The sequence below is a fragment of the Serinus canaria genome, chromosome 1, assembly GCF_022539315.1.
Source record: "Serinus canaria isolate serCan28SL12 chromosome 1, serCan2020, whole genome shotgun sequence".
NCBI classification, from domain to species: Eukaryota; Metazoa; Chordata; class Aves; order Passeriformes; family Fringillidae; genus Serinus; species Serinus canaria.
In genome coordinates, this window is record NC_066313.1 from 103780094 (window position 1) to 104933526 (window position 1153433).

Sequence of the window (1153433 nt, forward strand, 5' to 3'; positions counted from 1 at the left end):
CAGAGCAGAGCTGCCCACGAAGCCCCGTGGGGCTGGCAGGATGAGCTGGGCTCCCAAAGTGCTGCAGCAAGCCCAGGGCTGGGCTGGGCAGCACTCCCTGGCTGAGCAGAGGTGAGCAGGGGCCGTGCAGCAGGGGATCAGCATGTGCTGCCCTGAGCTGTGTCTGATACTGTGCTGGGCAGTGGGGAGCAGAGACCTTCCTTCAGAAGGGAACCTCCAACCTCTCCCAGTGCTGCTGACTTGGCTAGCAGGGCCTCAGGATTTGTATCTATCATTATCTATCTGTCTATCTATCTATCTATCTATCTATCTATCTATCTATCTATCTATCTATCTATCTATCTATCATCTATCTATCTATCTATCTATCTATCTATCTATCCATCTATCCATCTATCTATCTATCTATCTATCTATCTATCTATCTATCTATCTATCTATCTATCTATCTATCTATCTATCTATCTATCTATCTAATCTATCCATCCATCCATCCATCCATCCATCCATCCATCCATCCATCCATCCATCCATCCATCCATCCATCCATCAATTGAAAAGGCAGAGCAAATGTCAAGGAGTAAAGGGCAGCATGCTAACAAGGCAGACAAAATCAAAGAGAAGTCATTTTCCCCTCTGCCCAGAGAGCAAAGGACACTGACCAGTCCTTTAGGAGGGTATTTTGCTGAACATACATAAGGAAAACATTCCAAAGAGCTACTCAGGAGCACCAGGTCTGATTGATGGGATGTCAGGAGTTGTAAATCATGGGGTCACAGGTGTGGGGGAAATGAGTAGAGCTATCCTCCCTCTTGCTTAATTGAATTCAAAAGTCCCCATGGGGGACTGCTGTGCTTTGTGGATTGCACACTCTTCAGGGAAGAATTCAGTACAGCAAAGCACATGCTGATTGACTTATGTAGGAGTGAATCCAGAGTAACTCGAGTCTGGGAGAGGGATGTGGGATGTGTATTTATTTCCTCAAGTGAATGAAATGAGGAGATTCCCACCTTCCTTTCACTGTGATATCAAAATCATAGGCAAACATATGCTGGTTTTGCTTTGTATTTTATTATTTTCACCACATTATTTCTACCACCAAAAGGTAGCTCAAAGGCAGCATCGTGACACAGCTGAGTGGAGTCTGGCTATCAATGCCTACACTTTTCCTAGGTAAGGGAGAGGTGTGATCAGCCCCTCTGATGGGAACACACACTTCCCAAAGGCCCAGAGAGGCTTTTCCTAACATTACACCTGGTGTGGCAAGGTGACTATCAGCTGTTGGACTGAATCAATCTGGTCTGAAGGTCCCGTCAGGGGTGAAGCAGGAAGTGTGGGACTGGCAAATCCCCAAAAGCTTGGGGAGCACAGGAGGTTCACGGCTTCAGCAGGGGAGAAAACCCCAAACCAGGGAGAGCTGAGGCACTGAGGTGATGGCAGCAGGGAGTTTGGCCAGTGCAGTATGGCAAGGATTGCTGGGGAGATGTGCTGGGTAAGAGCTGAACAGCCACAAAAACTCCTGCACCTTTTATATAACATAATTGCGTGCTTTATTGATATACACAGTAAAGCAGTATATAATACAATAGTAAGGCATATATTTGGTGAAATTTGGTATGTTGTGAAAAAAATGCAGAAAAACAGAAGTTTATAAAAATAATTAGTAAATGTTACAGTGTTGGTGTTAAAACACAATATATTATGATATCCAAGTAATAAACCAGTACTGAGTAACGATGAAATAACATGCCATATGGTATTTATGTATTCAACTACACTGATTATGTTTTACAGTTTAATACTTTGTCATTATAAGGAATATGAAATAATTCCCAAATTATGCTTAAAAAAGCAGCAATAAAGCTTTCAACTTTTTAAATACTTTTTGACAGACTCACTCCAAAACTAAGATCTAGAAAGTAAAACAAACAAAACAAAACAAAACCCTGATGAAAACAATCGTGCAATCTCTTTTTCCTCCGTAATTTTTCTGAAGAGAAGGTTTAATGTATAAGGGGGAAAAAAGAAGAAACCCATCTCTTTCTCAAATCGCAATTTAAACCTTCTGGTAAAAAAGGACATGAGAAACAATGAGGGTTCCTATTGTAATCAAATGTTAAAAAGCTCTTTATTAGGAAAGCAGAGGTTTGGGGGGGATTGTACTTTCTTTTGGTAAATGATTAACGTTGTTATTACTTAAACAATGAGACCGGGTCACACAATGGACACGTGGTGATGACGGAACTTTGTCATACATAATTGTCAGGAACACCACAAAACCAAAGTGAGGTAGAAATAGCATGACTAGCCATGTTCAATGTTAACTAGCATTCAAAATAAAATCTTTCCCAAGTTTAATTACACTTCATACAAGAAGAGGTAACAGATTTTTTTTACTCTTGCAATATAAAGTCAGATGGTCGTGTTTCTATGTATTTTATGGTAAAATTAAAAGCTGGTTAAGAAGATGAAGTGGTAAAGCTTTTGCTGACAGCACCTCATACCCAAACCTCTCTCTCACAGAGCTGCAGTCAAGCTGGCCGATCTGTTTCTCTATCAGCTCCTCTCTGTCTCTGTTATTGTTAATTGTGCAGGGATTACTTGTACAGAGAACCGGGGAAGGAGAAAGGACCAGGGCCTTTGTTTTGGTGATAAATATTCATGGAGCAGTGTGACTACCTTCACCTGATCACCATTTGAGGCAAGAACAGCAGTAACTCTTCCACAGCCTTTCCCAAAGGTGGCTTGCAGCACCGCAGCTCCTTGGGACCGGCTGCTGCAGCAGGATGAGACAGGATAGTGGGAAGCTCAGGGCTCCTATTCCAGAGGGTGGAGGATCTCCGTGCTCATTACCAGCACTGGGAGCTGGACAGAGCTCTCTGGGTACCCTACTTGTGCTTTGGGTCAGAAGCCAACCCCACAGGGGGCTGGGGGGAGCATCTCCCTCTTTTCTCTCTTCTACAGCAAAGGTGACAATGAGGGGAGAGCTGTCCCCAGCCCTGCTGAGCCCCAGGGTTCAAACCAGTAAGGCAATGTCTATGTTCCTTTACTAAAAGTATCCAGGAATTCAGTCAGCAGAGGAAACACTGGCACACAGGATGGTCGTTAACTTCTTTCCTTTCCTTCTTTCTTCTGAGTTTTTAATTTTTTAATTGATTTTTTTTTTGCAGGCTCTGTCATATAATGTGCTCTTTCATTTAATTATTGCAAACTAGCTGTGTAGCTGTCCAAAACCAGGACAGTAAATAATGTAAATCTTAATTTTATTGGAAAGATAAAATGTAACTACCTTCATTGGAAGTTCAGGTTTTTTGGTTATTTTTTCTAAGCCAGCCCTAGTCAGACAAAACCAATGAGAAATGTAAGGTGATCATTCTGGTATCACTGCAGGAAATACTTTCCTTTTTTTTCTTTTTGATAGGCAAGGAAAAGAACACAGGACATGAATCTCTCTGATACTGTTACAGAGCTGAAATGAAACTAAACAAATGCACTGCCTCAGTATATTTTTTTGTGTTTTTTTTTTTAAGGGGGTTTCTATAAACAATTATTTTTATAAAGCACACTTTAGTTTACAATCTTTCATTATAACTGTTATAAATTTTTTTAAACAACCCGAAATGCGTTCCATATAAAGAAATGGCAAGTTATTTAGCTATCAAGATTTTACATGTAGTTCTCTTATAATTTTTGTACAATTGCATAGACGTGTAAAACCTGCCATTGTTAACAAAACAGTAACAGACTTAGGAAACTACTGAAATCTACAGTATAGTACCACTACCCTTCACAAAAATATAGATTTGTTTTCTTGTAAACTCTTACAGTCTAATCCTCTTTGTAGTATGAATATTATAAAAACCATGCGGAACGCCTGAAGTTGTAAAACACATCTTGCTATTCTAACACCTTGTCGTCGGTCATCACGGTCACTAAGGTTTCCATCGCTCTTCCCAGGTCATCTGCCATGTGGAAAAGGCTCCCTACATTGTGGCCTGAAAAAGAAAGTCAAAGAGGAAGTTAAACCAAGAGGATGTGGCAGCACGTGGACAGGAAAACTTCCCAGATCCGTCATTCTCCACGTGCTGCTCGCCACCATCCCCAGAGGGGACTTCCAGAAGTCTCCTGGATGAGTCCAACAGGTTGTCATTAGCAACAGCTGCCAGGTTTGTACAACACTTTAACAGCAGCACTGGCTTGAACAGCTCTGGCAAACCACCCTGCAAATAAGCCATCTCCCCCCTGGTGATGGAGCTTCATCATTATCAATGTGCACCAAAAGCAACAATTAAGTCCATTGACATCACAGAAGAGTTTCTGACTGTTGCTGCAAGTGTTTGAGTATCCACTGTTCTATCAAGGAGAAAAAGAGAAACAAACAGATCAGGAGTAATTAACTAAATCATTGAAGCCAAGAGGTCTCAGCAGGATACCTGCAAAGATAGATATAATGATGACCAAACTAAGCAACTCAGTTCATTCAATAATTTTTAAATATCCTTTCCTTTTTGGACATCAGTTCAGCACAAACAAAGATGCCACAATTATCAGCTAACTACTAAGGAGGGATTCACTTGTACATTTCCCTTCACCCATAACCACTCTGAAGTCCTAAGAGGGTATTATAACCACAACCTCCTGCACAGAAGTGATGAATGAACACACAGTGCAATTCTGGGGATGAAACCTGCAACTGTCACACTCGTGTCACCAGATCAGCAAATGGTGATGGGTGGTAAGAAATGGCTTAATCACAATTAGAGATCAAATGAACTCGAGGATGGGGAGACTGAATTGCCAAAAATTGCCATTTTAGCCCCTGGCACACCTTGTCTGGTCTCCCACCGCTGTTCAGAAAAGTGTCTCTCTCCTGCAAGTCCTGTGTGAGATTTCAGACCTCTATGACTGTCTCAAATACCCTCTGGCACCTCAAATGACAGAGATATCATGGTTTAAACAGCTGAACCTTATCTGGAGTCTTCCTCCTGAAAAAATATGACTGAAGAGAGAACAATACTGAGATCTGGCACCCTACAAGATAAGGATCCAAACCAAGGACTGAGTGTTCAAGATTTCTTGCAAGGACAAGGAGGAATCAGCAGACAGAAGGTCTTAAACCAAGCAGAAGGAAATTATACTCCACACAGCACATAATTGTGTTACTGAACTCCTCACCACAGGCTGATGTTGAGGCCAAAGACATAAATGAGTTAAAAGAGGAGATAGAAAATAATTGCTGAAGAAAGATTTATTTAGATGCAAAAAAGTGCTCGAGACCTCCAACTCAAGAGGTCTCCACACTGCAGAGTGCCAGCAACTGATCATTTATAAGTGAAGTATTCCTCAATAAAACTGCACATCACCCTGGCCTGAGGGGGTTTGATTTACTCTCTAGGAGCACTTGTGATAGAATATTTATCTGAAAAACACAGGAAGTGCCATGCCATCTGCCCACAACTCTGGTTCTCAGAAGTGCTTTGCATTAGGCTGGATGCTGAGTCCTCACCATGGTCCTTGAGGAAGGAGCACCCAAAGGAGGGAAGGGCATGACCAGGACATCCAGGACACGCCTTTCATGCAGTCCCTACCTGTAATGTGCTGGAGCCTGACTGACCACTGCACACCTACACAGTGGCTTCCCCTCCTGACACAACTGCAACAGGAGTGAACCTTCCCTGTGGGGAAAATCAGACTCACCATCCTCCTGCCAATGTTTGTACATTGTGGCAGTCATGCACTGCTGACATTTCTACAGTAAATCAGAGCCTGGAGTGATCACAGTTCAGCAGCTTTTGTAGAATAGAAAAAAAATACCTCAGAACTATTCAGAGAACCATAGAATGGTTTGGGTTGGAAGAATCTTAGGAACCATCTAGTTCTAACCTCCCTGCCATGGGCAGGAATGCCCCTCACTAGACCTGACTGCTCAGGAACCCATCCAACCTGGCCTCAAACACTTCCAGGGGTGGGGCATCCACAACTCTGGGTAACCTGTGCCAGTGTCTTGCCACCCTCAGTTAAGAATTGCTTTCTAACATCTGGTCTAAACCTGCTCTTTTCTAGTTTAAACCACTGCCTGTTGTCCTATAACTATCTGCCCACATAAAAGTCCCTCTCCCTCCCTTTTATAAGCCCCCTTCAGGAACTGGAATTCTCCCCAAGCTTCTTCTCCATGCTGAACAACCTCAGGACCTTTTTTCTTCTGGGGAACTACGACCACCCTCTACATTCAAATACTATTTTTTTTAAAGTTGTTGGAGGGTTTTTTTTTTTTTGTTTGTTTGTTTTTTTTTTTAAATTTAGCATTGGTGATACAAAACTAGGCTGGATCTAAACAAGAACTATTCAAAAAGCTGCCCACTGGATAGTGAGCTGTGCTGTGACACAGCTTGCCAGACAGCAATACAAAAAAATACTTGGTTCTGGTATCTGGTCACAGTTTGCTAACTGCACTAATGTGCCAAGAAACAGATGCATCAATCAGCAATTTCTTCCATACATCATAAATGTATAGCCATCCTATTCATCTGAAGCAAAACCTTGTAATTTCCTCATCAGCATGACAAGTAACTGCTTATGAAAGATTCCTGCCAAGTTTTGGTCAAAACAGCTTATTTTAAAGTAAATGTATCCTACCACATTTATTTTAGCTGTAAGGGATAATCTCTGTCACTGGCATCACGCAGACTGAGATCAATCCAGCAACTTAAACCATCACAAGTGAAAATCTGACAAAGCCATATGAAATCAAGAACACGTGGGAGATCCTGGTGCAGACCAGCTGAGCTGCTGAGCTGCTCTACTCACCTGAAACTCTGACTGAAACTCCATGACTTTTTGGGAACATTCTCCTGGTATAAGCAGAGCAATGCTGTGACTAAGTAGCCAGCTGTGAGAGGCTGCCCATGGGGTGATGGGCTCACATTCAGATTTGTGATTTGTTTCTAGAAAACTCCAGGGCTCTTCAGGATTTCAACACTGCCCATTCCCAGGAAGACTGATCACCCTTTTGGTAGGTTTAGAACAACCCAGACTGCTAAACTGCATTCTCAGAAATTTACTGTTTTGTAATGCCAAAATAGAGCTAGGTCTAGAAAGAGTCAGCCAAAACATCAACCAAAAACACACACAAAAAAACCTTTCAGATGTATGCCACAGTTGGTATAAACTGCTACATTGGTCAGGCAATTAGAAGTCCTTATGGATCCACAATCCCTAGGTACTTTCTGATATTTAAAAATTACAGAAATGTCCAATAGTACTTTTTTTCTCTTTATCTGTTAATTGATATAATACTTTTGAAATAACCATGCTTTGAATGTGATCTCCCTCCCCAAAAGCTGCCCAGATGCGCGCTGCAGTGATTAAGGAGATACAGCTCCCTCTCCCCCACAACATCCACACTCCCTCTCCAGCTCAGGACTTAATTTCCTCTGCATAAAAACTGAACACTCCTGTCTTCTCCAGAGCCATCTGAGGTCAGAGCTCAGAGCATGGCCACAAAGCACTGCTGACTGCAGTCTGTGCTGACAGCTGGACTGGAAATGCAGGAGCAGCAGGGGGACCACGGTCTCCAGGACAGCCCTGGGATGGCAGGATGGGCCAGAGGAGCAGGGGGTGGCTGTGCTCCAGCCACACAACTGGCAGACCCTGAGCTGGGTGCCACTGCACTGCCAGCAGGATTTGTGCCTCTCTTGGACATGGGAGTAGCAGCCAGGTTAATTGAGACTGCAAAGAGCTGGGAACAAAGGACATGATGATTTCCTGGTACTGTTTCTGCAATGAGTGCACCCTCCTGTCATGTCTGTACCTAAATCAGTGTTTAAGTTCACTGCTTCCAGAGGGCTCTGCTGCTGCCACTGGATGCTGCTCACTTGCCCTCTCTAGTACTGAAATGTAGGACGTTGACATTTTTAATTAAGAAGCAAATGAGAGAAATACTGTCGTAAAAGCACTTGGAAAAATAAAACCCAGAACTTTCCATAATTATTCACATTTCTAAAGTAATGCTATCAGAAGAAGGCATTAATTCCATTCTTCTTTTTTTTTAACATTAAAGCTGAGAAAGTCTTATCCATGCTTGAGGCACTGAAAGGTTGAAAAATGCTGCTATGTAAAAAAAAAAAAAACCAAACTACTAGACACTTTGAAATGCAGCAGTAAACTCAAAATGGACATGGACAGTATTAACTTCAACTTATGAAATCCACAGCTGCCATTTGCTTGGAAAGCAGAAGACACCTATTTCTGCAGACCCTTCTGGTCACACAGAGAATGATGTGTTTCACATCTGCTGAATTTGCTTCAGAGACTCTAATGGAATCAAGGCCCATGGGTGTGGGCACAGTAACAGAATACCAATCTTATACTACAGCTTGTCAGAAAAATAAATGTGGAACATTCAGACTTGAAAGAGCGGATTGAAAGTAAATTGAGAAATCCCAACACAATACAGGGCCTTTTCTAGCAGAAGAGATTTCTATCCCTTTCCTGACAAAAGAAAAATCCTTCCTGTTGGTGACTTGGGTTTTGATACCCTGATTAATATTGAGTAATGCCACAAAATCCACAGGATTACACACAAAGACAATACCAAATGTGAGTAATGGAATCAAAATCTGGCCAGGTGGGTTTTAAACCACAGGATCTGCCTTTGCATGTACAGACTCACACCTAAAGCAGAAGCTGTTCTATACCTTAGCTCATATCCTTCATAAGCAGGTGGACAGTTGCATTTTATATTCAGCTCTCCAAGTTATCAAGGTCCCTCTGGAACCATTAGTGAGCACAAACTCAGCCAGAGAGTGCACAGCAGTTAACTGAAGTCAATTTTTTAGGGTTAAACTGCTGGAATCAGATCAGGTAGAACATGCCAAATTTTTTTGTTGTTGTTGTTAATTACTTGTATTGAGTATACCCTCTGCAGAAGAAGCTTTTTTTGAGTAATATGCACAAATGTGAATGAGGATAGTGGAAATCCATGACCTGTTTTTGCTAAATGGGAGAACAGTTCTCAGAGTACATAAGCTGAGAACAAGCAGGGTTCAGTGTGAAGTATTTCCCATTAAATTTCTGGATTTGTACAGTCTGCTGATGCCATCTCAAGCACCCTTTTTTGACCCATATGAGAGGACTTGCCATTCAAGGACAGACTTAATCTGCACCAAAGGTCTGACACCCTGAAGCAGCTGAACCTGCCCCAGCACCTACAGCTGAAGCAGAGAACCTCTGTATTTCAAGGCACCACATCAGGACAAATCCTGGCTTTCCCAGGGCACCCTGTCAGTGACTGGGGGTTCACAGCAGCTCTGTTAAGAATGTTTCCACCAGCCCCTCCCTCTGTAGCAGCAGAAGTTTGCAAACCAGGTTACCCTTCAATTCCTGCCTCATCCACACCGAGCGTCTTCTGTGCAGAAAAGGTCATTTCACAGCTACTGCAACTGCACTCAGGCACTCTCTGAATATTTTATCTTTAATAATAATTTTCACTAGAAATTCATCTTTCAAACGCTGTGTCTGGTTGGCAAGTGAAGAGCAGCTTCAGAGAGGAAAAATCAAGGCTCTGGAAATGCTTTCAAAGGAGCTGTGACAGCGCAGTGCAAAACGCTTTCCTCCATTAATGAGCAGCAACACACAAATTCCAAAACCTATTTTGCATCAAACCAACCATGTCCAAAGTGCACAGTGAAAACCATGGCCCATTTGCATTGCTGAATGCAACACTGTGGAACTGGTGAATGTTAGTAGCATTCTTCTTTCTGCAATAGTACATCAGGAAATTAAACCACCTGAATTTCTCATACCTCTCAACTCTCATATGTCTAAAGAAATATAAAAAAATCTGTTTAATCACTGGAGATGATGGTTGGTATACTGGCACATATGTGTTTGTAAGCAGAACAGCAAGAGACACCAGTCTCCCTGTTGCGCTTACACACAAGAGCAACAGAACATAAATCAGTGACTGCAGAATATTTACTAACAACGTTTATCATTCAGAGGCTTAATTTCAATGCATTATTTTCACCACCCCATTCCTGATTTTCCACCTCTGAGAGCATGTAAGAAAATGCAGAGCCCTGAGCTGACACTGTCTCCACTGAAAGTTGAGAGGTACACCACTGTTGCAGCACACATGGGGAATGCACTCAGCAAAACCAAACAAAACCCAAAGCAAAATAAAACCACCCCCAGCCTGCACCAAACCCAAGCAACCCCGTGCTGTGTCACACACATGCTGGGCACAGAAAGCAAGCTGTGACAAACAGAAGCCATGGCAGTGAGCCTGTGTCTCACTAACCTCTCTCACTGGCTTTCCAGGGGCATTTCCTCCTTTAGGAACAGAGAGAGGAAGTGAAATAATTATCAGAAAGAAAGGAAAAAAAAACCAAACAACCACACATGAATATATATTTTACACTGTAAAAGACACTTCAGTTTCCATTTAGAAATTTAACATTGAAAAATGCATTTTTGCTTAAACAAAGACCAAAAGTGCACTGAAATCCACGGATGGTTCTGAGCTGATTTATTCAACAACAGTTCTGTAACCTGTGGCTTGGTTTAACCTCTCAAAAACACTTGAGAAAACTACTTACACCAACTCACACACCTGTCAGTTGAGAATAAGGACTGCAGACAAGATCTGAACTTACTTTCTGAGCATCCTAATTAGCAAATCTGAGTACTTCTACAATCAGTGCAAGTGGCAAAAACATTTTCCCCCAATGTCAAATTAATTTACCCAGACACTACATTGGATGGTGGCCTACATACACTGAGGTATGCACTGATATACATGCCTGAGTGTGCACACATAGTTCACACCTACAGGGGTACACTGGAACGCAACTTGCTCACATTCAGGATAATTATATTGCAAAATGTGTTTGCAATGTGCTGACCTGCAAGCATGGTAACACTGAGGGGGCAGAGGGAGAAACAAGAGAAAAAAAGCTCAAGTAAAAAGGGAAAAAAGAGAAAGTATCTTGTCACGTTCAAGTACTAAAAAAATGGAGTCCATAATGGGTTTAGCTGCAAAGATGCTCCTAAGAAGCCTTCACAGAAGCCATACTTTGATCATGCTGATTCTTCTCAAACACTTCCCATAGCATATTTTGTTTTTAGAAAAGGGAAGCCAGGTGTTAATCAGCAGCAGAAACACCCCTTTGTTCACCAGTCCCACTGTCACTGTCCCACTGCTGGCAGCTCTGCCATGCCAGGCTTGCAGTCCCAGTGAGAAGCCACTGCAGCAGATGCTGCAGGATGATCTTTGCCCCAGAGCTGCTGTAAATGATGCAGTTTTAAATGATGTGTGGGACACTGGGGAGAGAGACGGACACATAAGGGAGAACACATCAGTCAGCATAACAGTAACCTAATTACTGCTGAGTTTTGCTCTATGGCAGGCTGTAGGAGAAGGGAAGAGAGGCAACAAACAGCTTTATGGGTATTTTACAAGCTGCAGAACAAGGGCCAACAGCTGAGCAAGGCAGAGCAGAGGCAGTACAGGAGAGGAGGAGAGGGCAGAGGAAGGAATGGCATCACTGACCAGCATGGTCTGAGCCATGGCTCCCACAAACTCCAGGCAGTGGAAAGGGCTGGGGCAGCCTCTGAAGGCCTGGACAGCAGAGGTTACCATTTACAGAACAGAGGAACCTTTGGTCCCTTCCTGTCCCTCTCCCCAGCAGCACACTGCCTATTAAAAAGGACAGCAATAGGTTCAATAACAGTGTGCTCTGCACATGGGTTTTTATTCTGTTCCTCAGTGAAATCTCGACTCCAGGGATGTCTTTACCACAGGTGCTGGTGCTGAGAGGTTTCACTTCAGCTCTAAGGACTCCACCTCACAGGCCTGCCCAACCTTCCAGGACTTACATGTGTGTCTGCACAGCCTGAGACCTCCTCTGGCACTCTTATCAGGAGTCACAAATTCCCTAAAAAGTGCTTTCCAAAAGAGGGGATGAGAATATTTCACCACTATCAATCATGTAACAGCAAATCCTTGGAAAGGAAGATACAAAATCTATTGTGTACCTTGGTAATTCTCTCAGGAAGAGCCCCAGGGTTTAGGTCAGCTTAAGGACTCCAGAAATTGCAGCATAGTACAGCTTGGGTCCTGAAAGAGTCCTGGGGCAGGAATGGGACCCAGCAGGAGATTAGCTTGGGTCCACAGTTTAGCTTTGGGCAAGAAGAGAAAAGGAACTGCATACCAGCAAAACCCTGGAGTTCTTAAAAACGCCTTCCTGTCTGCACAAGCACCTACAACTGCAGCTACACAGTGCTTAATTTAAATCTACGTGAGACAGACTGGATTCTGCTTGGAAATGAATGCATTTAAAGGTAACTGGGGTAGCTCAGCACCACTCAAAACAGCTGGTGAGGACAGTCTGTGGTGAGTAATCAGCCCTAGAATTTGTTAAATGCAGCAAAGATCCACGCTACTCCAGCAACAGCTAATTTCTTCTGGAGGAAGATTAAAAAGGGTTTAATGGATTTTACGTTGTTTTCCTCTTTGCATATGAATGAATGCCTGTTTCTAAGTTCTAAGGCAAGGAGTATGGTTTGGCATAAATTGCAGAGGAAGAAGATTGTCTATATTGCTGCAGTACTGAAAATTTGTGTTCTGTAAGGCATCCAAATACTGATACGCAATCCATGGATGCCTAATCATCTATTATTTCTGCTCAAATCAACATTTCCTGTCCTTACAAAATAGAAGAGCTTTCCTTTTTTTTTTTTTTTCTTTGGAAAGCTACGTGGCATTGCATCACAGGCAAAGGTAGACAGCAAGTGATCACATCAAGCCTGAAAGCAGAGGCACCACCAAAAACTTCATGCAGGAGTCTCTGCAGATCCAGGTCAAAACAGAGAGCACAAGGCAGCTACTGCACTGAGCTCAGGAAAGGGACAGGCTGCACAAAAGGGAGATCTGGGTCTGCAAAGAGCCTTTTTTCTCAAAAAAAAAAAAATCTGTTCAAGTTTTATTAAATTCATTACCATATTCTTAGTTTACACCAGAACTGGGCATTATAAAACAGGGAAGACCTAGTCCATCCCACCACTGTCCCATCTGCAGAGAAGCTCAGCTCAATCAGTTCTGCTGAGCAAAAGGGATCTCAGTCACCTGGGCTCACTGTGGTAGGGTCCAGGACCTCAGCACACAGAAGGTGACCCAACCCAGGAGAGGCCAGGGTGTCTCAAATGGAAGAGCATTTCCAGAATACTCCACAGGACAGTAACTCCAGGGTACTCTTTCACTGACCCAGTAAAGTGTGAAAAGAAAAGTCTGCATCATGAGATATTTTGCTGTCAGAATAAGAGAAACTGCATTATTTGCAGTGCTGAAAGTTGCTAGTTCCACTTAGGATGTTGGTCCCATTCATGACAGAGCCTGGCTGATGCACAAGCGAGAGGAGGAAATGTGACTGGTGTGTTTTAATGTGACTGAGATAAAAATAAAACTCCTAAAAAAGGGTGCTATTCTTAGTGCCATTTATTTATTGCTGTGGGATCTGGTAATTTCACTGCACCACACCACAACTGTGTTAAGCAATACCATGCCAAATTGTGAGGACCAGTCCCTGTCTAAATGTTCTCACATTATGTCATGGCCTCTTAGCTCTTTTAAGCCATGATGGTCTCATTTCTAATCAGTTTTGGCTCCCACTTCTTCATTATCTCCCAGCAGGGGCCCAGCATTGCAAATCTGTGAAGCTCTTTCACCAGCTTCAGTTAGTTCAAGAACTTCTGCCCCTAAATACCTCTGAGCTTCATTCACAGAATGCATTTGCCTTGAAACCATTACTGCAAAACTCAGCCTGGTCCACCAAGAGAGCCACCTGAAGTGGTGCAACTTGTTCATCCTCAGTGCTGCAGGAGAGATGAATTTGGCTTTGAAAATCCTGCCAATCTTACTTTCTAACTGTGAACCAATTCCCTGGAGATTTAGTAGTTTGGGCACAAACACGGCGTGAAAATGTTTTCCTCTGTGGCCCATTATTGAGCAGGGTCAAATAAACCACTGAGGTGGCATTTAATGGTAGATTTCCACTAAATGTCAGACCTCTGGCTTTGACATCTGTTTTGAGTTAGCACAGCAGCTGTTTGAAGCAGCTGCAGCAGTTGTGAATTTGCTGGGAGCAGCAAAGTAAAAGAGGAGTGGATGGGAAACCTTTTAGATTAAAAGGAAAGAAAAATTCCTTAAGGACAGCAATCATCAGGTATTCAGCAGAATTCCTCTCTCCAGAAATTAAACAGCTTTTGGCACCAACAGCCAGCTGTGCAAGGAGCAGGAAAATCCTGTTCTCCTTAGGAAATGCCAAGAACTGCCAAAAGGTTAAACTGAAGAAACAAGCAAATGAAAAACCCTATAAAAGGTGTAAGGTACATAAGTTGCTGCATCTGAGGTCTGCTTGTACAGGTGCATGACACAATTTGTTTTGCACTTGTTTCTCTAAAATACATTTAAAATGATGTCATGAAGCCTTGATGACCTTTTATAAACAACTTTGTGCAGCAAAAGCTTGAAAAATATAATCTTAAGGAATCTCTCTCCAGGTGAGTGACAATCACTATGGATTTTTGTAGCCTTGTTTCAGAATTCCAAAAGAAGAGTCACTATTTGCTTTAGTAAACTATTTCCCAATCTGAGCAAGTCTTACCTTCAGGTGCTTTTGACAATATTTAGGTTAAATATATCTGTGATGCTTAACTACACATCTGTGCACCCAAACACAGAAATTCAGTCCTTTTCTCTCTTCACTGCTTGCTCAGTTCTGAACTTTTCTCACAACCAAAGCCTTCAAAATCCTGTTTGCTTTTGTCATATTGTTCTGAACTCCTCCAAGTTGTTGTTATTCTAATGGCAACAGGACACCCAGAATTATCTCCTTGATTCAAAAGGCCTGCCACTCCCTATCCCTCTGCAGTGACATGCTGATATTTAGCTAGAAATTTAACACACTTATTTTTACGGGCCACAAAGAAAACATTTTTTCATAAAATCATTAAGGCTGGAAAGGACTTTTAAGACCATTGAGTGGAACTGTTAATCCAGCACTGCTGAGCCCCCTCCCAATCCAAGTCCTCAGGTACTACATCTACCTGTCTTTTAAATACATCCATGGCTGTTGATCCAACACTTCCCTGGGCAGCCTTTTCCAATGCTTGACAACCCTTCCCCTGAAGACATTTTCCCTAATATCCAATATAAACCTCTCCTGGCACAACTTAAGGCCATTTCACCTTGTCCTAGTGCTTGACACTTGGAGAATAGACCTTGCCTCACCTTGCTTCAACCCCCTTTCAGTTACTTGCAGAGTGACAAGGTCTTCCCTGAGCCTCCTTTTCCCTGAGCCTCCTTTTCTCCAGGGTGAACAACCCCAGCTCCCTCAGCTCCTCTATCACAATCTATTTCTGAATGGCAGACTGGGACAACTGCATTTCTGCTACCTGACAATTTCTGCATTCTACTTAATAAGAACCAATATAACAAAAAGTATTGTTTATAGATATGTGCTATTATTTGTTTCACTTTATTCTTCTGTTCCTGAACATCTACTTAACACCTGTAACCTGAGATTCAATGCAACTTGTACTGGAAAAAACCAAAATTTCACTTGCACCATGCCTGAGTCCTTAACACTAGGCTGTCTTCTCAGGCTGCTCTGCCAAACTGCTTTCACTCTTCTGCAACTGCACTTTGATCTCCTGTTAAAGATTAGAAATCTGAGATACAGATTACACCTCTCAACAGCTAAAAGGCTCCTAATTCAGGAGTTGGGTGAGACCAATCAACTCTGCTTCCTTTTCTTCTTCCTGCAATCTTGAAAATGTTAAAGCAGAGATGCCTGATGCCAGTGGATTCTGACTGACCACAGCACCTTCCATGACACACTGAAAGTCTGCAGGAGGCTGCAGCACGTCAGATGTCAGATGTAAACTCTGTGTATGCAGGTATCAATTGAATATAACTGAATCATTAAACTGGGAATAGAAGAAAACATCAATAACAGAAATTTACATGAGCTCTCAGCAGCCTCTATCAACCAATGAATGGAAATCCACTTACCCTGGCTTTAGGACAAACTATTTCTTACAGAGAGCCTGTCTATTCCTATACCTCAGCCAAAGGAATTATACTAACCTGGCATTCATGCAAGTACATCAAAAGATATATGCAGAACAGAGAGACATAATTGAACTCCTAATCTCTTTAGCCAAAACCTGGTACAATTCCCAAAAAACTGAACAAGTTTCTCTCCCAGCTGGCCTAATCTTTTTGTGTAGCCCAAGGGAGGGGAAGAGGCAGATTGTGGCTCAGCCTGGCAGTGCCTTGGCCAAGACCTAAAAGCAAAGTCCTGTGGGAAGCCTGGCTCTGCTGGGCTGTGCCTGCTCCTGCTGCTGCACCAGGAGCTCCTCTCATGGCTTGGCTGAGGGGTCTCATGTCAAAGGCTGTGCCCCCTCCTCACTCACAGCCCTCCATCCAGCTAGACAGTATTTTTGTTCTCCATGGCTGCTAGTCACAAAGGGAAGAACAGAAGCTGCAATACCTTTTGTGGATGCTCATGATCATCTACTATCTTTTCAAGATTTACTGAATAATAGACAAAATAACGAAATACATGCTAAATGTTGCACCCTGAGAATGAAAATCAGGAGCTACAGCTTAATTTACAAAATTAAAATATTATCTGATTTTATCAATTTCACTTCTTTTTCCTCCTAGATTTTATATTCTCTGAGTTTATTGCATGAAGCTTTGTATTTTTCACTAATAAGATAAAGAAACATTTTTGATTCTCAGTGAGCAGAAGGTGATGTCTACCAGACTGACCTCTACCTATTTATTCTATACAGAAATGAAACACTCTATTTCAAATATCTCATTAAATATAGTTTCATAAATTGCTCCTATTTCACTGCAAATTAAGCTTGTTTTTAAAAAGAAACACTGCCAGTGTCATCACCTATGAATACAGCTTAGATATCACATTTGGTGAATATTTTTACTCATGGGATACCTACATGTGACTATGCAAGATCTATGTACAACATATTTACACTAATGATGGTCACTAATAAGAAAACACTGTGTACCTTCTGTACAAAGCAACTTTAAAATAAGTCCATTTCAATCTACATAGCAATATTAGGAAGACTTTTAATCTGCTGTCTCTCATAGCAATTATCTAGGCAAAACAAGGGCTGGACAAAAGACTTTTTTACATAATGCTGAGGTGGAGATGAGCACAGTTGACAATTTATTGTATCAGACTTTATTCAGTGATATCTTTCTAAATGATTCCATCCTTTGATGTGTATTTTGAGACCTTATACAGCTTATATTGACTTTTATCCCACTGCTGACAGACGGCTTCTGGTGAGAGCCAAACTTGCTTTGAAACCAAAGGATGGAGAAAACCTGACTCCACTGAAAGTTTAGTACAATGGTTAAAGCATTTATCTCCTAAAGAAGAGCCCCTGAGTGATGTGTGAAACTTGTGCAAGGGCCCTGCAGGAAGTCTATGCCCCCTGAAATCCACTTATCAGGCTGGCAATACCAGGCCTTTCTCTAGCCAAGGAGCTGAGCCTCTTTCACAGCAACAGCCAATATCCCAAACTTCCCATCTCCTTCTAGGAATCTCAGACATTTTTCTTGGCAGCAGGAAGAAAAAATTTCTTTTCTTTTCTTCTGGGCTCAGAAAAGAGCTTAAAGGTTGCACAAATAAATTCTGGTTATACAAAAGCCTATTTTTAGCAAAAAAACAGGAATGAAAGAAATGGAAACACTGGAAGAAAGGCTGTGGCTGTATGAATAAGTGCAGCCTGTGCTGCACAAACCAGCCCCCCGCTCGTTTTCCCTTCTTGCCTCTGGACCCGAGGGCTACATGGCTGAGAATTTTGACTTAGAACTCTATTTCAAACCACAGTCTTGGAGAAGGATAAGAACAGATGGAAAGCTGTGAAAAAAGGAGCATGGCAAAAAGGAAGCAAAGAAAATGCTTGGGGAAGAAAGTCTCTCAAAGACATTGTCTCATCCACAAGGGCTACCTGTGGAGGCAGCTCAAGGTAAGGAGGAACAGGCTGCTCCTCCACTCTAAACAAGACAGGTTTCCCTACAGCTATTGTTGAAATGAAAACAGAGAGCAGCAAAAAGCCTGATACCAAAACACAACCCCCTGAAAACATCAAGGAACAGAAAACACTTTTATATTCTTCCCTCTCATCTGCCAAAGGCAGCAGCGCTCACCTCTGGAGCTGGGGAAGGAGTTGTTGAGCTGCTCCATCACTTCCTCCAAACCTGTGCTTGTGTCCTGGGGAGGGCTGAGCAGCTCATCCTCACCTGCAAAGCAAATCCACACCACTGCATGAGAGCCTGTGCTAACAGTTTGTTTTGCCCAAGTCCTCCTCAAAGCTAAGGCTGCTCACTCAGACACATGCTCTGCTTAGTGTACAATAAAAATTTCAAAGGTGAATTTTGTTGACTCTTACTGATCTCTTTCTTTATAAGGGAAACTAAATGAGGAATTTGAGACAATTAACACTATTTTATTTCACAAAAAGGGATTTAAGAAATTGACTCTGGTAAAAGAAGTAGGGTAAAATGTCTGCTAGGAACATCCAGTTCCATAAATGACACTCATCGTTTCAGCTTCTCTCATTCTATTAATGGAAAAAGAAATTGCTGTTGTGAGTGCTGCTGTTGAGCAGCTTTCTAATAGGGCTGGGTTCATGTTGGCACTGCTTTGCCTAGCTGTGCAAATCAGTAGAAACCCAGATTCTCATCTGCATCAGTATTAATATTTCTGACAGTTTAATTGCATCAGATTGGCGCTCCCAGAACACTCAATTGTACTGTAAAAGGCTTTAGCAGCAGTTTAATAAAGCGAAATACATTTCTCCCTCTGAATAATTTCTATAACCTGATTATAGGGCAGCAGCTTAATGGGAAATTCAATACATTTTATTTTTACTGGGTTTTTTTGCTCATGGTTTCATATAACTGAAATCCATATGTTGTTTTTAATGCAGATCATGGCCTCCAATATAAATAAAGCATCTTGAAAAAAAAAATACCTAAAGTATATACTTCAAGTGAGATTCTCCTTTTTTAATAGATGTCTTTTATCTCTATTAAAACACAAAAGCAATTTTGCCTGCTCTAATAACTGAGTTACATACTTCTTTTGAAAATGACTTAATGACCCTTTATTCTAACACGTTGTGCCCTATTTGAATAGGAAACTGTCTGATTTTCTGCTAACATTTACATTCTTTAAATGTTGAGGTGCTTCATGCTACTGAAAAACCTAGAAAAAGGGATGAAAGGAGCATTTCAGGGGTGCCTATATTTAGGCTGGGAGTTTAACAAGATATATTTCTGACCAGGAGTGATTCCTCCCACTCCAGCACAAGAAGTGGGATAGAGTGTCTGCAAGAAGCACTTAATTCATATAAATGATGGTCTTTGTATCAGCTTCTTTTATTCCATTAAATGGTCTAAAAATAGTTGCTGAGGCTGCTTGCAGTTTGTTCAGCTTTTGAGTGGTGCTGGGCTGACACAAATCAACTCACACCATGAGTTACTTTCACATCAGGCATTGTACTGACAAAGGTGTCTTAGCAAAAGCAATGTCCTTGCAGCCTCTGCTGAATGTCAAGGTGAAAACTCAGAGTGAGATCACACTGCTTCTACCCAAGCAGAGGATTTTATCAGCCTGAAGAAAGCCTCCTGGCCCTAAAGATCTCAATAAAAGGGCAGTGGTTCTGCTGTCCTGGCCAAGAACTGAAGGTACCAATTTCCAAATATCCTTATACATGCTGATATAACCCACACTACCAATCCTCAAAAATGTTGGTTTTTTATTTAAAATGCAGTATTTTGAATGTTTTCCTTATTTAGATGATATTTTCTGAGCATTTTCTTGTAAAGGACAAAGTAAGACATGAGCCAAGCAACTTGACAGAAGTAAAGATATCTTCAGAGCTCAGTCTCCTCTCTTTACCCAGAAGAGCCTTCCCCATTTGTGTTTGTACAAAAGGTTTAGAGAGCGAAGTGAGTCTCAAATATTCTGGTGGTACCTGAACAAATTAAAGTTCAGAACAGCCTCTTGCCTCATACACTTCAGAGAACTCCTCTGCTGCTACCCTGCTGGGGAGAAAGGCCAAGGATAAGAACTTTCCCACTGGGACTCCATGAGGAGAAAAGCAGAACATTTCTGCTTGCCCAGGTGTACTTCAAGTTAACAAGGAGTAAGTTCTATTTGTAAATGAGGGCTTGAGTGGGTCCCTGCTTTTAGCAAAACACTGCTGCTGAAACACAGCAATCTCTCCTCAGCAAAGCAGAAAGATGAAAGTGCAGTGGGTTTTCAAATGCAAAAACAGCTAAGGTGTAATTTGAAAGAGAAAAACACACAAAAGCTACCACTACCTTGCCTCATTGCCTGAGACACTGAGAGATCCTCAGTATTTTCTCAAAAATTATGGATCCCTCAATCCTGGGCACATGGCTGCTGCATGGCAGCATTATTTACACCACCACTCTGGTTCCCTTCACAATTCTGGAGTATTTTAAGCTGTGCTTCAGAAAACTCTGAGCCTAGCAAGCAAAGCTTTCTGGTGTGAAAGGACACTTCACAAACTGAATTAGTTGTGGCTTGTTAGCCTGGTTAGTAATTCTTTTTATAAGCTCCACTCCCTGCTGCCAACAGTGTGGCTCTGCTGAGCCTCAGTATGATCCTACTGAGAGCATCCCACTGTCCTCCCACATTTTGGCTCTACTGAACCAATCAAATAAATTCAAGTTATGTCTAAATATTTGCTTTAAAAAGTTTTAGCAGCTTATATGACTCTGACGTGGTAATCAATTAATGCCAGTCTCTCGAGGTAAATGAGAATAATTTTATATTCTATTCCCAAATGAAAAGAAGTATATTTTTGTATTTTGTTCCACTAAAGTATGAAATTTAAAACCACAAGACTTTTAATAAGATGGCTGGGAAATACTGTCTTCCTATCTTTTCTTTTAATTGTATTTTAATTCACATATTTTATGTGATGAAATTCATGACATTTCTCCAGAAAGCTGATGCAAATTAGACCACTACTAATATATTTTATCTACTCTGTGTATGGCATACATAACAAAATATTTCCACACTGGTAATATGATTAATGAAAGGTCCATTTTTACTTTTTACATAAATTCCTGTCACCTGTGATTGTACTATCACCCCCAGGATTTCAACTTCATCATTCCTAAAGGTACTATTTATTTCACATTTTTAACTGCAGATTGTACAGAACCCATCCACTTTGATACTGTCACAGGCTGAAATTATTGCTCACACTTGGAATGGAAGAAAAAGCCTCCCCAAAAGCTACATTTCCCACTACAACAGCACTTTAGACACAGCAGAATATGCCCTCTCATTAAAATTCTCACTGCCATTGACACTTTCACTAATAGCAGTGAAAAGCTCTCACTAATGTACAGAAAATAAATTTCTCTGTATGAAGCTGAATATTATCATCAGAATTGAAACATCATCTTGTTGAAGTAATATAAGTGCATTTGCTTAAAGATGCTGAAAAGACTGATTGCTTTTTTACTAGCAGAAAATCCTTGCCACTTGGTAATAAATACTTACTAATTTTGTAACAGACAGGAAATTAGGAAAGTGCCACATGGCAGTTACTAAAAGCACCAAAATAATAATTCCAACCTCCAGCTACAGAATATTATTATTTAACCTCACTCCACAACTCCTATGATGTTCATTATCACATCTGATGTGATACTTAGAAAAGCCACTAGATGAGCACTGCCTGTGAAAGACAGCTCCATCCTCCTGATTGAGCCACAACATATTGAAAATAAGATCAGATCATTTAACATGGGGATGACTAATCATACATTAAGTCTCTTAGCCATAATTAATATTATGTACATTTAAATCAGTCATGTCATGCTTCATAACTGAAAGTCAGTTTGAATAGAATAGTCAGTCAGCTTTTCAGCAGCATTTGTTTTCAGAAGTCAAGCCCTGGCCAAGCTCTGTGTTTAATATCAAAATATCCAAGCTACTGGGTGCATCATGATCAAAAGCAAAGCCTGAATCATAATGAAGATGCAAAGTGTAAACAGCTAGATGACATTGAAGAGCATTGCAAATATCTACTTCATTTCATTTGAACTAAATGGAAAAATGTTTCCTGTCTTTAAGGATTTTTTTCCTGGAAAATGGGACATAATGATTTTTTGTGACAACCTGAGCTTCATTATCTTACCCATGGTTTCTGAAGTCTGGCTGCCAACTACACGAAGAAGCATTGGCTGACTGCTGCCTGACCTCTGCAAAGAGGTAGAAGGAGATGACAGTGTTGTACCATTCACCTTGGCATCTGCCTGTGGCTGAAATTGAAGAAAAAGAGTAATACATTGCTACAACAGCTCACTACTTTATATCTCTGTATTTTTTATTTATTCCAAGAATACACACAATTATAGTATTCCAGGCAACCCCAACAAGGGGAGAGAGAATGATGCATCTGACTCCATCTTATCAGAATTAATTACTTTATTATACTATATTATTCTATATTATATTACATTCTATTACATTACATCTAACCTGAATCTGCCAAGCCCTCAACTCTGCACACCACTGCACAGCATCTCGTGACTGTCAGCTGACAGTCCCGACACACACACTTGGCCCTGATAGGAAATAAAACTCCATCACTCTGGGTAAACAATCTCCATACTGCATTCTGCTTTTGCACAGCACAGGCACAGCAAATAAGGTAAGAATTGTGTTTTCTTTTCTCTGAGGTTCAGAGAATGTAAAAACCAGAAGTATTCTTGGGAAGAACTGTGCCTCGCTTTTCTCTGTGAAGTGCAATGTGGCTACACACAATTTTCAGCCTGTTTTTAAGTAAATTCATCCATGCAGCCAACGCATTTTAATTCTGAATAAAACAAGGAAGAAGACTAAATAAGAACACCAAAACCCGATTCCATATTCTCACTTGCAGCCTGTAGAACAATTTTGTAATTTTGTCCTTTTCTCTGACTCGCCTCTACAGACAGGATTTCTTGGTATGTTCTCGTTATTGGTAACGCTTCACACCCTCTTTGGAAAATCACTCTTCAGAGACCCAGAAGAAATGCCCGAGGACTCACCTGCTCCAGCAGCTGCCTCAGCCTGTGCAGCTGCGACTCCAGCTGTTTGTTGTGATCCTCCAGGATCTGCATCCTGGCCTCCAGGCGGCCCTTGTGCTGGCGGAGCAGCTTGGCCTCTGCAATGAGCTCGGCGTCGCGGGGGCTCTGCGGAGACACCGGCATCATCTCCGGGGGGGACGGCAGTGGGGACAGACCCTTGTGCTCGTGCTGCTGCTTCAGGCGCTCGTACTCTGCCTGCAGGTTCCTGGTGGGAGTGACAGGGGGCAAAAAGCTTTATGGCCCTGCACGGGGCAGTGACAAGGCGCTTCCTCTCCAGTGCTGTGATGTGTCTCACTTTTCAGGGCTCACCTGCACCAGCTGCCTTTCCCTCTCCTGAATCCACACACCCGTGGGCTCACTCCTTGAGGATCTGCACACATCTGGTATTAGATGGATCTGTGGTTCAAGCTGCCTAAAGGCTCTTGGCATCACCACAACTCACAGCTGATTTCCTCCCAGGGCACCTCATGCAGGAGGCTCCAGACACCCTCCCAAAGCCAGGACTGGTCTTTCCTGGGCTCAGCCCTCCCTCAGCTTCCTGCCCTTTTTCCTTCCCAGCAGTCCCCTTCCACACATGGCTGCACCTCAGGGGTCATTAGTGCTAAAGGAGAACTCAGAGTTATCACAGCACCTCACAAACACTAAACCAAAGTGGGTGCCACCTGGCTGGCCAATCTGTTTTATAGATGAGAAACATCAGAGAAGCAACCACACAAAAAGGCAGAGCAAAACACAGAACTTGGCTGTCAGTCAGGTCACATCACTCTCCTCTCTTCAGATCTGCAAATGCATTTTCAGCCTAGGGCTAAAACTATCAACTGAAGATGAGAATTAGTGACCTGGTCTGTTAAACTGAACTCCACTGGCTTTTGGGGCTATAATTTTCATCTTCTTTGTCCTTACTAGAGTGCTACTGTTTACTGTAACTTTATGGCACTGCTAAGCTTGTTCTTTTATTCCATAAAACTCCAATTTTACTTCAGTAAAATATTCCATAGATTAATACAATCTATAGTGTTCCACATGAAAAAAAAAAATCTACCAAGCAGGGAAAGCACAGAAGGTAAGAAACTGAAACCTTGTTAAAGGAAACAGTCCAAAACCACAAAAATAGTAACTTGTAGCAGAAACTTCATAGGCAAGGGAAGCCTAACAAACTGCACTGGGATTTTGTTGCTATGATGTTCTTTTACAGGTTCCCAGAGGGGAAAAACAGCTCGATGCCCTGGTAACTGCTTACTCACCACAAGCAGTGACCCAGATTTTACTTTTCAAACTTGCTCTTATTTGAGGTTGTGAGAACAGACACCTTTTTCCAGATCTGCCTGCAAACCACAACACACTCTGACAGTTTGGTCTGGAAGCATCTAGGAAACCTCAAAAAAAAACACTTCTAAAAGAAGATTATTGTGACCAGAAGGAGAACTAAAGCAGGATGCATAATTTCACACGGGTGAGAAAGCAATGCCAAGGACAAAGACAAGCCACTGACTGTTCTCCAAAGGTCCCTGAGCTCCTCAGCAGCTGCATGATGGACATGTCCTCAGCTGGGACCATGGCACTGCCCACAACACAATCTCTAAGGGATGTCTGACCTACATGATCCCTCCTCTGCAGAAATTTTAAATTATTAAAAAGCAAGAGCTAATAATTTTTAACTTCAGGCTGTTCCAAAATTCAGTATTTATTTTCTTAAAACCCACACAAAGAGGGATAACTACAGAGAGGTTTTTTTCCAATGATTCTTTTTTAAAAACGAACTACAGAGTTTCAAGTTCACGAAAATGATCTAGAAAAAAGCACTATCTATACTGGGAATAGATATTGTCATGTAAGTTATGTCTTCTGCCTGACTTAATGTCTTCTGATACTTCTAGCTGAACAAACTGGTGAATAATTAATAAAAATACAAAAGGGAATAGGAATGAAGATGACAACATGTTCATTACACATGGTGCTATTGCTGACTAAAGTTTCTACAGGAATGATCATTAAGCCTGCTTTTCACCATGTCTGTAGAGAGGGGCCATCACTACCCCATGAGGAATTTCCCAGATGCACAATGCAGGCAATACTCTATCAACAGCAGACTCAAAAGTTTGAAGTGCTGTAAAGCAAAAGATAAAACATCACCCTAAGGGAAACTAAATAAATGCACTTGGTCATACTTACAACATAATCAGATATCTTGCTACAAAGAAATCTGCAATTATCACCTGCATCAATATAGAGAAGTCCTTCCTGTAATGGTGGGATTGAAATAGAAGTAAGGACCAGGGAGTAATTCAGATAAAAATCCTTTCATGTCTGATAAAAATAATTAAAAATCTTTCTGAAAGCCTACACACACACACAAAAAACCAAAATATTGAAAGATACTGCATATTTTCCAACCAGAGGTATGTCTGGATTTGGGAGTTCTGGAATTAAATACTATAATACTGCTGGCACAAAGGAAGGTAATTTTGAAGGATGCATATAGGTTTGCCCAGTGCACCTGTATTACTGAGTTTTCCAGTTACACCTTTTCAGTCCAGCTACCCTGTCCCCCATCCAGAGAACTGAGATTCATCATAGCTTCAGAGCCATAAATGTGATGTGCAGTGCATACAACCAATAACATCATTACTGGGATCTAAACATACAGCAATGAAGAGGTCTATTAACATAATGGAAAAAACCTGAAACTTAAAAAAAGAAGGAAAGAATTTGAAAACTGCTGTAAGAATATCCTGAAAGAACAAATGGCCCTTGTTCCTCCCTCTGGAACAGTTTTAAGCTGTGTGGTGAAAAGGACTGCTGCTGTGAGCCAGGCACGCAAGGCAGTGCCCACAGCCCCCAGGGTCCTGAGAGAAGGCACTCTGTGACACTTTCACCACAAAATGGGACACAAGAGAAAGGGGAGCTGCAAACATGCCCCTCTCTAAATGAATGTAACTGAGCAAGCAAGAGCAGTACATGGAATCCTCACCTCCCTCCACCACAGCTCAGGCTGGGTGACTTTGACATCTGGCTCTTGCAAACAACACACAATGCTGCTGCATGTACTCATCACTGGGAAAAGGAACCCTTCTTCAGTAAGAGAATATTCAGAAAACCCCATTTATTCCACTTACAATGCTTGCAACACTTGGAGGCATTTGTGAAGAAAAGTAACATAGGAAGCAGGCAGTGCAACCTTGATTTATGCCACTGTACAGAGCTGAGTAGTAAAGAGTGCATGAATTATGAATCACATCTATCACTGGCAGCATTAATTGCCTGGTGACTAAATTCCTAGTGGACTCTGTTTGCTGAGTAGTCCTCTCAAAGGCAATTGAGAATTTGTGAATTCATGTTGTTTATCATCTCCCAGCAGAAAATCAGTGGTCTGAAGAAACAGACAAAGATGGTAACTGAACCACCTACCCCCTGTCCCTCACTAGAGTGACAGTGTTTACTCAGGATGCTTCACACTCAGAAGATCTAGTTCCCCTTCTTCAATGCCAACACAAACACCAAGAGGAGCCACAGCATGTTTAGAAATGCATCACTTTCTTGCTGTAGGCAATTATACAGAAGGAACTTATGTGAGGAGGCCATTCATCAGTCTTCAGATTTGAAGGAACACTGAAACAGGGCAGCTTTGAGATTCAGGGTGTCAGTGCTTTCCCTGGCGGCACACAGCCCACTGCACTCCCACTGCAAGTCAGGAAAAGCAAAGGAATGGCAAATAGCTCTGGCTGGAGGTTCTCAGTTACTTAGTTCTTGTTTCAGGACAGCTCAGAGCTGGGAGGAAGAGGAGAGAACATGACAGAAGTCTCCCTCTCACATACAAGATCTCAGTTCAACTAAAATATTAGGAAACATCCAATTTCCTGACTCATTAAAATAGCAGGAAGGTATTTTAATTCTTTGCAAAAAGTTTTGACACTGTCACTCCAGAACCATGTGCTTTCTATTTAATGCCACTACAGTACATCCTAGTCAGTATTACCTATACTGACTAGGTATATCCTACTCTATAAACTATGCAATGTATTGCTTTAGATGGGCAACAAAAACATGTCTTCTCTCTCCCTGAAATACATTCACTTGTGAGGAAATAGTTTTAGAGAGGGTTTTATAATTGGATTTTTCTTTTATATTGCAATACAGTAATAATGCCTTCAACAGCTTCAAAAGATTGCTTTTTGTCTATTGAATTCAGAAATGGTCTTATCAAATTATTCCATGTGATGCAAAACTCACCCCAAGCCTGAAGATCTAAAACTCAAATAAAACATTTTCAGCCATTGAAAATGCTCACATTTTAACAAATATAAATTATTTAGCAGTCAAATCTTGGCCATACATTATTTAAGGAAGTCATACTTACAAGCTACAGAAGCACCAAGGTTTTAAAATGCTAGCAGATAAATAATGAATATCTAACAAGAGGTCCTTGGAACTGACAAAACCCGAGTCAGAACCACATCACAGCTAGGTTAGTTTGCAAGTTATAAAATGCATTTCAGAAGAATTCAAAACAGGCAACAGAGCTTTTAAACTGCCCAAAAGCAAAACCTCAGAATTACAATTTCAATGAGTCTTTTTCATTTAAGTAACAAGTCAAGATAGAAATACTTGGGAGGGCAGAAACTGTCGCTGAAACCCAAATGGAGGTCAGAATTCAATCAATGGCTCAAAAGAGACAAAGCAAAAAGAAAAGGGCTTTTTCAAAAAGCAGAAAACTGTAGAGAGCAGAAGAAGAAGAGAAATGACAATGAGGTGCCAGTATCACAGCACTGCTTCCTCTTGGTACTTGATACTTGAGGCATCACTTGTGGCTTCTTTCCTGGGAGCTGCTGAAAAGTGACTGCATGCCCTGACTCTTACAGTAAAAGTGTCCAAGACACAGCAGAGAGAACTAAACCTGGGTTAGCAGAAGTTATCACAAGTGTATGCAACACAAGTTATGTCAACACAGGCAGGAAAGGACAAATCCTGCACCACATCCAGCTCAGCAGTGGCAGGAGATCAGGAGATGCAACCGGGAACAAAGGAATGTCTTCATCCTGAGGCAGTAACAAATGTTTACATGGAGGGTGTTTCAGGATATGCATGGGAAGGAAGATGTGTTCACCCACTGGAACCAGGTTCACACAAGGAATTAGGTGTCAGGTTGCTGATTACCTTTGGCAATAGCCAAGAAAGGTTTGCACAAACCCCATGGAGGAGAACGACTATGAAATAGGAATCTACAGGAACAGGACTGTTTTTAAAAGTAGGTAAGTTACATGAATGCCTCCTGACTGATCCTGTCTGAAGAGCTCATTTTTCTAAACAGGAATCTGTGTTTCATCCATAAACTCATGGTCATCTGGCTGTGACAAGCAAGCAGGACAACAAGAACCTGTTCATTTTTCAGCAGCTACCTTACATTTTACATACACGTTATTTATAGCAGTTTGCAGAGACAAAAGTCACGATTTTGTCATAATCAATGAAAATCAGAGCAGTGTGACCTCTATGCTGTGAGGCAGAGCCAGAGCTCTCTGTGCCTGCTGTGTTGAGCCCTCACAAAAGGCAAGGCTGCCTGTGGTGGCATCCCATCCATAACTGTGCCTCCAGGAGTACAAATGAGAAAAACAACTTTACAGACTACAGCTCCAGTTTAATCCAGGACAGGCAAACTTCAAACCAGATATTTTATAAAGCCCATGCAGAAATTTAAGGCATGAACTCTTGAAAGGCGTTATAGTTTATTTAGCTATCTAGTTATACTAGTTTCCATATAGTACCTTTCTAATCAAAACCCAGCCTGCTTTAAAAGTCATTCTCCTTTCTGCTAGGCAGCTTATTTTGTATACAGAGAGAAAAGCAGTACAATTTTTTCCTTCTTCCATGATTCACTACATAATGCTGTTTAAAAAATAACACCCATCACCTGAAAACCAAGCTATCTTATCATCTCTATTGTACTAGCTACTAGATATTTCTTAGCTACACTCCTGAACATGCAAAGTATGATGTCTTATTTCAAAACACTGATTTTTCTTCACTTCAGAAAGTACTTGGGCTTTATGTGCTATGTAGGTGTAAGTCTGTGGTTTGCTTCAAACAAAATCTCCCTGCTGTTCAGTGAGCAAGAGCTTTGTTTACTACAGCTTTCTGTGTGAAACATTGTCCTCATTCTTGGTGCCTACAATCTTCTCCGTTCTCCCAGACCCTCCTGATAATAAGTCTCTGATGGAGCCACTGTAATTGATTAGCACCATCCAAAGAAGACATACATGGAGAGAAGATCTATGACACTGCCAACTCCTGCATTATTTCCTTGACAAGTCTAAGGTAAATGATTAGTGCATTAAACCCTCAGTGTAAGCAGAAGTACCTAGCTGTTGCAGAAGCAAGAAAAAAGAGCATGAAAATGCCAACAGACTGTACTAGAAAAGCTGAAGATAGTAGAAGACAAACAAACCCATGGTTTTTTGGTAGAACTAAAGGATTTCTAGCTTACAGTCTCATTTTGGTAATTCACAGATTGTAACTACCAATCTTCCAGGGTCAAGATCTCCTGGTTTTTGTGCTGATGGCCCAAGATTCCAGAGTACTGTATAAAGAGGACTGCAGTGCTGTGATGCTTCATGTATCCATTTTTTTTTAAGGTGATTAATGAAGATAACTTCAATTAAATTTGTAGTTAGAAGTGGCAAGTGATACTTTGTATTGAAAGGCTAAAGAAATGGCAACAAGCAACACCAAAGAGGAAGGAAAGAGGACACAACTTTTACCTGCCATGAAATTATTTATTTGTCAGAAAAAAATGCAGTTTTGTAACTAATTTTATCTCTAAAAATATGTAACTGTTTTGCAGACTTTTAACTTGAAATTCAGCAGCTGGTGGTATAACCCACCTGTTTTCCTCCTCCAGGTCTGCGAGGATTCTCTCCAGTTCCCCTCTTTCCTCACTCTCCAGAGAAATCAGGATCTGGGCAGGGCTTCGGGGCTGGCTCAGGGGGGACTCCTGGTTCAGACTTTGGCAGTAGTGCTGGATTAACAAGTGTTCATCATCACTGGAAAACAGAGCAGGGTAAAACAGGCTGTTCCCTTCCTGCTCTTCAGCTTTGCAGTGAATATGAGCAGATGATTCACTCCCAGTGTCTCATTTCTTACAAAGAGATTTGCTGAACTCTTTGTAACCAACAGCAGAGCAATGCACCTTAAAGCAAAATCTGCTGACCTGTTTCACTGAGTCTCTGGTAATTTTCCTTCTCTGCAGAGACCACCTCCCTCCTTCTGCTTCTTAGATACCCAAAGCCAAGTTTTGTAACTGCTGACAACCTCAGCTCTCCTCTTTTGACAAACTTCAATTAGGAATTTGCATGTAAAAAAAAAAAGCAATCTTCTGCTGCCTGATCTGCAGTGTGGAAGGGTCATTCAAGCAAGGGCAATGCATTTATTTTTGTACCCACAAATTCTCCTTATGTAGTAAGTGTGTGCTTTATCTTTTTTATCTATAAAATTCTAAATTAGGTAAACAAAGAAAGACCCCTGAACTAATATAATAAAAGGATGTTTTTTTCCACTCAGATGTTTGGCTTTTTTTAAATTTAAAAGTGATGTACACTTTCAGAATACAAATATATTCTGTTTAATACATAGGATCTCTATTTCTATTGCCCCTGAAACTGTCTGGCATCTGAAAACAGAAAAATCTCTGGAAGAGAAAAGGAAATACAATTCTGGAGACCCCAATCACTTCCCAGAACTACATGGATGGTTTTAGGTGTGGTTTAGGTGCTAAGGAGATGCATCCAAGCCCTAAGCAATGCAACTTTCACCAGCATGAAAGTCACTGAGAAACCATGAAAGGTATCCCTTGACACCATAGGACAGGGTCAATAAAAATGATACTGCTGTTAGAGATCTCATAGAACAAAATAATTCAGTCTAGTCAGTCCAGGGCTTTTCCTTGTTATGTTCTAAGCCAGAATTTAACAGACATTTTGAACAGCTGTTATTGTTCAAAAATTATAATTTTCCTTGTTTCCATTTGTTCCTCAAAATGTTAATGATGCAATTTTATGACTGCAGGAGTGCCAAAGCAATGTAGAGCACATTAACATTAGTTCATAAAAGAGAAGTATTAATTTTTCACAAAAGGAGAGGCTTGCCAGTCCCTAAACTTATACGTCTCATGAAGCACTTCAACTGCTATTTCCTTCAAACCACTGCTTTGCATTTATAAATATTCTTACAGATCTTAAGTGAATTAACTGTGAACAAGTGACATAACTATTGTAGTAAAATGTCACTTTACAAGCATACTCTTTTTGTGTGATTTTCATCCTGCACAGATATTTTATACAGCATTGCAGTGATACTACATAATGAAACCTTTTGTGATATATAAATATATATGTTGTATTTTTATTTCCTGCCTTCCTTGTTTCCATCTATCATTTTACCTGGACTGATTAGCCAAATAATCCAAACCCTGCAAGAATTACAAATAATACTGAGGCCTAATCTGACAAGCAAAACCAAAATAATTACAGTTGTGAACTCATGGTAAGCTTTGGTTTTGCTGCAATTTGTAGCTATCTGGATAATATTTCTTCAAAATTTCAAAATGCACAGTTTTACTCTCATTTTAATAGTTAAAACTGAGGAACAAACTGGATAGTTAACTTATTAATTGAATCATGCTAGTACAACTTCCACCTGACAAAAAAAATGAAAAGTGTAATACAAGAGATACACTGTATGCATGATTTCTGTGACAAGGACACTGATATAATTCAGTGGGACAGCACAAAATTCCATCTATTAGAGCATTTCCTACGATCCAAATTAATACAAAATTAACATATGACTAAGAAACAAAGTTTTCATTAACTGCACAAAACTTAATGACATTGCATCCATATTGGTTTGGAGGGGTCATTTTAACTTTCCCCTTTTACCAATTTCTTAAAACAATGTACTTGGTTCTACAGGAGATTTTCTTTCAAAACTGGTAGGCAACAATCCTACCAAGTCAAAAGTGAAACAGCTTTTTTGCTATCCAAGAACATTCTGAGCTCGAAGGCTCAGAATCAACCTCATAAAATGTTATTCATTTGGAATCTCAATTTCAGTGAATGAAAATTGACCAAGAAGTCTGTGTTGTAAAGGACTGCTACAAATTGAATTGTCTGAATTTTCAAAAAAATCCATCCCTTAAACTGTGATAAGGATGACATCATGTAGAATAGATAAAAATGTTTTTAGAGAAGTTGGGGTTTTCATATCTGATTGATTTAGAATCCATGCTGTGGCTTCTCCTAGACAGTTAATGAACCAAGATCAAAATTTCACACACACCCACGGTGTAGCTGCTTCTGTGGTGTCTTCAGAAACATTACCCACAGCTAGTTCCATTCTCTTATTCAGAGAATAAACAAGACCAAGAATATTAGCAGAGAAGAACCACAAATGGTTTCAGTGAGATATCAGATTTAACTACTTCTTAAAAATCCAAACTCTTATTTATAACTCTGCGTTTAAAGCAATACAATGATTGCTTCTCAGTGATCTGTCCAACTTAGAGTTTACTACTGCTAGCACTACACAGGGATGATGAAAGTGTGAGCCTCCTGGCTTACTCTTGGAATGTATTTCAGGGATTTGTACACCAAAGATTTCTGTTTAGCCTCACTTATGTTTTGTATGACACTTTTCCCACACCAACACTCTCCAGATTACAGCAATTTAACCATGATTAAGCTTGAACTAAGATAGAAAGAGTTTTTTATTTCTTTGTCCTTAGAACTCATAGACAATGACCTTATTTTGAATGTGGAAATTATTTGCTGAATACATCAGTAATTTTTGGAAACAAATCTGTACTTTAAATTTTGAAGGTATCAATCATTTGTTGTATAAATTTGGTATTAAGCTGTAAGCCATTAATCCAGACACTAGGATACAAATTGAAAGGACATGAGCACATCATTACATTGAACCAGATGTGATACATGGCCATGCAAATTCAGCACTACAAAATTCCAGTACAATTATTAACCTTCCCAAGAAAATACATGTCAAAACCAGGAAAACAGCCTACTTACATGCTCTCATTAGGTGAAATACTGTCATTTAGGTAAGAACCATTGGTGTTCTCCATTTCTGCTAGCCTGTGGAAAAATAAACAAGACTCATTAAAACCAATTATGCTTTTCAAAAACTTTGTTTGCTCTAACATTCTGGAAAGAATTAAAGAGCGTGATGTTTTTGATGAATTTGAAACTCAAATTAATTTACTCTTGCTGTTGATTACCAAAAGGTTTTGCAATAAGTTATCACAAAAGACTGTTTGCTTCAATGGCCTGGCTAAACTCACTTCTAAGTTTTCAGCCCTTTCTCTGAGGTTTTATTCCACCTTCTCTTGATTAATTAATTCCAAAATCAAAGAAAAGCCTTAAAATGCCAGGGGATTACACAAATTGCTTTGTACCTGGCAATGTCATTGTCCAAACTGAAACAATCAGTCATTTCTCATTAGTTTTCACACTCAGCCCCTCCTAAACATCCTGTGTAATTCAGAAACACCTCTCCTGATCAAGAGATACTAGAGGAGAGAAAGAGGCCAGAATAGCTATTTTTCATTACCTCAACCCTTGAAAATTTACTTGCTTGGTGGAAAAACATTTTCACATTTGTGCAATTAATCCACTTTTTGATTCTTAGGAGCAGTATGAAAGCAGAGAATTGAACTAAAGCAGTGATATATCACTATTGTAATCCTCCAAATCAAGAAAAGAATCCTGTTTGTGGCATTTCATGAGGTGAATTAACATTACAATGACACCTGAGATTCATATGAGAGTTTGGAGGTTTCTGCTCTTCTCACTTGTACTATTATATCAGAGTCCATATTAAAAACTAAACCTCATGTAGAATCACAGAAGGGTTTGGGTTGGAAGGGGCTTTTAAAGGTCTCCAGTCCAACCCCTCTGCACTGAGCAGGGACATGTTCAACTCGAACAGAGCCCTGTCCAGTCTGACCTTACACGTTTTCAGGGATGGGGCATCCACCACCTCTCTGGCAACCTGCTCTCAGTGCTTCACCATCCTCATTGCAAAAATTCCTTCCTTACATCTAGTCTGAATCTGTCCTCTTTTAGTTTAAAACACTTCCTCTTGTCCTATTGCCACAGGTCCTATTAAAACATCAGTAACTGCGAGGACCCCAAGGGACCCAAAAACCAATTCTGACCACACAGGTGCTCTGGCATGCAAGCTAGAACAGGCTGGTTAACAGCAACCACAGACCATGTTCTTGCATCCCAGAGCCTGGAAAGCCAAACCCCAAATTTCATGTTTCTTTAAGAAGTGCTCAGGTAGCCTCTAGCTCTTCTTTTTAAGTAATTTTAGAGAAAGATCTGCCTGATGTCCAGCTGGTCTCATACCTGCTAGCATAATGTTCAATGCGTGAATGAGTATCATCGTGTGAGAGCTGAGGGGACGAGGCAGGCCTATAAGGCAGAAAACACTGATTAATCACAAACAATACCCCTTTAAAAGTAAAAAGACACTTAGCTATGCCTATACCCTCACATCTCCATGCCTTATGCCATGTTTGGTAACAAGCAAGTCAGAACTCCAGGCGCTGTGTGTGCCTCCTCAAGCCATCGGTGCAATGCTTTGTGGTGCCACACTGGGCATTTCTGACCATTTGCAATCCGTCTGTTGCCACGACTCTTCTTCACACCAGCTCCCAAAGAAGCCTCTTCCAAAGGATTTATAGAAGAGCTTTCACCCTGGTTTTCCCTTCACACCTGCCTCCTTCATTGGCATTTCTTGCTTCACACGCAGCCCTGCACAGGCTGCCAGTGTCCTGCTGAGAACCTCTCCTCTGCCTCCCACCCTGCTCCAGTGCCTGCTTCCAGCACACCCACACTTAAAAGAGCCTTTAAGAACTATTCCATGAGCAGCTAGAAATAAATACAAGAAGCATAAAATGTCTGAAAGGAGCCTTTAATAACACACTGCAGACACTGCTGATTTTGCCTAATGTCTTTCAAGAGTTGCAATCTCAATGGTAGGTCAGTGTGTTATACAGGGGGACACTAAGTTATGTTGGGTTTTCTGTCTGACAGGTGGCATGAGGTCCTCTTCAGTTTTCTGTTGATGAAAACAATTCACAGGACTTTTCTTGTCAATTAGAGTATTGTTTCTTATAGCCTCACCTCTGGAAAACATCAACATTAAATTATGTTGCCTATGCAGTTCAGACAGCACCCTTTGCTGCCACGTGGGATTTAGCTAACCTACACTGAGAGGTGCCAGACTAACAAAAAGTCTTGCAGCTTCCCAAATTGAATGGCAATTTCATATTTTTGCTAAATTTCAACTGCCCTTTATTCCATCTCTGCTGACTCTCCTTCTGGAATTCCTGACTGAGGAAGGAAATTCTCCCAATTTTTAGTTGTTGGATACTATGGCTAAGGCTGGGACTGCCCAGAAGTGATTGTATTGCATTGCACTAGCTGACAGGTTTTTACTGGTTATAAATCAAAACTGTAATAATCTTCTGGTTTGTAATGTTCCCATGTTAGGAATTTGAGAATCCTGCTGTAAAACTACTGGACTCCTCAGCTTTCAGATTTCTAATCAGCCTCCAAAGGGCTCTAGATTAGGATCCTTCTGAAATCATAGAGCTGTATGCTGGATACACAAAATTCATCATCATTAATATCTCTTCTCACAGAACAGCAAAGTTTTTCCTCTTTAAGACATAATAGGGCAGGTATAACAAATCTCATTTTGTCTTTGAAATGAACTTTGGCCTCTACTTTTACTCATCACATATTCAAGCATATTACAGCACACCAGAGGGCAAATACTCAGTTCACAGAGTTCCTCAGTGCAGCAGCGGTTCAGTGGATGGAGGAATTGTTTCTCTGTGACTCTATCCCATTCTGTGTGAAAATGTGCACGGAAGGGAGGGGAAAAGGATGCAATTTCTTTAGAGCAGTGGATGATGGAGCAGGATAATGATGGTTTTCTGATAAATTTAAGTTACTCTCATTTTTTCTACTTTTCTGTAATACAGCAGATGTCAAGCTGGTCTTAACTGGTACCACCAATGCAAGAAGAGGTCTTGTTTTCAACACACACACAAATGTTGATGCTAATACTGTGCACAGACTAGGAAATATGTGTTAAAAGTAGCTTCAGGTTTGAGCTGGATCATTCTCTTAGCGCCTCTCACCCTGACATTGCAAATGTGTTTGTACTAGCACAAAAGAAGGGACAGCACTTGGTTGGGACCTGCTGAGCAATGAGATGCCTCTTTTTGCAGTACTGCGTGGCAAAAAGTCAGGCCTGACTGCATGAGCATATCCTTGCTGTCTTGAAATTATGCTGCAACTTCACAAGTGACCAACTTGTGTAATGATATAAAAAGATATATTTTTAAAAAGACAATGTGATGTTATGCAACTTGTTGGAGTTGATTCTGCCAGCTGCAAGCAAGGAGTGAGGCTGCAATTCCAGGTTTGTCTCTACTTCAGAACATACTGCAATGGAGAGACACCTCAAACAGCTTTTCAGGAGTTTGCTTAAGAAAGCAAACCTGCTAGAGAAGCAGAGCTTTGTGTTGAATTCAGCTGCTCAGAGGCACTTTTGCCAGTCTCTGAGCAAACTTGAGAATGATTGTGCTGTATTTTACATACTCTCAGTGACCGACCACCTGTGCTGGAGCTCACAGTCCTTCTTTTCTGAGCACACGTACTCAGCACACCTAATCAGCTCAAACAGGCAGCAGGAAGGCTGAGTGACACAGCCAATATTTAGCCAAGATAACCATCCCTTTTACAAGGGCTCCACAGCTGCCTTATTGTGGGGTCTGCAGGAGCAGCCTGGGAATTCTAGTCAAATGATGACCAAGTGGCAAACACCACCTTCCTGCAATTCCCTGCACCCCTGGAGACCTGGCTGGCAGGATGAGGGTACTTTCCTTTGTTCAGCATTTTAGTTGATGCTTCCTGAAAGTGTAGAAACAAGTAAATTGTCTTTGTTTCATTGCACCATCACAAAATACTTGATAAGAAGCAGCAAGAACCATTAACTTCCAACCAAAAAAAAAAAAATCTATTTATAAGCAGTTCCATGTATACCACATGTTGGTGTCAGAACAGCACTAGCATTGCTGAGTGCTGCCAGGTGATGCTTTTCTGAGGCACTTCAAGGATAACCAGAAAACTGGCCTAAGAGCACCAGAAAAAGGCATGAGTGTAGAAAACATGGGAAAGTTTTATGATAACTGGTTTGTCTGCTGAAGCTGGAATCACCCTGAAAGCAAGAAAAAGCTTTAAACCTGGGTAGCTCAGTAACTTGAATTGCAGGTCAAGTGCTATAGCATGAAGGAAAGAAATAAAGTTAGCAGAACAAAATTAAGGGCAATTCTTTCCAGCCACTAATAATTTCTTATTTTTCTGCTTCCTTGTCAGACCAGATGGAAGGATTATGCTCTGGAAGATACCTGAGTTAGTCTGACAAAAAGTGCAACCTCTGCACAAATCCTGCTCCTCAGTATTCCTCTAGTCTTCTCAAGCATTACATGTGAGTTAAACTGGCTGTAGTATACAACAGCAAACCTCTGGTGTGAAGCTATCAGTGTAGGCACACCACAATGTTACTACTATAAAAAACTAGAAATGACCCTGTTATGACAGCTTAATTTAATATCATGTCAGACACAGCAATGGCATTCCACGCAATCCAAGCTTTCTTCAAATGTCACTTTTAACTCTGCAATTGTTCTGAAATATAATATGGATCCATAGTTGCATCTATAAAAGTGCATCCTCAAGCTCAAAGCCCCTCTATTTCAGTCTGCCTTCAGACTTTTGGCGTTCTCTGTGGGTAAATTCTCAGCATGATGTTTGCAGTATTAGATGTGCTTCCTGGTTGCTTAAATTTCCTAGAGGTAGAGCACTCCCCTTAGCTTCCCAAGGGTTTGTGCTCCCAATGAAAATTATAAATCAATATTCCAGTGCACACATTTCACTCTTGTTTATTCTACAAAAATTCAATGGAGGTGCAAGCCATATACATTTCACCATATAGAAATATAAAAAATCTATTTATTAGTTTCTCGTTAGTTATCAATATGTGAATTAAAGTTAATCCTTATTTAACATTATTCTAAAAGCATCTGTGTAACACTAGAAGTAGCAAATGCCACAACAGTAAATATATATCTATCTTTAGTTTATGCTGAGGCTATTACTAGAACAGTAAGACAATGCATGTGGTGGAGTGGTGCAAGAATGAAAATCTTTTTTAACTTCTGAAAAAATACAGTAAACATTTCCCCATTTCAACCTGCCTTCACAAATCTGAATGTATCTAAAAGACTGTAATAAAATACCCAGTGAGCTCTGGATTAACTGGAGCACTCGAGTGTGCATGGTTGCACACAAAACCAAATTAGAGCTCTATCTGCAAAACTGTGTCATTCCTGAAACTGAATTAAATCCATATCAAGTTCAATCTCTGTCTTTCAAAAAGCATTTAGTATACATTCAGAGGGATTGACACTTATTCAGAAACACAGGCTTTTAAATGACAAACTTTGATAAGCATTAGTAGGTCTGCACGAAACCCCTGTTAATTCCATGAAAAATACATACTCCAGAAAGAGTACACAGTACAAAATCCATGACTGCTGGAAATTCCAGGGTTTATCTCATTCTACTCATTTGGGATCAAAACATTCCTTCAGAGAGTGCATCAAAGGAAAAAACCATAAAGAAAGAAGGAAATGATCTCATGTAAAACTGAACAAAGAAATAAACAAAAAGAAAAAGTGAGGGAGCGCAGCAGCAGTAGCAGCAGCAGCACACTTCAGCAAAAGTACTCACGCAGAATCTACTGGCCAGAAGTTGATCAGAGTAACAGGACTGCAAGACAAAAAATGAGGAGGTGAAGAGAAAGGCAGAAGAAACTCAGCAGCAAAATAATTACAGAAAGTTTAAAAAAAAAGGTCACAATAACTAAAAAGCAGAAATCCAACAGACCAACATGAATGGCTGTGAAGAGCAACCAACCAAAAAGTGAGAAAAAAACCTTGAAATCTAAAATTTAAAAAGAGAAAGAGAAAAAGCGAGAACAAGCTGCGTGCAATTGCCATTAAACAACTGATTAAAAGTGTATAAAACCAGAGGGAACTGGGTTAAGTCATTGATTTCTCCATGTGCATCACTACTGCTTTTTTTTTCCATGAAGACATCAGTCATTTCATAAGACTAAATTTATAGGCTGAGAAAAGAAGAAATCATCTAGGAAGGTCACAAGCACGGAAGCCTTATTAAAAAAAAAAAAAAAACAAGGAAAGATTCCCGTTTGGAAGAAAATAAAAATTTAATGAATGTATCATTAACCTCCAAATTGCACATCAAACTTAGAAGTCTGTAAGACTGCCAGTAAGACTGTGAGTATTTTTTTTTTTTTTTTTTTGCTAACTGAAGCTGAAGTTCCTGTGTAAGGACAGGTGAAAGCAGATAAAGGCAATGGCAACTGGAAGCCCAGCTTGTGTTTTCCTGCCAGGCGAGGTAAACAGAAATGAAAGACATAAAGAGGCTTTATGCATTTCGGAAGTGAAAGGAGTTGGCACCAGCTGGGGAGCTCAAATAGTGTACCAAATGAATTGCTGCTTAAGATACTTCAGAGCTACTCACGTTTCCATGTTGTCTCCCTCCAAGACAGTCTGCACAGGCAGGTAGCCCATTCGTGGGTGCTTTGCAAAATATCTTTTTGTTCGAAATTTGTTTTTTAGTACCTTGGCAAAGTCACGGACATCTTCTCCTGAAGTTGTCTGAAAGCCACAAATCACAATGAAATCATTTTTCATGAGGTTGTCACTGTTTTTCAATTGCCTCTTCCTTTGCTGGGTCACTTGGAAGAGCTGTGATCACACCAAGCAGAGCTGCCAGCAGCTTGAGCCCCGGAACAGCAAATTTTATTTGTCCATCACTGTCACCTTACAAAGCACTACACAGACACTGCTAGTGGAGAGGAAGGAGGGAAAAAAAGAAGTTTCAAAACCCTCTGACAGGCTCATACCTCACCTCAGGTGATCTCAAGAAGACAACCAATAATTACACAATAATTTGTCATTTCCTCACCTGGCTGTGGGGGGGGTCTCTCTGCCTGCTTTTGGTTCAGCACTAAAATGGAGTGCACACAGTGGAGGACACCCAGCCAGTCTGTGTGTCCAGCTGGGTGCTTCACTGTCTGGATCCTAACTCTTACCACGCACTTGGCATCGCCATCTCACGGACTTGTCAAGCTATGAAAGTCTTTAGGTACCTTCTCTTTCCAGTTTCCCTCTTCAGCCTTCTGTGCCATTAATATTTTGTCCAAAGGGAAACAAAAAGAAGGTGAGAGCTGCTTAAAGCTCTCAGAACAGTTATTTCTTCCTGCACCTGTCCAATGCGAAACTAGCAGGCATTTAAGATCAATACTCCTAGGAGAGAACAATTTGCATGAAGTTTTCTGCTCCCTTGCCTGCAGCAGGCTTCCCTTGCTGCTGTAGAGACCAGGAGAGGAGCACAGCACAGATTTAAAAAGACCAGAAAGAGTCAGGAAGAGTCTCAAGGATGTCTGCTGTGAAGATGCAAGACTTATTGAGAGCCTGACAAAGAATCAGGCTATTTTCTGATGAATTTTAATGTTAGACTTCAATTACTTCAGTCAGGCTGCACTCCCTTCTCTGAACCTTGCAGAAACACTAGACCCTGAAGTACTGATCTTTTACAGTAAATTAAGTTCCTCCTGACCCACATAACAATATTGCTTCTCCAATCTATCTAATTTAAAGCAAAGAAATCAGGGAAAAGTTAATCTTTCTGACATTTTTATTTAGTTCTGTGCCTTCTGCATAGAGGGTAAGGATGTGCAGAACCTATCAGTTAAGCCAACCTTCAGAGAGCTGCTCAAACATAGATAGGCAGATTTTTAAAGGGTAGAAAAATTAAGGATGCCCTGAAAAAACATCTGCAGAAAGACTGAAAAGTATTAACAGAAAAGGCAAATATTATCCCTGTACATATGACACCTATGAGCTTCATGGAAAGCTGGAGAGATTTTTGCTCCCTTTCTGGTCAGTCTGCTCTGGCAGGAAAATTCAGTGTAAGCAATGACTGGCAGAGAAGTGACACAGCAGAACCTATGAGCTAGTACAGCAGCATCTGTACTCTCATGAAAGTGAGATAATATTTGGTCATATAAAGTATCCCTTCCTTAATTAATCAGAAGTAAAGACATTTGGGGAAGGGAGGGGTGAAGTGTGCCCAGACCACCCAGAGGACGCCAGAAAGGAGATTTATTGAGGTGGCTCCCTGCCCATGCCCCCGGAGGAGGGAATTCCCTCTGCTGAATTCCATCTGCACTGCCTGCCAGGAGAGCTCTTAACCAGCTTGTCATCAAGAGAGCACACAGAGCACATCTGCTGGAAACACAGAAAAACTTTAAATATTTAATCTTGGTACAAACAGACTAAGCACAGCTTTCTGTCCAGTTGTTCACCTGTGCCATTTATAACCATTTATTACTGCCCTGTCTATTTCTGATGTTAAGAACACTTCCTATTTGACTGTAATTTGGATTAAGTGTTTTGAGGTATTAAAAATGAAACATTCTTTGTTTCAGCCTCCCTGGGACTGTTCTCCCCCCTCTTTCCCCTGAACCTTTTCCATGACAACCAAAGAGCAAAATGCTGTGTTTGCACAGGAACATCCCAATCTAGCTGGTACCACAAGAATCCTGAGAAGAAAATATATCTTCTAGTGACAACTAAAAGCATCAGGCACCTCTCACACAATCCAACTGCTATTTAAAAAATGTTCAAGGAGCACAAGAAAGGCAAAGAAAATGTGATTATTACAAGGAAAAGATGATAAGCTGAGGCTATTTTCAGCCAAACCTTCTGATTTACTCCACAGATGTTTTATTATATATGATCTTCGGAGTAAAATCATCCAGACCAAAATTTCCAGCAGAACTGGTTTATGAGGAACAAACAGTGGAGTTTCAGCATGCCAGCACTTAAGTCAAAGCAACATATAGGCAGATGGGTTGAGCATGTCCCAAAACTATTCTGAAACCAAAGTATTTAATCAGAAATACTTCTTTTTATTCACACAGGAATAGCTTTACCACCAGCTGACTTTTCCCAGTTTGGTTTAAGAAAGTGCCTTGCCAGCCCCCCTCCCCAGACCTCAGCCCTGACTGGAAACCCTGGATGCAGACAGGTCTATCAGTTTGACACACTTCCTTCCAACGAGGTGTTTTTTATATTTGTGTGTCACTGTTCATTAAACCCTAACAGAAAAATCATCCTGCATTTACATCTCAGTCTATAAATTGTCTTCTATGCTTTGTTTGAAAACTCTTTAAAAGTCCTTTCTCTTTGGACAATAAATTGAGATGTGTTGCTTTCAGGAATAATTGTAGCCATTTTTCTGTCCAAATAAAAACCAAGCAACTGCCGTGCCCTTACTCTGACTCAGCAAGAGAGGGAACATTATCACCTCCCTCAGGTATTTAGCATGAGTTCTCAAAACCCCCCTAAGCAGAATTAAAGACTGCAGTGCTCAAAAATTTCTTGATACTAAGAGGGAGGGAGAATAAAAATATCAGAACACTTCGGTGCACACTGAATTATTGCAAAGATGTTATCAAAGAAGGCATCACATGTCTTGTGTCTGCCAAAATGCATTTTAAGGTGAGAATTAGTGTGGAGGAAGAATAATAAATGCTCTGCCACCTGCATACTCTTTTTCATTCATTTAGTAAACAATTACAAACTAGATAAAGCTTCAGTGGATGTTCAGTCCCCCAGTATTGGGTAAATTTTTTGTAATAGCAGCAACACAAAAAAGCGTGGGGCTTGCTGTGTGTCACATTCACCTCCCCTCCACCCCAGCTAATCCCCCTCTGATTCAGCTGGCTGCTTGTGCAGCCAGGCACGGCACATTAGCACGGGTTGCTGGAGTTCAGGGAAAAATCCACTGGCCATGAATGGTTCTTTATTCTGATCCAGCAGGCTGCATGTGGTGGCAGGTTTTCTGTGCACCACCATGTTCACCTCTTAGTAATCTGTATTTTCAGGGACAACACAAACCTGCTGGACACAGCACTGCAATGAGTTGCTGCAGGCTAGGGGTGCACCTCCTAATCCCTTTTTATTTCTCTTTCCTCAAAACACATCAAAAGAGTAAGAAAATGGTTGGAAGATACTGGTTGGTAGCACTCACAAATCTCCCATGTTGTTTCTTAGCAAGAATAAGAGTGGCAAAGTTCAAAGCAAAGCTGCAGTCCATCAGGAAGGAGGGGTTCAGCCAGAGGTGGAAAGAAAGCTCCCAGGGAGTCGGTCTCTCGCTCACTCACCCTGCCTATGACTCAGATCACGAGATTCTGCTCTAGGAATGCCTGCAATGGAGAAGTCTGTTCAGACCTGCCCAGGCAGAGCCAGCAATTCCCTCTGACTGGTGCAGCAGTTCAGGCAAATTGCCCTTCCAGCAACCTCAGTCCCTGGGGGACAGTGCTGAAAACCACAGCCAGGGAACACAGGCAAAGAGCCAGCAAATGTGCACAGGCTGCCACTGCAGGGATCCCCAGGAAACACTGCCTCTGAAGGGTAAAAGTGGATAGATAATGCAAGTAGCTATCTCTAAGTTAAAACTAACAAAAATTCTGGGCTTGCTTTACTATAATATTTTAGGGGCATACATTTTTTTCTCTCTTTTTTAGGTCTCTGAGAAATGCTGAGAGTCTTTGCTTCATTTTGGCCATGGATGAAGCTTTTTGCTTGGATGAAGATTTAAAGACTGTTCATATAATTTTATGAGGCTAGCCCAAGTTTAATTTTGATGCTTTATTTTCACCATTTATGACTACCAGCAGATGAAAGACTAGGAATAATCCTATTTCACCAGGAAATGCTGTACTGCTTCAAGACCAACACAAGCAATAGCAAAGGCAGCTGAAAGCTCAATCTATGTTTGAGAGCTCAGTCTCTAATTTGAAAGGACCTCTCATTGATGCTCCTTTGCACTGGTCCTGAGAGGCCAAAAAAGGAGCACGTTGAGAGAGAAATGCAGAATTTCCCTTGCCAGCTGACAGGTATGAAAGAAATATTTATGCAAAACCAATCCTTTTGGGAGCTGTGAAAGAAGGGTGAAGACCCTCACCAGACCATCACTGCAGCACATTGTACTGAATGGCCTGGCTTCCCCCCCTTCAGAAATGAAATCCACCTTGCAACCATGAGAACTTCCCTGGCATTTTATATCATCAAGTGATCAGACAACACAAAGGTACCATGAAATAGCAAAGAACTTAAAAATGGAACCATAATGTAGTGGGAGAAAGCAAGTGAAGTGGCAGCTTAATGAGGAAAGGAGGAAAAAAAAATCCCACACTGATATGGAGAAAACCTTGGGGCCCAAGATATGAATGAGTATTTGTAAAATCATGTGCTTCCAGGAGGATCCATAAAGTGAGCTATGGCACTGAACATGGAACAAATCCTCAGCACACAACTGTAACAATACATTATGACATGGAATTGTGCAAACAATGAACTTCAGTTTACTTTGAACTATTGGAGCATCCTTGACTAAGCAACAAAATTGCTGGCATGTCCAGTACATAAAATGAGATTTAATTATGGAGGAGGGAAGAAAAACAGTCCTAATGCTTCATCACCTTGCAAAGGAAAGGAAGTTTTTACTTTCTACATAAGAAGAAACAGTAAGGGTCAGTAAAACAGCTACTTACTGGTGTGCAGTATTCCACCATGGGATAGTGCATTTTGTGACCTTTAGCAACACGGCCAGAGAAGAAGCAACTTTGGCAGATGTCATAGTTAAAGTGCTTTAAACTTCTGTACCTAAAAGAGCATAAAAAAATAATTCTCGGTTTCAGAGCTTTGTGTGTGACTGCTTCATATCAGCCCATCAAGTTTGCTGTGTTAGTAAATTCTCTTCTGTGACATGTCACACGGTGTGCAATGCCCAGCAATGCTCCTCTGCCCTGAGGGACAGGTACTGCTGCCTCAGATGTTTGTCATAGATCTAATCTTCAAAAAAGTTTCTAATATTGGGCAACAGTGAGGATTTCTGCACATTCACTCACCTTTAACATATGAAAGACACTACACACTTTTTTTATTTCTATGACACTAACTTCAGATCTTTTGCTCTTCATCATGATTCCTAAAATAGAATGTCCTCCAGGAGGAAAATTCAAGAAAGTAATGCCCTCTCAGTAAGTCACACTGGCAACCCCCTCATGTCCTTCCTAGCACCTCTATAAAAACAATTTTCCTGCAGAGCATTCCATCCATGCAAAACTCCAAATGCACTTTTGGGCCATTATTTAATCTCATCAGCTCTATGAGGCAGCTAACTGTTGTATCTGCTGTGCTGAAGTGGTTGAAAGAGCCGGAGGCATAAGGGTTGTCTTGTTCCAAATACACGGAGCAGCTCAGCCACAACGACCTCAAAAGAACATTGTTTTACATGAACTGGGTGCACAGTATTAGCTTTCTCAAAGCCTTCCAATACAGTATCTTTTTGTCAAGTGTGTACACAGGGCTTCAATGACTTGCAAAGACAGAGAAAAAAAATCTGTGACAGACAGATTCTACTATCATGATAATAGATTTGTTATATAAATTTAAGAGACAGATGAGATCAGTCAAGTAAAATTAGACACAAACACAGAGCTCCAGTGTCTGCTTCCCAAGTTCTCAGTGCTTACAACAGACTATCCATTCACTTGCCATCCTTTGATATTTCCAATGGCTGCACTTTTCAATTCCACCTACTTGTCTTTGGCTGGTTTATACAAAACTGTGTAAGTAATTCAGTAGTTAATAAATTGCATCTGGGAATGGGAAAATTAGACTTTATGGATGTGCTGAATCACTCACATCCAATCCATAGGTCTTCCTCAGTAATATTTATCAGTTCCCAGTTCAGATATTAATGGGGAATAAAAAGCAAAAGAAAAGAATTTTGACTATTAGAGCAAAAGCCTCAGATTCAAAACAAAGCAAAAAACACCTTCTAAATTTCCCCCATTTCCCACTGCCTGTGAAATTGTAGCAGAAAGCACTGCCCCACTACATGCATAAAAGCTACATTCATCTGCTCCCAGGTAAGACCAAAATGATGGCTTTTTTGTGTAGCACTGCTTGCTGCTGTTATCTATCTGGGGTTTAGACACAAAATTACAGAAAGCTCTTTGTAAACAAGACGATAACATAGAAGGAGAAACGCCAGTGGTAAAAGAAGACTGTGTGTAAAAAGGGCAGAAACCACACAAAGCAGCTATTGCAAGGCAAAGTGATAAAACAAGTCTAGGCATAATTGAAAGTGAGTATTTACTTAGCCCTTAAGTGGCTTCTCAACAGGCACACCAACACACAGCCATTTTACAACACAGGGACTTATTCATTGCCATAGTAACCACGGTGTCAATCCAGATGTTTAAATAGACCAGCAGCATTTCCCCCACTCCAGGTTAATGTTCCACCAACATTCTTTCGCAGAGAAATGCACATGTAGCTTTTACATGCATGAGAATTCTCAAGGCACTTCCTTGCTCTATGCTATGACAGAAAGCAATTCATTAGGATCCAATTCAGAAAATGCAACAGCATAGGACACCCTGAATATAAGGCAAATTGTGTTAGTTGTGCAATCCAACAATGCTTTTGTTGAGGCATGGAAAGACTGGGACACAGAGGAAGTGTCATATTTTAACATAGGACACCCTGAATATAAGGCAAATTGTGTTAGTTGTGCAATCCAACAATGCTTTTGTTGAGGCATGGAAAGACTGGGACACAGAGGAAGTGTCATATTTTAACTGAGAGATGACTGTTGTCCTCTTCAAGTCTCACAGCACTATACCCAGTCTAGGTGCCACTCTCCCTCGTGTCCCCATCACAATAACTTTTTCCAAGAACAAAATGCTTATAAAAAGAAGCTCCTGATTTGCCTGGAATCAGGCAGAACTCTTGATCCACCAAGCAGAAGCACATGTGGCTGAAAGGAAGAGAGTCTGTACCTGAATCCAATAATGGGGCACTCCTTACAGATGTTACACTTGGCTTGGTGCTTGGCAGTCTCAGCAGCAGCCACCCTGTGCAGGACAGGCAGCCACACCATGGACTGTGGCTCCAGCCTCATCCAGTCCAGGAAAAGGGCTGCTTCGATCTCTGGTTTGTTGTTGGCCTGAAACACAAGGGGAGAAATGACAGGGGCTGAGCACAACTGATCTGTCGACTCTCCAGCTAACTAACAGTTCAAGCTGTTCTTGTCAACTCCATATCTCTTCCAGGAATATACCTCCAGCTTTTCTCTCAGTCCAACTACTAATTAAAAAAAAAAAATTAAAAAAATCCACAGGATCCTGCCTTCAAGCCAGGAACTGAAAACCATTATTAATATTTCAATATTTCAAATCTCTCTTTCTCTTATTCTCTCTATTACAATAGACAGCACTACCATGTACTTTGTCAGAGAAAATCATCCACTTACAGGATCACCTTTGATGCCTGATCTCACATTCTCTGTCTCTCTTATCTGAGACTGTATAGCACTGCTTCTCACCTATTTTAAAAACTGTTATCCAAGCCCTAAAAATTGCATGTCTTTTGATCAAAATTCCTTTCTCCTCAACATCTTTCATTATCACACTGACCTTTCTTCATAATGCACACATAAGGAAATCATTCAAATCTCTCTGAAGCCTGTTGTTGAACATGTAAACCCTCTTTCTCCTTAAATGTCTCAAACCACCTCTTCTTTGAATTTCCAATCGCTGACTGCAAACACAAAACAGTTCTGTCCCACAAAACAACATTCTCAGATTCCATTACATCCCACACTCATCTCTTTGACAACAGCAGAAGAGCCAACCAACACTTCCCAGCAAATCCATTCCTCGGCCGCCATCCCATCCCATCCCATCCCATCCCATCCCATCCCATCCCATCCCATCCCATCCCATCCCATCCCATCCCATCCCATCCCATCCCATCCCATCCCATCCCATCCCATCCCATCCCATCCCATCCCATCCCATCCCATCCCATCCCATCCCATCCCATCCCAACCAGTGTGACATTTCAGGTATCTCTTCCACAGTAACTTCAAGGCAGCTCAGCTACAGAGCCAAATCCCATTGTGCTAGGCACCATGCCCCCCCAAAAAATGATCTATCATCCCTAACCAGGGCACCCATAGTATGGAAAAAGAAAACAAAGAGATAAAACCCACAAGGAAACAGTGGTGATCTGTGTGCATGGGTAGAGGTCACACTGTACCAGCAGGCTGGATGCTGCAAACAGGGCAGAACAAAGGCAAGGAGCATCAAAAGGGATTTAAAGGAAAAGAGTGCAATGATGGAGTCAGTTTACAGGAAACAGCCCTCTGTTGTGCAGGGTGTCACGAAGCCTGCACAAAACTGCTGAGAACCTGGGAGATGGTTCCAGTGCTGAAAGTGAGGTGACAGATCAGGTGGAAACCTCAAGGGGCTCTGGTGGGGAGGTGGGAGAAAGGAGGATGTGTCCATACAAGGAACAGCTCAAGTGATGAAGAGGGATAACATCATGCTCTGTTTCCCTAAACCATCACTACATGCTAATTCCAATTCCTCAAGACATTTCCTTCCATGCTCCCCACAGCAACAGCATATTTATGGTCTGAATATATTTAAATCCTCTGTTTTCTTTTTTCTCTGTGCTTTCAAATACAGCTCTCAGTGGGCCAGTCTTTTATATTTTAAACTTCACAAGGCTGACTGTCTTCCTTTGTGGTTCCAAACCTATTTGAAGCACTTAAATAAATAATAAGCATTAATGTATCATGTACATGGACCAAGATGAATAGGGGATTGAGGGCTGAGGATTTTTATGCTTGCTCTCTAGTTACTTGTCCAGTTTCTCATGAAATTTGAGTTTAGTATAATCTAGCTAAAACCTTATTGGACTAAAAATGCTAGCAATAACTTTTGAGAAAAAAATACTCCAACAGATCTGCAGGATAGAGAGCTATAGGGAAAACCAATTAGCTGTAGTTTTGTTTTGTGTTTTCTTTTAAATCTAACACTGTTTATAACCTTGACAAACAAATTAACTGATCAATATTTGAAAGCTAAGAAAAATGCAGTCTCCCAGGCAGAACTGTACAAAAAAGACGTGAAATACAAGCCCTGTAATATGCCCTGAATAATGAATTGCATTAAAATTGACTTTAAATGCTGTTGCAATACTTTAGTTCATCAGAAACAAGGATTCTTGGTCAGAGCTTCCTTCTTAAGGTGCTCGTTTGGGAAATCATCCAACGACTCCTATCACTACACTTGGGATCCATAGACATGGACTTCTAGTATAGTCAAAAACATTCTTTTTTTGGATGTTTGGGATAAAAACATCAAATCAGAACAAATCTACAATTATTCAGATAAAGACCTTCACAATTTGATGTTCATGGAAGGGTAAAAATAAATAGAATATGCACTAAAACACTTCTGAAGTCTTCTGCATTAAGCCCTAGTTCTCTGTTTTTTCACATAGCTGCAGAATTTAGGAAAGCCCCCCCACCAAAAGAGAAAATCAAAAGCACAGTAAAGTCCAGTCAACACTGGCAAAAGGATTTGTTCAGAACAGTGAATACTGCCTTCTGCCACAGTACATCAGTGAATTCAGTCGAATTAAATTAATTTTGGAACTCCTAAGTGAAAGGCATACTTCTAAAATATGACCATTTATATTTTCAGCTGGAAGGCAGGGCAACAAAAGGGCAGGGGAGAGGCTTTCTGTGACTCACTCAGGGACCCAGCTTTAGCCAGCAACTACACTGGCAAACCATAACCCTGCCCAGCAGACTATACTTTCTATACAGAGGTCCTCTAAGCCTCAAAAAAAAAATTTAAAAAATTAAGAGGATCTCTTTAATTTACCATTCCTAATAGAAAAACATGAGGTGTACAGAAATGCTGCAGTGCAAGCTGCAGGCAGAATAAGAATGAGCCGCTCAAAGCACTGCTCTCCACTTGTAGCTGCTTTAAATTTGCAGGGAAAATGCTGCAGCAATGAAAGACTTTCTGTTAACACCCTAGATCTATTTTAATTTTGCAGTCACTGTCAATTGCCAGCAGTCCCAATAGCTGCCTGGGCAGAGCTCTGTATGGCGGCTGTACAAAACCCGGGCTCAGAGAGATTAGGTGCATTAAAATGTATCAGAACTGGTTCTGAATTATATTACATGAAGATTTAAAGCCACGTGGAGAAAAGCTGGTCAGGGTCAGACAGTATAGGACAGACAGTTCTCAACTGTCTCCTGAGCTGCTATTACGATTTTTAAATAATCTCTAAATCCAGTAAGGCAGCAGCTGAAGATTTTACATAGGGGAAAAAGGCTGAATTCATACAGTTCATATCTGAAGCAACAAGATCAAGCTGTAAAGAATATTAATGGTTCTTCTCTTGAACACATTTCTGTGCAACTCACAATTTTTATGGTAATAACAGAGTGAATCATAAAGTAAAATTCATTAAGGCCTTTCCAGCTTACAAGTAACAATTTGTTATGGAGGACATTCAAATTCATTATGTTCCAGACATCTGTTTTCCAGTATTTATTTTGCAGAAACAATGGGGAAATAGGAAGTTGGGTGGTGCTAGCATCTTTATGCAATACTTGGGAGATGAGGTTTTTGTTCTTCCCTCTCGCTTCCTCTAGCTAGTAGCTGAAAAAATATCCTATGCTATATTAACTTTGTCTGTCCATAATAGGCAATATGCTACAAAATACAGTTGGGATTTTTCACCTACAATGTGGTATGCTTTTAGACTGAGTCAGATAATACAGCAGAAATTTCTGATAACATTTCTGATTAGCTATATTCTGCTTATGGGCAGTGTAGGAAATTGACTGGAAATAAATTAACATTGTTAATTGAATGGTGTTTTACACCCTGGGTGGAAAGCTTTACATTAGCAAACACTGTTTTGGACGAACAGAACTAAAGGATGGGATTCTTACGACTTGTTAAAGTCTAAAAATGCAGAGCAGCCAGTAACAGCAACCCTGTCTCCCCAGACCTAATCCTGCTCACCCTCGTATTTCCCTCCTGCATTACACTTGATTGCATTGGCAGCCAGTATTTTTAGTGGTGTGGCAAAGAATAATAAAATAAAATAACATGAATCCAGAAGTGAATTAGTGTAGTTTTATATCATCCACACTTGAACAGCATTTTCCTGATCCCCACCCCTTAAACCAATTTAAAATAGCTTTTGAAAGCAGTTCACTTGTAGGACTCTTCAAGACTGCCTCCAAAGTCAGGCACAGGTTCACAAAATCCTGCTGAAATAAAACCAGAATTGCTGTTTTATGACATTTACAGCACAGCAGCTTGAGGAAGGATTTGCTATTTCCCTTTGGCCAGCTCTCTGTTGTCAGAGCCAGGAGCAGAAGAAATATCCTATGAATAGAAACAAGTGCTGCCTGAATCTGTTAAAAGAGTTTGAGTCCCTCAACAGTAACACTGCACTTGTAGTTATTTTCATATAGACTTGTATATATAACTATGTATAGTTATTTGTACATAGTACTGATATTTCCTAACTGCTCAAAAATAAAAGCAATAAACAACGTCTCAAGAAACAACTGTCCAACCAATTCAAATCACAGCATTTATGGCCAAAGTCACTTTCAGGGTCCTGGCCCTGGATTTGTAACACCCAAGTGCCACTTAAAGGACTAAAAGCTCTATTTTGGATTTTATTTGCATGAGTAAATACACCAGATTTGGACATACTTCCATGGTTTTAGAAAGCAGGCTAATCTTGCCTTACCATTGATCAAATACAAATCTAGTAATGAAGACTATAAAATACAGACTATTAAAATACTTTGCTTCATCAAAGTGAAGCAAAACAAGGTTTAAAATACATGTATGAGTTAACTGCACATATTTTACTACTCCTTAGCTTCATCTGTTCTAGTTTTTAACATCAAGTACTCTAATTCAAGTATATCCTTGAAAGAAAGCATACTTAAAGCATTTTATAACCAAGAACCAACTGTCCAACATTTTACTGAGCAACGGCAAGGGACATTTTAATTTGAGCTGCACTCTGCTCTCTCATCACATTTCTTCACAGTCCCAATGTCACAGTAACTCATCCAAGGCAGTAATGTGAATTCCTAGGTCCTGTTTACACTATATGAGGAAAGCATATTAATAATTTTCCCCTGTGATTAAAACCATGTGTCCTTCACTCCATATCATTTCCCTATCCTGTTTACTTAAAAAACCTACTCATCACAGAACTAAAAGGAAAGTCCTTTCACACTGCAGCAACACTGAATTCACCCAATTTTTCATGGATCTTTAGATTGCTTTGATGCATTCTGAGCTTAAGCAGAACTAGACAGTCTTCAAGTGGTCACTGGATTAAGCTCTTTGCTCTCCAAACTTAAAAGCACTTTTTCTTTAAAATCTCAAAGCAGAAATTACACACCCCTGCCCCAAATAGGAAAGATGAGTCCCATGATATCATTCTCCTCCCAAGAACTTCTACCAGCACCTTCCAGCAAATGAAGAAAACTACAGAAAGCACAAGTGCTTTCAGTGCTGGAGGAGGGAGAAGCAGCAGGAGGACTGGAGCAGCAGCCTCGGGAGAAGAGGACCCAATTCTCAGGAGCAAAGGTGTGCAGCAGGCAAGGCTGCTGCCAACAGCAGGGCTGGGCTCCTCCCTGCCCAAACCTCATTCCCAAGGACTCACACTTCAAAAAGCAGGAGAGATTTCCCCTGTTATCTCTGGGAACAGTAAACATCCCCTTTTTTTCTGGTGCTGTGCAGACAGACAAGGCCGTTGCCAGGGCACCTAACCCAAGGGAGCTGGGAGAACCACTTCTGAAGCACACAATTGTTGCAACTCTGACATGACTGCAATTACATTGCTGGCTTATCATCACCAGAAAGAAGTAAGAAAAAAAGGAAGAAAAAAACCAAAACTAAAGAAAAAGCATTCCTCAATGTGGGTGTACAAAGAAAGACTTAAATTAGTTTCCATGCAGTAATGTAAACTATGAACTCCCACAATATTCTTCAAGAAGGAATTATCTTGCTCCAGTAACAGGAGGCTGCTGGGGGCAGCAGTACTGCCTGGCTGTCCAGCTTTTCCAGCCTCCCTGTTTCCTGGGCTGCTCCATGTTCCCCCCACCAATACTTCTCTGCTTGTCTCCCAGCCTGTGGATTCTGGTTCCCACCATCCTACACTGAAAGGATGTCTCAGTGCTCCCCTTCTCCCTTTCTCATGGGGAGTTCTTACTTCTTTATCCATCTCCATTCCTGGCTGCTCCTTTCTTGCATGCCTCATTTGACTCACAGTTTCCTTCATCACTATTATTCTTACTGCTGTTACTATCATTCCCTAAGAGTTATCCTTATTTTCTACTCCTTAATCCCTTCTCCCTTGCCTTCATTAGGGCTTTCCCTGTGTTTGGATTTCTGCTCCTCTCCCTAGGACTCCAGCCCACTTATTCCTCTATCTCCCCATCTCATCTCAGCCTCCCTCCCCCTTTCCTTCCCTCCTAGAAGATCTCTGTTCTGCTGCAGCCCATATTGGAAACCAAACTGCACTGTGAGAGTTGAAATGAAGCTTCATCTGAAGGAAAAAAGAGAGGATGACATTTCTCCTATTTCAGGTAAGAAAAAAAATCTATTTTTCAGTGCAGGTAAGAGAAGGAAACTTCAGGTTTTCTGATGTTCTGAGCATGCCAAAGGTTGTGTCCAGCTGTGCTTGGGCTGTTCCTAGAAATGCCAGCAGCTGGATGTGGTACAACTTTCAGCCTGCTGGCATGTCTTCATTTCTAATGATGATGTTGCTAGCTCCTTTTTGTTCAAATAAACAGTTATCACAAAATCACAGGACAGCAGAATAATCTGAGTTGGAAGGAACCCACAAGAATCACTAAGTGCAACTCCCAGACCTACACAGAATCTTCCTACTTTAAAGAAACGGGGTTTGGTGTGTTTCATCACTGTGATTTTATATTGTTTCATTCCTAGTGTAAACACACAGAATGGCAGCCCTCTTTAAAAAATTTAAACTATCTGGTTTTGCCAGATTCTGAGGTCACTTTCCTTATCAGCTTTTCAATGGTGTTCTAAAGTGCTGTTGACATTCACTTGGGAAAACAACACAATCCAGTGAGTCCTAATTCCTGAGGAAGGTCATTTGTGCAAAATTTTTACCATGGATTTGCTGCATAATCATTTTGTGTTGGTGTCACTTGAAAGCCCAACATGGAAGTCAAGGGTTGAAAGCACCAGCAGGGTCTAACACAGCTATCAGCATTACTGTGCACAGTTTGTGAGCATAGGTTATTCACCCAGGACATAGCCCTATAAAACACTCATTCTGAAATGGCATCAAATACTGATTAGAATTATAAAAGGTCATGACATGAATGACAGAAACAGTAAATGTAAATCCTGTAGAATTAATCTGTCACAGGAAATGTCAAAAATACAGAAAGTAAATGTCCCATCAGGACTGAAGTTTGTGGTGATTTTAGAATTAGATTCTTTTCGAAGTCATAGTGTGTATGCAGTCTACTTCCAAGCATTAATATTCATTGAAAACACTTGCTGTGTTTTGCTTACTACAGAACTGAAACTACTACATAATGAAACTTGAGCAGCAGGCAAAAAAGCAAACAACTCCCCCCTTCCCCAAGCAAACAAAAAAACCCCTCAGGGACAGTGAGGAGATGGGAAAAGAGCTTTCTCCCATTGTAATGTAGAAGATGCATTTAGAGTTAATCACAGACCATACATTACCTCCCCTCCTCTACCTTTTCACTAAGCAGCTGTCTTCATCTTGCGCATTCTGCTGGTAGTTATGATAAGGATGAATAATTCCCTTAACTCTCTTCCTCCCCAGATTAAATAATTTACAAGTCTGAAAAAGAGCCTCCAGTTTGCTGTATATTCCTCAACAGACAGGACAGGAATTCTTTCAGTAGTCTTTCTAAAAGAAAACTGGTATTATCCATTCAAGGAGTGGAAGGAGCTCATCGAGCACTCCTCGCCCCTAGACAGCACTGTAGGCGGCTGCCTGTTGCTCCCCTGGGCACCTGGCTGTCACTGCTATGTACATGCCCAAAATTTAGATAAACCACTGCTGTTCACCAACATAGCAGCAATAAACACTTATCTACTGCTGGGCAATAGAAAACTGTAAAACCAGGAGCTGCTGCAACAAAGACACTGTTCGCAGGGTTCAGCTCCAACAGGAGCCCCAATTATCTTCCATCTGAGCTAATTCAAATACACCTCATCAAAGGAACAGTTTAATAAGCCAAAGGCCACTACCATCACAGAATCACAGAGTAATGAGGTTGGGAGAGACTTCTAAGATCACTGAGTCCAACCTATGCCCTAACACCTCAACTAGACTATAGCACCAAGTGCCATGTCCAGTCTTTTTCTAAACACATCCAGAGATGGTGATTCTACCACTTCCCTGGAAGAGCATTCCAGTACTTTATTCTTTTGGTGAAAATTTTTTTCCTCATATCCAACCTGTACCTTCCCTGACACAGCTTGAGACTGTGTCCTCTGGTTCTGTCAGTGCTGCTCGGTGGAAGAGACCGACCCCACCTGTCTGCAACCTCCCTCAGGAAATTGTAGAGAGCAATAAGGGCACCTCCGAGCCTCCTCTTCTCCAGGCTAAACAACCCCAGCTCCTTCAAACGTTCCTCATAGGGCTTGTGTTCCAAGCTCCTCACCAGCCTTGCTGCCCTCCTCCGGACATCACATGACCCACAGTACCCTAATCCTCATCCCAGATTTTCAACCCTCCTTGGAAGTACAGGTGAGCTCACAACAAGATACCAGTCAGGAAATTCAGAGCCAGCAAACATAGACTTACAAACTGGAAGCAGCTCCTGACGCTGGGCTCGATGTTGCTGCCCCCGAAGGAGGCCACCTCCCCCAGCTGCCGGGGGATCTGGATGGAGTCGTGCAGCAGCAGCCCCAGCCGGCGCTGGTCACAGAAGCCAGTGGAACTCGCCACTTGTTTGAACAGGTCTGGAGGAAGGAGAAGGACACCAGAGGTCAAGCATCACCACCAGGATGTGGCAAGCAGCCCAGATTTGCGGCGTTTCCAAGGCTCACAGGTGCGGTCAACAGCCTTGGAGGACATGAACACAAATACGACTTCCATCTGGCTGCTTTTGCTCCCGTAAACACTGGGGTTTTGCTGTGAAATGTGAGTCTTGTGGTAATTTTTAATCGTGTTACTGGCTTGTGCCTGGGAAGAAAGGCCACTCTAGCACAGCACCTGTGTCATTACTGGTAACAGAAGCAGAGACTTGATAACACAGCTAACTAAACAGCAGGATCTTCAAGCCACAAGACAGATGTCTAAAAAATAATGTTTAATGGTAAAATAATTTCATTCAACACAGAGCACCTTTTCAAGTCTTAGTAATCAATGTACAACTCTGAGAATCCATTTCTCTTCCAGATGAGTTCAAATGATAACCAACAGCCCCCTAACTCTGATACATGATGATCTTTTAATTCAAGAGAATTAATAGAAAAAAAAATAAAAATTACAATATGGCAGAACCTGCCATCCATCAGAAATTTTAATATCATAATAAGTTTTTGCTTCTAAAGGGAAATGTCACTTGATGCCATGTTCTGTTATTGCATCATTCTAGAAAAGAATCCTTACAAGACATAATTATTATCCCTTCATAAACTCAATTTAATTTGATGGGAATTAATTATAATCTATATCTATACTGAGGAGGTTATAGAATTCATTATAAAAAGAAGAAACAAATTATCATTAAATAAAATATTTATTTGGCAACATCTCTGTTGACAATACATTACCTGAATAAATTCTCCTTACTTTTCAATAGTTAAAAAAACAAAGAGAGAGCAAAATAAGACTAGAATAAAATAATGTTCTTTTTTTGGAGTCACTTTAATATTTTACCCAACACCAGGGATACAATTATAAAGGTGCTTCAGCACTGCTTGAGATAACTTTCCTAGCACTGCTTAGACACCTGTTTTCTTCCAAAGGAAGATAGAGAAAGGATTATTTTTTAATTACATGAATTTCACTCTTGCAAAGTCTAGTTTTATAATGAATAATTCTGGGATGAATGCTTCCATCACCTCTGCAAGCCTTAAGACTCGTGCTCTAGCACAACCAACTCTGCTCTGCTGCACAAATGAGACAAAAAATTGTAAGGGGTGCAAGTCATTGCATACTTGCAGCAATACTAATGGCAACTGCACTATGACTTCAGCATGGATGGCATGACAGACACAATTCCTTCCTCTCCCACAGCTATTCAGCTTTCAATTTCTCCATCATTAAAACATTAAATGTCCTTAGCAAGGTTATAGGACACTTAATAGGTTATGCATTACTGTGCACACACACTGCAGGAGAATCTAAAATATGAATAAATGTTTTCCTTTATAACTTTGATAATCTTAGCTGAAATATCATTTTGAAAAATATCTGTACAAATTTTCTTCAAAGATTTTTCTGAATACTTTTTCTTACCACCCACATGAAACATCTAGAAATCTAAACTGTGACATTCATTGTGATTGCCTTAAAATCTGATCCAATTACACATTGTCATGCATAGACCCCACTGTTGGTACTGTATGTTTTCTCTTTAGAGTTCTTCAGCTTGCATTTGTAGAGAGTAAAATGATAACAATTGATGAACTGCTATGGCACTGGGTCAAACCCTAGAGGTTGGATTTTCAGTAGTATTTCTAGGTGCTTGAATGAGTGATACCTTGTTAATTCAACAAGAAAGTTATTCTTGAGAACTACATTTATCAGTAGTTCTTTTCTGGATCCTAGTCTCATTAGTGAACTGACTTATTAGTCATGTAAAACTAAGACTGCAAGTGGAATTTTTTCAAGTATTTTTTCTCTTAAAATATGCAAAATTTGCCCACCTTTAGTATTTATTTATTTAAAGGTTGCAACTATATTTAAACACAAAGTACATAATAAGACTGACCACAATGTGAGAATCATTTAAAAAAGTTAATATATCTAAAATTAGTGTAATGCAAGTGTCCTGTAGCCACGCATTTTTGTGTGTAAAGGTGTGCTGAACCTGTGGTCTCCGAAGGGGTTCTTATGCCTCAGGGAGTGTTCAAGACAATCCATCAGGGTGCAGTAAAGAAATACTTTTTGTACAGATAATAAATTCAATTGAAAGTTTCAAAATAGTGCTTATTTAATCCTTATCACATCCTTCTTAACTTTCTTCTTTTGGTATGCTTTATAATGTAGACAATATATTAGTACAGCAGTACATGTACATAATTTATAAATACATCTACATCTATTGGAAGTGCATGGTCAAAATTTTTTCTGCTGGGAGGGGTGTGACCAAAATATTTGGCAACTCCAGGACTAAATTACCTAAAACTACAGTACAAGGTGAAACAACACACTTTGCAATATCTAAAATAATGTTTCTGTATGCTATTTAAATGTTCATTCAATAAAAATCCAGGAGGAATAAAACAGGAACACAAACAAAAGGTAAACGCAAAATAATTACATGGACTTACATCTGTATTTATCTTCCAGGTGTGCTTTACAAAGGGACACGACACCGGTTTTGAAAGATAAGACACGGATCCTTCCTGTTCGACCCCTAATGGAAAAGAAACACTGGCTGATAATAAAATCCAATCATGTCATAATTTGTTTACTATAACCAAGTTCACTGCAGTACTGTAGACTTCATAAATTAAATCTCTCAGACAATACTCAAGCTGGATGGTTATTAGTCAAGGTAGAAAATTAAAACATTGCTTCACAGGCATAGCTGAACTGCAGCGTGCTGTTGTATGAACTCTACGAGAAATGGCCTCAATCGAAAATAACCACTCATCTCCTTTTTTATAAAAAAAGTGAGCAAAGGGTCTTTATGCTTCCTTGTACAGGCTTCTTTATGAACTTCTGCTGAGTGATTCTCAGAGGAGATGAGATCCCTGACAGAACAGCAAACTAGTCCTTTTGCCAAAGACAATATAGCTTTACTTCCACCAGAAATCCAATGCAACAGTCGCTTTTAGAAAGTCTTGGCTTACTGTCTGCAAGCCATGCCCTGACTTGCCTGCAAAGGCAACAGGAAGCCAAGCACAAAAAACCAGCCTCTGCCAGAAGTATGCAGTGACAGAGACACTTGTAATATGTTCAGGTGAAAGATAAAGCCTGCCTAGAAATCGTGGCAGGGCAAGCAGGCTGTACAGTTATGCCATTAACACCTTGGTGTGGCTTCTGAGCTCCTCCTGGCAGGGCTCAAAGCTCTCCTGTGCAGTGCCAAGGGGGTGGGACACTCCAACCAGCCCCTGCTGCCTGCCCCTGCCCCTGTCAGTTTCCCCCCCATGCTCACTCCTGCCTTGTAACGTGCCCATGCTACTACTTCTGCTTTCTGATGTGACAGCGAGAACAACATCCTCCTCTGAGCTGCAGGCGACGCACTGACAAACCTTCACATCTTCTCTCCCTCATCTGCTTTAACTCAATTTACTTCCAGTTGCTGGCTTCCCCCCCAGACTTGTGTTTCTGATAGCATTTCAAATATGTAAGATCTATTGCAAACCAAGACATACACAAAACAGGAAGCTAATGCCTAAACCCAACATTTTTGGAGCAGAGACTTATCAACAGCTTTGAAGCGTCACCAGTAAGGCCCCCACTGGGAATGAGATAAATCATGTAGAGGCAGGCCATGGTCATGCATCAGGCTGCACCACAGGTGAAGATGCATGTGGTCTTTTTAATCCTATGAAAGAGCTGAGAAGCCAGCAGTGCTCATTTACCCACACATCTCCCCTGCAAACCCTATAAAAGATACAGACAGAAACCTGTGGACAAAGCCAAATTTAGAATATTTTTTTTAGAATTCCTTTTTATTAAAAAATCTTACTTTTTTCATCATGAATAAGAAGCATTTTTAGTTTACCTACGCTTTCCACACTCCGGTCCTCTCACGCTTCTCCCTCAAATCTTTTCCAAATTAATTATCATCTGTGCCCTGAGAAACTCCTCCTGATGAATACCAGACTCATGCAAATTATACAAGAGAAGAATATAGAATAATGATTGCTCTGCAAGGCAATTAAATTGAAACTTGTACAAATCATGAGTTGTTCAGTTCACTCTCCTCTCCTCCCAAGTCAAACCAATAATTTAGCAAGCTACTGCAAATGAGCATGAGTGACTGATCAATTAAAACAAATCCGAAATGTGCTGGATTTGCAGAGCTGTACCCATAATTAGATCAGTCATTGACTGTGAATTTGATTAATATCTTTACAAATGACAGTTTTCAATTATAAGAAAAGTAAAGATGCAGTACATTTAATTAAACATCTCTGGTAGCACTGTGCACTTTGGTTGATCTCTGACTATTAAGTTTACAATGAAAACTAAACACACGTAACCCCAAGGTCACCTCTCTTACCAGTGTAATTTAAACTTGAATTTTGGTAAAATAGCTACAAGCTTTCCTCACACATAAAACACCTCTGTGTTCCATTGTGCCCTGCAATATGCAGCTCCTCAGCACACCTAGGGAATTGCCTGGAGGCAGATAATTATAATTTCTAGTGTTGTACTTGCAGCACAGTGCAACATAAAGAAAGCTAGACTGGATATGGCTAGTGCACATGCCACATCCAAACTGGACAGTTCAGCTTAGGAGCAGCCTGTGGAATGACCTTTAGTTCCCTCTCTGCCTCTTATGTGACTGATACAGATGAATATCCCTAACACATGTTTTGTTTTCACTAACTGGGAGTCCTCATCTACGTGTTATTTATGGTTCATGGTAACTAAGAAGTGGACCACTGTTCTGTGAAAGCCAAAGCAGATTAAACAAATATAACGTGGCTCTTGAATGAATACAGCCTCACTCCCTAGTACTGGTAAACTATAAGAAATATAATGTATCTGGGTAATCCACAGCTGCTGCAGCGTTTGTCACAAAAAACAGACTTATTGGAGGTGATCCTTCAGGAAGACATGATCTGTACAAATCTGTACTTTTTTTTTGCAGGTGATAACTGAAGCTTCACTGCTGTGACAAAGGGTGGATGGAAGAACAAGGTCATGGCCCTATAACAACAGTATGGTTCAAAATGTCAATGGAAATACAGTAATTGTCCCATGACCTTCCAATTCTACAGGTAAATGTTTATTCTGCCACAGAAATGAGCATGTCTGGCTGGAAGTGGCTGATAAAAACACACAACTGACTTTTTAAAAATTAAATTCACCACATACAAATATAATGGCTTATTCTAAAATGAGCTTACAAACATATGTTGGAATTAGCCTATACATTATAAGCAGTATCATTAACCCACTTAAAAGGAATATAAATTTTATTCAGGTATATTTAGTCTGTTGTGTTTATACTGATGGGTACACTTTTTAAAGTTAAATTTTGAATTAAATGTTTTTCAAATCTTCTTACAGCTATGGGCTGTAAGCACATTAGACAAGAGATGACCCTCTTCCATCTTTGAAGAAGATTGAAAGCTATGGAAAATTGACATACTTGAAAAGGTTTAACATCCAGAGATACAGACAGGCAAGAGTTTATACGGTGTTCACTCTGTTGCTTCTTGATAATTCTCTTGAATTTCTTTACCAAAATAAATTAAAATGCCATGTGAAGTCATGACCTACTGTGGACAGACATGCAGTCACAGAATTGGTCTGAACACAAAAATCTGCTTATAAATTTGTTTTCCAGCTCTCTCATTACCTAGTTTAGTAAATCCAGAATTGTAAGCCTAACCAAGGGCTGTATTGATTCAGCTAAATGCAGCCATTAAACCATTAGGTTTATTAAACTTTCACTTTAACTACCCTGTTTCTCAACTCCAAGCCACCCATGCTATAATGAGGCAAACAGCTCAATACACCTTCCCCCTCCCCTTGAGCTACTGGGAAAGCTTCAGGAGCTTTCCCATGTCCTGAGCCCCCTTACATACGTGTCATAGACATTCAGAAGCCAGTTGAGGCACATGTCCACGCAGAGGGGGACGTTGACTAGGTTATTGTGCTCTTGCTCCAGTCGATCATAAATGGTGGTCAGGCAGTTAATGATCTGCAGAATATCCATTGGCTGGTCATTTTGTTTGAGGTTGTGCTGGTCCAAGGCATCACAGGCAGCAGACAGACTCAGGAGATCCACTGTTGAAATAAAAAAAATACACAGCCATAAAGACGGAAGAGAAACAGTGGTTGTATTACCCACATCCAAAAAGTAAATAGAGCACTGTACTTGGCTTATGTGCCTGGCCAGAGGATGCAAAATGTCCTCTGAAAGTCACATGCAAGACTGGTTTCAGAACTTCTACAGATGCACTGTTATTTGGCTGTGGCCTTAGAGACCAGTGTGTATCTGTTTCATTTTTAGCTGTAAAGTACTTATTATGCTCTTGAGTCCTATGGAAATATTACACAAATTGCTGTGCAAGTAAGAACTATGTATTTCATGCTTTATGTTCCTACAGACAGACAGACTAATATTTGATTACTGCACTTAGCAAATGTGCTCTCACCATGGCACAGGTCATTAGCTTTCCTGACAGGCATTGCCCATTTCTTAGAAAAGTCGAGCAATCTTAACCAAACCAAACTCCACAAAGAATATGAAGACAAATCTGAGCTGAACCATGATTAACCTCTCTGTTACTTTTCCTCTAGTGAGGAGAGTCGAAAGAAGGTTCTGGAAGCACTACATATCCTCTTTCAATATTTATTAATTAAATGTATCCATTCTTAAGTTTGAACAGCATTTATAATTATCATTACCTCTATGGCATTACAGAAAAAGACATGTTTAAACTTATAGTCAATATGCAACAGAGATTTTTGTCACAGACATTAAAAAATTGATTTTTGTTCCAATTTAAGTCACTTGAATTTTGAAATGCAGATGTCCAGGGCAAAACTGAACTTTCCTTTCTCAGCTCTTAACCTCTGCAAACTAACATCACCGAGCAGCACCACACTTAGGGCACACAAAATCATGGGATGTTGGTTCACAAAGTAAGGCAGGAATAAGAACAAAGGAAATCAGAAAGATGAGATGTTTCATGATGATCTTCCGGCTGCCATGGGAAAACTGCAAAATTCACTGCAGAATTCTTGCAGTGAATTTCCAGGGTGTGAGCAATGGGGATGTTGAAGCCCAGATGCTGCTAATCCTGCTCACACCATGAGCAGTCACATAGTGCAGCACGATGTAATATGACCCAAGGCAGTAGCATCTGGTTCAAAATGAACTGCCCAAAATCATCCAGGAAATTCCTTGCAAAACTGGAAAATGAACTGACTCAACTGCAAGACCAGTTTTTCTCTCACTGGAATAAAAAAGGTGCTTTATTGAGTTCTGGTAAGCAGCATCTATTCATAATGTCAAAAAACCTATATAATGAGCAGAGGCTAAATGCAGAACACCATACAGAAATATTTTTTAGAACGTGATCCTGTTTAAGGGCCCATTTGGCAAATTCACACTTGAGTATCCTGTTTTACCCAGGATGAAACTGCCCCTTTGATGTCCTAGTGGGAGATGAGAAATACTTTAGCTGCCCACAGGGCTGGTTTGCAATGCTGCTTGGACAGCACGCTGGGATTTTGTAATTGCCAAAAGAATTTCAAGAGTATACATTTCATTGGAAATCAATTGGAACTTACTTCTGCTACTAAATCCCTTAAGCACTACTGAAAATTTTGTCCTCTGGGCCTAACATACCTTGTGCTAAAGTGAACAAGGAAACTTTGGAATGCTATCCCTACTATTACACCAAGATATTTAACTTTGAGTCCATGGTTTTGTGCAGAGTTTTACTGGAGTTTTTAGGATTTTTTTCACCCCCCTATTAATATATAGACATTTATTAAAATAAAGTATTTTGGAATATTATGTTTAACCTACTAGCATAAAAAATATAGCTATGCTAAGGTCAGTGTTAAACCCTGCAAAAGCATCAGATCTGTTCCTGAGCGTTTCAGAAAGATGTTTTTCTTCTAAGAATTCATTAGTCAAATTGAAAATAGAGCACAGCCCTCAAACACCTATAACTGAGCTTTAGGCTGAACTCTCAGTTCCTTTGAGACTACGAATCAACAGTAATCAAATGAACCCCTCAGGCGCCTGAGTGGCAGCATAATTATATATGCAGCTACTGCTAAACAGGGGTCATTCCACTTTGTGAAAGCTCTTCCATTAATAAACAGCATATTCTGAAAAGCCTTTCAGCCCACTCTTCATCAACCTCCTGTCCTATCCCGAAGTTTGTAACACACAATTATCTCCTAACAAGCAAAAAGCACTTGCCAACACGTTCTGCTTCGGGGAACCTCTGTTGGTGGGAAAAAGGAAGGCTCTGGCCTTCATCACATTAAGATCCTCCTTCATCTTTCCCACCAAGACTTAGGAAATGTGTGTGTGGGGTCCTCTCCCAGAACACAGAACTGCATATTTATTTCCTAAAAGCAGATACGAAGGTCCTGTGAATGACCACCTTGCACAAGACAAGCTCCACAATCAGATATGTATTGAAGAGCTGAGTATTTGGCACCATGCAGTGATTTGAAAAGCTTTACTTGAAATAAAGCACACCATTTTATGCTTTGCACTTCTTGTGGGTTCTCTGCCACTCTTTTGCACTTTTCTATTTAAAATTACAAAACTGACTCCAAAATCTGTGTGAGCAGTGGCTTCTAGTTTACTTTGAAGTCTAAGTGACTTATATAAATAAATATTTCTTTGGCCTTGAAGGCAATAGAGAAAAGGTTAGTATGTTTTTAACTAGACACTGCCAGATTGCAGAGAAAGTATAAAAGACAGCATGGAATAAGTAACCAGTTGAAGGACAGAAGTGACAATTAACAGGCAGGAGAAAGTGCACTCTAGAGGTCACAAACTGAACTTAGAGAAAACTCAACATATGGCTGGTAATAAAAAGTATAAACCATCCTCCCAGAATGCAAGATCACCTTCTCTGTAACCTGCTGCTGTTGGCTGACACATTAAAAAAAATATATTTAATCTAGTCTGCATACAATTAAAGGAAAAAAGACCCCTAGAAGAAGTTCTTGAATATTTTCTTTTGCTACATTTCCAAGAAAATTTTGTGAATACATCTCATTTTATTGATATCACGATGTCCTGATGTGGTTTTCACTTGAAGATCAGATCTTTAAAAGCAGCAAAACAAGAAAAGTCATCATGCTTTGATGTAATTATCAAAGGAATCCATACATTTAAAAAAAATTGGTTCAACAGTTACACCTGGCATGCTCACAACGATTTTGAAAGTTGAAATGATAAAGCCACACACTAAATAACACAACACATAAGCATTTATTTTTTAATGATTGCTATTTTCTACATTCTTCTTTAGGTTTAATATCCTATTGTCTTAATATTCATTGGGCTGATTTATGAACTGAAAAGAACTAAAGTTCAAGTATAGCTCCTTTTTGAAGAGTTTCTATTCCTGACACTGAGAAGTAGGCTGTACCTTTACTTCTGCAGCCCTTCTAGAAAACACACATTTTTAGAGTACTCCTCAGTAGACAAAATTGCTGTTCTCTATGAAGTTTGCAGAAAAGAAGATCTATAGATATATATAGGCATATACATATATATATATATATATATATATATATAAACTCCTGCAATTTTAAAACAGAAATGAAAAGTAAGAGCTGAAAGCAGCACCTACTGCAAGTGGGATTTTGTCTTTGCGTAGGAGCCCTGAAACCCAGCACTGTGCTCTAATTCTACTATTGCCAAAATGCAGAAAAATAATTTTGTAATGAGCTGAGGTTTTAAAAAAAACCTAATTGAACTGAGTTCACAAGTGACACTGAAATGATAGAATACACAAATACAATGATGGTGTCTCCAGGCAAAAATATTTGTAGGAACAAAGCCTGCTAACCAAATTCCTTAAATACTTCTCCTTAGATACAAGTATGAAGAATGTGCTAGAGTAATCAGTGTAAGCGCCACTGCATGTCTCTGAGAGCATCAATTCTCTGAAAATTTACCTAAATATAACCTCAAGAGATGAACTGACCTCAGCTTGCTCAGCTGGACAGGGGAGGGAAAATAGACAGAAAAGCTCATTGGTTGTAGTAAGGACAGGGAGACATCACTCACAAGTTACTGTCACAGGCAAAACAGACCTGACTCAGGAGAATCAACTGAATTAATCACCAATCAAATCAGAAGATAATGAGTAATAAATCTTAAATCTTAAAACGCATCCCCCAATTCCTCCCTTCTTCCCAGGGTCAGCTTCACTCCCAAATTCTCTGCCTCCTCCCCTGCAGCAGCAGCAGGGGAATGGGGGCTGCAGTCAATTCATCACATGTTGTTTCTGCTGCTGCTTTCTCCTCAGTGGGAGGATTCCTCACACTCCTCCCCTGTCTCCCATGGGAGACAGTCCTCTACAAACTGCTCCAACGCAAGTTCTTCCCACTGGCTGCAGCGCTTCACAAACTGCTCCTGAGTGCATCCCTCCCACAGGATTCAGTCCTTGGGGAACAGACAGTGCTGCCAGCAAACCTGCTCCAGCGTGGGCTCCTCACCCAGAGTTCACAATTCCTGCCATGAGCCTGCTCTAGTGTGCGTCTCACATTGGTCACAGGCTCCTTCAGGCACCCACATGCTCCGGCATGGGGTTCTCTTCTCCACAGCCTGCAGGTGGACATTTGCTCCAGCTCTACAGGCAGCAGGGACATAGCTGCCTCACCACAGTCTTATCCACATGCTGCAGAGGAATCTCAGCTCTGGCACTTGGAGCATCTCCTCCCCCTCCTTCTGCACTGACCTTGGTGTCTGCAGAGCTGTTTCTCTCATGGATTTCCCTCCTCTTTCCCTGCTGTTGTGCAGCAGATTTTCTCCCACACCCTCCTCAACTACATCATCCCACAGACACTATACCACTGCCACTGATGGGCTCGGCCTTTTCCAGCAGCAGGTCTGTTTTGGAGGTGGCTGGCATTGGCTCTGTCAGACATGGGGTAAATTTCTAGCAGCTTCTTAGAGAAACCACCCACAACCACAACCTGGCCACACAAACCCAATGTAAAAATCCAAGATGAATGCAGAATTATTTAATGGTAGGAATGAATCAGTTATTGAAAAACACCTGAAGGACCACAGAGTCACAGCCAGCAAAGGTTTGTGAGGGGAAAGTCTTGCTTAATAAATTTAATTTCCTTTTCACAGATTGACACAGAATCACAAAATAGGTTGGAAGAGACCTTCAAGATCATCAATTCCAACCCATGCCCTAACACCTCAACTAAGCCATGGCACCGAGTGCCACATCCAGTCCTTTTTTAAACACATCCAGGGATAGTGACTCCACCACATCCCCAGGCAGACCATTCCAGTACCTTATGAGATGGTAACCCAGCTAGCTGACCAAAGGAAGCCAGTTTATGTAATCTTTTTCAATTTCAGTAAAACTTTCAATACTATTACTCATGGGATCTTTCTGGACAAAATGTCCAGCCCCCAGCTGGAAAAACACCCCATGTGATGGGTGAGCAGCTGACTCTCAGATGGGGCACAAAGGGTTACAGTGAATGGGGGACATCAGAGTGCTGAGCTGTCACTAAGGGAGCTCCACAGGGCTCCATCCTCAGCCCTGTGCTCTTCCAACACCCTCATAAAGGACTCGAACACAGGGCTGGAAGGGACACTGAGCAAGTTTGCAAGTTCTGTATCACTGACCCCCTCAAAGGCAGGGAGGACCTGCAGAGAGACCTGGACAGATGAGAGGCCAGGGCAGTCACCAACTGTGTGAAATTCAACAAGGGAAAGTCCTGGATTCTGCACCTGGGGTGGGGCAGCCCTGGATGTACAGACAGACTGGGGAATGAGAGGATGGAAAGGAGCACCAGGGACAGGGACCTGGAGTTCCTGGTTGATGGAAAGCTGGATGTGAGCCAGCAGTGCCCAGGCAGCCAGGAGGGACATCCCTATCCTGGGGGCATCAGGGACAGCATGGCCAGCTGGGCAAGGGAGGGGATTGTCCTGCTCTGCTTTGCTCTGGGGGGGCCTCACCTGGAGTGCTGGGGGCAGTTTTGGGTACCACAGTACAGAAAAGACATCAAGCTGTTAGAGAACATCCAAAGGAGGGCAACGAGGATGGTGAAACTGTGTGAGGAGGGGCTGAAGTCACTGGGTTCAGCCTGGAGGAGACTGAGGGGAGACCTCACTGCAGTTACAACTTCCTCATCAGGGGAAGACAAAGGGCAGGCACTGATCTTTTCTCTCTGTGGCAGTGACAGACCCAAGGGAATGGTCTGAAACTGTGTCAGGGGAGGTTTAGTCTGGATATTGGAAAAAGGTTCTACACCCAGAGGGTGGCTGGGCACTGGAACAGGCTCTCCAGGGAAGTGGTCACACCACCAAGCCTGACAGAGCTCAAGAAACCTCTGGACAGTGCTCTCAAGCACATGGTGTGACTCTTGGGTGTCCTGCCAGGAGCTGGAGTTGGATCATACTTGTGAGTTCCCTCCAACTCAGAATATTCTATGATTCTAATATAGATAAAATGGGATGCAAAGTTTTGCACTTTCAGTCATAAAAACCTGTTACAAGTTACATTTATGCACTAGTTAATTCCAAAAATTCTGTTTCCTTCAGAGCTGCACTGATTATGAATACTTCTCACTGCATATCACTCCAGTTTCTTTATACCACATTTCCACAGTGAGTGTGGCAGAAGTGCTGTACCATGAAAAGATGTTTATATTTCTAATCATCATAATTCCTTCTTTGTCACTGCATTCATGTTGAAATCTTTCATTACGTTACAAGACTTCTCACTTATTGTTTACGTTTTTCCTTTTTTCCCCTATTTTTTATACATTCAGACATTAAGTCTGCACACTTTAGCTGAATTCACCCATGCTTATAAGCCTAAAAGTAAACATGCTCAAAAATACCGAGGTTTGACACAGTTCCAGAAAGCATGTGAGCACAAATCCAACTTGAGATAAATCAACAATTGAGACATTTGCAACTGTGTCAGAAATTTAACCCTGTAATTAAATGCCAAACAGTGAATGTTAAAATATTTTAATAATCCTCCCAGTTGGACTGCCTAATAAACTGCTTGCTTTGGCAACTGACTGGCCTATGAAGAAAACTTTTAGCGAATTATTTAGCTATCAGGTTACAATAAGCTGAAAAGGAAATGTAATTCTAGTGAAAAGTAGAATAACATACAGCAGTTGGGAGAATTAAAATGTTCAAACATGCACATCACTAATGTAACAGCTGATGAGAGACTTTTCAACACAACTGAAAGCTGGGGAAAAAATGAAGCTAAATGTTTATTGAGATGATCTCATTTAAAGGCAATAATCCCTCAGGGTTCAAGATTCAACTTAACAAACCATTAGCAACTCCAGCTCTGAAGCTCTGGAGTTATTTCAGCCGAGCTCTCACTGTTCCCAACACACCACAACTGTGTTCCTCTGGGCTTCAAAGCTGTGGCTGGCACAGGACATGGCACAGTGACATGGCACAGTGAAAATACCTGGCTAGAGCATGTAAAGATAAGAAATATGTGTGGTATGTTCAGTTTTATTTCTGAACTGCTGCTCTGCCTTACAAGGCACAGATCAGCAGACCACCCAGCACTCAGGTTTTGTAATGATCACGCAAACCGGTGGTAGCAGGAGGCCCTTCAGGTGAGAGGTCTCCTCGTACCAGGCAGAGCTGGGGGTACATGTGGGAGTGTTTTTCTGTGTCTGATATCTGTGAATAAACTTGTGTGTTGGTGGTGGAGCCTTCCTGGCAGAGGGTGAGGCACAGGCAGGTACTTACAGCAGAGGGCTTTCTGCAGCCTGCGGAGTTTCATGGCAGTCCTGTACGCCGAGAACCTGACATTGTTCAGGTCAGCTGTAGGGAGGCAAGATCAGAATAAAAGATCAGCTTCACACACTAGAAATAACCAGACTCATGAATATGTTATGTTGAACTTCAAGACTATACCTGTTGGTTAAAAGAGCAGAGGTGGAAAAAAATTTGTTAGAAATTTCACCAAGTTAAACACCTCAAATCTTGACAATCAACCATCCAAAAAAACCCCACTAAGTCCTAAAGTGTTGCTTCCTTTTGTTCAAAGGCACAGGACTAAAGAGCACTTGAAAGGACAACATCAGTGACTACAGCAGTGTCTGGAAATACTGCAGAGCTTTTCACACCACAGGCACTGAGGGAGATAAGCCCCTGAAACTCTTCCTTGCTCACCTTGGGGTGAGCCAGGCTGTGTGCAGGCAGCTCCAAGGGAAAACCTATGCCCAGGGAAAAACAAGTGATTCTCAGCTACTGCTAAAACAAAAAACTTATTAAAAATATCTAATTAAACTTCTGTGCTTTCCACCTAAGCAAACCCCAGCCATGCCCAGAGATGTGGAGCCTTTCTGGAGAGAAGCCAGCTCACCCAGCCAGGTGAGTTTCCAGGTCCCCACCTGCAAAATGGCAGGGAGCCAGTGGCTCTGGCAGCGTGACAGGGAATGGCACCCCGTTGGGGAGACATTGCCTGGCTCAGCTTTTGCTAAGCTGTCCTCATACATTTAACAAAATAAGGATATCAGTACAAGTCCCACTGAATACTTTAACCATGGCTTGCAAAACCTCCTGGCCACTGTGGGGACAAAGACACAGCAGACCAGAGCACAGAAGCTGGTCCCAAGGGGCAGTGCCAGCAGCTGCACTGGGAACTGAGGCGTGGCAGGGGACACACTTGCACACTACAGGGCAGCCACCTCCACTGAACAAACAGATGCACGCTCTTGGCCCTGCCACCTACCCAAATAATTCCTGGGCACACACACTCCTGTGCAGCCTAAGCATCATTCCCAAGAGATGCTTGGCATATTGTAACTTAAGGCTTTTCCAGAACAGAAATACACTGTTGGTGCCAGCCAGTTTCAGCACCTGACAACACTGCTGAATGCATTTAATTTACTGATGAAACCCATGGAGCCTAAGGAATTACTGATGGGACAGTGCCTAAAAAATGTAAACAACAATGTAGATATAAAAAGAACATTAGAGGAAAAAATGTAGCGGCTCAAAATAAAGGTCCCTTTAGCTCAATAAGCTTCCTCTAACCTGACAGACTCTTAGAGAAAGAATATGATGAAAATCAGGGAAAGACAAAACATTTCCTTGCTGGCATACGAGCTAAGGGGCTGTAAAGCTGTTTGAAATGTGGTAGCTTTGGTATAACTATCCCAGCATCATTTATAATGCTGTACAGGTATAGGTAGCAGAGGGAATATAGTCTCAATTACATTAATTTTAATTAACCTGTTCTGAATGTATAATATGAGGTATGATAATTCAGTAGTTTTGAATACCTTAATAAAAGCCGGGGAACATTTCAGAAACATGTCTTAGAGCAGAAAAGGAAGTTTCAGCTTTGTATATAATTTATTTTTCTCTGCACAGTTGCATACACCTTTTTAATGGGTACTTCTATGTATTGCTCCTGCCAGCTCTGTCTCTCACCATCATCCCGACAGGTCCTTTATGTGGTGTAGAATACAGTGAGTTAAATAAAGAGACTTAATTTGTCTTAAATGGAAATTAATAAAGCAGTCTCTCACAAACACACCATGAATTCAATTACATTTTGTACCCTTGCTGCAAATCTGTATTTGTATTCTGTAAAAGAATATTATGGCTAGCATTTGACAAAATGAAGAAGCCTTTCTTAAATTCTCCCTGAGTGTTCTGAAAGAAGCTTATCTATTTATTATTTACATTTTCAGAAATGTGAGTAAATATATATGCATATTTCAGGCCTCGATCAAGGCAGAAAATACAATATGTGAAGACATTTAATCCTGGAAGTGCCACAGTTTACATATATTTTCCTGTATATGTAATACACTCTGAATTTATCATCAACCTTAATGACACTGCTGCCAAGAAGCATCTGCTCTAAACGATGAAGCAGCAATGCCAGGTGCTCATTTTGGAGCCCTCATCTCAGGTTTTGGACAAGCAGCAGCATCACTGCTCATTTGGCTCTGCAAGCCAAGGCTGAGCCGTCGCACACCGCCACTGCCACCGTCGCTGCTGTCACCAGGATTAGCCTGCACCCAGTTACTGTCCCTGTGCCAACTCTCACCTCTGCCTTCCTTATGCCACCATCTCCACGCTTCTGATGGACAGCTGTCCTACCAGATGGTGACAGTCACTTAAGATCACTGGATCTTAGTGATTTCACTTTTCCCCTCCCTGTGCCTATGAAACTGTCAGTGGTGCCTTTCCTCCCCTGGGGCTACTGCTGGTACAAACCTGTTGCTCTGGGTAGCAAGGGAAGGAGCCCAGGCCCCTCCGAACTGGGTTCAAAACATTTGGCCTGCTGGATGAGGCCCCATTTACATGAACCACAGAACACAAGACTGCCAGGGAATGAGTCTTGGCCCTGGGCTGGGGCTGCATTGGATGTAAAGCCACCCCTGACATTGAGTGGGGGGACCTCGAGGGAGGACAGACACACTGCCTGCTCACACCTCAGCTGCTCCTGCTGGGAACAGGCAGAGGAGGCAGGAAGGGAGCTCAAGCAGCAGCAACCTTCCAAAAGCCTATGAAAACACCAGAATTTCTTACCTCTCTGTTTTGGGAAATTGTTTTTGCTTTTTTCCTTCCTGGATCCTAACAGAAAAAAAATTAATAAATGTTGCTTTCTCTACCTCCCCACAGCCCACTGAAAGAATTAGGACCCATTAAGCCTTGCTTCCAAAGCTTTTATCATTTCAGAGCAAGTTGAGCAGCTCAGTGCACTGCACAAGTTTTCCTCCAGCCCTTTCCTCCCACTCCTAGAAACTATGTACCACCTCATCCTCTGAACGGGTTGGTCAGAGGGCTGGAAAGCTCTTGCTGTATTGTGAAACTTTTGCAAGTTGTTAACAATACTCCCTCTTCTTGCTCAGAAGGCAACTTTCAAGCTGTGAACAATGTAAATGCCCAAGAGCATAATCTCTTTATGGTCTGAAACTACGACGCAGTGGAAGAGGTCACCTGACCCCTGGAAAGGAACCAACAGAAAAAAGGATCATGAGGGAGTATTTGGTGACATATTTACAACCCAGAGCAAAGAGAAATCATGACTTTCCCATCACTCAGCCGTGGATGACCCCTCTGTTCAAGTGAATATATATCTTTCTCTATCTAATAACATGATAACAGTGAACAAGAATCAGTGCTGTTATTACAAATGCAGCTTTAATGAAGGGTACTTCAGTTCAGAGCGCCGACAGGAGTAACTCAAATCAGAAATACTGTGGAAAGATAAGATAATTAAATTCTAACATTTTTGCATAATTCTGCATGTTGAGAGAAATCTCAAAACATAAGGGCTATGTTCTGTTTCTACAGTATTCTAGAAACACCTGCAATTACATGCAGCAGATCTTTTTACTAGTGTATAATCAAGCAAAAAACCCACTCATCTGAGAAGTGGTCAGTGAATCAAACCACCTGCTGGAATGTCTCACTGACTAGTGACACAGATCAGTAGTCAAATAAAATCTTGCAGTTTGGGTTTTTTTTTTTGTTTTTTTTTTTAATCCTCTCTTGCTAAATTCTGGATTTTACACTGGGTTATGAGTAGTATATTGAGAGGAAAAACATATTTTCATATTCTTGAGCTTTTACTGCATAAAATACCTTATAAAATAACTAAAAGCAATATAAAAATTAAAATCAGTAAGTTTTCTAAAATAACCTATTTAAGAAGAGATTTAGCATCTACCATGAGGGGGTATTTGTTTTTATTCTTAAGGAGTCACATCTATAAGCCAGACAACAGGATTTAAATAAGTCCCTCCTAGAGCTGCTGCATCTGCTGAGTGACTGGGAGGCTCCATTTGAAATTGTCCTATCCTGTATGACAGAGTCATCCCACTGTGTTTAAAAGCATTGGGATGGGCCAGGCTACCTCCCACCAAAAGCTGTTCATGCCATTTATCTTCCCCCCAATGTGATCTGAAGGCATCTCATAAACTTCTTTCTACCAGGAAACTACCTTTCCTCTTTACTTTAAAGAGGGGTTTGTTGTTTATATTATTGTGAATATTATTATAATCGCTGTTTTTGTTAATGAGGGCAAAATACACACCCTTCACTTGGTGCCATGGACAGCAATTATCTCACTGTCTGGACATCATCTAACTGAAATGAGCAGCTTACATGCTTCAGGTGGTATTAACCTGAAATTAACAACTTAATTCTTTTAAAGAAATTAATGTCATCAGGTCAAACCCTCACCTTCATTTTATAAGATTTACAGTGTTTGAGGGTTTTTAATCAGGTGCAAGGACAGAGAATGTGAACCTGTAGTGATATACCTGGAAAGCTGAAAGCCTTACTCAGCCACAGCTTGTGACGTGCTCATAGACTGCTCATAAATACGCTGCCTGGGGATAACCTATTTTGGGAATTACAATGCCTTCCTAACAGATGTGAAAAACTCTATACTGGACAGTCCTGAATAGACAGTGATTCCTCTACAGCCAGTGAATTTTCCATGTTTCATCAGACATTAGTGGCACTCTTGCCTTTCTAAGAAGCTTCAGCTCACATCGTTTCAATAGAGCTGAGATTCCCTGGCTGGCTGGTAAGAATGCTGGGTTTCCTCCTGCTGCCCAAAACCTGTAAATTAATCTTTTAATGGTGCCCTACAGTGACATATATTGCCTCTTCTGGAATTGCAGCTTTAAAATGCAAAAGACACAAATGCACAAAGGAAAGAAATTAATCAAGTAACACTGCTTAACATCAGCTGAGTCTCAGCCATTGACTTTTATTGTAACAATAACTAATGCTATCATCTACTCTGCTTTGGTAATAAATAACAGTAAACTGTTATTCTATGTAAAGCTTAACCACTCTTCATGTTGTACTAGGCCTGTCCATCTGAGTGAAAAAGCCAGCAGTGTCTCTGAAATTAACAAGTGAGAGGTACCCAGGGCGCCACAATACTACTGAGTGTCTCTAGAGCCAGTGGCTGAACACCACAGCATGTGCCATCATCCCTGTCATCAGACCAACTAACATGACCTTTGGGGGTTTTAGAATGGAGTGTCTTTTCTTCAGCCTGCAAACACAAAAATGTAAGAAGGGATTTGATGTACACCTGGTTCATCCCATTATGGTAATGAGACAAGAGTGGAGTTTGCAGTCAGAAAGTTCAGAAACCTTTTCTGTACTCCGGTGAGAAGCAATCATACTAGAAAATCCTAAAATAAATAAATTACACACAACTTCGGAAAATAATAATAAAAAGTGTTCATTTGCAAAGAGCACAGTTACCTTAAAACTGCACCAAGAGTGCAGTTACTTTAAGCAGAATGCTCCCATACTGGTAATACTCTGTAACAGAACAGCCCTTCATTCTCTCTAGAAGAGCCTCATTCCTGCTAACACACCTGTGCTTTCATTTTCAAGGGATGCCAGGTTAACTGCTACTCCAAAATTCTACCTCTCTGCCACAGTTATGTTTACTGTCTGTTAGGTGTGTGCTGCACAGGGCTCAATCACACAGAAAGATGGCCTCCCCTAGACTGACTACTGGCCAAGGCTGACTGAACCCAAGCAATCCTATTTTTTGAAATGGGCTTGAAAAGGACATGAGTGAATAACCAACCTTTAAAAAGAGACCATATGGAAAATCTCACTGGATTGCAGTAGAACTCAAATGACTGATGTGTGCACTAGGCACAGGTCTTACTGGTGCAAACATGGAAAACAGCTGAATAGGAATAAAACTTCATGATAAATACAGCCTCTCCAAGCAGCATTTCAGAAGGACAAATCAAAATACACAAACCAAAGAGGATGAAGCTGCTCAGTCTTGGTCACTGGGAGTTAGAAGCTCACAAGAGAAGCCAGCCACAAGACCAACACAGCAGCAGCTGCTGAAAGCTTAGAGGTGCCTCCCAGCATTCTCCCACCTCATGTTAAGCAATTCTGACATTTATTTCATGTAATCCATAGAGAACTGCCCCCCATCCTCTAAATTAAATGAAGAGCTGTCACCAGTGCACTGCAGCCTGCAAGGATGAGGGTGGTTTTCACCCTCTTGCCTTGCCTTGGTGAATCTGGAATGATAAACAACATTTCTGACTGCATCCTGCTACTGCAATTATTGTTCATGGTGACACTAATGCACCTTGAGGACACTTGTACTGACATGACATGACACAGGAAGGCTGGAGGAGGGGACACTAACAGTATGGCATGACAAGCCAAGTCCTCCTGGGCCATCATAGCAAAGGCTGGAGTCATTCTCAGCTTAAAGGCAAAATACTGCTATTCAGAGCTAAGCTGTCTGACATTTCAGAAGATAATCTGAAAAAATTGAGCAAACTCAGACCACTTTGTGATTCCTGTTCCTTCTGTCTCTCCCCTCATGCAAAGGTCTGTGGTCTCCAAGACAGTAAAACAACACAAATTCCCTTTCCAGAGATGCCCTGGAGTCATCATGAAGGATGAAAAAATTTTAAGGGGGTGTAAAAGAACAGTGTAAAAAGAGCAGATCTGCTGCAGAGGAACTAATTTTGGAAAGAAAAGCAGCTGGAGCAGTTCTTGATTCTTTGAAGACTTTCATGAGGAAGTTAGAAGAAAATAGGAGTGGTTCATAATGGTGTAAATACCATTATGAAAAACCAGGGATGTCAGCTTCTAATCCTTTGAAGATCACATATAATGATTTTTACTACCTTTCATATTTCAGCATTTATTTCTTCTCTATGTCCTTAAGTTATACGATTCTTTTTAATTTAATCTATAGCAACATTTAATTCCTGCTGCCATTTCAACTAAACATTAAACAATTAGATCATTCATTATAGACAGCTTATTATGTACATTTAAGTAGCCATAACTTAAGAGTAAAAATTGCTCAACTTGAGTAAATTTTTCCTTAACACTGGTAAAATGCTACATTGTTTAAATAATAAAGAGCAGTCAGGAACAAGCACATTAGTGTCTTAAAAGGAAAATCTCTTTTAGAAAGAACCACCAGCTGGAAATTCTTTGATACACATATATAATTTCAATCAAGTATTTATCAACTATCTTTATAACCAGCTATGTTCTAGCAAATGAGCTCCAAGAGAATTTGAGAATATTTCCTTCATAGGCAGATTATTGTATCATTTCTTCCTGTAGATTCTTCCTCCTGTCTCTGATTCAGTCCTAACTGAAGAGGTTACAGGACTGTGCACAGCACATTGCTACCTCCTTTTAGTAGTATTAAATAATGCTCCCAAGAATTTTAGCTTCATTTTTATTAATACCCAGACCTCCAAAGATAGAAAAATGAACCAAGTCCGTCTGCTATTTTAGCAAAATGTAATGCAACAATTTGGAGGTGTGTGAATTGGATGCGTGAAGATTAAGATTACTCTTCTTTCTTGGAGAAGTGTCTCTTTCATCTCGGAGGCAGGTAAGAAATGTTGCCTCATGCCAGGATGCAACTTCCTCATTCACTTAAAAAAATTAAGCTTTCAGTAATTTTTAAGAATTTAAATCAGACATAATCATCCTGTAGCAAATTAGGATATACTGGCATGTATAGGGAGCTACATCACATAGCACAATTATTCCATACCGGGTAAGTGTAGAAGTTGGAAAATGGGAATGAAAATTCTTGACAGCATTGACGTACTTGGTCTCACTTTTTTGCATTTACCCGCTTGCCAAATTCATGCTTTCTACCAGATTTTTAAAAAGGCATACATACTAAGCTCTTTACTAGCTTCTTGATATGAATTAGAAACAAAATTGGGATCCTAATGGAGGGTAAAATAATAAGATATAATGAGTATGCAATACAAAATCGACTTTAATAACATCTTCTCAGATAATACATTACTGAACAGTCTGAAAAGACTTCAAACATCCCATTATTACCATTTTGACCTGAGGCAAAGCAAAGCACTGAAAATACATCAAGGGTTCTGTTCAAGACTAAACGGGTTATACTTGTATTATGCAGTTTGTGTGAGAGTTAGGCAATGGTGATTACACTCAGTTCAAAAATAAAATAAATTCATAGGTTATTCAGGAGCACTTTCATCAAAGCTTCACCCATGTGGCAGTACACAAAGAGTCACCTTGTCCGGTCTCTTTTGTACACATACATGAACACCTCAGTTTACTCAGAAATATATATTATGCATATTTTTCTAAAATCAGTATTGCTTTCACATTAATGACTGTTTGGTCTCAACTCTAAAAGAAACAGAACAGTCCAGATAGAGGACTGCTTTCTTGTACATTTAATGCTCCTGAAAAGGAAAACAGCAGGAGAAAAAGAAAGTTCACAAGAAAGTAAGAAACAAAATCTGCCTGAACATGTTCCTTCTTTGTGCAGTAAAAAATAAGGCTGTCTTAAACTCCTGACATTTGGGTGATACTCACAGTGATAAAATTCAGTTAAACTAAATGCAAACTGACTTCAGCAGTCACACATCTTCTGAACTGCTGACCTGAATCTATCAGGACACTTTTCTCCCTTATTACCTTTTCACTTCTTGGTATTTAAGAGTACTCTGGCTGAAACAGGGAACTAGCAGAAGGAAAGCAGTTGCAACAGGACTTCAGGTCTGACCAACAACAGTATCAGAAATACCATGCAATCTGTGGATCAAAGGCAGCTGAGGAGTCAGAGTGCAGTTCAATTAACAGGCAACTATTTGAAGACCTACCTGTATTAAAGGGATGTCTGCAAGCAAAATTACCATTTGTCCTGAAACTTAAATCACTCACTTTAAGAGCAGAAAAATGAAGGAGACACATGGGGCAATACGTTGTAATTAAATGTCAAGTCCCTACTTGTCTGCTTTTGCATTTGGTTAGCCTGAACTTACACATTTTATATCCCTTTTTGGCATACAAAGCTGCAGTCTGGTTAATTTTTAAACCAACTGCTGCTACACTGCTAATACTATACGGAAAAAAAAAAATCTTCACACTGCGTCGTTTCATTTTATATCACTTTTCTAAAATATTTTTAGCATGCTTGAACTGCAGAGCACCATAGAGATACCTGAGTTTGCTTGAAATAGATTACACTAGCATAATTAGACTGTTTTCAGCAGCTAAACTAGAGTTTAGCAGGTGGTAATTTAAGCTATTTTTCACCATGGCAAATAAGCCTGCACAGAATGCTAGATCTGACAGTCCTAGAGCTCAAGCTGGTTTATGTACATGTGCTGTACAAACGTAACCTCCTTTATGAATGCAGCATATTTACTGATATTTCTTTCAGCAAAATAGCTTAATTTTTATTATACCCTCTATTATTTATTAACACAACCATTAAAATCAAAGAGTTAGCTATTAAATGGCTTGCCAAGCAGCCTACACTAGAGCATAGATTAACCTAGTTTATCTTGTAGATGTGCTTCTGTTAATAAATTCCAAAGCTCCTAAAAAATGAAAAAAAAAAACCCTCCACCAGAGAGGCACATCTGAAGTCATAATAAGCATGCAATTTGGGTATTCAAAATGACATCATGACAGCTGCTATGCCTTCTAAGTATTGAAAGTGCTTTAAAAATAAAGCAGTGGTAACACAGTTTGGCAAATTGCTTCAACTGGCTTCCCACCATCCAAAAGTCAACATTAACAGAAGCTTGGTTTGATTTTTTCATGTGCCTTTTGTAAAGCAGATTAGACAGTGAAAAGATACGGGATTATTTTTTTCTAACTTCTGTTCCAGTCTTTCAGTAAAGAGATTGTAACAATACACCCAAATTACTTTATGAACCCAGTGTACATTCCAAATGTGCTAAATGAAATAAATTTCTTTTCTACTGCATGTTTGAAATGTGTGCCTTTTGTATTTTCCTTGCAGAAAATTTGAACATCGGTGAAAGCTCTGCCTCTCTCTTTCACTTAATTTTGGTTTGCTTCCTCTGGAAATCTTTGCTTTAGCAAATCATTCCGTTGAAAGAAAAAAAAATAAATAACAGCACCAAACATCTGGTAGAGATGCCTTACCTAATGACTGGTAAAGCTCAGTCATCTTGGGATGATCCCAGCAGGTCGTTTGCGTCTCATGGCTACAACACAAAACGTGACAGTTAGTAAAGAGAATTTCTTTTTCAGCAGTGCCAGGCTTGTCTTCCTTCAATGAGAGGCTTTAACCTGGAGTGCTTTATTCAGGGAAGGACTCATGAAATAAAATTAAAAGTAGTGCTAATTAACAAGACACCAAGTATGTCAATGTTTTGAGGAATTTGCAAGCCATCAATTCTTAAGAACTCATTGCTCTGTACTGGTCATTCTCCAGTTGCTCCAAACTAGAGGACAGACATTTCAGAGGGCTTAGTTCTTAAAGAGTTTCTGGAAACTCTGACCAGACACTGAGATCCGAATCTGACTTCCTTTCCCCTACAAGCTCTCTCAACCCTTTCCCATGTAGTAGGTAAGAACCACCCAATGCAGTGGGTCCAATCCTTCCTTTCAGTCCAGACACCTGTGCTAAAATCCCTGAGCCACAGGCTTCCGATCCAACACCAGCTTACACCACTTCTCAGGCCTATATTGCACCCTAGAGTGACAATCTCTTCTAGCAAAGACTCTTGGCTGCTCTGCTCCTTTCCTGGGACTCCCAGGCCCTTTCCCTGGCTCCGGAGGTCCCTGTGCAGCGTCAGGCAGCAGAGCTGTTGGGAAGCCAGAGAAAAGCTGAAGCGGGGTTATGAAATGCTGCAGTATGACCAGAATGTAAATTGGCGAGTGTCTGCATTGAGGTCAGCAGCCTCCAGCTTTGCAACACAACGTGTTGCCGAAGGACAGGCAGCGTGAGAAAGTCAACAGAGTGAAGTGTTAGTGGATGTAGTAGCAACTCCTGTCTCCTAAGGTTATACTTTCTGAGTTTGTTTTTTAATGACAGCATAGCTAACATGATTATCTTTCCATTAACAAAGAAGGCTTGAATGAAAATCCTCCTTATCTATCCCGTAGCCAATAAGTCCTGTTCAATTCAAACAGAATTCAGCTGCATTAAGAAACAACTGTGAGTCTCCACTAAAAAAATAAATATATATGGAACATGTATGTAGCATACCATTATCAGCAAATACATTTGCCATTTCCATACCTAAAAGCAGACATACAGGCTTCAACATGCACACATCATCCTGGAGAACATATGCAGAAGAGCAGGACCTGACCCACAGCACTGTGGAGCTCCTGGAGCACACAGCTTCCAGCTCCAGGAGACCAAACCACCACCCAGCAGCACCTGTGGGCTGCACTGTGCCCTGGAACACTGACACAACAAGGTTGTTTTAGAGAACAAACAGTCCTTGAGTTCTCATTTTGAGGCACTGATGTTCCCAAGTGCACATTTACCCTTTATAGACTAAGAAGAGGTAAAACTTCCAATGTATCACTTCAACACCACCTCTACTCAAGGAAAAAGAAAGTTGTGCCAGGTTTTTTTTTTTAGTACAATTTAATTTTGGCCTTAAAAGACAGGCTATTTATTTGATTCCAGAGAATACTTACTGCCCCAGTAACCTCTATATGTTCAGCAGCTTACTATATATAATATTTTCAGATTTTGCTCTGTAGCTACAAGAAAGAATGAAAAGGGATCACAAGCACTAAGCAGAAGAAAAAAACTCTAGTGTAGAGCTGCCCTAGTTGAGCACAGGGTTTTAAACAAGCCCTGTCTCAACAACCTCAGCATTCCCAGCCCCTCTCAATTCCTTCAGCGGCTCAAGGCAGTGAAAATGGGAGAAAGACGTCACAAGAGCAAAACCAGACTTGTACTTTGCTCTGTTAAAAATGAGTCCTGCAAAGAGAGGTAGATGCAATTTTATTCTGAAATTTCAGCCTGGTCTGGGCTTTTTTTTTTTTTTTTTTTTTTTGGTTGGTTGGTTTTTTATTCCCAGAAACTGGGTAGCTTCAAGTGAAAACCTGTGGATCTGGGCCACCCACATCTGAGCTCCTGCATTTCCCATCCTGCTTAGTTATGGGCAGGTTCTGCAGGGAGAATGCAACACCAGAACCTTTTATCACACCCAGGTATAAAGCGTATTTTTGAAGAAAAATAGGAACAGCTTCTTTCCTAAAACCTCAACTGTGAGAAGCCTCTTTTGATATAGCCCTCCAAAGGAAAATAAGATGGAAATGCATTCATGGCAGAAAACCATGTAGCCAGAAATGTAGCCAGAAAACCATGTAGCCAGAAATTCAGGTGAACAGCTGCAGACCCAAACAAACATTCACACCTACAGACCAGGGGCTGCAGTTTGTTTGCACCCAATGTCAGTCCCAGATCAATAGTTCCCCACACATGAGCTTGGTCACCCTGGATTGCTTCCCCACAGGCAGAAAGCACCAAAAGTGGGGTATATTTGAACAGGAACTGTACCATGGTTTGTATGCTGAATCACACAGCAATAACAAGAAAAAGAATTTACGTGAACAGTTACAAGAAGCTTCTGAAAACAAGCTGCCTTTCTGTATGAAATTAATTTGGTAGCCCCAATTGTTCTATGGACAAACTAAATAATTTCAGACTCCATAGCTGTCAACCTGACAGCCTTCAAAGAAACTGATTCCCCTGGAAAACATTTAAAAGCCAACAGGTAAAGGAAAATATAGATAGGATTATGGACATATCCCATGCTTGTGCGGGATAGAAGAACAAAAGGATCATCTTCATTTGAAAAACTAGTACCAAAAATCAATGTTATACCGATAACATTGATAACCGATAAGGAATTTACTGAATTTTTTATTTTAATTTTTTATCATAAGGCCTAACCACGTATCAGTGAGCTTAGCGTGTACTTATGGCATTTACTAGTGCTGAAAATACACAACTGCTTTTCTAAGAACATGTAAATAAAATTTTCTTTGCCAAAGAAACACTGGACTCCAACTGGTTTCAGATATTTTTAATACCAGTAACACCAAACCTCTACTCAGCATGGTTTTCTTTCACAGTATAAGATAAATTATCACGGGGAATGCACATTTTGTAAAGAATTATTTAATTAGCTTCATGTTCAAGTAACAAAGACTGAATTTGCAGGGCAGGTACATTTTCCCTTTTGCTTTAATTTGAAACTTTGTTGCAACTTAGAGGAAATATTCCTTTCGTAAAACCATAAAAGTCAAGCCAGTAGAGCCCTTGCCCCAGCAGCTCCCCAGCAGTGAGCACCCAAGGGGCAGAGTGCCCTGCACCTGCTGGATCCCACCCTGGGCAGAGACCACCTAGCTGCCACCTGGTACCAGCCCCAGCGATGGGCTGGCCAGCCCCCAGCACCCCTCTGTGCTCCTGCAGGAGCAAGCAAAGGCTTGGAAGGGAACCGGAGGGGTTGAGTGGCCGTCCGGAGCCAGGGCACACTTTGCTGGTACTTGGCATGCAGAACACAAGAAGGCTGCAGATATTTTGCTCCAGCTAAAAGGCGTTTGCCTCTCAACGTCTTCAGCTCAGAAAACTATCAACTATTCGGCACACAAGGGCAGCTCCAGGAAAGGTTAGATTCCATCAAGGCTATTCTTCCTAAGCCTCTCTGCCATTTTCAAAGGCCATTTAATTGTGAGCTCTGGGGTTGGACTGGTGGGGGAGGATTTGTGTGTATGCCCTTATTGTGAGCAACGTCTGAAGTGAAATGCCAGCTCAGCAGTTTCAGGCAGCCTCAACCACACTTGGGAATGCTGTAGCATCCTTAATAGATCTGCAGCAAAGTGTTTGCCAGAGTTTGAAACTCTGGTGAACAAGGCCCTTTAAAGCCTGCAAGTCAGAAAGACGTCAAAAGTGTAGTCTGAGTCCTCTTGACTAGCAGCAGCTGAAGCAGAGTGAGAATATGTGCAGAAATAAGTACTCAAAATGCTTTTCCAACAAACCACCAACACAAAAAGACATTGGCACACACAGCCAGCAGTTTTGCAATACTGCACATGCAGAGGATATATTTTTCAATTTGGCTCTACATTTGGGTCAACTAAATTGATCACTAGCTTTTAAATCACAGGCATTCTGAAACAAATAAAAATATAAGTGCACTCACTTGGCTTATTTTCCTCTTTCTCACCTGACCTGAGCTGCAAAAGTGGAAAGGAAATTAAAGCCAGGCCTGAAAAGAAGATGAGCAGCAATGGCTAGTGGTGACACCTTGGTGCAGGTGTGACTGGCACACTAAACACACTGATAATTTGGTAGGATGAAAGCATAGTCTTCACTTGATACATCCTTTGGGGAACCACAGGACCACTTCATTAAAGGGTGATTATATTATATTAGCAAGGATAATTTTTATGTAGGGAATTCTGTCACACTATGCCTGTGTGAACTCTGTTCCTGCCAACAGCAGAGAGATTTGTCTCTCATCGCTGTCAGCAGCGCCAACAACATACAGGATTGGAAACGTGAAATCAAGAGATGATATCCTAACAGACACACTGGCTGAATTACAGCTCCCTTGTTACGACTTGATCAGTTTGGATAAAATACAGTCATTTTTTCTTCATTCTTTTTATATTACTTCTGAGCAACACCAGCAGCAGGAGGAATTGAAAGCAATGCTCCCCCACACCCAAATTCTTGCACAAATCCCCCCCCACATTCCTGCACCAGCCGCGCCGTAACATTCACAAATCTTTTACTCTTTTTGATTGCATCTCTTCTCCCTCAGCCCTTTAAAAAAAAAAAAGAAAACAAAAAATATAGGTCCTGTGTATTTACTGCTCAGCTCCAGAGCAGAATTTTAGGTTGCAACTGCAGAGTCCTTTTTAAACTCTTACAGCTCACTTCATTGGTGATACCAGAGCCAGTTCTGCTGCACTTCTCCCCACACCCTTCATTAGCAAATGCGACATGAACAACATGTGCAAACGCAGAGATGTGCACAGAATAAAAAATTCTATCGCATAGCAATAGTCACATATACTCACAAAAAAGTGCCAAAATTATAGTGGTATTGTACAAACCTCTGAACTCATCTCGTTTCAAACAACATGATTTACAATACTTCTCACCTTCTGTCTTTACGATGAATCAAATGTTACTCCAACCTCCTTATGACTGTTGTCAAAAAGCCAAAGTAAACATGATAGTTGTTTGGCTTTTACTAAACTAACCTAAATGCAACTGAGAGAGGTTTTATGAATAGACACTACCTCTAATTTAAAAGAAAAACGTTTTCAACGGAAGATGACAGTGATTGCAAAGAAAGACTTAATATTTCTCTTTTTACAGTGCTTCATTAATGCCTAAGCTAAAAAAAGTTAGTGCTATGGAAAGTATTAGCAATGTAAAAAGGTGGCACTCCTTTGTGCTTTACAAAGAACTACTGTTTTCATCTGTAAATCTAGAGACTACCGATCTGTGCAGAGATTACTTCTGTTTAAGCCAAGGATCAGCGTCTCTTCAGCAGGAATTTGACTTTAGCCTGTTTTATTGGCTTTTGCAAGATTTATCAGACTGCTGAAGGCAGACACCGATACATATTAAAGTTTTTTGCCAATACTGGAAATGAAAATAGGAGAAGGGCCAAATATCAGCTGTCAAGTACTGAATAGTAACCCTTTTTTTCTCCTCTTGATGTTAAACATTTATTTTGTCTGCTCTGTCAGGGGAAAAGATTCCCACTCAGTGGCTTGGTTTGGGTGAGCCTTGCCCCCCCGGCTTGTCACTCTTGGCTGATCTATTTCCTTTCCAAAGCCTCTCCTCTCCACTTCTGCCAAAGCAATTTCACTGCAGGGTCTTGTCAAATCCCGGCTTAGACAAGCGATGGCCTTGAACAATTCCTTAGTGCTAAAAAGGTCAAAGATCCCCGATATAACCAGGTTCCTCGTTTCCCCAGCTCTGCACACATACGCGTGCAAAAACCACCTCTCTACCTAACTCCAGTGCAAGACACCTCCGGTGTCCCGGGCTGCAAGATGTTTTACAGCAGCTATTAAAAGGCAATATAAGGTGCCATATAGCAACAAGAAATACAGCACTTGCAGTGCAACCGCCCGGAGGGAATCCCCTCCCAGCCTCTTCTACCTATTAACTTGAGAGATTACTTCTAAGCATGAAATTACGGGGGGAAAGAAGCCATACACCTCCGAGCACGTTTGCTTTCAGGAATTCCGCTGAAGTTCACGCCCGACCCGAGTTGCCCCACAGGCGATGTTCCGCGCAGGTGACGCTGTGCAGCACCGCGCTACTGCCAGGACCGGCGGAGCGACAAGGCGAGCCCCGCGCATCGCGCACCTGCGGCACCGCCGCGATTCCCTGGCGCGGCTTCTCCCCTCGCCTGCCCGCACGGGCACCGGCATAGGCACAGGTACAGGCATGGATATAGGCACAGGTACAGGTACCAGCACAGACAAAGGTACAAGCACCGGTGTAGGCACAGGTATAGGTACAGGCACATGTAGTGCCACGCTTGCGTGTCGCTCACACCGCCATCTCCTACGTGTGCCAACGGGGCGCATCCAGCGCCCAACTACGGCCTCGGGAACGGGGAAAAGGCGCCGAACCCAACGCCCTTTCAAGTTCCCAGAAGAAACCCGGCGGCAAGTTACGATTTCCCGTGTAAGCAGCTACGGCCGCCCGCCCGGCGCAGACGGCGGCCGGCCACGCCGCTCGCCGCCGCCGCGGAGCGCGGGATGGCCCCGGGCCGCGCCCCCGCCCGGCCCCGCCGGCACCTGCCGCCCGCGCCCCGCATCGCCCTTACCCCCGGAGCTGCTCCCTCATGGCGGCGGCGGATCGGCGGCGTCGCGGAGGCAGAAACAGCGCGTCCGCCCAGCTCAGCCGCTCAGCGCCACTGCGGCCGCCCCGCCAGCAGGGAGGGACGGCGGCAGCGAGGGAGGGATGGAGGGAAAGGGAGAGGGAGAGGGAGGGAGGAGGAGGCGGTGCTGCCCGCCCCGCCCCGCTCCCGCCCGGCGGCGGTGCCGGCGCTGCCTGCCCTCAGCCCCGAGCCTCCCCCCTCATCCCGGCGGCGGGGCGGCTGAGGGCACCGGTCTCCCCGGTGCTGTGCAGCTATTCTGAAGGAAGCCCTCTGGGCTTCCTTTGACTTCCTTTTTATTTTTGGGGCGTTCTTTGCCCTGGCGCTGGCCGGCCGGCCAGAGAGAGGCGTGTGCTGAGAGGCGGCAAATCAGTTCGTCTTCAGCGGGCTTGGGAAGAAAACTTCGCTAAAATATGCACCAAATCCAGACAGATTTGAAATGGGCCTTAACCTGAACTTCCCCCCCCCCCCCCCCTTTTTCTCAGCGTTTAATTTTGGTGCTTAAAATGCTGAGTGCTTTATTTATGAGTGGAATCAGTTAATTTCATTTTAAAGGGCTTGCCTTGGCCATGCAGGGAAGCAAGGGTGAGTTTCTCCCCTGGATCTGTCAGTGCAGAGGAAATAATTCTGCTCACGCCGAGTTACTGTTGCAATGTTTCTTTGCATTAATTCCTACGCAATATGCATTACACAAAGAAAAGCCAACAATCTCCTTTTGGTGTCACAAGCGCTTCAAATCAGCGTGGCCGGTCTTGCCTAATGAAGGCTCCCAGTCCTTCCCATAACCAAGTAGTTTTTTAAGCCTTACATATTGTGATTTCCTGGTAAAGCCACCCCAAAACCATTGTCTTTCAAATCAGATTCATAGAGTGGTTTTGGTTGGAGGGCACCTTAAAGAGTATCTAGTTCCACCTTCCTTGTCACCTAGACCAGGTTGCTCAAGGCCCCATCCAGGCTGGAACACTTCCAGGGATGAGGCATTTCCAACTCCTCTGGGCAATCTGTTCCAGTATGTCACCACTCTCACAGTAAAAAATTTCTTCCTAATATCAAATCTAAATCTATTCTCTACCTTTCAAATGTACAAAAGAATCTTCCTTTTTTTACACTGGGAAGATGCACACCCAGAAGCATGGAAAATTCATCCCACCTCTGTTACATGGATGTCAGTAGGCATTGAAGTTGGAGGGTGTTAGCCTAAGCACCAGGAAATTTAGGGCTCCCCTTTATGCTCCAGGTAGTTGGATTATCTGATTTTAAGAAAAGTTCAACAAGCAGTTTAAGGAAAGCCCACAGTTTTTTTGTTTTTTTTCTAGAAGCATTAATGTGAGGGGTGCTCAAGGTTCAACCCATCAGGTCCTCAAATGTAAATATTTTTGGAATTAAATGCTAAATTCTCATAGTTTCTAGATGATTTAGGTTATTTTAACATATCTAATTCACAGTTTTCAGTAACCTTGTATCTGTACTATTACCCCAATATAGAAAGAAAATAGAGGAATAATTGTTGTGTAAACATAAATCACCATGTTAAAACTCATTAGACTGTTAATTTTCCATTTAATTTTGTGGACCTGGTGTTAGATCAATTGCTCTGACTATACCTTAGTTTTGACATGAATAAACTGGCTGAAGACTGTCACTTGTGTTATATCAGCAGTCTCATATTTTTGCATTTTTAGCTGAGTTTTAAGAAGTGACAAAACCCTCCTTAAGTCTTTAAAACAGGATGATTTTCATCCTAGTTGGGAGGACCTCGGCGCTCACTACAAGGAGAGAGCAGCTGCTCGTGTCATACACAGGGATGGGCAGCCAGAGGCCAGGCGTTTCACAGCAAAAGTGGTTTGTTTTCCTTCAGAAATATCTAGCACTGATTCCCTGACACACATTCCTTCAATTTTCACTGTTTCTGGAGCTTCCTGGCCTGCCTTAACAGAAGCTTGATGCTGCTATTATCATGCTGGTCTTCTTTCCCATACAATAGTGCCAAGTAATAAGAATTTAAAAACCAGTCTGAATTTCTCATACTTTGCATAATCTTCTTTCTCCTTGAGTTACAATTAAAGCATTGTATTCAATTAGACTCACAGCAGGTGAAAACCCCAATTAGTGAATCCATTTTCTTGGCTCTTTTTCCCTACCTTACACCCACATACCATTTTTTTTTTTTTTTTTTTTTACAATAAAGGGTAACTCTGAGTCATTCTCCAATTGAAAAGCAAATTAACCCTTTGATCTCCCAACTCAAACTATTACTCACTCAAGAACATCCAGGGCAAAACAAGAATGTTGAAGGATTAAGGGATTAAGGCCTATTGACTTTATAAATTGATTTTTATAAAAAATCTATTTATTGTAGTTCTGATTGTTGTCTCCAAATTCACCAAAGCTTTAGCTATTTTGATTGACCTGAAAATTATATTTTTGCTGTATAATGTGCACTCTTACTCCAAATTACTTTTAAACCACACGTAATTTATTACATAAATATATTTTGTTTGCACTGCAAATGGCTGCTGTCTTTGGCATTTGTAACTGAAGCCAATTCTTATGCCATACTTAATTTTAAGCCATTTATTTGATAAAAGATAGTCACCTCCCTATAAATAATAAAACAGGATTACAGAATAAGCAGTGTTTTAATTCTCTGTGGTGCTTTTCTAATGCAAGGGCTACTCAGTCAACTTCTGCACCTATACAGAGACCTTAATCAGAAGAAGAGCAGTGTTTATTTCTCCTACATTGTTCTTTTGTCCTGGACTGTATCTAATCAATGTATCTACGTCTTCAGCATTTAATAACACCAGGTGCTTAAAGGGAAATCATGGCTGCCTAAAAAAAGGCATGATATTTAGAAGTGGGTTTACTACCCCAAAACTCTTTCAGGAAAAAGGAAAAACAAAAGATTATTTGGATTTGCAGTCAATCTGACTGCATTGCTCACTGCCCAAAGGGTCACTGGAGTTTCTGCTTTTAAGAAAGCAAATTTTTCTATTTTAATAAGTTCTTCTCAGAATGTTGTCCCTTTTTGATGGAGGAAGAGCCAGAGTCGTGTACATATTAAGACTAATTATATGAACATAAATTAATTGAACCCTAAACATTTACAGTTGAGTATAAATCTTTGTTAAGTTTTATGTACAGGATTAGCATCATCACTCCATGTTAAAGACAGATGTGGAAACCCAATTGCAGAAATGTGTTGGGACTTGCATAAAACTAAGATAGACATTAAAGGAACAAGTTTGCTTTTAACTTTGGCATTTTATGAGCTAGAAAACTAAAGTGACATTTACTGTCATTGAAGGTGAAGACAGAACATTTTCCTACTAGCTAAGTCTTACTTCCAGAGCTCTCTGAAGTGTATAGGCTCCTTGTAAGTGTGGCTTTACCATTTCTCAGGTATCTGGACAGTGGATTAGTTTGCTTTGCATTTAAGAAGATACTGTGGTGCCCTGTGTTGTGCTGGCTAATTTGTTCCTCTGTTTGAGTCCATTTTCTTTTTCTTTTTCTATAAATAATGCTAAAAATAAAAGAGCATGGCACAATGGCACTTTCCTGGATCATGTGTCTTAAATATGGTCCAAGGGTGGACACCTCCATGGTGTCTGGGCAATCGTTCATGGCTCTCTCAGAAAAGCCAAGAAGAGAACACTGGTTTTGGATGCTGCTAATTTGTTTTTGGTTTTTTGGTTTGGTTTTTTTTTTTTTTTTATTGTTCTGGTTTTGACGTAGAGCTCAGTATAGTTAAAATCAGTAATTTACACCATAGGTACTGGGGAAGGAGCCTACCACTTCCTGTCCAGAGGGAAACCCAACCTTCGTCCCACATGAAGGATGACAGGCTGGTGCTTCTTACCCAGGGCTCATTCTCTGCACTCTAAGGCAGGAAACTGGCAAATGGAGCTCACACCAATTTTTTTCACTGAGGTATTTTTGGAATAGGCAGAAGAAGATGTAACTTATTATTTTACATTTTATTTTATTTATTTTTAAATTAATTCTGCAGTAAATATTATGGAGCTCACAGCAATGTAATGCTCCGTATGGAAAGTGGCACATGTGGCAGGAACACTTCTGTTCCTGCTGAATGCACAGCAGCACAGCTTTCACATTCCTTTGGGCTCTACTTGCTTTTACTCCTGTAAAAGGACACCTGATTAAAAGTGAAATCTTAGTCACCCTACAAGATGGGTACAGTGGAGCCTCAGGAGCAGCCTGTGTGTGCCTTATGTTGCACCACGCTGCATGCTGATGATGAAAGGTGAATGAGAGGGTGCCTGTCATTTTGAATACATTAAATATAGGTATGAATTCCAGCCTGATGAGAGCTTGGAAAGGAAAATTTCGAGAGGCTACATTTGTTTTTTAAGATGATAGTGACAGTGGCAGAGTGTTCAGTCTCTACTGCCACATGTATGACTTTGAAAAGAGCAGAGTGGGACTGAGGCTGGGTATGATTGCACACATTGCTGGAAGGGGTGGATAGCACATCCTGATCCCACCAGTGCCATGAGCTCTTCAGGTAAGCTCCTGTAAATAGCAAGAGCTCTCTTTTCCCTTCCATAAGAAACTGCAGTAAAGAAAGAACATTTAGAAAGGAGTAACCCTTACTCTTCTGGGATGGAGATGAACTGGAGTGTGAATAGTCCCAAAATTAAGAGATCAAGAAGCATAATGCTAGAAAACTAAAAGCAGTAAAACCCCTTCTGAAGTAAGGCTTTTTGAAAGCTAAGGAGAGGGAAAAAACCATATATATATATATATATATATATATGTATATATGTAAAGAAGACTTAAAATCTGCCAAACAAAAACTTAGGTCAAACAAAATTGCCTGCTGATCTTTACAATGCACAAATAAGACTTGAAAAACTATAATTAGACCATAGTAAATTCTTGGTTTGAGGAATCTGTGTTGGCAAAATGAATGGTTATCATTATAGGGAGTAAAGTTGAGAAAAAAATGCAGACTAATAAGGATAAATTAAACAAAGCAGCAAAGACAAACTCCATTTCTTTCTTTTCTTTGCATGCCCAGTTGGAAATAAATGATTGTTTTGCCTCCTGGAGGGATTAAAATAAGAAGGATTTCATAAACTCTTTCACTCACTGGCACTCTTTTCACCTCAAAATCTTTCTCTCTATGCATAAAATTATGTGTTGCAAACACAAAAGCCGGCTTACAAAATCATTAACTTCTCTACTGTTTCCTATCAATGTATAGATCTCAATATCAAGAAACTCTGTATCTTGCAGTCCTCCTTCACTCAGCACCAGAAAACTTGCTCACCCTGCATTCCCAATCCCTAACAAGCTGCCTGCTCTTCCAAAGGCTTCCACAGACATTAAAGGAGAAGAATGCTTTCTTTTTTTGTACTAATTTACTTTTTGGTTGTGTTGCATTCCATAATATACATATATTTGACATTAAATCTATTTTTCGTGACTAATATTATACAAACTGATTTTTTTTCCTTACATTAAGGACTTTCTTTCAAAATCATATTGAAGAGAAAATACTCCTTTGGTGAAAAAGCCACTGAGATCATGCTTGAAGATTATTTACCCGGGTATTCCAATGGTAAGGCTGCAGTTAGGTAGTAAAAGAACAATGAAATTGATTGCATTTTATGACAGCTATATACAGACAAGTTCCCAGTCAGACCACTAGTTGGGCAGACTTTGCACCTTTGAATTAATGCATTCATGTTTTCCTGTCTGTATTCTGCCTGTATTTTAGCAGTGGATGCTTTTCTGTGTTCTCACAGAAACCTGTAGTTTCTCGTGCTTTGCAATATATGTTGAACCTGTCCTGCCTTGTTGTTTCATCAATGATTATAATATACCACACATAAATATAATTCAAACTCAAGAGGCCCTGCCTATTTTTATGTACACACTAGGCTTTTTCATCCTCTTCCCAGAGATGCTGAGGCTGTTTTTACCTTAGCAAAGATCAGTTTGAGACCTACTCCGAACCTTTTCCCTTGATTGGGCCATACAGAGCCTTAATGTGAGAAAGGGATGGCTCTCCCTTCCTGGTAAATCACATTGATAGAGTTTCAGAAGTAGACAGATTCTCCCAATACCCTGGTGTAAGATGAGCAAAACTTAGTCCTTCTGCAGGGCAAGAATGCTTTGCTCTCCCTTCCTCAATGTCTTACATGGGGATCTAGAAAGCAGAGCACTGCACCTGGGGAAGGAACCAGCCTAGAGAAGTTGATGGCAGAGGAGGTAGCCACACCTAACTGGCCTCACCAGTAATTCCATCCAGGCTAACTCTTTAATCTGATCCAGGTGACATTTCTCATAATTTATTTGCATAGAAATGGAACTTCAGGTTCAGTGTTGAGCAACTACTCTCAACCTGAGGTCAGCAAGAAAAAAAAATCTGGAAAGCAAAAGCTTAACATCTGCTATTTCTGAAACGGAACTTTTTATTTCATTTCTAAACAATATCCTATGGAAAAAATATACTTTACTTTATTTAGAAAATGAGACAATTGTTCATACAGCTCTGGCAGCACCCTGTAATGGCAAGTGGCAACAATCTCATCTTGTCCATGCCAAAGAGTGAAAATCAGTGTTTCTATACAGACATTTGAAACAACTACAGGCACACAGATGCCTGCATTAACTGGGGCTTCCAGAGACAGATGAACCAACATCAGCTATAATGGAGCCATGTCCTAGGGCACAGATATTATTTTATCCTAATTGAATCTAAAAGTATGTCAGCACTTAAACCCTTCAGTAAAGAGGGATATGAAGGAATTCTGAGGTAAGATGAAAATTATTTCTTAGTAAGTGGATTTCATTGATGAAAAGGATTTCATTTAAGTATCCTGTGGAAAGTCCAAGCATTTATGCTTTAGCATATAGTCCACATCATTCCAGACAGCTTCAGCACCTTCCATTTACTTAACTATACTATGATTCTCCCTACAAAGTAGTGCTTCCAGCTTTTACACTTAAAATATCTTTGTGTAGCTCCTCCTATCCCCAGCACAGTAGCTGGCAGTTGATTCAGGGAAGAATTCTGTGGGTGCCAGCTGATAGGAAAAAGTTTTGCTAAACTACATTGCACATTTTAAACGTCATGCTTATCAAAGCCTAATAACAGCATTTTGTGGAACTCAATGTCTAGGTGCACTTTCAGTATTTCATATGTTACAGTTGAGCCAAATGTCTCATGGTGCATCTCAACAAGGTCTCAAATAGCTTGCAATTCTACTGGCATACTTTCATTCAGTTCTCTGATCTCAGCTATTTAACAGAAAAGGGAATCTCTTAGGGGAAGAATAAACATGCAAAATGATGATTTCCTTTCTCGCAACACAGCCAAATTTTACTGTGAAAAATTTGCAGTGAAAATGAGAAATGCCTTGTCTGCCCAAAGAGCAGACATCAAAGAGCCTTGACATTTATGATCAAAGGTACACAGATGAATTCAAGGACCTTCCATAGTCCAGTATCAAATCAAGAACAATGGTGAATGTGTTTAGCTCAAAATCAGCCCAAATACTTATTTTCTTTCTACACTGAGCATTTTTCCCCATTGAACTAAACAAACATTTGTATTTGGAATGATTGCTGCTTCTTTAGGAAATTGCTTTCAAAGGTGCAATCTAAATGCTGAACAATTCATGCAAACCTAAAATATTAAGGGTTTAAATATTGGTTATGGTCCATATTAACATTCTTAGACTCCTGCTGCTACATCTAACTCCTTTGAACACATTATCAGAAATGTCAGCCTACACATCTACCATATCAAAATCTTCAGCTTTTTCTAAAACAGTCCAGACTTAAAAAGAAAATTCCTTTTGCTAGCACAAAGTGAAGTTCCCCATCTTCATCATCTCCCTCACTGCACGACACGGAAAGACAGATTATTTTAAAAGTTCAAAATACCTTATTTCCCGTTATCAAGCCTAAGAAACATCACACAGTTTTTGTCACCTTCCTTCCAGGGAAAAAATAAGGTATTAAATTAAACCAAGATTTCTCTATATCTACATGGTACACTACAAATGCAGAGCACAGGACTCAAACAATTTGTTTATTTAATAGTGTCCAGAATTTTCCATTTCACACTGGCATAAATTTAATACATAGGTACCCTATTGTGTACTGTGTGGAAGATTTTCTACCTATCATTGAAGTCAGAAAGAATGATCTTCTAAAGTCACACCTTCTGTCTCATAAAATATTACAAGTGTTTGAGCATTCATCTCTTATCCCAAAATAACAAAATCAGTTTGTCACATTAAAAAAATAAAATAAGTTGCTGTTTTAATCATCATTCTGCTCTTCAGGTAAATAGTTTTTTCTTCAATTACTATCAACAGCTCTGGTCTGTGGCTGCCAACTTCACAACAAAATGTCATTTTGCAAATAATTATCATCACTTTAGTCAATTCCTTTATACTAGTACACATCAGGCAAGGGAAAATAATAATACAAAATGAGACCTTCAACCTTATACAGGGTTTAGACGTGATTTCTAAATACTTTTTTACATTAGCAATAAAATTTATTTTGCTTATGAACATTTAATTTTGTTTTAAGTGCTGAGAAATTGATCTCTTGTTACTTTTCCACCGTTTTGTTGCTGCAGTTGCTCTTCATTCTCATTCTTAAAATTCTACTGCAATTATTTTTCAAATTATTGTCCTTCTACCCATGTCCCTCAATTTGTTCTGTTTTTAGGGTAACTATCAGAGCAAATAATTTATTAAGGATAAAAATAATTTTGCAAAGATTTGCAGAAGCTGACAGACTAAGAATTCTGCCAAGTAGAACCCAAGCAGAGAGTGGAGGATTAGACCCCCCTAATCCACTGTTTTTTTTCAAACCAGGGTATTTAATACTGAACTAAAACCTTTGGAGAGTTTTATTTTTAGCAGATTTCCATATTAAGGTTTGCTCTAAGAATTACATTTTAGGAAACAAACCAAGGAAATGTATTTCTTGTTTGTGAGTAATGTATCATCATTAAAAGTCTTCCATTCCCCAAATAAATAGTTTTTACTTTATGCCATATTTTATTTTTTCTGATAGTTTTCATTTTAAAAATTATACTTTTAGCTTTAAAATTAAAAAATAATTAAAAGGGAATTTATGCAATGAAAAACAATCATTTGTTGATGACAGTACACTATGTTTGATAAGAGATTAAGTGACTGTTTTTACTAATTATTTTCTTGTCAACATTGTACATGAAACTTTCAGTTTGGAGAAAACCAGGCTGGTGGGGCTGTGTCTATGTTGACATTTAATTAAATAATTTAGTCTATGAAATTTCCAAGAGGGAGCAACTCTCCAAATGTGGCAATATTTTGGCTGTTTGAACTTTCTAGTGGGATATTATCTTAGTTACACTGTTATGTGTGTCTGCCCTGAGAATAACTGTAATTTCTTAGTCCAAATTTCACACAGTGACCCTTTTGTTACTGCTGAGAGTAAGAATGGATGGCCCTACAGCAGGCCATGGTATTCCTCTGCTTCCCACTTAGTGCTGTGGACCCAAAGCATGATTTCCTTCACATTTATAAGTTTTGGTTCTAAAAATGGAATTTTTTTCATTTTAAATTATCTGGCCTAATGTAGGAGTTGATGCCTCTGAGCTGCTGAAAAAGCCATGGTATCTTTTTGAAACTAGTTGGACCTGCAGAGTAAATCCATCAAATGGCTACAACCTCTCCCTACACTGGGGAGCCAGATGAGTTCTGGATCAGCTCAAATGCCTGGGATTTACCTGGCATGCAGGACAGTCACAAGTTCTTTGCTGCACTACATCCTCAAACTTTTGTGATGAGCTTCACAAAGAAATCAGGTGGTAATAAAAATAATAATTTTTAAGCAGGGAATTTTCTGTCCAGAAAGCAACTAATCTGACAAAATAAAGTCACTACCAGTGAAATTTGCTGAATAGTTTATATGTAATCTCCAAAGTTTGCAGCAAATTTTCTAAGAAAAACAACTATTATTTCCACTTTATCTTTAATAAACTGGCAGATTTTTTGACAAAAATATCAAATTGAGGAAGCACTCCCAATGCATACCAGCCTTTCTTTCTTAGGTTTATATACAAAGCAGTGGTTTAGGTAGAAATTTCTGTAAGAAACTGGTAAAAGGTAGAATACAGCAGAATATTCTTCTGCTCCTTTGAACTGTGTATTCACACAACACTTCTGCATCTTGCCAAGTTTGTGAGCTGCAAGAGCAGAGCATTCAGTGATGATGCTCTAACCCTTTTAGTGCCTTGCATTCTACACACTGAGCTGAATTTTAATTCCAAACAAAATTTTGGCTGCATTCCTTACTGAGCACACATTGTTCTTGCTTTGACAGTCTATCCCATTTTCTCGCTCAAAACAATTTGATGCATTTTAAATTTTTTTTAACTTGTTCCTAGATGGGTATAGTTTATATAATCAGCCACCAACTCCAACACTGAAAAAGACAATTCTTATTTTCTTAATTTAGGTCTTTATGCTAAAATAATGTTTTCTCTACTTTTTTTGGTATAATTTGCAATTATGAGAATAATTTTAAATACCTTTTAGAGCAAAATTGTCTGTTATATAGTTTTTCTTTTTATAACTTAACATTTAATTAAATGCTAAGTTTGACATTGCATAGTTTGGTGAGAAATTCAGCACTGGATTTCAGCGAATAAAAAGAATACCTAATCATAAGCAATGCTGCAGTACTCTGTGATTCTATGTTATTATATATTATGTAAATATAATTGGCTTTATAGTGCCTTTTAAACAGGGATTTGCTCTGATCCTCCCTGCCTTCAAACCTTCAGACTGACCACAAGTAAGTACATGGAATTTGAATCGTAGTATGAATATTAAATTGCTAAAAATACTGCACGATCAAACCTAGATTGTTATATATTTATATGATTGTTATATATTTACATGTAAGAGCAGAACTGAGAATACTATTTTTAAAGAGGCTCTTACAATTTATTTAATTGGTTAAAAAAAAAAAAACACCAAACAGGTCTTTACTGGAGCATGATGGGATAATGGCCTTACAGTGAGGAGTACATGTAAAAAAGAAGGGGAATTTTAGGCCTAACTGCATTTTCTGTCAGCCAGTATCTTAACCTAAAATGATCATCTGGTCAGCTTCTTCTTTGGTGTAGAATGAAAAAAAAGAAAAGTGGTTACATCTTTTGCAGCCACAAGAAGAGGACAAAGATGGACAGGGAAGCAGTGAATATACAGTATAATAACTTCCATCTGTTGTATCATCTGTCTACTGGTAGGTATGGTGAAATAAATAAATGATCAAAAAAAAATCTAATTAAAAAAACCCCAACAATGTCAGGATGAGTTTTTGTAAATCAGAACTTGCAAGACAAGTGATATGAAAGCAACAAGATTATTAAAATGCAGTATCTTATTTATTATACATTAGGTAGATCAAAGCTCCTCAGAGATAACAAGGCACTGTTTGGGGGTTGCCACCTGTTTGGTCTCAATGGCTGTGGAAATCTGTGAGGTGAAGCTGTGTTAAAGGTTGTCAGCACATGGTACACTTATGAATGGCTTGCACTGGTAAAAAGCCCTAAATTATTCTTATTTCGCTGAAAAGGTTTACTCGTTATTCACCAGCACATGTTATTTTCTTAATTAAGACAAAAAGAATATGCTGTGCAATTCAGGAAGGTTTCAGAAACAAACAAACAAATAAACAAAATTGCAGGCAAATGCTCTTACTTGATACACATCACTTTAATTTGGGGAGTATTAAAAGACCTGAAGAGTATAAAATATAGATTATAGAATATATAGAATAGAATATATTTGAGCTGTTGTTTTGGAGAATGCTGAGCCTTGCAGCAGACTGAGCTCAGAGAAGAAAGATTGTGGCAAGCAAATTGTCCAAGAAAACTGAAGTCTGGACAATGATGCAGGAGGCAGTTTTCTGGATGTTTTTTTGGGTTGGTTGCCTTTTTTGTGTAACCTCTCCACAAAGAGCAGAGCAGTTGTGACTTAAGGAAATGTTTGGGTAAAAATGTCTAACAGTTATTGGCAGGAGCTACTAAAGAGCAAGTTGAGGAAAGCTGAAAATCTGCAAGATGCCACAAGGGAGGACAAGGCAAGGCAGCAACAATCTTTGTCAGTGTCCTTTAAGTGTGCCACAGAACTGGCTGAAGAGGTGAGCAGAACTCCAGACTGGAGATAGAGCACCACTGGGCTCTCAGCTCGTTAAATGGCTATATGTAGGAGATAAACTTAATGCATAACAGCAAAAAAAAAGGGGAATCAGTAAGGGTAAGAAAAGTCTCTTTAAGTCAGTGGAAACTTAATTTGAGTGGATGAAATTTGGAACAAAGTTTCTAAGTACTTTTAAAGTTATGTGTTCCAAAAGAAAAATTGTTTGGGAGGTCTCTGGGTGTTTTAAATACACCCACTGACCAAAACCAAGTTGGCACTGGCACACGAGAAATGATTCCCCTTGGCTGACTCAATTCAAAGCAAAGAAGACTACTGTGAGAGCACATGATGTGGGCATTCCCTCACAGGCGAGTTTGATAAAGGATTCACACTGACAGACTCTTTTCCACTCCTTACTTCTAGAATGGTGAACAAATGCCCCAGAGCGAGGCAGCGCTGAGGGTTTTGTGCTCAATTTTCTCTAGAGAACACGGCACAGATACAGATTTGCCTTCTGCTAGCGGCACATGTTTATTCTACAATATTTTGGGCACTGATGTGAAAAAATGTGATATAGGAGAAGGAATGCTGACAGCCACGTTCTGATCCCTTTTAGAGTACCAAAACAAGAAGCAACTTTGCTGAGATCAATGAACATTTCTCTCGATCCATGCAAGCTGCTTTAAATGAAGAGCTTGAATTTGATTTCCAAACTTCTGGCAGCAAGTCTGATGAGAGCCTAAACTGCTACCACCATAGCCTGTGAGTCCTCTGGTTCTTCTGCTTATTTCAAGATTGTTAAGAGTACAATGAAATATTTATTCCTCCTTCCGACTGGAAACAGGAGAAGATATAATAGCATATGAAAGTAAGTTTTAATGTGCAATAACCATATTAGTAAGGTTTTAATTGCTTTTGTGCACAATTAAAATAGTGGAAAAGCTGATGAATGAGGAATGTGCAGGAAAAAATATTTGTCAAATACAGAGATCTAGAGCACTGTCTGCAGTGGAAATGTTTGGTAGTATTACAGTGGTATTAAAAGCAAAAGCACTCCCATTAACAAGCAGTAATTAGGAAACAAATAAGGTAAGTACAACTATAGCCAAAAACATAATCTCATGGTGGTTTATATCAAAATAGCTGGCTTTAGATTCTGAAGTTCAAACCAGTGTTTGGAAATTATGGTGAACTCATCAATATGAGATCTTTGGGAATCAGTTTTCTAACCTCTAACTTTCAGGTGATACTTAAGGTAATCTGAAGTATAGAGCAAAAACATGCTATTCAGCAATGGTGTCCTACTGGCTAAAAAGATATCACTGCCAGAAATCTGGAAGAAATTTCTTTCTAAACACTGAAGTAAAATTTCAAGATGCCTGTATTCCCAATTACTTGCACTAAAAGTTTATAGATGAGAAATAAAAATGTGGTTTTGGTTTAGTAGTTCTAACTCTTGGTTTTTATTTTTTATTCCTGTAATCATTGACATTTCCAGCTACAAAATACAGTCTGTTACACTTAGGAAAACAGCTGCAAGGCACTTATTCCCACTCTCTGGGGTTTCTGTAGGCTGAAGCTGAGTATGATTTTAAAGAAGAATGATTTATGAAACAGAAAGTTGATGATATTTCATTTGCTTGCTTTTACTTCCAGAGTTTACCCTCTGTTAGGGAAATCTGCAACCAGTGTGGCAAATCTGAAATCCATGCTCACAGAAGTGCATCTCCTTCTGTATTTCCAGACGAAAGGCAGAAACATCTTTAATGAACAGCTTCAGTAGCTTTTTCAAGGATATGCCTAAGCAGAAAGTATCTACATATATTTGGGGAAACACAGCATTTAACTATTTTGGATAAATAAGAAACTGGCAGCTTCCTCTCATTTGCCACACCACTGCTCAAGGGTCTGTCTGAGAATGAAGTCTGGAATGGAAAACAGAAGTCTGTCACAGATCCTTCCTCTCTGCCTGTCACTTTTGCAATAAACAAGGCTATCAACCCCTTGCAATTTAGGTAAATATTTCTAATGATGTTATAGTTCAATACTGCAAAGAGCTAATAATCTAAAAAGATCTCCAAAGCTGATTTAAAAAAGGTGAGTTACTTAACTGGTGATTATAAGATTCAGCAGTGCAAGAAACTAGTATTAAACTTAGATTTACAAAGAAATTAGAAAGAATGCTAGGCCCAAAACAAACCTTTTAGTTAAATGAAGAATACATTCTGGATTCAGTGAAAATTACTCCCTTTTTATGCTACTCTCTTCTACTGAATTTATCTGTGAAGATCAAATGGCAAACTTCTGCCAGATATTACGGTTCAGTAAGTATCCTCACTGCAGTAGGATATGGAGATCTAAGACAGAGAAAATGAACTGCTTTAGCATGCTGTATCTCCCAGAAAGCATCTGACAAGCCACCAAAAAATGGAAAAAAGTAGAGTGAATCAGCACAGAAGGAAAATGAACTTGTGTTAGCAAAAAGGTGCTTCTGGAAAAGATAGAGGTTGAACACATAAACATATATGTAGATATTTCAGAACCTTAGGAGTTACTGCTATCCCCTTCTGTGTTAAAGCCCTCCAAGAGCCAAACACCAAATGGCAACCCATCATGGATAATTTTTAGTTAATCTGAGAGTGATTTTCCTCAGGTATATAGGTATTCACCATTTTAAGGATTTTCCAGTTCTGCAGGTTTCACTAGCTGAAAAATTAATCAATACTGCAAGGGCAGGTACTAGAGAGGCAATCACTGTATGGAAATGTGCCCCATCTATTAAAATACAGGAATACCTTTCATGAAATAGATAATACCCCCATCTTTTACAATGCACTAGAGTGTATTTACTCGTTAAAGACTCATCTTTGCAAAATTCTGCACAATGAAGTATTTTAAGAAGATGAAGAGGAAAGAAGGAATCTTCCTGTGCCAAATTAAAACCCAGAGACATAATGCTAGAGAACATTTAGTTACTTTTCATCTGTGTTCATTACTGAAAATCCAGGATACTGCAAAGTAAACCAGCAGTCCTACTGACCTCACCCTGCTCATCATTCACTTCCACTAACATCTTTCCTCTTGCTTTGCTTTTCTTAACCCCTCTCTGCCTGCACACAAAATATTTGTTTCTAGAGGAAAACTGCTGCGTTCCCAGTATTGATGATGTGCTTTTCTTTGAACCACACCTATGTGAGCAGGATGCCCCTAGGTACATTTAGGAGATACAGTGCTAAACTCCTTCTCAAACTGCAAAATATTGCTGCAATGTGCTTCCAGACAATAAAGTCCTCTTTAAACTTGGATGAATAAAGGCAGCCAGCCCTACCTCTTCCAGTAAAGGACTTTGGAGTATGCTTATAATCTACCTTGGTCTCCTTCAGCAGGAGGTGCCATTTCTTCTCTCCATAATTCTAAATTGTGCAAGACGAGATGATATTTGAATGTTGTTTCACTAGACATGATGTGTGCACTTACAATTCAGTTCCCGAGAAGGGGGGAATAATGACATTTAAATAGCATCACTTAACCACAAACCCAGCACTCTCCACGTAACGGGAGGACTGACCATGCTTTGTTGTGCATGCATCTTTTACAGATTCTCAGCAAAATCTGTTACTTGGTGCAGATTCTTGAGTAGAAGTGACAGACTTTATATGAAACTGTACCATTGAGCAGCAGGCTGGCAAGGGATAAGTGTCGCTCAGGAAGTTAGATGTACACAGCTGTAGAGATTGTGAAATTCAACCTCTGCCCTGAAAAATAAATACCTTGAAAAAATTGGGAAATTCTAGAACAGTGACATCAAAATGAATATAATAATTTTACCTGTAATATATGGGTTTGAGCCTTTTCTATTCATGAATGACAAGTGAAGAAAAATCTTTTTTCGGAAACAAAAGCACAACAAAACATTTGCTGTTGCCCTGAATACTAATGATGGAAGACTGTTGCTATGGTGATGCTAATTTTAACGCTCTTGCCTGTGGACTTCATATGAACTGCCCGTTTTAACTTTTGCAAATGTCATTTACAAAATGAAAACCCATTAATGACTGGTGAGGGCACAATGTTCCACTTTAATTAGAATAATAAGGAATGCTGATGCACAAAGTACAGGTTTGTGAATTGCTACAAAGCCCACACTGTCAAAATTAATTACCGCTGATGGGGACTTTGTTCTAATTTTTTTTTCCAAAGGAAGCTTTAGAATAATACAACTGTAGCTTGACTTGAAGTTGAAAGCAGGCTCTCCTTTTAGTAGCAAGGTGGAATAAAGAGGTTTCTGAGACTGACAGTATAGTAAAAAGCACAGCAGAGCTTAGAACTGTGACTGAGCCATGCTAAAGGAACCAACTCCAGCAAAGGGGAAATGCAAGTGCCAATGCTGCCAGGAAAAAAAAATAGTTTTCAGCTAAGTACCAGCTCAGAAAAGCAGTTAGGATTTGGAAAATAAGGCTGGTATTTTTGAAGAACCAAAAAACAAAAATAAATTGTGTGGGTGCTAGGATATGGTTCTGGTTTAGTTAGGGGGGTATTGCTGTGACTTCTTAATTGTGAAGTGCTGAGACAAGTAGGTGATGTTTAAAAAAACCCAGCATGATAGTAATAATAATCTCTTTTAATGCGCCAAGCCCTTGCAAATCATGAGCATACATCTCTCATGAGAAGGGAAAAATGTTGCAACTACCATTTCTAATTTTGGGGCAATGTATGAGCATATAAAGTAGGTGCTATGCTGTTAGCAGCATGTCAGTGGTACTGACTGCAATGAGGAAAGCATACTGCAATGAAAAGCATCACAGACAGCTGCTGAGAGTACATTATACAGACTAATTGTTATTATTAAATCTCTCCATTGTAGCACTGCTTAGAGAATCTAATTTGGAGTTGAGATCCATTGTGTTGCATCCTGCATTAACAGAAAGGAAACTTGCCTTCCCTTGTGAAGAGCTGAGCTGCTGAAGGACTTGCTTTGTCTTTTTGCTGCGTCTCTGGTTCAGTGTGAGACTGCTGGAAGTGCGACTGGTGTGAGGATGAATGGCTGCTAAAATATTTTTCTAAATTCTCATTCATGGTAAAGTGTGGTTTAATGAGTAGCTGAAATTTCTTCTAGCATGACCGGTATGAAACCCACTCTGAGTCTATTGGTACACTCCAGTGCTGCTTTAAAACAGCCTGGCCAATTTTGTCCTTGAATTGTTGGCTATTGTGCAAGCCTCTGCACTTAAATACAGCTCTGCACTCAAGATGGCTGGAATTTCATGGTATTGTACTAAAGAGAAATACAGCAAAAAATATAGGTTGGACTGAGAATGGTTGTGTCTACCAAGTCTGATTGTAAGTTTTTCTGCCTGTGATTCTTAAACTCAGAACTTGTTTTCTTCTTGCTGTTAGGTTTGTGCAGAGGTAACTGGGTGACCAGTGAACAACCCTGTCATCAAAGAGCTTCTTCAGCAAGCACCCGCTCTTCATATTGGGCTGTTCAGAGAAGGGCTTGATGTTGAAAATGCCATTGACTCTAATTTTTGCAGATAATACCTGTATGCTCTGTGCTGCTGTTAAATGCAGCTGTACCTGGTGGGATGCACAGCCACGAGGCAGCAGGCTGCTCTTGAGAGCCAGTGGGCTCAGGGCTAGTCCCCACTTCTGCAGGACCTTGCCCTGTGATATTTTATCTCAGAACAAGAAGGGACAAGACTCTCTTCTACTCAGTAGGAAAAACCTTAGCAGCTAGCTGGAATGCAGAGGGAGCCAGAAGCAAACAATAATTTACAAATATGGAACTGATGTGTGTTAACAAACTGACACTTGTAAATTAAAGTTTGCTAACTTCCCAATACACAAAGGTTTAGAATTTATGGAATTAATTTTAAATAGAGGAAAAAATCTGAGAGAACTGCCTCACAGAAAATTGTTACTAAACACCATTACCAAGACAATTAGATTTTTACAGTTCATTCTCCAGATAAGAAAGTGGGATTTCTGACAATTTCAGTGCCTGCCAACACTGATGGACAAAGAATTCAAGGTGTTTAAGTTAATGGAGCCTGCTGGCATGGATGAAAATGGCAGGGATGAAAATCACCTCAACCTTCTTCAAGACAGATTGGACACCTGGATAAGAAAAGAATATTTTTGTTCCTTAAAATTCTCTGTTAATCCATGTGGATGAGTAGAATGTAAAAAGTATGTGCCTTTTGTGCAGAGGTACAGTGAGACATCCAGTGGTACATAACCGAGCAATGAAGATGCTCCCAACTGTAATCTGGAATTAGGGGAAGGAAAGAGTAACAGTGCCTCCAACAACTTCTAAGTTCTTCTCATATATTTCATATTTCTTGCAGTAAAATTTTTGAGCTGTTACAATTCCTTTCATGACTATTGTTAAAACAGTGAACACAGTATCTTTTAATGAGGCAATAATGGCTGAGGCTGAATTAGATCACTGCTAGTCAGAGTGACTGAGTAGCAAGTTAAAATCTCTCAAAAGAAGAGAATCAGAAAAGATATATTTGCTTGGTGTTGGAAAAGGAGATAAATTATCTTAAGGACAGGCAACACTGGATGTGTAAGTAGGCATAAAGTGCATGGGATAGCCAACAGAGGCAGCAAAACATTGTGTAAAATAATAGAAACATCAACAGAGAAACACTGGTGTTTGAGAGAAAACATCTCTTTTGAGGTTGGGATTTAATAACCATCTAATGGCAAGTGCTATAAACAGGAAAGAAAACTGTAATTTACAAGTTTAGAAGTCATATGCATAACTAAATCAAACAAAACTCTGAAAGGAGAGGTGAGAAAGCACAATAAAGAGGGTGGTGGGCTGGAGACAGAGTTTCCAGTGGGAAGACCAGCTCTGCAAAGGGAGCATAAGAAAGAAGATATGGAAGAAGAAAACAGTAAATTATTACAAGGGAAAGCCTGACAGCAAGCCAAGAGAAGGCATGAAAGGACAGCAGCAAGAGGGTTTGTTGAAAGTGGTGGAATGACCTAGAAGAAAGTGAACACTGAAAAGATTCTTGGAACTGGAAGGCAGGAAATTGTTAGTGACCTTATTAAGAGCTGTTTTAAGGAGAAAATTTTAAGGAAAATTGAAGAGAAGCTAGAAATAACTGGGCAGGAAAAAAACATGGACTGGAAAAAGACACAAATTCCAAGAAAGGGGGCAATGTTCTGCATATCGAGCAGTGTCAGAAAAAAGATTTGTTTTTCTTCTATCAGGGGCAGTCCTGAACAGAAACTTCCATCTAAGGAAAGAAGGTCCAGATAAGCCTCAAAGAAAATACATCACTAGAAATCTAAAGTCCTAAATGAGTAATTTTGATATGCTCCAAATGTCTAAGGGACTGAAGCAGTTAAGCAAATAGACTTGTTCTCTAATATCCAGCTACTTGATGTCCCAGGTGTCATTCTTCTAATTTCTTGTTGTGAAATATACCATCTGTAACTTGCTATTACTTGAAATAAACTTGTTGCAAACAAGACTTTTCTCCCTCAAACAAATAGTGCTTTCCAATTTTACTTCCCTCGCTGTGACAAGCCCTTTTCTCTGAATTTCTGCTGCTGAGCAGTACTATAGCAGCAGCTTGATGAATATGCTTTCCTTTGTTGAGGACAGACCATATGGTTTATCTTTGGTTGAGTAGTCCTTCTCTTTTTTTTTTTTTCTGGCAAATTTCTAAATAATGTTCACAAAAAAAAACCAGAACAAAAAACCACAAAAACCCAAAACAACAACAACAGAAACCCAAAATCCAAAACCTTCCCAAAAAACCCAAACAAAAACCTCCCAGAACCCACAAACAAAAAAAACAAAAACAGAAACAAAAACAGAAACAAAAACCACAAAGAAAGAAAAAACCACATAAACAAGCAAACAAACAAAAACCCCCAGAAAACCAAAATCCAAACATATTGGAATTGAAGATTATTGAGATTTGTACCTGATATAATTTTAGTTTAGGGCTACTTCAAGGAAATTATATAATCTGAATCCAAACAAAATTTGGATCTGTTTAATGTGGTTTTCAGTTATCTCTGAAAGTGCAGAATATGGCTGTCACTTAGAGACAGCTTTTCCTTTGTGCTTCACAAAGGCCAATACAAAACTCACAGCAATTTTTCAATTTATAGGTGCAAGCCCTCTATACTGATTGAAACCATCATTGTGGGGTTTATATTAAAAAAAAAAACCCAAAGCCTATAGGTTTGGTTGGTGAATACCTCTGAATTCTAGTTCAGCTCCAGAGTTATGTTTTAAATTGTAAAATTTCAGAATTATTTTTAATGAACTTGAACTTGCAGTGTCTTACAGAAGACATTGAATATCAATACTGTGCCATGAAAGCAAACTTTAATATTCAATGACTGGTTTTGTTTTTATAGCCAAGGATCAGCAAAACACAGCAAAAAAGGAATTGAACATCATGCAGTAGCTAAAAGCTGATTAATATACACAAAAGTAAATCACATTGGAACTTCTCATTTACCAACAAAATCTGTTCAGTAAAATTGGCAACTGCAGTATGACTGGAGCTGGTGATAAAATGGAAGTAGAGGATGCTTACAAGCACAGAAGTAAATGCAAATTAATGACATGCAACACTGTAATCAAGATGTAAGAAAAACTACCATAAATGTAGGCTTCTTTACTTCAGATCTTCTCTGAGTTTAGCTGTTTAATCATACTTCTCAAATGCAGTATTTGATTTATACATTCCAGGGATTCTCAGCAAACAGGGTTAAAAAAACCCTCACTGATGAGAATTTTCTTTAAACACTTTCTAAATTGTTCCTTAACTGTTTGAGCAGGGGGAGTCCCAGGAGTAACAGAACGCATATATGTACACATAGTGTATTTTGTAACATTAGGAATCCTATCAAATTTGCATTTTTAGACCTTCAAGTGAACCCTTCATTGAGGGAATATTCACCTATGAGGTTGTTTCATATTGTTTTTCTCTCTGTTTATACCTGAAACTAAATTACACACTGGTTTCCTTAGGGACATATCCAGTCTTTATGGCAGCATCCTGTTTACTGCAGCTGCTGCTGTTGCATCAAGTCATATTTGCAATTGCTTTCACTTTTTTTTCTGTTTTCAAAACAGGTGCACAGGTAAGGACACCTAAGAGCATTGCCATTGATGAAGTCCTAAAGTTAAAAACAATTAAGCAGACTTAAATTGAAGATGAAACAGTAGATAAAAATCACTGATCTGGGAGGACATATGCAGCTTCTGATTTTCTAATGAGGGTGCAGTTTTTCTGTCTTTCAGTGTGCAGCAGGATCTGTTCACTTTTTGTCACATTCTTTACCATGTTAAATTGTGTATCCCTTTGCTAATAGAACCTCCAGGATGGCAAATGGTGGATTGGAAAATACTGCTTGGAAACAAAACATTATTTTAACATTTCAGTACTTTTATTCAATTGAAATTTAATTTCTTTTTATTTATCTTCCTCATATTTCTTTATTCCATATTTTCAGGTCAATACCTGAATGGTCAATTTGTATAACCATATACCCTTTAGCAAACATCTCCTTGGGATGTCTATTACCATGTTCCTGCTGCAGAAGTGTCTCTTAATCATTAACAAAGTATAATGCCCATGCCTCAACTAGAAAAGCTTTGGGTTATGACTAAAATCTTATCATGGTGCTCCATGTTGCCTGTATAGTTGAGGTATTTGTATGGAGTTATCTATTCCCATTCCAAACTAAATTTCTAGCTACTTTTTACATTTTAATTCCATGCCTGTAACACTTTCTAACAATTTTTCTTAGTATGCTTCACACAGGGTGTCATAACCCTCAAGCATGAAAAGTTTTACAACATTTTCTCCAATAATGCAGCTTTTAAGAAAAAAATTGAGTTGAATTTGTTGAAAAATGAAGCACAGAAAAATGTATCTTTGCCCCTCTACTCTTGTATTATCTCTGCAGTAGTGAACAGAAAAAAATCTTTATAAAGAAAACTAGAAGACAAGTACATAATAAAATTCAAAAGGCAATCTGGTTATTTACTAGCCAGATATCTAATACTTAAACATTGAAATAATAGAAACTTTTCTAGCAGACTTCTAGATAAATATAAAATACCTGAATGAGACTGTATTGTCATGATTTTAAATATTTATATTTCTTAAAAAACCTTTACCTACTGCATTAAAAATTTAACAATAAACCCCACAACTCAATTGACCATTAAATTTCATTAGCATAATAGTGCATAAGTTCACATTATAGAGTGTGAAGTACATAAGTGAAGAATAAACCTCATACCAACAATTTTGCACTTTGTATTTACCTTAATTCTTATTAATTTATTGCTGTGTTGAGTTTGTGCCCCCCTCAAGCTCCCAAACTAACAGCTACATATGGCATTTATGCTAACAAATTTGGGACCTGCTGAAAAAGAGGAGAGAGGACCTTGACACACAGAGTGGGTAGGTGATAAGGAGCAAAGTTTGACCTCTACTCACTGTTCTGCTCTGTAGGCTGTAGGCAGCACTCAGTGACCCTGCTGGGCTTATTATATACAGGGTGCTGCTTATGTTGTGCCATAATCTCATTTTCTGAGCTCAGCTGCCATGGAAAATGCAATGCCATGAATGCTTGTGTTACAAAAATTACTTGTAAGAAAAGCAATTCATTCAGAGATGAGATGCATTTTTTTATGGTTTGTTTTTCTTAAATTATCTAGCCAGAGATTTCCTAATATAAAAGTTTATCTGATGGATATTTGAAATTCAAACCAAATAAGTAGCATACAGGAGACTGCCAGACTTAAAGATCATATTTGAAACTATAATTTATCTCATAAAATTCAACCTTTTAAACAGAAAATGAGAAATAAGCAAAAGGAATATAGATTATTTGGTCATTCTCAGCCTATTCATTAGAATATTTCCTTAAGTCTAATTGCAGCCTGACATTTATACAGTTCTAAATTAAATAATTTTATGTGTCCCTTAGAATCTGTAGGTCCTAAGTGTAGTACATACACAAACTAGTTCTCAAGATTTAGGGTCTGAAGATATCACAGGACTGACACGCAACACAGAACTGATTTCAGCTATTACTTGACAAGAAGAAAAGAAAATCATTGAAAGGCATTCCATTAGGAGAAAAATGGGCCCAATAATCCATAATCATGATGCAGTCAGTAAAGACTAAACAAACCTCTCACGGCAAGAAGTGTTTGTAAAGACAGGTGGTGAATATTCTGAAAATACGAATTTACTGCAGTCAGCAGGAGAGCTGGCATCGTAGAAGGTCAGAGAAACAATAGATTCAAGAGCAGATCAGCAGGATCCATGAATTAATTTTGTAAAAGAATCCAGGAAAACACCTGACCTTGCTCTGACAGACACACTTAGGGAAAGAGGAAGAGCCCAGCTGGCGAGGCTGATTATTGCACTCTCAGTGTGCTCTGGGTTGCTGCATGGCCTCAGGAGCCAACATGAGAACATTCCTCAGTCAACCAAAGCTGTGCATCCATGGAAATGTAAATCACACCTGGCCATACCCACTGCTTCCTCACTGGTGCCGACCTTTCCTAAAGCACAATTAGAAATTACACTCCTGCCAAATTTTAGACTGATGGGATCACAAAGATAAAAAAAGGTGAAGCATGATCAACTTAATACTGATTCCTTATTATATGGATGGAGTTTTTCTTATGTGAAATGGAGAAATTGTCTTTGTCAAGCTGGCTGCATTGGAAGGGACCCTGGACCAAGGGCAATGGATGTGACAACTGCTGCTTTGGAGAAGCTGTCAGTCTTTGGAAGGAAAAAAAGAAAATATGAGACTTCTTGATATAAGACAAATATGTGAGGAATCTGAGATATTGTTCTCCTTTTCCTTGAATATTACATTGGACAGTTGTCAGAAGTTGTCTTCTCTTTGTCTGTCGTCTAAATTAAGTATGTAATTGATCTTAAAAAAAAAAAAAGGGAAATTCTGACAGGCAAATATTTTCTATTTTTTTCTTAATGTGTCTAATCTTTTCAAGTTCAAAGCACTCCAGTGGAAATCAAACATAATTCCTATTTTAGAATCCTGCTTATTAAGCACACTGTTTAAAAGATGGGCTTTGTGTAGATAGCAATACATTTTAGCTATCAGGAGCAGCTGTAAAATCTACTTTTTAATGGAAGATTTGGCATATACTCTATAAAACAGGACCATATTCTATAGATGTCACTCAATTTTGTAAAGCTTATATTGGCTATTTAATTTTTCATTCATTTACTTCAGTTGGTAAGTGTAGCCAGGCTACATTTAACAACTGGAGTAAAATGAAGCTAATAGAAATGAAGTAAAATTCAAGCAAAAATCACATTCAGCTTATAATAAATGTAACAACTTCAGCTACAATAAAAGTAAAATATTTAAGGTTATGTAATTTTATTCTGCTACCCTATAAATGCATAAACTCCTTGTACAGTACCAAAAGTTTACTTTTTTACACTATTGCCTATAAAAACAGTTCATATATTAATCTGCTAGTCCCAGAGCTGGAAAGCAATGACTAGCTGAATTTAATAGAGTTTAAATGTTGATATGTTCCATTTAATTAGGAAAAGAAGAAAGTCAGATTCCATCCAAAATTCCTACCTACCTCATTACCTGCATAACACATTTTAAGATTTAACCTGCACAAAAATTATCCTTGCATTGTTTAGCCCCTCTGTAATGCTTAACACTACATACTCTTCATGAGCATTTGCACTGAATGAATTTGAAAACAAAACTAAAGAACCTGAGTCTCCATTTAACCATGAGCAGTGTCCCATCAAGAGGACCAGGTGCTGTGCAAGCCCCCAAGGAAGTTGCTCTCCACCCTTCACAACAGGCACTGTGTTTATGGAGGGAAAGCACATGGTTTCCCTCACTCACTGCCCCAAACCAGAGGCTACAGCCCTGCCCTCAGCTCCCACACCAGCTAGGATGCACTAAAATTGCTGCTGAGTACTTATAATTCATTTAAAAACAAATTAAGTCCCCTTGAGTTGCTTCTCATGCGAGGGCAGTAGCTCCCTGCTGACAGATGGTAATGAGGAGCAGACCCTCGGTATCGTCTTTGAGTTCTCTCGCTCAGTCAGCAGGAACACATCTGCTTATAACCTCTGCTTTCATTATAAAGGTAGTTAAAGGCTCAAGATTTCTCATTTATTTACACTCTGAGTTTAAATTTTAGTGACAAGTTTTGGAACCAAGGCTTCACAACCCTACAAATCATAAAGAAAATCTCTGCGCTTGGACAAACCTCTAAGAAATATCATTTAGGTTTTTAAGCCAGACAGCATGAGAATTTACATCACATAAAGTAAAACTGAAAAGTATTGTACTTTTTCTTTCCTTCACAATAGTTTCAGTTTTGCTATGTAGAGTTCAGAATTGAAAGACAGGAAAAAACCCATAATAATTACGCTTTTACATTGTGAAAATAATACTTCATATTTGTATTTGGTAGACAGGTTAACTGTTAGCCATACACATGGTTTTCATAGCTTGCTCACAGCTTCACTACATGTACATAATCATGCATTTTTATTTATGGTTCTCCATGTCTCTCTCTGCTCCATCTGACAGATATTTCCCACTTCCTTTTGTGCCTTGTACTTATCTACATTCTGCAGAAGAAACAATTAACCCAAGTGATTTTCTCAGAACAGCATTTCTTCACTTTTTATCTTAGCAGAATTTAATTCAGATACATTCATTTATCCTGTCTCTAAGTTGAACAAAAGTAAAAGAATCATGGCTTTAATCTGTTTGCTTTTACAATGAAAACTCAGGGGTCTTAGCTTTTTTTTTCTGTGTTGAAATTCTGCATGGTTAAACAACAATTGAAAGGGAGATTAAAAAATAAGACAACAAAGAAGTATGTTTATAGAAACTGGCCTCCAGTGTGACATAGGAAAAGAATGAAGGATCTAAAACTAGCAAAAAATGTATGTCACAAGCTGATATATTAAATGCAAATCAAACGTTCTCATAGGAAACTACAATGTGGAAGAGAGTGAGCAAGTGGAGATGCCTTGTCCTTGGAGTTAGTTCACTGCATAGCTAATTTATAGAGAGAGGCTCACATGGATCTTCTCAAGGAGTCAAAGCTCCTGAGAATCCAGCTTTGTCCTCAGTAGGACAAAGTTCAGTGAACTGCTATAATCTGTATAAGAAAATAAGCTTGGCTGGGAAATAACTTGGAAGGTTTCCTTTGTGGGAAGCACTGAGATGAAAGACTACTGTATTTTTGCAGCAGCATTTTAAATCCTTCAAAAGAATGGGCACAGCAAGAGGGTAAGAAGACAGACACTATTAACTGGCAAGCTAGATACAAGGAGGAAGAATAATGTCAAAGATTAGTACAAATATAGAAGTCACACCTACTAGATTTCAACACATTCACGATGGCAGGACTACTGAATATTTTTTTAGAGAGAAAGGATGTTGCAGACTTCAATCTCACTCCTCCTCTTTAATCCAAGGCAACAGAGTTCTCCTAACACTGAGTAATGGACAAGTTTGCAGAGCAGAGGATGAGGCACACAAGAGAGATGTAAACATGGTTCAGAGCAGAGCTGCTTAACATCCCCTTGTGCCCTGGGAGGACAGACACTGCAGGGGGATTGGCTCCTGCAGCATGACCAAATACTTCTGGTGCTGCAAAATGGAAGCTAGACACTTGATTTTGTTACCTGTCACTGCTTTGGAGCAGCTCCTCTCTCTGATTGGAAGATAAGATATGCAAGTGCATGTGTGCACACGTGAGATCCCTTTCATCAGGGGGTGAGCGCTGCTAAAATGTGATCTAACCTGAATTACAGTGTAAAAATCCTCAGCCTCCCTACCTTTATTATCTGCCTTTTTTAGAATTTGAGAGGTTTTTTTAATCTTTAGACACATATTCAGTAGTCTTTGAGGTGTGCATTTCTTCCATTTGCTTTTCAGATTTCTAATGTAGAGTAATTGCCTGTTTTGTCTTCTAAGAACTTAAGTTTAGAAATTTTAATGAATACCTAAAACATTAATAAAGAGTACAGACATGCCTGTGCCTGCTTCTTCCTTTCCATTTTCTAGGTTGCACTGCAGTAAAAGCAGGATCAAGGTCTTCAAAGAACAGGACTGATTAAACTGAAAACTATATTTTTTTTAGTCCTCTCCTTCTGTAATCTAATGAAACCTTTACATTCTGTACTAAACACAAGGAATATATCAAGGAGAACAAAGATCAAAACAAAAAGGATTGGATAGAATGTGTTTCCAAGCAATTTTACATGTTTTACCTCAGAGGCAAAGCAGAGGGTTTTTTAACTCAGAAGCACCTCATGGTCTGAGCAAGTGCTCAGTGCCCTGGCAGCAATGTCCACCTGCAGCTTGGGATACTTCTGCTGTTCTGGAACACAAAAAACTAGATTTCCTCAGTTTGCTGGGGAAGAGAAAGCTGGGGCTGAAGTTCTGGTCTAGCTTGTCATCTCCATAAAGAGGGAAACACATGAAAGGGTGGAGGGAAATGCAGCAGCTGATGCAAGGGCATTGAAAGGCAACTTTCATGAGGCTGACACTCGGCCAAGAAAGCATCCAATGCCAGACACCAGGAACAGCTGAAGCAGGTTGTACACTGTTGATAATTATGTTGTCCATGGCAATGTTGCCTGTCCACATACAATTTGAAACAAAAAAAACCCCAAAAGCAACTGGTGTGAATAAGCTCAAGAGGGAATTATTGAAGCTTTAGAAGCAACTAGTTGCTACAGATTAATCAGCTGTATACAAATGCAATTTTAACCAGGAAAATCACTGATCTTGAAGATACCTAACCATAAATAAACATCGGTGCTGAAGACTTAGCATGAAGTACTGCCTGATTTACAGATTATTGAGTGCAGTATCATCACAAATTGGAAAGTGATGAGATAAAACACTTAAGCATCAAGGGAAAAACAGATAAAATGAAAACCAGTGTAATGTGTAGCAAATCTGGTTGATGAAGAGGGCTAATACCAAAATTCTACATTGATGACAGAAAGAAAATTTTGTAAACATGAAGAGAATGCTAGGTGTATTTTCTTAGACTTCATTAATTTTAGAGAATTAACAACTAAAAGAAAAGTTATGTCTCAAAGACTAAAAAAGGAGTCTATTTTAAAAGCCAAAAAGGTACGGAAAACAATTTCATTGTTTGTAAATATGAAATATGAGTGATGAGAGTGAATGAAAAAGAAATGATTGAGGATAGCTGGAGAAGGCAATAGATATATCAGCTCAGTAAAATGCATCAAAACTTGACTGCTTTGTTTTACATCTCAAGGACAGCAAGTTTTTCTATAAAAGATGTGGCTAAATTAAAACTTTAATTAAACTAGTAATGTATGACAAATGTACTTGACCCCTTAACCAAACTATCAGCAAGTTGGTGCAGGCTCCAAAGCAAGTAAAGACCTGAGCTGTATCCAGGCCAAGAACTCCTCTAGAAACTCCCAAAGGGGCAGAGTGACCCAGAGAGCATTGAAGCACATGGGCCTGGAACACAGATTGTGTGAGTCATGCATGCTTAGCAGGTGGCTTTTCCAAGGGTCTTTTATGCAAGAACAAAGAAGGCTATGGGTACAAGGAGGTACACACATACCCTTCCTCCTGTATTAAAGTTGACTACAAGCCAACCACTTTTGACAGCCTCAGGGAGCCACCTCAGGGAGCTCTCCCTGCTGGGCAGCGTGGCTGCATGGCAGTGACCTCCCCTTGCCCTGGGACAACTCTCATGACTATTCCTTGAGGCAGAGGCTTTTCTGCAACCAACCAATCTTTGGATGAGTCCAATTCAAATTCTCTAAACTCCAACTGGACTGCACAGCAGTGACTCTCCCCTGGAAATGGGACTCCTCTCAGGGACTGAGATTCCTTACCTGAGACTAAGAAATCCTTCCTTACCCAAGGCAGAGAGACTCCTTACTTATGGATCCTTGGTAAGTGGCTGGTAGCATGCTGAATAAATATTAATGAAATCCATGTAGCTAATTCTTTTAGACATATGCCATTGTCCAAGTCTGAGACTAAGTCTGGAGCTAGTCACAGCTAAGCTCCATCAGGACTTTAAAAAGCAAGGGGGTCTGCTCTGAAACTCATGACCCATTGGGAGGGTGTACCTTACCCTTTGGCTCTTTGATCAATGTGCAAATAATTTGAAATAGATTTGAACTTGTTCTTCCTTTGTAAAATGTAGTAATTAATAGAGTGAACCTTGTCATTGAACTTTACTAAGATGCACTTTTATAAATTCATATTAAACCCACGCTTGTTAATACCTCTGACAGTGATTCTTCAGGAAATCTGAATCACTCATTTGTGACAAATTAGGGCAGTTGGCAGGATCCTAAATCAGGATCCACAGCATAATGCTACAACTGTTTATGGCTATTAAAATGGTTTTCAAAGTGAACAAAATAAACAGATTTCTTTGAGCTTGTAAATGGCCTAGAACAGAAGAATAAAAAGTAGGAAGGTGTAAGCAAAACCAGCATTGACCATTTTAGCCAGCTAGCCCTGGCTGCTGGGTGTGAGTGGCACAGACAGAGGTGCCAAGCACAGCATGAAGAGTATTCTGTGCCTACTTCAAGAATTGCCAATCTCCCCTCCCCATAATGGCAAGTCATGCCATGTGAAAGAGAAAGGAAGATCTTCATCTTCATGTTAGTGCCATAAACTGAGTCTTACATGCCAGAGCACTGACTTGCTTTCCAGCCTGTCTCTGACAGACTGCCCCTCCTTCTTGATAGAGCTTTCCAGTCTCTTTGTGACTGTTCCATTATTCATAGCCAAATGCAAACATCAGAAATCTTACAAGTTTAATGCAACAGTAAACCAGCTCAGCCAGGTATAACAGAACCTCTGAACTGCACCACAGAGTTTCCTTCATGCATAACTCAAATACTTAAGCTCTCAGGCTGCTGTGGAAGTTCACCCTGTTGTGAAAGTTGCAGCTGAAGTGCCACTGCAAGAGCCTTCTGTAACGAATGGCTTCAGTGACACTAGCTGAGCTTGCAAAGTGTTCAGGGAGTATAAAGAGGAACCATGGAAACAGGTGTATTAAACAATACCCATGTCTGTTACTTGCACTGCAGTGTTTCTAGCTGGAATTGCATCACCTGTTTCCTTCAGAAGTAGGCTAAGTAGTTCAAAGCACATGGTACAGGTAAAAATCTCAGAAGAAAAAAAATTTATTAAACCATCTTTTTTTTTGTTGTAGTGTGGTGGCTCTGTTTAGGGCATGAGAAGCAGGTATTTCCAAATTGTGTTTTTTTAAAAATGGTCTTCTAATTTGTTGTGCAGCCACATCTTTTAAAGCAAACTAATTTGGGAGCTAAATGCGAAAAGATTAGGCTTTAGGGACTGGTTGCCCCTTGTAATTCCTCAGTTATGGACTTTACCAAGTAGTGTCCCTAAAGGAATTAGTAGTACTGAGTATGTGCGTTTAAAACCATTTAAAATTATTATAATTATTATTTAATTACATTATTATGAACCATTTAAAAACTATAGGGTTAAAAAACCCCTAGTGAATCACATTTACAACTGCAATCAGAATGTTGTGGGTTTGTTTGGTTTTTCAAAACCTGCCATACACACACACACAGAGGGCAACAGCACAATTTTAATTATAATCCAAAGCTTTACTTCATTTGCAGGTGATTTAGAGCAGCATAAACCCAAACAACTTACAAATCAGGGCATCCTACTGTGTTTTTAGATAACTAGCACACTTCTGTGAAATGTATTGCAGGTTTTGTTCCTTTTTGTCCTTCCCATTTAGACACTATAGGAGCAGGTCACAATCATTTAAGAAAATGACTAACTCTCCTCTTACATAAGAAATGAAAATAGCTGGAATGAATTACTATTTATACTCACTTGATATAATACGGCACTTTGTTTGGTGAGATTGCCCTCTCCCAGGGGCCTTGGACAGAAGCTGTTAACAACAAACAAACAAACAAACAAATAAATAAATAACTGCACACATGTATTCATACTTACCAATATACCTACAGGAGAAATGAGGAGGTCAAACAGGAAAGACAACGTTAATCTCTAGAATTACAATTTTTCTCTCGAGCACGTTGATCCAGGTCTGTTTGCTCAGTTGCCCATGAAGGCAGGAAGGATTAACCTGCTGCTCTGAAACCTCTGTCCTAATCTGAGAGAAATTGAACTCATTCAGCTGCAAAGATAAATACAAAAACTCCTTGAAAGCTAAACTCACAGAACAGATATAAAGCAGAGCAAGCAACATATGATTCTGGTGTGTTCTCTTGTAGGATTTCTCCTGCTAAGGTGTTTGCTTGGTTTTTCTTCCATTTCTTTCCTTGTGTGGTCAGCACTTTCCATCTTCTAAGAACAGAATTATGCACTTGTTTACATTTTGTGTTGAGTGAAATTACACTGAGAGACCATCTAAATATTTTGTTTGCTGTTATTCCCTTCCTGGCTTGCTTTAAATGGTGGACATTTTTATTCTTATTTCTCTGTATTACTAATTGTGTCTTACTGTCTTCCAATAACAGCAAATAATGGAGAAAATGACAGTATGATCACAACAAATAGAGAGGAAATAACTTTGCTCACTTTTGGCTATCATGGTGTTATATGTCAACATCAACTTACAACAAAATGAAAACATTTTGTAAAAGAGGTCTCTATAAAACTCATTTGACAAAAGAATTATAAATTATTTTTTATTCGAGGCAGAGATAATTTATAGTTTAGGCCATAATAAGGGACCTAATTTTTTTATTAGGAGTTTCTTCTCTGTCAAACAAATTAGAACCAAGAATTTTCTTTAATATAATTATTAAAACAGAAAACATATGAAAAATAATCTAATGGAGAAAAAAGCCTGTTTCCCTCACCCAGTATAACCTTTCTTTTTAGTGACCCCTGCTGTTCACAAAGGAAAGCAACTGTTACCAGGACAACTAGGAGTTGTTATTATAATTATTATTTAATTACATTATTATGAACCATTTAAAAACTATAGCTTCTTGACCATTTGGCTCTCCTTTCTTTCCCTCTCTTACTCAAAATAGATACTGTAAAAATGCCTGCTTTATCAAAATCCATACAAATAATAACTACAAATATACATATTTCATCTATTTTGTACCAGATTCACAGAACTCAGTCTGTAGAACGAAGAGAGAGGGTTTCTCTCTCTTGTCCACATATTGGGGTATGGACAAGAGTTTGAGGAAGGAGATGAAATGTGCTTCTAAAATGGCTGTATAAGGAAATCTCACTATTTTTGCACATGAATTGTGAAGAAGGGTTGGAGGGAGACTAGGAACTCCACAAAGGGGACAAAATTCAGCCATGGGAGAAACTGGTGCTATTATAGATAGTCTGAAGAGGAAAAGGAAGAGCAGGTGGGAACCAGGATACAGGCTGGGGAGAGGGTGAATGAATTTCATATAAATTTTGGACAATGCTAAGAAGCTATGGAAAGGAAGAACTATGTTTGGACAAAAGAGAATCATAGAATCCTTAGGGTTGGAAGGAACCTTAAAGATCACCTAGTTTCAATTTGCTCACCAAGGGCAGGGAACCTCCTTTTAGACCACGTTAATCAGAGCCCCATCCACAAGGGAGAATCCACGACCTCTCTGGACAACTTCCAGTTGCCTCACCGCTCTTGCAGTAAAGAATTCCTTCCTAACCCCCAATCTCAACCTATCCTCCTTCATATTCAGGTTGTTTCCCCTTGTCCTATCACTACATGCCCTCTTGAAAAGCCTCTCTCCATAAATATAATAATCCTGTTTCAGATTGCTTGTGGCCAAGGAGTTCCAAAAATTCTACCCCAGTATCTCTGCATGTTCTGCTGTTGTCTTCAATCCCCAGCCAGTCATCTGTAGCTAAGCTGAGTGTCATTGCTTTCCTATTACTTACATTTACACAGATTTGTGTTCTTAAAAGAAGAAAAGTAAATTTCAAAGGAATGAACCATGAGAATCAGTAACTCTCAAAATGTACAAGAAACAGAATTTTAATTACAGTGTTAGATCTCTTAGAAAACTAGCACACTGCACTGCCATTGAAGGCTGTTGCGTGGCCCACAAACACAGGAGCACAAAACCTTATGCAATTTCAAATACAAATACTTAAATATACAACTAATTTATATATGACAAAGTAATCCTTCTTGGGCCAGGCACTGCCCTTTGGTTCTGTGTTCATGGACTGCATGGCTGAGGAGATGTGCTGTCCATTGAGCTGCTCTTCCTGGTAGCACAAGCTGCAGCTGCTTGGTTTCTGTGCTCTGCTACAGCCTCAAAAGATGTAAAGATACAAGCTGTTATGTGTTTTGTAGAACTGTAAAAATTATCAAAAAATAGAATATTGTGTAATGTTTTGATGTTAAAAATCTCAGAATAACTATTAACCCCATTTTTAGGTTCATACAGAATTCTTAACTATGGTGCTTAAATATTTTTTCTACTTGTAGAAGAAAAACTGCTGTAAATATAATTTTGATGACTGATCCAATATTCTCCATTCTAGATGGCAACAAACAAAAGCCAAGGAGTTAGAGAGAGATCACTGTTTCATTTTACACTATCAGTTACTATGTGATTTCTTTACATGCTTTCATTCAGTAATTCTTACTAATGTGTGCTAATAGGTGGTCCATCAACCAGCTCTAAAATGCTTACACAGTGACAATTGTAGGGTTCTTACCCATGGCAAATGACATCGTCTCAGAAATGATTCCAATCAGATTACACTAAATTATCATTTTTGAAACCAAAACACCCTTCAGTATTAACTAAAAATTGACCTTGTTACATATTTCTCTCCCAAGCAATCATTAATATTCCCAGTGGGAATACTATCAAGTTACAGTTGTTCCACTTTAAGATTTGTTTTTAATTCAATAGCTAAAGGACAGAATAGAATGCTGAATATTTTTCAGAAGATGTATTTCATCTGTTGCTTGTGAATTAATCTGGGTAAGAGCTTTGCAGTCATAACTTATTATCACAGAATCTTACATATGATAGTGTTCTTGATCCATTAGAAGAGGAACAAATATGTTTGCTTTCATGAGAGCTCAGTGCTATAGGAATAACAAACAATTCTGTGATATTCTGCATAATTGGATTTAGTATTCCTTCAAGAGGTTGCTGTGAAACTGTCTATACACTTCTGGTTTGCTGGATGATTCCAACCTTGCATAAATTTGAGTTGACAAAAGTGCACTACTTTTTACAGCTATACACAGAGAATAATCATTTCAATTTTGGCAGAAGCCAAGAAGCTGAGAAGAGCTGTTTCCTATCTTTGGTTATCAGTACAGGTTTACTGTTCATTACAAAACTAGTACAGGTAAATGGTTAAGTCCACCTAAATGTCTTGCTAGCAAATACTTTTTTTACATATATGCTGTAGTATCCCTGTGTGTGCAGCACTCAAGAAGCAGACATTTCCTGTTTGCTGAGAGTAATTCCAAAGTGTTTTATTGCTTGAGCTTGCACAGTGTAAGAACCCATTACCATACACCCAGCTACTTTCAATGCTGTTGTGGCTGAAATTAAACACCACCACAAATTACAGGGTGTTTTAAGAGTGAATTTAAATTTCCCTACACTTTATTTGCATTGACATACATTTTAATGGCTACCTAATTTTTGAGTTTTATTTCTTTCTGTAGGTGTTCTAAGAGCTGAGACTTGTTTTGCCTGTGAACACAAGTTCTTGCTGGTAAGCCAACATTCTTACTTGTTGGCAGAATGTATAGTGAAATGGTGGCATGCTGGCTCTCTGAACTTCACTACTCTTTTAATCTATGCAGGGATCTGAATGAAATATTAAACAGGTTGATAGCAGTTGATACTACCAAAAAAATAATCTTATAAATATTTCACTTTAGCACTGCAAACATAATGAAAAATACATGTATGTTTACCAATGGTAAACTATTTTTCCTTCAGCTATTCAAAGAGTAAATTTGGTATGTCCACATTTAAATGTTACTCTCAGTGGTCCTTATTTAAATAGTCAGCACAGACTTTTAGTCACCATATGAGTGTACTTTTTCAGTTCTGATAAAAAAAAATTGACTTAATTTTCACTAAGGGTTTTTGGACAGAAAACACAAAGAAGCATTGTGTAGTGTTCATACACTGTTACATACAGCCTGTCAACTATTTCTTTCTCACTTTGTTAGAAATTAATTATATTAATTATATTTTCCTTTCAGCATTGTGGGAATAAAAGGTGAGCTCACTTTCACATTCCCATTATCTTGTTTGGTAGTCATAGTGTCTGTAACTCAGCAAGGTGCTGAATCATGTTCACATTTCACATTTAATGATAATAATTCTTTGATTCAGCCTGGAAAGTCTACCTGTATGATCTGTGTGACTTACACTGTTCTAACCTAGCATTATCATCTTTAATACCTTAATACAAACAGAGAGTTAAGAAGCTATATATTTATTTATTCACATAAAGTTTGTTTTGATTCCAATTATTTTCACTGCAGCAAATTCCATTATTTTCACTGGATTTGGTGACTTCAGATAAAGGCAGGCAGGGAAAAAAAAAATGATGAGATGATCTTTGCATCAGGAAGACTCTGATTGCCCAAGAATCAGAATTTCCCATCTATGTAAGCTACCTTAACTTTTCAAAGAAGATTCATTGAGTACTACATTTTGATTATTTTCAGATAATGCTGTTACAAATGAGAAAATACTGCTCTCCAGAGCTCATGCTTTTCCTCCTTAGAGAACATGCAAAAGCAATATTTCCCCACTATAATCAGTGCATGATGCAGGCTGGCAGGATGCCACCTCCAAAATGTGTATCTGCATGACAGTGACATAATAGAAGTGTTTGCATAACCTGCAAGCTCTTTGAGATCCTTTGAAACAAATGTCACTACATACCTGTAAAAGACAGGCTTTTTTTAGCCAAGATTTAGATTGATTTCTAAATTATGTGAATTTTTTATCATTCTAGGTAAAACTGATGAACAATCAGACCATGTTGTGTAGCACTGAGGTCTAAAATTGCTTGATGTAGCTGTGAAACTATGTCAGAATGCATCAGCCACTCAGCTGAGAAGGAACATCAATCCAAACCTGCCTTTGAGCAGGTCTACACAGCCTGGGTCTGTTCTTCTCCAAGCCCAGCTGCACATGGGGATGGATTCATGGGCATTTTGGAAATAGAGAGCCCCTTCTCAGCTTGGATTCTGCCCTTCTTAAGTCCAAGCAAACACTCACTACTTCCCTGGAACACCGTCAGCACCGTCTGTCCCTGTAGAACCCATGCAGATGTTTACCCAATACACCATATTTAGAGCATGTCTAACCAGAGAAGTCATCTTCAATGATTAAAAATCTCTAAAAAGAGATTTTTAGTCATTAAAAAAGTTCAACATGTGATCAGAGTCAATTATGACAGTCATTTTAGAAGAGCTAAAAGAGGCATTTCCATCCTGCATTTCCTGCTGGAATCTTTATGGCCAACTTCAGATTAATCATCTGCAGCTTAGGGTCAACATTATATGGTAAGACCTAAATAATGCACACCTTTAATCATGAACAGGGTTCCAGAAGTTTCCAAATGCCACTTTGTATTGTGAAATATAAAATCCATCTAGCGCTCATTTTCTTAAATGTCACACAACTGTAAAATGGCAAAAATACCAGAATCTACTTGTTTAATAGCAGAATACAGAATGAAATAGAGCAAAGAAATATAGATAGAGTTTATAATGGCCCACACACCCCAAGATACAGGTACTCCACATTGCTAACTTCTGTTGCACTCTTATGCTCTTAAAAATGGAATCTCTAAACCTGGCTGATCAAATGAGGTTATAAAATGGCCTAATCAAATTTGTGGTGATTTTTAGCAAATGAAATTATATAAATAGAAAAATAAATCTTTGGTAAATATTCCATGTCCTACATGGCAAAACAGAACGGAAAAATTCTGATATATAGAATATGCCTGTTGCATCTTAGTCCTAGAGCCTGAGGACAAAGGGATGTCCTAAACTGAACACAACACACAACTCATGAAAACATGGGAATGTTGTTAAATTCATTCGAGTTAATCTTGGCAGGGTGAAAAAATTAAGCAGCTTTCATTTGGATTCATAGATCCAATGTAACTCCATTAAATTTTGAGGGGAAAAGTCAGAAACATACTAATTCAGAGAGTGAGAAAAAATATAATAGACAATAAAATAGGCAACTTTTGAAACTTATTAAAAGCAAAAAAAAATCATATTTTTTACTTGTAAATGATGTAGCATTAAAGAATATAGGATACTCTGCCAGCCAAAGATAAATTACAGAAATTAATTATGCTGCTATAAAATAATAAGATAGCATATCTCCTACTCACTCCCTTCAAAAATCCCTCTCTTCTTTAAGACTAGTATTTTACAGTATTTTAAAATAGATGACACATTAAAGCCAAGAGCACAAGAGAGACAGTTAGAATTATTATTTGGATTATTTTCAACTCCATTCTAAAATATTTTTTATTGGAACACTTTTTTTCCCACCCAAACACAAAATATTAATTACAAGGAAAAATTTCTTGCTTCTGGGTGAAGAGAGGGGGAGAACATCATCATTTGAAAACTGACTTTAATTTTTTTTTTTTCAGAAATACATATCCCAGTGTATTATATAGAGAGGATCCCTTAGCAAAAAACTGCACAAAATAGAAAAATATAAATATAAAACTTTAATTACAGAAATACTATTTAACTGCAAATCAAAAAGTTTTTAAGATTTATAGATTTTTTTTTTCCTGAGTATGATGCATAATGAAAAAATGAAAGCCCACTGTAAAATTAATTCTACTAACTTTATTCCAAAAGTAAGCATAAAGATAATCTCTCAAAATATGTCAATGCTTTGCTACTCTTAAAGACCTTTAGCAGTCAGGCCAAGGCAAGCACTATCAAAAGCTGTAGCTGTGGCCATGATATCCTAAACAAGGGAGAAATGGACTGAAGGCATTTTCTCTTAACTTTAAACCTGATGTACACATCACACAAGTCTTGAGGTTGAATTGGTGCCCAGTGTTCTTAGAAATTCTTCATGATAATCACAATGGCAAGACATGTGAAGTGCATTTGGTTTTGTTGGCACTTTGCTAGTCCTTCCATTTTCAGAAGCACATGTATTGCCTTTACATTTATACTGAAGCAGAAAACCAGTTTTCTAGCAATCAGGCTCCTCTAGCTGATATGACCATATTTAAATGTACATAATATAGGAATACTTTTTTTATAAATACATTTAAATACAATAATAAATTTCCCTCTGCTTTCAGAGAGTTCTCAGAGTTGGGCTGATTTTTTTGTGTCCACTTCTTCTCTATCATTATTCTACTACCAGGTGGTATTTGCTATTCAAAACATTTCCTGTGATACCTAAAAATATTAAACCATTTTGCCAAATGACATGGATGAATGGTCATGTTTTCCAATGTTTGCTTGTCATATATATCTGAGAGACAATATGATATAATGTATGCAGTGACAAATAGGAGAGCAAGATACAGTTGCTTGCACTGGAAAATAATCTATCAGATGGATGGGTAAAGTGTCCTAAGAGTCATGGAGTCCTCTCATTTTTAGACTTGGATGTCTTAATTAGGAGGACTTGCCCTTTTAAAGACATCTGCCTGTGCAAGAAAGAGCTTCCCTAGCCTTTGCTTTGCATAATAATCTGAGCTCTCACATAGAAGGTGGGAGAAGTGAGTACTTGACTTCTCTCCCAACTCGAAGGAATTCAGAGCCACATCTCCAGTTTCTCAGGAGAGTGGGCTAAATAACTGAAGGAAAACACAAAGGCATGGAAATAAGAAGAAAAAAGACTCAGATCTGAACCTGAATAGCTCTGAGCTTATCCTGAGAAGGAGAGACCTAGGATACACAGCCTACTCCTGTGATTTTTATTTTTAAGCAACAATTATCTGCTATAAAATGCAGCAGATGCACTCTGATCGCTTACAACACGAACTGGTGGCTCCAACATTTGTCATCTTTCTGTTTCTGAATGAAAGCTGCTAAGGCTGCCTCATCTTGTGTTGAATTAAGGGCTGCTCTTACTTACAAGTCCAAAACTGAAAGGCACAGTGAGGTATCTCCTGTTAGGTATCTCCAGGTCCTAGCACAAATTTAGGTACGAGGATTTAACAGTCTGGTACTGACATATGCAGGCAGCAAAAGCTCATAGCCTGGGAAATATGAATCACAAAATTTTGGCTATGGGTATATCGGCCTTTTAGCTTTGCAAATATAAATGTTCGTTCTGTTCCTTGAATTCCCAGGTTTTGCATGTTGATGAAAGTCCGTGTTGTCTGAGCTTGAAAACCACTGGAATCTTCCAGTCATAATCTGAAGTAATTGCCAGTTATATAGTGGGCACTGTTTCATGCAGTCACTTCACTGACATGCTATATTTACTGAAAGATGGCTCATACTGGGACTGGACAGTAAATTACAAGGTTTGCTCATGGTTTTAAAAGATGTAACACCTACTTTTCAGCAATCACCAGCAATGCACATGAATGAACAATCACCAGAAATGCACATGAAGAAGAATGAGTGATTGCTGAATAGCACTGCAAATGATATTAGAAACAATCTTACTTCAATGCTACCTCTCATTTATTGCATCTCAAAAAGATGAGAGTAATAACTATTGTGACATACAATAGTTATGTGTGGGTCTTCCAACAAGAGAATGAATCTCATTTTTTGTACAAGGCATGATCACAGAGAAAAATACAGATGAAGTCAAAACAGTAAAATTATTCCAGAGGAGTCACTGAAAACTTTGGAGCTGGCATTGTGTTTCAAATTTGCAGATATTCTTTTTCACACCTCAGTTACTGTCTATAATTCCCAAATTAAGCACCATCATCCATGAAAGGATCACAGATTTTTCTTGTAATTACTTTGCTAAATATTTACAAGTTTCTTTTTAATAGAAAGATCTTATTTTTACAGTGGTTTTACACCCTGATTTAGAGAATTCTAATTAAACAGCAAGTCCTTCAAAAGAAATGAACAAACTCCACAAAATCATGACAGGAAGTTTTGCCCATGTCATACATTCATCAGATGTATCTTAACTATTGTTGTGAATGCTGTGTGGCTTTGGCAAGGAATGAACTGAGCTGGAGCTGGGACTGCCTCTGTGGACATTGGCAGAGCAAAATGAGTTTGGGGAAGCATGAAGGTCAGAAGCTCGAGGAGTGGGTTGAGAGAGACCATTAAAAATGTAGAAGGCCTGGAGAGAGGCAAGTTCATGTGAAAAGTTTTGATGAGTCTTTTACACTCGAGGCAGATCTGAAGCCTTAAAGGAGAGAGACACAAGTGGATCCCATTCCTTTGCCACTATCTCTTTAATTTACAACCAGGGAACATCTGAATTATCCCATGCTACAGCATTGATCAACACTGGCACTTGGTCATTTAAAAGATGAAAGACTGGAAAAAGAATGTTGAACTGCATGAAAAGACAATGGAGAAAAACTCTCTAATTTAAAAATACCACAAATAAGAATACATTTTTTTTTCTTTTACACTCCTTATCTCTCTAGCTCACACTTTCTTTCCAATCTCTTTCAGAAACAGCTCTATGAATAGCCCTTAGAACAGGCTGCAAGTGCCTAGAAACAGGGACTACCACTTGATTTCTTGCCTCACAGGGCATGACAAATATGAGGTCCCTGCATCACCCCCCATTGCTTTTGTGCTAGGTTTTCAACAGCCCCGTGCAGCTTCAGTTTCAACCAAGCAGAAGAAGACAGATGATGCTATAATTTCTATGTATAAAATAATAACAAGCACATGAAAAAGTTACCATGATTAGCAGATCATTTTAATTCTTTCTGATAGGAGAAATGTAATTCAGTCACTGATTTTATGTGACCTCGACTGCAGTACCAGCCTCTTTGTTGAGCTACTTAAAGGTATATCAACTATGAAAGGATAATATTTCATGTAAGAATATAAACATATATTATTACTTGTACCTTAAGATGGGCAAGTGAGTATGGAAGAGGGAAAGTTGATGCTCAGTAGGAAGGATGAACTGGATATTACTGGCAAATAAACTAGATATTCAATAAGCAATAGATTGCTTATTTTCCTTACTGATTATAGTTTGCACTGATCTTATGTGTATCTCAGCTCCTTAGATAAAAATGCTTTCTGATTTTTGAGCTTATAAAATAAAACCATAAAAATTTCTATGATTAATCTTTTCACTGCTGTTGCCACAGACTGATCAGCTTGGACTCTGTCTACCACGTACAGAAACCTAATTTACAAGCCATTAAAGTTACCTTCATTTGACCTGCCTGACTGTGTCTGGCAACCTTTATGTCTGACTTGTTCACCCCCAAAAGTACAGCTGCAGGAACACCACTAGTGCTGGATGGCAAGGACTGTGTCACCCTGTCCTGCACTGCTCTCTCTCCCACAGAAGTGCTTCCACCCGTGCAGGGATGCAGCAGAGGTAGTAAAAAAGCATAAAAAGCATTTCAAAGCATGGTATTTTCCCTAGGCTTAGTGATAGTACATGTTTTTGGATGTTTTTGGAATTTGATGCTTATGAAAGATGGGACTGATGTATGTACTGTCAGTTTTCAGTAACTGCAGTTTTAGACTTGGGAAGGATTCTGCAGATGTTTTCAGAGCTTCAAATACCTAACTTTTGTGTGCAAGGGTAAGATTATGTATTTGCACACACATCTAAGAGAGAGAGAGAACAAATAAGCAAATATAAATGCCCATTTTTCTAAGTGATAGTTGGACTATTTCCAAAATCAACACATTTTCACCTTTTCCTATGGTGATCCTCAAATGGCATGGAGTGTCCATAATGATTCACAATTTGCTGGCTCTAATTAGTTACAAAGAAGAATAATGTCTCACTGGTGGTGGGTGGGCTAAAAGAGGTGACTATCATACACTGATCATCTTTTAGATAGATTTAGTTTAGCAATAGTAAGGCAGAACAGGTCTAAGAAAATTGTCTGACTGCACTCAACACCAGCACAAAGAGACCTTGATCAGTGTGATGCAGTGCAGGTCACTCTGTTCTCTTCCAGGCTTGCTTAATTTACCCTACAAATTCATTCTTTCACCAAGAATACACCATGGTTCACAAGGAAAAACAGGTATCTGCTTAAATATTGTGTTAATGTCACATATTCATAGCTCTTGCACGTTCAGTCTTGGCAAGTTTGATTTGCAGTTATGTACATTGAGCTGATAAAGTAGTCCCAGTAGCCAAGAGTTAAAGAAAAGTGGGCTTGAAACAGATATAATGCAAATATGGCTTATTTCTTCATAGGATCATAATTTGACAAAAGAAGGTTCGGGGTTGAATCAGCCTGCATTAGTCTTATTTGGCACAACATCAGCCTTGGTTTTGATTTTGCAGGACATCCTGCTGAGAATTTTCAGTTTCCCATTAAGGTCTTCAGTGGGAAAATGGTTAACCTATTAAAATTACAAGGCAGTATCAGCTGAAGAGAAGTTTGTCCTCTATCCCACTGTGAACGTAGCTGTGCAATAATAGCAACATCTATTTCCAATGTCTGGATAGCTTGTCCCTCTGCATGTAGGAGACCATTATCCTGTGACTGTGTTCTGTTCTGCTGATATAATCTCTTAAATAAAGCTCTACTGTTTACTTTCCTTAATTGAAGTACAATGGAAAAGACATGGCCTTTAAGAAGCTTCACTTTAGTCACTGCCTTGGAGCTTTGAAGGTGTTTCAAGTTGTCTTTCAGTGTACTTCAAAACATCCTTGATAAAAGAATGCGTGTGGAGGTGAAGTGGGAATTTTGCTGGCAATTATATTTTATGCAGAGTTGTATAAAGTTTACTTAGCTGCCATTCTTCTGCCAACTTTCCCACCCCATTCTTCATCCTCTCGCTGCTCTGCTAAGTGATCAAATCCTGTAAAATTTTTTGTCTTGCATGTCTTGTTTTGTCTCTTTTTGGAGCTGAACATTTCTTTAAACAGATAAACCAAATTTGGTTTTGGGTTTTTTGGGGGGTTTTAATCCTTTCTGGGTTAAAATCATTAGAAACTCTTTAAAACATAATTTTAATTTGCTAGTCCTAAAGGGAACCCCCAAAGATGATGAGCCTTGCAGAGACAGAAGAACAAAGAAACTTGATAATGGCAGATGTTTTCCTTTTATGCTGGACTTGGACAGTATGAACTTATTTAGCACTCCTCTGAACCCAGGGAAGGGAAAATAAAGGAAAACAATTGCAATACAGTCTAAAACAGAAACTCCTAACTGCAACTAGCACATGGCTACAAAATTATCAATTAAATGTGTATGCAAACTGCACAAGAAGAATGGAAAATAAGAAATCACTCACTGGTAAGAAAATGCTGGGAAGTAGGGCCAAAATCCCTGTGAGCTTCATGCAGTTGCTTGATGCGCTCATCAACAGCCACCTGTTAAGAGAGGAGAAAAAAAATGACAAGAAACAAAGAGCAATTATAGTCAGGTCATTTTTTTTATTACTGAACATTCAGCTTAAAATTAAGCAGTTTCCTGCAACAAATGTTATCCTTCAGAGTCTTCAGCTGAGATTAAATGTGTCGCTGGAAAAAAAGAAGGTAAGAAAAAGGTATAGAAAATTGGCATGACATTATGGACCTGAAAATAGTATGACTGGTGCTTGTCAATATTGAAGTCAGAATATCCATCTGTTAATATTTTTCTAAACTACTTCTAAAGTACTTTTGAAAGAACAGTATTATAAATCAGCACGTGAAAAGTAATCTCATTTAATGTGGACAAGAAAACCATATTTCAACCAAGTGCTGAAATGAGGTTAACCAAAAGAGAGCAGCTGGTACAAACATTTCACTGTTCTTCTAATCACTCAAACCTTAGCCCCTCAACCCTTTCCTCAGAACAGACCCTTGAAGAACATGTTCCTAAAGTTTTGTTGGGTTGGTGTACTGCATGGAAACAGAGACAATAGTTTAGGACTTAGTTAAGGTCCAGTTTTTCAGTGGTTTAATAGACTGTTAGTTAAATAAGTTTTTGTCTCACTTCCTTGAACTCTTCTTATGTAAACTATGACAAATGTGATAGATAATAAGAACTTTTACCTTTAAACATCTAATCTTTAAACCAGCACACCATAAACTAACATAACCCATCAACAAACTATAGGAAAACTTATGAAAGATAGGAGACACTTCATGATAACAGAGTTCCCCAGGCAGCTGTTATTTGTGACAAAATGAAGACCCACAAAAAACCTGTTTTTTTCCTCTTATGGAAAAATCTCCATAACCTTAACAAGAGGAACTGCTCTCCCGAAGTCAACTAAACAAACACTATTTTAGAGGTAATAAGCTAACTAAAAATTTTAGGGTTTCTTTACATTATCAATTAAAAAAAATGTAAGGAGAAAAAGTATTCTGAAAAGTTTATTTTGATTCTTACTACCTTTTTTCTTTTTAGTTACTTTTAATAAAATTTTCTTTATACCCTTTTAAAGTTTTGAACCTACTTTACCTTTCTCCTTATTCTATCTCGCAACAGGAAACAAACACATTAGTTAGGAAATCTCAAAATTAGTAAAATCTCAAATTAAAAAGCCATAACCACTACAGACTGATTTTATCTTTACCCTTGAAAACCTCAGTGGAGTATTGAGCAAGTGGCCAAAAGGGTGTGGTTACAATAAGATTTCCTGGTGTATAAGTGACATCTACCAGTCTTTTTATAGCCTGTATGCTAGAAAGGTGTCATGAAGTTAGACCTAAGAGTGGGATTAGATAAAACAAGAAAAAAAAAAAACCATCTTGAAAGTAATGATAGAATAATGTTGAAATGCAATAAATAAAGCAACTGAGAGGAGTCAGGTTCACTTAAATATTGCCTGTAAAAAAAAAAAGTGTTCCATCAACACTGGCAAAGCAGAGGGTTAGTGTATTTCAATTTGCCTAATTGTGATACACATCACAAGGAAACAAATAGGTTGCACAAGTAAATTGGGATATACATAAGAAGGAAACAAATAGGTTGCACAAGTAAATTGTGATATACGTAACAAGGAAACGAATAGGTTGCACAAGTAAAATGCAATCCACATTTTAAAGTTTTCAGGGAATTTCTTGGTTGGTGGTAGGAGGGAGCTGTTGTATAGTAACTGGGCATAATACAGTTGGAAGGGAAAAATTTAAAATGGTAGAATTAATGAGCTATTTGATATGACTGTGTGTGTTTGCCAGATAACCCCTAGACCCCAAAATCTTCTTTAACTAAGCAATAGCAATTTACTGCCAAGACATGATTTATTTGCTTACAGTTTTAAAACTAACACTATAAGAAAAAATGCCCATTTGCTTTCTTTCCTCAAACCATTTTTCAGGTGCTTTTTCTGCAGCTCCGTTCCTTTCTATGTCATCTTTCCTGGCTTCCCACTGAATTGCAGGGACAGATGTTTTTGTTAAACAATGCTTCATACCAGGGACTGACTTTGAGCTTGAGTTCACCCCCAATTCACTGCACAGATACAAGCTGGGGAAGTCTGCAAATGCACAGAAAACCATGAAAGGGCTGCTTCTGGTCATCAGTAGAATTAGCTTAAGTACAGAATAATTAATTGAAGTGATATTATTTTTAACTAAGAAATAACCTTTCAATGAAGACTAGAAAGATAATCTTAAGCATACCTAAAGACATGCAAATAATACCACTGGAAAAATGTAATGAAAATGCATATCCTCTTTAGAATTGTCTTAAAATTACCTCATAACATACTTATTTTGTCATTAGGAAATATTGGTTAATAAAGAACTATATGGCTCTTCCTTAATATTAGTACATGTTTTCATTAAGTCAACCAGGATGGAAAAAGTTTTTGCTGGCATGAAGAATCTCTAAAGAGAATGAGAACTTTACACACACACAGTGGGGAGCAGTGTTTCATATAGGAAAATTTCAACAGCCAAATAGTGGTCAGCAAAGAGCATGGGAACCCTTTAGTACACATGACCACTGCCAGCACACAGCCTATACAACTTCTGTAAGTGTGCTAAAACTGAAAACTCCAATCCCTTCAACCTTTAAACTGCACAAAATTATTTACCTGAAGATTTTTAGCTGTATATTGTACAACAGCAAAATAAAATAACTAACACACTTCTGGGTTAACTTTCCAACTGAAAAGCTTTGGATGTGAGCCAGGAAATACCTCTTTCTAGAGGTAGATTTTGTCAATACAGAGAAAAAGAAAACACTGAGAAATCCTGAGAATTCTCCAGGAAATATCACCTGAGAGTACAAAACATTATTCCACTTGGCTCCTAGGAAATACCACTTGCTGATGCACTGGCATACTACCTTTGAGGTAAAAGACAGTAAAAGATAAACTCAATTTTGGTGGCAGAGCAAGGAAGATTATTGCAGTCATTTTCTGTTAATTTTATCAAAACTAACACATAAATGGTAAAATAACAGAATTTGAACTCACAATAACTCAGACAATGGTGTACAAAAAATACCCACTGAAACAATCCTTGTTCAAACTTACAGAAGTATGTGTCTCTGATCCAATAAAATCAGATTTGGATTTGACTTAGTAACTTATAAATCAACAATCTGAAGGAGGAGATTCCATCCATGTAAGTCTTCATAAATGTTTCATGATTCTTAAATTCTCACTGGCATGTAAAAGTGTTTCTTGTTTTTCATAAACAAGCCATAGGTAATTCCCAAATTTTAGATTATTTTCCTGTTCTTGTTTTTTCTTTCAAATCAAGTGAAATAGGCTCCTCCAAAATGAGCACAAACAGTATCTCTTGTATTTTAGTATGCTGTGCTCTGAACCAAGAGCAGTTGTATGTAGAATGTATGTAGAATTCTACATACAACCAAGAATGTTGTATGTAGAATGTAAAATGTTATTAACAACTGGAGCATTGTGGTGTGGGAAGAAAACTGCAAAATTTTCAAGCCCATTCAAGCATTCATTTTCCTTGCTTTAAAGGAAAGGAAAAAAAAAGTAGTGTTCATGAAGGAAAACATTCTCTTCTGATTTCAGTAGTGTTGGCTTAGCCATGAAAAAAATACTACTTGAAAGGTACTAGTTAAAGGTACTGTTACCAGAATGTAACATGCAGGATCACAGAATGGGTAAAGCTGGAAGGGACCAGAGTGGTCATCTGGTCCAATCTCCATGGGATGGGACTGTGGATTTCATTTGGGCACCTTTTAGGTAAAACTCCACAGTATTCCTCCACAAGAACTGCTAAAAATAAATCAATGGATTCCTAAGAAGTCAGCTATTGCTTTATAATGATATGAGAATTTGATTTAAACAGAAGTAATATAAAAATATTTTTTTTCTAATTTTTACTTTAAGAAAAAATCAGAGCTTTCTGTAATTGGGAGTCTTGAACCGTTGCTTTTCTTCACTGGGGATGCATGCTTGAAAAGACATGCATTTCCATTATTTATTTAATCCAATGTTTTATATAACATTGGTCTTCTTTCAGTCGTAACAAATGAAAGAACCACAGCAGTGCAGTAAATACTCCAGATTGAAGGTGGTAATATTAAAGATCCTGTACTGATTTTAAGTGGTATTGACATGGTACAGAAACAGCTTCTGCTAAAAAAATTGTCAAGTAAAAAAAAAAATAAAGGCTTTCTCCTTTAAAGACTTTGAAAACATTTGATGAAACAAGTTCTGTTTCCCATCCCTTGGATTCAGCCCTGTGAACTGAATGCATAATCAAGTTCAGAAAAACAAATTAGGACAATAGCAAAGGCAAAGCTCTGCCATGCAGTTGTTAGCAATAGTTCCAAATGCTTTACCTAATGTGGGGTTCAACCTTGAAAACATTTTTATGAGAGCTCCACTGCAGCCAGAAAGATTTGATGGATTTAACTGGGGTCTGCTACTACATTCTGGGGGGGGGGGGGGGATGGGGTGGGATTGGATTTATCTTTTTTTTTTTCATTTTTTTGAAGTTTAACTGAGAATATATTTCTGATATATAAAGCATTCTTTTGTGTTTATGTCCACACTGCAAAGCAGGCCTAGATCAAGAAGGAAATATGAGCTGTTTAATTCTCACTATTTTCCATATTCTCAAAAAGGACCCAAGAGCAGCTGTCCAGGAGTGCTGGAGTTGCTGAACTGCTCCTAGAAGGGCTGGAGGAAGGAGGCACACCCATCATGTTATTGAGTTGTGCCTGCAAACAAGGAGAGGCCTCAGCAAAGAGCTGTAGGAATGGTCTCTCTGTCAGTCCATCAGTCTTGTCCCTCTCGGATCTACCAAAACTCCAGAGACATAAGAGCCTTGGTATAACCCTGCCACAGCCTTGCCCATAGCTTTGGTTTTCAACTGGACAAGTTCAGTGGAGTTTAGTTTATCTGAGCTCTGACTGTGGCTGAAGGACCCTGCAAGGAGTGGCTGCATGAGCCAAAGTCACGGCTTGGGTGCCTCTCTGTGCTCAGCACTCTCAGGGAATTCAGTGCACTTGGCAAGGAATTTATTAAAAAATTGCATGAAAGTGTGCAAGTGGCAATTTTTACTTATTAAAGTGAAGCAGCAGAAATAAGATCACTAGTTTAAAAAAGTGCTAAATGTAAAGAAAGAGTTAAGACAACTGTTGAATGGCTGGGGTGATGAGGAAAAATAACAAGAAAAGAGAGAAAGAAAAGAAGATTCTCACCTAAACAGCTATATTTAGTGCAGCAGCAAAAGGACACACAATCTCCTTTTTCTTTTTTTTTTTTGGTCAAAATTTGCTTCACCAAAAGCTGTTCTCACAAAAAGAGAAGGGCAATTTTCTGTATCAATCAGCATGCACCCACACAATACTCATTCAAATAACACTCCTTTAATTTCTCCACCATGCTCACAGCATTTCCACAGCCTCCTGACCTTGACTCCAACCAAGCACAGCCAATTTCCCTGCATATCAAAGGAAACCGGCTCCTACAAGCCCCTCTTTAATGTTGCCCAGCAATTCTCCTCCCAAGAGCTGAAAAGCTTCTTTCTTTGCTCTCACTGAGTCAGAGCTGTCAGAGCAGTGCGAGGCTGTTCTTCACAAATCAATAAACAGGAAGATCTGATCTGCTGTACTTCTAATAGCTCCTGAATGCAGTCACTCGCTGCTTCTCATCCATTAGGAGATAAGGATGGATTTAAATAAGCACACTTTGTGCTGTTAATGAGGAACAGCAGGGGGGAAAGGCAATTGATAGCCATTGTTCCCAGCTGCTGAAGTTCAGGTTTAAGTCCTGACATTTACTGAGTTCAAAAAACAGCTAAGGACAATTAGTTTTCTGGTGAAAAGTTCAGCGTTCTGAAATATTTTGAGAGCGTAAAAATGGGCTTATTTTCCACATTAAAGAAAAAAATAGATAAGTACAATGCTATTTGCATGCATTTACAGCTGTTACAAAGACTAAATTCAAATTTCTGGGTCATGGTAAGACTGTATATTTCAGCAGATTGAAATCTGAGTGACTTCATGCAATTCCTTTTTCAGTAAAAAACCCCAAACCATAAGAAATAGTAGAACTCATGTATTGTGCTTTGACTACTTTTTTTATATTTTCAGATGAAATGAGAATAAAATGTAATATAAATTCAGGAAACATCTTAAAGTTTGGGGTACAGAGCCTTAGAAAACAGTAAATAAGAGAATAATCTCCTTGAATTAATAGGTCTACTGTGAATAAGTATCTATCACTTCTTAGGCATTTGTTTTATAATCCTAAATCTGTGCTCTTTGCCTTTGTGTATCTCTATGCCCGAGGAAAGAAAGTTAGGTCTTAAAGTTTAAATAACAAAAACATCCAAATTTGGAGAGAATAAAACAGTTGCAAACCATGGGAAATCTTAAGAACAAATATCTTTAGGAAACAATTCTCTTAGAAAATGTTACTTGTTTGGGATAAAAGACATTCTCTCAGGGAGGCCTCTCATTTGATAACCCCCTGCTCCCAATGGAGCCATCACACAAGAGGGTGGAGGTTCTGCAAGGCCTTTCACATCGCTCTGTGTTCCTCGTTTCTATCCATGAACTTTCTTAGGCTATAAAATATTTTATGGAACCAGTATGAGCTGAGAACGGGCTCAGCCTTTCAAAGGTACTAGAAACTGCTGTGCTGCCCTCCATTCTGGAGCATTTCTTAACAAAACTTTCAAATTCTTCACTGTCCAATCACAGGAATTCTTTCTTAATCTTGCTTTTTGTATGCAATTTAATCAATATCAACCATTTTCCTGCCAGATTCCTTGCTATACAGTATACCAATAAACTAATTTTACAAACATTGATATTTAGCAACTATTTTTCCCAGAAAGCAGCACTATACCAATTAAGAAGTTTTCAATTTATAATTTACATTAGCTTCAAATTCAAATAAATAAATACCCATTGACACCCCCTTGCATATTCCTGTCCAAGTGGGCTGTGGCTTGCCTAACCACATCTCTGTACTCTTGGGCAGTGCTCCTGTATTCCTCCAAGGTTACCTGTCCAAGCCTCCTCTTTCTGTGCAGTGCCTTTTTTGTGTTTGAGTTTTGCAAGGATCACCTTGTTCAGGCACACAGGACTCTGGGCACTCTTTCTGGACTCCCTGCTGTTCAGGACAGACCAGTTTTGAGCTTCTCAGAAAGTGATTTTTCCTCATCAATAAACTTCTTTGGACCTCTCTTACTTGCAGGGGTTTATCCCATGGGATTCTTCCAAGCAGATCCCTGAAGAGGACCAGGTCTGCTCTCCTGGAGTCCAGCTTGTGCTCTCATGGTCACTGCAGCAGGAGTGCCTTTGATTTTAACCTCCCCAGGGAGCCTCTCCTTGTGAGCACGAGGTCCAGCAGAGCCTCTGTCTGCACTGGCTCCTCCATCAGTTATGGCAGGGATTGTCCCAGGAGCTCCCTGCATTGCTGGCAGCCTGCTGCCATGTCTCTCCAGCAAATACCCAGGCTGTTCCCCCATGGATGCTGTTTCTGCTTGCTGTGAAAGGCCTCAGCCACTTGTTCTGCAGGGTCAGGTGGCCTGCAGCAGATACCCACTGCAGTGTCACCTACACTGGTCTGCTCCTTAATCCTCAGCCACAAGTTCTCAAGAGCTCTTTTCCCAGCATATCATTCCTGCTTTAAAGCTCTTCTGTATCTTTTATACATCCCCATAAAACAGAGCTCTGACTGTGCAGACCTACAGGTCCAGGGGTTTCTCTTCTGCCTGCAGCAGAAAGCTGAAACTATATATACTCTTAGTTCTGTATTGTAAGCTGAGGAAAAGAGAAACTGAAATGGATAGGCTACCCTGAACCTCTGGTAGGTTATTGATCTTAAAATGAATCTCACTTTGATGCAGTTTGACATTTTCAAAGTCAGTGGGAGCTGGGTGCCCTCAACTAGGGAGAGAATGTGTTCTGTGGTAAGTAAAACTGTCTAGTGAGGAGCTCAGCATGGCTCATATTCTTCCTGAGATCAAATCTGACTTCTGAGACCAAGGCACCTGCACCTTCATACTATACACTTTGAAATATTTCCACATAACTTTTTAATCTTTTTTAAGCAACATTCTGTCTATCCTTCAGGATTACTCAACATCCATATGGCTTTTAGGTGGTATATTGTGGTTATCTCTGGGTCCCACAACCAAGACACACATGGATCAGCTGCAGGAATGAGCCTCAAGGAATCTACAAGAATGATGGTGGCCATCATTCAAGGCTTGAGTGAACAATTGCAATTAAAACTGAGGAACAGAAGTCTCATGGAATCAGAGAAGAGGGACAGATCTGAAGTGAGTCCTCTCTTTTTGCACTATGAATATCAAAATTTCTGCTGTGTAAGTGATATTATATCTTATTAAATTGTGCTAAAACACAGGGAATTTGGGGGGTTCTGGATTATAAATTATGAAAAGCATTATTCACAAGAAAAAACTTCCATGTGCTTTCCTAGTTACATATGTTAAATAACACAAGGATTTGGGAAAAGGCTAAACCATTAATTATGATTCTGTTGTTGCTGAAACATGACTCCTTTTAGGCTCTAACCATCTACTGTTCCTATCCTAACAGGGTTGTTTGACACGTGGTTTTTCAGGCATTTTCGCTTCATTTTGGGGCATGCACAGAAAATAACATAATGAATAACATGGTTATGTCTCCTTAACATGCAATTATAAAGACATAAAAAAGGGTTTTCCTGTGGCCTTTATAAAGACATAAAAAGGGGTTTTCCTGTGGCCTTTTAAATTTATTTTGCTTCTCTGCTAAAAACCTGTTATTTCTCATCACTATGGTTTTTTATACTTTTGAAATAGAACTGACTCCCTTCTATTCTCTTTAAAAGTATTTCCAAAAGATTTAAAATAAGTTCTTTTTTGTAATTCATTTCAAAATGATCTTTATTAATGTTTCATAACCCATCCCTAAGTTAAAACCATACTCTCTCTTGACAAGATTTTGTGATCCTTATGATTTTTTTTTACCCCATTTCTCTTTTTTTTTCCATCACATTAAACTAATAAAAAATAATAAATTCATGCTGCACTGAAAATACCATTTGTTTCTGAAAGGTCAGGTAACATACACTGTTTTTGTCCCAAGGGAAATGGTTCTCTGGTGACTTAGGGAACAGAAAGTAGAATGTCACGCAAGGAATGTTTTATATCTGCCCCAGAACAAATGCCTGTGCAATAATCCTGTATTGGTTCAGCATCACCAGTGAAGATTATTCTTTTATAGTGCTAGTTACATTCCCTCACTTTCATTGATCTTTCTTTATATTAGTTTTATTGCTCCTTTCCCCCAGATTTGTGAATTTCCTGTGCCATTACTGGCATGAGTTTTGGGAATAGCTGCTCATAAGTGCAAGAATTCTCATAGTGTGGACCTGTATTTAATGCAGGTTACTTCTGAAAGAAACACAGGCTTCAGTCAGTATTGTCTTTATTCAGCACTACTTTTAGATGATTACCATTTCAAAGATTTTTATTTCACCACCTTCAGCTCCCTTCACTCATTTGCCCTCTGATTCCTCTGGGAACCATCATCCCATCAGTATCCAAGACACTTTGATGTTCAGTCCTGTTTTTTCCACCATTTCCCCATTCTTGTCTTCTTAATTTGTTGCTGAGCATCTTCATTCACTTTTATAATATCAATTCACACTCCCAAACCCATTTTGCTACCCTAAATGCAGTGAAAATACATTTTTCATAAATATGTAGGAAAATTCTCAATTTTATCCAATAATGTTTATAAATAAGAGCTGAAGAATTGCTTAGACTGTGCATATGTAACTCCATGGTTGAACAGATACAGGGAAGTCTGTGTGAATTTTTTTCATTCTAACTCAGGAGCTGTAAGGTGAGAGAGCCAAAAGCCTTTTCCTCAATCAGAAATGAAGAGAAATATGCATCTCCTGAGACAATTCTGCTTATACTAAGACATACACCTCAGAATAATCCTGTAAAAATATGTATATATTTGAATTTTATAGAGCTTAGTTTTCCTAAGTGAGTTTGCATGCCGAGGAGGAGACCCCTACTGAAGCATGGAGGAAGAGGGATACAGAAGGCTCAGGAGATGGTGGAAGGTGAGACAAAAATGTTCTTTACAGGGGCACATTTTAGGGTAATAACGTACAAAAAGGATTCTACATGCAGCAGCCATTGTATTAATCCTCTATCTCTTTCATATTTTCTGCTCTCTCCTTCTGTTCCTCTTTGAGACTTACACCAATAGTGATAAATCTGTTCATTCTAAAAAATCCTTAGCCCTAAAAATACCCCAAATGCATCACATCTTTGGTTCCCTTTTTAGCTGTGCAGGGTGAAACAAGTAGGACAATGTCAGTCAGGACACTTTTATAACAATGTGATCTATCCACATTATTTGTTTGTTCCATCCATATTCTTGCATCTGGAAATCTCAAGAGTTTTATACTCTGTTTCAAGATGACTGAAACTACTTGGTCAATCAAGTGCCGATATGGCATGAAAACAAAAACTTTATTTCATGAGATTACTGGCTGGGTGGATTAAGCAAATTTCTATTTATTGTTCTTGTCCCATGAACCTTTTGAAGGCAGCCTTTCAGTCTCAGTGACTTCTGCAGAATGTTCCATACCCCAGCAGCTGCTCAAGCTTGGGGCCAACCACACAGTCAGTGCTTGATGCTCCCTGTTATCTGGCACTTCTTTGAATACTGCTACAGCTCCTGGCTTTGCACAAAAGCCTCTCTTTCTCCCTGGGGAAGACATGCATATGGCATGCTGAAAGATAATAAAATTACTTTAGGCAAATAACTGCTCAAATGGGAGCAATAGCTGATAGGATTGATATTGTGCTGATTGAAGATAATGGCAACACTCCTATAATAGTGTGATGTGACTTGTGAGAGGAGCTGCCTTCATTCTGCAGCTGGCCAAAATTTATGGCTTCCTAATCTGTGAGTAAATTCAAATGATATGAAAGAAAAACCTGAGTTGTATATAGCCCATACTGCTAAAGCAAAATGTTAAAAACCTATATGAAGTTGGAAGATACATTCTCTGATTTCTAGTTTCTTCTATTTGAGAAGAAAAGGTGCTGATAAATGAACAAAGGAATAAATAATGCTAAGCCACATCTTTACTGAGGATGTAGAATGGTACATAGTGAAGGTTAAAAGCTCTCCTGGCATGAAGGATCACAGTGTATGCATGCATGCAAGAAACCATCACTTCACGTGTGTCTAAAAACCCCATTATCATATATTGCACTTGCTAAGTGCCATTCCAGTAATTCCAGTAATGTTACATGCAGTTTTCATCTTAAATCTGTTTTCATTGGCCCTCTCTTTGAAAAGCTGAATGCCCTATTTACCACTGTCAATCTGTAAAGATCTCAGATGAAGCTAAAATCTTTGAAAATGGTTTTGTTCAACCCCTGGTCTATCCACAGATTCAGGTCCCCCATGAGCAGAGAGGGAAGGCTCTTACTTCCCTCAAAGATGCAAACCCACAGGAGGGGGTGGAATTAAACCTAAGATATTTTGTATTTCCAGGAAAACTGTGACTGGTCTGCACTGACTATTGCCATTTCAAAGACCTCAGACATTGGTGCAAACATTAAACATACCTTTTTTTTGCATATCAATTAAATAATGAATGGAACAAACCTGTGCACTTCAGGGTGGAGCTGTTAAAATATATTTATCAGCTGCACAGCTTCAAGCACAAGAAATAATGTTTCACCTCCAGAAAATACATCACATTCTGAAAAATGCTTTTGTTGTTTATTATTGAATGCCATAAAAACCTCTCTTAAGTTTCCCAGCTTATTTTCACAGCTGTTTGTTTTTTATAACTCCCTCCCTTCCCAAGCAAATGATTTATTTCTGTTGAGTCTTGCCTTACTACTCATCTGTTTCTAAAAGCCGAGAATTGGGAAATTCTAAGAATAGATCTTGGAGAATTTAGACAGTAAGAAAATGGAGATCCTGAGGTGAGGTGGCACTGAAGGGGAGTGCAATTCAAGTTTGTGAAATGGGGAGTAAGGCTAAGAGAGAAGCAAAGACAAGATTTCCCACACAGACTGAAACCAGCTCAAAACCTGAATTTGCAGTGTCTGTATAATGCAGCACCATATAATCCACTGACAGGCAGTTTAATTGGCAGCTACAAAACTTTAATTTACTAAGTCAGAAATCCCTTCTGAAAGTCTAACTCACAAGCTGTTGTTATCACAGTGGCAGTTTGACACATGGCCTTCAAGCTAGGTAAATAAAGGAACAAATTAGCATTTTCCTGAAAAAAAATCTCTTCATGAAAGACTTAACTATGAAGGACATGCTCAAGAAAGAGCTACACAAGATTGAAAAAATAAAACCAACACAGTCTCATAACTCATAAAACTTAAGAGTGATGTCCTTCGTTATTTCAATGAAAATACCTTTAAAAAGCAGGGAAAGAGCACCTTAAAAACATGTGTACAGTTTAAGAAACAAAGATGGACTTGATCCCTTCAGAAAAACTGACACTGAACACTAGAAGTTCAGATGACATATTTTTATTAAAAAAATCATCAATACTTCTCAGATTGAAATTTATTCTCAGGGGTTATAGAAGGCAAAACCCACCCAAGGCAACACCATCAGTGTGTGACAATGGCAGGTCCCTCCTGGAGCTGGCTGGTGTTGGCTCTGTCAGACCTGGGGGAAGCTTCTGGAAGCTTCTCACAGAAGACAGTGGCTGATTTCTCCTTGTCCTTATTTTGACCCATGAGCCATTAAAACACCCACTGAACTTTCCCCTGCTGAGGATGGGACTGACAGAGCAGCTTTGGGGGCACCTGGCATCCAGCCAGAGCCAGCCTACAGGAATGGCCAGGATTTCTAACGAAATCTGAAGGCAGAAATAAATTTATGTAAAAACTTTTTGACAAATTGTGTCAAATAGAAGTAATTAGATCATCTGTAAAAAGCAAACTAAATCATGTTTGTTCAATATAATATTTACAGCAATGAATTTATACATTTGAATGAGATATACAGAGGAATTTCAAGCTGCACTGAGTCTTGTGTAACTTTTTTTAGAACAGAATAATTTACAATTAGGAGTTTACAAATGGAAAATACAAAGATCTAACTGGGAGCTTTTGTGTTCACACTTAAAAAAACTTAATGAAAACCCCATGGAATAAAACTGTGGATGTTGAGCCATTTAATTCTGAAACCTTTCCATCCTAGTAGGTTAGCTGTTCTCTGTCCATTCTCAACAATAATGTCAGCCCTTACTTTCAGTATTATGTAGATGAAACTTTGTTTCTGTTATTTGCATGGACATACAAATTTTGTTTGTCCATTTGTTTCACTCATTCTCTTGGCCTATTAATATAATTTAGTTACAATAATTTTGTTATGCTTATTTAAATTTATCTCTTTAAAGACAAGGGTAAAACCTCTCTGCAGGAAGATTTTTCCTTTTCCCCTTCTCTTTCTACCATTAGAATTCACTCTCTGCAGATCCTGTTATATCTTGTCTTTCCTACCTTGACAGTCTCAGCACAACCTCCAGAGTCTTCCCTCACAGCCTCAGGAAAAAACCAAAACCCTTACCAAACCAAACCTAAGACAGAAGCATTACTTAGGCAGTATTCAGTCACTAACTGCACTGTGCAGTGAGGTTCCTGTGAGCACACAAACAAGTGCTTTGATTACACACTGCTGGAATGGCAAAGCTGCCCTACAGTGCTGTGTCTGTGACTGCTGTCCTGCCTGCAGAAGCCAAATTCCACTCTGATGATCTGCATCTGCTTTGGACTGGGTGGTTTTTATCCTCTGCAGTTGCCAGCAGTGGAAGACATGATGCTGTAAGGTGGCTACAAACCCCAAAGTAACTTTCCAAATTACAGTTTGAGACACTTGAGACAGCTGAGATCTTGTAGAAGGGCTGATGAACTGACCAGGGGGCAGTGAGAATGAAACAAATTTGACTTTCCAATCCTACAATTATTTTAGAGAAAAACAGCCCCAGTGGAACTGGGGTTGCATTTGATTTTGAAATGTATTTCCTTGTAGACCATTCCATGGCATTTCCCCAAGGGAACACACTCTATCAGTGTGTTTCTAGTTCAGCTGCCCATACCATTACATTAATGTCTCATTATTTGGCATTTGTCTTGTGCAAGAGAAAACAGTCATGACAATCAGGGAGGAAAAAGGAGAAAAAAGCAACAGCTGAGAAAGCAAGAGTACAGATCTTGTACTGTTAATGTTCATCATATGAGAGAACAACTGGCAGGATCATCTATCATGAGAGTGCAGAATTGTTAAAGGAAAACCACAACCACATAGGCTCACATGAGCAAAATGTGCTCATTTCTTCATGGTTCTGATTATTTAAAAGACAAATTTGCAAAGCAATGCATAAAACATTTAAAGAGGTAAATCCTTGCTGCTGTGACTCTCACTTCCAATACCAATAAGAAGTTCCCCACCTCCCATTTTGCTCCTCCTTCTCACCATTGCCAATTCCATGCTAGGTTCTGCTTGGGCTCCTGTTTTTTTCCTTCATACCATCAAATTCTGCATGTTTTAAGCTATTCTTCAGAGTTTAAGGGTCCTATTTTTTCTTGTCCTGCTTTCTGTGTTTTCTTCCTTTCTCACCTAGCAGTCATCCCCCCATCCCTGGAAGCATTCAAGGTCAGGTTGGTCAGGGCTCTGAGCAGCAGGGTCTGGTGGAAGATGTCCCTGCTCACTGCAGAGGGTCTGGAGGAGATGATTCTCAAAGGACCCCTCCAAATCAAACCATTCCATGGTTTGGAGGCTACAGAAACAAACCATGGTTCTGTAGCCTCCAGATTCCAAAAATGCACTGCCTGCCCTGCCTCGTATAAAGGTCCATATTCTTTAAAAAGTGTGGCCAAAAGTTAAGCTGAAAAAAAAGGTTATTAGAATCTCTATTCTGACAGCAATTTGCAGGTTAGGCCTCCTAAAAATTTACTTTTCTGCCTTCTCCAGTTTACTCTTCAAAGAGAAAAATTGGCCTGGTGTCTGTATTGATTCAAAATAAATATCATGGCAACTTGTCTTTTCTTTTTTTCTTTTTGGTGTTACTCTGAAATACTTTCCATGAAACTGGTAAATCCTTTAAAGTCTATAGAGAGGTAGTTGGATTTAAATTCATTTCACAGGTTTTTTTTTTTCCTCAGACAACCATCTGTGTGTCTGTTGTGATAGCCTATAGTACTGCAAGAATAAATTATATACCTGCTTGTCAGCTTTCAAACCTATTTTTGTTTCCCTTGTTGTCAGACAATCTGTTTTGAAGTGTGAGCATAAACATGTGGGAAGGAGTATGCAGATACAACAGCCTTTTTCCTTCCAAAATCATCCCAGGACTTAAATTCTGACTATACTTAGAAAACTTTACACACAACTATGGTCTGCTTAAGTGCAGAATAATATCTGAAAAGTACAGAATTAAAGTTTAGCTGTTCTTCCTTCAATAAGACCAGCAGAAACTCCACATCATTCTAGTCAAGCCTTTTTCTAATTAGTAAAAACCTGAACTTCCTGAAGGCCTCTGGAGGACTTCTGCAATATAATGGATGGATACCACACTTTTAGACAGGCAGGGAGGCTTTTTTGTGTTTCTTTTTTACATCTTGCTGCATAAGGTTAAATAAGCTGAGTTAAGGAGGGACAAACAATTTTACTTCTAGAGAATTAATTCACTCCAGGACCAGCATTTTTTCCTCTCTCTGATCCAGTGCAGGTTCAATGCCATTGACTATGCACTTTTACAGTACAGTCATGATTACCCATTAAGTTACAGAAGTGAGGTATATCCAGAGTGATAATCATTCATTTGTGACTGCACTATGGTTCAAAACAGAATCAATAACACTGGAAATGTGAGGAGTGCCTTCAAAGATAACTTAGGCTGACAAAAGATGCAATTTTCATATAGCCCAATTTTTTTCCCCAGTCTTAGAATTTTTAAATAAAACCTTGGATTTGTTCAAACATTGTTCCCTTGAGAAAATGCATTACTAATCTCGACTCCTACATCACCAAAACCATTTTGCCTGCCAGTTTTCTGTCACTTTTACAACCTCTTAAAATTGTTTAACAACAGAAGAGGGATTTTCTAATTAATTGGGAAACTATTCACCAACTCCTATGCTGGCAGCTAACATTTCTTCTTTAATAGATTCATATTATAGTATGCTGAAGTATTTATATTCAAAATGTTCTAGTCTTTAGGAATTCTACCATTTATATCATAAATGCAGAGTAAATGAGCCATTTACAGGTTTCCTTTTGTTACCAGCATATATTAAATAGAAAATGTTAGGAACAGTGGAAGTCATACTCTCAAATTTGTATTTCCCACACTGTGAACTGTCATGAGACTGTACAAATTTGTAAACCTAAAGCACATTACTGTGTAATCAGACTGAATATTATTTACTATTTTAAAGGCAAAGCAAAATACATATCACAATAAATTGTAACTGAGAACCTGCTTCATACTTGGTAGAAAGGCAAAGTACTTTGACTTCAGCTGTGCTTAAGAGCTATAGAATACACTGCAGACTTGGTGCCTCTTTGGAATCCTGACTTTCCTGGGCTCTGACAGTGTGTTGACATTTAAATTTTACAAATGCTAAACCAGGCATCTCCTTCTGTGCTCAAGAACTGGTGCTGTGGCTGAAATGTACCCGGCCATGGAGGCCATTAAACAAAACACTGGCAAGAGAGCTGCAAGATGGACTTTATTAGAATAATTATTAATGCATCACTATGAAATTAATTAGGATACATCTTCTGGATGGAATGGTATAGAAGACATTAAGTCCCTGGAACCTGACTGTAGAAGACACTTTTATTTACATATATATATATATATATATATATATATATATATATATATATACACACGTGTGTTCTATACCAACCAGGTAATACAAAATACTAGAATGTGAACTCTTTGTTAGACCAAACAGCCTTTAAAGTAAGTGCATTAAATTTTAGGAAGGAGAATAACCGTCACCAGTTTCTGGATTTGTAATTTTTTGGCTGTAACAGTGTGCAGACATTACATCAGCTATCAAAGACACTACAACTACAGCAACTGTCCCAGAAGCACCACCACCCATTTTATAAGTTGGCCAAGTAGGCTGAGATCATGAAGATGTTGTTCATTATTTCAGACTTTCCTGTGAACAAGTTATTTGGGTTCATTTAGAAGCACTTTCTAATATTGAGAAAAATGGCTCATGAATTCATAAACCTAACATCCTCCCCAACTTACTGATTTATCTATTACTCTGCATCTTCATGGAAATTTACACTCTTGCTGCTCATTTCAGTAATAATTAAAGAATACATACAAATCAAACTTCACTTCAAGCAACCATTTGTATCACAACAAAGCAGGATGAAATGATCTCAGAGAGAAAGGCACCTCAAAGAAAGCAAGCAAGTAGGATTGTATGCTCTGTCTCAAGTATGCAACCTGACAGATATGACACAGGAAGGACATGAAGTCCTCTTCTAATCTGTTGTACAGATTACAGACTGTGCATTACAGAAAAAAAAGAAAAAAAGAAAAAAAAAAAAGAAGGGATTATAATGAATCAGATGAAAAAAATCAGTGAAAATATCCAGTTGCACTGGAAGGACATAAAGTTACCATTTATGCAAGTGATGCATGCAATAGGTGTTGGGAAGGAACAGTCTCTTTGGCAGAGTGTCAGTGAAATTAATTTTTGAATTTTGAGAGAAATGTAGGGCAGTGGGAATGGTTCCAAGTTGAGGAAAGCAGATACTCTTTGAAATTCAGAGTGCTGTCACTGAAAGACAGGGATCATTGCTGCATATTCAGAAATGGAACACAAGTTGAAATTACTTTTAATTTTCATGCAATGTTTTTTAGAACATATTTATTTCTGCTTCAGGTCAATGCAGCCTTACTGTGAAGAGAAATAGTTAACCTTTCCTCATGACTTCATCTCATGAGAGAAGATGCACAGTACAAGGTTTTATTTAAATACCTGCACCCCCCTCCCCAGGGCAACCTTCCCTGTGCATCACAGCTCACTCCAAACCTGGAAAGTCCTGCAAGGGGGGAGCTTTGTAGTAGTGCAAGTCAGCATTGAAAAAGGGATAGCAGCTGACAGGGGAGAAAAACAAACCAACTCCAACACACAGGAGAGAAGAAGAGAAAGAAGAGAAGAGAAGAGAAGAGAAGAGAAGAGAAGAGAAGAGAAGATGAAGTCAAGACGAGCAAGAGAAGAGAAGAGAGAGCAAGAGAAGATAGATCAAGATCCTGCAGAGCAGCGCCATCATCGACGCTCATCTCTCGCCTCGCATCCGCGCCCTCTCCGTCTCCTCATCCATCGCCTCTCCCGCCTCTCCCTCTCCTCCTCCCGCTCCTCGCCTCTCCTCTCCGCTCCTCTCCTCTCCTCTCCGCTCCTCTCCTCCCTCTCCTCGCCGCTCCTCCCTCTCCTCTCCTCTCCGACGAGAAAGCAACCTTCAATCACCACTTGATATGTCCAATCAGATGTCCAATCCTCCTATAAAGTCCATGAACCAGAATAAATATTTAGAAGGAAAAAAATCCCTTTCAGCTATTTGCGAAAAGCCACTAGAAATCAAGCAAAAGCTTAATTACAGTTTGGGTTTTATTTTTAGTTATTATTATGATTTGCTATTTAAGATTCCCATACAGGAATAGTTATAAATTGTTAGGACTATCCTAACAAATTTTCAATTAAATAACTAAATTAATGTAGAGAAATTTAATTAAAGCTGCACTGGTTTTTACAAATACAGTTAATTAAGCTGCTATCTAAAATTAAATCTCACCCAAAGTCCTTTTACATTGCTGCACCTCATCAGATACAAATATAATTAAAATTCTAGAAGTTCACCTATGCATCTGAATACTCAAAAAAGAAAGAAAATCCACAACCAAAACTTGCTGAAGTAGTTTCAGAGGCTGCTGCTTTAATGGGATTTATACAGTCCTCAGAGTGGGAAGACAGCACATAAAACTCCCTCAGAAACAAATCCAAGTTTTCAAATCTGCACAGACTTTTTTTGTGTAGTGTAACAGGCCAAGAACCTTTGAAGATTTTCCACAAGTGGAGGGTAAGAGATTGACATGACCAGGAACCAGGGAGATAAATCCTGCTGGCTTTCTGTGCCTTCCATTGAGGTGAGCAGGAGCAGCACAGGTGAGGCACACTGCACTTATTGCACTCCCATCCAGCAGCAGATGTGGGCATCCTCTCACAGAGGAAAATTGCTTTTTCATAACTGGAAAATCTCAGATCTTCTGGCAGCCTGAATGATCCCCTTTCCTTTCTGACTGTTTTTTTCTTGCTCAGACCCAGACTAGTTTGTGCTGTTGGTCAGTTAAATGCAGATTTATTTTCCAGATAACAATGACTCAAAATCACAACACTTGTTTTACATAACAAGTAAACATTAAACATAAACATTTTAGGAGTTGGCTGATCCAGAGAAAGGGATGTTCAGACAGATGGGAGGTTTGTCAATGCATTACTTAAGATCAGAGAGCAGTCTTTGAAGAGTTGCTTTTGGAGTTGGGGAGAATATTAACTGAAATACAGTTCAGGGCTATTATTTATGGCAAATAACAGTGCTTTTTCTATTTAAACAGGCATATAGCAAAACAAATGCTGTCTAAACCAATGTGGGCAGCCAGAACTCAGACTGGGAGCTTCACTTCAACAGCTCACTCTGTGTGGCAGCAGGTGTGAGCACAGGAACCCAGCACTCATGGCAGCCACGTTACCCTGCATGGGCAGATCCTCAGGAGGTCTGAGAGCATGCAAAAATAAAATTATCCTCCAGTGTTAAAGGCACAAAGCTGAAACACACAAAAAAGTGCCAACATTTCCATGACAGGTATTTGTTTTCTCTCTGTCAGCAAAAATATGCAGAAGATAAACACTGACCATCTTTTTTCATAATATGACATGCATAAACCCCTTTTTTGGGAAAAATACAGGTGGGAATCCCATACCTAACATCATGGAATTGAGTACAAATACCCCCAAACCTTTATCTGAAAAATTTAATTTAAGCAGGAAGAGGGTTCAAGGTCAGAATACTTGTTTACAATTTGTGGCACAGGCATCTCTCTGAATAAATAAGAAAATCACATGCAATTCTCTTTAAAATATGAATTCACATAGGTTTAAAGACTTCCACAGGCTTTAAACTTAGCCTCTGAAATACAAGAGACAATTGCCCTATCATTTTATGTAGAGTAAGGAAAAAGAAAAGAAAAAGCAACAAACATGAGATTATGATATTAATAAAATAAAATTTAAAAGACCTACTCGCTTCTTTTTGAAGACTCATCTCTCCTTAGAGGGAAAAAATCATTAACGTTTTTTGTGTATCAAAAATGAATGTGTTTCCTTTCTGGCATAGAAAAATCTGGAGAATCTACACCAATAACAAAGAGGGGAAAAATCCACAGAAGCTTGGAAATTGAACAACCAGTGGTAATGTATCTTTCTGCAGGCACTTGAATCACCTTCTTACCTTGAGCTTGCAGTGGAACAGGACCCTGGCAAATTGCTATAATCTCCTTTAACCCTAATCACCATTTTAATCAGAAAAAGGTGGGGCAGCCTGGAATTTGTACAGCAAGCAACTGTCATTCTATTTGCTAAATACACAGAGTGTGCAGCTGAAAGGTTAAAATGGTTCAAACTTTTATTGTCTTCAGAATATTGCATTTCAGCACTAACAGGTGACAAGTAGAAGAAAATAAAACTATGAGACTCTCTGCTTTGAAGGGCTTCAGAGGTCTGCTTAGACCATGGCTGCATCTCTCCCTAACTCTGATACTAAAAGATTTCTTGGGAAAAGAAAAGGTTGTGATTCATACAAAAGCCAGCACTAAAAGCCTGCCTCACCTTACATTGCACTTTTCCTCTCCCTATCCCTCTAATTTCTTCTCATTTCATATTATAAGTTTCCTAGCTGTGTTCTCTGTTTATTCATTCAATGATTTTCTTCCTAGCCTTTTCTTAACAAATAGTGGTGTGCTTGGATTGTATGACAGACAAGGAGAAGCTTATATGAAGAGGAAGAAAGGAAGCTTCAAGGAGAAAAAGAGCAATGAGAGAAACTAAAAAGAGCATCAAGGAGATTGTAGGCAGGGGAAGATTAAAGGAAAATGCAGAGGCAACTGTGATTTTCAGCTATAAAGGATTCAGCAGCTGTCATTAAAAACCTGCAGTGCTTCTTGAGACATATTGATCACACTATTTCAATGTTTTCCATACAACTTCCCTCTGTTTACTTCAAATTATAGCAATACTCACACTAATACTTATCTCAAAGAACTATTTACTCTTTTTGAAGGAGGATGACTGTCCTGTATTTCTCCCTCTTTTCTTTTTCCAGAAAGGGCTGCTGAACTTTGAGCACTCTGCTCACCTTGTCACTAACACACAAATATCAAAATACCCTTCATGCTAAAGAGGAGGGCTTTTTTTTTACATTTCTAATTTTTTTTTAATATAAAACTTCTTTAGTACTGTAGACACTTCTTTGAATAAGTGTCTTTGTAGGGCTTGTGAAAATAACAGAGAAGGCAGTATCCCTGTATTTACACAGTATTGGAGAGTTGTAACCAATCCTGGAAAATTTGTAGAACATCATTAGACTGTGGACAAGGGGAGAAGACTTGTTTCCAGGACTTCTAACCCATTTTTCATACAATATTCTTGTACTGATATCCAAAAAACCATTTCTAAAAATGCAAACACTTCTTCTGATAAATACTAAGACAGTCCTTATCTTCCACCTGAGTGTGTCTCAAGCCTAATTTCTTAGTTATCTCACAGTTCTTAATCACATAGGTCCTTTTAAATACCTTAAAATAGAAATGTTAGAGAATAAAAATGCATGAAGTAGGAAGATTCATGTCTGCCACATACCTCCTCTTGTAGCACCCTTTTTAGAGGTGTTGGGGCTTTTTTTGCATATTAAAACCAACTGTATTAGTTTAAACAATAGAATTACATTAGATTTTTGGCAAAAGGGAGAAGGGCAAAAAAGGAGAAAAGAGCACATTCATACTGTCCTTTGCTTTCAAACACAAAGCCAATACCTTCCAAAGGCTTCTCATTCCCCACTGAGAAAAGAAAAAAATGTCCCTTATATCAATGTCTTCCCCTTTAGGTACATTAATGGCATTTTTGTTCTAATGTGACTTTGTAAGAATCAAAATGCCTCAGCCTTAGGGTTTTTTTTTTACTTTTTATAATGCACTAAGCTCAACAAACCTTCGTAGAAAATAGAATACCCTTAATTATGAATAAATTAACTAAATTAGCAACATGAGATGGATATGAAATTAGAGGATTGTTAATTGAAACTGCAAACACAGCTGTATACAGCTTAGAGATGAATCACACCAGTAATGACACAGATGTTTATAAAATGTGATTATGTTCAGCAGGAGCTTACTATTGAAACTCCCCAGCCTATTCTTATATTGTGTCATTGAAATGGTTTTTAAATCCATGAACACCAGGAATCAGAATCTCAGGGATGGCAAATTAGGCTCCCTGGATATGTGAATTAGTGTTGTCTGAATGTCAGCAATTTAATTCTCCAGCTTTCAAAGAATGTAGAAATGGAGCCAAAAACAAACATCTGTTAGTTATAGTCTCATTCAGGAAACAAAAAAGAATTAAAAATCTCTGGCAAGTTACAGCCTATCTGTACATGAGCAAGACAGTGAAATACAGTATCTCTAAGCTGTGTGAATATACTGATCATGTAATTAATAAAACACAAGAGCTCAGGAAATCTACTTTTTGTACAACTGTGAATATGTCTTTTTGGGACTATCCCTCCAAAGTGCTAAAAGGATCAGGAACAAGTGATATCTCCTGTCTAAAGATCTAAGAATCCATTAGCTTCCTAAAGGCAGCAAATCAGGCTTTTTTTCCCTTCAGCTTTTACAGCTTTCCTAGGTGTTCTTCAGTAATATGTACAGTAAAGGGGTTGGGTGTTTTTCTGGCAGAAGAAGGCACAACTGTGGCTCCTGGGTCACCCGAGGATATCTGAGCTGAGCAGGCTCAGCAGGGATGCAGTCAGCCCAGCTGGGAGGGATGGCAGAGCAGACAAAGCCAGCAGTCCAAGGGGGCTCAGGTTCCATCACAGCAGTGTAAAGTCTGGAGTGGCAGCTCTCATTTCACTGTGGTAGCACTGAGCCCCCACAGCAGCACATAAATGTTATGTTAAACACTCTGTCATTTGTTTCCTGCAAGAGTTCACAAACTAACAGAAGCAGATTTTACATCAATGGTAACCATGCTTTTCAGTGAACACTGAATAATACAAGATCATAGTTTGTGTCCAGTACTGTGGTGTAGCTCACATCACAAAGACATTATTTTCTGATTCAGAGGCCTTGTCCTATACAAGGATAAATACTTATTAATGCAAATGTGCATCAAGGAGAGGTTGTTTTTCTAGCCCCATTTTCTAAGGAACGGGACAAACCTTTGAAATATGTAACTATCCACATTAAACTAAAAGTAAAAACTACCAGTAAAACTAAAACTTACACCAACTCAGCACAATATCATTATAATTCTGATAAATTTTATAAATGTAGTTCTGATCCATAAATGGATACTCACTGAAAACATGTAAATTCATGCACAAGATGGTTAAAATTATCTGAAAAAAAATTACATAGAGTGTAATTTAAAAATTGCATGGAGTCATTGGCAAAGCTGAAATAATCAGCATGACCTAGCACTGTTAAACATCACAGGCTTGTTCCATCAGCTGTGGGAACTACTGAGCACAGTCTAACAATGTGGGGGCACAGTGTTGAGACAGAAAAGTGGTGATCATAAAATTGGATTTGCCTCTGTCTTTCTGAAACTTTATTTGATGGGAGCTGACCTCCTATTCACTGCTGAAGAAAAAAGGATTAGATCCTGACTTTTAAAAAGAGGAATCTTGCTCAATTTCTGCAACAGACCCTACCAGTCTGACAGTATTTCACAGGTCATTCACAGCTGAAAAAAGTTGTGGAGGCTCTATGAGAAAAATGTAACCCCTTTCTCATTAGAGGTAAACCTAGGCAGATTCAGGGATATATTGCAGGTAGCCATGACAACTGATGTGCAACACAAATTCAGTTATCTCTGCTTTCTGGCTGGCAAAAGTAGAGACAAAATCAACTCAGGATTTGAAATGTGATGTTTTGAGATAAGGAACTGTAATGTTTGGATGTACAAAAAGCACAAAGCCATTTTATGGAAGGCACAATCTTCTATTTCTTCTGAACACCCCAAAAATTACTACACTGAAAGGGCACTCCATTATCAGCTATGTGTCAGCCAATTAATTAGGACAGAACTGTTTGTTTTTACAGATGAAAGAATCATAAATGAGGGTACTGAAAGGACAGGACACAAAACACTTGAGGATGCTGTGAGAAATCAGAGGAATGAAAGTGAAAATATCCAAAAAAATGAACATGCTACCTACAGATGTAAATTTAGAATTTTTTTTTTTGATTGATTAATGCTAATTAAATTTGGTTTAAAACAAACTGAACTGTGGTGGAAAAACAACTTTGAACACCTGAGAAAATGGAAGAGCAGAACTAACTGAGTCTTCAACCTCCATACTTGAAGTTCCCCCCAAAATGTCATACTCTAAATAATTCATTTCCACCAACAGGAATTGGATGTTGATCTTTCCAGGTCCAAAAGAAATAAAAAATGAATACTAATAAAACCTGAAATTGTAGGCTCTGGGTCAATAATTGTAATCTATACTATGTTTGTTCTGTAACCAAGGGGTGTATTTCTAAAGTTTATTGCAGTATCAGTGTTTTATAAACTAACGACAAGCACAAGAATTGAACAGCTTAGATGAGGCACAGGATAAGCATCTTGAAATAACACCTTCTGCCTGTGTTGTGCTGGGTAGATCCAAATGAGGAAGGACTTTATAGAAGATTTTGCACACACAACATATGAGAGGATTTGAGCCATTTTAATTATAAAGTGCCCTGCTCTACAGCAAGCACACCATTACATCACTTCCATACTGCTCATAGTTTTCTATGCAGGGGTACAACATTCAGCTTTACTCAAACCTTGTTGAAAACTGCACTGGCAACTTTAGAGAGCACCTTGTGAAAATATTTTTAAAATGACACACATAATCTTCCATAAAGGCTGGTTTCAAATCTGTGTCACAACTTAATGCCACTGACATTTGTAGTATTTTAAATGCTATTATTAACAGTACTTCTTAGACAGAAAAAAAAAATCCTACTTAGTCTCATTGAAGCAAAAAGATATAAAAAATATAGCACAAAATACTACCTAGCTTAAAGACTGCAAAAGCATTCTGTAACCTGAAAGTAGATGGCCTGACATAAAACTATCTGCAGTGATATAACACATAATTGATATGTCAGAAAGACACAAAATGACTCAACAAAGAAATAAAAAAGGCTAACATTAACCTTCTGCACTGGAAAAGTGTGTATTATTTCTTTTCTTTGGGCTTTTAATCACTTCAGATGAAGTTTCTTGTAAAAAAAATCACATAGTTTCAGAAGAAGGGATTAGTGAAAATGGGGAGAAAGAGAAATATGTTTTGCCAGTTTTACATTCTCCCTCTAAAAACCTTTAACAATACTCTGGCACTGGTACTTGGAATCTAAGGGGTTTTATATTGCTTTCAATCCAAGGGTATTCATTAAGATTTCATTGAGTTACAAGCCTCTGAAAATCACATTAGAGAGCCTTTACTGGGCAGCTCTTAAATTCAGTGAATGCTCTATCTGCCACAGACGTGTTCCACATTCAAAGCAAACTTTGAACATCTGCTCCAAGCGCGCTTCAAACTGGGCGGGCGCGAACGGGCAGAGGGTGAGTGAGAGAGGAGGTGGGTGTGAGAGGAGATGGTTTGAGAGGATGGGTGTGAGAGGAGATGGGTGTGAGAGGAGATGGGTGTGAGAGAGGATGTGTCAGAGAGGATGTGTCAGAGAGGATGAGTGTGAGAGGTGTTTGGGAGAGGATGAGTGTGAGAGGATGAGTGTGAGAGAATGTATGAGAGGAGATGTGTGTGAGAGAATGTGTGAGAGGAGATGTGTCAGGGGATGTATGTGAGAGGATGTCAGAGGATGCATCAAAAGATGTGTGTGAAAGGATGAGTGTGAGAGGATGAGTGTGAGAGGATGAGTGTGAGAGGATGAGTGTGAGAGGATGAGTGTGAGAGGATGTGTGTCAGAGGACAATGTCTCAGAGGATGTGTGCCTGCAGTGTGCATCCCCTCCAGGGGATGGAGCAGAACCACAGATTGCAAAGATCCATCACAGAGATCCAGCTGGTGCCAGCAGACAGCTGCCCCTGCCCTGCCTGACCTACACCCTCCTGTCCTCTCCTATTGCTTTAGCAAAAACCAACCTGCAAATTATGAGCTCTGACAGTTGATAACATTTGGGGAATGAAAAGGGCCCGTGGAGTGGAAGCTAGGACTGGAGATTGACTTATAATTGCAAGGTTCATTTTTGTTTTGTCCTTGTTTGCTTTCACTAATGACTGCTGCTAACCTTGTGCACTTCCCAGCTGTTCCCCCTCACACATTCTTACCTTAAACAACCCTAATTTTTCATAATGAGCAGCCTAAACATAGCTGATTGGAATCAGGTCACACACCTAAAAAGGTATTGAAAAAAATCAGGCCACATTCTCCCAATTTGTGCAAGAAAAAACCCAAAGCTACCTGTGCAGTTTTGGAATCCAAGGTAAAATCTTCTAACTCCTGTGGTCTACACCTCTGTATAGAACTGAAACTCAGAACTTTAATTCTTCAAATGTAACTTCCACACTACTTGTCAAAGGGATTTCTACAGAAATTACTTCAAATTATGGTTTTGAGATGATCAGGTAGTATAGATAATGAACACTAAAGAATACAGTTTCAGTGGTGGTTGGTAAATAAATTAAAGTGCTACAAACTGGATGATTTAGATAAAACTACTAGACTAAAACCCAACAGAACTAGCTGGTGTTGGTTTCCAGTGAATATATTCTCAATAGTATCCTAACCTCTTTTCCTCAGTACTCTAAATATAGTCTGGGATGAGTCATATGGATGGGTGCTGCCAAACATAATCTATAACTTCTGACAGGTGGAAGTAAATTGTTCAGGTCTTCCTTTATAAGGAAATGAGACTTACATATTTCAACTAATATGCCCATTCTTTTCCTATCATTTATCTATCAAATAGATAAATGGGAGATCTTACAGAATCTATTGTATATGCAAAGGTTGTACAAGAGAGTGCTAAGTTCAAGGTGCTCATGTAGCATATTTTCTTATTTTTCATAAATTTTAGGTGCTTTTCTTTTCACATATAATCAGAATAACTCAGCTTTTATAATCCCTTGCACTCACACACATGAGAAACAAAAAAATACATTGAAAGAAAGCTACAGATGCATATTGTAATGAGGATATAAAGTAGGGTAAGTTGCTATTCTTCTGTATGGTTCTTCAAAACATCTTCAGAGAGGACAAAATTTCAGAGTAAAGGAAGACAAAAGAGCATAACAAAACTCTCAAAACAAATGCACCTCCTTTACAAAAAATGATTAAAGCATTTGCAATTCCCAGCAAAGTGAAATTCATCACACACATCATAAATTTAGTAAGGTTTTATTAGTTTTCCTGCTGTCATGTCTGTGGGTGATAACCACTCCTGTTTATAGTTACACACTCTTTCACTGACTGCCCTAAAGATGTCACAACGAAGGTGTCTTCCTAATTTAGGAAGGAATATTTCCAATTTTTGACACAGACTTCATTAGTAGAATTGAATCCCAATCCTGACAGCTGGCCTTCCTCCATTAACTTACAGAAATAAATAAATTGGATTTCTAAAGAATGAATGGCTGCACAATGAATTCTATATGCATAATTTTGCAGACAAACATTGAGGAAATCTGAGACTCAATCTAATAGAAATGAAGAAAAATGCTTGGGTCTATGACTTCTGCAGCCAACTGGCATAGCCAATTAAACAAATAAGAGACCATTAAAGTGCTGTAAAAATTGTGGTTTTGGCAGAAGTTCCTGTTCTCATGGAACATACAAACCAACATTTTAACTAAGTATGATGGGAAAACTCAACTTCCAAAAAGGATCAAAATCTCCCTCTGCTGGGAAGATGAAGTCTGCAACTACAAAATAATTTCAAATTTCAAGGTTGAAAAGCACCATAATTTTAGTAGTGACTTAACTCCTGTAATTCCTAACTGAGCTAGAATTTTGGCTCCATATATTTAGAAAAGCTGTCTCCCATTTTTTTTTTTCACCTACTAACAGATGGCATATGTCAAAATCCAGTTTAAAAAGGAGGGAAATCCAAAGAAATAGAAACAAATTAGTTATTAAAATTAATGAAATATCACAATGAAAAGAGAAACTGCTAAAATAACAGAAAGGTAATAACATATAAATATAAAAATGTAAAATCTAATAGCCTTTTATATGACCCATCCATTTAGACATGATATTCTCTGTCCATAGAGAGGAAGAAACATCTTTCTTGCTACTGCTGCATCACCTAAATCTATCAACTTTACACTCCAGTTTACACTCACTGTTTAATAATAAATTACTCTACTTGTAATTTAAGATATAGAACAATTTAATGCAAAAATTCTGTGTAAGTATATGACCAGAGCTTTTGTGTATGACAATACCATGCACTACCAGTTGGAGAACTGAACTGTAAAGCAAGAGAGGTTTCTGTGGGATTCACATTCCCTGAACCTGAGAGAAGCAGAGAAAAGAATGATCAAAACAATTCTTATCTAATTTGCTGTGCCTGTGTAGTGCCAAAGTGGAATGCATTGTGGAAGATTGTTTACCTGAAGGGAATTGGTAATTGGATTCTGGTGTGAGTGTTTTGGTTCACTGACCCCTTGAATCCAGGTGTGAGTGTGTGTGTAGGGACTGTCAGGTGACAGTCACAAGATTCTGGGCACTTGAGTGCTTGGCAGATTCAGTTTAGATGTAATGTAATATAGTATAGAACAATATAGAATAGTATAATAAAGTAATTAATTAGCCTTCTCATAAGATGGAGTCCTCCTCATCATTTCCCTCTGCCACGGGGGTCGCTTTGATTTACTACAGGTTTTTCTTTTTCTCTAAGAAAAATGATATGAGAGAATATCCTTCATTACTTCCAAATTTTAATTCCATGGTTTAGACAAGAAGTTCACTTCCTAGAACCATTACTACATACCATTTAAAAAAGTAAACTTGGATCAATTCAACTGCAAGAGACCTGAAGAAGACATTTCTTTTACATAGGTTATTGTTATTTCATTTTTTTGTAGGATGTTTTTCTTGGAGAAGGCATGAAAGACAGAAGGTGAAGTAAACTTAAAAAAAGCCCAAACCTAAAACTTGCTGCAATAGGTCACTGCTGATTTCAGCTTATATTTTGCTGCAACTTCCTTGCCTTAGTGTCCAACCCCTATAAAAGCAATGTGTGAGCTGAGGACTGCTGCCCAGAATGCCTGTGGTTCAGCCCTTCAGAGATTCACTGGCCAGCAAGACTTTGATGCACAGTGACAGTTTTACACCGATTTCAGGGGAGAAGGGCTTTCCTTTTTGGCTTTTATATTCTTGATATTAGTACCTCTGGAAATACAGATGGTAAGATAAATTCATATTTCTCACCACAGATTGAAAGAATCAGCTAAGATTTGTGAAGCACACAGAAGAAGCTGGATTTTGAAATAATTCATTGCAGCAATACTTATTACACTAGTGTGCATTATGCAGCTCAGTAAAGAGCCTGTCTTCAGCAGAATACAAATAAAATGATGATATGACTAGATAACTGCCTGCAGGGGTACTAAAAGGCTGCTGGCTCTTCACAGCTCCTGCAAGCAGAGAGTGCTCTTCAAGGGAACAGAATAATAGCTGTGGCTGGACCTTCTGAAAAATGGCAGCATGTTTTTTGCACCAAAACAATCTTCAAATCTCCTCATCCTGCAGGATTTTTGCTGCTGGTGCAAGATGAGCTGAGGAGTTAGGAATGATACTGAAATTAGAGCTTATGCTTCTCATAATCATTATATATATGGATATAGATCATAGAATTATGGAAAAGTTTAGATGGGAAAACACCTTGTGCTGATTTAGCTCTAGGTTTTTGATGTGCTCAAAGACAACCATTCAAAAACTACCAACCTTCAAAAGTAAAAGCACTAGAGTATAAATACCATAGCAAAATATCTTAATAGATTCATTTTTGGATGAAAGACAGTTCTTCCTGTATTTTCCAGCTTATTAAAGCTACTATTCTAAATGAAAGCAAACAAAGTTTGATTAAAAAAAAAAATCATCTTTCTTGATGACAGCAGGCTATGTTCTCTCTGGGATGCTTGTAAATTCTTTTACAAGTCAGGAGCTTTGCCCTTTGACCAGCATTACACCAACAAGATCCCTGACTTTGTGAAATGGATATAACTCCCACCAATTTGAGGGGATTCCTGGCTCCCTAAATGTCAGCTGGAAGTAAGCAAGGGTTTGCAAGACACATTCTACCCCAGGATGAGCTCATTACATTACACTGTTTGAAGCACACATGAGAGCTCCTTATAAATTCATAACAAGTAGCTCCTTGGAAAGATTTCATCGCCTTTCATGTTTAAGAAAAATAAAAAAATAAACAGAATATTTTCCTCAAAACTATTATATTAAAGTCAGAAAGCTGCTCAAAGTCCATAGAAGATGGCACAATTTTCAGTCACAGTGACTGAGCTGAGTGCATCAGCTTTGATTAATGAAATGCACTCCACACAACACTTCAAAACCAGCACTGGTTAAGTCTGTAAATGGTTGAGTGCTTTCTATACATTTTTGTACCAGCAATACTCCAGAGTATATTCACTAAAATTGAATACAAACCAGGTAAATTAATGGCAAACATGCCTTACTGCAAAAATACAAATGAAGTTCTGGGAAGATTCTGGAGGAATATTTGATTCTATTCACTAGCAGCACTAGTCTCACTGTAGAACCACCGTGCAATACTGCAAACAACTGACTACAGCTGGCCTTATTCTTATGATTATAAAAGTAATATAATAGTAAATCTTTGTAAGATTTGGCTTAAGATGATACATTTCCTCCTCTAACCTTATGTAAGATCCAGTGTTAATAAAGAAAAAAGTGAGACATGATTACCTCCTTTACAAAATGTTTCAGATGTGATAAATTTTATGTCTTTATGCACTTTTCCTACACATAACCATAACCAATGATGGCTGTATTTCTGTCAAGCAATAGCACAGAACTCTCTGTTTTATGATTTTCCTGAAGTGATATTTTCTAAGAAATGGGGTACATGGATAAGAAATATTTTCCCTATTAGGAACATGGCAAGGTGGGGGGAGAGAGATCTAACCTTTGAGGAGGGAGAAGAGAAGTAAGCTAAGAAAATAAACAAGGGGAGTACAGAATAAAAACAAAAAACAAAGAAAAATCAGGGAAGGAAGATGGGGAAAGACAGAGAAGAGCAGGAACACAGAAAGAATTGTTTTTTGAAAACAAGAATTAAGAGAAGCCTGAGAGAAAAAACAACCAGTGTAAACGAAAGATGCATGAAAATAAACTGAAATTTATAGAAAAAAATAATGAAAAGACTAAAGTTGATATTTTAAGTGACATTAGCATAACAAAGGCAATTAATAAATAAATTTAAAAAAACCCCACAAAACCACCAGAATGAAAAAGTAATATACTGGACAACTGTAAAACCAGAAACAAGCAACAGGAACATACCTTAGAAGGAGAATGGTTTTGCATGAAACAAAACCAATTTTCCTTTCTGCTTTTCCTATTACATGGCCAAAATGTCAGTTTTCTATAAAGGGTATAACATCTAAATGGAGTGCTGGTCATACATAAAGAAGTCTAGCCTTAAGATGGAAAAATACATAATATTCTAAAAAGTGCCACTGGGTGTGAGTGTCCCACAGGTCTTGCATGTAGAACAGTTGGTCCAAAAAATTGTATATTTGTTCCAACTGATCTATTCTATTCCAGTCTATGCTATTTTATTCTCTTTTAAAAAAAATGAGCTCTGCCTTTCAATACATTTCAAATTCTACTCTCTTTTAAGGAGAAAAATTATATTATAGGAACAGATGTATCTTTCCTCTTTCCAAGGGTCACAACTTGGCCTTTAGTATATCATAACCTTTCAAAGTTACTTATGTCTTTTCCCCTCAGGATGTGTTTAAAAATTTACTGGAGTGCTTCCAGCTCTGTATCTTCCAGGTGACATTTAAGTAAATATGAAAAAAGACAGTAAAACATAATATTTCAATTAACTATCTGTTCTATCAGCAATAACATCTCACCCTGACATACTGTCACCAAGTATCTTCAGAGAAGATGAAAAATTTATTTTCCAAATATCTGGATTTGATAAATCAAAGCAATAATTTACAGTGGAAGTGAATTGTTCACAATGTTTCCCAAGCTCTGTGGAAGATAATGTATTATCTTTGAAATGTGTGCAAAACATGAGGCTTGCCCTTTATATTTTTAAGCCATCAACAATATCAGGTTGGGCCTCTGTCTAATGCATTCATGAGTGGTAACAATAAAACATTTTCTTGGGTTTTCTCATCTTTCACTCCTTAGTACGCCTTTGGTGCTATCCCACAGGGAACAAAGCACAGAGAAATATAAATATTTACCTAAATGCAGCATAAAGAAAAAAGTCATGTGAACTATACCTGCAGCACCTTCCACCTTGTGTTTAGGTCCTCCACACAGCTGAGATTGTACTGGGAGAGCTGAAGATCAGGGGGAGTGAAGCGGTGAGCGAGCTCGTTGACGTGATGCACCTTCTCCTTAAGGGGAACAAGTTCTGCTCGATAAACCTGTGTGAATCAAACAGAAATACAAATTCATGTGAGCACTAACTTCACAAACTGTGGGCTCTGCTACCAGCTGATTAGGAATGCAAAGATATTACATGCCAAGCTGAAAGGAAAGAGCATACGGATGGGATTCAGTTCCCTGTCTGTTAATTTAACTTCACATGGACTTTTGGTCTCAAGTGTAAGCCCAGCATTTCAGAATTTGGAACCTTCACAGCCACTTCTGCCCAGTTTAGCCAAATTTCTAACCAGGACACCCACTGGGAGGTGCACTGTCCCCTGCTTCATCCTTCACTTGTGTTTAACATATTCAGTCAGGATGGATGGGAGTAATGAGTACAGTTTAAAACAGGAAAATGGAGGAAGGCAGCTGTTCCCAAATTTGACAAACGGAAAAATGATGAAACTTTTACAGACCATGATTTTACCATGCATGTTGTGTGTGTTACAAATAAAAAGGTTAATAATAGGAAGTCCATTAAAAAAAAAGAAAGAAAAAAAGATAAAAAAATTTGATATGCATCCCAAACTGGCTTACATGACTCATATTTAAAAGAAAAAACAAAATAATGTTTATTTTAGGATAACCTTTAAAACTATGCATAAAAGCAGTTTAGCAACTAATTTCAGTAATGTATGTGAAAAACAGAATCTGCCAGCTACAAACTTCTTCTTTTTAAAATCAACAACCTGATGAGGATGTCACCATGATGTATCTGGGTACATTCAGATAAATTCAGGGCACCATGACTTTATCAAAGAGAGGAATCTCTATGTAGATCTTCCACTGCTGCATATCTATATTTTCTAAGGAGACATTTATGAATTTTTAATGTGATGAAATATGTCAAAATGTAACAATGAGTCATTTCTAAGGGACAAATTCTGTCATTCTCAGGATCATGTTTTATTGCCATGTGATGTCTGCACACAAAGGCAGAATAATTTACTTGCTATATTAGTCTGCTCTACAGCTCCTTTCTCTCAGCATTTTTAATATAAACCACATGTGGTCTGCATCTCATTTTAGTTCATCAAATAAACTGAAATTATTGCCTAGTAATCTTTTCATCAACACATAATGAAAAATAAGGTAAAAAAAAACCTATCCAGTATCTCAGAGAACCTTAAGAGTAAATAATATGAAGACATTCATAGGCATTAGAATGCCATGAAGAGCACTAAAGGTAAACATCATTGAAAAATTGTTTCTCAAACATCTTTTAAAACCAGACTTGACTTCCATCAATTATGTTAAATTACCCTGCAACATAAGGAGATAGACTGACTTAAGTGGTACTCATACAGTGAATGACTCTAATGATCAACCTCTAAAATACACCATCAGAAGGGATGTGTATTTTGTAAAGGCAGTGCAGAGAAATATCCAAATGCCATGATGGGAGAGCAGATGCATACATCAAGTTCATGCCATAAGAGTTGACTTCCCCATTTCACCAGTTTTATATCACTGGAGTAGAAGTGACATTACTGGTGAGAGCAGATTTATGGTGTAGTGCTGAGCAAGGTCTGAAATACAAATAAAGGAAGACAGCTCACCTTTGGCTTTACCCTAGAGAGTTATATATGTGCTTACCCTGAACTTTTTAGTTAGCTAGTGAGTTCAGAGAACAAACAACATGCTGTAAAAGTAGGCATTTGTTGTTGTAGAGTAAAGGCCTCAAAGGCTGAAGAAATATACACACCTCTACCTGAGCACTTCACTTACAAATGGCTGTTTTACTGCTTTTTTTTCTGTGATCTGCTATCATGGCCCAAGGTGCCTGGTCATGACTCTGTGGCTTACATTTGGAATGATCAACTCAGTTCCTCTCATGTTGCTTTGTTTCCAAGATGAGAGAACACTCCTAATCTAGTGTCACCAGTGACCACTTTGCATAAAATATAGATATACATGGGTATATATTTAGATATCTTATAACAGAAAATATATAATGAAGGTAATATAGAATAAAAATTAAATACACACAATATATATATCTAGAATAAAAAACTGACAGAATAAATGTCATCAATAGATGCAAAGATCAGTTCCTAGACTACAATACACTTTAATGCAGTACTTGTACTAAATCTAATAAATTTTCTATTATTTGTATGGGATTAGGATCAGGTTTCTAATTGAAAAACATCACTGCTTAGGCAAAGCACACAGGCCTTATCAGGCACTTGTTTGTAAACATATATTAAAGTATCTGGCTGATTTTAGACCAATTATTTGCATCTGCATTTTGGACTTTAAAGTACTGATCTCACTTGAACACTATTATTAATTATTAGGTGAATCACACAGCCATTATACTTAAATTAAAATGAAATAGAAAATATTTCATAATCAGTCAGCAGGTTTTTTGATGTAAGTTATGTTACAGACCAAAAAGGCTATGGTACAGAAGCAACCCGCACTGAAAGCAATGAAATAGACATGGAAGTAAAGAAGAAAATTCACCTTCAGCCTTCTCTTCAATCCATGTCCTAATTAATTTTTTTGTGCTGCAAGGATAATGATTTTTGCAATGTGATGATAATATTCCAATGCACAAAATACACAGCTTTTGCCTTTAAATTCAATATTCTGTATTCTATTATTCCTAAGCCTGACTTTTTGCTAGTGTTTTTATTAGCTGGCCAAATCCAAACACGACAAACAGCAAGAACAAAAAAAGGAATGCTAGTCAATGAACAGCTATCTAACTAATGCAAATAAGCTTACAATTAGAAAACTGTAGACAGAAAAGAGAAAAATGACCACAGAAAGATTTGGAATATGACTTTGTATTATTAAGAAATCATCAACTGTAAGCCTTCTTTAAACAATAGTGTATCACAGACATCCAGGCCATCAGTCAGCCTGCATGATTCTACAGCAAAGCATCTGTAGAAGCAGAAATTTAGAATTTTTACTGGAAATGTGTTACAGAAATATTTATATTTCTAATAGTAATTTTGTATAATACAAGACTGGTTGATTTTTTCTATTTTTTTTTCCTTCTGCATAAAGAGCACTAAACATATAACAGGTTTATATTGAAAGAAAAATTAAACAATTATATTGCTGGTAATTTAAAAACCAAAACACATGGTGAGTAGTAGTGTATTACAATCACAAGGAGATGTACCCATTAAATTGCTCAGAGTGCAAATGAGTTCACAGTATGAACAGCGATAGGACAACCAGCCCCAAATTATCTTCATTATAACTGTCCTTATGCAAGACAGAATTTCAATGGTTTGTGATACTGTAGGTGGTAGATTGAATTTTAAATGATCCGTACAGTCTTGTTAGAAAATAGTTCAAAATGCCTTGGAAAATGAGCAAGGACTCTAGAAGAGTTTTGGTATTTGTCTGGTTAGGATGCCTGAGGAGGTACACAAAGATGAATACTGAAACTCTGGGGAGCACACAGTGGCCATAACCAGTCAGATGAAAAGCTCATCTGGCCCAGTCCCTTGTCTGATATTGGCCAACACAATTCCTTAAGGAAGAAAGCAAGGTAAAACATCAGCTTCCCTGTCCCTTGCACTCTTCCAGCTCAGCAACTTGAATCTCAGAGATTATGGAGCCACAAGCTGTGTTTTTATGTTAAACAGATCTTGATGGAGTCTTTTCCAAGGAATTCCATACTTGATTTTTGGACTAACATAGGGTTTTATGATAAAAAATATCCTCTGGTAAATGTAACATTTAGGTTAAAGTTTTGGGGACACACACTTGTGTCCTAAATCTTAGCTGATAAGAGACAGAGATCAACCATTCCCAGTGGACTTTGTGCTGTGTCAGGATGTACAAGATGTACATCATATTTTTTCCTTCCTTTTGCTTAAGATGCAAATATGGAGATATATTTGATTAAATGTGGGTATCTATAAGGTATGTACATCTGAGTTGCCTTTATATTTACATGGTTTCTTTATATCTACAGCTAATCAAACCCATCTTCTTGAGTTGAATATAATGTAAGGTTTTACTATAGGATGGCAAGAATCACATTCTGAATTGCAACAACAGAAATGAGCAGATTTTAATTGACTATCTAGGGAGCCTAGGCAAGTAACTCACATACAGACAGCTATCTGAAAAAAAAGGCAAAAAATCAGACAAATCCCACTCCAAGACCACTCATTCTGTCCTTGGATACCTTTTACCTAGTTTGTTATAATTGTTTTTAGATGGGGGATCCCTAACACTTCCTACAATATACATGTTGTAGATACAACAGGGAATTACACTGTGGCATCATGATATTTTCTGGTTTTTCAGTAATCTTGAGTAATTTTTCACATTTCATTTGGGTTTCTGAACAGTCCTGAGTATTGATATGAAGTTTTTAGAGACTTCTCTTATGATTCTAAGACCTCTTTCCTGGGTGCTAAAGGAATGTTTGAAAGGCCTGAAGAGATCCTTACTGTGCACAGAAAGTTGGGATAATTTTTTCTACCTTTTGCTTGAGATTTATCAGCATTTGATTTTTAACTGCTGGCAGTCAGTTGTGTGAAGGCTTTCCATAGCTGTTCGCAGTCTGTTGTCACCTTAAGTACTTTGAATAAGTTTATATCATCAAGATATGCCTCTGTATTAATAATTTTTTTTCCAGTTCATTTATGTCTGTGCTGGACAGCACAGACCTTCTGGAGCACATCATCTTCCTCTTTTGGAAAACCGATCTGTGCTTTTTGTTTCCCAATATTTGGCTATTTATCCACCAGAAGACCTTTTATGTTCTCTCAGTGGAACTTAGTTTCTTTGCTGGAAAACATCCTTAAAACCCCTGGGGAATGGCAAATGACCTATAGCCCCTTGAACATTATGCCCATGTCTCCTTAAAGGCACAGCTGGAGACGAAAGGCCCACCTACTTTGACAAAACTGTTATCTCTTCTACACAATATCCTTTCCCAGATTTCTCTGTCTGTAGGTCCACAGGCCTGACTACATGCACTATTCGAAAATTATCACCATGTGTGTCCCTCTTCAATGCTCATTAAAACCTCCTGATTTTAAATAAGAAAATGCTGTTAATAGATACAGCTGTTTTACACTTCCATTAGACCGCTTGACCAAACAGCCGTCTCTTTCTGGTGATTTAATGATCTTAATCAAGACAATTTGTTCTTTGTATTTTGGCTTCAAATAGCTTTCTTTATTATTTTTTTTAGCCACCCCATCTTTCCAGGTGGTTCTGAATCCATTTGGATGGTATGGACTGGTTCTCAGGATGCAGTGCCTCTGTGCTGCCTTCACACACTTTGTCCTTTTGGTTCCTTTTCCGCAGGCTTCCTCATTTGTGTGCAGCTTTCTTTCTGAAAACTGAACACTGCTGTAGTGGATTTTTTGGGATATTTTTGTCCCTGCAGAGTTGCTGACCTTTAGTTCATAATGATCCCTATTATGATAGCAATGTTTTGAACTTGCAGGGCTCAGCACCGAGCCAAATCTTTTCCCTACTGGTTATTCTCTTGTATTTTCTTATGTATTTTCTATTTAGTGCTGGAACTGCAATTCCAAAAGGATTTTAGGCTAGTTTTTGTAATTACAGATCTGTTTCTAAGGTATTTTAGAAGATGCAGGATAAGCCTCCCAAAATTATTTGCAAGTCACTTTCTGCATATTTTTCATTAAATTTGTTTGTGCTTTGGGTATCCTATTCCAAAGTAGTAAAAACCACCAGGTAGCCCTCACCTCTTTCCAGAGAATACCAACTCCATTTATGAAAATGTAATGCTTAGAGGTTTTCTTTCAGATGTCTTTTCTTCCACATTTCACATGCCATGTGGCTGGTTTTATCCTATCTTTTATTTAAGGAACCCTAACACAGACTGATTTTGCTTTGGAAGGCTGCCCAATGTTCAGAAGAGAGAGAAAAATATCTGCTTCTTTTTATTTAAAGAGTCACCAAAGGGGGGGAGGGTTTTTTCAATGCCATGTAAAAGTATGCTTTCTCTTTTAGGATTCATAATTGGTTCCATAAAAACTGAAAGAAAATTCACTAATCATTCAAGCAGAAGAGTAAAACAAAGGAAAAAAGCTCATTTTAATAACAGTATTATGTATTTATACTAATTGCACATACTTCTATATATGTATATAACATATTTATATATACTTGTATATAAAAATACATATATAAAAGATATAATATGTATTTATAATATATATAATCGATATTAAATGTTTTTTTAGCTTCATGGAGTTTTTGTTGCTGAATTCATCCGAAAGTTCAGAAAGGAGCACTGACTCTACAATGCCCATTTTCTATTTCTTGACCCCTTCTCCCTCAAGCACATGCTCAACTGCTGGCTGACAAGCCAAACACAGAGTTCAGGAGTCCAATCAAAATTCAATCAAGTGCCTGTAACTTCCAGCTTACTGATCTTAATGGAATAGGGTGACTAATGCTCATTAAGCTATTTGGAAAATACACCCTGAAAAGGAAGTATATTCCCAGAACATCAAGTATTCCTTGCACAGAGAAAGACTAAAATGAGGACTGTTTTTTCTCTATTGTCCGCTATCAAAAAATGCCAATGAAACATTAAAAATGCTCTTTCATAGTTACTGTCTGTATTCCTGCTGATCCAAACACCTACCATGTATGTTTAGATGTAGTCCACAACAGTGCCTTGGCAGAACAAGTAGCATTTATGCAGTTTTATTGAGTATGAAATCATAGCATTTGCCACACTGACAAAGGAAAATAACAACATGCACATACAGTAATATATCCTTAGGCACACCTCAGTAGTACTGAGATTGAGTTTAGCTATATTTGTCTTAAAAATGGTATTTAATAGACATACAATATTTCACAATTATTTATTTGCAACTGGCATGCAATTGTTCAATAAGAAATGTAAAACAAGCCATTAAGCTTTACAATTATGATTCAAAATAGTCAATATTCCTATTACTTCCTATTTAACTGCAACATTTCTGGTGTGAAAACCAGCTAGGGGCAGACCCATTTTGGGTGTTATTCTGTCCTTTGTGTTCCTTAACAACACTTGGACTTGTAAACAGGTTTCAAAAAAACCTATGTGAGACCATATATGGACAATTAGTCCAGTATTATTGTGTAATATTTTTTTCCAGCTATATTGTCCTGAGTCACCCTGAACACACTAGTAAAAATCAAGACCCATTAGTATTTCCCATACTGATGGGCAGAGGGACTGTGAATTTCATGGTGCATATACTGCAGTTCCCTTCTCTTGTTGCAAACAGGAGTTAAAAGGGACTTTAAAGTTCATTTCACCAATGCATCAAATGATTTAAATGTTCAGTGCCAGCTTCTGGAAATGAGTCTCTATCTATTTGGTTATGGATGGAACTGGCAGGATGCCTGTATAAGATGTTAAAGGCAATTTGGCATCATCTCTAGATTTTTATTTCCCAGATTTTATGGACTGGCAATTATAGCAACACCAGCCTTTGATTTGAACACTATGTTTATGCTTAGAGCACAACATTAGAAATTAAAATTGATCCTGAAGTTAGTTTCCCCCAGAGACAGTAAATGCAAGACCTCAGTAGATAGTATCCTCTTTCACAAATGTTCATTTTTACAAGCCTAAATGTGAGGAATTTAAAACAGTTTTCTTAGCTTTTTATAAAGGAAGGAAAAAAAATCAAATAATTTGAAACTCATTTTTAGTTTTCCTGCAATGGTATTTACTATTTAGGCAGTTCATATCTTGTCTTTATACAGGAATAAACATTGTAGCAAATATATTTAGGAATTAAACGTTTTGCACTTTTTAATCAACTTTTTAAGATCGTGCAAGCTTGGACATGTACAAAAACTGAAGGCAAGAACACAAATTTCTTACTGTTATTAGTGTTTAAATGCATAATGATTTCTAAATAATTTAGTATGTCTACTGAAAATCATTGCAAAGGCATGCACTAAAAAATATTTTTGTTCTCACAAAACTCTCAACTGTCCTCAGAGATTGGCTGAAGCTGGAAGCAACTCTTGAGATCATCTAGCTCAGCTCCTGTGCTCAGAGCAGGGCCAGTTGCCCAGAACCATGTCCAGTCAGGTTTTAAATATCTCCAGTGATCAAGACTCCACAAGTTCTCTGGGCAACCTGTGCCAGTGTTTGAACAGCCACAGGTGTCTCTTCTCATATTCAGGTGGAGCTTGATGGGTTTTAGTTTGTGGCCATTGTCTCTTCTGTCAGTGGGCAGTACTAAGAAGGGTCCAGCTTTCTCTTCATTCCCTCTCATCAGGAATTTATACACATTGATAAAATACTGAGCTGCTTTGAGTTTTCAGGCTGAGCTGTCGCAGTTCTCTAAGCTTCTCCTGACAGGAAAGTGCTTCAGTCCCGTGACCTTATCTGTGCTCCTGCACTGGACCTGTTCCAGTGAATTCCATACCTTTCTCACACCCTGGAGCCCAAAACTGGACACAGCCCTTCAGGTGGACCAAGGCTGAGCAGAGAGGGAGCTGATGGCAATGTTCTGCCTAATGCACCCCAGGGTGCTCTCAGCCTTCTTTGCCACGAGGGTCTGTGTGAGAGGCTTAAAGATCACAATTTGGTTAAAGGCTCTTAAGATCACTGAAGGACTTTGCCACTGTAGCAAACCATGCAAAGGAGCAACTGCTCATCTGTGACCACCAAAGCCCACCCCATCTCAAATATGCCTTCTGGATTCTGAAATTTGGACTGTGAGTAACCCACCTGACAGGAACTTGTGATAATATAAAGGTGGTACTAATGTCATCTCAGGTCTAAGGAAAGGTAAATGAAGCTGGGAGAAGGATGTTTTACTGCAAGGAGTCTGTGGGAAGGCCAGCTCAGCAACTGTGCTGGTAGCTGGCTGTGGCTGGGTCTGGTGGGGGAGAACCATAGCCTGCTGACTGAAGACAGGAGACCACTGACTTAAACAAAGAGAAAGAACAAGCATGGGACTAATTAGCATTGGAAGTGAGGGAATCATTTAACCAACTGAATGAGAGCACTGTGTAGCCAATGAGCATTAGTTCCTTTTTTTTTTTTTTTTGCTAAAGTGTATAAATGGTGAAAAGTTTTGAGTAACCTTGGAACTCCCATCCCTGAGAAGGTCAGGGTGAAGAGGATCAATGGGATACTGCTGGATCCATGGGTGGTGACTATCATTCCATCTGATCTCTTTCTCTCTCTCAGTGTCTTTCTCCCCTCCCTCTTCCCCCCTCAATCCTTTTCTATTTCTCTCTATCTCTCTACCTCACATTTTACTGTTAAAAAAATTCCATACTATTGACTTCAGCATAGGGTCTTGTTGGCACCTTAATTCAGGCAGAGGCATCTCCCCAGTAATTGTAATAACTGGATTTTAAGAGTGTGTTCCTGTCAGCTGTTTGTCTACCAGTACCTCAAGGCTCTTCTCTTCAGAGCAGCTTTCTGGCCAATTGGTCTTGAGTGTGGATTGTTACCTGGGGTTCTTCCTCCCAGGACACAGGACTGGGCATTCTCCTTGTTGAGCTTCACGAGATCCCTCAGTGTAATTCTCCATGCTGTCAGGGTCTGTGTGAATGACAGCCCAGCCATCTGGTGTAATGGCTGTTCCTCCCCCTTTTGTATGAAGTGGGTAATTACTGAAGGTGAGGTCTCTCCCAGGGACCAGTTCATTAATGCAGATTGTAAATTATACTGATTCAGGATCAACCACTATGATATATCACATATGACTTGCCTCCAATTCAACTTTCTAGTCCTCCAAATGCCTGGACATGGTTTAAAAGATTAGCTGTTCCATCACATTCCCAGAGATCTGGGTGAGACACAATAACCTGTAAGTCCTGCTTGAAGGTGACAGTGACATTTGCTCTCTTCCAGGATGCAAGAATTTTTCCCAGTCGCTGTGATTCTTGAAGACAATTGATAATGGCCTTCCAACAACACCTCCCAACTCATTCTGCACTCATACCTGCATCCCATTGGGACTCAGGTGTGACCAGAATTGTGAGCATGATCATGCCCTTACATGTTCCACCATGGGTATTTCCCACACTTAGTGTGGAGCAGATTTCAAGAAAAGGCCAACTGTGCCTATAGAGAAAGTCTGTTTGCCTGCTCTGTGAGCAGCACTTACACAAGGCTGTGGCCTCATGCCAGCCTGGCATTTTCCTGAAGAATTCCCTCAAATAGAAGAGTCTCCTGCTAGCACTGGCTTATGTTAAACCTCAATTCACACGACCAGTGAAAGACACAGAAAAGAACATCTGGCACCGTGAAGAAAATATGAGATGACTTAGGGAGAAAAGTTCTCCTGTGTCAGATGAATTTCTGCTGTGGGAAGGTTTTACACAAGCAGCAGCTGCAGCTAAATCAGAGCAGGATCCATGTGCACAGTAAGGTGAGTGGCTGCCCTACACCTGCCACAGCAGGCTCCCAGCACTGAGGATCCTCCCCCTCAGCTCACTTGGTGTCCAAGTGGAGAAGTATTCATGGGCCAGAGCAATTTTCCTTTTATATTTAAAACCACACAACGTTGAACTGTCCCAGGACAGTTTAACAGTGTCCATCTTTTTCGTTCAAAATGATTTAGTTTCTTCTTTGAGGGGTTCGGTGTAGTCTGATTCAAATTTCATTGAAACCTGGGTTTGTCAGCCTCCAGCTCAATGTGCTACACTTAGCTTGCTTTTAAACTCACCCTGTATTTTTATTTGATTGTAGTGCTCCTGGGGACAGGCGGTGTTGAGACAAAATGGATTTCAGCTGATTTAATTTTCCATCCTATATATTTTTATAAACTCAGAAATGACCAAGCAAGAGTGCACTACAGTAGAATATAAATCCTCTTCTGGGATAAAAATAGTTCAAACAAAAAACATCAAGGGAGGAAGAAAATCAAATTCCCTTTAAGTTTTCTCCCATTTTGAATTCTGTATTTCTAAACCAGTCAAACATTACATTTTTCAAAAGTTATTTTCTGTTATTTGGAAGACTAACTCAGTATTTCTTTCAAAATAAGGTTATTAAAATTTGAATAGATGAAGTGAAAAATGAACTAATGCCAGGTATTAATTTTCTTCTTTTCTGAACTCTCAAGGGGAAAAGCTATAATTTGTAGCAATGTTATATCTAGTAGAAAATTTTTATTTATTAGGATGTCTAATTTAATGAACAGAAGCACACTAATAAATACATGCACTTATCCTGAAACACAGATCACTAGGTTACTATAATTTTTGATCTATTTATTTATTTATTATAAATCAACAGTTGATATACAGTTTTATGATTCCTGAACAAATACAAGCTGTGTTACTGCTTTGCCATTTATTCTGAAATTGTGTTCTCCTCCATGGAGGGGAAAAGTAAATAAGTAAATTTAGATTGTAATTCACTCTACAAGAACAACTCTAACCATGTCATGGCAGAGCCCATGACTGCTGAGGTGTTATAAACAGCTCCACACCAATTTTTCCATATAATCAAAGTCAATTACTCAGTTACTTTGCAACCAAGAAGAGATGAAGTACCTTAGAATTGTAAATAACTAGCAGGATTTCAAAGTGTGATCTGAAAGTCTAACAATGATTACACCGAGGTCACAAGAAACATAAAAGAAATTTTGCAAAGCAGAGGTTCCCTTTAGCATAGTTTCAGTCAGGACTATTAAAGCTAAAAGCACTTGCAAAGTATATATGCTTAGGTTGTAGACTCAGTGAAATTGTTTTTAAATAATTGATAACAGAGTATCTATTGTTATTGGTTAATTTGTACACAATATGTATGTTAGATATACAAACAGAAAAGGCTGGATAATAACCTGTGTTCCCAACTAAAAGCTCTTTCAGGTTGTGAATCCTTGTCCTCAGAAAAGAGTTGTTACAAAGCAAATCCCAATTGTTCTGTGAAGCAGCAAGGCATTTTAAAGGCAAATGCACTATTTCACTGCCTCTCCCAGTTTTGGCCAGCACAGAGTTGGTTTTCTCACTGTAGTCATGAGAGAGAGCAGGGAAAAGCTGGGCAGAGGCTGGGCTGGGGGTCGTGCCCAGGATGGAGCTGCTGGTCTCATGGATGAGCCTAGGTTGTATTCCATACTCCAGAGCTTCCACATCATTGCTGAGAGGTGGTTTTCTGGAATAAACCTGGGGTGTTGGCTGGAGTCAGGGAAAAAGGGCACCATGGAGGGTCCAGGGCTATTTCTGCCTTTTATCTCAGTGGCCACCCAAGGCCTTGGCCAGTGAATATCCCTTTTTGTATGTAAATCACACAGTCTTTTGTATACTTCTGCTATTAATGTTGTTGCTGTTCCTGTTAGTTTTTCTTATTTCATAGCTGCTTTTCAAGAAAATTCTCCTTAATTCAGATTCTCTGTTTTTGTCTCCCTCTCATGGAGAAGAGAGTTGGGGGGGAGGGAACACTTTCAGTGGGGTTTATTTTCCAACTGGGTTTTAAAACCAGTGCACTGACAAAAAAAAAAAAAAAAAAAAAAAAAAAGAAAAAAAAAAAAAGAAAAGGAAAGCAGTTTAAACCAGAAAGACACCTCAAGCTTCCAGGTATCAGCAGGTGGATGCTGTAGCTCAGGAGGAAAAATATGGATGCATATAAAAGCTTAGTTTAGAGAGTACAAAACGCAGATTGTTTTCTGACACTTGACCAACATTAAACAATTCAGACAACAACTTCAGAAATTCGTATTTTTTTCCAAAAAAAGCTACTAGAGATCTTAAAAGAAATTTTTGCTTTCTTCTCTCATATCTTTAAGTTTACCCTGTAGGTATTTCATAATGTTTAGCCCCATAAAGTTGTTAATTAAAGTTGACTATCTCTAGCGAGGGGGATAAAGTTTTTTATAGAGCTTAAGGTCAAAAGAAGTTATTACAGTCCAGTCAGTCTCAATATCCAGAAGAATGCAAGTCAGATGGACCTGCAGCTTTGTTGGAAGCTCTGTGTTCCAGCTCTTGAATTAAGATTGAAATTCCCTTTTCCACTTTTTCATCACCACTGTACAATGTGTGTGGAGTGGGCATGGGTGAAACACCAGGTCAACACAGAACCACAGAATGGCTTGGGTCACAAGGGACCTTTAAGATCATCTATTTCCAACCCTTCTGCCATGGACTGGGCACCTTTCACTAGAGCAGGTTGCTCAGAGCTCCATCCAGCCTGGCCTTCAACACTTCCAGGCATGGGGCATCCTCATTTTATTCAGGCAAATTGTTCCAATGTCTCACCATCTTCAAAGTAAAGAATTTCTTTGTAATATCTAATCTAAACCTCTTTAAGTTTGAAGCCATTATCCTTTGTCCCATCACTACATGCTCTTGTAAATAGTCTCTCTCCATCTTTCCATCTTTACTGGAAGGCCACAATTAGGTCATCCTGAAGCTTTCTCTTTTCCAGGCTGCACAATCCCAAGTCACTCAGCTTTCTTCTGTACTAAGGGTGCTGATTGGAGGGATGCTCCATCCCTTTATTCATCTTGGTGGCCTCTGGACTTGCTTCAACATCTCCAAGTCCTTCCTGTGCTGGGAGCCCAGAACTGGACACAGCCCTGTAGGTGGGGTCTGACCAGAGCAGAGCAGAGGGGCAGAATTCCCACCCTCACTTGCTCCCTACAGGGATATGTTGCAGCTCAGGATATGTTTGGCCTTCTGGGCTGTGAGTGCTCATGTCCAGCCTCTCACCCACCAGCAACCCCAAATCCTTCTCAGCAGGGCTGCTCTCAATGGGTTCATCCCCCAGCCTGGATGGGTATCAGGGGTTGCCCTGACCTAGGTACAGCACCTTGCACTTGTTAAATCATAGGAGATTCCCATGGGCCTGCTTGAGGTGTAAATTCCTAGACTTCTTACATTTAATCAGAACATCTTTAAACAGTGCCAGAGAAGGAATTCAGTTCTAACATAGAATTTAGAAACTGCAGGTGACAGTGATGTACTTTTTAAGCTAATATAGGAAGAAAGAATATTGAAATGAAATGCTGGAAAGGAGACACTTAAATAAAAGTTAAAAAATTAAACACATCTCGTCTCGGGTTTCTAAAACAGCACCAGACACAGGCTGAGCAGCTGTCATGAGCAGTGGCCACCGCATTTCCAAGCATTCAGGCTGAAATCCTTTTGGGGTGGCTGCCCTGCCATGTCTTTAGGGGGAGAAGGCTGTGGCTCTGGAAAATGGGCAACAGCAGCTTCTGCTGTGACTGATGAAAACTATCATTCTTAATCCAGTGAACAATTGAACCTAACTAAAATAAAACAATTTTCAGGTAAAATTTAGAGAGAATAAGAATAATTTGAGTAGCATTGCTGTCTGGACAAATTAGTTTCAGTAATTCCCTTGCCCTATTTGTAAACTGAGGGTAATATTTCTATTGCAGTCTCAGAAAGAAGATGAGAAAATTAACTCATACTATCTGGAACATGAGCAGCACTATAAAAGTGCTAAGTAGCAATTATAAAGTTTTATTATCAGTTAACCTTTGCCACAAAAATGAAATAAAACTCTATTAGGCCTTAAATTTATAAAGATGAAAATGAGAAATGTGTAACTCACCGGGTCCCTGATAAACATTCCAGGCAATCTAACATTCATTGCACTCCCTACATCAAACAGTCCCTAGACAATTACTGGGTACCAGCACAGGAGCTTGATAAATTGATTTTACTTTGCTCATTGATTTTCCCATGTCATAGAAACAATAACATTACAGAATCTACACACTTGATTGTTCCCAAGAATTCATTTTGTCAATGTTTTAAGAAAAGATTTCATTAGAAACACAGTACTGACAGAATTTTCATGGAAAAAAATTGCCTCATCACAGAAATAAACAACATTAAAATTAATTTCTGGTACTCTTCCCTTTTCCCTCCTCTCCCTTCTCAGTGAATGTCCGTGTGTCTGGTTATATAACAATTTCTGGTATGTCCTTTTTCCTTGCATAGGAGTGTTTCAGTAGCAGACTATATATAGGAGATCAGAGTTATGTTATAAATACTCCTTGGATATAATTTTGCCCCCTTTAGCCACACAGCTCCCTGTGCCACACTCAGGAAAGCCTGAATAAAATGGTCCCATAGTAAGAAATGTGTTGCTCGCATTGAACTTTTTTTCCCTCTTGGCTAAATATTTACATTTCCAGGTCATAAGAAAAAGAAGGCTTTTGAACAGAACCAAAACAGTTCAAGAGCATCTTTGATTTAATGTCATGTCTTGGAATGTTAATACTTCACCACCAGACTAATATCTATGCATACTGCATTTATATGGCAAACTTGAAACAAAAAGCGATGCTAAATGTCAGAGTCCCTGCTATAACCATGCCATTTAGCTACTTAAAAATTAATGTTTAATTCTCCTTCTAAAAGCTCAAGTCTCATTCTTCCCTCTGATAAACTGATAAAGAAAAATCTCTTAAAAATGTTCTGGTCTGACCTCGATTCTGAACTTCAGAGGCATAAAACGGCAGACAAGTCTTTATACACGCATTAGTCAGTTCTCTCAGCAGGGTATCAGAAACCAAGATCAGAGATTGCCAATACTTAAAAAGTCAAAATCTGCCTGCAGATGTGCATGCTGAACTCCCACTGAAATCAGCAGGGTGAATTCATTCGTACAAGGAAAAATTTGGCTCTAAATGAAATATGTTGATCTAATAATAGCATCTTCTACCAAACTGGGTTGGAGGTAGAAAAGATTTCCCACCTTGACTGGTCAGCCTTTTTAGCTAAAGAATTTTCCTGCAGTATTTTTTAGCCCAAACATATTTAATCAAAGAGAAAATAGTTAATATGCTCTACTAATAATTGTGTTACTACAGTTAACACAAATCTGATAGAAATTGGGTTAAATTGGTACAGTTCTTTTCCATGTGCTTGCTCTTTGTAAAGTGGTCTACACGTAGCTGCTCCTTACACTAGCTGTGATTCCTCAGGAAGTCAATTAAAGAATACTCATTTTTGTTTCTTTGTTAGCAGAGCAATGCTGCTTTTTCTGTATCACAATTATGCTACTGTTTCCCAGTAAGTAGAATGGTGAAGAGCAGCTGTAATTTTAAAAGACGAGGATTTCACTTCTCTGCCTGCTCATCATCATTCTTATTATTCCTATGTAAAACAAGATTTTGCATTTTCCTTAAAACAGGTAGCTTGATATAGACAAAAAAACCTATGTAATCTAGTCTCTGTAAAAACTATAGATACAGTGGTAGCATCTAAACTTGAGATAAGAAATATATAACTTCTTGCAAAAGAAGTCAGCAGAGACAATGATTGTTTCTTCAGGTGTTTAAAATGGATTTAGATTTAGGCTTTTGCCATAAAGAACTCCCCAATCTTATCTGACTGATTACATAGAAAGTACATAAAGCAGATTATACTTTTAAATTGAATTTGTATCAGTAAAACTACCTGATTATTATATACTAAACAACCACTTTTGAACATATTCCTTTTTGTCTAAGAAAATAAATCGATTCATAAATTGTTTAAATGAGATTCAGAGACCACAGGACACAACTGAGTAACTTTCAAGATAAGAAACCACCAGAGCTAAAATCTGGTACAATTACATGACAAAACAGTTCATGGTTTTTAACTCAATTTCATATTTAAGAAAAACCTTAGCAAATTAGACTTGCCCTCAACAGTGACAACCAAACAACCCTACTAAATTGTCTCTTGTATAAAAATACATTTAAAAAAATGGGAAAAACAACATACCAGGCTGTCACCAATTCAGTAATGTGGTTAGCTGAAGTGTCTTTGAAGTATAAAAACATCTTAAAAGTTGACCCATTAACAAATTGAACAGACATCAAGTATTTCTTTCATTATAGCAAACTCCACAAAGTTTTAAATTCACAGGAATATTATATATCACAAGGACATTTGTAGGATGTCAAAGTGTTCCAGTGAATTTCAGTATGGTTTTGGTTTATTTTAAAATAGATTTCATTATGCTCTTATGTACTCTAATGTTGTTTTAGTTTATATTAGCAGTAAAACAGTTGATGAAGAGTTGATATTTTGTAAATTCTGGTTTTATTGACCATATTTATTTTTAAAACCTAAAGGTCCTCTAATATGCCATGAGATAATCTCCTATTTTTATGGCACCTTAGAACAATCTCTGAATTACAAATATTTTACTAATACCAAATCTGTTCAGAGAGATCATCTCTAACTTTCTTAGGAACTGATTTTGAGGTTTTGGAAAGCTGGAAAATTCATTAGTAGGAAATGGTTATTCTGTATATATTAGTTTTAAAATTCCCTGAGTCCAGCACAGAACTTATTAGGAGACTCACTTAAGGAAATAGAACATCTTAACCCAGATTGATTATAGCTCTTGGTGGTAACAGCTGGCTTCAAATTAAACTGAAAAAATGTATATGCATTTTGAAGCAGTTTAAGAACATGTCATAAATAACTATTGTATGATTCTTTCACAGAATGATGTGTATGAAATGGTGAGCTTGAGAGCCATTTGTAACAGCAATTACTTTAGTTATAGTATGAAAAAAACATTAACACTTCCATCTCCTACACTGCAGGCAAATAGTTTCCTTTTCAATAATGAACCAATGGATGCTGTCATCTTCTAATTGCACAAACAGTTTGAAAACACCTGATCAAATAATAGTTCATAGTCTAAAACTCTGGATATAAAATACTTTATCATTTTTGTGGTTTTTAAAACTAAGAATAGTAAGAAGTGTGGATATTGTAGAAAGTCTATCAGTAAAGAAAGAGAATGAAAAAAAAATCTCAGAAGCTGCTGTGTGTGTAATGCCATTTTATGTTACAGACTGGACAGCATGAGCTCTGCTAAGTTAATTTGGTACATATCATAATTTTATGTTAGAAAAAATTACCAAGAGAATAGGCATCACATTGCAATCTGACCTCTATTTGGCTTAACAAGGATCTGGCACTGCTCTTGATATCAAGCTGATTGGAAATTCTGGTTATCAATACATCTTCCAGGTAATTATTTCCTACATAGATTCTATTGATCTATTTAAAACTGATCTCCAGTACTCCAGTACTGATCTCCATTGGCAGGAGGGGATGAATGGGGACCATTGGCTTGCTTCTAGGTGTCATTCATTAATTTCCCTCTATGTGACCCCTATAACTCCATATAAAAATCTTTTTTTTTTCTTTTTTTGGAAAGGATAGAAAATTATCAATTATGCAAGCATTTAAAATAATTTTGGGATGAAAACATAAATTAAAAATTCAATAACTCTGCTGTCAGCTTAGGCAGCTGTCAGCAGAGTTCCCTCATAACACCACTGCAAGAGTTCACTTTGCTGAAATACCTCTTTACAGCACAGCAGTAGCTGAACAGTACCAAAGTGGACTACAGAAAAATATACAATACTTTCAATATGATGATGATGATGGTGATGATGATGAGGATGATGACGATGAACTAACTACCCCCATTCAGTGTCCTGAAAATGAGGTTGCTGATTTAGTATTAAAATGCTTGCAATAATATGGAATTTCATTCTTTGCAAATCCATTTATTTTCTTTCTATGCCTGGATATAAACACAACTGAAACTCAGCTAATTATTTGAATGGGTTGTCTTACTTTTGTCTCATTTTGTCTCATTGTGGGAAAGATGACTAGGGACAAAAGGATTGTCCCCAGTCCCTGCACACAGTGAATCATTTTGGAGTAGATGATGAGCAGATCAGTGATCAGTTCATTTCTGATTTATGAATAACTGCAAACTCTATTTGTTTTACAAATAAATTTCAGGCTGACATTTTCCAGTGAACATTTGTCAGTGTCATACAATTAACTTCAACTGTCAATTAAGCTGAAGAAAGTCTGAAATAAACAGCATATAATTCAACAATAAATTGTTTTAAAATTGTAAATAAGCTTTGAAAAAAGAATTTAAAAGGACACTTGCAGTCTTTATGAATATCCTTGCTACATTAAATATATAAAGTCCATAATCTATACACAAAGTCCATATAACTGCTTTACTCATAACTGCAAGAACAACCAGCAGTTCTTAAGTAGCAAGACTTTCATGAAAATTCCTTGTAGAAAAATACAAGACTTATGTCACCAGATTCTGTTCTGCTTTTCACAGTTATCAATCATTACACTGAATCAAGGTGCTCTCTTTTTGTGACAGTGAGGGAGAACTAATTATCATATAGCAGACTGGAGTTAATTGAAAAAAGTCTACATGATTCTACATGAATAGCCCTTTATTTGAAGGTGTTCTAGGATATGCACTTCTATTTTGAACTAAAAAAAAACACAGACAATGCTGCCCACTCTTCATTATTTTTGTTCTTGAGTTTTTTTGTTTGTTTTGGGTTTGGTTTTGTTTGGTTGTTTTGTTTTGTTTTACTGAGGTTGCAAAAAAAAAAAAACTAGGGTGTAGGTTTATTCATGGAGTCTAGAGGCTCTGCTGTTCCCTTGCAGTGCTGTGTATGACAGAAAACTGAAGCAGTTATATTGCTGCTAGTGGTATGTTAAAATATCACTGGCAGAAAAAAATGCTTTGCATTGTGCTCTCCTGAGTATGCTGAGAGTAGCCAAACTACCTTCAGCTAAAAATAAACCACACCATTAAAACTGGCTTCTCAGGCACAAAACTCTCTACATAACATCTCAAAACAATGGCTTTTAATTTAAGAAACCTGATTTTCCAGAGTGGAAAAATATAAAAACCTGAAACTTCCTATGGGTACTAATTTCTGTTAATATTTCTCAGCAGATGTCTGCAGAGAGACAACAAAGCAGTGAGGAGGTATCAGCACAAGATGTAATGATGTTGCATGCTGCTAGCATAATCATTGTCATGGTTTTGCATGGCAAAGGAGAATCTTTGGGGAAGGAAGAGAGAGAAATTGGTTCTACCATCATTTTCTGGAATGGGTCTTTGAATAAGATACCAAGTGGATGAGGTAGGCATGATTGCATATCAATTGCATAGCAGCAAAAGCTTAATATAAAATCAGAGTGGTGGTCTCATGAGACCCTAAGTGTTCCAGGGATGCTGATGAAAAGAACATTTTGTTAGTGATTGCAAGGAGAAAGCATCATTGATTTTGCTGCAGAGAGGAGTAGAAGTCATAGGCCATGTCTAAAATATGACCTGAGCTACAACCAAATTGATCAGGCAATGGATATTAAAGGACTAATAATAGATTCATTTGGGCTTGAAATGAATTTAAGACAGTTAAATGATGGACAGAAAGATATGCTTGGAAGGGAGACAGAAAGAATGTATAAAGAAAGTAAGTTACATTTCAGGCTGCAGATAAGACCACTCATATGAGAGAGGAAAAAAGGGAGAACAGCAGAGAAGTCTTAAGAATAGTTTGGTTCTAGATAGCCTCTAGTCTAGGTTGCATCCTTTGGAGCAGATAGGTGAAACTATCTCTTGTTCTCAGCCAGAGATGAACACCAATTTGTGCATTAATGCAGATGAAGCATGTGTAATAATAATAATAATAATAAATAATAGTAATCACAGCAGAAATACCACATTAATACTGACGCAATAAGGATCCACTATTTAGTATGAGTTCAAAGTTATACCGTGACCTTAACAGCTCCAGCAACTAAAATAAAGAGGACAGTGACAAATGGCACTAAGTTAAACACATTCCCTAGGAAGTTATTCATGAGGTTAGGTTTGGGAAAACTATTGTGATCCAAATTAAGGGAAGGATTTGTAAGAAATGCAATTGCATATGACCGATGTTTTGGAGATCTGCTCAGAGGATGCTTGGGTTTCTTAGATGTAAAGAGAGAAATTAGGTAATTTGCCTCATATTATAGTGTCAGTCATGATGCTCATCCTAAAAACCAGAGCAAGGATGAAACATAGATAATGTATCAATTGGATAATGTCTGGCTGATAATATAGTCAATAAAGAAAAAAACCTTACTTTTTGCTAACAACTTTTAACTGAAAGCTATATAACTTCAACAAATTTAGCTTTTAACTGAAATATTTGCAAAGGAAAAGTAATTAACTCTTAAGTGGATCAATTATTAAGTCATTAATTATGTTATCTACAATATATTTATTTAATTTTTAAACCATAACATGACTCAGAGCTGTAATTATGGAGTCAACACTCCTGCTCATAGCTTTAGAATTGAACAACCTGCTTTGTTTTCCAGTAATATCAGAGATTCAGTGCTTCTGTTCAGGATATCTTCAAAATTAAAAAAAAAAAAAAACATTGTTGTAATAGCATTTTTTGAGAATTTATGAATAGATTTCTTCTGTTCATTTATGAATTTAAATAAAGATAAACAAATTTTGCAGCTAGCTGTTCATCAGCTACTATTTCATTTGTTCTTGTACAGGATCCGCACAGGACATTCATTAAACTTCCTGTGTGATTAAAAATCCAGGACTTTCATTTTAATAAACTACATTAGATTTTTAGAGGAATATTTTTCTTGCCATTAGTCATTCTGCTTCCTCTTTCTTAGATCCTAATGTTCATCTAGAGAAAATAACAGTTAGCTCAGGTCTCTTTCAAAATGACTGATGATTCCCATTTATGTGATTGGAACAGAGGCACTTTGTTCTTATCAAAATGGCAGCTGCCTCTATTGTGCTCTGGCTGAAGGAATCCTGGATTATTTATCAAGTCTGTCCATGACAGTCATGCTGAAGGAGGACAAGTCTGCCCAAGTTTCTCGATAAGCAATGATTTCATGAAACAACCCTTAAAAGCAGATAAGCATTAAGTTATAGAAAATAATGACAATTTTTCCAGGATTGCTGCTTTTTTTTAAGACTATCTTCAGTTATGGAGCCTATTTATCAAAAAAGACAGAATCAAATACCACCATCATGAAAAACCATATATTGCAAATTGTATAAATTTTATTCTACAATTATATAGAAACAGCTACGTGTTCATCATACTTAAGAAAATATAATATAGCAAAAAATTAAGTCAATAGACTTTTATCATATTATTATCCTATTTTATTTTCCTTTCTTTAACTGCCAATTTTGCATCCCCTGAGTTGACAGTGAGTGTGCTGAGGATTCTCACACATATCTATAGTGCCTTTACCAATGTCAGCAATATACATTCTCAATGAGGATCCCATTGCATTTTAACTTCTGAAATCATAAAACTATTTATACGCACTTTTTAATATAAATCGCTATGGTACAAAGATATCAGTTCGTCACTCTAAAAGATAATTATAAAGAGATCCATGCAATTAACTATTTTATACTCAGAAATACTGATATATGTCAGGTACCTTGACTTTTTCCAAGTGGTCCTGCAGAGAGTCGATGAGCAGATCCCCCACTGGCTGCCAGGATCCCTTGAATGCCTCAGCCTGGCGAAGCTTCAGGTCCAGCTCATCCATCGCCTCCTGAAGGCCCTGCAGCCTCTCAAGAGCATCGTCGATCTTCTTTTGCCAATCAGCAGACTGTAGGTTCAGCTTGTCCCACTCAGTTCTCACCTCATCTGCTTGCCTCTGCAGAAGTTTGGTGACATTGTGGGCTCTTTCCTCAGGTGACAGATCTAAATGTGAAAGTGGAGAGGCTTTTAAGACATATTCTGTCTTAGAACTAATGCAGTTACCATCCAGATAGGTTAAAATCCAGATAGGTTAAAGGCCCCTGTGAAATTTGCTTTATTAATGTATTCTTGTTTCAAAATATCTTAGAAAACATAAATCTTGCCACCCACCATAAAAATCAGCAAAATCTGCATTTAAGTACATAAAGGTATTTTGAAACATGCAAGGTGTAGCTATAAGTTTATCAACTGATTCAGCACAATTTTTCTGCACATAGATAAATATTAATCACTGTGAAGCTTTTGCTGCAATTAGGTGGATTTGGGATCTCCTGTAGTACTGAGACTACAAGGTGAATTTTAGCTTAAATTGCAGCTTTGAGCCCTCAAATGAGGCTATAATTATAGACAGGTCCTGAAGGTTTAAAGGCAGTTTCAAAATCTGCTTATAAATATGCATGTCTATTTAGTACCACAGTGTTCAGAAGGATTGCTAAGGCTTGCTTTCATCTATATTTTTAGCTTAGTTTCTGAACGCTGGCATTCAGCTCACAGTGTAAAAGGAATGCTTTCAGAGAGGCTGGCAGGATTTATTTAATCATCACTGTTCATCACTGATCTCCCCAGCAATGTGTTATTACCCTGCTCTTGCTTCAATTACCTCTGGGTTCTGGGCAGACCTTCTCCAGAGCCTCCACGGGCTGCTCAGCCAGAAAGTTTCTCACAGTCTCAAGGGCACTCCTGGTAACAGGTTCTTTTGTTTTTAGCTCCCTCTTGAAAGTCTAGGAAACAAAATTATTGTAAGTGGATCTATAAGGAAATACCAAGTCAGAATACCAATGTCAGAACAAAATTTCCAGCAACAACTTCCACATGTTTATGACAAGAAGCAATAAAACACACACAAAATGAAAATAATCAGCTTTTGCTTAACCTGAAATCACATTGTATTCAAGAGCAAAGGTGCTCTTGGCATACTGCCTTTTTCTTTCTTCAGCAGCAGCTCCTTTTACTCTTTTACTCTCTTCTACACCCTGCTTTTAAAGGACCGTGGGTAAGTTACTCAAGATTAGTATTAGAAGCTTTGGTAGGTCACTGAAAGTAAATATATCTCAGTGTTTATTTATTAATTTATCTATTTTTGTTAATGAGATTTTAAGAGCCTGTTAGACTGATTCCAAATGTAAACCACACAAAAATGCAGAGGAAACCCAGCCTGTAGGTTGAATTTTGCATTGGCTCTTCTGCATGTTGCAGTGAATTTCTCTAAATGGTCCTTACCACTCTTTTATTTCAATATTTTCTGCTGTATTTATGAAACATTGTTGAATACATACAGTTTCAAGCAGCATAGAGGTAAAATATGCAGGTAATTTAATAGTAGAGTGTAACACAAAACACAATACTGCAAAAAGGAGAGCCATATGCCATGGGTAGAAAACAGATATTTTACTGCAGGGATTAGAAAATTCTCTTTACAACACCAGCATTATATGAGTTTGTAACATAATAAATGCACCGGTTCAGTCAAATTAACTATTAAACAAAATTTGTATTTCTATGAGAACTAATGAAGGATTATAAATTCATTAAAAAGTTCATTACACTTTGAATTATATTTTATATGAGACTCTGTACAGGAAACACCTACCAGAACTAATAGTGGGAACATGTACAGTTATAATATGAGAACTCATAGGTAAAATGTTCTTAACACATTTCAGGAAAGTCAGCTTCAGAAAAAAACTAAATTATTCTACTATGAACATTTAAATACACTTTCTATTAAATGGCAAGGAACTGACCATAGGGTTTGAAGCAGTTCTTGGGAAAACCCTTAAGCAAAGTTTGCTTTGTTGAGGGAAATAACAAACCAAAAAAAAAATCTTCATTTTCTGTCAAGGACAATAATGGGACTGGAATCTTTTCACAGAGTTTATCTGCTATCATAAAATAATTTGTCATTTGATTAATACCTAAGATAAATATTTTGAACAATCATGTTTAACTTTTAAAAACAATTCAAATTTTCACAAATAAAGAAGTGTACTGTATGTTAACAAGTAAGCTACCACTGGACACTTTTTTGCATAAAAACTGAGTGGAGTCACTACAGGGCTGAAAGAAAAATGTCAAACTTAGACATTTTTAGGTTTATAATTTTTATAATTCATACTTGACTCTTGCATGAAGTGCAATAGAAAGAGGAAATATAAAAAGCTTTTTTCATGCCTGTAAATGAGGAAAATCTATTCCTTTAATTAGCCTTTGTGTTCATCTCACATCACTCTGTCCCACTAGAATGGTGTGGCAGGTCTGCAGGTCAAGTGAGCCAGCAGGAAGCACAGCTTAAAACCCAGCACAGTAATTTCCATGGACTGTGTGCTTTGCTCTCTGCTGATTGTATTAAAAGTAACATCAACAGTCAAACCCACTTAAACCAGTGTTTTTTAAACATTAAATGGTGTAACATCTTAAAGATATAATATGCTTTAGAAATGTTTCCAAAGATGCACGTTTTCTCAGTAATGTCTGTGCCCCAAACCAGTCCAAAAGGAAGAACTTGCACAAAGGTCTGCTCTGCAAACACACACCAACAGCAGGAAAAAGTCACCAATATTCCAGGGGAACACAGAAAAACACTGATGTGAAGAATAGTTAAAAGCCAGAAACACCTCTGAGCTATGCATTTGGGAATGAGTAAGGACTGCTGTAAGGACTGCTGTGCGACGGTGTTCACAGGGGTCCCAGGATGAGGGAAGAGATGAGAAAGTTGACTCCATGTTCAGTAGGTTTGGTTTATTAATTTATGATATATATTATGTTAAAACTATACTAAAAGAATAGAAGAAAGGATTTTATCAGAAGACAAGCTAAGAATAGAAAAGGAATGAATAACAAAGGTTTGTCTCTGACCGAGACAGTCTGGACAGCTGGACTGTGATTGGCCATTAATTAGAAAAAAAACAGATGAGACCAATCCCAGATCCACCTGCTGCATTCCACAGCAGCAAATAAGAATTGTTTACATTTTGTTCCTGAGGCCTCTCAGCAGCTCAGGAGGAAAAAATCCTAAGGAAAGGTTTATTCATAAAACATGTTGGTGACACTGCTGCTGCTGCTGCTGTAGACAGGTCACCCATGGCTATGTACATGTGCACACCAGGAGAAGGACAAGAAAAATTCCTTCTTTCAGCTTGTACTATTTTTGCAGAACACTACAGCATTAACTTTCCAGAAGAGGTTTAAAGCCCCAGTCCTCCTGTAACTCTTGTGCAACAGAAGGAGAACATATGTGCAATGAATCTCATAAAGCCTGTGGGCAGGAATCATGGTATCTTCCTCAAAACAATCCAGAAATGCTAACAGGAACTTCTGACTTTGCACATTCTGTATTTTGTCACAAACAGAAAAGGCCCCTTCTTTATGAATAAAGGAAAACTGAGACGATGTGTCAAACTTTTTTCCCCCCAACTTTTCCAGTCTGAATGTTGGAGCTGGTTGAGGCAGTTATATTCTGTTAATTCCGAGTTATAGAATAATACACAGTATATCTGTACAGTTTCATCTCCTTCCCTAGTTTTGATCTGCAGATTTTTACCAAATTAAAATATGTTTCAATTAAAGAAATTTGAAAAGGAGAGGATGAAAAAAACATGAGGCTGAAGCAGTAGCACAGAACAGCATTAAAAATAATGAATGCTCATTTCAACTAAACCATTCCAAAAGAAAGTTCTTACTGTATAAAGATAAAGCTGCTTTTGGATTAAAGATTTGTTGTGATATATGTATACACTACTGGTAAAAATCATAAATAGCAACATTTTCTCTTTTTTTGGAAGGAAAAAAAAAAAGGAATTTATCTATGTAGAGCCCTGACAAATACATCTTTATAATAACTAGACCATCACTGAAAGCAGAATTAGCTTAAATGAATGTCTAATGTACAACTAATGATTGCAGGCCAATTTAATTGAATTCCTTAACTTCTTCCACACTTCCTGGTGACTGTAGAGGAAATCGAATACGCATAATGCATGACCTGACAAAAAAGTAAGTAAACTACTTTATTTAAGCATGTCTATTTGTCATCAACACTGCAGCAGTAATGGCATTCTGTCCACCATTTAATAATGCATATATTGATCAACTTATCTCTGACCTCTACCACCTCATGAGTCTCCTTAAATCTCTTTAAATGATAAAACAATAATTGTTTAAATTGGAAAATGAAAACATAATAAGAAAAAGAGTTGCATTAATAACACTAAAATTAATCTCTCTTATTTAAAAACTAGGAATTTTTGCTTTCAATGTATTTTAAAGTGTACAATTATATTAATTCAACACATTTGACAAACAGAATGTTTTTCAAAATATGGGGTTTGTCCTAATTGTTAGAAGGAGATATCAACTGTGGACCCATAATTGGTTAGAGTGTTGAAGCAGGAACTGTACTCCTCCGTAGGCAGTCATGCTACAGATTTCATGTGAAAGGGTTTCCATGGAATTGTTAATAAGTGCCTTCTATGTTCATAAATGCTATTTATGCTGTTATTAAAATCACTGCACAGCAAATGAGGCAACTCTTAAAAGAATGAAAGACATAGCAGGCAATCTCCATGATGCCTGAGTTACTTAAATTAGATTAACAGTCACATGCACACAGTTGTTAATTCAATTTCACTAAAGCAATATTTTGATACTGAGTAAAATAAACCAAAAAAGTAAGATAATTAAGTAATGTTTTGAAGAGCAGGAGTATTTTTTATCATTGACTAACACCACCACCACTACTCCTCCCCACACATTCTAAGGCTTTGGAATAGAGACAATTTCTTCCAAAAATTGAAAAAATGACCTACTATATGTATAAGTTCAAACAAATAGCAGTTATGTGGGTGTATTTGGGATACATTCCAAATTTCCTTGTCTAAAAAGCACCTCACATTATAACACAACAATGATTTTAACTGCATGGATACCCCTGTTCTCAGTTGAGTTCAAGCTCGCCTCTGGCACAGATTCAAGCATTTGAAATTTTCATCTGAATCCTACTACTAAAATTTTTAAGGCAAATCTTGGCAAATAGGAGCACTCAAGTGGTAAGAACTGACTTCTTTTAATCTCTTTTGTGAATCTCTTTTTTGTGGTATTTCAGATGCTCTTCTGAATGATAGAGAGGTTAAATATGTTTGCTCCTCTTTAAATTTTAGCTTTCAGGAAGAAAAATAAAATCAGCTTGCAACACTTCTTTAGAAAAAGGATTCAGGCATAAAATCAAATTGGCATTCATTGTGCTATTTCTCAATTGAATCAGTTAAACTGCATTTAAATAGTGTGCCCCTGATGAGGCTTATTCACTTATCAAGTGAAGAACTTAGCTGGGTTCAGTTCTGGCATTATCTGACAAAAACAATCCTTCACAGAAGGAAAACCAAACATTGTACTTATTAAGAAAGACCAAAACTGGAAGTTTTAGTCATTTAAAAGATTGGTCAGATCTGCTAGATGCTTCTCTAGTTTACTGAAGACTAATTTTCACAAGTGACATTCAAGAGAACAAAATGAAGGGTCAGCATATTCTTTTTCTCAAGATCAACACACAACTTCTGTTTAGTTTCACATGCAACACCCTGAGAGCTAAGCTCTGCTCTTAAGCAAAGGCCCAAACCTCTCAGCTTTCCAGTACTGGGCTCCAGTTTTAAGCTTGATAATTGTACACTTGTGAAAACATTTTTCTTATGTTCTGAAATCAGCTAACCTGTTCATTCTGATATAGCCATTGTATATATGCTTCTCTAAAAGAAACTTTTAGAGTGACAAAGTCCATAATGCCTCGGGGAAAAAAATACCAACCAACCAACCAACCAACCAACCAACCAACCAACCAACCAACCAACCAACCCACCAACAACCAATAAACCAATTAACCAACAGCCAACCAACAAACCAACTAACCAACAGCCAACCTACATGTTGCAAACATAGATTTTGTCAAAAGCAACACTAAGTCAACTTCCACGCTGACTGTTTTTCCTTTCTCTGTCAGAGACAGTTGAAGATCAGACAAGGTAAATTTTAATTTCATGTATTCTGTTATGTTCTTTTTTACCACAGGGAATCAGCATAGCTACACTCATGCTTCTGAAGGGCTACGGAATGGGAAAAGGAAAAAGAACTATTTCTAAAAGGAACTAAAACATTCTGGCTTTGGTACCAGACAGGATGACCAAAGCTCTGTGTTATGTACCTGCAAGTGGCAGAGAAGTTAAAAAAGAGAACTGAGATCTATTTTTTGAACTCATTTTGCCTCTACTCATGGTATCTTAATTTTATACAATAATTCTCATCCCTTAAAATTCCAAATACTTCATTAGTTTGGTGTGTGACAGAGACATCACTGAAGACTTCACCACTGAAGACTTGCAAGCTTTATGATAAATACTTGGAAACCCTTAAACTGCTTATAGAGCTATATATAACACTAAAATACTATAAGAAGTGATTTCTTTACATTTAAAAAAAAAATTCTCCTGTCTAGGAGAAAATGTTTTTAAATACTTAAATATTATTTAGATGGAAAAAGCTTTGTTGCAATAATTCTATAGGAATCTCTCTCTAACTCTTGTTTTGGCTCAAGAGTTGTCTTTGAAGAAAGAGTTTGAGTTAATGTCACACTGAGTTAAAGCAACATCCATATTGCTTCTTTCATCCTGATATTCTGGATGGCCTTTAAAACTACTTTATGGAAGTTGCTACTTTATGGCTAAAACAGACCTCAGGCTTCTCCTAACTTTCGTGGTTATATATAACACACGTTTCAGCTTTCTTAGGGAAAAGGTGAAAAAAGGAAAGGTGCTGCCCCGTAAAGTCATGGATGTTTTCACCTCACTGTCCCTGTGATAGTGCTTTAAGTCCCACATAAAATTTTGTGAGAAAGACACATCCCACACATCACATCTCCAGAGGGAAGACCTAGGAAATGTGACGAAAATGCCCCTTGCAGAAAAGCATTATGTTATCTTAGAAAAATTTGCCACTGAGAGAGACAGAGATATTTTTTGTTCATCTTTCCCTTTTGGTTTCTCAATCATTCAGTGAAGATAGGTCCTTGACAAACCACATTGACACCACTTCCCGTCAGTTTGTTGCAGTAGATGAATGCCTGTGTGCCTATGGAAAAAGCCATGTCTGACTTGTACTTCCTGACTTTTCACAAACTCAGGGTCTTAAAGCAGTGAGATATGTCACGTTCGCTTTGCAAATTTGATTTCATTATCTGTTCTCAGATATTTCCCTCCCCATGAGAAAGGACAATATGTTAGAGCAATATTTATGTACAGCTACCTGATGAACAGAAAAAGCACTGATCCTATTTTGTTTTAAAGCATCATTTCGCATTTCTCCATTAAGCAATAAAATCAGAGGTTTAGGAACTTCAGAAACAACACCTTTTGTGGCAAGTTTCACAAAGAAAGTTAAATATATACAGCACAATGCTTTGAGAGGATGATCATTACATTCGGAATATTCTTTTCTCATGGAAGTAAGCTGACAGACTGACAATTTAAATTTTTCAATAAAAACTACATTTGTTTGAAATAACTTTTCAGATAGCACCCTGAAGCATAATTGGACATCAAACAGGAAGTAAAACCCTCCTATGATGTCATTAAAGAAACATGGAGATGAAGGAGAGGAGAGCTTGAATGTATATTGAACAGTAGACGTACTTGAACTGTGATTTCTCATTTAGACCTGAATAGACCTCAATGGCATATGAAATTAAAGACTGTTTAGGTGAAAGAAGACATTGGGTTAGCATCAGACTGGTGTGAATTGATTAAACACAGAAGACATACTTTAAGCACACCCTCACCACAACAAAAAATCAGTGTGAATCTTTGTATGAAGAATTATTCTTGAGTATTATTCTGGGGGTTTCTTATTTAGTGGGTTTAAAAAAAAAAAGCTAAACAACTTCAAGAGTACAAGTGCTCTATTTAGGTTCTCTTTTAATAACAATCTTAGTCTAGAATGGTCCCCCATATGATGCTCTGCTATGATCTTTCCATAAGAATTACCTGATGAAACCAGTATGAACCACAGACAGTTGTCACAACAGTTTCATGGTGCAGAGCTGTGCAATAGAGCTGATACCAGCTACTCCTGTCACAAATGTTCTCAAAATCCAAACTAAGGTTTCAAAAAGTATACATGAGCTTGGAATGCCTGATATAGAAATACAATCAGAACTAATTATTTAATCCTCAAAAATTACTAGGTTAGTAATTGTTCTGGCTATGAAATCTGCCTGTCTGTGACAGTCACTGAAGGTCATGGGCATTAACACCTCCTTCTCCAAAGGGCTGATTTTCTCTACTGGGTTTGAAAGCAATAGCTGGAGCTCTTTCCAGCAAGGACTGCGTCAGGCAGCACTAGCCAACAAAGGGAAAAAACAATGACCAAAAGATAATTTAAAAAAAACCCAACATACCCGATGAGTATCATTCTGTTTCTGCACAGTGGGGAGATCCCCACCAATGGGTGCTTGCTGTTTCAATTCATCCTCCTTCAGCTGCAGCCATGCCAAAAGCTCCTGAAGAGAGAGATGTAATCTCTTCCACTGGTCGGTGCTGGCTTCCAAATGGGACCTGAAAGCATGTGTTAAATAAAAGATTCAGGCACAGTGGAAGTAAAAACCAAAATCTACAAGCCTATTTACTGAGGAAGATCCCAGTGTTTCATTAAATTAATGATTTTTGAATAGCTTCAGTAGCTTTGAATTAGATTCTGGCAACAGAGATTTAAATTTGGTTCCACAGTCCTGGCTTTTTTTCACATCTCCTGATTTTTGTTTTTGATTAGTTGGGGTTTTTTGCTTTTTAGTTTCCCTCTTCAGCAGTGAGTAATGGCTGTGCTGAATTGTCAGTCTCACTAAAAGTGCACAAATATTATCCAGGACTAGCATGAGAAATGCAGTCATCACTTAGGATTACCAGGACATTATTTACCTGAAATGTAGAGAGTAGTTTCCCAGCTCAGTGAAGAGCAAGCATTTCTCTAAACCACTACACAAACCATTCAACTTACATAAGATTCATTCTCTTAATTTATTAAAATAGGAGAACCAATGCCATTCTTTAAAAAAACGTCATGAGGAAATTGTTAAAGCCAATAGAATCCTCATACAGTATCCAACGTAATGTCAGTGCCATTTAAACAGAGATATGAATGAAACTATTTGAAACACTGGGAAAGTTAAAAGAAAAAATAGCATTTTATGCAAAAAAGGTCTCCATAAGGACATTTTCTAAATATTTCATCTGTATATGCATAAATGCGGGTTTTTGGGATCAAGTATTGAGCTTATAAATTTCAGCAACTGTTTTCTGTGGCTGGAATGATAAAATCTTCACTTTTCTCTGTACCATAGATAAACCCACTAAAATTTTGTCTTTCTGGACTTATGAAAATGCTATTTTTTAATTTCTGGTTAGGGAAAAAATCCAGTTTCACCTCTAAGTAACATAAGAAATCCTCTGAGTAACTCAAACCACAGGAGTGTTACATAACAGTAAAGTAAAAAAGTGTTCTGGGAAATAAAGACAAATTTTCTTTTATTTCATACATTTCTGTTTAAGTTCTAGCTTTGTTCATATGACATTTATCTTCTTCTGCAGTGATTGCACATAAAATCATTCTCTTCTGACACTAAGAATTCTACTCCTATACCTTATATATAATGTTCTATAAAGAAATGTGAAAAATATGGACTCAGCATTTTTGCAAACCTTATTACTTTGGATATGGAAATGATGAATTGATGAGGGTAGGGACAGTTGCATTTCTCTGAAACCCTCTGTGAATCCTGTCTTCTTTCCAACCTCTTACATCAGGTAAAGTGACAAGAAAAGAGAAGGGAAAGGGGCAGATCAGGAACATGCTGACAGAAAATTCAACTGCTTTCAAAGTATGTGAGGTAATGCAAAATCTTCTCTTATTTCAAACTTAAATGCTACATGTGAAGGACACTCCTAGACCAGGCCTTTTGATTTGTTCTCTCACAGGGCATCTGGGAGCTGAGGCAAAACTGCTTCACAGCAGGGGGAGGCCAGTCCTGCAGGCAGTGAAGCCTGGAGAAGACACTGCAAGCTAAAAAATTTAGATTATATATATATGTTCATATATTTTCAATGATTTACAGTTAGGGTGGTGAGGCACTAGAACAAATGGTCCAGAGAAGTTGTGGATGCCCCATGCCTGGAAGGGTTCAAGGGCAGGCTGGATGGAGCTTTGAGCAAGCTGAATGTGTCCTTGCCCATGGCAGGGGTTGGCACTGGATGATCTTGACAGTCCCTGCCAACCCAAACCACTCTTTCATTCTATGATACCTCTGAAAGGAGCAAGGGGGAGAGAAGCTGGGATATTTATGGAGAGCTGCAGGAGGCAACAACCAAAGCAAGGACCACAAGAATTTAGGACAGGAGACAGACAAGGAGCCAAGTTTCTCACTCAGGCTAATTCCCTTGGCATGGGCAAGCTTCCACCTTTTCTGGAGAAGGGCAGCAAAAGGAAGCAAACACTTCTTCTCTGCTTCCCCTGGCTTTACAGGGAAAAATGCAGAAAGAGTGACCTGAAGGGGTTGTGTTACTGCTGCTGTGCTCTGACCTTCCTCAGCTGGGTGATTCTTTTTTTCCAGAACCTGTCCTGTTCCTTCATCTTCAGGAATATAGGTTTATGCATGCACACACCAGTGTACATTATATGTATACACTCATGTATTTATGGCTGGGTCCAAGATGTGCAGACAAAAGAGATAATAATAAACAGTATAAAAATTATTTATAAGAAAGAAAGTGTTTATTAGGGTAAACTGTGGTGACATATCAGGATGAAAGAAAGTTAGGAATGGAAAAGAGCTTGGCTTCTCTTTAATATCCACCATATATTTTATCTAATGCATTTAGAAAAGAATGTCCACCCAGGGTCTTCTGTTTCAGCAGACTAAAAATTGGCACTAAATAAAGAAACTTCTGGGACTGATGTCTGGAGAACATTTCATATGTCTTCTCTAAACCCTCTTTTGTGTAAGCATTGCTAGTTAGGAGGAAATCTGTTCCATTCAGTGCTATGGATAGAAAGAGCTTCAAACAGGCAGACTGGGAAAAGCCTTTAGTCTGGTGGCCAGCAACACTTAAACTGAATGTCTGAGAATTTAGGAATTGTTTCCTATCCTAATCACTAGGTTATTGAAGACCTTAAGCCTTTTATTGGAAGCACAGAATTTAGAGGGAAGGTTTATTGTTTTGAATGTGAGTGCAGGAAGTCACTGTGATATAACTGGGGCTTTCTACTTCTGACTCAGTTAATGACAACAATACATTAAACTGCAAAAAAATCAAAGATAGAACGTCCCAAACATTTAATTACTGATATTGGACAACTGACAATTTATTTTAATCTCACAAATCACTGTATTTGACCATGTTCATGGGTAAAATGCATGCGAACAAAAATTCTCAGACACTCTGAAGGGTTTTATTCCTCTTCTTTTGCTCCTCAGAAGGAAAAAAAAAAAAGGAGGAATATGTCTCTTTTTCTTTAGTTATCAATATCTTTTCAACATCACAGCCTTCATTTATTTTTAATGATTGATGATACGAAGATGGTTTTTGTCATTACACATCCTGACCTCCCTCAGGACCCGAGCTGAAAAAAGCTAATATTTCATACATTACTTTGGAAAACACTTCTGTCTTTTGCTGCCCTCTGAACTACCACCAACACACAGCAAGTGAATAAATGAAAAAATGCCCTACACTGAGTGCACTTGAGCTGGGCTGCCTATTGCAAAAGCCAAATTTCTGGAGAAAAGTTTCCAGGACAATTTCTTTTGAAATGAAACCTTCAGTCCATTGAAGCCTGAATGACCACTTGATAATTTGTGATGTTACCATTTATTATATTTCTCCTTGCAAACAAAAATGTTTCCTCTCATGATACTACCCATGGATTTCTTTTGCCCCTAGATTTTATTTAGCAATTCTGTCCACTCTCCTGACAACAGCTAAAATCTTAAATAATTTTTCTTTTCATTTGTGAGGATATTTTTAGTTTTGCACTGGAAACAGCAGTCTTTAAAATGAAGCTTATAATAAATATTGGCTATTTAATCACTCTCTTTCATGACTCACTGATAAGTCATTCCCAGTTCTAGAAAAAGCCCACATTTAGAGGGGGTACAGTTGCTGTTTCTATCTGTAATTACAAAACTTCATCATATGCCTCAAACCCTAATCCTCTACTATCATTTTCATACCCAAAAACTGACTTATTCTTACAAAGTTAAGCCAACAAAGCAGCACAAATAATTTAAAAATAGACAAAAACAGTGCTAATAGAAACAAAAAGAAACCTTTTTTCTTGCATTTTGTAGCATTCCAATATACCAGTGATAGGCTTTTGCTTAGGTTCAGGTCCTACCTAATGTTTAGAGATTTCTTCCTAAGTTCACTCCATCTGAGGTTCATGTTGTCCAGACGTCTCTGCAGCAGGGTTGCATCCTCAGAGCCTTCCAGGGACCTCAGGATTTTCTGCCCATTTTCATCCAGGTTGTGAAAGATGTCAGTGTGAGCGTCAATTTCTGCCTGTAGTTCCTAGGGAAGAAATAGAAAACAATATATCTGATTTCTTAAAAAAACCACAGAAACTCTAATTTTTCAAAAGAGTGGAAAAATCCTCAGTGCAGCACAGAGCACAGGTTTTGATTGCTCCTTTTACAGCAATACCATGTCCTGTGTACAAAGCCATGTTTCCCTTTCACATGAAGGCCATTTGCATTGAATATGACCTTTTTTTCCCACACAGAGCATATTGAACAAAATTTAGAAAGCCAAAGGTGCAGCCTTTGAAAGCCAACAAAGCAAGGACAAGATATATTAACTGTGCTGATGCAGGAAAAGCAAAGAACCACAAAACCCTCAGGGTCCCAGGTAAATCTGACCTGCACGTGATAAGTCTTCCTGTGCAACATTTTCAGTTTGAGCTGGGGACTGCAACACTGGTCCTGCTGCATGGCAATCCCAAGGAATCTAGGAGTCTGCAGCAGCCAGGCTTTAAAATGCCAAGTTCACTTACATTCTGTTGACAGAAGGCATTTTGGAGCCCAGGCCCCAGCAGTCAATAGCAATAAACAGCCACTTTGTGCTGTATCAAAACACTGGTTGGGGCCACGGCTGTAGGAGGGCCTGAGAATAGCAAGGACCTAGAATATGCAACTGGCAGCTCGTGTTGAACAGCCAACTTTTCTTATCGCCTCGTAACTGCAGGCCAGCTCCAAATTTCGAATTCATTTTTTCCCCCTCATTTTTAGCATGGCTGTTTCTGCCAAAAGAACATTCTTTAGAGAGCTGCCTGGTACCAGCATTCCTGCCTGCCCACACACTCAATGCAGCCTTTGTATGCTGGCTGCCCTTCCCCAAGACGTTTGCATGCTGCAGCTCCACAAGGTCAGATTCATTTGCAGAGAACAGTGGTTGAATCAAGGTCATTAAATGGAATAAAAATAATAATAACAATAATTCCAACACGTCCATGAATGAGCGTACACGTACTTTATATGCAGCCACATTTGCACTAAAGTACTTTTACTTTCAAACAAAGAAGCACACAAAGACACAAAGAAATAATGAATAGTGAATAAAGCTCCACATTTTCTCCTGGGATGCTGGAGCACTAAGATTTCTGGTGGTGGTTTCTTGCTGCCTGAAATGGGAATGCTAGAGATAAAGTGGAGAAGGGGAAATGATTTATGGAATTTGAGAACAAGACCCAGCACTAACTGAGCATCACAGAGAGTCCCCAATGGAAATTTGTTACAATTTTCTTCAGAAGAATGACTTTGAAAGAGGGGACCACACAATCTGTCTACTTGGTGTGTTCTTAATTGAATTTGTTTTATTTGATATTTTAAGTGCCCTGTTAGCTGCACTGAATCATGAGTAGATTGCCCTTGTTCACCTACTGCTGTTCCAAATGTCCTTAACTGGATACCTTTCACAGCAATTACTAGCACAATATTTGGGGAAGTTTTAATGTGGGCCAGCAACATCTTTGGTACAGAGTAAGAATCCTTCTCCAACCATTTTACTTATCTATTGTCATTTAAGCAGCAAAATACTTAGGAATGAGTTTGATGTACATCATAGGTATAAATATTGTATTTATTTATTGTTGTTGGGGCAATTTATATTTTTAAAAATGGCATTATTAAGGTACATAAAAATGTACTATATTCCAGGCATGAATATCCTTACTTGAAAATTTGAATTTTATTTCAAGTCTGAATGTTGCTACCTTCAAGTTCCAGCTGTGATGTTTCATTTTTTCTTACTTGAATGAAGAATACCCTATTACCAAATTTCTTTCCTTCCATGTATGTATTTGGAGATATTATTTAAACTAGGTTAAGTATAATAATACTGATGTAAACAGCTGAAACAAGATGTAAGAAAGGATAAAGTTCACAGAAAAAAAGTTAACTGGTAATGTCTGTGTAGTTCTAAGGTCCTCCTACATTTAATAAACAATAAATCTATTATTGGACAAAAGAATTACATGCACTACCTGTTGCTCAAAGTTCTTAGTTTTCAGGGTAGTGATGGAATCACCAAACTTACAAACTTGTTCCTTTTCTTTGGCAAGAACATGTGCCATGGAACATGTTGAATAACTATTCCCAGTAGGAAACTGTCAAATCTATGCCCTCTTGGTGTTTTACCACACATACACTCATAGCAATACACAAGACAAACTGAAGGAAAAAAACCTTTCCACGTTTTTCTTGTGTTTAGAAAATGTGTCTTATAATTCTACACATTTTATTTCTTTCTCCAGACACATACATCATTCTGAAAATAAAAGCAAAGCCCATCCCGTTTTTATTTCAGAATACCACATAGTATCACAAAACATCTGGATGGCTAAGTGGGCAATGAACATGAAAAGTGAAGTATTCTTATCAAAAGCTTAATATTCAAGACTGAGTTTTCCTTATTCCAAATTACTTGTGTATACTGCACTGCTTCTAATGCTCCCAAAAGCAGTTTACTGCAGCTATGCAGGAAGCCTACACCAACAGAGAAGCAAGACAACAACAATGATATTTTCTCCATTTAGGTTGGTGCATTTCAGAACCTTTCTTTGTGACACTTACAGATCCCAAGAGAAGCAGAGAACATATAAGAAAAAGATCTATATACCTTTTATTTCTTTTCTGAAATAAATAAATCCATGTTTAAAAACACAATTCTTTTTCTTGACAACAGTAAAGCAGGAAGAGCTATTAATCTCAAAAACTGCTAAAGTATTTGCAAAAGCATGCTGCCATTACATGTCATACCAAGAAGCATAGCATATAGACTAAACATATATTATTTATTTCACTTTCATATTTTCCAGTGTGCTCAAACACATGAAAAGACTACAGAGGATAAAAAAAATCAATCCTGATACAATTCCTCTGAGTTACAGTTGGACTGTATGCTGCATTTTTGCTGTAGTTGTTATTACTGAGACTGTGCTGAAAAAAGATTGGCTATCTGCTCTTAAAAAGAGCAGAGAGCAAAATGAAAAGCATCTTTTTGATCACAAGATACTTCTTAGAGTGAGCTGAACTGCCTGGAAAGAACTGCAGCTCCATTAGGTGCTGAGTGAAGTCCTCCTTTATTAAGATGAACTATTCAGTTAGATGACAAAAGGCACCATAATATTTGTTTGTAAAAACTGAACTGAACATGTATTAGAGGTTTCTACACATTTAAAAAATTTTTTTATTATGTAGAATAAGTGTGCAACTAAGATACAGAACTGGGGTGATAGAGAGATGAAATGCATTTTGCCTTGAGGAAAAAAAAATCTTGTTGGGCAAAACAGGGTGAGGAAATTTTCTCTGGCTGTTTCACTTTTGTCCTGAGCTCTTGCAACCACCACATATGATTTCAGAAAAGTACACTAAAGTGGTATAGTGAGCACACCCAATGCTGCCAAAAATCTAGGGGATGGGTGTATTTCTCACTTGGCCAATTCAGTTGCTCCCCCTTGGAAGTCCTGCTCCCATTCTCCATAGAAACACAGATCCTCACTGCCCTAATTCCTTTGGTAGGCAGAGGAAATTCACCTGTGGCTCCACAGGTTTTATTTTACACAGAGCCCTGCTAAGCAGAGCTGAGCTGTTGCTGTGAAATCCAATGCACTCAAAGCTCTGTCAGCTTCCACCCAGCACAGCCAGTCCTGCAAGAATTGAATGTAGTTTGAGGTACCTTAGCAGAAACAATTAATCAGTGTCAATGTCCTTCATATCCCACCTGCAATATATAGACATGACATATAAAGAACATGACACATGTCAAAACCTGCCATTATTCTGGCAATACACCAGAGAGGGATTGATAGTCTGGAAGCAAAAGGAAGCCCTAGAAAGAAGGAGTTTGTTCTATTTCTTGGACTATAGGTTAGTTATGGAAAACGTGGAAACCAATGCAGTGCAGATGACAAAACATTTATCTTTTATACAAGGTAGAAAAAATTCATTATGCAATAATTTAAAGAAATTAAAGGACCCTAGTTCTCCTCTATTTGCAGCTCTGTAAAGCACATCTTAGCAGTTTAGCAATTGGATTTCAACTTAATTATCCCACTTGATTTCATTTAATTACATCTAAACTCCTCTAAATTTCTGATTCTGCCTAAAGCATAAACTCTATGTGAATGTTTAGAGAGCTTGAGACATTTTTTCCGTGCCCTGGCACACTCCAGCAGCCTTTGGAGGCACAGAAATCCATACTCATGGCACCACTCTCAGCAACACAGCTTGGCCTCCTGTCTGCTAGACAGAGGAATAGTTTTGGTAGTGTTACAGTTCTGGAGATGTTGAATTAAGGGCACAACAAATCAAATGCATTTTAAGCACCTGAGTGATAGATTCAGTGCAAGGTGCAATTGATCAGTTTCTTTTTGGTTTTGGCAACAGAAGGCAGTTTGCACTAGGCTTTACAGCAGTCTCTCCTTGTGAGCTGGTTGTTACCATTGGAGCAGAAAGAAATGTATCCTTTTGTCAAGGAGAACATTTGTATCTGAAGATGCTATGATTTAGATTAATGATGGAACAAACCAGTGAAGCATTTGTGGTCCCTCAGAAGTTCTCTCTTTTAAATGTCACAGTTCTTTTAAAAAATGATTGTTGGATTTGTTTTTGCTTTTTGGTTTTTTTTTTCCTTCTTTGATGCTCCCCATTCCGCCATCAAGCTTTTAAGTAATTTTCTCTCCCAAGCCATAAGCAAAACTTTTATTGAGTCTTTAGAATGAGACCATTCACTGAACAATTTACATAATGATAAAAACTTCTCAAATGAGATTTAAAATATAATTAAAGGGCAGACTTACTGAGTTAAAAGCATTGTTGTGAAATAGCTATACATCACCATGCCAAGAAGCCTCCTATTCAGCTAGCCTATGGCATGACCCCAATTCCAGTCTGGTATGATTACATCTCTGAGTTTCATGCTAATGACTTGATTAAAAAGAACGATAAAAAGGTCCTTTCCATTGTGAAGATAAGCTTATGAATATAATTAAGGCATTTCTGGTTTCCCAACACATTTTTCAAGATAAAAAAGGGTAAGAGCTAGTCCTCTAGAAGAGAATCAAGTGCTGATGAATGGAAGGCTGAAGTATAACTTTGCCCTACAGAAAGCAATGTGTGTAAGCTGCATCTGTCATTGTTGGGGTTTAAAATTCTATAAATCCCAGAATAAAGATGTAACCAAGCTTCATACTCAAATGCAACTTTCATCTAACAGAAGACTAAAAAAAGCTTTCTTTAGCAAGTTGGGTCCTGTTTTCAGAAAATATTATTTTTATAAACAGGCAAAAGAGCCTTCAATTTAGGCTATATTCCGATTACAAGAGGCTTCATGGTGCATCTAAGGATGCAGCAATCTCTTGCTGACAGTAATTGCAAATGCAGTGTGGGCTTCTTGATTTCATTTCCATTGGGCTGCCTCACCTTTGGAATAATAACTTTTTAAGAGCACTAACACAACAATTTGAACATATACTTGTCTCTAGTGTTCAGATATTTATTCACAGATCTGACATTTTGCCCATAGCACAAGGTCTTATATTTCTCCGTTGATCATAGCGAAATAATAAACTTTTTGAGACCTCTAGCAATTAATTTGTGTTTAATTATTAGCTAATTTCATGTGTTTGGAAGGAATTTGTGGACTTCTTGGATATGTTTTTTGAAGACTGAGAAAACTCCTGCTTTCCTTTACATGCAATGAAAATATGAAGAAATATATAAAATAATGAAAAAAATGTTTAAAGAAACAAATCTTTCTGCATTTATAGCTTCATTTAGGATTTGATCCTTGTCTAGAGAAATATATCCTATTCTGATAGCAGTGAATTTAATGGATATTATTACTTTTACTGTCTACTTTTCTTGTCATTATGTCTAGGAGGGAAACCCTAAACAGAAAGAAACATTGTGTTAGTCTGAGGTTACACTAATGAAGAAAAATTCCTTGTAGCCACAGAAATGAAGAACTTTTACTGTGCGATGTAAAGTATAAATATGTATTTTACTAACATAGCCTGCACTCTCTTTCAGGCAAGCCAATCCAACAAGGCAAACAAAGCACATTTTTCAAGTAGGAGTTGCAAGTGTTCTATGTGTCAGAAAATCAGCCACCTCTACTGAGATGTCTAAGAATGGGCTCAGCTATCTGCCTTTGAAATCTGTATTTGAGATTAGAGTGAGTAGGAGGGAAACAGCATAAATGTGCACAGAATCATACACACCATTTTCTGAAGGCAGAACCATAAGGCCCCTTACAAACCAGCAGAGATTCCTGGGTTTTAGGAGGAGGTCTGCTCCCACCAGATAGGCACGTCCCAACCCCTGTACTGCAGTGAGTGTCTGATCCCACTCCACCTGCTCATGCTGTCAGCACACTCACCCTGTCAATCTTTAGGCAAAATTTCCGCAGAAAAATAATTATGCTGTTACTTTCAGTATGTCTAATTTTTCTTCTCTCTTTCCAGAGGTCAAACAGTAACAGCACAAAGAGTATCTTCCTCTACAGGAATATTTACTTCCACTTAGTTACCCATGCAAGGTCCTAAAGTCCTGTTGCATAGTTTGCAGAGCATTTACCTCTCTTAGTTCTGCTGACATTCCAGTACTTCAAATTAATACTGATTTCCTTTTACAATACACAGCTGGAAAGGCTGAAACACACAACTGTCTCTGGGTCTGGAGGAAAAAAATTCTTATGAAAGACAAAAGGACAGGGTTTTTTTCTTCTTTTACCAACCAACAGTGAAAACTATCTGATATCTGTTTATTATAAATGACCTTTTCTAGAAGAAATTTATTTGTACATAAAGAAATATTTGTTTCACAGTACACCAACATGTAACAATAAGGTATCTCATGTTTCAGAACCTATGATACTCATATATTCATTTATCCTTCCCTAAATACATGAACATATACAATCCTCTTTCAGATCATTTTAAAACAAAAATTGAAGGCATTTTATACTTAAAAGAAATTATTTCTATTAGAAACATTATCCTAATTTCTTCTGTTACAAATGATTTTTGCAATCTTCTTTTTTTTAAAAAAAAAAATCCTGAAATTTAAAGTTTTTGTTGGTAACATTGTTGATGTCTTTAGAAAAAGAATTGGTACACCAGTTTCATAACTTGAATCTCAATTAATTTAAATAAATATAAAATCTTTTTAAAAGTGAACAACCAAAAACAAAAAGCAAAAAACTAGAGGCCTCATATGGAACACATCATTACAACTGGATCAAGCAGAACAATAACTATTATGGTTTTAGGACTCCTTTTAGAAGGAGTTTTTATTGTTCTATAGGTAATTAGATTTCATTTTATACTATTTTGGGTGCTCTTCTCTATGAGCATGCAAGATCCAATGCAATTAACTGGACAGAAAATCAGAGGACAGGTTAATTGGTGAGCATTATGCAAGAGGCAAAGTGGGAAAAGCTCCAGCCCTTCTGCACTGCTTGGGTCAAATCCTCCCTACTGAGGAAGGGCCAGGACGGGCAGGCACTTGGGGAAAAGTACACTTCATCTTGATTTTCAGGGGAAATCCAGGTCATGCTAGTGTGGCCTCAGGGTCTTCTGACTTCCTAGGCTTTAAGCAGGAGATGCCAGTGAAGTCACCCCAGAGAGAAAGCTGCTGTCCTGCAGTCAAGTGTTATCAAAGTCACTGGAACAATTGGTGTTGGCTGCTCCTGTCACAACAAAACAGAATTCACCAAGTGTTGGCTGGTTTACTCATTAACACGAGCTGGGTTTAAACTGCTGTGAGGAAAGCTGGTTTTATCTCACTGCTGAAGTTTTAGCTGCAAGCTGCTCAGTGTGAGGGGCACCTCACATGTCTAAACACTCAGTGAGAAGCCAAAAGGCCAAGGCTATGACTTGTGGCCTCTCCCTGTGGAAATGGAGTCCCCTCTGAATGCAGCAGAGGCTCAGGCAGCCCTGAAGAGCTGCTGCCCAGAGGGCTGGCACAGCAAGAGAAGGAGCTGTCAGGCTCAGGAGCAGGGTGGCTGCAGAGAGGAGCTGTCACCAGCTGCAGGTGGTGGGGAAGGTGATGCCACCGCCTCCCTCCATGGGCTTTCCCTTCTGGCCCTCAAACCCCAAATCCTCAGCCTGCTCACTATTGTGGTGTGTGTTCGGTTCCCAATTGAGTTATCTCCCCTGTTTTGTATTGTTCTCTCCTTTTGTGATGCTTCCCCCAGTTACACCCCTATACCCAGTTCGATGGTTCAGTCCTGGTTCCCCCTTTCCCTCGAATGGTGTCCTCCCTGTCTGGGCTCGCTGCCAAGCCCTTGTCTCCACCCCCGTTCCCCTGGCAACTGCCCCTTTCCCCTCCTCCAGAGCCCCGTTCATCTCCTGAAACCCCCCCATCCTTCCAGAAACTTCTCCTTTCCACAGGGGGTGATTGGGCAGGTGCCCCCAGCCCCTCCTTTGTTCGTGTATCACTTGTTGCCACCCCTGTCAGTCATGTTGAATTTGCCTCCTCAGTTTCCCCCGATTGGTTCTTGTACACCCCTTTATATACTGCTTCTCCCCCTTTTGTCCTCGTCTTTTCCCGCCTGGACACCGTGGAGTCAATGATACATTAAAATTACTGGGCTACACCAGGCGAGTTAAGACCCTCTTTTCTCTCTGGCTTCTCCGCTTTGCCGCTCCTCTCGATACTGTTGCTTTCTGCCGAAGGCGCTGCTCAGACGTCCCTGACGGATCCGGGTAGTGCCCCTCGCTGCCAGCTGCTGCTGTGCTCCGAGCTAGCCACGGCCGCCTTCCCCCCCGCTCGGACGGGAGGGAAGTGCATTCGACACAGCAGCGCGGCAGCTCACACCAATTCTGGCCACAACACCAGGGCTTCCACCTTTAAACCTGTACTGTGTCAGCACCACAAACTCAACAGCTGAATTAAAATGGGTAAAATTCATTAAATGAATTAAAATGTTGCCTTGCTGTTGCTACCCTGCCCTCTGAGGTGTTCAAGCATTCCAACTGCTGCTCTACTGGAGAGCTTCACTGGGGAGGAATTGGACAGAATGGTCTATCCTCATTAGTCTTCAGCTCTAAGAAGTTCCATAGCTTTATTTTCTTTTCCTCAATAAGCTGAACCAAACCAGAATCATGTTCTGCATGATTTATTTTAGGTGCTTTAATAATTTATGCTGTCTTGAAATAAGCAAATAACTGGCAAAAGTTCAGAGCCCGAAAAAAGAATTAATTTTTAACAATATCCTTTAAAATAGCGACTTTAACTATCATATTGATTGGTCTCTCTGTGGCAGTCTAACCATGTTTTGCTGCAGCCAGAATTCAAAAGCAAAATTGAACAGAACTCCTGCATCAAGGAGTCTCTGAATAAGATTTACATTCTGAAAATAATTATTTGGTATTTTTTTGGATTTACTAGCAAGATGCATGTACTCCCACAGTTAATACAGTATCAGGTTAAAATGGCAATATCACTGAACAAAATGATATCACCAGCAGATTCTGACATGAGATAAACTTGTATCTTAACATTTTTTTAGGAGACAGGTTACTTGGGGTGAAAACTAACTTCTGTTCATGTTTTTCAGTTTGACATTTTAAAAACCCAATTAATTTGAATCACTGAGTTTGTCAAATCCACCAACTAAAAGAAATTCACTTGTTCCTTCTATCTTCCCTTCATTACAGTAAAAGAGAAATAATTCTACTATCATAATAAAAATTAAAATATTTTAATTCAGAATTCATACTGGTCAAGTCATGTAAGTGTTTTCATCTAGATCTGGATAAGAAAACCAGCTCTAAAATCAAAAGGCAAGAAGGTAAGAAAAGTGAAATACATACTTTAAAACTTTAAGCATACTTGGCAGTAACAGAGGTGAGCATAGAGTAATGGAGGTAATAGAGCAAATATATATGAAATTAAACTGAAAAACAAACAAAAAACCCACCATCCTTCCCATCTAGAATCAGACTCTTTAAACTTAAGTAGGAACTCGGGGCTTAGATATACTCTCAGAAGACAGAATTCACTCTTGTCAGTAAGTCACTATATCAGACAGATCTTAAACACTGCAGGAAATTCATATGCTCCTACTTAGGTTTCTGTAGAGATCAAAAATGTCTCTTCACTGACTGTCACTCCAAAGTACTCCATCCAGTCCCAGGTTGATACCCTGGAATTGCTTTTATGGCTCTTTGGTCAAGATTACTTATCAAACACTTTATAAATTGCTGACACAGGACAGTGCAAGTACTTCACTGCTGACCACATCAAAGTCACTCTCATACCCAGAAGTTTTGGATATGTTTTTTCATTGGTCTCAATGATACACTAAATGTGACACAAACATGTGGCTGAGAGATACTTCTTCAGAAAGCAGTTCATAAAACAACCTAAGGTCTCACATATACATAAAATTCAGGAATAGACTTGGAAGCAGAGCTCAAGCAGCTCAGAAAGCTGAAGGCTTTGCTCAAACATGCAGTCCAGCCACATTAGTTACACTACCCAAAGCTAAAAAATGTGCTGAAGAACATTGCATAGTACCACAGGCAACCTTGGAAATGACACCATCAAAAACAACACATCAGATCGCCACAAAAAAGAACTGACTGTCAGTTTATTGTTCATAATAAATGCTAACTCCTTCTCAAGACACAAAGTTGTATTTTAATGAAAACAAAAATTAAATGGAAGGGACACTTATTGTGGAAACCAGGCTTGCCATGGCTGTTTTACCCCCACAGGAGCTTTTGCAGCAACTGTGTGTACAAAAGGCTTCTGAATGGCATTTGTGTGACACACCCAAAGATGCCAACAACACCTGCTTTTGTATGAACAAATGCCATTTTGAATGGCATTTGTGTGACACACCCAAAGATGCCAACAACACCTGCTTTTGTATGAACCCTGCTGACAGGAGGCAGGTGAAGCAGGACAAGTTCAGTTTAAACAGAACTGCTACCATCTGAAAATGGTCTTCCCAGGTTCTCTTCAGATTCAGTCAGAACAAAACCAACACACACTAATAACAAACAAACAAGCTTCATACTTAATTTAATTCTGAAAAAAATATGTCTTGTTCATGCACACTGTGATGGGGTGACCCTTTCTGGATGCCAGGTGCCATCCTCATCTGGCTGTGGGGGAGAAGATGAAACAAAAGGCTCATGGATGAAGGCAAGGACAGGGAGAGATCATTCACCAGTTACCATCTTGGGTAAAACAGACTTGGCAAGGGAAAATTAGTTTAATTCATTATCAGTCAAATCAGATTAGGATAATAAGACATAAATTCAGCTTGTAAAACATCTTCCTCCCACTCTTTCATAAAATCATGAAATGGCTTGAGTTGGAAGAGAGCTTTGGAGACCATCTAGTCCAACCCTTGTGCAATGAGCAGGGGTATTTTCAACTATATGAGGATGCTCAGAGCCCTGGTGAGCCTCACCCAGAATATTTCCATGGGGCTTCCAATACCTCTCAGGGCAGCCTTTCCCACTGTTTTAACACCCTCATTGTAAAAGATTCTTCCTTAACTCCAATCTAAATCGACCCCTGTGGAAGCCACCCTATAACTCCCCTGCCACCAAACCATGCCACATAAACCCAATACACACTCTAGTTGGTTCTCACACACATCTGTGTGTATCAAGCTCAGAGCAAGAAACATCACTTTTAGAAAAAAAAAAAACCCTACTTTGCATTCCCTTGGCATTAATACCAACTATTTCTACTCTGCCTACCATAAAGCAATTTTATAACTTCATGTTGCATCCACAGTGATTGCTGTTCTCAAAAAGTTGTCAATTGCACTATATCATGTTCAGATTTTTAGAAAACTCTTCAAATTTTGATACCCACTAACTCAAAATATTTTTGTACTTAAAGAAGTGAATGAAGAAGAATGTGAGGAAATTATAATCTGAGTTACTGTGTAATATGTGAGTGATCGCACAGGGATAATTTCTACCTTTGTGTCAGGGAGTACAGTTTGCTCACAGAAACAAACTCAGAAGCTACATGTTCCCTATGGAAATATGTTCTCTTTTTTCCTGTAATCCTCTTTGAAGTATCATTATTGCTTTCATGGGAGAATTAAAAAGACCTGTGTATGGATTTTAAGCCCAGAAAGCTAAGCACAAAGGAAGAGACATGATAGGTTTTGTATCTTTGAAAAAAAAAAAGATACATTTCCTATCTTATTGGAAGTGATGTAAAATAATTTCTATAACAATTATATGCTGATATCTGCATATGAATTCCTAATAACAGGAATTCCAGGCTAGAGGTGAGAGAAGAGACAGAGAGAGTCTAGGTAAAAATATAATCTATGTCCCAGAAGTAGTTTATGAAATTTCATACCCAGTGGAATGAGCATAAGAAATCCCAGAGGTTTAAAAGATTAAATTAGGCAAACTATGGTTAAAAAAGGATGAATGTAATATTCCTCAAGGCACCCATAGCAATAGCCACTGTTACACTATTCAGTGTAATGCCACTTGTTATCTTCTATCTACACCTATTTGACATATAATCAATGTTGTGTTGAAAGAATTCTCATGGCACAGACCTATTCATACCTGACAGTAATGTCACTATTCAGTAAATACTCACTGAACAAGGGATAATAATGCACCTGCCTCGTGCACTCCTTCAGTGGTTGGTCTTGCTGAGATTAAAACTTCCTTTCAGATACATTGTTTTTGTCTGAAATGCCTATTGTGTTAAACTGAAATTCAGCTCATTAACATTAGTACAAAACCTTTTTCTGTACATAAAAGCTTGCCTTCCTCTCTTAACCATGAGAAAACTTCATGACTGACCAACCTCATAAGAGAGGAGCTTCCTGGAAAAGGCAACTTTCTTATTTATCTCACCTCCTTTACCAAAGTACTTTTTATAAAATTGAAGAAAAAAAAAGAACTTGATCTGAAATTCAAATTTGAAAATTTGCCTGTAATTTAAAACCGCTTCTATACATTGGACTTGGTATTAAAGAAAATTCAGAATTCCCTTTCCACATCAGTGAGTTTTCAGAAAAAAAAAAAAATCTTTTCATACACAGTGCTTCATAATCTAACTGCACCACTAAATGAAATACTGATGCTCAGTTTCCCAGTGGAGCTTTGTGTTCCCTTTGCAATCTTGCTGAAAGCCTGAAAACCAAACACTGACACTCAGAGTTCTGATGCCTGTTATTCAGCAATCGCATCTGTTTGCCCAGGGCACACGCAAGTGAGGACAGACATGAGTTGCTGCTTAAACAATATCTCAAGGGAATGCAGCCTTATAAGAAACAAAATGAAATAAAATAGTCTGTAGGAGGAAATTTTAGGAGCTGATGAAAAAGGAAATATGGCAAACCTTTTACATTTCCTCTTTGTACATTCATTTACTTGCCAAAGGACATGCTTGGTATGCAGAAGTTATCTTAGATTAAAGGAAATAAAAAAAGAAAGAACAACCAAGGAATGACTTTACAATTCATATATTTGCATATTAAAAACCCCCCAAAAACCAAAAAAAACCCCAACAAACCAAAACAGGCAAAGGGAAAGGCTTTTTCATATGCAAAGGTATGATCATCAGGAAATAGAATGACACCAACATCCTTCAAATATACCTATACACATGCCACAGCAGCCATCTGCCAAAATGATCTTGCTGTCACAGGTAATTCCAAGAATCAGACACACAGTCTGTTCAGCACAACACCAAGCTCTATGCAGATGGGATGTGAGCTCTGAAGCACAGCCTGCACTGATTTACCAACAGCAGCAGGTGATCCCTAAGACCTGAAGACAGCATCCCAAATTCAGGGATGGAAAAGTAACCATTGCCCAGGATTAGCTTTCTATCAATCAGTGCTGCTTTAATCTCTGTTGTGAAAACTATCAAATCAGAAGGATTAAGGGGCTGCTCAAAAGGATACACGAGCAGGAAGGAAAATGTTTGATGGGCTGTAAACAGTCAAGCCAAGCCTCTGTAGCAAAAAAGAGAGAGTTTCTTGAAGGAGCTGTGAAACTGGATGGAACAACTTTTCCCTGCTGTTCAAAGCAGTCCCTCGGGGACTAAATCTATCTGACAAACTGCCCCCAACACAAAAGGCTTGCTTTAGAAGAGAGGCAGTACTCTGCCTGCTGTTGCAGCATGTCTCATTCTACCTTTGTAGTAATTCCAAAACTTGGGCTCTCCCTGGATGTGCAGCTGTAGGCTGCCTATTACAGAGAAGAATACCACCAGGACCTGTGCAAGTCATCCTTCAGGTCTCCTGCAGGGCAATGCCAGCTTAAACCAAGGAGATCTCTTTTATCCCTGGATAACCCAGAAAAGTCTTGGGTCTAATTCCTTTAAAATAGAAAATAGACTTCTATAAATTCCATTGCAGGTCCTCTCAAAACAGGGACAATAAGCACTTTAGTCTCCTGTACATTTATTGTTCTATATAATCTGACTTTGCAGGTCATCTTTATTTAAATAGTATAATTAGTGTAAATACGATTTTTCAGTTATTTAATGCCAACATTTTTATGTCACTGCATTCCCTAAAAGTCATGGGGAAATATATACAGCAAATGGAATGCTGCATTACAGTATTAGAATGATTTCTGGCAATGAGTGGTAAAATCTCAGCAACTTTGTTTCAAGAAAAATCTAGACTTTTGAAATTCCCTTTGACTTGGAATTAACCTAAGGCATTTTACTTTTAGTTCCTTCCTGAAAATTACAAAGAGCACCCTGACAGCTAGCAATTCAATGGCTCAGTTATACCCTATATAAAAAAGCAAGATTCATGCAGATCTTTCTTTTAAAAAGTTAATTAAAATTACTGCTACTTCTTTTTACAAGCTGAGACTTGAAGGAATTTGAAGTTATTATTGATTGCTAGGATATAAAAAAAAGATCAAAAAACCAACACAAAATACAACTCAAAAGGAAGAGAAGGAAATTACCAGAGTACTGTGTAGTACTGAGTTTTTTCAGCTGATTCTTTTGGGGTACCTCAGAGCTGGAAACTACTCTTCTCTGAATTTCACTTGAAGTTATACTTGAAAATCCCATCCAGAATAAAATAGGAACATTTTATGAATGACTGACTTGGAGTGATGCCTTAAATTTTAGCTTTCATATTTTCCAGGTTCTGCACTGCCTTAGTGGGTGACTCTGAGCTTCATATGAAATGTCAGCAAGTTCTCTTCACAGCTTAGTCAGACAAAACAATCCTTTTCCAGCCTGAGAACCAAGGACACCATTGCAGCTTTGGGCCCAAAAAGCACAAACAGTGGAGAATGGAGGAGAGCAATTTGCGAGGATGGGACTTCATAACTTGAAGCTGTAATTGGACAATGGGCCCCAAGATGTAAATGAACCAAAACTTATAAAAGTGTGAAAACTCATGACCTGGAGTCCCTCTTGAGTCCACCTTGGGTCTGTCTTGGGTGGAGCCATGGCCAGGCTCTTGTACTGCCCAAGGTGTATCCTTTGAAGACTTTTTAATAAAAATCTGCCTTAGTCCTTTAACACTGTCTAACCTCCATTCTAGGTAACCTCTCAAGGCATCAGGAGAGGGAAAATAATTCAGATTTTTTTAATAATAATCTCTGAAAAAAAATAATCTGAAGAATGCTTTAGAAATGTTTAATTTTTTCAACTTTTCATCTTCTACAAACCAAATAAACAAGAGGCACAAGAGACACTGATTTGTTTCATTAGTGAGATTTCTTTCATCTGTGATTAAAAAAAAAGTTAAAATTCCTACTAATATGTAAATTGTCACTGAAGGGCCTGTTATGTCCCTGTAACAGAGATCTGAACTTGAAATATTTAATGATTAAGACCAGCATCATGGGTGCTCACAGCATTCATTAGTCACTAATAAAATTTTCTGGAATTTATAAAGACAGAAAATGAAGAACACGGAGGATGTTACATCAGAAAAATAACAGTTCCATTTTACCAGTATGCCTTCCTGCAACTGCTCATGAAGGGAAATTTGGCTATCCCTGTCTCACCAAAAAAAGGAAAATTTCTTCAGAAAAATGCAAGCACACATAGGAAAGGGTATTGTTGGGGTTTTTTATCTTTTTTTTTTCTGTTAAGTTGCAGTGAAGATGTCCTTAAGTCTCTTTGCTCAGTGATTTTCCAATCATTTCCTAAGGAAACATAATTGAGAAAGAAAATAATTTCTACCTTAATGAGCTCTCAAGCATAGAACTATCTCTGAGATAGGCAGAACTATTTTGTTCTTGGTTTGTGGTTTTTCCCACTAGATTTAAGTCCCAGGACTGGAGTTCTGGGGTGGAGAACTCCAGGCTGCTCAGGAGGGCCAGGCAGGGCAGGCCAGGTGGAGGTGTCACACCTCAGCTCACCTGAGGGAGAGGTGACTGCACACCCCTACAGTGAGTGATGATGGCACGGTCTCTGGGCTAGGTTTAGGTGGCTGGAAAAAAAAGATATTGCAGTGGATGTCTACTATATCTACAGGAATGGAGGAGAAGAAGAAGAAAGATTGTTTAGAACTAATGAAGAAATAAAGCATAACACTGGAACATCCAAATGGGCTCCTTTGGACAATATAATCCACAGCTCAGCATACTAGTAAATTCACAGCAGAGAGAAAGGCAAAAAGCAAAACAGATAAAGCTTGTGATGGCCCATCACAGCATAAAACAACCAGAATAATTCTATGCTATAAGCAAGCAATTACCACCTTTATAGAAAGAAGAATTATTTACAGCTTGGTAAGAAAGACCTTGACTGGCAATTTGTTCCTGATATTTAACTTCTTTTTGTTTCACAGCAGAACCACTAAGCTTCTACTGACCTCTTGTTTCACTGTAAACAATTTTTCTTCCATCTTCTTGTCTCACCCTTCAAACTTCAGTGGACAGCTATTTCTTTTGTGGACCTTTCTATACAAAGTGGCAAGGGCTGAATGAAGTATAAAGCCTACAAGCCACCTTTAATCAAACAGCAATGCATGTTCCTGTCTTCAGAAATGGGATACTTACTGTGTTCTTTTTAATTGCCAATTCTGTAACTGTCAAATAACCAATTTTGTCTTGTCAAGTTTTGATCTTTTAAAAGCCTACCACTATTAATCCTATTTTTTTACACACACTTCCTCAGACCACTTTGTTTGCCACTGTTCAATAGCACTTACACACTTAAATAACGCAGCAGAAAGTAATTTTTCTTTGTCTTTGTATCTCTTTGGGGATGGAATTGAAAAAAATAATTAGGAAAACAGAAAATTAATTCAACATATTTTAGTCAGGAGAGTTGAAGTGAGAAGGGCTTTACGAGAAACTGCATTTGTCATCAGTCTTTGAGGTTTGTCCTCTATGGAGAGATCTACATTCAAGATAAAAAAAAATACTAAATGCATATAAACCCCCCCCAAAAAATAAACCAGAAAGGTTACAGATAATAAATGGAGGTCAGCACATAAATCACTTAGCTTACTTGATTGCCTAAAACAGACTTAGCTTTATATGACAAGGATATAAAGATATTATTGCCTACAAGGCACTTCATCTTGGTACATCTGGGGCCCTGTAGCTTTGTGTGCTCCTCCAAAGCCTCAAAGAGTTAAATCTGTGTCTTTATGTGCATGTAAAAGTACTGATGACAAAAGAGGCAGCAGGATGGACTTCTAATTCTGCACAGCAGGAGTGGGTTCTTAAGCTCAAAAAAAGGGAAATGAAAAAGGCAACCAACTGTCTTTTTTAATTACTAACATGCACTAGCTTCAGCAACAATTTTAATCTTACACTTGCTTTTGGACTTTTTCTTCCCTGCAGTACTTGGCAACTTATTGGAAATGCAAGATTTATTTTAAACTTCATTAAAATGTTCAAAAGAACATTTAGTGTTAATGTTAATCTGAGCAATCTTCCTGAAGACCATTTGGAATATTTATTTTCTTATACAAAAAGACAAATCCATATAGTTTCTGACACTATAGCTGACAGGTAGAAAAAAATAGTAACAAGAACATTAACTTTTAGCAAGTACAATTTTTAAAATATGTGAATATGGAAATAATTTTAAGAAAGCCTTGTACAGATGGGAGAAGAAAGCTTTCTACTTTTTAAATGTCCAGTGTGACATGTTCCTGGCTTGGATGACAGAGTTTCATCCTGTTCATTCTTCTAAATTTGGGTTATTTATGTCCCTATCTTATTTTTTTTTCACAATATGAATTTTTTTCACTTATTTTAGTTATTTTAAAATAAAGCTCTGGCAACTACTCTGGGTCTAATCCTGAGCATAAAATTTACTTCCTTAAGTAATGTTTAAGATCAGGTGATTGTTTTAACTGATTTGAAAAATGTTTCTTTAATTTAGGGTTCCAGTTCACTGCCAGTAGTACTGCTGGCAACTTCAAAATTGCATGTTGGAAGCAAGAAGGTACACTGCTTTAAGATTTATTAATAAACTCTCCCACATATAGCATCATAAAATATTCTATTTGCTTTTTTTCCTCTAGCTAATTCATAATTTGACTCACTTAAAAAGATGATGCACATTGAAAAAGCATGATTTGATATATTTTACTTGAGTCTTCTACCTGCAATGTAAATTCTTCTGCCATTGGTCATGCTCCTGACCATTAAGACATACTAGTCACACATTCATTGCCCTCACTTTAGCAAAACTCAACACTGACAGTACTCACATCAGTCTGGGCTTTGCCTTCCATATTTTTTCATATCTAGTTTTATTACTTTAATGCTTTAATGGTTTGGGTTGCAAGTGGACCTTGAAGATAATCTAGTTCCAACTCTCTTGCTACGGGGTCTTAGACAAATTTTTAGAACTTTTTTCCCCCCAAACTTGTTAATCCCCCCAAAAAATCATATAGGAATGATCTATATGAATATCACATGCCAAATTTTTATTCTTGTATCCACTTGTGTCATACAGCAGCAAAATTTTCCTACACCTGGATGCAATGGACACCAAGTCATAACCTGCTGCAGTTTAAGCCTCACAAGAGAGCTGAGTTTGATGAGCTTCATCCCTTGATTTCCACACATCTTTAAAAGGATAACCTTTATATGCCTAGAGATGGATGTCATTCTAGAGTCCAGCCTCTCTCAGGTATTCTCAAATGGAAACTCCCTCTCTGATATCTGAGCTGTTTCACAGCCCTCAGCAGGACTTTTGCTATTCAGGCACATATCTCTGGGGCTGGTTCAGCAGAGCTTCTCAACCACCACAGAGCTCCCAAGAACCCTTGCAATGGTGGCAGTCCCTTTATGTCCTTAAAGTGGCTGAAAAGCCAAAAACTCTCAAGTTTTCCAGGCACACTCACACACTCAACTTTCTTTAAAATAACCCAAACAACCAAAAGGTCCCTCAGTCCCAGCCAACAGGGGAGGATGAATTCATGAGTGCATTCTTTTGAGTCTGCAAAACATAAACCTATGCAGTTGACTTCAAGTTCTCACCAAAGCTGTCACCCCCAGAAGAAATTTCTGCAAATTTTGCTATTGACTGTATTTTAGCCACCTTCCCATTTGAAATATTTTTTCTTTAAATAAACCTCTGATCTTTTTTATGCCCACAAAATTCAACTGAAAATTTCCTGCCTGAAGCTTCCAAAAACTTGCTGGTCTCAAGGAAATATTGTTCAAAGGGAGTCAATATGTTGGTTTATTCCAGCTTTTTTTCATTCTATTCCCCACTTCCACTGTGAAATCTGTGCCTGTAAATGTGACAATACCACTTTTCTTCTCCACAATTTGCAGGGATAAATCACTTCTGTTTAGATTAAATATGCAGTGACATCCTGTGTATGCAGTGCAGTGCAGTTTGCTTGTCTAAGTGCTTTCATCAAGGGCAGCACAGACAAAAATCCTGAATAACCTCTGCTCATGTACTGTGCAGTCTCAAAGCATATGCACATTATACCTGATGCAGCATAGAAACGTTGGATTTACTCTGCATAAGATACTGTGCCTACTCTGTTCATGTGTGAAAGGTCTCGCAATTTCTGAAAATGCTTATGAACTGTTATGTATAATAGCTTTATTGCTATGGCATTATTTGATTAGAGCCACTTCTCATAACTTCTGATAATTTATCACTCACAATTTACAGATGCATTCAAAATGCAAGCTGAAATCCAACACGTGTTTTCAAAAGTACAAACAATTCACAGAATAGAATGGGCTTTGGGGGGTTAGATCCAATGGGAACTTGGATCCAGACTTTTTTGACAACACATTAAAAAATGCCTTCAGACAGTTTATTTATAAGGTGATTCTGTTTGAGTATTAAATCTAAGATCACATCAATACATAATATGAACTAAACAAATGCCTTCATCAAATTTTTTTTTCTCAATGTAGAAAGTTCAGAAACTGCAAATTTAGCTGTTTGTGTCATGGAGAAGGAAAAGATAATACACTGTCTTTTTAAAAGTCATTCTGACTACTTTTTATAGTTCTTGTTTCCTATCAGTGCTATTATTGATATCTTTGCTAAAGAATTTGTACAAATTATATCTCTCAGAGATTTAAATACTTATTTCTTTTGCCTGGACTCACATTTTTGTCCAGTATTGAATAAAATGAACAAAAAGACAGTAATTTGGTGGAAAAAAATCCAATCCAACAAACACCACCAAAAGCCCCTATGAAAAGAGATTCTAATATTTATATGTTACAAACAGAATTTACTATATAAGACTAAGATTAAATTGGCTACCATCCTCCAAACCACTATTCCTCCATGTGGAGTGCTCACCTAAATTAAAACTAACACAAATCCCAAACCAATATCCAAGTGGTTTGGTGCTTTGACATTTAATCAATGGAATCTACTTGTATACTCACAAGGTGCACCAACATTTCAAAGCTGAATTTCCACAAATTATCCCTGCTTTAAACAAGATTCCTAAAGAGGTCCAACCTCCACTTATGTTCATTCATTCTTCAGACATCAGCTTCCTTAGGCACTCCCTTCTACATGCAGTTATTTTTAATAAACCTAGACAAAAGTTGTAAACTTGGAATATTTGTTCAAAGTAGAGCTTCATATAGAAATTCATAGAAATCTTAAATTGTCACATGGCCATTTCCATGTACCTGAGCTCTAGAGTGTCAAATTTGTCTAAACACATTTTTTCACATGCAAAAATATCACAATTAAACACGATGCTTATTAAAAATAAATAAGACAGAAGTTAGCCAATGTAATTCAAAGTCAGAAACATAAATAGTTTGGTAAGATCTATTCACTGTGGTTCAACCTTTGAAGTTTTCTGTGAAGTGCTAAAATAGTCAGAATCAAAAAAGCTACAGCTTGAGATACTTCAAGTGAGCTGTGCAATATAATTGCACAGCTAATAGAAGCATAATCATCTCAGCAGGAATTAAATAAGGCAAATACAACTGCTGAGTTGTTTTTCAATATTATTAATTTCAAAGCATATCTTGCACATGCTGGCATATTTAGGGAAGCCAGGCAACTTCAGATCACAAGAGTACACATTTTAAGAGCTTTCTTCTGATGATGCAGCATGTAATGAAAAAGCTTTGAAACAAACTTAATTCAAATGTTTAATGGCCATATAAAAATACATCTAAACCCCTTATATTTCATACTTCAACTTAGGGCATTTAAAAGCTTTTCTCACAAATTGAACTACAGAAGAAGTTAGTAGAATTGTCAGCAGCTACGCAAACTCTATAACAATGGGTTTTTTTCTTTCCATTATTTCAAGTAAAAAAAATTAAGGATAAATTTTTAAGCATTTTTCATCACATAAAACCAGTAAGAGAGGAGGGAAAAAGGGAAAAAAGCATTTTTATTCTGCTTTAAAAGAAAAGTTTTGTAAGTAAAATAAAATCAAGTAAATAGTAATTAATAATGATATCCTTATTCTGTGTAGAGGAGTATTGTAGTGCAGCTATTGCATAAGTAATAAAGAAAAGCAGAAGGGCAACAAAGAGCAAAAAATGTAGCTTAGATACCTCTTGTGAAAAAGACTGAGAAAACAAGCCAACCCAACAAAAGGAATATGCTGCAATACGGAGTCACTGGCTTTACATTAGGAAATCTCCAAAAAATCAGGTTACAAGGTGGCATGTACCCACAGCCTTTTACAACCCAACACCAGTAGTGATATTAACTCCAGAACTGAACATCCAGCTGTCTGGAAATGGATGGCAGAAGGAATATTTCTTAAAAAGTGTCTCCAGGGTCTCTGAGGTCCCAATTCTTGTGCATCCTGTCTAGCCTTGAATCTGTGAGCGTGGCACTAATGTAATGCTCAAATTTGTTTTATTTGACATCAGTCTGCCAGCATTCCATCACTTTTACTGAATCAAGATGCCAAAATATATACAATTATCTGATTAAGAAACTTGATTAGTGGAGCCTGTTTTACTTGTCATACTTAAATGAAGGAGAAGACCTAGCATCCTGCTTGGCAAATCAAGCAGTAGGTTCTGCTCACAAATTCTCCTGTAGCCTGGAGTTCTCATAGTCACTCACCACTCACACTGCCAGAAATGCCTTTCTAGAAAGGCCTCAGGCTCAACAAAGTTTTGCCAGTTTTGAGATGGGATTTTGATGAATGCCTTGGATGCCGGCAAACTGCACTCAAACACAAATCCTCCCCTAGGGACTGCAGCTTCACCAGCACATCCCTTCCTCAGCCTCTGCTACTTCCAGGTCACCTCAGGGTAAGGGGGACAAATGGCACCACTGAAGGCTGCTGGGTTTCTTCTGGAATTGAAAGTTCTGGAATTTGTGATTTCTTGTCCTGGTGAAGTTCTTAGGGATTACTAAAAGTCTTTGAAAGTGAGACGAGAAATCAATAAGCTCCAAAGCATGACCAATTTCAGGGTAATTTAGAGAACTTTTCATTCTGGTCTGATTCAGCCCAATATCAAACTGAGATTTTTCTTTGTGAATTGGAAATTCTGGGCTTTGGTCAGATTTTGAGGCCCAACCATACAAAAGGTACATTCTTTCAGAGCTGGGGTAGGATGTGAGCTGCTTTTTTTCCTTCTCTTCTTGCTCCCATTTGCTTACCATTGCATTCTGAGGTATGAGAAAGCAGAGAAGATAACCAAATTTTTTTTTTAATTATAGTATAAGATTCCTTATTCTCCAGAAACTTCCAAGATCATACTTAAATGGAAGGTCTCTAAAATGCTCTTCCAAAGCTAACATCTTTGTATGACAAAATTTGGCTTGAGGCTGATGCCAAGAAATTACATTCCATAGTTCATTCTGTGTCCTTCCTGATGGAAAGTGAAAAAACAAAAAAGGTATCTTAAGGTGTCTTTTAGATGTTTTAGAGCCATTTTGAGAGTTCCAATGCCTTCTTTGACTGTAGACAAAGACAATAAAACTGACAGTCACTGAAATGAAAGTCTGATTTCTAATCCATCTACTACTCTTTGTTTTTTTCTGTCCACCAAGACTGCTGTAATCACAACAATTTTAAGAGGGCTAAGATTTGGCTCAGCTCTACCTATCAAGGTGTGCTTGGAAAACATGAGTATAATGCTGCTTTTAATAGAAGTGCTCTTATTCAAAGAGCACAAGGTCTACATATCTCCTTAAAATAAGGCATGCAAACAACAGATGGCCAAGCATATGGTGTCTCACTTACAGATATAACCCAACAAAACTTTCAGAGCTGCTCAAAAAGTAGGCATGACCCAGGCAGCCTTGGGTCAACTGAGCAAACACAACTTGACAGCAGCCTTTTCTCACAGAAGAGCATCAACTGGCCAGCCCAGACAGGTGTGAGAGGTCTTGGTTCATGGACCAAAAAAAGTGAAATACAAAGGGTCAGCCCTTTCTGAATGCCACCAGAGCCACAGGGGCTATCAGAGTCCTGACACTTGGCACCAGCTGTAAAAACTGCCCAGAGCACAAACATGGCCAGGATCCTCTAACTGCTAGCACAGAAACTCTGCTCTTAGGCTGCTGCTCTGTTTTATTATTAATTAGGCATATCTGCAACTCCACAACAGCTGCAATGGTTATGCAGAGGAAGAGCTGGAGAGAGAAACCAGGAGAACTGCAAACAAATAAAATAGTCTTTCTTCCACTGTCTCATGTGACATAGCAGGAGTGAACATCTTTATGACAGACCTTTTAAAATGATTTTTCAAGCCTCCCTAATTTCTTTTCATTTGCCTTTATTACATGCTTAGTGTAAGCATGTGCACAAGCATGTGCATTTATGTAGTCAGTGAATGTTCCTTGAAAAGGATAAAGAACACTTTTTAATATTCAGAACTGAATTTAGCTCAGTCTGGTTTTATACCTAAGCAGCTTCTGGTTTTGATAATGGCATCCTTTTACTTAGAGGTCATGAGTTGTACTCACTGAAAATATAAATACACTACCAAATACACAAATGTTTTCCATTTTGCCTCTCAACTTTCCTTAATATAATTGTATCAGCTGTGGGAAACAGTCAATTTATATAGATTAGAAATGACTTTTCACCCCTCTAAAAGACAGTTGTCTTTTAAATGCAAGCCTCAGTACAGCTAACTTGTCCTCAGGACAAGGAAGTCAACACATGCTGGATGTCAGGTTTATTCCAGAAATCCAGGAATCTGAAGGTCATGGCCTTTAGCAAAAGGAGCATCTAATGCTGAATGAATATCTTGCACTAGCAGACAGCTGAGGTCTGTTGGATCTGTGCAGAGAACAGATTTCAAAGGAAGGAACCTGTTTTTGTGGCTGAGAAACAAGAATTCTCAGCGGAGACAAGGAGATTCTGGTTGCTGTTTAGGATAAACATAAAAATGTTTCCCATTGTGGAATTTCCCTTTGTACTTCCTTTTTAAAAAAGTAGAAATTCAGCTAAGGAGGATTTAATGCTGTCTTTTCAGATTATCCTGTCCTTGCAACTTCAATATTGGTGATACCTCTAAAAGAACACTAAAGTTATCTTATAATTCTTCAACTTTTTAACTTCAGTTCAGACATTGTTTATGTTTTATGGAAATTTGATATTTTGTAACAGCAAATAACTTTTTCTAGCAGCAGAGGGACCACAGCCACAGCAAATGGACAAGACTTTTCCATGTCCACAGCTACAGAAGGGATGAAATAAACCCACCAGAGTAAAGCCTGTGAAAAAGATAAAGAATTAGACACTTAATGGAGGAGATCCCAGTTCCAGATAAGAAGGTTGTAAATATAGAATGTGGATAAAAAATCAGATGTAGCTTTTTTGTAAGTGTCATTTTGTGAGCCACTTGAACCACTCAAAAGAGATCAGTTTTGCTGCCCCTTTTAGACTTAAAAATGTAACTAGAGCAATTAGGATGCTCTAGTTAATTATATATTCTTTGCTATGTCTTCAGATAATTTAGCTTCCTGGCAGAGTGGACATAAGAACAGCCTAGTAATAGAAGCCTTGATAATTCAAAATAAATGAAAAGAAATACATTACTGAGGGCAAAATTGGAGAGAATATATTTGAAATATATTTCTTGAGAACAAAGGTAAAGTGCACATTTCCCAAATATTTCAAGAAAATTCATTTATTTGCATCATATAAAGCACAAAAAACAAATTAGCTCATCATATAAAGAATATCCTCAAAGATGCCGAATGTTTATGGTTTAATTGCTAAATAAATTAGACTGCAAAAGTCTTTTTTTCTTCCTCTTTAAACTCAGAATTATTACTAATTGTGAAAAGTGATTTCCCTGTGTCTCCAATAAATCAGAAGCTATATTAAATAATTAAAAATAAGATAAATAGGGTACTACTTACACTAAAAATCTTACACTGCTTTTTCACTGCAATATTATCACTGCTTTTTATTCAGATACATGCTGCCTCTGAAATGCTAGGGTTGCCATTTTATCACTTTGCACATCAATTCCTTTTAGCTAAATATTTTTCTTCAGAGACCCTGGAGCTAGCACACATGTATGACACTCCCTTAATATTACAAAATCCAGAAAATGGGTAATTTTAAAGAGAATGTATTGAAATGGAAATATAACACTGAAAATATACAGTGTTAGTGCCTTTCTGAAACAGCACTGTTGCTATGGCAATTCTCAAATCTAGTATTTCCATGAGGAAGCTCTCTTCATTGAAAGAGCCTGAATTTATATCCACCTTCATATTTATATGCTCAATTACACTTCAGAAACAGCATAGGAAAGGTTTAGTTCTGCTTCCATAACTTTTAGTCAATTCTCTGAGTAGATGATTCTTAATATTTGGCTTCATAGTGTAAGATTCTGAGTGTCAAAATCAAGTTCCACTTCTACTTCTCCTGGAAATCAGTTGATACTGCCTTGGCAGCTTTTAGACATTCTGTCAACTCATATGGGAATAAATATAAATGAAGCTAATAGCTTTGTCCTTTAAAAATGGAAACACTACTACATTGAAGTTATTTCAATAGAGAAGTGTGCCTGTTAACTCATAATGGCAAAGAATGTGCATGCTAAAATCTTTCCTCTGGTGACCTCACAGTTTAATAACCCAGAGGAAATATCTCATCATAAAGGTATTTTAAAAGTAGGTTAATCATTATTAGTTTGTTGATAATTGACTGCAATTACATTAACCCAAGCACTTTGCATCACTCTAATGTATGTATAATAAACAGTTCAATAGGAATCTCACTGTGACACAGCATTAATTAATTTCTGCCTGTTGCAGAGTTACAGCTTTCCAATAGCCTCTGCAACAGTGGAGGAAATGTCAAATCTTTCTTATTTCAATGGCACTCATTATAACAGCATTACAAATACCATAGACTTCTACTGTGGGTGTATTCTGCAATTCTGGTGCTTCCAGCAAGGGAAAAAATCCCAAATGCTGAGCATGGTGAATGGGAACTCAACCCTTCTGAATACCCAAACCACCTTGCATTGTTCTGTCCAGTGCTGAAGACAGGCAGTGTCCCTTTAAGAAAGGAAATGAAAATACCTCAAAATTTTCTTTCCTTTCCTGCAAAAGTATAGCAAGCAATTCAAAGAAAAAGTAGTCAGACATAGGAAAAAAACTATGACTTGTAATACTAATTTTATAGCAGCAGTTTCAATTCTGACCCTCTAAAAGCAGGCTCTTGGGAAGGGCCTGACTAAAGTTAAGAAAACGCCCATAAATAAGTGACAGACCATAGATGCCAAAACACATGTTCCAACAGCTCAGACAGGATTATAGTCTTTAGTAAACTTCTGTACATTCAGTTCAAGGGGAAAAAAAACTACTTCTCACTGTTAAATTTCATGTTGTTTTTTTTTTCTACTAGGTATGATAAAATTACTCTTAACAGTCACATTTCCCCAAAAGTTTGTAAAGCAGAAGTTTCAGAATGCAGCATGATAGGTCTAGACACACATGGCTGTAAACATATAAAGAATTGCTAAAATACTCTTTGAAAAACCCTGCTTAGTGCTATCTCAGCTTTGGAATTCAGAAGTCAGCAAAAGAAGCATACAGGGATATTGCTTGCAGCTACCAACTCCAAAAAATGTACTGGGAATGCAGAAAAAAAAGTAGGAATTATTTCTTTATACTTTCAAATACAACATTCTGAATTGTTTAGCTATTTACTATACTACAGGGCACTTAAAAACTGGAGTTTATACTCTAGACCAAGGATTGGTTCTAGGGATGTTTTTATAACACAAGAATAATTGTGGCCCTGCTGAAGACAACTCAGACACAGGTAACTACAGAGACACCACACAACAATAAAACCACAGGTTCTTCATCTTAACTCTACTTTTGTGCAGTATTTTGGTATGCAAAAGTCATTTTGTTGAAATGGAACTAAAATGGTAGCTGTTATGTCTTTGCTGTGTTAGAGACAGGTTAATGACTGTATGAAAATTAATGAGTTAATTCTATAGTGCATATATAAAGCAATTTTAAGTTCAAAAATGTACAACTGATATGTGCTGGCTATCATGTCCCTTTTTGAAGATAAGTTCAATATAAAAGACATTGCCTTTCCAGTTATTACACAAAAATTAAGTGCTAGAGACAGATGGGGAATATTTATTTAGTCATTTATTAGCATCCCTAACCACCCTCCTCCTTTCACCAGCTTTTTTCTAGGCCTGAGTTAACTTTTATTTATTCCATCTTCATTCATCTGCTTCAGTCCTCCCCAGTTCTCTATAGCTTCTGGAAGAACACTTCAATAATAAGATATTAAACACCACTCTTGGTCTGTTGTGACTTCTTCCTTTCATTTAAGCACATTCAGGGACTTTCAAGAAGACTCCTGCTCTGTGAGTAAGACTGTGGAGTATATGAATACTGAATTATTGAAATCTTGGAAACACACTATCACCCTGATTGAGGGTAGGAGTTATGACTCAGAACTATGCCATCTTTTTATTTTGATTTAATCACAAAATCATAAAACAGAATATTAATTCACTGTATGTGTGCCATAAAATGATATTTCACTATAGCATGCAGATTAAAATTAATATATTTCCTAAAACCAAATCACCATAATGAAAATTATTCAACATGTTCCTATTAAATTTACTTTTAAATTCATTTATTGCCCTGAAAACCTTTAGTTTTGAACATATTTATTCCTGTCAAAGGAAGACAACCAGCTCTAAAAATAGCCCTAAATGATACATTTGGGGACTGAATGTAACCTGATTTAGTCTGGACAAGCCAAAATCTGAATCTTTATGCTCATCTGACCCTAGAATTAAAGCAAATGAGCTTTACAAGCTTTCAGAATCAATTTTCTAAAGTTAAGATAATCCTCTGTTGTCTAATTTTAATACCTGTTCTAGAAGTTAATCTTCTGATATTTTATCTGATTAGTTTAAACCATAAGACACTCACATGTTCATTGTACTTTTCAAAAAATTAATCCTGAGATAACTAGGAGAGCCTAGCAAAAAAGCCTCAGGAATCATGCTGAACACAGACCTCATGCAGCCATCCCATGCAAATATGATCTTCATTATAAAAGATTTCCTCACTGCTTAAAAAAGAAGTTATGATGTTGCTACTTTGCTGGCTCTTTACCCTCTTATAATAACAATTTTCCTGCCATATTAATGACAAATACATCATAATTATCTCTCTTCACCTTCAGCTAGAACAGCACAGAACAGCCCTTAATCTAATTGCATCTCTAAATTCCTGGGAAAACAGTCAATCATGGCAAAGAGTTGTTTGACTGCAAAACCAGTAATGATTCAAACAACTAAGGCTCTCACTGCCTCCATAATTCACAGATTCAGGAAAGCAACGCCATTGTAATATGAAACACTGAAATACTTTCTGGATAGCAAGATGAGTTTGTAACTTCTGATTTCCTTGGTCCTGTCAACTTTGCCAGCCCATTAACATTAAAATTGCTGCTGGCATCTGGTTCAAGTCCAGGCACCAGGTGAGTGGAAATCTCCACTTCATCTCAATAATGCCAGAAGACTGGTTCAGAGGTTGGGGAACATCAATTTGTTTTGTTTCCCCTCCACACCTGGCAGACCACATACATTCTTTAAAATCATAATACAATTAATCAGTGTGATGGTTTGGGAATGTAATGCAAAAGGAATTTTAAAAAATCCAATTTCAGAACTGCCAAATTTATTTAGTACAAGCAATGGTTTTAACTTAAGCTCAGGGAACCCCAGTCCTTGTTTTCTTCACAAATACTGAAGCACATATAAAACAAAACAAAAGTATGGCTGCTTGACAGAGCATGAAGTGCTAAGAATTTCATAACAACAGAATTTTCCAAATGTGTAAAGACAACCCCACTAATGACTAAGTGTATCCTTGGTACACTTGTTCAAACCAAACCAAGCCAAATCTGGGTCTCACAGAACTCACAGGCTGGAGTGTCAAATAGACCAACTTAAAAAAAAATTCCTGATTTTTTATTTTGAAAGGACAATTTCATGTCCTTGGAGTCTCATATCTACGTATATTTTTACTTTCTTTCTCCAAAACTGCTGCATCTTTTTGTTCTGCAAACATAAATATCACTGCTATTCTCTCTACCCACCCCAAGATGGGAAAGCCCTAAGAGCAGGCAAACAAGTATCCCAAAAATAAAGAGTAATATCAGCTACTCATATCAATTTATAACAACCATATCCCTAGGTGTGCATTTTTTTTGCATTTGCAGGACTAATTTACTCTGACAATATCTACACCAACATCAGCAAAATACTAAACAAGATTTGAACATTTGTTTCTACAATTTTTTCTTTCAGTGGTGCAAGTGCTAAGGCAAAATTTAAGGAACAAAGATGAAAAAAAAAAAAGAAGAAAGACTATGACTTTTGCAGTTGTTTTAACTCAAAATAGGTGTCAAAAGTGTAGCACAAAAAAACTTAAAATAGAACAGTATTTCTCTGTGCCTGAAAAGGGAGATGAATAGGGAATTGTTTAAATTTATTCTCTCTCCATTCATTAATATTCCATGAGACAATTATGATAAACTCAAAATAATTTATTTAAATTACAAAATAATTTTAGCAAATAAATTCACTCTGTAGAACATGCTGAAACAATTTATTAACACCATTTATTATCCCTAACAAGAGCAGCATCACTTAGTTTGTTACAGAAGCCATATAGCATTGCTTCTTTTCTGCCCAAGTGGATGTGTAGCTCCTGAAGTAAGATTTCCTAAGTATAACACAATTTCAGACATTTATTTTCAGAAAATATGATCCTGAAGACAGCCAAATGTAAACAGATTTTTTGTTTGGTTGTCCAGGTGTGAGTCAGCAACAAGAGTAATCTTTTGGGAAAATACAAATTTCTCTCTTCTACTTCCCTCATTTACTAAAACACCCAAACCTAAAAGGACTGGGAATAACCCAAACCAACTGCACACCATCACCTTCTACAAAACAGTGGGAAGCAAGTGGCATGGGAATGCTGTGACTGCAAATTCTGGAAAGCATCCAAGATTTCCCAGGAGCATCTGTGGCACAGTTTCTTTTCTCAGCACTGCCTGCTGCAGAGCAGTAACTCCTGAAGGCCTGGAGGAAGGCACAACTGAGCCCAACACTCTGAAAAACTTGCAAACATTTTATCTTCATGACTGTAAGTATCATCAACAACATTCCAGAAGAAATGATGTTTTATTTTCTAATAGCTCTGTTCTTGAAATCAGCTTGCTCAGTGTCAGCTCTGTATTATAGACATATCCTAGAAGTGAAACCTAGAATACATCTGGGAGACTGACAGCCAGATGTAGACACTGTATTCTAGAGCTAAATACAGAGAAAATCATAGGCATGAACATGTGCATGTACAGCAAGTTGATTATACATCTAAAGAATGTACTAAATTTCTAAAGAATTTCAAATAAAGATTCTTATTTCATTGGTCCACAGCATGGAGAATTATAAACTAACATAGCAAGAAGCTTACTAGGTGACATTCACAAATGCTTCATCAATAAATCTTGCTTAATGTATCTAGCAACAAAAACAACGAAGAAAAGGGTAACATTTCTACCTGTCTTGCACAAGAAAATTACAAAATCACAAGATTACTAAATCACCAAGAAATGCCCTGGAAAATAACAATTTCTTGGCTCTTCCACTTCTCAGTTGTAAATCAGCATTCACAAGGCATCTTTCAGAATCATAATCAGAAATCTCAGATAAGGAGAGGAAAAATCCCAAATGCATGATGGTATCACTAGAGGTATTCTGTACTGTATTTCTGTGGCTCATCACTACTTAAAGGGAAAAAAAAAGGGGTTATAGATTATTCCTTCCATAAAATTAAGTATCAAAAGACTCATTACCATTAGAGCAATAAAGAGCATCTTTGTTAATTTCTAAGATATCTGTCTGTCAATGGTTTAAAATATCTTAAATAATTTTATTTCCGGTGGATAAGACAGAAAAAACATGAGTAATTTCAGGCCCAGCTCCTGCCTGTGAAGTATGGTATAACATGGTTTCTGCACACCTTGAATGGTAAAACACCTCTTTAAATTAATGTAAGCAGGAAACAGAGAGGCTGCAGAGGAATAAGTCTGCAGCAATCCAGGCTTGAAGCTCAATTGGATTATTTCAAAGGGATGGAACTGCCATGTGTAAGATACCTTGGAAAAAAAGACCTAAGCAGAAGGAATGTTTTTAGCACCCCAGGCAACAAAGAGCTGCATAGAAAATATCCTGTACAATCCATGGGGACAGTAAAATACAAAGCCAAGCCAAAAACAAGACAAAAGATGCTCTTTCCATACAGTGCAAAATTACAGATATTTTAGTAAGGTGGGTGATACTATCAGCATCTCTATCACAACTCACAGAATTATTTTCTACTCTTGAGACCCCTTCCAATCACTCGTGTATGTGGAATATCCTGACCTCAAACTCAGCACCTAGAGCTGGTACTTGCAGGGTATCAATGAAATTCACTTTTCACTTCATTACCACAGCACTTGAGATGTGAGAGGCTTCAATTCCAGCCAACTGTCTTGCCCAAGCTCCTCACAGAAATATAAATAGATGTTTAACTTTCAAAGGATCCAGACTGTGCTTTCTTTTCTGTGCAGTTTTTTGAAGTTTTGAGATCATCTGTTTTATGTAATGTAGCTGCAAAAATATTGCCTCTGAGTTAGCTCTGCAATAATTCACTCTTGCTACAGCAATGATTGAGTAAACAGAAGCTTCTACCAGAGGCATTCTTTTCTATTATTTATTGTAATATTTTTTCATAATTTAATGAGAAAAATGTAAAAGCAATATTTTCACCCTTTCATGTTAAATTAATTTACAGTGCTATAAGCCATAATGAAAACAGAGAAATCATCAGCAAAACAGCATGCTAATAAAGACAGATTTCTACAAAGTTTCTTAACTAAACTCATAAAATAATTTTTTCTATTTCTGTCAGGTCCAGCTTGTCTCTATTTGTTCTCAAGTATTGAGACATACAGTGAAAATTACACAACAATGAAAAAGCAGAAACTACATAAGAACATAGAACTTAAGAAGAAGAAATATTTTAGGTAAATCTGATTTATATTAGCATATATTCTAAATATCTCACATATTATGTGGAAATCTCAATCTCCAGCCTTGTGTGGTAAAGATCTTAGAAATAAACTCATAAAATATTTAAATTAGTTAAGTAGCCTCAAAATTAAAATAAAATAAAATAAATGATTTAAATATACTCATAGTTTCTCTCCCTTTCCTCCATCTCACCCAAACACCTGGGTGAAGAGTTTCTGTCCTGAGTCAGTCACAATAGGTGTTGCCATTCTGTAAAATTCCTTTTGCTATCACAGCACTTGAGTGTCCCAGGATGAGGCTCTGTGCAAGGAACTGGTGGCTGTGGAAATGCTGCTGTGAGTTTGCTCCTAGGACACCACGCGGGATTTCTGCTTCCACACCCCATCACAGAGCTGGATTTAAACTGGCAAATGCTGAATTCACCTGAGGCACTGCGAGCCCCACAGCACCTGGGGGTAAAACTGTGTGCTCAGCATCCAGCAGGAAACACAAGAAAATGAAACAACAAGCTGTCACTTCCAGCTCCCCTTGCAGAAATCACATTTTTTGGGGGTATTTTTCGGGTGGTGCTAACCCTCCACAGTATTCCACGTCTCATAAATCAAAGGTTAAAATAAAATGACTAATTTTTTTTTTTTTTAAGCAAATCAACAAACTGGGATTTAAACATTGCTGCAACTCTTACTCACGAGGCAAAGAATTACAATATCACAGTTAAAATGAGAAAGAGATGATCCGTTCAGGCTAATGCACTGTTGTGACTGTAATAGGTGTAACATAAGTGAGAACAGGTTTATTTCATAGCTTTGATCTCACAGCTTCCAGCAGGTTTCCAGGTTCTGGAAAGAAAGGATTTGCCACTTCATTTATAGATCAGGGAAATACACTTTGATATAACCAGTACAAAAAAATAGCAGGACAACTGTAAGCTTTTCCCAGCAAAAGACCTTTGAAGTTCAACAATGAAATTAAGTGACTCAGTCTTCTGGGTTTTGTACTTAGTCCTCTACAAAGTGTGTCTTGCTATTCTGTTTTGTTGAGCTATGAAGTAGATGCAAAAAAAAAAAACAACCAGTTATTAAAATTGTGTCCAATCTAGCAGACTGAGGTAGAAATTAAAATTAGGTAGGTTTAATATAGTAGACAATGTATGGTATTTCTGGGGAGAATTTAATTTATATCTTTAATCTGCTTAGTTACTAGTTGATCCTCACATTTCCTCCATTGTCAAATTTCACCTAAAACCTGTAATATCAGATTCAGATACCAGAAATTAATATTCTGGCACTAATAAAAAGAAGTCACACAGTCTCTTTTTCAGGTTAATTCATATATTTCACGACAAATTATCAGTGTAACCTAAGTTCTTTTTGACTGACACATTTTTTTTCAATCAAGCTGCTATGAGCTATGAAGACTTCTAACGTGAAAAAATTACACAAAGTAAGAAAATAAAAATGTTCATCTTCAGAACTGATTAATATGCATGCTTCTTGGTGCCTATGCCTCTTTTGGTTTTGCATTATCTTTTGAACTACACAGACAGTACAGAGATGAAGATATTAATTCTAATTTGAGTCCAGACATTTTTCTCTAACATACCAGTGTTTCTGATGACTCTTAGTGCATAATACTAAATCCAACCTAAATAAAAATATGATGAGCAATGTATTATTTTCTCTGCTATAATTTTTCATAAATACTGTGTTCTGTTTAAGATGTGCAATCTGGTCAGTTGAAAGCTGCTAATTTAATGAGGCAAAAATGGACAGATAAATTGCTGTTCTCTCCTGCTATTTTTACAGCCTCTTCCACCTCTATTCTGATTCAGAAGAGTTTTTCCCAGCAGAAGGGTAAACTACTCTTATTTTAGGCACTAACAACCCATTTTATATAGAAAGGAAACATAAAGGACAGAAAGCATTAACACTTTCCCACCTGGTGACAACAGAGGCAAGACAAGCCAGAGCAACATCAGGCATAAACATTTCTCAGAGAGTCAGAGAAAAAAACCTAAACTAATATCACTGTCTCAACACTATGAGACATTTGTGTGGGCAGGAGGGTCAGCAGAAGACACAGCTTAAAACCTGGAGTGATCTGGCAGAAGACATTTTCTAGACACATTTCCACATCTCTTCTATCTATGACTAAATTCCTGGTCATCATTTTGGGGAAAAGTGATTTCAGCAGTCTGAGTTTCCATCTTGTTTCTTGTTTCTCTTCATTGCCTCATGGGCAATTGCATGATTTAGAAGTATACAGAGTGATAGGATCTATGTGGAACTATAAACTCTTTAACCTATAAAAGATCACCAAATGAAGTGGAAAAAACCCTATAAAACCCCTACCACATTTACACATGAGAGAGAGAGCACACCCATGGTTTACACTGAGTTTAGGCAGCTAGTGTAGTCAGTGAGTGATTTAGCTACTTCTCCTAGGCTGTCTCTAAGTCAGAGGAGAGGAATGTTTCTCCAGGAAGCAAACAGCCCCAGCTTAGCTGGATTAAACTGCCCTTTGGAAGTGCTTCCCTCTTATCTTCATCTGTGAAGAACTGGGAAGACAAAGAATTGCAACCAAGCTGAGCTCAGTGGCAAAACCTCCTGCAGCAAAACACATTCAGAAACAGCTCTTGGACATTTCTCCATGGTGTGAGGAGGTACAAACACAGATGCTCTGGCATTGCTAAGGAGGGGAAGAAAATGGGATAACTGCATTTGACCAGCTGTATAACTTTCTAGATTTCAGCAGCCCTTAGCAGGAACTTAAACTGCTCACACACCATTAACACTTAAAAGTAGGTGTCAGAAGTTGACTCTACATCACCTGCAGTAAGAATTCCTGTAAGAACAGGTGGCAGATACACAAAAATCTTGGTTTTTGGCCTCTAAATAATTTTAAGGCAGACAAAACACTGGAGAGAGGACAGTACTGCATTCCTCTAATCTGGTTACTCAGTACATGGAACTGATACCTGGATACAAACAGCAGAGCTTGTGTCTGCTTGCACCAGTGTTTACATCCTGCCAACTTCACCTGAAGAAAATTCACATATCTGAAAAAACCCACATAGCCTGCAAGGTGACCAGGTTATCTGGATAAACCCAAACCCACATGAGAATATATATGAAGCATAATAGAATGTATATATAAATGCATTAAAATATAAAAGAAGAATTTATAGAATTTATGAGCTTATATCTGATTTCCAGTGTCATAGGCTCTAAATAAAGTCCCTCATCTCATGAGAAACAGCTCAATAGTGCTATATTAGGGTACTTGGTGGGCATCAAATTACCTTCCCCTCATAAAAATATACATAAAATCAGAGAATTGACAACAAAAAAATAGCAATTACAAGCCCTAGAAAGAGTACAAAGTAGCAATATATTTTCATTACATTATTTGAACTCTGAAAATGAAATTATTTAATAACAATTTCAGAGAAGTTAAGCCCAAATCTAGTTACATTAACTGAGACAAAATACAGTAAAGTTATGACAAGTAACCATAAATTAAGGCTGGATTTTCTGAATTCTCAAACATGAATTTTAACAAAATGGAAAATCCTGAACACCAGTTTTCAATCTCCTAACCATTTAATACAGCACTGCCACAGTGAAGGGCAAATATCCCCTTCCAGAAAGTTGCTGATGTTATCAGTGATAATGGGTGAAGCACCCATGGAATCACTGCAAAATGGGCTGAAATATTAATTCTGTACTAACAGCCCAAAAAATAGTCCTTGGATTCATGAGTGGGATAAATGGAAGTTTATGTGGTGAACATCAATACAATGGAATCATCCACTCAAGAGAGAAAACCTACAAAATTAAATGGAATCCAATGAAAATAAATGATTCAAATGAAAAATGTGGCATGCAAGGAGAAATGACATGTGGAGCTTTGTGCTGACAGAAGACATGCAAATTTTTGTCAGCAGTTGAAAGAGAGAAAGTGTAAACTTCTGACAGAAAATGAAATGGGACACTTGGAACAGAAAAGTTACTTTTGCCAAACATTGTCAAAAGTAGATAGTGGGAGTTGCTACAGTAAACAACTTCTGCACAGCGCATATACAGAACAGCTACTATTGGGAAAAAGTGTAAATTCACATCCAGAAAACCCGTGACATGGCAGCTATATTCTCCTAAAACGGGAAATTTGGATTTGGAGGCACTTCGTAGAAGACAACAATTTTTCTCAGTCCTATCTGAAAACCTTTCACAAAGCCAGTACAACTTTTCTCTGGAAATGATTTGTACTTTTCTTTTATTCCTTATTTGTATTCTATGCAGGTCACTGACTTCTTACATATTCAGGAAGATATTTGCCCTAAGCCAAAATTAATACTTTTCCTCAGTTATTCACTGGGCAATTTATCCCTTTTACATTAACATGTTAATAATCACAATACAATCATTTTTTCTTTTTGCCTGCCTTGGGAAAATACATATTTGGTCTCACAAATGAAAACTTATGTGCTCTTTAGCCAAGGGTATTGAACAGTCTGGTAGGAGGCACAGATACCCTTTTAAACCCATAATCAGGATATATTAAAGGCTACCACTGGATTTGTGCCTAGTTTTTACTGATTATTCACTTTTCAAATAAATGTGCTATAAATAAATACAATAAAAAGGGTACAGAAGAAGTAAATGACAGATTAGACTGCACTAGTAAATACTGATGGTCATGGGAAAGGCAGAAGTCTTCAAAGTTCTGGTAACCACTCAGTCTAATTCCTGCCACTTCCAATAGATGGGCTACAGTGAAATAGGACATATACTTCCACAGATTATGAGAAAGTCCATCCATCCCTTCTTTGGGTGTGCAAGAGCCTGCTTTAGAAAAGCTTACACAAAGAGTGATGGGGCATCCTGTGGAAATGGTAAGATTAGGAGAAAATGCAGGAATTGGAACTTGCTCAGAATAATGGCAAACCATCTTATCCCTTCCATTACATTTCTACTTGGGATTTTTCCCATGCTCTCCTCTAATAATCTTACTCAACAAAACAGAATCTCACACTTCATGCTACAAAAGCTTTTCCCATCTAACCTGTGTTTGAAAACCTGTGTTTAAAGCTGGTAGGGTTTGAATGCTGATCTACAAATGAAAAATTAGGACTATCCCTCTGGTATGCTCAATAAACTTTTACAGAGGAAATACATAAATCAACCAAGTGAGAATATACTAGGTTATTTAGCACTATGTGGATTGGATTTTTGTTCTACCATGATTATGAGAACATATGCAAATGAGAAATTAAAAGAAATTTATGCTATTATTTGGAGACATCTACTTTATCTGTGAGATTTCTGACAATCGAGAGCTGTTTATTTTCACAAGAATAAGTTTTAAGAGTCGCATTCTAGTATGAGAGAACAAGATCTCTTGATAAAACAAACCTTTTACCTCCCAAAAGAAAATTTATGCTGATAAGGGTTTTTTCTTTTAAGTTCAGAAACAGGGAGGGCAGAAGCAGAATACCCATTAATGAATCAACTCATAGGCAAACTGCAATACATTTCTATTTTTTATGATACAGACCATCCAGACTAAACAAACTGAAAAAAAAAATACTCGATAAAAAGTAATGACATCTACTATCTGGTTTATTGCTGACTTCTCTTTGATCTCCAGCTAAGAAGAACAGTTGTATTATCATTATCTCTGCTGAGAATCAGCACCTGAATCTCCTATGAAAGTATTCAGTATTTGATACTTGCTGTTAACAACAAAGGAACATTAATTCCCTTCCTTGTGACTGCTAATTGCAAGACTGAAAAATTTGTGACCATGTGTTTTCAAAATAATATTAACCAACACTCTAAAAAATCCACCCTAAGGAAAAAAATCACTCTGAGATGCTATCGAGACTTTTCTCAGATTAGGTTGTAAGAGCACTTGTTTTAAAACTCAAGAATTTTGGAATTTCTCTTCTATTACTCAGTGGAATAAGGTGGCACTGACAGCTATTATTCTATTCCAGGTACTGTAGAACAGATTCTATTTTAGAATTGGCAAAAGTTAGTATAAAAGGCAAAAATGGAGAATTAAACTTTTTTTTAAAAACAGATAAGGGAAGAAGATTATATGTTATTTTAAAAAAGTTTTCAGGGAACAATTATAAGCAGAAGTGACTGAAAAAGTATTTCAGAATGAAAAAGTGCTTCAGAACAGAGAATGGAAGTACTTGAAAATTCGTTAATATTTTTTAGTAAATTCAAGTGAAATGAGCAAGAATATTACAAATACATTCTCTTTTCTATGTTACAGAGATTTATCATCTAATCCATAAATCATTCACAAAATGAACTGTGTTGGACAATAATATATAAATTATATTTGGAATAAATTTGGAAGCAATGTTTTATTTCTCAAAGAACCTATCCTGATAAATAATTGAGAAGTGTCAGGAATAGGTGTCTAACTCAGCTTTTTACTGCTGTAAAAAACCAGCTGCCTGGACATTTTAAAAACAAGTGAGCACCTTGAAGAATTGATAGGAATGGAAGAGACAAGAGCAACTTGTTTGCTCTTCATGCCCCTCAGATGATGTTTTCAGATAAAAAGATCACCAGGAGGAAATAAGAGTACTGCCCATACTGTATATTCTGAGGTATAACGTGAGGCACTGCATATTTTTCATATTGGGAGCAGCAAAACTCCTGACTCTAATGGAAAACTACTTAGGTTATAGGCTAAGTGAGCATGAAGGAGGCAATAAAAATAAATCTGCTATGTATTTCATGCTGAAGTATTAACCTTGCTTCATTTATCATATTCTGGCATACTTTTAGTCAGGTCTATACTACTAATAATTTTTCAGTCATCATAGATTATTTCAAAAACACTTTTTAAGCTGTGTATATAGTACAAAAACATTTTCCAGTTACTGTTTACCGAGGTGTCACATGCAGTATTTGTCAGATTTCAGTGAAAAAAGTCTGTGATTATATTCGTCTACAGGCTTAATATTAACTGATTGCATTCACAAAGTAACAGGATAAATCCACCCTAGCTTCAAAAGTCTATCTAATATCACATAAGCTGCATAAAGTGTCACGTACAATTATTGCTAAATAGACAATACTTTTCTAGACAGACCAGAAAAGTACTTCATAATCAGAGAATTCTTAAGGTTGGAAAAAACCTCAAAAATAATCAAGTCCAACCATTAACCTAACATCACCAATTTCACCACTAAACCATGTCCCTAAGTAACATGGGATCCAAGGATTGTGACTCAACTAATTCCCTGGGAAACTAGTGCTTGTTCCAATATTTGACAACTTTTACTTTGAGAAAATTTTTCCTAATACCAAATCTAAACATGCCTAGGCACAGCTGAGGCCATTTCCTCTCAGGAGAAGAGACCAACTCCCATCTCACTACAACCTCCTATCAGCTGAAAGCCTGAGCTTCCTTTTCTCCAATCTAAACACCACCAGCTCCCTCAGTCACTCCTCATAAAACAGGACTGGGCCCAGTGCTGAGCCCTGGGAACATCCCTGGTGTCTGAACCCAGCTGGATGTGACTCCATTCCCCACCACTCCCTGGGCCTGGCCCCACAGCCAGTGTTTTACCCAGCAAAGAGCACACCCATCCAAGCCATGAGCAGTTGGTTTCTTAAGGAGAATGCTGTGGAAGCTCTTTTCCACACAATTCAGGAACCTCCTAGACTGCTTCTTCTCTGTGGCGTTTCTGCATTTCCAGAGGACATCTGGTAAGTTGAAGTTCCCCAAGAGAAAAAGGTCTAGTGACTATGAGACTTCACCCATTTGCTCATAGAATATTTTATCTTTCTCTTCGTCCCGGTGGGAGATCTATAACAGACTCCCACCAGAATATCTGCCTTGCTGGACTTCCCCTGGTTTTTAACCAAAACCACTCAACCCTGCTGGCACCAGCATCAAGCTCTAGACAGTCAAAACACTCCCTTCCATCCAGGGCTGTCAGACCACCTCAACTTCCTTGCCTGTCTCTTCTGAGGGATTTAAAGCCATCCACTGCACACTCCAGGCATGCAAGTCATCCATATCTCTGTGATGGCAACTGTGCCATGGTGTTCCAGCTGCCCAATGGGTTCCAGTTCCTCCTGTTGGTTGTCCCTGTTGTGTGCATGAGTGCAGGTGGATGTTGGGCTATAGATCCCCCACCTTTCTGCAGGGAGAAGCCCTAATTCCTGTATGACCACTCTCAGGTGCTTCCACAGTGTCTGACTCATCAATAACTCCTGTATCTTTGCAGCCACAAGGATCTCCAGCCCTTACCTCCACTGAGCTGTCGGACCAAAGGACCTCACTAGCACATCATCCCCCAAATATTCTGTCCCCAGCCTTGTCTCTGGTGAACCTGGTTTTATATCTTTCTCCCTTCAAATCCAGTTTACTCTTCATTAAACACAGATAACTCCTGTGCAAAGATCCCTTTCCCCCTTTGGGACAGGTGTACCCCATCTGTCACCAGCAGACCTGGTGTCATGTAAACCGACCCACAATTATAATTAACACAGTTGAGAGTTTGTATCACAAGAAGTATGAAAGCAGAAAGCGAAATTAATTTTCATCTCCTTCATATGGTTACTTAACAAACCAGGCCTCATGAGGACACATGATGTATTTCAACTAGAAAAAAAAAAAAAAGAAGCAGCACATAATTACACAACTCCTTGGAGTAACGGGTTTGTATCCTTGAAAATTCTCCAGAAAGTATTCTAACTGTGTGAATCACCTCAACTATTACACTGCTGTCAGTTCAGACAAATGATGCATGCAAATACATGTTTGTGCAAACAAACAGGGTGCTTATAATGCAACATTTTAATATAATTACATCATCAGGTAATTAGAATGTGCAGTTATATAAGTCTCACCTTTCTCCTTCTGCTACTGAATGAACTGCTAACTACTAAGGAAAGATTAATCTTTATTAGTGACAATTGAGTTAATGGTTTCTGAACATGAAAAGGAAAACAAATGCCTAAAACGTGATATTTTCCTAGACAAGCAACTGCTGCTACATAAAAAGTTTCTGTACAGCAAGTCATTATTTTCCTAATTGTTTAAAGGAATAAGATAGAGTTTGAGAGCATAAAGCAGGAAGCCAATGGATCACTAAAAGTGAGATAAATCTCTGTAGTGACAAGGATACAAAGCTACTACTGAACTCAGAAACTTATGTTTGTCATTATTTGTGTGGAAAATTATTTATCAAAATGCTGGTTTACAACTAGTAATTAAAAATATCAGATAAAAATCAGAAATTTTAGCATTTCAAGAGTCCTAGTGACTTTTTTCACATTATTCAATTCTATGGAACTGTGTAAAGAGCAAGAGAGAGACTGTAGATCTAAATCCATTTGTTATATTTGACCATAACTTTTATGCATTCTAATAAACCCAGGGAATCAAAGTTTCCTTCCAAAGACTCATGAAGCACTGGTATTTAATAAGAAAGCACCATTTTATTTTACCTCCTAGGATCTGAATTCAGCCTGGTTGGTGAGAGAAAAAAAAAGAAAAAAAAGATTTCATAAGGAAAAAAAAGTAAGTTGGAAAATTCTAATTCTGACTGAAAGAATTTAGGATTTTTTCTATGCTGGGGTAGGACTTGCAATTTTACTACACACACTGAGTGATAACAAACCATATTGAGGACATGGACTGTATTTGAATATGCCTGTTTTGATACATATACAATGTACATAGTGAGTTTCTTGGAATATACTGATTCTCAATCTTTGCCTGATGTGTTATGTAGAAGTATATTTCTGACCCTCAATACAGAGTTAAAAAAAGGCTTATCACTATTTAGGCTTTATGTGGCTGATTGTATGCATTAGTGAGCAATAACCCCTTTCCAAAAAGAACAAAAATACATACTTCAGAGACTTCTGTGACTTAGTAAAGCTACTTTTTCTCTGAATCTTTTATATGCATAAACTGTGTGCAAGCTACACATTTATGTCATGTTCTTGCTTTTCATCTTTATACATCAAAGTGAATTGTGAGAGAGAACTCCCACAAGCAGGGTGTGAAGCCTGAAAGAATCAATGCAGCAATACCTGAGAAACAGAATGAAAAGCCATACTCTCTTTCCTGATCATTCAGCTGGCATCATAAAATTGTTCTATTGATGAAATTGTCCTACATTACCCATTTTTAGAAAATAGATAGACAATATTTGTACCACTATCAGGAAAATGTACCTGTTTGAACAAAAAGCTTTCACAATAAAAACTTGATAGAGAGTGCTGGGTTATGACTACTGCAAATATTACCCATCATAATAAATGAATTTATTTTGCAGCTGAGAATTCTTGAAATACTATATAAATTTACTCCCTTTTTTTTTAATCACTTATAGCTAAATTTTTCACAGTATGTTTTTCGTCATTAAATACACTAAGGCATAGAGTATCCAGGGACTTAAATCTCCTGTTTTGAACTTCCTGTCAAAATCAAAATAATGCATTATGAGTCAAATTTTTTCACTGAAAAGGTCACTGAGCTTTGGAAGAGGCTGCCCAGGGCAGGGGCTGAGTCAGCATCCCTGGAGCTACTAAAAGATGTGTAGATGTGGCACTTGAGGACATGGTTTAGTGATGGCCGTGGCAGTTCTGGGTTGATGGTTGACTTGATGATCTTAAAGGTCTTCCCCAACTGAACTCTTATATGATTCTATCACTACTGGAATAAAGGGTCCTGCCTTCCAAACACCCAATCAACCTCATATTTAAGAAATTTAAGACCTCAAGCAGATGTATCTGTATTCCTCTCAATAACTGTAGTGAAGAAAACTCAATGGAAGTAAAACAACATAGTTCAACAGCTCCATCTCAACTAATTAATTTTCTTTCTCCCCAGGATTCTCTGGAACAATAAATACAATATTATCTTTCTTTAAGATTTTTTTCTCCCCAGAGGAAAATAACTGTATGAGAACTGTCCAGGCATTTACTATGAAAATTTGCATCGTTATCTCTTTTTATTACTGCAATGGTGCGTGTTGACAATAGACTCCCAAATTACCATTTCTACATGTATTTGAAAGTAATGGAGAAAAACTAATTCAGTTAAGCTACAAAGAATAAACTTGATGTGAATTATATAACTTCTATAAATATCAGATATGCTTAATAAACTCTCATGCTTGTCAAATGTCTCTATACTGAAGTGCTTGGCTTACCTGCCACTGTTTCATGAGGTCCCGAACCGTTTTGGCATCCTCCAGTGTCTTCTCCTTGTGTGTAGCATCCTGTAGGACATTTGCAGTTGTTTCAGCTTCTGTAAGCCAAGCAAGGAACTTTTCGAGATCCAGGTAGAATTGCTGCAACATTCTTAGGGCTGATTCCAGAGCTGCTTCACGTTCACAAACCCTGCAGAAGTACAAATAATCAAATACAGTGCTCTTTGGAAGAAAACAAACCTTAATCATTAAATCCAAATATAAAAAAGACACACAAAATATTTTTCATGTACCAGTCAAGGTAACTTTGCTGATTCATTAGCTACAGATCTTGTACTGTATGTCTGGCAGGTAGGGTTCTTTTTTATGTTTTCATCTGAGAAGTAGTAAAGGGAATCGGTCTGACACAAAATTAAGCAAAAGCCCTTCTTTCAAAGTACTATGCCTAAAATATGCACAATGGAAAATCAGAAGTAACTCCCTGGTTTTGTTTTAATAAAAGATTACTTTTTTACACTACAGTGGAAATACTTGTTTATTTTTAGAAATCACAAAATAGTTCCTGACCACTGCATGATACAATAAATTCAATGATTAATTTTTACTACTTGAAACATTTGGAGATTGTGTTCAATTTCTTAAGCTCTTATAACATTAAAGGTTGTGGTGGGCTTTTTTTTTAATGTATTATTATTTTTAATTTGAATGTGATAAATTTCAAGGATGATCTTTATCAGTTACAGGATAAAGTACAATTTTTAAAGACAAAGGCTATATTATCTTTGGCGAAGGTCTAACTCAGATAAGAAAAGAGCACTAAAGGTTTCAGCAACTCTGGTGCTGAAAAAAACATTAAAGCAGATCTGTGTTATATCAGCATTCATGTGCAATGTAGGTGTCATGTATTCACTGATATTTTTGCTTTGAACTTGAGCAAAATATGGATTTAGAAACATGAGCAACTAAGTATGACATTATTATTAGCACAAATCTGTCAAGGTTACTTACCTATTGTATTACATGAATATTTGTTTAACATCAACATGATACCTAAATAATTTTTTAAGATCTGAAAATACTTACTAAGGTCATTTGGTAATGTGCATTACTTCAAGTGGAATGAATGCACTTTGAATCACACCTATGTTGAGTCTACACATCTGTGGTGGTCTTCATCTATCTCAACAGATTTCCTGCCCAGTTACTTAGGGAGAGACAAGGATTCTAGCAGACTAGAATCTAGCTAGACTAGATTCTAGCAGACATAACTTCCCAAGTTGTAACTAATCAGAGGAAATGAAATTTCCAAGTGCTGACTTCTCTTTCTAACCCTGTTTCCTGTCGTGAAGGGGTTGTATTCCTTGTAAGTGATATCATCCTAAACCCCTAAATAATGGAAGTGAGAAAAGAAAAAAAACCTATCACAAGTTTGCCAAGTGGCACTGACTTAACAAGTTTTTTGACAAGCATATAGTTAAATTGCAGCAGAGGATAGTAAGAACAGAAAAAGTCAGTCAGAGTACAGGCAAGGACAACCACTACAGGAAAAAAAATGTCCTCCCTGAGAGACTAATGTTACAAGAACTGCCATATTTTTATTAAATTTTTGATCCTTTGACATCTTATTTGCTTTTTCCAACCATTTTGTTAAAAATAGGACTTATTTTTCATTCAAAAACCAAGAAAGCTATTGAATGCCTCACTACAAACTCATCCATCAGGGCTTTTTAAAGCTAAAAAATGGACTGGATTTTCACCTTAGTTGCACCTGTTGCCACCTACAAGAACTCTCCAGATCATGGCACTGCTTAGGCTGCATTAGAATGTGTCCCCAGGGGGCTGTCAGTAGGAAACACTCAGCTGCAGAATAGTGAACATGGATCTCTTCCCCAGCTTTATTCTACAGGGGCATAAACAGGGCTCGTGGTCAGGCTACACTTCTAACTTAATATAACTGCAATGAAAGAATTTGCTGTTCCTTTTTTTAAGCTAAAGATTAATTACATAGAAATGATACCTAAAGATACTAGCAATATACATTAAATGATAATAAGACACAGAAAATCTTTTACCTGGAAAAGTCTGTATTGACCTATTTACCACTTTTAGCTCAAAAGCGGCATTACATTTATTCAACACTTGGAAATGGAATAAAATTGCATGATCTAAATGTATTTCTTTCCAGTTCTTTAGAGCACAATTCTAAGATATGCTTTATAGCATTATTCTAATTCAATTTACAGTGTGCAGCATGGTAGTTAATAGCCTTTGCAAAATCACATAAAACATTTTTTTTCTCATGCAGTTCCTTCATAATATGAAAGGTACATTTTTAACTACTGTACACCTGGATTCCTATAAATACATAGCAATGCTCCAAAAATAACAACATTCTGCAAATACACAGTGAGATTTTGAAAAAAACAAAACACAAGCACAGATATGAAAAAGATATTTAAAGGGAGAGCGATTTGAAGGATTACTCAAAGTCAGAATTAGTGTTTTAGAGAAACTCTGGGACTTCATGGAAAAATATAACATTTTATTGATCTGGGCAAAAAATGAAGTTTTTATCAGGAAGAATCTTCTGGCACTTCTATGACATACAGAAATCTTATGGTACATAATTCTTTCAGTCTACAGAAATGTGTTTTTTTATAAGCATACTAATACCATAATTCCACCAGAAAATATGCAGTGCTTTGCATTCTAAATTTTGGTACAGCTAACATGCAATAAACATTCAGCTACATTGACTGTTCTGCAGCATATCAACAAAATTCACTCTACTTGGCTTTCTCACTACAGAAGTATGAAGATAGAATGAAAAAAGAAGGTCTAAACAAGAAGAACAAAACTGAGCATCAAATCCAGCATATGCTAAATTACCCAGAATCACAGGGGCTCAATAAATATGTATATTGAACAAGACATTATTGCATCAAACCAAAATAAAGATGCTTTCTCTTTAGTCTGTATTATCCAGGTATGTTTAATTTCATAGTGAGTGGAAACAGTAAGAAAAAAAATTTAATGGGCTAGTAATGATTTAATCTGGTATACTATGATATAAAAATAATCACAGAATGTATAGCCAAAAGCTCCTTATTCAAGAAAGAAATATTAAAGGTGGGATTCATCTAATTTTTATCTAGACACCCAGAGGACAGGCAAACCACACTCCCTCTCCAAAGCATGAACACAGCATTTCTGGCATTCAGTTTCTCCTCCCTTGCCTGTATGACCTTGATTTGTTGTACCAGATCAAGGTCAGAGTAAACTATTTCTCCTGACTACAACAGTAAATCACTTATAACTTAGACAATTTTAATTTTACAGAAGATTTAATTTTTTTAAATGTCTAAAAATAGGCAAGCTGGTCCCCAAACATCCCTGTAAATTTGATTTTTAGGAACTAGTGGCATCAGTCACAGTGGACTCACCAACTCTAGTTGTTGTAGGACCTTTGTTGCAGGGCAGAAGGTCTGATCATCAGAGCATCAGGGCAGATGCTCTTTTAAATACATGTCAGCTGAAGGTTTGGAGTTGAGGGAATAATGGTGGCATGCCAGGGGAAGTGAGTCAAGCAATGTGTGAACATTTCTACTGCGAGGAAGGTGTGTGTTTTTAAGGGTTTAAAAAAAAAATCCACAAACAAGGAAAGTTACCAGCCTTTGTTTCAGGGCATTGCTGTCCTGCTGAGAACTTTAAAAAGCTATTATTTTTTAAACATAGCAGTATACAAATGTTCATGAAGAAAAGGAGGGTAAAATTAAGTTATCATCTCAGAATGTTCTGTATTTCTGTGATTGAATTCATTGCAGGAGTGCATTATTCAGCACTAAAATCCCATACAGCACAAGGAGTACAGTGTTTGTAGAGGCTCTGCAAGTGTGAATATCAGATTTTACTTCAGCTGTAGTGTCTGCTACATAATTTGGAATGACTCATTCACATTTTATGAGTATCTGTGTATTTCAAATTGCAGTGCTTATTCACAATATGAGATGGAGAGGGTCAGTGTGTGAAAAATGCTTTGAGATGCTCAGGTAACAGGACATGCAGTAACTGCAGAGCACAAACTAAAACATTGCTGTTCCCCAGGTATTTCTTTAAAAGCAATAAAAGTAAAGCAAGTCTGCATCATTCAGTGTTCAAAAGATCACTAAATCACACTTCCATCTGCAGACTGTAGTGATCTAAAGTTATCTCTCTGAGATATAAAATAAAATATCCTGGACTACTGGCTGACAAAGTATCAGGAAATGGTTTTACTTCTATGGTTCATGTGGTTCTCTCTCTATAATTGTATTTTGTCTTTTCTAACAGTATAGCTCCATACAATAAAAAATAAAATAAATTTAAAGTTACCTGAATTTCCTGTATTCAGCCAACTATCACAGGAAATTTGAACTACATGTATCATCCTGTTAATGCTGGAAAAAGTTTGCACCATTTTCATAAGGTCTATGTCCTTTTTATGAATATGAAAAAGGAAGAATTGCAAAGTTTTATTGTAATATTTGATTTTTACTACTAAATAAATTTAAGCCCTCACTGGTAGCTCTTCTTCAGCTGCTTTAATTGGACTGATAAAGAACCTATCAAAGAGGGAGAATAATTTAACCTCAGATAAAGTTGGAACATAAAGAGATGTCACAGATATGAAAATTAAATTCTTAAAATAATTATTATTGATATAATTTTGAAATGCAAATTCAAAATAAATCATATTCATTGGTTTTGGGATTGCTGGTTAGAGAAACTTTCTTTCAGAACCTAGGTACTATATTCTACAGTGCCAGTTAAAGTCATAAATACATGCTAGTAAGTGACGAATGTTCAGATTAACTCTGGAATGCCTGTTAGAATATTCAGTGGGGAAAATTTATGTTGAGACAGCATTTCAAGTACTGCTTTCCTGTGTTTTTCTGGATGCCAACTAGCTTAACACCACAGTAAGGGACACTTAGGATTTTTGCAGTAACACCTCTGCATAAATGTGCCTTTTAGTACCATCTGAACAGAGGTACCAAGTTTTGTCTGTTGTAGATCACTGGCATGTGGATGTGGATATAAAGTCTTTGAGTGATCTTTATGTATGCAAACTTATGTCCTGCCATCACTATTTTGTCTGGCTTGTTGGAAAATGTTCTTAACCAAGTTGATCCGACAGTACTGGAGATTGCTCACCTGTGGGAGACTCTACCTCTGAAATAATTTTGTTGCAAATGTTCAGAAAGCCTCAAATTGTAACCAAACTTAGAGCTACAACATCAGTATCCAAACCACTCGAGATCAGCATTCACATGCAGCTGACATACAGCCACAGGCCCTTGTCCTCTCTTCATTCTGAGTGAGGAACCAGGAAAGCTTTGGAGTGCTGGTACAGAATTTTGTACTCTAAAGACAGGCTTGGGAATTGGCTGGGTATCAGTCAGCAGGTGGTGAGCAATTGGATTGTGCATCACTTGGCTCTCTTGGGTTCTGTTACCCTCTCTCCCTCTCCTTATAGCTACAATTAATACTAATAATTGCATTAGTAGCACATTCAGTGTCATTCCAACCCTCCCTCCCATCCCCCCAATTAGTAAATTGTTCTTATTTAGCTTTTCTAGAGGAGAAACCCAGGAGATTTAGCTTTTCTTTCCAATTCTTCTCCCTGCTGTAGGGAAGTGAGCAAGTGGTTGATGGTACTGAGTTGCTGGCTGGGGTTAAACCTCGACAGTGCAGTGCTTCTCTCTGCCTTCCATTAATTTCTCAACAACTTGATCTACTGCCTGAGAGCTGACTTGGCTTCTTCAGATAAGCTGAAGGGCATCTCTGTCTTGGCTGCACTACCCATATTTATAACAAACGAATAGCCAGTGATATAATTTTAAATTCCAGATTTAATTGGGCATACAGAGAGATTAAGTGCAACAGCTGGTCCAAAATAGACACACACAGGCAGCTCTCTACTGATTCTCTTTATTTCTGCAGGAAGGAAGAACAAAAGCCCTCAATGTCCCCATGCTCTGATTGGAACTCAGAATGTCTTCCCAGGGACAAAGTCCTGCTCTTTCCCTAGCAATCACAGTTTCCTAAAGGACGACACTTTCTTCAGATACGAGAATTAGAACATTCTAAAACATCTCCTGATTGTAGTGATGAGCCCAAAGTTTGTCTTTTCTTAACAATCTATTGAGACCAGGGGGAAAATGCTCCAATGAACAGTTACTCACTCTATTAAGCAAAATGCAAGTCATTTTTCCTGAACAGTTTTCGTGTTATAAATCTCTTCAAAACAAGAAAATGTGTTTCTGGTGTTTCTATACTTAGGAAAATGCTTAGGATGCAGCAAGGGAGAAGAAATTATTTCTTCTGCTACTATTCATTGGCTGACTTGTTTCTAGCCTTATACCTCTCACACACTTTCTTGAAAAAAACAGGACTTCTATGAAAATAACAAAAATCATCAACTCTTCTCACTGCATTTTCCACTGAACTCTGTTACTAAAGATACTAAATCAATTTGAAAACATATTTTTGAATTTAGATTGTTTTTCCCATACATTTCTTTTTAAAGCACAGCAGATATTGAATAGCAAAAAGAGAAAAAACCCCTCTAACCCTATATCTACCCATACAGTTTCAGATCAGCCTTGGATATTACTCCCCCATCTATTCTACACCGTTTTTTATGAGACTGAGAAGAGTTGCTAAAAACAAAGGAAATATGACCCCCAGGGGAACAAAATCACATATATGGACTTCTGTACAGGACCTTTGAACACCCCCTGTTTACTGAAGCACCTGACTACATCATCACAAAGGGATCTCTGTTATCCTGTAAGAAAACTTCTCCCTAACCTTTTAAAAAAAAGTTTCTGTCTCTTATACTCTATTCACTTATGGGATCCTACATTGCCAAAATGCCCCTTCATGGGATAAAAAAGAGGGAGAGTTAGAGGCAATGTTTTCTAACAGGCTTTTCTTGCCCCCATCACTTTTGTTTCCTTTCCCCAGCCTGCTTTGGCATAGGTTAAGAATACATAAAAGCATATTATAAGTGTACATCTTCTCTATGTTTCTCATAACTATTGATTATCACACTTACATGCTGAGCTACAGAACAATCACTGATGAAACTAAGGAGATTCCTTTGTAATTATAATCAATTACAGTTTATCTTTTATGCTGTTGAAAACAGTTTATATTCATTTGTGATTTTTAATATCCTTAAAAATTGTCATTAAAGTCAATCATTTTCCAGAGAGTAAATCATGACTGTTACCAGGTTAAAGAGAAGGGAAGCTGAACAACACTCAGCAATCACAGACATATAAGGTATCATTAAAATTTATTTATAGACATAGAATAATATTCAGATTAATTCAATCCAGAGACTTTTCTAAATAGCCCTCAATCAAATTTTTATAAAGTATCTTAAAACACTAAATAAGTAAAAAAAAAAATAAAATAAAAGAAAAAGAGAAAGAAAAAGAGAAAGAAAACGAAAAAGAAAAAGAAAAAGAAAAAGAAAAAGAAAAAGAAAAGAAAAAGAAAAAGAAAAAGAAAAAGAAAAAGAAAAAGAAAAGAAAAGAAAAAGAAAAAAAAGAAAAAGAAAAAGAAAATCCAACAGAACAAACAACCTGGCAACCCCCCTCCCCTCAGTTCTCTGAAACCAGATTCCAGAACTGAACGGATTCCAGTCTAATCCTTGTATAATTCAAGTAATGCCCCAAAAAAGACATGGGAAGAAAATATTTAACAATTCTGTTACTCCTGTTGAAGAGACAAGTCCGAAAAAGAAGAAATCCTAAAATCAGAACTTAAACCAAACAGACAAAACTGTTTTCTCATTCTACCAAAAGAAGCAAAAGGATTATTGTTCTGTTTGCCTTCTTCATACTTCATGGTCTATAATACGTAGAATTGAGTTTTTTCTTAGATTCAAAAACATATTGTTCTTTCAAAATTCCAAGGCAGTTGACATTACAATTTAATAAATAGTATATTAATTACTCAGATGTAATTTAATAAGATAAAATCTTTGCTTTCTAAGAAAGTGAAGTATAATTTAAAATGATTATGGAATTAATTATATTCTAAAGGCACTTGTTTTCCTAGCCTTACTTACTGCAGAAACAACTGGATTTAATAAGACTGTGAAATGCACTGATGGCATTACATGAAATCAATTAGGGCTCACAAAGGATACTATTAAACTGTTAGTGTAGTTTTCATTTGGAGCATCAGCCTCTGAGGGCTGAACTCCATGGCCTAGCAAAAAAGTGATTTGCTACCATGCAAGAGAGAGAAGCCTCAATTCCCAGGCTGGAAAACTTGTCTGGCAGCACTTACAATTCTTATTGCTCCATGCATCATATTAAGGAACATTAAATAAACACTTAGATAAACACCCACATTATTTTTTTCCCTCTAAAACATGGGCCTCAAGTAGTACTCACATTACACAAAGATGTTGACAGATCAGACTGATTCAAAATATTTTAAAACATGTATTCTGTCAACATATTTCAAGAAGCATAAAATGCTAACCAGAAAAAAACAAAACAGCTCTGTAAAATTCAGGTCAGAAGCAGCTGGTAACAAAAACTGGTGAGCATCTGAGTAAGAAGAAAAGAAGGCAGTCTGACTATTGCCTCTTACATTTATACCACCAAAAAAATATTAATTGCAAGAACCACTCCATATCTTATACATTTAGTTTTTTACTCTTCAGGAAGTTTCAAACTCCAGTAGAAAACAAATATAGAATAAATTCTCCACTATAATGAGATAATCTGGTTAAAATAGATCTGCTGTAGAAAGACAGTAAAACATCAGGAACTACAACCAGAGGTATATGAGAATATAGAGAAATACTAATAATTTATTCTTATGCAGAGTCAATAACATTGAAAGGAACTACAGCTCTAGTTCTGTTCCTCAGGATCACACAAATATAAATAAATAATTAAGTAGTGAATTTCCAGAGCCCAATTCAGCAAATTCAGATGGTATTCAACTCACTCTCAGTTCAACAGAACTTCAGCATGTGTTTGATACAAAAGCCTTACAGAGAAAATCCTAACTCCACTGAGGATGAATGGCTAACCTTCAGCTGACTTCAAAGGGAACAGGATGTTCTCTGATAGTTCTACCTCAATTCTTTTTTGGATGAATTTCAAAGACAAAAATTCTTAGTAGGAGAAATCATAACCCTTCAAACAACAATTCTGGACCATTTAACAGAGTGGAGAGAGATATAAAGACACCAAAACTCTAAGTCTGGGAGTGAGGAACTCTGACTATTCTGCTATGAAGAGACAAGACAAGACAAAAATGGATATATATATACCCGAACCTTCGTGTGCTCACAGGCAATTCTGGCAGAGTCAGCCAAATCTTTCTCTTATATAGTGCATGATTTGCAATGTTCCCATCCTTCTTAATGATTTTTTAAATAGTTATCAGGTGTTTATTTTAAAAATATACTTGATTTGACTTGAGATCTATCATTCTGTACTCACTGCCATGCAAGTATCTTCTGTATATTACAGATAATTTATCCAACATCTGAGGAGATGCATTTCTTTTTCTTAACATATGCCTACCTGTTCTCAAACCACTTTCCAAACTTTAGTCATGGAAATGAACAAATAACTGATGCATTCATCAGTTTAACTGGTGATTCAGCCTTATTTCAGCTTATGCACAGAAATCCATAAAGTATATCATAACCCCTCACAAGCAGCTATTTGGGAAGCAAGTCAAGGATGCAAAGTTTTGGTAAAGAAACCTCTGGAATAAAGCAAAACTGAGCTTGAGAGTATTTAATGTGGTCAATGTAAATAGTGTTCACCCCTGAGCATTAGGAGCCTTTTCCAAGGGAGTAATAAAAGGTGGCTTTTAGTGCAGTAATGAAGCACTGGGAAAATGGTATGAAGAGCAAAACAGCAAATTTATTCAGATTAGCCAAACCCAGAAGTATTTGGATAATTCCAAATGGGAAAAATCATCAGCAATATGTTAGCAGAAAGATTCAACAGATGTGTTCAAAACAACAGACAGTACAAGGAATATTTAAACACAGTATAATCTGAGAGCCTTTGAACTAGCTGCAGTCTTGAAGAAATTCTGCATTTTAAATCAAGACCAGCCTTAATGAAGGCTCCAATGCATATTAGCATCTGAAAGATAGTAAAAATGAAAGGAATAACTATTTATGTCCATCTTTAACTCACTCTCCTGAGCTTGGGCAGGGTGCCTTGTCCCAGCCAGCAGAAAGGAGAGTAATAGCAGCCTTAAAAGCAGTGACATGATGGGAAAACGAATTTAGGTAAAGCAAAATTTAATAAATACATTCCATACTTCTACTTTTATTTTCCTCAGCATGAAAAGAAATAATAGTGACAAATGTCCACATCTCTAAGGGGTCAGCACAGTATAAAAAGGAAGGGGGTCAGCAAAGGCAGATCTGAACTAAGATTACTTAGTGCCATCTTATTTCACAAGTGTATTCTGCTGGTGTTTCCACAGGAAAAAAAGAGAAGACAAGCACTGGGAAAGAGGATGGGAGCTGCCTCCCATCCCTTGGAGTAAATACTCACTGAGAAACTTACAGGTAAATTACCTCAAAAATAAATCTAACTTCTTGGAATCAGTAAAGGTATATTGTTCATCAACTGACACTGCTATTAATGAATTAACATAGCTGAAGCATCATCCTCAGACATTCTCCAAGTACCAAGAACTCGTGGAAATTTTGGAACTGTTCACCTTTACTGGTAAGAAACAGAACCACGTTTTTCAGATTTTAAGTAAAAAACCCCCTGAACCTAGCATATATAAGCCATGTTGTGGGGTACAGAAAATGCATCTAAGCTAAAGTTAAAAAATCCCAGCACTAAATTAGATGCTAACTTGATGAGAATTAAAAAAAGTAAAATCATATAAGATACAGGGAGAAAAAAAAAAAAAATAAAAGAAAATAGGGACCATAGCAAACATATAACACTACCAAGATAAAATGCAGAAAGAGGGAACTGGGCATTGCAAGCTTGGCCCTTTAGGCCCTTCACAAAACTTTGCTTTTACCATACACTGTGACAATTATACCAATGGAATCTCAGAAATATATGGCACATAAAAATAATACCTTGAATTGGACCCATACAATGCACTGCCACAAGTCACTGCTGTGCTTAAGCAGGTATATCTCAGATATGTAACTGATTATATGTCTTGCACAAAGGAAAAACCTGCAGAAATGCCAGCTAGAGTGATAGTTCCAAGAGCTATTATTTCTTATCATTTTCAGAAGATAATATTTTTTTTATAGTTTGCAGGAGATGTAATGCTTAGTAGCTGGGAAGCGCTCTATATCTGCTAAATCTGTCAGGGAATTTAAATTTTGGTATTGGTCAAAATGTAATTGATATTGGATGGCAAACAACATGAACATAACACATAATCTTTTCCTTTTCACAAATTCTTTGCTTACTTACTCTTTTCCATTTTATGCACCTGTATCAGATTCACCAGAAATGCTCTATGCTCAAGATTTACCAGTGGAATCTCACCTCTCCTCAGTGATTTCTCACCATGCCTATTTTGGGACAGGCAAGAAAACCACATTGCTAATTCTGCTGTTTTCCAATCTGCTCTCTGTGCTGCCACCTCCCCAGATCTCTGCCTTGGTCAGCAAGAGTCAGGACCATCAGCCTCTTGGGCCACTGATCCTTTTCAGGAAAAATGGGAACTCATTATTTATTGATTTCTTTGTGACTTTATATAAAACCATGTGATTGAAATTTCAGTCATAGCTAAACAACAGCCACACAAAAAAGGCAGGCACTGCTGTTGTCAGTTTAACACGTTTGGTGGTAACCTCCAAAGAGAGACGAAGCATTTAATAGCAGCCTGAATTATCCTCAGATTCAAGCATGACTGACAAGCCAGTGAGGGGAAATCTTAAACTGCCTGCACAGCAGCTGTAGAAATATAAAAATGCAGGGAAAACACCAAGGGGAAAAAAAAGCTATCACAATAATAACAATGCAAACAAAATATGACAACTAAAGTCAAATTCCTTTTCCTGGCGCTGTGCTAGTCCATCAGCTTTATTAATTTCTGTTCAGTTTGTTTTAAAGGACATGAAGCCTGATAAGAAATCTGTTGAGGGGACTGAAAAGGCATTCATTTGTTCTATCAGCTTTGGATGCCAGCAATAACCAGTTTGCTATAGTTTGTTAATTTATCTACAGACTAATAGGAAATAGGTTTAAGGTTAGACTTTCAGGGCATACAGCATTAGCTTCTGTTCTTGTTCAAACAGAAGCTAAAATTTTCTAATTATTTCAGAAAATCTCACCTTTAAGAGAAAGAACAACACATTCATCTTAATTTTCTAATAGGATGTGAACAAAAATTGGCATTTCTGTTCTTTCATAAATCAAACTTATTCTTCCTGTAGTACCTTGCTCCTCCTTCATCTCCTGCATATGCAAAAGAGGAAGATTTCTGAAATAGAGCAGTTCTTTGATATGCCCACATTAAGCTTCTGTTATGATTCAAGTCTGGCTAAAACACTGCTATCCCTTTACAATCCTGTTCCATAAACTATTTAATGATTTTGTCCAGTTGAATTTCCCTTGAACAACAGAACAGTCCTCATTTTCAGCAGAAAGGAGTAAAGAGCATTTAACACACAGTAATTATGAATATAGAAACAGAATTTTGTTTTGATCAAAATAAAAGCTAAGAATGAGGGGAAAAAATGTGAAATAGCAAGTACCTGAGCAGTAAGGAATGGTCTTCTAAATGTGTTTCCTGCTTGGTTTTTGCTGGTAACTTGCTCACTCTATTGGAAACTGATGGCCTCACTGCTAGATACCAGCCCTACTCTCCTTTTTAATCCCGTACAATGAAATCATTAACACTGGATTACAGTTGGAGCATGGTTCTAGTAACACCCAAGGTCCTGGGTTCCATCCCTGTATGGGCCATTCACCTAAGAGCTGGACTGGATGATCTTCGTGGGTACCGTAATTCAGAATATTCTGTGATTTAAAACCCAAAACAACTAAGCTGTCAAGGAGCTACGTTCATGGTGTTCAGAAGTCTGAGCAAATTCTTTGTGGAACAGACAAAAACCAACCATTTATTTCAAAACCAGCAACACTTTTTTGCTGTGAGGTCATTTTTGTTTGTCTGTGGGAGGACTTGGCAGACCTGCAGATGATCTATTGCCTTTCTGGAAGAGATAAAGGTACTGGACTATATATATATACCCAAGTGGTGGGAAAATTTAGTTTAATTAGAGTCATGCTAAAACTTTTAAGAAACTCTTCCCTATAGTCACAAGGATTCATAGATCCTTTTGTCAAATACTGTATTACTGATGCTACTCTCTCCTGAAATAACTCAAGAACTATTTTCTTTTTAAATCTTAAAGACTTTCTCAAAAATCACAGGAATATGTTCACAAAGGTGGAAATGATGAATCACACACTATTCTGGGTACCATTGCCTTTTCAGTGCATCCTACCAGCATTTTGAAAGCATATCCAAGACCATACTCTCAGAAATTAAACCAAAAACATTCACTACCCCACTGAATTCTCATCTTGGATCTGATGTCAGCACTGCCCAAAAAAGTGCTGCCAGCTGAGAGGAGAACTAAGATAAAACTGGAATATAAGCAGCTAAGATGACTTTTTAGATCTCCTGATTATATGAGCTTCGTCTGGCAGGTTCATTTACTTCTTTTTACAATTTATTTTTCTTATATAGGATGAAATGTCATCATTCTGGGGGGTGTCAGGAAGAAAAAAGAGCAAAGCATTGTTAACTGATGTCATTGCTGGTTGACTGATCTTATATTTTGTACCTAAATATTTGCTTGAGATTGTAGGCATTTTAGTAGAATGTCTTTTAATATGTTACCTCTCTTTTATCTACTATCATAAAATAATCCCACCACACCAAATGGTTTTTTAGGTGTGCTTTTAAAAATGGACATATTAAGTAATGATATAAGTAAAACATAAATCAAAAAACATAACAAATTAAAATCAAAGCACCTAAACCTTGCCATTCCCACCCTTCTCATAGTCCTTGTCTGAGGATTTAAAATAAAGGTAAGAGGTTGGAACAAAGAAAGCAAAAAATACTTAAATCTCTTGTGAGAAAACAACTCTTAGGTAACTTTAAAGCCATCCATATTCTAAACACAGAAGGCTTGACATTTTTGCATCACAAGCAGCAAATACAGAGTTTTTCTTTAGGGTTTGCTAGAGAGTAATTTTTGAGAAGTGTGGAGTGCTTTAGTGACAAATTAGTTTCATGAAAATGAAAGGCTTCTTACGCCCACTTCTCTAATAAAAAAGACATGAAGATCCCATATATAATTCAGAATTTTCAGAATAGTGCCAGATTAAAGGTTTTTTGAAATTTTTGTCTGTTTTATTCAAAATAATAGTCAACAGAGATACATTAGTTCTTCAGAATGAACATGTTAATGTATAAAATCATTTGGTTCTTGACATAATCTCAAATGTGATACCTCAGATTGCAGAGATTCACTTTTGTTTAGTGTGACCTGTTTTACTAATGAACTAAAAATTCTTATGTGCCTAAAGACTTCATACCAAGAGAAGTTCTCAAAGGCGACGTCTGACAAACATCTAGACTAAGATCTTCTTTAAATGGTGCAGGCAACAAAGATAAATGTATTATCAACATCTCTCAGAAAACAAAAGAATTGTTGTACAATTACAATATTTTCCACCAGACTTTGCAATTTTAAATTAGAATCCATTGCTAAACTGGTGTAAATAACAAGCTTCAGCGTGACATGTTCATTGCAAAGAAGCAGTCTCTCCTTGTGTCTACTTTCTTTGAGCCTGGCAAAATTATATTGGAAACCAATCAATAAATCACCACAGCAGGATGATAAAAATGAAAATTATCGTAGTATTTTTTTGGGAAAAAATAAATGTCATTTTTCATCTTCATCTAAAGTCACATTTGCAAGGATTTCTTGCTCACACCCCCCTGAATGCAGCTCTATAGCCAGGGCAGCAACTGCAGGCACAGATGTGTAACAGACTTCTCAAGCAAACAAGATTCCCATGGCCACAAAGTGTGCCTGCACAGAGAATTTTTGGAGCTGCTCACACTCATGGTACAATACAGATTTTAGGAATGCAAAGCAAGCTTCAAAATAGCAGGAGAATGGGAAGGGAAAGGATGAGTTTGCTTGGAGACTGTAAGTTCTTTGCTGCTTGACTTGAGCAGTCCAAGCCAAAATGAGCAGATAAGCTCTTCAGAGATGGGTCCTAGATACAGTCTGCATACTGGAACCAACTATGAACCTTCAGTATAGCTCATCAAAATTCACACTTCTGGCTGCTGCTGCTGTGTAAATGCAGTTTTTCCTCACTCAGAATGCAATACAACTGTAAAGCAAATGTGATTACTTCCATAAGTAACATAAAGTAGTGTTAGGACAGGTACAGTATATTAAGAAAACCTATCTCCAGGAGAATGACTGAGCTTTTTCTGTGCAGGTAACAAAATTATACTTACAAAATTCATGTATAGATAAAGGTTACATTCTATTTGTGTCTTTTAACAAATAACAGCTGATTGGGAATTGTTTGCTGCTGAAAGACCAAATCTAGATTATGACCTTTTTCACATTTAGAATGACTGTTTTATTATGGATTTAAATATGAGGGAGAAATAATAACAACATAATTTTGTACTGATTATGTTCTTTGTTTGTTTGGCCATTTACATTTCATACTGTCCAGCTGACTCTCAAAATCAAGATGTTTATACAACTGCCTAAATTAAAGAATTAACACCATTCTTCATAAAACATGGAAGCTAGTACCTCAGGTCTGTCAAACAGGCTTAGAAACACATTTCCTTGCCTCTCCTTGCACTGATTTTTCACTGTCATACCTTGTAGTGGGGAAAAGCAAGTTACTTTTCATGTTTAGATTGTGGTGTGTCCTCTGTATTTTCTCAGGAGCCAAAAATGCATCTTGAGCAGTGAAAGCTCCCCACACCTGCAGTGTGGCCTGAGCTCCATTGAGCTTGGCCACAGGAACTAGAGGATGACATGAATATTTGAAGATGTCTATTGCACAGTGGTGGTTTGGAATCCCAAACAACTCTCAGTGTATGTTATACAATTATTTGCTTAATAGACACTCCATTTAAAAAAGATCTAAGTCCATTTTTAGCTTGATACTTGGCACATTTAGTGGATTCACGGGAAAGGAAAATACAAGCAGCTGTTGATATTTTTGTCTGGTAATTCACATAAAATGTGTGTGCCCACAGGAGGAGGAAGTAACATAACACCATAACAAACATTTTTTTATAAAGCAAATGTCTAATGGTCTCTTCTATCACTGCCCTTTTTCCCCTCTTGAGAAGGTTTCAGTTCATCTGTTAGATTTATTTTTGTTAATGCAAGCAATAGAGATCACTTTCTCTTTAATTGCTTCAGCTTAAATAATATGGCTATTTCTTGGAAAGGCAGTGCTTCTAAAGAAGAAGAGGAGGGCTGTGTACAAGTCAGTCTGGCTTTCGCCCAAATGATCAGTTCATGTGCTTTTTGGTGTATTTTGCAGTATCAACAACAAAAGTAAAAATTAAAAAGTGTCAAGCAAAAAAAAAAAAAAGGGCAACAACCATCAAGCATTCACCAGCTTGTCTCTTAAAGGGCTCAGAGAGGTACTGGTTGTAGCTCAGTGTTATAGAACACAACAGGAAGGCAAAGGGTAAACACACAGCAATCAGCTGAAAATCTACTTAAGCAAAACAAAACACAAGCTAACAGATGTTGCCTTAATGACTGAAGTACTTGCTTTGGCAACTACTACCAAAAAGCAAAGTGGAATTTTACCATTACTTGCTTGCCCGTTGTCTTAGTAAACTAGTTCGTGGAAATGCAGGTTTTACTTTTTTTTTACACTGACACACAATTCTGATGTAATGACAGGTTTAAGGAAAATCAGCTCAAAACAATGTAAGCAACTCTTAATTTTAATTTTTAAAAGAAAATATTCATAAAATATTTAGGCTACTCAACTTACAATATATAGAGAGAAAGCAAAATGTTTTGCTGAATATTTCCTCATGGAACTTACGATGAGCGTAGAAAGTGATAAAACTGCTTCTAAAATACTGGAGAAATGGTCAAGAATATACTTTGGAATCTATTTCTACTGTCATTTTGAAGTGACCAAGTTATCAGAGTACTATTCATTGTCTAGATGAAAATAACACACACAGATACATCTGAAATCATTGCATACATATCTGAGTGGAAACTTGCCTTTCTTGAAGACTATGACAAAAAAATTTATGTATTCTTTCTACTGAGTAAATATTCTGTTACAGTTCAAAAGATCCATAACATCATCCCCTTTTTTAATTTCTCTATGCAATAACCTGGAAGCTGAAGATTTGAAGCATAGAAGAAGGACAAAATATCAAAAGTGAAATCTCCCAAAAAAACCAGAACAAATTGGTATTTAAGTCATCCAAAGGCTCATGGACTTCATTATCTCCTTCCACAGGGTCTTTAACAGAGGAATCACAGAACCATTTAGGTTGGAAAAGACCTTGAGATCATCAAGTCAAACCCTTAACCCAATGCTTCCAAACTCACCTCTAAATCATGCTCCTAAGTCTCAAATACACATGGCTCAAATCCCTGCAGAAATCTAGGACATTATTTCAAGCAGCAAAATGAGCAACATGCCTGACTAGTGCTACAAAGAAACCTACAAAATCTACATGCACAGAAAATCTTCCAAGTAAATGTCTTATGGTGACTCTATGCTTTAGTATGTCCATATTTATCAGTGTCTCACAAAAGACCAAAAAAATGTGATCCAGCCCTTAGAGAAGCTTATCAACTACTGATTGCAGCAATGCTTCTTTTTCAAGTTCCCAAATCATGAGAAATATTGCAAAAGTTGTATACAAAAAACTAAATTTAAAGTATATTAGAAATGTAACAATGTCACACAATCAAAAACCAGGATACTAATTTCACAGCTCATATTTATTCCTATACTTTTGTACATCTTAAAGTGAAATGCCAACTCAGTCACCTAAGCAAGTCACTTAGACATAGAATATTTACTATAGTAATTCATCTAACAAGTCTGTATGTTCTATAGAAGCTTGCAAGGAAGGTGTTGTGAAGAATTTGTGCTCTCTCTCTCAGCCTGATACTTGGCAGAGTCCATGCAAGAATGGTAATTCTCACCTTTGGGCAACATTAGACACGCCTGGGCTTGTGCCTGAGGCATTAACAGGTTTAGAAATGCCCCCTTAGCTACAATTAATACAGAGCAGCCACAGCAGCTACAAACATACCCTGGACTTCTCACCAGGAGGGGGTTGTGGTTCTAAATACTGATAAAAGCACTTTCCTTTGGTTCTCACGAGGAATCCTTTTGAGCTGCTGATTGTAACTGCTCATGGGAGATGTTTTGAGCATTAGACTCCCAGCCTTTCTCATCCAGCAATAGACTCCAAACTCCCCAAACTTCTTCTCAGGCCACAGTGAGAAAAACAGCATTTTGTAAAAATACAGCTACTTCTAATAAAGCTAAATGGCTACTACTGTAACAGGAGAAATGCAAGCAAGTAAAAATCTCAGTTTAGTTAAAAATAAAAACCTTTCAAATTATTTTGTGCCTTTCTTTTAGTGGACAACAAGAATATCCCTTCTCTCATTTTAAACAGGGTCTAAAATCAGTTCAAGTTTGCTTCAGAAAAAGGCTGCTAAAGTGACTCATTCATATGAACAACAAATTAAACAAAAAGTGACATTAAACTTCTGTAGTCATCAGTGATTTAGGTAGACACCATTATGCAAGATCTACTGAATTTACTGCATATTTAGCTCAACTGACTTCTCTGGCCTTGTTCATAGACTTTAAATAAAAAACGTGTTAAGATCGAACTCATTTATAGCTTCCATTATAAACTATAAAGCTTAATCCAAGATACTGATTAAACAATTTTCATATAATTTTTACATATCTAATCTTATGTGCAATGATGTAAAACTCTTTCACTACTATAAAGAAAGCAATTTTTACTGCAATATGTTATAATCTTGTAGATTTGAATATTGAATGATTCACAATTTGTTGCCAAGTTGCAAAAAAAATTGCTTTTAGTAAGGAATTGGCATCTAAACCAAGCACTGAAAGGCTGTTAAATGTAATCAAGAACGTGGTCAAGGATTTAATAAAAACTTTCTTGACTTGAGATTTGCTTCAAAGATACAGGATAACATTCCTACTTTGAACCTGCTTCAATAGGCTATGTCTGTCATTTTCAGACTCGGTTTGTGAGTCAGAATCACTATTGTGGTTGTGATGGGGAGATAGTACAGATATATGAAGCAATGTTAAATACCTGAAATACAATCAATCAGCCAAAGTTATTTGGCAACTGTTTATAGCAGAAGAAAATTTGCAGGAAGCTAAATTTTATTTGCTACAATTAAATGCTATTCTAAAGACATATTTCCAAGAAGTTCTACAGAAGAGTCGTGACCACTACACTCACATCATTTGCCAAAGTTGCATCTTCTGTAATCTCCAACCACAGCTGGACAATGAATGTAAATGGAGAGTAACAACAAATCTAACAGCAGAATTTATATCCTACCTTTTATTAATGGCAGCCCACGATGCATTCACACTATCTGTCATCAGTTGTACCTTTCTGGTGTCATCTGCTGAATAATCACGGAGCAGCTTCAGAGCCAGGTCATTTGCCCCATCTACATTTATTTGCCACTGTCGTAGTTCTTTTGAAAATTGCTGAAGTAAAAAGAGAAAGAAAGAAATAAAGAAAGAATAATCCTCAGAGCAACATAAAATGATTGCATACATTGTATGGTTCTTAGAAAAGGAGGTGAATAACTTGTACCATCTGTACAAAAAGAAGGAAAAAAGAAAAAAAAAAGCCACTTCCACAGATTTACTGGAAATAAAAAGCAGTCTTTCTATATGGTTTAAATTCTTTAGTCAGAAGATCACAGGACTACTTCTAAACTCTGAGAGGACCAAGAAACCAACTTCTAAATGCTGGAATAGACATGACAGCTCAAATTGATAACCACTGATTATAATGTTAACTATTATTTTCTGAGACACAAATAGATGGATGCATTATCATGCATTATGGAAAAAATGATTATTTGAGACATTGAGTACTGAGACAGAGAATAAAGTGAAATCATATATTCTGAATAATTTTCTTTTTTGTACTGTGGAATAATACTGATTTGGACAATTAATACCTGTGCTTTCAGGTTGTTTTTTTTTTTTTTTAATTTAGTTCATTTTAGCAAATTGTTTATGTAATTAGTGCCATCTACTGGAGCAGCACTAAATCTGCAATACAGCAAAATACTACTGGTAAACCTATCCATATCTTTATAATGCTAATTTTTGGTTAATATTAAAAAGCTTTTAAAATTTTGGCCATTTTTTGTTTCACCCTTTCTTCCCACTTTCTCCTCTCCTTTGTTTCTTCTCTCCACCTAGGCCAGCTGTCTCACTGAAGAAACAAGCCAGGAAATCCAGTTCCTCAGCCAGCTCCCATGCATTTTTCCTGTTAGTCTTTCTCTCAGAGCAAATTTCCATATAAATACACTGAAGCTGCATATTTAATCCATAATGTGTAACAACAAAATGAAAGAGCAAAGATAATTGATTGCCTACTTGTGCTTTTGTACTAAACAGACTCCAACTAGCCAATAAAATGGACATTACAAGTTGAAAAACAGTTTGTATTTGTAAAGAGAAAGTTGCATATAAACATTTGAAGCTATTGACAACAAACAGTAGGACTCAACTGTCTTTATTGTTGTGCTTTAATATACAAATAGGGAAATGCCTGTGAAGAAAAAAATAGTTTTTTCCCCCTTCATTCTCCCAAAGCAGTATTCCTTTTGAAATCTTGTTTTGACTCAGATAAGGAATTCTTCACATAGAGCTGAACTTACATGCAATCCCTAGTGAAAGACTCTAAATACTAAGTAAAAATAAATAAATGTTAAATAATTCATGCATTTAGGTTTTAATCTCAGAAGGTCTGTAAACTGATTTTGATTAAGACTCAGACTGAAATATACTTGCTCTTTGAATAGAGTCCAAAGGGGTGGGTTGGGTTTGATTTTTTCCCCCAAACTCTTATCTGTTAAAAGGCTACTTCAACACCTCTAGGTTCTCTCCATAATTTAAAGCTGAAAACAGGTACTTCTTCCATTTCCTGTGCTATTCCTTCATGAGAGGGCAGATCTCTCTGAGCAGCAGACAGCCTCAGGAACTGAGGCAGAACCTTGTTTATCTGTTTTGAGCAAGGGATCCTATTTCCATCAAGAAGTAGGAAGAGCCTACAAACCCCTAATCCTGAAAACCACCTGAACATGTCATAGTTAGGCTCACCTAAGATGAAGCTGCCTAGAAAATTTTTTAAAGAAATTTCTCTTTGCTAAGTAAGGAGATCTAGACAGGAGAGATAATAATTTTGTGGAAAACACTACTGTTTCTTTGAGGAAGTTACAGACAGGTCGTTGTTTTGGAAACAGTCTGGCAGTTGAGCTCCTTTCCTGCCAGAATGATATAAAATAAATATATATAAATTTTCCTATTTACATAAATATAATAATATATATACAAAATAATAAATAGTAAATAAATTCTACAGTAATTATAATTCAGTTTTGTGGATCTTATATAGCAAGTATCTTCTACATTTAGGTCTATCTATCTTTATTTGACTCTACCTTTCTCTTTGTTTAAAAAATCACAGGCATGCAGGTAATTTTTATTCTTATCCAAAGAATCACAGCAGACTGACTGTCCACTGCTTTATATAAAGAAGTTACCATAATATTTTGTCTGCATTGTAAATTAATGGTCTGTAAACTTTACTTTGAAAATAAGATATTTTTGCCCAGATCCATGTGAATCAAATTGACCTTCCAAAAGTTTTGAAACCCTGTTTTATAATAAAATAAATGGGAAGATCCATTACAAGGTTATTTCCAAAAGTGTTGTTCTCACCATTAATTTCAACACTAATCCATTAACTTCCTGACAGTACAATGCTAGGTCATCCCTCAGGAAAGAAATTATGAACATAAAGAGCTTTGGTGATGGAAACTATTTGTATTTTCTGTTTTACTGGAAGTTGATATGATTTAAAACAGCTTTGAGGAGTGCACTCTTCAACTGTGCTGTGTGTGCAGTCACTGAGACCAAAGTGCTGGGGTACAGGTTTCACCTCTCTATCCCAAGAGAGGCCTTTAACTGCTCTCCTACAAGACTGCAGTGTATACTTCAGAGTTCCATCCTTTTCCTTCCTCTTTTCCCTTTTATGTATTTAGGCCTCATTTACCTTTTAGCTACTTAAGACCACATTTTTTTTTTTTCTTTAAGGGAAATTGCTAAATTACCTTAATTTCTTTCTGACATTCTTTTCAAACATTCTCTTTGTTTTGCCTGTGTTATCACTGGAATTTGCTGAGTATATTAAAAGGCTTAAAGAATTAAGGCTGTGCATTTATCATGTTACTTCGGTATAAATTTATTTATAATTTTTAATTAGAAGACACTAGTTGATGTTATTAGGAATAAAGCCTGTGCAATTAAGAGCCCTTGATTAAAAGCAAGTAATGAAATCAGAGCTGTACTTTATTTTATCCCAGGATAGCCAGTGGAACAAAATCAATGCCGCACAGTAGTTCAAATATAGCAATATGAATGTACATCATCCAATTCTGTATATATATCACAGATCTGGAAAATCAGGCTGTCTTTCTGTCCTTTTTCAATATATCCATAGAATGTTTTTTTTAATATACCTAAAAAATTTATTATTTTTAATCGAGGAATTCTAATTCAGTGTTTGCAACATAGTCAATAACATGAATTAAATTCTTAATTGTTTTACTGAAATCAAAGCAGTACACTGTCAGCCCTAGAATAATAAAAACCTACAAAATGCTGATTTTTTTCTTCTTCTTGGTACACAGGGAATGGCAAAAGTGTCCCCAATAAGTCACTACCCTGCAAGAAACTGACAAAGGCAAGCAAAGGCAGCCTCAGCCTTATCCACAAATTCAGGACATAAAGTTCACACCCTGGGCTCTGCCAGGGGAGGCTGCCTGGCCTCTTCAGTCCCAACAGGGCAGGGGATGCAATCAGGCTGCTATTGAATTCCCTGTTTAGATGAAAAAATGAGTGGTCAGTGAAGGAAAGGAATGAAACCTTGTCTCCATTCTTCCTCCTCTTCACTTTGCCTATCCCAGATGAAGTTTCACAGAGGGAGAAATGATACCTCATGAGCTCCTACCAAAGCAAGGAGCCATGGAGTGAACAGGCAATCCTAGCACTTTGGTTAGCTTTAGGGTTTGGTTATTTTTTTTTTTTTTTTTTCCTCTTTCAAACAGAGGCTCGGTGTCCTATTAAGAAAAGGCTAGTTTTACACCAGCTTATGTTCTGAGGACATGCTGATGCAAGGAGTTGAGGTGTGATTGTGTACTATTTATACACCTATAACCTTCAGCCTGCTGAGTTAACCATCTGCAGTCATCACTTCAAGAACAACAGGGCCTAATGGTAAAGTCTCTCATTGACTACATTGCCATATTCTGGTTCCCCACTCCTAACACCAGTTTAGTACTCCAATACCAAATTAAAAATCACAGAATGAAAAAAAATGCTGCAATTCTCAGCAAATTAATCTGAATTAATTTCTGATTCAAATTAATAATAATATTTTTAATTATTAGCTATACTACCTGGTTACTTTATCTTTTAAATGTTACAAACAAGTTTTTTTAAATTCTTTTAAAAACATTAATGGCCAAATACAAACAAGTTATAGATTTTTGTTTTATGCTGGTATTGTAAAAAAAAAAAAATCGACTGTTATTATTGAGTTTACCATGTACTCATGTATTAGGATGCCCTAACAAAAAGGCATCAACACAATCATTATCTAAAAGTTCCCCCAAAGCAGAAGGGAACTTACACATTGATTCATCTGTCTTTAGGCAGACCTACAGTATTTAACAAGCAAATCAGAAGAAAGCTTTGTGACTTCTTTCTCACACCAAACTGTGCTGAGATACAAAGCTGACTAAATTAATAAGTCTGAAGAATTTATTAAGTCTTGCACTGACCTCTCTCTTTCCCTCAAAGCAAATGAATAGAAATTACAGCTTCCTCTTCATCAGTGTAACAGCAAGCCAAAAGACAGCTTACTTACTCTCCATCTTCAGGAGACAAAATCAAAATATATGTGTTTGGCACAGAAGCCTGGAAAGCATTTATTTTGAGAACTTGATGTATTTCTAGGTCCTTCAGTTTAGATAATACTGTACAGCAGAAACATAAAGCTGCTAACTCAAAAAAAAAAAAAAAATCTCCATTTTCCTTAGACTTCATGACCCCTCATTTCAAGCATGAACATAACAGCTGATGCTGTCACATCTGAGAAAATTTGATGAAGGATTTGACACAATAGGAATTACTGGCAGACAAAGATAATTCCTCTAGGAAGGCTGCCACATAAGAAGCACAAAAAGGAGAGGGAGAAAAAAATTCCCCCACCCCTCCTACTCCCCACTCTCTAAAACAAATAATTTCTTATAGACTTGAGGAAGAAAGCCTAGGCAAAACCAAATAAATGAAAGTTAACAACCTCAGAAGAGCAGAGCTTGTTGATGTTCATATCATCAGGAGGGCACAAATTAAGATGAACTAGCTGAGACACTGAAATTACAATTGTAGGTTAATGTCTGTAACTTGACACAACACATCCATCTCATTGGATCCAAACTGGTGGGAATGGCTGAGGATACAGACAGCCCAAGTGAGGTAGAGGCAAAGGAATCTGCAGGTCTCCATTCCCACTCTCTGTTTACAGGTAAAGATGCCTTCTGTGAATAAGTACACTATTATTCTTTCTCTAGAACTCTGGGGGTGGAGGAGAAGGATGGCATGTTCTTATTTCTCTCCATGGCTAATGCTGATCCAAACAACCCCACAGTTTTTCATAAAGCATACACTCTTAAACAGACCTCATCTCAACTTCATATACTCTTGTAAAAAAAGTGGACAAAAAATCCATTTCTAAAGCAACATTTTCAATTATTTTCCTAGCTCAGTAATTTGTTTTTGAAACATAAGACACTCCAATACTATGACATATGACAGTGTTTGCACAGAACTGTTTTTTTGTTAATTGAGTCTTTGCAGAGCTGAGACATTGACTATGTTGAAGCTTTTCCTTTTTTTTTTTAACAAACACTGGGCAGAAGCCAGGACTGTATCTCTGCAGGAAGACAGTGACAAATGGGAGTTCTCTCTGCTGAGTGACAGCACTACACATGATCTATAACTCTTTCCAATACATTAGTGAGTGATTGCCCTTGTTTACCATAATCTACCCTTCCCAAGCAATGACCCTTTTGGTACAATCTTAAATAAGATAAGTTAACCTCAGCTCAGCCCTAAAACAATGGGCTGATGAACATTTTTATGCTTCTTACAGGCAAGCAAAAGAGAAAAAAAAAAGCAAAAACTCCAACAGAGTTTGTATTTAATTCTAACTAACTGGTGATGGAGATAACTGAACCAATCATGAAGTTCTACATACATTACCTGTGGCAAGAAAACCAGCTGATGAGGAAAACCCTTAACCCAAAAACTCTTCACACCAGTTCATTACCATTCAGCCATGTTAATAGGACTACTGTAAGTACACAAACTTCAACCAAAAATTGAATGGTAGGAGTTAAAAAAACCTACAAAAATCTGGTGGGCAGAAAAGGAGAATATATCACAAAATACTCATGTAACTCTTTTCCCACAGAGGCAGGAGTCACCTTAAAAGGCTGATCAAATGGTTGATTTCAACCTTGGTTTTCCCCATCCAATGAGATATTATTGATCTTAAACAGCTGTTCTCAAAATTTGCTCATGAAGAATCTCACCAAAGTATGACTGTTTCTATTACAAGAAACTTCAAAACTGATGCAACAGAATATTTTCTACCTGAGGTACAGCTCAGCTGTATAAGTTAACACATTGAAGCACCATAATGTGGCAACAAGTGTGCTAAAATCAAAAGAGCAGGCATTTCAGGTTTTGGGTTTTTTTTTCAGTTAATAACCCTGTCAAGGTTGAAGCTGGTGAGATTATGTTGTGGCAAATCTAAAATGCTTTGATTTTCCCAGTTTGCTATAGCTGGGCTTTTTCCTGCATTCTCAACTACTTCCAGAAAACCCATACAGCTTCATTAGCAGTGCAGACAGCCATGGACAGCCACACCAACAGTACAGAATTTCCCAGACTGCAGCACCAGTGCTCTGAGGCTGCTGAACAGATGTGAAATACTTGTGCTAAACAGGTAGGCATTCCTCCTGTGAGATCAGCCAGCTTTTTGTTATGACTGTTAAGTTAAGACCAATTTTATATTCAAGGAATATGCTACACATATTTTAGACTTTGCATGTCAATTTCTTTCTATTTTGCTGTGGAAGACTTTTTGCAATGTACACTGTCCACAGTTAAAGGACAGCAATTAGAGGAAGTTTTCTTTAACGACTTCATTAAGTCAAATGGAAATATTTTAATACTCAGTAGTGACCTTAAGTTCTGTGTTCTGCTTTTTCAAAGCTTCCACGGTGTAAGAAATTTCTTTCCATGACTCAAGCTTAGCTTTTGCTTGTTCAAGAACCTGCTCAGCTTCTCGTTTAGCTTCCAGCCACTGTGTTGAATCCTTCAGCATCTCTTGAAGCTGCTGTCTCCGGTTTTGGAGGTATCCATGCACTTCATCCCACTGGCTCTGTATCTTATCAACTGGTGAAACACAAAGGAAAAACAAAAGCTGAATTACTTTAAAGTTTTTTCTTTTCTTCTTTTTTTTTTTATTAATTCTGTTTTTTAAAGGGAGGAAACAATGATATTAAAATCTTTCTAGAACTGACCATATCAGAAAACTTCTGTACTTTTAAACTGGAATTGCATAGAAGTTTAGTTCAAAAAAAGAACAGAAAAACTGTTCTGGGTCACACAGTAAGGCATTATGACACACAGCATGTTTCAATGCATATGCAGCAAAGAATGAAAGGTTCATGCCTCAAAAACCCTTATAAAATAGGACCACATTTGAGAAAAAGTGTCTGCAATAATCCTTCCTTTTTAACAAACCAAGGATTCTCTGAAGAACAAGTTCTTTAGGGACTAGAGTAATATTAGTTAAATATTTATTGCAAGATGTAGTTAACGGCTGTACTTTCTTATTTCATTAAGGCAAATATTAGCAAACTGTAAAGGCTAAACAACTTGTTCATATAATCATGGTAAATATAAAATAAGAATGAGCTTTACCCACTGTTTGAAAGAAAAGTGATTTCTGGAAACTTAAGAATCACTAAAATCACTGATAAGCACTGGGCTAATATCCAGCACCAGGCTCATCCATAGTAGCATAAAAAAACCAATAGACAGAGTTGTCCAAGCAGCTGAAGCTTGACACAATATAAGCAAAAACCCAAACTCCACAAACAATAAAATCTGTGCAGTGCATGAAGGAATAAGCATTCCATTCCCACACACACACATATATATATGTATATATATGTAAAATTCCCAGAGCTTAGTCAGCACAAAAAAATGTTCTCAGTATTTCCTTGAATACTTCTTCACTACATTTCAAATTCACAGTCCTTCTAGGGAAGGGAACTGAGATTCCTAGAGTAATCAGATAGCAGGTGAAATATTCATCACCTAGTAGTTTCAACACTGCATCTCTCACTGCAAGGCTGATTCCATAATGGTGCAGCCCAAAGACCTGGATGAGAAATACTCCAGCAGGGAAAAGAGACTTCTACCTATCAGTGCTTTTCCTTCTTAGAGGAGAAAGGATAAAGATCTTTCCAAAGATTCAGCCAAAGTTTAGAGAAAGAGAGAGAAGAAAACCTTTCAGCATTCCCTGCTGAAGCCTAGGGAGAAGAACTGAGTAAGCACACATAGCAGCAGGCTTAAGTCAAAGGAAAAGCAAAAGGAACTAGGAAACACAACTGGAACACATAAAGCACCATCAGAGCACAGCAAGGGTAGCCTAAGGCAGGAATGCTTAAATCTATTCTGAAGCAAATCTAACCCCTCATTTTAGGAAGTTGTACACTTATGTCACAAAAACCCCTCATTTCTGTGCCCTCTCTGGGCGAGGATTTCTGATGTAAGCTTTAGAGTACACTTGAAACAAAAGAGGCTGCAGACTCCAGAAATGGTGGCTAACAGAACTGAGCTGCTTGAGCAAAATCTCCCTGCTATGGCTACAGCACGTGGCTCAAGGGTTGTGCTGGAGGCTTAGGGACAAAGACTGCCTCAACACCTTCCACAAAGTCACTGGCAACAGTGCCACCTATTTCTTACAAGTCATTCCTTTCCCCTTTGACTCTGAGACATTCATATGTTCTGATTCCTGCAAAACTGTAGATTTTTGTACATTTCAGACAGAAGTACAACAGCTTGTTTGTGTCAACTGCCCATGAAGAAAAACCCACAAACTACAAAAATCCAACTAATTCTTGTTTTATTATAGGTTTCCTTGTTGGTGGACATAGTTTGGGGGGCTTATTGAGGTTTTTTTTGGCAGGGGTGAGATATTTAAGAAGTGAATGAAAACCCTCTGCTTCAAAAGAAAGCTGGATCTACAGTTATAACAATTTTCAGAAGAACTGCTTTTAATAAGAAAAGCTGATATTTGTGATCAACTAAAATCAAAATATTTATAGATGCATTGCTTCCATAATGTCTCATGAAGTTAGTATGTAAGTAAGATATTTAGCAGTCCTCCTACAGGGACTGTGCACTTTGCAGCAAGACTGAGTTTCTCATCAGATACCACAGTCCTGGGATTCCATGATGACCAATTCTCCCACTCAAGAGGACAATGAAGCTGCATAATGGAAACTGCATTCAGGATATCCCAGGAGCCCATTTACACAAGTGACTATGAATGCACAAGCTCCAAATCATGAAAAACATTTCCCCTTTCCCGGTGAAAATACTTGGCTTAGCTCCCTCAAGAAATATTTTTGTATATACATATGTTCACATATATATATTTACTTTTGCTTCATTACAGACTGGAACTGAATAGTTCAGGAAGCTAGCAGGTAATCTAAACAAAACAAAACAAAAAAACCTAAAGAATAAATGTTGTTTTCTTGCACTAGTGAATGACTAAACCCAATTTAAAAAGTACTTCACTTGTGGTTAAACACTCAATGATATCTACACAATTAATCTGGCTTTTCTAAGGTAAAGTATACCAAAAAGTGAAGTACTATTTAGGACAAAATTTGTATAAATAAATTCATAGAGGCTTTTATGACTATGACAATATTATTTTATTTAATGCAACATAAAAATCCCTTCATTACTTTACAGCTGCAGTTTCTAAATGATGCTCCCATTTGATCAACTTTTGAATAACAAAAACCACAAGGCTCTAAAACTTAAAATATGAGGCTCACTTCCAAAATGAAAACTACAGCGTAAATCCAGGTCTCTTAAGGATGTATTTTGTTCATGTTCATTCTTTAGAATGAAAGATGATGTATGACACTTAGATTTATGCCAAACAAAAAAGTTAGAAAATGTAATTTGAGTGCTTATTGTGTCAGAACTGAGCCCAGGAACCCATGAACCCCTTCACCTGCAGCTAATAAGTTACTCACTGCAGAGGAGAAGGGTCAGAGAATTGTTATTAAATCATGTTGGACAATAGTAGACAACTTTTAAATTGTGAACATCATAGATGGTTTGTGCAAGAGTACTGGAAAAAGGCTTTTTCTTGCTGCTGGGTACTACTGGGAATAGGTTGGGTACTACTGGGAATAGGTTTATCAATATATTTAAGAGTCTTTGATAAGAGAGCAGTGAGGAATCTCAGTGCAAAGTTATTTCAGGTCAGCTCTCTGACCACAGCCTTTAGAAGGGCTCTTTGTGCTGTCAAGACTTTACGAAATCCTGAAGATCCCCATGTGTATATATAGGACTGGGCTGGATTTAGCTGGGGTAGTTATATTTCTTCTTAGTGGCTAATATGGGGCAGTGGTTTGGATTTGTTCTGAACACAGGTTGATAATACAGAGATATTTTTGTTATTGCTGAGCAGGGCTTACACAGAGCCAAGGCCTTTTCTGCTTTTCCTACAGCCACACTGGGGAGGAGACTGGTGTGCATGGGAGGCTGGGAGGAGGCAGAGCTGGCCACAGGGATATTCCAGACCATGGGATATTCTGGACATCATGGCTCAGTGTATAAAGAGGGGTGAAGAAGGAGGAAGGGGAGGACGTTTGAAGTGATGGAGTTTGTCTTCCCCAGTCACCGTTACCTGTGACTCTCCTGGGATGGCTGAACACCTGCCCAGCCATGGGAAGCACTGAATTAATTCCTTATTTTACTTTGCTTGTGTGCGTGGCTTTTGCTTTCCCTATTAAACTGTCTTTATCTCGAAGTTTTCCAGCTTTGACCCTTCTGATTCTCTCCATTGTTCTGATGCTGGGGGAGTGAGTGAGTGGCTGGCTGGGGTTAATGGGTTCAGCAACTGAAATTGAAAATTTCAATTTCTTTCAAAGTTTTATCACCCTTACCTGGAATGAGGAAGACAGGCCTAGAAATAAGAAGTTAGGTTCCAAACCCAGAAAAATAGAAGAACCGATGGCCTATGAAGTAATTGTTCCAGAAAAACAAAATTACACAAGTTTTGGAGAACTAAAGAAAAAAAAATAATCTCTTTTCCCTACCTTGAATTTAAGGCCCTCAAAAAATAATATTCAATAAATTAAAAAAAAATATAAATAAAACAAAAGTGGACCAAAAGCTGTTGCAAAGATGAAAAAAAGAACCTGAAAATTAAGTCAGAACATCTAATATGACTTAAAAAAGTAAGTCTTGCAGAAAACTTAAGAAAAAAGTAATGCAACTTTCCTTACTGCACTCTCCATTATAATAACATAATTTTGAAATGAGACCATAATCTTTATGTTTTACACATCATTGCTCAACATATTATAACAACTACACACTGGAAACACCTATATGAATACAACAAACACAGCTCCTTGTGTACTATTAATATAACTGAAGCACAGGAATTTGAAATAATTAAAGTCTTTTTTTCCTCATAGTTGAGTAGCTCCTGAAGCACTTCAGTTTACATTGTTTATTACAGCTAAGTCCTGTGCCTTCTTCATTTCAAAGGCCAGTGTCCTATTTCTTAGTGTGGCATGTGCTTGTTCTATCATTTTCTTCCTTTCCTTCCTTGACCTAAATTTGACAACAACACAATATCTTTATTGTAAGAATCAGTATTAACAATTATCTCAAGAAGATTTTACCAACTGCAAAGGGGCTATCTGGAAAACTCAAGACAGAATTTTCTTTACAGTCTAAATGAAAAGAAATATTTTAATAATGCATGTGGCCACATGCATTACTAACTGGTTTTACATGACTATAAAACCACAAAAATATTTGAAAAATCTAAACTGAGTGTCAGAAAGACAAAGTATATACAACAGGTTATTTCCTGAAGTGAAAACCAATCCCCATCCATTTCCAAACCACAGTGCTCCAGCAGAAGTCCTCATTATACTTCACCTCTCAGCTCTCGTGCTTGCTTTCTTGAGAGTGTCCCAGCATGGCTCCAAGCACTCCCAGTCCAACACTGAACTCTCTCAAATGAGTAACTTAGGGCATGGTGAGATTCTGACAGTATGTAATTTCAAGCTTGCTATTCAATTTCTTTTTTTCTACCTCTGCTATTTCCTTGCTGATCAATAGTGATTATATACTAAAATTCACATATGAAGTTCTGCTGAACTGAAGTTACTATAAGCAACAATAAAGCAGAAAGCAAAATCTAAAGTAATCAGACACAAGATAGGTATTCTTCAATCTGGTTATCATTAATTTCATATAGGAAGGAAAGAACACGCTTAGTGAAGGAGAATGAAGGAGACTGTGTCCTTAAAATTCAGTTTTATTTATTACCAAAAATTTTGATAGGCTTCTTCATACATTAGTTATTACAGGGAAACAAGCAAACAAAAAAATCTATTCTTTTGGTAAATGTTCATGCCATTTTATCAGTTTATCTTATCGACAAATATAGCTTCAGCAAGAGAATTTACTCTCTGCTGTTTATAATATAAGCACAATAGAAACAACAGAAAAGGAGCCTGAGAAGAAGCTATGAGTCACAGGAAAAATTCTGTTCATATTACTAGGACATGCATATTCCATATTTAGACTATGCAAAGATGAAAAAGTATTAATTCCATGGTGGTTTGTTAAGTCCATTGAATCTAGTAGACCCCCTCCCCCCCCCAAAAAAAAAAAAAAAAAGAAAAAGTTTGTGAATAGCAACAGAATTTGTGAGGTAGAAACTCTCCACTTTCCTTGTCCAAAAAATTACACAAACTGCACTAATTTTGAATGGTAGGAGACTTCCTCTAAAAAGCATTATTGTCAATATATTGACATTTGCATATAAAACCAGCTTTTTCAGTGAATTTTCTTGGATTTGAAGACTAAATACAGTCTGATCTGCTGCAGAATGTAACTGGAGAACAGCAGAGTTATAGCCAGTATTAACCCATTTTATCAAAGCTGCTGATGCACTGATTTTCAGGCTGGATTAATTTTTGTTTGAATTGCAGCCCAATATGATACTTTCTTTTGAATGTTCTGGATAGTTAATTGTTATGTATTTTATTTTACTTCATTTGCTTTTTACCTATCCATGCATTTATCTATATTAAATTTAGTTTAGTTACACTTTTGCAGCTGTACAACACTCCAGTTTTTTCCAGCAGAGTTTTAGGTGAGCAGGTTTTATGAGAGGCATGATGGAGAAACTAGAAAATATGGATCTAAACAGAAATATTCTAGGTTACTGCCCCTGTTTTACAGTTTTTTCTTTCTTCCACCAATCAGTATAATCTTCCACATAATAGGGATAAATAAATTGTGAGGTAAGAAAGAGATGTTTATATAGAGTTACAAGACCATTCTGAAAGAATGTAACCCTGCACTAAATGTAAGACTTTCTGATTTTTTTCAATTTTGGTTTAGTTTTCTGTAAACAACTTAAGTGGAATCACAGCTAAAATATGACTTAAACTTCGTCTTATCTTGTGGTTTCCTTTCTTTTTTTTTATTGTATTGTTCTAAGAAAATAAGTGAAACTTTTTTTTTTTAAAAACCAGGAAAGGATTTATTTGAAATTCTCCATTTGTCAATTATTTCTTGCTATGAGTGCTCTACTTTCTCTTCTCCTGCCTTCCAGAACAGGAGATGTCTGATTTGAATCTTATTTTCCAAAGAGGAATCACTTTGATAAAGCCTATCATACAACATCCCTTGACAAAAGGATGCTGTCTCTGTTCTAAAGAACAAATTGAATCTGTGCAAGACTGGTCTAGAGAGAACATTTGGATGGTAGATGCAGACTAAAGCGAGGACAAGTTTAAAACATTTCTTTTTTAATTGCTGAAGAACTTGGGGAGTTACAGGACAGTTATCCCCTAAGTTGCTGCCTGTATGATGATGGATCTGGACAGGACACAGCACCTAGCAGAGAACAGCTGGAGCCAGCCTGCTCAGGTGGTGATTTCTCCTTCATCTGTCCTTCATCTTTCCTTGGAGAGAAGCATTTCTCTTGACCTTTCCCAATGGCTTATAAAAGTCATACTTCTTAAACAATGGCCTTAGAAACCTATGGCAAAAGTTTAATGTACATATGAAAGAATGCTAATAATGTGTCATGCAGGATATTTTATGCATCAGTTGTCAATAAAATGAAGAGAGGATTTAGCCAATAAACCCCAAATAGTGGCTTGGCAACACAGAATATTGACCCCAATGTGAAGTCTGCCATTTTTGCCAGTCAGCTGTCAGATGTAGCTTTTATGCACCATTGATATATTAAGGTATTTATAGAAATATTAGTCCTTATCATAAAGTATCATAACAAATAATGACAGATTTTTTGAAAAGGCTATTCTTACAGAAAATTAGGCAAACCAGAAAGCATATCTTCAAACTAAGCTGCATTTAAACAAGAGAATAAATAATACCTGGGAAAAAGGAACAACCTGCAATCTACACTATTGTGCAATGTTACAGTTTTTATGAATAAATAAAAGGTATTGCAAAGGAAACCAGGAAGAAGAAGCACACAGATCCTTTAGCTGTCTTTTGGGGGTCATGAAGAGCAATGAAATTGCACCATACACACCAAGGCATGAAAGTCCAGAGGGGAAGAACATTACTTTCCCTGACCTCTCAGAGCTTAAGTAGGACAGGCAATAAGGGATTTCAACAGATTTAGATGTGTTTGGGTTTTTTTAAACACACAGAGTCATAGTATTATTTTGTAGCTTGATACTTTTGGGGGGTAATAATTTCCAACTATTGCAAGTCTGATTTAATTTTGTTTTCTTTCACTAGGACAAGAGCTTATTTTCTTTTATCTAAAAAACACTTCCACATGTTCAAACTAATGAAGGTCACTCTGTTCATTTGGAAGTGTCAGATCAAACAGACTGAACTGAAAACTGTCAAGTGGTTTCTGCCAAGCACCAAGCGAATAATTCTTCAACACTGTTAGCCATGCTTTATACCTTGCTATAGAGAGTGGGAGTTAGAGACCAGACTAAGCTGGTAGCACATCTAAAGAAATCAGTTTCTTCCATGACTGAGCACTGAGAAGGACATGCAAGAGTTTATTATTTGGAAAACAGGTCCCTCAGAAAGCATTCATCAGTTTCTCAACTTTTTACAGAAGTATTCCTGTATATAACATTTATCACCTCTCAAATGAAGTTTTCATGATAATTTTTTTGCTAAATGAGAAAAGGAACAGATCATGATATGCACAATGTGGAAGGCCATTTGCTTTGCATTTTAAAATGTCATACAATCTGTAAAATTCTGATGTGAGAAATAAACACCCTGAAGAGATGTAGGAGCCTTTAGGATTTAGTATTAAATAGGTAACAAATCTAAGTGTAGTTTTGCTAGAAACCTACAAAACCAAACATATGTGCTTGCATAAACACAAGCTATTGACAAAGGAGATGAACAGATTAGAGAATGATCTTTTGATACCTCTCTGTTGCCACCAGATCCTTAGGAAAGGGTATTCATGGAGAAATGGATTGACAAAACTAAAATCCCACTACTCTGGCAGAATGCAGACTCAGCAGTGGTTTTTCCATGACCCCAGAAGCAGAACATGCCCTTAGAAGCTACCTAAATTGTCTTTTTTCTACAGAAACTCTCACCTTTGGTGATATAAAAATATAACTTCACTGTAATATTCTACTAACTGAAAAAAACCAGAGAATTTCCTTGCTGGAATGATTTAATCATCATTTAATCATCAAATGTTTGATTTATTCTCTTTCCTTTGTTTCATGCAGAAAATATGTACTGCATTATTGGATTTAGCTTTCTTAAATATTCATAATACAATTATGAAGACTTACATTAGATTTACAAATGATATTTAGACTGATGGGAAGTACCCAAACTAAAGCCAAAGGATTAACACTAATCTGATTAACTAGATGAGTGAATATGTAGGTAATCCAATTGTTTCTGTTTAAAATGTATAGAAAAGTTTTCAAAGAATTGAATAGGGGAAAAAAGAAGAATTAATTTCTTTTTTTTTTCATTGCAAGGTATAACTAGGTACTATAATATTTATCTTTGCTCAAATGTCTCTTTGTTTGGGCTTTTTTCTAGGATATTGGTCACTCAAGATATTAAAAGGAAAATAATTTATGGTTATATGCATCTAATTTGTGTCCATGGATGATTGCTTTTGTAAAAATCAACCTGTCTACAAAATATTTATTTCAGAAGAAATGTCTGTGCCTGTATTTAAAAATGGGATATTAAATTAGTGTTATTGTATTTTACTTTCTCTGAACATAATCAAGAATGCTATTAGCATTACTAAAGTACCTCAGCTTTCATATACTGGTGCTTTCCTAAACTTACTGATGCAAAAACATAATGGTAGGTTGGGTAGTTTAAGTCCTGAAATGTGTGAAATTCATTACTTACCTAATGAGGCTTATAGGCAGTGAAATTGTGACTTCTTAGTACCACGCAACTTTGAGTTGCTATCATGCATTCATATTTACACTGCACATTCCTAATGTCATCAGCCTACTACCTCCTACTGAGTTTGGGCTGAGACTTGCTTTCCAAATATATCTGCATTTGTTATTCTGTATGCTGATTTGCTTTGGCTTTGATTTAATAGATCCAGCTCTAAGTGTGGGAGCAAGACTTTTTGGAGATGTTGAGAGAATGAAAATAACTAGGAAACTAAAATTGTCTTAATAATTCAGCTATCAGGCTCCAAGATACTGAAACCAAGTTTTGCAGACTGTTTATATTTCTATTTTCTTCCACAAAAAAAGCCCCAAATAAGCACAGACTATAGTGGATCTTCTCCTATGCCTCTTCTGACACTAACAAATCCCTCCAGCTCCACAGCACACAACCCTCACCAGGGTCAGCTGGGAGACAACTCCAGAGCTCCACTACTGCACAACAGTGACAGAAAATTGGGTGCTGGTAACGACACTGAGCTTTGCTCAGTATCCAAAAAAAGCCATGCATACATCAGGAGGAAAAAAAACAGTGTGCCAAATCAAAACCACACCAGCTTTGACTTTTATGTTTCCCTCTAAAGCAAAGAAAACTTCCAAATGAGCAGAGCAAGAACTTATTTGAAAGGAAAGAAATAATAGCACTTCTTTGAAAATATTTCTATATTCAGCTTCAAGCATAAATTTCAGGTATTTTATACTGAGTTAACAGTACATCTGAACTGAGTTAACAATTTTTCATTTCACAAGAGAAACTGAAAGCTGTATAAATTTATTTTATTTACAAATTACCAGTTTCTTAATCACAGACTCAGAATGGTTTGAGTTGGAGGAGACCTTTAAAGATCACCTACTTCCAACCCCTGTTATGGGCAGGGAACCTTCCTGGTTGCTCAAAGCCCCACCCAGTCTTGAACACTACCAGGAGTGGGGCATCTGTAATTCCTCTGGGCAACCAGTTCCACTGCCCCACCACCCTCACAGGAAAGAATTTCTCCCTACTATCCAATCTTAACCCACCCTCTTTCAGCTTAAAGCCCTTCTTAATGCTCTATCACTACTGCCCTTACAAAAAGTCCATCTTCAGAACCAAAAGGTGAGAGTGGGGTGTCCCAGGAGCCTTCTTTTTTCCAGGATGACCAATCCCAGCTTTCAGACTTTCCTAGAGATGTGCTTCAGCCCTCAAGGCCTCCTCTACACCTGCTTTAACAAGTCCATGTGTTTTGTACTGGGGATCCCACAGCTGGATGCAGCACTCAATAGTGCAGTGAAATACCAGACATGCAGCTTCACCCATGATATATCTTCAGGGACAGCTGACTATAAATTCCAGCACAGACAGAAGCTTATAGACTCAAGAGAAAGTCAAGCTTACACAACAGATGATGAAATGTCCTGGTGATTTGGGTAAAATAATTCTCTTACAATAATCTTCTTGGGAGAAGAAAAGCATCAGATATCAAAAGACTGAAAATTTTAAAAATCTACCTTTTCTTTTGCTTTGGATTTACAATCACAGTCTTTTAGATAAATTCCATCAATTTTGAACTATTTCCAAAGATTGCTTGGGGCCTCTGCTTTTTCTTCAGATTGACATTTCCACAGTTCTTGGAACTGTCCCATTCTCTCTTCCCTCCCACACTTGCACCAATTTTTTAAGTACTCCACAAGGTGCTGTCAGTCTGATACTGGTTAATCCATACTTTTTTAATGCAAAGAAAGACAATCTCAGCTTCCTAACAGTTGAAATTCTTAACTTCAACTTTGTTGAAGTATAAAGCAGAGAAGTAGTTAAATTTCACACTTAAAATGGCTAATGCACTTCAAAGTAAATACCCAACAGAGTCAACTAAGGAAGGAACATACACAACAGGAGAAAGATATTTCTTCTGAAAATCCCATAACACTCAAACATTTTAAGAATTCTCTGTCAATTACAATGCTCCTATTTTTTTAATTACTTGTTGATTAGAAAATGAGGGTCCCATCATAAAAATGCTGGAATTTGAACTTGAAAGGAGCACAATTCTGCAAGCATAGAAGTGTGCCAGAAAAAAAAAAAACAGGTAACATTTTTTGTGTTCCTATTCTGAAGTTAAAGGACTAGTTCTCAAGGTCACATAAACTGGGTCTTGATCTATGGAGCCTGGTATGACACAACAATTATTTGTTCCTTAATAACTAAATAGATCCAAAAACAGTAGTAAAAAACCAAAAACAAACCAATCAACAATGTATCATATCTGTCATCTTAGTGCAATATTTTAACTAAGGAAAAAAAGTATCAACTTCACCAATCTTGAGAAAAGGAAAGACATGATAACTTGCCTTTTACTACGTGGTTTCCTTTGTCTGAGGTGTTGTGTTTTTCTGGGGTGTTTTCTTTTCTTTTAATCAGACATCAGCACTTTGTTCATGTTCTCTATGGTATTCCAACAGAGTTCAAAACATTGGTGAGACACTCTGTGGGCTGAACTTAATCCACTTTAGACAAACACTTCAAAGTCACTATTCTGATATGGCTTAAACTCAGCAAATTTTGAACCTAACACACTGCACAGGTTTGTATTGGACATTAGAAAGCATTTCTTTACTGAGAGGGAGGACAGATAGTGAGAGAGGCTTCCTGAAGAGGTGGGGAATGCCCTTTGTCTCTGAGCATTTGGAAAAGACCCTTAAAAAGTGCTTTAACTTTTGATCAGCCCTGAAGAGGTCCAGCAGAAGGACTAGATGATCACTGTAGGTCCTTTCCAACTGAAATAGTCTGTTCTGTTCAATTCTGCATTTTAAGAAAACTACATAAAATGGAGCAAAGAAAATTATCCAACAAACAGATGAAACCATTGCTTTTGCCACCCTAATATTGTGCTGCCATGAAGAAACCAAGTGTCAAAAGTACAGGAATTCAGAGAGACTGTAATGAATATTCTGCCAAATTATTACATCCCTTGCTCTGAAATACAGCACTCATTTCTAAACTTAAGATGATGAAGCAGACATAAACACAGTCTGACACTTCCAGAAAAAATTTCCATAGCATAGGCGTTCGTTCGACTGTATACAAGTTCCCATCCAATTAAAACATAGAAAATAGATCTTTTTCCTAAATATTCCCTTTTAAGCTCTGTTTCACCAAGCCCAAATGCCACCACTTTCTCACCACATATCAGTGTACTCATTATCCACCCTTCTTGCTGTTACTCAACCAGGGATTGTACTCTGTCGAGTCATTCTCTCACCTGTCATGGAATAGACTTGCTGATAGGAAAGATGAAAGATGAAATAGAAAGATAGAAAGATGAAATAAGAAAGATGAAGCAGCTAGTCTCCAGAACTGTTTTGTTTTTTCTCCTTCCCCCTCTTTTTGGTATGATAAAGGCTGAAACACTGTTATCCACCAAACACAGACTGAAAAGCCTCAGAGTCACCATTTGGTCCTGAAGCCAGTAATAAAATTAAATTCTTTGAATTATTTACAGTATTTCATAAGTAACCACAGTGATGGTTTTTATGCATAACAGAATCAAATCACCAGCTGGTGCAACACCAAAGTCTTAGGACCTCTCTCACACAGACTATGCCAGTATTTACTCAGGTTGGACTTGCAAAGGAGCTTTGGGGCTGTATAAAACACTGGTTCTGTTTTCAGTTTATTCTTGACTCAAGCAAAACTAAAATTATGACAAATTTATATCGAGGATAGCCAAAATAAAATCCTTGGGGCAAACATACTCCAGGATGCTTAACTAAGTTGTGTGAGAACTGCATGTTCCAATATATGTTCTTTGTGTATTTCATCCATTTTAGGAAAAGAGATGGGACACAGTATACACCAAAACCTGCATTTTCCTGATATGGCTGATTATGTGGCATCTAAATTTAGCCTGTAATCTCTGCTGAGCAAGACCTCTGTTTCCTGTTTGCCCTCTAATTACTACAGAAAATTATGGTCTTGCATAAATGAATATATACTGTTCTGACACAGTATTTAAAATAACTGTGGACATTTAATATTGCCCATCCATCTGTCAGTGAATAAATAATTTGATCACATTCTCAAAACTTTATTTCTTAACAATTTCTTTTTATTTCTATGTATTTTCATTTTGACTAATGTGTTGTTACATGAGCATAGCTCATCTGTTTGTATCATCATGAATAAGAAAAAAAAATGGATATTTTTAGTGTTTACATATCTGCTTATAGTTAAATTTAAAATGTTCTGTGCAATCTACTATTTCTAACACAGCAGTGCCTTAAAACAGGGACCAAAACAACAAACACTTAGGTTTGTTAGATTCAAACAAAACAGATAGAAAAAATCTAGTCTTCTGAAGAGGTATGGCAGAGAAAGGTTGGGATAAGAGATATTAGCCCATCTTAATTTGACAAAAATCTGAACAAATGAAATTAAAAGACTTTTCTGGAATTATAAAAAAAGTCTGTAGCAGATCTGGAAATGAAACTGAGGTCATTCTAACTTCTAGTAATTCAAGAAGTTTGCTCTTACTATATTTTCATTGATATCTAAAGGCAAAAACAAATAAAAAATCCATATACTATCATACAACTGATCTGAGGGTTAGGAGTATATGCTTAGTGTTTGGCAGGGAACTTCCTCTATTAAGAAAAATTAAGAATGACAAGTTGCTTGGATATAACCATATATTGCAGGAAAAGAATTGACAATTCCTACTTTGTTGTGGTAGCCCTCCTTACCAATAAGGTCTTGATTTTTTACCGTGTGTATAAAGGATTCTGAGGTTATCCTGGAATATTTTTTTATCCTTACCTTGCCTGGTTTTTACTGATTGAAATTACAGACACAACTAAATTATTCCCTAGTCCACATGTCTATATCTGCACTTGGGTGGCAAGTCCTGTTGCAGCCACATGAAAGCAGGAACACATGTTCCCTGAATTTGCTTTTAAGGATGAAGCACTTCCATCACTTTCCACCAGTGACTTCACTCACAAAAGTCACCATGTATGGGGAGCTACCAGAGCAAAGCATCTTCACTGCTGATGGCAATTATTTACATTACTCCTTTTAACATTGGAAATTGACAGAGTCTTTCCAGTATCAATGAGAAAAAACATTCCTTTCTGATTATCTGGCCACTACACAAGTCAAGGGAACATTCTTCTACTTCTTCTGACAAGATGTAATAAAACCTCTTTAGCATTTATTATTTTCAGTTTTTAAAGTATTTTATATAAATGTTAATTAACATTTGCAAAAATAAGAATTAATTCAATTTTGAAATGTAATGAAAACCAGATTTTTTTCTATAACACTGTAAATAGGAAGCCTCACATTAGACACTGTTAAATATGTTGAAATCTCTAAAATAACTCAGTGATTGTTTTCCCAAAGAATCACATACTCTTGACAGTTTTGGTCAATTGAATGTTTTAAAAAATATTTTAACTTCTTTAATAAGGATGTGAAAGACTCTGTATCCTGAGAAGCAATCTCAGTTTATTTCAGATTTGCGTATTATTGAATCCGTCAACATTTTTCAGAAGTACATGGTACTAACAATTTCAGTGACCTACATGAGTAAGATCTGCCATCTCATCCTGTGTGGCAGTTTCTTATCTTCCCTTTACATTTTGCTTATAACACTTTTGCAAGTAAATTTGTTTCTTTCTGAAGCTACTTAGGTGCTACTCTTGCTAAACTAAAAAAAGAGAAAGCTCCATTTAATGGATATATGAATGGAGATTTTTCACAAAGACTCTAGGAACAAAGGCATGTAGTTATATAAAACCAGTCTGTTAAAATATGACTCCTCTGGAGCATACAAGAAAGAAAAGATGACCCTAACAACAGTGAACAGCACTTACCATAGTAGGGGAACAGACTGCAGTACCTGGGGAAAGGATTTTCCTGCTGACAAGACTTTGTCATTTCATATCTGTTCATGGTTCTGGACCACAGTTTCACCTAATTGGTGGCTGGGTAGTTTGAAGGTTGGGGGTGGAAGGTTGAAGATTTATATGTTTAAAATCAATTCTGTCAACTCAATCTCCAAACATTTGAAGAACAGCAGAGTGAATTGCAGAATATTAAACAGACTTAAATTGTCTTGACACTATAAATTACAAGAACTTCTCTGTCTGTACTCTGACTAACCAGCTCTACTAACTCCACCTCTAAGGGGTGACCAACAGGTTAACAACAAGATACAAAGCAGACTCAAAGAGCAGGTCCCCCCCAGTGCTGTACCAAATAATTCCTGAGGCTAAAGAGGAAAGTATGTTCTTCTGTCAGATGAGGGTATATCCCAACTCTTTCAACCAGTAAACTTCATGTACCCATGGCTACATCATAAACACAGTGCAGCCTGTTAATGTGAAACATCTCCCTAGCAAATTATACTGTCCTTATTCTGGGGGGTTTGTTTGTGGCTTTTGTGTGTTTGTGCTCACTCTTCTGGGCCAAGCTGAAATTATTTAAAGGCTTTTAAGAAAAGTATTTATTATTACTTTTACTGAAAGGTCTCCTCCAGTAGCACAGCCTTACACTCCTCACTGGACTTGGTCTTTACTGCTCACGAGTTCACAGTTGGGTGAGAACTCACTTTGTGGTCATAATTTTCTCAAGAGAGAGTTGATCAACCATTCTGCTTTTGTAGGACAGAAGACAAATTTTTACTAAGACATAATTTGGACACAATTAAGTGCCTCTATACATCACAGCAATCCAGGGCATCTGTCTTCCAACACAGACGGATTTCTTGCAGTGTTATGATTATCTATTCTGTTCTTATCTGTGTTTTTACCTATTTAGAAATATCTGGCCTAGAACTAGCCAGTTCCACATGAATTACCAACAACATTAAGTTTTGTAATTATCTTTCCTTACAGGATTAAGGTGTGAGATCCAAGCAAGCCACCAGCAATGATATCACCTAATACACTTAGGACCTCTGGGGCTACCAAAAAATCTGTGCCATTCCTGCTGAAAAATATAACCAGAAGTGAAGAATAGTCACCCTTAGTCTCAAAGAATTTTTAGGAGGACTACAACACCTGAAGCAGGCAGCTGAGATCTTGCCCTTTGTCCACTGAAGCACATTCTAGTATATATAGCCTGAGAAGTTATATATAACTGGAGTTCCCCAATCATTCAGATCTTTCTGGGGCAGGTTATCACCCATTCTTAAAGAGCAACTCTCCCCAGTGTTCAAAAAACTTCCTACTCTTTCTTCAGATATCCCATAACATTCTTACAGGTCCTACATGTACCAAAGAACAGGTTTCAGACTCTATATGATTCTCAGAATAATTCTATCCCTTTCAGAGCTCTGGTTTCTCTTGTTATTGACATTTAAAAAAACCCTACTGTTTCTCAGTTGTTTTGTTTATATGGCGTAAAGTTCTCATGGGAAAAACAAGTTGTCAGCTCTAAACTTGTACATCAGGATGATTAATAAACTGCATGTATATGACATAGGAAATTCAAATTCCTGAAATGTTCAAATATGTGGAATTTAGAGAACATACAACTGGGGTTTACTCAGTAATTCAGCTTAAAAGTATCAACAAGATAACTGGAAAACTGTATACAAATACTTACACTTTTCTTTTTTGGTCTTGGCAGTTAGGGGGTTTACTACTGGATGGCAAATCCCAGATTGTATGAATTTATTTTTTCAAGTGGTAAACTCATCATTTGTATTCAATAGCTCTAAGAGAAAATCACATGGATGGCAGTACAGTGGAAATGGCTATTTTATTAAGATGTCGAGAACAACAGTGCAGTTGTAATTCACTGCGGAATTTCTGTATATTCTGTTCTGAAAGCGATGACAAGTTGATGATTTTTGTCATAAAACTGTCAAATACAGCAAAGTACTAAATAAAGGCATTTTTATGTTGTGACACAGAGACATTGAGATTCTTTCCAGTTTAGCTCAAATACAGCTCTGCTAACAACCAATTATAGCACATGGCTTTTCTTCAAAAATATCAAAACCAACCAACAACAAAAAACAACCACAAACAAAAAACCCCACAAAAACAAAATACCTTTTCTAAAGACATTGTCTATAAATTATTCATGTACTTGTGAACTTGTTTTCTAAAGTTTTAAAAAAAAATTCAAAAGGAACCATTTTGTCACAAAGTATAATTCTTTATCAAAATAGTCTTCATTGTAATGCTTGTATTTATTGTTATTGTTTACAAATTTAATGTAATAAGAATTAATTAACCTCTCAAGAGATATTTTGAGAGTACAATAAATTTCACAAAATTGCTAAAGAAATATGTTTTACTTTGGCTTATTATCTTGAAAAGGAGATTACTTTGCTACCAAGAGATTATTTCTTTATACTGTTTTATAAATATGAATTTCCGTACCTCCTCAATCATGTACACAGCCAGAAAACACATTGCAAAATGGGGATGCAAATTGCTAGCAAAGTAAAACCACAGAAGGTTTATGCAGTGTTACCTCTTGCACATGTGTGAACACAGCAGCAGGAAGGCCTGCTATTTAACATTTCTTATATTTCCAGAATCTAGCAAGATCTAACACAGACTTTTTAATTTCTTTCATAGTTCTGATTGTAAGATTGTAAATTTATTATCCCCCAGTATTTCTATATTGACTTATTACCAACTTTATGTATTCATACATAAGGACTGATTGAAAATAAGGAATTTTCAAAGTTTAATTACTTTTAAAAATTCAAAATTACTTATAAACTCATTCATTTTAAAGAAGCAACATTTTCAGCAGCAGAAAAGTAAAGTGTTTTGGAGCTGTGATGCATTATAGAGAGAAAAAATGTTATTGTACAGCATATGGTTCTGTTAGAACAGAATGCTTCTGCATTAAAAGAGCAGAGAGTATGTTGCTGTTTCCCACCACTCTTCCTCAAGACTGAATGTAATTATTATTCTTACATCTTCTTGAGTTTGTAAGTTGTAAACAAGCTATGATTTAAATAGAATACACAGATACTTAAATATAACATTATGTAAACATAGCACAAGCTTTTGTTTATAGAGCCAAGGTCTTTGCATGTAGAATACATCCAGAAGCTTCATGCAGATAATGAAGGGTGGAGAAAAGAAGTTAATAGGAAATAATTAAATTGTATGAGCTTCTCTTTCACTACTGTTTTAATGTAATAAGAGACTGAATCTATGCAATACTATGACAACTCTGTTGAAAATAATCTCATGATTATAGACTTCTTTTCCAATTTCCAATTAATCAAAAACATTTTTTAATAAAGGTTTTTTGACTTTTAAAAATTTTTTATAACATGTTTACCTTGGGTTTTTTTATAAATACTTTAAAAAGGAAATAAGATTTCTAAATATATTTCAAAGTTGATCTTTAATAAACATAACATACATATTTCTTTAAGAAGAATGACTTAAGAGTTAGCAATGTTAGCACAGAAGCCAAAGCCTTCAGGGTTTATTTTCAGTTGATGACACACCAACCCACCTTGTGATGAAGAATGCAGCTAATCTAATCTTGTAGAGTACCTGAGTCTAATTTAGTATTTATAATATATCTCTTCAGTGATATTGGCCAGGTGATTGAACAGCCTATTCATACAAATTAGCTCATCACATCTTTTTGTTTCCCAAAGTGTGAGATGCTGTGCTTCAGCCCGGGGAGTGCACTGGATAAAGTCAAATCTATCAGCTCCTACATGAAGACCAGGGCATTGCAGCTCATCTCTCCCTTTCCTTCCTGATGAGATCTGATACTTTTAGCCCCTGGCAGTGTGACATTCCAGAATGGTGAGGGTGGTACACAGCTGCTGCAAGGGAGCACCAATGTGTCAATACACAGGTCATGAAACAGAATAAATTAAATATGTACTCATAACTGCTCAAAAATAACCATGGTAACCTACTTGTATTTATGAGGAGGGAGAAAAACTCAGGAAATAGGAAAAAGTCTGTGGATGAGGTAGGAAGGGAGGACTTGCAACAGGACCCTGGTGCAAGGTACAGGTATAAGGGAGTGGACACTCCCCATGGCTTCAAGGAACACACAAACCTTAGCAAGTGGAGGAGATTCTCCAATACAGGGTTCAGATCTGGCTGTGAACAAGATTCCCAGGAATGGACTTGGGGACAACACACTGGGTTCAGCAGGCTGAACTCAGGATGTGCCGGAGGACAAGGGAAAACACCTGCAGCAGGTGAGAGCACTGTACAGAACAGGAGTGCATTAGGTGAGAGCACAGAACTAGAGCCACTGGGCTGGGAATAAGGAGGCTCCTCCCTATTTCAGGACAGGATAGCACTGTGAAGGGGGGGGAAAGGTGAACTACAGAGGTAGCTGCAGCCAAAACAAGTGGATCCTGTCTATACAGGTATTCAGAGTGCCTAATTCAAACCAAACAGAGCAATCTCCATCTTCTTCATATGACACACAAGGAGAAAAAAAATCAAGCAATTAAAAATATAAAAAATTACTGTTGTTTATTAGAAGAAGTACTTTAGATGAGAGTATGTTATATGTGGCAAATATTCAGAAATACCTTGTGTGTCACATTGTAAAGTCCTGGCATCTTTGTGTCCCCAGAAATATCATGATCTCCTTAATATCCCAAAGCAATAAATACCCCCTAGGTAGTGTTTGGTATTACTAGAATTGCCCAGATATAAACTAACTAAACATGAAAAGCCTTCATGGATCTCGTCTGCTGCCTCTGAAAACTGCAGCAAAAATGGCTCTGATAGTACTCCAAGGTGTGCCTGAAAGTATAGAAAGGGACATGACCTGTATCTACTGCATCTTAAGTTGCACTTTTGTAGACAAGGATCTTGACAATTTCAGCATAGGAAATTCATTCCTAAATCACAGTAAAAGCAATTTTTGGTACTTAAAGTTCAAAACTAATGGATAATTTTTGAATTCTTATAGATAAAAACTACGAAATCATCATGTAAAGTGTATTTACCACACTACCTGCCACAGACACAATCTGTAATGTGGTTGGGCTATCATATACTCCTTCATGATTTACAGTCTGATAGCTGCTTTCTTCTGCTGTATGAGAAAGAAGCATTTAATCTCTCTTAATCAGCAAATTCACTGAAAGTGAAGTGCAGTTTTCCAACAGAACAAAATTCAGTCATGCATATAATTCACATGAGGATGTATAGGGATTAAGCTTAAATTTTTTTAAGTCTACGATTTCTAACTTCAGATTACTTGTCTCACAATTAAAAATTAAAACATACTACAAAATACTGATGAGAGTATACATGTGTTGGTTTTGAATAAGCATTGTAAAGTTAAAGTATATGTACACAATTCATGAGAATTCAAAAGAGTAGGTGATTCTTAAAATAATTTGCATGTCCAAGAGGAGTGGGTTCTTATGTAATATATAAGCACTATCCCTTTCTTCTCATATTTTAATTAAAACATAAAACTTCTCCTTTTCTATGTAGCATATTTCAATAGCAGTTTAAGAGTATTATTGCACATAGGATATACTCTAAATAGCATTTATGTGTGTGACTACCAACATTGAGGTCCAAACATGCATTTTGATTTGAATGCACATATGGAATGAACTGATGGAATAAAAAGGAAGAGATAATAATTATATAGATGTATGAGGTTTGTAATTATGGGGATAGAAAAATTTAGGCTACATTTGCACACTCAAAGTCATCAGTTTCAGGGAGCCCCAGTCTCCAGGCCAGGATGTGCAGAACAGTTTGCATCTACCTAAAATGAGTTGTCTCTGCCCACATGCAAAGCACTTGGCCTGGGTTTTCTCTAAGCTCCATAGCTGACCTTGACGACCACCAAAAATCAGTTTTTTCTTAGTTACTAGCCCTGAGAACTTGAGATAATAACTGAAGATATACAGTAGTCCATCACAAGGGCTGCTTCTATAAAATGCCCTTGAGAGTGTTTCATCCTATAGTGAGGGGTATAGAGTGTGCAAGCTTTCAAGGGCACAACTTATTCTACTAATTTTCTACTGCTGAAACTTATTCTACTAATTTTTCCACCTTAGGCACAGCTAGTTGGTTAAATTTGGAAAGGGAAAACAGAACTGAAGGAATAATACAGAGTAATGCAGAATGCAGGGCATCATCAGACTTGTGCGTCAGCTGAGGGGAGATGAAAGAAGAGCCTGCAGCTGTACTACGGGGGATGGAATTGAAAGCTTCTTACAAGCCTGTGGCTATACTCTGTGAATTCTTTCTTTTTTCTCCTTGTGTAAGAAGAAATGTAGTTCTTTATTTTCAGTGCTCACATTCTACATTTTGTACAATGTCCTTCCACTATAAAGACAAGAAATATGAAGTTGCAGTGAAAAATCTGAAATATGGGATCACTGACTTTCACTGACATTTCTTCTATACACACTTTGGAAAAGTCATATGGGAACTGTCACCTGTTGGAGCTCTCCTTCTCCTGCAAAGGCATAAAGGATCTGCAGAATGCTGTGCTTATCAGATAGGACATTTCCCATGTTTGCTGAAATGCCATATGGCAGCAGAATCACTACTTACTGCGGTCAGTAATTATTGTCCGGGCCTCTTGATTGCTCGTCTTGTTTTTTAGGTTTTGTGCTGCAGTTATTAGTTCATCCAGCTGGGGACGTCTTTGCTCCAGATCTTGTAGTATTGCCTAGTTGAACACAAATTAAAAAATTAAAAAAAAAACAAAAAACCAAAAAACCAAAAAAAATAAAGAGCTTTTGAGAAGACCATATATAGGGACTTTTTTAGTGCAAACTAGACTTAAAGCAAAAAGATTGCTTGCTGTTTCAAATAATACAAAGAATTTAGTCTAGACATTCTAAATATTGTTGTTATTAATTTAAAATACCAAGTATCATTTGCAATAATAATTTTTAAAGAACGTGTAAAACTAAATGCAAAGTAGCAATTGTTCCACATTTTTAACATGTCAAATTATTCAGGATAAACTATTCTCCTGTATGAAGCTATATAGAAGGGCACTATTTTTCTATATTATCTTATAATTTAATGTTTATTTCAAAAAGAAGATATAAGGATTCATATTCTTGCCAGATTAGGTAGGCTTTTCCTATTAGTTTATGAAGTCTAATAAATTATGTTTATTTTTTAATATTTCATGGCTGTTTAATTATTATCTCTTGGTTAAAAGCCATTGTAAGACTGTTAATATCACTTTTTTCAGTCCTCAGTCCTTACCTAGCCAAAAAATAATTAACACTCATAATAATTTATATGCTACTCAAATCAATACATAAAGCCCAGACAATCTGACTAGAAAGTAAGAAGTGGATTTGGAGTTTCTCATGGGGAAAAAGATGAGCTTCGTGATATTTAGAAGGCAATAAAAAACTAAAATACAATAGCTTTAGATTAAATGAAAATGAAAACTCAAGGAAAGTAAGGCATATAAGACTTATGCACATAAGACTTATTTCAAAGGATTAGGGAAGAGCAAACAAGGAATCAGTACAATAATTTCTCAGATAAGAAGCATCCAAGTATGTCTTTAGAAGACTGACCAAATTCATACACTTCAGCTACCTATTGTGGAGTTTCCAGAAAAGATACTCATTAAATTTCCCAGTTTTATGAGTTAGAACTAGCAATACTTATTACTTAATTACGAACTATAAATTACTTTTATTCTATGTACAACTTTTAGTCGCCAAAACAGAGCAGTGGGCCATCAGACAGTCAGTAGGTACACTTCAACAGATATCAAGTTGGCAACAAAGGCCAGAGAAGGATTTCTACATTTGAGGCCAGTTACAGAGTCACTGTAATCTGTTAACATTCTCACCTGCCTGTTGATAAAGTGTCTGGAGTATTTTACTGTCTTAAAAGTCTCCTCTCCTTAAAATGTTTTTTGTTCTAAATAATCATAGTTGACTTTAAGAAGCTGTTATTCACTGACTGTTCTGGATAGAAAAGACCTGTGAGTCTGATCTTAAATTTGACCCTCCAACTTCAGACTACAGTTGCATAATTTCCACCAAGTTGAAAGTTACAAATAAAGACCCAATACCATTTTCTGTTTTGTAAGATTAATAAAAGGGCATAAGAATATAGCTTTCAGTAACTACAGCATGTACTATAAAAATCAAACTAAAAGCTCCACAGAGTTCATTTTGTTCAGTTGCACACTCTTTAGGAAAAAAAGGGTGATTTTCAAGATACACATCTAGCCACACCCATTCTTGCTTTTAACTTCTGCATCAAGTCTTTGAAAATCTACTTTAACTGGCTTTCTAAAGTCATACCCAAAAGCTTGAATGGTATTTTTTCACTTGTATACTGATTGAATTGCAGAGAGATGCAGTTAAAACAGCAGCTTGCATAATTAAGCAAAGAAGAAATTTCTCATTAGAAGCCTCTCCTTAGTAAGAGAAATAAAATCTACTGATGCCATTACTATCTCTAGATATCTATGTGCCTTCCAAACTCCATTTTATAAGAAGACAAGTTAATGAGGGGCATGAATTTCACAATAGGAAAAGCAGTCCCAGTGCAGTCAAACAGCATCTGTATTGCACATATTGCCAAAATGTAAGGTGCATAAGAACACTAAAACACACACAACAGGCTCAGATAATTCTGTGGCTTCCCTTTCTCTCTCCTTCCTTACCTAGGAAATGTTTACAAGAGGAAAAACAAATTAAATAATTTGAAGGTCTTATGCCAAGAGTGACTCTCCTCCCTAAAGTTTCCTAAATACAATGTTATACCAGACTACACAAAGAAAGTGATTTATTTGATCCAGCCCAAGTTTCCAACTAGACATTAAGTGCTCAGGTTTTACCTCTACTAAAGAAAGCTGCTGTTACATGTTTCATATAGTAAGAAATGAAGCACTAGGTAAGGGCAGCTCAGAAAGGATTTGCTCAGTACCAAAAAGAGGAAATGGAAGTGATCTGTGCCCAAGGGCTCACAGAAGGATTTACCCCCAAGACACATCTGCAGTTCCTGAACTGGACATTCAGGAAAACTTGAAATGCCTCTTTAAAGTGAGTCTTGCTAGTTCTGCTGTTCCCTTGGGGATATAAAAATCTCATCCCTGTATGGATTATGTGGACAGCCTTCCCTCTACCATTTCATGTGAATAAAATTATTTTCTTCTGGATGCACAGGAGTGTATTTTTAAAAGTTCAAGAAGGACACTCGTAAACTCTTAAAACTATACGGAGATCTGAAGATTCTTAGACCTTTCAAAAGACAATAATACATAATTATAAAACAGATTTTTTTTTTCTTACTCTTAGAAAAATCAGGATTTCTCAAATAAATATATTTTTTCCTTGGTTTAATACAAAGTGTCTGAGAACTTTCCCAAGCAATATCCTATTTTATACAGTAGAATTTTACCAATTACAATTACAAAATTGTTACAATGTTTACTGGTCTAGTTTTACCAGTTTGTACAATCTTAAAGATTTTGTAAAGACACGTTTCACATGATTCCTATAGTGTATGTACCAAACCCCAATGGAAACCTGGATAAAAGTAGCTACTAAAACACATAATTTCTAGCTCTTCCTGTGATCCTGTAGCATGAAAATAAACAATAACACTTAAGCTCCACTTAGTGTTTTCATATTCAGAAAAATATTCTATGAATGGATAAACTGATCACGCAAGCTGTTTTTGTGGGTTAATAAAAATACAGTTATTTATGCTAGGAAGAGCAGTGATTTGAAGAATACAACTAAAAGATCACTAAGTATGATTTTTGGGAAAAATTAAAATTGAATAACTTTAAAGTATTAGCTGGATGATCCAAAACAAAAGGACAAAACCCCCCCAAAACCAAAATCTGAACAAATTAATAGCTGGAAAGCATTTTAAAAACTTTTATAAATTCAGCCAAGTATTTAAGTTTTTTAAACCAATCCTCAACAGAAAACTAAGTGGAAACTATTAGAAGTTACTGCTACAACAGCCATAGGAATAAAAACTCATTAATAGTGGCACCCTGGTGGAGACACAGCAGATGCAACAGACCAGATGCCTCTGATTTGGAATGTCAGCACACGGAAACAAATGTGCTATATAAAAATGGTAATACAGAAATGAAAGTTATAATTAAACTACTTTCAAAATAAATGGAACAGAAATCTATCCAATCCCCATTAGGTCACCAAAAGTACAAGCACAATGATTTAGGTAGTCAGTTGAACTAAAAGTTGTGGGGTTTTTAATAAACAAATTCTTTTGCATGCTCTACCAACACTTTTCTAGTGCTCTGTAAAGGTACAAAAATGCATTCTCCAGAACATTACAGAACACATTTCAATAAAGAAATATTGTTTAATTATAAATGCAACTTCATATGAGTAGGACAACAGTGAAGGACCACTGACATGCAGAGTTGTACAAGCACATCTTTAAACCCCAAAAGATCTTTTCTTTTTCTTCCATATGTCTATGAATGGCAACATAATGATGCTTGGTGATAGCTCAGTAATGCATGATAATGAGAAATGAGATACAGTCATGCAACCTACCCAGAGTTTGTTAGAAAGTGATGCTATTCACTTTTAACAATCTTTCTGCATTTGTGGACAGCAGCTGCTCAAAAGAAAAATCCAATTTTCAGGTTCCTAACTTTTATGATTTTCTTACACAAAATGGGTGTTGAGGTATGGAATAAATTGTTCAAGTAAGCAACTGAAATAACTTGCATAAAAATTGCTAAAAAATAAACTGACAAACTGAAACAGGTGAAGAGTGACAAATTCTTGATGCGACTTCAAGGTTTGAGACTGAGAATTAAAATATTTTCTGGCTTTATAATATGAAGCCTGAATATTTGACACTCTGGGCATGCTAGTTTCTATTTATAACAGGACCTTTAAATCTATCCAATCTTCCTTTTTTTTTTTTTTTACCTTTTTTTTTTGACTTTTTGGCCAATGTTATCAAAGTGAAGTAGCTGAATTCCGGGATGGTACCAAGACTTACTTACTTTTAATTTAATTAATTGTTTACTAGTGCTCATTATGGGTGTTCACTCTTTAGTATCTGAAGAAATCTTTCCCACACCAAAGCCAGGACTTTTTATATCCCTTTGCTGAACTCAAACACATCAACAAAAGTTAAGGGTGCTGCTTACATGCTCCCAGTCAAATACAGCTTGTTATCCATTTTGTATAAAGTATAGGAATGCTTACAGTGAGTGATTGAAAAAATTGTATTTGGGCAAACCAGCAATTTAGATTTTTGCTCTTCCATGTTAAGACCAAACTAGAAGCACTTTTATCAGTAACAGCCCATGGCTGAAGACTTAGACTTCACAACTGTTTGGGATCATTTGTTTTGGCCCACCCCCAACCTTGTTTAATGAAACAAACCAGGGAACCACAAGAGCACAAGTGGATGGTTAATGTAAGAATGTAAGGGAAAAGGAAGATATATTTCTTTTCCTGTGAAACTATTTGCTCCTATGAACTAACTCACCATGATATCCTCAGAAAAAGCATAATTCCATTAAATAGTTGTTATGGAAAATATTTGCACATCTTTTGAAAAGACTTTAGACTCTAAACCTTAAATTTAAACAAAAAATGCACTGATAACTTCAAAAATGTATAGTCAAGACAACTTTTACTTGAAACAACTAAGTTTCTTGTGGCTGATTGGTTCTCTAAATAAAATGTGTTATATACACACACCTAGAGAGAGAGAAAGCTTTGGAAAAACTTGCTAACAATTTCAGAAAATGAAGATATGCAACACCTACAATTCATTTGCATAATAAAATTGGCTTTGTTAAGATATTCCTCCCAAACACAATTTGAATTTGTTTTCTTGTCACTAAGCAGGAAAAGAATATGAGTGAAAATGGTCATTTACATACTCTCTATATTTAAACATAAAATTATGAAACAATGAAAGCAATATAATGCAGAGGAATTTTCTCTTTTGAAACAACTTTTCTTTTGACTGTTAACTGTTTTCTATTTTCCCTGTTAAGCTTTAGGAGTTTTAGGAAAATATGAGGATCAAGAGTAACAATTTAGCAATGTTGATAGCTGATTGGTGCCTGCCAGTGAAATCAGAACTTTAGCAGACTAGACAATATGAATTTGATTTTTCCTCAGTGCTTAATGCAGTGCAAGTTTTCCTAAGCATGTACTTTTATGTTCACTTAGGGCCACCTCAAGAGAGGCCTCAGCAGCTCTCATTGCTGTCTAAGGGAATATCTCAGCCCTGTCAGTGATGCTGGGGGGAAGCCACCAGTGACAGCTTATCAGCTGCTGCATGAGATGCATGAAAAAGCATCATAGAACTTTTTGTGTGGTTTTTTTGGTGACAATCACTCATTCAGTTATGCTGGTGGCATTGTGAATGTTCCTTTATAACTTAGGAAGCCTGGTTTATGCCAGGAGGTTATGAAAGCAAGGAGTGCAACACACTGTTGATGCACACTAATCAAAGCAAACAGAAAAGGGAGTACTTAATTTGAGTCTCCTTGTGGTGACCAGAGAGGATGGTGATGGTAAGCTAAGGTGATGGAAAAAGGTAAGGTGATGGTGGTGGTGGGAGCTGGGATAACTCTTATCCCCCCTCTCACCCTGCTCCCCATTTATTTGTCTGTAGGAAAGGACTTTGGAAGCACATCAAGAGGATCAAATCATCAGCAGCTTGCTCATTATGACTGAGATGCCTTGATGGACTGCACTGGAGTCCATCCAGCATACAGGATGGAGAAGATGGAGAGGAGACCAGAAAAAGATTCCAGTTTACCATGGCTTGTGAATGAATCATTCTGCAATAAAAGGAATTTGCTCTATTATTGCTATTGCCAGGAAAAAAGGAATAAAGCTAAAGATGTATCTGTAACAACTAGAACAACACTTAAAGATTTGAGTGTTTGGCTATAATGAGATCCATTCCACTAGAATGCAGTGATAATTCACATGTAAGAACTGAAGAGTGAAACAGGATTAAAGCCCTAACAGTAAATCTGAAATACGTGAACTGTGTGTGGAATTACAGCCTCTTGACCCCAAACTATGTGGCCATCCAATATTGCTTTTTCTTGCAGTAAAGTATGAGCATTTAAACAACCAGGCAAAACTATTCCAGGGTTTCTGATGTCCTTTCATCCTACTAAATAACTTCATGGATGGGAACTGGTGTTAGGAGCTGCAGAGCTTCCCCAGTTTCTGTTCCAGTCAGCAGAACTGAAATCTCTGTGTACAGCTGTCATTTGTGGAATGGGAATTTGCAAAATTTGATACTTTTTTTCTTTTTTATAACTAACAGTGTTTCAAATTAAGGGCTTTTCCAATGCACTTTAAAAAGGTGTAGTACCAAGGTCACTGAGGGCAGGTGCTCTGTTTTTCAAGGCTTCAGCTTTAGTCTTTTCTGTATTTTTTTTTTTTTTGTATTATATACTTACCAGTTTGTCACATTTTTAGACAATAGTAAAATAGTACTGAGTAGACACAATTTTATGTTATGAAGATAAGAAACAGATTTTTTTTGCTGTTTTTTAATTTAAGAAAATAACTAATATTTATAGAAAAGGAAAGCTAATATCTAGACTAAAGAGGGTCTACAAATTCTCCAATTTTAAGCTTCAAAAAACTCCCATAGAATGACTTTATCAGTTTCTACTGGATCTTCTGAAAATTTTTGATTACTTTTATTGGAAGGTTTCTTCAGTAATAGCAAGTGAATAATAATTAAGGAGAGTAACATGGATTGGCACAGCATAAGCTGACAGGTGAGTTTTTCTTTAGGACCTTAGGAAACTAGATATTTTCCTCAAGAAAAATATAAAGTGAAGAAAAAGAATTTATTCTGGTTTGTTTAGCTTTGCTTTTGAAAAAGAAAACAAAAACTGTTAAACAATTTTTTACAGTGAGCTTGATATTATTTAACTCTGTGTGTAGGTAGGGGGCAGGGGAAAGGAAAGGTGGTTTTTATTTATTTTATCTGATAAGAAATGTTGGAATAATTCTGAAATATCTTTAGCCTAACTCTAGTGAGGTGGATCTTTATCTTTATTCATATCTCATCGTCATGCCAAAAGTTGAATTTACAAGCCTAGTTTTGTTACCTAAACTTTTCTGGTTTATTTTGACATGTTTTGATCTCAGAACTACACTTTATTTTTGTTTCCGTTTTTATTGCTTTCTTTTTGTTGTGCTTGTTTCTTTGTTCGATTTACTTTTAGTTTTCATTTCTCCACATTTCTCTTGCTATGTACTTAACTGCAGTCAACAATAATACAGAAGGTGAAGATGAAAAAATTCTGATGTTCATATTTCATTAACAGCAAAGGAGGGAAGGAAATGTACATCTAGCTCTCTCAGCCTTTCCTCATCAGGGGGATGCTCCAGACATTTCCTCCCACTTTACCCACTCCAGGAGCTCCAGGTTTCTCTTGTCCTGAGGAGCCCAGGACTGGATCCAGCAGTGCAGATACGCTCATCTCACTGGGGCTGACTGGAGGGGCAGGATCACCTCCTGACCTGCTGGCACTGCTGCTCCTAAGGCACCCCAGGTTACCCTTGGCCTTCCTGGCCACAAGGGCACTCACTGAGAGCAGCTGTGTCACTGATGCCCTCTCCTTCAAAATATATACAAGGGAACAAGAACAGGCAGCACCTCTCCCTCCTGCATTTCCCAAAGTGAATACCTTTGGGAATGCTGGTGGAGAACACCTGTCTGATTAAAGCACATATTCACAAGAGGCAGGTGAAGGAGGTTTATTGCAAAGATGGGTACTGGATTTTAAATTTCTGCAGAGTGGGTTGGAAGGGCTTCTATTCCCAGGCAAAAGCCAAAGCAGAGGAGCACAGCAAACAGCACTGTTGCAGAGCTGAGCAGCAGCACAGCTGGGCACGAGTGTCAAGGCTGTGCTGCACCTATTTTATGCAATTATGCCTCATTTTAGACTTTTCTGTCATTTAATGGTGCTGCCCCTTGGTTAATATATCTTGCTGCAGAGGGTAAATTTTCTCATGCTAAAAGCTACTGAAGAGAGTTTCCTGATAATGCAATAATTATTAGCTATGGAAACAATAGCATTGAAAAAGTGTATTGGCTGGAAATTGAAGATGATACAGTTTAAACAGAAAAGATGCAAATTCTCAGGGGCCAATATGTTTAAATACAGAGCAAATCACCAAAGAATACAAAAGACTATTAACAGAACTTTTAAATTAATTTTTTTTTAATAGACACAGGTTGGAAGAGTGGGAAGATGAATCTCTATGTAAGATCCCATGGAATGTTTTCACACATAGTATATGAACATACTTGTCCTTTCTGACCTTGAAATCAATGATTCTGTGGGAAATTAAAATAAAAAAACTGAACTCCCCTCTAATGCTAGTTTGTCTGAGATGAATTTTCAACACCAGTTTCCTCAAATCAGTAACAGTCCTACTTGGTCCTCCTCCCTCACACAGATATAATTTAAATATATTTAAGCAATTTCTGACTGAGAGCAGTGTTTAAGCATAAGTTAAGCAAAATAATGGAGCTGTTTCTTGTTCAGACAAGAAGAACTCTCACTATGAACTGTTAATGTATTTCATCTGTAAACATTGCTTGGGGCATAAGGTACAGACACTGAATAGGAGCTTGCAGAGGAGCCACACAATTCTACTCCAGTGGAAGAAAAATTAGCATTTTTATTTTTCAGAAAATATAGTTTTATTATCTGAATGACAGTTTCAGGAATGAATCTGATAGAAACACAAAAGAAAGAAGCACTGATTAAGTAGATTGACACTACGATAATAAAACCAGGAAAGAACAATTTGCTTTTTCTGTTGATTCATGCATGCACACATGGCAATACACAAGCAGGTATAGATATGGATTTGACAGTGGGCTTTGGAATAACAAAGATGAAACTGGATGAATAAAATTCCAAAATTAAAAACCTTCCTCTGATTTCTATTCTGTAACTGAGGAGTAACTGAGGTCAGAGGGACAATAAGCTTAAGTTTCACTATCTGGTCAAAACAGAAGAGGATTTCTTGAGATAATATTACAACACACTTATAATAAATGTTCCTGACAATATTAAAGGTCAAAATGAAAATATTCTTCTCTATTTTCTTTGTTTGGAAACACTAGCATGCTTTCCACACAGAAGAATATCTGTGCATTAGAAACTATTGTTTTATTGCTTATGGCTGCAATTCCTTTGTTTTGGAGGAACAGAACTTGTTTTTTTAGCCACTCAACTTTTTCCTGGGACACTGTAATGAAAATAGGTATAAAACTGTATCTTGCAGTCTATTTTTATTTACACTTGATCTCTGTTATGTTTGTAAAATATAAACATTTTATAGACAAGGTATTTCCACAGTTCCAGAAAGAAATAAATACGTTGCCAGGCTTTTGCTAGACAGCTCTCATGTGCTTGCTCTCCCATGTACTACAAAAGATGAGCCTCAGTGTAACAACAAGCTGTACTTCACACTGCTTTGTGCAAAAAATTCTGACCACATTCCTAAATTCACTATATGCAGTTCCATAATGGTGTCAGTCAGGCTGGAAAATAACTGAAGATGGAATGACTGTACATCATCCATTTTTCTAGTGCTGCTTTTCAACAGGTGAGGCTTTTTTTTTTTTTTTTTTTTAATTCACAGACCTCAATTCCTAAACCCAAGGGCTTATGGCACTGGCTGCTAACAACTCACTGGTAAAAAGTGGTCATCTTTATCAGGTAATCCAACTTGATTTTCAGGTTTACACAGATCAGTAATTTTCCAATGCCAATAAGGTGCTTTTCACATTAGTAGCACTGACACATAATTTGACATGAAGTACAGTACAGAGAAACACATAAAATCCTGGAATAATAATTTTCAAATTTAACATACCTGACAATTTGGCCTTATCTGATATGTGATATTTTCACTTTTTACACACTAAATTAGGAAGGTGTAAGACATAAGAAAATGTCATCCCATATAGAGGACCATGTGAGGATTGATGCAGTCAGTTCTCCAGGGTGGAGAGCCCAAATTAACTGGGTGACTGTTATGATGCATCTGGACCCTGTCTCCTGCTCTCCCCCTCCCTGTTACCATAACAAAGTCAGTTGCTGAAAGGCCATATTGGGAGGTGGAAACAAGAGCTCTCAAATGTGTTATATTTTTAAAAATTAATGATTTGTATCTCCCTATGGAAATGCTAGATTGTGACAAGCAGTTTTTCAAGAGCTGAATCCTGGAAGGACTCCAGACTGAGGTCACTGGTTTTTTGCAAATAGCAGCCTGCAAAACTGGGAGCTATTTTACAGTCTATGGAACTGAAAAATGTATCTATCTTGGCAGTTTTTTTTCTTATTCAACTTTTTGACCTTATTCCTTCTTTTCTCTTGAAAATTATCACATATACATATGCAGACACATTTCTTTCCAGGGACTTTTTCCACCCGACAGTAAAAGTAAGATTTATTTTTTTAGTGAGAACTACATTTGAAAGAATTTTTTTTTCAGCTATTAATTATTAACAAAAGAAAACTGATTTTAGGAATCAACCATTTCTTTTGCTTCTGCTTTATCCCTCCAGAGTATCCTTCTAAATACCTTCATTCCAAGCACTATAAAATACAAAGATGTAAATTGTAGCCACGTCCAAGGGATTTGGAGAACTCTCTAGAAACATGGGCTGAAACAAGAATAAGCAACTGCACTAAGAAATTAAAGAGAAATATTACACATAAGACTGAACAGATGCCATTATCCTGTAGTGCTGATGAACCAGCTAAAAGCAGCATCAGTTTATTTATCCCTGACAGCATGATATATTCTGGTTAAAAACAAAGCAAACCCAACAAGTGTAGGGGATGTGCTTTAGCATGTCCTTGTACTCTGTACCAGCAGTTTCCTCAGGAAGGGTCTCCAGGGCTCTGGAGATGCCACTGGCTGGCCATTTCTAGTGGCACTGATGCCACCATGGCAGCTCACCCCCCATGACCTTCCTTTTGCTCTCAGCCTCTGTCTTATGCCAAGAAAGGCCAGAGGACAGGTGTGACAGGGACACAGCTCTGAGAAAAAGGAACAGAAGCAAGCTGCCAGTGGAAATGCAAAAGGGCTGGGCTGCCTCACTGGAGATGGGCAGTAGGGTGGCAGCAGGTATACAGATACCTGGAGTTACACACTGTCATTTTAATAAGGTGATATTGAGAGTGAATGCCAAAGAAATGTAACAGCAATAGCAGTGGTGTAGGACATTAAAAATGTAGTAATAGAGAAGATGTGTGGTTAGAATTTTTAATTTTTTTCCCTAAACAGATTCCTGACAGTGGAATAGCTGCTGTGATATCATATTTTCTTAGTCAGTAGCCTTAGGTGTAGATTACTGTGCACAAAAGGATGTTTTAACTTTGAATATAACCCCTATGTTTCTTTAAAACAAAACAAAAATAACCCAAACTCAAATGTAATAACTTTTAAAAATTTAGCTTTCTTTCAAACTTTAATTACTGCTGCAGATGTGCAGGCATTAGGAGATAACAAATAATTGTAACAGATTCACCATGTATGCCAAGGTTGTTCTCTGGAGGGTTGGTGGTTTACATTTTCTGATGTCACCATCGATCAAAGGAAAATGTTTCACTGTCTTCCACGGTGTAAGACATTGCATATGGAAATCAGATGATACAAGTTACTGTCATGGAGGAATGCTCTCTGCCATAAACAACTAAAGTCATGTAAGAGCTGCATTAGGAGAGTTTTCTGTGTTTGCACACAAGTGCAGAGAATTTCTGGCTGAGGGCATGCTTATTGAATTAACTCCAAATCAAATCTCTGTCCACACATTAAGAATCCCTTAAACCCCAAAAAGGCACAAAGCATGAGCATACTCATTACTCAGACCAAACAAAAAAAGGAGTAAAAAAAAAAAAATAGAAAAAAAAAAGACAGCAACTTCCACAGCATCATCAGCCCAAGGCTTTGGGTTCCCAGACTCCAGTGTGCTACTGACAATGGGGACACACCATACATTCCCTGGGAGAGTGAACAGTAGCTTCTGGACAGCTGTACCACCCTGATTCCTGAATCATTCACCTCTCACCTTAGGAAGGTGACTGCTTCAGACAGAGCACAAGCTCTCTGTGTGATGGCAGATGTATGGAGGGTGGGGAACAAGAAGGGCTGGGGACAGCAGGGTGGAGATCTGACACAGAGGGGCTGGAAGTACAGGAAAAGCAGTGATGTGAAAGAGAGGAGCTAAGTGGTGTTTGAGGCTCACACTCCAGAAAGGCTCAATCCTCAATCACCTATGGATGAATAAACCCCAGTTCTGGACTACACATAACACAGGAAAGAAGCTGTACAGCAGATCCAGTAAAGAACTACTTTAGGCCAGCTAGACTTAACTAAGGCACACAGAGCGTGGTGTGAGCACAGCTGTGTGATTTCTGGGGCCAGCTCAGCACTCCAGAGCCTTTCAGAACTACTCTGAGTTAATGAGATCTGATGAGTCTCACCTGGCTGAATACAAAACCACTTACCTGCATCTGCTCCCCAGCTTTATCTCATTTAAAACAGCTGCAGTGAGCCTGAGATGGAGACACACCCACAATATTGCAGCACTACAACATCTGTGTGTGTGTGTGTGTGTGCACAGGAGAGAAGGAGGTCAGAGTCAAGCCTCCATTGCTGCATATTCTGTGTAATTTTCTCTGAAAAAGCACAGTGGGTTTGGAAAAACTTCATAGAGCAGCCTGAGGACATCTGTACTGACCATAATTTAATCTTGCAAGTATTTCCTACTATTCTATTTGGAATAATATTTTCAGGTATTTGTTCACTACTTCAACCTCAAAGTCACTGCTTAGTTAGGCTATTAGTTCAGAATTTGCTGTTACCAATCCTTCTAACTACCTGATAATTTATTTTGATTTATTTTGGTGGTGGTCTTCATTATATCTCCTATCAGGAAAGAAATATATGTAGCTAAAATGTAGATACGTATGCATACATGCTCAGAAACATATATACATACAAGCAATATAAAACAATAGCCAATATTTGGATAAGGACTATAACCCACCACTGAGCCTAAACCTATTTTTTTACTATTATCCACAGTATTTTTTTATCCCCTTATGGAAACAAGAGTTTCAAATCTATAGCTCATTTCTCTTCTGTAAGGTTATACAAGATGGAGATTATTCTTGCAGATGCCATAAAGTCTGTAAACTTCTTTTGCTTCAACGTTTTTACCCAAACAGAATAAAGCAGTTTCTGAAACTTTTGAAGTGAGTCTGAAAAAAGGTTTGTTCTAGCACTAATACTTATGTTAACAGCTTCAGGGCAGAAGGTCTCTGAGTGAAAGACAATAAACAAACACTGCTAACTTTGTTATTGGTGTGACATCGTTCTTATCTAACTCAATATGAATTCTGATGTGACAGCTCATGAATTTCAGCTATAATACTCAGGAACTGGCTCAGGAAACCTTGTGGGTATTAGCAGTTATATTTAAGGACCTGCAATGGATAAATATACTTCTCTTTTGAAAGAGGCATAGAAAACTTCCCAGGAAATTCTAGGTGAATTATTCCTTGCTCATTTTTAGAACATATGATTAAACAACCTTTGAGAAGGGAAAATAGTAACGAGAAATTCAGCCAGCCATTTATCAAGAGTAAATAAGAGGGCAACTGCATTTCTCTCCATTGAGAGCTGTAAGATTTATCAACTGTGAGCCACAGGCAGAAGTTGTGCCTGATGCCCACAGCAAAGCTTCCAATACTGACATTACCACAAGCAAGAAATTTGTAAATGGAAATGGAACTGATGGGAGAAAAACCCCCATAACTTGAATACACTCTATAGGAAGGCAATATCAAGTGAAGCTACACACAGACTTGTCCTGTCTCATATTAATCACTATTATTAGTTGATGGAAGAGAGCTAAGATTTTTTATATTCACAACTATGCAAAAAACAACCATCAGCAAGAATGTGAGAAGAGGAATACAACTGAAAACAATCTCAAAAAAACCTGAGAATCAGTAAGTCCAAGGCATTAATACAACTAGCTGGAAAACTGGACTAGCATGGGAATGGGTTGCAAATGACTGGACAGATGGTCAGTAATCTAGAAACAAGGGTAGAGATTTTAAGGAGGAAGATTTGTTTAGTCTGGAGAAAATTTAACTGAAGTACCACCCTTCAAGTATATGAGGTTATTGCTGAGAAAGAGTAAACTGTTCTCAATTTTCATTGTGGTCACATAATTAGCTTAAATTGAAGCAGGGGACATTAAGGTTGGAAACAAACATCTTTTGACTGCCAAGGATTGCTAAGTGGTGAGAAAAAAAATCTGCAAAGATACAGAGAACAAAAAATCTTATGGAGCAGCTTACAAGAAACTAGTCAGAAATTATCTGTCTAGTTGATCCTGCCTGATACAAAACTCTGGACTGCAAAAAATTGCAAATCTCCTTCAAGACCTTTTTAGTATACTTACCATTCCTTTTTTTAAAAAAAAAGACAACTAAAAAACCAACAGAGAGAATAAATAGAACCCTGTGCTAATTTATAGCCTCATTTTTCCATAGAACTTTTAAAGTTGGTTTGAATAAAAACATTGTCATCTACATTTCTTAGAGCTAATACTCTTTCAGCTTTTATTCTCATTACTTGATAACAATGAAGAAAGACAGAATGGGAAGGATGGGAAACAGTACCTGGAGACTGTCTAAAATAAGACTGCCAATAATAAAAAAATTACTAAATTATTTCTTCCTCAAAGTTATCTCAGACATTAAAATTGGCCTATCTTTTCCACTGTAGTTTCTTTGTAGTATTATATTTTTTAGGGAATGACAGTGCAAAATGGCAGGCTAGCACTTAATCTTCTCTATTTTTAATTCTGTTAAAAATGCTGGCCTCAATTTCTTAGCTAAGACATGAAGAGCTTGTTTTCCTTCAGCTGACATATCATTTCTCAGAAGTTTGGTGACAGAATAATAGTAAAGTGTGCACTGCAACATACAGATGCAAATAATACAACATACAGATGCAAATAATACAGGAAAGAAAGGCTGTGTTGGTGTTGGAATCCTATTATATACCAAAAAGTACTTCAAAATAAAACAAGATTAATTACCTAATATAAGAAATAACCCAAAAATTATATTCCAGGCTTGAAGAACAGGATGGGTCTGCAGTCAGGAGTGACACAACCTGCCTGTGAGGAGGGAAATCTGAGAGGCTGTGAGGGCAGGAGGTGTGACCATAGTGCACAGCTTCAATCCTACAGCTCCAGCACCAGGGTTTGAAACTGGTGTCCCACAGCTGCCATAGCTTTTTCTTTAAGAAGCCCCTGGGCTTCTTTATAAACCATATGCAAAGGTTTTTTTATAAAATCCTTCAGGAAAAAGTTTTAGGAAACCTGATGATGTTATATAAAATGAAAATTTCACTCCTAAATGTGTATTTAATTTAAAGACAGAAGACATTGGGCAGGAGTATGCACCTTTGTTGTGTCTGAATAGGAAAAAAAAGTGTTTATTTCCATAGCAGGTACTCTATACAGAGCTTGCTCACAGGGAATCACAAGGGCCAAAAGAATCAGCAATTTCAGAGAGGTATTAGGCAACTTCATGAACAATAGGCTGAAAACCAGATGTTACAAGGACTCCTGATGTCCCAAATCCAAGAGCTGTGTATGCTGTGGATGGGGCAGCACAAGGGGAACATCCAGCAGAAGGCAGCCAGGCTGATCCCTTCTCCCTGTACCAGCAGGGACATTTTCCTGGGTTAGACAGAAGAATGATGGTTTGACTCAGTAAAGCATTATGGTCTCAAGTGTGATAAAACCTATTTAAAACCTATTTGTTCTTACATTTGTTACAGCTCCATAAAATACAAATTCTGTAACCTAAAATACTGAAATATCTATTGCAAATAGAGAGTTATGTGAGATGCAAAATATTTATTAAGAGCAATGCTGTCCCCATTCAAATTTATGCCAAATCCTCTGCAAGATTTTTCTTTTTTTTTTCCTAAATTATAGGGAAATCTGTAGTGTTATAAATAAATCTTCTTTTAGTAGTAAACAGGAAGAGTTTGATTTGTTACCATGTTAGCATAATATATTATTTATATTACTAATACATATTTTCTAGCTGCTGCTAAGAAGAGTCTCCAAACACTCGACTTTTTAGATAAATCAAGGAATCAAAAAAATAGTAAACACAATACATATTAAAATGCTTGCCATGACAGTATCATATTCCCATTATGTAGTCATCACAAATTTCCACTGAAATGAGAAAGTCTGAAAACGTTGGCAAGATTGAGACAGCACGAATGGTTCATCTGAGAATTCTGCTGCCTCTCCCTTTAGGGAGTAAAAGGGCATAAATTCTCCTGCCTGAAGAGATTGCTCCCAACTACAGCAAGGGAAGAGGAGACCACATCCTGGCTCCCTGAACCATGCTGCAGTTGCAGCCCTTCTCAGGCAGAGCAAAGCAAATCTGGTCCTCACTCAGGCAGTGTGGCTTGGAGCTTTACAACACAGACCAAACCCACTGAACCAAAATCACTGGTAATGCACAAGACAAACTTCAAGCACTACAGATTTCATAAAGCATGATTCACAGAAGAAATAGGCATGGAGCAAGTAAGCAAAGGCTGAAAATAGGTAACTCTTTTCACCTGGCTCTCACACAGACTGGCTTATAATCATCCTTCTCATCTGTATTCTCCCTAAATATTCAATACTGAATGCTTAGTGATGTTTGTTACAAGCAAAATATTACTTCCTTCCTGACCCACTCAAACTAAGATCTCTGCATTGGGAAGGACATGCACATTCTCTTATTAACAGACTTCTTTACTCCTGTTCATCACTCCTGGGCTGTGCAAAGAAGCCATTATCACCAAATTACAGTCTACAAAATGCACGGAATAAAAACTAAGGTGATTTGGATGGAGACAAAACAACACATTATATCCACAATCTATGTTGAAAGCTTTATTAAACAAAGTTGTAGGGAAAGTCACATATCTTCTTCCTCTCCTGGCTGTCACTTTATCTATTTCATATGCTCCATTACCTCTGCACAAGCCCAGGAGGTGTTTGCACGTAATAGCATTTCATTCTTGATTGAATTTACACTGAATGTTCCCTGCCTATTATGCATACATATGATTCTGTATTTTATCACCCCTAAAAACATATTGTGAACCCCATGAAATAATTTGGGAAACATCCCTTGCAACCATATCTTTAAAAAGGCTATTTTTAGCTCCCACAGATGCAGAGACACCTTATTAGTTCAAGAAACCTTTCTGCAAATGTTATTCCTGAGAGGGACATAATTATGATGCATTGTGCATGTTGTCATTTTGAAACTGTGCACCAAAGTAGCCACTGCAAGTAGATTAATGTCAGAACAGATAACAGTCTGCTCTCTGATGGCCAAATGGTCTGGAAATCTGAGATAACCCATCTAACATTTCAGTAGCAGGAAACAAACAATAATTTTTGCTATGATCTGCCCCAATTTTGTGTCTATGAATAAGAATTACAAATGATTTTTTCATCACTCAGTGAGATATGCCAGGAATTTTTATTGTGGCTAAAACACGATCAAAACAATTAATGCATGTTAGGTAGGTTGGGTTTTCTATAATAGAATCTACAATGTCTAAATATTTAAAGGGATATAAAGATGGGACCCCTGCCCTGCACAGGTTTGCAAGCTTCTTCCTTAAGAACTCATATAAAAAGTGTCAACAGATTATGGCTAATTTACAGGTATCAAGGGTAGATAAGAATGAAGCAGAAAGGATGGCAAGGATGATAAAAATCTCTGCATCTGGGTGATGTAATTTGATGTGTGATTTTTACACATTATAAACCTATTTTTTCAGAGGCAGTGGGTATATGAACCAACAAAATTTCAAGTTTGTTCTGAGGAATATACTTTCTTTCCTTTTTGTACATATATAGTCTGGGAACAATTTTTTAACATCCTGCCTCCTCCCCTCCCCTCCTTCTCCTGTAAAATCCTGTACACACAGTCTTGTCTCTTCCATTCACTTGTTAAAATAACAAAACAAAACAAAAACAAAACAAAACAAAAAAAAAACCCCAAAAAAACCCACAAAAAAAAAAAAAAGGAAAAAAAAACCCCTTTCTACATCTTCATGGACAATTCCAAAGTAGTGAGTTTTTTCTGAATTACAAATTGAAATTTAGTTAATATGCTTCAAAATATTACTCTCTTCTCTCCCATAGGAGTATAAATTCAGCCAGACTTTTGTTATGGAGATCTTAATTTTAAATAATGTTTTCAGATTTTTTTTTCTTCATTATTTTAAGTGATTGAGTAGTTTGCATTAAACCATACCAAATTAAGAAAGTGAAGTTTAAACATTAAGAGTTACTGTGTAGAAAAACATCACACTTCTAGATGTCCTCATCAAACTCAAATGGAATGACATACACAGATGTCTGCATTTGTAGAGATATTTAAGACTGATGGAATAATTTAATTGAGAGAACTGGATATTAAAAAAATATTAAAAAATACACCAGAGTATTTCAGAATTGTAACAGAGTATTTTCCTGGATCATTGACAATGTGCCAAAAAGAATTGTGGCTGAATCTGTTAAAAACCTCTTTTACATTTCTCAATGAATTTCTCATGAAAAGCAGCTTTCCACATTGATGTGGACACTTAACTTTATCTGAAAGCCTCTAAAAATGAAAGTTCCTATCAAACATAATAGAAATTGTTCAGAGAAAATATAGTCATAGTATAACTATTTCCATCTCTCATTACCAGAACTTTACTTCAGTGCAGACCATAAAATTAGAACTAAAAACTAGTTTTAACATTTAAAACTAGATTTAACTTTTAAAACTGGTTTTTAACCTTTATTCTGCTTAGCAGTTATTTCTGAATTGTTTCAATGAACCTCTTCCCCATTCGATTTTCTTTTTCTTTTCCTGCCCAGAACACCAGACAAGCAGCAGACAGGAGGAACACCAGCAGACAGAATACTGGCAGCAGGTTGCTGCCCAGGAACAGTTTGTCATGGTCAATCCTTACAGGGACTGGCATCCTCTGTGCTGTGTTACCTTCCTAACAGTGCATTCCTCACAGGCAAAATTCAAATAAATTTGGAAAAGAAAGGAAAAAAAAAACTACAGAGGCAGATTGAAATGAAGTCAGAATGTCTCCAAGGAGAAGCATCAGTAGCAAAGCACTAAAAGATCATCATTTTCTGTTGAGTATTGTGAAAAAGTGCTTGTTTGCACATTATTTTTAATAATCCATTACAATTCTTTTGAAGTACAGGGAACTGAAAATGAGTCCTGCTGTTCATTCTTCTGTGAGATAGTACTAAAAAAATAATCTGCTACTTATATGGTTTTTGTGCTGAAAACTATAATTACAGTGAAAAAGTCTTATTATGCAATGGCAGTAGAAGGAAAGAGGGTTCAAAATTATAATATAAATGGTGATTTACCTATCATTCAAAACAGGATGAAGAATCATTTATCCTATATATTGTTTAATAACATCCCTGAACATTAACCCTACAGCAAAGCCTAACAATGATCATATATCCCACAGAACTCAGAAATGGGCATACAATGAAACATGAAGTCAAGAGAACACATTTCCTGTGAACCCTAGAGTAGAAAAGTCCCAATTTTCTCATAAAAAAACTAAATGCTTTGTATTCTATGCTAAGAGGTCTCCAAAGGCTGTCCTGTTATTTTAATTAAGATTTGTGATTTTAAGATTGGCTAATGAAAGAATTTCTAAGCAATTGGGTAATGACCACCCAAGGAAATGAAAAGTCATGTGCACAGTTCCCTTAGATTCCACTTACAATTCTGGCTTATGTACAAACCATTCTAATTATTTGATACATAAAAAATTATTAAATTCATACAAACCCCATCATAATCAAGTAAAATAGATTAATCACACCTTGATAAGAAACATTGGGAAAAAATAATAAAAACATAGAAACTCATAAACAAAATGAACTAACATGACTGAATAGAAGTTTCAATATGAAAGATATTCCTTAATCTCAGCATATGTGCCCAGAAAGAGTCAAAGAAAAACACTTGTAAGATATCCTTCTCAGAAGGCAGGTGGTGTTTGACCTAAATACTTCTGCAGTCTAGCAGGAAGAGGAGGAGGGAAATATGGTGATATTAAATTTGCATACAATAATCTAGATAAAAACAAGAGCCTTTCTATCTTACAAATATTTCTTCTTCCCTGAATTTTTGCACTTCAGCAAAACAGACCTTTATACAACTATGTCTTAGAGAAGACAAACTAGGAGTCTTGCAAACTTTTCCAATTCAACAATTACATTGGTTTTCCTACCCTTTCCTCTCCACCTACATGTAATCCATCTTTCTTGTCTTCTCTTAACCACAACCACAAGACAAGTGAGACAATTTCACCTTTTTTGCTCAGCTCGGAACAATGATCTAAATCCTGGTTGAAATTACTTGGTTGAAAGTTCCAACTGAAAAGATCTAAGCTGAAATTACCTGGTTGAAAGTTTTTTTTCATCCACACGCACCTTATCAGTACTATAATTTAATAGCACAATTCTTTTCTTTTCAAATACCACTAATTCTTTTCTGAGAACCCTTCTGTCTCTAAATCAATCATATCAACAATGTCTGTTGTGGATTACATTGCTGGTTTGTGTAGCTCTGGAACATTTAGTACAGGAACACAGATGTGATATTTTTGGATTCATAACATCAGGCCTGATATACATATTGCAGTCACTGACCTGAAGAGCCACTTGGCTGTGCTCAGCCCCAATTCAGATTTTGCTGCCTCCAAAGAACTTCTTCCTGACTTGTAAAAAAGTGCACTTCTTTAGTAAATAAACACTGGATTTGCCTATTTTATTTTTTTTTTTTGCCTCTAAATTAGTCAAGGAATAGAAAATACAAATGGCCGAGGGAGTTGATTTTGTCGACTGTCTCACAGCACTTTGATGGCAAGCTTTCACAGTTATCATCTAGTGAGCACAGATATAATGTGGCTCCCTAGCATCAGTGTTTTGTTTTTTATCACATGCCTCAATGGTCCAGGTGGGGAGGAAGTCCCACCCAAAATCACACTACCAGCAAAAAAGCTAATAGTTTTTATGTGTGCTAGTACACCATCCTTTCTTTGCAAAACACATCCACTCTGCCAGAGCTGAATCCCACATCTGAATGACATTACAGGAGTGTGCCACATATACCAGTTTTCATCAGAAGAATTATGCCATTTGGAGCACACATGAAGGAGTAGAAGAAGATTTATTATAACATTTTAAAATGTTGTCGGAGTTGATCCCAATGCACAGCAGGAATTTAAGACACAGTGACTAAATACCAGAAAGGAAAATGGTCAAACATGTGTCAAAAGGTTGGACATTTACCCTGAGATACCATCACACATCATGCCACCTTCAAAACTGTTTGAATAAAAGATTCCATGACAAATGCAGTGAAACATAACTGGCAACTTGCAATAGCCCAAAACCCATCATTCTTCCCATAAAGAGAAAAATGCTTAAATTCACCTTCTGCTTATTATTTCTCCATTTTACCTTCCTTGCTTTTTGGTCAAAAAGCATAACAGATATTTCTCTGAACATGAAGGAAAAAATAAAACAGGGTATTTGTGTTACCTTAGAATGATTTTTTTCTAAAATATCAAAACCAGCTTCTCCTCTAATTAGAAACAACTGCTGATCCTAATTTTTTGTTTCTCACAGAAGGAAAGTGTCAAGCTGTTCTGTTAAAACATCAAAAAGAAGCCACTTTGAGTATCAAAATACAGCTTTTCACTAATTGCTAATATTAGAACTTTTTTTTTTTTGTGGTTTTGTTTTGGGGGGTTGGGTTCTTTTAATACTAAAATCAAATAAAACTAAAACTTGGAACTGTGACATCCAAGGGTGACAAAAGAAATGGATAGAGGAAAAAGAGACAAATCAGAGTTTATCAGTGTCCCAATGGAGTAAAATCAGTGCCTTTGGTCTGGATATCCAGAAGCATATTCATGCTAACAAATGGTAAGGACTGGCTGTTCCACATAACAGGGAAAGTGCTTGGTTTGCAGGGTTGTGCCAGGAGACCTGCTGGGGACAATCACTGAGTTGCTTCATTCCCAGTGGAATGTTCTGGCTCTGTCATGTTTTCCAGCAGAAAACTGCTCCTCCACAGGGGTGAGATGAGTGAGACCAAATGGAGGTCGGTGTCTATAGCTTGTGTGTGGAGAGCAAGAAGCCGTTCCAGAAGACAATTCCCCTCACCTCAGTGCATGAAACCCAGGGTGAATTCCATATTTAACAATTCATCTGGAGAATGTGACAGATCAGAAGCACGAAAAAGGAACTTGGGAACTGGCTGAAGTGACTAAATCTCACTTACGAATCTCATATTTGGCTGGAGAAAATCCTTCCTGCAGGCAGAAAGCACCTGACCATTAGGAGTGCCATGGTGAGCAGTTAAATTGATCTTTTAGCTCAGTAAGAAAAATGGTTCACAGAAGCAGCAGAATACAGTTCTGAGATTGATTTGTTACCTTTCTTATTGTATCAGCTGGCAACAGAGACAGATGAGAGCCTGGAGAAATGTGAAATGGCCCTCACTTACGACAAAAGCAAGTTTTTTTAATTAAATACTCCTTCAGCACTTGATTACCTGGAGAGCTGAATTCTCTGTTTCAATTCAGAAAAATGCTTTGATGTCTCTTTCTTGAGGAAGACTGTCCTATTGCTTTTAGTACAAGCACTTTTGTATTTTAAGCTGCATGTGCATTCAGCCATTTTCTAGGATTTCACTGCAGTTGTAACTTGAAAAATAAATATTCTATTTACACTGTAAATTTTCTGTTGGCTAATATGAATTATTTTAATTTTTGTTGCAGTAATGAAGGATATTGAACAAAACAAATTCTACTTCTATTTGATCTATATCAAACAAAAGAAAAAATAAATATGAAACCTTATACCCCACCATCCCCAACTAGTGAGAGGAAAAGAGAGTCTTGAAGTGCTAGAATCTAAGGTTTCAACATGTTGCTCATCATTAAGAAATGTTAGATGGGCTAGACAAAATCAGATATTTTCACTTCATCTTCTGCATACAAAATTCCTTTTAGTAGACACAAAAGGAGAATATGAGGAAGAAGAGATGAGCCAAAGGGGACTCCAGGCAGCAGAAAACAGGCCATGTTCCACAAAGGTGAAGAAGGTGGGGCAAGAGAAATAAATTCCAAGCACAGTGTTCCTCTCTCCTGAATTCCCCCCATGGTGTGTTCACAAAATGCAGTTCTACCCCCACAATTTCACTGCCTTTCCAGAACCAAAGGAACTTACTGTTTATTTACCTTAAATCTAGTGACAGCACACAGCTGGTGATGGGGCACATGAAAAAAATAAAATGTGTATAATGGTTAGGGAATAGAGGATATTTTTCAAGAACCGGGTGCTCCTGAATGAAAATATGCCTTTAAGACTCCCTTACAGTGTTTTTAATTTTTTTTTCCTGCAGCTCTACATAGCAAAAAATTTAAATGTTGCACTGGAGTGAGTTAAGATGTTTGTCTCCTCACATTTGAGTAAAGTACTTATTTGAGTGTGTTTTATTACTTAACGTGTTATAAAACAATATGTACATTTAAATCAACTGAGAACTTTCCATGAGAGCTGCTCTAAGTGCAAAAAAATTATTATAGAATTCTACTGGGAAAAGAGAAAACGGAATTCCAAGAATTGTGTTTACTGCAGTGGAGCTAAGTTACTAGAAACTACTGATTATAAAGCTTATACTGCATTTTTTAAAAGCTAGGGACATTTTTTTAAACAATCCCTTCATGAAAAAGGGTAATAATGACACTGCTGGCTGTTCTGCCTCCAGCAGTGCTAGCAAAACCCCAAATCTATATCAGTATTTGGATGTGTTTAAGTATCAGAATACTTGGCACATTGGAAAACCAATAGGGCAGATTTCAAGATCACAGATTTTTTTAGTTTAAATTCTGGGGTCATTTTCTTTTCCACATAAAAGAACTGTGTTTCGAGATCAGCTTCATTAGGGAGGTCTGCTGGGATTTGACGTTTTTATTTTCTTACAGAAGAAAACTTTTTTTTTTAAGAGGAGCACTATCTCCTCACACATTAAATGAGCAAATATGCAATTGTTCCCCCTAGTTTTAATTTGCATTTTACGATTCCAACTAGATTAGAAATTTATACAATGCATCATTATTTAGAAACAAGCTGCTTTTATATTTCCCACAATTTCTGAATAAAACCAAGGCCACTTCTTATATTTTCTTGTTACTACTTCTAATAATATATATCAATATTGGTACAAAACTAAAGCCTCCTAAAATCTGTGTAACTGTCTTAGCAGATCCTCACCACTATATAGAACTAAAATAAAAGTGTTTGAATTTTAACAGGACTTCTCCAGTCCTTAAAGCAAATCACAGCTGAGGGGGAGAGTTACAAAGCAGGAAATAAAGCCATGATTTCCTTCATTTAAAGCATGTTTCACTGACAAGGCATAGGACAGAATCCATATTGGAGAATAGCATTTTTATATTATGACAGAATAATTTTTCTTGGAAGTCACCTTAGCAGATCATCTTGCTCAGCTACTGCTCAGATGTGGCCAAACTCAGAGTCACATCAAGAGGTCACACAAGGCTCTAAGCAGCTTTGTGATTAATATCTCCAAGGATGGAGAATCCTTGACATCTCTGGACAGCTTGTTCCAATGTTTCATCATGTTCACCGTGCACATTTTTCTGTTAATATCTCATCAGAATTTCTTTTGCTGTAGCATGTGTCTGTTGACTCTCATCCTTCTGCTGGGAACCTTTGAGAAGAGTCTGGCTCTGCAGACTCCCATCTCATGGCTGCAGAGAGCAAGCAGGTGCCTTCTGAGCTCTGCCCAGGCTGAGCAAGCCCAGTTCAGCCCCTCCTCATTTATCAAGGGCTCTCCTGCCCCTGACCACATTGCTGGCTCTTCACTGGACTCCCTGCATGTCTTTCCTGCACACTGGGCAGCCCAAACCAGACACACAACTCCAGATGCTTCCCACAGGTTGATTAAAGAGGAATGATCCCTTCCCTCAGCATGTTGGTGAGGGCCCTGTTAAATTGAGCCCAGAATCTAGTGGGGCATTTTTATGCTGGCTGGACACACACAGAACTCATGAGGGTTTGGGGAGTTTTTACACTTTCTAGCACAGCAGGATTGTCCCATGTCTCTGTGGACAGCACACAGCTGGAAAAGCCTTTCCATAGCCATGGCATGCACTTTCCATGGTGCATTTGTAGAGGAGCTCGTGCAGCAGGGTCTCTGAGCTGCACAGACTGGTGGAATGAAAGCACAAAATGAAAGTATGATTTGGATTTTAAAAAGTAGATCATGTAAGATCCAGTGTTGATGGAACAGGTCATTTATACTCATAACACAGGTCAGAAATAAAAAAAAAAAAATTGTTAATGAAAAAATGCAGCCCTAATGAAAAGTTGATACTTCTAATACTCAGCATATTGATGTAGACAAAACTGAGCTGCTACACTCTTACCATTTCCCTGCTGAACAAGATGCCAGTTGTATTCATCATGATAATGTTTGTCCAGAATTGAAAAAAAAAACCCTCAAATTATTTCAAAATAGGTCAATAAAAGCAAAAAAAGTAATGTTATCTTTGGGCACAATTGATATATTGTTTTTTGTTTCGATGGTGCTCTACAGCCTGACTGAAAACTAATTGAAAAATGATGAAAGTAACTCTTTTACTTCAATGAGTTTAGAATCAAATCCTTAGAGGTACAACTTTTATGCATGTTCTAGTAATTAACATAATAAAGAAATAAAGAAATAGCTGTTAATCACACTCCAAAAGACAGTATTTAGACTTTTTTTACTGTTGCAGAAAGCAAATATACTCTGTAACACACAGTAATGAGCTGGCCAAGCTAGTTTAAAATATCAGCTGTCTTTTTGTTCAGCAAAGTATTAAAAAAACAGTCTCCTGACACATATTCTATGTCCCTTGAGGTCCAATTTTCCAACTAATAGATCTTTTTTTCTTCCCTTTTCCTTTAAAGACTGAGATTTCCAGGCCCTCTAGAGCATCCTACTGCATTTTCTAACCTTTAGAAAGACACTGGAAGGCTGACAGACATTTTTTCATTTTCCTCTATTCTGCAAAAAAGCAAAAGCCTTTCAGGACCACAAATCTTGTAATTTTAAATTCATAATAATAAATTATTATATTTAGAAATCTGTTCATTTATTAGCTTATTTATTAATTTCAAAAACCAAAACCAGATTTCCAGTACTTTTGTAAATTAGAATTTCAGTAGTCTAACAGCATTACAGCATAAAAGAAGAATTCCACTAGATATCCCATATTAAAAACAATAATAACACACTGAAACACACATAAAATAATGATAGTGTCTCCTGAGCAGTTATATCCTATGGTGAATTTCATAGAGGTAAGTGGGGTTTTGCACACCATTTAACCCATAAAGTCATCTCTAGGGTTTTGGTATCAGAGGAGATGCACAAAAACGCCAGTGAACCATCCAACATGCTGCAGAATCAGTTTCAGCTCCAGCCCTGCTTTACCAGGATAGTTTATCCTGGTCCAACAGTGACACAGGGAATGTTTGCAGTTGTGTATTCATATGAAGAAAGAAGATCCTACAAGATTTGAAAACAACCCTCAAAGCATCATGAGAGCACAGAGCAAGGGATGGGGCACGTATGCTCTTGAAGCTTGATTCAGAAAGTGTGAATGGAAATTCCCAACTTACTGGCACCTCACTTGGATTCTGGACTAGCAAAATTTTCCCTTTAAGCACATCACAGGAACTGGAAATATTCAGACCCAAGTGTAAAATCTTCTGTTATGGTCTTTTACAGTACATTATCTGAGGATGTATGGATCTTTTCATTCATTTGTCACTGAAACGAAACTTCTGCAAAACTCTGCAGACCTTAAAGTACTCTAGCCAAAAGGGTGAAGACTCCACCTTGCCTACAGCTCACACTTGTAACATAAGCTATATGGACACAGCAAAAGCCTCTGTCTGTAACTACAACTTCTCATTCAACACAGGCACATCTAGAGTACACTGATTCACACCCAGTAATGCAGAACTGCAAATTCTAATTTGGAACTTACAGTTGCTTCTGTAATAACAGGATATAAGTCTGAAAAACTGTATTTTTATTTCCACAAAAATGGATATTGAAACATAGTTTGGACAGAAAACTTCCCATTCTTCTGATCTATGCTGATATTAATTGTAAGGTTGCACATGAAAATGCACAATTAAGTTGTATAGTAAAATGCATGATATGTAAACATGGGAAAGGATAGATTAAAAAAAGACAAGAGGAATGTAAGTTAAGCCCACTCTTTTTTTCTGCAGTTTATAAACAAATATTTTTCCTTAGCTGTTATTTTACTATCTATCATCTGGAAAAGATTCTCAACTATAGAAAAATAAATTACAGTTAAAAGTGAAAACATTTCCTCATTCTAGTTTTGTTTACTTCTCCAACTGACAGATGATCAAACCCACCTTTTTTTGAATAGTGACAAATTAATTAGACAGAAATAAATTCTCTACATGTCTTTGGATGACTGCTCTTGGATGACACAAACCATCCATCCTGAAAGTATCTTTTCCTCTTCTTTGCTTAAAAGTCTCAGAAACTAGGTTGGTCTAATTCTACATAAATACTTTTTTTTCAGAGGAGTCCCCTCTACTGCACCTAAAAGTGAAGATTCAACCTATTCAACTCAAAGAATCAATGAGTAAAGCAGGCATAGAGAATTGTAGTCCCATTCATGTAAAACTTATTATAATACCTTTTACTAATTAAAATCTATGTTCATTCAGTGCAAAAATGAACATAGATTCAGTGCAAAAGCCATGCTTTCAACTACATATATTTAAAAAAAATTTGGATGGACAGCACCTTGGCAAAATTCATGGACAGAATTCAAAATTTAAGGAGATTATAGTATCTTATCTCTTTTTTACTGTTTTGTTGATTAACTTCAAGCTTTTCACAACCTCCGTGATTCAGGACTTTCAGTAGAAATCTATTCCTGCTGCAAACCTTTCTCAAAATATGATGCCAAAGCAGAGTTTCTGGGTAAAAGCTTGCTGGCATCTTAAGTAGGGTTTCCATTTTTCTAAAATGTAGCAAAATTGAGTTTATCATCCTGTTCATCACAATTTTCTCTTTTATGAAGAACCCCCACCTGACCTTCAAATATAAAGCATGATGATTGCTTTGAAGTAAGGACAGTGAATTGAAGCAAGTGGATAAACCACAGTTTGTCTTGTCCCTCACCTCCCTACATCATGGCATATTATACAGCCATGGACTTTCCCATGAACTTTATTTGCATAATTTCTTGCCTAAAGGAACAACACGAGTCTCTAGTCAGGCTGCCCTACATTTCTTTGTTTAAGGATCAAATCCTACAAAACATCATTATACAAGAAGATGAGAAAAATAAAATAATTTTCCTTTAATGCAAACACAGGTGACACTAATGCTAGTATTAAATTTCTTTACTACACACTTTTTAGTATCTTTTAGTTTAATTATACAGAGTTTAACAAGATATACACAATCATAGATGACTAAAATATGTAATGCATTTGCTTGAAGCATACCCCTCATTTGACTGAAAGATTAACTATAGATATTAGAAATGAGCAGTCATTATGCTACTCATTTAGCAGACTACTTTTACTATGTATTAAGTGCACCACTTAGGAGAATTTAATTTGTATTTTTTCTTTCATTAAGGGGAAGCTTCCCCTAAAATAAGCCCTTTTTAAAAATAGCTGTCTTTTTTGAGTTTTATTGTCCTATAATTAACCCGTGTGTGTGCTATTCACACAGGAGTGCCAATTCACTGAGATCAGCTCCAAGCAAAGTTCAAGTGAGGGCTAATGATGTCTTAAACTTTTATGGAGGAAAAATATGGCAAAGTTAGTGGCTGTGATCCTTTATACAATCAGATTGAAGTGAACTGAACCAAAATGCCCTCAGAGATGGAGCTTCAACAACATTACATGCTGCTGTGAAAGAAAGGACAACCTAAGGTCACTTATTTTTACCTGGGTGATTTGGAAAATGGCCTGCTACATCCACTGCCAGGATATGGGATTTCTTTGCTTTTAAAATGTTTGCTCTGACGTTGCAATTTACTATTAGAAATGTGGCTTTCTGCTTTGAATGAAATATGAAATGGAAGCAAAGCACAAAACCAGTAAGGGTTTGGTAACATGACAATAGGATGAGCTGTTAGAAGCATTCTAAATTCTGGGTGAGCAGCTAGGGATGTTTTATAGTGAAACAGCTTTCTTTAAGCATTTATCTCTGTAATGATGCATTTTTATAAGGGAAGTATTTGGCTTTGTTTAGATGGTATTTTACACCTAAAGTCTAAAAACTGACTTTAAAAAAAAAAAAAAACAGGTCAATCTACAAGGATGGAACTTTCCTTAAATCTTACTGAGGTACCTGTAAAGATGCAATAAACTCTTCAAATAAACCACGATGCAGTGTGGTGACTTTCAATGACTTTTAAATTACAACCACAGGAAAAACATCCCGATAATCGTCTATGGAATGTGCAGATCAGGGGAGGTAAGCACTACTTTTGGATTTCCAACTTAGATCATATCTGGCATGACTTTTCAGATTAGTCAAGTACCCACACGTCCAACTTCATCAGCTCACAGACTGCTGCAGACACTCCACACATACAAAACAGGGTAGGGTTTTTTGGGGTTTTTTTTTGAGAAACCTAAAAATTCTTTGTCAGTTTTGAAAATTTTCCGTGCTAATCTCACTTAATAATCCAGTGATATATTTACAAGAAGAATGAAATATTTCATGGCATTCATTTCCATGTATTAAGTGATATTAAGATGATCATTAGAGTAGAGGGAGACAGCTAACAGAGCTGCAGTCTATATATAGACATTGGTTCTTCCATTTCATCAGAGAATATATTAAATGTCACATTCTGTTGCACAGCCAATTAGAGAGGTAAGCATGACAAAAAAGAGTTTTCCTGCTGGTTTTGTTACCAGCACAGCATGGTATCAAAAAAAGAGACAGGGCTACCCAGCCAGGAACAGACTGCAGTAGTGTTAAAATATTTTAGCCCTGAACTAAGATAAAATGCAAATTCAAAGCAGTTAATTTTAAAATGTACATAATACTAACTGAAATTCTGAAGAGATAATAATTTGATCTCATATTTAAGTAAAACTCATCTGCAGAAGAAAGCAAACTATGGATTTTGCCTGCCAGAATAATATGCTAAAGTGAAGTATAAGTAAGAAAACTGAATATTGCTGAACCAAGTATTTGACAATATAAAATTTTAAAACCAAAATTATTCTGAAAAACACTAAAAGATAAAGTGTAAGCAAGTCTTCTTGGACCATCAACCTGTTCAAATAACATAACTATTTTAACCTAATGCCCTGTACAGATGGCATTGGAATTATCACTTATATCCATTCTGTTTTAAGGATATTTTAATTAATGAAGCAGTATGTAATATTGCTTAGTAAATATAATCATCATTAATCAAGATTAAACTAACATGTTCATCATACAGAAGGTAAAGCCAGCCAAATTTCTCAAAAATAAAGCACTGGGGAAAAAAGAAGTATAAGAAAACAAGTAAAATGAATCCCATGCAACATCAGCATATTTTCTTTAAAATGTCTCAGTACAGAGTCTCAATAAAATGTATTTATTTTTTTCTCCCTCTATTTCTAGTGTAAGCAAAGAGAAGAATGTCAATATCTTCCTTACAATAAATCAGATTTTTTTTTATGAGGAGGAAGATGATGAGAAAAAACAACAGAATCTGGGAATCCTAAACTCAGTTTAGAACTGAACTGAATAGAAATTTAGCCCTGAAAAGTTTTGTGCAGGTAAGGCAAATCTTTTATATTGAACAATGCTAAATCTAGAAGGCAAGTAATTACTTTAGAGCTGCATAGTACAAAATTACTTTTATTGCTACCGAGTAGCTAAAATTTAGCCTTTTTTCTCCTAAAACATGTTTTTCCTTATTTTTCTGTGTTTTCAAAGATAAGTGATGCAGTGATGCAGTTCTGCTGACAAAACAATTTCATTAATGAGCTGCTGTTTTTGTTAAGACAACTGAGGAGCCTTTGATAAACGGAGAGCAGCAGCATGTAAGGCTCTCAGAAAGTTATTAAGAAGTAACATAAGAAAAGGTGTGAAACAGGGTCGTCTTCTTCCTGGCAACCTGGAGCTTACTATGCAGTTCCTTTATTCTCATGAAGTTTAAATTTCAACCATTGGGTTGCATACTCTTACAGCACAAACAAGAGAAACATAGAGAGATCTGCTTCAAATACCAGAGAAAATAGTCAATACTTCTCCTTTTCTCCTCAATTAATTATCTAAACATTTCATCCAATAATTGTGTTCATGGGATAAAGTAGCTGAAGTGACAACCACATGTATTGCAGCCTATCATCTCTCCTGTGTTCCTTGTGGAAAGGATTTAATTCAGAACAAAGATCACGAGGCTTTCAACTTGAAAAATCAGTGTTTCTCATACCTTTTGTTTGATGATCATGTCGTTGATGTCATCAAGATCACCTACTTTCACTCTCTGAGATTTTGTCTCTCGATCCAGTCGAGAAAGCCAGTCAGTGAGTTCTGCCCATGCCTTATTGAAGTCAGCCAAGGCTGGAACCTCCAAAAGCACAGAAGATGGCATTTCTGGTTTGAAGGTGGTGGTTTCCTTGGTTACCCTGGTTTGTGTATCCACAGCAACAGTTTCACCAGGAGTTACTGAAAAAAAAAAAAAAAAAGCTTAAGTTACTGAATAAATGAATTATGATAACTGTTTGTTTCAGTCTTTAAAAAATTATGCCATAGAAAGGATAAGACAGGAATAACACTATTTCTTAATATTATCTCTACTGAAAATATGAAAATCAAAACTAAAAGAAAATATGAATTAATTTTTTCCTCAATAGTTCTATTATAATATCTGCTAACATCCAGAATTATCAACATATTCTAATTCCATCCTTAGAAGACCAGCTGGACCTAGTAACACTACGAGAATTCACAGTGTAAGAACCCCTCGGTAAAGGTCATTAAAGCATGAGTAATTTTCCAAAAATCTAGTAGTGGTCAAATATCTCTATTCCAGAAGACAGATTGAAAAAAGCTGGTTGGACTATGCAACACATCATAGCATGACCATGTAACTTCATGTATTTAGAAACAAGTTTGATTCACTGTGTCTAAGTCACTCTGTAGCTGTGAAATCGTCTGACCAAAAATCTTCTCCCTTACTGCCATCACAAGTGCTTCCCACAGGCTCTGTGGCCAATATGGAAGTTTACACAACAAGAAATTCAGCCTTGACTAAGTTGTTTAGTTTTCCACTGCATAACTTCAAAATATTATGTGCTATTATTTGGATATGTGTGGATGTTTTTTTCCCTTTCCTTTGGAGGAAAACCGACACAGCTTCTTCTTAGTGTCTTTTCCTGATCTATTAGCTATGGGTTTTAAATAATCTGTAAATTATTCATTGCCTGGAATGGAATGGAATGGAATGGAATTCATCCAAGACTGAAGCTCTGTTTCTGTCTCTGCAACAAAAATGATGAGAGGTGCCACAGACACACACCACTGGACAGAGAAGTTTGGAACATAAAATCATTCAGAAGTTCAAGACTGATCTTTTCTCCTTGATTTTGGCTATTTATAAAGAGATGGCTATGAACTCTTGGGCTATTTTTGACCTTCAGTTAATGATGCAAAAGCAATCCCTCATGCATGATATTATTGCAGATGAGGCTACACTAAATTATATTTTTTTTCTCATTTTTTTAAGAGATCAATCAAAGAAGAAAAACTAAAACAGAGAAAAGAGAACACGTCATTGCTTCACTGAGGTTCCACAGTATTAGAAAAGAAACTAAACACCTACACTTTGGAATCTCTATCTAAATCAGCTGTTGAAACAGCAATAACTAAACCAGGAATGCTGAAATAAAAGCTCTGTGGAGTGTGTTCTACATTTTCTAGCACTGAACCAACAAATAGTATTTTCTAAAGGACTGAAACGGGGTTTTTTGCATTTTTCTCAGCCCTCCTACAGAGTAGAGAAAATCAGTTTCCTGCTCTCTTCCTGTGAGCTAGCTTGTCTTCAACAAAAGCAAACCAAAACACCAAAACAGTGTGACTCCATGCACATTAAGATTTTTTTTCTTGCTATTACTTTTGAAATTCTGATGTTTTTTCATTGACATTCATGCCTTTGCAGCAAAGTCTGTTTGAAACATGAGAACCCAGGTAGTAAGTCAGGGTTCAATGACTTGTCCATAAAGCCAAGGCCTCATATTTCCTCTGTAACTTCAGAGATTCTAAGAGAACAGGAAAACAGTTGCCTAATTTGGCATTCATGTAGGTTAAACAGAAGTTGTCTCATCTCAAAGGAAATTTTGTCCTCATCAGTATTCAGGTAAATAGAAGAACAACTTTCTTCTATTTAAAACTGGGACATCCATCAGTAGACTTAGGCATCTCTTTGCATCTCATGTATTTTGACCTGAGTACACAATCACAAGCTCACCATTTAATATCTAGTTAGTTATTTTTCCCCCAGTGGCAGCCATTTCAGAAAAGGGTGTTTCTAACCTTCCAGTGATTATGGGTTTACTGATCTGGATTTTGGCTTATTGATTTTGGGGTTTTTTTAATCCATTGGGCTGGTATTTGTGTGGTTTTGCTTGTTTTTTTTTTTTTTTTTTTTTCCTTGAGGTAGTTCTTGCATCAAGAAACTTCAAATATTACAAAAAAGATTATTATGTACTAGCAGAAGTACAATAGTCCAGTATAATATCTTCTCTAAAAATGTGAAAATCTACCATTATGAACCATCATCTTCTAAGGATGGCAGTAATCTGTCCCAATTTGACTAACCATTAGAATATTTGAGTTATCAAATTATTTATAAAAATTACCTTTAGAAAGTGTTTGTATAGTTGATCTCTCCTCGGAACAAAAATGCCACTTAGAACAGCAACTATCCCTTATTTTTCTTTGTTTATGCTTGCAAAGATATGACACAGTTCATTTAACTGAACTGTATAAAAATAATAGACAAATATAAATCAACATTATCAACAATATGTAGCAAAAGATCTTCTTCTGAAAAAATTTACCCAGAACTGCACTGACAGTTTCTGTAACTCAAAGGGGACAGTGCTTTGCTTTTGGTTTTGGTGGGGTCTTTTTATTTTTATTCTGGTTTTGGATTTTTCTCAGGACAATTCATTTACAAATGCAAAACTTGAATAACTTTTTTTTCAAATATCTGAGTAATAAATTCTATCCTAATGACACATGTCATAAAAAATAAAGGACTTCATCTTTCAATTTATTTAAAGGTTATAATGGTTCACTTCTGTGATACAATAAGCATGAAAACCAAGAGGAAAATTAGAATTTAGTATATTAAATAAAAAGTTTTTAAGGTGATTTCTCATTAGCATGTTCTCCTCTTTAATAAAGAAGGAAACAATGCAGAGCAATACTAGAGGAAAAATAAACCACAGAATAATAAGTGTGATTTTCAACTTGTTCTTGAACTTTGAAATACACTGATTAAATTGAGAGTATATTAGTATTTTTTTCATCTTAAAATTAATCTGTAATGTCAAACTTGAAGTATTGGAATAATCGGAATGAAATTGAAATTCAAATACTGAATGCAAACCCAAGTAAATCAGAATGAAGCCAATTGCAAGGAAAGAATTTTCCCCCTTTTTACTCTGATTATTTCTGTCTTGTGTTTCAAGAGAGGGTCAAACTGACAAGATAAAACAAATAAAACTTCTTATTTATGTACTGAACAGGAACAGAACAGACAGGAAGAATGACAATGCTTTCAAAAGCTTCAAAGCCCTTCCAACACTCTCCTTTTCAAGCCACAGTCTTTAAGCAGAGCTGCCTCAGTTCACAGGAACATTCCTAACCATCCTTCTGAATGCCTTTAGTGCTGGTTAAGTTCTAACTATGAAAGATAACTACATCTACTCGGTAGATGTAAAGCTTTTTGACAAAGAAATAACACAGTCACTGGATGTACATTTTAATTCAATTTACAGGTCTAGCCTGGGTTTTTAGTTCCATTGTGTGCAGCACCAATTAAAGGAGACTCCAGCCTTAAATCCTTCATGCAATGAATAGCAGTAAAATACACCCACTAAACTTCCTTCTTGTTTTAGTCAAGGAAATTCAGCTGCAGGTTACTCATTCTGAGCAAGCAGAGAAAGAATGCCTGTACCTTGTCCTATACACTCAGACAACATCACTCAGTGAATTTGCTATTTTAACACAGGCAACACTGACTTTTTTAGTGGCAGAAGAAGTGAGTATTGTGGGGAAAAGAGCAGTTCACTGGGTGCCACATTGCACACCAGGCAGATTTGGCTTATTCAGGGGAAATCTCTGTGTCATTTTACCACCACTTTATCCTTGTGAGCTTGACTTGGGACTAAACTCCACAACACCACACAGGTGAAATTCTGTCAGCTACTAAAATGCATTTTGAATTTTGTTTGTTTTTTTTTTTTCCCCCTTATGCTGTGGCATTGCAACCAGTCTTCTACAGAGTTAGAGTATCCATGAGTGTATCCTTAAATCCAAGCAGACTTTTTGGAGAGAGATAGGGAAAGACAGTTCTGAGACTGATTTATTTGGACTTGTTCCAGTGATAAATGAATCACTCATCATCTCTGTCTGTCCTTCAGTGTTCAGGAAATAAAGTCAAGAGTACATGAAGTTCTCCCATTCAGTACAGCCCCTCCCTGCAAGGTGCTCACTGCCAGTAACACTTTTTGCCGAGGAGCTACAGCTACCTGCCAGGTGTTCAAGGTCATAAAGGAGTTCTGAAAGGAAAATAATAGTGGCCAACAGAGATCTGGTCAAATATTATGAATAATATAAATTTATTACCTAAAAAACCCCCATCAGCTTTGAAGTTTGAAAGCAAAGAATGTTTGGAATGGGTTTTTTTCCTAGTGGTCTGAATTCAAAATAAAGTCTTTACGTTGATCAAAAATTATTGCCAACAAAATTCCACCCACGGCTCTATATGTGGAAAATATGCATCCTTAGAGCATTGTATCTCAAAGTTAACATTTTATTAACATTTTAATTAGATTTAAAAGACAAAAATAATGTTTCAAAGTGAGTCTTTTCTATTTTGATCAACACCAATATTTGATTTTCTTAGTCTTGAATATTTAGTAAAACAATTCCTAGAAAAAGAAGACTTGGTAACTGTATCAGGTATATTTCATACATAGCAATTTTTATAGACTATAAATGGGTAAAAGTTTTATACCTAATTTCACTGACACTTAGAGAACATTCACATTATATGTTACTGCTATCAGTTTAATACACAAGTTTAGGGCCTGGACTACCTATTAATTCTAGAAGTTCTTTATGACTCCTAACAAGTAATTATGGATTAAATATAATTTTAATTATTAAAGGTAAAAGAAAAGAAGCTGATAGTTTATGGGATTATTAATTAAAGTTTAGACCTAAAATAGTCTGTGCAGTGGGATGAAGAGGTTGAAACTAAAGAACCTTAGTAGTTCAAATGAAAGTAAAAAGTCAAGGTTAAAATTCTTATGAGACAAGGAAAAGATTTACAAGTGAATCTGTACTGCTATATTTGAAAAATAACTACAAAATTATGGTTTCTAAATTGTTACTGTTACTATTACTAGATTTTTAAATGGCATCAGAACTTTAAATTTAGTAGGAAGATAAGTGTCAGCTTTCTCAGACTTTTCTTTCTTTGTCATAGGATAGATCTGCTGGAATTTTCTTGCCATCCTCCTCTTTATTTCTGGGAGTGTGACTAAGCCATTTATTGTACAATGCATTTTCCCAAGTTCCTCAAAACACAACTGCAAGATATGTCTTTCACTCAATGTAAAGAAAACCTCCTCTATCACAAACACTGAATTACAACAGGAGTAAGAACACAGAAAATAGGTAGAGTCTACTAAACACTAAGAATTTCAGTGATATAAACCACATAAGTTGGCTGGTGTGCATCATAATATAAATAAAACATTAGGGTGAAGTTAAATTATTGCCACATAGCAACTGTGACCTGCTGCTGCAAAGAGCTTCTGCAAATACTTTCTGTGTATGCAAGATACCTAGAAGTGGAACGTTAACAGTTCCCTTGGTCAAAAGAGGTACTTCAAGGTCATTTCCATGTACAGAAGATAGAGTTTTAAAAAACTGCTCTTTGTAGAAGAGAATCAGGTTGGGGAATACTTCAGCAAACCAGACACATATAAAGAAACCCATGGGATCTGATGGGATGCACCAGTTGAGTGCTGGTGGATCTGGCAGCAATCATTGGCAGGACTCTTTTAACAAACTTTGATGCATCAAGGCAAAAAGAAGAAGTGTCTGAAGACTGGAGGAAAAACACACATCACTTCTATCTTCAGAAAACAAAGGTCAGTTCTATCTTCAGGAAGGATAATATGGAGGACCCAGAGAATGACAGCTTCACCTCAAACCCTGGGAAAGTGATGGAGCTGTGGGCATCACAGGCTGCACTGGGAGGGTCATTGCCAACAGGTGGACAGAGCTGATCCTTGCCCTCTGCTCAGCACCTGGAAAACTGTATCCAGTTCTTGGATCCCCTACACAAGACAGCTATAGGACTACTGAAGACAGACCAGTGAATGGCCACAATGATGATTAAGGGACTGAGACCTCTCTTATATGAGGAAAAGCTTGAGAGAGCAGGAACTGCTCAGCCTAGAAAAGAGAAGGCTCGGGGTGACCTCAGGAACATATGTAAATATCTGAAGGGAGGGTGCACAGAAGGTGGAGCCAGACTCTTTCCAGCAATGCTCACCAGTGAAAAGAAAATGGGCACAACTGAAATACAGGAGGTTCTTCCTGAGTGTCAGGAAATGCTCTATGAGTGAGTCCTGTAATAGGTTGAACCAGAGAGTTTGCAGAATTTCCACTCATGGAAATACTCGAAAGCCACGGAAACATCATCCTGGGTAGCCTCCTCTAGGTTATCCTGCCTGAGTAGGGGGTTGGACCAGATTGCCTCCAGAGGTCCCTTCCAGTCTCAGTCTTTCTGTGGTCCTGTAGAGAAATGTCCTCTATGTTCCCAAACACTCTATAAAAACCAGATTGGAAATAGTGTAATAACTGAGAATTCTTTGGGAAGGAAGCAGCTAAGAAAAAAGATAATACATGGAAATAATCCTGGCACATTGTACATAAAGAATTCAATGGACTGCTCTACATGTGGGGGAAATAATTTTAAATCTGCAGCATTTGATTCTAATTAGGCTGTGACTCAACCAGGGACAAGTAGTCCAAAACCAACTGAAGATTGTAATATATGTCAGTAAGCAGAGGTAGCATTAATCTGCTTGGACCTATTGTTCCATTTAAACCTTTCTGAAAGATAAACTGCTCTAAAGTTCAGTCTCCTTTTAGTAATATAGCATTGTCATGGCATTCCCCAAGAACCTTTCCTTAGGCAAAGTTCAGCATGATTGATGGGGCCGCTAAAAATTGAAAAGCAAAAGGCTTTGGTATGAATGGATCCCTTTTAGTGAGTGTGAGAATTAAGCAGACAGAAACTAAAGAAAGGTAGCCCAAGAACATTTCATACACTTTTTTTAAAAGCAGTGTTATTTATACCACTACACAAGATGTTTGTCTTTTTCCAAAGGATAAGAGTCTTCTCCAGTGAGCAGTTGTTACAAAAGAGTTTCATGAAAATGAATGTTTTGTACTACAGAAGTTGTGGTGCTGTAAAATCAAATTCTGTCACATACTTGCCTTATAAAGAATGTTGTGACAACATCTGTCACAAATGATGCAAGCACTTCTCAGTATTCCTTTTGTCAGTAAAAGTAACAAGTTCCTTGATTTAGTATGCAGCCTTCAGTTGGATGACAATCAACAATTTACATTTCCAGTGTACTGCTATTGGCATGTAACTGAATTTTCACAACTAATTCTTTGATACAAGGAAAAAAACCATACTGCCAGCAGCTCCAGCCTTTACAGTCTCATAAAAATCACCTCTTCTAATTTTTGTAAGGTCTACTTATTGATTTAACGGGCATAAATTGCTATCTTATCCAAGGGGAACTCTGAAAAAAGGATGTAAAAATTGTACACAGATATAAAACAATAAGAAGACCGTTGAATTCTAGGTACCTTGTAGTTAAAAAAAATAAACATAATAAGAGATTTAAAGAAGCTGTGAAATAATTGAAGCATAGTAATTAGCTAATTTAACAAAATTAGAGAATTCATCCAAAAATTTCCAAGTCTACCCTTATTTTTCAAGTGGAAAATTTTGCAGGATTAAAACCAGCTGTTCAAAGGCAACGTCACCACTGTCACTTTGGTTTGACAAAGGAATTACTGAACTCACTATAAGCACCTTCTGTTCTTTCATCATGATTGTAAAAATATCATGCTAGGCACTACTTTGTGAAACCTTTGTCAAGTTTTCTTGTATTATGCTTACTTTTCAGGTCAAAATAACCTCTATTTTATTTTCACCCTATGAAGAATTGTCTTAGGGAACTTCAGTGTGGTCTGCCCACCAATCTACTGTTAAAAAAACATCAGTAATGCAGTAATCTCTTCTTGCTTATCCCCACTACTGCATGTGCCCTGTTGCTCCAAACTGATCCAAAGACAGCAGTGTGATATTTCAGTGATAAACTTCATATGTATCAGACTAAAGAATTTTGCAGCTGGAATAGAAGAGGTTTTCATTTGCCATCTTTTTCCTCTTCCAAGGAGCAAGTCCTTCTGTCATTGTCCTCTGACTAGGGCAGAAACCCTAGCAGCAATTATGAGCTTTGCTCCTCATTCCCTGTAGCCTGCACTCTGCTCACACTCCTTGGCTGGCTGTGTCTCTCTGGAGCAGACCTAACTCTGAGGCAGCCCCACTCAGGACAGAAATGTGAGGAAGGCTGGCAAAGACTCAGGCAGGGCAGGACCAGGATGTCCCTGAGCACTGCTCCCTTCACAAGGAAAAGATGGCTTGGTTCTCTCTTTTAAAGAGAAAAGTCAACAGAGAGCAGACAGCTCGAGAGGATTGTGTGCAGAACGTCCAGTCCAGTTCCTTTCTACTCTTCTAACAAATTAAAGAGATTTTCACACAATGAAATTGTCAATAGGCCTAATTACTATACAAAAAGAAACAGAATAGAGAGATTACTGCTATTTGCAGGCTGATGCTATCTTGATAGTCAAATATCACAGTAATTTGGGTTATTGGAACAAAAAGAAGTGGGGATGTGAGAGAGAGAGAGAGAGAGAGAGAGAGGGGGAGAGAGAGATAAAGTAGGTTTAAAACACTACTAAAAAAAAGTTGTTTAAAGGTGGAAAGCTAGAAATTTAGGCAGAAAAACTGAAAAAGGGCATAAACTACCATTTTAATATGGATACCCTTTTGTTAAGAACTCTAATCCCTTTTTCCATATCTTCCAGAATGACCTAATTTAAATTTTTGATTCTATCTGTGTTTTAAAAAATGATAGTTGCCAGATATTTTAAAAATTACCAATACTGGATTCTGTTGCCAAGATTACTGGAGCCATATAGAAAAAGTCCAACCATAACTGCAACATAGTTCTGTGCTCTCACTTAATCTGTGTAATCAATAATAGTCTGAAGAATTCTACTGTATGCTATAATTTACATTTCATTAGATTTAACCAAAATAAATCTGGCATATCCTGCTGCTACAAACTATTGATCAAGACATTAAATGAAAGAAAACAAGCTGCAAACTTGCTCCTCAGAAGAAAATACCAGATTGTATGTTAAAAATTGAATAGGTAAATGTGGTCGTTTGAAAGACTAATGATAGCATTAATCTTATTTACATCATAAATCTTGACAGCTGTGCTTCAACAACTTGTTACAAAACAGAAAAAATAGATCTTGGTTCCATATTGTCTTTAATAACAGCAAAGCAGCCAACTTCTGTCTTGACTTTCTGATTTATGTTTCATCATAGGTATGAGTACCATAAAAATTCTTTGTAACCCAAAATGAGTTATATTTAATCAACCGAGCCCTGAAAAAGAAAGTAGAAGTTTACATTCCTTAAGTAAACTGCACTGTCACACCTGTTTATTGCAGATCTTTCAAAGGGGAACCTACTACCAGATCTCTGAAACAGAATGTTAAATATAAAGGTGCAACCTTTGGTTTTCTTCAAATTGGGCATTTGCGGCTTAAGTATATTTTTCATATATTTTTCACCTGTCAGAAAAACCAGAACCAAATCCTCAAATCAAGATATGTTATAAAGATCAAAAAGGAAATTCTGAGAATAACAGAGATTTGCGTTTCTAAACTTGCTTATTATGTTTTTATTCATGCAGCTTGGAAGGCAGAGTGTCAGCTTTTTATATGGATGCTTTTCATTACTTCTCCCTGTTGGTGTTACAGCACATGCTGTGAATGACCTCCAGAGATTCCTGAAGCTATATGCAGAGAGAAAATTGAATCTGAAAGCTTTATTAGACAAGTTTGTCTTCAGCTTGTGTCTGATGTCAGCTGTATTGAAAAATAGAACTGCTTGTGAAACTGAGTCCTGACCTTGAAAAATCTCCAATCAAGTGGTAACAGATTCAGTTTTGTGCCATATTGTTATTTGCTGTATGTGTCACATACGTGAGAAGTAAAAAAGCTTCCTAATGGAAATCAGATGGAATAATTAGACACTTATTTCCTGAATATAAAGGGGGAAACAAATATATGGCAATTTACCCATAACAGGGCCATCTCAGGCTGGCATCTCTGAACCTCTTCATTACATGAGTCTGTAAAGTAAAATTACTCAAAACCAAATCTACTAAAATTATTTATATAAACCATTATTTATTCCTTTATCCAAAAAAAGGTAAAGAGAGTAATCTGCTGCTTTTCTAATCCACTTATACAAGCATGAGCAACCTTTGTTAAGCCAGCTGAAAAAAAGAGGAGTCTCCTGTTACTGGACTCTAATGTTTTAAGAGCTCAAGGTGTTCTCTGTGATACTTCCCTCCTGCATTTTTACATATTCAATTTCCCTCTTGCATTTTATTTTGGTAAAACTCTTCATAATGTTAAACCAAATTATAACTAATTTTAGTAGTAGCTATTTCCTTTAGAGTCAACATGCACTAGTGACAGAAACTATATGGTTCTAGACACCTGTTCATTCTTGGAAATAGTATTTCTCTCTACTACAGCTCATGAGAGTGATCTTTACTTGTGTCCTGTAACCAAAGTGAACCAAAATGGTTCACAAGAATTACTTGTCCCAACAGTTGCATGCTGTGGATTTTTACCTGGTCGACTCTCTGGAGAATGGTTCTAGAAAACTATGTTTTCTACCTTACCCTTCATAATAGCTTTTTGATAGCTGATATTAAACTTCTTTTAATAGTGAAGACTATTAACTTCCTTAAATAGTGAAGACTATGTGCAACAGAAGTTTATAACAACATTTAATATCAACACAAGTGTCCATTAGTATTGAAAACATTGTAGATGCCCACACCCACAGATTGTTCAGTCTTTCCCAGAGAATTAATCTGAGTATTCTTGGTCTCAATTATACTATGCCAGCTGCTATAAACAATATAGACACTCAAATATCTCCTTTTAAAAACATTGGTTGTTAATTTGCCCTTTGAATACACATACTGCAATATCTCAGGTGCACATGGAGTTTTAAGACTGGCTTTTGGAAATTCTGAGAAACAGTGCTGAACCACAGCATATGTGTTCACTCAAACAGTGGGTATATTATATAAACAATGACTGCTTCAGAGAACATTAGCTCTGAAATATGACAAAAAAGGAAGTGTATCTATTGTGCATTTTTTTACCCAAAGCTAGTTGCTGTCATTTTGTTTCTTACAGTTTTGTCACTGTCTCCTGATTATCTCTTAAATACAAATGGTTTGCATGTTTTTAAAGAGGCAGTGGAACAGTACACAATCCAGCTCTGAAGTCCATGGAAATGAATACATTTCAATTCTTATAGTTTCCTAAACAAAGAATCCTTCATTCCCACTGAAAATATTAAACCAAATATTATGTCAGAGATTTAACAGGGCAGACTTCATAATGCAGAATACTGCTATGTCCATCTGTACATCCCTCATCCAGGACAGAATAATAAAGAACTCAACTATGCATTTTGAAAACAAAAGAAATTCCAGATGCATACAATACATGCACTAGCACTACACAAGCACTTTCAGCTTCTGAGGTAAGTGGATTTTAGTTTTAAACCTTGAGTTATTTTATCAAGGTATGTATTTTCACATACAGGCTTTTGCTCAGTGCTAAGTTTCCTCAAAAACCTACAGTCTCATGAATGGCATGCTTTTAGCAGCACCAGTAGTTGTTTCTTATGTTATGTACTACAAACAGTGAGTATGAATTCCAGCTGCATTAAGCCACAGTGGTGCACACACAGAGGAACTGATATTTTTCAGGAAGTGCTGTATATGATCTTACAAGCCTGGAACAAAGCAGCATGCCTAGTCCAGGTGGGGACTTGCTTCACAGAGGAAAAAAAAACAAACTCTATTTCCCAAACAGAAGGAAACATACTATACTCCTGCAAGTAAAATACCAAAGGATAAGCAAATGAAATTCTGTTATCACTACTTTCCCCAGATTCACTGGGGAATATCACTGTATCACCAAATATCACTGTCTTAATTCAAACTTCAAGACTCAAGATATTATAGACTCTGGAGGTGACTGGCTGCTGTGAATATTTTTCCTGTACCCAGTTGAAAATATGGGCTGATAAGTGATGAGTTCTCTCCACCACCACTGCTGCTGGTGAACTTACTGCAGCTCACAGCCTTGACATTTCAGCTCGAGTCTAATGGACTCAGCATGATTCCTCACTCCTCTCCCATTCTTCCACACCCATTCTAAATCCTGAAAAGGCTTCTTCCCCTGTACAGGGAAGCCCAGTCTTTGGCTCTGTGTCTGCAGTGTCTGACTCCTAAAGCAAGCTATACTGAAAGCACAGAAGAGCATTGATTGTAGGCATTTAAAGACACCTAAAGCTGATGGCAAGGGCTGATGGTTAGTGCTGATGATGCAGAATTAGCTTTCCTCTAATTATTTGTACTAAGTCTACAATATCAACCAATGCATCTAAAGCCTTTCTGTCAAATGAAACTCTGCTAAAATCTGTTAAACACAACCAATCATTTTTTATCTTCATGTTTTTTCAGACCCTCTACAAATGATGCTCCAAAACAAGACCGATAACTTTTAAAGTTTAAAGGGACAAATTCTACCTAATTTCAGAAGAATTTTCACCATTGTAGTTGATTACAATTGTCACTCTTTTATTCATTTCACAGTCACACATTGTTCTGTTTCACTTGATTAGGCATTTCATACAAAAGAAAGAGACAAAAAAGGGATAAAAACTTCTGTAAGCAGTCAAGAGAAAAAAAAGGAATTGGTTGCACACAAAAAACTGTTCACTGAATAAGTTAAACTGCAAGAGTATTAAGATAATGAATTGACAGAGTATTTTCAGGTGGATTCATTTGTAGTTAAAATTTCACTAACTGCAAGTACAGCATAAATGAAAATAAATACACATCAATTTAAAGAAATTGTATTTTCAAGGCAACTCTAAATAAAAGTGGCCAAAATTTTCCCCTAGCACCTTTCTTGGAAAGAAGACAAAATATAGAAAATATCTTCTTTAAGGACAAGTCAGGAGTTCCTCCCACCCCACAAAGCATTCCGAGGGGTTTACAAAGCAGTGTGTACCTTTACCTAACTTAGTAAGCAAATACAGTGATAGCACTTCAGTACAAAAGAAGAAAAAGAAGCCATACGAATGCTAATGATGCTATAAAAAACTCTCCCTCCTGGAAAAGCACATTCCAGAACTGCTTTCCTCTCTTTAAAATGTTTTCAAACTGCTGGCTAAGCAATGCATCAAGGTACTTGGATAGAGACATTCACACCATTTCAGTTATCCTGTCAAGTACAGATAGCAAGTGTGATTTTCTTCCTGATTCATCTTATCTTGGAAGTCAATCTTCGCTAAGGTTTTAGGCATACCCTTCAGCTAAGTACATTTTTTGAGCTGGAAAAGTAATTCTTGTTCCTTATGCCTGAGGGCACACTGGACTGGTGGAATATGAAGAACTATTTTTAATGCTGCTTCTGCTGAAGAATATAATATGCAGATCTAGAAACAATTATAACCAGGGTGCATAACCTCTGTAACAACCACAAGTTGGAATTTATTAGGATTCTCTGTCTGAGATCCTGTAACTAGACCAGACCAAATGATACCTGACAGGGCACTAGAGATGAGCCAGTTACATCTTCATTCCCTGGTCTCAAATACACATGTCAACATTATTCAGTCCTGATGTCCCTAAAAGTCCCTGTAGGATCAGGAAGTGAATAATTGTCTACAGGAGATACAGACTTTGCTTCACAAAACCCTTCCAAAGCAATTTTTCTTTACAAAGGACTTTTAATGAGATTGTTTAGCTTTTGGGAGGCTGGGTTAAAGCTAGCTCTCCCATAACCAGTTTGAGCTCCAATGGTTCAAAAGAGTCAGCAGCACAGAGTAAGTAAGGCCATAAAAATATCTATAATATGAGTGGGTAAAATAACTGCAGAATTTATACCACAGAATTACTAGACCCATGACATTAAATTTCTTCCCTCGTCTCCTCCCATTCTTTTAAATGAAATACAAAAATGCCTTAGTAGCAGATATCTTTTCCTATCTTTATAGAAAACTTCTCTCTTGGCCTGGAGAAGAAAAGGCTCAGGGGGATCATATCCATGTGTTTAGATATCTGATTGGAGGAGTAAAGACAGATCCAGACTGTCTTCAGTGAAGCTCAGAGACAGGATGAGAAGCACCATGCAAAAACTGAAATACTAGAAATTCTATTTGAATAGAAGAAGAAACATTTTTTACTGTCAGAGTTGCTCAACACTTGAAAAAGTTGCCCAGAGAGGTTGTAGAGTCTCTATCCTTGGAGATATTTAAAACCTGACTGGACATGACCCTGAGCAACCTGTACTAATTGACTGTGATTTGAGCAAAAGGAGAAGATGTCTCCCTGAGTCCCTTTTGAACTCTACTGTTCTATGTCAATACACCTATAATGACCTCATTGATCACAGTAAACTGACTCAAATAAAGAAAAATTATGAATTAGTTTTATAAACACAGGTTCACATTTTAAGTGCTCGTTACAATAGAAGGGAAATCAATCTTCCTTCCTGCTTAATCCTATACAGAACACCAGTGCTTTCATTTTCTGCAAGTACAATTCCATCTGCTGAGTCTCAGAAATGTTAGCAGTCAGAGACTACATCTTGCATTATTAAGGTGAGTAATTTTGCAATTCTTCAGCTAGAGATGAGGTAATATAAAAATATATTGCATTACTACTCTCTGCTCTCACTTTTGTTCCATTATTATAATTTCTTTTGTAACAGCAAAGTCACAACTTGCCAACACTCTTTCCTTCTAGAACCTGACATAACCTGTTCACACAGAAAACTGACACAGAAAGTTTAGCACAGCAAAAAATGATTACACATCTCCTTCATTCCCCCATACGTGAATTCCTATAGAATGCCTTGGAACAAAATCATGCAAAGCAAGAATGCTGTTGTACTACTCATTTAAAAATATAGTAGTGGTATTTGGCTCTTTTGAGAAAGTTGAAACAGTTGCCACTGGAACCACAGCAGTTTTAAGAGACTAAACTCAAATAACAGTTCCTTTTTAGTACAATTCAACGTGTCATGAGCAAGACAACTCCTTTCCTTGAACTCATACATGCTGTTTGGGCAGGAGCTGGACTGTCTTCTGCTACTGAAATTTCTGGATCCTCTCTCTATGGAGCAATTATGTTTTTCTCTGAAAAAAAGTGGTTTTCTTCTTTGCTGTCTTGGAGGACCACTATTAGAAGGTAGAGAATTCTCCAGTTCAAGCTTTTATTGTGTGTTACCCCCTAGAACATGTTAAAAACAAGAGGGACCACCAAGGCACATGTAATCCATGTCCAAGTGATTACACAGCCTGAGTTACAGACAAACTGACAGAGGTTGGAGGGACAGATTTCTTTCTGCTCCCACAGATGATGAGCAGCTTTCCAAATGGTATAGGTAACATTCTTCATTCAAGCAAGTGAAATGGTTCAATATCAAGTCAAGAATCTTAGAGACTTTAGAAACTCTGATTGAGCACAGTGCTTCCATTAAGCATTTCTTTTTCACACATGCTTAATCACTACATTTTAAAGGAAAGCACTGGAAATAAAATCCATTTATCAAGGAAAAAAAAATGAAGAGTTTGTAATCCTTGTAGGGAACAAGAAAACACAAAGAGATATGAGAATAATCCAATACAAATATTGTCAAAATAATTTAAATGAAACAGAGATCAGATGTTTTGTTTTGTGTATTCATGAATGCAAGACACCAAGAAACATAAATTACAGACTTAGTGTTTCACTGCAGAATTCTTCCTACTATGTTGTCATATGACTTTCTCTGTTAAAAGGCAAGCTTTGTTTTGAAACAGTCTGACTTTATTGCCCCATCAGTAGCACTAATTTCAGAATTTCATTCTGTGACCAATCTACAGGTACTTGACCTATAACATTATTATCTTTTAATTTATACAATTTGTCTCCCTTTGTAGTATTTCCTCCATTAGGATATGCAAAAAGTCAAAATCTCACCTCTTCATAGAATGAAAGAAAAATGACTTTGAAACAGTAATAATTTGAAAACCATTCTGCAACCTTTTCATCAAATCATAATCTAATTTGTCTTCTGGGATACATTGCATAAAATAGAAAGGCAATAATAAAAAACCAACTTGAATGCACTTTTAATGATGCAGAATTAATTTAGACAGTCTCCAACCATTTTAATTTTAACTGTGTGATTTGTAATTAATTTTAAAAAATACAGATACTGAAGCACTTACAGACACCTGAAGATAGATGGCCAAAGGCTGCTAATGCTGGCTTTTCCTTTAGTTGTTGAATTAAGTGTTGTATTGCCTTCCAGTCAGCATTCAAGTCTTCTAATTTTTTCTAGAATAGAAGATAGCAAAATATTAAACTACATCCATTAATGTATCACAGAATCACAGAATGGCTTGGGTTGGAAGGGACTTTAAATATTGTCTAGTTCCAACACCCCTCCCACCACAGGAAATGATGGCACCCAAGAGATCAGCTTCCTCAGAGCCCCATCCAACAGGGATTTGCAATCTAAACAAATGCAAATGCAATGTAAATACATGCAACATAAAATAAGTGAGGTTTTTTTTTTTTCATCTGGTGGATCACCTGAATTAAAAAAAAAAAAAAAAAAAAACCAAAAAAAAAACCCAGAAAGATACAATGATGAATTTTCACAAATGGAGGAGAGGGACAAGTAAAATCTTTTCCAGCTGTGCTACAAAAGAGTTTCCTGGTGTCACGACCCTAAAAGCATCTTTTCTCCTCAAAGTTTGGCTGCTGAAGCTCAGAGCCAACTTAAACCAGCACAGGCGCCTGACCCTGACCACAGAGTGACTGCTGGACCAACCTCAGCCCCTCAGTTCCCCTGGCCCTGCCCAGCCACCCGGGGTGTGTTTGATTGCCCTCTCAAGGCTTGGTCCTGACCCTGCCAGGGACAGCCCCCAGCCTGACAGGCTTGGCTTTTGAGCACTGTGAACATGAAATTTAATTTTTAAAATTAAAATAGAAAGGCAAGTTATGCATTTCAAAAAGCTTTTCAATAAAACTTCTGCTGCTTCTAACATCAAATGCAGAATTTATTCTTCTGCACATTAAATTAAAAGAAAAAAGTCTTTGGAGTCTTCAGGGTACCATAAACTTAAGTGTGTGAGCACACAGTCCTGTGCAGTAAAAAAAACCTGCAGGAAAGTCTGGAGTGTGAATAACATCAGTCCTCAGATAACCCTGAGAGGCATTTAGATTTCAATATGTTGTTTCTACCTCTCTTTTTTTCTTGCATTAACTACTGTAAAGAATGATGAAGCTTTGCTAATTCTATGCTGACACGTCTAAACTCTTAAATGAAGACAGCATTTCTCTTGAAGCTGCTCTATGATTCTCTCCCACAAAAAGCAGCACAGAGTACTGATCCAGCTCAGAATGCTTTCAGCATTCTATGGCTTCAATCCACAATGAGATATATGGTCAAATTCACAATCCAGCCGTGATAGAAACAGGATGCCCATTAAGAAAGATGCTTTAATTACCTAGAGCTGACAGAGGTCAGTAGGAGAGGGATGGAGAACAATGCTCATTAAATTGAAGTATGTGTGTGCCTCCACACACACACAGACTCTGAGTTAGTGGGGAAGGTTTGGATAGCAGGAAAATATTGTTCACCCAAAGGGTTCTTGGGTACTAGACCAGGCTCCCCAGGAAAGTGGTCACAGCTGCAAGCCAGTCTGAGTTCAAGAAGTGTTTGGACAGCACTCTCAGGCACATGGGGGATTCTGGGGCTGTCCCATGCAGGGCTAGGAGCTGGGCTCCATTCCATCATTCTAATATTGATCCTTGTCATGAGCAGCTACTTAATCATTCTTACATATATGAGCCTGAGATTTCTTGCCAGCAACCAAATAAAAAACATGCCCACCAGACACTTTCGAGTGGTTGTCTGGGGCAACAGCTACACCACTAATAAGAGAGCAACCAGTTCCAAACACTTCTATCAAAATTACAGTTTGATCTTGCATCTGGCATAAATTAACATACATGCATTAAAATTTTAACTTCTTTGAGCACAACAATTTTGCTGTAATTGCAGCTCTAGAGCTCTGGTGACAAGCATGAACATCCAAATATGTTGCACTTAGCACAAAATTTATAGATTTTCTTTAAATGTCAGCACTGGTGCAATTTAAGCAATGTTAACACCCTTATGTGGACTAATCTTACCGACAGCACCAAAATCACTAAAATTAGATATGAATATCTAGAGAGAGAAATGTAGTCTTTTAAATGCAAGATTGAGAACAATGAAAATAAATTCCTCACTATTTCTCACCCATCAGAGGAAAAGACAAATTGAGTGCTGTGGCAAAGGAACCACAGCTCTTCCACTGGCACAGAAATCCTTTCCTGAATAAACTGTTCTGATTAAGTGCTGTTAATCATGAGATTGGGGCTTACATCCTTTCTATTGCCACTGACACCAGCAGTAACCTCTCCCCCCCTCACCTTCAAAGGCTTTACAGAAATGCATTTCAAAAGCATGAAATCCATTTTATAAAAGTGAATAGGTCTGATTATTAAAGTGCTAGTGCTTAAAGGATCACACATCTCATCCCATTCTTGACTCTTGAATCAGCATATACAAGGATTTCATTTGCCAACAAAAATGTTTTTGGAGACTTGAGTTGTAAAATTCTATTTTAGTGTGCTTAGTGAAGGTGTGAAAATAGATTTATTTCAGTGACATAACTATGAGATAAGATTATGTACATGTCAATATAAATCCATAGGATTTAATTTACATACAAAATACTATAATGAGAACATATTATAAAGGTTGCAAAGATAAGCAGCTAAGCATTAGGAAATGCCAGAATAATTTTAACTATGAATATTATTTCAGATAAAATGCACATAAATTGCAGGGATATCTCTAATTTTCTGGCACATACCACTTTTAAGCACAGGAAAGGCTGTGGTGAGAATAAGTCAATAGGATCTCTACTTCATTTATTGAAAAAAAATGGGAAGATTTGTGGTGAATTAAGGAAATAATGGAGGGAAAAAATCCAAAGCTGTTTCAGAGAACTAAATAATCTACAAATTTGTCAAGCAATGCTAGATAAATAATTAATGATTTTAAAGAGGGCATGTAATTTTATCTTCTTTTCTTCTGTGCCACACACTAAATAAAAACTATGGGTCTAAGTATTAAATTGCTGCTTGCACTGTAAGTGATGTTCATATCCTGAGCTGAATTAAGCTGGGTTCAGTCTAAACCAAGGGTACCAGAGCAGCTGTAATTAAAGAATTTTCTAAAATTTTGAGTTCTTAGCTTTGCAAACTTGCTAGAATCTTTCCAAAACCATCTTAACTGAGTAAAAGTTATTTTTGCTTCCACAAAATACCATTCATGTAGAAAACTATTTTGATGTTAATCAAAAAGTTTGTGTTGAAACATATAAATAGCAGACTTTGCTGAAGGTAACTCAGGAAGAATGATGACTTAAGGAAACCTGCCTAGCAATTCAACAGTCCTGACAGCATATAACCACTGAACCAGAAATTAACCTCACAGGCTGCACAATTAAATGAACTACAGAGAGTAAAATAACAAGTAAAATGCAATCAAAGAGGCACTAAAAGTTAAATATGCACTACTCCACAAGTTACTAATGTCCTCACAGACACCTCTTTTAATATCATTGTCAAAACTATAACTCAAGGAACTTTATAATCTTTAAAGAGTCATCTTTTTCCAGTAAATCTGGTAAAAAATAGAGAATTTCAGTCTTTGATGTGAACACTAAAAATACATAGAGTACACTTCTGTGTCAGAATTTTGAGCTAAAGAGAATAATTTCAATATAATTTAAACTTCTGTCATTCTTACATAAAACACATACTAGTTCTTCCTCTTGAAAATACCAGCATTCATTCTACAATTCTTTATATGCAATTAAAAAATCTAAAAAGCCAAAGTGTCTAGCTTTCTGTTGTTTCAAGTGCTCTGCTTGTTAAAATATGGACTAGGATCCCCAAAGACTGCAGCTGAAGTCACACAAAATGAGTAAATGTAGTTATTGGGGAAGGATTCTTGTTCCATCATCCATTCAGTGTGCAGGTGACATTTCAGATCCCAACAAAAATAGGGGTTTATTAGCCAAGGAAAACACTCAACAGAGTCTTGCTTCTGCCCACTCAAGTCAACTTGAGTTTACCTCTTCTAGCATTTTATCATGTTTAGGAGAACTGATCACTAAAATGCACTTATACCAAAGGAGATATTAACTCTTAAGCATTTCTGTTCAGGAAAGAAAATGAGAAACCAAATCTTTCTTAAACATGTATTAATTTCTAAAGTGGGTATCAGTTCATTCATGTGTTCCTGTGAATGGAGATCTGCTGGTGGTCTATTGACAAGTAATTCAGAGGAAATTTTGTAAAAGTAGGAAAAAGATACTCCAACTGTAGTGACTAAATAGAGACAGAGAAACAAGAAATTTACTACTGAGATCACCTACAGACATCTTATCTTTGTGAAGAGACCCTTTTTCTTCCAATTGTGTTTTTGGGGTGCTCTACGTTTTGAAAATTTCTAAATACCAGGTTTACTATCTTGGCCCAGTCAGAAGCAATTGTAAGAGATACTTAGTGTAATTAATAATCACTAATCACTATTACTGTTTCTGGGAACTCTTTACCATTATGTTTACAGATACTTAATTAGCAATTATAACACTAGAAACCAGATCAAGTCCTGGCTGTATGGTATGGACCTCACTAGTTTGGTCTCCTTCTTGAAAAGCAGCTGAACCAGACATGGGAGGATGCTTGTTGATGACTTCAAGATTCTACAGGATAGAAAATAACACTCTAATCTCAAGGAAGGTCCTCATAGTCTTTAGGAAAAGCATGTAAAATATGCTCTTATAACTGATTTGTAAGCTGAAGAAAAGGATTCTACAGTACATTTTTCTAAAAGAAAAGTGCTGGGAGGAATAGCTTTCCAAACAATGTGTCCTCTGCTCCAAAACAGAATCAAGTCAGTAATTCTAGATAAAATTTGGCAGAGAAATTGAGTGAGAAATTTCTATGTTGCCATGTGTTCTTTTCTTCTAAATGAAAAAAAAAAAAAAAAGAAAGAAAGAAAGGAATCATTTTATAACTAAACTCTTAACTTTTCTAGAAAAATTGAAATTTTTTTTATTTGACAAAATTACTGAAAGTGAAATTTAAAATAAAGGAGTTTAAAAACAAGCTACATATTGCCATTAACTGTACAAAAAAATTACATTTTCTTTTAGTGTGAATTACTCTTGAATGAGAAAAACAACCTTAATGTCACAAACAATATTCCCATCACAATACGCATAAGATTTTTAGCTGGGAGCATTACATTTTCCCTGGCTATGCCATCACAGAATAGAGCAAATGCCATTTGCCAGGTTCTTTTATTGATTTTAAACAGAGAACATCAAGGACAAGTGTACAAGTGGGGAGGCATAACCTATTACACAGCAATGGATATTGCTAAAGGTTTCTTCATTACCTTTACTGGATGAGTAGCTGGTTTTTCCTTGTATAAATGACACCCTTTAGACAAAACCTCTTCCACATTCGGCTGTTTAGCCTGCACTGCTGCTTCAGTTTCCTGAAAAATAAAAAAAACCAGTCAGTCTAGATTAACCATAGCATAAATAGTAAAACTGAATAGTCCCAAAACTCCATGGGAAGCTGTAAAACACCAGTGGACAAGTTTCTTTTCAGAATTGTTGTGAGGATAAACACAAGGATAGTGGCAGGAAGGGACAGAGGATCACCAGAAAAATCAAAAGCAAAGAGGGACAGAAAAGAGCAGTGTTACCAAAATAAACACTGCTAGGTCACTTCATCTTGAAGGTCTCTATAAAATTAATGAAAAGCTAGCACAAATTCATAGTAAGAAAGACAGGCATGAGAAATCTCATTTAAGAGCCTCTGTTGTTTTGTCTGTTTTACACTGCCAGCCAATGAAAAGTGCACTGGTTAACATTTCTTCATACAGTATGTGGCATTAAAACCATCTCATTACATGTGATGATACTAAGTTTATAAAGATTAAAAAAATTTTTAAAAAGACTGCAATTTTGAGTACTAAACTACCACTTAGGTAGTAAAAACACTCACTGAAATTGATTAAAAAGAAGAGCACAGTAGTAGTGACAGTTCCTAAGGTTCAGGGAGGCACCTACCATTAACAACAACACCTGACTGAATTAACAGCAGCATATTCTCTAGCAATTTCTTTTTTAATCTGGAAAGGTTTAATTCATGTGATTCCCTAAAGAAATTCTAAAGAATGGCTTCCAACATACAGCAGCTTCATTTTTTCAAGCACTGACCAAATAAACAATGGGAAAAACTCTACAATTAAGACAATAAACTAAACAAACCAACCAACTAAAATAAAAATCCAAACCTACTGAAAATTGTAAAAGGAACCATAAACTACGTCTGGAGTTCCAAGATTCATGGTTTATTACATTTTTCCTCTGGTAATATAAGTAAAATAATACCAGACTTATCAAAATGAATTGGTTGGGGTATTTTTGTTTTGCTCTCTTCACCCTACTACAATATAGGTTGGTTACCTTGTCCTAATCAGTATTGCTGACTACTCACTGACTCTCCAAGTTAATTTTCTGTCCACATTCTCAGTTATCATAAATGTGACAGTAGACAAGACTGTGTACCAGGTATGTAACTATCTGAGCTAACACATTGTTTTGTTGGTGAAAATCTGCTGTTCTTTTACTGCAACAAACCTGCTGATACCTATGTAATTTTAAGTCCCAAAAAGGGTCATTTTGCTCCTGTGTTTAAACTCAACATATAAAGTATGTCTGCACTGCTCCCTAAAACCTTACTTGCAAAACTTTATGGATAACCACTAAAAATAAAGGCTCGGTAAATTCAATGTCATCTTTAATTTTTTTTTTTCAAATACTATTGGTCAACAACAAATTAATTGAATCAAACCTTGCAATGATATTTGAATGCAATGATTTCTTGCAATGATATTTGAAACATGATTCAACTTAATTTTTTCTTATTACACATTTCAGTGTTAATGAAATATAACTGTAAGGATTCATAGAGAATGAGCACTGAAAAGCAATGCACTGCAAAATTGGGATATTGAAGCGGGTGAGAGTTTATTAACCTTTTGATAAAACCCTCATTAAAGACTTATTTTCTTTCTGCTTCAGTACTATGTTAACTTTTTACTTCCCTACTCAGCACACAAAGAAAAAAAATAATCAAGTGTTAATGAAGAGTTAATTTTCTCCCTATCTTAATGAAAGCTAGGCATTTTAATAACTGTTACTTAGGGTTTTTTTTGTTGTTTGTTTTGGGATTTTTTGTTTTTTTTTCTTCAAACTAAGGTCTCTACAGTATTTGGCCAATATTTCCTCTTCTGTTATTCTACATGTCTCAAATACTCATTTTCCTTTATGATAGCATCGGTTACCATAACAAATTCTGTAGCAGGAAAATCACATTAAAACTCCTTATGTAGTCCAAGAATACCAAGAACACTGTGGATGTGCCTGTGCTGAGGGTTTAACATGTGGCATGAATGTGCCTTTGAAGTGGATTTCTCAATCCTCCACCCTCACTGGACTTTGTTTTTCACCATGGACTAGTCTAGGAGAACAGACACCATTCTCTTTCAGGCTGTAACCAGTGTGGAAGGTGTAATGTATTGAGTTGTTAAATCACTGATTCCTTCTGCTCTACAATTTCCTGAAGTTACATGAACTAACCTTATGCAGTCTGATCTTTCAAATTCAGTGGCCTTGACCTAAACCAAAATGCATTGTGCAAGTCTATCTAATACAACATGATGCTTCCTTTGAGATAAATGTGGCAATAAGAATAGAGGTAAGAGTACAGGGAAAAATAAGTTCTCAATGTCTTGGCATTTATTTGGACACTGCTGAAATTAACAGGTATCTTATCTGCCAGAGCAGCAAATACTTTGTCTCCCATCAATCTCAACATCAATTAAAAAACATGACAAAATTACTTTGAATAAGTACACATCTGGCACAAAATTGCTGTAGTAACTCTTTGCCCAGTTCTTTGCTTCATGGGAGAGCCCCTTGATGAATCCTGCCCAGTGAACAAGTTTCCAGCAATTTCAAATCCACTTGCTAGGTGACACCCTATTAATAGGGCTGACAGGCAAGAAGGCAGTTACAGGATTCTGCTCCATCATTTAATCCCCTAAAAGAAGAAAATGGTAATGACCACAATTGAGCCTCTGATAGTTTGCATATAAAAAAGACCACAGTTATTATCTAGGCTGTGCAGGATCCAGGAGAAGAACATATTCCCAGTGCAGAGCCTGACCTCTAATCTTCATCACGCAGGACAGGCTACTGCTAAAGCTAGTAGGAATTGTAGCTGCTCATTTCCATCAGTTTTTAGAGAATAGCAAAATCATATTTGTTTTAAAGTCCTGATCAACCCTCACACTCACTTTGCTGTGGGAGGATGCAGAGCTGTCTCTGGGAGACAGAGCTGACTGCTGGAATTGCACAATTTATGAACTGCCTGGGAAAGCAATCATAGTGCTGCTTCTGGGCTGGGTGATGAATATGCTAATTCAACTTTTCACACATATGGCAAATTAAAATACATCATCACTGGAAACTGCTGTTTCTCAAACATGTATAAACAAGAATCAGAGGCTACCTTTTATCCATGACACACTATCTATGAATTTTCAGTGATAAAATAGTGCATCCAAACTGATGAAAGCCTGCTGCTGAATAAACCACAGTGGCTTCTGCATTTACAACCTGCTGAAAAAAGTAACAGGCTGAAAAAGTGGCAAGGACTTGTCTATGGCCCCACCTGGACTACAAAAGTCTATTGATATAGCTCAGAATTCAGAAACCAATATATTGACTAAACCTCTGGTGTGTATGCCAATGTAAGATAAAATCTCATGGCTTGGCATATGTTATTTCAAGGGATGGAAACTCTCCTAGCAGACACAGACAGGCTGTTTGACATATGCTGCACATACATTAGGAGGACCAGTCAGCTATGACATTGGTCTATGTTAAGAATCACAAGTGCCTATTCACCTTCCCTGGTAACCTTTGGAGTCAATTTCCCCATGAGCTTACATGCTTTGGACATATTCTGCTGGGACAGTAGGAGAAGTTCAGGGTAATTAAACCTGTGTCTTCACAGTGAAATTCAGTGCAAAAATAGAATCTTAATTACAGCCTTCAAAAAAAGAAAAAAAAACCACTTTGAAATTAGTAGAGTGAGTTGTTTCAAAACCTCTTGTTTCAAGTTGTTCATGACTGCTTTTTAGCAAGACAGTACGTTAAATGAAAATTAAAGAAGAGAATTTATTCACAGGAAAAGAGAAGCACTAAGCAATTTCCCTTTACTTATCAAGACAAGGCAGTGATGTGTAACAAGCAAATATAATAAATCTAAAATCTAAAACTATTTGGCTGCTTTCAATTTCAAACAAACTTTTATGAAATAACCAGATATAAATCTCCATATGCATTAAACATGATAATGGAAAACTACATTTAAATATGTTTTTCATGTGTTTAGATGTAGAAGAGTGTAACTTGTAATGAGAATTCTCAGAGGTGGATCTTCTTATTTATGCACAGAGAGTCATTGAGGTTAGAAAAGACCTCCATGAACCAGTCCAACCTTTTGATACCTAAAGATTTTAAGCTTTTTCATTTATTTGTAGCTTTGTAGACTTTTAATATATATAGTTTTAGAATTTCTAGAACTTTCTTACCATTTTTCATACTTTAGAACAATAGCTAACTCTTTCTAACACATCTGTTACACTCTTGAAATTCTGTTTAGTCTTATTGTCAAGAAAAGAATTTCTAACAAGGACATCTTGTTTTGCACCAGCATTTGAGAGACAAAACAAGAACCCCCTGGAGACACTCCAAGGTGCCCAAGGGTGGGTCACCAGGGCAAGTGTCGTCCTAGTGGGTGTATCTGATAGACTAATTAATTATCCTTATAAAAAAATGTAGAAATCTGATATTTCTTGCTTACATAGCTGTATTTCTGCACCTGAAAGCTTTAATTAAAGAACTGCTTTTTATATTAGCATTTTAACATTGTTTGGAAAAGCTTTTCTTCTGATTACAGTCAACACTTTGACCAAACACCACCACTTCAGCTAAACTATAGCATGTAGAGCTTGGAACTTGAACATCTCAAACACTTCCAGGAATGGTGCTCCACCACCTCCCCAGGCAGCATATTCACCCCTGCCCATCCTTTTTGGTGCAAAAATTCTTCCTCGTGTCCAGCCTGAATCTCCCCTGGCTCAGCCTGAGACTATATTCTCTTGTTCTGTCACTGGTTGCCTGGGAGAAGAGACAGACCCTCACATGGCTACCACCTCCTTTCAGGTACTTTGAGGGACCAAACTGAGCCTCCTTCTCTCCAGGCTAAACCACTGCAGCTCCCTCAGCTGCTCCTCATCAGACCTGTGCTCCAGACCCTTCCCCAGTTCTGCTGCCCTTCCCTGCACTCACTCCAGCCCCTCAATTCCTTTCCTGTAGTGAGAGGCCCAAAACTGGGCACAGGATTTGAGGTGTGGCCTCACCAGTGCCGAGCACAGGGGACAATCCCTGCCCTGGTCCTGCTGCCACACTATTGCTGATCCAGGCCAGGTGCCTTTGGCCTTCCTGGCCCCCTGGGCACACCTGGATCATGTCAGCTGCTGTTGAGCAGCACCCCCAGCTCCTTTTCCTCCAGGCACATTTCCAGCCACTCTTCCCCCAGCCTGTACCTCTGCCTGGGGTTGTTCTGACCCAAGGGCAGGACCTGGCACTTGGCCTTGTTGAGACTCTGCCCTCAGCCCACTGCTCCAGCATGTCCAGGTCCCTCTGCTAAACCTTCCCACCCTCCAGAAGATCAACACTCCTGCAAACTGCAAACATTTTCCCCTTTTAGACAAGTGAATTCCATCTTTCTCCAATATGGCTGGTGCTGTATAAACCACCCATCAAAAACGCCAACGCCAGCAATCTTTAAGACATACATTGATCAGGTGTGCTCTCCTGGACCTTTCAGAATTCTTCCCCGCTACCTAAAGGATTGAGGAAAATGTTCCTTTACTTGTGCCTTCCACCAGTCATCCCAGTGCCCTGAAGTCCTTTTTGATTGCTCTAGAACTTCTTGTCACTGTGTACTTGGACAACCAGAAGTGGGTAATAATCAGAGTCCAGGGAGTCTCTTGATCATGTCTCTTATTTGAACCCCAGGGAGGCAAAATACTTCTCTGCAGGATGGATCCAGTTTGTATACTCAATTCCCCTTGGAAGGAGTCACCTACAGCATTATCCTTCTTTATTAACAGCTGTAAATGTGAAATTTCAGCAAACATTCACACCTATCTTTCAAGTTACTATTTCCACACATTAAGGAAAAGGCTATAAATAAGTGGAGAGGTTCTGAGTTCCTCATTTTTTCCTCACAAGCAAAAAGAAAAAAAAAAAAGAAAGGGCAGTAGATAGAAATCATGAATATATTCCCATTTTCAAGAATTCTGATTCTAAAAAAGGCTAAAAAAGTGACCTCGTTTTTTTTCCTTTAACTCAGCTCTGCATATTCTCATTCATGGAGCAGGATAACAAGCTAAACCACCACAAGAAAGAATGGTCATAGGAGACTTAATTAAAATACATCAAAGTTCAGCTATACTACAGTAAGCATCAGGTCTTGATGACAGGTCAGACAGTAGAGTCAACAGCATTCTTGGGAGTCACTTTGGATATTTATACAATATTATTAAAATACATCCAAGATATGCTATAAACAGTTCTGTGGCCATCTTGAGTTGGAACCTAATCCACTGGGTGGAAAATGCAGTTGTCAGTATTTAAACTTCCTGAAGAAAGACTTTAATCAATTTAGATAAAATTCAAGGAAAGGCAAGCTCTTACCACTGTTCTTTTTAGGTAACAGATGAAAAGGTTTGATAACTTTCTGAATATTTTAGTTATCTCTATATAGAAATAAAATGCTCTGTGAACATCTGAATTATGGAATTTAAATACACCCTCCTCTCTTAGGGATTTATGAAAAATAGTACAAGATAAGCCCCTAAAGTAATTCAATTTAAAGACCATTCCATTAGTGGCCTAGGTCAAAGTAGTGTAAAATTAGTTTATCACTAAAATTATTCTGTAACTAGTGGACAAAGTTTTATGGACCTGCCTCTAAAAATGCCATTTTAACGATTAAATAAAATAATAATTCTTTCCCCTATTACATTAACTGACTGATCTTCTAAATGTGTGAGAATAAAATTTGATCCCAAGCCCATGTTAGAAGCTGTCTTAATGTAGAAAAGAATATTGTGAGATACATTCAGCTTTTTAGAGTAAAGGATGCAAACAAAAGACACCTGGTTTTAATGAGTCTGGAAAATTGATAAAACTAAAATTCTTGACCTATGTGTAAAATTTTTGAAATACTACGGAGAGAGAACAATCCTTACACAGAAAAAACCACTACATGAAGGACCTCTTTCTTCTAAAAATGCAATTTTAGAGTTCCATAACCATTTTGCAAACCTACAAGTGCAGCCTTTGTGCAGTTTGTAAAATATGTTGACATTGTATCTTTAAAGAATTGGTGTTTTTCATTATTCTTTTTCCTCCAATATGCATTATTCCTAGTACTGGAAAAGGGAAGGAAAGAGAAGAATAAGGAAATCCTCCACAAAGAAATGGAACTAAGAATATTTAAGCCATGCAAAGTGCCTGAAATTGCAAACCCTACCATTCTGCAGAGTGAAATGTTTTCTCCAAAGCATGTTTTCCTGCTGGCTATCAGAAATTTGTGAGCTTCTTCTGTACTTCTAGAGGAGATGAAATATAGTAATTTTTCCCCACACAGAGAAATCACTATCTATCCATTGCAGCTGTCTATCCTGAAAAGGAAATTTCCTGGAGGTACTGAAGATAGATGAAATTATTAGCTGTAGAGACATGACCTGCAGATACAGGATATGAAAAGAATTTGGCTGTGGTGGTCATATACTGATAAAGCACAGCTAATCATCCAGTTGGACTGCGAAAAGGTGCAGTCAGAATTCTTTGAGATTGGATGTGATTCAGAATATTTTATTTTGAGACTGGACAGGACGGGATGAAATAGCTGCTCTTGTTCCACCAAGACTGCAGATCCTCTCTAATTTGCAGTGCATAATATAAAAGAGAAAATAACAAACCCGAGAGAACTGACAGAGAAAAAGGAAATTTGGCAGAAAAACAAAATGAGAAATTCAAGCAAGAAAATAAGGGAACTCACAATAATTTTACTAGCTCTCTCTTAGTATTCTGTGTTCTTAGGTGCTAGAGAAGAGCAGCTTTGGAGGAAGAAAAGTTATGTAGATCAACACAGTAGCAGATGTGGGGTACACCACAAGCACCTTGACTGGCAAGTGAACTTTGGTGATAATTATAAAAATACTGAGCCATGAAATTTCTTCTTGTAAACAAAAAAGAGAAATCATAATTTATTCTCTCTTATTGCATAAATAATTCAATAAACTGATTTAAAAATAATTTAACTTGTGAGAGAAGAATTGACACATTTATTTATTTTACCATCAAATTCATAGTATTATTATTCTTTTTTTAGTCAGGGCTTAGATGCAAATTTTCATTCTCTTTTAAAGTTAGTAAAAGAATAATTTTCAGAAAAATTTCTGGCTACAAAAATGAACTAGGAAAGAAATCAAAATCAAAATCTGTTACTGGTCTAGCACTGGCTTGTGGACTGCAACATGTTTTTAGATATGCCCATTTTCTGATATAAGTCTTTCATAAATCATTTTAAAAGAATGTGCATGAGGATCTATTTCCACCATTTATCTTCCAACAGTTTCACTGGAAGGAATGGCAAAGATTGCTCTAGTACATTACTTCAACAGCAAAAGTGGAGGTAGATTTCAGTAAATAGAATTTATAGTATTATTTATAGTATCAGATTTATTATTCTTATTGCATGGAAAGAATGCTGTAAGTTCATTTTCAGCTTCCTGGTTTGCAAATGAAAATGGAGAAGTTATATCCACACTCTGAGTGGTGGCACCTTTTGTTTTAATTTCTATAAATTAGTATGTTCTCAGAAGTTGATCTTTATAGAATCACAACCCTTGATTTCATCTGGAAAAAGGAAAATTCTTATTACAAAGAATAGAAAGAATTAGTAAGCAAATGCAATTCAACTGAGCCTAGGCTTACGTGGATGTATTGGGCACAGCTGGGATGAACCTAACTTTGCTCACAGCAGCCTGGATGGCACAATGTTTTTCATTTACAATAAAAACAGTGTTGATAACACAGGCATCTTTTAGCTGTTGCTGAGTAGCACTGACACAAACCCAACAAACTCTGCTTCTCATGCTGCTCCACCAGCAAACAGGCTGGAGGTGCACAGCAAACTGGGAGGGGACACAGCGGCAACAGCCAGCCCCAACTGACCAAAGGGATATCCCAGCCCACTCAACATATAAAGGCCATGGGGAAGGATGAAAAGGGGGCATCTGGAGCAAAAGAGCTTGTCTTTCCAAGTAACTGTTTCTCATGAATGAGCCCAGCTTTCCTGGAGATAGCTGAACACCTCCCTGCCCTTGGGAACTGGTGAATGAATTCCTTCTTTGCTTTGCTTTGCAAGATTTGTTTTACCTGTTAAACTGTCTTTATCTCAACCCCCCCCAGTCTTCTCATCTTTGCTCTTATAGTTCTTTTACCCATCCCACTGGGAAGGTAGAGATGGGAGGGGGGCAGGTGGTGAGCAAGCAGCTGTGTGGGGCTGAGCTGCCTGTCATCATTAACCCACAACAACTCTTTAGAAAGTATTCACCTGCCCTCCAAGCATCTTTAAATGCAAAATCTTTCCACTGAAAAGCACTGACTCTCTTAACAAGAGCATCTCACAAGAGTTAAGCTTTACAGCACTGTACTCAATGTCAAAGCTGCCTTTACTTGGAAATTTAACACAAAATCTGCAACAGGATTGAGTGATTTCCACATTATCACTAACTTTAGTGAGAGAAAGAGCTAAGGTTAATTTAGGCTTACACATTTATTTTAACTTAAATCAGCAAGTAAAAAATAAACCAATTTTTGCTCAAATATGGCCCAAAATAATATCAGCCAAATCAAACATTCAAATATCTATCAGGTACAAAAACTTTGTATCATTTCCAATGTAGAAAAAACTATGAAGACATACATTGCCTGTTTCTAATATTTATTATATAGCAATCAATTCAAAGCAAAAGAAATCATAGCTAATAGGACCTTTTGCAGCTGTAAGTGTTCATTTGAATGAGCTCCTCTCCAGATTCCAGTATTTTAAATTGCTTGTGATCAGTAGAGAAAAAAAATATAATCTTACAAAAGAAGAGTAACTGTTTCATAAATAATATGCTATTATCAAGAATATATCCAAGGCCTTTCAAGAACTGTGCTTTGAAGAAATACAATATTTTCTGTTAAGAGTAGAACATATGAAAAAGATAGTGAGAATGTTAGAAAACTCTTTTGTTGAATAGGAGAGGAAATTTCCTATCTTAGAAAATATAACTGCACTGAAGCAATCTGCAGTTTTGGTATTAACTTCACTAGAGCCTTGGTAAACTGCCCTGTCATTTCTCTAAGTTTGCTTTTGTATTTATTGGTTTATTATATTAAGAACACCTTGAATAGTACCTGAGCTGCTATCAGTAGTACAAGGAGGAAGCCAAAAGCCAAAGCTGAGGTACTAGCTCACTAACTTCTAACCAACTCACCCACACTTCTAAAAAGCTTATGCTTTCAACAATGAAATCAAATCTTGATTTATTATCCATTATTTACAATTAAAAAAATACTACTACACATCAAATACTTGATCACCTTTCAAAAATCTTTCACTTCCTGAGATGCTGGGACACAGTGTTTGCAATCCATCCTTATGGCTACAAAGTCTGTCAAAAATTAAATTTGAAAGGATTACTCATTGGGAAAGTTTTGCCATATTTTCACAAGCCACCTGCAGCTAATATTGTTTAATATTCTTGCAATTGCATTAGATTTCTTCAGAAGAGATTTGGACACACTGTTTAAAGGCTCAAAGCTCACAAGCAAAATATGGATTGGGCTGCTCCTTGAAGTCCCATAAGAAAATTTCAAGGAAGAGCCATAACTGATTTAGGTACAGAATATCAAGATATAGGAATTTTAAATTTCATCATCAGAAGTTTTCCCAGTTTAGCCTTTTGCCAAATCAGGCATTGATACCAGAATATGAGACAGATCTCTGAGGTACATCTTCCTAATGTGCTCTTATAGCCAAACTACACTACCTCTTATTGTATTTAAAACTAATCCTTTAAAAGTATGTTAGCAAAATGAAAAGGTGAAAGAATCAGTAAAGTGTAAAAATCTGACTTATCTGGGCCCAGATTTTCAAGGAAAAACTGACAAATGATGACTGATGGAGGAAAAATACAGCAATGTCCATTTGGCATTTTCATTCTCTTCTGTGGAGCAATTTTCTTTTATTTACCTAGAATTAGGTTTGCTACTCCTCAGCCTTGCTCTTCTGTTCTAACTTAAGGTTGTCAAGTATATAACAAAGTGATTGACAAGAGTTGACTGCCTTCTTATTGTCATTCAAAGTTATCAAGGACAAAATCCAAATACATGTTGTTTTTTAAAAATAAAGAGGTATTCACTTTTTGTGAAGCATGGTCAGTTTTTATCTGAAAATAAAATAAACTCATTATGCTGTTTAAAATATATGACAAGTGACCACCACAGAGAGTAAACAGATATTCTACACTCAGGAAGAGTTTGAAGCAGTACAAGCAAAAATCAAGGCTGTATATGCCTTGGAAAAAGACTCAAGTGTAGAGGAGCATGAGAGGAGTGAGTGATGACCCAGAGGTAAGGAGGGAGTAAAGGGAAAAGATTGAGAAACTGAGTAAGCAGGGAGAAAGGACCATTGAGATTGCAAGAGGATTTGGAGTCAAAGGTGGCTGGAAAATAAAAAGTGGTTTGTTATACTGTCTGGAGAAGATGATTTGAAAGGGTCAGCAGGGTTTTCAGTGAGCTAGCAGTAGAAACATGAATTTCTGCATTCTGCCAACTCACTTCCTATCCAGAAGTGTCATTTCTCCATCCATTCCTTAAATGGAACTTGCATTTCTGTCCATCTTTTCCATATCCTCAACATCAATAATAACCTCAATCTGTCACAATTGTCCTGGAAAACTGTTTTCCAGGGGAAATAGCAGTGCTGAAGACCAGACAGAATTCCCAGAAAGTGCAGGTTTAACCTTTTCCTATGCTCAGAAGGAGGGATGATGACTCCTAAGGCTTTCAGCAGGTAGGAGGAGGAGGAGCAGGCACTACCACCTCCTTCTACTCCGTGCCCTGTCCCCATAGCCTTCCTTCCATCCCACACATCCTGAGCTCTCCTGCAGGGGAAAGGAGCACCAGCTGCAGACATTTGTAGAACATGAAGGATGGGGTTGTCTCCTCAGGTTGGAATAGAGCAGCTTCAGTTCCTCTTTTAACAGCAGGGGAACTGGAATCAAGCTGAGCATCCCAGGCCATTTTGTCCTAAAAAGAATAAATCATTGCAGTGGCAAAGAATTTGTAAAAGTATTAAATGCAAATGGACCCCATGTAAATGCACACAATGGTAATATGCAACTTATTAAAATAAAGTCCAAAAATGCAAAAGAAGAAAATCTAAAGACTGTTTACTTGATGTATGCTTTTACTACACTGTGCAGCTTGTTCAACCAGACAGAGAGGAGTATGGAATAAGGCTGGGTAAATATGTGTATTTTAATTTCCTCATAAGAAGTTTTGTGTGTACTTTCTACATTTGCTGCCACTGACCAAATAAAAGAAAAAAAAATAAATAAAAGAAAAAAAAGTCAGAGAAAAAAAAGCTTCTGTTTAATGTGCATTTGACCCAAACTAGTTAATGGACTTTATCCATTAATTTTTAAGATTATTTCTACAATCTAAAAGTATTGATTTTAAGAATATAGTAGATAACTAATAAGGCGAAATGGCATTTAAAATATAGAATGTGTAGAATATAGAATTCATCCTTTGTTTTCTGGGTTACACTAGTCAAACCGCAAAATTAAAGTACACAAATCCTTGTCAAGTTTAGAGTATGTTCTAGGACTCCTTTAAGCAAGAACATATTACTGTTCATTTTCTTCTGAAGTATTTTTGTTCTTTCAAAATTTTGTATTTGAAGTAGGAATTCAGTAAATAAAATCTCACTGCCTCAGAAACTTAGAATGTTTTAGATGGAAAAAATTTGAAAATGTTATTAAATGAAGATTGCTATCAGTAATAAAAGATATCAGAAGTTCTAGCTACTTCTTTTCTAGGTTAACTAAGGTGTTTCTGGACTGCACAACTAGGGAGCAAAAGAAAACAAGTTTTATTATGCAAATTGAGCAGGGCTGAAGAAATCTGTGAATTGAAATTTTTCAGAAGACTTTGACAGTTTGACTTTATAAAAATACTGACCCATAGATTTCAAACACCAAATAACAAAGTAAATAATCCACAATAGTAGCTAAAATTTATGAGCAACTAAAATTATATAGCATTAGCCAATTTGTAAGCTTTTCTTAGCTTACTAGACAACATACTTTTCATTCTTCACATATTTGGGTTTCTAAAATTGCTTTTGGCTAATAGTATCTTGTTGACTACATCACAACACAATAAAGCAGCTTTACTATGTACATATTAGAAAGAAGTTAGATTTTTTTTTGGCCGTAAAAAAGCTTTTAACTCCCATTTAAAGTATTTTTCTAAAGTCTTAGCACACCACAAATGTTACATGGACTACATTTAAAAAGTGCAATCTGAATGTAACAGATTGCAAAATGTTAATTTTATCTTAGTCACAGTTGCAGTAGGTTGTAATAAGAAAGCTTTTACTTCTGGTATGTCTTATCCAGTCATTTTGGGTTTTATATACTTAAGAAAACACTATTATTCTTACTCTGCTCTTCAAAATACAGCATGAATTTAACCATGCTTTGAAACTTTCTAGGATCCTTCCTATAAGCAAGATATCTGGGAATCTTTAATCAAAACTTTCAATGACTTGGGATCCTGTCATATGCAGAATTTGGATTGAATAGGACTATCAGGAAATAAATATTTATAGGAAAAGAAAACTGGGATAAATCAAGACAAAAAGTTGGTTGGATTTTCTGAAGGTATTTTCTTATGCTGTCAACTAGAGCAGCATCACTTCCAAGATCCCCCTTTTTTTCTTGTAACTGAAGTAAACAAATCTCAGCAGAACAGCCAGTAAGATGATATAAAGGTCAGCATTTGCACAACTTTCTTGAGCCATAACTTTGGAGCTCCCCAGATTGTTGATGCCGTAGGCAAAGCTGTTTCAAAGTGTAAAGTATAGGTCTATATCCACATGTTCAGAGTAAAGAATCCCTAAAAGATTTAAGTATATTAAATCTGGATGACTGAATCAGAATAAACAGATTCGAAGTGCTCATGTACGTCCTTAAATGTTCCATTAAAGAGACAATGAAGAAGCAAATATAACTTTCATTATAGCAACATTTGCCACCTACTTAGACTTTGATTATCTGACTTTTCCAAAAAAAAGCTTGTGATTAAAGACAACCACATTATTATCAGGACCAAAAAAATAATTGCTTTGACCACTACAAGAATTGTTTTTTGAACTAATACTAATTAGATACTCCATATTTTCTTTCTGGTCTGAATTAGAACAACAGTACTGATGGTGAACAAACAGGGTTTAGTAATTACTGTCTATTAATACAGTATTGGACCTCTCTCTAGTTTGGCAAACAAAGCACTGACAGAAAGATGGAGTTAAATAAACTCATCCGAGAAAAAATGTGCAGGTTTTTAACTCAACCATTGAAGTAATTTAGAAGGAGATGTGGATGACTGTTCATATGTGGAAATTAGAAACAGTCTTGGTTGGTTTGGTTTCCTCTGGGATATTTCAATTATTAGTTTTGAGAGAGGTGTATTGCAGTTCAAGCAGAAAATAAGCCAGAAAATGGAAAGGATGACTTTATAAACCAGGTCTGACTGGACGACCAGAGTAGTATCTTCTGACCTTTTACTGAACCAACTATACTAATGCTGTACATATCTCAGAGACAACAAATTGTTGACTGCTCAAAGTCAGCTTCAGGGTTGCCATTCTGCATGGAGGAGTTGTAACTGTTTCTGTATAAATGTTTCATATAATATCTTAATAGCCCAGCAGTATTTGTGGGCTTGTTTTAGGGGTTCTTTTTAATATTAACATTTTTTGAAAAAAAATACAAAAAAAACCAAAAAACATTGCAAAATGTTTGTCAGTGATGTCAGTGATGTCTAAGTTAAAAGGGAAGGTAGAAACCATCCTATTAAAAGTTTGTAGAAGTCCACACTTCAGTAATTGCCACACAGCTTTCTCTGGTGTTAAATCTACTATCTCCTGCTGTTAGATGGATATCCCACACATTTCTAGGCCAAAATACTGCCAAAGTACCCTGGGAAATCTATATCAAAATACTGTGAAATTGCCACAGACTTGAAAGAAGCAAGGCTACCCTCAGAGAGCCCAAGAAGCAAAGAAAAAATTGAGATAGTGCTGTTAGACGCAGGAACCAGGCAGATCTAAAAATGCTAAATAAAACTTCCTAATGTCAAAATTACTTCACTGACAGACAGTATTTCATATCACCCATGTTATCCTGCAGGGCTTCAGCTTTACACTGAGGGAATATGATTGCATTAAGAGTTGAAAAGTAGACATAACTTCCTAGGACTCAGCTTTACTTATATGAGTAAAGACTGTGGCAATACAACCAGCAAAACCATGGTATTTGAATGTGCAGGAGTTAGAAAATGCACATATTTAGCTGTGGATTTTTTTACTGACAGAGGAAGAAAAATAGCTAAGAAATATAAAGTTGATCAACATAAATTGAAAGCAGGACCAGGAAAATCAAGGCATTACATGGTCAATAATACTGAGAGATTTCTGATTGAAAAAAAAGTGCCAGCATGTAAAATCTGACATAGTAAGAGCTGAGCTTCAGCATGCCATTGGTGAAAGGTTCTCCTGCCATGGCTGCATCCACCGACTGTGGCTGTAACACCCACAGCTTAGACACCAATGCTGGCAGAAGCTGCATTGTAAACAGAGCTGTTCTGTTCACTACTCCCATATTTTTCCATGCAGTAATGCAAACAACTGTTGTACTATTTCCTTGGCACCAGTTTGTAAAATTGGAAATCCATGATGATACATCTAAGTTTGTGAAGTATGAATACTAAATCATGCAAAATAGCTATCAGAATGAGGGTAAACCCAGGTCAAAGAACAAACCCAGACAGAGTCATTCTGTCAAGCTTGGGAAACCAGAGTTATAAAAGACACAATATTAAATATATTCTACATGCATGAGAAGCTGGTACACTGCAGACCTGGAAGTGTTCCAGTACTCAGAAGTAGCAGAGGAGTCAAGCCTCTCTTATAGATGTAGATTTCATGCTTTCCCCATGCATATACATCAGTATTTCACAGGTGTTGGCTACATATAATGCTATTATTGGAAATGATCACGTCAATGTGGTAAAAAAAATATTCAACAAAAAGAACAAAGATCTATCCTAATAATTTACATTTGTAGCCTGCAAATATGCATTTCAATGTTGATTTATTTGAATACTTTCTTAAATTAAAAAAATATATATTTGACAGTTTATAGAAGAAAACTGTAATTAAGGATGAAAATAATGAGTGAAGCAAACACTGGTACAGAGGCTTTCTACATCCTGAGAATGAAGAATCCTTTCTCTACTCTTACTCAATACATATGTTTCTTACGTATTGAGAAATGAGTTATTAAAGCTCAAGTGTGATTTTTGACACCACTGCTAAAAATTATCTTAACTGAGGGTGTGGGTCCTAATTGTGGCACTACAACCTCTAAATTGTGGCCAAGAAAATTATGAAGACTAATCATAATGGCATAAAATATATTGAGTTTACTGAGCCATACTGTAATTCTTTGAGGTAAGTGTAGAGTTATGTTAGCAGAATGAGCTGAAAGGAAAAAAAAATCAGCAGGAGATATATTTTATAGTAAATGCTGCTGCAAAGTACATTATGCTTTCTGGGACTGGCTATCTAAAAAGTTTTTTTCTACAATTTTATAATATTCACATTTTTCTTAACATTTTTGGCTGCTTTTAAAACTGACATTTGTAAACACTTTAGAAGCTAAGATGTTGCCCATAACCTCAAATGACAGAATGTTCCAGGGATTGTAGGACTGCAAAGTCACCTGGCATGTACCTTGGTCACCACAAGTTCCTACTTCCCATGGTTGACCAAGGAACATGCTGGACTTGTCCAATCTCTTTATGTCTGCATCTTTTACTCTGTTTTCTAACTGCATTACTGTGAGGTAGGAAAGAGCCTGTCTGCCCATGTATGTTTTTACTAAACTTGGCATTCAAGTGTAGGAAGCAATAGGTATTAAGCACCTGGAACCATGAACTATTTAGCCAACGAACATTAATTCCTTTGGTTGCAAGAGTCTTTAAACAGCAAAAAGTTTTAAATGAACTTGGGGCCCCCAAGTCCCATTGAGATGCCCATGGTGAAGGAAGACCAACAGCACACCCATGTTGGATCCATGGGTGGTGCTATCTTCTGCTCAACCCACCTCTGTCTCTTCCTCCTGCTCACTCTCTCCCTCCCCTCTCTTTTCTATTTCATTCTATCTCTCTACCTCCCATTTCACAGTTAAATAAAATCTGTACTTTTGACTTCAGCATATGATCCTGTTTGCACCCTAATTTGGGTAGAGGCATCTTAATAATTGGATCTTAATGACTCTTATTTTCATATAACTAATTTTCATCTTTCCCTGATTTTTTTATGTGGTGACAGAAATAATGAACTAAAAGGGGAGAGGGCTATGCCCAAATTATTCAGCATAACTACTTACACAATTAAATTGTGAGCTTTGCTTCTAGTATAGGACAAACTGCAAAGGCAATGCCCAGGCATGGCCGGGGATTAGCACCAGCCACACATGCAGCAACAGAAATTTTGGATGCAACTGTGTTCTTGGGGGAGTGGGGATTATTGCTGAAGGAATGCAAGCTGTGCTGCACCAGTTACCTTCTAGGCCAATAAATGGTCCTGGGAACTTCATAACTGAAAATAGAGAGGTATTTTTAACAGCTATAGGAAGGATTTAAATTGCTCTACCTGTCGCCAAGCCCAATTATGTATTGTGTCTCCAAAGTCTTTGTTAAATTCTCTGTAACAACATGTAATAATTTTGCCTTTGGTTGCACCTTTTTTACTCTTATACGATTACTTTTGTTCCACCATTTAAAGTTTACACAGCTGGAGATTTTATTTAAATTTTCTTCTAAGTAAATTTAAGGAACTTCTCATCTCTTTTAAATAGCTGATTTTTGCAGGTGAAAAAAGTTATGAACTTTTAAACTGGTATTAATTCAGAGAAATTAAAAGTTTTCAGTGTGAGTTGTGATAGTGAAATTTCCAGATATTGTCCTTTATGGACTTATTATGCATGTATTATACAGATCAACATTATTTAAAAGGTTAAATCAGATTATCTGATAAGGACCTGCGTTTATTATACCCCTTGATTTAAGGAAGAAGATTCAAGGATAGTTATCAGATTAGAGTTGCATGTCAGAAGCAAAGGTTGATATGGTTTTGAGAGAAAGAAATCACTATATTTTGGAAAAGTCTTTCAGAATATTGATAATTGGTATTTTAGATGCACTTTTGTATCAATTTTGAATTTCAGCTACCACAAATCTCTGTAATTGAAATTTGCTAAATATAAGTAAAAATGCAGGAAAGCTGCTTTAAAATAGGCATATTACTTCAACATAATATTGCTAACAAGCTAAAGACACACCAGACATACATTTAAAATAAACACATATCCATGTTCTCTTTCTCTTCTACCTATCCAACCCCACATGTTCTTATAATTTATTTCAACCCGCTTCTGAGGTCAGAAAATTTCCAACACTCAATATTTTGTGTCCTTTAGAAATTATTAACCTTACAATACTTAAAGTTTATACGTACTCATGCTAATTTTGGAACTATTTTTCAGAAAAAACAACTTAGAAAACCAAAAAATTGGGAGAGGACTTAATGGCTGAGGAGAAAGGACAACTTATCCTTGCAGGCTTAGTAAGAGTGTGAAGAACGCTGACAGAAATTTTATAGAACGCAATATCTCAAATGAAATTAAAATAAAAATAAAATTAAAATTTGCAAGCCATTACATCAAATACTATAATCAAACTAGTCTGGTTTTCCTGAGGACTTACATAAACCTGGTCTTTTCCACTCCAGTGCTATATTTACAAGTGTGATGGCCAGTTTTAAACTTCTGCTTCATAGATTCCAAGCTTTTACAATGTCCAAAAAGATTATTTGTAAAATTTTTTATCCAATTTCTTTTCTAAAAATATTATGACTATGTTCTTCATTCTACTAGGTGATCATAAGTGTCACCCTTGTTTCTGAGAAAAGGAGTTAAAAAATCCTGTAGGAGATACTTCAGTGTTCTTTGGATATTGGTGAAGGCATTAAAATACTTGTAGAATAAATGTTGAATATTTTTACAGCATCTGGGAATTCCAGAGCAAAATACACATCCTTTGCATAGGTAGGATACACACCCTTACTTTTTTAAAGGTGCACATTAACCATAGCAATTTAAATTAATATAAATTGTGATTAGGATAGCAATTTAAAAATACACATAAATATAAACATTTCATCATTTATTTGAGAGGGTATGTATGTCCAGGTTTGACCCAGTGTAGGGCAGACAGCATGTTAGCATGGGTCTGAGGGTTTGAAGTCAAGTGTAAAGTTGAACACTGTCATTAATAGGCTGCTTTCCTAAAATATATCTTCTCATTCATATTCTCATGAGTTTTGTAGTTATTAATGGTCTTACTCTGCTAAGTCTTAAAAAAAAGGTTCTGAGGACATAATCTGCCTTCAGAGATAACTAATAAAGTGTCTTAAATGTAAGTTTCTCTCTGTCAAAAGAAACCTGCACTCTGAATAACCTAATTCAACATCTTAAAGAAGTGAAATCTATGGCTTTTAAAAGCAATCCACACAGATAACATGCAGATAAGAAGCAAATACACTTCATGTGATTTCAGTCCTTATAATAGTAGTAGTCCTTGTAATCCTTAAAGTCCTTATAATCACAGCTAAGTTGTCTACAACCAAAACTATTCAACCATTAAAAAAGTGATATAAAGGAAAAAAAAAAGGGGATAAGAAGGAAAGTGATATAAATTTATCTGTGAAAGAAATTTGGTGGAGTCTTTCAAAGAGAGAAAGGGTATTTGAGTTTCTTTGGAGCTCTTCATTGTTCCCCCACCTCTCAGGGCGTACATGACTTTCTCCCTCCATTTCAGGACTACAGATTTTTTTTTATTTTTTTGTCTTTTTTTTTCCTGTTCTTTCAACCATTTTTCAGAAATATTCTAGTCACATCACCACAAGATGGAAGAACCAAGCAGAACATTTCACTCACAATAAGTATGGAAAACTATAGTCCTATATTTTGCAGAAATTTAGCCCTATTTTCATTTTACATAAAATCCAATGGTGGAATCATTATAGAAATACAGGAACAAAATAGAAAAATATTTGAATCAACTAAAATTTCTGTTAAACTACACGAGATAAGTAGTTAAGTTTTCTTGAAATCAAAATTCCATCAGTCATTCAGTAATACAATGACATTTGCAAAAAGCTACACTAATTTTATCCTTTAGAAGGGGAACAAATGCTATTGCTGAACTCATTCTGACAATTATAGGACTGCAACAGGACTTGAGATTCAGTGTTTTATATAATGTGATTGCATGGCTTAAAAAGTGCTCGGGCATTAAACCAGTTCCTTAGGAGAAACAAAGTTAAAGTAAACTTAATAAACATGCTCTGTAAAACCATGCATCTTCAGGAGCAGGTATCATTCCATTTCTTTCAATACATGAAAATTTTCAATGTTTATATTTTTTTCATTTTCCACTGAAAATTGCACCATCAAATTGATTAAAAAAACCCCCTGTGACTTCTGTTTAATCTTCACCTATGTGAACAGGATGATGAGCTACTATATAACCTCAGAGTTTTTGATGATTTATTGTTCTTTAAATATATCCTCAGTTTATTTGAAGACCATGTATGCATAGATAAAGAGCAAGGCCAAAAGATCTAGTGTACACCCAGCAGGACAGTTGACGCTAGACAGTATTTTTCAGCCTTAATTCCTCTAGCCTCAGTCAATCCATACACAGCCATTTTTTTTAATACTTAAATAAATATCAAAGATCAGATTAAAAATATTTTTCTCACAGTTATTAGATAATCTCCTTTATTGATTCTGGAGTGTTATCTGTGCAGTTAAATATCTTTCCTTGCAGTATCAGAACAGCATTATGGTCCTAAATGTTCTGATTTTCATATAGTCATAATAGCTTTAATAAAATGGCTTTAATGGTTCAACGCTAGTATAATGAATTTTAGTTCACTTTATATTAAATTTGATGCACTGACTTTTGGGGCTATCTTTTCATGTACATAATATGGCAAAAATAATAGGTTATCCTCATACATCATCTTGGAACCATTAGTTCTAATCAGCCCTCTCACTAGAAGCCATTCAGCAGAAAAGAATAAAAGGTTTCCTTAATTCACAGAGTTTTGAACTTCTGGGAACTATTGCTGACTTCTGCCTCAAAGTTACCTCATTAATAAACACTATACACTGATATTTCAAACTGAAATTTTTGACCACTAAGTACTCCAATGCTTTTTTAAACTGGAGGAAAATTTACCTTAATATCAAAGGCTCCTGGCTGACCCACTTTGTTGTAAAGCTCTAGCTGGTTCTTGACAGGTGTTACCCACAATATCACCTGATTTAGTTGTTGATCAAGTTCAACAAAATCCTTTAGCAGAATCTCTATTTCTTTCTGTTTTTCTGGAAGATCTTTGGACACCTGAAAAAACACCAGAAGCCATTACATTAGCAAAAAAACCACAAACAAACTACAAAAAAATTAAATACTACACATATATGCATTTATATAAAATGTTAAAATACAAGTTTTATATATTTGAAGAAGAGAAAGAGAGGGTAGACCTAACAATCAAATTATTATGGCAGGTATGTTGCAATTCAGTTGAAACACAGTCTGTCCTAAAAAAACCCAGCAAAAACCCACAACACACATACAAAAACTTAAAATAAAATGTTTTAAAAATCAAACCTTACCATCAGGCTTTTCAGTTTTTTTAGTAAAAAAAATGTTTCAATATAGTAATTGTTTTAAAGCTCAATTTTTAATCAGGAAAAAAAAAATTGAAAACTTGACATTGATCACTTGAATTATAGCTAACCTTTCTTGACATCTTAAATGTAGATATTTATAAGCATGTTTCCTTATAAGGTGTCTAGAGTTGCCAACTGGATCCATAGATGCATAAGCAGATGCACACAGTGAAGAAAAATAATCAAGAAATATATCATCAATTCAGATCAGGCAACTTGGTTCTCTGATTTGTATTCAAAGTAGTCAGATTTTTAACTTAGCACATTCTTCTATGCCAACAATATTAGAAATTAAGAATCAGTGAATGGCACAGTTCAAATCTATCTCTGAAGCACTTGGAGTAAATGTAGGAACAGGCTGGCAATAAATAAGCCAACACAAAGATCCATGCTGTCCTTCTCAGACTGTTTTCTACAGCTAGAGAGGTGAGGAGTCACAACTCTACGCCATGGGCAACATCGCAAACACAGCCTAGGGGAGAAACCATCTGTACTTTCCAAAGAAGAAAAAAAGCAGCAAATATAGGGCATGGGCAGATACAGAACTATGGTGGTTCATCAGTGAAATCAGCCAAGAAATGTAGCTGGCTTTCCATATCATGAAAAGTAAGGTTTACTAACATTCATTTTTCAAAGCATATTTTTTACCAAAGTGACCCTCTTAAAAGCATGAGATTTCTGTGACCCACAATATAAAATACATCCCCTCTAAAGTTAAGCAGCTTTAATGGTAGCACTACTATCATACTGCCCAGCTACAGAAGTATTAGTGCCCTGTACTTCTGGTCCCTGAAATTTTTCAGAAGACAATAAATACAAACTCAGAGTCATGTAAGCAATGAGTGATACTAAAACCAAACTACCAGATGCTGGGAGAACATAAGAACACAACTGTCTCATGACATGTACGTTTCTTTGAAAATTTGGTGTGAGAATATTGATTTGTAGGTACTAAAATAATCCCTCTACCTAATCCCTGCAGGTGATTTTTAAGACTGTATGTAAGGGGTATTTGTAATTCAAGAAGTTGGTTTGCCATATATTACATTGCCTCCATTGTTTGTTATAAACACCTCCTAACATCGTTTTTAATGAAGACTGATTCATGAAGCAAATTACTTTTTCTATCTTCATAATATTTTAAAATACAATTTAAAAATATGATTTATTATATATATATCATTTAAAAATCTGTTTTTCAAAAATGGCCGCAGAAAAGAAAGAAAACAATTAAAAATGCATTCATTTCCCTTATGTGTAAACTCTAAATTTATGCAGACCTTGGCCTAATTTCATACAAGATTGGTTTCATCTTTCTTACAACTTTTGAATGTTAATCTCTAATGTTTACTAGCTTTAATATTAATGTAAATAAGTTCCACAGAAATACAACTGAAAGCAAATAGGTAATCATAGGCAGATAAAAATCCAAGCTGACTTCTGAAGATCTGAAATTTAAATTAATCTGCTTCCAATCAATATTAATCAAGTATTTTAGGTGTAATAAAGGAAAGAGAAAGAAAAATTTGTAGAGGTTTTGAGGAGAGGAAGAGAAAGGGGGAAGTAACCAATTATATTCTAAGGCATAGTCCATCCAGAGCAGCAGTAGATGAATAATTAAATTTTGGTAACAGGCTGTACTTCAGCCACTGTTTTCAAAACATTTATTGATCCCACCTATGATGAGAGGTAAACTGTAATTTAAATAAATGCAGCTTTTTCTTGCAAATTGTCCCCTGCTTTGAAGTTATAGCACAAATAAAGGATTATAATATATTTAACATAAAAATAAAGAAATCTTTTGATCAGTTAATTATATATGGTAGTGTCATCTAATTTTACCACAGAGGTAAAAAGAACAACAGCAAATAAATAAAAATCTTTCACCAACTCAGGTTAGGGCTACAGGTAAGTGTTTAACAAGGCAATGCCTTGTAAAATCCAAGTAATGTGTCACATGTCATTGTGTGGGACAGAGACTTAGATGCTGGTTATCAGGATTTCATTTGCCAGCTCATTGTGGTTTGTTTGGGGTTTTTTGTAAGCTCTGTCATAAAGCCATCAAGCTGGCTAATCAAATTAGAGCCTGATGAGTTTAAGGTAATTACAAGTCTGCCTATCAAGCCAAGGTACTGTTGCAGACTGTCTCCTGGGGGACAGCTTGTTTCCTGAGCTAATTCTGCAGCTCACCAGAAGCATAAATTGGAAAATCTCCACGGAGTAATGGACATGGACACGATGACTGGCTGTTCAGATTTATGCCCTTTCTGTGGCAGAGGAGTACATGTGGAGATGGGGCCCTCCAGAATCTTCCCTACTGTTTTACTCACAGTCCTTCCAGCCTGCTCTGCACAGCTCCAGGAGATGCACCCCTGAGGTGGGATTCCAGGGCTGGTGGGAGCTATAACAGTCCCACAGCTTTTGTTTCTGGGCTTTCTGAATGAGTTGGTAGAAGTTCTTGGATGCCTCCAGGGAGGAATGAGCAGCAGCAAGTGTCCCACTTCAATACTCTCTTTTATGTTTTTGCTTTGGGCCCCATCCTCCTTTTATTCACTTGTTGTCTTGGGGTAACGATCCAGTGTTTACTTACTTTCATTCCCTTTGGTCTCTTATGTCTTTCCCTCCTATTTAAGAAAGAGTGCTAAGTTTTATCAGATGATGGCTGGAGTTCTTTTCTAAGAGTGACAACCAATAGAACAGTGGCCATAAGGCAAAACCAGCAGCAGAGTGAGAACAGGGCCAACATGAAATGCTTTCCCCAGGGTCTGCCTAGGACTGACACAGGCCTGATGAAGCCATGCTACAAACGGGCAAGGAAGACAGGGTGCAAATATAAACATGAATTGAATAAAAGTAACCTCAGCTGGAACATCTTTCTAAAAATCTGGGTTATCCCTTTCAGTACAAATTAAACATTTTCAACTTTGCCTTATTTCCCAACAGATGAACATTGACAATACCCCTTGGTTTGCAACCAAAGATGTGAAATAAATTTGCAAGTGGAAACACCAAAAGTATGGATTATACTTTCAAAGCAAACAAATCTGAGTTCAACATCAAAGGACAATAGAATTTCAATGTTATGTGTCAAAACATCATTAATCTCAAAGCACGTGATACATCTCAAATTTTGTACTTTAGTTCAAGTGCTAATTAAGTAAGATTAATTGGAAGCTTAGTGGCAGAATAATGGAAAAGATTTAAGCTCTAAATGGCAAAACAGCAGAAGAGCTTAATTTTACCAACTGGCATTGGTCTTCAAAATATTCAATCTTATTCTGACCTGAAACTATCAGACCATTTTCCACGTATGAAATTTTACTTTTTCTAAATTTTTCTCTTTTCAGTAAAACACACATACACAAAAAAATCACAAAAAACTGCCAGCACAAAAAATCTCTTAAAACATGAGAATTTCTGAAATTTGAATAATTGCATGCTTTCAAAACCTAGGTCTTATTCTAAGTATTTTAATTTCTTCTCCCTATGAATTTTAAAATTCCTTGCATTGCTTGCTTCTGTTCCATCTGAACCTGATGTCTTGCATGATTTTACCCCACAAGGGTCCTAAACAACACAGTACTAGGCTGATTCTATCCCTACCCCAAACTGATTACTTTGGTGCAAAACCTTACCTATGCTCATACTGGCAGTTTAGATCTCCTTGATAATTTCCCTTGCTCCAATTTTCCACTGCTATTTCTCACTTGAGCTTTAGATTGTTATTTTTTCAGTTTACACAGAGTTGTGTGCATGCAGTATAGGAAGAATTAGAGCTCTGCAGATGGAAAGGAATATCAGTTCTTATGATAACAGATACAAAGGGAGGAAGGATTTTTATAAAGTATGTCACCTGATGTAAAATCATATTCTGTTTTCCCATTGTGTTTAATTCTTATGAATATCCAGAAAGCAGATTCAATTAACGCAGTATCAATTAAAATAATGGCTGTAGGGTTACAGCTCAATCTTTTAACTCAAGAACAATGCTCAAAATGAAAAAGTTGAAACTAATTAGGTAGAGACAGTAAGTAAGAAATATCAAACATGGAGGAATAGTTTTGCAGAAGTCAGAAATGCTATTGCAAATTAATTAACTTGATGAGCTATATTACTAGTAAGGAATCATTATATTTAAAGGTAAGGAAAGCCACTGAAATGACTTGGACATATTATACTTAGAGTGACTGAGACCTGATTTCAAACATCACTTCTCTCTCACAAATCAACCTCTTTCTCCGTTTACCTGAAATGACTAAAGAGAAAATAATGCAGTTATTACCCAGATATTTGAGAATATAGAAAAGGACATGCATCTCTCCAACATGTAATTTTTCAAAAAAGAATATGAAGAATTTTTTCAGTGGTAAGTAGAGAGGAAAGAAATCCTAAATCCTGTCATTTTAACAGCAGTGAAAATGTGTCAGTTCAGTTCCTCCAATACTAAAGTACCTCTTTTTCTTGCTATCTGCCTCACCAAACTCAAAGAGGACAGCGCTTACAAACAGATATTATTTTGAGGAATCTGAGAGTGGATTAAAATTTAGCTATCCTGATATGCATAACAAGATAATCTGCAATAAACAGGGGCAAAACTATGTTGTGGGACATCTGTGAATACTTTAAAAAATGTTATTTTTGTATATCCCCCTTGGGAGGGTCACTTAGATACACAAAGCACTTCATGAAAATAGGCTTCAAATATATGATAACTGATAGTGTCAGATTTAAAAAAAAAAATAGACTTGCTTGCATAGATAAAAATGAAGTATTCTGTATGAACAACTGAGGAAGCTTTCTGTATGAATTTCTTTTCTTACTAAATGTAAATCAAGCAGCAGCTTCTTCTTAACCATTCAGTTTCTGAAAAAAATGCAAATATTAGGAAAAGAAGCAACAGCGACTGACTACATTGCAATCAGCCCAGTGCATAACTGGACTGGAAGCAGGTTTGATATCATCCAAGGGAGGACTTGAATAATAAAGTAATAACTGAAGTCATAACAACTATTAAATGCAAACTTCAATCCAGATTTATTGACAAATCATAACTGACACTTCCATAGCACTTGTAAGATGATTACATGAAACAGAAATTCTTACAGCCACTGTTCAGAAAGTTTGATCTGCTCAAAATCACCATCCCTAGAGCATGTACTAAAGAATGATTTAAAATGGAAGAAGGAAAAGTTGATTTATATGCATGCATGATGGTTTTTCTTCATGAAAAACCATCAGAGTACAAAAGAGTTTCATATAAGTTCAGTTTAGGATGCAATTTAGTTAATTAACTGAGCCATTTGCATTAGCAAACTCAGTATTGACTTTAAAACAAAATCCATGTAATTCCTTTAAACTCATGAATATTTATGAGCCATAGTGTCTCTGAAAAAGTTGGAGTAAAGATTTTATTATTACAGGAAAATTAAAGCAGGCTACTAAAAATATGTATAGAAGAATTTATTTGCTAAATATAGAAGAGTTTTATTTGCTTTTTATCTACCATTTCATGTTGCCTTGCAAGGCTCCCAGGATCTGACCTTGGCAGGTGTTTATTTGGTCTTGTTTTTTCAAACACTTCTCAATGGAATATTTGTAATATTCTCTACTTTAATTTTTACTAAAAAATATTTTATTTCCCCATGAATGCAGAAAACTAAAGCAGTCCAAAAAACCAATGCCCCAAACAATTTTCTGTTTCATCTGGCTGTCTAGATTTTTAAAAAGCAACCAAACATATTCCCCCACCCCAAAGACTTGCTTTGTTTTTCTTCCATGGTAATGTGATCATATATATCACAGTCTTCTGAATATCTTTATTTTTATAGGTAATACTTGTAACTAATTGTCATTCATTCTGCTCTCCACTCTCAGAAATTCTCCTTTGTCAAGGGCATTTTTGAGTGCGAGTCCCTCCATCTTAAATCTCAGCTAAATAATCTAGTCCAGGAATATAATTTTTTAATCTATTTTTCTTACTCAGTTCCTGAAATCCAAAAGCAGCCACAAAGGCTTTAGAGTCTAGCTCTTTCAGTAATTCTTAATGAAGGATTTTCTGACATGAAAATTATTTAAAAATAAATGCAATATGCCCTAAAGGTCCTTTCCCTGGTTTACAGCAGAAAGTACTATGTATATCCCTCAGGCTAAACACAGTTCTGGGAGGGACTGCAGGGGATAATGACTTAAATTTAGGATTTTGCCCATTACAGCAAAATTGTATAGAGTAACTGTGACCACCAAAGCCCACTGCCCACTTGAATGTGCTCCCTGATGGGACTCTGAGCTTAGCCACCTGATGGGAGCTGGAGGTAAGATAAAGGTGATACTATTGTCCAGTTATCTCAGGTCTAGGGAGAGGAAAACAAGGCTGGGGGGAGAAGAATATATCCACAAAGAAAACCAAACTCAGCAGTTGTGCTGAGAATCAGCTCTGGATCGGTTTGGGGTGGGAGGACGAGAGCTTTTGGGTGTGTGACAAGACTCCATCTTCTCTCACACAAACTGGCTCAGTTGCAAGAGAAGATGGACACCAATCAGGCCACATACATGGGACATTCATGTGAGAGGCAGCTGAGGAGGTGTCATAAACCATCAAAGAAGCCCAAAGTGTCCCCCATGTTCATTTCTAAGGCCTTGCACCAGAGGACTGCACGTGAGGCAAAGGGATGCAACAGATCTGGAGTCTGTTGCAAGAGACTTCTCCTCTGGGGGAGGTACCTGAGCATTCCACCTGGCCTGAACATATATTATTCCATTGAACACTATGTTTTTTTTGGGACCCTCACCACTGAGACCAGAAGAAAAGGATCAACAGGACACCATCAGGATTCATGAGGAAGTTAAAACTGCAGTGAGGTCTCCCCTCAGTCTCCTCCAGGCTAAACAGAACAAGTGCCCTCAGCTGCTCCTCACACAGCTTCACCTCCAGACACTTCACCATCCTCGCTGCCCTCCTTTAGATGCTCTCTAACATCTGAATGCCTTTTTTATAGTGTGGCACCCAAATCTGCCCCCAGCACTTGAGGTGAGGCTGCCCCAGAGCAGAGCAGAGCAGGACAATCCCCTCCCTTGCCCAGCTGGCCATGCTGTTCCTGATGCCCCCAGGACAGGGATGTCCCTCCTGGCTGCCAGGGCACTGCTGGCTCAGCTTTCCATCAACCAGGACTCTCCAGGTCCATTCTCACAGTGATGCTTTCCAGCCCCTCATTCCTCACTCAGTCTGTACATCCAGGGTTGAGGAGAAGTTTACCTTTATTTTAGACTATTGCATTTGAGGGAATTTTAATTACATAGGCATGTTACTATACAGAGAGGTCTATATGATTAAAGTATAATCCTTATCTTGTAAACAGCAAAGAGTAAAACATTGATTGTAAGCCCCTATGGTCTTCCTAAATAGAGATGGATGAAAAACCTGACAGACAATGGCAGTGTCTGTCTTGGAAGTGAAGTTTTAGAAAGCCCAAGTCGTCGCAATTGATTGGTGTGCAGTAGTATCTGAGCATTGCTCATTACAAGTGAAATCTCTCTTAGATACACAGAACTTTGTTGTAAAAAAATGTGTGCTGATTTGCCTGAAGTTACTTGTTTGTTATCTAGTATTTTGGCATCAATAATAACTCAATGTAACTCATATGTCAGGACATACGTATTGAATTAGTACTTCTTACATTCTTAGTCTTGGCATAACTTCTTAAAAATATGAATATTATATTCTGGATTTGTATGGCAAACAAGTATAATAAGGAATTTTAAGATGGTTGGCAAGATAATGTGATATATATTGTGTATATACACACATGAATGTATTTAATCATGCTTTTATGGCTTCAGTGGCTAATACAGACTTTTTAGCCCTGCATGACTTGACTGTATTTCATATTTTTCTTTGCTTAGCTTTTAAAATTTTAATTAATACTGGCTGTTAGCATTATGCAAATTAAAAAAAAATTAAGCCTACATATGCTTGTTTCTTAGGGCTTGTGACACTCCCATATTTGTCCAAAGAACATTTGCATCAAATTTCTTTTTGCTATACATGAGGCCAATTTTGAGTATGGCTGATGATAACATGAATGTGGACTACACTTAATTAGCCATCTATGACAAGCTGTCAGAGGAAATTCAGCATAACAAAAGACTTTATTGTATTCAATGGAATCAGGTCACTCATTAAATGAAAGTAAATCCAGAAAAATGTCAGCCTTCTGATCCCCAAAATGACAGTTATACTATTCTTATTTCAAATTGAAAGAACAGAAATCAAACTGTAGCATTCCTTTTCCAACAAATTTTCCTCTACATACCACAAATAACAACAGTTATCTGTTGCAGTTCCAGCTGTGAGCTCGAATTAAGTTGCATTCACTTGCTGGAAGTTTTATGTCATTGCAGGTAATCTATGAGTAATTTCTACTCAAGGCAAGTTATAATGCATGAACTATAACCTTGTTACGACTTTGTGTTTCTGCACTTTTGGGCCCATCTGTTTTTCTCTACACTTGATCAACCAAGCTAAGACAACCTACGCCTGTTCTGGTGGTACAGAAAATGTTCACAAATTATAGCCATGTCACTCCACTCTAATTTTTATCTCGTCCACATAGCACAACAAATTGATTTGCTGTGTCAGTAAAGAGTGAAATAGTCTCTTCAGTGTCTAGTAATTAGAACTAATACTAGTAGACAAATTAAAGGGCAGCAAAACAAAATGTCTCCATCAGGCACTTATAATAACCTTCATAATACGTACAATAGATGTTGAGAAGACTAAGGTGGATAAATGAGGAGAATGCTGATTTTGGCATCCAGCTTACTTTCAGATAATTTAGCTCATCGCTCTTGGCTGACACCAGACCAAGAATAATATTAAAGAGTAATAAACTCCTTCCAGCAAACCTCTGATTCCATGGTTCACTGGTCTCAGACCTAATCTATCAATCCATTTACTGCACAGTAAAAGGTAAGGAACACATTACAGATCTGTTACATGCCATGGCAGGTGGTATATGACAAGAACTGAATTCATCACAAACTCCAGTGCTGCGTACCCTTTTGTGTGCTTTGAAGCACTAGGTGGTTACCTTACTTGGCTATCACAGCAGAAGATACTTTAAGCTTTGAAAATAAATGAAAAATTCTTGATGTGAAGGCATAAAAATGGTCATAAAACACTTCATTTTTCATAATATTAAGACTCCCCAAAGATAGTGCTATTTTCATTTTTACAAGAAATACTGGCTTTGGAGAGGGTACAATAAGTAAAACCAGGATAGAATTTAAAAGTCATGCCTTTCAAATGTGGGCTATAATCTTCATTCTCTGCTCAAACTATATTGTATTAGGAAACAGCCTATTAGTATCACTATTTAATAAAGTTGTGTAAGGAAATGTAGTAAAATTATTACAATCCAAAGGAAGAAAAACTCTTTGCATGTCTACTCTCAAGGTCATCAGCACATGATATAAACACCCAAAAGCAAAGACAATTCTGAAGTAAAAGCTAAAAAGATACTTTTATGTGACTGCAATTCCCTTCATACTAAATTTCTTTTCTAGGTTATTTCTATTGCTGTAGGGCAACAGTTTCTGTGACTGTAAAGAAGGTTTGAACATGACTTATTTCAAATACGTCACTTGAAGGTTAGGACTCACAGGTGTTGTCCCCTATTCCCCTGCTTGGCAGATCAAGGCAAAACAAAAATTTGTGATAACTTTAGGAGATATTTGGCCACATCCTCAGCTGGTGTAAATTTCCCCAGCTTCTCTGAAGTAAGCAGAATTACTCTAGTGTACGCCAGATAAGGACCTATCTAACATTATTTATGTTACTGTCGTGTATGTGTCATATCTTGAAAATAGTATCATCCTGCAAAATGAGATAATCATAAACAGTAGATTGTTACATGTTCATTTCTAGCAGAGATTCCAGAAAAGAAAACATTCAGTTTGAAACAAAGGATTAAGTATAGGATACACTCTTAAGAGGGAGTGGAGAGACAGAAAAGCCCCAGAGAAATCTCTGTGTGATGATGTTTGTCTATTGTGCTTTGAGGAATACAAAAAATATATCCTCACCAAAATCACTGACTACAGAATCTTCCTCAGGTGACCTAAGAATTTTTCTTGATATAAAAGTGCTCATCCTGTGAGCTTTGGCTCAGAGCAAACATCTGTGGGGCTTTTCCAGTGCTTACATATCCATATCTACAGCTGAAAAAACAGAACATTAAGTTCCCCTGTCAGGCTCGCAGTTTCTTTCCCTGACTTCTAGTTTTAATTCAGGTCCTGGATTTTCAGGGCAGAAAGTGAAACAAATAATTGAGGTTGCCTAAACAAATCATGAGTAACAGCAAAAAAATACGAAAATGAAAAAGTAATTATTTTTCCCTTCAGTATCATTGGGAAAATCTTACCAAACCCCAAAATAAGGGTCTAACCTTTTGCTTTGTTTTGTTTTCTACATCTGCCAAGATCACAGAGAAAACAGAAAACCCGAGAAGGAGAGCACATTCAGAGAAGATGTATGGATTTGAGTATTGTAATTTTCAAATTCAGTTTCTGTTCTTTAAAAAAAAATGGACAAAAAACCCACAAGCAAACCAAACCACTGCATTTTGCAGATTCTTTACATTCAGAGACCAAGGGACAATGAGAACTCAGTTTTATACATCTCCATGGGTAGATAACAGAGATAAAAATTATGTGGCAAGTAGTCTCAAATGGAAGATTTCTTTCCTCGGTTTATACTCTTTTAATAGTAAATGAAATTTTTCAAGTAAGAAATTCAAAGAGTAATTATCTTGCCAGACACATTAGATCTAGGAGACATAAAATTATAAAAATTCAGCAAATTGTAATGATTCACTGAACAGTAGTTCTTGTCTCACATATTCCACCCAAACCTAAGTACTTTCAGCGACATTCGTGGTTGCTCTGACTGTGACAGGGGACCTGAAACATTTTGTAATCAACCAGCAGAAAATGAAAATTCCAAGTTTTTAGGTATATGACTAATCAGTAAAATGCTACATACAGTGAAAAATTGCAGATTTTCTTAAAATATATATATGTGATCTGACTCCAGGTTAATTAGTTTCTCCTGAAAACTAATGCTGTCTTTTAAAAATCACAGCTTAGGTATTACCATGGTCCCTGAACTCAGCTATGTACGTGCTTCCTTCAGCCAGTAGATAACACTGTTTTGATCTTGAAGTATTCTGAATTCTTCTGTATAGATTGATTTCAGAAGCCCATTTATAGAGAAAAAGATACTTCTGTCCAACCACTGAAATAATGATTTATGTGTCCAATCTGGAGATTGTGGATGTGATCAATATTTATTATCCACTTTTGCCTGAGTCATTAGCTAATATTCTGAACTTTGCCAGACTGCTCCTGTTAGGAAGAAACTAGTAATAGTACCACATCAAGTTCCTTTTTATTTCTCAGATCTGTGCTTGAAATTCATTTGTATTCATGGAAATGGTAAAAGAGTACCCGGGATGTATTCTTGACCAGAAAATCTTTTCAGAAGATTATTTTCTCACTTTTTTCCTCCCCATAGAACTAAAAACAATGATTTTTTTCTTTTTGCCCCAGCATCCTGGTAACTTTAAAAAACAGATACCACAGGTTAATGCCCCCGACTGACTTCGCAATCAGTCTCAACAGAAATCCTTCAGCTGGATTCTACCTTGATAGTTTCCAAGCAGACTAATCCATACCTTGGGCAGTAGTTCTCTGGTCAATGCTTTCTATCATTTCTACCATGACAACACTCAAATTATCTACCTTTCTTTACCAGATTTGTTACTCATTTTCACCATTTTTCAAAACAAAAATATGCTATTTCCACAATAAAACAGAGCAAAGTCCTCCCTTACTTCTTTCTATCGGTACGGAGATCCCAGAAAGCAAAATATTTGATATTTTGCTACACAAAAAATGGAAGTGAATGCTTAAGGTTGGGAGAAGCATGGTGGAAGATGAAACAGTGATTGCAGTGTTCACCTTGAGATTGGAAACAGGAGAGATTTGGGAAGTGTTTCCATAAAGAAAATCAAACATTTGCCTCTCACACACCTGAGTCACAAAGCCTGGAATATTTGCTCTTTCAGCAAAAGCAACAGGCTGCAAAAATGACCCTATGCATTCCACCCTTAAGTAGAAGAACTCTAATTTAGTGACTATGTTTGAGCGCAACATCATCACTCTAGTCACTAATGGTCTTGGTTTGTTATCACTGTTTCTCACAGCAGTGTATGGTATCCATTTTTCTTCCTCAGGTTCATTATGCACACAAATATCTCTTCATACAGTGAAAAATTATACACACCAGAAAATATATAATGCAAATATTCACTGCAGATTAAAATTGTATATCACAGTTATATCTGTAATATGTCTAACCTTTAACAAACGATGGTTAGCCTCCTTCAGTGTACTCTCAAGCTTATGTTTTTTGTCTGGGTTCAGTGATGCACTTCCAAGTGCTATTCCTCCAGTTTCATTTAATCGTTTCAGTATTCCCTTGTGGGGCGGCAGCTCTCCAACTCTTAACTGGAACAGACAAATACAGCAGTTAAGATGAACTGTGGTAGGATTTTCAGCTCTGTTTTCTTGACCCTTATTGATTTGTCTATCAGCCAAAGGAATAAACTCAATTCAAGACAAAATAACTGTTGCTTTCTGAATGCAGAATGCTGAAAAAAAAAAACCAACCCAAAAGAGACTGTATTAGTCAATCAAGTCTAAAGAGAGTTCTACATGACATAATACAGGGTTTCTCAGGATGTTAATCACTATTACATGATAAATTTCAGACCTGGATACTCAATACTTCACGTATATCAATTTTAATAATCTTGTAATATGGTATGGAGCAAGAACTTTGGAGAAATGTTTTAGTATGTTCCAGGCTGTGAACAGCCACCCAGATGGCTTGTGGTGAAAAGCCCTCCACTCCAGTTTAACATCTTAATTAAGAATGTTCATGTATGCTCACTAAAAAAAGAGAAAAGAAAAAAAAAAAGAAAAAAAAAGCCAAAAGGAAAAGCAAGGCAGCATCAAAATGATCAAAATGTACCAGTTCTCAAACACATATGTTGTTACTGGAAACTTATATTGTTGAAGTAACTTAATTTACCAAATAAGGTTAATGTCCCTTCAAGGGTTTTGTTGTTCTGGGGTTTTTGCTTGTTTGTTCTTGATTATAAACAAAAGCAGGTACTATGAAATGAGCCATGCTGCAAGGTAATGCATTATTTTTTGCTCCATTAGGATGATTCCCTTTTGTGGAGCTCCAAAAGAAGGTGGACTGTAAAAAACAAGATACAAATAAGAGATGCTAACAGCTAATATTTGTACTGTATATCCTTTAGGAATACTATATAGGAAATATTTGTTTATGTGAAGAGTATACCCTTCCTGGTTCTGAACAACATATGTAATCTTTAAAACCTTAATCATTTCTGCAAAATGTAAGATACATCTAACACCCCTTAAAAGTATTTATTTGCCTTGGATCTGATAACCTCCACAACAGAGACTCCCTGACCAACTCAATGGCATCTTCTGCTAAACAGAAGGACAAACTCACCACTCACCTGGTTGAGTCTCCATTTCATGAAACTATATCATATTTTTACTTAAAAAGAAACCTGAAGATAGATTTTTTACTAAATAGTCCTTTAGATTGTTTTTTTTAACTTTGCTGTGAGAACGATAGAACAAACTGAAAAGTTTTCTTCAAATTCTTTAATACTCTATTCATCACTAGCTGACTTTGTTAAACTTGGATTTATGAAAAGGATAACTAGGTCCTTAACCTCAAGGGAGGACAGAAAAACCTTTAGGATTATGTTTGATAAGTAATATGAATTTTCCAATTACAGTTTAATTTATTATTGTATAAGTAATTAAAAATAGTTATTCTACTGAACACATTTCAAAAGATTAAACAGAGAAACTTGTGTTGAATATATTTATCAGCATTATCAAACTCTAACATATCTGTGAAAATATTCCAGCCCTTAAAAACAAATATTTAATATTCTGATGAGGTTTTTTTAAGTATTCTAAAAAATAAGTCACCTAGATGTTTAGTCTAGAAAATGTTGCAGTGAAATTTTAATGAGTTGACATTTATAATTATGCATGCAGTTCTGGATCCTCTTGTGAAATACTGAATACCATTTAATAAGTGAGAAGCTATAAAATGTTAACAAGACACCAACAGAGAAACGCCATACATATAAACCAGTCACGTTCTGAGTTAAGAAATGAGGGTAAAAAAGATAACAAATAATTTCCTAGTTTCGGGACATTTTTCTTTCATTAGATTTTCCGTTAATCATCTGGTTTTTGTATGATCAATATATATTTATACCTGGGTTTTGAAATTCCCAGCTTTGATTTGTCTAAAAAAGTTATATGGATGCTGTGTTTGATGTCAGAAACCATTTTGGAAAATAGCTTTTAATTTTCTTCAATGTAGAATTGACAAAGGAAGAAAACATAGGAATAGAGCTTACAATACCTTTACTTTGCTCAGGCAGTCTCTCAACTGGTCTTCATTCCCTTGCTCAAGGGGAATACAATTAACGTTCTCTGCTTCCTCTAACCATAAAATCAACTTGTTCAAATCCTCTTGAAATTCTGATAAAATATTCTTTTCTTCCTCTATCCTGCAATAAAAATGTGAAATTATTGTTGCTATACATTTATTTTTATATGGAAGTGTTTATACATAGTGAAGGATGACAGATAACTAATTCTTAGAATTTATACTAATTATTTTTATAAGTGGTTCGCAGATTTCTTTATATCAAAAATATCAGACAAACACCAATGCCCTTTAAACATGACATTAAATGTATTTTAAAAGAAAATATCAAGGCACAATTTGCAACACCACTAAATTCAGCTTCCAAATTACACATGGCAGGTAGCAAACAAGCACACCAGAAAGAAAGCAGCTAATTATTCAGACTAAAATTTTGTTTGAAGTAATGGCAGGGAAGCCCAGTGTCAACAACTAAAAATTCTAGCATGGAGTGTTACCAAACTGAACCTGTTAAACCTGACACAGGCTCATTTGGACATATTAAACAAGATATTTCAGTAACTGTGCCATGCAGTTTGGTGTTAAGATTCACAAAAAGTAGGTAAGGTTCACAGTTGATAAGTAGGAATAAGATGGAATTCATGACACCTTACTTTAGATATCTACTCTTCGTCTCCATCTACAACTCATCTGCTCATTTTCACTATGACTACATAAATATACTGAGATGTGAACTTCTGTGCAAAAGCTTCTGAAGATATCAAGAGATGCAGGCGAAAAAGAAATTCAAGAGCAGAAGGGAAGAGCATTGGTAGAATGCGAATTCCTGGGATTAACATTTGGAGTGGGCCTTTCTAAAGGAGAAAAATAGTGATTTGTATAAAAATACTTGCAATTTATCCACCAAACTCATTCACACACTGATAATTACCTGTATGAAACGATGAAAGATTAAACACTTATCAAAATTAAACAATGAAAAGCAGATCCTGCAATGTGGGGTAATACTTTTATGATCCCTGTTTCCTTTGATACACAACTGGCTCACAGAGTATTTAGACATTCACACTCACACAAAGGCCTGAAGATATTCATCCCTTCTGATGGGGCATAACTGACCCAACTACATTGGTATGACAGGCAGCTGTCCTGTTTTAGAAGGGGGCATAAACATTCAAAAATACCCAAACTGCCCACAGATTCAGTTCTGGAGCCTTCCACCAGAGGACTGTGCATGACCCACAGTGTTGCAGCAGAGAGTGTTTAACTGTCCCCTCCCATGAACATATTGGACTTTGTGGTGCAGGCTTCCCTCCCCCCAAACAGAGCAAGACTGAGATCATCACTTTGACCACTGGGCATCGAAATCGCAACAACCAAATCTTGTCTCCTGATCCACTGATGGGCATTTCTTTAGTTCCTCTTCACTGTCTACTCTTATCCTTTCTTTTCCTTTCCTAAATGATATCTTTACTCGTCTATATTGCCTCATTTATATAGATAATAACCAAAATGGCTGCAAACTTCCTTCCCACTGCAATCAAATTGCTCTGAAATAAACCTGCCAGGTACACACAGCTAATTGGTCATTGAGTGTTGTTTCACTCTAATCTGCCCAAAGGGATCTACTTCTAACAAGAATCTCAGTTCCTCTGCCTTCAGCAGTGGGTTGTAACAATAGCTGACCTAAACCTCCCTTGGCCCAACTTGATGTCATGCTATGTTGTCATATCCTTTGTCTCTGGGGGGCAGGGTGCAGCCCTCACCTCACTACAACCTTATTTCAGGGTGTTGTAGAGAGTGGTAAGATCTCCCCTCAGCCTCCTTTACCAAAGTCAAAGTTTATTTTCAACACATAAAAGTCAGTATTTATAACTACACTTAGAGGATGAAAATGCTAGTTTCAATTTATATGTAAACTGAAATGTTTGGCAAATTTGTGCTGCTCTGAACGGGATCAGAGCAGCACAAATTATAGTTCTAGATCAAGTTCCTGGTTTAGATCTAGAATGGATTCTAAATCAGCATATTTATTGTTTTTGTTCTTGAAATAGTATATCTTAATAAGTACTAGATATATCAGCCCAACACTGTTTTTTTGGGTTTTTTTAAGCTAAGAAACAAGTTACTCTGGAGTATCTGCTTACAGATTAAACAAACATAAGCCACTGGCTCCAAATTGTTCTTTAGAGGAGAAAAGTAAGAGATTATATTCACTGTGAAAACAATAAAATTCTCCAAAACTCTTTACACTTATATAAAAATTATGGTTATACCCATATATACACACATATTACATTTATAAAAATGCATTAGAAAATGAACACCATAAACAGCAAAAGAATTAAGAGCCCTTCTTTCTTGGTTTTGCCTTAGATTTTCTAATGGAATCATGCATGAATATTTACATGAACTCCCATTTGCCCAGGATTTCTGGAAATGAGACTAATAGCAGCAAAAAATGTTGATGCTCCTAGCTATAGGAATATTTATTGTATGAACATATCTCTTTATTACAACTCTGGATCTCTTATGGAGTGCTGTTATGCAGACAGAAATTCTGGACCTTTCCAATATGCACAGATTACTATTTGGTTGCACAGGTCATGCAAAAAAGAACCAACTTTACAGCATCACACTTATTGCACTGTTCTTCAGTGAGAAGTGTTCATGTTCGTGATTTGAGAGGTCAGATGCTCTTCTCAAGCCAAAATAGGTCATCTAAAATCAACTAATCAAAACATTTGTTTCTTTGAAAATGAGTCAGATGTTCATCTATAGCACTGCAACTATCTAATCCATAGCAGCACTGCAACTATAAAAATGAAGGAAAACTAACTTCCTGTAATCCTAAATGGAGAAGCACAACTTCAAATCTTCCTGAGGCAATATCTCTCCCTGCTCTAGTTATGGATATCTGGGAATCAGGCTTCAAGTGTTATACCATAAACCACATAAGAAAACCTCTGTCTCTCGACCTGACCAGGTACTCCAGAACCCAAGCGTTCAGCAACAGCTTTCATTTTTCTGGTTTCTTCTCACTTCTACTCATTAGTGAAGTGCATAGCTCAGTGGAGGTATTATGTGATGGTACCCTGAGGATAAACCTGAGAAAGATCCAAGTTTGAATACGTTAATTTTGGCACAGAAAAGGCATAGCATTCAACTCAATACACCTGAGAGCAAAATTATTGAGCTGCATAGTATTTTAAATGAGAAATCAAAAAGATTTCTTGTCTCCTAGAAGAGATAGCAATTGGCAAGATTCCTTTTTCATCTTAAGTATACTGTCAGTTTTATCACCCTTATGAATTGAGCTGCAAGTCTTAAAACATTAAAAGTTTTCTTAGTCGTGTAGGAAAGAATTTTTTACTTTGATGACTAATTTAAATACTGATCAGTAGGATAAGGATGTTTTTTAACCTAAGACTTTCCAGGAATTCTTTCAGAGATGTTTTATGCATGCATATATATATATATATATATATATATATATATATATATATATATATATAAAATCTCTTCTCTATTGTCATCTATTATATATAATCTATCTATTATCTATTATCTATTATATATATAGACATATTTAATATATGTGTGTGTTTGTGATTCTGTGCTTGTGCCTGCACAGAAGTGTTTCAGAGTTCAGAAAAAAAATAATTCCATAGATCTACTTCTTTATTCCAATCAGGAACAACATGCAGTAAAAGAATTTAAAGGTTCATTGCAATTAACAGGACATGCAGGTGCACCTTATAATTTACTTTAACATCTCTTCTTGACCTGCTAGAATGTCACTTCTATTATAAATAACACCCTGCAAGACAAGTGTCATATTATGCAAGACACTAAAACAAAGTGCTCTGTGTTAGCTGAACCAGTTAATCGAATTAAAAGTTTTAACTCAATGACTGATTACACCTTTTGAACAAACTGATTTCTATCCCCATAATTACCTTTGGAACAACACACACATGTAATTTCTAAGTGTTTAAATTCACGGTGACAATGAAAAATTAACGTTAAGTTGTCACTGAGGGAGTATGGGCTTTCAAATCCAAGCAAGGAGTAAGGAACATGAGACACCAATCAACCCAGACAGGGACAGAGCAAGAAAAAGCAGTTGGGCTATGACTTGCTGGAGAAGCAGGTGATTGAGGAATAAGATATAATTCCAGCAGCTGGCCCTATGGAGCCAAGCAGATCCATCTCCAGCCCAGGCCTTCAAGCTGTTATATACTGCTGCTGTACCCTTAGAAACCAACCTAAGTTCCCAAAAGAGCTTTTAAGATTTTTGAGCTTTAACCTCTGTTGACAAAAGGTTTATTTTATTAACCCTGAAATATAACCCATTTTGACTGATGGAAAATTCTCAAACTATAGCAGAGAAGCACAGAGTTTCATTTGCAACTTTTTGTCTTCTACACAACTTCTATTCTTAGGCACATTACTTTGTATTTTCCATAGTAAAACATAGATTTCTGTTTGTATTTCTAACTTCATAGGGTCCCTTCATAAACTACTCTGAATGCACATCTTTTTATAGGAATCTTATATACATTATACTTTCGTAAGCAAATGTATCAATGTTCAGTTTTTAATACTAAGTAGTAAATGAATTATTTTTCCTAATTGCATTTTGTATATATGATAATTGATAGATTAGGGATTAGTTTTCCTACCATTATTAAACTGAATCAATAACAAATTCTTATGGTAGTCCACTAAATACCAGGAAAGATTTTTTTTTTTTCAAGCTATCATTAATCATTAGTTGTATTTGTTAACTACTACATAAACATTCATGGACTATATCAGTAAGCTTGTATTTTCATGTGCAGTGTCAAGAAACAACATAAAATACCAATTGCAGCTCAAGTATTTTCTCCACAGTCAACAATGTGATAGCAATACCACAGCAACCTGTAAACAGTTAGTGAAATACATCAGATGTTTAGGGTTTGTAACTGCACACAAGTGATGTCAGATTTATTTGGGAGGTGTCAGCTAGAGAAATAAAATATACAGTCATAGTAGTAAGACAGATCTGCACTTGTGATTCATGTTCCCATCTGTAAGTCAAATAATATCTTGGTGCCTTTCACTTTTTAACATTCAGATGTCAATTCTGTATTTATTGTGCTTCTAAAATAAGGACTTAATGTGTCTAGTAGCTCCTACTGATAATATGAGGCCACCAAAATTGTAACAAAAATTTAGAGACAATAATTACAAAAAGAAATTTCATTTCCATTCTTTCTCTAAATAAATACAAATTTATGCCAGTAATTCTTTTCTAGTGATTCATTTTAAGAAATCTTAAGTTTCAAAAAAAAAGAAAATTCAGAAAAATTCAATATGTAGCTAATTATGTGCTGTCAAAAAATATATTTATTGAAATAACTGTCATAAAATCTCTTCGTCCTAAACCAGTTTTTAAACTGTAACTAGAAGATAATCACAGCCTTCAATATGCTGAGTTTTCAAGTAGAGGAAAACAATCATTTGCAGCTAGTGTGTCATGGAAGAAAAAGAATAGCTAAGTAAAGATATAATATAAAATATTAAAAGTATATTTACTTTATAACAATTAATTTTTACTTAGAATAGAAAGCTTGTATTTTTGTATTCAGGAAAGTACTTGGATGTCTTCTGGTAAACAGCCTTTGTTCTGTCATTCTTTCCATAATTACTTCAAATTCGCTTGGGTAGAGATCTGAACAAGCAGTCTGCAAGTTCAAACTCATTAAAAGTGTAAATGTATTTGCAGCTAAAATAATGAAAAATTCACTTCCATTCAACTGAACCCAATTTTAACAAATGTCAGATCGTGATGAAGAAAAAACCCCAAACTGATTACTTCTGAAACATTGAAGGAATCTATTTCCTGGACATCTGTTTTCAAAAATTACACAAGAAAGTTTTCACAAAAGTGAAAAATAAGAGACCAACCAGCATTACTGTTACAAGTCTTTCCAGAGCCTCATTTATAAGTCATCCCCTTCTCAAGCCCCTATGTGAGATGTTGCTTCTCCTCCTATGCACATTCCCTTGGCTATCCCTGACTGGCCCACCTGTTCCAGAAGGAGCTGCACCAAGCTGCAGCCACAGCCTTGGGGCTTGCTGAGCACTGTGGCCCTGATGGCAAACCAGCACATCCCTAAATCATCCAGAACTCAGATGTCCCAGAAGCATGTCTCAGAGCAGACACAGCCTGCTGTGGCCTGATGTGTCTCAGGGGATGAAAAGGCAGAGCAAGCTTCTGTTGGTGCAGTTTAGAAGATTCAATATTCAAAATGACTGCTGGAGTATGAAGAGGGAGAGACAGACACTTTGTACTTCCCTACTTTTGTCTGGGCTTAGTAGCATCTATTCAAAGGGCCTTTGTGACTTCCTGTGGTCTCCAAAGCCTCCATTTCAGAGTCATGCTGTACTAGAGTACAAACTCCTACTTTTCCAAAAACATGTCTTTTGTAGAAAAATGTTAACAAAAACTCAATTAAATTCCCAATTTGCTAACTACCAGTGTATCAGACCTTCAATCAAGTTCCACTTTATTTAACTGCCTGGTCTGTTTCAAAGTTTTCAGTAAGATAAAATGACTAGATGTACTAAAATTACATTCTCATCTAATTCTTAGCGGGATGGATTAGACTGCAAGATACAGAAACTTTAAACACTGAATTCAAACTTCTACAGCTTTGAAACTCTTAGATAAAGGCAAGTGGAAGATAACATCCTACGCAAACATAACTCAAGCATAACCTCTTGATCTTCAGTACTAAAGGAAGGAGATTCAAAGTCAATTTTAAGTCTGCTTTGCCTGGGATCAGCATTTGACCTTTTAAAACTGAAAACCAGCTCCTTTTTACTGAAGAGCAGTATAAGTTCCTCAAATTGTTTTGAGATTTAGTTTGTTTTCTTGTTTGTTTTTAATTAAGTTGACCTTTTGTAGTCCTAATAATTCTAATGCATTAAAAATGCCGGTCCATCACTGAAATTAATATTAGCATCTAGTGAACCTATGATCAATTTCAGCAATTTATAGAATATCGTGGTTTTGATATGGTTTACAGTTCTTATTATTCAGGTAGTTTATTATTTATTCAAAATTATTTGTGAAGACTGAATTAACATGGTGAAACTTTTTGAATTATATCCTGTTTAAATCTTTCCTTTTCAAGTCAGCTTGAAACTTTGGGGTCATGGTGGTTACAGGAAATATTTTGAATTTACAGACTCTTTATGAATGCAGTGATAAAATTATAAATAAATACTAGACCATTTAGCCAGACAACCTCAGGAAAACTGACAAAGCAATTTTGTAGAATTTGTCCTCTTTTCCCCAAAATAACATCAATGCATCAGAACATGAAAAATGCCCGAGTGTTTCAGAAAAGCCCAAACAGAGAGCCATCATCATTGGGAACAGGAGATGGTGGATAAGGAGAACACAGGAGATGGGCCATTTTCCTTACTCCATTCACCTCATACTCTCTCAGGATCCATGCACACTAGGTTAAGAATTGTATAGGACTGAGCTGTGATATTTTCCTCCATAACCTTCTGTGTCGCATCTCAGACGTTCAGAAACCATAATGTAAATCTTTACATTATGGTTAACCATTTTACATGTTAACCATTTTACCATCTCTTACATTTCCAGCAAGGAATTTTCCCTTGTAGGTATTGAGGAATTAGTTCAATAACATCTTGTTCTACTTACAGTTTACCCATCAGTTCAACTTGGTAAACCTCAGCCATAAGCCTCCTGAGATTTGTCTCCAGACTGAAGATCCCCACATTCTTAGTCTTCCCTCACAGTGCAGCTACTCCAGACTTTGGCTCATTTCATCTGCCTCCCCCCATGAATACTTTCTGTGCACCCTTTATGTCCTTTGACATGCACAGAGCTCTGCACACTGTAACCAAAATGAGTACACCACAGTGTTTGATATCACCAAAACAGCTTTTTTTTGTTTATAATACCCTTACTGATGCAACCTAAAACACTATGCTTTTACTTTTGCTGCCACCCCACCCTGTGCCTGTAAATACTTTCAGCAATAAGGTCAGGATCACTTTCTGGAGTTGTAACAAGCTCAGCATCATTTAAGTATGGGATAGTCTGTTTGTCTGAAATATTCCTTGCCTCACATTTGTCTCTGATTGAGATCATCTGCCACTTGTTGCCCATCTGCTCAGTTTAGGAGTTCCCACTATCAACTCAGCCTTTGACTACCTGAGGCATAATGTCATCAGCATTCTTGGAAATGTCACCATACACCTCGTGTCTCCAACAAATTTCTCACATTCATGCACCTTCTAAAAATATCTGTATCACTTTCTGTTACTCCTGTAATTGCTTCCCTCCTCCCCACAGCCCCCACTGATCTTTGAATTCAGTTTGAAAAATACATCTAGAAGGGACTGCCAATGTGCCACATAAAAGTTCAAAACTTATGTAAAACTGTGCAGGATTATCAAAATCAATTTCTTTCATTTGGGTAAGAAAACAGCAAAACCAGAGCTTACAATATATAAAGTTTCCTTGCCAAATAATGCTTAGCTGCATTACACTTGAATCTGAAATCACTAACAGATTTCATTTCTGGAATCCATTCAATTGCTAATTTCTTGCCACTTTATCTTGAGATCTGCTGAGCAAAAAAATGCAATAGGAAACAAAATTTCAGTCGATCACTACTCTGAGCTACTGAGAGTTAACTTTAAAGCAGAGCATAATGTATTAACTACAAAGAATAAAAACTGAAAGCTATTAAAATTATTATTATAGTCAGTTTTCTTTTCTGGTTTGCAGAAGGTGCTAAATGCTAATATCTATTTTATTTTTCTTTGAAATTATTATATGAAGATGTGTTATACCAGGTCTGCTCTCCCTTCAGTATCACCTTCATTCAATATGGTTATAAAATGTTCCTCCCATTTTCTCATTCTCAAAATTGACTTTAATAACATTATTTCAATTATGAAAATTTAATTTTTAGGAAACATAGACAAAAATAAAAGGACTATTAAAACTTATGTGAGGCACAATATAAGCATTCTGACTTTACAATGCTTTTTTTTTCTATAGTCCATTAAAGCTGTTCTGAAAAAGAGAACTCAAATATGTCAATTGACCCATATTTTTTTTAATTTATATTTTACTCATGTATTTAAATAAATTTGACATATTACCAACATATGCATTGGACAATGCCATAACTATATTAGCTCTTTGGACTGTAAGTAGAGGCCACTTCCTTTAACTTGTTTGCCTCATGCTTTGATCTTAAGGATAAGTTAAAGCATTTTGGGTGACATGGGTTTCAAGTCTTAAAAAGAGAGAATCTGACTGTACACAAAACCAAATTAGGACAAATAATGAAAAACTAAAAGATGTCAAAGCACAAGAGTTATGCAAATCCCATGTCTCCATGGTTATATAAAGACTATGCAGCTGATAAGCCTGTGGTCTTTTCATGGCCAGGTTCATCAATAATTGAGACCTACTTAGAACACACCAATTTTTCCTGTCAACTAGGTTTCTATCCTTTGAAATTCCACTGTAGAAGAGTGAAAAAAAAGAGATAAGAGGAAGAGGAAGAGAGGGAAGGGGAGAGGGGAAAGGGGAAAGGGGAGAGGGGAGAGGGGAAGGGGAAAGGGGAAAGGGGAAAGGGGAAAGGGGAAAGGGGAAAGGGGAAAGGGGAAAGGGGAAAGGGGAAAGGGGAAAGGGGAAAGGGGAAAGGGGAAAGGGGAAAGGGGAAAGGGGAAAGGGGAAAGGGGAAAGGGGAAAGGGGAAAGGGGAAAGGGGAAGGAAAGAACAACATGTGTGGTGGCAGAAGTAAGGATAGCATGTGTTTCCAAGACCTGGGAGCAAAAATCATTCCCTGGCTCTGACACAGCCAAGAAGACTGGGAGGTGAATAGGAGCATCCTGATGCACGAGTCTCACCAAAGTACACCAGGAACACTTCTATCAGGGTAACACAACATTATCAGTATTCCTCCTGGTACAATGCTATTATTCATGCAAAGTTCACTAACTGAGGTCCCTGCAATCATTTTCCTCTAAATTACATAAGCTGTCATTCTAGAGGAAAACAAACCAATCAGTCAACATACCAAACAGAACAAAAGGAGGAATACATGTGCAAGTGTTTATTTAAGAACCTTCATCTAGGGAACATAACTGGATTATTCCCACTTAACAAATCCTAGGCTTCCTTAAAATGTAGAATGTGCCAAGAAATTCCATGTAATATTCTAACACTGCATTGAGCCAAAAGAACATTCAGTTAGACATTTCTATCAATATATGAAGGGATGAACAACGACAATTTTAACCAGAAGAGGAATATATTTTATATCCTCAGACAAAGCTCAACCACAAATCTCTTTCTTCTGTGTTGCCAAAGCAGATTACAGGGCTGTTAAAATGATGTGTTATTGTTTTTTAAGTGTTTGCACTCACATAACAAGTTAATGCTTGGAAACACAGATGAGTTTCCAATGTACAGAAGAACATCTTTTTATATAAAAAATAAAGGCCAGGGACTCCCTTGTGTAACAAATAACAGTACCATCAACACCTGGAAATGTAGCAGAAATAATTATTAAAGCTTCTGATAGCTGTGGATCATTTGTTGCATCTCCTTCTTTTAACACAGAATCACTTAGGTTGGAAAAGACCTTCAGGATCATTGAGTCCAACTGTTAACCCAGTACTCCAAACACCAAACCATGTCCCCAAGTGACACATCTACATGACTTCTAAATACCACTGGGAAACCTTATGGCACCTTCCAGTACCTAAAGGGGAGCTACAGAAAGGCTGAAAAGAGACTTTTCACAGGGGAATGTAGTGATAGGACAAAGGAGAATTGCCTCAAGACAAAAGAGTGTTCAGATTAGATATTAAGAAGAAATTATTTGCTTCTGTGTTGTGAGGCACCAATACAGGTTTGTCCAGAGAGATTGTGGAGTTCAAATCACTGGAAGTTTTCAAAGCCAAGGCTGGATGAGGCTCTGAGAAACCTGATCTAGTAGAGGTTTCCCTGTCTATGCCAGGGGGGTTGGAGCTCAATGAACTTTAAATTCCCTTCCAACCTCAACCATCCTGTGATTCTATGGTGACTCAATGACTTCCCTGGTCAGCCTGTTCCAAGTGAAACTTTAATCATGATTAGGCTCAGTAATAACCTTCCAGGACACTCCCCTTTTGATGCTAGTAAACATTTTCATAGCTTTTTTTGCCCCAGTGGCTCTGAATAGAGTATTTTAAAGCAGAATGGCATATCCAGTTACACTTAGCATGTAGGTTAAGAACATGCTCTTTAATAAAACCTATCTTAACAGGAACTTTTTTTTTACATTGGAAATTGTCTTTTTAAAGGTTTAAAACTATTTTTGTATTATCTGTAATTCAAATACCCTAACTTTTGGTGCCTGCATGAGAAAAACAAATTTATCTAAAAGTGATCATAAATAATATTAAATTGATAAATTTATTTTTTTTATATCCAGCCTATGAAATGTAGATGTAAATGACATTGATTTTTATAGATGAAATAGATTAGGATTATCTTTTTAAGTTAGCCAAGGTATTACTAGTATTACAGAGATGTGCTTTAGTGACAATCAAACAAAAAAATTATAAACCAGTTGTAAATTCTGTATTGTTCTACTTAAAATTGAGCAGTTGTGGATGTTTGTTTAGTTCTTTTAAACATTAGGAGTTAAAAGATAAAAACATGGAGTTTGGAAAGGAGTGGTAGTCACTGACAGGAGTAAGTAGAAATAATTAAACAATTTATATTGTATAAACAATTTCTAGGACGCAAAATTCAATTACTGATAATTCCTTTTATATGTGAAAACTCTAGATCTTGAGAGGCCCTTTGAAATTTCAAGCCAGAATCAAATCTAAAACAACTAAAAATAATTTCACAATATTTTTACCCTCTTTTAACCTACCTCTTTTTTTTCTCTACCAACTGTCTGCAGATCTCCTTCCACCGGTTATTCACACTTTCCAGTTGTTCCTTCAGCACCTTGGCATCTGCCTTTGATGACTGCTCAATAATCTCTTCACCAGCTGCATTCAGTGTTTTGACAAGAGTTTGCTGCTGCCCAATGCCATCCTGAAGCTCCTGCAAAATACCCAACACATTCACATCTTCATGAGGAAGTTAAGGATGAAAAAAATGCTTCATCACATACTGGAAAGATGGAAAGAGGTGAAAGTTTTTGCTCTCCTCTGAACTCCAAATGAAAAATCCAAGATGAGTAGACATAAGGACACCTCATTATTTTGTAGCAAATACCTTTCAGTACATCTCTGAAGCCTTTTATCCCCTCCTGTATTGCTGTCTGCTGGAAAGCATTACAGTAATACTCTGCACATCAATTAATAAGTAACAGTTGTGAACAAATGTACTTCTACACACCCAAAGGTATATATCACATGTAAGAATCTACAAAGCATTGTAAGATTTAAACTACAAAATGTGCAAAATTCCTATTAGCTATAAGATCAAATAAACAATGACAGGAAAACAGACTGTGAAACTTCTGATTCCATTAAAGAACCCCTTTTCCTCCAATTGAGAAGCCAAACATTCATGTGTTTTTTTTGCTTGGTTTTGATTGTTTGGTTTTTGGTATTACTTTGGGAGTTTTTTGGGGAGGAAGTTGGTTTTGTTGTTGCTGTTGTTTTTGAGTTTTGGTTCGGAGTTTGTTGGTTGGTTCAGTTTTTTTGTTTTTGAGTTTGTTTTTTTTTTAAGCAGAACTTGGGGGAATTACAGTTCTAAGAAAAGGTATTGCAGTGTTTCTACTCACACACTGAATTAAAAACTACTGAAAGATAACCAATATGGGCCATTCTTAAGTTTTACTAAATGCACTGGGATACATTTTTCTCCATCTTTTATGATAAAATAAAATATTTTTTCTTGCAGAATTACTGTAGCTACCTTATTTCATGTTTAACAAAACCAGAATTTTGAATCTGTAGCTTAGATTGTAACACTGTATGCCTGTTGAATCAAGTTCCTATCTATAAATAATCAATATTTTCATATTTTTAGTCATCAGTAGAGCATGAGTATTTATTCTTTGAATTTCTCAGAATATATAAACATAAAAGTGTAAAATAATTTTCAACAGTTTACTGCTAAAATAAGCAGGAACTGAAATAACATCAGCAATCTACACTGTGATATTCATACTTATGACAGATTTTCACAACTTCAGGAACTGCATCTGAATCCTTTCTCCGTACAAAGGCTTTCAAGTAAAATGCTGAAGCTAGTTTTTCTGGAGGAAACCAAATACTTCAGTATATCATACTCCAGAACAAAATTATGTGTTTGCTTTCTAAATACATAGCATAAATTGCAGAGTAAATCAGTAAACCTGCATATTAACATTAAATAAAATTTGTCCATGAAACAGCTGAAATTGGCAGGATACAACTTTCCAGGAATGTAAAAGATGAACATAACTATTCCTTATGTTTTTTTAAATAAATATCTTTGGTCATGAGGTTATGATTGAAGTTCACAAACTGAACCACTCTGGAAGTTTACTTGCATTAACATGGACAAACTCAGTTTCCAGCTACTAATTCATTAAATTGCATTGAGTCAGTTGAATGCTCTCTCTCAGCACAAATTTTACGGGGACAGCTTGAACACCAACACCAGCAGAACCTGGGGCACAGGGGTCAATGTCAGCAGATTGCTGCGGTGTTTGCCCACAGCCCTGGGCAAGGGGCTGTACCTGAAGCAGAGGTTTGTACTGTTGAGATTTAGCTTCTTTTTACTGTACATTCTGTTTGGTTTTACCACAATTGTTTTTAGGTTGTCACAGGACACACACACCTCATCCCCAAATTATTCCTTAGATTCCTCTCAGTAAAAACTGCTCTGCTTTTGTGTTGGTTTTTTTTCCAAACTATTTTGAAGCCCCACAATTTCAGAGTAAGAAGTAGCTGTGATGAGCATAACGTGGCAGTAATCTGCATCCTGTTTTATTATATTTTGATAGGATGAGAAATATTTTTCTGCAGGATCCTTACAAGCTATGTGACAGTCCAGTCACGTTGCTAAGCACCCTGCTGCCCCACAGTGTCCCAGCACACATTGCTTTGCCTGTGGAATGTGTAAGGTTTTTAAGGTACCTTTGTAGCAGAAACGGCAAGATTTTCTAAGAGCCAGAATAGACACATAAAAGACTCTTTGAGATAGATCTTCTTTTCTTTCTGAGATGCACATTAATATGATAATACCTAGCCCAACTCTTGACTATTATTTTCAGATACATGATTTCACTGTTAAAAAAAAATAGCCACAAGAGCTAGGTTGTTTGTCTAAACGCAAATATTGTCTACTCTTCCAAATCTGATTTGTTCTTTCCACTACCTATTTCACTTTTGGTACTGCCCAACTGAAAATAAGTACCTAGTTTTTGCACATATCCACTGTATTTCACACACTAGAGCCTTTGCATTTCTCAGCAGGGAGCATTACATGGGTAAATCCTAACAAAGTATAGTTTGAGAAAAAGTATTTAAGATTAAGTGGCTTATTTCCAGCAAGGCACTTGAGACCTTGTGAAGTTAAGACCCATACCACTTACTGAAAAAACAACTCAGAACAGAGTTTCTACTTGTATGAAGAGATCCATTCATTTGGAATGGGAGATCAAAGTGAGAACAGAGATGGGAAGTTCTACTTCTGGAACTCTGGAGGTTTTAGAAACAAAATTTGTCGAAATTACTTGTTATCTATGAATCCACTTCTCTAAATGACAGAAACAACAACCAGTCAGTAAAGTACTACGAAGAGAAATGCTAAGTGAAAGCTCACTCAAGTACTCTGAGCTTATTTCCTGTACTCACAGCATCTTAAATTAGGTTTTCTCTCCCCCAGCATACAAAAACACCAAAGAGCAACTAGTACTTGATTTTCACACTTATTTCAATTGACACAAAGTTAAACAAAGGAATTTTCTCATTTATCCTCTGACATATTATGTAATAGGCTTCACTTACAAAGTAAAAAAGAAAATAGCTAGCTCAATGACAGGGGTGGTCTTAGAACTTGAGATCCCTATTGCTGGAATGGGAACAGGATGTGTAGGAAGGAGATGTGTGAACTTCCACCAGAACACGAGAGGAGCCTTCTGGCCATCTGCATTTCAGATCACCATAAAGAACTCAATCTGAGATAGTTTTTTTTTCAAGTACTCTAAGCATTTAGCACTTTTAACATGATGAAACAGAAACACGTGTGCTGATAAAGTTCTCCTGGATTCCACAGCTCATGTAAAAGATTTTTGTTGGTAATGGATACTGCACAAAGCACAACCTCCCATGAAGACTTTTTTAAAAGGTATTTTTTTATGAAGAGAACAAAATTTCTTTAAGTCTTTTACTCAAAGCCATATTTTCACATGCTCATCCCAGAGTTATTACTACAGAGATGTTTTCACAACTTACATTAGTATCTAAGGTTAACAAATGTACTTAAAAATAATTTATTGTTATAGAAAAGTCCTGGAGCAACATGAAAAAAATACCACAAACAAGCTAATTTCTGTCAGAAAAAAATAATGGTCGCAAAATGATTTAAGGGGAAAAAAATGTGTTGCCTTTCCTTCCTGCAGTGTGAGGTACAGATCCAAAAGCACTTAAAGGTACTATGCACCACTTTAAGAAAACTGTAGTCCTAAATTCAACATTTATGTTCTAATCTTCAGTCATTTACATAAATTTCTCCTCTGCTTTAAATCACATAAAACCATAAGGGTGACATAAGAGTGTCTACTCAGATGCAACAATATAAATCAAAGAACCGTGGAAACATCTGGTGGAAAACTATCCCCAAAACAATTTGCTGGCATTTGGTTACCAGAATGAATTTACCCATTAAGGGTATGTACCTCTGTTCAATATTCTATTAGAAATAAGGAAGGAATTAATTTTCTAGGCAGTTAAACCCCAGTGATTAAATCTGGAGACATATTACTGGCACTTTGTTAGGATTAAAGCAATCAACAAAGAGTACACAATGTTTCCTAACTGTTTTGTGACATACAGCTAGGAAATGTTTCTTGCTTGGTGTGCATTATGTTGGTTATTGTGTTATTATTATTATGAATTATGGAAATTCAGGACAGTTGATGGAGATGGAAAAGTGAAAAATAGTCGTTTGCTATGGAGTTGATAATAATTTAAAGAAAAATGTTTTCTTCTTAACATAAATTATAGGAATTATAGTGGCTTGAATATTAATACCAACTCTGTTCAAGAACAGTATTTGGAAGAGTATTTGAAAGAGGTGACAGTAGGCTCTGGACAGATTCTCCCCATAAAGCAGACCTGGGTTTATGTTCTCTGCATTACTGATTTGGTTATCAGCTGTTCATGAGAAACCAAAAGAAAATTACTGCAGACCTGTTTTCTGAACATACAATAAATCCTGTAAAATTAAAAGGAGATTTCATTCTCACTTTGCAAAAAAATTATAAATAGAATTATTTGTGGCTTAAGCCGCAGTTTATCTAAAGCTTATAAAGCACAGAAACATTTTGCTTGATTTGGTATGCAAATTGCTTTGTTGGAGAGCCTTAGGAAATTATTATTCTATCCTGCTTTCTGTATTACTTCTTTTTTTCTACAGTTTGGTGCTGTGCAGTTAGGAAGACATGAGGGCCAGTATTTCCCTAGATGGATTTTATATTATCCATGACTGATAGTATAGATAAAGAAAGTTGGGTACAATGCTACTCCACAATTGTATATTTTAACAAAATAAATGGAGATATAAAACTTCTTATACTCTGCCAAAAGCTTCTAAATCAGCAAGAGTTCCAGATTTATTTGAAAGCTTTTATCTCTTCAAGACTTTATCCTTTGACTGTGCCTTTTGTCTCTAGAAAGGGAGAAATCTGTCCTTCAGAAGTCATAAAAGTGGAAACTTCATTATTTTACCTACACAATTTCTTTAGTCTATCCTGCTGGCCTTTAAAAAGCAATAGTCTACTATGGCTTAGTAACTTCACATCCCAGGTTGCTACAGTAATTCCAGATTCTTGCTGCTGCTCCCTGTGCTGCTATCAAATATAATTCCAAATTCATCTCCAGTTCACCTCCAGGATGGACTTGATGCTGGCCAAGGCAGAGCCACCACTGGGAGAACCTCTGTGATATGGTTAAGAAGGGGAATGAAATCCTGTGGAATTGAAGTGAGAGGGAGGACTGAGAACATGTGAGAGCCCTGCAGACTCCTGCAGTGCAGGAGGAGGAGCAGGAACTGCTCCAGGTGCCAGAGCTGAGGTTCCCCTGCAGCCCGTGGTGCAGACCATGATGAGGCAGCTGTGTCCCTGCAGCCCTTGGGGAATTCACTCCAGAGCAGGGAGATGCCCAAAAAATTAGGCTGGTGGGGAGTCCATGCTGGAGCAGGCTGGCAGCACGTGCGTCCATGCTGGAGCCATCTGTTCCCAAGCTGCACATTGAGAGAATGTCCCTGTCCTGGGGCAGAGAAAGACTGTGAAAAGTCCTCCCTCTGAGGAGGAAGGACCAGCAGAGACAATATGTGATGCACTAATCAGAGTCCCAATTCCCCATCCACTTGTATCACTGGAGGTGGAGATTTAGAGAGCTCAGGAGTGCAGAAAATCCTAGGAAGTGTGTGGAGGGGTGGACGGAAGGTGTTTCAAGATATAGGTTGGCTTCTCATTGCCCTGCTCTGATTTAATTGGAGATAAATTCCATTATTTCCTCAAACTGGGTCTGTTTTGCCTCTGATGGCAATTGGTGAGTGATTGCTCCCTGTAGTTGACTAATGAGCCTTTCATGGTATTTCCCCCGCTGCCACCTCCTCCATGCACCTGAGGAGCAGCCAGCTAGTAGCCAGCTAGTAGCCAGCCAGGGTCAAGTCACCACAAAAACACTCTGTGGCTTAGAAGCACTGAAAAAATTATATATTATTAGTTCAGCTGAGAGCTGACCTTAACAATTTAATAATCTTAAAAACTATATAGATAAATAGTATTGTCTTCAAATGCTGATGGTTTGCAATCATCAAAAATCTTTGTGGTTTTATAAAGATATACACCAGATTAATAATAATTTTTAAAAAAATCACTTTCTCATTTTTTTCCAGTGACATGTAATTGTAAAAATGAGCCATATTCCTTTACATTCATATTTCTTTTCTCTTTCTAATATGACACAAAATTGTGATGAAAGTCATTCTGGTATTGAATTGTAAAGTGCATGACCAGAGGTCTATTTTGTGTTTCTAGCCAAAATGACACAGTTGCTTTTTATTAGTATATTAATTCAATTTAATTTTAGAACTGATTTAGAAATAATTCAGGGAGAAAAAGACATTTTTTTTTCCTGCAAAAACTCTACTGCTACTGCATGCTAACTATAATGCTTCAGGTTAAACACATAAAATTCAACTCTGAGTCCAAAAACCTACACACTGATTTTGCAGCACACACCACTGAATGCCACTGTAATATATTAATTTCCATAGTGATGTAGCAACAAAATATGAAGACAATACTCAGTCAAACAACTTTTTAATTTACCTCTACGCAGAATACAATATGGCCTAATTTGATACCATGTTTATCAGCAATACTAACGAATTTATCTTAATATCACAACCACATTTTTAGCTAAATAAGCAATTTTAATCCAACTAAATGGGAACTTAGTTCTTAATTTTTTCCGTCACATTTAAAGCAACTTATTTTTCTTTTTTTAAATTAAAAACAGATAGTTACAACACCTTTATGATTTCACAGATTTTCCTGATTCTTACAGAACTATCCTGACCCTTACATAACCCAAGTTATTTCCTATATTCACCTTCTGTGAATCAAAACCTAGAAAATTTCAATTTGCTTTCCTGTGGAATATATACCTGGAAAGTATTATCTCTATTCATTAACTCAGCAGCACTGGAATAAACACATGTGCCTCAGCATCCTGTTTTCTTTACAAACATTATATTTAAGCTGTACATATTCCCTCTTTCGACTGCAGATATCTCCCCCTTCAAGTATTTGAATAATATATATTTTTATAGTTGTATAAAATATATTTGTATCAACCTCTCTGTTGGAATTCTCATCCATATCTTTTACACTTTATTTTAAAGCAGATTAAATGATGATACATACATTTTTTCATTCAGAAATTCCACATGTGTTTGTTCTTCTTCATTGATATTCAACATATTTATTTTTGAAAGATACAAGAAACTTTTCTGGATACTTTTTATGCTGTGAAAACTAAAAAATTACTCACATCCCAGACAAAAATAGAAAAACCTACTATTAACATTATTCTGCCTGTTTGTAAGAAAAGAATGGCAAAAATATTTGGACTAGTAGTCAGTGTACACTGGCTTGGTTGCAATTATAGAAGGTTATAAAGGAATAAATGTATCCTAAAAAAAGTGAAGCCTACAAAAGTGGCTTCCCAGTCATGGAAAATTACTGTGGTGGGCAAGGGGATGAATCAGTTTAGGCTTGCAAGTGCTTCTGTACAGGAGCCTCAAGTGCAAAGCCAATAAAATGGTATTGGCTACCACGGACAGCTCCACTTTACAATTTACCTGTTCTACATCATTGCATTATGGCCCTGCAGTACAGCAACAGGAACAAACCATGGGTATTGGTTCAGTGAGATAAGGGAGACAAAACCAAAATATTTCATGAGATTTCAGCTAGGTTAAAACCAGAACAAAATAAACCAAGCCAGCAGAAACACTCCATTTTCAAGAAGAATAGGAAGAAATCTAATTACAGCAACAAAGTTATTTCCCTGTCCAGTGCTGGAAGGATCACACAGCATAAGATCAGCTGTCCTGAACTTAAGATAGACCCAAGAAAACCTAGAAAATCAATTACCAGAGGATTCTGACAGCCATAATTATTTGTCTACCTGCTGCTTCTCCTCCTCCAATCTCCATTAAGGCAGCATTTGCCTCGAGCCTCTGAGCAAGACCAACCTGTGGGAAAATGTCAGTGGCAAGGGACAGATGACAAATCAACCATCTTTAAGCAGCTACCACATCATCCTCATTCTTCCTCTGTTTGGATCTTGCTGGACCTTCCCCTGCCTTTCATTTCTCCATCAGCTCTAGATTCCTAAGAGCTGCAGCTTTAGCTCTTTTAGTGCTGAGAAGAGGGTTTCTGTCCTAACTGAGTCCTATTCATTTGAGTAGACAGGCTTTACTCCCTCCAACTACCACTGGGGTGTTTCTTGATCTCAGCTATGCTTCATTTTCTTCAGTATCTTAGCCTATGAATCCATCTTGTTCCTTCTTCAGACCATAATTATAGCATTGGGGTCTGATCTTTTATTAATTCAAATGCTTTCCTTAGCATGCCAGTGCTGCTACTCAAGGGATATCTGATTTACATATTCCCATAATTTAATTTCTGATTACTAAATTCATCAGCTTGCTTCAAAGTAGTTCATAGTATAAGCATGGTAAGAGTTTCAGGAACTGATGTTCATTGCATATTCAACATTTTTCTCAGAACAGCACCACAGTTTCAAAATACAAATCAATATGTTTTCTAATAAAGTTCACTTTCAGTGAAAAACATGCACCCCTACATCCTAATATATTAGGAGAAGAGAAACAGACTGTTTTAAAACATCAAGAGTTAGAAATAAAAATAAATTTTTGGAGGCTCTAGGTATTCTCTGCTAGACAACAATTAATTTCAGTTCAGCTCTTCTCACATCTTCAGCCAGAGATTATATTGAAATTGAAATAACTGTATCAAATCTCAGAGAAATATGTGCTGAAAACAGAGGAATTCCAGGCTAAGGATGGGGACCCAGGAAACAAGAAATTCAGGAAATATTACTTCTTTTTCTGAAGATGTCACTATTTCATAGACTTGTTACAAAGAGAACCAAAAATACCTCAAGCCTTGGGTTTTTGTCCTTTACTGAAATAAAAATAGGGGTTATAGGTGGTTTACTGACCCATAGAAATTAAGGAAGAAGAAGTGTGAAGTTATAAGTCTTTTAACATGCTCAGTTTCCCTGAGTGATAGACAGTGAGGGGACTTGGTACTACTCTGAACTAGATTCCAGCAAAATGGCTTTGGGGAAAACATCCCTTATACTTCTACCAAGTAACACTGCACATGTGTCAGGACCCAGGACATCCCTCTGGCTGTCCTGAGCAGCCAAGACCCTGGCCAGGGGTCTCAGAGACCCTGGCACAGAGCCCAAAATGCCTGTGGTTCTGATTATGACCCATGGAGCAAGTTACCAACCTTAGATGAAGATCTGCAAGCCATGACAAATTAAGTAGAATGATAATGAATTTATCACAAGGTGAAAAAGTAGATTTTGGGGTTTTTAGAATGGGGGTTCAGGGGGCAAGATGAGGGATCTGGGTGTATCCTGCATGTCTCCTTCTTCTTCTTGGCCTCCATCTTCTGCTGTGATGGTGGCACTTTTAGATTGGTTTAGAGTAGAAGCTCACTGTCTAACATAGTTGATAGGTATTGGGAAGTAATTGTAAACATTGTATATGTAGTTTTTAGTATAAAGAGATAACACCACCCAGGGGCAGGCAGAGTGCCTCAGACTGTCTTGCTGAGTGGATCTCAGCAGGACAGGAGAAAGAATTTTATACATAAGGAACAATAAACAACCTTGAGACGGAGGAATGAAGAGCCCTGACTCCTTCTTTGAGCGCCAGGCTGGGAAAAGAGACTTTAGAACTTTTCTCAGGGTCACTCTGACAAGCTAGAGACCCCAACACACACTGAAGAGTCATACTTAAGTAAAAATCACAATCCTTTTTGCTTTCTACAGATAATGTATAGTGTCTGCAAACTTCCAAGTTTTTAAAAATAGAGTGGTGATTGTCCTGCTCTACACTGGTTTAGCCCTCACCCTGGGGGCAGTTTTGGGTACCATAATATATAAAAGAGACATTAAACTATTAGAGAACATCCAAAGGAAGGCAGTGAGGATGATGAAGGGTCTGGAGGGGAAGCTGTGTGAGGAGGAGCTAAGGTGCCTTGGTCTGTTCAGCCTGGAGGAGACTGAGGGGAGACCTCACTGCAGTTACAGCTTCCTTGTGAGGAGAAGAGGAGGGGCAGGCACTGATCTCTGCTCTGTGCTGACAGTGACAGGACCTGAGGGAATGGCCTGAAGTTGTGTCAGGAGAGGTGTAAGCTGGATATTAGAAAAAGGTTCTTCACTCAGACAGTGGCTGGGCACTAGCACAGGCTCCCCAGGGCAGTGGTCACAGCACCAAGCCTGACAGAGCTCAAGAAACATTCAGAAAACCTTCCCAAGCACAGGATGTGATTCTTGGGGCTGTCCTGTGCAGGGCCAAGAGTGGGACTCCCTTCTACTTCCAACTAAGGATGTTCTATGATTTTATAACTTCAGTATTTAGTTGTAGACAATATGTAATTAAGTACAGCTTCCCATGTTTAGAGAAGACAAAACAGAATTAACCTACTGCCAGTTACAGCTCACTATCATGACATTCAGTCACTATCCATATGATCAACTGAGAATGAGAAATATCTACCAATGCTATATTAATGCTAAGTTATATTAACTCTGGTATTTTAATAAAGCATGAATGCAGTTTGTAAAAGTGTTATAATAATAGAAAGAAAACTTCATCACTCCATTCTATTTTTATTTTTTTTTGGCAAGGTGCTACACATAGGAAAACCAATATGCTTTACAAAACCAGTAGTTCCATGTGGCAGCAGCTCTCTGGCCACAGAGAGAAAGGCTGTGAGAAGATCAGAGAAAAGAATGAGAAACAATTCTTATCTTTACTTGCTGCACCTGTTGTTGTGAACATGTGGAATGTGTTATGGAGATTTGTTCACCAAAGGGTGGTTTCTTAATTAGCCAATGGTGATGGTGTTTGGATTGGAGGACCAATTAAGCCCAGGTATATTGTAACTGTCTAGAAAACCAAGGGGTTTCTTAATAGTGATATATATATAATAAAGAGACTGATCAGCCTTCTGTGGATCATGAAGACATTGCTAATTATTACCCAGTTCAGGGACACCCTGCTGTGACAGTTCTGTTTAGGGAATTTTGTGGAGTTCCCTTGTTTTTATTCACAAATCTCTACATTTACATTAAACATTGAATTTCTATGATGGGACATAGTTTCAATCAGCATTAAATTTTGCTTTGAATGTTCACCTGATTTCTAATAATTCATGTTTAAATGACCATATCATCTTAGGTAACTTGAAATATTGTGTTCTATAATAAAATTACAAAAGAATGGAACATCCCAAGAAAAAACTGGCATGGATAAAAACTTTTAATTAAACCCCTAAAAAATTCCAAGTAAAAAGTAAGTTTTGCTACAAAAAAGAGTCTTCTAGTGCACCTCAGTCCTCCTAAAAAAGTTTAGAAATGTCCAGTCCACATATATAATTGATTTTGTCTGCTTATATATCTGTCTGTATCTATACTAAAAATATTACAATAAGAATAAACAGATGCAAACGTCACCAGAATTGATATCATACTAGATATCTACTCAATATTTAAACAGAATTAATGAAGTTATTTCCTGTATTGTAGCATCCCTCACAGCAGGAAAAATGGTTTTTTATGGTCTATTTTACCATATAGAAAAATTTATTGTGGTTCAGAATAAATATATTGATTTTTTGCTGAAGATAAAACATTGACGGAGTTTTTCAGTCAACCACTAAACTTCCATCTAAGAAGTTAGAGAAAGCTAGATACTACCAATCATTTAATAAATCAGTAGGAAATAGGAGAAACAACATAAATCAGGTGGTTTTTGCATACCTTCATTTTGTCCCTTAAAATGCTAATATCTCTAACTGTATATAGAGTATTTCGCAAATATTTTGGTCAGAATGAAGTGTTTACAGTTTTCTGCATAATTCTGACCAAGATATTTCTTTAACTGTACATAATTTTGTTTCATGGTAATTTTAACACTCAAAAAAGTATTTTTCTTCAATTCACTGTGATACTGCACACCTAATGCAATTTATAGATTGCATAGGTTATGCAGCAGTCTGGCCATGAAGTTCTAACATTAATATAAAAGAGGAAAATATCTGTTTGGCTATAAAATCCCCTTCACTATTCTGTTTTTCTGTAGAATCACTGGAGGCCACAGGATCGAGTATGCATGCCTCAGAGGATTCACCCTGATAAACAACTTTTCTGGGCGTGGGGAGGAAAATCAAATATGGGATTCAGTTTGAATCACAGACACTGAAATCCCATAAGCTCCACTTACACAGGAAAACAGGCTGAAAAGTCCTTCCAAGTCCTCCCAGTCCAGCAGTCCCAGAAAAAAGACAGGGAGTGGAGGGCTTACAGCACAACTCTGACCCTTGCTCTGTGCCCAGGGAACTCAGAGGCACTTTATGCAAAAGGGTTAAATTATTGGAGCCACAGAGAAAAACGGGTTCATCTAAGGTTCACAGCCTCTTCTTTGTGGCTTCTCGGCTCTCAACCTTCCAGGAGAGGCAAGGAAGAATTTTTTTTTTCAGTAATCACCTAATTTGAGTCTGTCTGGAGTTATAGTCTCAAAATAAAACATTTTTATGAAGCTACCATCTGAAAATGCTTACACCATCATAGTTATTAAATCTGTGTTTCTCATATACATGTCCTTGAGCAAAATTAAAGTGCTTTCTTATAACTAATTGCTATATCAGAAAGGAGCAAATAATATCAAAGGGATGTAAATGCTATTTCTTTGCATAAAGACAGATAGGAAGCCAGGATAAATAACAGTCCATAAAGTAGTCATGCATTTATACAAATTAATGAACGTATTAAAATGCAGCATCCCAGACAGATGACCAGACCAGAAAAAAAAAAGGAAACAAAGAGTATAATTATAAGCAAACTAAAACTGTTGTAATTGCAAAAATCCTAAACCAAGATTTTCTTTGTTGTTATTGTTGTACTTTGGAATATCTTAAGCACATACTTGTTTCTATGAAAGCCAGTCTTGAAGAATCTCAGGTGTTTCATTTGCATGATAGATATACTCTAAGTCTTGATAACTTCCCAATTAAGGACACTTGTGATTGTCAAACTCCACTTTCCTTATATATTTCTTATCAACAAAATATCAGCCCTCAGACAGGAAGAAAGCTGCAGTGAGGTTCTGCACAATTTCTTTTATGTGAAACTGGACATTCACCAGACAGAATATAAAGCAGAATATGATTTAGTCACACCTTTCAGATGAATGAGATCCCCTCTTTCCCTTATTCTAGGCTCAATGTTTTTCTGAAGGGTATAGAAGTAAAGGATTATGTGAAGTAAAGGCATGACAAAACCAAAAATTTTTTGGACTTTGTTTTTGGCTTTTGTTCTTTTGTGAAGATTTTTTGTTTGCTTGGAGGGTTTTTTGTTTGTTTGTTTGAAATATCCTAGTTCCCAATACTAGTCAGAAATAATGCATTAGTCCTTAGAAAATCTGCAAAGACTGAAGTTACATAATTCATTCTTTCAGTGGTGAATCAAGACTATTTGTATGGGTAAATAACCACACAGGACTGATGGCAGGAGGATACTTCCCAGAAGTGTTGTCAGGGATAACATGCATAGCACAATGAGATTTTAAATGAGAACACAGCTTTTGTAAATAATGTACACTCTTCAAGACACCCTAGAGACACAAGTCAACACAATTCCTTCAGACAGAGTTCGTATTTAAAATACTATTTTTCCTCAGTGTTCCCAATTTCCATTAGAAACTTATATCAGACAAAAAGAAAGGGTTTCAAGTGAAGTGTTTTGAACCCTAAGAGGAAGGCATAAGAAACAGATCTATAAATCTAAAACAGAAAGCTATCCCAAACCAAGAACAGTGTTGCTGACTTCTCTTATTTGAAATGATGGTAAATCACTTATACAATTTTTTAAGAGCTAAAGGGAACTTTTGCTCACAGAAATGCACATTCTGTTGTAACTTCTCCACTTACAGGTCCCAGAAAGGGAGGGTGAAAAAATACTCTGCTCAACCTCTCCTTGAATCACTGTAAATTGTAGTGAAATTCAGAGTTAAGTCTAACCAAAATGGATGAGCTGTTTTTTCTGTTTAAATAACTGTCAGGTTTTGAAACATTTGGATAATTCTGAATCAGTAAGAGCTTATTTGCTAGTGGAAGAAGATGAGCTATCTTTACTTTAGCTGAAAATGGAGAACATACATTAAATTATAAAACTGTACCCCTATCTCTTCAGTCTTCAAATATTATCCTCTCTTTTACACCTCATTTCACTGTCATACCTTTATTTTGTCTGTCAGGCAGCATAGAACACTCTTGCCAAGGGAAGTGAGAACAATATAGTCACAAGACTTAAAAGAATTTTACTATGGTCAAACCCCTTCCACTTTCTTGATCCTTATCCTTGCAAAGATTTGAGATATCTCTTTTTGTCAGGACTTCAGCTAAGCTAAAAATAGCATGTAAATAAATCAGGCTTTAAAGACAAACCGTTATTTCCATTGATCTCAGAGAAAATTCTAGAAATAGCAGGGAACAAAATAAATTGGGATGCAGGCGAAAAGCAAGCGTCTTTCACACTCGTGACTCATTTTGCTCACACGTTCTCTGTCCTGTTTGGCTCTCTGGGAAAGATGGTTAGAGTATTTGTGCTGCTCCCTCATTTGCATTACTAGTTTGTACCAAATGTGTCAATGTGCTGCAAAGAATAGTATACAGTCCTGGAATTCAAACCACATTTTGCAGAAATTAACCAGTGATAATCCAGAAGAACATGCACTATCTTTAAAACAAAACAAAAAAACCTTAACACAGCAGGCAACAGAATTGCCTTAAAGTCACTGCTATGGTATTTCTTCACTGAAGAGCTAGGAAAAGCTTTACAGGTGTTTGTTCATGCATATTTAAGAAAACAGAATAGCAATCTTAGGATCTTTTCCTCTGCTTGTTTTTAATTTCTCTGACCTGTTTTCAAAAGGTCTTTTCCAACATTAACTATATTTTCAAATTTCCCTACTAATAAAAACAACTTAAAAGTACATTTATATGAGCTTAATAAAAATACTGCTCATGCATGCAGAACATTAAGTAGTTTATACTGTGTAACAAAAACTTTATATCATAACAGTGTGTTTGTATTTAGATACAGAAGAAGGGTAAAGTGTTACCATTATTTATATTTTTTTCCTGATGTTTTAAAATGTATGTTCCTCTGAAATCAAGGCATCTCAGAATTGTCTTCTTGAACTGAAGTAATTAAAACTGTAAAAGATTCTGTATTACTGGCATTTTCTGGTTACCTTTATCTCAAATATAACCTCTGAAATTTGATATAAAAATATCCCTTGTCCTATTAATCAACTGTTTTGACACATATTGTTAGCCACATTTCTTAAGAAAAAACAATGTACATAATTTTTAAACCTTTATTTTTTATCCTGGGGATCTTTTTTATCATTCTGTGGAATTGTTTTTTCTTTATGACTAGGGTGCCTCTGAGCCATTCCCATTCATTTTCCTAGTCCTCACAAGATAGCCACCATAAAGCTATTTTCTGAAAAGCAGCCTAGATTTTAAGTATAAAAAATAATTTCAACAAACAGCATTGGCTAGCATTAGTTTTCCTAAAAGCATGGTGCCTTAGTAGGCACATGCAAATATGCTCACAGGTGTCCTTGATTGCACTAACATTTTCAGTAAAAAAACAGCCCCAAAGACTACCATATATAATAGAAATGTTTCAAAAATAAGGACTAAGATTTGGGGTGTAGTGTATTACCCCAATATTCTGTGCCACAATAGTTCTGACTGAGCAGCAGTTATAAAATCGGTCACAGCACAGTATAGACACAGACAGCCTAGCTGCAAGTGGACTTTTTTATGTTAAGACTCTGTAAGAATTTTTTCTGGTTTTAGATAAAAAAGGAAGAAAGAAAAATTAAAATGTTTTCCCATACCTGTGCTATCCCTGCCTTCTAAGATGAGCACATCTGGAAAATTTTCAGCCCAGTTTTTATTTTTATGTGCTTATGCAGGAGAGATACATCATATTTCCTCATTAAAAATAAAGTGTTTACAGGAGGTTTTGGAGTAAAAATTCACCCAATTAATCATAATTTCAAAAAATCTTGACAGTATTGCAAATCTGATGCATTGTAAGTCTCACATCTAATGGGCAAATGAGGTTTCAATAAGAACAGAAGCCTTGGGTTTTTGTTGTAAAGGGAGCTGTAGCTGGAAGGCTGCATGATTAATGTAGTATCATGGACTTTGCATAAAAACAAGATATATTACTGGTTGGGGATCAAGCTAACTTTTAAGAGAGGCTTCTTAAGGAAATTTGACTGTCAAGATAAAATGGGATAATTGTTTTAAATTTCAATTTGTCTGTAATGTGGTTTTGGGAAGAGATACTACATAATTCTGATGCATCCAAATTCAATTCTTTGTCACATTCAGGCTTTACCTGAATACATAAACATTCACCAGTTCCTACAAAAAGAACACCCCAAATCTTTAATCATTGCAAAAAACACAGTACCTTGACTTTGTATCTTAAAGTTAAATTGAGTGACATTATAAAAATTAAATTACCTCTTCCTCATCTCCATAATATCCTTTAAAATGCCTTGCCTAGGCTGGAGTATATGTTCAATTTCTTTATCTTTCTTGATGACCCCTCATGCCTGCAAGTCAGCTCATTTTTCTCTGGTGGAGACTGCACCCTACCAGTGCACGCTCTAAAATTTCCATTAAAATCTAGGGCATCATCACTCATTCTTATCTGCAGCAGGCTGTGAGAGCAGCAACTGCAGGAGAACTCGTCTCAAAGGACAACACACTTATACACATCCCCATCCAGAAGGGAAGAGAATTCTACCTGCATAATGCCTTATCACATCCTGTACACTGGGAATCTTAAAATCACCAGGAGTGGTGTAGAATGTTGTTATAAATTCTCATGCAACGGCAAGTCTTACTTAAACAGCAATTTACCAGTAGGCAATTAGCTTCTCAGAGAACATTTTTATTACATTCACGTCACAATGAAACGATCTGTCTCATCAGCTACTGAATATTTGCTGGTTAAAGCATTATTATTCTAAATTAGCATATAACAAGTACCTGAGGGTATTTAAACTTGTCTATGTGTTTAACCTTCTGGTTTCTAAATCCCTCTTCTTCAAGCAGATTCTTAAACAGTTCTCATACCCAAAGCACATGAACACCTTTCCAAAGTGTTTTGATAGCTGTGCTCATTCCTCTATCTGTACCTTTTCTACTTTGCAGGGAGAACTCATATATATAATTTTTTATGCCTGTATGAGCACACATTCTGTGTACTGCACATGAACCACAATCTAGCCATGCTATTTTGTGGATCACAGGCCTCACATAACTCTCATCTTCTCTCTTCACTCTACAGCATGATGACTTTTCTTGTATCCCAAGCCCAAATCATTACATGCCTTGAAGTCAGAGATCAATAATTTGATTTTGCATTCCATGGATATCCTGTGTGCACTTGTGTACAGAATGGGAGGTGGGCTGCAGTGCTCCTTGTAGCCCTGGTTGAACTGGCTATCACCCCTGTTGGCTATCACCTCTGGGCTCAGCAGACAACTTTGACCCTGCCAGACAAAAGAAGAATACAGACCCTCTAACTACAGCCAGGTTAGGATCAGATAGCTGTGCAGCAAAACGCAGCTGAGAGGATTTGCCACTGGCAGCTACTGTCACCAAAGAGCTCAGCATCGATGGAAACCTGACCACATTGCTGGCTGGACTAATCTGCTCTGGTCATTGGGATTTTTTCAAGTGTTTGTTGCCACAACCTCTTCCAGTATCTACAGCATTCTGTCCTGTAGATACTGGACAGATTAATTTTTCTGATGTTCCACACAAGCAGCTTGAACTTTTTTTTGTACTCATAGGCTTTTGTCCCAGGATGGGACAAACACACCAATGTTCTTGTTGCTGTATGACACAAAATATACTCCAGCTAGGTGCCTGTTTCTTGCAGTGGATGAATGTATGCATTGACCAAATAATCCATGAATGACTCCTTATTTAAATAATTCTGCAGAGAAAGTTTATCTTTTTTTGGTTTTTTGGTATCCTTTGGTCAGAAATACCTGCAACAGCATTTAGCAAAAGAAGTAATAAGTCATGGTCAGTTCTGTTATGCCCTCAGAAAGACAGATGGACAGAAGAGCTGATGTCTGTCCTTCATGTACTAATTTCAAAATACAGCTAATACTGATTAGAGTCGATGTCTGTCCTGAATCTAGACATACTACATTTGTAAATGGCCAGACAATCTTAACAGCAGGCTTGTGTTAATTTGGACACTTCACAATGGATTATAGGTGGACATAAGCAAAGCAGTGTTATAAGTGATGAATAAATCATGAATTGCAAACCAAGCTTTCATTGACTTGCATAAAAAATACATCACAGAGAACGAGATATTCTCACAGTAAGGCTTAACAGTGCTTTTAAAGAGAAGAACTGTCACTGAGCTTAGAATCTTCAGTGATTCCAGGACAACACTATAACGTCCTGATGCAGGTAAGGAAAGAATTAAGTTCTCTAATGACTGAAACACAGCATAGACGGAATCCAGGCAAAATGAATCCAGTTTTAACAGTATTGTGCCTGCAGCTTGGCTTTCTCCTTTGGGCAACAGGAGAAAACTGGTGGTGATGCTCTCACCAATTTTCATCAGGCTTCCCACACCATGCCATTTTCCCTACTGGTACCACAATACAGATGCCTTATGAAGCATGTATGAGCCAGCCATTATCCATATGGCAACAAGATAATAATTGGCTAAATATTTTAGTATACAGGTTACAGGTGAAGTAAAGAGATTTACAAAATGAAATGTACAACAGCAGGTTTACATGGTTTCAACTGCAATCAACAGATCAGTCTTGTAAATATCAAACATCTTGGAGCTGATTTCAAAAGTTACCACTGAGAAAGATGAAAAGTGCACTGATTTTTATTTTGAGAAACTAATCCCATTAGTAAAATTTCAGCCCCATTCCCTGCTCTTTCAGCATGGGAGGAAGATGACATGTATTCAGAAGAAAATGATTGGGGTTTAAAAAGCCTAGAAATACTTGGCTGCAGAAATTTAGTGAGTACATATACCATCATGTAACCAAAAGAGGCATAAAGAAATAAATAATCCTTAAATGGCATCCAGAAGATATTTGTCTTTTGATTTATTCAGATATTGTAGGCTGATACAGTACTAGTTTTAGTCAGTATAATTATACCCAAGAACAACAGATTCACTGCATAAAAATGTCCTGTCCCAAAATAGTTTCATATGATTTTTACACCACATTTTTGTATGCCTTATTTAGCCATAATTCTACATCTGAATCCTACAGCTGGACAATCAAGTAACATTAACAAAACATATATTTTTAGGACTACAATACAAGTAATTTACAAAACTGACATATCCATTCATCTTTTTCAGAACTACGATAAACATCCAGTTGACTACCTTGGAAATGCTATGAGAGCAGGAGAGGGCTGTACTATTTTGAACCTCTGGATGAATACAACAGTAAGAAGAAAGAAAGAGAATTAACTCAATTGCTGTTGCTAAGAAAACTTATGCCTTTATGATAGTTAGATTTAAACAGCCAGGAGTATTAACAAGCCTAATGAAATAGCACTTTAATGCTTAAAAATCAAATAGACCCTCTAAATTCACAGAAATTATCAATGCAATTATTCACATTAATATCAATAACTGTTCTTGTTTCACTGTGTGTCTCCTCACTGGAATTTGTTTGTAGCTTATTTTAGTTACATGGGACTTGAAAAAGGTTTTTCAGTATCTGCTGAGAAGCAGGCATGATTATCATGTATGCAGATTAATTTTATGCAAATACTAAAATATTATCATTATTTAGCTAGTTAGAAAGGTGTACATTTTGAAATAGCACAAGTTACATTGTCTATATTAAACTTTATAGATTTAATGCATCATGTGGCAGCAGGACCCCTGAATTGAGGAAAGAAGTGGCTGAATTTGATTTAAAATCTCAGTAGGCAGAGTTTTGTACTTGATACAGATTTAAATATTTTTTAGATTGGAGACAACTCTCTTTTGCACCCATAGACTCATCATGATGTTGCTACTACCTATTCCAGTTATTACCCAGAATTAATTGGATTGGAATCATTTTAACAATTACACATGGCATTTCTAATCCCTGGTGAAATCTAAATGTTAATTAATTAAAAAGAAATTAAGTAGTCCTCTCAAATTTTCAAACTTTTACAAAGTACTGTGTGAACCGAAGTAATTCACTTCAGGTAACTACTCTTCCATTCTTGCCCCATCTATATAACACTAAAGCATTTTTAGGACCCTTTGGTGATGAATCAAGAATAGTTTACAAAAATACATGCTAGAATGTGACCTTGTTTTTTAATTAGGCCCAGAAAAAACAGGTCTTTTTGTTCTCAAAAGGCTGTGCACCTTAACCTAAACTGCCTTACAAACGACTCTGCTTTTAAACACAAAATATCTTCCCTGGGACAGCAGCAAAGGGAGTCCACCAGTGAAGAGTCTGACTGGCAAGAGGCCACTGGTGAGCAGCAGCTGCCCCAGCAGGCAGCCAGTGTGATGTGCCCTGCTTGGGACATCTGAGACCCACCCAGCCCTAGGAGGGATGCAGAGCCCAGGAGCAAATCTTTGCAAAACTTCTCTTCCTCTGTGGCTCTTCCCTGGTGCTCAGTGAGAGGAAGCAGTGTTTGGGAGCTCAGTGAGACAAGCAAAAGCCCTGTGCTGGTAAGCTCAGCTGAAGCACCTCTGCCAGAATGGTTTGGCACTAGGTAAGCAGAACCTTGGGGCAGTGAAGTCCATGGCAGCACTGCCAAACTCTCCATTCATTTCTCAATAGCACCATAAACATCTCTCCACCAGAAGATGGTATTTTCTCTTCCACTGTAACAATCAGATACAGAAATGCTTAAGGTTTAATTTACAAATCATAAGAACCTTATGTAAGATTTTGAAAGTTTCAAGAATGTGGTCTGCAGGAGCTTTTGCTTCACTTAAGGATTACCAATTCTTTGTGTCCATTTCAGATATTACCCTGGTTTAGGAAGAAATCTGACATGTCTAAAGTACGTTTAAACACCAGATTTGAACTTTATTCTCAAATAACTGTCAGTGTACTTTTAAGATGTAAATTTAGAAAAAAATAACACAATACAAATTGTGTGACTTGGCACTTTGAAGCTATCACACAAAATTCATTTGGAAATAGATTTTGAAGCTGATTTAATTAAATCCAAGGGCCAGAGTAACTACAGTGAAAGTCCAAAATAACTATAACATGTTTGAAAATAAAATTAGGTGATTAGTCTACATTTTTCCTTATTTTTTCCCTCTAAATTTGAGGCTAGTTCCATAAGTCATAGTTTTGTAGACGAGCATTAAAAATTTTTTCCCTCTATTTCATTGAAAGCAACAGATGAAAAAAAACTTTACCTTTGTAAAGAGAGACTTTTGCAGACACTGAACTCCATGAAGAATTCAATCCCTCCATTTAACTTCTTAAAGAATGCTCATATTTAAGATATTTATTAGAAATAAAGACCCTAAATTAAACTGAAATAAACCACCAAACTGTCTTTTAGGAAAGTTTGAACTGGAACTGCTATGGCTTTGAGCAAAGAAAAAATAATTAGTGTTTCCTAAAGTTACACTAATGTCAAGACTTGAGTAATATACTTTATTAGTAAAGAACAGCATCTGGAAAAGCTAAGTCCATATTAAAGATTTGGGAATGGTTGGATGATTAAAATACTAGCAAATATTGAAGAAAGTATTTCTTTCTCCCTTATTCATTATTGATTGAGTTTGTTTCCTCTAATTTTCTTCATTTGGTCCCCTGCTAGAACTCATTTAAGAGGGAAATGTTTTGGTACTTTTTGGAAGAAATGGAGACGGTGGAAAAGAATAAACTAGCCCTCAGGGAAGGACAATGGAGAAAGTGAGCTTCATTCAGCTGCTTTAATGTCTGCATTAACAGACAATAAAAAGACCTTTTAAAAAAATGCAGTGAATTTAGATCTTAGTGGATGGAATTACAATGAACTTAATGGTTCTCCACCTGAACACCAGAGCTAATCTTTCTCCTTAAAATGAGAATCCATCCCTGCTTTTCTTATCACTGTTTCCACAAACACATTAGTTCAGACTGTAAAATATATCTTTCCAAAGTAATCACCATGACACACAACAGTGTATATCTGTGTGTCTGTGTCAATTTTAATAGTTTATTCCCTTTTTATTTTTTACATGATCTTGTCTATGGGTATTCAGTTGTTTAATCTTAAATCCCCATTTCAATTTTAATTGTAAGGCATTGTACACAATTTGGTCTGTTGTTTTTTTTTAAAGCCAGTGCAATGGAATCTTGAATGCTTACAGAATGAATAGAGGCACATGCAGGTGATGCTACAGCAGACAGTGCCTATAGCAAGGATTTGAAATATTTCTATGCCTGCACCCTGAGCTGTGTCAGACAGAACAGTGCCAGCAGGTGCAGGGAGGTGATCTTCTCTCTGACCAGTCTTGTTGAGACCCAAATGAGAAGCTGGGTATTTGTCTTAAGCCTTTTGTACTTTTCTCTCTATTTGGCATCCTCTGAATATTTCTAGTAAGTATGGGCTAAAACTACTTAGGAATAACACCATGCTATTTGTTATTAAGAAATTTATTTTTACTGGGTGAAAAGAACTGTTTAATTTCCCATGGCCCAAAGAGTTGTCCTTTCTTTGTCATGTGTTTAGAGGTCATCTGTGACCTTATCAAGTTTTTCTTTTCTTCTCCAAATATACCTTGACTAAAACCAGTAAAATTCACCAATTAAGGCAGATTTTCCTTTTTATAAAACATAACATGATAAAACAGCAGGGAAGTCCATGCCTTAAATCATTCCTGCACAAAAGAATTAAAGCCAAGGTCTATTATCAAGTGTAGGTACCTAACAGCATTCAAAATCAGAGAAAGAGGAACAAAGCAAACTGCCAGACCTACTGTGTACAGACCTATTACCTTCACTGAACACTGTGTTAGGCAGTTGCTGAGAGTTTACATTGGTGATCTGACTTTAGAAATAAATGGCTCCATTTCAGTGGTTACCCTGAATCCTTGATTCAGGACATCCATTAGATGAAGTTTCAGAAAACAAGTCTACTGAAATGAAAGTGTGGATTCCTGGATTCAGAGCTGGAGGACATCCACTTATGTTCCCTCCCTGGCAGAAGGGGATAATAGCACAGGATAACACATCCTTGCTGACAGGAGGAACTGACAGCACAATTTTCCCACAACAACAGCAGAAAATAAGGAACTTTTCTTCTTCAGCTCAGGTCACTCAAACCATTCCATTTCCTTTCTGCCTCCCTTCTCAGCAGAAAAGAGCAAACAAACAAGGGTTGAACCTTGCTGAGGCCAAATGGGCACTGTGGGTTTTCTGCAGGAGAAAGCAAACACAGTGTTCTCCTTGGGCGACCAGACAATGAACAATCTCAATTCCTTCCCACCACAGAAAGCAAACAAGGAACAAGCCCATCCAAAACTCTACATCAGCCACAGTATCTTAACACTGGCAAGCCATAAATTTCACATTCCTCAGAAAAGAAATATTTTCTCACAGCAAGAAGCAGTGGACCAGGAATTCACTGAGAAGGAAATCATTAGTATTTCAGAAGGAAATATTAATGATTGTTTCAGTATTCTTTGAAAAAACAGTTGACTGGAACATTCTGAAACAGTTTCTGTGGTGAAATCTCACATGTACCTCCCCCCAAAAACTGTGACATCAAGCAGTTGATGTGGATGAATCAGCAGAATCTGAAAAGGAATTTCATGCATATCCACTCTTCTACCACAATACCAGAGAGTCCTCACTCATGCTCTTGTAAAATGATTTATTTTCTTATGCCACTAGAAACTACCTGAGAATTCTCCTAGAAAAATAAATTTATAAATCCTCTGAAGAAGTGTAAATCAAACTCAATTGCTTGTTCTCATGTTGTCATAAACAATAACTTCAGAAATAATACAATAGTTTAAGGTGTTTCTAAAACCATTTTATATCAGCTCATAGTTTCATTATTACAAACTAGCAGAGTAGAAAATGTTTTTCAAGAAAAAGTAAGTGCAGACTTGGTGGTAAAATAGGCAAAACCAGAATGTAATTTAAATTGTAGTTTAAAATTAGATAACAAATATAGTAATTAAAATTAATGAATTTCCACATTAGCTGTTCAAGAGGACTGTGGCTGTACCCTTTATGGAGCTCAAGAAAGGTGTGATCATGAGACTTCCTCAATAAAGGAAATGGATGGAACTGAGCTACTTAATCAGATGAATGCATTTGAAACAGAATGTGAAACTGTTTGAACTTTAAGAGTTTATAGTAATCACAGGTCAAGAGCTACAGCCACTAAAACTCTGCAAAAAATAGTGCTGAGTAGAGGAGGACAAGATGGGGAAGAAACACAGCATACTCAAATCACAAGAGCAAGGCCAAGAAGCATCTACTTGTTTCAGCAGACCATTTCTTAATTAATTACTGTGCTAAAAAAACACCACACTCCATTAGTTTAAATCAAAGTATACTTCAAAAGCTGTAGCTAGAGACAGTTTTTAATAACCAGGGGAAAAAAAAAAATCTTGTGACAAATTAACTACTTAACTGGAATCTGGAGAACATAAGTTCCCAAACAAGCAGTTATGACAAAAGTCTGAATTTAGGGAAAGACTTAAATATAGCCCAAGTTATCAACAACTAAACCTTTTCACCTCTAATCTGGCTGAACTAAATCAGACTTGAAAAGGTATTTCAGTTATTTAAATGCCACTTTATTATTCACCTTTTTTTTCACTTGTTTTAAGGAAACCTATCTCCTCTGACCTCTCAGCTTAAATTACTGTGAAAACAATAGGGATAAGTACCAGGCTAAGCAACCTTTGTCCTCCCATAAGGCAAAATTGCTCTGTATTTCTACAACATTTGCCAAACAAAAGGATACTTTAGGCATAATCTGTAATGGGAAATTTTCCACGCGATTAGTGAATTTAAGTATTTTATTTTATTGCATATTTAATTTTGAATTTTAATACAACAGAAGGTTAATAAGTAAAATATTAACATTGACCTCCAGTCTTTTCCGTCACTCTGAAACAAAATGGTGTTAAATTAACACGGTCTTGAATTTTGTTTTTTATTAAATTTTTTTACTGAAAGATAAAACTATTTTCACATACTCAGCTTGCTAGATAACTGAGTTTAGCTTTGCCACTTTTCCTCAGCCTGTAGCACATGAGCTTTAGAGACAGAAAATGAGATCCAAGGACAGGGACAACATGAGGGAGCTTTTAACTATGAAGCACAAAATATGAGAGCAAATGCAAGGAAAAACAGTACATATGTTATCAAGATCCAGCAAACAGTTGTGTCAAACAGCATGTGGAAAACTGGCTTGGTTAGAAGAGGAAAAGACACTGCCTGTAAGCAGCAGCACTGCAGTTTGCACCTGATTGTTCTCCTTCATTTCATGAGCAGCCTCATTGGTAACTGTCAAATCAGGAATCCATCTCGCTTAGAAACCATAAACTTAGAGCATCTCAAAGCAACACAAAACATTTCAGAAATTGTTTTGAAAACACAGTAACACAACAGTAGCAATTTTTCAGGTTTGTTGACATATCCTCCTACTTAAAACACATTAAAGTACCTGGAGTCAAAAATTGAAATAGCTCACCCCCGGCTTCCTTCAGCAGAGTTGTGCATCTTCCAAGACCAATTAATTCCTGAGACAATGTATTGCCTACTAATTATATCAGCGTCAGTCAAGCTTCTTTTATTCTGAACTCAGCAGTGACGAAACGTGTTTAGAGAGCAAAAATGATGGCTTTACAAATATATTAGACAAATGTCAGCACATTAACCTGTGAGTTAGATACCGTGGATTTGGAAACTGCAGTTTAAGAAGACCAGTAGCCTTTTCTTGGGATTTATAAGCACATGCATCTGTTTATAACATCTTTAAATGAATGTCATCCAGATATTAGATCAGATCTTATTTTTATATAGGCTATATGCAGGATTTAGGGTGGTGTAAAATTGCATTATTGGCCAGAATAAGATGCCAAAATTCCAGTTAGTAACTTGAAAGAGATATAAATATTTAAATAAGACTTTTTCCATTTCTATAAGATTGAAACTTTTACTCTATATTTTTTATGCTCAACTCCTAAGTACTTTTAGTTTTATAACCATCTAATTTTATAAATAATGAAAGTATATTATAGAAAGCTGCCTGCTGTTAATGTATGTTTATCCATGCAGTTGCAAGACATATAGTTTGAGACCTAATTATTTGTAGGATTCTTGTATAAATCAGAGGAAATAAAAAAATTAAACAAACAAAACAAAACTCAAAGCCAACAAAATACTTTTGGTGAGAGAGACTATTTTAAAGAATCAGGTTCCTGAAAAAAACCCTACGCTTTTGGGTAACAGACCTACGCATTTTAGGAGAGGTATTCATTTAGTATACCAATGTTCAATATATTAAGGCTTTTTACCCCAAAATTTTGATCCCATAATTCTTGAAAAAAAGTGCTCTGTGGCCAAAAAACTAAGATTCTATTCAATTCAATGGTTTTTAGGTAGGTGGGTTTGCCTGCTCATAAGAAGTTCCCTGCAAATATTTGACCTCCCCATTTTCTGTAGTGCAGCTAAAACAAACATTTAAATATAACTGAAAAAAACATTTTTTACAAATTAGGTAAATATAGATTTGCATAAATATACACAAATTTACCACTATACGTTTATAGTAAAAAACACTGATTCATCTTAGCCATCTGTGTCCCCTACCCCAAATACACAAAATGACAAAATTTGCTGAGTTGGAAAGCATCTATCAAGAATATTGAGTCAAAATCCCAGAGCTGAGCAGAATACCCCAAGAATCACATCATGTGCTCAAGAGCATTGTCCTTCTTGAGATCTATCAGGCTTGGTACTCTGACTGTTTCCCTGGGGATCCTGTTCCAATGCAACCATTCTGTGAGTGAATAACGTGTTCCTGATATCTAGCTTAAATCTCCTCTCACTCAGCTTCATGCTATTGCTTTGAATCCCATCAAGGGTTGATGATCAGTACCTGCCCCTTCACTTTCCTCTATGAGGATGTTGAAGATCTGCCACTGTTACCACAGAGCAGAGATCAGTGCCTGCCCCTCCTCTTCCCCCATGAAGTTTTAACTGCAGTGAGGTCTCTCTCACAGTGAGCTGCTCCTCACACAGTATCCCTCAAGGACCTTCTCCATCCTTACAGCCTCTTCCAGAAGTTCTCTAATAGCTTAATGTCTATTTTATATCATGGTGCCCAATATTACCCCAACACTTGAGGTGAGGCCACCCCAGAGCAGAGCAGGACAATCCCCTCCCTTGCCCAGCTGGCCATTCTGTCCCTGATGCCCCCGGGACACTCTTGGCCCTCCTGGCTGCCAGGGCACTGCTGGCTCACATCCAACTTTCCATCAACCAGGACCTCTAGGTCCCTTTCCACAGCATTGCTCTCCAGCCTCTCGTTGCCTGGTCTATACTCACAACCATGGTTGCATATAGGTAAGATAGAGACCTTCTGGAAAGGTTCCTAATCCTGTGCAGGCAAAGGACAATCTACTTAAGTTCTTCTCTACACAATGGAATTACAACACTCTAGGAAAAAAAAAAAAGGTTTAGAAAGTGATTTAGCTAAATCAAGGCAAGTTCCTCTGTGGATAATGATGGCTTCTGTTTACTTATTCTAAATTGTTATAAGACACTCTTCTCCAAACTAAGACTGTCCACACAAGAGGGCTGATCAAATTTATCCAAGTTCATTCAATTTTCTAGCGTACACAGATTTAATGGACTCAATTGTCACTGCTGAAGTAATGAGGGAAGAGCAACACTAAAGAAAAAGAACGTGCTCTACCAACTGGCAATTAAATGTCAATATTATTCTCCTGGTTGGCAATAACCATGTTTTCATATCTAGACAACCATGGACACATTTAAATTAAAGGTCATGCTAAAATGCTCCTGAATGCAAAGACGTTGCAATTGCAAGAAATATTGCTGGTACCTGGATATCCTGGGGAGACAAATGCCCCAGTGATGTGTGGCAAATTTGACTGGTGAAAAATGTCAAGGGAGGGATTGCATAGAAACAGTAAGACTTGCTGCCCTGGCAGGGCTTAATTTTTTTCTGCTGTGCATACTTAGGAGTATGAAGTACAGAAAAAGAAAGAAAAAAAGAAAGAAATCTAAACAGAGGTTCTTTTAGGTGCATTAGTCCCCAGGAAAGTAAGATTATGGTCAGACAAGACTGTTAATATTGTATTTGCAGACAGAATTGAAACTGCAACCACTAAATAAATAGCATTGTTAAGCAACAGCATTATAACCTGCTGGTTATATTGGAAACCTTCTGGAAATCAGAAAAGTTATAATGGGAAAATAAGTTTTCTGTATTTCAATTTTACTTGTAATTTTAGTTTACTTTATGAAATCAAGGATATGGTAATATCTGAGCACTCGTATGATCAATTAATTATACAGAATTGGGCTAATCTTCTCTTGAATCCCTTTTATGCTTATCTTCTATTCAACTATTGTCTCAAGTAGTCTAAACAAATTATATGCTAAGACATTTTACAATTATCCATTTTTACCAGGATTTATATTTCTGTAATATTTTGTTGAGTATATCAGTAAAATAGTAGTTTTCATCTTGTAGTGTTTCCTAAATCACATTTTTCTATATAAGATTGTTGGATATGTGAGGAAATCCACTAAAAGAAGGTCAGTCTCTAAAAGAGTGATTACTTTCCAACTAGTTATTTAACAAATTATTCTACTTTTAATAGAGTTTTGGGGGTTTATATTAGAAGTAGAACCAGATTCTGCTTACACAAAAGAACGTCAGCCTAGCAACACAGCACTTGCCACATCACACTAGCCACTCTACTCCAAGTTTGCTTTCACATAGACTGCTTTCATATAGACTGCTTTCAATCACAGACTCATTAAGGCTGGAAAAGATCTCCAAGACCATTGAGTCCACCCTTTGACCAAACACCACCTTCTCAACTAAACCATAGACAAAGTGCCACATCAAGTGATTTCTTGAACACTTCCAGGGATTGCAACTTCATCACCTCCCCAGGCAGCCCTTTTCAATGCCTGAACACCCTTCCAGTGGAAATTTTAGTTCTCTGACTCAGTCCATGGTCCTCTCTGAATGCCGCTAGTGAGCTGTAGAAAGTGGCAGATGCTGACAAAGAAAGTGGAAGACAGGTCAAACCGAAGCATGAAAACAAAAAGGATGCTGGAAAAGCACCTGAGTTTTCTTCTAAATGTTCTTGGTTCTTTTACCAAGGACAACAAAAAGTAACAATCTCTTCCCAGTAAGCTGCTAACTAATTGGTATTTGTTGGTACAGTTGATAACTCTTTCAGAAATCAAAGCAAAGCAAAGAGCTCAGTTTTGGTATCTGAAAAGATGAAGCCTTTGTATTGTAGCTAAATGGAGAACAGGCAGAATCTTTCAGGTAGATTAGATTATATTACATATTTGTGTGTTACCTCTGAGGAGTGGAACTTGAATGTTCCCCCACTGGAGGCACAGTATTCAGTGATTTACCTTGGCAGCTACATCTTCATCATTCACTTGTTTATGTGCAAGAGCAACAGCAGGACAGATCTTGGAACAATGTTATAAAAAAAAAAGAACTAAGACGAACTTTCTTGCAGATTTCCAAGACAGAATTTTTTAAACAACATTATTTTTTCTTTTGAGATAAAATGCTTTCTGCAATCTAGTGCTCAAATTTTCCTCTTTGTTGCAGCATAGGTATTTAAACTTTTTAAAGGAAAATCTTCCAGCAACTGCAGGGAAGCATACTCTTCACACTATAGAGTTTCTGAAGGTTTTTGCTAATATTTATTTCAGGAAGATGAAGCTCAGAGCTATCAAAGCGGAATATAAAATAAAACTATTCCAGAAAGAGATCATTCAGATGTACCTTGCCTGGTTTTGTGTTTTTTCCTACACATTGCATTGCTAGCACACTTCCCCTTGGTCACAGGTCCTTCCATGCTCAATCAATTTTCTGGCTTCTGCACTTATAAGATAAAAAGAAAGGCCATGGGAATACATTATGATGTTATATTTTTGTTGATAACACACGGTTCAGTTCCCTACTGCCACCTCTGGAATGAGGTTCCTGTAGCAGAGGAGGAGGGCTGGCAGAGAATCTCTGCACCCTCCCCACTCTTTCATGTCCCCAGAGAGTACATTGCTAGAGGACACCCTGAAACTGGGGTTGGGGGAGAAATTCAAGTACAGTAAACTTCAGCACAGTGAAGGTTTAATTCTTCACAGTCACTTACACAGGAAGCAGATTGTGTACTTATACCTAATTTTTGCATGAGTGAATCCTTTATGCTCATCAGCTAGTATATCACCAGCAGAGGTGCAAAGGCTTTTTATTTAATGAAAACTATACAGAAACAGTCTGGCAATTCTGTCTGAATTTGGTCTATGTAATATAGTATATTTAACTTTAGTGGCATGCAAGCACATATTTATTATTAGATTTTATCATTAGGAACTATGTTAGATTAGATGAAAAGCAATTGTAGATAAGGAAGTCATCCCTTAAAACATGGTGTTTAGCTACAAACAGTAAGAATGAGGAAAAAAGAAACCCCTTTGAAGTTACTCTTCCTCATCTGCAGTGTACAACGGTGCAACAGCAAAAATAAAGTTCACAATTTCGTCAGTAAATATTATCCCCAGGAAAGATAAACTCAAAGGACAAGGTTGGTAATCCTGGTCCTGACATTTAACAGTTCTCTTGTATCAAACAACTGTGGCTTCAGTTTCTTTTTGAAGGAGCAATGCTAATACTTGTCTACTTTCCCCAGAGGTATTGTGAGGATAAATGTATTGTCATAAAGGTCTTTGAAAAGGAAAAGATGTAAGCATTTTTATTGATGTTCTACTTCCCAATCCACTAGAGTATATTAAAAATAATTTCACTATTGTCAAGTGCAACCTCTACCAATAGATATTTCTCAAATTACCAGTCCTTCTTCCTACAAACTGAAAAGAGAAAACAGCTCAGCAAGTATATTCTCTAGTCAACACTGCTTGTACACAAAGGAAGAAATCTGTTGCTGAACATGACCAAAATAATTTTTGCTAAATACTGCTAATCCAATTTGCCTTGTTGTCACTCTCTTGTAAAAATACCCTAATGATCTGGAGATTTGATCATCAATCAAATTGGTTATGGCTGAATATGAAAGACAAAGACATGATTTGCAAAAGCCAACATGGCTTTACTAAGGGCAAATCATACCTAATAAATTTGGTGACCTTCTATGACGAGGCTACAGCTTTGGTAGATAGAGGCAGAGCAACTGACATCATCTACCCCAATATATGTGAAAGAATTTGACACTGTTCTCCTCCTCTTTCTCTCTAAATTGGAGATGGATGGGTTGATGAATGCACCACTCAGTTACTGGAAGGCCAGACTCCAGGACTTGTGGTTAATGGCTGATTGCCCACATGGAGACCAGTGATGAGTGGTGTCCCTCAGGGGGTGGTACTGTAGCCAATGCTGTTCAACATCTGCCAAACAGAGGGATCAAGAGCACCTTAAGCATCTTCACTGACAACATTGAGCTGTGAGGGACAGTCACACATGCTGAAGGGAAGGGATATCATCCAGAGAGACCTGGACAGGCTTGGGAGGTGGGCCAATGCAAACCTTGTGAAGTTCAATAAAAAAAAGTGTAAGGTCCTGTATGTAGATCACAGAAACCCCAGAACACATCTACAAATTGGGCAGAGAAGTGATTGAGGGAAGCCCTGAAGAGAAAGGCTTGGGGGTGATGGCTGACAAAAAACTCAACATGAGACAGCACTGTGTGCTCACAGCTGGGAAAGCCAAATGTGTCCTGGGCTGCATCCAGTGGAGTGTGGCCAGCAGGCTGAGAGGGTTCTTCCCCTCTCTTCTGATCTTGTGAGATCCCACCTGGAATACTGTGTCTAGTTCTGGTGTCCCCAACATGAGCTGTTGGAGCAAGTCCAGAGGAGAGTCACAAAGTTGAAAAGAGGACTGGAGCACCTCCCTTTTGAAGACAGGCTGAGCAAGTTGGGACTATTCAGGCTGGAGAAGAGAGGATTGTATGGAAACCTCACAGCAACCTTCTGTAGAGGGACCTTTTATCAGGAAATATAGTGATAGGACAAGGAGTAATGGGTACAACAGAAAAAGCAGAAATTTATGGTAGATATTAAGAAATTCTTTACTGAGAGAGTGGTGAGGCACTGGAACAGGTTGCTCAGAGAAATTGTGGGTGTCCCAGCCCTGGAAGTGTTCAAAGCCAGGTTGGATGAAGCCTTGAACAATCTGGTCTAGTGAGAAGTGTCCCAGCCCATGGCAGTGGGGTTGGAATGAAATGATTTTCACTCCAACACTTAACACTCTATGATTCTGTGTTAATAGCCAGACTGAAAAAGTAGTATTAATAAACAGCAGCTTCAAAAAGAAATTATCTTTCTAATGTGTTGTTCTCTTTCTTTATTCTACAGAGCAGGGAACCAATTCAGTGTCAGAAAGAAACATCATCCAGGACTGAAAACATTTTTTTCAACTTAAACTGGTCAGGAACTACACAAGCCAGGTTCCGGGGCAATGAGGACATATCTGTACTCGAGAGTATGAAGAGTTCAGCAGCTACATAACAGTACAAAACATCTAATACACAGTTAGAGAAAAGGAGGGAAGAAGGGACTAGGGAACACAACCCTAAACCTAATTTAATGCTAGCTATTCCTTTGCTTATCTTCTGGAGGGAAGTTATTTTAAATATTTCATAAAGATTCCCTCTCAGTGAATTCCAGTTTGATTTTAAACAGGCTGGAGGATGTCATTTAGATCCTCTGTGAAATGACTGTTCAAGTTTTCCCTGCAGTATCCAATGACCACAATGGATTATTACCAAATACATTTTTTGTTTCCCTTACAAAAATTGTCCTCATTTTCCTGTACACAGGTTTCTCTAGCATATTATAAACAAACACAGGAACATGACAGAAATTAATGCCTGCAGTGCAAGGCATAAAATGCAAAAATAGTTGCTTGGCAACCAGCATGAGAAATAGAAGGTTATGCCTGTACAAACAGCCAAGTGAGTGGCACAAGTACCATTTCTGACTGCTGTGAAAAGGATGAGTAGGAGACAGAATGCGTGAGAGGGGATTGTTTTAATGAAATTTCATTCTGAAGTTTCCTCACAATCATGCATGTGTGATAATACAATAAAGGTGCATTTCAAATTGCTTTCCTTATATGTCCTTAGAACTTTGTCTTTAATCAACAAGAGAAATTCTATTTTTTTAAAAACTATGTTTTTTCATAGCATTTAAAAGTATCTAGAGAGGCGTAAGAATCAGAATGCTGATTTTCATAGGTACTTTCCTTCCTTATCAATTGGACATTTGGAACTTTTTTTCCAAGGAACACCTATAAGCATTCTGGCAGCCTTGAACAATTAATCAATCTAATGTAACTCTAAGTATAATAATCAATAATTACTTACTTTTCAGTAATAACATACATGCATTGGTCATACACCCAAATGATACCAGAGTGACCATCTGGAACGACGGGGAAAAAATACTCAGGCCCTCTTTTTACCATATTTGATTCAGTAACTTTGATTCTATGTACAAACTATCAAAGAGAAGCACCACCTCTGGGCCAGAAATCCTTGTAGTGCAAACTGTTAGAGGTGAGAAAGATAATTCAAAGGAATTATAATTTCATGCCTACTTTACTGTTATACCTCTATTTTAGCATCCATCTCCATCCCCTGTAGGATGTTAAGACCTGCCTTACCTGTGGTCTGATCTAAGGGATCATTCTAATGTTCAAAGTGGAAATTTTAGAAATGTGAGAGGCATTAAACTGAGCTGCATTCAACATGAACATGCTGCTCATCACAAACAAGATGATATGAGCACCTTACAAGAGAATCTGAACTGCCTGTTGTATCCTATGTTGGATCTCTGGATCCATTTGCCCAACAGGACTTGCAATTACATCATGTTCTACAGAACACCACGTGTTAGTACTGACAAGTGGGTGCCTGTTAAAGTTATCAGCAGTAAATTGCATTGCTTCACTTCCTTTCTGTGCACTAACAATCACTACAACCACCACACTCCTTTTCATTGTCAATAGATGCAGCTATTCACAAACTTATTTTAAGTCTATGAGTAACTGCAAATGGAAAATGAGACTAGAGCGATAGTGAAAACCAGAATGGTTGAAGCAGTTCTCTAAGGCTATTAAAATTCTTTTTTGTTGTTGATTATACCAGGACAGACCTCCAACTGATACAGCATTATCAAACTTGGGTAGACATGGAAGAACATAAGTATCACTGGAAGGGCAATTATTTTAATTCCTGCTGAAGATTAAATAAAGAAACAGCAGAACCAAAACCCCCCACCAATCAGTCCAAACTCAACAAAAAAACCCAGCCAAAACCAAGACACAGTGCTATGTGTGGATCTGGGAGTTTTTGGTTTGTGATCCTCAATGGTTTCAAACTGCTGAAAGAGAATAGAAAGATCAAAGAATGTATTTTTACTCTATGCAATCAATATTACTCTAATGTGAACTTCAGTAGGCTACAATCTCCTTTTGAAGACTGAGACATCTAACTTGCAAATTTCATGAGAATGTGTAGGATCAAGGAAGGAGAATTAACACTCATATATTCTTCCATTTTATTCCTCTTGCCCCTGCAGAATTCTGTAGAGTTATTTCTCTCATCAATTACTGAAGTAATACTCAGCAACTGGTTATTCATCTAATTTTCATAGTTCTGCATTTTTATTAACTAAAATATATTATTTCTGGTTTAATATGAAAGACCTACTTCAACCTGTCCAATACTGTCAATATTACTCTTTGTACAGTAACTACCATACTCAAATTGCTCATTCATGCTATAGCAATTATAATGGTTAAAGATTCAATTGAATTCAAGCCCTGTTTTTCAAATGATCAATACAATGACATGAAACTTTTTTAAATGAAAAATGCATCATAGTTACTGAGGTAGTCTCAGTGTCCACAAATTCCCAAGACAAAAACCTTCTTATTCTGTGCATCACAAAACTTTACAGCTTGAGAAGGTATAACATTTGAAGAATGGGGGATGGATAGATTTCCACTCCATTTGTTTTTCAGTCTATGCAAATGCAAGGTAACCTTGGACAATATTCTTCCTAAACCACACCTGTGAGCAAGTATTTCAGCTTCATTCAGTTGCTTCCACTGTGCTCAGACACGTGGTGTTCTCAGAGCTACCACAGGCAACCTGTCAAAGAGGGCTAATTTAAACAGGGGTAGGCACACACCTCAAAAGGCACTTCCCAAAGAGATCAGTGACCAAAGGCATAAACATGTTTTGAACTAGGCAGAAAGATATTTGTCTTTCTTTAGCTGTACCTCAAATTCTGTTTAGCTCAGCATGTCAACAGAGATATGCTAATCAAGATTATAAATCAGATCTTATCCTTGGAAAGAGGTCTGAGTTAAAGTTTTCTCCATTTTTAAATTCTTGGAAAACCTTTTCCAGAAAAACATGTTGAACAGAAAAAAATATTTATGGTTTCAGAGTTATTATTATTTATATCACCTACAATAAAATAAAACCTTTTCAGGAAGTTTTTTCATTACAAGGCCACTAGGCCAAATTGTAATCTTATTTACATTTATTTCACACTAATGCAAGAGCTTAGTTAGCTAGAGGCTCATTTTCTACTTATGAGGTATCAGGATCAGCCTTAGCAACATTAGAGGGTGAAACAACAGTAAGATATTAGAGATGTGTCAGCAACAGGCTACATTGTCAATGTTTCTTACTCTGCAAGAAATCTCTGTCTGTCCTGAAAACAGGAACCTCTGGTGGTTGGTCCAGAGGAGCTGGACAACACGGGTGTGAGGGAATACGCTCTGTACACTTCTTAATTCATTGAAATTTTCTAAACAAACTTCCTGGTAAATGCAAGATGAGACACTTGAACATCTCAGCCATAATTCCAGTTCTGAGCACCCCAGAGGATCAAATCCCAGCAGTCTACATGTGTTAATAGGCCTAATCATAAACACAATTTAGTTTCTAAGATTTAAGGCATATGTCCAGATGAAAATTTAACCCAAGCCTTTTACCTATGTTTTCAGTCATAAAAGTAATATAGCATTTCAAAGAAAATAAAATATGAATATAAAATGACCAAACATCTTTTTTTTCTAAACTTCCTATAATAGCATCAACTTAAAAATATGCCTGCCAGGTACTATGCAGGCATGAATCAACATTTTCATATAAACAGCTTCCTAATAAGACCAGTAATCAAATTACAAGAAAGTTATCAGGGAAACCACTTAGTTTAATTGGAGCAACCAGCACACAATGATGGTATCTATATCAAGTGTGCAGCTACTCAGAGTGGGTGACCTTTCCTCCCCAAACCCAAATACTGGAAAGAAAAATAGGTGGCTAAACATGATGGACTCAGTCCAGCCACAAGAATATCCATACCAGGAATAGGGTATGGATATTCCTGCTTGCAAGAATTGCATGCAGCATTCCAAGAATGGAAATTATCTCATCTAAATTCAGACCCAGCAGACTATGATTTAAACTCTTATATTTCTACAGTTTATGTTTTTTGCCTTTTTTTAAATATCCCAAAATACAAATAAAAGGGTTTTTTAGAATGAAATGGAGAGAATTTTTGCCAGCAACTGCAGTTAAAAGCAAAGAAAAATACTGTTCCAAGAAAACAAGCAAGTAATGGATCTTCATTCTTTAGTTACAGGATTGTTATGAGCAGCTAATTAGAATGACGTTCTAGTGGCTAACACTACAGCAAGATAATACATTGGTACACACAACTTCTTCTGTAATCCAGGCATAATGGTCAGTTTAATGCTATCTTTATTTAATGCATAGTTAAGATATTTTTAAATATACCTGGGTAGAACTGGAGAAGCCAACCAAATTTCCAAGAGATTCTAAAGAAAGAGAAGACATTCAGCTACCATTTTCCTAAACACATTATTTTGCCCAAAGAAGACTATTTGAAATGCACTTGAAAAACTTATTCTATTATTATGAAGTAACAGCCTAACAACATATCCTGTAAGACTTCTTCCTATCCCCAAATATATTAGCTGATTTAAAAAAAAAGAATAAAAAAAGAAAAAAGCTAAAGGGAACAGATAAAATGGGGGTTTAGGTTTAAGATGGTGGTTACGGTAATATTAGATTTGCATTTTCATAAATCCTTCCTCTAGGAAATTGCTAAAATAGGAGTAAATCACATGCTACCTATGAAAAATAATAACTTTTGCATCCTAGAAAAGTTAAGAAAATTCAGTATGTATCTTTCCAGTGACCACAGGTAAGACCCTTTATCAACATGTAGTCCTTTGAACATAAGAACTTTTAAACTTCACTTTGAAATTGCACAATTTGCAGTTCTAGTGTAATAGAACAATTTGCAGTTCTAGTTAATAATGCTTTTAAAAAAAATATTTCTGTGTTTAGGGGAAAAATTAATAAAGTATAGGGAACAAAGGACAAGCAAAGTACAGTATGACAATGTTAAAGATAGGACTTTTCAAAGTCTTCATTATCAAAATCTTGTAAAATGAATTTCCTGCAACTATTATAATGCACCCCTATGTACCATTGAGTCTGATGACAATTACTCATGATTTTAGTCCCACTCTTTTTGCAAATCTTTTTAGCTTCTTCCCATTAAAATATAGCTCTTCTTGAAAGCAAGTTTATAAACTGTCACTAATACAGTAATACAGGATAAAGAAAAGCTTGAAGATGGCTGAACATTTTTGCAGTTTTTCTGGGGGCTGAAATTTTATGAAGTAAATGATCTATTGGCTAAGTTCCTGTATACTTCATTTGAAAATGAACTCCAGAGAATCTAACTGGAAAAGAGCTTTAGTCTAAACACGGCTTTGATTGTAAACACTTCAATTAAACATTTCAATCAATGAGATTAAGTGTGGTACTGAAGTTTTTCACCACTGATTTTCATTTTACTTTTGTCTAAAACACAACACAGTTTTGCTTCCCAAAATCAAGAAGATTTTATCACAGATCAGCTAAATCTGTGGAACTTCAAAGTGTACAAAATATATGTACACGGCACATATATTGCTTCTATTAATTCTTAAAGCCTGATCTGTCCTTCAAAACACTGAATTCCCACCATGCATTTTATGAGGATTAGGTGCTTCCCTCCTCATCCTCCTGCACCTCTGCCCTGTGGTGTGCAATTGTGCTTGAGTGTCCCTCAGAGAGGATGGGAAGTCCCATCCAGGGACTGGGGCTGATGGTTTGTTTGAGAGACCCCCTATCCTACCCATGGCAGCCAAGAAGCAGAGAGCTGGGCTGTGCCAGGGGGGACTGTGGATGCCATGGGACAGAGAGAGAGGAATGACAAGCATTTCTCACAGCATCTTATGGGATTTCTTAGGGAGTTGTAAGGATGTGATAACTTGCTAAGTATAAACAATCTGCAGGTGGTGTTTTTCTACTTCGTCTGTCTGTTCTTCCCAAGGACAGTGTATGAGGAAGATGTTTTTGTTAGTCAGCCAACCAAACAGAATCTATCATATCACTCCATAAAAACCACGTGGTTCACTTGACTAAAGCCTTCTTTGCTCTTTCTACAATACTGCTTCCCTCCTGTTCCTGCGTCATTCTCAGCTCAAGAGTGACAAGGGACAGCAGAAGCACCTTCAGTGTTCTTCTGTGCTGCCCTGCAGGACACTCATAGGAGGCAGAGAGGGGTGCAAGAGCTCAAACAAGAGCTGGGAGGAGCTTTGTGGTGATGCTGAGCAGCACCAGGGACACAGGGTGCACGGTACTCCCCCACCCTACCCACGGTGAAGCACAGTGTGCCAACACCTTTTCCCTTGGCAAAAGGAATCTAACTGAGCAGCTTTTACAAGAGCAGAACAGTAAGCTACCTCTTTCTGGCTACTAACACAGGCTACTGGCTAACTGAAATGAAAAACAAAAGAATGAAACTCATCCCCTTCCTAAAATGCAATCTCTGGAAGAAGCGCATTTTGATTTATCCTGCCCCATCCCCCCAAATACTGTAGTTTTTTCTAAGTGGTAGGCAATGGAATGCTGAATCATGAGACAATTTACCTAATCCAGATGCACAGAATAAGAGCAGTAGATGTTTTGCCCTCTGTGCAGTAAAGCATAGCTACTTAGGTGTTTTCATTAACTCAGACTTAGAAATATTTAGTAGAGGTAACTATTATATTTTAGAAAAAAAATAATAAAAAACCCAAAAAATAAAAATCCCACTTTCCTTCCCCCTTGTGCACAAATTATTGATGCAATTCTGAGGTAATAGGCTTTCTCAGTAATTGCATCCAGCCCAAATACTAAAAAATTTAAACAACTGAATGAAAGAGATAAGTGTCTGTACCTATGCAACCACTAAAACTTTTTTGCTTTGTTTTAAATAAGCTTTCAGAATTGAATGTAAACCTCCACAGATCCATTAATACCTTTTATTTTTAAATCACATTTTCATTTAAGCAACTTAAATATTTTAAAAGCAGCCTCTGGCTCTGGACATAAATAAAATAATGCAGCAATATCCTTTGAAAGATGGGAGGCACTACAACCAATTACGTTATTGCTTTTCTTTTGTGGCAGACTGCCTTCTAAAGGAGAAAAAAACAATTTCACATATAGGAAAACAAAGAGGTAAGCTTAACATTTTTTCTGGTTTTTGTAGGAAAGGTATTGATGATAAAAATGACAGGTTAGTATATTTCCTAATACATTTACTCTTGTGCTTATAAGACATAGAAAAAACTGTCAGCTCTCTGATACAATTCAGTAAACAGAGACTCTTGCTAACAGATTCTGGGTTCCAGATGCTCAAGGAAAAGCAAATCCAAACCAGTTCCTCATTGACTTTACTGTACAATAATAAGACTAAGATAAATATAACTTTTAAATAATAGTAAGTAGTTTACAAAAGAAGAATTACGGTTTTAAATTGTTTGAAAGTGAGATCTACTAGGTAGCAAAATACCTTTTCATACATTAGATATGTTCCAAATTCATACCAAAACTTATTTCCTTATATATTTGTTTTTATACCTGTATATGAATGTAAGGCATGTATATTTATGAGTGCTAATATATAAATACATACCCAGCCTAGGTAAATGTGCTTCATTGTTGAAAGAAATTGAAGTGTTTTGACTGACTTTTAGTTTTTAGTTTAGCAACTAAACTGAAATAAAAAAGTTTTATATGAAATGATACTACAGGAAAACATACCTGTGACATTTATAACTAACTTCAGTATTTTACAGATGTTAGTCTTCCCTTTTGTGAAGAGTGAATAATAAAGAATCAGTATTAAAAAATGTCAATACTAAAACCAAAAATTTGTACCTTATCTATTGAAATGCTATTCCAAAATTGATTTTCTGTAGAGTATGATACAGATTATTGTTTTAAGACATTTAAATACATAAATAGTCCTCTAATTCTGAAGTCAGGATTGCAGAAAAGTAACTATTTCATTCTTTTATTTCCTAATTTAGAAGTGGAATAACAGTAAAATCACTTTCTCAGTCTCAGATGTTTCCAGTGGATTTCTAATATTAATTTGCCATATTGATAAAACTAGGATGACACATAAATCATTGATGAGTGAGTGGCAGGAAGCTTAAACTAGATCAGAAAGAAATAAACAACACTTCCTTTTCTACTGATTTGCAGAGAAAAAGGCCTTCATGAAATGGAGATACAGGTTCATGAAAAACCATTTAGTGTTATGAATTAATCATTATGATATCATCCAGAAAACAAAATGTGCTGAAGAGGTAATGATAAACTTGTCACCGCTTTAGGAAACTGATTATCCTTATACATGCACAGAATAAAGCAAGCTGCTTAAAAGTCTTCTGCAGAAGTTTTGATTTCTATCAGATGGCCAATGCCTTATTACAGTATTTTATATGTATTTCATTCTAATAATGCAAAAGTTTAGCTACTTGGTACTGTAATACTTGAAGTCATTTTAGGTTTCAGCTCAGGAATGGCACATGATCAACAATACAAGGAATTTTCTGGACATTTCACTAATTCTCATATGTTCCTAGCATGACTTAGATGGGTCAGTAGGATGAAAAGAGCTTGATTTATTATTAATAGAAAAATTGTGGGACTAAGTCCTGTAAGATCATTTGAGCTATGAATGGCACATGCCTACACACCTGCAGGAGACAGAGCAGGACCCTGTCTTCGTACTGGCTTGGTTACCAAAGAAATACAATCCCACTAAAGGGACACATCTCTGCCCATAAGTTCTGCATCTCTCTGGAGTTCATTAGCTGGGGCTTAGCAACACATTTCATCATGGAACTATAACATCAGCACAAATTCATAAGTCTTAATGTTCAAATATTTACTGAGCTTGTGTTTGAACTACAGCATGTCTTTGACAGCACTTAAGAGCTATGCATCAAATAAAATAATCCTCAGAAGCTTGAGGAAAAAATCGAGCATTCTTCCATCATATTTTTTTCATTGCATGCAACATCAAGTCATTCTGGTTCAGCATGACCACTGAACAACTTATAATGAAAATAATTAAGTCCCTAAATTCTTCTCTGAAAGAAACATTCAAACTCTGTGTCAATAAAGATCACAGTGTTCTGGATCATGTCCTCCAAACATGAGACAGAAATTCCTGTAACTTGAATGAAGGCAAAAAACTCTGGACTCTTCACACAGCAAATTGATTAACTACTCTATTGGATAGGACTTATAATGAATGCACAATATGCTTATTCAATAGTCTTAAATTTTATATCATAATAATCATGTTAAAATCTATGGTCTTTTACCTTTCACTGTACTAAATGAGTAAAATAATATTAAGCATTTGTTCCACAGAAATATCTAGTCTTTTTCTCCACAGGATATTTTGTCTTGCAAGTACCACTTTTTGAAAGAGTGGTATAACTAAGTAAAAGTATTTGTAAGAAATTGAAAGTCAATTTTGAGGTAAATTAAAAGAATTTCATTTCCTCCTACTTGATTAAATATATTTGATGTGGCTAAGGTAATTATTTTATCTGAATATTAAGTATATTAAAATTATGTGAAAAGCCAGTGCAAGGTCTTCGGCAGTTGAAATTTGTGCTAGTGTTACAAAAAGAACTGTAAAATACCTAGCTGTGCATAAGCACCAGCCATTTGGAAGCATTAATTGAGTTGAAGCTATCAAAAAATTAATGAGATTAGTTTTAGCTACAAATTTGCAGCCAAAACATGCAGGTATTTTCATTCTACACTTATTAGGGAATTCTGAAGGCTCATGACTGCTGTTTTAAATGAAAAATGCTCTCTCAGACCATAGGAGTGGCTCTACATTGCAAGATTTGCAATACAACTCTTCCCCCTCTCCCTCTTTTTTAAATGGTTCACATATTAACCATTACCACAATACTTCAAACTGTTCCACAGTATTTAAGTTCAAAGAGTTTAGACTTGTTAAAAAAACTCATGTCTGATCTTCCCCTTTGTATGACCCTTTAATCAAATATGTCTCCTAAGGCACAAGTCATGTTCTCTGAGCATGATAAAAGGTAAAGCTCCTAGCACCTTAATTTCATACTCTTTGCTAAAATAAGGAATCACCAATAGCCATGACAAATATAGACAAGAAAATCTGTCTACAGAGACACTTCATAGAGCAAGTGGACCATTTGGTGAATCTCAGCGTGATCTTCAAGCACTTTAGACTACATTGTAGCTAACAAGAAATTAGTTTGCTCTCCAGATAGCGCAGATTAAGACAGCAAAAGGCATGAAAGTGAGAAATGCAACAACTGAAGTGTCATTTGTTTACAATTTATTCAAGCTGCATGCTCTTTCAGGCTCTGTTCCGCCAGCAGTTACATAAGCAAAATGACTAAAAGAGAGTCTCATGGGCTAGATGCTCTGCTTTTCAGGAAACAGTGTGAGGGAGAGAAGAGCAATGAGATAAATGTGCCACTGCTGAGACTTGCAGGATACCAGCCCTATCAAAAGCAGAGGAAATGCCAGGGGATGCCACGCTTGCCTATGAGCTATTTCACAGCCTGGGACAGACATGAAGCACACTTGCTGAGAGGAGAGTGAAGTGAAGAGGAAGTGGATCTCTTCTGCCACGTCTCCAGTGAAAGGACAAGAGGAAACTGTCTTAGGTTGTACCAGGGGAGGTTCAGTTTAAATATTACAAGAAAAGAAACAATAAAGTAACTGTAAAGAGGTTAGGAATTGGAATAAGTTGGCCAGGGATGTAGTGGTTTCGCCATCTCTGAAAGAGTACAAGAAATGACAACATGTGAGATTTGGGGATCTCCTTTAGAGGTGATTATGATGGTTCTAAGATGGCTGGACTCAATGACCTTGAAGGTCTTTTCCAACCTTGATGATTCTCTGGTACTTTCCATCCTAGTCCATGACTACTCAAAAGTACCTGTCTTTGACCTTTTATCTAAAAGAACATTTTCTAGCTTTGCACTAAAGAAATTCACAAGTTTAGCACTGTTTAAGTTTTCAATATCAGAAATTAGTTCAATTCTTGTGATCTAGAAGTGGAAATCATCGTCATGATTTTGAGCTTTCTTTAAGCATTGTGATACCAAGTGCTTCCTTGCAGTATCAGAGGATACTATAACAACAAGATTCCTTTTGCCTCTTCCAAGCATTTTATGTCACTGTAATTCCATACTGTGCAGTGCATGCTCCAGAAATGCATGCAGCGCTCCCCCTGACTTCACAAACATTTTCCTTCTCTTTTTTTCTTTCCCCACACCCACACACCACCAATGTGCCAAGATAAGAGAGATTGCTGGCCACATATTTCAAAAGGGAGAGTGTAAAAGAAAAAAGTAAAATTTTCATAAGGTAAAACTCTCCTTCCTCTAACTTTATAGAGTATTTAGTTGATGAAAAGAGGCAGCATTTCTTCTGAGGTACAGACAGCCCCCACTCCCATTCCCACCCACTTCCACTCAGTATCCAACATGATAGGCTGCATTAGCCCTAAGAAACATCTTCTAAAAGACGTTTTGCTTTTGTATTAAATTTACACATTCTTTGGAGTTATTCCCTTGAGTCTGCCTACTGTAATTTTCATCACAGCTTAAGTTGGGTTTTTTTACAAGTATTAAAAGGTACTGAAAGATATTCCCAAATCATGCAACTGAAGAAACTGACAGAGGTCAGTTCTGACTTTTCTTACAAGTCCAGCAAAGCGAGAGAACATGGCACACACTTTTAATAGCTCTGTTCTTTCAAATGTGAATCAACAACAGGGAGCTGTCAATAAATATTTCAAATAAAGTGTGACATTTTTAGTATCTAAGTGCTAGAAGACAGGGAAAAACAATGCAACATCTCAGTTCATTTTTCAGCTAATTCATATTTTCTCTTGAATATTATTTTAGCAATTTTGATAAAATCAGAAGATGACCTTAATATTAACACACATATTACTGTTAATAATAAGCATTAATATTTTATCAAAAGAAACTTTTAAAAATAAAAAAAAATCTCTCTATTTTAGTTCACACATTCATTCTAAATGGAATGAAATAAATAAGACACTTCCAGCTTTAATAAGAACAGATACTGAGCACATAAAAAAGAAATACCAGACAAATCCCTGAAACCTAGCCTATTAATCTGTTAATTCTTTCCTTTTGAACATTAAGAAAAACTTATGTACCCACAAGAAGGTACCTTCATTCAATGTTTCCAGTAAAACTACCAACAAATATAGAAAAGTCTGCAAAATTGGGTGATGATGTCATTAAGTCTATAATGCTCTAGGTGACTTCAAATAATCATATTTTATTTTTTAATAATGCATCATTTTAATAGTTTACTGTTCCTGCTTATTACACTACTCTTTCTCATTATAAAGATTTTAAAACTAACTCCCTGATGGTTAAAACAGAATGCCTATTCAGAATTGCAAAAGTCAAGACACAAATGGGGTAGTATGGAAGTAGAAATTTAGGATTAATAGTGAAATATTAATATTCCATATTTTATAAACTGTGCCTGTTTCTAAACTGTTTATGAATAGAACATTAAGGTAAATTCTAGCCTGTACTTTCAGGCATAAATTTTGGTTTTTTGCCAAAGTTTGTAAATATGAGCAATATATACACCTATTTTTTTCTAAATGACTGTTTCCAGAATAGCCAACCTGCAGTAGATTACTTCTGAAATATTTTGCTTTTTTTTAATATGCTTTGCTAAGGGATGTTGAAAATAATTATTTTAGGACTTATGCTTTTATATTATTAGCTACAGAAGGTTGACAGCAGTAGATCCTCTCATTTGTGACTGCACTGGACATACACCGATGCCAGAAGGAGCTGCAGTGTCAGATCTCCATTTATTTATTTTTTTTCTCAAGTCATACTCTCTGCCTTTTGAACCCTGTGTAAAAGATTTGATGGTAGCAAAGTTCTGCCCACAATGCTGACACCTACATGAACAGTCTGACTTATTTTACACCAGTCACTTGGATAACCACCTCTAATTATTAAGTCATAAGCATCTCGCGTCACACTGCAGTAAGCAAAGGAGTGAGACAGACAGCTGAAGTCACTTTGTCACAGTGGCCACTGATCCACTTCTCACAGCACGTTTGAAGCACTGTGAGACCTACTAGATTGCTGGAACCCTGGATGCTGAGAATTTTAAACTGATGAGAAAATTAAGCCTCGTAAAGAGGCCCTGTGGCATGGGATGTGGGAATTTATGGGCCCGTTTATGGGAATTTATGGGCCTTTCCCAGAAAATGCCAGAGTGATTACACACCTTAGGAAGATTACAGCAATCCCAGACAATTCTGAAGAGATGACAGTTAGCATTGCTGTACAAACAACACTTCCAAGAGTGAGCCGAGAACCGATTTCTGCAAATAATGCAGCTGAGGTTTAAAAATGTTAACTAATCACAGGGAAGTTTTTTAAAATCAGTTGTGTGAAGGGAAGCCACCTCAGGTGTGCTGGAAAATAAACTGTAAACACTTATTCAACACAGTGAGAAATTGTTAATGAGAAAGGGATCAAAGCACTTGACTCAGATTCTAGACAAAGTAGGCTACATGACTTGCTTCAGAGATACACTCCCCTGTTAGCTTCTTGGAAACAAGTATGTCAGTATAGATAGAGTCTGAGCAGAGGTCTGTACATACACTTGAAAGGGACAAATTTAGATTTGACTGACTGGAAGGGGAAGCTCAGCTGTGCCCCATCCAGCATGTGAGATGACAGGGCAGGAAAGAAAACTCCCCACAAGCACATGGCTTAGCAAGCCACTCAGGGTGGGACAAACCTCATGTGTAAAGACCTCAGCATGAAAGATCTGCTTACTGCACGTGCCTTCAAGGGTTAACAATAAATAGCCCACATAATCTGAGGTGACAGCCATGTGGTGGCCCAGCAGGGGCAGACACAGCATGAGGTGTGTCTCCATGCTATAGCTGGAAGTGCATCTGGGCACATCCACCCCTGCTGTGCTTTTGGAGCACTCCCTGTTCCCATGGCCATGCCTGGCAGTCCTGGGGCCATCTTGGCTCTGTTAGCCCACCTCTGGGCACGGTGGGACAAGGCTTCTGAGGGACATCCCTGCCTCAATCTGTCCCATGCCAGTCCACCCCCTGCCTCCACACAGCCAAGGGCTCCCCACTCACACGGTTTGCCGTGCCTCCACAGGCACTGCATGGCTCAAAATCTGTGACAAATTAAAAGAGGACTTTGATGGACTCTGCAGCCTGTGGTTCCTCCTCCACAGAGTGAGAGGAGGCTGTCTGCTGTGGGGTTCACCCTCCCAAAATGGATTACATGTATGCCAAAGGTTCAGGGATGCACATGGCACTGACATGCCTGGCCACACAGGTGAGTGTAACTGGAGAAACGTGCCTGTTTTGAAATCCACATAAAGACAAGCAGCACTCAATGAACACCAACATCCAGCCTCAGGGATCACCTCAGGAAGTCACAGCAGTCAAACATGGATCCCTGATAGCTGGCCCTGGACTCCTGGCCTCTGGAGCAGCTGGTCCTCCCATCAGGCATCTCTACTGCCCCAGACCTCCTGTGACCCACGGCCCTTTCTCCAGTAGCTGGAGAAAGTTGGACCCCGATTTCTCATGCCACCCACTGCACAGTCCTGCTTCAAGGTCACTGGGGGTCAACACACAAGAGCACACTCACGCAGAAAGTAATCAGCATCAAAGTTTAAATGCAGGTCAGAACAAATGGCAGTGAAAAGGTGCAAGGTCCAACCTGCCAAGCATATTGGCTGTTGGCTTGCCTAAACATGACCTGCCATTAATATACTCCCTTCTCTCCATTTGATATCCTTCTCTCTACTCTTGCTTGCTCCCAAAACAAGCACTTGTGCCTAATTAACTTTTTCTTGCTAATCTCAGATTTGCTACAATATTACTAAATTCAGAACATCTGATATTGCTATCCAAGTCATCTCAGCCTAACATGATACCAATGATACAACTACCAAGGCACCACTCAGCCTGCAAGGTCTCACTTCCCAAAAGGTTTCCAGTACTTGCCCCTGGCTACCTTTCTCATGACCCCTAACAATCTGTGAAGACCAGCCACTCTTTGAGGTGACATAAGTCCTGTCACCTTCTTATCCTGTTGCTCCATAGGTCCAGTCATTGCTCACATCATACCTGAAAGTTTCTCACTGTTAGTTCAATGAGCTCAACATCCTGGCCTGAACCTGATCATCTGTATGCATACCTTAACTCCATAGTCTTGGGTCTCATCAATTACAGAAAGTCTCTGCAAAAATCAGAGAAAGTGCCCAAGAGCTAAAAGTGCCTTTACTTTGTCCCATGAAACTTCACTCCTGTTTGACTGAAAAAGATATTGATAAAAATTAGCAATTCCCTGCTACTGCTGATGTTGGCAACACCATCTACATCATGCCAAAAGTTTGCCAGAATAAAATTTCTAATAATGTTCTTCAGAACTGTGACCAATACACTAAAAAATACACCCCCCAAAATCAGAAAAAAAAAACAGTTGTCTTAAAAAATGTGAGTTTTAACATCTATTTTGTTTTTTTCTGCCTCAATTTGAACTATCAAAACTGAACATGTACTCCTATTTATAGATATTCATGGGGAAGAACAACTTAAAAAAAAAAACCGAAAAAGCTGAAATTCTTACTCATCCATCCAAATAGGTTTGCTTACAGGTAAATTTATTCTCTGAATAAATTTATTCACATGGGGATGTTTTAGGAAAAAAAGAACATAAAAAAGCATGGAAATATGCAGCAGTGAAGAATGTTTTTCTAAGAACAAGGGGAAATAAAGTCCAAACACACTGCCTTGGCTCTTTTCCACGCACATCAACTCTCAGCGGTCCTACTCCCCTCAAGAGTGCTAGACAGGAATGAAATTCAGCAGCCTAAACTAGCTCCCCTCACACTTGCTACTGCTATTAATGTTAATTTTCTCATTCAGGCTGTATCATAATGCCAAGATGAAAGATTCAGACTGCCAAAGAATAACTAGCGGCAGTGAGAGGCTGCCTGGGGAAAAGACGCCATTGCACATCATCCTGTATAATTTTTTCCATCAGGACTGACTGAAGAACTAGAAACAAGGCAAGGGGGTGGGAAGAAAAAGAAGCAAAGTAGCACAAATTATCCTTTGTTCATCTCAATTTATTTTTTGTTTCAGAAAAAAAAACCAGTAGCCCAAATGCAAGATCTTAACAGTTAAAATGAAAATTATAGTGAGATTCATTCAAATAGCATAACACAGAATATACTGTGGAAGCTAATAGCTACATTATTGAATCATAAACATGGTTAGTCATAGAGAATCCTTTAAAATGCTGTATTTTAATTTCTAATACTCTATTCTTATGAGGCATTTTAGGAGTATAAAGGCTTGGTTGTTCAGTAAATACTTAAAACTTTTAGAATAAAATGGAATAGTTCAGGTATACAGGACCTACAATGATCACCTGCTAGTTTTAAAAACTTATAAGTCAATGACTATTACTAAAAAGCTCCTTAAAATTGTATTATTTTACTTCTATTTTTGGCATTTGTATTCAGAGCCTCAGCACACATCAGACACATCTTGAACTACATTGTTTCATTAACATAGGTTGCACTGATACTCATAGCTTTAACTTTCTTATATCTGCACATAGTTCCTGTTCTGCTTTGTTGCCTGATTTGTGTGTTCACTGAAATACACAAGAAAATTCAATCAAGAAATTTTAAAAAGTGACTGCTATTCAACACCCACTAATTTAACTTATCAAACAACTACAGAAAAAAGAAAAGCAAAACCTAAAAAAGATGAGAAGAGAGATCGGTATTGATACCAAGCCAGTTTTTTACTTCTCCATTGATAATACCAGTGAAATTTCCAATGACCAGTAACAATAATATGGTAATAACCCCAGTACTTAGGAAATGCCTCCAGCAGTTAAGCACAAGGGAAGCAGAAAGAACAGATATTTTGCTGAAGCTGCACAGCACTGAAATAACAAGAGCTAGACTATGAACCATCAATTCCTCACTTGCAGGACACTACCTTGAAAACCACTGAAAAACCACTTCCTGAGAAAGAGCTGGACTGCCAAATTCCTAACTGCTTACACACACCATTTCAAACCAGCCTGAAAGCACTAGCACACCCTCTGCACACCACCATCCACTTCCATTCTCATTTGGGGCTGGAATTTAATCAGGAGTTGAATGGTTTTTATCTGATTTTTGACCTTCACCTTTGAACATCCATAGTTTTGTTTGGTATTGGACACAAGAGCAAAGAGATTTTTGTTTCTTTTATACAAAAGAGAGTGTGAACACCAGTTTATGGGATATTATTAGGAATCAAATGAGAGGAATGAAGGAGAGAAAGGGGAGGAAAATCCTCCTTGACATCCTGTGCACCTGGCTGACTGCACTGATTTATAAACACCACAAAGGATACACAAAGGGATGTCTTGCCCTAGATGGTACAGCACATATTTACTGGTCTTAAATTCAGCATTTCTGTTACTTAAATTGCTTCAGAATGGAAAATTGACACCTACTGTATATTGTGAATTACTGCAGTACCATCTTCAATATAAGACTGGATCTACACCTGGGCAACTTGATCTGACCCCACAGCTGTCTCAGCTTTGAAGGGTTTGGACTGCTTATCTCTTAAGGCCTTCTCCCGCAGAAATTTTCAATAATTCTAATATCAATTTGGATTTGAAGAACAGAAAAGCAACAGAATGGCTCATACTGAAAAACTGAGTTCTGTAGGTTGAGATTTGCATGTTAGATAACAGATATATATAATTACTTAACAGATATATAGAATTCTATGAAGACTATGGCAGTACATCAAATTCATGGCACATTTATTCAGTCTTGAATTTGAGCATTTGCATATCTTAGTGCACATAAACACTGAAAAATGAACAATAACAGAAGGGTATCATATATGGCATGGTGATAATTGGACACAGATGAAGAACAGAACCACAAAGTGAGAAAATTTAATATAAAATTTCATTTAATAAGGAAATAAACTGAGATTTGAAGCAAAAATACCACCTCCAAATAAAGGCATGAATGCAAAATGTATTTTTCAAGAAGTCAGTTAGACCTAAGTGTTCTCTAGTGATCTTGGGCTCCTTTTTGATCTATTGTTACATCTAATATCACCTAATCTCTACTGAATGTAACTATCTGTCCTTGTCATCCCTACTTTCAGCTAAACTAGTCTGAGCCTTCTTTATTTGAGAGATTAACCAGTCTAAATCTTAAGGAGCAAGCTAATTCATAAGAGACAAACTGGATCACACAGAAGTCTATCCCCTACAAATAATCCACCTCAAAACACATTAGAACACAATTCTTAAAATTTCCACATGAATAATAACACCAACAGAAGCAGGTTTGGAAATCCAGACAATATGAAGTTAAAACTGCCCACATGGAATAGTTTCAGTTTCTTAAAACAAGATAATGTCATCATGGAATAAGAAATGATGATAAATGGATAATTAAATGGTGTGGAGTCCTGGTCTTTCTGGGAAACCCACACAACCATATCAGGTCAGCAACTCAAGCTGCTGTCAGCATAGAAGCAGCAGAGAGTTTGTATTTTAAACCTCCAAAATGGGATGATCTGGCGTAAATGGGGCACTAGAATACAAAGTGTTCAGTTGTTGACTCACACAAAAATTTCACCAGATATTTAGGAAAAAGGTCAGCTTTGTACCAGGTGAAGAAAATCTTTTTTCTCATGGGGGATTTCCCTGAAGAAGAAGGCAGCATTTGAGCTCTTCAGATTTGCATTTTCAGGTACAGTTGGCAGGTAACAGTACAAAAGACTACACTTGATTTGAGGGTTTCAGGCTAAATTTGTCTATCAAAGAGTAGAAAACATTTACTTTGGAGCATAGATATGTAGCAGTTTCTGTGACTAAGCAATAAAAGGATCCTTACTTATAATTGTTCTCTTCTGTTTCACAGACTGTAATTGTGACAAATGTATCTGAAAAAAAAAAAACTTTAAAAAAATCCCCCAACTTTTTAAATGCTGAACTACATTTGGAAGGGTAGGAAAGGTATATCTTTTCTAGTGAGGGAAAAGTGTTAATTAAAGTAGTGAATTTTTCATGTAGAAAGTAATTTAATATTCTCAAAACTTTTGATTTATCTCAGAATTATTTTTTAATAAAAACTTTGCCAGCCTGATGCAACCTCTAACTAAGTTCTTCCAAGATGGTCTAATCCATTGTTTCTCTGCTCCATCATTAATACTGCCTACATATTCTAAAACTCAAATTAGGTTGTCCCACACATTCACACTTTCACTTTGAGCTATTCCCCAATTTCACCAATTCTTCTCCTATTTTTTATTGTTTTAATAAGGTAGGCATTACTCTGCTCCCAAGACTTATGCAACCAATCTAAAAAAACTTGCAAGAGATTAGTTTTTATCTCATTTTGGTAATACTAATCCTAAATATTGAATCTTTCAGGCATTTTTAGAGGCTGAAAAATGGATGAAAACTGAGCAACTAATTATTTTGGTTGTTCTTTAGAAGACTATTGTTTACAGAGTACAGAGGCATTCAGAGTAATATCAAATAGAGAATCCTGTAGTTCCTGGTTTATAGAATAAGGGATTAAATTACTTTTTATATTAATTTATTTATTCATTTAGAACATCCTAAATCTGGAATTTTATAGCAATAAGGGTGAAAAACACACCTACATATTTTAGAGGGAAAGTGTTTATGTGTCTTTCACTTATTCTTTGCAGTTTTTTGGGTTCTTTCAGGTGGGATGAGTGTGGGTTTTTCCCCTTTCTCTTTCTTCAATCCCTGCTAGACATGGCAAACTTGTTTTTTCCTCATCTTTTTACAAGTTTGCAATTTTGGTTTGTGAATCTCCAGGGCAAGACAGTAATACTGGGAATTGAAAAAGCATCTTACAACCTTCTTCAGCAGACCATACAAAATGTACTCAGCAGAAATGAATTGTTCTAAGAATTTATAGGGATTTCTACTTTTTTCATCTTAAAACCAAATAGCCCTTTTTAAGTATGTCTATAAGATATCAGTGTGCTTTTTCTCCCTGAATGAATTCCTGTATTTTAACTTTTTGTGACCTATTATATATCATAGTAGTGAAAGCTGACAGGCCCTTATCTTTCTAAAAGGGGTCCTACATTTACATTGCTGTTTCTAAATGACACGTCAGCATTTAACCTTAGTGTAAAATCCACTTTTGAGAGACACAAACCCCAAAGAGCCTACACAACTGATTCTAGACTACCTACATTATAAACATATATATATTTTAAAGGCACTGCTGAGAGAAGAGTGTGAAATTCCTCCCTCCAGCCTAAACAAAAAAAAAAAAAAAAAAAAAAAAAAAAAAAAAAGCCAACAGATTATTAACGTTCCTTAAAGTTTAAGGAAAAAAAAAAAAAGTCCACACATCAAACATCAAGAGGAAAGACTGTCAGTTCCACCAGAAAGTACAGCAAAATCCACTTGAAGTAAATTGAAAGCTTAGGCACATTTTCCCTCTTTGAGCAGCAGCATCAGTTTCAGCCATAACCACAGCCCCATCCTTGGGTACTGTGCCCCTCTCAGACACCCAGTGTCACTGGGGCTGCCATCAGGAGGACTCTGTGGACACGTCTCAGCCACCTCAGGGCAAGGTCCTGTTCCCCTCAAATCCCTGCCTGGGGCAGTTGGAATTGTGAGCTTTACACCAGCAGAGATTGAGGCATACTCTCCAATTCTAACTCAACATCACTTTTTGATACAGATGTTTCTTTAGCAAATGCATTCCTGAGCTCTTTAGCTATTTAAATATAACAACTAATTTTAATTTAATATACTGCTCTCTTGAACAGTCTGGAGTCTTCAAATCCACCACTGCAGCACAAACTCAATTTATTGATTGTGTTCATTTGTGAGATACAGGCTTAAATCAATTAGTAATGATCACTTAAAATGTGAAACAAATATACTTAAGTGCTTTTTTAATTCAAAAGAATAGGCAAAAAAAGCCTCCTTAAGCCTCCCCAGTGCTATATTTGGGCAAAGAGAAAGAAAACTTAGGAAAAAAAAAAATTCCTCTGCAAGTCAGATTTGCATTCAATCTGTATTTTTCAAGGTTAAGAAAAATCAGAAAAAAAGCTGCTGGTATAACACCAGAGAACCACAGGAAGGGACCCACAAAGACCATCAAGTCCAACTTAGAATGGCCCTTACCCTGGTCAAGCTTGCAACACTGGCATTATTAGCACCATGCTCTAAGCAACTGAGCTAATCTCAGGATCAAGACACACTGGTCCCAATTAAAGCTCTATATTAAACTACTCAATATTCCATGTTTCCATAATGGACAAATACTAAGAAATTAAATCAGCATTACTGACAGATTCAAATACTGTAAACTTCATACTAATTTTCTAAGGTAACTTGTTGATTTTTACTATTTTGAGAAAGTTTGCAATGCAAGTCAGTTCCTGCATGAAAGGATTAAATAAATTAAAAATTCCCAGTATTCAGAACCTTCTAGATTCAAGCTATGTTTATTTAGAGCCATGCTTCAAACAAGACTAACAGTAGCTCCATGATAACATTTCTCTAGAGTTATGTCTTTAGGTAGCCAGCAGCCCTTTCCTGCCATGAGAAAAATTAGTAGGTACAGCAGTTGACCACACAAAACATTTTCTGTGATATGACTATGGGGGTTTTCTTCAAATGGAAGCTAAATATATTTTATTGTAAACCAGATCTCCACTCTTACAGAGCACTTCACGGTTTTTTGGATTTTTTTCCTCAAAAGAATGTTTTTTAGTTTTATTCAATGAAGTCACTAGAGCCAAATAAAAAAATCCACTTCATTCAAACAGAAAAATGATCATTTGAGCCAGGCATGCTATTTAATGAGTCTTGTAGACAGAAGATTTTCATTAAACAGATGAAAACAGGAGAGAAAATAATTCAAACACAACTATACTTTAGCACAAGAGCCATAATGTGGAGCAGAACTAGAGTCCTGTAATATAGAGTATTTCATCTGAATAAACTTGTACAGTGGCTATTGATTTACAAACATTCCAATTTGCATAAGGAATGCAAAGGAGCACTCATTGAAGGTAGGAAATAGTATTTGTTTAATAATATCAAAACTTACTTAGCTACATTGGAATTGCTACTAAAGTTATAAAAATAAGACTTTCTTTACTAAAGTCCAAATTGACTCATGCTTTCATGACAACTCAGTATCAGAGCTGTGTTAAAATTTTTTGATGTCTTGGGCACGTAGTTAAGAGGTTCTCCATTCCCAGGAAGATAAACTGCTAAACAATAAGCACAGGACTGCACATTGCATGGATCCAAATGAACTGCTTTTCTTCATCACATCTTTCATTTTAAAGTGCTCAACACCTATTTCTCTCAGATAAAAAAGTTACTCCAAGCCCCCAACAGATAGCCATGTAAATACAAATATGCCATATTTTTAAGGAAAATACTCCATCTTGTTGGCTCAAAGAACACTTTAAGTGGTTCTGGATCTTTAATGCTTTGACCTTCAGCCCTGTAACCCAGAATTTTAGGACAGAATTATTGGAACAAGAACTGAATCAAAAGCTGAAAAAAAATCAAACAAAGTCTATGTTTTTCCAGTGTTTTTACTCTGCTTATGAATTATCTGTATAAATAGGTTTTTTACAAATATACTGCCAATCTGCTGTGTAAAGAAGCAAAAAGAACCACATTTTAGCTTTTCTCATATGTGAAAACTCTTTGACCTTAATGCTTACAAAAGTTATATAACAGCTCCTACACTCTGATTCAGTAAATAAAAATATTTTTTAAAACCCAAACACTCCCACCTTCCTCTCCAAAAAAAACCCAACAAAAAACCCCCAAACTCGAACAGCAAGTTTTTTACAAATAGAAAGGAAAAGAAATAAAGAAATGTCCAGATTTCTGTTTAAATGTAACTCACATAAATAACATAAAGGGGACATACAGCTTCTCCAAGTAAATAAATAGTCCCAAGATAACAGTCTTGTGCCACTTGCCAGTCTGATGGCAGTGTCACAAATAATACTGCAAGCTAAATAAATGTCACTGCATTAACAACAGATGTGGAACTCTTAATTTTGGCTGGAAAAGACAAGATAATAAGAAAAAAAAAAAGGTACTTGTTCTGTCACATACTTTGATATAGTGCCTTTTGGCATTTCAATCTACTGAAAGCAAAACCAAAATGCTGGACTTTGGAGTATGGACATGTAGGGGTGCCAAGACATCTCAACACGATAAATTAGGTTATTAATAAGGGAGTCCACTAAGAATCAAAGAGAAACTCTGAAAGTCTAAGTAAAGTTTCACTCTAAAAAGCTCTGAGACTTCCTGATTATTTATTACAAAATAATTACAGTTCTGCAAATGGTAATGGAAATTAAACTTTGGTAATTATTCAAACTTACAGACTTTTCAGAACAGTTCTGAGAATGCAGCCAATGATTTACCACTTTCAGACACATTATTTTTTTAAGAATTTGAAGAAAATATGAATGCCTTCTGAAGATGAGATGTACTGACTACTTCTTTGTTGAACTTATGATTCCCTAAATTACTGTCTAATATGTTATTTAAATAACTTCTGTACCTAATGAATTGGGGATTCAAATGACTAAACCACACTTTTAGTTTGACAACTCTTTTAGATCACATCACCTGGCCCCACTGCTTTTCCTATTGTTCTAGCACTCTGGAAGTACAGTGATTATTCTTTTGTTGAAAATAATGTATCTAAAGACTTTAATTTACTGTAGCTAGCAAAATCTCCCAACAAAGGGATATAACTGACAGAAGAAGAGACAATTAAAGACTAGCTAACAATGCATCCAAATGCATTCCTTGGCAACCCATTATAAAAGTACACAGTGACAGCAAGCATGATGCAATCTTGCAAGGTTTTGAGTGATATATAAAAAGGTAATGCTAAAATATTTAACCCACATCTTGGAATTAATTACTTAGCCCATATTGAACACACATTAATCAAAATTATTTACATCAAAATAAGTTGGTTCATTGAAATATACAAACTAGAAGTGCAGCTGTACAGCACACAATCTTCTCACTCCTTTCTTCTTTCTGGGGATTTAACTTGGAAATGTCATATGTAGGATGCTCAAAGAACCTAGAAGCCTTCCCTTTGCTATGGGACCTGGAAGTTCAGTTTCTATGGGCTGTATGTGCTCATTATGAGACTGAGTCCTCCTGTAATCCTCTGTTTATTTACAGCCTGCCTACCTGCATGTTTCTACCTCCTCCCCATCTCCAAAGCCTTTTGTCATTTTATAAAAGTACCAGGTATTTCCAAGATTAATGACTTGCTAGGGCCAAAGGCCTGCAGCAGTATCACAGGTTATCAGCATCTTCCAGCTGCTCTTTAATCTCCAGACAATCTCCAGCACCTTCATCATTAGTAGTTAATTAGCATTAATGAAAGCTATGCACACAGTGAGAGGCTAATATACCCCCAAGCTTGTATGTCAGTAATCCTTACTTTAGAAAAAGGTATCCTCCATGAATAATATCTGCATTGTTGAGTGAAAGAATATTTCCCTACCTACCCAAAGGCATAGGCATCAGTTTAGAGACTAATGATTTGTAAAATTTCATGAAAGATAAGAACATTGCAGACTTCAGATTTCAGAATGCATTCAGTCTCCACCCCCTCATCTTCATTATTTTTCTCTACCTGTTCTTGGCCCATGCCCTTCCTCTCTACTTTACATTCTTGACCTCTTTGGTCTTCAAGTACCTTATCTTGGCCTTAAGAAATTGAAGGGAAATCATCTTTACGTTCTTGCTTTAAAACAAGATGACATAACCTCGAAAGCTCCAGAAATATCTGCTGCACAAAACTACTTGTGAGAAGTGACAGTTGTCTCCATATGTTACCCATAATACTCACACTCTACTGGTCTATAGGGCAATTGCCTATGCCTGGCATTCTGCCAGGATTTATATAGATAAGCCTGGTCTGCTCTCTTCTACTTACTCATCTACTGACTGAAACATACTTTACATTTTCTTTGTCCAAACATCTTGGTCCTGAGGTGTTGTCACACCCCCAACCTTCTGAGCTTTTTCAAAAGTAGCATACATTGGGAAGCAAAATTGTATGAATAAATACTTCAAGAAAAAAAGATGTAGAAACAAATATTTACATTGCAAAGGTAATGTAGCAAATAATTCCAACTACATATTTATTCCATATTCACAGATTCAATATTTTCAAATCCATTACTTAAAACTTTCCTCCTGATTTTAAACTCTTTCCAAAAAATTGCAAATTTTACTTTTTTTTTTCCCTAAAGGACATTAATAGTTACACTGATATATTTATTTGCTTCAAAGAAATCACTTAAACTTCTTCTAAGAAGCCTGTGACTTTTATACTAGGTTATGTAGGCCTGCAACTCCTGCCATGCCAATATAATTACAACAAAAAGTCTAAATTTTTGCCAAAAGAGAGAAAGGGACCACTTCATTAAATCAGCATGAAAAAGATTGAAATTGTTTCAAACTACACTTTAGATCATGGATATTTCTAGAGGCCAAGTCCAAAGAGAAACTCCTTGACTAAACTCTCAGTGGTTCCACTGCTAAGTTTTTTTATATTTATGAGCTAGGGATCAGGCACTCCTGTGAGAGCCATCCTCTACACCAAGGTTAACACACAGAGCAGTGGTACTCTGCAAACTTTAAATCATTCATGCCCTGCTTTAATCTTACTCCAGCACTAAATGATAATGCCAGTTTCTGTGAAGAATGTTTAATATATTGAAGCAGAAAAAGCTATTCAGATCATTTGGTCAACATATCATATTCACTGAAAACTTTTAACTAACATCACACAAGAATTAAATCAAGTTGTTGCCAATCCAAATGGATGTGCATAAGTTAAGGTTACCAGAGGTTTACTTGGGACAGGAACTACACCCAGACTCTCCCATATTTCAGTATTTCAGATAAATGTATGAAATATTTGTAGAAACCACTGCCCCCTCCAACTTCTAGAGATGGAGTCATTTACGAAGTAATCAAATCTCTGTTTACATAAAATTAAAAGTCTTCTTGCTTATTTAGTTGATGATTTCAACAACACTCCTTTATCCATTCAAAACATAGCAAACACAGTGCCACTTTATGTACTCTATTGACTCCCAGCAAGAGTCAGACAAATATTGCTGTTCAAGCTACACTAGAGGACTAAATTGAGAAATCAGCACTAGATGTCCACCTACCTTACCTCATCTGACTCAAATTACTAAAATGACTAATGCCTTGAAGTCTAATTTCAAATTGCATTATCTTGCCTAAGTCCTGAAGTTAAATATGCTTTAAGTTTTGGGTTTAGGTTTTCTGTAAGGATTTTGCTGCTGTTTTTTTAATGTTTACTGTCACACAATTCTACAGACAGGAACACTCGAAGAAAGCACTACTGATTACAGAGCTTTGGATAAGAGAAGAATGTTCTTCTTTGGTCCTACTTTCTCTGCTCTCACTTTCATCAATGCCATAGAAACCCTATTGGAGACACATTTGTTGCATGAAACTTTTTAAGGATATTTTTCAGTAACTTCACCTTAATACAAACACCTGCTCATGTAAAGACTTCATCTGTAAGAAAGTTCCTAATTACACTGAACTTATACATTTATACTGGGGTAAACATACACAAGTACTGGAGTCATAGACAAATGCACATATTTAAAGTTAAGAATATGTACCAAGAAATAGCCTTGCATAGGTAGTTCTTATCATAGCAAATTAAGGTTCTAAAGAGTGAAAGTATCAGATCACTTGTGGCAAGAAAGCTGGGACTGTTCACAAAGGAGCTGAGACTATGACTTGACTTTTATCCCAATGCAAAACATAGAGAAGGTTTGCTAGGCTAACTTGTTTATCTCTACATACTGTACTACCATTGAGCCTACACAGATAAGTGTTTGCACTGGAGACAGGTATCAAAGCCAAGAGCAGTGGAAGAAAGTGCTTTGTTAGATAAATACATCAGGGATGCTGATGTTCTGGACTGAGGCTGTGTATTATCAGCCACATGAAAGTACAGAAGCTGCCCTACTCTCTCTAACAGTCTGAGTGAGAATTTGTCAGTAGGAAAGATGCCATTTTTGCCCCTTAAATTCAACCTAAAGGAGTTTCCCTTTATCACCTCATTCTTTTCCCCAGCTGTCACACGTTCCATGCTTTTGACATTTGTTTATCCACTGGGTATTAAAAAAATGTTATTCTTAAAATCATTCCTGACTTTATTCTCTGTACTACCTCATCTCTAAGACTAAAACACTTAGATGTGAAATAATTGTACAAAATATCACACTAACACATTTAAGCAAAAAACCCAAACCAAAACTAAACCACACACCCAGCCTGTTGATTATCTAATCATCTTTGAGAGGAGGCAAGTAACATTAAGAGCTCCTGCAGAGTAAATATGAAGCAGGATGTGTATTAATCATGGTCAATACATTTTTAAGAGGTTTTGGTGTAAACACAGTCTCAAAATCTGGCTGGAGTACTAGGTTTTGCCCCTCCTCTCTACACCATCCCCCTAAGCTTTTTTCTAATGTCAGAATACCAAAATAATTATGCTAGTTGCATAACTTTGATCATTCCTCTTTACAAACAGCATTTATGACTGCGCTTTAAGAAATTTCTAAAAAGACCTATCGGAGACATTTTTCTTTGTCTGGGAAAGGGAAATTTGTTTTCATTCATCCTGAACAGAACCACAGAATAATTTAGGTTCCAAAAGACCCTTACGATTATTGAGTCCAACAGTTAAGACAATATGATAAAGTTATAAGCACTTTAATGATTATTTAAGCATAATCCATGTCTATAGGAAAACAACAAGTTAAATTAAAAAGCATTCTGCTGAATTGTAAATCTTTAAAGAATGTGGAAAATTCACAGCAAATTTCTGTGTGTATTTCAAGCATGGGGTTAGAGACTAACAATTTATCACAAGGAAAATATTTGTGTGAAAAAGGAAAAATCCATTTTGTCTTCCATATACAGTCTTGAGAGACTCTAGGATTAAAAAACTGATTTGTCACTATACTACTTCACACATTCACACAATGTGAATTAACATGCTACCAAATTTATAACAGCTCATTGCAAGAGCAACCCGGTTGTAAATTAAGTTGGCATTATTAGAAGAACATAAGTTGAAAAAAAACATGGCTAAGATGGCAAAGCTGAGTATGCTGATTTAGGAAAGTGATAGAAGACACTCTGCCAGGATTTATTTCAGTCATCTTCTGCATATGCATTATAACAAAAATCTTTTTCCATATGTAGGGGTGGGGTTTTGGGACTTAAAACTTTTGTTTCAATGGGTAAGAAAAGGATGGAAGTTCCTCTCATTGGGAGAGCCTACAGATAATTTCATTTCACCTTCACAGTAGAAATGGCCTTTTTTAGGAACACATTCCTTTCAGATCTTGTACATCCCAAGCTGTCCATTATGTACAAAGGAGACGGTAATGGACTGATTCAAAACAAAAGCCTCAAAGACAGTGGAATTCAGGTCAGGAATCTCTTCTTTGTGTTTGAAATGCCAGTCAGAGCATCCAGTAATGAAAGATCAGTCAGTAAGGTCAAAATCCACTGCATGTAAGTACAGCTGTGGAGTTTGGGACTGCTGGCAGTCAGATCCTGATGAAATCAAGGCAAGCACTGAGGAAACATTTGCACAGTGTCACATATGATCTCTTTGGAATAGATGTTCTTCAGAACAGCACTCAATTATTTTGTCTGGTCTTTTCCCTTTCTGAAACTCCTCACTTCAACATGAAAAGTTCCACCCATTTTACATATTTTCATGCAAGTCTCTTGGAAACAAATTCTGTGTGATCACTACGACAGACAGGAAAAATCACAGAATCATTTAGATTGAGAAAGACCTTTAAGATCATCGTGTCAAACCATGAACAAACACTCTATTGGGTGGCCACTGAACTTTATACCTAATCTCTCCATGAAGTGCATTTCCTCAGTGCATTTAATCCCAGATATTGCAGAAACATTGTTCTACATGTCAATTTGAACAGATAATCCCACTGGCATGATAATCCCACATGTCAAATAATCCCACTGGTTTTCTATTAGTAGTATAGGGAGTTATACATTGTTCAACAGCTTCTCATGGCAAAGTAGCAGTGAGGACAAGGAGTTTTTCTTTCTAATTCAGATGACAGAAAGACAGGAACTTGAGCACTTGAAGAGGGATTTTTTTGTTTATTCTTTCAAGTAAAGACAGAATTGTTTTGTTTATTCTTTCAAGTAAACCCTAGTTTCTTTCTGTTACCTCATCTCTCCCTTCAAATCTCAGTCTCAGCTTTCTACTCTCTCAGGTCTCAGCATCAACCAGATCTAGTACTTCCAACTGGCTTTGAGACATCATTTCCAATCCTCGCCTAATTTCCAGTCTCAACACCCTGCCTATCACTGTCTAAAACACAATCCAGCATTCAAATTTAATCCCTTTGCTGGTCAGGCTTTCACTGTGTCTTGCCACCAAGTTCTAAGATCATTTTTCCACTCATATTAGGTGCAATTCATCCCCTAAAACTATTGAAGCTGATTGTTTGGCATCATCATCTTCAGCTCACATGCACCATACTGCACATGACACATGGCAAAAGCACAGAACTAGACCCAGCACAATCTGAAGCAAATTCAAAGTCTAATTATTGAGGAAAATCCTCTGCGGCCTTGAACTGGAATAAGCTCATTTGGTTTGAAACTTCAGGGCATGTACATGCAAAATTCAACTAAGCCTTTACTAAGAGCATGTAAAATGTGATTTTCAAGAGCTCATGGCTTGGACAAGCTGGGCTGTTTCATAAACTCATGTAAAAATACACAAGTAGGGATCATGTTTTTAGCAGACCTGTGTCTTGTGCTCTCCATATTGGTGATAGCAATTTCCAAACATTTCATTATTTTGTCTCCTCTCTTCGTTCCCACATTGGAAAACAAACAAATATCTCACCTTGGGAATATGTGGAAGCAAATAAATTGACAATCTCAATATTATTCAGGCTTCAAAGTAGAAGGGTCGGTCCAAAGGTTATTCTACACCTAAAGTTAGGTTTGCAAAGAAGATATTGTAAACAAAATTTATGAGAAAACCTACCTAAAAATGAGTTTACCTCTTATTACTGGTAGTACTCTGTATTTGAATGTGTAGGTTACTTTAGCCTAAAGATAGATCTGATTATGAAAAAAAGAGTGACTCTGCTTCAGCTCCCCTTCTTTACCTAATTTTAAACTCTGCCTCACGCTACACACCATAATATTTAGTCCATTATCATATCCTGATTTACATAGACCTGGCATTCTGAGGGTTTTTTATGATCTGTTAAGAAAATGCCCCCTTTTTTTTCCTTCTATTACTCATTCCCAGTCTTCACTTGCACACACCTGAGCAGAATACACAACAGCGTCACAGGCAGGGTTATAAATGGAACTATCCCTTCTGGCTGAGGCAAGTCTTGCAAGAATAATAACAAGTACAATGAATTCAAATATTTCCAAAAGACCCTTAGCTCCTTTATTCTGGCTAGTGTGACAGCTTATGCAACCTACCACCTGATGAGGTAAATAAAAGAGAAGGAGCTTACAAGTTTATTGCTGTCGATCAGCATCTTAAACATATTATGTGCCCCAGCACGAGTTTTTCATTTAGAACAAGAAAAGGAAGTCTGTGTGATTTTTTTTTTATTCCTTGCTTGTAGATATGTTGAGTTTTTTATTATTCATGCCAGTATGCTATCCATGCTTCTGCTGACTCCTAAAACATCTGTCCCACTGTTCACAGTTCCTGGAGTGCAATGATATCAGTCCATGCTGATAATCAGAGGACCCTCAATTAAGTACCTACAAGGCAATGAGTGGTAAACAAGAAAATGTAAAAAAAGACAACAGATTAATTCTTCTCCATCCCAATTCACAGAAGCCATTAGAATTCTTTTTGCTTTAGATTTGAAATTCAAATTCCAGTGAAAGTCCATTAAATGTTCATAGCAATATAAAACCTGAAAAAAATCAGTGTAAAGAAATTGTACTGAAGACAGAAAACATAAGGAGTTGAATGAGAGACATGCATTTTAGGTCATATGCCACTGTGATCTCTTTGATAAAATGATACTTTTCCCTAAGAGCACCAATAATTAAAGATCCACTATTACCAAAATACTTTACTATGACTGGGAAAAAAACAAACTGTCACAAAGTAATTTCATTAGAGCTCATTGAAACCATCCCTTGGGCACTTAGGAGAGCTGCCCTACCTTTAAATTTCACGTGAATTTTACAACAGTAGCTTAAGTGCAAATCCATTACCTTAGAAGAGGAGAGAGAACATAAGCAGACTTCTGGATTCTATCACTTTGATAAACAACAATGCATTTTGAGGTGATAACAGCAAGTAACAGGACTAATCATACAACTGCCAAATAATGCCAAATTAATAAATGAAATAGCAGAATGGTGTGACATATGCAGAGTCACCAACAGAGAAAGCTGACAAAGCATTTGGCATTTGTGATGAATGAGAAAGACAAGTGGTAAAGAAGTAGGAATGCAATGGACAGAAAACATTTGGGAATTTTAATTTTCCTGAACAATGTAATGTAGAAGACATGTTCTGTAGCAATGCAGATAGGGTGTGGGGGGAGAAGACACCCAAACAAACCACAAAAGTGGAAGAGGGAAGATGTGTACCATACCCCAAGCTGAAATCTCATATGGTGTTGAAGTATTTTATCACAGTCTTCCATCAGTCTTGGCACTAAATATGAACCAAATTGTAACTTTCCTTGCTTGACTCTGTTTTCAGATCAATTTATTTCCATAAAAATTGAGGAATTCAGAGTAATAGATAATTATCTAGTGTAAAGTCCTCAAATAGCTATGAAAACAAGAAGGTGTTTGTTGTTTTTTCCATCATTGCTCCCTCAGCTTTCTCTGAGCACACTGTTAGTGTGACTCAGTGGTGCAGCTGTATGAAACCATATGCTCAGAAGACCGAGGGCTGCTTAAGCCTGTCAAGAGCCAGACATATCACTGCTGGCATCTGCACCAGTTGTCAAACCAATGAGTATGAGTGTCAGTGATCATTAGACTTATTTTCAGTCATCCAGTTATAGTGACATGACCTGTAATTCTTTTCTGCTTCTGCGGGATACAAGGACCAATAGTCTGACTCACCTAATTTGAGAAATAGTAGAATGTGGATAATATCCTCAGTTGCTATGACAGCATTCCAGGCAGCACATGATCCCAGAGCCACAAAGCCTGATAATAGGACAGAGTCCAAGCTCTACAAGTTAATGATGAAGATGCTCTTTTTTACTTTCTATACTCATTTCTAAGGGGGAAGAGAGAAGAAGCTGCAGGAGCCTATACTAACCACCCTTCATAAAATGTGCTTTCTTCTAGGGTGGTTTCTCATGTATGCAAGAAAAAAAGTCAGCATGGCACAGGCAGCTGGAGAACCTGAGAGCAGCACCCAGTCCTCATGTTGATAGGAAATACTGTTATCATTCTTGGAAGGAGTAAGAGAAATATTTTCTTGTTCTATTTTCTATTACATGGTTGCTATCAAAAAAATCCAGTCAGAAGTTATCCACTAACAAGTATCACTTTCCAATAATAATATGAGATGCAATCTAAGCTGTAAATCTGATACTCTTATCTTCTAGTTCTGCTAACGGTGTCCAAAACTTAGCAGGGATTCTTTGCAATATTGAGTGGGAGCATTTCTCCTTTTCCATGAACACCATATGTTGTCTTTGATCCTTTCCTTTCAATGCAGCTACACTAATTTTGTGACAGTTCACTGGTTCTTAAAATAAATCAAAAGGCATTTATTTATGTATTCAAAACATGTAGAAATTTATATTCTAGCACTTTCTGCAAATTTAAAGTGCATAAACACAAACATTACTACATTATTTGCCTAAATAAATACTAATAATAAATTTTTAATACCAACATAAATTATTTTGTGTACTTATATAACAGTATCTACATACAGAAAAAAAAAGCTTAAATGTCTGTTTTAATAGTTCCTAATAGTTCTTAAATAGTTCTTTCCTGATGATAGCACTACAAGTCATACCAGCTACTCAGGACAGATAATGTTACCAAACTATCTTTACAAAGGAAATGGACATTTCATAGGAACATTTATTTCCACTGTGGTCATCAGGCCACTGCTAAACAGTTTGTAATCTGCAGCATGACCATTCATCTAATTACTGCTGAAACTGTGATATTAATCTATTAATCTACTCAAAAAGGGCAAGTTAAGGGTCAATTGGCAGCAGTGGAATGCCCTTGGTATGGATAATGTGTTGCAGATCTGGTTTCATCTGCTCTTACTGATTTCAACAGTCTGCACAATTTGATTTCACTTCTGAGTGGACAAAAGCACAGAACCCAAAACTGGGTCAAATCATACCTGCACAACACCTGTGATGAATATCTGCACCATTGTTAAAGGCATGAGGGAGTCTCTGACCTGTCCATCATATCCCAGCCACGTGGGCTCCCAGACTGACACAACTCCACAGACAGATCACTCTGGCCCAGGACCTCCCTCTATACTTCACTTTCCTGACTTTTCTGATCTTCCCTAAGTACCAAAATGCAACTTGTATGATAATTGTGGTGTACAGTTTAAATCTGTGGAGACTGTCCTCCTGTAAGTCTCTCTCTTCCTGTCTCCTGTGGAGACGTCGTTCACTAAGCAGCTTCTGAAATATGAACAAGAAGGCATACACACACTTTTCCTTGGAAGGTACAGGTCCTATAGGAAAAGAATGGAAACCACAGGTTTTATTGGAGGGTGGAGGGGAAGGGGGACATCTTTGTGAAAAGGTAGTCCTAGAAAGTCCATTACCACTCTCTTGTTATAAGCCACAATTTTAATTTAGTGCTTGCCATGCAGAAGGTACACAATTGTAAAAATAAGTCACAAATAACTTTACCTGCTCCTCAACACACATTTATATTGCTCACTCCTTAGGTCTCAGGTGGGAATATGGTAAAGAATGATTGAATACCTCAGCTCATGTCACTTATTACTTCTCTCTTGCACATGAAAAAGGCCAACAGACCTTTCTGAACTGCTCAGTCTGCTTCCCTTCACAGAAAGTTATAACCCACACTAACTTTCACAAATTAAACACTGTTTATACAGTCCAGTGTCATTCATAATTACTAATTAACAAGGAACATTTTCATTTCTCTATGAATAACAATACAACAAAAAATATTAAAAGAGTTATGGAAAAACATGTCCCACACAGAAGTCAGATATGTAAACTACATTTGTTAAAGTGTAGTTTTCAACATTCATTTGGTATCCAGCAAGTAATGTCACTTTAAGTACCTTTCAAAATCACTAATTATCTTTCTGAAATACGAATTTGTGATCATAAGATTTCACTTAAGTGAAATTAATCTTCCCTTAAAGACTTAACACAAACTCGAATTGAAAATCTAAACTTTTGATTAAACATTTTTGCCATGATTATATGGTAATAAGATTGAGTGCAATAAGATATTAGCCTAATTAAATTCTTTCAATTAGTTTCAAATGATAGAGGCTAGGGGCACATCTGAGTGCTGTACCTATACAATCATAAATCAAGTGAATTGGTATTTAAGATTCACATTTTCCATTCTTCCCAAATTCTGCATCTCCACAGGCAATTTTAGACACATAATTACCTTTTATTACTTGCACTAACAAATTAAAACTTCAGCAAAATTACTCACTTGTTTTTCTAGTTGTGTACCAAATCAAACAAGTATTTTTATTTTGTGATTACATATTGACTCAAAGTTATTTCTATTATTCTTTTTTCCTCTCTACTTCAAAGTATTTTTTGGCAATTGCAAACCTGCCCAACTGTAAAATGAATAACACATAATAATATATAATGTCAATCCATAGGCCTTCCAAGTTTCTTTATAAAGTACAGTATAGTTTTACTTCTTGAATGAGAAAATAAGCAGCTTTATGATTTATTAGCAAATGGTAGGGAAGGGAGAACCTAGTGCATTTTCAGAAAAAAATACTTATACAGGTGAGTTTATACTTATGCTTCAGTTTTAAGTATTAACACAGGCTCCCCTTGCAAAGGCTCTTGTCCTCCTCTGCTTTCTCACTCTGAACTTCAGAGGTTTCCTCTGCCTTAAACGTGCTGAATTACCAGCTGCGTCATTTCTACTCAAAGACTGAGCTTTGGTCAAGAATATAGAAGAGAGGAGCAGACAAACAGAAGCTCTAATGAGGGAAAAACAGGCTATGTAGAATAAACAAAAAGTAAGCAAATTAAATGAACAACTTATTGCATTCATAAGTAGTGTTCACAGCAACTAGGCTTTATTTTTTTACAAGCCAAGATACTTTATTGACCATTTAGTAATTCCATAATTAGCTATTTTGTTTTAAATTATATTCTGGACTTAGTTCTGTTTTCTTATTAAACTTATAAACAAATCCCTTTAAGGCTGATGCAAAATACCACAGCCTTCTTCTAAACACATAACTGGAGACAAAACAAAATATAAACTTACTGCTTGATATTGCAAGATAGAGTTAGCAGATCTAAAACATTAGGTCTTTCCTTTAGATGGATTGGCTAGGCTTTACTTTAAGGATTGTCCTACTATAGGAAACTGAGGGAGTTATCAGCAACCTTACATTCTCCTCTAATTCAGATAACTAACTTATGTCTGAGAGGTGCAAACTCTTAGGAAAACTCTTGTATTCTTGTATGAAATCATTACCTAGTGAACATCTGATGGAGGCCAGGATTCCATAAAACCCAAAGAAATGTAAAACAAAGTGGTGAAAATGAGACAAAGCCAAATTGAAGCATTGGGCATTTCCAAGATGAGAATGAGCATGGCTCTGTGTTGTGTATCCCTTTACTGTGTGGTGCACAGCTCAGTAACTGGGAGTGCTTGGAAGCACATACCTTAATAGGCTGCTTGACTCATTTTGTCTTCATCCATATTTTAAGGCATAGTATCTTAAATGGGGGAGCAATTTCTAAAGAAATATCATTGATGATTTTATAGATGCACTCTCAGCTTTTCTTAGGTAGGAAAACAGCCTTTTTTTTCCAGAAAGGTGCTGTATATCTACAACTAATTTACAATAATAGGTTTTGATGGGTTATCTGCTTGCTTGTTTGGTGCTCTACTGCTATAAAGACTTCAGCTATAAATGTCTATTTTCTTAAGGTATCATTTACTATATTCTGGCATACTGCTTCAGATGGCACAACAAGAACATTTCTTTAATCATGCCACATTTCCCAGAGTACAGATTTGGTGTTAGGCTTTGTTACAGCACAGAGCTGTACAGTATTTTAGCTGGCTGCTTATAGATTGTCTGATTTTCACCTCTTTATGTCACAATTTAGCACCCCAGTGCTAAGATTTCCAAGCTCCACTCAGCTTCATTGCTCAGTACTTATTTTCTGCTTTAATTTCATGTTCTTATTTTCATTACAATCATTTTCCTAATCCTGTACTTCCTTGCTTGTGAAGCAAGCTTCTGTTTTGTATTCCTGCTCTCTGCATTCCTCAAACCATTATGATGCCTAGAGTAGTCCTGAAAATTGAATTTTTCTTTACTTATGCGTTCTGGATTGGGGATTTTTTGCTTCACCACTAACCAGGGACACTGAGTTTCTTATTAGTGTTAGTTCTTTGGTTTATAAGTGTAAATAATTGTGAAATGCAGATGTGTTCCAAAGTGCCATTCCTACTGGTTTTGTACTGGAGTTGTTCCTTCTCCCAGTCCTTGCACAATCAGTACAACGTGAGTAAGTGTGGTGAGAGCACAAAGCAGTGTGCACATTCACATCTCTGCACTGCACTCCTGTGACACAGGACCACAGAATGTCTGAGCCTGGGAGGCACCTCCAGACATTGTCCAGTCCAATCTCCTACTCCCAGCACCATGCTCAGGGCCATGGGTGTTGAATATCTCAAAAGATGGAAACTTGACAAAGCTTCAGGGCAACCTGTGCCAGACTTTGACTCCTTTAACACTAAAAAAGTTCCCTCTTAATTTATGTAGAATTGTGTCTATTATTCTCTTACTGGACTTCACTGTCTGGCTCCGTTTTTTATATTCCTTCTCCCATCAGGTGTTTATGCACATGGATATAACCAAACAAAAATTAAGAGACATTTCTAAAAAAATATATATATTTTTCTTTGTAAAACATTGAAACAAGACTCTTATATTATTTTACATTTCTAGAAACAAAATTGAGATGCTCACCAGGTAAATTCTGACACTAAATGACACTTCCAAAACAATTTTCTATCTGTAGTTTTAAAGACAGTTTTTATCATTGTGTTTTGATCTATTCTTGGTAGAACTAAAATCAAATCATTAAGAATCTGTTTCTCATCTGGTGCAAATTAACAAAATTTAATGGGAATGAATATAAATGCAAACAGGCAAGCAAACAATAACTTAGAATCTAGCTATTAACTTTGATTAACACTGCTCTGTTTAGCAGTTCATCACCCAGCCAATTATCAGAAAAAATAATTACTTCCTGAAAATTATATTGTAGAGGTACTGAAATACAATATAAAATTGTCAGAATTATTTCATCTTCCTTCTGTAGTATGTGCCACTTGAGTTATTACTTATTTTTAAATCCATTCTTTTCACTTCACAGAATTTTTCATTTCTCAACCTGAAGGATTCCTAGCATTTTGGTGCTTCTGGTGCAAAGCTGGTCTTTAAAAAACAGTAGCTTCTGTCTGCTACATACAGCCCATACTTTAGTTTTTATAAGGCAATCAGAGAGCAAAAACCCTGTTTATCCTATCCATCCATTCAAGCAAGAAATCTAACAAGCCAGAGAACAGAACAACAAGTCCACAGTAAAGATCTACTAAACTCATTTATGACCAGATTTTGTTACTTTTGCCCATGTGTTATCATTATCCCCATCAGTATTTATATGAGAATTAAAATCACTATTTAAAAAAGCAACATAATTAAATGTTTGTAAAGCTTAGGGTTGCATAATAAATGCAACAAATTCTACAAATATAGTCTTGTCATCTCCTTAAAGGTGTTATTGCCACATTTAATGTGTGAAGGTATAAGATTAAGAGTAACCTGATTTTCACATGAGCTCAGAACAGAGCACAGTTGTAGTACAGATGGTTGACATCTTTTCAGATCCATCTGAACACTAAGAGTTTTCTAAAGATTAAAAGAGGGAATCACCACCAGTAAAGAAACAAGATTGTTTATACTTTTTACTGTCTATACAGTAATTAAACCAGATATTATGGCAATAATGAAAACACAAATCATTAAATTCAAGAAATTCTTATTCATCGAGAATGCAAATGGCTTTTTAATTTCCTGACCTTATAGTGTAAAAGGATGATTAACATATCATATTCTCATGGAACTGATAGGTTAAATACCCAATTACAAATACCCTGCACAGCAAAAGACCATATAGTAAACATACTGAGTGTCCTGAAAGTAGGAAGCTGACTTTTTAAGCACAGCAAGAAAAACAAGATATAAAATTTTTGACATCAAATGTCTCCCTGGTAAAAGTTACAACCAACTGCAGTGAATCATACAGAGATTACCTCTCTTAATTTTAAAGATGTTTTCAACAGCCTTGTTTGATCCAGAGAGGTGTGTGAGTGTGTCTGAGGCTAACACACATTCCTGTGCTATGCACCCAGAAGAAAACAGCTCCTGAGCCCCCTGTGCTGGCTCTGCCTGGGAGGGGCAGCTGCCTCTGTGGGGCTGTGGTTTGGATTTCAGACTAAAGCTGCCCTGGGAACACACCAGTGTTTCAGATCCTGCTGGGTTGGGAGGAAACGCAGCTGGGACAGCTGAGCCCAGGTGAGCACAGGGGGAACGCAAAATACATAATGTGAAGAACTGGGCAGGGGGTGTTTGTCTGGGAGGCAGACATTATGTTTATTATATTGGCAATTAAGTTTGAGGTACCAGTGTACAGCTAAAATAAATAGAAAAGAAAGCTTTACAGCATATGCAAATATGCACAGAAATCTGACCAAATTAATCCAGTGGGGGGTGAAGACAGAGGTACATGCATGTGCATATTTTAATACAGATCATAAATATAAAATATGCATATTATATCCTCCCACTCATATCCCTGTTGGAGACTATCATTCATTCTAATGACTATTTCAGGATAAAAGCATTTAAAATTCCCTTTCCCCTTTTTTTTGATCTTACATGAGGGTGCTTCCACCTGAGATCTAATGTCTGTCATTTAAACTTATCTATTAAAAAAGCTTAATTCATATGAGAAATAAAACACATTTTAAACCAAAAATGGCTGAATTTTAAAGCAATGGCAGGCTGACTTTATAACTCAATGGTGTACTACTGGGAGTCTCAAAAAGTAGTCTCTCACTACTTAAAAGTAGTGATCCAGCTATAAAAGCCATGCCTTTGCATGGTATTGGGAACAATCTGTGGGAAGAAGGATGAGACCTAGGTCCACTGTGCAGCTCAGTAAAATCTGAAAGTATCATTTATTTTGCCATGGAGATGTTTGGGCTCATTTTTTTGATCTGGACCTGTTTATTCCTGTTCTATATTTAGACTGAAAACTCCATTTTGAGTATTTCAATATTGGTCAGTAGTGACCTGGGTCAAAAGCTTCTTGTATTAATGCTGTACAGAGCTATAACATAATTGTAAAATCTTATGGATGGAAATGCACATTAAGGTATCAGAAGTAGCAGAGACATGTCTAGTTATTTGAATAATTGTAGCATACCTTTTAAGATTTCAAAAGTATTCAGTTTTATTTTGAAAGATTTGTGAAAGTATAGGTTTGACCAAGAAATCCTTTTAAAATTAACCAGGTAGATTGTGAAAGGAAGAACAAACAGATAAAAAGCAAAGAAAGAAACTATTTGTAAGCCTGTTACTGAGAATACAAGCAAAATAAAAGGTTATGAAACAGATAAGCATTGAAGATCCAGCTGGAATATAAATGAACTCTTAGCTCTCCATTGTGTGCAGTCCTCTTCTATTCCCCCTCCACACTGCTCTGCTTACTCAGAGTTTTGTTTGCACTGATTCCTGTGAGTCAAATATACAACAAACAACCTCAACCTTTCTCAGCACAATCTATACATATCTCTTGTTATATTATGCCTTAAAGGAAATTTAGAGTATCACTCTTGTACATCGTTAATGTACACAGAGTTTTTCCTGCTTTCTTTGATCAATGAAACAAACTGTGTAAAGAAATAAAAGCAAATCTGTAACTATAAAACTTTACTAGAAACAGTCACTATTAATACAGTTACTTTCTAAACACAGTCAGTCAATGTACTTGCATGCTAGGTGAATAATAAACAGAGCAGTCAGCAGAAAGTATAAAATGGGTCCTGAGGCCTATTACAGAAAATATCATAACAATTAGAGCTCAGATAAATTTAATATTAGCTATTGTTTTTCACAGGTGGAAGCAAGATTGTATCTGTTAATAAACCTCCCTTCCAGCAGATCTCCCCTAAGCAACAAGTCCAGGCACATGGGAACCAGACCTTCAGGCTGTCAGCTGAAGATCCCTTCCCACATCCACATCCTCACTCAGCCACTCCCTGGGATGAGCCAGGAGCTGCATCTCTGCAGAGGACAAAATCTGTCCCAGCAGATTAGCAGAGACCCAACCTCAGAGCCCACACCCTCAAAGTCCTGAGTTCTGAGGGCAGCAAAGCCCTGAAAGGAGCATGAGAAAAAGAGGTAGAACGAGGACTCGCATTAATAATTGTTGGGGGAGGGGGATTTCTGATTTTGTGTTTCCTGATTTTGTCCACTTAACAAATGAAATGAAGGGAAACACCTGGAAAAGAGAAGGCTCTGGAGATACCTTGTAGCAGTCTCCAGCACATAAATGGACCTAAAAAAGAGATGGAGAGGAACTTTTTATAAGGCCATGTAGTGATAGGAACAAGGGGTAATGGCTTTAAACTGAAGGAGGTTAGGATTAGATTGGGAATAAATTCTTTACTGAGAGATTGGTGAGGCACTGGCACAGGTTGCCCAGAGAAGCTGTGGATGCCCCATTCCTGGAATTGTTCAAAGCCAGGCTGGATGGAGATCCAAGCAACCTGGTCTAGTGGAACATTTCACTGTCCATGGAAGGGGGTTGGATCTAGATCATCTTTAGGGTCCCTCCAACCCATTTGATGATCCTTTAAAACTATGCAGAAATAGAAATGGGTCTCTCTTAAAAAACTTCAGTATTTCAAATTTTCCTTTTATCTTAGACCAAGAAAAAATGTTAACATTCATAAATAGTGAATTAACTTTCACAGTTCAATTAAGCTACATGATTTTTTTTTTTTTATGTTGGCAATTCAGAAGACTTTGCTTGGTAATTAAAACTACTGCAGGGTTTTGGGTTGTTTTGTTTGTTTGTTTTAGAAAACCAAAAGAAAAATGAAATTCAAGACATGTGAGGATTAAATCATATTTCCTCAGAGTGCCCTATCACATTCTTACCTTTGCTCTCCCAAGAAAAAACTATATTTCAAATAATGTGCTCTCTAGCTTACAGTGAAAAAAAACCAATACAACATGAAAAATGTACAAGCTAAAGGCTCCTCATCCCCAAACCAAAGTAATCATTCCCAGCAAAGAATAAGGGGCCTATCTGCACATCCAAATTGGAGGTGGGGAAGGAATGTAGATGAGAACCTAAACTAAAATTTCAGGACAATTGAAACTTTCTATAGGAAATTATTGATGTTCAAGGAGCCACATTTTTCAGAGGAAAAAGTCCTGACATAACATGACAGATTTGATAATCTTTCACTAAAACCCCACCACTCAGAAGTGTAATTCTCAAGAGACTTGTAATCTTAATTGTTTCAGTAGAGACACACAGAAAACACGCATATTATTCTCCTCTGCAGCTCAAGCTACTCATTTACCTTCCTTCTGTTTTGAGACTATTTAGAATATACATGATTCTCCAACTCAGAAATCTCACATTTCCCAAAAGCAGAGGAAAAAACCCCACAAATCCACACAACCAAAGAATGCATGTATTTTTTCAAGGCAAACATGTTTTGAAAGCTTATTGACAGTTGAAATTATACAGGCAATTAAAAAAACCTTGCAGAAATCTCTTTTCCTTGCTACACCTTATGTACCAGATTCTCTGTTTGTTTGCAGCAGAGTCAGAAGTTTCATAGTTGCAACCAGATTTTACATAAATTTCTACCCTTGTCTCCCACTGTGGCACTACAATGGGCACTACCTGGACTTAAAAGAGAAGATAAGACACCAAAAATAAGACATGAGATAACTTGTTTTACTTTTTGTATCTAGCTGTATGTTCATATGCATATACTGAAGAATTTAGAAGGCATTGTGGGTACACAGAAAATCCTGTAAAATGGCATCTAAACCCAACTGCTGCCCATGGAGAAAGGCATGTTTTACATAAGAGGTTACAAAATCCCAAAATTATACCAAATATAGGAAAGACACCTCTCAGATTTACAGACACCTTTCAAGTGAACTGTCACAAACCACCTTCTCTGGTGCACACTCCACATCTCCCTCAGATGTCAGTGAAAACAGTGTTACAATTGTGAACCAGAAGACCCAAAAAATAAGAATTAAAAGAATTAACATTCTTCTGCAAATCTAATACCTTTTGAGCAGATACAATTTTGATACAAATTTTAAATACATAGTCCCTTCATTTGACATGAAAGTATTCAGTATTTAATTTTTACCCAAATCATTTATTGGGTGACCTCATGGCTTATTTGCTGTGCACTATTGAACTGTGAATTGGGAAAGAATTATCAGGTGCCACAAGGAGCTGTTTGGAGCATGCATCACAGCAGTGTCAGAGTGCTTATCAATTCTAATATTTTCCACAGGCCTGCATTGAGACAAGGATCTATTATTAGCTCCATTACACAGAAAGAGGGTTAAGACAGTGCATAAAGTCAAAGTATTTGCTAATTTTGGATATTTGAGATGGATATAATGTGATTATTTGCTACTGTGTACCACTCCCAAATCAGAATTCTCATTAATAAATTTAGATATAGGGCTCAAGGACTGAGCTAAAAGCCATGAGAATTAGCTCTTCCTCTTACCTCATCCTATTCCCATTAGTCAAAAATTGCCAAGACTTCTCTGCCAGCTACCACTCTTTTACCTCATGAGCTGCTTTTACTCTGAGTTTCTGATGTCCCTTCTCCAGCCTGTTCCATTCACACCTTGTCACTATTTCACTCCTAGATTCCTATCTTGTCATTGCCTAATGTGATTCTCTTTCCTCTGTCCTACCTTTATTTCTACAAAAAAACCTTTACTGTTTTTCCTGCATTTCCAGTCCATTATGACACTCATCTGCCTTTTCCCTACAGGACTGATCTTAATCCTTTATCCTTTGCCCCTAATCTCTCTGTAAATCTGTGCACTAATCAAAGTTTTCACAGGTATAGATGTTATTATGAAATATATTAAATAAAACAGGCAGGAATTGACAATTGCTGTTGTTGATTACATTTGAGCTCAAGGAAGACAAGTGACAGTCACATGGTGCAGCATGTGTTTGAGAGATCAGATATCTGCAAACTTAAAAGGACTAATGCCTTCATTAGAAAAAAATAGTGGCTGTTTAATATACTTATATTTCTCAAAGCATCAAGAGAAAGCCTACTTATAAAAGCATCATCAATATTTGTAAATGCCCTTACAAGTTTTATGGGAAAGATACCTAGATGAGCAAATAATCTCATTTGTAAGCATATTGAAGCAATCAGGAGTTATGCATTCTTTGCTGGCCAGCAAAGAAGTAATAAAACACAGATAAGCATACTTTCAAAGCAAATATTCCCACAGCTAAGTGCAAACTGTGAGTTACAACAGCATAATCAACTATTAGAGAAAGTCTTACATTATATATGAAGCCTGCAAAGCTGTGTTTTTTACAAGGATTTTCAAGTAAAAGCTGCTATTGGTCTACAAAAGATCTTAGACAACTCTACACCACAACCCTCATAGAAAATGAAGGCAAATGGCCTTGAATAAATCACAGTTAATTGCCACCATCACAGTGAAAGCAAAGACCATGGCAAACAATGCCAGAGGCAAACATTCCAAACCATGAAGCATAAGTTCATCAGTCTGTTCTAATTCCAGCCAGCAGTTAAGATATTTTTGCTGTAGTAATGACAAAATAACCCAATGTATTCCCCACACCAAGTCCACTTGCTCAGTATTTCAAGAGAAGCAGAGCACTGAATATTGCAGGAGGTGTCTATTCCTTCTAATGAACTATTCTAAGGACTTGACCAACTTTGAAAACCACACTCTGCAGTTCAGGGGCAGAACCCAAACCACAAAAGATGACAATTTTGACATTTCTTACTCCATGCTGGCATTACTGCAGCAATGTAGGTATAACTGCAAAACTCCTACAGACACCTATACAGTGCTTCCTTTTTGTTATGGAGACAAACTACTAGTTTATGCTAAACCTACCTTTTTATTCTATTCCTTCATATTATAGCATTATTCTTCTTTCTCTAGCCATAACAACAATACAACCCTTATTACTAGGAAAACAAAAAGCAGATTAAAGCCAACAAGTAATTTACTAGTAGGAAGTGTAATGTAACACAAATTCTTTACCTGACTTTAGGGAATAGCTCAAAACCATTTTTGAAGGCTTGACAATGACTTGTCAGAATCCTCACACTTAAGAAAAGTGGCCCTAAAGAGTCTAAACCAGAAGATCCTGTTCTTAAATCTCCCTTCATATTCCTGTACTAAGAGGCAAGCTCATAACACACAACTGTGAAATTAGGTATTTGATTAAACAATAAACCTGCCTGTACATGATTACTTCAGATGACCTCCAAAAAAACCAATCCAAACCCTAACAATAAAGATCCAGAAGCAGAAGCACCTGGAGCTGCAGCAACTCTGTCACAATGGTCTGGCTTGGGTCACCCCAGAGATGAGATTGTTCATTAGCATACAATAATGTGGGATAAAAATAAAGAATAAGGGTCAAGTTTAGATCCTATTTACAGCACTGTAAATGTCTACTAGACTGAGTAAGAGCAAAGCAGAAGTAGAAATGTTACCTTGTTCACTGCAAAAGTAAATGCTCCTATGAAGCAATGGAAGGTGACCTGTACTTTTTGACAAAATTCCCCACTATTTCACCAGTCTTTGTTCATATTTCCCAATTTGTGACTTTAAAAGTGATTTTAAAACACTTTAGGAATAAAATTTTGTGCATCAATTAAGATCAGAATAGTTCCTTTACAATATTGATTATCAAAATAAAGATGACATACTGAGGCTGAATTGTTAAGGATTGTTCAAACAGAGCTGCTAAAAAGCTTTCCTCTCCCACTCTCCTTACATCTGCAACATATGAGCAGATGTCTAATTTACTGGTATGATTAACTTTTTCCTTCTGTGTTAGTAATATATATATAGAAAGGAAAATTAATAAATTTACTATATTTTCCCCCTCTAAAAATACTGTCTTATATTTAAATAAACAGTCTGAAATGCACAATTTTAGCAGGAAGTCTGTATTCAGCACTATAAAAAAATCAGGCCAACCCTTTCAGCATCCTATATTTAGGTTAAGCTTTGCATATTTGAAATTGTTCACGTTTATTTCACTAATGGGGGTGAATACTAAAAATCCAGCAAACCCAAACCAATTCAATTCTTGACAATTATCCCCATGTATTTGCTTCCATCCCTCTTAAACAAGAATCCAATACAGGCAATAGACAATGAGTTTTGCTAAACAGACTCTACGTTTTCACACACTAATAGAAAAATTATTCAGAGAGAACAGGAAATATCAGTTTGTTGTCCACTGAGGATGCTTTATGCCATGTTATGAATCGAGAGTTCTTGTTTTCCAAAGCCTCTGTGCTTTGTGATGGAAATGCACCAGTGAAAGCCACGTCTCACCACTGCAGATGAATTTCATTACATGAGTGAGGATAACCACTGCTGCTCCAACAAATGAATTTGGTGAGCTCAGCACAATTTATATCATGATAAATATAAGCAGCTTGTGCAGGTGTTCTCAGACCATACTTTCCTATTTCAATTTTACTAAATTTTCTGCCTAATATCTTGCATAGTCACATGCAGTGAGAAGATATGAGTAAGACTGTATGTTCTCAAGGAGCCAGCTGATGTGAAAAATAACTTGTAAGTATTGGAAAATTATGGAAGTTTTCCACTGAAACCTTATTATTTCTAATTTTATTCATAATTATTAGTATTATTATAGGAATTGAGAGATTATAAGGCTTTGATGTGACAAGAATAAAGGATATACCTTTGGAAATGTAAACATTGATTACGAAAATGAAAAGGAGTAAAGTGTAAAAAGAAATTCTTACACTAAGAAATAACAAAGATGATATTGTTTAAATACCACTGGCTCAAAACCAGTGCTGTTTGTTCTATTAAATACAGCCATATTCAGAGGGTCAATTTATACACATGGGGGAAATAAAGCAGGAAAAAATAATACAAATTCTAAATCCCTAAACTTATTTGTAGCTGAATTTTTAAAGCATTTCACTTATTTTTGCATTTAGTTTTGAAGTACAGTTGATTAATATTTGATATTCTTACTACATTAGAAAGAGAGACGGGGATCTATAAATCTGTGCCTGACAAAGAGAAATTACTAATTCAATCTTCTTCCTGGCCTTCTCATAATAGAGCCCTCTCCACTGGCATGCACATGAAAAGAGTGCACAAGCCCAGTGATTGTCAAGATAATTCATTTAAGTCTTAATTACAAATAGTCATACTTTATCACACGCTAATTCAGAAGCTAACTTTAATATTCCATTCAAGAAACTGTTATATTTTTTCAATTCTTAGAAGTGCCAGATAAATTATGTGCCTAGATCTGCACACAGCAAAAATTAAAACAAAACAACAAAAAAAAAAAAAAAAAAAAAAAAACCAAAAAAAAAAAAAAAAACCACCAAAACCAAAACAAACAAAAAAAAGTCCCCAAAACCAAACCAAACTGGTTTTTTAGCACATTCTCAGTGGATTCTTTTCTATTTACTACAAGGAATACAAATTCATTTTTATCTGCTTCAGAATACTTCAGTGGTGGAAGCACTACTCTACTTTTCTATCCCCACTTAGCAGAATTCATATATCTATGTGGAATGATTTTCGGTTTTCATTTTCTTTGTCCCGCTTACCAAATATATTTCCTATCATCTTCTATTTTATCTTCTATTGCAAAATGTCATCATAGATCCCACATGTCTATCTATATATAGACATCTGCAGGCAAAATGCAATGAATTTGTAATGCTTGATAATAGGAATGTTTCAGAGAGGCTGCTTGGTTTTGACATAGCCTTGACAACTGCAAATGCTTCTGATGAAAGCCTGCTTGGCTTCCTTTGAGCTCATGAGGCTGAACTTTTGGGACATCACTTTATAAGCATTAGTTTCCACTGGAAACTAAAAGGAAAATATTTATATGAGATATAGGAAGGAGGTGGAGGAGAAGGCAGAAGAAACGTGGGTGGAATACTGGTCATGTGCAATACAATGCAAACAGTAAAGGAAGAAAGAAAAAGAAATGGGGAAAACAGTGATCAGACATGAAGGTAACAACTTTAACTTTCTGTTTGTCAATGCCAGACAACATCCAAGGCAGGGGAAGAAAGGTGATAAAACTTAGCAAAGGTGCAAGTATTTCCCAGGAGGTAGGAAACAGATGATACCATTGTATTTGAACCTGTGTTTTAAACTCAGAGCTGAGCCTGTCCAACCTTAACAGTTGTCTCTGAGCTAAAACAAATCACTGAATAAAAACACTTGCAAAGAAAATTCAAGGAATCCTGTAAGTTGGTCCAAATTAAGCTCCTCAGGTATTTATCTTTTTAAATACATCTTTTTTTAATATGAGAATGTCTTTTTTTTTATGACATTTATTGGTGTATACCTTCATTATTGGAAAGTTATAATTTCCTTTAATGAAAAATGAAGCTGATTTGATTTGTCTATAATAAATTGGCCTATTAATTTAATTGTTAATTGTATAAGAAGACATAACTGTGTTTGATTACTCTTATGATAGTTATTTACTCTTTTACAAAAAGTTATTTTCATATTGTCAACTTTTTCACTTACTTGTGGGAAGGAAGGAATGTAGAAGAACAGACACTATGTTATTTGCCCTGATATTTTTCCTTTATATGGGTATATCTCATGTACCTTCAACAGTTTTACTGATAGCATTTCTGTCTGATTCTGCAAGTAGTGAAAAGAGTGGAGTGCAAATAATTCCATTGTCACTTTATTTTTTTTAAAGTCACATAAAAATTTTTCTTCCTTCCCAACATTCTTTGAGAGAAGGGGAAAAAAGTATTTTCTTATTGTTTATTTTCTTCTAATGGTGATTTTTCAGCTTCTTTAAATATCAAATTATCTGTAGATAGCAGCCTTCTAAATAGAAGCCTAGCTGTAATGGAGAAAAAGAATGCTTTCTTCTCTCAGGAAGTAAAAAAACTTTATTTCTTAAGGATTTGAATGGTTTGTTGATTGTTTTGGGTTGGTTTTGTTTTTTGGTTCTTTTTGCACTTCACACATATTACCGTTAAATTATCTAGTGTAGAAGCATTCTAACTTTGGTCCTTTTTGATGATAAGAGTAATTGTAATGGGTATTATTCAGCTATTTTATTCAATAATTAGATTTGGAACTCACTAATTTCAATAGTCACTGCAGTAATCTCTCTGTAGCAATTTATGCAGTGCTGTTACATTAAATTCATGGATATGGAGCATGTAAATATTCCAGTGAGATCAGACTGTACTTAAGAAGCTTCAGGAGGTAAGGTTGGTCATCTGAATATAAAAAACTATGAGAATTAACAAACCTTTAATATATTTATTTTTAATTAATAAGCATTGTTTGCACAATTGTTTTAGTCCTTCTCCACAAAACTATCCTGTTAGGTAGTCAGCAGTACTTCCAAATGAAATGTTTTGTTCTACAACCAGAAAGCTTGCAAACATCACATCCATCCCCAGCAGAGGGTATTTCAGGATGAAATGAATTTGCATTTTTAAAAATCAAGGTGATTTTGACATGATATGCTATACCAAGAAGAAACACATTTTAGAATCAACTGTCCCCAGCCCATTGCCAGCCCAAAGTCTTTGATTACTTTTATAAATGGTCCCAATCAAGAGTCATAAACAGATGCAAATTTTACTGTTTATAGGTGTAGGTTTATATGTCCTGCAGCTCCTGATGCACTAGAAAAGTTTGGAAGAATTTTTTAACATGGCTGGAGAGGGATTTAAATGTGGAGCCCCTAAAATTAAAATGCAAGCAGCTGACTAAAAATAATTTAAAATGTTGGAGATCTCAGCAGTGGATAAAACTTGAGGTACAAGGTATGCAGGAACATATGATCCCCATCTAGAAAGCAAATACATTTGAGAGAAGAGGAGAAAGAGATTTTTGATTACTTGGGAGTATAAATTAAGTGAACCACACTGCAGGCTTCCAGTAACAAGAATGGCCCCACTCTTTCCTGCCTTCCTGGCATTTCTGTCCCTCTGTCTCAGCTCAAATCCAGCAATGCTGCACCTGCTCATTGAACCAACTGAAACTACACAGGTAAAAAGGATTATATTTGTTTTAAAAAGACAAGTGTAAGAACCAGAAGAGATGGAAGGAAACACTTGGGAACATGCTGCTGGAGAGGAGGATAGCAGAGAAGGACTGTTCCTTTTGGCTGCATCCTGTGTTGCAACAAAATCTCACCTCTACTGTTAGCAGAACAAACACAGTGGTTTTTCTTTCTAGTTTTTATCTGCCTTTTGTGAACATTTGCAGCTGTTTTCTATTTGGATGCTATGAATACTTTACATTGTGCTATTATCTAAAATTAATCAATATTTACCTTCCCCTCCCCCATTCAGTTCTCTTGTTCTCCAGTACATAAGGCTACACCTCACTCAGTGTGGCAGCCCCCAGTGTCATTTCTCTTAGCAGCCTACAAACTGTCAAGCTCGCGTTGTCACTATCATACCCAAAGTTTGAGAAAATCTCCATGCATCACCACTTAACTGCATTGTTAAATCCTTTTCTACACACCCTCTGTCAATAATTCTGTATCTGGTTGGACATTGCCTACTTCTTGAAAAGTTATTGTGTGAAAAAACTCCTCTGCTTCATGCCAGTTTCACTTGTTTGGCTCTCTATAACTACTTGAAGGGAAGTTGCAGTGACATGGGAGTTGGTGTCTTCTCTCAAGTAAGAAGTGATAGGAGAGGAGAAACTGCCTCAAGTTGTGCCAGGGGAGTTTCAGACTCAGTATTAGGAAAAAATTCTTCAGCAGGGAGGTTGTCAAGCTCTGGAACAGGCTGCCCAGGGACTGAGTCACCGTCCCTGGAGCTATTTGAAAGACACGTACATGTGGCCCTTAGGGACATGGTTTAGTGATGAACTTGGCAGTGGTGTGTTAATAATTGTACTCCATCTTTGTAAAGGTGTCTTCCAACCTAAATGATTCTATGATTCACAAATTTATCCACGAAGGTCTCTTTCTGTTATCATTTAGGGGCCTCCAAAAGCCTTCCCTGTCCATATTTCCTTAAAACAGAGTTTGTGTTTGACACTCCCCCTAGAGTGACAGCAGGCAGGAAGCATTTTGTGGTTCCTGAACACTTGGATGACATTTTGCAGATTGTGGATTCCACCTGCAGCTAAAAATATGACAGCATATTATCTCCCCATTTTCCCAAATGGAAAATATCTTGTATACTACAATAGGAATGTGTGTCTTCCTGTGATCTTTGAAGTAACCTATGATTTTTTTCTAATAGAGTCTCTTACTACATTATTCAGGACACAGTATTTACAATCCCCAGTTATGTTTCACATCCTATGCATGCTACAGGATGCAAACACACAGTTCTATAATGAAATCTGCATTACCCAGCTAGTCAGGGCATGATGAGTGGACACATTGCTGAGGACATTCTTTTGATAGAAGTGTTTTAGAACTTCAGTTGGGCAATAAATCTGCAAAATGCCTGCAACTCTGGCATCTGGAGTCAAATGAGGATCATCACAGGCCTGAAAAAGATACAGCCCTCACTGTGACATTTCCATGGCTTCAGTAGCTGAGTACTAGTGGCCCATAAAGAGCATTCTTTAGCACCATGTTAACAGAGACTATTTGAGAGGTCATTTCTGTCACTTAGGGCTGGCTGAAACCTTATCTGTTACACTTTAACTTCTTTTCTCACACCTGCAGTTCTTCATCTCCATTTGTTTCCCCTTCCCTACATATCACTCAAATCAGTTTGACATTTTCAGAGACTACAAAAGCTGAAGTATGAAAGTATTAAATGTATATGAAGTATCTCACAATACACATTTTAAATATGTTCTGTACCCATGTTTTCCCAGGCTGTCCAAGCAAATTCTTTGCTAAATGCTACACAGATATCTAACACCTATGCAATTCTTCTTTTTTCAGAAATATAATAAGGAAAGCAGGCTTCTCTACATTACTTAAAGATCTTAAAGGAAGTTTAAATATATGCCTTAATTAACAGTAATCTAACACTTTGGACTAGCATTATCCATTGTTTAGGCTTTTGTTTGTTTGTTTGGGGGGTTTTCTTTGTTTGTTTGTTTTGGTGAGCAGTTTTTTCCCCCTGTTTTTAATTTCAGTCACAAAGCATGAGAATCATGTGCCTGAACCCAGACACAAAGTTCCAGTTTTCAGACTCTGTCTCCAAGGAATCCCAGCTAGCCTCCAGCTGCTGCTTGTAAAAGTCTCTCACTTGTAATCTCTATACCAGCCCTGTATGGCTGCCTCAGACACTCAAAAGTGTATGAAATGGCAAAAAAAGTGCCAGATTTTGGAGAAATTAAGTTACCCTTTGATGACAGCCTTCTGAAAAGCTGAATAAGTGTTTCCTTGAGAGCCAGAGAGTCTTTTGAGAGTCAACAGAAAAAGATTTGTGGAGAGTCATTTTTTTATAACTCATGTTACAGCAATGAAGCATCCTAAACAGCCCTATACATGGGAATTTTAGGGTGCTTCACTAGTTGTACATCAAAAGATTTGCCCTCCATTTCACCCACGTGTGTGATACTGTGAATGTGTTTCCATGTGCTCAGGGGAGACAAACAGACACACAAATTTTAAGAAAGAGGAAGTGTTGCACCACAGTGTGTATGTTGGTTACAGATACCCTGGAAGAATACACAGAACAGATTCCAGATTTCTTGGCTTTCCTTGATTTCATGGCATGGCTGCCTTATTTTTCCAGACCGTTTGTGCAGGTTTTATAAAAGTACCACAGACATCAAGTCCTGCTCACCTTTGGTGAAGCATCCAAATTGTGAAAATGAAAGGAAATTCTGGAAAGATGTTTCTCTGAATGACCAATCCTTGGAGGGCCGTTATTATGGTCCTCTGTCAAAGGGCCAATAAAAATTAACATGTAGAAAAGAAGATAGAAACAAACATAAAGTATCATAATGGAAAATCCTTCTTTAAAGTTGTGCAGTTAAGAACCTAGAAAAATTCACTGGGGTCCCATTGGTAGTAATTCTAGCAAAGGAATAGCTAGAATTTTCAGTTTCCAGCTTCAGTTTTCTTCTTTTCTTAAGAGGGTTACAAGTTAATCTCCTCTAGGTTACCAGTGAGCAGAGAAAGGGATTATGAAAGTTGCTCTACACAACAAACAAGGTTAATACACACTGCAGTGTATTCAGACAATATATTCTTACTTGGAGCTTTTTTAGTAATCAGATGTTAACCCTTATTTCTCTGTGCCACAGGCTTTAGGGGAGATGCTTGGCCTCTCAACTACAGTTAAGGCACTAAGTGATTTATACGAATAGAGCATTTTATCCAGACCAGAGAATAATTAATTATTTGTCCCTTGAAGAATTTGGGCAGCAACAATGTCAAAATTGGAGCTTCCCAGGCAGTAAGACTCTCTACTCAAATTAGCTATTAGACATTTACTAAAATACCACAGTCTGAATTTTTATTAGAAAAATCTCTGTGGTTTGAAAATCTAATTACCTTAAACAAAGTATAAATTAATAGATCCTTTAATAATGCAGTAAAGTATCACTGCATAGGAATATGAGATTTTATATACAAGCTGAGGAGATAGCTGAACACTTCTGAGCTTGTCTGGGGAAAGTTTCTGAAACTGTCCTCTAAAGCACACCCCTTGCTACCAAAATATGCTACTCCATCATGTACTGGGTTTCTAAATCTCACACAAAATATTACCTTACTGTTTAAGAAAAATAACTGAAATGAAAGAAGTTAAAATTTCTACAATTACACCTTTTATTATTTTTTTTTCTCCCTGAAAAGGCTTTTGTTACAGAAACTTACTAAACCTCAGAACAAAAAATATAAAAAAAAAATTATTACTATGATGCTATTACTTAGTTCTATCATGTAATGTTGCATCCTTTTTCAAGTGAAACATTTTCTTTGAACTGTTACTTAGCTTCTTTGCTGTTATTTCAGTTATTGCCTTAGGATTTTATGTATTTGACCTAGGTTCTGCATTTTCCATCATAAAAAACATGCACTGAATATTTTTGGGGGTTTAAGTCAGTTAATTTGAGTGTAATTAATTCCAGTTTATGACTGTTCATGTAATTTGATATTTTAAATGAGGTTTCAATTGAATTGCAGGTCCTTTGGGAAGATGGACTTCTGAACTGTCATTTTCAGAATGTCTGAGTTGTAAAAATATTCTTGAACTTGAAAGGAGTCAAGAATCCATATCAATTGAATAAAATGCAAAGACATCAATAGAACTTAATTACTCTGTTTCACTGTTTTATTGTTTAGTATGTCTATACTAGCCACAAATGAAAGCCAGGTAAAAAATAAAAATCCTTAACCATGATAATTTCAATATTTATAGAGGAATCTTCCTTTCTAAAGTCACCTTTCCAAATTAATAACTCCAGAGGTAAATTATAAACAGTGCTGAAGTAGAATATAACTATCTGAGGGAAAAGAAAAAAAAATCTGGGAAAAGAGGATTGCCAGAAAGTTCAAGTAAATGGCTTAATCACTTTTACCAAACTAAATGCAAATTTCAATACATCCTTCAGAAGGAGAGGTTTTTCCATTCTCTTCTGAACCTGAAATAGTATGAGAAGCCTTATTTTCCCTAGATTGGCACACTGACCTAAATATATCTGAGGAAAACCCAAGGGACCTAGTGACAGCAAAATATCACATAAATAAAAATGACAACTTGCAACTTAGAATTCTAAGAGGAAAGTATGAACATTTCACCTTTCCCTGTAATCCCTTGAGATTCAATAAGTATGATTTAGCCCCTAAAAATAACTGAGTTAGAGCATATGGAGGTAAATCTCACCCACTATAATTAACTCTTATAGCCACTAAAATTTGAGATAATGAAATTAAGTAACATGCCAGTTAAACAATCATTGTTTTGATGTTACCCAAATGTTCCAAATAGTGAAGGTTCTTATTGGAAGAACAATGTCTTTCTCCTATTTAAAAAAAATATTATAAAAATCTCCAAGACTATAGGGAGAGAAAAGATGCTGGAAACTTTAATTTGAAAACATGCTTCCTCCTTAATCATAAAAATCACAGAATCATTTAAATTTGAAAAGACCTCTTAGATCATTGTGTTCAGCCATTAACCCAACACTGCCAAGTCCCCCAGGCACAGTCTTAAAATACCTCCAGGGTAATGACTCAGCCCCTTCCAGGACAGAAACAATAACTGGGAGTCCATCCCAAATGCTGGGTCTGACTTTTCTGCTGAGGCTGAATCCTCTGCCCCTAGGCATTTCTTCATGATAGGAGACCCACTGACATTCTTAGAGAGAGATAAAGGGCCCTTGAATTAGCATAAATGACACAGAAACATTTCTGTGGAGGGCATGCAACAAAATTCTTGCAGATTCACATAAATATTGTTACCAGTCCCACATTTGTGTTTCTCTGTTAGTGGGACTGGAATGATATCTCATGCTCACTGGGCACTGCATCTTCTCCATAAAATGATGGAGGAAATTAGTCCTCATGGCAGAGAAAAACTCATTTCCTTAACGAATTTGGACTGTTCTTTTGTTAAATGCCCTGGCACCTACACTAAAGGCTGCTCTTTAAAAATCCTGTAAATTTCAACAGTGATCTTTATTGAGAAACACAGGACTATCAACCACTGACTTTGTTACAAATGAAGCACTTAACAACAAAAGTTCAAGAAATCCTGTTATAGTTGAGCCATGTTCCAAAAATAATAATAACAATAATTTTAAAAAAATTCATTGAACTTTAAGAAGAATAAGGATGTTGCAAAAATCTGAAAATCAAATACTTTTTTCCTAATGTAAAATCACTGATAATTAGAAACAGGACCAAAATAGAAACTAAGCAACAACGAAAATTTTTTTCAAGATTCATTCCTCACACTATACACTCATGTACATTATTGTGCTCTATAAATTAAATCCATAGTCAAGGAGGTATTATACCAGAACTATGCCCATTCTCATGTATATAAGAATTAGATTAAGATTGCAAAAAAAGATTAATATAAATTTAAAAAGAAAAAGAAAATTATGCATTCCTTACTGTAATTTTGAAGTGTACAGGTAAAAATATATTTTACACCATAGTGTATTGCACTATGTATTTAATGTGTATTAGAAATTCCAAGGAGGATATCTTCTTTCATCAAATCTATGCTTCCAGATATGTTATATTAACTGTGAATAAAAAGATAAACCACCTTATCATGTGTGTAAAAATCACCTTCAATACACATGTACTACATCATGCAATAGCATGAAATTACATCTTTATTGCTAGTGAAAAAAACTAAAGTTAATCAATATTTCAATATATTTTATGGCCCACAGATCAGTTCTTTTAAAGACAGTACTATGGAGGTCTCACCAGTTTGTTAAGTAAAATCATTTGTAGTTATCATATAACTTGCAGTTGTGTGACACATTTTTTACATATTTTACTTGGAAATTTCTGTGGCACCAAATGAACTATTGTTGTCAGATGGAACATTTTTCATGATAGACTGATAAACTGAAATGCTAAATTTGAGATCTGTGTCTTACTCATTTTTGTCTGAAAATGAAGAAATTAAGGAGCTATGCTCTGAACAATCTTCAATTTGTGTGGCCTTGAGACAAACATCATCATGGAAGTGACACAAGTGCTCAAAAACCTCACAGTTTGAGGTGCCATTCTGAAATTCTAGTTAGAGTTGACTACAAGGTCAAAAGTTACTGCAAGGAAAGAATTCTTTTAACAGAATAGCTAATGATATAACTTCTGACTGATGACTTATGCCCAGATCTTGAGAGGATAACTGATAAATGTATAAGGACAAACTGTGACAAGTCAGTCAGAAAGTCAGCAGTGATTCTACTTGACACCATTTCAGGCAAAATGTTGATATCAAAGGTCGACTCCTTGTAACACTTTGCATTTCCTTAAGTACTGCCTGTTCCTCCTTTTGGCTCTTCTCAGACTACAGACTTTTCTTCTCCCCAGAGCTGATTGAGTAGAAAGAATTAGCACTTATTCTGAGTCACCCAGAATGTAAAAAGGCTTTATTTTCCCCCCTCTCCTGAAGAGGTGAATGATAACTTCTTAAACACGAATGCATTAAAATGTAACAGCCTTATTGAAAAGAAATGCTTGATAGTTAAATTCTACATAGTCAATTGGAATAAAAACCACCAAACAACAAAAACAAATATGCTTTAAATGCCATCTTTCATTGTACTGACTAGTTTCTATTTTGTAGCTCTTCTTAGTTCTGAATATATTTGCATGTGCATACATTTTTTATTCACATCTACACAGAAATTTACCTTTGAGAAAAAATTGCATTCTGGTAAAATATAGGGGTAACAGAAGGCAATAATGATGTAACAGTGAACTTATTTTCAGTGCCCCTTATTTATTCAGGTTTTGTAGCTTGGGGATTTACAAATTCATGATTCTCATTAGAATTCTTTTTGTTTTTTTTTTTTTTTCTTTTTACCGCAGGCAAAAAATATAATTTGCAGTTTGCAAACAATGGATAAAGCTTTCACCAGTGCTGTGACCTTCTTTGCCTTTTTTGTAGTCTTGTGCTACAAGTGTAACAAGGGTAACACCTGACTATCCTCTGAAAGAATAGATTGAGCTTTCTTTAATAACAGCCATACAAAAAGCCAGTGTTATACAGGATATACCACTGGGTGTATTTTGTCTATTTACATTTCACATAGTACACATTTCCCTAAAAGAAATTATCTCCTGATGCTAATAATATACATGATTTCAGAAAAATCTGAATACTAAGGACAGGAGTAAGTAGAAAATAATGCAAGAATCAGCATGAGGCTAATAAAGGCAGTTTACAGCAATTATACTGACATAGTATCTCTTTGTGTGATCAGATAATGCTCTTTTGGAGAAAAGAAAGGCAGTAGATTTCACTTACCTGGAATTCAAGAGACATTATTATGCTATGCCACCAGAAACCAACAGTATGCACATTGGGAAAACTTTGATTAGTGCACTAGGAATGACAAAAATTGAAAAATGTAGCAGGGCTATTCCTGATTTATTTCAAGATCAAAATTGAAATTGTACTGATTAGATACTTCCTTAGTGATTACCCAAGTAATAAGAGCACACTGATGAAATATATTTGACACCAAGTTGCTAGAAACAGCAAGGAGTTAGAATGCCAGTCCTGAAGGAACTGCCCAATCTACATCACTAGAGTCACAAAAATAGAACTCACAGTACACTGCAATTTCTGTCACAGTGACAAAACTGAAGAGAAAATAGGCAGAACAAAGCATAGCTGCATATAGAAAACAAACCACTCTCAGCCTCAGTATACTGAAAAAGAATTCAACCAAACACTTCTGCGCTCTGAGGGAAGAGAAGTTAATAATAGTGCTGATAACATATTCATTGAGATAAAGTTGAATGCAACTTATATTGCTACTGCTTGTGTATTTTGAAGTAAAGCAATAGTTTCTTCAAAATGAATAAGCAGATGCAATCAGTTTTATGAAAAGCCACTGGTTTCCTGCTCTGCTCAAAGATTTAAACATAGCTTAAACATAAGTCATGGAAAACTGGTTTGTACTTACATTTTTAATAATATATGATTTATCACCAATTGGATTTTGTGTTTGTGTATGCAGTTGGGTTTGTTTTTTTCTTTCCTGCAAGCAGCAAGACAATCCTGGTGATCTTAGCAAAAAGTGCAAGCAGAATATTAAATATTCTAGGTATCTTTTTTTAATGCAGACAAACATCCATCCATGTAAAAATACTCAGGACTTGTCACCTTAAAGCCACTTGTTTCCTTAGGAATGACAGATTTTTAAAATTATTTAATTATTATTATTAGATTATTATTTTATTTTTAAAAATAACAATATAAACAGGCTTAAAACCCCAAAACCACAAACTACAATATTTGTACCCAAGAGAGTTGTGCAAATATTTCCAAAGTGGAAATATTTAAAAAGGCACTAATACAAGTGTGTGCTTAGAGCCCACTGAAAGCATTGATGTAGAAAATGTGTGTGGACAGAAATATGAGGAAGGACACATAAAGGACAGGGACTGCAAGTACATTTTTCCTGGAGACTCCAGCACTGCATCATCTATAAAGGTGTCACAACCCAAACCAGGACAAGAGACCCATGGTGTTCACACCTCCCCAGCCTCCAGTTTGTGCATGGAATCTCCTGAAATCATGACACAAACCAGCATGCTGTCTTTTTAGTGTTTAACTTATATATGTGTAATATTGATGGGGCAATCCTTGGCAAGAGCATACAACTCACAGGGACAATGAATTTGTGAGGTTATTCAACAAATCTTGCAGTGCACTAACACATGGCAGCAAAATAAAAATATAGCCACTCTGTTAGTACTTTATAATGTCCACAATACTGATTTCTGACCACTGTCAACATTTCCGAAGGCTGCCAACAGAATTCATTAGGCAAAGAATACACTGAAAGGAATAAAAAAAATCTTGAAAATGTTAGAATGAAAATTGAACAGGAGGATAACAAAAGTGTGTGTTTGGATGAGGGGATGGAGGTTGTCTCACTACAGAAATTTTGCATAAAGTGGATATTTTAATTCAAATTGCAGCAAGAAATGGATGGGGAAAAAGTGAGACTTGACCAGCAATGGTTTTAGAGGCTTCTTATGCTATGTTATTGCCTACAAATAGCTAAAGAAGGAAAAAAATCCATCACTGCCTTGACTAAAACTTTTTCTCTTCATTGTTTCTTGGGAGCACTTAGTAAAAATGCTGTTCACCAGCACTGAATTCTATATAACAACTCGATTATTTTTAAAAATCTTGAAATTAATTCTGCATCAAGCAACAGTAAAACTCTCAGTTTATACTATTCTCCATTCTGACTGAAAGACAGAAAGACAAGAAAAAGTAGAGAAGAGAAGATTATAAGCAGGAAAAAGATGAAATGAAGATTCAGTTTAGCTTTTCATTTTGATTAACCTGTAGACTGGAGCTCAAATGCTGTGCTAGAATTTATAGGGGTTTGAAAGACAGATGAATCTTTGCACTTTATTCAGCTGAAATACTGAACCCAGTTTCAAACACTGAGCCTCAAGACAGATGAAGTGCTGTAACTCTAGTGAAGAGACAGCAGAAAAGAAGAAAAGATCAGAGACCTAGAAAACATAACCCATGTCCTACAGAAGAGGAAGAAATAGGTTCAAGTACATAAAGGATCATTGGAAAAAGGATGGGAATAATCTGCATAAAACATTTACAGACTTTTAAATTTGGCAAGAAAATTTCATGTTAGGTATTAGGAAAAAAGTTCAACCTCTGAGGTAGCAAAGCCACAGAGGTGATTGGAAAGGCTGTGATCTGCTCAAAGAGAAAGATAAAAGTCTGTGAGAAAAGACAGATTCAGTGATGCTGTGGAAGGAGTAAAGGAATTGAATTAACTTTTAAGATCCCATCCAGTTCCAGGTACTTTTTTATGTTTTAGGCAAGTAAAGAGACACCAAAAACAATTAACCAAATGTAAAAATTAGGAAATCTTCACTTTAGCTGAAATCTTAGATGCATACAGAGTTTTCAATATACAATTAGCCATTTTAAACCACTTTTATATGTCTATTAATGCAAACCCAATGCCTTTGATGAAAAAGAAACAGGGAATCAATTCTAATTTTATTTTATTATCTATATCTTTGCACTACAGCAGGTCAACATTAATTTAAATTTTTAGGCATTTCTTTAACAAAAACAGGCTGTAATAGTCATCATTTGTTACAATCTACTTGGATTTGTTCATGATTTTCATCTTTGACATGACAGACTTCAAGGGCTTTTGTGCCATTAAATGCTGTAGGGATAATTGACACTAACTATAAATTCTAGGAAAAAGTTGAGACCTTTATCACAACAGCTGAGCTATCCCTTCTTTACTATATCCATTTGCTAAAATGTCCAACTTTAGAGTCAGTGAAAAAATATAAATTTTTTAATTTTTCTAAAAATATATATTTTACCACTTAACCTAGACTCGCTATCATATATTTGATTCTCACTTGTCAGGTAGCTGTAAAAAGGCTTCAATAGACTTTGTAAAAAATTTTAAATTTTCAAAAAACTTAAATTTTGAGGATCAGATTTTATCAAAAGCTTGAGAGACTGTAAGTCCAACTTTTCATCTTCTAAAAAGCATAACTTTACTTCTCCACACTCATGAGACATGATATTTTTAGAGAAAAGAAAAATATTTTACTCTTCAACTATCCCACAGAGAAAGCAACAGGCACTGCTCTCAGTCTCCATCATCAGCCTGTGACATGAAATATTTCCTTGTCCTCAGGTCTAATTCTTTGTCTCTGCTGTGAGGTAACACAATGTTGATATAAAACCTCAGTCCATCTCTTCCTTCTGATATCCTGGTTTCTACACAAAATAAGCCATGTAACATTCACCAGAATGAGTTCCATTTCTGAGTCCATCCCCTAATCTGGACACTTGTGATTTAGGATTTGAGGGACTCACTCAGAACTGCACCAACTCCCAAACAGAAATACTGTAACCAATGACTGACAGTTAAAAAAACATGGGTAACAATAGGAGAAAATCATAAATATTCACATATTATTTCCAGCTATCAATTATAATATCCTTTTCTTAATTAAAAATGTGTGGTTTTTTTTCTTCATGTATAAAGCCCATCTTCATGTTACAAAGCACTAAATCCTCATTCTAGTCCATTTCTCCATAGAGATCTGTAGAGAAATTCCTTATATACTCATGTGTTCCTTGGCAGGATAAAGCTCTTTCCATTACAAAAATCACTGACCTAAATCACATTAAAATCCTCTTCCTCTTTTTGTTAGGTATTTATGCAAAAGAAGCTGAACATTCTCTGGTGCCTTGTAGCCCTGTTTTGTTGCTGCTTCTACCTTTCAAAGAAGCATTACAAAACACGGTCTCCAAAATTTTTCCCTTTTCTGTTCAAAGTCTGAATCATGATTAACCTTGCCTTTGAAGTGCAAGGCACATTTACAATAAAAGACATGAAGCCATTAAAGAAAAGTTCTCTTTTTAAGGTGAGAAAGAAAATACTACCATCTCCCTGTGTTATCATCCATTTCTCTGTCAAGTGCTTGCATTTGTTGAGTACTCTCAAGATTTTGCAGAATTCCAGAAAAGGCATCAAATACTATTTCTGTTTTAATCATGAAGAAAAGTTGGAATAGGGAAGTAAACTGATTTGTTTTAGGCTACACAGCAAACTGTAGGGCTAGATTTAAAACTCAAAGCATCTGGGTAGAGTTATTGGGGAAAATAAGTGATCAGAACAGTAAATTTAACAGAACTGGACATTTCCTATGGTTTAGGAGTAATTTCAATGAACTTCTTGCTGGAATAGCCTGACATTTTATTTTGAAACTATCCTGTGAAATGGAATCATAGAACAGCACAGACTAGAAGGGACTTCAAAAAATCCAATCTTCCATGGGAAAGGGAGCCTTGATTAGATTATCAAGCACCCTGTCCTATCCCAGCTTGAAAACCTCCACCAGTGGGGACTCCACCATCTCTCTGAGACTTTGTTACAGTGACTGATTGATTTTACTGTAATATAGTCTCTTCCTTATGTTGAAATGATGAACTGTTTCATCTTTTTTATTTAGTAAATATGCCTCTACTCATTCCAAACCTGCTTTTTCAAATAAGTTAAAATGCATGTTATTTTAATTAGGGAAAATGTACAAACATTTGAAGTGAAATATAATTGCTCAACACTTCAAAACAAAGGAGATTTTTCATCCTTATTCAGCAAAAGCAAAAATTTTAAGTCTCAAATTCACAAAAAAGAGGAAAATTTTTTGTCTAATGTTTGTCGCCAGCAGTTGATAAGAGTTTAGGGCTGCATGGTTTTAAACACTTAGACATGAGGCCACATTTTTTGGCTAAAAAAAGGAACAAGAAAAACTTTCAATTGAGGTTGTTTTCTGAAGCAGCTGCATTGTTTGGTTACATGTATATTTGCCACATTCAGTGGGCTTGCTGCCATGATGGTCTCTCGTTGGTGAGAAGCAATTTGTTAGAATACTAAGGAGTTTGGAAAAGCTTAATATACTTTTTGGAACACATAAATGCAAAAGCTTCTGCAATGCAGTTTGTGTATTATGTTCTGTTACACAAACCCATCCTTTGCAAGAGGGAAGCACAAACCAAATGTTTCAGCCATGCAAAATGACTTGTTTTCACTTATTAAACCATCATAGAAAGGCATGGGTTGGAAGGCACCTTAAAGCTCATCTACTTCCTATACCTTTCACTAGATCTGGTTTCTCAGGGCTGCCTCCAGCCTTGAACACTTCCAGGAATGGAGAATACACAGCTTCTCTGGGAAACCTGCTTCAGTGCCTCACCATTTGAGCAGTAAAGAATTTATTCCTTACATCTAATGCAATCCTACTCTCAACCTGAAGACATTCTTCCTTGTCCTGTCACTACACACTGCTGCAAATAGTCTCTCTTCATCTTTCTTATAGGCCCCCTACAGGTACTGGAAGTTTACCCCAAAGCCTTCTCTTTCCTAGGATGAACAATCCCAATCCTCTCAGCCTTTCCTTATCTGTATTTGATGTGTCCTAGTGCTTCAACTATATACCAAAATCGAACTATAGCTGTGCTAAGATAGTTACAAGTATAGATGCACTTAAATACCAATATAAACCATATTTTTGTTCCTTTTTGCTAAAAAGGAATATGTTTAGAAAATATATTTTATGTGTTTAATGGTTTTAAAATGGTTTTTTAATGGTTGCACTATAATTATACATTTGGTAGCCACAGTTCTTCAGTCAAAACTAGTAGAGTCAGTCACTGACATTCATTCTGCTAAGGATTTCCAATTGTAAGCCACATCAGGCAAGTGAAGAATGGTTCACAGACAGAATGGTTAAATCCTGAAAGAAAAGTGCCACAAGGCTCCAGGCTCAACTCGGAACAAACACGGAAAAGATAAACAGGATGTGAACAATACTGCTAAAGAGTGGTGCCTAAAGTTGCTGTGTTTTCTGTATCAGGACTTGAAAAGTTGATTCCTCAAAAAAGTACTTTGGCTTGCATATCAAAACCAAGAGAAACATGTCTCAGAATTTCTCCTTGCGTAAAAATGCTCAATTGGATATAAAATTCCAAAAGCATTTTAAAGCAGTCACTACAATACAAAATGCCATTAAAATAAACCACAAATAATATCTTTAATAATCCACTCTTTATCAGAAGAAAGTCAGCTATTCTGAAAAAAATCCAAACCAAACCAAAAATACAAAGGGAAACACATCAGAGGGATGTAGCTGTTTGAAGATGACTATTTGAGTGAGATGTTCATGCACATAACACATTTCCATGCATATAAAATGAAACCAATGCCGTAACTGAGTGCATCAACAGCACAGCAACAAGAGCAAATTGCAACTATGTATTCCCTCTGTCATTCCTCATTTTTCAAAACTCACCTGAAGCACATGGGTTTGTTTCTAACATACCTTCTGTAGTAAGTGGCTTGCACATTCCATTTCATTATATCTGTGAATATTTACTGGTTTAGAATGTGGTCAATATTTCCTTAAAATAGGACATATTTCTATACATAAATACGTTCTAAATAAACATCTAACTTCCTACAAGATAGGTCTTCGATTTTTAAATGTTTTGCTTATAAGAGTGAATTAATTTTTAGTATGTGGAAATGCCCTAGTATTCAGAAACAAGAATTTATGCAAGAGAACAGGTTTGCTCTTGAGGTTTAGGGAGACTCATGTTAAATCACATGATAGATCTGAATATTTTGCACTTGTGAAGATGTCTTCCCAGCTCCTGTTGTGTGTATGTTCTATTTGCAAAACAAACTTTTAAAGCCATCTGAGTAGGTACTGCAGTTTTTGGCAGTAATTAGGAGAGAATAAGAACATTTAATAGATTGCCCTATCCAAAGAATTTAATTAGGCTGTTACTCAAGATTTTTGCAAGTTCCCTCCAGTGCAGGTAAAACATTAGGGTTATGATCTGCTTTTTAAAGTCACTTTTGTACAAGAACAAAACTAACCTACATGGTCACTTGAAAGTCAAGGCAAATGGAATACAGAGATACATGTCTTTCAAGAAAGATGTATTATTCCAGTACAAACACTCATAACATAAGGAAGAAAGAAGTTTTTAAGTGCTACAGGATTATTTATTTTAGATGCATATCAGTGTTATGATAATTTGGAACTCTCTCTCTCTCTCTCTATATATATATATATATATATATATGGCTCTGGCACATTTCTATTATAATCAATATTGCTTAATGAAGTTTGGTATAATTCTTTATAATTATACCTAAAGAAAAAACAAAAGTATATATTATTCCAAATTTTTTTTGCCTGAATATTTCTGAGTGAATGATTTCAAAGAATGTGTTCACTAAAAAAGACATTCTGAAAGTGGAGATTCTGCAGACTCCAAAACCCTAGATTTACATTAAAATAATTGAGTCTGGTTCTCTGTATAATATCTCTGATCAAATCATTGGCAAGAAAGCATTAGGATATTTGTGATGCTGTCCTTGCTAATACCAATGTTGACATACAACAAAACAGATATGCTGCTGGTTGTCTTTTACTATTAAATCAGTCATTATGCATGTTGGACCAGTTAATGACCATCTACTACTGCAGAGTGAAGTAAGCAAGCAGTTTCACAAAAGTAAACATGGGTAGACTTGTCTGAATTTACTGAAACGTAAGTGTTCTTCATGACAAATAAAAATACTAGGGAAAAAAATGGGTAGTTATAAAACTTTCCTTCAGATAACCATTAAACATAAATTATGCAAGGTTATCTTTGCCAAAGTTAACTGAAAAATTCTAAAAATTCACTTGCTTCAATTATTTCTCTTAAATACACATCAAAGGTACCTTAATTCAAACGATATTTTTACTGTGATATGCCAGAGTGTGTGTTTTTGAATTCTGGCTATGCATCTCAAATTTCTTTTACCACAGCCTTGACCTCTGACCTGCAGTTCTGCTTTGATTAAATGTAGGCTAAAAAAAAAAAAAATTGCCTCCACATTGTAATTAATCCATTGCTAGCTATAAAATTTCTTGTGAGGATGCTAATTCATAAAAGAAATAAAAAGTAACCTGCTACAAAATGATGTTTCAAAACTAAGAAAAAAATGTATCAGAAAAGAAAAACTACGGTGGAGTCGCACAGCTAAGGATCCAGGTTCTGGGGATTTATTGACTTTTTTGTTTTTCTTTCTGAACTCTTGAGTTCTTTAGAATTCTGATCTTAAAAAAATTATATTGCTTATGGTTGACCCGGATAACAAAGTTAAATGAGAACTGACCCATCACTAAAAGAAAGAGGAAACAATGATGAATCTTACAACAGTGCTGAAGAAGGAATATATTTGGGGTTCTATGAGGTGTGACACTTTGCTGACAAAGCTCTTTTGTTTTTTTCTTTGAATTTAAGGTTACTGTGGTTCTTCCATGAAATAAAGACTGCAAAAGACAATAGGATTACAACTTCAAACTTGATTTGTTTGCATTTCTTCTGTGAAATCTATTTTACTTCATTGATACTCTGGCTCAGGCATGTATGGTAAGAAAATGAGAAATGAAGTAAAAAAGCCTACTCTTCCCTTTTGTTCCCCAGTGAATGACACCATGTCACTCTTTACCAGTGGAAAGCTCTTGCTGTGTGCACTGGACCTGAAGGTAAAATTCCCAGGAATTACCTGAAGCCTGAACTGAATATACAGTGTTAGCAAGAGGTCATAGGTGGGGTTTAACATTTTTTCCAATTCAGCAGGGAAAAGGAAATTTCATATGCTGTGTATCATGACAGTCAGTCATTTTTCATCCAAAATGTTATTTGGAGGAAAAAAATTACACATTTATAGCCTACCGACTTACCTTGAAATATCAATTGGAATTTAGAAATATAGAACATACCTTAGTAACTCAAAATTACTTCAAAAATGGAGATTAAAATAATAATAATCATAGCATCTCCCTGCAAAATATGGAGTCATAATCAAAGAGGATTATTAATACCTTATTTTAATACAAACACACCATGCTATCAACTTCACTGTAATTTTCTTCGTCAGTTGTCAGAACTCAAGACTATCCTTTCAGCTCATTCCCTCTCCCTCCACTTATTAAAGAAAATGAGAGTCCACAGAAAGAGCAACCTGATCTGCAAAGGTTTGGTTCTCCATTTCTGACTCCAGACAAATAGATCTCAAAAGTTATATTCCTTCACTTCACATACATGGGCATGTGATCTACTTGTCGACTTTGATTGCATTTCAAACTCCACTTACAACACCAAACATCCCAATTTCTCTGAGCACTCTGACACAGTGCTTAATTACTCTTCTGGGGATACTTTTTCCTTCCTTCCCATATCCAGTCACACTAATCATGATTAAATCATGATCAGGGTCCTCTCCTGCCTATCTCTCTCTTCCTTTAAGAACAGGTGCTGCTAGGGTTTCCCACAGCTGTCCCTCCTGCAGGCTCTGCAAACCCCAATCCCACAGCCTCTCCTCACTGAGTAAGGTCTCCACACCTTCCTGACCACCTTGGTGACCTCTGGATGCTGTGGTCTGTCAACACCATTCTTGCACTGGGCATCCCCAAACTGGGTACCTTATGTGAGATATGGTCCAACCAGTGATGAGTAAAGGGGAATAATCAATTCAACTGACCTACTGCCTCTGATCAGGTTGGTACAGCCCAGGATGCTCCTAACCTTTGTTGGTGCCTGATCACAATCCTGTCATGTGTTTACCAGTTAACAGCAACAACAGAAAACAGCAAAACTCAGATTTCCCGTATTCCTTTTTTTTTTTTTTTTTAATTTCTGCTGTTTGCAAATGCAACTGAAGTGAACAAAACTACTTTGAACTTCTAAAAAATTCAAGGCCCCTATATAATTAAGGTTAGAAGACTAATTAAAAACAACAATCCATTTTCACATACTTATTTTAATTTCAAAACATCCTGTTCTCTCACTCTTTCTTTTTTTTTTCCTTTAGAATCTTGCCTTGACATTCCCTCAGAACTGCAACCTTATTTCTCAAGGTGTGCAAGGAAGGGGTAAAGTGAATTACTGAATCCTGATTATTATATCATCAGAAATGTTCCCATGAAAGAATTCAGCTGATATGATGTTGGGTAAGGCAGAATCATCAGTTTTTGCATATTACTCAATAATGTAAAAATGAAAATATTTTCCTTTTATTTTCTCACGGATACTTGGATAGACATCACCCATCACTACAGGGCATGAAAACAGGTATAGAGAAAGGTCTGATTGCCTTCAATTAGAACAAATCTGCATTTTTTGTGGAACTCTGAGTGTTTGCAGAAAGGTGCCTAAATACTTGCTCACTACTTCCTGTGGAACACTGGCTGATGAGAATCAGTTTGCTGGTTGGACTTGTTTAGTAGGGTGAGTTTTTCTAACATATATTTTAATAGTATCAGTTATAAAAATTTAATGTGCAAAAAAAAGGCATTGTTAAAACTTTGGATTTTAGGCAAAAGATGCATATCATACTAAAAAACCAACAAAACTTGAAATGTTTTTCACAGTACCACCATTGTTGCCAGTGCCATAAAAATGTTTGCTGGTCTTTTCTAATTTTTCTTGAAAGCCTTTGACATATTCTTGTAATGCCGCAGGCTAAAGCTTTGATCTTTGTAAAAAATTAAAACAATACCATATTAACTGGCTTCTATAAACCAAATCTTTTTACAACATGAAATATATGTTTTAACCATTTTACAGGTTTAAATCCAGGTTTCAGGATTATTTTTTTAGCAAATCTTATTACTACAAGTGTTACACAATGATTCATACATTACTGCTACAACAATGCACCAGTTACGAGTGTGAGGTCAACCTTCCTTCTGTTACATCCTCATGTGAACTTTCAAATAAATTCTGTTCAAAATTTCTGCTCCTAGTTTGACTCAAGTTTTACTGACATGCACAAAAATGGGATTAACAGAAGGTATTTTCCAACACTGGATATGATTGCCAAAAGGAAAATTGTATACATTGTTATTTAAATGTCCACCAATCTGCAGATCTTGATAGACAAGTGCTTGCTTTACTTTGCCTTTTCTGCACAGTTTTCATTTATTCCTTACAGAATTGCATCTGACAAACATCATGGAGACACAAATAAATGAAAATAAAAAGGAAGGTTATAAAGGTGAAATGGGAGACCTGATTTGGTAAAAAAAAGATGTAGAAGATTCTTCAAACAATAGAAGATTGAGCAACCAATCCCAATGTAACAGATATACAGTAGAATGATTGGCCTCAAACACCTGATCTTTATTTTTATGAATTCTACAAGCCATTCTGCTTCCTAGGCTACTAAACTTGAGTTGAAAATTAAGGTTGGATAACACAGCTCTGAAAACTGTGGCTAATTTCTGCTTCACTGTTTTACAAGAGAATAAACTTTATTACCTGGACCTAGGGATTAGGCAAGGTGCTTGGGTTTTTTGTGTGAATCTGTGCAGAATTCAGAATTAAAAGCAAACTATTTTATATGTTTAGGTTCACTTTGGTTTCCAGTGGTTTACTTTAAAATTATGAAAAGTTCATTCCTGAGAAAGGACATATCAGAAAAAAAGCAAACCATACCAACCCAAAACAAAAATCCCAAACTACCCACAGTAAACACAAAGGACAATGTTTACACATCAAATGCCTTAAGTAAAATATGCAAATTATCTCTTTATTATTAATGCTCCTTTCTTATGACTGCTAATTAATATACTCAGTTGTTTCTCTCTTGTATCCACATATTGGTGTTTTGTTTTTAAAAGTACAAAAAGCATATACAGGTTTTACTAGTGCAATGAAAATATACTCCTGTGCCCTGAAATTAAAACACTGATTATGTATATTACTTTTCCTACCTTCAGCATCTCTGGGGATCTTTTTGTTGATACACAGTCCAGAAGGGAAATTAAAAAACTCAAAGAAATAACAACAGGACTTTTGTTTACTTTAACCTGCTGCATGAAGGATTATATTATTAGGCATGTGTTTTATTATTACCTATTCTATTGTTGAATATTAGCTCAAGAAAACAGAACATTCTTATTTTAAAAATCATGAGAGAGGTTTTATTGTTTATTAAAGTAATATTCTATTCTATTACCCTTTTCAAAGGACACGTTAAATTACTTTATCTATGCAGAGAATATGGTGATGAATGTTGCTAATAAAACAACAGAAGAAGGGGAGAACCACTTCACAGTGATGGTACTTTAAATGAGTAAATTGTTCCTTTCACACACAGGAGTCAAGCTCAGTGAGTCTCACATTGCACTTTCAGAGAATAACTGGATTGAGACAGCAGCCACTGAAACTGACCTGATAAGACCAGAGCACGTGGCATTTGAGGCTGCTCCTGCAGACCTCTGGAAATGCTCAAGGCTCTAGGGTTATACACTGTCCCAGGAAGGCAAGCACAAGCTATTGCAAAGCACCCTTCACCCCACTCCCTTGTGCCAGCACTAGTACTCCTACAGCCATGTGGCTCAAAACTCTTCTCCTGGTTAGTTTTCAGACAGACTTAATAAAAGGGTAATTTTTATCTGGGAAATTAATTCCAGTTTGCTAACGCTACTCGTCCTACAGCAGAGAGCAGAGTACTTCCAGCACAAAGAAAGGGGTGGGACTGTGGCTTTCAGTAGCAGCCCACATTTCTGGCTGTCTAAAGGAACTGTGGAGCTGCAGCTCTCCACATCTCTCAAGGTAGATTAAATGCACTTTTGCATTCAGGGGGAACAACAAACTGCTGTTCCCCCACTGAGATCAGTGCCTGACTAAACGAGCATTCCTCTTCTCTGCTGCCTGTTGCAAAGCAAATAGGTAATTTTCAATTTTTAAACTAATCTGTTTGACTTCATGCTGGAAAAGGAGAGGAGTGCTATGGCTGGAGCTGATCTCAGCTGAGAGACTGCACAAATCAAAGGGTTCCGTGCCTGCCACCTTCACATGCAAGATTCCTGCCCTGGGCAAGGAGGAATCTCAGCAAGGCACAGCCTCCATTTGGGGCCTGTGAAAAAAGAAGCACATTAATAGGTTTGTTGTGGGGTTCTCTCTTTTCTCTCAACAATAGCATAAGGAAAAGGAGATGGACTGTAGCTATTCCACACACGGATTCTGTGAAGATTGAATTCCCACTGCAAAAGGTGATCTTCCTTCCCACTGCTTGCTGGATTTGAGTGATTCATAATATTCATTAAATTAATGCAGTTATAAATGTAAATTTGCATTTACTTGTTATATAGAGGAGCCCAAGGGATACAGACTTGAGTTATATTCTGTAGTTTCTGCTTCCTATGGAGTGCATTTCTACTGCATGGAATAAAGTGAAGTTTTTCCAAGAGGGAAATGAAGAACTAGCAGTGTCCACAATGGAATTCAGGAAGGTATTTTTATATTGGAGTTAACTGCCTGAGAGGTTGCAGCATTCACATGGACCTAAAGTGATACACATTACATGTCATAAGTTATTAGTAAGCTAAGTGGAATAAAGTCTCTCCTGGAGGACAGCAAGGAATCACAAAAGATATTCTCTCAGGCTTTTGCTCCTGCAGGCAGAATATCAGATGCCTTCAGGAAAGACAAAGATTTTTTTTGTTTGTTTGTTTCACATTTGGAAAAAGACTATCAGCACAGTTAAAATCTCCTCTTGAGGGTGAGCTCAGCTGTAAAGTTCCCAGGGTCGCTAGAGTCTCAAAAGCTCTGCCTTGCTATAAATAAGCGCAGTGTAATCTATCTGCTGGTTGTTTAAATTGCAGTTAAAATCTCAAATAATCTTACAAATGGCTCTACTGAGATACCAATAAACTTCAAGAGCCATATGATCTGTTAAAATACTTACAGGTAGCATCTTTACACTTCCCTACAGTTCTCTTCTCAGTCTACATCTTTCTTCAAATATTAGTTGTACATTGAAGAGAGAAAACTGCATGTTGTTTTTTGGTTTGTTTGTTTGGGTTTTTTTTTGGTTGGGTTTTTTGTTTGTTAGTTTGTTTTATACCAATTTCTTACCTAAATGACTTCTTTTAATCTCACCAGTCGGAGAGGAATCTTTCTTTGCCCTCTAGGTAATTTTTTACATAACCTTAGGAAAACTCTATAGCTAGAATAATCCCTTTCTCAAATCTTGTTGTGAAGTATTTCCTTGTACTCTGGGGCCTTTATTCCACTTATTTCTCCTCCTATACTTTTCTTTCCAGATTTCCATTTGCACATTTATCAATTCTGATTTGCTGCATTTCCCTCTTTTCCCATAGAACAGTATCTTCCATGTGTTGTATTCCTGTGTATGTTATGGACATAATCTGATCAGCACCAGGATTTTAGGTACTTTATCTTTCCCTGTGCCTTAGGCACCCTGCTAATCTGTCCCAAACTTCTCTAAAATGCCCAACTTGGCATTAGACACCATCAAAACCCCTAACTCCATTGGTGCCTGTAGTCCATAAGTATAATATACTATATATATATATATATATATATATAAACAGCCTTTTCTTGTATGAGGGTGTATGTAACAGATGGTAGCAGTGTTTGCTGCTGTAAAACTTACTGGGCATGTACTATGTACTACCCTGCTTTAAATGCAAGACAAGCTGGGCAGCATAGAAGAAATCCTCCTGCAGGGTGCTGGTGCTGGCTGCAGAACTGTGCTTTCACTCTGCAGGAAAAAAGCAGACTGCTTGATTCCCCAGAGGACCTGAATTGAAACTTCAGGGCACAGAGCAGGGCAAATAGGCACAACCAACACTGAAGGCAACCAGAAGAGAGCAAACTGCAAGCCTTTGAGTGGACTTGGGTTGTGCTATCAGCAGTGAGCAGGTTTCTTTTCAGCCCAAAGACAAGAGAGGAAAAGAAAGCTTCCAAGAACCCTGAGGGATATTTTAGAGTTCATTCAGCTAAGAAGACACAGAAAGTCATGGGACCCATAGGGAAGGATGCAGGAAAGGACCAACACACACTCACACAGTAACCAAAGAGATTTTCTTTTATGTACTTTTGTTTCATCTGTCTCAGTAGATCTGACTTTTCCATCTCCTAAAAGCTACCTGATTCTAGCTTATTAGTTTGTGCTCTAATACATTTAACTTTAAAGACTGGGAATTGTTTGATGTCTTTTGTTACACTCACTACAAAGGGAAAGGTGGGGGTAGTTGCACTGCAAGGCTCTGGGCAACTCACAGGATCCATCACAGGGGTGAAAGATGAGAGTAGGCAGATGTTAATACTGGATGGATTTTTGATGCACCACAGCTAAGAGGTTCAGCCCTCCAGCTGGAGTAAAGCAAAAAATAAAAAAAAAAATCAGTGAAAAGAAAAGCTAATTCTATCCCTTGTAAATTGGAACATAAATACTGCAGTAGCCTGAATAAAAACTACTTGAGAGACCAAGTAACAGTAATGGCACAACAGTTTTATTGAAGCTATTAAAGAAAGGGCTTTTTTCTGTTCAGTCATTTACTTGCAACTTTTAGATGGGTGCCATAAGCAACTTAGGCAGAGTCATCCAAAAAATAGTGAAACATAACATCTAGATGAGAAATGCATAAGCAAAATATTGCAATGTGTGTTGATATATTTATGCAAGACTGATGTTAGCAGCACAGCAGTTGACTTTCTTTAAGCTGATGGACAGAGTAGGACTTTAGAAATCCCATCTTCTCTGTTCCTTAACACTCCTGTGAGTTAACAGTTGTGAAGTAACAACTGCTTGGTTTTAGCATTTTACCAAAACACTCATCTATCTCCCCTTTCTGTCTTTGACTCAAGATACAGTTTGATATTACCTCTTTCCAGGAACTCCTTTCCCACACGCAAAGATAACTTTGCCTAGCCTTCAAAGGCAGATATTTACCTCCCCTTCATATTCTGTGTTGTCTCCTTCCTTTATAACCTCTGAGACAGTGGACATCAAGAGTGTTTTCATCTTGTTTTGAGCATGTATTTCTTTCCTTTCAGCCTCCATTTTACACCACTAAACACAAACTGAAATCTTTATTTCATTGACATCTAATTTCCATCCTTTCTTGTGTTACACCCCACTAACAATCCAGGACTCTTAACCTATTCATTGCACCAAGCTGTTCTTTCTTCCTCTTATTTTCCAAATCAGTTCTCTTTTTCAGATACATCATCCTGGAGAATGGAAGCAAAAAGCAGGCATGCAAGCATCTCTGAGGGATGAATAATGCACCCTTGCATTCAGTTATAGTCTTCATTCCACACTTTGCATGCAGACATGTAAACCTTACAAATCACTTTCTAAATTTTCTGGAGTTACAAAATTTTATCCAGCTTATTGAAATAATCTAGATGGGGATCCCTGTGGCCCAGCCTTTTAAATATCTGATTGCCTCTCCACAGCTTCCTCATTCCCTTTGCCTGGCTACAGCCCAGTAATACAGGAAAATGCTGTATAATGGGCGATAGAGGTTTCAAATAAAAACATGCAAATCATGCACAATTTGTCTAAATATGCTTATGCAGGCCAGATGCAATCTGCAGCTGCAGCACAATCCTGTTTATATTCTTGACGGGTAGAGTTTACAGTCAAAAAGTTCAGCATTATTCTCAAAATGTAACACAGGCCTCACTATGTCCTCATCAACAATCCCTTCACAGCCTACATGGCTCTCTTGTGTAGAAGTAGTAAACAATTTTAAATGAAATACAAATGTTCTGTTTCACAGATCAGTGTGCTCCAAGTCAATATAAAACTAAGCATGCTTTATTTAGCAGTTATTTACACATACAGCTCCAAGAACAATAAAATGATCTCCTGAAGGCAAGGGGCTGAGGAAGCTGTTCCTGTCTGCCTGGTATTTCCACACCACATGATCAGGAGCTATGGAGCTCCTTTGAGAGGAGTGCTACCTCTCTTGGAATGACCAAGATGGCACATACAGATCAGAAAAGGGACATTTTGCCCTGGTGATCTATTGAATATCTGTTTAGCTTCACAGTGTTAAGACTCTGTCTTTCCAACATGAAATATGGGATCCCTTCCATCTAAGTCATCCTCAGCGCTCTCAGAAGATCAATCCTTGATTCATCACCAGCCAACTACCTGGAAGGCAGAACATTATGCAGCCCTCCACATCTTTTCCTCCACTGTGATGCCACTCTGACCTCAGCCTCCTAGAGTTTCAGACAGCTCTTTAAAGGTTCTTTCTTGTCAGAGATTTTCCATATGAGCTATAGTAAATCCTGCATTTTCTTCTAGTCCCACTCTGCCATCCTCAGGCTTCCTTAAATCTGACTTTGCTGAGCTCTGATTCTTTAATTATGTATATTTTCAAGATGTAGTACCCTTTGCTTCTTCAGTCATTCCCTCCTGTTCATATACATAAGTTCAACTGAAGTCACAAGAACATTTGTCATGCTTGCATGGGAAAAATCACATTTCATTACAATCACAGAATAATGATTTACTAAGGCAGCATTATAAACTCCAATCAAATAAAAATTACTGTGTCTAGGGTTCCTTAATTATTAATTTTCATGCTATCTGTAAGAAAATAAATCAGGAAGCTAAAATTTTTAATGTTGCTGAAGAGAAGCATCTCTGCAAACAGTGGTTGAGTACACTGACAAGATCAATAGCTTAAAGTAATTGTGATATTCAGTGGAAAAAACATTACACTGAGCATAAGACCAAGAAGCAAGGGATTTGATTCCTCTTATGGTCCAAATATGAGAAGAAAATCTAGACTTCATTTTGCTGACTGGGCATTTCTTTTTTTCCCCCTTTTACAACAACAAATGGAACAAAACAAAGCACTTAAAAAGAGTTTCCTAAGTTTGAAGATGCTTAGGACACAAAAATCAAAGTAACTGATTAATCAATCAATCAGTAATGAGATTAGTATTTTAGGCCTTTCTCCTGACAAAATAAAATCATTAGATGTTTAGAAAACTTTGAAATGTATACATATATATATTATTTTTTCAAATTACACATTCATAAAGCATATGAACAAGATTGGTAGATATGTTTCATTTGAAGACTGTAATGAAAAGCCTCATTAAAATCTTAAAGACTCTTCTGCTTAGAGATCAGAAACTATCATCTAGAAATGAATTCATATTAAAGAAATATTTCATTTTGTGCTTCTAAAAAGATTACTTACAGTGTCGTGTGTACCATCTGTAGCAGCTTATTTCCACATTACAGCAAGGAACCAGGAGAGTAAACTGAACATCATCTTCCCAAAAGGAAAAAACTGAAAGGGCCAGTAGGTCATCCATTGCACACTGTGTAAGCATATTTAACTGCATTTCTAAACTGGCCAAACCATTAAGACAAAATGTGTGTTGGGATGAATAAACTTTCACTTCTGTCCTTCGGCCACTATTAAAGCCTTTATGTCCTATAAGAAATGCAGAACATACAGGGAGAAGGAGGCAAGAGAAAACCTAAGGCAGCACTGCACAAAATGTTGAATAATAAAGGGGTTAGGCAGTACAGACATGAGGACAAATTCTAGCATGCTCTTTTTACTAAAACTGGGTCGTTGTCAAGAAATTGCTGATGTTAGGGTTTCTTGTCATGGATAATAAGAGGAACTCTTCCAGAATGTGCAAGTCATAAAATAGACTAGAAAATCTTATGAATGACGGTAACATTTGAAGCTCACTGTAATGTTACTAGATATGCCCTCTAACTGATGCTATATTTAGTATCTGTTAAACTTCCTTGGCATCAAACCCACTGGTTCTCATGAAACTAGAAAGCAGAGGTGTTTTAAGTTCAGCAGAGCATGCTACTGCTGACATTCAGTGGCTCTGCTGTTTCCCTGTAAGGTTCTAGGGGGAACAAATAATCTCAAATTATGGAAGAGTCTGTATGACCAATTTTTCCATGATTCTCACATTTTAAAACATTTAGTGTACATAAAAAAAAAAAAAAAAAAAGTGGAATAAAGTATTCTAATTTATAATTACTTTAATAAAAACAAAACCAACATAATCACAGATTTTAGAAATATAGTGATTAGTTATCCATAAAGACTACATTCATTATCAACATATAGCTTAAGAAGTGGAAGAGGGAGAAATTGCTAAGGTTTCACTAATGTCAAAGCTGTAAGTAAATTAAACATATAAAAGTTTTATCTATAAATATCATTCGGCATAAGGATGTCTGATAAATCTCATTGACTTTACATTTCCTTACCTCTAGTAAAATTTATAGTCCTGTACAATTCTTAACTCGCTCACAAAATCTCCAACACCTTTTAATCTCCATAAAATAAACACGAAAGGGCAGACTACAATTTACCAGATAACGTATTGTAGAAGGAGACAACACAAGAGAAATCATGTACCTGCTACTTCAGCTTTGCATCTGTCCTGTAACTCTGTCAAGAATAATGCCCCAGGTCAAGAGAAACTCCTCAGTGGATCTCAGATCTGCTTCCTGTCTTTTCTCACCTTGCTGCTTTCATCATATTGCTAATATTGTGTTTATGAACTAAAATTTGTTCTTAAATAAGCACCATTTTATATGAACAAATATATGAAATTATTATAGGTATTACCACATCAGTCATCTTGGCTACTTCACTAATATTATAGAGAAAATTTTTTTAAAATGTAATCTGTTCCTCTTACGGCTAAGGTGTGAAGAGTAGACTCTTTCTGTTTGAAAAAAAAAAGAGCTGTCATAAGATACAAAGTCTAAAAAGGATGAAATAAGGTAAAATTACTTTGTATATGGAATTTATGGCATAGATTTTATCTTCTCTGTTCTACTGGAGAGAAAGTCCAGAGTATAAAGTCTCCAAACAGTGTATCTGTATTTCTGGAGGCAGTGCAAAGGACACTGAAAGTGCAAATTTAGATGTTTAAGAATTTCTAATGATATTTATGAGTAGTTAAGCCTCTACAGATTTTTTTATTATTTTTGTGCTCATCTTCATTCCCAGAAGCAAAAAATAACTAATAGGTGATGGACAGAAAGGCAGGAGGCTTTGAGATGGCAGTTCCTCCAACCTGTATCCATGTTATAACCAAGGCAAGTGATGAGAAGGGACAGGGCAAGATGAGGAAAAGATCACAATATATTCACTTCCTAAAGTGAATAAAGGAGAGCAGAAAAAGAAGGGATTTTCCCTTTTGGTTCTATTCTGTTTTGGGCTTAGAAAGTTAGCGGAGTTTTCTTGACCACACTGATTGTCAGAGATCTGGTGACAGCAGCTGTTTCTCTGAAATCGAGGTAGGTGCAGCTGTTGGAGGATCCAAAGATGCATCAGGCTGGTCATGGTCATCCACAAAGATACTCAGAGCCCAGATATTGCCCACTTACATCAAAGCTGTTGGTACAAAGCCCTCGTTACAAACCGCTGAAAACCCTTTATTGATTGCTTTACAGTCTGTACTGGGATGTGCAATATGGGGGTTACTTTGCTACCATTAGTCAGACCAAGGTCACCACATTTACTACATTATAAGCACAACTTTTATCACAACACAGGTAGCAAAAGCCCTTGGCCTCTTTTGTCAAGAAGGAAGAAAAATTCTTGTGGTTAATGCTGTACCATTGGAAGTTTGGTAAGACGGCAAAGAAGAAAAACTAAGCAAATGAGTAATGAAATCAAACCAAAAGCTCAAAAAAAAAAAAAAAACCCAACAAAAAAAGTGCCATACATATATAGCAGAATTTCAGTAAGTTATTCAAAACAGAAGCAAAACCTACAAGAAAAGAAGCAGATGCATGTGATATTACCAATTACAATTTTCTTCTGGCATCCAAAATCATGCTATCTATATTCCTTTCTACCCTTGTTCAGAAAAAAATACATTTGAAAATAATTATGTATTGAAAATAATGCAGACTAACATTTTAACATAGCTGAAAAGTCTGATGACTACCACATGCCTCTGCACAACCAGAGTCCAGATCTCAGACTTTACCCAGAAATACTCAAGGCTGCAATTTGGGTGGACAGACAGGCTAATCCTGCACATGCATCCTGTTGCTGCCAAATAAAATGCAGGCTGCACTAAGTGACAAAAATGGGGGCTTAGCCCATAAGTTTTCTCATAATATGCCTAACACAAAGTGATAGAATTGGGTTTCTTGCAAAAAGCAATTATGGCTCCCATTTTTCTCTTAAAAACGGGGCCCTCCCTTATTATGTTATAGCCTAGAGATTAAGTTACATTCCTCCAAAAGGAAGAGACTGAGCCTGAGCTTCTTCTTTTGCTAGAGGCAATGCAAATTTGCATTACTGGCTACACAGAAGTTAGACTAAAAAAACATTACTTTGCAAAAGGCATGGTCATTTATAAAACCACTCTAAGTTGATCAAATTCGCCCCGTACTCAACGTCCATCAATGAAATTGCACCGGCATGCTAACCAGTGTACTTAACATAATGTGAAGGTGTTTTACTGCTTTCTGCACAATATAATTTCTCATTCTGCCCTGACATGGAGCTTTGAGTAAATAGTCAGCATTTTGGAAGATGAGGATGGAAAATTAGAATGTGTGAAAAAACATCAGGAAGACTCCATTCACCCATAAATAATTTCAGCTAATTTTAAAGTTGTTATGCTGTCCATAAGTACAAAAATGCAAAAGTGTGTGCTCACCTGTTCTATCAAACTTTTTTTGTTTTAATGGGTAATGAGAAAAAAACTAAAAAGAAATAAAATAAATCAATAAATATATCCAAGACAGAATATAGTTTCAGTAAAACATCATTAATCTTCCTTAAATGCATGCTGGATGTAGCAGCAACGTCTTAGCTGTTTTCTGATGAACCAAAACTAAGAAGACACCTAGCCAGTCACCACTAGTGGCCAAAACCAACAGCAGAGAAGAAAAAAAGAAATAACATCAAGAAGGAAAAGAATGAGATGAAGTTACCAGCAACCCCTGGAAAACAGCACAGGCTGGGGGATGGGCAGATTGAGAGCAGCCCTGGCCAGGATGGTCTTGAGTGTGCTGGTGGGTGAGATGGGATGCACCTGCAGCCCAGAATTCATCAAGGGAAGGGAAGGGAAGGGAAGGGAAGGGAAGGGAAGGGAAGGGAAGGGAAGGGAAGGGAAGGGAAGGGAAGGAAGGGAAGGGAAGGGAAGGGAAGGGAAGGGAAGGGAAGGGAAGGGAAGGGAAGGGAAGGGAAGGGAAGGGAAGGGAAGGGAAGGGAAGGGAAGGGAAGGGAAGGGAAGGGAAGGGCAAGGGAAGGGAAGGGAAGGGAAGGGAAGGGAAGGGAAGGGAAGGGGAACTTCCCTGCAAATCAGAACAGATGAACCTGAAAAACGTTGTGCCTAAATGTGGCCTTAGTCTTGCCACAGGTTGTTGTTACCAGGGAGAAATAATCAAATAGTTACTAAGGTAAAAATAATTTTAAAACCCTATAAAAATGAGGTAGACAAAGGTGTGAAAAAGACATATTCATTGAATAATCAATACAACAGTGCAAAAAAAAGTTACTATGCAAGAAACAAAGTATATTGATAAATACATACCTCTGGTGGGTTGCCTCTGACTGGGCGCCAGGTGCCCACCAAAGTCACTCTATCTCTTACCTCCTCAGCCAGGAAGGTGAGATAAATTTAAGTCTCTTGGGCTGAGATAAGGATATGGAGAGATCACTCACCAATTAACTGTCATAGGCAATACAAATAAGCATTGTGGAAATTAGCTCAATTTATTACCATGGGCAGCAGGGGCACAGCTGGCTCACCATGGTCTCCACCATGGATTGCAGGGGAATCTCTGCTCTGATGCCTGGAGCACCTCCTCCCCCTCCTTCCTCACTGATCTCAGTGTCTGTAGAGTTGCTCTTCTCACATTCTCACCTTTCTCTGCCAGCTGCTGCTGTTGCACAGAATTTTTTCCCTTTACTTCTTAAATATATTATTTCAGACGTGCAACCACTGTCCCTGATGGGCCTGGCCTTGGCCAGTGGTGGGTCTATCTTGGAACCAGCTGGCCTTGTCTCAGTTGGGCATGGGGCAAGCTTCTGGCAGCTTCTCACAGGAGTCACTCCTGTACCCCTGTGTTACCAAAACCTTGCCACGCAAAGCCTGTACAATAACTTTATCACAAATTTTGCTATTTAAGAATGTTAGACTAAACCATGTCACTGATACTGTGTCCAAATGCTACCTAATGTCAAGAAACTGCACTGAGACACTGTCTGACTGGGTGATCTCAACCCATTCCCCAAATCCCACAAACCATTAAAGAAGTTGCCCGTGATCCACACCAGGTAATATATTTCCTGTCTAACTCACAGCTCCCTGGAAGGGAATATCCTGAGACATAATTTCATGTTTGCCCAAAGCTGTGAGATGGGGGATGAAGGCAGTGGGCTCGGGGCTGCTGCTGGAGAGAAGCTGCTGCTGGACAGCTCCTTCAGGGGAGGGGAGGCTCATCTCACCAACCTGTGAGCCCAGCCACAGCCACGGCACCCAGCCTCTTGCCACTTCACCTGTGTATGCATTCTACTCTAAACAATGCAGAGACACAGTCTGCTGGTGGGGTTTTTTGTTTTTCTTATTTGAGGAAAATAAAAACCCAAAACACTTGGTGGGTCTTTACCCACTTTTGTAGGACAGGAGAGAAGCACTGGATCTCAGCAATTCATGAAGGTAATGTGAGTGAAGTGCTCTATCTACAGGCAACATCTGTACCTTCTCTCAAGCTTATTTTTTATAACAACTACCATTTTCACGTGCAAGCAAGGTATGACCTCTTCTCAATCCCTGCTTTTTGAGATTTTCTGAGCTCATTGTAAGAAAAGAAAAAGAAAAAAAGCTGAATAATTTTGCAATCAAAAAAGACCTTAATGCTGAACTTCTAAGAGAGTCTAAAATTACTGACAGTTGTGACTGAAGGAAATAGACAGTTTAGTGCTTTTCAAACAAATTGATGTGTAGTCCTGAAACAGTCCTATATGTCAAGTGGCAGGTTGGAGACAGGGAGTTGACTGTAAAATCAACATCTCAGTGCAGCTCCAGTAAATTCTAACAATATTTTCCAAAGGTGCACACATATATATGCATGTTCATAGAGAAATTATATATAGACATTTTAAAGATGCCACTGCATGCTTCAAATTTCTATTAAAAATAACATCTGATGAAAATTACCTTTAATGTTCTGTAATTAAATACAATACCTAAAAGCTTATGTATAGACATCCACAAGGAAACAGAGATACAAATGGATTTACTAATCTTTCTGTTGATATAAAGTTAAAACCTGACAATTATATCAGAGTATTTAAAAGGAAGTCAGAGAATAAAACTGCATATTCCATCACCATGCTATTTAACCTGCCAGTATATAAAGGGAAAAAAAAAATAATGAAGAGTAGATTGTAGATGCTCCTCTAACATTCTTTTTCCTAACTCAAAACTCTAGCTTTTCTAGTTTGTTTACTAAAATGTTATGTTTAGGATTTAAAATTATCTTAGCAAGTCCTCTGTTTTGGCTCCACTTAAGCAATTTTTGCATGTTTTTAGCTCAGGAATACTTGTCCTAATTTATTCACACATACTTGAGACTAAATAATCTATGACATAACTGTTTGTTTTCTGAACTTTTATGAGGAAGAAGACAAATATCCATCATGAAGAATGCAAAGCACTCCCTCACAAGACCAAAGCAGCAGTGCATGAAATTGAACTCAAAAAGAGCCTCCATTCTGTGTGACTTCTTGGCTGACACAATTCAGATATTTATAGCTTTACGAATATGCCACTGGAAAAGAACTTGAAGCTTTTTCTAGCTAGGAAGGATTAATGAACATGTGCACCTGGTAATTACAGCACTCCATCTTTCTCAAAGCCCTCACATTGCCTCAATGGCAGAAACTGTAATGAAAAACCATTGAAAATATCAATCTGCAATTCCATAAGTCATTTAATTATTAAAATATATAATCTCTTTTCATACTTTCTATGAACTATGCTAACAGTGGTATGCAAAAAATCATACTTTTTGCTTCATGTTATTACCTGGAAGACCTAATTTAAAATGAAAAATTCATCTGATATCAGCTTGGGGTTTAACTTACTCTAACCTCAGAATGGAAAATGCATGGTAATAACTGTCAAGCACTTCTGCAAGAAAGAGTAGGAAAAAAACCCAACAGCCTGGGGTAATGCATGCAATTTTAAGAAGATAAAAATTACACACTAAATTTCAAAAGAAGTTTCTTTGAAAAGAAATATTTAAAGATTGGGGAAAACAAGAATTCTGTACTTTTCTCCTAAAGAAGGTTCTCAGAGTTATTGTCAGGTGGAAACTTTTTCAGAAGTAATGCATGCTGCCACAAACATTTGTCTAATATACATACCACTAGAAACATGCAGTAGCTGGGGTACTGTTTGTTTGTTAAAACACTTTCTGAATAAACTTCAAAAACACTATGCACTTCATGTTCTATTTTGAGATTAAACAACACTGAAAAAACTTGGAAAATACTACAAAACAAAAGCTATTTTGTCATCAAAGTAGTAAACCCCCAAATAGTCTATGAGCATCAATATTTGAATTTTCTCATGTTATTCTGTCATTTGATATAACATTAACCTGAAACAGCCAGATACATGAAGGGATGAAGCAGACCACCCAAAATTAAAAACAACCTTACTAATACAAATTATTTTAAGCAGAAAGCCTCAACTGCTTCGCAAGTGAAATTAAATTTTAATATACATTTTAGTGAAGTCCTAGCTATTGCAACATTTGAATGAATGGCAACTATAACCTAAATGCACAGACATCTATATGGCTCAAAAAGTAGTCTTTTAAAAGATATTTAAGCACAGTACGAGATTTGAGCATTAAAAATGGCCTTTTATTGGTAAAACATACTGTTCCTTGGTGGATTATAGAAAAAGAAAAGGTTCCTGTGGAGATAAGTGTGCATGAAATGCTCTCCCAAGAGTATTCAGCCAAACTGACTGCAATAAGGGGACTTCAAAAAGCAGCAAGAGAAGAGATGTTCAAAGCACCTTGCAGCTTTGGGCTACTGGCCTCTACTGCTGTTTTTAATACAGTTAGCTTTAACTTGGGAGCGATAAATAATTGACAGAGGTATTTTCAGAAAGCTTTGATCACCGCACCGTTTGTCACAAGCTCCAAAGTAGTCACTGCGATAACACTTAATCTGGGGCTTCTTATTTCAAGTACAAAAGCATCCCCTCCCACCTACTGCTCGCAGACTCCTGCATCAGAACAGGAGACTTAAGATGCAGCCTGCACAGCGCTAACACGCCACGCTCTCCACCGGCAGATTCCTTCTCCAGCACGCCTATTTTCGCATCCTTACCTTTAAAAGGCTGTCCAGAACCTGCAAAGTTCCCCCAGACGGTTTTAGTTCAGAGCATCCAGCAGTGCATCCGCACAAAGCTTTGCCATTGCGAGTGTGAAGAGAAAGAGCTGCTGGGATGCTGAATGGCACATCAGCCAACTTTGTGTGTATCCGCGGCTCCCTGAAAAAGCTGGACCGAAATTCCCCTCGCCTGCGGATTGGATTCAACAGCACACAGTAACTCTGAGAGCAAGGATTTGACAGGGGAAAAGGGAGAAGCGGGAGGGGGAAGGGGGGGGACCCGAAGAGAAAAGAAAAATCCTGTCCTGGATGCTGGCTGTGATAAGCCTTGGCTGTGAAATAAAGCTGCTCTTCATAGTCCCACAAATACTTGCAAAACTACTCTTCTGTAATGTTTTCATTGCACTGTGTGCCATAGGATGCCATCAGTCTGAGAGCTGATATTTCCATATAGAATGTGTTAACTATTTGCCTAACTAGCATATTAGGGGATAACACAAACATTTCAGACTTCACGCTAAAATCATAAAAAGAAAGTGTAAGATGTGAATAAAACTAATTTTAGATAGTCTATAATTTTCCTAATTTTCTGCAGATTATTTGTGTACTTATTTAGATTCAACTAACTGTAAAAAAAAAAAAAAAAAGTTTTCCTTCTTTCCTGTTAAATGTAGATATTGAAGTTCCCACATAATGACCCATCAGTGAAGACTGTTTCATCTGCATTGCTTATCCAATCCTTGTAGAAAATCAGCCTATAACACTAAGTCCCATCTTTACACTTTATGTGCTAGTCAGTCTAGAGTGAATCAGAGTTTGCAGAGATGCTTCTGGCACATTACACCTGCTTAAATATTCTTTACCAGAACAATGCTTACACTATTCTGAAACAAAACATTTTTACTTGTTATAGCTAATGATGTAGACAGTATATACAGTAAAAGTTAAACTTTATGTATCTAGGAAAATTGGGGCTTTTTCTTCTCAAATTTGGCCTTTGCTATTTTAGGAATAACTTTTAATGACATGCAATATATGCTTTATCACACAGTCTTTCTCAGACCATAGTAGGGTACAAATTTATTTCCGCTTGCTGACAATGAAAATACCATTTTCTAGTGGCTCTACTCTTTTGGCACTGGCACAGCAATTTGAGGTTAGAAGTAAAAGTGCCAGGAAGATAAGAGGCCAGATGTACCATAGAGGTGATGACCTCATTTGGCAAAAAGAAAAATATTTTTGGCATATAGTTTAAATAGCACAGTTTATTTCAAGTAGTACCCTTTTTTAGTGAGGTTGGGTGAGGAGGAACACCTCAATCCCCTCCAAGGTCATAGGACCCATTAAAAAAAATAAGACACATAATAAAGGTCAAGCAAGAAAAAGGGCCACCAAGGTAAAGGACATGGCTCACAACTATATCTATTCAGTGTATTTTTTTCTCTACAAACATTGTATCCGTCTAAATGTTAAGGAGTTTACATACCAAATTGCATTACCAATTATGAGGCGTTAAATTGGCCTGTATAGGTTTTCCAGCTCCTATTGACCTCATCAAACAGCTGTGATTTCCAAGCAATCAGTCTCTAATGAGTTTAGAAACAATAAAGAGGAGTTAAAATACCAGATGTATTTAATTTATCTTTAAAGAAAAAAACAACTCTCTTAAGATGTACATCTTGAAAACTTTAATATGTACAAAATGTTCCTTGGTTCTGCATTTTTGGCTAATGTGTGGAGGAATCATCCTTTAGTGACTGAAAAGGAAAAACAATACTTATGCTCTGCCTGTGTCTTTTTAATATAGTTAGTGCCTTATCAGCACTCAAACACACTCCTGTGAACAGCTCTAGAAAACTACCTAGGAAGCTGGAATACCTTAGCTCTCTTTCAATCTTGTCTTGGTTTTATTGTCTTATACTGCAAACATCTGTAATGCACTGAAAATTATATTGCAAAATTTAAAAGCAGGTAAAACCTGTGCACCTAATGAAAGCAACATCTCTGAGAAAGAGCCAAAATGCAAAATGTAGCTATTAATTGCGAGAGAAAAAATGCTGAATACCCCTCACAAGTAAAGCTTATTCTACCTTAGAGAAGATTTTTGTCAGTACTTGTTAAGGTTAGTTAAGATCACCAAAATAAACAGATACAATGAATAAATAAATAAAGAAGTTACTATATTAAATACTTGAATACATTAATTGAAGGGTAGAATACAGGCTCATTGAAAGGGTTATGAACAGAAGGTAATTCTTAGCTGCAAGTTCAGTGATTAAAGTATTTAGCTTTTAAGGACAGTCAGTCCATCATCTTTCCTGTGCACAAAAGTAATTGAAAGCAAAGGAGCCTTTACAAAAGACACTTTAAATGGTTTGTTTGTTTATGTTTGATGACTGTTTAAGTAAGCAGGAAACCCGATAACCTCTCTGCAAACAATTCATTGTGTAGCTGCTACAGTATTACAGCAGTACTTCAGGAATCATATTGCACACACACTTCATGTGCACTGAGCATTCCCTTTTGTGTCCTCTGCAGAAATATTGCACACACTTACTAAATATACATTTGTCATTCCTTTTGACTGTAGTATACAAAGACTGAATGTAAAGAAGCTTTCTTGCAAAAAGATTCAAGTGCTAATGCCAATTTTGATTTACACTACACCCTAAAGAAGTTTTACTTTCCCCCCCTGACATTTTGCAGCCTTTCAGCTAACACATCCCTTCTCCCCAATCACAGTTCTTTCAGAACACCAGAGGACTAGAGCCTGGAAAACAAAAATCACTAAAATCACCCCACTGATTGCAGCTATCAAGGAGTTATACAGAGATAAAATGGTTTCTGAGTTATCTTAGCTTGAGTGTGGGGAGAACAAACTTTGATTTAGCAAATGAATAGGAATTCAACAGAGAGATGTGTCTGTGTTTGCCATGAACTCTCCTACAACTCTCAAGGCTGCATATTTAAACAAATGTAGATAACCCACAGCACATCCCAGATAATGTGGAAAACATTTAACCTGAATGTGGAAAGAAGCACATCAGGGTGGAGGGTCCATTTTCAGAGCATTTTATGGCCAGAAAAATCCCAAAAGAGTTTCCTCATTGCTCTTGTATCACCATCTAGAGCATCTCTGTAAGGGATGTACAAATGACCTTGCCCTGATTACTGAGCCATGCTTGTGACCATGCTGGAGATTATATTCTGCACATTGGACACAAGTCTGCAGTGTGATTTGGGTAGCCAAAACCAGAAGTCAGGAAAACTCTCAGGAAAAAGAGTGGCTTAAGGTAAAAGCAGTGAATGCTACTAAATGAGATTGCCAGATCTATCAGCTTTCAGAATTTGATTCACTGTCCTGCTGAGCCTGACATCTTTTGGTCAGACAGGTACCGTAATAGGAATGCAGAAGAAAAAATAATTTCAGCAGCATTAAAAGGAGTGTATCTCAAAGACAGTGCTCATTTTTTTGTAAAAACAGCACAGAAAGGAGCACTTTATAGACAGGTATTTTATTCATCCAGGTTATTTCCAGGAGGTATTAAGAATCCACAGGTAAAGGAGACACAGAGGATACAAAAAGGGCTCCTTTCTATTACCAATTCTCTATTCTTACTGCTAAAAATGCTGCCACTTTGGCTTTAAGCACTCCTGTCATTCCTAGGCCAAAGGTTCTTGAAAACAGAAACTGCATAAAAGATGCAGTCACACCTGAAGTTGTCATAGATTATAGGTTTTTGTAGCATGTAAGATAATGGTAATATTACCACTAAGAATTCTACAGCCCTCAGGTCTCATGGTATTCTTTATTCTTTATGCTTTTAGAAGTTGAGTTTGTGTTTTCAGGAGCTAACATTGTTAGGGAAAAAGGCCCTGCTGCTGCAGCACACAATCAAGTACTCCAAGTATTACAAGGACACAACTAAGAATAAAAAGTTAAATTAAGAGCAAAAGAATGAAAAAGATAACCTTCAGTTAGCCCTGAAAAGGTGAACACTCCCTCACAGCACTGGTCCCTGTTCAGCATTGTGTAACACATCTGTAGGAGGCAGAGATTCCCCACCCCTCCCTCCCATGTGTGCCAAACAAACTCAAGAGGCAAGCTCCTTTTTATTGGCTTTTTCAACTGGTTACCTTCTGTGAAGGAGATATTTCCAGCTTCCAGCTATTAGACAAGAAAAGGTCTAGTTATAAAATCCATTATAAGCTTTCCTGACAATGCAGGTTTTTCTGAACCTTGAGCAGGAGGTGCTGTAGAGGAGAAGGATTTACTATGAACTCCTGATTTACTCACCTCCACTCCTGTTTTCATCTTGATTATTTTATGTGACTTTTGTGAAGAGGAAAGTCAACAGATTAACCTTAGGCTTTGTACACCCCCCTTTAGAACTACACCCATATCTACCAGCTATATCAGATCATCCAGATGACCTTACAGACTTGCTAGATGCCATAAAAAATGCCCTTAAATTACATGGACTTTTGCTTTGTACCATTTGTGAAGAACTGTTGCACAGTGCCACTATGTTAGGTGTCCCCAGGTTGGAAGTCCTTGCATAGCAGGTATTCTGCAGGTGTTCATGAAGTTGAATCAAAAGATTCAAAAACTCTCATGGGTGAACTCTATTCTTGAGTCAGTCATTCGAAAGTACAATTTGTTTTGCTGATTTCACCTTTCATTTTTCTTTTTAAATAACAAAGTTTTGAAGTAAGCTGAGTTTTGTTACTGCCAGGGAAAACAGCTAAGATTACAGATAGCAATTTTTTTTAAAAGTTACATTTAAAATAAGTATATAAGAAGGGTTTATTACTATAACATACTCACAAAAAGTTATTAGCAAAGTTCTAAATGGATGGAGATGTAAGAAATTCCTTAACATTGAAAATTTCAAAGTGTAACACTGAAAGGAGTAGAAACTGCTTTTTCACTTATAACAAAAAAATACTGCCTGTAACTGCTAGGGCACCTGCTGTGCTATCAGCACTGCAGATCTTTCTGCCAATACACTGCCTGTTTCTTCTGATGGGGCTGCCATGCCCTGTCTTCAGCTCTTGGCACATGCACAGATTACTTCTGGACTCAGTAGTGAGTTTATCTCTAAAATTTGCTTTGACTAACACATCTGAAAAATGATACTGCAATATCATGCAATGCTTTCTGTTTCCAGGCAGATTAATTAATTTGCCAGAAGCCTGTGGATGAACTCCTGCACAGGGCACAGGGAGGCTGGAGATGTGTTCTCTCTGTTGGTGTCACCAATCCTGATCACCTGCCTGGCTGCCTGAAAAAGTGACTGCTCACCTGACAGTCAGCAGGGAGGAGGAGTTCACACAGAATTCTCACATTGCATTTCACATCATCACATCTCAGTCAATGGGATTGGGCCTGTCCACACAGGATGTTGGATATGAGATTTTATAGATTAATTAATTTTTAGCAAAAGATGTATTGAAAGATGGCAATTTTCCAGGACAATAACTGCTTTATTCTCATAATGCAACAAATATAAAAAAGCTTCATTTTTATCTTCAAATTATAATTCTCATTATTACAGTCGAGAGAAAAAATGTTATTAATTGTTTTGCAGATTAGTATTTTTAGACCACTTGCCATCTTTCTTGAAAAAAATTATTATTACAGGAAAGTTGTCAGCTACATTAAACACCATGAATAGTTTCAGCAGCTCTAATATATGAATTTACATATATCATCCTACCACTGAAAAGCACATTTTAAAACTAATAATTGATTTGGCTCCTTCTGCACATTACGTGGTTTTATTCAAGATGAAATTTAGCATGAGAAATTTTCCTGTGATGAAAAAGAACATCACTCAAAGTGTGCACACCAGTTAGAAAGATGGATTTATTCTACTTCAAAGAAATGCATGTTCTATTTAGACTTGTATTTTATCACACTGGGTTTGGATCTTAAATATTCATTTTGATTATGTATTATTTCACTGATTTATTCACTCATTAATTCAATCCTATAGTCATGTGATCAACTTCAATGGATATATTTAAACTGTTACATACATTTTATCTTTTTGTGCTACACCAAATTCCTCCATCAAAATAGTTAATTAAGGGAGAAAATAAAATTTTTCTAAATCTCACACTAATGCATAATTGTTTCCTTGAAAAAAAATACAACTTAATTATGAAAATGAATCCATGAATTATATGAAGACATGTGAGTAATATTAGAAATGAGCATAGCAAATAAAAAGTCGACACAGTGTTCATATTTGATTTAATACATCAAAAGTGAAGCAAGAGTGTGTCTAGAGAGCTCATGGGTCATATCATCTGACAGATATGTAATACCCAAACGAGTGCTGATAAGAAGATAAAATGAGATATATCTGTTTTCCTATCTCATGTTTTGTGAAGTCTGTTTGTACCTATTCATTTTGGTGTCTCAGCTACAAAGGCAGTGTATTACAAAAGGACTTGGGACCTTCAAATTTTTTCTCCTCAATAAGATTTTTTTCTGAATTAGTACACAATCATTTATTCTATTCCTGATTTTCAAAGAATCTGAAAGAGCCAAGTTCTCTTATCTCAGTGGAATTGATGATCCTTTAGCCCCTTGATTCTTGGATGTCTTTGAAAATCCTACGTCCTTTCCCTGATTATCCATCTATTGAAGAGAACATAAAATTTACTTATCTGGGGTATCCAATATGAAAAATGTGCACACATTGCTGAAAGATGATGGTGATGTGAATATGATCAAAGGGAAACATGGGGTCAGAGTCAGGAATAAGGCAGTGATAATTTAACGGTCTTCAGCAGAGGTAAGAGGGATTTAAAAAAACCCTGCTTTTTTACTAGCAAAAAAAAAAGAGTACAAGGCTCACAGTAAATATAATGTCATTCAAATTACAGACATTTAAGTCGATGACAAATTCCTTTCTTTTTTCTTTTTCTCTTTTTTCCCTTTCCTTCTTCTGTTTCTTTTCTGACTCAGTCACCAGCATCAGCAAGACAGTAAAAGCAGCTACAGCATCTCCACATTTTCAGGAGCACAAAGTACCATCATGTTCTATTTGTGTCATAGCTGTGGCCAGTGTGACAGGTTGGAATATTACCAGGATAGGTCATCATGAAAAGTGATATTTTATTTCACAAAGAAAAAAAATGTTATAAAAAAGACAGCCCTTACCTAGTAAGTCTTATTCTGTTCTCAGTCCATGTAACTTGCAGATTGATGGAAGAATTTCATGCATAGCTTATGCAAACTACTTTTTAAACAATTGAAAATATCAGTGATTGTCAATAGTTAAAGCTACCAATTAAAAACATCCCTAAGACTTCAGCTGTGTTTACAGTTATTCAATACAGATTTTTTATAATACCATGACCATCAGTTTCTCTATTTGGAACCTTTTCTGCCTCTTTCTAATGAAATAAATATCAGCTACATTTTTCTTTTTCCCCAAAAATGGAAATAAAATATACAGGATATTCTAGAAATTTGTTAGCAAAGTCATTTAATTGTTTTGTTGTTGCTTGTCTTTATTACTTGTCAAAGCTTAGAATTGGGCTTGATAAGGTATATGTCTAAAAAAGTAAATAAAATCAGTCTAAAAAAAGTAAATAAAATCATTGTGCATCACGTTAATATTATAAAGTTGAATAAAAAATAGATAACATCTCAATTGAATAAATTAATTGTTGGAGGCTTGAACAGAAGCCATTACAGGGAGAGAGCACTGCCACAGTTTGGCTAGATAAAACAGTTGCAGATAATAGTTTTATCCATCTTAGGAAAGCTGCAGAAGTGTCACTGAGTCTCTTCAAGGTCAAACATAAACCTGATATTGTATTGCTGATACTGCTATGTCAGGAAATGATACATCACAGTTATAAATTTATTAGTGTGAAAAAACCTTGTGTGCTATTTGAATTTTGAAAGCAATATTGAAACATTAACTCCCCAATACTCAAAACACCCTAGAAAGATTGTTAGGTAGAACAGATAATGGAATAACAATAAAAAGGAGGAAATTATATTCACATTAATAGAAAAAAAAAACTATTTAAAACAGAGTTAGATTAAATATTTTCCATACTTCTTGAGTATATGCAGTTCATAGAGATACAATGAAAAATTCTCATTAGATCAAAACAGCAAAAGAAGAAACTGGATGGGTATGTAAATTCCAAATACCTTGGGACCTGCTATTACTGAAAATAACTTCACAGTCTTCTACATGGAGAATTAAAGACACCAATGAAGATCATAAAATTAAACTCAAAATGACTTATGATTCATTTGAAGATCTCTGTTCTTTTAGACTAAAACACTGCTGTTTCCTACCTTTATCTCCTGGGCAGACATTTTTTAATGGCAGCTAGTTAGGAATTTCATCCAATAAGGGTCAAGAGACATCCCAGGAGGTAGATTAAAAGTGTTATCATATTCCCACCCCATCTCCTCCAGTTTTAAAGGCACATCTATGTTCTCTCTAATCTAAAGGCACATGTATTTTCTTATTTTTGCCTCAGTTTCAGCAGTAGGGTAGGGCTATTTATATGGTATCCAGATCAGCTTTACTCCAAACTTTCCCATAGTCCTATTCCCTATAAAGTCAGAAGTCAGTGGTCATCTACTAACTTTTTTAAAATATACAATAGAGGAATTTTTTAACAAAGTAAAAAAATGGCAGAAAAGAGAAAAGTGGATTCATTTTTAAAGATCCAAAACTTTTACACCCTCCCCAACCATGGAAAAGCTGATGCAGACATCCCTTTTATGCAATGTGACCACCATTTATTAACTCTGCCCCAATTAGGTCAGAACTAGCTCCACAATATCAAAACTATCAAGTCAAAAACCTCCAGGCAGTCATTTGGATCACATTACAGATTTCTTATATTCACAATGTATTTTTTATAATAACAACATACTTTAAACCATATTAAATAAATTTTTTTCAAAATTTGTTAGCTATTTTTTATGACTGCGCTACACAGTTATTAGAACTTAGCTCTATCATTTAATTCTCTTTTAGAAGGGGAGCTAAGAGCAATCTAGAGTCCATGTCAGGTGTGTATCATACAGCCAAGCTTTCTTTTGTGTGAGGATGAAAGTGTCATGGTCTTGAACATAAAGCAGAAGCATGAACATCTCTGACCTCAGTCCATGCAGTGAGCAGATCTTTTAGACATTTGAAATTACAGAAGGTGTCAAACAGGAAGTTTAACAGATTTCCAGTCAGGAGGGAAATAGCTGTTTAAATTTGATTATGTGTAAAAAAGTGCATTCCTTTAACTGATTATCTTCTCCCTTTATTTATTTATTGAATATTTTTTTATTCTTCATCAAGGCAAGGCATCTCACATTAGATAAAATATATCCGGATTTATAAAAATAGAGCGTTTTTTCCAAAATAACAACGAAGAAAGATAAAGTCTCTTTCTGTTCTCTAGTTTGGATTGTATGAAACACTCACTAGGAATTAGCCAGACTGATTGTGTGGAGACCTTTTCCTCTTAAAACTGGGTATTTTTAAAAAAGGATAGTATGCATGAAATAAAACAGGCTTTAGTGTAAGTTGCTGTTGCAGACTATAAAATTAAATACTTTAAAAGCAAATTTAGTAGTAGAATTTAAAAAAATTAGAAAGAAGTAAAATTTGAAATACTTGCATTCTGCCTTGCTTCTTCATACTTCTTGCCTGTCTTTATAGTTTATTCTTGAATCTATTCGACCTAGAGTAAAGACCTCCTGCAGAAAACTTATGAATCATTCATTTAAATGGATAGCTCCCAACAAACAGAAATAATATTTTTTTTGTGGACCTCCTGCCTAGACTCTATGAGGAAAAAAGAAAATTCAGCTTTAGCCATTCAAGTTAACGTTGGCTTCAACAAGCAGAGACTTTTATAAAGTAGAGATATCTGAAGAGAAAAAGTTCAATTTACTGCATCTAATAATTAGAGGAAATTAGGTAAAATTTTTATCATTCAATGTCATAAAGGTGGTATGCAGGAAAACTATGATCCTATGGAAAGATCTTTCTGATCTTCAGATAGGAAAACAGCAATTTCCAACTGACAGGATTAATTAAAGAAAGAAGAACTCCTGGACACAAACCCACTTGTAATCCAATTTTTGCTATGTCATTCAAGTTCTTATATTCCACATCCCTTCATATTATAAAAATATGAAAATAAAGAACGGAAAAATAAAAACCTAAACATTTGATGCTACAATATTATTCCTACAGTGCAGTGATAATAAAAAAGACAAACAAACAAAACCCAAAAGTTTTCTCAGTAGCACCAATTCCCTGATCAAACTCTTAAAACAATTCTCCATTTCACTTGGAAAAGCAGGGAGGTATACAAATAGACCTTTGTCATTCTGAGTAAGTTTGGCTGAGAAGTAAAAATAAAGTCCAAATTTATCTCTGAGGTTTTATATACACACATCATTGTGGAAAATGTTTTAGACTATGTTGCTTTTCACGACCATAAATTTGGCAAAGTGAGAATTTCATACTTCTATTCACTCTATCATGGTCACAATCAGGTTCTTTTAATAAAAGTAAATACTTTTCAAAATGAGACCTTTTAAGTGGTAGTCATCATTCTTGCTATCAAGTTTCTTGGCAACTGAATATCTGTGTTTCCATTAAATACAAGATGCTTCAGGAACTGTATTACACTTTACACTTTATTTTGGCTCTCTAAATAGATACCTATTGATAAACATTATCTGAAGGGAATAAGGGGATTTTCTTTTTCTTTATTTCCAATGAGGTCAGTCATTTACTACTCCTATCAATGAAGATCTGTCCTGTGAGTTTGTAAGACAAAATTATAACAACCAAGGCTGTGTAAAAAGGAAGAAGTCAGAAAAAAACTTAATAATCCATCTGTCAAACTTTAGAATTGATTGAAGATGATAGAATAGAAATACATGAAGACTAGTTTCTACCATCAGTATTTTTGTCAAAGTCCTGCTTTGCTTAGCCCTCATTATTTGACACTGTAACATAAGACATAGAGACACACTGACCAAAAAATAATATTTCCTTTATGGATGGATGCTTTGAATATTGCAAAAAAGTTCCTGAAACTTTGACAAAAAACCTTTCCAAAAGTGCATGACTTATTTTCTTCAACACAAGTAAACTCCTTGATCCAAGACTGCAAAGTATCAGTCATGGTAGAAATAGGACTTTTCTAGGGCAATAAAGAAAGACAAGATGAAAAAGCAAATCTGACAGTGGAGTTACTGGAAGTTCATTTCAGAGATGTGCTTTCTTACCACGTCACCACCACATTTCAAAATCACCTGTTTGCCTTTCCATTTAGTCTTTTACAAAAGCCTATGGTTTAAAATTAGTATTACTACATCTCACCCTTACTCTATAACTAGAAAATGTTTTTCAAAAAGATAAACAATAAATGCAACGTCCATAGACAAACCCCTTATTTTTGTTTAGAAAAAAACCCCTGAGGTCTACATTTTATCCTATGAGCTTTTCCTGATAGCCCATGTGTTTCTTACAGTGAAGGAGACTATACTTGATAAACTGACCATAATAGTAATTTATGGACATACATGGATGAGTGCAGTGAGACATGACAGTTTACATTTTACTTTTGGTTCCTCACTTCACACCATTTAATACTTTGATGTCCAATGGTAGGACACAGGACCAACTCTCTCTAAACTCCAGTCATCCAGTGTAGGACAGATAGCAGAGATCAGATCACTAGATAATTTTTCTGCTAGATAGAAATAGCATGTTTTGACATCTCATTGATGAGTGCACATGCAGAAACCTTAAAAAGAAGGTTTCTGCATGTGCACGTTTCTTGGGTAGAAAGTAAATACAAAATAAGAGTGCTAAGAGCCTAGATAGATAGACAGATAGATCCTGTACATACAATCATATTCACTCTGAAATCTACTATGAAGTAGAACACCATGAAGTAGAAGGGTACAGTAGATGGCAACCAGCAACCAAACATGGAAACAAAAAGTAGCCATGCTGACATATGACAGCAGCTGCAAAGGACAGCCCAATTATTTTGATGGCTTTTGCAATTGTCCAGAGATTTTTCTGCTTATAATATCTCAGTTGAACTAACATTTACTTCAACATCAGCTGCTTTGGGTTTCATTAAGGAATGCATTTAATTAAAAATAAAAATTGTCGTAGACTTTCCCAATTATGAGAGATTTTACTTGTTTCTTTCTTAATCTGGACTAATAGTTCCAGGGATGCCATTTTATTGCAACAAGGGAAAAAAATAAAAAGCATTCTTAGATGCTTGCTGAAAGGTGAATTGTCCTAACTTTCAGAAATCATCCAATCATATGCATGCTGAAACACACAAAAAATTACAGGAACAAGTAAAACATTTAAACATAACATATTGTTATATCTTAAGACATTATTTCCATATCATCATCATGTTTCTAAACTATCTTAGCCTTTATTTCTGGCTTCTTCCACCATATTTTCTGCTTGGTTTGGTGCCGTGTGATTTTGAGGCACACCTGACTATGTTCCCTACCTATATTGTGTATATCTTGCACAGTTTTGCTTCCAATAGAGCCTTGTAAAATTTCTTCAAAGAATGATTTATGCAAGGAAGAAAAAGTGCTACACTCACATGTGAAAATTATACCACAGTATTGCTCTCCCAGGAGCCATAAACAGATCAGAGTCCAGTTTGTGCTATGGAAAAAGAGCTATGAACCTCACTGGGACTTTTAATCACAATATGCTGGCTCTGAATTGAAGATCCATTTTCTGTCATGTCCCATTGGACTAACAAAAATCTGTTTGTTTATGGAAGTTAATTTTAAACTTTTAGCAGAGAAAACAGGATAGTGGAGCTGTTGCCCAGATTTCAATCAAGCTTGACCTTATTCCAGAAAAAAAAAGTATTGTTGTGTAGTGTTTTCAAAACAGTTTTTCAAAAACCATAAATATAATTAAATTTTTTTTCTATGTCCTAAGAATGTTAGGAAATTCCCTTACAAAACTAGGAGCAATTGCTTTCTGCACAGTCATCTGTGGACATAGGGAAATGTGTAAAAAAAATTCCCATCTGGTCATACTTTTCCATTAGTTCTTTCAGCTTCAGACCTGCACTGGGTAAGGGACTTAATGCAAGAGAAAAGCAGTGAAGCCACTAGAAACTTCATGCTTTATCACTGATTTTATTTAAACAGAATAAGAGTAAAAAATCTGACAAAATACCACTCACAGTGTCACTCCATTAATCAGAGAGGCCATTGAGATTTTACCAAGGGGAAAAAAAATTGAGAGAGTATAAAGCACAGTGAAGAATCTCTAAGCTCTCTGTGTGATTTTTTGACCTTTGGTTAAGTCTTGAATAACAAAGTTCTGGAGCTAGATTATACTTAAATTAGGACTTTTACGGTAGACAACAGGTTAATGAGACAGGAGAAAATACTACAGATTTCTAGATTTTCTCTGAATATTTTTCTTTTGATTATGCCACCTGGACAATTTTTATATATAGAATACAGCAGCTGATTTCTCCCTCACACTAGGACTGCAAGCATTGGAGAGCTGGAAATATGGAATAGAGAGGAAGAGTTTCCCTCTTCTGACAGAAGGACATTCTGACTGATACTGGTCATTGTTCTGAATGACTTTATATGATAATGACAATATAATAGGAATAATGTTGGTTTAAATCATGGTTATAGCTGAAGAGGTGCTTTGGAAATAATTCTATGCAGAAAAGGAATGTTCTTGAGCTGTGTTACAACCTCATATTCATCCAAATACAGTCTTTTATGCTGAAATATGCATGTTAGTTACTGCTTGCTAAATCCTAATTGGTACTTTTCCTGATCTGTCATTCTTAAAAAGTGGATATATTTGATTTATATAGTCAAATATATGTGTGGAAATCACTGGTCCATGTCCTCATGTCAGACAGCTGAGATCTGAATTTTTCACTGCTATAATGAAAGCTATGAAAGACTGAATTTATTAGAATGCAAGGGTCACTTGCCTTGGCTTTTCTTTGTTGCAAAAGACATAAAACCTGTATTATACAGATCATTGGCAAGCAAAGGATTTGAATTTCAATTTCTAATATTTTGATTTGCTTTGGTTTGCTACTTCTTATAGTCTCTTATGTTCTTTCCTATATAAATTGCCTAAATATCTAAGGAAACTTACCAGAAGTCAGAAGAAACAAGGATAGAAAAAATTTAGAGATTTTAAAAAGATCTTCAAAAACATCGATATTTAAACCCAAAGATCTTAAGAACAATTCAGTAACAGTGAAAATAAAACCCAGAAATACATGCATTTATGGAACAATAAGAGATTCAAGAGGAATTGAGTTAATCACAGAAAAGTAAAAATAGTCAAAAGTGAGGATAGTCAAAATTTCAGATTTCATATTTACACTTGAAACTAATATTTTATTGTTTTAAAATTGGAGGTTTTGGTGTTGCTTTTAGAAATTTTTAGCAATCTGAAGGCAGAATGGGGAAAGAATTACTTAGTCTACTGCTATATTACTTCATCAGTTGCTTAATGTGCCTAATTATTATGACGCTATTATGGTATGACAGTCCAGTAATACTCAAAATAATTACCTAGACCTGTTTATACAGCTTCTAAATTTGTGCTGTCTTCACGAGATCAAGCACAGCTAACATGATTAATTTCTGCCTTCATGATAAACTATCTCTGAGGTCAAGGGTGTTCAAAGATTTTCAATCAATAGTATATAATAGCTGCTGATATTAACTTTAGCAGTAATTGCATCCCACTTGAAGTACTGCTGACAGCACTATGAAGCAAAAGACAAGGTACCTGATAATGTAATATACCAGTTTAATTAGGATTCTAAAATTCCAAACAATTTTCAGTGATTCTCTTTTGCTACCACAGAAAATACTGCTGAGACCAATTGATGAAAAAATCTGCATTTCAGTTATTGTGAACAATTCTGTCAGGTCTAAAATGCATAATAAGATAGGGTGCTGTAAGTTCTTCTATAAAGCTCATTCTGATTTGAGATGAAACTTTGAAAAACTTCCATATGAAAATAGAAATTTCCTACCATGTTACATTTTTACTGATGCTTTATTTTCTGCTTCAGTTATTACTCATAAGGACCCTTCAAAGACATGGCAATTTTTTTACCATATTCTGAACTTTTAAAAAGATAATTTATATTCTAAGCTTCTCTATACATTATTTTATGCTTGTATGTTGTTATTCTGTTTTTGGAAGAATGTGAAAAATTTTAAAACATAATTTAAAATATGGAATATTATTATTTGTATACAGGCCTTTTACCAATATTTTGGTCATAAATGAACTTCAGAAAATAGTGCACATACCATTTGTATTATAACATAGTTTGAATATTTTTTATGGGATCATACTAAACATAACTTCACTTGCTGTCTTTCCATTAATTTCAGAATTTAAAATAATCTTATACACTCACACTAACTTTACTAAGTTTATCTCTTCTTTTCTCCTGTTGCCATGTGCTCAATATAATAATTTCTACTGCCAGAAAATGCACGGTTTTATCAGATACCAATAGAGTGAAGTGGACTAGGATGCTCTTAAAATTTTGAAAATTAGCCATACAGTCACGAGATAATTACATTTCATTAAAGTGATTTTTATTCCTAAGTGTTTTATTCTTTCCCTCAGTCAGTCTCAGTATTACTGCAAATAATCCAGCCATACAGGCAGGACAAAATGTATTGTAGTTCTTAATGCCACTCTATCAAAATACAAGATGCATGAATTTTTTCCTAATTAGGAAGATGGGATTAAGAACAAAAGTTGTATTCAAAGATTGTATTCTGAAAATGCACTTAGGTTACCCCAAGGACTGTGTTTGAAAACATCATATCTTTAAAAATGCATAAAGTCTGTTGAGACCTCACCAGAAATAAATCAATGAGAAAAGAAGCAGCATAAAACTAGTCAAAGCATTAAGTATTTAACAAGATTAGTTATATGAATGAAATAAAAAGAAAATATTTGCTTTTTGAAATCACTTATCTGAGGAAATGAGGATACAGAATGTTCCTACGTGTTCCTTATTGCTGCAACATGCTTAAAATTCCATCTCAGTCCAGACTGATGTTTCAATATCAAAATAACTTTGCTAATTTAAGACTCCTAATATTGTTATTTGTTTCTTAAAACTAACACAAATTTATTTTGTCTTGGTTTGGTTTTTTAAAACTAAACATTACTTTCACATTGAATGGTCTGCAAGGATGTCAGGAAATCTGCTGGAGGCCAAGTCAAAATCTCTAAGCAATCTGATTTTAAGTTGCATTTAGGGAAAAAGGTAAATCAGAATTTGAAGACTAAGAGACAGTCTCTAGTGATAGAGACCAATAAGTCTGTTAGTAAGCAATAGGAAAATGAAACAGCACATGCACCAGCACACTGAAAGTACAGTCTGCCTCTAGGAATAAAGAATGCAAAGCCTGCTCAAAGCCTTGAGCACTCCTATAATGAAAAAAAACTCCAAAACAACAAACCACCAAAGCACCATCCTAAAACAATTCTGAAAAATAGTGAAGGCAAGAGAATTGTGGACAGAATGAAGTGGTAAAGAATCAGCTATGCCTGGAGTCTTCATTGTGACACAGACAAAGGAGATAGTAAAATTCTTTGAAGGCATATAAAGAAATAGTCAGCTTATGATTCCTCTGTGTTTTTTCTCAAATATAGCTGTTACCTAAATTTTGTAACTACAGTAAAAGATGGAAAAAGAAAGGAATGTCAAATCATCTGCAAAATCATTAGGTTTAGCCATACAGTAAATAGTTTTTAAAAATTGTTCACTTTTTTTGTAAATGAAATTAAGCATGAATATGTGAAAAAACCCAAAAAAAACATACCAATCAACCAATAAAAAACAACATGGCAAACTTTAATTCTAGTTTTAGCTTTATCATTTAAAAAAATGGAATTCTATTAACAGAAAAATGCAGTAACCAAATTGCAGCACCAGCAGCATTTCAGATATAAATGAAGCACAAATATCCATGAAAACCCATTCTCTTTCAGTTTAATAAGAAACATTTATCTCTTAAAATGAAATATTCAACATAGGTCATAGAACTGTGTACTAGACCTTGGGTATTCTAGAGAAACAAAAAATACACCATGGTGGTGCCTTTCTCCTCCATCCTCAGGCCTGCTCTACCCTTTCAGGGGCATCTGAGAGGCTTTTACCAAAATGCTGAATGATGAAACACTTGACCAGACCAGCTGGCAGGGTGAAGCATCTCTGACCACACAGACCTAACAGAACCAGAGGGCACAGTCTCAACCTGCACCAAGGGAAATATAGGTTGGATATTAGGAGGAAAGTTTTTTTATGGAAAGAGTGATTAAGTTCTGGAATGGTCTTCCAGGGGTGGTGTCTCCACTGCCTCCTTGGGCAGGCACCCATGCCCCAACACCTCAACTAAACCATGGCACTCAGTGCTGTGCTTCAGTTGAGGCACTGGGGCATGGGTTGGGCTCAATGATCTCAAAGGTCTCTTCCAACCTAATCATTCTGTGAATTTAGGGAATACCAGGGGCTCTTGTATGATACAGGTGGGAACAGCACTGACTGCAACAGGAACATCAGCTGCCCCACCCAGGTGGGGAACTATCAATCATCCCTTGACAGCCCTGAAGTATTTCCTACCTGAATCAGCCAACATGGAGGGGTACAATTTTAGCTGGAGTTCTAGAAGAAATTTTGGAATGTTTTGGAAATTCCAGTAGTAACTAATCTGAGGATGGAAATTTTGCAGATGACTAAAGCCAATCACCTCATGACCCTGTCAACAGTAGTGCTGAGAGAGTCTCTTTGAGGTCTCCTTGAGCACTGTGGGCTGCAGCAGGTTTTGGTGGGATGGCTCTTGGAGCTCCAGAACCTTCATGTTTGCAACACTCACAAAACCATCCCTGATGATGAGGTTTAGGGTCACACCCCCTCATGCACCTCTACTCCTCAACATGCAACCTGTTCCTGCTCAGAAATATTAAGGGATTTGACCTGAATTTCAGTGAAATTGAGAGGAATTACCTTTATGCAAAGTTGTACACCTCTCTTGGTGTGCAGGCGTGTGAATCGATTTTGGTATGAATGTTGTTATCATGAATCTGTAATAAGATATAGCCTAATTTAATTGCAATTAGGTCATTCCCTCTATTTGATATTTCCTGATTAATAATTTAGGATTTTCAAATGGGTAAATTTCCTACATTCCAAAAGCATGATGTACTGCAGCAAAAAATTCAAGTCATCAGAATTAATTGTTAGATGCCTTTTCTGTTAGCATTTTTAAAACAAAACATGTGCTGTTGTGATCATAAAATGTTTTTGCCTTCTAAAACAAACTAACAAAGAAATAAACACAAAGATAATAAGTTTAGCAGCCTAATTTAATTTACTCTTTATTTTGCCTTGCTTATGGCAAGATTTCAGAATCATCAGCCTTGTGTAACAGGAACCACTGCTGAAGGTATTACAATTAAAAAAGAGGTAATGAAGTAGGATAATGATAGTAAATTTAGAAAATACCAGAACAGGCCTTATTTGAGGCAGTGTCACAAGAATGTTCCCAGGAGCATGAGTTCCTCTGAGTCTCAAATCCTGTAACACTCAGAAGTTACATAAGTACTAACAAAAGACTCAAAACAAAAATTCTCATCAGCCATCATAAATGATATTGGTGTGTCTTCCAAAAATCAAAACAGGAAATAAATATAACACAGCCTATGGGTTCAAATATGTTAGAGTACCCACTCAAACTGAAGTATATACAGTTTAAATTGCAAAATCATTTAAGCTAATCACAGTAAGTATTTTCAGTCTGTTCCTAATCTTTGTTCTGTATTGATCGTAAACTCAAAGTTTGGCTTTGAGATCTTGAGAGAAAACCCAGCTAAAACTGAGGCCCCACATCACCAGACTGTGCAATTACAAACAAACAATCCTTGCCTTGAAGCCTTTATAATCTAATAGAAAACACTACAGCACCTTGTGTTATTGGAGCAGTTCCTGAGATCTACTTTACTCTTGAACAACATCTACCAAATGCTCATTCACTCAGAGCAGATGTTAATTTGTGAATTCTGTTAGATTTCTTGACAAAAAGCTCTCAAATAATTAAGGTGAATTTAGAAAGAATCTCACTCTCTGGAAAGTTAAGTAGACAAAATCAGATTGTTTAGGGAGGTTTTTTGGTTGGTTGGCTTTTTGTTTGGTTGGGGTTTTTTTTGCCATTGAAGGCACAAACAAAACTCTTAAATACTTCCATAACAAAATATTCATGTTTGTGGGGTTTTTTTCTTAAAGCAGTTAGATTTCTAAAATAACAGTATTAAAATCATAGTAAACACCTTTTAGCAACCCATGTCATTCAACTCAATGATTTACATACAATGTACAGCACAGATCTTTTCCAATTCAGCTGTTAAAAACTGTTAAAGGAAGAATGACTTGTGCATTATTCTTCAGATTGGTGTAGTGCTTCTTGCAAAAGCACAGACAGAAAATTTTTGTGATCAGAACCTGTAGTTCATCTTGCAGTCTCCAGAAACAATATTCAGTTTTAAGACAACTGTAGTGACTCAGTCATGGAACACAAGACGAACTTCATGAGAGATAAATAGCCAGATAATGTAGCAAAAAACAAACAAACAAACAAAACCTGAAAAACCCAGTAGTTATCATTAATATGTTCTTCCCACTAGGAGGGAACAGAGAACCACCTTGTCTTTCTATGGAAGGCAATAGAACATAGTGTCAAACACTGGAAAATAAATAAATATAGCTGATCACATAATTCATATAAAATAATTGGCTCCTATTTCCAGGTTTCAGTAAAATAAAACTTGTATGAACTGTATTACATAACACAGGTGAATAATGGTTCCCATTTCCACCACACTAATTGAAAATTAGCATTCATAGAACTCTCTGCTCATCTTAGGACCCTGAAATTCAGAAACATTATTTTTATATACCAAAATTATTTCCTGGATATTTTCATTTGATTTCTAATACCAACCCAATAGCAGGACCTTGTCCAGTTTCAGTACATCTTTATAAATCTTCTTTTAAACTACATTTCCACAGAAATGACAAATAATTGATTTTGACTGTCACTTTAGGGGGGATATGGTGAGACACATAAAACTGTGAAACTGAGAAATAATTGCCATTCTAATATAGCAACTGTATATTGAAAAAGCTGTTCTGAATATGCTCTCTTTCATTTTTTCTTTCCCTTCTAGCATTTTTGACAGGACTGCCCTTTATGCATGCCAAGTCTTTGCAGACTTTATTAAAGTAACAAATCAAAACAAAACTCAAAAAGCCATTATGAAATTAGCAAAATTCTGAGACATGTACATCTAAAATTTAATATAGTCAGAGCTTGAGTACAGCAGTCTCATACTCTTGTTCTGATCAATGCATAAACTGGATTTTGTCACACTCCACAATATATTATATATCCTTTAATCATTCAATAAAAATTGAAGTTTGTGAAGTCGTAGTATGTGGGGCAAAAGAAAATATTTATTTCTCCTTTTAAGTAGAATCCGGGTAGAATAGTTGCTTGAATTTAGAAGATATTCAGCAAATGCAAAATAGTTAGACCTACAAAATAAAAGTTTTGTTTTTTTCCATAGTGGTTTTCATTCCATTGTGAAAAGTCAAACATTTTAAAGATTTTAAGAATTGTGTAGTTGATATAGTTTTTTTTTTCCCAGCCATCAAAAGCCTAGATTTTGAATGAGAAGCTATAGCATATCTGTATTGCACTTATTTTTAGAAAACTGAGAAATACAATATTTGCTGTCTGCTGAAGTATAATAGAAAAAAAAAAGATTGAGATCAAAAAATGTCTCATAAATATCTAATGTTGTCCTGAACTTCTGCCATAATCTTCACTAAAATAATATCACTTTTTGATTTTTTCAGTTTTTTATTTTAGAAGGAAAATTAATTGCATACACAACTTGATGTGAGCAACAATGTGTGAACAAATTTCTTTCAAGAGCTTTAAATATCACAAAAGAAATAAACAGCCTCTCTCTAAAATATTTCCTTACAAGTAGGTGTTGGTAATGAAGTATTTGATAACTCTTTAACACAATGTGTCAAATAGTTGTAAATAAAGTAATTTTTGGAAAACAATTACTCCACTTTTCTGGATTTTTTGATTTCATATGATTGAGCTCTCTGAGGTTTTGTAATCTTTTTGACAGTGTAAGGGAAATATTGATCCTTTGTTGTCTGCTGTGCCTAAACTCCAGGGTTTTCATAATGCAGATTTTTATAATGCAGAGTGCTTCTTTTAAAACAGTTCACTTTTTGAAGCAACATACCATTAACCTACTGTCTTGTCCAGCCTGATAACTACAGGACTTTATGGCTTTAGATGGAATGAAAATCTGTATGTGATAGAATTTGTAAAATCTGTAGGGATGAAAGATTCTAAATAAAGTTATTAAAACTATCCATCTGAAAAGTGCCCCATCAGGACCTAGTTGTACTAATTTATAGAATTAATATGTATAGAGAGCTATTCCCCAGGAGTCTTATCCTTCCCTGATGGTTTTATGTAAGCATTTTTGATGGCCAAGCCTAGAGACTCCCAGGCTGGCCGGTCTTCGAGTGACAGGGCTCAAGTCTCACAAGTTATCTTCACATCTATCAACACCCACAGATTTAATCATGTGTCATTGTGATCTCTGATGCAATACAAGATTTTCTTTTGGAAGACTTATAGAACCAAGCAAATGATTTTTTTTTTTGAGGCAGAAGAGCCAATATCATCCGCTTTCAAACTAGACATGCATTTAGTCACTCATTTCCCAAAATTTCCAAGACATAGGCAGATTAACTGAACAAAATGACAGAATAAATAAATTTGACTCTGAAGTGTATTATCTATACATGTCACTGATTATAATGTCCAGATTAGCCCTGACACCAAGACAAATTCATTAATATGAAAAAATTTGCCTCTTCCATTTCCTTTATTTTTTATATACAGACAAAAAAATGCTTGTGAAATAGGTATAGACCTAAATCACTCTCCCACATCCCCTGGTGAAGATAAATTCCCCCAAACAACAAGGCAGCTTTATTCAGGTACCACAAAGTTTTACTGATCCAGCCCAAGAATATTGTTTTCTCCAAGACAGAGGAAAAAAAACCTCAATTTATTTATTCTACTCACATATAAAAATTATGCCACTCTACATCTGTATGCTAGTAGCTATTTCAAAAATATTCCTAATTAAAGGTTTGAAAAATGCATCCTAATTAATTGCTTACAAGATTTAATTCCGTTTTCAGAATAAACAATGCTGTGATTTATAATAAAACTTTAATAAAAGCCACAGATTGTCACCTAATGGTGAAAGAGTAGGCAAATTCATAAAATCAGTTTCAGATTTATTGTTTCCCATAACCTTCAGACATTTTAATGTCCTACTACCAGTGACAATAAATTAATTAGAAACTTTTAATAGGATACTGCAAATTAGGCATTGTGTGCAGTAAAGAAAAATTAAATAACAGATTTATTTGTAAAGAAATTCTTCTTACAGCTTGAAATAATAGGAAAATATTTTTACTACAAATTTGGAATGAACTATCTTGGTATTTCAATACTTCCATTAGTAGCAGCAACAAAGGTGAGAAGACTTTAAACAGTAAAAGAAAGGGTAAGGGTTCATATATATAAAGAAATTAACTTGTAAAGATCACAGAATTATTTAATATTTTGCTTGGTAAGGAAGAAGTGACTATTTTACTAGGAATTAAGTGAAAATGAAGTCTTTCCATTGTTGGTAGAACTTCAGTCAAGAAAGGCCCAAGAAATTATTTTTAACATAAGCTGAAACCAGAAAAAGAAGAGTTTTGCTCAGTTAGTTAGCTCAGGCAGAGCTCATGTATATTACTTGAAACATTTCCACTGAGACCTCAGAAATGGACAAAAGACTGAAATCCCTGGGATGTCCCTGAGACTTTTCTTTCTCAGGGACAGTAGCATTCTGCACTCAGAGGTGTTTGACAAGAGGATGATACTCAGTAGAAAGAAAACAATTATCTTTGAATAAATGACCTAATCAATATGTGAGTAAGAACTGACAGCAGTCATGAATGCTGGCAATCCTGTTGACACCATTTTATGTATCCTTCCAGACATATTCTTGCAATATGAAGGATATTTTAGTATGTATGTTGATTATTCTAATTAAATATTCTTGTAAAACAATGCTAAATTGGTTTCTAATTTATTCCAAATTCTGTATTTTCTCTTATCACTAAGAAATGATAGAAATTGCTATGAACAGTGTATTTTGTTTAAAGTTCTACAAATTTTCTGACAATATGTCCCATCACCAAAAAACACAAGTCAAAACTGAAGTAGGTAAACAAAATTGAACAGTTTGAATCCGAACTGGAATAAAGAGAATCATAAATTTTTGGAATAACCTTTATCACTCAGTAAAGCAGGAAGTACATGTAAAAATATAAAATCTAAAGTATGAAAGCCAAAATCATCATACATATAAAAGTATTTTTTCAATCTTTATATTTGGGGGAAAACAGAACAAACTATCCACCTACTTATCACTGTGCTTTCATGGTAGAAAATAAGTGCCTTGAGCACTGAAACACTTTTTTTTCTCTCCTCTCTACTCTGATTGCATTTATGCTCCATCCCAGAAAGAACTGCTTAAATTTGGTGGTTATTAAATCATCAAAATCCATATAATCCAATTTAGACATAAAAAAGGGAAATTATTAGCATGACCATGACTTTCAGCACTGAAGCTTGGATTCTTGATATCTTCTTACTTTAAACATCTACAAGGCAAAACTATGATGTTCCTGACAGCATGGTGCTGCAGGAAGGAGGTCTAGAGAAGGCATGAGTCATTCACAAGCCTATTGCAGGCAGGGCTAAGTACTCTAAAATGTGAATGCTGGATGGTTCATTGTATGAACAGTTAAGACCTGTTTACAAAGCAATTTACAGAACAATTTCTACATCTAGGGTATCCTCAGAGAGCTGAGTATAAATATTAGGGCCCATCATTTAATATTTAAGTTCCTCTGAAACCTTAAAAAAACCCCACTTTTTATATTTATACCAGTAAATGAAAACAAATATTTGAGAAATTAATAATAGCATAATAAGAATATTTTTAAATCAATTAAATTATGAAAAATAAAGTACTCATCACTGACCAGTCACAAAAAATGAACATAATGAATAAAATGAAATTTCCTCAAAATTAAGATCCAGAACCTCATATTTGTTCTACTGAAATTGCACCACTTAAAACAATAAAAAAAAATTTAATCTTGCAATCCACAGTTGCATACTAAATATAGAACACTGAGAAATTCTTAAGACAAATGGAAAGAAGAAATGCTCTGAAGGTTCTATGTTTTTAAAATAAAAATATAATTTTTAAATTCTGAAGCAATGATTCAGGTATGCAACTTCACAGCCCAGTTCTGAAACTGTTCTAGAATTCCTCCTTTTGTGGCTTTTTAGCACAAAAAATGTGGCACATGAACAATCCCCCTTAAACCCCAATTCTAATCCTTGCTTGCTTATTTGCTGTATGTTAACCTAGTATTAGCTTCCCACATAACATGATGGTTTTGCTGGTTTGTTTTAATTTTTTTTCCTCATATAGAATGCAATGTAAATTGGGGCTGCAAGGCAGATCAATCACAAGATAAGAAAATAAAAGAACGAAGTTTAGGAAGATGACTGAAAATTCTGTTCTAGCATTCATCCATGGTAAGATGCAACCACAAAACAGCACCTGAGCCACTGTGTGGCTGATACAGATGGTGTTTCAGTTTGGGTAATAGTGTGCTATTTTGAGAACTCGTGTTCCAGAGAGAGAAATAAGCCCAGGAAGTAAGAGACAAGTTGTCTGGCTACCATGTGAGAGCAGATTAGAAAACTGTGGCCTTTGTGTACTGAACATGGTCTGATAGGGAAAATGAGTGCAGCCTGTAAGAACAGAAGGGGATAAACATCAAGGAGCAGATAAAACTGAACTACAGCTCAGTCCTGGAACTAAAATAAGTAAGCTAAGTGCAAATGCAGGTGGCTGAAGAAGCTACAGTCACCAAGCATTAAGGAGTAAAAAGACAGAAGAACCTCTCTGTCACAATAATGAGAGGGGGAAAAAATCCTTAAGAAGTTTGAAGACAGAGTTCGATACATTTCAAAGGCATTACATGATGTGCTTTCCGTGAAATGTCCTTTTTAACCTTGTGTCTCCTAATCATAAAATATGTCAATTAAACTTTCTTAAAAAATGAAACATGGTATTTCTTCTCAGCACCATAAGTTCTGATCTCAGAAAATTCACAATAAGAATATTTAAGAGTTCATGACCTGAAGTGAAACTATTATTAGATTTCAGTCACATTATTTATAATGCATAATGTTGTTTAATACTATGCCATTATACAGCAAAAAGGAACACACCTCCCCTCCCCAAATGCACTTGAAAAATGTAATTACATTTTAACCTCTATTAACATAATCATCTAATCATACTGTTGACTATTTCATTTTATATCAGCATTTGACTCTATGTATTTATTGAATATTAACGAACACATTAATCTTTACTTTTCCAAAGTAGTCCTACTCAGAAATAGTACTACAAATCAGAAAGTTTTGTATATCTTTCTTTTTCTAAAACAGTTCCTTCTCCAGTACCAGACTATTCACTTGCTTGTAAAGCATTTTCAAACAAATCCTGTTAATTCTGAATGTGGTTAACTAAGCAGCATGATCTCATTAATAAAACAAGTTGCTACTCTAGTAAATCAGAATGCTCAGCTGTTTTAACTGTTTCCCTAATGGAAATTGTAATGATCTCTTCAGTCAGCCTCACTTTTGAAACAAGACCCAGCAAAATAAAGAAGCAATGAAAGAATGGAAACAGTGCAACTTCAGACTTAGCATACTGTCACAAATACATGTTAACTAACATTGGATCTGCATTCTTGAGGTTAGTGGGATTATTTTTGCACCACTTGAATTTTCATTAGAAAGGTACTTTTGTCTGTTTTACTGAACTAAATGAAATTTTTGAGTGACAAATTCATGAGTTCCTGGGATTTCCAACACAAGAGAGAAGGGAAGAAAGAAAGAGTTTGATGGATGGCAAAAAGAAAAGAACACTTTACAAACATATATTCAAAATGATCTCATATGTTGCATAAGAAAATAAATGGATAACAAAAGAGAAGGAGACTAGGTCAAGGAGGAATGTAAAACAGAAGCAGTCTTCTGCACTGAATGCAAGTTTCTGCATAAGAACACATTATCTCAGGGCCTTTCATTGTGATGTTCAGTTTGGGATGAACCTTTTTTTCATGATGCTAAGAAAATAATGCTTCTAATCTGCTGAGACTTTGAAATGTGCTACACACCCAGTGCATTTGTAACATCTACAATACATCTTACCTTTGTCTGGGCGCTCTAAATAATCAACCTTCTCCAAGTGAAAACGCAGATTTAGCAAGGAGTTAGAAATAAATTTAAAAAAAAAAACTCAGATCAATTTTTTTTTGTAAACCTCATTTGAAGCTGCTCAAGGATGCAAGAATATTGCCAAGAAAGGTGATGGTGCACAGGCAAAGCAAAGAAGAATGGGTAAGGCTTTGTAATACCTTTGTGTCTACCTAGATACACATCTTACCTTGATAATATATATGTTTTTCAAACTGTGGGACAGAGAAAGGCACTTGAAGTTTCACAGAACATACACATAAGCTCTTCTACCTTTTACATATGCAGCAAAAAGCATCTTTAATTCCTTGATGACATTCTATTTTATTACTCAGACCTTAGACACCTTTCTTCAGTATTCAAAGCATTGAAAGTAATGTGCAGAAAAAAATAAAAAAACCTGCTATTTTAACTGCTTCACCTTAGTGTGTTACTTAATAGGTGTATATTTTTCATATATTTGCACCACACAATTTTGTTTTCCTTTCAAGAAATAACAGCACAAATATTTTTAAAATTTGACTTGAAATACTAAAATTCAAACCACATGATTTATTTTTTTTAACTGTAGGCCAAGAAGTAGGTTAGTGTTGCATTCAAAAACACCTCTGGCTTTAATGTTAGACAGACCTAACTCCTTTCAACCTGAAATCAAGTAATTCAATCCAGCAATTCAAATTTACAAGTGCCAATTACCTTAACAGCCCTTTTTTCTTATGCACAAATAGTAATTCATAACATGAATCCAGAGTCTGGTCAAGTTATTCAGGTGAAACTATCTACTTCCAAAACATCAGTTTGGAATTAATTCTGCATACCCATTACCATTTGAATTACAAAAGAGGGAAATGAAATAAACTACCAAGAAACTAGTGTTATTATTTTCCTTATGATGCTCAAAGAGCTTGCAAGATGAAAAGCATACAAATTGGAACTGGACACACAGCAGCTAAGTGGCTATTCTGTCACACTGCATTTCACAAATAAAAGCATCCTCCAGGTCCTTTGATTAAAACATGAAACAGACAAAATGAGCAACACTTGCAAGACATCGTTCATGGAATATCTCTTGCACAGCTCAATGGCTAATCACATTTTTTCCACAAGAATGTAAAATTAAGCTTGATACTCCTGCTGGTCATAAATAACAAATGAAAATTTACAAGCACTTTAAGTAAAGACCAAAGAAATATGTAACTACGAAAGTAGCACAATATACCATGTCATCCCATATCTTATTTCATTTAAAAAAATATCTTACAACAAGCTAATAAAAATTTTTATTAACCAGAAAAAAAAACCCACATCTGAACAAAATTGGGACTGTCCACTCAGCACTAGAAATCCTCCTTAAATGAGCTGCAAAATAGATTACCCAGACCTTAAAATTTCTTAAACCCCACAGAAAAACAGAATATAGGCTAATCAAATCATACCTGGATAAATTGCTTGGTTTTCACAAGCCCCACGTCTCCAGCCTCTATCTGTGCTCTTGACAGCTTCTCTTCTGTTTCACTTAGCCAATGATTAAATCTCTTCATGTCAGAATGAAAAATCTGCCACTTTTCCAAAGATTTGTCAAACCGCCTGCAAGTATAAAAGGAGATGAAATAACAATCTACTGATAGTTATTTATTGACTACAAAAAAAAAAACCAAAACCAAAAATAAAGAGAATAATGTTGGAAGTCTCAGGTTAAAATCAGTATAATATTGATGGCATAATACATTAACATTTATAACAGTTATATCAAATGGCAATATGGCATCACCTCTTAAGTGAAATTATTTCTAAGCAAAGGCATCACAACAGTATTTTATCAATTTTTAAATCCTTTTGAAGAAAATTCAGTGGTCATCAAGTGAATTTCCACCTGCACTGTGCAAAGGGAATTTTTAATAAAACCTATTTCCTATGTTTCACTTTCAGTATTTTCTAGTGATAATTATGCAAAAAAAAGAAAAAGAAAGTCCTGAAATAAAAGGATGATAAAAAAATAGAACATTAAAAATTAGGGTTTTGAACAATAAACAAGGATGAAAAATATTACTACCATGTCTGCAAGTCTATAGCTCACTACAAAAAGACCAGATAAGTACTTCCAGCACTTTGGGAAGATCTGACCTCTTTTTGTCTAGAGTGACTGATTGATCTTCTGCTTCAAGAACTGTTTGAGTTGGCCACTGCCAAATATGAAAGAAATGAAATGAAAACAGATTACAAAACAGATTATAAGGTGGTTTGAAGATAGCCTACATCTTAAGAAATTCAGTTCTCCTGTGTGTTAGATTGGTATGGAAATGTAAGAACTAATCAGAGATTAGCTAGAATGTTTTGTTAGAAGATCATCATTAAATGTGTTACTCTGTTGTTTAGTTTAATAATCCTCCTTTACAGGATTATAATAGATTTCAGGGTGTACTTAAAGGATAAAAACAAAGATGCTCAATTATTTCTCTATGAGATAATCTGGTTCTGTATGGGCAAACTATACGATTATTTGAATGTTAAGGAGTTTAATTCACCAAACAAAATGACATTACTATGAGGGAATACAGATAATCTTCTCCATTTTACTGATGATTTATCATTTTTTAAAAGAAAATACAAGCAGACTATTGATTTGATTAAATATTGTAGTCACTCATCTAACTTGCTTACTAAAATGACTGTGATAATTGAACATGGTTATCATATTTTATTGCTCAAAATTTATCAAACCATAGTTTAAAGGTGCATTATAACAGGGATTTTTTTATAGATACCTTACTCAGACTTACAAGGAAAAAAATATTTTACTTTAAAAAGATCACATAGAAAATAGAATTAAAATTCCATTTCTTTTGGTCCAGAATCATCTCTCATTTTGGACACTATATTAAAGCATCTTTCCTCCTGTTCCTCCCAAAGTAAAATTACTCTTCTCAGCATGAGAAGCTTATCAGAAGCTTAAATGCAAAAAATTCAGTATAATTATTCTTGAATTTTCATTTCAGAACTTGCAAACAGAATCTCCCTTCACTCTTCCTCCATCTTTTGCTCTGGGAAATAACAGTTGTAAGGAGAAGAAAAACAAAAAGTTGCTATGAGAAGATATGAATATTTAAAGCTTAAAAGTTTCCAGTGCTTATGGCTCATGTCTAAAAAAAGCTTGTTACTCTCAGTATAAGTGTAAACCAATATAAAACATTAGTAAAAAGCAGAGAGAATTTATCAACAGGCCAAGTGACTAAAATTCAAGGCTCTTGCAGTGATCAAATACCTAAATATGATACAATGATGAGAGAAAATGTAATTTTTGCTGCAGTGGCAGTGTGGGTGCATTTGACCATCATGAAGCAGCTTCCTGCTCTGGGAAGTTTTGGGACACCTCTCCTGAGTACACCTAAGTGAGAGTTTCCCTTGCTGAATCTCTGTATTACATCTGCTTACACAGGATACCACTACCAATAGCTTTTTACACTTTAAAAACAAAGAGGCTTCTGTTTGTTTGTTTGTTTGTTTTATCATGAGCAATCCTGTTGCCAGGTGGTGAGTTCAAAACCCACAAAAGGAGAAGCCTAATTAACTAGCAACGCTGAACAGCTAAATTGCTGAAGCCTTGGCACAGCAGGATGGAGAATAAATTCATAAGAGAGCAGTTCTCTGAGGACTGTGAAAGCAGAAAGGATATGTCTGCCTCAGGAATCCCCAAGAACACAATGTGGAGCAGAGGGAAGTGAAAGACCTTGCACACCCTTACCTAGGCACCCACCCTTGTTTGCCATCAGAGACAAGTCACTGAGCTACAACACCCCTGTGTGCCCATTCACCTGCTCAAACCCTTTCCCTCTGACCAGCAAAAGCCTAAAGAGTGACTTATGGGTGGCCACAAGAGTGGCTAGTGGGTGACTGTCTGAAATCTGGGCACTGTTTCTTTTCTGATGTGTCCTTCTCTCTGGTTTTCTCAGCAGATGCTCAATAAGAAGGTGCAAACAGACACCCTGAAGCCAAGCAGGAGGTTCTGGGTGAGAATGTACAACTGGCACATGTTACAAGGCACTTGAGCATTGCACATGAGCTCTGACACAAGAAGGCAGTTCTATTCCTCTAGGTTGAGCATGTTTGAGTGGATAAGCCAAAAACAATTGTCACACTGGTCCAGTTTTTTCCTACATGTACTGACACTCCAGCAGGGACCATGTTAAGTTGTGGCTTGTGGGAGCAATTTTATTTTATCATATTAGTACATAATGGATTTATATTGCATCTGGAGAGCAAGAAAGGAAAAAAAAACAACCAAAGACCACTGCTGGAGTAATACACAGCACAATTCACATTAAGTAATAAAAGTATTGGTTGATTCCTTCCATCCTCCCTGACCTCTCTTTCTATAAGTAAAATTTAATATTCTTTGGTAGCCTTGCACATAAGCTTGCACAGAGATTTACAAATGCCAATTTGGACGTGCTGTCAGTGGAACTCTAAACTGTATAATGGGATTGCCCTTGATGTTCTGTGTCATAAAGCTGGTGTTTTCAAGAAGCTGTGCAAAGGGGAAAGACCTTTCAAAACAGAAAAGACAGAAAAATAGGATGAAACACAAAAGGCTATTGGTTTGTTGTTGCAAACCAAATCTTAATTTTGCATCTGAGTTTCGATTAATTCCTAGATATTTTGATAACATCCGTTAATAAACTATGAAACCCACTTTTGTACAGATTCTGGTTTAGCAAAACTTCACAATCATTTGACCCACAAGAAAAAGAATACTATTTATACAATTTCCTAAAAGACATGATTTATGTCATGGAAATTGGTATTGTAAGAAACATGGATTTTATTCTCCATATTGGGAAAAACATTCCCTAAATTTCATTTCTATACTGTTGCTAAACAATGTACTGTAGGATTATGCTAATATTAACCCACAAATTTAGCAGTTTTGTCAGCCTAATTCTGCACAATTAGCACCTTGTAAAAATACACAAACATCAAAGTAGTATAAATAATAATGTATTAAAATGTAAGAGCATTAACTTTACTATTTAAGGCCATTCTTACAGATAATAAAATAAGAAAACTTGTTCTTGTCAAGAAACTTCTACAATTAAATTGCTTAAAGAAAGAGCTAACCCATTTTCATAAGTTTTGATGTTTTCATTTGACTTCACAGAATTCATGTGAGTTCTTAATTTATATTTAATTCCTTTATCCTCTCTGCATTTGGACTCCAAGTGATTATCTCATTTTAGACACTGCTGTATCTTGATCTTGATCTCAGGTTTTGCTGTGGCTCCATTCTGGGACAGCACTTAGCTCTACATATTCTATTCACAACTTTGCCTGTCTTTCACCCATAAACTACAAATAAATGACAAACTGCAACCAAAACAAGCATAGCAATGCCATCCATCAATTCAAAACTTAATTTTCCTCCTCTTCCCAGAAATTAGGCTCTGCAGCATTACATAAATTAAAAAATTCTACATTACAACTGCATTATAAATATTTCGATATCTTGAATTGTATTGATTGTATTATTCTTCTTGCCCTAGTTACTGATACCAGGCCATTCAGTGTCCATCTCTATCAAAGAAAATGACAAATAAATTGGCTAAGAAAAAGCAAGGTCATGTCAGTCATTGTTGGTTTTCAGGCATATGGAAATCCATTTTTTATTATACATGAAAGACCAATAAACTTAATAAACATTTACAATTAATAATTATACAGCAAATGCATTAGATTCTAAGAGATGTTGTACATCAATTTTTTAAATAGAAACACCCCATGAAATTTATAAAGCATACATTCTTTTTCTACACTAACTAAAACTATCTATTAGGCATATGAACTTGAAAATTCCAATTCTTTGTTTCCTACAAAGTTTTCCTTCATCAGAGCAGAGATGCAATAATGTATTTTAGAGAACTTTGCCTCAACACCTGCATTAAGTGTAGTTAACAACTTTTCCCTAGAAAAAATAAGAAAAATGCTTGATTAATGTGACCTAGGTGAAAGAGCAGCATATTTTGCAACTCTCTTAAACATTAAAAATACCCATGCAAATGGTAATAAAACCAAAAATTTCATTACTTTTTGAAGTGTAGCCACCAAAAGCATGATAAGGAAACCCCAAATCAAAAATTTTATATGAAACAAACAGTGACTCAATTCTATGGAAATCCAAACCAGTATTTCTGCCTGCATGTGAAAGATATTACACACATTACATCCTCGAAAGGTGACAGTGCACACCACACTTCCAGCCAGGATTCTGCAGCTGTAGTACTACCCACCCTATGGCTGCATCCATCTGATGAAATTAAACACGAGTGACAACCCACATGAACTCCTGACTGCCAGGGTGATGTTCTCCACCCTTCCCCAGCCCAGGGGCTCTGACCTGCCAGAGGCCAGTTCTGATGTGGCACAGCAGCATGAGCTGTCCTCAGCCTTTAGGGAGAAATGACCGTGAGGAACCTCACCTGAGCTTTCTGCCCAAGGCTTCAGGGCCAGTTTTAAACTCAGACCTTGCCCTGGGCTACTCTGTAAGTCTGTCCACAGCACATCTTTCTCATGCAGCCAGAGCCAGCTTTGCTCTCCTCTTTCAGGTGTTGTGGGAACTTTGGCAGAGGTCCCTGCTCGCGGTACCTCACCCCAACCTTGCTGTGTCTGGACACTCTCAAACATCCCTCCTGGAGCTCTCCAGAGTTGGAAGCCTCAAATGGCCTGTGTGCTGCTGTTCACACAACACTCTGAGCAAGTATTTCTACTGCCCTTCAATGTCCCAGCTCCTCTGACTACAGGGTGGTGGCTGGTAGGTGGGGCAGCCAGCACAGAGGACACCTGTCCTGCTAAGGGGTTTAGACAGCCTGGACTGCCCAGCTACACCCACTGACCTCCCATCCCAGTGACCAAGTGTCCATTAACTGCTGGAGCACACTGGACAGGCTCCTGGAGAGAGCCTCTTCCACCCAGGCTTGATCTGAGCTAAATCCAGAGCACTCTTTGGTGTGAGACAGAGCACAGAGAGCAGCTGATCCCATCCCACATGAAATACTCATGGACAGATTCTCAGTGAATGCCAGTGAAATCCAGCAGCCCATTCTGGTTCTCAGGTTCTGCTGCAGTTCAGATCCCATTTGGGACCAGGCTCAATGATAATTTCCACAGCCTGGACATAGAGGCAAGACCAAGATTTATAGAGAGCTGGAAAATCATATTCAATTGGGAAAAAATCAGTTCTCAGAAAACTTTCAAATTACCATCATAATTCATAAATTAAAAAATAATGTCAGTGAATTTGTGGCATAGAGCATAAGTATGTGTAAGGCAAAATATATCTTACAGGATGTCCCCTCAGTAGTCCCCTGCAATTACTATGAAATTCTTAAATCCCATGATTTCCAATGGCAGAGTTCTTAGTTCAACCTGTAATAACATGTTTGATCCTCCAAAATTGCCCTGTTCAATTGTGTTTTGTTTCCACTTCCTATCTTGAAATCCCCCTACAACAGTGGCTTTAGAGCAGGAAGAATAACAGAAGACAGATGACACCAGTTAATGCTGGCTGTTGACTTCCTGAGCCTGAAAGATGTTATTTATCCTATTTAAGGTGTGGTAGATGTGTACAGAAATATATATAATGGAAAATTAAATGTCCATATTTCAGCAAAAATCATAGTAAATCATAGTCCTTAGCATTATCATCTTAAAATACTGATGCCTCTATTGACACAAGGTATTTTATATCTTTTACAGCTTTTCAGTCAGTTAAAAACCTTTCTAATAAGTCATTGTTGCTCATTTGTTTTTTGGTTTTGTTTTTTTTTTAAGTTTACAATAAAATTTCATTTAAAACTCCTTTACATTTAATTTGGAAAATTCATTTGAGACAAGAAACTAACGTCCAAGTAACAGCTACTAGGTCTTACTGTAAGAGTAGCATACAGTAAACAGCTCTGTTTCTTCTGAAACCAAAATGTTGATGACTTAGAGGACTTAAAGGAATGGAAAGCAGAGAAAACTGTACTGATAGAGGAGAGCATTAATCATTCTGCTATCAAGGAGAAAATATTTGTAAGCAATAAAGAGCCTGTTTAGATTAAATACCCTACAGCATCTTTCCTCTGTTTAACAAAAACATCTTAAATAATTCTGACAACTGTAGTACAACAGAAAAACAAACAAAAATCTATACTATACTCAGAAAGTATATTTTCCAGTATCATTGGAATTAGTAACTATTTTTACAGTAGTGGCATTTGAAAGCTTGCTTTTTAACTTTGACTATGAATAATGATTTGCAATCATGAAAAAAAGTATTTGCAGTGTTCAGGATAAACAGGAAAGGCAATGCATTTTGTAGAAAAGGAGCTGAAGGCCCTACTAGCACCTAAAACCTAAAAAACGTAAGTGGCATGTTTATGAGGGATTTTATATATATAAACATGTATATACACAAATATATATTATCCATATATTTATATACCCTAATTATATGCATTATTTATTTAAAAATGTTCTGAATATTATACATATTTTGGTCTTGTGAATAACAAAAGACTTTCAACATTTTCAAGTAAAATTTATCACACTAGAATTTCTTACTTCATTAATAAATAGCAAAAGACATTTTGGCAAATTCATATGAGTGCAATATGGAGAATTTAAACAATGTTCAGATGCCTACAAGGGTATAATAACTCAGAAGATTATTATCTCCAGTAGAGATATGCATAAGAGAAGAAGTCATATTCTACCCCTTGATCCAACTCAGTTAGGAGAGCCCCTAATGACTGGACAGAATAACTTCCAGTGAGTCCTGGAGGTCACTCTCAGGAGCATAAACTGTGGCTGTCCATCCAGGAGAGGTTTAGGGTGGGTATCAGGCAAAGGTTCTTCACCCTGAGGGTGGCTGGGCAGTGGAACAGGCTCCTCAGGGCAGTTGTCACAGCACCAGCCAGCCAGAGCCCAAGGGGTGTTTGCACAACTCTCAGGCACAGGGTGTGACTCCAGAACTGCCCTGTGCAGGGCCAGGAGTTGGACTCCATGATCCTCTGATCCTTTTCAACTCAGGACTGTGATTCTGGGTCCATAAAGAATGCCAAACACATCATCTTCTCTGTTCATCACTGATCTCAAAAATTAAAATATATCCGAGAGTAGTTCAAATTATGCAAGCAAACTATAAATTCAAAGAAATTGTTGCTGAGATGATGCTAAAGGCCAGCTTTGTGCAATGTTACATGGTCAGCTGCCACTGCAAAGGCCTTCAGAACTCTTTCTGGGCAGAGGAGAGTCTGCATTGCACATCCTATTCTTCAGTAATCATGAGGGGAAAAAACAGAATATAATTGAAACAGACTCTAAGGTTAAGAAGATTAAGACTGTAAAGGTAACTTTAATGCAGTTTCTGTCTTCATTTATCTCCCACCTCAAAAACCTTTTTTTTTTGTTTTGTTTTGGAACACAGAACTGAACCAGAAATCTAGCCTTTGGGGCTACAGCAATACAGCAAGAATCAATGGAAGCTGAACAGACATAGCCTGCTTATCAGAGAGAAAAAGCTCACATATTATGAGGCTCTGATCTTTCATATAATCTGTGTGTCAGTCCCACTGGACAGTAAGAATTATTTAGAGAATAAAAGCTCTGAAATGGAACATAAAAAAAAAAGCTTAATTTAAAACTGACATGTTCAGTTTAACAATCTTTATTCACACTCAGTAAAGAAAGTATTTAGTAGTATTTACTACTACTTTAGTAGTATTTACTACTACTTTAGTATATACTACTTTCTCAGTAAAGAAAGTAATTACTAATATAGTAGAATATATGTGTATTTATATTAGCAGTCTTTAAATTAGCCATAACAATATTATAAATGTTTTTACTCATTCATTTAAACTTTATACTGAGATATTAGAGCTCTGCTTAATTAACATGTTCCATTCTCTCCTGATTTGAGTAAATTAACTTTTACTTTCTTGCAGAACAATGTGCAATTTTGATACTAAAGAAATATAGTTAGATTTCTTCATAAGAAATTATGAAGAGAAAAAGATGAGATTTCAAAGCAGTTACAATTAACTTTTAGTTATTAAGTGTCTCAGATTGAGATATTCTTAGTTAATACCTGTTAATTGAACTGTCAGATGTATTAAAACAGACTTGATTAAAATGTCCATACTTTGCCACTGCTACTGTGACTTAAGAATTTAATAAGGCATATTTTACTTCTCTGTAGATAAACTAACCAAAGAAAAGTGATGCACAAAGCTCTGCAGAATATTCATGCTGTGCATTTCACAAAGTGAACTTTTCGTAATCCATATTTGGATGTTTTTGAGAAACCCATTTTGGTATGAAAGTTCACAGCTTTCACAGCTGTAAATCTTTTCAGTATTGTATCACAGAAAAGAGCCTTGGGTGCTTGTTAGCATAAAGAGTTGGGCAGCATGATAGAGCTGCCCATCCTTTAAACATGCACACACAGTCATGTTAACTGGCACATAATGATTTCCTAGTCATGTTTACAGCAATAAGAGTTTTAGGGTCTTTATCACCTCATTGTGTCATACAAAAACAATAATCAGGCACCATGAGACATTAAGTCTAGGAACATTTTTTGAATTATGTTCATTTGGCCTATTTCTTTCTGCAACTGCAGCCTCTGGGAGCTACAGAATTTTTTGTGTCATAAAAACCCCCTGAGAATGCTTTCCAGGAAAATTGTCCAGGATTCACAATGAGAATTTTAGTTGTTACATAACACAGGCTTATGTTGAATTTAATGCAGATGATTTAATTTGCCCATAAAATCAAGAGCTTTGGAATTTGGAAATAAATCTTCCAAGCAGATTTGCACTTTTCCTCAAATCAAAAATAAATAGCTATTGTTTGGACTGTGGAAACATTTACTGTTTCATTAAATTTACAAAAAGAAAATCAAAGCAGGAAAGAATCTGGAGGAAGACTGTGAACAACACATAAGAGAAGAAGGGGCAGGGCAAGGTTTGTGCTGGAATAATATAATTTTTTTTCTTTTAATACTGATCCTCTCTGTTAGAAGGAAATATGGCACCTATGACTATTAATATTTAGCACAATGAGCAACCCAGTTTTCACATGAAAAAATGAGATGCTCCTAAGAGCAATAAGGTACAACTAAGAAGTGAAGATTTACAACAGGGACTGAAGAGGCTTCAATTCCCTGCCCTTATTAAACTCATTTCCCACCTTACCTTGTGGCTGGCATCTCAGGGATTTCCAGCCTAGCAACACATTTCTTTCTCCAGCTCTTCAGATCTAATAGAGAACTGCTTGCCAGATACACAAGTCAGAGAGAAATGGCAGTTTAGACAGGAACCAAAAAGAAATGGCAGTGTCACCCTGGAAGACGAACCTGACACTCCAATCCCAGTCGTGGTCCATGACATGTCATGGCTGTAAGACAATCATTATTGTTTCTAACAAAGCTTGGACAAATAACCAATAATTTCAAATTATCATTACATTTTGCTTCAAATTTGCAGAACTGAAGTTCCAGGGTAAAAACTTTTTTATCAGTAGAAAGAAGCACTGACTCAGATTTCCACAAAAAGATTTTTAGATTACCAGTGCTTTGTCTCCAGGACTAAAGAAAGTCTTGAAAATCCCTCCTTGCTTGCCAGAGTAACAAGCTAACTGCAGTGGATGCTTCTGCAATTGGTTCTCCACAGACTCTTTATCCTCTTCCTCCTGTAACTAGGAAACCCACAGCAATAGTCCCTGGAGGACAAAGTAATGACAGCAAAGAAGCTCTTTAAGCTTAAGCAACTTCCCCTTTCTGAAAGTGGAAGGGCTGTACAATCCCATTTACAAGATGACAGCCGGCTTGATTTCTCCAAAAAGAAAACCCCTAGAGTAGTTTAAAAAAGGCTCTCAGTCCTCTGCCAGCTCCTGGGGATCAATACAGCATTCTCATTCAACTAATTTCTCCCAAATTGCTGTGGGAAAAGACATGCTAAGTTGTTTAACTAGAGAAGAACAGTTGTTTTCCATCAAGCTGTGGTGAGGTATTTTTTTAGTTCTCTGGGCTCTGATTATGTCTTGTTCAGTCCCAGGTGAATCTGGTGACTGTCACAGGAACATTCCAGCACTGGATAAGAACCATACTGATCCCAACAGGGCTTCTCCAATACAGAATGGACTGAAACTTTTATGAAAGTGGTGCTTAACTGTAGAAGAAAAAAATAGCAGAATACACACATTGTGGTCTATAAACACAGATAAAAATACTGCACTCACACCAGGATCTTCCTTATAATTTTAGAGAAATCGTACTTTTGTTGTTCCTTTAAAATTACAAGGTTAAATAAGTAGATTGAGATTTTTTTAAAATGTGTTTAAAATTCAAACTTAGGGCTCTACATACTTAAAAAACCATAGCCAAGCAGGTGTTTAAATTGCTTGAAATTAGCGTGGAAGAAATCATGCTGCTCATTTGGAGACATGCACACAAAAGAAAAAGAAGGAGATGAAAGGTAGAAGGAATCCTACTCTTTTCTGTGCTAGCCAAAAAAAGCCCAGTAAAACAAGCTGTTTAAGAATAAAACAATCCTTCTTATTTTTGGACATTATCCCTAGGGAAAAGCTTTGACACATCTACAAAGTCAACTTACCTATGCTTTGCTTCCCTTACACAGCAAACATCTTAAGGTTCCACTTCAGGGGTTTTTACTAGATGGAATTACATCCTTGTATTACAAGGTTCTGTAATTAATTTATTCTACTTACTATAAATATGTCTCAGTAGAAAACTGGATGACAGAAGGAGCTGCACATTAGTGGAAATCACACACAACACACCATTTGTATTACTTATAATATCAAGGGTATTAAAATGTGAATCCCTTAAAATTATATTTTATCCTAATTGTTAGATTCTTCATTGTCAGAAGTAAAAATCTTCTTTTCATATTCTATGTAACTTCACATACTTTTTTTAATAGCAATTTAACAGTCACATCTATAGAGAAGTTTTACTGTGTATGTGCAATGTACATACATCTATACTTGTCTGTATATATATGTATATAAAGGCTTTATTTCAATTTTTCAGTCTGCCTGGTACACACTGATGACTTCAGTGCATAATTTACATTTCAAAGGATACTTCAAATTCAAAAATGCTGACTAGGGAAAAAGTTCCAATTCAAGGATTATCACATCACTGTAGCAAAGATTTCTTGTGCTTTCTACTACAAAGTGGAAAAAACAGGGATGCAGTAAAAGCCCAGGACTAAAATTCAGAGCACCTACTCAGAATCTGTGTGCCACTCTGGGGTAGTGATCTATCTTTCTTTACTCAAACAGTACCATGCCAAGCCTAACTGTAAAAGACTTGTGCAGATGGAGTGCAAGATTAAACCTGTTTAGCACTGTCAAGGCTGACCTGGCTGGGTGCTGGGTTCCTTCCAGGGTGAACATGCACTGCACAGCCTTACACCTTTTCTGACAAAAAAAAAGAGAAGCCATCTGCAGTAGCTGGTGGCCATAGCTTCCATCATTCACCAGGAAGTCAGCTGGACCAGAGTTTGTAAGTGGGTAGCAGATGAAGATTTGGAAAGTTATTTAGGTTGGATATCAGGAAAAGGTTTTTTACTCAGAGGGTGGCTGACCACCGGAGCAGGCTCCCCAGGGAAAGTGGTCACAGTACCAAGACTGACTGACTTCAAGAAGCATTTGGACAATGCTCATGTCCAAATGCTCTTGGTGGGTCTAGCATGGGGTCAGGAGCTGGATTCAATATTCTATGATTCTACTACTGTCATCATAAACTCAACTGAGAATGTAGCCCACAGGAATATACTGTGATACTCAACCTCACTGCTGTAAGTCTATAAATCCAAATGGATTTGGATAAAACCAAATCATGGCACCAACAACTTCACAAATAAGAAACAAGAGATCAATAGATTTCTGTTGTAGGGGACTGAAGAACCCCTGAGTGCCAAGTGTAAGCTGAGTCGTGCTCCATACCATGGATGCTGATTTCAGGAGTCTGAAAACAGTCACTAGGTCCTCATTCTCATCTACTAGTTTGGAGAATGTGAATTTGCCCTTTGTCCCTCTCTCCTTTAGCTAACATAGGGCTAGGCTGAGCAGTCATTAACCTGAAGGTGAGGTTTAGCTCACTAGATGATTTGCTGAATTTGCACAGAATATCTCCTTTACAAATACTGCTGACAGCAGCAGAAAGAATACTGCCAGGCACTCTTAGAAATACCAAATATGTAAAATAACTTTGCATTCATGATGGTGGTGCACTATTTACTAATTATTTTATTTACCTAGGACCAAGGCAGTGCATAACAAAGTTATCCCCATTACCTATTGCTATTCTTCTCTGCAAACAGGGAAGGAATCTGGAGCATCTTAGCTTGGGACCCTTTGAAAGTACTAAGCAAGCAACCTGCTTTCATTTAACCTAGCTGGTGAGGAACCCTGCTTGCATCCCAAGATTTGCAAAGGTGATAATGATGAAAATATTTAAAAAAAAAAAGAAAATTAAAATGGAAGAAGAGAATCAGCTGAGCTGTCTGGCTGTCTTGTGAAAGACAGTATTGTTGTTTTGAAGTTAAAAGAAAAGAGAGAGGTGAAATTTTAGAGAGTTAAAACAGTGTGGTTTTTTAAACTTCTGCTCCGTAATTCACTGTTTAGTGACCAGACACCACTCTATGCACACTAATCAAAGTTGGAAGTTCATAAAATAGAAAAATCTTTGATAATGATATGTCTTAGAAAACTGTGAGTTGTTCACAGACCTTTTTATTTTCTTTTGAGTATGACCTTCTCCTACTCTATTCATGGACATATCATATTCAACACTGTAGAAGCTTACACAGCATAGAATTCATCTGTGTGGTAGTCTTCATAAAAAGTGTGCTCTTCCTCTGTCTCTATCAGAATCTTGGAGAGTCTAGAGGCGACAGATTGCACACTGCCAAAGCTCCCAGTTATGCCAGCACAAAAAGCAAGCTGAATCAAGAACCCCATTTCTAGCTTCAGTCTTGCCTATTTTCCTTCTAAGTACACAGAGAGCTCAAAGGCAATTCACTGAGGTATCCCTGAATGACTATAAATGCTGATTTATCATTTCTGCTCTGTCTTAACATGTCCTTTAATGTTCAGATCATAGCAAGCACGTTCTACATTACTGTTTCAACATTTCTAGCAGCTGCTCTCAATGCTCTGTATTCTACCTTTCTATTTGCAGGACCATGCTATGCAAGCAAGGCCAGTAAATTACACTATTCACCAGTATTTATAGTTCTCTAACTTCCATGCAAAATGTTCCACTCAGACCCCTTTGTCCCTGTTCCCTTAGCAACACAATCTTTTCATTTATCAAGTCCATTACATTCCCTTCCACCAGTGATGTCCTTGTTGCATCCTCTCTCATCAGAGTGGCCAGTGAGGCCAGAGTGGTGTCTTCACTTTTTCTTCTTGCCTTGAGTTATCTCTTCCATGGCTTCCAGTGTACCAGGGCCAGGAGGTCTGTGGTGCTACCCAGCTCAGCTTCTGTAGCTGTCTGGTCTTCCACACTGTTTTATGATGTCACTGGCTTCCCTGCTTTAGAGGAATATTAATACTTTGGAGGACCATGAATAGACTATTAACAGCCACACTTACTGAAATAACTTGAGTTGGTGAAGAAAAAGGCTATAGAAGCTGTGATTAGGTCCTATTTTCTTTCACCAGGCAAGATACTACATCTTGCCTGCACTGAGTGTCTTGGAGTTGATTTCAAAAACTAAGCATCTGTAACTTCTGCTACTATTGACTATAGCATTAGATGACAAGTCTGAAAAAGAGGTTTAATAAAAACAGCAAATCCAGGTGGGAACTGACTTGGAGACTCAAAGCTGACTGCTAAGTCTCTTTCTATAAATGCTTTCATAAATTGTATATTTGTGCACTGTTGCTCCATGGACCATAAGCTGAAACAAAGCCTTGTTTCAAAATTATTTATTTCTCTTTCAAGACTCATTCTTGAGTCTTGAAAGACTTCTAGTGGTCTTTTCCTACTTTTTCCTTTACCATAGTAGTGCAAATCCACTGAAAGAAGTGGAGCTGACTGACATACAGTGCCAAAAAAGAGTCAGCATTAGGAGGCAGAAGACAGGTTGTTACAGAAGTCTTTTTCTTACTTGCCATGAAACTACAGATCCCCTTCTCTTTGTCTCATGTGGATAATTGCCCTCTCATTTTTACAGTGGAACAGAGGTATTGTTTACAATTGGTAAACTACACACAAGTATGGTTTACAATTGTTTACAATTGTTTAAAAACTGCCTTTTCAGAACTGAATGGAGAAATGATGTCAAAACCACAATAGTGACCAGCCCAGTGCTTGCTAGGATCACCATGTTTCATGGGTGCATGAAAACACCTTGGAAATAAGCTCTGTCCTGCTGCAGTGTGTGGAAGATGCAGAAAGAGGTGGGGAACTGACCAAAGGATTGTGCATCCAAATGGGAGAAAAGAAAGAAATGCAGTTGAACTGGCACTGCTGTTGTGCCAGAGGATTTAAAGATAGTGACGAGAATTGTTGGTCTGTTTAGTGCCCTGCAGGGACAAAGACACTCATGGTTATTAGAGGAATTTATTTCTGGGCCTGCAGTCTCCCACAGTGTCTACTAAAGAGTATCAGTTCAGAAAGGCAGCAACATTTTCTCCTTTTCCTTTACTGGCAAACTACAGTAGTTATCATTAATCACCTTGACAATATGAAAATGCAGCATTATTCTGTTTAGTAGTTCTATGCCTTCTGATTTTTCACTGATCTACCACATTGTCAAATGCTATACCCACAGACAAGATTCACAGTTGTGTGTAGTGAAAAAGGAAAAAAAAATAAAAAGAAAAATGCTTACAGCAAACCTAATTAAAATATTTGAACATGGGGTGTTTTGGGCCTTAATGGTTTTTAACTTCCTGCTTGATTATATTATTGATTTGATTTTATTTCATTAGCATAGTTGCTTTTAAAATTAATATTCATTGTAAGATGATAGCCAGTCTTTCATCTGTTTAGGAAAGCCAGAAATACTTTTTCCATTATATAAAAGCCTTATTGGTGATATCTTAATCCTACCATTTCTACCCTAAAATCAGAGGGGATAATAGAAATAAGTCACTAATTATGGAAGAGCCTTAAAAAGTCCAGAGGAAAAGATTCATGGAACAGTAGATATCTGTAGCACATTTTTGTGTTACACGAGGGCCTGTGAACCTGAGTGGAAAAGAAAAACTCAGAGATTCCCAGATTTATGTTTCATCTTGGTTTCCAGCTAGTCAGAGGGCATTGTATGTCCTGACAAGCAGGAAAAATATGCTGGAAAAAGCACTTTTCCTGTTAGCCAACCCTGCACAGCACTGGGGGCATGGCAAAGCTACCTGGCTGCCCCAGCCCCATGGGCGCAGGGCCCAGGGGCGAACAGGCTGGGAATAAAAGGGGAAAAAACAAGAAAAAAAATAGCACAAAAAAGGGCAAATATTTTTTGAACACTTTGCTATTTCTAACATCTGACACAGCTTCTCACTTCAGTCCCTCCTTCTGTCCATAAATGTGGCACTTGAGGGAAGTGTTCATGTGGGTAGAGCGTTAGGATGGAATTTAAGGTTCACTTCTTGGCTAATAGGAACGTTTGTTTCTAACCTTTAAAAGCACCTGAATACCACAGCTCTTTCTGTCTTATTTATAAACTGACAATGATATAATTTTTTAGGATGTTTTGAGATGATTTAGCCAGATTTGTTAAGGAAATTCAAGAAGAGGAGATAAGGACTAGATGTGGAATTATGAACTATTTAATACATAAGACAGCTTCTATTACTGCTTTTGATTAATTTTCATTAACCAGTGACATCTGAGTAGAAGTGTCTTGTGCACAGCCAGAAAACATTTCTGAAGGTTTTGCCAGAGAGAAGTCATGAGAAAATCTCATGGATCAGGGGAAAGAAATGTGTCTTGAGTGGCCCTACAGTACCACAAATTCAAGCCTTAAATGCAGAATGCCTATCATGAAAGAAACTATTATCTGCACAACATTATAAAAGGGCAGAGTCCAGCTTTGAAAAACCAAAATATTCAACCAATGTCTTGATGATTTTTAGGAAAATCTGTTATGTAGTGAAACTTGCAAATTAATTTGACTGATTATTTATTAGTTCTACATGGAAAGCAATCACAATTTCTGCATTTTATATGCTATATTAATATAGGCAGTCTGTACTAAAGACTGAATCATGTTAATAAATATTTCTGCAAAATATTAAAAATTAAACATTTAAACAACACATTTTAAACAAAAGATTAGTTAAACATTTTTTCAGACTACATTCCTAAACTATTAATTTTCCTGAGTTAACGATTTCTGACCTTTTACTGCTTTAGAACTCAATGATGATTCTGGGAGTTGAGATTTACTATTTTTATCAGCATCCTATTTTCAAAGATCCCTTTTAAAAATCAAGGTGACAATTTTATCATGTTGAAAACATTAAATGAACCTAGATTTTGGCATACAATTCTGAGATGATGGATGAAATCTGAGAAAGCTAGTAAATAAGTACTAAATATCTGAATCTTAGAAATCAGAATTCTTTAAAATGTGCTTGCTTCTAAACAGCTATTGAAACTGAGCTTATACTGTTGGGTTTTTCTTCTTTCCTCTGAGAATGTAGAAAGGGACATTATTTCTACTATGGGGAATATATGTACAAATTATTGATTTTACATCTATTTAAAGAATATTTAGGATATTCTCAGCTACATTTTCCTTATATTTTGCTTTTCTTTAACTATGCTAACAGACAAAACATAAAAGTATTGATAGCCTATTGTTTTCCTTCAGTGTATTCCCTCATTTTATTTGTAGAGAATTCAACTTCACATTACCATATCACTTCTTAGTCCATATGATTTCTTTCTGAAAAGATATAAGACCACCATGAGATGCATACTGACAAACTCATAGGATCTGACACCTCTCATGAGTGAATTTCTGTGCATGTGTGAGTATCCCACCCATAATAATATTATGAGAAAACAAGGCAAAAATTCAGCTCAAGTTGTTATGATCACTACGGAAAATAAAAGGGAACAGGGAAAAAAGAAAATTCTCCCCCTCGTGGCAAGGAAGTAGCACAAGCCAACTTCTTAGCTTGGTATTAAACATCATTGTCAAACGTTCTGATCTGAGCTAAAGGAATAATGTACCTGATACACCAGGTAAAGGCCTCCTTTTGCCCAGGAAGAGGAGTGCTCTAAAGCCCTATGCCTTGAGAATAACTTTGCAAAACCATTTAGAAAGCAAAGCTTTCTGGCAGCAAGAGCTGTGCATATAGGTGTTTTCAACTAAAACCACTTAACTTCCAGTTCTGCCAAATAATGTGCTGCATCAGTCAATAATTTCTGGACCTTAAAACCTTATAAAGATTGAATCTCTTTACCCTTTCTCAAAATGGTTCCAAATAGAACTGCAACATCTCTCAACCTGAGAGCAAAATTAGAATGGAGCAGCTAAAAGCACTTTCATACATGCATGCAAATACACACATGAAAACAAATGTACAGAGGATTCAACTTATAGCAATGCTTTATACTTAAGAAGGCAAATTTATGGCCAGGAAAAACAGTTTTGCAGACAGACAGAGCACTTTACAATAATAGCTAACAAAAATGGTGGAAGGAAGCTCTTTGTTTAGTAGTGGTAAAGGAAAATCAAACACTATCACTTTTAGAATTTTATTAACTAGAACTGACAACAAAGAGTTTGAATGTTTGAAAGAAACACTGTGAGTAAAATGACAAAGTATAACTTAAAAGACATTTCTGAAAATCTGCATTGTTAGAAATCATATTCACAGTTTCTGGTTTGTTGAAAAGCAGATGCTTGCTTTTCTGAAACTTTTAAAATCTTTAAAAGTTCAAGAAATCCAAGTCCTTTCCTAGATAAGATGGACAGACACTGCAGGACCACAGAACAATAACCTCTGATTATTAACATATTCCAGAGGACTATATCAAGCAGATTCCAGAGGGAGACTGCAGGAAATCTTACTGATGAATGCATGAGACTTTACATATCTTAAAAAGAGAATACTTATATCAGAAGGTCCTGATTTCTTTGCAGGATTTCCCACCAGATGAAGTACCCCCCACCATTCAAACAAGCATTATGCATTATCTTCATGAGTATGACATCACAGTTCTAAAATAATACAATTGCATAAAATCTGAAAAATATAATGAATCTATAAAAAAGGAGAAGGACCAGCAGGATCCCCCTGCCCTTCATGCTTAAAAACAAGACTGAAGAAGGTGAAGTCTTAGAAGTAGATAAGGGCAAGTCAAGAATTATGTCACAGAATTCAAAACAAGTCTTTTCCCCCAGACAGGCTGAGCCCCAGGACACAGAGACAGCAAAAGCTTTACAGCCCAAGAAGCCATTGCCTTTCTGGTCTGGAAGTGCATGTAGCCTGCTCATATCTAATTTTCCATCTGCTAACAACCCCAAGAGGGTTGTTCTAAAGTCCTGCATCACTCATGAGGATTAAATCAGAGGTGGAAAAGTCAACATGCTTAGTCCCAGAGCTGCCATTCAGAGGGAGCTAGATAGACTGAGCCAGCAGAAGCCCCACTGAAATAATCATGAAATGCAAAGTCCAGATCCTGTGAAGGAAGAACCCCTCACAAGAATATAGTTTGGAAATTGATTGGCTGGAAAGTGGCTTTGAAAAAAAGGATCTGGGGTACTGTGGGCAGCAAGTGGGACATGAGCCAGCAGTGTGCCTTGTTAGCCAAAACAACCAAATATATCCTGGGCTGCGTTGGCAGCAGCACAGCCAGCAGACAGAGAGAAAAGATTACCCTTCCTCACTCAGATCACACTGGGCCACATTGAGAACACAGCGTCCAGTTTTGCACTGGTCAAAACAGAACCTTAATGAACTGGGGTGGATTCAGCAGGACAACACCACGAAGTCATGGGACTGGGGCCCTTGCTCTGTGAGGAGGTCATTGAAGGGCTTCAGTCAGGCTCTGTGGAGGGGTGCACAGTGTGAGGATGAAAGAAAATGAGAAGTTTAGACCAGATATAAGGAAAAATTGCACCATGAGGACAATCAAGCTGTGGAACAGGTTGTCAAGAAGTTGGTCAGTCTCTGTTGTTGAAGGTCTTTAAGACCTGTCTGGCTAAAGTAACCTGGTCTACTAGTGTTGACCATGTTTTGTGCAGAATGTTAGAGAGGGAGAGTCCCTGACAGTCCTTCCAACTGGAATTATTCTCTGATTCTTTGATGCTGATTAAGGAAATGAAAACTCTCTAAGTCACCATAGCTAGATCTCACACAGCTCAGGAAAAAGGGAAAATATGGCAGCAAGGTGTAATCTCAGGGAGATAAGTTGCTAAAAGGGATTCTAATGAATTTTTTATGCCTAACAGACTAAGCAAATAAAACCTAAGGAAATGAAACTTCAGTGATTATGTTGTCCATCATTCATTTCCAATAATAAATTTTCTAGCCTTTTAGCCAATTTCAGCCAAATCCGAGAAGGAAGTCTCAGAGGTAATTGTGCTGTTATAGGATTTTGAAAAATTGGTTGCTGGAGAAAAGAAATAACATTTTACTTGTTTTAACACTCCAAAAATACAAGCAGAGGGTCCCTGAGTTCCATTTTGATTGGCAACTGTATTACAGCCATCCAGTTAACACATGCACAGATGCAAAATTTAAGTATGCTCTGTATTCTATGGGAATTCTATCTGAATATTTTGCTTTATTGTTTTTCAATCTTGGGGCCCACCTCTTTTTAATTTTCTTGCTGTCATACAAGACTTGTAGACAGAAACAGTAAATCAGATAATCTGGCTAGAATTGAGGCTATACAATCTTACAGTGTTATACTTACATAGCCCTAATAGATAGAGAATTGCCTCAAGGTCTTAATGGAATTATTACTAAACCAAATTTTCCTGAGTGATATCAGCCTTAATAATATAGGAGCACAGCAAAATAATTGTCACTCATTTTAGTGTAACTGCTGGAAGAAAATTTTCAACCTTACGGTAGGAATTAATCTCTATTTTACTAGAAAAACAACTAGACGCTTAAAATTACCAATCAGATGAAATAATGGAAGTCTAACCTAGAAGGAAGCTACATATTCCAGGAAGAAACAAATAATATAAGATTAGAAAAAAGTACTTGCAATGCATTTATGGCATAGTCCCCTGCAGAAGACCAGAAGAGAAGTGGTTAAGCCTGTCTCAAACACTGATAGCCAGAAGGCCAGACCCAACCAAGGGCTGTTGGTGAGAGCATATTGTGAGAAAGAACAGCATGTGGCTGCAGAAGGGGCCAGGCAGAGGTAGGGCAGTACTTTCATGGGACAATTGTCCTTGTTCTCCTGGAGCTAAGAACACAGTACAGGGCAAGTACAGGAATGAGGTCGAGGAGAGGCCATGGACTGTTGGCCAAAGGCCAGCCCAAGAGTCTTTACTCCCCGATCAAGACTCCTAAAATTCCCCACAAACTCTCTGACCTATTTTCAGAGAGATCCAGAAGAACAAATTGAAGATGATAACTAATTTGCATAGAAAGCAAGAAACTTAGCTCCAGGGTGGGGAAAACTTAGTTTTAAAAGGGTCCCTCCACAAAGCCTGGGTGGTGCTCGCCCCATCAGCTGGATCCCTGCAGCTCTTTCTCCCTTTCTCTCTTTTTTTTCTCTTTTATTCCCTCTCTTAAATTTCTCTCTGTCTTCTCTGTCACCTGACCCCTTAGTCAAAATCCACCACTGCTTACTTATACTGTAGCACTTATACCAATTTCCATCATGTGCATAATTTAGTAATAAAACTTTGTAAGTGTTTATGGCCCATCTGACTTTTGTTGTTCCTTTTTGAAAATGGAATCTATAAATTTTGGGTACTCCCTTCCTGTTAAGGATTGGATCCACAGTCCCCCCCAAAATAACAGTAAATAGGAACAGATGCTTTGCCTACTTTTACAAAACATCCCTCAATACTCCGCTTCAAGTTAAGAAGGAAATTCTTTCCTATGATAAACAATATCGTAGCTCCACAGAAAAATAAAAATAAATAAATAGAAGGCTAAATTAATCTCAAGAGTAAAATATTGGGGAGCAGAAACTACTCTAATAATGTGCAGCATACCTAGAGCTATAAAACGGTTTTTGTCAGTTCCATTGCTGTAACAGTTTGGATCACACCAGAAATATTAACTAGCTTTCACCAAAATCACCTCAAACACTGACTTGCCCATAAAGAAAAGAAAATTTCAAAGCTGACCACCCCTACTGAACTACTCAAGGTCACTAGATGAACCTTGTAATCTCAAAACTATTAGTACCAAGGTCTATGACTAACACAAAACTTGCTGCTTTCTACTCCAAACTTAATGTCTGTCTTTGTCTCTTTGGCACATAGGGGTTTATGTAATACATATAATAAAAGAAAAAAGTTCCTTTCAAACTGCCTTGGAGGAAGCAAGAGAAAATTATATTTATTAGATGATAGCAACAACATGTACTGAGAGCTGAGAAACAACAGTGATGAAAACTGTATAAAACAGAAAACTGTAACTTCTGACTTAAGCTACAGATGTTAAAAGACTAGGCTCCCTCTACTGCCAAAATGCTTTCCCAGGAAGTACTTGCAGGGAGGTGTACACTGCACCATGGCAACCAGAGAGCAGCAATTCCTTAAAAACCTTAAAGGGAATTCTTCAAAGGAGCTCACCTTAGTATATCCAATATGCACTGGACCTAATGGCAGTTCCTGCAACCTCATCCTTCATCCATTGCACAGCTGACCCAGCTAAATATTCATCCAGCTAAAAAATTCTGGCACAGCACAATGCAATGATTCAACACCAAGAGTGAAAGTGTAGCTTCTTTGTCAACACTTACAGAAGGTAATAGAAGTCACTGCACATAACGTTTTGGACCTGAGGATATCCTGCAGTTAGGCTATATCTACATGGATGGATGCAGCTAAGCATGAATGAGCTCTGCCTGTGCTTTGAGATGGTTGGCTTTAAATCAGGACTATCTGGGAAGTTACAGAGATACACTGACACAGCATTGTCCCTAAAGCAAGTATACCCTTCATTCCAGCTGTGTCTCATAGCTTATGACACTGCCCAGGATGTCACATTTTCTTGTGTATCTGACATGAAGGCCCAAGACAGTTCATATCCAGATGGCTCAGAGTCTATTTGCTTCTGCCTGCAATTCTCTTCATACATATTTGCATTCCCATAGTTCTACAGCCCACATATTCATGACTAAGCCATAACATTTCCCAGACATTTCAGTGAAAATCTTTGTTTGTACAGCAGAAAAAGGCTCTACAACAATTCCTGTATGAATGTGGTGCAGTTTTGTCACTGAGCATTTTACAGTAAAGTTATGCTAAGTTATGCTAATTGTCAGCCTTGAGGGTTGATGATTTTAAAACATACAAGATTCTTTTTCAGCTGAAACACTTTCACAGCACAAACATGCTGAAAGACTTTCACATGCAAGAGCTCCTCTACTTATTAAAAGAAATTCTGAATTAGTTATTTTCACCTCATTTTACAATACAGGCACCTTCAATTCCCATAAAATTTTCCTGTTTTAAACTCTTTAATTACACTATGACAGGGATTTAAGAAACATAGCTCTTTTCCCAAAAGCTGCAGTGTTATTTCTTATCCTGCCTCAAATTTGCTACTAAAGTTTAACGAATAATTTTAGATTTCACTTATAGCAGTTCCATTTAGAAGATGATCTTATATATAGTGCCCTGTGAAAAGAGACATTTTAATGGCCATATATAAGGTAAAAATATTTTCCAGCTTTGCTTCAAATTTAACCTGTTTAGTTATAAACTAGGCCACACAAGTATTTATATTTATACTTTGGTTTCTTTTCATTATAAACATTGACAGAAAGCCCTATCTAGATTGTCCATAAAAAACATTTATATGTTATATTACACCTGCTTGTTATACATTATTTTATACTTATTTGCTAGCAATTAAATATCCAGTGAAACTTACCAATACATTAACTTCATGGTGCAATATTATGGGGGCAAATCAAGTGGCAAATTTGTTGCAAGAATTTGATTATATAGCAACTGCTATGGAATGCATTTTTGTACAGGAAGCAGGGTATGGAAATAAATTAACAACTAATGCTGGCTGTAAGAGTCAAGCTTTATAAGCTGCCCTTTTCAAATTCTAAATGAACAATTTGAGTCTTTGTGAAAGAAAGGAAAGAAAAAAATACCCTACCCTGCATGTAACTAAGGCATGGTAACTATTTTGAGATTAACATTAGAAAGGAAATAATTTTCTTCACTCATTGGGGATGAACTAATCTGTTCTGGTTTTCACTTTCACCTTGAATCCTGAGCCAAGGGTAATTCTAATAACAAGACTTACAACCTCAACAGAAATATGAGAGCAGATATTTTTTTCAGAAGAAAACAGCCACTACTTCTCACTTTCTCTTAAAATACCTATGCCTTCCACTAGTTGCTTTTCTCCCAGCCCTGAAACAAGGCCAGCTAACACTAATTTTTGTCATTCACTTTGTCAGAGTTAAAGCAAGTACAAAGAAATGCTGACTGGGCTTAGTGAAAGAGATGTATAACAACACATTAGATATAAATTAAACTGCAATGTTTTGTTATGCTTTCTACTTTAAGATTAATCTCCCCTAATTTTATCTATCCAAAAATAATGTCTCTAGTCTTATCTTGTCTGGTCTCCCTGAAGGGTCAGAGACTCACAATATATAGTGCAGCAGTTACCTGTGAAAGGATTGCCTGGAAGGATTAAATTAAGAAAGAACACAGGCAAGTACTGTCAAATAGGTAACTAAAACTTGGATAGCTAAAGGTAGGTCACATGGCTCATATCTTCAATGGCTTCACATTTACAGAGCACTGTTAGTGCCTCAGATAGAAATTGGAAATCCACAACTGAGAAACTCTGGGAAGGAAAACATAAATAGCCCAAATGGCTCCCTAGTATGTCTAATTAAAATTAAAGAATCACCAACAATAATTCTATTTTGATGTTCCTTAAGATAGATACGGCACTCAAGGCTACAAACTCATTTTCTTAAAAGTTCTTAATGTGCCCCTTTTATCTTTTGGTTTCAGTTTGGATTCTTTGAAAGGCTAAATAGTTGTATAATGAACAGTCACAAAGGGATTCAGACCTAAGCATGGTTTTATAGTGGAATGTTAATGAGAAATCTATACAAGATTGGCATGGAATGAATGAGAGAGTCGGACCACTCTCAAGTAAGGGGTGGAGGCCATGAAAGAAGGGCTGAGGTACCTAATTGTTTCTGGAAATCTATACTCAATAAAACAATTTCCTCTGTATTCTTACATCTGGGTTTGCACTTGTCAGTTGCTTATGCTTACTCCTCCAAGAAAAATTCTCATACTATGAAAAGATAGCTTTACTCCTAATGCCTCCCTTGGGCTGAATGCACACCTCTTGATACTGTATCTCCATAATTTCTACTAAGCAAGAAGAGCACAGAAGCTGGACCTGATTCAGATACCATAGACAAGAATGTCCTCGTGGCTTGCTGGTTCTGCAGTAATTCAGAACATGGGCAGGTTACTTACATTTGAAAAATTAATGGATTTCATTGCTTTTTTCTAATATCTTGATCCATGGATTGGATTAGTTCTTCACTCAACAGAATATATCAGTAAGGGATGATGACGTCTGCTACTACGTGGTCGTAAAAATATTACCACAAAATATTATTTCTCTGAAAATGAATCAATTCTTTATGTGTAATAAATGTTTTCCTTCACCCTTACCAAGCTAATCAGCAGCTAATTTAAGATTATTCAGAAAAAGCTGACAGTTTTACTGTTATCCAAAATGAAACTAATCCTTAGTATAAATCCATTAACTATTTTTTATGGTTTTCTCTTATTACTATAAAAATTTCTAGATGTCTGTGAATTTCACACAGCCTCAATGTATTTTTATTATCATTATTATGGATTTCCTATCTTTTCTTATAAAAGATTGGCATATCACTTTTTTCTACTTTTCAGAATTATCTAGAAGCACTTTCTAAAGATATCTGATATCAACTTCTCCACATTCTCTCACAACATTTAATTTTTAGTGGATTTGAGATTAATTTGATGTGCATTAATATAGTCAGTAATGTAGGCCCTGGAAGATAATTCTTAAATAAGACATGAAAAAGGCAAAAAATTAGTTGCCTGGAAATACAGTATTTTGCTTTTGAATTATATTCATTTGAGTATTTTTCTTACTTTTTCTGCCTTGTGTGTCTTCTTTTTTTTTCCTTTTTTTTTTTTTAACATCCTCATCTGCAATTCCTAAAGAAATATTTTAAATTAACATCTATTCTGCAAAACTTTGTTGCACTTCATTGATTCAGTGATTTCTGACAATTTCAATGCTCCCTTAATTTTAGGGAGCAGTTGTTTACAGAAGAAAGACTTAGGCATAAATATCATGGGAAGACGATATCCTGAAAAGACAAACAAGACCTTTTACAACTGGCATGCTGATAGGACAAAGAGCTATAAAAGATAGTAATTTAAAAGTCTATCTTCTATTGTGGTGTTTTTTCCCAAAAATTATATGGAGAACATGGAAATAAAAAATTATATGTTATCATTTAATTGGTATATAGGGACCTGGTGTTAGTGTCACTTCCTAAATAATCATGATTAATACCAAAAAGACCCCAGTATTTGAGACTGCTGGAAAGAAGAAAGACTATTGTGAAATTCTGGTACAAGGAGAGGAAAAACTGTAACATCTGAGTGTTTATTCTTACTGGCACTAAAACCTTACCTTTCAAAATTCAGATTCTATTATCTTAATACAAGTTGTGGAAAGATTACTTGGAAATTTAGTATCAAGGAAAGGTTGAAGTTATAAATTAAATCACCAATTGCTTTTTAGCTCACAAAAGACAAATCAGGCCACTGCTGTTTCCTGGACTTTGTTTTGCACTCATAAAACTGAAACCAAGGAAACAAATTCCACTTTGTAAGATGATGCCACTCCCATTTATCTGTTGGGAACTCAATGAGTTACCATGTTCTGATATTAATTGGAATATAGAAAAAAGTCACTCCTATCAAAGAACCATGCTTAGATACAGGCTTGACTTAAAAAATAAGTAAGTGAAGATTAGTGTTTCACTGTGTTTGTGAAAGAATAAAAAATTTGCATTTCTCCTAGGTTTCTAAAGCCACTGGAAGGGTACTCTAGGATGACCACAGCATTTTTGCTCTTTTTTTTCCAGTGAAATATTGTCTGTTATACTACACTAAGTACAATATGGACTCTTATTTAAATACAGGAAATATGAAAAAGGTAAAAGTGTGAAATAAGGTTTTCAAAAACTACAGAAGAGCTGCACTTGTAAAGCTATTTGAATGCTCAGTATTCATAGTGTATTTCTGTCAAACTGGTGCAGGCTCTGCTATAAAATAAACTGAAAATCTATTTTGATTTCTAATTAAAAGGAACTCCCTCTAGAGTTAATTACAAAGTATCCAGATATGAATCAGGACTTCAAGGAAATCAATTTCACACAAAAAATGCAACATGAAGGTTTCTAATGGCTTCTATAAGATTTAGAGTAAGCTCTCTGCTAGTAACTACAGTGGTAAGGAATGTTGCTTTGTTCTTCCATCTGCCATGGTGATAGTTGAGTTTTGATTTATTAAAATAATAATTTCCATTTTATTACAAGCCTTTGATTTCATGAAATCAATATTCAGAAATGAACATAGTTCCAGTATATTTGTTCCTGGTACCTTTCAAACATGGAATACTCACATTCATTTAGACACGCTCCCTTGAAAGCAAGACAGCTCCAACAATAATTCCAAACCTGTCCTTTAGCATCATCATCAATAGCATATCTCCTAAACACAGCTTCATCCATGTCTCCAGGGCAGAGTTACACTGATACTTTCACCCCTTACAGACACAAACTGCTAGAAGTAAAGTGCTAAAGGCCATATTGTCTTCCTTCACCTCATCCCTTGGATTTGTGTGCAGTCCAAATGCCCCTCAAAGAACAGCAGATGCTATAGGGACCATCTAGAGTTCAAACAAAACCTCTTTAAGGCTGATACCAACCCCAAAATATTAAAAAGAAAAATAAAGGTGTGTGAATCAGAGAGCAGTCAAGCTTACCATCACCTTGAGCTGCTGTCCATCCTACTGAACCCAGGTAAGTGCCCCAGGCAAAGCTAGACAGTGATCACACTTTACAGTTCTCCACTGCCTTAATCTGATGATCTCAAAATACTTGACAAACACTAATTCATTTCACCTCACAAGACTTCTGCTGCTGGCTAAATACCACTACAGCCTAAGTAATGAATAATTGAGTGTCAGTGATCATAGTCCAAGCTTTCAACTAACTAAATTCCTGTCCTTGCTATGCACAAGTGGCAGAAAATGCATATTAGGGGATTCCAAAGGTTTCTCAGAGACTGGTCTACTAAAACAGCAACAGGCTGGGAAAAGCCACTCTAGGGAAAGGATATTCCACAGGATTCTCAGAGCTTGGTGTTCTAAACCAGTGAGACTTTGGGCAAAGCTCAACAGCAAATATCTCCTGGTCTTATTATCTCTGCGAGCAGATTTTCTTCAACCTTTTTTCTAACTTATCCTTCATGTCTATACATGGCATCATGACTTAGAAGGAATTTTCTAACCACACCAGAACAGGACTTGCTATTTGAAAAAACCAAAACCAACAAAACAGGCAAGGAAGAAGAATTTGTAAACTTTACCAGACAATAAATCTGTCTCAGTTTCTTACACTTTAAATGTTGAGACAAAGCAGAGATGACACAAAGATTACTGACTTAGAATTTTTGTACTGTTTATCTCTCTGATTATTTTTTTTTAAGCTTTACTCTCTTCTCTCTCCAGCAATCTAAAATCAAAGCTAGCGACTGGTTGACAGTGGAAATAATGTCTCTAGGAATCTGCAAAGTGACAGCTGTATAACAACATTTCTAAACAAAGAAAACATAGAAGTTACCAAGGATTGGATTGTAGAGCAAAGTCAGTACAGCCTAAACCCACAGGAAGTATTTTTTTTTCTTCCAGTTACTGTTTACACACATAGAATCATGTCTCATTCTATCATTAATGTAATAATTTGCACATAAAGAAATTTTTTTGTATAATAATTAAAACGTTTTGTATAATAGTCTTTAACAACATTTTCTTAGATAAATGCTATTTCAATACATATGCATAGTGCAAAAAGGGATATTCTATCAAATATCAATCTATTGGTTTTTGAGGTGGCATAGCAAAAAAAACTTTTAATGTCAAGTTTTCAGCATTGACTTAAGAGCTGAAGAGCCAATTTTGTAGAATTCCTATGAATGGAAAGTGTCAGTGAATGTAACTATTGATAGATATAAAATGATTTTCATTATCAGATTAATGCTGTTCATTCTCAAAAGAATTGTCAAAGATTTTTCTGTGGTAATTCAATAAATTCTTGAAACTATGACTTTTTAATCTAAGGCTTTTTAATCTAAAGTTATTTGCTAACTCTTAAGTACTCATGCTGGAAAAAAGGTATATCCCATAAATCATAGCAATTTATGTAGCTTTACCAGTTAAAGGCTCAATGCAAGTGAGAGCTGGTGAAAATATTTTCATATTTTCAGTTTTACAAAAATGCTCAGAAATTAAATTACAATTCTATAAAGATGTGCTATGCTTAGTTAGAAGAAAGTATTGTTTGTGACAAAAAGAAGCAAAAAACCAATCATCAACAATAGGCCAAATACCAAAGAAAGCCATCAAAGAGAGCAAATTTTTACAGCTACTTACGCCTGTCGGTCTCTGTACATCTTGTTAAGTTTCTCCCATTCAAAATTAAGTTGAGTCAGCTTTTCTTGTATATTTGCTGCTTCCTTTGGTGTAACATTTTTCAAAGCCGGTGTCTTCTTATTGTTAATAATTTCTACATGACCTTGCAGTCTCCCCAGGCTATCCTTAATGCTCTGTAATATCAAGATTTTAAAAAATAAAAACAAAACATTGTTTTTATTAAAGAAATGTAATTGTTCATAAAAAAGAGAAATTGGTACAAAATGCTAATTAAACCATAACATTGATAATAGGACTAATTTTACAATGACCCGGTTTAATAATTGAATGTCCATCCTTTCTTTGAGGACTGAATGAAATAGATCTGAGGAAGTCAATGGTTGGAGGGGAAACAAAGTGCTACTTGCTCAAAAGTTCTGCATGTCAGTATTTACATTTCCTGACTTGACAAAATCGGTTGTAATTTTTTCACTAATTCAAGTTTTACACTGTATTTACTATTTAGTAAAATGTAAGACTTGAAGTCCTATGTAAACATGAAGACAATGCAAATAATTGCATACAAAACCACCCTGCAAAAACAAAGAAAAAATACTCTGGGTTCCCTAAGTTCCTAGAGCTCTAGCACTATAATGTGCTATTTGTTGGGGAGGGAGGGAAAGTACATTCCATAACATCCTCCATACGAATAATAATTTGAATTTTTAGGTCTTGAGAAACGTGACTTACATTTAGCAGACTAAATGAATATTTATAAATCAAAAGGGAATGGTAGATGTCTTGTCTCTGGAATGAGTCACAATAAGGAACATGTTTCCTCTTTGTCAGCAATCTATCATGTGGAGGGAAAGCTGGCTGGGTCTGTGTCATTACTCAACAAACCTCATTTGACTTTGCCAGAAAAATGTCTCACACTCCGTGTTCCTTACTCAGGTCTACTTAAATCTTTGTTTTACACACTCAGGGCATGGATAATTCAAATATTCAATGTTACTAATCTGAATGTAGGAAATATCAGATGATAAAAACATGAAATGCCTGTAAATATTCCAAGATATATCCCATTAATATAAAAGAGGCAGCATCTTCACAAAACCTTACCCTGAGTAAAAAATTGCACATTTAAAGAGCAGGAGAAAACGTAATTGAGATGTAATTGAAATGCCAGGACACACTTAAGCACCCAAGTGAAGTGACCTTCTTTTCAGTAGGTAGGAATATCAGCTCATCTGAGCCACACAAGAAGTCACTTTTTTTGTTCTACATGTTTGAGTAACCAAATGAAGATTAATATATGTGCCTATGTATATTTACATTTTAGGTTTTTTCAACCATGTAGATCAATTTTCTAAATATTAAAAATAGATGAAACGTATCCAAGCACTTCAGAATTGGTAAGTGATATATCTCTTATGTTTAAAATTAGTGGGCTATGAAAAAGGTACCAGATTTCTAAGTCAGAATTTTGCTTTTTTTTTAAGTAGAGCTGCTACAGAAAGAACAAGATGATACAGCTGATGTGCTGTAAAGGAGAATAAGAATGTCCATGAGAAAAAAAAAATAAAAGAGAAGCCATGTATATTTATGTATGTACAAATATACTCAGGTATCTCAAACAAATTCAACATCTATCTTTCATTTTGAAGAGAATGATCTGCAAGCAGTTATCAACAATGCCTTGGGAGATTTTGTAACATAGTTAACAGAATCAAACAAAGCTAATTTTTTAGAAAAAAAGGATAACAGAAAAATCATTAACAGCTGAAGTGACAGTAGCCTTTGGGGACTGATCCATCTCACTGCTCTTAAAAGAGGAATCCAAGTGCTAGAGATTCAAGGCCAGTTCATTTTCACTACCTAGAATTTGTTTTTATCTGCCAGAGAAAGACAACTTCCTGTAAAAATTCAGTTCCATGGCTATTTGTGCACAAATCTGTCACCAAGCACAGTGTTACTGACAGATCTATTTGGAGAGTGCATGTGAGCACACTCAGCTCTAAGTTATGGTTAATTGGGTTCTATTGAGCTGTAGCAGAAAATCACTCTGAATTTCACATTACTGATTATACTTGATAAGAATCACTTAGTACACATCACATATATATTCCAATGTGTAAAATTAAAATGCTTTTTTTGATATACCAAAAGTTTGCAGAATGATGATTTATAATTATATGTATAGCAGATTCATTACAATATTTCATGCTTTTTGTACTAACATGAAACTCAGTAACAGCGCAGTTGTTAGTAATCATGGATGGCTGGAAAAATTCCACAAATTAATTACAATTTAAAAATCTGTATAGAATTATGAGTTACACTATCTAGTATGGGCATGACTGGTTTCATAAACCATTCTGAAAGGGACTCTCGCTGCCAGAATCCTGGATGAGTGATGTGTCCAATGAATTCCTATATTCTGAAATACGACACAGTAGAAAACAGTGAAAAAAACCTGCTCTATCTGTCAGTAGATGAAGGATTACCAAAGGAAAAAAGAAGAGAAAAGATGAATCAGAGCATTAAAATACCTACATTTAAAAAACAACAGGGAAACCAACCCAATTTTCAATGAACTAAATAAAATCCATATGGGAAATACAGAAGAAGATGAACTAGAAGCAGAATTGTTAGAGAGATTATGCATGATATATATTTATCTTACATATATAAGAAATCTCTTCCTCAGAGCCAGATGGCTTTCCATATTAAAACTATGACATCATTAAAAAATACGATAGCTAAGTGTATAATCATATTCTACAATAAGATGTTCCTGCCAAAATTAAGAATATTTTAAAAAATAATAAAAAAAGAGACACTAAAATCTACAGGCCCTACTGCAGATCTCCCGTAAAATTATGTAATGCAAGTAACCTCAGGAAATAAGTTTTGATTTTAAAGTTAATAGATTTAAAAAATGAATAGGCATAACTGTGCCATGTCTATGACAGTGATCCTTAAAAAATTCTACTAACAACAATTTCACGTGCAGTTATAAATTAGACTTCTTAAATTCCAGGTATACTCTTTCATTTTGATACACTTCTCCTATGTATTAGCAAAGATAAATATGGGTTAGTTTTATTCTCTGGTTAATCAGTATATTTATTACAGTGTATACATTTCCCACTTAATAATCTAGAGCTTGAACAAGTCAGGTAGCTTGTGTGAGATGATCATTACACAGGAAAATTTTGTCTTAGTATGAGCAACATGACCATATTAAGTAGAATATATGCAAATTTTTACAGTGATTTAACTTTTAGGAAACATTTGAAACATCAGTTGCAAGGAAGGATAATTTGCTAAAATCTGAGAGCATTTTAATCCTACATTTTTTCATGCAATTGAATCCATTGTAATCATAATCAATTCTACACAGGTAGCTCAAAGATTGTGAACTCCATCAACATGAACATCATCAGTAGCAGACAGAAATAATGTCTGTGCTTATAACAACAGTTGTTCTGTTTTGAGAGTATATCAGGCCAACTTTACTAACCCATCAATCTGTGAACCACAATTTTCTGTACAATCAACTAAAGTTTCATCTTTGACAGAACTGTAATATTTAAATTGTTTGTAAAGTACTGTCAGTACAGTGATAAAGAAAAGGTGAGGTACTGTTTGTAATAATACTTGAAAGAGCTTGTAATGCCATGATGAAAACATTGCAATGCTCACTTTATGAGATAAAGTGACAAGACTTGGTCTCTCTATCTGACTTTTCCACTCCCTAAAGCTTAAAATGAAGAGAAAAATCTGGTTTCAGCAGATACACTAAATGTGCTCATAAAAGTATTACAGTTTAGTAAATATTAAAAGCTACCAGATTTTTGCTGCAAAACCTCGTATTTTACTATTTCACATGACTTTGATATAAAAAGTCAGTGCTATGAAAATTGATATTAGCAATTTTTTATTTGTATTCAATATTTATCCTATTTGATAATAAGCAATGATGTTTAAGTCTTACTAAAAATATTTACTCTGGAGGAAATGTTCAAAGCTGTTACCACTGATTCATGTAAATATTTTTTTTCCTTTCATGGATTAATTAAAATGGATTCTTTTTGAATGAGAGAGAAAAAAAAATTGAAAGCTCAGTTTTAAAACACAGAGCTGTTCATGACAATTCTGTAATTTGATTCATGCAAATCTGTCAGAGAAAAAAAAATCAACGACAATTTAATTTCAAACCTTTCCCAACCAGCTGCTGAACAATTTATGCACTACTTTTCTATTTTTACTGCAGGATAATGACAATGATGGATGCTTTTCCTTGGAAATAAATATTCATTAAGCAGGCTCAGATCAAACCTATACCCTTCCAAAAGCCCACGAATGTGCAAGACCCATTTGCCTTTTCTAAGAGATTTATTTTGGAGGAAGATGGAACTGTGCCCACGAATGCATCTCATAACAATTTAATAGTTCAGTTAAATTAAACCTATGGTAGTACTTACTTGTAACCTCAGTAATCAATATTATTAAAGTTGGTGTCAACTCCAATAATACCAAATGTATGTGGGTGAACAACAGATTACTTAAGGATATAAATCAGTTGGAGCTAGCCCAAATGTAAAGCATTGAGAAAGAACTAAAAGGAAATAATTTCCCAGTAAACTTCCTGAGGTTTCTTCATCCTCTGTTTCTCCAGCCAATCTATTAGTGAAAAGAAGTTCATCAACAAGGATCAAGTAGGGGCTCATTACCCATGATTTACATAGTATATGACTTGGTTTTTGTTAGTTATTTTTGTTTGTTTTTTGTGCAAAAAAGATTGTTTAAAATAAAGAATGACAATTATATTGTCATGTCTTGTGCTTCAATACTCAGACTGACTTTAATTTACTGGTACTAAATCAGAAGTGGTAAAAGAAACAGCCTGCTGGTATTTGACATCTATTGATTGACATCCTATTTCCAGATCTGTGCTTCCTTTGATCCAACACTCCACTGTCATGCTTCACTACCCAACTCTACTGCCTGGCCAGTAGACATCCTAACTTTCACAAGCTGATAAGAATATTTGTATGTGTGCACACAAATGCTTAAAATATATAACTATGAATGCATAAGAATTATAAAGAGATGGGATTTTACAGAAGCTAACAGCAGTGTATGGATGTGGTTTTGTTACATATCTTCTGACACAGAAAGAAATATATGAGCTCCTGCAGAGGAAAATTCAGAGCATATAGCCAGAGCCACTGCCCTCATTCTCCCTCTAAGCTTCTTTCTTATAGCTGACTGCAGGCAAATTCCAGCCTCTTTAGGCTAATATTTACATATTTTTTAAAAAAATTCCTCTTCCTAAATAATAACAGAAAAAAGGAAATATAGTCTTCTCTTAATGCAGGATGACAATTTGGAATTGCTGTAATTATATACAGCACTTGAGCACAATTTTTTACAAGGCTTTCCTCACACAAACATTATTCTGCAAAAGCTGATAACTCATTCATCTACTTAGGCTTACAACTTTAATCTCATTCTCTTTTTATGTCAATTCTGTGTTGAAAAAATTCCACCAGTTTCAAAGGATTTCAGTGTTGCAAGCATTGAACAAACCAGGCAGTAATATTTCAAGCACTGAAGGAACTACACAGTAATATTTAAAGTCATACTAACAATACTGAATTTGCTTTTTCTTAACTACAATATCTATTTAGTGGATAATATTCCCTGTTTTGCTTACCAAACTGAAATAACTACACGGACTACAGACCCAATAAGACCTCAAGGTTTTTTGGTCTAACATGGTAGGCAACAGCTAAATTTTACTTGGTTTTGCTCCTGTGCAAATAGGAATAATTTTAGAAATCATACACTAAAATAAAATAGCAAGGATTGGGTGTTGACAGGGTTACTTAGCAATTACTTACGCTTACCAATTACACAATCACAAAATCACTTCACCACTAGGAGATGAGCTCATTTGGTCAGAGCATGATGCTAATAACACCAGGATTGTGGGTTCAGTCTCTGTGTGTGCTTAACAGTTGGACTTATGACCCTTATGGCTCCCTTTCAACTCAGAACATTTTGAGATTTAGATTAGAAAAGCTCTAAATCGAGTCCAGCCATTAACCCAGCACTTTCAAGTCCCTCAGTGAACCATGTCCCCAAGTGCTACATCTACACATATACATCTAGGTATATCTCCTAAATACCTCCAGGGATGGTAAATCAGCCCCTTCCCTGGGAGGCCTGCTCCAGTGCTTAAAAAACATTTCAGTGAAGAATTTTTTTTCCATTAGCCACATGCAAACAAACCTTTAACCACAAATTCTATCTTTAAATACATTTTGCCTCTCCATCCTTCCTCTCCCATTCAAGGACTTAATATGCAGATACTGTAACTCTCTTGTCCTCCAAATACAGGATAAACCAGCAAAAATAAATGAACACTTCAGAGTTTTTCATGTTTGACCCAAATGTGCCCCCAAATACAAACATCCATATATGCACACATCACAGAGGTGGGCTTAGCACTTGTAAAACAGATGCCTCAGAGTGAGCCCAAGCTGCCAACACAAAGAAGACCCAAAATGATGGAATCTAATCATTGCTAAGAAAATCCTTCCATCTTACCTTGAGACACTCTTCTTGTTTGAAGAGGTCCTCACAGTCCTTAGCCTGCAGAACAGGAGAATTAAGGCGCTCTTCCACTTCAGCCAAGGCTTGCAGAAGGTGAAGGATCTCTGCCAGGTACGTAGAAGGCACATGAGTGGTTTCCACAGTCCTAGTTTCAGTCATCACAAAAGTTGTATCTTCACGAACTGTTTGCTAGTACAGATATACAACAGAATGCCTCCTTTAGTTTCTTAACACAGACAAAATTAAAACAATGCATTTGCACTTCACAACCCAGAAACAAAAATATCAAAAGTAACTTCCAAGGACAAGAAATATCAGGTTTCTGACACAGATCACTCATGTTCCTGGTGTGTTTGAAATGGTGGGTACTGAAATTAATCCATGCAAGAGTGTGCAAGCTTTTCTTCTACTCTCCAATGAAATGCAGAGAAGAAATGCAAGAGTATGCTGAGATTATGGTGTTACTGAGATTTAGTGCTTGCCCTTTAATTTTGAATCACCACACCTCTTAAAAATCTGTCCTTCATTAAGAAATTTCATGCATGTCAAGTCTAAAATTATAAATAATTTCAAGGTATCAAGTAAAATAATGAATTATATGATAGACAGAATTCCTTAAATAAAATGCAAGATATAGGAAATATGCCAACTCTATATTTCCAACTATGCTAAAAATTTGCTCATTAATCTAGCAACTAAAATTTGGAAGTTTCTGATTTGAATGGTTTATAATGCATTCTTAATTCTAAAAGAAAACTCAGCAACACTCCTCTCCATGAAGTTAGATTTTCTTTTTCGGCTTTTTTTTCTTTTTTAATATGGAAAAACATGAATTAAACACCCTATTCTGGAAGCACATGCATACACCAAATGTAAAGAAATCCCAGAATGTTTTAGTTCCAAGAAAACACTTAATTGGTTGACGGCACATGAAAGCATACTGCCATATAAAGTGACAAAAAAGCGGCAGTCTATACAAATTCTCTATATTTCCCATTTGATGTGTAAAAGAATCATAGATAAAACTGTAATACTAAAAGTGTTCTTTGGAGCAGAGAGACCTCTGATTGCTTCTTTTTCACTAAACTTCAAGTACTAAATCACCTGCATCCCATTAAAAAAGGTATAGTTTAAGATATCAACTCTTTGTGGTTTCACAAGCGTAAATTTGTTCATGGATTCCTATTGTGGGACCAAGATCCTTTGTGTTTGATGTCTGTCTTCTCAAAAATATGAGCTTTAATTACTGTCGACCTCAATGAAGTGTACAAGTATTGGTAACGGTTCAAAAATTCTGTTATTTAGATTTGGAGCCATTTATGTAAAAGACAATTGATCAACGGTCCTGAATAAAACAATATCATTATTTAGCTGCCCATTATGCAAAAGAAAACAAATATAAGCACACACTACCTCAGCGAGGTGTCTCATTTTAATTCAGGACATATTTCTCTCTTCAGTTACCGAGCTGAGTCATCTGGTTCTTCAATTTTCTTTAGAGTCTTAAAATATGCATATACACACTCTAGAAGATGTATGCATATCACATACAAAGCCCATAAAGTTATCTGTAGACTTGTGTTATTCTGTTGCATTTCTTATGCAAATTTAATTGCTTTGCTTACACTTTTCTCACTAAATGACTTTCTCAGTACATCTGCTAACACTGAAACAACTCTAATTACCATATCACTGCTATAATTTTTATTATTTAAAATAAGTTGCTTTGAAAAATTGTGCTTGCCCCCCATATGTTTCATGAATCACAGGCCCTGCAAAAATAACAGTTTACTCTAGTAAACTCAAAGAAAGAGCTGTCCCATTTGATTAGAAAATGGGAGAATCTCAGCAGGCCACTGAGACCTGCATGCAGCAATATATATTTTAATTCTTCAAGACTAAACTGAGACACTTCTACATGCAGCAATGAATTTCAGACCCACATAAGGAATATTTTAACTACATTTGTATTTTTCTTTTTGACTCAGAGGACAGAATATTTCTACTCACAGTAATGAAAAGAGAATGCTAAGTGTGCAAAGGTTTCCACTCAAAAAGAGGTCACATGAATATGTGAAGCAGCATACAAAATACAATTAGTTTCTTTAGTTTTATGAGATTAGCCTATTCTTTTCAACCCAAATTCAGTCCAATAAATATATTCACACATATATGCACATGCATGTATTTAGATAGAATAAAATCTCTGTCTTTTTACTCTAAACTATTCCTAAAACTACAAAAAAGTCAAGCAGAAATGGGATGTGTAAGCACTTCATGGTTATCACACTTAATTATTTATAGTGGAAAAATCAGGTACTTTTCAATCATTGCTATGAAGAAAAATGAGATGCTTGCAACCATGTATTCACACTGCCCTCCCAGGAAATTTTAAATCTTTCTCATAGCTGGATGATTACTTGTGTAGTTCTATTGTTTATATTGTTAGTTAAACTGTAAAGCACTACAGTCAGAGAAAGAAATAAATAAACAAAAGGATAGATATATAAAAGTAAACACCTACCAAAAGCTGCCCTCATATTTGATACATTATTTTTAAAAAAGTCACGGTCAAAATAAATTCAATTCTTAATGGTATTTTTCAAAAGACTTGAAAATGTGATACTGCTTTAGAAATCAAGGATTAGGTATCTTTATTTTTATTGGGTTTTTCAACAGGTCACAGGAATCTCTTTCTTTCTATTTTTCCTGCATTGAAAGTATCATGATGGAATCCACAGCAGAAGCTGCCATCTTGCACCAAGGGATGGAGGGTAGGCAGGTGCAGAACTGACAACTTTATTCAGCAAAGAGAAGCATTTTTAGCTTGTCCCAATGTTCCCTGGAATTGCCTTATATTAGAATAAAACAGGACGAGTCTTTTCTTACATTCTGGATAAGCATTTCACTAGAAATTCAAAGCTGAAACTGAATTATATCCTAACACTGTTGTGAGAAAAAAAAAAACTTTACAAAAGCAGATCACAGCAGCTGGGAGCAACTACTACTAAAATAATATTAATTTAATACAGATATATGTAATTGATAATGCCAAAATGGCTCATCAGAACCATGCTAGGTTAAGATTTTATAAGGATTAAAATTAATAGAAAAGTGGAAATTAAAGATATAGATAACCTCTTAAGAATGGGTTTGGATAAGTTGAATCTGATAAAATGGTAGAATGTATTACAGTTACTTAAAAATACTTAAATTAGTATTTTAAAAAATATATAGTACAATATATATACGAAATACAAATAAACTGTTAAGTGATTGGGAAATGCTGGGGTAACTGACCATTTCCTGTATTACTATTTTTGTAGAATACAATTTTAGTGATTTTTTTTCCTTGATTGTCAGTGATTTAATGGTGTGCAAATTATTTTTTGTCTCTGAAAGAACAACTTCTTTTCTGTAAGATTCAAAATTTCATGCAATGCTTGATATAGAGCATTATCATGTTTCGAATAATAAACTGAATTTTCTTCGCCCTCATTACATAATCTCAATAAGGGGCACAATCCTTCCATACACGACTCCACCTAAACTCATTTTATTGATAGTTACCATGCTGCACCAGCTGCAACAAAACTGCAAGAAACAAACTCATGATCTCACCCTTAAAGAGAAGGCCAATAAGCAAAACCAAAACAAACCAGCCAAACAAAATGACAACAAAAACTCAACAAAAGAAGTACCAGAATAATGCAGATTTTGCTAAGAAGTTCACATACCTTCCCCACAGAAATCTTTGTGATCGTTACTGCCTACACCTAACATGGTGGTGGCATCAGAGCTACCTACTCTTGGAGAATGCTCCTGATTTCCATTTACCAGTGGAAAATTTGTTGTTGAAGCACCTTTCACCAATCTCAGTGTATCCATTTCCTTTCCTCTTTTTGCAGAGGGAATAATCCCAACATCACTTCTGCTGTTCAAGAGTTTACACTCAGAAAGCCTCCAACTTTCTTGTGTCACATCTTAACAACCGTTTCATTTTTGGGTGCCTACTCATGGTAGAGCCCAGACCTTAGTGTCTGTGCTTTTGATTTATTGACTTCACACAAACATGGGAAGAATAAAGCTGCAAAACATTCCCATCTGCATTGTTATACCTCAACACTGCTCCTGGCAGCCCCCTGATGAGAGGTTCAAGGAAAACAAACAAATGTGCCTACTCCCAAAGTGAAATAACACTTGAGAAAGTATTCCTTGCAAGCAGATGTATATGAGTGTAAAAAAGTCAGTGACATCTGCAGAATAAATGTGGTGTGCTACACACACGAAAAAGAATGGAGCAGACAAGACAAACCTTCTGGACAAAGGCATTGATACCTGAGAGAGTCCAAAAAACTTGTGAATTACATAGTATCTGCTAGCCTATGTCCACCATAAATATATCAAATAAAGAATTAGACAAACAAAAGTATGGTAAAATGCTATCAGAGGTCAATATCCACTATAAAGTACATATTTATAAAAAAGCTTTTATTCACCCATTCCTATGCCAGGTGTGAGTGGTGAGGTCAGTAAACATTCAGAGAAATTTATTCTGCCCTCAGTGTTGCTAGCATATCTTACCTGTTAATGTGCATATAAGTAGAAAGACCAAAACTATACTGATTATATGGAATTTTCACTATGAGGTTGGATGGCTGTGGTCAATCACAAATGAGTTATTAGCACAAAAAGAAGCATCTCTTTTAAGTACAGAGACAACTAAATCCTCGATAAAGGATTAAAAATTTATAAATTCCTTCTGTAATTTTATGAAGACAAGACCTTAAAGGACACTTGGAAACAATAAAATTTCTTTAAAATATTGAGGGAAAATAATAAATAATATTTTTACGTAAGAACATAAATATTGTCTCATGTATATGATTTGTTTTTCTCATGTTGCTGAGTGGTTGCAGTCCACAAAATCCTTCATATTGCAACACTTAAACCATATAGTTTAATGCTTGTCTCTGATTTCATCAGTCACTTATATAAAAAAAGAGACTTTAAAAATAGACATTACTATTTTCAGTACTGCTCTTGGACAGAGAGTGCTTTATGCCTTCACAACACATCTCTGCTAAGGCTTACCTTACTCGAGAAATGTTGCTTTTACAGTTTTTCTTCTGTGATCAAATGACTCTGCCTAATCTATACATCAAATGAAATAAAGCCAGAGAAAATGAAGCTATTCCTAACAAAGGCATTAATTAGACAACATTTCAGTAAATTTTACATTCTAGAAGTAACAATAGAAAATTGCAAGCTTTAATCTTGAAAACTATCTGTCAACAGGCATCAACCAGCCTGAAGTTAATTCTGTTTAAGTTCCCTTCATAATTTGATTGAAATGTGAAAGTTTTCTCCATAAGAAAATGTCTCTTTCCTGGATGTATAGGCCTCAATTGTGGGATATCTCCCAATACCTCAGACAGTTCTGCTACACTCTGATGAGTGCATTATTTTCCTATTTAGATGTGGCAGAGGACAGGTGAAGAGAAGAAGAAAAATACAAAAGCTGTAGCAATTAATTTAAAAAAGAAAATCAAGAATATTCGTAGTTGGAACTTTGTTGTGGGAGGTTTTTTTTTTGTGTGTGTGTTTTTTTATTGTTTCATTATTTTTGGCTGTTTTTGGTTTTTGGTTTTTTGAAAGTATAGTTTAAAATCTATGACAAAGCATTTTGATACTGCAGCCAGTCCTTTGTGCTCCTCACACCCTCATGCATTTGGAGCCCACCAAGATATCAAATATACTTGGTCAAGTATATATGTATAAAATATATGCCCCTTTCCCACTTGCAAAACAATGCTTTTGTTTTATTCCAGCTTAGATAATTGATTGTAGATGGAACTCTCCTTAAACTGAGGTACAGCTATACACTGAACCTAAAAGCAGCTTATTTGAAAACCTATCCAGTTGTCCTTACTAAAGACCTGCTAACTTGTACAGAAATAAGGGACTAAGATGGTTCAGAAATTCCAGCAGTTTTGCTGTTAATTATAAACCAGATAACTTCCACTAGTACCTACTTGCTAATCAAAGAGAAAAATAAATTAATTTCAACTATGATGAGACTGGGGCAGAAGACTCTCATACAATTCATTATATGTGATATAAGTAATTAATTTTTAAAACACCAAAAAAGAAAAATCTTATGGAAAAAAAAAAGAAAAATCTTAGAAAAATCTGTGTCTTAAATGACATCTGCAATGTTACTGTGTCCTGAACAAAAACAAAACAGAGTAACATGATGGCATTATTGACTAATTGGAACTACTGGGCTATTGAAAACGTCTCTTGTTCTAAATAAATTATCCATAAATCCTAATTGATTCTGATAATGATGGCATATCTCAATATTAATAAATGCAGCAGAGCAAAACCGACAAAGACATCCGTGTCTGTCATGTAACTTTAAACAGAAATTTATAACATTATAAAAAGAATTATTAAATCCATTAAAGAGTGGTATCATAAGTATTTACCAAACACTGCTCAGACCTTGCACACTCAGTAGGATTTTGGGGGGAGAGAGCACCAATGAGCCAAGAGAGATAGCCACTATCAGTCTTAGAAATCACATAATAAGCAAATGCTTACATTACATTTTGTAAAGAGAAAAATCAGAACACTGAAAAATCTACATCCTAGACTGATTTTCAACAAGTATTTTAAAATGCTGCTTAGTATTTTTAAGGGTTTAACTGGAAATACTTTTTTAATTGATTTATATGTGTTACCTTTTTTAATTGATTTATATGTGTTACCTTCCAGTAGACAAAACATATTTGAAAGTTTTTATATGCTAACTATAGAATACATTAGTTCAGAGAAGTTAGCCATTTCTTGGATTGATCTTGTAATTTTTCACACCAAAAAGACACACAGACACTATACATGTCATGCTTCAGTAAATGTCTATTTCACAGTTCAGAAAATTAACTCTTGTACACAGTCCTACATCTCAGCAGCTATAATGCCCATTTGTGACACACTCTATTGACTTTGTTAAACCAATATCATAAACTCAGCTACATAGAAGGAAATATAATTCCAAAAGAATAAAAGGAATTTCAAATTATTTTTCCTCAAAATAGAATTCCACAATCATGTTTCTTGGACAGTGATAAGCTATAGAGGTGACACAGAGTGTCAGAACTAGTTTCACACAACTGGCTGGAAGTCAGCCTAATTAAGAACAGATTTTGGTCAATGCCAACTTATTTAATGGCTGATTTAGTAAGACTACAGAAGTACCAATCTTAGACAGCATTTATGTTGCCTAAGAGCATGAAGCTTTAGGGCTGTCTTGAGTGTGCATGTGTAACCACTGAGTGATCACCAAGAACCAATTAATGATAAAGTTCAGATGTGTTAGAATACAAACTGCTGATATCTGAATTGATTAGACCATTTTGGAATTGACTGCTGATGTGTGATGTTGCCTTTCCAGATATTTATGCCAGCTACATCTGTTAGACAATGTAAAGATAATTCAGGAAATAAAGTAAAAATAATATTGAAGTACCACATCCATCATGAATGCAAACAGCTCCAAAGAGCAAAGTCCTAAACCCTAAATCTTTACATGTTCCAGAAATATTAAAAAGTGTTACCTAATTATTTTCCATCTTTAATCTACACCTATAGAGATATACCACAGAGATACATAAGAACAATTATGTCACTAAGGCTGATTATTTTACTTCAGGAGAAAAATTTGTTTCTTTAAATGATGTGAAAAAAAAGTTGCTGATCATCCAGCAGTTCAGAAAGCTAACTAAACATGCTGAAATAGAAAATTCAGCACTCACACTGTACATCTTTAAATTTGCTTCCTTCCCTAGCTTTGTGTGTGTTCTCAGATGCATCCATAGAAAACAACAAAACACAACAAAAAAACCCCAAAGCCATGCAAACAACAACAACAACAAAAAACCCTAAACAAAACAAAAACCCTCAGCAAACCAAAACAAACCTTCCAGCCATGAGTGATGTCGACATTCTGAATTGTAGACAAGAGATGAACAACATATCTCTAAAAAATACTGTCTCTTAGGGCCAGATCACTCTGCAGAAGGTATTTTCCCTTATTATTTAATGTAATAATAGTGCCAAGTAATTTTTGACACCAAAATCCCAGCATGTAATTTATTGCACTAATAAATCATAATAAACTAAAACAGAGAAAATGAGATGGTAATTAGCTGCCTTGTTTTCCAAATAACTGGGTAATTATAAAGAAGATAATATTATAGTTGCATAATGCTCAGTTTGGTCTGAAAGCAGGGACCACTGGGTTCTATGTTGTACGTGATTTTTTAACCAAAGACTTGACCTGGTTTCCATCTCAACCATTCTGTGAGCAGTGAGAAAAGCCTGTGGCATGGCTAAGAGCACATTTGTATAACTATATAATTTAAACAAAAATTTATAAGCCAGCTTTACTCCATATTGCAACAAGACTTTTCACTCCTATGTGACAAGGTAAAGATATCAAGTTTCACTTTTAAACTTGAGAATGCAATAGATCACTTAAGTTTATAATATATAATGAAAAATGGCCAAGAAAAATCTTTTCTGTGAAGTTCTGTCACTCACAATATGGGATCTTAGAGCTTAATTGTACAGCTAAAATACCATAGCTTTGAAATTATGAGAGTGAATACTGTACAGAATTAACAGATAAGTTATGAGGGAAGAAATATATTCTTTAGAAAAACTCAAAATAGCACAGTAAACTTGTCCACTTATACAAAAAAGGCTATGGAATGTCTTCATTTAAATTACTGCAACACTGCATGCATTCATTTTAGACAGAAAGGTAAAGTGCATTGTAAAATGCATCTACAAAGTTAGCTCTTCTTGAACTATATCAAAGACAATATCCATCTTCAGTTGATATTGTCCCATTTTTCTCATACCTTATCTTAAATCAGACAGAAAATTAAAGGATTTTGAAGACACCTAAACTATTTGGAATACATTTTTTAATAAGAATTTCCAGGTTGATAGATACTGGAAAATAGGTGTAAACCTTCACCTGAGATTCTCTTCCCAAAATTCCTCATTCATCCTCATCCTTTTTGCAGACCACACTCAAAAAGTCCAGTCTTTAGCTATGCTGTGTAAAGTTATTTGTTCAAAAAAGGTGCCACTGCCAATGTCAGAAAGTTAAATGGTGTCCCAGCATCACCTCTGTCCCATTCTTAAGAGACCCAAAGTGCACAGGTGAATTGGATACTAATCCATCACTGTACAGTTCTTCTGTCCAGCAGGTGTTTTCCTGTTTTTCTAATGTCTTTTCTCTCTTTTATTTCTCTCTCTCCACTCATTCTAGAAATAATGAAGCATTAGTTTGCCCCTTCTTCTCGTAACCAACTGCTTGTTTATTTAACCCAAGACACGTTTGAGAAAGGATAAGAGAAGAAAACCACTTTATTCCATCATCAGTGTTTGGGAAAACAGTGGAAAACAACAACTGAAAACAATGGTAGCACGTCACCATTGAACTGTCCATGTTATTTTGATGCAGACAGATAATCAGGACACTGAGTCCTGTGCTTATCTAACCGTGATATATTTATTTAAATTAATGTTTCATTTACAGTTTAGAAAATATCTTGATATACAAAATTATTTTAATGGCAAAAACGAATGCTTAAATTTTATTAAATTACCTAAATAGAGCTGCACAGGGAAATATTAACTGAAAATTGCAATATGCTCTTAAAGACTGAAAGTAAACAAAGTCTTGAATTTCAAATGTAAATTTAATCTGGTTCCAGGAGTTGATAACATATTCTCTCACCTGAAATGATTATCCAGTTAGGAGACAGGCATTTTGAATTTCTGAATGCTTTAAATGATCTTAAAGAGAATACTGACTTTTATTTGGAAAAATGAAGTACTAAAGGTGCTGGTATTTTGTCCTTGGTGTAGGTAACTATCAAACTTCTCAGACTAAACCACTTACCTTATAAAAATAAATATAAGTTTCGTATAACTATATTCCTTATTCATTCTTGACCGTAACATAGTCTAAGTGGTATGGAAAAGATACTTTCTCCTGTTGTTTATCATTTGATCAATTCTGTATGGCCAAAATCCAGGCCCAAATATTTCAGGAGTAAAATGATCATAAATTTCAATAGAATGTTTGTGCGCGTCACCAATAAAATTGCTGAAATTGGTAAGCTTATTTTTTTGCTTTTGTATACAATAGTAGACACATAATTTTGATAGATTGCAAGAGATTCTCTTGTCCTAAAGATACTCTGTCTTATAATTTCCAGCATGCATAGCTCAGCCAAGAGAGGAAAGTTGAAAGACCATAATCTATAATAGTAGAGAGAATGTTGAGCATCTTGATAAAATATGGTAATAGGACATATAGGAAATAAGAATTTAAAGTGTAGGCTTGCACCTGTGTTCATCTAGAAAATGCTCTCTAATGAAAAAGGCTTTCAGCACTCTACCCCCAGAGTAATTTCAGTCAGCTCAGGAAAGTCTACACTGAGCCATGACACAAATATACTCATGGACTGTTGAAATGATCACATTTGAAAAAAATTCTAGAAAACAGACATTAGGATACTTTAATTAAACTTAATCAACATATTGATAACTAAATTTGATCCTTACTTGAATGAAACAATCGAAATCTACCCTTTTCTTTACAATGGATAACTATTTCCACCACTGTGGAAGAGGGTTAAACTGATTCAGAAAAAAACAGTATAAATGAAGATTGATGTTTAGTCTGTAGCAAGGGGATATGACAGCTTTTCTGAAGATACTGTGTGAGTGCCAAGGGTTAATGATATCTGATTTTGCAGAGGTGCTTTAGAAGTAATTGTCCCTTAACCTCTCTAATTGTTCTTTTTTACTGATTTTTTTTTTAATACATGCAATTTTAATACTCAAAAATTGCATAATGTTTTAGGATTAAACTTTACAGGCTTGTTTTTTCAAAGAGTATCCTAAACTATCATGGATTTCAGTTGGATTTAGTAGTTAATCATAATTTTTAAATATTATAGTGATATATTTCACTAATTTTTAAAATTTATTCAGATTTCACCACTGGTGTTACTACCAACTGATTTTCTGCCCACTGCTTATTCTGCCACATATTAATAAAGACAACAAGGTGTGAGAGAAAAACATTTAAGGCAACAAGAACTCTGCAATTTTTTTTTCACTCAATGTGATTTCCGGTTGTGTGCAGTTGCATTTATGTATTTGTGTATCATGTTAAATCTGTAAATGCATTAAACCCAACTTTTTACTTATAGAATGTCATATGTTACTTGCTGAAAAATTTCATAGAGGATCACACTATACCAAACTGATTAATATCTCAAAAATTAATTAAAAAAATTAAACAGAATATGCATGTTTGAGGTGATATAAATATAATATACTCTACTCTCAAAGGTGGTGACAGGAAATTCCTTTTCCTAAATGTACACCAATGTATATTTGTCAATTTGCTTTTGGATATTGGCTGCTATGTATTTGTGAGACACGGGATTTAACAAGGATCCACCATTCTAGAAAGAATAAATCCTTCGATGATCATCGTTCCTATATCCTTCTGACAGGTCTGCCCAACAAGTACTGGGGAAAAGTAAAATCCAGGGGAGCATGATAATTCTAATTTCACACTTTGATATCAAAAATATGTTAGCTCCAACAAAATGTAAGAAATGCAAATCTGTCATTAAGCAACATAATTAAAGGTTTTCTTCAGTGCAGTCTTGCTATGTTTGTTCAATGAAGTGTAATGAATTGCAAGATACACAGTAAAACTAAACCCTCACTGATTTATAACAGCTTTCAGTTGCTACATAACTATTATGGAATACATCATAAATTATAAATAAATGCAGCATTTTTCTATTTCTTTTGCTTTAAAGAAAAAATCAATTTTGTATTTTTATTGTATGGCTTTATTCAGTTGTTGGTTAACATAGAAAATCTCGGTGGAAGTTATTTTTGATGGTATATGCATGTGTTCAAGTGAATAGTTTGAATTTTCATTTTTCTTTTGTATTTTAAAGTCTTGCACAAACAACTAATGCATCCTCACAACATCCCTGTGAGGTAGGTAGTTAAGCTGTTTAAGAAAAAGAAAAAAACCTTGAGAAATTTCCTCTGTTTCACTAATTCAGCAAAGTCAAAACATTAACAATAACAAGGCCATTGCACTTCTCACTGATTTGGGTCATGAAGATTTACTGCCTCTCTCATGTCTCAGTAGCTTCTGTATAAATTCTAAAATTTTTCATATGAATATCACCTTAGTCCTTGTCAACAGAGTGAGATATTTTTCATGTGAAATGAGAAGGATACAGTAATTGTCCTGTGTACATGTAAATTTCATTGAATGATGTCATTCCCTAGAGAAATAGTAAGAAGTAGACTTCTTGCATGAAATATTTAATATTTAAAAATGTAACCTTTCAAGGTTATAAATACAGTATATAATTATATATTTTAAGAATAAAAACATGTAATGGTTACATGAATTTAAAAAGTTGGTGAGTGTTTTCATCTGAGCAATTCAAAAACATGCTGATGCACATCTACCTTACATATTTGAATAAAAAATATGCTAAAATAAAGTTTATTGATCTGCTAGTAAAATTTTATAATGGATATATTCATCCCCTGTCATGGTAGGTGGTGGGTGACATAAAAAGCACAGCGACAGCAGAATGTTTTATATAAATTGCATGCACAATCTGATTCCTTACTTGATTATCAAAGGAACAAATATATTCATTAAAAAAAGCCAACTCATTTACAAGACAAAGTGACTCTCGCTCTAGCTCCATGTCAATATAAACAATTTGCAACTGATTACATCCATCAAGTTTAATATAAACCATCGTAATCTGAATAGTGTAATCAGATGGAACAAGATTTAATAACATACAAACCAAAGTTAATGTTTCTCTGATTGCTTCCATTAACTGCATAACTATCCAAAGTATTAGTTTTACATATACATTATGTAACTCAGTATTAGAAAAGTTAAAAATACACAATATAGTACATTATATAGAGAGCTATATTTATCAAAAGTTTATACATATTGCTGGTTTTTGAAATTTTTTTCCTTTTTAAAACATAGTTTATCATATATCAATTAAAAAAGAACACTTCACATATTTAAATTGTCATAATCCTATCAGTATGTTCTCTCTGCAATCTAGGTGCATTTAAAAATAAATAAATAAGATTGTAGTTTGATGAAACACTCCTTTACCACTAGCACTAAGATTACAGAGAGCACATAAAGCAGCAACTTCCTTAAAAGCAAATATTATCTTTCTTCATATAAAATCAAAAACCCAGAATACAATGTGCAGAGTAGTAAGAATTGCAAGGAAAAACTCATTTGAGTGCAAAAGCAACCTCTGGTAAACTTCAAAATGGGTAACACTCAATACATATCTTGTTTTAAAGCTGGAATACTGACAGTTTATTTCTCTTTTATTTACCCAGTTATTGCAGCATGTATAAACCAGTAAGAATAATTGTATTTTATATACAACTAAACAACTCAAATTCAGAAGACATGAAGATGGTTTGTAAAATTATGTTTTCATCCTGTCAAATTTAAAGTTACATTTTCTAACAAAAACTTGTTTGAGAGTTCAAGCAGAACTCTGAAGAAAGGATATCTATATATAGAGTCATAAAAATTTTTCCAATCACTTCCTAAAGTGAGTATAACATGCTATGGACAAATAAAAAAACCAATTAAAATTGGCATGGGATGGGTAGTTTGGAAAAGACAACTTTTGTGTTTTTCATGTTCAGTGAAAAAAATAGATGCATGGCAAACTAACATTTTAAAACTGATAAATGTTATGGAAAAATAATGAGGCAACAGAAATAAACACAAATTTTTCATTGCTGAGTTTTTTGTAGATGACTGATTTAAGTTAAGGGCAATTTTAAGACCAAAGCAGATCACTATTGTATCAGAGTATATGAAGCTTCCCCCAGTTGCACACAATAGGGCTTTTCTTATTATTATCTGAAGAGTTGACACTGACCCTGATGCTCTCATTGTTAGTAGGATGCTGTTAGTAGTAGCAGTTGCAAACATATGGGTTTGCCAGTAACAACTCACAATTTGTGCATAGTTGAGTCTTCGAAACTGAGCAAATTTGCTCTCAAAATCTTGCCAGCGCTTGCTGAGCTGTATCAGGGTTGGCTCCACTGCTTTTGCAGCCCCATCCTTAGACAGGCGTTCAGCCTGCCTGTGCACCGCATTCAGATCTTCCTTCTTCTTCTCCAATTCTCCACCAATCTCCTAGTGAGCAAAACCAATACAGGGCCCAGGACAGTTAGCTAACTAGATCAATCAACTTCAAATTAGCAAAATACTTCCGTCAGAAAATCCATTTCCATTTTATTGTCACAAGTAAAATTTACAGCTTATTTTCATATTATTCATGTCTTATTTTACATTTAAGCAAAATAAAAATAACTGAAATTGAAGAACCTTCTTGGGATGGGCTGTAGAGATCCTAAGAGCTACTGCACTCTGAAACTGCTAGCAGAGGCCAACAGCTCCCATGTTCAGATTCTTGCTAGTACACTGGGATGGGCAATTGGAGAAATTACTTTCTCAGTAAGGGTCAGCATATTCAGGACAAATAGTGTTTGAACAGCTTACAAATATACTATTAGGGTCTTTAATGTACTAGCTAACTTCTATTTTACTCCGTGGGAAACTCAACAGAGAATGAAGCAAAGAAAGACGATGTAAAATAAACCAGGAAAACCTTTGACAGCATGTAAATAAATCTATAGAGTTTGACAGTGACATATGAACATGTTCTGATGAAAATGAATGTGCTAACATGAGATAGAGGTCATCCATATACTGGTAAGTCATTTGTTCATCTGGAACAAAGATACATAAAATCAATTACAATTTTTACTAGAAAACATTTGATACTTCTTAATACATTGCGCACTTTCTGTATTATTGACAAAACATTATATTTAGTGTGTTTCAAATTACTTATATATCATTCTGTATAGGAAACAAATAGAAAATATAATACAACAAAGAAATGTCACTTTGAACACAGATAATTAGGGTTTGCTTTACTATAAACAGAAATAAAGAACTGAACATATAATTTTCTGTAGCTATAAGGTAGGATTGTTTGTTGCATTTGCTGTCTGTTCTACAGATAAACTATCACTCCAAAAGATCTATCATTGCCAACCCAAAACAACATTACCTTTAGCTTCTGCTCATCTCTGTGGTCTGGCAGACCGGCTAACTTTTTCTCAATGTCATCCAGCCATGTCATTAGGTCATCAGCCTGCCTCTTGTACTGATACCATTGATGAGAAATCTCTAAAGCCTTTTTTCTTCTTTGAGCTCTCAAGTCCTGTTCACAGTGCAGACATTATTAGAACATGAATTAAAGGCTTATAAATATGAACTGGCATGTGTGAACACTGAAGGGGAAAAAAGTGTACAAGGCTGCTAATTTTTTAATTAAATGTTGATATTTAAAGCAAGTATATGAGTAACTAAACATATTTGCATCAGTTTAACAAATTTTTTTTGTTTGTTTAAAAGGAGGTTACCTATTTCAGTGTTGTTCACATGTTGAATAAACCACTGAGACAGTCACCAATACTCAGAGAAGTTAAGACTCTTACATAAATGTCAGTATTTTATATAAAACACTTCTGCTCAGAATACTTACTGGACAGATGGAGACACAGCCCCCTTAGTATCTAGCCAAAAGTAGGACTTCTGTATTTTGTGGACTCCTGTGAATTTCTAGCCTGCATGAAAACTCTGTAGCTATTCAAATGAAAATCACTGCAATGCAGAAAAGTTTGCAAAGACAGGTTTTCTTTATCTAAATTAAATACCACATACATAACAAATGTCTTGTGTTTATAACTCTGCTTTAAAAAGGATTAAAACTTTTCTTTGGCAGGAAGGTATAAAATGTTTGGTTTTTTCCCTTAGAAATGTTGTTAAATATAGATTTGCTTTAACTACTTAACTTCACTCTTGCAGAATTCAGAAAATATTTTAATTACTATAATTTCTTATTGGAAGTAAATTTAAAAATTACTGGTATATTTTATATAAAAATACTCAGATTAATTTGCCTGAACCATTCTTGAATTTTTTTCACCAGGGTGAATGCCTTGACTGAGTCACCCAAAGGAAAATCTATCACTATACCATAAAAAACAGCCAAGGAGGATCTGCTCAACAGCACAGTGCAATAAACACTGTTCTTGTTTCTCCAACACAAAAATTATGAATTGCTTCCATTTAGCTGGAACAGTCAAAGATACACCCAATAGATTTCAAGCTTCTTTTAAATGTGGACGAAACCACAGTATATCCTAGCTATCCTTCTCCTGAATTCACGCAGAGTTGCAAAATTTTAAGATTTAGAATTAATTCCGCTGGAAAGGAAAGAGCATGCATAAAAATAAGTAACAAGAAAAGGTAAATGTGCCATGTCCTTCAAACCAAAGATAACTTAATCCAAATTATCCAAAGAAAGAAAGATTCTGCTTGATGACAACATAAAAATTCTCCTGCAGTAGCCAGTGCCCACAGCTCCAGGTAGGTGATCAAGGTGACTCTCTAATTGTAAGATTCTATCTTTCATCACTTTTATTTTTTATAGAAAGATGACACTTCCAGTTATATCTGTTAGCTGAAAACACATAATGTGCATTTCTAGGAACATTATCACAGTTTTACTTCTTGGATTGTTTCAACTCAGAATTTCCATATGCAACTTTGGGTTTCAGCATCTCAGCTCCTATGTCTATTGGTATTACCACCCATCCTATTCTAGATAGGCTGGAGCCACTCTTCAAACAGGAGTGTAAGTATTTTACTGAAGGAGGAAGAACTTATTCATGGCCAGAATTGTGTTATTTAACTGAGAATGTAAGTTTGCAGGATCTGATTCTAACTAAGGTCTTGACTGCTGTTGAAGAACTATAAAACATACATAATATGTTAAAAAAGGAATTATCAAAGAAATCAGTGCTGTCCAGCTGGCATTCACACAGTTGAAATGCTGAGGATAAGACAATGCTCCTCAAGTGGAGATTGTAAAATGCCTTTTGCAAGGCATCAAAAGAACTGTATTAAAAAATACATCTATAGCAAAATAGTTTCAAATTACTCATCTCTAAATAGTAAAGACAATTCATTTAGCAAAAAGATGCCCTGAAATGAAAAAAAGGGTTTAACAGCATGTGCTTATAACTGTAGCTCCTGTACCTTGAGGGCATTATGTTTAGTCCGCAACAGCTGTTGTTTTTTCTTTATTTCCTCACGTTTCTTCTCATCTGTGACTCCCTTTTGAAGTCTGTCACCCCTTTGCAGCAATTCTTTTACTGTGCTCTCATCCTCTTCACTCTGATTTGAAAAAAATAACCAATATAATGTGCATTTTAATCACAATATAACCAACAAAATAACCATATAATGTGCATTACTTAGGTACTTGTAGATACAGACCATGCTAAAGTAATCATGTAACAGACTTGCAGCTGTATACTGATGGTCAAGTAACTTTTACTTGCTTTCTGCAATATACATAGAGAGATAAAAGTAAGAGCACCTACAAATCTACAGATTTTTGGTATTAGCTCTTATGCAGCATCCAGGACAACAGCATAAAAACACAGGCAAAAACTTGAAATTCAAAAACGTGAACTTCTTTTCAAACAAAAAGAATAGATATATGTAAAATATTCTAAATCACTGGCAGCAGAGATTGAAATTGCCAGTGTGCTGGCAGACCACACAATTACTGACCATTCTGTGTATCATCACATTGAAAGTCAGCAATTCTGATAGGGAAAATACTGTCACTAAGCATTTTTAACATAGAAGCCACCTACAAATCTATGAATCTTCAAAGCTGAATTTATGTCACAGCTTCTGGCAGTGTCTTGAACCACTCTAAGTATTTGATGCAAAGAAAGGGAACCAAATACGCTTAGGTAGTGGAAAGTGCCCTGTCAAACTTGATTCACTTTGAATTTAACTCTACAAACATATGCTAAATTCTGCATGCAGCACATAGAGCCTAAAATTTTATTTTTCCCGAATAGAAGAACAAACAGCTTGTAAAGATTCCTTCTAGCACTGATATGAAACAGACATCTTTGAAAAATTCCTTAAAAGTAAAATAATATTGAAACTTTATATTGGTTGTAAACAAATATATATTTGATCTTGCTGAGGACTCAAAAAGAGAAGGTCCAAAGATGAATCTCTCTTTTTTCCCAGCCTAAAAATGTCATCTCTCTGAAAATCACTCTGGAGAACACACACCACAATTGCAATAGTAGCAAAACACTGCAGTATTTTACTTCTATTTTTCTATCTCCATCCCCCCCCCACCAGCAAATAGAATAAATGGTTTAATGACTTGGAACAGTAAAACTTAAGTAATAAAGCTTACCACAGCCACAAAACCTATTTACATTAAATGCTATATGCAGATTGGTGAAGAACCAATTGGCAAGTGGCAATTCTTTTCATGAGCATTTATTTTTAGTGAATGTATTCATTTCCTATAGTGCACATTTTGTTACATCATTCTGATTTTTCCTGGTCTATTATACCACTACAGATATTTTAATATTCATTCAATGTTCTGTATTACTGCTGGTAGTAGCAAAGAACCCATGGATAACATTCCTGGTCTGCTTAGTGTTTTCATTAAGGACAAGAAATTCTTTTCTGATAAGGTAAAAATTAGGTTAGCACAAAAAAAATTTAGTTAGTACTAATTTGGGACTTTTGATTTTATGATATATTAGCATAGAAAAGTTTTGCCTAAGTTATATCCAAAGATCCTGACACAAATATGGGTTTCTGATTTTCACTCAGATTTTTTCATCTCCCTTCTTATTTTGCTCAGACTTCCATTTCAACCAAATTACCATATCTTTATTGAAGTCCTCCTCTTTCAGATTCACTCCCTGCTGAATTTCAACCTCCAGTGGTTCAAGCATTTTTTGTATATCGAAGTCAAATTGCTCCAATTCCTTCAAAGGGATGAAGGGCTAAAATGGAGAAATAAAAAGATTATTTATTTAAAGCACACATTTCAGTTTTATCAGAAACAGAAATTAAAAGAGATATCTGTGCTACCCCCTATTTCTAAAACAATGGTAGACTTTCCATCACGTTGAAAAATATCTACACCATACTCCAAGTACCCAAAGATATAAATAAAGATACAAATTTATGTAGAATTTCCATGTAAGTAAACCTAAGAATTTTAAAGTGAATGAAATGTAAAAAGAAAAAAATAAAATACATTCTCACATTTGTGTGTAAGAACAAGTCCAAAGATATAGTATTTTTCTAAAAATTAAAAAAAAGGAGTTTACAATACTTGGTTAAATCTGGTTTGCCAGAAATTATTCATACAGAAACAAGAAGTCCATTCAGATGAAAAAACACCTACTATTAAGAATTGAGAAAATTTTAATATTAATCTGGTTAAGTTTTGAAATCATTGTTCTCTCACATAGAATAGTAGAAGTGCCAGGTAAATGCTACAAAACAAAGGACAGAAAATCTTTGTGTAAAATATTCCCCTAATAGTATTTTGTAACATTTCAGGAAAAAAAAAAAATCAACAAAAGTTAAGCTTTTGTTTCAAAAAGCCTCAACAAAAATTCAGGACAAAAAACCAAAGTCAACCAAAGAAAACAGACTCAATTCCTCCAAAATAAATCACAGTATAATTATGGTGCTTTAGTTTAGTGTTCAGTTTTGAACTCTCCAACAAGTGCTACTTCTTAAAAACAATGCACTGCCTTTTGTCCATCTGACACAGTGCCTGTGAATGTACATATATTATGGACAATATATAGTCTATTTATTAATTGCATTGCAAATCATCAACAGAAATTGTTTCTTCCTTCAAAGCTTTAAACCCAAGAAGAAGAAAGAAAATCTCAGTGGTTCTTGCACAAAATTTAGACTTAAAGGTAATTAATGCTTTTTGAAGGTCTGGGAACTCCTGGATGTACACCTGACTTTCTTGCTAAAGACACAAGCACATTATATCCTAACCAGCTCTCTTTTACTCTTTCCTCTGATAAAATTACTTATCATTGTATTAGGTTTTATATTATATATTATGTAATGAAGACAGCAACAATAAAAATTATTCAGTTAAAACATGAGAGACAGGATGTCAAATGAAACGTCTTCTCAGATGACCTTGAAGACTCAGAGTAAAAAAGCCTTAGTTGTATCTGGTTGATTATTTTAACAAAAAATATTTTGCACATTTACAAACATTAATGGAAATATAACAATGTAAAATATTTATAGAGAATAATACTGTGCTCACAAATTTTCATTAAAAGGCTCAGAATTACACTCATCATGCACTTCAGCTGAGTTAGAAGTAATAGAAAACTACACAGTAATTTCTTCTTAAATGCTCTGAAAATATTTTTTAAGTACTTAAATGTCATTAAAAGACAAACCAACTAATAAAATTGGAATATAAAATCTACAGTCTCTGAAAAAGGCTAAGAAAAATAACAAAAAAGAAAGGGGAAAGAAAAATACCAAATGACTTCCAGTAATTGAAAGATGTTCAAAGACTACTTCAAAATGTTAAGTCTCATTTCAGTATACTAAGAACATTTTGTTAATTCTCGACATGACAATTATATACTACCATTCACTGACTTCATGGATCATTTCTTATTTACTTCACTGTTGTACTGATTATTGTGTAATAATATTCAAATTAGGGGGTTTTTTTGAAAAAAAAACCCTAATTTGAAGACAGACGAGTAATTATTGAAAATAGGTTATGAGAGCTTTCAATCCTCTTTATGTTTTAATCTTTCACAGAGAGAATAATTTTACATAAATATAGGGGGAAAAAGCAAAAAACATTTAGGAAGCATATCACCCCATAATAATAATAATTTTCCAGCTCATTAAGCCAAAACATAAGGAATGTACAATTGCCTACATTATACAGGTAGACAAAATAAAGAACACAGTCATTTTGTCCTTTATACAAATTCATTTAGCAAGTCAGTAGAATGGTCAATAATTCAGTCTATTTTTTTACCTCTCTATCTGATTCACTACTTATAATAGCAAGTATCCTTTGTGAATCATATTCTACTTGTGTATTTCCCAAGGTCTTGGAAAAGGTCCCCTAAATTCTAATTTACCATTATAATTTGTGTACTGTACTAATTCCTCTCATCTTGCTGGGTACTTCTTCTCTAAATCTTAGTGTGGTTATGCCAATTCCAGCCCACTTTGGCGTCAGAAATGGAAGAAAACCTGAGAGAGAAGGCTGAAGGTGGAAGACATGTGCAGGCTGTGTTCTGAAGACACTTTATCTTGATAGGAATCTTTTGTCCCTTCTTTGAGTGAGCCCACATGAAGTGCTGAACACTGAACCCCCCAATAAGCCATCTGCAGGCAGTCCTATTTTTCCCTAGGACAAGCAATAATTTCACAGGATCCCACCAAAGGCTGCATCAACTCTGCAAGTTTACAATAACATGGAAGTGCAAAGTAAAACTGAGATGGAAATGCAGACTGCAGATAGCAGATGTTCAGAGCAAAAACATCAGACAACACAGTTCTTGCAAAGATGTCCTCAGTCTACAGCTTGTACATGTGTAAGAAGTTGGTAAGAAGCTGGAATGGCTGAAATACTACTGATGGCTATTAAGGAAAAAATTGTTACCTTTATTCAGAAGACATTCTTTTGCTTCAGTAAAGAAACCTAAATAAACCCAAATATCCACAGAGATATGCTGGTAAGGCAAGATAGTGAACTGTGCACAGATCCTAACTCATGGAAACCATGTCTCTTTGCTTATGCTTTTTGCCCAGCTTATTTCCTGCTTTGCCATGGATCTCTGTGCATTTACTTCCAGTGATAGTACAGCGACCAGCAATAATAGTTTAGATCAGGATCTGTGCATTCCCATTATCCTCTGAACCAACCTTCATGGCTGCCTCATTTAATCTGCTGAATAGCTCTTCAGAATAAGGGCAGCAAAATACAATGGAGAAAGTAGGTGGCTTATGTCCTTCTTCATTCCAAATCAGAAGGCAGAATTTGGCTGAAAATTGCCTAATCCACACTGAATTCAGATTTAGCAGTCATGCTGGTTCTACAGATGAGTAGCTGATGTACAATTGATAAAATCTCTACCTATCTATTTCTGTCTCCAGCACTGGTGAATCTCAGACTCATAGGAAAAGACCAAATGCACTTGAAAAAAAATAGCTCTCAAAGCCAAATCTATATGAAAAAGGCTACTCATACTTTGCAAAGTTAGAGACTTACTAATTCTCAGATGTTCATTTTGTAAGTTAATGACTTAATCATTGTTACATTAATATAAATTCAGTGAACACTTCTAATTGTGAAACAGTGAAGAAAGATCTTAATGGCAAAACCCCTCAAATCGTCACACTCAATAAAAAAAGAATGAAATCCTTAGTTTCTGCATTGTTTTCCTTTTAAAGCTCAGTTTTTCGAGGAACTCTACCCCACTACATAGTTGCCATTGTGCACCTTACACAAACACCATTTTTTTATGCATCTCCTTAGGGAAGCAAGTCCTCCTACCTTTACACTCTTAATTCTCTGTGATACAGCTGCAAATCGTTGGTTGAGCTCTGAGAGTTTAGGCTCTACCACTTTCCTGCAGTGGTCCCCACGGTTTGCCATCAAGTCTCTGGCCTGGTCACGCACAGAGTCCACCTTGGGGTGAATGTCATTCAGCTCAGCCTTTAAGCGCTACAGTCCGTGAGCAAGAGACAGGGCTTGAAGTTAGTAATAAATGCAGAGAGAGAGAAAGAGAGAGAGAGAGAGAAAGTGTGCAAAGGAATAGGGAGCAAATCCACCAAGCAAATTCAGATAATTATGCATGAGTGTGTAAATCCAGTAGAATTTCCTTGGATAACATTCCTACTTGTATCCCTCAAATTTATAGCAGGAATGTATCTAAAAGTCTGTTTTAGTATCTCCTGGCTGAAATTAATGGGGATCATTATTTCTATGGAGATTCTTATCTGCAATAATATTGCAGCATATTTCAGGGTGCACTAAATTATTCTATGTTTCTGAAGCTAGGATGAGCTGCTAATTCATGTATTATAGAAATGGATGTGTAATTGTTGTTTTCAATACTGCTCAGGGCCATAGTTCAGGCAAGTAAAAATGACCAGATTAAAAAAAAAAAGTCCTATTTTTTTCTATAAATCAGTCGCAAATTAAAAAAAAAAATAAAAAAAAAAAAAAAGGAAGAGGGCAAAAGCCTTTATCTTCTGCAATATTAATCTTAACAGTAGATCCCAGTACAGGCAGAGGCCAAAAATAGATAGCAAGGCATTTGGGAATCAGAAATACAGTTGGGAATTAAGAATTACATTTTACTCTCTGCCTGAACTACCTTTGTGCAATGCAAACATAAATATAGGTATTGATAATTTTACTTTGTATCTGATGGTGGCCAAATTGTTCATTCTTCTACAAAACCCAGTCTCATATACCTGCCAAGATCAATGAGGCATTGATTTATGCCCTAGAATTTGTAAAACTTTGCTGCAGTAAATGGCATCATTACGTCAGTGTCAGCAATACAATTCTGATTTTGATTTGCAAACTCTACTCAGATATTATGTCACGACCATGGAGTTCATTACAAAGTAAAATTTCACATTGACTTCAGAAGAAAAAAAGAAGTTCCTTTAGATAATAATTTGATGTTTTCCTTAAGGAAGGTATTTTAAATTAGATATTTTAACATACACATCCATATTACAAGTTAATTTTTCATCATTTGGTCAAATGATGCAATTGGCCAACTAAAACCCCAAGCTCAAGACATTAACCCCTGATGCTACAGCTAATTCAACATATTATATTCTTGTCTGTGTTGCTGATCTCGCCTCAGTGTAAGCAATGTTTGTAGAATTAAAACAATCATATGACAGAAATATCATACATATTGGAAAAGTATCACAGAAAAACAGAAATACAATTAAAAATAAAGGGGAGAGAAAAGGAAAATATTGTGTTCAAACAAAAAAAAGCCTTGAGTTATAGGAGTATTCTCCAGCAGACATGTGTTCTATAAGCTGCTGTTTTACTCACCAGGAAATTCCCAAGAATTATAATAACAATCTGGTTTTATTTCTGCAGGGATTTAATTTTGGTATTACAGAGCAAATTTATTAAGTAATCTACAAGTTGCTAGAGGGTAGCTTTAGCATAGAAAAAAGAATTTTAATCCATTTGTGATACCTTTTGAAATATGCTAGTTTTGACACAGTCTTTTTTAGAATAAAATTAATGCTTTCCAGTAAATCACATTTTTTTTTACCTTAAGAATTTCCTCTTTTTGCTGGGGTTTTTGTTTGTCAGATTCATCCAACAGTATTTCAGCACGATACATCCAAGTAGTGACATTAGCTACATTCTGATCAAAAGCCTCCATGTGCTTTTGATAATCCTGTATGTGGAAAAGGTAAATACTGCATACAAAAAATGTAATCAGAACTGAAATAACAGCTGTAGTTATGCCAAGTGTGGCAAACATGCACACAATATGACATCATGAAAACTTGTTCATTTTACACAGTAACTTCTTGTTTTGTGAAGGACTGAATCTCCTGTTTGTTTCCTTCACTTTGCCTGTTAGGTTTCTTGAAAAAGACACTCTAGGAGAGAGACAGAAGCTTCCAAAGTGACAGGCAGCAGGATGACAAAGTCACAGCAAGACACAGGTGTTGGCAGCTCAGCGAGATGCTGAGAGGAACAGGAAGCTGTGAGCCAGACCTACAGGAACTGCAAAGGAGTCTTTCCCAAGAACAAGGTCCAGAATTCATTTTGGAAAGCCAGTCAATTGACTGAAACTCAAATGGCCAAAAGGATGCACTTGCAAAATCACAATCAACACTGGGGTCTTTGTATCTAAACCTCCTGTGGGCATTTCATAGCTTTGAGATTTTTCTCAACTTCTCTGCTTTGAGGCTTTTCTCTTCAAAAGCTATTCTAGTTGATATTCTGATCAATCCTAATTTCTCTGCTTCATTTAAAACTCTGTCTTTTTGGGTGAGCTCCCTAGGATGGGGCCTATGCATATCTCACACAATACATATGTAGACCACACACCCAAAATCAAAAGATATTACTGATTCTTTTGGCACCCAAATGTACCTACCTTTATTTTACACTGTTCTAAAATTGGTAAAACCCCACAATTACCTCTCTTAGACCTTTTTATCATGTGTTTTAGCAAATGTTAACCACAGAGTCCAAAGTAGGGAGAGAGAGGATGTACAGGAACACATAACTATATCGACCTGTAAATTCCATTTTATGCTTCTTACAATCAGTTCCACATTAAATCTGTGCACCTGCATGATTCTGAATGAAATGCTTCAGTTTTCCAGATACTTTACTCAGCTGAGGATGCCTTGTAGTGATGCTATATATTTATTGCCAAAGTATCTGTAAAGCAGCCATACAGACTCTAGAGGAGCTCCAACACATCAAGCCCTGAAAAGACATGACTAAGGCCAACACATCCTTAAAAATCACTTCTGTTTCTCCAGGGTGAAAGTGCATTCCCATGCTCTCAGGAACAGAAACAGCATGTAAGATTTCCCAAAGAATTCTGACAGCCCAGTTGTTAAGACCCTTCTGTATTTAAGGGTTCAAGTTGTCACCTCTTCAGGACAGAATGAATAAAGTTATGTGACTATCTGTAGTTTGAGGCAGTTGGGGATGAAATGTGTATTAGGGGTTTTACTGTCTACTGCACTTAATCCAGTCCCCTTAAGAAATTATCCCCACTTAAGCATGCCTTATAAAAGTATGCAAAAGAGGATAATGAAGTTCTGAAAGATCAAATCATAGTCCTTCAGCACATCATGTGTGCACTCTGAGAAGAGCTTACGATTCAGTTGCCTCTAAAAGGAATCAAAACTCACACACAATAGAGCTGCCTTGTGGGCCAAACCAACCAAGCCAACTTGAAAGTGGAAACTTATTTCCCAATTGTACTATTCCAAACAGAAATGCCAGTGCAGCCAAAAGTAGCTGATGTTGTTGGTATCAATACTAAGACTGTCTCAGCTTACTTGACGATTTTTTTTTATTTGACTACTGAAGTAATCTCCGTCCTTTAAACTGCATTTGATTTACTAGGAAAAAAAAAAAAACAAACCAAAAACAATACAAGAACTTTTGAGACAGTATTGCAAACTGCTAACAATCAAAATTCCACTTGGTAATCAATGAGGTTTTCAAAACATACAAATGTACTAAACAACAATCAATCTGATTGCCTGTGATTCTGTGTATTCAATAAGCACAGTCCAAGGCACCAGAAAGTGCACTTCTATAAGGCTGGGCATGTACAACAGGAAACCAACATTTCCTCTATGTGAAGAAATGCATTTTCCTTACCAGCAAGAGATTGAACCATTCCTCAGCACGTGAAGTTACTGCTTTCCAGTTACTGTTCAGCAGGCTGAGTTTATCATCCACAAGACTTTCCTTTCCTTTCATCACTGTCTTCAAATTCTCTCCTAAATCACTGATGCTCTTAAGCTGGACCTGGCGCTTCTCAATCTCCTTCCGTGTTGCCTACATGAGCAGAACAAGAAATAAAATTTCTGGGAATTAAAAATTATCCACACTAAGAACATGAATTGATAAATCAGGCAGCAAGTTTATACTAGAACACACAGCCTTGCTTACTATAGGAAGGGAAGGCATTCTGTGAAGAGCGGCAAATACAAAGGAAATTGTTTCTCTTGAGCTCTGATAAAATTGAATATATTCATCTCTCAATAGCTTAATTTTAAAAAAGTGCAAATTATCTTTCAGTGCTCAACATATAGTTTCAATACTTAATTATTAAAAATGAATCAACATTTTATAATATTTATATAGAGATGTAAAGTTACTTTTCATGTAATAAAATTAGCTAGTTATCAAATAGTATATAAAGCTTACATAATAATTGGGACAAACATACACCATCATGAAGACACCTTAAGACAGAAAACTTCATCAAAAATAGTCTAGTGAATATTTCATCATTTTAATACTTTTCAATGCAATCTTTTTCAAAAGACTGTTATTTATTTCATTCTGTTATGTTATTTCATTCTGTTAATTGTAGAAATGCACATTCTCATCAGATTCACTTGGGATTTCATTCTGCAAACCAAAATACTAAAAATAAGCTATAGCCCATAGCATTTCTAAGCTTGAATGACTACAACACATATGCAGTGCTATAAAGTCAGATTTCCAGCATCTCTTCCCACTGTTATCTTACCTTATAGATGTGATATGTAAGGTTACATAATTTATTTATTATTCATGTCTGAATATTCACTGCAACATACAAGATGTCTAACAAAAGGAACAAATCCCAGCATATTTAGACAACATGTAAAGAAAGCAGATGTTTAAATACTGCACAGTGAGATGAAACAGTGCAAAGTACAGCAGTCTTACTGAATACTCAAGGAGAGGCACCTACTCCTTACACCTAATTTCGCATAAAACCATTTTTATGAGAGAATTTTTTTCTGAGATCCTTGGCACCTGATAGCAATGATCCAGGCACATAAATCTCTGCTTAAAAAGTAAAACTGCAAGCACAAAGTGTTCCAAGATGAACACACACAGAACTTAGTAGAGAAGGAAGAAGAACTGGTGTTTAAAGACATGGATGTCTCACAGAAACCTAAATACAGAAAATTAAAAAAAGGTCTTCAAACAAATGGCAAAAATGATACTTCAATCTCAGGATAAATGCTGTTATGCAGTAGAACCCCACCTTTATGACCTCCACACTATCATATCTCTCATGGTCACAGATCAGTATGTTTTTGTTGATAGTGTATTGACAGTGAAAGTAGAATGCTCATTTTTTCAATGAAGACAGTATAAAATTATTCTTTTTGGTAAAACAGAAGGTTAATAGTACCTTCAAATTATTCAGTGTGCCATGTTAAAAGCAGCAGCTCATTTCCTATTCTTAACAGAACTCAGGATCTTGTTTTGCAGTGTTATTTCACAGAAAAACTCTTACAGTTGTACTTCATGTAAGTATGAAAAATTTTCCCCATTCTATCAATTTTCTAAAATACACAGGATATGTAATAGAACCAAGACAAGATTGATGCAAATTATTAGCAATATACTATATAATTATAGAATTTGAAAAGGAGAGTTTAAAATTCCAGCAGGTCCTTGTCAGATTAAAGGGAAAACATGCCCTCTTCTAGTACTGTTTTATTTGTTTCACAGCAGGTGCAAAGTGTCATAAAGAAAAAAGAATAACACAAAGGATATAATTTACCCTCAACTGAAGATGGAAAATTTTGATCAACTTTATTTCATTTTCTAAACTGTTTTCTTTCATTTGGAAGACACTCTCTGAAGTGTATTTATTATGGGTTGTGGTTTCTTTTGTATTTTACATTTATGAAAATGCTGACCAATAAACAGATGGACCAAACAATTAAATGTCTGTTAAACAAAAACCAGATGTGTAATTCCCTATGTGTAAGAAACACATTATTTCCTTTCAAAGTGAAGAATTACTGTAAACTAAAGACTAGATGCACCTCTGGGCAATGTGGATTTTAAGTCCCTTGAAAGTAAGGGACATGAACCAAGTAAATCACACTTCCCCTTATTGCCTTAAGAAAAATCATTATGGCCCTCTACACAACATTGAAGGGACAAAAGCATCTTCCTCAATACTTTAAATCTCCATGATTACAAGTCCTGAATACAATTGAAAAACTAGCAGGGTCGGTAAGGTCAGTGGGATTCCACACTGCATTATCAGCTAGGACTTCCTCTGTAGGTTATGAAGTGCACCAGGCAAACTAACTTGCTTTCACAACTTCAATAAGACCTTTTTGGTTTGTTTTTTATTTGGCATCTCTTCATTATATTCCTGAGAATTTCCCTTTTTTTTTTTTCTAATATTCCCAGAAAGTGATAGTCTACACATACTTTCTTCACTGCACTATAAGAGACAGCACTGTTAAATTTTCTGTAAAGTACTACTATTAATTCAACAACATTATGTAAATCAAAGAAGTATTTGTCATGATTCCAGGATTTAACTAAGATTATTTCAGTATAACTCAGGGAGTGGCTTTTAAATTCTCCTAATTTTTAAAGAGCAAGTTCCACACAGCCTTGCTGGATTTAAGCTCCCTTCTGGTCCCCCTAACATGAAATTGCATTCCAGATGTGTGGTTTATTTGAAAATATATAAGTAAGTTGCAGAATTTAAACTACAGAATTAATAGAATTAGCGTTGCATGTTAAAACTGACATTTAAAACACCTAGAGCCTTAAAAAAACTCCAAATCCCCAAGCCCCAAACACCACCATAATGTGTTCAAGATGAAACATCAACAAATAAAGTGGTGGAACTCTTCCCAGAAAGACTAGACAATTTATATACTTTGATTTTGTGTGCTTATCAGGGTGAAACTGTATAACATAAATAAAATACAGAAATGTAGGCGTTGTGAAGAAACTATATTCCTGATATAATCATGGCATCTTGGAGAAACAAAAAGATGTAAACAAAAGATTGAACTAAACATCCTAACACTGAGCATTCACTTACAGTTGTGAAAATTTATCAACAATGTTGAATAACTCCAAAACAGATTATATTCATTCTGCTGTTTATCATTACAGTGAAGGTATTACATTTTTTTTTTTTTACCTTAAGACTAGTTTATTTATTTATAAAGCAAAATATTATCCAAGTGTGTATATAATAAAGGTTAATAACTTGCTGGAAAAGAAAGGCTCCATAAATCCATCCAGGAAAGGTATCTCCATTAAAATATGTATACAAATTTTAAAGATTATACTAAGGAGATATATATACAGATATTTATAACACTGCTCTACATATGCCACTATTTAGGATCACACCTACTAGCAGATACAAGAATTAAGATGATGTGAATCTCTCCCCAACCAAATTAAAAAAGTTATTCAGTTAGACCAAATTTTGAAGTGCCTCTTTGGAAGAAGCTCCTGTACTTCCACTTTCTGAAGTACCAGTTATGGCTATTTGGTACAAAATAGAAATTGGAAATTTCTAATAGAAATGGAAATTCTCTGACCCTGACAATTACTTGTGTTTCACAGGCAAAAATATTTCCTTTGCTTTTTAAGGAACTGTTATTCTTTTCTCACTCATGGTCATATGAAAAATGCTGGTAGCCTGCTTTAATCAAAACTGGGGTATTACACCACCACCATGGAACTCTCAGGACTTGAACATTCCCAGGAGAAATGGCATCAAAGTTCCTGGCATCCAGGAAATTAAAGGCATCAGACAGACCCTGGTGCAACTCTGCATGCAGAGCATGTCTCAGGTGATTAGTTTCTAATCCTATTCCCAGAAACATCGGAATGGAAAGGGAGAATCTGAGTTTCCCTTGTGCCAGTTTCATTCATCAGAGCCTCAGGAAAGGAGCTGCAGTATAAAATAAAAGTTCTGCTTAAAAAACACCTTTGGATAGGTTGAAATCTGTGCTGAAGGGAAACCATGCTGCAGCATTTAAAGTCATAGGGATGAGTTTTGCTGAGAATTTATAAGTGATTTGTAGCTGCATACAGTAGGTAATATTTTACCTACTTTACATATGGATGCATAGGATGACAGGATGAATCATGTTAGAACAAATAATTGCAGTTCCCTGTGCAGATATTTACATTTTGAGTGGTGTTCACAGTGCTCTGATCCCACTGTGCTGTGACATACTCTTTATCTTTCAGTTTACTAAAATATACTTACAGGGGGATTTACAAAACATTTACAACTGATTTGTTTTGTTTTGTTTTTTATTTGATGGTTTTGGTTTACTGTGATGATTTTTGTACATCCCTCCCATCACCAAATATCAGCTAGGAATTAATCTGTGTTTGAAAGCAGAAGTTACATAGAAATGGGTTCCTTAGTATTTTTGTGGATTTTTTTTTTCTTTTTTTTTTTTTTTTTTTTTTGTTTGTTTGTTTTTAATTATTATTTCAATATTTTGTTGGTTTGGTTTGTTTTTCTGAGGATGTGGTAAAAAAGTCTTCTGAGCTATATTTTATAATAATAAAACTACTAGGTAGCAGGATGAACTAATGATGTTTTTTTTCTAACTATCCAGAATTGTAAGAAAATGCAGGAGATACTTTATGTAGTCATGATGGTCATTGACATATGTAGATTTAAAAAACACAACAAAAATGAATGAATGAAGAAAATTCTGTGTGCCTTAACATTGCTTGTGATGTGTGGATTACTTGAAAATACTCTGCCATGAGAATCTTTTTAAAAGAAATTTGGTGGCTCAGCTCTCACAGGTGGGATTGCAGAATTAATCAGAAGCTGACATTATGGTCTTCTCAGTGGTTGATTATACATATTTATTTGTTTATTTACAGCAACACTTTTATTTTTTATTGCATTTTGGCCAGTTACTATGGATCAATTCACACAATTTACAATTTGTCTTCTTCTATAGATATTACTCACAGGAAATATGTTGCTGAATGTAATTCTAAGTACTTCAAGTCAACTTTATACTCACTGGTATTACAAACTGTGTTAAAAAATCAGATTAAAGCATTGGCAGAGTCATACTGCTGATAGTAGGGAGTGATACAGAATTTTCCTGGTAATACCATCTGCCATTTCCTTTTTAAGAACATGGTCTCCTGGCAATCTAATTCTTATCAGTCCAGTTCCTGATTAAAAGACAAATAAACCCTGCAGTTGTTAATGTCTTCAGTGATAAATATGTTCACCAAATCAGAATTCTAATTATAAATGGATTTCTAATATACGATGTTTAATGACTATCTTTGCACCCGCATGTAATTTTTCTTATCTATTATAAACAGAGCTGAATTCAAATGGAAAGATTTAACTTGTCTCTACTGAGCAGAAAGGCAGGATTTACAGTCTTCAGTATATTGCCCATCTTATTTCACACAACTCAGCCAAGTTTTTGTTCCATTCCTTGAAAAATTCTACACAGGAACAAATACCACATTTCCCTTGATGTCCAGATTAATGGTATCTTTCATTAGCTTATTTTCGTATTCAAGATGGACATTCCTTTTTACTTTGAGGTGTTTATACCTTGAAGACAATGTTCAGATGTATGATTTCTTTTATTGTCAACTCTATAATTATCTTTGTAACCCTCTGAGTTATTTTCACTTTTAAGAAGACTTGGGTGCTGAAAATGAATTAGAAATAAGTGCACTAATAAATATAACTGCTTCCTTGTCCTGTAAAGAAAAAAGATTATTAGCTCTCTGCTTAGATATATTGACAGCAGCACACATCCAATTTTCAGTTCATTTGCACTATTGAATTCTCCTCCCTCCCTCTCCATTTTCCATCTTTGTTTTTCTGCAGACTTTGGTCACAATGGGAATCTGCTGGGCTTAATTCATCTCCCAGTGCATTTCATTAGATTGGTTACTGTCTTTGGCAGCCTACTTACCCAGGAAGTCCAAAGCCCAAAGCTGTGACATTAATCAGATACTGTGAGGCTCTGGTTCTGGGGACTAAATTATTGATGTACAATTTTGTGTGATGCCTCAATGAAATCCACATAGGAGTAGCAGCATAGTACTTATTTATGAAGTCCCCACAAGAATTTTAAAGTGCCCAGGATAAAATGCAGCACTGTCTCCTAGTGGGAACAGATTCTTTAGGAAAAAGCACAACCCACATAATTTCTGTAAATATTTACACTTGTAAGTCTAGGATTTTCTACATACACTACCTGTTGGATTGTTCCACATTAGACGTCTGCTTACATATATTTGAATATTTGTTTATATTTCCTAAAAGGCAATATGAAAATGGAATTTTGAAAGCCACTCAGTCCATACATATTTTGCCAGGAGGCAGCTGCTCTCACCCAAAATATCCTTTTTACTAGTTTTTCCTTCAAAACATTATGCATCAGTTCCCTGTGAGAATTCACAGTAGTCAACAGCACTCTTTTAAAAGGTGGAATGGTTCCTGTCTATTTTTTTCATGTTAATAGTTCTTATTTTAATTAGCTCTTGTTACCTTTTTTGATTGTCTTCAGATAAAGAATGCATTGTACTTGTTGTAGCAAGCTTAAGACATAACAAAGGCTTCCCCCTGTGCAGGTGCACTAATCATAAGGCTAGTCCTAATTATGCAACTTCTGAATCATTAACGTTTGTATCTAACAATAAAGTGATACTAGGGACAAATCTTTCTCTTTAAACCCCTGAGAAACTACATACATCTGGATCAACAGGAACATGAAGTGCTTGTTTCTGTTTCAGTAGAACTGTACTGTGTAGTCACCACTGAAGATTATTTTAATTTTACTGGAAGAATGGCCCAACTACCCAGCAGGTTAGTTTGGGGATGTTAAAACATGAAGATTTTCTAATTTGTCTCTTAAAGATCTGACATTTATCCTTTGTTATGGGTGTTAGGGAGTCATTGGAAAACTGCCCAGCAGAAAAGAAAAAAGGGGTGCTGTTTGACAGCCATGAACATGATCCAGGTGTGCCCAGGGGGCCAGGAAGGCCAAAGGCACCTGGCCTGGATCAGCAATAGTGTGGCAGCAGGACCAGGGCAGGGATTGTCCCCTGTGCTCGGCACTGGTGAAGCCACACCTCAAATCCTGTGTCCAGTTTTGGGTCTCTCACTCCAGGAAAGGCATTGAGGGGCTGGAGTGAGTGCAGAGAAGGGCAGCAGAACTGGGGAAGGGTCTGGAGGGTCTGAAGAGCAGCTGAGGGAGCTGGGAGTGTTCAAACTGGGTATTTAAGCACTGGAATGGGATGTCCAGGAAAGTGGCAGAGTCACCATCCCTGGAAGTGCTGATGAAACAACTGGACATGGCACTCAGTGCTGTGGTTAATTGCCATGGTGGTGTTCGGCCAAAGGTGGAACTCCAGGATCCTTCCTGCCTTGATGATTCTATGATTCTAAGATCACAATATCAGTCCAAAGAAATGAGAGGAACTGCACAAAATTTACTGCAGAAAAAGCAGCAAGTGAAAATGAGAAAACATCAGGCAACAATAGGAGAGAACAATGGGGGTTGCAGTGATTTAGGTTTTGATTTGAAAGTGAAAACTGCAGTAGTCAAAGCAGTAATTGTGAGTTAGTAAAAGAGAAAGTTGATATTTTTGGATATCACTTTTAAATACTGCCTTTCTTAGAAACTGATGACCAAAAAAAACAACTCAAAACCTAACAAAAGATGTGTAGACTGTGGTTTTTTTAAATTCTTGTTACTGTTGTTATTTTAGTACTGTTATTAGTTTGCAAATCATCAATGCATTTTAAGGCTAAAGACACTATATCAAGCTCAGAAACTTGAAAGGATTAGTTAAAAACAAAACAAAAAAAAACCCAACTCACAAACCAAATTTTATTCAAGTGCCTTGAATCTTCACTGCCATTAAAAAGCAGGAAGATTGCCTGTCTATAATTCATTATGATTTCTATAATGCATAGTGAAACTAGTAAAATGTTTAGAGGATTTCTCCCATTAAACAAAGCAGAAGAGATTTTGCCTATTTTTTTTGTTTGTTTGGTTTTTTTTTCACAAACCCCTAGTACTGTTCAAAATGCTCCTGGCTGCATGAGTAACTTGACATTTTGAAGCTTTGGATAATGTTCAGCATAGTGTGTTCTAAAATGCAGATTTTGGTATGTGTGAATAATGATTACTTGGTTTGTTTATGACCTCAGCTAGACTGGATTTCTATTACATGTGCAGAAAATTAAATAATTAGCTACTGTTAAGTGTTAATATGCCAAGTTTTAGCATCACAAAGAAATTCTCTCTTTTATACAGTCAGCTTGCATTCCTTAGTTTCTGTAAGATGTTTATCTAAACTGTGATTTTGAGGAAAGTTTTGATTTAGGCTTTGAGTTTTAACCTGAAAGATGAGTCCAGGGTGAAGTTTCATGGAAGTAGGAAGCCCCCAGAATGCAAAGGAATGAGCTAGAAATTTAAGAGTAAGGAAACAAATATCCTATCTGCTATTTGAACATGTAGAATATATAGTGTTCTGGCATCTTTAATCTTTCATCTACTGTTTAATACCTTTCTAACCATTAGTAGAATGGTGTGAGAGATCGCTACTTACGTGGGTACTGGGTGGTTGATTTATAGTACTCTAAAAAATTAAATTCTAACTTTAAATTCATCTCAGTGAAGATTAATGCAACGTGAAGGTGAATTGTGCTATTGATCTCTGAAGAGACAAGAAGGTTTAAACTTTTCCGAGCGTTAACGCTCATGAGAGGTAATGCCAAAACATTCACGAAGTTCCACTAACTAAAACGCCAGAATTGCTAATTCTTTTCCTTTACCATGAAAGAGATCTACCTTTCTGCAATATTCACATATGTATGTTACAATGTTACCTTGCCCCAGGCAATTTCAGCATCCAAATTGCTCGGCATCCCCTGCGCAGCCGATCTCTTTGTCAGTTCCGCGTCTGTGGCTGCCAGCCACTCTGTCAGGGCATTGATCTCTTTCCGCAGTTTCCGGGACAATTTCAAGCATTTCTCTAACTCCTGCTTTTTTTCTGTCACCTGCAGAAAGAATAATTGTGCTTATTAACCCTTCAGTTTAACAGGTCTTTTATATAACATTTTCCATAGGCCACTTTTCTATAAAATCTAGACTTGGGATTCCACAGGTGAAGTTGCACTTTTAGTACAGGTATATCTCGATTTGCTCTCTCAGTATCAGTAATTCTGCTGCTAGAATGCAGCAGAATGCACCTACAAGAAAATTATGTGCATAAAGATGTATTGAGTTTGAACAACTAACAGAGCTCCAAAAACGTCCTCCTCTGGTATGAAGTTGTGCAAATTAATTTAGAACAACTGAACTAACAGGTTTTCCGAGACACACAAAACAGATGTCAAAACCCTTCAAAGGGCATATTTTAATATAGGTGGCCACATAGGAATTGGGATTCCTCAAGGTTTTTCTCTGTGTAGCTAAGCTACATGGAAGAAAAGACATACCAGTCAAAGAAAGCCTCAAAACCAGAAACACAATGTCACTGAATAATGTTGAACTAAAGCAGCACATTTAACTTTAAGGTTTTAATTTTCTGAATGCTTTGGATGTAAACTACTAGGGATGACCTCTGCTTTAAATTTCTTTTAAACTTGGTACATGGTACCTGAAGGAAGGCTGAGTAATTATATTGCCTTGACTATCTCACACAGCATTTTGAGAGAACAGGGCAAATACAGCATTTCTTGCAAGCCCTGAGACTCTTCAGGGAGAGGAAGAAGAGGTTTTACTTAATTAGTAGAGAAAGCAGAAGAGCAAATTAAGATTTCTTAGATGGGGAACTACACTACAACACTAGACAACAGGCAACTAGGAGCAGAAAATAAAATAATTAAATTATGCTGTGATGAAGTTTAAAAAACCCAATCAGATCAGGAGGATTAAAAGTGTCCCATAGATCACTAATATTTAAAATAAATTCCTAATTAGCTTGAATGTCAAATAGTATTCATGTTAAGAGTATCGCCACTAATTTGTATTTAAGTATTTTTAAATAGAAACAAAACTTTCTACAGTGGTAGAAAACTGCACCTACTAAAACTATTTTCTACTTTCCCATGAGGAACAAGTAGTGAAGAATGATCAAACGGATTTGTAGATCGACTGCCAAGAAGAATTTGAGGTTTTAAAATGTAAAAGGATGTTACAAGGTTAGGTACATGGCTTTTGCTATCCCTGAGCAAGAAGATGAGATTTGTCTGGGGAATAAGCTATAAAGTGTTCCTGATAATTTATTATCACTCTGTAAAGGCTTACTACTGAAATCTCATAATATTTTTCACTGAATATGCTTTATGTGCTTTCTTGCATGCCAAATTTATTAAATGAGACCACAGAACTTACAGTCAGGCCAAGAGGTAAATCCCTGCTTTTTAGAGCTCTACTCACACGTGGAGCCAGGTTTTCCACCTCTTCTTCTGAAGAGTGTAATAACAATTGTAAATAACATTACATAGCAGCAATACAATGCAAAGTGTACTACTCTGAGCTTGATTGCCTGTTTAAGAATTTTAAACACCTGGTGTATTATAAAATGAAGTTATTGATACTTGTCAAAACAGAGGGAGAATATTTGTGTTCCTATATACATCTCTAACATGTGGTTTTTTATATAAATAATACAATATCACTATATACATTGCATATTTCCAGAGGTTACTGATTAATCAGTTTGTTAGTACTTCAAATGTAAATATGTATTTTCTATAGAAAAATAGGAAACAGTGCCCTCTAAAGGCCTACTGTGTAAGAAAATGTGATCTTGAGTTTATTTATGAGGGGGTCTCATGAAACAGTACCTACAAAATCACAGAAGTGCACCTATGCTTGAAGATGAGTTTTTCCCTCAGACCATAAATTTCAGTCCTGAGACTTACTATTAGGTATAACTATTGTTAGTTTTCTGTTAAAAGGTCTTTTTCTCAATGCAATCAATTAGTGCTGATAATGGCTATTCAATTCCTTTATTTCTATATATCTGGGCTTCTGTGACTTTCTCTTAAACTGTTAATTACCATGCTGAGTAAAATTAAATGTGAGAAATTCCACCTAGGGCAGCAGAGCTGAACCCAACACTGCAAATTTTTAAGACACATCAATTTGCAGTATGGCTCACTTCAAGTCACTAATGGCTCCCTAATGGTCCATTTTTATCCCTTCATTAGATAAGAGAGGTTTCCTACAATAATAGCACCTGTTTGCTGTTAAGTTGAACACAATGCAGGAATGAATGCCACAGCTATTTCTAAAATAATGGAGAGCTCAAACATATTATCCAATCCCAAATGACAGCTATCCACACCTACTGAAGCAGACTCCAGTTTTCCTGACACTCAAAATATTGATGTCTTTTAATACCTTTACTCTCTAGCAAGAGAGAACTGTTTTCATTTGGATTCCCTACTGAGTAATATCTCTGTCCAAAGTAACATAACTTTTATTGTTTTATCATACAGTAGTCACCAGGGTTTGAGTCTCATTATCTGCTAAAACCACATACTGGATATCAGTATTACCATGGGCTCATTTTCCTAGCTATTAATAATTTATAATTTGAATAATTGATAATTTTAAAATTAAGAATTTGCTTCCTGTTCTGTTTTGTGTTTTTCAAGTGCATAAATTTTAGTAATAAACAGACAAGTATTATCTGTCTTTCACAGTTTTCATTCATCCAGTCACAGCACCAAATTCACTCTCACCCCACAGTTTTCAGAAGTTCTTTGAATAGTTCTAATGAAGGTAAGAGACACAAAACAGAGTAATGAAGAATAGGTGCTACCTGGATTATTTAAATGAATTCTTCTTTAGGACAATGCCACTTCTGACTCTAGTTAATATTGGTCAGGAGCCTGTCCATTTTACTCTGTTTAATTTTTACACAAGTGCCTCTTGAGGAAAGCTCCAGTGGCAAGAGGTTTTTTGTTCAATAGATGTTTGAACAGCAAGAAATGGAAATGTTATACTTTAAGATCTATACATTCAGAGGCAGTAGTAATTTAAAAGGTAGATTTATCTCTTTTATGAAGCAGCCCTATAAGTAAAATTTGATCAAAGTAATTTCCTAATCTGAAGTGACTCTTTGAGGCATCAGAATGAAAAAACATCTCCCATCTGAACTCTAAAACTAAATGAACTAGCAGGAAAAAAATACATTATTAAGAAACTAGAAATTTTAATTGCAATAGAGGATTTTTTTTTATTTTTCTAGGTGGTTTTTTTTTTTTTTTTTAGGAGAAACTGAATAGCCATGCTGGTGATTGCCTTTGCCTCCACTCCTTTTCTCCCACTGGAAGAACCTTGAAAAGAACCAGTAAAAAATCCCATTTACTTACCACACCGAGGTGACTTTTCACTTTGCCAGTACATGGTTTTATATTAAAAACACAGAACTTACCTTTGCACCCAATTCATTATATTGCAGCTTCAAAGCTGTAAGCCTTTCATCCAGTTCCTTTGGGTTCTCAGTCTGCTGCTTCTGAACAATCTGCCTCCCAGTTTTTATCACTGTTTCCACTTCAGACTTCACCTCACTCAGGTTTTTATATAATTTCTAATCAAATAGAAATATAAAAGTGAAATACCACCATTAAAACATGAAAACTAGAAAAGACCATTGGAAGTATTCAGAATCCAAATGAACAAATTTAGAACAGTCCATCTTTACCAGCAGTGACCTCAACAACATGTCACTAAGGCCTAATTAACTAAACTAATTTCAGTGTTAGAAATGTTATACATGAGAAAGTACTCATCATTATTAATTGGTTTCGGCTGTGACAGAGGTTGTTTAAAAACTCAGATAATGCAGTATTTAAAATAATAACAGATATCTTCTTTCAACTCACACAGAATGTTGGGTATATTTGAACTACAAATACCCATTAGTTTTTAAAATCTGTTATTTTTTTGTACTGCTAAATCTAGAGACTGGAAGGATAGAAGATAACCCCTATATTTATTAAGTGTCATACTCTAAAAAATTAAGTTAATAAAAGTAACAAAATGAGGTGAACCTCCAATTACTACTTTATTTACTTAGAGTAGTATGTATTTAGTCTAACTCCTTTCTAAGTGCTTAATATGATAATAAATTCTTCATTCCAGAAAACTGGCCAACAAATTAGGAAGCTGTTGCATGATGAACATAAATTGTCTAAATTCTGAATATATACTACAACTAGATTTCGAAAAACGGGAACACTATGACAATCCTTGCTGTTAAAGATGCTCTAAAATCACTCTAAGTTTTCTACAAAATCCATCAGGGCTGCAAAAGCCAGCTGCTGAGTGAAGACATATTAATTCAATACAGAGCTTCTAAGTACCACATCATTCTAATAAGAGTGCCATTCTCACAAGAATATGAATTTAAGAGCTATTTCATTTAAGAAAAATGAAAGATATAAAACAATAACATTGACTTGTCCCATGATTATTTTTTTTAATTTAAATTCTTTCTACATTTACATCTGAGAGAGGTTGGGGGGGGCGGTGGGGGGGAACCTTCAGGCATTCATTGCCCCAGGAAAAAAAAAAAAACACAAAAAACCTCAATAAACAAACCAAAATAAGATGAATATGAATTAAAAAAAAAAAAGTTAAGGAAAAAAAAAGAATAAAAAAAGAAAAAGATAAACAAGCTACTTTTGCTGTTGCAATCTTCTTTTCATGATCATCAAAAACAAGGTGTTTATTTATTTAAGGGGAGCGGGATTATAGTGATATTAAAGAGATATGTACAGATTTTCCTCATAATCTTTAGAAATATTCAGGTCACCTTTTGCTCTTGAACTGAAAGAAAGCCATAGCATGCCATCTCACGGAAGTTTTAATTCATGGGTTTTCATTATGCTTTGTGTTTCCTGGCTAGAATAGACTTGTGCTCTGTAGCAGCTCTTTTGGGTATGGCACAGAGTTCCATGACTGCAGAATGTTGCAGACAATAGAGCCAATATGGGGACATAAATTCAATTATATAATAGATAATTGCAGGACAGGAACTGGTAATTTGAAAGGGATCCTAACTGGCATTCTCACATAGTGAAAGTGCATGTCTAAAGTTCTGAAGGGGGGTTTTGTTGTTTTTCTGGGGTTTTTTTTGTTTGGGTTTTGGATTTTTTTGTTTAACATATACTTTGTTTCTAATTTGCATTAAGGACAGTAATCTCTAATTTTTAGCTTTCTCTGCATAAAGCCAACAGAAAGACAGCACCCAAAATACTCACCATGCAATGATCCAGCTGTGATTGAACTACTTCCTGCTCAACACTCTTCATCTCCAGCTTGGGCACCTGCAATTTCACTTCATCTAGAATTCTTTTACATTCTTGGAGGCGCTGTTCAAAGTTGGCTGGCTTCTGAAACAAGCGAAACTTCATGGACACGTCCTGCAGCTTTTTCTGAAAAGGGAACGTGGGCAAGTAGAAAGTGTGAAATCAAATCCCTGCTGAGGACAAGCCCTAGTTCTGTTACAGAATACTTTGAATACATGGTCAATCAGAAACTTATTACTAAAACAATATAAGACATTTGGGGAAAATGACAGTGGCAGAGAACCCTGGGTCTGCACTGGAGGGTAAAAATTCTTCCATCATCCAGGACACTGGATGCAGCAGAGCCTGTGGCAAAGGAGCCTGCATACACACATGAAGAAAGGGAGAAATTTTATATTTTTCAATATGCAAAATGTTCAGGGGTGTGTGGAAAAGACAGATTTAATGACTTGAGGAAAAGCCATCCACACTGCAGGGTGAATTCTCTTCAGCTCTATCAGTTGCTGCTTCTAGGTAGGAGGAAGGTAACTTTTAGTCCTTCAAAAAACCTAAATAATGCGGCTTGGCAGTAAGTAGGTCTGGCACAACCCCCAAAATTTAGAGTATAAAATTGATTTATATTTCAATTTTAAAAAAAGCCAAACCTAGAGTAAAAAGAAAGCAATTTGAAGGCAGAAAAAATCTGTGACAAGCTTGGTCTCTAATTTCACCATTTGCACAATTTTCTATCTTTGTGCACTAATTAGACTGCTTGCTCACATGATCCCTAGCTCAGGGAAAGGAGAAATAATTAAAATAAAGGAAAGGAATTTTAATTATCTACTTGAAAAAGAAAAAAATTCTCTATAGAAGTAAAGAGCGAAGTATTATTGAATAAGTTTTTCAACTGTATTGGGAACAAAAAAAAAAAAAAAAAAAGAAATGTCACTAAGAAATAGTTAAATGATTAAATAGGAAGTCAGCATTTGCAAACACACTTCCAGTTTTTTTATTTACAAATCCTGGACACTTTATTCCACTACATTGTGGCCTGTGCCATACAGATTTGAGGAAAATCTGTATCAAGGTACAGAATTGGTCTATACATTGGTAAAAACCCTTCCCACATCCATCAGATTTCTGAAAATGAGGCAGCAATCATGGGCAGCAGACAACCTGGAGTACACAGAAAAGTGTGTAAATATCCAGCAGCTCTTTCCAACAATTTTCCTCTTTAAACACTTCTCATGAAATTCAGATCCAATAAGAAAGGAAATCCTTCTGTCTATGAATAAGTGGACAATTGTCTAAAAGTAGGGAACAAGGGTAGGAATAAGTGGCCTTATTTTTTTTTCAGGGTGTTTGCATACACTAAATTTGTATGTAATTTGTTGTTAACTCTCTCCAGTCTGAGGAAGGCCAAATCCTCTGTGAATCTTGCATTGCCACGTCTGTATCAGTTCCCACTTGTGTTGGTCAATACATTAAAAGTTATTTAGAAAGAGAGAGAATGACAATATTAATAGCAGAGAAAACTAAAGCCAACTGTGAAAAGTCACTGAAGAATTGAAAAGTACTGAGGATCTGTAGGGGGAAAAAGAAGCTTGATATACAAATGGGATCTAAATTGTCTTTTAGCACTCTTGCTTAAGTTCTCTCAGATAATCATAACAGCTATATTGTATACTTATAATTATCATCACAAGTTTTGAAATAATATTATCTCAATGCTTAAAAGCAGCAAAATAAGCAAAGTGGGTATTTGAAACAATTTGTAACAAAGAAAACAAAAATGTTTTGTACCTGTCACAGCATAAATATCATGTAAAAAGACATTTTGTACCTGAATAATGTGTTCATTTCTGCTCACTTTGATTCAAAAAGTCATTTTTAAAATGGAAAATTTATAAAGAATTACAGGAAAATGAAAGACTGTTATCTGAAAGTCTCAGTATGCTTTAACATATTTGTCAGTCCAGAAAAGAGACAATTGAAGACATATTCAAAAAGCTGACCAGAAAAGCATTCAGTACTGAATTTCAAAACCAGCCATTCATTAGAAAAGACTTTACATTCAAGCAGCAATTCTCAGCCTGTTAGGACTAACTAGCCACTATATCACTATGGCAGAAGAAGATTTTTATTTTCCCCAATCACACTTTTCCCCTTAAATTTAAAAATCAGAACTCAGCTCTCAGCCTACAATAATCTAAAAAGCCAGGATAAATTTGGCTGCAGTTACCCATTGCTGAATCATAGAGAAAGAACCTATCAATACTGGGTAAAAAAGTGTATTTTTTACTGTTGTTTATTCAGTCTTAATTTTCAAGAAGGTCTCTGTCTATTAAGCTAGATGAAATAATGCATTACCTAACATTTAAATCCAATGTCTGAATTGGACAGCTCAGCATAAATTGTACTTCAAATGCAGTTCTACTAAAGATTTCCAAGTATTTTAGCCTGTTTTTGGCAGTAAATATTTTCCAGAACATCAAAACTTACATCAAAAAAGCCCCACTGTAGTTTTACCTCTTAAAACTTCAGCCCATTCAAAGCACCCCCTAGCACATGGTGTCCCTACCAGTTGGTTGCATCAGTCCTGCACACCTTAGAACTGCTGCCAGTGACACAGGAAGGCTGGAATAAAAATGAGCAGGAAGAAGATATGGATGGGAAGCTTTATCCACTCTGATTTTCTGGCTCGAAAGGACCAGCTAAAGCAGAAGAGATGCCTTAAGAACACTTCAAAGCAGGGTAATAGTACCACTCAGACTAATTTGAATGAGAGAAGGAGAAATGGCAGAAATACAATTCGCCCACCTGTGCCACATCAATTTGGGAAAGCACTCTTTTGGCAGCATCCTTCCCCCGGTTTCGTTTCTTCATTTCTTCCAAACTTATCTCGTGGCTTGTTAACTCAGATTGTATTTTCTGTTGGAAAACAAAGACAGCCATCAGCAAGGTTGGATGGAAAATTGTATGCTTTTTCAATTATTTGCACCAGTTGACTTTGAACCACGTGGAACAGCAGTTCCAGTCTGTAGAGCCCTGCCAGCACCACGAGCGAGGTGCCCCTGCCCCTCTGCTCAGTCCTGTGTCCAGCTCTGGCCTTCTCAGAGAAACATGGAGCTCCTGGAGCAGCTCCAACAGAGGGTGACAAGGGATGGTTAAGGGACTGAATGTGGATTTATTTTTTTCTGTAGGAAAACAACAGTTTTCATTGGTAAGAATGTTAAAAATTAATCATAGAAAAAATATAGAAAAGCTATTTCCTTCACTGTTCTTAATTCTTCTAATTTTCACAGTATCACCAGGCAAGCTGAGAGAAAACTGATCAAAGTATCCTGCAAGTATAACATCACCTTCATCTTAGAGAGCTGTGCCATATCCACAACAGTACACAATTTTTGGCATACTGCTGACTTTAATCTATGTTCAATATCAGTCTTCTGTAGCTAAATGCAAAATGACACACAGTTCATTATTATACTAACTTCATGTATTTCTAACAATTATTGCTTATTATGTCTGTCTGCAGTATCAGAGTGTGATCCAAAGAAAAACATCAGCTTCTTTTGGTTCACTTTTAATCAACCTCACAAGACAAAATTAACTTAAGCAGTGTTGGCTAGTGCAATGTAATGGAAAAGAATTCCCAGAAAATATCTTCCTGATACTTCAGAAAAATTCAAATATAATTATGTGTAATTTGTTAGAAAGTAAGAAATTGTTTATACAGAATTGCTAGACAGCACCACTGAAAAGAATTACCTTATGAAATAATGACACAAAGCTATGTTCCCACCATGAGATGCACTTGAGACCATTACTCCAGCATTAAAAAGAGCTTTTTAATTTAATATTTTTTAATGTCATATAGCATTTTTCAGATGCCCTGAAGACCAGCTATAATTTAAAATATATATTTATAAATTCATCTTACACTACAGTAACTTTAATAGTAAAAATTAATATACATGTATTTTTAATCACATTTTCATAGGTTATTAAGTACAAAGCTGTGTACACCATATGCTGCCTACTTTATATGGCTATTACATGGTTATAATGACTTGTGTACCATTACAATCACTTATGCATTTCAACACTTAACTGAAAGCAGGTTTTCACAAGTTATATTGAAAACGTATTAAAGTAAATTTTAAGAGAAAAAGAAAGATACATTAAACTATTCAGTCTTTACTAAGTTTAGTTGCAAGAATATATATATGACTCTAAATTATTCAGTACTATTTGGAGAATTAAAATATTTTTCTAAGGCAACGTGTTTGTAAAAGCAAAATTACCATCTGAAAGCCCCAAATTTCGATGATTTTTTTTTTTCTTCTAAAATTATCACAGCTATATATTTTTGTTTTTAATATTTTGAGTTCTCCTTGAATGGGCTATTTAATGAGTGGTCAGAAACATCTGTAACAAATAACATAACTTTTTAAACGATGATATTTAATTTTTGAGGAAAAAAAGTCAATTAAAACAATGATTCTATCAAGAAGACAAGGTTTATTTAATTGTTGAGCAATTTAATTTATTTTGTCCCAATTGTTTAGCAATTTAATTTATTTTATCCCTATCTAAGTTTAAAGTTTCCCCCTGAAGTGTGTTTTAATTGTAACAGGATTACCTTCCATTTCTGTGTCACATGCGAACCAAACAGGTTGTGATTTAGTAAGTACCTGAAGCCAAATAATTTTTTCATGTCTTGGATTTTAGAACTGCATATGAAAGGAAGAAGCAAGTCTGAATGCTAAAAACCATACTATATAAAACCATACCATATAAAACCAAACATTTAAACAGTTTGTTTTCCCCACCTCATCCACAAACTGGTTTTCAGCTGCATTTTCCTATTTACTTTGTTCAACCTCAGAGTCACTCTGGAAAGCTCATAATTGAACAGTTCTTACCTGAATAGGTCAGAACAACACAGCACAGATAAGAGCAGTGTTTAAGCAATTAGACATTATGGGACATTGCATAGAGGTTGTTCTATCTTACTATTTTAAATTGATCTGCAGGAGAGAGATGAAGTGTCATCTTCTCTGACATAAAAATGTGGAATTGGAGAGAACAAACACATTAGAGGAAAGAGTAAAAGAAAAGTTAGTAAGGCTTACAGCAAGGAAAGTATTTTTTCTTTTTTATTTTTATTTGCTACTGCTCCTCACAGGCAGAAAAATTAAATCAGTCACGAACAGATGTAAAAGAATTTATAATACTTGCTTGTGATGTCCACTATTATTCAATTTTTAAATGACCACTTTGACTTTTGTGTCTCTTCTGACTCACAAATTCATTGCATGAACTTCTTAACATCCATAGGAAAACACTATTTTTTCTTGTATTATGCCCATCTCTTTTTTCAGTGGTTCCTGTCTATTTCTTTTCTATTTTTTTAATAAAGAGCAAAACTTGTCTTCATTTAATTTCTAGTACATCAGAATATAACGTACTGTGTAATGAAGAAATACTACTGTGCATAAATTATTGTGCCCTACAGGTTAGGGATTCTCATTTGCCATCACTGTCAATCTTTCAGGAAATTTACAAAACTTTGATTCATATAAATAAAAGTATAAAGTATAAATATGAATGTATATAACACACAGAAGATGATGATACAGCACAAATGGCATACAGCTAATTCTTAACTCAAACTGTATGCTTTCTTATGGACACTAACATCAAAAAATATTAAATGGAGAGTCCAAATGAGAAAAGAGAGGTAGAATAAGGTAGAACTATGACTGACAGGGCAATTCTGAGCAAGTTGGACATGACAAATGCAGTTAAAACACAGTGTTCAGATACTATGGAGATGTGTAGAGGGTGACAACCTGCACAGTACAGAAATCTGCACAGATATTTAAACTTAATATATAACAAAATGTAAACTTTTGAATAAAACTCATCAGCTCTTCCCTCTGACCACTGATCCACACTTGGCTGAACAAAACAATCCTCACAATTTCCAGCAGAGGAAAGGAAAGTGTAGATAACTTAAACACTTTCCTAAGTAGACAACTCTGAGTTCTTTGCCCCAAAATATTGGTCTGAAGGCAATGAAGCACAGCATCATCCTGTCAAGTGACCTCTTGAACAACTGAACCATTCTTCTACTTTATCATCATCACATTAACTTTAGTTTTGAACAAAGCACAAAGATATTATAAAAGCAGTATAATAGACACCTTCACTTAGAAAACAAGGCATGTAGTTCTTAATTTTACAGAACTGAAAATATCCAAGGATTTTATTACAAAAGTAGATTATTTTTGTACTTTTCAAAAACACAGTATTAAATTATTCTCCACACCACAACTTATATAGTTGACTGGGGAGAACAACAGACAAGTTGATTTGTCATACACAGGTGAGAAATGAAATAAGTTGATTTTCTTTCCCATAATGTAAAAATATTCATGTAGTCACTCAGAAAAAACAGAAATACAAAGTAGAAATTCTCTCTTCCATCAAAAGTCATTGAATAACAAAGCCACAAAATAATAATTTGGAAAGTATTTTGTCATACAAATGTAATATTTTCGGTACAGATTTATTTTTCTCTTATCAGTTAATGAATACTTTAAAAAAGCCACCAACTTCAAATTCTTGTGATGATGACTTCATTCTCTGTATTTTTTTGGTAAGTTAAGAAATATGAAAAATTCTTCCACTGGGATCATGAGATCAAGCATACAAACAAATAATCTTTCCTTTTGCAATATTGCTTGAGATTTTACCTCACTCAAGATTTTGTCATAATTGGGCCTTGAGTAATCTGAACTGATTTATCTGTGTGGTTGCTGTTTGGTTTTTTTTTTGTCTGAAAACATCATCTTTAGTTGTACTCCAAATAATTCAGGTAACATTGGCTTTCTAGCATTAAAGTCTCAGCGCCACATGGTGGAGTAAGAAGCACACAGAATTTACATTCAAAAAGTGATCCTAAGAGCAGCACACACTGGACTCCCCTTTCTGTCAAGTTTCTGAATAAACTAAACTGATCATTTTGCTTAAAAAAAGAGGAGCTAAATATAATTTTTTTCTCAGGTTAATTTCTGATCAGCTGAAACAAAGATTATTCCTCCTATGAATGCTTTAAATGGACTCGAAAGTTTTGAAGCAAACACACAGAGCTCCAAAGCTCAGCAGCTTTCTGATTATAAATTTCCCCCACGTGTTCTTTTAGAAATGAAACACATTTGGGCTGAATGGGTTGCTAAATCCCTCAGCATGGATAAACTGATCCCTGCCCAAAAAGCAGCATCACTGACTGGAAGATTCCCATTCCAGCTGTTCAGACACTCTTGTAGGTACCTTACGTGAATGAACTGTTTTCAGCTCTAAAAAAGAATGGTGCCAGCAGAGCTCCACAGGAGAGGGGGGCACTCAGGGTGTGCCTGTTCTGCCACTGGCTGGGGTGGCTCTTAGCTGGGGGATTGTCTCACTCTATCTACACACATAAATATGATTGTTTATTCCCTTTCCCTCTAAGGATTTTAAAGAGATTCAAAACTGAACTTCAGAGAACTTCAATATTTGCTTTAGACCTGTTCAGTTGTTAATTAAGTTTTTTTTCATTAGGTCTCACTGGCACCATAAAATGAAAACATGAAGGGGAAAACTCAGCAGTCTCTATGCTGGTTTTCCCACAGTGGATATAATACAATCGAGTGAACCGGACATTGGACAATAAAATCTCCAAAAAATAACAAGTTCTACAAAAGGACTGAGCTGAAATCTTCTTATGAAAGTCAGCTAATTAAGGTTGTTAGGTTTTGTGCTGCTTCAGGTTTTGAAGTTCTGAATTACTTCCTTTTACCCAGTCTGTAGTAACTCTCAATATGGTACCTGACAATGCACATAAATCAGATGGATCCACAGGACAGGTGAAACATTTAAGGGTCCAAACACACCAGAAAAATAAGTGCATTTTCATATAATGTTTTTTCCTTATGTATTCAATTAATAAAAATACAAGATGAGAAATTGAAGTGATACATCTTTAAAAATGGTAATTTTTACATCATTAAGAAAATTGCTTACATCATTCATACTTCTAGGAAGAAGAACAGTAATTCAAGAGATTAACACATGCCAAACATTGTTTAGGATTCCAACTGAAGCAATTTTGTTCTAAATCTGATATTATATTGATATAAATTAGAAAAAAATAAAGCAGGATAAAATTTTTTTTCAAAAAAAGACTGAATCTATATATGATCCTTTTTCTACAAATATAGCATTTGTAGTCCCAACATACACATAAAAATAACTGCATTACCTCCAAGAACACACACACACAAAAAGCAACTGAAAGGCACACCCATCTACATGTTAATTCAAAAAACATAGTAACATTAAAAAAAATATTTTCAGGGCTGCATATATTCATCTCTGAATATATTTAAGACTATCTAAAGTACATTATATAAGATTATTATTTTGTAGAATTATTTAGAACTCTACAGGCATGCCAAGAAACCCATTATTTAATATTTCTTCTAAAATCATTATAAAATGCTCCTTTTCAACTTCCCTGTAGCTTTTTTTCCCTGTTTATTATCATAATCTAGCTGCCTAAATTTAGATGGAATTACCAGAGAAACTGAGGTATATAACACTGTAGAGTGTTGGTAGTTTTATCACAGAGATGTTTGGTTTTATTTCATTCATATTCTTACCATCTTAATGCTGCAGTAAAGCAGACCTTACAGAAGAAAGAAAGAAAGAGCAAAAATGATATTTAGATGTACATTTTTATTTCAAAGGCTAAATAAACCATGTGTAAAGATTAAGAAAAGTTTTTTCTCTTGAACTTATATGAGCTGTAAAAATTAAAATGTAGTACATTGATGTGCACATTATGAAATAATTATCAACGTTGTCTATGTTTCAATAATTTATTAATAAACCACAAAATCACCTTTGCAAAAGAGTTATCTGAGTAGTGAGGATGATGAGTTTTCTTTTTCTAGGAAGGGAGCTGGATTTTAAAGAACCATGTTGTTTACCCTTGCCTTTTTAAAATTACTGCATAGTCTTCCATGACATTTATGGCCCTTTACATCTTCTTGACTAGTGTATAAATCAGAAGGAAAATATGACTTTTCTAGGAGAGTAGCTTAAACTTCTCAAAGTAATCCCACACAAAATTTGCTTGCACTTTCACGCTGATCATGTTGCAAATCCTCTTTAATGAGAGGCTGAGGGACAACCAAACACTCTGGTTAATTAAGAAAACTAGTAAACATGTAAGCTCAGCCTGTGTCTAACTTACCTGTGCTTCCTGAGGGACCTGTGCTGCATCCACTCTGTCAGCAGTGTAGGCTGTTAACTGTTTGTCAATAGCAGCCAGAGACTCTTGGATCAGGCGCAGGGCTTTGTCAGTCTCCTGTGCAGATTGAATGCTCTGCTCAAGACTTTTCTGTCTTCTCACGGCCTAGGAACAATGACAATGTTATCAGCTTGCACAGTAATAATGCATATAATACATTTTTTTCCACACATTTTTTTTTCCCAAAAAAGTTCAGGCAAAGAACCAGACACAGGATTCCTGACGTTGCCCATCCACCTTTTTGTAGGATAAATTGCGCATCTTTTTGCCACCCATTCAGTTTTCTCCTTAAGAAACAAACAACACTCAGATTGCACAGACAAGTTCTAAAAAGTAAAGGATGCCAAAAAAAGAAATCCAAAGTGTAAACTGAGGATTTCTATTCAGAGTGCAAGATGGCAAAGCTGCACAAGCAAACCATCCTGAAAGTGCTGTCTTTCTTTCTGAGGCACAGAGGTCCTCCTGATCTTGTTATATAATTCAATAGACTTTGTTTACTGAGAATAGGGTTACTGTCATCACAATCCTATCCAAAGCAATCCACCTCAGTAAGTGAGAGGGATAAAGACTCTCTTGAGCTGGATTTCTCTTATATGAAGCATAAATAGCTGTTTGGAAGAGGCAATGCCTACTTTCTTCCTCCTGTGGGGAAAAAAAATTAAGAAGCTGAATCTTGCTTCTCCACCACCAGCAGTGCCACCATGGTTTTTTACACAATCTTTTTTGGAGGATGTTTTCCTTTCAAAGGAGCTCGGTTTACTATTTAACAAATCAGGACAATAAATTCTCCATCCAAGTTGTCCTTAGAAGACACATATATTAAACACTTCACATAAATGAGTCAACTCTAAACAGTATTTGCAACACTTTAATAAGATATCTATCAGGTAACAACCTGGTACATTCTTCCATCTGTCATTGTGTCTACCCACAGATTCATATTTTATTTGGTCCCCAGCTACTGCCTAGCAGAGTTTCTGCTTTATACAAAGCACATTATAATTATCAACAACTTCAAATACAGCACAGTTTTTCTGTGTACAAGCCCAGCATAATGCTGGCCACAGAATAAGGTGACTAAGTTAATTTGACATGAATCAAAGGTGAAAGCAAGCACCCTTTAAATAACATTTCTAGGTGTCCTGCCATTTTTCAAGTCAAATCACACTTTTCTCTCTGGTAAGCCAGCTATACTTTAATTTGATTTCATACCCATTACAACACTCTTGCCTTGAACAAAAATATCTCTCAGCAATTCAGTGAGAATATTTGATATATGTGCACCTTCTTCACAGAGCTCAGATTCTCACAGAACTCTACGTATAACAAATGAAGAAGATGATTTCTAGTGAGCATTCTTGCTAGCTGTTAGACTTAGTTAAAGGATAAGAATCCAACCAGTATTTTCTATATTTGCTTTTGTAAGCTGCTTTGTGCTATTTCAAAACAACTGATCAGATAATCTTGTATCACTTCAAGTTCCAGGAACCTTCTCTGGAACTGAGCAGCTTTGCATATCAGACTCATGCTGTCAGTCTTAATGGGAGCACCTAAAGCACCAAGGTATTATTACCCTACTGCAGTACTAAGGCTTGCTACTTAAATGACTTTTATCTTCATCTGATTTGAGATTTTAACATAAAAACCTTCTCAGCCTGTTCAAAACAGCGAGTTTAAAAACCACTGCTTCCTTGGCAGTGGTTTTACCTTGGCAGTCCTTACTATTGATGTGAAAGCCTGGACAGGACACAGACTCTCTACCAATCTGTCTGTGTCACTGTGGGGTGGATTGAAAGACACATTAGAAACAGGATAATTAGCTTTCTGCACCTAATGGATATGATTGTCCTCCTGGAAGCATGGAAGAACCATGGAAGAACTTCCCTGCTTTTACTGATCTCTGTGGTTCACTGTTGGGACTAACACACTGCAGAATCCATTCCTCCTGAGGGCAGCAGTGCCCTTAGGTGCAGAGAAGCTCACCATTTAAAATAAGACTCCTATAAGGTTCCATTCTTATGAGTCACCCAAACAAGTGCCTGCACTTTCTGAAGAATTCAAAATACTGGACACAAATCTGGTGTTATATCTATCTGATGAACTAGTTTTATAACAACACCTGAAGCTTTGAACCTCTGTTAAATGCTGTCCATGCTAACTACTATTTGGAATTAGAGATTTTTAAAAGTACAGATACATTTGCTGCCAGCCTGAGAAGCAAAGTGCATTCATGCAATGAAGTAGCAGAATGCATGCAAATTCCCAAAGATTTAAAATCCTATAAAGAATAAAGGGTGATTGGAATATTGTCATCTTTGTGCTGATATCATCAGAAACTATGTATATCAAAATCCTATCTTAGAGTACAACAGGAAAAAAAAAATATTCCCGAACTCATTGATAAAATATTATCAAATAAATCAAATATGATCAAATATTATTAAATAGAAGAAAAGCTAAAAAAAAAATTAAAACCAATCCTCACCTGAGTCTAACTGAATTTTTACACTTGCATTTCAAGCAATATAAAGTCAGATAAATATACATTCATGCCTGTGATGTGTTTATGTGCACACAACACACACACAAAGACAAAAAATTCCCCTTTCATTTTCCTCAGAGGGAATTTGATTACAGCCTGAGAACCTGTGTGACATTTTGCCTCTTCCAAATGGCTGAAAGTACATCTTTTTCCAAAGCTGTGAATGGTTTAAGTGAATGAATGGATGATGTCAGACCAAGACATGAATGCAGCAGTAGAAGAGAGGAATTATTTTGGCAATGGGAGAAGAGACACACAGCTGAATTTTGGGAAATAGTACCTTCAGACCTGTGGTGATTTTCTCAGTGGGTGCAACTTATATTTTTTTGTCTATATTGCTCACTGGAAACTGACCCTGCCTTGTGTGTTCATCTAAAGTCAAGCTCACAGCTGACCTCGTTGAATTCCCACAACAAATGGATTGAAAATCTGTACAGTAATCTTATAAAAGGTATGATACACCTGTAATTTAACATATTTCTCCAGTGCACAACAGTTGATTCAAAGATCTAATCTTTTCCACTAAGTAGGAGCCTGGTACTACCACTGGCATTGCAGAATATTGAATAAATTCAGTCAAGGAGAATGCCCCAATATTGAGAAGCCACCTTCTTCTCTTTCAGCAGAAAAGAGTTGTTGGTGGGCACAAGCATTAGAATGCTTTACAAAAAGGAGTAGTCCTTCTACACACTTACATCTGTGGACCTGAGCTTCAAATTTGTCCTTCCAACTCACATCTGTCTGTGAGCCTATAGTTTAAAGACATGTGAGAGTTCAGAGTTGAAATTTTAAATATTTGTAATATAAAAATATTTTAATGTATGATGTTCTGGCAGGTTCAATTTGTTTATTTGTTCCCTCAAATATTCTGGGTTTTCTATTTCATTGTGAACAAAAAAAAAAAAAAATAGATAGCTTAACACTGTGTTAAAATGGGTCTGAGAACATAACAAGAAGTTCCAGCTTTGCTATCAGATCATAGTCAATAAAGCTGAAGGCTTTGGGCTTTAAAGAGAAGTGGCTGACAGTTAATTGTCAAACAAAAAATCTCAGGAAAATAAACAACAGTTTAATTATTTCTGAGCCATCAAAATGTTGACAGCTGCCAAGGAAAACTAATTCAAAGAAAAAAAAATCTGCTGTTAGGCACTATCAGAATAATAGATAAATGAAAAAAAAATTGAATAATTTTTTTATTTAGGTCTCTACGGGGCTTTTATAGATTTTTACTGCTTTGATGATAAGCAAACACTTTTTATGATGTGATGTCCTGCATAAACAGATTTACAATTTACGAAAGGTCAAGGCTAAATGCAGGAAATAGCAACACTGCATATTATCCACATTAAATGCAGAATTAATGGAAAGGAATATAGTTAATTCTTTAATGTTGAATTTTATAATGTTCTATTAATAGATATTGCCATTTTTTTGCTTAAATAACACATTTAATCTATATAAGGACATCAGTCACACATGCAGTTACTAAGACATCAGTTGGAGTTTTAAGTTTAAAAACAAATAATGTTGTTGAGGCAGTACTCAGTAGCTGAACTGATGAAGAATTACAGAAGAAAATATTTCAAAAATTATAGCACATTTACTACAGGGTACATTTATTTAAAATGCAGAAATAAATTCATTAATTTTCTTATAAGTTACAGCTCATGGAAAGGAATCTGTTAAAAAAGGCATAAATCTTAGCTTCTTGGGTGTTTTTTTTGTCTCAGTTATACTCTTGTGTTATTGAGAAATGTTGCCCCAGGAAAAGTTTAAAAGTTAGGAATAGTTAAAATTCCTTCCTAACTTGTTTAAATTACTTTAAAATTTAGCTGGACTTGGTGATATAATGGTTGTGACTGGGATATATAAACACCTCTGTACCCCTTGCATCAAACTCCAAACACGTTAATCTCCCCTTAATCTCAGAGTGGATTAATATTTGTGCTTAGATTTTTATTAGGAACTTTTTTTTTTTTAATTCAAAACATTTTTTTAGGACCCATTAATTTTTAATACCCTCCAACCTAGAACCAAATTTTCTGCAAGTTCTAAGAGTATTATCCAGTGTGCTTATAGAGTAAATGGCTTCAAATATTTTACCTCCCAGCCATTCAGTGATACTCAACTTTGATTGACTGAATTCCAAAACAGCAAACTATACCAAAGAAGACTTCCTATCTCTTTAGGTTATCACTGCCAGCAGATAATGCCTCAGAACTTGTAAAAGCAGCTTTCTTAGCAGCCTTCAAAGCAATTATGTGGATATGGGGTAGGAAATATTCTTTCTCCTCTGGAGAGGAGAGTAAAACAGAAAAATTATGCCAAATGACGAATGCCTGCTCTTTGAGAGAAACCAAAGATAATCTTCAGGGGAGTCCTAAAATGAATTAAGAGACAGGACCCAATAGTAATATTTGAGTCTAGTGTAAAGCCCATTTGAACAATAATGTTTTGGACAGTTTTTTGAAAGAACAATAATGTTTTTTGCAAGAACAGTCTCAAGAATATCTGATTGACATTTCTGAAGCTTGTTGGACAGGATGTAAATCACTTTAAACACTGATAGTTGCTTGCAATATTAGCTTCAAATTCTTCAGTGTTTCTTAAATCCTATATATGGAGTTGTGAGTGAATCAGTCCTTGAAAAGTAAGGACAGGGTATACCTTGCTATCAGTCAGCCCCAAATGTTCAAAAGCAAACTAAACACTCACTCTTTGTTAACTAAAGAAGATAAGGCACACAAACATGAAGCCATTATCTGCCTTTAAAAATGAATCTCTATCTCAGTAGCAAAGATGCATTGTCTTGCAGCATCATTCATATAGAAATAGGTTGGTTTGGTTGCTCTATTAGCAATGAATAAATATTTCACATATCAGTTTCTGCCCACATGAGCTTATTGTCTTGGTAATTACTTGCAAAATTATTCAAATAAAAACAAGTAACATCACCACTTTAGGACTGCCAATTAGCCTGTCTGAAGAAGTGACCTTGAACTTGAGCTGATTTGTGTTATGTGCCTGCAATATATTTTTATACAAGGAGAATGCTGCTTGAATTTCAAGCAACTACACAAACAGCACAGAAAATTCAATATCAGGAACCTATGAAGAAAAAAGCATGTTGTTCCACTTCAGTTCAGATCTCACCATTAGTATTTAACAACTCAATATCTGATCAAGCTTTCAAAGAAGCTTTTAAAGAAGATTTCCACCCCAACTATTTCTACTTTTGAATGAAATTGGAGAGCAGTGAATACATTTCTAATATATTTTGCCTATAGACTCATCCAAATTGTTTCCAGAATTTCACACAACATCTTCATTATGTGCTTTTGACAATTAAATCTCTGCATCCTTAGGAATTTTGATTTAATATCTATGAATGATGACTGAATAGTATTCAACTGTCACTCAAATAGTCTATTTAAAAGTGTTGCTCTCACACCCTGGAAGCCTTCTGTATATTCCTAGTCTTCTAATCAGTAAAAAAACAAAAACAAATACCAAGAAGCAGAATTCCAGAGAGTGTTTCTGCTTTCAAACAGAAGTGAGGTGATAAAAAAAAAATAAGTGCTACAAAAAGAGAATATATACAGAAATTTATATTTACTTTTCAGACACTGTCCAGCTACACAGAATTATGTGTGTGCCAGCACTGCACCAGCAGTACCACCAGGCTCTTTCCCTCCCCATCCTTCAAGTTTATTCTCAGAACAGCTGAGGACTCTCTTATAATTTTTATTGCAGTGGTTTTACTTCCACTGTTTTCAAAAACAAATATATTTCTAGCACCACAAAAGAAACTTTTTTTTTTCATTTTCATGGTAGATTGTCATCCTTCTAATACAGCTGCTTTCCAAAAATCTGCACTTGTGCATCATTTCTATCATTGTAACTGAATCATTTTTGACAGTATTTGTAGCTTATCTTCGAGCATGTTCTGGTTACAGTCAGAAAGGGGCTGTCTACATCCTTTGCTAGGTCTTTCCCTAATAATTCTTTCTGATCTTCACCAAAGTACTGAACTGATATTTGCCTCACATTTATAGCATATTGCTAGATTTGGCTCTCCTTGTGTCACACATTTCTATATTGAACTGTCTTTTTATCACTTTCATTTATACAAATACACTTATTAATATTTGTAAAAATTTATCTTTAACAGATATTACTCATTATTAGTTTTAAAATATTTTGCATCTTGCTAAGAATTTTGTCAGAGAAAACATCCTAAATATGCAATTAAAGATTCAGTCCACTAAAAGATCACTCCAATTTTGAAATTTTGGGGTTACCCACTTTACTGGTTTTGGCTTGGAGTGAGTTAATTTTCTTCACAGTAGCCTGTATGGTTCAGTGGTTTTTATTGGTGGCCAAAACAGCATTGATAATGCAGGAATGTTTCAGCCATTGCTGAGCAGGGCTTCAACAGCACCCAGGTCTTTCTCACTCTGCCCCTTCCAGTGAGCAGGCTGGGCTTTGAAAGGACACAGGTGACCAGAGCACCACACAGGGCCATGCTCAACAACAAAAAGAGGTGAGGAAAATCATTTCCAAAATTGTTATTGCATGAGGACTGGTTGAACATTAGTCTCCTGGAGGTAATTTCTTCTGCACCACTTGCTTTTACCCTATTTCATCTTTCACTTATAAAATGATCCTAATCTCAATCTATGAGTTTTCTCATTTTTGCCTTTTCTATAATCTCCACTAAAGTACCATGGGATGTGGAGTCCTGTGGTGCTGTGTTGCCTGCTGGAGCTAGCCCACCACACCCATGAAACCACTTCTAATGTAGAATTGTGTTTGTTTAGGAACCTCTTTAGGAACTGCACCAACAAAATAACTCGTTTATTTTTTACATGGTGTTAGACTGTCCTCCACTTAGCAGGATGAGCACTAAATATACCTCCTGCTGAAGTTCTTCCCACCGACTGTTGAACCTCTCAAGTTTCTCATTGATCAACTCATCCATGATCCCACCATCTGTCAAAGTCTGAGCCAGCTCCCGAATCTGGTTGCGATTATCTTCTGGGTGTCTCATTAAACGTTCCAAAGACTGAAAAAAGTCAAAAAAAGCAGTTTATTTTTCCTTTTTGTAAATAAGGTTCTACAAAGTCATCCCAATTTTCCTTAAAAATATATGAAAGAAATTTCACATTTCATATACAACAAAAGTAGAGAAAAAAAGATTAAATATTTATGTTTCATGCCTTGACAACTAATGTTCTGTACTATGTAACATAAAGCACAAGGATTTTTCATATAGCAATAAATTTAATGCTTAATTTTAAAGATCTAGACTGTGCCTAAGGAGTTCAGTGAGAGTACTTGTACCTTAATATAAAAATCCTGCTTGAGTATCTAAATGGATGAAATTCAACAGCAAAAAAAGGATTATCAATGCAATATTTTTTTATTTTCATGCACTACAAGCATTAATTTAATTTCTACTAATTTTAAAAGCTCTGTGAATAAAAATTAAAGAATAATAAACAAAGTTATGATGAAAACTTGTCCTCTCTGAAGCCTTCAACATTTTTTTCACTGGCTGAAGTGAGGGTTTTGATTTTTTTAAGAATGTTCATTTTAGAATTACCAAAACTGTATATGAAACCCAGATGAAGGCATTTAATTATTGTTTGATTTAGGTGGATCTGAATTCAAAACTTCTTACTAGAGTTAACTTTGTTAACTCTAGTAAGAAAATAGGACTTTTGAAATATTCTGCACCTTGTTCACACATAATGCGAACATTGTTTAGTGTTCATAGTTAGTTTAGAATGACATGAAATTTACAATTTATCAACACATACAACTGGGTTATTATTTAAGTCAGCACTTACATCTAAAGACTCAGAAATCTCTTCTGCCCCTCCCTGGACATTTTCAGTTGCTTTGAGTTTCAGTTCAATCTCATTCAACCATTTATTTTCTGCATCCAAATATGACAATAATTCACGCCAACACGCCCATACCTCCTGACAAAGAAAAGGTTTATTTAGATTGAAAATTGCACAGAAATGTTCACTCATTAAAATACTGATAACATTCATGACTCTTCCCCAAAGCAACATGGTTGATATCTGAAGCTTATGGGGTCATTTGATTTTATTTGCCAGCACCCATCAGATTCAAATTAATAAAAGAAAACTATCATTTTGTTTAAACTTAGCAAAACCACAGAAAATAACATGAAAAAGTGAACTCTTCTGCAAAACGCAACTTGAATCTTCATTTTCACGTATTATCCACTTTAGATGTTTTCTGTAAAGTTTTCTTATATAAATATAAAAGTGATCAGAATTGTTAAAGACCCATGTTAGAAACTTATGTCTCTATTATAAAAATGGACTTAGATTCCTTAGCTATTCTATATTTTAATTGCTTAAATCACAGGTTCATAAAACAGCAGCTTTTAAGAATTCAGACTAAAATCTCTATGGAAATTAATTCTAAAACTCATTGAGAGCAATTTATAGATCTTTTAAGTGCTAAAGTACTAAACATAATGTTGTGAAATGTTCTTATTCTCCCAAAATTAAATTATTGTCTAATATTTTATTTATATAGTGCCTGAAGATATTTAAATAAACAGATTAAAATGGCACTTCATACACAAACAAAACATTTAAATGTTCCATAAATAATATTTTTTCCTTTTTTTTTTCTTTGTTAGTACAAGTTAAAATAATGTTATTGAAATGCATTACACTCTTGCCAGACCAAGCTTCCCAGAGTGCCATTCATCTCACCGAACTTTGCTCACATCAAATGAGGGTTATAGAGGGATATTAACATGCAAAAATGCATCACCAATGATCAGGGTAAATGCAGATTACCAGTTTAGACTACACACCTAATTTCCCACAGTGAAATTCAGACAAGATACATTTTACTCTGGTGCATTATCGTCCTGTATGAACTTAGCTCTTGCAAATTACAAACAAAACAAAATTTAGCTTTTGCTACATTAACAACAAAAAAAGACCTAATTCATCGTTCCTGGTGTATAACAAAAAAATGCTCCCATAGCAAGAATCTGCAATGGAGTTGGCCAAAATGACAGGGTCAACTCAAAATGCATGGGAAATATTCAGTTTGCCAGCAGAGCAAGTGCTGTTTCCATGCTGAGATAACACCACCTGACCAGCTCCAGGGCCATTCAACCAAAACCCTTAGCTATGGAGGAGAGAAGCCTAGAGGAGCTGACAAAGAGAACATCACAGGGCTGTAACAGACAGATTCCTGGCTTGATCTCAGAAGGGATAAGAAGCTTTAGCAGCCATTGCTGTCTCTGACCTCAGAGCTGTGTCTCACTCTTCTCTTGCAATACAGCTCTCCAGCAGATATGATCTTGAAATAACTTTGTGTGGAGCTCATAACACGGGGTATTTGGTATACGGCTCATAAAGCAAGGATAGCCTTGGGCTACCCACAATTCTATGATAATACAGCTGTGCTCTCCACCTTACTTCTTGCAGTTAGAAGGGCTATAAATACAAGACTGACAAGATATCAAACCTCCAAAGTCTTCCACTTCCCATTCAGCCTGCTGCAGAGTTGCTGGTAGCTGGTAATTAGAACATCAAGCTCCTTTTTCAAAGCCTCATGAGCTGCAGGTGGAGCCTTTGCTATAAAGTTATTCACGGAATCTGTAATAAGCTTCACTTTCACTTCTTTCTGCAGGGCTTCCTCCTTTGCTCTCTGAAAAGGAAAGAAAGAGAAGTTGTAGTCCTGATTAAAGAAGGGAAGTTATTTCTAGTAACTATCAGAATTCTCTGACAGAATTCTAGATGTAGAAAAAAACACAAGCAAAACTACAACAAAACAAAATACAACAGGAGACATTTAATTCCCAGATTTTCTGAAAAAATCTTGAATCCATCCAAAAAACTTTAGCTTCATTTTGTTGCCAATACACAATGAAATTTAACATCTCAGAACCATCTAGTGTTCTGGAGCTCTCAGACTAATGGAACCTTTCAGCATTTTTTTTTTCCTCCCAGAAGTGCTCCAAGCACCTTTAGCATCATAACTTATGAACCACAAATGACCAAAAAAACCCAAACAACCCTGTTGTCTTATAAATTCACATATCATGAATTCATATAAATTCATATTTACCATATTTAATGGTAAAATCACAAGAATGGCCAAAAAAAAAAGAAAAAAGGGAAGAAGATACTTCTTGGCACTATCACTGTTGTGAATTTACAAAGAAAGTCAGAAAATATTTTTTCTCTGTTGCATATTCCACACTTTTGCTCCTCCTTCCCTTGGTATGTGGTCTCATGAAAAATATTTTCATACCTAGTACTGTTTCCTCTGAGTGCTTTCTGGTGTCTATGACTGGAATCATATCACAACTGGAAACAGGGATGCTATAAAAAGTGTCATCAGTGCCTACAGACCTTCACAGGAATTTACAATGAGAACTCCCTGCCCAGAAAACATCAAATCAAAACCATATTCCTGACAGTATTTTTTTCCCTCCCTGGGTCTGTAAGTCCATGAACCAGAATTATTGTGATCAGGCTGCCATTGCTAGAGGAAGTTTATAAAGTTGCTCTTGACTTTCCTCTTCTCTAGCTGTGGGAAGAAATGGGCTGCAGAATGAGCACAGAATTCTGATCCTGATTTTCTCTGTTGTGACATCATGGCAAATAATCTGGTTATCTCCTAGGAAAAGGTGCCACAGTTTGAGCACGCCTGTACTTCTTCTGGGTGCAGAATATCTACTAGGAATCCACAATGGTGATTGTATATAAAACTATGCCTTTATCTGTTTTATTATGCAGCACAATGTATAAAATTGAGTTTTGCTATTTAGTTACTAAAAAGAACTGTATATTTAAAGAAAATATTTACTTTTGATATTTATCTCATTTACAATTGAGTTGTTCCATAAATTTCCTTATATTACGTGTATTCTGACTGGCAGCAAATTATTTGTGTCAGTAAACAAAGAGATCATCAGTTGCATGATCTGAAACTCTCAAACATTGGAAAAAAACATGGAAAATGAACAGTTTGAAAACAAAGTGCTCAATGGATTGTCAAAGCTGATCTATTGATTCATTGATATCATCAATATGATGACAGTCAGGTCATGATCTGGCTTCCTGAATAGCACAAGCCAAACAATTCATCTTTGAAATAAGAATTAAGCCCACATCCAATGGCATAGCAAGAGTGTATTTAAGCATGTATCACAAATTAGTTGTTTTGTCCAAAGGTCATTTTCATCCCACATGAAGGAAACATTATTAATTGAGAGCAAAACATGCTGTTTCTATAGTTCTATATTAGAGACATAATGTTCATACATAGCACACACCAAGATGCATTCTCAAGTCCTGTTTTTTTCTGCGCATTCTAATGCAAAGAGAAGACATAAAACTGATTTCACTCTGCTGCTGCTACTACCCAAATTTTAGGAATTATTCCTTAATCAAAAGAATGCTGAAGCTACATCCAAATCAATATCCAACAAAGCAAATAGGAAAAAAAAAAGTAATGTGGTATTGAAGAATATCAAATATCTTCTAGCATATTCCAAATAGAAATTACTTCAAACCACCTAGATCTGAAAAAGAATTTTCCCAAAAGAAAGAGTTGTCTTTCTTTACATTCAGAGCTTCAAAAATAAGTTTGAACACAGCTCAAGGAATTAGTTTATCTTTTACCTTCAGTTCCTCAACAGCTTTCTGTAACTCATCAGGTGTTTTATACTCAAAATCTCTTTCCAGATATTCTTCTTCAGCTTGTGTTATCCACTCGTGCATCTCTGATAAATCCTTTCTGAGACTCACAGTCTTATCCAAACCACCTTTTAATGCAGCCTTCTTAGCATAGGCCTTTAAGAAAGAAAAGATTACATAGTACTTGAAGGAAAGCTACTGTAAAAACTTGAAAGCGTTTTAGCCTGAAAAGAATCAAATAAAATCCTATAATAATCCAATTGTTGTTATTCAGCAGATGTTAACTAGTAATTAGGTAGATAATAATAACAAACAATCAAAAAAGTGCTACATTTGTATACATCTTTTTTTAGCAAATCAAGGCCCTGCAGAACGAGTGCTATAATGACACTAGGACGAGAATCTGCACCATATGCTGAGGTGATCAGAAAACAATTGTGGAAAAGAACATCTCCCAAGAACTAGCTTCTGTGAATGTAGAAAGAATAACCACAGGAAATTTTGAAAGCACATTCAAGGATGAAACCAAAAGCTTTTGAGCTATAAAGTAAGATGAACTTCTAATTAGTTCAAATGCAACTCACTAGAGAATAAAGCAATATGCATATCTGTCTTCTGTTGGTTAAGTCATTTAAGAATGTCTCAGAAAGGTGAATACCCTAAAAATAGGTAAGGAAAAAAGTCCAGCCTCATAGAGGAAGAAACTATTTATCTTAAAGAGAAAAATACAACTCTTAAATCATCTGCCAATCTCTAAGTGGGGGTCATATAATTGTATTATCCAGCTCAGGTACAGAAATAGAACTAGATAGTAATTTAGATCACCTCAATACCAAACCATTCTCTGATTCTATTCAACTCTGTGTGCATTAACCTATCAAAATTGTCCCTGACTGTGCATTTAACATCTTTCAAAAGTATAAAGAAATTTGCATCAAAATCAGTAAGTTGTACTGGTGCCATTTCCCAGTATTGGGCTTGCAGAGCTTATTGCTCCATTATTCTGCTCTGTGGTGCTGCTCCAGTAAACATTATTTACAGTAATATCAAGAGAAATTTTCTTAGTATTTGGTCTTAATTTCTGACCTTTATTGGTTTTTACTCATCCTTGAGGACTGGCTGTTAAACATAAATCCTGTTCTACATAAATGTTGTTTTACATTTGTAGAAAAAAATAGAGCAACAAGCAGCGAGTAGAAAAGCAGAATTGCACATGGCTCTGTAAAATTGTCTCTTCCTCAGTCCCAGCAGCAGAAGAGAAGGTAATCTCCTATCACCTGAAAAGAGTATGAGAATGACAACTGCCAATTGTCAGCTCTCACAGTCATATTAACTGCATGTATATCAACCCAAGCTGACTTTTCCAAATCTTCTCAAGAAACCTCCACAAACCAAACTGAGTTTTGTATTTACTATTCACCTTTTTAATAGCTATTGCTGAAGAAATTGAGTTAGAAATGCCCACTGATAAAGAATAATTTGTGCCTTGTGTTGAATGAAATTATTACAGACAGATTTTCAGGGAAGTCAGAAAAGAACTGCGACAGACTTCTATACTTGTAAGGTAATAATTGAAATTTCTGTGAGAGAAGTGCAAAGGAATCCAGCTTATTAATATCAAAAAAGAAAAAGGAATTAAATACTCCATGGTGGTCAAAGGGGAAAGACTACTGGATAAATAAAACGTCTCAAAGATTTCAAAGATAAACTTTTTTTTATGTTTATCAAAAATATAGATTATTTTCCACATGTAAAGTGAATAATAAAAATTTTATAAAATGTTATACCTCATTAAAAGGTAATGCTTTTACAAAAATATACATTAAAAAGGAACACAAGAGAAATGAGAAATTAGGAAAAACTTAAAGGTAATACAACATGAAAAAAAATTAATTTGAACTATCATAAGGAATAAGAATACAAATGCCATCAGTGAAATAAGAGTAATTTTAGCTTCCTTACTCTGTAAAATTATTAATTATTAATGCCTTTAACTAAAATAAAAGAACTGTCCTTTTCTATTATGTCCCATTTTCTCAAATCTGTGTGACTACTGGAGACTAATTTATACACATGCATATGTGCACATACTCTTAATTCTGAGTTATTGAAGAATGAACTCTTCACTGCTTTAATGTCTTTTTTTATCCAGAGTAATGACATGCAAGTTGAACAATGTACATGAAAACATAAAACTAAGTACAGAACTGGATTGTTTTAGCAAATGCCCAAACACCTTCAGAAGTCTAGCTTTGCAGAAGCTATAAATCATACTTCTGTTAGACCTAATATATTAGTATAAATCTTTGTTAGAAAAATAGAAGGATATTTTATTATAAATAAATATACTTTACACATACTGCTATAGGCTAAATTACACTCTGTAAAACATTAATGGAATAAATATATCTAAATTCAGTTTCATTTACATATGTATAGAAGGGCAAAATCTGCCAATAAAAACCCGGGTGATTAATTTAAAAAGAAGCAGTCACAGCAGGAGACTTGGTACCTGTTGGCAAATGTGGTCCCACTGAGCATTCAGATCTTTTAGCTCTGACTCTATTCTGGAAGCAAATTCTGGCTCTGCTTCACTCTTCATTTTCTTCCCAGTCTCATTAACACTGTTCAAACTGGGCTGGATTGTCTGGATATCATTTACTAAAGCCTAAAGGAAGAGCAGAAGTTTAGGCAAGCAGAATTCACACAAAGTTTCAGACATGGTATCCCCACAGGAAAATGTGTCTGCATGAGATTCTGACTTGTCTGGGGTCCAGATCTCCAGTCAAATGAGCACAATCAACAGACTTATCTATGAAAAGAAATTAAAAAGGAATGACCAGCTGCAATGTGGCAAGCTGGTTTGTACCTAATAAAATAATGCATTTTTTAAATGTTATGTATGCACTATAAATATATACAAATATGATGTGTACATATATCTCTTAAAATGCTTCTCTGCTGTTGATTGAAAATGTGAGAAATACCTTGATCTTTTATTCACATTTCTGAAAGAACATTCCATTATAATGGTGAAAATAACGATAATTCTTATTTAAATAATGGCTAAGAGAAAGTTTGAGAGAACTTGCAGTTCTGTAAGATCACTGGGCATGTATTATTTCATAGTATTTATACATCCTGCCAGAAAATTTACAGAACTTGTAAATTCCACTAAGCATATAGACAGGGGCCATCATGGATTACAAGATTCACTGCACTTACACACTCTGTTGGGACAGGAAGAATTTGTAAAGCCTGTGATGGAAGTACAATATTTCATGATGCTTTAAAACTCTGCCGGGATAGCATCCTGAAACTTGTAAGTTTATTGAAAAAAGAATGGATATAACTCACAATACCTGCAAGTTCTTTTTGTACAGTCAGAAAAGTTTGTAAATCACACGAGTAACAGATACAGAAAAAATATTTTTTTGGCACAGATTATACAGATTAAAAAAAGAAAAAATGCAACACTCATAAGCTCAACAAAGTAAATTAACAGTGGACTTTAGTGGCTAGTGACATATTATTTCCTGTATTAAAAAAAAAAACAAAAAACACTTCAATATCTGCCTCCTTCTGGTATTAAAGTTTCTTTGTTTTAACTGAATTTTCCTTCAAACCCAGGACATGAAAAAGGTTCAAATACACTGCAATCCCCTTACTACATGATTTTTTTTCCTTTTTAGGAACAAGAATCATTTGTGTAACTTCTATATAAACCCAGCTCATAGAGAAGAGTTGAATAACTGCCAAGCAGGCAGGTAATACTCACTGTGCATTGCTCAAGTTGCTTTTCCAGTGCTTCTGAGTCTCCAAGGGCAGGCCACTCTTCTTTCAGAAAAACATCCACTTCAGCCATCCACTTCTTCAGTGTTTTGGTGTCATTCTGTGTATTAAAAAGACATTTCATTGCATCACACAAAACCTGACTGGCAAGTGTGTAATTCATCCTGACACTACAACAAAAACTCATTGCAATGTAATTTAAACATTATTGAACTGTCTGAAAATACAAACACAGCAAACAAGTAAAACCAATTTTACCTGGGTTTATCATCAACACTTTAACCTGCACTTTGAGCATTTCTGACCAAGTTTAAAGTGTCTATGAGCAGACAACCTTATGGCTCCAAAATTTATGCCTTCTAGATATCATTTGTGTTTAGATACTGCATGCTTGTTCATTGGTTCCCTCTATGGCTTCAGATTACTCATACTTGGCATTCAGGCTCACCCATCAAATGTTCTGTGCTTTCATTTAAACTTCATACTTCTTTTGGAAGTTATATGCTCTAGTGACTATTTTTCTACCAGAGCACAGCACAGTAAAACACCCTTACTATTCAGAGTGAAAAAAGCCAATGTAACTGAAAGAGATTCACTTCAGAAACTAAAATCATATAATGAGTCAATGAGTCATTTCAGTCTCTCAGTTACTGTTCCTAGCATTAGAATAGGAATATTATTTCCATAGCCTTTCTTTAACTCTTGCAGCTAGCAAACAAATCTTAACATCAAATATTTGAAAAGAGGGAATGTTACCAGTCCAGGCAACATTACATAGGTAATCTAATAACTTGAAAAGTAGAATGAGATTTAAAAAATACCACTTAAAATTACCTCAAAATGCCATCTTCGATAATCAGATGCACATATTAAAATAAAACACATATATGGCAAAAACTTTAGAAGTAAATTATAAAGCATTTTTTCATCAAACTATTTTCATCACCAATGAAATACACATTGATATCACATGCTGAATGCAAAGCTGAATTTAAGCACAAAAAAGGATGCTAGAATAGAGACTGTATCCTAAAAAGTATATAAATATGCCTTAGTAATGATTATGAGACAAGTAACAAAAGGAACTTTTCCTTAATGTAACTGATATACTTAAAAAACCCAAGCTAGCCTGGAAAATGAACTGAATTATTAAAATTAATCATACAAAAATTATCAATATACTCCAGAATGTCAATTACCAAAACACTTGAAATATCTACTGTGCATTTCATTATCCAACAGTAAAAATAGTTCAGAATCATAATTCATGATGAAACTTTAATACCTTTACAAGAATACTTTCAGTACATTAATGTGATAAAATATTTATCTAGTGGGATTTTCTTAAAAAGAGATTAGTCTCCTGCTACCAATGAAGATCAAATGTATGACTCACATTTTTAATCAGATTTTAAATGCATTTTGTTTATGAACACTGATTTCATCATATCCTATACTGATGCATTCCATAAATTACAGCAGCTAAAACAATAATCTGGATGAGAAGTCATTCAACAAGCTCAAAAGACAATAACTTTTATATTAGATATGTACCAGAGGACTTTCAGCAATAAATATAAGGGGTAAAATTTGTGTGCATCAACAGCTCATGCTGCTTTGAATACTTTACATGAGCATGGCCATGATGCTCAGGACCTTTATAAGACCAGTGGGAAAAGCTCTAAATTTGATGAAGGGTTGGAAGTGAAGGCAGGAGGCAAAGGGGAAGAAAAAAACAAAAGTTTGAATTTCTTAAGCAAAGTGACCTGCTTTTTTATGTGGAACTGTTTTGGGAGTAGGGTAGCATCTGTGAGGAGAGGACAGGTGCTGTTCTGTGCTGAACACAGACAGTTCCAGCTTCCCCCTGTGGAATCATCACTGGACATGGCTGATGATCAGTGGTAATGTAGATAAAGGGCAAAAATGTCCAGCAGAGAATGAGACAAAAAAAAAAAAAAAAAAAAAAGAGAAACAGCCCTGCAAAATGTGAGAAGCAGCCCTACAGACACCCAGGTGAGGCTCCAATGCTGCCATTCCAAATACTGAAATACACTTCTGTTTTCTGGAAAGTGCTGACAAGATACTATATTACAGGTGACTTTAATTATGCAAGTGAATTCATTAAAGTCAATATGGTACAGCTACTTCAGATGCATGAACTAGTGTTTCAGCTACATTGAAAAAGAAGTAGAGGAACATTATTTGCAATTTTTAATGAAATTAGAGCTTTTTGCTAATCAGAAACAGCCACAAAATCAGAATTCAAAGTAAAATCCACACTCATCAAAATCGAGCAGACATTTAAACACGTTTTTTGTCATGTTTTGATATCTCGCTTTGGTGTTAATTCCTGTAAGCACCTAAATGTGTTCTGCCTTAGTCCCACAGCAACAAGCCACCAGGTATAAGCAGAGGCTGAAAAAGTGTGATGAACCTGGAATCGCTGGAGTTTGGTCAGGCGCTCCTCCAGCTTCTGGGAATGCTCGGCCAGCTGTGCCGAGAGCTTCTTCCAGCGGCCAAGGACCACGTCCACCTCGGAGCGGTAACTCTGGCTGACCTCTGCAGGGGCTTTCCTGGACAGCTCTTCCACAGTGCTGCTGAGATAGCTCAGCCCTTTCTGCTGCTCTTGCAGAGAGCTTTGTAGAGCCTGTGAATAAGAAGCAAGTGGAATTCATGTGCGAGGCAATTCTCTTCGTTTCACAAACACAGCAACACACAGAGGTCACCTTTGCTAAAAGGTGCAAGGGCACAATTTACTGAGCAATTTGGAATTGTTTTTCTCTTACAATGTGGAAGGTTTTTTTAGTTGAACTGGCAATATAACCAGAGGTACTTATACTTGTTAATAGATGTGATCTACATACATTTCATTAATTTGAGATAGGAATTTGCTATGGCCCTGATAATGACACTTTCAAAAGAACCACAACATGGAGAAAAAAATAAACTTAGAGAACTGATTCTGTGATACATTTTTTTATAACTTCTCAAAAACTTTTGTAATTCTCAGCCCACATTTACTTCATCTAGTTTTTTTTCTATATTCTATGTTTTATTTCTGAATATGCATCAAACAATATGTTCATTAGCCATCTGATTGTAGAAACTCTGTCAGACATTGAGATACAGGGAAGGTTTGTAGCCACTGGCAAAATTTGTTCCACATTTGTCTACTTGTAAATTTGACAGGAAACCTGTCAAAAGACTGTGCTGCATTTTGCAAATCAGAATAGTTTTCCTGTCAGCACTGGGAAATGAAATTACCTAAATCTTTACTACCAGAACTATTATCAAAGGAATATTTTATATACCATGGGGAAAAACAAGGGCTTTTCCTTAACATTTTCAATATCTTATAAAACTGCTTTCAGGTGTAAATACCATTTTAAATTCCTTAACTTCAGGAATCAATATAAGCAAGCAACCACCATATCCTGAAGCCCTGGCTTAAAACCAAAATGAGCATTATTTACTCAACATCCACAGGCTTCAGCAGAGTCATATACCAAGCTAGAGCTCTGTTCTAAACTTCTCATTTAAGACATTTTGCCCACAGCTTAATCACTCACCTTGAACTCCCTGAGTCTCTGCTCCATGATTTCATATTCAGCAATTGCAACCTGAGGCATGGAGAGTTTAGTTTCTGACTGCTGCATCCACATAAGTATAGTGTTCATTGTCTCCTTGTAGTGTGCAGGAGGCAAACTGTCAAAAACTACATTCAATAGGGGAAAAAAAAAAAAGGGAAGGAAATAAAAGGAAGGAAGGAAGGAAATAAAACAATTTTTCGCTTCACTATTTGGTTTACTGACAGAAGACACTTGGTAAAAGACCAAGCCTGATTGAATTCTACAGCTGTTTTGCAAGACATTGCAACAGGCCCTGTGTTTATCAGAACTATAAATAAAATGTTGGAAGCAAAAATTATTTTTAAAAAATTTTGAAAAACCAACACACTTCTTCTAATGTTGGAGATAACTCTACCATTTTATGAGTTGTGTCATTTGGCCCCATTATTATAGGTCAGAAGACAACTTATATGGCCAACACAACTATTTTAAATATGTGTGTCCAGAGACCAACAGACAAACCACTGTACTTAACCTACAATCTAATTTCAGAAATGTCTTAAAAGCTATGTTAATATGTTCAATGTTTCTGTTCTAGCAACATGTTCCATTTAAGACATCTGTTAAAAGCTTAGAAAATTAATCTTCCTTCTACAATAAAGTTGAATTTTATTGAACTGTGCTTATTGTGTCAATATTACAGCTACTGCAAATAGACAACATCTGGCACACACATAAGCAACTCATTAGCAGATAGATTCCCTCTGCCATCAACAACAGTTGTCTCTATACTGACTAAAAAATGTGTAGACAAATAGCATGTCTGGTTGGAACTGAAACATTTCCAATTTGTTCATAATAATGAATATAAAAGCTAAAAAATGTAGCACCCATTTGTATCTCCTGTATTCTCCTCAATATTCACTGGTGTTTCACAAAGAAATGTACAGAACAATAATAAAGCTGTCAAAAAAAGTAGTTTTGACAAACAACACAGTTAAAATTTTTAAGTGCAAACTTGCTTACATCATACAACAGAATGCTGAATGCTTGGCAGACTGTACCTCAGATTTTAATCTAATTTTTTAGTTGATCAACAGAATGCTACATGAAAAAAACCTTTTATTTACAGTCAGATATAATGACTTCCCAAAATCAGAACAATCTCTCTTGTGAAGAATGCACATTGTATGGCAAACTTTCCTTAAAAAAGACTTGCCTGATGTGATTTATCACCTATATCTGGGTATTTACAAAAGATAGAACTTGGTACCAGGAAATACAAGAATTTCTTCCCTTGTGAGGTATTTTTGTTCACAGAAATCAATAGTAATATATTCTTGGAAATACAAACCCAAACATTTCCCATCTCATCCAGTAACATCTTAAATATTTTCTTTCCTTAGTGAAATTTGTATTGTCTTTGACTCATTTTATCCAAACAACAACTACTTTACAAGAGAACATACATTTAAGCTCTTCACTCCAAAGAAATGGAGATATAATTTGAGCAGCTCAGATATGTTAAAGAACTATAGAACTCTCAACTGCAGTTTTATTTAGAAATATGAAATGAAGTTTAGGGTTGTAATGTAATGTTTGACTTCTCTAAGTCATTTTTCCCTTTAAATGAGAAACAGATCTTATGACCAATGTATAACTTCAAGCATTTAAGTAAAACCAGCTATTTTTGGTAGTACTGAAGAACAGATGGAAACTGCTATAGCAAACTCCACCAAATTGTATCAAATTTTAATCCAGTAACTTTGCCAATAATATTAAAAATTTTAAAACCATCCAAACATTGCAAAACATTTCATTCAATTGTAATGAGTTTTGTTTCCTGCTATTGGATGGACTAAATAGGAGTCCAAATGGGATGACAGATATTGATTTAACCAAACTAATGTCTTTAAAATTTAGTTATTAAATATTAATTTTAGAGAGCATTGCTGAGTGTACCTATAGTTTTCCCATTTCACTTTTCCAGATTACTACAGATTAGCAATAATGAAACACTTTTTGATTCTTTAACATAGACAATGTGTCAGCATTTTCATCCACAAGGAAGCAGATTAACTTTTAGGATGGCACTGAAGAGCCTTTATTATTTTAGCAGCACATGATGGCAATGGTGAGAATTCAGTCAAGCTCCCCCAGTGGGATTCACATTACCCAGTTATAACTGTCTAAATAATCTAACTCATTTATGGCCTCTCTGTGGGCAATATGTATCTCTAAATTCCCCATGCTAATAACAAAATCCCATGTTTAAGAATTGTTTCTTTTTATCTTAAAATTTGCTTTGTGATACTAATATTTATGGACTAAAGTCCACCCAATAAGCAAAACTCCATTAATATGGATTCTGATGTATTATCAAAAAAAAAAAAAAACCAAAAAAACCCCAACAACAACAACAACAAAAGAACTGGCAATGAGAAAGATCTAGTATGTCCTCTCAACATGGGCCTGGTTTAGATATAGCAAAACTAGGTCCATGGCAGAACAGTAACAAAATATCACAGAGGGAAATCACAAAAGTGTTATTGTGAAACATCAGAATACAGTTCCCATCCCAAAGGGGAAAAATGTTTTTGTATTCATCCATTCCACTTGTAGGAAATGCATTTTGGTGTGACTGACATTGTAAGCCCTGGGAACTGACAGGCAAACACATTTGCACTTATATATTTCTTTGAGAGAAAGTCCATACATGTGGAAACAGAATGTTCAAATAGTTAGGATTTATTTCTAAGAAACAGAACTATCTAAACATTTTCCAAATAAGTAAAATACTTTGTTTTTCCTTACTGCTTCCTTGGTTTTTGTGAGCAGATTTTTCAGTCAAAAAGATTTTCCCAAATCAGAAATTAAATGGGAATATAATTATCTCAACAACAATCAAATCACACTGGATAGGTTGGAATGTGTTTCTCCTGCAGTCATTACAAATCCCACTGTTCATCACACCATCATGAAAGACAATAAATATAATCTATGGGGCCATTTCAGTAAAGACTTATTCCCTGAAATAAATTAACAAGATTGAACTTCATGTATTTCCAATAAAATTCTCTGCAGTAGTAAAACCAGGCTGATGTTTTCACAACTTTGTTTTATTATGTTGTAATACAAATACTTGAACCAATTCATTAATAGGTCTTTATTAATAAAAGTTGTGATTTCCTTCTCCTACATTTTTAACCAGAAATTCTCACAAGGAATCTTGCATAATACTTGATCAATGTTATGCAAGTGATTTAAATCTTCCAATTGTCTTTGTTATAAAGCTCTTGAAAGAAACAGAAGGGAATATTAGAATCACAGTGTGGTTTGGGTTGAAGGAACCTTGAAGATCATCCAGTTCCAATCTCCACCATGGGCAGGGACACCCACTAGATCAGGCTGCTCACTCCCCGTCCAACCTGGCTTTGAGCACTTCCAGGGAAGCCCTTCTCCAGTTCTACAGGAGCTTTTGTAACAGTAAATATATTTTAAAAACACAATTATTTTTTAGGTGGGTTTGTTTTTCATCCATAAAAATATTTATTTTTACCACTGAGGAAAAGGACAAAATCACCTACAGAGTAAAGGACATTATCTCATACACATTCATTTCACAGGCTGCTTTGTCCTTTTGATCTTGATTTAAATAAAAAATAATTACCAGAGGAAATGGATGGTGTGAAAAAAAGAAAAGAAATTGCTTGCATGCTACTTATTACAACAATACATTCTCACACACATCTGAACTGTATCTTCAGTTTGAAAGACACATTTAAAGAAGGTTAAGGAAACTTTATCCCTCAAAATCAAATAGAAATTAATATTTTTGCTACTAAATCATAGCTCAGTTCTTAAAGAAAACTTTCAGTTATGAAGTTTTCAAGATACTTTCCTAAATTTTTCCTTCCTCAAGTATAGAAAGATTTGTGAAAGATTATGTATCATTACAATTTCACTGCCACTTATAAACCTTAAAGCATCAAAATAAGTTAGCAGTTCAAAGTTTTAACCAAAGCAGAATAATTACAGACTAAAACTCTAAATGGTCATCATACTGTTGCAGTTACTGTAGTTTATTATCTTATACAATTATGCCAAGTTTGAATTGCATGAGGTCTATGCAATCCAACACTCCAATACAATCCAATACTGTACTTATGGATTAGAGAGAACAATAATGTTCATGTAAAATAATTTTAAGCATGGCATGGGTAGGTAAATAAAAAGTCTAAAGAATCTTGACATGATGCAGAAGGTAAAAGCTTTCTAAAGTATCTCCTGAAATAAACAGGAGAAACATCATTTGAATGCAGATGAATAATTTATCATTAATAACAACAGCAATGATGACAATGATGACTTCACCTTTAGGAATTACAGATTCTGCAAAGGTAGAATCAGAACTTGAAAGAAAAGCACAGTGCATAAATTTATAAAGCAGACAAAAATGGAAATATATATGACTTTTTCTTTGCCACCTCCACCTTGATACTTTTAATTTCACTTGTGACAAAAGCCTTTTTTTTAGTTACTTGCTAAAAGTCCAACGATTTTCCAATTTCCCTCAGAAGAACATGTATCTCAGTGAGAACATGTATCTCCATCAAGGCCACGACTGGATAGCAGCTCAATGCAGCGAGACTGAAAAGCAGAAGCACCTTAATGGAATTCACTTAAGTCCCAGATCTAGAGGAGTGCTGGAATGAATCAGCTGCCACCTGGGAGGAAGTTTGAACCAGGGAGTATTCACTTACCTGACACTGACTGTCAGCTCTCCCTGGGCTCAGGGGGAACGGGAGCCTGACCATGCTGCTCCCTAGAAATCTCTCGGATGTAGCTGCAGTTCGTTTCAAGACAAGTAAATATAAAGTACAAAACCTCCTTTTCCACCAGGGCATTACAAAATGTAAGAACCTCCTTGGGAAATCAGGTTATTCCTACCCAAATCCTTGCCAGCATTGTCTATTTCACTCCCTTGTGTAGATTACTGAACAGTTTTAAGCTCAGTCTGACCTTTAATTTTTCTATATAGCAATATTCTAGACATTTCTCTAAATGTGTTTGGGGAGAAGAGAGAGCTGGATTGCTGCATACATCACATTCAAAATGACATATGGATATACAGACATTCTGTAAAGTGCAAAAAATGGGATTGTATTTGTTAATATTTAATGAGATTGCATCTCTCCTAACCAGCACTACAAAATAATTTAAAAAACCCCAATCAAACAGGTTTCAGAAATAAAATTAGGTTTTATGATTGGAAATTCTAATCAAATCTTGGAGAAAAACATGTAAGAAAATCTGAGTTAGTCTTTAGTGTTGTTTTACTGACAAATCTGCAGCAGAGAGAAACTACTAAGCATTCCTGAATGTTTTAAAAAAACCCCAAAACTAAGCTGCCATCACTTTCAAAAACCAAAATTAAAACCTAACCAAACAAAAAATATTTGAGGAAGACAATTCCCAAAATTAGAGAAAACGGTTTATAAGAGAAAATTTCTCTTGAACAACAGAACACATAAATACCCTTATCCATCAGAAAAGATAATGAAGCAATGGAAGATTAACAAAAAACAAACAAACAAACAAACAAAAAAACGCTCACAAAAACCCTAAACTTTTTGTGAGAGTCAAAAAAACATATCTTTTTGTCTTAAAAATAAACTTTAATCATGAATCAAAAAAAGAAAAATATTTTTAAACACATTTAGGTGTTTTTTTTTTAGGAAAGAAAAAAAAAGGATCAAATATTTTAACTGATCTGCAATACATCATTCAGTCCTCAGAAGACTTTTCCATCTGTAGGCAATAATTAATTAGAAATAATGTATGTAAATAAAAGATGGAAAGATGCAAAGTACTAAAACAAAATTTCTATCTTTTATATTAAAGTAAGGCCAGAATAAAGACACAGGATATGGCCCATCTGTACAACACAAAAAAAGGAGTAACAACTGTTCAGGACTCCATGCAATATTGATTAGGAAATGTCTTTTCTCTTGCACTACAGGAGACTCTCCCCAGCCTGAGCAGGGCTTCCACCTCAGGACAGCTGCTCCTGCAGCTGGCCAGGGCACTGGAGGAGCTGATTGCAGCCCAGGCTGGGGAAGGAATACCCAGGAAGAACTTTACTAAAGCCCATGGCATTACAGGTCAGGCACTGAACAGTATTTACATTACTGGACCAATCAACTGGTTAATTCATGGCCTCTCACCACAGTAAAATTTGATGTGGCAAGCCAGACAACTGTGGAAGTTTAGACAGAGAAGAATTCATAAAGAAGCCAGCACTTATGCTGCATTTCTTCATAAAGAAGTCAGCACTTATGTTGTATTTCTGTTGGAAGAATGGCAACTTATTTCAGCATATAAAATGTTTTTTACATCTTGCCTGTAGTTTATCTTGAATTTAGAGCAATGAAGAAACTTTACACTCCTTAATGTTAAACTTCTACAATTCATTCTTTCATCACTTGCAATGGGACACTTGCATTTTATTTCTTCTGTTCTCCCATGCATCATCAACTCTTCAGTTTGCATATGTGGGCACATGTGAAATAACTACAGAAGTGCAGTAATGTAGTATAGAAAAAAACAATATTCAAAACTCTCTGTGAAAGAATTTAGGAGGAATATTAGAAAAATCCACTAGAAGGAGCTAGCACTATGTCAAATTTCAAATCAGTACAACAATTTAGACATATCAGTGGTTTAAGGGGCAAATAATATCTTTGTTGTGTGAAAAAGTTAAATTTGCATTCTTTTTTGCCTGATACTTTATTAATTTCATAAGCTAATACAGAAAGTGTACAGTAATTACTGATATGCTACGTATCATTAATTAGGAATAGTTAACTTCCTATTTTGGTATAGCATTTTGTCCTTTTTGAAAAATTCATTTTACTAAAAATATCATAAATAATGTTAGAACTGGCGGTAATGTGTTCTGTCTTGCAATTAAGAAAGAGTTGGCCACAGGATGAAAAACTAGATTTGCTAAGGTGGCTGCTGTCTTTGATAAGTCTTTGAGTTCAATTTCTATTCTGTAAAAATCTAGAGCAGATTCACTCCTGCAATTAAGCTGTCTTTCCTCTCTACTGACTGACAGAGATGGACTGCCTTGTCTTATAATCCAGATAAACAAAGACAGTTTTATGGTGCCAAAAAGTATCATTGAGTCTGTCCATAAACATACTAACAAGAGGAAGTTTGATGGCAGAACTACACTGAGTGGAACCTTTGCTTCTGAATAGTGCACCTTTCCTTGATTTCTTAATAAAAAATATGGAATCAACTGATAATTTTTGAAAGACTAATTCAATTGCAAAAAAGAGCACCTGAATTGCACTACTGGTTTAGTATCACAAAAGCAAATACAAAACTGGGAGAGCAAAATATAAACACCTATTGTATGTGTGCTAGTCAGGCAAATTGACTTCTTGTCAAGAACACTTACTGGTCTGTAGCTGCTTTTCTCTGGCATGCATGTCAGCAAATATTTGTTTGAAATGGCTGGTAAAAGCAGCAAGGTCAGCATCCAGAAACACTGGTGCTTGTTCTTTCTCTTTGAGTGCTTGACTTTGAGCCTTTAGCCGTTCAATCTGAGGCTGCAGGGTCGACATTCGAATGATTTCATCCTGCAAGTGAGAACAAAAAAAAAAAAAAAAAATCAAGGTATGGCTACACAAGAGATGAAAACGCTAGTGCCATGAAATCACCACTGTTTCAGTGCACATTACACAACTGTTCTGCTTCCAAATACATCAGTTACAAAGCACATCAATTCAACATTTTAAACCTTTCCTCACAAATCAATACTTCTACTCCAAATAACATTGTTGATTCAAATCACTGCTTAAAGCCACCTTAAAGTCACTTTCAAATGATATTTTGCTCAAAGAAAATAAGAATGATTGTACAATAAATTTTCAATCCTAAGAAACATCTTTTTCATGTGAAGATGGGAAGAGAAAAACACCACATGTACCATTACCCTGGACCCAGGTCTGTTATACTATGTATAGACTAAAATGAAGTAGAAAAGGAGAAATGAAGATACCCAGTGATTTCTAGCAGCCTCACAGTAACACATTAGAGGTTGAGGTTAAGATTAGGATAGCACATAGCAGCTGGAAGGAGAACATCTATTCCAATGGCCTGACTACTTCAGGGCTGACAAGTTAGAGCACATTGATAAGGACATTTTCCAAATTGCTCCTACAGACTGACAGGCTGGGGGCACCCACCACCTCTCCAGGAAGTTTTTTGGTTATGCTCCTCAAACACCCTCCCAACTCCAGTTTAAACCTCCCCTGGCACAGCTTTGAACCACTCCTATGCATCCTGTGCCTGGATGCCAGGCAGAAGAGATCAGCACCTCTCTCTTCTCTGCCCTTCTCAGGAAGTTAGAGAGAGCAATGGGGTTGTGCTATTATACCTTGACATGTGCAACTACAAAATATAAAAGAAATTAGCAAAGAAGCCAAATGTACAGTTCATAGCAGAGATATTCAAAGAAAAGTTTTCTGCACAGGAACAGAGACGTCTGTAGGCACAATGCTATCTTGGAAATACCTGAAAATTAAAGTAATAGCATAAATCTCAATTTGGGTTTCAATATTTTCTGGTTGAGAGTTTCTGGAGTCAGAGATTTCCTAAAGTCAAACTTCTACAAGTATATCATGCAATTTATAATGCAATACTACACTTCAATATATTGCTGTTAATCAGTATTTGCTTGTAAGCTCTCCACCCACAGAGCTGTCTACAGTAAGAGAGAGAAGCAAGTTTCTATGGTGGTACATCACACAAATAAAAACAATTAGGGAGAATTAGAAGTGAATTCGTGTGACAGTTTTTTGTTCAACTCCTGTGATTCTCTCATACTGTGACAGAAGAATATTCCTCCATTTGACTACACAACCCACACTCAATCAAAACCCAGGGTATATAAGAAGTAAAGTGGCCTGCAATGGCAGAATTTTGGACTTGAAAACAATGCTCAGGCACAGATTCTTAAAAGAGTTGAAGAGCAACGTTTTCCTCATGAGGAACCAAGGAGGTGAAGAACAACATTTTCTTAATGAGGAACCAAAGAAAAAGATTTTTACATGAAAAAGACTTGAGGCCCACAATTCCCTCTAAGTGTCTAAGTATCCTAATAACTCAATATTTGGGGCAGATTTTTAAAGACCCATATCCTGGGTTCTACTGCCTCTTTATTTCTTTACTGGTCTTTCCTTTCCTTGAACAAATATTTTTCAAAAATTACTTTGTAAATCCAAGGGGTGCATTTACCATTTTTATTGTGAAACATTGTAGGTCATAAATCTGTCCCACTGTTGGAACACCTGTGAAGCACAATATCATCAAAAAACTTGAACAGTTTCTAACCTTGCATCTTTCTAACTGAGCTTTTACTGTAGCAGGATCTGTTGCTGGTGTGGGTTGTGTTCTCAGCCAGTTTTCTGCAGCAATTGCTGTCTGCTCCAGTTGCTGCAGCTGGGAGTAGAAGTCAATGATGTTATTTTGGTACTCCAGCCATGCCAGTCTTTCACTCAGCAACTGACAGAACTCAATCCAGCGGCTCTTCAGCTGCTCTGAGGCTTGTCTAATGTTGTCAGGATTCAGACCCTCTAGAAAAACAAGAGAAGATGCTTAAAGAAAAACAAGTTGCATAGAAAAGGAAAAAAAAGAAAGTAGGATAGTTGAACAATTGAGTTTCTCTATTTGAGAGCTCATAAATCCAGTTAACGATTTATCACCAAATAACAGTTCTGAATCTACAGATGTTACACATTAGTGGGGAAAGCATATAAAAAATATTTAAAGTTGCTGCCTGGGTACTTTTGTTGCTATGGGAATGAATTATAAACTACATTAAAGTACAAGAATGGGAATAAAGCAGAAAGTAGAGATAGAATACATAAAGCTAATTAAAACTGCTGTAAGAAATAACCACATGCCCCACAGCTGGATTTTGAAAACTATGCCTGGACTGAAATTAGATTTTTAATGTACAAGACTGTTGTTGGCTTTTCTTCTATAAAAAGACTGATTACAATTAATAGGAGCTATATTCCACAGTTATTTAGAGGTTCATGGCAATCCAACCCATATATTTTGAATTATACGTTATTTTGGAAATACCATAAACACAGAGGAATAAACAAAGTACCAGATCAAATCACCATCTAGGCTAGTCCTGAGTGTCCAACAATGACCATAAGGAGACAGTAAGAAGACAGCCAAGAAACCACAGGTGATGCTTCTCTATGGCTATTTTCAAATTGAATGGTTTCTCTGATGTAGTTTGCCTATTCCTGTCTGTTGTTTAATAATCATGCTTATAATAAAGTTCATAAAATAAAACTGACTTTAGTTATTGCAGACAAGATAATTATTTAGAATAATTAAAAGGTAAAAGAAAATTTCTTCACTTGCTGTGAAGAAAGTAAAGCAATACATATGAAAGATAAGAAAATGTGTCTTACCACAATTCATAGTCACTCTGTAATTTGAACTCAGAATGACCTCAAAATAGTATTAACCTAATCATCCCATTTATTTTTCAATGGAAGTTTAAATGTAGTCCCTAACATTTTCTAAATTGTAATGACATGGCATGGCCATAGGGCCAACAGTGATTTCAAAATGAGTGAAACTCTGAAATCACTGAACAGTGCCATATGCTTAAGAATACTGTTTATAATATCATCACATAGTCATACAATAGCCAACCACTTAAACAGAAGCTACGTTTTTAATAAAATATTAAAAATAAGATTACTTTTCTTTAAAGCAAGTTTAAAAGCAAATGAGACAAAAACCTTCTGTGCTCCACTTCTGCAATCTTTGATACCCTACTGAATATGGGTTTTCATGTTTGCAATCTGCCCTCCAAATCTACAGGAAAATTTCTTTATCAGGATTAAAAAATTGTAAAGTTCATGGCAGTTTTGGAAGGTAGTACCTAGGAAATAGAGTCCTAATTACAGATAATTGCTGTAGTAAAAAGCAGTAAAAAGTACAAGAATTGTTTTATAATAAAATATTATAAGGAATTGCCATAATGCATGCTATATGGTAAACCACACTATATGATAATCAGGGATCATGTCTGCTGTGGAGCATCATAATGCTCTGGCAAATCATGCTCTGGATCCAGCTCAGGGCTATTTCATTCAGAGTTGCTTGGAAACAGACTGTGCAGCAACCTGATAGCAGCTCTCTGGATATGCTTTGGCTCTGGGATGGTGCCCCAGCCAAACAAATTGTACAGCATTTCAAAAAGCAAAACTACTGGGAAAATAGAAAGCCCAGTACTACTGGGAGATAATGGGTGGTGGTTGGAGCAGCTCCACATCCACATTATACTCAAAAAAAACCTGAAAAGCACATTTTAAGGACTGATCAAGGATATAAAATGAACTTTGAAGCATGAAGAGGTAAAAAATGATTTTGACACATCTTAATAAAATCCAACAGTGATCTTGTCTTCTGTGAGTGTGTGTGTGCATCTGGGGATGTGGTAGCATAGCTACATTTTCTAGAAGTTTAATGTCTAATGAGCATGTGAGGATGCAGAATAAACCTGGATGGCACAGCCCATTTGAATAACAACACAGACAAGAAGGCACACAGATACTGACTCTTAACAACAGCAAGAACATATGTATAGACAATAAGACTTTAACTGTGCTATATTTTGAACAATTGTTTCTGCTGTGATTTGGGTATAAAAATGCTGTAAATTCATAACAGAGAAAAGATTATCTTTGCCATTGTGTTCATTATTATCTCTGAACCTGGAAGACATTGCTTGTGAGTTTGGCAGACTAGATATAAAAGGATCACTTTATTTATTCCTCCTTTCCTTTCTTTTCAGCTCCCAAGTACCCTTAGGCAAGATTATAATTACCAGAAGTGCAGTCATGGATTCTCCACATATAATACTTTTCACTGCACTGTTTTCTTCTAGGATTCAAGACTGTATTTCAGATGAAAATCTAGATTCACTAGATCCTCCTTTCTTATTTTGCTCATAGGTCCCTCTTCACATGACAAATTTAAATATGTGAAAATAGCCACTATTAGTCGATTTTTCTTTACTTATTTTTTTTAACATCTAACCTTTGAGTCTAAATGTGAATCCATAAATACATAGAGAAAGAAATGTTTTTGCTCTTCATGTTCCTGAAATGGACAGTACTAAACTGGTTTATGCAGAGTCCTGTTTGGTAAAATATTGCAGAGGAGGACTTTCATTAGGCAGAATATCCTACTGTAAGGAAGATAAAATCTCCATACCATGTGATTCATTTCAAACAGGATGGAATAAAATGGCTGTTACTTGAACTTGAGATCATTCGGGAAAGTCTGACCCATTGGGGAAAATTAAGAATTACACATGGAATGGAATCATTAGGGTTGGAAGGGAATTCTGGAGATTACTCAGTCCAACCCCCATGCCAAGGCAGGGTCACCCAGAGCAGGTGACACAGAATCATGTCCAGGTGGGGTTTGGAATGTCTCCAGAGAGGGAGCCTTCATGACTTCCCTCAGCAGCACTGGGTTCCAGTGCTCTGCCACCTCCAAGGAAGAGAAATGCTTCCTCTAGTTGAAGTAAAACTTTCTGAATTTTAATTTATTACTCCTTAATTAAAGTGCATTATTTCTTGTCCTATTTGAAACTTTCTTCTGTGATAACTACTAACTTCTGGACTAACTTAAGCACCTTTACCAAGACATACAAAAAGTGCACAAGCCAGCAAAGAAACAATATAAAACCCATTTTCTGGCAAAACGTTATTTTATGAATAGTAGTTGGTTCATAATCATTTCATGTTTCACATTCTAAAACCTTCTGGTATAATCATTGTATAAATATACTGTACCCAGAGGAAACAGATCATTATCTGAAGTGCATCCATTAATTTTATTACCTTGTATACTGCACATAATAAATTGTGCCTGAATATTTTAATTGTGCAGCACCTCACATGCAAGTGCTTTGGAATTGCCACTTAATATGAAATATTTCTTGTTAAGTGCATCTGTCATTTGCACAGTTCTGTGATAGAATAATGTAATATTATTTGGTTTCTGTAGCTCTTGACTCTTGTGTAACTTACAAGATAATGTATTTCTTCCACAGAATGGTGGCATTTTAAAATTACATGTTTTATTACAACAAATTGATTTGTATTCAGTTTAATGCTTCCTGTCAAAATTCTCTGATTATTCATTTTGATGTCCTGTTTATTTTATTCTAAACTACTGTAATAGCCAACTGTCCACTCCAACTGCTAAACTACTTCACTTATGCATCAACAGATTTTTTTATTCTACTTTATAATATGATTTAGTAAAGAAGAACAAAACAGATTTTTTTTTCCTAGAAATAATGGTAAACAGAATATGTAAGTTTTCACTGATTGCAATCATCAATCTTTGACAACATGAGCAAGGAGAGGCAGAGCACAGCCCATGAGGGTGGCTGGGTAAAGAAGCATCCACCAAAAACCACCAGTGATTTCCCCCCTGTAATGGGAAATGTCCTTCAAATGACAATGTCCAGACATCCTGCCTACAAACACAGGGACAGTTGTGCTGTGGGAGAGGACAGATCTTTCCAGGGCAAAATATTTCTGCTGTCAATGGCTGACAACAGGTCTAGAAAAGTGTCCTGTGTAAATATGTTTCCTAAGAATATTTCCCTCTGCTAAGGAACAAATAAATTAAACCTTAAATAAACCATTCAAATTATCTCTAGAATCCAGGTTTTTTTAACCTACTCTCTCTCCTATCACAGAAAAAAAAAAAAAAAAGGCAAGAAAATAAATATAAATGATTCAACAATGGAGTTCACCACTATTCTGAACTTTCTCTTATAATCCACCAGCGGTCTCATCTTTTTATGCTGTTTGTCTGTTACAATCAGAATCTTGTTTTTTCAACAAACAGAAAGAATATTTTAAATATTAAGTAAAGCCAGCATATTCAATGCCAGCATAATTCAAATCTTAAGGAATCTAATCATTATTAGCCCAGATCTAATTGACACAGAATAAGTAAAAAATTAACAATTCAATTAAAATTGTATTTACTTGACTTCTGAATTGATCGATACATCAAATCTGTTTGCCTTGTATGGTTCTTTAATTACAGATTATACTGCAAATGCATGACAATCATCAATGCAATCACTGACTCATTTCCCTAAAGAATAACAATGGCAGCATCATCATTTTTAATCTGTAATTTGTGGAAGTTAAAAAGGTAGGTTTTTTTTTTTATTATTAAAATAACATAGTACATCTTCCTTCCACTAGATGCTAAACTGCAGATCTCCCACAAATCCATACAGGCACTCTAATTAATTCCAGCTCCTTCCCATTTAATGGAAAACAGTTCCACTACTGGAACAGGAAGGTATAAAGGAATAGTTAGGCTGCTCCAAAAAAGTTATTTTTGAGATTCAGCAAATCTTTCTTCTTGTTCTTAGTGAATACAACAACCAAAAAAATTTTGATTAATTTACAAAAGACATAAACACTACAGAAATTTAGTTGAATTGCTGTGGAAAATATAAAGCTGCATAACTCTACTACAGTTTGAAATGAAGTTTTAAAGGTAATATTTTTCTTAACTTTTAGTTCAGTTTCAATTGAACTAAATTGCAACCATTACCTGCAATTAGATCATAATGATTGGAAGTAAAGGCAAATACAGAGTATGTTGTACACAAAAGAACAATGACTTTTAAATGGCAGTTAACTTCCTTTACCCTCAAGGAGCAATTCTGAGCATCTCACAAGATATTCCATTTGCCAATTCTTTGTTAAAATCATCTCATAGCTCTCACCAACTAATGGTAATTATTTATTCTACTCTCTGCTGCTGGCAATTACTGCATTAATTAACCATTCCAAACACTATTCTTCAATTTGCCTTTGCATTAGTGGAGCAGTGTAAATTCTGATAAATACTCAAGGTTTCACGTCCAGAGGAATTGTTTCTCTTTTCAAAGGGATTGTTTCCTCCCTAAAACCATGACAATAAGAGATCTTCATTTTCACAGCCAATTAATCTGTCAGCCACACTAGAATGTTTTTTCAACCAAGGCTACCACAACATAATACATAACCAAGACCTCAGAGCAGCTGACAAAGTTGAATAAGTTGATAAAGTCATGCTGGCTTAGTTAGTCTGCCCTAACAGTTGGAAGATGTACTTCCTAAAAAAAGAGGTGCAATTTGAGAAATACTGGAAATATTTCCATGCACATCTAGCTACATCTCAAACTACATTTTTAGCAGTATTCCATTCCAAGGATGGACCCAGGGACTCAAGGAGACAAAAGCAGAGTCTTGAGTTAAAACTCCATGGGACTAATGAAGACAGAATTCAGTCTATTTGATGCATGACATGGTAGGCACTACAGTGCAGGGTAAGCATTATTTAAGATTGTTGTGAGTTTGACAACTAACACCAAAATCAGTCATCATAAAGTACTACATAATCCAAAGAAACTAAACTGGAATTCTTGAGGTGCAGATCTGCATTTGTCCAAAGGAAGAGTGGGGCATGCCTGAATATGCCCTAGACAGAGTCTGCCAAAAATAGGAACCCCAATGGGTCAGCATGCAAATTTCAGATGCTTCCCTAAAATCATGTACAATCACTTCTCCCAGACAGAAAACATAAAAAGTCTGAACTTTTAATATCATCAAACATGGAGAAGTGCCCAAATTATTTCAAACAGGGTGCAGATGTTACCAAACTGACTTCAGTATATTCACGGAGTCTGGGAAGGGACTCACTGTAGCAATTGTTACAGTAATAATAATTAAATATGTCCTGCACATTAAATATGGTGTCTTTTAAAATATTACACCTTCATACTTAAGAAAATGATCGTAGGATTCCATCAAATTTCTTTAGCTTGACCAGTTAGTACCTCAGATTTAAAGCATTTTACTTTTAGCAATTTAATTATTAGTTATTCATTGTAATAATTTAAGAGAAAATATATGTTCCAAATGTCAGCTTACTCAGCATCTGTATTTCTAGTAATCTAATCAGTATGACAGATGTTGGCCCATTTTAATTATTTGATTGCAAGGCAAGATATTCCTTAATATTTAGAACAATGGCATGAGTTACAGTTTTATTTTCATTAACTTTTCCTTGGGTGTTGTTTTTTTATTATTTGAAAGTTCAAAAGGATGCTGTAATGTAATAATTTCTTTGGGGGAAAAAAAAAAGATAAAATTCTTTCACCAATTTTTCTTTGTTCAACAGTTGTATAAACTTTGACAATTATTATATTTGAAAAACAAAATGCCAAAAATTTCTTCCAAATGCCAATAAAGTATTATATTTTCTATGATAGAGAATATTACAGAAATACGCATACTATAAAACATACATTATATACTAAAAGTCAGGAAGTATTTTTCCCCAACTGGTTAAAGTAATGTCTTTGGAGCTGTCTAACTCAGATGTGTTAATGTACTTCAAAGCTTAGAGAACCCAGAAAATAAGATTACAACTTAAGTCTCTGCACAGAACAGATTGTTAATATACAATTCATTACTGTGAGTTTCTAACACATTTCTCTGCACGGTACTAAAGTGGTAATACTTTTTTTCTCTTCTCTAATTAACAGACTTAACATTCAGAAATAATAAAAGAAATATAAGGCAATATCACTTTACCCTTCCATTTAGACAGGATGTGCTAATATAATTCTTGTGATAAATATGAACCTGTTCGTTGATCAAATCCCTAAGAAGATTATCTAAAGCAACTCCCAAGTAATTACCATTCATCATCTGTTCCACCAGGGCCTCAGCTGATCTGCTGGCATCTTGCAGTTTTCTGTACTTCTCCGGCTTTTCTCGCTGGATGGCCTGCAGCACGACAGGAAAGGTATTTCAACGGAGGGATTCCATACTAGAAAGTGTTTAATCTCAGGGATGTCTTCTGATTTCTTGAGACTTTCTAACCCATCATATTGCCCTGACTGCCCCCCAGTTTGCAATGAAAGAGGCAACCACCATGAACCACACCCAGGAAGAGAATCAGTCAAAGTCAACTATAAAAACAGAGAGTCAGAACACAACAGAGCTGACAAATGACACATATCAGTATTTTATAGACACATAAAAGACATAGAAATTAAGAGCTATTTGAAGCACAATATTTCAGAAAGAAAATATTCATTTAAATTATATGCCTCATGGAAGAACAGATTTGCTTATTTTCATGGTATAAGCAAAAATTGACCATCCTCACCAAATCACAGGGATTCACAGTGATTGATCTACACAAACATCTACACTATCAAACCCATATAAGATTTGATTGCTTGTATTATTATTTTGTTTGAAAACAAAAGAACAACTGTAAAATGCATATATAGGACCACATGCAGCCGACACCCATATAAAGGCTATTAAGAAGAAGAGTTAATTGCAGATTTAATACAGGCTTCTCATTATGTTTTGTACTTAATACTCTTGATTCACCTTTCTGTACACAAAAATTGCTCACAAATGTTCAGGCCAGCTAATAAGGCCTAGTAAAGGCCAGCTGCTAAAATTACAAGATATAGTAGCAATCTAAATTTAAACATCATTTTGGGTCAGTAGAAATACTGATGGAAAGCAAACTCATTTTAGATCTTACAGCCCATCCATGCTGTCTTGTAATTAACACCATGAAGTCACTTCATTGATTTTAAACTAAATTAGTTGCATAATTAAGGTGCAGTTTAGAAGTTTGATACCCAAAATGAAACAGACTATATATCTCCCAGAGATCCTGACCAACAAAAAATCAATTCCCTCACTTTTCTGCAGCAGATAGACACATACAAGAGGACATGTCCACCCAAATCCTACATGATATATAAGGAAAGATAACACTTGGCCCTGGTTGCAGTTTCCCAGGCTGGCTGATCCCACTGGGCTTCCCCATCACCCTGTTCATTTCCACAGCAAAGTTAGATGCTGCATGACTTGAAAAAGGCTCCTTAAACTGAAAAGAAATCTCAAGCAGATTGTCTAAGAATTAATTAATTAAAAGAACCTTATACACATAAATTGGGAAATACTGCTTTTCAAATAGGTTGTTGCACCCATATAGAATGAATATAAACACCTTTGAAGAAACTCTCTTAAACTAACTTTTAAAATGTGATGTTTAAAACATCTTCAGTTTAACAAGAAGCAGCTCCCTGGAAGACACTGCAAGTGAGGAGACACAGAAACTTGGAAGAGAAATTTTCAATTAAATTCATGTTTTTCCTTAGCCTACCTATAATTGCTATCCATTTGTGCATACAGAAATGGTTAAACAGCAGGCTTTTTAACACTATCAAAGATTTTTTTCAACACTGCAACTAAAACAATTTTGGATAAATGAAATAAAAAAAGAAAATATATTTAGAGAATAATAAAATAGTTTGCATTTTAGAAACATATTTTACTATATAACTAAATTACCACTGAAATATTATGAAGTTTAATTCCACTAAGTTACAGATGACTGTATGAATTATCTCTCATTTTGGTAGGTCAATAACATCTTGCATGATTACCCAGAACAATTTAAATATTTTCTAAATTTAAAAAGTAAATTAACTCTCTGCAGAGTTCCAAAATCTCTTACAGAATCTTAATTAATACTACTCTTTCTATAATGCTAGGTATAATTAACATGAGAATAACTACTGAGAACTCAAAGGAATCATTAAAACACTAAAATATCCTGAAAATAACTCTACTCTGTCTGTAACACCAGGTGTGTAATTATCATGTGTATAAGTGTAGTGAGCAGAAAAAAATCATTAAAAAAAAAAACCAAACCCAAAACCACTTCATAAAATATGCTAAAACTTATCTTTTTGAAATATAAAAATTAAAAGACATAAAAGCTTGTGGAAGTCAACCCTTCCCTGCCCAGCATATGCTATGTGTGCAGGAGAACGTGGAGAAATGTCCACCTCCCTCCTGAAAGATTCAAGTTCCCAGGTCCTGGCAGAAAATATAAGCACTATGTATAGAGTCCTTAAATAAACATATCAAACTTTCTGCCAGCTATTTTTCTACATTAATATTTATGTAACTGGCATAAATTATGCAAATGAAGTTCTAGCACCGGTTATGAGAGGACAAACATACAGGAAGCACAGTGATAACAAAAGGAGGAGAAACTGAACTCTTGGTTCCTCCGACAAAGATGAATGATGTGGCCTGAGGAGAAAGGAAAAATTCACTCTAGTTTCTCAAAACAATGAGCACATGTCCCTGCCATCACTTGCCAAACCTGCAAATTGTGTGTTGGGTTTTTAGGAACCTCAGAAGTATTTCCATGTACTATTTCTATGGTGTCAAGTGCCTAGAAATGAAGCAGCCCTGGAAACACCTCTCATTTATCTCTTTGGCTCTGTTTTCTTCATTTATTCCTTTACTGAAGGGGATCATATTCTTGATTCAAGTTCATTCATGTCACAAGTAGAATGGGATCATTTTGAAGAGATTTGTGAAGTTTTGAAACTTAAATTCTGTATAATAATATTTTACAGAATAATATAATAATAATAAAAAGTAATTCTTATTCTGTGTAACAGACACTTTTTGACAATAGTGCCACTTCAAAATATCTCCAAATATATAATCACCCCCCTTTTTTAAACTCTTTTTGCCTCCTGTAAAAGATTTTTCAGAAAAAAAAAAAAAAGACACCAATATTAGAGGGAAAGGTTAACTTTACAGACTTTTATCCTAGTAGAGATTAATTATCCTCTGGACTACTTTGCAAGAGACAATGCAAACGCATTATAGCTCAGCTTTAATTGATTGAAAAACATTATAAATTCATCTTTAGCTAAATGCTAGCCAAAGGTGAAGGGGCTATTTTTACAAATCTAAACATTTTATTTGACTTTGAGATTTTAGTTGGCAGTTAATGACTTCATAAACTCGAAAATACTGATGGCTGAAGAAATTTGGATATTATTCATGTATCAAATCAACATCTTTGAGAGCTCTGTGACAGGATGCAGGGTACCACTCCCTGACCTGCTGTGGTGGTGACCCACCACCCCTGAGGGCAGAGAGGCAGCACTGTCATCACCACCTCTGACTGGGATTCAGATCTCAAATACCCATGCCTAACAAAGCATGCCTGGAAAAGGTCACTAAAACAGAACAAACATATGAGAATAGGACTTCTGAGAATGCCAAGAGAACAAATTAATTGTCTAGGATATCTGACATTTTCCCTTACATCTGTTCCTTGTGTTTATCTTTGATTCAGAATTTCTAGGTGCTTCTTCTTGGGTAACCAAAATGTCTTTCAAGGATTTTTATTTCCAGTTCCTTGTTGGATAGTCTCAAATCCAATCTACTAAGTAGGATTTACTACCTGAAATTGTGGAGGTTTTTTGCACCTGAACTTTTATATATTTGAACTTGCAATACTGAAAGCTCATTGTAGCTTAAGAAAAACATGGAAGTCCTGAGTCATTCTTAGGTCTGATTTTAGTAAAATACACACACTAACTGTAGAATATTTTTGGTGGGATGCAGCATAACAATATTTACTACATTAATGTTTAGATGTCTCCGTTATTTAGGAGTATGGCTGTTCAAGAAATTCCTTCTATTCTTATGGCTTTGCAGTCTCCCTGCCCAGGTAATGTAAATATCTTTCTTCTGTATCAGGGAAGGGATATCAATAGTTTTCTTCTCCCCAGACATGGGAATGGACTTTTTGCACATATCTAATTTATTCAAGCTACATAATACATCTGCCAAAGGCTAATTTCCTGCCAGGATCTAAAGAGCAGCTGCCTTAGCAAACAGAGTAACTCCATTTTATCCAGCCTGCTCTTGGCTCTGTCTCCCCCAGGACCCCTCTGAGCTGGGATAGGAGCAAGCTTTTTCACTTTATGAATCACCAATTATGGCAAAAGAGATTTCCTTGTGGATTTCATTTCCAACATCTCTGTCCCTCTATCATGCAGCAGATCCACTTCCACTCCATCTTATGGATGTGACCCCTCATCCATGAAAAATGAGGAGCAAGCTGCCACAAGAAAAAACAACCCTGAAACTAGCAACTGTCCCCAAAAGAGCAGCAAAAAAGAAAGTCATTACAGAAAGGCTCTAGGACTCAGCACTGACTACAATGAAGAATAAAGGACAGTTTGGGCATCAGCCAACCACAGGTGTTCTGTGCTATACCAATTTATGTTTTCAAATGGGCAAAAATCCCTAAATGATAAAGTAAGGGCAAGATGGGACTTGTGCACACGAGAGTAGATGGTCACATGCATGCATGTACAGCACTGGGGTATGACTGTGGATGTCAGTGCACATCATGGTTTTGCCTGGGATACAGTGATTTTCTTCTCAATAGCTGGGACAATGATGTTTTAGATTCATCATGAGAATAATATTGATAACATTCATGTTTTGGGTTTTCTAAGTTGTGTCTATCCTACGTCAAGAACTCTTTTTTTGGTATGTCTCATGCTCTGACAGTGATACACAAAAAACAAAACAAAACAAAAAAAAGCTGGGAGGGAACACAGCCAGGACAGGTGACCCAAACTGGCCAGGGGAATATGCCACACCAGAGAACAACGTTCTCAGTGCATAAACTAGGGGAGTTACCTGGGAGGGGCTTATTTGGGTTCAGGGAGAGGGTCTAGCCTTGGTCAGCAGGTGGTGAGCAACTGCATTGTGCTTCACTTGCTTGTTGTTTGCTGTTTTCTTTCTATTATCTGAATTACTATTTGATATCATTATTATATTTTACTTTATTTCATTCAACTATTCTTATCTGAACCTACAAGTTTTACTTTTGGTTCTCCCCATTCCACTGGGGTGGGTCAGGGGATGGGTGCAGGTGTGGTGCTTAGCTGCCAGCTGGGCTTAAAGCACAACAGAACAATAAAATCTATTTCAATTATCTCTCACATATGTTTTCCTTTCTGCATTTCATTCTTTTTTTATATGCCTGCTATAACTTTACTAGAAATTATATCATATGTTAAAACACATAGTATCTTGTTTTCCATTGATTTGAGGTACTTTTTGAGAGAACTAATAACTAAAAGTGTTAACAACAGCAATGAAACTGTTCAAATCAATGAACTGAAAAGTACTTTCTGCTTTGTCTCTCATTTAATTGATTGAGACAGAGATAAGACCAGGAAAAATCAGGTCAGGACAAGTTTTAAGACCTGGCATTAATAAAAAAATTTCATATTTTTCTTTACTTTGTTAAAAAGTGTGTTCAAAGACTTACACTGACTGAAAATGATTCAACACATAATCCATGTAGCACTTGTCAAGTGTCACCTTTCAGAGTTCTCACTCTCAAATTAATACATGTAATAGAATGTTTTCTCCCTTAGAGCAACTAGAAACTTCTAAATGTAACTCGATTTTCTCTATAAAATGCTCATTTTAAAAGCAGTGACACTGTGAATTTAAAATGAGTCTTGGTCCTTAAAAATATTTACAATGCTAATGATGGATACATATCAACTTTTCTTTTATCTATTTAGAATTACTGGTTTGTTTCAGACCTCTCTTAATATAAAACTGATCTCCTTCTGCACTATTTTAACGAAAAAAGGAAAAAAAAATCTGGAAATTTGTTTGTTAACAATCCATTTACTAAATTTCCAAGGAGATTAAAGGAGCATCGGAATATCTCCTGCTATCCTCAGAGTCTGGAATTCAAACTTTAAATGCTCATGCACTGGTCAAATTCCAAGCATCCTTCTCCAGTACGATGTGTGCCTTGACCAGCTGAAATGAGACCTGGATAATGTGGTAGCAAGTGGCCTCCCAGCCCCAGTGTTCTTCCTCAGCTCCAGCAAAAGCAAGGCAAGAGCTCGTGGAATTCCCGTGGGGACCAAAGGAGGTCTGTGTTTCACCCCACTCTGCCCCTTCACCTGCAGCAATCACCATCTCCTCAAAAGCAAAGGAAGGAAATAATGAGGAAAGTGAACCATGGCTCCTGGATCCTTTAATGCTTTTATAAAGTCTTAGACAATATGAGGTAGAGCCAATGGGAAACCAGAGTGCGGGTAGCCTGAGTAATCTGTAGGTCAAGATAAGCTAATTTTTCACCTTGAAACAAATATGTTCCTCAAAATGTGAATATATGAAAGGGAGATAAGTTTTTGGTTTCTTTTTTTCTATTTCTTTCTTTTAAAATTTGGATTGGACTGGAAAATTAACTGCATATCTATTAATGTATTAGATTAATGCTATTAACTTATTAACTCAGTATGGAAGCAGGGGAACCCATCAAATCTACTCTGTGTTTGATTCAGTCTGCATATATATGTATAGTTATGCATATTTCGCATAACATGAAGTTGTGGCATGAAATAATTCAAGATATTCCATTTGAATGCATAATTTCTAGCACTCATGACAACACAGAACCTAAAATTACTGCAAGAAACTTGGAATTTAACATGGAATTTAAAAATGTAAATTTACCGTCACAAAATTCCATGTTACTCAATCTTATCATAGGTTGATTCATGATGAAAAAGCAGAAAATGAGAAAAACCATCAGCAAAAGATCTGTTTTGTATCAATACAGTAACTTTGTTCCATCTCTTTGTGCTCCAGGAGTTTGTATCAACATGGGTTTTAATGGTGTTCCATAATTTACTATGCTACTATCCAAGTTAACTATATAAACCATCCCTTTCTCATCTTAGAAAAAATGGGCATTTTGTCATTAATCTAAAAAAATTAAATAAGGAAAAGAAATTGTAACAGTTTAGTTTTCAAGGGCTAAATTCAGTAATTCAGTCTATGACATACAGACACACACACATAGCTACTTCTTAAGCAGTGCAGAACCATTCACTTTGTCAGGAAAGAACAGTTTTTGGGCCTGATATAAGACTACAATAGAGTAAAAAAAACCCAAAACCAATAAAAGCCCTGTGGAAACTGGTGATTGTCATATATATTTTACAGCTCTGTGAAGGAAATAGATATAGATTTTCTTTAGCATCCACTCCAGTGACACTTTTCATATTCTTCAGTTTGTGCATGTAAAATGTCAAATTAACCTGTTAGTATAGAATGGAGTTGCATATTTAAGTAATGATAACTAAATATAACTTTATAACTTTACATATATATGTGAATTATACATATATATATCAATATATATTTTTATCTATATATTTTTTGGAATAGCTTTACTTAAGACTGTCATGGATCTACAATACCTTAATTAAATATGAACATGTGTGAGCAAAACCAACAACAAAAATCTATGTGTTCAGACAGCCTGTGTAGTAATTTTGGTGCCAAAATCTGAAATTCACAGGAACAGTGAACACTTCTAAATTTATCTTGGACAATCAATGCTTGTCAGTCTACATTTGAAATCCTTTAAACTGAACTCTGAAAGCACCTTGACAAGCAAATACAGAGTAACAGACATGCACACGAGTAGCTTCTCCTACATTGACTTTTTCTCTGAGGTCTGAGAGGTTCCCTTCTTTCCTGAAGATGGCAAACTCAGGGCTCTGCAGCACTGCCTCGGAGCGGGTCATCCAGCTGTGCAGCTCCGTGGTATCCGAGTCAAACCTGAGAGACACAAAAGTGCAACAGGACTTTCAACTTCCACAGCTCATCCTGAAAACAGGATTGACAGCAAACATGGTTGTTTAAACAGCGGAAGAAACAGCAATTTCTATCAGCAAAATAAGAGTTTTAAACTCCCATTTCTCATCAGAGATTTCATAGAAAGAATCATTCTAAAATTTAGAAACACAGAAATACTTTTTCATTTGTAAGACCCGATTTGACAGCTGAACAGATTCAATAATTTTCACAGTAAGTATTCTAATTTTTCAAGCTAATGTTTTTGGAAGATATGAAACAAATATCTGTCAGTGAAGAAAAAGTAACAAAAGTCTTGTTGGCTTAGCTGAGGATGTAAGGCCTATAAGACTGACCAAATGAAGCCTCCAAACCTGTGAGATCACTGTCCCAGCTTGTGATAATGAAATTATCAAGGAAAATCAAGCAGAAAATTTGATGAAAGAAGCTTTTTCTGCTTAACTCAAATTTGTTGCAGAATGTAATCACTAATCACCAAGTATAATTTTCCACAGTTAAAGCTTTAAAACCAAAATTGAGATTCCCCAGCTCTCTGTACTTAATTTAAAACTAGTTTTTACTCCACAGCCCACTTTACTGCATTCTGAATTCTTTCATCAACTCCTTTAAAACCGATCTTTACTTGCGTTAACCACTATTCAGATAATGTCTCTGTATCAAAATGCAGATATTTAAATTATTAATGTCTAGAAATTTCAAATTGTGATTCAGTATCTACTGTAGTTTTAAAACTAGAAGATACAAACAATATTTGTTGTCAGTTATGCCACACTCTCTGCTTGATTGCATTTCTTTATTGCACTGTATGTTACAATATTTATATCCCTTTTGCAGCTGACTTTCCTTCTGCAGCAATATGAACACAATAGAGCAGAAAGACCTGGGGGAAAAAAATAACAAGCTGCATCTTTCAGTTTGCGTTGTGACTATAGGTTGTATCATTTGCATACAACAGGAAATCTACTGAAAACAGTAACCTGAACAACAATTATACCCATGGAGGAATTAATTATTTTATAAAAATACACTCATTTATACAAGGATTTATATTTCTAAAATACAAGGACGTAAGGCAAAACCAGGTGCTACATAAATCTACATATGCTGAATTGAAAATTGAGTACAAGAAAGTATTCCATGCTTGAGTTAATATTTATGCTTCCTTTTTTTCCTTCTCCACTGCAACTTTTTGTATTCATAAATAATGAAAGCAAAAGAAAAAGAATTGCAAACTGCCTTAATCTTAGTCTAATATTCTACACTCAATTATAAACTCTTAGGAATAATTTTGATTAAAAATTTCCTTTTAATACTAACTGAATACTCATTCAAGGAGAAAAAAATGTGACTTTCAAGTAATGGAAGGCGGAGAAATCCTCAGTTTTAAAAAGAACTATAAATTCTAAGGCAAAAGACAAAATAAAATTCCCAGATGGTTCAAGCAATGTCTGTGGTGTTCTAATCCCTGAACACAAATTCCACAGTCAGTTGAGAGCTTCCTACTTCAGCTTTATTTCTGATCATTAAATCAAGTGCAGTTCTTGAAATAAAATGTTATCCTTTGTTCTACAAATAATAACTGCATATTTGATGATTACAAAACACCAGACATCTTATAGCAATGAAGTTTACCAGTCCCTGAGTGGTAAAATTGTATGAGTTCTGGAATTTGTTCCATTCTGAAAATGCAGGTAAGTAGAATCAGTGAGTCCAACTCTCTGAAAAATAGCCTGGTGTTACCCTGGTACAGGATGGAAATTGACAAATGAATGTTTATCTGTGATCAATTCTTCAAGAAAAAGGATTTAGCTCTTGCCTTTGCAACACCTGGAAGAGAATGGGAGTATTTGGGATAGTTTTGACAGTAAAACAAAATAATTAGGAACACATCTCATGGCCCAGAGAGCCATCAGATGGTGGCAAGTATTAGACATATATCTTTAAGGTCCCTTCCAACTGAAAGCATTCTATAACATGATATGATTCTCTGATATGACAAAGCTGATCTCACATAACAGATTGCTCTGCCACTTGCAGTTTCTTCTGGAGATAAATATAATTTCAGAGACAAAGCCTCCTGTTCAAAAAAGGGCAAAAGAATGGGGGGAAGAAAAGAATTAAAAATACATAAAAGTCAAGTCCAAGAAGCTTTTCGCAGTACATAAATATCTTTAAGATATAGACATCTTACCAAGTGAGACAAAAAAATCACTCTGTCATGTTCACCTTGTGTAAAAGGAGAAAACACTGGTAGAAATGGCATTTAATCATTCTACTTTAGTGATTGGATACTTCCTTTCTGCACAGCTGCAGTTAGAAATTATATTAGCTCTAGATTGATATCCAAGTATAAATAAAGTCTTTAAATCTCCTAGGGACAAGAATAATTTAGACATAAATTAGTGCGAGACTGCCTTTCTGTCCTAACAAACTTCAGTTCAGGTAGAATTGTAAAAGTAGATCAATGGATGATTCTAAACCAAAAACCACTTCAGAAATTATTTTTAACTACTTTAATTTAACATGTACATTGTCATGCTCCCCACATAAAACTTCCACTTGAATCAGAGGATTTATTCTTCATGCAGCAGTCACACTTTTGTTTTCCACTTAGTCTTTGCTTCTGCTGTTCACAGGAGAAATACTATTTTTGTTGGTCCCACAGCCCTCTCTTTACATGCCAGCATGTCAGCTGAGTTCAAATGGAGATTTGCTTTTATTGTAAAATAGAAAAAAAAATCAACACTTGTTACTTAGTGATTTCCATAATTCTTTTTATTAGGTAGGGGACTTCTGTTAGGACAAGACTATCTGACTCTGGTGGGTATTTGGGTTGTAAATTCCATGAAGAGAAGGAGAAAAACAAGATGCAATTCAGTTGTGAAATGTCTCAAAGGTGAGATTTATCATGTATTTAACAGAGAAAAGACAAGTCAGAACAAGGAGTCAATTCTGAACAAATACATGGTGATCTAGCAAGAAAGTTTGGAATGGGAATATGAAGGTGGTGTATGGCTTGGGATGATCAAGAAAATCAATTTGTGGAGAATTTTCAGTGAAAATGTGATGGGCATAGATTAAAAATATGAAAATGTTTTTAAATACGCTTTGAGTAAATAGATGTACAAACAAAGTAAATGTTAAACAAGTTCACATAGAAACATGAGGTGTGAAGCATCTTCCTGTCATATGGCCATCATGGTACACAATCTTATCTCTAAACTGAAGGATTTTCATCTTTAAACTAATTACAATGCTACTGCTATCATGGACAGACACTGGTTTCAGTAGTTTATTTCTTTTAACAGCAATAAATTGCTTGACAATTTCCTTTGTTCATTTGTTTCCTTCCCTCTCCAAACCAAAATCACACTGGGCCTGTCACCACAGTGAATCTTGGGCAGACATGAAACCATTTGCCTACATATTGAGTTGGCAGGGAATGATACAACTTTGATCCAAGAATCACTTCACTGAATTCTTTCATTTCCATGTCTGGACTGAAATCCCCAGCTCACCAGAGTCTTTCTCAGCTTGTAGCTCTTCACTGCCTAGAACATATCAAAGAACAACTTTACAGCACATGGTGCCCATTGAAGAATTATTCTGATCTAATTCCCTGCTGTCTTCCTTCCTCCTCTTATTTGTAGTTGATGAGCCATTAGTTCATAAATAGAGTTGTTCTTATCTTCTAATTCAACTGCCAATTTATCCAAACATTTTTTTTACCTTCTTAATTTTTAGGTTTCAATTTTAGGTATCAATTTTATTTCCTTTTGCAATGACATTTTGACCCTCCCTCTACATTTGTGATACTATTAAGTTTAGCCTCATCAACATTACGACCAGTGGACTTCTGTAATGCATACAAGGCATGAAAAGAAAAACCAAATCAATCCCAAGTGTGTATCTCCAACAGAAACTCAACTAGAACAATCAGGTACAGAGCCAATCAATACTCTGTTTATATTGCAGGTGATTTCAGGTGCTAAATGTGAAGAATATAAATTCTGTTTATTTGTCATTAATCCATTTCTCACCTCAGAAAAACTATAAAGGATAAATGCTTACTAAGCATTAAGTGTCCACGTATACAAACCTCAACATACCCACACTTCTTATCCTCCAAATGAAAATCTTTATTAATTATTTCCCCTCTGAGCAACAGAAAACTATGCTGTTGTGTCTTAGTCACCTTTTCCTTTCCTCTGGAATTGGCTACAGACTTAAGGAACTCAAAAACAAGCAGGAAAATTAAGGACATTACACTTTCTTCTTTCTGAATGTATTATCTATCATTAGATAACACTACCTGAGCATAGGCTGCATTTCTGTGAGACAAAAAGGGTCAAACAACCCATGGAGGGTTGTTAAAGTGCTAAACCATCACCATTTGGTCCACACTAACACAATTAATTGCACAGAAATGGGATCTATGAAACAATACCTATTGAAAAGACCATTATAAAGTCCCTATTTGTTTTCCTTTTTATTTTTTTCCTTAAAATCCAAGCTTTTGCAAATAATGAAGGATTGAAATCCAAAATATAATAATTTTGAAAAGAGTAAGGGCTTCTCTTTTTTCAAAAAGTTCATTTAACAGCTGTTAAATGATAAAAACACTAGATGGTGCAACTATCCTGTTTTAACACATCTTGCTCTTCAAAGGGCATCGAGTCTCTTTCAAATCTTCAAATTAACATTATACTAATAATAGTGGTATGACAAGTAGACTTTCATTGGAAAACTTAGGAAGCATGTACAAAGCTATTTACCAAATTGCAAAGAAAGGTATCTTTGGTTGTTATTGAAGCAAATTATTATTACAAATATGTTTAAATTAAATATTAACCAGTTTTTATTTGTCTGCTATTTAAAAACTTAGCATGAACAGAGTAGTTTTCAGATTTTTTTATGATATGCAACTGACCTGTTTTTCCCAGAATATGTAAATACCATGAAAAGAAATATGTTATCTTGCATCCCTCTCTCCCATTTACAGTTTTTTTTAATACTATAACCTCTGCTGAGTTGCATTTATCTCTAGCCCTAATGCCTAATACAATCTTTTCAAGACCTTATTATACGGCTCCAAGTATGTTATCTTTCTCAGTTTCAAATTGATTCCTGTGGGAAAAGGAGCTTTTCTTTGACTAGTAACAGAACTTAACTCACCTAAGTTATTCTGACATTTTGAAGCATTAGTCCTCAAGCAGTTTTAGATTTCAGGGGGGAGAATGGAGGGGGAAGAAATTTAAAAAAAAAAAAATCTGATTCTTATCTCTGCTTGCCTCCACTTATGGCAAAAAGTTGCCTTAAGAGGAAAAAAAAATCAACAGCTTCCTTCCCCCATGGATTTGTGCCACAGAATATAAGAGCAATGGAAATGTGACATTCAGTTCTGTGGATGTTATTGGTCTAAAAGTCAAATTGCTTCTTCTTAATTTATTCAGTTTAAATTGAGATTTTTATACTTCCAACCCTGATAAAACTGTTGGCATTCTAGAAAGTTTGATGCTTCAATCTTAGCTACCCCTTTTTTTTTCTGCTTGGCTTAGTAACTGGAGGCCATGCTCTTAGACAGTACACTAATACAATATTCACTGAGTAGCCAAGATATTCTTCCTTCCTATAGTATCCAGTATCTCTAAAATGTATAATTCACAGAGAAGCTAATCTTAAGCAGAAGTATTTCCAAACCTCTGGCAACGGGGCCTGATGAATTTATTTCAGTCATTGTCCTTTTACAGAAACAACACCAACTAAAGTCTGAGAACAGAGGAAAGAACCAAAACCTGGGAGCATTATTCACCACCTCAAAAAAGCCTCAACCCTAAATGTGGCTTTCCCTTCCAGGCTTAAAAATACCCAGCCACAGCATGCAGTGTGTTGTGACTGCAGAAAGCAGCCAACACAATCTGGTTATTCACCTTTGGAAGGTTCTCACAAGCCTTCAGTCACTGCAAGGGCTTTTTTTACCAACCAAAACCAAAGAGTACACAACCATCAAGTATTAGTCATTAACTGCTCAGGGAAAATTTTGGCTGCAAGCACACACAATACAGAATGATGTAGGGGAGGTAGGTTGAGAACCCTCATTCCTTAAATTTATTTTAAAAAATCAAAAGGCATGCAGTATTATGGGCTTTGTTTATCCTTGAGTGCAGCTACAATTGAGTACAAACAAAAAACCAGGAGAGTTCTTGCAGCCAACAATGCACCCAGAAAATAAATTACTGGATGTTTGGGAATACAATACCTTTTCTTCTACCAAACAAAAACATTCATCCAAAAGGTGTCTAGTCACCAGTGATATTTTAACCGAAGATATTTTAACTGAACACCCAAATTTTTAGATGAGCTTTCTTCTTCCATTATTATGCTAACATAGTATAGATTTATATTTTCTTGTCTTTGAGAGAAACAACAGCAGTCTATAAAGTGTGCTCATTTCCAAGGCTGCATTTTTACATATTCAGTAAAAAAAAGTCACAAAACCTGTTACTCTAAGCTGAAACTTCTTCCCCAGAGTTTACTCTCCAAGAGTTTTTCCAAAGCCATTTATTGACTGCTCCTCCCACTCTAGATCACCTGCTTGGACTTTCTAGAGACTAAAAGTACACAAATTGTGGGGTTTGGTGTTTTCTCTGCTCAGTTAGAAATGCCAAAAAGATTTTCTGAATGGAGAAATGCTGCCTTCATGTAATATAACCATCATTCATCCTGCTGCACAGCTGTGGACATTTCCAACATCTACTTTGCTCATTCCTAAAATGTAGGTCCAGTCACAGATACAACAGTCACACTGGACTAGTTCTCATGTGCTGGTGCAATTCCATTGTTAAAACAAAACTAGTAATTTTGGCACGCAAAACAATAGTTAGAGCATATCTTAAAATGCATGTGTATTAAAAAAATAACCCCCTTTTTCCTTGTGAACATCAGATTTCTCTCCTAGCAGATCAAAATAAAAGTTTAACCCGTGCAGAAATGAAAAGAACTCTGATTTTAAATATCTAAAAGAAACCACCACTTGTTCCAATACCTACAGCCATCCCAGGCCAAGACTGAGAACTACAGATTGTTCCATCTTGACTCTTATCCAAAAGTTAAATAGAAATTATATGGTGAATGCACATATTTTAGATGGCATTAAAACAAATCAAAACCCCTTGAAGCCTAGTATGCATGGTAAAAAATTATTAACACTCTGTAAGTTTGGTAGCAGATCTACCTGTAATATATCTTAAAGCAATCCTAGTCTCAAAGTTGATAATACATCCTATTTTCTGTGCAAGGATCAATCAGGTTTCTATATAAACTTGTTAGTTGGAGTTCTTCACACAGACATCAGCTAAAGCACTGTAGTAACACATAATTATCACTTTCTATAAACCAAGGTAGTTTGGAACAAAAACAGTTCCCATAATCCAGCTAATTCCTGCCCTCAGGCAGTCTCCTTGCATGATGAGTATCAACTCTGTGTTCTGCTGTACCCTGCCAAGTTTACTTTCAGTATTAAGGCAAATTAAAAGAATATGAGCAAGAAGGAAAATATATGCTAACAGCAAATATGTAGTAGTTGAAAAAGGAATTTCTATGCCAATTGGTCTCCAGCTGGATAATAGTGCTTATAGGAACAATTTTCTTGAAGAATTAAAAAAATAGGTTTAAAAATAAATCATCATACTACTTAGTTTTACCTAAGATAAGCCTTCCTTTTATAACAGTAATCTGGCACTTCACTTCCTTATGAAGTAAGATCATTCCTAAAACTTTCAATTCAGGAAAAAAAAGAAGGTAATAAGTTTTAAAATACCAATTATTTAAATACTTTGGCACTGCAGGGAAAATTTCATTAGTAATTTTTCAATTTCAAAAGCAGACCACTATTTTCATGCTAGGCACCATGCTACAGTAAAGATTTACTGTCATACATAAGGCAACAGGGCCTCTATCCTGTTTCACATCTTTGCACGTTACTACTGAAACATTAACAGGGGTGTTAAGGATTATAATTCCTGAGAAGCAACAACACTGCCATCTAAAAATTCCTTTCACAAATTCAGGCTTTACAAGTCTGCTGACAGTCATTGCACTGCATCATTTTGAGTGCTTGGGAATATATTAGCAAAATACAACTCTCACTTATGATTTAATGGTAACCTAGGATGTGGGAAAAAACAGATTCCAAATGAGGACTTGGGAGATAGAATCAAATATTGAAATTTAGCTCACAAACTGATTTAGAACAAGCACTTTCAATAGAAATAGTTATCCAATTTAACAAAAAGGGGTGAGAATTATTCTTCTTACATCACATATACAGCACTCCTAAATAATGATGCTGAACTAGAAACCTTACTTTTAGAAAGGTTAAAAACAGGTACGATGCCTACATATAAAAAGTACCTATTTTTCCAATCACATAAAAACTTCAATTAAAAAGAAGTCAGATTTCTCCTATTCTTTCTATATTTCATTCTTCTTAATTAGTGAAACACTATTCTACAAGAAAATAGCTGTCCTGGTAAACACACTGAACTTAAAGATATTGTATATAGAAATGAGAATGAAACTGAATGCAGTTTCACATCCTTTTCAGTCTTTGAATCTATTACCTTGGAATTCTTGTTTATCAGAATAACAAAAACATTTCCAAAATAAACATTACAATGAACTTTTGAAATCTACTTTCTTAGTACCTCATTTAGAAACTTACTGCTTGAGCCAATTCTGCTTAAACACATCAGAATTTTTTCTCCTGACTTTAACTAGTGTTCAGCATCAGTATAAAATCCCTTGCCACTTGTACTTGAGTTACACATGAAAAAGAATCTGAAAGCAATAATAATGCATGTTTCACAAAATGTTAACTGCCTCTGGAGAACTGCTATTTTTACTCCTGACCCATATGCCCAGAAGAACACAATGAACTTTAGAAAAAAGGCAATATCTCTATTACTAGTATTTAAACTGTAATAAAATTCTTAAAGAATACCAAAATCTTAGAATTAATTTGGAATGCTTCTTGTCCATCATGTTTCAAGACCCTAGCCAAGTGGGATGCCCACAATGCCATACACAAGGACTTTAACTCACTATAATTACTATGCAATAGCACTGATGCAATCATTAATATTCTATACTGCTAAATAGGTGTAATACAAGCAAAATATAATCCATAACTCATGCTGAGTAAAGAAAGATAATAATCAGCTGGTATCCTAGTAGAGAACAGAAATACAATTTTAAGCTCAAAATAGCATACATAAAAATACTGCAGTCAAATGACAATTTTTGCATTTTTTTCCAGACTCTAACAGTATTCTCTCTCTGTCTCATGATGATTCTCACCTCTTCCTAATTTCTGAATCCACAAGGAGTTGCCTTTTTTTGTGGGGTGGAGGTGGTGGGAGTTCCTCTTTAGCATGCTTAACCAGGATTTGCTCTCTGGTGGTCACCATAGTTACAGTTTCCATTACAGTTGTCTGTGTTAGTGATGTCTGAGTGGAAGTGACAGCCTGCGAGATCTGTGAGAAGCACAAAAACGGAGGTCATACATTATTTGAAAGACTTTAGTAAAGATTGTTTGGAGGAGCAATAGGAAATAATGAGAAACTGCTCTCATCTGATCATAGGCTGACCTTCAGGAAAAAACATTACACAGAACTCAAGCTAGATTGTTTTATCTGACTCACGCTGTGTGAATAAGTTATCTGCAAAAGCCAATATCAAAATCAGAAAGGATTCTAATGAACTTATAGCCCCCTGTAATCCATGCTGAATGAAAAAAAGAAACAAATGGAATTTTACAATTACATTGAATGATAGCAAATAAATAAAATGTTACTATCACTAAATATTAATTTCAGACTGCCCCCCATCGAAAAATTTCCTCCTTGAGAGGTGACAAAGACATAAAAATGGCACTAAATTACCAATTATCAGTCTTACCATTTATAAAAATTTTCAAATAGAATGTAATCCACCATAACATACTTGCATGAAAAGGCAGTTAACTTTCTGTCTGGAAATCTTAAATTAGAACACACACATTAGAAGGTAAATTATTTTCATCAGTTTTATTCCATAATTAAAACCCAATATTTAGGGGTCACACCAGATACTAATATCCATGGCATGTAACACTGTAAACACTACCTATCTAATGCATTTATCTTTGCTTTGGTAATTAAAAAAAACCCCTTTGTTAGCTCAGCTGCATTAAAAAAAGAATGATGAGAAATTTTTTTTTTTCTCATAGTTATTTGTACACTGCTTATTTGTACTTTTTTCCATATAACATTTTCCAACTCAAATGTGGGCAGCTGCTCTTAAATCCCTTAACTCATGAGAAATAGGCCACATCTTTTTTTGATTCTGTCAGATGATGGCTCATTTATCAAAACACTCTAGTTACAGCTCCAACAACCACCTTTCAGTTTAAGGGCAGTGAAATGGAAAATAAAAGAAAAAATTATACCAGGAAAAGAAAAAGCTGTGCCCCTGAAAAGTCCTACATCTTTGCTTTTGCTAGTATGCAATAATTAGAGTGTCCAATTCAAAAACAGGCATGTCATCCATGAAACTATAAACACATACATAAATTATCTATTACTTCTTGCATTAGAAACTCAGTAAGAGAATTGAGTTAGTTTAGTTACTGAGACATAAGTGATTCTATAAAATAATGAAGAGGTAACCAGGTCTAACACCTTCTCCACAATGCTTCCTTGCATTGAAGAAGAAAATAAAAATGACAAGGAAAGGGAAACACTGTTAGCAAGCAGCCTCTTTCCCAGCAGGCAAAGCCAAGAATCAGTAAAGCCAAGAATCCTGAAAAAAACCCCAAAAAATTCTTGCCAACTCAGCTGAATTCTTCCCATTGTCTTCCACACAAAAGTCTTCCTGATCTTTGTCCAGGTTGACAGTGGAAGTGGTGAGCAGGGAAGGGCTTTCCCACTGTAAACTGGCAGTATTTCTTACACAGAGCAGCTAACCCAATGCTGAGCTTCCACCTCTCAAAATAGGCAGCTCTCTAGGTTATAGAGCAGACTCTGGACTACTAAGAAGACTAAAAAATCCAGATTCAGAGCAGATTTTAAAAAAATATATGGAATAATTACTACAGTTATGAATAAACTGCTTGTGACCAGTAGGGATGTAGGTAACATGAACTACAAAATTCATTGGAAGAGAAAAACACCCAGTTGACTTTTTAACCACTAAAATTTTACGTAGCAACACTCTTGTTTTAGTTCTCTCACAGATATATTGATTTTGATAGTTTTATCCCTACAGAAATCATGACAATATTAAGTCAGGATTTCCATACATTTTTATTGAAACTCTCTATAGCATTCTTTTCAATTTTATTCTAATTAATTAGGGGGCAGAAGGAAAAGCAAGTTAAAGCTTCTGATGTCTAGGGTTCCATGACATTTGAAGATAGACAGAACCTGATGTCATCTCTCTCTGATCTGACTCTACATCAGAACAGAAAGAGTTTCTTGCCTATTATATAATTTTGGGTACAGTCTCTCTGTGTCTCTTTCCTCTTCTCATAAAATTCATATTACACTCTGTTTTATCCAAAAATCAATGGTAGGATGATATTTCAGACACCTAGGGTCATATCCTGCCATGTTTTCATTTGCTAATCAATACCAGGGCAGAGTTTCCAGTGAAGAAGGTGTAACACAGAATAAACCACAGCTAAGGCACTGTGGGAATCTTTTGCAGCATAATTCCAATTACAGGAGTAGCAGCTGCAGCTGGAGCTTGGGAACTGCCCTTCCAGAGCTGGCACTGCAATCACTGCTCAGAGCAGCCAAGGCACGATGCTGGGGGCAGGGGGTGTAAGGATTTGGATGGAAAAACAATAAAAAATTATTTTTCATGCTTAATCAACAGGAGTGGAGGCTAAAATGTGCTTCAAAAGGAGAGTGGAGATGTGAATTTGAAGTTCATAATTATTCTAATTAAAGACAGGGTAAGACTAAAATGTAGATTGCAACCTTATGTGCAAATTGAAGCTGGTTCACATTTAAACTGCAGAGACTCAATAGGAAAAGGACAATCATTAACAATATTAGGAATAACAAAAAAAGAAGCAACTTTTATTAGCTTAACTGGTGAAAAAAAAAAAAAGGAAGAAAAAAGAAAACAAACAAACACAAAAAACCCAACAAAAAACCAAAAGAACCCCAAAGAACCAACCTCCTCAAAAAATAACAAACAAAAATGAAAACAAAAAAAGAAAACAACAACAAAAAAACAACAACAAAAAAAATTCAAACACCTTTTAATCACCAAAGTGGTGTGTTTCATGTATTATTCAATGACAGTGCAAATAAAAACTTCATATTTTCTTCATCCCTCTCAGTACCTGAATAGCAAATGTGATTCTGAGAAGGGGTAACATACACTAGGGCTTTAACCCACTAGAAAATCATACAGAAAAGGTCAAGGTGACTCACAAGGGTGCACATTAAAAGACTTTCAAAACACAATGTTTCCTAGCAGTTTCACATCAAGTCCATCTTTGAAACATGTTAAAACTCATCTCTTTTCCTAGCAGACAAATTCAAATCTTTTTCATCATCTATAGGCAAACATATGTACAATGTGTGTATAGCACTTCAGTAGTTTTATGGCATTTTATTTCTCATTTATACAGCAGCCTTCCTTTAATGCCAACATTTATTACTGTCTTTGGAAGTGCCCTCTGTCCTGATAAACTCATAATTTTCCTTTACACTCACTTTTGGAGCTGTCATCTGTTCTTTGATGAAATTTATCTCTGTGAGTGGGGAAGTTCGGATGAGGAATGGTGTTTTCTTTAGTTTGGAAAGATTTTCAGTACAATTTAGTGAGCATAATGAGCTCAGCAAAGCTGGGTTTAGAGTTTCTGGAAGCTCCACGTTTAGCCTAAACAAGCTGTCCTTGTCCTTGATTCCACTGTGTGGTCAGTGAAGGAAAGCTGACATTTTCATGATGAGGACAAACTGCCTTTTAGATTTCTCTCTCTCTCTCACACCCTTGCCATCCAGTCATTTGTAGCAGGAGCTTCAGCCATGTGTTCTGATTAGATGCCTGAATTCAAGAGCAATTAATTCAGCCAAATGTGGGAGAACTCACATTCTACTTTCTGCACTTTTCCTTTGGGATTTATAGCTACTTTATATGTCTAGTAGGAGAATCATCTTTGAACTGAGCCTGAGGTTGTCTCTCCCATTTAATTTCTTATTTTGTTAACAAGTTAATCATTTGGTGACACTTTATTAAGAGGGGAAATAACTAAGGACAAAAATGCAATTATGAGCACCCTATGAAAATTATTAATCATAGAATCCTGTAGGTTGGAAAAGACATTTAAGATCATTGAGTTTAACTATTGACCTAGCTCTGCCAAGTCCACCACTTAACCATGTAAAGTTAATTTCAAAGGCAATATCTAAGCTTGATGAATAAAACATACATTTTCTGATAGTTTTTATTGGAAAATATTCTGATTTTCACCCCTTTCAAAATCTCCTCCTCCTCAGTTCATGTCTAGAGAAATCATGAGATCATGCATTTTTTTTCTCACAGTGTAAACACATAAATGAGCTCTGTAATGAGTACATGTAAAAAACCTCACTGAAATTATCTGCCCTGCCTAGACAGAAATCCATGGTGACAAGAGCACCATCAGGATTCCACAGAAAATATGTCTGAACAGTGTGACAGTGCCTTAGGAAGAGATCCTTCAGCCAGGTCTAACTGGGCAATGTTTCCAGAAGGTGAAGCAGTATTCCCATGGCAGCACATCACTTCTATCCCAAGCAGAGCAGCTTCTCCTTGGAGGAAGAGCTTATCCACTGAAAGCTTATCCATTCTGCTCTGACAGCATAGCTACACTGTGCTGGGAATCCAAACCATCTCCCAGCTGTGCTGAACTATGTTAACAGCCTCAAGATTGACCACTTCATTTTCTGTAATCTAAGTTCCATTTTCAAAACTAGTAACTACCTTTAGGAGCCATCACCAATCTGAACAGGACTTGAAGAACCTGGAGTGTCTTATAAACCTCCTCAAATTGTGTGACCCTAGCCATCCCCAATTTAAAAATGAATATCTGGAATTTATCTCTGCTTTGAAACAGGAGGTTTCCTACCACAAATATACTGCAATTAAATCTTATTTGCAACTCCTAAATGCTGCGTACACAGTGTGGTTTTGCTTTCTAACTGAAATTGTGCCCTTCCACCATTTTCTTCCCTTATTTTCTCCTAAACTGATTTTTCCAACTTCGGCTGTTTTTTCTAAATATCACAGAGCAAGCTAAAATATTAAGGTATGAGTTAAAAGCAAGGTTGGTTAAGAAGGATTCAGATCAATACATGAAGTATAGTAGGTTTTTTTTTTAATAACCCAAACAAAATTTGGTAGAAGTATTAGTAGAGAGCAACAAAAAAAGGGCAGCATGCTCAAGGGAATTGAATCAAACTGACCAGAACTGTGAGAGACCTGTATGGACAGGACAGAGGTACCTGCTGTAACATTTTGCTTTGTGCTGTTTAATTAAAAATCCTTAATATCCATTTCCATTTTACAATTTTTAGTCATACAGTGACAGCTCAAAAATAACCCAGTATTAGTGAAAGTGAGATAATGGAATGGAAAAAAGGGAGCTGGTTTGGGTTTAAACCCAGTAAGAAAGAGATGCTAACAAGATGTCTAGGCAAAAACACTGGATATGGGTTTGGCTGCTACAATGGAGCGCTGAATTTTATTACCTGGTTTAAAAACTCAATTTCTTTTTTTTTTTTTAATATATTACAGTTAACATAAAGTGGTAAAAATAATAGCAGGTTATATTTTTTCATTGGCACTTTGGTTACAGGTATAGATTGATTTCTTTATTTTTCCAATAAATTTCTTTTTCTTGTAGCCTCTCTTTTTAATCTGTAAATCAGCATATCACATACAGAAGTAAAACAGCAATCAATTAGTAATTTTTCATATTGAAAAAAAACCAATTTCACTTAAACTAGCAGACAGGTTTTGCACTAATTTCAGACTACGTGCTATTTCAAAGAGACAGCTATAAAAAAGTGTGTTATTATATGTTAAAAATAAATTAACTGGAAAGGTATTTTCATGATGGTTTGTAACATCCCTGAAAACATAGTTAACAACCCAAGAAAGTAATCAACACCATAATTAGAGATTAAAAACTAAAGATATGAATAAAATTCCAGAAAATTATATCATCATTGCATTATGCTGTCCTAAAAATAAAATATATCTTAAACAATGATGCAGGAGAAATAATTAAAACAAGATGACAAACAGCACCAAAACTACTTCAAGCATTTGACTGTCAAAGGATCTGGTTGTCTTAAACTGATAAAACTGTTTTTTACAAACCTGTTTAGAATTGCTCTCCACCTTCTGCACAAGGCTTTCCCAGCGCTGAGCAAAATTTTCAAGACGACTTTCCAGCTTTTGAGCCACTGCTTTATTTTTCACAGCTACAAGGAGATCTTGGCTGAGCAACTTCAGCTTACTCATCATTTGCCTTTTCATTTCTAGATCTCCTTTTAGGATCTGTTAAACAAAGTAACAGAAGGAAGAACACACATTCATACAAAAAAAAAAAAAAAAAGAAAAAAAGACCAACAAAAAACAATCCCAACCAAAACACCCACAAAAAAGAAAACCAACAAACTTAGAAGAAAAATCACACGGAGAACATCAGAAAGAGCTGAAAATGGGTTAAGGGCTCCTGTAACTCCATAATGTTGTTTCCATAAAAATTGCTGGCAGAGCTTACATAGCAATATAACATGGCAGGTGGAGCAACTCCAAGCCTCCAAACTTCACAGCAGGCTTCAGGTGATGACATGAAACAAAAAGCTAACAGTTGTGTAACAGGAATAACCATAAAACTGCACTCGTGTTAACAACTATATCAACATGAAAATCTTTCTTTAAAGTGTCAATGCACTTTGGTATATATTGCATATTGAAAGAAGAGTTTCCTAGAAAAGTAATATTTCATCCCAAACCAGGATTAGAACATGCAAACAAAAAATCCCCAACCAACCAAACAAAAACAAACAAACAAAAATACAAACACACCCCCCCCCAACCAAGAACACAACCAAAAAACCAAAACACACTGTGCCAAAGAACCTTGAAACTCCTGACATCCATACGTGCCTGCCTATGAAACAGGCTCTTCACAGATCCAAGGATCATCCACAGCTCCAGTTCTTACCTGAGTTTAGTTTCTAAAGCTTTACTGGTTTACTCCACTGATTTTCATTCCTCAAACATTTATTCTTTACACCCTAATCCTGGTAACTATAGCCAAACTTTAAACTCTTTATGCAGTTGTGGACTGCATACTAATCCCCAAGGCATGAAAAGGATAATCAAGCAAGTGGTTAGACAACAAAATTCAGTCTACATATACTTTCCTACAGCTATATAATCCAAAACTGTAATTAGGAATGCAAATCAGCAAAAGAAATATTCATTGTCTTTGTAATCAGCACTCTTTCTAATCAGATTTGATTTGAAACATCCTAATTACTAAGGGTAGGTACAGTTAATATCAAAATTTAAATTGATGTATCCCTGAGAAGTAGAAGCTAACTTCATATAGAAGAATTTCTTTTCAGAGTAGTAGGAGACCTAACAGATGGAGGAGAGTAGATGCAAACCAGTTTAGCATGTTAAATTTCAAGCACTGCTATATTTGACCTTTTTTTACGCCTACAGCATCAGAAAAAGATTGTGTGGAAGCCACCATACGCTGACTGGAATAATAAAAAATTATATCCTGTGAAACATCAGTTAGTTCTGGGGAGCAGTGTTTGATTTCCAATCACTCCAGCCCACAAGAGCTGGGGTATAACACACCCCTGAGCTCAGCATCAATCCAAGACACCTGGAGCACAAGCAGGAAGTGAAACACTACAAAAAGAAGGATGCTAAAAATTTCTTTTAAAGATATTTCTTTCTGCAAATTAATATGCTTTTGTGACAGCTACAGTCAATCTGGAAAACTATACTGGGAGATTCTGTTTTCACATTTCTTCATTAAAAACCTGTCAATGTGACACAATAACCAAAAATATATTCTGGGTTTTCTTCCAGTACAGTAAAATATCTAGAATAATAATAGTAACTATTATTATAATATTACTATAAATATTATATATATTATAATATTAATTTAAATATTATAATTTGGAAGACAAGACATGGTAGTTTGCTTAATGAAATTAATTATAAAATATATCAGTCATAACTTCTTCCAAGTACATACTATAAATCCTGATATTGGAACATTAAAAAGGGATTTCTTTATTTTTGGTAATGTGGTTCTATTTTGGGAGTTTAAGTTATTACGTCTTGTTTTTTCTTTTCCTTAAAGATCAAAAACTTACTTTGCTTACTGTAATATCTAACCAGCTACACCCACCGTAAAGTTAGTTTTCAGCTGCAAAGAAATTTATTCCAGTCAAAAATATTAAAATAGCTAACTTATTCTCTATGTGTAAAAAAACCCCAAAAATGTTGGGTGAAGCAAAAAAACATTAATCCTATAATAATGGAATACATACTATTAATATATAGATGTAGATCTTGTATACTTGTATACCTTTGCAATAACTCTCAGTGTTTGTTACAAAAAATAAACCAACTTCATTTTACAGATTACAAAACGTAGGCCTAAGGCATGAGAAAGAATCTATCAAGTCTGTGCTATACATGGCACCAAAATATCACCTCAGTTCTACATTCTCAGTGCATCACAACTTCCAGCTAGTCCATGTTGTTTTTCACCCTACACCTTATGTAAGAATTAAAGAGTGAGTCAATTATAGAGTCAGTGAATAAATGCTAGGTGGAAAATTTAAAAAACAAAACAAAACACAAAAAGCCCAGTTGTTTTAAGGAATTATTTTAAGAACTGGAGTGACTACCCACTGAACAGTTTTTCTGACCTTTAAACTTGGAAGTCCCAGAAGAGAGCTGATGACAAAGATAAATTTTCACATACAATACTGAATAAATCCTTTGAAATAAACTGCAGCCTGTGGAGGACCCACACCAGAACAGGAAAGTGTGCTCTGAAGGAAATTGTGACCCTGTGGAGAGCCCACACTGGTGCAGGCTCCAGTCTGTGGACATTAATGTGACATAAAAGTCAATGTTTTTTCCAGCTGTGAACTGCATCTCAACAGTCCTGTTTCACATCAGTCCCTTTAGAATGCTTAGGGCCTTGTAGGAAGGTTGTAGAATTTCAAATCAACATCACAATGCTAAATGGTTCAATAAATTACCTTCAGAAATTTCCTTCCAGTTAATGAGACTGGCTAAAGAACACAACCAGAATCTGGCAAAATGCTGCAGAGAAGTGAGGCAGAAACATAGGCTGGAAGCTCTTATGCCATATTAAAATATCAAACCTAAAATTCTTTTGGCCTAGCAGGAACAACTAATGCTGTAATATTTTCTGGAATGACTGGACAGCTGAGGGATCAAGATATCATATTGTTAAGAATATAAATGTCTTTATTCTAAGTGAAAACTTACATTTTTATTTTCTCACAGACTTGATTTTACATTTCAGACCTAATTATAAGAGTGATCCTTGGTGACAGCTTCTCCTCTACAACATTCAAACACATGTCAAAATAAAATACTCCAAAAGACAGGCACAACGTGTCAGGGTCAGGACAGTATGACCCCATTTTTCCCATTTCTAAAAGCCAGTCCAAGAGAAGAAAATAATCCCTTCCAAAAAACCACCATGTGGCTGATATATTATTACAAATTCCTGAAGGTTCAGACAAGATTAAAACAGTAAATTGCCATACACAATACTTCTAGCAATTTGGCATTGTGGGAGTGTAAAAAACACACACTAGTTGGAATTTGGAAACAACCACTACTGGGTCTAAAACCTGAGAGGGGAATTCCAAAAGTAAAAGCTACTGTTCTGCTGCAAATCACTAAAGAGGCAGTTTTCTTCTAGCATACCACCAATATTTAAATATCTAAACTGTTGCATTATGAATCATGTTTCTAAAAAGATCAAAGTTATTCATATGTAAAAAGGAGTAAGGTGCAATTAATAAATTCTGCCTGTTCTTTTAAGGATGACATGATTCTTGTTGAGGTTCAGGGATATGGATAAATAATTCTATTTACTGTTTTATGTTCACTCAGTTTCCTGACAGACCACAATTATTTCATGACAATACTGCTTAACCATTTAAACTGGTGGTATATTTTAAAATAATTTTGACTTCATAAGAGTTCATTAGGGAAAATTATGAAAATACTACAGAAGTGTTTCCTTCTTTACATCATATTTTCAAGCACCTCTGAAAGGTACCCAAACTGGCCCTATCCTTAACACTTGCAAACCCTTAACAGTCTGCTACTTCACAATTTCACCCTCTCTACCTATGTCCTCCAGCAACCTTCTGAAATCCAAAAGTATAAATTTTTGAACAAATTTGAATTTCTTGTAATACATTTTTCTTCATGAAGGCACTCCAAAGCATCCTGAGTTTTCTCTAATCCATCATGTGTTAAAAGCCTGGCTTGAAGTCAGCTTCAAGACTGCTCACACGTTAGATTGCTAGAATTTCCAAGAAGTATATAAACTGAGGCAATACATGTTTTCCTTCCTTTACACAGAAGTTTACGTAATCTTAAGCAATCTTTAATCAAAATCCAAGTCTGTACTTCTAAATGCATATTTTTATATGCCTAAAGTGTTGCAGAAAGAAAAAGAAGCAAAACATATGTAGCAGTGTAATAATTACTGTCTCAAGATCATGCTAAAAATCAATCTTCTGTTTCTTAAATTAACTACTGAGTCATTTTATGAATCAAATGAAAATCTACCAGAAATTCTGGATCAGCTACTATAGAATTAAACAATGAGTCTGTGAGTTCATTTTTTTAAGCTTTATACATTTGTGAGGAAAAAATTAAGTAAATTTCAGAAGCATCACAGTTACTCAAACCTCATAAACATCATGTATTTTTATCAACCCAGAGTCTGAATGCTTCTACTTTTAATACAGAATAGTTAGAAGGAAATAAATCCTAAATTAATTTTATAAAATGTAAGGCTGAGCCTTAGAGATATATAGCCAAGATATGTATATCCAGTAAAAAAGATTTAATTAAAATATATAATTAATTGATATTTCATATTTATTACCTAATGAATAAAAAATCTAATTAATAATAAAGAAATATTCATGTCTGAAAATATCAGCAGATTTTTTTTTTTCTGATAAAGCAATAATTCATTGCAAGCAATTCTATTTTAACCAAGCAATTCAAGCAATTCTATTTTAACCAAAGTATGGACATGAGTATTTCCTTTCCCCTAAATGCTAGGCACTCATCATTACAGAAACAGCACATAGAGTATTATTTTCTTTACAGAAGTCCTACTGCTGCAAAGCCAATGGCAATTCTAGGCTGCCATGTGTTTTTCACCTCTACAGGCACAGCCAGGCCTGCATTCCCTCCATATTGACCACGGTGGAGAATTTGCTGTAGAGTGAGGTGGAGGGTGTGTTGAAAAGGGCACATTTTGTGCATGTAACTCCATTTCTGATTCTGAGGTACAGTTGTAAAGTAACACTAAATTCAGCTTTTCATAACTTCTGAGCCTTCAGCTTTTTACAAGTTCAAGGAATGTGTGACCAGGTTTGTTGAAGGCTAACTTATTCATATGCAAATTCCTTTGCACATATATAGTCTCCACAATAGATACACCAACAGTATCCACAAAGAAACCTTCACTGGTAAAGTATACATATTTTTAAGACACCAAAATGCTGTTTTATTTAAGGAACTTTTGACCAAAGATACAACCAAGAACAATCTCTATCTATTGGTTCCTTGATCAGCCAGGCTATGGACCAACCTATTCCATTACAGGAGGCAAAGCCCACTCCCCAAAGGATGAAACCCTATGGTCTGATGGTGGGCTAAAGCCATGTGCATGCAGACTCAGATTAAGGAAGCTGAACATAAAAACAGAAAAATGAAAAATACATACAGCCAATTTGCTTAGATTGGTCAGCATTTCATTCTGATCTCCAAAGCCAGTTGTATGAATTTTGCTCACAGCATCCTCTTTCTCAGTAAGCCACGCATCAAAAAGGCACTGAAATGAAATTGGAAAGAAAAAACTCCAGTCATGCATTTCCTATATACATATATACACATAAATAAAATGTATTATCATATTTCCTACAATGTTTTGAAGAACATTCCAATTTATAACTTTAAAAAAATAGTTATTCACCTGCTCTTCTGCAAAATGCTGCCATTTACGAAGAATATCTTGCAGAAGGACCCATCGTTCTTCTGTCCACCTGCAGATGGCTGCCCACCGTTTTCCAAAGTGCTGGAGAGAAAGAAACACAAAAGTCTGTTTAGCATTTGTTTACTTTTTTCTTCCTTAACAAGGAAAGTTGTTTTCCCTGTGGCATTACAAAATTTTTATGGAAATATTTTCCCTATTCAGTTTTTTCTTAGGCATTTGTCCTTAAAATATGTTGCATATCACATGAAATGTATTTTAGGCCCATTTGAAATTAAATCAAAATGGAGAGAATAGGGAAAGCACTAGATCTAAACACTGAATATTTTAATACTAATCTACAGATAGTTTTCTAGCAAGGCTCTACTACTGCACTTTGAAAAACTCACTCTATTTAAAAACTTTAAGATGGCCAAAGAGAACTACTTGAAACACAAACATGATGGGCAAAAATGTGGCCAAAGCAAAACCAAAAAACTGGCCTTTAACTTGCATCATCAGTGGTACAGTTGGTCAAAACTGTTACCTCTTTTAAAATATTGCAGTGTTAAAAACCCCACACTTATAAACTTCCACATCAGCACAAATCCCAGTGAGGTTTCCCAGGTATTTGTACCATTTGCTACTATGCACGTATTTAAATTAGACAAAGCACCAATCATCTTGTTCTCTTCTCCCTTACTTTTGCTGATGATAGAAAACTTTTATTGCAATGATTTATAGTGACTTCATTACCCCGATATCAAATGCAAATTATTTAGCTGCTCCCAAATAAAAAAAAAAAAAAATCTCTTATAAACACCTGAAAGTTACACTATATTGCTGCATTCTGAATTTTTCATCCACTTCAAATGCACACCCTGACAAAAAGATAATAGTTTCTTCCTTTTTTCATATTGAGCTATTTACTTCATTACTCTTATGGATCCCTTCTAACTTGAAATACTTCATAATTCTCCATCTTTTGTATTTACCTATTCCTCATAAAGATTATAATTTAATTTTGGCAAAAATGTAGCATCCAAATACTGGATTCTTAAAACCAAGGTTTAAATTAGAATTGTATTTTCTACCAAGAAGAAAAAAAATTAAGTTTCTCTTCCTAGGGTATGGAAGATAAACTTTCAGAATGCCATTTGAATTTGTTTATTTAACAGTTTTATGACATAGTAAAAAATCAGCAGATATAGTTTTACATTTAGTGGACACTAAAACCATAAAAATATTCAATTGAATATTTTTATCTTGATAATTACTTGTTCAAAAGTCATAAGCATATCTTTCCTCATAGCTATTATATAAAAATCCTCATACCTGAGTAACTTTTAAATAGCTCACATCCAAGCAGCTGACTTTTCTTAATGATTACTGTGAGAAAAATAATTTCCTCTCAACAACTGCAATAACATCTCCATCAATTATCACTGTGATACATCATCAAAAGTGTTTTTTGGTCCTTTAGGAAACAGCAAAACCTCAAGAGAAGATCAAATATCTGGCTCTGCATTAACTCTGAGAATTATATTGATTTTCAAAACAAAAAACTTAATACAAAATACCATTTTCAGCAAAATATTTCAGACCCACATAACCTTTTTGTTTCCTCAATACTTTTACAATCTCTTTTATTTTAATAAAGTAAGAAAAGTGACCAAGTAAGTGCACTGATAAAAGTGCTGATTCTGTGACCTACCTTAAATCTAGTTATTTATCAGGAGAGGCCATAACAACCATGAGATCAAGATACACTGTTTGGTTAAGGCAGGAAGTTCCAAGTTCAAAATATCATGTTAGGACTGTTATTTATAAACCAGTTATTTTACTAAATCACATGGTGCTCAACTTTAACTCTCTATTCACATCAAACAGTAGCCTGTGTGATGCCCACAAACTCAGACTGTTCCAAGTGTTCCTAACATCTGGGAAAACAAATTTTCAGATAAACTGATTGAATCCACACTAACAAGTAAAATGCCATCCTGTAAAAAAAAAAAAAAAAAAAAAAAAGCCAATTCATACAGCCCTAACACAAATTTTTAGAGAAATTGAATGCAAAAGAAGATGTTTTATTTTTTCTTCTCAGAGGACACTGAAGGAATATTTTATATGACTATCAAAAGCAGAAGGGGAAATATTTTAGTCTGCTAAAAGGTCAAAGTAAGGAAGCACAAGAACAGAAGAAAATGAGTAAAACATAACGCTTGGGAACACTGGATCAAAATCATGTACTGCAAGCCTGCCACTAACAGAACTTATTTGATAAATGGTTTTCTAATCAGGTGTTAATATCCACTTTTTAAAATAATAAGAAAAAGTGGAAAAATGTTTTTGCCTATATCCAAAATTAATTCTTTACAACTGAATATTTAGCCCATTCATAGAATTTCTACCAAACAGCATTAAGTTTTGTGGGCAGTTCTCAAGGTCTCAACATTTCATGCACCAGCACACCGAGTGGGAGAAACAAACGGGAGGAACTGGAAGCACTGGTCAGGTCCCACAGCTGTGATGTTAAAAAGACTTGCTGGATTGAGTCCCACGGTTGGAAATCTGTGATGGAGAACTCCAGCCTGCTCAGGATGTAAACTATTCCACAGGGAACTAGGAGAACTTTCTAGATCAGTAACCCCTGTCCTTATGGATGATTTCAACTTCCCAGTCATCAGCCAGGAATACCATACTTTTTTGAAGAGCGGATCTTGGAAATCCCTTTAGTCTGTAGAATGCAACTTCCTGTCCTAAGTGCTCAGTGAGTCAACTGAAACAGTCTATTCATTTGTGAATATTCCTCACTTATGTTGATGCATTTTAACAAGAACAGCCCATATTTCATCTGCAATCAACAAACAGTACCCTGAATAACATGAACATTTAATCCTGGAAAATACTCAGCTCCTTTCCCCCAGCAAGGGAATAAGCTATCAAGTAGTATTTGATACACTTTATACAGATTTCTTTCTAGCACAGGCCCTGACCCTTGAAGCTTGGGGAAGCCTCTAATTTGAGCTAGCCCACAAGAGCCCTTAATAGACATGTAATCTGCTGGGTATAATTATGGAAAAAAAAAAATCTCCCAGCATTCATGGTTTCTGTATGTTATCCAGCCATTTCTCTGAGCTGAAGATAATTTTCCCCATTTTTTCTGTAGAAATGAGTCAGAGAACATCAACAGCTTTGTTACTGAAGTGGTTTGATCTTGCAGCACTAAATATAGATTTGAGCCTTACCCCACAGCTGCCTTGGTAAATCTAAGGATTGAGTTTAATTGGGGTCTTGGAGTTTTAAGTCTAAATAGTGGGTTCTTAGTAGCTGCATAAACAGATCCTCTCAATATGTCACACATTGCTATGGAAAGTAAGCAAAGTAATGTAAAAGTAGTTTTAATATTCACACCCAGACTATCTGTAATCTCTCAAAGTACCTTAGAGGAACAGCTGTTTCTAAGAAGAGCCCTGAAATTGTGTTTATTTTTAGTTTTCCAAGCAAGGGTAAATTTTCAATTAATAATTTGATTCAGGGGACACTTTTGGCTTCTATGCCATTAATTGCTTCTTAAACAGATATGTTTTTACATAGGCAATAAAATGTAAGAACTCTACTGTTGAAAAGTAAGAACTGTTGAAAGAAATGAACTTTACTGCTAATCTAAAATGAGCCTAGATTCATGTCAACATTCTTGAGACATCTCAAAAAGTTCACTTTAGGTATTAAAAAATTGTCTTATACAAACATTTGAAAAAAGATACACATTATATACATAGATATTTATATGTATGAAAATATTTCAGGAATCACCACCTCAAAAAGAAGTACAAAACTGAATTGCATCAGCTTGGAAAATGCATGCAAATAAATGCTCATTTTCTTCCTAATCTGATCCTGACCAGCACCTCAGTGAGCCAGTCTTATTAAGCTCTTTTGTCTGACAGTTCAAGCTCTTGTTTTGTTCTACTTTTAGAAGTCAGACTGACAGATACATAATCAAGCTTGGAACTTTTCTCCATTGTGCCTATGGTGAAATGGTCTAATGGTTGTGCCTGTCAACACATTTTATCTCCTGTGCTTATATTCAGACTGCAAGTGATAAGAAAAAAAATCCCAAACAGTTCCTGTACACAACAAAGAGGTGTAACATTTCACAAGAGGTGTAGCAGGTGGACTGTGGTAACTCTCTTCTCCTGGGCATTAAAGTATGAAAGTTTCCACACCTCCCTACCACTCTAAACCCTGTAGCTTTGTATCTGTACTTGGGTTTTATTAACATCTGTAATATTGCTACATATTCCTTTACTTCCAGAGCAATGGAATTATGTTTTCTCTCAGATTCTTCTGTAAGAAATTATGAATAAAGGACATAATAGAAGAGCAAATATTCTGTTCCACAACACCCCATGATCTGCTCAGAGAGCCTGTGCTGCAGGATGAGGGGACTCAGGAATTGTCTTTCTAGCATCTTTCAAGGAATGTACTTTTTCCAAGACAGTAATAATTGGTGTTTTGTATATTAGTATAGTTACAAATTGTCTATTTTGACTGTGTTTAATTTATATTAATTATTCATAATGTTTCTTTAAGGTATTGCAGTATTGTCTGAATTCTATTTCATGTTTTATTCCAATATAGATCAGCCACAGATGTAGCACAGGATACTAATGGTATCCTTCCAAAGATTGTAATAATATGGGATGAAGCTGTGTCACCTGATGTTCCTTTATTCTTCTTCCTGAAGATGTGAAATTAGATTTTCTAACAATCCACCAACCTTTCATTTGATTTTCACACTATTAAAAACTCTCATTTCTACATCTTCTTACTCATGAAGTGCCATAAATATCAAATACTGTTAATTATTTTCTCTCTTTTTCCATTCAAAATATTTTGCAAGTTTAGTTTTGCTTCAGGAGCCATGTTCTTGCTAGGGATCTGCTTTATTCAACTGAACAGTTCCAAGGAGCTGTCTGGCAAGATATTCTGGAAGGTTAAGATTATTTTGGGCAGGTGCACCACAGTTCTGACACTTAGGATGAAGTCAAAAGGAATTAATAATTCTGGATCAGTAGAGGCTGTATTGTTATCTCGGCTGGTTGTGCTGCTTGAGTGACTAAGTAGCTGCAGTACAGAAAACTCAGAATGGCATTTCAAGTGGCAGGGCTCAGAATCTTAGTCAAATCTACTCTAAATTGCAATTACTGATTTGCTGGTATTGGTACCCAAATTAGCTACATTCAAGACAGCACACAGGTATCTGTCTGTGCTCCAGCTATACCTGCTGGAATGGAGATAGCTTCTCTAGAGAAACCTTGGGTGGCAATGATTTAGAGCCCACAAAAACTTATTTTCTTAGGTAATAAAGTAAAATTTAAATAAACTGTTTCTCCTTTCTGAAAGAGGAAATAGAAAGAATCTTGGTTGTAATGTTGCAATTCCTCTTGAGCTGTGTCCCTGGAGAGCTGACCACCAACACAGGAGAACCCTCCTTCAATGTACCTCAACATTGATTACCAACTTTCCTTTATCCAATTTCATTCAGCAGTTACAGTAAGAGCATTGGAATATAAATAATACAGCAACAGAAACTTTTTAAAGACACAAGTGAAATAGTGAATTTTTATTATGAGCAAGTTAATATTTTAAAAACTTTTAGAATATCTTGGCTTCTAACTCTATCACAAATGTATCTCCAATGTGTCATTATTTTAAAGATACTCGAGTAATTGTATTTGAAAAATTCAATTAAGTGATACTTCCCTTTTTTTCCAAATAAACATGGCCATGAGAAAATATTGGAAAATAAATTCTGACTTTCCCTTCAAAAGTGCTTTAGAAAAATACAGAATAATCTTAATATTTCTCCATAAACAGTATTTATCAACAAATTATGATCCTGTAGATCATGAACACATTCATTATCTGGTTTTTCTTATTAAAATTTTCTATTTCAATTTTATGGGACCAGCATTGCCATATAGTCATTACCTGAAGCTGTTCTTCCAGTGCAGCAGTAGCTCTGTCACCACTGTTTTCATCTACCACCACTACCATATGGGTTAGGGAATTCACCTTGACTTGCTCCTGCTCCAGATCTTCTTGAAATGCCTATAATGAAAGGATATATGTTAAAGAATGTGTTCAAAAGTAAAAAAAAAAAAAAAAACCAAAAAAAAAACAAACCAAAAAAGGTAGACCATTGACTGATTAGCTTGCATAAATGTCTATGAGAACTCCAGAGCTTAAAGTTACTCACAAGTCCTAACTCTTATATAATATTCCAGACTGAAAATTTTGCTTGAGAAATAATTTGTTGCATTTTTGTAGGTGATTTACACACAGTCACATAATATGTATACATAGCAATAGCCTGCAGATTTCAAATAGCCACCGAATTAAATTTTGTATTTCATATTAATGTATGAAATTTTTTTTCAATATTGTAACAATATAAACTTCACATATATTTCATTAAACAAGCACATGCTAACTTCAATTTGGCACACTACAACATTACTCACGTAGGAGAAAACTGCTCAGGAGGTGACCCACCATTAGCAAACTCATGCAGCAACCTACTGCAACTCCCTGCAGAAACCAGGAAACTAAACAAGAAACTAAACAAGAAACTAAACAAGAAACTAAACAAGAAACAAAGGCTTTTCATGATTTCTGCATGTCTGATGAAAAAATTGCTCGCCTTTTTTTTTTTCTTTATTTCTTTTTTTTTTTTTTTTTGTAACTCACTTGCCATGAAAGATGGAACCTCTCCTTTGCTGCAGTTAACAAAATCAAAACCAGCCCAGCTCTGGCACCAGAGAACTGAGCAGCCAGACATATTTTCTCCTTCCCTTGCTCTGGTGCAGCAAGAGGACACACAACAAAAATGGAAGGAGCTAAAGTGGTGCTGGTAATGAAAATTTAAACCACAGAGAAGACCTCATACCACTCCCCTGGAAAAAAAAAACCAAAACCAAAACCCAAGGTAGCCAGGACTCCATCTTGTCTGACACACTTTTTAGGTGCCAATAACTTGCTTCAAACCAACAAAACAATTAGGGAAACCAAAGTCCTGGATTATTTTCTCGTTACTTCAGCTGAGTGTCTTCTAGGGACTGATGCATTTGTGGTGGAATAGCTACAGCCTGAAAAATAGCATGGCCTTGTCACAGGAGAAACCTTGACTGTGTTACCTACTATGCTGAATTTCACAATGATGTGCTTTTCTGCTGCTTTTTTGAGTAACTCACTCATGTATGAAGTCCTTGCTGAACATAAGCTAATGCATTCTAAAACTCTTTTAAACTCATTTTAATTTTATTAAAAAATTAAAAAAAAAAACCCAAAACATAATGTGGTTATAAGCAATAAGAAAGGAACTCACAGACTACTTTGTTTTTAGGGTATAAATATCTTACTACCCATTTCAGAGTTAATTTCTTTCATGGGCATATTGAGACAATATAAGAATCCCCCTTTTTTTGACTTTCATCCCTGTGAGTACCCTTTGATTCAGAGAGCTAGACTATAAAACAATTCTCAAGGACTGTGAAATATACTAAATTGTTAGAGTCATCCCTGGAATTTAGACTTCTCAACTAATTAGACTTTAGACTTCTGGATTTTATGATCCAGCACCGGAGAGGGAAGAGGAGGCAGAGCAGTCATGGATTAGTGTGTATAATACAGCTCACTTCCCCCTCATTTAACCCCCTCTTTAAGCCATACAAAACAAATTCATTGCTCCCTAAGTCTACATCCATGGACAAGGTGACTTTAATTCCCTTAGTAGCTGGAATCTGACAGATGGCATCCCAGAACAAAACCAGAGTTAGCAGGAGTGGATGGTACTTTGGAGTTGGGAGTCTCACACACATTGTGAAAGACTTGGGAAGTCATGGAACAGATGAACCAGAAAGTTGACTCATTATCTAATCCTCAGGCAGATTCAATTTACTCTGAACTAAAAAGACTGCTCCTTATAACCCAAGTGTCTATTTTTACCATGAAATTCATTGGTGAGAATTGTTTGTTTACAGGATCTTGTTGGAACAGGAATTTATGATGGACAGTTTTAAGGCAAGAGCACATTCTGTTCAAATAATTTAAATGGTAATTACTAACAAGTTGCCCTGAGCTTATTAGAGAAATAGCAAATTTTCAGGGACTTGAACATAGATGAATAAAGATAGCAACAAGAGAAACTCATAAAACTTTACAATTCCTTTAACTCCTATCTATCAGATAACAATTTACACAACTCAAACAAAATCCAGTTCAAAAAGAATAAATATGCCCGCCAAACTCATCCAAGTACCCAAAGACAAATCCATCCTGATATTTGAACACTGAAGAGCATCTCCTTTGACTGTTCAAATTGATTTGAAGAATTAAAAATCCTGGCACTAAAAAAGGCTAAGATGTTTTCAGAAACCTTATGAAACTATAAAAATCTACCAATTATATATGGTGTAATAATATTAAATAATAATAATAATATATGGTATATTAACTGGAATATTACAATCAGTGCAATTAAAAGCACAATTTTAAAATTTATTCTAACAATTCCAATACCATATTCTGCTTGGACAGCTCAATAGTTCTTAGATTTTTACTGAAAAGTAGCTTGTTTCCTTTACAAAATTACAAGGAAGGGATAATTGTAACAGGAGCCAAAATACTTAAAATGCTGCCACAAAAGAAAAAAAAAACCCAAAAAACAACAACAACCCAAAACCAAACCAAACCAAACAAACAAAAAAACCAAAAAAAAATTACTGAAATACTTAACTAATCTTCCAAAATATATTGACTTTGCCAGCTTTCTTACCAGAAATGTGTACCTTCCTAATGACCTAAAAATTTCTTCTTCACCACTTCATTCCACTCATAAAATTTGCAGTACTATCAAGAAAAGAACCTCATATATTTTGGCCCCAAGCAGCATGCTGGGAAGAATGTTGAGTTTTTTCTCTGGTCTGATAGTTGGTTGCCATCTCCAATACATATTAGTGGTTGTTTTTTGGGGATTTGTTTGTTTGTTTTCTGATTTTTTTTAATATGTCCCAGAAGAAACACTGAAGTGTCAGTCACAAGACCTCAAGACCAATATTTTGAAACATCACTTAAAAATACATAAAATAAAGAACTGATATGTACGGAAATCTTAACTCAAAGGAAGATACATAACATGAATTAAATGAGTGAAAAGTACCTACTAATGAACAGGTAAAGAGAGGAAGGCAAAATTATAAGGGTAAAGAGGAGACAGAGGCAAGATGACAACAACCCAAACCTAACATGTTTGCTGGTCTGGTTCATTTGAAATGATGATTGCTTTTAATATCTTCAAACTTTTGGTTCCTCTGATGAATTTACAAAACATTGTTTTCTGATACAACCAGACTCATGTGAGACTGAGAAAATATGAAGAGTTTTGGGTTTACTTTTTTATTTGCGTGTTTAATGAAAAAGCAATAAATGTCCTATTATAAATCCATTGTTTTAACCCTTGCTATATGAGGAAGTTTTGATGTATGTAAAATACCAAAAATCATGTGGCACTTTCTCTCAATAACTGAAAGAATGGAAAATCCTGTTCTTTGACTTCTGAATAACACAAGGGATAGATGAATACAAATGTAATTAAAATTAAATCCAAACAATTTTATTTCTAGCATTTCTAGCTGAATTCCCTTTTGCACATGAAACAAATTTGAGAAGTAATACACATAAATAATGTTCACTAACTCAACACACCACAGGAAAGAAGAAGCACGTGGAAAAGGGATTTCTGTATGTCTTCACTCAAAATGTTCAAATACAAGCTAATTACCTATTTTTCTCAGTATCAGAAAGAAGCAGCATAAAGAGATTGCATAAATAAAGGTATTGCATTTTATTAGTATTCAAGCATAGAAATAGGAGTAAAGTTATTCAAGTCTTAGTATGGATGTATTCAAAGTCTTTCATGCTTCTTTTTCCAATTACCATTTCATAATTACCTTCTGTCTTTTTTAAAAAGAAAATTTAATGTCAGGAAATGTCCTTAGCTAGCAAAGCCACATACTGAAATGCATTTTCTCCCCACAGGGCAAGCACAGACAGCACCAACAGCAGCAGGAGCTGCAGAATTTGTATTCTTCTTCAGTAGCACTCCTTAATCAGAATGCAAAGAAATCATCTTTAACACACAAGTGCATCATGAGGTCTTTTGCAGCTTTTGACCTCTTTTCAAAAGAACTGTAAAAGCTGATTTCAGTTTGAATTGTTTTTCAGGATGATCTGCCCTCTAAAATCTGGATTAGCACTAACACAGGCCAAAAAGCATCAGGTGTTAAAATCTCTCAAGATACCAAGGCAAGGAACTGCTTTGAGACACTGATGTAGAGACATTCAAAGGTCATCATATTAAATCTCCACCAGCTCACAAATCAACTCTGTTTTCTATATTTTTCTGTATTTCCTTATCATCATCATGTGCTATAGACACATATACAAATTTATTTTTAAATCTAAATTATTATGAAGCAAGGCAATCTAATTCAGTAAATTTAATCAGTCTATTACACAAACTGTCCTATCTCTCATTTTAGTTCTTAATTCTTCCAATTAAAATTACCCTTACATAATGTGGAAGAAATTGGCAAAATTCCATTTTATATTCTATTCCTGAGTTTGGTTGGCTGCTTTTTTTGTTGTTGTTGTTGTTGTTACTGTTTCAATATATTACCAAAAAGTATTTTCCACTGCTAGAAAGGAATGCATTTCACAGTGCATAATATATATTCAGTGCAAATATATATTCAGAATCTCTGGAGTCCTAACAATATTATGTGGTCTGACAACTGCATCATTACTGCTACAACATGTAAGAGAAAAAAGCAAGATGCAAAAAGAAGAATACACAGGCATTAAAAAACCTGATATATTTTCATTCTAATGTAATGAAAAGATGTTACAGTTGTCTTGACTATTCTAGTATATTGCTTATACATAAAAAGAAAGCAATATCTTTTTATATCAGAATAAAACTCACAGTTGTGATAAAGTAAGTCTACAAAAGCTTGTTAACTGTATAGAACAATAAATATTAAACCAAGATTTCATACTACTTTGCTCTGCTCTAATGGCAGGAGTAGAGATTTTAAAATGTCAAACAGCCAATTTGGTTTTTATGTCTTTGGAAGCACATCATAGCATACCTTATGCTCTTCTATTTGGCGCTTCAGGTCCTCTAGATCTGGACCTAAGGGCTCCAAATCAGTTTTCTTTGTCCTTTCCTCTGTTTTTGTCAGCCAATCAGCCAGCTGGGCTAGCTGCTGATTCTGCAGATCCATTAGGATTTTATGTAAACTGTAAAACAAAAAAAAAAATAAAATTAGAATTTAGAAGTGAAGAAAACAACAAGCAGAAACATCTGCCCCGTATACTAACAGATTTTCACAAGGTTACATTTGAAGGCAGCAGAGAAATCTAAGCTTTTGAATATGTGCTTTGAAAGGGGAACAGGCTTTCCAGGACAGTAGTTAGAGCACCAGCCTGACAGAGCTCCAGAAGTGTTTGGGAAATTCTCTCAGGCAGAGAGTGTGACTGTTGGGATGGCTGTGCAGGGGCAGGAGTTGGACCTGATGACCCCGATGGGTCCCTTCTGACCCAGCACATTCTATGGTTCTATGGAGAAGGTAGATGAAACTTTTTTGAAATAGTTTTGATTTAGACAACTTGTTTTGAAGTTTTTTCTTTAGGAACTCACTATATCATATAATATTCCATCTGTTAAAGCTTTGTATTCCTGTCACATTTCTATTAAGCTGGAGTTCAAATTTCCTACACTCTATTTCTTTAAAGCTTGTTTTGCTCACTACAAGTATTTTGAAAGTTGCTCCAACAGCTGACCTTAGCAGGCTTCCTCTAATTTAGGATATTAAATAGAAAAAACATTATATTTTGAGTTATTAAATGGAAAATACTCTGAAAATTTCACCAGGAAATACTTCAGTTTTGCCTAATAAAATTGCACAGCTAGATCCAAAATGATCTGGCCAAAAATCCATGACAGATTTCCACTTAGACTTGACTGTTTAGAAAGTCTCGAAACTCTCCTAAACAAAATCTTCATCAACAGCATTTTTGGATTTCAGATTTGTTTTTTCCCTTTTTTTTAATTTTTTTAAACGTGAAATGATATTTAAGAGATTGAATAAAACCACCAGAGGACTCATATAGTATTGTTGCCATCCTAATCTCTCTATTAATTACAGATAGAGTACAGAAGGGTGATACCCTGTTTCAATAAAGCCCATGGTTTACAAGGGATTAGGGATCTTAGATCTCAGTCCTTCAGTTTGAATTATTTATGTTATTGTCTTGATGCTCTAAACCAAGCTAATATAATGTACATTGCTTCATCCTGGTGATATTCCTGTCAGCATTAAATTAAATAATCTGTACAGAAAAAATGTTAGTTTTACAGTTACCTGTACAGAAACCTGTTTCTACATATTTTCATTTTCTTAAACTGAATTTAAGAAAATGAAAATATGATGAAACACATACAATACATAATATTGACGTTATTCTGAAGTAAGGAGCATAAAATTAAAAATTAAGTAATCACAAAACATAATCACAGTTAATTCCTAAAGCAAAAGAATGCTTCTTCTTTCCTACCATTCACCAGGTTCTTCCTTGTTTTCATAATACTTTTATAAACATCTGATATGAGGGTTTAGTATCTATTTAGATACCTCAGGAGATTATCAAAACCTTTGTTTATAGTATGGCTTAAAAAAGTTTCAAATTAAAAAAAAATTGAATTGAATGTGTTTTAAAAGTTGTTGAACTCCCTATAAAGTGGTAAATGTTATTGTTTTTATCTACAGTGACATATTTATCACTGAGATGCTCTACGATGGAGAATAATGTTTGAGAAAGGCCAGAAGGAAGAAACAAAAATTAAAAAAAAAAGACAGTTTTCCTTCAGCATGCTACTGCATTGCTTATTAGAACAGTCAAATGTTTTCAATACACAGTGAATACATGAGAAATCCAATCTGGGCTGCTTTTACACAAAGGCATTGTTGTGTTCCAAACCTCTTCTGACATTCTGACCTCCTAAATCACTTTTTATAAGACCCTTCCATTTTTCATTGCATATTTATCAGTATATCTTCCTCCTGTCCTTGGTTATTACTTGCTTTTGTTTTCCTTGTGCTGTAAAGTGTGGTACTTTTTTCACATTTCCCATTACCATTACAGAGGTCAGACAGCCTTGCTGTTCTCATCTTCACAAAAACCATCCTTGTTTGGCTAAACATGTCACTGTTGCCTTAGGGACAAGATTACAGCAATCTGCTCAGAAGATTGTGCCTTAAACTGAAGTAGAAGATGGATCCTGAGAGTTTAAATAATGTATAATAGCCCCAAAATATATTATATTGTGATAAGAAAACTTTTTATACTCATCCAGCCAGGTTTTTGAAACACAGTGGTTTGACCAAAGGGCCAGAATTAACTATATCTAAGTTATCACTCCTGAGAAATTTTCTCTTGCCCTATCCCCAATTTCATTGAATTTATCGCAGATTTATTTTTTGTATAGAAAATGAAAGAGCAGTGCAACACTCCGTGAAGCCCTTATTATTTTGTCTTCTCCTGAACTCATATTACCCAAATATGACTCACTTTAGAAGAGACTAGGCCACTCAATTCTCCAAGCAATGACCTAAAGGTGCAGCTGGGAGGTGGGTTTAACAACTGGTGTTAAAGGGCATTTTAAGTAGACAAAGTCCACTCAGAGACATAGCTACTTCCACGCGTTGATTTAAATGAAATTAAGTATGGCAAATAAAAACTCCCTATAGTAAAGCATCATAGATTTTTCTCTCCAAAAATATACCAGAACTGGAATAAATAAGGTTGAAATATCTGAAACTCAGAAACGATTTTATAGTCAAAGGAAGAATAAAGGAAACACTCTCAGTACTCAGTAGCAAGCTGAAAAGAAAGCACATGTTTGGAATTGCTAAGAATATATTGGAAGAAAGAGAGTTATGTCAAGCAATTGTTGAAAAATCACAGTTCTCTTTTTAATGCAATGGGCAAACCCCTCATCTCCAAAAGGTAAGGTAGAACTGGAAAAAGCATGAAAAGGAGCAAGATGAATAACTGAATATGTTCAATATGTATTTATGAAGAAAGTAAGAAAATATATACTTTATCTCAGTAACCCGTAAACCAAATTACTCCCCTGCTGCACAATGACAAGCTTTTACATTTATGGAATTTCTTACGCCAGATGGTACTCCATAAATAAAAAATTTCAAAATCAGATATAGTAATATCAAAAATCTCCAAATATTGTGAATATTTAATAGATTATTTCTCTACTTCTACTTGTAGTTCAACTTTAAGCTATAGGCTTTACCCTTTCTTAAATAGTGTAATTTGCACTCTAATAAAACCATGGCAATATCTCCAGGAAAGCTCAGCTCTTATTTATTCTTTTAATGGGGATTGAGTTTTAGAGGCCTTAAAAGATTCGTTTCCCTTTTCCTTTTTTATCTTTGCAAAGTTTCTCTCCTTTGTAGTTCAATATAGTGCAATACAGTATTTGTTGAAACAACTGGAAAAAGGTGAGGTAGGTGATGCAAATTTTGGTGAAAGTGTTATCAGTGTCCAAGTTGTTGGTAGCTGCTGCTTTATGTGGGTTCAAGGCTCCAAACAACATGCAAGGTTCAAAATCACTGTGCATCAAATTTCAGGGTAAAACATATACAAGACAGAGTTTTGTTCACAGTGAAGGAAAATCCCAACTGTTAGTCAAGTTCAGGATTGTTTCAGTCAAAATTAATAAATTAATCATTATATGGTGTAATAAAACCTGACCTATTACTTACTTGCTTTGTTTTTCCATACTTGCTACCCTGAGACTTTCCCAACGAGAATTAAGTAGATTCATTTGTTCTTGGATTTCATTCTCTTCCTCATCCGAAAGTTTTCCAGTTGATAGAAGTTGACTTCCAACTTGCAAAACATTACCAACACGTCCTTGGTGAGCTGTTAACTCCATCATAAACCCCTGACAATTAAAAAATAAATTAAAAATCCAGTTTTCAGTTGCATTCTTTGAAATGAAAGAACAGAATTGCACCATTTTGCCAACATGATTTTCAATCTTGGTTTTAATTTTTTTCAACCCCTCATCAAAAATTGAAATATAAACTGGAAATAAACACTTTTATATTCTTCAAAGGGTAGAAAGTTCTCAAAAGAAGAAAGTTCTTCTTCTGGAAAAGAAGAGGCTGCAGGGTGACTTTACTGATGTTTGCAACTACCTGAAAGAAGGCTGCAAAGAGGTGGGCATAGTAACAAATAATAGGATGAGGGAAAATGGCCTCAAGTTGTAACAGAGGATGCTTAGATTGGATTTTAGGAGAAAAAAAACAACTCCACTGTTCATCTCCACTGCATGTTCTCGAACATTGGAATGGGCTTCCAGGGAAGTAGTTGAGTCGCCATCCTTAGATGTGTAGATGCAGCATTTAGGAGCATTTAGTGGTGGATTTGGCAGTGTTAGGTGAATGGTTGGACTTGAGGATCTTAAGGGTCTTTTCAAAACTAAACAATTCCATGACTCTAGGGCATAGTCTCCAGTTTACATCCTCTGAATCAAAACTAATAAAAACAAAACAAATCCCGTCCAAATATTCAAAGAGAAGAGAATAAAATAAGTACATTTCAAAGTATTAGTATAAACATATACCTCATGGGTGTGGAACTGTTCTTTAACAACTTCTACATCATTGGATATATCTCCTTGTGCTTGTAATGCATCTTCAGCAGAGAGAAGCCACGAGAGTACTTCTTCTAAAGCAGTTTGGTAGTTTTCAAGATCTCCAGCCCCCATCCGCACTGTGCTAAATTTCTTTTCTTCAACACTTGCTAAAAACTGAACAAAACCAAAATTATAACAGCAATGAAAATAGCACCTGCTTAGACAGTTCTACAAAGGAATAAATGGAACAACAATGCATTCTTTAAAAAAAAATAAAATCAGATGTCTAATACATGGACGTACTTTGCAATACAAAATCAGTTAACTGACCGAGATCAGTTAAGATTGAGGGAAATGAAAAAAATCTTATATTTAATTAGATATTTCACACTGTTATTCAAAAGCCCTTTCAAGTGTTCTGAATAGCGAATAATGAAAATAATCTTTACCACATATTTTGAGAGGTATTTACCACAGAAGCTTTTAAAATGATATATGCAAAAAAGTAGCAAGTTACTTTCAGACTTTACAGAGAACCTATGAAAAACATGACATTTAAAAAACCCGAACCAACAAACCTTTACACTACATGCAATGCTAGGCTTGAGCAATCCACAGACATATTTTGTGAAAACTGTTCTAGGAAGCTGGAAAAGCTCAAAAACTCATGCGAAATCATAACTTTTTAAAACCAAGCAGAAGTGTGTTACTGTTGATTTCTCTTTTCTGCAAAGGCCAACCTTATCATTATTTTTTAGAAGCCAAGTCTCTTATGAGAACAGAAATTCCATTTCTGGTCTACTGCTAAAGTCAAGAGAAATCAACAAGTACTTATTGATTAGTACAACAGTAGAAAACAAGGACAGAAGAGAAGCAAAAAATGAATTTGCTACAGAAGATACCATCTCATATGTTTTTTCTAAAAGTTCTGAACAAGTTTAGCTAGTTTGTCAGGAATTTAGTTTAAAAACAAACTATACATATAAATAGGCTTATGCATCCATAAAAAAATATATACCGAGGCACTTAATGTTTTTATACTTGGCAAGAATTTTTCCTACTGACAAATCTGTGCCAATAAAATGCTCAAAGCAGCTAATAAAGCCTTTCATTGCCGTTTAGAACTGAAAGTTAAAGTTTATCATTAGAACAACAAGCAGAAACAGGGCAGGCTCTGAGTTGGAAAGGACCCAGAGGATCATTGAGCCCAACTCTTACATGAATGGCTCATATGGGATTAGAGCTCAACCAAGTGAGCTGACTTCAGGGAGTGCAATTCTTGCAATGTAATAATTTAAAATTACAAATAAAAATAATAAAATAATAATGTTAAAATTTTAAAATATAATAATAATAATAATAATAATAATAATAATAATAATAATAATAATAATAATAATAATAATAATAATAATAATAATAATAAATAACAACAACAACAACAACAGAAAATTCTAATCTTCCAAACAAAAGCTTAATTCAGAATTGAATAGATCAAAAAATCACATGAAATTTATGCAGATTCCTAAATAGGTGTTAGGCTAGGTAATAGTCATGACTATCACCACTTGTGTGAGAAACACAAGGGTCAGTAACTGAATCCACATCAGGAAAAGCAGGCTTGGAAATCTGATGAACGTTATAGTGGGGGTTGTGCTTGTTTGTTGGTTTTTTTTGTTTGTTTTGTTTTGGGGTTTTTTTTTTTTTTTTTGGTTAAAAGGAAGTACTATATTCCAGAAAAATAAATACTGAAGCACAGAAAATGGTCAGCATTTATCCCTTCTGCACAAATTCATTTTTGACCTGAGTGTAATTCTAGATTTCAAATAGTATACAGTACAATAAGAAATTGAACCGAACCATATCACATTTCTGCAGCAAGATAAATTTTTCTCTACTGTGAGAAGGGATAACTTGATCACCACTTTTCACAGGTAATTTTTTTTTTTATTTTCCGTAGCAATACTTCATGGTATATATCCATATCTATTAGAGTGTAAAAAAGTGCTTTAAGAGTTGACTGAAGCTAGGGATATCATGTTTGTAGGGATCTGTGATAATCTATGCTGTCTGAATTTGTTTGAAAATTCTTCATCTGAAAATCCTTCTTTCTCTAGACATCCAATTGTCTCATGTATGCCAAGTGTTTAACTAAAAACCCCCAACAACACTTTGTCTGAGGAACAGCTACTAAGCATAATTTTTCCTAATGATCAGGACTTTCTCTGCTTTCTCTCATGCTAACATAAATAATATACAGAAGAACACTGAAAAATCTTGGAATCGTGACCAATGGAAAAAAAAAACAGTGCCTAGACTAACTTCAGAGACATTTAACCATCTCTAAAAGAAGTATAAAACACAAAAATATTCTAATAAAAATAGAAGCAAAAAGAGTTTCTAGACATGTATTTCAAATTGTGTTCTCAATCAAAAAAAAGAAAAAAGAAGAAAAAAAAGGGAAAAAAGTCTATTTTCTTACATAAGGTAAACAGAAATAGACTAGATGAAAAATACATAAGAATTCTAAAATTGTAACACTGTAAAATGTCTTCAAGGATAAAAAACACTCCTTGGAGGCAACTCTGGTTTTCTGACTTATCAAAACATACATATAAAGACTGTTATATCTCATTTCTACAACTTCTGTTAGTATTGTTTTCTCTCCTAAAGATAACTGGCCATCCTTGTTTATCTTGCATATTGAATGAAACACAGGTATCAAATCAGTGGAATTTGCTGCAAATGGAACATGAAACACTTGGAAGGGGGAACTACTGACCTAACGCTTACGGCACACTCTTTGTATTAAAACCAAAACCAAAGTAGTGTTTCAAAAATTATTATACCAATTATTCATCCCTTAATTAACCCCAAATTTAAGTGTTTACATCCTACAGCACTAAGAATATTCCCAAAATTAAATAATCCACAAAGACAAACAAGAATGGAAATCTCTGATACTTATAAATCATATTGGTAGGCAACCAAACAGCACAACCTGTGAGTGTTCTTATTTATGAATTTATATGAAATCTTTTTGAAATTCCTAAGAAAGTAAGAAAAAATAGAATTCCAAGGTGTTACATAGACTACACGGATAGGGCAATTCTTAATATGGATATCTGATATCAATTGTGATGGCTGTTTCTAACGATATTTTTTAAGAGAATGAAAAACAACGATGACAGGCTGAAGTCAAATTGTTATAGCCAAATAATGCTAGGAAGGCTATTCTTAGGAAAAAAAGCTGCCTAAATATGTGTTGCAGCCTGAATTGCTGTTAGTAAAGTCCAGGGTAAGGAAGCAAAAAGGGCCTTTGCATAATATCCACAGATGCTTTATTCAGCCATGTGGTGAGATGATTAAGTCCCCAGTACCACATGAGGAGGGTCTGAGTTTATCAATCTCTGAGGGGCCTGGGGGTGACCCTGCTCTCTGGGCAGTACAAAGATGAGGGCCAATCAGGGAATAGGGAGAGAGTGGCCCAGGGACACAGGAGCAGACATAGGAACAGGGGAAGGAGCCAATGGGGTCTTAGCAGCTTTTTGAGGAAAGTTTCTTGTGTCTTCCTAAGCCAGGGAAAGCCCCCCCCAGGGTCTCCACAAATATGAATACAGTTTCATTCTTAAATCAAAACCTATTCATAATAAAGTATGTCATGAGCATGCAACACAAACTTGCTTGTCTGCAGTTAGAGCAAAGCAGAATAATTTACTGAATAAAAACTTCAACAAGATTTCATTGTGGTGGTGCATTCCTCCCTCCTCCGTGGGCTGCACTATCATTCCAGAAATACACGTGAGCCTTGGCCTTGAGCTCATCACAAATACTGTCTGTTCCCATGAACTTATGTTGGCTAACGAGCCAACTGTTTCTTAATCAAGTCTTGGAAACTCATTTTTCTTGCCCAAACTAATGAAATAACCTGAGCAGAACAGTTTTGTTATCCAACCTTAAAGAAATTTACTGACAGAAATTGTGGCAAAGATGGAAAGTTACTACGACTAAAGCCAATTGTCTTGTGACCCTGGAAGCAGCAGAGCTCTCCAGGACCACAGCAGGACGTGGACAGCAACCTCTCTCTGTGGGCAAGTCCTCCCAGAGCCAGTGAACTCTCAAGTTTGCTATACCTGGGAGAGTGCTGACCAACACCAGAGAAAATGACATGAGAAATATAGATGCTTAATGAACACTGCAGTACATGTAGCTGAGAATCAGTCAGGCAGTCATCTCCAAGACTGTTTTGAAAAATAATCAGACACTTTTGAATGTAACAATCCTGGCTGTTCTTATGGACTGATGTAAAAAAAAAAAAAAAATGCTCTGAACCCATATGTTGTCCTCTAGACATTTTATTTTTTTTTTTCTTTTGTTTTCTGTTGCACATAGGCAAATTATACCTAGATAAAACAATGGGAGTTTAATCTCTGTACACCTCACCATCCTCTGCTTTGGTGTGCGGGCTGAAAGACCCCAGGGACTCTGAAGGTTTATTTAAAGTACAGTAAATGAAAGTAAAAATCCTCTGACCATCAGAAGCTTGGAGAAAATTAGCTATTCCTCACAAATGTATTAATTAATTCACAGAATTTAAACCATGAGCTTGTCGCTCTTCCAAGGTGAGAAAATGAGGGGACAAAGTGTTCCTCACCTGTTATTGCACTATGTTCCTAAAGGGAGGAGAAGGATTAGTTTTGTGTTAGCAAATTCTCCAAGAATGTTTCTATTAATACATAAAGACTGATTCTGAGTTTTGGAAATTAGTTGGGTGGCTTTAAAAAGCAGTTTTACAGGAAATCTTCAGGGTTCATTCCAGCACTCTTATTTATATTAAGTATTTCCTTCCTTCAGAATCTGCCTGTGCCACTGTTAAAGATAAAGGATGTGGCTCTGGACATTTAGAGCTTTTAAACTCAAAGACAGAAAATTCTAAAGAAACATTTTTTATTAAAGACCAATTTCAGTTCAGAGTATCTTTCTTATTTTCAACACCCCCTTGCAGGGTTACAGCCTCAGAAAATAGTTCACATTATTCACTCTCAAACTATGCCTCCTGCCATCTAAGAATGAAACCACCGCTTATTCTTTTGGTTCCTCCAACTTTCTCATTACAAAATCTATTTTATATGTCTTTGTATTTCAAAATTATGACTGTTAAAATGTTAAATGATAAAATGGTCTCTTCAATAATCAAGATTATGTTTTCTCAACAGATGAGTCCAGACAGAATAGTTCAGTCATTTCTAGTAATAAAACTTAAAAGATAAATTGGTTCAGACCACTTGTAATTATGATGTTAACAATTTCCTTGTTCTAAATGAGGCTAGTACTTCCATTTTATTAAGTGTTTTAAAAATATAATTGTAAAAGAATCTATAGTAAGAAAAGTGGGGGTTTTCTGTTTGATTTTTTTTGTTTGTTTGTTTGGTTTTTTTTGTTCTTGTTTTGTTTTTCCCTATTTCCCTGAAAATCCACACAGGTTTGTCCTTATGATAAATCTGAAAAATTGCAGGTTTTGCTTGTTCAATTGAGACAAGTTACATTTTTAGTACTTGATTTTGTCTGTGGCTCCATTTCTACTGCATATGTTTCCACCTGGATGAATTGACCTGTCCTTGCAACTGCAGTTTGAGATGCAGCAGATTATTAGGTCATTAAAAATCAATGGAGCTTAGGCAATGTATATGCTGAGGAGAAAAGGCAGAGCCAGGCAGTATTGATGAAAGTAAATTCATTACAAAGGAAGGAAAAGGCTGGAGCTATTGACAGGGAAGCGGTAAAAGAAAATGAATTTCTTCAACTACTCTACACGGGTACAGCTGGTACAAATAAAGACTGAAAGAGACAAAGAACTTATTGGCATTAAAGCAAAATGTTGCACCTTGGGGACTCAAGTGTAGAAGTTAGCTTAAGACAACTTAAAGACAGTGAAAAAACCCTGCAATCAGCTGGCTTGGGAAGAGATTAAGACTGGGAACTGTGAGGACAGGTAAGGAGGTGCTCAAACTTAAGAGACAGGAATCAAGGCTGCCAGCAGCTGCTCATAATGATCAAACATTCTAAAAAGTGAAAAACTTTTTTTTTTTTTCATTTTGCATACATGGTCAAGTGAGTCAGTGCTTTGCTGAAAGATTTTCCCCTTAGCTTGCTTTCTTCAACACACTTTTACTTCAAAAAACATCAAATCAGGTTTTGCTTAGTAGCTACTTGACTCAAAGTGTATCAAAACCTACTGCTTTTATTAAGCCTCCAGGGAAAATTTTCAGCCTCTCTTTATTTAAAGGTTTTAATTTTGCTGAGTTTTGCTGCTCATGAAATGTATTTCTGTTTGTTTGCTGATGACAAGACACCAGTATTTGTCTCTCTGAGGAAGGCACTTCCTATTCAAGCAATTAAGAACCATGGCTCTGACCATTCACTCACTGACTGTGACTGAATGGAATTACTTTCACCATAGACCTACAACAAAACTATGACTTCTTCCTGTTGAAAGGGCTTGTCCAACCACCATTCTTCAAACCTTCCTCTTCCTGATGAAAGACCTGGCACATTTAAAGGGAAGCATATTTCAGGCTCTGTCATGTCATGCCATAGACTGTGAGATCATTTGGCCTCTACACAATACCTAAATAAGACTCCATTCTACATAAAGAGAGGTGAAATTTTCACCCCAGGATAAGTTTTCAGTATTAATTAATGATTCTTCTCAGAACTCTCCAAGAGTGAATAGCAGCTGGGTCCTGATGAAATCCTACAGGTCAAGAAGCCTGGGACCTTTTCCCAGCAGTGCTACCAACGTAGCTCCAGATCAGCACATTGAGCTTATTTGAGAAATTCCCAGAGTGTTTTGTGCTGTCACATACACCCAGACAAAAAAGGAAGAGGTAATTTTATCCACTAATGATGACCAGACCAGCTAAAAATTTGAATTGTGGTCACAGAATAATTCAGTAGCATGAAAAATACACAAGATTGAATAGACATTGGCCATAATTATTTAAATTTTTAAAATTCAAATTCTAAATGTTGTAATGACTAAAGTAACATCTGCTTTGAAAGTGACTGCTCTGAGAAAGACATTTTAAAGGTCTTTAAAGATCTTTAACACCACTTCTAACTTAAACCATTCTATGAAATGTTCTATATTCTAAATTGTGTTCTCAAAACCTCCAAGGGGAGAAAAACTTTTAAACATATAAACAGGAAAACTGAATGGAAAGTGGTGAATTATTTCTTAGTTAAGAGAAATGCAAATGGATTTTCCATAAATCTACTGAATTATTTGATTAGCATGTTCTCCAGGAGATGGAGATAGAAATATAGACTGCACCCCATTTCTCTCTGGCAACAGAGAAATCAAGAAACAAATATCAAAATGTATCCTGCTAAAATACAAATGGAGATTTCAAGATAAAGATTATAGAAATGCAGGCCAAAAGCAAAAAGTGGGGGAAAAAAATCTAGGTTTTTTTTGTTTGGTTGGTTGTTTTTTTTCACATATATTTATAGTGAATTCTACAGCCTTATAGTTCAAAAAACTGTGAATTGTATAAATGTGGTCTATCATTCTGGAAGAAAAGTAGCCTTTCTTTTCAGCATCCCATTCAGTTGTTATTTCTTCCTTGTCTTTCTCCCTATTCTCTCTCTCTTCTGCTATTGCTGTCAGCAAAATCTGTGTTATTCCATAGCATGACCTTCCCAACTTCTCAATAAAAAAATTTAACTTCAAAACTCTTTTTATATTTTCACACAGTGCAATAACAAAATGCCTTCAAAAGCATCCCCAGCCTCAGTAATTAACTTCAACAAGATACATCTCGAAGACAATTTTTTATTTTGAGAAATAAAGATTCTGAGGCAAGAGCCAATTAGTGGATATACTCTTCAGTTTCTGTGAAGCTGAAGTTGAGGTCCTGGAGATTTCAGAGTATTCAACAATATGTGTTGAATTGTGCTATTAGAGTTGGAAGGAATTAATAAAATAGGTTGTTTTGCAATGTCAACTAAAATCTCAGTAGTGAAATTTGCTTGAATAGCTGAATATCCCATTCATGGCTCTTATGCAGTTTATCCATTTTTTATATTTAAACTCTCCCAAAATGTATTTTAGTTTCTATTAAAGAGGTTTTCCTTCTTCAGTGGAAACCACTGCAGTGAATATATTTTCAATTTAAAATTAAAAGCCAACCAAAAGGCTGTTACATAAAATGATCAAGTAATTTAATATTTGGGTTTTTTAAATAATTCTGTAGTGTAACTACCTTTCTTGTAGCTACATGCTCTGAATAATAAATCAAAAGCTGTGAACCAGTCAAAATTATAACAAATCATCTCACAATGGGGTTTTTCTCCTCTTCTGAATGCAGAGCTTCAGGTTTATAAATTGGATATTAATATAGAAAACACTAAAATACTTCCAAAAGATAAGAATGGGAACTATGAAGAAGTCCTCTGGAATACTGAAAGCTATATAAAAAAAGTTTTTAAAAGCTTACAGATAGCAGTAACTGAGTAGAAGATCAGGACAAAAATCCACTGAGGACATTTAAATAAAAAGATTTCATCTCCAGGTCAAGAAATTTCTGAGCACAAATCAGTGGAGAATGAATAAGTGAAAATACTCAGATGTAGTCAGATGCAATTACTACAGAGGTGGGCATGAACCAGTGAGTTACAAGCTTCTAAATTGCCATTATAGACAATGTACAAATATGTAATTTTTTTTTTTTAACTTTCCAAATTACTTGCAAAAAGTTCTTATAACTACTTCCATAAGAGATTGCTACTGTTTTCAAGTAATCACTTTGATTTTTTTGGGGAAAATTCCATTTTGTACTCATGTTTTTTAAAGATTGATGCCTCACCATGTCATCCACAGTTTACTTAAACTACTGTTTCTGCTCTAATGACATCACTGTCAAACAACTAAAATTTCCTTTTTAATTTTTAAGATTTATTTAGAACATCAAGAAATATCTACTATTTCTTTGCTACACCTTAATCAAAATAAATCAAAATAAATGTCTTCTGTACAAACACCGTGTTGCTCCATACAATTTTTAAATTTTTGAAGTTCTTATTTTTGCTATGTGCTATTATTCTTTCATGACTGGAATTTTTAAATGAATTTTCAACATCTAAAATATTGTTTGTTACCCTCCACCCTAAATCTATTTTTTTTATAAAAGGTATTGTGTATTCCCCCTTTTCCCTTAGCCCACTGATTACCACAGTCTAACATACCTGTATTATTATTCTTGATTAAAATAAATATAAATGTTAGAAAAATATAAAGCAAAATTATTTAATACAACTGTATGTTGAGACAGATACCTTTGCTGTAGGAAATAAACATGTAAAATCTAAGAATATTTTCTTTTCTATATTTGGATCTAAAATCTGTACATGTAGACTGAAACTAAAAAATGCACTTTGAAGTATTTTAGAGGGAGAGTCTTCTACACAAGCATTGCAAGATACAGCTTCTATTGTGTCAAAATCATTGAGGTAAAGAAAGACATCAGGACTTTCATGATCAGTAGAACTCAGCAATCTGCCCTTCCAAAGGTCACTGTTTCAGGCAAACATGCAGGGCTCCCTGCCATACAAATGTGAACTAACAAACAATCACAGCATTCCTACAGACCCTGAAAACAGACACCTCTAATGGTATGGGTAAATACAACAGGCAGAAGGAAAAATGTTACCCATTATCTTACAGAACAATGATCTGGCCAAAAGGACATTCCAGAAACAGAAAGTTTCATTGGCTCTGCATGGGAGTGGGGTATTAATTGTCCCTTTACTTCTCCAAAACAACAGAACCATTTATAGTACACCAAAAATATTTCAGATTCTACAATGAAGAGTATTACAAGCACCTGCAGGCACAAAAGTTTTTTCCACAGAGGCCTTAACACTTTCTACAGAAGTAAAACACAAAGCTATTTCCTCAAAGTTACAGCTACACTTGGGCACAGGTATTTTAAGGGCAAAAAAAAATATCCTACACAGATTTTTTTAAAGTTATCTTAATTAAAAACCCTCATTGGTTTTATTTCAGTTGTATAGAATTCAATCACGGGATGGTGTAAGACAGAACAGGAAATTTAGAAGTACTGTAATTAAAACTCAATGACTTTTAATTGGAAAATAAAACCCTTAATGTTTCATAATATTCATAAATGTTTAACCAATGCTGCAGGTAATTCTCTGAAAGCCATTGCAGGTTAAAGTGAGTGTGTCCTGACACACTGCACAGAAAGTCAGACAGAGAAAGGATGAACTGTTGGGGCTCTCATTGATGACAGCCAACAAAGCCATTCATAACAAGGAGGTTCTAAACTAAACTTTCTCTCCTATTCCTGAGCACAGGAATAAAATGCACTGCTGCTGCAGCATCACTATTGCAGGATTTCTTTGGATTAGGGGTTTGGGATTTTTTTTCTCATGTTGGGAATAATTCTCAACAGGACACACAAGAAAATTATTAGATTAGCATATAACCAGACAATCTCACCTTTGATTTCTTTTAATTTTACTAATGTCAAATCTAGATAAATTAATAAGTAAGAAAAATTCTTAATAAACTAAGGTTTAAAGTAAAGTTATGCTATCTAAAATGACGAAGCAAGACTTCATACTATTGAGAAGTTCATATACTATGCAGAGATGAGCCAAATTTTAACAATAATGCTGTTTGTAATGATGCTATAATTTTGTCTCTAGAAAATTACTTCAAATTGCTTTTATGTTTTAAACTGTCCTGTTGATTTGAGAAGTTTTTCAAAAGATATGAGTTCTGTATATATCTTTTTTTTTTTTTTTGCATTTCAGAGGTTTTCATACATGTAATGAAAGAGTGCAAAGAGTTAATTGCTTTCTTTCTGAATCTCAGACTAAATTTACTTTTTTTGTGTGCATAAAGTGAAAGGCCTTTTTCAAGTGTTGGAAATGGGGATGCCTAAGTACTTCGAATTGTACAAATCTTCAAATTACTTCAATTTCAGTCCTCAGATTAGGAAAAAATGAACATCAGTCTGTTTACCAGTAAGGATTTTCATTAACATTTTCTACCATGTTTTACCTAGCCCTTCCTTTGCATCAAATCCACTGCTGAAACAAGCAATTCTGCACTGCTGCCTAAACTCTACAGGCCACTACGGGGACTGAAATTTACTAATTTACTATTTTACACATTATGGATATAAAAAAGATAAAATGTTCACAGTAAATGAATCTGTGTCTTTATTTGCTGTATCTACATCCATATTTAATAAGCCTTACACATGAACTTTATGTTCAAGAGACTAAGTGGCACAAAATTACTTAAAAGAATATTTTTAAATGCTATACATCCTATACATCTTATTGTGGGCCTTGGACATTAAGCTATTTGGCAGCCATAGAAAAGAGAATTCTTTCCAAAATGAGAGGCAAAAATACTTGAAACTGCAAAGTTCAGTGAAATTAAGTGAATCTTCTCACTCATATTAACAAGGTTTTAATTTGGCAAGACCAGATTTTCAGTACAGCCTAGAAATTTAAAACCAGACTTTTTTAAAAAAGAAACAGTTTTATCACTATTCAATTTTGAAATTAGGAAACTTTTGTTAAGTGTGTTTTTCAAAAAAAAAAACAAAGCCAAAGCAAAACAGATGGAACTTAAAACAGCATTGATGCTAGTTAAAAACACCTGAAGATAACCTCTAAGAATAAAAACAGTCTAGGTAAAATTGTGTTCCTGAAAGTATGCACAGTTCTTTGTTCAAAACCACATTCACCAATAATGTAATCAGGAAATGACTGCTATAACATTTCCATGTTCCTAATAGGAAACAAATATTACAGAAACCTTCCACATTAATGCAAATCAAGTATAACTATTAGAAAATGGGTTTTTTCTTAAATACTTTCAACTAGTTATAGGTACACTCATGATTATGACATTATTAATTTTTTCAGTTGTTGGATTCAATCTGAATACACAGAAGATACATTTTATCTAGGAATTTTAACTTTATGAAAAACATGTTACCCTTTCTCATCAGTCAGTAAGGAATACACTAACAGATCACATGGGAAATTCTATATGTTACATTTCCAGTGTCCCTTGTTAAACAAGCTTTACAGCTATTTTAAGGAAAAAATTATAGTTGATAAAGTCTTACATAAAAATAAAGGTTTCTCTCATATGTTTTTTAACATATGAGAGCAAAAGTTAAAAAGGGATAGAAAAGTCAGAAGTAATTGATTTTTATGACAAAATAAAGAATTGTCATTACCCATTAGAGGTGGGAAAACCCCCGTCTTCACTAGTGAATATGAACAGGAGTTTGTACAGAGATTAGAGATCTGTGCAAAGATGTTTGGAGCAGAGGCAGCTGAAAGCCTGAAATGCACTTCTGAGCTCCTGGGCTGATTCCTGCCACTTGCCAGCTACAAGCAGCTGGGACTGGTTGTAAGTTTTGCTAACAAATGGTCTAGACATGGTTTAGCATGCTCTAAATCCTGCCATTACTGAAAAGGCAGAAGACAGAAGCACTCCTGGTGAGGCTCATCATGAGTTGTGCTTCTGCCCAGAGACTGTTTAGACTGGGAAAGCTGCAGTCTCATGGCTATTCAAAGATCACCTGCTGACAAAAAGAAGCATCCTGAAAAGAATTTGTGTCAGGGAAGAGAATGGGATTTGGAAATAAGGTGGAAAAGATGCTGACTAGAAGAAAGATCCTGTAGATCAGAGAATTATAGACTATCTCAAATCAGGATGGTTTGGTTCCATCTCCCTGCCCCCCACAGGGCTTAATAAACCTAAATTATATGACTAAGAGCAACATCCAGACTCTGCTTGAACTCTTACAGGCTTGGTGCTATGACCATGTCACTGGCCATGCTCTCAGTGAAGAGCCCTTTCCTCATGTCCACTCTGAACTCCCCCTGATGCAGCTTCATAGCATTTCCTCCTGTGCTGCTGCTTGTCAGCAGAAAGATGTGTGGAGACAAGTAGCAGGTAATGCCTAAGAATTTTGGGGAGTGATGTCCAACATCTCTAAATGCAAAGCAGTGGCAGAGCTCAACCTGACAGCTGGACCAGCAGCAACCTCTCTGCCCCAGCAGGGAAGTTGAGACCTCATGAGCTCAGCCCTGGGGCAAACCAAATGAATGAGGGCTTGAAATAAAGCAGACTAAAAGCTCTGATATACTGGAAACTAGAACCACTACAAGTTATCACTTTACCCATAAGAGCACTAACATTTTTGACAACAAAACCTCTTGAAAAAAAATCTACAGTAAACATTCAAACAAAGCAAACAAAAAACCCACAAAACCAAGAAAACCCGACCAAACAAAAACAAACCATGCACACAAAATGAGTTAGAACTGCTGCTGGTGGCTACACACAAAGCAGTGACAGAAAACAACTGTCATCTTGACAGACCTCCAGGCTCAGACAAGCAGCCATCTATTTTTCAGACTGTTATTGAAACTATAAAACATATATAAACACACTTGAAAATGCCTGCTTCATCATTTTTCAAACTGTTCTTTGAACACATAGCATCCAGGAGAGCTCCCTAAGAAATCCAGAAGAGTTGCACTTAGCCTGATGTTTCCATCTCTGCTTTTCCTTGTTCTGACCTCTGATGGCAAAGTTTTCTATTATATTATGCCTAGCCTAAACCCTAGGGGTTTTACTTAGCTCTACAGGAACAGTTCCTAGCTTTCTGAAAGTTCCTATTTAAATGAGAATACCTAGGCCAACACCTGGGACTATTATACTCATTGCCCAAATTATATCAATAATGATCCAATGACTAAATGTGCAGATAATTCAGTATTTCTGAAGTTTTACAAATTCTACTTTAAATTATGCCATAAATCCCTCCAAATGCTGACACAATGGGATATTTTCTGTGATAAGTACCTTACATTAAAAATACTACCAAAAAGTTGGAACTAAACCTCTATTTGGCTGTATTTAACTGTCCTCTGATGCCTCCCCAAAAGAGGACTATACCATAAGGTAAATAGGACAGTATTTAGATCACAGCCTCTAAGTAAAAGAAATATCTGGTTTAGTACAAAGGAGAGCAATAAAGCAATCCTGTGATGCTGCACCACTAAGTTCTGTGGCACAGATTAATCCTGAAGAGTCCCAGAAAGGAGGTCTCACAGCAGTTTTAAAGAAGTTAAATTGTTGGCAGGAGACCAAGAGTGAGGCAAATTAAGGGTCTAGAAAACCACCATTCTCAAGGGCAAGACTTCCAGAAGGGTTCTGTGCTGTGGGAATAAATTCAGCTTAATTTTATAAGGAGCTTTTAGTGACTTTTCAAGTTAATTATTATACTTATGAACTGACTGACAAAGTGCCATACAGGAACTGGGCAAAGTTCACATTAAAAAACCATGAAAACAAGAAAACTGCCTTATAATACTTCTGTAAAACACAAGTAATGTCTGGATTGTAAGGAATTTCTCACAAAGTAATAATGACAAGGTTGAAGTCTGAGGTGAAGCCCCTAATTCTTAGAACCCAAATCACATCATTATGTCCCAGTAAATACAGTCCCTATTTACCACTGCTTCATCTCAAATTATTTCAATTCAAATACACTTGTCAGTTTAAAGGTTAAACAGTAATTCTACACACAAACTGTGTTTCATACAATGTGGAATGAAGAAAACATAACTCCTACTAAAAGAACAAAAATCAACAATCATAGAGATCAATGGGCTTGATTTTGAAAAGATAATTTAAGGCAGCCAAACTCACAGACTCACCTTTCTTACAGGACCTATCAGAAGCTTATTTACAGATATATCAGTCTCAAAATACTCTCAGATTTTGTTGATCCCCATTTTTTTTCAATGCTTACATTTTCAGCACTGATTTTTCAATAGGAATAGAGGTTGCCCTCACTCAGTTTGCAGGTGACACCGAGTTGGGTTGGCATAATGATCTGCTGGAGGGTGAAAAGCCCTGCAGAGGGATCTGGACAGGCTGACTGGTGGCCAATGCATGAGGTTTAACAGGCCAAAGTGCCAAGTTCTGCACCTGGGTCACAACAACCCTGGGGCAGTTGTGAGGCTTGGGACAGAGTGGCTGGAAATGTGCCTGGAGGAAAAGGAGCTGGGGATGTTGGTCAACAGCAGCTGAACATGATCCAGGTGTGCCCAGGGGGCCAGGAAGGCCAAAGGCACCTGGTCTGGATCAGCAATAGCAGGACCAGGCAGGGATTGTCCCCTGTGCTCGGCACTGGTGAGGCCACACCTCAAATCCTGTGTCCAGTTTTGGGCCTCTCACTCCAGGAAAGGAATTGAGGGGCTGGAGTGAGTGCAGGGAAGGGCAGCAGAACTGGGGAAGGGTCTGGAGCACAGGTCTGATGAGGAGCAGCTGAGGGAGCTGGGGGTGTTTGGCCTGGAGAAAAGGAGGCTTGGGGGAAAACTTGGGGGCCTTATTGCTTTCTACAACAGTTTGAAGAGAAAGTTTGCAGTAAGGTGGAGGTTGGCCTCTTCTCTCACATAACAAGTGATAGAAGAGGAGGAAAGGGCTTCAAGTCGTGCCAGGAGAGGTTCAGACTGGACATTGGGAAACAATTTCTCGCTCTAAGGGTTATCAAGCACCAGAACAGTCTGCCTAGAGAAATGGTAGAGTCAGCACCCCCAAGGAATTTAAAAGACCTATAGAACAAGTGAAAATGAAAACAGTGAGATTGGAGTTTTGCCTGGGATTAATACTAGGAGCTGCTCTGATAAACCAAAATGGAAAGCAAGCAAAGTATTCTTCTTGGTCAGGTGTTCAGTGAGATACATCAATAACACAAACCCCAGTGCTTCCATAAATATAAACAGAAGACAATGAGCACACAATTTGTGAAGCTACTAGGAAGAGTGAAGATGAGGAAAGAGAAATGAAGAAATGTGACATAAAAGAAAAGACAAGTGTAGAAGATAGAGGAGAAAGAACTTTGACAAATGATGGTGTGAAAGGAAATGTTATTCCTTCTTGCCAGTATGGAGCTCAGAAAATCACAATTCATATCTCTTTCAATTTCTGACAACTGACATATGAAGCAAATGTATGCCACGGATCAAATGCCATATTTGGTCAAATTTGAAGGATCACGATGAAAATCTTTGGAAACCGGTCTTATTTAATTATGACTGTTTTGGGGAAATTATAATATTCAAGTCCTATAAGCTGAAATTTTGCAGAGATTGAGAAAAAAATAATGATTTTAACAGAAGACCAAAATACTTTGCGAAAATTGTTTTTCTATGACAGCACCAAAAATACCATGGAAATTGGCAGGCAACAAGAAACTAAATCTAATAAATTTTTCTTTGGTATCTAGATGGAAATAAGAGTCACTTTCTTAAACTTTACAAAATCCAAGAGAAAAAACAAGTTGAATTTCTCCTGATTCCTTTATTGCCATCCCCTAGAGAATTAGATTTTCCTGAAAAGCTTAAGGCAGCTGCATTATTTATAATGGTATCCAAAAATCATAATATAGCTGGTAGAAAATTGAAATGCTACTAACAAATGAAAAGGAAATAATATTTTTAGTTAGTTAAAATAGATGGGATTAAGTTATACCAGCCCTATGTATCTGGAGAAAAAATTATGAGCCCCTATTTAACCAGCAATATAAACTTGCTTTAAAAGGTAGACAATAGCTCTTCTTTAAGAAATACAAAGGCAAAGAAGGCAAAAAAAATAACCGCTAAGAAATCCATGTATTGATTTGGGATATTAATTGCTATATATATAACTGAAGTTTATCTTGATTATAATGAGAATTCGCCTGGTGGTTTTCCCAAAGCAATCTTAAGTAAATGCTTTCTATTTGTTAATATCTATTGTGGCTGTAGCATAATTTAGCTCAGATTCTGGTTAAGTCTTCAGCTCCTGCCATATTGGTAGAATTATAACATATTGCATTAATTCTTGCATCAAAGTGTAGTAGATGAAGCTTCCAAATTCAAGAAGAAGAGATCTGAAAACTGGAATGCAAGATGAGGACTGGATAGCCAAATTATATCTTAGTAAGTTTCAGCAACCATGCTTTGTGTAGAAATGACTTCATTTATTTCAGTTTACACATTACTTTTGATGGTGGAGGTGCTGACAAAACCTGCAACTGATCACAATAAAAGTACCTGAGAAAAAAAAAAGTCTATGCTGTATAATAAGTTTTCATTACTCTAAAATATCTGTATAGTGTCTAAGTAGAACAAAACAATTACAATTGCTTTAACCATCTTGTTTCAAAGCTGTGTGACTCATCACTGCAACGCATTTGTTGTTAGAGTAATGTAGGCAGGCTCATGCTTGTGTGAACAGGCTTTCTGTCCTGGAGTATTTAAAGGAAGTCATTATTCAATAAAATACCTGTCACTTGAGCAGTAGATTTGAATACAGTGTTGAATAGAGTATAATTTTGCAATAGATTTTTAGATGTTAGAATTAGGTACCTAGAGGCAAACTCAAACTGTAGCACCACATACACACAGATCTTTTCTCCCTGAAGTAACGAAAGGAAATCACACTGCAGTACACAATATGACCTTTGGGTCTCATACTTGTCAAAAGTTATAAAACTTCAACTACTGAAATTCTCATTATAAGGATTACTTGAAACAAGTTTTATTAAAACACCCCAGCTACTTAAAGGTAAAAAGTAAAATAAAACAAATACGTAAAAAATCAAATATGACCCCTTAACCTCAGTACCAGTAGGATGCCATTTGTGATAAAAATTACCAACTGTTGTAATCTAATAATACAGGGTTAAATTTAATACTTGTTTCATCTTTTTTTCCAGCTACAGTAACCTTCTGGGAAATGCCATCATTAACTATTTTCTTTACCAGGGAGGGTAAGAAAAAGAGAGAAAACCAATGGTTCTTTTTTTTCTATAACTGAACCTGAGGCTGTAATATAATAGATGCCAAGTATGGCTTATGTTAGATTTGTTCTTCTAATACTTTAAGGCAATATATGTACTATTTAAAAAAATGACTGAGAAGAGAAGGAAATTTATGATTCTGAAAGAGCAGTGCTTGAATGTTAATCATCCCCTAAAATCAGCACAACAGCTATTGCCAGCCATGCAGAAATACACAGGAAAAAGTCAACACTTGACAGAAAAAGTCCTGGAAAAAGCAGGTCATTAAGATCAGGTAAAAGCAAAATGCACAAGCTCTTTCACTCCAAGCATGAGCTTAACAAAACAACTCTCTCAAAAAGTTTCAATAGTGACAGACCTGTGGAGGAACATGCCTCCTTTTTTGGTCAGGGGTTGTGACATACACGGCTTGCGCGTACGCGTAACTTTTGAACCGCGGTTTAGGAGAAGGCGAAGGTCCCTGGGGTACACTGACTGTGATCTACAAATAAATTAGAGTGTACACATGGGTAGGAGCATGGATTGTAGAAGTAAGTACTGATTTCAAGAGCAACTGAAGAAAAAGAAGCAGGAAGGTCATTTTTCAAGGACAGTGTTGGTATTCAGCAGGCAAAATGGGATGGTATTAAGGAAACCTCTCATTTAATCTGACACCCTTTCCAAAAGCAACAAACTGTCAGGACTCCACACCAGCAGAATACCAATGTCAAGTGAAGCTTTTTTATAATTTACAAGCAGAGTCTCAAAAAGCAAGTGATCTTCATCACATCTTGAATAAACAGAGCCAATATTTATCTGCTCAGTACTCTAAGAGAGTGAGAATTTAACCCAACCATACAGGTTAAATTCAGACAAGTAAACTGGGACTAAAATGCACTAAACACTTCAACAGAGGCTGTCTGGTGGTTTCAGTAAAAACAAAACTGACTTTGAAATCATAAATAAAATCCAATTATTACATGAGTTTTTTGAGAGGAAAACAGTAAACTAAGATGAGATTATTTTAAAATGCAAGTCATTGTAAATAAAAAAATTAATAATGTATCATGACTATGGATAAATGTCAACATCTCTTTTCTAAAAAGGTAAATATGCTTCTGTCTGCTTTTAAATGTAAGCCTCTCCAAATTTGTTTTTTCTTCATGTGTCCTGCCACCATCAAAATGCACAATGCTGGACAACTGAAGTGCAAAGCACTTACTTGCTAATAGTAATTTTTAAAACAGTCTGGTGTGAGATGAAAACCAGTATGAAAGTACATGCAGAGAAGTACATCTGGCTTGCCTGTTGATAAGACTTTTCCCATTATACCCATGGGGTTTTTGCCTTCCACTGGCCATTTAACATCAAATTCATGGGGTAGGCAGGGAAACAACTACTTTAGAGCAGCAAGATGAAAGCAGAAAAGTAAAACTCACTTCTTGTGAAAAATGTTGTTCATGTACTTCTACGTGCTCTTCTCTGGTGATCCTTGTGTGCCGTGGCAACATCTCCACCTCCCTGATGGCTTCCATGGTGACTTGCTGGGGCAGGGCTTGAAAGAGTGAAGTCACATACATTAAGATGGACTTTTTATCTGGATAGGCAGTTGCAACATCTGGAAGAAAAATAAAAATGTGTCCTTTCAGTTTCCACATTCAATATGAGAAATAGCCAATTAGTTTAATGGAAAGTTGATAAGCTAATGAGCAATCCATTGTCCATATGAATACTCTCGAGACTAATTAGAACCTTACCATCAGCTCCAAAATTGCAGAATAAACTTGAATATCAATGAGAAGGTGCCAAAGTTTATACAGGTAATGTTACCTCATTCAGCATGAGGTTCCCATCTATATTTCTTGTGTCAAAACTCATTTTAACACTGTGATCCCCACTGAGCAGGACTAGACATAGAAAAAATGTATTTGCTTGTGCTGTATAAATACAGCAATTATAAAAAATTAAGGAAAACTTCATTTTCCAAGTCATGCCTTTTACATTTAGCTACTGAAAGCATCAATGATGTAGGGGGGAAAAAATAATTACCAGTTTTTCTTGTGAATAGTTTCATAAAAACCAGTGACTGAAGTCAAACTACAATAAAGCTACATAGCTTTTATATTCTACTTAGTCTTGCATTCTTCATGAAATCTTTGGAATATCAAAGGAACGTAGTATTCACAGACATTAAAATACATAATAGAAAAGCTCTTAAAAAAAAAATAGCCCTACACAATCTCTATGGCCTTTAGCAGTCAGTACAAGAAACTTTGCATGAACACAAAGACTATTTCAGCTTTTGCAGATAGCCATGTTATACATCAGCAGGAAAAGCACTTTCCCTGACTCAACAATTCAAGTCAATAATGATTTGTAAAAATGTAATGCCTGTGGCAGCTCTTTGAAATAGTTACTTTGGTATTTGCCATTGATGCTTACTTCCTACACTCAGTCTAGTGAATCAAGATGTAAAAGGACACTTGTACAAGAAATTTATCATTAACTCCATTAATGTTTTAACATGAGTGCTGGCAGAAAGCCAAGAACTATGAGTCTTTACTGTCTTAGATCAATCCAGTCTTAGCAAAGATTTGAGTTCACAGAAAAAATAAAATAAATCAATGATTCTACAACGTGGCATCTCATTCTCCCTGACTAGAATGCGGGAAGGCACCTTGCATAACAAGCTTCACATATATCTGCAAATTAAGAGAAGACATTCTTTAAATAATTTTGGTTTGGTTCTCTGACCCATCTCCATATCTTTACTTGGTACTTTATGTGAGGCACCTGAAGGTTTAGTTCTACTTAGCACTGGCTGGAAAAATGTCACATTCCCTCTTCCATAATATAAGTATTTTACTGCAAACATCTTCTTGTCTTCTCTTGAATATTCTGACACCATTTTGTTATACTTAGTATACTTAGTAATTGATGCTTACATGAATATCCATGCCTTCCTACTGGGAAGAGAACACACTGCATGATCACTACCAGCCATGATTTTTCTATTGTTTGTTCATTATTTTCCTTTTCAAAACGTCCTGTTAACCAAATGGGCAAATACCTTACCATTTATCTACAAAAATATCTCACACAATAAATCAAATGAGTACCTAGCAAGCAATATACGTGCCAAAAATTGTTTACCCATTCTATCTGACAAATACAAAGTACATACAGAGCCGTCTCCACTGGCAAATAGGAAAGGATTTAAATATTTAATCACAACAAACAGCTAAACAACCATTGTTGCAAAGCCTGGAATATGAATCTATCTCTCAAAAGTCTTTTTATAGGCTCCTGAATTATCAGAACAGGAATGACTTCTGCTACACTTTGCCTTCATATTTTCTTCTTTTGAATCCTAGTCTGATGTACTATCTTTACCACCTGCTGAGTCTGATGGCTATTTGAAATCCTCATAGCTAGACAGTAAATAAACTGGGATTCAGCTTTTTTTTTTCAAGGAAGTTCACTATTTTTTGTAAATATGTCTACTTTCATTTGTGGGGCAAAAATGTCTGCTAAACCAATATATGCCTCTTAAAAACTAATCTCAGATTATTGGAAAATACAGATTTTTAATAAAACTAAGTCAAGATATTAAGACTAAGCCATTTCTCCAAAATTAGTTTTGAGAAAATTATCCAGGATTTTTTTTTCCCAGACCAATTTATCTTCTCAAATTCAATTCAGAGGCAATTCTATCAGAAAATTTTCATCCGTTTTCTTGAAAAGGGCTATCCAGAGCAGGATTAAAAAGAATAAAATGAATAAAAAAAAAATTAGACTACAAGTCAAAAGAGTTTAAAATGGGAAGCATTATAAGGTTAGCAGAAATTATATTAATGTGTTTATCAATAAAGATCTGAAAGGCTTTGGAAAGCTATGGAAACCATCTCAGTTCTTTAATAAGGTAGAGTTACACAGAAGTAGCCAGGTTGAGTGTTGAGCAACCAAGTTTCCAAGATGAGTGCCCAAATATTGAGAGGAAACTTCTTCAGTACAAAACTTTATGCTGACAGATTAATATTCTTCTAAAAAAAACAGTGACTTCAACATGTCACATGTTGTTCAGACAATTCTTGATATCTTTTCTGATTCATGGGATTACTTATTAAGACCTTAACTTTATGTGCTCCCCCTCAAAACATATTCACCCCAACCACTTAGATTAGTCTGTCCAGGGAAGGTCTCCAGTCAAATTAAAAAAAATAAAAATAAAATACAGGCAAATAAAACAAAACACTTATTTTTGATATATGGGGCAAAATGCCTGTCTGAGTCTGAGAAGACACCACAAGGGCTCAATTTTGACTATGAATTTTAATATAAAGTAAGATTCTGTTCATTTAGAAAAGCAGTTATTTGCTAACAAGTACCAAAAGAGCAGAAAGAATCTGTGTTCACGCCAGAACATTAAAATCATGAAATATAACCCAAATCCACTACTGTTTAAGGGCAGTTGCCTTTAAAAGATTATTACAGGTTTAATTTGGGAAGCAATTTACCTGATAAAAGTTCACTGCAGCTGGATTTTTATTAGCAAATATTATTTGTTTTCTGATGAACATAACTAAAAGTTTGACTGTTTGTTAAGGATGACTACGGTTAACCTGAATTGTTCTCAAACTAATTAGTTTCTAAACACATCAAACTCTTCAAAAAGTGAACCAGCAGCCAATTTTTGCAAGCCTTGTAGTTTACAAGTGTTTTGGTTCCTGCATCCATACGTTTGGTCAATGATCAAATCCCAGCTAAGATTCAGGGATGAGTGAAAATGAGAATGATATAAAACACAAAAAGTTCCATACTAAAAAATACAGGTCTAGCAATACAAACAAAATCCAGCATTTTCCTACACAGTGTTACACTGCGCATACAAAGCCACACACAGAGCACAAGTTATAAATGTTTATGGAAGTGTTTCTGAAAATTTTCAAACACACAGCTACTAATACAACTGTTCCTTTTTAATAATATTTTTTTTCTAAACTCTGACCAACTAACAGTTCTGACATTATTTTTGTCAAATGGTTCTACTATTTGTATTTACTCTTTGTATCTAACTAGTGGCAAAATAACTTTGAAAGAAGAGAGCTTAAAGACCTGCTGCACTGCCAGAAAGATAATTTTTCTGTACATAAATTGCTGATCTGGTTTATTTAGACTGAGAGAAAAATTCTGAAACATGCTTTACCTTATATAGTGCTGAGAAGCGAGATAAGACTTGAGCCCAAAAATAAAATAAATCCTTTGTCCTCAACAGAATTAGCTAGGTTTTTAGCAGAAACAAAAAGTAGAAACCATAGAAAACTCATTTCTCAATCTATACATCACCTAATACTGTTTGCTTCTATTACAATAGTAATAGAAAATCCCAGTATTTTATTATTACCTGCTGCTTTCCCAAATGAGACTTTTAAAACTGTACTAAATAAAAAAACATTGCCTTTCCTTCCACAAAAAAATGAGATTCTCAAGCTGATTTGAATTTTCAGAGGTTACATGGGTTTTTTTTCATGATAAATAAAGGATAATGTTATTTCTTCTACCAGAGTGGGGTTTGGGGGTTTTTTAAAGGCTTTTTAAGATATGAATACAACATTAGTACTTATTGCAGGTTCTACTGTTATTCCTAAAGCAGAAGCTCTCAGATTCCTCAGATAAAACAGATACATAATGATTAACAATTTACATCTCTACAATGTAAACTCATTAGAGGAGATATTTCCAAAATCCTATGGCCATTCCTAGTGTGGCACCTGCCTCACAAGATCTAAGATGAGGGCACAGAAATGCATTTATAGAAGTGCAGCCAGAACTCAGATATAACTTATTTATTTTACCTTTTAGCCTCAAGGACAAGGGTGAACTTTCCAAAGGCTGTTCAAAAATCTGTGGTAATCTGCCCGACAAGGCTGACCAAAACATTTTGAAAGAGCTTTCATAATACCCAGGGTATTTATTTTGATCTCATTTTTATTTGGATGAACTGAAATTTGCAATTGAAAGTGCATGAGAATGTACTAGTAAAAATGAAACAGCTTACTCTTAAAAAGCAAGGAAAACAAGTAAGACTTAATTCCCAATGAATGTATCAGAAACCTAGGAATAAAAAGTATCTCCAAAATGTTTCCCCCATAATTGAAGAAAAAAAAAAAAGGGGGTGAAAATTTTAAACTTGGGAAGTTTTACTCCAAATACATACTTTTGGTCATTTAAAAAGTCCATATAGAGACATTGAGCTATGACAGAATCATGAGTCCTGTCTGAGATTTGCTCTTACTGGTGACTTAATTCCCAGACTGTGAAAACATGAGCCTATATATAGGCTCATGTTCATTTTTATTCAAACACTAAGAAACAAGAAAGATTATCAGGCAAAGATTATAAAGTGTTTTGCTTAAATGTATACATACTTCTCTCTCAGTCTCCCCTAGGTGTCAACATGGCATTTTCCTACATTCATGTTTATACTCATGCTATGATAACAGCAGGAACCACAGAAGTAGTAATGGTTTACTCTACTGACACTGCTGCCCCTAAGACCTCAAAGCAATAAACTCTGCAGTCTCTGAAAGCTCAGCCAGTAACTGCAGTGTCTACTCACAATTATTGACTGGTTTTGCTTCTTTTTTAAACCTGTACTTGTTTTCTGCTCTGTTTTGTTTTGTTTTTTTATTCCACCAGTAGATTGCATGTTAAATTCAAAATGAAAGCAATCGTTGGAAGTAATCTCAAAGAATAGCCCTGGACTTACAGATCAACAAAAATCAATGTATGAAATACTGCAGAACTGTAAATATTGAAATGTGGAAATTAAAACTGATGATTTTAAAACTTTATTTTAAAAACAAAGGTAAAGTTAAGGTCATTTTTTTCAAAGGCCATTGAAAGGCCTACATGAATAAGCATAGTGATCACAGTCTATTAATTTGCTGAATAAAATTCACATTTCACAAAATTAACTGCTAGCAAAAGGCACAAATTACATACAGACAATTAAGTGAGAGCAGAAGCCTGAAAGAGTCCACTTACACAGATAGTGGCACTGACTTTTTTCTTCTTTTCTTTAGAAATGAATGGCCATAAACCTAAACAACTATGAAACTCCCAGAGGAAAATGTTAGTTTTTAAACAGGTATTTCCTTAATAAATGCTTTAAACCTGATGGTTAGGACCTACAGAATACATTCAAAATGCTGACCTTTGTAGGTTGTATTAAATAACTCCATAACAGCAGTATGAAGAAAATATCCTCAGAAGTTTAAAACATTTGTGTTTGCCTTTTAGAATTAGAGGTCAGGATTTGTGGAATTTAAGTGCTGCAGAATTCAAGTGTATCTGGTAATAAAATATTTGGTGGCAGAGCATACCTTTAATCTGTTCTGATTTGATGCCTGAGTGTGAAGGAGCCTTGGACTAATATGCCAGCACTATCCTGGTTAAGTGAACTTGATGCTATCTCTGCTTTTTAAACCTGCAAAATCAGACTTAATACCTCTGCTGAACAGTAAAGGTGTTACTGATTCTTTTTCAGGTTCCTTACAGTATTAAACATTGATTTAGTAGCACCACAACCTTTGCAACTTAAGCTATAGCTAAAGTAAGTGTCTTCTCAGCAGCAAAGACAGAGATAGAAAGAAGTGAAGTCAAAACAGCAAAGGAAAAAAACTCTGGTTTTAATATTTTGAGGTGTTATATATTTTTATCATATCATGCTTTATTCTGATATTTTTGTCATTGGGTCAGGGTAAGCATGGCTCTCAGCAATTTGCTGAAATAAGAAATAATAGTCAGCAGGTAATACACTCACAAAACTGACATACACTACTGAAAGCTGCAGTTTGATTTTTCAAAACCTGAAAATGAAGTGAGGGGTGGGGAGGGAAGGGCCAGAGGAAAAAACCTAAAATATACCCTGTTACCTAGCTCCTACTGAAGAGTCCTGAAACTGAAGAGAGATCAAGGGAGTGACATTGTCTGAATCAGGAAAAGTGTTCAAAAATGGTAATATTAGCAGTCACTGAAAATGTAATTTTGGTAAGAGTATTTGAGATATTTTCAAAGAGGCTAATATCTGAGAGAGCAAATGGAACAATATTTCAAAAGATTGTACATTTTCCACTTAGCTTTTTATATATATTTAGTCTAGAGAAACTGCAAAAGTAACTGTATAAAAATAAAAGAAAATAAAATTAGAGACTGAAATCCAGTAACTAAATATTTTAAAACTTCATATGGAGATAAATTATTTCCTTTTATTTCACTGTAAAATCTTTCATAAAGGTAAAATGATACAAGGTAAATGGAAAAGGGCAATTAAAATCTAAACAGCCAATTCTGAATAGACACTAGAGAGAGCCATGAGCTGGATGGGTGATTGCATACCAGAGAAGAAAAGGCAATACTTCCTCAAGTGCAATCAAAAAAACCCCAAAACTTTGGGAAACACAGCATTCTTTTGAACAGCACAGGGAAGAACAGGGATTCTGCTGCTGGAGTATCTGTACCTTCTTTTTATTCCCATCTGAAATGTGCTATTTCTGACATCAAGGCCAGCTAAAATCACCTGAGGTTAATTCCATCCCAAACCAACAAAACAGAATGCTGAATGATAGTACAGGTAGCTTGTACTTATGGGCAACTGATTTTCTATGAAACTTGAGAAAAGCAAAATGGAAATCAGAGTGAAACCTATACAAGAAAGTGTCCAAGCTGGACCAATTTGGCTGTAAATTGAAACTAAGCTGTTCTTGGCTTTGTTTTGATTTATTAAAAAAATACAGCAGAGGTTTTAAAGAACAAAGCTAAAGTTCTATGCAGGAAAATTTCTAAATTTTAGGTCAAGATAAGGTGCAAAATTAGTTCTAGATGTCTTAAAACAAGTACAAAATTTAGTGTGTATAATAGCATCTTCAATAATAACTCCTGTTGCCCACTAACTTAGGCCAGAGTACCATTTACAAGTATGCAATACTTTTTATATTCAATAGAATACTTCCACAGGGCATGCAAGTTTGATTACTTTCAGCTAAAAAAGTCAGAGAAATTTTCAATATCATTATGAGAGACTGAGAAAATTCATAGCTGTTAAGGTTCAGTTCCATATAGGATATTTAAGAAAAGAAAACCCTCGCTGACAGAAATTCCTGTGTACAAATTGATTTGATGCATGAGTTTTAAATTCAAAGAAGAGGTTTCTTGATGAGTCATATGGCTGCACATCTTGAATTTTCTCACTGCATGTGTGAAGTGGCTACATCTACATGAAGACTACTTACCTGGATATTACAGGCTTCTATATGTATGGCACATTAACAGTATAAAAAAAAAAGGACAAACGAGGTCTTTAGAATGTTAACTGTAGCAGATGCAAAAAGGCTATTTCCACTTAAAAAGCATATCTTTAAAAAAAAACATACACATCTTGGAAAAGCTGAAACCAGAATTTTAAAAATTTATATATATCATGATCATTCCTGCACTGCAATGTTAAAGAAACAGGGTAGAAAAAAAACTTATAAATAACTTATTTTTAACATTTGAGGGATTATTTCACCAAGAATTCAGCAAATAGATTAATGTGCTGATCTTCTTCCTTAGGCTGATCATGAAGAAAAGCAGTCTAAAACGTGTCATGCCAATACTTTTTAAAAATGCAAGCTTTTACTGAAGGGTTACTATGCACTTTTCATTTTCCAGGAAGTTATTTAAAATCTACCTGCAATGTAAAAAAACCCTTAAATCTGATTATCTAAGGAAGAGAACTGCTCATGCTCGACAGTCAGAACTTCTTAAGCCCATACTCTAAGGCTGGAAACATCTGCTTATGTTTTCCATGAATGTAAGCTTCCATTTACATTTCAAAAATTTTATACCTGGCTGGTGTTGGAGAAGCAGAGAAATAGATTAAGGGCAAGGATGTCTGGTAATTCATAATGTAAAAACTCAGAAATCAACATTTTAATGACTCCTATTTAAACATGCAGCAGAAAGAAGTTGTACTGACTTTTCTAGCCCATGCAAGCCTCAGCCTGAATAAACAGAAGTGTGTGTGACACTGATGGGTGTGGAGCAGCATGTGAGAGGCCAAGGAGAACTTAAAATGCTACAGATTGGATTTGAGGACATCATATCTAGAATATTTACTTCAAATGTCCCCTGCAAGATGGAATAGCTGTAAATATGCAACCACAGCAGCCAGGTGTGACTGGGGTGCCAAATGGTATATTATGGGTGTATCAAATAAAATAAATATAGCAAATTTCAAATATAAAACACAATACATAAGAATTATTCAATGTATAAAAGGAAAACCATAAGTGTTAAAACATTACAACAATTACCATCTAGTGGTCAGCATAACAGCAGCACTATAATGCTTTACTTTGTGCTCTGAAAAAAGAAAATTCTTCTTATTAATATATCAGGAGGGAAAATTATGAAAGAAGGGCCTGCATGGTCCCCAAATTTGCCCTAAAACAGGACAGAAACATACCATAAATCAGTATTACAGTAACACCTTGTTTATTAGACATCGTTCTGGGTTCACTATAAAAAGGTTCTCTCATATTTTTCTCACTTCAGAATTATTAATTGTCTTCATGGTCTTCACTCACAGAAAGAAATGGATAGCAAAATTTCCTTACTCAGACAGTAAATTCCAGGAATGTTTTATGATACAGTATAGGAGCAATTTCGAAGCACAACATATTCATGGATGGCTTTATAAAATAACTCAAATAAATTTATGTTTTTAATTCTTTCAATACATCAATCTCTAGTCCACGGCAATACACTTAGAACCTAAATAAGCATTGTAGTAGTTCATGAATGAGTGCTGTGGTAGAGGCTTGTTGAGTCAGCTTGGACTCAAAGACAAAAGGTTAAGAAATAGTAATATAATCCTTTCAAGAATTTCTAGAACTGATACAAATTTTGGGACATTCTGAACATATTTACCCTTCAGATTACATAGGAATCCCAGTCTAAACCAAGCACAGCTCATTTTAATGCTCCAGTAGTGCATGTCCAGCTATTGTTCAGCAAATGCAGACAAAGCACTCAAGAGCAGAACCAAAGCCTGTCACATAAACCAAACATTGCGAAATTACACTCATCAAACTTTACAGAAAAGCTGCAAGTTTGTAAAATATGTGTAGTGTTATGTACAACAGCACCTCCTGAAAATACTTCATACATCTGAGCATTCAAGAAGCCGAGGGATCACAGCCTTGAAATGCAAGGCTTGTTACTTTTTTTTTCCAAATATCAATTTTGAAAGATAAACCAAATTCATCTTCAAGAAATATAATATTGATTTTATTCCACAAAGCATTAACAAGATTGATTTGGAATTTTGTTTTCTGGTCTGACATGTCCAAGAATGATAAACTACAAGTGGAACAGAAACAAGTTGTTAGTCGTAAGTCAAAAAGAACAAAACCACATTTAGAGCCTAGTCAAAGGAAGGCTTAGAGCAGCTACACCAGTGCTCCTTATAAACATATCATAGGGTGAAAGCAATCAGAGCAAAAACCACCAAGCTCAAGGACAAGGTTAGCACAAGAACAAAAGACAATGCAACAAACTTGAAGAAATACAGCCTAAAATGCAGAAAAGTTTATTACCTTCAGAAAGGTAAAAGGTTCTGAGCAAGGCAAAGGAAAAGAAGCAAAGCATCCAAGTGACTGTGACAAAACTTGAGGTATTCAGAAAAACCTTTATAACGAGATGTTTACCTGAAATTGCAGGCAACAGGAATTCAATGAAAAATCAGGTCCTAAATGTTCTGTTCCTTCTGTCCTTTTTACATTCTAGTTAATGCTAACTATTTTTTAGTTATACTATTTTAATACAGGCTATGGTTTCATGCTGTTCTATGAACTCCACCACCTTGACTTTTTTTATTGTTCAATTATGGGAAAATCTATCCATGCAATAACCTGGCCAAAATAATGATAAAAATAATGTGTCATGTCTGACTACTCTTAGAAACTCTGATAAAGCATTAGACTAAAGATGCAGAAGAGCTTTTCCATATATAGCATACATATACATATTTAACAACTAATAGTACATCAACAGAGCATGTGAAAGAAAGCTGGAGATTAATCAGTGCAGTCATATAATGTAAATAGGAGTTAGGAATGCATTAGAACAACAACCAGTTTTATTACATATTTATCATGCATTATGCTAATGAAGAAAATGCAACAGCCCTAAAAATGTGTTTAGATAGGACTGTGAAGCAACACAAAAAATAACCAGGTTAAATCTAAATATTGGTTGGTGAATATTTCAATAAGCAGAAGGATTTGTAAATATGGAGCAGGGGCTAAGCATAAAAGAAAAGAACATGTAAAGGTTTAAGAAATTATATACTCCTGGAAAAAGATGGAACTGCTAATTCCACCATTAGCATATTATCCCTTGATATTTAACTTGCAAGTACTAATTATTTTTTCTTGAATTATCTCTTTTTAACATTAAATAAATTACATGATCTTCAGATTCACCAACTGAATATACATTTGTCCATTAATTAGCAATATTGCTTGCTAAAGAGGTTATGTAGTGTCAGGCCTTAGTCTATGTTTTTCAAAATGAAAGATATTTTTTAAGGTCAAAACAATTTAAATACCAATTTTTATTAGCATTTTGGTAGGGCGGGGGTCGAGGGGGGAAGGATCATGAGTAAATGTTCTTGAAAATTGACTTTAGAGTTTAGGATTGACTTTTCCAGGCTGAGTAATTAAACAAATAAGCAATGGTACAAGACTCAAACAGATCTATGATGAGATTAACATTCATAACTACAGTTATGGGAGCAGAGTCTAGGATTGCAAATGAGAGCAGTGGAGGCCAACATTTTCTTCAAGTCTTTGTTTAATTACCCAGTGTTAGAGAGACTGACTTTAGCCCAAACATAAAGAAGGGATTTAATGGTTATTAGTTAAGAAAACATACATAATCTAAAAATAATGTAGAAGAGGTCACCTTCGCAAAGAACTCGGAATGTTCTGAAGACATGAGATTAGGCTTTGAAACAGGGCCTGGAATATCTAACAAACACCTAAATAAATGAAATACATGTCCAACCCCATTGGGAAATTTTCATTTCACATTTAAACAGTCTACAGTCGTGTAGTAAAAGTACAAAAAGATTTTAATACAAAGCTTACCAGTGTCTCCTCTCATTGACTTGTTTCCCTAGATTAACATAAAAAGCCAACAAAAACCAAAACCATAGAACTGAAAAATCATCCAAAATTAAGGGAAAAACTAAGCAGCTCTCCAAACTTTAAATTAACAATATAAAATACTTTTTAAACTACAAGTAATTAATAAATACCTCAAAATAATCATAAAATTGATTTTATTCTGCTTAGTGACTTTTTGCTTTGGGTCTTTATTTGACTGGGTAACTTCTGAAAAATCTTTGGGCCTAGTTGTGCAACCATTTTCATCAAGCAGCTTGTGCAAACTGGCTCAACACTAATAATTTAGCCCATCTTATCAAAAATATAGTGATTACATCAAAACTGAGCCTGCAGGATTCAGATAGGACAAGTGAGTGACGCCAGTGACAGAGAAGTGGCATGTTTCACTAACTTGCAGCATTAACACATTAGTAAAATATATTCTGGGCCTGCACAACACACTTTTAATAAAACATGGAAAGTTCCAATAGCTTAGAAAGAGCATATTCCAAATCCAGAGCAATAGATTTGATGCAGACTGAAGCACTCAGTCTGCCAAGGAGAGATAAAGCAGCAATGGCAGCCAAGTGCCTTCCCCACACTATTCTCCCTCTGAGCTCCAGCTGACCAGAGACCTCAGCGGGAGCAGAAGGCATGCCAGGATCCTCTCAGTTCTGGAGCACACAGATAAGAAGTGAACTATATTTTAAACCTTTGAAATAGTATGAAATCTTTATGCCAACTAACCAGCAAAGCTATGCAACACATGTACTCACAACAGCAAAACCACACTCTTCTACAAACCTGAGTCAAGGGACACCGGAAGACAAACACCATAGTTAAACATCCCAAAACTTTCTGTAATTAGATTCTTCCTTCCAATCAGACTGCTCATGTAAGTGAAATTAAACTTAAAGCACTATAGCGATGGCATTGTAAGAATTATGTAGTGAGCAGTGGAAAGTGTCCAGAACTTAAGCCTCACCTACATGATTATTTCCAATTCAAAGGGATGCAACTCTTAGCATGCAAAGGTCCTTGCTCCCTATGTAATTTGTCACACCTTTCATCCAAACTTTGGGGCTACAAGAACACCATTTAACAATGCAACTTGCAAAAAAGGTACAAGTATAAAAGTAACAAAAAAATGAAACATCCTCCACCAGGATAAAAAGAGCAGGATAAAACAAGTAGAATCCAAATAAAATACTTGCAAAAACATATTTTCTATAGTGTCTCTGTGCTCCTGGCTTGGAATAAATAGCAAAAAAATCATAATTATTGCTGAAACATGTTCAAAAACATTACAGGTCAGGCTCTTTTTGTTATGTTTGTGTTCTATCAATTGATCTTAAGATCAACTCAAATGTTACAGCTTTCTGAAGATCCTGCTAGAGAAAACATGGAAGAAGCAGGTAAGTTTTTACACGTGTATTTTTGTCTTCCTTTTAAAAAATGCCAATATGGTATAGACAATGAGATTTCCTCATAAGCAATGTCCCAGCCTTAGCAAGTTACCCAACAGAGAGTTATGGATTTAAAACTGAGTTTGATTTTTTTTGAAGTATTAATTGTTTATGTTCTTAGTGTTGGTCTGGTCATTGCAACAGATATTACTGAGAAGAAAGTCAGGAATGGACTACTAGAAAGTTATTAGTTCAATGAGAATTAGACATACATAAAAGCTTGTAAATTTTCTGTTTCTTTTATAGCCAGACTAGTCAGACTATAAAGCATCCATAATAGATATCCTAAGTCTTTCAGAAGACAGCAGATAACTCTGGGATATAGAGTGAGATGTCTCAGCTCTAGGTCATTTCTTTTAAAAAACCCAAGCAATGAGAATGGAAAATTACTATCATCTGAACTTCTCATGTCTGTTGGGTAGCCAACATGCAATATGTCTCTAGTATCAATTCAATTCATTCCTAGTGGAGTAAATAAAAAAAACCCAAGTTCTCAAATTCCAGTCCATCACCCAAAGAAGGAATCTCAGCAGAAAAACATGCATATAAGGAAATTGTGATTGACACCAATGTCAAAACCTCCCCAAGTTACATACAGAAATTATGTTGCCTACACAAGCCAAAGATGAACTGGCAATCTTGGCTTTCAGAACAGTTCACAAAGTTAAATCTATTAACACACCCAATGATAATATTCTATTTCAGTTGAGAGTACAGTGATGCTACATTGACTGATCTAAATCCCTACCCACAGTTTTCTCCAGCCCCTCTTTTGTATGGGACACAACCTCTCTTTCCTGCCTTCTGGGTCTGTGTTTCTTCCAGCATCCTAGGCATGCAAGCAGTCCCAGTTGCTGGACTCTCAGTGAGAAAACAGCTTTGCAACTTGTGGACATCCAAGTCCACCTTCCCCATTTCATGTGCATTGGTGTACTGGTGTTTACATAAGGAAGATGAGAGATACCTCATCACAGAAGTGTTTTTTAAAAACTTCATTGTCCCATGTTCCCGCCCTTCTCTTCAGCCTATTGCACCCCTTCCCTGACACAATCAGGCTACAGCCCTCATCACAAAGTTAGACACTTGTTGCCAAAGATGTTCTGTATCCACTTTGACAGTCCTGTTAAGCAGGAATTGTTCCTCAAACAGGTCCCCACAGTGAATAAAGCCAAAATCCCCAGCTGTGACACCAGATCCAAAGTCAAAACTTGATCTGAAAATATGCCCAGTCCTCCTTGAGCTTTTCCTCTTTACCAGCAGGAGAGAGGAGAGCATCCTGCAGGCACCATGTCCTTTCTCCTCACCAGAACTCCTCAGTCACTCTTTAGATACCCAGGCACTACCCAATGATTACTGCCCAAATGAAGGAACAAGGGGGATCACCCAGAGGGTCAGACACACGTTGGGAGACCCTGCAGCCTCTTAGATCCAAGTAGCTGAAAAGCAACAAACCTCTCAAGACACGGTCAAGTTTGCAGAGGAATGCCTCCATCTCCTGCAAGAGAGACTCTCCAGGAAATATCATCCTCCTTTTCTTCACCCTGGCTGAGGTGTCCCTGCCTCTGGTATTTCCTGTGACAGTCTTATCTTCCTCACCTGCTCCACAGGCTCTTCTTCCGGGCATAACTTTTCCAGAGAGCATTTGGGACAAATGGTGTGGGTTAGCTTGTGCCAACCTCTGCTGCAGGCTTGTGCTTCTGTCAGTTCCAAGAGAGCAGACAGAGGTTGATTGCTATCAGCTTCCCCTAAACATCTGGAACTGCTGATCAGGGAGCATCAAGCACCAGCTCAACTGCTTAGAAAAAATTTATATAACCAGGGGGCAGGAGCACAATAAACAGAGGCAGCCAAAAAAATCACAGCAGTACCCAAACGACTTCAGAAGATTTTAAGAGTAATAAAAATAATTAGGGAATGGTAATTTCCCCCTTACATGAGCAATCAGAGTATATACTGATGAACACTATGAAACATTTTCTAAAGATATAATGTATACCTGAGCATTGATAATGCTCCTTACAAACATTAAAATTCATTCATACATTAGATGGCATCTGGTTTGATTCTGAATAATGCTTTGAGAAAATGAAACATTACATAAAATCACAGTAGCCTTCAAAAAACAGTTTAATCCACAGGTCTTTAAGAGAAAAAATTAGCCATCCTGTAGGAATGTGCCCCCTGTTGACAGAGTGACTAAATTATTCTTTGTCTGCTTAAAAAGGCAAAAAGCCCAAAGTTTCTCTCCTGATTTGGTACAAAGACACCTCATAGGACCTTTTGGACTTCACCTCAGACCTGGAGCTGTCCAGTTGGACAGAGGCCGAGGTGTCCCACCTAGGTAATTCACAAAGGAAATAATCACTTTTGTGGTGTGCTTTAGCAGGAGAAGCAAGAACTTTAGCAAGCTTTAGCAAGAACTGAGCCCCTGGCTCAGTTTTTCTCCCTAAGAGCTTTTGTTATTTTGTCTTTTAATAAACCTTTTTCTGTTTCCAACACTGCCTCAGAAGCCACCCTGCTAATTCTATGCCATTCGGGGTAGCTGGACTATCCCAGGTGTGATGGGTTCTCTGGGAGCTCATAATACCTGGCTCAAGGAGAAACCTATCACCATCCAGTTTTCTAGTAAGGTTTCAGAGGTACCCATACCTATACACATGACAGGTATATGCCTCCTTAAACCCAAGCAATAGGTCCAGTCAAAGATGGGCTCACCAGTAAGTCACTAAATAAAGTTATTTTATCCGCAGTATACACAGAGCCGGGACATGTTAACATAACATTTCAGTTCAGGCCACGCAATCTGTGAATCTACAAAAAAACTACAGTGATATAAAACACAAGAATTTCAGCATATTGTCAACATGCAAAAAGCATTTAAATAAATGAAAATACCAAAAGATTTGTATTATTATTCTGTGCACTATATAGTGATTTAGTGGCTAACATTACTGATTATATTCTATTAAGGAATTGCTAAAATACACTTAAGAGGAAAAATAAAGACTGAGAAAGCACACTGATGTGGACAGTTTGTCCCTATGATCCAAGGAATAAGAGTAAACAAGTCATGCATTGACTTCAAAGTAGATATTAGTAAGCACCTCTTGCAACAGGAAAAGAAAAATCAAGAAAATATTCTCTTAATCTACAGTTTTCATTCTGAGTAAGAAACATCCTGTACATCATTTTTTGGGAAGTAAACAACTGACAGGCTGAGAATGTTTCAACTTAGCAAGCAGTTGCACAATAGTTTTATCTTTACCTTAAAGAAGGAAGCCAGGACAGTTTTTGCAATTCCTCCCTTTCAAATGTTGCACTATCCTAACTCTTAGCTTTGAGAATGAACTAGCACATTTATCTCAGTTCATAAAGAGGAGATTCTAAAGTTAAGCCATAATAAAACCAATGCAAAATAAAACCCAAACCAAAACCAGAATAAATATTTATAAACCGGTTAAGCTCTCTGAACCATTTCACTGTAGAATAATAGGGAGGAGCAGTGCAGGAGGAAGGAAAGAGATTGTTTCAGAGCTGACTGGCTTAAATGTTGTAAAACCTTCCCCATGGCTGCACCACCACTGCCCAGCTGCTGACTGAAATAAGGATAACATAAAATCAGATTATAACTAGAAAATTATACTTGTGATTCCACTTGTCTGATGCCAAATTAAAACCAGCTATCATTAAGCTACTGATCAAAGCAAACAAATTTATTTTTAAAAATAGATTTTCCCTAAAATAAGCATTTCATAAAAGTTACTGGTATGCAAATGAAGTTTTATTTGTTCATCTTGTCTCCAAACATAGCATAGAAATGCTATAACAGACTGAAAATGACAGAAAGGAGCATAATCTCATTTTTTGGTTATCAGACAAAGATTTTATTTCTTCCTTCAGTGCACCACCATTTTTTTCTCAATTTCATTGTGCACTATTTCTATTACAATTCTGTGTGAGTGACTATGAATGCAATTCTTTCTGTTGCACATTCAATAATTTAAACATAGTGAAGTGCTAAATTACTGTAAACACTTTTGATGGCAGATGCTGATATTTTAAAATGGCACCTGATGGACCTGTTTCATAATTAGTTGTAATGAGCAGGAAAGTGGAAGAACTGCTCTAAAGGGATTTCAGCACTGCAGCTTTCCCATGCTGTATGAAAAGTGGTTATGTTCAATAAATCATCCTACTAAGTTCTTGTTTCTTCAAACCCAGCTTCTGATAAGGGATATATACTCCTATGGATTTGTGCACTAAAGCTAATTTGCTGAGTTTAGCAGCCAACAAAATCAGCATTGCACTGAGTTTATACCCTCCTACAGATTTATAAGGCATTCTACAAGAACACTATTCACTGGTAAAGTAGTGCTCTCTTTCAATTTTACAATACAGAAAAATGAAATAAAATAACTAAACCAGAAGGGCAAAGAGCCTTGTGGAAAAGAGGAAATTCTGCAGTACATTAACTGCTCTGTTTAAACAAAGAGCTTAATTTCTCCTCATTTCCTTGCAATCAACAAGTCTCTTGATAAATAAATAAAACCCATATAGTCCTAAAGAGGTTGGTGGCAGCTTTTTTAGAGACAAGTTACATCTTGCACTTATAAACAGCCCTCAGACATGGAAAACCACTGACTTTCAAAGCCACTATGCAACACATGGAAAAGGTTCCACACAGACTAAAAGCCTTCTCGTGCAAAAAAACAAACTCCTACTTGATCATTTCTGCTGCTGTAGTTCAATACATAAAATGCCTGATGATATTCAGCAAACTGGAGGCCCTTGGCATAAGAGCCTTGCTGCAATTTCTTCCTTTATTAGGCTCTGCTCAAAAAGCCATTTGAGAGGTCTGTGTTATGGCTCTCTAGGCACACACTGCTCCATGACCCTAAAGAAATTATTCTCTCTTTTAGTTTTATATTCTAATTTTAGTCCAAGGAGCCAAGTCTCACATCATGGAGCTGTGTAAAATGCTAATAAAAATTTAATAATTTAATTCTTCTATTTTGAATGTAGATTTTTTTTAGTTGCAATGATCACTAAAAAAAGCAATAACATAACTGTGAAGTACCATGCCATTGCATATATTACAAGGGTACAAATCAAAATACAATTAAGTCCTTAAACGCTTTGGTTTCTTTTAAATAATACAGTTTAGGACATAAGTAGAGAGATAAAAAATACATAAAACAGTGTTTGACAGCAACCCTAAAAAACCTTAAGTTTTAAGAAATAGCAGAAAAGTGTTATTTTTTTTTTTCTTAAGTCATAGCTAAACCAGACTATCATCTTTGCTTTACTATCTCTAAAGGGCTTAGAAAGGAAACTAAGAAGAAGAAGAAGAATCTCCCAGATGGTACAAATAATAGGTAATGAATTTGGAAACCATCCCTATGTGTTTTGACAATGTCTTCTGGGAAAGCCTTCCTTGAGTAAGTCTTATAAGTCTTACATACACACTAGGTTATGTAAAGTAAGCTTTATACAGTTAATGGTTGGCATTTTCCCAAAATATTAACATACACTAGTATAATTAATCATATTTACAAACCTGGTTAAGCTTTCTTTTTAATTAACCTGGTTTACTTTGTCCAGGGTGTTTTCTAGCATGAAACAAAACAGAGTACATTCCCTTAGCATTACAACCAAGCAGCACAGAATCTGATTATTCTGTTATTACTGTTAAACAAAAAAACTGTGCAAGGAAACATCATCAAGAGTCATATTTACAACTACATGTTGATTTGAAACTGAACAATCAAAACCAATTTTCATGCCATGCTTCAGGTCAGAATAACGGGTTGGCCACTGAAGCCAAGTGTCTGATTGTTTCAGTAACAGAAATGTGAGGGTGAATTCTGGCACTTGTCAGCCTATGATAAGTTTCTAACAGGCTAATACTTGTCAGGGGAGTGATAGCTGATTATACAGTAAAATTGTACAGGAGAAAGGTGATGAACACACTATGAAGGAAAGATTTAAAAATCACAGGAGTCACTATAGCTCATGGCAGAGTAATTCTGCAGTTCCTTGTTTTAATTTATCATAGCAAACTATCCAATACCAATTTTATCCAACATTTCCCAGTGGAATACTTGTAATATAAAAGCACGGCCCAAGCAAATGTACATGAACTTTGATATATCTAGTAGCAAATTAACTACAGTAACCTTGCTACTACTGTCAGTCTGTATCTAACAGGATGGATGCTCTTCCATGCCATGCTCACAGCCTGTGCAATTGAGAGAGATGAGTTCCTTCAGGGAGCAGCCTGTACCATTGATTTTCCACTTACCCCTGACACTTCAGAGCAACCTAGAGTCTGTTCCAAAAAGGGACACCTTCTCATAATACTGAGTGGCCATCTGCCCATTGAGAGCAGCATGCAGCTGGCAGAGTGTTTTGTTTTCTTAATGCTCCACACTGCAGTAGCAACAATAATGAAATACAAGATCTGATGAGAGACTACAATTGTCTGTCTAAGCAGAGGTAACAGAGCCAGAGCCCACCCTTCTCCTTGTGCTGACTGCCAGGAGAGGGACAGCATGAGATGAGCAGATATGACACAACCTCAGAACAGCAGTCCACCTGGAGCAGCTTTTACTGCAAAGCTAAAGGATCCAACACAGGAATTAAAAACAACACCTTGGTTTTCAGTGTTGCTTAGCACCTTTAGACAGTGTGCAAAGCTCATAGATACCTTCCCTCTTCCTAAAATGTACAGAGCAACTTAACTCAGGGACTCATGACTATTATCTATATTTAACACTCACAGAAAGTCATACAGTAGATTAAAGGACTAGGTCCTATAAAAACTTACAAAAAAGAAAAGAACTATATGCTCATGTACTGCTGGTTTACTATATTTGTCATTAACATATAAAGATGCACATCTTTTAGTTTCACATAATTATAATATGCAAATTGAATCAGAATCAAAGTAAATCAATCTTCAAATTAAATTTCTGTCTGCATTTAGGAAATATTCTGAAGAGCCTTATTTAAAGCAATACATTAAAGAGTTAATAGCTTGATCATAGATTTCTTGGCAACTTTCATGTAAATATTTCATAATTTAAAGTTAATTTTCAAATCATTTAGACATTTCAAGAATGCATATCAAATAATGTTTTCCATTTTAAAAAACTAAACATTGTCCATCCTCTGATACTTATTTCTAAACAATTTTAAGCTACAATTTTAATTCAAAGGATGTCTGACTGGATCAGCCACCACTCTAGTGTTTTATTAAATCATGTATCAAGCAGTTTGATTCTGCATAGCTAAACAACAGTCCATGTTCAGAAAACCAGCAATTGGATTGCAAGTACCTCATCCATGCCAAAAACTAAATTTCTCTGAAGTTTGAAACAAATAATCTTGAATTCAGAGCAGCATATTAGGCAAATGTGATACAAAACAGGAGTTATATAGATATAACTGCCTCTATAGTGCAGAATATTTTTTTCCACTTCACAGCTATCTCAGTAATAATAAGCTTTAGGTGAAAAAACAGATTAACAGAACTGGACAGGCTCCTGATGCAAAAGTTCTCTAGCACGACTGGAGAAATATTAACTGCATTTACCATCTTAGGAAGAATAATAATGCTTGGGTACAGCCCTCAGAGGGATTTTTGCAAGGTTTAAGTAATATTTTATTGTGTTTTGTAGATTAAACATCCACTAAGAGCACAACTAACCATTCAATTTAGGAAAAGCAGGTCCCTAAAAAACAACCCAAGTAAACATAATTGCAATATCATTACACAGAAGGAATAACATTATAAAATAATATACTTAAATCCTGTGATAAATTGCAGCTTTTAATGAAAATACCACTGTTTTCCACATTTTTGGTACTTTGGATGTTTTAAAGCATCTTTTCCAAAGTTTTCAGGCATAATTTAGAAGTCAGGCCTAGTCCTGGATCTTTCCCAAAGCCTGGAATCCTCAAATTTCTTCCCAACAGAAAAAAAATCATGTTCTTGACAATGTGTTATTGACTTTATAGCAAGGACACTCTCTCAATTCCTCCAAATCAGAAAAGCACCCATTACCTTCAGTGAGGCTGGTAAAAATCAGGGTTTTTTTTTTCTGTATAAATCTTGAGAGAAGGCTGGATTTGAAACAATGACTCTTGGAAACAGAAATTCTACCTGCCAAGCTGTTGTGAGACACCTGACATCAGACTGTCATGGCATGAATGAGATCTTCCAATCTGCTTGCACCACCTCATCTGATCCACTTCACCTGGATAAACATGGACTGATGGCTGTGCTCTCTGCAGGGTGTACACTAGGACAGAATGAGGTTAGTGACATTTGGAATGCTGTGTCCTGCTACTTGGAGCTGGATTCAGCTTTTCACTGATGTTAGAATTACCACTGGGAGAGACATTGAGTCTTCCAGCCTTGTAATTGATGACAAACCGAGGATTTCCCTCTAATTATCAATCAGCTCATGGCAGCATAAAATCTTGTATTAATGAAGTGTAAACCCATTGCCATGGGTTTAATTCCTTAATTCTCAGCATAAGGTGAAGATCTTCCAACATATTAACTGGGGCTTGGGCTCTTTCTAATCCTGGTGATATTCTGTTTAGTTCTATTACATCAATTTAGAATGATTACCTTATATTTTCATTGGCTCAGGGATAAAGGAAAAATCTAACTCTACAGAGACTGTTAAAGGTAGGACAGGTGGGGAGAAAAGACAGGCAGCAAAAATCAATCTTTCTTTATGTATTTTATAAACTTAATAATAATTTTAAGAAGCAAACTAAATTTCCCATTTAAGGTAACTAATTACTATTAGACTTCTTTAAAAATGTTTCAGCCCTGACTGCTCCTTCCCCCCTGCCCCCCACCAAGGGGACAGATTAAAAATATTTGAGAGGGGAAAAAACATTAATTACTGAATCCCATTAGGCTAGCAAGCAGAAGAGAGGCAAGAGAAAAAGTTCAGAGAAAGAGAAAAATTACTGTAGAAGACTGAGTAGCTAGAGATTACAAAGAACTGCTAAAGAAACAAAGCAAGTTTAAGGTTTCCTTCCAGCTCATAACTCCTGTCACACAGGCAGCACAGTGTCTATTTATCACTTGCTGGATTGAAATTCAAGAGAAACAATCTAAAAGCAGATCAGGGTTAAATCACAAGGGAGCCAGCAGCATCACCTTGGAAAGTGCAGATGAAAGGGAGCAATGAAGACTTAAATAAAAGCAAGTCAAGAGGGCTGAAGAGCAGTTACCCAAAGTATAATTCAAGAAGCTCATATCACGTCCAAATGGAGAAAACAGAAAAAAAAAGCAAACAAAACAAAACCAAAAAACCCAACAAAACCCAAAACAAAACAAAACAAAAAACCAAAAAAAAAAAAAAAAACAAAAAAAAAACAAAACAAAAAAAACAAGCCAGAAAGACCAGTAGGAACAACCATAAAAACACATGAAAACTACTAATAAATCTTCCCTCAAATATCTCCAGAGACAGATCCTCCTAGAGGCTTTGCAGAAACAAAGGATCAGCAGAGGAGGAACATGTAAAGACAACAAGGCAATTACTGAGGATCTCAATGACTTATTGAATTTGTATTCAGTACAGTTTCCCACATTGAAATAGTCTGTGACCGTGACCAGCTACAGGAAACAGGGCACAGTATGCTAGAATGGGACTCCAACTCTGAGCAGAAGTGAACAGTTGCTGCCCTCAAACTGCAGGCACATTCTCAGTCCCACAGTTGAGTACTTTGCTGGACTTCACTGCTGCAAGTGAGACCTGCTGACTCATGTTCAGACAGGAACCATCTGCAGCCTTGCAGTTCCTCCCATCACCCAGGTAATGACCTTAAGACACCAAAACATTACCAGCCACCCACCTCCACCCCTGAGGATCACAGCCACACCAGCCACCTGCTGGATTTTGCACCACTGATCATAACCTTTTTAAACCAGGAATCTAGCCAGTTTTCTACCCATATCTCACTGCCTTGGCTCTAAGGATACTATGAAAGATTTTGCTAGAATCGAGGTAAGAAATATTCATTGACTACCTCTTATCCCCACTGATCAGAGGAGACTGTCCAGGCATAGTACTCCCAATGACTTCTTGCTTCTCCATGCATCTGGACAGTTTCTGGGAGAGCTGGTTCCATAATCTTCCTGATGACAGATTGAGGATTATAAATTCCTGGACTGTCTTCCATCTCTTTCTGAAGATAGCTGTGACATTTTACATTTTTCCAGTCATAGGGAGCTTTTCCCAAACACGATGAATTTTTGAAGATCGTTGTGACCAGCATCTCCCTCTGAGTGTGTCACCTCTCACAGCTAGAGGACTGCTCAAGGAGGATCACCAAACAATGAGTGATACAGGGCTGATGACCCCCAACACCCACTGAAAGGATGCAAAGAGTGAAGAGAGTATTTCACTGAATTGGGGTAGAACTTTTCACAAGTACGTCCTACAGGCTCTTTTTGTCTGTGTGCATGCAACTGTGCATATGCTGTACCAAACCTACTGGAAATGCTGCTCTCCTGGATTCTTATGTACTACTTCAGATTTGTAAGTTAGGTTGCAGGTCACTGTTGTGCTGTAGTAAATACTTATATGAACCCTTCACTTTGTTTAACTTGAATTGTTTGACTGAAGGGATTAGTTAAGTTAAATGCTGTTAAATTGAAGTGCTGGAAGAGGGAAGGAAATGTGATTAATACTACGTATTTGTAGATCCAAAGGAATTCTCCTTGGAAAAGAATATCCTTCTGTTGCATCAATTTAATGGAGAGATTCAGCTCAGAAATTATTTTTCTGCTAGCAAAATGTTTCTGAAGGCAATCCCATGAGGTTTTTATTTCAGGATATTATTTTATGGTAAGTGTAGAACTTTTTATTAGCCATCCAAAATTTTATGAAAGTTGCAGCCTCCTAGCATTACTGTTTGAAGAAAAATAATTTTAGCTACCAATCGTAAATGGAAAACATCACTGCCAAAGAGTAAAAAAACCCCAGACATTCACACCTGCTAATTAACTTTTGATGAAACTATTTTTCACCCATGTAACTCACTCAGCATCCAAGAGTGCTCCATTTACACTGCATCCATTTCAAAATAGAACAGTACCTCTTTGCATTTGGTCACTTCATATACAAGAGAAAGAGAAATAAAAGGTAACTCAGGCAAGCACTCCCAGAGTTCCTTTCACTATTTGAAAGACTGTTGTTTTCTGAAGTTAAAGGTAAATTGTGCATTCCCAATGCAGAAGAAATACTTGTCTCAGCTCATTGAACTAAAGCCATAGTTCAATACAGCTTCACCTATACAAATATACAATTCACAGAACACTGAAGGTCAAAAGAGATGAGATCAATCTGAATTTCAGAGGTCAAATATGCCAAATACTTATTTTTAGCTTTTTATGTAGTAATTCTGAATACTAATGCCAAAGCACTTAAGCACACACAACGGATACACCAGAAATGTTCCTTATGTTTCTCCATTTCTAACATTTAATTCCCAGAAACTGTTTTAAGACAAGTGCAGTTCTATAATTTATAGAAAAAATAACTAAAACCACAGAATATTAAGCACAGAAAAGGTATAACATGCATTTATGCATGGAATGAAAAAAAATAATAGAATAAGCGACAGGCAAAAAAGGTCTTGAGGTAGCACACGTAAGCTGGAAAAGGCATGATGGAATTCTGCTATGCTATCCTGGATATTTACTATGTAAAAACTATGATTAAGTAGAATTCAAGGCATATTACTAATATTCTAATCCTGTGTGTTGCCTTTTCCCATGATTTCTTTTTAAAAACATATCTTAAATTCTAGTTTCCATTTCACAACAGAATCCTTTCTTTTAATAAGCATGCAAGACCCTATGTTAATAAAACATTTCTCAATCAGCGACACAGGGAGAGTGACCATGCAATTACTGTAGAGCCCAGAGAGCAGAAATGCATCTGAGCTTTATAAAGTCTTTCAGGTGTCCTCAGACTACAGCTCATGGACTTCCACTTGCTTATATGGGAACTTTCTGAAAGTTTGATCCTGTCAGCAATCACCTTTCACTCTTCACAAGCAGGAATATCTAATACATCAGTTTATAAATATTAATCTTGATACTTGTTCTTCTAAAGGACAATTGAGTTCCTAGAGGCAATCTAATGGTGTTTGTAGTCACCCAGGAGAACCAGAGGAATGCAGAACTTGCAAAAGTTAGCTCAGGAGGTAAACAAAGGCCACATACAAACCATTCCCTCATCATATTCAATTTAATTCACTTAACTAGATCTTATACTATTATGGTCTTGGAGATCATGCAGACACTGAAAAAGCAAACACCTTCACAGTAATGCAAAATTGAAGTATAAAGGTGTTTCTGATTTTGGTCCTAGGTTCAAAAATGCTGGTTTTACATTTCTTGACCTTAGGAGGCCATTGTCAATTACAAATAGCCCAGGCACTGGCAGCTATCTCACCTGTAAGACAACTTCTTTCAGGGATGGGGAACACAAGATTGTTTTGTCTTTTAGAGGCCAAATAAATCCTGAATTATCTCCTGAACAACAAATTTCAAAGTTTAAAAAAGAAGACTCAATGACAGAGCACTAACCAACATCTATTTTCATTTTGATCACACTTGCATTTAGTTACATTTACTATGTTTGAGGGTTGTGGGTTGACATGGCTGGCAAAAAAAGCCTCATCCATAAACAGGGTCACTCCCCATGGGACAGGGTAGAAAACTCAAAGTACAAGAGTGAGAAAACTTATGTGTTAAAATAGGCAGTGAAATCACTCACTAGTTACTGCTGCAGTCAAAAAAGATTCAGTGCAGGGCACTTGAGTTCATTTATTGCTGAATAACAAAAGCTAAACTTAAATACTTACTGAATTATTAAGAAACAAAATATTACACGTAAATATTAGGGAAAAACAACTTTCTCCTCAAAATACCTTTGCCAGGTCCAACTTCACTTTCAGGCTCACTTCACTTTAAACACCTTGGTTTACCTCCTCACTGTTTTTCCCTTTTTCATTCCAGTCCCCTCTCCTCACTCTTTGTTGCCACAAGTTCCACCCAGTCCCTTCAGCAAGGCAAAGACAGATGGTGTCAGTGCTTAGTGATTTCTCAGTTCAGGTAAATTAAAATACAAGCAGAAACTCTAAATAGAAGCTGCTCTTTTTTAAAAAAAGTAAATTTAAACTTCAGATTTATTGTGTGTGAGCTCTGAAACTGCCAAACAAATACAATAATTTTTATGAGAATTAAGCTGTCAGCAGATATTTTTTAGGTTTCTCTATTATACAGAACCTCTATTACAAAGAGCATATTAGCCCCAAAAATATTCTTTCTACACTCATTTGTGTAGGTAAAGTTGGAAGTCTAGCTTTTCTGTCACTCTCAAGACTTTCCCAAAAAATTAGGATGTTTCATCACTTAAACAAAATGTAATTGGCATGTAAACAATCCAAGAACTGTTTAAGTCATTTTCTACACTATCCTTCATGGAGATATTTCTTCTAATTGGGACACCTTCCTGTACAGCAATACCTTTAAACAGCATAACTTAAAGAAGTATTCAGAATGTGTCTTGGCTATGTTTGCTCCCTGCACACACTGACTGATGAAAGGTGGTCAATTTTCCTGTTGTGTTTTGCTTGCTTATTCTTCTCCAGCACTTAATGCAATTTTCAATCCTGTATTTTCCAGAACTGAGTCATTGCTGCTTGTGAAATTTTTAATCCCCTGATTGCTTTTGAGCATCTGGGTCCAAGAATATACTCTGAGGACACTTTAACTACATGTGTGCACTTAAACATGAAATCTGACCATGGAGAACACAAAGGACCCATGGTGATTTCTGACTGAAAAAATTAAGAAAAAGGGCAGCAAATTGCAGTTTACAGTAGCTTTAGTTGTCTTGCCTTGAACACAAGTAATGCTTTACAGCCATGTAGGAAGGCAGATCACAGATTGCTGTTTGTCCATTGCAGCCCTGGAGTCATGTTGGGTGAAGTCACTCATTATAATAATGAGGGATTTCAATTACTCTCATTGTGTAAGTATTATAACAGTAAGTAATGGAGAAATTTGATTATTTTTTGGACATCATTTGACAGTGATTCTTGGAGAAGGCATTCAGCAAATACACAAGAGCCAAAGCAATTTTTCATCATGTTCAGAGTAGCATGCAGGCTTTGCTCAAAAAAATACCAAGAACCACTTCACATGGCCATAACGTACACAAACTCAAGATGATTGATGATATTCCATTTTGGGCATTGATACTGCTATTTTTATCAAATCCACCATAATATTTAAGCAATTTTGCAAAAGGAGACATCTTTGGTTCCAATGCTGAACTCTTAATCTTGTCAAAATATTAGAGTAGAAATATTAAATATTCATAAATTCTTTGAAAATTCTTGAAAGTTTCCTATTTATTTAAGGAAAGATATGTAGTCACAGCATAGGACATTCAAGCACATTTCCAGAGTGCAAACAAGTACTGTTTTCATGAAGGGGAAAAATGGCCAGAAAACATAGCAGAGAGCAATCATCCTTGCCCACTACCAATGCACACAAGCTTTATTCCCTTGCTGCTTCATGACTAACAGGCAGTTTCAAGAGCACCAGTCCTTTTGCTCCAAAGTCGTTTAGTTTCAAGCAGTACAAGTGATTCACACTATTTTCTCTCTGCTTATCACTATATGCCTTTAAAACACACTGTGTGTTACTAAGAAGCCACTTGAATTGGCTCTTTAAGCCCTCCCTCCACTCACATTCAGAGGAGTGCTTTAGTTATGGCTCACATAGGTTCCCCTTATTTCAGGCTGATTTTTTATGGAGCTAGTGAAGCTTTTTGGCAGATCAACCCCTATGGAACACATCTCAAAAATATTGTTCACACAAGGTATAATACACTTTACTGATACAAACCTCATTAATTCAAAGCATTTTTCCCCCTATATTGATACTCTTGCACTAAATAATGTATCAATAAATTTTATGATAAGCGGAGGAATCAGCCCTGGCAAAAGATAATCTACAACCTGCTATCCAAAAGAAAAATCTCCTGACAAATTCAAGTAAACTATAAAGAAAATTGAATGCAGCCTCTTTGAAAGTAATTCCATAACCACTCTAACAAAACATGTCACTGTCTTGGTTGGATTCCAGATGGAAATTGTGGCAGAAATTATAATAATTTGTTAAAACAGTTACTTCCTATATCTACCAAAAATTAAATACGTGTTCTAATATTTATGTCCAGATTCTCTTGTGACATTCATTTTCACCTGTTTCTTTACACCATGCTCCAGAAGTAACCACCATAAAACCCACTGCTCATTAAGGAACCAGTTAAAAACTAATAGATAGAAATAGGAAAAAAAACCCAAAAAACTGAAGGAGAACAAAGTGTCATTCCCTAGGGCCTTGCTCCTTTAGTTTTAACTTTCTTTTTTTGTAAGCGTCCCATCAGTGACTGCCATTTGCCATTCAAATTTTACATAAATCATGTTTCAACTTCAATATATACAGCTGCATCAAGGTTATTCAAGATGTATTGTTTCAATGAAGCCACTGAAAATCACCTACAACAATAAACTAGAGTTTTATAGTAATCTAGAAACAGTTTTTTCCTTATTTTCAAAGCAGTTAATTCCCAGAAAGACCAAAAACTGAATAACCCCACTATCCTCTATGAAGATGATGACAATACTGTTTCTTTCTCTTTTAACAGTGAATTTCAAAGCTAAATATATTTTTAAAAGAACTGAGAAAAAGGAAGTAAATATCTGTTTCAAGTTTCTGTAGTCCTGCTCTCCATACACTTTCATTTTAATACATTAAGAATGCAAGAACTGCCTGAGGGTAGGTGATTCTTTTTTTCTATTTCCAGAGTCAATCATTTCAAGCATTACTTTGTGTTCTCTTTGAAACCAGTAGAAAATAATACTCACTATACAGAAAAGAGAAAATCCTTCTCTCAATTTTTTTTCTAATCAGATTTCTGTACAGGAAAGCCATTACAGTGCCCAGAATGTCTTGTCTGCAGGATTAACACAGACACACTGAGATAAGGAAATTAATTTAGGCTTTAGATATGTTGCCTTGTTATGGAAGAATGTCAACTAAAGATGAAAATCATTAAAGAGAAAATTATCTAAGAGTTTTAAAATAAATTTTATCTCAAGAAAAGTAATTCTAAAGGTTAGAATTTATCTCACAAAGTTGGATGTATGCACACAAACTAGTTTAGACTTGCTCAGAGTCAGAGCCAAAAAAATTAACCTTAGAAACCCAAAAATTGGGATCTTCTGTGACTATAGATCCTAAGAAGTCAGCTCAGAGATCAAATTCTGATCTAGAAACTAAACTGGAGTTACATTAATTCAAAATCCCAAATTGTCATAGGCATTTCTTCCTTTCATTTCTTTTCTACAGGCTTCAACTCAAAGTTGTTTATTCCACCGCCTGGATAACATATCCTTCAGATAACAACAGCCAGAAGGAGAAGCTCCAGCATTTCCACTTGGGGCACAATGACTAACATTCATATTAGAAGGGGTCAGTGGGAGTAGCAAAGCAAGTATTAATCATTAATGCTTACTATCTCCTATTCTATTTCAAATCAAAGATTTTAATCAAATGGCCTCAATTAACATGGTTCAATTCTAGCAGGTAAATACCTTAATCATCCTTCCATTTGTGACCCAAATAAAACTACAGAAGTCTTAAGGTACTTGAAGGAGTTCTTCCCTTAAATTAGTAATCTCTTTAGCAGATCTTCAAATCACTAATAGACAAATAAGAGTATGTTCACAGTGGAATATGAGCTGTGGGATTTCTAAATACGGCAAATTCTTTACTTTAACAACAACAAAAAATAAAAGGAAGAATATTATGATATAAAATATGGGAGATGGCTTATTAATTTTAACCAAAGTTCTCTAGATTTTTTTTTAGAGAATTAATCTCCAAGTGTCAATCTCCCATACTCCACAACTCTTACATGAACCATCTCTATTTTCAAAAAACCTCTTTTTTTAAAATTATAGATACATTTATACACATATTACACTGCTGAAGGTATTGATTATGGAACATTTTTAGTAGTAACTAGTATTTAAGGTCAAAGCACTCTAATTTGATCTGGGCCTATTCTTAGTTTGAAGAACCCCTCACTTACAATAACAAGACTCAAACATCTTCTAACAGATAAATCTCACTTCAACTGAAGTTTATTTAAAATCTAATGCATAAATGTTGTTACCCAGGAAAACACAATGTTTTTACATACTTTTTAAATTATCATGAGACAAAATATCCAATAAAGACACATGCATTGCTATGCACCAGCAGAAACTCATCAGACTATATGCTGAACATTTACCTAGTCTTTCTTCTTCCTTTGTGACTTTAAGACAGGCAAAGCTCACTTCATTCTCCGTGTTGACGCATCAGACAAAATAATGCTGTTATAACTGATCTCTTCTCAGTTGTCTTCCATCAGTGATTATTTTGAGCTATTACGTACACAGTTCCAAAGGGCTTCATTCATCAAATTACAGAGTTAAAAAAAGCATGCTTAATTCTAGCCTAAAGCACAGACTGTGGACATATCAAGTCCCAGCATAAAACACACATGATAAATTTGGCAAAGAAAAAACATTAGATTGAACCTTGATTTGTATTTGAACCTTAACATTTTAACATTCTTACAGAAGAGATTTATCTAGGGAAAAGAAAAAAGCTAAACCACAGTATTATTAGTGACAGACAGAAAACTACACACATTGTAATGTAGTGGCAAAGAAATCTATGTGGTTGTCAGAGCAGACCAACAAGTACAACTCGTCAGTGTCCTGAGGCACTGCAATTATAGAATATTAACACAGGAAAATTATTTTCTTTTACTGAGTTCTTTATAGCAACAAACCAAACAAACCACCACAATAATACAAAAGAAGCAAAAAATTAAACACCTCATCCAAAAAAAAAAAAAAAAAAGGTAGAGAATTTTAAATTCCCAGGTAGCTGAAAGACCATGCAGCAAGGGAGAAATGATCTGCTTAAGCAAGACTAGGGGGCTAATAATAGAAGCAGTATTTAGATGTAAAGAAAAGAAGTAGTTAGAATACTGCTTTTTTTGATGTGTCTCTGTGCTTGGTGGTGCAAGGTAGTAGCGTGTTACTTCCAAAGCATTTGAGAAGCAAAAATTGTCAAAAACAATGGTCACAGCACAAAGATTTCTGTGTTCTTTACTGTATCTGCAACACCCAATCTGCTCCTTCTCACCTTGGAAGAAGCTGGGTGGGAGTTCTAGCTAAGAAATGACAGAAGACATTCCAGTACCTCATCTAAAATTCTCTCAGCATCACATGAAGAATAACCTATGTGGTCAGTAAGGCTTACCAATTTAAATAACATTTTTACAAGATCAGACACTGTTTTACAGAAACATGCAGTAGTATGTCTGAATTACATCATCACTAAAAATCCAAGATGAATATGACAATCATCTGGAAATATGAGGATACCTATTCTCTGTTCATTATACAAATACTACCCCTACTTTTATTCATAAAACATTTTATCTGTGTCACCACTGTTAGATTCTGCACACATTTTAACACAGCTCTCATTTCTAAGCATTTATACCTAGATAACATTGCTGAAATAATACAATAGCAGCTGCAAGGCCAGGTTACTACAGAGCTCTTCATAATTCCAAGTTTAGTACTTCAAATTTATATTATGAGCTGCACACCCTTCGTAGTAGAAAGTCTTACAGTTTCTTTTGTAGCATATGTGCCCTGCTCCAAAGTAAATCACACCTATTTTAGATTTTCCCACCAATAAGAGGAAGGGCCTATTTTGTACTTGAGTGTCTTATTGCAGAACCCTTCAACCCTTTCCATTTACTTCCATGGAAATATGTAAAGTTACTGATTGTTGAGTCATCTCTTGTTAAGTCAATTGCTCACAGGTCAAAGAAACAGTAATAAATCTACTCACAAGTATGGAAGATAAACTGGGGTTAGATGGTGTCTAGTGAATTTACTACTTCTATTTGCTTAAAGAAAAAGCAGAACTTTCACCTTAACAGTGGGTAAAGAAGAAATGCAGTTTAAGGGCAAATATTTGTTAAAAGAAAGTGCAGAGCAAAACATTAAAACAATAATATAGATCAAACTAGCAAGCATTTGGAACATGTATGTATTACAAGTTCATTGATATAAAAGTTCAGCCTTTTCACTGGTAGTTTTGAAGGAATTTCCACAGACCTGCTCTCATCCTGCAGCTCATATCCATGCTACAAACTAAAGACAAAGCTCCTGATGTGACTTGATAGTGTGTCCAGAACCAGGGCTGAAATTTGTGCTGACAAACAACGAAGCAATAGTTAAAAGGTTGTGATGTTAATGCTGCACTTTTAATTGTGAATCCTCTAGACTTTCCTCTTATTTAACCAAAACCATTCCTGGCTTTGAGAACAAAAAAGAGTCTTAAGAAAACAATTATTTTAAATTTTATATTCTAATCATTGGATGATTTTTGAACCACTGAAATAATGATTTCTAGGCTTGAGAGAGCACCTTTTTAAACTATTTTCAAAAGCATGATATCAAATACAGCTCCTAAGACTTGTACGTGTCCTGCATTTAAAAAAAAAACCATAAATATCCCCCCTACCTTGACACTGTACTGGGAGAAACATTGCTAAATTTTAGGGCAAAATAGAAAAAAACCCCAAACTTCTCATAAACTCTTGGAATAAAACATAGCAGCAAGGGAATTAAAATTAACTGAAAACCAGTATTACAACTGTGTACAACTACTGAGTAAAGACACAGCTGAAAAAATCATGAACTACAGTGCTGAGAGGTTTTTCCCCCTCTTCTTTGTGCTCCAGTATGGTAGAATCCATCACTGTTGTAATACAGAAGTATAGGAAGTTAGGATCAAACAAAAAATTTATCAAATGAAAAACTGTCTGAGCCTCATTAACACTTAATAATGGTGCAAAAAACTCATGTCATCAGTGCAAATTAAGGAAAAAATAAGGAAAATATGACTGAGATGGATTAAATTAGTTTTTTAATCAGGCTATACAAAGTTTAAGAGACTGGATAATTACCTAAGAAGGACAGCAGAAATTATATAAATTCATAGCCTCTTTATTATGGGGCTAGCACAAACAAGCACAAGGCCCAGGAAAGTGACAGCAGGGAAAAGTTCATCAAATCAAGAGTCAGAAATTCATTGCTAGAAGGAAGCACACAAACACTTGTGCTGCTACCACACTCGCACTCAGTAGTTGTAAGGGGAAGAGGACAGTTCAGATCTGCTCCCAGATGCACTTTCTGAGAGATCACTCCCTACTTTTCCTCAAAAGATCCTTCTGCTCCAATGTGGCATGAGTATTTTATGCCAAAGTAAAACATAAATGCCATTATAGAGCGAGGAACATGGAACTGTTATGTGTTGCTAACCACAACACATGTAGCTGTTTGCTCGTCCTATTCTTTGCTTGGTTAAAATTTCTAAAGATTTTCCAGGAAAAGTGAATATACAACAAAGAACATAATTGCCTTTAGTACATTTTCTGAAGTTTGGCTGTGAAGACTGGAAGCATGTTCCTCCATAAATTCAGTACAGATAAAAAGTTTACAAAAGAACCATTTATCTACTTAAAAATGTTAGCTAAAGTTGTTAGACATTCTTAAAAGATGCAGACTAATCTTAATGGCTTGATCAATCATTTCAGCTTTAACACATACAAATTCAAGTTACAGACATCTTTATCATTTGCGTAATTTGCTTAAGATATTTTAAGTCTTTGGCCAAAATTGTCTTAAGTCAGTTCATACCAGCAAATGTGGAAAGTACCTTCACCATCAATTCATGCTGAGACATAATAGCTTAAAAAATTGTGTGAAACATGGGAAGTTAATAATTTAGAAGAGTATTCAGAGATTATGTTTTTTATATCTAAAATACTCTAAATTCAAGAGAACAAATAAAAATGACCTGGACTACTTACACTGAGAACAATCAATAATCAAAATTAGTCAAGTCAAATATACATACAGAAAACCACAGTTATCAGAAAGGAGTGATAAATCAGTCAGAATTTTTCCTTAGTTCTATCAAAACTAGTGGTTTTATTTTTAATTAAAAAAAATAAAATAACATTAAAAAATACAAACAACTATGGTATAAGTTTGCCATATATTAGCCATTCAAATCTGACCAGAAATCAATATACAAACAATCTGGTTTGGGCAAATAATATTTGGTAACAAATACTAGTTTGGAGCAAGCAAAGAGAAATATGTATTACTTGAAAGGATCAAAGAGAGCATTATTGGGACCTAAAATATTTTACCTGCATAGTCATAAATGCCTGACCACAGGAGGTCCTTAGGAATTACATTGGGATACTTTGGCCTAAAAAATTTGATTTGCAAACATATTTTTTCTTTTGAATCTTGCCCATAATATATAGGTCTTTAACAACTTTCTTCTAAATAAAACCTTCTAATATCTACCAATTTCCTTTACCTCATCTTGTATTTTCCTTTTGTCATCTTTCATACTCTACAGTATGAAAGCAAGAGAGTAATGACCACCAGATAGACATTTAGACCTACTTACATTTCACTCATTGACAGGATTCAATCAAAAAGACCATAAATATTTTGAGTTGGAACGGACTCAAAGAGATCACTGAACCCAATTACCTGCTCCTTGCAGGACTTCCTAAACTCTGATAAAAAAACAACATTCCAAGTAGCCAGTATAAGTAAGGGCAGTAGCAGGAATAATCATCTCTGCATGAATCCAAAACCAATCCAGAAACAAAAGCTTTAACTTACACACAACATAGCTTTCACAAGAAATACCTAGACATAAACTATCTCCACCACTTTGTTGGCTGAAATAGAGACCACATTCTGAGAATTTTTTTAAAGGCTGCTCATGGGATAGACTTAAAATATCAACAACCTTAGTAATAAACTGACTGTTTCTCATGGGACAGACTTTAAATATCAGCACCCTCAGAACAAATGAACTTCATATATAAGCTAGAAAACCTGTTTGGCTGAGTGTCAATATTTACTTTTCAAAACCTAATTGCTAAGATAAACTCCCCAGACATCTCTTTCAACATGTGTCAATCATCAGTAATTTCAGAACACAAAGAACCCCAAAACCTTTTCTGACTGCTATACTGGTTGAAGAAAAGTAGGCTTTTACTGAGTAGTGGCTTCCTTTCTACTTAATATTTTCAAAATTGAGGCAGAAGACATTTAATGAACAAAACTAAATTTCAAAGTGTTCACAAATTACACATGTGCTGTCTTGAAAGGTATTAAATTCTATGAAAACAATGTTTCACCACTGCATGCTCCCTTTTACTGTAATATATTAGCACTTTGCAGCCAGAGAAGAGTGTTGTTACACAATATGGTGTTAGGAGATACCTGAGTGCCTAATTAGGAGATTTGATAAATACACAATGTAAAATTTCAGAAACAATATTCTAAAACCTTCAAACCAGATTTCTCCCTTGAACGTGTAGCAGAAATTCTGGGTTTCAATCTAGAAATAAATTTACTATCACAAACAAAACAGTTACAGTTGCTCATATTCATGCTTTCAAATAGGTACAAATCATACTTTTCCATTGGAAATGTTTACAGAGGGGAAAAAAGAAATAGGTGGCTAGCACTGTAAATTACAACGCTGAATAGCAAATAATTACAGCAGACATTTGGAAAACCACCAATGTTTGAGAGATTTTCAGTTGTTGGCTAAACAACTGCAAGCATCTTTGCCAAAACCAGAATAAAACGTCTAATCAGAAGTGACTCTTGCATAGAGAAAATAACTTATTCACTAATCTATTTAAAGAAGAAAGTTTAACCAATTATAGAACACACTGTGACTGCATCGATTCAGTTGCACAACTCAGTTTTCAACTCCAATCTCATTCAGAGTTTACAAGCTCAATTCCATGCTTTAGCAAGTAGAAAACCTCTTCCTCCAGTGAGTTGCCAAAACCGAGTTCTAGAAATTAAAGTGTATACTAGGCAAGAAATTCTGTGCCATTCAACTGCATATCTCTTCAACATTTTTCCTAGGGAAATACATGGGTTACAAGGTTATTAGTCAACAACTGAGACATGTCCAACTATATTTAAACATTAAGAGACTCAATTCTATCTCTAAATTAATTTTTGCATTTTGTTAAATACTATCTCTTCCCATGAAAAACTCACCATGAGTGAGCCACTGAGAACAGCACAAACATATAGAAAAGTTCATTTATATGTGGATTAATAGGAAATTTCATGAAAATACAGTAAAGGTATCATTGTATAGGAAAAAAATGACAATCACCTAACCGTGTGGATACAGGTGAGCTTTATATACACACACAGACACAGAGACACACATACACACACACATATATATATATATATGTATATAAAACACAATAGCTGTTCAGCTGTTCCAATGGCCTTGGAGCAAAGAATGTTTTAGGAATATCCTCTGAGGGAAAATTACTAGTCTGTCAGCAAAGCAGAAACTATGTCAGAGAATTTATAGAAATGTACGAAATTCGAGTGAACGTGTGAGAAACAAGGAACCCTTCAAACATGACTGCTTAAGGATGTATAAAAGATGGTCAAGGTAAAATAGGTAATCCTATGACAGCTAAGATTAAATGACAGTTATATGAGACATGTCATCCTAATAAAATTGCCATATACAGAGAAATATAAGTCATTTTTAAAAATATGAGTATCTACAGTTCAAATACATGTCTTGGATATACATTAAAATCTAATTTGAACTCAAGATCTTTCCAGAACATATAAAAGCTGAAGATGCTCTAAATCCTCAAAGCAGAAATCAACAGCTTTCTGAGATCAAATTCAGTGCATGCACGTTAAAACTCTGGTCCCAAAGCTAAAGAAAATTGCTTTAGAGCACATACATATAGGCGGCTTTGCACTATTTCAAGAGAGCACAAAGGCAGCACTAAAAGTAAAGCATTTTGCTTCAATTTATAATATATCTCACTAAATGTAAATTTTTGTGCCAAAAAACATTCAAGTTAATTTATCATCAAATGCATGGCAAAACTGTTTTTCCATTTGAAGAAAGAAAACAAAGACCAGACAACATAATTTCCACTAACCTTCAGGATCAAGGAGTTTCTCTATTCCCAGGTGCTGCCTGGCTATGGTGAATGCATGGTCTAATCGTTGTACAGGTGACTGCTGAGAAGCAACAGCATTCCAATCAAATAGGTCTGGTCTAAAGCAAAAAAAAAAAAAAAAAAAAGAAAAAGTTTCTTATTTTTTAGTCCTACATTTACTCATGTATTTCTAAAGCTAAGCATCAGCATCAACTTTTTTCTTCTCATAATGAATATTCGTGTTAATTGGCCCTGGGACTAACGAAGCTCAGTTTCTAATGGGTTTGCATTCTGTTCTCCTCCATGTCCACCACAATCACATTGTCCATATTTATTATTCATTACCACACCAAACAACCTATAATGTCACATCCCTGAATCACTTCTCTCTCCCCCACAGCACTGGGCTCCAGTCACTGCCCACAATGCCTGCAGCACACTGGCTCCTTCATTCCAGTCCCAAAGAGTGCTTGGGTGGGAAAGATCAGGTGTCGTGGCCATGCAATTGGGACTGGCATTTGGCAGGACAAGCAGGACAGAACTGCTGAGGCCGTCTGCAGGCCTTCCTCCTCTCCTCAGCTACCAGTTTTTCACTTCAATTCATATTTCTAAGAGTGCAATTCATATTTCTAAGAGATTACCAGCCAACTGTTACAACAGATTAAAATCAGTCAGCAGGTTAAAAAAGTCATAGAATCATAGAAACATTTAGATTGAGAAACACCTTTAAAAACATAGAGTTCAACTCTTACCCTAACACTGCCAAGTTACAATTTATATGTTCTTACAGGAAAAGACAGAATGACCAAAACTGAATTGTAGCTCAGATGCAGTCTGGGACCTTGTATTAGCAGCTGCACAATTTGCAGTATAAATAATGTTTGTACAGCACAATCTTTGGCTTTTCATCTAAGAGTTATCCATTAGGAAATCAGAATTTGTTATCAGGCTCTCTGGAGAAATAAAGTTTAATGAATTACCCTGTGACTACTATGCAAGTAATATGAAGAAAAACAACCATGGTATTTGTGACTTCAATACAGTGTTCTAAATCAGGGAACATTTAAATGTATCATTTCAATTACTGATAAATCAAGCACATTATTCACACAATTTAAATTTTGCAATTAATGACATATTTACTCACATTTATATTAATTTTAGTAGTTAATTTTAAATAGTATCCTGAGTTATATTAAATGGAAAAATGTTCACTACATCATATTGTAATAATGTCAGTAAAGAAAAATACTCCCTTTACCTAGTAGGTAATCTCTAGGTATGTACCTTTGCTAAGTTTTTCTGAGGGGACTGATTTACATAGTAACAACTAAATTATTCCAAGTTATTTTGCTCCTTTCTGCATAGATGCTTAGATATTAGAGTTTTCTCCCTCCCATATGCAGAATAAGTCCAAAATACTAATAATTTTTTATTTAACATTAAATCTGGCTGGGGATAGGGTGGAGAATAGAGAGGAGACTTGGGTAGTTATCTCTGGGTTTACCCATGGATAGATTGACTCTGATCCTACGGACTGGTGTGTCTACTAAAACACAGGAATGCAAAACACACACCATGTGTACATAACTGGTAAAAGATATTTTTGGGCATTCTCCTTTAGCTGGGGCTGGAGTTACCATTGCTCATATCAGTCTACACAATACTGTGTTTTCAATTTACAGATAAGTAGTGTTCAGAGCAAACCAGGTATTACTGAAGTGTGATCACACAAAATCAAGACTGTCTCTTTTTCCCTTCACTCTACCTTCCCCAAACCAGTGGGGGATGGATGGGCAAGAAACTTGGGACAGGTGACCCAAATCAGCAAAAGGGATACCCCATGCCACATAACTTGCTCAGCAAAGCTAGCTGGGAAAAAGAAGGGAATGAGGTTGGGGGGGTGTTTGTCAGGGAAGGTGTCTCCTGCTTGAAGAGTGGCTGGGTACCAGTTATACTGCCTTTGCATCACTTGTTTTTCTATTCTTACCTCCATGTATAAAAGAGTCTCTATTTTGATTCAACAGTTTTCTAGCTTTCATTTTTCCTATTCTCTTCCCTTTCCTGGGGGCAACAGGGGGTGAAGCAATCAAGTGGCTGTTGGGTGCTCAGCTGCTGGCTGGGGTCAAGCCACCACACCCCTACACCTTATTCTGCAAGCACAAGGATATTACCCAAATTCTTATTCTCTCCAAATTTAACACAAGGCATGGGATGCATAAGCTCATACAGCAAATGTAGCTAAGAGAACACTGTAGTAAGCACAAAGCTGGCTATTATGACTGCTGCCTTAAAATGCTTTGGCAAAATTACATAAGGACTACACAGACCAGAGCATAAAACGTTTATTTGGTAAGAAAAGCCTTTAGGACAAGGAGAGTAGAGAGTCCAAGGGACTACCTTCCCCTCAAATTTTTCTTTTTTCCTTTTTATTTTTCTGTTTTAATTTAGCTAAAAGTTCTAAGCACACCTGCAATATTGAGAGCAGCACATTATGGTCACATGATCATTTTTTGTTTGGTGATACAATATTTTATATATGGGAACATACTTTTAATCAGTCAGGACTCCACTGGGAAAGAACACGAATATTTACAATTGCTCCTGCAGGAATGCCACAATATTGCCTTACCCCTCCTGAGAAAACCTCTGTCATCATTAATAATATCTTGGATAGTCAATTTCATCCAACTTTTCAGTTGTATAATCCAGGAGGGGATTTTCAAGTTAACCTACCAAGATAGTCTAAAGTTATTATAATGACTACATCTCTAGAGGTAGGACTCTCAATATAAGACACACAGAGATTTTGTTAGCTTGTTTTTGTGGTTTTTATTGTTTTGTTTGTTTTGTTTTTTTTTTTAAACCGAGCACTCCAGCAATCCCAAGAGTTTGAAACAAAATCACATCTTAACACCTGGGTTAAATTTACAAGCTGCCTGTGTACTGATCATGCAGCATCTCTCTCCACTCATTACAGATGGCAAAAATTTGAACCCTCTGAGACATAGTCAGAAGAGAATTTGTAAGATCTAGTATGTCACTGTCAGATTTCTTATCCATTTCTTAGTATTGTGCATAAAGCAGACAGCACAGATTCCAAGACAATTTACAAGCATATGGCCACCTACTGCAACTCACTTCTTATAGGCACTTAATTTAATTAAAATAAACATTAATTCAAAAAGCTCTCTACTCCAACAGCAATTTAACTTTCCAGATTTTCACTTTGCTGAAAGATTATGTTGCCATACACATTTCAGTAGCTCTATCACTACAATAACAGTGTCATAATGTCAGGGTGAAGCAGCAGCTTCTCAGTGCTATGTGTCAGGATATTTCATTGGGTATATTTACGTGGTAAGGCTGCCATGTGTGATTGTGGGAAATATTAGAGCCTAGATGAATAATAATTGGAGTAAGGGGAAAATAGCTTTTTAAAATCCACAAAAAACACTAAAACTGATTTTAAAATTAAAACTGTTATTAGCTTTCAAAGGAGTTTTAAATACAGGAGTGAGAAGGTATAAAATTTTAAAGGAAAGATATGAAATGGAATACTGATTCTCTGCCTTCATTTGTCCTCTCCATATTGTTCAAATAAAACCAAGGGAGATAGAATTTATTCTCATATTTGCAGCGTGGGTCTTGCCTGAAAGAGAGGAAACCCATGGAACAATAACTAGCATTTCTCACTTTTCTTCCTGAACAATATAACCATGCACATTTTCAAAGAACTTAGAATTAAGTACAACATGCTGAACTTTATCACTGATCAGCTCAAACAGCACTGGTCTTAGATTAATTTATGACAAGACCATGGAGAGCCAAAATTGAAAAGATTGATGGCTTCAATGGAGAAGTTTGCATTGTAAAAATCAAACTTTCTATTGAACATAGAGTAACTTTTTTACCAACAGTTCTTTCCTATCACTAGCAGAAATACAAACAAGAAAAACAAAAAAAAAAAAAAGGGGAAAACAAACCTGATTTTTTTGAAAACATATTTCCAAGAAAAGTGAAGTAAAAAAAAAAAAGACTCCCTACATCCACTCTAACCCCCAATTACATAACTTACAACAGAACTAGTTCAAGCAGAGTGAGAAAATTTATACTGTGTATAGTATATTATATACTATGGACAAATAAATCTTGACAGACCTTTATGCAGAAATTAAAGTCATGGATAAGACAAGCCACAGTTTGTGATTATTGCAGACAGAAAATAGTCATAGTTAGACCATAAATTGTGCCATCTCTATTTCAAAAGTAAAGTTGTGTGTTTGTTGCTTTACCTGTTTACCCAAGAAAATCTAGTATGTTTTCACAACTCTCAAAACTGAAAAACATCAGGAGAGAGTAACTGATACACAACCTAGTGATTTGCTAAAGAAATAAAAAATTGTTATTTTCATACCTCTTCATCCCAAGCAAATTGTTTTTGCTTTTACTTTTCCTGTAAACTACTGAAGATCTTTTTTTTTTTTTCTTTTTTTTGCTTCTGTCCAGGACCTCTTTCTGTTGTCATTTTCTTTCCCTTCTCACTCTAGCACCCTGAAGCAGAAACAGCTGCACTGAAGTGCTCATTTGTAAGGCAGTCACCTGGCCTAAGTTCAAGCATTTCAAAGAAGCAAGGAGGAAGATAATGAAAGCCACCTGTTCCCGCTTCAAAATCCTGATTACAGGACTAGGGGAGAAAAGAAAAAGAACCCCAACAGAGTCAGAGGAAATAGGTAAAGCTTTCTCTGATATCCACCTAGAGGAATAGATTAAAAGAAGTAAATGGGGAGAGGTCTTTGTGATCTGGAGCCTGAAAAGGGAGAGTTTCAACTGTGGAAGGACTGACCTTTCTTCATCAGCAAAATATTTTAGTTTCTGTATATTCCTAAGGTTATGATGCCACTCCACAGCTGTTGCCTTGTTCTTGCAGTTCAATGCAGAACATCCCATTCAAGAGATCGTGTGCCAAGCTTATATCCTGAAAATTCACCCTCTGGGCTCACTTATATCCCCTTGGAGATTTGCCAGGTGACCTGTGTTCCACTGCTTCTTGCACTCAGTATTGAAAGCAATTGCTAAAGAGCCAAAATGTCCATGGAGACATGGTGATTACAGAGATGGGAAAATCTACCTAAAGTAACCCCTTAATAAAATGACAGAGAAATAGCATTAGAAAAATCTGATCCAGTCAAAATAGTAAGCTGAAAGCTAGGGATTGGTGGGATAGAAGACTATGAGAAATAAAGCTTTCCACTGCAAATAAAGCTTCCCACTCTCACAGCATACTTTGTGGTCAGTGCTTCATGATAGTCTCTTACTTTATCTCAATCCCTTTAAGGATGTACTTAGAAAATCCATCCAGACGCAGATTTTACATTACTATCTGAACCTCTTAAAAAAAAAAAAAAAAGAAAAAACAACTACAAACCAAAGCATAAAGCCACCTGTTCATCACTGAAAACATTATATAAGAGAAATGAAAATAAGACCACCCATAAAGGAAAGGGATTTGTTTGAAAAATAAATAGATTTAATGCTACCACAAAATCTACCCTCACTTTAAGAGAGCCTAAATATTATGGAAAAAACCTTGGGTAGCATCGCTCTTTCAGTGTTGGAGAGATTTTTGATGTTTGGAATTTTCTGTAGGGTTTTGGAGGTTTTTTGGTTTGTTCTTGGTTTAGTTTTTTTAGAAGTCTAGGAATAGAGCTAAAATTGGGAAAAAGTGCACACACTAGGCACCAGGTTCACTGTATGAATTAAATATCATACCTGATCTTCAAACTATAGCTATCCTTCCTTGTGACTAACTCTGCTTCCATTCCTGCCAGAGGAGGAATAAAGTCAGAGGATGAAAAAGAAAAAAAAGAAGAGAGCATCTGGAAAAAGCTTTATGGAGAACAAGGAAATAGACAAGAAAGAAACGGAACAGGAGAACTCGAGAAATAGGGAATTCTGACCAAAAAAACATAGAAACTGGAAAAATTGAACAGGGAAAACAGAGGAGCTAAATTCAGAGGTGTTTGTCATCAGAGTGTTTGTCATTCTCTGTAAGTAAATAACAAACAATTTATAAAGCATAGGATGTGTGAGACACCAGGTTTCTCTGAGAATTCATGTAAATCACTCTTGGACAACTTTTCTTCAGTGTATATTAAAACTGTCTTCTTTAGGCACTAAATCCAAGACACTCTGACACCCAAGTCTCTAAAGTACCTGCGTCTTAGAGTGACTGAATTGGGCTCCTTAGAGAAGGTTTTTATTATTGTAGGATACAGTTAGGAGATCCTGAGCACGGAAGGTCTTAGTGTACCTATTTAATTTATTCCATCTGGAATCTTGAAGGACAATTCAGTGTTCCCACACATTAAACATGAAATGCAAAGTCAAAAAAAATCAAACATCATTGGTTCATCTTAAAAATTACTGCATCAGGACTTTGGAGGAATTGAGGAAATGAAACCCTTGCAGAGAACTTGGTGATTTAAGTCCAGAAGATGACTGGTGTGTCTTGGAGACTTGCCTCCAGGAATCTGACTGAACACTTGCCATTTCCCAGATAAGTGCAGTAACTACTGGGCAAGAGACAAGGCTTCTGTGGAGTAATTCTTCACTTCTATTGAAAATAGGCTCACTGTGCAGAAAGCTGTGCAAGATTTATGGCAGCAGACAGAAGAAGAGTAAAAGCAGGCTTAAGTTTTGCAGCCCTGAATTACAAAACCTGAATAAAGCGCATAAATTCCAGTAAGCAGGAAATTAATGTTCATCTGGTGAACTTTGTACTGAACTGAACACAGCAGTGCATAAAATCTGACACAGGACACAGAAATTTGTCTAGACAATCCCAGTCTGGTTTACTGGCAACTGCACTCCCCAGCCAGGGACGGATGCTGAATAAATTCCTCTGTTCAGACTTCTGAATAAATTCCCACAGAGAAGGACAAAAAGGAATTTCTGAGTACTGATTTCAGACACCAGATATTACATGGTCCTGCAGAGCATGCAATCTGAATATCTGAGTACCAGATACCCTAATCAGGGAACAGACACCTGATATTGTTTCTAGGTGGAAAGACATTGTGGAAAGATGACTGGGGGTAAAATCAGAGGAAATTGAGAAGTTATATTCACATCCTAAGAGAGGTTACATTGGTATGGAAATTTTGGGGAAAAATACAGTTGTGGCTCCCTAGATGGCATGTGTTTGGTGTGTTTGAAACCTGATCTGGGATGATTCCCCACACAGTGGGATCGTTTGTCAGTGTTTCCCATTGTCTTGGGATTTCAGAACCCTCCTCACCATCTTGCCTTTATTCCCAGCTGCCACGTGCAGCAGCATGTGGAAACTGTCATCATCTTGTCTTTGGTTGGGGAAGCCACATGTACGTGACCTGCAGGGAGCATCTGTCATCTTCTTGTCCCAGCTTCCATGGGGAGCTAAGTCAAGGGGGTTACCATCTTTTTGTGAGAAAAACACCCGCTCTTTCTGTATACTTTTTGTTTTCATTATTGCTGTCATTGCAGTGCAGTTCTTATTCCACTGCTGTTTGCTTTGAATAAATTGTGATCCCAACCCAAAGTCTGTTTTTGTTCCTCCCTTGCCAGAAGGGGCAGAGGGAAGGGAGAGGCTAATTTGGAGTTTAATTTCTGGATGGTATTTAAACCACTGCACAGTTAAATAGTTCAACTGCCTAATAACTTGCGCGGTCAGTGGCCTTGCAGGACAGTCCCCTTTAAGAGACAAGTATATACTTAAGGCATCAGTAGTAGGAGAAAAAGGTTGGGATGTTTATCACATTGGGAAAAGCAATCCTGCTTTAGAAGCAGCAGTGGCAAGAACTGGGTTTTTTAGATATATTGACTTGCACATCTTCTTTAAGCCATGTACACAGAACCTCCAGAGAACTCGGAATCCCTAGAGGTACAGTTTTATACAGCATAGACTAGAAGAAGGCAACTTCTGAGAGAGGCTAAAAACTCAAATCAGCTGGTGGAATAACATGAAATGTTTTGAAAACAAAGGCCACCTTCTCTGTGTCTTTGTGAGGCAAATCCATATTTTCAATTCAACAGCTATTAGAGGCTGTCAACAAACACCAAATTTTCCTCCTCTAAGTACCCACAGGAAAATCTCATTTTCCCTCTGGAACAACCTCAAAGGCTTAGTTTTGGATACTCCTTGCTCTTCTCAAAAGTTTCCAAGCCTGTACTCCTTGAGACTATCTTCTTGGTATACAAACTGAGATTCCAGAAAAAGGAGCTGAGCTGTGCATATTTGGTTGTGCTGTGAAAAGCTCTCCCTCCACGAGAGGGTTTTGTGGGACACAAAACGCAGCACCCAGGTCAAAGCAAACAGTCAATCATTTAAAAGAATGCTGAACCACCCACAGAGGAAGCAGCTAAACCCCCCACACAACAAACAGACCATCCTCAAGCCCTGTATGAGCTCACTGAAAGAGAGAAAAGCTGCTTTTCCCACCTGTGGCTGTGGAGGAGGGCGTTGAAAGCCAATCCATCAGACCAGCTCGTGGTGAAATTGGTAACGTTGACCTGCGGGTAATTGCGAGTCGATTGACGCACCCAGCTCAGCAGAATCATCTCACTGTTCGTCTGCTGTAGCCCAGCCATGATGTTTTTCATTACATCTTTGACCTGCAATAAAAGACAGAATTTGATAAATGATTGAGCTTATTAAAAGCTGACTGTTTCTTCTCTTGAAATGAAAAACCTTCAGGTAAATAAATTTCAACCCTAAAGAAAAACTGCTAGGTAATTAAAGACCATACTTGTTTTCACAATGTAAAGACAGCAATCAATTCTGAATGCTTAAAGACAACAGCTACTAACATGCATGAATTCATTCATCCCTGCGCCATGGCTGAAGCAGGGACAGAGAAATCACATTTCTTAGCATCATTTGTGGTCACAGAGTCCTTTCAAACTACATATTTCTCCTTGTGGTTTTCTTTGATCTGGAAATACATCCTTAGTTAATATTACAGCAAAAGTTGATAAGATGATGAATAGCACAAACAGTAGATCATGGTTTTGACTTAAAGGTGCAAAATATATTTGCATACAGGCACTTGGATGAAAAGTCAGTTTCATTGCATGCATTAAAGAGTATTGCATATGTTTCAATTCTATTATTTTAATGAAGTTAATATTCCTTTTTCACTAAAGAGAGTTTACCAATCTACAGTTATTATTTTATAAAAAGCCTAAAGGCTTTTATAAATATTATCCTGGAGTTTGACATAATGCAGTAGATTTTTTATTTTCTATCAATTTCTCTACTAGTAAAAGAGCATATAAAGCTTCTATTAAGAAATATTTTCCTGTAAAGTAGCACCTTTTAAATCATTTCTTTCCCCATATATCTTTTAAAATAGCAGCACTTCTAAATTATTCCCTAAGATATAATTTAACTATAAAGTTGCTTATTGCTGCTTATTCACTTAGGGAATATTGCATTTCATTATAATTTTCCCCTTGAATTGCTCTTCTGCCAGTATCAGTCAGTCAAAGAACAACTTTCATGGCAGAATCTACTTTAAGATAAAGTGTGGACCACTTTGAAACTGTAAAAATTATAAGATAATATGCAGAAGCTGTAATCTGAAAGAACAGTCAACAAAAACAATGACAATAATTACTGTGACATTGCTGAAAAAACAGAGATAACCTTTTATTGTTGAGTACAATAAATTGCCCACTAGTTTCACAGTAATTAATTCAATCATTTGATTTTGTGAAGATATGAATTCCTGGAATAACACCTCGGGTTTGCATCTCAGATGCATACTGACCAGAGTATTAGTGCCCCTAATTTTCCTTTTGAGACTTAGGTGTAAACTTTACATTCTATGTGATTAATTTCTAAGATAGAAGCAGAAATTTATCCTCTGCATTTCATGGGATATGTTCCTGACTTCAGTCCTAGATTTTAATTTGCACCAATTAAAATTAATATAAAGTCTTTCAGATAAGACTAGAAGTTTTTATATTTGTCTCCATTTTTACATCAGGAGACAGAAAATAAAGTGTAAGAAAATTAGGAAATATACTCTTTATTTTTGCTTCATATGTCTGAGTGGATGTTTTGCAGTTCTTGACATTTTTAACATCTTTGCTTTTGAGAGATGCCAAAGTTGATTTACATAATGTAGCAAGAAGATGAGATTTGGCCTCTGTATTCCCAGGCACCTTCCCTGCTATAAAAATACAGAATCTTGGTTTTTTCAATAATCTGGATGCTGAAAAAGAAAAAAACTTTTGCAATTAGCATCTGCTGCCCCAAACATAAACAATAAGAAAGACTATAAAACACTAAAGTTAAGGAGATTTGTCCAAGCTAAGATTTCATTGTTCATTGGTCATTTTGTTTTTTATCATATGCTTATATTTAAAAATTCAGATTTTTCTGGATTTTATAAGAAAACTCCAACTTTTGAACAATACAACACACATTTGCATTAAAGAATAGCTGAATGAACACAGGAACACCATATTTATAAATAGAAGAGTTCATAACACAGAATGGATTATGTGTTTGAGCTGATATCAAAGAGAAAGGAGCTATGTCTATGAAGAGAGAAAAAAATTAGTAAAAAAATGGGCCAACAGGAAGGCAATTATTCAGAAGAAGCCAGGTAATAAGTCTAAACCCAGCATTTATTTTTACTTTTCTGTAAATGCATACAAAACAGCTTTAATCTCACCTTGTTGAGTTAAATATGCTTGTAATAGATAAAGTTTTGCTCTCCTTTTCCTGAATTTCTTTGCAACAGTGAAGACTGTTAAATTTATGATTTTTTGTTGCCTCCTAGGATAAGTCAGACATTTAAAATAACAGAGTAAAAGGGTCTGACCTCATCCTGAATGCTGAGGCCCCTTCCTCTTCAGTGAGAATTGGTGGATATCTCCACTTCTACAGCTGGAGCCACCTTGTCCACCTGAGTCTCCTGAGGGGCATTGCCAAACCACCTCACCTGGCACCTTGGCAGCACCATGCCACCACCCTGCCTGCAGGATGGCTGGGTCCTGAAGCAGCAGCAGTGCCTGAGCACAAGAGTGCTGGCTGTTCTTTTGGTGAAAAGGAAGGTTTTTGAAGGCTTCTTGGTTAAGATGTACTGCTGGATAAGCGGCACACAGAGATGTGTTCATGTCAGCCTGAAGAGGTTTCAGACAAACTCCCCCAGCATCCAGGCTCAAATGCTGCAGCTATTTCAAAGTGCCTCTGCTTCATGCTGTCAGGTGATGAGTTGACCTCTGCTACTCATTCCTTTTTTACCTCTCCTTTCTAATGCAGTGTATCCTGGCAGGACTCAAATCTTTCAGGTGCAGGAAACTCTGACTTCCAGAGAACAGATATACTTGTTCTTTCTGGGGAATGGACATCTGCTATGGCAATAGGAAAAGATGAAATTTTGATAGAAGAGGGGGAAAGGACAATACAGACATTACTGAGATGGCTTCAGAAATGCCAGGCTGCCAAAAGGAAAGCTGTGGACAGAATGAGAGCACTGCAATTCTTATCATCACATGAAGAGAGTGGCCAAAACCAGCAGCACAACCAGCCCTGGCTCACAGCACTGATGGACCTTTGATCTTCCCACTGCAGGGCCATGTCCTGGAAACTGCTGGGCATGTGTGGCTGTGTGTGTAAGATGACAAGGAACACCACATGATCTCTGGCTCACACTACCTCTCATTCACCTAAAACCAACACTCAGGCAAGTAACATTTTATAAGACTGGCACATGGCTTCAGTATGACAGACCCAAAAAAGAGGGAGGGAAGAAATAATCTGAAAAGAAAAATGTTCTCAAAGAAAGAATTTTTCATTTTTCCTAATAAAATAGGACCCTTACATCTCCCTGACAGAATCACTTAGCATTTTTTACTTGCTAGATTTCAAGTATTCTGACTGCATAGATTACATTTTTATAGCTAGAACCACTAAACTCTTTCCAAGTACATTTGATAGAATGCTTTTAAGGACATTTTCATAGATATTCAAGACACCTATCAAAGTAAAGGATATTCTTTGTTCATTGATTCAAGGTGGATTGACAGAAGCATTTCATTTCCATAATCAAAACTTGAAATTAAAATGGTAATTCATATTAAAATACTGATGTGCACAATAACCCTGATGCTTTTAGTAAGTCTCCAAATGAGGCTCTCAGGCTGTTGAAATGCTCCCCTCTGAAATATTTTCCTTATGTATAAATCTATTACTTTATGACTTTTTCCCAGAGAAAATCAAGACTTGGGCCAAATATTTTTTCTAGGGGTTTTCTTTTATTGTTTACATAAAAATAAGTTTACTCCTAAAAACATAACATGACAATTTACACGCTGCCATGTAGAATGTTTTTCCACTCTTAAGGGAATTCATTAAATATACCAGTTCACAAATTAATAGTTTTCCTCTGTTTTTACTTAAATGATAATGCTCCAGTGAGTCTGGGATCACAGAGCTGGGAGAAAGAGGGCAGCAGCTTCAAGGAAACAGAGTCTGATGGATTCAGTACCACAAAGAGCTTTGCAGCAGGTGCTTAATTCAGAACCATGGTTCAATTTCAGGAAAAATATTAATAATAATCTGAAAAACCAGGCTAGATAAGAACACAATCACCACAGGGGATACAGAAAGCCATGATACTTCCACTGCACAGATGCACTGCCTCTTCCACCTCTATGGCCACCTCTCCTCAATGGGACTGCTGATATCCATTTGGATTGGCACCTGTCACTGTCATATTTTCTGGAAAAATCCCTTTGCCCAGGATTCTTCTCCTGGGAAGCTGAGATGCCTCAGAGAAAAAAGAAAACAATATTATCTCATTTGTTGCTCCTGTGTTTTGCTGCTTTGGAATGTGTTTGGAGATGGTTTATCCAGCTGGTGATTGTTTCACTGGTTTCATGTGAATTGTTTTGTTTTATTGGCCAATCAGTGCCAAGCTGTGTTGAGACTCTAGAAAGAGTCACAAGTTTTCATCATTATCTTTTTAGTCTTCTGTAAATAACCTTTTTATATTCTTTAGTATAGTTTAGTATAGCATTCTTTAATATAATGTAGTATCTTAAAATAATAGTCTTCTATGAACATGGAGTCAGATTCATCATTCCTTCCTTCATCTGGGAACCCCACAAATACAATAGGTACTGCTATTGTTCCTCTCAAGCACCTTTCTTCTACCATGTCCTTTCTTAAACTATTTTTATAAAAGAGATTAAAATTTTTATGAGACCATCATGTTGTCATATGTACAGTTGTGCCCTTATGTGGTCCTGGCACAAAACTGGAAAAGCTTCTTGCCTGTTCCTCTACAACAACACAAGTGTTCACACAAACAATATTCTCATGTCTTTTCATGGTGTTTTTTGTTTTAGATGTAGACAGATAAATTTCCTCTAAGTAACTCTTCTCAGGGTCTGCAAAAGCAGGACTGCACCAGCAAACACAAATGACACAAGCATGCACTAAAGCAAATAGCCTGTGTATTCCTATTTATTTATCTTTGGGCCTTCCACAGACCACAAACAAATGTAGTAGTCTTGGTATTTTACCAAGCTGAGACAAGTGACAGATAAGTTTGATCCCCCTCCTGACTCTGTATGAACAACTTATTGTGTTTCCAGCTGCTTCTTGCCAGGGACAATCTGGGATAGGCAAACCAACGGAAGAAGAATTTCTTGAGAGATTTACAGCTTTGTGTCACCATAAGTTCTGTCAGTATGTAAAATCATACCTACCTATAAACAGGGCAGAACAATCACAAACATATTCTAGATCATGCAATTAACTTAGCAATTTGAGAGAAAACCTGGAAAAGAACAGACTTTCTCCACAGAGTTGTAAATAAGCAAATTCACTTTGAAATCTTCCAATACTTAGAGGGAAATAGGCAGCAAACTAACAGCTCTGAGTGTTTTGGGTTTTTTAAGGAGAAAAGCCAAAATATAAATCTGCCTTTTTTCCTTATTAATCATCATTTAGCAACAACAACAGGGCTATTATTTAATAATGGCTTCTTGTGCTCAATCAGGTTTTAGCTCTTTAGAAAAAAATCATAAAACTAAATTCTAGACAAATTAGAATCTTCTTTACAGAAACTTGAATGAAAAGAGAAGTCCAGAAGGTCCAGGTCACTTTCAGTACTTCATGACTAGAAAAAAATTAAGCACAGTGATGCCAAACTGATTTTTGCCTTTTTGCTTCTATATATTCTTATACATTTCTAGTTCTGTAGCCTACTATTGCATAATTACATCGATTTGTAGCTAGCTTTTCACCTAATCTGTTAGACAGAAAGGCAAAGTACATTGACAAAGGCCCCAGTCCTAATCTGGGAGCAAAGGTTAAAACAGCATCTTGAGACACTTTCTCATAAAAAAGGTATAGTAGTATCTAAAGGGGGGGGCTTCTGGAATAGGGTGGAACCAAGGGGGGGAATTACCTCATACCTGTGCTTCTAATTGAGAATGCTTGTCAAATATGCTAATTTATAAAACTGTATTCTCCTTATGTGGGGTGGGCATTTTTCCATACTTGCTGCTGAGGGCTCCAGTTATAGACCAGTTTTTGAATTACATCCTATACTAACAGTGCCTCAAAAGTGTGTTGTTTTATTGCTAGATCTTTAGGGCATCACAGAATTCTAAGTATAGACTAAACTTGGACTGAATTATGACTATGCTGACAAAGAGTCACAGTTTTAACCACTGCTGTGTAAATATAATCCTTGGACCTTTCATCTATGGGTGGTTGAAGCTGAAGCCATGGGCACCATCACAGCTGCCATCACAGTTATCACCAGGCTCAAGATGAAGCTTGAAATTAATCATTTTTGCACTGCAAACAAAAGGGTTTTGGTTTTGACACAGCTGCTGTGTCAGGCTCTACACCAGAGCCTGTGTCTTCTGTGTGTCTGTGCAAGTGCACTTTAAAAGGAATGGTGGGAATGATTGAAAAGAAATTAGTAACAACACAGCTAATACTAATACACACCTTGAACACTTTGCTTCAGGATAAAATATGAAGAAAACAAAATATTAATTTGAACATGATTAGTCATCTCAGTCCATAATTTATTTAAATTAAACCAGAATGATTAAAGGATTGTTGGTAAAAGTTGTATAGCTAGGTATCACATTCCATCTGCTCTTAATAAGTAATTTAGAACAATTTTATGCAATTAAACTAGGAATATTGAAACAGAGACAAAGGAAGAAGTGAGTTAACAATCTGCATCTTTTCTCTCTTGCTGCCATCCTGTAAAATGAGAATAAAAATGTTCCCTGCTTGGATGAATGAACACATATTATTTTGATAAGTATGTTTCAGTCTTAAAATCTTTTAAGCTTTGTTTCCCACCACCTTTTCTTGTTATTCTATTAAAAAGTTGTAGATTATTGCTTAGGGAACATAGTCAGCGCTAATGGACAGACTTAATCCAGATTCATACAAACACATGGATTCAGAGCATCTAGATGATAGATCTTTTTGAATTTTGATTTTACTGCCATTTCAGAATTTTTTAGTTGTGTTCTCATCTACCATGCTGGTTTTTATGAGATCCTTTTCATATTTCTCCAAAGAGAAAGGAAACTAAATGAGCCACATCTGCTTCAATAAACAGGCAGTCTAGCAGCTTTTTAGTGTTCTAAAAATAATTCTTGGCAGGACGGGTCAGCAGCAAAAAGCAACTGATGTTGTTATTTCATTAATACAGAGAAGTTACTCTTTCTGAGATACTAAAAAGAAATCCACATTAGCTTCGTCTATCCATTTCAGTTAGGATAACTCATATATCATCTTGCAGTATCTGACTGTGATATTACAGTCAAAGAAGTTTCTGCTAATCCTGTAAAAACTATTTTTTCTTCTTAATATTGTCAGTATCCTTGATAATATATATCCGACTGCCCTAATATTTGCTGATTTAGCACATTGTAGTGTCTATGTTTTCTTTGCAGGTGGTTGCTGGATAATAATGGAGAAAAGATCAAAGGAATCAAGGTATTTATAGGAAGTAATGAGCAGTGCCACTCACCTGCCAGTGGAGGATTATATTCCAGATCAAACCAAGGGTCAGCTTATGATTTCCATCCACAATATCTGAGCTCCCTATATTTACCAAATCAACCTATTATAGAAACAAAAAATAATTTTAAAAACATTAATAAAAGCATAGGAGGTTGGAAGAAGATGAAGGGGATAAGCTAAGGTAAATCTCCCATTTAGTTTCGTTTGTTCCATAAACATACAACTCACAATTTATAAATGGCACAATTAATGTTCTGGAAAAAAACCAGCAGTGATCTGGAGTTCCTGTTATTCCAATTACAGAGTGTTGTGAAACATAAAATGAAAAGCAATAGTTTTAATAACTCAAGTATCTTTTTATGAAGCTTCTACAATTACAAATCACACAGACAGAAAAACTACTGTACTCTGCTTTATACTACCTTACATAATATAATATTCTGAATGTTAACACACACACACACACACACACATCTAGGCAATGCAAGACATACAAACCCAAGACATTATATATTTAAATTAAAATAGAACCTAATTTTCCTTAATTCAATTCCATAATGTATAAAGAAATATACAGGATGTGCTCTGGCATATAGATAAAACAGCAATTGTTATCTAACAAGACTTTTCCACAATAGGTTAACCAGTAATTTTGTTTTCCATAAATTTGTCATGCATTTGCAATTTCATAGTGCATCATTATTTAGAACCATGGAATTTTCCTTCCTCCACATGGGAAATGATCCTTTACCCTCCCCCCCTTTTTATACCTTCTGAATAAAGAAGCCAAACTCAGGGCTATAAATGGAAGACTCTAAGCTGTCCTGCACATTTGGATAGAATTATGACTCTAAAATTGACATCCTTGCTGTTTCATAGATGCAATTTTTCATGGTCAGAACTGATGTTTTTTATTGCAAAGTGCCCCATTCCTTCATAAACTCTATTCTTCAGTCTCTAGAACAGTTCTGAAGTTATTTGAAGTTACATCTGCAAATTGAAGAAAGTTTTCACCCTCAAAACAAGCTGCCTTATTTTAATTTTTGAGGGTTTTTTTTTCAATGCATCTATGTATATGTCATTTTTACAAACCACAAATTAGATATTTTATCAAGAACTCTAAATGTTCTAAAGAGCTCTTTAAGAATTCCACATTTTGTACTAAAAGTACATGAGACTGGCTATCTATTCTAACCATCAATGTCTTGGAACATTTCCCAAATGGAACTTAGACTTTGCATGCTAAATCTAATATGGACTCCCCTGCAGCAAGTGACACCCTACAATTAGGGTTTATTAGGGCAGTGCCTGCATATTCCACAGACCAAATCCATTTTTGGAAGTGGAAGCCTGAACACACAGAGCCCATGCCTGTTCTACTGAAGCAGAGGAACATTGCCCAGTTTCCACAGACAGGTCAAAGCCTATACTGGGGCAGCCCCCCAGCCCTCACATCCCCCATGCTCCCACCTCAACACTTCACTTTTCCATGGGAACAAAATCCTGTGAAATGGGTTGACTGGAAGTAGCAGCATTGTTCAGTGTTACCACCCAGAACCTCAGAGCAAAGACGGAACATAGCACACTAGTCACAGGCTTTAATTCACTTAAGAACCATTGATTTTGCATTCTTGAAGTCCCAGAGGAATAATTTGTCAAATTATTGAAGCTTAAGGAAGCTATTTCAGAACCAGGTCTTTTGATTTGATACAAGATCCAGTATATCTTTATATATACTGTACCAATTTTTATATAGTTTACAAGGTTTTCATTACATGACTGTAATGCCCACTGGATGACCACTTCCCTTTCCAAAACAATGTTTCTTCTTCTATCTTCTAAAATTAGAATACTCTGTTTTCTTCCCAGATTTGAAAGGGACTTTCCAGATCCGTGTTCTGGAAAATGAGTGAACAGCACACCAGTGGGTTCACTGGAAGGGTACTGAGTACCTAAAAAAGTATTTTCTATGATTATTTGTAACTACTTATGCAATCAAAACCTTCTTGTATAGTGTGAAATAATGTATTGATGATTTTTTTTTCCCAATAATGTCAAATGTTGCACATTTTGAACAATTAAAGGCTTTTCCTTATATTTATTTACTTCAAACACCACTAAAAAAAAAAAAAAAAAAAAGCTGGAGGTTTTTATGTCAATCTTGTGGGGTCACTTTCATTTATGTACAAATCTTTATGTGGATTACCTTAAATTTATGAAATCAATAACTTTATTCAGCACTTGAAATCAAGCATTAGTGATCTCCTGCAGCTATCAAGAAATCCAATATAATATACAGCACAGAATACATTATTTTTGTTTTGTCACCTCTTACTGTGAAGTTTAAGCAAGTCTTATAGTTAATTTTTTTTTATTTATTCTCAAGGAGAGTTATGATAAAATTAGTGGGCCAGACAAAATATCTGCTAAAATTATTGCTCCATTAGAATGCCTGCATAAGGAAGACAATATGAAAATATTTACTCAAGAATGATTCACAGGATACTGGCTTGAAAAATCAATCTTTACAAAGTAGAATTGAAAGTGATATTGATATGATTAGTGTTTTAAATCATGAGAGACAGATGCCTTTGAAACTTAATAAAAAAGTATTGTAGGAAAAGCCTTGGGTTTTCAGGGTTCATAATTTTCAGAGATTGTGAGTAAATATTTTGATAGGCAGCATCTTGTGACCAGCTATGTTTGACTTCTTGCATTTCACTTCCAAAAATTTATTTTAAACACCATTCATTAGAATAAAATCATGCAGGTTGATCTGTCTTCAGACAGCATCCATTACAGATATATTAAAAAAAATTCGCATCCATTACAGATATATTAAAAAAAATTCCTCTTCCAAAATTCACTGGAAGAGGATTTTAAACTCCTTAAAACACATTCGACCCTGATGCTGAATGGGAAAGTGTCCAATCCACATTGATAAAGCTGCTTTGACTCCAGTACTTTTATACTATAGCTAATGTGTTTGATTCAACACCTACAAAGCATTTTGTGTGCTGTCTACAGACTCTTCTGAGCCTGTCTGGCTGAATACTTACATTATTTCTCTGCAAAAAGTGGATTGCTTTGTTGACATTGTTCAGAGCATGAACTCTTGTGGAGCCCTTTTCTTTTGCCTACAAAGAAAGTAAACCAACTTGACTGTCCATAATCAGAATGTAGAATACACTCTATGCAACTCAAATCCTATATTACACCTGTAGTTTTCTATTTCATAACATTATTAGAATAGAATATTAACATACACAGGGATTATGCAGCTACCAACATGAAATAAAGTCAATTGCAAAACAAACTGGATCCATAGAAAGTAATTTTCAGTGAAGGAAACATTAAACTGCATATAAAATTAGCTCATTCAAGTTCCTTTTTATCATGATTAGTTGTCTTTTGCATGGCACAATTTAAGAACATTGCTATGGCAACTAAACAGATAAGCATCAGTTTGTGTAATATTTATGTACAAGTGTATTATCTCTGTATTTTGAATCTCAATCTCCCAGCCTTCCTATGAGAAAATGCTGTGCTTAAAAGTTCCAGTCAGGAACAAAACAGAGAACAAAAATATGTGTGACTGTGGCACTTTAGAATTTCCAGGTTAATAAGAGCTAGCAGCTCTCTGTTTTCAGACAAGTCTAATCAGACAAGATGGACCATATGTACAACATTAGAAAAACATTTTAATTCAACACATTAAATTCTATTCCAGCTAAAATCCAGATATCTAAATGAATCCTTTCTCAGTCTTGTTTCTCAATGCCACACTTGGTAAGTGCATCCAATAAAGTAGAATATTTTCATTTCAATTATAGACCTTGCAAAGTGTTATTGTCTAATACAGCTCTCAGTCACAAGGTTTCCTCAATTTCAAATGAAACTGAAACCTACTCAGACCCCTAAAAATAGTTTCCACAGGTCCTCATCAATGGAAGAAATTGGTGAATATCAACTACTATAATTATCACAACATTAAGATTTCAATTAACAGCAAATGTGTTACAAAGCACATACAAGTTTTTGGCCAGTAAGGCATTCCAGGAGCTCCAGAAGTCTTCGTCCATCTCGAAAATCATTAAAAAGGTCTTCAATGTGACGTCTTCCAAACTGGAATGAAATAATCCCTCTGGTTAGCTCAAATGACAAAAATAATAACTAAAAAAGAGCAGAAAGCTGTAAAAAGCCAGTGTCAGAATAAATGTGGAATGTAGGACACAAAGTAAAAGAGGAAAATACATTTAAGCTCACGGGATTATTACATATACATCTATCTTAAATAGGGTTCTATTGTTTAAGAGACAACGATGCTTACTTTATTTCAAGCACATGTCATTATTTCAAACAAATAAACTAAATACTAATATATCTAGAAAACAAAGAAAACTTGGCAATCAACGTGTAAATCAGGAAAAAAACAGGGAAAATAATTTGAAAAAAGAGAAAAACAAGAAAAGAAACAAGAAAAAAATGCACAGGAAGTGATATAAAATATACGTGCCTAGTAGGAGTTCCATGTGTCAGAAATAACACTGGAATTACACAGAGATGAGCCAAACTTATTCTAGTCAGGATTTTAGAAACAGATCTATGTCCATGGCCATGGAATTGGACTGGATTGTGGCCTTATTTCTCTAAGTGGCTAACAGACAACTCACATTTTGTACTTAGCATCAGTAAAAGATGAAAGGAAATACTTGTGATTTTTTTCCCCGTATGACAATGTTAAAAAAATCACTCTTTCTAAAATTCAAACCAAGTTTCTGATCTGATGCTTTGACTAAAGCATGAAATATTAAAATATAGACATATTTTTTATAGTCTAGTCACTGAGCAAGTTTTATGTGCACCTATGAATTTTTAGATATTTTTGTATGTATAAGAGCTATTGAGAGCCACAATAAAAAGTAGTGAGTATTTTGTGCCATGCAAAATATTTTCACATGTCCACATTTTTTCTAATTTGTGAAGTTTGATGGATGCTTTGATTGATTTGAGAGCAAGTGACTGTATTCTAATTTTCTAGAGTTGATGCCACGATGACCTACATTGCACATCTTCCATTTTTACTGCAGAGCAATGTAAAATAGGGAATCTGTTTTATAGGAAAACATTTGCTTTCCTGTCAGAAATTGTTCTGGTATTCACTGCAACCCTCATTAGAGCTGAGAATTTTATGTAAAACATATTGTTTTAGGAAGTACCAATTCCTTTGCAAGGTTACTTGAACAGAGGACAGAAATAAGGACAGTATTCAGCTCAAAAATTTCTTTTTCTCACCAATACATAGTTATGTGTACAGCACTGACTTGAGTGCTATTTGCTATTCTGCCATGACCTTTCTCTCTGACTGTTCTTCTGAAGCAAAAGTTCCTTTCAATCCCTTCAGTTTTTGGTAAGGCCTTGTTTCTGTTTCATGGAACAAACAAATCCACAACACCACAAGTTTTCTTCAGGAGTGGGAATCCTTGTTTTCTAGACAGTTTTCACACTGTGCACAACCCATTCTAACTCAGCTAATTTCTATTTATTTAACATGCATGATACCACTTCATTCAATATCTGAAAACCAGTACTGAACAGATACACATATGATTTACTTGCACTACTCAACACCTTGAATTATCTGTTTAAGTAATAATGCCCAGAAACTCTATTTCCTGCCTTATATTTAGTATGTTAAATAGTTTTATAAAAATGTTTTACATTATGGGATAAAAAATCATGTGCTATTATGTGAGTCAAGTCATGCACAGAATTCCTGAATCTGTAGGACAAAGTTAAAATTAAAACATGAAACTAAATCACAGACCTTATATTTTTCCTTAATCTTGCAGAACAAAAGTCATTTTTGCAGAGGGGAAACAGAAGATCTATGCACTTTAAAAGAGCTTTTTCACATTCTTTAGAAAGTTGGAGTGATCAATAAGCTCTTCTGTAACACTATGAAAGAGTTGTGCCCATAATGCTACTGGATTTCTCTGGGAATATGAGCACAATGCCTTCTTGACAATAGAACACAATTATACTGGTTTGCATCATACAGGAAAAACAGAGCCAGCCTTCGTAACGGTCTGTGTCTCTGTCTTTCCTTCTTTTTTTCAGTATTCATTATATTTACATTGAAATCAATCTAGGCAGTCAAAAATTCTGCTTAACAAATAATATGTCGCTTGGGGGGGGGGGGTTGGTTTGGTTTTTTTTTTTTTTTTTTGGTAAAGCCTTTAGAAAGAAAATAAAGACACAGCAAAGTAGCATCCCCAGCAGGACATATTAATTACAAATGTGCTACAAGTAAACCTTAAACCAAAAGTTCCATTGATTTTTTAGGGTCTTGGAAGTATACCTTCCATTAATCACAACTGAAAATACACTAAGGTACCCTACACTACTGCCACACATATCATTTTAAACCTGAGGAAGGCTGTTTTTCTGGCAAGGGGGTAATTATGTCTCCTTCCTCAAACAGACAATGTCTTAACTGGATTGGCATTGCAGTAAGTCCTGGGATACAAAGGACTCAAAGTTGCATCAGGTAAATTTATTGTGTCATTGGAAAGTGTCTGTTAACTTGAACTTTTGAAAACAGTGAAAAATCAAGTGTGGTTGGTTAAACAAATATCTGGTCATTTGCTATACATTCTTGCTGAAAATAAGGTTTTTAAAAAACTTTTTTAGGTTGTGACCTAAAACCACTGCCCTTAACCTAAGAGAAATGAAATGTTCAGAAGACTCCCCTCTACCATTTGTTACACGTGTTGATTTATTACTCACCCTATATTACAAACTTTTCCAAAACTTATTTAAAGAATGCCCAGAAAACTTCCACCTGAATTGTTGGTTCTCACTCAACTGTCTTCTTTTGATACCACAGTGATGGGAGAGATGGGGGAAACAAGAGAGTACAGGACACAGGAAGGCTAAAGATATTTGATGTGTACAAGGTGACTTTTTACCAGAAGCAGAAATTTCTTTCTATATGTAGAACAAAATTAAAATCTAAGATAAGGCTTTGTTAAAATCTGAATTACTAGAAAGACTAGGAATTTAAGCACATGACAGTTTTGTATATCATTTTAATTTGCTGTCTTTGAGTGAAATAAAGATGAAAACACAAACTTTTTTGGTTAACTGATAGAGCTGTTGGCTGCAACTGCTTATCTATACACAACACAAGGGGACCTGAAGGAAATCCAATGTGTCTATTTTTAAAGAAAATTTCCAGTAAAACATTACACATATAGGAAGATATGATTCCTGTTTTATTGTGGATTAACCCTCCAAATTAAATAATGACTGAGGAAATCAATTCACCAACTACACTGGTATGGAAAAAAAACCAAAACTACCTTACACCACACCATGGTGAACTACATAAGCTGTAGTCTTAGAACTATGTGGTACTGTAAAAGTTACATGAGATGAAAATGTGGAATTTGCAGTAAAGTCTTCCCCCAGGGGTTGTAAGGGAGTGAAGCATACTTAGAATATTCCATGTAGTAACTCAACTGCATGTATATACTCTAGAAAGCTTTCAGTATTAAGATTAAAATTATGTCTCTGACATGTTCCAAACTCAGACAGGACCTGAAACAATTTAATGCCAAAGAATATTACCTAAAACCAACAAAAGCAGGTGAAGAAATAGACAGAAACCAGTGTAACTACAGATGCAAATTTTGTGGTTTGAATACATTTAGGTATCCCAAAACATCAAGCTTCTTCCTACTTATCTCACTGCTGTCTACTATCATTGTCATTCTTGTGTTCTTTACAAAGACTCTATAATAGACCTCATTGTCTCTATGTAAATTTTACAAATAAATTCTATCAAACAATTAAATTATTTAATCAGCTTATTCATCAGATACATTATGGAGGAAGCTAATATTGTGGGAAGTATTACATGAAAAGCTGGTGTTCTGTAAAAAGCTCTCTATTCAGAGATACATGCAAGTCAGTAATTATTAAAGAAATACAGAGAACATAATGAAATAATTAAAAAATTACTTGCCCAAAGAAGGCACAAATACATCTGCTCATAAACATTGGCTCTCCAAGGAGTCGAAGCTCAAAAAAAATGATTAGTATAAAACTCTTAGCAGCTTTATATTTTAGAACAAATTAACAGAGGCAAATTTCTCATGAAAGGAAAGCTGAGCAAAGGGAAAGGAAATGGGAAGGGGAGAGTTGGTGAAAAAGGGGAAAAGAAAGGAAGAGAGATTGATTAAGAACAAATGTTGAAGTTTAAGTAGGACCATGGAGAGGACATGAGGAAGTGGGACTGCAAGCAAACCTCAACCCTATAGGCACGGCTGTGGGAATGGCAAGGAAAAGCAATCACAAATGGGGTTCCTTAAGGAAAGTTGTTGCTCCAACTCCCAGTGGACAGTTTCCCAGTCAGAATGGAAGGGCTGATTATATTACTGACTCTATGGAAGGAAGTCCTAGTCCACTTCTATATGGAAGAAGTGGGGAATATTGTGATCAAGATTAGAGGGCCCTGCCCAGTCAGATGGAGGAGAGGGATAACCAGGATTACTGCACTGAGTGGATCTGAGGGCCTGGCACATCAGCCCTACACTGGGCACAGAAAGATCTGTTCTGTTTTAAGCCCAGTTTGCTCCTAAGCCCCTCATAGCTGCTCACTCACTTCCCCCCCCCAGCCACACACAGCCCAGGGGAATTGGGTTTGGCATCTATTAGTGGGTGGTGAGCAATTGTATTGTGCATCACTTGTTTTGCTTGGGGTTTATCTCTATGGTTTTTGTTTTTTTATTTTTCAAATCTATATTATTATCATTATCACTGCCATTATCATTACCATTAATATTATTGTCAGTTATTAAATTTTTATCTCAACCTACAAAGTTCTCCTTTTGATTCTCTTCCCTGTTCCACTGGAAGGAGGAAGAAGTGTGGAGTGAGCAAGCAGCTGCATGGTGCTTAGTTACCAGCCAGGCTTAAACCACAACAAGCCATAAATTTTCTCCCACAAACATGAAGGGTAAAGATGTATTCCTATTTTCTAAGATTCATAAACATGCCAAATTTGAAGCAATGAGCCCATAATAACAGCTCCAGCAAAATACATGATAACAGAAAATTGAAACACAGCTATTATTTGAAGTTCTTTAATAAGCATATATTTTTACTGTTTACTAAAAATGTCTTGTAACAGATACATTTTCACATTTTTTAAGAAAAATTACAAATGGTAAAAACTTGGCTGAAGAAGACATCTCTGACTTTTCATTTTCTTTTACAAACAAATATGCACTTAGATTACACTTTTTGTTTGAGGTAGACTAGACTGTAAGAAGATGATTACAGTAAGACAAGTTGGATGCTATTTCTTATACATTTTACAGCATTATTGGCTTATTTTTATCATTTCATATTGGAAGTCTAGCAACTGAAACTATCAGCAAATGGAGAGAGAGACAGAGAATATATTGAAAGAGAAAGGGCACCATAAAGACAGAGAATTCAAGGTTCATCATGGCACTAGACAAAAGGTCTAAGGTTATACTAGCTGTACATAAGAAAGATCAGCTTATAATAAAATCAACAGACACAAAAGCCTTTCAGACTTTTAGAACAGGTAAACAACTGAGATTTGACTTTGGGACAAGACCTCTTCCTCCACAAGGGACAGGAAACCTGGACTGCAGAGGGAAGGGAGCTGCAGTGCATTCCATCTCTGCCCCAGCATTCAGGGCTGTGGAACAGAGAGGCAGAGGTGCCCTGCAGTTTGGCCAGGACCTCAGAGTGCTGATTGATAATCAAAAAACTTAAAAGACAAGGTACAATCCAGAAAGGCAGAACGACATAAACCATGAGTCTTTACACAACTTTTTCAAGTCTCAAGTTCAGTTTGTAAATCTCTAAGTATTGCTGAGTGGATGTCAGTATGAAAGAAATTAAAACTTAGTTGGCTCACAGATGTTACCCTTAGTAAGAATTTAAAGAATCAGCCTTTTCTTTTAGTCAAAATATTTGATGTTTCACTCTTTGAAACAATAAAGAAATTATATTGAACTACTCTCAACAGATCTTTTAAGTCAGTTTTAATAAAAGAAGGACTATAAATATTTGTTCTTGCTCTGCTAAATATATTAAAAGTTCAATTTCTCTCCCCAGCATCCTTGCTTTTGGTTTGTTCAATTCTGCTGGGAAGCTCATCAAAGTGACTGACATTTTTTTTCATTGATGCTGGATTACTGTTACAGCAGAAAAGGATATTGTCCCACCCCAGAGGGAAGAAAGATGCACCAGGCATTGTTTAATTAGGCCTTAGGTTCATGGACTCATGAGAAGCAGCAAAAAATAACTTGCCACCCATGCCATCCTCTCTCAGCATTCTTTTCCCTGTTAGAACATGGATGAACCCCTCCTGCTGCTGAAATTCTCTGTCGGTCAGCTGGAGGTCAAGCACTGCACAAGGACCTTGCTTCCTTACTGTCAGGGATCCAGTCTGTTTCCCAGGCTTTATGGTAGACATCTCTTTTTTTGCTCTCTAACCTAATTTTTCAGGGAGTTACATAGAGGAGTAACTGATGAGCACCAGTATTTTAGAAATGACTGCTACTGACCAACCGGGAGGAAGTTGTACCTCCCTCCTCTGGAGAACCACACTGTCCTCCCAGTCAGAGAACCAAATGTTCCTGTGCCTTTCAAGAGAGCAACAGCCACAATGCCTGCAGCAGGCCCAGAACACCCAACATTACCTTAAAGAGGGACCTGGGGCAGGTCCTACCAACTGTAGGCAGCTCATGTTCATGGACAGGACACACACTCCCAGAGTAGAAGCTGGTTTCATATACAGACCCTCAAGTTAGGGAATAATCCTAGACCCTCATTGGACTTCAGTCCTTGTAAAAGTGTATTTTCCCCTCAGCACAACCATTCTATTTTTCTAGTGTCATTACAGTTGTACACACCCAAGTTTCTAAGGAATACTGTGTTATTTTCATTCTAAAATTAATCAAAAAATCTAATTTTAAGTGCCATACATACCCAGAACAGAAACAGAGATGCATTGACACACACAATTATGTTAGTACATCTACCTGCATTTCCTTAGGTCCCAGAGAATTACCTCTAAATTAAAAAGAATAAAAGTGTAATTTTAAATATTCTAAAGGAAACAAAATTTCTGTTTGGCAAGCAGTGGGTGTCAAGGTTGGCATCTACTGCATTTCCTTTAAACAATACAAAGCTTACAGGGATACACAAAACAAACCTGGCAGCTGTCTTTTTCACCAGTTTAATCTAGCCAGAAAATGTCATTGAAGCATTTCTTATTTTGCAGCATATGATGCTCAAGGCCATTAAGGACTGAATGACTGGCAATGGCATCAAAAGAAACCTGCTGGAAGTGGGAATGACCACACACTCAGCAAGTTCCTACAAGGTTTGAAGAGTGAATTATCAATTCATCCAAGGACAGGAGCTCTTCTTTAGGCAGGAGAGCCAGCTTCATGCAATCTAATAATTGACTGCAATGAAGCTGTTTTTCTTTTCAAGTATAAATATAATTATGTTCCCCACTCTGCAAAGAGAGCTATAAAGAAGAAAACTACCATAAACTAAAGACTAATTTTATTTATGGTCTTATCTTAGATGAAACTTTCAGTAGAAAACGGAATGTTAATATTATTTACATGTTTGAGAATACTTGTTTAATTTACAGTGTTTAGGTAATTTTTGGGGCTCTAGTGGGTAGAGTTTTAACAGCATTTTTAAACACTAGGAGCTGAAAAGATTAAAATGCAGGGTTTTTGAAAGGAAAAGCTAGCCCACTTAAAAGTGGAGAAACACAAACTGTACCTAGCAGATGTCAAATGCAATGATTTTGGCTAAAATTCTCATTTAAGAGAGGAATAGTTCCACAGCAGACTGTTCCATGAAGATTTGTTATTCAAGTAATTATTTTTTTTCCTACACATTATTTTCTGTTATTAGAAAACAGAATAAAAGGGAGTATCATCAGTCTTGAAAATAACAAACCTTAGTGCAAAACATCAGAGAGCAGAGTAGGATTCTGAAATTTCTGCCTTTTGTCCTACTGGTGGTCTCAATCTTAGAGAACAGCTCAATTTTTACACAGAGATCCATAGCACATACTTTTTTCCTCACATGTGAAGATGCCCTTTCTCAGTTAGGATTCTCCTCTTACTGACAAGGCTTTAGCAATACTTTTTCATAAGCTTAGAGCTTAAATCTTGTCTACATAGAATATCAAAGGTGTATAAAGGATAAATGGAATTTCAGAATTTTATTTTGGAATCCCTTTAGGTACATAATCTCATCTTTGAGAATAAATAAAACAGAAAAACCTCTCCTACTGTCTATAGTTGTAATAGGCAAATAGTAAAGCTTCTAAATAGGTGCAACTGTAATCAAACAAAACAAAGCAACAGCAATTTTCAATAATAAGAAAACAAAAAAAAATCCTATTTATAAAGCACTGCTATTACTTGAATTACAAATGCTATTTAAACAAGAGACAATCTTGATCAGTTCTCCTCTGGTAGGATGTGAAACAGGTAAATGTGATGTGCCATTTGCAGAAAAGCTTTAGCACGAAACTCAGTCTGACTTTACACAATGACTCAAATATTTGGTAGCTCCATTTGTATGTTTTGAGAGTGGTGGCACTGCCCACCAAAACAGAGAAAGTACCTTAAATGGACAGCTGGGTAAACTCAGTTATTGTAGCACATCATCCAGTTTGATTTTACACCACCCATTGAGAAAGTGCAAAAGGCATGAGTTCTGACATTTCCTGTCATGCTTCTATTGCCATTAATTATTGGATGGCGTTTGGTTGTTTTACTTTTTTCTTTTATTAACATGGCTTGATGAGGAAACACCTGACTATTATTTCAACAAAAATCACAAAGTAATGATGAAAAGGAAGTGGGGTATCACACAGAAAATAAATAAGTAATGAAATTACGTATTCAGTCTTTTCCAGTGATCAGTCATCCTGAAGAACAAACACAATTTGATAGCCAAATAAAAACTAAAAACTCTTTAGCATATCTGAGATAGTATTGTTTGCAAATATTTTTTTTCCATAAGTATTTTCATTTTCTCAACTGAACCTTTAGCACTGACTGTAAGTGGTTGATTTTCCCTCCATCCTTAAAAGTCACAAACATTTAATCAAATTTACAGTATTTTCTGGCACACACACATATTTACTCCATGTCACATTATCACATGGAATAGTTAAATAAGGTAAATAATTATTTTAAATATTGACAATTAAATCTGTAGCAATGGTAAAATCTATGCCACCACATCTGAGCTGGCTGGTGATCATTTTCACTTGGTGAAAAAGAAAGGCCAGTATTTATTTATTCAGAGTGAAGGTTACTCTATTAAGTTCTGTTCTGTGTTGAAGCCCAGCTGAGCAGGAGGACTCACGGCATGCACTACAACCAAGAGCTTCTTCTGGCACTTCCCCTACAACCACTGCTCTTATTCCCAACAAGCTTGTTTGCAGTAAATGGGATATTAATTAAAATAACATGCTTAAAAGAGCAAGTATATCCCCTCTGCTTGAGCTCAGGCAGGAGTTTAAAATAGATTACTCCTCTTTTTGTTCCCACCTGGAGAAGTCAAGCATAACTTCAGAGACTGAAAATCTGCCTATAAAAACTACAAGGCTAAAAGGATACAGTTTTCCAACACAGTCCATTCTTTGACTTTATTTTTTTTTTATATATATATAAACACATATCATTCATTATCTAAATGTGAGAAATTGGTTCCTATTAAAAACCAACAAAAAAGCCAAACAAATGCAACAAATTTTCTAACTACTACAAAAAATCAGCAGTCCAGCAGGTAGCATGCAGATACATATTAAATCCCAACAATTAATTATGGTAGCCTACCAAAAAAGATTGGCATATGCTTCCTTTGTAATCTGGCAATAAATGACACGGAATCCAAGGGGATTTATGTAACAACTTGCATTTGTGAATCTGGATCTCCTTTCATAACTAATAAAAATAGCAACATAAGATGAATCTCTCTTTAAATGCAATCATTAAAAATTGATTGTAGCAGAGAGAATAAGGAAGAAATAATGAGATTTTAGTTGCATTTTCTGTGGTAATAACTTCTGAATGGCTCTCTCAACTTTATCTTTTTGCTGGATTGTACCAAATGTTGTGCTCATCAGTTAACTATAGATTGATACATACATATATACATCTCTGTGCACTCATATAACTGAAAACGTAGGGTGTAATTTAAATCTAAATTGTTTGCATATCATTCTTATAAAAGTAGTGCAGTGAAAAAAAAGTAGCCCTCACCCTGAAACCACACAAAGGAAACAGATGACCACCAACCATGCTAGAAATACATAACAGCAGCCTGATGACAGTGGAATGGACCAGAACCAAAGAGGCACCACCCATCTGACCATAGAAAACATCTGTAACACCAGAGCTTGGGGAAGATGGTTTTGACTTCCTGAATTGAAGCCCACACAGCTCAGTCTCAGAGACTCAAATCTGCAGCCATCAAGGCTGAGTGTGACACAGAACTCACTGTGTCATACACCAAAGGTTTGACCAGTGGAGTTCCACATATGCACTGCAGATCTTTCTATCTTCCAAAATCAGAGCCATTTTCTGAAACTGAGAAAAGAGTATCCCCAAAGACATCCCTGAATGCATAAATAAAGGCAGCAAAAGTGAACAGACTTGGGAAAAAAAATCTATTTTTCCTCTCAAAAGTTTAATTCAACAATTTTTTAAAGAAAGCTTTGATGTGAAGGAGTCTTATAAAAAGACTTAGAGCTTCACCTGTTTTAGAAGAATTCTGGGCAACATCCCACTGCAGGTGGCACCACTCTGTCCTTGCCATCTGCCTATAGAACAGCATCCCCAGCATCAACGACAATATTTTGAGTCATGCGAATCCTCACAACTTAAGTGCCCTGGCTGCACAAAGAGGAGCCCCTGTGGCACGGGAACCCTCTTTGATTTGCCTAGGTGAGTTTCCAGTGGCTGGTCCTGGCCAGCCTGCAGGCCCACACATCATTCCTGCATAAGGGGACACTGTGTCTGACTCAGCACACTCTTCTCAGAATTACTGGGCCTTTGGGAAGCAGCCATGCAAATATCAGCACAATATATGGGCAGTGTGGGGACATGATGTATGTCACACTGAGAGGTTACTGTGGGTTACACAATGCATGGGCTCACACAATTCATGAAGTTCACTCAGCTGCTGCTGTGAATGTTAATCAGATATTCGGTCGCCAATCCACATCAGGACTAATTAAAAAGTGTTATTTACTGTGGAGTGTAGGCTTGCTCAGGCAACTGCCTGACATTAATCAGCCCTTGAATGCTGGAATTTAAACCAAAAATATGCAAAAATTTTATGAGTAATGCCAGTTTTGTTTAGTGTCATACACTATTAAATCAATGAGGACTAAATGAGCCTTTATTCAAAGATACCTTCAGAATAAACAACTGGTTTTCTGGAGTTCATTGCTGCTTTCAAAATTTTCTGCTACTGTCAAAGTCAGGAAATTTTTCATGAAAGTTCTAGGAAATGTTGCTGGTTTACTCCTACTAAATTATTTAAGCCCTGTAAAAAGACACACCTAATGATCTGGGGACAAATGTCACCTTAAGACTTCCATTTTTCCTGGAACAGAAACGAATTTTGTGCAAAATCTGAAGTATTTACAGCAGTTGTGTTGGTTTTCTTGAGCATTGTGGTATTTCTAGTTTAAAGCTCTTTTATATGAGGAAAGATATTTTCATACGGTCTATAACAAGAGGATAAAGAGTAATAATTTTAAACTAAAAGAGAGAACATTTAGACTAGATTAAAGGAAGATTTTCTTTTACAGTTATGGTGGTAAAACACAGAATGGGTTATGTGATGGATGCCCCATCTCTGGAAAAATTCAAGTCAGACTGGACAGGGCTCTGAGACACATGGTTTACTGGGATATATCCCTGGTGGGAACTAGATGACCTTTAAAGATTCCTTCCAACCCAAATCCTTCCACGAGTCTACAGCACTGGAACAACCTGAACAAAAGTCTCATCCTAGAGGGAGTTCTGCTATGACAGTGTCCTGGTTTCAGCTGGGCAGAGTTAATTAATTTCTCCTCAGAAACTGTAACTGCTGTGTTTTGGATTAGGAATGAGAATGGTGTTGATAACACACTGATGTCTTGTTTTTTGCTAAGTCATGTTTATCCTAAGTCAAAGTATTTTCTTTTTGCCTCATGCTCTGCCAGTGACAAGGTCAACAAAAGAAACTGGGAGGGAGCACAGCTGGGACAGGTGACCCAGAAAGCCAATGATGTCCAGGTTACATCCCCAGCAGTGTGGGCAGCAGGTCAAGGGAGGTGCCAAGGGGATGTTCCACACCACAGACTGTCATGCCCAGTAGGTAAACTGGGGGGAGTTACCCAGAAGAGTGGTTGAGCTGGTTTCAGGAAGAAGGTGGGGTCTTTATTGGACTTTCATGTGCTGTAGTTCTAAATAAAGTTTGTGGAATCATGAACACAAATATTTAAAATAGATTTCATACATAATGCTTTTCAGTTTCACTCAAAAGAATACAAATTTGTGCAACAACAAATCAGAAAAAAAATGTGGAATGCATAAAAATGATCAAAGGTGCAATAATTAAAAGAGCATAGATTATATAAAGAACACTACAGGAGAACCAAAATGGTTTCCTATTTTAAATTCATGTTTACTTATTTTAAATAGTTCAAATAAATCTACAATAAATTGAGAAGATATCAGTAATCAATTATGCATTTTGAAATGTAGGGGTTTTTTTTAATAATAGCTTGTTATTAATTGAAATATGTGCTTTCCTTCCTACATTTCACAGACATTTCAGGAAAACCGTCTCACAAGTGTTCCAGTGAAAATTAACTTGATTTTGAGTAGACTGTAAGTCATTTAAAACTCATAGATTTAAATGCATGGGAACCAAATCTTTTGCAGCAATCTACCTTATGTTAATTAAGTTCTCCTTTAAATTACTATAATGTTTATAATCAAAGCTCACAATTTTCAAAATTGAATGGTCCATATGAGCTGCCTTGGCTAAAAAATTATGCTGTGTATACTTCTATTCAGACAGCTATGAGATTATAAAGTGCTTCAGACTCTTAAAAGACATTTCTCTACACAGCTAAGTACAATCCTAAGATCACCTTTAATGTCCACATGGTTTCACATCTATGGTAACATGAAAACATGGTAAGACTCAATTAATGGAAGAGAAGAGTGGATAACTTAGTGCTGTGAAAGAGTAGAATCCAGAAACCAGAAAAACAAGGGACTGCTCAGTCTTCCTCCAACAAGAGGAAAGGGACTGTTTTCCTCCAACAAGGGTCAGTCTTCCTCCAACAAGAAAAAAAGAACCTTGAAGATCATCTAGTCTTGATCCCCCTGCTGAGGACAAGGATATCCTTCACTAGACCAGGTTGCTTAGAGCCCCATTAAACTTGGTCCTGAACATTTGCAGGGATTACCATCCACAACTTCTCCGGGAAACCTGTTCCAGTGCATCACCACCCTCACAGTGATTTTTTTCCTAATATCTAATGATAATCTTCCCTATTTCAGCTGAAGGCCATTCCCTCTTTGTCCTATCCCTACATGCCCCTGTGAAAAATCCTTCTCCAGCTTTCCTGCAGGCTCCCCTCAGGTATTGGAAGGCCACAATTAAGTCATCCCAAAGCCTTCTCTTTTCCAGGCTGAGCAATTCTCTCAGCCTTTCATTGTTGGAGAGGTGCTCCAGCCCTCTGATCATCTTGGTGTCCTTCTTTGGACTCCCTCCAGCAGATCAATGTCCTTCCTGTGCTGGGATCCCAGAGCTGGATGCAGCTCTGCAGGTCTCACCTGAGCACAGCAGAGGGGCAGAATCCCCTTCCTTGGCCTGCTGGCCACAGCCCTTTGGGTGCAGCCCAGGACACATCTGGCTCTCTGGGCTTCAAATGCACACAGCTGGCTCATGTCCAGCCTCCCACCCACCAGCACCCCCAAGTCCTTCTCTGCAGGGCTGCTCTGGATATTTTCATCCCCCAGCTTGGATTGACATGAGGAGTTTCCCCAACACAGCTGCAGCACCCTGCACTTGGACTTGTTAAATTTCATGATATTCCCACTGTCCCACTTCTCAGGCTTGTGCAGGTTTTCCTGGATGGCATCCTGTTCTTCAGGTGTGTCAACTGCACCACTCAGCCTGAGGTCATCTGCAAATCTGCTGAGGGTGCACTCGATCCCTGTGTCTGTGCCATTAATGAAGATATTAAATAGCATCGATCTACTAAAAGAAGCTGGACAGGCCTGGGGTAAAGCCAGCACGTGGCAGATGCACATGCAGAAGGATGTGTTCCTTCACCCATTATTATCAAAGCTGTGGAACCTGTTGCCAACAGAAGGATGCAGATGCTAAAACTGACTTGAACTCAAAGTTACTAAGAAGTTCACAGAAGAGACATTCCCTGAAGCTTATTAAGCACCGAAAACAAGTGGTGGATCAGAAAGTCTGTGAGTTGCAACTGCTTGAGCCTGTGAGATTATGGGGAAAAAAAACTAAATTATGTGCTTGCTCTAGTGAGAAATGTTTTTTAATCTTCTGCTTTTGGACCTTGCCAAAGACAGGATACTCAGAGCAACCATCTTTGTTTTTCCATATTTTTTTCTATATTTGTGAAGACCTTTTCTAAATTTGTAAGTGAAATCTGCAGCTGACCATAGTTTTTAGCTAAGGGTCGTAACCCAAGGCATTATTCTGACCTGGCTTAGACACACCTTCACTTGTGTCCTTCAAACTGCCTTTGAGGATGCCACATCTAGGGACCATATGTAGCTTTTTCTGTATATATACTCCAGTGCCTCAGCAAGATCCATCTTGAACACTGCATTCACTTTGACAAACATCTCTCAGAACTTCTAACATATTCACATTTTTTGTAATTTCTCAACAGCTTCTCCAAGTGAAAGAAATTGAGAAAATTTCTAATTCTGAGTTTTTAAAAAATCAGTAGTTTTCAAATAGGCAACCCAAATAAAATAAAGTATCACTGATAAATCTCCAATATACACCAGAGGAATTCCTTTTAATATTCTAATTATTTTGGCTAACAGAGCCAAAATGTAGCCCTTTTAAAAAACTCCAAAAACCAATATTATCTTAGCTTACTAAACATGAAACTGTAACAATAAAATGACATCTTGGAATCTGAGCTTTCTCAAATCTGTAATTCTAAACTCTCAGGAATTATAAATATTCACATTTACATAATCATTTGAAAATCTTTTAGCAGCAAACTCCTGTGCCAACCTCCTTCTTGAAAGCAGGATCTAAAATCTTGAGGTATTAAGTAGCTGAAAATAACCAAGGATAAAAACCCAAAGTTTTTATGCCATCCCTCCCATCCTGATGCTGTCTCAAATATGGTATCTGAGTATTTGTTCTATTCAATAATCATTCAGAGAAAGGAGACTATGAAAGAGGTTTGTTTCATTCGCTGTATGAGTTCTAACAAATTAGTGTTACCTATTATGAGGCTTTCAAGAATATAATTATAGATTTCAACTGTTTGTGCCAATGCCTCTTGAAGACAAACTTCCCTCACAGTTACTAATTGGCAATATCAAAGTGCTTCAGAAGAAAGCAAATTCATCCCTTCTACACAGAAGCCCTCTCCTCCTCCAGAAACCACTTGCAAATCACAGTTCTCATCAATCAGTGGAAAAGAAATATATAGCCAGCCAGCATTATTATTACTATCAGAAACAGCCCACCAACATGCAACAGCCAAAAAAAAAAAAGAAAAAACCAAACCAAACCAAACCAAAAACAAAAGCAAAAGCAAAAAAAAAAGGTGGAAGAGAACAAGGAACCGAAGAGAGTTTGAATTGTTTAGAAATTACTACAACAGATGAGGCTCTCCTGGGCAGAGTGTGATACCTTTCTGACAGATAATCCATTAGATAATCCACATGTGTAAGGATATTTACTTACAATGCTAACGTGCATGGTGCTACAACATTATAATACAAATGTTTAATTGGCCTTTATTAGTATTAGCATTTCCTAGTAAGCCTCTGGCATCTGCAGACTTCAAAGAGTACAACCATCTTTTCCTATGCTCAGAACACGTGCACAAGAAGCAATGGTCACTGCCTTGAAAAGTCCAAACTCTACTTCCAAATAGCATGAGTTTCCCAATGGCTTACTTTGATGGAAGCTCATGTTCCTGAAAGCCAACTTTTGGCCTTGTGCTCCTGTCAGTACTGAGAGCTCTGTTTGCAAGTAAGAGGCCTGTTTTGATGACTCTGATTCCAAGCCAGTTGCATGAAGGATCCTATCTCAGTAACTCAGCAAGAAATCAGGATCTTTTCTCTTGGACAGGAACTCACTCCAGTTCAAAGACCAAAGCTTGCAGAAAATTTTTGCATGAAAGTCATATTTTAAGTAAATGTATAGCAGTATCTTTACAGTATTTCATTCAAACCTGAGCACACTAATAGAGTCTCACTGATCTTTCTCTCATATTTTCTGAAATAAGAGAGAAAAGTGAAAGACTGAAATATTATGGTTCATGGCTTGAATGTTGTTATGAAGGACCTATGGCAGAACTGTATCAAGAAGCTGCAGTGACCAAAGCCCACCCCTTTCTGAATAAGGCTCCTGATTGGAACTTTGGACTATGAGTTAGCCACTGTGTGGGAATTTGAGATAAAAGAAAGGGGATGGTATTGCCCAGTTATCTCAGGTTTAGGGAAAAGTGAAAAGGCTGAGGGAGAAGAAAGTATTCACAATAAAGCCAGCTCCAGAAGCTGCCCTGAAAATCAGCTGTGTCTGGGTTCATGGTAGGGGAGCCCATAATCCACAGGCTCATCTGCTGAGGCCAAGCTTGCACAGACTCCCCACAGCCAAGGGGGGATGTGGAGAGTTTTGGGGGGGTGGTGCAACCTCTGGTCAGAGGCAGTGAACACCCATCCTCCCTCACACAAACTGTGCAGCTGGAAAATTCACCACTCCAGGGAGGCCACATACATGGGACATTCATGTGAGAGGCAGCTGAGGAGGTGTCATAAACCATCAAATACCCCCAAAGGATTCCCCAGAGTCATCCCTGAGGCCTTGCACCAGATGACTGCAGGTGAGGCAAAGGGATGCAACAGACCCAGAGTCTGTTGCAAGAAACACTTTCAAATTTACCTCCCCAGGGGAGGCACCTGGGCATTCCCACCTGGCCTGAACATATAATAATCAACTGAACTCTATTTTCTGGGAATCTCATCACAGAAAAGACCAGAAAAAGAGAATTAACAGGATGCCATCAGGATCTGTGGAGTGGTGATATTTTCTACCTAATCTGTCTCTGTGACTCTTTCTTTCCCCCCTCACTACCTCTTTTTCTATTGATATCTTTCTCTCTATATCTACCTCACATTTACTGCTAAACACAGTCATACTATTGGCTTTGGCATGTGGTCTCCTTTGCACTTGAATTTGGGCAGAAGAATCTCCCTAATAATTTTAATAACCAGATCATGACAACCCATGAAATTTTTGACTCTGTAAAGGATGTACACTTGTTTAACGATATCATTTCCTGTAGAGGAAAGGCTGTACTAGCCTTTTAAACTAGACACCCTAAAAAACATTATTTTTCTACTTGGTAGGCAAAATAATGCCAAGATTTCATGCTATTGTCAATAGTAAGGGCTTATGATAACCTTCTATTTTGCCCGTACATTGCTTCTGTTTGAAGTCTTCTCTGATACATCCCACAGCTACTTCATTGTGCCTTAATGATGTAATAGAAATTAAATTCACTACACATACATATTAAATATTATTTACCTTCCTCATTTTTTGATTCAGCTTTTTTTTTTTTTTTTGAATCTGTTGCTTGCTTTTTGACTGAAAAAAAAATCCATACTATTTTTATGGGATACGAATTATTAATAGGTGTAAAAAATACAGCCTAAATTTTTGGTCTTTTTTTCTCTCCAAATGCTTGCAACTTCTTAGTATTGCTACTAGAAGAAGACAGCCTTGTCCTGTTCTTGAGTTTACTAAGAACAGATTCAAATAGCAAGGATGGATTAAATAAAAAATCAAAATTACCGATTTCACAGATGTTTCTTTACCTTAAATTCACATTTTTATGGTAAGACATTAAAATGCACATAATATCTGTTTATGTCCTATACTACAGCATTAGGATCCACCAGAGTATATTTTGGAAGAATGTATGTCTACACCTTAAATAAAAAGAAAGCCTTCTTGGGTCATCAACATCTGCAGTGTGCATTAGAGTACCACTAAAACATAACCCAGACAGTCCTCATAGCATTAAACTTTATCTACTTAGAGAAAAAGTAGGTTAAACACACACAAAACTACACTTTTATTACTAAGGTCGATTCCCATATCACTTGAAAATAACATAATATCTTTTCAGGTCAAGTTTCATTTTATAAATGGAAAGCGAAACCTACCCTATTCTCTATTGAGTGCTCTTCTGAAGGCAACACCAAACTCACCCTCAGATTTTTTTCTTCAAGATTATGATGGCCATATACCCTGAATCTGTAAATTATACTGCCAAGTCTTAATATGGCAGGGTATCTAATATAATTTTTATGCCCTTAAAAGAATTTAAAATCTGAGTGTTTGTATCTCTAGGAAAGGACCACATGGATAAAATGGGAATGCATTTGAAATGTAGAATCCCCACCTTTAGGGGATTAAAATGATTCAAAAGCCCCACACTAATGCCTTCTTCCACCAGATACCTGACATAGCCTAGTCCCTGTACCTTGAACTGAGCTGCCTCAGCAGCTGGGCAGCTCAGACTTCTAATGTGGCAACTCTCTTTTTAGACAGCAGAGTAGAGAACTAAAAAATTCATATATATAAAAATAATTAATATATAATTTATAAAGAACTAAAATATACCAGTGGATCTGAAGATAAAATACAAACATTTTAGGAGTTACCATGAAAAGTGGGAAGGGAATGAATTGTGTATAAATAAACTGAAGAATTGCATTTTAAAATCATGGAAAATTGAGTATTGCAAGGGTTTTCAAAATTAAAATCTTTCTGGATTGTTTACTTCCAATATTTCTTTAAATTTCTGAGAATATATATATATGTATATTGGCTCTGAATAGTGTTTCTTCCTTTGTTCCCATCCATGACAGTTTATGAAGCAAATATCCATTGTGTGAATACTCTGCTTCTGAGAAATTCAAAATGCTTTAAATTATTTCTGTGAAAAACCTGAAGGTAACTGGGCCTTTAAATTCAGACCTTAAAATACTCAGCAAACTGAAATTATAAATATTTTTGATTAGGTGAGGAGAAATGCATTTTCCCTATTGTCTAGCTGAAACAAATGCTATTGGTGATGATGATAAAGTTTCTTAGAAAAAAATAAAGAATATCTTTCAGCCTTCTATATGTTACAGTTACTGTCAGATTGGCCTGTTTGTAACATCTTAAACAAGAAAGTTAACTGAACAGTCAACATGTACAAAGATAATTTTTAGGCTTTTAGGTTTTTGAAAGAGACAATAGAATTATAAGTGTCAGTTGATCCAGAAATGACACAGAACACAATGGTCTGTTCTTTCTTAGTGCAAGGTGGTGGTGGTGTTGATCAGTAGTACAAAGTCTGCAGCAGGAATGGAGTATTTGTGTCAGCCTGAAAGATCTTTTTTTTTTCTCTCCTCTAGCACACAAGTTTCAGTAGCAACAAATCTTTTGAGAATGGAATGAGAAGCAGTTTGTGTTTACTCAGCACATTGTAGCCTAGTGAACAAACCCAAGAGATGTGAGAAGGTTTTAGAAAACACAATCTTCAGTTTTGGGTTTTTTTTCTTAAGTCTCTTTTAATATTTCATTAAAAATAAAACTGTGGTTTACACACATGTGAGGTAGTTTATGAGTGGGTTTCTACGCCATATACAATGACAAATCCAATCAGTTGAAATGCACTACCATTGTGACACTACCAGGGAAATGTCAAATCTTCCAAAAACCAAGTCACTATAGGACAGCAGCAGATTAATCATCCCCTAATTGTGATTCAATCTGGAGTGCAAAGAATTTAGCTGAAGTAAAGTTGAAAACTTTTGTTGTCAATTTTTTTTTCCTAGCTTGAAAAGTATATTGGATTTCTTTTCATAGGCAAGTAGAAAAAGCTGTTTGAAGTGTTTAAGCTGAGTCTTAATATAAATTCATGTGCCTCTGAGACGTTAAAATTGAACTGTGGTAGTGAGTAACATTTTAAAAGTCCTTAATGAATCAAAGATTCTGGAAACTGCTTTTGCAAAACTGTGTAGCCTGGATACAAGGATTTAACTTCATTAATTCAAATGCTGAAGTTCTTTCATATTTTAATGGACAACTCTCAATGGAAACACTTCCAAAAGTATGGAATCAAAAGGATTATTTTTAATAAGACACATCATTGGTATTGGTAGAGGTCATAGATAATCACCAAGCTAGCACACCACTGACACTGTTTCCAGGGATTGCAGCAATGGTATGTCTCAAAAAACTGCCCTGGAAACACATTGGAGTCTCAATCTAAAATCCCTACTGAAGGCACTGTAATACTGAATATGGTTTCAGGTCATAAATATTTAGGTGAAGACTTCTGGGAAGCCAATGGAAGATCTGTCAGCAAAAGGACAGACCTTTCATTTCTTTATTGGTGGTTATTTCACTACAGCAATGAACCCTCTGGCACAGAAAACCAAACCAAAAAAAATTACTTTTCTGGTTAAAAAAATCTTCCTTATCTTAAAGCACTGAAGGTACCAGATTTTAAGAATTACAAACTTGGCTTAATCCTTGATTTGATCAACACATAGAAACAAATATCTGTGTTATTTTTCTGAAGTCTTAGAATAAAGTCTGCTCTTAATTGAAAATCCGACTCCATGTAGAACCAACAAATTTTGCTCCCTCACTACTTTGCACCAGTATCAGTGACATAGGACACATTTTAAGTACTGTCCCTTAATTTTAAAAAGTATTGGAAAAAATTGCATTAAAATAACCCACAATAAGATAATGTTTCCACAATTCAACAAATGTTTCTAAACTAATGTTTTCAAAAATTGGAAGAGTCCTGCAATAATATTCCACCTGCCAAGTTTCCACCCACAGAAATTCAAATTTCTGGATTATAATTAAATCTCTCTGGAAAAAAAAAATAACAAGTGACAGAATACCATAGAGTAGCAGGGCTGTCATTGTGCCAGTTTTTGCAAATGCTAAGATACCAAAACCTCCTTAGGGATGAGTTCCTGGCTTGGCAATAAACAATGCAAAGTAGATAATTGTGTGTCTGTAAAATACTTCTATATTACTACTACATTTATTGTTTTATAGGATTGTATTAATCTTATATACATTTATTATAAAGTTTCTTTACTTGTAGTTCTGTATCTTGAATATGAATTTTACTGTAGGCAGCCAAAGACTTCATCCTGCTGATAACAGAAAATTCTGCCAACCACAGAATGCATATTCATCACTGAGAGTAGTCAAGAATCCCAGAATGCCTTCAGCATGAATGTGTTATTGGTGTAAGAAAAAAATATTCCATGGTGCATGAATTCTGCATAGCACAGACCACAGACCAACAACCCTTACTTCATAGATATGCCCAGAGTAGCACCAAGAGCAAAAGCAGGTGTTCTAACAAAACTGTGCTTTTCCATATATTGCTAGGATAACTCGGGAAGAACAGTTTTCCACACTAACACTGGGAGGTAGTAACATCTGAAAAATATTAAAACCCTGTATGTGACCTCAGGTATTTATTTTACCCATTATAGAAACAACAAGTCTGTGAACTTTATCTGGTTATACTTTGTGGGAATAGAAGATCACACAGATGGAACGGATCTAAATATTTGAGCTGCATTTTGAGGTCAAAAAAACCCCACAACACTTTGACAGGAGGTAATATGCAGCTTCTTTTTTCCTTATTCTTTGACACTTGAGACAAACACTCCATCTCAGAATTCAGTGAAGCTGAAAGAGGCCTAACTTTTGGGAAGTTAATTATTTCAGGCTAGGAGCTACTGTGCCTTTCAATTTTCTCCTGATTGCAGCACTACAGAGCAGACTGTGTTTGGAAACAGAGACAGTGAATTTAACTGGAGTATGACAAGCAGTAATGTGTGCAGGATAATATGCTTACCTAATATCCTTCATTTAAAAGGCACAACACTGTAGGGAAAACGCAAAACACTTTGAAATACAATCAAAGCTATTCATATTTAATACTTCAAACAAGAGATCTAAAATGTTGCAGAGGTGACAACATATTCCAGAAAATGCCAGTGTTTAGTCTTGTCAAATTATAAAATAATAAGCTTCTGGTTTAGATTCTCTGAAAAGGCAATTAATTGTGAAACTATTTCACAAAAGAACTTTGTGCCTCTGTCAGAGACTAATGAACAAACTAGAGCTATGATACATTATTTGTGTATTTTCCAATAAGCAAGTGCTAACCACAAACTGCAGAGCTTTCTGAGATGACTTCTCAGTACAACAGGTACTGTAAATGCAAATGCTGTATCCATCATCTATTTAGAACAATATTAAAAATATCATCATCAGTGACATCCTCAGGTCCACCATCAGTGTGTCCTGCAGTTTTGACTCTCAGATATACAGCAAATTATCTTCTTTTATTTCCATAGGGACAAAAGTAGGTAAGTTTTTAAAAAACAAACAAACAGCATCAAACAACATTCACATAATGAAATATTTTTATGTATTTACACATTTAAATATATGTTTGTGAGTAAGTATCCAAATATGGAAAACTAATTATATTAACCTTAATAATAATTTTCATGGTTTGGTCATATTCCTGACAATGAAGAATTTTTTTGGAAATGTAAGAGTCTATAGCCTCTCTGTGAATTGCTAACTTCTAAATATGTTTGCAGCTCTATGCATAGTGACTGAATATCTGTATTATTCACACAAAAGCCAGCAAGGGCTTTTTTAGGGGACCAGATTCCACAACAGCGACAAGAGAATCTTTGTTGAACCATGTACAGCAATTTCTACTCAACATGCTAGACCTTTAAGTAAAGCACAGTAAAAAAAAAAAAATCTCCTTGACTTCTTGCCAGGAATTTTCTTCTAGTAAATTCAGAATGTAAGGAAAACAGGACTATTTGATTGTACCATGCCTGTAAAGACAAGATCCTTTGGAGCGTTATTTATGGTTTGATTTTGCCTTTAAGCAGAGTATAAAATCACTCTAAATTAAATTCACTAATAATCAAATTATTCATCCAGTGAAAACCATAATAAGGTAATTCAAATCTAATGTTAAAATCCAACATAAAATGAAGTTGAAAGTATCTATTGAATTTTAGTCTTTGTTTTTGGCTCCAGCTCTAGTTTGCCAGTACCATGGACTCATTTAACAAAGTGCATTTAAACACAGTCAGCAAGGTCCTGAACCTATAAAATGGAAGGGAGAACTGAGAAACCCACTGACTTTTAAAATTTCTTATGACTCACCGTACATATGTGGTTCCTACATGGCTAAGGCATCAAATATGATCTCGAACTTTATATCTGTATTTGTCATTCTTAAGAGTATTATGGGACAAAAAAAGACAGATCTGTCAGAAAGTGCTAGGGGAACGATTGTCTTTTCTCTATTTCAGCTACACACTCCTGCATATATAGATGGAAAGAGGCTTTTTCACCATCACATATAAACTGCAGCTGCATCCATCTTTAGCATTCTAAACTCAGCTCTGGTTTTGGAAAAAAAATACACTGTCAAACTGGAAAAGACTTGAGGAACTTTTATGACAAGAATACACCTTTAAAAATGATCAAGCAATAAAAGATGGAGATAATAAATCTCTTTAGTTTATTCAATACAATCTAGATATTGTACTAAAAAATTGTACTATTTTCTGTATTAAAAGCCTATAATATCAAAAAGCAGCAGAGAACTGTCCTCAAGTGTAAAAAGCACTTGAGATTTTTTTAAAGCTTTCTAAGAGAGAATAAACATATTCAGCTGCAGTTGCACAGCTGTAATACATGAAGTATCTCTACTGCTCTGAAAATAAAGTATTTATGATAAATACCCTTTAATTTTCTTTTGCTTGCATTCAGAACAGCAGCTCAAGGACAAAATATATGTATGCTTGGTTACAGACAGCATATGATTTAATAACTTTGCAGGTATTAATGACCATGGACATTTGAGATTTGAAGTCCTTCCTCCTTTTCTCTGTCATACTTTATATTGTTACTTTAAAAATTCTTACTCTTCCACCATCTTTGTTTACCCACCCTACATATTGAATCAGCACTGCTCTTGGGATCAGAATGTAGATCTCTGTTCTGGAGGAGACTTGCATCAGCATAGATAATCTCAGTTAGGAGATAAATATATGTATCAGAGGCAAAAAAAAAAAAACAACAAAACAAACCAAAAACAAACCACCCCAAATTCTCCTTGTCAGTATCTTTCATATTTTGGAACTTTTAAAAGTAATTCTACTTTAGTGAGCCCTGCAAAACATAGAAAGAAGTACGAATCAGTAAGAAAATGAGATCTCATGAGAAAGCAGCAGATGTGCCCAGTGCAGCCACCTTATCCATTAGATCATGCCATGTATCAATTTGGGGGCTGTCACATTGCATTCCTTACAATTTATTCAGTGAGGAAGGAAAGGGAACAGAAAGTAAATAATTTATAAGAATTTCAGCTAGGAGAACGTGTTAATGCCTTTTTCCCCCTTGCATCAACTAGTTTATTTTTCTAGGAAAAGGACAAATCTAGTAGTTGAGAAAATGGAATAAAGGAAACTGAAAGACTAAAAGTCATGCATTCCGCAGTAGGGGATTGTAATGGGATCCTATGCCACACCAATAGTTTCTGTCAACTTTTCCTCTTTCTGCAAAAAAAGAGCATTGAAAATGCAGAGGAGCCACTGTACACAGTGCCTTTATTATATGAACAGCCCCACATTATTTGGGATTGCAAATAGCAACATATTCAAAGCCATTGATATAATGGAAGCATTGTTGTGCTTTGGGTTGGGAGGGACCTTAAATATTATCTAGTTTTAAAACCCTTTCATGGGCAGGAACAGTTTCCACCAGACCAGGTTGTTAAAAGCCCCACCCAGCCTGGTTTTGTGTACTTCTATGGATGGGGCATCCACAAGATCTCTATCAACCAGCTCTACTGCCTCACCACCCTCACAGGAGGGGATTTTTTCCTAATACATAACCTATACCTATCCTACTCCATCTCAGGCCATTTCCCCATGTCATACCAATGTGAGAATTCCCTCTCCAGGTCTCTTGCAGGCCCCCTTTAGGCACTAGAAGGGGCTCTAAGGTCTCCTTGGACCCTCCTCCAGGCTGAACCACCCAGCTCTCTCAGCCTGGTTCCATTGAAGGAGGAAGTATTCCAACCATGTAATCATCTTCCTTCTTCCATCTCCTCAGGACTTTATTCCAACAGGTCAGCATCTTTTTTGTGTTGAGAGCCCCAGAGCTGGGCACAGGACTCCAGGTGGGTCCCACAAAAACAGAGTAGAGAAGGAAAATCCCCTTCCTACATCAGAGGTGCGTAAAGCACAGAGAAGGAAATGAATTGCACAGGAGAACTGTAATACAAAGCATCAGGCAAAGCCTCTTATGCAATTAAAGTGAGTAAATCCCTAAAAAGATGACAACATTACCTTTCAGGCTATGCTTTCTAAACTTTCCTGTATTTTGTTCTGAATGAACGGTGCAACTGAGGGCTCATGTACTGTGAGTACACAGTCTGGATCCCTCTCTCCTTCAAAAGTTTTTAAAATATGATTAGAAGTGCTTGTTCTAAATTGTTTTGAAGCAACAATTTCCTAGACAGGATTACATTGACAGTTTAAGAAACTAATTTTCTGCAAAGCAGATTTTACCATCGTAAGATTTAATATTTCAAGCATGCAAACCTGATAAAAGCTCAAAGAAAACCCACAAAATTGAGAGTAAAGCAATCCATGTCATTGTGGTTGTTGTTGTTTTTTTTTTCTTTATTGTTACAGTATCCTTGTAAAAATATTTTTTTACTTTTTTTTTCTTTTTATTTTTTTAGATACCCTTTCTCCTTCATGGAAATTTAAATGTTGGCATTCAATATTCTGGACTGAAATGGACCACTTCATTGAGTTTGTTTTTCTCTGAACACAAACCTTGCAGTCAGTCAACTGAATTATTATTTCAAAATAATGAATGCCTTATAGAAACATACTTTGGCATTAAAATCAGTAAGAGAGGGAGCTCAAACACCACAGAGTATCTTTCAGAATACATAAAATTCCTGAAACTAAAACACAAAACAAATAACTAGTTAAAGAGTACTTGTTAGAATATGACTATTTACTTGTTTGTGAACATCTGTATATATAAAATGTATTGAAATTCAGTGATGCAGAATAATAAAATAATAAAAAAATCATATAGGTTTATGCTCAATGCTTTTATTTCACTATCTTCTTTTATAAGACAGTGGTTCCCATGTGCCTAAATCCTCATAAAGCAGGCTCACCAGACATTACCTACCAGCTCACAGTTTGCAACATAAAGCTAAAATTTTCATAATGGGCAGTTTCACTGAGTTCATGTGATACTAAACATAAGCAGTAACAGGTACTGAGGTGGAGAACAGGAGCTTTCCACTTTTCATTCCAATGCCTCTTGCTGATTACAAGTCTTGCAATTTTTGAAAGAGGTAGTGTGAACCAGTTTGCTTGTATCAGCAGAGGGGTACAGGACACTAAATGTTCAGCGCAGTATTGAACACCATGAAGTTACAACTTTGCCCTGGCATCTGGGGAGATCATAAAAGCAAAAGGATGGAGAGGGAAACTCAAGCACGTTCCAGATTAAATTAAAATGGTGCCCCAGACTGAAAAGGTACACCAATGTGGTTTAAAACTGTCTGAGAGTCCTGACATGAATTAAGCCATAGAGGGCTCCTCACAACGTGGAAAGCAAGTGTCTCTGATGGCACCTAGAGTGGAGCTTCCAGAATGTTCCACAATGAAATCTGCTTTAAACTCCCCAAACCTGCTATTTAAACTCAACCAAGAAACAGTAAATAAAAAGCTCTGAGATATTCTTTAAAATAATATTGCTGCTCCAAAGCAAAACACTAATGAAGGTGTGGACACACCTGGTTGGAGTCCTGCTATCCAAATGCTCAATGATTCCTTCAAAGAATTTGAACAGAGTAATGAGGTATGGCTTCATTCTGCCAGAAGTGTATTCCCTTCTATAATGATATATTTTCATTAATTTACCAGCTCAAGCTTTTGATACATTTCTCATAATTTTTTAGCACTCTGAAAAGTACTATATTGCTTTTTAATTCACACTTGGAGCCATTTAAAAAAAACAACTTAAGATCTCATTTACCACCCCATGGTCGATTTAAGTTGTACATTATATAGTAAACCCAGCAGTCAGTAATTTCAGGATTGAGTTTCTTGAGATTTTTGGGGTGAATACCAATGATCTGGACTGTGAAGACTAGATGGACCATTGCTGATTTATTATTTCTAATTTTATCAATTCTGCGATAAAACATCCTGGTGTTTCTAATTAGAGAATCCTCACATGTGGAACCTATTGAGAAAGGCACTACCAAGCTTTTCATGGAAAAATTCAGAATGGTTCATTAAACTTAATCAACTTTTAAGATTCCAGTGCGACAGACAAAATCACTTTCTCAGCCCAGCACTGTACACTCACCTTCTCCTCTCAGGCTTTTCTTCACTGCTTTCTAATGCATTTATCACAGTTTATGAAAAGCAGATTTTCATCAAGCTAAGTTCTAAATAGCACAAAGGCAAGCATGGAGATTCCATTTTTATTATTAAAAATTGTCAGACAATTGTTCTAAACATTGCTGGTATACAAAATCATGTTTAATTTACTACATAGTGGTTTAAAAATTCTGGATTTTTTTTATTTATCAAAATATAAAGGATCATTGTTGTTTTTGAAGGTGGATTATATCTACAAAGAATTGAGATAATTAGAGGTTTTCTTAAAAATTAAAGCTACAAAAAAAAGAGTGTATTATGATTAGCAATATCAGAAAAAAAAAACAAAAAAGAGGCATTTATAATTTCTGTTGACAAAATATCAGCTCTTACTCACAACGTGTCAGAAAGAAGCCAACTCTAGTCAGTGACAACACCAAGGAGTGCTGGTGAATCACTAGCTGAAGACAAAGTCATGAAAAATCTGGCAGCTGACTAATAGGAATACTCATAGACTTATTTATACAAAGTGATTATGTAAGAGTCATGCTTTTTGAGGTTGATGGTGGCGTCAGTCATGGATGGTTGATGGAGAGGAGTCACAGAACCAGGGTTGGAAAGTGTGTACCCTGTCTCATGTTTGCTGGTACTCTCTCCCAGGGAGATGGACCTTGTTTAAACTTAACCCTCACACCACCCTTCCACACTGGGACTTCATGCAAGACAGGCACAGGACCCCTGAGGTGACACCCAGTGGTGCCACTTTCGGATGGACATGGCTCCAAAGCAAAGGAGATTTCACTGAGGGCCAGGTGGGCACATCCCATGCCCAATGCAGGAAACACAGGAATTCTGCCTTTCTGGTCTCAAAACTATCTTTTCATCTAGGTCTGATCCAGAGGACCCTGCTCAAGAGAGTTACTGGAACTGGCTAAGCTCCAGCAAAATATATGCTCTGACATTTCTCCTGCCTCAGAATATGCTCACATTTTAGACAATCACCTGTTTTACTGACAGTCACTTGTACTAATAAATAAGATAATCTATCAATTCCAGCATGACAAGAAATTTATGTCTTCTCTCATTCATAAAATATCCACGTTTGATCATTCTCTATTTTTCCTCATCTTTATTTTCTTACTACTTTACCCCATGTCTCTGTGTCACTAAACCACTGCTTGTTGACACCTGCCCACCCTTTTCCCTCTCCTGTTGGTGCTCAGTGCATTTTTTTTGTGTTACTGTACAATTATATTCATAGCCTCCGGTCAGGATGAAAACTTCTCTCACTTCTATAAACATGCAATGAAAAGCAACTTTTCCTCTATCAGCACAAATCAACCACAAGAAAAAAAAAATAAAAAAAAAAAAAAGAAAAAAAGAAGATGAAAAGAAAATACGAAAAAAAGAAAAGAAAGGGAAGCGTAGTAACAAAATGCAAGAGGTGTTTCACAGAATTAGTAAAGAGCTTTATGATCCTCATTACAAGTGAATTACTGAGTTTTATAAATAGTTCAACTACTTATAGGAAATATAATGAAATGTTTTTAAATTAGCCTTGTGTTTCTGTTGGTATACTTCAGAGCAATATTGGCCTCGAGATCCCTTAATGCTTTTTAATAAAGCATACAAGATGAAATAAGAAAAATTAAAAGTCAATTTAAATACACTTAAAAGATTTCAATTTGTACATGTTAGTGGAGTAAATTACAGTTAATGTGTTAAAGTTCTGGGGTTTGTTATTTCTAAAATGATGCAATTAGCCTCCAAGTTCAAACTCAATGTTACAGTACAACTATTTTTAGCAAGTAAAAAATCACTTTACATCTACAGTTAATTGCAGTTTATTTGGCCTTTGAGATATACCAGTTCAAAAGCAATAATGACTTTTAATGACAATTACAATAGCAAATGCATAAACTACTGAGAGTAAAAATGAAACACCCATGGAGTCCAAGAGTGTCCCTCTACTTTTTTTTTGCCTTTCTCATCAAATTATAGTGCAGGAAGATGTTTCAAATTGATGTGTGAAGCAAAGGTGAAAACATAAAAAGGAATATTTTAAGCACTTCAACTTCTCATAATTACTCTTTACTTATTGCAATCAGTGAAGTATGTGTCAAAATCAAAACAGTTTTTAACACCAAAAATTTTGTTTGGTACCTAGTGAGATCAACCAGTCAGTCATTGTTCTCCACAGGCACACACAGCCCTGAAGAGACACTATTGGTGCACTATGCACATGCACCAAGGTGACTTCTGGAGTCCCTTCCAGCCTCAGCCATCTGGCCTACCCAGCCTCAACCACACTTTTACCTTTCACAGAATTCACTCCTCTTCTTGCTCCACATCCAAGAAAATAGAGACATATTCATAAGGACTTAAATGCCTTAGAAGAAGGAATAAAAAGTACTCCTTCTAAATAAAGAGAAAATACCTGGTTTTATAGCTTCACTTATCACAATTTTTTCAAAGTACTTCACAAGTGAAATGTTTAAGCAAACATTTAAACAGCTCATCAGAAGTGGCTATGTAATCACCATCACTCAAATATCTCCAAAATTATAATGACTCTTAAAAAAAAGAACAATAGGAAACACTTTAAAAAAGCTTTTGGTAAAAATCACAGACTAGAAGTAGAGTAGGACACAAATGAGATGTTTGTCCTTTTGTTCTCTCATTCTCATCACCCCTTTCAAAAATTGTTTTCAAGAGCAACAAGAAGTGTAGGATTCTAATTTCTGTCATCAACATGGTCATGAAGTGAACAAATCTCTTCAAAACTGTACTCAGATCTCCTGTCATGTGGCTTGAGAAAAATTCTGAACGCAGCAGGATTTTTATACCCTTCCATTCCAATCCACCATATGCACATAAGTAAGTATTCCAGACATGGGAAGTAGATGGGGCTGGCTTTCATTCTGTTATCTCACTAATTATATTATTTACCCCCCTAGATCACACCTTGCAGGTACTGGGCATTAGCCTTAGTGAGGGCAGTACACTGAAGGGGACAGGTGAGCCATAGCTGGTAATTCCCACCAGCTCTTCTCTGTTTACTGGGAAAAATAAAATGGCACAAACTTGAAAGGTTCCTTAGTGCAATTAGGAGCATATATAGATAAGCAACAAGACTTTTGCAAACATTTGTTGAATCCTTGCAGGGTCTCAGACACAAATCACGAATCTGAAATGTATATGCACAGGGGAGTAAAAGCTTAGTGACCAGGAGGGACAAAGCTGACACAATGGAAATGCACTAGAAGAGCAACTAATCACAGGAATTTCTTGGTGATTGTGATGACATTGGATTGAATAATTATACTGTGGATTTATGTATTTTATATGAGTAATCTGTTGCAGCTGTACAATGAAGAGTAACACAAGGCAGAAATCAAGTAAGCAGAATTCCCATGTTAGATAGTTTTAACAAGGAAAAATATGATTGAGATGGGTCCAGATTCATACCACTTTCACAATTTTTAAAGAAAATTACACAAATTATTATTTTCAAATAATTTGCTATCTGCAAGATGTGAAAGGAGAAATACAGATTTTTTGAAAAACAATTTGCTTTGTAAAATACAAAAAAGATGACAGTAATGACAAAAAACATTTATGTGCAAAATATGTTGGAAACCCCTTTCTTTCCATGGTAAATACTGATTATAAAAAATTGCTATATGAAATGTTAAAATAGGTATTACGATGACATTTTACACCAATAAAATGTGGTACAACAATTTAAATTTTTTATTAATTTATGAATTAATAAAACACCCTGGAAAAAAAATTGTCTGTTCCACTCAAGTAATTCCCTGTAAATTTTGCCAGCAGTTTCCAGTTATATATCCCACTACTTGAGTCTTTTCCCCCACATCAGTACTGAGAATAAAAATTTTATATTTAACTTATTTTTTGGCTCAGTATAGGAAACTATATAGTCTTACAGAAAAAAATTTGTCATAAAAGACCCTTTAACCTACATGAGTTAACCCTCTGTTGCACCCTGGAAGGGAATAATTCAGTTCTAGAATTCCTGGGAGAAAATTTAAAAAAAAAATTAAAAATAAAAAAAATTAAACTAATTTTACCTGCAAGTGGTTTTCATTGTTAGACTAAAGCCAAATGGCAGAAAAAACCCCCAAAGCTTCTTAGGTCCTATTTGCCTGAGGCTTAAAACTATGCACTTTAAAAATTTGGTTTGTTTTTTGGTTTTTTTGGGGTTTTGTTTTATGGGGGGGGGGGTGATGGGAGTAAGGTGGGGGCTCTTTCTTTTTGTTATCTCCTTTACCCAAAGGAGATTCACTAGTCAGCAGCATACCAGAGTGCCTTATGTCTATTTTACTGCAGCATACACCAATCTGGTTTTAGTGTTAGTATAGAAAACCTGAAATATAATTTTGTAGTCAATGTTTAGATTGCTCTAGGCTGAACTGGGTATGGTATGCATTCGCTTAAAGTTTTTTTTAAGCCAATGGTTAAATATTTGAAAAGTGATTCATGTAGGTGATCAGTTTACAGCATGAAAGTTAGAATCATGTAATTGCATTTACTTATTATTTTTCTTCCTTTACATTTTCTGCATCAGTATATTTTAACTAGCAACTAACTGTCATACCAAAAAGAACCTCCCATATCAATGAGGTAATTTCTGGTCATTTCTTCACAGCTGAGACAGTTGAGAGAATAACCTCTACTGAACTTGTTAAAAATTATGAGCTGTAGGCTTAGATTATTCTATGATTCTGTAACAGCTGAGTTGGAAGGGACCCATCCAGCTCCTGGTCGTGAAGAGGACACCTCAAGAGTCACACCATGTGTCTGAGAGAGTTGTCCAAACACTTCTTGAGCTCTGTCAGGCTTGGTGACCACTGCCCTGGGGAGCCTGTTCCAGTGCCCAGTCACCCTCTGGGGAAAGAACCTTCTACTGATATTCAACCCACACCTCCCTTTCATGCCGTTGCCTCGAGTCCTTGTCGCTGCCTCTTCTCTTCCTGTCGAGGAAATTGTGACTGCAGTGAGGTCTTCCCTCAGTCTCCTCCAGGCTGAACAGACCAAGTGCCCTCAGTCCTTCCTCACATGGCTTCCCCTCCAGACACTTCTTTATCTTCTAAAGACAATTCTCTTTTATCAAATACTCCAGCTTTCCACATGGAATATCAGGAAGAGCTACATTCTAAAAAATTAAGTGGTATCTTGCGATACTTATATAATGATAGCAGTATATAATTTGAAGGACGTAATCCAAATTTTTAAGGGCCCAGGTCAGGGGAAAAATGTACTTTAAGTCATTATTTATTCTAAGAAGTCATACTGCTTGTGTTATATGGCTAAAAGTCAAGTAAACCTAAAACATATGTTCCTTATAGTTCGTCAAGTCTTTATTCTGATATTATTGCAGACTTCCAGAAATAGTGAAAAAAAACCTTGCTACTGCAAAAATAATAGAATAGGTGGACAGGAGGTACTGAACAACTAATTGGATGATTTCAGAAAATGTTTTGATCATTTTATATCATTAACTTGGACAAAATTTCTGTTCTTACCAGCCTACGCCCATCAGCTGTCTTGTATTTCTAGAAAGTCACTGAGGCTTTATTTACTTCTGTGATTTTTTCAGAATCATAGATCATTCTCTTTTTTTAATAGGGTGTTTTAAGAGATAAACAGTATCCACTGCCAAGAGATTAAGACATAGCAGCTACACAGGCGTTTTGCATCCAAGTAATGTGCTTCACAGTCAGATAAACTTTCCTTAAGAAACAATCCATAAGCAGAAAAGTGTACACAAAACAATACCAGTTCTCTTCTCTCCTATTATCAACACTGTCCAAAGTCACTTTTCCCTTTCTCCTGGGGAGCCTAGAAAGACCTAAGACTGTAAGAGGTAAGGTAAGACTCCAAATCCCAGGAGTAGCTGCTTTCCATTCCCAGTTTCAGAACGTGTGAATACACATTCTTGATGGGCATGGGGATGGATGAACACACATGCCCAGGAGTTTTCATGTGGCTGGCACCCAGATCTGACAAGACAAAGAGCAGAACCTTTTCCAGCACACACAGAGCTAACACTCCTGTAAACACAAACAGGTGGTACCACACTGTTCTTCCTCTCTGACCAAGAATGTTCTGGATTTAGGATGAGGATAATGTTGATAACATACTGATATTTCAGTTGTTGCTAAGTAGCATTTCTGTTAAGTCAAGGACTTTTCATTTCCACATGTTCTAGCAGTGAGCAGGTGTACAAGAAAATAAGATAGGAGGGAGCTTAGCCAGGGCAGCTGTCCCAGGCTGCCCAAAGGGATATTCCATACCAAAGAACACAATGCCCCATACATAAGCTGCAGGATGGGGCACATCACTGCTTGGAGACAGATGGGTATTGTGCATCACTTGTCTTTCTCAGGTTTAATCTCTCTCTCACTCTCTCTCTCTCTCCCCTTTTGCTTTATTACTTATTAGCATTATCACTGTTATTATTAATATTAACAATAACAATAATATTAGTAATAATTATTAGTACTAGTAGTACAACTACTACTATTAAATTTTATTTTGTTTTCAAATATTAAACTGGTTTTTTTGGTTTTTTTTTTTTTTTTTTGGTTTTTTTTTTTTTTTTTTTATTCTTCTCTCCATTTCACTCAGGGTGAGCCAGTAGTTGGGTGGCATCTAGCTGCTGGCTGAGGTTAAACCACAACAATTCTGTGTGGTTAAACCACAGTAATTCCACTATTGTGTGCACAAGGACAATAGAAAGACTGGAAACATATATGAGTAAATACTGTCAATGAGAAAATAAAAGTGGAGTTCTGCATTTCTTCTACTGCTCCTCCAGGTCATATTAAGGAATAATGGAAAAATACACTGTAGGAGATGTTGCATTTACTCTGTGCTTCACCTGAAAGCTCTTTAAGCCTGCCTAAAACACAGGCAGAGGTCTTAAACTGCAAGCTGATTCCTCTTTTAACATTCTCCAGAGAAAACTGCCATTTCATTTTCCCCCTAAGGGGAACTTCTTAAATACTTTATGACAAACTGTTTTATTAATAAGATTCCTAGATAATTTGAAAAATCTTATTATTCATTATTGCAACCTTTATCTGACAACTGCCTTGTTGTATCTTCCATTAGTTTCCAGAACTTGTAGAAAATTCATTCAGTTATATGCCTGAAGAATTGCAAATTACCTTTCCCATCCTTTTTATAAAATTTAGCAATTTTCGTGTATTAATGAAAATGAAATTTCATTAAATGTCTTAAAGTTTCATAAAATAGGAAGCATTAAGGTTGGTTCACTCTATCAAATTATCAGGTTCATGAATACTATACACAAAATTCATATTAAGTAGGAAGGCAGGAAGTCTGCAAAGGCCTTGCACTTACTCCTCTGCAAATACCAATGTTCTTTAAAGGCAAATTAATTTAACAAATACCAAAGAACAGGTGGGAAACATTTGTGGTATCTTAGGACTGCCATTAAAGCAAGACAACACTCTATTATTATTAGACGTCTGTTTGTAGCTCTAATATAAAGTAATTATTGAAAATAAAATTCCTTTCTTAGCTCATTATGTATTTATTATAATATTATCCATTTGGTCTAATGTTGATATAAGTGGAAGGGAACTGTGGAGCTAATTACTGCTCAGGTTTCCAGAATCTAACAGTAAAATATTTGACAACAAATGGAGAGAATTCATGGTTAAAAGGCAAAATAATAACTGTTTTCCTTGTGCCAGGAAAGAGGAACTTGAGAATTCTAGGGTGATGAACAAAGGAAATTGCACAAATAAAAACCAACATAAAATGTAAAGTAGGTTGTGTGAACTCTGGAAGACAAAGCATGAAGAAAGAGGCATCTCTGTTGACAAGGAAAGATATTAATTTTGCTGTCAGTTGTGATGTTATTGCAACTCAGGGAACAACTGAGGAAGAATGAGTAGATAAAGTATCTAATTCTATCAAGGGTGACTCTCTGCAAGTAATCACAAACTGCAGTAAGGAACAGTCAATCAAAATCATTGCTGTATATGACTGAAGATTGTTCACACAAAATATAACATTAGTGAATTTGCAACAGGCCAGGCTGCACAAGGTTCATCATAAAAATGACTCAGTTTCAGAACTGTAAGGCAGAGGCAGAAAACTTATACCTGGATAAAATAAGTTCACACAAAACACCTTGAAGTTTTCTCAGCAATTTCATAAGAATACAATGAGCAGATTCCTCCTGCATGATCAAAAAAGAATGTCAAGGAAAGCTTGATGGGGTCTCACAAAAGTGGTTAGAAGAGAGCTCAGGTATTGTGAAAAAATCCTATAGATGTCAGTTAAACTTAGCATTTTAAAGAGCTCTAGCAAACCTAAAGGCAGTTCTGGAACAGCGCTGAGATACTAAGAAATGCAAATTATCAGCTCGTTCCATCTAGAAGTGCAAACAGAAATTTGTTATAAGCTAGTTGCCTTAGCAACAATATTACAAATTAAATGCTGCAAATACTTGAGCAATAACTGAGGTTGTAGCCTGGCAACATGCTGCATGTGAGAAGCTCCTGACCTCAGCCTCAGTGGTGAATGACCTCAGAGCAAATGGCCACATTTCCAAGGTTTAGCCTAAATGAACACTTCCATCAAAAGCAATCTAAAAGATTTCTCAGCATTCACATTACACAGTATTAAAATTGATACACAGCAGTGAGTGAAATAAACTTCCAAGACATGGATCTGTGTTCACCTGGGGGTTTTCTGCCCCAGGTTATCTCTACATGGGATAGTGATGCATACCACAGGACTCTCAGAACAGAGTGGTTGCCAGAAGTGTAAGGTGACAGTGCTTGATTTATGAGCTCTAATGTCAAGTCCTGTGGTCATTACTCTGAGCTAAACCAGTACTCAACAGATCCATGCTGATTATACACATATTAAGCACAGAAGTAACAAAACAAAAACCTGCAATTGCTATAAATATATGTGTGTGTATGTATATGCAAATGTGCATCAGTATAATGTAATAAGAGAAGTGTTCACGAGGAAGCAGAAAGTTCCATTGCTCTGTGGAAGTATTTCAGTGTTACTGCAAACTTTATACTCCTTTATTATGTGTTTCCAAATTTATGTCTACGCCTCTGGTTTATGTATAGCCTTTCCTTGACTCTTCAAAAGCACCAAGGTTACACCCAATGCTGTGAAAACTGAAATACCTGAGAGGAAAAATCCAAAAGAAAATCTTTCATCTTTCATATAGACCCCTGGAACATAAAAAGTCTCCATAAACAAAGACATCCAAACTATATAAATATCTGCTAGAAAATAAAGAAAAAGAGATAAGGGACTCCTGCAATCCAACAAGAACCCAGCTCCTGGTCAGTAATGGATCCTGAATTGGTAAGCCATTTTACTAAACTCTAAGAAGAGCTATCAAGCCATTGAAAGTTTACTGTACTTGAGATATCTTTATATTATTACAGATATTCATGAGTTACACTTTTTCACCTCTGTTGCTGTCTATCTCAGTCCTCTAGCAGGGAGACTCCTGTTGTAAAACCACACCCAGAACTGGTATGGAAGCTGTGATGGTGTCATACCTTCACCTTTTTAGTTTAAAAGAAAGAAAAAAAACCCAAAAAAAAATTTGTCTGCCTAAAAACCTGTTTTAAAGACTGCTACTTCTGGCTTTTCAGAACAGTAGCATAAAAAGTCTTTGAAAGATATGTTAGTGAGAAATAACCATGTCAAACTATAGCTGATAAATGTTGAAATCCCCTAAAAGTTCTCTCTCCTTTGATGTTTTTTTCCTAGGAATGACACCCCTCTGCAGTGAAGCAGAGTACATCAGCTGTGTACTCCTTGCACAGAGATCAGAAAACCCATTGACTCTGTAACATCTGCCTACAGATTAGAGAAGACACCATCACTTCTGAAAACTGCTATTTTGAGACTGTAAAAGGTTGTAAGCTATAATTTCCATGTTTGGCATAGTGAGAGGTGATAAATGTGGCTAGGTAGAATTTATGGAGTTTGTTCTGACAGTCTCTGTGCAATTTCCAATTCACATTATTTTCAATTATTTCCTGCTTCATAAGATAAATTGTATAAATTTATGGGAGCAGACAGAGTACAAAGCTGTCTTTGCTTTAAATCACAAGGTCATGTTCCATAATTACTTAATGTTACTGCCTCTAGAAGGACCTATCTAGAGTTTGTGTAAGAAGTAAATCTTACTCCAATTTTTCTCCAATAGAGAAAATCAAAGATCTTATTGTTTTTCTGAGACTGCCCACAAAAATTCACAGCAAGTAATATTTTATTCTAACAAACTACTATATAAAACTCTGTACTCTAAAAAAGGTGAGTTTTTTCCTTTTTCTTAATGTTGTATTTTTGCAAAGAAAATGTAATTTTACAAACTTTTTGATCAGGTGAAGGTACCAATAACCATACCATGAAAGTATCAGATAAAGTAGATATATGAAATAGAAAGAAAGTCATCTGCACACTTATTCAATTAAACCACAATATTACATAGATAATACTCAAATATGTACCTCTGACTCTTTTTGAAATCAGCATCTGCAGATTGGTTGCCTAGGTCTTTATATATACCACTAAATTATCACTTATTTTAAGCTGACACTTCACTATTAATCCTGCTTCGATAAATTATTTTTAAAAAAAACCAAAACCCAACTAAACAAAAATTAAAGAAAACCACCCCTAAAAATAATTCCAGTGCTATTTATCCCCATTTTTGTCAGCATAATCACAGATTACTTTATGTTAATTTCCTGTAAAATGTTTACCTCCTACATGCCTGGCATTTAGCTGTCTGAATTCTGCTTAAAAAAGATTCTAGAAACTGTGCCTGGAAAGCAAAGAAACATGAAAAGAAATGGTCGTGCTACAAATAGAAAAGTAAGATGAAAGGGAGGGTAAGGGGGTGAGTTGTCCCTTATTTATGCCAATAGCCACTAGCAGCTCACATCCTTAACCCAAAAACTGTGCCATTCCACATTGGAGTGCAGGGGCATGCAAAGTCAAAACCCATGGGGTTTATACCTTTTTTAAAAAACATATAGATTTCCTATAAATCATTAATATTTAAATAGTAATCTGAACCATAGAAGTCATCACCCATACTTTGACACAAATCTGAGTCAAAGAATATTCTTTCACCATCCTCACACAGGAATTGTTTTCTTCTTAGAGCAGCTTTAGAGAAGCTGAACTTCTTCTGAGTGGAAGGTAACATTTCCATGCCACACACAAAACTAAAGTAATTGGAAAGTTGCCAATTAATTGCATCCAACATCTGCCCTTAATGGTGGTGTACAATGATGGGTATAATAAAGTCTCACTTGCTGAGACTGAGCACTAATTGACAGCGTGTTCCTTTGAACTCCATATTACTTGTAATTAGATACAAGTCAGATATTCCTGTTGAAAAACACCCTTTAAAAGTCCTCAAAAGTGACTGTGGATGCTAAGAAAGCTATCTGGGACCAAACTGACTGAAACACTGATTCCATCTCAACTCGAAACTCAGCCCTATCATCAGATTAATTTAATTTGTGTTGGTTTCTTTACTGCTGACTGGGGAACAGTGAATTTCAAACTGCTCTAATTTGTTTGTATCTCAGAGTAATTTGAAAACAAAATCAAGGGAGATCAACCTAGTCTGCCTGTTTAGTGAAAAGTCTTATAGCATATATGACATTCTTAATAAAAAATATTTATTAGTTGCAGCATTTCACAGACACTGACAGTGTGTTTTAGGGGAATGAAATGGAAAGTGTTTCACCCTAAAGGTAATGAATGGATCACAGTTAAGATGTACAACTTCTGACTCAGTATTTGTTAAAACCCAGTGATTTTATTTTGGATCCCCATATTCTGTGCTGGCCCAGATGCTGTGTAGTGCCTGGTTATCACATTCTCCCCACCTTATCCTTAATTACATGTGCCCATGCAGTTACAGTCATTGGACATAAAATACAAGCTTTCATTTAGAAATTAAAAAAAAAAAACAAAAAAACCAAACAACTAAATGTCCAGGAAACCCACATCTACATTCTTTGATGTATCAGCATTCAGCACAATAAATTCTGTTCTTCTGACTGCACTTTAAGGCATTGCTTATTACTTATGTAACTGGAGATGTATTTCTTTTGTAAAGCACTGATTTGATGTTACTTCTGACCAGACTTTTGGTTGCACATACATTATCAAATAACCTTGTACATTCACACCTCAAACGTGCACATTTTCTGTTTGGAATGTTTCATTTCTCCAAGCAGAGGCCAGTTGCTTATGCTTTACTCTCACTACTTGTTTCAAATGTTGACATGTCTTTACCCAACTGTTTAGCATTTCCTAGCAAGAGTTCCCAGTAAAATTACTGCAAATTTGAACAATGACTCATTGTAAACCTTTAACTTACTCCTTTTCATTTTGTCAAAATTTACCACTTTATTCCTGTATCTGAGAGTCTTTTTCAGCTGGAACTAAACACAGTTGAACATTCACTTACAATGTCTTCTGAATTTTATCAGAAAGTATTAAAGGAAGCATTTTTCAGTGCAGGGATAAAACAAACATAGGACATAAATGTAGCAAAAGATTATTTATGCTTTATGTGACCATTTAGTTCCAGTTAAGCTGAAGAAATTTTTCAGAAAAACCCCAACATGTTGCTTACCAAATCTCACAGAATAAAAGCATTAATCAAACTGTGTAACTACATCATCACAATAACATTTTCTTTTGTTATTAAATATAGTCCAGTGTCCTAAGATCCTACTCCAAAAAATGCTGGACTTTTCACATGAAAAACTGTTCAAGAATAATTTAGAGCTATGTTAAAAATTGAATCTTTTGTCCTTGGTAAAGAAGATTATAACACAGATAATCACCTCAAATATTCAATTATTTTAATTTTTGCAACAGAACAGAAATGACAGGAATTTTTCTCTAATTTACTGCCCTGCCACTCACCATCTCTTCAGAAGACTGTGGATAAATAATCAATGAAGGAGGAAGTAGAAAGAAATAATTATTTAGAATTTTCAAGTACAGGTCTTATGCCTCCAATGAAAATTATCAAACATGACTGCACGAAAACAAATGCTGAAGTTTTCCCTCAATGCACAGTAGAATTTGGTTTTCAAGTTATTGACTCATCAAGAAATTTCTCAAGTTATTCAGGAGGAGGAAAGGGGCTAAAATGAAGTATGAAATTTTACTTCTTTAGAGAGACTGCAAAAATAAAAATATACTGAACATTTATAACTTCTACATGACTCTACATGTATTCAGTATATCAAGCCAAATTTACTATGTTCTTTGTGATAAAAATAAAAACAACCCAAACAAATTCAATCCAAAACTTATATTGTAGTTTGTCTGATTGCCTAAATATTTCTTCCATAACAATTTTGTCAAAACTTCTGCAATCAATGTACATACTTACTGAAGCATTCAGCATAAGAGTGATCAAGACAATATTTTCATACTTTTAATCAGAAATTATGAAATGTTAAGGCTCAAAACGAGAGTAAATAAGTAAAACTTTTTTTTTCTACATTTGTCTTTGGTTCAAAGAGACTTTTTGTTATTCATTATTCTCAATACTCAGACCTAGCCATATCAGTTTCCCACTCACCTTCTAGTCAATTTTTCCAGCCTCTATATGATCAGCCTATTTCTACAGAGGAATCTATGCCAAAAACCTTGTTAAAAGTTTAAATATATTTAGTTAGAATATTTACCACTCCAATTCTTGTTACTTTCATACAGATTTATCAACCAATTCAAGAATCTTAGGCTTCAACACAGAGATAAACAAGGCAGATTAAAAAAAAAACAAAAATAGAAATAAACTGGCTAGGAAAGAATTCCTAAAAACAATTTTGAGAGCCTTCAATGTTTTGGAAAATGTAATTTTACCCAGACTTTTGGGAAGAATAGCAACAAAAATACAATGGGAGGAAGTGTATCACATACATAGAATAAATCTATTCAAGGCTGTGAAGATGTCAAGAAAGAATCTTTAGAATTTGTTCTAAATCCCTGAGCTTAGCATATAGTTTTGAGGTTGAATGGAAATACATGCTCAGACAGTGCAGTGCAAGGCCATCAGCTATCTGTATTTTGAAAAAATGACATCTTGGCAGCGAAACATGCTGGAGTCTCAGAAATCCCAGTATTAAAGCCAGTCAAGACAAAAATCCTTTGTCCCTCTTGCATCAGTCAATCAAGTGTTTTTCTCCTAACTTTTTTAACTGATAAAACTAAGTGTAGGAGACAACACATGTCACTGCAATTAGAGACAAAAATTTCAAAAGATAATTACATAAAAAAAGATCATCTTTTAGGAGGCCAGTGATATTTATTGGGAAATTAAGCTAAAATGCTGAAATCTTTTATCATCAATAAATTAATAAATAGTCTATAATGATAACTAAGCTAAATTAAGACCTATAGCTGTCATTATACTACCTGCTGCTCAATGGCTGTGGTTTAGAAAAATAGGAAGGCAAGCTAAACATTTTCGATTACTGGTTTTGATATTAAATTAGCACATCCTCTGCTTTAAAACACAGCTGATCTTCAGCAGATTCATTAATTTAATTCAGTCTCAGCATTTTATTAATTGTTCATGGAATTAAACAAATTATAAATTAGTAAATGCATTTTGTGTGAAATTTTAAACTAAAGGTTAAGGCCTTTTGCTGCTATTTTAGCTGACTGCAAAAATTACACTGTCCAACATGTTGAAGCAGAGATAATTCCACTTCTTACCTTAATATAAAAAACTGACCACAATGGCAGTAGCTGGAGCTCATTACTTCCACATTTTTTGTTTCACTCGCAGTCACCAAAATAAATCTAATCAAACCTTTGCCTAGGGTGATTTCACTATAAACTATAGAATAAAAACCAAATATACCTTCTTGCAGACTTGGCTGACATATGAAATTAACTATCCAAAAACCCACAAAAATTTCAGCAAAAAAATACAAGGAACAATAAAAAGTATTGCTCTGCACTAAAGCAAAACTCATCCTTGGAAAGTAAAGAAGAAAATTCCATTAAAAATCCTTTGTATATTCAAAACTTTGATGGATATGACCCCAAGCATCATGATCCAACTTTGAAGTTAGATCCAACTTTGAGGGAGGCCCTGCTGGAGCAGGAGGTTGGACGGGCTGACCTCCAGAGGAAGTTTTCAACCTAAATTATTCTGATTCTAGACTTGGAGAATAGTACACAGGGGAAAAAAAAATAAAAAATTTAAAAAAAACCCCAAGCTAAATTGGAAAAGCAAGTGTATCCTTATTAAGCTTTTAGTTTTCTACCAGAATATAACATTAATTTTAATTGATTTCAGGAAAAGAGGAAAGAAGTTTACATACCATGGCCTTGAAGAGATTGATGTTAGAAAATAATTTTCAACAATTCCCATTCAACATGGCTTTTTAGCATCAAGCTTATCACATTCTATTATCAAGCTCTTTTCTGCAATGTATGACTGATAAAAATCTTCTGTCCAGGCTAAGTAAAGATCGTTGGGTCGTAAGTCCTTGTCTGAGTCATGGTTTTTATTTTTACTTACAGACAGAGTATTTCTGTCAAAATGGTTGACTTAAAATTTTTACACATGTAGAGAGGAAACAAAATCCTGTGAAATGGAAATCACTTTGACACTATAAATATGGAGAAAACTCAGAGAGCTCAAACATGCAGACACTGCTGTTTACTGGAGTATTGTAGATTCTATTAAAATGCAAGAAAAAATTCAATAAAAACTTGAAATGTAGATTGAAAAAAAAGAATATTTAAAAGTTATACAACTTGCAGCAAGTTTACATAATAAAAAGTTATCCAAATGCTGAAAAAATACTTTAAAGCCTGCAAGAATGTCCAATAGAGTGGATAAATCCTTAATGTTATTACATTGGAAATCTTTCACAATTAAGTAATTCAATTTTGGAATTCAACTACTTTAGTCAAACAGGAAAAAAGCCTCTACTAGTTAAAATAGAAGCTACTTGAATTGTAGAGAAAGTTGTTTATCACAAGATAAAGACTGGATGCTCAGGATATTTTTGTGTGTTGTAAAGGGTCATAATATTGATGCTTTTAATTTTTGATCTCTTCAGGCATGGTTTGCAAAAAGCCTTTAAGCATGACACCAACTGCACTTGAGTTGCAAAAATTCACCAAAACCTGAAATAATGGAGTGCTTTTGTCACAGCTTTTCCATAGAGTGTGTATCTTAGTGCGTAGCTTTTTTGGCATAAATGAGTTTATTTGGCTCCAGAATCACCTAACCTACTGCTTTTTCCAAATATTACTGAAATAATAGCAAGTACTTTGCTTTTATTCCATGTTATTCACAGAAACTTCTTAGTGGGGATAAGAATGGTGTCTTCTCAAATTTGTGATCTCCTGCTCAGTAAAAGGATAATCAGCATTGTACTGATTGTGACTGATGTCCATATGTAGACAAGACTCCTAATAATAATAATACAAAGGCAGTACTACAAAGACAATGCTTTCTACTCTAGTTCATCAGACCAAAATACATGGTGAGAGAACACTTTTTGCTGTTTTAGCTGTCTTCACAGAGTGATAACCACACTGCTTTGTTTTCCTTGTATCCTGAAAACCTTTGTGAATAATCTAGATATTACAGCTGGGTTAAATTTAAATTATTTAAACCAATTTAGTTCCTCTTCTTAGAAGAGCAGACTCTGACAAATATCCCCCTTCTGTGAGGGACAAGCCTTAATTCCCATCTGATAATTTTGGGCTTTTCCACAGTTTCCAGCACATCAGGAACCCTTCCATCTCTGCTGTTAGATGACTCTCTATCCCCTACCTCCTGGAGATGGCAGATCAAAGCACCCCACTTGTACATTGAAATATTGTTGTGATGCACCCAGGCTTTTCTCCAGTGAGCCTGGTTCCATTTCCCCATTCAAAACCCATTTAAAGCTCTCTCATTGAGTCCTGCACAAAGACTCTTTTTCCCATTTGAGACAGGCATACCCATTTGTCACCAGCAGGCTCAGTGTTGTGAAAACTGACACATGATCAAAAATCCAAAATTCTACTGGTGGCACCTGGCTTGGAGCCAGGTATTGATCTGCTCTTTCTTCCCTCATTCCCTGTGCCTGAAAGGATTGAGGAAAACGTTTCTTGCGCCCCTGATCCCCTACTTAGTAATCTCAAAGACCTGAAGTGTCTCTTGATTGTCTTTGAGCTTTTTGTTGCAGTTTTACCACTGCCTACCTGAAACATCAGAAATGTATAGTAATCTGAGGGCTGCTCCAGGGTAGGAATTGCTCTTCTCATGTGTATCCCAGCTCTAGAGAAGCAACAGATTTCCCTACAAAGTAGGCAGTGTCTGCATTTTGGACCCTCTCTTCCCCATCAGAAATGAGTTTCCAAGTACCCCCTTTTTTCCTTTATGGAAGCAGTTTGGACACAACTGGGCTGACTCAACCTCGATGTCACCTCCAAGCTTTGTCCTGGTAATCACTCACCTCCATTTGCAGAGCCTCATGATGATTATGCCAGGGCACCTCAGAGGTGGGGCAGTCACCAGGGTGCTCTGCTGTGGATTGGGTCAGTACCAGATCTGCTCACTTTGGTGACTGAATTTTTTTTCAGTAAGATTCCTATTAGTTTACCACTTACTGGGTTTCATTTGCAAACCTCAAATTTTTAAAGGGAAGCTAATTTAGCAGGACTGGCACAGGCACTTGGAATAAAAATAAAATTGATCAAAGATACTGAATTCTGCCTCACTTAAAGACATAAAGGGCTATCCAGAAGTTATTTCAAACTAGTAACAAGCCATTCCTTTAATGATGCTCATGAAGTGAACATCTCTCTCCCATCTGTTGCTGCTCTCAGGGGATATTTTGGTGGAAACATAGCTCAGATATAGGCCCTGCTTGTAGAAGAGTAAGAAATTGCTGTTACACCTATGAAACATAAAATATTGTCTTGTGGCCTCATGTACCTTCAAAAGCAGTGATTATTGCTTTGACACACAAATATTTTCTGCTTGTTTTCCTTACGGAGCTTACATCTCAGTGCTTAAAGTGACATGTGCATATACTCTTCTATGCTTACATGAGCATGAGAGAAAAGCTCTGTATTAAATAATAATCTGTCACATTTATTGTGATTACATTTTGAGGCATGTTGTAAGTGAGTTTTTCATAGTCTCAGGACTTATTATAGGTCAAAACAGCAACATGTGTAATCATATATGAGGGTTTGTGTTCTGTGTAGGGATGTTATTGCTTTTCTGGAGGTCCTGCTGGTGAGTATTTACATCTCATGTTAATTGACAAAAAGTATATTGGTGGAGTATCATCCCTAAAGTCATATCAACACTCTGATGTTCTTGTGAGCATTATCAAGAATATCAGGGGTTCAGTTTTAAACTTTTCAAATATGAGATGCCAGAGGGTTTTTCAGATCTCAACTGCTATATATGCAGATCCATCACTTTAATGTTATTGTTATCAGCTGTCATAACTCTTCAATGAGCACATCGAAATACTCCTAAGACCCAGAGCTACTTCTTCCCACAAGAATAAGAGCTCATAAGCAGAACATGGCAGGTGTTTTTCAGAACTCTACGACTGTGTTAGGCCAGGTATGATCTGGTTTCCAGGTCACTCAGTGACACCAGTCTGGCACCTTCCTAAACTTGATATTCAGGTTATGTACTAGCTGCACACTCTGCTACACGACATCACTGCAGTAGAGAAAAAACATTTATTTAACTCCAAGCTGACCATCCCTTCTTCATTTGAACCTCACCTAAGTCTTCAGTTCTCAGATGACTTACATTATATACGTAATATATGAATACTTGTTAATATGGAACTATAATTACTTCACATAACTACTCCACAGTAGTTAACTTCTGCACACAAAACCCCTCTGTGCATCTCAAAGCTTTATTGCACTAATTAATATTGCAAACTCAAAACCCCTTAAATTTACAAATCCCACAGTTAAAAAAGAGTCTAATAAAAAAAACAAAAAAAAAACCAAACATGTTTTGTTAAAAGACTGGGGGGCACACTCTTAATTTATTTCTGTTTGATTTTTGTTTAAGGGAAAACTAACACAATAAATCAATATGATAATATTCAAGGTTAATAATATATCATGTGGCTTGTAAACAGCTAAATTAAATGGGTTGTTTTCAGAAAATACCCAGTAGATATCAAGGTTGCAGAAGAAAGCAGCACTGCAATCTCAGGATTATAGTACACTCTCTAAAATGCATTATAGCCTTACACTCTCTGATATTTTTATGAGGTCTCACAATTCAGAATTATGGTGAGTATCCAGAGTATTGTATTTTTCTTAGAATTGTGAATTAGTTTTTCTAAGTTTTTTTTGTCTTAAAAATATCTGTTCACAATCACTAAGTCATGTCTGAGATAATGGCAGAAAGAAAACAAATCTTACTCTACCCACAAACCTCCTAAACCTCCACAAGTGCTAAACACCCAGAGAAAATATACAGACTTTATAAGGGTCACAGAAGTGAAAAGAGGAACCCATGCTGATCACTATTTAACATAACTTATTCACATATTATCTGCTATAGTCTCTTTGTAAGGTTTTGAGCAGACTGGCAACTGAGCATACCATAAGCTACTGAATATTAATTAATTAATTAGTCAACAAGCTGAAAATTGTATTACTCTTGGTATTTCTCCTGATGTCAAGTTCTTAAAAAATGGAGTCAGTTTTTCATTAAGCCCACTTAAAAGAGAAAATAAAAACTGAGTTCCAAACACAGTATCTCAAACCATTATGATGCTGCAAATGAATCTCAATTTTTAACCACAATGGAATAGTTTGTATTGTATTATTTGTATTGTACTATTCTTTCTAATTTTACATAAAAGGTTGCATTATTTAAATAAATAAAAGCTTTATTTTTTTTTAAATCATATTCTCTATCAATTGTTGCATTTCTTTAGAGTAGTCTTTTTGCTCCAGTGGAGTACACTGGACATCTCAAATTCTCAAATGAGAAGTTTAGTTCTTTCACGCAGAGATCTTAGTGAATTAGTCTGAAATTGCTGTATTGGCCCACTCACTCATTCTTTCCCATGAGCAGAAGAGCATGAGAATGCAACAAAATATGACTGCTGGTAACTTCCATTTCACCTGAATGTGTTTGAAAGAGCCTCAAACAAAGAACATCAAGGGATGATGACAGCTTGCAGTTGAGAGGGACATGGAAATCACATCTGGAAGGAACATCAGCAGAGTGAAGGGAGAGAAAAAGCTCTTACAAAGGACAGAACAGTTTCATGGATATAAAAATGCGTAAAAAACCATTAATAATTTAGCAAATAGAAACAATAAAATTTGTAAGAACATATAGCAATTTTAAACTTCAGTATGGAAAACCAGTCTTAAGAGAAATGTAAGTTTTCTGGAAAACAATTCGTGCTCCAGCTGGTATGGGCTCTGAATTAAGCCACTGATAACAACAGAACATATCCCTAAAAAGCTGACTTCAGTTGGAAGAATAGTGGAGGGAGTCATAAGAAGAGGCTTTTATGGAAGATGCACCAGCAGAGGACATGAATTTTAGGTACTTTGTTGACCATGGAACAACCTTCCAGTGTATTCTCCAGATCCCAGCTGATCACTCCAAAGCATTTCCCCATCTTCATTAACTCTGAAAGCAAAGCTTACTTTCACAGACTTCCCATCAGACTTAGGTAGGGGCTACCTTGGGTGCTGTGACACTGACTTACAGCGTTAATTTCCTCTCTGTGGATCAGTTTCCCACACAAAACACTTTCCCTCAACTCCTCTCCCCCTCCCATCTTCCCAGTCTCTTCATTGTGCTGGTAAGAGACCACTTCACATCTTTGTGCCACAATCTGCTGAGCTATCAACTCAGATTTCCTACATCCAAGGCAGTCAGTTTACAATTCCTCCCTAAATCCCAGTCCCAGTCTACCTCAACAGTATTTCAGCTGGCATCCCAATCCTTCTCCTTCCTTTGTTACTGCACCTTCTGGTCCACCTCCAGCTTTTTTACTAACAGAAACAAACAGTTATTTTTTAATATGACGGTTGGATTCACCATAACCACAGAAAATATATATGCACACACTGACAGTTTGCAGCAGTAGAGAGCTGTTATCACAAGCAAACAGCTACTGAAAAAGAAAAAAAAAAAAACAAATTAACAAAAACAAGAAAAAAAAAAGCAACAATAAAACAAAAGTCTTTTGTACCTGAAAAAAAAAGGTTTTGGCCACCACAGTTTTTGCAAAGACATCCTCTCATATTTCAGGCGCTAAAACCGTAAAAAAAAATCACTTTAACTAGCTGGAAGAAGGTCTTGTTCTTAGATTTCCATAACTATCAGTTCCATAAGAATCAGTGATATAGTTTTTCTGGCTATGGAGTCCTTTTGTCCATTTTTTCAACACTGCACTACAGACACAACTTTCCTGCCGTTTTTTTTTTTTTTTTTTTTTTTGGCCAATTTTCTATTCTCCTTTATCACTGTCTGTCCTCATAAACAAGCTGTTGGTTAGCTAAGTGAGGCAGTCCAGCCAGATGAATGTTTGTGCAAGCATTTTAATGATGGTTACAAGTAGCAAGCAGTGTCGAGCTGCCACCTAATTAGCTGAGCTCCAAACTCTGCCCTACGTTCATTTTGAACCCCATGCTGAAACCAGCTGCATTCCCATCCTTCACACTGCACCTGACAAAGACCACAACCTGCCTTTCTCTCTCTTATCCCTGTACCAGAGAGGGTACAGCAGTTTTAGTTCTCAGTTGGGAACCTGCTCCTTTTTCATAAGATTCTCAATACAAGTTGCACTTCAATAGGGAACATCAACAACAGCTTTGTAACTCTGCATCCTTTTGGAATCCCAATGCTCATGGATGGCAAAGCATGATATGCAAAGGACCTGTAGAGATAGCTCCCTGCCAACCACAATCATTATAGAGAATACAGGAGTACAATTTATCTTAAAGGAATAATTTGAAAATAGTCTGAAAACGTCACTGCTCACTGCCTAGTGAATATTTGGCAACATCCCTACCTACTTTCAGGTATGTCCACTTCACTGAATTTTACTTCCTCAGATCTCAGTAAAGCACCATGGCACTGGAACAAGAAAGGCCAGAAATCTAGCAGTGGCCAGACCATGCAATAAAGACAGAGGCAATTTTATATCTGTCAAAGCAGCTACTGCAGGAAGCTTGCCAATGAACTACATGGGAAAAAAAAAAAAAAAAAAAAAAAGGAAAAACTGTTTTCCTCAGATCATTAGTTAGATTGTGTTTTGGCCAGCTGCAAGAGAAAATCTGCTGCTTTGGATCTGTCAACTGTTTTCACCTTTTTTTGGTAATTTCCTAACTAGAGAGCATATTAGCTCTTTACAGATAAACTTTCAATAATTTGGAAATGGATTCTGTAGCTGTGGGATAAGGGCTGCAGTTAAAAGCTTAGCTAGATCAGCTGAAGTTCAAATTTCAAAACATAATGATTTCATAAAACTGAAACCCATAGATCAGGTCAGCTGAACCCTTAGGGTTTGTGTTCTAGTCATCTTTTTCTTCTAATTCCCAGGCAGTCAGCTCCTAAAAATTAGATAAATTCAAAGCAAAAGTTTGAGTTTTCTGAATCCCCAGTAAATCTTAATCCAAATGTGGTTTGGTTGATTCAAAACTAAGCTTTCTAATCCTAAAGCATTTCAAGGTATAGTTAAATACATTTAAATAATACAAGAAATGCTTTACAGGTATAAAAGCAAAAGAACAAAACCAAAAAACAAAACAAAACAAGAAATCTCATACTAAAACCCAAACCCAAAATCATTTACATTGCAATAGGTTCACTGCAATATTTAAAGTACAGAGGGAGACAAATTACATAGAACAAAATGAAAAACTTTCTGTTTGTATTTCCTGCACTCCTTGGATTTGGTGCATAAGGACACACTTTCCCCTTCCCCTTCAGCCTCTACCAACTCCAGGCACCCTGATGTGGTGAATTTATTTAAGAATTAATCACAATAAGAAGAAGACTACTATAAAGCTGCACAGAAACACAACTGCACGCATTGGTGCCATGGTTTTGGTTTTTTCAATGGGGAAAGTAGGTATTTCACCAATAGAAAATCATCCATATCTTGTAATGCCTCAGTATCCCATGTTATTACACCATATATAGTTAACCTAATCTTAGATAAAAACCTCATTAGTACTATGTATAGAAATGGTTATTTTTTAAAGATTTTTTTTGGACATTTTACATCTTAAGCCATTTTTAACTGCCTTTAACTACAGCTAATCATTTTTTTCCCTATCTTTGACATCCAAAGTGGAGAATGTGTGGGGGTTTATGGTTTTATTTGTTTGGGTTTTTTACAGTATAGGACTTCCTTTGAGCAGGGCAAAATGAAAGGGTAATTATTCTGCCAAACAGCTTTGCTGGTCTTGAGAAATATCTGGCATATGTTAAAAAGTGTCTGGCAAACTGCTCTGCCATTTCAGTGATCTGGAGCAGGGAGATTAGGCAAGAGGGAGTTGCACACCTTTGTATAGCAGATGTGGCTTTTCACATACCTATGGAAATTGTTCAGATTTCCAAAACAGAGGTTCAAAATTACAAATTTGAAAGGCTTATCACATTTTTAAGACAAGACAAGACAAACAGCTAAACTTCTCAAAACCTCATTAACATCCAGCAACATAAAGAAACTAATTGCTTATTGGCCAAAGACTCCATAAGCTAAAAAAGGCTTTTCTTGGCATTTGGTGTCCTTCCTGGCAGCTCTGAGCCAGACTAGAACTAGGTGGAAAGCTGTGAGCAGAAATTGTGCTTCTCACCCATTTCCAGCACCCAGGCCAAACTGAGAAGGACGTTCTATTTCAACTGGGCAAGCAGACAAAGACAGCAGGGAAATGAGATGTGATTGAGGAGCATGGTGAAACACAAAATTTGGAACAGGAGAAAAAAACTGACTGTTACTTTAGAGAGAACAGAAAAGAGTCAGTAGAGCAGAGAGTTTTTGGAATATGAGACTGAACTGCTGATGGGTACAGACAACCAGAGGTTGCTCCAGTATCTTCAGCCTCATGTAACTTTTCTGCTTAACTATGGCAAGCCTGCTTTCCCTCACACACAGAGTCCCACTTTCTTCTTCCCACTTTCATATGAGGAGGATTTAGCAAGACTTGTCAGGCTCTCCTCCTTGTGCTATTTTTCCCACTCTGCACTCAGAGAAGAATATCTACTGCTGCAAGCTGTCAGAGCAGTCATGCATCATGATACAACCCTAAACTGAATTTATTTTTTACCCCATGCCATTTCCCCAATCAGTGAACAGAACAGATCTCTTGGCATCCAGCTGAACACAAAACTCAGGCTACACAGCAAAGCTGTTTTCCATAGTGCCCTCGCCTGAACTGTTGCTGAGAGTGGAAACCATGTGGCAAATGTGAAATGAAACAATAATTATACAGATAGTGCTGCCATGAGGGTTTGGCTTCTATCTCTTCACTTCATGCTCATTATATCATTTAAACCAGGCCCCTGAGGATTACTATTATGTCCTCTTGATCTTCTGGGTACTGAATTTGAAAAAGTATTGGAAACTCATTGCTTTGGTTAGAATCAAAGAGGATTTCTGTCTGGAACAGACAGAAGTGCAGTGTCATATAAAATCCTCTGAACTATCAGGCACAATGCATGACAGCCATAGAGCCCAGAATCAGCAAACACATTTTGTGCTTGCTTTTTAGTACTTCAGTTCCTCACCTGAAATACTACCTGCACAATGAAAACTGGGGACTGGAAAGATGATGACTAATAATATTTGGGAACTACTTAAATAAACAGTGGTAAAACCAATACAAAATGCCAAAGGAAATTAAAATTTTTGTCATCAGAGCATACTTTGATTAGGATTCAGTAAATAAAGCCCATGGCTACACACAGAACAATGAGTATGAAAATGATGAAGGCAGCAATCATCAAGCAGGCATTATTTCCCCCATGCACGGAATGAAGTTTGACTTCAAGGGGGGAAAAAATCCCAGTAAGTGATTCTCTAATTAAAAATGGTGCCATTGTGCATAAGCATAGGGAAGACAAAATTAAGATTATACAAGCAGCTCTGATTCTCAAATTCCACAACTTTCAAGCTCTTCATTTCTCTATTTTAACAGAACTCTTAAGCTTTTCAGATGTAATTTAGAAAAATACGCATGGAAAACAGCCCCCCAAAATAAAACAGACAATAGTAAAATCAGAAATTAAAAAAACAGTTTAATCCTGTGACAGAGTTTGTATGAATGTTACATCTAAGAAAACAAAATTCTTTTATTGTAAACATTACAAGTGATAAGCTAGTATTATAGCAATGAAATGTAGGAGATGTAGAAAGATGGGTTTCTTATTTGTGTTTTGGTGGTATGGGTGTTCGACCTTCCTAAGCAAAGAGCAGTAAATTGGATTTTCAGCACTGTGAATTCTGTAACTCTCTATAGTGAACTAGAATCTGAAAGAACAAAAATGCACGGGAGCAAGGATATCAATATACAGGAATATCTTTCTCTATTAGAACTGTATGTTTAAAATATTAAAGTACATTATTTAAAGAAGGCTGCCTGTGGCTCTTCAGAATCAAGATTTTTGTCTTTCTCAGGACTTTAAGAATCAGTGTATATACACACCAAAAAAAAAAAAAAAAAAAAATATATATATATATATATATATATATATATATATATATAAACAGGCCAAAGAGAGACCTCCTATTTAATATTAGTTGTTTTTTCCCATCACAAAGGTTATTCATACAATTCTGCAGGTATGGTAAACTACAGAGTTATTCTCCTCTATGTCAAAAGACTAATTAACTTTATTTTTTTATATTTATTTACTTTTATGTAACAGCATATTACAGAAACCCAGTAACATTCCTATAAAGTAAATGAAATACAGTGTTACCTGAAGTTTCAGTTAAAGATGAGGCATCTCTCTAAATCTACACATTAAACCAGTTTAAGGTTCTGTAGAATTTTACTCAAAACCTTGTGTTTTTAGAGCCATTAGGGCCTTGCTCACTGCAGCTTGTTTAAATAAGTTTCATTAAATTATTTAAGAAGTTACTCTATAGCTTGTTCTGCAGAGTTTATTGTCTTTACATCAGATGATGCTCATTTATAGAATGCTGTTAGTCCTACATATTGAAAATTAATTACACAAAGTTATCCACAGTCATTATTGTCAGCTCATGAAGCTTTTTTTTTCTGCATTATGATTTCTCCTTTGAATCTTTTCCAGTAGTAACTGCAAGTAAAGCATCTGTATTTGAATACTAACACAAAGATAATTGCTATTCACATAAAGTTAGTCAAAGAAATGAACATCTTAGAATAACATGCCAGGCTTAGAATAACATGCCTCCCAAGCTGAATGTTTTATTCCACTATTAGCTTCAGTCTAACTTTTCTTAGTTTAATCTTATTAGCATTTATTGAGTTGCAGAGGTGAGGTCCTGTACAAAACAATTAAAAAATCATGACAAAGCCTCATTGTTTCCCAGCACACAATCTACAGATGTTCAGCTGTTGGTACAAACGATTCCTCTTGTGTTTTTGGAGCTGAGAGTCTGCACTGGAACTTGCACTCAGGTCAGTTCCTCTAAAAGTACTGTGTAAAACTCTCAGAAACAAGAAACACAATGCCCTAATAACAGAGAGTACTGTACTTGTTTGCCTCAATGTAATTGCTGGAGGAAGACTCAGAACTCTCCTTAAAAGTAGTCTCAACATCCTGATGGTGTCTTGCTTTAAAGGCATCTTGCTGGCCAGACTGATACAACCTTGTTTCAAGCATTGCGAGGATCACAAGAGTCAGCCTTGTGAAGTGAAACAGGTAAGAGTCTTCTCTTCTCTTTATTATGTGACAATTACCTACTACTTCTCCCAAAAACAGACGTGCAATGTTGATGTTAACTGATTCCAAAATCTGGCCTTTGCCAAATATTAGAATTTATTCAGAACTGCAAAATTCTATTTTTCAAGCTTGAATAAATTCATTAAATTACTAAGCTATTTTTATAATAATTTTGTGCTAGATTAGCAGACTAAGTAACAGCATTTCTAGATTTGTTATTAGGAAAGACATGAAGAGACAGGAAAGAAAATTGTGTACACGTAGCAGCTATGTCAATCTCATCCATTTGCTTAATGCATAATGCTTATGACAATACCAGCTTTCTTTGCTATTCAAATGAAACAACCTAAATATTAGGCTGAGACACCATAGAAGCAGCTTATTAGGAAATGCAAGTTCTGGAGAAAAAGAATAATTACAAATAAAAAAAAGAAAAAGAAAAAAGATTTTTCAGAAGGAATAAATTAAACAAACAATCCTTCCCTTCAAAGAAATGATGCAATTGCAAGCACCACTACAAATATTTTTAAAAGACTTTTCAAAAGAGCAGTTTCATTGTCTGTCAGATCAAGACAGAGATTCCTAAACACTTCCTAAGTGTATGATTATCTTATGTTCAAGCTGGCCAGCATTTCCTCAATATTTCCTCCATTCAATTCCATGGTGATGAATTTGAGTATGATCACTGCTTTCAAAGCTCCTGTCCTTGGGCTGTTAATGACATTTGGGGATCTCTATGAATTGGTCATCATGGAACTACATAGAACATCAACAACAAAAATCCCTGAGTCTGAAATCCTTTACACCTTACATTATTTGAAAATTTAAACCAAATTTTAACTATAATGGACGTGTTTTAATTACAGTAAACATTCATGACTTGACCATGCCATCTTGCCATTTAAACAGAATATATTTTAGTCCATTTTGAAAAGTATTTAGTGAGATCATAAAAATATTAACAATCTAATTATTTTCAAATAGAAGGGATACTATTAATAATCTAAACAGCTGCAATGTCAGTGAATTTAATTAACAGTTAAAAACATGAACAACAGGGAACAAGGCAACATGCTGTTTCTAAAGATGTGCAAAATGGAAGTATCCTCTCCTTGTACCTGGAATATTGATGACCCAAATTCGCTCTAGCTCACTGCACAGGCAAAAGCCTATTTCAAATTACTGAAAGGATACAAAGAAATTTTCATGTACTTTCTCTTCTAAACCAATTCAGAAGGCAGAAGCCAGTACTTGTTCTTACCCTCCTGAGCCTACCCAAGCCCAGCTGACAGCCTGCCCTTCCTGACAAAAGCTAGATCAGACCTGGGGAAGCAACCTGTGCCATGAGCCCCCTCCAAGGAAAGCAACTTGGCTTAGATTTCCTCAGTCAAGACCTGGAAGTTATCTTTCACTAATGCAAGAAAACAGCAAGTGTTTACAAACATCTTTACTGCAAGACATAGTGGTTACTGATCTTATTTTTCACTAACAATCAGGATTGAGACTTACTTCTATCCAATCTCCTGACCATTTTGATTGAAAGCATGTATATACCATAGAAAAATAACTAAGAAGTCTATAGATTTTTCAGGTGCTGTTCTTCCTGGAAGATATATCTGTAGAACAGTTATTCAAACTGAATCTTGAAGGTCTACCAAAAAACCCTCCCCCCCTTTGCCCCTTCATCTACGCAGTTTGGTTTTTTTTTATCTGTTTTCTTCTTTCTAAGATCTTAAGATGTGAAAAGCCATTTTAGCCATTTTATTTTCTAGAAACTGAGACCAGGACAAATAGATCCTGCTTTACGTTTTAGAAGAAGGAGGAAAAAAGCCCAAACAAATGTTGACATTTGCCATCTGTATAAAACTGCTAAAACTTTCTTCCTACCATGTTTAAGAACCTGTGGAAAATTGGAATCAAAAGTTTCTGCTGAAGAGCTCAGTTTTCTACAGTGGGCAGTCAGAAAGCGCCATATTTGCTTTTGTTCTGTGCCTTAGAAATCCTAAGCCTACCTGCCAAGTTTCATGGTTTTAAGCAAAGCCCATTTTTCATGTGGTTCAGAACGCTCAGTCCCCCAGTTAAGTCATTATTACTTATTGCTTTTATGTGGCCCAGCCTTCTTGAAACGACAGCCAGTTTGGACAGTCTGCTCTGCCTTCCCTGTGTCTGATGATGCTGGGAACAGATGAATGGGAGGCACCCCTGGCTGTTAGAGCTGCCTACCAACGTGAGTAAACAGTGTAGGGCCTGATGATTATTTAGTACTGACAGCTTTGGTTTGGAGAGAAATGCGCTCCAGACAAATAAGGGAAAAGAAAAGATTTTTTAGGATATATCCCAGGTAACTTCTGCATGAAATGTGTCTTTCTCATAGCAAGAACTTTCTGTACTCATTACTCACCTTGAACAGTTTAGGTTAATGTATCAGGCAGCACAGACCTACTGGCTACTCAATTGTTAGGTATCCTGATGGGAAAACCTAAGTTCTGCACAGTGTATTTTAAAACCCAGGACTCGCAATCGATAAAAATAAAAAGCAGCTTGAAATTCTTGACTTTTATTTAACTGAGGCTCTTGACTTGGTAAATCACCAATTAATATTAACTTTGTTAGCCTGAAACTGAATGAGGTTGACTGCAGTACATGGCTTCTTTGGCTCCTCCTCTGGTCAATGCAAGCAGTTACTTCTAATGGTGTTAAAGCTCAGATGAAAATGTTAAATGGAAGAGTCAATTGCAAGGTCGTTACTTCTTTTTCCAAAGTAATGAAAACAAAGTACTTTATGCAATATACAATTATAGGTTAATGACACAGCTCTCCAGAGTGGCTCTAGGGCCTTGTTCAATTTAAAATACTGATTTAAACTTTCTAAAGTAACATTGAGTGTAAATAAAAAATGTTAAATGTTATATCAAAGATACATGTGATTAAAGAAAAAACAAATAGGCAACACTTTTAATGCAAATATCTCAATGAGAAAGCGTTCTAAGCCAGGATGAAAACAGCACTCACTAAAACCAGCTATTACAAAGGCAGAGTGAGAATCAATCTCATAAAGCAGCATTTGCCTACCCATTTACCTTGGAATTTCTGCAGAATGAAATAACATTACCATAGAACAAACCCCAACAAATTGGGAGATTTGCTGGTAGCTTCTTTACAATTGTATGTTTCAACCCTGTATGAAAATAACCCATAACCATACTGGTTTTATAAAACAATTTTTTCTTACACTCTATGACTCATTTCCATCACAAAGAACCACACTAGGTGCTCTTTCAAGTATCTCCTACAACAAGAGAAAAGATGAAAGGATATATTTTATGGTGATTCTGATTGTCATGCAATTAAAAATTAAAAACAATTTCTTTCATGTCAGTACATTTGCAATTTTTAGACAGAAAAATACCCAAAAAAATAATTAAAAATAAAATACCAAAGTACCAACTTTTTGAGTAGCAGCAAGCTATAGACCACAAAAAGACAAAAATAATAGATAGATATTTACATTGTTGAAAGTCACACCCTCAAACTCTGCCTGGAGTTCTGAATTAAAATAGGAAAACAAGAAAATGAAGAATGGTATTCAGGGTCTCTCTGGGCCAAGACAAAGTTTTTCTGCACAGGTATTTTTTCATCAGAATCAGGAACAAGCTCTAACCTGAGCATTTCATGCAGCATATTTTAAAAAAATCTTTATTTGTAAGAATAAAGATATTTTTCTGTACAGCATGTTCTTTAAGTCTACTGTAAGACACTGAAACTTATGGATAGGAACAGGAAGTTCACTGGTCAGCTACAGTATCACAGACCTTTTCTACTGACATTCAGCAATGTCTCTGGACATACCTGTGCTTCAGAGGCATCCTGGCATGATACAGAAGATTCTGGAAATCACTCAAAGCCAAACCAAAGAGCAGTGGAGAACTAATCCCTTTCCCCAGCCCATTCTGTGCCCCTCTGCACAGCCCCACCACAGATGGACAGTCTCTGCTCAGAGAGGATTTAGCAGCTGCAGGACTTAAAAGGGAAACCTCTGTCAGAGAAAGGTTCAAAATCTCACAGGAGAAAACCTGCTGTAGGCAGGCTGGCACTGGCCAGGGATGGGCAGAGCTGGTCAAGTCCAGCTGTCACTGTCACCCATGCTCAGGGGAAGACAGAAACTCAGGCACTTTCAGGAGCCACTGGGGAGGACTCTTTCTCACCTAAATGTATCTGCCAGGCCAGAATCTTTGGGGCCTTTCCAGTGGTGCTTCTGCTTGGCTGAATGAACCTCGTGTGCTAAGCAATGCCCAACTTTTTAATGTGTTAAAACCTGTGCATATTCTGCTTTGCAGAGCCCCAGTGGAAGATGGTTGAACAAAATGAAGTGTGGCTTATGCACACTGTCTTCTGTGGAGAAACAACTCCTCCCAAGCAAAATCTCCCCCTGGAGAGCCCTCCTAAACATACCCCCCAACACACTTTCACTTGCAGAAGTCATCCTGAGATAATGGCAGTAAAAATGAACTTAGGCAAGAAACTAATCTCAAGCAAAATTGCTGAAACAGGAGATCTGTTAGCAAAAATAATGGTCAGTGACAAATTGGGCAGCTGCCCATCCCCATGGGACTAAAGCAAAGGGAGATGTATCTGTCAGAGCTTCCACAAAGTCCTTTTGGATGGCACAGCAGGAGAACACCTGGCTGACTAAAGGATGCACATGCCATGGGGAAACACTGTTTTCAAATGAGAGAGATTAACCTGCAAGACAAATGGCTGTGATAAAGGCAAAACAGTTGTACTTGTCACTGGAAGCCATTAGCTGTCAAATGTAACATTATTCCTGTTCACATATTTCATCCATTCATAACAAAGTCGATGCCATCAGGTTTATGAGTGACAACATTGATTTTTAGTCAAAACTGTAAGAGAGTTTAGCCTTTACATCTGGGAAGAATGTGATTTTTTTACTTCAAGTAATTACATAACTTCTACAGTTTCTTCATGGCCACTTTTCTAGTCTCTTTGGTGTCCATTAGAAACCAGTGTTACACCTCCATTCCCCTCCACCCAGCACCTTATGACAGAAAAATGTGAAGGAAAGGGGTTAAAAGCAAGCTAGAATGCATAACCTCTTTTCTAGCCTCTGGCGGGGTTCTTTGGTTTGTTTGGGTTTTTTTGTTGGTTTGTTTTTGGGGGTTTTTTTGGTTGGTCTTTTGTTTGTATTGGTTTGGTTTGGTTTGGTTTGGGGTTTTTTGGGTTTTTTTGTGGGTTTTTTTCTGTAATGCAAGCATCAAGGTGGTCTCTGGAAGCATAGATACTACTGGAAAACTCAGTTCAGGAGCATGAGAATGAAGGCAACATTAATCAATAGACAGAAAATCAGGAACGTTTAGAAGTAACTACAAATGTACTCCTTAACATATGCACAATAAGTATGACAAGAACTGGAAGCCCCGGGTCTAGCCCATATCTTTCACCACTGACAAGAAAAATGCAGTCTGAAAGATATTCAGAATTTTGAACAGAGATATACCTGTTTTTGACAGATTTCTGTCAGAACAGATAAACAGTAAATACCAAACACTTAGGTTTTTGCAGTAGAATAATGAAACCTCTACTGCAAAAAACTAAATTACCTAATTTGCTAAAAGAACTTGAAAAAATTCAAATGATCCTCTCTTACTGGAGTGCTTCTGTAGGGAGTTAAAATAGACTGATACATCATGTTTTTATTTACTTTTTATTTTGATGCAGGAAATTGCTAAGTTTTTGCACAAGTAACCTACTTTTCACAGCTGTATTCCATGCTGCTGTTCTATATATCTGTCCTTTCCCTTTCAAATAGCTAACCTAAACAGCTGGTTTGGACAAGGTTTATTTAGGATGTCCTTCCCTCACTTAGGTCAGTTCTCTGAAGAAAATGGGTAAGAATTTGGTTCCCAAGACAAAGATTTCTGAAGATGTAAAAAACACAAAAAGGCATCATTCACCATGCACACGCATTTTTCACATGTACCAAGAAGTCCTGAGAGAAGGCCAAGAGGAGACCACCCACTAATTCTGTGTCGGGAGCACCCTACTGCAGAACACTCCTGCCACGCTGGAAAGCTGCCAGCAAAGCACCCTCTGGCCAAACACAGAAGTACAGCCCAGCCCCCTGCTCAGGCACACACAGAACCACAGAATCACACAGAATAAACTGAGCTGGAAGGGACACACAAGGATAACCTAGTTCAGTTCCTGGCCCTGCACAGCACCATCCCCAGGTGTCACCCCATGGGCCTGGGAGCATTGTCCAAACACTTCTTGAGCTCTGCCAGGCTGGTGCTGTGACCACTGCCCTGGGGAGCCTGTTCCATGCCCAGCCACCCTCTGGGGGAAGAACCTTTTCCAGATACCCAACCTAAACCTCCCCTGACACCACTTCAGGCCATTCCCTTGGGTTCTGTCACTGTCACCACAGAGCAGAGATCAGTGCCTGCCCCTCCTGCTCCCACCATGAGGAGGCTGTAACTGCAGTGAGGTCTCCCCTCAGTCTCCTCCAGGCAGAACACACCAAGGGACCTCAGCCTTCCTCACACGGCTTCCCCTCCAGCCCCTTCACCATATTTGTTGCCTTCTTTTCAATGCCCACTCATAACTGAATGTCTTTTTTACATTTTGATGCCCTAAAGTGCTCCCCAGAGCAGAGCAGAGAGGGACAATCCCCTCCTTGCCCGGCTGTGCTGATGGCCCCAGGACAGACTTGGCCCTCCTGGTTGCCAGGGCCCCTTCAGGGCTTTGCTTACAGTGCATGACCTGCTTTAAAAATGCCAGCTCTGTCACTGGCTCTCCAGAGAAAATAATCTTACTTATGCCTCCCAAAAAAACCAAACAAATGTGTTTTATCTAAAATGTGGCACCTCATCTACCACTTTCATTCCACATCAGAAAGCTCTCTTTCCATATTATGCCTGCATGCATGTTCCAGGAAAGTTTGGCAAATTATTTTAGGCCTTTTGCCATCTCCTTTTAACTAAATACGTACAGGAAAACACAGAAATCTTATCACTGAGTATACACAGCAAGCCATACAGCATGCTGGAACAAACACAGCTTTACAGAATGTTTTTCACACCACATTCAAGGCTAGAAGACCATTACAAGGAGGAAGTGATTGTCACAAATTTAAAAGTAGGAGGGAAGTGCCTAGCCGTGTATTTGCAGCCTGGTTTTATTCACAGTAACTGAACATCATCTATAAATATATATAAATAAACAGCATCTAAAATCCTCCCTGTTGGGGATCAACACTGATACCATTGATACTTACACAAAAACCAGCTCTCCCTTTCCATCCTGGCCCTGCATATGCTCTTGCTGTGTGTCCTGGCACAGCTTCCCTCCCACCAGAAATGCCACAGCCTATTGGGAGGGGCTGGTACAGCCCTCCAAGACAATCCAGGATGATTATTTTCCACCATCCTCTCCCATTCTATGGCAGGGACACCAGCCCACAGCCATTCTTCAGGAGGCCCCAGGAGCAGCTGCAAGCACTGTGCTAACCCTGCTGTCCCTCCCTGGCACAGATCACAGCTGCCAAGGTGACAGAGATCAGGAGAGCATGCTGACACTGACTACTCTTCGAGAGAGCTCTCAACACAGGTTCCAGTGACAGCCTTCCTTGCATGTGTGGGGCAGTGTTGCTTTGTGTTTGTTTTGTGATACCAGCTGCACACAATATTACAATCCATTCCACACTTGGTGTTTAGTTATTCCTAGTTAATTGTGGTATTTTACATTAGTTTCTATTCAATCTACTTTGTTTCTGGTCATTGCTTCTACTGGGAAAAATGTATCTCCTTGAAAATCTTATCCTCAATTCCAAATTGCTTGTTGCCAAAATCACCATAAATTTGGTGTCATTTAATATTGGTATTCTCTATTTCTGCTGTTCAAAAGGCTGATTAAACAATAGAAAATATCATAAAATACTAATTCAGTACATCCTTTCTAGCCCAAATCTGCCACTCAAATGAGCTTATTCTTGCTTCACCTAGCCTATATTTTCATAGATTAGTGAGAAGAATATCAGTTCAGACAAATTCGAGCAGGATACTAAGGTCAATATTTATAACATCTACTGCAAGTCATATAACTCATATGAGTTATATGAATATAAGTGACTCATACCCAATTCAAATTATAATTTGTAATACCATAGTACTTAGGAATCAATCTTGAACCAGAAGCCTACTGGGATAGGCACTGGATAAACGTAAAAATCCACCAGGGGTTTGCTGACCTACAGAGCTCACTACCTGAGTGCTAATAAAGACAGAACAGTGCACAAAGATGCAATAGAGCAAAAGGTGGAAATAGGATGAGCAACAACATATCCCAAAGCTTTGGAATGCATACCTGAAAAGAATTATGCTAGAATAAAAAAAACAAGCAAATACCAAATTTTAAGCACTGGAAGATGTTCTTAAGGAAGAATTTAATGTATGACAGACAAATAGATTTGAAAAAATGTGTGTGGAGCTTTTCTGGTGTAAGAGGCAAAACAGACAGAGAACATAAATTTATTAAATTGCTAGTAAAACCCCTTTATATGAGGCTTAATCTCTTTCACTCTTATTATTTAGAGGCCAGAAAGGGCAGAGAGAAGGTGAAAAGGACCTTGCAAGCAAAGATCTGCCCTTATATTTTATCTAATGCAGCTAGGAAGAGGAATCACTAAAAATGTACACAGAGCCTTCAAATAATTAGTTAACATCTAATTTTGCACAAGACTAGACTGTTCTTCCATTTTTTATTCTTTTTTAAGTGCTTCACATCATTTCTCACTACTTCATTCTTTTATTCGGAATGTATGCCATGTTTTGTTCTAATTACGATGCTGTTGGAACCCAAATATTGACTGCTTCTGTAACTGGCAGAAAAATACACCTGGCTTTGCTCACAGCCTCTGAGCATGAGACAGCTAATTTCATATTCCAATCCCATGCTCCTAAAAAACCAAAAAGAAACAAAAAGCCAGAACAAAACATATCTGTCAAGGCTCCTGCAAGGTCTGGAGACATTAGTGGTGCCTCAGTCACAACTGAAGTTCTGTCCTAGGAAAATAGGGGTTAAGTCCATTTGAGGACTTTTATAAACTGGATACAAAAAAGTCAGACACAAGATTAAACCACATTTTTAGATTCTTTTATCCCAAAGACTTCTCAGCTTCTCCAGTATTTCAACCAGGGTTTAGGGACACATATATGTTTTCACATTTAATGTATATGTCAAGACATTTTCATTCTGTGATTGATCTTTTTTTTTAATTTTGTTTTAGAAGGTACTTCTGTGCAGTCAAGACCACTTAAGTTTTCCTCTTTTGTGTCAATTCCTGAACACTTTCAAATACAATTCTTCACATATTTCTGATGAGCATCTAAATTGTTTTCTTATAGCCTGAAGAGAAATTAAGTTCAGCAACAACTGTTATATAACTGAGAAGCATTTGCACATGTGAGAGAGAATATAACCTGAGAGGCCTAATAAATATAATTAAAAGAAAAAATACAAATAAATATTGTAATACACTTTACAATCCTAGACCACACATATTTTGCCTTTTATTGCCTGCAAAGACCACTTACAAAGCAAATACACTTGCAGGACCAATATTAAATCAAGCTGTATCTGGTTATAGTCTTCTTGGCTTTTTCCTTTTTCTCCTTTCAGTAGCTGGAGTTATTTAATATAATTATTAATATTTAACCTAAAATAAAATAACAAAATCTGACTATTTCTACGTTGGAGATATCTATGTTGTTTCTTCAGGTATCAGATTCCAAATTTATCTCTACCATATTATAGCTCATATAATAAGGTTATATGAAACAACTGCTTGAAACAATGACCCACTATATTTTAAGATTCATGAGCTGCTTTGTATCTTGAAGTATATCAAGCATCTTAAAAGTGTTTGGAACAGAATATGTCAACCTAAAAGCAAATTGTAGCATCACAAAATACTAAATCATCCTCTTTTTTTTCCCAAAATGTAAACTGTGCCATGATCATCAGAATTTATTGATTCTACAGAGGAGAAGAAAGTTATTTAACATTATTATGGGAGAAACTAGTAAACAGAGAGACTACTTTTCACAGATTTCCACTTATTTTGAGAGGTTTATATAGAATTCGTATATATATATATATATATATATATATATATATATATATATATATATATATATATACACACACATATACTTCTATGTAGATAGATAGATAGATAGATAGATAGATAGATAGATAGATAGATAGATAGATAGATAGATAGATAGATAGATATGTCTCCCATGCATCAGTTACAGAGCAAACCATCCATGCAATACATCCTTTCTCTTCCTATATTTACTAAGTGTGATTTCAGATTATGGTATAGCTTTTAAAATGGCACAAAATTTCATATATGCTTATTGTTAAAATTGCAATTGCTTTAACAAATTGGCCCACTATCATTTGTAGATAGGAGATGTAACAACAAATGACAGTTTTTCATTTACATGAGGCATGTGATGCCAATGAAAGTATTAACATTTATGGAACATTTTTATAGAGAAAAGAGTGTTAAATTACACTGCTCATGGGTTCTGTCTGTTTATAATTAAAGGAAAATTCATGGATGCACAAGATCATATTCTGCCACCAGTGTATTCATCAGCAATGCAAACATTTAGATAATTACATAATAATGGCAGTTAGTAGCAGAAGAGAAGATTCCTACTTTAATTTCCTTATATTGCTATAATTACCATAAGCTTTCAGAATAACCAGTTCCCTCTAAAATATTACATTCATCTAACTCCTCTGTATGGAAATCTGAGGAAGAACAGCTTGCTCACTTCTACCTCCCTAGGCAATGTCACACACCCAGGGCTGGGTGCTGTGTATTTGCTCCACACAGACATGAAAGCCATATCCAAAATCATAACCAAAGCTCAGTGCTGGTTGTGTTTGGCTCTGTCTGTGCAACTAGGAAAGGTATTACAGCCAGCCAATGCCACCTTCCAGATGTGCAGCTGTGGGCACAGCTGTGTTGAGCCAGATGGTGCCTCATGACTCGATTGCACATGGGGAAGCTACACAGCTTTGATTTCCATCTTTCCTAGGACCAACCCAAGATCAGAAGTTTCTTAATTGTGCCCCACTGATCAATTCAGCAAAGTCCACACTTGGAGACAGCAGAGTAGTCTTTGCAACTCGTGTAGGAAGCAGACACGTTGTTAGAAAGGAAAATACATATACACAGCTTCATCATCATAATTTGTCTAAATGTCCACCAGGCGAGACCTGTGTATCTGTATTTCACACCAAGACAGGCTTAATTCTCCTTATCAGATTCTGTGCTCTCAAATTCTTCTTCCAGAAAGAAAACAACAGAAAAAAAAATAAAAAGCCTTCACTAAAGAAAAATTCTCAAGAAAAATTACAGATTGCTATAAATATGACCCTTTCAGTGGCCAACATTACTTTATGCTGGTATACCTCAAATATGTGCAGGCTACAGAGAGAAAGGGAAAAAAAAAGTGTCAGGAAATTTAATTGCCAATATGATAATTCTCCAGAAGTAGGAGACAAGTAGCAAGCTAAAAATAGGTAAATGATAAGTGGGCCTAAGTGACCTAGATAATTTGAAGAGGAAATTGCAGCAAAGTGAAAGGGGGTAGAGAGCTATTAAAGGTTTTCTTCTTTAGAGGTAAAGGAATGGCATAAACAGAATGCATTTTTTCTATTAAGCCATTTTGCTCATAGTCTTATAGAAGTGGGAAACATAAGATTTAAAAGATATTTGTAATCTGCTTGACCTTCTACACATACATTTACTGTCAATCCACAAACTGAATATATCTTCAATCAACTATAAAAACACGATGTTAAAAATAAAGTTGTTTAACACTAGTTTCCTCCCTTTGGCTAATGGGAAAAACTAACTGAATAGCTTTGTGTGGTATAGAAGGTCACAATATAGCTTATGGCTCTGAAGTGTGGAGGTTTTCAAGTGTTTTTCCATTATTTTGTGAGGTGTTAATAAAAAGCATCTACTGTTACAACAAACAAAATGTAACAGTCACAGTGTCTCATAGACAACCTTTTTTTTTCTTTTAAATCACATTCAACATAGGATTTTTATGTGAAAATGAGAAAATTAATTTTGAAAAGGCAACTTCACCATCCCAGATTCTCAAGGAGAAAAGTTTGGTGCAATTTCATGCAGAAAGTAATTTCTGCTTTTATGGCTTAACTTTACTGCCTACAAACATTCTTTTTCTTTGTTTTGGTTTTTTGTTTTTTTTCTTTCTTCTTCTTTTCCCTCCACAGATTGATTTTTAGCAAGCATTTGGGCATATTTAGTCAAAGTTTATACAGTTTATCCATCTTCCATTTCTCTGAAGGATAGAATGGGTTTCATACATATTTGGGCTGGATATCAAAGAGTGGAGAGATTGCCAAAAATGAGGTGGCATTCAAATGGCTCTGGGGCTGGGCCAGTTGGAGGAGATAAATCACCACACACCAGTTGCTGGTCCAGCCACTTGGTAGCTGGACATTTTGTAGAGATAAATGTATCTGTCCTCTGGGCTCTCCTCCCTCCTAACACATTGAATTCCTCCACAGCCCAAAAGTGTGCTGGGTGGGTGTGCTCATTCCTCTGTCACAGATGGAGTCTCAACACAGCCTCCAGCTTTTGTATTACTATTTCTGTGCCTATGAGGGCCATTTTTATGTTATGCTAAATGTGGTGCCATTAATATCTCACTATGGGAAGTGATTGTCATTTCCTGGAAAAAAATAATCTTGAATATTCTAATGCATAATTAGCATGAAATTATTATAGGAGAGTAAAATAAGAATTGCTATTCTGGGCAAACCAAGGGCTCTTCTAGGTTCATACAAATCTGATAGTGGCCTGTTCTCCTTAAGAAAAGACTATAAGGATAGCAGAAGTGTAAAATGGCACAGTGCTTCTGAATAATGCCCTAATTTCCATGAAATTATGGTTAGAAATTTCCCAAGAAAGCTTCTGTTCCTTAATGTTCAGAAAATTCAGGATGGGCTTAGATTTCTTGCTGATGTGATCTGAATGAAAAAAAAAAAAGTAAACATTTTTTAAACTTCACAGAGACATATATGAGAGTCACTGTAAACAGCTCTGTGTGGTGAAGTCTCATTCAGGGCACATAATAAGCACAAAGGAAGAAGTAATATAAGCTTTATCTATTAAAGTGTTTTTCTTTATGCAAACAAATATTAAATATCAAATGTCATTCAATCACCTTGCTGTTCAGTATAATGAAATCCCTCTTCAAGCCTGTAGTTGTTTCTATCTGACCTGAATGATCCTGAACCATCAGTAGTTTTGCCTCATCTCTTTACCCGATAATCATCAGCTCAATAGAAATTTGCATTCAACCCCACTGCTAGCTCCCCTCTGTTGTGTAAAATGACCTCATTTCTATCCTTTTGCTTCTTCTCTTACAGCAGCTTTGTGAAACATAAGATCTTTTTATTTTGTCTTTTTGAAAGAAAAAAAAAATTACAGATACAAACTTTTTTTTGTGTTTCAGTCATACTTATGTATTCATACAGATTCTTTTGAAGAAGCAATGAAATTATGAGGCATGACTTCCTTGAAAACCATACTGACTTTTTCTCCATTATATCAGATGGGTCCACATGTCTAGCAATTTGAACCACTTCTGGCAGAAAGAGAAATAGACAAAGTAGTTTAAAGTATTACCAATATTAGTATCCTCCTCTGGATACAAGGTTGAAATCAGAGTACAAAACAATCGATGGCTTAAAGTTTATAGTTTAGTCTCTTCTGAACCGTTGCTTACTACAATATTATTTCTGTTATAAGAGGTGACTTCTAATGCCACTGAAATCAAGAGAGATGCTCAGAATCACACTGTGTGAAGAAAGGCATTCATGCAGAAGTCTTCCTAAGTTCCCTGGCAATAAGCAAAACAGGAAAAAAATTGTTTAGCTAGTAACCCATTGCCTAAATTTCCATGAATGCTCTGATGGAGAGCATGCACAGCCTTCCCATTTCCACTTCCACTTTGCTCCAGACCATTGTGCAAACCAGAGCTTGATGGCAAGAGACTAAACAAAAACTGCTCTTGGCTTTTAAAGAGATCTGTTTATTTCAGAAACACACTATCTGGTAAAAACCAGTGACAACTTGATAAAAAAAAGAAAGAGGAAATATTTGATTGAGAGATCCATGGCATCCCTAGACCAGAGATCATCACAATTAAGACTGGATGTGGCAGATCATTTGAAGAGGAAATTACAGGTAGAGAAAACGTCCAAAGTGAAACCTATGCAGAGCCCAGTCTGCCTTGCTAAGACCTTGGGATCACCACTTCTCCAAACATGACTCACGCCAGCACCTTCATCCCATTCTCTTGGGCCCCATGGGAGACCCTGAACCCCTGACTGCTCTCTGTCCCTGGTGGCTGAACAGGCTGTGGGGGTCTGTGGTAGCAGGTCAGCACATGAATGTGCCAGTGTGATTTGTGTTTCCACGACTATGAAGTCACGATATTAGGCAAGATGGATGTTTCGTATGATTAAGACATTAGTAGTAAGATATATGACAAAAACTGGAATACTGTTCAATGTGATAAAGGATAGTGTTACTCCAGATGGCTTTTATTAGTTATTATCCTATTAATCCATCAGCTTCTCTACAAAGTAGTTAAAGGTGCAGCATTTTATTGCCCTGCAACACACACCCTTTACAACCTGATCATCTAGCAGCCAGCTATCATCTAGATCCCTGACATATTTAGTGCTTGTGACCTAGGGAAAAAATTAAAGCTTCACTGACTGCTTTAATTGCAACTTTCTAGAGACATTTTTTCCTGTTTTCCATATTTTTATATAATTCTCACTTCACGAGCATATCCTTCAGTTTTAACTGCTGCTGGGAGATGCATCACTTAAACATTACTCTTTTAATATAATATACTGTAAGAAATATTCATATGGTACACTATAGGATACATTGTAGTATACTAAATAATATCTGACATTTTCTGTATCAAAAATAGATACAGAAATAGATACCCTGTGGCCAGCAGGACCAGGACAGTGATGGCCCCTCTGTACTTGACACTGGTGAGGCCACTTCTCAAGTCCCATGTCCAGTTCTGGGCCCCTCATTACAAGAAAGACAACGAGGTATTGGAGCCCAGAAAAGGTTAAAAGAGCTGAGGAAGGGTCTGGGAGAGTTGTGCATGTTCATCCTAGAGAAATGACCTTATTGCTCTCTATAACTTTTTTCACTGAATGAGTTATCAAGCATTGTAACAAGCTGCCCAAGGAGGTGGTGGAGTCACCATCCCTGGAAGTGTTCAGGAAATGACTGGATGTGGCACTAAGTGCTATGGTCTAGTTGACACGGTAGTATCAAAAAGCCCAAAACCTGGGCTTTTCCAGCCTCAGTGATTCTATAATTTCTTACACAAATAGTCAGGTAAAAATACAAACACTAACTTATCCTGAGTGAATAACTGAATAATCAGTACAGACTGCATAGACCAACTCATTTGAGATGGTAAACAGCATGTTTGATAACCTTATGTAAGGAGGTTGTGATGCACCTTCATAGGTGCATTCCCTTCTTCTTTTGAGTTTCTTCCTCATCTTCTTTTCAGCACAGCTCCTGTTTCTGACCCTAAATATTATCATTTGGATTCAATTTGTCTTGATTTGTTCTACTAGGACACCACTTTTGAATGCATATTTGTCAGAATTATAGAAAACTTTGCTGTCTACAAGCCCTGTGTATTGCCCATAGCTGAATCAAGACTTGCCTTTCCTCCCTCTGTGCACTCTGACCAGCTGCCTTAAGAATGACTCCCTTTGGGTTGGTATCTTATGGAAACATGGCATTTCAAAATTCTGTGAGAAGGTGACTGAGATTTTTCAGTGCATTTTGCCTGAACTCAGTACTTTAGAGTCATTGCTATCAGGGTGGCAAGATAACCTTTCATCTTTTTAAGTAGGGATTTTTAATGTTTCATGCAGTAATGGAATACAATCCTGTAATGGAACCCTGTTTCTACCTGTGGTGACAAACAGTGTTGCTCACACCTGATTGCATTATATGTCTCATGCCTGAATTCCTTGTAAAAAATGCCAAATGGGCTTTTAGATGATTTTTTTTCCCCAAGAAAACCAGCTCTTGACATAAAATGCAAATTATCATATGATTGTTGACTACAGAGAAAAGGAAAAAAACCAAAAACCAACACATTTGAAAATTGCCATAACATATTCTTTTTCAATTCAGGACTCAGTAACTCTGTTATTAGATGAAAGATACAGAACATTCATAGCTTGTTTCATACACGCAGACTCATAGATTGCTTCACCCTGCAGCCAAAGACTAGGCCAAAAAAATAATTAAAAAAAAATAAAGAGAACAGCCTCATTTATTATGTTTTTTGGAACAGTGCTTACCTGTGTCTTGGTTAATACTTATACCTTTACACAGAATTCCAAATGGAAATACAATTTACTATGATTTATTATTACTATTCTTAGGGAGTCCTGTCAGGGTTTGCTTGTTGGGATATTTTTTTAATGTAAAGGATCTTATTGTCACCAATAGTTTAGAATATAGAGTAAACACACACACACACACACACACACATATGTATATACACACAAATATATGCATATTTTATATGAACTTATTTTTATATAAGTTTAAAATTGTACCAGACTGAACAGAAGAAATTGCTTGTTTCATCCTGTTCCCATAAAATCATAGTTTCAATAGAAACCAACACCAAGTCCTTGGGCACACAAAAAGCATCCTGTTTTCAAGTCAGCAATATATGCTCTCTCACTAATACTGGCAGGATTTAAATGTGATGGGCTTAAACTGGCAAATCAATCAAACACACTGTGAAAAGCAAATAGAAGAGAAAAATGGCTATCCTGTGCAATATCACCTGCCATGTACATCACTGAAAAAAGTGGAAGTATAGCAAAGTCATTGATATGAGCATCAATATTTAATAAGACTGGGATAGAAAAACATGGGGAAAAAAAAAAAGTACCAGAGCAGGGAAAAAAAGGATTAAAAAAAATAACTTCAATAATAATAACGCTGCTTTAATAATTCTCTAAGCAAAAACCTAACGGGGTGTCTATGTCAATTTTGCCATCGCAGTTGAAAAACAACTGCAGTTATCATGTGTAGGGTGACAGTTTTTTTTCTCTTCAGAACTCCCAAACTTAAGATCAGAGAAACAATAGAGGAAAGCAGCAAGAAAAATAATAGATATTTTTGAAGTGTTGGTCCAGAATCATTCTCAAAATCTGATGGAGCCACTTCCAACGAATGTGACAGGTCCTGTGCAAATACAGTTATTTGCAACCACTTAAAAAAAAGATTATGGTTTCTTAGTAAGATCATCTTTCATAATGTTACTTCTTCATGGCAAGTAGGACGTAAAATACAGGCAATGGTTTAAAGAAATTAACATCAACAGAAGCTACATTTGATGCAGCTGTAATATCACATCCATCAGCAGACCCTTTGAAGGAACTGAAAGCCTTTGTATACAATAAAGATACCTCAAAACATAATTTAAAAACCAATACACAAAAATACAGCTCCTTACTGGACTGGAGTTGGTCATCTCATCATCACCAGCACTGATACATCAACACCCAAAAATGAAAGCTTTGTGGTCTGCCCAGAACTAAATACTTTGTGGTTTGAAGAGTTTTCTTAGTTTTGGGTTGCCTGGCAGTTTTATTACCCCTCAAGCATAATTTTTAAAAATGTTTTATGCATTTAAACACATGGGAGGAATTGCCAAACCTCCTGATGTCAAAGACAGACTATAAAAAAGGATATATGTGTGAGAGACACGAATTGCACCCACTGTCTCAGGCAGAGGAGGTTTAGGGAGGGTACAGAGCAGCAGGGGAGGGCAGGAGCCCACTGCAGGCCCTACCCCAGGGGTGCAGGTGAGGAGCTGGGCTGGTGACAAGCTTCTCCCTTGCTTTCAGCTTCACTAATAGGATGTGGCACTGACACAAGGACAGATGCTGGATGTGTTTATGTGATCAAGAAAGATCAGGGGAGAGAGATCCATCAGTCCTAAATGTACAAGCTTGCACCTGCTCTTCTACTCTCTTCATTGATCCTGAGAGATGTGAATAATCTTTTTCAGATAGGAAGAATGGTCAATATTATTTGCTTGAACATCACTAAGTTTCCATAACATTTAGACAAATGTGGAAAACAGCTCAAAAATTGTTTCTTTCTCCTGGTTTTATTTTTGAACTTCCAAAGTATAATGTGAATCCACTAAAGTCTTATTTGTCTGCATGAAGAGTTTTGCTTTGGAGATTCTGAAGATGATTAGATGCAATAGTAATGAATTCTGAGCACGGAAATGATGATGTCTACTGCCAGCAACAATCATGCAAATTTGTAAATGTTTACAAATTCACAAGCTGACATATGCACCACTGAGACCAATATTGTAGTGCTATATTTAGCTTGTTCCTATTCCTCTCTCAAGATACATACACAATAAAAACTTCAAGTGATAAATTTTATTTAGATTAATGTATTTTTTTAAAACTGCAACAAAAAAGGATGACAGTTTGAATAGAAATCTAGGATGTGCAAGGCCAAATGTGAGGAGGGAAAGGTGAAAGATCTCAATAAACATAACTTGATTATTTTTTTCCCTCGGTAAAACATATCACAAATGAAAGTCCAGTGCCCTCTATTGCCAGCAGTTGTGATTACTTTGCTTTTTTGGCATGTCTGACACATTTCAGGGAAGCTCTTGTTATTCTACAGGAGTCCATAAAAACAAGAATGCAAAGCCAAATAATTTTAACATAATAAAAATGCAGGCATTTTAGTCCTCCTAATTTTACTAATTCACTCAGAAATTTCAGATATCATTATCCAATACTGCATCATCTTAGAAGTCTTTAAAATGTAGTCTGTATTCACTCAGACATTTCTAATGGTGAGAGTGGTTTGTCATGCAGATGCTCACAGTTTCAGATAATACAATTGCACAGGTGTTAGAAGGGGAGTAATTTTTGTGGAAAACATTTTAAGTCTTATAATTTAATTTGGAGAAGTGACATAACCTTTGCACGTGCAAAAAACCAAAAGATACTGAGAATATCTTCACAATCTTCTGTGGCCCTACTGCAGCAGTGACAGATTTAATTCTCTCTGATTAACAGAGGCTTTGCTCCAAGGGCTGCTGCACTCAGGGGCAGGATGTCTGTGGCACCAGAGCCAGGGAATGGGATTGGGATTGGAGATGGGTATAGTTCTGCTGGAGAAAGAGCCTGTTTTCCCCACTGAGAAGCTGCTCCTGATCTATAGCCAGTTTTTGAATTTATGCCCACTAAGGCAAAGCAAAGGAAACATGTCAGTGCTTGTACAGTCATGGGAGCAGACAGAAGCCAGCCTCACTTGCAAGAAAAAGGTCTTTTGAGATACACAGCCAGCAGCCTCAGCTCCACCTAAAGATTTGCAGATCATGAGGTGGAAGGAGAAGTTTCACTTGTCATCAAAGTGAAAATTAATCTGCTCTCCAAAAGCTGTCTTGTTAAACTGCAATCATTTAGACATTTCTGAGGGGAGAAAAAAGTCTTTATAACAGGCAAAGTTGTAAAGACTCCTGGTAATGGGAGAACGTTCTGGAAGAGAAATATTAAATAATCCCCTTCCTTCAGGCACACAGAAAAAAAAAATCTTCACTGTCTGAACATTATTTTGAATAAAACCCTAAAATGCAACAACAAACAATACAGAGACATTTTGATTTGCTTTTTTGTTAATTTTGAATGTCCATCTTTGTGACTTTGAAGCCAAACCAAACCTATTTTTCTCATCTCTAGGTTTACAGTAACAGGGTTCTTTTTTCTACCAACAATGTGCAAAGCATCTCCAGCTGTGTGACAGCCTCAGTGGGTCAGGAGGCTGAGGTTTCTGATGTTACCAAGAACCTGAAGAAAAGAGAAATCCTCCCTCTTAAACACTACTTTGGTTTTGTCATGCTGCACTGTGACACCCCACACCTTCTGGGGCTCCTTGCTCTCCTAGGAAGTGACAGCAGAAAATCTCTATCTCCAGCACTCAGGCCCCTACGCTGGGCAAAATTAAATATTTCTAAATAATAAACTGATTATTTAGGGATATATTTTCTAGGTATTTTACCGCTAATAAGATAAAAAAATTATTTTTTAAACAAATTATAAAAAGTCAATAAGTTAGTAAAACTGAAAGCTTGCATGCAGTTGCTATGTGCAAAATTCAATGTATGAGGAGTTTTTCTGTCTTTAAACTGTGCCTGTTTCTGTTCTTAGTAAAGTTCTGTTCATGACAAATTATTTGGTCACATTAAAAAAACTATAAAAATATATTAATAGATAGAATTTAATTCTGGAACTTGTACTAAGTAAAATAAAATAAATAGCCATATTGTCATTTATATTATCTTTAAAAGTACAGGGAAATAATTTTTAATAATTTTTTGTTCCAAAAGTAATTTATTGAAGTGTAATAAATATTTTAATAGCAATTTGATATTTTGCTGCATCATAAGAAAATATGCAGAATATAGAACAATAATGGGTTATTATATAGAGCTAGATATAGATCAATGAAAATAATTCTGAGTATGTGTATCGCCTGATACTTATGTATTCTGGAGATATGAAAAAAAAATTAAAAAGTCTTAACACTTAGCAATGCAAATGTGTTTTCTACACCAGGTTTAAACATAATTTGGTTTGAAAAGAGTTTTCTTTAATGATACAAAATGGAAATGATGGGCCTTTGGTGTGTCCTTGCGAGATGTATTATAAAAAGGTTATTGGCACAAGAAAGTCTGGGATTTAAAACAGGATGTGTCCCAAGGGTAGTGTTGATCACACAGAGCTGCAACTCAAAATTAAGAACTATTAAATTTCCATGAGAGTTCTGGTTATTTGCCATGCTGGAGCAAATAATTGGGCTCCCACATTAGGAAGCTGTTCTTTCTCATCGCTTTTACTGTAGCACTTAGAAAGGCTGGCAACAGACATCAAACAGAGTAATTAGGTACTTAGGATGAATAAATATCAATCATGGTCTCTAACCAACAACAAATAATACCAACAATTTTTTTTTTCAGATTTATCACAAATTATAAATTTTAAGTCTGAGAGTTTTCTTTCAAAATAAAAAAAAAATTCTCTTGTGAGGCTGCTCACAAGGTATTTTTCATGTTTAATTAATGAACTGAGCCAACATCTACCACACTAATTTTTAATGTGTGAACTTTAAAGAACTGATAGAAGTTTCAGCACAGACACAATTTCACAATTTTACAAACAGCGCATCTTTTGTTTGCCCTGAAATCAATGTTCTTACACGTGATAACTGATCCTCCTATACATATATCTCCAAATCAGTGCTCCTTAGGTGAAGAAGCACAAGAAGAGCACAAGTTTCTTCCTGGTGAAATTCAGCAGAACTGTAATAAACTAATGGCAACCTGGAGCTCAGCAAACTTTTATTTATCTTGTTTCTCCAACAGCCTTTTGTGCAGGCTCTTAATTTTCTGTAAATGGCTAAAGCACCACAGCTATCCAAACAAACTTCTCTGAACTTCTCTACAATGACACAAAGTTTTGTTTTGCAAAGCCAGCACTGATGTACCCTCTGAAGCTCAATTCTAAACCTGAAATCCTACAACAGCAGCACACCTTCCTGATGGCTGTTACTATCTGAAACAACCAGGGATCTTTTCTGGTCTCGTAGACATCCATATGCAACTACTGTTCTGATTTCAGAAAATACAACATCCCAGCAGACATCAGTGCAGCTTGATCACACTGATCAGAATCTCAAAGTATAGGATTTAGTTCTAATTTTCCTACCAGTCATCCACTCATCTAAGCAGCTGTCTTCATTTGACATATAGGTTAGCTGTCAAGATAGCAGTTTGGAGAGAGCTAATATTGAACATTTTATTCTGTGTTTTTGTGATTTGTTGCCAAACTCCATCCCTCCCTTCAGCTCCTCTACTTGGTTATTAATTCTTGTCCAGAAGTATGGCTAAAGACAGATTTTTCCCAGGGGTAAAAACACTTCCATGGAAGCAAAATCTTTAAAAAGTTGAAAAATGAGACTATTCTTGTCTTCTCCACAGAACTTCACCCAGTTACTCCCATCCCAGAGTCTGCACACTGAAATCGCTTTTCTGTGAGTCACTTTTAAAATTTATTTTAATTTGAAGTCATTGTGAGTGATAGCATGGAAAACTGAGCAAGTGTGTCAGCAAATGCAGCCCTGCAAATTTCTCTACTGGATGTCAGACTGATGGCAGTGCTGTCTCTGTGGACCTCAGCTATTTGACACACTTCCTCAAAAGACCAACAGACCGTGCATGTGTGTCAGTCATTCCTCTGGCTGGTGTGCAGAAGGCACTTAGTCTACAATAACAAGAGACCACTAATGTCTTGAATAATGTGTCTTTCAGCTTGTCCATGAGCTCAAGAAGGTGAAAAGAACTGAGACCATCACCACACCTGCCGTGATGTAAGCCACATACAAACCCTGAGTAAAGCTGTTTTACTGCTGTGCACTTTGTCTAAAGCTATAAGCAATGCCCTCATGTGTGTTCTCTTTATCCCTGCATATAACACGTGACTGAAAAATTTAGATGCTATTCTAAACAATTTTAATAATAAAAGGTGTATTTAATTTTGTTGACTGTCATTTACTAGCCACATATATTTTAGATGAAACTGTCAACCTTACTTTCTTTGGCACAGGTTGCATCATTACTGTGTTTCTTCACATGATCACACAAGAACAGAATCTAATTCCACAGTCACCACACAAAGAACTGCATCATAATGTTCCATCTGCCCATAAAAAAGGTGCCATTTTTCACAACATAAATTCTCCACAAAAAGGAGAGCTATCAAATTATCTTCGTTTTCCATAAAACTAAGTAATGCAACATTTGGTATCCTATTAATTGTTTTCATATTCTTATTCTCAATAACAAAAGGAAGAAAATCCAAGCATGAGGTAAAGTAACCATAAAATATTATCCACTTTTTTTCCTTCTTAAACCAAATGCACTTTGTTTTCTGCCACTTGCTCCTACCCAGTTAGATATTAATCATTACAGTGTTTACCTGACAAAATCCACTGTCATATATTATGTCTTCTTTGTGTAGGGGAACTTTCTACTCTTTTGCAGCAGAAAGGTAGAAAACCTACTTAAAACTCTGAATTTGCAAGTGATTTTATCAACATCTGTTATTTGCTATCATAGATTAAAACATTAAAAGCTTCTTCACAAACTATTATGAAACCCTCTTATAGGTTAAACTTTGACTTCAAGCTAACCATAAGGGTATACCCTAAAATTCAAACTGCCAAAGTTTACCATTATCACCTCATGTTCTCTTCTGTACTAACAACAGTTACTTCTACTGCTGACATTAAAATTGACAGCAATTTGAGATATTCTAGCTATAAAGAGGGAACAAAAAAATGTCTATATTTCTTTAGTCAAAGACACTTACTCTTTCCTTTTTAGGATTGGGAGTTGCTTTTTTATTTTTACCTTTTTTTTTTTCCCCCTAGAATTTTCACATTTTCCTTATAGAATTAGTTGGCATATACAAGTTCTTTCCTATATGCAAGTAAAGAGTATTCTCACCTTCAGTAGCACTTTCTTTTTTGAAGCCTATTATGCAATGAATGAGACAAAATGAGAAGCAACATAAAATCATTTATAATGGGGTACAGGCTCTATTAAGGTAATTATTGTGTCTGTTCCCAAGTCTCAGCTGAGAGCTGTCACACTTGCAGGACTGTGACAGATTTGCCTTCTTCCAAAACACACAGTTCAGGATTTCAGTTATACCAAATTTTAAAAGTTGGTATCCAAGAAAAAACTGTCATACCCAGCACCAGACATATCTCTAGTGGGAGCTCTAATTACAGTTCTATTATTAAAAACTAGGTTATAATACTTTCCTTTAATATCATTATGCACACCCTGCAGAATTTTATTATTTTATAAATAAACTTCATCTGAGGTCAAAAAAAAACCTTTCTTTCTGAATAAAGTTATATTAAATTATTATGTTCCACATTTAAAAAGTTGCTTTAAGCTTTAACTTATTGCATTCCATAGGCTCACTCAACAAAGTCACACCCCTTGTCTATCTTACCATCACCCCTTACCATCTCCCATTTCTTTTATATTTAAATGTACTGTTTTACCTCACAAGCTCTGAAAGCCAACTTTTGGCCCTTCCTACCGAAACTTTGATTTTCTTATAGATGAGTCACATACTGTAATTTTCAAGAAACAGATTTTCTGCATAATCCATTTTCTGGCTAGCAAAAGGAGTAAGGATTAGAGAGAAACCTGCCCTTTTGAGCAACTATAGGAGAGGCCTGCAAAATTTATTTTCCCCACTTTTTTGATTTAGAGCACACTACTCAACTTGCTAAAAAAAGTCTGAGGAGAGACACAGCCCCACCCATGGGAACTGAAATACTGCTGACATTCCTGCTATCTTTTCCTAGATACCCTTCCACAGACATCTTGGTAACACTCCAGAGGTTTTAGGTTCTGCACATCTCAGATAGAAAACTGTCAAGATTGTGTGGCTGAAAGTTTGTTATGGAGTTTGTGTTAGGGATTGGACTCCCCAGCCAAGAGGTATCAGACTGCACTGCTAAACTTGAGGCGTCTGAGAGAAGCAGCTCCACGTGATCCAACTGAAATGTCACCGTGGGCATGGCCTGAGGAAGGACAACTCTCCTCCCCCACAGGGAAAAATTATATGTGGGTTCTCAACTTATGCTGATGGCACATCAATTAGAAAATTATTTTTTTGCAATTCTTTACAGCTTCTCGCATTTAAAGGCATGATTTGTATTTACATCACAAGTTATGTGAAACAAATTGCAAATCTGAGTGTTTTGAAAGCTCAGTCCAAGAATAAATGCACTGAGACACAGGTGCTCTAGATACTGATTTTTTAGGAAAGAAATGCCACTCTTTGGGGAGAAATACACTATATATCCCAAAAAAATAACATTTAGGATATTTAGAAGTGGGTTTTATTTTGATTATATCATTTTTTTTTTCATATGGAAGGTAGTGGATGGGAGAGAATTACCTATCTAATTTCATTTAACCCTAAATTTTTTAGAGTTAATTAGTGACCTGGATTTCACTTTTTACAAAAGAGAGAAATTACTGATGTCATACACTTCTCTGTCTTAATTCTAACCCTGTAAGCTAATCTACTCAAGACAGCACCCCCAGAACTGCATAGGATTGAATAAAAAGCAATTCTGCAATGAAAGTAATTCATTTAGCCCTTTTACAAAGCTGACAATGATGAGAAATCACTAACAAGGAGCAGCCTGCTAACTGAAATCAATTCCACAGCTAGAAACAGAGATGGATTTGAACCACTGCAAACAAGTCAAGAGAAGAGGGATAAACTAGTTTTTACATGGAAATCCACCTTCATGTCTTGAAGACCACCTCTCTGAGCTGTAGAGAAGGGAGAAACACTGTTCTGGAATTATACAGCAAGACCTCCTGTATTTCTGTCCTAAAAACCCCAGAAAGAAGCACTTTCTTCAAGATTTAAAGATCAATAGTTTTTGATAGCTGAAATTAGAACACCCTGCCCAAAAAACCCAGGTCATTTGCTTTAGGCAAATAAAAACTTGAATCATAATGTTTAGGAGATTTTTCTCAGAGCCCAAATGAAGTAGAGGGAGATTAATACTTTTACAAATATATGTTTACAAATGTATTTGCACATGCAACTAAAAATAATGTTATAAAGCTCAAGTAAAGAGTACCTAAACACCATTAAACTAGATAATAAAATTTCTAATAAAACTAGAATCAAAGGAAAGGCCTCTAGATCATTCAGATGAATGAGCCAAACCTAACATTAAAAGCATGTGCTGATAGGTATTTTCTAAACCTTTCATAATTCTTGTTATTCTTATGCAGACTTGGTCCAAGTTTCCTCAGTAATTGCAGCTTTGCTATTCCATCAAACAATCATTTCTGAGAAAACAATGCTCCAGGATTATTGCATTTTCTTTAGATATAGAAGCAAAACAGTTACTCTTCATTTTCCACAAGTATTTCTGCTACCATAAAAAGGCCTAACAGGTAATACATTTCAAATTAGCCTATATCAGCTAGAGTTAGGCTATATGATGGTTGCTGTGGCTACTTATTCATACATGGAGAAACAAGATTACAAATTATTCAAGCTAAAATCTCATTTTTCCCAAGAAAAATAAAATAATTGCATCTTTCACCCTCTATGAAGCACTTCCATAATCACAAAGGTATTAAAGTTGCCTTTTTTTCTGCAATAGTACCATGTTGTGGATTCATTTTGTTTGTGATTCAACACAGCTCCCAGACCTTTCATTTGCTTCATTATTACCAGCCCAGCTATTCCCCTCCCTTCTGTAGGCATATGTTTTACTGCTGTCCTAAACATAATACTTCAGAGTTGTCTTGTCATTCATCATTCTTCAAGACAGTTTTTCACCCTGATCCAGTCCTTCAAATTGCTGGACATCTCTGCTGTAAAGACACTTAGCACAAATGTGTGCTGTCTAAATCACTTGAATTACTATTAAAAATGCTCTAGACTACAGAAAAAGCCTATGGGACACCCTGATGTATTAAACCAAAGCCAGGCAGGTTTTCCAACATTATGGTGGTTGTATTCAGATTATCTTACTCCCCCTTTCTAATGAGGATAATCAGATGGGACACAATCAAAAACCAGACTAAAGAGAAGATACATCCCAGGTACTATTTCACTGCTGTCTATTGCCTGGTAAAATAACAAATGGTAAGACTGATTTGTTTTATTATTACTGGCAAATAAATTTGAGTCATTATCCTCCAGGAATTAAAAAAAAAAAAAAAGTTTCAGCAAATTAATAGCTCAGGCAGAATTTTTCCTGAGTATTAAAGATAAAATCATTATACACTGCAAGAAGGGCATGCTTTAAATAAATTAGTTATTTGGTCTCATTTTTTTTCCACTCCATTTATGATCTACCATTCTCAAAAATAACTATATCTGAACATATTATAATTTACTTTCATAATTTGTTAACTGGATTACACCTCTTATCTCTGACCTTGCTCTTCTCCAATTCATCCAGTTTTATTAAAGATGCATTTGCAATTAGAAACAGACAAGAAGAACAGACAAGTCTAATAGAGGCAACTCCTTCGTACATTAGAAACATAACAAAGAAATCCAACAGAGTAATACAGGTGCATCACTAGTTTGAGAAAAGGTGAAGTAAATTGAGGCAGAGAACACCTTAAGAGGACAACTTCTTACATTTCAATCACTGATGAAGTCAAAGAAAGCTTGAACACTTTTTCTAATAAATCTGTCAACTGCCTTCAGCAATATCTGAGACCTGGAGCTGTTATCTTGAAAACTAAGCTTCACTCTAGAAATATCAGGTTTCTTTGTTGTTTTTTTTTTAATATACAAAAGTTATTTTCATCAATAAGTAAAAAAATATATTACCTTAGCAAACTGTGCATTTATCCATTTTGTGAAAGTTTTCTTTTGAACATCTTCCCGTTCATCTGCCAGAAAAAAGGAAAATACTTCATTAAAATTATTCAACAAAATAATGCAAAATTATTGATTAATGTTTCAGTTTTGGTTTTGTAAATTACTAATAATACTTCAAACACAGGTAGGAAGTTTGTTTGGATCTATTCTTTAAAAGTGTATCAACACATTTGGAAGGTCCACAGGTCCCCTCATAGCCAGGATCTATATCCCAAGTTCAACTAACCTCTCCTGTGGAGTCTTTTCTTCTGGAAAAGAACATGTTGCAGTAGGATCTGAAACATCCCATTCTAATTTCTAATTTCATATAGGTATAAAAACCCCAAACATGTCATCTGATGGTTTTGACATCAAAAAACTCTTCTACAGTAAAAAAGTACTCGAAATAAAATTATATGTGCATCCTCAAATTGCTTGAGGAAGTGAAACCTTCTGAACCCCAACAATAGTTCTCCATTGGTAACCCCTGATGCACCTTATGCCTTTTTTTAACTTGCAACTATTTACTTGTAACAAATTGTTATCTATTTTTCCTCCAGTGGGAGAAAAAAAAAACAAAAACAAACAAAAACCCACATATGTATTTGTTCAAGCCACACATGAAATTCTTTTTCAATTCTTTAATATGAAATCTTTGTAGAGAGAGTCTTAGGCTTTGAGTTCTCTATCTAAGTTATAACTACAGTTTTGATACTAAATGGAACTGGAGAAACAAAGGTAAAATTCTGCTGTATTTTATATAGGTTGAAAAAGAAAAATTATTTCTGACTACAATTTGCAAGCATTTGCTCAAAAAGATCTATTAGACATCATCCCTGAAATATAAAGGACAGATTTCTTTGCTCAGCAAAATAAAATCAACCTCAACTAGAACTGAAGGGCATATGTGGAAAAGGGTACAGAATGCTTACACTAAAATAAATTTCATTCAATGCAGCCTTTTGGTTTGCAGTAAAATTCTCTACACTTCTGAAATAAAAAGGGATATTAAATTCTCTTCTGAAAAATTTAGCAATTAATAACTTTAAAGGATTCAGCTAAATGTGAATGGCAGGTATAGACAAGCTAGAAGAGAAATGCATGGCATTATTAATGTACTTTGCTTTCCCTCCCCCCACCTGTCCAAAGACCCAAGACAAGACAAATCTTTTTGATGCAAATATATAAATTGTTCTTAAAACCTCAATATCACTTTTAACATACCTTTACCACCAGAAAGTTTTCCAGTTTCAAAGATACAATATACTCATAAAAAAATACTAGTTTGCAAAGTTACTATTGCATTATAAAGAAGTACTGCAGACTTGAAGGAACATATTCTGAGTTCACATGATCTTGAGCAAAATAAAAAAAAAGGACAACACAATAGTACAACTGGAAACTTGCCACAGAAGTCATGCATTAAAAACATTCTGTCACTAATATGTATGATTATTTGCTACAATAAACTTTCTAGCATTCTATTGCTATCTATCCAAAATAATGCTGTAATGCTGTCAGCTTCATCCTTTGGCTGAAAGTAATACTTGAATAGCTAAGAGACTCATCTAAAAGCAACAGCATCTGAAGGAGATGCTTGCTTTTGCTAATACATGATGCTAAAGCTGTTAAAAATTTTATTTTTCCCCACAAGCAACACTTCTCTCTGTGTTGACTGTAAGTTGTTTATTATATTAGTTTAGTTTCATTCCAGCCAGTGCAGTACACAGAAGATGAGAGAAGAAAGATACATTTTTTTAGTAGAAGATAAATATTCAACCTGATGTTATATTACAAACTTCTTCAGCAACTTCATATAAAATATTACACATAAATACCTGCTTCTGTTTAATCATCTCTGCTAAAACTGCCAAATGGGTTCAAAGAATAATGTAGTATTTAGCAAGGGAAATGGAAAAGAGACAAAATCACCTTTTTCAAACTGTTCAAACAATAATATGTGATATTTTCCAGGGAAAAGGAAAGAGACAAAAACACCTCCTTAAACCATTCAAAACTTCTGCATTTCCACCCCAGGCAGCTGTAATAGCATATTTAGTAGCAGAGTGGGTTGTTTGTTTTTAGAGCTTTTTGTTTGTTTGTTTTCCCATAAAGATATATGCAAGTTTAAATGCTAATCACCAATTATTCATGTCCACAGTGCTAAGAAAAACCAGGGTCTCCTGAGAAAAACGAGAGTCAACCCCACAATCTAAATGTTTGAAACTTCTTCCAAGCCCAGGCAATGCTCTGCTACTTTGTAAACACAAACCTATTCCACTGCTGTTATCTTTATACAGAGATCATGGCAAGCACTTTTATCTCTAGGTGCTTGCTCTGACAAGTTTATACCAAACAATTTGTTAGTGACAGCCTCCTAACCTAAAAATGAATCAATCTTTTGGTTATGCATGGCATGATTTCCCCATTGTAAACACAATTTTTACAAAGAGATGTTCTCTTAGCCCAGATTTATGGATTGAATACTCCATGTGGAAGCTGAATGACATTTATCTGGGTGCTGCAGAAACGTGCCAAGAACACTCCTGTGCCACTTTCATAATGCTGTGTTTATAAGAGATCCTTCAGCAGTGAGCCAGTGAACGTCCTTGGAGGTGCTTTTACTGTGAGACAAGAATAATCAAATGGCCAGGCAGGTAATTCCTTCCCCTGTTCAAAGAGTAATATGCTATGTTTATTTCTTTTCTTTCAAGCTGAAAGAATTGCAGAATAGTGTACTGTCTTCAGGTTAGATTTAAACACTGCATGGATCCTGAATTCCTTTATTGCAATAACAATGGGATCCCTTCCCACAGCAAAAATGCTTTTCTCAAAGTGATGGACTTTGAACAGAATAAGCTTAACCTCATTTTCTGTAGGTTATCAACTCAGAAAATGAACGCTCTGAGGTCTACAAAACCCTTCCAGAAAAATTAGATATTGAGCGGTAAAATTCACCTGATTTTCATGCCCTAAAGCCTCCAGTAGCACTGAACAGACCTTGTTTTAACTGCAATGCATTCACAGATGTGTTCTAATGAGCACCCAGCTTTGAAACTGTGAATGTAAACCTCTCAGATTAGTTAACTGCACATTTGACTTTTGAAGTATTAGTACAGGTTAGGCCTCATAATAAATTATGACCCAGAGTGAAAGTGGAGTATTAATGAAGCTAATCATCTGACAAAGGACAGTTCTGACACTTAATCAGGCAGCAAGGCTAATAGAGACAAGTGGCACACTGAAGGATGCTTAGGAACAATCATGATTCAACAGAACAAAGGTGCTATTAATAATGGCAATTGGTCACCATAGAACTTCCCTAGATATACTTAACAGCTCATGTTTGCAACCTACCACTCCAATACAATGCCAATGTGTTTTCTACAAGAAAACTTCTATCATATTGTCATCTCTTAGTAACTACACTTTTTACTACTCTTCTTTTTCCACATCACCCTACCCCCTCAAATTCTACTAAACATATTAAATAAAAAAAAAATAACAGGAAAAAAAATACCAATGTACTCTAGATGCTATTCTGAAAGCATACAGAAGTGTTAACAGATCACTAAAAAATAATACTTTTAAAAAAATTTGAGTTGACAAATACCAAGAAGATTGAAAAATGAACCATACACTATATATGCCACTACATCATTCCATTTATATAATAAAAGCCATCTTGCCACAGAAAACATGTAGTAGGGAGAAGGAATTTTGCACTTTGTTGCATCCTTTCCTTTTTTAATAGAAGATCTTTAACCTGTCAACCCTTGACACAGCTGAATAAATATTTCTTTCACTAACTCACAGAATGGCTGAGGCTATAAGACACCTCTGGCCATCATCTGGCCTAACTGCCCCAATCAAGTAAGGCCACCTAAAACAGATTTTACAGGACCCTGTTGAGTGTGGGGTTTTTTATTATCTCCAAGGATGGAGACTCCACAGTGTCTCAGAAGACTTCATCTTCAGCCTTCACAGATCTGCATTGTGTGTTTCAACGCAAGTGGCTTAGAAAATTCTTCTCTAGAATAAGAACACCCCAATTTCTACAATAAGAATACATTCAACAAAATTGTACTGGTATATGAGTATGGGAAATTATCTGTCTCTTCAGATTCTAAACTTCAATTTTAAACAAACAAACAAAAAATCATTGTCATTATCTTGTCAATGTGACAAGAAGAAGTGACATTTGTAGTGTGTTTGCATCACTCAGAGACAGGCAGATAGGAGGCTCAGATGTGTGATAGACTTTATGCAGCCTTCAACAAGAAATTCCATCACAGGTGCAGGAACACAAATAGGGAAGAAGATATTTTTATCTGTTATTCAGCATTGTCCTGAGTTAGGTAAATAATAATTGAAAAGTTATGTTTTGCCTAGAACCAGAACCTATAGCAAGAAAGGAATAAAAGAAAACAGAAAAAAAGAAAAAGGAAGAAAAGAAAGAAAAGAGTTCCCACATAGTGGTGAAAACTTTGAAACAATGGTGTTAAGGCAAGTGTCAATTCCCTCATTCATGGCAACTGCAGGTTCATTGGAACACTGCACTTTAGAGAATAAAATCACCAAAATTGCTGTTTGATTTTCCAGCAGCCAAACAATGTAGTTTGAGAAAAGGTCAGGATTTTCTTCAGTGAGTGGGAGTGAGTACCAGCAATGGTGGGAGTACTAGGAACAAAAGAGGCCACAGATAGTCACATTATTGATACTCTGGCTCCATCGACTCACTATTCTTAGAGATTTTCAGTACATTGTGACAATACTCTGCCAGTAACTACAGCTGCTGAGAAATGTTCCCTTCCCATTCTTGCTTATCTGAGGGGGGAAGAAGAAATCAATGCAACACAATGACAGAGTGATATTTGAGTGGACTAGCTTTGATTTTTAGTCATTGAGGTCATCCAAGACATTCACAAGCTGACAGAAAATACAATAGGCTGCTTTGACAGACAGACAAAGAATTTAAGTCTATTGCTCATGTAAGGCGATACAGAACACGCAATTCTTTGTCCATCTTCTATAAATACACTGATGAGCAGTGTGTTGACTTAATCTGAATATTGTTATAACTCCCTCTTCCCTGTGCTACCCTCTTGAGACTTTACTGTGGAACCAGAGTCAAATCACCATAATCAAACCATCTCAGGCTTTTCAAAACACTGATGAACCTATTCAAATGCTCAGCAGAAATGGAACACTGAAAGCCCTCATTAATATAGATTTAAAGGGGAAAAAAAAGTACAACTAAAATGAAAAATAGAATCCTAAAATTTTCAGAGAAAGGTTTGGTAAGAGTCAAGGTAAATTTAGGATATGAACAGGTGTATTTCTAAGAAAAAAAGACTTTGCTCCCCCTGTTTCTTTCAAATCTAGGAACTCAGAGAGAGGGATTCTATTTACTGATCAGAGGACAAAAACGAGGATATCTGTAAGACCCAACCTACAAGATTTCTACTGACAGATTGGTGTAGCAGATTGGACTACTGAGCTACCTTGCCTAGACTGAATGTCAGGCTGAGGAAACCTTTAATTTTTCTCATTTCATAATGTTAGTTGGAATTGTTCTCTCATTATCAATGTTTTAGGGAAAGTACTTCCTGACTTTTCCTTTTTTTTTTAATTCTTTAAGACACTGCAAGTGTTTATATTAGGTCTCACTCTTCAACCCTAACTAATTAGCTATTTACAGAAAAACTACTGAGTGCTTTTGAGGATCAGTGTGGATGCCATGTAAAAAAGGAGCAGGAGCAACACAAAGGCTAAAGAACGTGACAGGCTGCCAGTGTGGAACAGAAAGAAAGATTAAAAAAGGAAAGAAAACAAAAACAACAAGGATAACAAAAAGAATGAGAAGAAGAAAAAAAAAAAAGAACAAGGAAGGGGTGAGGGAAAGACAGAAGGGGAAGTAAACATATTTACTCTGGCTAGTGGGGGAAAAAAAAAGGAAAAAAATTGAAAAGAAGGAATAGGATGGGTAATAGCAGAGATAAACACTTCCTTTCTGCAAAGAAAAAAAGGATATCTGGTAGCTAGAAGATCATATGCAGGGAAGCAGCAAATTTGAACAAAAGAACTACTGAAGCATGTGTAGCTTAGGCAAAAAGATTTGACTAGCATCCAGAAGTACCAGAATAATGCAAACAAGCTACACATGACTCCTAAAAAAATAATGGGCAGCTGTGAAATGTACACACAGATCTATGTTTGTGCAAATTCATGTAATTTGTTCATGTTTGTTAACCGCCCCCTGCCCTTCTTCCCCTCCACCATTTCTCAACCCTTTTCCCTAAATAAAATGTAGCACATGGAACTCCCAAGACAAAAGCAGGATCATAATTCCTACGAAATTTAAAAAGAAACAGAATGTCAGCTCACATTTCCAGAACATTTTAAGTATACACAACATGGGGTGTTCAGCTCCAGTTCATACACTGTTAATTGTATTCCCAGCTGTTGACCTAGTCCTCCTCTGGTCCACCACAGACAAATACACTTTGGGAACTGATCCTACTTCTCCATGTCCATGGATTTGACCTAAGGACCTGTAACAAAACACTTTGAGTGTCAGGACATCTGCCTCAAGTGCTGGTGACCAACCCCTGCCTTACCCTTTCAAGGATAAGGACTTGCAAGAGTTCTGAATCACTCTACAAAAAATAGCCTGTTCTAGTTATTAACAGCTTTGTAAACACAAGCTTAACTGGTTTTGTCTATTGGGGCTTTTTATTATGTTCTAACCAGTAATTACTTTGGATCTAGTAAATTTTTCCCAAAGGGAAATCACTAGTAAAATGCAACCTTAAAAGCCCCAGTGCTTCAATACATCAGATTTCTCTGCACAAGATAAATAACTGCTCAAACTTTAACAACTAACCTATCTCTACCTGAGAAGTTGGTGCTTCAAAAGGAGTTCAGTTTATGCCTTATCTTCACATAGAAATATATATTAATTATTTGGATATTCACCTGTGTATAAGTAGTGTCCCCTCATTTATCTAGTTTTCAATGCCATATACATATATTGACAAATAAAAAAAGTCCTTGGTAACACTTCAATAGAAGCCCATGCTACTTTAGCATCATATCATTGTTATGGAAGTATTTTCTGAATGCTATAGAACACATACTATATTTTTAGATGAGGCAATAGAATTGTCTTCACTTAAGCCTCCATACTAGTTAGAGGGGCTGTATCAGCTGAAACCACTACAGCTTTCTGGAACTTGCAGAATATTGTTTAATTTAATTACATTATCAACTTTTTTGCAGTCAGACACCAAAGAAATCATGTTGCCAGTACGACCAAATACCTTGAAAAAATACCAATGATGATTTAAGAGCATCTTAGTTTTGTGGTTTGTTTGTTTTGTTTATCAGTTTTTGATTGACTTTGGAGTTATTTGGAGGTTTTGTTTGGTTGGTTCATTTGGGTTTTTTGTGGGGTTTTTTTGTTTGTTTGGTTGTTGTTGTTGAATGCAACAAAATTTACTTGCAGCATAAGACTTCTTAGTGCTACAAAGTGGACTAAATATCCTTCCCCACTTCCAGTGGGGAAGAATACTGGTAATACCAAAATGTAAAAGAAAAGTAGGAATTAGTCAATACTAACTTCATCTTATCATTTGAGTACATATAGGGGAAATACCTAATATATCTTGATGGACTCATTTGAACAGGACATTTTTTTCTTGTTTACAGATTAGGGAAGCACAAGTTAAATGCTGCTACTACATCACATGATATTATACACTTTTTGCCACATGGATTTACTACTACTTTTATTATTGCTATATATAAAATCTATTTCAACTCCACAGCCCAAACCTGAAATTTTTACCACAGCTGCTGATATGTTGTTCCTTTCACCTTAAAAAAAACAACCAATAACTTGTAAGGTTGATTAGCAGGAATCACAATGAGCTTGGAGTAAGGAGGCAATGTTTGCTGCTCAGCCCCCTTGCTGGCTGTTGGGCTGATTGAAACAAAAGAACCTGATTGACATTGTAGAAAAAAAAGAAATCATATAACTTCTTTTTAAGAGTGACTGGACTTGGTAAACAGATTAAATCCATCTTGACTCTAGTAACTCTGGTTTCAGAGTATCTTACTTATAACCCATTTTTATTCTTTCCTGGAGAAAATGGGAATTATTAACTGAAGCTAGAGAGAATCAGTATGAACCCTTTTTCTCCCCTCTGACTTCATGGGTGTTCCAGATCTGCACAGGAAGGACAGTGGCATTAGGACAGATGGACAGGCCCAGCTGTGGCTGGCAGCAGCCATCCCTCTGTGAGCCCTGTTGAACAGCCAGCAGCAGAAAATCCTCCTGTGTTAGACACTAATAAAACTGGTTTGTGTGCACTGCACCCTCAGTGACAGGCTGTAATAAGCACTGTTACTCCTGTGCACCAAGGATCTGAGAATTGCTGAAACTAACTCAAAGTGAAAGGGAGCACTCTCACCTCAGCTGCTGTTTAACCAGCCAGCTCAAAGAGAACCCAGCACTACAAATGTCCCTGTCACCACTGTGGGGAAAGTTACAGGCCAGAAGTGAGCAGCACTGGTAGCTCCTGTATTTCAGCAGTCATCAAAATAAACCAAAAACAAGCAAACAAACAAACAAAAAAAAAAAAACAACACACAACCAAAAAAACCCAACAAAAAACACCCAAAAAACCCTCCATCCCATATAATAAGAAACCTTATCTGAAAAAACTTTAAACAGCTCTAGACTTTATGGTTTTCACCAGGAATGTTCTGTGCACTGGAAGGAGAAAACCTGTGATAAAGGAGCTGTGGCCAACACTGAAGTTGGCTCATCAGGGCAGAGGGGTGTAGGTTCTTGGGGTTTTTATTGTGCTTTTTAAACCTTGGAAGAAAGGTCAGCATTTAGCTGATCAGCAGGTGGTCTCAGAGTATGGGAGGGGAAGTATTACTAGCATGCATGGGAAGTATTACTAGAACAGAGATTAATTACTAGAAATAAAAAAGTCAGGGTATGTAATCAGATAAAATTACCCACAATTTTCATGTTTATAACCTTTATGAAACTAGAAAGTTTTTTTGTTTTTTTTTTTGTTCAGAAAAAAAGCAGATAAATGCTTATGGTTAGGCTGTGTCCTTCCTTAGCTGGAGATTTTTACCATCGAGGTTACTATTTTTGTTCAGAATGAGCAATAGAGGACAGGAGACTAGGGACATTAACATTAACTCATAAGCCAGCCAGAGCAGAACACATCAAAAATAGGAAATAGGACCCCACAAACTTTCTGAATTATAGATTTTCAGCTAATAACAAATGAAGCTGAAATAAGCATCAGGATTTAAAACAGGTAATTAGAGTCTAAAACGTGACTTTAGTGTTTCACACAATCTTCTGATGGGAAAATGAAATTGCTGTTCTGTTTTCAGCAAATGCCACCTAGTGATGCATAGTTGCAAAGCTTTGAACTGCTTTGATTTTTATGAGCATTGTCCCACATTTTCTGATTTCCTCCTATTGAAAAAAAAAAAATCAGGCAAATGCTTTACAGGGTCACAGCCTCTCCAAATTCATGTCACTCACACACAGAACACAGAGGAGGATGGGTTAACCACATGTGAGGGGCCAACATTTGTTACAGTTTGTATTAAAATATTCATTGCAAACAACCATGCTAAGTACACTGTGTTAGCTAGCACTATTCTGTAATATTTGAAGTTCTTTTTTTGTTCCTCTGTCAAAAGCAGTTAGAGAACAGGCTGTTCTAGTCTGCTTGACTGACTGCTGCCTACTTTATTTCATCTGACCCAATTAGTGCCTGAGTTAATTAGGAGGAGCTGCCACTGGGACATCAGAGAATGTATCAGAGAAGTTTGCAATCAATGAGACCAAGGTGTTAATATGCCATTGTTTACAATACATGCACCCTGTTCTTAGGGTGAAGATACTGCCATTATAAAGCTGACAGCATTAACTAGTCCACAGCTAGAATTCATTTTCTTATACAACATTTGAGAAACTTTGAAAGAAAGGAACACCTGCCTGTAAGAACAGCTGTGTACATTAAAGGTCAGTGAACTGTGTTTTCTACTCCCGTTTCACCTCACCTGAGGTAGACAAAGTAATGATGAATGTATTTAAACTATAGTTGTGATTTATTTAATTCAGAAAGAATTATTGCAGATTTCATGCTGTCAAGTCTCTTGGCATCCTTTCACCACTCCCAAGGAACCCCCACTTTCCAAGGGTAGAAAAGGAAGGACAGTCAAAGATTAATGCCCTTATTGATAGTGATAATTGTGGGGGGGAGCCAATAGACTAGGATTTAATTCCCCTATTCCCTTTCCTCTTTCATAGCTACTTTGTTCTGTTTCTAGTGGTTCAATTGTATGAGACTGAAGGATCTTAAATTTTGAAAGATACACACATTAGGACCTGAGTGTTTGGCATACTGAACATGATTGTCCACTATTACCCCAGATTTGGAAAAAGTCCAACTGTACAGGTGAAGGCTAATACAAGCTAAATATAAATACCAGCACTAAATACCAGCAGTTCCCAGAAAATCTGGATTACAAAGAATGCTAAATGTGAATTCCCTACACCCTGTAAGGACAAACATTCCTGAAAAGAAAAGAGAGTAATTGAATTTCTAGACAGCTGATAAGCAACACCTTTCAAGCAGCCACAATGTTTATTGCAGACTGTTCTTCCTTCAGTTTCTTTCTGAGGCTTCTACATTTCATTTAACAGCTTTAGTTGGAAAGTGACTGTTCAGTTCTCACACAAAGCAAAAACATTCAAACTGGAAGAATGGGGGAGGTGTTTGTCTCTTTTGCCTCTAAGATAGTGAAAAATGAGAGCACAATAATAATGAGTTTTAGAATTCATCACAAAGATGGCTACAACTGTTACAGAAATTATGCATTTTTTAGAATTTTTAAGAAAAAAAGTATTAAAGTTAGAACTCAGCAATGTGTCCAAAGCCACCAATAGTTTAAACTGTATTTTACCCAGCAACCGGTGGGGAAAAAAGCTGTCTTTATAGAGAACAGGCATTATAAGCTGTAGAAATCACAGTGCTGAAGACAAGAGAAGCATTTAAGGTAAGGTACCACCCTTGTCTGCCAGATTTCACAGCAGCATTGGCTTCTGGTGCAGTCTGAGTCTCTGCAGCACCACACTGGGAGGGGGCAGCCTGTGACACACAGAGCAAGTGCAGGATGTGCCCCTAAAGCACTCAGGCATTGGTCCTGCTTGGGAACACTTTATTACCGATGGTAACACTAAAACAACATACTTTGCTATGTGCTATTAAAGATATGTTTACAACTTTGCATAAGGTTCTCAGATTATTTTTAAACTGTCTACAGAACTGACTGAAATTAGGTAGAAATCCTGTCCAAAATTCATTTGCCTGACATTAGAGCACTGGCATTTGTTAAAACTGAATATTCAGTTTGGGGCTGAACACATTTTTCATCCACACATGGGGACAAAGCTCAACATCTTAAATTTATCTTGGGAGAGTGGAGTAGAAAGAATTAGTAAAATAAAATGGACAGGAACATCAAGATAGCAAGGAAGAAAGAGGATATACATAATTACCTTAACCATATTTTGAGGTATTTTTTCCACTCTGGGATAAGGAGGAAAGTAAAGGGAGGAACAATTTTTAGAATGATAACATCATTACATTTTTTAACATGTCTCTGAAATTCTTATTCCACTTCAGAATATTTGAAGCACTAGTGAAATATTTATTGAAATTAGATTTAATGAATACTGTTCATCTTCTCATTAAGTGGGCATTGTCTGAGCAAGTTGGAAGAATATTTGCAATAACAAATTGTGTTTAAATTCTGGCAGATTTCATGCCCTCCCAACTGAAAGTAGGATTTTCTGGCTGTACCAGACATGAACATTTTAGATAACTAATACATTTGCTGCCTGTATGTAATCTGTGCATTGACCAGTGGTTTTTTTTCATTGCCTACATCATTCAGAACTGCTTGCAATGAAGGATTTCATATCTATAACATTAAGTGAAGATTAAGAAATATTAGTATTGATGTTAGGACAGTTACCTATTATAAACATCGATTTTTATTTCAACTCAGTGCCAACTCATCAGCTCTACTGAGGGGAGCTGTGTTTCCTTAATATAGATTCAGTACAGAAAAAGAAGAAAAACATCTATTTGTCATTCTTTTTACAGCTGTTCTTTTCCAGTCTAGACAACTCAAGGCAAGTGTGACATTTCACAAGATCATAAACTACACTGAAGAAACATACTGTCATTCAATACCAGTGTTTTTGCAACAGTAAAGAAGAGTAATTTTCTTTGTAGCCTAATGCTTTTTAGAGGCACCCTAATCAATCTGCACAGATATTTTGATCACATTCATCCTAATAGAGAAACAGAGGGAATAGATATTGGAAGTTGAGTTTGGGCCTCTATCCTGGAGGATGTACAAAAGACCAATTGAAAATACTCCACATAGAAAACTCCTAAGCCAGCAGAGGAAGGGAAAGAAGGAAAAATAAGTTAAAGTGAATGTTAGAATGTATGGATAACTTACTGGGAGAGGAAAGAGAAGAAATGAGGATTCAGCTAAAAAGACTATAGATAAAATCTCACCCAACAAAAGCTGAAACTATTACACTGTGGATTTGAGAGATGCTAAAAACCTGCACATGAACCAAGGAATAGTCACTGAAACTAGAGCATGATGGTTTAGAGTGACTCAAAAAATGTTATACACATTAATTCTCAGAAAGTTCAGATAGCACTCTACAAAACAATTCAATGTGAACACAATAGAGAACATTCCCCTCTCTCCCTGCTTAAATCAGGTATAATTCCCATCTACTACATATGTCCCCTTTGACTTATTAATAATACATCATCTTTGCACATTCTTTAATGTTTTCACACTCCCTAATTTGAATCTGGCTACCTGCTCACTCTGTGGTTCACAGTTACACTGTAGAATTCCTGAGCATATAAAATCCTTGGGACTAATGTGTAAAAGGATAAAAGGGGACTTATAAAGATTAATGGTGGGAAGGCATTCAGATGGATCTGAGCACAGGTATCCTGAGGCAGTGTTTAGCTTCAGTAACAACTAATTACTGATATGCAGATGCTGAGATGAGCTCAGCTGGTCAGAGTGTGGTGTAATAACACCCAACATTGTGGGTTCAGCCTCTGTGTGGAGCATTTCCTTTAGAGCTGGACTCGATGATCCTTGTGGGCCCCTTCCAACTCAGAATACTGTGTCAATCTCATGCTGCCATCTACCATCTACCATGCATTGGATCTTTAGGATAATTCAGTGAGCATAGGATCAAGAAAACCAGAATGACTACAGTATTCAACTGTAGCTTCTACAACTCAGCTCACAAAACAAATATTCTTTGGCCAACACAAAGAACCAAATAGAAAGTTATTTCCCAGAATTTTGAGAAGTGAGGAATGACTTGGCTACTCCTCTAGTGTTTGCAATCCCTCACAAATAACTTAGCAACCACATAAATAGTGTCTATGTTATTTTGGTATTTCTACATCGCTAATTGTCAGGCATTCTTCATCAGCATCATCAGCTTGATGACAATGACACACAGAGGTTAAAGAATTTGGATATCTGATTAGCTGTCAGAAACAATGATTCTATGACATTCAGGCTCCACCTAACATCACAGCAGGACCCAAAGGGTTTGCAACCAAATACCAGTTTTGGAAATTGAAAATACTGCCATTCTTATAAAAAAAGAACTTGAAAATCATGCAGAAGGCAGCTACATTAATAAAAGTAACATGCAAACGATTTAAAATTAATCCAAAACAACTTACAAAGGTCAAATTGGCATGACTGTGACATTTCAAGCAATGTAAATTGAAGTCTTAAAATTTTCCATGCTTCTATTTTACAGTCCCAGTAATAGGGAAATTGAATGAATTTCAGGTCTTTGACATGTTTCTTCTATTGACAATTAGGTCTTGAATAGAAAATAACTTTGGTAATACACAATTCTCCATACTAAATTGTTTAACAGCTACAGAGATCATTATGCATAAAAAAAAGTCATTCTTTTTAAATTATTTCTGTTCCAGCTGTAGTCAAATGCGATACTTAAGGACATGAAGAAAGCTAAAGAAAGCTTCTAAACTCTGTTTGTTTATATAATCAGGCATGCAGATAGTATTTAATAGAATATAATGCAGATATTTTCCCCCTGCTAAGTTTTACACATGGTAAGAAACTACCCAAATCACAGAATGACTGGACACTGCCTTTTTAGACTAAGCAAAGTTAGCCTGACTACAAAGTCAATTTAATTAACATTTCCTACTTCACCATGAAGCTAGGTGTGGTCATGAAAAAACAAATATATTGAATGAACTACTCAGTGAGATAGGGACAGAAGCATGATAAAGACGCAATATGAAGACAGAATTTTAAAACTGACAATAATGTGGCTTAAGTTATCTTCAAGAAGAAGCAACTATTTACACAGTAAAAAAGAATTAGGTTAGTAAATGGAGATAGGACATTAAAGAAGGACATTATGCACTTCTTTCTATAGAACTGGATTCACACTGTAAGAGAGTTGTAACTATACCAGATGGATACAAGTCAGAGAAATTCATGCCCTTAGCTTCAATTATTGAGTATTTTTCACTGTCATCTTTGGCTTGTACAACATAAACCTCATTTTACAGAAAATAAGTAACATTCATCCAGCCAATAAGATAGGTCATCATCAGGGCTTATATATTTTAAAAAATCAGGACTTATATATTTAAAAAGGTTATAGTCTCAGAAACAGAAACAGGTAAATCATCTTCCTTTTGGTTGCTGATTTATTTAAATGCACTCAATTGAAGTTGAACATTTAAGGGTCTGCTGGTTTTTGTTTTAAAATGGAACAGATGTACAGCTACTTTTCAAATGTACTGCACTGTCAAGGTATTCCCAACACTCCCTGTAGTTCAGGACTCTGCTAGAACACAGAGGAACCTACTTTATATTTCAAGTTTGAAAAATATAAATAAAATAATACTGCATGGACAGGAAAAAAAAAAAAGAAAAAAAAAAAGAAGAAAAAGAAAGTACTTTCTTATTTCACAGACTTTGGGCAGACAAGTCTCCATCCTGGCTGGAAGGAGGTGAAAATCAGTGTCATTGCTTGAAATGATGCATGTTACTGGATTATTCCCATTAGCGAGGATTACAGTCTTGGCAGTCTAAGCAATATAGATTGAAATAACTGCAACAAGTATAATGCCAACACTAAAAAATAAATAAATTATGGAATTATAGTCCTTTATCAGTCTGTAAAGCTTAATAGCTTTCCCAAGCTATTATTTTAATTTTATTTTTCCATAGAACTTCACAACTTTGAAAATGTTTCTATTCTAAGGAACACACAGTTACTATGACTGCAGTTAAAGTAGCAGATCAAAACCCTCAAAAGTTGGCTTTGATTTTTCCTACAGGCCTTGTTAGAAACATAAGCATTCTACAAGTCTTAGAGCTGAGATTAGATATTACTTTTCATAATTAAGTATTTTAATATTAAATGCTGCTTTAGAGAACTAATTAATATTGCAAAAAACATTTAATGTATTAAAATTCTGTGCACTTACAATATACAGTTATAAAAAGATTAATTAATAGTTATTCTAGAACACTGAAATTCAGCTAAAAATCTGATCAGTAATCTTTCTATGCACATTCAGAAGACTGTTAAAAAAAAGACATCAATGGGGTGATTCTAGCAACTTGCAAACAATAAAAAAAGCATCATGAGGTACTTTTCAAATACATCCGTATTCTAATTTTGCAGTATTTGTGTTGAAGTGAAATGTATCTTAAGTGCATGTTACCCAAAGCACCAATCCAAGCACACAGGCGTACACACATATATGCAAGGGTGCACATGGTCAAAGTACTCAAGTTTTTGCAATGGGTTAAGTCCTTCAGATAATTCAGAGGTCTGCCACTGCTTGGCTGTGATAGAAACAAAATATTCACACATGTAATGTTCACTTGTGCAAGTGTTCAAGCAGCCAGACATCTACAGCACTGGTACATTAACACAGCTTTCCATATAATTCTGAAAAATGGCACACACATCCAGTGGTGCTTGATGATGTTTATTAAACTGTCCAAGGAAGTGTTCACCTCACTTCTAAATATTCCAGGACAACATTTTCAGTTCTAATGGCACTAAAGTGAGCATTAAATCTGGTTCTTGTTCCTTAATTCATTATTTATTCCAGGATCATATACTTTAACCCATATCTGTAAACAGCTCTTTTTAACTTCTATAGTGTGTATTTGACTGCAGCAGGGTTTTGGGTTTTTTTTTTTTTTTCAAATGCTATTACTAGCTGTCATCTTCACTTTACAAAGTGCAATTAGGCCTGGTGATTAAAATGCATTAACTACATTTCTGAGAGCTGTTGTATGTAACAAAGACCACAGACTGTGTGTGTACTTCCTATCCCTGACCATTTTTTGGCAAACTGCCATCCTCGACCATTGACATTAAGTATTGCCTCTACATTTCTCTGCAAAATGTATACACAAGGTATAGGAGACTGTAATGAAACAGTCATCTCTGAACAAATATTTAAAGTAACAAGTCCAACCAATCAGAACTTTTAGGTTTCTTTGCAAATGTAGTTACTGTAGAATTTTTTTAAAATCCTGATCATTTATCTGAGCGCTGAAAATGCCTGAATGTGTTAAGCATATATTGTGTTATATATATACACACAATTTATGTTTTCACACTCCACCACACTTCAAGACAGAGCCTTTTGCTCTCTATTTTGCACCTTACTAAAATTCCACTGTTCCTGCAAAAGCCAGCTAAGCTCTGCCACTTCTGTGTCTGCAAACACAGTGGTTCAAAAAGTCTCACCAGCCAAAAGTTGTTTCAGCTATGTTCTGCACCACAGCTGATACTCAGGTACCCAAAAGAAGTCCACTCAATTTTTCCTCTACAAGGTGGGCTGGCATGCTGACCTCTCTGCTGCCCAACTCCCATAAACCTGCACCTCCCCAGAAAAGATGCCAATAGAACACAGAGTGCTCCAAAATTGCACCAATGATGGCATGGAGATTTACAAGCAAGCCATTAAATGAAGATAATATGAACAGAAATATGCTAAGCACTCTTCAGAATTCATTTACATGCAAGCTGAGCTAACTGAAATTCTTGAGGAAGGCCTAGACTCTAGATTAGGTATGATGCCCCTCCTCCCAAATTAAAATTAGTAAGGTGTTCCCTCTTACTTCTGCAGATGAAGCAGGAACAGCCTGGCTATCAGCCCCAGAGCTTCATCACAGCCACTTATTCCCATCTGAAGAAGTGAAAAATGCTTTTACATTGATGGGAGACTTACATAAATTAAGGGTTTTTTTTAATTTGTGGGTTCTTTTTGCTGTCATTTTGGTTTTGATTTTTATAATTTATAATAATAGGTAAGGAAAGGACATTTTATTCCTAATTTACATGAAGAGTTATTAACATAGTTGTTAACAAGACTGTGTAAGGCCGTGGTTGTTCAATAATTAAATAGATGGAAATACCCAGAGTCAAAGGGCAAATCCATCTATAGAATTGCTATCAAGGAGAAAAATTGCTGAAAATACAATTTGTTCTTCTATAACAAGTAAGAAAACCATATATTGATTCAAATGTTATCTCTCTACTGGATAGAGTACCATTGTTACATTTAATTAATACAATGAAATTTCCCAGTCTATTCTATTAGTTGCTTAATACAGTTAGAATGAAGTCAAATAAGCGTTTAACTCCCTACAAAATTTAAAATGAAAACTGAGCAGTAATGACTTTTCTTGACCTCACAAAGCATTTTTTCATTTAATTTTGATACTTCATTTTTCTTTAATATTTCTCTTCTTAACCAGCAGAGAAGCTACATACTTAATTCTGATATACCTCATATACTAATAGTTACCAAAGACAACAATTATTATTTCTTGATCCCATTAAAACAGACACAACTAAACTTCCAGTATTACTGTCCTAGTCTCTAATACTAATAATAGTCTTAAATAAACCCATAAATAAATAAACCATAAATAAACCCATAAAACAGGACAAAATTTTCTAATGAGAAATGAGCACTCTTGCTTTCTCTGCAAGAAATGCAAACTTGTAAGACTCAAGAGTTACTGCCCAACAGAACAAAAATAACTTCTGCATGTTAAGCATTTGTGCACGTGTATTACCTATTATTAAATGAAAAATTACATATTATTGCCATCAAAGGCCCTTTTCTCAAATTCTACATGATAAAATGGTATCAAAACTTCATCCAATTAAAATGCACTGATTTACTCACTGATGAGATATGCAAGAAAGTAATTTTTTTTTTTTTTTGGGTGTGTCTGTATATACATGTATGTACGTTTCAGGACAGATAGAAAGCAGAGCTCATGGTCTAATCCAGTTTGCCACATCCATATCACCAACCAGACCCTCTATAAACAGTGTGTGCCAGATTTCACTTCAGTCCAGCTTAGTCAAGTTTATCCCTGCATGCATTAAGGGTTCTGGTGAGACAAAACTCTGTTCAAGGGAGGATGTTTCTGCAGCACAGCCAAGACTTAAGCAAGGGGAGCAGCGGGACAAAAGCTGGGACTTAGGTCTTGCTCTGCTCTCCAAGGATTTCTTTTTTCCCTTGAGGGGTCTGGAAGGAAGACACCATTCCTTAAGCATCCAGGAGTAACTTTGTCTTTGGTTCACAACAATTTGTTTTGCTTGCAGTATTAGGACCAATGAAAAATAAGCCAGGACCATTCACAGTTAATCAACAAACAGAAAATTGCCCAAGATCTGTTAGCATCCTAATACTACCTTGAAATACCTCTAGATAACCCATCAATCAAGGGTTGAATGCTAATTGCTAAGGTATCTGTCTGAGGAAAACAAGTCCTGTCACTATTCATTCCATTTCACAACTCCAATTTGATGAAATAGTTGAACTGTTAGTTTTTAGGCTCTCAAGTTTTACCACTGCAAATGCTCCTGATGGAGGGTAAGGTAAACCCCTCTAGTTTTGTTCATCCTGTAAATAGCTCCAACTAAATTTTACAGCTTAAAATGTAGCCCTGAAAACATAATTGGGAATACACATTAATGATGGATAATTCAAAATTTACTTTGAGATGAGGAATTAATACTTGCAATTTCAAAATATGAATTGAGAGCTACAAATATTTGTAAATCCTCTATGTGTTAATAATTATTTGATGAAATTTCAATAATTGTGGATGATGACTGTGTTGAAAAATTTTGTAATCTGTTCATAAACAAAGGCCTCAAAGAGCTAAGAATGGAATTTTAACCAAACGTATACAATTTAACAGTGCCAAAAATAATAACTTTTTAACTAATCACTTACTAAATAGCTACTTCTTCTAAACATAAAGCAATCTCATTACTTCAGCCTATATAAACCTCAATTTTGAAGTCGATGCAGACCAATTATTGTGGCCTTATTTTGTCTAACTTTGTTTTCAACACATCTGAAACCGTCTCAGTGAACCTAAGAGAAGAAATTTAGTTCATACATAAACAGAAAGACAACAGAATTTGGCTTCCCATGTTAAAATCTGGCATACAATACCTTCAAAAAAAAAAGAGCTATTATGGTGATTCATTTGCTACACTGATTTACATCTGCAAATATGCAGATATAATCCACCAGTATCACTTACACACTGCATCATCAATAAACAAAATGACATTAAAAAAGAAATAGACTGAGAATTATGAAGTTACTCAGCCATCTGTGCTGTTAGGACTGCAGGCTTTCAGCAATATTTAAAACAGGCTAGTTAATACACATTCCTGTATATAATGAGAAGTGGTGCTTGAGGGGTTTCTCTGACTAAAGTATGTTATTTTATTAAAGTTTTTGCATGAGAGGCAACTATTCTACTAAATTACATATGCAAAATAAGCCATTTTACAAAAGTAATCTAAGTTTACACGTAAGATAAACACTGAAAGGAAAAGGCTTAGAATAAAATATTGGTTGGAGCATCCCTGGAAACTTCTAATTTATTGAGCAGGTTTGTATTTCCCATCAGCATCTATTACACTTCTCAGAGTGATGTTTTTCAGCTTCAAGAATCTGAACCTAGTTAAATTTCTGTGTCTATTCCGTCTCTTTTCCTAACTGAGATAATTATTGTTAGCATAAAAAGGTAAGAATTAGGGTTAAACTTTCTTCCTACAGTTTCAATAAATACTTATGAGTCAGTTTATGTGATAGAATGTCAGGGTTTAGATAACTTTTCAAACAGAAATCAGCAGTTAAAATTGAAATAATAATTTAGAGTATTAAAAATAGAAACAAATGTAAAATAGAAAATAAATAAAATAGTTTTTAATGTCAGTAGCATTTCTCTGAATATCATACTTTTTTTAAGACATATTTCCAGAAAGATTTAAATTCCTAAAAAAGTTTTTTTTTTTCTCACTTAATGATTGTAATTCAGATAACTTGCTAGACTAAGTCTCTAGATGACATATATTTCTTGTCAGTTTTTTAAAAATAAAGTAAAAATAGTTTATTGTATGGATTTTAGGGGTACCTTAGAAAACACATAGGGGGAGCAATTCTGAGAGCTCTCAGCTGGTCTCAAGCTCCAGGTGCCTGCAGGAATCCAGACACAGAAAAAAAAGAAGGCTCAACAGCAAAAAAAGCCCAGATTTATTGTGACCTCCCCTTGGTGTACCTTGAACTCAACAAATACATGTGAGACACTCAGGGCTGATGATCATTACAGGAGCCAGTGAATGCTCTCTGCTCACTTCAAATCAGCACTGCTCCTCTACAGAAGGAAACTGGAGGGCTCAGAGGGAACTCTGGAGCTCAGCCAGGACACAAGTGCCTCCAGATCAGCCCACCCTGACCAAAGGCAGGGACACCTCACTGCAGACACAGAAGAAGACCCTGAGGCAGCTGATTCCACAAAGCAAAGCCAGTTTTTAAAGAACTGCTCCCTAATAAAACAAGTGTTTGATCATGTAGAACATGAACCCACACTGTCCATACACTCACTGTCCATATTTCTGCAAGGATGTTTTTGTACATTCTCATAAATTCTTTCTTAAAGCCTACTCCAGGGCAAAACCATGATTTTTCAAAATCTATGGCTTGGGACTAACCAAGATTAGGGGGAGTTACACTTCCACACACAATTTAACATCATTTCATAAATCTGTGGTTTGCAATATCACAATTGCCCACTTTGTGTTATCCCCCCATTGAAAAAGCACAAAGGGAACCCCTGAAAATGAAGAGCAACCAGGCAGGAAGATTTCACAGATGTCTTCTGTTGCTCATTATACAAAAACTTAGAATGCTCATATCTTATAGGTCAAGAAATGGAAAATATTTAAAAAGGAGAGAAAAAAAGGCATTGAAAACCAGATTGCTTTTGCTGCCTGTAACCCTTTTTTTCCAGCAATTCATGACTATACATGCTAAAATTATGCATGTTTAGCATGTGTATTACCATAGCATCCTCTCTCTGGTGCTTAGCTTTCTTTTGCAGGGCTCTATCAGAACACACTAAATAATTATCATCTCTTTTTTACACCATTACCAAAGTGCTTCCTTTTCCAGGCCTAATTAGTTCTGATATTCAATGTAATTAGTTGAATTTAAAAATTTTCTATGAAAAAAAGGTTGTTCTACAGCTTCTCATCAGCTTATTTCAGGGAAGAAAATTTGACTGATGGTTAAATATCAACAACATATTTGAAGTTTTCCAAAGCTATATCTAAAAAATTAAAATACCATGAAATCAAACAACCAGGTGGAATACAATTCAGTCTGATTTATTTCTATTGGAAAGGGGGGAAATCCCCCCAAAAATCTAGGTTAAAGGCCTGTAAAATCCAACTTTTCCAAGAGAGTAAAAAATCAGATATGAGGTCAGAATAATAGCATTAATTTGAGTAATCTATTCCTATATAAGTAAATGAATAGAAAAGCTGCACGCATTAGATTTCAAGGATAACTCCAAATTACTTAAAATGGAAAAAAAAAGTTGATAGTTTTGTTTTATTTTTTTTTTTCAAATTACTGAAAAAAGAAAAAGAGCTCTAGAGTTTTTGGTTCACCTTTATTTTTTTAATGTTTAGGGCAAATTTAATTTATTTATGTGTTAATCAAGTTTCCAACACCTTCACACAACTGAGAATTTTACACTGAAATATGAGCTCTGAAGTTGAGAAAGTTAATTGGTTTCACTGATGAAAATAAGCCACTACCTCTGTGACCAGCCTGACCTGGTTTGGAGCTCTCCCTTGTAATAAAAGTGAACTTGTAGTGATAGAAATTAGCTTTGTTGTCCACTCAAAGTCTCCAACCAAAACATGACATCCTAACAGCCAATTATAGCTCCACACCTGCTGTTGGGAGGAGGACCTCGTTAATACTTAATTTGAAGAACAGCCACTTTAATGTTTTCTGAGAAATGAGGAATAGCTGAGTAGCCACTTCACCAAGCTGGATAACCCACAGGAAGCCTTTTCCAGGGCTGGCCACAGAAGTCAGGGAAAGAAGAATGATTGTTTTGTCATCTAAGGAAAGATGCCCGAAACCCAAATTTGTGTAGTTTTTACATAAAACCAACAGTAGCAGTTCCAGCATCTTTTCCCTCTGGTTATCCAGAATATGCCCAGCTTAAAGACTCTCTCAAAATTCTTATTCTCTGCGTGCTAACAGACACATTTAGAAAGAAACTAAGACAAAACCCAACATAAATAGAGTCTTTCTGAGGGTCATGATTTAATCAACTTTTATTTCCAGTAAGTTTTACTCAAGATAGAGTAACACTAACTACAAAACCAGACTGAAAAAAGTTGGTTTCTTGAAAACAACAGGAAGGGATGCATAGAAAAGTCACACAACACTGGAAAGATGCACAATGTCTTACTAACACCTTCCAGGTATCTTAGTTTTATAAATAATAATGTAGGTTCACCACATACAAGTAATTTTTGTCAAGGAGTGCATGAAATATAAAGAAAGATAAGACTGAAAGTGCTTGCAATATTTCAGATAAAGCAGCTGTTTACAACTCATGTTTTAACATCTATCAGCAAGCTTGACTACAAAGAAAGAAATACTATCTACCCATCCCACTGCATGAGATATAAGAGATGTCTCCAGTTCAAATATCTCTTTGCACTCACTCTCTTTAATATCCTGCATGACAATGCACTTCTCATACTGGAAATTATCTTGGGATGATAAAGAGTGATGCAAAAGACTAAAAAGACCAAAAGTACAGATATAATAATTTGCACCCAAAGGCAGCCTAAAGGATGGCTTACAAAAATACTCCAACTGGTGTGAAACTAAGAATAAATGTAATAGAATATTATTATATTATAAAAACTGAAAAAAAGAGGTCATAACATCTGAATTCTTTCTGCCACAATAGAGTACAAGTTAAGCCATTTAATTTCTGCATTTCAGTTGCTGTATCCAACCCAAAGCCAATGGTTTTAGTCTTGATTTATAAGTCATTATGAAGGAGATTAAGAATCTCCTTTGTAAAGCCATAAAGGCATCCAAATTATGACTGATTTGAACAGGGTTGATTATATAAAACCTAGTTAGAAGTCAGTGACACTGTCATGAGGGCTCCATTCTACCCTTTTATCAAACTCAGTCCAGGCAGGCTAAAATTTCTATAATTGTGTTTTTACATCTGCCATTAAAACTTATAGGTAAGAATAGCTTTGAGAGGCTAGAGGAAAGATTTACTCCTCTCAGAAATATTAATCATTGAGCTATTTTCTTGGGAGGCATCTCAATGTGTCTTTGGAGTTGCAGGCAAATTCAGTATTCCTGGTTTGGAACATATCCATCCTAGTCCCTGTGAGAGGAGTGAGAGACAGAAAATACCTGAAATGGGAGAAGCTATAGTCATTAGAAGAAGCTGACAACTGTATTTCAGTGCTATGCATGTGGCAGAGCACCAGGGAGAGGTCAGAAAAGAACTTTTCCTTTTTTCTTATCTTTTACTGACTTCTATTGAAGTGAACACAAAAAGTGAAGCCCCTGTCCTTTTGCTATGTCCCTCACCCAGCACTCATTCAGTAAGTATGGAATAAGAAGTAAGGATGATACTGGAAGGTGAGGTAAAAATAAAACTACCATGAAAACCAGTGGAGAACTGAAGAACAAATGGCTCATGACAGAGCCCAGCCCCAACCCTCCCCTGCAAAAAAAAAAATATTTAAAACCTACAAAAAAATACTCCCATAAAACCACACAAGTTTTCATTTTATATTTGATGCAAATCCATGGAGGAGAAACTAGATGTCCTAGAGCAAGAACCTGAAGAGCAAAACCCAGACTGGTGAGCTGCTGGGCATGAAGGCAGACCACCAGGAGGGGCTTGAGAGTGGAATGGGGAAGCAAAGCAAAATCAGAGAGAGAAGCGAGGTCAGGCATAGATCACAGATCTCTTTAGGCCCCAAACTTCACTGTTCTTGCATTGTCAAGTGTCTGCAAAAAAAAAAAAAATCCCCCTCAGGGCTATCTTGAGCCCATTAGTCTATTGGGAGAATGCCAAATTTCTATGAATTTAACCCCACTGGCAAAGATTACATGCACTAATGGTAACACACAAAGACACATACCCGCACCACAGCTACCACAAAATTATGCCCTAAAACCATTCAAAGTCACAGCAGTAATTGGTCTGAAAAGCTGATTACAGCTGCCTTTCAGATGGACCTCAAATTTAACACATAATTCTAACTTTGGTAGTTCTGTGCTGTGCCTTCTTATTTGTCAGATGGAGATGTTAATGCCTCATAAGCAGCATGAAAAACAGGCTGCCCTCCATTTGTGAAACCCTGAGATTACATGGGAATGAGAACCAGGATGTCACTGTGCACTTAAAAGCCACAGAGAAAGGCACAATAGCAATGGGGAAATGAACAGTTGCATGAGTATCATCAAATGTAGCATTTCCTAGTTGTTGACATCACAAGTTCGAGATAATTTCATGCTCATTTCTACAAGAAATACCAGATGTCTCACAATACATAATAGATTTTACATTTGGAGTATCTTCCTAATTTAACCTCAACTATTCAAGTACAAATTTCCTTGAATTTTCACATTAAGGAGAGACTTTACAGAAGATAAAGTTGCCATAGAGATGCATACACTCCTTTCCAATCATCTCAAATATAGTTAGACACAATTAATTATTCAGTTCACCACAGAACATTTATACTTTTATATGAAATATTCCAGGGGGAGAGATATTTTTCAAGTCTGTGAAAAAAGAACTTCAAATAGTAGTAAATGGTCTGAGAAAAAAAAAGTTAAAATCATGAACAGAAATAATTCTGTTCTATAATTAGGTAAAATATCAAGCAGTTAGGGCTCCTTTCCATATAATTTGCCATTTACTTATCATTCTCACAGATGCAAAAGGTTTTGGAAGAAAAGGAGTTGTTTGTCATTTACTTTGAATGTCTACAACGAACAAAACTGTGTGGTGGTTCACATGTATGCTTATTGAAAGGTTATACTAATTTCTTTTTAAGAGATGATATAAAAGTAAAGACTAATATTGGAACACTTTTTAATAGGAGTGAAAGAAAATACTGACGAAGAGAATCTGGAGCTGTCATGAAGAATGAATCCTCTTGACTGGCAGCTGTGGCTTGGCAATACTGAGACCTTGTGCTATTTGATTAAAACAATATCAAGATGGAAAGATCTCTTCAAATTAGAGGTCAGAAACATCAGTCTGTTTTTTCTGCAGTTGTCAGAAGTGATACAGGGTAATTAAGTCTGGAATAATGTCAGACAGGTGGTACTTTTCTTTTGAAGCAATTCATTAGGGAAGTCTTGTCACTTATGACATTCCCACATAAATCCTGGTGCCTGATCTCTTCCCCAAATGAGTTTAAATTGTTGAACATGAAAATACTTTAAAAGCAACTGTCTAGTCTCTATCTTATACAGTAGCTTAAAATGTCATTTGGCAATCATATGACAAAAAAAACCAAAAACAAAAACAAAAAGAAACTAAACTACACCAAAGAAAGCCATATCACAGTTTCAAACCTTATGTGTAAGCAACAATTTGCAAAGTGAGAAGACATACAGGAGATGGATGAGCTGCTATCAGCAAGGAAATCAGAGTAAGCATTGCCAGGATCTGCCACAAACAGCAGATTTGAGCAGTGAACAACTGCCATCTGAACAGCTCCATTTTATCAACTCAACTTGCTTGTCTATTCTCACCACGGCTGTAATAACACACAAAAAAGTTCAAAAATTATGACCTTATTCTGTAATATGTGGCATAAATTTCTACTTTTATTGCTCTATCAGTGACTTCAAATCAGACCTCTAAAAATTTGACGTTCATCTATAAAACAAAAAATGCAATTTAAACAAGTATCATGCACTGAAAGACTCAAATGTGAAGAGCCACCAGCAAGCTGGAAAGAGAAAGGACAGTGTCAAAGTAACTACAGCTTTCATTTTGAACCGAGTATCTGCAGAGTAAAATGGGTTTTATTTTTCAAAAATTGGTTAATTTGTTTTAAATTAACAGGGAAGACCTATGGCTAAAATCCAACCCAAAACCCCAAGAAAATGTATTTCTGTTAAGGTATATTTAAAATAAATTTCAGAAATCTTGCTTATAGTTAATACAGTCTTTTAAGGCTACAGGAGTCCATCTGAGGAGACTCATTAAAAGCATAGGCAGTACTAAGGTGTCCTAAATAATTGATTATCTACAGTGCCTAGAGTGACCTGCCTTGCAATTAGGCATATTGAAGGTCCCATAGAATTATGGACTTGTTACTTGGAAAGGCCAAATTTTAAAAGCTTTTACATGATGAATAAGCATTTTTAAACACTCAGTTTTATCTCACAGGGTCAGGCATGGACCATGACACTCTACTAGGTTTCCCAGTAGTATGCTTCCACAAAAATTTACTCATGCTGCTGCAAATATGAGTAGGAAATAAGATCATGATATTAAAAACTCCACCTGGAATTTTCAACAATATTCATTATAGCTTGGAAATACAATTTCCTTTTATTTTCAATATTCATATTATTTTGGGAGAGAAATTATTTGATTTACAAGCAGAAGTCTTGATGCCTTACCTGAAGGTGTGTCAATTTCTTAGTGTTGATTTATCTGGGAAATTTCAAGGAAGAGCAATGACAAAGATTTTGAAGCCCTTATTTAGAGGTTCTGGTTTTATTAATTTAAAAAATAAAAATCACTGGCCATGCTTTTCCACACATTTTTCCTCCAAATAAACCTGTTTGACAGTAAACATGGTTTGACTGCCATGTTTTTCAGGAAAGCTTTTAATTGCTCTGTGTAAATGCAATTTTTGCTAAAAAAAGTCACTTCTGTTGTGTAGTAGCCTTCTCTTCTCGAACTGACATTCATACAAGCCATTATTCCCTCCAGAAACTTCTATCTGCATATAACATCATCATTTGGATTTAAAATGTTTACCTTTAAGAATACCAATTGTATTCTAGTTACATGGGGGTGGATTTAATGTTAATTACACTGTAAACTGTGAAGACACTGACAAAAAGCACTGCAGAAAAGCAGCTTAATTCATTTTGTAACCCAAAAAACAAAATGGAATTATTGATCAAGTAGTTCACAGATACTTTTACTTTGGTTTCTGGTGCAAAAGGAACTGAAATTATGACAGCTTCAGGAGATAGTTTTGCCTTGATTTCCAGGATTGTTTCACATCCTATTTTTTTAATATGAATGCAAACAGTGAACATTTTTTTTTTTTCACCATTGGGGTTTCAGCAATAAAAAGGCTGATTTTCACCAGAAGCAAAGCACCATTTATAATCTGCTCATGGAAAGATAGGTCACAACACCTCCTTGCCTGTGTCAGGGGACCAAGACAATTGTACCAACACTTTATGATACAGCTACCCTTCAGGAAAAAAAAAAAACAAACCTGTAAACAGTATGTGACATTTAAACTATTTCACAAATAGTTACTTATCTTGCATTACACTAACTGTTGGTTTCCCTGACAAATGAAAGGCTGCAGCAGCAAAGGTGACATATTTGCTTAGCCCTTAAGCCACAATGTAGGGTGCCTGCTGAGAGAGATTCCTTAAAGCCAGCTATATAAAGTCAAGCCTATTTTCAAGCATAAGCAGCAGTGTCTGAATCCTTGCATTTGCTTTCTTTGGAATTAGAATTTGGATTTTACTATCTTGGAGACTACAATTGCTTCTTCTAACAAGCAGATTATTTTTAAAAGAAAAGGTCACTGTAGATGTTGTAATTTCTTTTGCTGGATTCAAACATTTGGGATTCTTTCCATTGTATGTCTGCATGTTTATATTCTTTAGGGTTTAACTTACTCTATAGCTTTGTTTACAAAAGGTTAACTTGCCAGACGTGCAACCCAGAATGGTTCTTACATAAGGTGATAAAACTATTTTAATAATGTTACAGAATCACAAAACTTTTCAGGCTGGAAAAGACCTTTAAGATCATAGAGCCCAACCACCAACCTAACATTGACAGGTCAACCACTAAACCATGTACCTAAGCACCACATCTGCACATTTTCTTTACACTACCTTGTCTGGAATTAAAAGCTTGTTAAAATAGTAGGGCATAGTACCAGTCCAGCACTAAAAATGGTCATTTGCCTTATGCTCAAGTGTAGTATCCTTGTCCTTACAAGAATTTCCACTAAAAACAGGGAAGCAAAAGGGCAAAGACAAGCAAGTGAAAAAACCCCAAATCATTTCAAGCTGGACAATTCTATGATGTTTAAAGTCCAAGTCAGTTGAGACATTGCAGAGTACAAATACAGATGTGTCAGCACAATAGTGAGTGATGGCTCCGATAGCCCTTGCACAGCAAAATTCATCATGGGCAGCTGCACACACAGCAATTTCATGGGAGACAGCAACAGCTTCTTCCAAGATGGATTATTCCTACAACATCTTGATTTCCTCACTACACGGTCTGCAAGTCAGGCCAGTCCCAGAAATCTTACACAGGTGTCAACTCCCTTTAGGGAGCACATGGCAGGAATCTGCTCTCCAAATCAGTCTGCCTGTGGCTGCTCCCACAGACCTCAAGACATCCCAACGTCACTCAGCTGTGCAACAGGTTTGCATCAGCTTGAGAGTAAGAACTCCTTGTCAAATCTTTGTAATCAACTTTTTATACTGTGGCCTGCTATACTACCTCCATGGCATATGGAGGATGTACAGGAGAGGGATTTCTCTCTGGTATGCAAAAACAAAATCCCATGTAAGTGGTACAATAGGAGTAAGACCCACTGCTGAAGCTTTCACCCTGAAGGTAAGCAGCCACCTGTCTCAAGACTTGGGTAATATGGGAGTTTTGCCTGCCTGAAATCCCAAATAGAGGCATTTACCTGCGTTTTAAACACATTTGCATTCTCTTGATAAATTTCTTCAAGCCCTACAATACTTCAGCTTTTCAGACACCACAGAACTCTGTAAAGGCTAAGCCAAGAGTCTTTGGCCCTGAAGCAACTATTAGCTACTGCCTATAGATTTTAGGACATTTTGATTTCTAATTCTAATACGAAGTAATTCCTTTTTCTAGTTGTCTGCAATACATAAACCTATAGAATTCCTGAATGTAAAGAAGAGTTTTGGGAGCTCCTATACTGTATCTTGTATTTTAACACATCTTGTGTAACCATTCCTACAGATGACAGAACTGGTACAATTCACTGCCTCATTTCATAATTTCAGTTTAGAGTTAAGATGTAACTTTTAACTCTGTTTACAAATTGTTTTTCTAGTAGTTGGGTTTTTCTCTAACAGCTCTAAGGTTCAAATGGTTTAAGGGTTAAATAGTTCCTAGTTTTTAAAGTTAAGTTGTAACTTGTAACTGCAAGTAGTTAACCTGTGGCATGTTAGCCAAAAAGATTGTGATCTTGCCTAACAGCTCCTAGAAGGGAGTGCTGCAACTCCAGTGGTACCTGAGACACATTGCCACCTGAGGGGAGCTGGGTTTGTCAAATTAGGTAGAAACCTTCATTCAAATTAGAACCATGCTGTCTTCTATCACCCTGTCTGCAAAGAGCCCTTATAGGTAGGATAACAGAGAACACTTTGAATTTTTGAATGTAACCAAAAGGGTGAGTTGTCACATTGCAGCTGATCTGAAGCTGCCCCCTGAACTCAACAAACCCAGAAGAAAACGAGTGTCCAGATAAGGCAGGGATAAGTTGGATTCAAGCCCAAGCAAAGACCTGAGCCAACCCTGTTCTAGCTGAGATGCAGATGCTCCACTGACCAGAGAGCTGGGCAGAGGTGTCCCCTTCAACCAACTACCTGAGCCCAGGAAATCCAAAGCCCCTCTACAAAGGGCAGCCACATCACAGCTGTTAGCTGATGACTCAGTGCTGTGTCGTGTCTGTCTCCAGCCCATGACTCCATGTTACAAAAAACTTCAATAATAAATTAGCCAAAGCTATCTACTTGTCCTCATTCTTCTCAGTCTAAGCATGGCTGTCAGACTCTTCTCAGTGAGCTTTTCCTACCTGCAGCTCACAGAATGCATTTCTAGATCAGAATGTTTTAACAGAAGTGCTGTATTGAGCACACCTGTAATGTGTCCCCAACTCCAGAAACGATGTGCATCAAAATGATCAGCTGCAATGAACACCTTGGCAGGTTGCACACCCAGGGCTGGATACTGTTTATATTGTGTGTGTTGAGCTTGAATTCTAGTAGTAAAGCAGAAATGAGAAGCAGAATGAAAAGATGTACATGTGGTTAAAAGACTGGAGACACAAAAGCATTAACTGTCCCACCTGAAGGCAGAAGCATCATCTGTACTAAAGACAGGAAAGGAATATTTCCATCTTGAACATCAATCTGATCCCCAACCCAGATCTCTGTATGCACTATAAATGCATTGCAAAGGATGAAGCACAATGCAGGTTATCCAATTTGCAACAGAGATCTGCAGTGTTGCTCCTTACATAGCTAGGAATCATTGCTGGAATCATAACACAGTTTAAGATGAAGGGACCCTTAAAGGTCATCTAATCCAATCCCCAGGCAATAAAAAAAGACATCTCCAACTAGATCAGGTTGCTTAGAGTGTCATACATCCTGACCTTGAGTCTTTCTATGAATGTGGCATCCACCACAAAGTAGTTTTTTATTAAGTAACCCACAAAAAAAAAAAAATTCTGTTTTAAACAGGAATGATTTTGCCTACTCAAAACCATGCCATTAATGCAATCAAACATAATGGAAATCATATAATTTTAAGATCTCATTGTGAGCAGCTTTCCAGTTACATACAAAATGCATCTACTTATGTTTCTATAGACTCATTTCAGAAAAAAAAACAAACAAAATCAAAACTACTCGACTCAGCTTCCATACCTGTTCACACACAATATTATGCCTCAAGCTAATAATTACTGTTGGCAAACAAAAGGATCTATGATTAAACAGCTCATTTTCTTTCTTTTAAGATTTCCTGAAATACCCTGATGTTCTCACAGTAAACAGCTGCCATTCACAACTGCCTGCTAAAAATAAAAACAAAATACCCAATTTGGACAGACAATGGAATTTAAAGCAAAAAGAAAAACAGGTTCAGTTTGTAGCTAAAATTACTCCCCCACCCCAAAACACGCTGTAATGCAATCACGGAGTTTTGGCACATGCTAAATACATTTTTAGATAATGTAAGCAAAATCCACCACAGTAAATCAGATGAATAAGTAGCATTCTGTGTGGCTGGCACAGAGGCAGTCGAAGCATTTAGGGCAAGGACCAGGAAGCTGTCGCGCCAACAGCACCCACAAAGCCTCCTTTGGAGCTACAGTGGGGCCATCTCAGTTCTTCCCCTCCATCCTTGTCAGCTTGAAATATCCAGCACAGGACAGAAATTCCCTATTATGTTGTTATATACTTTTTAAGCAAAACAAAACTCTCCTTAATCTCGTTCCAAGAAAACTTTTGGGTCAACTTCAATATATAGCTTTGTATGAAGCAACCTATATCATTCTCTTCAGTGGTGTACAGTGGAAAGTACAGGGATATTTTAAGCAAAAATGGTCTTGACAGCTTCATATTATAAACCCTTCTTTTCCTCTACCACAACAACAAATTGCTGCCCAGAGCTAATGTTGTCCAAAGTAAGCACATGTTCAAATTTTCCTTAAAATATTCATGTATCAAATTAAATTTTGAATTTCACATGGCTTTGCCTCACTCCTGTCAGTTCTAATTACTGATTTATTTTTGGTACCAACAGCTTATATTTATACAGACTTCTCAATCACAAGTTCTTCAAAGCAATCTGATAAAGAAATCTCTCACCCACCACTACAACGTTGACCCCATTGGGACTGAACTTTATTCTGGGCCAATAATGTTATCCTTCTACAAAGATTTGAGAAACTTGGGTAAAATCCTATGGAGAAAATTTAAACAGACAGTATGGTTACTACAGCAGGATTTTTTTGCCAGGTAATTGAGGTTAATACCCCTAACTCCTGCCAAAAAGCCACAGAACATTTGAAGGCAGGAAGTAATCTTGGTTATATTATACTCTAGCAATTTCTTATTCTAAATGATGTAATAAAATTTAACATAGGATATTCAGCATGAATCTAACATTTACAAGTATAAACTGCTGACTTTTTAGATTATTAATATTTGCATGTACACGTGCAGTCAGTGACTTTATGTCTGCTTCCATTTCAAAAATAAATCTTTAAAGTTCATTTAATCTGTTCAGAGTCATCAAGGATAAAAGAGCACAGATAATTTGAATAATATAAATACTAGAATTTGGTTGCAATACCATATGTAAATGACTGAGAAGCCACTAAAACAATGATTTTTATTCCCAACCACAGCCTTATCAGCAATACAAAGAGATAAAACTGAGGAACTTTGTAGATGGATTATGTTTAGAGTCAAATTGCTAGCCTGCCTCAATTCATATGAAATGCAGGCAAAAAATATTGAGGTAAGGGTGTCACGCCATTTTCCCCTTATAATTTAAGACAGAAAATAGGGATGGAAAGGGAAGACTACTGAAATATAACACACATCCTTATGCTTTTTACAATTAAAGTGTATTTAAGCATGATGTTTCTATGCTACCCTGGAATACTCACATTATTAATTAATCCTCCATGTTTTTCACCCTCAGACTCCTAAGTCAGGCAGAAATTCCACTTTACATACCCTCTTATATTCAGAGAAAAACATGACAATAATGAAGGGACCAGAAACTCTATAGGTCCAATCTCTGTAGTTAGCAGCATCTTCATAAATTTGATCAAATAAATAAATCCAAAACTAACACACACAGACCCCACAACAGCTGGAAAACTGGGAGATAGGTTTTATTTCACACAAAACAGCTTGGAATGAGTATGTTAGAAGCAAAAGCTGTCAAATCTAGCACTAGGTGTAAATCAAATAAATGTAAAAGACTTAGGCCTGGTCACACTGCCTGACTCCTTTACAGCTAATTACAAGACTTAAACCAATATAAAAGAATGTCTTTCTTCAAAAGTAACTTATTCTTCCAGTACATGCTGCTGAATAATGTCAACCATTCTTCTGAAAGAGCCAATAAACACAGTTAATTGATCTAGGTTCAAAATTCATTTTCTGGTGCATAAGTAGTTTTCCCAACCAGAGGTAATATACAGCCAGGCAATACACACACCTCACCCTTCTGACTGCCCACTGGCTTTCCTGATTAAAAAAAGTAGATAATATGACAAAAAGGTCCAGCCTCTTCCACTTCAACATGTATAAAGTCTTCCATTTGCTAGCTCAGGGTCAGAGGTATCAAACACCTTCTTATTTTAGGGAACTGACACAATCCATCACTCTTCCCCACACTGGCACTACCAAATCATGCCACCACTAGAACATGCAGAACAGGCATCACATGGAAATCAGAGGATCATGGAATATTCTGCATTGGAAAGGACCCACAAAGATCATTGAGATCAACTCCTGGCCCCGAACAGCACAAGCCCAAGGGTTACACCACGTGCCTGAGAGCATTTTGTGCTGCAACCACTGTCCTGGGGATCCTGTTCCAGTGCACAGCCACCCTTTAGATGAAAACTCTTTTCTCCTAATATTCAACCTAAATCTCCCCTGACCCAGCTTCAGGCCATTCCCTTGGGTCCTGTCACTGTCACCATGGAGCAGAGATCAGTGCCAGCCCCTCCTGTTCCCCTCAGGAGGAAGCTGTGACTGCAGTGAGATCTCCTCCTCCAGGCTGAACAGACCAAGTGCCCTCAGCTACCCTGTATGGCTAATAAAATCCAGGCACCTTCTCCAGGTACCCCTGACAGTGACTGATGTTTATTGAAACACAGTCTTGTTCTGATTTGCTATTTTAAAGCAGCAGTTCTCTTCTGCTAATTGAAATTCAAACCATTGATAGATATGTGTTATAAAGGTCACATTGAAGCAGGATTTAGTATTAAGACATGAAAAAGCTAAGCTGTGTCAAAAGTGAACAGCAATTTCTATGTCTGTATTTTCACTGCAGGATCTTGCTTTTCTGGAAAGGAAAGGCTGTGCTTTGATGATCTCCTTTGCCCAACAAACCTTTTCTTTCTCAGCAGTAACCAGCTCCCACTTGCATCCCACCTCATGTCTTTCTCACCAAAACAGCTGTCACTCCTCCCATCCCACAGACTGCAGCTGAGGGATTTGGGGAGAAATCCTCATTTTCTGTGTAGAGACAACACCACAGCAGCGCCTGCTGCCATGAGAAAGTGACAAGGAAAGCACAGCCTGACTCCTACAGCCCAAATCATGGGTGAATACTAACAAATCCTTACTAAGCAGATGCAGACTTTCAACACCAAACCTGTTCTCCAGAGTGCTACTGTTTCTCAGGGAGTGCTGGAACTTGACTGGGAAGACTATTGTCACCAAGGACAAGGGAAGGCATAAAAATATTAATAAACCTTTCTTCATCACAATATTCTGTGAAATGGCTCAGATGTTTTAGAATCAGAACTTTAGACACTTGAAAATAGCAATTAAAATTAATCAGCCTGAAGTAGTCAAACAGTCTAAAAACTGATGTTTGCAAAACTGCCTTGACTGGCACTGTTTTGCAAACATCAACATAAAAATTGGAAATCCATACAATCAACCAAGGTGAAAGTGTACTTATCAATATAAGAAAAGGAATTAGAATCTGACACAAATGTGGTAATGTCCAGCCAACGGCACAAGGAGCAGTATTAAAGCTAATGTACAACATTAACATGTTAAAAAGGGGTGAAACACATAAACAACTTTTCTAAAAAGATCCAGCATTCAACTGTTGGTATCACTATGTAATTCACTCATTAAGTGGAGTGAGAGATATAAGCCAGATGTGGCTATTTGATCATTTACTACAACCTGCACACAAGTTATTAGGTTTCAACAACTTATGCACCAAATGAGCTAAATAATTCATGCTTGGTTAAAATATAAGATTCAGAAAAGAATTAAAGAATTAAATTAACAGTTAATAAAGGTAAAAAATTGGAATTTTTCATTGGTTAATTATTTTTTGTTGCATAATAAAATAAAAAACTTTTACATATCCAATGTTTAAATTAATTCCAGTCTTTCCTTTTATTCTTAACTTTTTAAAGGGAAAAATCCAATTATTGTTCAGAATCTCTCTCTGTGTTGTATGAACTATGTAGAGCCTCTCCTACCCTGAAATGAAAGCAACCAGGGACCTTGTCTGAAGTTTCTTCAGTTTGTTATTTTGCCTCTTGCCTTCTCTAACATCCCTTAGAACCCTGACAGGCAGCGTGTGCTCTGTGCCAGCCTCACCGAGGACCAGGACGAGCTGTACTGGCAGAGCAGATGATGGTGATTTCCCTCATCCCTGTTCCTCACAGCAGCAGCCATCTCCCAGCCTCTTCTGACAATTTCCCCGTCTGTACAAATGGGGATTATGCTTTCAGCCTACAGGACTGCACTGACAGCTTGTGTTTAATTGCTGATTCACTGTGATCCCTGTCTGGAGCCAATTAGAAACCTAAGCTCACAGTTTTGATGTTTGCACGTCAGAACACAACCATTTACTCACTTACAGAAATGCTCTAGGGCTGGATGGTTTTGACAGCATTTCTCTTACAAGAAGGTAATTCTGTGCTTTAGGACAGGGCTGTCAAGACAGTCCTCTGAATTCTTCTGGGCAGGCACCTGAACCTCAGCCAGCCTTGTCTCTCAGGAGATTCTTCAGCTTTGGGCAAGGGAGCCTGTCTGTCCCTCACTCTGACTGAGAAAATATTTGTTTTTTTTCCTAGGAGATAACACTCTCAATTGGCCAGACAAGGCTGAGGCATGAGACTATGGTTCAGATGAGGCAAAGCTGGGAAGTGAAGCTGGGGGAGCTACCAGGAAGTCTGGACAAAGTCAGTTATCAATTACAGTTCCAGAAATCCTTAGCTCTGTCCTTATGAGAAATGAACAAAACAAAAATTGCAATAACTTTTTTGTGAGATTAAGGAATTACATTCTGACCATTGTTATATCCATATTCTTATGTGTTCTCTTTTAGGGGATTTCCTCATCTGATTTTCTTAATTCATGCCATTTCATACAGCATGTATCCAACAGTCTTTACCATAAAGAAAAGAATTCCTATTCATCCTAATTAATGCATCCTAGTGTGATCTGAATGCCTTAAAAATAATACATGTATTCAGAAACATTACTGCTTAAATAAGAAAAATACCAGCATTCCATATGGAATGTTTTTTAAGATAATGAATCATTATAAACTGTACATAGTTAACTATTTCTGCTTTTTGACTCTAAATGTGTTGTGAACAGCAGTATCAGATGTTGTAGTATCAGTTCATGCTACACTATTTTAGTAATGCAATTCCATCTCAAACTAAAGGCACAGTAGATTATTAGTAATGTAAGTTTATAAAATCATTATTGAAATTTCTTCTATATGCATGCTCCTAATCACCCAGTGTTTGGGGGAAGAGTGAGAAGACAAAAGAATTGGTATCCAAATAAAGCAATCTGCCAATTCTACCTGACTCTTTAAGGTCACCTTTAAATCTAACCACCTTCTGTGACATCTTATTACTTATCTGTGTTCTACATTCATGACTGTTTTTTAATTAGTAGTTGTAGTATAATCTGGTCTGTCTTTACTTCCAAGTGAAATAGCAACCACAAGTTACAATAAAGAAATATCTTTATGCCTCACCACATGGCTTTCTTAATTTATTTGGTGAAAACTGAGCATTAAACTAAATTTTCTAACTTTTATATTAATTTATCCAAAGGGAAAAGAAGAAAGATTAGCTCTTTTAATATCATAGTATTACAGACATTATAGAAACACAGAAGAATAATTACCCAGAAGAAACCCATGGGAAATCATGAAACTTTTAATATGTCATTAAAATAAAAAACAATATTATTGACCAGAGAAAGGATACTGGAAATGGTACATGTGCCAATAAAAAGGCACAGGACCCTTCCAAAATCAGACTGGTTAGAAACTCTAGTTAGTAGGAGGCACAGAAACAGGAAGAGACGATTTGGGTAATGATTTCTGGGAAATTTATTTTGACACCAAGGAAGTCATTTGACTTTTGTTCACTGAGTAATAAAACAATAAATCTTTAGCAGTATTAACGTGTTGGAATAGACGACATGATGAAAGTGTTTTGGCACTGGGTTATGAGATAGGTTAATAGGACATTTTTGAAGCTGTTCTGCTCTAGTACTGAACTGACAACTATAATAACCCTGAGTCATCACATCTCAGCAAGACACGAAGTTGCAATGATGGAAGTGATAGCAGATAACTAACAAGACTTGCACAGTCTGGAAATGTCACCTCTTGGTTCCTGCAAAGGTAACTTCTGACTTCATATTTCTTTATATCAATTCAAAACCCACAGAAGCAGCAAGTGTTAAAAGAGCCACCATAATTTCAGCCTAATCACATGACCAATACACAAATTTGAACATATTGAAGGTATTAAGGGGATTCAAAGAATCCTCGAAAAACTAAGGACAATTTTTATATGGTATTGTAAAACTTATCTCTCACAATTTAACTATATGCTTACTACTATATTAAAAAGTATGTCCCTTCAGGTATCACTGCCTTTCAATTACAATTAATATAAAGTGAAGAGGTATCTCTAATACAAGGTGAAGAAGTATCTATAATGTGGTACATTCCAAATGTACTGCACATTGCTACAGTATGTATCACTACACAGCCAACAACAAGTATTCTTGAAAACCTGTACCCTAAAGAAAAGGTTTAGATGAAACAGTCATGGCCTACCCAACTCACTGATAGAAATTTTGAAGTGCTGCTGGTTTTACTAATTTTCAGCTAATAAACAATGCAATGGGAAAAAATGGTCTCTGATTTGTAATCTGTAGTTTTTTAATTAATAAATTTTGTAACTAATAAATATAAAAAACTTTTCCAATGCAAAAAAAAAAAAAAAAAAGCCAAAATAAAACCAAAAAAAAAGAAAAGAAAAAAAAAAAGAGGACAAACCCTTCCCTCAGACACAAAAAGACTATATCTACAAACCTGAATATCTGAATTCTCAGTACATTAACCCAACAATAATTTCTCTTTTCCCTAAATAAGGGGGGAAAGTTCAGCAGTTTTCAGACAGCTCCATGAGGGATGCTGGGGCTATTTTGTTATATTTGCATTCATTATATTTTGCACTAGAAATGGACAAAAAAGACACTGATTTTGGAAAAACTCAGGATACACAGAAATTCTCAAGGTGGTGAAGACCAGGCCTATTTTCAAAGGTTGAAGTGTTTCCAGGTAAGCCAGATACTGCGATGCCCTTGATATCCTATTTCTGTAGCAGTCACATATTTCCAGTCAGTGATGATCCAAAACACTGTAACCAGCTGAGAATACATATGCTGTAGAGCTGGCAGTGTGATATTTCTACATACACAGGGCACTCTTCCACTGGAAGTACAACCATAATCTCCCTAGGCTGATATATCTTTTCACAGGGCATGGTCACTAACGTAGCAGGTGAGCTTCAACAAAGAAATGTACACAGTCTTGCAACAAAAAATAAAAATACTCTAACCATAAGAAACTTACACTTTTATATAGCTCCAAGCTTGTAACTATTTCAGCCCTCCAACCTTCCTGTATTTTCTCCCTAGTAAATTCATAATGCCATGCCTTAAACCAACCTCCTCCTCCCCTTGCCCTCCCCAGTCATTTTCCTCTCACAGGATCTCCAGAGAGGCTGCACTGTTGTGCAGATGCAGTCACAGACATGTCAGAAGGAGCAGCCATGAACCCAAACCTTTCAAAATGTCGTTCCAACACTGGTGGACAGGTAGCCCTTTAATAATTGGGCTATTGTTACCAGCAATCTGAGCACAGTTACACTTGGAGAGTCTGTGAGGAAGCATTACTTCCTACTCCTATTCATCTTTATTATCCAGCATCTCTTATTCTAAGTTTATTTTTCAAACAATCCTTCATTCTGGATACTTTTAACTGTTCTGATTTGAGAATACAATAGAATTATTGCACAACTACTAAAGTGTAAAGTGTTGTAACAACAAAATATCAACAAAAGAGGCATCCCCAGCCAGCAACATGGCTATCTGTACCTAACAAAAAGTTGCTGTGCAGGGGAGGAGAAGGAAACTTTTACCCCCTCTCTCACAGCAGCAGTCCCTGAACCCTCCAAAGCATGAGATTCCTACTCCACTATCCTCCAGAGAAGCCCATGGTACAGCTGGGCAGCTTAGTCCATGCAGCCCTTGCCAAGCTGGGAGCAATATTGCTTCCATTATCTCTCAGAAGTCCATCTGGTACAGAGCAGCTCATGCCACACAATACTGCTGCAATTTCTACAGGCTAACCCTGACAAAAGCAAAAGTGAAATTGTAAGTGAGACTCACTTTTGGCATCAGCCAAGATGCCAAATCTTGGACAATAAAATTAACTGATAAGTCTCATTTTCTGTGTAAGCCGCTTCCAGTTCAATTTATTTTACAGCTCTCATGAAAAATTAAGGTTTTAATTTTAATTAACATTTAAAAATCAAGCCATTTCTGTTCCTAACGGAACAGAGAATGACCACCTTTTCCAGTTAAGAATCTATCCTTTGAATATAAATGACTGAAAGCCTCATTTAGAAGCATTTCTTATAGAAAGCATCAATCATACCTTACCAGACCTGCTATATCATTTGTTTCCTTGAATTTTTAGCAGTATTGAGCTGAGCCAAATTTTTGGAAAGTATTTAGATAAGCCAAACTCTTAAATCTCTTTCAAAAGCAAACACAACCTTAAATCAAAATAGTTTTAGTGAGCACCTCCAAGTTACTTTTCTAGATGAACTTCAAGTGTTTCTACCTTTTATTTTTTTAATTGTGTGTTTGTGTTAGTTTACCTCTTTCATGGTTTTTAGAGTCATCTCTAATACTTATTTAAAGCAATAGTTCTAACTGTTTGAAAGTAAAAAAAAAAGGCTTTTGGAAATGTATAAATTAATATAGTTTACTTGTAGTAAGAATATTCCATAAAAAGCCAATTATATAACATGATAAAGTAAGTATGTTAAGTATAAAGACAAACATATTCAAATCAAGCCTGACATATTTGGGAAAAAATTAATAAAATTTGACCAGATAATTTAACCATGTATAAAACTCCAATGCTTCAGTCTCAATGCAACACTTATAATTATTTCAGATAACAGCTCCTAAAACCATCTCTCTTTTGTACCTTCTCTCTGTTGTAAATGAACCTGCAAACTGCTTCCTCAAAACAAGTTATTCACATGTTCTACCTGTAACTACCAGCTGTTCCCTCACTTAATCACAAGCAGGGAAATTCACTGTCAAAAGAGCAAATCTGTGGGTAAGATGCTTGCACATACCTGTGTATCAGTAACCTACTTTTCTCTGGACAACTGCCAACACAAGCAGCAGATCATAATTCTTACCTGCCAAGCATTGTGCACCAGAGTGTTTCTTCTCAATTAACAGAGACAATTAAGAATCATGAATATTAAAGGCGGCATTAAAACCTATATTTGCTAATTGATACTACATCAACTGGTGAAGACAGGAGAATTAGCAACAGCCAATTTGCAATCTGCACAGAAGTGCTTCACATGCTAAACTCCTTATGGTCAAGCTCAGAAGCTCTACTGCTCATGCATCAACTTCTGCATATTAACCAGATACCACCTGAGGAATCTAATAAAAACCACTTACTATAACTTCTTACAAGGCCTTTATATCATATCTTTCAAAATGTTATCACAACATCTTTGAGGAATCAAACTATTGGAGTGAGGGCATTTCTATACAAACAAAAGCAACAAGGGTAACTGCTGACAGAAAAGTAAGATGAAGGAAATGTGTGCACAACTGGAAAAAGACAGAGGAACACATATAAATTGCTATCAGTTAGGAAGGAAAGAAAACCTAATTTTCCATATTATGGAATTTGTAAGTGCTCTTTTTTCTTCCCCAATTAGGGCAAAATGTGGGCTGCAATTTTTTATTTTATTTTATTTTTTAAATTTGTGAATTTAAGACACTATTTACTAAGATGATTCCAAAATCCAAAGGGAGAAAAGACCACACGATATTGCTATTTTGAAAAGAACAAAAAATGAGAAACCTTAACAGTTTTTCCTAAAGAAATAACAATTTGAGAAAAAGACTCAGTGAGTTAACCCTTCCTGAAAATGTCACTGAAAAGTTGCTAACCCATTTTAATAGTTATTTCTTCAAACACTAAAAGAGTTCCTTGACAGAATGAAGATTCTAATATAATGCAGATGAATACAGCTGTAGAATGGAAATGCATTTGAATGTAAATTGATCCAATTCAATAGATAAGTCATGATAATTTGAGATGATAAAATAAAATGGCTGGTTATTAATGGAATTATAAATTTTTAAACATTGCAAGACTTCAGTTAAAGAAATAACTAGTCCAGCAAAATACCAACTCTTCATAGCTCTTAACATAAGCAAAAAAAAAAAAAAAAAAAAAAGTATGTGTAATTACTTGTTCCCAGTAAGGAATGGATGCTCAAAGCATGATGAGAGCATGATGGCATAACTCCACTGTGAAGAGCAGGATGCTTTTACTGAGCTTCCCATGGCACTTTTGAACAAGTCTACATATTCTGAACCACAATTCTTACAAGGAAATTTGACTGAGGACCAATCATAACAGCTTGCCTAATATTGGAATGAAGGGAAACCCTTTCAGAAAATAACAAAAAGATTTATGTACAGCTATTCAGTTTAACAGAAGAGTTTCCCACTAAATATTGCCCATTAGCTTTTTCTAGGAACAATTAATAGATTACAAACTCTTGTTCTAAAATGAAAGAAGAGTTTGTGATCCCAGATCCCTGGGCTGTTCCTGACCACAGGCACAAATATCCTGCCAAGAACCTGTGGGGCTCTAATCTCCTTTGCATGCCCTGACACTCACACTGCCAAGTTCAGCAGAGAGAAGTGTGGCATCCCTGCAGCTGTGGGTCACTGCACTGCTGGATCTCATCATGCACAGCACTGCTGCAATCCTAACAGAGGACAATATCACCCATTCTGTGACCACCGTGTTGCAGTTACTTCTCCTGAACTATCAGGAGCCTCCTTACCCACACATTTTTGTTGCTTCTTTCAGGAGACATTACCCAGTCCAGGGATGTCTGAATCTCAGCCTCAAGGAGCCAGGGATGTCAGCTCAGCAATGCTCAGGATTTCATTGCCACTCAGAAGCAGCAATCTGCCAAACATCCCACAAAAGAAAGAAGCAGAGTCCTCCTGCAACAGAACTGACACATTCCAGCATTCCTCTTTCCCTTCCATCTGCATATACAAAAAACCCACCACACAAAAGAAAACACCCCCCACCCTTACAAAAAAAGGAAAAAAAATAATTACACACATACACAAAACAAAACAAGAACCTCTTTCCCCCAAGTATGATCCATTCTATTTAAGAGATCCTTTGCTTTGGTGTGAACTGCCACTCCCACTCCCTAACTGAGCAGGGTCTAAGGATGCCTGACTTTAGGAATTTGAACCAACCTGGAAATTCCCAGCCATAGTTCCTCTGCCCCAATCCATCTGGGATTTATTCTGATCCACTTCCTTATTCCAGCACTGCAGTTAATTAGGACAAGCACTTATGTGAACCCCAGAGTAATACAAGCATTATTGCAATGGAGATAAACAAAAGAATTAGCTCAGAATGTGCGTGGGCAGGTCACTGGAAGCCTCAGGTATCAGGCTGCAAACAACTACCACACAGGGACAGAGAAGTGGGAGGTAACTCTGTGGTCAACAAAAGTGGATCTCACAGGACCAGGAACCACAGAAAGTTCAGTCCAGTCATTGGTCCCGTTCAAAGAAAGATCAAATGAGCTGACACTGAGGTCTTCACCTCAGATACAGAAAAAACTCAGTTAAAATAATTACTTGAGCTCTATCATCAGTGAAACAACAAGGGCTATGCTGCTAAGTTAAAAACATCCAGAAGCCAAGACTTTTCAGGTGACATGGTACAGAAGTCACCCTTCTTGCAATCTGGGTAGAAATTGGCTGTTGGAAAAATCACATAGGAAAAGGCACTCTCAGGTCTGAGTGGAATCCAATTTCTTGGTGACCCTTACAGCTTAATACAGGTCAGCCAAAACCTACCAGACAACTTCTCCTTGGGGTTATCAAGGTAACCTTTTAAATAGCAATGATGGACACCCATTACTTGAAGGAAATACCAACATAACAACCATGACATTACATTGACACTTGCCTCTGTCACACTGTTTACACTTCCTGAAGGAAATAGTTTTCTTTCTCTTTTGTATTGCACCAAGGAAAATGTCTCTCAGAGTCCACATAATGAAAAAGCACGGTAGGTGTAAAATTAAAAAACTTATTTTAAAAAAATCCACTGGTTATTACATTATTTGTAATAAAAAATCCATTGGTTATTACATCACTTGTCCATTTGGAATTTAGAAAGATTTTGTGCACAGTATCATCTACATTTATGCATCAGTGCTACTTCTTACTCCTTGTTTAAAAAACTTTTAAAACTCATAGAATAAATTCTGGTGAAAAGCAAAATCCAAGAGGAACAAAATGATCTGCATATCCATATAACTAAAAAATGAGCATTTGAAACTATCACCACCAAACTGATGCAACAACCTTGTGTGTGTAATGAAGCTTGAGATGTTGATAAAGGTCATATGGTGAGACTATAATGAAGATTCATCTACTTTAGTCAGATTTTTCTCTGGCTTTACCTTTAATGGCATCTCATTATTCCCACTGGCAGAGGTAGTCATGTTTGTACACAAACTAATTAATGAGGAACTCTACCAAGACTTTCAGAGCAGAAACAATCATGCATGCTGACAGTTACTAATAGCAGGTGGGAATTCTCAGTCATGAAGGATGAGGACTATTCATAGCATTTAACTGTAGGCTAGTCTCTTCATGGGGACAAATGATAATTAAACCATTTTACTGATCACAAGAAAGGTGGGGCATGAGGCATATTGAAATTTTTGTTTTACATGTTATGAAAAGTTTGTCTTTCCAGGGAGATATCTTTTCCCCCAAAAACTACCCAACTTTCCCCCAAAAGATTGATTGATCTATCTATCTAGTTCACTTGTTCATTCATTGCCTTTTCTCCCCTCTTCTTCTCCACTGCCAGAAAGTACATTCTGTAAACGTTCAATATGCTTTTAGGACCCACTAGTCTCAAATATACCCCCCAAAAACCCACATTCACTTTAGTAAGCAAGTATTAAAAAAAAAAAAAACATTAAAAAAACCCCACAACATTTTACAGAAATACATGGTGCCCTTCAAAACTAGGATTACAGGAACGAGATAAAATTCTATGTAATATTGAGGCTGATAGTGGAAAATTAGCCTACCAGGGAACAGACAAAAGCACTTCAGTGGTAATGTGGTTCTTTTTCCTTGTAATACAGTCATATTCTAATTACAAATTATTCTAATGCACTCTATATACACCAAAGAAAGCAATACAACTAATAATAAATTACACTTTGCATTATCTATGTAATAATTTATAAAATAATTAGATGGCTGAGATGCTATCTACTGAAACTCTTTAAATAGCAGGTGGTTATTAATTTAAGAATTCCATTCAGTAAAAATTAGCTTTTCATTTTCAAATTTAAGGATTGCTTTCAATCTTTTCAAGTTATCTGCTTTGATGTTACTTTGTTCCCAAACAGGGCATTCAGAACAATCACATACGAAAGGAAGAAACCTTCTTAAACAACAGTAAATCTGCATTTCCTGAAAGTGCAACAGCTCTCTAAACTCCTTTTCTTTTCTTTTCTCTTTTAAATATGATCCTGGAAGAAACACACTGAACTCACAATTTGATTGTAGCCTCCATAAGTGATGACTGCCCCTGCAATTAGGCACAAAGACAAATTGCTTCCTTCTCATAAAGCCCTTGTTCCACACAACATAACAAATTAGACCACTACACAGGTGTAGCCAAGTACATAGAAAGAACAGTGTAATAAAGGCTAATAAAGAGGAAAGGAAACAAACTGGTGCATTTTAGCAAAAACTGGTAATAATGGGGCATAAATCATTATTCCTGCTCTTAAAACAAACACCAAAATACTTGTAAATTAAGTGGCTTACAAAATTCTGTCAATTAGAGACATCTTTTATATTTTATTTCTTGAGGAAGTTTAAGTTGATTTAGTTTTATTTAATACAAAATTAGAAACCAGTACCTGAGGTTTGCTTGTGCCATAGCCTGACAGCAACATCACCACAAAACACAATTTCAAACATAGAGACTGCATTGCTATCCAAGAAAGAAAAATGTTATCCTTTTAGCATCTGGTGCAGCATAAAGCCATTATACTGCAATTAGGTAGACTAAGGAGCAGCTGCTAAGAAACTAAAAGATGAAGACTTAAGTAACAGATTTTTTTTTCCAAAGCATGTTTTTTACAAAAATGATTGCATTTTGCTCTGCTCAGGATACTGATCTGGATTAAGCATCCAAGGTTCAACATAAAACAGATTAACTATGTCTGACCCTGCACATAAAGATTTACTGCACACCTCCACATGCTCAGTCCTCTGTTATATAAACTCTGATGAAATTTAGATTTGCTACCTGTTGAAAGAGGCCATAGTAGGCAACCATGGAATTTGAAAAATAATTCATAACTATTTCTCCACTTTTTGATGGCTCTAAAAGCTTTACTTCAAAATTTGTTATTCAGGTAAATGTCGCTGACTTTTTTTTAAAATAAACAAGAAAACAAACCAACTATCATTACACTATCATAAGAAGATATAGTCAGGAATATTCAAATTTCATTTCCTGTGATTTTTTTATCATAATTTTCTTCATTCACTCTGGGAATAGATCTGATTCCTAAAAAGACAATTCTTTTTCTAAGAGTCTGTATTCATAAAAGAAAAAACCAATTGTCATTTAAAGAGTCCTGTGCAATGTTAAAGTCTCAATATAAGCACTGTAGGTAGAACTGCAGAACAGCTGAGTCTGGCAGGGACCTCCCAAAGCCCAAGTTCCACCACCACAGGAGGGTCAGCAAGGGCAGATTTTTCAATGCTGTGTTCAGATGGGTTTTGGCCCTCTCCAGCTATGGAGATCCCACAGATAGTCTCTGGAGCAGATTGTACAGAGACAAACAACTGAGGTCAAGTTTTCATCATACCAGACCTGAATTTCCCTCTTTCCAAACCACATCTTTTGCCTCTTGTCCTATTGCTGCGCACCTCTGAGAAGCCTCTCTTTCCTCTAGAAACCTCTGGCCAGGTAACTGCAGATGGCAACCCCTCTCATCTGTATTCTGAAGGGTGAGTAAACCCAGCTGCCCCACGCCATGTCCTCAGGCAGCCAAGCTCAGGGAGCCCTGCTCTGCACTTACTCCAGCACATCTGGGTCTAAGAGGAAACCCAAAAGTAGAGACTGCAACCCTGGGCAGTCTCAGGAGAGCTGATTTGAGAGGAGGCATCACTTTCTGATGGTGTGCTGTGTATCCACATTCATAACACAACTCTGCCATGCTACTAAAATGAAATTTTATCACTTTTTCTTCTTAAATCTGTCAGAAAATTCTTTTTTATTAATTTCCAAATAATGATGAAAAAATATCACTTATAGCCAAAAAAATATTTAACCATCTTTGAAGTACTCCTAAATGCTTCTGTAAAATACATCTGATGACTTGACAGCTCTCACTTCGGATCACCAGAATATCTACTGTGTTGTTAAAGGGAGATGAAGCTTTCTACTCATGAAGGATTAGTATTGACAAGTATTTTAATAATTCAAATGATCTCAAGAGGATGTTTATCACAAATGGCATTTCTCTCCCTGTTTCATTTTTCTGTGAGGCAAAAAATGAGACTCAATTGTGTAAATCCATTTGGCTGGAAATCCAGACAACTTCAGTTGTTTGACCCTGAAGAGCTTGCTCAGAATTTCCCAGGATTATATTTCAAGTTACATTGCTCCAGTACAAAATGTTACAAAATTTTGCCAACTGAACTTCATAAATAGTTAAGAATTAAAATGTAAAAGGATTGTATTGTCACTCTATTGCAAACATACCCCACAGCAATCTCAATGACATCTTTGAGAAAGCTGTCCCTTGGATCTTCTTTCATCACAGACCTCTGCTGACACTCATTGATCTAAGTGCAATGCAGCACACTAACAAGGTTTGAATTAGGTATGCAGCAAAGCTCTCTAAGATTGTGGAAATTTCATCAAGATGATAAAATATGACTCCACTAAGTTAGGGAACTCACTGCTCTGAAAAATCAACCCTGTAGGCAAAGGAAAAGCCACAAGAAATAAAGCAACTAGATATGGCTTCAAAGTCTCAATGCCCTGAGAGCTGAGCTAGCTGACTCAAAAGATTCTCAGAATTACAACCAAGATTTAGTTTCCCCTTTCAGAAGGTGAAGGATAAAGTAAATTATTTTCTCCCCACACTAATATAAAATTTAATTTTGCTCCTGGAGAATATGAGAGGATCATCAAGCTTTGTGGAAAAGTTGGGAGTACTCAAATGACTCCAAGGAACTTCCGAGAAGTTCTTAGTCTGGCACAGCCACTCTCACCCCTCCAGTCCAATTGTGCCAGGCAGCAAAAGCCTGTCCCAAAGCACAGACTGGAGGGATGCAGGCAGCTCTCACTGGCTAGCAGTGGAGGAGCATCCTCAGACATCACTGCCCACTCAGGGCAGACCCTTGCTGAGAAAAGGGATAGGGGAGAGGAAAAAGCTGGATGAGCCACTGACATGATGATCCAGTTTTCAGCTGTTCAGAGCAGCTGCCAGAGCATGCCTGAGTACTGGGCTGAAGAAAATGTCAGGGGAGATCACAGTCTGATTAGGGGCACCAGACAGACTATTTTAACTAGGAATTAAGCAGATGAATATTTTTGCTAAAAATTTTGAATCTAGAAGAGCCAGTGAATATGCAATATGTTGTGCACAGGCAAATGGTAAAATCAAAGTATCTGAATTATCTGTGTAATTCAAAAAGACAAGAATTCTAACCATGGATGCAAGTCATCAGTGATCAGGGTCAAGGGGCTTTATTCTACCTCCACTAATTACTGATACTCCTCTCTACAGGCAGCACTTCATCAATCAAACACTTCATCAAGCAAATACAGACCCTTTTCCTGAAATATGTGAGTGCCTTCAGTCTTATTCAGAACACAATTCTACCAAGGACCATTTTACTTCATTTCTGAAGATCTTTGGACACCCCCAGATTGGGGAAAAAAAATCCTAACAGGCATGGGCTTTTATTTCTTCACTGATGTACAGACCCTTTTCTGTTAGTTTGCTTCAGTCCAGAAGCAAATATAAAAAAGAAAAACAAAACTAATTGATATGATAAAAGTAGAGATTAACCTGAAACCTGCCTCTAAACATAGTATCCTGTGACCTAGTACCACCTTGTCAGAGCAAAATCTTGAATGAACAGAAAGGCTTTATGTTTGTGTATTCAGAATCAACAGGTTTTGCCAGATCTGGCAAAAAAAAAAAAAAAAAAACCCAAACCAACATTTTTTTAAATTAAAAGCATACTTCTAATACTTCTAGACTGTATCTTGGAATAAAGTCTCTGCTTGAAGTACAAGAGATCGTCTGTCCATCAGCCATGGCTCTTAGCACTGAAAAAAAATAAACTTCTCAAACCCATGACATTAATATGGCACAGTTATGTAAAGTCTACAAGCAGAATGTTTTAAAGGAGAAGAAATTCTTTACTTAAGGGCATACACGACAAAGGCTAGTAAAAGGTACAAATTAAACTGGGAAAAAAAAGCTTCATAAAAATTATCTGATTAGGCAAATAAATGAATCTTAATATCAGATAAACACTTGGTCTAGTCAGCAGCAGATTCACAACCAAGTTGTCTTGTTACCACTCTAGCAAATGATATACTCATTTTACCTATTATAGTCAAGCTTTCATAGTCCATTGTATCCTTATCAGTTTTCCTGAAGCAGGATTTTGAGATGCTATTCTTTTTCAAATTGTATATTGTATTATTCATAATGTTTTCATTCCCTACTAGCACTTAGGGAGCTTGATGTGTCCTGATCTAGCACAAAACAAGCAGAAAGAATAGCCTCTGCCTGAAGTATTTATATTTTAAATACTGCACAAAACAGAACTTGTACCCTTATTTACTACAATGGTATAAAACTGGCATAATGGTAAATTCACTGAATATAGTTATCTCTGTCAAAAAAGTTAGAGAAACTATTGATGTAGTTTTGAGGTTTTTTTGTCCTTTCTGTACTTTCTATAACATGGAAAAAGTTGAATAAAATCAAACGCTAGTTATTTATTTTGATAATTTTATTGAACATTTGCCTGACGAATCTTGCTTATTCCCTGTTATCCCATAACTTCCTCTGACAAAGGCAGACAATTCTTCACTGTTTCTGTTAGGCTGGTTAAATTTAATCTGCAAGAATTAAAGGTTGCAGAAAGTGCCCTTTTCCCCTTGACTAAGACTAAAGTCATTATCCATTATCAGCTTCAGTCTATGTCCATGAAAGGACACTTTTTTAAAAAATGGAAAGGAATTTCTTAAATATGTTTCTGTGTGTATAAAAAATTTCAAGAGGAAGGAAAGAAAAACAAGTACCAAAGGATACGCTTGACTTTCTCTTGCTTTTCAATTATAAAATGATAGCTTGACCTTTCCATCATCATCCTAAAGAATATAGTTCAGCAGTGATACAACAGCCTTTCACCCAAGCTCTGCACTGACTGTGCTTGTCTTTATGACGTGATTATCCGAACTTATGCTTTCTAACCTGCCACATAATCTTTTAAAATTTTCTTCTTGAAATGGACATACTATTCTCTATATGAGGTTTAGACTTCAAAACACACAGAATTTTCTCCTGAAACTCTGCTTGCATCTCTCATCCCTATATTTAGCTATTAAACCAGAGTAAAATACATCTTGGAATGCTTACAGCAAATTCCCTTTCATTTGGTAGGAAGAGTTATTCTGTGATGAGTATTCAAAGGGATACTCTCCATCTGCCACAAAATAAGTGGTTGTTGAACACATCAAGTACCTTAAATTCAGAGCTGAGTTGTGAGCAAAGCTGAAAAGTGCATACAAGAATTATACATTTATGATAATTTAAAGACTAATTGCTTAAGATTGGCTTAATAAAACTAATGTGATGTAGAAATTTCCTTTTTTTTTCTTTTAAGTTACCCCTCAAGGCTATCTAGATTTAAGACTTACTGTGTTCAATGTTCCACATATGATTTATGTGGATGCTTAACAGTATATTTTTACAGGAGAGTGTTGGATATTTTATTGTGAATCTAATATTGCCTTTAATCCCAATATTTTTCAGTCTGATCACAAGAAAAATTCAGGTAGGAAAGACTAATCCTACAGTCTAAGAAGTCCTAAACTAAGAACCTTTTACATAGACAACAGTGGCCAATGTACTCTACAAGAGTCAGCTCAGACAACACTTAGAGCTTGTGCTTGACTTTCTGCTTGGTGAATTCATATATGGAAAGGAAAATAGCCCAAAAAATGTTGCTACTCTAAAAAAAAAAATAAAAAAAAATCCACAAGTCAGACTGGCAAATGGCATCAGAATAGAGCAGCCTGATAAATAGAAAGTAAATAAGAAATACTATTATAAAAGATACATTCCTACAATATATATTCAAATACTTTTATGTTTTTCATGTAGTTCTGGGTTTCTGTAGATTCTCCCAAGTGACTCTTCCAGGCACACAACACACAATCAACTTTAGAATTTCTGATAATTAATTCTCAGTAATTTAAATGCTCCCTACAAAGTATGTTTCATTTTCCACAGAGTTAAGGAGCTGTATGTGACTATAAGGGTCGATTGGTATTTTCTGGAACTTCTTACACAAGTGTGTTTCAACCAGTTGGAAAAACCATGAACTTATTCACACAAATATTCTAATAAATATATGGGGCCTTTCTCACCTTCCCAACTCAATTATTCAAGTTAGGAAGGTAATCTAGTAATGCACCTGCAAGTCAGGAAACAAGATATCAATGCTGATTTCTTGTTCATGCTTGCTGGCTGAAAGAGCTTATTGCCCTCTATTGCCTGATATTTGAGCCTAGTTAGTCTACCCAGGTAATAGCAGCAGGCTACATAGCACAGCAGTAGTTAAGCAAAGCAAATATTCTCCCAAAAAAATTTCTATATTTCCTTCTTTTACTTATTGAAACCTTAGAATACAATTTGCATTCAAAAAAAAAAAAATCAATAAGCAATTACTTTTTATTTGAAAAACCTAAAGTCTTTATGCATTCATTGTTAAAAAGGAACCAAGAGCCCAATCAAAGTCCATCCAACTACATGGAAAAATTTTATTCTTTTTTAATATCCAGTTTCCCCTTTGGATGTTAATAACTGGTTGCATACCCAGAGTTCTAAAAGGAGAATGAACAACTATGTCAACCCAGTTAATGGCAGCTAAGGAAATATTCACATGGGAAAAATAGTTCCCATGCAGCCAAAAAAGAAAAGTAAAAACTAATCCATAACCTCTTAAGCCATTAATTTCTCTTGTTGAATAAATAGTGCATAGTTCTCTGTTGCTTTTGCTGAGATGCCAGGCAGCCACATTACCTTTGATCTATTTCTGTTCAAGTTACATAGAGAAGTGTCTGAAACAATGATAATGTGCACTGTTGATCCAGGAACAGTAGTAGATCACGTTGCAAGATATATCTTATTGGCTAAAAATAGAGGTTGTGCAGACAGGATGTTCTGAAGAGCAGCAAAGAGCATGGGATGCTCTCACTATTAAAAGCTGAATGATTTTTATGGTATTTATGAGCCCCTGATTCAATCTGCTGTTTGCTCATTTGATATATCACTCCTCACAAAGTAAGAGCTATATGGAAGAACAATAAACATGTTATTTCATGCTGCAAAACAGCCAGATTTCCTTTTGAAATACAAGTACTCTCATGGACAGAAAATATTTGTTCTTTTATGAGCAATTTTTTAAAGCTCTTAAGAGGCTACAGTCAAATCCAAGTATAAAAGGACACTCACCTACCCAGATGAGATTGTTTTCCTGCTCAGATTTCTCTAATGTATCATGATCAATGAACAAGAAGATCAACTTAATTGTCCTAACTGCATATTTTATGAACTGTGACAAGTTTGTTATAACTCATTTGCTCTAAACTTTTCTTCTGAGATTGTGAAAGTACCAAGAGATAAACTCAGCAATGTCAACAAGCTTGGTGGCATAGTTCAAGCTGTGATGATTCAATAAATAGGTCTGTAAACATTGCAAATCAACAAAGCTTTTGATGAAATGTCAAGCAAGGCAGAGCTTAGCTATATTCAGCTCAGCTTGAACTCATAAACCATTAACTGGCCTCTGTAGTTTCCACAGAAATGTGTTATGAATAAAGCACAAATGTTGAAATAGAAATAAAAACTTTTTTTTTTCTTTAGGAGACAAGATTAATTAAAGCTATTTAATAACAGAAAATGGTATTTTCATCACCCCAGTAAAGACAGATTTATAAAAACAGACAGTATGTAAATGCTATACATTCTCATAATGAGCAACCATTATTTTGCGCCTTCAAGTTAGGAAAGGATGCAAAACATAGAAATAGAAAACAAAACCAATTTTGAAATACCTTTAAGATATTTCAGCTTTGAACCATTGCAAAAATCTGGTTTTTCCTACAGGAGACATGGAATTTTTTTTGCTTCAGAGAAAATGCATATTTTCCCCTTCATTTTTAGGAGGAAGGAGAGAATAAAACTTGTTACAATGTAAGGTACCTATGTATAACAGAAAACAGGATTTTTTTTTCCACTCAAGTGGAGCATTATATTACATATATATAGCCAAATATTCTTTCAAGACCTATTTCCAAAAGTCTCAAAAGTTATGAAGTTACTTTAGCTACTTTTCAGTAGCAATCCTCTGTAGACATGTCCATGCAATTATCCTAGACTGCATGCAAGATTGTTTTCGCCCGATGGCCCAGTTTCCAAGCTATTTCTATATCATCAGCTGAATAGTTCATTTGACCATGTCCAAATTTGTTTGCAGTAAACTTTGCATCTTTCTACTGTCTTTAAAATTATATGGTCCTTTAGCAAAACAAATGCTCTTTGATCAGCTAACATCTACTACCCCATAACTGCGCCAACCCTCTTGTATTGCCATTGAACACATTGCACTTCCCCCCCCATCGGCGGGGCAAAAAACCAATCTGTTTAACCTAATCAAGAGACTTACCACATACAAAAGTTTGTTTGTTTGCCTCTCTTTGTTAACACCCTGTTGATACTCTCCACGCGGGTTTGGACCAGATTTAGAAATGAAAGTTACGCAAGGCACGGCTATCTGGCAGAAGGGAGCGGATGCCCCGGCGGGGTCGGGCTCAGTCGCCTCCCAGGAGCCCCGCTCGCCCTCCGGAGCCCCGGCAGAGGAACTTCCCGAGCCCCCAGGGCAACAGGCAGCGCCCAGCACCCCAGAATCCCGGCAGGCAGCCGACTGACCTAAATGCCGTCCTTAGGGTTGCGTTCCTGCTGCTCTTCACTCTTTTGAATACTCCTCGTATTCATTTACAGCCGGTACTCACCCGAGGCATCCCCAGGCATTGCCGGCACTGCGGTGTCTCGCTACCTTCGTGGGGAAGCGGTCAGTGGATTTCCCCGTGGGCGCTCCTCTCTAACACATTCTCCAAAGTAGGAGAAACCTGGAGGGAGACTCATTGCCAGGTGCAGGTAAGGCACGCCTGCAATCACCCTCCAGTTTCACAGGCACCAAAAGAGCACCCCCTTTCTCAGAAGCCGACGGGAGAATTACAGCCGATTTTGTTTTCTTGAAGAGCAGCGAGGTACTCTCCCAAGGTACGCAGCCAGCGTGCGCTGCGCTCCCTCCCTCCTGCCTGAAATGGTTTCTCCCTCCACAGGCTCAATCTACCTGATTATGTTCTCTCCTAATCAGTAATCTTAGTTTCCCAGCTGTAGCGGCCCTCCTCGCTCACCCGGGATTTCTGGAGGGCGAGATGCAGAAGCAGGGCAGCAGCGCTCCGGGAACACAGGGCAAGGTAGCAACATTTTGGAAGCTCTTATGTTTCTGCCTGCTTTTTGTTTGAACACTGGAGTTCAGCCTTCGCCTGTCTGAGAGAGAGATTATGCTTCCTGCTTCACAATCCTATTCAAATAAGCTCTAAGTCCCTAAGAAAAAAAAAAAAGGCTACCTACTTCATCCAGCAGGAACTACTTTTCAATGCAGCCTTTTTTTTGTGTATCCTTTCCCTAAAACCACCTTGCATCTCTTTCAAATGTAACAGTATAAATGCATCTGCTGTATAGTCTTCCCTAGCTCCAGTCAGCAAATAAAGCAGAAAAGGTACAATTTCCTTCCCCTCCTCCTTCTTCTTTTGTAAACTAAAAGACAGGAAGGATAGCACATATTACCACAACCAACTTCAACATTGGTTGAAGTTGGCTGTCATTCAACAAACATGCTTGCTGTAAGTCTGAAAGGGCTCTTTGGGTGTTGTTTGTCTGTTTGTTGGGTTTTTTTTCTTATTTTAATAAGTAGGGAGAAAGGCACAAAAGAGGGACAAAAGATGGACAAAAGAATTTTCCTCTTTCTGTCCTGGTTATTCCAGTTAACTTAATTATTACATTATTAACTGTTATTCTCCTGTAAATCTCTTCTAATTCCAGTTTAGAGACTATATCAGAATTAATTAAAAACTTCTTTTAGTAGTTAATAGGATAGTCTAAAAATTTATGGAGAGAAAGCAATGGGCAAAGCATGGATCAAGGGACAATTTACACCAGAATTTTAAGCGGGCTGTAGAGCACAGTTAGGCTGTGGTCTGTCAGACACAGCAAAATAAAACCATGACAGCAAAGAGGCAGGAGATGTGAACTAGGAAATGCATAGGACCACTCCATTCCAGGGCAGTTTGGCACATATTTAAATACTGTGAATATCTCCAAAGTCTGGTGATTTAATAGCTAAGCAAAATTGTCTTGTAGGCAGTGTAAATAAATACATCTTGGAATCGGTATTCAAAAAATTGATACCAGTATTGAATGAATATGAATCAGTATTCCTTTGACATCAGACTAAATTTAAAACAAATTATCACAAACCATGCAGCAGTCTCCTAACAAAAGCTAAGGCTTTGTATTTGTCATCCAAAGAAACAGCATCTCTTCATTCACTGTAACAATCCATTCAACTGAAACTTCAGGTCATTTCATGTCTTATTCAGGGTTGAACACTGAATCAAGACTTACCATCTTCTACAACATCAGACTAGAAGGTCACTTGAAAGTAATTTTCAGTTAAACTTGTTAGATTAAACCTCTAGAACTACTGAGTCAGTTATGGGAGGACAACAGCTAAAACATTTTATTTGAATGCAGAAGATAATAAAGCACCCAGACCTGTTCTCCTTGCCATTTACAGGATGGGGAATGCCTCGATGCCTACAGCAGAGCTGAGCACACCTCACACCAGAATGTGGAGTTGCTACACTCACAGACTCAGAAATGCTATTTCAAGCCTCCTTTATGATCAAAATAGGTCACATGTTTTCTTTCTCCTGTTATTCAAACAAAATTCAGCAGAAACTGTGCATGACTGAACATGTATATGACAGCAAGCACTAGCATGGCACAGTAAAGTTAATCAGGAATTAGAAATAGGGTTGCTATAAACATGTCCACAATATAGGTATTTACTCATTGTAACTCTGATAACAGGAAAACCTCTGTTAGAACCATGTCTTGGAGAAACAGGCAGCCTAGAAAGACAGGATCACAATGTCTATTCCCAAGACCTTAAAAACTTTGACAAATGTAACATATGAATGAAAAAGCAATAGAGAAATAAAAGACAGAAAAACACCAGCAAACACACTCAGTTACCTAAATTAATAAGCAACAACAAAATAATGGTTATGGCACACAGAGGACTTTAGCATGAGCCAGAGAGCATTTCTTTATTTCCTTATTTTGTTCTATCCTTCTGCAGTAGAGCAGGTGTGCACTGCAAAGGGCATTTGCCTCCATCTCTCCTCTGTATGTCTGCCCCACAGCCACATAAGGACAGGCCTCATGGAGCAAAGACCTTGCCAAAATACTCATTCAATAGAAACAGTTATTTTACATCTTTTATGTTTGTCTGGCCTTTATCAAAACAATTTCTGTTCTTTTTTCCTAAGCTCCACAGAAGAGGTATTATTAGGTGATATGAGCAAAAATACCTCTAAATGTCCAAGCACCCCTGCTTAGGTACCCTTAAACTTAGACAAAATTATTGCTATCCAAAACTTAAGTTCTTACTGTGAAAGGAGGTAATTTATTGTTAAAGATTGCTTATAGATTGCAACTCTACCTGGACTAATGGCAAGAGAGTCCACAACTTTCTTTTTAATCACATTCAAAAAGGAGTATAAAACAACTCTGTCACACACAACCCCTCATGTCATGCAGGAAATGTTGCTCATCTGGTGTGACAAGTCTAAAATCATACCCCACAGCTTAGCTTCAGACTCTTCCCCAATATGGGACTCCTGGAATCACAGAATGTTCTGAGTTGCAAGGGACCCACAAAATTCACTGAGTCCAAATCCTGGCCCCAAGAATTACACCATGTGTCTGAGAGCATTGTCCAAATACTCTTTAGCTCTGCCAGGCTGGTGCTGTGACCACTGCCATGGGAGCCTGTTCCAGTGCCCAGCCACCCTCTGGGGGAAGAACATTTTCCTGAAACCCAACATAACCTGGTGACAACTGATACAACTTCAGGCCATTCCCTCAAATTCTGTCAGCACAGAGCAGAGATCAGTGCCTGCCCCTCCTGTTCCCCCCATGAGGAAGCTGTAACTGCAGTGAAGTCTCCCCTCAGTCTCCTCCAGGCTGAACAAACCAAGGTACATCAGCCCTTCCTCACACAGCTTCCCCTCCAGACCCTTCTCCATCCTCATTGCCCTCCTTTGGATTTTCTCTAACAGCTTAATGTCTTTTCTGTACTGTGGCACCCAAATCTGCCCCCAGCACTTGAGGTGAGGCTGCCCCAGTGCAGAGCAGAGCAGAACAATCCCCTCCCTTGCCCAGCTGGCCATGCTGTCCCTGATGCCCCCAGGATAGGGATGTCCCTCCTGGCTGCCTGGGCACTGCTGGATCACATCCAGCTTTCCATCAACCAGGAACTCCAGGTCCCTGTCCCTGGTGCTCCTTTCCATCCTCTCATTCCCCAGTCTGTCTGTACATCCAGGGCTGCCCCACCCCAGGTGCAGAATCCAGGACTTTCCCTTGTTGAATTTCACACAGTTGGTGACTGCCCTGGCCTCTCATCTGTCCAGGTCTCTCTGCAGGGCCTCCCTGCCTTTGAGGGAGTCAGCAGCTCCTCCCAGTTTTGTGTCACCTGCAGACTTGCTCAGTGTCCCTTCTAGTCCTGCATCAAGGTCATTTATGAAGGTGTTGAAGACCACAGGGCTGAGGATGGACCCCTGCAGAACCCACAGGTTGGTATGGAGAGTCATATCCAAGGGACACCAGCTCTCATTCTCCAACACCCATCCACCTCAGGGGCTGGAAGAACTGCCCAGAGCTCTCAAGAACCATCTCTCCTACCCTACCCAAGTGCCTTCACCAGCTTCTCACCTTGCCCACCACAGACTCTTCCTTCTCCCCACGTTGCTGAAGCTTCTATATCCACCACCACCAAAAGGGGTTTAGTGGGGAAGGAGAGTGTTACATGGAGCAGCTGTGCTATATATCCACTGAGGAACCAGAAGCTGGGAATTCAGCCAATGAAAAGAAAATGCCATGTGGGTGGTTTGGTATCAGAGCAGAGACATTGTTTATCTTTGTCTGCCTAAATAATTTAGAACACAAGAAAGATACTTTCATGTTTTTGAAAGACCAAAAAAACCCCCCAGTTTATACACAGAGTATAAGTAGTCCTTACAAACTGCTTGTTGAGAATGAGCCTTCCATGAGGAAACCTGCTATGCTCTTCTGCAGCTGAGAGCTGTTACTACTGAATGAGCTTTATGCAGAGAGATTCATGTTTTCCTCACTGGAATGATATTTGATAATCTGGGATTAGAAAAAGAATAGCTAGAGGGAAAAATAACAGAACAAAAAATAAACAAATATAGAAAAAAAAAACGCAAAAACCCTCAAACAAAACCAAAAAGGCTTTCAGAAAGAATGATTTCATAAAACAACAGACAAAATCCTGATTTTGCTGAGGTCAAAGGCAAAGCTTCACTAGAAATTGATTTTGCTTCATGATCTAAAGTCAACATCTGCTCTATTTAGTGTCACATTATGTAGGGACATAGTTGTTCATTTGTGCTGGACTCAAGAGGTCTCATTGAACATTCAGAGCATGTCCTTTTATTTTCCTATAAATGTAGACACATAAACCTATTCTGAAGGATCCTATATTTTCTCACAGTTCTGTATACTTTATGTATATATATATATAGTGTGTATGGGTATACAGAATCTTAACATATTCTTATATTTCAAGGTTTGGAATGGGTGTGTATGTATTTTTGACCTACACATTTTTCATCAACCTGCTCCCCCATTTTTGTACTTCTATCTCACCCTTTTTCTTGCCAGTGCTATCAAGTCATAACAGCCTACCAAGCAATCACACAGCTTTTAAAAGTGTTTTCTTAAAAGTTAATAGTTATAATGATATTTTGACTTTTTCCAAAAAGGAAGGTATGAGAGAAGAAAAAGAAGATCATTACAGCTGTATCATACTTACAGGCCTTAAAACATCTCAAACGAGGCAAAAATATATATCTCCTTACATCAAGTAGCAGCAATTTTTCCATTTTCAATTCCTTTATACATTCACAGCTTGGACTACCTGATGATATTCTATGTAAGGCTAACCCAAATGTGTCTATTCAGTCTAATGTCTTGTTTGAGATAGTAAAGGGCTGCCTCATTAGGCAAGGAAATCAAAGGTGTAAGTTTTGCCACACAGTTTTAATAAAGCATAAAAAGACAACCTATCTGTTGGAAAGGTTTTTATCCATCCTGAGTTGGATGAAGACAGGTGCTGTGTGTCAGTGAGCCATTACTGTGCTGCCCACTGTAATCTCTCTGAAAAGTAATGTATAGATCCATGAGAAATGAATCTGAATCAGGAATGTTTCCCTGAGTAATATACCCAAAATTTAAGGTGCAATAAAGATGTGTTAGATGCTAATTCCTTCCAAATTTACTTCACCACTATAATTATATGCATTCTGACTCAGTTTCTCAGAATTATTCAAGGACTGCCGTTACTGTAGCAGTATGATGGCTACTTGCTTGAATGGAGATAAAAAGCAGTTTCTGCCCTGGAAGACTATACATCCAGAATTTAAACTGCACACATAGGCACTGAAGATATTATCAGATATAGCATAACGTACTGAAGCTTGTCCAATTTTCAGCCAGCATTGTGATAAAGTAAAAGAAACATTATTAAATCCTTATCTTCATGCAAGCCCTCTCTCAAAGACCAATCAGACTTCCCAGGGTACTGAACTACCAAAGAAGTCAACCTTATCTGCAGAAAACTGTCAGAAGATCTTGAGATTCAAATGCTGTTTGCTGGATGTAATGATTTCTGATAATTTTATAAACTGCAGTTTCACTGAGGTTTTTAATCACAATTTTCTGAAAATGATGTTTCTGTGGAGTTTGGATAAGGTCATAATTAGGCAAACTATACAGTAAGAATTACACAAAGTATTCCAGCCCCTGCTTTCTCCTGCGAGGTTTTTATGTTGCCACATCTGGCAGAGACCTCCAGACTTCTGCAGGGCAGTCCCTATTGTCACTCTCTTCTCCTGACCTCATTTCCTTCCTTAACTATGGATGCAGGTACATTTATTTTTCCCTCTCAGCACTGCAGGGAAGCACTGGGGCAGTTTCCAAGTGAAGCCAACTCCTCAGCCTCTGCACAGCTTGAGGGATCCACGCCACCCTGTCCTTCACACGCTGCCCCTCCGCTGCTCTCCTCTGCCCCGTGTCCCCAGCAGCCATCAGGAACAGGGGTTTTGAGCACTCCCAGACCATGTCAGGGCTTGATTTCAACTGAATGGCTTTGGCAAGGCAAGGGTTAAGCCAGATGAAGATGGGCCTGTGCTAAACACATCCTTGGGAAGCCTTGATGGCTGGGCCTCCTTTTCCACCACTGCCCACATCTCTCAGGAAAGAGAAGCAAGCTGTAAATCCAGTACAATTGAATCAAGAAAAGCAATTATTTTCTCCCTAAAATTCAGCATATAACTGTTTTTTTTCCCCTGTGTGTCTTTGGAAATACAGAGCTCTTTTTTTCCTTTCTGATTTTTGTTTTGTTTTTATTTTCCTCCTAGACTTCTGACTATTAATTTGCCTAAACATCCTGTTTATTTTATATTCCAACCGTATGGTGTGCTTTTTACCTTAATAAAAATTATTAATGTCTACAAAATTATTTATGTCTACAAAACAATTAGAGCTAACATTTATATTTACTTTTCAGTAAGGCTTATTCAGTCAAACTTACTCATTAAAGAAGGGAAAAGATACTACTGTAACAGAAAATAACATTTGCACCCAGGAAATGTGTGTTTGCTTCAGTATATATTCTGGTTTTCTTTGACTAGTGCCATGACTGGTCCCACAACTGTGCCAAGAGTGTAAAAAAGAAAAATTAAACCATACCCAAAACACAAAAACCAAAGTCAAAATAAAACAAAAAAAATATTTCCAAAAACAAAAATACAGACACACAAAATGTAGTGAGTAGGATGGCTCAGCACATTACTGACCTATTCTGGAGCAGTCATTTGGTACTAAATCACAGCTTGTCTTGACCATTTTTTTCTGTGTTGTCTCTCTCAGGTATGAGGATTGCTTCTCTTGTGAAACCTTATATGGCCACATTTGCAGCAATAGTTCTAGTCTGCAGTAAACCAAAACCTTCTTAACATACATCTCACTGATAAGGCCTAATTCAATTAAACTGACCATTAAGATCAGTGTAAATTGAATTACTTCCTTGGACTTCCTGATAATTGCTTGACAGACCAATAAATATGGTGTTTCCACACAGAATGAGTTATTGTGCTCAATACTGTCCCTACTTACTGCTCCCCTCCTTTACTTCCAACCTTCAAAATGTCACAGGAATTACACAATAATTCACTCTAGAATGCTTGTCAGAGATCTGTTGTTTTGATCCCAATTAATTAAACATTCCTGAGTCTGAATGCAGAAAGAAAGTAGCAAATGTTCAGAACGATAACACAAACTGACATAACATCTAAGGCATGGACTGAAAAATACACCAAAATTTCATCACTTCATTTGTAATTACAAAAAAAGTAATGCAGACACAGAATCCACAGTCAGAAGAGCTCCTGAAAGAACACAACTAGGTCATCTGCATTATGAAGGTTTTTGGGTTTTTTTCTTCTTGCTTTTGTTTTTGTTTGTGGTTTTGGTTTTTGGGTGGGGTTTTTTTTTGTTTGATTTTTTTTGTTGTTTCTTTTTTGTTTGTTTGTTTTTTCTTTTTTCTGTCCAAAGGATTGGAGCAGTTATTTTTATACTGCAGAAGTTACAACTTCAATACTGTGCTCGGTTTTGGACCTCTCCCTACAAGAAAGACATTGAGGCACTGGAGCCTGTCCAGAGAATGGCAATGGACCTGGGCAAGGGTCTGAAGCACACATCTGATGAGGAGCAACTGAGGTTGTTTAGGCTGGAGGAAAAGAGGCTCAGGGAGTTGTAGTGAGGTGGGACTGGTCTTTTCTCTCAGGCAACAAGTGACAGGACAAGAAGAAACAGCCTCAACCTGTGCCAGGGAGGATTTAGATTGGATGGTAGAAAAAATTTCTTCAGAGAAATGTTTGTAAAGCATTGGATTTGACTTCCCAGGGGAGTGGTAGAGTCACCATCCTTGGAAGCATTCAAAAAATGTGTGGATGTGGCACTTACAGACATGGTTTAATGGTAAACATGGTGGTGGTGCTATTTTGAGGATTGGATTTGGTAACCTTGAAGATCTTTCCCAGTCTTAACCATTCTATGATTCTAGGAATGATTGCTTACAATTTGTTGAATACTAGTTACCTTAAAAAAGAAAATAAATCTATGAAATTATGCATATAGTAATGAATTCTATAATTTTCACAATCATTGAAACTTTGATCCTATGCTGTGACTCCTCTGGTTTAGCTGGACCTCCTCAACAGCAAAAGACAAAGTTGGAAACATATCATATTTTGACCATTTTTGATTGCTTGCTATTTTATCCAGGCTAAGACACAGTTAACAGGAAATTACTGTCTGAAAAGATCCATGTTGAAAGAACTCACTAATAATGAGCAGCTATCAATACAGAAAAAGAAAGTACATCATGATAGCAAGAGGAAGCTGGACTTGTTCAGAGTAACTATACATTTTTTAGTGTGAATAATTCCAAAGAAATATTTCTGGTTCTGGTTGTTCTCTCCAGATCTTTAAGTCATGATCCGACTGATTCCTGAAAGAAAAGTTGTAAGTCAAAACTATGTGTGCAGTATCAGAGCTACAGGAAGTGTTAGAGAAAAGTCAGTCTAATTTTAATGGTCCCTTTGAACCCTGAGGAATCAGCTCCATTGCAAATTTCATTTGACCTTGGTTTTTGTCTTTATTCCTCTGCATATTTAATGAATTACCAGAATAGTTGTTATATAATTTCTAAATAGCCTAGGATTGACTCTGATGATAGAGGTCCATTTAATCTTCAAGTTGAATTTTACTCTAATTAACTAAGTCTCACTTTTTTTGACACAGTTCTAGACTGAGAAGTAGCATTTTGGAATTGATCAACTGGAGTAAGCACATTTGAAAACAGACAGCCAAACATCATAAGTCTAAAATTTTGTTAGGAGATATTCTTTTTTTTATGGAGTTTTTCTAACAATACTGTAATTGTCAAATGTATCTACTCTTGGAAGTATCTTTATTAATCCTTTATGAAATGTGGTAATGTCGCACCAAATGTGACTTCTGAGATAACTTCTGCACATACAGTACAATTAAGATACAGCAAAATAAACAACTAACAGAAGGAGCTTCAGTTTCATAGCCATTTGGAGCTTAAACTAGAATATATGTGCACATAATTGTACTCTTGGGATTTAAGACATGCCTACAGCTGGGGTTATTTTTGGTGGAGTGTTTTTGAAGGTAAGAACTGTTAATACTTCCCTCTCCAGCCCTACAGGCAGTTCTGCAAACCCTTAAGCAAATAGAAAATAAACAGAGGTAGATATACGACAACATGATAAATTGTTAATCAAACACAAATATTTCAGAGCTTCTTTTTTTTTAGCTTTTTCATTGATCGACAATAACAAGAATGTCTAAAAGCAAGGGGGGCAATCTTGCATTTTATTTTTTAAAAGCAAGATGAGATTGTAGCTGTGAATGGACACATAAATCTTCACTAGTAAGCAGGTCAAAAGGTGTGAAGAAAGTTTCCAATCACAACTGCTGTAATGCTGACAGACCTCTCCAGCCAGCTCCCGGGGCTGAACTTTCTGCTTGAAAACTGCACTGAGAATTAATAAAATAGAGCTTTTTCTTTTATCTCCCTTTTGTTCTCTTCTCCATTCCATTCTTGAGCAGCTCTTTTTTCCCTTGCTGGGTAGGGATGGCATTTGGCTGCCCATGGCTGCCCACCCAGCAGGTGCTGCAGAGACGGGGAGTGACCTGGGAGCAGGGGGTGATTCCACGGTCCTGCCAGCTTTGAACCATTCCACGTTTCCCTATTTCATACCTGCTGGCACAGGCAGTGTAGATATTAGTGACTTCAGGGGAGTGGGGACATGCTCCAGTTCAGTGGGCACAGGAATTCATCATTACTGCACTCTCATACTCTCCCACACTTGTCTTCTTACCTAAATAATAACAGCATCAGCATCCAGGTGAACCAAACAATTGCATAATTGCACAGGTTCCTCTCATTAAAGAAACGGGTTCTTTTTGGTCCCTCTTACCCATTTCAGTATATCTCTTGCCTTCCAACTTGTACATGAGCTGCAGGTTATCACTCTAGATAAAACAAAGTTATGTACTTGCAGTCTTTACACAGCACTTTGCACTACACTTACATTGAATGGCAAAGGGAAGGGAGAATGTCATTTTAACTAGAAACAAACTTCCTCAAAGATCTCCAAGAATACCAAATGATGCCCTTTTAAGTAGATCAATGCTTAGTGTACTGCAGCTGTCAAAAATCCTACCCATTTCAAGACAGCTCTTACTGAAATAAATACACCAGGCATTAAAGGATATTAGCATCTAAGAGCTTCTCTTTTCCCAAGAGCTATCAAGTATTGACCAGGTAAGAAAATGACAAAAGAAGAAAAAAAAAAAATATAGGCACTTACACCTCACTTTCTTCATCAAACTAAGGCATATAATACACAGGTTTCTTGGGGACCTTTGGCAGACTGAGCATTAACTGACTTTCAATAACTTGCCTAAAGAACAAGGGAGGGGGAAAACCTCCTCTTCCTCCCTCTATAACCTGACTGCTTAGTGCTGAAGAGAACCGAGTGGTAGCATTTACATTTAATTTTGGAATTAAACCATTCTCTTCCAAATCGATTTTTGCAAAACAACAATATGTAGAAATGTCAAAATGAAAAGCTTAGGTTAGTTCAAACATAGCTTACTTTCTCCTTGCTTCCATGTTCCAAGGGATCCCCTTGGAACATGGAAACTATCCTATCTCTCAAGTCTTGTTGAAACAGTTGCACTTTGACAAATTTTGGTGTTGGTTTTTGTTTTGTTTGGTTTTTTTTTTTTCCACAATGTACTTTCCTTGGGCTAATATTGCCATGGTGTCTTTTCTTTTTTTTTTAATCAGCAAATCTCTGCATCAACATTTTTTAAACAAAACTGACAAGGTTGTCACTGTTAGAGCTTGAGGATGGTGACAACAGGGTTGAGTGTTTAAGTAAGAATCAGGAGAAGGCCACCAAGGCAGATATCCTGGTGTGAGTCTGTTATAGACCACCCACATGGGATGAGCAGACAGATGAGCTATACCATAAGCAGCTGAGAGAAGTCTCAGAATCGCTAACCTTTGTTCTCATGTTATCCATCTGATGAAAATACAGAAATGCAGCAGAGAGAAACAGTCCAAGAGCTTCCTGGGCTGTGTGGAAGAGAACTTCCAGCCAGTGAGGGAATCAGCTAGGGAAGATGCTCCACTGGACATGTTATTTGGGAACAGAGAGGTATGATGTGGTGATTGCTTTGGAAACAGCAAACTGGAAATTTTAATGGGAAGAACTGGTACCTTAGAGAGAGCAAACCTCAGCTGTTTAGGAGCCTGGTTCACAGAGTTCCTTGGAAGGCAGTCCTGAAGGGTGAGGCAATCCTGGAAGGACTGAGGAATGGAGTCACCTTGGAGTCATGGATGGACACCAGTGGTCTCCCTTGAGTCTCCTCTAGCTGAAAACCCCCAATTTCCTCAGCTGCTCCTCATGTGACTTACTGTCTAGACCTTTCTCCAGTTTCACTGCCATTCTCTGGACATGATCCAGCAACTCAATGTCTGTCTTGAAGTGAGAGGCCCGTAATAAAAACATCTGTATTATCAGCTTTGTTTTCAGTACAAATCCCAACCACAGCCCCATATGAGCCACTGTGATGAAAATTGACTTTACCCCAGCCAAAGCCAGAACAGGATGCTTTCCAGCCTAAATGATTTTGTGATTTGCATCACTGTTAAACACCTGTGAAGCATTTTTTTATTGCCTAATTTGTATATTTCTAAGCATTCTTAATATTTCATATGTAATTTTATTTGCTTGATATCCACTTGGTAGCTGGGAGTGATTTACTGATCAATGGTATGACAAATATTCTAAGACTATGCCTACTGATCAGAAAATTACTATGAGCACTGTGTGAGTGAATAAAATAAATATGGACAAGTCATTTTATAGCAGATTTACCTGCTTGAGACAGAAACTAAGGCAAAAATCTTTAAAACTTCTCACATCCTTATCTACTGAGAGGAGAAAGAGAACACCATTAACTGTGCTGCCATTCAGTGGGATCTTCATAGGCAACAGAGACAGGTGGAGAGAAACCTAATGAGGTTCAACAAGTGTAGGGTCCTGCACCTGGGGAGGAACAGCCCCAAGTACCAGCACAGGCTGGGGGCTGACCTGCTGGAGAGCAGCTCTGCAGAGAAGGACCAGCAAGTCTTGGTGGGTGACAAACTGACCCTGAGCTGCCCCAGGAGAGGCAATGGGATCATGGGGAGCACTGGGAAGAGTGTGGGCAGCAGGTCAGGGAGGGGATCCTTTCCCTCTGCTCAGCCCTGGAGAGGCCACACCTGGAGTGCTGTGTGCAGGTCTGGGCTCCTCGGTACAGGAGAGACAAGGAGCTATTGGAGATGGCCCAGCAGAGGCCACAGCGATGAGGAGGGGTCTGGAGCATCTCTCTTGTGAGGAGAGACTGTGGGAGCTGGAGAGAGATGTTCCATCTGGAGAGGAGAAGACTGAGAGGGGATCTCACCAATGCATATAAATATCTCAAAAGCAGGGGCCAAGAAGATGTGCCAGGCACTTTATAGCAGCCCAGTGACAGAACGAGGAGCAATGGCCATAAACTAAAACACAAGGAGTTCTACCTCAACACGAGGAAGAATATCTTGTATTGATTGTGGCAGGCCACTGGAATAGGCTGCCCAGGGAGGTCATTGAGTGTCCCTCTCTAGAGACATTCCAAACCCCCCTGGATGCATTCCTGTGTCACCCATTCTAGTTTATCCTGCCTTTGCAGGGAGGTTGGACTGGGTGATCTCCAGAGTTCCCTTACAACTCTAACAATTCTGTGATTCTGTGAACTCAGCTTGTTTATCTGTTCTGTGTATCACAGCAATTGTAGCACATGTGAGATTAAAGTTATGTCCTTAACTATTACATTAAAGTGCATATCAGATGTGACATACATCTTAAAAAAGCCTGAATTTACACCAGCTGATTATATAATATATCAGTTGCAGATACAGTACTACCTGAAGTTATGTCTTCACTTCATTTTTCTCATGGAATTTGTTTTGTTATATAGCCTCAGTCACAGGCTTTCAAATATAGAGGTAAATGGAAAATGGAACAAACGAGTCATGAGTTTGTGAAAAGAAGATTGCACTAGATTAACCTGATATCCTCCTCTGAGAGGATAACCGAACTTCTAGACAAAGAAGTGAAATGGATTCAGTCTCTCTGAATGTCAGCATTTGACAGTCCCTCAAGTGCCTAAGCCCGATCTGACTGGAATTCACCAGCTGAAGGTAGCTACAAAAAAGGCAAGTTTAATGGAAGTCAAGCCTGAGAAAAACATGCCAATAAAAAATGGCTGCATTTATAGGCCCTTATACTTTCTACCAAAAAGTTTCAGACTTAGTTTTCAGGGTGTTTTCAGTGATGTAGTATCCATCTTCACTGTCATGCATTTTTACAACTGGAACATGCATTTTCTTCTGACAAAATTCTTTCTCCAATTCAAATTCTTTACTTCAAAATCCATTAATGCTTGTCATCAGCTTGTCAGCTGCTTAAAAACCAAGCTTTTACAGCAATCACTCAATGTCTTGAAATCAATTACAGGCAATCTAAAAATATTTTAAATTAAATGTATCATTATTACTTAGTCCAATTACTTCAACTGATTTTATTAAAGATTAAAAATTTGGTAAAAAGTTGGATTCAATTTCATTTACCTTTTTTTTTTTTTTTTACATAAACAACTGTTTTTTAAAAATGTTGGGAAGGCACAGTGAACTTATAGCCCAGTTGCCAATGTCATTAAGTAAAACCTTCACCTCCCAGGTTGAGATACACACAGGAGTGACACAAAGATATTCATTGCAGTACAACAGACATATGAAGAGAGTATGAAGATGACCAAAAGTTTAACTTAGATTTTTTTTTCAATTTTTCACTTTGTTTCTCCTTGTTAGAACATACCTGGGATAGCTGTATTATACCACAAATGTGATTAACTAACAGCCAAACCTGTGATACCCACTTTCAATAATCAGATTTTTTTTGGTGGTAACTGCTAAGTTCACCCAGTCCTTTCAGATCCATCTGGAAATTAATCTCCACAAGGCATTTTTATTAGTAATGAAATAAAAAGTAAAGTTCCATAAAACATTCACAAGTAACATTGACTCTCTTTGAAAGGCAGCTACGCAGAGCAACTTTTTATGTCAGTTATTTTACCTCTTGAGCACAAAAGATTTAAAACTTTGTGCTTTAAAGTGTTGAGGATGAACTCAGTTTAAAATATATCACTAATCCCCCACCACAAAAACTGACCATTCCATCTTTATCCAGGCACAGCTCCCCTTGATGTTATAGAAAACACTTTGCAAAGGCTGCACGATCAGCTTCTTGCAGAACAAAAATAAGAAAAGCTGTCTACAGAGTGCTGTCAAACCTTTACCTATGCAAAGAAAATCTGTTACAACATGTTCTATGCCACTGAAATATATAAAGCTACACCTTCTGCTTTCTCTTCCACTATACAGCTGATAATTATTCATAAGGGGTTTTTCCTTTTTTTTCCTTGAAATGCTACTTAAGTATTTCTTTTTAATTTGGTCCTTACTGCTACAAAATATATAGCAATTTATTACAACTGTGAAAAATAAATAAAATATATAATAATTTCTTAAGGTATAATTTAAAACCACAAGGCTTACATTTCCTTTGATATCCTAATATTTATTGATCACTTTAAGCAAAACCAATTATTTTTCTTGTTACAGTAACAAAAACTAGCATTAGTTAAGGATTGCATATGGTAGCAAGACTGAAATTTAAAATAATTCACTAAAAATTGACAAAAGCTGGTGAAGAAGTTTCCACACTCCCAAAGTCATTCTTCCTCAGGACACTCAGCATTCACTTTTAAAAATAAAAAATTGTTTTAAAAATAAGCTATGAAGAAATCCCACATTACACTGCCATCCTGGAGCTCTGAATCAGAGGAATACAATTTTGTAAAAAGCTGGAATTGGAAAGAACTAAATAATTAATAAATTGTGAAGTTCCTCCAGTTCCTTGCTTGGTCAGTTGTCCAATCCAGCTGTAAAACCTAATACTCTGTAGTCAATTTAATTTTTGGCAACCAGGTTTCCTATTTGCAGAATGAAAAACTGATTTATGCAGCTTGAGCTCTGTTCAGAAAATAAAATCTGTAAACGAAGTTTAATGTGGGATTCAGTCTGGGCTTCAGCTACAGAAAGTTCCATCCAGAGCTAACCTTTCCCAGTTTGCCTCCATCTGTGGCACAGAGCTGCTCTCTACCAGAAGCAGCTGAGGCCTGGCCCAGAGCTGATTCAAGGCAGCAAAACTCTTTCCTTTGGCTTAAACAAACTCAGGTGTGGATCAGTTATAGCCATTGCTAAAGGTCATGCTGTAGTTTACACATGACTGAAAGGATTACTGCTAATTAATTTTTGGTGCCTCAGAATGAAGCATTTCCCCAGATAACCAATATCATAAAACTGGATTTATTTCAAAGCATACTATATGCTTTTGCCCATTTGTCTTTCTTGCATTGACTTTCACCTGTGATTTATTATATACTACTTCCAAGACTAATTGTATTATGAAAATGGCTAGATTTCCATTCAATGTCTGTCTATTTTCCTATTATATCCTGGGCTGTTTTTTTTTTTTTCCATTCAGCATAAATACACAAATATTAACTGCTAGTTTCAGCTAACTTTGCAATTTGGTTTAAGGAAAACAAAAATTAATAATACTGCCTTGAAATTGCTTATGCTTGGTCAAAATGTATGTGGAAATTCTAGGAGTTAGGGTTTTTCTGAGATTAAGACAGTATTTTTTGCTGGTCTAAGATCACACTAGGAAGGACTGACATGAGACCTGAAAAAAGGATGCTTTTCCTTGCCTGAGGTTGATAGTCACCTTGTGCATAAAGGTTTGGGTGAGTTCTAAAGTTGCTCTGACATCTACTTCAATGTCTTTGGAATAAGTGCATTAATTTCCTATTCTGTGTGGTTTTTTCAAATAAAATATTTTTACTGTTTTCATATATGCTTTTTGGTTCTATAATACTTTGATTTTTTTCCCTCTCCTTTTCCCTATGTTAAATCTAAGACAGAATCACTACTTTATTGCCTAAATTTTTTCAACACATTTTATGAAGTTCTTAAATACTTTTTTCCCTACCTTACTGCAATCTGGTGACATAAACAGTGAAGTTCATGAGGTTTGTCTTCACTGCTACATAAACTGCTAACAATGTTTGCTTTTACCATCCTTGCTTTCTTGCTTAATTAATCTGCTGTTGTAAGTTCAATGTTAGGCTTCCTAATGTTGCTGGAACTGAATGCTCTGAATCATTCCTATTTGCTACAGCTCTTTCCCTCACAAACAATGTTTTAAAGATCCTCCACCTATTTTGGATGCAGTGAATTGTGCTGTATTTAACAGTTTCTACTGGAAGCACTGTTTACATTCAGTAGCCTCTCTTCAATGCTTAGATCCATCATATGAAAGACAAAAAACCCCTGGATGGTATACATTTGTGAGTCTGAATGCAAATCATTTATTGCTTTATGAATACAATATCCTCCAAGGGGTATCACATATAGTTTGTACATCCTTAGCCTTTTCCTTTAGCATGTTGAATTTTGACAGTTGAAATAAGCATAAAATCATACACAGCCATAAATGGCTTAATCTGTTGTTGATCTAGGGGGTCCCTCAGAATCTGCTTTCCCCAGTAACAACTTGGGATAACCACACCTGTAAGAAATGAATTTGCATGATGCAGACTTTAGATACTGGGATTGGTATACTAAATTTCTCTTCTTTTTAAACTTCAAATGCCATCTTTCATTCTCAAGAGCAAATGATAAGCAGGTTCTTTTTTCCCCTTATATTAAATCCTATTCTTCATTCTTTTTTGACCAGATTTGGTAGTGTTTTGCTTTTTTATCTTTTTTTTTTTTTTTTTTTTTTTTTTTTTTTTTTTTTATTTAGTAATGGGAAACAAGGTCTAGTTGGAAATAAATCACAATCCAAACTCTGTCAAATACAGAGCCACACAAACACTGGGGGTGATGTGACTAAATGCAGGCCAGCACCCATTTCTAACTAGTCACTCAAGGCTCCACTTTTAGCCAGTGGAGAGGAACAAGCACAGCTAGCTCAGGATTAATCACACTTTGTAACTCTGTGTTTGACGTGATCATCTGAGTTCCTTTGCAAACAAGGCTCCATAATTTCAGCCTAGCATCACCGAATATCACAGGATTGCAGCACATCCTGGGTTGGACAGGACCCACAGGGATCATCGAGTGCATCTCTTACGTGAATGACCAGACATAAAGTGAATACTTTCCTGGAAGTGTCTTTGAAAGGCTTATTGCTCTCCAATAAATGGAAGCCTGATGCATTTACTTTGGAGATATGGATATGTATTACAGACAGCTACAGTTAGACAGAGTCCATTCCACCTCATCTATTGGAGAGCAGCAAAGATTATCAAAAGGATTTAAGAGCAGAGTGTGCTCAAACAACCTCCCCCTTCCATCCAAATGCTTCCAGGGCCTGCAGTGAAGGACTCCCTGTGCCCTTGGCACTGTGTACCATTACCCTTTGTGCTGTCCATGTGACTCCTCTCAGTTACTTTTTAATACCATCTATAATTTGTCTTCTGAAGCCTTCCATGGCAATAAATCCCACACCTCAGTCATGTGGGGGAGAGACAGGGAGATGAAAAAGCCAAAACTCAGTTCCCACTGATTTCAACCTGTTGCTCAATTATTGCTTTTAAGAGCCTTGCCATTCTAGTGCGATGGGAAAAGCAGACTCCACAAATCCTTGCACTCCAAAGGCAGGGAAGGCTTCTCCCAGCATTCTCTGTGTGCACAGACTCTGCTCCTTTCCATTCCCAGAGGTAGGAATACTTCATCAGGTCTCTGTGCAGAATGATAATGAAATTTAATTTGGGAATTCTCCATTAAATGCTGCTCTACACCGTAAATTAGGTTCTCTTGTTAAACACCTAATTTGTAGTATTGAGTCACCATGTCCTGAAGGCAGCAGCACCTGAAAGCATATAAAATTGGATGAAAAGTGAAAGATAGAAATAAATAGGATGAAAGACGGCCTAAACCAGACAGAATTTCCTCTGCTAAATTATAAAAATTACCTCCATTACTCACACTTCATAAAATGAACATTCTGATCATGTTCCCACAACTCAGTCAAGGGGGTGAGAATATGATGTATGACACATGCATTGCTTCAGCACAGACAGCCAGTGACTATATTCTTGTTTCATAGGAATTTTTTTCAGGATACAGAAGTTTTGGCTTCCCCACTTCCCCTGAGTTTGCGTGGTCAGATGAAATCCAGCCTTTTTGCACTGCTTGGACAGACAGAAGGTCTCCAGTCTAATACAATATCCAGCAAAGTACTCCAGAGAAACTCCTTCATAAGAGAAATTGTTGCAAGCAAGTCCTTCATTAGAGACTGAAAAGTTTCCGTGAAACTTCCAAGGAACCCATGCCATTTTCAGGAGAAAACTGTTCTGCTGGAATATTTCAAACCACTTTTACAATATCAGGCAAATCACTCTGTATGTGTGGGATTCATTACAACAGGGATTAAAATGGCAGCTTAGTGTCATGTGAGGCAGGGGAATTTGAGACTGAGAGCAGTAGCTGGACACCAGGTCAGCTGAATTGTATTTACTACTGAGTTACAGTAATACATATAGCTTTGGAATAAAGGGACATGAGGATTAAGGGCTATCTTTCAAAGAGATTTTGGAATATTACAGATCTTATCACACAGGAAATCTAAAAATGGACTCCCTGGGAAATGTATGAGTAGTGGAAAAATAGCAAAGCACAAATAAAAAGTAAGAATTCTTCAATAGTCATCATAAAACCCTGTCACAGTCATACAGCACAGATGTTGCACAAATGATAAGCAGATGCTTTTATGTAGACTAAATTCTAAATGGTCCCACTGTTATCAATCAACATCCTTCAAAGAAATTCAATGGAAATTGTAGTAAATGAAGAAGAGATTCCTGGGAAAACAAAAAATCAGTTCATGCATGTAAAGGGTTAAACTACACCACAGAAAAATATCTGTAGACATGACATGATAAAATCCCTAAAATTACATTTCAAATTTAAAAGCCACAATATTGAGGGTCTAGCACAGGAAATCCAGAGGAATATTCTAAGAGGACATGAATAATTCATGGCTTCTGAAGCGCACCAGAGACAGATGATCCCAGAAAAATGAGGTATCCAGGTGTGCTCCTGTCAAGTGCAGTGATATGAGCACAGTGTAAATCTGCTGGAGAGAAGCATAGGCTCATCTCCATCCCACCAAGAAACACTGTGATCTGGCTTCCAAAAGATGTGTTCCTGTTTTAATATCAAAAGGATGAAAAGCCCAGAGAATGGAACTAGCTAATAAAATGACTTAAACATTCACAGAATAGAAAATGCTCCCTGGCTCCAGCATACACTAGAATTGACCTTAAAGTGTTTGCCTGGTTAGAAATAAAAAAAACAACCTAAATCATAACCACCCTTGCATCTTCAATTTCGTGTTTCTCACTGCATTTGGTCACCTTTCCCTCCCTGATATGTACCTTCAGTGACATATTGTTCAAAAGTGTGCTAGTAACTCTTTTATCATGAAAATAATCACTTTTGCTACATTGCTTAGTTTCTGTTCCTCATCATCAGGGTTTTAATATAAATTTGGTTCCTATTGAAAAATAATGCAATTGGAGCTTACAGAGATTCCAAGATCACTTTTAATGAGAAAATATTAACATGCCAGAATATATTCCAGGTGATACACCTGACAGCCAGGTGTAAAGCTCAAAAGAGATCTATGCCTTGCAGATTGCACCCCAGCTCTGCAGTCCTGAGGTAACAGTCACACAACAGAGTTAAATGTCACATCTTGAACCTGCCCAGCGTTCAGCCTCTCTCAGGGTGTCCATCCTGAATCATTTCCCTTCCTTCCCTCTTGCCTCCCTAAAACAGCTCCTGGTTTTCCCAGCTCCTGAGCACATTAGCCAGAGAAGAAGCTGAACTTCCCAGTAACAGGACTCATTTTCATCTCTTTTAAAACATTTTTATGCTGGGAAATATTCTAGCATTAGTAAAGCATTTGTCAAGTCCTTAAAATGAAAAAAACTAACACTTTGGTATGAAAGCAGATTCTGTCTGTAAATTAGGTCTGAAGATAGGAGAGGATGTGTAATTATTACTGAGAATTTCCAGTACAACTTTTTGGGGGGGTGGGAGGGGTTTGTTTTCTACACACAAATGCTTGTTTCTTATCTAAATCTTTTCTGCATAATTTCAAGCACTGCATGAGGTATTTTACAGCTTAACCAGTTGAAGCAAATGGACATGCTTTAGATTCCACTCAAAACTTGATGCTTCTGGAGACTTGAAGACAAAAAATCCAATTCTTTTGTAAAAAAGGCACATAATAAATAGCAGGAAAAAAAAGCACTAATTCAAGTAAACTGTTCATTCACAGACTGATAAGGTTCATGTGATTAGATATATTACAGACACACATTCTTTATGCACACACACACATCCATAGCTAATAAGCAGACACACATATATAAACGAAAAGTCCCCAAACTCTTTGCTATTATTATTTTTAGTTTATTTTTAGAAATATCTAACTAACATTATTATGTCAACTGACCTTTTGACCTCTTTTACCTAATTAAACTTGAAAGACCAGATGTCTATAAAATCTGCTCTGAACCTGTCCAGTCTTTTCAGATGTCTATAAAATCTGCTCTGAACCTGTCCAGTCTTTTCAGATTTACAGCTAAAGACATCTTTATAACTGGTGATGAATGCTCAGACTTATTAAAAAATATCTATTTTCATTGGCCCATTTATCAATTAAGTCTGATCAGATAGAACTGTGTTCAACCAAAGTCCTATTCCTTGCACCAAGCCACAAGACAATTAAAATACATCACTTTTTATCTCTGCTGTGTGCCCAGTGACCCTGCTCACCTGGGTAGGGCTACCTGGCTGGCACACCTTCTCTCCTGTGACCACCCCATCAAGCAGAGACTGCACAGACATTTCTGCATGTGCCAAAACCACTTTTCCACTTTTCTCTGGTTTTGCCCACATGATCTGGCCTCAGCTGGGGAGCTCTGTTGAGCAAACAGAGAAACCCAATGGCCTCAGCCAGCTCTGCCCCAAGCTGGGGTCTGTCCCACCTGGAATAACCTTTTCCTAAGGAATGGCAAAACAGGGATGGGTGACCTGGCTCATGCTGCCTTAGCTCCTCCATAAGCCTGCAGACACAATGTCTTTGGGTTATGGAAGTTAAACTCATGTGTCTGTGATTTAAAATAATGCCACTGTAAAAATTTAAAAGTTAAAATTTTAGTTAAAATTTAAAATTGAAGTTAAAATTCCCTGAAAAACAAGAGTGTGAAGATTATGGGCTGTTAGGAGATCTGTTGCCAAAAATGCATCAAAATTATGAATAAAAATTACATTTATATAAATATAAATTTTACTTTCCTGGCTGCCCACTTCCCCTTCAGTACTAGCAACTGTTCTGTTTGAAAATTGAAAATCAATACATTCTACTTGGCCAAAAGAAGAAGAAAGGAGAAAGAAGTTGCATACCAAAACATCTCAAATTAAGAGCCAGTAGGCACACATTGGAACCCATAGGATTCCAGCTTATCTTCTCAGTGTGAAGGTAGTCAAACACTGGTACAAGGATCTCCTTCCCTGAATATACACAGAATTTGAGTGACAAGTCTATTTTACACACACTGCTTAGAAAACTAAGTATCAAACATAATTTTCAGGAATATATCACACCATGCTATATCATATTTTTATTCAGTTGCAGTTTATGATTGCCACATGTGCCTTTTCTGAGAATAATCCTGTTTTCCAGCCTGGACAAATAGATTAGAAGCTGACTCAGCTTCATAATAAATAGAGTATAATGGCTATAATTGAAACTATATCTCAGCCATGGGGATTAAGAAACATTTCCTAAGCCTGGAGTCCTTTTGAGCATTTCCAGTAGATCTCAACTCTATCTGTGAGTAAGACCCAAGAGCATTTTACCTCTCTCTTCCCTGCAACACCTCCATCCTTCCAGGAGGAAAGAGCCAAGATATCTGACTTTCTAGGGACTGCCATGCACACAAGGCAGGGATTCCAAAGATCATATCCTACTGTGTAACCCATCTCACAAACCTGTTGCAACTTTTAGATACCAGTTTGGGATGAAAATTCCCTCCTTAAATGCACAGGGTGCCCAGTGTCCCAATCTAGGCATCCAAATAATATTTGAAGCTGGGTGATGTAAATTCCTCTCTGATCCCTTTATTCATTCCCACAAATGCACCCATTGTTGCTCATGAGCCGTAATTTGAGAGTCAAGTTTCCAAACAGAGCAGGGGAGTGTGAATTGTGCAGACATTCTGCAGTTCCCAGAACACTTGGACATGCAGTTATTACTCATCAGCCTCATCCACCTCAGCCCCGTGTAGGGAGTCGTAACCAAGACTGCAGAGATGCCACACTGAATCCTGCACAGGCACCTTCATCCTGCACAGGCCTTGGGTACAGAAATCTTATACAGAAAGCAAGGATAGTTATCACATACAGGCTCAGTGTCCATTAAATAAAAGCCATAAACAGAAGAGATCATTATGAAAAAATCACTTCCCATTTACGTTAATTTGTGTTCTGGTTCCCAAAGTGTACAGAAAGAAATGTTATACACAGTAATTATGGCAAATAAGGTAATGGTCTGAAAGTACAAAAGCAAAAAGAAAAATACTACCCAATCATCATCCAAAAAGTAATAAAAAAGCAAGTGATTTTCATACCACTTTATTAAAAAATAACCTCCATGAAAGTTCAATTCTGCTCTTCTAATTCTCTCTCAAGAGGGAGTTCCCATTTGACCTAAATGTCTGTGCATGAAAAATTTATTAAGTGACGTGGTTTGCTTTATTTAGAATAAAAAGAATATCTGTTTGTCATTATTACTGCAGAGAGCAGAAGGCAATGCTAGGTCAGATGAACACAATGCTTAAAGGTTCCTTTGTCCTTAGTATGACCTCCTGCTACCTTACTTGCATATTAAAATTCAAAATAATACAAAGAGAGGGGCAATATCAAAATAATATCTTACTCAAAGAACCTAAAAGAAATACTTATCATGGAATTTATCATACTGTTTCAATTGCTAACACCTGTTTCACATTGTCTAGCAATGGAAAATTATTCTTCCCAATGTATCAATAAAGCATGAGTTTAATGTGACATTTACACATTGTGGAGAGTTTTGCTTTGTTTTAAAAAAAAATTAAATTATTTACAAAGTATTTATAAAACATTTTTCGAATGAAGTTCTTTAGTTCTGCATATTTGTTGTTAATGTGGAAATTGAAACTAAACTACAGGAAGTGACCATAATAAATAGGAGTAAGTGAAAAAATAGGATAAAGTAAAAAATATTCTTCTGGTACATTCCTCTCTTTTCCCATTTAGAGTTAGGCAAATGATTTTGATACATAGTTAAAAGATTGCATTGGTATCAGTATAATAAAATAAGAAATTTGAATTTAAAGTAGAGCTTGCCCAGCTGTTTCATTTTTTTAAAAAATAATGCAAACTTGGCAATGGTGTGACTACCTCACTGCTAACTTCCCAATATTTGAAACTGACTTCAAGGAGAGCTATTTTTGATAGTTTTTGTTGGTACTTCACAGATTCAGTGCTGCCATCCTTTCTCTGATCCAGGAAACTGTAGCCACATGCAGCCTGAGCCAGATTTCAAAACACATGTGCGAGATCAGCTTCATGCAAATATAGTTACTAAATATTTTGCAGTATCATCTGAAAGGAAGCCAATGTCTTGTCTGGGTAAAATTGTCTTTAGAAGAAATACCAAGCTGATGACAGCAACCAAATACAGAGGCCATGTGAGTCCCCAACACTGCTATCCAATTTCTGTCAAGCCTGAGTTCAGAATGGCACCTGTGAGGACAAGGAAAGCTCTGGCTCCATCCTCATGCTACCCATCACTGTCAGAATAATGCCAGTAGAAAACAGAGGTCTAGTTACACAAGCTGGGAAAATGGAGATTTTTGCTACATATAAACCTTAGTTCAAGAAAATTAATAGTTCAGATCAAAAGCATAACAAGTTCATACTGTGCCAGGTATATTGTGTGCAGTTTAATGCAAGAGGAACACCTTCAAAGTTGGGGGTGGGGGTGGGGCACCACAGCCACTCAGCATCAGAGATGTTTGTAAGAAAATAAGACACAAACACAAGGACAGAGACAAAAAACTCTGGCAGAAAGTTTTCAAGCCATCGTTAAACCCAGGTGTTGTGTATCAGGTAAATTGGTGAGAGGCTTGGGATAAGAGGTGGAAAGCAGAGTGTGGTGGTCCATTGCTTCAGGTCATCACAAAACCTGCTGTTTATGGTCTGCTCACATAATGGCACAAAAAGCATTTCTATGATCTCCTCCAAAAGCCCCAGAGTACTGGTGATGCTCCTGGAGAACGTGTCTGAATGCTGCTACCTACACTGCCATGTGAAGAAGGAAATTTCTGAGGCAGCCATGGATGACAGAGTTGAGTGCAGGACTCTGAGGACTTGTTTTCTTTTAGAGTTAACAGGGTGAAAACAAAGTCAAATTCCTCATTTGTGTCTAATTGTAGACTATGTACAATGAGTCCCATTATCTGTATGTATCTACACTTTACATCAAATATGTTGTTTTTAATAAAAAGTTTCTGAACAAACATAGTCAACACACTTCTTTGTCCCTCTTGCCATATGCAAAAAATGTCACTAGTTCCTCACACAGGAGAACAGGAAAAAATCACAGTTTAATCTTCAAATAAGAATATTTATGAACAGCCCTTAAAGGAGAGAAAAAGTTGAAACATTCTCTTTCCACTAATATTGAGGATTTTTAGAAATGTTATTGATAGTTTTTGTACAGAAACTAATCCAACGTATGGTTCAGTCAAAACTTTGGTATGCCATAGAATTGCCTGAAGCCAACAAAGATCCCAAGAGAGGGATAAGTCTACTTAACCTCAAAACAAGACCTTTATCACTGCAGTTGGCCAGATATGTCATTCTCATTAGCAAAACAGAAATTTATGTATTTGCACCCATAGAAAAATAACAAATAATAGGACTTGAGCTGTAACATAATGGATGAATCCTGGACGATAAGTGTAGAGTTTATTCTCGTATAGAAATATAAGAAAAATCTTTGACAATCTGGTGCAGTGCTAAGTAATTACATTTTCTTTTTACACACTGTATTCTGTCTATTAAATAAGGCATCTTGTAATTTATGAACTCAAGGTTCTATTCATATTTGTTTGCTTATATTTTATTCTAATAAAATCATCCAACTAAAAGAGTAGAAATGTTCAAACAAGTGGAGTTATTGAGGCACTATGTCAGATGATGTCAGAAGTCACATTTGCAATTTCAATCAAAAAATCAAAGCTGTTCCTGTGACTGAATTCAAGTTTCTGTTCACCTATTGATTTTTTAAAATAAAAGATGAAAAAATGTTTTAATTACAGAGAAACACTATCCTAAAGTGTTGTCAGTTTAAAACTGTCCATTAAAATAAAATTATCATCTGGAATTTGGGATTCTCAGATAAGGTGGAATGTCAGCCTTCAAAATTGTGTTGAGATGACATTTCTCTTAGATTTTTCATGAGAATAGGGAAAAAAACCAAGTTCAACCCTCATTAAACCATCCTCCTACTTATGGCGCTGGAAAATGTAAAACAAATGGCAAAAATATAGTTGTCTGAGGTTAAGAAATCCATCCCTAAGAAATTAAAATTTTAAATTTGCTAAAAATAAGTAAGACAATTACACTAAAGTGGCTGTATTTCACCTTTATAAATATACATAAACACCAGATTTTCTGAGCTAAAAGAGAATCTTTCATCCTCTCTAGTCTACGGCCCTGGTGGAAAATAAGTAATTCATTTAGCACATGTAATAAATGTGTGTCATAGCAATAGGAAATATCAGTGTGGGTCATGTTTCTACTTTGTGTGTTGACACAGTAATTGGTCAATTATGTGTAATGGAGACTAACTGCCTCTCACAAAAATACAGCTACACTCTATCTACACTCTCTGCATTAATAATAAAAATGAGTTGGCATTTTTATTATGGAAGCCAAACAAGAAAAAGGCATTGAAAAAAACTTTAGAAATGGCAAAAATCAATTGTGATTTTCACCATCTTGGAACATATTGTTCTTAGCAACGACTTAAAATTGTGCAACAGGAATGGTCTTAGAGATGGGGAAATGTTAGCACACCTGAGGTTACTGAGTCTGACCCGGGGCTTTGGTGTGACCCTGTCTACCACAGGCCTTGCCCTTCTCCTCACACCTTACAGAATGTGTCATACATGAGCAATTAGGGATAAATGAGCCAGCTCAAAATTATAACTGCATGTTAAAATTGTTGTTGAAGTCCTCTATACATTCAGACAAGGAGGAAAGGTGTCTTTAGAGGAGGATTTCTCTCTTCCTTGGAATTTAGGTGATGAGGATCACCCGTCACATTTGCCATTCTTTTTCCTCTGACTACAGCAGAAATTCAGATTTTTTTTTTTTTTTGGTAGACAAAGTTGGGTGAAATTGATCTTACTGTACTTATAGAAAATATCTAGTTTGAAATAACTTAGAGCTAGATCTCAGTGTACAACATGTCTGTCTGAAAAGGAACTAAATTTTACCAAATCTAGTTTGAATCAAATGAAGTTTCTGTGACATTGAAGAAAACGAAATCATTCAAAGAGCACTATAAAAATATCTCTGTGATAATAAACCAGCTACTAAAAATGTCCTTTGCATTTAATTTTTCAAAAAGACTTTGATTTAACAGATAAAATTAATTTATTGCTTAGGTAGAACCTTTGGGTATTTTACAAAGTACAGAGGCACTACTGTACTATCTCTTGTCACCTTGCAGATCTCATTAGTGTGCAAGGCACTTGCACTGAAGGTCTTATTTTCATTCCTTACCCTATTTACAAAAAACCACTAAATGAAGTTTCTGAGTTAAAGTGCAGCACCTTTTCACTCTTTTCAAAGAGCACTAGAGCTGGGACCTTGAGTTCACCAAGGGCAGAGGTGCCAGCTTTCCCTTGGTGCTTGACTAGTGTGGGAACTGAGCTGGGATCACCAGGATGTGGCAGGCTCTTGGACAGGAGCACCTGCCCGTGTCCTGATCCCCAGAGCCTGTCCATGTGCATGTCAGGGATGATCCAGGAACAGGTGTGCAGACATTAAAGAAAGAAGGACAAAGCAGAAGTTTGCGCTTCTGTTCTGCACAGGGGTCATGAATGGACAGCATGTAACTTTCCAAACCACCTTTCTCTGATGTGGCTGTGGAGGCAGAGAAAACCATTGCCTAAGGAAAGCCAAGTACAAGAAACGAAAGTGCAGATGAGATCGGTGAGAGCAGGAATTTTTTTCATAAAGCAGTGCACATAGAGGAAACGATGGGAGAGGAAGACAGAAAGGAAAACTTGAAAAAAGCAAATGAGGAATGTTATGAATTTATTTTTTTTTTTAAAGGTGAAAAATCCAGCTACATGGGATGCCCAGGGAAGGAAATCAATCTTTGTCTCCCAGTCCCTCTCAGCTGTCACAGGTCAAAGTTCCAAGACAGCATGACAGACTTCAGCTGACTATCCTGATAAAGTTCTGGCACCTTTTCCTTGCAGTTACTGTCAATCAGGAGCAACTGCCCAAAATTACTATGAACAATAAAAGCACATGTACACAGAGGTGATCTCAAAAGATGACAGAGTGTTTTTTGACAGATTAAGATATTATTCTGCCTTCCCTGTGTATTTGCTTAACTTTAAGGATTCAGGGGGAAGTAGAGCAATACAGATCTGTGTAATGGGGAAGCTGGTAACAAAGCAGGCCATCTATATAAATTATCTTGCAAACCAAAGCAAAAGAAAGGCAAAGGGAATGACCAGAAATAAAAAAAAAAAAAAGGTAAGAATAAACAAATTAAAACAAGTCAGAGAAGCTGAGTGTGAACGAGAAAGAAAGAGATGGGGAGAGCAGATAGGTTCTATTCCAATTTACCCCCAGGTTGTGGATTTACATTTGTCTAACAGGCAACATGGTTAGGCCAAGTTCTCCTTACCAGCAACAGATAAAAGTAAATGACAAACCACAAAGGTGAAAAAGACTTAATAGCTCACCCAAGTCTATTATTTTTATAATCAAACTTAACTGATTGTTCACGAGCCACACCTCACACACATACATTGAAATTTTACTGAGCATTAATTTGGAGGAAGAAAAAAACCCTTTTTATATATATAAAAGCTATAATCAAGCTTTTGATTATATATTCACAGATTTTATTTGTATGTCTCTTTTTTTGGTTATAATTTTAAAAATCTATCACTTGTGTTAGATTTTCTCCCCCACATTGAGCACCTGTAAGATTTGGAACATCCAGTCTTTGTATCCTGAAATGCATCAGCTTTGCACTTGTCAAACTAAAGCTCATTTTTGTTCTTTTCTATTCATGCTTTTCTATATCTCTTTTTAATGTCAAGCTAATGGTGCTTTAATTTTTTGCTCACATCTGGTAGCCTGTACTTCAATGTTCCACACACCTGTACATGACAGTTGTGAAGAAGAGACAGGACAGAATTCACACCAGGAAAATTATGCCATTCATTTGTGGCCTCTGTTTACTTAGGATCTTATCCCTGGTGCAGCTTATTTTTTGGAGAGAAAGAAAACATCTATTAGGTACCTGTCAGATACCAGAAAGGCTCGGAGCAGTATCAACAGAAATCCTTCATAACAGGCTAAATTCAAAGGAAAGTCAGCTACTGTCATCCTGAAAGCTGCAGAGATTCTAGCTCTAGCTTGCTATCAATCATCACTCAGGATTACAATTTCATTTAAGTTTCCTCCCTAGTATTCCATTCTAAAACTGATTTTTGTGTTAAATTGAAGCTTTACCGTGGCTTAAATCCTTACTGACTTCAACACAGAAAGCAACAATAAGCCTAATAAAAACTGTTATGAAGCCAATTTTTCATTAGGCTGCTTTAGTCATCCTTCATGCAGTTTCCAAGCTATACAGCAATGCTAAATAGAAACGTTCCAATTGGTCAAAGTTAATTTTGTGCATATGAAAAAAAATGATGAGAACAATGAAGACTTTACTATGACTTGCTGTTGTCTTTGTGGGTATTTCAGATTTCCAAGATCACATTGATCAGCTTGATTTTTAAAATTATTTTTTCTTAGTAAAGTTCAAATATTAGGTTCATAATAGATTTTCAGATGAAATAACATTGCTTAGTTTTTACACACCACTTAAAACAGCTAATAGATGAATATTGAAATGTAAATGACAGTATTACTAACAAACTAAGCACTGCTTTCTGAAAAACTTTAAGGCTTTTTTTATGAAAAAAGTCATTAACCACGAAGATATTGATCTCAACTCTAAGAAACTAAAGTTAAGTTATAGCAGTGTAGACCAAATTATTAGGTTTCAATGTCATCTTGCTGCCTGTGCAATGTCATTGCTTGAGCCAATTTAATACAATATACAATTATTACATTGTCTTATGGATTTATCATCACTTTTGTGTATATTAAGCTAGGCATATTAGATAATACCAAAGCATAATCACATTTACAGCTTGAGCTCTACTGTAAATAATTAAAGAGGGTTCATTCAGGTTTGCAGGTTTATTCCAAGAAAAAACAAATAAACAAAACCCACATGAGGGATTCCTCTAAATTGTTAGAGACTGGGAAATCAAACTTGAGAGAACAGTATGAATTCAGTTTGGTCCACTGTTTGTCCCTAACTCCATGAGCAGCTGGCATCAGATTTGGATTTTGATCCTGGTGAGCTTTGAGTGTTTTTAAGTGTTCTTATGTGAAAAGTGAAAAAAACTCACCTGATCTAAATGGAAACAGCCAAGCTTTCCCTCATGGCAGTTTTGCACAGTTTCCAGCAAAACATACATGACAAACATTTCCACAAACCTGTGGCTCTCTACTCCATTAATAAACCCCCAAGTAGGTCAAATCCACAAGCTCATCATAAGATGCCTATTAAGTAATAATCTGAAGAGGAACAATCTACCTGTAGTACTTAAAAAACCCCAAATCAATGTATTCCTAGGGGTGTATATAAAAACATTATTTTGGTGGAATTTTGGAATTTCCTTCTGTGCTGCAGTGTTCTCAACAGCATTTGCTTTTTTGTATCTCCTCCAGGACAGGGGTGTTTTATTAGCAACCACAAAAAAATTCATACAAAATACAGTTTTTCTATTCTGCACTGTTAAAAGGTCACTTCTCCAGCCACTTTTTTTTACAAGGAAGAGATACAAAAAAATTACTCAACTTTGTTCTCTTTCAGTGCTGCACAGAAAGCTTTTAAGGGAGAAATCACTCTAATATGAAAGCAACACAAAGGGGCCACATGGATTATTGTGATTCTATGAACTAAATTACTCTGTCAGTGGGCTAATCTTTCATCTACAGGGAACCAGGCTCTCTGATCCTTGTGTCTATTTTTACACATTGCAAAACAGCAATAACACTGCAATACAATTCACCAGACTTGGCCATCAACTTGAATTTTGGCTTGGATTCTCTAGAGAAGCACTGTTTTAAGCACATGTTAAAGCTCAAACTAACCCTCAAACAGTCATGCATTTGTTCACATAATGTCTCTGAGCAGGTTTCTCTGCTGCAGTTTCAGCTACTGCTGATCTGTGTCTCCCAGGGCCAGAAGAGTGACATGAACCATTCCTGGCAGAAGAGCTCACACAAGTTTCACTTTCCCTGTGAACAAGAGCCTGGCATATGCACTAAGAGCAGCCTCACCTGCACACTGCACAGTCAGCACACAGGAGAAAATACACAAAACCACTTCCTGATTTAGAGATTATTTTTGAAAAGCCCTGCTATAGTTTACAGCTCTTTCACATTTCCTGTAAACAATCCCAACTTTCAAAAAAAAAAATATAGTGGCTGCAGAGCTGCACATCACAGGAAGAGATGGTACATGATGGCACTTTGTCACAGAGCCAGCACCCACTCCCAGACTGCCCCTGACAAGGGAAAGGAGATTTCATGGTCTTCAGTCATCACCAAGTGTCTGGCCTCGAGTCTAAAGGGACATATTGAAATCTTCTCAATTCTGTCACATTTACTGAGCATCACGGTGCCTGTCAAAAGCATCTCTGAGGTACCAGCACCAGACAGAAAGAAATATTAGACAGAAGGAATCAGGAGTAATTTAGCCCTGAAACCTGCAAAAGCTCACATGGAAAAGGTCATCTCTCTGATCAATCCAGGCCATGTCATACAGGCTCATAAGTATCCACAGCTTTTGTTCAACCAGGAATATCAATCCTGAAAACTTTAACACTTCATCCTGCTAGAGAAGCTGATATATGAACTATTTATTTCAACTTCAAGTTCAGGTGTTATTCTTACACCATCACTTCAAGTACATTTTTTTCTATCATCCTCCAACATGCAGTCACTTGGCTGGTGAAAGCCAACACTGCATTTCAGAGCTGAGAGTATTTGAAATCCAAACCTCAAATGTACAATCCAACAAACAAAACAAAATTAATCCATTTCACAAAATGAACCCTTCTCTTCCTTAACGAATCTTCTTAAAAGACTAACAAAATAATGAACCAGCAGTTAGTTGATTTGGAGGAAGGGGGTTATGGGGGGCTTGGTTTTTTGTTGTTTTATCTTAATAACATCAAAATCTAGAATTATAGCCTCCTATGATATACTTCCTCAATAAACTCAAGCAAGTTTTAGAACATCTTTATCTTTCTGGAAATTTTAGGTTACATATTGGTCATTTTGTGGGGAGTAACTATTCCTTAATTCCTTATTCAAGATACCTCCTTTTATGCTGCATTCTAGAATTTATGCTCCATTTATGCTCTGATGTATGCAGAAAATAGAGACATAATTAAAGCTGGAAAGAAGCAACATATTCACTGCTCTGCCATTCCACAGGCTCAGCAAAATGTGTACACACAAAACCTATACACCACCATCCTCAATTTCCACACTGCTTTTTTTTAGACTCCCACTTAACAAGCCTGTTAACAAACCATTCCTCACAATGGTTTAACAACTTTGTATTTGTAGAACAAAATTTCTGCTTTGCATGATGCTGTTTTCATGCTCTAATGCCAGGAAATGGGCTTCCCCCCTCCCATGCTCCCAAATGTTGTCTGTAACCTTTATTTTGTATTTATCTGCAGACTTTATTTTGTATTTATATGCATAAGTGGTGAAATTTAAGGCAGCTGTTGCCATTTCCAGCGTATTTCACTTGTTGACAATGGGAACTCCATAGATGCCAAGGTGCTTTGGGCTTTTTTTCTGTGGAGGGGGGCTCAAATATGATTTCTGGGGGTATATTGCCCACAGAAATGCTTTTCCAGAGCTCCTTACTGTCACTGTGCATTGGAGTTCCTCAGACCAGGACTCAGCTACTACGTGAGAGGCTGGAAAGCTGACACAGAGGAAAACACTGCCACAATTCATAGTAAATGTCCTTGTGGGCTCTGGAATGTTAATGTGCTGCATTCTGCAGCGAGGACAGGGCATCCAAATAGCTTCAAACTATTATAACAAGTTAAAAATTGTCCACTGGTAGCTATTTAAAGGTCATTAGTTACTTTATCTATATATATAGTGCATGCATTCAGCTAGCAGAAATCTGGTACTACATTGTTGGCCATAAAGGGAAAAGTTGGACAAGTTCTAAATAGAGATCAAAGCCTGGGCCAGATCCTCAATTAAAGTCAAATGAGTGATATTCATGAATGCCAGCAGAGGATATTTTACAGAGACCAGAAGACTTTGTGTCAGAGCAAGAGTTAAATGACTAACCACTAGTGGTGTGAGAGTAATTCTAGCTGCTCCTGTCCAAATATTCAAGAACTGAGTTGAACAAAATACTACAAAACAACCCATGACGTTGATTTTATGTGTCATCTCTCTTGTTTATAAAGCTCTTTTTGGCTTCAGAAAAATGAAACTTCACAATTAATAGACAAAGACAGCAATGTGTAACTGCTCCCACCCTTAAAACTGATCTATGTATGATCTATGTACAGGCAGCAAAGTAACCTGTGTTTGAGAGTACAGTAATATGCAACATTTGTGGTTAGCAATTTCTATGGGTTTGGGACAAGATCCATGAGTATCTTGAAAAATATTTGTTTGGTTAGGTTTTTTTTAAAGCTAAAAAAAGGAAAATAGCTGAGTGATGTTTTAATAAGGTCACAACCCTGAGGAGAAAATTATTTCATTTCCTTAACAATGAAAAAAGTTATGATTCTTTTTGCTGCCATTATTAATTTGGCAACGCTTTTGTTTCCATATACATATGCTGCATAGTAATAAGTTCCTTCCTAAACAAACTGTATCAAACAGTGGAAAAAGGCTTAACAAAAAAAAAAAAACTTCAGGTTTTAAGTTTGTAAGTGAAAGGAAAAGATAATAGGTTGCCCAGGGCAGTAGTAAAACTGAAAATATCTTATCAATTTTACATGGTTATCTTATTGTGATTTACAGGATTGGGTTTTCTTGACAACTAATCCCACATTCTATAATTGAAAAAAAACCCCACATTCTATAATTAAAAATAAACCCCACCAACTAAAAACAAAAGTATTTTCTGCTCTCTGATCACAAATAGAGGAAAAACTGAGAAAAGGACTAAGAGAATATTGGATGAAGGGGAACTGAGAAAAACTATCAAAACATAGGTAAAGCAAAAAGGAATAAAACAGGCTTTATACAGTCCATATGGATTAAGACCCACTATTTGTAATTCTGAAAAACAGAAATTAATGCTGGAAACATTTGCTGAACCATATTTGCACTTTTTCTTTTAAAGGTCAAAGAGGTGTATAATGGTTTTGCAAAGAGACAAAAAAAGTCACTGTAATAAGGTCTGTTACTTCCTATACTTGCTCTGTAACACTAAACCAAAGAGCAATGAACTGTACTTTTGGAAACTCTAAGGAATTGTCTTTTATAGCTGAAAGGTCAAAAGAGAATATGGGAGACCAGCTATTAACTTACATGGTCTTTATGTATCGTTCACAGTTTGTCAGTGAATTTACAGGAAATTCTGTGTTGGAGAACAGAGACAGGCCTTGTTCCCTCTTAGTGTTTAAGTAGGAGAACCCAACCCCTTTGGTGTATAGCTCTCCCTCCCAACAATCTTTTCAGCATATTTCCTCGCTCTTTAACATTTCTGTACCTATTCAAAATGAACACAAGCCTATTTCATAAGCACTTCCCTGCTCCTTTTGCAAGGCAGGAGCTGGCCCAAGCGCAGCCTCACAGCAGAGTTGGGTTAGGGCAGCTGGAGAGCAGCAGCCGTCCCAGTCCTCCCATGTTTTACAAAGTGCTGTCAGTCCATGGGAAAGCTCTGAAGCTGAATGAGATGGTGGGAGGGGCAGTGACAAAGGAGCTGCCCTGGGAATGTCATCAATTTAGGCTGCACTCAAAGCCTGGACATTCTGTCTGAGGCACATCACTGAGATACTGTTTCACTGGGCTGCTGGGCAGGGACTGCTGCACTTCCCTTCTGCCCAGCCAGAGGAGCCTGCAGATCAGGTGGGTCCACACAGAAAGGTTCCCTACACTTGGACACTGTTGGGATCTTCAGTGTTGAACTCTTCAACTTATCGCCTGATGCACGCCCAAGAGCAGTTTCTCTGACCTTCGCCTGCTTTCTGCCCAAGTGATGTGAACAAAGTAAAACCTGCTACACCCCCTACATCAAAGGGTCATGTGGCAGCTTGGTGCTTTGTCCAGCTTAGAGCTGGCTGGCAGATATTGTCCCCAGTCAGTCACAGGGAGAAACCTCAATGAGCATTCCAGCTTTGGATCCTCCCTGGGAAATTCAGAATGATGTAAGATAAGGTTTTTACAAAGGAAATGCCTCGAAGCAATCACTGATTAACCATTAAGGACCAAGATTAACATTGTTTCTTTCATTGAGGAGAAAACCAAGGCAACTGCTGGGTTATTGTGGAAAACATTGTAACTATCATTTCTGCCCAACAGGAATGTTGATCCATCTGGCTCATTAGGAGTCTATGCTCCAGTTAATCCAGGTCAAAGCTGTTTTACTTCTGGGCAGTGGAAACTATTTTGAAAAGCTCTGAGCAGTGTCCACAGGTTGAGACAAACAGCTATGCAGAGCTTTGAGCATAATTTATGTGCAACAAGAAGAATAAAGAGCCTTCTGCCCTGTGTGCCATGAAATAATAGATCTGAACTTGTCAAGGCTCATTCTTGATTACATTGTTGTGTTCAGAAATTATTATTATTATCTTTATGTATCATTGTAAAGCAGTTCTAATGATTACAGGGGATGACAATTTGGAACACTCACACTGAGGAAATAACCAGCTAGAATGGTGGCTCACTAAAATAAACACAAAATGGAATTAACAGAGTAGTCCCAAGGGAGATATTGAGGAGCAAACCCCACAGGCAGCTGAAACAAAATTAAAATAAAATAATTAAAATAAAATAAAATAAAATAAAATAAAATAAAATAAAATAAAATAAAATAAAATAAAATAAAATAAAATAAAATATTAAATCAATAAAATATAAGTTTCCAAATTAAAGTTTTCAGTAAGATTTTTTTTTTTTTTAAGAAAATGTGTGGTTCTATAACTCTGTTCTAAATTACATATGCTTAGGACACTCTTTGTAAAGCAAAGGTGTATTACAGAATAACTTGGGTTGCAAGGAAGGCCATCTAGTCCAACACTGTTCTCAAAGCAGGGCCTCCTCCAGAGCTGGATCAAGAAGCTCAGGGCTGTGTCCAATTGAGTTTGGAACCCTTCCAAGGGAGGAGATTCTACAACCCCTCTGCTTCACTGATGACACCCATAGTAAAAACCAATATTCCTATTATCTTGTCAACATTTCAATTTCAAAAACCTGTTTCATCCTTTCTCTGTGCACTTCTGAGAAGAGTCTGACATAATTTTCTTCATAACTATCTATCAGACAGGAATTAGATCCCTTCATAGCCATGAAAAGGATATGTAGTACAGTAGTTTTAACTTTCATCACTAGGCAGAATACAGCTTTGCACTCAGGACAGTTCCCTACAGTTTTCTAATGATGAGATTTTAGGCCTTTCTCAATTTTTAATTAACTATGGACTGTTTTTTAATAAAAGGAGAGCATCCAATATTCAAATAATTTCTCTCTCACACAATATATATACGTGTCCACAGTATATTAAATTTATAAACCTGTGTGAAATTACCTAAGTTCTCTAAAGATGCCTGAAATAGACTGAAATATTGGTCAGGGAAACCATGAGAGGCAAAGTTAGGTTGACTTAAGTAGAATGTTTATACAGAAACTGAGTCAAGTAGCATGCTTATACAATATTGAGAATAATACATTTGTGACATAGTTCTTGAAACCATTCTTCAAATTTTGAATGAATCCTGTCTGTGTTAACAGGCAAAGGGTGAATCCATGATCATCAAATGCATATTTGAATCAGCTCCTGATTGAGCTACACACAGCTTCAGTGCAAATCTTCTGCAAGTTTGATGTTCTAAATCAAGAAGATTGTTAAGTGTGCAAATACCTTTTGAGTCATTCGTAGGGCAGTGAGAAAGAAGGGAGAAGGGCTTTTATCTTAGATCCAGAATGCTCTATACTATCAAAGTACATAATAGATAATGGATTAGTGAGAGAAAAAAATGGCAAAAGAAATTTTATGCCATGGATATTGCAGAGTCAAGTTGCACAGAAGAAGGAGAAAGCAAAAAAGAATTTCTTTGTTGGCTGAGATGCCTCCAGAAGTCATCTCTAAAGACCTGAGTGTGAATAGATCTTCAAGGCATGGCAAACCCTGCAGTGGGCTGGAAAGGCCAGGAAGCCTCAAGCTCTAGCAGCAATATTGAAATGAAAAATTATCAGCCAAGGGTAAATTTGCAGATTCCCACAACATCTTGTTCCCAGCAGACTTGTGGACTCTCAAGAATATAAAGGAACTACAGTGCCATTTTAAGGACCTAATGGGAGGCAAATAATAGCAATTTTGAACAGGCAGTGAGATCACTTCCTCCACAAGCTTCAAGACAAGGAGAGAGAATCATCACAGACACTCTCCACAGGATGGTTTAAGTCAAAGTTGTCATCAAAAGTCTTTGAACACAGGACTGTTGTACTCAGCTTAGGCATATGAATAAACCAGGGAGGCTGCACTCAATGAAGTTTATCAGTAAATGGCCAAGTGAAAAGGCTTGTAAGCTTATAAATACTTCATAGAATTTTAACACTAAAGGTAGCATACATTAAATATGAAAGCCATACTGAATTTCCCACTTTCTTGAGGAAAATACACCATATAATGTTTTCAAAACACTGGGAAATACAAGCACTTTTTCCCTAATATCTTCTCACACTTGAGAATGTGTCTTCGGAACACAGGAGAAATTTCTGTTTTTCTCTATCACCTGTTTCTTCAGTATTCAAGTAAATAGCAAAAAGGAGCACTGAAAACACAGTAAAAGAAATTGAAGCTCCCTAAGGAAAAGAGATAGGAGTTTTTGTCAAGGATCAAAAGGGGATTAAATCTATATGGTCAGTTAAGGAATATTCTGGGAGAAGGGATTTACTGTAAAATAAAATTGGCTCACAGCTGAAGACTGGAAAGTCTGCAAAGCCAATACTGAGGAGCCATCAGATCTTCCCACCCCATTATGAGAAACACTTTACTTATTTTTCTTGGCTCAAAGAATGAGCCATACAATGAGATTTATGTTCTTAGGAGATAAAGGGTAAAGTAATATAAGTGACAACAGTCACTTTAGCAGATCAAGAGGCAATATTATCAATACTATGGAAATAAAATCAACAGTAACTCCTGATCCTTGCTTGAAGACTAAGACTCCATCAGAGAGGATCTTTTTCTGTTTTGTTCTCTTGTGATGTTAGTTTTTTGAAAGCAAAAAGGGAATAAGATCCTTTCAGACAGAGTGAAGGGATTAGTGTGGTATGTTGGTGATTTGGGATCAAAACTGGCATTGTAACTGCTGGGACTTTTCTTAACAGTAATGAGGAGGCTGTCTGAAAAAGGAAGAGAGGGATTCAATATCAGTAGTCACAGTAAACCATGTTACTACTTCAAAAGCTGCAGTTCCTAACAATAAAGAAAGAGAGAGAAGAAAGGCTTAGCAGGACATTTACCATCAGCCTCATCACCTGTGGGCAAAGGCAACCAAGCCCAGTCCATTTGCCCATTTTTTGTGCCAAGCCATAACAGGCCCCATAACATTTTTATTCAAAATAAGCAAAAACTGAATCTAATTTTTTTACAGGGAAGTGGGAGGAGGAGGGCAAAAGGACAATCATGACAAAACAATTGGCAAAAGAGGGCCAGTGTCCTGCAGTTGGCAAAGCAGTTTATGGGCAATACTACCAAACAATGGATGATGGGAGCAGTCCTGGAGCCTCTCCAGCAGCCCTGGCCCCACACAACCCAGACATTCCTTCTCCCTCCCTCAAGCCTCTAGTGAATAGATCTCTGTTTCAAAAGCGTGGGCTGTCAGGCTTTGGCCTCTGCCCCAATCTGAGCAGCAGCTTTCCCTCTGTGGTTTTCAGCCTCTGCTGCTCCAGGTGGACGTGTCCAACCCCACAGAGACCCGAAGGCAGCACCTGGAAGAGCACCAGTGCTGGAGACTGAGCTTCAGTGAGAACAAACGAGACCCCAACAAGTCCTTCCAGGCCATAAATGAGGCTCAAGTTGAAGATGTGGAATACAGATATTCCAGTGTGAGGTCTAAATTAACTCAGTCTGTGATTAATTGAACCCATCACAATTTATGCATAATCTGTAATTTATCCCATGCTGCATCAAGCAAGCACATGGTTTATTGTACACAGAACAAGATGATTTAGATTATAAAGGAAGTGGTGAAGCAACACACAGCAGACCTGTCAGGGAGGGAAAGAGAGGAGAACTAGAAAGGGCTCTGAGTGAGAGACCTGTGCTTTCTCATCCTTGTTACCATACTCCCTTCTGTGAAAGCTGTAACTCCAGCAGCAAATCTACCTGCCAACCCGCCTGAGAAGACCCGGTGACACGAGCATGCAAATGAGAAGTAAAGAGGGTTAAAATGAACTTCTGCTCATATTTTTTTAGGGTTTTCTTCACCTTACATTCTCATGCAAACTCTTCACTGGTATGCATTATCATGGCAGAGCTCTGACATGCATCTCAGGTCTTTCCTTCAAACCTCTCTGGCTGTGTTCTGAATGACTTCTTCTCTCCATTTGCCCCACAACCTAGTGCAGCTTCAAACAACCTTCCTGCTTTTTCTTCAGTTCCTGCTGTCCCCAACATGCCCTATTCTTCAGGCAGGCTATAATTACCATGACACTGGTATCATAAAAAAAAAAAATACCCTTGTAAATGTTCTGTAAATATAAAAAACCACTTCTTTTGTTGGAAATATGAGAAAATATGAATGCATGAATAAATTACCCCACAAACTGGAGGTGCCACTTGCCCCACTGGTGTCTGAATTGCATTGAAAGCCAGCTCTGTCCTCCTGGCCTCCATAAAGAAATCTTGATGCAGGAAAGCTCTATGTGCATAAGGACACCTGGGGTAGTGACTACATTAGTCACAGAAACAAAGGGATTCACTGATTTTCTGGTGCAATTCTGACTGGATTGCAGCACTGACATTTTTGTCTGTTAAAAATGATGATACTGTTAACAGTCAGGGCCCCATAAGAGGGTTTCTCTGCGTGAAGTCAGGCTTCAGTGTTACACTTAATCTGCAGTTACATTTTAAATTGCATTTATATTATAGCTTAATTGAAGTGTGCATACGATTTCCCACAAATACTACTTTCAGCTGTTATACCATATCAATAATAATTAGAAAGATTTATACATTCATTCCACTCAGATCATGTGTGATATGCTTCAGAATAACTAGATCTTTCAACAACAGCTGTAATAGCTAATAACTGTCACTACCATCACACGAGGTGCTTGAAGTTTCATAAACTCACCTCCAGGATTCTTTCTTGCAACATCTTTGATCATTTTCAGCTATGATTGCAGCCCTGGCTACACCTTGACAACTTCTCTTTTCATACAGAAAACACATTCTTGCTCTCTTCTGCCAACCTAATTCCTGTACTCAAATTCATTGACTAAAAACTAACCAGGTTTTTGTTTACATGATTACAAATTCATAATCCCATCTGGGTGTCAGAATTTTGCACAGCACATTGGCAATTAATATCCAATTAATGCTTGTAGACCCACTGATTGTATTACATATCTACAAAGCAGACTGCTGACACATTCATTTATATTTCACAGCACACTGCAGGCTATATGGCACAGAGAGTACATTAAAAACTCCTAGAGTACTCCAGACTCAGGTACAAGAACTCCCCAGGAACATATTCTCACCAAAACAACAAGATGACCAAAAACACACCATAAAACCCAAAAAACCAGCCCCACCAAAAAAAAAAAAAAAAAAAAAAAAAAAAAAAAAAAAAAAAAAAAAAAAAAAAAAAAAAAAAACCCACTAAAACAAAAAAATCCTTGGACAAAAAAATTCAGGTATTTTTTACTGTGTGGAAAACAGAAAATTAAATCATCATAGATAAAATGTAATGCCTGTATTTGGCAAAGGACTCAGGCAATTGCAGAGAGGTGTTCTGTTTCTGTGTGAGAAAGAAATAGTGGATCAGTAACTAAAAGTAACTTCCCATGGCTGGTCACAGCTGTAGGTTTAGCTGCAGACCAAAACAGGCTTCAGAAGATGCAAGTTACCATACAAAGCATTACAATAAAGCAAAATAGAGATGATGCAAATTTGTTTGATGTAAAACTGAAACAAAATATAACTTTCAAAGAAGTGATATTGACTTATTGACTTATGTATTGTATTGTAGCATGCACAATACATTCTCTTTCTGGCTCAAAAATATTCTGTCTTAATGTAAAGCTGTTACATAAAAGTACTTCTTACAAGTTTCCAAAAAGAGTCCTCAGGTTTCTAATAGGTTCCCAGCTGGGAGCCTTTCCCATTAGAATGGAACTGAATGACTTCTGATTATAAGTAAATATTTCCAATACCTCACTTCAAATGTCTTATTCCAAATTTTAGCATTTAACTGAGCTACACATTCATGTAATCACAGAATATGCTACTGAGCAGTTCAAAAAGTAGCTAACTCTTTCTGCACTTTAACAGATTAAAATAACATTAAAAATAGGGCTTAAAACTCAGGTGACATAGTCAAACATAGCCTGACAAAATAAGTACCATGTCTTATTAGTTATTAAAAACACTGATGGTTTCTTTTTACTAGAAAATAATCAGGAAGCATATTGAAGTTGCTATAATAACAGAAGATGATAACAAAAATTACCCAAACATAAGACGGATACAGAGAAAGATGGAACAAATAGAATTTGTATTCATTTAAGGATTAAAGTGGCAAAGTCAACCACAATACTTTTATGAGAGACACATTGACTGTATACTCAATAACAGCATTCATTTGGAAGGCAACAAATATTTTAAAGGGCTTACTTTTATTACTCTGATTTTGAATTAAAGATATCAAAAATAAAATCTCAGCATGTTTAAATCTATATCAACTAAAGGTCTCTCAGGCTTTTTAAAAAATTTTTGCACTCAGAGTAAATTTGCAACAAGTCTTCAGAATAATAACCATATTTTCACAGAATACAAATCAAATTAAAGTACTACCTTAGACACTTTGCTAACTTCTAATTTTTAAATAACTTCCAAAAATATGGTGATACTACTGTAGCTGTTTGCTGCATATATTTAAGGAGTTTTTAACTTGAAAAGCTTTTTAAAATAATGGAGATTCTAAAGTACCTAATAATTTAACTAGATGGGCTTTCCAGTAAAGGGATGTTCTGATAAGCTAGAATTCAGATGAATACATCCTGAAAGACTAGCTCTAAATTGATTTGCAGCTAGTTTATAATATGGGCACACAGGCAAATATGGACAGTTTTGATTCTTGTGTGCACACCCTGCAAAAACCTGGCATGAACAGAACATGAGAGATCCCAAATCTCTCTTTAAAGCCACCTTCCACACTAGTCAGACAGGCTGCTGACAGACAAAAGCACTGAAAGAGCTGGTCAGAGTCACTGCAAGGTGACTATTGATTGTTTGAGAGGGGCCTTTGTGATTGTGGGAGGCTCTGGAGGAAGGGGAAGAAAGTAAATGGCATTTATTTCCAAATAATGCAAAGAATATTTGGGTAATCTGGGAAAGCAATGAAGCAAATCCTCTGAAAAACCTGCAAATCATCCTTGAAATCATGTCCTAACATATGAAAGAAAAGAAAAGAAGCTGACTGGGAGTGAAGACAGCATGGTTTTCCAAAGGAAAGGGATGCCTGACCAACCTGACAGCCTTCATGAAGAGGTGACTGCCACAGTGAGGGGGGGGACAGATGATGCTATTTATCCTGACTTCAGCAAGGCTTTTAACACTGTCTCCTACAACATTTTCATTTTAAAAACCCTGGTTTGCAGGTTTATTAATAAACTAAGCAGCCAGTGGGGTGTATTGAAAACTAGCTGAACTGCTGGGCTCAAGTTTGGAGCTGGCTGTAAAATGTCTATCCAGGAATCTGACAGGAGCCTTGTGCAGCTCAAGAAGGGGAAGCACAAAGTCCTGCACAGAGGGAGGAACCACTGCATGAACCAGCAGAAGAAGCTGGGGACACAACAGCTGGAAAACAGCTTTCCAAAAATGGTTCTGGTGGACACAAAGCTGGGTATGAGCCAACAATGTGCCCTGGCAGCAGGGAAGGCAAATATTATCCTGGGCTGCATCAGGCAGACTGTTTCCAGCAGGATAAGGGAGATGATCCTTCCTTTCTGCTGAAGCTTGGTCAGATAAAACTGGAGCCCTGAGTCCAGTGCTGGGCTCCCAGTATGGATACTCTGGAGAGAGTCTATCAAAGGGCCACTAAGAAATGATCAAGTGATTGGACCACCTTGCAGATGAGCAAAGGCTGAGCAAACTGGGACTGCTCAGCTGGGAGCTGTGAAGGTTCAGGGGGATTTTATCAGTAACTAAATATTTGATGGGAGGGAGCAGAGAAGGCAGAGTCAGACTCTTCTCTTCAGTGCCCTCTGGCAGAATGAGAGACAATAGGCATAAATTGAAATTTAGAGGAAATTCCATAGATAATTAAGAAGAAAACCAGATTTTTGTGAGGATAGTCAGTTGCTGGGACAGGCTGTGGAGTCTCCATCCTTGGAGATATTTAAAACCCAAGCTGACATTACCCTGAGCAACCTGCTCTCACTGACCCTGCTCTGAGCAGGTAATTAGAGTAGATGATCTCCAGAGGCATCTTCCAGCCTTGGCTGCTCTGCAAGTCTGTGAAATATCATCAGTTTATAGGCTGAGCAACAGTTTCTGGAAGCACTCCAAGACAGACACAACACCTCTTAGGAACTCATAATCCATCAAAAAAAGCCTCCATAGATTGACTTATTGCACCAGGAAAAAAATGAATTCCTTGGTTACTATTTAGGGCTAAGACATTTTTCACTTTCTAGATAAGAATTTAACAGATAAGAAGCAAATAACCTTGGTGTCTACAGTAGGCAGATTTAGGGGAAAAAAACCTCTGTCCACATTTTGAACAAGTCCTTGTTCAAATCACATCCTTCCTTCAGTTAGGGGGAGGATTATTGGTCAAGTAAACTTTGCTTCACATTTGCCTGCAACATGTCAAGTGCAAAATGAATCAATTCAGCAGTAGCAGCAGCTGCGAAGAGTTGGCAAAATGACTGTTAAATCAGCTTAAGATAACATTCAATAATTAGCAAGCCTTCTTGGGGGAGGAAAGGGCTTATTTAAAGTAGCTAAAGCAGTACAGCAATGGATGTGGATGACTCAGTGAAACAGAAAAACAGCAAAAGGACTAAAGAGAAAATAAGAGAGCTGACAACAGTATTCGTAGAAAGAGTTTGGGCTCCACAATTCAGCTACTATTCCCCAAGAAAAATAGGTTTGTCCTTACAAGATGAAAGAGTGAATGTTACTGTCATTCAAAAGAAACATAAAATGTTTCCAATTATGGCTTTTAGCTGTAAGAGTTGAAAAACATTATTAAGTTAGCAACTGGGCTAAACCCAGCAGTAATTCTGAATTGATTCTGTAAAGACATGCCTTGTTTTGAACAGGAAATAGAGATGGACAACATAATCAAATAGATTTCCTTTCCCAAGGCAAAAATGTGCCCAACTTATATTCTCTGAGGCTTTACATCAGTCAGGTAATTGGGACAGAAACTCCACTTCACTGAGGATAGCTTTTACTCCTAATAGAGGAATTTGATATAACTAAGTACAAGTTCTACTTACATGCCCTCTAGAAAGAATCTTGATGCAAGCAACCTCTTTCAAATCTATGCTAGTATCACTGAAACATCCTGCAGGCAAGGATACAGGTATCATGGAACTTCAAACAGTTACAGAAAAAAAAATCAGATTTAGGATGATTTCTTTTATTTATAAATATAAATTTGTTGACAGTAAGGTTTTTGTTTACAATAAGTGTTACGCATTCTACTGTTAGATATCTGCTCCTAGAATCCACCCTTTATTTCACAGTTTTAATTTCCCTCCATCATTCTTGCTAGAGATTTTAAAACTGATTTATTTAATTATTAGGAAGAACAGAAAGGTCAGAATGAAGCCTACAACATGCTTGTCCTTTACAGACTACTATAAAAGGAACTGTTCTCATGGTTTGGCGAGAAAACAAGAATTCGTTTTTGTGAAAAGTTACTTGGCTTCACCTTTGGTTTCCATTCAACATCCAATGCTACCAAAACTCTCTCCTCTGTAAACAGAGTATAAGCAGAGCAAACATTTTAATCTGGATCTTCTGCATTTTTGGAGCATGAGTAACCATCAGCCAACCAAGCATTTATAAATGTGATCTTAGAATTCGGTGTAAAAATATACTGATCTCTATTTCCAGCATCGTTGGCAGGGCTTGGAAGGGTGGGGCAGGGAACAAAATATGTACTAAATCACATGATAACAAAAGGTCAACAGTAAATAAAGTCAAATGAATTAAAGAAATACTGTTGTATTCCTGAAATCCAGTGCAAAATAATTTGGGGTTTCCTAAAATGTTCATTAAAAGCCGCATAAAAAAACCACTAAGCTGAGTTTTTTTGAGTTAGTAAGCCTGTACACATCACATCCACAAATCCACCACAGTTTTGTAACTTCTCGGTTTCCTCTTCCCCTTCATTTTAATGAGCAGGTGTCCTCATTATCTGAGCAGTATTGTCTCTGGCTAGTCCCACCTGAATCTCTCTGCAGCAAGGAGAGCCTCTGTCCCTCTTGGTCCCCCCAGCCTAAACAGATTTGCTTACATTTTCCTTTCTTATTAGTTGATGGGCTTTGGAATGAGTTAGACAGCCAGGGAGGGCTGGGGACTCCTACTTTCTAAGCCCAGGAATGTGACAGGATAGCTTTATGTCTAACAGCATAAAAAAAAAAGGACACAACCACTCCCAGTTATTGCTATCAACAGTATCAGACATTTACATCAAAACATGTCACAGAAAATGCACCACCCAGTAACTTCATCAGGTGCTCTCTAGCACCTCCAGCAAGGCTAACTACTTAATGTTATCAATATTTTAGAAAATACAGTGCTTGCATTAATTTTCCCCAAGCTCAGCAACAGCTGGGTAGCTTTGAGGTTTGGTCAGAGTGAAATACTTCATGAACAGTCTTTTCCAAATAAAAGCTTAAAAATACTGGGGTGAGGGGAACCAACACTGAGACAACAAGGTAAAGGGTATTAAAGCATATGTGAGTGATGAGCATGGAGAGGCTTAGGAGAGAGGAGGACAGATGAATAGAGACTTCAGATTTCTAAACAACTTCTTTGGTGCACACAGCATGAGCAGAGTGTGAGCTGTGTCAAAGCAGTAATAGATGTCACTGCAGAAATATTTCTTATGAGGAGCCTGAACCTGGTTAGGACCAATAAACAAATCCTTTCTTTCTTTCCTTTCTTCCCCTCCAACCCCTCGCTTTTTTCCAGCCACTGCAGTCCATGACCTTCACAGGGAAACACTTCTGCTTTGACAACAGGCTGCAAACCTCCAAGGACTAGCAGTGATTTCTGGGAGAGAAAGCTGTTGCCTCACTCACAATCCAATCAAAACCTGAATGTACCAAGTGAAAAATAAACCAAGGACATCATTATTCTGTTTCATTGTGATTTGGCTTGCCTTCAAATTTCATACTCTGTATATCTGAAATAGCAGCAACACCTCCATTAGCTGGGCTTTTCATCACTTTAATCAAAGTATCTTTCAGAATAAAAAAAGCAGAAATGTCAAATTCCAATCACCCTTTAAATTCCCTCAATTCCCTGTGCTACAGAGAATTAAAAGCCTTACCTGGGGATAATTTCCTGCACAAACCAGAGTGCAGGCACACAGGTGCTCTGCCACATAGGCAGGCACTAGTTTTAGAACATGGCAAGCCCTGGGGCTGTGGGAGAGGGAGGCTCCCCTGCAGGCATCCCGTGTTCATGGCCATGCTCCTGCACCCAGTGTAGCTGATTCCTCACATAGGGTAACAACTTTCACACTTTATAAAAAATACAGGTTATCATGTGTCCAGCTGAACAATGCTGTATACCTCATCCAGTGTGCATTATCTGCCCTTCTTCTTTCCAAGTTTATATTAAAAATATCAGATGATGGAATGTCTGTTTTTTCTGGGATGATTCTGAAGGCCAAGAGACCCAGAGTTTTCTCAGACTTTACTGGCACCCAGAGGAATGAACTGGTTTAAAGAAACAGGCACAAAAGATTTGATTAATCTGACTAAAACTCATTTTCTCTCTCATTCTGGGGTGCTTGTAATACCTCTAGGTCCCCAGAGTTCTTGCCAAAGATCTTAACAAAGGCAATCTAAGCAAAATGTGATATTTTGGATCAACATTTAGGTCATTTCTACACACTGAAGTTTTTAAAGCTTTTTTTTTTTCCATTTTTTAAAAAACCCTGAAACCATTATGTTACTTCATAGAAAACTACTCTAGGGAGAAAAACCACACCCTTAGGACTAAGATACTTCTGTAATGGTTTCTTTGAGGAAACTTTTACAACTGTATTTTCTTATTTTATTATCATTGAAATTATGCTACTTTCTTTCTGGTGAAGATAATATTCCTTTACAAATTCTTCAAGAAAGAAATTAAGTATAAATCTGGCATGTTAACTGTTATCTTGTATGAACATATCCAAAATTACAAGAACATATGCTTCTGCTCACATAATACTATTTCTTCTACACATTCTCATAATATTTAAAAACTATATTTGCTCTTCAGAATAAAAGACTGAGTACAACTGAAAAATAGGCCAACTGATAGATGTGGATATTTTAAAAATACAGAATTAGAGAAAATACCAGAAAATCTTACAAATAGTATCAGCCTCATGCTCTAAATAATATCTCATAATACGACTTGCAAGAAGAACCAAGAAAAGTTATGACTTTCTCACAATGGAGCTTATCTGTCCTTCAAAACACATAATTAAAAATGTTCTGACTTGTTGCACATGTGGTAAGTAACCTGGAAGGGAAGTCTCTGTGGTCTCTGCAGCAAGTTCTCTGAACCCAAACACCTCCTTTGCTCCACATGTTCTTCTGGGAAGATGAAGGATCTTGCTCCTCTGTGCAGAACTGTTGGCAAGATGTTCTGGAAAGCCACACTCCATTAACCATTATTCCTGCTTTCCACAAAGCTCAGTCTTGGATAAGGCACAATTATTTAAAATTCCCAATGCTGTTGTGCTTCCCCTGGCAGTGATACAGCATTACCACAAGTGCATCTCCTGCAACAGCAATGTGATGCCACAAAGTTCCACTGAATTTATTGAGAAGTCTTTATCCAGCAGTTAGCTAAACCACAGTACAATGGTTATCCTCCTAAATGGTAATTAAGCTTTGGGGTAACATTTAATTGAAAATGTATTGTGAAAATCAACAAGTCACCTCTTTCAAATTGAGGCTGCTTGGTTCAAAATACCATTCAATGTGATTTTTGTCTCCCAGTAATCCATGACAAAAATATATGAGTCTAATCCTGTTTCCTCAGGAGATCATTTAAAAATGCTTAACCCCTTGGACAATTTGGTCTGAATAATTTCATATTTTTAGTCTAATGGTAAACCTTTTTCTAGAAATATTGTATCTTTTCAGTAATAAATAATGTGATCATATCAGCAACTATTTGATTAGTAAAATAATTGACTTGCTTCCTTTTAAAAAATGTTTATATTTTCACAGAATGTAGCACGATCTCAGACTGCCATTCTTGGAATTCCCCTGATCAATACCTGTGTTGGAGGGATCTGTGGGCAGCTGTGATGCCCATGGGCAGCCAGAGGACCAGGGCAGAGGGAACAGACAGAACGAAGCACCCTCCTCTACTAGCTAGGGTGTGACTCTCCAAGAAGTTCTCTCCTTACAGCCAAGATCCAAAGAAGTTTGCTGCCACGCTCCTCCCATCTCCCTGGGTTGTCTTGAGCCACAGCAGATCATGTGGCCCATCAGGAGGAGCCTGCCAGGCCAGCATTCCCCTGCAAGGCGTGTGTGTGTCACAGGGCTCGTTCTGGAGGAGCTCCAGAGTGACCTTGGTGCCCCACACACCCACTGTGAGTCTGTGCCCCCAGCCAGACCCAGAGAGTGGCTTTGAGTCAGCCTCCTCCAAAAGGGATGCAGGGCACATCCCTGGGTTGGGCACATCCCTGGGTTGGGCACTGCTGCACAGTCAATAGCAGGGCACCTGACGTCTGGGAATTCACTTCAGAAATTTCTGATCTGAGCTGAGGTGTGAACCTGGATGGACCCCAGCTGAGGAACAGCCATGGCATCCTCGAAGAGACCCCTTGTGGCCACTGACTTTCAGGCAGGATTAATTTCTTTTCCATGCTGGATGATTAATTCTATTTTTAGTCACTACTTTGTGCAAATCCAAGCAGAGAAAGAGGATGCCTGTGTGTGACTGCAAGCAGAATTTGGTTCCATGTCAAAATAAGGACACAGAAAGAGGATTATATCTGCTAGAAGGAAGAAATACAGCATATGATACTGAATCCCCTAGGGAGACTGACTTCTGAAATGAAGTTCCCAGTAATCTCATCTTAATTAAAACAAAATGAAATTTATGATATCTCATTTCCCTGCCACTTTATTATTTAGGTGTCATTGCCAAAGACTCTACAGAAATTGAGGAAGAGACAGCAGCTGCCCCAAGGAGTTTCCAGTCTGACTCAGGAAGAAGTAAACACTGAACAGCTCAGGAAAGAAAGCAAAGCCCTTGGCAATAAATAAATACCTTTGTATTTCACAAAGGTCATTCTCAGCTAAAGTGAGACGAGTCAGGGAATGAAGAGCCCATCTTTACTGCTGTGGCACAGGGGAGAACAGAACACAAAAGGGAAGAGGTGAGTGCAGAGGTGGATGAAGGGTTGAAGAGGGGCCAACAAGAAAAGAGAAAGGATGGATTTAAAAACAATACAAAGGTGTAAGTGACCACTGTCACCTTTAAAAGCAAAAAGTTTTTATCCAATATGGAAAGAAAATTTAAAGGAAGCAAAGACAACAAGTAGGGGATGTGACATGTCCTGAATGAAGGCAGAGGACAAATTTGGGAACATTATTTTGGGCACACCTTGTCACAAAGTGCAGATACAGGTTTTTCCATTTTTATTGAAATAAAGGTATTAAACCCCCTGAAAATATTATAGGAAATTATATAAAGAAATATGTCACGCTCTTTAAAGGAATGAGGATATAGCTGAGGAAATCCATTCAGCTAAATAACTCCCAAAAAGTACTAGTACATCACCCTTTCATTTTAGTTATGGACACAGTTACATAACATATTTTAGCAAGAGATTTAATGGCTCTTGTCATGAATGCTATTCATCTGCTACATGCAACTCTAGTTTCTATTAATATTTTACAAAACCTTTAACACAACTATTTTTTTCTTTATCTACTAATTCTCTACATTTCCAGAGTGAAATTACAACTTTAGAACTAAGAAGTAAATATCTTTCCCCCTGAGCACCTGCTCAGCTTTCCTTGCAGCACCATCTCTTCCCCAAGGCTGAGGAAAAGAAATCTGGGCTGCAATTGTGATTTCCCTTGGAAAGAGAGCACATAGAAAAGTGAGGACAACAAATTATCCTTATTCCTCTCCACAGAATCCTCTTACTAGGCAGGAGTAAAGCCTCTAAGGAGAAACCCAAGACATTTCTTCTTCCCAACTGCACCTCCAGCATTTTCAGAAGTTCAGAAAACTTTCTCATAATTATGCAGTTTGTGATAATGATGCTCCCCTTGTTCTGCCTTACTTGAACTTCAAGACTGTGTCCAATAAGTAAAAAATGTGTCACTGAAGGAGCTCTCTAAGCAGTACAAAACTGTCTGGAAAATTAATAGTTAATTCAAGTTTTATTTATTGCACAAAAAAATAATGCTTGACTTCATCTTGCAAAAAAGGAAAGCAAATATGGCATAAGAACACACCTGTACTTTGAAATTTTCTGGTTTAAGCTTCCTTCCTGTCAAACATAAAAAAATTTAATCTTTTTTTGAGACTGTCTTCATCACATGGACCACGCAGTCTATGATATGCTATGGGGATAAATGACAACATGTCTGTATTTCCATGCCTTTTATGATCAGGAAATAGAGAAAACCAGAAATTCTATCTAACAGGACTAAGCTGAAAGCGGGAGAGCCAAAATACATTATACAACAGGGGCAGAGACCACAGATTATGTCCAGACAACACTGACATTTCTTTTTTCACTGGCACAATCTGTTCTGAGAGCCTGGGTGGGGGAGGAAGAAGAAAGATCATCTGGGAGCATGGTAGATGGATTTTAAAACTCTCTGTCATTCTTTCCTTCTTGGCTCTCTTCAGTCCCCTGCTCTTGGCATCCTCTGTTTTCCTTCATATTGCACATAGAGGTTCGTTTTATACCAACAAACAAGTGCAACTCTGGAAAAGATGCCTGGGGTTTTTTTGTTGTTGTTTTTGGTTTTTTGGGGTTTAATTTTCTGGGAAGTGCATGGGAGAGCTCAGCTGCTGCTGGCTCTGAACTAGACACCCACTCATTCAGCTGATACCAGACAGTTCAGCAACCAGAGAAGAGCTCTCTTACTCTGTAAGTTAATATTAGGCAATGAAACTGCATATGCCATTAAAGTTCAAAGAAACTGATTACTCTTTTGATGTGTTGCCAAATTATTAGAATAATGACACTATTTTTTTTCAAGTGTATTGGTGTGCCTCCTCAATTCTCTCTTTTTTAACCCCGTGCTTTAATAACTGTTGAACTTCAGAAAGAAATGTGTTATTTTTCTTCAAAGGAGAGCTGGGTACTGTTTCAGGATGACTTCTTTTATACATAATGTAAAGGATATCAGCCCCCTATTAGAGACAAAAAAATCACTTTATTTTCCCCCTCAGGTCCTCTCCTCTTTTAGTCTTGGAAAACAAACATTTAAAAATGCATGCTGTTAGTGGGCTGTGCAGCACTACACTGCTCTGTCAAAGTGCATATTGTGATAAATTATGTCAGTCTGTTCATACTTACAATCATCTTCCACTTCCTCATACCAAAGCATGTGAGCAGACAAGAAATCTCTCCACAAAACAGAGGAAAAAAGAAAACAACTGCAAAATATTTCTTGGCAAAGGATATCCCAACTTTGCTGCTGCAGTGGCTTTAGCTGGATGAGGCTTGTCCCTGCTTAGGGCCAGCTGTGTCCCGGCAGAGGAGCGGGCAGCGGTGCCCGGCTGGGAGCGCGGGGTCCGCGCGTCCCGGGCGGGGAGAGGCAGGGACGGGCAGGATCCTCACTTCACCCAGCCGGCATGGGAACTAATGCCAGGGCTCTTTGGAGGCCCCGAAATGTTTCAAATTCCAGGACCTGCGCAGAAGCAATGCTGTCTGTGCTTCCCCTTCAAAACAAAGTTGATTTCCCATAATAGGACAGCCCATGCACTCGACGTATAAGGCTCTGCTTCCAGGGTGGCATGTGCAATGGATTTAAATTATGGGTTGCAGCTTCCTAAGGAACATTCGGGCTGCACAGCGGGGTGAAGATATTTGTGCTCCCTTTGCACAGTTCCCCGGAGAGCCCTATGAAACAAAATTGATTCCTTCCCAGCAAATGACCCCAGCCCATCCCCAGACAGGTTCCTCCTTTTTTGGGAGAGGAGCAGCAACCCTCCCTGACTTTTGGGATTTCAACCTCCCTCCCAAGCAGGAGAAAAATAAACAAACCCTAAAATAGTTTTGTCACCAAACTAAATGAGTAAATGTTAACACAAGCTGTGGTAAGTCAGTAGCTGCTTAAATAGGAAAAAAAAAAAAAAAACCACCACAAAAAAACCCCAGGACTATTGACTTACAACTGACCTTTTCCACTCCCACCAAAACCATGCAGTACTAATGCTGTACAGAGCCCAGGAGCTGCAGAGGAAGCAGAGGAAGGAGTGCACACAAGCTGCCTGCCTATTTCTCTTCCTAACAGTGGGAACATCCCTTCTGTCCCAAATCCCAAACAGGTGGGGCCTGGGCTGAAACTCTCCCCCTGCACTCAGTGCCAGCCTCTTTAGTTTGCACAGAAAAGAAAAACAGGCATCCACACAATGCTTGGGAAAAGGACTGCAGCATCCTTCACCCAAACCCAGATTTTTATTAGGCTGCTTTCTACAATATGTACTTTGTACAGTATGTACAGCCTTTAGAGACAGGCCACACTAAATCATGTAAATGGGTTCATTTGAAAAGTCATTTGAAGAAACACTCTTATGCTGTCCATTTTTTAAAATCTATCCTTAAAAACCTGAAAAGTGGTACTTTTCAGTTTTAAAGCTTAATGTGTCTAGTCATGCTGATTATAAGTTTATAAGTAATTTCCTGGATTATACAGAAAAATAAACACAAAAATGAAGTGTGTAATATAACTTTACAGCCACTGGCATTTTCTACACTGATAGTCAAATTAATACACTGAAGAACCTGGGTGTACAGTATACTCCAAGAGACTGCTAAGGATTAATTTGCAGCCCACAGGAACTGCAAGTCATGAACTGATGTAGAAAATAATCTGAAGCAGAACAGAGCATGCTGTAACAGCAGCAGCATTTTGATTATTTGAGGGAGAAGGAGACAGAAAACCCAGGAAAGGAACAGCTTACTGTGCAATTTCTTTGTTTTAAAATACCTAAAGTCACCCTTAATAGCACATGTTGTCAGTAGCTGAGGCCCAGTAACATATTTAAAGGCTATAAGTGAAAGTTACCTTGAAGGAAAATGATAGCAGAAGAGTGATACTCCTGGCTTATCTTCATTTCAAGGTGACAGACCTTTCCTCTAAAACTTTCAGAAGCATAAATCTGTTTCTAAATTTGATCACTAGGCTTTAATCTCAACAGAGACCTGTGGTTTGTTTTACACCAGCTTTAGTTGCAATCCTCTCTTACAATGGCTTTGAGACCATCAGAGCATATTTGGATCAAGTTTTGCAAGAAATGCAGTGCTACTCAGCATTTTCTTCTAAAAAGACAAGCCAAAGAAGTGTCTAGTGGCAATATTTGCAATAACTTACATAGTTAACAATCCTCCACATGCAGGAAATCCATATTTGCTTCCTCTCTTTACACTGTGGGAGTTCAAAACCATGGTGGCCTCAAGTGAACATCTGCTTCATTCACAGGAGGGCAGAAACCTTCAGCCCATAAACAATTTCCCTTCCTTCTATTGGTGCTCCTCCAGTCAATTGGAAAAGAGTAAAAATGTGTTGGGCCACAGAGAGAAATAACAAGAGTGTTCAAATACACTGGGTATTTTGGCTGGGTTTGAATTTCTCGGTTTGGTGGTGGTGGTTTTGGGGGACTGAAAAGAAATTGAGAGGCTCTTAAAAACTTAATACTCTTTTCAGCAGCTATGAATGCTGTGACTGCCTAATGCTGAGAAACATCAGGCTGCTGAAGGTGTTTAAAATGTTATCTTTGTGCCTATTAGCCAGCACTTGGATTGCACGGATAGCCTGGAGCATTTTGGTTTTGGTTTTTGTAAGGTCTTTTTGCTCTGTCTTCAACAGCAGAGAACAAGGCAAAGCTTCTCTGTAGCTTTATGTCAGATAATCACTGTACACTCAATGAATGCTGGTGGTCAGAGACCACCTGCCTCATTCTCCCTTTTGCATGCTGCAGGTAGCAGGCTCTGACCTCAGTGCTCGGAGACCACAGTGCCTGTGCTGCAAAGGAAAAGAACAAGCTTCAAAGTCACTGAGAATCTGGGAAATGTAGAAAATCTGGAATGATAAAAATGGGTATTTTTTTCAGTGGTTGCTGTCAGCTTTAGTTTAATGTTGCCTTACTCTTCCCCAACCAGTAATGGCTTAAATGAAAGAAAATTGTCATCGTCACAGAAATGGTTTGGGTGACTTTCAGGCACCCATTAACGAAGGTTTTACACAGAAGCTGTTTATTTCCCTGCTTGAGAAGTGCTTTCAAAGCCCAAGTATTGAAAAACTTGAAAATATCTCCTTTCCAGCAGCATGAGCGTGACAGTAATGCAGAGCTGGAGCAAACGCTGAGGAGGCCAGCAGCAATCTGGAAACAAGGACAACAATAAACTGCCTGTTCAGAAACCATTTAGGGGATTGGGTTCAGCCTATGTCAGTGTGACTATTGAAAAGAAATGGATTTCAACATCCAAACTTGGCAGCCCCTTGATTGTCTCAGGAAGCTAAACCAGAGGAAGGTTAGGAGTTGAGAATAATGGTCAAACCGTGGACTGGACATGGGGACCAAGTTCTCAGTTCTCTGATTCTTCTGTACCATAATAAAGGGCTACATTAAAATTCAGGACTTCTCTGTCAGAGAAAAAAAGAGAACACAACTGGAAAATGATGTTTTTGACATAATTGATATGGGAGGCGAAGTCCCCAATTCAACAAAAATAAATCAAATAACTTCATGTTAACCACCTCCACAGAGAAACAAATCTGCCACCTCACTGTAATTTACCAGGACACAAGCACCTAACAAACCCCCAACAAAGCAAAGCACACCATATTGCCAGTTGTATTGTCTATCTCCTTTCCTGTTAACAGATAAAACAAGAAAATAACAAATTGGTAGCATGCTGCACAGAACTGATTTACAAACCTCTTATGACTTTTTAAACATCCCAGTGGCACATGTTGTTTGCCAATACAACTCAACATCAGGCAGAGAGAGTGCTTACAGCATAAACCTAAGAGACAGATGATATTTTGATTATAATTTCAGAAACCATTTCAACCCTTTTTTCCACCCTATTTTAAATCACTGCCAATGATGACCTAAAAAAAAAAAAAAAAAAAAAAAAAAAAAAAAAAAAAAAAGGCAGTCCAAGCCTGTTGCTGTGTTCAGCCATTAAGCTCATAACAAGATGTCTCTGTGCTCTTGCCAGTATTTGCAAATCTATCACATCTGTGTGGGAAGAAGTGCTGAGCTCCAGGGAATATGGGACTGATGTGCAGGGAGAACTGGGATAGGATTCTTTCAAGCACTAATGTGCAGAGTGGGTTTTTGCCCTGGTGGTATATTGACACTGATTCTTTTTATTATTCACTTCCTGTCATGAAAAAAAAAACCAAAACAAACACAAACCACTTGCATGTCAGCATCAGAGGGGGAAAAAACATCTTCGACAGCTTTATCACAACAGAAGTAAACAGGCAGCTTCTGATTTCCCTGTGAAATAGACAAGGAAAAAAAAGAAAAAAAAATCTTTCCAATGTCAGCCATTGAAGAACTTCTTTCTTTTGTTTCTTAGCCTATTTTTACTTCAAAAAGGAATATATCATAGAGGATTTTAGTGCAGGCTGCAAAGGGGTTCTTTTCCTTGTTTATTTGATCTGCAGAAAATAAAAGACAAAAAATCTTCAAGACAAAAAACTTGCTCTTGTCTCTGAAGGAAGTAGTAGCTTTTGGCTTTGAAAGTAAATATATTATATATATATAATATATATATATATATATATATGTATTTGTTTATAGTCAGAAAATAAGTAGTCAATACAATGATAAAGACAAAGCCCTTTCATATGCAAGGTGGGTAAAAAGAATTCATTTTATTTCTATGTCATGATACACTTCTGCTTGAAAACATGCTCTAGAATAGCAACCAGCATATTGGTTCACTGCTGTTTGTGCTCTCCCCAGGAAAGCTCTCTCCTTCATGTCATGGCTCCTGGGAAATAGGGGTTAATCTTTTTTGCAGAACATCTAGCAAAAAGCAGTGTGGGCTTTCTTCTTGCTTCAACATAAAAAGTCACTCTCAGAAAGCAATCACTATCCATTCTGGAAAGCTTCAGCTAAAGAACAAGCAATCCTTTTCACCCAGTGGATCTGTCTTTGGTGCAAGGTCCCAAGCAGATTTACGAGGAAAGCATGTCCATGCTTTGTACATCTTTATTCTCAAACCTTGTCAATTCTCCAAATTTCAGACATTTTCACCCCAGCAGAAATTAAATCAGTCTTTACTGGAGTCAGTTGGACCACACTACTCAGAAGATATACTGAGCCATCCAAAGGAAAGTGCAAAAAAGGATAGCAAATTATACAAAAACTAATATTAGAGTACAAAGAAGAGATGAGAAAGAAAGAAGATTTAATTACTGATATATATAAAGTAGGAATCAAAGTAATAAAGAGGAATTAGAATTACTCATTTATGTCTTTAAAATGTTGGTCTTAGTTACTCCAGAGAGGCTGATATGACCAGAAGGGAGAACATCTTATTAACTAGTATTTCTTTCTCTAGATTTAGGCATGTAACTCACACCAACCTCCACAAGCATCCCATGTGACCTACAGAAAGGATCCTGAAAGTGATCTGGAAAGTGTCTGACTATCTAAAACAGGCTCCTGCCCCAAACTGCCCTTGGTGAGGAAGGGGGGTGTCTTTCTGTAGCTTTGTTTTGTTGGTTCACCCTTGGGTGTGTGACCCTTGACCATGAAAGGCCAAGGTCAGACTGTGACTCTTGTCCTCTTGTCTCTGTCTTCTCAGTGTCCACAAGAAGAAAATCTGAGCCCACAGACCAGAAGTGAGATGTAGCACAAGGTTCCCCAGTTGGGCAGAAAACTCCTTGGTGCAGTTATTTTCTCAGGGTGGGTCCAAAACATGTGGAATTCATCCAATTCTTATTGCCATTGCAACTCACCCAAGAGAAGTATTGGTGACTGTATTCCAAGTCACCAAGGAAATCATCCCAGACTCTACAATGCTTAAATGCAACTGATAAAAACTTGATGACTTACATCACATCCAAATGGTGAAATATTGACCACTCTTTATACAGTCACACATTTGCACACATGTGTGTCACAGAGAGAGCAAGTGCACCCACAGACAGGTAGTGGCAATAGTGATGCATGTGTGAGCACATTTAACACTTCTTTTAAGAGGACCCAATTCCACAAAGTTGAAGACAGTTATAAAACCTCATCAGTGAGAAGAAAGAAATTAAACAGAGAAATGTGAACGATAATTGGAAGATGTTTGACTACTGTTTAGGCCTGCGTCTCATTACTAAGAAAAGTTTCTCTGGTTGAAAACAAACAACTGCAAACAAAAACAAATTTAATCTAGAAGGGAAGCAGGTATTTGAAAAACAAAAGCAAACACAATATGTAAGGAGCAGAGAAAAAAATGCCAAGCTGATTGCAAAGAATATCAATAGGAGGTAATTATGAATCAGAGTCAACAATCCATACGTACGAGACAGAGAATTCACCTAGGTCTGCAGGGAAGCTGCATCAGCTCTGCCAAAGACAACTCAAGGTCACTTTGCAGAGCAAATGTGCTGGCTGCTCACATAAACACAGTTTTCTTTAGTGAAACACAACTTGAGTGCCAGCCGCCTACACTATCCCAGGCACCCCATCACGTCCTCCCTTGGCTTTACTCTGCTCCAGCCAATGTCTCAGCTCTGTCCAGTTTTGACACAACACTTTATGAAAGCCACAGATAAATTGGAGAGCACTTAGAATCACAAATATCCAAACGAGCAGATTTCTTTGAAGAGAAAGACTGAGGGAATATTACATATTTAGTCTGAAAGTAAAAGGTGAAGAAGTACATAGCTGCTGCCTTTTAGCATCCAGACATCACAACACCCCATTATTTTTCATGTATGCCAAGGAAATGGACATAATTAGGGTGAAATCAACTTAGCTTTGATATAAGGAGAAACTTGTGGGAGTAGAAAGTTACTTACACATATGAAAACATATACACACAGAGGTCATCAAACCCTTTAAAGTTGAATCTCGGAAGGAACACTTTAACAAATTTTTCAAGGATAACAAAATGCGTTTGATCTATCTCAACCCTTGCAGCAGAAGAACTCTAGATGCCTTTCATCTCTTTATTTCTGTAACTCTCTCACATAAGATTTACAGACTAGATAATAAGACCAGTCATATGGAGTTCAAGTTTGCATGCATCTCATATACAAAATAATTGTGTTTGAAAGGAGAGCAGTCCAATGGACACTGGAATACACAGTGACAATCTGGAAACCTAAATTCTATTAACAGTTCTGCCAGTCACTCGTTCAATTTCCCCTTTTTGTTTCCCTTTCCCACATAGAAAACAACCCTTACAAGCTAAACAAGTGTTGTTAGCCTGCTTAATTATTGTTTGAGAGGTAACAAACTGTTTAAAGTAAAGGACTATTAAGGATCTGAGTTTTAATTACACTGATTTCATCCTAAGTGTCCCTGGATGACAATTGCTCAAAGCCTTAGTTACAGTGGCAAAAGACTGTCACATTACATCTGTGAAGACTGGGCTATTATGACAGCAAATTATGATGACAAAATTCTGTTAGTTCAAGTCTAATGAAACATCACTGCACACCCTGGGATGAATGTTAAATTATTTCTGTGCAGGTCCATGTGCAGGTTAGTACATCAAGATGATGGCAAACTGAAGTTAATGCAAGCCTGCAGAGATGACATTACAAATGGCAAGATGATTGCAAAATGATGCTGCTGCAAGTGAACTGTGATTAAAAAATAGGTTTCTAAACACAAAAATGTGCTAAGGGAATGTAAAAATAAACCTACAGAAAATAAACCAAAGACATTTTACTTAAAGCAAAAGACATACTGGATACAATTAGTGCTGCAGACCAAGTCCCTGCCAAACTGGCCAACATTGATTAGAAGGGCACAAAGCCAGGATGAGACTGCTTTATAAGTAACTGCCAATAAATTCTGAGTAATGGTATCACTAGGACATTTCTTTTCCACTAAAAAGAGGTAATTGACTCTGTAGAAACATAAATAATTTTTGAAAAAGTGCTCAAGATTATTGTCCTATGAAAGAATCTGGTGTTATCATGAAATTCCTTTTCAAATGTAATCATATTGATGTTTTCCTTTCTTGTATTCTGGCAGGGTTACTAGTACATCTCTAGAACCAGATTAATCATTAGGCCCAAAAGAAACTTGTTCACTCTCGGTTAAATTCAAGCACATAAGATCCACAGCACTATAAGATTAAGGAGATTAGATATTCAATATGCACAGTGCTCATAATATTTGAATGTGATTAGATCAGTAACACCAAAGATCTGCTAGTATATTTCCTTAGAGCAATGTTTGATTATTTCTTCTAACATACGAGGAAAAAATAATTCAAAACCTGAGAAAATTCTTCTTTACTTTCTGCATTTGAAGTCTTTCCTTCTTGCTATAATATTTTTATCTACTGGTAAATACAAGAGGTTCACTTCATTTCTATTTTGGCAACAGCAGATACTCTGTCTTTTCAAAAGACAGGTGTATCTATCTATTGTCTGACTCCCTATCTGTAATGTTTCCATCTTATTATCACACAAAATATGTGATACTCAGTTCCTGATGAATTACACTGGTCTTTTTAGGTCCAAAGAGGCATAATTTTAACCTATCTAGTAGAGAAGAAAATGAAAATTTATAAGTTTTTACTGGGCAAATTACACATACTATTCAGCAAAGTAATAAAATGGCAACATCTCACTAAAAATAAATAGATCTTAATAGGGTAATTTATTTCAGAGATAAGTACAGACTGACTCGTGCTTTTTTTCAGATTTGTCTAAATAGTTCCATAGCTAATAAAGTAGTACTTGGAGTGCAGAAGAGGAGATCAAAATGATGGTTCAGGGCTCCAAGTCACTCTGATTACAGACTGGAATGTGTAAGAGCCATTACCACTGCATACATTACATTAAAATTCATGTAGCTTTTCTGGAGACACACACACATTCCACCTGACGGCATGGACTTTTTAGAAGACTGGGAAGTCACTACATCCAGCTCCTCACTAATCTGTCTGTTGGCACCGAACTTCTGCCAAATGAAGTTACCTGTGAATCTGAACTGAGCACTGGAAAGAAACTACAGACTGAAGTAATACAAGATGAACTATACAGTGCTCCCTCTCTCTCTGATGATTTTAATCATACTAAGTACACTCATTCTGGTGAAGATATACACTCTGATGCCAATAAGATGTGCAAAATTTACTGAATTCAGTGATGTTTTATAACACAGGAAAAAAAAACATTATGAGAAAAATTACTATAATTTTTTTAATCGTTAATGAGAAGCAACAGCAAAGTCACTTTATTATAGGAACATAGAGATGGTCCAACTAAGGAATTTGAAACATAAAGAGTCTATTCTCTAAAAAATTATGTCAAATCTTAATTGCCTAAAAATATTTGATTTCTTCAGTACACCAGTTACAGGTTGGTTGCTTAGAGGTTTTTTTAGCCTGTTAGTTGCTTATGTAGGATGTTACAAATGCTGATCACATTAGATCCATGTGTTGACAAAAGTCCAAGGGGATTGTGTGTTTTGGGTTAAACAACCGCTTCCTTAAAAACACTTCATGTAAGTTTAAAAATGTCATTTACATCAAAACTGAAGCAACTTGGTTACTAATATGAAAACCAGAAATTCTTGCAGCCTTCTCTGTTACACCCCCACAAACATCCAGCTAGAGTACCTATTTTCACAGTAGTAAAATGCACCTCAAACTATTTTTATGCAATAAGTCTTGGCTTATGCTTGGTACATAAATACAACTAAATGACATATTAACATTAAAGAAAGTGGGCTAAATATAAAATTCTCAAAAGTTTATCACAACCTGGAAGACAGAGCAACATATTCCATATGGAGGACAACAGCAGCACAAAGATTCAAAGAGGTCACAACCTCTGCAGGTTTTATGTCAGCTGCAGATGACTAAATTTATTCAATATTATTTTAGGTGCTTGGTGGTAATTTGCCTGGCCTATACTCGCTCCTTTTTAAAGGCACAGGTCTTCCATTAATCTTGGGTTAGAACCATCAGCCCCAGCCACAAGTTCCAGTCACTGTAGAACATTTTAAATGGCCTGTGCATAAACACCTGATTTATTCCCTACTAATGCAGAGCAAGTATGACTTCTTATTTCCTTTTTAAAAACAGAAAAAATATTTCAAATTAAAGTACTCTGTCACTCTTTAATCACTCCAATTACTTATTTTTCCAGTTTGATAAATGTATCCATATAAAACTTCTCAAAAGGATATACTTGACCAGAATGCAGATGCATCAATGCCTGCAACTACAACTAAAATAAATATTTCAAGCCAAAATATAAAAATAGACTGAAAATGATTTAATGGTGGTGATACATGTTTCAAGTATAAAATTAATCAGAAAATGCAATAAGTACTTCAGCTGCTATATAAAGCTGTTTCAACATCAGCTAGGTAAAAACTACCAAATGTAATGCCCATTTTTTAAAAACCTCTTCTGGAACTAAAACCCAGTATGTCTAATCATGGTATCAGTCTAATTTTCAGAAATGCAGAAGAATATAATTAGCAGACACAGATATGAGTTAATGGAGACGTGTTTTACAGGGGCAATCACATATCATCTGTCTGGCAGGGCTCTTTGAATGATTCAGTGCACACACTACAGGGAAACCTGGTCTATGCAATTTAAAGAACTCTCAGTATTGCCTCATTAAAGAACTCAGAGAAACAAAGATGACACAGGATAAGCGACCCACTTTCACAAACAAACAAATAATTGAAACACAGAAGTGCTAAAAGCATTCAGCTTTCTCAAATGTGTATGTCACCAGGAGTATCACAGATCAGAACCAGGACTGGTCAACATATAAGGTACAATGATTATCATTACGTGGATCTAGAAAAAGAAGGCAACTCTCAAGTTTCCTAAGAGTGCTAAGGTATTCAGGGAAATAAAAAAGAAAGTTGGCTGCAGAGAGATGCAGAAGAGCCTCAGAGTGTCAACTGGGCAATAAAAAAGACAGATGAAATTCAATATTGAGAATATGGGGAGGAAAAGAAATCTCAAATTTACGTACTCAGCATGAGCTCCAAACTAGTTATTACCACTCAGGAAAGAGATCCTGGAGTTATAAAAGGTCTATGAAAATACCAACTCCATCTCAGAAGCTGTCAAAAAGCAAATCAAATGCTGGCCATTACTATGACAAAAATAGAGAGCAACATACAAAATATCATTATGGTATTATTTAAAGTCTTCAGGTGTTCAACTTTGAATACTGTGGGCTGTTTGGCTTCCCCTATCACTAAAAAGATATAGCAGGAATAGTAAGGACAACAGAAATCATTGAAAGCTAAGGAGAAATGGCTTCCATGTAAAGAATGACTACAGAAGGGGCTCCAAGGTAAGGTGAGGGGAGGGTGAATGAACACACAAGTCCTCTGAACCTGAGAATGAGGAAGAGATTGCCCAGGGGATGCACACCAACCAAAGGAGCATTACGGCCTGAGGGACTAATCACTAAACCATGCTAGAGAGGGGCTGAGGCCCAACAGGCAGGTACAGCTCCCAAAAGAGGGTCCTGGCACCATCCCTGACAGTTTTCCCAAATCATCCTCTCAATGTACAGCGGACAAAAAAAGCTGACCCAATACTGCTCTTCCCCAAGTGTGGTGGGAGCAAATCAGAGGGGTTGGCTGTGCTGCCACAGGAGCCTGTGGTGGGTTCAAGCCTGAAGGGCTGTGCAGGGCTGGCCTCCAGGAGGATGCTGTGGACTTACAGAAGAGCACCTGGAAACAAGCAAGGGGCTGGAGCACACCCAGAGAGCTGGGATGCTTCACTTTGTAGAGGAGAAGGGTCAAGGGAGATAGGACTGAGTCTTGAAAAGCTTGAGGGTGTGAACAAGCTGCACAAGGAAATTATTTACCAAATCTGTAATACAACAATTTGGTATATGATGCACAATTGGTTTAAAAGACAAAAAAAGGAAGTATTTCTTCAGCCAGTGGGCTGCTCACTTCTGGATTTTGCTGCACAAGGAGTTTATGGAGGCAGATGTTTATCAGCTGGTTTAAACCAGAGTTAGACAAATTGATGGAAAGCAAGTCTGTAAACAGAAGATAAAAAGGAATGGGGCCAGAATGTAACCTCTAACATTTTGAGTACGGTGTTCGGAGATGCTGTGGTAAGATGAGAAAATGGATCTCAGAGTGTCCAGGCTCATGTGCTCTCCCTATCCTCTCCTGTGCCATTTTCAGGAGAAATAATCCTTAGCATGATGCACCATTGTTCTGACCCAGCAGGACATTTTGTATGAACTTAAGTGTCATGGTTTTAGACTGGGCACAATGCCAGTACCTCCATGAAAACACATCCACCCTGGTGTCTACTGTGAGATGTGACCAGAAACAGAGCAAGCAAACTCCAGCTTAGGAATAAAGGGGAAAAAAGAACTTTATTAACACACACACACACCACACACACACACACACACACACAAAGAACAGAATGGAAATCTTTCAAACATATTTCTCCTCCCCCTCTCAACCCACATTACAGCATACAGTACAAACTCAAATCTCCCTTCAGTCCCCATCTCCCAGGTTTTAATTCTCAGTCCATTATCCTTCTTCAAACAATCAATACATTCTATTAAAGAGGAAGGAGTCTTCTCCTTGACTAACCCCTTTCCATATTCCATGCTCTCACCATGGAAATGGACCAGAAGATTGCTTTTGGGGATTCTCTTTTTAAGGATACTTTGGTCAGTTCCACAAAACGACAGTCTCTCCATTTTGGGATAACAAAATCCCCCCCATTTCCCCCGGGGCTAGGGCTTCACTACAGAGATCCTCTTCCTCATTCCTGATCTCTGCCCATCACCACTCTTCACTGCCTTTCTTGGGTCTGAGCCATTGCTTTCCCCCCAAAACCGCAGTCTCTGTGTTACAATAGAAAGTTAGTCCGTCCACAGCCGAAAAAAAACCTGCTCCTCCGTTTATCTCTTCCCAAGTAAATTCTTCTCATTGTCTCCACTACTCCCTACTCACACAAACCTCTCATTTCACTTGTCCATTTCTTCTTGTTCTTATCTCTTTCCTCCGGGAGGATCAACGTTTGGAAAGGTTTCCATCATGAAGAAAAAAAAAGTTAAAATCATCTCTAGGTGCCGGACTCTCCCTTCTCACTTTTGGCCGACTTCCCAAGAGCTGCCCAGCGCGTCTTATCTCTTTTCTCTCCTTTCTCTCTCTCTCTCTAGGAAGCGGGGTGAGGGGGGGGGATTTGCTCGGTGCTTTCACTACTTCCACCCCTCCATCCTTTCACTTCCCCCCCCCAGTCTCTCTCTCTCTCCAAGATCCAAGGCCTGTGGCCTACCTCACGCCGCCTCGTGGCCTTTTCCCCTCCCCCACCCGGCCTACAGCCGGAGGGGGAGAGAGAACTGACCTGATCTCTTTGCTCACCGAAAAGCCAGAAAGCCTCGCTTCCTGGGAGTTCTGCTTTTATACCCTGTGTTCTCAGAGGCGGAACCATCTCCTCATTGGCCCAAACAGGTGCCAATATTCACACCTGAGCCCCCACTGGGCTAACCACTGTCTCCAAAAAAAACCCACTTCCTTTCAAACCAGGACATTAAGTTACAGGGAAAAGTCGACTAAAGCTGAACACAACTGGGGTGTACTAAGCTGATGGGTCTTCAGAGAAGATGAACAGAGAACAATTTGTCACTGTCTCTTTTAGCACAAGGGCTGGTAACAAGTGAGAAAAAACAAGAAAGAAAATCAGCAAGTGCCTGGTCCAAAACAAGCAATAAGAAATACCTCTTCACCCTGTAAGTAGCTAAGGGACAGGACTCTGCTGCTGCATGATGTGGATGCCAAGGGTTCAGGTCCCTTGGCTACCCTGGGAGCTAGGTACCAGCAGAAATTACTCCCTGGCACCAGCAGAAATGGTGTGGATGTCAGGTGTCCTCAAACAAGTCCCCTCAGGCACACAGTCATTTCTCAAAGCAAAAAGGAACTGGACACATCCCCTACCTGTGCCCTACTTCAAGCAACACTCTGCAGACAGCATTACAGCAGCTCTTCTCACACCCACGATGCAGTCATTTCTCTATTTCCTCTGCCCCAGAGCCTCTCAGGCAAAATGCTGCTGGTAAGCTTTGATGGGAAGAGTGCAACACAGGTTAAATCACTGGTATTATTCTTATCTTTTGTAGTTACAACCACCTCTGAATTTAATAGTGCTGCGTGTTTTAGTATAGCAGTGTTTGCATGAAAAAATACTAAAGAGCTTTCCACCTTTTTAACATATATCCTGCTTTCAAGGGCTTATAATTTAGCTGAGAAAATGCTCACAGCTGAAGATCAGCATTCAAAGTCTCAGTGTGGAGGCAGCATTTCATTTCAGTTGTGAGAGGGAAAACAGTATGTCATTTTTATAACCATCAATAGAAAGCTTCTGTGGGGTTTTTACTTTCTGGATTTTTTTTCCCTGTTCTAAGACATCTTCCTGTTTTGAGTTAAGCAACTGGATGTATTAATAAGTGACAATCATTGATCACAGCATGAACAAGAAAAGATAACTGTCTTTAAAAAAAAGATGGTACAAAATCAGTGTACATTTTCCACAGCTTTACATGAAACACAAAGATCCACTTCTGTAAAGCATAACTACATAGTCATCACTCCCATGCAGTGCTGACAAAACTGTAAAAGGTTTTAAACATTGAATTCATACTTTTACATTCAGGAGAAAAGACAGATACTAACAGTAGGGACATGTGTAAGACAGTGGAATTCTTTATTTATCATTTTCAAAATCTTGAAAGGAATCAAAAATCTGTTCTTTACTTTAGAGAATTCATGGTTTAAAAGAGCATAACAGCCTTTCCAATTCTCAAGTTTTGTTGGTAGTTTTTTCTAATGTGACTTCAGAAATATTTACTAATTATGTATTCATTATATCAAAGCATCTTGTTTATTAACATAGCATTTTAATTTATTTGCCTTTTTTCCCACCTGCAGAGGTACAGACAACTGGAGTTGTCTGCAGTCCCAAACATGCATCCCACATATATACATCTCTGTGGAATTCAATTCCTGGCATGGGTGAATAAGAGGTTAATTCATTTCCAATATCCATCACCAGAAGTACTGAAATAATAAAATATTCTACTTTACTTAAGCTTGTGTGCCATTCCCTCCTCTCTAGAGGTTCATGAGAATGTGAGAAAGCAGAAGGAAATTACCACACATTGAAAATAACCTTCCCCACAGGTTAAAAAATTCACATTGAACAGAAAAAAAATGATAATTACATTTGGGCACTTACATACATATACACAAAGACAAATATATATATATATATATATATATATATAAAAATATATATATATAAGCAAACTACACAGCTTTAGTATTATTTTAGAGGAGATATATGGACATGGAGAGTGTAAGGAAAGGGTAAGTGGATTCATTGCAACAGGGAGTTTGACAGAAATAGGATAATTGCTATCCCTAGCTCTAGAATGGGCTTTTGGGCAGCTTCGTTCAAATTTTTCTAGAAATAAGGGAAAGCTTAAGACCACCGAATACTTTCATGGAGCCACAATACACAAGAGTAATCCTGGGCTTATTCCACTAGGGGAGCACATCTCCTTCCTGGCTGACAGACTGCACAAACCAGTGCAGAGCTTCCTAAAGCACAGCCATCAGCCCAGACACAATTTGGAGCTGGGTAATGCCAATCACGAGCCACTGTACGAGCTCCTTATGGTGACAGTACTTCATTTCATTTCTAGGGAAACTCCTCATCCATCAGACTTTGAATTGTCTGTGTCTAATCCTTATTCAGGAAATATGCCTTGACATAATCAACTTTACCAATTATTGCACAGTAGCTAATCTCTTGCTACAGAAGAAAGCATTGAGAAGGCATGATGGCATTACTCTGAGAATACTTCACCTGTCCCCTATATCATTTCTAGACTTAATAGCCTCAGAGCTCAATAGAGTTCTGAAATTTCCCTGATGGTCTCCTCTGGGGCATTATTACCAGATTACTCCCATGATCTGATGACAGGATATGTTATAAACATACACAGTTGCTTGAAAGATATTAATTGCAATGTATGCTCTTCTGCAAAGCTCTTGCCTGCAGCAATCTCAAAATTAAATCCCTTCAATGCTGTTTTCATACACACAGATATCATCAGAATATTCTCATGTCAGCCTGTATCAACAGTGGCCTGCTCAGCTTTCAAGTGAATCCTGTTGTCCCTTCCAGTTATCTGGGGGATTGCCTGCATGGGGGAATTTGTGCAAGGAAAGGCTGCATTTGAATTGGCTGCTCAGCAATTACTGCAGACAACCGCTCATGTGCCCCACCTCGTGTGAGGAAGCTCTTCTGCCTTAACTCAGAAAATGGGGTTGCACTTGGGTGCTTTTGAGGCTCAAATAAAAATGCCAGATGAGGGTTAAGCTGTTTTCTCACAGTGGAAATCACACTGATGTTTTTGGTGCGCTTCTCTCCCCTTATAGCTATGCCCTTATAGATTATCTTTCCATATCCTTAAACTGTATTTTCCTTCAGCCTCACCTCCACTATTTAAAACCAAAATCCTGCCATTGTAAAGTAAAGATTTATTGACTCCATCAAAAATATCCCAAGTTGCAAGTTCAAGAGAGGCTGAGGTTTTGATGCATGAAGCTTGGTTTCGCTTGCCTGATCCATTCTGCAAAAAGTCTATCCTAACAATTTCTTTTCATAGCAAAATTCTTAGAAAACAGCTGTAAGCCTTCAGTGTCTTAAAGGCATCTATTAAAAATATTTCCCTCAAAAAGTAAAGCATTGCCAAACACACATCCTCTTATGCACAAATAGTAGCTAGTTCATTTAAATGCAGCTTAAGAACTTCCATGAAAAAGATGCATCCTTGAGACAAACAGGACATGAGATTTCAGAACTAAAAAAAAACCCTTATTTTTAGGGTGATTTTTAACAAAGCTGCATCCATTTGACCACGTTTTCTTTTATTAACTGACAGTTTTAAAATTCTTCCAGGCTCCAGAGAGAAAAACAAACAACAAAAAACCTAAAGAAACAAAAAAGGAATTTTTTCATTACATATGTCTCTTTGGTAAGATGTGGAAGTACTTGAAAAAGGAAGACTCCTTTGCTTCCCTCCCCACCACCCTGCATGCATGCATCTTGTACACAGACACCTACACTGGAATACCTGTTCTAAATTATACAGAGAGACCCTGGAGAGTCAACATTAATGGAACTTTAAAAAGCATGTGAAAAGACAACAGAGAAAACCACAAATATTAAAAACCATGCCCAGGGGTTGAGAGAATCATGATAAGAGATTCCACACTCAGTTCTTCTGTCAGAAACCCCTCCTGGGACAGGGTGGTTTGATGACCCAGGGACTGCCTGCAGCAGTGCATGCCCAGCTGCCCACCAGCCTCATTCCACACCCTGGCTCACCCTCCTGCCACTGGCCCCTTTGTAATTGACTCCTGGAAGACCTTCAGAGGCTTTGTGAGGGGAAATAAATGCTGCCTGGTGGGTGTTGGGGGCTGGATCTTGGGAGGAACATTCCTCTGGGGCCCAAGCCCCTTGAATCCACTCCTGTAAAACCGAGGTGTTACTGTGTGTGCAATGAACCATTTCTGGCACAAGAGCCTGCGTGCAGGGCGATCCCCACAGTCCCTGGGCTATAAACCCCCCAGGAGCAGTAGCCCTCCTCTCATCAGACACGTGCAGCCTGGGCAAAAGCAGTTTGAAGGGTAATAATGAGCCACCAGCCAGCATATTTATAAATCCACACCACTTAGAGCAAATTCTTGTGTGACACAGGATTAGAGAATAAGGTGCAGAGCGTGGCAGCACACAGGTCAAAGTGACCCCACAGGCTCCATCCTGGAGCAAGGAGGAAGAAACCATTAACATCGATGCTGCAGCAAATGATTTGGGGAGGGAGAGGTGAGGGTGTAATGATGCCCTGAATTCACCCTCTCCAGGCTGAAACCTCCTCCCTTGAAATGCAGAGGGGTAACAGAGAAGTGAGCTAACATCAGAGAAAAGGGTGTCTAACAGGAAGGGGGAGTGTACTTAACAACTCCATATATGAGCACAAAGTATCCACTGTCCCGTTCCTGGGATTCTTTCATTAAACTACAAAAGTTAAATTAGATTAAGAAGACCTGATGGCAGGTTTGGCCAGCAGCTCTGCTTCTTCCACCCACAGAAACACTTTGAATGTCAGATCCAGTCTGCAACTTGAGTGCAACAAAAATGTAATGGACTTCTGACAGACCAAAATAGTTAGAAATTCTACAGGTAAACTTGAAACAAGATCATTTAAGAATAATGCATCATAAAAAGAAGAAAAAAAAATCTGGGCCCAAAAGTCAGCCTGATTTGAGGCAATATCTTGTCACAAAGATGGAATTGGTTCCTTGAATAAATGGGAACTTGAATTTTATTGTGTGTCTAAGCACACTTATGAAATTGTGCAAAGAAATCTACATTATCAGTAAGAATGTTGATAGGATGAGAGCCACTGAAAACGTGTCTTGAAAAGCCCTTGTGATTTTTCTGGTATTCTGAAAAAATGCTAGATGGGTAAAATAAGTCACCTCTAGAAGACTACAAGGGCAAGCTGCAGGAACAGGGATTTAACTGGAGGGAAAGATGATATGGCATTAATAACTACTGGGCTCCCAGCCAGTGAATGGGAGGGGCCTGTCAGAGACACCCCAAAACTTAAACCAGTAAATGCTGGTCGATACTATGCAGGATCATCCTTAAAGAAAAGTTAACCAAGGCAACAGTAGAAGAAACAAGACCAGAAAAAGAAATGTTCCCCTGATTCCTTTAAAAAGAATACAGGACTAATTTCCATTATCGAACCAAATGCAAACTGGGAAATAAAAGTAAGATATTTTTTTTCCTCAAACCACCAAGAGCCATGTATTATAAATCTCCTCCCTCTTCTTCCAATCACATAACTGGAAGGTTATTTGCATTTTTTATAAAACACCTGCTGTGCCTTACAGTGTTCAGGCAGAGGTTTACTCAGAGAGGAGGAGGCACACTGGAGCTTGCACTGTCAGATGATGAACCTCTGTCACGTGCTCTGGCTCAGGCATCCCTGCCAGATCAGAGCTGCACTTTGCCATGTAATGAAGCAACTTAGAACTACTTATTCAAAGCCTTGAACTTAATTAGCAGTAGAGCAAGGCAACTAACTTGCAGTGAATAAAATGTCAACTTTGCTTCTTTCTATTCATGAACGTTCTATGATTAGCACAAATTATTCTTATAATTATTCAAATTTAATTCACCATATTATTAAAATAATATTTAGTCTACAGCTCATTCACCAGGAGCATGAATGTTATAAGTGAGTTTATTAATTCTGAATATCTGAGCAGATCACATGGTTCAAGGTGTAAAGATGAGTCAGAGTGTATGGGCAATTACCTACAGCACTGAGTTTTACACTCCTTTCCCTGCTTTATACTCAGATATACCACTGGATAAATGTTGGATGAATTGTCATTGGCTAAGCACTTTTGGGAGAGGAACATAACTGAGGCAAAAGTAATTCATGTGAGTGTTTGTAAGGGGAAGGGAGATACAGGGGAGAAGTTACAGATGGAAAACAAGTCACTAGGGTTTTTCACAAGTTCAAACACCACAGGTCTTGGACTGAAGCTGTTAGCAAGCTCCCAGTTAATAACATTCCTGACAGCAGGACGAGAACTCACAAGAGGAAGCTTCACTCAAAACTGTACTTGTAATAATGCTGATAAATCTAAGTCAGCATTTAATAACCCAGCCCATCCAGTGCAACTCCAGGACAGGTGAATTCATGGTACCTAAAGTACCTAAAACAAGAGTTTGCTGCCTTGTTTCTTGTGCTGCCCTGAACTCCTTCCAAGATCTCTGGGCTTAAATTTCTTTCTTCTTTTCTCCAAAGGATTTATTTCAGAAAATCGACTGCAGTTGTGGCATCCCCCTGTGCCTGCTGCAGTGGGTGAGGGCAGAAATCTGAGTGCTAAGGACATTTTGGATTACGAAATAAATCCTTCCTTCAAAGACAGAGAGAATTTTTACTACAGTTGTAGTGACAAGGGGAAATGCATTTAGGTGTAAAGAGAGTAGCTAAGTTTAGATTGGACAAGAGGAAAAAAATATTCACAATGAGAGTGGTGAGACACTGGAGCAGTGGAGAAGTTGTGGATGCTCCATCTGTGGAAGTGTTCAAGGCCAGGTTGGATGGAGATTTTATGTAGTAAAAGATGCTCCTGCCCATGGACCAGATGATTTTTAATGGCCCTTTCCAACACAAACCATTCTGTGAGTCTGTGAAAAACACCACAGAGATGAAAGGGAAGGATGAGTAGAGGTATGAAACAATTTGCACACTAAAGGAAAATAAAAATAGACTGGGAGTCTTTATGCTTAAGGGAAAAAAAAAAAAAAAGCTTTTGCAAGCAGGTAAGCAGAACTCTTGTGCCAGAGAGAATGGAGACATGTCCTGTCCACCACACCTAAGCCCTGGCCCCCAAGCCCCTGGGGAATCCAGTGACCTACACCATCCTTCTCTATCAGTCATCCTGAGAAAAACCTCTACACACAGCCTGCACTTGGCACCTGGCAAACTCCCACTACACAGCAAGAGTGCTTCAAGCTCAGCCACAGATGTTGATAAAAATCAATGAAGAACACAGAGTAGTGAACATGGTTTATCAGCTGAAACAGTGGAAATAGGGAACTATTGACCAGAAGATCTATAAGGAGAGGAACTGGGGACTTGTTTTCTTCATGATCTTTTTACCTGAGAAAGCAAAGGAGATGGCATTTAAGACACAAAAGAGTCCCTGGTAATAACCAGGAGGCTGGAGAATGTTCCAGCCCAACCCACTCCAGGACACCCTCTGTGAGCACAGGTAGGGCATCCACTGGGGATCTCCTCATGTCTTGATGTCTCTGCCCCCTGAGATGGCTTTCAAGTGAAAGATTTTCCACAGATAACTGTCAAACAGAAGCACAGTATGGCAAAAAATCTTCTGGTCTGACTCAGTGAGCAGTGTCCGTAGTCTTTGGTAATTTTTAACAACTTTTATGCTATATATGTATGTGTTATAGATACCACATGCAGTAGTTTTCTAGCTCAGAACTAACTAATGGAAGCCCCATAAGATATCTTAAAATAAATTTCCCCTAGCTTGAAACTGAAACATTTTTTACAAAAGCATGAACACACTTGGGCATATTGTCTCTTAAAAATCCAGACTGTAGGCAGAGCACGCATGAGATTACATAACGAGGAGTGAGATGCATAAATGCCTTCTTGTTTAGCAAGGCAAACCATACCTTCCCCCTGCCATCCCTCTGCCCCCCTGCAAGTAAAAAACAGGTCAGAGGAAAGAAAAGGTGCTTCTGTTAAGGTGGACTCATTCCAGGGGGCAGGCCCTTTTGTTTGAAGGGACAGGCACACAGCCCATCCTTACTCTGCTACTGTGGTCCTGAGGGTGTCTGCCTCTAAAACCTTTGCAACAGCTCTTGACACCAGTATGCCACCATTACCTTATTAGTCTATTGTTATCAGTGCACCCCAAAATTCCACATCTAGCTGAAACTTTCTTTACACCAGCACCCTATGCATATTCCCTTAATTTGAGTAAAATCTCAAAACATTTAGGACTTGTCAAAGACAAGATTTCTGTATGCTCCAGTCAAACTCTTTTCCAATAAACCAACTTCACATATGGAGCAATATATAACTATTTATGGCCAAATGTATCATGCAAATACTATTTCTGCTAATACAACAATGCAGGATGGCTGTTCAGTTGCCTGTGCAAAATCAGCTGATGGTTGTGATTTAATTTACAGAGGATAAGAGAAAGTACTGTAAGAAATTCTCTTTTTTTAAAAATTTTTTTAATTGGTGGAAGCTGAAAAGCAATGAAAAGTAATCTGCCCTACACTTCCATGGTTCAGGAAATAGCACAAGAGAAAGTCAACTTAAAAAAAAAAATCAAAAAGGGAAAGAGAAAATAGGGTGTAGATGATAGGTGAATAATACACAGACATGACCACAGTGATCTGAATAATTCAGCACACAAAATTAAAGCATGTTTCACATCTGCCACCATAAAAGATAAAACTATCTAGTCTGTTTTAAAAGTATAATGATTACAAGGGAACACTTCTGATTCACACTCAGGTCTAGTTTGTGTGCCAGCCCTGTGGTGTCCACAAAAAAACATCTCAAAGCTCTGGGCTGAAAGAGCTCCAGCTGCAAAGTTTTAATTGACTAGAAACAGCAAAGTTTTAAAGTGCCACCTGTTACCAGTAAAGCCCAGTGGTGCTGACCAGTCTGCCAAGGCCCTGCACCCTTGGGATACTTTCATCCACATGAGATATCCAAAAATGACTGCTGCAGTTATTTCTCTGGCTGCAGTGAGAACAACTTTGTTTCACACACCCTCCTGACACCTCATCCTAGAGGTGCCAAACCTCCTTCTGCACCTTTGTTTGGGGTGCCAACCCAAAAAGCAACCCTTCTAGACTCCTTGACTTTCTGTGTCTGAAGTTTTAACAATACACCATCTGAGGCTACAACTGGTTCCAAATGAACTGTTCTTCCAGCAAATGCTTCTTTTCCAAGTGGAGACAGACCAGCAGCTAAGCACCAAATGGCACCAGTGGGTCCATATGTCTTTCAAATTTTCACCAAGATGCAATGAGAGAGAAAACTCAGCAAGCAGAAAATCCCTTCCTGCTGTGTGAAGATATGTGACAGCCACGCCTTTACTATGCCATCACACCTCACATACTCAACATGATGCAAAACTTTTGGGGGAGCCAAGGGGGGCACGTGGCTGCTGCTGCTGCAAGGAGGCACTGTGGTTCCAGTGACAGCAGAAGAGCCCCTCAGTGCCAGTGACAGCAGTGCCAGCAGCCTGTGCCACTGGCAGGGCTCTGGCTGCTGCGGGCCAGGCGCTGCCCCCGCGCCAGCCTCCCACGGGCCAGCTGGGAGAGATGGCTTAGCCCTCTCCCTGGACAGGCACCAGCCCTGCTCCTGGAGCCTCCCAAACATTCCTCATAAAGCAACAGCACAGTTACACATATCACTGCCTTAGTATTTTATGATGGATCTACTGCAAACAATAATTTTTGTGTTAAATTACTGGTTTTTAAAATGCAGCAAGGTACGGATTCTTCCAGTAGGGAAGTGTTGCTGCCAGCTAGTTTTTCAATGTAAATTCTCTAAAGCCTTGATTGGGCTTTTGGGAAAAACATCTTCTCTTTCATCTAAAAAAGCATCCATGAAATCTGACTCATTGTTTTTATTTTCGAAAGTTACTTATACAGGAGAAAATACACACTAGTTATTAAAACAATCCAAACCAAACCAAAACCTCAAAAAACCATCAACCTCCTCCTTTAATCAGAATATGGAAGTCACTGTGTTTTTCATCACTGAACAAGCAAATCTTTTTTCTTTGGTACCCTGGAGTATTAACAGGTGGCCATAGCCCCTAGCTGCATGAAACTACCATATGCTGCAGAGATCAAAATTAATAAACTAACACTACAATGTGCCAGTTTATTGTGCTTCCTTTTAATTTTAATTTTCTTCTTGGAGTTTTCAACGCTGAAATTACATATTTAATGATTTTTAGCCTTAATATCAATAGCTCCAAATTTAAATTGTTTGTTTTAGCCTCTCGCCAGGTAAGCACAGGTACAGAAATGTATTTCTGACACAACATTTCAAGATACCACTTCATTTGTGCTCCTCTATGACTCTCTATGATAAAGCATTAGCAGTTCCATATACTTTAAGGGCTTTAAGAGTGGAAAATTTAACAAATTTCCTCTGACATAAGATTATGCGCACAATAAAAAATTATCTGAATCTCATTTAACTGTACAAATTCATTTCTTGTTAAATACTAATCAGCCAGAATAAAGCATCACATACAATCTTCTGCTCCCTTCTCTACTTGGCACCTTTAATGGGTCTTTAGAAAATTCTCTTTGTTTTCCTCCACAAAAACTGTTCATAATTGGCAAAGCAACCCACTGATGCAAATACTAGATGAATATGGAAACCACAAAGCATTATTTCATGTGGAGGAAATGAGCAGAGGTGCCTCCAAATATAAACAGGCAATTCTTATCCTACGCCTCAGAGGGTCCCACTGTTGGCTCCTAAATTGAAGTATCTGCCAAAAACTACACAAAATTCTGTGTCCAAAACCAGGAGGAAAACATTGTCCATATTGTAAACCATTTGCATGACAATTATGGCCTTGAATCAGGAACCTTCTATTCATGTGAGTAACCAGTACTCCAGTGAGTGTTTCACTGACTCCTCAGCTGCTGCTTGTACACAGATGCACGGGAGAAGGGTTTTTGTCCTACTGACTGGGGTCACTGCCAAGACTCACAGGGTCCAGCACAAGTTTTATGTTGAAGTTACACCATCTCTGACCATGTGTAAAATTAGGGTCTTGACCCCTCTACAGCATTTCCCAAGAGCAGCCCCAGCTGTCCTCTCTCCAGACATTTCTGGAAGAACTCTGCTCTGTTGTCTAACCTCCTTTCAGCTGCTCATGGGCTGTGCTGCTTCTAGCAAGCAGCTCTGACAACTCTGTGTTCACCCTTTTGACCTTCATCTTGCAGTTTTATTGCCTTGCTCTCAGGGCTGGTGCATCCTGATGCTGGGAAGAGCCTGCTCTGGGTTAGGGGCAGGTTACTCACAACTGCAAGGTAGTGGCAGGGAGTTAAGGTTATCATCTGGCTCCAGGGACATTTCCTTCTGTGTACAACACTGAAACAATGGAAGAAATAGCAGAATACACTGATTTTTTTTCTTTCTACCTTATTCCTACAACCTCCAATCACTGAGAAAAATACAGAGCCCTTTCTGACACACCCTTCCTCAAAGCCTGTTTTCCCCATTCTCAAAGGCTGAGAGAGAGGGAGCAGAGGCAGTGCTGCTAATCCTTCTGTAAAGTGCTGACCGAAACCCACTAAAATCAATGGAAAATCTTCCAGTGATTTTAACAGACTCAGATCAGAGTTCTCAGCAGACATGAGCTGTCTCCAGCACATCATCCTGCAGAAAAAAGATAGGCAGGCAGAAGTGCAGCCTGCTTCCCACTCAGGTAGGGTTGGTGTCAGCTAAATCAGAATTGCTCAGTCCCAGGGACCCCAGGACACACTGGCAACTTCAAAGACATAACACAAAACAAAGAAAAAGGCTCACTTACTAATCTAGTTTGTCAATATGCATGGACTTCATTGAATTTTGTGATTCATGCCTCCAAACACAGGACTTTTTTTTTGTCCCTGAAAGAGATTGTTTTGATGTTTCCTAAATAAAGCATCTTCATTTTTAATTTCCACATGACACTTCAAAGCTAAATGAATTATATCATTGGAAAGCTTTTCCATAAGGAGCTTTTCAAAGGATGCCAATTCTTGATTTTTGCAGGAAGAGAAAATATTACCTTTTTCCACGTTTCTTTTTTTATTGCATGATGCAGCCGGCACATAATTTTGAGTAAATTATTTACATAGATATCATTCCAGTCATTTGGTTAAGATGATGGGAAGACATTTTTTTACCTATGACACATCAAAACTTTTGAGAAAATGCTCCCACTAAAATAGGAACCAAATCCCTTAATCATTACTCAGGAAGAAGTCAAATCAAATGCAAGTTTTACCCCAGAGAAGGCAGAGGAATAAGGCTATAAATTATATTTGGCTTTTGCTCTGTCAAGCCTCTCCTAATTTTTATCCCTTGTTTTCATTTTGCCTTATTCTTAGTTCCACACCTGCTCAGTGAAAGCTTTATTATCATTGACATACACCAGAACGTTCTTATGAATCTGTAAGTTCACAATTCAATTCTACTAATCTAAATATTTTTTCTTATTTAGAACCAGCTTAATGTTCAGTCTGTAAAATAATACCAGTACTAATGGTTAATACAATTCTAATAGCCAAAAGACAATAAAGAAACCCAATTCAATAACATGTTCTGGAGAAAGCATCTTCCAATATTTCAGCTTTGCAGATCTATTTCAATTAACATTTGAGGAGATCTGAGACATCATAAAATAAAAGTAAGTACTAAGTTTCCAAGAAACATAAACTGAACTGTAATTCCATTGCACACGAACATATTCCATCTTCTCGAAGAGCTGAACTGTGGTTTCTAGTATTGGCAGGAGGCACTCTTATAATAACATTATCTGTATACTGTAGTTCCCTTGATGTCTTTCATATTTTTTCATAAACAAAATTACAGTGACAGTGCAGTTCATTACAGGAGATTTCATTAAAGAACTGGTTTATTTTAAGAGAACAGCAGCAAAGAACTGTCTTCAGGGATGGAGCTGAGTAAAAGGCCTGATTATGCCTCTATGAAAATCAGGCAGAAATTATGCAGGATCTTGACACTGTAACACAGGAAAATCCTCTTAAGAGACACAGGGAACAAACTGTTCCTCTGTGACATGCATTAATAAGCAGGTGCAGCCCTGTCAAGTTGTTGCAGGGTGACAAGTTTGGCCCCCCTGAGACCTGGCTTCCCATTATCTTTTAGGGCTGGCAGTGCCCCATCTCCAGCCCTCAGTGCTGGAGGAGGGACCCCAAGGGAGATCCCAGAATGGGTTTCTCTGGAAGGTACCTAAAAGATCATCTACTTCCAACCCCCCTGCCATGGGCAGGAATGCCACTCACTTGATGAGGTGCTCAGGGACCCACCCAGCCTGGCATTGAACACTTCCAGGGATGGGTCATCCACAGCTCCTGTGGGCAACCTGTTCAGTGTCTCACCACACTTAGTAAAGGATTTCTTCTTAATATCTAATCTAAATCTACCTTCTTTCCATTTAAAGCCAGTCTCTCTTGTCCTATCACCACACACTGTTGTAAATAGTCCCTCCCCAGCTCTCTTGATCCCTTTAGGCACCTGAAGGTGCTCTAAGCCTCGTCAGAGCCTTTTCTTCTCCTGACTGAACAACTCCCACCCTATTACAGCAGAGGTGCTCCAGCCTTCTGAACATCTTCACAACCTTCCTCTAGACCTACTCCAACAGTTCTCCATCCTTCTATGTTGGGGGCCCCAGAAATGGACACAGTACCTCAAGTGGGGTCTCATGAGAACAAAACAGAGGAGGAGAAGCTGTGCCAAGGTGCAGCAACTGGGAAACAGGAGCTTTTCCCTTGCTCTACCAGACTGGGTGAAAACCCACCCTGTAGCCCACCCATCTTCTCTTGCCATCAGCCTGCTGCAGCAGGCTCTGCAAAAAGCAGGGAAAAGTGGGGTCTCTCAGCAATTTCTTTATTTCTCCTTCCCATGCCATTGAGACCAGTTCCTAGGAAACACCACTGCTTTCTGAGTGACTGGCAATTTCTGTCATTTTTCTGGGTCTGCCACTTTTCTTTCACCAAAAATAATCTCCAGTTTGGGATTAATCAACTAAAAGGTCACCTTGTTGCTCAGAGTTTTCAAAAATGTAATCCAAATAAATGTGATATGGTAGTTTTTGTAAGTGTGTTTCTCAGTCGAATCAGATATGCTGTCTCCTATTGTTACTGCAATTTACCTCCCTTGTATATGCTGCTAAGAGAAGACACAATCAACACCATCTATGACTTCAGGCAATGGGTTGATGGAAGAGAAATTTCTCATTTTATTTTTTTGTTGACACTATTTTCACTGTACTCTCTGGAATGACAGCTTTGAGGTATCTGTGATAAAGAAATGCAGTCAAGAGCATTACTGGCTCAAAAATACTTTACCCCCAGAAAAATTGGTTCCAGTATTCCAAAAATCCTATTTTTAATCTTTCTCCAGAAGGCAAACATAATTGCCCTTTTCTACTTGGTCTCTGACAAACTATTCAAAGCCACATTCAAAAAGAGCATCTCCCTGCTATCATTTCCCCCTTAGGCAGGGGCAGTGGTTGAGTACAGTGACCTCTCCTCTTGTATGAAATCCAGACACTCTGGGCTGTCTGTAACCAAGCCAGCAGCACAAGACACCAAGCTATTACCCCTGACTTATGACCATAACACCTCTTAAATGTGCACTCCTTCCAGGTTGTTATCTTTCCTTTCAACAACTTCAATGAAAAAGAATAGAGAAGGGCCTTAGGACAGATTTTCATCACTCCATGTGGTTGTCAGACTATTTTCCTTTATTGACACTATGAATACATAACTCACTGTGGTTTCTGAAACATGTTTAATGCATGATATATTAAGAGCTGTAGAAAACACAATATTAAAATTCTAACATGAAAAATTATACCATTATGGCTCATTACATTCTCTGTTGCAGCCATCTGAACTGTGAGAAACGTACTGTCATCTTGTCATCTACTTCTATAAGATCTGTGATCATGTTGTACATGATGTCATTTATTTCACAGATAAAGGAAGATAAAGTCTTCAAATTCTGAAGTGGATCATAAGTGTTTGCTACTGGTCATCTGAGAAGAACACTTATCTCTAGAGCTGCAGAATCAAAAAACCCCAAAGAAACTCAAGTGAAAAATCAAAAACAACCAACCCAAAGCCTTACATACATAATGGGATTTCTATTTCCAATAACAGCAGTTATCTAGTACATTTATTCAAAATACTTATATATTCACACCATTTTTCAAGAAAATGTGGAGTTTTTCCTTGACTCCAGACAGTTCTGGTCACTGGCATTTCTAACAGAGCTTTGAAAACACAGATAGCATCAAAACTCTACCAAGAACCTCATGAGAGTACATCAGAACTTATTTTTCAATGATTTTTTTCCCTGCTGCTACCTTTGCCTACCATTTGATTAAGAAAAGTTCACATATTGCTGGAGGTTTACCGCAGATACAGCTTTTACTTAAAAATGTTCATTGAAAACACCTGTTAGGTATTAAAACGATCCAGCATAATCTGTCAGAAAAGCACAAGTCTGAATTCAAAGTACATGCAAAAAAACCTGGAAATGCCATGGGCTTTCAATGCCTTGGTAAATCATATAAATTTAAATCCCCTACTTAATAAAAATTTTCTGATTTAAAAACCCTTTATTGCCTCTGACCACTCCTACAAAAGCAGTAAAATGCTATGTATTTTAGATATGCTGATGTTGAGAGAGACCTTCCCATTATATTAAAATACTGTAATAAAAATTCCCAGTTTTGCCATAATGGCTTTCAGAAAACAACCTGACATTTTGGTAGCTGCACCATTGCTGCCATTTATTTTGCATCACTGTTTTGTTTTACAGAAGCAAAATTAACTTTGATCCCTAATGGAACTGCCTGAAGACTGTCACCTTCTCCAGTCCAATAGATAATATTAATAAAAGCTGATCACTGAAACCTGCCTAGAATATTTGGCTGACAAAGACAGAGTGAACTGCACATTCTTTGCATATTCTCCCCCTTTCTGGATATCCCAGAGGGGGCTGCCTTAGAATTATGTAATAGTGGTAATCCTCAAGCACATCCTCCCTGCTTTATGGAACCCTCAGACTGTCAGGTCAGGAAAACTACCCACAGTTGGTGTTTTCCCTATTAAAAACAAAACAAAACAAAAACCATCCCTCAGAATCATAATAGATATATTTCATCCCATAAGCAAGAGCCAGGGCTGAAGAGAAGGCTCCAGGAAGACCACACTGGGGCCTTCCAGCATCTAAAGAGGGCTTATGAAAAGGAGGGAGAGGGATTTTATGGATGGGCAGAGAGTGACAGGATATGGGGCAATGGTTTAAAGTAAAAGAGAGTGTCATGTTTAGATTTGACTTTGGAAATAAATTCTTTACTCAGAGGGTGGAGAGGCAGTGGAGGTTGTCCAGAGAAATTGTGGATGCCCCAGCCCTGGAAGTGTCCAAGGTTAGGTTGGATGGAGCCCTGAGCAACTTGACCCAGAGAGTGGCATCCCTACCAAGGGCAAGGGTGTTGGGGTTGGAATTACACAATCTTTAAGGTCCCTTCCAACCCAAGCCTTTCTATTAAAAAAAAAAAAAAAAGCCAAAAAAAACCATACCAACAACAATCACAAACCCCAAACATACAAACAAACACAAAAAAAACCAAAAAAAAGAAACCCACACCACAAAACCACCCTTTTCCTAAAATAGCAGCCTTTGTGTACAACTGTTTTTCTAGCTCCTACAGTGGATAAATCAATTAACTTATTTTGCTTATTTTGCTTTTGCACTATTTTTTTTCCATATGTTAAACTTCTCTGTGGAGGGTAGGCAGTTTTCAGGTAAACCCATGCACACTTGCTGAGGATGCATGGTCACAGCTTCCAGTGGACAACCTGAAGGAGGACACAGAAGCCAACAGTGGCCAGGGAAAGGAACCATTCTGCACATTTGGGCTTTCAGGCTGCCAGTCCTGGCCCCTTTCCTCACTGTCCCCACTGCAGCTTCCTGCCCCAGAGGCAGTCAGCTAAAAAGGACTTTTTATATAAGACACAGAAATCATCATTAAAGAACTGCACAAATGTGCCTTCTCAAAAGTTATCTCTAGCTAATGAGACAGGAGTAATTTATTGGGTCAGACTGTACAAAGCAGTTCCCTGCAATTTTGGTATTTTCATGCACTCTTTGGGCTTTCTGGAAGGGTGAGAGGAGGGAAGTGAACTGCTTAAGGCACAACAATACTTGCAACACATTCTTTTTTTATGAATGATAAGCAATATCTTCTCTTAAAACATCACAACCTTTGAAAATCGTTTGAATTAAATTCCAAGTTGGGCTTCCTAAAGTTATTCTTTCCCTGAGACCAACAAATGTTTCAGGTCTGGAGGGCAAACATACAGCACCAGTACGTTTCTGACTCATTAGTTTGCTTTTCTCTAAAGGATTTAGATTGACATCTATTGGCTTAACTTGTGACACAACGACCCAGTTCTTCAAATGTCAGCTCCATCGTCCCTGCTTTGTCAAGCTTCCCCTGGTATAGCAGCTTCAGACTCGGTGTTTTAAAGCAAAATAGTCCAGTTTAACTTCTAAAGCAGAGCCTATGGATGTGAAAGCAACTTTCACATTATTTCCCACTTTTTATTCATAACATATAAAAGATAAAAGCCAAGGATTATGATGTCAGTCTTTAAAAAAGAAAACAAAAATTGAAGAGAAGTAAACTGAGACTTTATGCTGTGTTAGTCAACTGACTCAGGTCAAAGAATTACTGGCATGGACAGTAAAGACACATTTATTTATATGAAATTATTTAGAACATGTTTTTTAATGTTAGTTAAGTTCAATTAAATGAAATTTCCCTATGCTTAGATGGGTACAGATCACATACTCGTACACAGTTGCATATCTTTACTCAACTACCCTTTCTTCCATTTCACCCCCCAAAATTCCTGTATGCAAACTGCAAAGACTGCAAAGCTCCAGGCTATCATAATTACAAGAATGTTCACATCCCTTCCATTGCAGAATAATAGATTCCTATCTCAACATCACTTGAAAAAACCGTGAACCAAACCATGGGTTTGGTTTGGTTTTATTGGGTGCTATTGGCCATAAAATGCAAATAAAGAGCCTTTTACCAGAGATTTGCAATGGTCTAATTTAATTTTTCAAGGCTTAACTTTTAGGAAGAACCTGCAGATAGATCAGTAGTTTATTAATTAGAATAAGCCAATAGGCATAGAAGATGTATTCATGTATATTGCCTTTTCAGACAATCTAAAATGTAATTCTCAAAAAGGTTTACCACTACTAAAATTAGTAGTTCCTTTTTCTAAATCCCAGGGACATGCAACCTTCAAATTTCATTTGGGTCATGTGAAAGGAGCAAAAGGAAATTCAGAAGATTATTTAGAAACAGAGCTCTTCCTTCTTAGCCACCAGCAAATTAGTGTCAAATATGTTTTCTGTCTTTGTTTCCTCTCTGGAGGAGACAGAAGTAATACTTCCACAACCTGACCAAGTTCCTTTAGATTCTGAGTTCATCTTAAAAACCCCAACTTTAAAAGTTAAGGTAAAGATGTAAACACTATATTAAATAATACATTAAACAATGTAATATTAGTTTGCACAATTTTATATCTTCTTATGGACAGAGAACTCCCTTCATCCCTTCCCTTTTGCAAACAGACTGGTCACATATTTTCAGTATCATGAGCTTCAGATAACAACAGGTTCATAAAATCACAATTGTCTCAAAATACATCAGCCTTCTCCTACAACAGCAACCAGTTCAATCCTCTGACTCTCAGGTTCTTATTATCACTGCATTTTGCTCACTTCATGGGTACCCATTATGGCATGCTGTCAAAAGCTGAAGTGTTGTACTAAAAATCTTACAGCCCTTCATATTAAAGGTGCCTCAATGGGGCTTTTACAACCTCTGAGCAGAAGATGGCAACTCCTAATTCAAGAATTTTGGACCCCACTATTCTAGAATCAAATACCTCAGAATAGGATGACCTCATTAACAGAACTGACTGTACCAATTTGTCACAAACTAGGGAAAACAGCTATAAGAAGTGCTTCATTGTTCCATTTAATTTAATTAACTGCTTTCAGATGTGGCTAATGCTGTCATCTTTGGGCTCTTTAAGTTTTAGAGCCAAAGTTATGCTCAGGTTTCTGCTGTATATGACTTAATCATAGTTTCAAGATAAGAAACCCGGTTTCATCTCATTTTTCTATAAAATGCAAGTGGAAGTTGCTACTTTTACTTGAAATAGAGATGATCATCAAAGGGATGATTTTTTATAAAACCCAAGCATGTAGTCATGCAGTCAGTGTCATGCCTACACCTACCATGTGCCATCCATAAAACTGTAATAAGAAGCAGCAGGCTGCTCTCTCTGCCTGACCAACAAGGGGCCTGAACTCGAGGAAGTTTACAATTATTTTGGTTATAGTGTGGTGCTAATAACTCCAGGGTCATGGGTTTGGTTCCCACATGGGCCATTCACTTCAGAGTTAGACTTGATGATCCCTGTGGGAGCCCTTCCAAATCCAAATATTCTGTGTGATTCTGTGAACTGAGCCAACAAACACAAACAAGACCAGGACCCAAACAATTCTAGTCAGACCAGGCAGAGGTGAAACCCTTTCAGCAGTGACCTCCTTGGCTCTCCAAAGTCACTTTAAACAAGCTCCCTGTTCTGTACATCAACACAATGCAGCATTTTATGCCAACACCTCAAACATCAGAAAATCACCATGTTAGGGGCCACATTGCCTTCACTCCTGACTGACACCAACCATGTTTGCCCTGGGTACCAGGGAGAGCCATGGGTCAGCTGGGTCTTCCTAGGCAGGATGGACAGCAGGACCTTGAGGGGAGAGGATTGACCCTCTTACCCCTTAGCCACATCTCTTGAGGACCTTGGAAGAGATGTCAGTTTTCCCCTGGCTTCACTTTATCAGAAAATCTTACTTACATCAGTTTTAACAGTGACACTTAAAAACAGAAACCACTGATGAACATTTTCAAGTAGTAGTACAGAACTGGAGACTTTATTTTTCCTCCCAACAAAATTGTTGCTTCATATGTGAAAATGTACTTTAAGACAAGGCTTTTGCTTGCTTGCTTTTTGTTTCTATTTAATCTTCCTCCTACATCTGTTGGGTCTCACCATCTTTGATGAAAACAAATACATTGTAACACAGTCATAAAGAATAAAACCACAGAGAATAAAACAACTGCAGCAGTGCAAATTTCAAATACTTTAAAAAGAAGTTTTTTCTACCTCTCATTACCAAAAAAACATGCTTCCACTTACTTCCTACTTGATACTCTGTCTGTCCTTAAGATCAAAGTCAAGAATGTTGATCCAGTGGTGCAAGGTGGGAGAGTAAGGAAGAGGGGGCATGAAGAGGCACACGGGAGGCTCAGGCTGGATCTCAGGAGGAGCATCCCTGGGGGCTGCAACACAAGGCTGAAGGCTGAGCACCCAGCCCTGAGCAGCCACTGACCCCTGCTCTGTGAGGCACACACTACTCCAGTTACCCTTCTGGGCTATGATCTTGCCACCACATAACTTCAGTTCTCAAAGTGAAACAACCTTGATCTGGCAGGGTTGACATGTTAATGCCAAGCCCTGCTGTAGGCTCCTCCCTGAAGACACAAGTGAGATGGATTACACCTGTGATTTGTTCATTTCCACAACCATCTTATCATTAATAACCCTCTCTCATCCATTTGCAACACCCAATAAGCACACAAAATTGATTATAATATCCAATTCCTCAGGTAAAATCTTCTGGGATAGTTTTGTGGGCTATTTTTCTTTCAGACTCCCTATCTTCAGATAAGAAGGAGAAAAATCCATTAAGAAAAGCACAACAAATGGGGTTTCAAAAATTAATTAATTTAACAAGAGGTAGAAAAATGTCTAACTTCATCAGGGCTGCTTTGTGCCAGCTTAAGAAATTATGTGGTTGCCTTAGTGCAGGTTCTAATTTACGTATCGAAAAATGCTATATCTCAAAGTAGATTAAGATAGCTACATGTTTCAGCTTTAAGTGCTCATCAAGCCAAGAGATAACAGAACTGATGAATGGGACATTTCAGATCCTTAGAGAAATGAGCACTATTACATAAAAAGTGTGATTTGAATTTATCTTTCTGCTTAGGCTGTGCCTTCCTTACAGAATTTATAAATAGAAACAACTTTAAAAATCAAGAGCTCCCAGAGTGCTTTTTCCTTCATCATCTGATCACAAACTATTGGACTTCCACAAATCCATATATCTTGCATTGAAATAATCTGCATGTTTTAGTCACTCCTCCCCAAATCAATTTATTACTGAATAGAAAATGGTAAATGAAGACATTATTTCAGTCTGACAAAAGTGAGTCTCGTGGTCATTATCTATAAAAACAGAGAGAAACCAATGTCCCTTACCTGTTGAGAAGATTGAACATAAAATAACTCCACTCCAGAGGATGGGAATGCTGTGCCACTAGTATTTAATAAAGTGGTTTCCACAGACTTAGATTTACAGGCTCAGAAATCAACTACTGCTGAATCAATCTGCTTCCCCTGCCAGGATATCAGAACAGGCAGGGCCATTGAAACTGCAGAACCAGACAGCAGTGGCTCTGTTACAGCACAGGTGGATCACTGGGGGACATCAGAGAATATAAACCTTCCTTCAGCCCTGTACCATGTTCTGCAGAGAGTAGTTTTCACTCTTTCCTCGCAGCATTCTTCCATGTGAGTCCCAGCCTGCAGTTCTTCACAAGCTGCTCCCCAGGAGCCTCTCCAACAGGATGCAGTCACCAGGAACAGACTGCTCCAGAACAGGTCCCCTGAGGGGTCACAAGTGCTGCCAGCCAACCTGCTCCAGCACAGGCTTCTCTCTCCATGGGGCCACAGGCTCTGCTCCAGACAGGATTCCAAGGGGCTCCCCTGGGCATCCATCTGCTCTGGTGAGCAGTATTCCATAGGCCACAGGCACATACCTGCTCCACCATGGACCTCCACATCTGCCTCACCATGGTCTTCAACACAGACAGCTCTGGCACCTGGAGCACCTTCTCCCTCTCCTTCTGCACTGACCTTGGTGTCTGCAGGCTGCTGCTCTCACATATTCTCACCCCTCTCTCCTCTGGCTGCAACTGCTTCAGAGCAGTAATTTTTCTTTCCCTTTTAACTACAGCATCCCCAAGGCACTGTTGCTGTGTCCGATGGGGATGCTGTAGTTAATCAAGCACTGTTGCTTGATTAGGGCAGGTCCAGCCTGGAGCCAGCTGGTGTTGGCTCTGTCAGACACCATGGAGGCTTCTGGCAGCTTCTCATAGAAGCCAACCCTATGGCTCCATGCTACCAAAACTTTGCCACACAAACAAGAGACAAGGAAGACAAGGAGAAACTGGAGTGAGTCCAGGAGAGCTCCAGGATGGTCAGGGCAGGAGCAGATGCCCTGTGAGGAACAGCTGGGGGAACCAGACTTGTTTAGCACAGGGAAGGCAACAAAACCAGCAAGAGACTCATTCAAAATGGCAAAACAAACAGAACCTTGTCCATCATGTGAGGACTGAACTGAATTCATATTGCCATGCTCACACACATACAGCAGGCACACTATGCATAACTACCACTTAATCACTCACAAATACTAAGCTCTCAAATCCTATTTCAGCTTGAAATGTATGGAAATTATCTGCTATTTTAAGCATGCTTGTCATAGGCAATTTAACAGTCTCTCAAGGCCAATGTTTTCAGAGTTTATGAGGGGTTCTCAGGTACAACATGTAGAGGAAAACATATGCTACAACTGTTTCTCTGGATGATTTATCCCTGGTTTGTAGAATCTGCTCTGCACAGAAGTAGTTTTAAACAACTCATTTGTGTACTACAAATAGAAAAGATAAACACTTCTTCCATCTATACAAGATAATCTTTCAGGTACAAAGCAATCTGATCTCAGATAAACTGCAGAAGCAGTGCCATAAGCTTGCAGTTATCCAGAATGCTGGCTGAGGTCTACCTGAAGTTTTAGCTTTAACTGCGAAGATAAAATAGACCTTTCAGAAAAAAAACAAACAAAAAAACAACCAAACCAAACCCCTCCCCCCCAAAAAAAAAAAGGAATAAAACCCTCAACAAAATAAAAACAAACAAACAAAACCAAAAGAAAATCAAAACCCAACAGTATTAAAAAACCCAAACAAAACCCCAAAGCAAATCAAAAGAACCAACCCCTCCAATTAAAAAACCTTAAATAAACCAACCAGACAAGAAAAACCTCCATACACAACAGCCCTACCCCTCAAGAACAAACAAAAAACCCACACCACCAAAACCTTTCCTTTACAAATCCTTACTACTTTCAAGGGTAAAAATACTACAAGCTTAGTCTTATGTTGTACTTGGCCACTTGGAATTTCAGGTCTGCCAGAAGTGGAAAATATTTAAAGACCTCAAGATCTGAACTTGATTTCGGTTCTAAAAATAAGGAATTGGCCCAGGTTCAGAATAGATGTAATATAGACCCTTATCAAACCTGGACTAGTTTGCTCAGCAGTAAAATTAATTATTATGACAGCTTTAGTTTACTATCACATTTGTCTGAAAAGCACTCTATCAGTTTGCCTGGAATTCTGCCAGAGATGGTACAGAATTTCTGAATGACAGAGGGTGTTTCTTCATAATAAAAACTGTTTCAGAGCATAAATACAAATAGATACCTATGTCTTCAACCCAATAAACTCACTAACTTAGTGCTTACCAGAGCAGCCAGATTTTCTCATTGAAAGCAAATTATTTTCTTTCACTCAGTTTATCTCAGCACGATTAAAAACCTTAAATAGTTACAAGCTATGACAGAGAATTATTTCCCTGGAAAATACTTGGGCTTCAAGTTTGAGCACTTCTCCACATAAATAGCTATGTATATGAAAAATTCCCCTTATCCTTGAAGGGGTATTTCTGAGATCTGTTCTCAGGATGTGGGACACCAGCACTGCAGTGATTACTAATAGGAAAAGGCAATACACTATTCAGCCCTACTGGAACTAACTAAAAGGATAAATAAAGGCAGGAGCAGTGCCTTAGACAGGAACATGGGCCAAATTAAGTCTCCCATGATAACTCAACAAAACTTTAACACTTCATTCCTACTGTTCCACTGCAACTCATTCTCTCATGCTTAGGAATTAGCCAGAAATTACAGAGAAATAAATACAAATTCAATTTCCTTTTAGAGAACTCAATGTGGGTACTGTTGTAATCTTGTTGCAAACATTATTTTTCAAGTGTTTATTGTTAGCCCATTCATTTTAAATATTACATTTAAAGCATCTGCCCTAAACTGACATTTAGGGTTTTTTTGCTTTAAGTTAGTCTTTTTATTGCTTGCTCCCTGCACATAACACCTTCCTGAAATAATTTATAAAGTACTTGATTGAGGGCTGGGAAAAAAACTAACAGAGCAAAAGAGTCAAAAGTTTTTACTTTTTTGGATTCAATTCTAAAGACTGTGAAGCTTTAGAAATGTTTACTCACAGAAGGCAGCAACACTGGGTTGCAGGCCCTTTATCACTGAGTGATTATTTCCCATTAATGCAAAAGAAAATAACCCTCCATTGCCATTTTGAGATACATTAATTGTTTCAGACATACCAATTCCTTGTTATGCCCTGGACACATGTCTGAAAATCAATTTTAGATACTTCATAAAACCTGCTGTTTAGTTATTAGGTTTTGGGTTGTTTAGTTTTTCTTCATTTAAATTAACTGAATTCTCAATATAGTTGCTTGGCAAAAAGTCTCTCAATTTAGCTACAGTTTCAGAAATAATGGTTGTTTTATTCTGGGAAGGCTTAAGTGAGCATTCCAGGAATAAGAAAATCAGTTGCACATATTGGAAGCTTGTTCATTTTTACTGCATTTACAAGACTTTTCCTCTTTGCAAATTCAATAATCTGACACAACAGTCTCACCAGATATTTATTCAAAGCACACTAAATTAGCTCAGTTTTCACAGAAGTCTAAGGTTTCAATCTCACTAAAAATGTATAGAAGAAGATTCAGTAAACTGCCTTTGCTCTGAATTTCAGTACCTCTGCTGAGAATGCCACTGGGAGGAAAGGTAGTGACATCACTGCTGCAGCCCTCAGCTTTCATCCTCCCCTTCTCAGTTTTTCCTTCACCTTAACAAGCCCAGCCCTAATTACCTAGTGAGAAATTACACATGTTTACACAGGGGGAAGGATGCTGTTGTCTCAGGCAGATTTCTGTGCAGGTCAAGTAATAACTAACTACTCACATGGCTCCTTCGAGGCTGCTCTGTTGCCTCACAGCACACACAGCGTCTTATTCTTTAAAATTAATTCTTAAAATTATATTACCCTCTTTTGTGTTCCTTTACACCACTGAAAATTTTCAGGGAGGTAAAGGCTTAGTACTCCTTGGAATGGGTGAGAAGGACAGTGACTCAGGCTGGAAGGGACCTCTTTAAAGCAGCCTCCGCTACAGGAGGAAGCTGCACAGGTCCAAGGGACAGGATCCCACAGCCTCCCTGGGGCTCTGCCCCTCTGTTTGGGTACCTTCACAGTGAAAAGCATTTTCCTTACCCTGGATCCACATCTCCTGCACTGTAGCTCATGTCTGGTGCCTCTCCTCTTCTCACCATGTAACTCCTGACACGAGCTTGGCTCAGCCTGTTCTACATCTCCCCATCAGGCACAGCAACAAATGCCCTGATCCTTCTCAGCAATTTCTCACCTGCCTTTTAACCCAGCTTGTATTTTACCAGTCTCTGGATGGAAACTGTGGAAGACAAGGTCAGAGGCCTTGGGTAGGCAACAGCACGTGCCCTCCCCTTTCCCACACAGCCAGCCAACCCATGAGAGAAGGCAACCCAAAAGGTTACTCCATGCTGGATGTTACAAATCACTTACTTGATCTTTGTGTTTGGAAATGGTTTCCAGCTGGATCTGCTGCATAACTTTCCCTAGATCCTCTTCCTTGACCTTCTTGAGGCCAGGACCAGTGTTTGTCTCTTTCCCATCATTGTGACCCTTTTTGAAGTTGACAGTGACCCCTCACAGTGACCCCTGTCAGCCTCTCTACTGCAGCCTGTACCCCCACTGGGGATGTCCAGTTGGCCTAAAAGCCATCAGTCTTGATCTTTCTCCACTGGAGCTAACTCTTCACTCCCTCAAGCTTTGCCACTCGGCTCAGAGGCTGAGCTAAGGCCAGAATGTAACAGCAAAAAACAGGAAGACACAGAAAAAGCTGAGGTAACCAATCTGTCAGTGCATCCCCTGCTCCTTTGTGGGGTATCCTTTGTACCCTTCCTTTTCCAGGAGGCTGCGTACAGAAACTTCTACTTTGGTGCTCATATCCTTCCCAGTTTCAGCTTCAGCCAAGCTGTGGCTTTCCTGCACCCCTACTCCATCCATGCAATCTTGGACAATCAGTCTGGGCTCCTCCAGGGTAGCCCAGAGCCTCTACCCCCTTTAGTACACTTGTTTATATATGTGAACTCTGCTTGTGCTGACCTCCTGCCACAACTGCTTGGTTTCCTACAGGATGGAAAGGGATGTCCTTGTGCTCTGAGCCCCTCTGCCCTCCAGGCCAGCTTCCCATGGGATTCTGCCAAGCTCAGATCTGTTTTCCTAGTTCATCTAACTATTTATTGGATTTTACAAAATTCTTTACATTAAACTACTACAGTACTAATTTAACAAAAATGTTGTTTATCATAAAAAGCCCAAACCTTTTCAAAGAGATTAACTACACAAGTTTTTCTGTGGCATATATTAAATTGCCTTGACTTTCTCAGAGCCTCAAATAATCTAGGAATCTGTATTTGTCAGTGACTCAGTAAACAGTGCAGTTTCAAGCAAAGACTCCAACAGGACAGATCTATTAAAAAAAAAAAAAAAAGAGAAAAAACATTATGCTAAGGCTGCTATTTTTGTACCAGCTGTGTGGACATGTGGGCTCATTCTGAACCTTTGACCATTTGATTTAAAATAAAAATAATTCTATGAGATTGTCAAAGTCATTAGTGAAGCTAGGTCCTAAAGTCAAGATTAAATACAGGTTTGTCTGGGGAAAAAAGCCAAATCTTTAAGTCATTCTAACACTTAAAAACTAGTCAATACTTGTATTGGTTTTTCTTTGACCAATCTTCAGTGACTGGTACCCAATTACAAATTTTTGTCCAAACAAACATTCAATTATGCTGCATAAATATTTCCTAAAACTTGACTGGAACTACAGAAGGAAAACAAGTCAATTTGTATACTGGTGGTGCCTCTTACAGTGTGATTTTTCCACATGTCACACAAGCAGACAGAGTTTATACTAAATATAGTCAACGGAAATAGTGTTTTATAAAGGATATAAAAGTGGCCAGAAGACTTGTCACCACTTTCTTGTAACCATCTGGCTTTTTGAAAGACAAACCTGTGTTTGGGATTACTTCTGGACAGAGGCTGCAGGTGGCAAACAAAGGAGAGTCAAGAGTAAGATGGGAACACAGTGGTACTTCTTGCCTCCTTGGGCAGCTTTGCTGTTATCAATACCACCTGTTGTCACTATTATTAAGGAAAATAACTTGTGCATCTGGAAACAAAGTGGGAAAGTTTTTCTGGGTAATTTAATTCATTATTTTTGTCTCAAGGATTTGTACCTACAGATAGAATCGCAGTACGGAAGTTGATGATGTGCTGAACCTTGGTGTCTGTGAAAATTAAGGTTCCCTTTCAGTACTTCCTGCATCCACTGTAAGAAGAAGTTCTGGAGGATTCAGTGCTGAATCTTTCAGGTGGATTTTACAGGGTTGGCTTTAAGTTGTACAGAGATACAGTTGGAGCCCTGTGATCTTCCTATCACACCCAGCTGGAAGCTGCCTGAAACATCAGCCTAATGCAGCTGGAGCCTGCTGCTTACAGCCCATCCCTATATCCATCTATCAGCTGTATGTCCAGATCAATGAGAAAGTGATTTCTCTGCTGGGAAAAAAAAAAGTGATAAAATAATTGTAATAGGCACCTGATGACTAAAACACGCTGATCCACTCTAATGGATGTGCCAGCTTTACAGCAGAACTTCAGCACATAACAAAATGCTGTGGATGATACATAATATCTTGCTAAGTATCCTGGACACAGCAGTTACATGAAAAGAGAAACCATACAAGGCTGTCTCTCTCTCTCCAAAGAAATATCCAGAGGAAAGGAAACATAATGAACATGAAACACTTGCTTTTCCAATAAAAAGTCAAGTCTTATTGAAAGAGTCTACCTCTAGCTAATTTTTAAATTAATGTCTTTAATACCCAGAATATTATTAAAATTGTTTAATAGTAGATTGAAACGTAATGTCTAATTTCACTCAATGTAACCTGAAAGCACTATTAAAAATAATTAAGCTGAAGAAGAAGAAAATATCTCAGATAATCTGCACATGTGAGCAAAGAGCTGCATGAGTCATAGGAGAGAATGACAAAAGCACAAAAGATTGGGATGGAAATTGAGCCAAAACTGAGAGCAGCTTCAGAACCAGAGGACAGAGAAAGAATTGCAAGGAGAGCCAAGCCTGGGGATATGCATGAAGGAACAGTTTGCATTTCTGTCCACAAGCCTAGAAGCAAGCATGTAGTGAAAAATAATTTACAGACATGATAACTAAAAGGCTAATTACTATGTATAACAGGTTAATCAGCCAAACACACAGTAACAGGCTAATCTCATAAAGTATTGTAGAATTACCCAAATAAGGAATTAAAATTATATTTATCCCTACTCATCCTAGGGTTTCTATGGAGTCAGTTTATTTTGCACTTCCTGGGTATTAAACTGTTTGTTAATGTGCATGCTTTCTCCATCTTGCCCTGCAGGACTGACATAAACACTGCATTCATTAACTCACATGTACTCCTTTGCTGTAGTGATTTATCCATTACAGACTAAACAACATCAGCCAATTTATTAACTACTTCAATTCCTTCTGCAATGTAAAACTCAAACATAGACCTGTCTGATGCCAGCATTATCAGGTACTTTGGATAGAGGCAGAGAGAAAGGAGCAGTTTTTCTGACTAACTTCTTTAAGTTTGTATTAGCTGTGTGTTAGTTGCATACGTTCTACTGAGTACCTGTGAATTAACTGGTTTAAATGTTGTTGCCTCTTTAAGTCACTCTATCTGAATCCTCTGATGATCTCATTTTCTCAATACAGGCAGAGTGTTTGAGTGGCACATTTTTTCTTTTCCCTCTCCTTACAAATTAGCTTTTGTGTGCACCAGACCAAAATCTATTCTGCTTTCTAATGCAACCTTCTTTCTTCACACTGTTTAAAAGGGTAAGCAAGGTTACAGAATTACTTAATCATCTCACCTAATTGCCCATCCATGCCTTGCCTTTATGTAGGAAAATTCATTAACTATTCTGCACTGAGCCGGGTGCATCAATGCAAGGCTTTGCCTTCTGTCTGCATCTGGGCTGCTGGAGATAAGGTCTGGGTTTATTTACCTAGAAGCAAAGTCTACACCAAGATGAAACTGAAACCACATGTGTAACGTGGGTGCCCCGGCTGTGTGGTCACAGTCCCTTATCACAGAGCATACCTGCCTCTGCTCTTATCAGTGAGACAGCAGACGTGCCACTGCTGCTACAGGATTCACGTGCTGACACAACTTACATGACAAATGATCTCTTAAATATCCTCAGGTCCATACTCTCTGTGATTCAAGTGAACAAAGTGGAAATTCACTTGAGAGCAATAAGCTTATGCCACAAAGATGGAGCCTTGTGAAGAGGGGCACCTGTGTCACCCAACAAATTAAAGTCACCCTGAGCACAGCAAATGAGAGCCCCTTTGACAACGCTACCCAGCTTAGACAATGAGACTTTGATTCTGCGTTGCTGGAGGATTCAGAAGTGTTCATTAAGGAGCAGAGAGGTGTTCACAGAGCATCACAGCCTCCAGCACCTTCTAGGTAGAACTAATCAAACAGTTGGGTTTCTGATAAAAGAACATCTGACAAAGCGGCGGCTGTGTGTTTGTGTTCCCAGCTACTACTGCAAAAAAAGAGGTTTATTTATAAACATCTTTGGCATATGGAAACAAAAAATGCATTATTTATAACAATACACATGTGGCAACAAAATAAAAATTGGGAAAAATTCTCTTGGTTAATGTTTAATCATCCAGAAACAGCTGGAAAAAAGGAAAAATTTATGAATAATCAAATCATCACAAATTAAAGAATGCGTGTATTAGGTAGATAGAATACTTATATTTGGAAAATTTAGGCTAAAGGAGGGAGAATACCATTGAAACACAAATAAACCATAGCAGTTCATCACATGAGGCCTTCTGTAATCTCATATAAAAGCAAAGGGAGACTTTTTAATATTTATTCATTCTTTTATAAAAAATATTCTGCTGCCTGTAAGTTAGTAATATCTGCAGAATCTACATAATTCATGATTTGATAAATATTTTACTTTTTTTCTGCTTATATTAACAGCTCTTACACAAATAAATTGAAGCTGCAGAGCTGCATTTGCTACACATGTTTGCCCTATCATAACTGTAACTTGAAAAAAGTCCTTCTGGGCAGGCTCTGTGCTCTGCAGGTGCTCCAAAGGCAAACTCCCAGCGAGTGGCAGTGGCAGGGTCTCAGATGCAGGGTCCTAAACCACATGATCACTGACTGACTGATTGATTTGGGGGGTTAGGTGGTGTGGGAGGTGCTTTTACATAATAAACAGGACTAAGGAGTTTCAGAGATTAGAGGCCAAGTCCCTCACTGCTCCCAGTGAGCTTGTATTCTTCAGCCACAAGCTGTCTATTGGTGCCAAAACTGCTAAAATTCCTGAGCATCACAGGCATCTTAAAAGACTGACTTTGTCACAGGACACTGCATCAGCCAAGTAAAATCCTGCACAAGCCACGAGTTCTCTTCTATGCAAGCAGCTACAAACATTCTGGGGAAATAGATACCCAAACCTCACTGCCAGCAGAGGACAACTTCATCTCACAAAGGCAGGACAGATAAAAAAAATTCAAGTTTATACAATTCCAGTTGCCTTTAGTTCCTGCTCTAACTCAGCCCACTACAGTTTTCCTGAACACAAACTTCATGTCTAACTATTTACAGAACACAAGTTGCACACACACATACATGTAGAATGTGTATGTGTGACACATATATATATATATATATATATATATATATATATATACACAGATACATAAAAGCATGACATTATGTCAACTCCTCAAATAAAAACCCCGTGTACCCCCCCCCTAAGCATAAACAGTAATTGTTCACAATCTGTAACACATGTCACTTTTTAGGTCACTGGACAACAGCCCACACAGAGCAGAAGGGATGGAAAATTAGTGCTACTGCTGAAGAGAAAAAATACAAATAAAGCCAAGAAATGAAGAAATAATAATGCTATGAAGACACACTATAGCCTGTTAAACAACAATTCTCACCAGATTTTATTCATTTATTCATTTTTGACTGAACATTTCACTTTCCTCAAATACATTATATGCAAAAAGAAAATTAAATAGCTTCTCATTTGAAAAAAAAAAAAACCACCCTGTTTCTATGGTGGTTTTTCTAAAAGCAGAATTAATTGACATGCTAAATAAAACTAATGCTAGCTTGTATCAAAATCATTACCACTCATTCCCTGTATCAGGGGAGGGCCATTTATACTAATGAAAAGCAAGAACTACCAGCCCTAGCTGGTAAAGCATAGATGTTACATACAAGTTGTGTAAGGGGTTGTTTTGAGGATGGATTTTTTCCTTCTTGTCTCAAGCAGCTATTGAAAGATTATGCTTGGAAAACAACCAGCTGTTACTAGATTTAGTGTTTGGTTTTGTTCTGTGGTGGGGCTTCTGTTTGATTGTTTTTAGGGGTACTCATCGTGCCTAGAATATCTTTCAACCTGCAGTCAAATACTTACCTCTGCTCATAAGCTTCAAAGTGGTTCTTTGAAAACAGAGGCATTAAAGGGTATGCCCTTTAAGAGCTTCTTCTGTAACTGCAGACTGAAACATTTTTGTTTTCCCCACACAGACACAGCACATGGGAACTCACAGACCCATTTTTGCCCAGCTGCCGTTCTCATAGTCTTATCTCCTGCTCTCCCTCTTTTTGTCTCTCGTTTTATGCAGTCCTGAGAGACACAAAATAACACAAGTGGATGGTTTTACCTGAGTTTAGAAGCTAAGCAGAACCTTCTCTGGCACAGCCACTTGGCCTGACTCATCCAGTCCCAGGCAGTGGCTGTGCTCCTGCTGCTGCTCCCAGGGGAGAGGCAGGGAGCTCCCAGAGGTGCTCCCATGGCACCTCCTGCTCCCGATGGAAGCGCCTGGAGCCAGGTGGGATCTGTCACTCCCTCTGCTGTTAGAACACCTCTGCCTCTCCTGTGCTGCTGTGCAGTGCTCCCCCTCCTTCCAGCTGGGCAGGGGTGCTCTGAGCTCCACTGGAGGACGATGCCTCTGGAGCCCAGCCCCTTTTTTAAAGATGGGATGAGCTCCTGTGACACCAGGCCACCAGGCTGGGAGGAGCTCATGACCAGAGAGAACCTCAATACTCCCATGAGAGAAGATGTTAGCACAGGTCCTGCCTCACAGGCACAGCACAGCTCAGACACCAAATGCCAATCAGCTGAAAAGAGGCAGAGCAGCCCCCACTCTCTCCCCCTGGCATCCAGCCACCGCAGCAGGGGCAGTAGCCAAACACACCAGGCAAACGTGGGGCTGCAGCACGGCCACAGACACCTGCCCCCCAGAGAGAGAAGGTGGTGGGAAAGGGCAGAAATCAGGCAGTTGCTGCTTACAGACCCAGTATTAAACTAAAAATATCAACCTCTCACTGTTAGCGCCATTAGAAGAGCGTTCATGATCTCTGTGGGGGGCCATTTTCATCTCTTCTTTGATGTGAGAAAGGGGAAAAGTGATAGTGCATTAGAAACAGGAATGAAAGGGGCAGGTTTGGAATCATTAAGTCAACTCCCCATCTCTTAAAAATGAAACGTTCCTGAATTTATTCAGTTTCTCATCTCATCTGGACACATTAAAGCAAAGTATCCAGGAAGAAAAAGAACTCTTGTGTTTCAGCCTCACTTCACTTTCAGATACACACTGAGTATTCCAGTAGCCTTCAGGTTTGACCAACTGCAGTAGTTTAATTAACCATTGCATCTTTTACAGGGTGTAATTGGTCTCACAGCTAGTTCATTAAATCACAGCAGAATCACTCTGACAGTCCAGCCATGAGCAAGTTCATACAGAGCATTAGCAGTTCAGCTCCCTGCACATTAAACTGGTGAATGTTTTCTGAACAGAGGAGGTGAGATGGTAGCAGCCATCTAGTCCCTGTCAACAATGTACCCAGAAAAATATTCTAAAGAGAGATGACCAGGAGCAAAGAGACAGTCTCACCTCATTACTCCCTGTTCTACTCAAGATATGTCAAGTATTTGCATTAGGCAAACTGACATTTTAGCTTACTGTTGGTCTATCCTGCAAACCTGATATTTATAATGTAGTCATTCTATATCAGGCCCCTGGAGCAGCTGCAGTTAAAGGAAGATGAGTTATTTAAAAAAAAACTCTCCATTTGGTGGCATTTTGTAGGTGGAAGTCTTTTGAGACACTCCTATTACCTGAAATAGTCACTAAATAGTTTTACTTGGCTGGGACTTTGAGGTAATCTGATATATGACACTTTTCTCTCTGCCTTTCAAGGTGAAAATCACAGACTTCACCAAGGTGCAGGCTTCTGCATGGATCTCAATATTCCCAGAGGCAGATTTTTCAGAAGCATGTTCTGCCTATGACTCAAAAAATAACCCTTGTCCACTTCTCTATTACTCTCACTTTCTTCTTTGCTGCACTTCCAGCTTTTCTCCACTTGCCTGCACCTCTCCATCTTCTGACTTCTTTGTCCCATTTTCCCTTTTTAGCTCGCTTACCATTAGGAGAAATTTACAATTCTTTTCTCCAACAAGAACTATTTTTCAGGAATGAACTCCGCTGCCCTTTGTGGTCAGTGGACCTGTTTTTAAATTACTTTTTTCTTAGTGCTGACAGGCAGAGCTCAAGGAAATTCACTTTCTTGAGGTACATCAGCAAAGTCTTCCAAGGCAAACACAACCTCCTGCTGCCTGCTCTCCAGGCACACACAAACTTGTTCTGCCAATGCCCTCAGCCAAATGCAACTTGTACGGCCCTGTTGAGTTGCTGAGCCACTAAAGTGCAAAGAGAGTTGAAAGAAAAGAGTGTTAAAGCCATGTACTAAGCCCAGTAAGATCTATTTATCATTGTGTTTGCAGGCCCAGGTTTTAGAGCATCTGGAGCTTGGTCAGAGTAAACAAATCTGCACTCAGAGTACTGACAAAGGGAGCTCATATCAGCCTGCAAAAGGCAGCACAGGAAGAGGCTGAGGTTATTGGTAACCGTGCTGAAGCTCAACAGGGGCCTATGGGGAAGTCCAAGCCTTGATGGCATATTTATAGTTTTATTCTAACTTTCTCCCAAATAGTATTTTTCTTCAGCAGCAGAGGTTTATTTCCAGAGAAGTTTCTGACCTTTTAACAAAGCCCGCTTCCTAACATTCCTATCTTTTCTCCAAAAATAAAATAATTCCAAAAACCTACACTTAATTACTCTTGATAAAAGAGAATAAGCTGTCAACTTTAATATCACACAATACCTGCACTAAGATTTAAATCACTTCAAGGAACTTGGTCAGCTGTTTCTGTGTTAATGTGGCCCACCTCTGCACAGAGTTTCACAGCTGAACACTTGCTGAGGTGACACCCTCATTACCAAGAACATAATTTGGAAAAATATTTTTAAAACAGAAGGAGTTCCACATACATACTGTAAAAGATGCACAAAGGGCTCTGTTAACACTTTCAAGCATCTTCAATGCTAAAATAATTTTTGAGCCCATTTTGACCACTGTGTCAAAAAATCATACTGAATTATGCCACTCTAAATATAAAAAGGCATGAAAATTATTTGGATAATTAAGCACAGGAATAAAAAAAATGGTTGCTTTATTGGATGCTGTACAGCTTATAGATAAGACTAACACCTTTGTTGTGTAGGTTTTACAAACTCTGTGAGCCTAACTGCCTCAGCACAAGGATTTCTTCTAAAAAAAAAGAAGCATGCACTCTACTCAAAGATCAGAGCACACACTGAGCTTTCATATACTCAGGGGTTTTGCTGATTCAAGTATCAACATGAGCTCTGAGGAGCAGCAGCAAGCAAACTTTGGTCTCCAAAGTCTGGTTAAAGCAGCATCCAGCATCAAAATACAAATTCCAGGAGAAGGAAAGCAAGCAATAATGCTGTCAACCCTATTGGTCATTAAGCTCTCAGATATCAGTGAAATTCTTTGCCAGTCTTTTTTAAATTAAGTGCCCAATTATTAGAATAACTACCAACAAAGCTGTTTATTATAGTAACATGAAGAGGGGGTTTTAATTGTTAATAAAATATTTTTAATTACTAATAAAACTCCATTAACACTTGAAACATGGATACTGGGATGCTAAAATAAGCTTAGAGATTTATGAACAAAGTCTATCTCCAAGACAGACCACCCACATCTCTCTCATGTTTCATTTACCATTGGGATGTGGGAGAAACAATCAATTTAAAAAAAGATGAACAGGATGCAGTGGGCATCAGTAGTGAGTACACACAGAGCTTCAGATTATCTTCTGAAGCTAAAGGAAACTATTTTGAAAAGCTACTTTTCTACAATGAGTTGTAGCAGTAAGAACTATAAAAGCATTTTGTAATACATGGAATTATGAAAAATACCAATGTAAAAGATTCTCAGATTTGTCTCTGTGTGCATGAAAGTAATTCAAATTATGGAGGTGCAAGAATGACTTGGATGCACCTCAAAAGGTGGAGGGAGCCTTGGGCTAATGTGCAGATAGACACTGAAAGACACTATAAGACTATTAATCCAAGACCCATACCTCAAAGTGTAACTCTCCAAGAACAACATCAGTTGGGAATTTTAACATTCATTGAGAAACATGAAAATTCAGATTTTCTGTCATCATAAACCCTTTCCATTCTGTCCTCAAAAGTAAAAACAACCACGAAATGGAGCTGCTTTTACCCACTTCAATCAGTTAGTTACAGGTCACAGTTTCTTGATGAAAAATTGTTTTCAAGTACCAGTTACAAAAGCGTATCTCAAATATGAGGTCTGTAATTTTATTATCATTTGAAGTGTTTGTATGCACAGCTGAAGAGGAGGTGCAAGGCACTGCTCACTGTGTAGCTTACACACAGGGAATGCCAGAGGAGGAGAAGCAATCCACTGCAAAGGGATGGGAACCAGGGAAATACACATTTCAAAAGTGAAGACATTTGAGAAAAGTACTCATGGAAAGATCACAGAAAGATGTTGGCCAAGAACATGCAGAAATCACAGTCATCAAACAACACATCGATTGACAAAGTCAATGAAAGGATGAAGCCAAGCAAAGTCAAGCTACAAATTAAGAATGAGAAGTTTTGTAGTGACAACAGAACCTGCCAGCTGAGCGAGCTGAAAGGCTGAGGCAAGTTTTCAGCTAGGGAAGGCATATTTGTTTAGAAAGGGTGATTAACCAGTACAACCCCACTGCCAAGAGCAGTAACACACACAGATGCTGCTGCTGCCTTCCTGAGTGTCTTCCCGAGAGCTACGCTTCAGCCAAACCAGGATCCAAACCAGGATCAGCAAAGGGGTACCTGTGCAAAATGGGATGATCTGGGTTTCACAGAAGGTCAGATGGAATGATCTAATGGTCTTCCCTGCTGTTAAATTCTCTGACTCACACAGAAGGAGGCTGACAGAGCACAGGAAAAGAACACAGCACTGTGTGAGCCCCCGTCCTGCACATGCAGTGCAGATCAGTGTGCTCCCCCTCAGAAGGAAGAAGAAGAAGAAGAAGAGTGTATTACAGAACACACATTCAGCACCAGGGACCCACTGCAAATGCTGGTGACAGGACACTGAAGACTTGAGGCAAAGATTGTAGAACTTACTGAAATTACTGGTGGTTTCCCTTCAAGAGGAGCCTGTTGAAGGGCTTTTATTTGCTTAAGAAAGTGAATTAATGTAACTGTGAACCTTCTCTCCATATATAGAGAACATCACTGGGAACCAACAGAGAACAGATATTTTTCAATAGAACTGTGGTGACACAGAAAACCCAGACCAGAAAATAGTTAGTAACTGTTCTGACTTCTCCACCATTGTATCATCTTACTTACACCCACAATATTGGGAGAAGATAACAGTATTTTTCTTCACAAATTATATATATTTAGCTTATTTTTTTTGCAGTCAACCACAGCTCAGACAAATCTGATCTTCCCTCCTAGAAGGACTATACTTACTTTTTTTCTAAGACCGAGAATCTTATAGAATACCAATACAACTCAATTATTTAGAAAGGCAGATCTGGAATACATGGTCTTTGTGAAAGCACTAACTCACACCTAAGACAAAAAACATGTTCAACAGTTCAACCCAGTATTTTTTTCTTTTCTACCATCTTTCAAATATTTTTACATATTTTTGGCACTAAAAGCATTGGCTTTTCCCCTAATATATTGCAAAAGAATAACTACCCATGCCTCAAAGACAACATCAGGTTCTCAGGACATTTAGACTCAACAAATATTACAGAGGCCTGTTGTGAGCTATGTATAGCTGGAAAAATCAAATTTCATCTGCCACTCTGTCAGGCTGCATTCCAAAATCATTTTATCACTGCACTGAATACCAAGATATTTATCTTTCCTGGCCAGGTTAATCTTGTTTTTCCTAATTATCATGACTGCTGTAAACACATTCAGTTCTGTTTCTGCACTTGCAAGTGGTGCCAATTTGAGGGGAAGCTGAGCTTAAAGAGGGTTGCTTTTATTTACTTTTAACTTTAAGGCATCAGCAGAAATTAAGAAGTATACTGCATTGGAGATTTATTACTGGACATGTGATGATAGCTTTCCAATTATATTTTTTTAGCCTCAAACTAAATTGCAATCTAATTGCAAGGCTACCACATTCACAGTGTTCCAGGCAGGAAAGGCTCATGAGTACTATGAACATAGTTGGATGGCAGTATCTGTCTGTCTGTGCACTTTCTTAGGATTCCCCCCACACATCCCATTTCCTTTGATGATATGACAAATCCTTAGGATGCAGCATGTTCTGTGTGTCTGCAGGACTGGAAACTTCACCACCCTCCAGTGCAACACAGTTAAACAGTTTGCAGCTCCAGATTTGGCTCATTTGGAGTTGGCATGGCTCTCTTCACTGCACACTGTAGTTGTGCCCTAAAGCAGAGGAAAACATGGCCAGCCAGGGATCTTTCTTACTAGACTGCCATCCCTACTGCAGATTATTAGCACCATTCCTACAAGCATCTGCTCTCCTCCTGCTTTGAGTAGGAGAAGACAAATAGCACCTTTGTCCCTGCTTTCAATGGCAGCAACCACGCAAAATGCAAGGCTCAGAAAAACTGGAGAGACACAGAGAGAAAACAAGGAAAGAACATGACCCTGCCTGGGGACACTGAAGGCTTCTGTGTACTTGTGAAAAGGCCAATCAAGATTAAAACCTTGAACAGTTCCTTATCAAAAGCCAGAGTAGGATGTGTGGAGCTCCAGCAAAAGATTGAAATGTGGGTTTAGAGGGTGGAGCATATCCTTTAGTTCAGAGGATGCAAAAGTTGGAGGAAAAGCCAGACTGCAAACCCCCTAGGTTTTGGTTCCATTTAGCTTGTAGGAAATTTGCATCTCTCACTGCATCACTTAAGAAAAATGAAGGTGAACAGAATAGACTTTAGCTATATTTTGTGGTGTAAGTGCAACCCAAGCAAAAGCTGAAGAAAGTAGTAAGGCTCTGGCTAGTTTGTATTCACAGGGTCAGCAAAGGCATATGGAGTAGGCACAAGAAGCAGGGTTTCCAAACCTTGCTTCTCTCCCTCTTTAGCTCAATATTTTAGAGGGAAACAAGATACAGAAACAGACAGAATACACCCATTAATTGCAAATCACCAGAGTCTTTCAGAGATAAGACATAATATGAAATACAATTATCGTGTAAGAAGAGGGAATACATGTGTATATACATAAGTATTTACATATCAGTGTTCTCTTATTTTGTTTTCCCTAGACTTCCAAAATCTCCATGTAAGTCTTAACATTCCTGGAAGTGTTCAAGGCCTGCTTGTGTTGGGCTTTGAGCAACCTGATCTAGTCAAAGATGTCTCTTTCCATGGCAGAACAGTTGGAACTAGATGTTCTTTAGGGTCCATTCCAATCCAAAGTATTTTGTGATTCTAAAAAAAAAAAAAAATAAATATTCTACTCTTCTAGAAAGTTTAGACAAGCTTCATAGGACTTCACCAGTCAGTAGGGAGAAAAATTGGAGGCTGTAAATCCATGCTCTTATGAGGAGATTGAGACAGTCTGACTTGCAGAGTTCTGGGGCTACATCACAGGAAATGCAAAATGTGCTTAAAAAGCATCACAGTTGAAGTGGATAAAGTCACCTTTGGCTTCTGCTGCAGAAGTGACAATATGGCAAAGTGAAGCAAAAGCCCAGTGCCACAAGCCTCATTAGCATAACTAACAGCAGATTAAGCTGAGAGAATATGACTCAATGACCCACATATTCCCCAGCTGTATTAAAAATAGCTACACAGAAGTAGACAAGATATCATCCAAAAGTGGAAAAAAACCTCCAAAAAAGAAGGTCTTAGGCAATCTAAACCCAAAGAAAACTTTTTTTTTTTTTAAAAACTGCCCTTGGTAACTTGACAATTCAGAATCAAGTAACTACCTCTATGTGTGACAATAGGCAGGACAACTCAAAAAAAAAAAAAACAAACCAAAAAACAAAAAAAAAAACCCAAAAAGCTACGTTAGTGAAGGGCCAAAGAACATGTTCAATTAGAGCTGTGTTTGCTGGAGAGAGTTCTCTGAGAGGGGTAATTCCAGCCAGGCTGTCAGTTGCTGTAATGAGGGCTGATGAGGAGGAGAAGGTGGTTCAGTATGTAATAGAAATTACACAAATTTGAACTCAATCCAAGAGCTAAGGAATGACTAATTTCCACAATTATATTAATAACAAAGTGGATAGGCTGTGGAGACTGGTCAATTTTACAGAGCAGTAAATGCTACCACAGCTATTGAGTGTGGCTGGGAGGTGACCAAGACCACATCCACCGCTTATTTTTCAGTTTAAGCATATCTGACAGAAGAGTCAATGTGGTACACACAGTTCAAAGTGGCAGCAACATACCTGTCCTGTTTGCTTTGCATGGTTTGAATCTAATCCTGCACAACTTCAGGTAGGATGACAGTGGCATGCAAAACAAAAGTTGATGTGATGCATGAAATAGGTATGTCACTTTAGCTTTCAACTGAGAGCTTCAACAGCCAAACAATTTCTTCTACATCTCTGGAGAACGATACGCATTAAATTTAACATGAGTGTTAACTACTGACACCTTCAATCTTCAATATCACCTAGAGTTCTCATAAAATACAGCATATAAAACAAATAAAAATAAGACTCAAAGTACATGGAAGATGTAGCAAATATTAAAAAGTAAAAATAAGAGGTGAAAATAATATGAAAGACAAGAACATATCACTAAAAAACATTAAGTATTGATTAACAAAATGAAAATAAAGGATAGTTATACAAAAATAAACAAAACTGATTTAATTTATAAATTTTATAAAGAACCTGGGACCATTAAAATAGTATGTTCAACAAGCTCTAGAAAGAGAACATTGATAAGGTTAAGAATGGTTCTCCATTCTTCTGTAGGAATTGCTTTTCAGGTTTCCTGGATGAAGAACTGATACAGGAAGAAACATACCTACCCTGTAATAATCAATACAAAATTAGTTCACAGAGAAGAGTCATGGTATTCCACCACTAATGCCTAAAGATCCTTGACACGGAAGATCTAGGACGTGAACTTAGATGTAGGAAGTGAACTTAGTAGTTGTAACACTAAGTTAGGTATTAGCTAAACTTGGGGTGAAATTTGGGATGGGGGCTCTTCCCTGTACACCCCAATTTTTCCGGTGTTTCTAAGCAGAGAGCTCAGATTCCCAGTGATGAACCTGGTGACCCTCAGACACTAAACAAGGTGCAAGGCTGCTCCATAAGGTGCTGTGGCACTGTCAGCAGTCCCAGGCACTTGTTTCAGTGGGGCACAGCATCTCCCTTCCTGGGAACAGCGTTCTGCCAATGCTCCTTCTCAGTCCAGCTCCCCACATCAAATCGTGCTGCTTTTCTCAACACTGTAAAGTCTGAATTGCAAGGACTTTTCCCCTGGAGGACATGTAATGTTCAGTGCTCAGAAACACAGAATAAAATACTTGAGTAGGTAAAAAGGAAACAATTAATTCCATTAATTATTTTATTCAAGGTTTTTCGCTCTCCACCTATGCACTCTCCTGAGGGGGAACAGCTCAATCACTCTCATGCTGTTTACTTTCCAGGGTTAACAACATTTACTTTAATATTAAACTTCAGGCTTGATCTTTAATGACTGCAGATAGGTTACAAAGGAGCAAATATTTGAGGGCTCAAATAATTTTTTTTCCCTCTGAGCTGAATTCATGCACCATGATAGAACCATGCTGCAAGTCACTTGAAATGCATGGAGAAAAACAAAAAATTTCTAAATATACACAAAAATGTGTTCTTTGGTGTGTTCTCTAGACCCAAATAACTTTTCTCTCCTTCTGTACTCTTAAGGGACTCATTCTTCAACCAATAGTTACAGAAATAAATAGAAGCTGCTTCATTTTAGGTGTGTCTACTGTGCCCTTATTTTTCATACCAAGAAGAATAATAAAAAAATCTCACTGCTTCTCTACTGTGGCTTCTCTATTCTCTATTGTGACTTAGTCAAGAAGGTCCTTAATGCCCTACTCTTTTCCTGAGATAGCAATATTATTAGCAATATTATTAGCAATATTTTGATTGCTAATAATGTTAGCAATCAAAATATTTGATATTGCAACCTGATAGGAATACAGCATCAAAAAACCTGAAAAAACAAGCAAAAATTTAGGAAAGTATAATAATGTAATTAATGCAATTAATCCTGCTTCATGTATAGATGAGCTTTCTCTTGCTCAGTTTCAGGTTCTGTAGTAACTCACCACATATCTCTTACATTGTTCTTGAGCAATGGAGCTCATTACTTACTACAAGGAATTGGACTATTCCAAAGTACTTGCAAACACTACCACCAAGACAAATTACTTCCAGGTGCAAAGCAACATGCCAGAATGTATAAAGAAACATCACAGATCTAATTTAAAAATGCATCTGCAATAAAGATTAACACTGCATTCCAGTAATGGGTTGGGGTAATTTCATTTCTTTGGTTACAAGGAGAGAAAGTACTGCCAGGCTTCCAGAAATACACTTTGAGTGACCTCCAGAAGGAACAGATGAAGATGTGGACCTGACCCCTTCTAATCAGTTTGCCTACTCGCCATTTCCACTTCAGTAAAGGTAGGAGAGATATCCAAGTAAAGCCAGATTTCCATGGGTGTCTCCACTGAACCCTATTGTTCACCTTGATGTTTAAGCCTGTTCTCTAACTTCCATAAAGAAGCCAGAAATAACATCCACCTCACAAATTTTGGCAAGTGGGCCAAAACCTCTACTGAGCTGTTGTACAATCCAAAAAAAAAACAACAGACTAATAAAAATAAATAACAAAAACTATCTTGGCCCCACAAAAAAGAATTGTGGCTCCTTACATTTTCCAAATCTTTTACATTTGCTTTGTGTTGAGTTAGGCCTTCAGAGACCTACAGCCTCAACAATTAAAATAAGGCTTTTTTAGTTAAATCTTGGAAGAGGAACCACTGCAGTTTTCCAAGATTGTTTCTACCAAGATGTAGAAACAAGTTTGGTGCTATCAGACTGTCAATATTTGAAGCTCAGAGAGTCAACAAACAAAGCTATTTAATTCTAAGTCACAGAGTTGAAATTATTAGTGAATAAAATAAGATGGTCCCAAGGCAATGCATTGCACATATATATGTGTATATGGTCCCAAGGTAATTGCATATATATGTGTGTGTATATATATATATATATATATATATATATATATATATATATATATTTGGGGTTTTTGTTTTTAAAGAGTTAAACAAGTTTGTCCTGTGATACCATCAACACAAGGTTTCTGCTGGGGGCTCCAAAGTGGCTCCTGAACACCTCAGGACACACTCCATCCCACCTCCACTCACCCTGCAAGGGCACAACCTTCCTTTTACAGGCAGCACTTCTACTGAACAACTGCATTGGTTCAAACCTAGATCCTGTTAGCAGTGGTAGAAAGGGACCCCAACCAATCTCCAGAATGCAACCTGTTACAGCAGATAGCTTCCAACACCCTGCAGAGGACATCCTGCTTTTCCCCCATCTGACAGCAGCTCCATAAAACATTTCTTGAAACCTTCTCAACTTGAAGACACAATGTGTTTTTCCTTCACTGATTATCTCAGAATGGTGAAACAATTCAAATACTGTAAAAGCATTTTTTCCCCCCAAACTCTGTTAGGAAAAACAGATATTATCTGTACAACCAGTGTGTTGTAAAATGCTACAGGCACCCATTTGAGTAGCACTTTTCTTAAGGACAAAAACACTTCTGTGATTATTTTTTATGACATATCTTTTTTAATAAAGCTTTTTTCCTCCTTTTTTTACCCTTTTGAATTAATAACCTGTCACAGCCACAGCACCATATCTCTTTCAGTTTTAAGTGCTTAAAAGTGAGGAAACATCCTTAGAATTTGTTAAACTCAGGATTTGATTATATGTTATTAGTACAGCCAAGGAAAAATTTTGATACATAAAATCCCTCTCTAGGAGACAAAAACATTAACAGTGCAAGATATTCTTGGTGTTGCTCAAATAAATTCCTCATGCCCCTAATCTTAGCTCAGGTGTACACAACCTACAGCAGCTTTAAAATAGTAATAATGCCCTTTGCACTATGTATTTTCATCATCTTTTCAGGGCAAGTTCTGGATAAATATCTCTGGAGTGACTCTGCTTCAAATGGAGAGCAGTTTAACTTTACAAACTTTCTTGTTTTACCAAATACCAGCTGTGGTCCACACCCACACACTCTAATGCCAGTTATCCCTAAAAATGACCAACCTTGAGTCATTATGTCCTGTCAATTTGGACAGCTCAGGTGGAGTAATTCTGTTTAACCTAACTGTGGTGGGATGATCTTGGTCAGCAGCCAGACCCTCACCCAGGCTCAACAGGACAGGGGTAGAAAATAGAAGGCAAAATCTTGTGTCAACACACAGAGAGTATTTAGCAACTAAGTCATGGTTAAAATAGGCTCACCTTAAGGGAAAATAATGTAAATTATTGCAAATTAATTTAGATAGTGAAAAGCAAAGACAAAATGACTGAAATAATACCTGCCCTCCAAGTCCTTCTTTTCCCAGGCTCTTACCTCCCAACCCCTTCCCCACCACTCTGACTCTGCAGGACACAGGGTGATGGGCAATGGACACTGTGCTCAGTCTGTAACAGCTCCTCCCTTCTGCTCCATCCTCTTCACGCTTTTCTCCTGGATCCAGCCTGGATCCTCACACAGGCTGCAGCCCTTCAGGAACTACCCACTCCCTCTCTGGGCTCTTCATAGGCTGCAGCTTCCTTTAGGGCAGCCCACCTGTGTCCTCCAGGGACTGCCTTGTGGATATTTGCTCCAGCACAGTCTTCTCCAAGAGCTATGGGGAATCTCTTTCCAGCACTTGGGAGCACCTTCTCCTGTCCTCTGACCCTGGTCCTCCCCCTGCTGTTCCATGCTGTTTTCCCCTCAATTGGTGCAGGGCAGAGCTTTTCCCTTCCTCAAAGAGGTTTTTCCTGAGGCACCACCAGCTTGGCTGTGGGCTCAGCTGTGCCCTGGAGTGGATCCACTGGAGCTGGCTGGAAGCAGGCAGAGGACAGCCCCTGGCCTTCTCTCCTAGAGGCAACCCCTGCAGCCCCTTCCCCTGGGCCATCTTGCCAAGTACATCCACCTAGGAAAGAGGGATCACCACTGCCAAAACCTCTGTGCACTGCTCTCCCTCCACACCTCCATCCAGGGCAGTGCTGATGTGGGTGAGGCCAATGCTTCCCCATCCCATACCTAAACTGGGGCACAAAAAATGGCTTTTCCAGTCCTGTCAATGCAGCTCTGTCCAGCTGCAACTATCAATATGAGTTTATTTTCCCTTTAAACTAACTGGAGAGAGATGGGACCTAATAAAATCCCAGAGAACAAAATAAAACTGACTATTTCAGCACTAAAATACCTCTCAGTAGTTTCTTTGTGGTTTCTCATATTTCTAGAACTTCTGGGGTAAGGTGTTAAACCAGAAAACTGTGCTGCAACACAAACCAAGTACCTTGTGTTTTCTCTCCTGAATTATAATGATGCTGTTCTGAGATTGTTGTTCACTCAGGTAAAAACTTATCTCCTGGCCTGGCAGACCCCAACAAGTTGCATGAAGCAACAGCAGAATAAGTTAGTCCTCTGAATTGGCACCACTGCATCTCCCACATCTAACTGACTGCCTCATTTTTTCTCTCTTTCAATGCAGATGTTTCATGTCCCCCTCTCTGAGTTTCAGTGTTTCTGTGGAAGTACAGGCTGTGGAGGATTCCCAATGACATACCTATCTCGGGCTCACTCACAAACTGCAGTGCCTAATAAGGGTACCTCTGTTTCCATGGCACCTCAGAATCATCAATGGGTGCCTCGTCTCTGCACAACACAATTTTCATTCAGTGTAAAATCCTCAAACTGTGAGTACCAAGAATGCCATAAAATGCAATCCCTTTTCTGCTTGGGGTATTTACAGCTTCACAGCTGGTCAAGGTTTGCAGTCATCATTCTGTGCCTAGTTTTCAGGATACAACGCAGACCCTTCACATTCATTGCATGCTGTTCCCTAGAGCAAAGTCACTTTTCACTATGATTTCTCACATGCCACATACACTGATGTCACAAAATAGATAATAAAGCATCCACATTAGAAAATAATAATTTAATAAATGTTCTGCTGTGTAGGCTTAGGCAGATATACAAAACTGTGTGCTACAGCAACAGAGCTGCTTGGGCTGCTTCTTATTTGATGGGTCAGCCAGGTCACAGAGAATATCACAGTAAATACCATTTTCACTAAGGACTCATTAAGGAAAAATTCATTTGATGGTTGCAGGAGGAATAACCCTAATTGGCTCTCTTCAGCAGTATACAACTTCCCTACTGTTATGGGGCCCTTATCATCTGCACTAACACTTTGTCTAAGGCTGATGATTCAAAGTCACATTTAGGCCCACACAGTTCAGCAAACAGTGCCAGTTAGAAAAGTGTAGGATTAGGTATTTTGACAGACAATCAGATATTATTACTTCGAGCATTTTTCCCTTGCTAAAGAAACCCAACAGGAAATTAAGAACAGATTCTCTGAAGGAAGCAAACCATATTTGATTTTTCACGTTCTGAGGGCATTTGATTGTGCTGGTTTTACCTGGCATACTATGCCAGAGTATGTCAAGAATTTTCAATTTTTGTTTCCTCATTACATGCTTAAATTAGTAGCCTGAGAGTCTCCTCATAACCCTCACTGCCTTAGGATTTGTTTGTTCTTGGTTCAGGTAGCATCCTAACTGATCACTTACCTAATGCTCATTATTTCTGAAGTTCTGAAAAATAACACAGCTTAAGAATAAATATAATTAGGGATTTATCAACATCTGTGATATGCTTTTTGTTCTTGGCTTCTGCAGAAATATCTGAAGAGACACAGATTTAATCACATGGGGCTGGCAATTTATTTCACTGTTCTTGAAATGCTTTGCTAAGTACCAAATTCATTCATAAAATAAAAATCCCTTGTGCCTTTCAGTAGTCCAAAACAAGGCCACTAAGAAATGAGAATTCAGTAATTTTACTCTTAGCTTGAGAGTTATCACAGACACTGAACCATAAACATCTTAAAGTTCTTAATACCCTTAACTTCAATCCTCAGTCACTGAATATTTCAATGGCACCAAAAGTACTTCACTAAAGCACCCTGTTTAAAAAGTTCTTTCCATTAGGACTCAGAAGAAGATAGATATAACATTTTCCATGGACATGAAGTTGTTTAATACCTTTGCTTTTCTGCTTTGTTATCAAACCTGATTCAGTCACAATTCAGGGCCTGCAATCATTACTGAAGACAACAGATTGAGTATTTCATTGTTTGCAGTGAATGGAAACCAGACAGCCTGGGACTGGAAAGTGAAAAGATTTGGGGTGGTTTTTTTGTGTGGTTTTTGGGGTTTTTTTGTTGTTTTGTCAAAACCCTTAATTTAAACAAATTGATGAAATTTCAGTTTGCTCTTTGAAAAAATGGTCTTTGTACCAAGGGATATTTGTTAAATACCATTTGGGATCATTAACATCAAATTACAGAGGAATTCCCATTAAAATTCTATTTTTTAGTAATAAGAAATAAAGAAGTATTAAATTTGAGCATAGTGTGGGGATATTTAAATGACTTTTGTTACAAAAAAAAAAAAAAGAGATAAAATTATGAACTTCTTCCCAGTATCTGTGCTTTATTTTTTGCAAAAGCAAGTGTGACCTGCATAATGGCTGTAAAAAAATAACAAGCTAGTCATAAAAAGAAAGTCTACATAAAGCAGCATGTGGTGGTTTCATTTAGTGTGGCTTTTATGTTTCAGGGAAACAGATCAATATAAGGGATCAAAAGTGAATGCTAAAAAATTTGATGCCATGAAGAAATTCCTCATACGCTTTATTCCTAATTATCAGAAGGACACAAAAAGAGGTGAAGGTGAGACTAGATAAGAAAACACAAGTTTCAAGTAGCTCAATTTTTGCTCAAATTTTGTGTTAACTTTTTCTGATCTTTGGCTTTCCCCAGTTGCGGCAAATTTTGGGCAGGAGAAAATGGAGGGGAAGGAAAATAAAGAAAGACAAAATGAAGGGTCTTGTCAGCATTGGTCAAAACCAACTGTATGTCCTTGACCATTTCAGTATCTTGAGCCTCTGTATCATCAAGCAAGTCAGAGAACAGGTTGTGCTATGTACAGGATCTTCAGGGGAATGTAAATGAAAGAAAGACCTTGTAATGTAAAACACTAAGCTGGGTAACTTGATGATACTAACAAAAAACTGTTTGACTGTTCTTGATTCACTTTTCAGATTTTCCTTTTTTAAGTCTACCATCTATTCTAAAGATAACAAAGGACAAATAAACTGCAGTGCAGCCAGAAGTTCCTAATTTTTACAAACAGGTGCATCTTGCATCCTGATTCTGATGCACAGATGCTCAGACCATAAAGAAAAATTTAAAAAGATGCAAGCAAAACTATTATTACTTCCCTTTTTCCATTTCTGGTAAAGCCCTGATTTTTCTTCTTTCACATCTCCATCAGCTCTGCCTGTTTCATGACTGCATCACTGGATCTATCATGTCCTGGACATTTCTGTAAGAAACAGCTCCTCTGTTCATAGGCTCAGTTCTGCAGTGAATCTCATGGACATGAGATTCTGCAGTGAATCTCATTTTAGAGCTAGTGGCATAGAGGAGGAAAGATCCAACTCCACTGGTACCTTGTAGTTTAAGAAATCATAGAATAGTATGAATTATAAGGGACCTTTTAAAGGTCATCTATTCCAGCCTCAACTAGATTGAGTTGCCCAGAGCACATCCAACTTGAATGTTTCCAGGGATGGGGCAAGCACCACCTTTCTGGAAAACTTGTTCCCATTTTTATTGCTCTCACTCGTTTTTTCATCAAAACTTTTCCTCCTTCAGCTTAAAACAATTCCCCCTTTTCCTATCACTTGCAGAGCCTGGTAAATTGTCCCTCCTCAGCCTTCTTGTAAGTGCCCTGTAGGTACTGGAAAGCTTCTCTGTGGCCTCCCCAGAGCTTTTTCTTCCCCAGGCTGAACAACCCCAGCCCTCTCAGCCTGAAGAGGGAAAGGTGCTCCATCCCTCTAATCATCTTCATGGCCCTCCTCTGGACCCACTCCAGCAGGTTCATGCCTTTTTTGTTTTAGGAGACCCACAGGAGACCCAGTAATCCAGGTGAGATCTCACATGAGCAGAGTAGAGTAAGATGTTAAAATGTATGATTTCAGGATATGTGAATTAATATTCTGTTGGAAAAAACAACAAACAAACAAACAAACAAACAAAACCGAAAACCCCCTAACAACAACACAAACCAACAAACCAACCCAAAAACTCCCAACCTCCAAAAGGGGTAGAGAGAAAGGATACCTTTACCATTTATTATCAAATATGTCCCTCTCCAAATTGTTAGTAATCTTAATTCTGTTACACAGTATGAATAACTAAATTAAAAACCTACAAAATGTGAACCCTGGGTTTTGAAGATATTTCCCTTTTTGCTACTAGCCCTAATTTATTAATACATTTTGCTTAGATACAATATGTCTTGGTATACTGTTTTCTGGCATTACATAACCAGATGCTCACTAACATCCCTTGGACAATTTGACTTCCATATGTGCCTTTCCTTATGCTTTTCTTGCAAGGAAATTACCATTCATTCATCAAATGACTGTCTCATGGAAAACCCAAAGCCCTTTCATTCCTCACCTTATGTGCAACTTCCCCTCCTCCTGCCCTTCTCCTCATTCTAGTGGATTTTTAAAAGGACAGCTTTGACTGACAGAGAGAAGGAGCACAACTTTTTTCTTCTGGCTCAACCTCTCACAACCCTTGCCCAAGACGGTCAGGCACTTCCCCACACTGTGGGTATTTCTCAACTAAAATTTCAACTTTCTTCAGGAGGAAGCACAAACTGACTGAAGCAGCAGGTGACCAGCAGCAGAAAGCCAAGAGCTGCCACACTACACACAACTTCCTTTTGTCAGAAAGAGAATTCAGGACATGTCAGGATGAGTTTGTTCAAAGCTTGTCCTGGGGTGCTGGTGGACAGAAAATGTGCAGAAGCAGATATGGATGTACTGGCAAAATAACATATTTCCAAGGTGTTCCTGGCTAAGACTATCCATTAAAATCAATTAAAAAAATATAATCATGGCCTACCTCCATAAAATATTCAATAATTTGGAAAACTAAGAATCTTTGTCTCCACCATAACTGATCTCCTCCCATGTTTCAGCTGTTGAGCACAAACTGCAGAGCTTGTAACAAAAAAGATCTCTTGGGGTTGACAATGCAGCACTGCGTCTGGCAAGGCTCCTCCAAAAAGAACTAGGTCCATGCACAACTTGATTTTATTATTAACAGGTCCATTCTAACCCTCATGTCACTACTAAAATTATAAGTTTCTATGAATAACATTCAAAAAGGTCAATCTCCAGTCTTCTAAACTTCATTACTCCTGGAGTGTTAGGCGGCTGTCATTTCCCTCCTCCACAAGTCTTCCTCACTAACTTGAGCCTCTCTACCCTAATTCCCTTTTAATACTGTAAGAAAAAGGCATTGGCTGAACTTGCAAGTGCTTCACTTAACAGAAGCTGATGAGAATTGTCATTGTTCTGTCAGACTGCTCCAGCCCACATCCTTAATCTCTGTTTTTGCCTGTCACCTCACACTTCTTATTTCCTGTTTTTTTCCTCTTCAGTTCATGTAACCAAGTATCAACATACACCCTGCCTTTTATGTCTTCTTTGCTGAATTAATATTTTACCACACCTGAGGTACATATCTGTATATCTGTGTGGAAGTGAGTGTATTTTTCTTCTGTTGTCACACTGCCGAGGACTACAGATTTCCTTATCCTTGACTAGGATTAATAACCAGAATTATGTGAAGGAGCACATGCAACCAAATTCCACCTCTGCCAGAAAATAACCTTCCAGAGTTTTCTTAATTATGTCTGGCCAACATATGAGTGACAACTCTCTGTGCCCTTGCACACCTTCTAGAACACCCTCCCAAGAAGAGATTTGAAAACATGCATCCCATATCTAAATATATAGTGAAAGATGGCAGCTCTATAAATTACTTCAGGAAGACAGAACAGAAGGAAGATTTATATGTAAGGATGAGAGAAAATCTGTGTGTGCATCAGGCTAAGGATGTGCAGATAAACACACAACTGGATATCTGCATGTATCTGTAGTAGAAACATCTGCTGGTTCCTATTGCTGCTTCACCTTCTTTTTCTATTTCCGTTCATTTGTTTCCTAGCCCTCTCTATTGAATGTAGATGCTCTTTCCTTATTATTATTTTTCATATTTGATTACAAGCTTCTAAGATAATAAAAGGAAAGGAAAATTAATATATGGTTTCCTCTAATCTCACCAGATCTAAACTTTCATGACTAAGTTTCAACTCAATTCTTAACATTTTAAATTGTTTTTTTTAGTAATAAGCATTATATACCGGAGCTTGCTCATTAGACAGGCCTGTATTACTGTAGATCTATTTATAATCAACAGCTGGCTCCACCTAGTGTCCTATTAATTCATCAGTGAAAGAGAAAGCTAAAACCAAATACTGGAGGGAAAACAGAAACAAACTATAAAATCACTTGTCAGCTGGGTGATGGCCACAGACAGCATGAAGTTACAATTACTGGCATCTCAGGGAAAAGACCATTTTAAGTAACTGCTGCATGATGATTTCCAGCCAGCATTCCAGAGACGTGGAGAGACTAAGCAGCTTCAGGAGTATAAATATAATGTATGCAATCTAAAACAGTTCTGCTGCTACCCTGAAAAGGAGAATCGGATTTAAGCTTTTTATAGGGGTTACCCTCTATGTGGTTTCACCGTGATCTACAATGACAAAGTATTGTTAAATTTAATTGAACTTCTATGAAATAAAATAAAATTTTATTTTCATCAGAACTACAGAACTATTTCTGGTTATTCATACCCCACAGTGATCCTCTCTGTTAATGAGTACATCTCCCCTCCCGGCAGTTACAAAATCATTTAAAATGTCTCTTGTAGATGATCAAAACAGGGAAATGCTCAAGCTAAATAACACTAGCTATTAGTTTTACTAATCCTTACATTCAAACTTTCCAAAGGGTAGTTCACTGCTGTGTATCTAGAAACATCTATCTTTCTAAAACTGTTACAGTTTTACTCAGCAACATTTAGGCTTTAATAGCCTGAACCCTGTTGAGAAGACAGCACAGAGTACAGCCAACAAAGTAATTCAAGATAAAGTCAGAAAAGTGAATATCCAGTTTGACAAGAGATTTCTTGATTACCACCTGTGAAAAAAACTATAAATCTAATGAAGAAAGGAGTTTACATAGAAGAAAGCATTTCATAAAGCAAAATAATCCAAGTAATTTAACATAATCATAGCCTGTGAGATGTCAAGCAGTGTTTGAGTGGTTGTTGAACCTTTGAATAGGAAGAATGTCTTACATTTACAAAGCACTACTTTCACTTCTGTGATCGAGGGCGATCCACTCTGATAGAGCTGACGTCTGTTTTAAACCTGTTCCTATCACCTGTTCAGAGCTGCTTAGCTGTTTCACCCTAGTGGTGATAAAATATATTTCAATATGTACAATATACACTTAATGACTGTTCACTGTGACAGAGAGGGAGAATATATATGTTGTGGGGGGAGAGGTGGACAGGAGGAAGGATCATGCAATTAGACAATACCTACACCAAAGAAAACACCTGTAAATTTTCTCAAACTCTCTCAAAAATATTCAGTTAAAACTTATGTTTGTGACCCATCTAAAGTATTCACAGATAAATTCAATTATTATATGAAAACCTCACAGTGCAACACAGAACATGGTTTTAATAAAATGCACACAGAAATGCTCTATAATGTTTCAAAAATAGGAGAATACTCAAGTTCTCAACAGTTAGGCAGTTACTGTCATTTCTCATTAACAGCTTTCAGAATCCTGTCTGAAACAAGTTGATACAGAGAAATTAAGAACAGTAATCAAGCGAGAAATGACAGACCAGCTGGGTAGGCATCAAGTTGGCAAAACGTGAATACAGTTCAATAGCTGAAACAGATGCTGGAGTTGTTGAGAAACCCTGCAGGAGATATTGATGTATTTTCTTTATATAATTCTGAACAACCGGATAAATGTCAAGAGCTAAAAACTGATGGGGAATAAAACCTGTCGTAAAAACTAACTGTAAAGCAGAGACATGCAATAATATCCTTTCAATATACCAGAGCATTCAGTGCATGCATCTTCATTTCCTTGGAATTCCTCAATATGCCAATATATCAATCAGAGCTTGCTAGTGAATCAGAGAGAGCTTTTCTCAGTCTTGTTTCACGTTTGTTTGTTTCTATCAACCTGAGGCTTCAGAGACTTAGAAAATACTTTATTCTTCAGTCTCATCCTAACAACACTCTCTTTCAAGCAAGCAATTCCCCGAGCTTGCAGGCAAGCAGGAAAGAAAGAGTAACACGAGCATAAATGAAACTGCAAAATCCATTTTGCACGAGGAATTTTGTTTTCAGAGTTTCAAGACCTCAGCAACAAATCCTCTGTCATCAGTGACAGCTCATTCTAGCATATGCTTTGTCATGGTCAGTTTCTAATTACATTCATAATGATGCAATAGCTTTGATAATCCTACCTTCCATGCCAGCTGCTTTTCTTGTCACTCCATCATGCCAATAAGTTGGCTGCCGTAACAAATCAAGATAGTGCAAAACAGCATCTTTCCCCTGCATCTGTCATCTTCCTGAAAGCATTCTATTACTGCCGACTGCTGGGAACCAGAAAGTCTATTTGAATTCCAGCAGCTCCCCTTTCGCATGATTCAAGTTAGGTTAGGTGGGCATGCCTAACATGATTCTCTCCATCATTTATTATGCAGCTGCTACACCGTCGGTGTGGTAACCACTCTGACTTTATCTGATACGTCAGTCTTGCAAACCTCTACCTCCGTGCAAGCCCACGAGCCACAGAAGCATCTTGCATTTAATGAGCATTCTCCCTGCCTAAAGAGAGTGCATCTGTAAATCTGTTTCAAATCCTGCTGCTTGTATTGTCCTCTAAGGCTGATGCAAATGTTTGAAGATTTTCTCTTTTTTTTATTCTTGCGTTTTTTCTCTTCAGAAAGCTCTTCATGTACGCTTGAATAATTCAGCTCCAGCTAAACGTTTGCTGATTTGTGTCCAACCAAACAGCACCTTCCCCTTGAAACTCTCTGCTCGAAAGCTACTTCTGAATAACAGTGCTGTGCGTTCAGGCTCTCAACTCTGTTTCATTTTGATCATGGCTTTTATAGCTACACCTCGAGAAATACATTTAGTTCTTTTCATGCAATGAGTGGCTGTCTAATGAGGGAGCTGTGCATTTTTAAGCAATTTATCTAAGCCTATCTGTAGGTTACACTTGCTTTTTGTTCTTTATACATTTTAACAGTAAGTGGATAGCTCTCTTGCAGCATCGTGATATTCTTAAAGTGGTAAGAACACCACCATAGGCTGCTTTTTGCCAGCCTGTGGGGGACACTTTCAAACACAGAGTTTTCTTAACTGCTTCTGAGTATCGTGAATTAAAGGGATAGGGTTGTTTTGTTGTCTTTCTATTTATATTTTCTGTTGAGTGGGGGAAAAACACGCTGGCGTCAGTGATTTCAAAAGAATATTAATAGAAATTGACATCTACACATCAATCATTCTCCAAGTCAAATTAGCTGTGTCTCCTCCCACCACTTCTTCCTGCAGTTCAGAGTCAAGGCATTTCATCTTTAATGTGTCTGGTTGCTCATAAGCTGAATAAATAACCCCAGCCCCACGGTGGAAAGTTTGAATACCTGTGAGAGAAAAAAGGGACAATTCAATAGAGGCAACAGCCTGGCTTAAACCTGATAGTTAACTGAAGTAGTGAGGGGAGAGCAAGGACTATCACTGAAGTAATACCTACTTTCTCAGCTTTTGTACAATAGCAAAAGAGGAGAGAGGAAGGGGGAAAAAGGCAGAGTCCCCCAGGAAAGCATTCCCTCGCGGCAGCTACCAGCTCAGCATCCCTCACCAGTTCTTGTATTGCTGGCTCAAAAGACTCATGGGGTTTTACTTAAACCTCACTTCTTTACTCAGACTGCATGTGTTGAAATTTTTTGTGGTTTGCCATCCCTCCCCATCCTGATAGCCCCTTCCTCCCCCAAAAGTTTCGAATCTCAGAAAAGTTCCTCAAGGTCTTGGCTGTGAAAAACAAGCCTGAAAACATGAGCTCAGGGGAGATCCAAGTCACAGAAAATAAATGGTGAGGGGGGGGGCAGGAGAATGGGGAAGCCAAATAAACAAAAAACAACCAAACAAAAAAACCCCAAAACAAACAAAAAATCCAAACCAAAAAACCTAAACCCCAAAAACAAACCAGGAAACAAGGTAAGAGGGTTTCCTATTTTGAAAAACAAGTAGCAATCAAAAATCAGAACATCTGATATCCTCCTCTAGGACTCCCACAGGGGTGTTACCAGTGGGTGCCCCCTGCACAGCACTCAGCAGAGACCCTGGGCAGAGGGGCAGGTTGCTGCTGGGCTGCTGAATGTGAGAGAGCTCCCAGCCCTTCTGGGAGGGATCTGACTCCCTGCTCTCGCCCACATCCAAATGGCACAGCTGACACCTGAAGGAGCTAACATAGCATGGCGCCGTTTCTATATGTGATACTGTGTTTATTCCTAGCATGCTGCCAGAAAATGCCTTTTTAGAGATTTCATGTAAATAAAGTAGAATTACTACATCTGTTCCTCTGTCTGTAGCAGCACGTATCAACAAGCTAATTTTGCATTCAAGGCAACAGAGATATAGTTGCAAAGTGCACAACTATAAAGTGCCTATCTGAAAATACTGTCAGCTCCTTCTTGCTCACAGTTCCAGTCATTGCTGAAGTGAAACAAACCAGGCAATGAATGAGGACTGACTTTGAAGTCACCATCAATTCCAAGTACATAAAAGGATATGCTTAATATTTCACACTTTTAGCTGCATTATGATTTTTAAATCATAGACACAGCAAAGAAGGAATTTACATGGTATTTCATGACAGATCAGTTTGAGCACATAGATCATATAACTTGTATTTGCTGGGAAGATATAAAGTATCCAAGAACTCAACATAGGCTTAATTTCTGATTCAATGGATTTTAAAATGTATAAGATTACAGATTAAAATATCCAGGAAAACATTTCATATATTAGTAAGACATACAATAATGAAAAGAGGAGCATCTGATATGGCAAAATATATTTTACCAGAATCCTATCCCACCCTATCTTAGAATGACAAAAAAGGAAGAGGGGGAAATGAGGGAATGATGAAAAGTATTTCCAGACAAATAAGCATGGCATTACAGGGAAGACTCACTGTGGTCTATCATTCAGTATTTCTGCCCTGCAACACAGCACACAGTGGATGAGATACAGTTCAGCCACACAGACATTCCCAGACACACCAATGTCTACTATGGGGAGTAGACATTTTGTTCTGGTGGGAAAAAAAACCAAACAAAAAACCCAAAATATTTTAAATTATCTTTTTTGGAGATGAAGGAAACCATAATACACTAGTGTTTGCATCTTTTGAGTGCACTAGCTGTATAGAAAAACAGCCCAGAGACAAATGGGGAATCTGGGAGGAGAAACCAGTATCAGTCATTCTGTCCACATACTAATAGACCAGATTAATAGCTGGCTTTTGTCTCTAGCTTCTTCTGCATTTTTCTGCAAAAACAACAGCCGTGGTTTCTGCATATTGTAAGTGGATTCAGCATCTGCATAGATATAATTATAGCAACCCACCCATATGGAATGAATTGCTTTAGAGAGAAAGCTCCATGGGTTGCGCTCCCAGAATCTACAATAACACAAATACATAATTTTTTGTCTTATACAGATCTGTCCTCAGTTTGGAAAAAGCAGAAATAAATGACAAGTGGAAAAGCACTCATCAAGTAGTATTCTGCTTTTTACAGTACTGAAAACTCAGTAGGAAAAGAAACTCCAGCCTATTTGGGTGACAACTCTCTTCCTAGTCCATCCACAGCGTATGGCAATGACATAGCTACTTGTTTTAATTGTTTCATTGCTACTAGAGGGACTGATTGGTGCATTTAGGGTGCTTGAGTTCTACTGTGGTGGTGTGTGCACATGACAGTGACAACTAAGGTACCTTGTAGAGCCTCTTCTTGATGCAATTTCTTTTTTTGTTGTTGTTTTGTTTATCTCTTTGGAAGCACCAGTGACTCTGACCAAGCAAGAGTAAATAATGGATCACTGAAAAACAGGAAGCAAGCAGATTGGCCTTGACCTTCAGCTCTACATGATGCTCTGAATAATGCACTCTCTCCAGTATGCAGAAATGAATGCTGATTTTGCTTAGCAAAAATTGTTCATTTGTTTTGCTAATATATCTCCTGAAGAAAGTCAATTTCTCTTCCCTTTTTCCCTGCCTCCCCATTATACTTAGGTACTTCATGCCTCTCCCAGTGAACAACTAATTCAATCGATCAATCATGCAAGAAAATACGTTAATGATATACTGTGCATGTTTAGATTAATAAACGCCTCCAATAAAAGCACTGGGAAGTTTGTTTGGATAACACAGACAGGAATTATTATTTCTTACTGTTAATCATTCTATATTAACTACCTTTCAATTATAGGATTTCTGATGTATAAGAGTAATCTGTGCATAAACTGTCACTTTCCAATATAGTTAGACACATCAGTACTTTCATTTTTTGTGGCAATATTTCAATCATTTGGAGAGGATAAGTCCTGACAATTTCAGCAAATGTAGCTTTGGCTTCTCAAGATTTTAAAAAAATTGCTACAGACAAGTGTACGAAAAAACAAAAATCAAGAATGTATAGATGTCATGGCTCTATAAACCAAAAGGACAGTGCCACCATCCTCTCCACATGGATGCTTGCAAGCTCTTTCCAATGGAAAGGTTCAGAGGCCTCACCATGCAGACAGGACCACGGTGTTGGCCAAAAAGAAGTTTAACATGTGTGTGTCTCAAGTCATCCAGCCAGGAACTTGACAGACAACCCAGGAGCTGAAACTTTCAGGGGGTTAAAAATTTTTGCTCCCCTGCACCATAGCTTATCCAGTTATTTTTGTGCAGAATTCACCTTTGTTTTTTTTTAACTGAACCTCAGGTACATGAAATTCAGCTTGGTTCAGGCATTTGTCATAAGATGAAAGCTCAAAACACACTGATCTCAAAATGTGTTGGAGGACTCATGACCAACCTTTTGAAATAAGATTGGTCATGTTTATGGTAATTTTTTTTTCCAAAATTTTATTACAGATGTACTTACAACAATAATAGGCAGTGATTTCCTCAGCAAGAACAGGATTTCATATTACAGGACATTAAAAAGTTATTCACAAAAAATGCTACAGAAACAGTTCTCTGAGATGCAGAGCACGGCACACTAAAAAGTGGATACTCTACATTAATTCTGAATATTGCTGTGTGATTTAGTCATCTGAACAGTGCTGCAAACGTGGATAAAATAATCTCTCACATGCAGTAACTATTGAGGATTTTTAATGTCAACCTCTGCTTACGTCTACAGATAAGCCAACCCACAGTCTACATTTGGTTCTCACATAGCATATGTATTTCAGTGACACTGAATTTAAAACAGTAGGTTCTAGCAAGAAAAAATAAATCTGGTTAACTCATTCTCCAAATATTTAACACACATCAAGAAGCAGAAACATACAGTTTCTCTATTTAATACTCAGAGAATTAGTGACTTTGAACTCTTCAGCAAATGCTGCTAATCTGCCTCCTTAAGCAAGGAGCCTCCTTGTGTGTTCTGTTAGCACAAAACTGAACAGCGACATGAAGTTCATGCCAATTACATAAAACATGTATTTTGTTCTCTTACAGCTCATTTTAAATCAGACTGACGTGAGATAAACAGCTTTAACCTTCTTCCATTTATACCCTGACTTCTTCAGAAAAATACATAGTTCAGCAGTACTGCGCTTGAAATAATTACTGACTTAAGCACCTTAATTTGTTCATTCTTTCTACAGTTGCAGTCCATGTATAAAATGATGTATAACAGATGTACCAGTAATTAAAAAAATGTCAAAATTAATTAAATTCAAAGGTAAACCAAACCACCCAGATCTAGCACACACCTCACAGCCTGCCCTTCTGTGCAGCCTGTGGGCTAGTGCTCAGCTTGCTGCAGTTTTGACTTCATCAGTGCTCTCATCTGGTATAGCTCTCCAGCAAAGCATTCCATGTTTCCCTCAATTTTCACCAAATGCAGATGATTGTCACACAAGTTAAATTAGGGAACTAGTTCAATAGCAGTTGGTCAATAAATGTTTTGGAGATCACATGCTTTGAAATGTGTTCTATTGGTTACTTCTACTGCTGCTGCAGATATATTCTGCTTTAGTGGTATTTCCAATTCACTGCTTTGGTTTTCTGATGGATCATTAACCAGCTGGCAACATGCATACGACAGCTATATATAACAAAATTAATTAAAGCAAATTCTGCCATATTCCCAATTCTTGTAATAGCTCAAACTTATTTTTTCTTTGATAATTTTTTCACGAATTAATTACTTATGTTGTTTGGGTTGCATTAATATTAAAACCAGATTAATAATGCTGATGAGACTGCAATTGCTAACACAAATCCAAAATCTCCAAAGATGGCAATTTAGAGTTCTTAACAGGCAACACTTCTAAGGTTTTGCTTTTCAGTTGAGGCTTTAAGTTAAAATCCCAGGCAACACTGTGACACATGTTCATTAAACACCAGTAACTGTTTGAGAAAAACCCTAGCCATTCCATCAAATAACAAAGCAAACACCTCAAACACAGAAAACTTATCCAAACCTTTTAATCTGTTAAATATTCCCAAAACCCTCAAAAATATAAGATGAAGAAAGCAAATTCCTTAATACTCAGTGAATAAGCCTGGCCACAGCCTGGGGTTCTGTTGTCTGGATTTCTGTGCATGTCAGCAGTTGACTTTGGAACACTTTCTTCCCGTCCTGGGATAAATACCATAATAAGAGCTCAGAATATTGAAATCTTCACATTTTCTCTTACTGTAATAGGAAATAAAGCTACACAGCAACATTAGAAGATGTTTTAATATATATTCTAAATTAATCAAAATAAAATCCATGGTGGTTGCCTTCCACTTCACAGCAGACCTACTGCCTTAGAAAGGAGAGTTCTCCCTGAGGTGTCCAGGGCTCTTGCCACAATGCAAGTTAGTAGTGGGGGCCACAAAGAAAAACATCTACCTTTCCTACCCTCCCTTGTCAGCAGAAATAACAGACTCCATAGTTTCTATCCCTGCCATGGAATAATCTGTTTTAGCTTTGGATGTTTAAGACTGGATGTCTACTATTTTGTTATACTATGCATAAAATGTAGAAGGACAAACTGGACTAAGCCAGCTTGGTTTCTCTGGAAATTAATGTAAACATAAATAAGCACTTGCAGTCATGGGTTCAGGGGATTTTTGTGTGTGTGTGTGTTTGTTTTTACATGGGATTTGAGATAAAAATCTAAAGGTGAAACAGAAGTTGAATTCACTATCCACAGCTATTTGTGCTCAATAGCTTTCTCGACTTCAGCACAGAGACTTTGAATGCCCATTTTTAAATGAATGTCCTTTATGAGGAAAAGTTTGAAGGAGACACTGTGCATATTTTATTAATTTTTTTTAATCCCCAGGAGAGTCACAGAACAGTGAATTATTTGGGCTGCCCTATAGGCCCTGGTTAAAAGGGCACACAACTGTAACTTAGCAGCCACTTCAGCAAGAACCTTTTCTCCCTCAGCCAGAGCTGCAAGCAGATTTAGGAGAAGGTGAGACCCTTAAAGAGTCAGCTCTCAGGCAGACAGGACCTGGGGAGCCCCATGGCCTCAGCCCTCCCAACCCCACCTGTGGTGGCCTGGAGCCACATGAGACCACGAGCACTTTCCAAACAGACAGGAATGACAGAGGAAGAAGTGACTCTCTGCACTGTGATGGGGTGATTGATGCATAACTCAGAGATTAGTTAAATTAGTAAAACTGGCCTAATTAAAACCTCTCTCCTGCATCTTGTCAAACTTCCAGCATATCTGGGACACTGAATGGCACCAGTGAGCAGGGTGGCAGCTGCCAAGGATCACTTTGCCTGCCAGGCTTCATTTTTAACACTGTTTTGCATAATATCAGAGTGCAATCCATTTTGTATTGTATCAGTACAATAGCTGAGATTTTGATTCTATCAACAAAGTATATAAAATAGCTCAAATTTTAGTTAAAACAATTACAAAAGGTTAATTCCTAAGCCAGGTATTGCACATGGAAGCAAGGTGTTGTGTGAATACATGTTCCCTGAGCAGTTAATAATTTTTTTTAACTGCTTATAATTCAGGGCATATTTACTAAGATTACAAAACATGGTATTACAGCACTTGCTTCAAAGTATTTTTCATTACTGACCCTTTTTATGCAAAAAATGCAGAATTTAACAACTTCATTATCACCAGAAAGTATTTATCTTGCAAATTTCTCAGAAAAATATGAGTTCAGTTGGTACAAACAGAACACCAGTTCCAGTAAAAGTGACAGACACCTGCATCAGCTCCCACTTCAATGGGGTGATGTGCAACATGTGGATGCTGCTGCATGCAGCACCCCTCCAGGTTGTTTTGGAGTTACTAGATCGGTCCAAAGGACAGAAAATTGTACAAAAAGACAAGCAAAACCGTATTCCAGCCAGCAAACAGAGACAATACATAAAGAAAGGTTCACCACACACATGGTACCCTAGCTCCAGCATGCAGTTCAAAAATGTTAACAACAGAAGTGGCAGCCGGGAAGTTTTAGTGCCTTCCTCTCATCCAGATACTCAGGAGTTCCTGATATCTGCCCTTTAGAAAACAGCAAGCACTCAAATTTGTAGTGAAATCAAACCTGCCCAGAATGCCAAGGCCATCACTGTTACTGTGCTTGTCTGTTTGGGGTGGTCATGACAGAGGACTGACAGTTAAACTTCTCTTTATATTCTAATTCATGGTTTTTGCCTACCTTCATAATTCTAGCTTTAAACTCCATGCATTTTTTTTTTATTTGTGTAGTTACCCAAAGACATTTTAGGTTTATTTAGGAAAAACTGGAAAAGTGTTTCAACACCATGGTGCAAAGAAGTTTCCTGTCAAGGAATATGAACTGCCCTTTCCTGTAAGGTCCCACTCACATCTTCTCTCAACAGGAACAACAAAAGCTCAGGAAAGGTGATGCCTTGATGCAAGCACAAAGCTTCTTCATAATCATTTCAGGCTTATCCCCGTCTGACTTTAATATATGCACAGTTGGAATAACAATAGTTGTTGCCATCAATATGTTCCTGAAACTGCCTCCATGTCTGTCAACACTTCCCAATTCAACAGACATGGGTAAAAGCATTCTTCTGCTTCTTCTCTGGCTGGCAAAATGGGGCTACATTATCAGTGAGAAAAACATCCTTTTGAAATCCACCAAGAAACTGTTGTGTGAGCACTTCTGATAGGAACAGAACTCAGCTCTTGACTTCCAAGAACAGTTTTGGCCAAAAGCCTAATTTGGCATTCACTCCAGACAGAAAACTGGGGAGAGGGGAAAGGGAATGAATGTCATAAAGCAACTTCCTTCCTTCAAGTAGAAAAAGGAACTAAGAAATGCTCTGAGGCCTAAATCATGTGTGTAGTTTTACAGCTAGACCCTTCAGCAATATTGAATACTACCAAAGCTCCAAAGGTTCTCTCCATACCTGCACATATTTCCTGTATAATCTTTTCCAAGGATGGTTGCTCAAACAGAGGTCTACACGTGCCTACTAAACCAGAATGAAAAAAAGTCACTTCATTAGTGTAGTATGGCTAAGGCACAACCTGAGTTAAACCAAAGGCAGAAAAACAGTTTTGAAAAGATGTCTTTAATGAAGTAGCTTAGTCTTGTCACAGTTTATCACTCCATGGAAAGTACTGTTCAACTGAATGTATTATGTGAGCACATCAAAAGTTCTCTTAATTTTTAAGCACACTGTGGATTGAGAGTGACTCATTTGCTGTGAGTATTGGAATACTTGATCTTTAAAATGTGTGATGTGAATGGGAAGATATGACAAGATATATAGTTTCTTTTTGCTCTATGGGATAAGTGTAACACAGTCACTAGAACTTTACAAAAAGCCCTAGGGCTCTGAGTCTCTGTGTGAAAGGACTTGAAATTTATGGTGAAGCAACAGATAAAGAGAATCTTGAAAACATTAAGGGAATTTTTTTCTTTTTTTTCTTTTCTGGGATACTTGTATGCTTTGCCCGCGGCATCATTCCAAGAAAAGTTAGGCAGCTGTAAGATTTATTGGCTGGGACCAGAGCTTAAATGCAATTTTCTCCCATCACATTCACACAAAGATATTGCATCTTCCTGTACCTTCCTAGCTAAGAATGGCATATTTAATTGCTTCTGTGACAGGTTCTGGTTGGGGGTTTTGGGAACTCGCTTCTATTTTTGTGTCAAGTAACACCACAGCACTGTGTACAGCTCCACTCCCAGTGTGCATACTAAAGTGTGGAAACCTAAAATTTGTTTACAAGGAGCATTGATGTGAGCAAAATTTGATTGCTTGAATGTTTTCAGAAAGCAAAACACAAAAGTTAGGCTGTGCCTAGAGGAACTGGGTTTAAAATCAAGGAAATAAATCTAAGAATTAGAAAAAACTTCTAGCTTGGGTAAAAATACACAAGTTTGAAATGATTTTTAAACCAAACTCAGTAAATAGTATCAATTATGCCCTAGAACACACTGAGGAATGGCAGTTTATTAAACTGAGGCTGGATATGGCCTGTAGCCACAGGACAAGGAATAGTGGTTTTAAACTAAAAGAAAGAAAATTCAAATTAGATAAAGGAAAACTGTTTTATATAAGGGCAGTGAAACACTGGAATAGCTTGCACAGAGATGTGGTGGATGCCCCATTACTGAAAACATTCAAGGTCAGGTTGGAGGGGCTCTGAGAAAACTGATCTAGTGGAAGATTTCGCTGCTCGTTGCAGGAGGGCCGGACTAGATCACCAATTTGGCCCCTTCCAAACCAAGTAATTTTATGGTTCTATAATTATAATGTTAATTGTTAATAATATACAATTATAATTTTAAATAATTTCATACACATATATACAAATTTAAAATGTCAACATTTCTAAGATGGACACATTTCTCCCTTACCCTTCAGGGCCTTCAGCTTCACTACTGACTAGAGCATGGTTCACAAGAAATGCTGAATTGACAGACCAAAATTCTGACTGGCTTCACCTCCTGGCAACCCAGGACATGGAGTCTCACATTTCTGTTCTTAGTTGACATAATAAAAAAAAAAAAAAAAAAAAAAAAAAAAAAAAAAAGGAATAAATCCAGATGTCTTCATCAAAACTCTGGCAGCAGCCTCCTGACACCCTGACTAATAAAATTCAAATATTAGAGTAAACACAGCTAAGGACTACATCAGGTTGTCAGCCAATGCCTAAGCTATTGGATGTGTTCAATACATTGTCTGAAAGAGGACGGGAGAATTTCTTGAGAATAGAAAACAGTGAATTGCCATGAAAGTTTTACCTAACAGGTTTATTAAAATTTGCCTCTTCCTTCTAACACTGTTCCATGCTTCCCCCACAGATACCAGGTATTATCCAAGAAATTAAGAATCTGCCTTATAACCCAGGCCAATCACTATTTCTGATATTACCTGTTGATCAAAACCCTAAGCATTTAACCCTCCTCCCTACACTTAGTCTCATTCACCTGGAGAGGACATGGGCTGCTGACTGGCCAGGCAGAACCAATGACATTTATACGGTTTCTTCCTCTATTTGTCACATCTGAATGACAGCAATTAAAATTTTATTTTGTAAAATCCCCCAGTATATCTCAAATAAAAAGTTGACTACCAGAAAACACATAATAGGAGGAAGAAATTTATGGATATTATGTTTAATCCTTCATACTTCCTAATACCTTACTGCCTTCCCTGACAAAATAAATCAAAGCAACATCTACAAATTCTGACACAACATCTCTGCAAGATGATATTAAATGTATTTTTTTTTTAATATGGAGTGGTACTATGTCAATAACTGTCCTCTGAAATGGGTGTTTAGGAGATTATTTCCTTGATTGCTAATGAGATGACTATCTCTATATATTCTGATCTGAAAATACCTGTGAGTTATTACCACTGCTGCTGCTGCTCATGCCTTGAGAACAGCCAGCCTGTGCCTGTTGTGCTGCACACCATGAGCACAGGAGTCCTGTGCTTTGCCTTCCTTCAGGAACCACAAAGGAAAATTTGTTTGTTCCAGCCTTTATCTGCATCTTTCCTCCTCTCATGCCAGAGGAGCACATTTTCAGTGAGAACCCTGCAGCCCACACAAAGCTGCCTCCTTAGCAATGCTAAGGAATCACTTGCCACCCAGCTCAAGGCTACCTGTCTTTTTCCCAGTGACACTTTCATGCTCTCAGTGCTCCCACTAGCCCTGATGAAAAGGAGGCTTAAATGAAGTATGGATTTTCCTTCAGAGGTTTTCTGAACAATACCTTCACATATTAGTAAGCGTTTGGGTTTGAAATGGCAATCAGAAAAAAGAAAAACACTATAAAGTAAGGAGCTACACTAGTATTCCTCTTTTAAGGGCAGACACACAGCATGGTTCTGTTTAACTCTACAGGGGAAGAATGTGAAATAATAACAATTTAAAAAAATTATCTTTTCATAGTCATAACACAATAAGAGAATGAGTAATACATTTTCCTTTCCATAACCCTGAGTAGCCAATATATGAAATGCACCTTCTCATTGGCCAGGCACTGGTGATTTTAAATAAGAGGAGAAGGAGAAGAAAAGGCTTGGAAGAGGATGATGCCATGTTGTGCTGTTTCTGATCTGGTTATCTGAGGGGTAATAATGTCTCTATGTGCAGTCACAGCAATGCAGGCAGGAAAAAAAGATTAAGTGGGGTGAAAGAAGAAGGGCCTGGATTAGTTCCTTTTTGTAGCTTCTCCTGGTTGGCACAACCATGGGGCAAATATTGTCTTTGCCATATGAAAACACATCACTACAGGATCTCCATCAGCAGTTATGGAGCACTGTTTGGGTAAATAAATGCAGCCACCTTCAAATCACCTACAGGGGAGAGCTGCAAGCAAGGACCATTGATGGAATCATGCCCAAAACATTGTACAGGAGAAGCTCAGAACCAGGCTGAAATTAAGCACTGAAGATTTACTAAAGAGAAAAAAAAAAAAAACAAACACCAAAACAAACTAAACAAACAAACAAAAAAAGTCAAAGACTTAAAAGGTCATAGCTGTAAAGAAAATCAGGTACTATTTTAGTAGGTAACAGAAGAAATCAGAGCCTGTTTTCTGAAATGAGCTAGAAGCTAGGTTTTTACAAACCATTCTGAAGGAATTAGGATTACCCTTACTCAATAAAGCTTTTTTTTCCCAGAAAAATACCCCAGGATCAATTCCTGCTTCACAGTTCTAGCAGTGGGATGACAAAAAGGAATGACCACAGACTTTTAAAAGAAAGCATCAAAGACAACTTTGTTTCACTGAAGCACTAATCACATAATAATGAATGCTTATTAGTCTGAAATTCTAGAGCCTAAAGTTTATTCCCATTTAAAACAAAATACTCTCCCACAAACTGCATAATAAATGCACCAAAAAATTATGGGCTTTGAAACTAGAAAGAAGATTCATTGAAACATGAAATAACTCATCTGCCATGGGAAAAATCTAATTGAGATTAGGGAAAAGAAGAGCTGAGTATGAAGTATTGCATTCAGAAAGAAAACAAAAACAAGGAGACAAATCAAGATTGATTAAGGGAAGATAGTCTTCAAATTTATACAATCTCAATTTTTATATGTCTGAGTGTTTTGGTGATCAGATGTGCTCCCACCTTTATAAGAATAACAATTCCATTTTTACCAGAACTAACAATAACCTTTTATGCCTTTTTAAAATACATGTTTCCTGCAAAAAGTAATACACTTAAAAGTACCAACATATTTTCAAAAAACAAAAACAAAGAAATGTTGATTTATCTTGATAGCTAAAAACATTTCTGGAGCTTTTCTTCATGCTTTAACTTGGTAATTTTTCATGTTTCAATGAGAATTTATAAATCTTCAAAATGAGAGTAGGGTGCTGGGTGTTAAAAAAAAAGAGTAAATAGGAGCTTTTAAATTATCAGCCTATCATTTTTTTCTTTTTTTTCTTAAAACATATATACAGGGAAAAACAAAAAAAAACCAAATCCAATACCAAGAAAAGCTCAAAACAAAAGAAACCCTAAATCTTAAAAAAGTAGAGGAAATAAAGATAAATAAATTTCTGACACAACTCTGGGCCTAGTCTGGTCCAGTCACTTCTGTGGAGTAAGAGCTCCAGATGATGTCTGAGTCAGAAAAGCAAAGACAATCCCCTTCCTCCCAAGGTGTTTACAGCTGAAAAATCCTGAACCTGACATTCATAAAGCCATCTCAAAACTAATGGCAGGACATATAAATTTATTCAGATGACAGTTATTACAACAGCATCCTGACAAGATTCATGCTGTCCATAAAATGGCAGCCTCCTTGTAACATAAGCCTGAATAATTGAGTTAAAATACAACACACTGAAATGCATTTCTTTTTTCTACTGTTCAATAAAGGCAATGGATCTAGTGAAACCTGGAAAAAAAAACATAGTTTCATTAAAATGTTTAAATAAATAATAAGACTTTGTAAAATTGAGTGTGTAAAATAAAATACAGACTCTTAAAAGTGGTGGAAGTTTTTTTTAACATTTTTTCCTCTGGAAATATTTTTCTCTACAACAGCAATTATTACATTTTAGCATCTTGCTACATTTTAACTGGAAATATTTTCCTCTACAACAGCAATTGTTTTCTTTAGATGATATAATCACTCTGTCTTTAAGATTTAAGATGTAGATTAATAAATGTTATGTTTTGGTTTTTCCTTTCTCCTTACTCCTGTATATATTTTTGAAATTCTGTGATTACAGCTTACAGAACAAAAATCTTCCTAGGAGAACTATCTAGCACATGAATCAGTGTCTTCTTTGCTACATTAGTTTATGCTAAGGTGAAAATTATGTAGTCTCCTTCTCATCCTGCTGGATAAAGCCCAAACTTGAACCAATTTTAAAATTTAACAAATACAACGTAGACTAGGAAACATACAATGCTTTGTTACTTTTGGAAACATATCCCAGTAGTCACACTGTATTTGCAGGGAATATTTATTATTTTAATTTTTCTTAAACGAGGAATCAGAATTTAAATATAAAATTTACTCAATAGTACTACTAAAAATTTGACTTAGCAACCAAAACCAGATTTTACCCCAGGATTCTTAAGTGTTCCTTCAAATTACAGTGAAATGCCTTTTATATCTGTTCCCTAACAGATATAGCAATCTCAAAGCTATAAACCTGCTGCAAACATAACCATGACACCAGAAGGCAAACTGATTGCATCTTAGGAGACCCACACTTCCATCTAAATGTGTTTCAGTAGCAAAACTCACTTAGGCAAGTCCTGAGCCTATTTCCCCTGTAATTTCTCAGCAGGAATCAGCATAAGCAATGCTTTGATGATCATATTTCTACAAGATTGCCTGCTACAGGCAGTTCCTTTCTTTGCCTCTGGACAAAATAAAATAAATTAACACATTTCTCAGAAAGGCAATTCCAAAGGACTGAAGTATGTCCTGTGTCTCTGTGGGGATCCATGCATTCCTGGGTTTTTCACACGTTAGGTTGTTGCATTTTTCAAACAAACAAAAAGGTAGAAGAGCTCCCCACAGTTTAAGCAACTTTTACCCCTTTGGGGTTTTTTTCATGCATCTTTCTTTTACTACCATCCTTTCATGACAAATTCTGCAGTTATTTTCCATTGCCAAAAATAATTTTAAAAGCTTTCTTCAAGAAGAAATCCTAAATAGTGGATGGCACACAGAGCCTCCATACAGGAACTCTATGATACCATGCACTGTTTTATCAACAAATTCCTCTAAATCTGGAAAGTCATTCTCTGCCTCATCCCAATCTGAGTGGCTCCTTATAGATCCCACTGACTCAAATGGTGATTGCATCCTCTCAGCTCAACCTTCAAACCTACTTTTCTCCCAGACTTTCCCCTGCAGGAATAGCTGAGGTTGAATTAGCCCTTGAAGATCAGGACTGAAGTGGTGATGTCCTTCTCCAACACCAAGGGAAAGCACAGCTCCTGTTCCCTGTTTATGTCACATTTTCATCCTTTTGATTAGCACAAAAACACTAAAATGAACAAAGTCTGTGGGTCATGTGCATGGTAGAAGCAGAAACCCTCCCTCCCCACCGTGCTGGGGGCAGGGACCCTGCTCTGCCAGGGGAGGATCTGCCCCAAGGCTGGCACTGAGCTCCCCAGCCTGGCATCCCTGGGACTGACAGTCAGACTGTAGGGACCCCTCTGATCTGAAAGTATAAATGCCCTCAGAGGATTCATTGATGGCATTTGACCCCTATATTGGCACAATACTGAGAATTGCATATTTTCAGAAAAATCAGACATCATGGAGTTAGAATTCAGTTTGCAGTGTGATATTCACCTTCCTTGAATTATTTAAAAGCATATCTTAGAAATGTCATATTTTTTTTCCCTTTACATGCCCCCATATAAACTCAGAACAATCTTTTGATTAAATTACTGGGAAAATTTGTTCTGTCATGGCAGGAAGTCTCCAACACTAGACTTGATTTTCCATCTCATCGACTGTATTTAAACAGGCATTTAACAAGCTGAGAATACTCTCAGAGAATACAAATCTTTTTTCTTCCCAGGGTACATGAAGCTACATATGAGTACTACCAAAAATAATTTCACTGGGGTTATTTTGGAGTTTGTGCAACTGTTTGTAACTGAAGTTAGATTCCTGTCCACAGAGTGGTTTTAAACATGAACAGATCTGAGGGGCCTTCTACAGGTCCTATTTATCCAAGTTCTACAAAGTGTGAAAATAAATGTTTAGTGAACAAATTCTCAGTACTCATATCTCAAGTTCTTAGTACTAATATCTGAGAAATCTCAATGGCATCATTAACATTCAAAAGCATCTGTTTTCTCATCTCACATAATTAGTACTATATTTGGAATTTTTGAAGTTTCAATTTCACAAGACAGAGATATAACAATGTTAAAGAACAGGTCCTATCTAGGAACAAAATATTAATATAAATTCACATAATATTTTACATATTTTTGGCTTTTCTTTGTAGAATTAAATGATATTGATCAAACATTTTTATGTTTTAGTTTTTAACTAGTTAAAACACTATTTATTATAATGCAGTTCCAAAGTTTTATTGTGCAGACTAACTGCACATATTTAAAATAGTCTTTGCCACTGGGAAAGCAAGTTATAGAAGAAATAATGAAAAAGCCTAACTTGTTATTGAAATTAATTTAAAATATGTTACTCTAAAGATATATGCCATTGTATGGATTTGTTATGAAAGATGTAGCCATCACCAGGACCACTGCTAAACACAATGAAAATTGAACATACACATGGTTTATTCTGTTAGTCAAATCATTTACAAGTGACTTAGAAGGGACAGTAGGATTAGGGAGAATCTGTCATTTAAAAAACAAAACAAAAAAGCAAAAGCCAACAAAAAAAACAAACTAAACCAATGTCAACCAAAACAGGGTACTTGTGCTGCGTTGTCTGTGGACTGAATGGATGGATGATTAGCAAAACACAGTGAGAAAATAGATTGTATTCCTTTTGGATGCAGCAGTTAAATATGACAAAGGAATGTTGGTCAAAAGTGAGGCTGGTTCCAATACCAAAAAAGTGTTCTGAAATCACAAAGATTAAATATTTTCTCAATATACTAATGCCCTCTACTTTGATTGGAAGCACAATGAAATTTGAAACACAAATCATCTGTTATTTTCTTTTTCCCCATGGCTGGCACTGCACAGCTCCTTTTTTTTTACTGAGTTATAATCTCCAAAAAAAAATCTTCTTAGTAAGGACCCAAGTAAAAAAATAGCCCTTTTCCTAAGTATATCATCACAAATTCAGAAACTCAGGTATGTACATGACTTTTGATACTTGAACCTCTACAGTAAATATAGACAGCAAATGCCTATAGCATTGTTGAAATACCTAGCCAGAAGTTATAGGAACTGTAAGTAAATGTAATGTATTTTTCAGAAAGGTTGTTCAGGGATGCAGAAAAAACAAGTCTCAATTTGACTTTTGACTTTAAAAAGTTTAGAGGTTTCATCTATCAGAAAAGTATCAAAACTGAACAAGAACAATCTTATAATTTAACAGACAAAGTTCCACACTTCAGAACAGAACACTCTGGCTATTGCAAAGTATGACTCTAATATCCAATTCAAAAAATCAAGTTTTCAGAATTTCAGGTTTATTTCCTTCTTCCAGCCAGGCTGATCTGAAGCAGCTTTTCTTACATCTTTCTCTGATATGAATGTTTAATTCACATTTCTTTTTAATATCTCCCTTTCAGATAATCCCTTGAACATACATTATATGTCTGAAAGTTTTCCCCTATTTGGTTTTGCCTAAGGTGTTCAAAACCACACAGTTATTTGACTGAGTCTTAAGGAATTTATAGCTACAAAATGATGGAGCCAATTTTTCTGGTCACTTGGCTTAGTTACCACAGCAGCAAAGCAGCAAAGACAGACTGAGCCAAAATTCCTTGGCGCCATCAGAATTTACTCTCAAAGAATTCACATTTTCAGGGCATTAGGATAGCTGGTCTCAGGTTTCTGTAAGGGTTTTGTGTTGGGCATCTCACTAACAGGTCAAGGGGATTGACTCAGGCAGGTTCCCTGATTTCTCTAAGCGAGCAGGGAATAAATGGCTCAGGGATGTGTAAGAGATTTAAATCCACTGACTGTCAGGTTAGTGGTAGATTGGACTGACACAGCTCAATGTTTGTTAGCTTTGTAAGGTTCAGCTCTGCCCAGTCAATGAAATAATTTCAGAAGATCACAAGTTTATTCTGCAAAAAGCAGCAAACAGTATCCCTTACTGCTATCTATCATCACTGTACCAATATCCTTAATGTATTTATCTATTTTACATATTATTTTACCCTAATTACAGTTAATACTTCAGCAGAGAAAGGGCCAACACACGTTCTTCTTTAACCAACTATCCACACCTGCAAGGATCTTCCCTCCCCATCACAACTGCATTTTCATAACAGCCTTTGATTAAGGGGAACTACCTAATTACTTCTGGAAATCCCAGCAAGCTGTATCAAATGAAAAACCTGATTTGATCTAAGAATGAATTCCCTGTTCAAAGCCTCTTCCCTGGAATACTGTATTTCACTTCTGTGTTCCCCTATTCACTGCTTGCTATGGTTTCTCCACATTTGGCATTTCTGCAAAGATCAAAACAGAAGCACTTGAGTCTTCCTATCTCCCTGCTCTGAAGCCAAAATCTATTTGAGTGCAACCCAATTCCTAGCCCAGTAAGTTCTTAATTCTTCCTGATAAGTGCACGTTTATACATCAACCAACCCAAAACCTTACGAAAACCATCACAGAGAGAAATAAAATCCCTGAAAAAGGCCATGAACAAATCTTTGTGAGCTGTGTTACCACCCATTGTATGAAAACACTGAACTAGAAGTGGAACAAATTCTTTGCTCTGCTTGTAGCAATTTTGGGACAATCAAGCAACTCATCCAAACCCTGTAGTGTGCCGTGTTGCCTTCCAGCATTTGTTTGTTCCGTGTAGGCTTCTTGTCCTCCTTGGTCTATAAATAGCTTAAAGAAGGGGACACCTTACAAATAAGCCATGCAGGTATTGTGTGAGCACAGTTTTCAGAAATGGACAGTGATTTTGGATGTCCAAGCTTAGTGGCCTCAGAAAGGACTACTTTTCACATGGCAGGCGCTTAACTTCTTAAAGTCGTTAAGCCGTCTCAAACTGACTTCTGAGACACTCAAACTTACCATTTACTTTCAAAATGTCAGCCTCTGTACTCAGACAGCTTAATGCCACAAAAAAAGGAACCTTTTTGCTTTCTAAAGCAGCTCAGATTAAAGTTATGTAATATAGCAGATAACCATGAGCACTTTGTGAACCAAAAAGCTTTGTAATATTTCAATATACTGTGAATTTTGTTTGCCACTGACACAACTCTGCAGTGCCTTTCACTCTGTTTTCTTTTTTCATTTCTGAAACAATGGTATGACAAATCTCAAATTTTGTTTTAACAGTTTCCTGAAGGCTGAGGTTTTGTCAGTATTGTACCTGATACAGTAGAAATAATCACCATCTAGATATCAAAACAGTTACTTTGCATTATTTTCAATCCATTAAAACTAGGTAATTAAATGAAATCAGATACAAATTGAGAGAATACAGACCAGATGTAATAATTTATCAGTGGATGGTAAGTTGAGAATCAGTCTGAATTTCAGATGTTACACCAGAACTGGGATTCTTTCTAATAACAGAAATGGAAAAAGCAAGTAGAGAAAATAAAAGAAAATGGATTTTTTTTTTTGTTTAAATTGTTAAAAAGTATGGGGAAAATCAAGAGAAATCAAAGTTGTCAAAAGCTGAACTGAACTTATCTGAAAAGCCAAGTAGAGTTACCAGATTTATATAGGACTTGGTTTTGTCAAATGATTTTGATATCCTTAATTCTAATGCCCGAGACAGTCTGCATATCAGCTTTCACTTGAAATATTCCACTCATGAAGATAACTGCTCTGTGGACGAGATTCCACCAAATGTCATTCCTAAAGATGAAGGAATTAGAGGCAAAGTACCTGGAGAAATTCAACAACTGAAGAGCTCATGGGCCAAGCATGCATGACAGAAAGACTGAGTTGTTTTGATTTAGAGGAGAAACACAACAAAACTCTGGCTGCTAGGAAAACATCTTGAGAGAGAAGGAGACACTTTCCATGAGAGCCTGGGAGAACCACCCATGCTGAGAGCTCATTTCCAGTATTGCATCAGGAGGGAAGGGGGAAAAGGATGCCAAGTCCAGATCCAACCAACCACCCCAGACACTTAAGCTGAGATTCCCCAGGGTCCATCCAGGCTTACAGCCTGAACAAAAGCACATTCCTGGCAAGCAACTCATACCTTGAAACTCTGAAAGCAACACTCCATTGTAATCAAGACACAACACTCCTTTTAATCCTCCAGTCTATTAAATTCAATTATTGTGGTATGCTGCACTCTTAAATAAAAAGATCACATACAGTCTGTTTTTATAGGAAATCATGTTACAGGATACAGTATTAATTATCTGTACCAAAATGAAATAAGAAGTGTAATCAGAAGGTTTATACAGATCTGAAAGAGAACTAATTACAGTAAAACCTTGGTATTTTTACTAGTAGTCACAGTCAGGGAAAATGGATATTTATCACAAGTACACTCCTGGCAGGTTATTCAGAGAGAAGACATTCACAAAAGAAACTGTGAAATAATTAATACACAAAGGACCTTTCTGATGATACATAAATAGACTTTATTTTGATGAGATGTTGCATCCAGATTTAGCAGTGGGATACCAGACCAATTTAACATTATCAGCAAAACCTGAGGCTAGATACTAAATTACTGTTGCTTACTCTGAATTAGAGTAGACAATACCTATGCATGTACCTTTACTGAACAGGATACACTATTCCAACACCGCAGCAGCAGGTTTTATTTTTTTTCTTGTGGGCTCTGAAATACAATCTAAACTCTATTTCATCTGTGTTATTAGTTAGGAACAGTTTTCAGCAGTTGATACAAATGGCCATCTACATTTAACTCCTGGCTCCAAGCAGTCATTGGCAAATAACTAAATGGAAGGGTCCATTCTCTCTTCGTCATCAATAAAGATATAGAATTTCCTCCAATAAGGGATTTCTGCTATTCTCACCACTTTTCAAGATATACACCTCCAAGACAGCACACTAATGGTTTCATCAGCACAATTAAACCTTGTATATTGGTTTTGTAATTCTCTCAGCCCTGTGTCTCTCAGGGTTGCATTCATCCTGATCAATACATGGTCCTTTGGTGTAACTCTTGTTTCTTTCTCTGTGCTTCCAAGGTCTCTGCCATGACTGTTCAGGCTGTAACTCATTTTTACCCTACAGACCAGCAGTGGTCCCTGCAACCATATGCACAGAAAACATTCAGCACTTTCTCAGCTATTGCTATCAGTATCTAATTACAGAAGAGCTATTAAAAGAAGTTTGAATCTCTCTCTTTCTGGTTCAAAGTGGGGATATTACTTCTAGAGCATAACAAGCAAGACTGGGGCCACCCATCCCTTCTGCCTGCTCTATGGGACCACTTAAGGCATTAGAAAAACCTTTTTAAATAGGGCACATGATGATTGCCCAAGTCCATAAGGATAGGAGAGGGTGCTTCTATCCCTAATGGCAGCATAATTCCTGTGCAGTAAAAAGAAACATTCAAATAGAGGTCATACTTCTGTTCTCACTGAGTTGCTATGAGACATGGAAATGAAAAAAGAAGCAGAAGCAGCTACTTGTGTGCTCTTTGAACTGGTGAAAGTAAACCACAAAGTCCAAATTCTTGGCCCCAAAAGTCTGTACCTGTCATTTTCTACCTGTGCCATCTGTGCACTCCAACTTTTGCTCCTCCCCAACTCACAGATGTCTCTGGAGCTCTGCCAAGGGGGAGCCCTTCCAGGGCTGGGAACACAGGCTGAGAGGGCTGCAAGTAAATGCCAGGTTAGCAGAAGGGGTTTTGGTCCTCTCAAATTTACCTTCTACTGTAAATAATGTGCAACCTCACCATAAAGTTTTGCTTAAAATTTTCCTATTGCAGGGTAATACTTTCTGATCTCTACTGATATTGGTGGTAGTAGGAAACCAAAACAAACCTTCAGTAACCTTCAGTTACCTTCAGTAACTACCTCCACTAGAAACTAACAGTGTATTTATCTGATGACTGACTCAAGAACAAATGCCAAAATGGGAAAAAAAATTAAATCAGTATTTCCACATGTGCCAAGCAACTTGCTGCATAATTCTTCAAAAAGTCATGACAATACTGCTACATGGGTTATGTCCTCCCTGACCAAAAAAAAAACAAAACAAAACAAAACCAAAAAAACCCTAATGTAAGCTCTATGAGTAAAATCTCACCTAAGTCTTGTTGGAGATGAGTTTTAGTATCAGACCTCAAATACAGCATATTTTATCTCCTTATTCCTCCCCTGAGACCCAGCACAAGCCGTGCTGATGGTCAAATGAGGGATCCTGTACGTGGAGGTAACACCTCAGCAATGCAGCTCAGAGAGCTGCTGAGTGCATGACACCAGCTAAGTACTTACAGCCAGGCAGCACAGGCATTTGCTGCCTACTATTTCTCCTCCCTCCTAGGTTATCTTCTTCAGCACCACTCATTTTTCTCTCTTTTTTTTAACTCCATGAAAAAAACCCATACTAAATGAAGGTATATTGTCTGAAAAAAAAAACCATTAAAGTGTCCTGATCACTTTCTGTCTGTTGTTTGACAGACATAATATTATAACAACTGTTTTGAGACCCTGTCTGGTTTATACTTGTACCTTTTCATGCAAAAGAAAAAACAGGTTTATTGAAGCAGTTAAAACTTTATTTTCACTAAGCCAACTACATAATTAAAAAAAACCCCTAATATCTACAGCAAAATAAAACAAAAAAAATGGCTCTATACAAGTAGTTATATCCAGCTCTCAAAATCACAATGGTTTCATGTCAGGTACTGTCAAGTTGTTCTGATCCACAGCAGACTCTCACATTTTTTACTCCTAAATGGAAACAAATCAAGCAATTACACATGATAAAGCAGTTATAGGTCAGTTTACAGCATAGATGTTTTCTTTGGTTTTAAATGAGGAATGTAAAAAGGGAAGAGGATACTTCAGATTTTCCTGATTATCCCATTCATTTTCTTTGTACTTGAGTTCTAAATTAGGCAGCTGTTCAGATCTCTAATCATAACAATAAAACCTAATCTCCAAACATAAAGCATTCAAAAAGTATTTCAATATCCTATAAAGAAGGTTTCTTGGACATTTTGTATTTTTAAAATCATGAATTACACATCAAAGTAAAAAGAGTTAATTAAATCAATTTATGCTGTCTTCATCAATTATTAATGTGAACCAAGTCATATCAGAACTTTTTTTTTCTTCTCACTATATGCCTTGATTCCACTTACCACTCCTTACACAGCTCCTTTTTGGAATGTATTTTGCTTTTTTGCTTTTATTTTTTTTGTTTACACACTCCATAAGGACTTCCTGAAATTGCAGCTAAGATAAAAACCTATGCAATCTTTAGTTCCCTTTTTCATCTTTCTTTTCCACTATTATTCCAACAAATAACAAATTATAGTGACCATGAAATCAAGATGCTAGAAATAATTGGCCTTTGTAGTGCTTTTAGGTTAATATATACACATATGCATACAAATTTTAAACACATATCATGTACTTGCAGATAAATCACAGGCTTTCTATACTGTACTCACAGAAGAGATGTTTCAGCAGATAATATTTTTATAGCTGCTCTTGCATAATAATAACTATGACAAATATAACGCTTCACTCAGTAATTATTTGCTGCACAGCCAAACACTGTTGCAGTCAAAAACTATTCTTGAGAAATGACAGAAATACCCATCAAAATTCCATGCTCTGGTGTTTCCCTTGCCCTCCTGTTGGTTTTGCTAATTAATCTTTTTTAGCATGCATCTGCAGGAAAAAAACAGAACAGATACTACCAAAGAAACTATTTGATCTGTATCTAAACCAGACATAATTCAGACCATCAAGCACAGTAAGAATTAATGAGATGTTACATTTTGTTTGCAGAATTAACATGAAATAATTATCTATAATATCCTTGATCTAGACAAATATTCACTACCACTTTTCAGTGCAATAAAATAAAGCAAATCCTGAAAACTAGGCTAAGACATTTGTTCTCATAAATGTCCTTAATTGTTCTTTAAAAATTTCATGTTACTGTCAAGCTACCTTTTTTTCTTTTTTTTTTAAACATTCTTCCTGTTCTTATCTGGTTTCAATTGAGAAGGTATTGTGTAGGAATCCATACAGAGCCTTTAGGTTGAATCCCATGTACTCAAAATTTTCCTGCCAACTCCATCAGTCAAGGTACCCCCTTTACCATCTCCATGTGGCTTCCTAATCACCATCATTTCCCTAAGCAAAATCAGGCAACTGACAGACCCTTCACTTTGTTTCTTGGGGAGGTGAACATTGACCTGGCAGTCTGAATAAAGAAAATAAAAAAATAATTGAAGTTATTTCAACAGCTGCATATCACAGTGCTTTTCTGTTCTTTTAGCTTATAAAAAGAATCAACTCAAGATTTTTATCCTGTAAGGTAATTGAGCTCAAGGGCTTTTGTCAATGGTTTTATTTTTCGCTCAAGTTCCCAGAGCTAAGAGCTGTCCTGCTATTTAGTGAGAGAGGATATGGCTCTAAAATAAATAAGCACTTATTTGTAGATCCATTTATATTATTTTGCTATTATGAAATAGTCTTTTTTATTTTTTAAATCCATCAAGATGCCATTTACACAAACATTTTTATCATGCTGTTTCTTCAGAAAAAAAATAAAACAACCAACCATATCCTTTCCATCCCTTCTCTCTTCAACCCAAAAAGCACACAGCCTTCTTCTGAAGCAAACTTAATTTATGGATGAGGTGGACCCCACCCTTGTCCAAAGGTAGAGGAATATCTTCTTCCCAGGACTTGGAGCAGAGGTGCTGTTCCCACCATCTCAATGTGGCATGTACCAAGAAGCACCACAGGGCTCAAAAACCTTCTGCCACCCACAAGTACCAGGGGAAAAAAAATGTGACAAAATAAAAAAATGACAGAATACCCTGCATTGTCCAATTTTACAGCAGAAGTAATCTCTAATTTTATGTACCAAAATTCTAATAAATGCATTAGAGTATTTCCATATTATTCTGTAATTTGTATGTGGTTTGGGGGAGCTTTGTTGTAGGGTTTTTTTGTTTGTTTGTTTGTGTGTTTAGTTTGGAGTCTGTTTTCTGAAAAGATATAGCTGTGACTGTACCCTGCACAGCCCTGTGCAGAATGACTATGTCAGACCCATCTCTGTCTCCACCCTACCAACGCCATTACACTTTTTCAGGAAATGTTATCTATTCAACAACTTGCTCCAGTTATCATAATACACTTAACATTCAATAAAAAATGGGGCATCATTAGATGATAAGATACATGGTTCATTTCCTAGTGTGCATGTAACAGTATCTTATGTGTATGCAACTCTTGCTAATTAGGGCATTCACCTACCTCCATATTTCAGACTCAATAGTTGCCACTTTGAATATTCTACATCTTGGCTTGTCCCATACCCATTTCAAATGTCTCTTTAGTGGCTGCCCAAAAGTAGTTTTTGTACTTAATAGCAATTTAGGCAGGATATATAGCTGATGTCAGTATATTTGTCTGCCATATACCTTTGGCAGCAGGATACCCTTGCAGCACTCATCCTCCTCGCCCTATGGTATTTCTTAGCCCTTCTGACTTTCAGCCAAGTTTACAAGTTTCACTCTCAAGGTTAATGACTCACTCCTGTGCAGTAAATTTTACACCAGGAATTTGTTTATATTTCAAACAGTGGTTCCTGTACACTTAAATAGCATTTTCATTTTTACATTTACCTAGCATTTTCATGGACATGTTAAATCAACTTTTCTTGACTTAGCTTGGATATAGTCTGGGGACAGGATTCAAACTCACACCAGCTTGTTTCAGCAGCAGCATCTCTGAATGCAACACTTCTATTCCTTTCTCAAATATAATCCCTAACATCACAAAGCATCAGCTCAAATGTGCAAATAAATGCCACTTAAATAATATAAAGAATAATTTGAAAGGTCTCATCACCAAGCAAAGAAAAATACATTAAAAAAATTATCACTAACAGTATATTTGGCTATTACTTGACAAATCTTTTTGCTAACATAGAAAAGTAACTAAAGAAACATTAAATTATGCTTGAATGTAATTCTATTTGAATTTCCAGACACTGGGATTTCAGCACTCGTATTGTCTGCTGATATCATCACAGAAGAAGAGACTACCTTTTCCCACCACCACTCCTACAAAATGGATTCCCTTTCCTGGAAACCCAAGTGAACAATTCCAGCAAAAATCACTTACAGTGCCTTTATTGGATGTGGGATTTGGTTTTGTTTTTTTTAGGCAGACCTAAAAATATTGTTTGTTCTCCCTTATTTATTCACAGTGATTCATGAGCAAGACTTTTAAATAACAAAATCAAATTACTGGCATATATAGGTCATGTGGTTCATAAAGCAGCATCAATTAAACATGTAAAAATTATATTTTCTCATTTGCAAGAGAAAATGAATCAATATTAGCTATGCTTTTTGTTTTCTAGATGAAAACACTAGGATTTCACCTTGAATAATGCATAACTGCTTGAATTAAAACAAAGGAAAGCACAGACATGCTTTTTTTTGTGTTCTGTTATCCATTTGGTGTTTTGTAAGGAAATCCCATTGCACCTCACCCAACAAAGGCTGAAATTAATTATAAAACCACATATATCTAAAATGATGCTGAATTTATGCAGGTTTTAAAGAAGACAATATCATGGATCTGTACAGTTAACTACCGGACTTGTACAGTATTTCACTTACTAAGAAATGCTTTTCTAAGAACTTAATCTCTGAATATTGACACTTTTTCTCCTCCCTGATTCATATACAGTTTGGCTGTCAGAAGAACTTTTCATTCCTCCTGAAGTAGTGGAAATTGTCATTTTCTGATACAGTAGTCTATTTTGGGGCATTCACACACAGTCTGTGGCTCTGATGTATACGTGCACATTGGAAAAGTGGAGAGCTGAAAAAAGGTTTTGTGAATCCTCACACATTAAACATTTTCAGCATGATTGCATCCAGTTGTAGGTCATGGGGCAGACAAAACTCTAAGACCCAGGAGTAGAAGGTTCCTATAAGACCCTGAAGGATTCCTAAGCCATCTATATTTTCAAGTACAGGTCTCTTGGAAAAGCATTAATTGACATGAAAAAGCACATGGAAATGATGCACACAAGTAAATACTGCAAATGGTACAATGGTGGATAATTGTAACAACCTCTTAAATGAAATGTTCTGCACATAAAGAGGCTCTAGGCAGCCTCTGTTCCTCTGTTCTCAGAGTTCTTCATTGTTTATTGCTGAAAGCTTGTAAGTGTCATGTACAGCAGTTTCATGTTTATGACACTCTAGACAAGCCACTGAATTCCAACAGAGATTCTTATATCCAGCAGTTTAAAGAAATGTCATGTCACTCCTTATAAATGAGTGAAATAATATTTTCCACATGTCCATTGGCACTTAGAAATTTGCATCTCTGCCTTAAGAAATGCTGTGAGAAAAGATACTATCAACCATCCACTGCCCCATGGTAAAATTTTGATTTTAAAAATACACTAAAACACACATTCAAAAAAAGGGGTCCCAACAATGACAAACTATGCTGCTTATGAATGTAAATCTTAAGTATAAGCCTTTTTAATAAAATCCAAATTAAACATGGCTTGAGTCCTTTGTGCCACAGATTTCAGCAGCCTCTGGCATACCTGCTACAACTCTGCAAGCCACTTACATACACAAAAATCACTCCATGACAGTCAATAAATGTTTTAGTTGTGCTCAAGAGCTTTGGTCCATCCAGCTCCCACTAAATCAAGCCAATCCCTTTGAAGGACCACAGGCCATGGGTAGCCCCACAGCAACATTCACTGCTTGTTCTTCCTGCTGCAGGACAAAAAGGTGGACAAAGCTGCTGCCACTCGAAAAGCTCCTGAAAGGCCACTGAAGCATTCTGGCCTTTTATTGGGTGTTTATTTGTGTAGATCTGGAAGAAGCCAGGCAAATCCCACCCCACTCTGTTCTGTGGCACCTGGGAGGGACAAAGGACCATCCAGCCACCTCCACCTGTAGGGTGGCAACACAAGACTTGCAGAGGACACCACCAGGGTCAGCCTGGACTTTGATGACAGTGAGTCACCACAGCCACCTCCTGGCACATGCACTCTCTGGCCCAACTGGGTTTGAAAGGCTGTCTCTGCTCCAGGACAGCCCCACAGAACCCAGCACAGCACTGACACAGTAGGAGACAATATTCTCTATTTCCTGAGGAGACTTTAACAGATACACAGTAAATGTTACATGTTCCAGATTGCTTTCTTTTTGTTTCCTTCTGAAGGTATTCAAGTTCTCCAAAGCTTCATTTACATCACTGAATTGCAGATTCAAGTTATCTTACGGGATTCAGTGAGTTATCCACAGCCTGATACATGCCTACCTATCCCAAAATGAGATGTGCATTAAATCATGCCCTTTGCAAGACATATTTTATACTTCCATGTAATTTGTACAACTTATTATCAGCCTTACTGTCAGACACAACACAAAAACTGTTCAACTGAGAAAATAATTCATTTTCCCTTGATTCTGAGAGGGAGGAATAGAAGAAGAATATGAAAAAGGTGATAAGCATGTGTTACTGATTTTAAATATTCAAGAAATTTATTCAAGGACTTTGAAATGTCATGGACATCAGGCTGTGAAATTATTATTTTGATACTATATACAGTAAAATATAAAGGTGCATTAGTGCTGTGCTGTATGACATTTCCCAAGCAATTTCTTCCCCATTTTCTATGTCATTTGGGTAACTTTTTGTTAAATATCATTTACAGATTTTGTTTCTTTTGTGTATTTTTAAATGAGAAAGCTATGAGCTCTATTTCTCCAAGTCCATAATGTTCAAACATACTAAACATTTTGATTAAATACATGATTTCCTAAATTTAAAGCATTCTTAGAGAATAGCTTTTTAATGTATTTTCTAAATTGCATCTAAAAGTTTTCAGTCACTAATATAAAGAAGAAAATACAAGTAGAAGGTAATTTTTGAACACATACCAGACAATACCAAAAAATACTTCTACTCATTACAGGGATAGTGCTGCAGAATATGTGAAAAAGAATGAACAGGTCAAAAAAAGAACAGAGTGTTCTGATTTGGTTTGTAGTGTAAGGTGGAGGAGTGGTACAGGCAAGACTCTGAATGAACCATCCTTTAAATGCTCATGGCACAGCAGAAATACTAACAGTGCTACATCTCCACACCTCAGTGAAGACCATTAATGTCCATCCCCTCAGCAAAGCATCTCTTGACCCAGGGGGCTGTCCTGGGAGGCTGTGTCACCCCAGGGGGCAACACCCACCATGGTACCCAGCCCTGCACTGCCACTGACATCCCCCACTCAGGGCCCAGCCCACACAGCCCACTGTCCCCTTAGGTGACATTTAGAGGGGACCACAGATGGATTTGAGCTTCTTGGTCCCTGTTACATCTCTGTTTTTCAGTCTGCAGCTTCTGGCTCCCAGGCTGATGTGATTTTTCAGTCCCATGATTTTCATGGACTCACAGAATGAGTCAGGTTAGAAGGGATCGTGATGGGTCATTTGGTTCAGCCTCCCTGCTCAAGCAAAGTCATCCCAGAGCACATGGCACAGGAGTATGTCCAGTCAGTTCTGAAATATCTCCAGAGACGGAGGCTCCACACCCTCTCTGGACAACCTGTTCACTGCACAGTGAAGAATTTCTTCCTCATGTTCAGGTGGAACTTCCTGGCCATCAGTTTCTGCTGTTCCTCCTGTCCCATTGCTGGGACCATGGAGCAGAGTCTGGTCCATGCCCTGACCCTCCCTGCAGACACTGACAGGGATGAGGGCTCTTCTCTCTGCCCTCTCTTCTCAGGGCTGGAAAGGCCCAGGTCCCTCAGCCTGTCCTCAGTGAGATGCTCCAGTCCCTCCATCACCTTTGTCACCCTCCACTGGACCCACTCGAGGAGCTGCATGTCTGTCCTGTCCTGAGGAGCCCAGAACTGGACACAGCACTCCAGATTTGGCCTTACCACGTCTTAATGGAGGCACAGGATCACTTCCCTCTGCCTGCTGGCAGTGCCCTTCCTAAGGCACCCCAGGACCCCACTGGCCCTCTTGGCCCCAAATGGCAGTGCTGGGCAGCTTGTTATCCCCCAGACCATCGGCTCCTTCTCCCCAGAGCTACTTTCCAGCAGCCAACCCTGGTTCAGGGGGTTGGTTCTTCCCCAGTTGAAGAACCTCACAGCACTTGCCATCGATGAGTTTCAGCCAGCTCTTCTCTTGTCCACGTTTCCAACCCACCAAGGTCCTTCTGGAGCTGCACAGCTCTGGTGTTTCAGCCACTCCTCCCAGCTTTGTGTTCTTTTGTCATGCTTGAGCTCCTGTACGGCCTTTCCTCAACACCTTGCGCTCCTATTTATGGGTTTAATTAAGTAATAAAGGCAAAGAGAATCTTAGACTATGATAAGCTATTTACCAATAGAATATGAGTGCTTTTATTGTGCCGTTATGTAATTTATTATGGAAGTGATTAATATATTCAATATGCATTTCCTCCTAATGAGTGCTTCGTAATTGATTCATAACACTATCACAGTGTTTTCCTGCAAAATGTACGAGAAACAGTGGGGAAATTGACTATTGCAACTGAGCTCTGCAACATGCAATCAGTTAGAACTGCTTTGCCTTCCACTTAGGCAATAAGCAAACACTATATTGTGTAATAAGTCATGCCTGCTGTGTTGCTAGGCACTATACTAATGACTATGCTTAACATACGTGTAAATTATTACACCCTTACTCAGATCCTGCCGTGCCTCATTGCAATTTCTCATTTTTAAGTACAAGTGGAGAAAATACAAATTAAAGGATTTTTTTTACACAAAAACATGGCCTTTGGTTAAAAACCCCCTGAAATAGCAAAAAAAATCCCCAAACTGAAAGTGCTACCACTTTTTATAATTTATGTAAAACCCACAGAATTCAATAAAATAATAATTCAAGTACCTACTGTCAGGATTTCATAACAGCTGTCAGGTTGGGACTCCACTGTGCTAGACACAACTAATGCGTGCAAGGCCTTATAGTCCCTACCACAACATATTAGGAAAAATTTCTACATGGAAAGGGTGCTCAGAGGCATTGGAGAAGGTGCCCAGAGAAGTGGTAGAATCAGTGTTCAAATATGGCTCTTGGGTTTATGATTTACTGGCACACTTGGTGATGGCTGAGTTATTGGTTGGACTCAATTTTGATTTTATCATTCTACCTTGTCAGTCAAGACACAATCTTACAACCAAGCAAAATTAACCTCCTGTGATATTCCACCCTTAAGGGAAAGGGAACACCCAAGATATGTAAAAGGTTGTGGTTAAAAGAATAACAAAAGTCAGAGGATCCACAAAAAACCACAAAGGTTTCATAGTAAATTACACACTTGGCATGGAAATTGGTAAGTTAGTCCCTGAGCTACTATATAAGGGAATGGCAGTGGGTTTTGGATAAAGGGGTAAGATGAAGAAAAAAAGGAAAGAAAAGGGGGGGAAAAAAAGGGAAGAAAGAAAGAAAACAACACCACCAGTCCTTGTGCCAATGTTGGTAAAGCCAACAGTGTCCTGGGGTGCACAGCCAGGCTGGGTGGGGTCCTTGATATATAGGCTTCCCTGCCCTGAAGAGAAGTTTCTTGCTTTTTATGCTAATCAGTTGTCATGTCCATTCTTCCAGACCTTTCTGGAAATGTGTCAGAGGCTTTGAGTGCCTTGGGTGGTCCTGATGACTCTAATAGTCCCAGACCACTTCTCAACCTCATTCCTTCTTTTCTGCTGTACTGTGTTTTGCTCATCTCCAGGAACTAGAACAAGGATGTTTGTCCCAGAAAAGTGTTACCCTACCTCCACATGACCCCTTTCTCCAGGAGCATCCTGCTCTTCCCCATGTATGCAGCATGTTCTTACCAAAAATGTATGTTGCTCCCAACAGAGCTGGTTCCGTGGCCATCCAGCTATCAGGATTTGAAACATGCACATAAACCCCTTATCTTTTGGGATTCCACACCCCCACACTTGCAATGAACACAGGAGCAAATATAACGAGGGATATCAGTTGTTCATCTGGAGTCATTGTTGTTTCACTTGCCCAGATTTTGCTGAATGAAAATTTAAAGAGGTGGGAAACATCAGTAGAAGCCTGCCCAATGTTTTTTTGATGTTAGAAGAGCCTGTTCCACCCCTCAGTATTCATTAATGCTGACAGAGGGAATGCTTGTCACTGAAAGCATTCCCTCTGTCTTTAACTGTTATCTCCTCCACGGTCTAATTAATAAAGCTCAGGCTGGAGTTTATTACTGTCTATAACTGTCTGGAGCAGTGAGACAGCTGTAGAGAGAGTTACTACAGAGGGAAGAAGCAGGGGAGATTTCACCATATCTTTTGAACAAAACAAACCCAAATCACTCCCCCACTCCTCCCCTGCCACACTCAATCTGTTCAGGCACTCAAAACAGGAACGGTCACATCAAAAAATCTACCTTGTCACTTCTATTAACTGGAGCTGTGATGCCGAATAAAGCTGTGTTAAGCACAATGAAAATGAGGCCTGAGAGCTTTGGTGCTTGGGAGATCAATGTGTGAATGCAAGACAGTCAGAAAAATATCTGTACTGCAATGAGAGGGAGCATCATGCATAATGCATCTGTTACCTTTCTGTAACAGCAGATGAAAATTGCTTAAAAAATGCAAAGCTTTCTTCTTACATAACAGGTAAACCACTGGTTTCCAGGAGCTTTCTTAGACTGATTTATTGACACATACAGGGTGCTATTGATAGATTGCAAAAAACCATTAAGACAATCCGTTTCTTTGACTATCAATGTCAAGCTAGAATTCAATTCAGTTAAACACACGCTCATGTATGGCCATTGTTGTGCTGCCATATGGAACCCTTTGAGAAACAGGAAAGAATGCAAGAGCAATAAAGCAAATTACTCCTACAAAGGAACAATAATGGAACAGTACACCTACTTCCTCAGGAAACATCAAACAATGCAAGTGTTGTTTTCTATGATTTTGACTCTCAAACATTTTATTTATTTTACCTCACCAATACATTTGTTGCACTGTATGAGATAAATCAGAATAACTAAAAAAAAACCCACCAAAAACCCCAAAAAATCCAAACTAAAAAAACAACCAACCAAACAAAAAAATTTAAATTGATCTCAAAAGCCTCAAGAAAGTTCAAATAAAGTTATGAAGTAACGTCAACCAAATACTTATCCACAAGAGATAATGAAATATGGAGTTGGTAAGTAGATATCAAATACAGTGGATAAGGATTATTAAGAAATTTTTGGTCAGAATTCAGTACATTGTTTTTGATAATAGAGAATGACTTTTTCTCTGAAAACAGAAAACCACATTAGTCTTTGCTGGAAGAGGTAAAGGAATTCTCTTTTTGTCAAACATGCAGTAAAACACCAGGAACAGAATATTCTCCAGAACACAGAGCTGCTGCAATAAGAAAAAATTAGACTCTGAGGAAAAGAAAACCACCACAAAAATAAAATTAAAAAAGGAAAAAAAAAAAAAAAAAGAGGGGAATACTTAATATGGATCAACACACAGAAGAACAGAAGAGCTATTCTGAAGATGGAAAGCACATGAATATAATCCATTGATGATCAACAGATTTCCTTTGGTGCAAGACCTCTAGGGAAGAGCAAAAAAGCAGAAATTGGCTGATGAAATAAAGACATCTTCAGCAGGAGGCCTATATAAAACATAAACCAGCTTTCATAATATTGAAAACTAAGTATGACTAATGACAGGCATGAAAGATTTCCTCTGTGTGCCTTCTGATGTTCTGATCGTGAAGTTTGTTTCCTACTTGGTAGTAAACAACCTGATTCTGGCAAGAGAGAGGTGCTTCTAAATGGAAGTCCTGTGGGCATTTATCAAAACCACCTCTTAAAGCTAAGACAGGCATCGTAAACCACCCTGAAGTTCCAGCTCAGGTATGTGCCCAAAATGTGTATGTTGAGTCAAACCACTTCCTACTCTCACCAAGTGTTTTTTAAGCTAAATGCCTTTATCTTACATAGTAGAATAATCCTTTATTTTAATGGACTTCATCAGGAGTTAGGGGTTCCCCACAACTTTAAAGATGAAGTGCCCATCACAGAGGGAGTGCCAAACACATCTTTGCCTGCACAGCTCCATCGAGTTGCACGGCAGTGCCAAGCAGCTGCACCAACTCCCCCATCTCCTCATGCTTCACACCTTGCAAAAGCCTCACTGCCCACGCTCAAGAGCACTTCAGCATGTTTTTCTGGGAGTGTTTTTGTCACACAGCATGGACAAGCAGCAGGAGAATCTTAATACATACTCAGCCATTAAGATCATCTAACACACACATGCAGCAAAAAAAAACCAAAAAAAGGAACAATAGTGGGATATTGCTGACTCTCCTCTGCTACAAACTTTTCTTGAAAAATAACAGATTTGTTTCCTTCTGTTGTGTTTGGTGTTGTCATCCCACCAATCTCTTGCTACTTCTAAAAGTGTATATATATTTGTCCTAATAGCTATGGAAAAAAGAGTCATTCTGATAAAGACTTTCTACACAGGCAAGATGTGTTTGTTTTGTTTTGTTTTTTTTTTTAATTTTAATTTTTGTTTAGACAGAGCACTTTGAAAACGTGTCTTTTACATAGTAGACATTTTTTGTCTCTGGAGCCACAAAATTGGACATCAACTTGTCAAATAGTATAAAATGAACTATTGCAAGTACACAAGCTCACAGAGTAGGGAACTTGCTAGAACAATATTTCCTGAGCATTTTGGAAGAGTTCTTTGAAACCAAATATTTCTTGCCACTGAGTTTGCAAAAGGTAGAAGACAGGCTCTAGTCTTCAAATTGAAAACATTAGGTAGAGAAAGTTAAAGTTTTTTTAGGAAGAAATAATAAACTCTTTTCAAATATTTAAGTGCAATATCCTCAGGATATATTTTTGAAATACCTGCAGCCTGTAATTTTAGTTGGCTAGAGTAATTAAAGTTAAATAAAAAGCCCACAATGAATGAAATTTTTCTCACCTTGAATTTAAAAAGGTAAATCATTCAATGTGTTTGTCAAAACAATTTAAGACTTTTCTCACTTTTCTGTATGAGGAAGCACAATGTCACTCTGCACAGAAAAGAAAATCCTACAAAACTGAAAAAAAAACACCTAAAGCTTCTGATTCTGGGAAAGTATTGATGGAAACTTCCTCTTTGCATGCCACTGAAAACTGGGAGGAAAATTAGAAGAAAGAGAAAAGCATGTAACATCACATAACCAGCACTCTTTTTTGCTACAACAGAAATTTCTGTTATTTACATGAACAGAAGCCAGTAACTTCCTATCTGGTTAGCAGAAAAAAAATATTTAAAAAAATAATTTTCCCTAACAATTTTGTAGACTCTTTCAGCCAAAACTGGTTACAAATTACAATTCTAGATGAAAAAGTCAGGAGACAAAGTTCTCTAAGCATATTTTTTTGTGGACAATGGAATTTTGAAAAAAAAAAAAAAAGCTACACTTTGAAAGAAAATGACATTTTTTCTCTCCCCTACCCCACCTTGACAGCTCTAATTCCATGTCTATAAAGCTTTAGAAGTAGTTCTCTTGAATATTGGGACTTTGTAACAATTTTCTTATTTTAAGTTTATTAGGAAGATTCTTTTATTACCTAACTGAGTAAAAAGCTTGAATGCAAGTAGCAAAGACAAAATATTCTAGAACTTTAAAACTCTCTAAACAACAACAAAGAAAAATGATCGCTGGTCATTCTTCAAGTCTTTCCAATCCTTTGTCTAATTTACTCCTGAATTTTATGCCAAAACTTTTTACCATCTCAAATTCCAACACTGTTGCTGAAATCCTTTGTTCAACACCTTAGGATCATGAGCTAGCAAAATTAATTATGCAACATATCAAAAAAGAAAAATAGCAATCAATATAAATATAGATATCGGAGTATCCATATTTTTCATCAATGAATGCTAAATTCAAGAAACAAACTAAACAAAAAATAATTGGCAACAGTTACAGCCTAGTATTTAAAAAAATAAACCTCCAGGGGACTGTGATAACTCCACTGTGGTATAAGAAATATTATTTCTTCAGTTGTCTGAAAACAAGCTAAGAGGGAAATAGCAGTTAATGAGTAGAAATTAGATATGAAGATTTAAATAGCTATAGGTACTGCAGAACAAAACCTTTTCTTTTTTCTGGTAACAGACTGTTTCAGACACCAGCCCCCTGCCCAAGTGTGGTGGCACTTCCCAGCTTCAAGGTTGGATTTCCAGAGGGACTTGGCTGCCCCAGGACAAACTGGGGGCCAGGTAAGCCTGCACTTAAACTCCCTTGGGACAAGTATAGAGAGAGGCTGCACAAGGGAAATGTGGGACTCCCATTCCTCACACACAACAATATTTCCTCACACTTGAAAAATAGGGTGGGGTTCTCCAATTTTGATCAGTAAATCATCTCAAGGTGCAGGTAGAAGGTTCAGCACCAAGATGTGCAGGAACAAACCCCCAGTGCTGTCCATGAGTTCCAGAAAAAGATGCTGCCCATCCTAAACAATGTTTATGACTACCTGTAGAGGATACAGGATGCAAATGAAAATCAGAGCAAGGTGAAAACATACAAATCATTACTACTAATGATGATCATTGGTCTAAACCCACCTTCAAAATATTTCCTGTAAGAATCATGATAAAGTTTCTTGGGAGTGCCAAAGAGAAGGATGGAGTGATCAGTTATGGTCATGTTTTAAGGGTGTTCCCCTTCAGGACAGGGGTAAATACAGGCTTCTGGCTCTTGGCTGTGCCCAGGAAGATGCTGGCAGATGCAAATGGTGACATAGGGTTCAAGGTAGATCTAAAGAGATCTGAAGATCTAAATTAGATCTAAAGATCTAGAATCCATTGTCCAGTTTAGGTAAAGAAGGGAAGTAATTCAGTTACCAGAAACACAGAAGCACTCAGTGACAAGAAGGAAAGATACCCAATGACACATGAGAAATTGTAAAACTTGGGTTTGTTTGACATCGTTTGGGGAAGGTGCTGGTGGTTACTTTGGTTGTGTTTGCTTGTGGGTTTTTTTTGTTTATCTTTGCTTGTTTGCTTTTTTGATTTTTTGGGTGTGCATTTTTTTTTTCATTAACACATTGCTAAATATTTACTTTGAGATGCCCTTTGATGTAAAGATCAATATACATGAGAATGTAAGAACACAATCACAGGAAGACAGATAATTAGTAAATAGCCGTAGAGGAAAATTTAAAAACAGCTTAAAATGTAGGTGAGTGAAAAGCAGGTTTTATAAAAGAACAATAGGTTTCATCTTTGCAAAAGCCCTGATCCTAAAAATGTCTTCTCAGGAGTATGTGCTTGCAAATATTCAGAGCTTTCTACTCAGTACATGTTTTTCCCCAAACTGTAACCAATGAGCTTTAAAAGCAATGCTAATCTTTCTGTATGTCATCTTATTCCTACTGACAGGTGAGAACAGCAACCTGAAACGTTTCCTAACATGTGTCCAATGTTGAGAACAACAGCAAAGCCAACAGAAAGAATGAAGAAAAAAAAAAGTCCCTAAAATTTTAGGAGAGACATGAAAATTAAAGGAGTAAAAAGGATGATCCCTCTTTCATATATCTCTTTCAATTTTTTATGGGTTGTATTAAATCATCACCAGTATTCAAAATATTACAGTTAAGAGATTTCTCTGTTCTTCTGCCATATCCAATTACTAAACAAAAAACTACTGCTATAAAATGCAGTCTGTGCTGAAGACTAGCACATCCCTATGGCATCAAAAGAAATTCCCCTTCCCTCTCTGACAGCTGCTGCTAAGTTAAACCTGTGCTCCTGTGGATCCTGAGTTATATACCCTAATATCAAAGTCAACATTTTTCCTTATGAAGTCAGCAGCTGGAAAATCAATTTATCAATCAACTGTTAAGCCCGTATTACTTTACATATGTATTTTCAGTAGATATTTAAGAGGTGAGGCAAAAAAAACCAAAATTCCCCTGGACAGTTTATACTTCAAAGTGCATTTCACATTATAAGGAATACATAATCTGCTTACAGTTTTTTAGAGTCAGAAACGTTCAAATCACTTCATGGAGATTTTTCACTCTCCTTTACTCACTTTTTAGGCCATCACAAGTATGATGACATGAAACCTACCAAGCACTGCTATCCTGAGCCAGCTGAATTCCCAGTCACCTGCAATGCCAGCAATTAATTCCAGTGACATGAACTAAAGTGATTTTAATTGTCACATTGAAAGTGAATACAGGACTAAATGCCTGTGAAGCACATAGAACAAGCTGCTGGAGACTTCAATCAATGTTAATATGTTCTGTTAGAATCACAGAGGGAGAGTAATAAAGACAGTGCAGCACACAAAAGGTGCAGAGTACTAAATTAAAAGCAGAAACTTGAGCTCAAGACAAATCTGATCAAGGTTACAAACACTGCATGAGGCCCGGAGACCAACAAGTAAGAAAAAGTATCAGAGATGTGACAAACATGAGAAAGAAAACCACCTTTTTAGGTGTAAGATGTAGCTGCTGTACATCTTATTCTAATATGCTTCATCATCTTGTTTCATGAAATTCATGGTGATTTAATGCATTCTCAACATTCTGCCTGTCTGCTGATTTGCACTACACTTCTTATTAAAAACACGAAACCTGTACAAATCGTGTCCATCCCAATATTATCCAAATGGCCATTCCCTTCACTGCTCTGAGGAGATGCTAAGGAAAAATGCTCAAGGCAGTATCCCTGCCATTTCTAATACATCTGAGAGAGATATATTAGATAGAGCCTTTCTAATATATCTGACACTTTGCTAGTTCAACATAATGACAAGTAATTACCTCGCAAGCAAGTCTCCTACTCCTCCCATCTCTCTGGGTGACAGAACAATGCTCTCCTGTCTGCAGTGGTTCCTGTCCAAGAGCCCCATCCACATTATTTGCCAGATTTCACCTGAAGACATTTTCATAGAGATTAAATTATTTATTTCTTTCTAAAGCAGAATCTTCAGGGACCAGGATCTGTCAACACTTCATGCAACAGCAGAGTAACATTAAATCTGGAAAGCTTAATGCAATCACAATATTTTCTTCATTAAAAAAGTCAGTCTGGAAAACTCAGATGAATTATTGTTGAGGAGGCAGCTAGAGGGTTTAACTGTAAGGAATGCATAGCACTCTCTGTATATTGTTTTAGCACAGAAGGTCAGTGTTTCATGGTTTTTAGATTTTAGTCAAAAACTCTCATAGAAAAAAAATTCTCCAACTATGAACTGAAACTCCTCAAAAAAAATGCTGTTATTTGGAGATCACTCGCCTACATTAATGTATGCAAAGAATCAGACTGTAGCTTCCATTTATGTCACAGCCAGTAGGAGAGTCAATACTCAAAATAAACAAAAAACATTCAAAACTCCTTGAATTTTGCCATCATCATTCATTAGACCACTACTCATACTCTGAGAAGCGCCGTAGGCAGGTGGTTACTCCTCCAGTGCTTTAAGCACAATGGAAAGACCCTGGGATTAGCTCAGCTGGTCAGAGTGTGGTGCTAACCCTGCCCAGGTTGTGGGCTCAATCCCCATATGGGCCATCTGCTGAAGAGCTGGGCTTGATGATCCTTCTGGGTCCCTTCCAACTCAGACTGCTCAGTGATTCTGTGGGAATAATTGGTACTGGGCAAACTGGCAAAGTGCTGATGTCCCACACAGATGGCAAGGGAATTCTCATTAAAAAAAAAATAGAAATAAAACTAAAAAAAACCCCAGTGGCACAGGTACTCAACTGCATCCATATATTACACCCAGTTATTACCCACCAGAGAGGGAAAATAAGCTAAGTGACACAAGCACTTACAGCATTCCCAGTCAGTAGTCCCTCTGCCCTGTGATTAATAACTCAGGTATTTATCATGTTATCCCTTTGTTCTGCCCATCCTTACATTACCAAGTTCATAAAACAGGTCCTAGAATGCTGGCTGGGAACATTTTTATTTTGCTTACGAGTCCCCTGCAGAAGCAGACCTGCCCTGCTGCAGCCTGCTCCTGGCAGGAAGCCCCAGGACTGATGAAGGGGCAGCACAGAGCAGCAGCTCCTGGTCCTTAGGCCAGTGTCATGGGGGTCCCACCTGGATTTAATGGGCAAACCCAGGAGCAACTTCTGCCCTATTTCATTTCTACTGACTTCCATGAATTTTCAAAATGGACCAAATCTAGGCTTAGTCTGCAGCTGCAGCTTAAGCCTCCAGTACTAAAATGGAAAAGATTACAACAAACCCCCCTGCCTCACCTGTTGAAATGACACCACAAACTTGAGAAGATTTTATGGCAGATCAAACCCACAGATCTTCAGTTTATACCCAGCTTGCACAACTGATGTGCACTGAAATATGCATTCCTCAAAATCTCTCTAAAAACAGCCAATCTTAAAAGCATAAGGAGGGGAGAGAGCAGCAAGAAGGGGACAGTTCATAGGGAGAAGAGCACAGCCATGCTGCACGGATTAAATTCAAGTTTATGGCATTCCCTGAATTATGTGAAGAAGCTGGAAAAACAACTGACCTGCAGCACCACCCAAACATCCTCTCCTTGCCTTGGGGGCTTCCATCAGGCTGCACAGCCTACAACACTTTCTAAATAAATATTAGGACACTTTGATGAAAGGAAAATTAATCTCTCTTGAACATAGTAGAGTTGGAAGCATGGCTACTCACAAGATTTCACATTGGACAAAATAAGTCACAGATAATAAGAAGGGGAAAGCAATAGATGACCTAAAGGTTAACTTTACATTTTTTACTTTTCATTAATTCATCCACTTCTCTTACTACCTCTTTAGTTAATATGTTCAGTGCTCTGAAAGTGTTTAATAAAGTTCTTTTGCATTATTATTATTATTATTATTATTATTATTAGTGTTGTTGTTGTTGAAGTTGTTAACACAGGGAAAGAGGAGGGCAAATGACAAGGCAGTCAGGACAGATTACTTGTGTAGATAAACCTGAAATTTAGCAAAGATAAACTTAATAAATTACAAAGAGCCCAGAAATAAGCAGAAGCAAGAGGCTGGGAAGCTTTGCCCTGCTGATGGGAACCTGTGTGGGCAGGGGTCCAGTTTGGGGACTGCTGGTGGGGCTGGCACTGGGGTCAGTCACTGGTGACTGCCCTGGGGTCACTTCAGCTCAGCCTTTGGCCATGAGAGAAGTGCCCAACAGCAAGGGACACCTTCCCCAAGCCCTACTCCACTGCTCCTGCCACGAGAGACCAGGGCAGGAGCTGCAAAAGCAATGAGTCACTTACACCAGGCACACCAAGCACATCACGTGCTGCTGCATAAGGCAGGGATGTGAGTAGATCTGAGAATGCAGTTATTTCAGGCTACCACCCACCTGGATTGTTTTAGAAGCAGCAGCTCAGAGGCTGGAAAAAAAAATACAATAGAATACAATTTGTGCCTCGTACTTTAAAGGAGAACACCTAGAAAAGTACACACAGAGAAAAAATGTAATTAAATACTAATTTCTATTATGCCCAGCACCTTAATTTTTTTATTATTATAATTTGGGGGGATGTGGGGTGTGATTGGAAGGTTTTTGTTTCTTTCTTCTACTTCCTTGAGACACCATGTACTTCCATATCCCTACTGAAAAAAAAAAAAAATGATACTACTTTTTACCACTATGCAAAATGCTCTTTTTTTCAGTGATTTGCACTGTTGTGTTTACAGTTGGATGTGATGACCTTAACTGTTTTTCTGAATTTTTTTTACTAAATTATGGCCAGAGGAGCCTCAAACATTTTTTCTCTTAAACTGTGAACCCTCTTTTTCATTTAAAAAACAGTCAAGATTTACTTCATGTTAATCAATACACAGATGTTAGTAGTATCAATGTTTTTCTCCTGCAATATATTCAATTATTCTTTCTTATTCTTTCTTAATACCCAAGGGACCTTTCCCTCCCCAAGTGGATTTATTTAAACTCCCATGATCACTTCAACTCCTCCACCACCTGAGAGGACACATTCTTAGTTAACCCTGATACCTATGACTATGAATGATTCAGAGTTCCCTTTTTCTTTCTGAAAAACATTAATCACCCTCATTTTTAGGGTGGGGGGAGGGGGGAAGTTTTCTTTAAACTTCAAGAAATACTACATGGAGAAAAATTATCTCTTGTTCTTATCATTAAATAAAAAAAAATTATATTCTCATAACATTCCTACACCCAAATAGCCTTATTCACTACCATGCCAAGACACTGCTTAGATTCCTCATATTTTAAAGTATTTTTGAGGTGGAACCAATTCAAGCCCCTCCTGCATGTTCCTGCACATGAGGCATTGCAGAGTGTGCAGCAAGAACAGCAGAGAAGCACACGGTGCCTGCAAGACACATTGCTGGTCCTCAGGAGGTTTCCTTTCCTACAGAAGGCTGCAGAGAGCAGCTCCTGTGAATGTCTGGGCTCAGGGGCACCTGCTGCTCTAGGGTGGCATCTTTGCACCCCACTGGGGAGGGCACAGAGAAGGGAGAAGCTGGCCAAGAGTCAGCAGGGAGATGCATGGATGTGAAGCAAGATGATTCAAAAGATATTACAAATGTTTTTTGGCACCAACAGGCAAAGTGGATATGTAGTGGGAACACTGGCATAGTTAATTTCATTATTTTATTTGTCTTACACATAACAAAGTCCATATTTTTTTATAAAATAAGCAACGCAGGGATGTCTTTAACTGGATCCCTTCTAGTATAATTTTAGACACATATACAGATTAAAGTTATCTTCTCAGAAAATAAGGCCATATAAAAGTCCTCTGGTGAATAAAATAAAGTGCACCAGTTTAAATACAAAATTTTGATCTAATCACCTCCACCTAGCCTTATACGTGTGCTGCTATTAAAAGGAAAACCCAGCTGAAAACTAAAATTCAGCCCAGAGAAACTGTATCAGCAGAAACACAACTCTGGAGAACAAAAATTTACAGCTAAAGTCAATGACCTTTCTAGAATGTATCAAGAAACCAACATAAAGAAAGCAGCAATAGATTTTCTATTATTCTTTGTAGTTTAAGTCTTTAAATCAATTTTTCACCTAGTTTGGTATTTCTTCTCCAAAACACTACACAAAGAAAATGAACCATTATAAATAATAGACTAATTAATTGAGTTTTAAAAGTCAGTCCCTGTAGATTATCTGGCAGATAAGTATCAAGAGAAATACGTTACTTAAGACAATTAGTGAAAGGTTCAAAAGTTCATTCCTGCTTTGAAACAGCATTTAGCACTCTCCAAACCATTTCCATCAAAACTGGTTGGCTTATAAATCCATTTCTTAGTGATTTCCCATAAGGACACTAACACTGCACTGTTGTTGGGTCCCCAGAATGAGGTGAAAGATGAGAATCTGACTCCAAGTTCTCAAAAGGCTGATTTGTTATTTTATTAAATGATATTATATTAAAAGAAATTATATACTAAAACTATACTAAAGAAAGAGAAAGGAGACATCAGAAGGCTAAACAAGAATTATAATAAAAACTCATGACTGACCCAAGTCCTGACACAGCTGGACTGGGATTGGTCATTAGTTAAAAACAATTCACATGGAACCAATTAAAGATGCACCTGTGGGTAAGCAACCTCCAGACCACATTCCAAGCAAACAGATAATTATTGTTTACATTTCTTTTCTGAGGCTTCTCAGCTTCTCAGGAGAAAAATCCTGGTGAAGAAAATATCATGGTGACACTGCACCTCAGTTTAGAAGGGGCTAAACTGAGCATGTTTCACCTCCACCATGGCCCACCTGTGCATTGGGAGGAGGAAAAACACATCCCAAGCACCTCCCAGCTCCTGTCTGTCACAGCCTTGGTCCCCCTAAAGGAAACCATGGTTGAAGGACCTTGAGGCTCCTCAGGACCCAGAGTGGTCCCTGGCACCCAGCTGCTGTCCAGGACATCACAGCCAGGATGAGAAACCATGGTACTCTGATCCTTCATTTCCACAGGATCCAGAAAAAAGTAGGTGAGGAAAATGGGAGAGTAAACAGAAAATATGGCTAAAAAATGACCTGACCACAGTACAGGCTGGATGCTATTTCAGCCAATCCTTCCTGTGCCTGCATGAGCAGCCTTTCCCCAGCAATGGATTCCAGCACCTGCTAGTTCCAGCAATAAAGGCAGTGATCCCATTCTGTTAGAGCAGGAGACCAGATAAATGTCCAGGTTTTCAGATAGGAATATTCATACATGCACATCTATTCTTGCATAGGGTTGCATTCAATGGTCAATTAGAAAGTGCAACAGCAGGATCAAGGTATGATGATAGTTCTGATTTTAAGAGTTCCACGAACACATGAGGTGAAAGGTATAGAAGTGCTTTTTGCTAAAAGCCAAGAAAACTGATGCTATATAAAATGCCAGAAACATTCAAGGATACTTAATACTTCAGAGGTCTGACCATTAGCTTCCATTTGAAAGTGAATGCTTTGAGAGCAACAATTTAATGTGCATTTGTAAATCCCACTGGGTATCTTCCCAAGTTCCTTGGAAAATTTTGGCCAAGTGTGCTTATGGATCAGGAGCTTTTGATTGAGCACAATATTTCTAGCACCTCAAAGAGGCACTTCACTGCTGAGTGGAATCTACAGCATCTAGACTCTACTGCTCATTGATTTCTTTAACTGCCTCTGCATAGCTTTAAAGTGTCTGTGGTATTGTTTTCCTTTTGATGCCCATGGATTTAAAATCAGGATCTTTAAAGATGATCCATCTGGACTAAAGTAACAATTTTGTATTTTATAAATTATATGTATCAAAGGCTGATACATATAATTGATACTAGGTTGAACATAGATATACCATTTTGCTTCTTTTCATATTTAACACTGGTTATTCAAGAAATACACAAGTTACATGAATAAAACAACAGCAGAAATAACCCTCTGCTGAAGAGCTTACAAGCATGGATTCTGCAGAGAAAACAACACACAAAATTTTCAGTGTAAGCTAATCTCACAGTGATGACATTAAAATACAAAGTTACACTCAGACATGACACTGTAGGAGAGTAAAAATATAACAATAAATGCTTGTATGATTTTTGGGGAGAAGAGGTAAGAATGAGAGCACTTTCAACCACCCCTCTTGACAGCACACAATGGGAGCAAGTTGCTCCCATGTCTGACATTCCCATGGTTTGTCCACAAAGCACAGAGCACTGGACAAAATTGGATAGTACATCTTCAATGCTCTCTATTTTAATTGGGTGTGTGCAGTGCAGCCTAGAGCCCTTGACACGGTGTCCCACGGCACAGACAGAAGGGATCTCAGCCCCCAGGGTCTTGACCCACAGATCTGCTCCTGCTGGGCTGCCCTTTGTGTTCAGGTAGGCACTGCCTCACATCCCCTGTCACGGCAAGGGAAGAAGATTGTCTGCACATTTTAATGGGAAATCTATTGTTAAAATCCCCTAAGCCTTATAAGCAATCTGTAAGAAGCTTTTAGAAAGAAAAAATAATTGTTTTCTCCATACCTCCCCAAAGAAAGTGTTGGCTTCAGCAGTCCATTAACAGAAGTGACTGCAGGTGCCTTTCCTGCTAAAATTAAAAAGCTTTATGCTTACTCCTAATTCTATTATTTTTCATCGTAAACATTATCTCTCTAATCCTGAATTGTTCTATCTCTCAGTATCCTAATAGCAGCTCACTTTTTCTCTGCTACACATTTTTTCCTCAAGGTCCAGGATTTTCTTATCTGGTGATTAAAACTGTTTAACCAATTTAACTACTTTTCATAGTAGCAGCACATCAATAAAGGGGAGAATATTGTTTTTCGGGCTCCTACTGAGAAGATAAAACCCAGCAGTATCTCAATACAATAAAGATAAAACACACAGTATCACTCAGGCCAGAATGCTGCAGAAGAAATTTGTATTTCATGCCTTTCACAAACTCTGAGAAGTTTCTGCCCAGGGTCGCACACCCAGGAGCTGTCACTGTTAGCAAGGGCACATCTGGAAAGCCACACATCATCAGGAGGCAGTGACTGCTAGGAAATCTGCAGTCAGTGTGGAGAACCTTGAGCATCAAGGACTTCCTGCAATCTGCCCTACAGATTATGGCCATGGTCATCCAGATTACAGGGAAATGTGACCAGGGAAGCCACAAAGAGGATTAGTACTTCAACCATAGTGGAAAGATGACATAGCTCAGAATGGAAGTTTAAACACAGGCAGGGAAGGAAAAAAATCTACTTAGTTATACAACCCATAGAATCACTTATGAAAAAGAGTGAAGGGCAGAAAAGCAAAGGTCCGGGAAGTTGCTGGGTGGGTGATGTTTATATTCAGCTCCCTTGAGAAGCTCAGACAATTGTAATAGCAGCCAAGCATTTCAGAAACAGCCATCTGAATCCAAGGAAGCCTATAAACTCACAGTGAATTTACAGCACACTCCTGGACTAAGATGATTTCTTTTAACCATGTCTATGGAACTCTTCTCAGTCAGTTATTTTGAGAGACAACTGTAAATACATCGCTAAGAGGAACACTGCCATAAATCCTGGTGCTGTATATCCAGGCATCCACTACCCAACTCTCTGCCAGGCAAATATCAGTCATATCCTACACTTAAAAACAGGAGAAAGATGTGAAGGAAAAATTTTTTCTGCCAGAACTTGTTCGTTAGGAGGTCCACAATGTCAATTAATGAAGAAGCCTCACCAATGGTGAAGTACAAACTGGTATTTCCTAGAGGCAACCTTTCTCCACTGTAACCCAGAACTAAGGCTGGCAAAATAAACTCCACAGTGAAAAACAGGCAAGAAGATGGGTGTGAGACTCACCAAGACAATGGGAAAGTCTAAACTCAAAACCAGAAGAAAAACCAATTTTTTCTGTATTTTCTGTAATTTAATAAGAAGTTACATGAGTTGAAGCTTCAAAGAAGACTATTTATTATATACGTATACATACATCTTTAAAATATATATAAATACAATACTTTTATTTTCTTTATTCCATAGACAGCTCTCAAAACATGGAATGGGTTGAGTTTTTTCTTTTCAAATTTAAATTTACTACCTTTCAGTTGTTATTGGCCATTAGACTGAGAACTTCAGAAATCAATACACTTTGCCTAATATATCAGAAAGAATGAAAGCATTCCACTCAAACAGAAAGAGGATTAAATAAAATAAAGCATGCCTAATTAACAATAAATTTGTTTCAGGGTTTTATATTTTTTTAATGTGGAAATCAAAGCTGCATAACGGAAATAATTTTCAAACATGCAAAACAATAATGAAAACAGCAAGGGGAGAAAATAAAAAATAATTTACTTAATATTATTGTTTATCAAGCTAATAACACTTATCTCTCTGGGACACAATGAATACAAGTTAATGTTTATATAACTCATGGAAGCTGAGAGGTGCTATTTGAAGTAGCAGGTATTAAAATATAGGTGTAGCTAATTCTTATTTTAATTTTCCATTTACATGATAATTCTTTTTTATCACTGCTCCATCCAAATAGTCTCATAAAAAGCTGAATTTGAAGCAAAAGAAAAATCTTTTTGTTCAAAAAAGGACTGTTGGCTATGCTCAGTTTAAATTGCCCTACTGCTAAACTGACCTATTCCACAGGAAGGTGCCAAATAAGAAGCCAAGACATTTCTTTCCTGCTTGTTTACATAGACTACAGCCATGCCCTGCAGGTGTTCACTCTTCACACTTTGGGTTTTCATTTTTTTCTTCTGCATGTACACAAACTCCTCTGGAAGGGCTTGTGTCCTGAGGGCTAAGAAAAATGGCAGCCTTTTCAAAATAATCTGTAGCAGACTTTGGAGGGGTGAGGGCATGAGGGAAGCCTGCAATTCCAGCTGCAGGGAATGTTTGTCCCAAAAAGCACATGCTCCTTCCACTTTCTGAGACAGAACAGAGCAGGGAAGTCTGCAGAAGTCCTTGTCTTCCAAAAACACATTTATCAAGTCTCACACAGAAGCTCTCCTCCTAGTACATCAGACACCATTACATTTGGACAATGACTGAGTTGGCAATATTTAATATCTCTGCATCTTATTTGCCATTTTTCTAACTACACCATCTTACACGCGCTACTCCAGTGTCAATGTCCTCTTGGTTCTGCTGCCCAGGCTCTCTTGGAAACCAAGTTCTCAAGAGCAATCATTTAATTAATTCCTCCCCACCAACAGTGGGGAGGAATTAGCTTTACACACCAGCAAACTACAGCAGAGTTTACCTGCTAAGAAAAGTTTCTAGACCTAAATACAACAAGCAAACAAATAAAACCCAAGATCTGTCCCTCAACTAGTCCTCCCAAACAGCCTGTCTCTCATCTCAGGCTCCCACCACAATCTGCTGGAAATCCTCAGCTCAAGACATCGTGCTAGTTTTGATAAGAGCTGCCTTTGGAAAACTTATTTTACACATCAAGTCATTCTCTGTTTATCTGCTTACCTTTATTTTCTCTGTCCATCAGTGTTTGTTTCATATTGCTGTTGAGATGGTAGCAAAAGGTCAAAGGTTGTATCACTTCCCAGCTTTCCATCCCTCCTTTAGGAAGAGAAACCACATCTCTAGTTCTGGGTGGTATTTCCAGTGCCACACTAAGTCTGGCTGTGCCATGTGGAATAGCTCCCATTTTTCAGCTCACTCAGAGCTTGGGAAGGGTCTCCTGCCACTGCCACAGAGCTGGCAGGCACCACCTTCCCCCTGCCCATCCTGCCACAGCCTGCAGAGGGAGACTGCTCTGTCCTCTGGCCTTTGACTCGGGCAAAAACCACCCCAAAAACATCACCTGCCTTTCTTGACCTGCAAAGGCGTGACAATAATAAACACCTAAGACCACCAAAGGAAATTGGGCAGGCTCTGTGAAAGCAGAGCTGACACAGACATCTGTTGTCACCCATGATAAATCAGACAGAAGTATTCAGAAGCAGGTAGTGACTCACATTATTCACCCAAACCAAATAAAATGAAAACTTGCCAAGGAACAGGATAACCTTTAGTTTAAGGACACAACCATAAATCACAAAATGAAGATTTCTTTTTAGAAAGATATTTCCAAATTTTCTGGCTCACCTTAAGCCTTTTGTATGGCAATCACTTGTGGACTGAGAGGAGAGGGTAGAGAATTCATTCTTCTGTATTCTTATAAACACAACCATCTAAATTTTTGAAAGATCTTGGAGTTACCAAGACGGTGAGATATGTTTCATTATTAAATCTGATTTGCCTCACATTGACCATGAGTGCCAAGGGGAATTTAAACTTCTACCTTGCAAAATAAACCATCAAACACAGAAGTTACTTTTCTTGTGTTTACAACAGAGAAATACCAAGGCTTTCAAAAAAGTAGACTTTCTACCTATTTTACTTTTCATCAGAGTTTCTAAAATTAAATTTTACAGTCGGAACATAGCAGTCCAGATCTGGGCAAAGGCTGGATATTAAATCTGCCAGCTCAGCCCAGGACCAACAGTAGCTCAGTAGCTCAATTCAGAAAATGAGGATTAGAATATATATCACCACAGGAGAAATCTGAAGAAACTAGAAATCAAGATATTCTCATGGTGCCAGTTTGGGAATATGTGTATGGGTACAGGAAAAATTGCCCAGAACCCAGATAAGACTTTTTTTTTTTTTCCCTTTTCCCAGTAACTCAATTGACATAATCACGGTATTTCTGACCTGACACAGAATCAACAGGATGTGGATTAAAAACAAAACAAATTAACAACCAGCCACAAACAAAACAAAAGAAAAAAACCAAAACCAAGAATAAACAACAAAAACAGTGATTTTGTTTCTGTACAAACTAAGGTCTCCACACAGGCTGAATAAGCAGCAAAGCACATGGATGCCTAACAATGGCAGGTGGGATTTTTATTCTTTTGTTCCCAACACAAGTTAGCCTGGTTAGCTTTCTGCAGGAACAAGCCTGCAGAAATCACAGCAGCCTAGGAGAACTCTTGGGTCAAACAGGCATTGTTTGCATCAGGAGTGAAATAACTCAAAGTACAATCAAAGCTACAAAGAAAACTGCAGAAAGTACAAATATGTCCTGCAGTTTAAAAAATGCCTTTTACCACAGAACCAGAATGGATCAAAGAGAGGATGTTTTATTCTCTCTCCTCTCTCTTTGAGGATATAATAAAAGAGTCAAGTACAAAAAACCCATTGGGAAACTCTGCACATTCAAAATTATTCTACTTCAAGTCACAATGTGTACTACTGAGGTGCTTAGCTTGATAAAGGTGAAATCTTGTCTCTAAAACTCTGCCTGTTCTTCAGACCCAATCTTATTTTAAAGTAATTGACTGAAACTTAATCTCTGGATTCAGTCATGTAGAAAATAAGTTTGGACTACTAAAATTAGCAGCAAGTCTTCCCAGAGCCTAATGTCTTAAAATATTTTAACAAAAGTTTTTGATATTTCATCTCAGTATCATTTCCAACGCTACTTTCTAATAAAAATTAACATACATTCTTATCCACAGCATTATAAGTAAAAGGTCCACATATTCAGATTACTTGCGCCAGAAAAAAGACAGAATAATATGTAGTTTTTCCTTTCCTTTAGCCATAATACAGCAAATGATATTCAAACCAAAATGATATTCAATGGGTAGATTATTGTACCTGAAGGGGCATATATGACACCAGGAAAAAACCAAATCATGTTATTTATTAGTAAGTACTTTTTTTTCTTACATACTAAAATAAAAATAATTAAACGTTCTTGTACCTTAGAGGTTTTCTTCCCTTAGGAAAGTTATTATCTTCAGCTGTTTATAAAGGAGTTATGAGATCAGCCTAAAGATAATGTAAAAAAACAATGTAAATTAAAAATTCAAGGCATTATAATTGAGTTGATAAGTTTATCACTCATCCTTGCTATCAGAAAAAATAATTTAAAAAATGGCATGGTGGTTTAGTCCAGAAGGACACCACTTCCCTAGCCTGAACAAGTTAATGAACATTTCCTCTCCCCAAAAAACAACCCCAAACCACCAAAACAAAACCAACCAAACAAAACTCCAACCCCCCCAACATATTTTTACCTATATGTTAATTTAAAAGAAGAATAGAAATGACACAATGAAGGTATTATGATAACCAAAACAGAGGAAGTGCTGGAGCTCTGGAAGGCTTGCTTGGGTGGAAGAGCAGGAGCAGAAGGAGCCTGAGCTTGGCTCCTTCCCAGGCATGCAGCCCCTCCTGGAGCCTGGTTCTGCGAGACAGACCCTGCCCAGCGCCCGTGAGAACAGACCTCGCCATCAGATTTCCGAAAGCCATGGGAAATCGAGCCTAAGTAAAAATTACAGCACTAAATCAATTACTTTTCAAGCAATTCCGCATCTTTGGAGAAAACCAGACGCAGCTCTAAGTCAAAAGACTGAAACAAATCAAGTTATTCGGCATAAACCAGTGACCTGGAGAAAACCGATTATTTATGCTCTGTTATACTCTCCGTGCTATTAAAATTTCTTGCGTTATTATTTGTAACACCTGCATCCCCCGCGGCAGGAGCTGCTCGCTCTCTTCAGCATCTCCGACAGGTGGCGTCCGGAATGCCACGGCACAATTCCACCGAAAACTTGGGAGTAATCAAAAGCTTCTTAGGCAAAGAAATTATTTAAATTATTTTTACTGCTTGCGTGCTGGAACTGCTCTGGCCAAGCTGTCTAACCACACAGAGCAGATGACATGAATGGACACAGAACAGAAATGTACATCTTAGGGAGGCTCAAAAACATACAAGTGCATGCATGCATTACTGAAAAACAAATACACAGAATAATTATAGATTTAAAAAGGAATTAGAACTACCAGGCAAGAAATAAGTAGCCAAAAACGGAATAAATAATTTTACTTTGAAATTTCAGACAGACTCTTTTTATTCTTGTACTAAATTCAAATACATAATTTTTTTAAATAACATTAAGAAAAAAAACATAGAACCCCCCCAATAAAATCTGGTTTTTTAAAAACACTTCCAGCTTTTGTTTTTCCTCTGGTAAAGTAATAAACTTTTTTTTTTTTTTGACCCTGTGCCAATGGAGTATAGTAAACAAAGGTAACAATATCTACAAGCCTAATTTCATTTCACATTAAAATTTTATTGTGCTTCGGTTTATTACACAATTCTGCAAGCAAGACCTGCTGTGAATGAATGAAAAGAAAAAAGAGGAAGAAGAAAATAGTTCCAGGACTTGGTGTATGCAGAGTCTTGTGGACTTGCTACCTGTTACACCACCACTCTCCAGGGAGAGGTAACTCAGAGCAATCTCTGCAGCACAGAAAGCAAGCACACATGTCCAGCAGCTTCCCCAAAGGCACACAGCAAAGCAGGGAAAGACCCAACTAGAAAACACTGTATTCAACTTCCCAGCATTATGCACAGACTTGGAGATTACAGCTTCTCTTCTCTGCATTTTCCCTAAAACCTGTTTGAAATGCTGTATGCAATTTTTCTTACTCTGAGTATAGTTTTTGAAAACTATACTATGAATAATGAAGCCAGTTATTATCCTTCAGAACTACAGAACCTCATAGATTTCAGTAGCTGTGGGTGCTTGAAAGCTTCAAGTTTGTTCATCTACATCTAGTTTTAAAAGAGTAGGAGAAACAACACTGGTTACAACCATTTAGTAGAGCAAGATCATCAAAGGAACAATTTAATTCCAGCTCCAGCGAGAGCAATACAAACATTATGCTCTTACTTTGCTGGGAGAGGTGATGAGCAGCAGAGGAGTGATTCCACAGGCCAGCAGGTTTCAGAAGCATGCAGAGATATGCATTTCTAGTCTGCCACTGTTTGTATTCTAACACCTTGGATTTCTAGATTATTTTGGAATTGGTACCACAAAACCTACTGCGGGAATGATAAGGCAAAACAGAGGAAGGAGCCAGCTTAGGGGAAAGCCAGCCAGGGTTGAGCACATCTTTACAGTTCATGACCATCCCAGAGAAGCCTATTTTCAATTCCTTCTGGAAGAATTTTTAGAACCAGCAACATGAAATCTCTCACTACAGTGCTTCAAAACTCTTTATGTGTTTTGAACAACAACTGTGAAGAGGAAGAAACCACAGTCATGCTAATTGGAATGCACTGCTCTACCAGCACCTTGCTGTGCCCATTCAGGAGAGACTTGAAATTTCTCAATCAGCATTTAAATCAAGAAATCTCTGCATGTTTTGATAAAATATATGTAATTCTCATTCAAAATAGGACATTATGAAGAGCACAACAAATTTTTCTAGCATGGAGTTCAGCTAATGACAAATTTTTTTGCTTATATCAAAAAAGCAATATAGAATAAAATAACCCATTAATTAGAAATTAGTGTGTACCAGGAAAAAAACCTGATATTTCCCCAAATATCATTGCCAGAACTCAAGAAATACAATTCAGGAGGAAAGAAAAATTAAAACTTTCTCTGTATAGAAGCAAAATTCATGATTTTTTCATTAGTAACCACATCTTGGAGCTGTTTTTTTTTCCAAACACCTTCCATTCATTCCTTGAGCTACCATTCTAACATTATCATGTGTAAATAAAAAAAGGAGCAGCACTGAACAGTAAATATAGTCTCACTGAAACATGGTCACACTTTTGGAGCATAAGCCTGGGTGCAAAACATTTCATCATGTGGCTTTAAGGAAAAGCAGTCATCAAAGCACCTTAGGAGCAGCATTCTAGGAGAGGGATTCATGTGTCACATGCATGGAGGACCAGGATGGGTGGTTCTAGGCTGTTTCATAAAGAAAGGCAAGGAAGAAGAGCAGTTGTTGCATTCTGTGCTAAGGAGAACCTTCAGTGTATAAAAGTTAATTATGGCAATTGTGGGAGCCCTTACCAAACACCTCTGGGTCAAGATCAGAGGGGTCATGTCCAAGGAAAAACTTAATACTGCAGATTGCTCAGAACTCCATTGGGAGGGACTCCATGGAATCTTTCATGGAGGCATAAGGAGCTGGTGAGTGCTGGGAGTTTTTCAGGAATTCTCCTGTGGAAACACTAAAACATCTCATCCCCTTTAAGTGGAGCACCCCCTTGGCTTCAGTGCAAGCTTCAGTCTGCTCAAAACCAAAGGAGAACTGTTCCAGACATGGAAAAGCAGACAGATATCCACGGGGAACTACAAGGGCATCCACCAGTACATGCAGAGATCAGAGGATCTAGGCAATTAGAGGCCCATCAGTCCTCTTTCAGTCCCTAGGAAAGTTATGGAACAAATCCCTCTTGGGGGCTATCACCAGTCAGAGGAAGCACATGATTGGAAACGACAACATGGATTCACCAAGGGCAAACTGTGCTTGACAAACCTCATCACCTCATGTAACAAACCTGCTCAGTGGATGTGGGGTGAGACATGGACATCATCTACCTGGACTTCCCCAGAGCTTTTGATGCTGTTTCCCACAGTCCCTTCCTAAAAGAGCTGATGTGTTGTGGCTTGGACAAGTTCTCCACGTGGTGGGTAGGAAACTGACTCACTGGTCACACCCAGAGGGTGGTGACAAACAGCTCCTTTTCCAAATGGCAGTCTGTCACCAGTCACATCTGGATGTGGACCCCTCTTGTCTAAGCTGTATTTTACCAAAAAATTTGGACCAGATCATCCCTAAGGTCCCTTCCAACCTGCTATTCTATAACCAAAGCCAGCTCTGTAGATGACCTCAGGTTCTGAGCAGGCGCCTGACAGAGAGCAGCAACAAAGAAATTATTCATTAGGCTTGGCATCATCTCTCAACAGCAACATAATGAAAAAAGACTGTGGGTTACTCAATATAATACATTCTCTACAAAGCTCTTTTTTTTTTTTGGTGTTCTTATTGGGGAGCAATATTCCATTTATTATTAATCATTAATTATATGATCCATTAAATAACACACAGTTGTCTTGGTCAATAAGACATTTTTTATTGTTAGCTGCTTATGGTGAATCCTATGTATTTGATGCAGGCATTGAGAATCAAACAAATTCACATCAAATTTTGTATAAGAAATCCCTCAAACTCTAATTTTTTTTGACAGTCTTGTGACACAGTCAAAATTTTAAACACATTTATTTATGCAAATAAACTCTGTGCTCTTAATTATAAAATTACTTCTTAATAGAATGTTAAAATAAGGCATTAATTGAGTAAAATATTTCTAAATTCCTCACAGAAAATTTTACTAAATTGTATTCTCTGAGGACATTTCAAATGGAGCCAGATGGGAATTTTAAGTATTTAGAGGTAAGGTGTTTGTCATAAGGAATATATTTTCCAGTCACTTCAACATTTCCAGCTTTGTTATGCCTCACTGCCTGCAAAGTCAGTCAGCTTCTAACCCTCAAACATCACTTTTAAAGCTAAAGATCTATACATTATGAAGTGTTTTCCCACTTAATTGGTAAGATCCCGTGTGTATGCCTTTCCAACTCAACCAAAAACCACAGACTTCTACAGAGGGAAAAAAAAAAAGGTTTAAAGTGATTTTATTTTTCCCCCCTTTCAGTTTCAAGCTGTCTTTAGAATTACACTCATTTTTTCCCAGGGCCTGATCCAAAGCTCAGTGAATTCAAGGGAGAGACTGATCATCTTCAATATCATGGGAGCAGGCTCATAACACACCATATGCCAACTATGAAAGTATCCATCTGTCACTGATCCATATCTTGTTATTGTTATGTGCATTACAACAAGGGATTACTTTTCTAAGAGCTGAAGCTTGTAAAGGAGTTGCTGGAGGTATTTCTGAACAACAGCCTCTGAACACGTAAGCACCCCGGAGTGCAGGCACACATCCCCCAGCCACCAGCTGTGTCTGACAGCATTTGGTGTTCACCTCCACGGCTGAGCAGAGAAAGAGCACTAAAATCTACAGGCTCAGGCCTCTTTTGGCTTTTGGGCTGCCAATAAGTTTATAACTGATGGATATTTCACTGCAAGCGAGAGCCAAGCAAAAATCTTTGTGACCTTTGTGCCCAGGGACAGAGGCTGCAGCAGAGCCATGTGACTGCCATCAGGATCCTTCAGTGGTACCACTGTCAGTCAGCACTGGTGTCACAGGGGCATCAACACCCCATCACATTGTATTGAACTGTCTGCCCTTATTTTGCCTGAAAAAGCAGGAAACAGTATTTTCCCTAGCCACAGAAGTGTGATGGCACAAGTCATTTTTAAAAACATGCTGACAGAAGTATAAAGACCCCTGCAATTAAGGATCTTGCTTGCTTAATTAATTGTCCTTTTAAACATTACCCTACATCTTGGCAAACATTCATAACCCTCAAAAAAAGAGAGCAGAAGGCAGGCACTAATTCTAAGATCACTTCATCACCTTCTTTTTCTCCAAGATGAATCAGTTGCATTTAAGAACATGCTGAAAATTCTTTTTGCTAACCCAATCACCTTTGCTCACTAAGTGAAATAAGCGGAAGCAACTCTGCTCATGGTGGTCATGCTGAGTGGGCTCCTATATTTAGGTGCTCACCCAAACCATGGTAAGTCCCAAAAAATTACCTTGTGAGCATCTCGCCCCAAAAACCCACTTCCTCTCACAGCCTTCTCTCAGAACAGCCCCCACAGCCAGCTGGCACCAAACTCGTCCGTAGAGCCTCCTCCTCCAGGTGCCAGGAGCTGCTAGCCAGCAGCCTGTGTGCACATCTCCATTATTCTCCCCAGCACCTCCTAAAAACCACCTGTGCCCCACTCCCACTCTGTCCTCCACTCCCCACTGTGCCAGCCCTTCCTCCTCACTCCTTTCTCCCGGTCTTGCACTCCTGCATACTCCCTGCTGTCACCCCAGTGGCACATCCCCACACGTCCCCATTCACTGTTTACTCTTTTAGTCACTGTTTTTTTAACTGCTTAATCCTACCTAACCTTTGCTAAATTCCAGTTTCTGCTGCAGGAACACAATGCACATGCAAAACCCAAACACCTTTCCTGGCACAGGCAGCCATCACACTCGGGAGGACATTTAAGAAAGCAGGTCTGATTAAAACAGCCTTCACAGTAACACAGCTTGCCTGGGGATGCAACTTGTCACCAACTTGAAACTGTTTTTTGAGCTTGGTTCCAGTTATTTGAAACACTGTTCTGTGTTTCACCTTTGGCAACCTGTCCAACTTAGCTGAACCAGTGGGCATAGATTAATATTTGGAGTCATGTCTTTTCCAAATCCATCTAAATAAAACAGAAATGTTCTTATGATAAAATCTATTTCATACTGTAGCTCAACAGCCTTCTCAAACACTATCCTACATATCTAACACAAGAGATTAACAAATCAGAACTTTCAAGCTGTTGAAGGTTCACAAAATCTTGCTTTGCAATATACCAACACCAAATTTATTTAGTGCTTGGTCAAAAAGCAGCAGTTTAGATCTAAGTTGTTAAAGACATTGGGATGTGTATGTCACTAACATACAACCTTTCAACATGTAATAGTTTAATACAGGCAAAAAATAGAAAAAATATATTTTTCTTTTTTTTAAATATGGCAACTAACCAAACAAGATACCCTGGACCATTTTCACCAGTAATGCAGACAGAAAATCTACAGTATTACACAGGTCAGCAATGATGAAGGCACCTGAATGATTGAAGAGGAATTTATGCACTAAGCAGGTTTCAGCAATGCATGATGAAGAGAGGTGCTAACCTTACAGAGTAGAATAAAAAGTTAAAAGCCTGTTCAAGGATTTCACAATGCTGCCTCACTAAAAAAAAAAAAAAACACCTCCAAAGAGACACAAGATATTCTCAGTATATTTTCCTACTGTGCTGCTCATCCACATAAAAGAAACCACCTCCAGGCAATTCTGTCCCTAAAGAACTGGAAGCTATATGTGCTTTTTCACTACATGTTATCCTGCAAGCCTCCTTCATCTACCAGATTAAGGACTTAAAATTAACATTACACACAACAGCTCACTCTTCCCCCTATTTCTCAAAACTGCACAAAGACTTTTGTTGTTGTTTTGAGGATACAAAATTTTGCTCTGCCAGGCTGACATTTGAGCTCCTTGGAATTACAGTGATTAATTTCATTAGTCATTACAAGAGTGGGGTTCCCCCTCTTTGGTTCTTAGGGGAACCATGTAGCTTACACAAAACCCAAACCAAGGTCAGAATTAATTTCTTGTCCAACAATGGAATTAACTCTTCCCTTGCTTTCTTGGTTTTAACAAGCAAACTGACCATGTGCCACTCATTTAGAATAAATATTACCACCTATTCTCCTCCTGAAAACTTAAGCCTTCCTTCCTACAGGAACATTCACTTGAAAGGAGTGTTACCTTTCAGTGCAGAAAAAGGCACTGGAGCTGTCAGTGCACATGTGGGTTGTCCTTACTGGAGATTACTTCAAAAGGCTTAGGAAACTCAACACAAAGCTCAGGACTGTTTGAATTCTACAACCTGGCTGGAGGTAAGGAGAACACTCTTTAAAAACCCAAAAACTGAACAAGAACTGCCAAAGGTATCTTGAAAGCCTTTGTTTTATTCATGTTTCTATAATTCCTACACCCACCTCCCACAATTCAGAAAATTACTTTGAAGTCTATTATTACTGAATAACTGATCTTACTGAAATTATGGACCCAATGGGTGACATTATTTCACCAAACACATCTGTCACTGGCATCACTGACTGGATCTCTGTTACAAGGTCAGAAATGTAATTTTATTACAGAACTGGTTGCCAGTACTTAATAATTCTATTTGTCTTCCAATGGGTGACCTGTGATCAGTGAGCTGCAAGATACAAGGATAGCACCGACTTCATTTTTCAAATGGTCCCATGGACATCCACTCACCAGCATGTGAAAGACAAAAAACAATTAATGTTTGCTTGTGTTTCTCAGCAGGGCTGATACAGAACAAATCCAAACATTTCAACTTCTCTGTATAGCATCATAAAAGTCATTGATATTTTGTTGAATTGAATCTTTTTTTTTTCTATTTTCAGAAGCATACTTTATAAACTGCATTTATTATTCATATAGAAGTCCTGGCTCAAAACTCACTGTGCTAGTCTTCTACAAAACACTGATGAAAGATGGTTCTGGATCGCAGAATTTACAGTCTACAAGACAGATGAAAGATGAATATAAAGAAGCCTGTACCGAGGAACATGACTGCTCAGAGTGCCAGAAATTGTCACAAAGCAGTGATTGCTAAAGAGGTTAAACCAGTCCCCATGCTCATTTCACCTCATTTTTAAGTGAGAACCTCACTGAGTGCCAGGTTTTTCATATGGAGAATACGTTCCTTAAAACTGCACCTGGGATACACCCATCTCAACAAAAGTCCCCAAAATCAGTAGTTTAAGCTGCTAATTAGCCTTCAGAATGAAATTATGGTAGTCACTTCCCAGCTCATTTAGATTCAAATTGGTGATAGAGGAGAAAAGAAGTGTAAGTGATAAGTGAGTTACACTACTTACCTGACAAATTACCTAGAAATGCTGGGTGTTGTTTTGGGTTTTTTTTTTTTTTTTCTGAACCATTCAGTTAAAACCTCCCAACAGATTATTCTATATGAGAATATTCCTGGATGAATGATGGATGCCTTAGTTTTGTTTTTCCTTTTGTTTGCTCTTTGAAGCTCCTGTTAGTTTTATAGATGGAAACCAACACTGCTAATCTATGTCATTGCCTTCTAGAATTTCTATCTGGATCCAATAAAAAATATTTGATTGTTATGAAGTGGATTTCTTTTCCATGCCCTCATGCTTTCTGTAGTGTTAGACAAAATTATGATAAATCTAAGGGCGGTAATTATGTTATTGAAGTTATATATTAAGCCTCCAATGGTAGTCACAGAGGACAGAGACAGAACAATAGAGACTCATTACTGTAACCCTTTTCTTTTCCTCCTTTTATCTCAGAAGAAAGCCTCTGCAATAAGTTATTCACCTTACTATTTAATTAAGCTATGAAGTCAGTATTTAGCTACAGTTTGCATTTAGCACTATTCAGCTCTTTATTCCTTCAGCAATTTTAAATCAACATCTGGACGATCAGTCTGAGTGGTTGGTACTGTACCAGAGCAATTACAGTTCAAAGGTTTAAAAAAAAAAAAAGTGGGTGTGTGGATATGCACAAACTCCCACTGGTCAGCTCCCTCTTGAAAATGAGCAAATTCTGCCAGGAAGTAAATATCTCCCCCACTGACATACCAGTTCCTTCCTCATTTTTCAAGATAATTAAATTTCATAGGCATCTTTATTCCCCAAACAGTTCTCCAGGAGAACAGAGGCACTACATAATCTATGGTTTTGTTATGACACACACTGAATATTTAGTTCACTTTCTTGCTTTTCTTCTCTTTCAGCAATACCTTTTACCAATTTCCCTGTGGCTGTATCCCTGGGCAATCAAACCCCTAAAATTTATAGAAAAGGTTTACAGGGGAACTAGACATACAAGGCAGTGCAATTTGGGTATAAATTAGGACTTACAGGTACAAAAAGACCTCAAAGAAACACAAAATTCCTGATTTACCAGACCATTTCCAGAGCACTTACCTCCACTTCTTCAAAAGGGAAGGGGGAGGTACACAGAGGAGATGGCAAGGGGGAAAAAATTACCATAAAACCAAGGGGAAAAAAAAACAAGAAACCCAAAAACACAGTCCAAATAAAAATCAAAGGAAAAAAACCTCTCCACAAAACACACAAAGAAACACCAAAACTTGGTGTCAGACCAGCCTACTAAGAGAGGCAGCTTTTTTAAGCTCAGTTTTTCCCTGAAACTTTATAAGACAACTAAACGTGAAGGAAAAAAAAAAAAGAAAGAAAAGAAAAAGGAGACATTTTATTACATCCTAAAGCTTTGCCTGAAGCAAGGTAAAGGGTGATAATGAGAAACATCTTCATGGCTGCATTCTCAGTGAAACCACTCTTGAAAATGGCTATTGGGAAAAGCAAGGTCTCCACTACTGTATACTGCTCAAAATATTCTTTCTACAGTACCATTTCCTATGATACTAAAATTTCTAATAATATAATGACCAAATAAATGCCACTAAAAATCAAACTTTTTGTAAATGACATTATGAGATCTTTCACACATAATTGAAACTGGTTAAAACAGGAGTAACATCCACTTACACAAATATTTCTGCTTCTAGTAGAAAATTGTGGGGAGAAATAAAAAAAGAGCTAAAACAATAACAAGCAATAAATCTATTTAAAGTAAAACATAAACCCACTACAAGATCTTTCTAGTAATATTGTCTGTCTTCACCTCCCTGGTAGTGACAGCCCACGGCATCCAGAACATGTCTGAAGTGATAACTGAAGATTTCTGTTTCCCTTGAAACACAGATATATAAATTGTGTACATTGTGAATATGCATAAGGCACAGCCTAAGGTCTCCAACACTTTTGGGTTCCTTTCCATTGGAAATAGGAAATCAGTGTTAATCTCAAATGTGGACAATTATTTGAGCTTACATTCTCAGTAGTTTTGCAAAGTAATTTCTCATTTCTTCTTCTTTTCTCTCACACAATGAACTTTTTCAGACAAAAAGTTATTTTTGTCTGAAAAAACTTATTTTCCATTGATAATGTCAGGTTTAAAATATGCAAGACACTTCAGCAGAGCAAAACAAAAGTATTCAGGCATATATTGTAAAAAGAAATTGCTCTTGTTTGTTTCTTTCTGCATGGAAAATCATCCACATTTCAGCCTGCTTTTTACAAGAAGTAAACCATGGTAAGCTTGGAGAGAGGCTGAAAGAACTTAGCTGTTCTCCCCTTTGCTGAATCTCACCGCTTTGAGATGCTCATGTAAAGATGGCATTTTAACATTTAAAAGCTGCTACCCCACCTTCCAGTGGTAGAATCACGTGTAAAGAACCACTTGGACATGGTTTTCCAGAAGATTCTAAGAAATCTATACATACATCTGTGCTTCTCGTGAGGAAGTTTGTGTTTTAATAAACTGAACACACATCAAGCCCCTGATCACGCCTCTGTAAATCAGATACCTTGTTGCAGGCTCAGTTGCTTAGATACAGAGTAATCAGGGTAAGTGAATAAATCAAATTATCAATAACATACACGATTGCATCCTATTATTGAAACAGTAAACTGAAGTAATTTTTAGATTAGTAAGAAAAGAGACATTTGAAATTTACTGGACAATATGAGATGCAAAATAATAAACAAACACTAGCAGACATTTAAAGATTTGGTCCTTGCAGACACATTGGAAGCATCATTGTTCTCTTTACAACAATAATTGCAGGAACTACTCATGTAAAGTATCCCTGAAATAAACAGTCAACTAAATGCTTCACAAATTGTTATTCTTAATACAAGGTAAACCCTTATGAAATGAACTTAAAATGTAACCATCTGAAACCACTCAGCTTGCATTGATTTTACTGCATTTGACAACAATGCAAGACTGAAAAGATGGGGAAAGTTCAGCTTACAGCAGAGATGATTAATAGGAGACAGAATAAAGGTGCACAACATAACATATGGAAGAGAAAACACAAATTAGGCACTTCTAATTGCTCTGCCTCCTAATGCAAGAGCAAAGGGCAATCAATGAATCTGAAAAGCAGACATTTTAAATTAATGAAGGAAATCTTTTTACACAAGCTATAATTAATCTTTGAAAATCACTTCCACAAAGTAGAAAACCTCACAGCTTATTGAAAAAAGATATAGATAATGAGAACATATATTTGTATTTAATAGGATGATAAATAAAATAAATTGATTATTGATTGGTTGGACATATAAAGGGGCCTAAAGGAAACTACTTTTTAAGAAGAACAACTTATTCTGTCCTAATCAAATAAAAGAATGGCTATGTTCCTCTTGGAGCTCTCTTAGAGCTTTCTATTGACAGCTATTAGAGTGTATAGGTAATAACTCTAAGTTGATACAACAGTTTGAGTTCACAGCCTTCCAGAAAGTATCTATGATGTCATTAATCTCATTGACTCTCCCTCGATCTCACTAAATAATTCTAGGGACTTTGCTGCAAGATCTGTAATGGCAATGACATCTACTGTCCTTTCAGAGAGAACTGTGATCTCCAGAAATAAATGAGGACCTGCCTTTTTCCTTTTTCTTTTTTAACTCTCAGATTCTAGAGTTTCTGAAGCATATTGGTGATAATTTCCTGACATGCTGAGAATGAATCCAACAAGAAGAGGCACTCTGCTGGACATGATAATTAAAAGCAAGGAAGAATATATTGAGAATGTGAAAGCTGGGGCAGTGACCATGACATGGTGAGGTTCCTGTGAGAAATGCAGAATCCAAATAACCAGACCACAACCCTGGTACTGAGTAAAGCAGACCTTGACTTGTCCAGGAACCTGTTTGGAAGAATGCCACATGCCCAAAAAGAATAGGGCTTCAAGAAAACCAGTTGATTTTCAAGGATTACCTTTCCTAACTCAAGAGCCATCCATCCCAACAAACAGGAATAAAAGCAGAAGAGATATGTAAAGATTAAAAAGGACCCCCTGACAAGACCCAGGCATAAAAGAGAATTGTAGAGAAGTGGAAGCAGGGGAAAATAACCCAGGAAAATGCAGATGCTGCCTGAATATGCAGGGACAATGTTAGGGAAACCAGCCCAGAGCTGGATCTGGTAGGAGACAAAGGGCAACAAGAAAGGTTTTTTTGGTACAGCAAGCACCAAATGGAAGACTGGGGAAAATGCAGGTCTGCTGCTGAATGGAACAGGTGACCCAGTGGCAAAGGACACAGAGAGAACACTGCCCAAGACTTTTCTCACTTCTGTCTTCACTGGTAGCTGTGGCATTCAGTAATCACAGGTCTCTAAGATAAGTTGGGAAGTCCAGAATAAGGAAGACTTACTCTTGATGGAAAAGAATCAAGTTAGAAAACCATTTAGACCAGACAAAGAGATAAAAGTTCATAGGACTGCATGGGTGTCACTCATGAGTGACACAGGCCAATGTCATTTCAAAGCCTTCTGCATAGTCCTTGACAGACCTTGCTGGCCAGAAGAGGTTTCTAAGAAAGAAATCATATACTGCTTCTGAATTCCACAGTGGCAGGGAGGATGATGACTGTAAGCTACTCAGTTTCACCTTGATCCTTGGGACAAACATGGAGTGACAATCCTGAAATCCATCACCAAACACATTTGAAAGACAGGGACAAGAAGGATGCAGGCAGCAAATATTCATGAAGAGAACACAATGCTTTAGGAACCCAATAGCCTTCTGTGGTGAGATGACTGGTTAACTGGATGAGAGGGAACAGCAGATGTTTATCTTCATTCTGGCACAGCTTTCAACACTGCTAACACACTTAGAGATGACCTACTGAGGTACAGACCAGATAAATGAAATGAAGTTGACTGAAAAGGGACTTAAATTCCAGGTCAAAGGGCTGTGACCAGCAGCACAATGTTCAGCTGCAACCCACCATCAGTGGTGCATCCCAGGGGTTGATACTGGGCATAGCATTATTTAATACTTTTGGTAGTGACTGGATGAGGGGTGGAGAGCTCCCACATCAAGTCTGTAGGTGACAAATGGAGGGAAGATAGGAGCCATGTAAATACCTGACAGAGGGAGTAAACGTGATGGACACAAACTTCCCAGAAAACCCAGAAACAGGACCAGTGGTAACAAGCACAAACAGAAACACAGAATGCTCCATTTTTAATTTTCTTTTTTTTTTAAATACAGTGAAGGTAGTTTAGCACTAGATTTAAGACATTCAAAAGACAAGTGGACATGGCCCTGACTGCCCTGCTCTTGGCTGACTCTGCTCTTTGCAAAGAGTTGGATCAGAAGATCTGCAGTGGTGCCCTCCTGCTCCTGCAAGACTGTGCTTTCAGGTTAATTGTAACAGAGCACCCAGGACCATTCACAATATTGGAAGCCACAGTGTGCTGAAAATATGGAAAAAAGTGACAGCAAGGACTGCTGGTGAAGCCCCAGATCAGAAATGAGTGTAAGTGTTTCCCTCAAGGAAAGGGAGACACCCTTGAAGGCCCAGGAACCTCCCATGATTACATCAGGTTCAAGCTTGTGTGACTTTACTGAAACCCTAACAGATAATTACAATGAAATAAAAATCAAACCATTCAGAAAAGTTGGCCTTTTTAAATCCACCCTGAGATGCAGAGATACCAATTACCAAGCTACCACAGACAAGCTGCACTGTGCTTTCATTTCAGAACAGGATACATCAACCAAACCTCTCAAGGGCAAGAGAAAAGATATTTCCATCTCTTGAGCTCTGCCAAAGACTAACTGCTTCACAGTAAATGCCTCTTGCTTTCCTGTATTTTCAGCTACCTCAGCCTAGGATGGAAGCCAGAGGAAGCACTTCTCCCATGTACCAGGGAGCACACAAAGGGGCACTCTCTCCCCCCAGGCTCAGCACAGCTCTATCCTGCTCTTGGGTACGCCTGTGATAACCAGGCACAGCAGACCACAGAGACAATACAGCTAATTTGACATGTCCTCTAAAAACCAGGTCAGAGTGCCTTTAAGCTGAATAAACCATGTTCTGCTGATCTCATTAAAAAATGGCCTTAGCTTTTAGGCACTGAAAGTAATTCCTCTCAAATGACTAAATGCTTTTGCTTAAAATACAGGTCTTCTTCAAGACTTTTCAGGAACAATAGAAATATTAACAAAACACAGTCCTACTAGCAATTAAACTCTGGGAGGATTAAAAAGCATGTATGTAATTTTTTTTTTACTCCACAGTCTACAATAGCTACCTTTTGGGCCATGGTCTAATTAAAAGCAATTTCCATTTCATTAGAGATTATGAAGCAAGTAGGTTTTATTCTTTTTACTTTGTTTTGACAGCTTACTCTAACACACTTCTTTACCTTAGTATATTTTATCACAGCTCTATAATTAAGGAATAAAGAAAACACAGTAAGACTACCTCCTCTCTCTTCATGTCACCACTAATCAAAATACCTATGTACACACACTTAATTATTTGCATAAATTCTGGAGTAAGCATGGTGATTTGGGGAATTCCCAGGGCTTTGAAACTATAATTTATCTGGCTTTTCAAGGATATGGTAGGTATCTCCCAAGGGAGATAGTTGTCTTACTAAACAAAGGAAAAAACATGTTTCTAAAATTATCCCTGTTAGATATAACGGAAGAAATATGTGTTAAAAAAGCTTTCTCAGCACCTGCAGCCATTGAAAGGTTTAATACTGGTTTGGCTGAAGGCCAACATGACAACAGATGTCTTAAAACAATGTTTAATTGATGAGGATACACAGGTGAATAAAAGCAGACAATCGGATCAATTTAAGCATCCAGCTGAATTTTTATTACTTTAACAGGCTGAGCAATAATGCATCTCTAGTGTGTAGAGGTGAGAGTATGACTGATATATGACTCATAAACACAACAAATCCATTAGATATAATTTTCCTTACCAACAGGAAAACCTCCCCTGAGAGAGCAGGAGATTGCTTAACTCAGAGCTACAAGGATTTCAGATGTCCCCTTTCCCCCAGGCAGGCTAATCCACCAATAAAATCCCAGCTTTCTTCTTTCTGAAAACTATTCTTGAGACCTTTGTATTTAAACTGGTCCTTCAGCTATTCCCTTACCTGCCATCCAGGCAGTATTGCAGGCATAAGGAGCTGGGCAACACAAAAAGGATTTGCCAATACCCCACCAGCTATTCTGGCACTCAGTCTCCCATCCCTTTAGTAAAATAGGGTAGGCTTGGTAGAAGTGGATAGCAAGCACTTTTCCAAGTTCTCATGTGGAAGTGATGCCTACATGTTCAAGTACCTGGGGAACCTGGAAGAACTAAAGGAGTGGGTGCTGGGTTGGTATTTGATTCTAGCCAAACAAGAGAATCCCAACAGGTAATGCATTATAGAACAAAAGGTAGAATGCAGACTGGAAAAGTCTTTTCATGTTTTGTATTTCTTCTCTCTATAGAACTAGTGATACAAAATGAAATGTCTAAAAAACCCTAAATAAAATGAAGAACAAATAAACAAAATGTACCTGCAAGTATTTTATTAACCATTTCTGCAACCCCCAGAAACAGCTGTCTCATTTCTTCACAGACAGCAACACCACCTCTATCCACCTCATTGAAACAAGGGAGTTGACTGCACAGTTCAAACAGGAATAAGACCATGCTGAATGAAGATAAAAAACTTCATTGCTGGTAATACTACTGAACAGCTACAACTGCACCCAAAATTAACATGTATCAATCACTTGTAGCCTGGAGTAGAGGAACCATTTGACTTTTCCATGTATTACGCTTTCCTTTGCTCCTAGGCAAGGAAGGAAAACAACTCAAAAATTATTGACTGACAAGACAAAAAAAAAACAGGATGCCACCACTTTTCTAATGCAATTCTCCCTTCTTGGACAAAAAAGGGTCATGATTAGAAGATGATGTCAAGCTGTGCATGTCTCACTGTTATAAAGTAGGATGAAATTCCTTTATTTTACAGGCAATGGCTACATACAACAGCAGCTGCAAGACTGTCAGACAAATAATGTGTTACTGTATTAGGCAACTAAAATTCAAGTGAGTTTGTCCTTCAACATCAGTGAAGTCAGCTTATAACTTTTATTCTTTGAAGTAACTGAGATCTCTTTTGATTTTTTTTTCATCTCTTCCACCTAGATGAGATATAGTGTGTTAACATCCTTGGATAATGTCATTATTATCAATTGCTTTCAGAGAGCAACTGTGATTAAAATAATGAAAATTATCCTGTAAGATTTTGAATGAGATAAATATTTTCAAATGCTTATTCAGGAGGGTATAGCTATATTTCAGTCTGGCTTTGGAAAACAGAGTTGCTTCAATTAAGAAGATACAGGTATGGTTTTGAGCAATAATCTTTAAGGATTGCTGCTACCCCATCTCCCCAAGATAAACTGTTCAGAGTGAGAAAACTGAAAGGAGTAGTTTTAAAATATTATAAAAAAGTTTCATGTTCATAAGATAAAGATCTAAGATAGAGAAATAGCATGCATTTTTAAAGTGAACCATTCATTATTGAACAATACAGTAAACACAAGAATGATTTAAAAGACATCACAAGTAAGTGCATGAGGTAAAACAATAACATTTCTGTAGAATCTTTTTTGAAATAAAAAATAAACATTGTGTCCCACTCTCAAATCTGAGCTCTGTTTTAAGGAATTATGCTAACATGCTTTATTTGCACCTTATTAATGTATTTGATCATTGTATTTTCAAGCAGCTGCAGAGGATGAATTCATCAGGAATGGTAGACTTTGACAGGGCAAATGACAAACACTTTCTACTTTTTATGAATACAATTTATTATTTTCAGCTATTTACCCATTTTTATTGAACGCCAACCTACTTTCAAGAAAAACCAGCAATTCAAACTCTGAAACACATAATCTGACTATAGACATCAGAAAAGTATTAATTATCAGTTACTTTTTTCTACCAAACATTACTCAAATTAAATGTCCATGATTTTATCATTTTTTTTCCCCCTAGGTCAACCTGGTGTTAACACAGAGAAATCCTTCTCTCATATCACACAGTAGGCTCAAGGTGTCCTAAGGACACATGCTCCTGCCAAACAGCAGCTTTTATCAAATGACTGAAGCCTGATATGAAGAACCATCAGTTATCCTTATGGGACAACCACAAACAGAACAGATAAAGAAACAACATATTTCTTAATTTACAATCTGTTACCATAATATGGATGCATTATGAACAGGCAGTAGCTTTACAAGATGGCATATTACTTATTCATTAGACCATTAGATCTTCATAAAAGCCATGCTCTGAAAGCTGCTGCTCTATTTGCCATGTCATGCTCAATAGAAAGAAACAAATGTTAGTTTATGGGAAATCCAAAGAATTAAGTTTGGGGTTTTTTTTTTAGAAGATATTTCATTTCTTGTTTGAGTACTGATTTTGCCATAAAGTTCCAAAACAGTCCAAAATTAATTTTTTCCTTCACTTTTACTCAGGCAGAGTGCCTTGTGCTAACAATACATTTAAAAGGGCTCTCAGAAGTGGAACTTAAGCCCTAAATATGCCACAGGAAGAAAAAGACTTGGCACCATCATTCAGTAAATTATTGTCTCACCTCACAGAGTAATTTGGGCAAAGAAATCAACAGTTACTTTAAGCTTTCATTTGCTTCCAATGAAACAGCATTTAGATGCTTTTGCTTAAGAACTGCCCCAAATTGGATAAAACCAGCCAAAGTGGATTACAGTCTTCATTGTCCTTTATGTGCAGAATATATTTACTCACCAGAAAAATCCCATCATTTATCTTCAAGACATTTCCTATGGGTTTATCCCATTTTGGAACAGCATTTTCTAGCTCCTTGTACTAAATACACCAATGAAGGGTTTTCCTACTGGAGATACCATTTTATTTTCACAAATACACAAAAAATGGCTATGCTAGAGTAGTTGGTGAGCAACAAAAGTACACGGTCCCTACAGAACTTGATTTGGATGTATTCCAAATATGCAACTCAAAACATACTGGTACAAACAACTATGTTAACTTGTGCTTAAAAGGAAACTAAAACAACATTATTCCACTTTCAAGTTAAAAAACAACAGTAACCAGGTTTGTTACTATTTTTTAATCTTTATGACCAGAGAAGCCATTTTCTTTTTATTTTTAATTATTATAATATTTAGCCTAGTGATAAACTGAACAGTTCCTTTCAGAGGTACAGTATTTTTAGGTCTATCACATGCAATTAAAATGTTACATGTACAAGACTCTTGGTTTGTTTTACAAAAAAATGTCCAACTCTTATATATGAACTTCCATTAAAATTATTGACTCATTTAAACATTGGATTTATCTCTACGAAATTGCTCGCAATAAATTGAATTAAGTAATATTTTGCAATTTGTGTCTAGACAATTACATCTGAAGTAGTGTTCTTAATTTAAAAAAAAAAATCTATCAGAGAGAAACTAAATGCCAACAGGTTGAGAAGAAACAATCAGGATTTAATTTATGCCACTGCAGAAATTACATCAAATTTTTATATTCTTTCATTAGTGTAACAGCAAGTGTACTATAAGTAGCAGAAAGAGGATAAGGTACTGCAGTGTATAAGTTATAGAGTGTTTCCAAGTTTTACACATCACATTTGAAAACCACTGGCTAAGGTCCATTACCAAGAACTGTAATTCTGTAAAATTCACAATACATTAGATGCCTTCAGAAAGAGACCATGGTCTGAGAGCATCACAGAAGAAATCAAGATTCCATTCACTCAAGGCAAAGAAACCAGACAAGTGCTTCTTTCCATCACACTGCTGCTCTTCAGCTCAGCCTGCTAATTGACTCTGAGCATGCCTAACATACTGAGGGAACTAGGATCCACTCACAGAAAAGCCTTGCAGTTCCCTTTTCAAAAGGCTGCTTCAGACTGTTAGAAAACCTTCATTAGGGAGCCTCAGCTCCCCACAGGGACTCAGCCTCTGTCTCCCTCCATTCAGGTCACTGGGGACACTCACCCTTCCTCTGTGGCAGCATCACACCCTCAAAGAGGAGAAATAAGTTTCATCTGGAGTTGGAGGCAAGATGAATAAAATAAAAGTACAAATCAACAGGCAAAGACAGGAGGATCAATAAAAACCACAGCTGCTCTAAGGGCCTGCTCCCTAGGACTGTGCACATTTTGAGTGCATGGGTCACGGGATTAAATTCCCTTCATTGTTCAGATATTCCAGAAGCAATCCTTATGCACTCTAGGTAACAAAATATGGCATCACACAAGCACAGGCCACTTCTGCTGCCACAGAAGTGTACACCTGCACAAGGTGTAGCCATCTCCCTCTGTTTGGCTCCACCTTCCCTCAGGCTTTTGCAAAGTTTTCAGAGCGATAATTTCAAAAGACAATTATGGATTGAGAAAGCAGGCAATGCCACTAGACACAGTCAAGGAAACTAATCAAAAGAATAATTATTCTCTCCAGTCCTTTTTCAGGATCATTCAAGTGATGGTGCTTCACTATTCACATTAAAGACTACAGTAAGTCAGCTGTAGAGTTTGCTTGGTTTTTAAAACAATGTTTTTTGCTACTCAGTTCCATCTCATGCTTCTAGTTTCACTTTTTCAAAACTCAAATTATCTATTTAAAAAGTGAACCTCACAAATCAAACAATAAAAATGCTCTTTTATTTTTTTCAGAAAAGGTAAGGAACTACAGGAACAAATATGAAAAAATACAAGCCATTAAATAATCTAAATTAATGAAGACAGAAAAGCATATCAGCAGAACAGCCCTATGACCATCTCACCCAAAGTCACTGGTGAGGAACAAACCCAGAGCAGAAAAGCTCTCAGTTCATTAAGGCAGTGCAATAAAAACCAGAGGTCTCATTAACATTAGTCCTGTAACTCCCACCCTTTTACAAGTGTCAGAGACAGATTGGATACTGACAGATTTCACTGTGTGTTGCTTTATCAAACCAGTTACATTCCTAGTACCTTTTATTGCTGGTACCTCTGAAAATAGATTCTTTTTTCTATGTTAGACTATAGAAGTAAAAACTGCTCTCCAGACAAATAAAACAAGCTACTTTATGGAAAAATCAATTTGCCCTGATATGAAACAGTATACATGGTGGCATTGGAGGCTTACACTTGAAGAACCCAGGGATAGTTTTCAAATCCTTTCAGAAGCTACATCTCATTTTCAAATCTATACACACTATATTACTGACAAAATCTCTTACTTTCTATTTTCTTCCATTCATATATTCTCCCAGTCTGAGCTGGTCTGAAATTCTGAGTTGATACAATAAGAATTTTATAACAAGAAATCCAATGTTTTGTCAAAAAAGGGGGATTTTACACACAAAGAGCAGTCTTGAAAGGCATTAGGATTTCTGTCCTCACTTCCCAACAGCCAAACAAAACTAGCTAATTTTGTTTTAAAAATCTGATTACCAGAAATGAAGTGGCACACTTGTAGTATATAATGAAACAGATTTGTAATACGATTGCTATTTTTGGATACAAAGTCAGCTTTAATTAGAGTGCCCTAAATTTAGGGTCTCAAATTACAGACATTTTTATGGTCCTCTTCCCAATAGATTTTTAGCACTTATCTTTTTCAAATACTCTAATGTCCATGCCTGTAATGTACATGGAAATTTAGCTGGCCTCTTTTTAAATTGTGATGAAATTGCCTCATCAAGATTGAGAGAGCCCTCACCTCTTCTAAAGCAATTTATTCACTAAATATGGCTTTTGAACCTTAATTCCTCCATGTTAAATTAAATCTTCTAAATTAACAGTGATCAGGTCTTTGCAAACACTTCAGTAATGATAGTGCAGATGAGCTGTGTTGATTTTCAATTCCGATGTTATCTTGAGCAGTCCATGGACAAGAGAGTATCCATGGATACAAAGGGCCACCATCTCCCTCCCTACCTAAGTAAACTCTTTAAAAGTTACATCTCACTTGCTTAATTAGTAAAAAACCTCATAAAAAGCCATCTTACCACAGAAGAGGAAAAGTGGCAACTTGGAGTTGAAAGCTGAGTTAGAGGCACACCAAACTGCAAGGCAGCATTTATCGCTTGTAGCCACCAGTAATTTTCTTAAGAGCAGAACAAACTAATTTTGCAGGCAGAAAAAGAGGGTGGTTTACAAATATATTTTTACAAATATAAAATATAATCTGAATTAATGAAGAGAACTGCTGTAATGGAAGAGAAACATAAGAAAAGCAATGGCAATGCAGAGATTAGCAGTGGCTCCTGCATGGTAACAGCTGCATTAAACTCAAGAAGAAACAGGCAGGAACATACTATCAATTTAAAAATAACTTTCCACAGGAAGAAAGAGTAGAATTTGGCATCTGACACTTTAATGAACCCCCACTGGGAGGGGCTGTTCATATTTTTTAAGAATTAAGTCTTGACAGATACAAGGAAATGCCCTGGAAAGAACTATTGAAGTGAATTCAATTTAAAAGATTCAAAATATAAATGCCAAATGTAAAATATCTGGTGGTTAACTGCATGAGACCACAAATCCAGGTTTGATTCAGCATTATTTTTGCTGCCACAAAATCCAACAAGAATCTTTTCTAGCCCTTAAATGACAAATTGTGCAGTTCTATTTTTGCCAACCTCTATGATTCTACTCAAAGGCATTCTCCTAGAAAGTTACTGTGTTAAAAGCAACAGCACCAGCTTGTAAATACATTGGAGACTTCATTTTCTATAGAAGTCTGTAGAGCAGCACTATAACTGCTCTATAAAGACTGGCTCCATCCCTGAGCACAGACTGGGTTAAAGATAAGAGGCACCTCTGTAGATGAGCTGCATTCACCATCCAGGGGTACCTTTCTCTCTGCTCTCCTGTGACAGAAACTCTTCAGCCCATTCAACAACCACACTTCCAGTTTAGACTGTGGATTCTCTGATACATCTCTTACCACTTTGATCACAGAAGCCTGGATGCATCTAATACACAACTATTTAGCTTGTCCCAGTCAAAGCTTGTTTCTCACCTATTTCCAGGATACTTGAGACACACAAACAGAGGAGAAACAATTATTGGGAAGTTGTGATATTTTAACTGATACCTTGAAATCCTACTCCGGTTTCCAGTAGCATCATCATCACCCTTTCTTGTAAAAATTCATGTCATAAAAAATGTCAAAACTTTACCAGGTAAAAAGCCACCACACACAGTGTATTCTCTCCTGTGAGAGAAAATAGGGCAATTCCCACCTCTCAACAGCTTTCTGCTTTCATTTTGTTTAAGAAAATGAAAAATAAAACCCACATTACATAGAACAAACTGTTATCCAGAAGTTATGGGCTTCGAGGACTGCACTCTGTAACAAATCTCTGATCATAATGAGAGATCCCATGAATATCAGGCAGCAGGTGTACATATCTCCTCCTGGATACATGTTAACTGATTCACACATTATTTTTTTAATTGCTACTTATTATCCTCCCTCTGGATTGGCAGCTAAAGAAAATTCTCTAATAGTTGAAGAAATAAATGAATTTTAGATTTCAGGTAGTATTTACATGCTTTCTCAAGTGAAGACTTAAAAATATTTTGTTATCTCCAAGTCAGTCTTCTTCCAAATAGCATTTTAAATAAAAGGCAGCTGAGAATTCAGCCGTGAACTAAACCTTTGTTGCACTGAACTTCATTTTACCATAGATATTGCACATGTACATAATAATGAACAGTGATGTGTAGAACACAGTTTAAATTCCCAAAACAGGCAGACTGAGCTCAGGAGAGAGAATATACAGACATTTGTCTCTAAGGGTGAATTGCAAAATAAACACGTTCAAGTTGGAAGAAACATAAAAAGCTTATAAGAAGTCATGTAGCCAGGTAGCACTTGTTTTTACATGGTGTCCTTCTGGGAGATGTTGAGCATTTCTTAAAGGTACCAGACAACTTAAACTTCCCTTAACATCAGTTGAAAACAAGGACAATGACATCATGCTAGGTCAGGGAGGTGTAAGAACTCCTCTCCCAGCAGATCATAAAAAAGATGATTAACAACTCAATTTTCTATAATGTTCCTTAGAAATACTGCATTTCCAACTCGGAATGGTTTTGGTTCTTTTTTTTCATTGAAATCCAACATCATATAAAGAAGTAAGTCTCATTTGCTTTCCTCATCTCAAAATAAATTATGACAGGTATTTAATAGCCCCAGATTTACAAATATTAACACCCACCAAGATCCAAGACCACATGGATCACAGATACGTTTAGATGTTCAATACTGAAGGAAACAAATTGACCTCAAATTCTAAAAGCAGAGAAATCACAATTGCTGAGTGCTTTCAAATAAATCATAACCTAAGCCAAATTGTTTGGTGTTCATATATTTTGTCCTAAGGTTCAGGGATGCTGTAGAACAGACTTCAAAAAAAGATAAAAAGATCGGAAAAAACCATAAAATTACAGTTTAGAAATTATTCTGAAAGAGTTAATTAAAAGTTTTTTGCCCACTTCATTTAACTAGGGTTTGGTTTATTGCTGTGGTAGATCAATGAAGACTGCAAAATACAATTAGGAAAGTAAATGGACTCCAACGCACATAATAATGGAAAGAATAACAGACTGTACTTAGTAATGTCACTGCAATTTTTTTCCACCATATCCTTTACTATGCAAAAACATTTAGTTCCACTACAAAATTTGAAAGGAGAGATTTTGTATATTTTTTTTAGTATGAAAATAACTTGTTAAATAGTTAAAACCCACAGAAAACACACAATTTTATGTAACTGGTTCCTTCTAGCCTTCCCACATTTTATACAACTCTGGTATAATTATTCCTGAGGACTTAGGGCAGTGCTGGAGCCGAAGCAAACAGATTTCTGCTGGGAGAAACTGAGTGACTGAGACTGATAAAGCCAAAAGAAAACAGACTCTGCTGGGACTAGGCTTGAATCTTTAAGATTTTCTGGCAAAGGATCACTGACTAAAATTTTCATCTCATCTTTCACCAGCTTAATGAGACTGTCCAGGGCTGTTTTCTGCTCTTTATTTTTTTAGTCTGTTTTTAAATTGACCAAGACTATAAATTAAACATTAGTTAACTGTGCACCAGCACAGAGAAGACTTGCATTAGGCATACAAGCAATATTATTTGAAGGGTATACAAACAATCAAGCATAAAAATACGTCTTGCTGTTCTAGAACAAACACTTAATTTGCCTACAAAATAGGTGGGGGAGTTTTTATATACAATAAAGAAAAACAACTTTAAGGAGCTTAATGCAGCATAGTCCTAGTGTTAGCAGTGATTTAAAAAATACTTGCTTAGCTAAATTGTTCTTAGTAGGACAAGAACATCACACAATTAAGGTCTCCAACCCCTCTGTCCTAAGAGCTTCACAAACACTTAGTGAGGAGCATTGCTACAGCTGAATGGGGCAAACTGAAAGACAAAAGAAGTCTAATATGTTCAACAGTCAGCAGGGTTTCTTTGGCTTTGGAGTGATTCTTTGCAGATTGACAAATGCACGTATAAACAAACACATAACTCATGGGATACATTTGGAGTAAAATTATGACAGATATAAACATGACAGAGAAGAACAGAAGCGAGGGCTGAGAAAAAAGTAAATATACAAGTAGAGCAGCAAGCCAGCAACCTATCCAAAAGGTAAAGACAACATTCCACTGAAAAATGAACATGCTTGAGTGCAAAACAAAACAACAGGCACGAAAAGGCCACAGGATAATATTGTGTCTCCTCTTACTCTGAGCAGTACTTTGTAGTGATGCAATTCTACCTTACAGCTTCAGGTGGATCTAAGCATTGAAACCCTACAAACACAGTGGCCCTACAGCCCATAAAGAGACAGCCTCCAGTACACCACTGAGGTCCAAGGAGATGAAAAGAATCCCCATGGCCCATTTACATTTCCAGAGATGCTACAGGACAGGCAGGTTTTGGCTTCTCCTTTGCCAGCCACTGAACAGCAGCTGGTGCTGGCTTTTATCACAGGAAGGAGGCACAAGGTGCACAGTGACAGAGTGGGTTTGCATTCTGCTCTCTTTCTCCCCAGCTCTGTACATCTCAAGGTCAGAGAACAAATGCCTGTTTGATTAAGGGCATGAAATTATAGGAAGCTTTTGATTGCACACTATTGGGTGATGAACTATATTTTCATCTGAAGAAATCTACTAAAGAACGACATAAGATCTGCACAGTGGACATCAGAACCCAAAGACTGTTGATAAAAAGGGTCAGCTCAGCACATAGGTTGCTTTCACAGAGACATTAATTAAAGCACAGAATTTCAGAGATGAAGAATACTAGGAGTTTGTGGATATTACCATTTTAAAGTGAAGAGTATTTGCTTTTTCTCTTCTCTTCCTCATCCTTCATGTTTATAAGTGAATTACAAGTTTAAACAAAGTCTTTGGAACAACCATATGAAGCTGAACAAGGGGAAGTGCTGGATTCTGTACCTGGGACAGGGCAACCAGAATGTACAGACAGGCTGTGGAAGGAGATACAGGAATGCACTGCCATGGAAATGGACTTGAGGGTCCTGAACAAAGGCAATTTGGATGTGAGCCAGCAGCGCCCTGGCAGCCAGGAGGGACATCCCTGTCCCAGGGGCATCAGCCCCAGCATTGCCAGCCAGGAGGGGAGGGGATTGTCCTGCTCTGCTCTGGGGCAGCCTCACCTCCAGTGCTGGGGGCAGTTTTGGGTGCCACAACATAAAAAAAATCCCTAAGCTATTAGAGAGCATCCAAAGGAGGGCACTGGGGATGCAGAAGAGCCTTGAGGGGAAGCTGTGTGAGGACCAGCTGAGGTCTCTTGGTGTGTTCAGCCTGGAGGAGACTGAGGGGAGACCTCACTGCAGTTACAGCTTCCTGCTGAGAGGAACAGGAGTGTCAGGCACTGATCTCTGCTCTGCAGTGACAGAATCTGAGGGAATGGCCTAAAGTTGTGTCAGGACAGGTTCAGGTTGGATATCAGGAAAAAGCTCTTCCCTCTGAGGATGGCTGGATATCTAGTGGCCCACAGTGACACCAGGGAACACCCTTCTGAGAACACAAAACACAGAGCCAGTCACTACTTCCCATTCCCACTGTACTTCACACTTCCTTACTTATTCCCCAGCACAACTTCGTTGCTCTCTAAGCCCAGGACCAAAGGCAGTACAGAAATTTCTTCCCCTTTTCTGTGTGCAGTCCTGCCCTCAAATGCTTCTTATTCACACTATGGGCAAGAACTGCTGTGGTAAAAAAAAAAAAAAAGGTGTTCAAACATAAAAATACAAATGCAAGTTTCAGCTAGAGACTGAAGGAATAAAAAAAGAGAGAACTCAAGATGATAGGAAGGATTTCAGAGAAGGGCAGAAAGTGAAAGAAGAGAGGTATAAACTTGACTAGAAATAGGGGAAAGAACAAACTTGCCTCGACTGCCACCCAGCTTGATGACTACAGGAATAGCTGAAGCATCTCTGCAAGGCACTTCCTTAGAAAATAAATTGGGCTTAAATCCAAGAAATCCCATTGCTAAGATGAACAGAGGGGTAACTTTTAAGCAACACCTGTAATATACTTGTGTTTGTATCCATAAATAAACTGAAACTAAACTAGAGGCAAAGAAAGATGTATTTCAGCACAACACACTGTGGGCAGAGAGTAAAGCCAAAAAAAAAAAAAAAAACCATGAAGGTATAAAGCAAGGCAGAAGGAGCAACAGAAAAGAAATTGAAATTGTTCAAAGATAAATTCAGCTATGCTTCTGGCAAGCAGCAATAAAGGCAGTAACACTGAGCAAAGACCAATGTAGGTAAACAGGAAAGTAGAGCAAATAATCAAGATGGGCATAGGCATAGCATAAAAACATTGAATATACAAGAAAAAACACACAAATATACACACAAAAAGAGGAGAAATACACATACAAAAGAGATTGCAAAATGACAGTTGAAAAGATAGATCACAAAAGTACACTTGCTTGACAGGTTTTGACGATAAATGTTTTTTCAAATTACTTTAACTACAGCAAGTTGGAAAGAAAGGATCTATGAAAGTAAGGCTTGAAGGTTGGAAAAATTGGCTTGGGCAGAAGAAGCAAAAACAGTTATTTCCCCTCTCAAAAGGATGAAGATACCAGGTGTGGGACTGCACATAGATACCTGTATCTATCCAGTCAAATTTTATTGGCATGTGTAGATTGAGTGCTATGGAATATTCCAATGCTGCTCATTTTTACTGGCTTCCTTTCCACTTAATATATTGTGATTGCACAAACACACGCACCCCTTATTGAGTGGCACACTCCAAACATCAAAATATTGAACTGGATTTTTGACATTTACCAGAAGTATTTCTGGACTATTTCTGGAAAGGACAATATAATTAGTTCTGGACTTAATTTAATCCTGCCCTGATAATGATAATGTCATGGTAATGACCTTCAGTCATAGCTGTCAGCTTTCCAGTGATATCAGTACTTTGTTATTTGTCATCTACTCACCTTCCCCCACTTTCACCTTGGGTGAAAGAAGCTTTTCTGATGTGATATATTGGCTTGGAACTACAGAGCACAGAGTTATCAGATTTTCTTTTTATTGTATTAATTCATTCTTTATTTGGGATTAAATCTTTCTAACTTTCTAAACAAGCAGTCCCTCCAATATCATCAAGCCAAAGCTAATTGCATCAAGTCCTTAAATGCAGTTCATGACTAGTTTTTATAAACCTCTACCAGGTTACAAGAGCAAGGAATGTACTGATTCTCCTCTAATAGGTTGTTTTGTTTTGGTTTTAAAATACAAAAGCCCTACACATCCCTCATTAAATAAACACTATTTTCTTCAGAGCAAGTTGATGCCCACCAAGGCAATTCTCAAAAGCATCAGAACATTAGCAGCACATTTGGAAGATTCATACATGGCATACTCACAGCATTAAGGAAGAACACATAATTGGTGGCAAAAAACTTGTGAAAATGAAATAATTCAGATCAATTTCTGAGAAGCAAAACAGATAAATTCTGATTTCCTGCCAATGTAAAATATTCATTTCAATATCTCTGATTCTTGTCCATCTTTGCAGACTCTCTGTTTCAGCTACCTGAGAACCTGGAGTTTATTTCTCTCCATGGTAAAATGTGCTTATAACAACATCCTTGAAGGATTTACAGTTTTCAAGTGTTCCATTAACAGAATTTCTTTAGATTGAAAGAATATGAATTTGCATTTGTGAACTAATATTTGAAATTATATTTCAATTACATCTGAAGCATTCACTTTTTGTCCTCAGACAGCTTTGAAGCCTATTTGTCAAAGCATCCACTGAAGGTGGGTTGCAGACACAAGCAACAGGCATTTAAATTTAATGTTTGTAAGATTTCCCATCTCTGTAAGACCTGTCTACATGCTCTGCCCACCTGCCTGACTATCCTGCTGTCTGTTAATGGGCAGGATCAGACTCATGGCTTTCACTGCTGTCCAAGATAATTAGCCAAGGGCACATCCAATCCTGTCCCAAGCAGTTGACACATCTCCTATGAGCTGATACCAGCATTTCTTTAAAGGTTTACTGCTGGATGTCTCAGTGCCAGATGGAGGAGGCAAGGTAGAAGTATTTTTGGACAGTTGTCTATAGATAATAAACATCCTGGGTTTGCTTTTCTTTTTTAGTCTGGCATAAAAAACTGAATCACAGAATAAGATGAGTTGGAAGGGACACACAAGGATCATGGAGTCCCATCCCAGCACTACAAAGAACCATTCCCAAGAGTCACCCCATGTGCCTGACAGCACTGTCTGAACACTTCTTGAGCTCTGCCAGGCTGGTGCTGTGACCGCTGCCACGGGGAGCCTGTTCCATGCCCAGCCACCCTCTGAGTGAAGAACCTTTTCCAGATACCCAACCTAAACCTGTCCTGACACAACTTCAGGCCATTCCTTCAGGTCCTGTCACTGCCACCACAGAGCAGAGATCAGTGCCTGCCTACAGCCCCTCAGGAGGAAGCTGTAACTGCAGTGAGGTCTCCCCTCAGACTCCTCCAGGCTGCACAGACCAAGGGACCTCAGCCCCTCCTCATACAGCTTCTCCTCCAGGCCCTTCTCCATTTTGGTTGCATTTGGATATTTTCTAATAATTTAATATCTTTCTTGAATTGTGGTGACCAAAACTGATTCTGGCTGGGATAGAGTTAATTTTCTTCCTAGTAGCTGGTACAGTGCTGTGTTTTGGGGGTTTGAGAAAAGAGTACCAGTGGATAACCCACTGATGCTTTGGCTGTTGCTAAGCAGTGCTTACCCTCTCAGAGTTTTACTCCTCTCTTTTCCCTTGTATTATGACTACTATTATATTTTACATTATTTCAAATGATAACTATACTATCTCCACCCACATGTTATTTTCCTGATTGTTCTCTCCATCCCACCATTGTGGGGGTTGGTATTTTGTTGCCAGCTGGGGCTAAACTCAGACAGACAATGTAGCAGCTGAAGAGGTTTCATTCCATTCTGCATCAAGAGTGCCTTCCCAAATCAAATACAAAATTATGACAGCCAGATTTCTGAAGAAAACATGTTACTTCAACATAAAAAAAAAAAATTTGTCTAATGTGAAAGGCTCACTTATAAGTCTTTTTCTTTTTTTTTTGGCTTTCCAACAAATTTCTTTACTTCTACTGTTGAATCAACTGAAGGCCAGGCACTTCGTCTTTTTAATTACAATTCTCCACTTGAGGAATCAGAGACTTCTTTAAGTCTTTGTCTATTTCAAAAGAATTGAGCACATTTTTATTTGAGAAAAAAAAATAAGCAAGTAAACAGCATTAAATCATGGGTATCTCAGCAGCTTTTATCTTCAGTGTTTTATTTCTTTAAATGTTTTTAACTTTGTTGTTACACTGCCTAAGCATCACAGCCTATAAACTAAACTGAATTATTTACCAATAAGATCCCCTCTTGAGCTCACTAAGTTATCTGCCTATGAGAAGCTGATAAAACAAGCTAGAAAGCTAGATTTTGTTCCAGTTTTAGAAGGAAAGCAGGTATTTCAAGTGGCAGCTCAGAAAGAAGGCAGAAACACAGTCCAGTAAGCAATCTGTCTACAGACAACCTTATGTTCACCTGCACAGATATTTGCAGACTCAACTGTCTAATTGGAAAATTGTTTCTTTCAAATCCCACCTGCTCCAGCTTAAAACACAGTTTAACACCTTGAATCTGACTTTATTTCAAAATAAAGATATGTTTTTAACTTAGATGGGAAACATAATGAATAAACAGATTTTTAAGCAGCTGTTGACAAAAAAAAAAAAAAAAAAACGGCCAGGATCAAGTAGGCTTTTTTTTTTTACTTATTCATCTTTTTCCCATATTCCACATTCTCTAAGCAGATTACTTGGCTTAGAATCTCTCCAGATACAGCTACTCATCATCTCTTGACACATTACTATGATAAAAAGTTGAAAAAAATAATATCAGGTTATTTGGTATTTCAATTCACACACCTCAGAGACCCATTCTAGTCTTCTGAAAAGTTGCTCTTACTCTTCTGGTCATTCTACTATTAAAAAAGAAGAATATTACAGAAACCATAACACTACTGTAGAACACAATCAAGCCAATACAAAGACTGAACAATCAGAGTTACTTAAAGTTGCCAGAAAGAATAGGTCCATTCTCTGAAAGAGCACAAATTGGAAGCAGACTTCACTGAGTTCTGATGGGAATAAAGAGTAAGAGCAGCACTAGGGCAGAAAGAGAGGCAAGGATAGCCTGAGACACATGGAATTTTAAAGGTTTTTATTTTTCATAGTCAAGTTTAGAGAACTACTAGCTGTAAAAATAAAAAGAAACCACACCATGCAAAATCCAAACAGACAATTTCTTAACACTTATCTGTGAATAAACCCTGATTAACATTCAGTCAATGCAGATTTAACACAGGGGGTATGGAGATTGTTTTCAAAGGTAGTGGGAAATGAGAAGCTCATTCTTATTTTCCCCAGGATCATTCCAGAGAAAACAGAAATTATTGAGTAAACCACAAGAGTTAATTCTTTATCCCTATGGATGACCCAAGTTCCCACACACAGAAAACTCCTTCTGTCTCATTTCTTTAATTAGAAAAATCCTAAAATTAAGCTAGGAAAAAAACCACACTGCCAGGCATGGCAAGCTACAACCATTAGCAACTAAATGTCTGCCCCACCAGCAGAAACACCCTTAGCTCTATCGTGCTTCCCAGCACACTGGAACACAGAAAAATCAGGCTTGCTCCTGGCTATTACTGCTGAAAAACTGGGAACTGTGAAGTAGCAGCAGAGAGAGAAGGACCTCTCCCTTCCCTGGTAACAGCAGATGCAATGCCAACTCTTCTCCCAGCTCCATCCCTTTCTTCATCACTTGTCATCCAGCAGGAACAGACACCTTTGCCTCAACATCTCTGAAGTTTTGAGACATCTCAAAGCAGGAGTCCCTACACAGGGATCACAGAACCAGAAGCTATGGAAGTTACTGCTGTTGTTGTGTTCCTGTTGCACTGATTCCCCATCTAATGACAGTTTAGCTCTGTAAGAGCACAGAGCTTGGAGAAAAAGGTTGGACAATTTCAGGAACAGGTGCCTCAGCCATCAGTGACCTCCAGCTCAGCTCTCACTCAGATGGAACAGGTACCAGTAAGGTTTGCAGAAGTTGCATGTTGGGTTGGAAGATCTCCTGAAATTTCTGTTGAGCATTTCAGCTGTAGCTTTTTTAAAGGCCATGAACAGCAACTGGAAGGACAGTGAGAAAGCTGAAAAGCAAGACAAAAAGCAATGTAGCTAACCAGTGATTCTTGATCTACAGCACTTCCTATAGCTTGAAAGTGGTGTAGATCCTGTTCTAATAGCAAAAGCAAGGCAAGCACCACACACCTATCCAATTTCACACTGGGTAATGCAACTATGTGATGCACATTAAGTACTGTAAAATACTGCACTCAAGCTGTACAATCCTAACATAATGGGATTAGAGAGTACTTAATGGGAATTCACATCAATAATACATCATTATAGATCTGGTGTTTCTTAGCATGGCTCCTTTTCAGACTGCTGATGCCTCGTGTCTGCTGCAAGGGTTTATATGAGAGGGGAGCTTTGAAAGCAGCAGAGGGTGAGATCTTTGGTGCTTTAAAAGGTGCTAAAAAGTTCATGTTTCAGGTGCAGTTCCCTGTAAAATATGTTCCTGCTTTATAATATCTCAGAGCTGTAAATGACCAAGCACTGACCCAAAAGGGCAAACATAGTTTTAGGGATGAAAACTTCCACTTTCAAACCAATTATCCTTTCATTTCTTTGCTGTGGTTTGGGTACTCATCCCTGACTGAGAAACACATACAAGGGATGCTTTCCCTCTCTCTCTGCTGATCAAAGCTGTTTTCTTCTACGTGAACCTGCCAAAACCTAGCAACACAGATACTGCAAATCAGTTCCCACTCTGTGTAGGTGGGATCATACTCACAAACATCTAATTTCTAGGTGCCACAGGGAGACTATTTTGGACCAAACCACTGAAACAAAATGAAAAACATATAGTTACAGAACCAAGCTGGCTTCACGAGTGGCACAGGACTTACTATTTCTGCCTCAGGCTCATTCAACACCAAGCAAAACTCAGTTGGCAGGCAGTCAAATGGCACACTTGAGGCATTAATTTACTAATAGAAAGGAACTCACTGCACAGTGCTTTCTTGAGGTTGCTTCTGTGATAACTGCACCTGAAAAATGGGTTGCATTTGCATTACTTTTTAATGGTTCCCGTTCTTACATTTCCAATATTTTTTTTTTTTATCTAAAGCAAAGGTATTACTGCATAGGAAAAAGGACCCACTGATGGATCTGTGCTATATTTCTGCTTCCCTTAGAGACTTTGCATGGCCTTTGGCAAGTCAATTTACCTCCTCATCTATAAGGCAAGGTAGTAATAGCACAGTAGCTCCCAAAGGTGTCCCATGTTGCCCTAACTTCTGAATAGAAAGTGCTTCATAAATACTAACATCAGCCAATGAAAATGCATAAAATATTAGAATTTAATGATGCAAGTGCATCTTATTGAGGGCCTGGAAGATCAGCTAGCTTGACTCCTGCAGAAAGCCAAGCAGAGTCCCCAGGGAGATGCCAGGGGGCCCACCTCCCAGCTAGTGGATCTGCACAGGCTTCTGAGCCCCCAAGAGTGGGTGCAATGCTTTCCCTGCCCCTGAGGCACAGGCACTAAGGTGAGTAGACAATATCCAAGACTGCAAGGAGGGCATGAGCATCTTCTAGGAGAGGCAGCAGAGCTGGTGTTCTGCTGTTAACTGGACAAAGCTGAACTCTTGCTGCGCTGGGCTGAAGAACTGAAGCATTAATGAGATTAACACAAAGCTGGGGGTATTTGCTGTCCTGCCTGGCTGTTCTCAGATGGGTTTCATTAACTCACCACAGAGTAAAACCCAAAATTTGGCCCCCCAGCCTCAGCAGGATAACAGGAATAAACAAAGCTGAGGAATTACTAGTGTTTCAACAGAGATAGGATGCTGGGATGCTAAACCCCCACTGGAGATGTGGTGGCTAATGATGAATAATTGAGCGGAGCTTTTCACACTTTCCTTGAGACTGACAGTTTGAAGCAAAGGCTCACTGTCTCCTTCTCAGTGCTAGTAATCACATATGGCAAACAGAATTATATTCCATCTCTAAATCCAGCTAAAACCATCATAGATATGTGCTGCATATTGCATTTAAATATTTTGTCGATAATAGATATTTAAATATTTATAAATATTCAGAATTTATCATCTTTTCTGATTTTTTTTTTACCTTTTTTTCTGACTACTACAGTCTAGTAATTGTGTTCGGTGCTAACAAGTAGATATTCAACACAGTCCAAAACAATCAAAGTGATTATTTTATAAGAAGAAAAACATTCAAGATTTTAAAAATAAGCAGGAGAACTTCTGGTCTCATGCAAAGCATATAGAAGAAACTCAATTTTCTGTCATTCTGCAAGGACAGTGCATGCTTACTAACATCATCATATGCCATCTTGATAAGGATCCTCGTTGTCAGTGCCACAGACTTGAGGGCACAGTCTTTATTTCTCACAGCTCAAATTGATAAGCAGCTAGTTGTGAACAGTAAAGCATTTCCCACAAAATCAAATTAACGAAGATTATCTCAATAGGAGCAGCAATGCAATGACACACATGCACAAAACAGATCTCAGTTAGTGTGCTTTGATCCAGTAGATCATTTTAAAGCTCTTACATGCCTGGATTTGTTTGCAATTACATTGCAATTAGATAACTCCTGTAAGACAATGAAATGTAAAGGTGAAGAACAGCTAAACAAGGCTGACCATACCTGCAGCCTTACCAGTGCTGCTTAATCAGTTACAACTGAATGCTTAATTGCAATCCAATTACAATATTCACTATATTGCAAATAATCAGCTTAAATTCATTAAAATGAATCATACATCAGGTATTATTATATAGTAATTGCTCCAATACACCCCAAACATTCAAAAGTATTATGAATATATTCAAAATTAGGCTTGCAGCTCTTCTGGATCAAAAAGCAGAAAAACACTGAGTTGTTTCCAGTAGTAAAACAAATGAACTTCTGTACTTCAAAACTTCTTGAAGCACAGAAGTTAGGAAAAAATCTATTTTAAAAAGCTCTTTTCTGTTATCCCAATTTTGACATTAATTCCATTTGTATTTTGCAGAAGGCAACACAGTTCCAGAGAAGAGAAGGCAACAGGGAAAGGGATCATAAATAGGTGAGAAATCAAAATTAAGGATAGATAAAAACAAAATCACAAGACTAAGAAGAGGCAGTTTTATTAGAGATGGTGTAATCTGGGCAAGGGGCAGGGTTGGGATGAGAGCAAGCAAGGAGCTTACAACACCCACTGCAGCCTCCTCTGTCACAGGGCTGCTGTGCTGCAAAACCACCAGGGCTAGCTATTTGTTTCCTCATGACATTTTCCTTTATGTCAACAAGTAGGCCAGCTATAGAGTTAGTGGATATAAAAGCATTAACTCCAGTAGAGAACTTTATTTCACCCTTCTTTCAGTCATTTTCTCCGTGGCTGAAATTAGACTCCAGAGGAGCAGTAATGAGCAATGGGGAGGGAGGGAGTACAAAACAGCTTTCACAGGAAGAATTCCATGGATAAGCCATTGCAAATTTCAGCTGGTTGTACACAGTATCACAATTTACTGCTGCACATAAATTCTGCTCCTGATTATAACTGACTCAAAGGGAGTACAGGCTAGAGTGATATAAAGCCCTTTCTGAAAGAAAAGTCAGCTGCAACACACCTCATGGAATTTGGAACAGAACACGAGCTTTTAAAGGGACAGATCCAACTGGGATCACATCTAGAGGGAAAACCTGATTTCATGGACTTCACAGACCAGAAAGGGCTTTTGCAAACTCTTTCAAAGAGAAATTGTATAGGCTTAGGACAAAAGCAGTCTTTGGAGCTTTCACAGTTTACCAATTCTCTCCATGAATATTTTAAACTCTCCTCTTGCCATCCAGCACTGGCCATGCAAAAACCAGGAGCAGAGAGGCAGAACCCTGTAGCTGTGGGCAGGAGTCTCATGGATGCCTGAGACCCCATGCTTGAAAACCAGAAATACAGCACCTAGCAATGAAATTCAAGGGAAAAGCATCCATGGGCAGCCAGACTGAGAGCAAGGGCTGTCACTCAGGGCAAGCAGCAGCGTGGCAACAAGCTACCACATTTCAAAGTGCACTATAGGTAGCATCAAAGAGGAGGGGGAACAAGCAGGGTTTTGCAAGGAGAATTTACAGCAGGGATTATAAATCAAAAGGAATGCCCCCATTAGTCTCCTGTAAGTCAGAGAGGTTCAGGGAGAGGAGAATTTGAGAAAGCAGGTTTACACAAAGGCACAGAGGACATGAACCTTGAAAAAGCAGCTGCTTACCAAAATTTATAGCCTAGAGAATTTCAGTAAGTTGTAAATTACATTCCTCATGAGAGACTCAATTGTGCACATACGTATGCAAGATTGAGAGTCACAATGCAAATATACTCCTGTGTATGTACACTAACCTATATGTGCCCCATTGAGTTTGAAGATTTAAAATACTCTTCTGCAAAGCTTATGAGGTCTACAATGCCATTAGTGCTCAGAAAGAACATGCAAGCTAGAAAATTACATATCTATTATTCAATCATTTTATAGACTAAATTTTCTCTTCCTTAGATAAGTACCTTTCAGTCCTCCTGCCATGTTAGAAAATATATGCATCTGCTTTGAATAGATATTTAATGAAGTTATTCCTTTTAAAAGAGTATCTGTTTATGTTTACATTGCATTAAATAATTAAACAGCTTGTTATGGAAAAGCACTTAAAAAATCATTCTAAAGATGAATAGATTTTTCCATATCTTTTCTTCTTAACCTCCTCCAGCAAAAGCTATTACACTTGAACTGCTTGCACTGCTGTGCTGGAGTACATATCTTGTAAGGGAATGCAGATAGGTCGATAATGTAGATGTTAACCACAAAACTGTAAAACAGACCAAAGACTGGGAAATTCTTCCTTTCCTATACCTGTAATCTTTATGCCTACACCACCTCCTGAAAACAGGCTGCAGCTGGCCTTCAATCAAAACCTGAACTGCACTAACAGGCTTGTAGAGAGCAAAGAGCTCCATCTCATCACTACCTGAAGTGAGAGTACCTGGGATTAGTGTGCAACTAACTGGGGTTTAAATTAAACTACAACATGACATTGATCTCAAGTTGCAAATAAAACAGACAACAAAAATCTGACATACTATAAGAAAGAGGAATCCTGGGACCCTTATCAATGTGGAGCTGCACTGCATTTCCAGTCAATCCTTACGGAGGCAAAAGCAGAATTTCACCTGAATTATTTGGATCTGCCTTTAACAGCTTCCATCAGAGAACCGAGAAGTACACAGCAAGCTTGAGATCATCACTTTGAACATTGCTGAATTAAAGGGGGCTTTTTGCTGGGTTTGAAAAGGTAGTTTGATCAGGTTAACTACCTCACCATAGCACTGACTATTAAAACTGACTAGCAATTATTCAAATGATGGCAAATCTGAATGTATTCACAAGCTCCAGTACATTCCCCAAGATGTACACTAAAGCTTTAAACACATAAGCCCTCTGACAGTCCAAGAGTCTGAGGTGTTGTGCTTTAAAGGAATGGACTCCAAAACCTTCACTCAGAGTGCTCATATTTTAATATTTACCCCACAGATCTTGACAAGAGAATATAACAGCAAACACAAGCCTTAAAAAGCTTTACCTTCTAACCATATTCCAAGATTCAATTAAGATAAATACAATGTTATCAAAGCAGCATTCATGAGCTATCAGCCATTTATGATCTCAAAAAGGCCAGGTACTCCTCAGGAGGCCAGCCAGAAGTAACCTACATTGTTTATCTCTAAACTGAAGCAGTTCAGTTCACTATTCTCCACAGAGTATTTTCACTCTGCAAAACTTATATTTCCATTTTTTATATCCCTGGAAAATTGTTAACAGAGGTTTGTTAGTCCCTTCTGGTAAGACTGATCCTAGGAAGCAAGGGAGATCCTATTTTCAATGCTATGCAATTATTTACATGATTTTCATCTGTATTAAACTTCTCTCACTACTAGACAGGAGTTTATTAACCTCAAACTAGCTGTAGCAATTAATCACCCTGTCTTGTCAAGTAGCTGGCCACATTCTGGAACAAGAATTATAGGACTAAGAATTGGTTTTATTTAAGATTTCTGCATCATACATAGCTATATTTGGAAAACAGATAATGCATTTAGCAACAGAGAGGAGACACCATACTTCAGAATTGGGAAAAAATACAGGGAAATGATTGAAATTCTAATCCAGAACATTTACCAGGCAATCTTCTCCACAAACAATGCATTACTTGAATGCTAAACTCTTCCAAGGCTACACTGAGTTCATCACACCTACCACTAATTTGTTATATAACCATTTAAGTAGGATTAGGATCATAATCTGCTGTCAAACCTGACAGCTGGAGATGTGGTTCTGCAAATAAAATACTCATTTACAAAGACTTCTTTAAACCAAGGTGGTTTATGTTCTTCAAGCTTTTGTACAATTAAATCACAGCTCCATACTCCCCTTTTGAATATTGAGCCCATTTAGCTGACATCCACTGCTGCAGCACCATCTGCACAATTTCCCCCTTATTTTTCTGAAAGGTCACATTGAGGATCCTAGAAGTTGGTGTATTCTGTCTATGTTCCAGAGAAATCCATGATGTTGCAATGCCCTATCTTGCAAATGTACTCCAGAATTTTTCAGCATGTGTTTCTACCTTTTTTTGGTCACTTGACTAAAATCCACTTCCATTCTTGGAAAGCATTCACTCTTTTGCTCCCGTGAACTACAGATTCCACAACCCTTACTCTAATTTTTCATGCAGCATTGTTAAAATTATTATTATGCTATCTGATGAAGAGGGAGTCCAGGACACTTCTATGTAGCACTGGACAGGACACTGCCTTCTCCAGAACCATTTCTGGTATTCTTCAACCAAGATTGTTCCTTTCAGCCCAATTCCCCTTGCCCCAAAAGGGGTTGCCACTACTAGCATTGTTTGAGTATTAAAAATATGTCACATTCAGAAGCCAGTATGTCCCTTTACCCCTGAAAACATCCTAAAAATTGTACTAGGACTTAAAAACGGTACCTCTGCTGCCAATCCTAATCACTGAAGACAAGTCCCTGAGTGGAGAATTTCATGGACAGGATGCAAAGAAACAAACACTGGTTGACCTTTATTTTTCAGCTCTTAGCGTATAATGAATGTGAGATTCTTTGAGATTCAAAAAAAACCCAAAAAAAAAAAAAAAACCCAAAAAAAAAAAAAACCACCAAAAAAACAAAAACCAAAACACCAAAACAGGGAATCAGTATAGCCAAATTCAATTGGCAGGGCTTCAAAGAGGGGGAAAAAAAACCCCAAAAACCAGACCACAAAATCTCACCAGGATAATGGCTTGCCTTGCTGAAAGAACAGAGCCTATTTCCTATGATACTTTTTCCATGTTTCAGGACATGCTGTCTCCTCTACCATTTTCTAGCCAGCTAGAGAATACATCGTACCAGAAAATCCAGCAGAGCTGTTAATGCATCTCTGATGAAAGGTACTGGTGGAGAAAGGAGCCACCAAGAAACACACACACACATTCCTAGAACACTGTCCCAAGTGGTGCATTTTCTGTGCCATAGAGAGAGAACAGACCACAGGACTCACCCAGTGCCCATCAGCAGATGAGAGCTAACCTGGGAAGCAAGGCACAGATCCCCACACTCCTCTGACTGCTGCTACCACCACGGTTTGTGACTCTCTCAGTACAGAAACTCACAGCAACAGGGAAATGCTGAGAAAAAGTGGCAGCATTCAGAAACAAAATTCTGCAAAAAAAAGCTTTGGACCTTTTATGCTATGCCTTGTTCTCCATTGCAGTATAGTGCACATCAGGCTGTATGTAAGATGGCTCCTTGTCTTGATTTTTGTACCAACTGGAATACAGAATCCAGAGGGTGGGATGAATGTTTAAGCATGCACACTTCCAAGGTACATTCCTAGGTTACAGCTTTCAACCCTGCATGTCTTTTTATACACACATGCACAAGTGGTGTCTGCAAATAAAGTATGATCAAACTCAGGAAGAAGTTTTACTGCAGTTAAACTCCCACTCCAAGTGGATTTAGAACTTTAAACATAAATCCGTTTTTCCATGCTTAGCAAATTGGTTATGATTTTACAGCAAAATTGTGACAAGCTTCCTCATGAACAGAAATATACATTTCTCACATTCTGATCAACAAACACGATGCTGACACGGAGCAATTTGCATCTTGTTTTAAGCACTCCTTCCTTCCCCTCCACTGTTATTTGGTTTGTTAAGCTTGGACAAAGGAAAAAAAAGTCAAGCTTAACTGGCAACTCTTGCCATTTGTGTCACCATTGCTAATTTTGCTTTGAACCACAATTTTATCACAGCTGTATCATATATCTGACAAAAGGATTTATCAAGATAATGACATTATAAAGCTTTATCTCAGAATGACCTGTTAAGTAAAGAAGCATGGTTCCAGTTCTATCAGAGAATTGATGCTCTATTAAATCAAAGTGGTTTAATATACCTTGGAATACTGGTAAGCCTAACTAATAGAAGGTAAAGTCGATTCTGTACTGTTTTATGTTGTGGTTTGGGAAGATTTTTTCATTATTTAAACATGTCACTTAATTAGAACTGGCATTTTTACATTTTGAAGAGTAAAGAGATCATACAGTAATAGCTAAAATACATTCTTATGAATGGATATTAAATATTGCAAGACACTAATTGTATCCTAAAAGAAATTTAGGCTCTCTTAAGACCCTACTTCAAGTATGGCTTTGAAACATATACCAGAATATATCAGGATGACACTAAACCCCAAAATTCACTGGATTGTATTCTTTCAGGGGGGAAAAAAAAAATCATAGTTATGCTGATCAGTGAAGTCAATCAAAATATATTCACTTCACAGAAAACTGAGGTTTGGAACCAAATTCCAAGCATCCCAGGCAACACCAAGTGTAGGATCTACTGTGTGCTATGAAACCACCCAAAGTTAACTCCAGCATTCCTTAAGTAGTGGTGCTATGTCTTAGAAGTAAGTGATCCTATGGCATTGTCAGAAAACTTTCCAGAACTGAGACAGAAAATCAGCATTCAAGGAAAGCAAATACAGAAATCAAATGCAAAACTCCTCACTATATGAGCCTCAGCTGGTTCATTATGAAACACCAGACACGTGGTGTATGTGAAAGGATACATTTCACACACCTGCATTTTCTACTGATTTTGATAATTGACCCAGAAGTCTCTTGGTTTGTTCTTGAATTGAATATCTTTGAACAAATATATGCATTGAAGAAACAGTTGAATTTAGCATTCTTAAGCTCTTAGGAACAGCAGTAAGTGGATAAACTTCCCACCAGGACAGGGAAAGAAACAAATCAAATCCCAGGCATAATTATATCAAGAAACCTCAGCTTCCATTCCCTTTTAGTGTATTCAGGCTTATGCACTTTGCTCATCACTTCATTAAATAAGCTGCATATGCACTGAAGGTAAGCCAGTACAATTTCTGGTTCACAACAACCCTCCAAAGGGATCTCTTCATTCCAGTCACACTCATGGCTGTATGAAAAGCCTACAAAATCAGTTTCTACACAGGTAAACTCTTATTTAAAGTTAAAAATTATTAAAAAAAAGCGCAGGTTTAATTCCAGTGCCAGGGTTTCTTTAGTTCTTTAAGCTCTGAAAACAAGAAATATGCCAAGTTGCTCCTCACTTTGACAAGCACTTTGTAAACTGCTGCAAGCAGCATTCTAATTTAACTACAAGAAAATACTTAATAAGGAATCTGACATGAAATTAAACTTTTCATTTCTTTCCCAATTAGAGTACATTTATATCATAGACAAATGAGAGACAGGAGAGAAGTATCTATTCCCCCCCATACAGTCACTGTCAATTAATTTACATTTTAAGATACTCTATCTTTTTCTTTACAAGTTTTCTACCTGTCTAGGAAGGAGTACATAGAACATACTCATTCTAGTAATGGTACAGTTATGCCTTCAGAACTTTTTTACACTAATGCAGCACTCCAACAGTAGCACTCTCTATCACACATTCGTGGTGCTATTTGCAGGGAATACATTTGTCTATATTGAGCCTTCATCTCTCCTTTGTTAACACTGCTCTGGCAGGGAACCACAGCCAGAACACTTGTAACAAGCCAGCTTCTCCCTTTTCTACAAGGATGCCACTGACAAGAAAACCCCACCACCCACTACTCTCAGTCACTCGAGGACTACCACATCCCCTACTCTCTTTTATCATACAGAATTGTTCACGTGGTACTCCATTCCCAGGAGTGCCAACAGCTATCACCAGCTTGTTTTGGGATCACTGTCTGGCAATTAGGACTAACATGTCAGGTTAGCCCAGCCTACAGTTCAGGCTGCTGATAGCTGCACGTGTCTCAGGCTCTAAGAAAGAGGCAGTCTGTGTTTGTGCTTAGGCTGTGACTTCTCTTACAGGCATTAGCAACTTCAGCAAGCCGTAAAAAAGTTTTATCAGGACCCTCTACTCCATGTGATGGGGATGTGAAAGCCAAGCTCTTGGGTACCCAGCAGTGGAACCTGCCCCCTGGGGAAGGTGCACTTGCTGAAGCACCCTCAGAAGTCAGGTGAAAGCCTGCTTAGGAGATGAGGCTCAGTCAGGGTGTGACTGGGAGGTGAACTTGGATTTGATCAGAGAATGATCATCCACATCTAAAATAAAAAGCAGATTCATCCTTCCTTCTTTACAAGCAGAATAAGTAGTTAATCAACTCTGCAAAGTCAGAGCTGCAACATATCACACTACTACAGCCAAGAAACTCATTTAGCCTTTCTCTCACAGGCTGGGAAGAAGAGAGGCTGCATGGAAGTGGTTTTTTTTTTTTTTGTATGCTGGTGGTTTGGGATGGTTTTGGTTTGTTACTTTTGGTTTGTGTAGGTGGGTTCTTTGAGGTTGTTTTCAGGTTGGTATTTGTTGATTTTTTTGTTTGGTTTGGTGCTTTGGTTAACACTTAGAATCCCAGATTCTCTGCAGACCTTTACTGAGTAGAAGGTTCCCTCTAAGTCCCTATCATGGCATGCACTGGCAAGGGATCCCAAGCTTAGCTAAATGTGGGCTTCTTGTGCCAGGACTGCACTTCTTGGTGAGCTTTACTTTTCTAACTTAAAGAATACTTGCTCTTAAAGAGTTATTTCAGTTTCAGATGGAATGAAGGATCCTTCACTCTGCTATCTGTAAAAGAGTACTCATGAAAGACAAAGCACAAGTTTTTAATAGTATACCTCTGCAGTTTGATTGGTATTGCTGTAACTGTTTAGGATACTAGATTGTATAATATTTTAGAACAAAAAGAATTAAACTCTTCTTTCATAACAAAGTAAGGATTTCAAAATCTTTATTCAGATTGATACTTAAACATCCCCTTTATTATAACCTATGTAATGAAAAATTTGCAAAATAATTCCAGAAAATTAGTAGCTTAAAACTTGGAATTATTTTTCAAAATGCAGCAGCTACAAGAGATGAAAAGTACTGTTAATATTATTTAAGCAGAAATAATTGTTTTAAAGAGCCTACCCACCAAAATGCAGTACTTAAACCTAAGCTCTGGGTCTTTTAAAACTGCTCTAGATTTGCAGAAGATTTAAACTCTTCCAGGTGAGTGCTTATGTTTTGAATATGAATTAGCTGTTTGACTGCAGTAGTCGTGCGTGTGTGCTCCACACCTTCTCCTCTTTCCCATGACAGAAGATTGAAACTCTGACATACCACATCACTAAGAACTTTCTAGCAGAATATTTTGCATAAGTCTAAATGAGTCATTCAGGGGACCTTTTTTTTTAAAGACAATTTCTAAGGAGGGGAAAAAAAAAAAAATCTACTGTAGCTGATTCTTTTCCCCCAAAGTATCCTGAGGGAGTTTATATTAAGAGTTTAAAGAATGAAACTGACTTTGGTGTTCCATTCCCAGTTGCTAATTTATTATGTGGAGGAAGTCACATGAGCCTTGAAAGAAATCTTGATGAAAAGAGATCTGTCTCAGCTGCATGGGGTTTAATTGACTTAGTCTTGCAGGAAGAATGCATTAGTATTATCCATGCCTCTGTTTAACTATCAGCCAAATGGCAATCATCATGATGAATTAATTTTCTACTCTGCCATGCAAATCACTCCATTTGTGGACCCACTTCTCTGTTTAGCAGGACACCTGGTTGGAATTCACAGACCCACAATTCTAGACAAGGTCATTGGAATAATTCAGCAGAAAGGGAGAAGACTGCCTATGGACCACCACTTTTACCATTCTGGTTACATTCAAACAAATATTTTGTTGGGATTCTTTCCCCAGAGGGGCTGGGCAAATTTAGCAATTTTTACTGTGGGCCATTATATCTAATTAGTACTCAGTATTTATTTCATTTATCACTAATGAACCAAATTCTCCCTTGACTGCTTTCAGAATCTGGGCCTGCAGGAATTTACCTCAACAGAAGCAGCTTGGGTTACACCCAGCCTGCACAGCTGTGATCAAGCCAGCATGCAGATACTGAAAAGATAGAAAAGTTTGGTGTAGTGTCACCAGGCCTCAATCTGTAGCTCTTTCCTGCACTATTGATAATTTCATAGCTATGAAAAAACAGCCCAGAAAACAGACATCATCCCAGAGGACAGGGAATCTTCCAGCACTACTGTCATTACTGCTGTCGCCAGCCAGCAGCATCACAAAGAGGAAGGAAAAAGTATTAACAAATTTAGCAAGTCCAATATGGATTGGGAAGCAGACTAGAGAGCTTCTTCCCACAGTAGAAGTTTCCTTCACCCATCTGTTGGGTGCAGGCACCCATGGGGAAAGAATCCCAAAAAAGCAGCAAGTCCTCTGCAGTTTCACACCACACCAACAGCACAGTGACATTTCCAGCAAATTAGGGACCAGTGACACTTCTGCTGAGTCTCCAGATAATGAAATTATGATTGTTTAAATCCACAACAACCAGAAATCCTTCTGAGAAGGCAGCCAGCATTCAGCTGAAGAATATTTTGCAAGTGCGCATTGGCAATCCTTAGTTATTTCCCTCTAGTGTTCAGAAAAACATTACACTTGAGATAAAAGGGGAAAGATCACACAAAGCCTAATTGAATTAGCTTAATTATTGTGCGTGGGAATAAAACAACACAGCAACAAAAGTGCTGTAGAGAAGATTTTGTTTTCCCAGCTGCTAGGTTTTTCCAGGAACATATGTGATTATTGTGATGCTAGATAACCTAAGGGTAGGATGCCCCTGCAGTCCAAAGGCACACTTGGGACTAAAGAAATAGGCTTAGGTCATAGGTATAGAAGATTATACTTCACACATTAAAGGCCATCTGCAATGCTCAGGCAGTTCCTGAAGATGGTTCATGGCAGATGTGGGCCATCAAAAACAGAAATACTGTTGCATATAAATTTATTACACAATATTTATTATGCCAGTCTACTTGCACTGACAAAGTGGAAGTGTCATATAAATCTATTTGTAAACAGTCTGATAAATTCCAAACACCAAACCAGCAAGTTTTCTTTGATACTAGAGAAAATGAGACCAGCAGACTCCATCATCAAGCAAAAGTTAACATGATAAAATCATGAAATCATAATTAAATAATACTTTTGCTTCAATGATTACTTGTTAATCCATTGCTAACAATCTTTGCAGGAAGCTTATTTGGGGCCATTGTGACCTAGTGAAAACTTCTAGATGAACTCTCTTTAAAGGTCCTCCTCCCCTATATGATTATCTCAAACTTAGGCAGAACACAGTGTTTGGACAGAGGATGATATATACTGCACTTTTAAATTCTTTTTCTCCTTGTACAACAAGGTGAAAATGAAAATTGCTAAGCAGGGCAAACACTCTAAATAATTTCAAGAGTGCACTTCCTCTTTGATAAGGACTTCATACACTGGCTGAACAAAAAGCTAACCATGAAAGCAGCTTTAGAAAGCTACCAACTACAAACTTGCTATAGTTCATTTCTTTAAAATGCAACCATTCTTCTAAACAATAAATTACTTATACAGTGTATTATCTCACTAATAAACAGGTTGATATTTCAAAAGTAGGATTCAATCTATGGCTTCAATAGCCAAGCCAAAGTACTCTTTAAAAGCCGTCCAGCAACCACTTCCAAGGCTCTCTGTAGATAATACTATTTATGGTATCTGATTGCATCCTGCAGCATAATTCAATCACATTGTGTTCTGGATACCAATCACACAGTATAAGGACAGCAAAAAAACTAACCTTGATATTCAGTTTAGTATTTGCCAGGTAACACGAAGTAGCACATCCATCGTTCATAGAGTTCCAGATATAAGAGGTGGGAATTTATTCAAAGTAATTGCAGAAATTCAACAATGGATGGGGCACCACAGAGAGACACTGGTACCATGGTAGGAGATATTTTAGCTTCTTCAAGGAAGAGACTTGTACTTTGAAATTACCTGCCAAGGTAGGGGTTTCCCCCACCCATTGCTGATAACCACAAAGAAGTCACCATTCAAGTCAGTGAATTATTTTTAACTTAAAAAGAGAGAAAGAAAAAGTGTTGAATTAAATTCTGCCAATTAGAGATTCATATTGCAGGAGATCACTTTAATCAGAATAAATCCATTACCTTTAATGTCTAATGGGTATACAGTTAATGACAAGATGTGAGCACTTACCCATATGACAGAATCAGCTATAGTGCACAACCAACACACTTGCACTCAACCAGCCAAAACAGTAATTGTTTACAGATGCTGCAGGTCTAAGGCTAAAGACACATATAGTATTCTTTAGATCTACATTTAAAACATCAGAACTCCTCAGCATACTAAAATACTGTTGTCAAGGCAACAGTATACAGCAGGCAGGCAATTAAAAAACAGATACTTATAGAGTAAGCTATTAAATTTAGTATCTTAAATAAATTGCTGGTTGGATGACCTTTTGTCATGGAAATTAAAAAGATATGCTTACTTTTGATCAGAGACTACTACTACTACTTAACAGGATTTAAATTTTGAGACATGTTGGTAGCACCTTTCATAGTGATTTTCATCCCCTCCAGTTCTGCTCAGACTGAAATGACTAGGTAACAAAAGCTGCAAGTCATCAGCACATCTGAACATACCAGATCCCATGCTTTTTAAATTCTAAAATAGATGTGGAAAAAATACACCTAACTACTCAAAAGTCAATTTTTTGTCCTACAGTTAGGCACCTGCTACACCACAATGAGCAGATGACACAGTGGATTGTTAGATCCTCATTCTGATAAAAAATGCAGCCTGTCAAGTAGAATAATAGTAGTAGTATAATAGAAATAATGGAAATAAATGCAAAAGAAAACAAAAACAAGAATAAAACTTAATTTCAGTAAGAGAAAAACATACATAATCTAATTTTATCTGGAGAAAACCCAAAAGATTGATTTGAGTACAATAGGTTAAAGCACATAATGAAGCCCTGAACTCAAGAAAAATTTTATGTCAGTGATTAAATTATTTTACCCATCTAAACCACATATTTAAAAATCACCTTCTATGTAGACGACTTTGCATGCCATGATTGTAAACACTACAAAAAATTTCTAGTTTATTCTGCTTATTATATCCAGCTAATCTATGTCCTGAAGTGGGATGAAGTACAGCAGGATATTACTACCACATCACTAGCAGCTTTTGTCCTACAATTGCTTTGCAAGCTACAAGTGTCCCACAAAACCACGGATGAACTGGCAAGGCCATGAATTAGTCTGAGCACTTTATATCCACATTTTCATTCTGCTTCATCAGCAGAGAGTTTGGTTTTCGTTTTTTTTTTTCTTTAAGCAATATGAAAGTATATCCACCCAAACCCAAGTTTTGTATGTAAAATATTTTTGTATGAATAAGATATTTATTTTGACACATTAGCCTTATGACCCTGACCCTTATGCAGCAGCTTCACTCAGGCCCTAAAGCCTTCTTGGACCAGAGCCACAATTCCTCCCACGTGCTGCACTTCAGGAATAGTCACACCACCTCCCTACACCGCAAGCTCCAGTTGCGATTCATCAGAGCCAAGTCCCCTCTCCAGCAGCCCTGAAGACATTCCCTTTACTTCCCAAGGGCACCCAAGGCTCTGCAGCTGGGGCAGCAGCTCCACACCAGCGCGCCGCCAGGGCCGGGATGCGCTCAGCAGAGCCATCCTTACCTGCTCGCCCAGCAGCGCTCCGGGAATGCCGCATCACCCCGGGCAGCCGCAGGTGTCCCCGGGCACAGGGGACGCTCCGTGCCAGCCCCGGGCATGTGAGCATCCCCCGGCATGCGAGCACCGCAGCGCCCAGCAGAGCGCTCCTCTCCCGGCGATCCCCTCGGATTCTCGGTACAGACTTTGCTGTGCGGATCCAGCTGTCACTTGGCTTTCTCAGACACAGGGCTAACATCCCCTGCCATCGCTGCGGGGAGGGCAGCCTCAGCCAAACAGGCAGAGCACATCCCTGTGCACTGAGTGTGAAAAACGCCCATCACTTGTTTCTAAAATTTTACAAGTTTAATAGTAATAAAATGGTTATAAAAATAGTAATATAACAGTGTAATAAAAATTTGGACAATTTGGATTAGGACAATATGAAACAATAGAAACAGAGTTATGTTCTGGGCAGCATAAGCCCGAAAAAGGACCCACGCTAACAGAGGATTAACCCTTAAAAATAGCAACCTGTTGCATATTTATACACCTCCTGCATGATGCATAAATTCCATTCAAACACAGGATTCTGTCTGGTCAGTGCCAGCTTCTTCCTCTTAATCCTAACAGCCTCTTCAGGCCTGAGTGAGGCAGGAAGAAGTTCATTTCTTCTGATAAGAGAGCAATCAATTCTTCTTCTCTGAAAGATTTAGGTGTCCTGTGGCTGCTGTCTCACTGAGAGTCCTCTCTTAAAAAAAAGTATCTTACATAGCATAGTTTCTATTTTAACATTATGTTATAACCTAAAACTATATTTAACACACTACTTAAGAAAATTAATACAGCATAACTTTCTAACATAACACATATAAAGTTCATTCTAATATTTGTAAAAAAGCCAATCATAGACTACCCATTTTTCACACTGAGCAACCCAGGGAGGGCTCTCAGGTCTCTGGATGCCTGAGAATCACCCACTCAAATGAGTATCCCAAAACTCATCCAGGTTGGGATATGCACTAACAGTTCTGGTCACCTACAGTTTGCACATCAATGAAGCTCGGGGAGGGCAGAGGGAGCAAAGTAGAGAAAAAAGAGAACCACCATTATAAGTCTATTTAACTGCTTTTATCACCACTACACGTTGTAGCTTTACCTTTTAATGGCAATTAAGTACAAAAGAAAAGCAAGCATATATCCTGGAAACTCAGTTAACACTGCTTAGTGCCAGCTCCTAACAATTGCTTTGTTATGCTGTATATAAAGAACAAAATAGGTGTCTTCTAGGCAGAACTTCAAGTCATGCAACTTAACAGAAGGCAATGTGGGTGAGATAAAGTCCTCACTCAAACCCTAAGCCACACCAAATCATTTTTCTAAGCAGTCATCAAGTTAAAACAGCAGCTTACTCCAGATCTGCATAATCTTGTACTCTAAGTTAAGAACAAATGAGGTCTTAAGCACTTTTCTGAAGGCTGCATATGAACTGAAGAAATTAGAGGGCTTTGTGTTGCTAATCATGACTACAGTTACTAAGTTCTGAAACAGTAATAAAATCTAAATCTTCATTAAATTTATGAGAGAGTATTTATGGCATGCAGATTCCTTTTTACTGCATAAAACCACTCACACTCAGCTTTGGGCTGGATTTGCCTTTTTTTTTTTTTTTTTCAGTGTTCTTTCAACATAGCAAGCATGCAAATGCATTTGAGACTGGATGGTGCTATTTAACTGTACAGCCAGGAAAGACATTCTGAGAAATGGAAACCACATGTTCTTCAGAGAAATTAAATCACACAGATAAGTTTTATTAAGCTCTGCAACATCCATTTCCCAAGGCATGGTCTCCATGCATTCAACAAACATGACATCAAGTACAATACATTAGAGATCCACACTTCCCAGACTGACATGCTTATTAGTGGTTTGGAAAGTGACAGCAACTCGTAACATCCACATCTGCAGCTGTTTTTACACTGCCTCTTTGCTAATACTGGCACAACAGCTCTCTGGAGCAATCTTAGCTCAAGACCTGGATGGATTCTGGTTTAACAATGGTATTTTAAGAATTGCCAGCGCCCCTGCACAGGGCAAAAGGAGTATGCTCAGTCTTGCACCAAGAAGAAACAGGGCAGAAACTGCATCAGGTCTAGGGAAAGCCCAATTTGGATGGCAAGCATTAAATTGAAGACCCAGGCAGACTCAAAGCAGTACCATTGTGACCAGAAGGGACCATTAGATAAATGACTGAACTGATGGTTTACAACAGGCTCTTACATGCTGAATCCAGCGACCTGCATTTGAATAAGGCTTACATCACAAAAAAAGTACTAAATGCTGGACCAAACACCTCTAGATATGGAGGATCTATCCCCAGAGGTTGCCCATCTTCTCTGTACAAGATATCACATCTTTTAAATAAATTTACCAGCTTTGATTTCTCCTTCCTTATTGCTCCCTCCCCTAGCAGGCATTCAGCATCCAGGATTTTCTGAATATACTCATAGTAATAAAGTTACTTCTACAACCATCTCATAAAAGGCTTAAAACAAATTATTGGCTAAGCTCCATAGACATTCACCGTGGATTTCAGGTTTTGTGGTTATTTTCCAACACATTTCTCATAGTAGAATCAGTCATGCCATATAGAGGAGTCAAAAATAAAGTCTCCTACACCCTTTCCCTATGTCATCACATGACAAGGACACGCTGAACAGAGCCCCTGCAGTGGCCACTAAATTCTTCCCTCCCTCTGGCAGCACAACTTGCATTCCTCACTCCTAAGCCCTGCATATGTGTGAATCTTCTTCAAGGCTCAGGCAATTCATTCTGTATCAGTATGAAATGATTAATTAGTGTCAGAGCTTGAAATTATCTCCACAGAGACACAACAAGGAAAAGCCAATTTTGTTGCAATTGCCTGATGGTAACTTCTGCAATACAACTGTTTTGTGTGTTTTAAACAATTAAGTAGGTGTTTTACTGCTAGTGCTATTTTTGTGTGTGTGCTGTAACATACTGCAAGAAATCACTTGATCAGTAAAATTTGTACATAAAGAACATTTGACAGAGCCTGTTTTCCTTTAAATGCTAAAAAAGTGCTAAACTTTAATTTTTTTTCCTTACATAGAGTGAATCCTCATTACATTTTTCAATCATTTAACTTAGAGCTGACAGCAGGGTGCCCAAATTAATGCTATCTGCATCAGCCATTCATTTTAACCAAGTATTGGAGCTATGAGCTTTTGAATATGACCTTGAATCTGCAAATATATTCTGATATGGCAAATACAGCAACATATTCTACCCTATCTTTCTGTGGTTTCATGGGAAGACTTGACCTGCACCTGCCAAAGGTCAAACTTCCTATCCAGGAGCTGTCAGAAAGCACAGACCCCTGAAGCATGAAATAATACAAACAAGAGGGTTACAATCTCTTGTAAAGCCCATCCAGTACCTAGTGCCCTAAATCTCCATGAGCTTGTTATACTATCTTAACGTTTAGTCATTAATGTTCTTAATGTTCAGTCACCAAGATCTTCCTTACTGGAAAAAAAAAACCAACAACTTTTCTGCAGGCCTAGAAGGTGCCATCTGAGAACATTTTTTGTTTGCTCACCATTGCTACAAACTTAAGGTGTGTTTATGATTCTGCTTGAGAACCCCTCCTAAAACTTCCAACACAAATTTGTTCAAGAATGAATTTCCAAACATAAATTTCTGTCCAAATACACAATCTCAAATCCAGAAATGCCTTGCCTAGGTCGTAGGTCACAGAAAAACCCCAACCCAAAATAAACCCATCATGAGGCTTGTAAACAAGATCTCACCAAGTTCTTTTCAAGCTTGCTTGTGCCAACAGCTGTGTTAATTTGTCCTTCATTGCTGCTTCCCAAATCCATAGTGAGATTTTAAGCAAAGCATTTCAAAGTTAGATACTAACTAAATATACTAAAAGATAAGAAGAGTTAGAGATCACTGTGAAGTATAGCACAAAACAAAAAGTATACCTGTGATGAATATTACCATGGAAGTTGAATTTCCTTATCTCTCCAGGCTTATAAACATCTGGGGCAATTCTGTGATTCTTAAACTGATTCTGTTTCTTATTCATCATAGATAATACACCAGGGAATTGTGCCCAATTAAGAAGCACAAATGTTTCCTCCATGTCTACTGCTAACATCCAAGTCCTAATACTGTTTTATAGCCAGAAACTTGAAAAACATTTTAGAGCCATTTGAGATCTTACACTTAAATATGATGCAACTAACATATTGCCACTGAAGTTGATCTTGAAACAGACTTTCCAAGTGAAACAAAGTAGAAGGGATAATTAGGAAATGCATAGGTAGCATTTCCTGTCAAGATTTTCAGAGAGCGTCTGTCCTCAATTATGAATTTTTAAAGTGGGAAATTGAACTGAACATTAAAAGTAAAGTAATTACTAGCTATAGGAAAAAAATGTAGGAAGAAAACAGTTCAGACTTTTAGGCATTTAGTAGTGCTTAAGTTACTGCCTTCAACTTCACTTTCTGAAAGTTACATGGACCTGAAGTGGGATTTTTTTTTTTTTATTCTTCAAGTTCCCTCACCTCCAATCAGCAACTGCCCAAATACTTCATTATACACTAAGAGGACAAACCTTTAAATGAAGGGGGATTTTCTCTGTGCCCCACTCAGTCTGCATTTCACATCCCCTAAACGGTAAGTGAGCTAAGTATGGAACAGGGAACATGTGCTGCTATAAGGGGTAACACAACCAGCCAAACCAGGAACGACTATGGAGACAGCTCACCCATTTCACATTCTCATGGTGCAGAAACCCAGTTAAAAGACATGACACAGAAGCCAGAAGAAGCTCTTTGGAGAAAAAAAAAAAAAAAATTAAACAGCCACTTAACTCTTCACCACTTCCTACACCCAACGGGCAATGCCCATCCTTTTAAATTGAAGAAGTAATTATGAGAAGAATCAGTAGGGTGATGACAGTAGAAAAAAAGAGCTGATCTTCATGAACTGCATCATAGAGACTTCGGTGGGGAAGCACCAAATTCCGCTGCAAGAATGTCTTTACACTACCAGAGTAAAAGCAACATTCACAAAACTTATCACAGAAATTTTAAGTTCTACTTACTACCACCCAAACACTTCAAGATTGAAATTTCCATAGCAGCCCTAATTATTCCGTAGTGCATGACAAATGTGTTGTTGCTGTTTTTTACAGGTACAAGAGCAATAATTTTTTAAAAGTCATTTAACTGTCTAAGGGCATCACTATATTAAGGCTTCTTCACTAGGCAAGCACAAATAGCCTCGAGAAGAGTTAATTCAACTTGTAGCTCCACATGCACTTGCAGTGCAAATGAGTAAACGCTGAATGGTCTATAAATACCTTTACTACCACGGATTTGGTTTCTCTCCAGGACCAAAAAAAAAAAAAAGGGCCCAGGCACATGAAACTTTATCTTCTGGGGGAGCGTTACAGCTGTTCCCATTTACAGCTTTAACAACCTGCCCTCCAACAGAAGCGGCACAAACTCAGCCCAAGGTAGGGGACATCGGGGGGGACCCGCACGGCGACACTCGTTTGTTGGGACACGGACACGAGCGCCGCGCCCATCACGCCGAGATGCGCGATTCGCCCAGCGAGCCGGCGAAGGGGAGGAGAGCCCCTCCTGCGCCGCAGGGCGAGAGGAAAAGTTCAGCCAATACAAAAAGTAATTTCGCAAAGCGCTGACAGATCAAACTCCCGAGCGCTGGATCGCGCTCCCCGCGCTGGGGCTGCGCAGGGAGCCCGGCCCGCCCGGGAGAGGAGGGAGCGCGGCGCGGTGCCTACCCGAGCGGCTGCGGATGACATCGCGGAACTCATCGGCGGCCCCTTCGCCGCCGGCAGCGGGGTCGAGGCGTCCCGGCTCGGCCATGCCCGAGGAGCTGCCGAGGGAGGCAGGCTGGAGGGGCCGGGCAGGGCCAGGTGTGGAGCGGCGCCGCCCGCCCTGAAATAGCGCCGGGGCGGCGGCTCCGGCCCCCCGCCCCCGCGGGCGATGGAGAGGCGCAATTAGCGACGGAGAGCAGTGCCCCAACCCCCCCGGGCCAGGAGCGGCCCCAGAGCACCGCCTGCGGCAGCGAGGGGCGGCACGGAGCCACCCTGACCCTGGCAGCGGCGGGGTGCCAACTTTTCTGGGCGACTGTCCGCTCAGCGGCACTTCGCTGCGGCCCCGAGCAGCCCTGGCAGAGGGGTCGGGGCAGCCGGGGGTGCCCCGCAGCCCTGCAGAGCCCGGGCAGTGCCCATACCTGCCCCGCGGGGTGGGAGCCCTGCCGCAGGATCCAACGACAAACGCGCTGGAGTTCGTCTTCTGCTCCCTCCTTTGTAGCCCATCCTCAGAGGGGCGAAGGTCCTGAATACCTGGTCCAGTGCCACCACTCCAAAGCCATCCGAGTGGCAGCCTATTGGCATCTGCTGGTCAATGGCATCTGCTGGTCAAATCCCTTATCCGTTTTCAGGAAAGGGGGACACAGAAGAACATTTCCTCTTGTGTTTAATACAGGAATGGGGCATCTTTGTCCCCTCTCACTGCAGTCAAGGGACGAAAGGCTTCCCGCTGGCACGGCTTCCTTGCAACCTTCCATTAAGTGTCAATTTGGATGGCTGCCTCCAGCCTACCATTATTCCTTTCCCCTCAATTTTCTCTCCAAACCGAGTCTCGGGACTTGCCTTTTATGCTATTTCCCTCATCTCTCCAGGCCCCAAAGCAGATTGCATCACCTCATGGGGAAAGTAACCAGGCACAGGAAATGTTCTTGGATGTATTTAAACACCCGCCCTCCTTACAAGAGAAATCCAAGCTCTTAAAAATTTCACCTTAAAATACAGACAAGCAGAGAATCACCTGGTCTTGCTAGTTTATGGGACAACAATGTACTGTGTTTAATACAAGTGTAGCCTAGCTGCTTCTCAGCTTTAATACAAATTCATAGATAATTCATAAATATATGTAAAGGGGCAGGAAATTAAGGATAAGCTGCAGAAAGGATGTATGCCTTCACTTGTATTTGTGTAGATAAAGGACTTGCATCTCTCCATGTATTCCAGACTATATCAGAAGAAATGTACTCTTTTGAAGATAACAGAGTTAAACAGAATAGAACTAGGTAAGAAAACCAGGTCAGAGACAATGAACAATTAGAGGAAAACTATTTACAGGCAGCAAGGAATGTGGTGGTAGATTCTGAGGAAAGGGGCTTGTCCCCATGTGAAGCAGCAGGACACACCTTCCACACAGGGGGTGTCTTGTGGCTGGGTTCTGCCCTCCTGCTGTTCACAGTTTTAAGAGATTAAGTAGATGAGGAGTTTTTTTCATTATCTGATAATTCCAAAAGTATTTTTAAGGTTTGTGATGATCAGTGTTTATTACTTCAACAAAGTGAGTGGGAAAAGAATGAAGTATTGCAGCCTTAAGTACCAAAAAGCATTACTCAGAAAATGCATGAAATTGTCCTTGGATTTTTCAGGGGAGCAATATCATATTTCTTTGTCCATATTCCCATTTTCAGTTCCCTCTGCTTGCCCATGGTGTGTGCCAACTCTCACAAACTTCCAGTGATGCAATTTTGGCTCCCACCACAGGGGTTCTTGCTAGAAAACCTGTCTGAGATCAAATTGCAGGCTGGGTTACACCAGATAGTGAGGAGAGCCTGTAGTTTCTCCTCCAGTATTACCATTCTGTTTAGTACCCTGTTATCACCCACTGCCAAGTTTTTCCCAGGCTATCAGCTGGATTCTCCCAGTCCCACAGCAATCCAGACATTCGGTAATTCCTGTCTGTCTCTCCATGTCTTGGTTTCCCAGCCTCTGCCTCTCCTTTTTAAGCTGATTTGTTTTTTTGCAAATGGTGCAAAAAACAAATTCTGGTGCTTTGGGGAAGGTGGCAGTTCTGGCACACCTTCCCCTCCCCCATAACAAGCACAGCATTACAGAATTTGAAATGGGATTCATGAACTCAGCAGCTGATCCAGAGCCTCCCATACGTTCTGTTCTGTCTTTAAAAGCCATGTGGGGAGATGGTATAGCTGCTTCCCTCTTCTTATTCCAGCTCCTCTTCTGTCTGTTCCTGAGGCCAAAATGGAGGGAAGATACTGTGACCTCATTTTGGCCAAGTTGTGATCATTGTTCTTCCATAACAGCAATGTAGAAGGAAGGCAATCAGTACAGAGACAAAAATTTCATGACTGACACTTTTCACTCCAGACTGCCTATATCAGTAGCCAAAATCTCATTACTGTGATTTGACAACAGGAAGAACACGATCTTATATGAATATATGCTTATATTCAGCATTTAAGAACACATTCTTAAATGCTGAATCTGTTATACTTAGAGACCCAGCAAGACTGTGAGCAGAACTTCAGTGCTGGAAGTTTTAACAGATTTGATTGACTTTATGAGCAGGCATAGTGCCTTAGTGCTCAGTGCCTCATGTTTTGGTAAGAAAGGAAAAGTTAAAAAGTAAAACTTCTGCATCCCAGTTCTGCAAACACTACCTACATACGTATCTATACACACACACACACATATGTATGTATGTATGTATGTATGTATGTATGTATGTATGTATGTATGTATGTATGTATGTATGTATGTTTGCAGCACCACTGTTGGTTTAGTTCAGTCTCCAGCAAGGATTCCCTGCTTTTCCTGCATTACAGTTCTTATCATTCTCCTTAAGGGTCTTGCTTCCACACCAACTGGAATCTTGTTTGAGACAGATCTGGTCTCCAGGAAGCTAATCTAATCACAAAACTTTCTGAAGTATTTTATCTCCTCAAGTCCAAATCAAGGTAAGACACTAGAGCAACATATATTACATTCTTTTGATAAAGTTATTCCATCATGTTAATCAGGGGGAAAAAAGGTTTTATATACCTCTTTCCCAGAACAAATATTCTCTTCATGAAGAGGGTTTTCTATCAAGGCCCCTAAAAATCACAGTAAATGTCTTCATTTTGCAACAACCAAATAGTGACAAGATTGGTTTGGAACTGTCTAATCACGTAGAATCCCTGCATCTAAAATTCTCCCTGATTTCAGCAACAGTACATGTGTCCTTTAAGCTCAGATGCAGAGGAGTACTCTTAGATCACACTGGTGCCTCTAGCACTGCAAAACCTGCATTCAGCACACTCTGTGAATTTTGAAATATGTCACTTTTTAAAACCTCAGTGGAAACTACCATTCCCAAAATTTAGTAACATATTGTATTCTTAAAAGAAGAGAAAAACCACAGAACAAGCAACAAGAGTAATTGGCTGGTTTTGATAGTGAATATTTGACATGTAACTTTTAAAGTCATTCTCTGGGATGCACACATGTGTGTGCATGCACTTATGTGTGTGTGTGTGTGTGTGTGTTCATGTAGAATGTACATTCTTTGTTGCTTAAGGATGAAGAGAGTATGGTCAGGATCAAGGACACTAAACAAGAACTGGCAACTTTGGCTATTTAGTTCTTGTCCCAGAAATCAAGTTTCACTGAGTTTGTAGTCACCATGGAAAATCTTATACTGTGCTTTTAATGTATGCTATTGGAATTATTTGGTTAGATTTTTATTAAAAGCTGAGGCTTGTTAAATAAAATACTAGGGAGGCCTTCAGTTAGAAATCACGTTTTAGGATGAACAATATATTTTAATGGGTAAGTGGCAGTTATTAAAGGGCCATTTCAGCAAATTATTGACTTAATAATAGACTCTCAAACGTGATCAGAGTCTGAGGTTAGATGTTCTGAGTGATAGATTATCTGTCCTTAAAGGCATCTGTATGCTTTGATTCCACTTAAATATACTGATCTTTTTTTAGATGCATGTTTAAGGGCAGGCTTGTTGCTAGTCCTGTTGAAGCAGCTGTTTATTGTCAACTACAAGCTGAAACAAGCATTTGCTTGGTCAAAATTAGACATTATCTACAATTTTCATTAATATAAACAATCTAATAAATATTAAAATAGACCAAAAGATTATATGGGAAGATGTCCCAACTTTCAGGACAATAATCATATTCCTTGGCAAGAAAGGCCTAAAACTTTAGGAGAAAATTTAATATTCTGGATTAAAATCTTTTTTAAATCATACAAAACCATTCATGCCTTTTCCAGGAGGTCATGTTACATTCTAGCTCTTCCAGGCCACTTGTGATGCATCAGAAATATTTCTACAGCTTGTTTAATCTAGGTAAGGGAGCTGTTTGTAAAAGTGTACCAGAACACCATCTTCCCTGAAAAAAGAAGTTATTTATCCAAACCACAGTGAATGACCTATCCTATATTAAAACCCATTTTTTGGCTATGTAGGATTTTGGTTCTCATATTATCTTTTAATTATTCTATAAATCAAAATGAATAAACAGTCAGAAAAGTACATAAAAGCTTTCCTTGTGATAATTTATGCTTTAAAATGATGGCTTTGAAGCAAAAAGGAAGAATGGCTGTGCTAGAGACTTCATCTGCCCTAACTAATTTATGGCAACTCCCTCAGCTAACAAGAATCACATGGTGTAAATGGAAAATGAGCCTCTGCTGGTATTGAAAATAAAGAGGTAATTTATTTCCATCTTTCAGAAGTGCTATTCAAAACTGCATATAGGCTTTTGTCACAGCTGATTAAAAAGCTTGGGTTTCATCTTAGAATTAGTTTTATAATCTGTTCAAGCAAAACTGAAAGTCAGCACTCTAAATACACTGAAAAACCTGAAAGCTTATTTGCTGATAAGTACTTACTAAATTGGTGACCTGCTTACCTCCTGGGAACACAAATACTGGTGAAAGGCACAAAATCTTGTCATGGGCTTCCTCATGTGTTTGTGATGGATCATGTTGTGCCTTTTTTCTGCTGTTTATTTGCTGCTATGATGCTTGTAAAATTGAAGATTTATTAGAAAGCTTTACATATAAACCAGTGCCGTGAAATGTTTACTTGAGATTTGATTTTTGGTGCACTTAATTCTGAAAAAAAATTTATGTTGAATCTTTAATAAAAAGGTCTTTAAGTAACTGAAACTAAATAAAAATAAATGCCAAAAGGAATTATTTATTGCATGATGATGTATCCTGTATTAAAGCCCTTCTATTAAAAAGTTACAAAATAACCTCTCAGTTGCAGCCCTCATAACCATATTTACAAAGGCAATCAGCAGTGCCTCCTGCATACACTTAAGCACTCTGTGAAGTAATGCCTAATTACATTTTCATAGCTATCATTAGGCATCTTTTGGCTTATACTGTCATGTGCAGTAAATGCTTAAATGTTTTGGTCCCTATCCTCAAAGATATTTCAACATTTAGTTCTCATTTCTAATTTATAAAAATTAGGGACCATTAGGGACCTTTTCCCAAAGCCAAAGTATTTGAAATTTTGTCTCTTGGAAGAGTATTTGAAATTTTGTCTGTGTTGGAAACTTGTGAACAAAACTAGATTGTCACTATAATCTGGATCCAACACTGCTGTGCCTACAACTTCAGTTAAAAAGTCAATTCATTTTTTTTAACGTGTTCTTCTCCAAATCTTTATGCTATTTCTATTAGTATCATAGTCCATTACAAATAAGCTAGTACAATTATATCTACACTTTGACAAAACTGCCCATCACATCCAAGGAAAGTTCAACCCATGAATGGAGTGGTTTAGTTCCTGAGAGACCTCATCATTACCCAAAATAAAAGTCTTCAAACTCAAGGAAAATTTTCTTCTCCTGTATTCAATTCTTCTCATCATCATTGTAATAGTTATTTAAAACAGCAAACTCATCTTTTATTTTTTAAATTTTATTTTCTCCTTTTGCATGTGTGTGTTGTACAGAAGGTTTGCACTTCCTGTAATAAATATTCTTAATTCCCCAAAAAGTTTCTGAAGAAAGTCTTTTATGCTAGTGTGAGCTTTATTTGCTCTAAATTTAAACATGTCCTTCATGGTTGTTTGGGAACCTCTGCTGGGGCTACCATTCACAGAGGAAGAGTTAAGGAATAGATCATATTGTGTGTGGCATATGCATGACTATGTGCATAGGTTATGATTTGTTCTTTATGCCTAGAAGAATGATTTTTCTTCAGTCAAAAAAAAAAAAAACCACCAAAAAACTGAGAGCAGTTTCACTCTCTATTTTCCTAGTCTTCCATAGGTGTAAACTCACTTGTTTAATTTAAGAAACGTGAGTAGAGGTTGAAAAAATATGCAGATAATGCAGTCTTGTAATTGACCTAATAATAAAGTTAGACAACAAATATTTGAACACCAACAAAATTACAAAGTCTTGCTCTAAGAATCATACACCTGAAGCAGAAAACTCAAAGGCACTCATCAAAATGACCCAGAATTGTGTTAAGCAGAGAACCAGTGACTAAATAAAATGGAAAAAGGGTGCAAAAAACTAAGCCAGTGATCAAGTACTTCTGGTAAAATAGCAGTTAGCTTGCTTTTATAAGCACTACTGTCTAAGAAAGAAAATGTCATTCCAAAGAGTAAATGTTAAGGAACTTGAGCCTTTGGGACTTAGAAAACTGTTGTTAAAGAAGCAAAAAGCTTGGAGTGGTGTAAAGATTTTTGGGTAACTTGGATGTGCTGCAGCTTGAGAAT

The 1153433-nt window shown here is 37.0% G+C and overlaps 1 protein-coding gene across 12 annotated transcripts; it reads right to left on the reverse strand.

Moving 5' to 3' along the window:
* Positions 1-3031: 3031 nt before the first annotated feature.
* On the reverse strand, positions 3032-974118 carry DMD (dystrophin). Of its 12 annotated transcripts, XM_050969772.1 has the most exons (79): positions 973839-974118; positions 867071-867132; positions 784562-784654; positions 783589-783666; positions 780537-780629; positions 772952-773124; positions 764473-764591; positions 726996-727174; positions 725936-726058; positions 707651-707836; positions 706785-706966; positions 703089-703239; positions 697870-697989; positions 691876-691977; positions 691627-691734; positions 685947-686126; positions 679887-680062; positions 670370-670493; positions 662672-662759; positions 655237-655478; positions 653300-653480; positions 645832-645977; positions 644697-644909; positions 642249-642362; positions 640983-641138; positions 638456-638626; positions 636291-636473; positions 634613-634747; positions 633676-633825; positions 626162-626323; positions 619678-619788; positions 616831-617004; positions 615000-615155; positions 611437-611607; positions 602409-602588; positions 600319-600447; positions 598560-598730; positions 594865-594987; positions 593189-593326; positions 591153-591305; positions 590027-590209; positions 575866-576060; positions 569266-569438; positions 539757-539907; positions 394573-394748; positions 382565-382712; positions 380437-380586; positions 367526-367690; positions 346045-346146; positions 340742-340850; positions 324221-324456; positions 292077-292194; positions 269996-270207; positions 262994-263148; positions 243290-243479; positions 198952-199124; positions 194963-195119; positions 187124-187244; positions 186197-186465; positions 163810-163956; positions 130821-130899; positions 118286-118346; positions 80434-80495; positions 70231-70305; positions 62351-62552; positions 58910-58995; positions 56211-56368; positions 47324-47490; positions 45026-45137; positions 39922-40058; positions 39106-39144; positions 34645-34710; positions 33304-33369; positions 30106-30264; positions 23189-23432; positions 22294-22417; positions 18254-18346; positions 10301-10332; positions 3032-3995 (listed from the first exon to the last, which is right to left on the reverse strand). In XM_050969772.1, the coding sequence occupies exons 1-79, from the start codon at positions 973867-973869 to the stop codon at positions 3984-3986; spliced, it is 11031 nt and encodes a 3676-aa protein (XP_050825729.1). In that variant the 5' UTR covers positions 973870-974118; the 3' UTR covers positions 3032-3983. The 12 variants fall into 12 exon arrangements, with proteins under 12 accessions (XP_050825729.1, XP_050825692.1, XP_030090134.2 ...); XM_050969735.1 differs by lacking the exons at positions 598560-598730; positions 600319-600447; positions 725936-726058; XM_030234274.2 differs by lacking the exons at positions 10301-10332; positions 598560-598730; positions 600319-600447; positions 725936-726058 and having other exon boundaries at positions 973839-974116.
* Between the last annotated feature and the right edge of the window lie 179315 nt (positions 974119-1153433).

Coding starts and splice junctions, on each gene's coding strand:
- DMD (XM_050969772.1), bottom strand. CDS start 973,869: ATGCTTTGGTATGAGGAAGTGGAAGATGATT. Junction 598,731..600,318: donor AAAAAGAGGAAATTCTTAAG/GTAAAAAAAAAT, acceptor CACGGACTGTAG/CGCTTAAAGGCTGAGCTGAA. Junction 18,347..22,293: donor CCAGACTTCAGAAACCATGG/GTAAGATAATGA, acceptor TTTGCTTTGCAG/GTGAGGATGAGCTGCTCAGC.